This window comes from Ovis aries, chromosome 9 (assembly GCF_016772045.2).
Source record: "Ovis aries strain OAR_USU_Benz2616 breed Rambouillet chromosome 9, ARS-UI_Ramb_v3.0, whole genome shotgun sequence".
NCBI lineage: Eukaryota > Metazoa > Chordata > Mammalia > Artiodactyla > Bovidae > Ovis > Ovis aries.
The window spans coordinates 1,401,454-2,554,886 of record NC_056062.1 but is presented as its reverse complement, the minus strand read 5'-3'; the positions used below and the strand labels follow the sequence as shown (position 1 = coordinate 2,554,886).

At 39.8% G+C, this 1,153,433-nt stretch overlaps 1 protein-coding gene and 2 long non-coding RNA genes across 50 annotated transcripts; 2 read left to right on the top strand and 1 right to left on the bottom strand.

Moving 5' to 3' along the window:
* The first annotated feature begins 47,287 nt into the window (after positions 1-47,287).
* Positions 47,288-58,472, top strand: LOC105610370 (uncharacterized). 2 transcript variants are annotated; one of them, XR_009601686.1, is made up of 4 exons: positions 47,288-47,369; positions 53,543-54,811; positions 55,827-56,437; positions 57,885-58,472. It is a non-coding gene; the product is annotated as an uncharacterized LOC105610370 (long non-coding RNA). The 2 variants fall into 2 exon arrangements; XR_003590364.3 differs by having other exon boundaries at positions 47,288-47,454.
* Positions 58,473-61,024: 2,552 nt separating this feature from the next.
* LOC132660268 (uncharacterized) lies at positions 61,025-66,296 on the bottom strand. The gene is made up of 3 exons (XR_009601687.1): positions 65,937-66,296; positions 64,249-64,460; positions 61,025-63,808 (listed from the first exon to the last, which is right to left on the bottom strand). It is a non-coding gene; the product is annotated as an uncharacterized LOC132660268 (long non-coding RNA).
* Positions 66,297-507,651: 441,355 nt separating this feature from the next.
* On the top strand, positions 507,652-1,106,714 carry RIMS1 (regulating synaptic membrane exocytosis 1). Of its 47 annotated transcripts, XM_060393550.1 has the most exons (32): positions 507,652-508,214; positions 611,471-611,551; positions 759,314-759,527; positions 854,812-855,152; positions 859,764-860,611; positions 919,666-919,733; positions 920,320-920,430; positions 921,972-922,071; positions 925,900-926,023; positions 929,714-929,760; positions 932,366-932,478; positions 936,091-936,221; positions 937,164-937,335; positions 937,457-937,610; positions 938,749-938,820; positions 942,238-942,394; positions 943,334-943,459; positions 945,097-945,159; positions 948,883-948,960; positions 950,132-950,221; positions 958,540-958,623; positions 967,235-967,306; positions 977,238-977,350; positions 981,244-981,273; positions 992,498-992,610; positions 998,370-998,536; positions 1,032,733-1,032,968; positions 1,093,673-1,093,811; positions 1,098,062-1,098,174; positions 1,101,627-1,101,728; positions 1,102,309-1,102,448; positions 1,104,492-1,106,714. In XM_060393550.1, exons 1-32 carry the CDS (start codon positions 508,051-508,053, stop codon positions 1,104,708-1,104,710), a joined length of 4,782 nt encoding a protein of 1,593 aa, XP_060249533.1. In that variant the 5' UTR covers positions 507,652-508,050; the 3' UTR covers positions 1,104,711-1,106,714. The 47 variants fall into 47 exon arrangements, with proteins under 47 accessions (XP_060249533.1, XP_060249534.1, XP_060249535.1 ...); XM_060393551.1 differs by lacking the exon at positions 981,244-981,273 and having other exon boundaries at positions 1,032,760-1,032,968; XM_060393552.1 differs by lacking the exons at positions 958,540-958,623; positions 981,244-981,273.
* Positions 1,106,715-1,153,433: the final 46,719 nt, after the last annotated feature.

The following is a 1,153,433-nucleotide window of genomic DNA, read 5'->3' as shown; positions in this document are numbered from 1 at the left end:
TGGAGTGGATTGCCATCCCCTTCTCCAGGGGCTCCTCCTGACTCAGGGATAAAACCTGTGTCTTTTATGTCTCCTGCATTGGCAGGCAGGTTGTTTACAACTAACGCCACCTGGGAAGCCCATGAGGGACTAAAACCTTCAATCATCTGACCTGGAGTCAGACACCTTATCCATTAGGCCACATGGCCAACCAATCAGTCTACAGTCTACAGTTTATTTTGTTTCATGGTTTAAAGTGAGAACTTTATTTTATTTCAATTTGTAAATTAACTGTCATACTATTACTAAGTTGTCTTTAATGTCTTCACTAACTTGTGATGTCACCTTTAATTCACACAGGGCTTTTTTATTCTTTTTTGATTTATTCATTGTTTTATTATGTAATCTACTGGTTTTGACTGGTTGTCTATCTGTTTAATTCCATTGTTATTACTTATTTTCACATCTCAATAAAATCTGGTGGGGCACGCTTTTTCCATTAAACTTTTTATTTTTGTTTTTAGTTCTCCCCTCTTATTTCTAATAATCTTTGGAACTGCTTTGAAAAGATAGAGGATAGGCTTTCTGACTGATACTCCAAGGATATTTATTGAGATTTTGATGGATTATATTAAATCTTTTTTCTCCCCATTTAGTCACAAGGTATGCATGTCTATTAATTAAATCTTTTTATTTTTTTAACAACTACTTGTAATTTTCACTGTATAGGCCTTAAATAATTCTTTTTCAAAGAATTTTGTAAGTATATATTATGATAATTATGTGAACAATATATTTTTCATTATATTTTGATTGTACATTATTGACAGAATATGATTGATTTTTATATTTATTTTACATTTCATCATTTCACTGAACTATGTTATTAGATCCAATACTTTTTTCAGCTCATTCCCTTAGATTACTTATAAAGATATTATCTGTAAATAAATGTGTATGTTTCCCTACTGCTTTAAATTGACAAATATACCTTATGTTTCTAGTTTTTGTTTGTTTATTGTTTCTAGAACAGTTGGAAAGGTGGTGGTAATAATAAATATATTTTGCTTATGATTGCACAAGTGTGTTGTTATAAAAATATGATTTAGGCTGTATGTTAAAGATAGTTATTATTTATCATATCCATGAATTATCACTTTAAACTTATTAAGCAAGTTTTAAAGCCCAAGAGAGTTACTGCTGCTGCTAAGTCGCTTCAGTCATGTTCGACTCTGTGCAACCCCATAGACGGTCTCCTACCAGGCTCCTCTATCCCTGGGATTCTCCAGGCAAGAACACTGGAGGGGGTTGCCATTTCCTTCTCCAATGCATGAAAGTGAAAAGTGAAAGTGAAGTCGCTCAGTCGTGACCAACTCTTCGTGCCCCCATGGACTGCAGCCTACCAGGCTCCTCCGTCCATTTGATTTTCCAGGCAAGAGGACTGGAGTGGGGTGCCATTGCCTTCTCCAAGAGAGTTATTAAATTTTGTCAAATCATTTTCCAGGCCTATTGAGATGTTTATGTTCATTTTTCAGCCTATTGATGTGATTTATTCATTTGGAATTATTTACATGCATTCTTACAACAATCCTCAAATATTCAGGGTTTTTAAATATAATCTGAACTAACTATGCTAATCTTTTATCAAACTTTTGTGTCTATGCTAAGCATTTTTAGGTTTTTCTACAAGGTCATTCTGACTTTGTAAAATGAATTAGATCATCTTTCCCATTTGTAAAATATGGATAAGAACAGTATACATTACAGGAATAATTTATTTCCAATGTTGGAAAGTAACCACCGGTAAAACTCTTGACTCTGCAGCTGCCTTGATGGTAGTTGCTGAAAATTTTTCCAATTTCATTTTTTATAGATAGCGATCTTTGTAGTTCAGCTCACAGCTATTTTCCTTCATTGTCTTTGAATCCTCATTACTGAGATTTTTAACTTTATTTAGCTAATTCATTTATGCTAATACTTTTAAAATCATGTTTAAAATTATCCTTGGATATAAGTTCTTTAAATACTATATTTTTTTCTTCTAATTGTGTTTATTTGTTCATTATTTTATTCTTGATTAGATTTGTTAGCAATTTTGGATAGTTGTCTGTTCTTTGTCTTTAGGAACTCAGTACAGTAGTTTATTTGACAACTAAGAAGAATTAATATCAGTCCTTTTCCAACTCTTCTAAAAACAGGAAGAAGGGATTTCTTTTGAGCTCATTATAAAAGGCAAGCATTGCCATGAAATGGGTAACAGACAAGGATGCCACAAGAAAAGAAAATTACCTAATGAACATAGATGCAAAAATCCTTATCAAAATATTAGTAAACTGAATTCAATAATACCTTAGAAGACCATACACCATGATAAAGACCATGATGAAGTGCAATATATCCCAGGGATATAAGAATGGTTCAATATCTGAAAATAAGTCACTGTGATACAACAATTAATAAAATAAAGGATGAAAATAATATGAGCATCTCAATAGATGCAGAAAAGCATTTGACAAAAGCCAGCATTCATTTAGTATAAAAGTTTTGACAAAGACTGTATAAAAGGAATGTACACATAATAAAGACTATATATGAGAAACCCACAAGCTAACCTTATATTTAACAGTGAAAAACTAAAAGATTTTCCTCTAAAATCAGGAGCAAGAGAAGGATGCCCTTTCTTGCCACTTTTATTTACCATAGTATTTTGTCTTAACCAGAGCATCAAAACTGGAAAGAAAGAAGTAAAATTGACTCTATGTAGATTCAATGGTGGTTCAGATGGTTAAGTGACTGCCTGCAATGCAGGAGACCTAGGTTTGATCTCTGGGTTGGGAAGATCCCTTGGAGGAGGGCATGGCAACCCACTCCAATATTCTTGCCTGGAGAATCTCTATGGACAGAGGAGCCTGGAGGACTACAGTTCATGGGGTCACAAAGAGTTGGACAAGACTGAGTGACTAAACACACACACACACATATAGAAAAACCTAAAGTGAAAACTGAAAACGAAAGTCGCTCAGTCATGTCCAACTCTTTGCAACCCATGAACTTTACTGTCCATGGAATTCTCCAGGCCAGAATACTAGAGTGAGTAGCCTTTCCCTTCTCCAGGGGATCTTCCCAACCCATAGATCATACCCAGGTCTCCCACATTGCAGGAAGATTCTTTACCAGCTGAGCCACAAGGGAATCCCAAGAATACTGGAGTGGATAGCCTATCTCTTCTCCAGTGGATCTTCTTTTCCTGCATTGCAGGCAGATTCTTTACCAACTGAGCTATCAGTTAAGCCCCTAGAAAACCCTAAAGACTGCATTAAAAACCTGTTAGAACTAGTAAATGAATTTAACAAAGTCCCAGGATGCAAAATTAATATTAAAAAATCTCTTTCATAATTACATATGAATAATTAACAATCACAAAAAGAAATTAAGTAAATAATCCCATTTAAAAGTTCATCAAAAAGAAGAAAATTTGAATACATTTACCAAAGATGTGAGGCATATGTACATTGAAAAGCACCAGACATTAGTGAAAAAAATTTAAGAAGACAAAAGAAGTGGAAGGATTTTCTGTGCTCATGGATTAGATGAATTAATATTGTTAAAATGTCATTATTCAACCAATCTACAGATTCAGTGAAATTCCTGTCAAAATTCCAATGACTCTTTTTTTTTTTTTCTCAGAAATAGAACAATTCTAAAATTTGTATGGAATCATAAAAGACCCTAAATAGTCAAAGTAATCTTGAGAAAGAAAACAAAAAACTGGAGCTGTATGTGCCCTGACTTTAAACTATATTGCAAAGCTATAGCAATTAAATCAGTATGGTATTGGCATAAAACAGACACACAGATCAATGGAACAAAACAAAAAACCAGAAATAAACCCACATATACCTGGTCAATTAATTTACTACAATGAAGTCAAGCATATAAAATGGGGAAAGAAGAGTCTCTTTCTTTTTTTTTAAGCAAAAACAAACAAACAACAAACAAACCAATTTTAACAAAAAGGACAGAAGATCTGAATATAAAGGTTTCCATGGAAGACATGCAGATGGCCACAGGTACATGAAAAGATGATCAGCATCGCCAATCAATCAGATAAATGCACACTGAAACCATAATGAAATACCACTGTCCACACCTGTCACAATAGCTGCTATCAAAAGATTAGAAATAAACAATGTTGATGAGGATGTGGACAAAAAGTAACACTACTATCCTGTTGGTGGGCTTTCCAAGTAGTGCTACTGGTAAAGATCCTGCCTGCCAGTGCAGGAGACATAAGAGACGTGAATTCAGTCCCTCAGTGGGGAAGATCCCCTAGAAGAGGGCATGGCAACCCACTCCAGTATTCTTGCCTGGAGAATCTCATGGACAGAGGAGCCCGGAGGACTACAGTTCATAGGGTCACAAAGAGTCAGACATGACTGAAGCAGCTTAGCAGACAGACACACAGTTGGTAGGAATGTAAACTGGTGAAGCCACTTGGAAAACACTATGGAGGTTCCTCAAAAAATAAAAAATAGAACTGCCATAGATCCAGCAATTTCACTTCTGGGTATTTACCAAAAGGAAATGAAAACACTATCTTAAATAGATATATACATCCCCATGTACACCGCAGGTCTATTTACAATAGCCAAGATATGGAAACAACCTAAGTGTCCATCAGTACATGAATGAATAAAGAAATTGTGGAATACAGTTGGCCCTCACGTTCATTGGTTTAGCATCATGGATTCAACCACTTTCATTCCATGATTGATTGAATCCGAGGGGGGCATCTGGGGATACAGAGGGAAAACTGTTTTTATTGTACTATGCCACTTTCTATGCAACTTGAACATCCTGGATTTTTATATGTATGGGGATCCAGGAACCAATCTCCCAGGGATACTGAAGGGCGACTGCATATATACAATGAAATATTGTGTGTTAGATCACTCAGTTGTGTCTGACTTTTTTCGACTCCATGAGCTATAGTCCAGCAGGTTCCTTTGTCCATGGAATTCTCCAGGCAAGAATACTGGAATGGGTTCCCATTCCCTTCTCCAGGGGATCTTCCTAACCCAGGGATCTAACCCAGCTTTCCTGTGTATCAGGCAGATTCTTTACTGAATGAGCCACCATACAATGAAATGACATTCAGCCGTAACAAAGGATGAAATCTTGCCTTTTGCTACAGCATGGATGGAACTCAAGGGCATTTTGTTAGACGAAATAAGTCATATAGAAAAAGACAGGTACCACTTGATCTCTCCTACATGTGGAATCAAAGATGTAGGTTTGTGTTACAACAAAAGAAACTCATAGATACAAAGAACAGACTGGTGTCTGCTGGGGGGCAGGGGGTGAGATGGAAGAGAAATGGGTGAACTGTTTTTGTTTCTATTTTCAGTTTAAACAAGTAGAATTTTTTTTAATTAAATTATCCTGAATAGACCTTACCTAATCAGGTGAGTCTTTTAAAAGAGAGTACAGAGATCAGAGAAGGGGGAAGTTGAGTTTGTTAGCAGCAGCACACTTCTGCTGTCCTGGAAGAAGCAAGCTGCCATGAGTTTTGCAGTTGCAAAATAATGAATTCTGCCACCAAAGGCATGAGCTGGGGCGGGGATCCTGAGCCCCCAGTGAGACCCTAGCACCAGCAACACTTTGGCTGTATGCCCTGTGAGACCCTGAACAGACGACCCGGCTAAGCTGGGCCTGGAATCCTGATCCACAAAAGCAGTGAGATAATAAATATGAGATGGTAAACAAACTCTATTTATACATAAATAAAATGGCATATTTGTTTATCAAGATGTGTTGACGTCTCCCATAACAACATGCCTTACTTTCTACATTTCAGATAGACTGTTTTATATCGATATTTCATTTAGCTTATAAAATTGAATGATTATTATTTTTTTGAGATATGTGTCTCTATTAATATGTGATGATCCTCTGGTCACCATTAATATCTTTTGCCTTTTCTGAAATTATATCCTGTTTTCTTTTGTGAATGCCTGATGTATATTTGCACAGTCTTTTATCTTGTCTGTGTCAGTTTGTTTCAGAGTTTCTCTTACAAGTATCATGAGGTTCATGGTTTTGAAACTAGATCTGAACTGTTTATGCCTTCTATTACAGATTCTCAATGACCCCAATTGTTATAACTAATATGTTTGCTCATTTCTTTTATCTTGATTTGTGACTTTTCTCACATTTTCCTAGTAATATTGCTTATGTTATAAGCTTTTCCAGTCTCTAGTATTTGTTATGTATAAAGATTATCTTTGGGTTTTTTGAAATTGTACTTTCACTCATATTTTTAAAAAAAAGACAAAATAGACTTTTGACTATCTTCATACATCTTCATACTTGTTCATGCTTGTTCATTTTCCTCTCAGCTTTGACCTTTCCTCACTTGTGTCTTTCTCTTACAATAATGTATAATTATAGACCTAGATAATTATCATTAAATACTTGATATATTTGCCTTCTGCTCTGTGACAAAATTAGCAACAGTTCTTGAGATTACTTTTGTATTGAACAGGTTTGATGCATGCCCTGACTTCCTGTGTTTGAGGTCTTTGTTAGGACTTATCTCTTGGTCACCAAGAGTACAACTTTAACCTTTTCACATGGATAGTTCATTTTCTGAGCTCTTGCAAACCTGAGACTTTCTGTTTCCTTCTTTGCTGAAGGTCAAGTTCTCTGAGAACACAATTCTTGAAACTTTTACTCTCACAATTTTTCCCTTAAGAGATGTTGCTACATTGATTTTCATAATTTTGTTTGTGGAAAATAAAGTCTTATAAATAGCATGTGGTCCAACTTTATTAAAAGTCATTAACTCTTTTCCTTCCTGAATGCTTAAAATAAACTTTCTTAATCATTGAATTCAAAATTTTTTTTCCCCAGAACATAATTCAGTGTAGCTCTAGTTCTCCTTTTTCATGAATTTTTGCCTTGAATTTAGTGGACACATTTTTATTTTTATGCTTAAATCATTTAGTCCGGTTATTCATTGAATTTTCCCCTCTGGAATATTTTTATGATCACATCTATTCCAGTAGTTTTCTTTTTCTTGAGATTAGCTATAGCTCTTAGGTTGAACTGTGGTTCTTTGTATGACTATAGTCTTATTTCTTAGAATTTTCATCTTTTCTTCATTTTCTTATGTTTTCTGACTAAACTACTCAACATTTGTCCTTAAGATTTGATTTGATTTTCCATAGTACAAATTCTGGAGCTTATTGATTTTGTTGTGAATTTAATTCGATTATTAAATATTTCAAATATTCAAAAATTATTTATTTATCCTCTATTTTCCTGATAGACATTAGGGTTGTTGTCAGATCACCATATGATAAGAACCCCACTTAAAAACCCTCACATACATGTGTAAGAATGTGTCCAGGGTTATGAGCACATTCAGGAATGGAATTTCTGAGTAACAGCTGCATTTTTAGTTTTCTTGTATGTCTCTTGAGTATCATTCATGTCTCATATTAGTATCTCAATCTCTCTGCTTTGATTCTCTTTATAACGTTCTTTTCTACTTCATACAGGAAACATTTTCTCACCTCATGTAGTGGATGACAAACATCATCCTAAAGTAGTGTAAGTAATTTTAAGGGGTGTGTTTTTGACATAGGAGTTAAGAAATCTGTTCCTTTTCTTTTAATTGCCCCCTTTTAAATTTATTGTATGGTTTGGGGTTTTGCCTCTACCCACACTAAAACAAATACCCTCTTTTTCTATGCTAATGGTATGTCAGTCAACCTTAGCGCTGCTGTATTTCCACTGCTAGGCTAATATACCACCTTTTAGCCCTCTTATTACTGTATGCTCTACCTGACAATTCCATTAACTCATGATGCAGTCTTTTCCTTGAATCTCCCCTCCTGATTTTCTGCCCATCTGAAAAGCTGTAGTACTTGAACAGATACGACTCCTAGCATACCCTGGTTTCAGGGCTCTCCTCTCTGCCCAGGTGCTGGATGTTCCTGGAAATCCCTCCCAGATTCCAGCACAAGCCTGAGAGTCCTACTTTCTTCACATTGTATTTTCTACAATTCCTTCAATTTTGAACTACTTTGGGTGAGAAATAGGGAAAAAGCTTCCTCATGTCCTGCTAGCCAGGTTCCCCTTTAAGACAGAGCTCTTGATTTCTGATAGATTCTTGCAAGCCAGAAAGACTTGCTACATTTTGAGTTCCAGAGGGTGCTTTGGAGTTTTGTACCTCTGTGACTCAATTAAGCTATCGGTGATGAGAATGAATAATTCTAAGAATTGTTCATAACATACAGGCTAGCGTGTTTTTCTTGTTGTTGTTTGTGGTAGCGTTTTTCTTTTGTAGCTTGGTGCTTCCTGCTGACCTATTTCCTCATAAAATAACAATTAGTTGGTCTTGCAGATCTTACTGAAACTAACAAAGAGTGCCATCTGTTGATGTGGGCGATACACTCTCTAGAATCAGTCCTTGATTGCTGTGTGGAACTCAAAGCACTTCACAGATTTACTTTGCGTTTCATCTTTTTAAATGTCTCAGAGTCACCGTCAAGAAAATGTAAATAATTCCCATTTTACAGATGACCACCTTGAGGCAAAAAGCAAGAGAATTGTGCTATAACTGAGCAGAAAGGCACCCCTCAAATCAATAGTGCAATCGAAGTCATATAATTTCTGGAGAGGTGGTTTTCCCCATTTCTCAGGATTTGTGTGAACTTCCCATCTTTAATGGGTATTTATAACTGTGAAGTTCATCCCTAACAACTGCTGCTCCTTCTGGGAAGGCCCTCTCTGCAAAGCACACCTTTGCAAGCACACTTTGAGGAGTGGTAAGGAAGAGAGAGTTGTTCAGCCAGGTGACACACCTTCACATTTACTCTTTTGGGAATAATCAATAATAACGATTTAAAAATTTCATCCAGTAAGCTAGCATGTATCCTAATGATCTTATCCCTGGTTGGCCGTTTACATTCAGAGCACCCTGAGTTTACAAAAAATAAAAAAGAGGGCTTGATAGAGACCTATCATTGCAGAGGAAGAGGAATGCAAAAACCTCTGAGTTTCTATTACATTTCTAAAAGTTTTAGTATTCTTTTAGTGATTTATGCTCTGGAGAGATAGAGGTCTCTTTCAGAAGTTATGGTCATGGGTAGCTAGGCTTCATTCACAAAAAGGTTTTTTATTAATGCTTTCCTATTGAGGAGTAGAAAGAGACATAGGTGAAGACAGAATATTAATAATTATAACAGAAACAACTCACATTTTTGTGTTTACTATATGTTCAGTTCTTTTCTACACACAGCTCATTGAATCTTCAGGACCCCATATGAGGTAGTTACATCATCATTTTCATTTTACAGATGAGAAAAACGACAGTAAGAAACCCTCTCAAGAACTTAGGGTAAGTGTATCGTGTCCCCGAAAGTGTACACACTTTTCCCCACCATGCCATCCTTCCTGCGGAGTGAGCCAAGGGTTTTTCAATTCTATTTTATAAACCAAGTTGATGTGTTTAGGCAACTAATCCCCAGTGGATAAAACAGTGCTCAGTTCATATGGGAAGAGTTAGCAAACCATTTCCCAAAAGGACACATTCAAGAAGAAAATTAGTACTGAAAGGGACATGCTTGTGGAGATTAATTCAAAAGAAGTGTCTCTTTGAGATCTCTTTCTCCATTCCTACATTCGTTTCACCCCACTGGGACTGACCCAGCCCCCCCAGCTTAACCTTTGCTTTCTTGGCTTGCTTAGTAGCTTCCAAATTGGGGAAGAGTATGCAAAGGAGTACAAGCGTCAGGCAGCCAGCTGGCTGAGGGGCATTCCAGCTGCACTTGCGCTCTTTTCATCCGAGCTGTTCACGGGCACACAAGTCAAAGGCTCGGCTGCCTGTGTGCTTCTCGAGGGATGACAACGCTGCAATGTTCTGGATGTCCTAGCACAACTCACTAGGTCTGTTCTATGTGGACTTGGAGCAAGCTGCCGTGACTGGAAAATTTATAAGGTCATGGGTGGTTGAGAAATAAAATCATAAGAATAGGAAAGAACAATCCTCTTTATTCTGTGACTTTGGGTCTCCAGTAAGCTAAGAGGCTAAGAATCAAGGACCTAAACACAGCCCTGTTGTATCTTAACCGTGGGCAGGGCTGCTCTGCGGCTCTGTGGGGCTTAGAGGATGAAGTTAAGGCACACTACTTGACATCCGAGGCATTCCCTGCTCTGGTCACAGCCTCCTGTTCAGTCCTATCCTTTGGACAAGCCAGGCTGCAATTCAGAGACTACAGGACCAGTCAACCATGCCATTGTCTGCACCCAAATGTGTCCTAACTGACTAGTGTTTATGCCTTCATAGGTGTTACATCTTTTTAATATCACTCCTTTTTCACATTTTATATACCATACTTTTCAAAATGAAACCCCATTTCTTCTCCTAGACTGTTCTTATGTTGTTTAAGATCGTTGATTCTATCTTATTCCATTTTATATTTATCATAATGCCTAACACATTCTGGGCTGATAGTAAATGCTCAGTAAATTTGTGATACGAATGAGAGGGATAAATATTGGGAGAATATACATTTACATTTCTCTTTTTCTGTGCTGAGAAGGGCAAGCAGTTGTGAGAAGGCTGTCCTGAGAAGGAAGATGTGCCGTCTCCCATTATGCTGCACAGAATTTGCCAAGGCCTGTGAATGAGACTCAGGGGAAAAACTGTAAAACCATTGGATGCAGAGCAGAGAGAACCTCCTCAGGAGTTCAGTTTCTGTGGAAAGGAAAAAGGTTATGCCAATATACAGGCTCCAAGGGAAGGGAAAAAAAGGTTCCTATAACTAGGAAATATCCTGAATTTCACTCAAAACTGATGCCCTGTACACTAATGTTCTAAGCCTCATTGTCTGCCCAGGTGCCAAGAAATGAGAGCAACTAATAATTACTGAATGTCTACTAGGGCTTATTAAATATATTTAAAAAGTCAATCTCAGACTTCAGTGTGAGCCTGCCTGGATTCAAATTCAGGTTTTCCCAGAATCTTGTGCTGTCTTATTTCCTCAGAAGTTGAATTAAATAGTGATAATATTAACCTCAAAGAATAGTCAAGAGTATCATAAAATACATAGGGATAAGGTACTGAGAACATAGGCTAGTATGTAGCAGATAACAGCCAAACAGTTAGTAAATCGAAAATGCTGAGTATTATTTCCCAAGAGACATTTTTTTATGTGGAAGCTCACTGTGGTTTTATTGCACTAGAATGTTCATAGTAGTACTTATCAGAGTAGCTCAAGCTGGAAAGCACTCCAATGGCCCTAGTATCAGAACAGAAAAACAAACTGTGGTACATTCACACAACATCATGACATTTGGCAATGAAAAAAAAAAAATCTACTTCTTGCAATGGTATGGATGAACCTCACAAACATTATAGTAAGTGAAAAAAGCCAGACATACAATCCATTCTCTATGACTCCAGTTACATAAAGTATAAAATCTGGCAAAACTAATCTGGGCTGTTAGAAGTCAGGGTAATTGTTACCATCCTCTAGAGAAGAAGAAAACTTCTGGAGTGCTGGCAATGTTCTACTGCTTTGCTTGGGTACCGCTTCCTCAGCTGTGTTTGTTGTGTGGAAATCCATTACCTAGTATATTTAGGATAATGAGCTTTTTGTGTGAGTATTACATGTCAATAAAAAAGCTCCGAAAATGCTGTGATAGTGAAATAAAAGTAGAACACATTGTAATAATGAGTTAATAAGTGATCAGAGGTTAATATATCAACTAGGAAAGCAGTTAGAATGATAATCTGCAAAATCTTTGGAGTATACAGATGGAGACCTGCTGGTGGTTAGAAGCAATCAAAGAAAGATTTGCAAGGATTTTAACTACTGAACTATAACGAAACCTTTCTCTCAATTTAGCTCAGTTGGTAAAGAATCCGCCTGCAATGCAGAGACCCTGTTTCGATTCCTGCGTTGGGAACATCCGCTGGAGAAGGGATAGGCTATCCACTCCAGTATTCTTGGGCTTCCCTTCTGGCTCAGCTGGTAAAGATTCCGCCTGCAATGTGGGAGACTTAGATTCAATCCCTGGGCTGGGAAGAGCCCCTGGAGAAGGAAAAGACTACCACTCCCGTATTCTGGCCTGGAGAATTCCATGAACTGTATAGTCCATGGGGCTACAAAGAGGTGGACATGACTGAGCGACTTTCACTTTCATAGTTAACCCAGTAGGTGAGTTTTCCTTCACTCTTTTGTAATCATTTCAAATTTGCATCACTTTTTTCCATTGAGTATTTTAATTTACTTAACTTGAGTTCAAGTGATGGCACTGGAGAGGGGTCATCCCATCACAATTTCCTTCTAGGTCGTTCTGTTTTTCTCCCCTCAGTGCAGTCATCTTTCCCTACTCCCCCACGCCCACCCCCATGCCTCCAACCTCAGGCTCACATCTAAGTCTTCCTGCTCTCCTGAAACTGCCTTCCCTGACTTGTTCTTACCCTTAGGGGCCTAAAAGCACGGAGATCCCTGGGTCTAATGCATAGCCATTCTATATTCTTACAATTACTATTGCATTCAACAGGAAAAAGAGTATAGCTAAGGAGTTAGTATTTATTATCACAAAGGGAACTAGATAAATTTTATGTGGCAGGCTTGTTTATGTTTTGGGATTCCCTGGTGGCTCAGATGGTGAAGAGTCTGCCTGCAATGTGGGAGACCTGAGTTTGATCCCTGGGGCAGGAAGATCCCTTGGAGAAGAAGATGGCAAAGCACCCCCAGTATTCTTGCCTGGAAAATCCCATGGACGGAGGAGGCTGGAGGACTAGGGCTACAGTTCATAGTATCTCAAAGAGTCAGACACGACTAAACGACTTCACTTCACTTTTTATATTACAAACTGTAAGTTAATCAGTGATCTTTTCCCTTTCTAAAAATACCGTGGATATCAATGCAAATAACCCAGACACCCAGAAAATACTGAATGAGTTGGTGAGTTATTCCGATCATCACTGAAGTCTTTTTAAGAGAACAATGCAAAGAAATAGAGGAAAACAATAGAATGGGAAAAACTAGAGATCTCTTCAAGAAAACTGGAGATACTGAGGGAACACTTTGTGCAAAGATGGGCACAATAAAGACAGAAATTGCAAGGACATAACAGAAGCAGAAGAGATTAAGAAGTGATGGCAAGAATGCACAAGAGAGCTATACAAAAAAGTCTTCATGACCCATATAGCCATGATAGTGTGGTCACTCACCTAGAGCCAGACATCCCGTGTGAAGTGAAGTGGGCCTTAGGAAGCATTACTACAAACATAGCCAATGGAGGTGATGGAATTCCATCTGAGCTATTTCAGATCCCAAAAGATGATGCTGTTAAAGTGCTGCACTCAATATGCCAGCAAATATGGGAAACTCAGCAGTGACCACAGGACTGGGAAAGGTTAGTTTTCATTCCAATCCCAAAGAAAGGCAGTGCCAAAGAATGTTCAAACTACCATACCGTTGAATTCATTTCACGTGCTGGCAAGGTAATGCTCTAAATCTTTTAAGCTAGGCTTCAACAGTATTTGAACCAGGAACTTCTAGATGTACAAGCTGTATTGAGAAAAGGCAGAGGAACCAGAGGTCAAATTGCCAACATCTGTTGGGTCATAGATGAAAAAGGGAACTCTAGAAAAACATCTACTTCTGCTTCATTAACTATGCTAAAGCCTTTGACTGTGTGGATCATAGGAAACTTTGGGAAACTCTTAAAGAGATGGGAATACCAGACCACCTTATTTGTTTCCTGAGAAACCTGTGTGCGGGTCAAGAAGCAACAGGTAGAACCGGACATGGAACAATGGACTTGTTCAAAATTAGGGAAGGAATAGGTCAAGGCTGCATATGGTCACCCTGCTTATTTAACTTCTGTGGAGATTACATCATGCAAAATGCCAAGCTGAATGAATCTCAAGCTGGAATCAAGATTGCTGGGGGAAATATCAACAATCTCAGATATGCAGATGGTACCACTCTAATGGCAGAAATTAAAGAACCTCTTGACAAGGGGGAAAGAGGAGATTGAAAATGCTAGCTTAAAATGCAATATTCAAAAAACTAAGATCATGGCCAGAGAAGGCAATGGCATCCCACTCCAGTACTCTTGCCTGGAAAATCACATGGACAGAGGAGCCTGGAAGGCTACAGTCCATGGGGTTACTGAGGGTCGGACACGACTGAGCGACTTCACTTTCACTTTTCACTTTCATGCATTGGAGAAGGAAATGACAACCCACTCCAGTGTTTTTGCCTGGAGAATCCCAGGGACAGGGGAGCCTGGTGGGCTGCCATCCCTGGTGGGCTGCCATGGGGTCGCACAGAGTCGGACAGGACTGAAGTGACTTAGCAGCAGCAGCAGCAAGATCATGGCATCTTGTCCTCTCACTTCATGACATATAGATGAGGAAAAAGTGTAAGGAATGACAGATTTTATTTTCTTGGGCTACAAAACCACTGCAGACGGTGGCTAAAGTCTTGAAATTAAAAGATGCTTGTTCTTTGGAAGAAAAGCTATGAGAAACCTCAACAGCATATTAAAAAGCAGAGACATCACTTTTCCAACAAAGGTCCTTAGAGTCAAAGCTTTGGTTTTTCCAGTGATGACATACGGATGTGAGAGCTGGACAGTAAAGAAGGTTGAATGCCAAAGAATTGATGCTTTTAAATTGTGGTGCTGAAGAAGATTCTTGAGAGTCCCTTGGACAGCAAGGAGACCAAACCAGTCAACCTTAAAGGAAATCAACCCTGAATATTCATTGGAAGAACTGATGTTGAAGCTGAAGCTTCAGTACTTTGGCCACTTGTTGCAAAGAGCTGACTCACTGTAAAAGACCCTGGATGCTGGGAAAAATTGAGGGCAGGAGGAGAAGCAGGCAACAGAGGATGAGATTGATTGGACAGCATCATCGACTCACTGGATATGAGTTTGAGCAAAGCTCATGGAGATAGAGAAGGACAGGGAAGACCGGCATGTTGCAGTCCATGGGTTCTCAAAGAGTCAGCCACAACTTAGCGAATGTACAGCGACATGAAGGAGCGAGTTCAGGTATCCTCAAGGGCTGTGTGATTAGATACAGGAGTGTCAAGGAAAGTTTGCAGGTTTTCATGAAGTTTAACTCCCAGGAGGAAACGGTAATTCCAAAGACGCTTAAATCGAAGAAGGCAGTTGGGTGATCAATGGATATGGAGATGGAAAACTCCTGAAGTGTGAGCTACTTGTTTCTTTAGAGGGACAAAATAGGAGAGTAATTAAAATCTGGTTGGTACTTATTTCTTGATTGAATATATGAACAAATAACTGAGTTATGGAAGAAATGGATAATCTAAAGCAAAAGCTTTCACTCTATTGATGATTATAGTCTAATCTATTATTTGTGGATTTTAGATTAAGTCTTCCAAAATTAAAACTAAGAATCTTTTATTTTCTGGATTCTATGTTTTTAATCAAGAATATTTACAATATTTTACAAGACTGTGAAGATCTCTATAAAGTGTAATAGTATGTTCTAGTTGATAGACATGGATATATCTAGGTAGACATTCATATAAACAACTTTTAAAACAGTTTTGTAGCTTTGGTAAATTTTAATTATGATGAGCACAAACTTAAAGTGTAATGAGAAAAAATAGTTAATCATGTTTTAAGCATGGGGTTAATATCTAATTGTAGACATATTTCAGTTTTTTCAGAAAACAACATTTCCTAAAAGATTTAAAAGGTCTATAAGAATAAAGCACTGACAGTCCCTTATCACCTTATCTTTCCCAAGTAGAGAAGACAATTTTTTATTATGTCATGTCATTATTATAGTTACACGTTTTAGCAATCCTGAATTTTTAAATGTCTTTTCTTGGAGGTACTATAATTTCTATTTTATAGGTGAGGAAACTAAAATTCAGTAAGTAACCTGTCCAGGTCCCAATATACACCTGGAAGAAGCAGGACTCAACCTAGGAACATCTGATGAATGTTCTGTGAATCCTGTCTCTAGAGACAGCCAGATGAACAAATACACACACACACATACACAAATGGCAACTTTTTTCCCCTTCCTTGTTAATCCAAAATTTTGTCATGGCATTCAAAGCATATAGGTGCCCTAGTAATTATTTAGGCAATTAAGAATGCAACAAAAGCATATTCTGAATTGGACAGAACATGGTTTACTCTTGAGAGTCCCTTGGACTGCAAGGAGATCCAACCAGTCCATCCTAAAGGAGATCAGTCCTGGATGTTCATTGGAAGGACTGATGCTGAAGCTGAAACTCCAATACTTTGGTCACCTGATGTGAAGAGCTGACTTATTTGAAAAGACCCTGATGCTGGGAAAGATTGAGGGCAGGAGGAGAAGGGGATGACAGAGGACGAGATGGTTGGATGGCATCACTGACTCAATGGACATGGGTTTGGGTGGACTCCGGGAGCTGGTGATGGACAGAAAGGCCTTGGTGTGCTGCGGTTCGTGGGGTCGCAACGAGTCAGAGACGACTGAGCGACTGAACTGAACTGAACTGGTTTATTCTTCTAATCACTTAACTGAATGTAGTCATTCATTGACTCGGGTTGTAGCTGAAGCACAGTGGAGGGTGAGACAGTTCACGGTTGGTGGTTCTTTTCTCTTACCTCTTTCTTCAGAAATGTCACTGGGTGCGATGTGTCCCTCCACTACAAGGGGTTCCCTTGTTCTCAAGCCTCCATGCCTCTGACACTGTGTTTCCTCCTACGAAGACAGTGGGGGGAGGGGTGCTTGAAGAATCCCCTTTTGCATTGGTGTGTCCATGGAATTTAATAGAAAAATGTCTCTCAGGTTTCTTCAGATACCATTTCTCCATTTCAAACTCCTACCAAGATGTCCCTACTAAATTGAAATTTCTAAGGAGAGAAATAAACCATATGCTGCTTTTCCCTTCAGCATATTTCAACCAGATGGTCCCAGGAATGGAAGGTAAAAGTGCTAGTAATTTAGACTCCCCATGCTTCCAACATCACCATTCTCCAGTTAATTAAAAAAAAAAAAAATCCTCACTACTGGTCTGGAAAAATTGTCTATGAAAAATACTTAGGATCAGGGTTAGGAAAGAAAATGTTTCTAGAAGGTACATTTTGGATAATGTGGGCCAGAACACACACTGGACTCCCGGGAGGACTCTGACTTGATTCTGAATGGAACAGAGCTCCCAGGCTGTCACTGATGCACTGACCCCAGAAGAGCTAAGCCCTCGTATTTCATTTCACTGACATTTATTGAGTACTTCAAAAGCAACAGGAATCACTTTGGGTAACACCGTATAAATTTTTTCAACTGTGGAAACATGACAACGGACATCTTTGACTTAAACTAATTAGGATTTTAAGTTTTCTAAATGATTATTAGGCTCAGAAACTAGAACATTTAGAAAATTAGTCATGTAAAGATGCAGTGCCCACAGGTCAATTTCAGCTATTCTTAATTTAAATACAAAAAATAGATCAACTATGCTGTGAATTAATTTTTTTCAAACTGAAAATCACATTTCAAAGCATTTGCAGATTTCTTATTCCAGTCTGGACTTTGATTTTCATTCCGTTTGTCTTCAGTTCAGTTCAGTTCAATCGCTCAGTCGGGTCCGACTCTTTGCGACCCCATGCTGTTTGTCTTGGGACATGTCTAATGTTTTATTTTTAATGTAGTCATGTTTATCAATCTTTTCTTTTAAGGATTTTGGTTCATTGAGTGTCATTTAAGCAATTCTCCTTTTCTTCAAAATCATAAAGTTTTGTGGTTTTTTCTTTAAGATTTTTTTTCCCCTAAAAGTTTTAATTCTCACTTTTAGGTATTTATTGAACTTGATATTTGTTGGTGTGTATAGTAGGAATGGATATCTGATATTCCCCACATAAGGAAAACCAATTCTCCCTGGACCATTTGTTGGATAATTCATTGTTCCTGACTAATTTGTAAGGACACAGGTATTACATAATACTTTTTGATATATGTCTGGGTCTGTTTCTAAATTTTGTATTCTGTATCCTTTGTTGACTTGCCTTTCCCTAGCCTAATACATTACTGTTTCATTTACAACTACAAAGGAAATTCTATATCATAGGAGAAGTTACTGTTTAATGCTTATTTTCAGAATTGTCTAGACCATTTCAATTTTCCAAGTAAATTTTAGGATAGCTATGTCAAATTCCTTAAAAATATGTGAAAATTTTGACTATAACCAAACTGAATTGATAGATTAATTTGATAGATTGATAGATTAGCAAAATTTGATAGATTAGCAAAATTTAAAATTCATATTTTTGAGTCTCTCCATCCGTATTTTGTTGGCTAGAATCTTAGCATCAGGTTTGAAAGGTATTTTAAATTGTTGACTAGAATCTTAGCATCAGGTTTGGAAGATATTTTAAGTTGAATCTTGTTTCTTTTTTTATATTTTCAAAGTGATTATTAGCATTTGTTGTTGTTCAGTTGCTAAGTCATGTCTGACTCTTTGCAACCTCATGGACTGCAGCATGCCAGTCTCCTCAGTTAGCACACTGAACTGCTATTGATTTTGGGATTTTGTATGGATATCACAACCAGTGAACTTTCTTGATTTATCAATATTTTAAATAAGTTGTATATTTTTATGGATTTTCCATGCAGTTAGTTCACCTCTAAATAAAGATAGTCACATCTTCCTTTATAATACTTGTAGATTTTATTTCTTTTACTTATCTTAGTGCACTAGTTAGAATTTCCAGTAAAAGTAAAATGTTAAGTAAAATGAATGATAGTAGTAGTAGTAGTGATAGTCGCTCAGTCATGTCTGACTCTTTGTGACCCCTCAGACTGCAGCCCACCAGACTCCTCTATCCATGGGATTCTCCAAGCAACAATACAATGATAGTCATCTTTATTTTATTTTTGATTTAAAATAGTGCCTTTAGATGTTTACAATTAAAGATAATGCTTGTTTTAAGTTTTTCACAGATATTCTTCATTAAGGAAATAGCTTTCTTTTTTTGAGTTTACTAAAAGTTTTAAATTATAAATGTAATTTTGGACAATTTATTATACTTTTAGCATCTACTTTATTATTTTTCTCCTTTACTTGTTACTATGGTGTGTAACTAATAGATTTTCTGAGGCTGAACCATCTTATACTTGTGGCAAACTTTTCTTGTTCATGACATATTAATTTTTAATAGCTTATTTATACTTGCTTACATTTTATTTAATGTTTTAGTGTCTATGTTTGTAAGTGAGATTAGTCTATACTTTCCTTGTGTATTCCTTGGTATTACTGACTATTTCTTTTTTGTTATTGTCATGTCATTTTCTGCAACAGTTAATATAAAACAATAAGTTTTTCCTTAGAGTCAGGTTTACCTTGAAAGCCAGCTGGGTCTTAGATTTGCTGTGGAATCTAACAAGTAATCTATTAATAATCCAGTTTCTGTAAGGTTCATTGCCTTATTGTGGTTTTCCATTTCATCCTGAGTTTTAGTGATTTATACTGGAACTTCCCAGGTGGTGCTAAATTATAAAGAACCCGTCTGCCAGTGCAAGAAATGTAAGAGACGTGGGTTCGATCCCTGGGTTGGGAAGAGGCCCTGGAGGAGGGCATGGCAGCCCACTCCGGTATTTCTGCTTGGGGAATCCCATGGATAGAGGAGCCTGGCAGGTTACAGTCTGTAGGGTCACAAAGAGTCAGACAACACTGAAGTGGCTTAGTTAATATTATCCAGTTCATCAAAATTACAAATTTTATTTGCCCAAAATTGTGCAAGCTCTGACTTTTTAGGATCCTTCTAGTATCTGTAATTCGTCCTCTTTTAATTTAATACTGTGTGTCACATCACCTCTCTTTCTTTGGTTTTGAATGGTATTTCTGAAGGTTCGACCTGGTATGCTTGATGCACTCTATTTTTCTTAGCTTTGCATTTATTTATTTCCCCCTTATTTTTATTATTTCTTTTCTTTCACTTCTATAGGTTTACTTTATCATTCCTTTTTAGTTTCTTTTTATTTTTTTGAGCTGAATACTTGGTGCCTATTAGAAAATTTATTTTCATTTTGTTTTGTTTTTAAGATGTATGCATAATTACTCTAAATGTACTTTAGCTTTATTGCACATATTTTTATATATGGCATGTAGAAAAATCACTCTAAATATTTTGTAGTTTCAATTGTGACTTCTTCTTTGTTTCAAAGATTATTTAGCAGTTTATAGTTTCCACTCACACATAAATATTTTGCTATATTTTTAGTCAATAATTTTGATACAGAAACATGTATATATTATGATTTCTTTACAGTTTATTGAAACTTTGTAGGCAATATTCTTATCTACAGAAAATTTCTTTTTTTATTTTCTGGGCATATATATCTCTAATATGTATATAAAGCATGTATATTTTATATTGTATATATTATAAATATATTAGATCAATATTGTTAATATTGATTTTTAAATCTTTCATATATTTATTTGTTTTTTGTCTGCTTGATTTTTCAACTTCTCATAGAAGTGTATAAAATTCTACTGTGAATTTAACAATTCTTTTTTAAATATATTTTTAAAAATTAATTAATTTATTTATTTAATTGGAGGCTAATTTCTTTACAATATTGTAGTGGTTTTTGCCATACATTGACATGAATCAGCCATGGATGTACATGTGTTCCCCATCCTGAACCCCCCTCCCACCTCCCTCCCAATCCCATCCTTCAGGGTCATCCCAGGGCACCAGCCCTGAGCACCCTGTCTCATGCATCGAACCTGGACTGGTGATCTATTTCACATATGATAATATACATGTTTCAATGTTACTCTCTCAAATCATCCCACCCTCATCTTCTCCCACAGAGTCCAAAATACTGTTCTTTACTTCTGTGTCTCTTTTGCTGTCTCGCATATAGGGTCATCCTTACCATCTTTCTAAATTCCATATATACGCGTTAATATACTGTATTGGTGTTCTCCTTTCTGGCTTACTTCACTCTGTAATTCTTAATAGTCCCATTGTCTCTGATGATTCTGGTCTATCAGCTAGGGCAAGGTCAGAGACTCAGAACCACTGCGAGGAATGTTGAAGGAGGGATTTGGTGCAGGAGTATTGACCGAATGGAACCGTGGACTGTGGTTCAAGTTCTGTGCTGCTTTGCATCTGCTGCAGAGCCTGAGGGCAAGAGCTGGGAAGGGAGATGGCCAGGAAGTGGGCAAAGCAAGGATAAATAGCAACCCAGCAGGCACAAGCTGGTACCCATGTCTGTATCTCACTGTCTGCAAGCCTTGGCCTTGGGTGATGAAGGTGACCTATAGGGGAAGCTGGTTCTCTATGCCCAGAACGGTGGACATGGGTGCAGAAGTCAGAGGAGCTTGGGCCCAGGGATGTCCTGGGTGCTGCTGCACACAAAGTGAGTATTACAACTTCTGCCTCCCCAGTCTCATGTAAATTTCTACTGATACCAACCTTCAAATAGAAACAGAGAGGAATATGAGAAGGAACACAGGTATTCCAAGAAGTCTAGCTTCAGTTTAGCTGAGCTGACACAGTGCAAAGCCACCAGGGCTCCTTTTGAAGCTATCAGTGAGTAGTTTCTTTCTTTTGTTCTTTAAATGCCCTTGAGTCCATGCTCAGTTGCTCAGTCATGTTTGACTTTTTGTGATCCTATGTACTGGGGTTCACCAGGCTCCTCTCTATATGGGATTCCCCAGGCAAGAATACTGGAGTGGGCTGCCATTTCCTCCTTCCTGAACCAGCGATGAACCAGCATCTCTTGCATCTCCTACATTGGCAGTTTTGGATTCTTTTACCACCACTTACCTGGGAAGCCCCTTGAATGCTTTAGCCTTCAACTATTCTAATATACATATTCTTTTTTAAAAGATATCAATATTTGTATGTTGCTTTCTTTTGCTTAGGTTTTGTTTGGTAGAAATTTCCCATCCCTTTATATGTAACTTTCTGGTTTTGGTAACCATGAAAACATATGGTTTAGGTATCCTAATCAGGAAGTGTGATTGAACAGATGCTCCAGTGGCTGCTCCTCTGGATCCATCACCAAGTCATGATGAACCGGGCTTCCCACTGGCCACTCCCAGTCAAAGACAGAGCAGATCAGGACAACTACAGCAGGTGCCTTTCTCTGACATGTAGGGCTCTTTAACCAGATGGCTTTAACTCAGGGATCCTCAATTAGTGTCACATATTGTGAGAGTTGGACTGTGAAGAAAGCTGAGCACTGAAGAATTAATGCTTTTGAACTGTGGTGTTGGAGAAGACTCTTGAGAGTCCCTTGGACTGCAAGGAGATCCAACCAGTCCATTCTGAAGGAGATCAGCCCTGGGATTTCTTTGGAAGGAATGATGCTAAAGCTGAAACTCCAGTACCTTGGCCACCTCATGCGATGAGTTGACTCATTGGAAAAGACTCTGATGCTGGGAGGGATTGGGGACAGGAGGAGAAGGGGACGACAGAGGATGAGATGGCTGGATGGCATCACCGACTCGATGGACATGAGTTTGAGTGAACTCCGGGAGTTGGTGATGGACAGGGAGGCCTGGCGTGCTGCAATTCGTGGGGTTTCAAAGAGTTGGACATGACTGAGCGACTGAACTGAAATGAATTTCCTGGAATTGCACTGTACATTAGACTCTCCTACTAGGTCCTTCCTGCTCCCTGTCCTATGCAGAATTCAGACATGCATCACAGTTGGAAGACTCCCCTCTTTTCGCACCTTCACCTTTTTGTACAGGCGTTTATCCAATGAACCTCCTACATGTTTAACCTTATCTTTGTGTCTGCTTGAATACTCGAACTAATGAACAGTGTTCAGTTCCGTTCAGTCGCTCAGTTGTGTCCGACTCTTTGCGACACATGAATCGCAGCACGCCAGGCCTCCCTGTCCATCACCATCTCCCGGAGTTCACTCAGACTCACGTCCATCAAGTCTGTGATGCCATCCAGCCATCTCATCCTCGGTCGTCCCCTTCTCCTCCTGCCCCCAATCCCTTCCGGCATCAGAGTCTTTTCCAGTGAGTCAACTCTTCGCATGAGGTGGCCAAAGTACTGGAGCTTCAGCTTTAGCATCATTCCTTCCAAAAGAAATCCCAGGGCTGATCTCTTTCAGAATGGACTGGTTGGATCTCCTCGCAGTCCAAGGGACTCTCAAGAGTCTTTTCCAACACCACAGTTCAAAAGCATCAATTCTTCAGCACTCAAACTTCTTCACAGTCCAACTCTCGCATCCATACATGACCACAGGAAAAACCACAGCCTTGACTAGATGGACCTTAGTCGGCAAAGTAATGTCTCTGCTTTGGAATATACTATCTAGGTTGGTCATACCTTTTCTTCCAAAGAGTAAGCGTCTTTTAATTTCATGGCTGCAATCACCATCTGCAGTGATTTTGGAGGCCCCCCCCCAAAAAAAGTCGGACACTGTTTCTACTGTTTCCCCATCTATTTGCCATGAAGTGATGGGACCAGATGCCATGATCTTCGTTTTCTGAATGTTGAGCTTTAAGACAACTTTTTCACTCTCCTCTTTCACGTTTATCAAGAGGCTTTTTAGCTCCTCTTCACTTTCTGCCATAAGGGTGGTGTCATCTGCATATCTGAGGTTATTGATATTTCTCCCGGCAATCTTGATTGCAGCCTGTGTTTCTTCCAGTCCAATGTTTCTTGTGATGTACTCTGCATACAAGTTAAATAAGCAGGGTGACAATATACAGCCTTGACGTACTCCTTTGCCTATTTGGAACCAGTCTGTTGTTCCATGTCCAGTTCTAACTGTTGCTTCCTGACCTGCATACAGATTTCTCAAGAGGCATGTTAGGTGATCTGGTATTCCCATCTCAGAATTTTCCACAGTTTATTGTGATCCACACAGTCAAAAGCTTTGGCATAATCAGTAAAGCAGAAATAGATGTTTTCTGGAACTCTCTTGCTTTTTCCATGATCCAGTGGATGTTGGCAATTTGATCTCTGGTTCCTCTGCCTTGTCTAAAACCAACTTGAACATCAGGGAGTTCACGGTTCACGTATTGCTGAAGCCTGGCTTGGAGAATTTTGAGCATTACTTTACTAGCATGTGAGATGAGTGCAACTGTGCGGTAGTTTGAGCATTCTTTTACATTGCCTTTCTTTGGATTTGGAATGAAAACTGACAGAATGTGGTCCACTGGAGAAGGGAATGGCAAGCCACTTCAGTATTCTTGCCTTGAGAACCCCATGAACAGTATGAAAAGGCAAAATGATAGGATACTGAAAGAGGAACTCCCTAGGTCATTAGGTGCACAATATGCTACTGGAGATCAGTGGAGAAATAACTCCAGAAAGAATGAAGGGATGGAGCCAAAGCAAAAACAATACCCAGTTGTGGATGTGACTGGTGATAGAAGCAAGATCTGATGCTGTAAAGAGCAATATTGCATAGGAACCTGCAATGTCAGGTCCATGAATCAAGGCAAATTGGAAGTGGTCAAACAAGAGATGGCAAGGGTGAACGTCGACATTCTAGGAATCAGTGAACTAAAATGGACTGGAATGAGTGAATTTAACTCCGATGACCGTTATATCTACTACTGCAGGCAGGAATCCCTCAGAAAAAATGGAGTAGCCATCATGGTCAACAAAAGAGTCCGAAATGCAGTACTTGAATGCAGTCTCAAAAATGACAGAATGATCTCTGTTCGTCTCCAAGGCAAACCATTCAATGAACAGTGTACCTATGTGCTTTTTTTTTTTTTTGAATTTTTATTTTTTTTATTTTTACTTTATTTTACTTTACAATTCTGTGTTGGTTTTGCCATACATTGACATGAATCCACCACGGATGTACATGCGTTCCCAAACATGAACCCCCCTCCCACCTCCCTCCCCATAACATCTCTCTGGGTCATCCCCTGCACCAGCCCCAAGCATGCTGTATCCTGCATTGGACATAGACTGGCGATTCAATTCTTACCTGATAGTATACATGTTTCAATGCCATTCTCCCAAATCATCTCACCCTCTCCCTCTCTCTCTGAGTCCAAAAGTCCGCTATACACATCTGTGCCTTTTTTGCTGTCTTGCATACAGGGTCATCATTGCCATCTTTCTAAATTCCATATATATGCGTTAGTATACTGTATTGGTGTTTTTCTTTCTGGCTTACTTCACTCTGTATAATAGGCTCCAGTTTCATCCACCTCATTAGAACTGATTCAAATGTATTCTTTTTAATGGCTGAGTAATACTCCATTGTGTATATGTACCACAGCTTTCTTATCCATTCATCTGCCTATGTGCTTTTAAATCCTGTTATTAAGAATCATATGATTCTAAATTCAGTCCAGCTCTTTTTTTTTAACAAATGAGTGTAATATATTTATTGTGGTTTATAATAGATTTAGTCTTGTTTTCAGTTGCCAAGTCGTTTGACTCTTTGTGACCTCATGGATTGCAGCACACCAGGCTCCTTTCACTATCTCCTGGAGTCTGCTCAAATTCATGTCTATTGCTTTGGTGATGCTGTCTAACCATCACATCCTCTGCCACCCTTTTGTCCTTTTGCCTTCAGTCTTATGATTGCATTATTTTCTGTTTGCCAAGCTTTCTCTTTTCCTTGTACCTTCCCCTTTTGTGGACTGCTAAAGCCTATCATTCAGAAAAATCTTGCGATACTGGATAACAAAGTCCCAAATTTGTTGCTCCAAATCAAGGTTATTTCTCACTCATTCTATAGGATGATGGTGGGATGCCTAATTAACTCACTGAAACTCAGACCTATGCAGCCTCCATCTGGACATGTGTTCCTGTAGGAGAGGCAGAGAAGAGAGAATATGCCCAGCACTACATTTCTTTGAGGTGCAAGTGACACTGGCCACTTCCACCCCCATCTCACTGACCAAAAGGAGTTACATGGTCACTTTTGAATTTAAATGGGCAGTGAAATGCAATCATGTACACAATTATGTATTGTGTCTACATAAAATAGGATGTTTGCTCCTTGTCCTATTGACTCTATACCTTTTGTCTCCCTCTGCTGCTTTGGAAGCTATGAAATGTATTCTTATTATTTTAATAGTTTTCCTTAAATGTGTTTTAAACATACCTGTTTAATGATCCTTATTTTCCTGGTAAGTTCTAAAATGTATGTAATGTTTTCATCTTCCACCCAAATTTAACAAAAATCTTAATGGTTTTTAGAACTGCATCTTTTTTTTTTTTTTGGCTTTGTTTTTTAAGAACAGTTTGCTAATTCTTTTTTGATCATTATTTTATGTTAATGATCATATTTTTAGTTCAAGGTTTCTAACTCTTTCCTTTTTCATATCTGCCAGTTCCTATCACAGTTCTGCCTGTTTTGGTTTCATAGTTTCATGTTTCTTTAAATCAGGAGTCTGCAACTATGATTCAGTCTCTACCTAGCTTACTGCTATTTCTATCAGAGAAGGTGATGGCACCCCACTCCAGTACTCTTGCCTGGAAATTCCTATGGACGGAGGAGCCCGGTAGGCTGCAGTCCATGGGGTCACAAAGAGTCAGACATGACTGAGCGACTACGACTTCACTTTCACTTTTCACTTTCATGCATTGGAGAAGGAAATGGCAAACCACTCCATGTTCTTGCCTGGAGAATTCCAGGGATGGGGAGCTTAGTGGGCTGCCGTCTATGGGGTCACACAGAGTTGGACACGACTGAAGCGATTTAGCAGCAGCAGCTATTTCTATAAATATAGTTTTATTGAAACACAGTCTCACTCATTCATTTGTGTATTATCCATGGCTTCTTTCTTGCTGTAAAAACAGACTTGAGTAGGTACAGAAAAGACAGAAGAGCAAGCAAAGCCAAAAAAATTTACTTAGTGGCACTTTACCAAAAAAAGTTTGCAGACCTCTGCTTTCAATGAATAAATAGGACCTCATTTTTTTTTCTCCTGTTTGAGTCATCTTAAACATACCTTTAAAAAGTTTTTGTCAAACTATTTTACAACTATTAATTTCATCTGGTAGACTTTCTTAGAATTGTGTTTCTTCACATATCTTGTTTTTTCTTCTTCAGGTACTTTTAAACTAGGGGTTATAAGCTCATTTTCAGTGGAAATGTTTTAGTTTGGTATGTATTGTTTTCCCCTTTTTTTCTCTCTCACTCTCTCTCTTTCTCTCACTGTCTCCGCTCTCTTTCAGTTTTCTCTTGGTCCCCAACATTGGATCCCAACTCTGCTGCGCAGACATCAATCTCACAGTCTAGGCTGATGATTATTTCCTTCCTGATGACTGTGGGATGCTTGTGCATCCAGAAACCAAAAGAGAAGAATAGTTTGTGTAATCTCAACACTCTTTCTGCCTTTAGGCTCCCCTGACAGGTGATATTAATACTTAGCTGCAGATGAAGATAGGTAGCATATTCTGAGTCTCTATTTATCAGAGAAGAAGGCAGACCCACTACAGCCACTGGCTTCTTCTAATGTCTGGTATCATTCAGGAGCAAACTCCTACTGAACGCTGCCTGCTTCTAACCTGAGAAATGAGCAGGCATGTAATTTTGTCTGGCTCATCAATTTGTATTTCTGCTGCCTATGAACTCCAGAATTGTTTATCACATCATATTTTTAAACCTGGTATTATTTTTTGCATTTCTTTAAAAAATTAAAATCATATTATTGGCATGTATTTGGAGCAGAGGAGTGTAACAACATAAAGTTATGCCACTGTCTTGACTAAAAGTCTCCATTATATATTTTATGGAATGATATAGCAGTATCTGTTTTTTTTGTAATTGAAGTCACAGGCATTGAATTAAGATGAAGCTACCTGAGTGACTGTGATGGAGTCATTTTAAGACATAATTCAAGTTAATTTTCTCATGAATTACATCTCATTTTGAAAACTCTAAGTTTTAAATGGAATTATTAAAAATAAATCAAATCTTTAATTTGGCAGAAAAATCATTTTATAGAACACAATAAAATTGATTTCAACAGAAAATCTTAATTCTGCCTTTTAGAATGACAAAAGAAAAATGCAATCTGTTACTTAGTAGAGCTACAAGATTTTCCTAGGGGCAGAGATACAAAGAGAATTATATGAACAATTATATGTCAGCCCATAAACTATGCTGCCATTAATATCCATTAGTAGCTTTTTATTTCAACCAAAATCTTTAAATTTAGAGCCTAGTGGTTAATGTTCAGCAGTTAGTTTATTACTTAATAGTTGAGGGAACAAAAGAAGTGATAATCCATTTTTTTAAAGATTAGATTTGATTGCCTTACATAATCTTTTTTGTTATCTTCTTGATTTCCAGATGAACTTTGAGAGTCATATGCTGAAAGAGGATGAGATTGGGTCCCCAGGTCCCTGAGACTAGAAGCACCCACATGTGAAAGTTAGATGAGTAAGGAATAAGCCTGTGTTATACCACCAAGCATTGGTGGCTAATCTGTTACATGGTCAGTGCAACCTAAACTAATGCCACCCTGGAGGGTACCTGCCATCTCACACCCATTCTCCAAGGAAGTATCCTTTTTAAAATGTGTTTTTAACTTAAAGGCATGGTTTTCTACAGCTCTAATTCAGGTATATCAGAGGAAAGCAGAAAAATTTGCTTTATGTTCATGAAAGGTATTCCCATATAACTCACTCATGAGTTTTTACAACTGAAAATAAGCCATATTTATGTAATGGAATTCTATTTTTTCCATTAAACAAAATAAAGGCACAGATTATTAAATGGTATCTCAGTGATCAGTTTCTGCTGAATGACTGCGTATTTAACTATTTAAACCTGAACTTAGTTTCAAAAACTGAAATGGGATTTAAATAAAATGTATGAACATTTGAAAGTTATCATTGGGCTGGATATGCTAAATAGTGAACTAAATCATAGATAACCAAGGACAAGTTTTTCCTAATGAAATGCTAGAAAAACTAATTTAGAGCCAATACAATACGGAGTTTCAATACTTATGTAAACAATTTGCACTACACTTTTTAAAAGTTGCTTATCTATGTCTTCTAACAGGTATTTGTGGAGTTGTTGAGATATATAAACTACCACACTGGACCCTGGAAGCAGTGAGAAACAAATATGAGTCACCGTTTTACACCTTCTGTTCTCCAAGTTCTTAAATTTTAGAGGCTAGACGTGTACTCGAACATGTCATGTGTAATAGAGTATGATAAACACCAAGAGTTGTACAGTAATAAATGATGTGGGGACTTTGTTCAGAGAATGGATACAGGGGCTTGAGTGGCAACTGGAGGAGGTTTCACAGTGAAGGAAAGAATTGCGATGGAGGCTTCCCTGTGGCTCAGATGGTAAAGCGTCTGCCTGCAATGCAGGAGACCTGGGTTCGATTCCTGAGACAGGAAGATCCCCTGGAGAAGGAAATAGCAATCCACTCCAGCACTCTTGCCTGGAAAATCCCATGGACGGAGGAGCCTGATAGGCTACAGTTCAAGGGGTCACAAAGAGTCGGACACGACTGAGCAACTTCACCTGATAAAAGAAAATATTTGGTGTCTTTGAGACAAGTTGAATATCCACAGTCAAAGCCAACAAAACAAAGAAGGATGATTTATGGCAAGAAAGTCTCCAGACTCTTCCAGGATGGTGCTAGTGAGGTTGAAGCATTTTTATTCAATTTTAGGATCACCTGATTCTGGGGTTGCATGACAGATTCATTATCCATAAGAAAATAGAGATGTGGGGTTCCTAGTACACACTGAGCCTGAAATAGAAGTCTTTTGCACATTATAATGAAGATAGTAACAAATCTAGACTTGGTATTTGAAAACTGAGATAGTCAATATCTCTGAACTTCAGTTTCTTATGTAAACTTGGGATAAATATTTCTATCCTTTCTTCATGAATGGCATTTGTGAAAATCAAATGAGAAACATGATAAATTGTTTTGTAAACTATGAAGTGCTATGAGGATGTGAAAGTGTAGATGATATATTGTGTATTGAAGATAGTCTTGAATTTTGTTGGTGCTTTTCCCATTAAAAGGAGAAGTTTTTGCCCTGTCCTTGGACTCTGGGTGGGTTTGGTAACTTTTTGAGCAATAGAACATAGTGCAAATGATGCTGTGACTATTTCCAGGACCAGATTTTAAGAGAGAGGCAGTTTTCATGTTCTGTATTACAGGAATTTTGCTCTTGAAACTGAGCTAACAGGCATGGAGAAGCCCAAGCAGCCACATGGAGAGGGTCACTGGAGGGGGATTAAGACCCCCAACCAACTACCCCAACTAAGTCTCCAGCTAACAGCTCTCGCTTAACAGTTTTGACCTTGAGTACATTGTTTTGCACTAAACAAGCAACTCCAGCTGACATTGTGTAGAACAAAGGTGGACTGTCCTATCTCACAGGGACATGGAAATTGAAGTTTTGTAAGTAAAAATAAATGACCATTGCAGTTTTAAATCACTAAATTTTAGGGTAGGTGGTTTGTTAATCAGCAATAAATGATCAGAACAGGTTATTTGTCAAAAGTAATTACTGTGCTATATCAGAGAGTGATATAATTCATCATACATATTTTATTTGCTTCAACTATGTGAATGCATGCTAAGTTGCTTCAGTCATGTTTGACTCTTTGCAACCTCATGGACTGAAGCCTGCCAGGCTTCTCTGTCCATGGAATTCTCCAGGCAAGAATACTGGAGTGGGTTGTCATTTCCTCTTCCAGGGGATCCTCCCGACCCAGGGATTGAGCCCGCTTTCTTACATCTCCTGCATTGGCAGGTGAGTTCTTTACCACTAGCGCCACCTGGGAAATCCTATCAGAGCAAGTTGTTTGTTAAATGTAAGTACTGTACTATTTCAGAGGATGATATATTCATGATGATAAAATTCATATAATTCACTTTTTTTTTGCTTCAACTATAATTTCCACAATATATTTTGAGACATATTTGCAAGAAATATGTTCTAGAGAAAAGAGTCTTTGTCTAAGTCAGGCTTCATTGAAAGCAGTTCTGCCATTTGACTCAGAATCAGTTGATCTGATGATACTTGAAATGTTTATGGTAGATCAGGATGTATGTAAAGATCTCACAGAAAAAGCAGAAGAGAGAGGCTGGAGAAAAGTCACAGAGCCTTCCTCAGTGTGCTCTTCTTCCCATGGGGGGTGAAAAAACAACTCTTGGTTTACTACTGAGCCTGTAGAAACTGAACACCTGATTAAGGAATAAAAGATGACCACACTACCTGAGCTGTGTCGCCTATTTTCACTGAATCTCTTCTGATCCATGTAGACTAAAGAATGTCTTCCAGAAATTTTAAAAATGGCCTTCTACTAGAGCCAGATCTCTCAGGTTTCATCTGTCTGAAAAGATCTTTATTTCACCTTAACTTTGAAGGCTAGTTTTGTAAGGTATAGAATTCCAAATTGAAATTTTTTTCCAGCATTTTAAAGATTTTCTGTATTAGAAAGGGCTCTTGCCTTTCTGAAATTTATTTCATTTATATGTGTTTAGTTTTTTAAAAAAATTTCAAATTAGTGTTTTTATATTCTTTGGGCAAATACCAAAGAGTACAACTGCTGATTCATATGGCAGCTCCATTTTTATTTTTGAGGAACCACAATACTATTTTTCATAGTGGCTGCCCCAATTTACAATCTCATCAGCATTGCATAAGGATTCCCTTTTGCCTACATCCCAGCTAATAGTTGTTGTTTCTTGTCTTTTTGATGATAACCAAATCTGACAGATGTGAGATAGTATCTCACTGTGGTTTTGAATTGCATTTCCCTGATGATCAGTGATATTGAGCATCTTTTTATGTGTCTGCTGGTCATTTGCATGCCTTCTTTGAAAAAAAAATTGTCTATTTTTAAGAACAGTTGTTTGCTTCTGATGTTGAGATGTATGTCATTTGTATATTTTGATATTCAGTTCAGTCGCTCAGTCGTGTCCGGCCCTTTGCGACCCCATGAATCGCAGCACGCCAGGCCTCCCTGTCCATCACCAACTCCCGGAGTTCACTCAGACTCACGTCCATCGAGTCAGTGATGCCATCCAGCCATCTCATCCTCTGTCATCCCCTTCTCCTGCCCCCAATCCCTCCCAGCATCAGAGTCTTTTCCCATGAGTCAACTCTTCTCATGAGGTGGGAAAAGTACTATTACCCCCTTATCAAATATATTGTTTGCAAATATCTTCTCCCATTCAGTAGATTACCTTTTTATTTCATTGATAGTTTCCTTTGTTGTGAAAAAGCTTTTTAATTTGATATAGTGCCATTAATTTTCTTTTTTTTGCTTTTGTTTCCCTAGCCTAAGGAGACATGTTCAAAAAAATATTGCTAAGATGCCAAAGAACATAGTACCTATGTTTTCTTCTAAGAGTTTTGTGATTTTAGGTCTTACATTTAGACTTTAATCTATTTTGAGTTTCTTTTTGCATATGACGTGAGAAAGCAGTACAGTTTGATTTTTTTATATGAGCTGTCCAAGCTTCCTAGCACCACTCATTGAAGAAACTATATATTCTCTGTTGTACATTCCTGCTTCCTATGTAGTAGGTTAATTGATCACAATGACATGGATTTATTTCTGGGCTTTCTTTTCTATTCCATTGAATTATATTTCTGTTTTTTTGTGCCAGTACCATATATTTTGAGTACTGTACTTTTGTAGTATAGTCTAAATTCAGGCACATGATTCCTTCATCTCTGTTCTTTCTCTTTAAAATTTTTTCATTTGAGTAGACCTGATTGACAATGTTCTGTTAGTTTAAGGTGTACAGCAAAGTGAATCAGTTGTACATATACATACATCCACTCTTTTTAAGATTCTTTTCCCATATAGGCCATTACAAACTATGAATTGAGTTCCCTGTTCTGTTCAGTGGTCCTTATTAATTATCTATTTTATATATCCATCTGTTCAGTTGCTCAGTTGTGTCCAACTCTTTGTGACCCCATGGACTGCAGCACTCTAGGCTTCCCTGTCCATCACCAACTTCTGGAGCTTCCTCAAACTCATCCATAGAGTCGGTAATGTCATTCAACCATCTCATCCTCATCCCTTTCTCCACCTACCTTCACTCTTTCCTAGCATCAGAGTCTTTTTCAGTGAGTCAGTTCTTCACATTAGGTGGCCAAATTATTGGAGTTTCAGCTTCAGCATCAGTCCTTCCAATGAATATTCAGGACTGATTTCCTTTAGGATTGACTGGTTTGATCTCCTTACAGTCCAAGGGAGCCTCAAGAGTCTTTTCCAGTTCAAAAGTATTAATTCTTTGGTGCTTAGCTTTCTTTATAGTCCAACTCTCCCATATACGACTGAAGTGACTCAGCAGCAGCAGCAGCAGCAGCAGCAGCAGCAGCAGCAGCAGCAGCAGCAGCAGCAGCAGCAGCACAGCAGCAGCAGCCTGTATACTGGAGAATGAAATGGCAACCCACTCCAGTATTTTTGCCTGGAGAATCCCATGGACAGAGGAGCCAGGCAGGCTACAGTCTATGGGGTCGCAAGAGTCAGACATGACTTAGCAACTAAACCACCACCACCAGCCTGTATATATCAACCCCAATCTTCCAATTTATCCCTACCTACTCTCCCAGACAGAGAAGGCAATGGCAACCCACTCCAGTACTCTTGCCTGGAAAATCCCATGGACGGAGGAACCTGGAAGGCTGCAGTCCATGTGGTCACTGAGGGTCGGGCACGACTGAGTGACTTCACTTTCACTTTTCACTTTCATGCATTGGAGAAGGAAATGGCAACCCACTTCAGTGTTCTTGCCTGGAGAATCCCAGGGACGGGGGAGCCTGGTGGGCTGCCATCTGTGGGGTCGCACAGAGTTGGACATGACTGAAGCAACTTAGCAGCAGTAGCAGTAACACTCTCCCAGATACACTTTAAAAACATTTTATTTATTTCAATCGGAGGCTAATTACTTTACAATATTGTATTGGTTTTGCCATACATCAACATGAATCTGCCAAGGGTGTACACGTGTTCCCCATCCTGAACCCCTCTCCCACCTCCCTCCCCATACCATCCCTCTGGGTCATCCCAGTGCACCAGCCCCGAGCATCCTGTACCAGATACACTTTTATTGGGGGGCATTTTTTACAATATTGTGTAGGTCTCTTGCTCTATGACATTTAGACTTGAATCAATTTGCATACCTTTTAATCTTCAGTTTTTTAATGGAAAAAAACCAAACCATGATTTTATAATTGTCTACTTTGTTCTGTTAGAGTGGGAACAGTGGTCTCATGGCTGTATGTATGCGTTTTAACCTGAAACATCTATATCCTTACAATTAGTTCATTTTCTGTTTTAAATAGTCATTTCTGATGATTGCAAACAAGGGCCATAGTTGAAATTATTCATCAAATTAAAAGTAGAAATGTGTAACAATCATAATCACACACATTGAATTATGAGATTATTTAATTTCAGTAATATTTAAATAATATTTATAGGAAATTGCTGTAACCAAATACGTATGTGTATGAGTAATGCGTCAAGATCTTCAAGATTCAACTAAATTCCATTTCTTTTGATTCTGTCTTGAAGCAATATTTTTAAAAATTATAACTTACAGATAGCTTTCTTCATAAATATAGGAATATAATCTTTGTATATAGCCTTAGACATTCACTTACTATATATAATATCATGTAATATGTTATATACACACATTTGGACACCATTAATACTTTTTTTGTTCCTCTTTTCTGGGACCTCTACAATTCTTACAATTCTGTGATCATAGGAAGACCAAAACAGGGTACTGTGTTTAAGAGTGTGAAATAGAGTGCAGCATATTTACTAGTTTTATTGTCTTTTATGAAGTTGCTCTTCTTTCCTCCAGGGATCACCGTATGTTCCACAAACAAAAAATAATTAAATTATCATGTGTTGATCTTGAAAACAAATGCTTAATCCTCTATCTTCTATCTTTGCAGCATCTTATTCTATGCTCCTAATGCAGTGGATACATGATTGGAAACAAATGTTTCTAGGTTATCAAGTACGTGTATGAATTTTCACTGATGAATCTTTCTGAATGATCACAGTGCATTCATTCAATGATAGCTCTATGTGGAAATGTTCTCTATTTTAGTTAAATGATTGAAATAGTTTAATATATGATTCCAGAAATGTTTGGTCTCTTTTGCTGTTGCTTGGGTGTCGTTGTTGTTGAACTTTTTACCCATTTCCAAAGGCCCAGTTGTCCTTTGTTGGCCAATACCTCTTCTAAGCTCTTAACTCTTGTCTCTCATCAACCTACATCTTTCCAAACTACTTTCACTACACAAGATACATTTTCCATCTGGTACGAAAGGCCCTTTCACTAGTTGAGGGAATTGACTCACCACTTGTTCAATAGAGAGACACTTGCTGTTGACTTGAGGAGACAGGGTGGCTGGTCAATGAAGAATATGTATGATAGAATGAGGAAGTCATTGGGTAGATGGTATTAATGTCAACATTTGCTGTATGATGTTACAGGGTGCTTTTATGGGACATCCATGTTGGGAGATTATGCTTCCTTGATATCAGGTCTTACCATGTGACTTGGTTTGGCCAGTGAATTATGAATAGCAATGCCATGTGCCAGTTCTGGCAGATATGTTGAGAGTCATTGCATAATTCAGCCAAGAACTGACTTTCATTTTCTCAAAGAGTAGCAATGTTCCAGGTAAGAACTGATCATTCAGTCTGCATCCCAGGGAAGAGAAAACACATGGAACAATCTACATGTAACATGGACAAGAAATAAGCTGTTTATGTTGTAAACCACTGAAATATAGAAATAGTTTCTTACTGTGGCATAATCTAGTAAAAGTTCACTTTTACCCATGGGGAATCTTTGAGGTTTACCATTTTATGCTGTGTTGATTGCTTGGTTCCCAAAGCAGGTATAGAAGTACAATTCTTCAGGAAGTGTGTAAAATATATATATATATATATATTTATTCATGAAAGTATTTCTGGTGAGATTAGAGATGACAAATTCTTTAGGAATTTTCCCTGAATCCCCAGTATCATCTAGATGGTCCTTCTCATTTTCCCTTTGGTATCCAAAGCACACACGTAAATATCAGTTTGCTTAAGCAACTCATCAGCTAGACTCCTTGGAAGAAGAGACTATGTCATACTTGACTTAAGCAGGGCATCTAACAGAGAATCCAGAGCAGGCAGGCACTTAGAGATGTTTACTGATATGTAGGCACCATTCTACAGTGTCAAAGAGCCCAACCAGACAATTTATAGTAAAACCTGAACTGATCTGAGCTCATTTGGCAACCAAATCTGATCTAAATGGACACAAAATATTTCCAGTCATTAATTAACCCATATAAAATGAGCATTTATAATTTTCCTTGAAGAAATACTAAACATTTTATTCTAGAGGGCTGCTCTCAGCCACATGCGTGATGTTACATTATACGTAGTAGATGTATTTTATTACTTCTCTAAAATCCCCCAAATTCTGATTTATGAAACTCATCCTGACTTCAAGAGTTTAAAATAAGTGATTGTGGATCTGTGTCAGCAAGTGAACACTTTCTGAGTTATGAGTAACCCTTTATACTCTGTAGTTAAATCATATGTCATTATAGGCTTCTGTCTTTTACAAGATAAAGTCCCTGGATTCTTCATAGCCCTCTTGAGCTAATTTCTACCTTTCAGCTATGTAATGCCCGATGGTAAGAAGAGAGTGTGCTTGCAATTTCAGCACTCAAAATTTCATAATAATGTGACTTGACTTACATGTAGATATAAATGTTGATGGCTCTTGTTTATAAGGTCTGACATACTAGCATTAAAGATACATACATAAATAGTAAGGTACATTTAATCAATAGAGTCATTTCACTGTGTAAAAGTGGATAACTTGGAGATTTAGGGGAACAAATCATTCTTAACAAAACTTTGTTTTCAGTGTCTCTATTTATGTGAAGAAATAGCACTTGTCTGGATTAGGAATTCATTATCAATCATTATTCATCATTATACTATGGACTTCCCTGGCGGCTCAGTGGAAAAGAATCTGCTTGCAGTGCAGGAGACATAGGAGATGTGAGTTCAGTCCCTGGGTTGAGAAGACCCCGTGGAGGAGAAAATGGCAACCCCCTCCAGTATTCTTGCCTGGAAAATCCCACAGACAGAGGAGCCCAGAGGGCTACAGTCCATGTGGTCACAAAGAGAGGGGTACGACAGAAGTGACTCAGCAGCAGTAGCAGAAGACCATACTAGGCATGCCCATGTGCAAACATGTGCACGCACAAAAACCACATTGTTTGTCAAATGGTACAAATGAGGCTGGCATCTCAGCTGTAACAATGAGATTCCAAATCTTGTCTAACTTTAAAGTGTTGCTGACAGGTTAGAGCTGGTCATGCTTAGATCTAAAGAGGTACTATATTTCCTCCATGTATTAAATCATATTTAATCATAGGTAAAACTGCAATAAAATTGACCCGAGTTTCAAGGCTGCAGTCCAAGCCATTCACTGCTTTATATTCTGATTATGCTGCTGCTATAAAATGAACAAAGAGTAACATGGAATTTGATAAAGACAAGAAAACTTTTATTAAACTTTTACAACAGTGAAATAAATTATTCATGCAGTTGCATGAATAATGGTATCCATGCTGATTAAATCAGCCAAGAGGAGGCAAAATATTCACGTGCATGGCATGAGTTCCATTTTCAAACAGTTCTGAAATGAGAATGTAATATAAAACAACACAGTAGTTGGTCCCCCAAAATGGAAAGAAAAAAAAAAAACCTAGAGTATAGTATTAATTCAAAAGAGGAGGGAAAAGTTTAATGCACTTGCAGTTCTGAAATCCACTAGCCAGAAGGATTTTCAAAGTCAGGAAAAAAAAAAAAAAGTAATCCACCACTTCAAAGGCATTTAATGAAAGAGAGAAATGGCAAAGAGGACACTGGTGTTAGAGGGACAGATCTGGGGCTTAGAGGAGGGAGAGAAATGCTGTTAAAGCTACCCACCACCTCGCTTATTCTATAAACAGGATTCTCTCCCAACTGGGCTGTTGGGCCCATGCCAATCTTTTGGGATGGTCCAGAAAGGAGTTACTCCTGGTGATAAATAAGGCTTTCCAGACTCCTCTGCCACCTGCTTGAAGATCTGTGACTCTCACTTGTCCTTTCATCAAAATGCTCACGAAAAGAAGGCGTCCTAGTTCTTAGTCCTTCACTTTCCACATCGTTGAGCACAGGAGCTGGGGAGAAAACCCCTGCCGCCCACAGAATTCCAAAGAGCCATTATACTTAGGAAAGGGAGGCGGGAGGCATAAGTGGGCGAAGTAGGCTGTCCAAGTGGGGAATTCCTCACCAGAGATGCAGAATTCCATCTTCAGAAAACCCCTTCCCCCAGACAGGATGCTGCCCACGAGGACACAGGACCTCTGATGCCCCCGTGAGCGTAGTGACATCAGGGCCAATGCAGAGGGCTATCTAGAGTGTGCAGGACCAGCTGCAGATGTCCAGCCAGCCTGGCCACTAGGGGTGCCAGTCTCTGTCCCCCTTGTTGGCATCCGTGCCAGTGGCACCTACTGACTCAACCTTAATCCGAGCCATCAAGAGTGCCCTGAACAATTGTCTCTTTCTCCCCTAGGGAGTGTCCATCCCCTCATCTCTCTTCCCCTTCCTCTGGTGTCCCATGTTCCCATGGCTTTCTCATTTGCCTGCCCTTCAGACTCGATGTGGGGCTTCTCTGAGAATGCACAGGCCCATGGAGCCAAAATTGGTCCAGGAGGCCCTTGATTCCATCTAGGAGTAAAGACAGAGGACTGACTACCTGTAGGACCTTCCCTGAAACCTTCTGTCCCTTAGAAGAGATGCTGTGCCTATTTAAGTATTACCCAAAACTTTCTTTGAGAGAAGCCATCTGTCTGTAACCTCAACGTCTCCCATTTGCCAGGATGCCTCCTTTCTTTGGACAAAGAACCAGGTGGGTCTCCAGCTTGCTTGAAGAAGACAGCTGGGGGCTGTTCTCCAACATGAATGAGCATCCTTCAGGGTCCTGACTTTGCACAAAGCTATTCTGATTTCTGATGGTCAGTTCCCGACCGAAAGTGCCCCCGAGTGGCATCCCACCAGCCATCCGTGCTCTTTCACTGGCTACTTCCACCATCTAGCTCTCCCCATGCCTGAAGCTATCACATTTGGCAGAATCAATGAAGCCCTGGAGGGTATAGGAGGGTATTTATAATGCAGGGTGGGAAACACTTTAAAGAATCGCTGTTAGTCTCTGTGGGTCAGTCAGAGGACCCTGTGGTCTCCCCTCTCGATGGCCCTGAAGTTGCCACGTGTGCTTCCCTGAGCAGTTCTCCCTTAGGGCTCTGCTCCAGAACATGAAGCCCAACTCCTCACCCCGGACATGCACGAGGAAGAAAAAACACTATTGAATATTGAATATCATAATAATCCCAGCAGTGTCATGCTGCCCTCTGAGCAGGCACCCAATACTCTGATAAAAATAGATTATAGTTTACCTGAGTCCTGTTTCGTGGTATGACCATTTGGATGTTTCATCAGTCACGATTTCCCCCTTGATTACGTATAGTGGTTGCATGAAAAAAGAAAAGTGATACTGACAGTGTAGCCACTCAGTTGTGTTTGACTTTTTTGTGACCTCATGGACTGTAGCCCTTCAGGCTCCTCTGTCCATGGAATTATCCAGGAGTGGGTTGCCATATCCTTCTCCAGGGGATCTTCCAGTCCCAGGGATTGAACCCAGGCAGATTCTTTGCCATCTGAGATGGTGGTTGCATGAAAATTACTAAAAAAAGAATCAGTAAGCTGATTTCTTGCACACAAAGCAAGAGTTTGCACCAAAGAAATACCACCAAACTCCACTGCCCATAGTGGCTTTGTTTCGTAATGATGCTGTCTCCGAAAAAGAATGGAGTGGAGTGAAAGTCACTCTTTGCAACCCAATAGACTATCCAGTCAATGGAATTCTCCAGGCTAGAATACTGGAGTGGGTAGCCTTTCCCTTCTCCAGGGAATCATCCCAACCCAGGGATCGAACCCAGGTCTCTCGCATTGCAGGCAGATTCTTTACCAGCTGAGCCACAAGCGAAGCCCAAGAATACTGGAGTGGGAAGGCTCTCTCTTCTCCAGCAGATCTTCCTGACCCAGAAATCAAACCGGAGTCTCCTGCATTGCAGGTGGATACTTTAGCAACTGAGATATCAGGGAAGCCCATCAGTCCGTTGAGTTGCACAGTTGCATCTGACTCTTTGCAACCCCACGGACTGCAGCATGCCAAGCTTCCCTGTCCATCAGCAACTCCTGGAGCTTGTGCAAACTCATGTCCATCGAGTCAGTGATGCCATAGGAAGCCCATGACCTTCCTGAAATCATGCAGTGGAACTAGGTGCCATTCTCTCATGTTACAGCACCACACCTTGTGAATCTGACAGTATGGAACCATCCACAATATTTCTTGAATCCTTCATGTATGAGACATTGGGCTCTGTGTTCAGGATAAAGGGATGACAAAGTTGTGGTCTCTGTCCTTAAATTGCCTCTAGTCTAATAGGAAAAACAGACTGCACTTACAGAGTGCCTTATACAGAATGACAATAATGGCCCATTGAGTGCATGGTCGGTTCTGGAAGGGATGAGAGGAAGTAGGCTCTCAGGATCGAGTTGTGGTTGAATTGAATCTTGATGACAAGTGCTGTTTAATCTGGTTAAAACCAAACCATCAGCTTCTGGACTCAGAATGACTCACTTCTTCTGCAGAAGCTGAAGTGAGTCCTCCAATTTTCTCGTCATCTCCAATTCTTCACTGTATTATAGATACCAACCTCTCTCTCTAACACTCATGGTGTAAACATCACATCTATGCCAAGGAGGGAGAAGAGGAAAATGGGGAGATTGTGTCAGTGATAGATATTTATTTATTCAGGAAAGGCATGAGTGGACAAAGTTATGAGTCTTGTCGGTCAAACTGCACTATGCGCAGTCAAGTTTCTGATCTCAGAATGTAAAACATGTGCTGTTTTTTTATGTGGACTTGTTCATAGAAGGAAATATGTTGAGTCCAACCTAGCAAAAATTTATAACTGTTATATAGTTTGAAATATATTTCCATCACATAAACCAAATTTATGAAGAAGTAAAGCTAGTTGAAATATGTTTAATGCATTAAAGTTCAAACATTTCTTGGCCTGTAGGAGAGAGCTGCAGGAAATTCTAGAATTTGCAAGAGTAGGGAAAGACTATAGCTCTTGATAAGTGTGTGAGCATCTCCTTTCCCTCTGCTTTCTGTGGCAGAAGACCCAGATATGCTAGGAGATGTGATCAGGGAAGACATAGGAATTGCCTCAAAAACTCAACATTATGTACACTGTATTCTCTGAGCGCCCATTTTCCTGCAGTGAGTGTGTGTTTTAGGGGAGAAGGCACCTACCTCTAATTGTGAACATGGTTGACAATCATGGAAAACAGTGAAGGAAGGGGTTGCCTCCTTTGCAATGATCTGATGATAATCTATTGAGCAGTCTTTATATTCTCGGTACTTCTTCCAAAAGATGAAAGAGAGAAACTAGTCAATCGGTCCTAATTCCTTCAATGGGCTCCCAACTCTTTCAGCAAAAATCAAAGGCTAGGAAGCCCTATCCCGTTCATGCTCCAACCTCTATGTCTTCATCTCCTTTCACTCCTGCCCCAGCTCACTCTTCAAGTCATCCTGGACCCGTGAACACAAACGCATCTTTCTGCTAAATGTCTCTGGTCTCTCCATCTCCAGGCTCCCTCAGCACACACTGTCCTGGCTCGCAAGTTCTTATCTCAGATGTCATTTTTGCCTGAGGTTTCCCATTACCACAGTTAAAATTTCCAAGGCATTGTCCCACCTCCATCCACCTTTGCTCCATTTCTCCATCTCCTGCTTACAATTCCTTCATTGCTCTTTTCACTCTATCATACGAAGTATTTTATATTTGCTTATCGACTCTTCCTGGCATGTATAGAAGGGATCTTTATTATTCCATTGCTGCATATCCAGAGCCTGGAAGCACACCTGGCACATAGTAGGAGGTCAAGAAACTGTTTATTTGATGGCTAGATTTGGTTGTTACTCTAGAGAAGTGTGACATCAGCCCTGAGATGAAGGCTCACTGTTAAATGGGTAAAGGCAGATGACCTCGAATGGGCTAACGCATTTCCATCCCTACTCAACCCAGCAGAAAATATCCCCTGGCCAATCAACCCTCCTGAGCAAACAAACCTGGGATAGTTCTTGCTGGTCCCTGTATAATGGGTTTAAGTTCTTTGCTAGCCAGTTCAGTTCAGTCCATTTCCGTTGCTCAGCCATGTCTGACTCTTTGCGACCCCATGGACTGCAGCACGCCAGGCCTCCCTGCCCATCACCAGCTCCCGGAGTTTACTCAAACTCATGTCCATTGAGTCAGCGATGCCATACAACCATCTCATCCTCTGTGGATTTAGTCAAACAAACCAGTCACATCCTTCTGTGGGAAACCCAGGGCACCTCATCCTCTTGACTCTACAAAGCCTGCCCCCCATGGCCCTGACTGTTTGCTCTGTTACTGAGTGCAGCCCTGTGTAATGCAGGATGGCACAATGTCCCTCTCCCCTGGCTGAAAGCAAATGTGACTAAGAAATTACTCTTGAGCCATCTGCCCAGTGTCACGTTGTGTGTTTGGCTGACACCAGGGTCATAGGTGCAGGAATGCCTACCTCATCTTATTCAATGTGATGAAAAGGATGCAATTAAAACAAGGAGCTGTAGTAAGGCAAGACATATATAAGAATCAACAGTATAGCTGAGAGCGTCTAAGAAAGTGGTCAATTAGGTGATGTTCGGTAAAAGTCCTATGGGAGTTTTGGAAATATTTGTAGACATAAATACTTTTACCTTAGTAAACAAAGTCTTTTATGAACATTTGCAGTAAAGACTTTGAAATTTGAATAAAAAAACACTAGTCAGTGTCTTATTTAGTGCACATTTCTGGGTTATCTCTGCCTTTCATTGTCTAAGCTATTATACAGCTCTGTACTTGTAGAAACTGATGAAAATGCAAAAGACCCTTGTCCATAGAAATGAAAATAATCGTACCCAGTGAAATGCAATTGCGGGTAGATCTTCTTTGCATCTATTTGTAACTTCACTTCAAAATTCCCTAAAATATCTATGTTATATCTACATCTCTATCTGTTCTCTATATGTATCACTATCCTCCCATAGAAGGTTCTCAGAACTCTCCTTTGAACAGGCTATAACATTTTACTGCTTCCCTCATTAATTGAGTTAAATAGAATCTGTAACATGCATTCATTTGACATTTGTATGAGAGGCATGATTTTGTCCTTTTTCTTTTTTTAAAACAGTATCCTTTAACAATGGGATTTCTACTGAAACATGAACAATGACTTACACTACCCTATCCTTATCCCTGTCATAGCCACTCTAAATTTTGAACAATGTGGTAAATTATCATGAAATCAGGCACGGGAGATGACAGTCTCTACCTGAAAGCAGACATCTGGAGGAAACATGAAAATCTCTGGCAGTCAGGATTCAGAGACTTGGCTTCAGTATGCAGAACATCTGGATTTCTGTGAATTGATTAATTTCCACCCACTTCCACTGTTTTGGCTTCATCCAGCCTTTGTGTTGAGCCCTTGCCTTTCTTAGCACTGTGCAAACACTGTCATCTGTGTACAGAGAGGATTTTTTCCTACCTGTCTGTACTTCTCATATAGTATACCTGATAACAGACTATTTTTACTTGATTATAACCTAAACTATTGCTTGTAACCATCAAAAAGACAGAGGAAAATAAAGACTTGTTTGTGTTTAGTGTACCTGAGAAGTCACTTTATTCTAGTCTTTAGCTAGACAATTATCAGAAGACCATTTATTTTTTGTAGAATTTTGTAGGTTCTCTTTCCATGAGAGTCATTGCTTCTAAATATTCCAAAAACAATACACAGATGAACCAAAAACACGTATCTGTTCATTTGTATGCAGCACCACAGTCACACAAAGAGAAAAATAAGTGGGTAAAACATTGAAGACTCATAATGTTCTTTAAAAAGTACCTAGATACATCACACAAACTCAGGGTCATGACTAGGGAGAAATGTGATGGAACCAAAAATATACCTGGACCTGAAAATACAGTGTTGCCTTCACATAGGGACCTACCTGGAACAGTGATTCTATGGGGTCAAACCAAATTGTGAAATCAACAACTTCCATTTTTATTTTCTTACCAAATATCACTTGGCAAATCTTCTAACAACAACCACCACCAAATCCCAAAGAGCAAGGAATGAACCAGTGCAGTGGGTTATCCCAGTTTATATTCGGTTTTGTCAGTTTGACCTTCACAGGTCTGTAATTATTGTAATCACAGCCTGCTGAACCTACTAACAGTCAAAGAATTCCAGTTGGCACCGTTCAACAATAGCCTTTGTAATCGGGATAAAACCATGCCAGAAAGGCTGACTGCTTCACTTGCAGCCTTTTCTGAAGACATTGAATAAAGAGGAATAGGTGTCAAGCAATTTACTTCCTAAGAAACTGGCTGTGCAGAGAGTGACCCAACTCTCACTTAGAGAACAGTCACACAGCCAGAATGAGGACGGCCTCCACTCTGTGGCCGTGATTCCTCCCACATTGCCCAACCTGTGGACAAAGTATCATTTACTTTTCAGATATTCACTTTGAATACCCAGCAAAACCTATGACATTTTCAAAGGTTGAAAAGAATCAATAAAATCACTCAATTTGATATAACCCCCAATGCCTTGCCAGTGTAAGGGACTTTCACCACCACCACCAGAATAATAAGGAAAACTGAACTGAATTACAAGTACGTTAACCTCACGGTTGCACTGCCTTTTTTTTTTTTTTTTTTTGGTCTTTGTTTCCCTCCAGTGATTGCCACAGATTTATTCTGAATTATCTATGATGTATTTCTCAACACTTTGGACCAAAATGGACATTAATAAGATTCTGACTAAGATTAAAATAGTCTTTGGTCATGAAACAAACTTTGCGGTTCCTGTTTGTGTGAGTGTTTTGGATTTCATAATTTGTTTTAATATGAATTATAAACTAGAAGTTCGTAGTTGCACAATTGCAGAATATAAAGGCTGAAAGAAATTAGAAAATACATGGCCTGTATCTCCCCCGCACCTTTTTTTTTGGCCAAAGGACCCCTTTTAACAAGCTAAATCAGTATATAAAATTAGATAAAAGCAGAGCTTCGCTAAGCCCAGACACCCAGAATCCCACCTGCTACATGTCCCTTTTATCACCTGTCCTTGGACCCCAGCAAAGCAGAACTCCAAGGCTCCATGGAACACAGTTTGAATACGTGTGGCTTATCCAAGGTTCCAAAGTCTAGAGGTCACCCCTGACTCCTGGAGTCACCTTTGTCTGACCAACTGAGTCAACAATAAATAAGCACTAAACGTATTGCAATTCCTTATCACTGTTTTTTCTTTTTTTCCCCCCACTGTCTTCATCTGGATTTTACTCCAATAGGCAACTCAGTGCTTCCCTTGTGACACTGCATCCAGTGATGCAGGACTAGTGAGACTGGCAGTGTAACTACCCAAAGTCGAGTGAGCCTTTGCAGGAGAAGAAGAGGATACTCGCAGATCTGATGCCACAAAAATGAGATCTGTTTCTCATGGAGGAATCCCAGTCGACACACACAATGGCCCACATGTCCAGGAGAGAAATAAGCTCCGCTAAGCCCCTGCTCTCTCACCACCAGAGAGCAGTGTGTTCTGGGCCCATGAGAATATTGCAAACTTGCATGGGCCTCTGCCTCTGTCAGAGGGTATGGACGATTTCCCTGCTTGCTTGGGCCACTCAGATTGTTAACAGTCTCACAAGCATAGTGAGAATGAATTCTCTGGAGATCCTCACACTGTTATCAGGATTTGTCTGTTATCTATCATCAAGGTAGTTAACAGTTGGGGCCACTGGAACAAGAAAGTTCTAGGCCTGAGTCCAGGAGAGACATTAAACCAGGAGCAGACAGGCATAAACTGAATGAAAACTATTAGAATGGAGAAGCCACATGGAGGACAGAGGCAAAACTCTTATTTATTGATCAACTGTTACATAACACTCCTTTTGCCAGGTCCTCTCTTTATGCATTTCAAGAGTGAAATAACCAAACATGAGAGTCACTGGCAGTGCCTGGGGTACAGAAGGATCACAGAGGAGAAGGCACCCAGCTTCTGGGTTCTGGGTCTGTCTGGCGTCATTTACTACAAAGTCAGTTCAAAGGACGATGGTAGCAGGAAGATGAGTAATGTTAGTGATCCTGAGATTCACAATTCAGAGGTACAAAGAGAAATTCCTAGGAGAGTCTTATTTATGTCCCTCAAGAACATTGATAATTAATCAAAGGCAAAAGAGTAGGGCACCCTCAGGTCACAGCTCTTGGTACATTGTTAAATTAAATGGCAACCCACTCCAGTATTCTTGCCTAGAGAATCCCCTGGATGGAGAGGCTTGGTGGGCTACAGTCCATGGGTCGCAAACAATAGGACAAGACTGAGTGACTTCACTTTCACTTTCACTTTCAACCTCTAAGGACCAACCGGAACCTTCAATTTGTAAGACAAATTCAGCATTTTTTTTTGGGGGGGGGGGGGGGGGATGACTGAGTCAAGATAAATTGATCTTTGGAATGAGTAAAATCTTCAGTGCTTCTAAAATATCATTTAAGAAGTCAAAAAAATAAATTATATTTGTCTGAGCAAATAGTAGACTTTATTTATCAACCAAACCTTTCTATAACTATCTAGTATCGAAGTCATCCAAAGGGAGCAAATAGTTATGAATATCATAGGTAATATAATGTTCTACTTCTAACAGTCCAAAGTCCATATATTAATCACTAATTGGGGCCACTGTGTTTATCTGCATTATCTCAGAGTGGTGGGCAAGAGGAATGAGGAAAACTGATGTACGGAGTGAGGAGAAAAAATTTAAATACTAAGCCATTCCACTAACAAAATGCTCAAGCTGTCTAACGTAATTTGGGTGCTTGGTGAATCACTGCTTAGCAATTCATGAACACTGTGGGTGCCTGGAATTCAGTTCTATTGTCCTCGAGCTGAATTGCTTTGAAAAAAGGTCACATGAGAGGGAGAGGAAGTTTTGACTTTCACATGCCAGTTATTGCTAAGGAAACCACTTCCTCAGTATTCACAGATTCAGCATGTCTGCAGTTTTGGCTTCCATACAGATTACATTTTGGTGCCACATTAAGAAACAAGGGTGGAGAGTATTTTAAGAAGTCAACTCAACTATGACATGTTCACAGAACAATAAGTGGAGCCTTCTCAGATGCCTTTCTTTTCAGAAGCACTCTAGGTAAGCCTGGGTGAAACTTCCAGGATCTGACAGGATGTTTGAGGTTCAAGGAGCATGCCTGTGATGGCTAAAAAACAAATGAGAAGTGAGTACAGCTCTGTTGTGTTTTCTGATTGGCAAGGGCTCTGAATTATCTCCTACTTGTAGTTGTGGACAAAGAAACACGAGAAGAATTACCATGTTCTAGGACTGAGTGTTCCTTTCCAATTCAAATGGCAATAAGAAATAAAAATGGTTAGTCTTCCAGAGTTAGATTATATAACTTGTCTCCTCTGTTTCTTTGTTTTTGCTTTGTTTTGCTTTCCTTTTTGTCTTTTAAGGAAAAAAATGGATAAGATGAAGGGACATTTTTAGAATGACTGGGGCTATCAGTGGAACTTATTGCAAATAACAGCTGAACTCAGAAGTGGCTATTTTTGCTCTAGGGGATTTTAACTATTTGGTGACCTCTTTGCTTTTATTTACATTTCTATTTTTAACCCAAAAAGATCTTGTGTAAGCTACCTCTTTGTTTATCATAGACATCCAACTATTTTTAATCCTCTCTGCTGCTAAGAATAATAATTAGGAGCCAGAAGATCACAAATCTTAGATGTCTGGGTTCCATCTGTTTGAATATTCCAAGTTGCTCTTCTAGTACTATGATTTACAGTTTTATCTTCTGTCATTTAGTTTTCAACCTTATTCAAGAATTATAGGTTCAAAACTCGACTGCATTGTTATTAAGATCAATCTGCAAACAGCTACCCTGTAGTGAACTTATAGTGGAAGCTAAATGGAATGGCAGCAACTATGAAAGGAGCAACTCTCAGTTATAGTAAAGCATAGTATGAGCTGAGCATTTGAGAATTTTCATACTGGAAAACGATAGACTTATATCAGGTGAATACCTTAACATTTTTAAATATGTTGCTTTTGAAATCACACATTTAATTCTTTTTTAACATCTAAGAAAGATAAATATTTTTGGATTGAGAGAAAAATACACAGAGAGATGTTTATTGAGTTATTTATTGATAACCATCTATGCACACTCTCCAGAAATTCCTCTAAAGCTCTGTCAACTATAAATTGGCCCTTGCCATGAACACTTGCCCTCTACCTCTACAAGGATTAAATCATGTGCTGCTGCAGCTGCTGATTTTCAACACCCCATGAAAGGAGCTCAGGATGGAGAGCAGGAGTGAGGCTCCGGGTTGTGGGAAAAACTGGCAGGAGAAGTCTTCAGATAGCTTGATATTTTTAGGAGCCGATTTCATTGGCTCAATTCTTGTATCTCCTCTTATCTAGAAAAGCACTAAAATCCTTTATGGTGATGACTGTTCCTTATGACTGGCAGAAAGCTTCAGATTGTTAGAAACCTTCTGGAAAAATATGTGGTTGATTGCATGTACTCCTCATTCACTGAAATCACACATATACTGAGATTTCTGGCTGCCTCTTTGAAACAGTTTCTCAGAGCTATCTGAGGTGCTGTCTCCCAGGCTTCAGTCCTCACTTTACCCCCAAATAAAACTTACCTGGCAACTCTCATATTGAGCATTTTTTTAAGTTGACACCCTTTATCTTCACATGAACTAAGGCTCAGAGAGTTTAAGGGAATGCTCAAGTTCACTCACATAGTAAGCAGCAAGGCTAAAAACCCTTGGTCTGTGTCCAGGGTCGGAGCTCCTACTACTAGTGAACTGAAATGAAATACGAAAGTGCTAGTTTCTCAGTCATGTCAACTCTTCATGACCTCATGGACTGTAGTCCACCAGGCTCCTCTGTCCATAGCATTCTCCGGACAAGAATACTGGAGTGGCTAGTCATTCCCTTCTCCAGGGGATCTTCCTGACCCCGGGATCAAATCCTGATCTCTTGCATTGCAAGCAGATTCTTTACTATCTGAACCACCAGGGAAGCCCCCTTACTGCTAGCATAGATGTTTACAGAGAGAAAGCCCTTGACATGGACTCATTTGAGTGGCCAAAAGGTTAAAGTAAGGAAAAGACCGCACTCTTCTAACCCAGCAAGTGTCTGTGTAGAGCGCATGTCTGGTTCTTTGGAACTTAAAGTCCAGATACTACCATCTTTGGGGTAGGATGAGGGGCATTGCCAGCCTCATCATCCAGGAAAGGAGACCTTGTGGGAGAGAAAGAAGGGAGCTTGGAGCAGCAGACTCATGAGATTAGTGACCTGGAGACTCAGTGTGTCTTTGGGTATTGGGTTCAACCCCCATTCCTGCCTCCAGGGACAGACTAGGAATTTGTAAATTATCCCACTCATGCTGGGGGCAACAAATTGAGGAAGGTTGGCTTTGTTCAACTGGAAAAACAAGTTTCATGCTCTGCCTTCCATCTGGTTCCCTCAGTGAAGTCACATTTGATGCTTGTTCTGTCCAAGAGATGCTCCAAGGCTCCTAAGGAAAAAGCGCTGCAGCTGGTGTGTTGAAATAACTTTCAGGCCTGGTAGGCGGGGGCATGTCAGCAAACTGAAACTTAGGTCACTTTCCCTGCAAATGCTCTGCTAGACCAGAAATGCAGGACACCCAGGCAGCTGATCCCAAACGCCAAGCCTTCCAATTGCAAGTGAGTTGGCATCTGCGGCCCCGGCCAATTATTTACTCTTCCTTGTTTGTTAAACTTATAAAAGCTTCCTGCCTTCCACTTCATTCTTCTACAGAGGAAGTTGTAGCTTCATAAAGTGTTCAAGTTCGTTTGTATCACCCAAATTGTCTTTAATCATTTCTTTTAATAGTTTGGATCTAACCTTAAAGGGAAATAGGGCTTTCCCCTAGCTTCTCACTCTTTGGGCCAAAGGGTAAGATTTAACCAAAGGTTTGGGGTGAATCTGTTGGGAGGACTAAAGCTTCAAGGTCGGATAACGTCAGGCCATGAAGAGATCCTTCTTTCATGCCCAAGTGAGAAAAATCAGTCTCTTTCTCTCTCCCTCCCTCTTTTTATTTCCTTCCATTCTTCTTTTCTTTTTTCCTTAGAAGGCACTGTCTCAAAGCATCTCCAAAATATCCCTCCCACTCTTCCTATCACAACTCCAGGCAGTCACCATCCTGTGTTACAGTACTGATGGCCACAATTAAATGCAAATATTAACAAAGCACCTGGATGGAGACCAAGCCCAACTTGGTGAAATGGCAGCAGCCTCATCCAGCTGCTGAAGCCAAGTCTTGGAGTTATTCTTGATTCTCTCATTTCTTCGTTCAATTGAACATTTGGAGATGCCAAAATCCATATGAAAACATCCCAAACCTGCCTTCTTCTCTATATCACTGTGAGCTTGTACCTTCTCAGCTGTCCCCGTACTATCTCCTCTTAACTCTTCCACGTGTCAGTTAGGGGGAGGTTTTTGCAGCTTCATAAGAGAACATAACTTCTGTTTAAACTCCTCTTTTGCCTTTGCACTGTGTTTAAAATAAACCCTAAACCTCTACATGTGGGCGAAGTCACTTCAGTCATGTCAGACCCTCTGTGACCCTGTGGACTGTAACCCACCAGGCTCCTCTGTCCATGGGATTCTCCAGGCAAGAATAATGGAGTGGGTTGCCATTTCCTTCCCCAGGGGATCTTCCCAACCCAGGGATCAAACTCCCATCTCTTAATGCTCCTACACTGGCAGGCAGGTTCTTTACTACTAGCGCTACTTGGGAAACCGTTACGGTGACTTGTAAAGCCACACGTGATCTGAAACTGCCCACCCTTGAACGTTTCCTTCCACTACTGTTCCTTCAACTGCCCAGTTCAGCCCTGGCTCTGGACTTTCAAAGTTTCCCCAGATACATCCAGTTCCTCCCACTCACAGGCCTTATCACACTTTGTTTTCCTTCCTTGTCTTCAGGCGGCTGGCTCCCTGCCATTCTGATTTTACTTTCCATGTCATCAGTTTAGAGAAGATTTCTCCAACCTCCCTGCTAAAGTGGCTGAGTTTTAGTGGGAGGTTGCACCATGCTGGAAGGTGGGCTTCAGGAAAGCAGGCCCTTCTCTGCCCCAGTCATTATGTTGTACCCACAGCTTACAAATGTATGAACAGTCCTGGGAGGGGCTCATTGGGTCTGATGAAATGAGAAAGAAGCCCTTGTTATTAGCTGTTATTATTAAGGTCAACTCAGATTACCATGCCCCCTAAGCTGAACTCTGGGGAGGCCAAGGGCAGGGGGTGGGGGTTGCAGAGAATTGAATCAAACTCCTTCTGGTCCACAATTAGTGTGGCCCGAAAGAGTGACACCTGATGCGGGTATTGATTTAAGAATTCTGATGTGATTGTTTCTACCTTAGAACTTACCATGACTCAACTATAGCTGTTAACTCAATGTTTACACTGACCAGTCAGGATTGGTCAGGTTAGGGAGGGGTCAAAACACACAACCCCCAAATGTCTCAGGGACTTGAAATAATCAAAACTGATTTTTTGGTGTGTGATATATGCGTTCATCATTTCTGCTTCTTGTAGGGCCTCAGGGACCAAACCAGATGGAGGACTCATGATTTGGAAGTTGGGGCAGCTGAAACAGAGGGAGATGAGGATGAGTTGTCTCCATCAGATGTGACATAGGTCACCTTACACCAATTTTATGAGGACATAAACATTCAGACCATAGCACAGAGGTAGGAAGTTGGAGGGCAGAATTTGAGAGAGGTTGGGATGATCACCCCCATCCTGAAGCTCCATCCCTGACCTTGTTGTTTTCCTTGCGGGGGTTCCTAGCTCTGTGGCCCTGGGTTCTGTCTTGAAACCTTTCCTCTGTGGCTTCAGACCCCACCAGGATCTTGCCAGGGGAACCCTTCTTCAGTCCTTTGGGCCTTGGCTTGGTGTAGGTTTCCTGTTGCTACTGATCTCTAAGAACCTCATCATCCCTAACTGATATCTTTACTCTTGTGTTGACATAAACCACCTCCTTGTCTGTTCCCTGTAGTTAAAGGCTTTGTGTCTTTCATTTGCTCCCTGACAAACTGAGTAATACATCATCTGACCTGTAGGGTTCCAAACAGCTGTACGCATCCTCACCCACCATTCTTTCCTTCACATATTTCTTAGATGTGCCTAATTTCTCAGCTCTCTTACTCCTATTCCTTTCTCTTTCTGTTCACTCTATCGACTGACAAAAGCACAGTGTGAGAGTTGTGAGTTAAGGTTTTGGGGGGACAAAATGAAGGCTATATGTAGCTTGGGAGACAACATTTCAGATGGCTCTGAGAAATTGCTTCAAAGAGGCAGGGGGGAAGGTCAGGATATATGCAATTTTGGTGAAGGGGGAGTACATGCAATCAACCACATATTTTTGCAGAAGATTCCTGGTAGTCACAAGGAACAGTCGTCACCATGAAGAATTTTAGGGCATTTCTAGATATGAGACGATACAAGAATTGGACTCATAAAATCAGTTCCTGAAAATATCTATCTACAAACCTGTTCTGCCAGTTTTCCCCAGAGCACAGAGTGCCTCATTTCCGCTCTCCACCCTGAAATCCTTTCGGAGGGTGTTGAAGGTCAGCAGCTACAGCAGCGCATGATGGCAAGTACTAGTTTGTAGGTGACAACTGTTAGAACTTTGGGATGTCTGATAGCTGGTCCAGTTGAGAGTATTTCCTGGTTTTTATGGAAACACCTTGTTTCATTCAGCAGCATGCTGGCCATGTTCTCTGTGTTAGTTGGCTAGGACTTCTATAGCCGCACACTTGAGACTGGGGGGCTTAAGGACAGAACTTTATTCCTGCACTATCTGGAGGCTGGACGCCTTGGTCAAGGTGCCTCAGGTGTGGCTTCTCCTTTGGCCTCTGTCCTTGGCTCAGGAGGCTGCCTTCTCACTGTGTCCTCCCCTGGCCTCTTCCCTCAGCACCCTTGGCTTCTGCATCTTCCTCTTCTTATAAGGACACTAATTTTACTGGATGAGGGCCCCACCCTAACAGCCTCATTTTAGCCTATCACCTTTCAAAGCTCCAGTGTAAACTAGGGTTGAATTGGTTTTGAGGTTCTTGGAGTTGAGAACTTTAGCACATGAATGTGGGTTGGGGCAAAATCCAGCTCACTAGATACACTACTGCTACAGGCAGAATCTTAATTGACTTTTGTGCTTCAAAGCTTTTAGCTTCATCTTTCACCTGCTGGAGTGAGGAAGCTGTGTCTTCTAACACTGAAGGTTCCCAGATTTCTGAACAATTCCTGCCTCTCTTTTACAGTGGTTTGTGAATGGCTTGATTGTTTTCAAGATCTCTTTCTATGGTGCCCTGTGAAAGACCTCCAATTGGTAATCTATACATCCCACTAATATTGCTTCTAATGTGAAGAAGGCTGAGCGCCGAAGAATTGATACATTTGAACTGTGGTGTTGGAGAAGACTCTTGAGGGTCCCTTGGACTGCAAGGAGATCCAACCAGTCCATTCTGAAGGAGATCAACCCTGAGATTTCTTTGGAAGGGATGATGGATGCTAAAGCTGAAGCTCCAGTACTTTGGACACCTCATGTGAAGAGTTGACTCATTGGAAAGACTCTGATGCTGGGAGGGATTGGGGGCAGGAGGAGAAGGGGACAACCCAGGATGAGATGGCTGGATGGCATCATGGACTCGATGGACGTGAATCTGAGTGAACTCCGGGAGATGGTGATGGACAAGGAAGCCTGGCGTGCTGCGATTCATGGAGTCGCAAAGAGTCGGACACAACTGAGCGGCTGAACTGAACTGAACTGAACTGAATCTTTTTCTCTAGAACTACTTTTTCTGTCTATCATGTTTTTACCAGTAACAGTTTTACCAAAATTTTGGGAAAACATAGCAAAGTACATCAAATCAGTCAATCCTAAAGGAAATCAACCGTGAATGTTCTTTGGAAGGATTGATCTTGAAGCTGAAGCTCCAATATTTTGGCCACCTGATGCAAAGAGCCGGTTCACTGGAAAAGACCCTGAAGCTGGGAAATATTGAGGGAAAGAAGAGAAGGGGGTGACAGAGGATGAGATGGTTGGATGGTATCACCAACTCAATGGACATGAGTTTGAGCAAACTCCAGGAGATAGTGAAGAACAGAGAATCCTGGAGAGCTGCGGTCCATGGTTCACAAAGATTCAGACACAACTTAGTGACTGAACAACAACAAAAATTCCGATTACATGGATGACCAGTGTTCTGGACCCAGAGGCGTGTTGTCCATCATCCAGCCCTTGGCCATGCCATCTATTTTAGGCTTATCAGCTATGGTAGCACTCTATGTCAGGGCTCCGATGTCAGTACTTGCCAAAACAGACCAATTTTACCTCAAAATCTTCGTATTCACTTCTGCTTACGCTGCCTGTCTGCCTGTTTGATATTTGGAACCTAGTGGGCACTCAGGAATCCTCATTGACGGAGTGACCACCCTCTTGTCATGCCAGGAGGATAAGAGAGCCCTTGGCCCTTGAAGCCTCTTCTCATATATGGTACGGATCACTTTTTAATGCTTCATTGACCAAGGTATGTCAAATGAGTGCTTTTTGAACTTTAAGGGGGCAGGAAATGACTGTCCTATCTCATGCTTGGAAAGAGAAGCAGAAATTCTTGGTGAACAGCTCTCATGGTTACTATTCAGTGTCAGCTCAAGAGCTGGGATTTAGTTCTGGGAGTTAACAAACTACTTGGGGGAAAAAGAGCAATTGGGGATTATCTGTGGCAAAAATTGTGGGTCCTTGATGCTACTAGTGTTTTCTGATCACCTTGCCACAATTTCCTCCAACATATGTGTGTGCGTGCACACACACACACACACACACACACACACACACACAATAGCCACTCCCTTCTCTAATGCCACAGAATTACACAGTCAAATTCTCTAGTGGCAGCTGGCTGTCATGTGTCATTTGGTAATATCCATACCTTCTCTTTCTTGCTGTAAATGACGTCTGCAGAGGCTGTGTTAAGAAAGTCAGGTGCAACCTCTTTGGCATTATGGTGCTTGCGATACACATGATATGTACCTCATTCCCTTCACAATGCATTTGAAAATGAAGTCATATTTAAGTCTGTCATTTCTATAAAGCAAGAAAGATAGTTACTGTCATGTGCTGCCAAGCAGACTGGCAGATGCCACTAACAAATGGTAAAGCATCCTCCTCTGCTTCATTATTTCCATAAAAACAAACTCTTTTGGTTATCATTTCTGAAATAGAATATGAAGCTAATTCTAAGTGACAAAAGAAAAAATACAGTAGCTGTCAAATCCCAATGCAGTGTGTTTCTAGAAGTTTGTGAATAAGTGAAGTGAATCACAGTTCCTCACATTCGGAAGAGGACTGATAATCCGAGGTACCCATTAAAGTGGTTTCCAGCCTGAAGTAGACAGGGATCACTAACAATGCGTTGAACAGTGGAACCAGGGAGGAAGCACCCAGTGGGAAATGTGCGCGCAGTTAGGTGGTTTTGATTTGATATAGCCTTTTCTCAGAAGCTATGCTGAGAATAAATTATTTTGTTTCAAATTTCTCTCCAGTGAATCCATCCATCTTTTCTGAGGCCAACTGATTTTTTCTAAAATACAAGTCTGATCATGTCATCAGTGAATCAGCTCTGGGACCAAGTTACCATCAGGAAAGAGTCTGCCCCATGGCCCCTGAGCCTGCAGTCATGACCTCTCTAAGCCAGTCACCCAGGGGATGCCACTCACATATACTCATGCCACTCACCCCCACGCCCTTCTGACTGCTGCTTGGCAGTGTCAAAGCTACACTCAAATTGCCTCCGCTGCCAATTCCCATGTGTTTGTTCTCCATCCAAGCCCCAGACACCTTACCTCCCAGCCTTTTCCAGCCTCGCTCTTCTGCTCTAGCTGCATGGATATTTCCTGACTGCATTTTTTTTTTCTGTTAAAATTTGCTCTGAGCTCTGTCTTGGCAAGCTCTGACTGCCACTCGCTTCCTGGCTGCTGACTCACTGATCTGCTCTGTCCTTTGCTGTGGGGGACCCTCTGGATTCTTGACCATGTGGCCTTCTGCCTCACTGGGACTCCTGGCACCAGGATATCTTCAGTTCTGACTCAACCAGACACTTTCCTCATTTTTCAGAGCTCCTTTACTGGTGTACTGCTTTACTCGACAATCCTAGGTAAGTCATGTGGGCTTCCCTGGTGGCTCAGCTGGTAAAGAATCTGCCATGTGGGAGACCTAGGTTAAATTCCTGGGTTGGGAGGATCTCCTGGAGGAGGGAATGACCACGCACTCCAGTATTCTTGCCTGAAGAATCCCACGGACAGAGGAGCCTGGCGGGCTACAGTCCATGGGATCACAAAGAGTCGGACACGACCGATGTGACTTAGCATGCAAGTTGCCCTTATGGCTGGTGAATGAGGAAACTAACTGACATGCTCCAGTTTTTCATCCAACAAGTGGTGCTTAATAAGAGGTGAGATTGGAACTCAGGTCCCCCAAAGCCCAAGGCCTCAGCCTCTAAGCTGTGCAGCTGGAAGACATGTGCCTTTTCACAGGTGCTTTAGGTAGGGGATGAAGGTGGCAAGGCTGTTACTTTGGTGTTCTTGTACAAATGAAAGCAGATAAGAATTTTACAGCTGGAGACAGATTGGTTTGGGGATCACAGATCAAAGTGTGTGCCTGCATGCTTAGTCTCTCAGTCATGTCCTATTCTATGTGACCCTATGGACTGTAGAATGCCCTGCTCCTCTGTTCATGAGATTCTCCAAGCAAGAATACTGGAGTGGGTTGCCATTTCCTCCTCCAGGGAATCTTCCCAGCCCAGGGATTGAACCAGCATCCCTTGCATTAGCAGGGGGATACTATTACCACTGTGCCATCCGGGCTTCCTAAATATTTCCAAGTAAAGTAGTCCTACTCCACTTGGGTATAGAGCCACTTTGACCTCAAGCAGAAGTCAACATTTTGTCTGCAAATAGTCAAAAGTAAGTATTTTAGGCATTACGGGCCACATATGGTCTGTTGCATATTCATTAAAAAAAAATAAACCATTAAATATGTAAAAGCATTCTTAGCTCGGAGGTCCTATAAAAACAGGCTATGAGTCACATTTGTCCCAGTTTGTTACCATTGACTGACATCAAGGTGGCCCTCAAAGACTATGCCTTAATCTGAGGAAGGTCCTCCATGGGGTTCCAAGTGGGAATTTAACCCTCATGTTCTAAAGCACCCATTGTACCATTGTATGATGTGAATCAGCTGCTCTTAGAAAGGTACTTGTTATATTAGGAGAACTGAGTACTCATTCAAAACCTTTTTGTGTTCTGAGGTTCAGCTGACAAGCTCTGGCTGGTAGCACAGGCAATCACACACTTATTCACTGAGCAGTCATTAACCAGGCACTAACTATGTGCTCAGTGTTGTGTTGTGTGATGTGACAGCTGAGATGAGTGAGATACAGATTTTCCCTCAAAAACATCACCCTGAGTAGACTACAGGAGATGCTGAAAATGATTTCTGAAGTCATGCTCAGGCAGAAACAATGTGATGATCCTAGTAAGTATTCCATTTTCATAAGTGTGACATCTTTGCCGTAAAATGAGAGCGCTTGTTTTTCTCCACAGGACTGTGATTTGTGCTGTGCAGACCTGCTGACATTTTGTGGGATCACAAAGAGTCAGACACAACTTAGCAACTGAGCAACAACAAAAGCTATGGACAGTTGTCTGAGAAATAAAATGACCCCATGGCAGTACCCATCCACACACAGACTTGGGCGAGAATCAGTCCTTGCCCACCACTAACTATGAAACTTTGGGCAATTACTGATTTTGCTTTTGGCCATGCCATGCAGCACGCATGATCTTCCCTGACCAGGGATCGAACCCAAGACCTCTGCATTGGAAGCATGGAGCTTTTAACCACTGGACCACTGGGGAATTCCTCAGTCTTTCTGAGATCCTTTTCACCATAAGATGGAGAAGATCTAAGACCCACTTCAGTAAACAATGGTGTAAATTTACATGGAAAAAAAAATCACTTAAAGCCTTTAGGGGTGATACTTTATATGTAGCAAAAGCTCAACAGAATGCATTATAATGCTATTTTTGGATTATGTCCCATGGTTTCAGGGGTGTCATAAATAAGTTCTTAACCTCGTTAAAGTCAGATCCATGTATATGTGAATATTAAGTGTGCCCTCAGAAAAGAAACACCTGCAGTTTTGTCTCATTGCTTTGGACTCCTCAGAGCACTGGATGGAGCTATGGAGGGTCAAACATACCTGATTAGAGAATCTACAAATCCTGGATAGGTGCCATATTTAGAGGGATGGTGTGACTTCTCAGTACAATAAACTGGCTGGAGGAAGACGGGGAAGGGGGAGAGGAGCATCACTTCAGCACAGTCCTGACTTTAACTTGAGAGATTCTTCATGCAGAGAAATTTCTCTCATTCTTCTGGATTCCGAAGTAAGAAATAACACAATCAAGCCTTAGTGAGCACTTGTTTTGTGCCAGGCTCTGATCACTTCATCCTTGCACAGCCCTATGAGAATGGGGATATTATATCACTCACATTTTAGATAAAGGACAACTGAAAGCACAGACTGTCCCCGTAACTTGCCCAAGGTCATATATGGCTGGGGCAATGGTAGTCTGATTTAAATCTAGGTACGTTTACTTCAGCCCTTATTTCCAATACCCTACTACAGGGCTGCATAGTAGAAAGAGTTTGTGAGTCACATATGCAAATAAAATGCTTTCCTAGTCACATTTCAACAGAGAAAACAGATACCATGAAGTTTATTGTGCCGAACAGAAAAGTGATTCAGTCATATATATACGTGTGTGTGTGTGTGTGTGTGTGTGTGTGTGTATTAGGCTTCCCAGGTGGCACTAGTGGTAAAAAATCTGCCTGCTAATCAGTTCAGAGGAGTTCAGTCATTCAATTGTGTCCAACTCTTTGCGGTCCCATGGACTGCAGCATGCCAGTCTTCCCGGTCCTTCACCATCTCCCAGAGCTTATGCAAACTCATATCCATGAAGGCAGTGATGCCATCCCACCATCTCATCCTCTGTTGTTCCCTCCTCTGCCTGCTTTCAGTCATTCTCAGCATAAGGGTCCTTGCCAATGAGTCAGTTGCTCTCATCAGGTGGCCAAAGTATTAGAGTTTCAGCTTCAGCATCGGTCCTTCCAATGAATATTCAGGACTGATTTCCTTTAGGATGGACTGGTTGGATCTCCTTGAAGTCCAAGGGACTGTCAAGAGACTTCTCCAACACCACAGTTCAAAAGCATCAATTGTTCGGCGCTCAGCTTTCCTTGTAGTCCAACTCTCACATCTGTACATGACTACTGGAAAAACCATAGCTTTGGCTAGATGGACCTTTGTTGGCAAAGTAATGTCTCTGGTTTTTAATATGCTGCGTAAGTTGATCATAGCTTTTCTTCTAAGGAGAAAGCGTCTTTTAATTTCATGGCTGCAATCACCGTCTGCAGTGATTTTGGAGCCCGGAAAAATAAAATCTGGCACTGTTTCCCCATCTATTTGCCATGAAGTGATGGGACCAGATGCCATGATCATCGTTTTCTGAGTGTTGAGTTTTAAGCCAGCTTTTCACTCTCCTTTTTCACTTTCATCAAGAGGCTCTTAGTTCTTCGCTTTCTGCCATAAGGGTGGTGTGATCTGCATATCTGAGATTATTGATTTTTCTCCTGGCAGTCTTGATTCCAGCTTGTGCTTCCTCCAGCCCAGCATTTCTCATGATGTACTCTGCATATAAGTTAAATAAGCAGGGTGACAATATACAGTCTTGACATACTCCTTTCCCAGTTTGGAACCAGTCTGCTGTTCCATGTTTGGTTTTAACTGTTGTGTCTTGAGCTGCATACAGACTTCTCAGGAGGCAGGTCAGGTGGTCTGGTATTCCCATCTCTTTAAGAATTTTCCAGTTTGTTGTGATCTACACAGTCAAAGGCTTTGGCATATTCAATAAAGCTGAAGTAGATGTTTTTCTGGAACTCTCTTGCTTTTTCAATGATCTAGCAGATGTTGGCAATTTGATCTCTGGTTTCTTTGCCTTTGCTAAATCCAGCTTGAACATCTGGAAGTTCACGGTTCATGTACTGTTGAAGCCTGGCTTGGAGAATTTTGAGCACTACTTTACTAACATGTGAGATGAGTACAATTGTATGGTAGTTTGAACATTCTTTGGCACTGCCTTTCTTCGGCATTGGAATGAAAACTGACCTTTTCCAGTCCTGTGGCCACTACTGAGTTTTCCAAATTTGCTGGCATTTGAATGCAGCACTTTCACGGCATCATCTTTTAGGACTTGCAATTGCTCCGCTGGCATTCCATCACCTCCACTCGCTTTGTTCATAAGATGCTTCCTAAGGCCCACTTGACTTCACCTTCTGCGATGTCTGTCTCTAGGTGAGTGATCACACTATCTTGATTATCTGGGTCATAAAGACTTTTTTGATATGGTTTTTCTGTGTGTTCTTGCCACCTCTTCTTAATATCTCCTGCTTCTGTTATAGTCATACCATTTTTGTCTTTATTGTGCCCACATTTGCATGAAATATTCCCTTGGTATCTCTAATTTTCTTGAAGAGATCTCTAGTCTTTCCTAATCTATTCGTTTCCTCTATTTCTTTGCGTTGATCACTAAGGAAGGCAGTGATCTCTCCTTGCTGTTCTTTGGAACTCTGCATTCAGATGGCTCTATCCTTCCTTTTCCTTTGCCTTTCACTTCTCTTCTTTTCTCAACTATCTGTAAGACCTCCTCAGACACTCATTTTCCCTTTTTGCATTTCTTTTTCTTGAGGATGGTCTTGATTGCTGCCTCATGTATTGTCACGAACCTCTGTCCATTCCTCTTCAGGCACTCTATCATATCAATTCCCTTGAATCTATTTATTAGGGATTTGATTTAGGTCATATCTGAATGGTCTAATGGTTTTCCCTACTTTCTTCAATTGAAGTTTGAATGTCACAATAAGGAGTTAAAGTCTGAGTTACAGTCATTTCCTGGTCTTGTTTTTGCTGACTGTATAGAGCTTCTCCATCTTCAGCTACAAAGAATATAATCAATCTGATTTCAGTATGACCATCTGGTGATGTCCATGTGTAGAGTCTTCTCTTATGTTATTGGAAGAGCTTGCTTGCTATGACCAGTGCATTCTCTTGGCAAAACTCTATTAGCCTTTGCTCTGCTTCATTCCACACTCCAAGGCCGAACTTGCCTGTTACTACAGGTATCTCTTGACTTTCTATTTTTGCATCCTAGTCCCCTATGATGAAAAGGATATCTTTTTTGGGTGTTAATTCTAGAAGGTCTTGTAGGTCATCATAGACCCTTTCAAGTTCAATTTTTTCATCATTAGTGGTTGGGGCATAGACTTGGATTACTGTGATATTGAATGGTTTGCCTTGGAAATGAACAGAGATCATTCTGTCATTTTGAGATTGCATCCAAGTACTACATTTTGAACTCCTTTGTTGACTATGAGGGCTACTCCATTCCTTCTAAGAGATTCTTGAAATTAATTTTAATCATATGTTTAAGTTAACCATTCAATATGTAATCACAGAACATAGTTTTTTATCATATGTCCTGAGTGAGCACTTATGCACAACTCTATTAGGACCTTTCAAGTGGTCAGGAGCCACATGCAGCTGGTGGTATCCACAGCAGGAAGCACAACCCTGTATTCACTCAGCCAGAGTTACTGAACTCTGTATTTGTATCTCTATGTTTACATAATCTTTATTCCTTTTGCTTTGACATATTCACACTAGAAAGCTTCTGAGTACTGAAAGTGAAAATAAGTTATGAGAAAAAGGAATAAAGAAAGCCATGATAATAGGGCCATTGCTCGGCAATTTCTAACAACACCTAGGAAAGCTATGGTCCTTGGTGACTTCTGTCAGATTGCGCAAATATTTTGATTTCAACTGCATGCCCATTTAAGAACATAAGGCTCATTTATTATGTTTCCCCCTTGGCCAAGCAGAAATCTAAAAATACACTCTTAAGTTGTTAGGTTTGACCAAACTCTTTATATAAATATCCGTTTGCAGTTGTTGTTTTAGCAAAAGAAAAAGCCAATCTCCTGTCTTTGGGTTCTAAAAACTTTAGGAAACTGATTTTTCCCCTAAGCACTTCCTTCCTCTAAACCATGTACAGACTGAAAAAAAGGAAGTGAAAATCAGATTTTATTTTATTTTTTTTTCCTACAAGAGGACAGAAAAGACAGTCCCTCCCCAACATGACTGACATTCTTTTAACATTTCCCCTCCCACCACCAAATCCCAAATGATGATTAGAGGATGGAAAATTGGCCCCTTAATATAAAGCTTCACTCTGTAAACTAAACCCTGGGGAATGTTGGCCTCAGGAATCATATCTTATCTGATGGGTTTGGAAGGGCCTATGGGGAATCACCATGTCACATAGGTCCCTTTTGGTGTTTCAGGAAATCTTTTCCCAACATTGGAGAAACAGCAGAAAACAGTAGACAGTAAGTGCTTGTTCAATTAAAATTTTTTTAATTAAATGGAGTAAATTCAAGAAAAATTTCTGTAGATAAGTATAAAAGAAAAGCAGTTTACTATTTCCACAGACACTAATGGAAACACTTAGAAGATATAGTTTGAATAGGAAGAAATGACCTGTGGGACAAGAGTGATATAAAGACATGGTAGAAAAACCTGGAACTTAAAAGGGCAACTAACTCCCAGAAGTTCTTCCTTGACCCTGTCTTCATGTGAAAGCTTAATATGAATAAAATATGAAAACTAACTATAAAATAAAGATAAAATAATATGTAGAAGAATATTTATAACATTTTGTTCAAGGGGAAGATTTTAAGGTAGTAGATATGAAACTTGGAAACTTGGAAAACACAGTCTCCCTATATACATATATGTGCATTATATATGCAGTATTTAGTATATAGCTTATGCAAAACAATGAATTGGGAAAATTATATGCAATTAGAATACTATCAGAAGACATAACAAGTTGCTATTCCTAATATACAAATGGCCGTTAAAAGGAAAGGCAAGCTATAAATTTAAAAGAAAAATGACTACAAACATTTTCTTCCTCACTAGGGAATCAGAGGTACAAAGTATACAAAAATCAGATGAAAATTTTAATGCATCACTTAAGCAAAACAGCAAACAAAAAAGTAACATCATCCAACTACAGTGAAATAGGTCAGCCATCCAGCTGCTGGGGATGTGAATTGCTTGAATAAACAGAGTAGACTTCACAGTGATTTCTGGTGAATAATACCTAATAGCATTAATGTCAGCTGTCTGAGCTGAAAACATTTTAGCAAAGTATCTTTCAGAACTGTGTGTAGGGCAAAGTGAAGCCATATTGATTATTACAGTCATATGTCCTTCCGTGCATGCTCATTTGTGTCCAGCTCTTTGCAATCTCATGGACTCTAGCTGTCCAGGCTCCTTTGCCCTTGGGATTATCCAGACAGGAATACTGGAGTGGGGTGCCATTTCCATGCCAAGGTATATGTCCTTATAGAGAAAAACAAATATCATATGATATCACTTACATATAGAATCTAAAAAAACATACAAATGAACTTGCTTCCAAAACAGAAATAGACCTACAGATGTAGAAAGCCTAGGGGAAAGGTTTACCAAAGGGGAAAGGGTTAGGAGGGATAAATTATGAGTTTGGGATTAACATATATACACTGCTATGTATAGATAGATAAACAACAAGGGTCTACTGTATACCGCAGGGAACTATACTTGGGAAAAGTATCTGAAAAGGAGTATATATAAAGAATATGTATATACGTATGTGTGTATATATATATATAACTGTATCACTGTGTTGTACACTTGAAACTAACACATTGTAAATCAACTATATGCCAATAAAATCTGAAAAAAGGAGCAAAACAACTCTATGTCCTTATGCATTTTTATAAATATAAATCGATACTAACCAGCTGGATAATTTGCCTTATGATGTAACTTTCAATCGCCTGTGAGACTACTCTGCCGATGGAGCAGGAGCAGGAGGCACAGGGCTGGCTTTGGGCCAGAGCCGCTCAGGGTCTCCGTCTGTCTCCTCCGTCCCTTCCGCGCGGCAGTGGCTGGCAGACTGGGGCTGCTGACGGTACAGAAGAAGGAAGCTTCCTGACGCCATCAGCCTGGGCTGAGAGAGCAAAGGAAACCTTCACTGGATTACACTACTGATATGTGAGGGTCAATCTGGTCACTGTGTTCTAGCCTAACTAGACATTCAAAACCTAAGTGAAACAACAGTACAGATAGTACTTTTAGGGACTATAGAACTTACGTATTCTCTCTGGAGTCATGTGTATAAAACACACACACACATACACACACATATATGTATATGTCATCTTAAGGTCTCTTCCTTGACAAAAATTGTACAAATATTCTTCTACACATTCTTTTGATTTTGTCTGTATATTTAGTTTTTACATTCTACCCATATTAAATTTCATTGAAAGCAGTCAGATGCATAGGACACAAAATAGCATCCTCGATTGGATGAAATAGTATGAATAATTTGGAATTCATTTTTAGATCTTATATCACTTTAAGGTTGTTGCTGAGTAAATACATCATCACTCATCTGTAATTACACTTGCTAACCGAGTGCCAGGCAATGGTCCTGATAAGATGCTGCACCCACTTTAAATCTACTTCCTGTTGTGGTGGTGGCGACTGAGGCTTTGGAGGCAGCTGCACTGCTGAAATGACCACCCCTTCTGCCTTCCTGGGTAAGAAAAAGATCCCCATCAACAAGGACATTAAGGTACCCAAAGCCTGTTTGTTTACCATCAACAAGGAAAACCACACACTAGGAAACATCATTCAATCTCAGCTGCTGAAGGCCCCACAGGTGCTGTTTGCTGACCACAGAGTCCCTCGCCCCTTGCAGCACAAGACCATCTTCCATGTTCAGAGTGCCCTGGACTGCACCCCCAGGAGGCCCCCACCTGTGCCATCACAGACCTCACCAGGGAGCTCTCCCTGCTGGAGGAGCGAGTCTGAGTGGCCATCAAAGTTCAGCAAGGAGGAAATGAATGGTGGGGCTGCATCCAGCCCTTTTTCAGGCACCAGGTGGACAAGAACACTTTTCCTCACCCCTGGCACTGATGCATCCTATATGCAGAGTCTGTTTCATAAATTGTGGCTGAAGAGGACCCAGCTGTGGGTTGAAGCAGAGGTGACTTCAGAGCAAAGGACCATCAGTTCAGTGGAGGCAGAGGACCTGTTCTGAAGCCACTCTGGGGCCTTGTTTCAGAGTGGACTGGCCCAGAGACCCCAGATATCTCTCTGTGAGGGTTGTGGGAACAAACTTGTCTTGGACAAAAACTGGAAACCAGGGGCTGCCAGCCAGCATCTCAAGCAGAGGAGAGCTGAAAACCTATGTGCTTCCAGGAGTCTCTGCTCCAGAAGCTGCAGTTGCTGGGCTTGCCTGCCTCCCTCAGGGTGGGGACACCCAATGGTCCCACAAATAGCTTTCCCCAGGCTTCTTTGGCATAGTAGAGTTTCGTAAAAATAACAGTCAGCAATAAAAATCAATCAATCAATCTACTTCTCATACCTCTTCTGAACATCTTGTCCTGACCAATGCTCTATTCTTTGGAAGTCTTACCTGGTTTCATGTTCTTCCACTTTCTCCTTCACCTCTCCCATGGGATGTGGTCCTCAGGCATCACTTTTGGATCCCTTGATTACTGTTCTCAGACTGTGACCCATGGACGATTCAGCTTTTTCCGGCTCCAGCCTTGGACTAAGGGGCCTCGAGCCTCTGCACAGTGTGAAGCCTCTCACTGAGTCTCTTGGTGTATTTCCTTGGATACCACAGTCATTCAACCCCAAAAGCTCAGCAGTGGGATTGGGGAGAAGGTCAACACCCTAAGATGGAGAAAGCAACAGAGAGGGAAAGGCAACATCAGATCTCCTTCCGAGAGTAATAATCCAACATCAAAATACATTGTGGAAAATCTACAAATGCTTACACTGTTAAGCATGTTGAACTTTTTGTGGTTCCTGGATTCCCAAGTGAACAAAGCTTGAAAAGTTCCTGTTAATAAGTTCATTATTAACAAATAGGTAACTTTTAACTCAGAATACTTAATTTTACAGACTCGGTTAGATTGTGTGGAAGCCTCCCGCTGATCCTTTTGGATCCTGTTGGAAATCATTACTCCATGGAGGTATGTTTCTCTGGAGAGCTAAGATTAATTCTATTTCACTAATTTGTCTTTATGGAGAAACTATGTAATTTTTATCTTAGTGAAAATTAGCTGAAGTTGGACCAAAATAAATCCTAAATATTCGTCATCTAGAGAATTGTTACATGGATTATTTTTTCACCTGTGTAATGTAACCTCATGCAACTATTAAAATAAAAACTAGAAAGACAAGTTCGACATGTGGAAGATTAGCAGGAAATAATGGTATGAGAAAGAGCAGAACGTGGTGTTTCCTTTTCTAGAATCACACCCTGAATAGGGAATTCAGTTATGTAGCTATTTTGAATTCACGTTGATCAATGATTATTCTTCACGTTTGGATGGACTTTCAAAGGCAGGTGCTGTTGGGGGCTCTGTCTCCATGGGAACTTGAACAGCTTTCCCAGAGAGGCAGGAGTTGAACACAAGGAGTTCATGGTTGACCCCAATCCCCCAGCCTCGCAATAGACATGGAGAGAGGGAGAGGGAGAGGGTGCCGGGATGTATGTGGCCATTGGGAAGTTTACAAGACAGATAGAAGGTTTCAATGCAAACTCGGTGCAGAGGCACTGCTGAAAAGTTAGGGAGGGGATGGAGGTGGGCGTGGGAAGGCAAAAGTGGAGGTGATGGGGGGCTCCATTTTGAGCACTATATTTAGAAACTACCATTTGGTACTTACTTCAAGCACAACTTCTTCTTATAGCCTTTTCCTCCAGTAACCAAGCTCTTGTGCCAAATTTTTTGGAGTAAAATTGAAAACCAAAATTTAGTCAAAGAATGAGCTGAACAATTTGTGTGTAGGTTTATGTGCCTGTGTGCATGTGTACAGGGGTTATAATGTTAAGAAGGTTATTCTGTTTTGTGTTGGTATTTTTTTTTTACTATGTTGAAATACAGTTGCTTTACAATATATTAGTTTCTACTGTACAGCAAAGTGCATCAGTTACACGTATACACATACCTCTCTTTTTAAGATTTCCTTCCCTTTTAGGTCACCAGAGAGTACTGAGTAGATTACTTGTGCTATACAGTAGGTTCTCATTAGTTACCTGTTTTATAATATTAATACACAGTAGTGTATATAGGGGGCTTCCCAGGTGGCGATAGCAGTAAAGAAGCCGCCTGCTAATGCTGGAGACATAAGAGATGCAGGTTCAGTCCCTGGGTAGGGAAGATCTCCTGGAGGAGGGCTTAGCAATCCACTTCAGTATTCTTGCCTGGAGAGTTTCAAGGACAGAGGACTATGGTGGGCTATAGTCCATAGGGTCACAAAGAGTCAGACACAACTAAAGCAACTGAGCAGGCATGCACACAGTGTATATATGTCCAATCTCCGGATTCAATCCCACTTTCCTTCCCCTCTTGGTTTCCACAAGTTTGTTCTCCATGTCTGTGTCTCTGTTTCTGCTTTGCAAATAAGTTCATCTGTACCATTTTTCTGATCCACACGGAGTTATATTATACCATATTTGTTTTTCTCTTTTTGGTTTACTTCACTCTGTATGAGAGTCTCTTGGTCCATCCACATCTCTGCACTATTTCATTTCTACATCTTTGGACTTCCCAGGTGACTCAGTGATAAAGATTCCATTTACCAATGCAGGAGATACAGGAAACATGGGTCTGATCCCCGGGTCAGGAAGATCTCTTGGAGGAGGAAATGGAAACCCACTCCAGTATTCTTGCCTGGGAAATCTCAGAAACAGAAGAGCCTGGTGGGCTACAGTCCATGGGGTCACAAAGAGTCAGACATGACTTGGAAAACACACACACGCACGCACATCTGGGGTCACAAAGAGTCGGACGTGACTTGGAAAACACACACACGCACGCACATTCTTTATTCATTCTTCGGTTGGCGGATGTTTTGGATTTTTAATGATGTCAAGAGGAGGACTATTTTTCCTATTCAGAGCAGCAGTAGTTTGTGTAGAAAGTGAAAGTGAAAGTCGCTCAGTCACGTCTGACTCTGCAACACCGTAGACTCTGCAGTCCATGGAATTCTCCAGGCCAGAATACTGGAGTGGGTAGCCTTTCTTTTCTCCAGGGGATCTTCCCAGCCCAGGGATCGAACCCAGGTCTTGCGCATTATAGGCGGATTCTTTACCAGCTGAGCCACAAGGGAAGACCAAGAATACTGGAGTGGGTAGCCTTTCCCTTCTCCAGCGGATCTTCCTGACCCAGGAATAGAACCGAGGTCTCTTGCATTGCGGCGGATTCTTTACCAACTGAGCGATCAGGGAAGCCGGGTTTGTGAAGTGAGGCCAAATCACACTCATCACAGGGACCCTGTGTGTAGCCAGTGCAGATGTAATCAGACAGCAAAACACATGGTCCCTGAACTTGTCTCTCCTCTGCATCTTCACTGTCTGTATTCCCTCCATGAGGTCTCTTGAGGGAAACAGGAGCAATACAACCACTTACAATGTGTGTATAATATGCTGAATAGACTTTTCTCAAAGTCTATGAAAAACAGGAAGAGTACTTTGAAATTGGAGGCTGTGTGCTTCATTGATTAAAACCTTAGGCTTTAGAGCAAGACTGACTGGATTTGCCTCTTGATTGCCCTGCCTCTTGGTATATAACCTTCAGTGAATTCCATGAACCTTGTGCTTTAATTTCTTCATCTGTGAAATGTGGCTGTTTTGAGAATTAAATGAGCTAATATCTATAAGAGAATCAGCGCAGTTTCTGGCCCATGAAGTTTAATAAGGATGATGGTAATGATTATGATGATGGCAATGATCAGGGCTCAAAGCTGGGTTAAAGGAAGTCAGTTCATAATCTATATATATTTGAAAGAAAATCCTCAACAGTGGGATCTATGCATTCCTGTTGCTGCTGCTGCTGCTGCTAAGTCACTTCAGTCATGTCTGACTCTGTGTGACCTCATAGACAGCAGCCCAGCAGGCTCCTCTGTCCCTGGGATTCTCCAGGCAAGAACACTGGAGTGGGTTGCCATTTCCTTCTCCAATGCATGCAGGCAGGCTAAGTTGCTTCAGTAGTGTCCGACTCTGTGCAACCCCATGAACAGCAGCCCACCAGGCTCCTCTGTCCACTGAATTCTCTAGGCAAGAGTACTGGAGTGGGTTGCCATTTCCTTCTCCACTATGCATTCCTGGACCTCATTTACAGGTGGTACTACTGGCTGTATCACCTCCAGCAAACATCTCAAAACTCTTTGCCTTCTCTCACAGACACATTAGCTGTCAGGATGGGCAGTTCTGGGTATTATAACAGGATGCAGGGTTGGCATCACTCAGAAATCTACAGGTGTGTCACTATTCAGAGGGTGGCTCTCCTCTGTGCAGACACTTGGGAACCAAAGCTCCTTGTACGCTGTGTTCTGACAGCCTCTGAGGCATGACAGTTCTCTGCATGGAAGTGACAACAAGGAAGAGAAAGCAAGAAGGCAGCAGTTTTTAAAAGCTAAGGCCTGGAGGTAACACGGGACACCCATCATCTTTCCATTGGTCAGGCCAAGTCCCATGTTCCCAACTACACGTCAGTGCCTCCTCTGGACTGTGGTCCCCCAGAGACATCGGGGGAGAGCAGCATGCTCATAGATGGTGAGCTCTCCTTTCAAGAAAGGCAGAGAGACAGTGGCTGAATTGCAAGTAGGGCCCCAGGCATCTCATTCTTGACTCAACGCTTATAGAGGTGCAGGGCTGGCAGCGCCATCCTGGCATGAACCCCGGAACAGAAGGTTGATGTGTGTCCCCCAGAGTTAGGGGGCCAGACATGAGAACAAAGACTGAGGCTACTTCTCTCCTGTGGTTTCATCAGGCAGAAGCCTCACCAGAACAGCCAATTCATGCAGTGTGTGGCAACCCTGGCTTTGAATACACAGGAAGAAAATGGAGTCAGTCTTCCGATCTATTAGAGGGTTCACACAGGACCCCAAGGGTCTGAAAGGAGGTCTGTAAAGTCAGAGAAGATACAGAGGTCTTCAGGAAGCTGCTGGCCCACCCAAAGGATGCCCCAATCAAAGAAGTGTTTGGAGATAGTAATGCCTGGATGCAGTTAACACTCTTTGAAGGGACCCTTGGTCGAGGAGCAGGTCAAGAAGGAACTGAAGAGATTCTTTGAAAATTCACATACAACCTCTACTCAGAGGCCATCACGTTGGTGGAGACCCCAAGGAGTTGACTGGAGGATTATCTTCTCCCGTCAACAGGCAGCCAGCTGTGCCAGACCCCTACCACTTTCCTATTTCTTCCTACATGACAGCAGCATGCAGTCCCTTCACTTCATGGTAAATAGGTGGGGGAAAAATGGAAACAATACAAGACTTTACTTTTTTTGGCTCCAAAAAGGACTGGGACCACAGCCATGAAGTTAAAAGACACTGGAAGGAAAGCTTTGACAAACCTAGACACCATATTAAAAAGCAGAGGCATTACTTTGCTGACAAAAGCCTGTCTAGTCAAAGCTATGGCTTTTCCAGTGGTCATGTATGGATGTGAGAATTGGGCCATAAAAAAGTCTGAGCACTGAAGAATTGAAGCTTTTGAACTGTGATGTTGGAGAAGAGTCTTGAGAGTCCCTTGGACTGCAAGGAGATCCAACCAGTCAATCCGAAGGGGAATCAGTCCTGAATAACCATTGGAAGGACTGACACTGAAGCTGAAACTCCAATACTTTGGCCACTGATGTGAAGAGCTGAGTCATTGGAAAAGACCCTGATGCTGGGAAACATTGAAAGCAGGAGGAGAAGAAGGAAACAGAGGATGAGATGGTTGGACGGCATCATTGATTCAATGGAAATGAGTTTGAGCAAACCCCTGGAGACAGTGAAAGACAGGGAAGCCTGGGGTGCTGCAGTCCACGGGGTTGCAAAGAGTTGGGCATGACTAAATGATTGAATAACAGTATGACAGCTCACAGGAGGAGGGGTGGGGGAAAGAAGAGTGCAGACCATGCCTCTTAGGAAGTAGAGGTCCCAAAAGGTAAAGATTAAGACTGAACTGCCGGGAAGGGAAAATATGAGAGCAGAACTTAAAATGAGAAGCAGTGAATGATGCTATTCTAATATCTGAAAGGAAACTACAAGGTTTTCCAGAAATAAGAAGGGACCAAAAAAAAAAAAAAAAAAAACCTCCCACAGTTTATGGTTAAATACAGTGATAGGAAAAAACAACAATCAAAACTCCCAGTATGGCAAGTACATTCCTCTTGAGACTAACTCACTTGGTGAACTGGCTTCCTAAACACATAGGTGTAGAGGCTGCAGGAGGGAAAGAAAACACCACTTTCCTTTTAGAATCTGTTTGCATCACTGACTTACATGGGGCTCACCAATGGATCTGCCAACATGCATTTACTGTGGGGAGGAGGTGGGCTGTGTGCCCTTAAGTTTTATGATTTGCAGAGCCTGAGAGGTCTTGAATGGGCAAGAGGGGAGAGGGCAAGTGGGGTAAGAGGGGAGAGGGTAAGTGGAGCAAGGAGCTTTAATTCTCCATCTAGGTGGCATTCAGAGCCTTGGGGCTGCTGTGGTTGACAGAGAACTGCTCTGTGGAGCAGTGGGAACAACGGAGAATCTTGAGCATTTAAATATTTAGGGGGGGCGGTATTTTAGATCCCAGGGCTTCCTGGGAGAGAACTGGGAGGTCGCTGAAAGGGCAGTGTGTGAGGATAATGGGAAATGAGGGTTTTCATGTTTAGAAATGCCATTAATGCTGTTTTAATACTACTTTCATAGTAAATAATAATCATAAAAGGAGAGAAATAAAAATCTTGGCGCTGTGAACCGGAATTGCTTTCATGTTATTCCTTAGAGGCCAAGTAAATTAAAAATCGGTTAACAATGATGAAAGCTCCCTCTCACCTCATTTCTGCTTTCCCTGCTGAATCCTGAGAATGTTTTCTGTTTTCTCATCTCCCCTCCATTCCGCTCTCGCTGGGTCCTGCCACTTCTGGCTCCCTTTCCCTTGAAGCAAGTCATGGTAAGGATTTCCTCTTGGTCTCCACTGTAATTTCAGAATCCTTCAGTAGTTTCAGAGGAAGACTAATAAAGTTTTAGATCACTCTTCCTTGTTATATCCTGAAAAAGTAGGACAAGAGAGCTGTTGTTACCTGAGGACCTCAACACCAGGAGTGCGTTGAAAGCAAATGATGAGTCTTGTGATTCTCAAGGAAAGCCTGAGAAAGTAAATTTAGATGCCCAGGTACATTATGGGAGGAGCTGAACAGGATCTGATATAGGAATTTCAGGCAAGCATGAATTCTAACATCCCCAACTCACATCTGTTACACACACACACACACACACACACACACACACACACACACACACGCAAGCCCAGGGATTCAAGACTTATAGGTACTAAAAGAGGGACTTCCCTGGTGGCTCAGACTGTGAAGTGTCTGTCTACAATGCGGGAGACCAGGGTTCAATCCCTGGTTTGGGAAGATCCCCTGGAGAAGAAAATGGCAATCCACTCCAGTACTATTGCCTGGAAAATCCCATGGACAGAGGAGCCTGGTAGGGTACAGTTAAAGAGTCGGACACGACTGAGCGACTTCACTTTCACTCTCAGGTACTAAAAGAGACTGAACACTTCTAACTAGTCTGAGGACAGACTTTAGGCTAAAAATGTACACTCATTAAGTTTAGACCTTCCTAGAAACACTTCAGTTGCTAGTGACATAATTTTTCTCTAGTAGAAAATAAAGGATTTCTGTAGTTTTCAAGGTCCTACCAGGATGACCCACCCTCGATGAAGTGAATAGGATTTCCATCTTCATGGTACAGGCATCACTGTAATCACAGGGATGGATAACAGGAGGTCACACTGTGACCTTATTGTAGGCCCACTTGTGTGCTTGAATTGAGGAAGCTCTCAGGGATGTCAGCCAACCCAGCTGACTTCTGTCCAGTGTGGTGGGGGTGGGGTCCCCAGCAGTGACAGTGGCTGGGGAAGTGGAACTTTTGACCATGGCTTCAGAGTGTGGGGCAAAGAAGTGAAAGAGGCATGGATCAGGAGGAAACACTGATAGGCTCCTTCCCTCCATGGTGCTAAATTAAACAGATAGCGCCTAGCTCTGAGAAAGCCTTCACTGATCATAAAACAACTATTTTGCCAATCTATTAAAACTTCCCGTGGACTTATTCTTGGGCTAAATAAAATTTTCACCTCTCTTCTACATCTCTATTTAATAACCTGAAATCCAGTAATTATAGAAAAGAGCTATCTATAGAAAAGCTGCTATTGTTGTGTTAAGAAGCGGATATTTGCTTAGAATATCTATTGATTTGAAAAAATGATACAATATATGTCTGTAGGAAGAGAGCTAATTAAACATAAAAAATCTTCTATAAAAGTCATTAGGAAAGAATTTAGCTGTAAGGTTAAAAACAAAGGAAAAATAATATATATATTTTAAAAGCCAATAGAAACATTCATGAATCTGCACAAAAATTGACTCCATAGAACTTAATGCAGTGTTTAAAATATAGACATTTGTACATTACTCTTTCCACTTCATGAAGTCTCAAGGCCATTTTCTTATCTTAACCTTGAGTACATTTGTAGCATGTACAGTTCAAATTAGTACACAGACGTGAGTATGGGCTTGATGTAGGGGATGTGAAAGTGTATGGAAATTTGAGAGGATGTTTCTGCTAATTATATTCTTCATTGGTTTGTTATAAACGGTTGGGATCTTGGGAAGGAAGATACAGACATGTGGAAACTCCAGGTACTGGCAAAGTTAAACATTGTACTTTATGAGAAGTGATTGGTACTGTTAACCACATCTCCAAGAAAGTTAGCCATGCTCTTAGCAGTGCTGGAGTCAGGAGGGTCTCCCAGCTGTGGTCCCACCGAGTAGGACACCAAGATCGGGGGGCCTTTCTCCTATAGTTGGTGGAACTGAGCTCTGTATGCCGTATTTATTTTAAATTCCCAACCTGACAAGTAACTCTCTTTTCCATGGGGGAATGGGAGCAGAGGGCTCAGGGAAAATCCCTCTTCATTGAAACCAGAACAGCTGAGAAAATGTGTTTCCCTCTCACAGTAATGACTCCTTAATCCCTCAGCCTTTCCCCTTCTGCACTCTTGATGGCTGCAGCGTATGGTTCAAGGTGGCTTTGAGGGATTAGGTATCAAAAACTGAAGTTGTGTAATGTCGTGCAGTTGGTAGAATTATTTTGTATGGCTTTGCATCCTCACACTTTCGTTTCGGTCCTAGGCCCAGAGCTATGCTGAAGCTCATTACAAACTGACTAACCAGTAAAGAGTGCTGGCAAGTAAGTCACGAAGACCTTCAAACTTGACTTCAAATGGTTCAGTTCCACAAACAAATCAATGACACTTGGTCTTGCCATACAGACGTTTGTTCAACCATATCAGTTACATCATTGTTCAGAATTTTACATCCCAGATTTTATTCTAAACACAAATGAAATATGTTTCTGAGTTCTTAGAAGCATGGGAAATGTGGTATTCTTATAAGATACAAACATTAAAATTCCTGCAGGCATTTATGTTTCTGTTAAACAACGTAAACCAAAACCAATGAGTATATATACACATATACGTGCAAGTGAGCACTCCCCCACACAGGCAGCTAACTGTGTATTGTCTACTATGAGGACTGATCAGGTTATGTGTGTTCCAAGTTGAAGCTGTTTTAGTAAGGAAAGCAATCAATGAGAGATCAAAAAGGATAAACTGTCTTCATGCCAAATCAACAAATTGTTTTCAGAAAACCTACAAGTCTTATTTTTCAAAATGGCTTTGTAGAAACAAATACGACTGCAGGGCAAATATGGTCTCTGTTACTGCCTCACTTCCCACTGACTTCTGGTCAACAATTTGAAAACAAAAGCAGCGAGGTCTTTCATGAAATCTTGTGACCCCGGAGTCTTAGCATTGAGTGATTTGGTGGCTGTTAAAAAATGTCTTACAATTTTAAGGGGCAAGTTCATTCTTGGCCAAGATCTGCGAGTATTTGCAGTGAACTTTGGAATGAAAGCGTGCGTTTACTAGAAATATGATACTGTGTTTCAGGGCTGACCTGTAAGGGCTGCTTCCCCTTCATGTCTAGAAAGGCGCAAGGGTGCCCTCTGGGGCCCTGGTGCAAAAGCTTTCTTCACATTTTCTTGAATTATCTAGGCCCTCAATCCAGGAACCACAAAGGCCCAAGGCAAGGCCTGAGTGGTGATAGGGGTTGCAGAATTGAAGGAAGGTTTGTCAGTAACTTCCAATGACATCTCCAATGGCCCCCAAGGCTTTTTAAATTGCATGTACCATTCCCACATTGGCTCACCCCACCTCTTCCATCAGGACAACTGCTGCACTGACAGGGAGCTTATATTTTGGCTTTTTTGTTGATTAAAAATAATGTTCCTTAGCTAATCCACACAATACTCTTTCTTAATGCGCCTTCAAATTAACATCATGCCACTGTGGCTTTAGCCATAAAAATGAGAGAATCTTAAGGGTTGGAAGAACATTGTAGATGATGTAATTTAATCTATTTATTCTATCAAAGAGGAAACAGAGGTTGGACCCATGTAAGTAACGTAATTTAAAAACCTTCAAGATCTGAATCTAGAGCCAGTTTCCTGAACCCCAGCTGAATTAAATTTCCATTACCAAATGTTTACAATAAATATGCTCCTCAGTCAGGATAGATATTATTTCTATTTCATAGATAAAGCTGTTAAACATGAGAGATTAGGTGATTTATCCAAGTTCACACGAGCAAGTGAGGACAGAGCTGGAAAGGAACCCAGTGCCTTAGTTTCCAGTTGGAGGTTGTTTTTGTTTTTTGTTTGTTTGTTTGTTTGTTTTTTCCACAAACACATGTGCATGAACCCAAACTTAGAAACTGAGATGCAAATCTGCCCTCCCCAGTTTGTCTCAGTTCAGTTTAGTCAGTTTTGTTGCTCAGTCATGTCTGACTCTTTGCGACCCCATGGGCTGCAGCATGCCAGGCTTCCCTGTCCATCACCAACTCCCAGAACTTACTCAAACTCATCTCCATTGAGTCATTGATGCCATCCAAACATCTCATCCTCTGTCGTCCCCTTCTCTCTGCCTTCAATCGTTCCCAGCATCTGGGTCTTTTCAAATGAGTCAATTCTTTGCATCAGGTGGCCAAAGTATTGGAGTTTCAGCTTCAACATCAGTCCTTTCAATGAATATTCAGGACTGATTTCCTTCAGAAGGGACTGGTTGGATCTCCTTGCAGTCCAAGAGACTCTCAAGAGTCTCCTCCAACACCACAGTTCAAAAGCATCAATTCTTCTGTGCTCAGCTTTCTTTACAGTCCAACTTTCACATCCATACATGACTACTGGAAAAACCATAGCTTTGACTAGATGGACCTTTATTGGCAAAGTAATGTCTCTGCTTTTTAATATGCTGTCTAACTTGGTCATAACTTTTCTTCCAAGGAGCAAGTGTCTTTTAATATCATGGCTGCAGTCACAATCTGCAGTGATTTTATAGCCCTCCAAAATAAAGCCTGTCAATGTTTCCATTGTTTTCCCATCTATTTGCCGTGAAGTGATGGGACAGGATGCCATGATCTTCATTTTCTGAATGTTGAGCTTTAAACCAACTTTTTCCACTCTCCTCTGTCCCTTTCATAAAGACGCTCTTTAATTTTTCTTCACTTTCTGACATAAGTGTGGTGTCCTCTATATATCTGAGGTTATTGATATTTCTCCCAGCAATCTTGATTCCAGCTTGTGCTTCATACAGTACAGCATTTCTCATGATGTACCCTGCATGTAAGTTACATAAGCAGGGTGACATTATACAGCCTTGATGTACTCCTTTCCCAATTTGGAGCCAGTCTGTTGTTCCATGTCCAGTTCTAACTGTTGCTTCTTGACTTGCATACAGATTTCTCAGGAGGCAGGTAAGGTGGTCTGGTATTCCCATCTCTTTCAGAATTTTCCAGTTTGTTGTAATATACAAAGTCAAAGGCTTTGGCATATTTAATAAAGCTGAAGTAGATGTTTTTTTCTGGAACTCTCTTGCTTTTTTGATGATCCAGTGGACGTTGGCAATCTGGTCTCTGATTCCTCTAAATTTTTAAAATCCAGCTTGAACATCTGGAAGTTCACGGTTCACGTACTGTTGAAGCCTGGCTTGGAGAATTTTGAGCATCACTTTGCTAGCATGTGAGATGAGTGCAATTGTGTGGTACTTTGAACAAAGTACTTTGAACAAAGGCATTGCCTTTCTTTGGGGTTGGAATGAAAACTGATATTTTCCAATCCTGTGGCCACTGCTGAGTTTTCCAAATTTGCTGGCATATTGAGTTCAGCACTTTCACAGCATCATCTTTTAGGATTTGAAATAGCTCAACTGGAATTCCATCACCTCCACTAGCTTTGTTTGTGGTGATGTTTCCTAAAGCCCATTTGAGTTCACATTCCAGGAGGTCTGTTTCTAACACCATCATGGTTATCTGGGTCATGAAGATCTTTTTTGTACAGTTCTTCTGTGTATTCTTGCCACCTCTTCTTAATATCTTCTTCTTCTATTAGGTCCATACCATTTCTATCCTTTATTGTGCCCATCTTTGCATGAAATGTTCCCTTGGTATCTCTAATTTTCTTGAAGAGATCTCTAGTCTTTCCCATTCTGTTGTTTTCCTCTATTTCTTTGCATTGATCACTGAGGAAGGCTTTCTTCTCTCTCCTTCTATTCTTTAGAACTTTGCATTCAAAAGGGTATATCTTTCTTTTTCTCTGCCTTTAGCTTCTATTTTTTTCTCAGCTATTTGTAAGGCCTCCTCAGACAGCCATTTTGCTTTTTTGCATTTCTTTTTCTTGGGGATGGTCTTGATCCCTGCTTCCTGTAAAATGTCATGAACCTCCATCCATATTTCTTCAGATCTAGCAGATCTCATCTCTAGCAGATCTAATCCCTTGAATCTATTTGCCACTTCCACTGTATAATCATAAGGAATTTGATTTAGGTCATACCTGAATGGCCTAGTGGTTTTCTCTTCTTTCTTTAAGTCTGAATTTGGCAATAAGAATTTCATGATCTGAGCCACACTCAGCTCCCAGTCTTGTTTTTGCTGACTGTATAGAATTTCTCCATGTTTGGATGCAAAGAATATAATCAATCTGACTTCTGTATGTCCATGTGTAGAGTCTTCTCTTGTATTGTTGGAAGAGGGTGTTTGCCATGACCAGTGATTTCTCTTGGAAAATCTCTGTTATCCTTTGCCCTGCTTCTTTCTGTAATCCAAGGCCAAGTTTGCCTGTTACTCTAGGTATTTCTTGACTTCCTATTTCCATTCCAGTCCCCTATGATGAAAAGGGCATCTTTTGGGGGTGTTATTTCTAGAAGGTCTTGTAGGTCTTCATAGAACCTTTCAACTTCATCTTTTTCAGCATTACTGGTCAGGGCATAGTCTTGGATTACTGTGATATTGCATGGTTTGCAGTGGAAACGAGCAGAGATCATTCTCTTGTTTTTGAGATTGCATCCAACTACTGTATTTTGGACTCTTTTGTTGACTATGATGGCTACTTCATTTCTTCTAAGGGATTCTTGCCCACAGTAGTAGATATAATGGTCATCGGAGTTAAATTCACCCATTCCAGTCCATTTTAGTTCGCTGATTCCAATTTGTCTGCTGCTAATCAACCATTCGTGGGGTATTAGGTGCTTTCCTAGTCATAGGGATGCTGTTGAACAGGATATACTCTGTGATGTTGAGGGGCAAACAGATGAACCCCCAGGGACTTCTGTCCCCTGGTCTTCTTGCCTTTGTCCTGTTCTCATGTGGAACAGATGCAGCCTGTGCAATCAGTAGCTTAGTGCTAGATCACCAGGTGTCACCTCTCAGTCTAGGTCCTAAAACACACTGCGGTTTCTGTCTTTCTTTCTCTGGGATCATTTGCTCTTGTGCACTCCAGCAGCCCTAGGAAGAAGTCCATACAGGAACTGGGACACTTTCCTGAGAGCCAACAAAAACCTGCCAATCCTGTCTGCCAGCTGTCTTGAAATCAGGTTTTCCAGCAACAAACTGTGGAAAATTCCGAAAGAGATGGGAATACCAGACTACTTGAACTGCCTCTTGAGAAATCTGTATGCAGGTCAAGAGGCAACAGTTAGAACCAGACATGGAACAATGGAGTGGTTCCAAATTGGGAAAGGAGTATGTCAAGGATGTATACTGTCTCCTTACTTATTTAACATATATGCAGAGCACATTAGGCAAAATGCTGGGCTGGATGAAGCACAAGCTGCAATCAAGATTGCAGGAAGAAGTATCAATAACCTTAGACATGCAGACCACACCACCCTTACGGAAGAAAGCGAAGAGGAACTAAAGAGGCTTTTGATGAAGGTGAAAGAAGAGAGTGAAAAAGCTGACTTAAAACTCAGCATTCAAAAAACTAATATCATGGCATCTGGTCCCATCACTTCATGGCAAATAGATGGGGCAACAATGGAAACAATGACAGACTTTATTTTTCTGGGCTCCAAAATCACTGCATATTGTGACTGCAGCCACGAAATTAAAAGACACTTGCTCCTTGAAGGAAAAGCTATGACCAACCTAGACAGCATATTAAAAAGCAGAGATATTACCTGGCTAACAAAGGTTTGTGTAGTCAAAGCTATGGTTTTCCCAGTAGTCATGTATGGATGTGAGAGTTGACCATAAAGAAAGGTGGGTGGGAAGTTATTGATGCTTTTGAACTGTGGTGTTGGAGAAGACTCTTGAGAGTCCCTTGGACTGCAAGGAGATCCAACCAGTCCATCCTAAAGGAAATCAGTCTTAAGTATCTATTGGAAGGACTGATGCTGAAGCTGAAGCTCCAATACTTTGGCCACCTGATGCGAAGAGCCAACTCATTAGAAAAGGCCTTGATGCTGGGGAAGACTAAGGACAGGAGGAGAAGGGGACAACAGAGGATGAGATGGTTGAATGGCATCACTGAATCAATGGGCATGAGTTTGAGCAAGCTCCTGGAGATGGTAAAGGACAGGGAAGCCTGGCATGCTGCAATCCATGGGGTCACAAAGAGTTGCACACAACGGAGTGACTGAACAACAGCAGCAAGCCCCAGTCAATCCTCCAGAGGACTGAAGCTCTGACTGACATCTAAAGGCAACCTCACCTGAGACTCAGAACAAACCAGCGAAGGCATTCCCAAATTCCTGCCTCGGAAAGCAGTGTGAGGTAATAACTGCGTTTGTTTTAAAGTTGCTATGTTTGGGTAATTGATCATGCAGCAATTGACATAATATACAGGAAGTGATCAAATAAACACATATACAAATGAACAAAATAATTTCAAGAATAGTGTTAGGAAGAGGGTAAAATAGGATGCTGTAATAGACAGACGATGGAGGGGATGCTGGGCTTTTGTCTTACTGCAGCTGAGACATTCCTTTTCATGAAGATGCCACCATGGAGAGGTCTAGGGGAGGCAGCGGAGAGAAACCCCCAAACAAACCACAATAGGAGCAAAGCCTTGAGCCAGGAAAAAGCTGGGCATCTGATGGACAGAAAGAAAGGCAACTTGGCTGGAGTGCCATGAATTAGGGAGAAAGTTGAACATGAAGTATGAGGCCTAATATGAAGTAACAGGCAGGGCCAGATCACCCAAAGCCTTGGAGGTCATGGGGAGCCATTGAGGATTCCTAAACAGAGGAGCCTGGGGGTCTGAATCACACTTCAGAAAAATCTCTGGCTGCTGTGTGGGCAGTGGATCATCACAGGGTGGGGAGGCACCCAGTTAGAGACAGATGCCATTGTGCTGGGAAGAGCAGTCGCCGCTTGAACCAGGGTGGCAGTGGAGGACGTGGGTGGATTTGGGAACTTTCTGAAGGCAGCTGGCAAGACTTGCTTGTGGGTTGCGTTCGGAGTGTGAGGGAAAGTGTGATCCAGGACAGCCCAGAGTCATGGGACTCGTGGTTGAGAAACCACTCTTGGCTTCAATTTTTAATCTGGAAAAAAGAAGAAAGAGAAGAAAAAGTAATAATTGAATCTATGCTTGTGAAATGATACCCTCTATAGGGAATTTCTTTAAAAAATATTCAGCACTCTGTATCTTTAAGAGAGTCTCACTACTAACACCCTCACTCATGTTCTTAAAAGCTTTTCTTTGCTGGAGAAACACCTGGCTGGGGGAAGATGTGATTCACGAGGGGTCCCTGCTAAGACCCGAGGAGGTGGACTAGGGGAGATCTCATCTAACCAGTGTCCTTAAAGGAGAAACTCATTTTCCAATAAAAAGATTGCTTTTCTTTGGAGAAAGAAATACACTTAGGGTTACAATTATGGAGGGGCTCTTTTCTCTTAAATGTTTGTGCTTTATGGGGACTTTAAGATTTTCTGGGCATTGGTTATAGTTACTGCTTCATGAAGGCAACAGTAAAATGCAGCCTATTTCTCAATTGTGACATTCTTTCCAGCGAGGAAATTTGGTTCTTTTAAACAGTAAAATAAAAATGCAGTTTTTGCTGTTGTGTATCAAGCCCTGTGCTTAGGAATGCGGTACCTATTTTTAAAGCTGGCATGTATTTCTGAGAATAACATCAAGATTCAAAAATGATAAGGCACACAAATACATGGGCTGTTTATGTTTGAAGTGAAGTGAAGTGAAGTGAAAGTCGCTCAGTCATGTCCGACTCTTTGCGACCCTATGGACCATAGAGTCCGTGGAATTCTCCAGGCCAGAATGCTGGAGTGGGTAGCCTTTCCCTTCTCCACGGGATCTTCCCAACACAGGGATGGAGCCCAGGTCTCCTGCATTGTGGGCGGATTCTCTACCAGCTGAGCAGTTTATGCTTGAGAAACTAATACAGAATTCTCTTCCTGATCCCTCAAGCCAGGGACTATCATGGGTCACTGGGACTGGATCATGTTTCTGCCCCGTGATTCACTCTGCGTTAGCTGTTCTCATTCACACACACAGACCCCAGCTACTTAACACCCAGTTAAGCACCTGTTCTGAAAGCAAGATGAAAATTCATTCAAACACCTAACAGATGTGAGTGAAAAGAAGAGGGGTGTTTAAAAATATTTCTGCTGCTATCAGCAATTATTCTCTCTCCTGAATGGCATCCAGCTATTGGTGTAGAATGTGAAAAAAGCTGACCTGGTTACTGTGGACGCAGAAACAATGGCAAGTTTCCCATTTTCAGCCCCTGAGACTGTTTACTTAAAGTTCCTTATACTTTTCAGACTATATTTTTAAAGAAAGCATCAAATTCAAGAAGAAAGTAATTTACATAGATCAAGAAATGATTCTGCTGTGCACATCCTCATATATATAGCCGTATACAAAATGTTACAGGAGTTGTTGTTGTTGTTTTTTCTAAATACTTTTTGGAAACATTTCCTAACTCTGAAAGTAAATATATTGCTGTCTCTATTGATATGAAATTTTCTCTTTAAACAATGTTCAACCTGTTGAAGTTAAATAAATAGAAATTGTTTTTTTTTCTTTCATAAGGTACAATTTTATTTAAACACTACCATTAGATTGATGGAAAATGAGAAAACATAAAGTACTCCAGAAAACTAAGGGCATATGTCAAATGATTTGATAATTCAGAGTGATATTAAAAATAAAAAGATAATTCAGAGTAATATAAGGAGATTTGATAGGTGGAAATAAACTTTCTAAGTACAAAACTTTGTGAATATGGACATGGTTTCATAAGATGTCCATCCAAGTGAAATGCCAATCAAGTCAAGGCAAAGACAAATATGTTGAAAAAAAGGAGCAGAAGGGAGTAACTACTATATTTGAAATTTAAAAAAATATGATCCTAATAAAATCTTGGAATTAGAAAGTCTGACAACTCATGCTAACTGTCAATGACACCGGGACATGTATATATTTTATTTACATGAAAAATAAAGGGCAGGCTGGGGACCAAAGCAAGAGCTGACCTTGTGGTTGAAGGTTGAAGTCTGTCTTCCAGGAGAAACTCCCCTTCCTCAGGAGAGGCCTGTCTTTTTCTTTTATTTTTAAAACTGGATGAAGTCCCTCCATATTTTAGAAAGTAACCTATTTACTCAAGATCTAACAATTTAAATGTTGATTGCATGTAAAAAATACCTGCTTTTGGACAATTATCTGGGTATCACGACCTAGCCAAGCTGACACATAAATTTAACTCCCACAAGAGCATAGCAAATCAGTTACTCCTTTGCATCAGTGGTGGATGCACTAACTCTTCAACAGTTTTGGAAAATAATTTAACCATTTTATTGAGAACTTCAAAATACTTGCAGTCATTTCTTTTACAAAACAAATACATTTCTGTGAAGTGAATGTTGCTCAGTTGTGTCCGACTCTTTGTGACCCCATGGACTATAGCGTCCATGGAATTCTCCAGGCCAGAATACTGGAGTAGGTAGCGATTCCCTTCTCCACGGTATCTTCCAAACCCAGGGACTGAACTCAGGTCTCCTGCATTGCAGGCAGATTCTTTACCAGCTGAGCCACGAGAGAAGACCAAGAATACTGGAGTGGGTAGCCTATCCCTTCTCCAGCGGATCTTCCAGACCCAGGAATAGAACCAGGGTCTCCTGCATTGCAGGCGGATTCTTTACCAACTGAGCTACCACAGAAGCCTCAAATACATTTCTACCTTATGGAAATAAATCCAAATGCAGACACAAAGAACAGAAAGTATAGAGGAAAAAATTGATATATGAAACATAAATATAAAACTTTTTTGTGTCATAAAACCCCACAAATAAAGTCAGAAGCCAGCTATCAACCAAGAAAGATATTTGGAACGCTTGCCGTGAACAGATTAGTTACCAAAATGCATAAACTCCTGCACTCTCACAAGCAATAAAAAAAGATTTAAAGCCTAGCTGAATGTTTTTGAGTCTATTTCTGCTTTATAACTAAGTTCATTTGTATCATTCTTTAGATTCCACATATAAGTAATATATACAATCTTTGCCTTTCTCTTTCTGACTTGCTTCACTTATTGTGGTCATCTTTAGGTCCAGCTACGTCACTGCAAATGGCATTGTTTCATTCTTTTGCATGCTTGGCTAATATCCCATGGTATATACACACTACATCTTCTTTATGGTTACCCAAGGGGATAGTGGGGTAAGGCTGGGGGTGAGATAAATTGGGAGTGTGGGACTAACAGATATTATTATATACAAAACAGGCAAACAGTAAAGACCTACTGAATAGCACAGGGAACTATATCTCGTAATAAGCTAAAATGGAAATACATGTATGTATATACATATCTAAAAACATGAAGTACATAAGGGTCAGTCACTCAGTTCTGTCTGACTCTTTGCGACCCCATGGACTGTAGCTCACCAGGCTCCTCTGTCCATGGAATTCTCCAGGCAAGAATACTGGAGTGGGTTGCCATTCCCTTCTCTAGGGGATCTTCCTGACCAGGGATCAAACCCAGGACTCTTGCACTGTGGACATATCTTTATCATCTGAGCCACCAGGGAAGCCCAATTGTATATATATGTGATATATATATATGCAGAATCTAACTGAAAAATGAGCAAAAGTCAACAGGCAGCTCTTGGAAGAAGACACCCGAATGGATAGTAATCATGAGCAAAGATGTTCAGCTTAGCTTCTAGAAATATACAAGTTAAAACAAGTTTTACTTTTTAAATTATCAGAAAGACCAAAATTAAAAGTTCAATAATCCCAACAGTTAATGAAAGCATAAACTGGTATAACCACATTGAAGAACAATTTGCCTACCTATATTCAGTAAAACTGAAGATGTTAATACCTTAAAAACCTCAAAATTCTGTTTTAGATGTACATAACCTAGTGAAATTCTGGCACATGAGCATATGTATGCACAAGAAATAGTTTTTGTATTTTTTATATGTTTATAGTAGTGTTTATAAATGCAAAAAGCACAAAATATAAATATCCATCAGCAGAAAATTCAATAAATATTGATATGGTCAGAGAATTGAATATGTCATGGCAGTTTCAATCAATAAACCAGATTTACATTTATCAGCATGAATTTATCACAAAAATATATTAGATAGAAAGAAGCAAGTTACAAGATTATATGTCATACGATTTCCTTTATGCCAAATTTAAATACATTTAGTTTAGAAAACCAACTGAAATTTTAAGAAATCAAAACACATATTACTGCACATGTATATAGATGTAGCAAATTAAAAAAAATGGGGTAAAAGGCCACCTATCAATCTTAAAATGTTGTTTACCTCTACAAAGACTGTGACAGAAATAGGTGGCTCTGTGTGTGTGTGTGTGTGAATGGCAAAATAATACTAATGATATTTTAAGAATGTACAATGCAGAGTTAAATCTAATGTGAAATCTAGACCCTGAGTGACAATGATGCATCCATGTGGGTTCATCAGTTGTAATAAACATACCACCTGATGGAGCTTGTTGGTGGTGGGAATATGGTGTTTACAAAAACTGCACTTTCTGCTAAGTTTTGCTGTGAACTCAAAACTACTCTAAAACTAAGGCTTATTAAGTAAAAATGTATGCTAAATCTAAGTGATGCTTATATTTTAAAAGTTATTATTTGAACTTTAATGAATGTTTGAAAAAATTTGATAATGATAAAATGCAGTATATCAGTTCTAGGTTATTTCAAAACTTTTATGTCTTGTGTGCACATGACTGTTATATTAAACACAAACATATATATAAGAAAATAAAAATCTACTTCTCAAAAGTCTGAGAATAATTTCTAAGTGTTATTGTATGAGGATAGACTGTGTTAGAAGATGTTTCCACACATATTTATCATATATTCATATAAGATATTTTGATTTTTTATTGTAACTTAAAATAGTAAAGTTTAAAGTTTTTAGCTTAGATATGAGTTGTGTATATGTCAAGTTGAGGTTTTGTGCTCTTTATAAGGGAAAACATAATTTCTTAAACTTTTCATTGACTTTCTTTTTTCCAACCCTTATAGAATCTTGTGGTTTATCCCCAAACTTGAGTCACCCTTTCTTTCTTGCTAGTTGAACAAGTACATATAAGTCTTAGAAAAAGCAGATTTCCTTTGTGTTCATGCCAGAAAAGTCAGCTGTTGGGCAGGAAGATTTCAGGGCATTCAGGTCAGGAGTCCCAGATTTGGCTGCACATCAGAACCATCTAAGAATCTTTAAAAGTCCTCATGACCTGGCATTCTGCACACCAAGAAACCTAGGAATGGGACCTAGGCCTCAGTTTTTGTTTTTAACTTTCTAGTTATGCAACCAAAAATCTCTTGATATTATAACAATTCAGAACCATATTTGGTTTCTTTCCTCTTTGAGGTAGATCCATCCCCATGAGATTTACCATTAAATCCTTGCAGAAGCCAGGCTATGGCCTCAGATTGGTTTGGTCTTCATAGCTTTGAATCTTAAAGGAGGATTCCTAGATCATAAGAGTGACCCATCATTTCGTCAGATTTGTCATTTGGGTATGGCTTGAGTTATGTATTCGTTTTGTTGCTAGTGGCAACAGCACCAACTGTTTTAAGTTTTGACAGAAAATAATGTCACAAAAATAGATCATTTTGGGAAAACTCACAAATACATGCTTACAGGGGATTTTCAGAATGCCTAGTTCCTAGATAAAACTGAAAATAATGCAGTTAAAAGCACTTCATTTCCTTAAATGTATAGATATTTATGATTATTTATAAACACAATATTCAACAATTTCATGAGCTTTTCATTATTTCTTGGATGTCAGGTTTTAAATTTCCTATCACTGACTTATACTTCCATTTTATATATAAAATGGTAAAACCTGAAGAGGAGATACTTAGATACTTCAAAATGCGAACTCTCCTGATGCCTGATGTTTTGTGGGAGCCTAGTTGGACCTGTTGCTGGACCTTATATTTCAGTTTTGGAAACTGCTGAGAAGCTAGAATCTTTTTCAGAATTTCCAAATCAATGTTGATGGTGCTGCAGTTCCCTCAGTATACACACAGGTGTCATGATATCACTGAAGTGTAAAGCCTAGGGAGTAATGAGATGCTTTACAAGGAACTATAAACTGATAGACTGATCTTGACCACGATCATCACACATTTAAAGAGCTTGAAAGGTAGACCAGACATGTTGTGCTGGAATATACAGCTATCAGTAGAGCATATGGTAAGCGATACTGGAAAGCTATCCTGTCTTCATTCATATACGCACTTGTTTACTAAAAGTATATCTACTGAGCTCCTATTTCATGCCATAGTTTGTATTCTCAAATGATCCATTTTGCAGCATTATTGCCCTTCTTTGAAAGAAAGCGTGGGACCTCTTCATCTTAAGCTAAGAGGAAATTTGACACAGGCTGATGGAAAACCTTTGTACCTGTTTGTGTATCAGCATGACTTTATTTCACATTTTGAGTAGCTGCTGTCTAGGAATGCAGAGTTCAGGGTAAAAGGAAAGGGCTGTAAGGAAAAAGAACAGCGCTCCTCCATGCTCTGCTACACTTATTTGTAGATACTTCTGATTTGTGAGAGCACTCCTCTTCTTAAAATATGCCTCCCAATTTTTTGCTTCTATTTGCTCTCAATCTTAATAAAAAGTATTTTGCTATCATGTTTTCATTTCTTCATTAACAATAAATTAATTTTAAAAATTAACTTATTTAGTTTATGGCCATTATAAAAAGAAATGCATGGTTCAGTTCAGTTCAGTTCAGTCGCTTAGTCGTGTCTGACTCTTTGAGACCCCATGAATCGCAGCACACCAGGCCTCCCTGTCCATCACCAACTCCCGGAGTTCACTCAGACTCATGTCCATCGAGTCTGTGATGCCATCCAGCCATCTCATCCTCGGTCGTCCCCTTCTCCTCCTGCCCCCAATCCCTCCCAGCATCAGAGTCTTTGCCAATGAGTCAACTCTTCGCATGAGGTGGACAAAGTACTGGAGTTTCAGCTTTAGCATCAGTCCTTCCAAAGAAATCCCAGGGCTGATCTCCTTCAGAATGGACTGGTTGGATCTCCTTGCAGCAGTTCAAGGGACTCTCAAGAGTCTTCTCCAACACCACAGTTCAGAAGCATCAATTCTTTGGCATTCAGCTTTCTTCACAGTCCAACTCCCACATCTATACATGACCACAGGAAAACCATAGCCTTGACTAGACTTTCCTTTGTTGGCAAAGTAATGTCTCTGCTTTTCAATATGCTATCTAGATTGGTCATAGCATTTCTTCCAAGAAGTAAGCATCTTTTAATTTCATGGCTGCAGTCACCATCTGCAGTGATTTTGGAGCCCAAAAATAAAGTCTGATACTGTTTCCACTGTTTCCCCATCTATTTGCCATGAAGCAATGGGACCAGATGCCATGATCTTCGTTTTCTGAATGTTGAGCTTTAAGCCAACTTTTTCACTCTTCATTTTCACTTTCATCAAGAGGCTTTTTAGTTCCTCTTCACTTTCTGCCATAAGGGTGGTGTCATCTGCATATCTGAGGTTCTTGATATTTCTCCTGGCAATCTTAATCCCAGCTTGTGCTTCTTCCAGTCCAGCGTTTCTCATGATGTACTCTGCATAGAAGTACTCTGCATATTCTGGTTCCAAATAGGAAAAGGTGTATGTCAAGGCTGTATATTGTCACCCTGCTTATTTAACTTCTATGCAGAGTACATCATGAGACGTGCTGGACTGGAAGAAACACAAGCTGGAATCAAGATTGCCGGGAGAAATATCAATAACCTCAGATAGGCAGATGACACCACCCTTATGGCAGAAAGTGAAGAGGAGCTAAAAGCCTCTTGATGAAAGTGAAAGAGGAGAGTGAAAAAGTTGGCTTAAAGCTCAATATTCAGAAAACAAAGATCATGGCATCTGGTCCCGTCACTTCATGGGAAATAGATGGGGAAACAGTGGAAACAGCATCAGTCTTTATTTTTCTGGGCTCCAAAATCACTGCAGATGGTGACTGCAGCCATGAAATTAAAAGATGCTTACTCCTTGCCAGAAAAGTTATGACCAACCTAGACAGCATATTCAAAAGCAGAGACATTACTTTGCTGACTAAGGTCCGTCTAGTCAAGGCTATGGTTTTCCTGTGGTCATGTATGGATGTGAGAGTTGGACTCTGAAGAAGGCTGAGCACTGAAGAATTGACGTGTTTGAACTGTGGTGTTGGAGAAGACTCTTGAGAGTCCCTTGAACTGCTGCAAGGAGATCCAATGAGTCCATTCTGAAGGAGATTAACCCTGGGATTTCTTTGGAAGGAATGATGCTAAAGCTGAAACTCCAGTACTTTGTCCTCCTCATGCAGAGAGTTGACTCATTGGAAAAGACTCTGATGCTGGGAGGGATTGGGGGCAGGAGGAGAAAGGGACGACCAAGGATGAGATGGCTGGATGGCATCACGGACTCGATGGACATAAGTCTGAGTGAACTTCAGGAGATGGTGATGAACAGGGAGGCCTGGTGTTCTGCGATTCATGGGGTCGCAAAGAGTCGGACATGAATGAGCGACTGAACTGAACTGATCTGAATGTGTTATTTTCCTCTGGCCATTTTCAATATTTTCTTGTCATCTTTGTTTTTTAGCAGTTTGGCCTTGTTTGGCCAAACTAAGCCTGTTTGGAATTTACTGAGCTTCTAGAATATGTAAGTTTATGGTTTTCACCAATTTAAAAAATGCTATCAGGCATGATTTCTACAAATGTTTTTTCCAGCCTTATCTTCTATCTCCTCTTCTTCTGGGACTCCCAACCAATGATATATATCTATAGATCTTTAGAAATTCTCTTGCAGATCCCTAAAGCTCTGCTTTTGTTTAGTGTAATGTCTTTCTCTGTTTTCTCTCCTCCTGTACTTCTTCCACATTCCCTTCTCCTCTGCCTCCCCACCTTCATCTCCTCTCCCCCACCCTCTTCCTCTTCGTTTTCGAACTGAATGGTTATTATTGATGGATCTTCAAATTCACTGACTCTTTCCACATTGTTTCCATTATGCTCTCAAAGATCATCAACTTTGTTTTAAATTTAAGCTATTTCGTTTTTCAGTCTTAAAATTTCCATTTAGATATTTTTCTACGCTCTCCAAATCTCTTTTTAACTCTTCTATTTTTCCCTTATGAGAATGTGTTCCTTCATCTCAGTGAGAAAAATTGTAAAAGCTGTTTTGTAATCCTTATCTGATAATTTCAACATCTGGGTAATCTCAGAGTTGGCATTTCTTGATCATCTTTTCCCTTGGAAAAGGATCCCACTTTCTTGATTCTGTATGTTTCATAGGTTTGGATTGTATCATGGGTATTGTGAATATTACGTTGTGAAGACTCTGGATTCTCTTATATTGCTTCAAAGAGTGTTAAAGTTTCTATTTTAGTAGGCAACTGATATGGCTAGACTCTAGCTGCACATTGGCATGTCTATAGTGGTTTACAGTTCAGTGTGAGTTACAAGCTATTTTCTGTTTGTCCTCTGAATGTGTGGTTCAGAGATCAGTCAGACACCCAGGATTTTGGGTCTTGCTTATCTGGTTCTCCCCTATCTTGATTTCCTTCTTACTCTCCAGAAGCCTGGGTTGCTCTGAGGCTTTTTCCTTTAAGGTAAGGAAGATGAGGAATGCTTCTATAGCAATTTTAGCCAGTTTTATAGCTACTCAAGTTTGATTGTCCAATCATGGTTGACTCTGCCCTTTAAAAAAATCTATTATCTTCTATTTCATAAGTATACATTCTCATCATTTGCTTTTTTCATCAACTGACTATGTTTCAAACTGATCATTTTTACTGGGTGAGTTGTAATTTCTGTCATATGTAGTAGGAGAAAATATAGAGGATGATTTCTGTTTGCTTTGAAAAGGGGCTTACAAATTTTCAGTGGTCTCAGATAGTTTTAAAGCCAGAAAAGAGCTTTAAAATCCTTTCTTAGAAAGAAGTTTCTATACCAAACAGGTATAAATAGGACAGGAAGTGCAATCATATTTGTCACTAAAATCAAGAGGAAACTTGAGAATAAAAGTTTCTGAGAACCTCAGTCACTGGATTTTCACCTCCTTGATTAGACATTATGCTTCGTTTGCTATTAGTTTCTCCCATTTTGGAAGCTGTCTTTTCACCTTGCTTATAGTCTCCTTCATTGTGTTTTCAACTTTTCTTACACAAAAGAACAAACAAACAAATTTCAAAAATCTATTATTGAAGGTGTATTGTTTGGACAACACATTGACTAATTTTATCCATCAGTTTCTAATCCTTGATAAAACAAGGAAAGAAGAGACTTTCTTTCTTTTACTGCAAAGGGTGTAAAAAAAAAAATAGCCCAGGGTTTATCAGTGCACAGAATGGTGTTGCAAGGTAAAAACAAATATACTGTATCGAAAATCTACTTAGGTCTGGTTTCACTGCCACATGTACTTCCACTAAGTGTTGAAATCCTATTGGATGTTTTTAAATAGTCATCGACAAATTATAGAGTAATGAGGACGAAAGAGCTGATAAGTGTGTTGCTAAATTTCTCATGCCAGAAATGGTGAGGAGAATTTAGAGATAATTAACTTTCTCATTTTCAGAAGAGGGAACTATAGTGACCCCCTTCATGGATCACTCAAGTGGTGCTAGTGATAAAGAACCTGCCTGCCAATGCAGGAGACATGAGATGTGGGTTCAGTCTTTGGGTCAGGAAGATCCCCTGGAGACCCAATCCAATATTCTTCCCTGGAGAATTCCATGGACAGAGGAGCCTGGTGGGCTACAAGCTATGGAGTGAGACACTACTGAGTGACTAACGCTTCATGGATCACAGCTTTGTCATGGTGAAGGGGCTTGCATAACTGAATGAAGCTGTGAGCCATGCTATGCAGGGTTGTCCAAGATGCATGGGTCACAGTGAAGAGTTCTGACAAAATGTGGTCCACTGGAGGAAATGGCAAACCACTCTGGGATTCTTGCCATGAGAACCTCATGAACAGAATGAAAAGGCAAAGAAAATATAAAAAGATATGACACTGGAAGATGAGCCCCCCAGATTGGAAGGTGTTCCATATGCTACTGGGAAAGAGTAGAGGACAATTACTAAAAGCTCCAGAAAGAATGAAGCAACTGGGCTAGGACAAAATTGATGCTCAGTTATGTAGTTGTCTGGTGGTGAAAGTAAAGTCTGATGCTGTAAGGAACAATATTGCATAGGAACCTGAAATATTAGGTCCACGAATCAAAGTATATTGGATCCAGTCAAGCAGGAGATGGTGAGAGTCAATCCTGAATATTCATTGGAGGCACTGGTGCTGAAGCTGAAGCTCTGATACTTTTGCCACCTAATGCGAAGAGTCAATTCATTTGAAAAGAGCATGATGCTTGGAAAGATGGAAGACAAAAAGAGAATAAGGTGGCAGAGGATGAGATGGTTAGACAGCACCGCTGACTCAAGGGACATGAATTTGAGCAAACTCTGGGAGGTAGTGGAAGACAGAAGAGCCTGGCTTGCTGCAGTCCATGGGGTTGCAAGGAGTCGAATATGACTTCGAAACTGAACAACAACAAAAACAACAGAATATAGTGGTAATATGTTGCTCAAAGATGCCAAACAAGAGCAGCTGAGGGGTCCTTACAGATGGCTCTGCGGCAGACTTAGTGATCTGGTCAAATATTTAGTTCCTCCCTAGATGTGTTTACTGGTCCTTCTGCATTTAGACAGTGCCTGTGTCTTCTTCTAGCCAATGAAATGTGAGCAGAAGAGATGCCAAGACCTCCAGGCTAAGGCAATAAATGCCAACAATTCTCCAGTCTGTTTTCTCCCCATTGAGGAAGTGACCCATAGCGGCATCAGTTTCAAAATTCTGAGACTTGTCAGTCTGTGTCCAAGAGTAACTGAGTGAGCAGACACTCCTGACACCACTACTGTCACAGCCTTCATTTTTCAATGAAGCACTCAAACCACAGACATGTTGTTCCTTTAATCCACTAGGATTTAAGTTGCAGATTAGTAGAAACTGTGCTTCTCAACTATTTTGCATCAAGGAGACTTTCGAGATTTATTTTTCCCCAATCACTGCCCACCATATCATAACCCCAACAACGACACTTCCACACCACAGATTCATGAAGGAAGATTTTTCTGCTTCCTCCTAATAATTAATTTGCCCCCTATTGGTGGCAGTATCATCACCATTGAGTCAGTCTATTGCGTGGTTCAGCAGTAACCACGCTGTTGAGAGAAGCTCCTAGGAGACGAAATGTTCACCTAGAGGTCAGAAGGACACTTGCCGAAGACGCTTCAGGGGGTGTTTTCCATACAGGAAGCTGAACCAGGAACTTCTCGAGTTCTTTGAAACTCATATTATATGTATTCTTCCTTGTTCCTGGGTGTTTGCCTCCAACTTCTGTCATCATGAGACTCCTAGTTCTTCATATTTCCACTTTTCTATGTTTTCCCCTTCATTCTGTGCTTCTCAATTATGAGTCTTTTATGAGACTTGGCCTCTCTCAGTCTGGTTTCCCCTCTCTATGTGCATAACTAATTCAGTCTCAAGGTTTACTTTTAAATTCTATTTATATAAATTCCAAATGTATTACTCCAGCAAGACCCCTCATTTGAACTCGACCTCTGTATTTCCATCTGAATAAGATATCTCTGCCTGGGCTTCCAGTGGCCACAGCACAAGGCCCCTGTTTAAAGGAGCCCAGCCCTGAACCTCCACCCATGTGGCTGGGTCTGAGCCTGGTGTTACGAGAAGGAACACATTCCACTGGCTGAGAGCACTTTTAAAATGATTGAAATTATTTTGTTTTGGTTGCTAAACATAATCAAATGATATGTGGTCCTCATAAATGCCTTTTGAAATCCCGTTTTCCTCTCCCATATATATCACTTTACCAACAAAGGTCTGTATAGTTAAAGCTATGATTTTTCCAGTAGTCATGTATGAACGTGAGAGTTGGATGATAAAGAAGGCTGAGCACTGAAAATTTGATGCTTTCGAGTTGTGGTGCTGGAGAAGACTCTTGAAAGTCCCTCAGATGGCAAGGAGATCAAAGTAGTCAATCCCAAATGATGTAAACCCTGAAGATACATTGGAAAGACTGATGCAGAAGCTCCAACACTTTGGCCACCTGATGTGAGGAGCCAATTCATTAGAAAAGGCCCTGATGCTGAGAAAGATTGAACGCAGGGGAGAAGGGGATGACAGAGGATGAGATGGTTGGATGGTATCACCAACTCAATGAACATGAGTTTAAGCAAACTCCAGGAGATGGTAAAGGACAGGGAAGCCTGGCAAACTGCAGTTCATGGAGTCACAAGGAGTCAGACATGACTTGGCAACTGAACAACAACAACGATACTTTACCTACTCCACGTATTTCTTTTCCTTCAAAGCTCCTAGTTCACCAGCAGATTTAGGTCACTTACTAGTCTCCTCTCTCTTAATTCTGCACCCCAAAAGGCAACATTTTTCTTTAGCAATAAAATATCCCTCTCTGGATAATGTGGAATGGAGAGAGCCTGAACATTCAGCCCAAAATCTCTCGATCAAGTAGAGGGCAGAAAGCTGTTTACACACACACATGTATGTAAACATTGCCATTTGCCATTCCCTATCTCTGTCACCTATGTTGACAGATCTCAGCCTTGACATTTAAGACCTTTTGAAACTCTATTTTGATCAAACTCCCAAAGGACAGCAACTAGGGGTCTTCACAAGGAGGGGATCTACAGTATACAAGGAGGTCCACGTTTCCCCCTCTGCCACATCCATGGAATGGCTCATCCATGGAATGGCTCATCCATGGAATGGCTCATCCATGGAATGGCTCTTGGAATCACAGAGGCCCTGGTCACAAACCATTAGACCCAAGCTCAAACTGGACCAACAGGAATCTGCTTTTGGGGAATTTTTGGATAGGGCTGCCTTGCCAGCTGGATCTATAAACTCAAAAACTGCTTTCCCTGGCAGATGTCAAGAAGAAGCCCTTTTAAAACTCCAAGTAAGGACATCTCCATCTGGCCTCCATACCTCCACTAGAAAGTGTCAGATGGGAGGCCCTTACCCTTAGGGTGTGTGATAACATGATCTATAATATGAAATATGTATTTTGTCTTCATCCTCATTTCTCACAGTGAGGTTTTAAAAGCCACGGAACTTCCTAAGTGATAAGAGAAATAAAAGTGTTTTGGTATTTATAACAGACCCCTCTCAACTAGAGCTGAACTTATTTTGAGGAGGAGACTTTTGAAAAGTGTCCAGAGATGCAGAATGGTTACCAGGGGAACCAACCATGTGACCAGAGAGTTGGAATCTTCTGTCACACCCCCCCACCCCTAACCTCTGGGTGGAGGTTGAATCCTGGCCCATGGCCAGTGATCTAATCAACTGTGCCTAAGTCATGACATCTCCATAAAAATTCAAAAGGACAGAGTTTGGAGAGATTCCGGGTTGGGAAACATGTGGAGGTTTGGGGGGAGTTGTAACCTGGAGAGTATATGGAAGCTTCGTGCCTTTTACCATATTGTTCCCTGTGCATCACGTCCATCTGACTCTTCCTGAGTTATATCCTTTTACAATAAGCCAGTAATCTAGTCAGTAAAATATTTCTCTGAGTTCTGTGAGCTGCTATTGTAAATAAAACCCAAAGAGAGGAGGACCTCAGAATCTCCAATCTGTAGCTGGATTGGTCAAGAACACAGTGAAAACCTGTACGTGAGGTTGGCATCTGAAGCGGGGTGGCAGGGGAGTCTCTTAGGCCTGAGGTCTTAACCTGTGGGACCTGATGCTGTCTCCAGGTGGGTGAGCAGGATTAAATTATCCTTCCAGTGTTGGAGAACTGCATGGTGGCATAGCGCAGAGCCTGCATCCTGGAATGGATGTAGAACTGTTGAATGAGATGACCCCTCTGCCAACTTGGCACCTCATTTGCAGAATTTAAGGGTGAATTTGGGTGCTCAGTGCAAACTGACTCCTACATTGACCCCTGCGCTATCGACAGGGGTTAAGTGGAAGCCCTAATCATTGGATTCTCGTTAAGAACTCTGTCTTTCTAAATACCCAGCTCTTTGATGGACACGTGAAGAAAAATCTCACTAAGTCCCATATTTCTGTTTGTGTTACCTACAGGTGAAAGCTCCCGTGGCTCTCCGTTCCCATTTCTGACTCCATCTCCCACCTCCCCTCCATATCTAAGGCCCTCAGACCATGCCCCCTGGAGCTCATGACTAGTCATTGGTGCAAATCCATGGCCTCAGCCCACTTCCTGAACATTTTCTTAATCCTTCCCTGATGGCTGGTTCGTCCCTGAGGCATGTTTCCTCCCTTGCTTCTTGTGCCCTTGGTCTTGGGTGGAGAACAGATCAACCCTCTCTCTTTCCTAGAAATCTCTGGCTGAATTTCCCCACAGATCCAACTGTCTGCTCCTGGATAACAAGGGGCCTTTCTTTCTTGAAGACCATCACCCTCTACAACCATGCCTGCCATACTCCCTCATGACTTAAAAATCTCGGTGATCGGCCTTTTAAGAACCTCACCTCTTCTTCACTCATCAAATGCCTTTCTTTAAGTCTTAGTTTCCTCTTGTTGGTAAGAGAGATATAATAATGACTTTCTCAGGGTTGTCATAAGAGTTAGTAAGTGATGCTGAAGAGAAACGCTGCACAAAGGCCTCCTGAACTAGAGTCGGATTTGCATAGAGGAACCATCCTGATGGTCCCCGTTTAGCTTGGAAACTGTGCCTCCAGTGGGATCTCCTGTGGAAGACTTGCACCTATAAACCCAGAGCTGCTTTTGTGGAAATGGGATGGGGAGGGGCAGTTCTGTGGAGCACAACAGCTCAGCCTGGAGGCCCCAGTAAGACATTTCTAGAGCTCCACCCAGAACAACTTGAAAACCACTTTATCCTGATCTTTTCATTCACCTAAAAATATATGTTAGTGTTTCAAAAACATGTTTTTCACAAGAGGAAGGCTTGATATTTATTCTTTGGCTATCACTGATATTTAACGAGTAAAAGCTGGTCAGAGGATAGATTTTTGGTATTTAAAAAAATTTTATAGATTGTAATATACTTAATTTTTCATCCTATAGACTTTGAATGATCACTCTTTAGAGATTAGTGCTCAGAAAATGTTTGTATCTTTTGATTGATTATACTTCCTTTTGTTGGCTGATCCTTACATAATATATTATGCTTTGTTTTCTGCCTTGCCTGGAAAAGTTTATACTAGTTGTTCTTAGCCTTTTTTTTCCCTGGTACATTATAATAGTATCTCCTTACTTGTACTATGATGTTTTATCCTGATAATTTTAATGGCACATATTTTTAATTTTTTTGTATATGATATGAATGGATTTTATTTTTATTTTTTAATTGAAATACAGATGATTTACAATGTTTCAGGTGTACAGCAAAGTGATTCAGCTATACATATATGTATATATATAATTTTTCAGATTCTTTTCTATTATAGGTTATCACAAGATATTCTATGCTATACAGTAGGACCTTTTTGTAAAGGCATATATTTTATTGTGAACACTTCCAAATCCTTTTGGAAATAAAAAGCTTTGGATTAAAATTAATATGCTCTAAATAACAATGTGTAGCTAACTGTAGAAAAATCATAACTCAGTTTTGTTAGATACTTGCATTTTTAACTATTTGCAAACATTTAAACTTCCAGCAGGTGAAAATATTGCTGAAGTTCTCCCTTTAAAGCCTTTGAGGGGAGGCACCCATTTAGTCAATGGTATATCCTCAGGAATTACAGAAATCTTGGTGTTCTTGTCGAAAGTGGCCACACTTGGTCAGTCAACAAAGAAACGCTTTGAAGAGAGAAGAGACTGTAAACCGCTTAGATTTGTCCTGTCCACTTATGAGTGATAGGTATTGAGTTATATTACTTCAGAATATTTGAAAAACAGGGTTTAGCTTTGTAATGTCTAATGTTCATTTCAAAACAAGAAATAAATGTTAACTTCTAGGACAAAGTGGCAATCCATAGCACCTGATGTATGTGGCTTTATGATTAGATCACTTAGAGACTAAACACTTTGGAGCTGGCAGTTTGCTGATAACATACAGTCAATTGCAACACAATGAGCAGTGTTATGGTGTGATTTTTACAGGAATCTATCTTTTGACAGGTTTATTTAAAATAATACATTTCAAAGATGAGCTTATTAATAACATTACTTTAATCCCAGCTTGCCATATAACCACCACTCTAACCACCACTTTTTCCTTCTTAAAAAATTCAGGGCAAAACAAATTTAAAAAGAAGTACAAAGTTTTAAAAGAGATTGACATTGAGTTTGAATTTTAAGTACTAAATAAATAAAGTAATTTAACCAATAAGACTCTAGAAGAAAATTTTAACATCTGAAAACAGATCAGACTATAAAAAGCTGACATTAGTTATGGATTGTAACTAAGCAACCTAGTATGGCATGATAAAAACAATGAACTTAACCCTTCCATAAATAAAATAAAGAAAAAATATTTTACTTTAAATGGAAGGCAGGGACTGAAAACTTGACCTTTTGTATTTATTTGAGTAAATGTCTATTTGGCATATTTCCAAAAAAGACTTTGCATGGAAGAAAGTCAGTACAAAGAGGCCTGTGTTTAAAGATCACGGGTGTGACAGATGCTGACAAGCGCCAGGCCGCCCGGCTGTCCCACTCCAGCTGGAGAAGATGAGTCGGGCCCAGAGGAGAGTGGCAGCGCCTGCAGAACGCACGGTGTCCTGGCTTTTGTCACCACGGCATTTATTGTATTTCTTTTAACGTTTGCCCTTATATTTTGTACAAACCTCTCACGGATCTGGGGCATGTGACAAGCGGTCTTGGAAACAAAGACTGTGGTGAAATTTTTAAAAGTATCCTTTAATCAATCATATGAGGGCATCAAGCCCATGTCATGGTGAGGGGCACAGGGGAGCAGAAGACAGCCTCTCACTAGCTTCCTGTTTGGGGCTGGATTTGTGTAGTTTATTTCTACCTCGATATTTCCAGCATCATCAACTGGTAAAAGAGTGAGAAAAAAATAGATCAGATATCGCAAAAAGAAAAAAAAAAAGGTTTGCAGCAGAAAAGGTGTGTTTGGCCATTTTGCCAAGTGTTTTTTTCTAATACACCAAGAAAGCCTGTCTGACCCAGAGCAATGACACTTTGTTACTGAACATTGAGGGTGGAAGCCTCTGCTCTGGTAATGGCTAAAGCCATCCTTGAAACGCTTGTCAGATGATCACTCTGATGCACAGAAAGAGCTGTGTACACAGCAGGTGCTTAATACAAACCCGACTGAATCTCACTCACTTCTGCCTAGGACCTAAGTGAAGTGCTCAGTCGTGTCCGACTCTTTGCAACCCCATGGACTGTAGCCTACCAGGTTCCTCTGTCCATGGGATTCTCCATCCAAGAATACTGGAATGGGTTGCCATTTCCTTCTCCAGGGGCTCTTTGCCATCCAGGGATCGAACCCGGGCCTCCCGCATTGCAAACAGATGCCTTTACTGTCTGAGCCACCGGGGAAGCTCAGGACCTAAGGGCTCCAGTAAACAAATCGCTGGTGGTAAATAACAGCAAGATTTATGGCAAAGGCAATACAATATTGTAAAGTAATTAGCCTCCAATTAGAAGAAAAAAGAAGAAAAAGAAAAAAAAAAAAAAGACTATGTTGACCACAAGTGACAGAACTCAGTCTAGACCTATGGGCTTTCATTGTGTCCTGTTTCCGAAAACTCTGGATACCTGCAGCCAGATGCCAGATCCTGGTCATCAAATGATATCAGAAATCTCTTTCTCTCTCTCTTTTGTTTTTTTGCATCTTCTGGTTCTGCTTTCCCATTTCTTTATCAGACGGTATTTCCTGTGGGAAACCTAAATGGGGACTAGCAGATCCAGATATATCCTAGCAGTTCAGCAAACCTAACAGAAAGAGGTATCTCTTTGCAAGATATTCCAGCCAAGTTCTCAGGTTCACACTCATAGGATGGATCTGTGTGCCTTGCCCATTTGGCACCAATTTTCATGGTCAGAGGGTGGGAGAACTGATCCGCAGGCTCATGTCATACATACAGTGGGGCTTGATGTGGGTGGAGGGAAGTGGAGGCTTGGGGTGGTCAGATCCACACAAACAACAAGTGGATAGAGAGAGAAAAGGTGGACCAGTAGAAAACTACTGCTACAATGACCCAAAGGTACAGTCCCCCAAACAACTCATATTCTCTGTTGTCAAGATGTCAAGAGAAAATAACCATATTTGAATTATTTGACTGGCTAAATAGGAATTCTTAGATGTTTATAGCTGTGATCTTCATACCTTTTAATCTATTTCATTGTACAAATATCTGATTTACAAAGTTCTGTGAATTATACATTCAAAAATCTGTCCTGTTAGCATCTTGTCAATTATGGCTAGTATGCAAGCCACAAAACTGTATTGAACTAGATCAAGTGTTCTACAGAATCAGTGCAATGTAGTTACTGTTCTCTTCACATGTTGGCAGATTCTTTAAAGTACATCCTAGGTGACAGATTCCTTTAGCACATCCTAGCTGATAGATGGGCATCCCTGGTACCTCAGTCATTAAAGAATCTGCCTGCAGAGCAGGAAACTCAGGTTCGATCCCTGGGTGAGGAAGATCCCCTGGAGAAGGAGATGGCACCCCATGCCTTTAGCACATCTTAGCTGCATGGAGAGTGAAAGGCTGTAACAATCTATGTCCCTTGGGGAGAGGACAATCACACGTTAAGCTGAACAATGAAAGTTTAATACAAAAAGTTATGAATTACCCCAGGGGATCAGAATGTGAGGGGCTGGGTAGTAAAAGTTGGAAAGAACTCTGAAGAATAAAGGAATAGCAGCGCAAGGACCCGTGAGCACCCCTGAGACTGTGGTGGAGCAGCCCAGAAGGAAAGTCCAGGCTCAGACCTAGGCTCCACTGGGAGGGGCCGCTGCCCTGGCTCGTGGCTAGCAGAGGCACCATGTGGCGCTCCCGGTCAGGACTTGCTGGCTACCCACCCTCCAGAAAGTCAGAGAAAGCTGTTCATGGGGAAGCCTCTCACAGGCGGCCCTCCGGCCAGAACCGCACAAAGGTCTGTCAGGGAGACAGCTGGCTGCAGAGTGCCACTGACTATCAGCAGCGGGACCTGCATCCTGGAGATGAGGTAGGTGTTCAGCTACGGAGGCACTCGGCTACAAAATCACTGAATGTGTGTATGTGTGTGTGTGTGTGTGTGTGTGTGTGTGCATGCACACGCACATGCTGGGGTGTGTACTGGCGGCAACTGCTGGCTGTTGAATGCTCAGACTGCTGGGCATTGCCCAGGCTGGATGCTGCAGGAGCCTGGGACCCAAGAACCCTGCAACCATGAAGCAAAACTCTTTTCCTACTAAAATATCTCCCTAGCGCCCTCTATTCACAAAGTCTTAGGGTCAAATGGCAGAGTAAAAATATTTCAAGGGCCCATATTTACTTTCACATAGCAGGGAAACAAGTGGAAATCTGAAGGTCAGAGGGAGGAAACAGAGGCCAGCGCAGAGGCAGTGCAGAGCTATCTTTAGATTTTGGTACCATAATATGAATCTAAAGCATGCATTTCTTTCATGCTTACTTCCCCCAAGTTCTATCTCCTTTCTGGTGGGGTAGTGGGAATAAGCATGCAGTTGTCTTCCCCAGGCATTGTATCAAATATTCCAAACATTACTTGACCAGTTGCAGAAGAATTTAGTAAGAAACTTCTTCCCAAATTTCTTCTTACTAAACTTCTGCAACTGGTCAAGTAATGTTTGGAATATTTGATACAATGCCTGGGGAAGACAACTGCATGCTTATTCCCACTACCCCACCAGAAAGGAGATAGAACTTGGGGGAAATAAGCATGAAAGAAGCAGCATGGGTTTCAAGAGAAGGCAATGGCACCCCACTCCAGTACTCTTGCCTGGAAAATCCCATGGGTGGAGGAGCCTGATAGGCTGTAGTCCATGGGGTTGCTAAGAGTCGGACACGACTGAGCGACTTCACTTTCACTCTTCCCTTTCATGCATTGGAGAAAGACATGGCAACCCACTCCAGTGTTCTTGCCTAGAGAATCCCAGGGACGGAGGAGCCTGGTGGGCTGCCATCTATGTGGTCGCACAGAGTCGGACACGACTGAAGCGACTTAGCAGCAGCAGCATGGGTTTCAGAAGAAGGATCATGTTTCAGACAATTTTCACTTGATAGTAATCTTTATAGTTGCATTCTCAACAGTCCATGGGAAGTTTGTTCATAATTTACCATTATAGAAACTGATCCTCAGAAGGGTTTAATAAACTTTACCTTTTGTTTATCTCAGTACACGGTGTTTTTTAAGTTGGGGAACATAAAAACAATGGCTCTTTAATTTCTATTTTTTTAAACAGAGTATAACATACCTCAATTACACAACTTGATGAATTTTTACAAACTGAACACACTTATGTAGTGTTCTGGGTTTCATAAAAAGTTAAGGTGCCAGAAATACCTTTGAGAATCTAAAGAAAGTTTAGCTTTCTTCTTCTCAAATACACCCAAACACAAAAAGTTTAGCCTGAAATATCAAAGTTTTCACAGAATTCCAGGTAACAACTATTGTACTAGATAAACACAAAATGGGCTTTCCTTTCCTATGCAAATACTATAATCTACTCATTATGCTTTAGTTTGTTAGTCCAGAGAACAGAAAAAAACAGTAATAAAATACTAATCTCATGGATCTTTAGAATCACTAAATAATCACTAAATAATTTTTGCATTTTTATTGGCAACATATAGGCTGATTCAGAGAAGAAAATGGCAACCCACTCCAGTATTCTTGCCTAGAGAATCCCATGGACAGAGGAGGCTGGTGAGTTGCTGCCCATGGGGTCACACAGACTTGGACATGACTAAAGCAACTTAGCATGCATTCATGCATTGGAGAAGGAAATGGCAACCCACTCCTGTATTCTTGCCTGGAGAATCCCAGGGACGGGGGAGCCTGGTGGGCTGCCATCTATGGGGTCGCACAGAGTCAGACCCGACTGAAGCGACTTAGCAGCAGCAGCAGGCTCATTCTTGTCAATGTATGACAAAACCACTACAATTTTGTAAAGTAATTAGCTTCCAATTAAAATAAATAAATTAACAAAACAAAACAATTAATTGGTACCAGTTGCATTGTCTTGGTTAAAAATAGTAATAGATTTTGTTGCTGTTTTTTAATAATAAATATATAGATGTACTTTTAAATGAACACAAATATTTCTTGGAAGATAGTTGAGGAAATATCAATTTTTCTGCACTAGATTTTGCCTCTTTTCCAATTCCAGTTTAAACAACAATTTATTAATCATTATGCTCTTTGGAAGAAGCTAGTTATGGATAGAAATGGTAACATTTACTACATTTACAGTCTAAATTCTTCAAGTATTTGGACCCAGTTAAATGATTCCAATTCAAGAAAGCACAGTTCATTAATCATTAATGCAGATGCTATTAACTGGAAATTATTACTTTCGCCACCAGATGGAGCCAGTATTATTTCTGAAATGGAATGGATCCTAGCATTTTTATATTTTCCCACTCTTCTCAATCTAGGAGTTTCGTATTTGCTTCCAAGTTTGGTCAGGGATTCCAGAATTACTATTATTAATTGAATATAGTAACGCAAAGATGTTACCATTTTTTTCCTACAAGCAAACACCTAAAATTCTTATGTGAAAAATGAAGATGTTGTAGATCTCTTCAAATTTAGAAATCGCTAATGTATTCTGAGAACGTTTCAAAATTGTCATTCAAGTCCACTTTGCTATTTAGGGGAGTGCTTTGATAAATTTCATTATTTTTTGATATTCGTAATTGTGGCAATTAACAGTGAAGATGCAGATGAGGATTTAAAGCCTGCATTAGGGAAGAACATGGAAACAAAGGAGATACAAAAGCCTCTTAATGGTATCTATTATGAAAGTCCACTGAATCTAAACACGGACCATTTCAAAACGATGAGTGAGCTGGTCTAAGAGAATGCAAGTTGTATATTATATACACATGGGTGCTGCTGTCCCCTTCTTTTCCTGCTCATCTTTTGTGCTTAACAAATATCTGTATTCCAAGAAATTGATTCATGTTTCAGTTTATATTTTGCTATTTTCTGTCCACAAGTTCTGGACAAATTGGCTGTGGTGCCACATCTGAACATAGAGTTGCTGGTGGAGGGAAAACTGGAGTGGAGAGGAGACACCCTCAGAGCAGCGCCAAAGCGTTCTTCCAAAATGAGGCCAACACATCACTGTGGGAAGACAGTGTGCACTGGTGGCCAGAGGGTGACAGGGCTCAGCAACCTTTCAAATCCAGCAACTTAGGGGGAAGGCATTCGCACAATTAGCCCAAGTGTGCAGTGTGAGAATGGATTTGACAGCATGTGAAAGGCAAGGACATGAGGCTGTAATTGATTTCACCCATAAAGGGCCAGGAGGGAAGCTGCAGATGAACAATAGGCGAAGTTGAGTGTTGATGCCCTAGACACTTAATGGACATAGTTTGGAAGCAGCATGCGGTCTCTAGGTTACCATCAATTACAGTTTAAAAATAAGCAATGATGCCAGTTGCTAGGAGGGTAACTAAATTGAATTATGCGATGATTAGGCTAATGTTTTGGGGGCACATTCTTTAGACGTGAAATGAGGGTATGAGTAAGCATGGAAAGGAACGAGGAAATAGAGCTAGTAGCTAAAAACCCAGACTCTGGGAGCCATGAGTTCTGATTCCTGCACTGGGACTTTTAAGCGGGTTTAATTGAAAGCTCTCTGCAGTCTCTCCTCTGAAAAAATGGAATAAAAGTGATCCTATTGTAGGTGGTACTCACTGAGATGCTGTGGAACCTCTGTACTCAATTTGTGATATTAACTCCAACAGCTAATGAAAATAATAATAGATATTAACATTTCCAGGCTGTTTGCTCCCAGGGACGTTTGGATGGCACCTCAGTGAAGGAGCCAGGAATATCCTAGTTATGTAAGGAAGAAAGTAGCAAGCGGCTAAGATTTGCCAGTGGTCTAAGTGCCTCGTGATATGACAGGGGGACCCTAAGAGGGGATGAACTGTTCCTCCTAGAACATAAAGTTAACTAAGTGGCTTGCCCAAGGGTCCATGTTCCTGTTCATGAGCTGGAGCATTGCTTGAGGAACTGGGAAGATGGTAAGAGAACCGACCCTTGCCCCTCTCTGAAGCCTTGGGACTTGGGGAAGTTCTGATTCTCAAGATGGCATGTCACTGAGAAGGAATTCTAGTTACAGAGCAAAAAGTGAAAAAGTGTCAGTTGCTCAGGCATGTCTTGGCGATCCCAGGGAATGGAATTCCTCAGGTAAGAACACTGGAACGGGTAGCTATTCCCTTCTCCAGATCTCCTGCACTGGAGGCGAATTCTTTACCGTCTGAGCCATCAGGGAAGCCTACAGAGCAAAAAGAGATATGCAAATATAATGATCTGCTAGAAATATAATTCTAGTAAAAGCAAAATATCTGAAAATCCTTGACTTTTCCATGAGGATATCCTCATTGCTCAGCAAGTGGAAGAAACAGAGAATAAGTAGAAACTTCAGACTTAATTTTGAACAGATGATGTATAGGCACTTGGAAAGGGATAGGTCTTGGTACAGTGGGACCCCAGCAGCTCCAGTCTTGGGGAGAATGTGAGCGAGATCTAGGCAAGGACACTCAGGGAGTTAAGAATCTGGGAGTGTCCATGCAATTTGAAGTCAATCCGTAAGAAATTCAGGAGGGCACCAATTTATGTGTATCACTGGAAAACCAAAATGAACTTGTGTTCTTCAACAGGAATACCATATGATTGCGCAATCCCACTCCTGGGTTTATATCCAGAGAAAACCATAATATGAAAAGATACATTCACCCCTATGTTCATTGCAGCACTATTTACAGTGTCAGACATGGAAGCAACTTAAATGTCCATCAACAGAGGAATGGATAAAGGTGATGTAGTACATATATACAATGGGATATTACTCAGCCATAAAAAGAATGACAAATGCCGTTTATAGCAACATGGGTGGACCTACAGACTATCATACTAAGTGAAGTAAGTCAGAAAGAGAAAGATAGATACACCATTTATATGTGGAATTTTAAAAAAAACTATATGAATGAACTTAATTACAAAAAAATAGACCCACAGATGTAGAAAACAAACTTATGGTCACCAAACAGAACAGGGGGAAGACAAATTAGGAGTTTGGAATTAACATATACATACTACTATATATAAAGTAGATCATCAGCAAGGACCTGCTGTATAGCACAGGAAAGTGAATTCAATATTTTGTAGAGCCTACAAGGGAAAAGAATCTGAAAAGGAGGATATAGTCTGAATCACTTTGTTGGTACACCTGAAACTAACACACCATTGAAAATCCACTAAACTTCAAATTTAAAAATGTGATAAAAAATGTAAGTTAGAAAAAAAAAAGTATTCTCCAGCTTTGCAACGATAGTGGTGAAAAACAGCAGCAGCACCTCTGCATGCAGCTGACTCTCAAAGTCTCTACAACACACGCACAGGTTTGGTCCCAGGTACTTGTCTCCACAGAGAATCACCTGGGCTCCGAGAGGAGTAACTGATCCTATATCATGGGCAATGAAAAATTTAAAAATGAGCAAAATGCATCTTACTGCTATTGGAGAGCAAGGGAACTTTTCAAGGATGTTAGGGGGTTGTTGTTCAGTTGCTCAGTCATGTCTGACTTTTTGCAGCCCCCTGGACTGAAGCATGCCAACATCCATCATCCTTCACTATCTCTTTGAGCTTGCTCAAACTCATGTCCATTGAATCGATGATGCCACTCAAGCATCTCATCTTCTGTTGTTCGCTTCTCCTCCTGTCTTCAATCTTTCCCAGCATCAGTCTTTTCCAATGAGTCAGCTCTTTGCACCAGGTGGCCAAAGCTTCAGCTTCAGCATCAGTCCTTCCAATGAATATATAGGACTGGTTTCATTTAGGATTGGCTGGTATGATCTCCTTACAGTCCAAGGAACTCTCAAGAGTCTTCTTCAGCACCACAGTTCAAAAGCATCGATTCTTCGGCACTCAGCCTTTGTTATAGTCCAACTCTTACATCCTTACATGACTACTGGAAAAAACCACAGCTTTGGCAAGATGGGCCTTTGTGGGCAAAGTAATGCCTCTGTTTTTTAATATGTTGTCTAGGTTTGTCATAGTTTTTCTTCTAAGGAGCAAATATGTTTTAATTGCATGATTATAGTCACCACCAGCAGAAATTTTTGAGACCAAGAAAATAAAATCTGTCACTACTTCCATTGTGTCCCCATCTATTTGCCATGAAGTGATGGGATGGGATGCCATGATCTTACTTTTCTGAATGTTGAGTTTTAAGCCAGCTTTTTCACTCTCTTCTTTCACTTTAATCAAGAGGCTCTTTAGTTCCTCTTCTCTTTCTGCCATAAGGATGGAGTCATCGACATATCTGAGGTTATTGCTATTTCCCTGGCAATCTTGATTCCAGTGGAACTACATCCAGCCCAGCATTTTGCATGATACACTGCATATAAGTTAAAAAAGCAAGGTGACAATATACAGCCTTGACATACTCCTTGCCCAATTTGGAACTAATCTGTTTTTCCATGTCTGGTTTTAACTATTGCTTCTTGGCCTGTATACGGGTTTTTCAGGAGGCAGGTCACGTGGTCTCAGTTCAGTCAGTCAGTTCAGTTGCTCAGTCATGTCCGACTCTTTGCGACCCCATGAATCGCAGCATGCCAGGCCTCCCTCTCCATCACCAACTCCCGGAGTTCACTCAAACTCACATCCATTGAGTCGGTGATGCCATCCAGCCATCTCATTCTCTGTCGTCCCCTTCTACTCCTGCCCCCAATCCCTCCCAGCATCAGAGTCTTTTCCAATGAGTCAACTCTTTGCATGAGGTGGCCAAAGTACTGGAGTTTCAGCTTTAGCATCATTCCTTCCAAAGAAATCCCAGGGTTGATCTCCTTCAGAATGGACTGGTTGGATCTCCCCACAGTCCAAGGGACTCTCAAGAGTCTTCTCCAACACCACAGTTCAAAAGCATCAATTCTTCGGTGCTCTGCCTTCTTCACAGTCCAACTCTCACGTCCATACATGACCACAGGAAAAACCACAGCCTTGACTAGACGGACCTTAGTCGGCAAAGTAATGTCTCTGCTTTGGAATATGTTATCTAGGTTGGTCATAACTTTTCTTGCAAGGAGTAAGTGTCTTTTAATTTCATGGCTGCAATCACCATCTGCAGTGATTTTGGAGCCCCCAAAAGTAAAGTCTGACACTGTTTCCATTGTTTCCCCATCTATTTCCCATGAAGTGATGGGACCAGATGCCATGATCTTCGTTTTCTGAATGTTGAGCTTAAAGCCAACTTTTTCACTCTCCTCTTTCACTTTCATCAAGAGGCTTTTTAGTTCCTCTTCACTTTCTGCCATAAGGGTGGTGTCATCTGCATATCGCAGGTTATTGATATTTCTCCTGGCAATCTTGATTCCAGCTTGTGTTTCTTCCAGTCCAGTATTTCTCATGATGTACTCTGCATAGAAGTTAAATAAGCAGGGTGACAATATACAGCCTTGACGTACTCCTTTTCCTATTTGGAACCAGTCTGTTGTTCCATGTCCAGTTCTAACTGTTACTTCCTGACCTGCATACAGATTTCTCAAGAGGCAGGTCAGGTGGTCTGTACTCCCATCTCTTTCAGAATTTTCCACAGTTTATTGTGATCCACACAGTCAAAGGCTTTGGCATAGTCAATAAAGCAGAAATAGATGTTTCTCTGGAACTCTTGCTTTTCCATGATCCAGTGGATGTTGGCAATTTGATCTCTGGTTCCTCTGCCTTTTCTAAAACCAGCTTGAACATCAAGGAGTTCATGGTTCACGTATTGCTGAAGCCTGGCTTGGAGAATTTTGAGCATTACTTTACTAGCATGTGAGATGAGTGCAATTGTGCAGTAGTTTGAGCATTCTTTGGCATTGCCTTTCTTTGGAATTGGAATGAAAACTGACCTTTTACAGTCCTATGGCCACTGCTGAGTTTCCCAAATTTGCTGACATATTGAGTGCAGCACTTTCACAGCATCATCTTTCAGGATTTGAAACGGCTCAACTGGAATTCCATCAGCTCCACTAGCTTTGTTCGTAGTGATGCTTTCTAAGGCCCACTTGACTTCACATTCCAGGATGTCTGGCTCTAGGTGAGTGATCACACCATCGTGATTATCTTGGTCGTGAAGATCTTTTTTGTACAGTTCTGTGGTGTATTCTTGCCACCTCTTCTTAATATTTTCTGCTTCTGTTAGGTCCATACCATTTCTGTCCTTTATCAAGCCCATCTTTGCATGAAATATTCCCTTGGTATCTCTAATTTTCTTGAAGAGATCTCTAGTCTTTCCCATTCTGTTTTCCTCGATTTCTTTGCATTGATCGCTGAAGAAGGCTTTCTTATCTCTTCTTTCTATTCTCTGGAACTCTGCATTCAGATGCTTATATCTTTCCTTTTCTCCTTTGCTTTTTGCCTCTCTTCTTTTCACAGCTATTTGTAAGGCCTCCCCAGACAGCCATTTTGCTCTTTTGCATTTCTTTTCCATGGGGATGGTCTTGATCCCTGGCTCCTGTACAGTGTCACAAACCTCATTCCATAGTTCATCAAGCACTCTATCTATGAGATCTAGACCCTTAAATCTATTTCTCACTTCCACTGTATAATCATAAGGGATTTGATTTAGGTCATACCTGAATGGTCTAGCAGTTTTCCCTACTTTCTTCAATTTGAGTCTGAATTTGGTAATAAGGAGTTCATGATCTGAGCCACAGTCAGCTCCGGGTCTTGTTTTTGTTGACTGTATAGAGCTTCTCCATCTTTGGCTGCAAATAATATAATCAATCTTATTTCAGTATTGTATTCCTATATCTTTAAGAATCTTCCAGATTGTTGTGGTCTATAGAATCAAGGGCTTTAGTGTAGCCAATGAAGTAGAAGTAGATGTTTTTCTGTAACTCTCTTACTTTTCTATGATCCAACAGATTTTGGCAATTTGATCTCTGCTTCCTCTGACGTTTTAAATCCAGCCTGTACATCTGGAAGTTCTTGGTTCACATACTATTGAAGCCTAGCTTGAAGGATTTTGAGCATTACCTTGCTAGCATGTGAAATGAGTGCAATTGTGTGGTAGTTTGAACATTCTTTGGCATTGCCCTTCTTTGGGATTGGGATGAAAACTGAACTTTTCCAGTCCTGTCGCCACTGCTGAGTTTTCCAAATTCACTAGCACATTGAGAATAGCTCTTTAACAGCAACATCTTTTAGGATTTGTAATAGTCCAGCTGAAATTGCATCATCTCCACTAGCTTTGTTGGTACTAATGCTTCCTAAGGTCCACTTGACTTCACACTCCAGGGTGTCTGGCTCTAAGTCAGTAATCACATTCATCATGATTATCTAGGTCATTAAGACCTTTTTTGTGCGGCTCTTCTGTGTATTCTTGCCACCTCTTGCTTATTATCTTCTGCTTCTGTTAGGTCCACACTCTTTCTGCCCTTTATTGTGCCCATCTTTGTATGAAATATTCCCTCTAATTTTCTTGAAGAGATCTCTAGTCTTTCCCATTCTATTGTTTTCCTCTATTTCTTTGCATTGTTCACTTAAGAAGGCTATTTTTTTTTTTTTAATCTCTTCTTGCTATTCTTGGAACTCTGCATTCACTTGGGTATATCTTTCCTTTTCTGCTTTGCCTTTTGCTTCACTTCTTTTCTCAGCTATTTAAGGCCTCCTCAGACAACCATTTTGCCCTTTTGCATTTCTTTTTCTTGGGGGTGGTTTTGGTCATTATGTCCTGTAAAATATCTGGAATCTCTGTCCATAGTTCTTCAGGTACTCTATCAGATCTAATGCCTTGAATCTATTTTTCATTTCCACTGTATAGTCATAAGGAATTTGATTTAGGTCATACCTGAATGGCCTAGTGGTTTTCCCTACTTTCTTCAATTTGAGAATTTAGGGGAAACATAAGAAAACTTCTTTTGGGTAAATTGTGACGATTTGATCAGTATTAATGGAAATAAATGTTTTTGATTTAAAGTTCTGGAAAATTCAAGAAAAGTTGATACAAAGGGGACAATAACTCTAACAGAAAAGAAAGAAAAATATGATGATATATGTTTATTTCCTTAAGTTTAATAAAGAAAAGAGTGTATATATATACATATATATGCATATAGGTTTTGTTTTTTTATATCTAATTGTTATTCAATTTATATTCAGTTTTTTATTAAATTTATATTTAGAAAATAGGGTGCCTGCATACTAAGTCGCTTAGTCATCCCCTCTTTGCAACCCTCTGGACTCCTCTGTGCATGGGATTGGGATTCTCCAGGCAAGAATACTGGAGTGGGTTGCCATGCCGTCTTTCAGGGGATCTTCCCAACCCAGGGATTGAACCTGCATCTCCTGCGCTGCTGGTGAATTCTTTACCACTGAGCCACCAGGAAAGTCCCCTAGAAAACACGGACATGTATTGTTTTTCTGTGTAAGCATATAGCGAGTGAGTATAAAGACTTGGGAAATGTCAGTATGAGTAAGACTTTCTTCTGCTGTGAACATACTGAACAACTGGTAGAGAGGTTTCCTACATATCAGAAGGGCTGTATCACAAGAGAACCAGGTAAAAAATAATAAATAGTGGAGGTACTAGGTGACAGATTAACTAGCTAATGAGACAGGCAAGAATCAGTAGCGGGGCAAACACTATGGCTTATATTCCAGGAGCTGAGCACGCGGTGGTGCCGCTGTTACGAGGCAAAGAGTAGGTGAGGTTCTCACAGCACTGAAGGGCCAGATCTATTTACACTGCAGCGTGAGAGCTATGACAGAGTGGGCTGTGAAGGCCACACAGCAGTTACAAAGGTGCAAAAGGGGCGAGACGCCAGGCTCCACAAAATAGATGGAAGCACATTGAATTTAATGCTCTTAGTGACTGAAAAACTGAAGTGCAACTATAGAAGTCATTCAAGGCATTTGCCTGGCAGTCCAGTGGTTAAGACCCCGCACTCCCAGTATAGGGGTATGGGTCCCACCCCTGGTCAGGGAACTAAGATCCTACATGCTACTTGGTGTGACCAAAAAAAATGTATGGCAAAACCGATAGAGTGTTGCAAAGTAAAATAAAGTAAAAATAAAAATTAAAAAAAATATATATATAGAATTATAAATAGTCAAATAAACAAACAGCCCGGACAGATGACTGCCTGTTCCCATGTAACTTACTTTGAGAGAAGCAACTGGCTTCTTCACTCTTGGCAAAAATCAGTTGGTTACCCAGTTACCCAAATCCTAGAACTTCAATTAATCTGAGACATTAATTTGGGGAGGGAAAAATCAGGTTAGGCTTCAAAAAATATTGTAAGAAAAGAAAGTATGTAACCAATAGAAAAAGTAATGAAGAAATAACCAATCAAAAATAAACACCAGGTCTTAACTTTTACAAAATACCTGTAAACAGAAATAAATTTTACTCTCATTGCAATTGTACATACTTTGTTGTTTTGAAGTTATTTAAATGTTTTAATGGAGTTATTTAATATCTAAAATGTGCAAAAGAATTAGTTATAGCAAATCTAAAATTATTGTTTAAATCCTTTAAAGGATTTTAATTAAGACTGTAATCAATGTTTCACTGTTTCAGAAAATTTAATTTTCATACTTTTGGTAATGAAATGTAAGTTTAATATGCTGAACATTAAGTAAAATGAAAATGAAGATGAGTGTTCCTTTCAAAGCACAGAAAAATCCTCCTAGATATTAACTAATTTAATCATTAAGTTGATAACATCATGACTTTAATTCGCTGGTTTAATTCCAGCACTAAGGAATAAGGACTAGCCTTGTTTGAAGTGGGGTTGGCTTTCACCAGTGGCTGGCGGGGCATCCCCAGCAGTCTCAGACCTGGGGTGGAACTAGGCGGTGGTCCCACGAGCAGAGGTGCTCTTCCCCATCTTGGTCCAGGTGGGTGAGAAGTGGTGTGGGAAGCGGCTTTATTTGAAGAAACATCATTTCAACCTCTTCTTGAAGATGTGCAACAGAGAGTGGAGGCTGGCTGCTTTCCGAATGTTTATTTCTTGCACGAGGTTCTGATGGGGTTGGGGGTGGTGGTCTGGCCTGGGTGAGAGGTGGGGGTCAGCCAGGGGCTGTTCCCTAGTGGCTGGGTGGCACTGTGGATGAGACTCACAGCACATCCCTGAAGCTGCCCTGAATTCTGCAGGAGTAGCTTTTTAATTCAAATTCTAGGTTTAATGCTTGGTCTGTCATCCGACATACACAGCATCATCATTCACCTTTCGCCTTAGATTGCAGAGATTTGCAGAAATTTAAATCAAGTAATAGGAAATGCATCTTGTTTCTTCACTATTTCAGTTACCTCATTTTCATGGGAAAACTTTTCACGTTTCTTTCCTGAGCCTCTGAGAAAACAGGCAGATTATATTTCTTGTTCCTAATCTCTACAGACCCCAAGTTTGACCCTTAGAACTTGGTCTATGAGTTCTTATAGTTATTTTCCAATAAAAGGGTCATGTGGTCAAATAATTTTGGAAACTATGAGCCAAAACATGTTTAAAAACTTATTTTTCACTATAAGACTTAATTTGACCGAGGAGCCATTTTTGGGGTGGCCACATGTAATTCCAGGGCTCTGCAGAAATTATTTTGGAAACTGTGGCCACTTTTGATGTCTTTCCTACTTCCAGTGCTGGGAGATCTGGTTGAGGACAAAGCGGGGATCAGTAAACAAACAAAAAAAAGTAGATAATAGCTGTCACTCTTGTGATGATAAAAAAAAAATAGTTAAAATAAAACCAGACAAAATGAAACAACCTCCTCTTTTCCCCCAAAACAAACAAAGAAATGAAAACAAAAACATGGAGTAAAGCAACAGAGGGATCTGATTTCACAGCTATACTTCTGCTGATGGGCCATGTGCAGACATCAGGAAAGGACCTTCAGGATGGCAGGGTCTTTGCTTGTCCAGCTAAACTAACTATGCCTTCAGGGGCTTGTGCTGAGGCTAGAAGATTACACAGAAATTATCTGATATGGTGCCAGTCACATGGTAAATGTTCAATAAACAATAACATTCTTATGTTGTTAATATAACCGTAACACAAAATGTTCTCTTTTGATTTAATAACTGTACCTGAAAAAATTAATTTTCCCAGAGTTTCACACTGTAGGCCCAATCGGTGTCTCTATATCTGGTTGACTGGAATTAAAGTAATAGAGAGCTAAACCCACAAGGTCTCTAGGTGACTCCCGATTCCAGATATTTTCTGTAATTTGATTAAAGAAAAATACTTGGTAAAGTCAGGATGGGCTTCCCTCATGGCTCAGCTGGTAAAGAATCCACCTGTGATGCAGGAGACCTGAGTTGGGAAGATCCTCTTGAGAAGGGAATGGCTACCCACTCCAGTATTCTGGTCTGGAGAATTCCATGGACTATATAGTCCATGGGGTTGCAAAGAGTCTGACTCAATGGAGCAACTTCCACTTCATGTCACAAAGTCAGGATATGCTTGAGACAGACTGTCCACTGAAAGGGCTCCAGAAATCACAGACTGGGGAGTGCTCTACATACAAGCGTGGGTCCCCCAGTTTAACCCTCAGACTGCTAAGGATTGATCCATCTCTCAGAGTCATACTGACAGGCGAGGGCTTGGAGAAACTCAAGCATATAACTTGGAATAACAATGTCATAGTAATTAGAACTTTAGCTGCCAGGTGGACAAGATGCCTAGCTTCTTGCCTTTTTATAGCCAAGGCAGGCTTCCTCTGGAAGTAAACAAGACAGGACATATATCATATTCTGAGGCTGTTTTGATAAGCAGAGAATCATAAAAGGGACTTGCTTGTACTGAGCACAGGGTTGGTGTCTACCATGAATGAGATGCTTTGCAAACAGCATCTCACTCAACAGCCTCCTATCCTCTTTACTATCACTCGGACCCTGCCTTCATTATCTCACTTAAATTGTTCCAGCTGACCTTACGGTGGCTTCCAGTGAGGTCCCTGTGACCTCTTCTACTTTCTTTCATGTTCACTTAACTCTTGCCATACTGGCCTCCTTAAAATTCTTCAAATGTGCCAAGGATGCTCCTATCTTTGGACACCTGCTCTGCATGTAATGTTTCCCCCAGATGTCCACTTGCAAACTCCCTCAGCTCCTTCCATTTATCACTGAAACATCACTTCTTGATGAGGATTCCCCAACCGTTCAAATTTAAATCACATTGTACCTTTCCTACAGAGCCTCCCAACTCTTTACACTGTGCTTTATGTTTTCCTTTTTATTTGATTTTTAACATACTATGTGATTTCCTTATTATGTTTAGTTCCTATTGTATATCTGTGACATCAGGCAAGAATCTTTGTCTTGTTCATGGACACATCCTAACTGTCCAGAAAAAGTACTGGGCACAAGGTAAGTGTCCACATGATGAATGGTTTATCTGACTGGAGTCCATGGTCCTTTCCTTGTATAAGCAGCATCTCAGCAATTGAGTATCTATTCCAAGATGTCCCTTACTCAGAGACTCCTTACATGAGTGATGGTAATTCTCTCCTTTCTCTTTTTGCTTCTGCAGCTGATCAGTTCCTTTCAGACATATTCTTTCTTAATAGTGAGAGGACTTAGCATCTAACGGTCAATCTTGGCATAGTTGGAGCCAGTATTTTCACACTGAAATAACTCTGCATCCTGTTAAGAGTGATATTAGGTCCAGTTTTGGGGAAGGGAGACACATGTCATGGAATCCTATAAATTACCAATATCCTAGTGGCCCCAAACCCTTGAAATATATCAGATTTCCAATGTCATATTCAAACTAAAGTCTCCTGACACCTAAAAATAGAGCCCTGATTACACAAGCCAAATAAATTTCCTCTTTTCTTTTCTTTTTTTCCAAGCTGGTTTGATTTGAATTTTATTTCTCTTGTAGCTAAAAGAGCCCTGACTAATAAAACAACTTTCCACAATAGAATCACCCCCATATTCTGAATCTTAATTATGACTATAATTGATGCATAAAATGATGATTTGTTGCTCAGGAATAATGAGCATCCCTTCTTCCCTCTCCTGTAACTTCTGTCTTTATCTTAGAAGGGTTTAAGCTGGTTGCATCCACTACACAGAAAGGCAGAGAGTGGACATTATGAGAAGATGCTTAGTGTCAATTGTTATAACAACATATTTTCTTCAATTCTTCAGTTACAAAGAAAATTAAAGAACGTGGTATTCATATCAGCCAGTATTTTTAGAACCAGGAAGGAAAATGATGTAAAAAGTTGTCTTTATTCAGTCTGTAAGAATAGCTAAGGAAAATAGGGCATTGCTAAGTAAGCAAGAAATGTGTGTGTCTGTTTCATGCCTACATTAGCAATAATGTGAAATAACTATAAAATTCAGTCTCTTTTATGGTAGCCTTCATGTTTTCTGTTCTTGTGCCAATGATTTCCTATTGCTCCCGTTTTAAAGACTTCTTCTGAATGATCAAACCAGGGAGGTGCATCAGCAGAAGTGGACAGACCCGTGGGAGAGGATGTTCTCGATTCCCATGCAGATTCAGCAGCCTTTTCTATCACAGAGCGAAACAAGCTCTACTGGGCCAGCTGCTTATTTGACTGCAAAGACTGGCCCTGAAGCTAGATTTTTACCAACAATGATAACAACATCTATTTCTGTTACACCATTGCTATATATATATATATATATATATATATAGATGAGTGTGTGTGTGTGTATGTATACATGTAAGTGTGAGTGTGTTCTCAGTAGCCTAAAACCCTTAAGAATGCAAATATGCAGCCAGGAAAGGTGGGAAGATGCGGAAGGAAGATTAAAAAGAAAACAGGGCAGGACTGTTTTACCAGCTTTTCTTAGACAAAGCCCTTTTGGGTTATTTTTTTCCTTCCAGTGACTGATGAAATGCCCATGCCTATAGCAATGGGGGTCCTCAAAAATAACTAAATATTGCAAAGTACAGAGTTTTTCAACCATACAGCATAGTCTTGAATTAACCTTTCATTTTTCTTGTAATAGGTATTAGTACAAAAATAGTCTTATATCAGCATGATGTGCGTTATCTTATCTTTACTATCCTAACAAAATAGTGATGGAGGCGGAGTCTGCTGCATCTCCTGGTTTGTTTTACAGTTATACAGTTTGAGGCTTGGCACATTTCAATATTTTACCAAAAAATAGTAAATTACTTATCTGGAAGATTTGGGACTCATGTGCAGTGCCTTTTTGGGTATAACAGATTTAAGGGTTGGCTTTTTTATTGGATGCTCATTTATGATTTTATATGTTTTAAAGCATCAGAATTGAATATCTTCATTGTGCTAAGGAAGCTTTTCCTCTGGTGAATGCAAGAGAACTCTTTTGCTTCCATTCAAGTGAAGGAGAGAAACAATTGACCTTCCTACCAAATCTGGCTCCTGGAAGATGCTGATTTGCTTGATCATCTTTTTATGAGAAAAGAGTGGTACCTGGGAAGTATCAAGTATCAAGTAGGCTTACATACACCTACTCCATCCCCTTTACCAACTAAAGTCCTCATTTAAGTGACTCATAGCAGGGGAGGGGCTGTGCAGGAAATTCAGCATGTTCTTGGGGCGTGTGTTGCAGAGCAGCTGTGAGTCAGGAAATCTGAGGAAAGTTTCCCAGTCCCAAATAATTGGAGACTGACAAAGTGCCACATATACGTTCCTTCTTTGTCTTTTCTTCTTTCTCTCCTAGTTGGGTAGTGATAGGCACAGAATGTCTAGAAAAAATGGTCTAAGAATGCTAGGTTGAAAGTAAAAGTGACTGAGCTACACACACACACACACACACACACACACACACACACTTTACTTTTTCCATATTCTTTTCCACTGTGGTTTATCATAGAATATAGAACACAGTTCCCTGTGCTAAGCAGTAGGACCCTATTGCTGATGCAAGCTATTACATATAGAAGTGTTAATATTCTTGTTTAACCTGAGTTTTATACATCACCCATGTCCCCCTCCAAAAGTGCTTTGTCCCTTTCTTTTTTCCAACCTCTTTTCCAGTAAAGTGCCTTCAATTTTTTTTTTTATATTCATCTAACTTCCCTCTTTGCTATCCAACAGTAAATCTAGCCTTTTATCCCCAGACCAATGGTTCATGGAGCCCACAGACTTACCTGGAATGAGTGAGAGGCATTCTGTTTGATCTCAGCTCACCTGAGTGTGTTTGTTCCAGCTCTTGTTGTTAACAAGGTTCATGAAGCAATCACAAGTCCTGAAAAGGAAATAAAAATGCTAACGATGTGTGAGACTAACTGTGATGATCTAATGCTTGCATAATTGACATGTCAGAAAGCAGGGAAAGAGAGAGGATGAGGTGGAAAAAATATCTATGGACATAACAGTGGTGACTTCTCCAATAGAAACACTAAATCCAGATAAATTTGTGCTGTATTAAAATGAAGGCTGTATTAAAAATGAAGACTGTATTAAAATGGCTAAAAGTCAAAGAGGAAGCTGAGGAAAATAAAGGACAAGGGAAGCACTAAACAGATCTGCTCTCTATCAAGAAACAAAGAATATTCCCTCTTCTTAAGGGTTGTGGGCCTGTAGAGCGTGTACCTAACAGGACTGTGTAATCATTACGGACCAGTAAAGCTATGCACCTATGTTCCTTTCATTTTAGAATGTGAGTGTCTGTTGAAGTTATCTTTTCCTTACCTTACCAATATATGTTAGATGCATGGGTCAAAAATAGCTATTAAATTCACAGATTCACTTTTAGGAAAAACCATTCCCAAAGAGCTACAGTTGAAAATTTTGCTCCTGAAGCCTCATTTAAATCAGGATCTCAGACAGATTACTAGGTCCTTATTGGATATGTTTATTAATGGATCCTGGCCTTTGTGCTTCATGTGTAATTAGATGAGATTTGAGGGCTCTTAGGAGAGAGGGAGTGCATTTTGTGTGTGGGAAATGTATGAACACAAAGGATACTTTTACATTAGTCGCTCAGTCATGTCTGACTCTGTGACCCCATGGACTGTATAGCCCATCAGGTTCCTCTGTCCATGAGATTCTCCAGGCAAGAATACTGGAGTGGGTTGCCATTCCCTTCTCCAGGTGGTCTTCCTGACCCAGGGATTGAACCTGGGTTTCCCGCATTACAGGCAGATTCTTTACTGTCCAAGCTACCAGGGAAGTTCTTTTTTTTTTTTTTTTTTTCCAATAATGGTCTCCAGTGAATCAGCCCTCTCAGGATCCAGACACTTGTAAATTCCCCTCCCCACTGACTCTGAGATTGAATGTATGACTTCTGGCCAATGGGATGTCAAGCAAACATAGTACCTGTGATGGAGGGTCATGTGGAAATCACGGCCTAGGACACTCATCATTGCTGCTGAGCCATCCAGGCTCTCCATCAGCTGAAGACAACATCCAAGTAAGCTCATACCAGACAGCAGAAGAATCCACTAGTCTACCCACAGAATCTTAAAAGGAAATAAACTGGATGGTTTATCATTATGTTTCAGCGATATGTAACACTAAGTTAATCAGAAATGTATGACTGATATTATATGCTATATTTAATTTATAAATTCACTTTAAGTGTTTTAAGGGAATTGTCATAGCTTAAACATGATATCTTTTCCAATTATATGACTTGAACAAAAGATATCACAAATTTACATTTATAGCTCTAGTTTGATGGTATACAGAAATCCCATGAACTATATCCGATCTGTAAAAATGAAGAAATTTATTTTTTGATGGTAAGGACTCTAACTACGCTAAGATATCTGAGTTAGCCCTTAAAAGGAACAATAGAATATCCTAAAAGATGCTATATTATTACCTTAATCATTTAGATCCTCTTTCCCATGGAAGTAGTCAATTTTCATGATTTCCTATCATAGGGTTCAAGAGAGAAAGGTTAGGATCAGAAATATTTCAATAAAATGTTTGATGAGTTTTCTTTATTTAAATTGTAACATTGCATTTGTTTAGAACAAAGATATTATGATACCAAACGAAGGGGAGATTGCATATTCAAGGAAAATTATGGTCAACTTAAGAGTTGAGGCCACTTTAAGACAGTTTGCAGCATTTTCCAAGTTTATCAGAGGCATTTTTCTTTTCTTTTCTTTTTTTTTTTTTAAGTAGAATACAGGTCAACTGTTTAGCTTATGCTCCTTGAATTTTTAATGCTTTCAGAGTCAATGTAGCTAGTAAGTGTAGTAGTAGTAGGTAATAAACAGTAATAAGAGTTAGCATAGTTAGGGAGAACAGTCTTGTGAAAAACATTAGGCATAATCTTAAATGATTTATAGGGCCAATTCATATTATCTCTCCTTTTGATCATGCTTTGAGACAATACATTATCCAAGTGAATTTAATCACATACTTCTGCTCTAATCAACATAAAGGCACGACTTTCTCTTTATTAAAGTGTGTGCTCATTGTTTCCATCTAAGAGAGAATTAATTAAAAATAATTGGCCTGAGAAAAACTCTGACCTGTAAACAGCTTGAAAGTCATATTTTTCAATCTTAAACAAATAAGGTTAGACAACTGAAAATAAATGCCCTTCTTGGTCCTATCAGAAAATTGACGTGTTAGGACAAGAAATGCATTTTATATATAAAAACTCAGGTAAGCTGAAAGCAAAGAGAGAGGAAGGTAAACCAGACTGATACTAAACAAAAGAAAGAGGGAAGGGCTACATTAACATCATACAAAGTAGATTTCAGAATAAGCAAAATTATTAGTGATAAGATGACCATTCAGTTCAGTTCAGTCGCTCAGTCGTGTCTGACTCTTTGCGACCCCATGAATCGCAGCATGCCAGGCCTCCCTGTCCATCACCAACTCCCGGAGTTCACTCAGATTCACGTCCATCGAGTCCGTGATGCCATCCAGCCATCTCATCCTCTGTCGTCCCCTTCTCCTCCTGCCCCCAATTCCTCCCAACATCAAAGTCTTTTCCAATGATTCAACTCTTCGCATGAGGTGGCCAAAGTACTGGAGTTTCAGCTTCAGCATCATTCCTTCCAAAGAACACCCAGGACGGATCTCCTTCAGAATGGACTGGTTGGATCTCCTTGCAGTCCAAGGCACTCTCGAGAGTCTTCTCCAACACCACAGTTCAAAAGCATCAATTCTTCGGCTCTCAGCTTTCTTCACAGTCCAACTCTCACATCCATACATGACCACTGGAAAAACCATAGCCTTGACTAGATGGACCTTTGTTGGCAAAGTAATGTCTCTGCTTTTTAATATGCTATCTAGGTTGGTCATAACTTTCCTTCCCAGGAGTAATTGTCTTTTAATTTCATGGTTGCAATCACCATCTGCAGTGATTTTGGAGCCCCCCCAAAATAAAGTCTGATACTGTTTCCACTGTTTCCCCATCTATTTCCCAGGAAGTGATGGGACCAGATGCCATGATCTTAGTTCTCTTAGTTTTCTGAACTTTAAGCCAACTTTTTCACTCTCCTCTTTCACGTTTATCAACAGGCTTTTTAGTTCCTCTTCACTTTCTGCCATAAGGGTGGTGTCATCTGCATATCAGATTATTGATATTTCTCCTGACAATCTTGATTCCAGCTTGTGCTTCTTCCAGCCCAGCGTTTCTCATGATGTACACTGCATATAAGTTGAGTAAGTAGGGTGACAATATACAGCCCTCATGTACTCCTTTTTAATGATAAATAAATCTGTCCTTTAAGAAGATATAACCATTCTAAACTTGTATGACCCTAACAACAGAGTGTCAAAATACATGAAGCAAAAACTAAAAGAACTGAAAGAAGAAACAGACAGGTTCATTCCTGGAGCTGGCAAACACTTCTGAAGTGTTAACAAAATAGCTGCCATTTGGGAGGAGAACTGTGTCTGGGGATGGAAATAGGAGGGAGGCTTATCTTTTATTTTATTGCATTTTTTTTTTTACCTTTTCAATTCTGTACATGTGCTTCTATTGTGTCTTCAAAAACGAATACATTTTTTAAAAAGGAGAAAGCCTTTGGAATTAAGCCTGGATACAAATACCAGTTCCTCCGCATGACAGGTCCCTCGGTTTTCTCATCTGTGCAAGGTGGACCAAAGGGCGCACAATTCCTTGCAGTTCCACAGTTGCTGTGGGGATTGACTGAGACATGTGAATACACTGCCAGATACCTGATAAGCCCTTCATGGCCGCTATCTGTATCTTAGGTATAATTCATTGAAAACATCTGTGATCATTCAGTTGCAAAAGTCTGGGTAAGACTCTAGTATTAATTCTGCAGTGCCCCAGGTTCTTGATTTTCTATGGCATATGGTGATTCCTTATCTTTCTGCCACTCAAACTCGATGGTTCATATTCTTGGTGCTCAGGGATATATTCCCATTGCCACTGATGTCTTTTTATATAATTCATGGGGTTCTCATGGCAAGAATCTGGAGTGGTTTGCCATTCCCTCCTCCAACAAGGCCACATTTTGTCAGAACTCTCCTCTTCATCCCAGTTTCCAAAGAGGGCAGTACTAAAGAATATTCAAACTACAGGACAGTTGCACTCACTTTCCATGCTAGTAAGTGTATGCTCAAAATCCTTCAAGCTAGGCTTCAGCAGTGCTTGAATTGAGAACTTCCAGGTGTACAAGGTATGTTTAGAACAGGCAGAGGAATCAGAGATCAAATTGCCAACATTTGCTAGATCGTAGAGAAAGCAAGGAAATTCCAATAAAACATCTACTTCTGTTTCATTGACTATGCTACAGCCTTTGACTGCATGGACAGTAACAAACTGTGTAAAGCTCTTAGAGATGCAAGTAGCAGACCATCTTACCTGTCTCCTGAGAAATCTGTAAATGGGTTAAACCTTACATAGAACAACTGCCTGGTTCAAAACTGAGAAAGGAGTACTGCAAGACTGTATATTGTCATCCTGTTTATTTAACTTACATGAGGAGCACATCATGTGAAATGCCAGACTGGGTGAGTTACAAGCTGGAATCAAGACTGTCAGGAGAAATATCAGTCATACAGATGATACCACTCTAATGGCAGAAAGTGAAGAGGAACTAAATAACCTCTTGATGAAGGTGAAATTAGAGAGTGAAAAAGCCAGCTTAAAACTCAATATTTTTTTAAAAAAATGTGAAGATGTCATTCAGCCCCATCACTCTACGGCAAACAGAAGGGGAAAGGGTGGAAGCAGTGACAGATTTCCATTTCTTGGGCTCCAAAATCACTGCAGATGGTGACTGCAGCCATGAAATTAGGAGACACTCGCTCCTTGGAAGAAAAGTTATGACAAACATAGACAGTGGATTGAAAAGCAGAGACATCACTTTGCCAGCAAAGTCTATATAATCAAGGCTATGATATTTCCAGTAGTCATAAGTGGAAGTGATAGTTAGACCATAAAAAAGACTGAGGACCCAAGAATTGATGATTTTGAACTGTGGTGCTGGAGAAGTCTCTTGAGAGTCCCTTGCACTGCAAGATCAAACCGGTCAATCCTAAAGGAAATCAACCCTGAAAACTCATTGGAAAGACTGATGCTGAATCTCAGGTTCCAGTACTTTGTCATCTGATGCAAAGAGCCGACTGATTGGAAAAAAAAAAACAAACCTGCTGCTGGGAAAGATTGAAGGCAAGAGAAGAAAGGATGAGATGACTGGATGGCATCACCAATTCAATGAACATGAACTTGGGCAAATTCTGAGAGATGGTGAGGGACAGTGAGGTCTGGCGCACTGGAGTCCATGGGGTTATAAAGAGTCAGACAGGACTTGGGGACTGAACAATAACAACACCACTGATATCACTGTATTAGGTATCTAGAACATAAATCATTTTGAGTCATCTTAATTCTTGAGGGGCTTCAGTAGTTCAGTTCACTGGAGCTCCCGTGGCCTCTGGCATCTGCCTGGCACAGGTATTCACCTTGGTGGTATTCACCTTGGTTCTCTTCTTTGGTTCATCCTTCCTTGGTTCTCTTTACTCAAGCTTCACAGGGAAAAGTTTAGAAAAAAAGCTGAGTAGCAGCAAACAGTGTAAGCAGTATAGAAAGGGCAAAACATTTGGACAGATTTTCCTCTGGGCTCATGAAATTTTTTCTGACATCAGTTCCGAAAGAATTTGACTATGTGTTTAGATGTGATATTGTGGTACAGTTAATGGATGCATGATCACTTTTTAGTCTCCTCACTTTATACTTTATGAGAAATATGACAGTTAATGAGAGTTAAAACCATTAGGTATAATAATCGTAGCCACTGTTAGAAGGCAGGTGCAGAATCTGACCATGAGAAGGAATGATGTCATTTTGATTAAACTTTTGAAGCTTTTTGACATTTTGATGCTAAGAATTTCTAAAAGGTCAAAGGATCAAAAATTAATTCTAAATAAAGGTTGGTTCATGCATTTTAAGGCAAGTCAGCTGAACATGTTCTGTGACCATGTGAGGCTGTGCATGCTGTGCACTGAGATGGTTTCAAAGGAAAAATCTTTGTGTTTGGTGAATGTAGAAGCACTTCTAACTTGTTCTTTCCTCATAGTCTCACCTACCCCCTGTGGCCTCCTATTACCTTTGGATTCTCCAAAGATGACATTATTCAGGTTTGTCTTTCTATTTGGTGCTTTTATTTTTTCCTCCAATATATCTAAAGGGACAGATTTACAATTAAAAAAATCAGAAGCGAGTTAAACTTTTCATGAAGATTATAATAAGAGGGACTAGATTTACCTTATGGCCTGAAACCAAAAAAAAAAAAAAAGTGCCAAATGTATGAAACAAAGGTTTCCAAAGCATTGAACAGTAGGCAAAGATGCACAGTGATCCCTGAGAGCGGGTGACAAGTGAACTCAGTGATCCATGGAACTGACTCATGTTGGGGCCTTGGGAGGGTCTCCAGGCTTCAGCGAAGGGCAGAGGGCCCAGAGGACTTCCTGGATTGAGGGGACAATGCTGAGAGTCCAGGAGAAGAAGGCGTCTAGAGTTTTCTGACAGAACATCAGACATGTCTGTACTGAAAAAGAACAGTGAAGAGCTGCAGAAGTCGCCCTTTTAATCTTTAGGGGAGTTCTGATCAGTCCAAGGAAAGAGAATTCCCAGCAAGATGGTAGGTCCTGGAGCGGTGGATGCACGGCACTGGAGCAAATTTGAGGAGATAGCCCACGTCCAAGGGCAAAGGAGAAGCCCCACCAAAATGGTAGGAGGAGCAAAATCGTGTTTAGAATCAACCCCATATCTGACAGAGATGCTCAAGAGGGCTCAAACACGCCTTGTGCATACCAGGACCCAGAGACCCCACACAGACTGAGACAGAACTGTATTTGCGTGTCTTCTGAGAATAAATGGGTCAGCAGTGGCCTGGCACAAGGGCAGGGCTCTGGGTGCAGCAGAGGTGGTTATGGCATAAGCCCTCTTGGAGTAGGTCACCATTAACCCCACCATAGAGCCGCCAGAACTTACACAGAACTGGGGAAACAAGACTTTGTGAGGGCACAAACAGAAGCTTGTATGCAAGAGGACCCAGGAGAAAGGAGCAGTGACGCCACAAGAGACTGACTCAGATTTGCCTATGAGAGTCCAGGAGTCTCTGGCAGAGGCCTGGGTTGGCGGTGGCCTGCTGCAGGGTTTGGGGCACTGAGTGTAACAGGGCATGCATATCACGGTAATCCAAGTCCATGCCCTGACCAGTAATGCTGAAGAAGCTGAAGTTGAACGGTTCTGTGAAGAGCTACCGTGATATTGAATGATTTGCCTTGGAAATGAACAGAGACCATTCTGTGGCTTTTGAGATTGCATCCAAGTACTGCATTTCGGACTCTTTTGTTGACCATGATGGCTACTTCATTTTTTCTAAGGGATTCCTGCCCACAGTAGTAGATATAAGGGTCATCTGAGTTAAATTCGCCCATTCCAGTCCATTGTAGTTCGCTGATTCCTAGAATGTCGATGTTCACTCTTGCCATCTCCTGTTTGACCACTTCCAATTTGCTTTGATTCATGGACCTGACATTCCAGGTTTCTATGCAATATTGCTGTTTACAGCATCGGACCTTGCTTCTATCACCAGTCACATCCACAATTGGGTATTGTTTTTGCTTTGGCTCCATCCCTTCATTCTTTCTGAAGTTATTTCTCCACTGATCTCCAGTAGCATATTGGGCACTTACCAACCTGAGGAATTCCTCTTTCAGTATCCTATCATTTTGCCTTTTCATACTGTTCATGGGGTTCTCAAGGCAAGAATACTGAAGTGGTTTGCCATTCCCTTCTTCAGTGGACCATTCTGTCAGACCTCTCCACCATGACCTGCCCGTCTTGCGTTACCGTACGGGCATGACTTAGTTTCATTGAGTTAGACAAGGCTGTGGTCCTAGTGTGATTAGATTGACTAGTTTTCTGTGATTATGGTTTCAGTGTGTCTGCCCTCTGATGCCCTCTCACAACACTTACTGTCTTACTTGGGTTTCTCTTACCTTGGATGTGGGATATCGCCTCACGGCCGCCTCTTCTGACCTTGAACATGGAGTAGCTCCTCTCCACCCTCCTGAGCCCACACAGCCGCTGCTCCTTGGACGTGGGGTTGCTCCTTTCAGCTGCTGCCCCTGACCTCGGGCGTGGGGTAGCTCTCGGCCGCCACCCCTACATCGGACACGGGGTAGCTCCTCTCTGCTGCACTTCTGCATGGTCTGTCGCAGCCAGACTGCAAAAGTAGGAAGTCAAGAAACACCTGGAGTAACAGGCAAATTTGGCCTTGGACTACGGAATGAAGCAGGGCAAAGGCTAATAGAGTTTTGCCAAGAGAATGCACTGGTCATAGCAAACACCCTCTTCCAATAACATAAGAGAAGACTCTATACATGAACATCACCAGATGGTCGACATGAAATCAGGTTGATTATATTATTTGCAGCCAAAGATGGAGAAGTTCTATATAGACAGCAAAATCAAGACCTGGAGCTGACTGTAGATCAGATCATGAACTCCTTATTGCCAAATTCAGACTTAAATCGAAGAAAGTAGGGAAAACCATTAGACCGTTCAGGTATGACTTAAATCAAATCCCTTATTATTACACAGTGGAAATGATGAATAGAGTCAAGGGATTAGATCTGATAAACAGAGTGCCAGAAGAACTATGGACGGAAGATTGTGATATTGCACAGGAGGCAGGGATCAAGACCATGCCCAAGAAAAAGAAATGCAAAAAGGCAAAATGGTTGTCTGAGGAGGCCTTACAAATATCTAAGAAAAGAGAAGTGAAAGGCAAAGGAGAAAAGGAAAGATATATCCATTTGAATGCAGCGTTCCAAAGAATAGCAAGAAGAGATAAGAAAGCCTTCCTCAGTGATCACTGCAAAGAAATAGAGGAAAACAATGGAATGGGAAAGACTAGAGATCTCTTCAAGAAAATTAGAGATACCAAGGGAACATTTCATGCAAAGATGAGCTCAATAAAGGATAGAAATGGTAGGGACCTAACAGAAGCAGAAGATATTAAGAAGAGGTGGCAAGAATACACAGAAGAACTGTACAAAAAAGATCTTCATGACCCAGAGAATCACGATGGTGTGATCCTTCACCTAGAGCCAGACATCCTGGAATGTGAAGTCAAGTGGGCCTTAGAAAGCATCACTACAAACAAAGCTAGTGGAGGTGATGGAATTCCAGTTGAGCTATTTCAGATCCTGAAAGATGATGCTGTGAAAGTGCTGCACTCAATATGCCAGCAAATTTGGAAAACTCAGCAGTGGCCACAGGACTGGAAAAGGTCAGTTTTCATTCCAATTCCAAAGAAAGGCAATGCCAAAGAATGCTCAAACTACCGCACAGTTGCCCTCATCTCAGAAGCTAACAAAATAATACTCAAAATTCTCCAAGCCAGTTTTCAACAATACATGAACCGTGAACTTCCAGAAGTTCAAGCTGGACTTAGAAAAGGCAGAGGAACCAGAGATCAAATTGCCAACATCCACTGGATCATGGAAAAAGCAAGAGAGTTCCAGAAAAATCATCTATTTCTGCTTTTTTGATGATGCCAATGCCTTTGACTATGTGGATCACAATAAACTGTGGAAAATTCTTTAATAGAAATACCACATCACCTGACCTGCCTCCTGAGAAATCTGTATGCAAGTCAAGAAGCAACAGGTAGTACCGGACATGGTATGGCAGACTGGTTCCAAATAGGAAAAAGAGTACGTCAAGGCTGTATATTGTCACCCGCTTATTTAACTTACATGCAGAGTACTTCATGAGAAAAGCTGGACTGGAAGAAGCACAAGCTGGAATCAAGATTGCCAGGAGAAATATCAATAACCTCAATATGCAGATGATACCACCCTTATGGCAGAAAGTGAAGGGGAACTCAAAAGCCTCTTGATGAAAGTGAAAGAGGAGAGTAAAAATTTTGGCTTAAAACTCAATATTTAGAAAATTTAGATCATGGTGTCTGGCCCCATCACTTCATGGCAAATAGATGGGGAAACAATGGAAATCATGACAGACTTTATTTTTTTGGTCCCAAAATCACTGCAGATGGTGACTGCAACCATGAGATTAAAAGACACTTGCTCCTTGGAAGAAAAGTTATGGCTAAACTAGGCAGCATTTTAAAAAGCAGAGACATTACTTTGCCAGCAAATGTCCATCTAGTCAAACCTATGGTTTTTCTGATAGTCATGTACGGACGTGAGAGCTGGACTATAAAGAAAGCTGAGTGCTGAAGAATTGATGCCTTTGAACTGTAGTACAGGAAGAGACTCTTGAGAGTCCCTTAGACAGCAAGCAGATCCAACCAGTGCATCCTAAGGGAAATCAGTCCTGAATATTCATTGGAAGGACTGATGCTGAAGCTGGAACTCCAATCCTTTGGCCACCTGATGCTAATAACTGACTCATTTGAAAAGACCCTGTTGCTGGGAAAGATTGAAGGTGCAAAGAGAAGGGGACAACAAAGGACAAGATGGTTGGATGACATCACTGACTCAATGGACATGAGTTTGAGAAAACTCTGGGGGTTGGTGATGGACAGGGAGGCTTGGCATGCTGCAGTCCATGGGGTCACAAAGAGTCAGATACGACTGAGTAACTGAACTGAACTGAACTGATCCCGTTTTCCTAATACTATATATTGAACAGACTATATTTTCTCCTTTGTATATTTTTGACTCTTTTGTTGAAAATTAATTGACCATACATATGTGGATTTATATGTCAGTTTTCTTTTCTATTCCACTGATTTATATGTCTATTTTTATGACAAAATTGTTGTACTGTTTTAATTATTATACCTTTGTAATAAAGATTAAAATTAAGGTGGTAATGTCTTATGTTATGTTTTTCTCAAGATTGTTTTGGTTGTTCAGGATCTTTTGTGGTCCCACACAAATTTTACGATTGTTCTATTTCTGTGAAAAATGCTATTGGAATTTTGATAGGGATCTCATGGAATCTGTACATTGTTTTGGGTAGTATGAAAATTTTGACAGTATTATTTTTCCAATCCATGAACATGGAATATATCTTTCTATTTATTTGTGTGTTCATTTCATCAATGTCCTACGGTTTTCAGTGTATTGACTTTTCACCTCCTTAGTTAAAGTTATTTCCAGGTATTTTATTCTGTTCAATGAATTAATAAATAAGATTATTTACTTAATTCTCCTTCTGATTGTTTTTAGTATACTACAGACTTTTGAGTACTGATTTTGTATCTTGCAAATTTAACGAATTCATTTGTTATTTCTGACAACTTTGTAATGCAGTCTTCAGGGCTTTCCATATATAATACCATGTCATTGGAAATAGTAATAATTTAACTCTTTTTTCCAAACTAGACTATCTAAAAAATCTTGAAAGCAAGGCTTGAAATAATCATATTGATTGCAAGTAACTTTACTGGATCCTAGAACAAAAGCCCAGAATATTTGTAGTAATAAAAATACATCCAGTATTCAACAAGGTAAACCTCACAATCTGCCTTCCAATAAAAATTTACAATGTGTGCAAAGAATCAGGAAATTACTATCTGTAATGTAGAAAATGTTAATCAGTTGAAACTGACCAAGACTGACATAGACAATAAAACAAGAAGAGGAGCATATCAATTACTATGGTTGTATTTCTTTGTTCAGAAAGCAAAGTGAATGAATACAGGGAAAATATAGAATCCAAATTCAATTTCTAGACGTGAAAACCACAAGGTGTGAAATGAAAAGAAAAAGATAAAAAACCCAATATCTTATAACTTGTGAAAATATCTTTCAAAATTAAAGTGAGAAAGTATTAAAGACAAATAGGCTGAAGGAAGTGACCATAGCGAATCTATTGACACTACTGCTGCTGCTGCTAAGTCGCTTCAGTCGTGTCCGACTCTGTGCGGACGGCAGCCCACCAGGCTCCGCCGTCCCTGGGATTCTCCAGGCAAGAACACTGGAGTGGGTTGCCATGTCTTTCTCCAATGCATGAAAGGGAAATGTAAAAGCCAAGTCCCTTAGTTGTGTCCGACTCTTAGCAACCCCATGGACTGCAGCCTACCAGGCTCCTCCATCCATGGGATTTTCCAGGCAAGAAGAAAATCCTTCAGGCCAAGAGAGATGGATGCCAGGTAAATATATGTATTTACACATAAATATGGATTTACACAAGAAACAGGAGTATTGATAGTGGTAACTATATGGGGAAGAATATGATTTTTTTTTCTTCTCTTACAAATCCCTCCAAATACCAGCTGACTGTTTAAACAAAAGTGGTAGCAATGTAGTGTGGAATTTATAGCACCTGAAAATATAAGATGATCACAATAATAGTACAAAAGTGTGAGTGGGAGAAATGGCAGCACACTATTGTAAGGTTTTCACATTATAGTTAAGTGATATACCTTGAAAGCAGACTGTGATACAGACAGGCTTTGTATTATAAACCCTTCAGACACCATTAAAACAGTCAAAGAATGAGCTCTCATAAGCCGACAAAAAAGATGCATGAAATCATCTAGAGTATCCAATCTATTTAAAAAGATGGAAAAAGAGGAAAACAGAACAAAGAGGACACAGACACAAAACAGTAGTAAAATAGATAGATAGCTTGAAATCTAATCCTATTAGCTGTTGTTGTTTAGTTAAGTCATGTCCAACTCTTTGCCATCCCATGGACTGTAGACTGCCAGGCTCCTCTGCCTATGGGATTTCTCAGGACAGAATACTGGAGTGAATTGCCATTTCCTTATCGATGGGACCTTTCTAACTCAAGGATATAACCAGCATTCCCTGCATCTTCTGCATTGGCAGGCAATCCTATTTCCACGGCCAGAGGTGCCTGCTGGGCTACAGCTCATGAGGTCACAAAGAGTTGGACACGACTGAGTGACTTTCCTATTAATAACTATTTAAGGTAGATTATGTTAACACTTCAATTAAATCAGAGATTATCAGATCGGTAACAAATCAAGACTCAATTCAATACTGCCTGTATAAAGCACTTTAAATATAAGGACACAAAAAAGTTAAAAAGTGTGGGAAAATGTACCATATGAGCATAAATCAAAAAGAGAGCTGGATTGGGTATACTAGTATCGGAAAAAATTAATTTCAGAACAACAGATATGACCATGGGTAAAGAAGGTTATTTCACAATGATATGGTCAATCAATTAAGAGGACATAATGACACTCAGTGATTTTGCATTTAATAACAGAGTTTTTAGTTTTGTTGATTTTTGCTAATGGATTAAAGATCTAAATGTAAGACCAGAAACTATTAAACTCTTAGAGGAAAACATAGGCAAAACACTCTCTGACATAAATCACAGCAAGATACTCTATGACCCACCTTCCAGAGTGATGAAAATAAAAGCAAAAATAAACAAATGGGACCTAATTAAACTTGAAAGCTTTTGTACAATGAAGGAAACTATAAGCAAAGTGAAAAGACAGCCTTCAGAATGGGAGAAAATAATAGCAAATGAAGCAACTGACAAAGAATTAATCTCAAAAATGTATAAACAGCTGATGCAGCTCAATACCAAAAAAATAAATGACCCAATCAAAAAATGGGCCAAAGAAATAAACACATTTCGCCAAAGAAGACATACAGATGGCTAACAAACTCATGAGAAACATGCTCAACATAACTTATTGTCAGAGAAATGCAAATCAAAACCACAATGAGGTACCATCTCACATCAGTCAGAATGGCTGCTATCAAAGTCTACAAACAATAGGAGACACAGATGTAAAGAACATACTTTTGGACTCTGTGGGAGAGGGAGAGGGTGGGATGATTTGGGAGAATGGAATTGAAACATGTATACTATCATGTAAGAAACGAATCGCTAGTCTAGGTTCGATACAGGATACAGGATGCTTGGGGCTGGTGCACTGGGATGACCCAGAGAGATGATATAGGGAGGGTGATGGGAGGGTGGTTCAGGGTTGGGAACTCATGTACACCTGTGGTGGATTCATGTCAATGTATGGCAAAACCAATACAGTATTGTAAAGTAAAAAAATAAAACTTAAATGAAAAAAAAATCAATTAAAAAAAGACATTTATAATAAAAAAATAAGGTATCCATAAAAAAAACAAACACAAATGCTGGAGAGGGTGTGGAGAAAAGGGAAGCTTCTTACACTGTTGGTGGGAATGCAAACTAGTACAGCCACTATGGAGAGCATTGTGGAAATTCCTTAAAAAACTGTAAGTAGAACTGCCATACGACCCAGCAATCCCACTGCTGGGCATACACACTAAGGAAACTAGAATTGAAAGAGACACATGTACCCCAATGTTCATCGCGGTGTTGTTTACAATAGGTGGGACATGGAAGCAACCTAGATGTCCATTGGCAGATGATTGGATAAGAAAGTTGTGATACATACAGACAATGGAATATTACTCAGCTATTAAAAAGAATGCAACTGAATCAGTTCTAATGAGGTGGATGAAACTGGAGCCTATTATTCAGAGTGGAGTAAGTCAGAAAGGAAAACACTAATACAAAATATTAACATATATGTATGGAATTTAGAAAGATGGTAACAATGATCTTACATGCGAGACAGCAAAAGAGACACAGATGTAAAGAACAGACTGTCAGACTCTGTGGGAGAAGGCAAGGGGGAGATGATTTGAGAGAACAGTATTGAACATGTATATTACCATATGTGAAATAGATGACCAGTCCAAGTTTGATGCATGAAACAGGGCACTCAAAGCCAGTGCACTCTGACAACTGAGAGGGAGGGGATGGGGAGGGTGGTCGGAGGAGGGTTCGGGATGGGGAACACATGTATACCCATGGTTGATTCCTGTCAATGTATGGCAAAAACCACCACAATATTGTAAAGTAATTCAGTTCAGTTCAGTTCAGTTCAGTCGCTCAGTCGTGTCTGACTCTTTGGGACCCCATGAATCGCAGTATGCCAGGCCTCCCTGTCCATCACCAACTCCTGGGGTTCACCCAGACTCATGCCCATCGAGTCAGTGATGCCATCCAGCTATCTCATCCTCTGTCATCCCCTTCTCCTCCTGCCCCCAATCCCTCCCGGCATCAGGATCCTTTCCAATGAGTCAACTCTTCGCATGAGGTGCCAAAAGTATTGGAGTTTCAGCCTCAGCATCAATCCTTCCAATGAACACCCAAGACTGGTCTCCTTTCGGATGGACTGGTTAGTAAAGTAATAGCCTTCAATTAAAATAGATAAGTTAGATTTAAAGAACAGTAATAGAGATTTAAAATATATGAGTTAAAAGTGATAGGTGGACTCTGCAAAAACATTAATAAGATAAATAATTTAGCAGGATACAAGATAAAAATTTAAAAATAACTATATTTTTATATATCAACAATGAACAATCTCAAATAGAAAAAAATACCACTTACAATAACATATACTTAATACCTAGGTATAAATGTGACAAAAGATGACCAAAATTTATTCATTGAAAACTGAAAACCTAAATGAGAGAAATTCAAGACCCGAGTGAATGAAGAAATATAATATATCATGGATCCAAAAACTAGTATTGTCAAGATGGCAACTCTCCCATGTTGATCAGTAGATTCAGTTTAATCCCAAACAAAATACAAAAAAGAAATTGTAAAACTGCCTTTAAAGTTTACATGGAAAAGTAAAGGGTTCAGAATAGACCAAACTGCTTTGAAAAAGAGGAATAAATTTCAGTTCAGTTCAGTCACTCATTGTGTCCGACTCTTTGCGAGCCCATGAACTACATCACGCCAGGCCTCCGTGTCCATCACCAACGCCCGGAGTTCACTCAGAGTCATGTCCATAGAGTCAGTGGTGCCATCCAGCCATCTCATCCTCTGTCATCCCCTTCTCCTTCCCCCAATCCCTCCCAGTATCAGAGTCTTTTCCAATGAGTCAACTCTTTGTGTGAGGTGGCCAAAACTGGAGTTTCAGCTTTAGCATCATTTCTTCCAAAGAAATCCCAGGGCTGATCTCCTTCAGAATGGACTGGTTGGATCTCTTTGCAGTCCAAGGGACTCTCAAGAGTCTTCTCCAACACCACAGTTCAAAATCATCAATTCTTCAGCGCTCAGCTTTCTTCACAGTCCAACTCTCACATCCATACATGGCCACTGGAAAAACCATAGCCTTGACTAGATGGACCTTTGTTGACAAAGTAATGTCTCTGCTTTTCAATGTGTTATCTAAATTGGTCATAACTTTTCTTCCAAGGAGTAAGCATCTTCTAATTTCATGGCTGCAGTCACCATCTGTAGTGATTTTGGAGTCTGTTGTTCCATGTCCAGTTCTAATTGTTGCTTCCTAACCTGCATATACGTTTCTCAAGAGGCAGGTCAGGAGGTCTGGTATTCCCATCTCTTTCAGAATTTTCCACAGCTTATTGTGATCCACACAGTCAAAGGCATTGGCATAGTCAATAAAGCAGAAATAGATGTTTCTCTGGAACTCTCTTGCTTTTTCCATGATCCATTGGATGTTGGCAATTTGATCTCTGGTTCCTCTGCCTTATCTGAAACCAGCTTGAACATCTGGAAGTTCACGGTGCACATATGGCTGAAGCCTGTCTTGGAGATTTTTGAGCATTACTTTAGTAATGTGTGAGATGAGTGCAATTGTGTGGTAGTTTGAGCATTCTTTGGCATTGCCTTTCTTTGGGATTGGAATGAAAACCGACCTTTTCCAGTCCTGTGGCCACTGCTGGGTTTTCCAAATTTGCTGGCATAGTGAGTGCAGCACTTTCACAGCCTCCTCTTTCAGTATTTGAAATAGCTCAACGGGAATTCCATCACCACCACTAGCTTTGTTCGTAGTGATGCGTTCTAAGGCCAATTTGACTTCACATTCCAGGATGTCTGGCTCTAGGTGAGTGATCACACCATCTAGGTGTGAAGATCTTATCTTGGTAGTGAAGATCTTTTTTGTACAGTTATTCTGTGTATTCTTGCCACCTCTTCTTAATATCTTCTGCTTCTGTTAGGTCCATACCATTTCTGTCTTTATTGAGCTCATCTTTGCATGAAATGTTCCCTTGGTATCTCTAACTTTCTTGAAGAGGTCTCTAGTCTCTCCCATTCTGTTGTTTTCCTCTATTTCTTTGCATTGGCCACTGAGGAAGGCTTTCTTGTCTCTTGTCTCTTCTTTGGAACTCTGCATTCAGATACTTATATGTTTCCTTTTCTCCTTTGCTTTTCACTTCTCTTCTTTTCACAGCTATTTATAAGGCCTACTCAGACAGCCATTTTGCTTTTTCACATTTTTTTTTTTCCCCCATGGGAATGGTCTTGATCCCTGTCTCTCATACAATGGCACGAAGCTCCATCCATAGTTCATCAGGCACTCTATCTATCAGATCTAGGCCCTTAAATCTATTTCTCATTTCCTCTGTATAATCATAAGGGGTTCGATTTAGATCATACCTGAATGGTCTAGTGGTTTTCCCTACTTTCTTCAATTTAAGTCTGAATTTGGTAATAAGGAGTTCATGATCTGAGCCACAGTCAGCTCCTGCTCTTGTTTTTGTTGATTGTATAGAGCTTCTCCATCTTTGGCTGCAAAGAATATAATCAACCTGATTTCAGTGTCGACCATCTATCTGGTGATGTCCATGAGTAGAGTCTTCTCTTGTGTTGTTGGAATCGGGTGTTTGCTATGACCAGTGCATTCTCTTGGCAAAACTCTGTTAAGTCTTTGCCCTGCTTCATTCCGTACTCCAAGGCCAAATTTGTCTGTTACTCCAGGTGTTTCTTGACTTCCTACTTTTGCATTCCAGTCCCTTATAATGAAAAGGACATCTTTTTTGGGTGTTAGTTCTAAAAGGTCTTGTAGGTCTTCATAGAACCGTTCAACTTCAGCTTCTTCAGCATTACTGGTTGGGGCATAGACTTGGGTTACTGTGATATTGAATGGTTTGCCTTGGAAATGAAGAGAGATCATTCTGTCGTTTTTGAGATTGCATCCAAGTGCTGCATTTCGGACTCTTTTGTTGACCATGATGGCTACTCCATTTCTTCTAAGGGATTCCTGCCCACAGTAGTAGAAATAATTGTCATCTGAGCTAAATTCACCCACTCCAGTCCATTTTAGTTCGTTGATTCCTAGAATGTCAATGTTCACTCTTGCCATCTCTTATTTGACCACTTCCAATTTGCCTTGATTCATGGACCTGGCATTTCAGGTTCCTATGCTATATTGCTCTTTACAGCATCAGATCTTGCTTCTATCACCAGTCACATCCACAACTGGGTATTGTTTTTGCTTTGGCTCCATCCCTTCATTCTTTCTGGAGTTATTTCTCCACTGATCTCCAGTAGCCTATTAGGCACCTACTGACCTGGGGAGTTCCTCTTTCAGTATCCTATCATTTTTGCCTTTTCATACTGTTCATGGGGTTCTCGAGGCAAGAATACTGAAGTGGTTTGCCATTCCCTTCTCCAGTGGACCACATTCTGTCAGAACAAATTTGGATGACTAAAATTGCCAGATTTTAAAATTGCTTGTAGAAAGTCCCTGTAGTGTTGGCCTGAAGATGGACAAGTGCAATAATGGGGTAGAATGGAGAATTGAAAAATGCAGCCATACTCATGCGGATGACACGTTTGACAAGGGTGCAAATGCAATTAACTTGAGATGGATTCTGTTCACCAAAAGATGATTGGGAGATTCTTCTGTTTTTGGAGGTATAAGATGTTGAGAGGAGCACAGAAGTGAGGCATGGCTGGGGGCGTTGAGGCAGAAGTCAGGGATGGGTGATCACTCAAGTGAAAAGACGTGCCCCACACTGTGCATCAAGAAGTCCCTGAGGGCAGATCTGTAAGAGAGGAGGAAGTCTGTGCTGAGCAGGTGAGAGTAGCAAGCAGGACTGAATATTAACCTAATATGGTCTCATTCTTAACCATGGACATTTGAGACCTTGTGGTCAAGACTAAGTGTCCATTGATAGATGAATGGATAAAGAAGACTCCATATACAGCATGAATATTACCCAGTCTTAAAAAGAATGAAATTGGGTCATTTGTACAGATGTGGATGGAACTAAAGCCTGTCATACAGAGTGAAGTAGGTCAGAAAGAGCAAAACAAATATTGCATATTAACGCATGCATATGGAATCTAGAAAAATGGTAAAAGTGAACCTATTTTCCAGGGCGGGAATAGAGACACAGACATAGAGAACGGATTTGTGGACGCAGTGGGGGAAGGAGAGGGTGGGGTGAGTTGAGAGAGTAGCATTGACGTATATGCACTATCGTATGGGAAACATAGCTAGTGGGACGCTGTTGTGTAGCCTAGGGAGGTCAGCTTGGTACCCTGTGATGACCTAGAGGGTGGGATGGGCCGGCTGGGAGGGAGGCTCAAGGAGGGAATATATGCATCACATAGTTGATTCACTTCATTGTACAGCAGAAACTAACCCAAAACTGTGAAGCAGTTACACTCCAATAAAAAATTAAGTGAAATGTACTTGGCAAGACAAAGAAAAATAAACTGAGAAAATAAATGAAAAAGGATCAGTGTTAGCATAACTGTACTAGGCATTTATTTGTCTTTCTTGATTGCTCTTTTATACACACACACAAACAAGATATATACACATATATACATACACACGTATACATATATCCTCCCTGGTGGCTCAGATGGTAAAGTGTCTGTCTACAATGAGGGAGACCTGGGTATGAACCGTGGGTCGGGAAGATCTGCTGGAGAAGGAAATGGCAATCCACTCCAGTACTATTGCCTGGAAAATCCCATGGACAGAGGAGCCTGGTAGGCTACAGTCCATGGGGTCGCAAAGAGTCAGATAAGATCGTCTGAGCGACTTCACTTTCACTTTCACACACACGCATATATACATATATTCTCACATTATAATATTAACTGATATTTTTTAGAAGAAATAGAATAGCATAAAAGACATTAAAGACACTAGAAAGTCACAAGAAAAATTATACTCACTTCTAAATTAGTTAGATTTTTGTCCCATTTTATCATGTTTTATCACATAATCTCCTTGAAGTAAAATCCTTTTGTAAGTTTAATGCATGAATCTGACATTTCTTTAATAATTCACACTAGAAGAAGCCTTGCTAAATTTAGTATAATGTCCAAATAGATATATTACTTTCAAATGTTCTTTAATTCCCTTTCCCCCATAGACTGTAGAAACAATGCATGATGGTGGAAGAGAGTGGTTTTCAATCTGGATTCCATGGAGCCTTAGGGTTTCCCCAAAATGTGTCTCAAGGGTGTGGGGTCTGGGAGGGTCTGTGGAAGGGTAAAGGTCCCCTCATACTTTTTCAATGATTCCAAGTAAGAGTTCATTTGAAAAAAAAAATTGTTCTGTTATTGGAATAAATAAAGAGAACAAAAAAGGAGTAAAAGATGCCTTTATAATAGCATGAGCACTAACAGGAACCAAGACATTCTCTATGTGTCAACTTGACCAGGCTAGGGGATGACCAGCTAGCTGGTACATGGTTGTTGGGTGAAGCTCTTTCTGAAAGAGATCAGCGCTTGAATCGTAGACTGATTGAAGCAAATTGCTTTCTGCAGGGTGCATGGGCTTCATCCAATCTGTTGAGCGTCTGGATAGAATAAAAAGAAAGAGGAAGGTTGAATTCTCCTGACTGCTAGAGCAGGGACATCCATCTTTGTGGCGGTTGGTGCTTCTATTTCTCAAGCCTTCAGACTTGGGCTGGGATTTACACTGTTGGCTATTGGGTTTGGGGGCCTTCAGACCCCAGCAGCCTCCTGGGGTCTCTAGCTTGAAGAGGGCAGGTCCTTGGATTTTTCAGCCTCCATAACCTTGCTCCAGTCTTATAATAAACCTCTCTACACACATACACAGTAACCCCCCTACATAAGACCTTCAAGATTCAAAGTTTCATAGATGGGAATGTGTGTTCACATGTCCAGTTACCTAAGTTGGTTCACGTGTCTGGTGTATGTTGTCACATGCATGCATCCTTTATAAGTGGCTGTGCTTTTATGTACTTTACTATACAGTACTATATAGAGTATAGTAGGACAGTATCTTTATTTCAAGCCCAGGACCTTTGGAAGCAAGTGGAAATGCAGCAGGGATGTAGCTGGTACTGCTAAGAAGCACCAAGCAGCAACAATGGAAACAAAAATAATTGAAAGAGTGGAGAGAGGTGAAAAAATGGTAGATACCGCTCTTTCTTAAAACATGAATCATTCAACCATTGGCAGGATTCTAAAGAACAAGGACAAGATCATGGAACATGTGAAGTCAACTGTGCCAATGATGTGGACTATAATATTGAAGAAGCGTGGAAAAGTGGTAGAGAAAGTGGGGAAACTTCTCAGTATGTGCACGAAGGATCAACATCAGCATCAAGTCTAGCTCAGCTTAAATGCTGATTTAAGGGAAAGCTATTAGTCTTTATGGAGACTTGAGGAAGAAACATGGTGCAGAATCAGAGGGTGTATCTTTTAATGCTAGCCATGGCTTAGCAACTGAACAACAACAAAAAATGGCTGACTTCAGTAATTTAAGGCTACAGTCAACCCTCACAATATAAAAGTAAGTGGTGAGGCAGTGAGTGCAGATATGTTAGCTGTATGGGAATTTTCTGAAATGCTTCAAGAAATTATTGATAAAGGCATGTATTTGCCCAGGTAGGTTTCTAATGTGGATGAGACAGGACTGCACTGAAAAGGGATGCCAGATTGAAGCTCCATCAGTAAGGAAAAAATTTGATGCCAGGCTATAAAGTGGCAAAAGAAGGGAATTCTCCAGGCAGGGATACTGGAATTGGTTGCCATTTTATCTTCCAGGGGATCTTCGTGACCCAGGGATTGAACCTGGGTCTCCCACATTACAGGAATATTCTTTATCATCTGAGCCACCAGGGAAAACCATGAGGCATCAAAAGATAGGCTAACTTTGTAGTTTGTGTCAATGCTACTGTGACATGAAGCTGAAGTCTCTCCTAGTTTACAATTCAGAGAACCCAAGAGCCCTTAAAACATAGCCAAGGGCCCTCTTCCTGTTATGTGGAAGAGTAACCCCTAGAGTTGTGTTAGACAGTCCATTTGCCAGGATTGATTTTTCCCATTTTATCCTAGAAGTGGAGAAATATTGCTTGTAGAAGAACATCCCATCCAGTATTATTTTACTCTTTGACAATGCTCTGGGCAACCTCCCATCCATGGATGACTTTCATCCCATTATCAAAACGGTACATCTGCTACTAAATACTATGTTGCTCATGCAACCTATAGACCAGAGTTATAACAACTTCCTAGAAATATGAATGTCACACTTTGTCAGGCAGTAAAGCTGAGTGATGAATCAGCAACAAACTTGTGACAATTTTGGAAGGACTGTCACATCTAAAAGTCCATCAAAGATATTGACTCTACTTGGCATGAGGTTACAGCCATCACAATGAATGGGGTTCGGAAGAACGTTTGCCTGCACTTTGTCCATGATTTTCATGGATTGGAGAAGATGGATGTGGAGTCCAAAGAGGTCTTCAGCAGCTTAGTGATGTTCAGCAAGAAGCTGGCTCTGCACCTGCAAGAGATGGCTTCACTGAACTCCTTGCTGTGAAACATGATGAGCTTACTAGTGAAGACCTCAAGGAATTGGAGGCCCAGAGAAAGGATGAAGAGAGACAAGATGAAGAAGATGTCGTTGAAGAACCAGAGAGATTCATGATGCAGGAAATGGCAAGGGGATTGTCTTTATTTGAGGAGGTGCTGTTAGTTTTTGAGGCACTGGTCCTGTTTCTTTATTTGAGGAGGCACTGTTAGTTTTGAGAACATGAACATAGAATGGTACATGAAGGTTGCAGCAGCTATTCAGAATGCAGTCCAGGGCCACCCTGTCATCTATGACAAGAAAAAAAAAGCTACTACATAGGCATCACTGGATTATTTTCTCAAGAGGGTGCATGTGTGATCTGTAATGTCTGGCTCTTTGCGACCCTGTGGACTGTTGCCCACCAGGCTCCTTTGTCCATTGGATTTTCCAGACAAGAATACTGGAATGGGTTGCCATTTCCTACTCAAGGGGGTCTTCGTGACCTGGGGATCCAACCCCTGTTTCCTGTGTCTCCTGAATTGGCAGGCGGATTCTTTACCACTGAGCCACCTGGGAAACCCTTTCAAGAAAATACAGAGAATTGAATCTAGCAAAGAGCCAGAACCTCTGCTATCAGCATTAGATGTGAGTAAAATTGCATCTTTCCCTCTGTCCCCTATTGCTGACAGCTCTTCTGCTTTCCCATCTCCCACCTTCTCTCCCTCCTCCAGTCAGTAACTCCTCTTCTTGCCTGTTCATTCAATGCCAGCACCTTGGTGCCAGCTGTTGTACTGCACTACTGCACTTTTCAAGGTCCTGTACTGTAAGATTTAAAACATTGCCTTTATTGTTTTTTTTTAATGTATTATTTGTGTGAAAATTATTATAAACCTAATACAGGACAGTACTTAAGAGCAAAGAAGAACTAAAGAGCCTCTTGATGAAAGTGAAAGAGGAGAATGAAAATGTTGGCTTAAAACTCAACATTTAGAAAACTAAGATCATGGCATCTAGTCTTAATCGATGGGGAAACAGTGACAGACTTTAATTTTTTGGGGGGCTCCAAAATCACTGCAGATGGTGACTGCAGCCACGAAATTAAAAGATGCTTGCTCCTTGGAAAAACAGTTATGACCAACCTAGACAGCATATTAAAAAGCAGAGACTACTTTGCCAACAAAGGTCCATCTAGTCAAGGCTATAGTTTTCCAACAGTCAGGTATGGATGTGAGAGTTGGACTATAAAGAAAGCTGAACACCAAAGAACTGATGCTTTTGAACTGTGGTGTTGGAGAAGACTCTTGAGAGTCCCTTTGACTGCAAGGAGATCGAACCAGTCAGTTCTGAAGGAATTCTGGGTGTTCATTGGAAGGACTGATGCTGAAGCTGAAACTCCAATCCTTTGGCCACCTGATGCAAAGAATGGATTCATTTGAAAAGACCCTGATGCAGAGAAAGATTGAAGGTGGAAGGAGAAGGGGAAGACAGAGGATGAGATGGTTGGATGGCATCACCTATTCAATGGACATGAATTTGAGTGAACTCTGGGAGTTGATGATGGACAGGGAGGCCTGGAGTGCTACAGTCCATGGGGTCACAAAGAGTTGGACATGACTGAGCAACAGAACTGAACAGAACTATATAGTCACTTGTGTTAACTGGGTACCCAGGCAAACTTTGTTGACCATATGAACAAAGTGTGAGACCTTGCACAGGTACTCTCAGAATGGAACTCATTCACATGTAGGGTACTTACTCTTAGTATCTATCCTATTGGCTCTGTTTCTCTGGAGAAACCTGACTAATACACTTGGGGCATTATCTAATTAAGTAGTTAGAGAAAATCATTTATTTTTTGAATTTTGATGTGCAAAGTTTAAGAATATTGCCACTCATCTAGCAATTACTAAGTGAACTTAGAATATGCCATGAGATGATGCTGCTTTCAGCTTAAACAGAATTGATAATCTAAAATTCAATATCGTAGTTATGTTCAATGACTACTATTATATTGTTTGTTTCAAATTAATTAATTTAATTGGAGCATAATTACTTTACAATATTATGATTTTTTTTTTTGCCTTACATGAACACAAATTGGCCACAGGTATACATGAGTCCATCTGGTGATGTCGATGTGTAGAGTCTTCTCTTGTGTTGTTGGAAGAGGGTGTTTGCTATGACCAGTGCATTCTCTTGGCAAAACTCTATTAGTCTTTGCCCTGCTTCATTCCACATTACAAGGCCAAATTTGCCTGTTACTCCAGGTGTTTCTTGACTTCCTACTTTTGCATTCCAGTCCTTAATAATGAAAAGGACATCTTTTTTTGGTGTTAGTTCTAAAAGGTCTTGTAGGTCTTCATAAAACCGTTCAACTTCAGCTTCTTCAGTGTTACTGGTTGGGGCATAGACTTGGATAACTGTGATATTTAATGGCTTGCCTTGGAGACGAACAGAGATCATTCTGTTGTTTTTGAGATTGCATCCAAGTACTGCATTTTGGACTCTTTTGTTGACCATGATGGCTACTCCATTTCTTCTAAGGGATTCCTGCCCACAGTAGTAGATATAATGGTCATCTGAGTTAAATTCACCCATTCCAGTCCATTTTAGTTCGCTGATTCCTAGAATGTCAACGTTCATCCTTGCTATCTCTTGTTTGACCACTTTCAATTTGCCTTGATTCATGGACCTGACATTCCAGGTTCCTATGCTATATTGCTCTTTACAGCATCGGATCTTGCTTCTATCATCAGTCACATCCACAACTGGGTATTGTTTTTGCTTTGGCTCCATCCCTTCATTCTTTCTGGAGTTACACATGGACATCACCAGATGGTCAACACTAAAATCAGATTGATTATATTCTTTGCAGCCAAAGATGGAGAAGCTCTATACAGTCAACAAAAACAAGACCAGGAGCTGACTGAGGCTCAGATCATGAACTCCTTATTACCAAATTCAGACTGAAATTGAAGAAAGTAGCGAAAACCGCTAGACCATTCAGGTATGACCTAAATAAAATCCCTTATGATTATACAGAGGAAGTGAGAAATAGATTTAAGGGCCTAGATCTGATAGATAGAGTGCCTGATGAACTGTGGAATGAGGCTCGTGCCATTGTACGCGAGACAAGGATCAAGACCATCCCCATGGAAAAATAAGGCAAAAAAGCAAAATGGCTGTCTGAGGAGGGCTTACAAATAGCTGTGAAAAGAAGAGAGGCAAAAAGCAAAGGAGAAAAGGAAAGACAAAAGCATCTGAAGGCAGAGTTCCAAAGAATAGCAAGAAGAGATAAGAAAGCCTTATTCAGTGACCAATGCAAAGAAATAGAGGAAAAGAACAGAATGGGAAAGACTAGAGATTTCTTCAAGAAAATTAGAGATACCAAGAGAACATTTCATGCAAAGATGGGCTTGATAAAGGACAGAAATGGTATGGACCTAACAGAAGCAGAAGAGATTAAGAAGAGGTGGCAAGAATACATGAAAGAACTGTACAAAAAAGATCTTCATGACCCAGATAATCATGATGATGTGATCACTCATCTAGAGCCAGACATCTCAGAATGTGAAGTCAAATTGTCCTTAGAAAGCATCACTATGAATAAAGCTAGTGGAGGTGATGAAATTCCAGTAGAGCTGTTTCAAATCCTGAAAGATGAGGCTGTGAAAGTGCTACACTCAATATGCCAGCAAATTTGGAAAACTCAGCAGTGGCCACAGGACTGGAAAAGGTCCGTTTTCATCCCAATCCCAAAGAAAGGCAAAGCAAAAGAATGCTCAGACTACCAAACAATTGCATTCATCTCACATGCTAGTAAAGTAATGCTTAAAATTCTCCAAGCCAGGCTTCAGCAATACGTGAACCATGAACTCCCTGATGTTCAAGCTGGTTTTAGAAAAGGCAGAGGAACCAGAGATCAAATTGCCAACATCCGCTGGATCATGGAAAAGCAAGAGAGTTCCAGAAAAACATCTATTTCTGCTTTATTGACTATGCCAATGCCTTTGACTGTTTGGATCACAATAAACTGTGGAAAATTCTGAAAGAGATGGGAATACCAGACCACCTGACCTGCCTCTTGAGAAATCTGTATGCAGGTCAGGAAGCAACAGTTAGAACTGGACATGGAACAACAGACTGGTTCCAAATAGGAAAAGGAGTACGTCAAGGCACCCTGCTTATTTAACTTCTATGCAGAGTACATCATGAGAAATGCTGGACTGGAAGAAGCACAGCTGGAATCAAGACTGCCAGGAGAAATATCAGTAACCTCAGATATGCAGATCACACCACCCTTATGGCAGAAATTGAAGAGGAGCTAAAAGCCTCTTGATGAAAGTGAAAGAGGAAAGTGAAAAAGTTGCCTTAAAGCTCAACATTCAGAAAACGAAGAGCATGGCATCCGGTCCCATCACTTCATGGGAAATAGATGGGGAAACCGTAGAAACAGTGTCAGATTTTATTTTTTGGGGCTCCAAAATCACTGCAGATGGTGAAATTAAAAGACACTGCAGCCATGAAATTAAAAGACACTTACTCCTTGCAAGAAAAGTTATGACCAACCTAGATAGTATATTCAAAATATGAGACATTACTTTGCTGACTAAGGTCCATCTAGTCAAGGCTATGGCTTTTCCTGTGGTCATGTATGGATGTGAGAGTTGGACTGTGAAGAAAGCTGAGCACCAAAGAATTGATGCTTTTGAACTGTGGTGTTGGAGAAGACTCTTGAGAGTCCCTTGGACTGCAAGAAGATCCAACCAGTTCATTCTGAAGGAGATCAACCCTGGGATTTCTTTGGAAGGAATGATGCTAAAGCTGAAACTCCAGTACTTTGGCCACCTCATGCGAAGAGTTGACTCATTGGCAAAGACTCTGATGTTGGGAGGGATTGGAGGCAGGAGGAGAAGGGGATGACTGGGGATGAGGTGGCTAGATGGCATCACAGGGTCGATGGATATGAGTCTGAGTGAAATCCGGGATTTGGTGATGGACAGGGAGGCCTGGTGTGCTGTGATTCCTGGGGTTGCAAAGAGTCGGACAGCACTGAGCGACTGAACTGAACTGAACTGATACATGTTTCCCTCTCATCCCTCTCATCTCATCCTCCCATCTCCCTCCCCACCCTATCCCCTGGGCTGTCCCAGAGCACTGACTTTGGGTGCTCTGCTTCATGCATTGAACTTGCACTGGCCATCTGTTTTACATATGGTAATGTACATGTTTGAATGCTATCCTCTCACACTATTTTTTTAAAAAATTTTTTTCTAATTGGAGGAAAATTGCTTTACAATGTTGCATTGGTCTTTGCTGAATGACAACAAAAATCAGCTATAATTATACATATATCACCTTCTGAGCCTCCCTCATCTCCCTCCTCCCACCTCTCTAGGACCAAGCTGGGCTCCCTGTTTTACATAGCAACTTCCCACCAGCTATCTTACAAATAGTAGTGTCTATACTTCAGTGCTACTTTCTGTATTCATTCCACTCCTTGCTTCCTCCACTGTGTCCGCAAGTCCATTTTCTATATCTGCATCTCCATTTCTCCCCTCAAATGGGTTCATCAATACCATTTTCCTAGATTATATATATGCATTAATACATATATATTTTATCTTTCTGATTTACTTTACTCTGTATAACAGGCCCTAGGCTCATCCACCTTTATCAGAACTGACTCAAATTCATTCCTTCTTGTAGCTGAGTACTATTCCATTGTGTATATGTACCACTATTTCTTTGTCCATTGATCTGCTGATGGATATCAAGGTTGCTTCCATTGTCTTAGCTGTTGTAAATAGTGCTGCTATGAACACCGGGGTATATGTGTCTTTTTCAATTATGGTTTTCCGGGGTACATGCCAAGTAGTATGATTGCTGGGTCATATGGTAGTTTTATTTCCAGTTTTTAAAGGAATCTTCATACTGTTCTCCGTAGTGGCTGTGTCAGTTTACATTTCTACCAATAGTGCAATAGAGTTCCCTTTCCTCCACATCCTCTCCAGCATTTGCTGCTTGTTTGTAAATGATGGCCATTCTGACTCACGTGAGGTGATATTTCATTGCAATTTTGATAATGATTAGTGATGTTGAACATCTTTTCATGTGTTTATTGGTTATCTGAATGTCTTCTTTGGAGAAACGTCTATTTTTGTCTTCTGCTCATTTTTTGATTGGACATATTTTTTTCTCGACATTGAGTTGCAGGAGTTCCTTAGACACTTAGGAGATTAATCTTTTGTCAGTTGCTCCCATTCTGAGGGTTGTCTTTTCATTTCATTTATTATTTCCTTTTACTGTGCAAAGGTTTTTAAGTTTAATTAGTTCCCATTTGTTTTTTATTTCCATTACTCTAGGAGGTGGGTCAAAGAGGATCTTGCTTTCATTTATGTCAAAAATGTGTACTGCTTATGTTTTCCTCTAAGAGTTTTACAGTCTCTGGCTTTACACTTAAATATTTAATCTATTTTGGGTTTGTTTTTGTTTATGATGTTAGGAAGTATTCTAGTTTCATTCTTTTACATGTAGCTATCCAGTTTTTGCAGCACCTCCTATTGAATAGGCTGTATTTTCTCCATTGTATGTTCTCACCTCCTTTGTCAAAAATAAGATGCCCATAAGTGTATGAGTTCATCTGTAGGGTTTCTATTTTGTTCCATTGGTCTATATTTCTGTTTTTGTACCAGTACTATACTGTCTTGATGACTGTAGTTTTGTAGTATAGTCTGAAGCCAGGAAGGTTTCCAATGACTGCAATTAAAACATTTTCTCTTTGTTAGAATGTTTATTTTCTGGAGCCAATTATACAGAGTGAAGTAAGCCAGAAAGAAAAACACCAGTACAGTATACTAACACATATATATGGAATTTAGGAAGATGGCAATGACGACCCTGTATGCAAGACAGGAAAAAAGACACAGATGTGTATAACGGACTTTTGGACTCAGAGGGAGAGGGAGAGGGTGGGATGATTTGGGAGAATGGGAATTCTAACATGTATACTATCATGTAAGAATTGAATCGCCAGTCCATGTCTGATGTAGGGTTCAGCCTGCTTGGGGCTGGTGCATGGGGAGGACCCAGAGAGATGTTGTGGGGAGGGAGGTGGGAGGGGGGGTCATGTTTGGGAACGCATGTAAGAATTAAAGATTTTAAAATTTAAAAAATTAAAAAAATAAAAATAAATAAAAGATAAAAAAAATAAAAAAAATAAAATGATGCTAATATCATTACTTTGCTTATAGATAAAAGTTACCATGCATTAAAGTATTCTTTCATTTAATTGAATCCTTCTAACAATCTTATGAGTTGGTGTTATCTCTATTTTACTAATGAAAGATAATGAAACTCAGAGATATTCAATGGCTTGTCAAATTGCACGATTGTCCCAGCACTTTTGGGACCCCATTCTTGCCTTTCTACCCCACATGCATGCTCACTGTAGGATACCATTGGACCCATGATGAGCCTATTTGTGGCACTGCTGTCTGAGTATCAGGATACTTTTAGGTTCTATTATTGAATGAATCTGTGTCTTCCTGAGTCATAGTCAAGATAAGGACACAGTGAGTATCTGATTAAGATTTTCTTGAGCAGACAGCTACAAGCACTTTCTCCCTTTTCTTCATTAAAGGCAATATTTCATTAAATATAACATCCCAGTGAGGCAAGAAGCAGAACTAGAATTCACATTGTTATTAGACTCAGCTTTTCATCCATGCTATTTTGCTTCCCATAATACTCTCATTCAGTCAATTTCAACACTCCCTACAGTGAATGCTTTAATTTCAAAATAATAATCTAATTATAAAAATTTAACCTAAAAGGATCTCTAAAACATTGAACTTCTTCCTTTTTCCCATTCAGCCCTGAAATTACTTAAATGCTTCATCATTAATACTAATGGAGATTTTATGTCTGAACTGTTTCAAAAATATTCAGTGTCTATGTGTCTGGATTAATGGGGTATACTTACATGCACACATAGAGTTACAAAAAATATGTGCATCAATAAAATACATTTATACAGTTTATTAGGCTTTCCCATTCTTGGGTTATTTAATCGCTGCTAGATAAATTACATTAAATAATGACTGCAATTATTGACAATCTGAGACAACAGGAAACCTCACACCTCTATTTGAGTCATAGCTCAAAGTTATAACACTCAGTCAATTACATTGTTTAATTTATTGTTAGTTTAATTTTGCTTCTGAAGTGGAAAGTTTTTTTTTTTTTTTTTTCTGATTGTTAAACTGATATTACGGCTGGGCCTAAAGTATCACAGATCCCCTGAGCCTAAACATTTAATATCTTAGGCTGGTTAAAATGTAGCTTATCTGAGCCACAGACTGCCAGCCCAAGGCTTCGACTTGGATTTTTTATTTTTTTCTCTTTTCCCTATAAATTAAATAACACAGCAGGAGCTGTTAACATGTTTGCTTGTTGGTTATGGGGTCCCTGTTTTACAGCCAGAGAAAAGCTCTGCATACCATCAGGTGTGGGGCAAACGAGATTGCTCCATTGCTGTAATGAAACATTTTATAACTGGATTGTGTCTTCTGATACTCAAGACTGATTCTGAGGAATTAGAGGGCTTGTTTTTACCCTCAAAATTCAGAATTGCTTTGGTTCCTAGGGCTCCTATAAGCGCGTCCCTCCTAGCGCGGCGGTAAATAATCCACCTGCCAATGCAGGAGACAGGAGTTCGATCCCTGAGTCAGGAAGAACCCCTGCAGAAGGAAACAGCAACCAGCTCCAGTATCCTTGCCTAGGAAATCCCATGGACAGAGGAAACTTGTGGACGACAATCCATGGGGTCATAAAAAAGTCGGACACGACTTAGCGACTAAACAACAGCAAGTGCTTGGAGAATTCCTGTTCCTTTTTCATGTACAAAATGGTTGCACATTTACATTGTTATGATAGCTTTCCTTCAAAGACTCACAGGCGCTTTGCACAAAGTAATTCTCTCCATGCCTCTGGGAAGTGGGAAGAAAGAAACCAGAAACCCCTCTCACCCTAACCCTGTCTCAGTCTCTACGATCTAAATAGCGCCTAAATAGGAAGGGTTATACTTCCAACTGTGGCATATTAATTTTCACCAAATTAATATTATTGTATATTTACATGAAAAGGACAGATTGAAAAACAACATGTAGATTATTTATTAAAATTATTAAATACTTTAGGGGAGGCTGTCTAGCACAAGGATGAAACAATCTGAGTTCTTTTTACAGACTGCCTGTGTTTGAATTCAGATATCAGGGCCAAACAACCTTAAAGAATTAATTGCAGTGAATATATGAGATCTCTCTCTGTCTCTCTTTGTCTCTTTCTTTTCCTGCCTCCCTCCTTTTCCCTGCCTTTGTAAGGGAAGTATTAGGAACACAGTTGGGAATGCTTTCCCCTGCATCACAGTGGAGCTGGTGTAGCATCAGGCTACTTGATTTCTAATTAAACTGCGTCCAGCCCACTGCATGCATTTGACATCATCTATAAAATAAAGGAATAAACTGAACACAGCTTTTCTCTACTCATTCTGAACCTGTGTTACCAGTTCAGCTGTACCCTTGTACAAATGCTGTGAATACAACTTGCCTGCATTCCCATAGAATCCTCACGGTACAAGACACCACTTGGATCCTGAAATGGGATTAGAGTTACCGAGGGCTTCCCCTCTGCTCCATTCTTTGGTTTGGTCAGCTTATGGTAACAACTGTCTGCTTACTGAAAGACATTGCATGGCGGGCCTTAAACATGGCTGTAGCCTCTCATCCTCAGTAACTGCCTCTGATCAACAATCAAGAAAGTAGGTCAATGAGAGCTACACAGTATCATGTGTCAAAGATCACAAATGCCTACTCTGAAAAAATATGTATATAGTGTGGTTATACACACAGGAACGCTGAATGTGTTCTGTAGGAGTCTGTGCAGTGTAAAGAAGTGGATGTCAGAGCATCAAGACAGAGTTTCTACTTAGGCACTGATTCTTGTGTTGATTTTTTAAGATTCATATCACCGCTTTGAGCCTCAGAATAGCCATTTAAAAAACTGGCTACCATTAGAGCAGTGACAGCCTGGCTGCTCATCTCAGTCAGCCAACCGTGGACTTTTAATCTGTCTGCACAGCAGAATCAGTTGCAAAGGCTCTAAGATATACCAACACCTGGACCTGCCCCCAGAGACTGGCTGAATTGGACTGGGGCTAGGGCCAGTCACTGATGGGCCTGAAAAGCTCAGCAAGTGATTCCAATATGCAGCAGGTGTGCAGATTACTGCTTTCATTGCTCAGGGGAATCTCCTCCCACTGGGTCATCATTCAGCATTGCAGCGTTTCTGTAGTCAGTTCTCGTAGTTTGGTCTCTGTATAATTTTTTTTTTGTTACCCCTGAACATAATTGCCATTATTGTTCAGTAAGACAATTTATATTTTCTTTTAACTTTAAAGAAGAATAATATAAAAGAGCCTATGTCAAATTTGGGTGGGAGAAATTGAGACAGAGATGAAATTACTCTGGAGGGAAAAGTGAAAAGATACTGAGTTTTCTGATGAGATTCATATGGCTGGTTGGTGGCTTAGACTGAAAAGTGAAGAGTTGAGGGAGGGATCTTCAGAGGAGACATAGGGTCCAGCAGATGGCAGCGGGTAAGAGCCTACAGAATTTAGTACAGCTATTATGGAGAACAGTGTGGAGATTCCTTAAAAAATTACAAATAGAACTGCCTTATGACCCAGCAATCCCACTGCTGGGCATACACACCGAGGAAACCAGACTTGAAAGAGACACGTGTACCGCAGTGTTCATCACAGCACTGTTTATAATAGCCAGGACATGGAAGCAACCTAGATGTCCATCAGCAGATGAATGGATGAGAAAGCTGTGGTACATATACACAATGGAGTATTACTCAGCCATTAAAAAGAATACATTTGAATCAGTTCTATGAGGTGGATGAAACTGGAGCCAGAAAGAAAAACACCAATACAGGATACTAACACATATATATGGAATTTAAAAAGATGGTAATGATAACCCTGTATGTGAGACAGCAAAAGAGACAAAGACGTATAGAACGGACTTTTAGACTCTGTGGGAGAGGGAGAAGGTGGGATGATTTGGGAAAATGGCATTGAAACATGTATACTATCATGTAAGAAACGAATCACCAGTCTATGTTCGATACAGGATACAGGATGCTTGGGGCTGGTGCACGGGGATGATCCAGAGGGATGATATGGGGTGGGAGGTGGGAGGGGGTTCAGGATTGGGAACTCATGTACACTCGTGGCGGATTCATGTCAATGTATGGCAAAACCAATACAGTATTGTAAAGCAAAATAAAGTGAAAAAAATTTTAAAAAGGACCAATGAAGGACAGGGAACAGTATTGCCACTGCAAGGAAAATTTATGTTAAGGGATCAGGATCGGGGCTAGGGGAAGTAGAGGGTAAAAGGTGCTGGTGGTTAAGTGTTGAATTAAAAGTAGGAGTTAGAATAAAAGAAGATAGACAAATGTCTCCCAATAAGTAGCTTCTCCCATAAATGTAAGAAGGGCACTGGAAACTATATGCTTGTCTGGGATGAGTTTAAATTTTGTTTGGTAATGGATCAGTCAGTCAGTTCAGTCACTCAGTCATGTCCAGCTCTTTGTGACCCCATGGACTGCAGCACACCGATTCCCTGTCCATCACCAACTCCTGGAGCTTGTTCAAACTTACGTCCATCGAGTCAGTGATATCAGCCAATCATCTCATCCTCTGTCGTCCCCTTCTCCTCCTGCCTTCAATATTTCTCAGCATCAGGGTCTTTTAGAATGACTCAGTTCTTTGCATCAGATGGCCAAAGTGTTGGAGTTTCAGCTTCAGCATCAGTCCTTCCAATGAACATTCAGGACTGACTTTCTTTAGGATTGACTGGTTTGATCTCCTTGCTGTCCAAGAGACTCGAGAGTCTTTTCCAACCCCACAGTTCAAAAGCATCAGTTCTTCAGCACTCAGCTTTCTTTATAGTCCAACTCTCACATACATACATGACTACTGGAAAAACCATAGCTTTGGCTAGATGGACCTTTGTTGCCAAAGTAATGTCTCTGCTTTTTAATATGCTGTCTAGGTTGGTCATAGCTTTTCTTCCAAGGAGCAAGTGTCTTTTAATTTCATGGTTGCTGTCATAATCTGCAGTGATTTTGGAGCCCCCCAAAATAGTCTGTCACTGTTTTCATTGTTTCCCATATATTTGCCATGAAGTGATGGGATCAGATGCCATGGTCTTTGTTTTTCGAATGTTGAGTTTTAAGCCAGCTTTTTCACTCTCCTCTTTCACCTTCATCAAGAGGCTCTTTAGTTCTCTTTCTGTCATAAGGGTGGTATTATCATCGTACAATGTGAGTGTAGGCAAATCATATTCCTTGTAAGCCTGGAAACAACCTGAATCTTTAAACAGGTAAATTTGGGGGTAATCAATGGCTTTATCCAAGAGCTATTTCACTCATTTATTTAATTCCATACTAGGAACGTCAAGTGGACACTGATGCATGTGAAGAAAAATAGTGTAGACAAACGCAGGGGACACAAAGGGTCCAAAGCAGAAGGTGATGTGTGCTCCAGCATAGGCACCAAATTCTAGGATAACAGAGGGGTAAAGTCTCCAGGGGCAATTTGACTATTTCAATGGCAATACAACCAGAGTAACCAGAGCTGGCAAATTAAGGGAATGAATCACCAAATACCAAAAAAAGCCAAAAGTTGGGTAATATTTGCCTTTCCTTGAGGATAGCTCTTGAGATCTTGTGGGACACATTGGTATTTATCGTCTAAATGGACATTTTTGAGAATGAATGAAGTATGCTCATAACAATCCTGTGTAATAGGTGTAGACTGGGGCTGTCTTGGGTGATCTGGGATACAGTGTGAGGTCTGGAACTGCAAAGATTTGGAGAGATGGCTGTGGGCACCCATAGTGAGGGCAGTGGAGGTGGGAGACGGGGGGAGAGAGATCTTTGCTGTGGATGAAAAGCAGCCATCCCTGGTGAGGGAACTTCTGGAATCACTTGTCCGCATCCTCTAGCCCTGGGATATAAACAAATGACCCAGGAAGAAAAATTCTTACAGTCTTTTGGGGCCACTGTCTTTAGGATAAATAATCATGCATCCTTTACCCCAGAACTCTTTACAGTCTTCATGGAAGATTGTCTATGCAAACAATTATGTTACCCTAGTTAATATCACTGGTGTCCACACTATTCTTTTTTAGAAAAAGCAGTTTATTTGTTTTTAATGATATGCATGCTTTTCTTCTGCAAATAGACGCTAATTCTTTGTAGATAGCCTTGATGTTATCTCTATTTTGCACTTCATTGTGTAAGACTAGTGACTGTAACTCAAGATTAGTGGACTGGGTGGAAAGAAACTGGTTATTAGGCAAGAGCAAGTGTTGTAGTTACCCATGACTAGCTTTAGCTATGTATACTATTCTGCAGCTTTACAACTTAGCACTTCCACCTTTTTTCCACTGGTATTTGATATAACGCATCAACTAGGCAGTTAAGCTCCAGATTTTTGATGTGACCTCATACTCTCCTAGGGTTCCCCTGATGGCTCAGTAGTAAAGAATCTGCCTGTCAATGCATCTCCTCCGTTGGATACAGATTGGAGATATGGGTTGGACCCCTGGGGTGGGAAGACCCCTTGGAGCAGTAAATGGCAGCCCACTCCAGTATTCCTGCCTGGAAAATTCCATGGATAGAGGAACCCTGTGGGCTACAGTCCATTGGGTTGCAGAATCGGACAAGACTGAGCGATTGAGCATGCATGCATTCACGCATGCTTTGCTAGATTTCTCAGACGGCCTGTTTGGGGCTCTATATGTCCATGTACATATGTATTCACATTTGAATTGCACATCCAGAGTCAATCCCGTTGATTTTCCCACTGTATTCTATGATAAGAAATAGAAGTGTTAGTTCTATATTTGGCTGCAAACTATGCAGCTCTGACTTCAGATAGCTTGGGCCAAAAAGTGGAATTTGTTGCAAGGCTACTGGGTATCTCAGGAAACCACAGGGAAGGGAGGGTTGAATAGATGAATCCTGACTCCACGCCTTTTCCAGCTTCTCTTTGAGCCTCTGCCTCACTCCCTCTCCTTCAGATCTGCTCTCTCTGTCTCTGTTCACATGGCTTCATAGGTGAAAAAGAGGGCACTTTTGTCTCTAAACCCTGAGAGAGGTCTCAGTTGCTAATTTATAGACCTCCTTGTCTGAATCTTTGGTTGCAAGCAACAAAGATGTCATTGCATCACAGACACTTCTGTAAACAGAAGAGGGAACCTGTAGACCTTAAGAAAGAGTCCTCGATTCCCAGGTGGTCAGACTTCAACACTGAGAGAGAAACTAGAACTAGGTCAGTTCTAGGAAGTATGATTCCGTTGGTCTTTTCCCTTTACCAGAACTCAGAAGCTCTCTCCCAGAGCTGCCTTTTGTACCCATCCATGGTGGCCACATCACCACTGGGCAGCCTCAGGGAGAACACACCCTCCCCTGGGCACCCAGCCCCTCTACGTGCTTCTCAGCTCTGCTTCTTTTAAGGATGTTTTAAGCTTCCTTCCCGTGGCCCCTCTAGAATTTCTGTATAGGTGGTACCTAGGAGAGCAACCAGATTTGAAGAGGATCCTTAAAATGGTAATTTAATTTTTTAAAATGTGTTATTTAAAATATTATTTTTTAAAAAGTCCATTTTAAGAAATTGAGATGGGTAAATGAGCTCTCATAATGGTAGATTATGGGATGGGAGTGAGGCTGGCTTCCCACACCAGCTGTCAGATCCAGAAATGTCCAGATTTCTGAAAGAGAAAAGTCTGACTGGAGTAGAAAGGGCTGAGGCTAGGCTGCCCCCTTTTTGTGCATGGAGCTTCTCCTTTGCCCTCAGGTCCCCTGCTATCCCCATGTGATCAGGGTGTCCAGGAAGGCGGTCATGTGGCAGGGCTCATGAAAATCTGCACAGAAGGCACTGCTTGAACCACAGCATCACCACCCACAGGGTTCCTCTGGCCAAATCAGAGGGAAGTGATCCCCAGGAGAACCAAGTCACCAACTTAGTCCTGGCTCTGTGATGTGGAAGTCAGCAATATTAGGCAAGTTATTTCCTATCTCTGAACTCATCTTTCTTGCCTTTAAAGTGAGAATACAGAGCAGAGAGCTACACCTTAGGAAGAAATAAGGAACTACCATGAGATGGGTAGGAGGGCTAGAGATACTATAGGGTCAAGTCTTACAGGCACGGGTGGGTGGCCCACAAACAGGGGAATAATTACAATTCAGAGGGTCTCCTCAAGGGGCAAAGGGTCCAAGTCCCACACTGGGATCCACAGCACTCGGGTCCTGCAACTAGCGGCCTGCACCTACCAACAAGTAGCCAGAAGCCTCTGCACAACACAGGGCCTGGAAACCAGTCAGAGGCCAGACACATCTACCAGAGCACCCACAGTAGCCAACCTACCAGGAGAGTAGGAACAATGCAGCCCACAGAAGGATCACCTAGCTCTGGTGATCAGAGTGGAGAGGCATGTGAGACACCTTCTACAGAAGGCCATTTCTCCAAGGTCTGGACGTGTACCAGCCTACCAGAACCATACGGCTTCCCAGGTGGTGCAGTGGTAAAGCATTCACTTCCCAATGCAGGAAACGCAGGAGGTGTAGGACGCCCAGGTTCAATCCCTGGGTTGGGAAGCACCCCTGAGGGAGAAAGTGGCAACCCGTTCCAGTTTTCCTGCTGGGAAAATCCCATGGATAGAGAAGCTTGGAGAGCTACAGTCCATGGGGTCGCAAGAGTCAGACACAACTGAGTGACTGGGCATACACACACACACACACACACACACACACACACACACCAGATATATGTAAATATAAATAACAAATTAGTCAAAGTGAGGTCACAGAGGAATATCTTCCAAACAAAGAAAGAAGATGAAACCCCAGAAAAACTAAGTGAAATGGTGATAAACAATCAACACAATAAAGAGTTCAAGGTAATGATGATCGTAGTGTTTAAAGAACCTGCAAGAAAAATGAAGGAACAGATTGAGAAGTTATGAGTCTTTAAGAAAGAGTCAGAAAATATAAAGAACAACCAAGAATAACTGAAATGAGAAATACACTGGAAAGAGTCAACAATACATAATACAATAGAGTGGAAATCACTGCAACGGAATAGAAAAAAGAACCAAAAAATGAGGACAGTTTACGATACCTCTGGGACAACATCAAGCAAACTAATATCGTATTCTAGGGTCCCAGAACAGAAAGTGACAGAGAACATATTTCAAGACATCACAGCTGAAAACTTCCGTATCCTGGGAAAGGAAACACATCTAGGTCCAGGAAGCAAAGAGAGTCCCAAACAAAAGTAACCCACAGAGGAACACACCAAGACATATTGCACTTAAAATGGCCATAATTAAAGATAAAGAGAGACTATTAAAAACATTGAGAAAAGCAACAAGTTGAGTACAAAGGAACTCCCACAAGGTTATCAGCTGATTTTTCAGGAGCAACTCTGCAGGCCAGTAGGGAGTGGCACAATGTATTTAAAGCAATGAAAGGGAAAAGCCTACAACCAAGGATATTCAACTTAGCAAGGCTCTTGTTGATCTGACAGAAAAATTAAAAAGTTCACAGACAAGCAAAAGCTGAAAGAATTCAGCGTCATCAAACAAGCTTTACAGCAAATGCTGAAGGAACTTTTCCAAGCGAAAAAGAAAGAGCTGCAACTAGAATCTTGAAAATTATGAAAGGAAAAAGCTCATTGGTAAAGTATACAATAAAGTTAACAAATCACCCACACATAAAGCTAGGAGGAAGGTTAAAAGCCAAAAATCATCTATATCCACAGTAAGTAGTTAAGGGATATGCAGAAAAGATGTAAAACATGACATAAAAAACTGTAAACGTGGCAGAGGGGAGTGAAAATGCAGGGTTAAAATATGTTTGAGTTTAAGAGATTAGCAACATAAAATAGTGTATGGAATATATTCAATAACTATGCAATATCTTTGTGCAGTGATATATGGTAACTAAATTTATTGTGGTGGTCATTTTGAAATGTATAGAAATGTCTATACACAATGTTGTATACTGGGGACTAATAAAGTATTGTAGGTCAGTTATATCTGAAAAACTAGCAAACAAGCAAAAATGCTCATTTAAAAAGAGATCATATTTGTTATTAGAGGTGGAGGGTTGGGGAGGGGCAATTGGCTGAATGAGTCAAAAAGTACAGACTTCTAATTATAAGATAAATAATTACTGGGGATATAATGTACAATGTGATAAATATATAATGATGCTGTGTCTTATACATGACAGTTGTTAAGAGAGTAAATCCTATTGGTCTCTTCCCAAGGAAAAATTATATTTTTCTTTTCTTTTGTATCTTTATGAGATAGTGGGTGTTCACTAAACTTACTGTGAGCATCATTTCATGGTGTCTGTAAGTCAAATCATTGTGCTGTATGCCTTGAACTTATCCAGTGCTGTGTGTCAATTATTTCACATTAAAACTGGGAAAAAAACTGGGGATATCAACCTTTATCAAGTACTATGTGCTGTGCTGTGTCACTCAGTCATGCCCGACTGTGACCTCATGGATTGTAGCCTCCTAAGATGCTCTGTCCATGGGGATTCTCCAGGCAAGAATATTGGAGTGGGCGGCCATACCCTCTTTCAGGGGATTTTCCCAAACCAGGGATCAAACCCAGATCTCCCACACTGCAGGCAAATTCTCTACCATCTGTGTATCAGTGAAGTCCAAGAATACTGGAGTGTGTAGCCTATTCCTTCTCCAGGGGATCTTCCTGACCCAGAGATTGAACTGGGATTTCCTGAATTGCAGGTGGATTCTTTACTAGCTGAGGCACCAGGGAAGCCCATTGAGAAGTATAGCGACTCGAATAAGAAAGCAGATATAGAGGTGTTGTGATTGGCAAAGCCCTATAAGCATAAGAGGTTAATGTTTGTAAGACTTGGGTACTATTGATATTTAAAAAGTCAATACTTCCTGAATGCTTCGGCTCTAAAAGCTTTATGCATATTATTTTAATTAATCATCATAAGTACTCTGTGAGAGTGCATACTATTATTCTCCCTATTTTCTGATGCCAAATCTAATATATGCAGGGATTATATAACTTGTTCAAGGCTGTACAACCAATAAGTAAAGTTAGGATTAAAACCCAGATAGTCTGGCTCTAAACCAATACCCTGTTCTACCTGTCCCCAAGCTGCAATAAAGCTTCAAGAGAATGTGTGCTCAGTTGTGTCTGGCTCCTTGGAGCCCCGTGGACTGTAGTCCGCAACGCTCCTCTGTTCACAGAATTTTGCAGGCAAGCATGCTGGAGTCGCCATTTCCCCCTCCAGGGGATTTTCCTGACCCAGGGACTGAACTCACATTTCTTGCACCTCCTGCATTGCAGGCAGATTCTTTACCACTCCACCACCTAGGAAGCCCCTTCATGAAAATAAGCAATACAAAACGTCTAAGTTCATCCACGGGGTAGGAAAATCAGCCTTCTGCACTGTCCCAGAGAGCTGTGAAACACAGAACCTAAGGACCTGGTGTACAAGAAAGTCTCCACTGTGTGCAGACCTTATCTGGCCAACATTTTGCTCCTTTTTGCTTTAAAAGATTGCCTTCATTGATGTTCCTTCTGTTTCCACATTTCCATCAGGGGGTCTTTATCCTCTGAGAAGTACTAGGAGGCATTAGTGAACGCAGCTGGTTATATTCCTGGATTAAAGAGGTACTGGGCCAAAAAATTGAATCTTTTGATCTTTTGTAAGGAAACTACCTTTATAATAGTCAACTCTTTTTGTCAAGAAATTCAGTTCCTTTCAAACATAAGCCAGTGCAAACAATTACAGTTGGTTTTTCTGAATCCCACAGTTTTATTATTTTCCTAGTTAATATATTGATATATACATACAGATTTTCTGAAAATAACTGAAAAATTATATTACTCAAAAGTGTTCCTATTATAATTTTGCAGCTTTTTAAAAATTAAACATTTTATGGGTTAGTTGTATCTTTTTTTCTTTTTACTTGGACTTATTTTAGGTTTTAAAATTTAACATGAATTTCATATTAATAAATAAGTGGCTATTTTTAAAATTATAAGGTCTAAATACTTCACATGATTCTCACAGTCTGTGAACATATTGTACCAAAAATGGGAGAAGAAATAGCCATAATAACTAATCATTAATACTGTGATTGTGTAATTGCTAACAACCATCAAGAATTTACTATGTTTTAGGTATTGTTTTATGTGTGTGTAAACAATTTAATCTCTAGAAGCTATAGCACTGGTGTGGCAGAGTTTACTGGATTTCCCTTCAGTTTCTTTCCTCCTGTAATGACATAGTAATCAAAGTTTTCTCAAAGCATATGGCATCCTTTGATCCAGAGAGATGATATGGGGTGGGAGGTGGGAGGGGGTTCAGGATTGGGAACTCATGTACACCCGTGGCGGATTCATGTCAATGTATGGCAAAACCAATACAGTATTGTAAAAGTAAAATAAAGTAAAAATAAAAATTAAAAAGAAAGTAGATGTGACCATTCACCAAAATCTGGTCAAGGGGATGTGAAGGGAGGTGATGCAGGGGGATTTCTGGGTCATGCTTTTAAAGGAAATGAAGGCAAGCTCCTCTTTTTTTACCCTTGTAGGCTAGGGTGTGGACATCATGGTGTGAGATTGGGCGGTCATCATGGTTCATGGTATAGAGACCACAGTTTGAGAAGAGCTGAAGAGCAAACGGGAACCTAATTCCACAGAGCATGACACCCACTTATCAATCCTGCACCCTTCCACCAGAGAGAAACAAAATTCCATTTCATTTAAGGTACTGCTATTTTTGCTTGTACTTATTCAGCCAAAATAAGAGGATGACAGAGGACGAGATGGTTGGATGGCATCACTGACTTGATGGACGAGTTTGAGCAAGCTCTGGGAGTTGGTGATGGATAGGGAAGACTGGCATGCTGCAGTCCATGGGGTCGCAGAGTCAGACACAGCTGAGTGACTAAACTGAACTGATTCAGCCAAATATTCTAACTGAAGCAGATGGTACCTCATTTTGAAACTGGGTAGCTGAGGCACACAGAGTTTAAGTGATGGGGTGAAAGAGGCCAGGATCTGAACCAGTCTTTGCTCCAGAACCTTCTCTTTTAACCACAGCCCTCTGCTGCCTCTGACAAAGCATCAAATACATTTGTAGTCAGTTTTTAAACATGAGATTTTTCTGCCAGTTGTGACTGAGGATTGGAGGTCAAGGAATTTTTCTTTGCCCTTTTCACTTTGGAGCAGGTGAGGGTTAGGGTTGAAATCTATCTGGATGTGGCTAGACCCAGGGAGGAAGGGACAATAGGCTGATCACAGAGAGAAGGGAAAGCGTGGCACCAAGATGGGGGAAGAAGATTGGAATGGGGAGACAATGGCATGGAGAAAGGAGCCTGATGAAGGAAGGCTGAACCCTGACATGGTGAGTAAATATGTGTGGTGAAGAGGAAGGACATAAAAATGATATTTCCATACCTGTGGCTCCTCTGGCTCCATGTCAGGTGAGTCAGGATTGACTGGCATTTTTTATAGTTGGACCTATGAGCTCCAGGTTGTCTGTAAGACAACAAAAATGATCTTCTCAAAGTCTTAAAATAGCATATAATACTTCCAAACTTGAGTTTTTGTGTGATCCTCTCCTCAGGAATCTCTTCAGTTTTAATGTCTCCTTAGCTGCCTGGACACGACCGAGAAGAACATTTACTAGAGCAACATTTAAAGCTACTATTTGACTCTCCTATTCATTCTGGCTACCCCGCCTGCTAGTGTTTAGACTACAAGGGCAAGAGAGCTCTTGGAATTAGTAAGGTATGATGCCTAACATTAGAAGATTCTGAAAGTATTTCAGATTGACCTCTGGCTTTCTATACAGTTTGGCCTAACCCATCTCAGAACAGAAATTCTTCTACTGCGTGAGTTTTAAACATGTTTCTTCACTTGTCTGGATTTTGTTTTACTCAACTGTGAATGGAAAGTTGAACTGAGTATGGAACCCATTCACAGAAATAGCTATCGCTGCTCTGCCCCTTCCCCCTTTTAATTAAACTTTTTAATTTTGTATTGGAGTATGGCCAGTTAACAATGTTGTAATAATTTTTAGGTGGACAGCAAAGGGACTCAGCTATACATATACATGAATCCATTCTCTCCCAAACTCTTCTCCCATCCAGACTTCCACATAACATTGAGCAGAGTTCCTTGGTAGCTTCCCAAAACACTGAAAAAGAAGTCATAGAGTATGTACTTTCTTGGATGTTTCCTTCATTCTTTACTCCCCAGTTCCCTAGACAGTTGTTAGTTTTATGCATTCATGCCTTTGTCTAAGAAATCATAAAATAAGAAATATCTTGTTAAGGAAAGATGACTTGTGTTTGCTTACACCATGACTAAGGCACAAAGACAGTGCAAAGATGCAGCTGGCTCCAAATCTCTGCTATCCAGGCAAGCCTTCTCACTGAAAGAAAAATTTCCCAACTCTGGGATTTGGTGATGGACAGGGAGGCCTGGCGTGCTGCGATTCATGGGGTCACAGAGTCGGACATGACTGAGCGATTGAACTGAACTGAACTGAACTTTTCCTAACTTCCTAACTTTTAACTTTAACTCCTCATCTGAACATTGATCCAGAAGAGGGGTGGTCCTGACCTTCACTAACAAAAAATTGAAATATTTAATATATTTAGAATATGCTTGATGAAAATCACATCCAAGATGGTGCTTTGTGCAAGCAAATTGCTTTCACAGTGTAAGGCCCCCTGCCCAATGTGGGTGAGGCACATGAATAAAATATGCTCCTTGCTCAGAAGGGTTCCATAATCCATGGGAGAAAACAGACACATGCATAAATAATTCTAACTCAAGAGAGGCCCTGATATGTGATTTACTTAAGCTACAAAGGGATGCTAGGAGAACAGTCAGGGAGAGGGGAGAAGGTTGAGGGCTGCAAATGAAGGTTTCTTAGAAAAAGTAAGACATCGTCAGGCCAATTGCTAGTGGCAAATATAAATTTTTTTGCCCACTTCACATAGATTATTTCTTATATCTTTTAATTCTCACAATAACCCAATGAGCAAGTCGGATATGAACAAAAAGCTGGAATACTCAGAAATTCATTGGGTTTGGAGGTACATGGAGAAAAACTGCATGGAATTGCCCATATGAGAAGCATCTGGACCTTTGATCACTGCCAACAGCTGGAGAGTATGCCCAATGGCTTTGGATTTGAGCTCATAAAGTGGATTTTTTGCATGCCTCACAGCCTGTCTATTAAGTCTGACCATCCCTAACATGCTTTGCAGATTTGGAAACAATCTGTCTCAGGACTTCGTCATAATCATCTGGTGACCAACAAATAGAAGAGCAGAGACTTCACCTTCTTGTGTTGAGTCATATGAAATTGTCATCTTTGTGGGAGTAGTGACAGTTTCAGATATCTCAGCATAGCTGTACACAGACACACCGGCCAGCCGCTCCCGGGCATCTGATCTCTGTGGGGCACAATGCTAGTATTTCATGGCTGATTATTTTCATCTCATATTGGCCAGTTTAAAAAACTCTGAACAGGTTATCACGGGAAACTCAGAAGATGCGCTGGTGTACAGAGTCCTGGAGGCAGGGATTAGGCAGGGTCTAGTGAGATCTCAGTGAGGGGGTTCTCCACGACCAGGGCTGGGTTTCTCCAGGGCAGAGACTGCAGCTTGTGTAAATGTCTTCTGAGAGCAGAGTAGATGCCCTCTAAAGAGTTTGCTGAGTGAGAGAGAAGATAGGAGGAAAGAGGACAGGAAGACCATGAGAATCATCCAGCTGCAAGACCGCCAGAACTTGTACTTGAATGAGGGGAGACAGGTAGCATGAAACTAAGCCAAAGAGTTTTCGATGCCTCAAGGGCAAGAAGGAAGCATACGGGTAGAAAGGAAGAACCATCAGACAAGGCCTGTGGTCCTCCTTCCGCTTGTGGTTTCTGCCAACATCCTCCATGGCTGATACATGTGATGGGGAGAGGGTAGAATCTTGAAGTGTTAACGTTAAACAAAGACTGAGGACATGGGGAGCCCTGACTGCTGATTGCCTTCTCCCTACATGCCTTTTCCAAGCCCACCAAGATCCTGGGCATCTCCCTCACTCCCCTCTGACCCGGCCTGTCTGGAAGCACCTTTTGTCTCCCTATTGAGGTCTGCATGGCAAGGGCAGCCTTGCCTAAGAACATGAAACTTTAAAAATCCAGGAAGGAGATAGCACTAGGGAAGAATCCAATGCAGTGTATCACAAAGTTTGGTCCTTTCCAGAGGACATTAACCAGTGTAAAATATTTTGAAAAAAATTTTATATACAAATACATTTAGGAAATGAGCTAAAGTCTAAAATGAATTTTGTCTTTCCCCTGACATGTTTTGCCTCTCTCAGATATTTGTAAAGTACACTGTGAATCTCTAAAATAGGAAGAGAATATGAAATGTTGCCTAAACTTACTTTACCAATACTTTTTTTTCTTAAACATTTTGTGGGCATAGTGTTTCATGCCACTCACTTTGGGAAAAGTTGATATTAACTTTGCTTTTATGAAATATTTTTTAGCATTCTATTTTTGTGCAGTTCCCTTATTGTTGGGCTTCCCTGGTGGTTCATATGGTAAGGAATCTGCCTGGAATGCAGGAGAGCCCAATTGGATCCCTGGGTTGGGCAGATCCGCTAGAAAAGGGAATGGCTACCCACTCCTTGTATTTTTACCTGGAGAATTCCATGGACAGAGGAGCCTGGTGGGCTACTGTCCATGGGGTCACATAGAGTCGGACATGATTGAGTGAGTAATGCTTTCACTTATTGTTGACTCAGTTTTCATAATAACTTGGTAATTAAGGCAGAAATCCACTAAAAATGTATAACCAGGTATTCAGTATAATTATGAAAATAATTTTAAAAACCTAACTCTAGGGAAAAATATAAAATGAATTATTCCATGTTATCAACAGTGATCTTTTAGCATAGAGCAAATAAGTAATTTTTTCTTTATTTCTTTCCTAAATACTATTTAAGGATATATTGTTAATGGAAATAGAAAAAAAGTAAAAGGAAGACATTTTAAAAGTTAAAAGGAAGAGTGATATAGGAGAACAAAATCATAAAGTAAGACTCAAATTTTTGAAGAAATTTGTCTTATGTAGGTTTCTTTCATTTCATTTTTTTTATGACTGAATATATTGCAGTTCTTACCTTGATCCTCTAGACTGCGTATTGGGGTTATTAACAGTCACTGTCTGGTGGTGGAAGAGACCTGGGATTTGGAGATTTAAAGAATTTAGCTTTTAAGCCTAGTTCTCCTGTTTAAAAAAACAAAGATTTAGTAAGAAGTAGCTATGTGCATGGCACTGTCTCTTCACCTTGATAAGGAAAAAGTCTGATGTTTTATACTTTATGTGAAAATATATTCTCATTACAAAAACTATCCATATTCATTGAAGAAACTTAGGAAACACGAAGAATAAGTCATAGAGCTGTAAACATCACTGATGACTGTCCACTTGAAATGTCCCCATTGCTGATCTGTATCTATTCCACTGTCCACCTAACAATATTCGCATTGTTGGTCCCCATCGCTGGTCTGTATATATTACACCATCAGAAAGGTGAAAGCAGGGTTTTATTCTTTTGCGTGTTCCTGCAAGGAGATCCAACCAGTCCATCCTAAAGGAGATCAGTCCTGGGTGTTCATTGGAAGGACTGATGTTGGAGCTGAAGCTCCAATACTTTAGCCACCTGATGCAGAGAGCTGACTCATTTGAAAAGACCCTGATGCTGGGAAATATTGAGGGCAGGAGGAGAAGTGGATGACAGAGGATGAGATGGTTAGATGGCATCACTGACTCAATGGACATGGGTTTGGGTAGACTCTTGGAGTTGGTGATAGACAGGGAGGCCTGGTGTGCTATGGTTCATGGAGTTGCAAAGAGACGGACATGACTGAGTGACTGAACTGAACTGAACCGAACCAGATGAGGAGACGCTTAATATATTTGCTCAGTGAACATGTAAGCATGTTTTCCTTACTGTCTACCTCAGACTTCTCTTTTTCTCTTATTCAGACTTATGCATATTTTGTGCTTTAAAAGCATGGGGGTAGAAACAAGCACAGGCTTGCACCTTTCTCCTGTATTTCCTCTCTCTGGGGTTAGTGTCTAAAGCTTTAAAACTGTGTAACTACAAGAAGATGGGGCATGCCAGTGAAAAAAGGCTGTTGATTTGGTGCGGTTCAGTGCCCTAGCAATTTAGCTAGTTAGCAGAATAATCATGACACAAAATGCTGAAATATCAATATAATCAGGGAGCAAGGGTGTAAATGGGGTGTGACCAGAGGTGAATGCACATGCATAGAAGATGGAGGGCCACGGTGAGACACTGGAAGGAAGGGCTTCCCCTCCCACTAAAGAAAAGTTTGCAGAAGGGTCCAGTGCCTGCCCATCCTTGGACTTTCCAGGAGGTGTGGGATTCTAAGGAACTTTCTTCTCCTCTCCAGTCCAGCATAGGGCTCTGCCCTCCTATCTGTGGTCCAATGTAGCAACCTATGATCAAGCAGGGATGTCTTCCCAGGTTTTCTCTAGCAGAAAAGGCATAGAAGATGCTACCTCTTCTGTCTTGTCTTCAAACACTCAAGTTCCCCAGGAACTCTCTCTTCCTGTGTCCTCTTCTTCTCCTAGCCCACCTTCTGGACTTTGCCAAGTACTTTGTCTATTCAGGCTTCTATAATGAAAACACCACAGACTGGGCAGCTTAAACAACAAAGGTCTAGTTCTCACAGCTCTGGAGTATGGGAAGGTGGAGGTGTCAGCACGGTCAGGTTTTGGTGAGTCAACCTCCTGATGCCTAGAGGCCCTTCTTTTCTTACAACCTCCCATGAGGCGAGGAAGGGAAGTGGGGACTCTTTAATACTAGCACGAATCCCACTCACAATGACTCCACTCTCATGACCTAATCACCTCCCAAAGACCCCACCTCCTAACACAGTCACACTGGGGTTTAGCTTTGAATTTGAAGGGACACAGGATTTAGTCCACAGTATCTACTAGCTATGACCAACCTAGACTGCATATTAATAAGCAGAGACATTACTTTGTAACCAAAGATCCATCTAGTCAAAGCTATGGTTTTTCCAGTAGTCATGTATAGACGTGAGAGCTGGACCATAAAGAAGGCTGAGTGCCAAAAAATTGATGCTTTTGAACTGTGGTGTTGGAGAAGACTCTTGAGAGTCCCTTGGACTGCTAGGAGACCAAACCAGTCAATCCTAAAGGAAATCAGTCCTGAATATTCATTGAAAGGACTGATGCTGAAGCTGAAGCCCCAATACAAGCTACCTAATACAAAGAACTGACTCACTGGAAAATACCTGAAGGCAAGAGCAGAAAGGGATGACAGAGGATGAGATGGTTGTATGACATCACCGACTCAATGGACATGAGTTTGAGCAAGCTCCAGAAGTTGGTGATGGACAAGGAAGCCTGGTGTGCTGCAGTCCATGGGGTCACAAAGAGTTGGATATGACTGATCTACTAATTCATTCTGTGACCTGAGATAGAGAGTACCAGGAGTAACCTCAGTGGATTTTCTATCCCTCACCAAGGACTGGAGAACTTCCAGGGTGGGCACCCACCCCAAAGAAGCAGGACCTCTCCAAACGTGAGTTCATGTAGTGATCCTAGGCATTTGGTGGTCTCCTGGGACACCTGTATAGTTCCCTCCAGGCTGACTGGTGATCAGAATCCACCCTCTAGTCTTTGTCACTTGAGCTTGAAGCTCCAACATGTGTTAAATCCTACAGGCCCCTGGGGACGACTGGTACTTTCAAGGTGTCATCAGTCAAAATTTATCCACTTCCTCAGGACTGACTGTCTGTCGTCAACTAAAAAAATAGTCACAGTCTGATAGTTGAGAGGAGGAGCTACTTCATGTCCAAAATCAGAAGCAGCAGCTGCACTTTGCTGGAGCAGCCATGAAGAAATATCCCACATCCAAGGTGAGAGAAAACCAAGTAGGATGGTAGGCACTGAGAGAGGGCATCAGAGGGCAGACAGATTGAAACCACAATAACAGACAACTGGGCAAACTGATCACACTGACCACAGCCTTGTCTAACTCAATGAAACTAAGCCATGCTGTGTGGGGCCACCCAAGACAAATGGGTCATGGTGGAGAGGTCTGACAGAATGTGATACACTGGAGAAGGGAATGGCAAACCGCTTCAGTATTCTCACCTTGAGAACCCCATGAACAGTATGAAAAGGCAAAATGATAGGATACTGAAAGAGGAACTCCTCAGGTCAGGAGGTGCTCAATATGCTACTGGAGATCAGTGGAGAAATAACTCAAGAAAGAATGAAGGGAAGGAGCCAAAGCAAAAACAATACCCAGTTGTGGATGGGACGGGTGATGGAGGCAAGGTCTGATGCTGTAAAGAGCAATATTGCATAAGAACCTGGAATGTCAGGTCCATGAATCAAGGAAATTTGAAAATGGTCAAACAGGAGATGACAAGAGTGAACATTGATATTCTAGGAATCAGAGAACTAAGATGGACTGGAATGGGTGAATTTAACTCAGATGACCATTATATCTACTACTGTGGGCAGGAATCCCTTAGAAGAAATGGAGTAACCATCACAGTCAACAAAAGAGCCTGAAATGCAGTACTTGGATGCAACCTCAAAAACAGCAGAATGATCTCTGTTCATTTCCAAGGCAAAGCATTCAATACCACAGTAATCCAAGTCTATGCCCCAACCAGTAATGCTGAGGAAGCTGAAGTTGAATGGTTCTATGAAGACCTACAAAACTTTTAGAACTAACACCCAAAAAAGATATCCTTTTCATTATTGGGACTGTAATGCAAAAGTAGGAAGTGAAGAAACACCTGGAGTAACAGGCATATTTGGCTTTGAAGTACCAAATGAAGCAGGGCAAAGGCTAATAGAGTTTTGCCAAGAGAATGCACTGGTCATAGTAAAGACCTTCTTCCAACAACACAAGAGAAGACTCTACACATGGACATACCAGATGGTCGACACCAAAATCAGATTGCTTATATTCTTTGCAGCCAAAGATGGAGAAACAGTCACCAAAACCAAGTCAGCAAAAACAAGACCAGGAGCTGCCTGTGGCTCAGATCATGAACTCCTCATTGCCAAATTCAGACTGAAAATGAAGAAAGTGGAGAAAACCACTAGACCATTCAGGTATGACCTAAATCAAATCCCTTATGATTATACAGTGGAAGTGAGAAATAGATTTAAGGGACTAGATCTGATAGAGTGCCTGATGAACTGTGGAAGGAGGTTCATGACATTGTACAGGAGAGAGGAATCAAGACCATCCCCAAGAAAAAGAAACACAAAAAAGCAAAATGGCTGTCTGAGGAGGCCTTACAAATAGCTGTGAAAAGAAAGGAAGCAAAAAGCTAAGAAGAAAGGAAAGATATAAACATCTGAATGCAGAATTCCAAAGAATAGCAAGGAGGGATAAGAAAGCCTTCCTCAGCTATCAGTGCAAAAAAAAATAGAGGAAAACAATAGAATGGGACAGACTAGAGATCTCTTCAAGAAAATTAGAGATACCAAGGGAACATTTCATGCAAAGATGGGCTCAGTAAAGGACAGAAATGGTAGGGACCTAACAGAAGCAGAAGATATTAAGAAGAGGTGGCAAGAATACACAGAAGAACTGTACAAAAAAAAATCTTCATGACCCAGACAATCATGATGGCATGATCATTCACCTAGAGCCAGACATCCTGGAACATGAAGTCAAGTTGGCCTTAAGAAGCATCACTACGAATAAACCTAGTGGAGGTGATGGAATTCCAGTTGAGCTATTTCAAATCCTGAAAGACGGTGCTATGAAAGTGTTGCACTCAATATGCCAACAAAGTTGGAAAACTCAGCAGTGGCCATAGGACTGGAAAAGGTCAGTTTTCATTCCAGTCCCAAAGAAAGGCAATGCCAAAGAATGCTCAAACTACCGCACAATTGCACTCATCTCACATGCTAGTAAAGTAATGCTCAAAATTCTCCAAGCCAGGCTTCAGCAATATGTGAACCGTGAACTTCCTGATGTTCAGGCTGGTTTTAGAAAAGGCAGAAACCAGAGATCAATTTCCAGCATCTGTTGGATCATCAAAAAAGCAAGAGAGTTCCAGAGAAACATCTATTTCTGCTTTCTTGACTATGCCAAAGCCTTTGACTGTGTGGATCACAATAAACTGTGGAAAATTCTGAAAGAGATGGGAATACCAGACCACCTGACCTGCCTCTTGAGAAACCTATATGTAGGTCAGGAAGCAACAGTTAGAACTGGACATGGAACAACAGACTGGTTCCAAATAGGAAAAGGAGTACATCAAGGCTGTATATTGTCACCCTACTTTTTAACTCATATACAGAGCACATCATGAGAAATGCTGGGCTGGAGGAAGCACAAACTGGAATCAAAATTGCCGGGAGAAATATCAATAACTTCAGATATGGAGATGACACCACTCTTAAGGCAGAAAGTGAAGAAGAACTAAAGAGCCTCTTGATGAAAGTGAAAGAGGAGAGTGAAAAATTTGGCTTAAAGCTCAACTTTCAGAAAACTAAGATCATGGCATCTGATCCCGTCACTTCATAGCAAATAGACTGGGAAAGAGTGTCAGACAATTTTTTGCGGCTCCACAGTCACTACAGATGGTGATTGCAGCCATGAAATTATAAGATTCTTACTCCTTGAAAGGAAAGTTATGACCAACATAGATAGCATATTCAAAAGCAGAGACATTACTTTACCAACAAAGGTCCATCTAGTCAAGGCTATGGTTTTTCCAGTGGTCATGTATGAATGTGAGAGTTCGATTGTGAAGAAAGCTGAGCGCCGAAGTATTGATGCTTTTGAACTGTGGTGTTGGAGAAGACTCTTGAGAGTCCCTTGGACTGCAAGGAGATGCAACCAGTCCATCCTAAAGAAGATCAGTCCTGGGTGTTTTTGGAAGGACTGATGCTGAAGCTGAAACTCCAATACTTTGGCCACCTGATCCGAAGAGCTGACTTGCTGGAAAAGACTCTGATGCTGGGAAAGATTGAGAGAAGGAGGAGAAGGAGATGACAGAGGATGAGATGTTTGAATGGCATTACCGACTCAATGGACATGAGTTTGAGTGAACTCTGGGAGCTGGTGTTGGACAGGGAGGCCTAGTGTCCTGTGGTTCATGGGGTTGCAATGAGTTGGATACGACTGAGCAACTGAACTGAACTGAACTAATAGTTGAGAGTTATGTTTATTCAGTGGTGATTTTTAGAACTTCAAGCCCAATAGGCCGCATCTCAGGTAGACCTGAGAAACTGCTCCAAGAAGGCATGGTAAGGAGTCATGTTGTATAGAAGTTTGTAACAATAGGTGGCAGGCAGCCTGAATATCAGAGATATTGTTAATTAAGGGAAAGTAGATATCTCAAGTTAAAGGAATTTAGCATTCTTCTATGTAAGGAAAGATGCAAGTTTTGGGCTTAGGGAAATCATTCCTTTCATATGCGTCTCAGCTACCTGGTGCCAGCAGCATCCTGTATTTTCACATCCCCCCCCACCTCACCCCCTGACTCAGAAATTCACATTTGGAAGGACAGAAACACTGATGCCTGTGACATCCTTGTTTACAGATATGGCAGGAGATATTCCATTTCATACTCTAATGAGGAAAGGTCAGGTGCTGATGTCCAGAGATGCAGAGATGAAACAGAGCAGTGTTGGAGGGTCAACCCCCTTTGCAGACATCACAAGCATAATTCCTGTCAGTTATCGGTACTTGTTCAGATTTTGTGGCTCTGTGGACTTAAGCAACCTAGTAGCTGTGTTTTCCTGAAGGCCAGAAGGCAAGACCAACCAGATGAGCAGAATGAAATAATGGTGTCAAGCGGGTCTTTCTGGGCAATGTTCTAGATTTTGCTGGGTTTTCACAATGAGCTGTATGCCTTCTGCCTCTTCCTTCAAGTTTCCTGGTGACATTGAAACATATATCATACTTTTGTGAGGCCAGGCTCAGTCTTAATCTGTGGCCAAGGAAAGAGAGATGCTTCCTCTTGGCAAAGGCTTCTTCTTGGTTTTAAAACTGTATGTTTTTCTCTGCAGCAGTTTTCAAATAGTATTGAAATTGTTGATTTGGCATGAGGGAATGAGGTAGCAATGGGGGGTGATGAGAAAAAATATGTTTCTACTACTACAAATATTAAAATTTTTTTAAAATATTTAAATGCAGAGAGATGTTATGGGGAGGGAGGTGGGAGGGGGTTCATGTTTGGGAATGCATGTAAGAATTAAAGATTCTGAAATTAAAAAAAAATTTAAATGCTAAATCTCCTTGACTGACAAATTCTTGGTTCAATTTATCTATTTATACTAAAATTGAAGGTTTTTCTAAAGACAGAATACAGAGTACTTTCCAACATATAGTGTTACTTTTTGTATTAATGACCAATGTTTCAGGGTTAAAACATTGTGGGTATCTGAGTTTAAAATCTTCCAACACGTTTAGTTTTGGGAAAAATCTTTTTTGGAGAAGGATAAGGGGGGGTGGAAATAAAAACTAATTCCCTAGAAATATCTGACAAGAAGCCTGCCTTGTGGGGTTTTAATATTGCTTCTTAAGCACAGTAGGCTGCTGAGTCATTACATAATCTGTTATAATATAGTGAAAGTCATTCAGTCATGTCTGAGTCTTTGTGACCCCATGGAGTGTAGTCCGTGGAATTCTCCAGGCCAGAATACCAAAGTGGGCAGCCTTTCCCTTCTCCAGGAGATCTTCCCAACCCAGGGATCGAACACAGTCTCCTGCATTGAAGGTGGATTTTTACCAACTGAAGCACATATCAATTTCAAGCTCAAAAGGGATTTTCCAAGTGGGCCATGTATAAAAGCTCTTTCCAAATGAAATGCAAAATTTGGTTGTAGTTAATTGTGAAATATTTTAGCTACAGAGAACTATAAGAAAGATTGATTCAGGTAAAGAACTTAATCCACTTTCTATACAGTATCTTTTTCTGAATCAGAAAGCGAAAACAAACAGGTATATGTGACTTAGTTACTTGATTAATCTAGGAGCAAGTCTTACTTGTGCTGGTGATTATATCATATTTGTATAGAACTGGTTGAGAATTAAAGCACTTTTTCTTATTAAAATTATAGCTTTCCCTTCATGGAAAATAATCTAGTGCACACCGAATTTGGATGTCTGTAGGCAAGATTTTAATTAGAGGGTTTCCCTGGTGGCTCAGATGGTAAAAGCTTCTGCCTGCAATGTGAGAGATCTAGGTTTGATACTTGGGTTGGGAAGACCCACTGGAGAAGGCAATGGGAACCCACTCCAGTGTTCTTGACTGGAGAATTCCAGGGATGGGGGAGCCTGGTGGGCTGCCATCTATGGGGTCACATGGAGTCAGACATGACTGAAGCGACTTAGCAGCAGCAAAGTCAAATTCTTGGCAGAAAGAGCTAGGGTCCTTAAATACATTAGTCAAGTTACTTAGATTTAATTTATAACAAGCATCACAAGGTTTATAGGAATTACGTAGATTATTTGCTATCAGGAAAACTGCTAATTTCCAAAGAAAGAAGACAGGCTTTGACCTGAGTATCTGGAAGATTTGTGTGGCTGCTGTTTTGAATTCCAGAAATACTTTTGCAAAAGATAAAGGGCTTTCAGAAAGATTCTCTATTCCCATCCCATCCTGTAGCATCTATTAACTAACAGAACTTTGAGGTAACGTTAACTAATTTATAACTTTCAGCCACATTTAATTAATTTTCCACTCCATTTCTGCTCACAAATGATATCTCACTTTGAATAATGGCTTTGCACTGGTTTGTTTGCTGGATACATCATTCCAGATGGAATAAGAAATGGAAATTTGCAAATGCAAAGAAGCATTATTTAAACACCATCCGCAAATGTGGAGGGGTTTAATTTATTCTGTGGCCTCTAATTGTGCTAATTAAGAATTTTCATCAGAAATTTAAAACAGGGGCTCCTAGCTTGGGGCCTGCAGACTCTAGGTCAAACCTCAGACTGCGTGAAGTCTGCATCTACTGGAATAACCAGAACTTCAAATGTGTGTGCATGTATACTTTTCACTAGACACAGATTTTTCCGCTTTTTGAGATTCCCAGAAGTGTTCAAAATTCAAAAAGTATTTAAGAATTATGGATGCTTTTTTTTTTAATTTTAGTTTTTTATTTTTTAAATTTTAAAATCTTTAATTCTTACATGCATTCCCAAACATGAACCCCCCTCCCACCTCCCTCCCCAGAACATCTTTCTGGGTCATCCCCATGCACCAGCCCCAAGCATGCTGCATCCCGCGTCAGACACAGACTGGCGATTCAATTCACAGGATAGTATACATGTTAGAATGGCATTCTCCCAAATCATCCCACCCTCTCCCTCTCCCTCTGAGTCCAAAAGTCCGTTATACGATGCTAAATTGTAAGAAAAAAATAAAAATATACATCGTTTGCAAAAGATGTCCCAGAATGAGTTTCCTTCCAAATGATACGTTGGAGACAATCTCTTCAAATAAATATATTCATTAAGTATGTAAATATGCTTATATAAAGAATGCACTAAACTTTACTGGCACACAGTACTCATTCTAGTATATAAGGGAGCAGGCTCCGACCTTTTTGGTGGAAGGGACTAGTTTAATGGAAAACACTTCTTCCATGGACCTGGCATGGGGGGATGGTTCAAGCAGTAATGGGAGCTTTAGGGAATGCTGGAGAGCCACTCATGCCTGCCGTGTGGCTCAATTCCTAACAGGCTGTGGACAGGTGCCCGTCTGTGGCCAGGGGTTGGGAACCCTTGATATAAAGCATGAACTTTGGGTTTTGTCCTACAGAACAGTGACAGCCATTTATAAAATTGAAAGCATGAAAAAAAAATAGAACAAGTCAGCTATTTCACAGGGAATTGAATGTTTTGGTTATCAAAGAATTATATGATTTAATAAGCATGGATAAGCACATTTCTCACAATTTAATACAACATTTTCCTCTCACTTTTGTTCAGCACTTCAGAGCTTCCCGTTCACTTCCATGCCCACTCTATTGCTTGATCTTCAACACTGTCTTCTGATGCATTTGTGGCATAATATATAATGCTGTTGTCAGAGATGAGCAAAGTGAAGTTGTCACATGACTTGACCACAGCTAATATGAGCCAGACTTCAAGGTGGGTCTTTTTGTTCAGGTAGATAATAAAAAGGTAACAAGTAATGTAGAACAAACGAATATAAAAATCATCTATCTAGTTTTGGATGTTAAAAATCATGTACATAATAAATTCAGCATAGTAATGATAGTGGTGCAGGAGATTTTACTGTTCAGATTATAGATTGTGCCAATGAGGTTGCTTTGCACCCAGAGCTTCAAAAATTCTTTTTTTTATTACCAAATGCTTCTGGACTTTCAACTTCTCTGGTGGTATAATACCTGACACATTGCAACTGAAGCTGTGTGACCATTGTCTTAAAGATCTTACTAAATCCTTGCATAGTGCAAATAAATGAGGCAAATCCTTCCCCCCTTATGAATACTAGTCACCAAAACTGTCACAATGTCAAAATAAAAACCATTCCTTTCTCCTTTTAAATCTCAGTTACTCTTAAAGTACATGCATAAGAGGAAGTTAAAAACAAAAATGGATTGGGAACACGTGTACACCCGTGGTGGATTCGTGTTGATGTATGGCAAAACCAATACAATATTGTAAAGTAATTAGCCTCCAATTAAAACAAATAAATTTTTTTTAAAAAGTGCAAAAAAAAAAAAAAAAAAAGGAAACTTTATGCCGTATGCTATGTCATTGTTAAAATTCACAGACTAGTTTCTATTTACTTAGTTAGCCGTGCTGGCATGTGGGATCTAGTTCCCTGACCAAGGATTCAACCCAGGCCCCCTGCATTGGGAGCTCAGTTTTAGCCACTAGACCACTAAGGTAATCCCAACAGACTAATTTTTAGATGTAATCTTACTAGTTCTGGTACTCAAAGAAATCAACTTTGTTTTTGCATTCAAGGAACTTGTATGCAATGGAGATTTGGGACTCTAAGATTTGGTTTGTGTCAATCTGCGTGTTTTATATACACTACCTGTGTGTTGCGCATGTGTAAAGCATGGAAGCCAGAGTACCTGGAGATTGATGGATATCACCTCCCTTCTATCAGCTTCACGTTGCAGATGCGATAGAAAGTCTATGGTTACTTTTTCTGGCTGTCAGTGCTTTGCAAAGATGAAAATTTTGCCTTTTGGATGCATCAAGTTCTCTTCTATGAAAGACCTTTCAGCAGAGATCTGATTGGCTCTTGGGAGGGCCTGAGAGGGGCATTTAGACAGCAGTGAGTAGCCAATAAGGACAGCCAAAGTTTTGTTCCAATTCCAAGATTCATTGACTTTTCACACTGAATTCAGCCTTATGTTCCTTTTGAGATGAACTAAAATGTTTTCTCTGTCTGCATGGTAAATATTTTCTAAAGAGTTTGACAAATATATAGTGGTGAAAATTTGCTGAAGATGGATAAATATTTTTGCTTGACTGCAGTTTTTTTTTAACTTTATATATATATATATATATATATATATATATATATATATTTTTTTTTTTTTTTTGCGGGACGGGCATGCGCGAGGGTGTTGCGTCCCTGGTGGCTCAAATGGTAAAGACTCTGCCTGCAATGCAAGAGGCCTAGGTTCGATCCTGGAGTCCAGAGATCCCCTGGAAAAGGGAATGGCAACTCACTCCATTCTTGCCTGGAAAATCCCATGGACGGAAGAGAAAGAGTTGGATATAACTGAGCAGCTAACACTATTCCTTTAAAAAAAAAAAAAAAGGAGTATAATTGGTTTTCCAGGTAGCTCGGATGGTAAAGAATCTGCCTGCAATGTAGGGGACTCAGGTTCAATCCCTGGGTCAGGAAGATCCCCTAGAGAAGGGAATGGCAATACACTCTAGCATTCTTGCCTGGAGGATTCCATGGACAGGGGCCCCTGGAGGGCTGTAGTCTATGGGGTCACAAAGTGTTATACACTACTGAGCAATTAACACACACACACACATACATATATCCATTAAAAAATTTTTTTTTATTTTACTCTACAATACTGTATTGGTTTTGCCATACATTGACATGAATCCACCATGGTGTACATGAGTTCCCAATCCTGTAACCTCCTCCCACCTCCCTCCCCATATCATCTCTCTGGGTCATCCCAGTGCACCAGCCCCAAGCATTCTATTCCTGCATAGTTCATTTCAGATTAATGAGCAGAGTTCCCTGTGCTATACATTAGGTCCTTATTAGTCATCTATTTTATATATAATAGTATGTATATACATTGACCCCAATCTCCCAATTCATCCGTCACCCCCTTTTCCACCCCTTGTAACCATAAATTTGTTTTCAACATCTGTGACTCTCTTCTTTTTTTGTAAATAAGTTTATTTGTGTCATTTTTTAAGATTCCACATATAGGCAATACCATAGGATATTTGTCTTTCTCTGTCTGATTTACTTCACTTTGTATGATCATCTCTAGGTTTCCCCTCCTACCATATTGCTGTAAATAGCTTTATTTTGCTCTTTTTCTGACTAATTAGTCTTTCATTGTATATATGTACCACATCTTTTTTATCCACTCCTTTGTTGATGAATTCAAGGGCTTCCCATGTGTCTCAACTGATAAAGAATCTGCCTGCAATGTGGGAGATCTGAGTTCAACCCCTGGGCTGGGAAGATCCCCTGAAGAAGGGAAAGGCTACACACTCGACTCTTCTGGCCTGGAGTATTCCATGGACTGTATAGTCCATGAGGTTGCAAAATGCTGGACATGACTGAACGACTTTCACTTTCACTGTTGATGAATATTTAGATTATTTCCATGTCTTGGCTATTGTTAATTGTGCTGCAATGAGCATTGGGGTATACATGCAGCTTTTCAAATTATGGATTTTTCTGGATATATGCCCAGGAGTAGGAGTGTTGGATCATATGGTAACTCTATTTTTACTTTTTAAGGAACCCCCATACTTTCTTTTTAAGGTTTTCCATAGTGGCTATACATTCCCACCAACAGTGTACAAACATTCCCTTTGCTCCATACCTTCTGTAGAATTTTTGATAATGGCCATTCTGATTGGTGTAAGGTAATACATCATTATACTTTTGGTTTGCATTTCTCCAATAATTAGTGATGTTGATCATCTTTTCATCTGCTTTCTGGCCATCTATGTGTCTTCTTTGAAGGTATATCTATTTATATCTTCTGCCCATTTTTGATTGAGTTGTTTGCTTTTTATTTATTTTTAATTGAAGGATGATTGCTTTACAGTATTGCATTGGTTTTACTAAATATCAACATGAATCAGCTATAGGTTTACCCATGTCCCCTCCCTTTTGAGCCTCCCTCCCCATTCCAGCCCTCTAGATTGTTACCAAGCCTCAGTTTCAGTACCCTGAGTCATACAGCAAATTCCCATTGGGTATCCATTTTGCATATGTAATGTATGTTTCTAGATTTTTTCTCCATACCTCCCACACTTTCTTTTTCCCCCTGCCACCATGTCTGTAAGTCTGTTCTCAATGTCTTTGTCTCCATTGCTGCCCTGCAAATAGGTTTATCAGTACCATCTTTCTAGATTCCATATATATGTGTTCCGTTCAGTTCAGTTCAGTCACTCAGTCGTGTCCGACTCTGTGCGACCCCATGAATTGCAGCATGAGAGGCCTCCCTGTTCACCATGTCCCGGAGTTCACTCAAACTCACATCCATCGAGTCGGTGATGCCATCCAGCCATCTCTTCCTCTGTCGTCCCCTTCTCCTCCTGCCCCCAATCCCTCCCAGCATCAGAGTCTTTTCCAATGAGTCAACTCTTTGCATGAGGTGGCCAAAGTACTGGAGTTTCTGCTTTAGCATCATTGCTTCCAAAGAAATCCCAAGGCTGATCTCCTTCAGAATGGACTGGTTGGATCTCCTTGCAGTGCAAGGGACTCTCAAGAGTCTTCTCCAACACCACAGTTCAAAAGCATCAATTCTTTGGCGTTCAGCCTTCTTCACAGTACAACTCTCAAATCCATATGTGACCACTGGGAAAACCATAGCATTGACTAGACAGACCTTAGTCGGCAAAGTAATGTCTCTGCTTTTGAATATACTACCTAGGTTGGTCATAACTTTTCTTCCAAGGAGTAAGCATCTTTTAATTTCATGGCTGCAATCACCATCTGCAGTGATTTTGGAGCCCCCAAAAATGAAGTCTGACACTGTTTCCTCTGTTTCCCCATCTATTTCCCATGAAGTGATGGGATTGGATGCCATGATCTTCATTTTCTGAATGTTGAGCTTTAAGCCAACTTTCTCACTCTCCTCTTTCACTTTCATTAAGAGGCTTTTTAGTTCCTCTTCACTTTCTGCCATAAGGGTGGTGTCATCTGCGTATCTGAGGTGATTGATACTTCTCCCAGCAATCTTGATTCCAGCTTGTACTTCTTCCAGCCCAGTGTTTCTCATGATGTGCTCTTCATATAAGTTAAATAAGCAGGGTGACAATATACAGCCTTGATGTACTCCTTTTCCTATTTGAAACCAGTCTGTTGTTCCATGTCCAGTTCTAACTGTTGCTTCCTGACCTGCATACAGATTTCTCAAGAGGCAAGTCAGGTGGTCTGGTATTCCCATCTCTTTCAGAATTTTCCACTGTTTATTGTGATCCACACAGTCAAAGGCTTTGGCATAGTCAATAAAGCAGAAACAGATGTTTTTCTGGAACTCTCTTGCTTTTTCCATCATCCAGCGGGGTATGCTGCAATTCATGGGGTGGCAAAGAGTCAGACACGACTGAGCGACTGAACTGAACTGAACTGAACTGAACTGAATTGGGTTGTTCATAAATTCTATTTCTTCCTGGTTCAGTCTTGGAAGGTTGAACTTTTCTAAGAATCTGTCCATTTCTTCCAGGTTGTCCATTTTATTGGCATATAGTAGCTCATAATAGTCTCTTATGATTCTTTGCATTTCTGTGTTGTCTTTTTAAACTTCTTTTTAATTTTTGATTTTGTTGTTTTGATTCTTCTCTCATTTTTTCTTGATGAGTTGGCGAATGGTTTGTCACTTTTGTTTATCTTCCCAAAGAACAAACTTTTAGTTTTATTGATCTCTGCTACTGTTTCCTTCATTTCCTTTCCATTTATTTCTTTTCTGATCTTTATAATTTCTTTCCTTCTACTAACTTTGGGGATTTTTGTTCTTTCCAGTTGTTTTAGGTGTAATGTTAGATTGTCTATTCAATGTTTTCTTGTTTCTTGAGGTAGAATTGTGTTGCTATAAACTTCCCTCTTGAACTGATTTTGCTACATCCCATAGGTTTTGAGTTGTCATGTTTTTATTATTTGTTTCTAGGAATTTTTTCACTTCCCTTTTGATTTCTCCAGTAACCTGTTCATTATTTAGACATATATTGTTTAATCTCCCTGTGTTTGTATTTTTCACAGTTTTTTTTCCCCCTTTAATTGATGTGTAGTCTCACGGCATTGCACTCAGAAAAGATGCTTGATGTGATTTTAATTTCTTTGAATTTACTGAGGTTAAATTTATGACCCAAGATGTGGTCTATCCTGGGGAATGTTCCATGCGCACTTGAGAAGAAAGTGTATTCTGCATTTGGGTGGAAATTTCTAAACATATTGATTAGGTCCATTTGGTCTAGTACTTCATTTAAGATTTTATCCTTATTAATTTTCTATTTGGATGATCTGTCCCTTGGTGTAAGTGGGGTGTTAAAATCCCATACTATTTTTGTGTTGCTGTCAACTTCCCCTTTTATGTCTGTTAGTATTTGCCTTATGTGTTGAGTGCTCCTATGTTGGGTGGATAGACATTTACAATTGTTATGCACTCTTCCTGGATTGATTCCTTGATCATTATGTATTGTGCTTTTTTATGTCTTGTGATACTCTTTATTTTAAGGACTATGTTGTCTGAGATGAGATTTGCCACTCCAGCTTTTTTCTGATTTCCATTTTCATGGAATACCTTTTCCCATCCTTTCACTTTTAGTCTGTATGTGTCTCTAGGTCTGAAGTGGGTCTCTTGTAGACAACATATGTATGGGTCTTGTTTTGTATTCATTCTGCCAGTCTGTGCGTTTTGATTGGAGCACTTAATCCATTTATATTTTATATTTTAAGTAATTATATATATATAATTTTAATATATATATTTAATTGATATTTAATATATATAATTACTTAAAAATATAATATATAATTTTATAGACTATATTTTATATAATTTATATAATTATATATATAATAGTTATATTATATATACTTTATATTTTATGTAATTATATATAATTTTAATATATATATTTAATTGATATTTAATATATATATAATTCCTTAAATTAAATTACTTATAATTACTTATATATAATATAATTCCTTAAATTAAATTACTTATAATTATATAGATTATATATATTTTATATTTTAAGTATATATATAATTTTAATATATATATTTAATTGATTTAAGTAATTATATTATATATAATATATATTTATATAAAGATATATAAATATTTATATATTATATATTATATACCATATATTATGTATTATATATATTTATATTTATATATAATTGTATATATTATATATAATTACTTAAATTAAATTACTTATAATTACTTATATATAATTTAATATATTTAATATATATAATTACATAAAATATAAAAAATATATACATATATATGTGCATATTTATATATATTTCCTATTGGCATTTTCTTAATTGCTTTGGGATTGTTTTTGGAGGTCTTTCCTTTCTCTTGCATTTATTACCTATATAAGTTCCTTTAATATTTGTTGTTTAAGCTGGTTTGGTGGTGCTAAATTCTTGTAAATTTTGCTTGTCTGTAGAGCTTTTGTTTTCTCCATTAATTTTGAATGAGATCCTTGTCGAGTAGAGTAATCTTGGTTGTAGATTTTTTTCTTTCAGAACTTTAAATATATCCTAAAATTCCCTTCTGTCCTGCAGAGTTTCTGCTGAAAGATCTGCTGTCAATTGTATGTGTTTTCCTTTGTATGTTACTTCTTGCTTTCCCCTTGCTGCTTTTAATATCCTTTCTTTGGGTTTAATCTCTGTTAGCTTGATTAGTATGTGTCTCAATGTATTTCTCCTTCGATTTATCCTTTGTGGGACCCTTTGTGCTTCTTGAACTTGATTAACTATTTCCTTTCCCATGCCTGGGAAGTTTTCAACTATAATCTCCTCAAAATTTTTCAGAGTGCCTTTGTTTTTCTCTTCTTCCTCTGTCACCCTTATAATTCAAATCCTGGTGCATTTAATGTTGTCCAAGAGTTCCCTAAGACTATCTTCAATTCTTTTCACTCTTTTTCCTTTTTTCTGCTCTTCAGCAGTTATTCCCACCATTCTATTTTCCAATTTACTTAACCATTCTTCTATTTCCATTAATCTGCTATTGGTTCATTCCAGAGCATGTCTAATTTCACAAATTGAGTTAATTATCTCTGTTTGTTTAATCTTTATCTTTTCTATGTTCTTTGCAATTGTGTTAATTGTGTTGATTGCTTCTTGGATTTTCTCCATTCTATTTTCAAGGTTATGGAACATCTTTATTGTTATTATTCTGAATTGTTTTCCAGGTAGTTTTCCTATTTCCTCTTTGTTTACTTGGTCTTGTGTGTTTCTAGTTTGTTGCTTCATTTGTGCAATACTTCTCTGCCTTTTCTTTTTTTTTAAATATTGTGTTTGGGATCTCCTCTCAGTCTTTGAGGTTGAATTCCATCTTTTTTTGGTTTCTTCTCTTGGTGGGTAGGGTTGATCCAGGTTTGTGTAGGCTTCTACTGGGTGTGATTTGTGCTTGTGCTCTGGTGGGAGGAGGTACTTTATTTATTTGTTTATTTTTTGCCTGCGGGGGTCAGGACTATATGAGGTGGTAATCCTGTTTGCTGATGATTGGGTTTGTGTTTTGTTTTATATGTTGTTAGGATGAGGTGTCCTGCACTGGGTGCTGCTGGAAGTTGGGTGATGTCAGGTCTTGTATACAAGTGGAGGCCTTTGTGGGAGTTCTTACTAGTTAATACATCCTGGGGTTAGAAGTTTTCTGGCATTCTAGAGTCTTTTTGTTAGTGCTCCCACTCCAAAGTTTCAGGGCCCAATCCCTGGCCAGGGAACAGATTCCACGGGTGGTCTCTTATGGCATTAAAGGGGGCTAAAACATGCACACTAAAGCAAGAAACAAAATGCAAACCCCACACAAATGGAAAATAGAAGATCAGGCAAATACTAACAAAAGTAATGGAATATAAACACACACATACAGACCAAAAAATAAATAAATAAATAAATAAATAAAGTAGAAGAGATTGACCCCATGAGCAAAAGAAAGCAAAAATGATATCAACCAGATGCAAATGAAACTAACTAAAATATAAACTGGAAAATAAAAACAAAACAATATGCCAACTGGGGAACAAAGCAATGACAGCAAGACAGACAAATATGGTAAGAAGAAGAGAGAAAAGGAAGAAAAAGAATAGAAAACAAAGTGAAATAGAGGTAGATAAAGGAGGTTTCTATATATTAAAGAGTAACTGGAGCCTACTGTACAGAGTGGAGTAAACCAGAAAGAAAAACACCAATACAGTATACTAACGCATATATATGGAATTTAGAGGGATGGTAACAATGACCCTGTATGTGAGACAGCAAAAGAGACACAGATGTATAGATCAGTCTTTTAGACTCTGTGGGAGAGGGCGAGGGTGGGATGATTTGGGAGAATGGCACTGAAACACGTATATTATCATATGTGAAACAAATTGCCAGTCCAGGTTCGATGCATGATACAGGCTTGGGGCTGGTGCACTGGGATGATCCAGAGGGATGGGGTGGGGAGGGAAGTGGGACGGGGGTTCAGGATGGGGAACACATGTACACCCATGGCTGATTCATGTCAATGTATGACAAAACAAATACAATATTGTAAAGTAGTTAGCCTCCAATTAAAATAAATAAATTAAAAAAAGAATAACTACAACAGGAAAAGAATAAGAAAAGCAAACTAACTAATATATGTAGAAAAATAATAGCAAATTAATTTTTTAATTAAAAAAGAAAACAAGGGAGGACCTCAAAACCACAAAAGGCCAATGTAGAGGCAGATGTATTTAAAGGAAATAAAAATTGTGATTAACAACAACAAAAAATACTCAAAAGTGTAAATAAACTTATTAGTACTAATAAAATCAGCAACTACAGCAACAGAGGGAAAAAAAGGAAAAAAGAAAAAAAACTCAAATCCAGCTACAGAATAAGGTAAAATATGAGAATAACAAATGTTTTTCTTGGATATCAGCTGTCAGTGTCTTTTCTCTCTGAATCACAGTCTATCTCACCCCCCCAGGAGGCCATTCAATACTGGGCTCGTATCTGGATCTTTTGTGGGGGCAGATCTGACTCCAGTCTGGTCCTACTCCTGTGTGTCCTTGCCTCTATCATTTGCATTTGCCCTGCTAGTGCATTTTCTTTTGTGGGACCTCTCATTGTCCTTTTATATATTCCATGGATTCAAACATTGCCTAGTTGATTGTGTGGATTTAATCTGCAGCATGTACCACTGATGGGAAGGTTTTGGGTTCTCTTTTTTGGCCACATTGTGCCTGGGTTTCAATTGTGGTTTTATTTCCACCTCTGTGTATGAGTCATCCCCAGGGGTTTACTTCTCAGGCTGCCCTGAAGGCCTTGGGTCTGTCCTAGGGAAGACTGGTGGGGAGGTGGTATGGCTGCTTGCATTGCAGGGGCCCTGGCAGTACTAGGTACTCAGAGGAGCTGGCAGCTGGGAATCGGCAGCTAGCAGGGAATATGGTGCTCTTGGGGCCTTTTCTAGCCTCTAACTGCTCTGACCCAGTGGGGATCATGCATGGGGGGGGGGTGATAAGGAGAACTTGGCTCATGGGTACCCTGGCAATGCCAAATACACAGGGGTGCTGGTGGCAATTGTCACAGGAGGTATGGCACTATTAGCTTCTAGCTTCTGGCAGTTCTGCCCCAGTGAGGATTGAGCATGGAGGTGGCACAGCTCCTTGGATCATGGGAGCTCTGATGGTGCCAAGTGTACAGGGACACCAACTGCCTCAGTCTCAGGAGCTACGATCCTTGTTGTTCAGTCAGCTCAGTTGTGTCCAACTCTTTCTGACCCCATGGACTGCAGCACGTCAGGCTTCCTTGTCCTTTCCCGTCTCCTAGAGTTTCTCAAACTGATGTCCATTGAGTTGGTGATGCCGTCTAACTATCTCATCCTCTGCCATCCCCTTCTCCTCCTGTCCTCAATCTCTCCCAGCATCAGGGTCTTTTCCAATAAGTCAGCTCTTCCCATCAGGTGGCCAAAGTATTAGAGTTTCAGCTTCAGCATCAGTCCTTCCAATGCATATTTAGGACTGATTTCCTTTAGGATGGACTGGTTTGATCTCCTTGCAGTCCAAGGGACTCTCAAGAGTCTTCTCCAACACCACAGTTCAAAAGCATCAATTCTTTGGTGCTCAGCCTTCTTTACGGTCCAATTCTCACATCCATACCTTACTACTGGAGAAACCATGGTTTTGATTATATGGACCTTTATTGGCAAAGTAATGCCTCTGCTTTTTAATATGCTGCCTAGGTTGGTCATAGTTTTTCTTCCAAGAAACAAGAGTCTTTTAACTTCATGGCTGCAGTCACCATCTGCAGTGATGTGGGAGAGTCTTTTCTTAGCCTCTGACAGCTGGCAATCAGAGGGCCCTCTCTGTTGCTTGGTCTGTTCAGGCACTTACAGGACTTCTCAGTTGGGGTCCTTTTCTGTTTCTCGTTGCATCAGGCACTTAAATGGTCGACCTCTCTGGAGTCTTTCAGCTGTCTAGTGCTGACCTCTGTGGAGACAGAGGATATAGCGATGGCTCCAACCCCTATTTGTGACTCAGCAGTATCGCCTTACTTCCCTTTTTGTCTGGTTTTCCTTCACAAGCATTTCCCACTGTGAATTCCTCCCTCAGGTCCCCTGGGGCTATCTCCCCACAGTCAACAGCAGATCTTTCCCTAGGATTGCTCTCCAATCTCTATGCCCCAGCTCCCAGCCACTGCACTTTCTAGGGGACTTGCATCCCTGTCCAGGGGATGTGTGGCTGCAACAAGATTGCTTGTATGATTCTCATTCCATTCAGAATGTCCCGGATTAGCTGTTTCACTCTCCAGTATCCTCAAAGGCTTCACTTCTGTCCTAAAGAATTGTCCCATGTGGGGATCTGACCCCAGCTTCATTTGTCCCATCCCCAGTTGCAGATCCAGTCCTACTCACTCCCCTCTTTTTCAGCCTCCTTCCTTTGTCCTACCAAGTCTTGTGTGGTTCTATACATTCTTTTCCAGCGGTCAGGTACTCCTGCCTGCTCTCAGCTGGAGCTCTGCAAGATCTTCCGCTTCTGGAGGTGTATTCCTGATGTACACATGGAGACAGATGCACTCCATATCTGCCTACTCCTTGCCATCTTGGATCTTAGTTGTTGTTGTTTTTATATTGAGCTGCATGAAATTTATATATTGGAGATTAATCTCTCATTGGTTGCTTCCTTTGCAAATATTTTCTCCCATTATGTGGATTGTTGTTTTCATTTTCTTTATAGTTTCCTTTGCTGTGCAAATCTTTTGTAATGAATTAGGTCCCATTCATTTATTTTTGTTTTAAATTTCATTGCTCTTGGAGGGAGATTGAAAAAGAACTTGCAGAGAATGTTATGCTTATGTTTTCCTCTAAGAGTTTTATTATATCTGGCCTTACATTTATGTCTTTAATCCCCATTTGAGTTAATTTTTGTTTACAGTGTTAGAGAATATTCTAATTTCATTCTTTTACATGTAGCTGTCCAGTTTTCTCAGCACCATTTATTAAAGAGGATGTCTTTTCTCCATTGTATAGTCTTGCATTCTTTGTTGTAGATTAAGTGACCATATGTATGTGGGTTTATCTCTGGACTTCCTACTCTGTTCCACTGTATTTGTGCCAGCACATACATTCTTGATTACTATAGCCTTGTAGTATAGTTTGAAGTCAGGGAGCCTTATTCCTCCAAATTCATTTTTCTTTCTTTAGATTATTTTGGCTATTCAGGGTCTTTTGTGTTTCCTTACAAATTGTAAAATTTTTTGTTTTAATCCTGTGAAAAAAATGCCATTGGTAATTTAACAGGGATTGCACTGCATCTGTAGATTGCTTTGGATAGTATCGTCATTTTCACAATTTGATTTTTCTAATCTAAGAACATGGTATATCTCTCCATCTGTTTGTGGCATCTTTGATATCTTTCATCAGCATCTTTTAGTTTTCTGAGTACAGGAAATCCTTCTTACATAGGATTATTCTAGGTATTTTATTCTTTTGGTGAGATGGCAAATAGGATTGTTTCCTTAATTTCTCTTTCTGATCTTTCATTGTTAGTGTATAGGAATGCAAGCAATTTCTTTGTATTAATTTTGTAGCCTATAAGTTTACCAGATTCACTGATGAGCTTTAGTTGTTTTCTGTTAGCATCTTTAGGATTTACAATGCATAATATCATGTCATCTGCAAATAGTGAGAGTTTTGATTCTTATTTTTCCAATTTGAATCCCTTTTATTTCCTTTCCTCCTCTGATATCTCCATCACTTGATGGACATTTGGCTTGTTTCCAGTTTGGGGCTATTATCAATAATGGTGCTATGCACATTCATGCACCAGTCTTTTTGTGGACATTTTTCTCAGGTTGGTTATGATCTAAGAATATAATTACTGGAATGTACAGTATATTTAGGTTTACTATTTAACAAACTGCCTTACTGTTTTTTCAAAGTGGCTGTATCATTTCCACCAGCAAAGCACAAGGATTCTGGTTTCTTGGTTTCAAGTGACCTTGTTGGCCTTTTTGGTTACATTAATCCTGGTTGATGTATAATTGCACCTAATTATGGTTTTTCAAAATACTTATTCAAATGTGTATTTTTAAACAGAGTTGTTTATGTTAGTGTAGAGATGAAGGTCATGGTTCTATACTATGAATATAAATTCTTTATCCGATATGTGATTTGATAATATTTTGTTCCATGGTGTGATTTGTCCTTTAATTTTTGAATGGGGCCTTTTCATGAACAGGAGTTTTTCATTTTTATGAAATGTAATTTAACACTTTTAGTCTTAGGGATTTTGCTTCTGTTATTTTTTCTAACCAATCTTTGCCTGACTTCAGGTATTAAGAATTTCTCCTGCTTTCTTTTAAGTTATTTTATGGTTTTAGGCTTTACATTTAGGTCTGTGCTCCATTTTAAGTTAATTATGATGTAAAAGATGAAGTAAGTGTTTTTTTTTTTTCTTTTAACATATGAAATTTCAATTGTTCCAGCAGCATTTGTTGAAAACAGATTCTACGGTTTGTCCACTCATGCTTTTGCACTTTTGCTACAGTCAGTTGTCCATAAATTATTGAATCTTTAGAAGATCTATCATGTTCCATCTATCTGTCTTTCTTTATTCTAACAGCACACTCCTTGATAATTGTAGCCACATGGAAAGTTTGTAATCAGGTAATGGACATCCTCCAATGTTGTACTTCTTTGTCAAGTTTGCTTTGCTTTTTCTATGTCCCTTGTATTTCCATACAAATTTTAGGGTCAACTTGTCCATTTCTAACAAGTTTTATGGGAGTTTTGATAGGAATTTGATAGGGATTGAACCTATAGATTAATTTGGAAATAAGTGCCTTTCAATATTGTCTTATGGTTGATGAACACGATGTGTTCTACATGCATTTAAGTCTTTAATTTCTCTCAATACTTCACGGTTTCAGTGTACTAGGCTTTCACATCTTTTGTTCTATTTAATTCCCAAATATTTTTATTCTCTTATACTATTATGAATGACATGATTTTTAAAATATCAGTTTCTGATAGCATGTTGCTAAAATATTTAAATATAATTTGTTTTTATATATTCATGTTCAGTCCTGCAATTTAAGTAAACTTATTTATGAATTTTAAGAACTTCTTTTGAGATTTTATCAGATTTTCTACATTGATGTTTATATCTATGAATAAATTTTAATTACCTATTTCCAGGACAGAGGAGCCTGGTAGGCTGTAGTCCATGGGATTGCTGAGAGTCGGACGTGACTGAGCGACTTCACTTTCACTTTTCACTTTCCTGCATTGGAGAAGGAAATGGCAACCCACTCCAATGTTCTTGCCTGGAGAATCCCAGGGACGGGGAAACCTGGTGGGCTGCTGTCCGTGGGGTCGCACAGAGTCAGACACGACTGAAGCGACTTAGCAGCAGCAGCAGGGTGGATGACTTACATTTGTTCGTATTTTCTATTGCACTGGCTCAAACCTCCAGTTTAATGTTGTATAAAAGCAGTGAGACCAGAGATACTTGTCTTGTTCTTAATCTAAGGGGAAAAGTGCTTACCTTTACCATTAAGTATGATATTAACCACAGGTTTTTCATTGATGCCCTTTGTCAGACCGAGAGAATTCCCTCTATTCTGCTTGTCAAGAATTTCTGTCAAGAATGTAGTTTTGTCAACTTCCTTCTCTATATCTATTGAGACAATTGTGGTCATTTTTGTTTGTTGGTTGTTAATATGGTAAATTATATTGATCATTTTTAACAGAAAATTTTTATTTATGGCTATGAAGAAAACTGATCGATAGTTATCTTTTCTTAAAATTGTTTGCTTTTGGAGCAGGACATAGTGCAGATTGGGACGTATTCTTTTCTTTTCGATTTTCCTGAAAGAGTTGCTATAGGGTTGGTATCATTTCTCAAGAATTGGCAATATACACTGGTAATCCATTTGGGCCTGGAGTTCTCCTTGTGGAAAGGTTTTTAAGCTACAAGTTCAATTACTTTAAAGATACATAATTATTCATGTTATCTCTTCTTTCTTGAGAGATCATTGGGAGTTTGTATCATTCAAGGAAATTAATCAGTTCCATCTACATTGTAGATTTCACTGGCATGAAGTCATTTGTGTTATTCATAGATTAATGTTCATATATTATCCTTGTAATATATAGAGAGTCTGTAATTACTACCCCTTTATGTATCTTGATATTGGTAATTGTGTCCACTGTCTCTTTTTCACACCAGTATGGCTAGAGTTTTGTTAATTTTACTGAGTTTTCTCAAGCATCTAACTTTTAATTTCATTGATCTTTTCTATTGCTTTTCTGACTTTTATTTAATTATTTTTGACTGTAAATTTATTATCACATTTCTTCTGCTTATATTGGACTTGACCTTCTCTTTCTAATTTCTTAAGATATAAATGGATGACAAATTCTTTTATATTTTGTAGGTCTGAAGAGGACTATGTTTATTCTTCCTGTTGACAAAATCAACAGGAAGAGAATCAGTTACTTTTAATTGCCTTTTAATATTTTAAAGACCTTACTCAACTGTTTTCTCACTTGATTACTTCTGATGAGAAACAGATGTCGTTCCTACATTCATTATATGGTGGATAATGTGTCTATTCTCTGCTTGCTTTTGAGATTCCCTTTTACCACTGAATTCATTGATCAACTTGATTATGATGAAAGCCTTGGTGTAGTTTTCTTTATGCTTCTTGTGCTTGGAGTTTACTGAGCTTCTTGAGTATACGAGCTTATAGTTTACAACAAATTTAGAAACATTTAAACATTAATTCTTGACATACTTTTTCTTTTCCTTTTGTTTTCCTTCCATTCAGGGATTTTTGATTGAAATTGCCATGAGTATACTCATGGATACTTTGATCCTCTTTTAATTAAATGTTTTCTGTTTTATCTTGGTTTGTTTCCATTGCTATGTCTTCAAGTTCATTAATCTTTTCTGTAATGTTCAATCTGTCACTAATCACTTTCTACTGTAATATCTGTTTCACACCTTGTATTTTTCTTCTCTAGAAATTTGACTTGAGTCTTTTAAATTTCTTTCCTTGTTTCTTCTTAACTTTTAAGCATCTGGAATATAGCTATAAGAAAAATTTTAATGCTTTGTCTGACAGTCTTCACATCTATATCCGTTCTCATAGATTTTATATTCTTGCCTCTTTCCATGACTAGTAGCTTTTTCTTGATTCACAAGCATTGGGAATTTTATCTTGTTGGTCTCTGGCTATTTTGGGATTCCTATAATGGCACTCCCATTCCCTCTGCCAAAGATTCCTATGAAGAAAAGTTCTGGGGCCCGACGGTCCTAAAAATGGCTTTGTCCAGATGCAATTTAAGTGTGCAGCTGGAGAGCCTAATTAATTTGATTTCTGATCTCTGTGATAACATAAGCCTCCCCCCAAAAGTGGGGAAAGTCAAGGTCATCTGTTGCTAATCATCACAAGATTTGAACTTCAAAAAAATGGAAATAGAAGATTTTCATGAAGAGCCCTTATGTCCTTTTGCTTCCTTTCCAAGACTTATAAGAACATCGTTTTTCAATCTCAGGGCAGAATAAAATAATTATTCAGTCTTATCCTAAGGGGATACGAATATAGCTAAATATCCATTTAAAAATATTTCTTTTTCTTTCAATGTACATTCTTCAATGGATTTCAGGAGGATTACTGAGTTTCCGTTTTTGTTCTTCCTTTTTCCTTTTTGTAAAATAGGCCAGGCTCCTTAGAGGAAATAAGTCAATAAAATGCTTGTCTAAAGTGTGAGGTTTAAAAGACATCTGTTTAAGAAGGCAAGGCAAGGGAGAAAGAGAGGAAATGACTTATATATCTAGGCTTCTACAAACAAGCATGGCCACCGATTCTGTGGAGGAAGACTTACTGGCAAATCCATTAGGCCAGCGCGAAGGCTCTGGGCTCCGATCCAGGCTGCCTGGATTCAAATTCTGGTTCATTCACTTACTGGCTAAGCCATCTTCACCAAGTTACATAACGTTACTGTATCTCTGTTTCCCCAACTCTAAGTGGAATAGTGATGTCACCTCTCTCTGAGGTTTGATATGAAGATAATTTGAGTTAATATTTATAAAGAACTTAGAATAGTTCCTAGTGCATAGAAAGTGCACATATACAAGTGTCCTACACTTTAAAAGCGTCCTTTTTAAAGTATATTTTCTGGGAAATACAACCATTTGCTGACCCAAGAATCACCCTATTTTGGGAACTGTCATTTTGTGCAAATGTTATGAAAGTTGGGTTCCAGTGGGAAATAGAATTGAAACATCTGTGAAAGAATTTGTGTAGAAAGGGCTGTTATCTCTTACTACAATAAATGAGCAGAGTATTTTTGCATAAAAAATGTATTGAGGTCTTCCTGGATATTAAGCATAATGCCAGGTGCTAGGAATGTAAGGATAAACAAGGGCTAAGTTTCGCTTAAGGAGCAGTGCAGTCAGCAGACCAGTAAATGGATCATTTTAAAACAATGTGGGGATGCAGTTGCCAGAATGTTTCTAAGGAGCACCAGATAAAATGTCCTAATCCAGTGTGTTGGAGGGGTGGGAAATCAGGTCAAAGAAAGCCTCCTGGAGTTGGTGAGTGTAAGGCAACCAAGCTGTGAGGAGGGAAATGGCATTCCTGGCACAGGGAGGAAAATGACAGCCGTTATGAATCAGGGAATAAAGCGAGTCTTGTGCTGAGCACTGCTGGAGACTGCACAGGCAGAGGGAGCACTGTGCTGGCGGGTGCTGCCTTTCTTGGTAGCTCTTCTTGTGAGTGACATCCCTGGACAGAGCAGCACTATATTTTAGGGGGCTAGGAAGCAAGGAAAGGATGGTGGTAGCAAGGGTGAGGGCTGGGTCCCATGGGTAGAGGCTGGGTGTGTGGGTGGAGGCTGGGTCCCATGGGCTGGCGATATCCTGAGAGATCACTCTAGGTTCTGGAACTGCACCCAAGCTCTGGAGTTGAGGGCATAATTTCATCACTTCACCCATGGGTAAGCTGAGTCTCACTCAGGTTGACACAAAATAACCAGACTCATAAGCAACTGGTTTTCAAACAAATGTCATATTATAAATATACACCAAAATCTTAATCTTGCGCAATAACCATCATGCTCACAGTGCCTCTGACCCCCATTTTGTTGCTGAAATCCATTTCAGAAATCTAATTAGAGATCTAATTGCTGATTGGTCAAAGTCATTCTTGGTGTGCATTTCCAACAACCTAGACAAGTGGATTCCTCACTCTTTTATTTCAATATGCAATATTTCTACCCCAATGATATATATTGATCCTTGAGGGAGAGAAGAAGCTTCCTTTTCTGGAGAAAACTGAATAAAATTGGATAGTTCACTGCCTCATGGCTTCCTGGTTTTAGAATTCCCTTATCTCAGAAGGCTATGTTATGTTATGATAACTTGGCCACAGTTTTCTCTAACACCAGATCTATAATCATGCTATATTAAAGAAACACTGTTGTTTCTTCAAGTGGGTATGGGGATTTCTTGTTTTCTTCACAAAATTAGGGTAAAACCCTTCCATTGTAAAATACTCCCATGATGCTGATATGATCGATCATTTGTTGATTTTTGTTAGATTTCAAAAGGTAACTTTTTCTTTCACTTTCTTTGTTTTGCTTTCATTTTAATTTTTGGTGGTTGACATTGCAGACTAATTTATAGCCTTTAAATGTACTTCTGGGGCCAGACAGTAAGGGAACTACTTGAACATGAATCCCTGATGAGTGGAGAGCATGAGAGCATTAGGATTAAATCTGAGTGATAAAAATGAAATACTATGAAAAATTGCTGTTATTCATTTGCAAATTTCAGAAGCAGGAGAGAAATTCCAAGTGCATCATATTTTCATCCCTTGATTCTTTCTTTGCTGTGTCACAAGGCCAAATTGCCACCTGGATCTCCTTAATGCTGCCAAGCAACTACTTGCCATATAAGCTCCCTGATTATTTTTCATGCCTTTTGAATTTTATCTTCCTTTAATCATAAGTCAGTAATTACTTGCTGTGTCCTGCAGGGTAGTATCTACCATATGGGACAAAGAATTATCAGTTAGTATACTATATTGAACACATATATATGGAATTTAGAAAGGTGGTAATGATAACCCTGTATACGAGACAGCAAAAGAGACACAGATGTATAGAACAGTCTTTTGGACTTTGTGGGAGAGGGAGAGGGTGGGATGATTTGGGAGAATGGCATTGAAACATATATAATATCATATAAGAAACGAATCACTAGTCTAGGTTCAGCACAGGAAACAGGATGCTTGGGGCTGGTGCACTGGGATGACCCAGAGGGATGGTATAGGGAGGGAGGTGGGAGGGGGATTCAAGATTGGGAATACGTGTACACCCATAGCAGATTCATGTTGATGTATTGCAAAACCAATACAATATTGTAAAGTAAATAAAATAAAATAAAATAAATTAAAAAAAGAATTATTAGTTAAAAATAAATAATTGGAGAGAAGAGATAAGATGCATGAAAAGAAATCACACATTAAAAAAAAATCAATATATATAAGTTGTTTTACTAGAGAATGGGGCTCCCAAGGTAACTCACTGGTGAAGAATCTGCCTGCCAATGCGGGAGCCACAGGAGACGTGGGTTCCATCCCTGGAGAAGGAAATGGCAACCCACTCCAGTGCTCTTGCCTGAAGAATCCCATGGACAGAAGAGCCATAGGCTCTTGGAGACAGTCCATGGAGTTGCAAAGGGCCTGACATGACTGAGCGATTGCGCACACATGGATAATCACTTATGAATTTGAAAGAAGAATTATAATCATTTAGTGCAGCTAAAGTATGCTGATGAAGGTGGCACTTGTGGTGAATCTTAAAGAATGGCTATGTAGATCACGTGTTGACACAAAGGAGATTTTAGAGAAGGAAAGCTTAGAGAAAATGGAGATGGGAGTGGGTTTCATGTGTGCTGTGTGTGCCTGTGTTGTTGAAGGGCAGGTCATAAGAAGAAGTAGTCCTGGGGAGGGAAAATGTAACCTGAAAGTGGTAGTCGTTGTTGCTCACTTAGTCCCATGGACTGTGGCCCACCAGGCTCCTCTGTCCATGGAATTATCCAGGCAAGAATACTGGAGTGGGTTTCCATGCCCTTCTCTACCAGTTCTTTTTGACTCAGAGATCAAATCCTGGTCTCCTGCATTGCAGGCAGATTCTTTACCATCTGAGCTACCAGGGGAGCCCCTTATGGAGGGAGGCTGTTCCTATTATGAAATCCAGGTAAGCGTCTTTGAATAGGTAAACATAACTATGATTTATAAAGTGTTTCCAATGCTGTGTCCCACATAAATTATCTCATTTCAGTCTTAACCAGAGACCTGTGAAGTAGGTACCACTACCGTCATCCCCATTTTACAGAAGAGGAAGTTGAGGCTCAGTGCCTGAGTTCTCAGCCAGTGAGCAATGGAGTAAGGGTGGGTCCATAGAAGTCTGGGCTACTGAGTCTGGGTTTCTTGTACAAGACCATCTGTTCTCATGCCACAGGCTTTGCTGTAAGAAATGGGAGCTCTGACTTACTGCTTTAGGGTGACAGAAGGCCATTACTGCTCTGCCGGTGATGCGCTGAAAGCAGCATCTAAGGAGAGGCAGCATCACAGGGACACATGGGGACTGGGGATCAGCTCGTGGAAAATCAGTGGGGGAAGGGAATGAATGTGAGGACAGATCATCAATAAAATGTGATGTTTTCCTTGCCTCTCTCTGCATCGTTTAGCTCTACTACAGGCACATTTTGGGTGTAGTGAAAAGTGGAATAGCACAGATTGCCCTCACCTGGTGCTATATACTTCTACTTCGAGTGGATTCTGATTCAGTGGAAGGATCTGGACTGGGTCCCAGTTGTTGGCATATGAAGAGGTTTGGGGTAATTTGGCCAGTTGGAAGGAGATTACTTTGAGCCAGGAAAGCAAACAAGTAATACCCTCGATACCTGGAGTGGATGTAATTTGTTGCTTAAACATGCATCTTAGTCACCTTGAGGCTCATTTGTGGGGGCTATAATTCAGGATAAGCCTTCATTTCTATGAACACACACCAGGACCATGAGCTTGCTTCCTGTTTGCTAAGCAGGCAGTGGGACCGAATTTCTGATGATCCTTTTTCTTCTTCAACTTACACCTTGGCTCATAATGAAATCCCACCGCACTGAAGGTCATTTTGCATGATTCATGCTTCTAATTTTTCTCAATAATCCCAATGTGCTTTGACACCAGTAATTCCATAAATCAATGAAATAAGTAGAGATATTAGTCCAAAGAGAAATACAATTTTCTTTATTGTGGCAGACAGAAATGCTTTACCAGTTTTCTAGTTAACCCAATACAGGAAGGCATATTCTTGTTAAAATATAAAAAGAAAACTAATAACTGACATATATTGCCCTTCTGTTTAGGTGCTTTCCAGAATTTTCTGTAACAAGAAAAACAACAAAATCAGCATGCTTTTGTTGTGTGTACAGCCAAAACCTAAAACTCAATGAGCATTATTATTGCTTAGTTACTCAGTTATTGACCATATGGAATATAGTTATAATAACTGTTTTAATGTTCTTTTTCTACAAATTCTATCATTTGTGCCATTTTGGTGGCTGCTTCTATCAACTGATTTTCTTTCCCCTCATTAGAGCTAATATTTCCCCATTTCTTTGCATATCCTTAACCTTTGAGTGTGTGCTACACATAGAATTTTGCACTGTTGACTGCTGATATTTTTGTTTTCTTTTAAATATTCTTGAGTTTTACTCTGGGTTGCAGTTCAGTTACCTGCAAAGAGTTTGAAACAGTTTAAGGTGTTCTTTGTAGGCTTGGATAAGTGAGATCAGAGCAGCCTTTTTTTTTTTTTTTAATTGGAGGATAATTGGTTTACAATGTTGTGTTGGTTTCTGCCATACAACATGAATCAGTCATAATTATATATCCCCTCCTTCTTAAACCTTCCCATCGCACCCCTCTAGGTTGTCACAGAGCGCTGAGCTGAGCTCCCTGTGTCATACAGCAGCTTCCCACTAGCCACATGGTAGCGTACATGCGTCAAAGCTGTTCTCTCAGTTCATCCTGCCGTCTCCTTCCCCTATTGTGTCAAGTCTGTTCTCTCTGTCTGTGTCCTTTAAGTGCAGGGTTAAACATTCCCAACTCCTGAGGCCATGCTCTTCTAAACACTCCGCCTGACACCTGACGCCTTCTCTCTTCTGAGTGTGCTCTACTGTGGCTGGTGGAAATCTGAACTGCTTTCTGTTCTGTGTCAGCTCACTGATTGCCCTCCTGCTCCTGTCTAGTGGTGCTCTCCCGGCTCCCCGGATTTATCACATACAGGTGCCCATCAGCTGACGACTCAAAGGGACCCCTCAGGCCACCTATGTGTGTGTGTTTGTGTGTGTGTGTGTTTGTGTGTGTGTGCATTTCTCCCCTATTTGTGTGTATGCATTTCTTCCCTGTTTGTGCAGCTCTCTCCTGTCCAGTATTCTGCCTGCAGATCTTGCCTCCTGTGCCTCCTTGGACTCTCCTTTCTGTCTGCTCACTCAGGGGGACTGTTGTGTCCTGAAATACTCTGCTGCAGCAGCAGTGAGCTGGGCAAATCCTGTGGCTCACCTTGTTTGTTCCCTATCTCATGGAGATCACTTGTCTGTTCTCTTTCCTGTGTGCTCTCTAAAAGCTCTTGTTGCACATATATTTGGACTATTTTCTTAGTTACCTAAAGGTGGAGAGTAAATCTAGTCTTGGCTGGAACAGAAAGTCCAGTTACTCAGATTTTGGATGTGTCAAAAAAAAAAAAAGATAAAAATTTGAAAACTTTTGGTAGTTATAATAAATCATGAGACATTTCCTTGTGCTCAAGAGCAAATCTGGAATAATTCAGATGTTCTTTGGGCCCTGTGAGTAGAGCACAGAACTCTTCCAGATCCTTGTTATATCTCTCCACTGCAAAAATTGATGTTCCAAAACGCCGCTGTCCTTACACAAGTTTGTGTGTGTGTGTGTGTGTGGAGGAATGAGATGAAAAAAGACTGTGGACTAGCAAGTGTGGAAGAGTATTAACTGTATTTGGGACAAAAATCATTGTGATATGCATTTGGGACTGAAAACATTGTGATATGTATGTCTGTGTACCTACAGCCATGTATATGCATTTGTTTGAATGTGGTATATTTGATAACTGACAATATTTGGGTGGAATACATGTTATGGTAAATTGAATTCTTGGTTAAATTAATACTTGATAGATATTATTTCATGCCTGTTGAATTATTTTTTTAAATATTTTATATATTTATGTAGCAATAGAGAAAATTCAATGTGCTTTAGTATTTCTCATATATCTATGATTTTAGTAGTATTTCCAGGTCAAAGTGTTGAACATCAGTAATCACTTTATACTACCCTATATGTGGCCAATGCAGTGTAAATGTGGCTCAACTGTGAATACTTTGCTCAGATAAACAATGTTTGGCATCCAGGAGACTGGGCACAGATGTATTCCTGCATAAAGGAGTATAGTCAAGGCAAGGTTCCAGGAGAGCCAGGTTTCGACAGCCAGGAATCCAACAATGTGCACTAGGTAACCTGTAAGTAGAAAGGAGATTTGGCAGCAAATAGAGGAATGTTCCAGATCCAGGAGAAAGTGATTTTGGGGAAATCTCGGTATAAGTAGTATGTGTAGACACACAGAAATTAGAATTTCAGTCTCTGAAGAAGACACTGTAGGGACAGGCAAGGCCCCTTTCTTCCAGGAAGTGGGTGAAAGAGGAGAGACTGAAATAAAAACCAAGGGGTTAAAATCCAAAATATGTGAGAACTCATAACTCAGTAGGAAAAGAACTGAAATACATTTTTTAAAATGGGCAGATCTTCTGCAAAGACATTTTTTTCCAAAGAAGGCTTAAGGCTTTCTAACAAATACACAAAAGGATGCTCAACATCACTAATCATCAGAGAATTCAAATCAAGACCACAATGAGATTTCATCTCACACCTATTAGAATGGCTGGGATCAAAAAGACAAGTGTTGGGGAGGATGTGGAGAAAAGGAAACATTGCTGGTTACAAATGTAGATTAGTGCAGCCACGATGGAAAACAGCACAGAGGTTCCTCAAAAAATGAAAAATAATTTTGAGTTGCCACATGATCCGGCAATCCCACATCTGGGATTCCATTTATCCCAAGGGAAAAGGAATACTAACTCAATCAATTTATTTATATCCTCATGTCCATTGCAGCATTGTTTACAATACCAGTACATGGAAATGACCTACATATCAAACGATGGATGAATGAATAAAGAAATGTAGTGTATGTATTCAGTGGAAGATTATTTGGCCATGAACAATGAGAAAATGATGCCAGCTACAACAGTGTGGGTGGATCTTAAGGGCATTGTGTTCAGTGAAATCAGCCAGACAAAGACAAACGCTGTATGATCTCAATTCTATGTGGACTCTAAACATACACACCCACACACACACAAAACCAGGACTCACAAATACAGAGAATAGCTTGGTGTTTGCCGGAAGTGGGGGTGGTGGTGGGCAGGAAATGGGCAAAGGTAAGAACTTCTAGCTATGAGATAAATAAGTCCTAGAGATGTAATGTATAGCATGGTTACTATAGCTAACATTATTGTGCTGTATATATTTTTTCGTGTATTTTTAAAAATTTTATTTAGCTTTTAATTGAAGGATTTTTTTATTTACAGAACTGTGTTGGTTTCAGTGGCTGAGAGTGTAGACTTTGAAAGTTCTCATCACAGGGGAAAAAAAAATTCTAACTATGTTTGTTGATGGATGTTAACTGAACTTATTGTGGTGATCATTGAGCAAAACATCTATGTCTCAAGTCATTTTGTCATACACTAAAATGTACTTCTATATCAGTTATACCTTAATTAAAGTAAAAGTAAAAATACCTAGTAGTGTTGGGAAGTTACTTGAGGCATGAAGTACCTGCTATAGGACTCAGGATGTGCTTTCTGACAGCATCTTGTGGAAGGCTGTGGGGTGACCCGCTGAGTTTTAAGTGGATTCAAACCTAAATATGGAAATGATTTTAGAGCCCAGTGTGAGTCTTCAGAGGCAGTAAGCAGATTGTTATAATGTTGGAGAATGTGCTGACTGTACCAGCGCAGGCCCTTTAAATCAACTCAGTATAACTCCACAAATGTACACTAAGAGGTCATTAAAATGTAAGAATTAAAGATTTTAAAATTTAAAAAAAAATAAAAATAAAAGATACACACTGCAATTAAAAAAAAAAAAAAAAAGAAGTCAGAGGTATGTCACTCTGGGATTAATCCACTAACCTGCTCACAACATTCTTCTGTGTTAGTGAAATAGGAAAGAATCTTTGTATTCTATTACAAGTTTATCACTAAAGGGATGTTGCTTATAACCTTAAATTATACATAATGGCTCTGGAAACCCTGCCTCCCAGGTAATGAGCATTAAGCTAAAATGCCTTTGTTTAGCTTTCAGGAAACATCCTGACCAGGCCCACCTATAAATAACTGCAGGAAGAAAGAAATTAACACATTTGCTCTGGAGGCTGATGGGAACTAGGAAGTGTTTGACTTTATTCTCTCTCCTTTTAGTGAAAAAGAAGCCTGAATTCTAACTTGGTAAGATAATTCTTTGATTCTAGGTCTGCTGGCTTTTTGAATAAAGTCTCTATTCCTCGTCCCATCAACTCTTCTCGATTTATTGGCATATCGTGTGGCCAGCAGTGTGAGCTTCGACTCTGTAACATTAGCTCTTCTTGTTTCCAAATCTCATCCTTCAAGTACAGATGCCCAGATCTTTTCTTCTGGTGCTTGTCACCTTGCCTTTGATTACTGTTCTTGTTTGGGCTGTTTCCAGGTATGTTGGGTCTCCCTCCACAACATGCCTTTGGAAATTCACTCTCTGGTCCTAAAATTCACTAATCTGATCTACGAGGCAGTCCTTTTACACCTTCAAGGGTTCTCAGGGACTGACTGGTGTGTTCTTTTAGCTGCTGGATCAACAGTCTTGAACCTGAGTTAAAGCCTAGGAATGAATTTTGAATGAATCCCTGGAATGAACCAGTTCTCAGTTCAGTTCAGTTCAGTCACTCAGTTGTATCCAACTCTTTGCAACCCTGCAGCACGCCAGGCTTCCCTGTCCATCACCAGCTCCCAGAGTTTGCTCAAACTCATATCCATTGAGTTGTTGATGCCATCCAAACATATCATCCTCTGTCTTCCCCTTCTCCTCCTGCCTTCAATCTTTCCCAGAATCAGAGTCTTTTCCAGGGAGTCAGTTCTTCCCATCAGGTGGCCAAAGTACTGGAGTTTCAGCTTCAGCATCAGTCCTTCCAATGAATATTCAGGACTGATTTCCTTTAGGATTGACTAGGTTGATCTCCTTGCAGTCCAAGGGACTCTCAAGACTCTTCAACACCACAGTTCAAAAGCATCAATTCTTTGGCGCTCAGCTTTCTTTATAGTCCAACTCACATCCAGACATGACTACTGGAAAAACCATAGCTTTAACTGGATGGACCTTTGTCGGCAAAGTGATGTCTGCTTTTTAATATGCTGTCTAAGTTGGTCATAGCTTTCTTTGCAAGGAGAGAGTGTCTGTTAATTCCATGGCTGCAGTCACCATCTGCAGGGATAGAATAGAGAACTATCACCAAAATCCTTTAAGTGAGCAATTTTCATCATACTGCTCTCAGGGCATGCTCAGAGCCCAATTTCAGGAATTATCAATCATTTATGGCTCTGGGCGTAATTTATATCTATGCTACTTGGGGGCTGTGTCACCTCTCAGCCTTGGTGTCCCCACGTGTGATCATAGATGAGTGTTACCATGCAAATGCGTCAGCTCTCAGTTTATTTCCTCTCAGTTCTAAATGCACTCTTCAATTTTGTTCTTTTTCTAATGGCAGACCTATTGCATAGCACTGGGAACTGTACTCAATACTCTGCGGTGACCAAAATGGGAAGGAAATCCAAAAAAGAGGGGTATATATAAACATATCACTGTAGCACTTTGCTGTTCAGCAGAAAGTAACACAAGTTTGTAAAGCAACTATACTCCAATAAAAATTAATTTAAAATGTACCCTTCAATACATGTGGTAATAGAATTTCTTTCAGCATTTCTTTTTTTTAATATAAATTTATTTATTTTAATTGGAGGTTATATTTCAAATCAAGCCTCTCACAGTTCTGGTGGTTTTCTGCATTCCTGGGCTTGGTGCTGCACTGCTGCCTCTGTCTTCGTGTTGCCTTCTTCTGTTGGCTGATTTTGCCTCATCCTGTCTCTTATCAGGACACTTCTCATTGGATTCAGGGCACACCTGGATAATCCAAAATTATCTCATCTTAAGGTCCTTAACTTGATTACATCTGCAAAATGCTTTTCCCAAATAAGGTAACATTCACAGACTCCAGGGATTAGAACATAGATGTACTTTTCCTTGCGTCCACAATTTAGCCCACTAAAATGATTTTTGTGTTTGTTTCTTATTTTAATAAATTTAGATTAAGATGCCATGATATATCACACTATTAGCTCAGTTAATAGGGCTTCCCTAGTGGCTCAGGTGGTAAAGAATCTGCTTGCAATGCAGGAGACCTGGGTTCGATTCCTGGGGTGGGAAGATTCCCTGGAGAAGGAAATGGCAACCCACTTCAGTATTCTTGCCTAGAAAATTCTATGGACAGAGGAACCTGGCAAACCACAGTGCATGGGATTTGCAAAGAGTCAGGCATGACTGAGCATCTAACACTTTTGCTCAGTTAATAAACCCACAAATATTTTTTCCAATATTTATTTATTCCATAGGCATATTACTTACTAATGTGATTTTCTTAGGTTTTGTAGTAATAGTCATGCTATGTGAACTTCACTTGCGAAACATTTAGTCATTTCACTGTTATGCGTCCTAACCAACTCTTTCAAGTCCCAAAAGGTTGATCCTAATGCAAACGCATGCATGAGACTGAGCTGGCAATGATACAGTGTAACATACTATAAGGTAATGTTTTCTCCATGCAATCAGATGAGTGCTTCATTCCACTAATATCTGAAACTGATTAAGCTTAAAGAATATACCTGAATTGCCAAAGTTTGTAGGAAGTGTTATGATATCTAGGAAGATTTTGGGGTCAGGGATCACATGGACACGTCTGTAGAGGTTTAACCACAAAATTCCTTCAGCTGTTCAAACATAACCCATCATTTCTGTGTGGATTAAATTGACATGCTGTAGGAAATTTTCTCTTATATTTCTATAGCTTTTTCCCATTTCCTTCCTTATATAACACACATTTAGGTAGAAGTGTTTTTAATATTCACTAACTTAAATAAGGTTTATTTTGAGCATAATCATAGGCGCTGCCTGAGTGGGAGGAATTTGTGCTGTGGTTGTGAGAGAGGAGAAAAGATGCTTCTCACATAGAGAAGTTGGTGAAAAGATATGTAATAGACTTGGGAGAATACCACTACTGCCATTAATAGATTCTAGGACATGGACAGCTCAGAATGCAGAGAACCCCCTACTCTCACCCAAGTTGGACTCACTCCCATGAACTTGTAGTTTCTGATAGGTCGCTGAGTTCTGTTTCTCAATGGTGCTGCTGATAATACAGGGATATGATTTTTTTTTTTTTGCATTCATTTATTTATTTGGCTGCATGGAGGTTGTAGCATGCAGGATCTTTGGTTGCTGTGCACAGACTCTCTAGCTGTGGCACATGGGTTCCAGGGCATGCAAACACAGTAGGTTGATTTTTTAAAATAAATTTCTGACATTTTAATGTTGAATATCACAAATTCTTCCTGCATGTTTTCTGACGAAAAAACTCAGAATCTTGTTCCCATGCATATAAGATTTGAAAGACCACAATAAAGGACTAAGCCTGAATATTTGTTTATAACACTCGAACGCCTTGTACATGTCATTTTTATCTCTAAAGGGCTCTCTATTTCAAAGCCCTTTTAATTCCTATGATTTTAGATGAAAACTCCCAATCAGGATGTTCATGAACATCTGCAAATATCTTTTTCTGTTGGAAGATGTCAGCAGACAATGGCATGAGCAGTTAGTGAGGGGTTGGCTGGGACCTGGCAACAGAGCAACGAGCAGTTTCTCACGTTTGAGAACCTGAATCGCTTCTTGATCTTGACGTTTTTTCACAGCACACCTGATGAATGGATCTCCAGGATGATGAGAAGGGGATGAGTCAGAAGACGGAAGCTCTTTGTTGTGATCGAAGGTACTATGGTTTGAATCCTCTATTCTGCCTCTTGCCTTCTCCTCTCCTTGCTTACTATCCTTTTCCTGTTCCATCCTGGCCATTTTCCTTTTGCAGCTCCTCTCCCACCTCACACTAAGAAAGTCTAGACATTCATTCATTCAACAGATATTTGCTAAGTTTGACTGTGTTCTCTGCACTGTTAGATGATTGGATATAGAGTAATGAATAAACAAATTGCTTATATGGAGCATCTATTCAGGCAGGAAGGTTAAATCCTGAGCTTGTGGTTCATGTCACACAGTGGAAGAGCTCTTCACCAGCACTCTAAATGACCCTTAGCCCTGGAGACCAGAATCCATATCTGGGGTTGCATGAGGAGGGAAGGAGTTCAAGTAGATTGGTGATATGGAGGGCAGAGTTAAAGGGGCAACACAAACACAGTGAAGGGACCCAGAGGAAGGAAAGGGGTTTTTGTAGCTGCCTAATGTAAGACATTTTAAGGAGATACACATATAACTAAAGGGATTTTTTGAAGGCTGTGTGCATGAAAGAGTATACATAACCCCTGAGCTTTTAAAGTAAAGCAAATAATAGTTGCTTTTACAATTTTTCTTTAGGATTTTAATAGATTTGTATTTGCACTTGTACTTCTGGGTAATAAATTAAGAGTTTTTATTATGATGATTTTTATTTAGTTTACATAAAGCAAGATGTTCATGTTTTCCCTACCTTTTGGCCACTACAAATGAATCACATAGAATCCTTATCTCAATAGGACTGGAAGAAAAAAATAGTAGCTAATACTGGAGTTACTTATCGGTGAATAACTGTTCCACAAAGTGAGACTGGTGAGTAAGATGTGTTTTATGACTGAGAAAAACATGGGAGGCTAGTCTAGAGGGCAAAATGTAGGATTGAGGGGTTGCCTTCTGCCCTCATCAACTCATTCTCTCTCTTTCTATTCATTCCTACTCCAAGCAAGTAAATGTGTACAACTTTCTTATACACTTGAACTTAAATTATCAGCTTAATATAGACTTAATATAGACTTAAAATTAGACTATTTTATCAGCTTAATATGTATTATGAAAGCCTCTTGGTAATGACAAATCAAAAACCTATAACAGATACAAAAATGATAACAAGAAAGAACCAAAACCAACGTTATAAAAAACAATTCTCAAAGACAGCAAGAGAGGAAGAAAGGAACTACAAAGCAATAAGGAAAGAATGAACAAAATGAAAATAGTAAGTCCTTACCTATCAAAAATTACTCTAAATATAAATGGTTTAAATTCTCCAATTAGGAGAAATAGAGTGACCGAATAGATCAAAAAAGCAAGACCTAACTCAGTGCTGCCTACATGACACTTAAGCTACAAGAACATTCACAGGCTGAGGGTGAAGGGAAGGGGAAAAAAAATACCCCATTCAAATGCAAACCAGAGGAGAGCAGATGTAGCTATGTATATGTCAGAGAAAATAGAGTTCAAGTCAAAAGCTATTACAAGAGAAAGAAAGGTCACCATATAATGTAAAAGGGATCAATTTATTAAGTAGATATAAATATATTAAATAGGTATAGCAATTTTAATATATATACACCCAATATTGAAACATTCATATATTTGAAAAAAAAATTAACAAATCTAAAGGCAGAAATAGGCAGAAATGATAGCAGAGAACTTTAACACTCTATTTTCAACAATGGATAAATCATCCAGACAGAAAATCAACAAGGAAATAAGAGATTTGAACTTCATTGTAGACCAAAGAACCTAACAAACATATTTTGAACATCCCATCCAAGAGCAGCAGAATACACATTCCGCTAATGTGCACATGACAATTCTCCAGGGTAGATCACATGACAGGTCACAAAATAAGTCTTCACAAATTTATGAAGACTGAAATCATCGAGCAATTTTTCTTTTCTAACCACAAAGATGAAACTAGAAATCAATAACAGGAGGAAAGCAGGACAATTTACAGATATGTGGAAACAACATGCTCCAAATAATCAATGGATCAAAGAAGAAATAAAAAATAAAATAAAAATAAATAATGTCAAACAAACAAAAATTTAAAAAGGAAATTATGGGATGCAGTAAAATGTACTAAGAAGGAAACTCTAGTGACAAATGCCCACATTAGAAAGAAACAAAAATGATCTCAAATGCCCTAACCTTATATCTCAGTGAAGCAGAAAAAGAACAAATTAACCCCGAAGGTAGCATAAAGAAGGAAATAATAGAGATTATAGCAGAAATACATGAAATAGAGACTAGAAAGACAAAGATCAAATAAACTAACAGTTTTTTCTTAAAAGATACACAAATTTGAACAGTTAACCAATTAACAAAAAAGAGATGAATCAAATAAAATTATAAGTGGAAGAGGACACATAACAATTGATCCCAGAGAAACACAAAGATGATGATATTTCAATGAACAATTAAATACTAACAAATTAGATAACCTAAAAGAAATGGACAAATTCCTAGAAACAACTTATCAATCCTGAATCTTGAAGTAGCAGAAACACTAAACTGTCCTGATAATGAAGTGCAACGGGGACACTACAAGGAAAGAAAATTACAAGCCAATGACCCTGATGAACACAGATGCAAATATCCTTAGCAAAACACTAGCAAACAGAACTGAAGAGCACGGTAAGAGGACCACACACTGTGAGCATGTGGGATTTATCCCTGGGAATCAGGAAGGGTCCAACATACGCAAGTCAGAAATGTGATACGTCTCATTACTAGAAGGAAGTATAAAAATCTGATGAACATTTAAATAGATGCGGAGAAAGTATTTGATAAAATTCAACATCCTTTTATGATAAAAGTTCTCAACAAATTTGTTATGGAAGGAATACACCACAAAAATAATACAGTTCATATATGAGAAATCAACAGTTAACATCATACTTAGTGAAAAGTGAAAAGCCTTTTCCCCATGACCAGGAACAAGACATAGATACTCACTCTTGCCTCTTCTATTCAACAACAGCCCCATTGCCGTTGTTAGTCACTAAGCTGTGTCTGACTTCTTGAGACCCCATGGACTGTAGCATCCCAGGCTTCTGTCCTTCAGTATTTCCCTGAGTCTGCTCAAATTCACTTCAACTGAGTTGGTGATGCCATCCAACCATCTCATCCTCTGTCATCCTCTTCTCCTTTTGTCTTCAGTCTTTCCCAGCATCAGAGTCTTTTCCAATGAGTTGTCACTCTCTATCAGATGGCTAAAGTGTCAGTTTTACTCGGCACTGATTTCCTTTTGGGATTGACTGATTTACCTCTTTGCTGTCCGAGGGGCTCTCAAGAGTCTTCTCCAACACAATTCGAAAGCACTAATTCTTCAGCACTTAGCCTTTTTTTATGGTCCAGTTCTCACATTGATATGTGACTACTGGAAAAATTATAGCTTTAACTGTATGGACCGTTTTTCCACAAAGTGATGTCTCTGCTTTTTAATATGCTATCTAGTTTTGTCATAGCTTTTCTCCTTAGGGGAAGCGTCTTTCAATTTCATGGCTGCAGTCATCATCTGCAGTGACTTTGGAGCCCAAGAAAAGAAAATCCGCCACAGTTTCCAGTTTTTCCCCATCTATTTGCCATGATGTGATGGGCCAGAGTGCCATGATCTGAATTGTTTGAATGTTGACTCTCAAGCTAGCTTTTTCACTCTCCTCTTTTACCCTCATCAATAGGCTCCTTAGTTCCTCTTCACTTTTGCAATTAGAGGGATATAATCTGTATGTCTGACGTTGTTGATATTTCTTCCAGCAATCTTGATTCTGCTTGTGATTCATCCAGCCTGGCATTTCACATTATGTACTCGGCATATAAGTTAAACAAGCAGGGTGACAATATATAGCCTTGATGTACTCCTTTCCCAATTTTTTAAATTAATTATTATTATTATTATTACTTTATTTTACTTTACAATGCTGTATTGGTTTTGCCAAACATTGACATGAATCCATCATGGGTGTATACAAGCTCCTAATCCTGAATCTCCCTCCCTCCTCCCACCCCATATCGTCTCTCTGGATCATCCCCATGCACCAGCCCCAAGCATCATTGAAACATGTATACTATCATGTAAGAAACGAAGTGCCAGTCTATGTTCAATACAGGATACAGGATGTTTTCCCAATTTTGAATCAGTTCATTGTTCCCTGTAATATTCTAACTTTTGTTTCTTGACCTGCATACAGGTTTCTCAGGAGGGAGGTAATGAGTTCTTGTACTCCCATCCTTTTAATAATTTTCCAGTTTGTTGTAATCCACATAGTCTTTACCATAGTCAATGAAACAGTAGATGTTTTTCTGGAATTCCTTTGCTATTTTGATGATCCAACGGATGCTGACAATTTAGCCCCTGGGAATCCCTGGAAGCTCAGCTTTTAAAGTATCTGCCAGCAGTGCAGGAGACCCTGGTTCAACTCCTGGATTGGGAAGGTCTGCTGGAGAAGGAATAGGCTACCCACTCTAGTATTCTTGGGCCTCCCTCATGGCTTAACTGGTAAGGAATCCACCTGCAATGTGGGAGACCTGGGCTTGATCCCTGGGTTGGGAAGATCCCCTGGAGAAGGGAAAGCTACCCACTCCAGTATTCTGGCCTGGAGAATTCCATGGACTGTATAGTCCATGGGGTTGCAAAGAGTCAGACATGACTTTGACTTCTACTTTCACCACGAAGACCCAGCAGTGATACCTCTCAGGGAACCTTGAATCCACCCACTTCTTTGCCTCCACCACCCCTGACCTCTCCCCGCAGGAATCCCAGGCACTAATTCACACAGGGGCTCCTCCAGAGACTTCAGAGAGTGCACCCTTGCTCTGGAAAATGGGCTCAGGGAAATTCAAAGCCTGCTTCCAGATTCTCCCACCACTGAGTGCAATAGTTTCCTTTGCTCTAAGGGTGTGACCGTTGTTCTCTAACTGGCCAGCTTTTGCTGCTTTAAGCACTCAGGTCGTCACCATGACCCCTGCCCATACCCAGGTTTTCAGCCCCTGTGGTTTTATCTGTCCAGAATACACTTCCCTCACCCTTTTGTTCTAAGAAAGTCTTGCTCAGTCTTCAATGTTATGCCCAGTCTCTTCTCCATCTCTCTGAGAAGTGTGGGTCCTGCTCTGGGGGTCCTGGAAACAAAGCAACTGACAAGGGATTAATCTCCAAAACACACAAGCAGCTCATGTAGCTCAATGTAAAAAAGATAACAAAAACAACCCAATCAAAAATGAACAGAAGACCTAAATAAATATTTCTCCAAATAAAACACGCAGATGGTCAAAAAGCATGTGAAAAGATGCTCAACACCACTAGTTATTAGAGAAGAGCAAATAAAACCTTTTAATACAATGAAGTATCACCTCACACCAGTCAAAATGGCCATCATCAAAAAACCTGCAAACAAAAGTGCTAGAGAGGGTGTAGAGAAAAGGGAAACTTCTACACCATTCGTTGGAATGTAAATTGGTATAGCCACTATGGAGGTTACTTTAAAAAGTTAAAAATACAATTACCATATGGTTTAGCAATCCCACTCCTGGGCAGATACCCAGAGAAAATCATAATTCCAAATCATGCATGCACCCCAATGTTCATGGCGGCAGTGTTCACAATAGCCAAGTCATACAAGCAATTTAAGTGTCCATCAACAGATGAGTGGATAAAGAAGACATGGTGCATGGATGCAATGAAATATTCTGTTCAGTTCAGTCGCTCAGTCGTGTCCGACTCTGCGACCCCATGAATCACAGCACGCCAGGCCTCCCTGTCCATCACCATCTACCAGAGTTCACTCAGACTAACATCCATCGAGTCAGTGATGCCATCCAGCCATCTCATCCTCTGTCGTCCCCTTCTCCTCCTGCCCCCAATTCCTCCCAGCATCAGAGACTTTTCCAGTGAGTCAACTCTTTGCATGAAGTGGACAAAGTACTGGCGTTTCAGCTTTAGCATCATTCCTTCCAAAGAAATCCCAGAGTTGATCTCCTTCAGAATGGACTGGTTGGATCTCCTTGCAGTCCAAGGGACTCTCAAGAGTCTTCTCCAACACCACAGTTCAAAAGCATCAATTCTCCAGTGCTCAGCCTTCTTCACAGTCCAACTCTCACATCCATACATGACCACAGGAAAAACCATAGCCTTGACTAGACGGACCTTAGTCGGCAAAGTAATGTCTCTGCTTTTGAATATGCAGTCTAGGTTGGTCATAACTTTTCTTCCAAGGAGTAAGCTTCTTTTAATTTCATGGCTGCAATCACCATCTATAGTGATTTTGGAGCCCCAAAAAATAAAATCTGACACTGTTTCCACTGTTTCCCCATCTATTTCTCATGAAGTGATGGGACCAGATGTCATGATCTTCGTTTTCTGAATGTTGAGCTTTAAGCCAACTTTTTCACTCTCCTCTTTCACTTTCATCAAGAGGCTCTTTAGTTCCTCTTCACTTTCTACCATAAGGGTGGTGTCATCTGCATATCTGAGGTTCTTGATAGTTCTCCTGGCAATCTTGATTCCAGCTTGTGTTTCTTCCAGCCCAGTGTTTCTCATGAGGTACTCTGCATAGAAGTAAAATAAGCAGGGTGACAATATACAGCCTTGACGTACTTCTTTTCCTATTTAGAACCAGTCTGTTGTTCCATGTCCAGTTCTAACTGTTGCTTCCTGACCTGCATACAGATTTCTCAAGAGGCAGGTCAGGTGGTCTGTATTCCCATCTCTTTCAGAATTTTCCACAGTTTATTGTTATCACACAGCCAAATGCTTTGGCTTAGTCAATAAAGCAGAAATCGATGTTTCTCTGGAACTCTCTTGCTTTTTCATGATCCAGCAGATGTTGGCAATTTGATCTCTGGTTCCTCTGTCTTTTCTAAAACCAGCTTAAACATCAGGAAATTCACAGTTCACATATTGCTGAAGCCTGGCTTGGAGAATTTTGAGCATTACTTTCCTAGCATGTGAGATGGGTGCAATTGTGCAGTAGTTTGAGCATTCTTTGGCATTGCCTTTCTTTGGGATTGGAATGAAAACTGACCTTTTCCAGTCCTGTGGCTACTGCTGAGTTTCCCAAATTTGTTGGCATATTGAGTGTAGCACTTTCACAGCATCATCTTTCACGATTTGAAATAGCTCCACTGGAATTCCATCACCTCCAATAACTTTGTTCGTAGTGATGCTTTCTAAGGCCCACTTTACTTCACATTCCAGGATGTCTGGCTCTAGATGAGTGATCACACCATTGTGATTATCTGGGTCGTAAAGATCTTTTTTGTACAGTTCTTCTGTGTATTCTTGCCACCTCTTCTTAATATCTTCTGCTTCTGTTAGGTCCATACCATTTCTGTCCTTTATCAAGCCCATCTTTGTATGAAATGTTCCCTTCAGTTCAGCTCAGTCGCTCAGTCATGTCTGACTCTCTGCGCCCCCATGAATCGCACTCGCCAGGCCTCCCTGTCCATCACAAACTCCCGGAGTTCACTCAGATTCATGTCCATCGAGTCAATTATTCCATCCAGTCATCTCATCCTCTGTCGTCCCCTTCTCCTCTTGCCCCCAATCCTTCCCAGCATCAAAGTCTTTTCCAATGAGTCAACTCTTTGCATGAGATGGCCAAAGTTCTGGAGTTTCAGCCTTAGCATCATTCCTTCCAAAGAAATCCCAGGGCTGATCTCCTTCAGAATGGACTTGTTGGACGTTCTTGCAGTCCAAGGGACTCTCAAGAGTCTTCTCCAACACCACAGTTCAAAAGCATCAATTCTTCGGCGCTCAGCCTTCTTCAAAGTCCAACTCTCACATCCATACATGACTACTGGAAAAACAGCCTTGACTAAATGGAACTTAGTCGGCAAAGTAACGTCTCTGCTTTTGAATATGCAATCTAGGTTGGTCATAACATTTCTTCCAAGGATCTTCTTTTAATTTCATGGCTGCAATCACCATCTGCAGTGATTTTGGAGCCCCAAAAAATAAAGTCTGACACTGTTTCCACTGTTTCCCCATCTCTTTCCCATGAAGTGATAGGACCGGATGCCATGATCTTAGTTTTCTGAATATTGAGCTTTAAGCCAGCTTTTTCACTCTCCTCTTTCATTTTCATCAAGAGACTTTTTACTTCCTCTTCACTTTCTGCCATAAGGGTGGTGTCATCTGCATATCTGAGGTTCTTGATATTTCTCCTGGCAATCTTGATTCCAGCTTGTGTTTCTTCCAGCCCAGTGTTTCTCATGATGTACTCTGCATAGAAGTTAAATAAGCAGGGTGACGATATACAGCCTTGACGTACTTCTTTTCCTATTTGGGACCAGTCTGTTGTTCCATGTCCAGTTCTAACTGTTGCTTCCTGACCTGCATACAGATTTCTCAAGAGGCAGGTCAGGTGGTCTGGTATTCCCATCTCTTTCAGAATTGTCCACAGTTTATTGTGATCCAAACAGTCAAAGGCTTTGGCATAGTCAATAAAGCCTTGGTATCTGTAATTTTCTTGAAGAGATCTCTTGTCTTTCCCATTCTGTTTTTTTCCTCTATTTCTTTGCATTGATCACTGAAGAAGGCTTTCTTATCTCTTCTTGCTATTCTTTGGAACTCTGCATTCAGATGCTTATATCTTTTCTTTTCTCCTTTGCTTTTCGCCTCTCTTCTTTTCGCAGCTATTTGTAAGGCCTCCACAGACAGCCATTTTGCTTTTTTGCATTTTTTTTCTATGGGGATGGTCTTGATCCCTGTCTCCTGTACAATGTCACAAACCTCATCCATAGTTCATCAGGCACTCTATCTATCAGATCTAGGCCCTTAAATCTATTTCTCACTTCCACTATATAATAATAAGGGATTTGATTTAGGTCATACCTGAATGGTCTAGTGTTTTTCCCTACTTTCTTCAATTTAAGTCTGAATTTGGCAATAAGGAGTTCATGATCTGAGCCACGGTCAGCTCCTGGTCTTGTTTTTGTTGACTGTATAGAGCTTCTTCATTTTTGCCTGCAAAGATATTACTCAGCCGTAAAAAGAAATGAATAATGCCTTCTGCAACAACACTGACACCACTAGAGATTATCATATTAAAGGAAGTCAGAAAGAAGCAAATACCAGATAATATCACTTATATGTGAACCCTAAAATATGGCACAAATTAACCCATCTAGAAAGCAGAAACAGACTCACAGACATAGAGAACAGACTTGTATTTTCCAAGGGGGCAGGGTGGGGTAGGTGTGGACTAGGAGTCTGGGGTTGGTAGATTAAAACTATTACATTTAGAATGGGTAACCAACAAAGTCCTATCATGTAGCACAGGGTACTCTATTCAGTATTCTGTGATAAACCTTAATAGAAAAGAATATAAAAATAATTAATGTATGTATATAACTGAGTCACTTTGCTATACAGCAGAATTTCACTTGACATTGTAACTCAATAAAATTTTTTTTTAAATAATTACAGTTTTAAACTGATGCCTCCACCCATGGCCCTTCATGTCAGTGATCCCAAATGACCCCTGTCCTGGTTCTGACCTGCAGCTGGGCCTTGCGTGCTGGTTCCATGGAGAACCCAGGCCGTGCTTGCACCTCCCTGTTTCTAGCCTTGCTTTGGATGTTCTGGGCTGGGCCCTGCCATCATCCAGCATCCTCAGCCTCATTCTGGACCAGTGTGATGTTGGCCTTCTGGCTACAACAATCCTTCTCTTCCCCAGAGCCTGGTGGCTGCTGGTTGGTTGGTAACCTGGAAGTCTGGTTTCCTTCAGAGATGACACAGGGAATTTATTCTGCTTCTCTGTCACAGGAGCACTGTCGCTGATCATTATAATCCCACAGGGAGCTTTGGAAGGTTCTGAAGCCCAGTTCCCAATCCTAGGGACTCCAAATTAATTGATATGAGATGCAGTCTGGATATTGGGATTTTAAAAAATATGTATAGTTGTCAAAGATAAATGAAGATGGATACTAAAGTAAGTACAGATGTTAATCAGTGATGCACAATTGCAGTGGGGAAAAGAGTTCAGTCTGAACTGAGTTCATCTATGCTTGGGTGACCAGGTGCTTTAAATGAGAATGAAGGGATAGGAAGTGGGGGTGATGAGTGAGGGCCTAGCAGAGTCAGGGAAGGAAAAGTCACAGAATGTGGGAAGGGGGCTGGTCCACAGGAAACCCACCTGGGTTAGTTAATGAGCACTTCTGAAAGTCAGGCTTCTGCCCTCCCACAGAGCCTGGGACTCAGGCCCCGTCTGCACCTGTGGGCTGGAACAAAAGCCTCCTGGCAGCTTTGAGTTTTCACAGGCAGGCACTCAAGAGGAGCTTAGGTCATCCTAGGGACGTGGCCTGAACTGGTTAGAAACAGGTTATTGTTTTAGGAAAGTCTTTCTAGGCCAAAGTGGAGCACTGGTGGAGAACAGGGCTTGGTTAACGTGGCTAGAAACTGGTTGAGGTGATTTATCTCTGAGAGTGTTTTGCCTATGTTCTCCTCTAGGAGTTTTATAGTTTCTGATCTTACATTTAGATCTTTAATCCATTTTGAGTTTATTTTTGTGTGCGGTGTTAGAAAGTGATCTAGTTTCATTCTTTTACAAGTGGTTGACCAGTTTTCCCAGCACCACTTGTTAAAGAGATTGTCTTTACTCCATTGTATATTCTTGCCTCCTTTGTCAAAGATAAGGTGTCCATATGTGTGTAGATTTATCTCTGGGCTTTCTATTTTGTTCCATTGATCTATATGTCTGTCTTTGTGCCAGTACCATACTGTCTTGATGACTGTGGCTTTGTAGTAGAGCCTGAAGTCAGGCAAGTTGATTCCTCCAGTTCCATTCTTCTTTCTCAAGATTGCTTTGGCTATTCGAGGTTTTTTGTATTTCCATACAAAGCTTGAAATTATTTGTTCTAGTTCTGTGAAAAATGTGGCTGGTAGCTTGATAGGGATTGCATTGAATTTGTAAATTGCTTTGGGTAGTATACTCATTTTCACTATATTGATTCTTCCAATCCATGAACATGGTATATTTCTCCATCTATTAGTGTCCTCTTTGATTTCTTTCATCAGTGTTTTATAGTTTTCTATATATAGGTCTTTAGTTTCTTTAGGTAGATATATTCCTAAGTATTTTATTCTTTTCGTTGCAATGGTGATAGAGAAATGCAAATCAAAACCACAATGAGGTACCACTTCACACCAGTCAGAATGGCTGCGATCCAAAAATCTGCAAGCAATAAATGCTGGAGAGGGTGTGGAGAAAAGGGAACCCTCCTACACTGTTGGTGGGAATGCAAACTAGTACAGCCACTATGGAGAACAGTGTGGAGATTCCTTAAAAAATTGCAAATAGAACTACCTTATGACCCAGCAATCCCACTTCTGGGCATACACACCGAGGAAACCAGAATTGAAAGAGACACATGTACCCCAATGTTCATCGCAGCACTGTTTATAATAGCCAGGACATGGAAACAACCTAGATGTCCATCAGCAGATGAATGGATAAGAAAGCTGTGGTACATATACACAATGGAGTATTACTCAGCCGTTAAAAAGAATTCATTTGAATCAGTTCTGATGAGATGGATGAAACTGGAGCCTATTATACAGAGTGAAGTAAGCCAGAAAGAAAAACACCAATACAGTATACTAACACATATATATGGAATTTAGAAAGATGGCAATGACGACCCTGTATGCAAGACAGGGAAAGAGACACAGATGTGTATAACGGACTTTTTGGACTCAGAGGGAGAGGGAGAGGGTGGGATGACTTGGGAGAATGACATTCTAACATGTATACTATCATGTGAATTGAATCGCCAGTCTATGTCTGACGCAGGATGCAGCATGCTTGGGGCTGGTGCATGGGGATGACCCAGAGAGATGTTATGGGAGGGAGGTGGGAGGGGGGTTCATGTTTGGGAATGCATGTAAGAATTAAAGATTTTAAAATTTAAAAAATAAAAAACTAAAAAAAAAAAAAAAGAAAGAAACTGGTTGAGGGAATCTTTGTCTCAGCCAAGTCTGAGAAATGCTGATCCAGGATTGTCCATGTCTGTCTCTGTCTCTGCTCTGAGGTCCAGGCTGCTCTCCATAGGAGGCTGATTCCTGATGTGCAGGCCTTTAAGACAGGATTAAACTGTTTCCTTTCCTCCTGGCCCCACTCCTCCCTTACCTACATTTTTTCACTCTGATTAAGAGTGAAAAGTGAAAGTGTTAGTCCCTCACTTGTGTCAGACTCTTTGCGATCCGATGAACTGTAGCCCACCAAATTCTTCTGTCCATGGAATTCTCCAGGCAAGAATACTGGAATGGGTAGCCATTCTCTTCTCCAGGGGATTTTTCCCAACACAGGGATCAAAGTCCCGTCTTCCACACTGCAGGCTGATTCTTTACCATCTGTCATAAGAGTGCATTTGCCTTCTCACCTGTGGACCTAATTCTTTCCTGCCTGTGAGAACTTCCCTCCACTTTAGCCTTTGAAGATCATGCTTCCTTCTCTGCACTGCCCACCCCCCACATACACAGGGAACGCCCCCCAACCATGCTCTTAGGTGGGCGAAGCTGTGGTCCTCCACCCCCCGCAGCTCTTCTGTGACCTGGTCTTCAGCCAGCTGCCTGGGCCTCTCCTATGCCTCATTCAGTTAAGCTCTATGGGGCTGACTTCTCCTCTCAGGATTCTTGCCTCTGACCCTGAACTTTCTCTACCTCATGGCATAACTCTGAGGTGGGGGAGTTTGTGTGTGCCCCTCACTGAGGGGCAGGGAGACTGGAGCTTCTCACCCGACTTCTGCTCGCCGCTCATTCTAATGCAGCACTTAACCACTGACAGAGTTCTTAAGATCATCAATTTATTAACTCATTAACAAACATTCTGTGAGTGACTTGGGAGTCTATTTTTAGTTTTATAAAGTAATCAGAGTTAATGGTTGTTACAGCTGGAAGCCAGGGGAGGGCTATGACTTTCTGAGTCAGTCAGCCTTGTGTGCTTGTCCTCAGTCACTTCAGTTGTGACCCCATGACTCTTTGCGACCCCATGGACCAGAGCCTAGCAGATTCCTCCATCCATGGGATTTCCCAGGTAAGAGTTCTGGAGTGGGTAGCCATGCTCTCCACTGAGGGATCCTCCCAACAGGGGTCAAACTGGGGTCTCCTGCACTGCAGGCAGATTCTTTACCATCTGAGCCACCAGGGAAGCTCTCAGTCAGACTATTGTCATGAAAAGACAGAACAGAATGGGTCAACATCCTTGGTAATTTCAAAATGTCGTCTAGGACTTGAGTTGCTCAGGTGGAATAAAGGTTTTTATTATTATAAAAAGAACATAAACTTTTTGTTATTGAGTGTTTATCACATGACCAGACATTGTTTCTACTTTTAAAAATACAGTTGAGTGGGCTATCACACATGTATGAAAATATAAAAAATAACTGAATATATGATGTACAAACATATATGAGGAAGGGAGACAACAGAATCTGTGGCAGAAGCACGAGGCAGCTCTGGTGAGGAGCAGACATTTGGAAGTCTTACTGAGAAAACATCATTGAAATCGTCTTGGAGACAGTAGAATTTTAGCAGGTATAGATGTGGAGACATAGCCTGGGCATCCCAGGCCCGGAACCTCGAGTGCAAGGGTGAGGCAGTGGAAAACTTGGTGGAAGAACTTCAATGTGCTGACATTATCAGCATGTGCGGTTTCAGAGAGGTGTGCACCCAGCTCTTAGTGCTGAAAGTGCCCATCAAAGCATGTCATTAAATGACTGACCTTGGAGAGATTCCTCGAGGGGCCCACTAGGTGGCGCTCTGTCTTCTTTGGCAGCGGCTTTCTCCTCCCTCCTAATAAGGGGTATAATCCTCGGAATTACTGTTGAGATGTACCACAAATAGATAAAACCTGAGACAGTGTAGCCTTTCTGTCTCTGTGGATGAAATGCTGGGAAGGAGGATTTCCAAGTGACATGGAAACACCACCAGATAATGGAGATTCCTTACCTGTGGGTATGATAGTCCAGAATTCTTTTTACCTTGGAAAAATTTTGTTTCTGTTCACGATTCTTCCATTTAATTCCTTTACCTAAAATTTTCCACTCCTGAAGAATGGAATGAAGAATGTAAAAAAAAATCTATATCTTGCATTTGTTTGAAACTCATCTACTGAATCTATTTTAACATATCTAACCTTCCATTTTGGAAACAGGATTATTGAGGTCTAAATGTCTGTAATCTCAAAGTCATACAATAGAAATATTATAGAAAGGGATTTTTTTAAAGGTGTAACTGAAGAAGAAAATAGAATATGAAAAAGATTAGACACAGACAAATATACAACTTGATATACATATATCTGAATCATTTTGCTGTATACCTGAAACAGCAAACATTGTAAATCAACTACATGTCAGTAAAAATGTTTATAAGATTTTAAAAAAGAGAAAAAACACCCAACAGCAAAAAATATAGATAGCTAATAACTTTTAATTACAACCAATGTATTCTGGAAATTGTTGACATATCAAACTCCGGGAGATAGTGAAGGACGGGGAAGCCTGGCATGCTGCAGTCCATGGTGCCACAAAGAGATGGACACAACTTTGTGACTGACTAACAAATAAAATCCACAAGTTAAATTATAGCATATACTGTGTCACATGTTAATTTATTTATTTTTGTTTTTTTTACATGTTGATTTTAAAATGTGTAACTTTTCATATGAATTCATCAAGCATTATTTTTGCCATAGATTTTGACATCTTTGGAGATAGATTGGCAGGTATTTTAATAAATATGCAGTGAGTGACAATTAAAGTCCAAGTTTTCTGGAATAATTATGCGTTCAATTACCCCTATTAGCACCACAGAGCACATTTTTTTTTTGGTCACTTCTCAATGAAACAAGAAACGTTGTCCTTATGTGCCCTTTATAGGTTCTCTACCTACTTAAATGTTTAAAAATTACTTAGAAGAAAGATATTTAAAAGAGCAATAATAGAAACATGTGTCAGTAAAATCATATTTTTTTATGAAATTATGATAGGAAAGTGGCAACAAAGGTTTCTAAGACTCTTCATTGAGGATTAAAAAGCAAAATTAGAGGAGGATGCAGACAAGTAATAAGCAAATGAGCAAAACTTAAAGAAGATATGGTACATACATACAATGAATTATTACTCAGCCACTAAAAGGAGCAAATAGGGTCATTTGTAGAGATGTAGATAGATCTAGAGTCTGTCATACAGAGTGAAGTACATCAGAAAGAAAAAACAAATATCGTATATTAATGCATATGTATGAAATCTAGAAAAATGCTTCTGATGAACCTATCTGCAGGCCAGGAATAGAGATGCAGACACAAAGAAGAGACACGTGTACACAGTGGGGGAAGAGGAGGGTGGGATGAACTGAGAGCTTAGCACTGATATATTTGCACTGCTGCTGCTAAGTCGCTTCAGTCATGTCTGACTCTGCGACCCCATAGACGGCAGCCCACCAGGTTCCCCCGTCCCTGTGATTCTCCAGGCAAGAACACTGGAGTAGATTGCCATTTCCTTCTCCAATGCATGAAAGTGAAAAGTGAAAGGGAAGTCGCTCAGTTGTGTCCGACTCCTAGTGACCCCATGGACCGCAGCCTATCAGGCTCTTCCATCCATGGGATTTTCCAGGCAAGAGTACTGGAGTGGGGTGCCATTGCCTTCAAATAGATAGCTAGGGCAAACCTGCTGTCCAGTACAGAGAGCTCAATTTGGTGCTCTGTGATAACCTAGGGGGATGCAGTGCCAGGGAGGGAGGCTCAAGAGGAAGGGGATGTATGTATGCAGATAACTGGTGCACTTCATTGCACAGCAGAAACTAACAAGCACTGTAATGCAATTATAGTCCAGTTTTTAACAAAAGACAGAGTCTGTGAGTAGAATTGCGATGTGTTAGATGCCTGAACGCAGTAGAATATAATAGACATGGGTGAAGGAGGAGAAACTAACAAAGTGGACGCAAGGTTTTGTTTTTATCCCTATCTTTTTATTGTTTGGAGATGAGTTGCTAACTTGTCTGGGAAGACCATTGAGATAACGTGCTGACAGCTATTTAAGAAAGTGACTTTCCTTCATATTTCAGATCACATTTCTGACCAGCACCCGCTGGACCATGTCTCCCGTGTCACTGATACATGTATGTATGTATGTGGGCTGAGCTGCACCCTTGACAGACTCTCCTCTTGAGGTCTGGAAGGCTACCCCCGCTTTCCCTGTGAATCCTTCAAGGCTCAGGCTGAACGTCTGTCCTCTCTGTTCCCTCCTTTCTGGTCCCTTCCCAACAAAGCCGATCACAGCCACGTGCTGCACAGGGAGTGCTGATGTTCACCAACTTTCAAGCTTCTCGCCCTCTTCCTAGATACCCACTAAACCCTTTCCTAGCTCCTTTCCATTCCTTATGGTAGAAAGTGAAGAGGAACTAAAGAGCCTCTTGATGAAAGTTAAAGAGAAGAGTGAAAAAGCTGGCTTAAAACTCAATATTCAAAAAACTGAGATCATGGGATCCAGTCCCATGACTTCACGACATATAGATGGGGAAATAATGGAAACAGTGAGGCTTTAATTTCTTGGGCTCCAAAATCACTGCAGATGATGACTGCAGCCACGAAACTAAAAGATGCTTCTTGGAAGAAAAGTTATGACAAACCTAGACAGCATATTAAAAAGCAGAGGCATTACATTGCTGACAAAGGTCTGTCTAGTCAAAGCTATGTTATTTCCAGTAGTCATGTGTGGATGTGAGAGTTGGACCATAAGGAAGACTGAGTGCTGAAGTACTGATACTTTGGAACTGTGGTGTAGGAGAAGTCTGAGAGACCTTTGAATTGCAGGGAGATCAAAGTAGACAATCCTAAAGGAATTCAACCCTGAATATTAATTGGAAGAACTGAGGCTGAAGCTCAAGCTCCAATCCTTTGGCCACCTGATGCAAAGAGCTGACTCACTGGAAAAGACCCTGATGCTGGGAAAGATTGAAGGCAGAAGGAAAAGGGGATGATAAAAGACAAGATGGTTGGATGGCATCACCGACCCAATGGACATGAGTTTGAGCAAGCTCCAGGAGTTGGTGATGGACAGGGAAGCCTGGGGTGCTGCAGTCCATGGGGTTGCAAAGAGTCAGACATGATTGAGCAACTGAGCTGAACTGAGAACTGGTTCATTCCAGGGATTCACTTGAGAAAGAACATAAAAGAGCTGGAGAAATTGGAAAACATAAATGAAATAAAATGGGAGCACTGAATATGGAATAGAAAAAGTGAAACAAATGAAATAAAAGTAAAAGATCCTCATATATTCCAGTTGTTTTTAAACACGACTGCCCACTAGAAACGTATCTGGAGCTCTAGGGAAAAAAAGCAATACCTGGGCATTTGTATTTTTTCAAAAAATTCCAAGATAATTCTGATATGCATCTGGGTTTTAAAAAGTGATTACAGATTTTTTTATTCGTACCTAGTTTTGGTGATATACAGTTCTATTATTTTTCTGTTGACCAATCGGGATACAATGGTATTAAGTGAGTAATAGTTAAATAATCACAATAGTAAAAGTTGTTTATCATTTTCACAATCAATAGCCAGACAAAAATAAAAGATAATTGCGATTATAAGCCATAATGGGAACATGATTAAACTAACAATGTCAGATACTTACATACAATTTGGGGGGTCGTGCAGAGTGATGTGGTGAGTGGAAGTGTGTGCGTGCGCCCGTTTTCATCTGCTCAGCCAGTCTATGTCTTTCTGTTGGTGCATTTAATTCATTTACATTTAAGGTTATGATCAATATGTGTGATCCTATTACCATTTTCTTAATTGTTCCAGGTTTATTTTCTGTAGGTAGGTCTTTTCTTCTCTTTGTTCCTGCCTAGAGAAGTTCCTTTAGCATTTTTTATAAGGCTGGTTTAGTGCTGTTGAATTCTCCTAACTTTTGATTGTCTGGAAAGCTTTTGAAATCTGAACAAGAGTCTCACTGGTTAGAAGAGTCTTGATTGTAGGTTATTCCCTTTCATCACTTTAAATATGTCATGCGATTCCTTTCTAGCTTTTAGAGTCTCTGTTGAGAAATCAGCTGGTTGCCTGATGCGAGTTCCCTTGTATGTTATTCATCATTTTTCCTTTGTTGCTTTTAATATTTTATCTCTGTCCTTAATTTTTGTGCATTCGATTACTATGTGTCTATGTGTGTTCCTCCTTGGAATTATCCTGCCTGGGGCTCTCTGTGCTTCCTGGACTTGGCTGATTATTTTCTTTCTCATGTTAGGGAAGTTTTCAGCTATTATCTCTTCACATATTTTCTCAGGTCCTTTCTCTCTCTCTTCTCCTTTTGGGGCCCCTACAATGCCAATGGTTATGCATTTAATGTTTGCCTCATGGGGAACCTTCCCAGACAGCTGCTGCCAGTCCCCACCATCCCTGCGGTGAGCCCCTGCTGACCCACGCCTCCATAGGAGACCCTCCATCAGTAGCAGGTGGTTTGGGTTCAGTTTCCTGTGGAATCACTGCTCCTTTCCTCTGAGTCTTGGTGTGGGAAAGGTTTTGTTTGTGCCCTCCAAGATTAGAGTCTCTGTTTCCCCTAGTCCCGTGGAGGTCTTGTAACCAAATCCCGCTGGGCTTCAAGGTCAGATGCCCTGGGGAATCTCGGTCCCTTTGTCAGGTCCCAGGCTGGGAAGCCTGATGTGGAGTTCTGAACCTTCACTACAGTGGGAGGACTCCTTTGGTGTTATTGTTCTCCAGTTGGTGGGCTACCCACCCGGCAGGAATGGGATTTGCTTTTATCTTGATTGTCTCCCTCCTACCATCTCACTGCAGCTTCCTCTTTGTTTTCGGACATGGGGCGTCTTTTTTTGGTAGGTTCCAGCGTCCTCCTGTCGATGGCTGTTCATCAGCTAGCTGTGATTTCGGCACTCTCACGGGAGATGAGTGCATGTCCCTTCTACTCTGCCGTCTTGAACCAGAAGCCCTTCAGATAAAACGTCAACAATCATTTCTTCAGGGATATCTGCCTGGCCTCCTAAACTATACCTCCTCCCAACATGTTCCTTGTACTGAGTTTATATCTTTAGTGTCTGCACTGTCCACTGTTACAGCCCCAGATCTTTACACACTGCTTAGCACAAAGGAGAATAATAGAGATCAATTACTCAAATTATTTTACTTATGAGGCAGTGGCATGAACATTCTTTTCACGTATCTTTCTTCCACTATACTTTGAAGTTCCTGAAACCATAAGCCAGGCCTTTCATTGCTAGCACAGTGTTGGCACAGAACTGGCATCTAAAAGGACTGAGTGAATGATTGAATGGAACAATTAGTAACAGAAGTATCTGTGCTTGGTCTGTGCTGAGAGGGATGGGGTGGGACAGTTCAGTGTAATAGGATGACACTGGTGCCTAGAGAATCTTGAAAGCCATCAGCCCTGCCTGGACAGGAACACACATCTTCTTGAGATTTCTGAGCATCATGTGCATAAAACAGGAGCAGGTACTAAAAGTGCCTGACTACTCATGAGCTACGTTTTGTCCTGCTCTTTTGAGAAAAGATATGAGTGGAGAGATGGGAGTGAAAAGGGAGCCTGCATTTTCTGGGTAAGAGTATAAGCTTTAGTGGAGCATTGAGAATGAGGTGTGAGGAGACAGGCTTTGGGGCAAATACAAATACAGGACAAATGCAAATAATTGGACGTGGAAGAGTGAATTTTAAGAAGTCATGGTTTATAAATTCATGTTCAGTGAGGAACACAAAAGTATTTAATTATCGTGGGTGCAGGACTATTTCTTCAAATGTAACTCTGTACTGACACATGTGATACCCTGGAATGAACAGATTTATTTAGCAAAGAAGAAAATATGTATTTCCTATTGATCTTGCCACATAGCTATGCCATTTGATTTGCAACGATATTTCATGAATAGTTCAGGTAATCACTTTACACATAGAAACTGAGGCTCTGAGGAGCTAAGAAGCCTTAACCAAATTCACAGCTGGAACGTGAAAACAACATTAATGCACGCACCTGTGTTCTCTCCCAGCCTCCATGTTACTACTGAATAAAGAGGACAGAATATTTTATTCATTATTTTATAATTAACGTTAAAAATTATTATTGGAGAATAGTTTATTTACAATATTGTGTTAGTTTCAGATGTACAGCAAAGTGAAACAGTTATACACATACCCACTATTACTTAGATTCTTTTCCTATACAGGTCATTGGATGACTAAAGAAATCACTAATTAAGAAAAGAACCTTATAAAAATTTTATAGAACTATAAGAAACAAATCTTATTTTTATGTCTTTTGAATATCAAGCATATGTGCCTAGTTACTAGCACGGGAACTCTATTATTTAAGTCCATTTCCTCAGATAGGTTGCAACAACTAACTGCTTTTTTAATTAATTAACTACCTTTTTAAACCGCCATTTGTTGATGCCAGCCAGAGGATTAAACTGCAAATAAGGTAGAGTCCCTTTTCTCAAGGAATTTCCCCTTCCTGGAAAGATGTTGTGATAGAAAATGAGAACTCAGTGTGGTTAAATGCGTGGATAGAAAATAGAGAAAGTTATCAGTTCAGTTCAGTCACTCAGTCGTGTCCGACTCTTTGCGACCCCATGAATCGCAGCACACCAGCCCTCCCTGTCCATCACCAACTTCCGGAGTTCACTCAGACTCACGTCCATCGAGTCAGTGATGCCGTCCAGCCATCTCATCCTCCGTCGTCCCCTTCTCCTCCTGCCCCCAATCACTCCCAGCATCAGAGTCTTTTCCAATGAGTCAGCTCTTCGAATAAGGTGGCCAAAGTACTGGCGTTTCAGCTTCAGCATCATTCCCTCCAAAGAAATCCCAGGGTTGATTTCCTTCAGAATGGACTGGTTGGATCTTCTTGCAGTCCAAGGGACTCTCAAGAGTCTTCTCCAACACAACAGTTCAAAAGCATCAATTCTCTGGTGCTCAGCTTTCTTCACAGTACAACTCTCACATCCATACATGACCACTGGAAAAACCATAGCCTTGACAAGATGGACTTTGTTGGCAAAGTAATGTCTCTGCTTTTGAATATGCTATCTAAGTTGGTCATAACTTTTCTTCTAAGGAGTAAGCATCTTTTAATTTCATGGATGCAATCCCCATCTCTGCAGACACAGATATAGAAGCATCTAATTCCATCTAGAGGTGGGCTCAAGAAGGCTTTCTAGAACTTGGTTTGAGATGTGCCTTACAGGTTGTGGAAACACTTCAGGCATTGGGCCCAACATACCTATAGACTGAAGATGATAGGCAGGACAATTTGTGTGTGCGTGTGTGTGTGTGTGTGTGCGTGCGTGCATGCACATGATTTGACTGCAATCAAGTGAATGTCTTGCTAAAGCACAATTTAATGATCAGAGACAAATATGAATACTATTCAAAGGGTCTTGTATGTTATGTCAAGGTGTTCAAGCTTTATAAGTACACAATGAGGGATCCTTTAAAGTAAATGTTGTGAGTATATCTGCATTTAGATAGGGGCTCTGTCTATTGGGTGAAGGGAAGATTAAAGGGCAGAACACCAGAGATATTTTTTTAAATTATTTTTAGTCCAATTTATCCTATGAAGCAAATATCAATCTAATTGATACATTCATGAATGAAACTGATAATACAAATGTACACAATAATAAGAAATTGTACAAAATTGTACACAAGGAATAGAACACAATGCAATTTTCTCCTATTTTCTCATTTTGTTTACTTAAAATAGCATCTGAAAATTTTGAGACTTCAGATTCTAGACCTGCATTTCAAGTCTCCAAGGTAAGGGTAAGCTATCAAATGATGAATTCATTCAGAAAATTCAATAAGAAATTCATTATAAAAGGTAATTAACTGTCTAATTCAGAAAACATGATTTAAAAATTGTTTATGAAAATAACCAACAAAGGAGAATTCATGAAAAAGATGCTGGAAACCCATGATATCAATCAATGAGTGATCAAGGTTGACATATGTGGGGAGCATACTAAGTTTATATAGCATCTGGACCACATGATTGAAGGCTTTTATCTGATTTTGTTATGCTTGAAGGTATTTGCTTTTGTTTGTTAAGAGAGGATTCTTAAATGATAGAAGATTGAGAATCCAGCCAATGCTTGAAAAGGAGCAGTAGCAGTTAATATTATGGACTAATGTTTATTTCTCTTACATTTTTCATGCATACTATGACAAGCACAGATATAACTTGGGTTTAAAGTCCTACAAGATTCATGTTGATGTATGGCAAAACCAATACAATATTGTAAAGTGATTAACCTCCAATTAAAATAAATAAATTTATATAAAAAAATAAAGTCCTACAAGGAAATTGTACTACTGTATTTGGGATGGCAAATTGTCTTCTATTGATCAGCATTTCTGGGACTCAGACAAACAGGCAAGAGTGAAAATCAATCTGGAGCGTTAAGGGCTAAGACTCAATTTCTGCAAGTGGTATTAAGCATCATCTTTCTGAGTGATAATATTTACTTTATTACAAAAAGTAATATTCTTGAAAATAAGCCAAAAGGAGAAAGATTGGTGAACTATTTCTCCAAGTTGTACCCCAAGGATAATTACAGGCTTGCACTCCCTGCCAGGCTGCTGTGAATGATAGACTCCAGGATACAACAGGGTCCACAGAGAGGTCCCTTTTCACTCATCCTGTGGAGTCAGAGGACTCAAAAAGTAACTTATCTTTGAAGATATGGCCAAAAGAAAAAAAAAAAAAGAAATCAAGTGGAAGTTTTTTTTTAATTACATATTTATTCAAAACTTATGTTTTAAAAATTCTGCTATATCCAGCCATTCTGACTCTAATTATTCTTAAGCTTTGTTGGAATCAGAATCACTTGAAGAGCTTGTTGACTAAATATTTCCCTGGGATACACCCAAAGCTACTAAGCCAAATACTAGGGGGTGTCTTATGGTTCCTTTCTGCTTTGCAAAGTATAAAACGAGCAGGCTTCTCGTCTATGGATGAAGTATGGCGCAGCACAATTAAGTGAGTTTTTAAAGCTCCTGTCCTCTCCCCAAAACTCATATTTACGTCTTTTGTTTCGTTGATATAATTTAGGGAAAGGAAAGATCAATACAAATAGTATAGTCAAAAGTTTATTAATCGTGGCAGTTTCAGTTAGTTAAATTCAAGGATTTAATTTTCCAAGGAAGAAGACACAGTCATGGTAATATTTGAATCTTTATAATGATTATTATCTGAGACCTGCTATTTGCAGAAATCTAGATCTGAAGTGGCAAGTGTGGTCTTAAATCTGTAGTTCTGGATTGGAACTACAACTAAAGAGAAAATTCAAGAGATTTGTACAGTAAATAACATGGGAAATGATGGACTCAGACATCAGGGAGTTGAGAGGGAAGTGTCAAAAGATTACCAAATCTCTTCATGGCCACAACCCCTTTGTGGAGAAGGAGGTCTCCACTATGAACTGAACACAGCAAACTCCTGGGACCCTAGGAACTGTCATAGTTGAGTCATGATAGCCTAATTTTTGTACCTAAAGAGGCATTTCTCTAGCTCAGGGATTGTCTTAAAGTGCTGTTGATGTGTGCATGCTCAGTGTCTCAGTCCTGTCCGACTTTTTGTGACCCAGTGGACTGCAGCCTGACAAGCTCCTCTGCCCACGGGATTCTCCAGGCAAGAATGTTGGAGTGGGTTGCCATTTCCTTCTTCAGAGGATCTTCCCAACACAAGGATCGGCATCTCCTGCGTCTCATGCATTGACAGGCAGATTCTTTACTGCTGAGCCACAGGTGAAGCCCTAAAGTTCTGTTAGCCCTTAACATTTTGGATTTCACAGTAATTATATGAAAATTGATTGATATACTAGTTTCTTTAAGAAAGTTCCTTTATTTATATTAGCAAAGAAAATGAGATGAGTTAAATATTGTTATTGATTGTGCAGTAATTTTGTGTTAGAATTGACTTCAGTATTTTAGAGCTTCTCCTAGAAATAATAAGTGAATACAAAGCAAAAATAAAAATTTCAAAATTTCACAAAAATAAGGATTCTCAACTTCCCTTTACTTACTTTTAGGAGATTCACTCATTTGAACATGAAAATGAATTTTTTTTTTTTTTTACAAATTTCTGTTGTTTTTTAGTGTATATTCTTTGGAAAAGATTATATCTGTGAGATACTTGCGAGTTGGAGGGAATTGATTAGCTATCAAAGAAGGTTAAAAAAGGGCATGACATGCTTTTGAGAACATTCTGTCATGGCCTGTGGGTTATAGAACATCAAGCTTTCTTTCGCAGTGAAAACTTTTGTTTCCTGTATCAAAAAAACAGACCACAGTACTGTGACTTAGTAGAACTTCAATTTTGCTATCATGCGGTTTTTCTTAACTTCATTGGAAATTTATTGTATTAAAGCAAGTTTTATACTGTCATTTTTTCTGTGTATGCTGCTTTTGTTTTCATATCTCATTATATCCATTTTTCTCAATTACTAATTATAATTTTTTTATCTTTCCATCATATTTTATTGATTAAATTTGTATGTTTACCTATCTTCTTTGTTTAATTTCATTTTCTAAATGTTGCTGATATGTAGAGACAGAGATGATCTTGCATGTAGCCATGTTGCTAAATTTTCTTGCAAATTATAATAGCTTGTAGGTCCTTCTGAATTGTCAACATGTATAAAATGTCTGGGAATAGTGAAGAGCTCTTTTCAAATTCTTAGAATTAAAACATTTTTTCCTAAACTTACTGCACTGGCCAGGACCTTAAATATAATATTGGAAAAGTGGCAAAAGCAGGTATATTCTGTATGATGTCAATTCTTTGACATTTGGGGGGAACTTTTCCTATGGTTCAAATATACAATTAATTTTGGAGTCAGTATATTACGCATGTTTGAGAAAAGTGCCAGTGTTGACGGAAGGATTCTGTTTCATTAAAGCAAACGTCTTGATTTTGATGTTCCTGTCTTCTGTATCTTTTGGATTTGCAGGCTTTGTCACACACACAGTCTCTCACATGAGAGAGACGTGCTAAATTCTCCACTTATGATCTTGGATTCTCCAATTATGGATTTGTGTAGTATTTTTTTCTCTTTTGGTATTTAGTTATATTTCCATTATTGATATCAAGGCTAGACCAAGAGGTCCCCAACCTTTTTGGCATGGGGATCTGTTTTGCGGAAGATAATTCTTCCGTGGATCCAGGGCTAGGGGGAGGGGGAGGGAAGGGGGAGGGGAGGGGGAGGATGGTTCAGGTATTAAAGTGAGTGATGGAGAGCCCTGGGGAGCAGCAGATACAGCTTCACTCCCTCCCCAGCTGCTCACCACCTGCTGTGCGGCCGGGTTCCTAACAGGCCATGGACCAGCACTGGTGGTCCAGGGGTTAGGGATCCCTGGGCAAGACTATAATACTCATCTAAGTTTATAATTATTATGTATTCCTATGGATTAAATCTTTTATCATCTTGAAATTTATTTCTTGTATCTACTAAAGATCCTTGCCTTAAATCCTCTTTGGTCTGATTAATATAGATATACCAGGTTTTATTTTTTGCTTAGTGTTTGCATCTTTTTTCTTTCAAAATGTGATTACTATCATATTAATGTATGCCTCATTAAAATATTAGTCAAGCACACTTGGTAATATATTTAGAATATTTTGCCCACTTGATTTAAAATGCTTATGGTTATATTTGAGTTTAAAGTACTATCTTACCATCTGTTTTCAGTTTAAGCCATCTTGTCTCTTCTTTTTTTATCCACTTTCTTTTCCCTTTACATTTACTTCTCTTCTTATTCTCCTTGAAATCAAATATTTTTGTTATTTATTTTTTCCAGTTTGTTAGCTTGCTAGTCTTAGTTTATTTTAAATTAGAGGGTGATTACTTTACAATTCTGTGATGATTTCTGCCACACATCAACACACGTTGGCCGTAAGTATGCCTGTATCCCATCCCTCTTGAATTCCCCTCTCACGTCTCTTTCCAACCCACCCTGTAAGTTGTCATGGAGCACTGGCTTTGGGTTCCCTGCATCACACAGCAAACTCCCACTAGCTACTCATTTCACATATGGTAATATATATATATATATTTCAATGCTATTCTTTCAAATAGTCATACATTTAAAAATTCTCTTTTCAGTTCTGTTCAGTTCAGTCACTCAGTTGTGTCCGACTCTTTGTGGCCCCATGAATTGCAGCACATCAGGTCTCCTTGTCCATTACCAACTCACGGAGTTCACTCAAACTCATGTCTGTCAAGTCAATGATGCCATCCAGCCATCTCATCCTCTGTTGTCCTCTTTTCCTCCTGTCCCCAATCCCTCCCAGCATCAGGGTCTTTTCCAATGAGTCAACTCTTTGCATGAGGTAGCCAAATTACTGGAGTTTCAGCTTTAGCATCATTCCTTCCAAAGAAATCCCAGAGCTGATCTCCTTCCGAATGGACTGGTTGGATCTTCTTGCAGTCCAAGGGACTCTCGAGAGTCTTCTCTAACACCACAATTCAAAAGCATCAATTCTTCAGCGCTCAGCTTTCTTCGCAGTCCAACTCTCACATCCATACATGACTACAGGAAAACCATAGCCTTGACTAGATGGACCTTTGTTGGCAAAGTAATATTTCTGCTTTTCAGTTCTCTTTTAGTGGTTACCTAATTTTAAAATTATAAGAGTATAATAAAGATTATTATTTTATTGCTTTCTAAACAATGCGAAAAATTTGGATGATTTTAACTCTTTCTAACCCTCTCCCACCTTTAGGGCTATTTGTCATATATTTTCATTCTGCATGTAATTTAAAACATACAGGTCTTACTGATATTGTTACAGAGACAATATGTTGATTTAAAGTAACTCACCTGTTTAACTCATCCATTGTCTTTAGTTGCTTCCTACACTGAACAAGCTTTCACCTGGGTCCATTTCTCCTATGCACGAAGAACTGATTTTCATCTTTCTTTTAGAGGAATTCCACTGTAGAAGAACTTTTTCAATTATTCTCAGTTTCACTTTTATTTTTTAAGAACATTTCTTTTATTTGCAGGATATAGAATTCCAGTTATTTTCCTTTTTAATCTTTTAAGATATCCTTCTGTCTTCTGGCTTATATCATTGCTGTTCTCAAGTCAGTTTCAATATTATTGTTGCTCATTGGAAGATAATATGCCATTTCTCAATTACTGCTCTAAAGGTTCTTTTTTGTATTTGCGTTTCAGTAGTTTAATTATGATGCACATCTGTATCCATGTGTGATACCTATGTATGTATATATATATGAATCTATCTATCAGTCCATTCATCCTTGAAACTGCAGAGATTCGTGAACCATGAACTTCCAGATGTTCAACCTGGTTTTAGAAAAGGCAGAGGAACCAGAGATCAAATGGCCAACATCTGCTGGATCATGAAAAAGCAAGAGAGTTCCAGAAAAAACATCTATTTCTGCTTTATTGACTATGCCAAAGTCTTTGACTGTGTGGGTCACAATAAACTGTGGACAATTCCGAAAGAGATGGGAATACCAGACCACCTGACCTGCCTCTTGAGAAACCTATATGCAGGTCAGAAAGCAACAGTTAGAACTGGACATGGAACAACAGACTGGTCCCAAATAGGAAAAGAAGTACGTCAAGGCTGTATATTGTCACCCTGCTTATTTAACTTCTATGCAGAGTACATCATGAGAAACACTGGGCTGGAGGAAGCACAAGCTGGAATCAAGATTGCCTGGTGAAATATCAATAACCTCAGATATGCAGATGACACCACCCTTATGGCAGAAAGTGAAGAGGAACTAAAAAGCCTCTTGATGAAAGTGAAAGAGGAGAGTGAAAATGTTGGCTTAAAGCTCAACATCCAGAAAACGAAGATCATGGCATCTGGTCCCATCACTTCATGGGAAATAGATGGGGAAACAGTGGAAGCAGTGTCAGACTTTATTTTCCTGGGCTCCAAAATCACTGCAGATGGTGATTGCAGCCATTAAATTAAAAGATGCTTACTCCTTAGAAGGAAAGTTATGACCAACCTAGACAGTATATTGAAAAGCAGACATATTACTTTGCCAATAAAGTTCCGTCTAGTCAATGCTATGGTTTTTCCAGTGGTCAAGTATGGATGTGAGAGTTGGACTGTGAAGAAGGCTGAGCACCGAAGAATTGATGCTTTTGAACTGTGGTGTTGGAGAAGACTCTTGAGAGTCCCTTGGACTGCAAGGAGATCCAACCAGTCCATTCTAAAGGAGATCAGTCCTGGGTGTTCATTGGAAGGACTGTTCCAAAAGGCCAGTAAGGACTGTTCCAAAAGCTGAAACTCCAGTAATTTGGCCACTTCATGTGAAGTATTGACTCATTGGAAAAGACCCTGATATTAGGAGGGATTGAGGGCAGGAGGAGAAGGGGATGACAGAAGTGAACTCTGGGAGTTGGTGATGGACAGGGAGGCCTGGCATACTGCGATTCATGGGGCCACAAAGAGTCGGACACGACTGAGCGACTGAACTGAACTGAACTGAACTTGAGTCTTCAACTGGATATAATCCATCATTTTGACACATTTTTTGGTCATTATCTCTTTATATATTGCTTCTGCTATGATTCTCTGCCTATGTTTCTCTGGAATTTCCATTGTACATACACTAAAAGTCTATATCCTTCATGTTACTCAAGCTGTTTTTTTTTTAATTTCCGTATTTTTTATTCTCCTCTAATCTGGACACTCTCTATTACCCTGTCTTATAGCTTGTTGTTCATCTCTTCTGCTGTATCTAATCTGTCATTAAATCTGTTCGATTGCTTCTATAGATCAGTTCATTTTACATTTGATTAATTGTTTTGATTTGATTTGATTATATAATACAGTCCAATGTTAGGATGAAATTCTCCATCTTTTATTTTTCAGATTTTAATTGTTGTCTCAAATTCCTGGTCACTTAACTTCAATGTCTTCACTACCTAAGCATATATTATTGCCTTTCTTCTATCTTGGCATTTAATTTTTTTGTCTTGTGTCTTGGCGGTTGATTAATTCATAATTCATAAAAGTTGACTAATGTGTATGAAAAATATTATGGATATTTTGAGGTTTCAGCTGCTCTTGTATTGGATTTCCTTTGCTTTCTCACAGGCAGTTAGAGTTCAGCAACCCAGATTGGAGTTAGCCCAGTTCTGTGAAATCTGTCCTACTTCAGGTGTGTCCTTACTCCTGTGATGCGGTCTTTCTTACTCCCTCTTGATGTTGTCTCTTTTGGTTGTCTTTTCTCATTCAACTTGAGATTTTCCTGGTCTTTGACATAAAAAGTTATTTTTTAGTGATTTAGGTGATGGTAGTCAATGATTCAGAGAAGGAAATGGCAACCCACTCCAGTGTTCTTGCCTGGAGAATCCCAGGGCCTGGTGGGCTGCCGTCTATGGGGTCGCACAGAGTCGGACACGACTGAAGCGACTTAGCAGCAGCAGCAGCAGCAGTCAATGATTCTAAGTGAGGGTGGTAGTTGGGTCCTACTCATACATGAAGCCTTTGCCAACACTCACCTTCAGGGGGCAGTGGGGCACTGCCTTTCTCTGCCCAGGGTAGGATGCCTGTTGGGCTCTGCACACACTCTCAGTCAACATGGACACCTGCCTGCCAGGATGGGGAGTCATGTTCTGACTGCCAGGCTGTGCTGGTAATCAGATCTCTTTCTCAAGTACTCCTGATGTCAACTGCCAGAGAAGATAGGTTTTAGGGGAGGCAGTTCTTCTGAGGTATGTCTGGTGTTATCCAAAAGGTTATGCCCTATGTGGGTACTCCCTTCTAGTTCCTTTGGCTAAAGAAGCCAGGCTTATTGTATTTTTGTTTATTTTCAATTTTTGTCGGCCCTATTGCTTTTTCAAGCTTCCAAAATTCTCCATTAGCCAAGGCAAGAAGAAATCCAGAACTTGCCAGGTTATTGTTTTACTCACAAGATCCCTAGAAAAGCTGTCTTCTTTTTTTTCACCTGAAAGTATCTTCTGGTGTTCATTTCATATATCTCCTGTTTAAGAAGCAGAGAGGAATCGGGTAAAATATTTCTATTCTGTCTTATCTGGAACTGGAAACTCTCCTTATTTTAATACTTATCCTCCATTTAAACATAATTTTGCAAACTTCTAAGTAACCAGCTTCATTCAGTATGAAATTCTTAACACCACTCAAGCTCTGAGTGGGAAGGAGAAGTCGGAACAGAGTGGTACCCATGTCAATGAGATTCCAGCATCCCAGATCCACACCCAGAGAACTGCACCTTGGCGACCACCATCCTTTTGTGTCTTTTGTAAAACTGAGTTCACTGTCCTTACTTTTCTGAATACAAAATAAAATTCTGTTCACTAGAGGAAATTTTTAATATTTCTATTATTTTATTTAAGGCTTCAAAATTGTGCTAGATCCCAACATCCAGGCACAAAATATATTCCTTTTATCTTGGTGCATTTCATTGCATTGTTTAAAAAATTACTTAATACTTTTAATAGCTACATATTTTTAATATTAGAATATTACATATTTATTATTTATTTATTAGAATGCTTACATACTTATTAAAATTAAACAACAGCAACAAATTCCCAGACTCCACTTTCTTCTTGAGCTACTGTGCCACCTGCCAGCCAGTTGGCTGGATGCTTTGGTCTCCACCATCACTAGCCTCTTCACAAGTACATGCTGCCTTGCACTCTCCACACCACCATGAGTGTGAACTCTGCCAGGTCACTGATGGTCTCTGTCTTCCTAAATGCAGTGGGCATTTTCTCGCCTTTCCCTTCTTGACCTGTGATCAGCATTGGATGTTGACATTTCCTCCATTTCTCCTTTTTCTGCTTTAAACAAAGCAACATATCTATTTTTTCCAAGATGACTTTTTAACATTTTTTCTTTTTGCTATATCAGAAACACAAACTCATGCTAGACATTCAAATGATGTTTAAGTAAAGCTAAAATTTGCTTTCCTTACTAAGACTCAACGTACTTCTCCAGAGGAAGGCATGGTTAGGTTACTGCTTATAATTTCTTCATGTAAAAACTTTATATTTCTCATAATAATATTTTGATACACCTAAAATGCATTTTCAATTCATGGTAATTCTTTTAACTGCCCTTTGACAGTCCCCCATCAGACAATGTTATCCCATGTCTTAAGAGAATAAAGGAAAAAGGCAATTAAAAATTATCCCCCCGTTTTGTGAGTTTCAAAATAGATGGTTGAAACATGTTAGAGGAATCATTTTGAGAAAATAAAATTTTGAGTTTTGAGTTATGCTACTGGAGTTATTTGACTTACAATACCTTGAAGATATTGTTGATTCAGTTCCAGACCACTGCAATAAGGTGAAAATCAAAATAAAGTGAGTTGTGAGAACTTTTTGGTTTTCCGGTGTATATAAAAATTCTGTTTACACTATCTGTGAAGAAAGCTGAGCACCAAAGAATTGATGCTTTTGAACTGTGGTGTTGGAGAAGACTCTTGAGAGTCCCTTGGACTGCAAGGAGATCCAACCAGTCCATTCTAAAGGAGATTAGTCCTGGGTGTTCATTGGAAGGACTGATGCTGAGGATGAAACTCCAGCACTTAGGCCACCTCATGAGAAGAGTTGATTCATTAGAAAATACCCTGATGCTAGGAAGGGTTGGGGGCAGGAAGAAAAGGGGACGACAGAGGATGAGATGGCTGGATGGCATCACCGACTAGATGGACGTGAGTTTGGGTACACTCTGGGAGTTGGTGGTGGACAGATAGGCCTGGCGTGATATGATTCATGGGGTCGCAAAGAGTTGAACACAACTGAGTGACTGAACTGAACTGAACTGAATTGAAGTACATTAAGCGTGCAACAGCAACATGTCTAAGAAGCAATGTACAAAACTTAATTAAAAATAGTTTATTGCTAAAAATTTATAACAATTATCAGGTAATGCAGGGTTGCCACCAGTCTTCAATTTATATAAAATGCAATATCTGGGAAGTATAATAAAGTGAGTGCAGTAAAAAAAAAAATGCCCTTTTCAGTGTTTGCTCTTTCACATAAGTGGTGTCTCCATCTATACATTTGTGTGACTCAGAAACCCAGAAGTTGTCTGAACAGCTTATTCATGCTCATCCTTGTATACCATTTACTTGAGAGTCCTATTAATTGTGTTTCCGAAACTTCACAAGGTTATTACAGTTTTCCCTGTCGCTACTACCATCACCCTAGCCTAAACTACTAGTATCTCTTGTCTGAATTTCTTACTATTGCAGACACTATTCTAATAAGTCTTAAACTTCTCTCTCCATGTCTATGTGGCTCATATCAAAATGACTTCCTCATTAACAGCTAGAATACCCTGGTGTCTCAGAAGGCAAAGCGTCTGCCTGCAATGCAGGAGACTGGTGTTTGATCCCTGGGTCAGGGAAGATCCCCTGGAGAAGGAAATGGCAACCCACTCCCGTACTCTTGCCTGGAAAATTCCATGGACAGAGGAGCCTGCTAGGCTATAGTCCATGTGGTCTCAAAGAATCGGACACAACTAAATGACTTCACTTTCACTTTCAGTTTAGAGGGCAAACATCATCTTCAAGGGTCCTTTTGAAATTCTCCAGAGATTTTTCACTGCTTTAAGAATGGGGGAAAAATAATGCAAATCATGGTTTCCAGGGCACTTCCTCCCTCTACTGTGATCAGGACCCAGGCCAATTTGATATCCTTGCAGTTTTCTCAAATGTTTGTTCTTAGGTACTTTATCTTTTTTGGTTTCTCATTATACATTCTGATATTCTTCATTTTTTAAAGTTTCCCAAAACTTCTTACTGTCTTATTACGTTCTAGAACTGATTTCTTATAACTTTCAAATATAAAATTGTATTATTTTTAAATAATAAAAATTGTACTATCTACTTTATAATATTTATTTTGCCTGCTTTCCCCCTCCAGTTTAACTGCAGTGGTTAATACTCCTGGAACATAATTATGAAAGAGTAAAGACAGCAGGCAGCTCTCAGAATTTTCCAGTTTCGTGTCACTAACTATCTTCCTGATTTTATATTTTGTTTTCTCTCTCTCTTTTCTAAAAGTCATCTCTGTTCCTAATGACTTTTTCTAGTCCATGCTTGTTTCACTTCATATGTATCATGTGTAAAAAGAAAACAGTCTCTTTACTGGATAAGCTGAGTGGCTCTCTCTCTTTTGTTTTATTTTTGTTTTTTGTTTTTTGTTTTTTTTTTTGAAATGAAAAAAAGAGAAAATTTAAACAATGAATATTTTCACTTAAATTCCAATAAAGTTCCTTCAATGAATGAATATATTCAATATACAAAATGACAATTTATTTAACAGTTTATTGCTGTGTATTCAAAATGTTTTATTTTTTATTAAAATCTCTCTATAATATGTATGTTTGTACTTAAAACTCCTTTACATGAATTTTAAATGATTCTGTCAGGGTATAGTCCTATAAATACATTCTGGATTAAACATATGACATTTTTTCAAAAGACTATTGATAAAATAGCCCAATTCTCTAAACTGTGTTCTGGAAGTTTTCTACTAATTAATACTTCCATTAAAGCTGGATTAGTTTTCAAGTTTTGCCTGCAATTAAAGGAAGTAACCCCCTTGGGAAGGGGCAGTCTCGGACTACTGATTCTGCTGGCATCTTGCATTAGGTGACAGTCTTGTACCTCGTGGCCTTCCCTCTCTGCTCCCCCTTCACACAGGCATAATGATGCGCAGAGGTCAGGCCCCATTCAGATGCTGGGCTGGACTTATTGACGCTGCAGGCCCAGAAGAGCTGGCTGACTCCTGGTATGGTAACTACGATATTGGTGTTACTGTTTCTATTCCTATCTGCTCTTGGCACAAATGACAGCAGTTCTGGCAAAGCCGAACCTGTTTTCCAATGCCAACATGTTCTACTAATGATTGCTGCAAAATGCCAGCTGTAGAGACAGAGGGAAAGATTTCTTCTGCGTTTCTTGCCTTTAGGGATGGCAGGAAGAAAAAGTCCTCAGTGAATGTGCTTTGGGAGTGGATTACATGGAAGTTCCTCTGATTCTAGGTCAGTACCTTCTGCCCAAAGCTCCCTGAGCTCTCTGCTCCAGGCAGGATTCCCTCTTCTCTAACCAGGCTTCTCTGCTTAAACTATGAATCACATTCCCATTACCCTCAGAAGTGGTATGGACTGGGGTATTAGAGTCCTCTGAAAATAGAAGTGCAGATTTCCCTTCTAAACCACTCTGCTTGCCTGGATTCTTTAAAATTTCTGAAAGGACTCTAATGAGGACCACATTCAGGGGGCCCAGAGCCATTTCATCCTGGGACAACGGCCTGTCTGAAACATCCTGCAGATTGGAGGGAGAAAGTTAACTGCCCGCCTCGACCACTGAGGGCTTGCTCCTGAGATCAGCGTCTTCAATTCTTACAGCCTTACTAGATGGCTCCTTTGGTTTCCGTCTTTGACGTGAGAGAACCAAGGCTCAGAGAGGTTAAGGAGTTTTGCAAAGTCACACAGCTAAAGCTGACAAAGCCGAGACTTGTTTCTAGATCTGGCCACCTCACTCAGGCCCTTCCTCCCCAGGAAGCACTTGGCCCCAGTCTTCGCTGAGCTCGCTGGAGCAGCCGAGCATCCTACTCCACAGAGATCAACGCAGTAAAGGGAAGGGCAGAGGTCCACGGCTGGGGCCTTAGGATGGTGCTGGGTGGGGCCTGAGGATGGTGCTGGGTGGGGCCTGAGGATGGTGCTGGGTGGGGCCTGGTGTTTAAATTCCTCTAGCGATTCTAACGCGAGCCAGGTTCACCCTGCTCAAAGCCGTCGATGGCGGCGAAGACTCCGAAGACTCCGCAGTGAAGCCCTGCGCTGCTCTGCATTCACGCTGCCCGTGGGGCGGCGGTCAGGCCTCTCTGTCCCCCGCTCCAGGCTGGCGAGGATTTGGGGCAGACTGCAATCAGAGCAGGCCTGCTTGCAGAGCTTTACGATTTTCAATACCCTGAAGGATTAATTCCAAGGTTCCTAACCCAGCAAATTAAGTTCTTACCTCTCTCTCCTCCTCCCCCCTTTCCCCAGCCTGCTGTCATGTTCTGCCTCAACTGACTTACGCGGGGTCCCCTCGACAGCCCTCCGTTGCCCAGGTCTCCCAGGCTCTGCATGAGCTCCTCCATCTGCCAGGCGCTTCCTTCCTCACCCAGTGTCACCTTCACTCCATGTCTGCCTTCCAAATCCCGGTGACTTAGGGGTCATCTCACCTCCTCTCAGAACTCCTCCCCACTCCACCCCCGACCCCGACCACCACCGCCATTGGTCGTCTTCATTTTCTCCAATGAGGCCAAATTTTGTTTTCTTCCTCCGTTGTTCTGGCCTCCCATCCTGACCAGGCTCAGCACACATCCTGCAGAGATGATTTTGTTTACTTGCATTCTCTCTGACTGGGCTGTGGCCTCCTTGGAAACCTGTCTTGCCTACTACATAGGATACAGTAATAAGCACTGAACACGAAGTGCCAAGCAAAGGTTGAGCTAGATCCTCTGGAAGTATCTAGATTCTTACCTTCCTTGGTTCAGAAAGGTGAAGGCTTCTGTAGGACCACTTTTCCAGCAAAGGAAGACTTAATTTGAATCAGTACAGCTTCAAGTACGTATTGAATTTCTACTGTGGAGTCTTTTGTCGCCAAGGTAAATATATTTAATAGAAATACTGTTAATCAAAAAGCATGGTTTTGATAGACAATGTTACAGGATAAGCTTTTTGAAACAAGAATTTGCTTCACTTGGTGTGTACACACACTGGAATATTACTCAGACATTAAAAAGAATGAAATAATGCCATTTGCAGCAACATGGGTGGACCTCAAGATTATCATACTAAGTGAAATAAGTCAGACAGAGAAAGACCAAGAATGAAAAAGACAAATATCATATGATATTGGTTATATGTGAAATCTAAAATATGTTACAAATGAACATATTTACAAAACAGAAACAGACCCATGACATAGAAACCAACTTATGGTTACCAAGGGGGAAAAGTGGAGAGGGGTCAATTAGGACTTTGGGATTAACATATACACTCTACTATATATATGTGTGTGTGTGTGTGTGTGTGTGTGTGTGTGTGTGCATGCACGTATTTATATATAACATGATTTATAGATAACATGTTGATATATTTCAGTATATAAATATTGGTAACCAATAAGGACCCACTTTACAGCACAGGGTACTATATACAATATTCTGTAAAAATATATAATAAAAATAATATGAAAAAGAATATATAGAGTATATTCTATATATTTTATATTTTAACTGAATCATTGTGCTGTACACTGGAAATATTGTAAGTCAACTGTATTCTAATAATTTTAAAAAGAATTTGCTTCAAATAAAGTGAAACATGTATACCAAATGGATCACATGCAGTGGTTTATAACATAGACTGAAGTCCCGAGCCAGTCTGTAGACTGACATCTCCAAGCAGGGAAGCTGGTATCCTTGGGGAGAGTCAAATAATGTTTTGAATTTCTACTTAAAATGAGAGAAACACTGGAAAACAATTTGTTTTAGTTTGGCTTCAGATACTTTTTTTATTTTATTTTTTTCCTCATGGAGTCAGAGGAGTAAAGAATATGGTTGGTTTAATGAAAAAGTTCAGGGGAGGTTGCAATTTGCATGTAAATGCAGTTGTTCTAGATTCCTAACTTACTGGCAAAACTCCTACATCCTATCATAGGTTTAACTTAAGTGAATTAAAGAGCAGAGGTGCTACTGTATTATTTTATACATAAATATAAAATAGAAGTGGCTGAACTACCAGACTGGATTCCACGGGAAAATCTGGATTTTCGGTGAGTGCACTGCCAGACTCTGTGGTCTCCCAGTGGCATGCAGTGTAGACACACAGAGAAAAGGTAAAGGCAGGAACAGAGGGGGTGCTTCTCATGCGCTCATGGGGCGTCTGTTCATTCATCTAATTCACAACGTCCTTTCCTTTACGAGTCCTTTAGGGACCCCTCTGTTTTAAAATACTTTTATTGAAGTGTAGTTGACTTACACAATGTTGCGTGAATTTCTGCTGTATGGCAAAGTGATTCAGTTATATAGACCTGTTTTTCATATTCTTTCCCATTATAGTTTATCACAAGGTATTAAACATAGTTCCCTGTGCCATACAGTGGAAACTTGTCCATTCACTCTATATGTGATAGCTTGCATCTGCTAATCCCAAACTCATAATTCTTCTGTCTGCCAACCATCTCCCCCTTGGCAGCCACAAGTCTGTTGCCTGTGTCTGTGAGTCTGTTTCTGCTTCATGTGTAATTTCGTTTGCGTCACATTTTAGATTCCACATTGAAGTGACATCAGGTGATACTGTCTCTCATTCTGGCTTACTTCATTTAGTATGATTATCTCCATTCATGTTGGTGCAACTGGCATTATTTCATTCTTTTTTATGGCTGAGTAGTATTCCACTCTTTTTAATGGCTGAGTAGTATTCCATTGTAGGCATGTACTCCATCTTCTTTATTCATTTGTATGTCAATGGAAATTTAAATTGCTTCCATGTCTTGGCTATTGTAAATAATGCTGCTATGAACATAAGGGTGCATATGTCTTTTTTAATTGTAGTTTTGTCTGGATATATACCCAGGGGAGGAATTGCTGGATCATATGGTAGCTCTATTTTTAGTTCTTTGAGGCACGACCATACTTGTTTTCCATAGTGACAGCACCAAATTGTGTTCCCATCAACAGTGTAAGAGGGTAGAGATCTCTCTTAAAATAAGTAGCATAACTCCTTAATGCAGAAAGGAATGAAGAGTATTATTTGAAAATGTTTCGTTTCCAGAAAAAACTTTCAAATGTTAACAGACTAAATCAAATAGATATAGAATATTTGTACAAGGACTTTTTTGAAAGTTTTAAAAAAAACAGAGTAGATAGAAGTGATCAATGTGGTCAAAGAACAGACAACCCTGACTAGAGTTAAGGAAATTCTTTCAAATGGCTTATCCCACATCTTTCAGCCATTTAAAAACCATTCCCCACCAGATTAAATGGATTTATAGAGTTTGTGAGTGAAGTTGCTCAGTCGTGTCCGAGTCTTAGCGACCCCATGGACTGCAGCCTACCAGGCTCCTCCGTCCATGGGATTTTCCAGGCAAGAGTACTGGAGTGGGTTGCCATTGCTTTAACTTTCTGCCTTTGCATTAAGAGCTCAAGCTCATGCTATTTGTTTCTTAGCTGTAACCCTTTATTATTAGAGATGCTTTTGCAAGCTGCAGAGTACCCTCATCCTAGAACCTCATAAGTCACAGATCAACTTCTGTATAAACACAAGTTCACCACATTCTTCCAACTAGTCACCAGACTTAAAACCAGCTTTTGGCAGGAAAGAGCTACCTGCAGACATCCCCTTTGTCTTGTCACTAAACATAAACCAGGCACCCTCTATGCTCTACTCATCTCTGGCCCCAGCCCACACAGAGGGGAATGGTGATGACTCTGATCCTTCATCTCAATGATTAACTGAGATTATTTCCCTTTAAAAATGTTCATGGCCTAGCAGAATCTTTGGAAGTGGGTTTTGGGGGCCACACCTCCAGCATTCCCCCAGATTGCCAGTATTCTGATTAAAAGCCACTATATTTTCTACCAACATTTGTGAGTACTGATATTTTAAGTGGCGAGCACGTGGACCTGATTTGGTAAAAATGCTTTGGGTAGAAGTGCCCTAATGGGGTCAGCTTCTGCCTGGACTCATCATGTAGACCTGGTCAAAAGGCTTGTTAAGGGAGGGGAACCTCTCCTGAAAGAGTGTTTCATGGAGTGATTGACACCTTCAGAAGGAACTCATGGTAATATGTCTACTTATTTAAAGGGAACTAGGTGCAAAAGTGATAAGATTAGGTAAGCACACATTTATTGTACAATTGTAGTTTCAGCTTTTTCCTCAAATTTCAGTAACTAATGCCTTGACTCTATAAAAGTTTGTATCAAGTCTTGTGTTCCTATAAACCTTCACTTCTAAATATTACATTACAAAACTGTCTTATGTAATGTTTATGAAAACAAATTAAAAAAAATTCATCCTCTATATGTGAATTTCTTTACATGATGAAATTTTATTAAGCTTATCTTAGATAGCTAATATTCCTTATTAAACCCTTGAAATTAGAAAAGATGAAGATTTTAGCCTTTTACTCCCTCAGGGGCTTTTAGTTTGGTAACCTGTTTATTGTTTCATTAGGTGAGCCATTTAATCAGATACTCATTGTAGATATAGAAATTACTAAGTTTAATGATTCAGGAATTCCCTGAAGAGACAAATAATAGCTAAGTGGAATAATCTAAATTGATTAGTTTTGCATGTATCATAACAGCTCCTGGAAACATAATATTGAATCTGTCACTTCAGTGTTATTCATTAGCTCATTTCACGCACATGTCAGTATCCAAGAACAATTCCACAATGCAGTTTGCCATTTCATTCTTTTTTAAAAATTGCTTTGTCCTTTGGGGACTTTTATCTTTGAATGTAAATTTGATATGTAAACCTCATAACAAAATCGAATCATATGATGAAGGTCATCTCTCTAATTCTTGAATTATACACTGAAGCACTGTACACATTGTACTGACTTTTTTCAGGGAGTCCACATCAGCCATATCATAAGTAATAAAGATGTTATGCATTGTAAAAGATAGAAACATGTGAGGTAGAAAAATATATCCTTGAGGAGCTTACAGTCTGTGACTTTGAGAAGGTAATGTATAAAATATTTTTTGAATGATATGTGGCAGGCTGTGGTGATTAAAAGATGAAATGTAATTTGTATATTTAATAGAATGTTGTCATTCAAAGAGCTACTTTGACAAGCTATCTAACTAAGTTTGTTGACATTGCTACAGTATAGCTTTGGAATGCTGTCATTTGGATTTGTTTTCAGAGTGAATTACAAAAGCATAAGGAAACCTGTTTCTTACTGACATACCTTTTTAAAAACCCTGAAAATGCTATTGGCATGTTTGATGGATAATGTTCAATAACTGTTGATGTTTTAAAATTACATTTCGCACCCTGAGAAAATTAAAATTATATACATGCCCAGACACCTGAGAGCAATTCCAGTGAAGTTATTACCAATATAGAGTTATTTTAACAAAAATGGATGATTTTTTAAGGTGACATATTTGAAGACATTGATGACTTGTAGTGTATTCATTTAATCCATATTTATAATATTTACATAAAATGTATATATATGTATTTATATAATATGTGTACATTTATATGATAGAGTGCAATGCTATGGAATCTCACATGAATGGTGTTCAGATTACAGAAGGAAGGGATAGGGCATTCATGATAGAGAAAAAAAGAAAATAGTGGAAGTGACTAAATGATAGTTCCAACTACAGGAAAGAGACCAGTGAGCACTTCAAAAATGATTGGAAAGTGATGGTGACACATTTGATTAAAAAAAAAAAAAAGCAATAGGAAGGGGAAAAAAAAGTAAAGAACTAAAAGATTTCTAGTTTCTCTTTGTAGAATGAGAGGTGTTGACTCCAAAGGAAAGATGGTGCTTCTATGACTAGAAACAAAAAATAACATACTTTTAAAGCCAGACCTTAGATATTATCTTGCTACAATTCTCCTCCTTCTCAGAAAACAAAAAGAGAGAAGGTATTTGACTAAAAGCATGAAGCTGGCCAACCGACAGCCAACATTTGATAATACTTCCTCTTTGGAATAGGTGTGTTTCCTTTTGAGTAGAAAAGTCATGATAGTAGAGGAGTGGTGATTTAGGCAAAATAAAAAAAAATTGAATGGAGGAAGCTATGTTCATAGAGAGGTGAAGGTAGAAATTCAAGGCCTTGGGACATTCCAAGGGAAGGAGAGTGATCAACCAGGCAGAGAGAGACCAAGAGCTTCCAGGTCTTTTGGGGAAGGCAGTGGCCAAAACACCAGATAAATAATGTTCTTATTTTAAATATTAAAAAAACTAAAAACATATACATACATTTAATAAATAAAATAAAAAATTTAAACAATATAATCCTGTAATATGAAGGAAATTTAATTTCTAATTAAAAAAAACTCTCCATAGAGAAACCTCAAGGATCAGTCAGTTTTAGTGGTGAATACTACCAATGTTTACAAAGGAACAAACAATCTGTTTCAGAAAATAGAAGAGAAAGAGGCATAACTTAGGGCATATCATGAAGCTAACATTACCTTGATATTCAAGCCAGACAGACATCTTGACAAAAAGAAAAACTAAAGACCAATATCTGTCACGAGTAGAGAGGTAAAAGTTTTTAATTAACAAATAGATTTCAACAACATATCATGTATTAATAATTATTAATAATTATATTAATAATATAGTATGCAACAAGAATTATTTATTATAAGCAAGAGAGGTAATCACAGGTGCAAGACTGGTCCAATATCAAAGAACTGACCAATCAATGTATTCAACCATATTAACAGGCTGTATTTTTCTTGATTAAAGAAGAAAAATCACATGATCATGTTAGTCAATGTAGTAAATGCATTTGACAAAATTCAATACACATTTGTGACAAAACTCTCCATAAAATAGGTATAGAGGATAATTTCTTCAACTTGATAAAGGGCATCTACAGAACCCTACAGCTGACATCTTAATGGTGAAAGACTGGATATTTTCCCCCTACAATCAAGAAGGCATGACATTCATGTTATCACATTTATTCAACATAATACTAGTAGACCTAGCCAGTGCAATAACATAAGAAAATTAAACAGAAGATAAACAAATTAGAAAAAAAAGAAAACTGTCCCTATTTGCAGATAGCATAGCTATCTACCTAGGAAATCACCAAGAATGTACAAAAAGCTCCTAAATGATGGCTGTAACTATAAAAATTCATACAGAATGCAAAAGATCCAGAATACACAAAGCCATTTTGAAAAATAACAAATTTAGAGGACTCACACTTCCCATTTTGAAATTTATTACAAAACTACAGTAATCATGTTAATGTGGTACCAGCATAAAGATGGAAATATAGATCAATGGGACAGATTTTAGGGTACAAAAATGAACCCTTACATTTGTAATCAATTGATTTTCAATAAGAGTGTCAAGGCAATTTAATGAGAAAAGAACAGTCTGTTCAACAAGTGGTGATGAGGCACACAAATGAATGAATTTGCAATGCACAAAATGCAAAAGAATGAATTTGGACTCCAAACTTCACATCATATACAAAAATTAATTCAAAATATATGAGATAAAGGACTTTCCTGTTGGCTCAGATGGTAAAGCATCTGCCTGACATGTTGGAGACCCAGGTTCAATCTCTGGGTTGGGAAGATCCCCTGGAGAAGGAAATGGTTACCTATTCCACCGTTCTTGCCTAGAAAATCCTGGGGATAGAGGAGCCTAGTAGGTTACAGTTCATGGGGTTGCAAAGAGCTGGACATGACTGAGTGACTTCACTAGTTGAGATAAAGCTATAAGTTATTTGAAGAAAGCATAGAAAGAAATCTTGTGACCTTGGATTAAATAATGGTTTCAGGGATAATACCAAGAGCATCAATGATGAACGAAAAAAAAAAAAAAACCAGATATATTGAAATATATGAGAATTAAAATATTTGTGATTCAAAGGATATGGTCAAGCAATTGAAAAGAAAATCCACATAATGTGAGAAAATATTCACAAATCATATATCTGATAAGAGACCAGTATCAAAAAAAAAACCAAAACACTTATCACTCAACAGTAAAATAATTAATAATAATCCAACTAGAAAATGAGCAAGAATTTTGAAGAGAAATTTCTTCAAAGAAGAGATACAAATGGCTAATAAACACATTAAAAGATCCTTAGAACCATTAGCTTTTAGGTAAAAACAAATCAAAACCACAATGAAATATTACTACATGCTTACTATTAAAGTTGTATTTAAAAAGGTGGACAATAAGAAGTACTGACAAGATGTGGATAAATTGGAACTCTTTTTCTCCCATATAGGTTGTTACACGGCATTGAATATAGTTGCTGTATACAACAGGACCTTGTTTTTTGTTTTGTTTTCAATTTTATATATAGTATTTTGTATATGTCAGTCCCAAGCTCCTAACTTATCTCTCCTCCCATTTCCTGTTTGGTAACCATAAGTCTGTTCCCTATGTCTCTGGGTCACTTTCTCTTCTGTAAATACATCAATGTGTATAATAGATTTTAGACTTATAAGTGACATGACATTTCTCTCTACAGGCTGAAGACTGGGCCTGAGCTTCTGTAGTAGGAGCGCTGAGTCTGAACTGCTGGACTAACAGATAGCTTCACGCCCCAGGGAATATTAATCATAATGAGGTATCCCCGAGGTCCACACCTCAGCACCAAGAGCCAGCTCTGCCTGTCTGCAAATCCCACTGCTAGAAACCTCAGGCCAAAAACTAGTTAGACAGTCCTACCCATTGAAAAAAAAGTGAGATGACAAAAAATATGTTATAGATGATACATGAAAAAGAAATAGGCAACCTATCTGAAAATGAATTTAGAGTAATGATAGGAAAAATGTTCCAAAATCTAGAAAATAGAATGGAGAAAATGCAAGAAACATTTAACAAAGATCTCAAAGAACAAAAGAGTAAACAAACAGTGACAAACAACACAACAAATGAAATAAAAAATACTCTAGGAGGAATCAGTCCCAGAATAACTGACCAAGAAGAACCAATAAGTGAGCTGGAAGACAGAAGGATGGCAATAACTGCCAATGAGCAGAATAGAGAAAAAAAAGAAAGGAAAAGAATTGAGGAGAGTCTCAGAGACTTCTGGGACAATATTAAACACAGCAACATTTGAATTACAGGGGTCCCAGAAGAAAAGGTCTAAGAAAATATTTAAAAGATGACAGTTGAAAATTACCCTAACATGGGAAAGGAAATAGCCATCCAAGCCCAGAAAGTGCAGAGAGTGCCATACAAGACAGACCCTAAGAGAAACAAGATATATATTAATCAAACTGACAAAAATTAAGTACAAAGTAAAAATATTAAAAATCAGCAAGACAAAAGCAACAAATAACATACAAGGGAATAAGGCTATCAGCTGATTATTTAGCCAAAACTCTGCAGGTCAGCAAGGAGTGGCAATATATATTTAAAGTGATGAAAGGGAAAGAACTACAACAACGATTACTCTATCCAGCAAGAATTTCACTCAGATTTGATGAAGAAATTTAAAAGTTTACAGATAAAAAGCTATGAGAATTCAGCATCACCAAACCAACCTTACAACAAATGGTAAAGTAATTTCTCTAAGTAGGAAACACAAGTGTAGAAAAAGACCCACAAAAACAAATCCAAACAATCAAGAACATAGCAATAGGTACATACATATCAATAATTACCTTAAATGTAGCTATTTACATGCCCTTAACCGAAAGACATAGACTGGTCTAATGGACACACACAAACATACATGATTTCTACAAGAGACACATTTCAGACCTAGGAAATGTACAAAATGAAAGTAAGGGGATGGAAAAAGATATTCCATGCAAACAGAAATTAAAGAAATCTAGAGCAACAGGACTCATACCGGAAAAAATAGACTAAAATAAAAAACTATTACAAGAGACAAGGAAGGACATTATGTAATGATCAAGTGAACAATATGAGAATATTTTTGGTAACAATTATAAGCATGCATGCACCTAACATAGAAGCACTTCAATACACAAGGGCAATGCTAACAACCATAAAAGGAGAAATTGACAGTAACCCAGTAGAAGTGAGGGACTTTAACAGCCTACTGACACCAACAGACGGATCACCCAGGCAGAAAATAAAAAAAGTAAATACAAGCTTTAAATGACACAATAGACCAGATATAATTAACTGATATTCATAGGACATTCCACCTGAAAGTGGCATAATACAAAAAGAGCAGAATAAAGAAAATAATTAAAAAGATAGTTTCTCAACTGTACGTGGAACACTCTCCAGTATAGACCACATTTGGGGTCACAAATCAAGTTTCAGAAAATTTAAGAAAATTGAAATTGTGTCAAGCACGCTTTCTGACCACAATGCTATGAGATTAAAAATTAATTACAAGGGAAAAAAAAACTTTAAAAAATCACAAGCACTGCTAAATATCCAAGTGATCATTGCAGAAATTTTAATAAATACACAGAAACAAGTGACAATGGAAATATGATGACCAAAAACCTATGGGATGCAGCAAAAGCCGTTGTAAGAGGGAAGTTTATAGCAATTCAATCTCACCTGAAGAAACAGTAAAAAGCACAAGTTAACAGTTTGAACTTACAACTGAAGCAACTAGGGAAAGAAGGACAAAGAAAACTCGAAATCAATAAAAGGAAAAAAAGCTTAAAGATTAGAGAAGAAATATAAAAAAAGAAAAGAAATGAAGAAAATGGCAAACATCAATAAAAGTAAAACTTGGCTTTTTGAGGAGATACACAAAACTGATAAATCTTTAGCCAGACTCCTCATGAAAATTAAGAGAGGACTCAAACTAATAAAATTGGAAATGGAAAAAGGGAAATCACAACTGACACAGTAGAAATATAAAGGATCATAAGAGACTGCTACAAACAACTATACACCAATAAAATGGGCAACATTTGAAGAATAGGACAGATTCTTGAAAATGTACAGCCTTCCAAGACAGAGCCAGCAAGAATCAGGAAATATAAACAGACCAATCACAAGTAATGAAATTGAAACTGTAACTAAAAATCTTCCAACGAAAAAAAGTCCAGGACCAGATGACTTCACATGGGGGATTCTATCAAACATTTAGAGAAAAGCTAAAATTTACCCTTCTCTTCCAAAAAAACCGCAGAGGAAGGAACATTCCCAAATTCATTCTACAAGGCCACCATCACCCTGATACCAAAACAAGACAAAGATATCACAAAATAAGAAAATTATAGGCCAATATCACTAATGAACATTGATGAAAAATCCTCAACAAAATACTGGCAAACATAATCCAACAACACATTAAAAGTATCATACACTATAATCAAGTGGGATTTATCCCAGAATGCAAGGATTCTTCAATATATGCAATAGGTGAATATATTCATCAATATATGCAAATCAATCCGTGGGATACACCATATTAACAAATTGTAGAATAAAATTATGTTCATCTTTATATATGCAGAAAAAGCTTTTTAAAAAATTCAACGCTCATTCATGATTAAAAAAAAAAAAAATCTCTCCAGAAAATGGGCATGGAGGGGACCAACCTCAGCATAGTACAGGTTGTGTATGACTAGTCCACAACAAACATCATTCTCAATGGTGAAAAACTGAAAGCATTTCCCCTAAGATTAGGAAGAAGACAAGGATGCCCACCCTCATCAATCTTATTCAACATAGTTTTGGAAGTTTTGACAGGTTATGGCCATGAGCTGTGAACAGATCTGGTATTCATGACCTTTGGAGAAGAGGATTTTAATCTGGGGCCAGAAATGAGCCTGATTATTCAGAGCTTTTGTGTAGCAAAGTTTTATTAAAGTGTAAAGGGATAGAGAAAGCTTCTGACACAGACATCAGAAGGAGACAGAAAGAGTGCTCCCTCACTAATTTTTAGTAAAACCTTATATTCTTGTTTGCAAGCTGCTAATCATAGATAAAAGAAACACCTCAAAAAGACTGAGTTGAACCAAGCTCCACTCCCACAACATGCATTTTGAGATGGATTCAGCACATGGGGAGTCATCCTTGGCCATAAAACAATTGATATGAGTCTTGAAGAAAAGCAGATTTCCAAGCGAATACATAGTTTTATTAACATAGTTCATTTCCATGAGTAAGACCTCTTGGTTTGCTGAGCAATTCGCAGCTAAAGGTTTGAGATAAAGTTTGTTTCAGGTGCAACCAACTGTCATCATGGTTACACAGGATTAAAGGAGGCTCTTTTATCCTGTTCAGAGAAGAGAAAAAAAAAACACACACACACACACACAAAACACAAAAACAACAACAACCACTTGTAGTTTATTTCCTCCTGCCACTTGGGGACCCTGGCCTCCTTACCTGATCATTAGCTTTTTCAGTCCTCATCATGGCAATCAGAGGGGGAAAAAAAGTAATACAAGTTGGTAAAGGAGAAGTAATATCATCACTGTTTACAGATGACATATTACTAATACACAGAAAGTCCTAAAGATGCTATAAGAAAACTACTGGATCTAATCAATGAACTTGGTAAAATTACGGGATACACAACTAACGCACAAAAATATCTTGCATTCCTATACACTTACAACAAAAGAGCAGGAAGAGAAATCAAGGAAACAATCTCATTTACCATTGCAACAAAAAGAATAAAATACCTAGGAATGAACCTACCTAAGGAAGCATACTTACTTAAACACACAATTAGAAATCTATAAAAACTGTAAAAACTCAGAAAACTATAAGACACCGATGAAAGAAACCAAAGATGACACAAACAGATGGAGAAATAAAACGTTTCTGTATGGGAAGTATCAATATAGTGAAAATGTATATGCTGCTCAAATCAATCTACAGATTCAATGTAATTGACCAATTGCATTCTTCACAGGACTAGAACAAAAAAATTTACAAATTGTATGGAAACACAAAAGACCCCAAATAGCCAACCTAATCCTGAGAAAGAAAACTAGAGCAGGAGGAATAAGGAACCTTCACTTCAAACTATACTACAAAGCTTACAGTAAAAAGCCCAGAGAGACTAAACTCATACACCTAAGGTCAACTGCTGCTGCTGCTGCTGCTAAGTCGCTTCAGTCTTGTCTGACTCTGTGTGACCCCATAGACGCCAGCCCATCACAGTCCCTGGGATTCTCCAGGCAAGAACACTGGAGCGGGTTGCCATTTCCTTCTCCGATGCATGAAAAGTGAAAGTGAAATCGCTCAGTCGTGTCCGACTCTTAACGACCTCATGGACTGCAGCCCACCAGGCTCCTCCGTCCAGGGGACTTTACAGCCAAGAGTACCGGAATGGGTTGCCATTTCCTTCTCTACCTAAGGTCAACTAATCTATGACAAATGTAGCAAGCCTATACAATGGAGAAAAGACAGCCTCTTCAATTAGTGGTGCTGAGAAATCTGTACAGCTACATGTAAAAACATGAAATTAGAACCTTACCTAACACCATACATAAAAATAAACTCAAAATGAATTAAAGACCTAATTGTAAGACCAGACACTATAAAACTCTTAGAGGAAAACATAGGAAAACCATTCTTTGACATAAACCACAGCAAGATCTTTTTTTGACCCACCTCTTAGAGTAATGACAATCAAAACAAAAAAAAAAATGTTTGCAATGTAAGTAAACCTAAAGGCTTTTGCACAGCAAAGGAAGTCTTAAACAAGATGAAAGACAATGCTTAGGATGTGAGAAAACATTTGCAAATGAAGCAACAGACAAAGGGTTAATCTTCAGAATATATTAACAGCTCATGGAGGTCAATATATATATAAAAAAAATCCTATCCAAAAAAATGGGTGGAAGACCTGAACAGATATCTCTCCAAAGAGACATACAGATGGCCAGAAAGAACATGAAAAGATGTTCAACACCACTAATTATTAGACACATTCAAACAAAAACTACAATGAGGTGTCACCACATATAAGTCATACTGGCCATCATCAAATATTCTACAAATATTAAATGCTGGAGAGGGTGTGGAGAAAAGAGGACCCTCTTACACTGCTGATAGGAAGATAAACTGATATAGCCACAGTGGAGAACGGCATGAATGTTCCATAAAACACTAACACAGAGCATGTACTCTGGTGTTCATCCCAGTACTATTTACAATACCCAGGACATAGAAGCCACCTGGATGTCTACTTCAGATGAACAGATGAAGAAGATGTGATACATACATTAAAAGGACTATTACTCAGCCATAAACAGAATGAAACTAAGTTACTTGTAGGGATGTGGATGAACCTAGAGCCTGTCATACAGTGTAAAGTAAGTCAGAAAGACAAAAACAAATATCATATTCTAATGCATATATATGCAATCTAGAAAAATGTTACTGACAAAACTACCTTCAGGGCAGGACTAGAGGTGGAGACATAGAGAACAGACTTGACACAATTTGGACAGGATAGGGTGGCATGAATTGAGGGGATAGTATTGACATACATATGCCACTGTGTGTAGAAATGGATAGTTAGTGGGGAGCTGCTGTTTAGCAAAGAGAGCTCAGCTGGTGCTCCGTGATGACCTAGAGAGGTGGAATGGGGGAAGGGTGGGAGGGAGGCTCCAGAGGGAGAGGATATATATGTGTATCTACGGCTGATGCACATTTCTGTGCAGCAGAAACTGCCACAACATAGTAAAGCAATTATAATCCAATTAAAAAAAAAATGATGTCATGCTGAGGATATCCTATTTTTCATGACGATCATCATATTGATAGATTATGCTCTGATAACCAAAAAAGGCCTACTGTATTGTTCGTGATCTTTGTGTGTGTGTGTGTTTTTTTTTTTTTTTCCTGTCAGTAATTGGTGCTATGGTCCATAATGTGAAAATGAGGGGAAAGGGCTGGAATGATTGGGCTGGGTCTATAGCTTGTTTTGTGCCATAAACATACATGTGTAGAGGTTAGGAAAAACTCCTGAAGCTCTGTCTTTACTGGTATAGTCCACGTACCGAGGCTTGGACTTTGTTTATTTTTTATAATATTGAACTCTTCCCTGGACAGCAAGATTGATTCCTCACACTTTGCTCAACTCTAACAGGGTTACTCTGGGTGGGGCAACCTTTGAAGGACTGGTCTCTTGCTTACCACTTCCAATGGATGGTCCCACCTGCTGAAATAATGACCATAATAAGCATGGGTGAACCTTGAAAGCTTGACGCTGAATGAAAGAAGCCAGGGACACAAGACCAAAGAGTAGAGCTTTGTTCACACGAATATCCTTAAAAGGCCAGTCTAGAGAGACAAAAAGCAGGTTAGTTCTTGTTGTCTGCTGGATTGGGGAACAGTGGAGTTATGGTTAAAGTATAAGGAATTCTTTTGGAGATGATGAGATTGTTCTGAAATTGTGCAAATGGTTCCATGTGTCTGTGAGTATGCTAAAAACCACTGGATTGTACACTTTAAGTGGGTGAGTTGTGTGATAGATGAATTATATCTCAATAAAGCTGCAATACTTAAAAAAAAAAGAACAAGCTAATATGAAAAAAGTACTAATCTCTGTAGGAACCAAGATTGAATTTGGAACACTTCTGCCTGGGATTCCTGGTAAACCCTTGTTCTCCCTTCTCCATGCCCCAACACACACACACACACACACACACACACACACACACACACACACACTGAGTTAGCTTATTTTCTTTGTTGTTCTTTATTCGGCATGGTCCCCATTTCCTTCCTTTTCTCCTGGTCCACTATCCTGGGGGTCATTGCACACCTGGCAATTGAGTCCTTTAAAGAGTCCTTGGATTGAGAGGTTGCCCACACACTCCTCAGTGCTCCTCAGGAATTGTAGAACCTGTTTGCATAATGTGTAGTCAAGTTGAAAGCTGCAATAATTGAGACTACGTCACTTCATGAAGAACTAGATCAGCTGTATTTTGATAAGTAAGTAAGTAAATAAGTGTTAGTCGCTCAGTCGTGTCCAACTCTTTGTGATCCCATGGACCTCAGCCCACCAGGCTCCTCTGTCCATGAGATTTTCCAGGCAAGGATACTGGAGTGGGTTGCCATTTCCTTCTCCAAGGGATCTTCTAACCCAGGGATCGAACCCAGGTCTCCTTCACTGCAGGCAGATTTTTTACCGACTGAGCTACAAGGGAAGAGATGTGGAGAAAGTTGTGTACACAGCAGCAAAGGCCATGGTGAAGGCAGACCCATCATGGTTTTCCAGAAAAGCAAGTTGCCTTTTGCTAAAGTGAGGGATGGGTGAACTGGACACTACAGAAGAGGCAGGGCAAGGGTGCTGGGGAGCTTGCATCCCATGCTGAGAAATGTGGGGAGGGGAACATCTTAAACAGTGGGCATTCTGGAAGTGTTTGATATGTGAAGTCAATTTTAAGTAGAGTTTTTGTCTCTATAATTATGGTGCTTCTTGATGGTTTCTCTCTTCAGAATTTGCAGCATATGGTCACACAAAACTAATTTTCTTCCCTTGAAGTTGTCATTTCATGTTTTAAAACCATCATTAATTTGATTTTTATACAAGTCTAAAGGTTATCATGAGTCACATTCAGCATCATCATTTTTATTACATAAGTTTCCAGTTAAATATTAACCAGGCTTTTAAGTGTCTTGTTAAATATTTTATTGCACACCCTCAGATTTCATGCTAGTTATTTGTAGCCATGACTGAGCAACCTGAATGCTGTAAAATTTTTGGCAGGAAGGTTGGATAATTTAGAGATAAACAGCTTCTTTGCAAATGTAAAAGATAGACAATCAATAACACAAAATTTCTAGGTAAAACTAATATAAAACTCGCAGGAATCACATTGATCAGACTGTCAGATTGATTAGTTTGCAAATCACAGCCACACAAAGCAAGGCGTCCTTTAGTCACGGGCTTCCTGTTATATTTGTCCTGACACTATTTGAACAAGATTCTGACAGGACCCAGAGAATCAGTTTTGATCACTGTCACTCTTATTTTCCCTTCAGTCTGTTAAGGTAATTATTAACTTAGCTAAGCTAATTACCACCGCTCTATTTACAAGCAGCCCCTAGAACATTCTCAAATGGAAATGATGTTTCAGTTGGTACTCACTCTGCTTTTCACTTCTTACATATATCTAGTATGCCTCACATGTACACCTTATGTCTTTAATTGTTGATAAGCTTCTTGAAGTCTAGAACTCTGTTCCACCCGAGCCCTTGATTAGTAGAGCACCAGCTAAGAGCAGGCCCTCCAGCATCTTTTCATAAATGAGTGAATGAATGAATAGCATCATTATATTTTCTTCATTATCCCATTTGAAGTTCCTCTCTTTTATTTCAACATTGGCTAAAATTATTTGTTTAAGCCTTGCACTGAGGTTCCTTCAGACATTATTTGCCCTACCATATTTCAATGTAAATTATTAAATATCTACTTGGGAAAAAGCCTGTATTAAGAGGATAAAAGGTGGAGAGAAAAGACCTTCAAGGGGTATCTCTTTTTCCCTCTCTTTCTCCCTCTCTCCCAAATCAATTTTCAAAAACCAAAATATCAGAAATTGGAAACTGTCACAGACACATTTTAAACATATTTGTTACTAATTAAATTTGTACTTAAAGAAATTTTTAAAGAAAGACAGCAATCTGGATTTGTCTGCTCACAAAAAGAATGTCTTTTTATGCTACCTTATATCGACAAAAGATGGGTTCTTTTAAGTTATAGTCACAGATTAAGCTCATTATGTGGTCTTTCTCCAATCAAATTTATGATTTTGGTTGAGAATTTAAGCAAATACTTATTTTTAACTTATATAAAGATTGGTAAATTTAATTGCTTTAAAATTTTCAAACTCTCAGTTTCTACATAAAATGTCTGGCTCGTGATCTTGTGATATATCCAGGGGTTGTAATTATTTTAGTGCCTCATTTTCAAGTGGCACAAAAAAGTAATTTGGTGGCAGGCTTTGGAATTATTTTTCTGTGAGTTGACACATACGTTCCAAAACAAAATATATGATAAGCCCATAATTGGTAATGAATTTGGGATACACAATTTAACTGCTATATTTATCTGTTGCCCGACAAAAGAAAACAACTTTTAGACCTCTGCAGACTTCAGCAAGATTTAGTATGGAACAATGCCCCAAGGGTGTATTGGCAGGTGAGAAATCTTGATTTCTGGGAAATGATCACTTTGAAATGTTGCAGATTTCTTTCATAATTTACATTAGTGAAGGACAAGTGGGAATTGAAGACAGAGTGTAACTCAAAGAAGACATGGAGTGTTGGAAGGAAAGAAGACTTGCACCACAGCAATTCTGGGAAATATGAAATTTATCAGGTCAGGCAGGATGAACCCAAGTATTTGAGGATTTGAGATCTGACATTAAAATGTTAAGAGAAGGATACACCCTTTCTGAATGGTTAATCATAAAAAAATTTAAAATTAGCTAGATGTGGCTAAGTTTGAGGTTATTGCTTAAGAAAGGAAACTGTAATCTTTGGAGGGGGTTAAAATCTGTGGTGAAATATCATAATATTTGTAGAAGGTAGTAGCATTCTGGAGCTGCTAAGATAAAAGGAGAATATTGAACAAGAGAAAACATTTTCCAGAATTTAATTTTGATGAGTATGTTGTGTCTTTGTAAACTTGTTGGTTGTTGTGCTTTGGTATTTTTATGCAAAAGGAAAATGATTAAATCAGAGAAATTGGACATCATTACACCCAATCTAGGATTTTTACAATAGTTACTAAAACGGCCTCCCAGTTAACATCAAAGTAAAATTCAGTTTTTACTATGAGTGAATGACTCACATGATTTGCTCTGTGCAATCACCAAGCTTCCTGCCCTTGTCTCCTGCGTGCACCCCCACCTTAATTCCCCCACTGCAGAGGCTATACGGGCTCGCTCTGCTACTCCTAGGACATGCCAAGCACACTCCCACTCAGAGAGTTTGCACCTGCTGTTTCTCCTGCTGAACCCATGCTTTTTTCTTTCTTTCTTTTTTTTAACCTGCATGTTTTGCTTGGCCATCTCCCTTACGGGCTTCATGTTTCTGTTGAAATGTCGCTTTATCCATATATGTTCCCTGATATTGCTATATAAAATAGCACTCTCCTTATCAACTTCCATACCTTCTATTCTGCTTCATTTTTATGACATTTAATCCCCACAGCACTTATTTGCTTCCTTCTATCTCCCCACTAGGATGAGTGGATAAACTTGGATTCATCACTGTATTGCCAGTATCTGGAACTGTGTTTGGCACATAGTATGTCCTCAAGAAAAGATTTATCAAGTGAATGAATGACAAATGAGAATATATATTGATTCTTTACAGCTTAAAGTATTAGCTTCCCTGGTGGCTCAGCTGGTAAAGAATCTACCTGTAATGTGGGATACCTAGGTTCGATCCCTGGGTTGGAAAGATCCCCTGGAGGAGGGAAAGGTTACCCACTCCAGTATTCTGGCCTGGAGAATTCTGTGGACTACATACACAATCTAAAGTCTTAGAACTCCCTTGAAATAACATTTATGAATGAGGGAACTCTCCTGGTTAGTCAGAAGAACTTACAGAGGGCAGAAGTGGGGATGATGTGTTTGTCTGCTTATCTCGATGTCTGACACTGTGAGGAAAAGGAGCAAAACAGACCAGCAAGGGCATTCAGTTAGAAACAAATGATCAGTGAAGAGTTGGAAGCAGCAGTTACACAAATAATCCCAAAAAGCAAGCAGTCCCTAAATTTGTAAAGTGATACACACAATGCAAATCTTCCCCTCGTAAGGAAGAAGGCTCCTGGAGGGAGAAAGAGCTCCTCTCTCATGTGCGCGTGCTCTCTCTCTCTCTCTCTGAGCTGATGGAGATCCAGGATGGGAGTTTTCAATCAGAACATATGAAGCAGTCAGGAAGACACAATACCTGTTAATTTAGTGGGAATTATCTGTCAAGTAAAATACATATGCTCATTGATTTACAGCCAGGACCCAACTCTATTGTTCTTACTAGCTTTCGATTTAGGAGGATTTTCATAGAGTATGTTCTGCAGGTACTAATCATTGTGAGATAACCAGAGAAATAGATTCTCTGTGTTAAAAAAGCCTGGGCTAAGCAAAGTTGAATAGGTCTCTGTATGAGAGAACTTCTCAAGGACAATCAGGGATCTAGATTAGTACCACCCAGCTGTAAGCAAAAAAACCTGGTTCACCAGCCAGGTCTACAAGGATTGAAGTTTTAACTCCCTGCGGTCAAGTCCAACAGTACACACAGAGAGGGAACAAAGACAATAGCAGAATGCTCTGTGCTATGGACAAGCAGGCTCCTTAGACACTTAGATATACACCTCAGGAAGAATTTTAATGAACCCAGACTCTTGCACATTCCCATACATAGAAAAATCATGAAAATCCTTGCTGTTGCTGCTGCTGCTGCTGCTGCTGCTGCTGCTGCTGCTGCTAAGTCGCTTCAGTCTTGTCTGACTCTGTGTGACCCCATAGACGCCAGCCCACCAGGCTCCTCCATCCCTGGGATTCTCCAGGCAAGAACACTGGAGTGGGTTGCCATTTCCTTCTCCAATGCATGAAAGTGAAAAGTGAAAGTGAAGTTGCTCAGTTGTGTCCAACTCTTCGCAACCCCATGGACTGAGGCCTACCAGGCTCCTCCGCCATGGGATCTTCCAGGCAAGAGTACTGGAGTGGGGTGCCATTGCCTTCTCCAGTGAAAATCCTTAACTTGCTATATCTGTTCCTTGTGACTACCAGTAATTTTTTACTGAGATGGATGTTTGACTGAATGCATTCCCAGCCATAAACCATATATAAACTGGCTTTTCTCCTGCGTCTTCAGAGCAATTGCCCTAGAGCAACTGAGAGCCTGTCTCCCAAACTCCAGTCTTCTGCAAGGTCCCTGAATGAAACCTAAACTCATACCCCTTAAACCACGCTTTTACCTTTCAGTTGACACAGCCAAGTCTTTTAATATTTGCCAACTTCGTAAGTAAAAAAGTGAGACTGCCCTCTTCCTGTAACCATCACATGTAATAGTTGAGCCAGCTCTGAGCAACCTGATCCCTTATCTCATTTGTTTTCATTTGTTTTGGGAAGAACTGATTTAAAAGATTTTCTTTAATGTATTTGGGAAGAATAGTACTGTGCTATACCTGTTTTTTTCATTCAAGACAATGTTGTCTTTATTGTTTCTGAGGAGTCAAAGTTCTGGGAGAAGATAAAAGCTCCTGGACCTTTGGGTTAGCTCTACCAGATCTGCAAATCAGAGCTAGAGGTTTTCCTGCCACGCTTCTCCTTCCCTCAGTGTGACAGGAGGCAGTGTGGGGAGGGCCACTAAGGCGGGGGTCCTCTGGCGTCATGTGCAGTGGCCGCTCTAGGCTGACAGTCCTGCCATCCAGCTGTAGCCTTCGCTCACTCTGCTTGTAAGGAAGGCAGTGTTCTCTCTTTGCTGCACCTCAGACATTACTCCATTCCTCCACGACGCGGGTGTGATAATCCACTCAATGCCATGATTTGGCAACTGTCTTTCTCCTGTTCCCTCTCCACTCCAGACTCCTGTGAGGTGAAGATCCCGGGTGAGTGTGTCTGCTCTGCAAATCCACCATGTTCTCCAGGACCCATCTCAGTACCTTTAGAGAAACTGCAAGTTTCTGGGACTTCGCTGGCGATCCAGTAGTTAAGAATTCACCTTGCAATGCAGGGGATATGGGTTCCATCCCTGGATGGGGAACTAAGACTGCACAAGCCCCAGGGCAACTGAGTCAGTGCAGCACAACTAAAAAGCCTGTGAGCCCCGACAAGGCCCAAGCACGAGCCATAAAAAGAGGAGGAAATTAAAAATTACTGTGGATAAGTGGACTATACATGACTCTGTTCAATTTTTAAAAAATAAACTCTACTTTTAAAACAGTTTTAGATTTATAGAAAAGTTGAAATAGCACAGGGATTCTCACATATTCTATATAGAGTTTCCCATGTTATTAACTTCTTACATTAGCATATTTGTACATTTGTACATCTGTTACAATTGATGAATTGATAATGATACATTGCTATTACAGTCCATACTTGGTTCATATTTCCATACTTCTACCCAATGTCCTTTTATCTGTTCCAGGATCCCATTCAGGGCACCACACAACACGTCATCTCTTCTCCTTAGACTCTTCTTAGCTTTGACAGTTTCTCAATCTTCCCCCGTTTTTGATAAACTTGACAGTTTTGGTCAGGTATTTTGTGGAATGTCTTTCAGTGAAATTAGCTGGTATTACTCTCATGATTGGAACTATGTTTTAGGAGAAGGGTCACAGAGGTAAGGTGCCTTCATTATCACCTGATATTAAAGAATATATAATCAACATGACTTTTAACCATTGCTGTTGACCTTGATCATCTGGCTAAGGTAGTGTCTGTTAAGTGTCTCCAGTGAAAAGTTACACTTTTTGTCCCCTGTACCTGACACATTATTTAGAAGGTGGTTCTTGTGTACAACCCACATTTAGGGGCTCAGGGAGTCCTGCTCTCCTTGAGGACCAACTGTATACTCTGTTCTGTTCTAACGTTAAGCCTTTGATACATGTATCTGTTTCTGTGCATCATTCTATAAAGGAGTTATATGTTCAGTTACTAAGGACAGTTAGTGATTCATAGGGCAACTGACAAAACATTGTGACTCAGGTAAAGGTGCAGACTAGGTGAAGAAAATTCGGTTGTTCATTCATTGAACACTTCCTGATCAGTGTAACCCTGGCCCTCAGACCTGATGCTCTGAGCATCAAAGACTTGTTCTCAGGAAGGTTATAGTTTGTCATGACAAACAACTACTCTAAAAAAAAAAATTCAGTAGTGACAAGTGGGCAAAATTTAAGATAAAACACTTTGCTGCTTGAGAACAAATGTCTACAGAATAGTTTTCTCAGGACTTAGTGGGAATTTAGTGCAAGTAGCTACAGAAATGTGTGGCTACTGTCAAGTAGCCAGTATGTGACTCTGTTGGTGTCCTAGAGAAGAAGATGGTATGTAACCCTCAGCCTTTGCTGAAGGGTCCCTCCAGGGCCTCAGGCAAATATGAACCCCTGTAGGTAAGCAACGAAACAACCAGGCCAGTGAAACTATCCTCTCATCCTATCCACGTGGATTCTTCAGAAACCGCCTAGGTTTATGGGCAAGAAGTTCCCAAAGAATATTCTAGGATACTCTAGAATACTCAGAAAGAATATTTCCAGGTCACAGGCTGTCAATAGACATACACAAACAATGGCTACCTTGGAATTCACTGGATGTGGTCAAGTTTAAGCTTTCTTTTCACTATTTTCTTTTTTTGATTAATTAGACTTAAAATAAACATGCCAAGAGCCAAGAGTCTTATTTCATTTTTTCAAGTTTTATTCATTTCCTACATCTTTCAGGTTACGAGAACCCTGATTCTCTATGTGTCCAACTTTGCCCAGAGTCACTCCTGAGTAAATTTTGATTGCTATAAACATGGTCCAGTGATCTTACACCTCTTTTAGAGGTTAGTTTGGGGTAAGTTCTGTCCCATAACTTCCAAGACTTGGGAAAGGTCTACTGAGATTAGGGGGCTTTGGGAAAGAATTTACATCACTCCTTCATTTCAGTTCGGTTCAGTCGCTCAGTCGTGTCAGACTCTGTGACCCCATGAATCGTAGCACGCCAGGCCTCCCTCTCCATCACCAACTCCCGGAGTTCACTCAGACTCACGGCCATCGAGTCAGCGATGCCATCCAGCCATCTCATCCTCTGTCATACCCCTCTCCTCCTGCCCCCAATCCCTCCCAGCATCAAGGTTTTTTCCAATGAGTCAACACTTTGCATGAAGTGGCCAAAGTACTGGAATTTCAGCTTTAGCATCATTCCTTCCAAAGAAATCTCAGGGCTGATCTCCTTCAGAATGGACTGGTTGGATCTCCTTGCAGTCCAGGGGGCTCTCAAGAATCTTCCCCAACACCACAGTTCAAAAGCATCAATTCTTTGGTGCTCAGCCTTCTTCACAGTCCAACTCTCACATCCATACATGACCACAGGAAAAACCGCAGCCTTGACTAGACAGAACTTAGTTGGCAAAGTAATGTCTCTGCTTTTGAATATGCTATCTAGGTTGGTCATAACTTTTCTTCTAAGAAGTAAGCGTCTTTTAATTTCATGGCTGCAGTCACCATCTGCAGTGATTTGGGAGCAACCCAAAATAAAGTCTGACACTGTTTCCACTGTTTCCCATCTATTTCCCATGAAGTGATGGGACCGGATGCCATGATCTTCGTTTTCTGAATGTTGAGCTTTAAGCCAACTTTTTCACTCTCCACTTTCACTTTCATCAAGAGGCTTTTTAGTTCCTCTTCACTTTCTGCCATAAGGGTGGTGTCATCTGCATATCTGATGTTATTGATATTTCTCCTGGCAATCTTAATCCCAGCTCGTGCTTCTTCCAGCTCAGTGTCTCTCGTGATGTACTCTGCATATAAGTTAAATAAGCAGGGTGACAATATACAGCCTTGACGTACTCCTTTTCCTATTTGGAACCACTCTGTTGTTCCACGTCCAGTTCTAATTGTTGATTCCTGACCTGCATACAGATTTTTCAAGAGGGAGGTCAGGTTAGACAACTAAGGAAGAGACTTTGTGTCTCTTCCTAGATGGATTAATTCCCTGGTAGGCTGTGGCCTGAGGGGTGCTAACCTGGGAAAGACAGACCCGCTAAGGATGGCAGAAGGGAAAGACAAAAAGGACTTTGATGCCATAATGACATTGAACAAACCATGGATCACTTGTATGGGAGATGACAAGTTTGCATCCTTGTTGTTTAAGTCCACTGAGTCAAGGATATTTGTTATTTGTGAACAAAGCATTCTATAGGATATGAGGGGGCTATATATAAGAAACCACATGCATGGAAGGATTTAGGGCTTTTAAAGATGTTTTCAAGACAATTTTGTCCAGAAGAGGTTGTTCAATGTGTAGCAACATTAGAACTTGATCCCTGCTAAGAGACAACTCCATAGAATATGTCTATTGATGAAGGTAGTATTGACTTCTTGGTCTGACATCTCTCTTGCTGTTTTAGGCATATTTGGGGCATATTTAATGCATGTTTAGGTATATTTTATGTCCTAAGTCATGTTCGCCTCATCTAGGAAGTCTTCACTCCCTGGTTGGGTAAACTAAATTATACCTCAGTATTCCTAATCTCTGGCTATCTGCTGACTAGAACAGATTCCTGGCCCAAGCTGGGTCCTTAGACACACTCTTTAGGGTATTTGGATTTGGGTCTCTGACAGACGGGTTATTTTTTATTAGTTTTGAAATTAAGAAGTGATGCAAACTAGGATCTGGCTCAGCCATGTTTAGTCTGGTACATGTCAAAGGAGAGACATCAATTCTGCAGAAAAAGAAAAATAAAAGGAGAGAAACAGGGATAAGAGACCATGCTAATCCAAAGAGACACAAGACAGTAGTTCTGGTGTTCTTCTTCTTATTATTATTTTTAATTTAACTTTTGGTGTTTTTATTATCTTGTTTCTGGATCTATTTTCTCCAGAAGGTTGAACTTGGGTTCCATGAAATACATTTACATTTGATATTTCATCTCTTTTGTTGCAAGAAATTGAGGGAGTTTACATTACTTTAAGCTTTCTAATGCTTGACTAAGGTACTTGTGAACTAAAAGAGGTTTACTTAATAAGATTTTATTTTTTCATTGAAAACATTTACCCTAAAGTCAGGAACAAAATTAGGGTGCCCACTCTTACCATGACTATTCAACATAGTTTTGGAAGTTTTAGATATAGAAATCAGAGAAGAAAAAGAAATAAAAGGAATACAGATTGGAAAAGAAGAAGTAAAATTCTCACTGTTTGCAGATGACATGATCCTCTACATAGAAAACCCTAAAAACACCACCAGAAAATTACTCAAGCTAATCAATGAATAAAGTAAAGTTGCAGGATATAAAATTAATACACAGAAATCCCTTGCATTTCTATACACTAACAATGAGAAAACAGAAAGAGAAATTAAGGAAACAATCCCATTCACCATTGTGATGAAAAAAATAAAATATTTAGGAATAAATCTACCTAAAGAAACAAAAGGTTTATATATAAAAAACTATAAAACACTGCTGAAAGAAATCAAAGATGACACAAATAGATGGTGAAATATACCATGTTCATGGACTGGAAAAATCAATATTGTGAAAATAAGTATACTTCCCAAAGCAATCTACAGATTCAATGCAATCCCTATCAAGCTACCAATAGTATTTTTCACAGAACTAGAACAAATAATTTCACAATTTGTATGGAAATACAAAAAACCTCGAATAGCCAAAGTAATCTTGAGAAAGAAGTATGGGACTAGAAAAATCAACCTTCCTGACTTCAGACTGTATGACAAAGCTACAGTCATCAAGACATATGGTACTGGCATAAAGGCAAAAATATAGATCAATGTAAAAAAATAGAAAGCCCAGAAATAAATCTATGCACCTACAGACATCTTATCTTTGACAAAAGAAGCAGGAAAGACAATCTCTTTAACAAGTGGTGCTGGGAAAACTGGTCAACCACATGTAAAAGAATGAAACTAGATCACTTTCTAATGCTATTAACAAAAATAAACTCAAAATGGATTAAAGATCTAGATGTAAGACCATAAACTATACAACTCGTAGAGGAAAACAGGCAGGACACTCTGTGACAAATCACAGCAAGATCCTCTATGACCCACCTCCCAGACTAATGGAAATAAAAGCAAAAATAAGCAAATGGGACCTAATTAAATGTAAAAGTTTTTGCACAACCAAAAGCTATAAACATGGTGAAAAGACAGCCTTCAGAATGGGAGAAAATAATAGCAAATGAAGCAAATGACTAAGAACTAATTTCAAAAATATACAAGCAGTTCATGTAGCTCAATATCAGAAAAATAAATGACCCAATCAAAAAAAAAAAAAAAAAGGGACAAAGAGCTAAATAAGGATTTCTCCAAAGAAGACATACAGATGGCCAACAAACATATGAAATATGCTCAACATCACTCATTATCAGAGAAATGCAAATCAAAAACACAATGAGGTGCCATCTCACACTAGTCAGAATGGATGCTACAAAAGGTCTACAAACAATAGATGCTGGAGTGGGTGTAGAGAAAAGGGAATCCTCTTACTGCATATTGTCACCTTGCTTATTTAACTTATATGCAGAGTACATCATGAGAAATGCTGGGCTGGAAAAAGCACAAGCTGGAATCAAGATTGCCCAGAGAAATATAAATAACCTCAGATATGCAGATGACACCACCCTTATGGCAGAAAGTGAAGAAGAACTAAAGAGCCTCTTTATGGAAGTGAAAGAAGAGAGTGAAAAAGTTGGCTTAAAGCTCAACATTCAGAAAACGAAGATCAAGGCATCTGGTCCCATCACTTCATGGCAAATAGATGGGAAAACAGTGGCTGACTTTATTTTATTGGGCTCCAAAATCACTGCAGATGGTGATTGCAGCCATGAAATGAAAAGATGCTTACTCCTTGGAAGGAAGTTATGACCAACCTAGACAGCATATTCAAAAGCAGAGACATTACTTTGCCAACAAAGGTCCATCTAGTCAAGGCTATGGTTTTTCCAGTAGTCATGCATGGATGTGAGAGTTGAACTATAAAGAAAGCTGAGTGCAGAAGAATTAATGCTTTTGAACTGTGATGTTGGAGAAGACTCTTGAGAGTCCCTTGGACTGCAAGGAGATCCAACCAGTCCATCCTAAAGGAGATCAGTCCTGGGTGTTCATTGGAAGGACTGATGTTGAAGCTGAAATTCCAATACTTTGGCCACCTCATGCGAAAAGCTGACTCATTTGAAAAGACCCTGATGCTGGGAAAGATTGAGGGCAGGAGGAGAAGGGGACAACAGAGGATGAGATGGTTGGATGGCTACACTGATTCAATGGACATGAGTTTGGGTAGACTCTGGCAGTTGGTGATGGACAGGGAAGCCTGGTGTGCGGTGGTTCATGGGGTTGCAAAGTGTCAGACACTACTAAGCAACTGAACTGAATTGAACTTACACTGTTAGTGGGAATGCAAACTAGTACATCCACTATGGAAAATAGTGTGGAGATTCCTTAAAAAACTGGAAATAGAACTGCCATAGGACCCAGCAATCCCACTGCTGAGCATACACACCAAAGAAACTAGAATTGAAAGAGGTATGTGTACCCCAATGTTCATTGTGGCACTGTTTACAATAGCTAGGACATGAAAGCAACCTAGGTGTCCATCGGCAGACGAATGGATAAGAAAGCTCTGGTACATATACACAATGGACTGCTGCTGCTACTACTCAGCTATTATAAGGAATGCATTTGAATCAGTTCTAATGAGGTGGGTGAAACTGGAGCCTATTATACAGAATGAAGTAAGTCAGAAAGAAAAACACCAATACAGTATATTAATGCATATATATGGAATTTAGAAAGATGGTAATGGTGACCCTGTATGCGAGACAGCAAAAGAGACACAGATATAAAGAACATACTTTTGGACTCTGTGGGAGAAGGAGAGGGTGGGATGATTTGACAGAATAGCATCGAGTCATGTATATTACCACATATGAAGTGGATGACCAGTCCAAGTTTGATGCATGAAACAGGGTACTCAAAGCTGGTGCACTGGGACACCCTAGAGGGATGGGATGGGGAGGGAGGTGGGAGAGGGGTTTGGGATCAGGGACACATGTACACCGTGGCTGATTCATGTCAATGTATGGCATAAACCACCACAATATTGTAAAGTAATTAGTATCCAATTAAAATAAATTAATTTAAAAAATTAAAAGATTTGATTTGTCCTGTTTTGGTAATGCCACAGCAGTTCATACTATTTTATGGCTCCAGTTTCAATCTGCCTTGTATTAGAATGACTTGGTAACTTGTATAATCTGTTATATTAGTGTGTGTTATGAGCAAGGATTAGCTTTACTCATTTTTTTAATCTATTAAATCATGAAATATTATTCTTTGCCATAATAGGAACTTGAAATATTTATTGAGAGGTAACTATAGCCTGAAGAAAGAGAAAATAAAAAATTTCACCCACCCAAACTAAATTTTTATTTCATCTTTTTAGGAATGCCCTGAACCACTGAATAAACACATATTCAAATAAAATTCATTTAGTTTATTCCAAGTTATTTAACACAATTAAACCCTTTTTAGTACTCAACAGCATCATCATTGTAGGAGCATTTTCAAATCATAACAGAGGCTATTGAAAGGTTTTTGCATATTTTTGGAGATTAAGTAGTTCTTTTAAAAAACAGACATGCTTCTTTTTAATGAATTTGAAGACAGTGCATTCCAAATGGGATTTCATTGTCAATGACCTTAAAACTTTTAAGAGGAGACATAGCTATAGGGGTGGCATTGCTCTAATGACCCTTCTTTAAAATAATGCAAGAATTATCCCCTTTGAATAGTGAGAGTCAAAGAAACCCTGTAAATGCTGTGACTTAGGTGGCTCAACTCTATGCCCCTGAGGTCCCTTTTCTCAGAACATTTACTTCTGAAAATTTGTAATTGCAAAATCTTTCTCTGACCCTTTGAAATATACATAAATCCTTCCCTGACTTCTTTCTTGAATTACACTCCAGGAATGTGTTTCTCAAGACCCAGGAACCATCCCTTTGAAGTGTAATCACAAGGAAGATAGTGCTGTATTGTTGGCATATGATATCGCTTACCTTCCAGTGCCCTTGGGAGGGTAGGAGCTAAGTTCCTTAGGTGCTTTGCCCCAAGTTATAAAACTGCCTCCTGACATAAAGATTTTAGAACATAAGGCAAAAACCCCAGCCCATGGTTTACCGCTGAGTTTAGATGGAGTTTTAATCTCTCTCTTATTGCAATAGCCTTAAATAAAGTCTTCTTTCCTATTTAGATGTGTGGTAAAGTTTTTGCTATGACTGTTTCCATAAAATGAAAAAGTAAACTTCCACCAGCAATATTTAAACAATGCTGCTAGGAAACTATCAATATTACATGAATTTGATGTTAAGATATTTAATTGCTTTACACATTTTATTCAGGAGGTAATGATAAATTGTATTTAAATTAGGCTATACAGAGAGGCTTTGCATGACCAACTGTCAGATAAACTATTTTATTCTGTTTAGTTGCATAAGGGGTATCACCCTAACTCTTTGCTAGTTCTGAGGAGCCTGGAGATTCTGGAGTCAGTTGCTTCCATGACACTTAGATTACTTTTGTAATAAGTAAGTGTTTTGCTATTGAAGGTTGCCATGCCATTCTTTCTGATTTTTACTGCTTCTAACACTTATATATATTATATATTATAATGCTATAATTACTCTTGATAACAGACATTTCCAGTTTGTGACAATTATTTTCCCTTCCTTGGCAAGAGCATCTTTTCAGGTAAGCACACTCCTGTTAGGGAACAAACACCAGGTAAATAAGGTGCTTTCAGTGTCCCTGGCTTCCAGCTCTGCTTACCTCCTCAGGCACCTGGCTTCTGCAAGTGGTCCTCTTGTCTTGGAATTTTCCAGGACTGGCCTGGAGAACCTCTCTCAGATGAGTGGCAGGAAGAGAAAGGAGAAGTTTCGTAAAGGAGTTTCTGTAAAGTTGAAGGAAGAAAGTTACTGCATGTCACAGAAGAGCACAATGGGTTGATAGAAGGGATCTTTGGTTTATCCCATAATGATTAAAAAAAAAAAAAAAAGAAGAAGTTTGAAAAGCAAAAAAAAAGAAGTTTAAATGAAGTGGAACATAAAGGGAAATAAGACAGGCACACATGTTCTTACCACTCAAGATTACCATCAGTAAATACTGGATCACATGTTTTGCACCTATAATTGCCCCAAGAAGAGAATTTAATTTAATTTATCATTGAGTGATAAACATACCCCATCTCTTCTGGTGATGCTAGCTGTTCTACAGTCTATTAAAGAAGAGGTCTTAGTCCTATAAAAATAGGGCAGGAATAATGAGATTAAAAGAATTTCTAAAAAAATTCTTAGGTAACAGAGTGAAAAAGTTGGCTTAAATTTCAACATTCAGAAAACGAAGATCATGGCATCTGGTCCCATCACTTCATGGGAAATAGATGGGAAAGAGTGGAAACAGTGTCAGACTATTTTCTGGGGCTCCAAAATCACTGCAGATGGTGACTGCAGCCATGAAATTAAAAGACGCTTGCTCCTTGGAAGAAAAGTTATGACCAACCTAGATAGCATATTCAAAAGCAGAGACATTATTTGCCGAGTAAGGTCCGTCTAGTCAAAGCTATGGTTTTTCCAGGGGTCATGTATGGATGTGAGAGTTGGACTGTGAAGAAGGCTGAGCGCTGAAGAATTGATGCTTTTAAACTGTGGTGTTGGAGAAGACTCTTGAGAGTCCCTTGGACTGCAAGGAGATCCAGCCAGTCCATTCTGAAAGACATCAGCCCTGGGATTTCTTTGGAAGGAATGATGCTAAAGCTGAAACTCCAGTATATTGGCCACCTCATGCAAAGTGTTGACTCATTGAAAAAAACTCTGATGGTGGGAGGGACTGGGGGCAGGAGGAGAAGGGGACGACCGAGGATGAGATGGCTGGGTGGCATCACTGACTCGATGGCCGTGAATCTGAGTGAACTCCAGGAGTTGGTGATGGAGAGGGAGGCCTGGCGTGCTGCGATTCATGGAGTCCCAAAGAGTCGGACACAACTGAGTGACTGAACTGAACTGAATCCCTTTTAAGAATACTTGGAATTTGTTAAAGATTATGCTAATTTTTAAAATAATTGTGCTTTATTTAGAATCTCCAAATACCAGAAGTGAACTACTTTCTATGTGTCATCAACTTTAACTAGTTGCTGCTTATGCTGCTGCTGCTAATTCTCTTCAGTCATGTCCGACTCTTTGCGACCCTGTGATCTATATATAGCCCACCAGGCTCCTCTGTCCATGGGATTCTCCAAGCAAAAATACTGGAGTGGATTGCCATGCCCTCTTCCAGGGGATCTTCCTGACCCAAGGATCAAACCTGAGTATCTTATGTCTCCTGCATGAACAGGCAGGTTCTTTGCCACTACTTCATAAGAAATTTTAGACATAATGAGATAATAATTACTTACTTGAAAGATGACTGTCTACTGTACTCCATGCATGCAAGAGAGAAGTTGGCTAGGTGTAGACTGGATGTAAAATTGTGCATATAGGTGTTGGGGGGTTGGGATCTGTGCAAGTCATATAGAAGGTACTCATTTGCAGAAGACAGTGCCTTCGGGCTAACGGAAGTTCAGAGGAAGTGGTAGGGATCCTGGATAGTAGTAGTGGGATGGAAGAATGATTTGGGGAGAGATAGGCATGTGGAATGTCAAGTGAATTAAGCTCATTGATGTGGTGTGTGCATGTAAACCATCCCTATTTTTCCTCCAAATTTCAGTAGACCAGCTGAAAACAGTCTCTGGGCCTAATCTGTATTTCTTGCTGTTGTTATCCATGAGGGAGGATCTTTATGGTGAGAAAAGAAAGACTAACATTGGCACCACCTAGGCTCTCATCAGGGTTACCTCTAAAAGACTTTACACGGAACTCATTCATGTGCAGATGGAAAAAGCAAATCAACAGGTTGTGTTTAACGAATGGGCACACTGTGTGGAGCTTGCCCTAAAGTGTTAACTGTTATGTCTGATAAGTATTAACATATGCTATTGTCCATTTTACACACTGAGTAAGATGGTTTATTCCGTTGCATTTGTACAGCCTGGCTAGACTTAAATATGTAAGCCTGGTTTGGCTATTCCTTTGCAGTGGAATTACCCATTTTCTTAGCATTTATTTGTATTATTTGTTGCTGGTGATGAGTTGGACACGACTGAGCAACTGAACTGAACTGAACTGGTGACAACCTGAGAAATGGCTTTCTCAAGTCTCTAATGATTAAAGAGCTGAGACAGACATCTAAACAGATGATTTTGACACCACATAACCTGTGCAATAATAGAGAAATTTTTAAAGTGTTATTAAGCATGTAAAAGGAATCAATATTATTGGATGAAGAGTAGGTGAGGAAAGATGCTAGATACAGTGTCTGCATATTCTAGTATCACCCATTACAGAATTCTCCTATGGACCATTATAAGGTCTCTCCAATTAGGGGTTGGAGGCAAGAACTGTTCTAAAAACACAAGCATAGTTTACTAGAATGTGACTTTTATTTTTGTTTTCTGGTCAGTTAACAAACATTGGCATTAATATGCTAGTTCTAGAGCCTGGCACCCAAATTTTGGAATGCGGGAAAAATCAAAGCAATCTGCTCCAAAGTGAAGCCAACAAGATAGTTCTGCCAAAAGATGATGGCAGTGTTCTAAATAGAATCATTTTGTGATGGTAGGCCAGTTTCTTATTTTCCTTTCCTTTATAGTCTCTCTTGCTTACATTTGGATAATAAATACAAATGTAATTCATTTACCACAAAGTAGGCCACTTTAAAGAAGTATGTTTCCAGACAATTTCACTGAGGCTATACTGACCCACATTTATCCAGGGAATCTCATCATTGTGTTACTCACTCTGAGTGCATTTCAGTTCAGTTCAGTCACTCAGTCGTGTCCGACTCCTTGTGACCCCATGAATCATAGCACACCAGGCCTCCCTGTTCATCACCGAATCCCAGAGTTCACTCAGACTCACGTCCATCAAGTCAGTGATGCCATCCAGCCATCTCATCCTCTGTCGTCCCCTTCTCCTCCTGCCCCCAATCCCTCCCACCATCAGACTCTTTTCCAATGAGTCAACTCTTTGCATGAGGTGGCCAAAGTACTGGAGTTTCAGCTTTAGCATCATTCCTTCCAAAGAAATCCCGGGGCTGATCTCCTTCAGAATGGACTGGCTGGATCTCCTTGCAGTCCAAGGGACTCTCAAGAGTCTTCTCCAACACCACAGTTCAAAAGCTTCAATTCTTCGGCGCTCAGCCTTCTTCACAGTCCAACTCAGTAATAGGGCTTGCTGAGCACATACTTGAGTTTTATGTTATATGTTCATTTAGGCAGCAATGATGCTTTCAGAGAGCTTCTGAACTATCAGTGGAATTCTGTAATGTAATCAAGGTAGTGTATACAAACCCCCAAACCTAAAAACCACACAGGATGTAGGAGCAATTGTTTGAATAGTAATTGACACTTTTATTTAGAAATAAGATTTAGGGAAGATTGTGATGTAAGCAGATAGAGAGCAGGTACTATTGGAAAATATGTGGAATCTTGAATGCTAGATAAGGAATAAAGAAGGGAATGTCCCCTCAAATGGAACTTCATCTCCAGGTGTGGTTGTTGTTTGTTCTGGTGTCATTATTGTTGATATGGTGGTGTCTGCTTTCTGAAAGTAGTGCCACCTACAAACTGGCACTTGCCTCTGCCTCTACAATGACTAAGGCATAAACCACTGTAGCTGCCAGCCTTCAACAGCCATGAAAGGAGTCCATGGTGGAGCTCAGAAGTGAGGACCTCTGTGCTCTGAGAAAAACCGGCAGAACAGGCCTTCAGATAGTCAGATATTTTTAGGAGAAAACTTTATGAGCCCAATTCTATATCTCCTCATGTCTAGAAAAGCACTAAAATCATTAAGGTTAACATCTGTTCCTCCTGACTAGCAGCAAGGCTCTGCCAAAATGTGTGTTGATTGCATGTATTCCCCCTTCATTAATATCACATGGTAATTGATATTGATATTGATTAATATCACCTTCCCTCTATCTCTTTGGAGCATTTCTTCAGAGCTACCTAAGAGGCTATTTCTTGGTGATAATCCTCATTTTACCCCAAATAAAACTTAATTCACTACTCTCATACTGTCCCTTTTTTTTTTTTTTTAAGTCGACAGTATATTGGTTCCTACTTTACAGAATTTAAAGTTTATCTTCCTGAGTAGAATTAATTTAAACTCTAAGCAAGTATAATATCCTCAATACTGGTGCGACTCAAACCTTAGTAGGCTCTAGAAATATTCAGGGGAGCTTAACTGAAAATGCAGATTTTCAAGCTTCACCTTCAAAATCCTGTGTTAGTACATGAGTATGGGGCCTGGGAGGTTGTATGCCTCTTAATATCCCTAGGGGATTTATCTTTATTTTTGTTAATATTATTCATACATTTATATTCTTGCACTACATCTTTTGCAAGAAATAAATAAACGAATAAAGTGTTAATTGCTCAGTCATGTTTGATTCTCTGTGATCTCGTGGGCTATAGGCCACCAGGCTCTTCGTTCATGGAATTCTCCAGGCAAAAATACTGGAATTGGTAGCCAATCCCTTCTCCAGAGGACCTTCCTGACTCAGGGATCAAATCCAGGTCTCCTGAATTGCATGCAGATTCTTTACCATCTGAGCCACCAGGAAAGCCCTTAATATTTTTCACTGCTTTATAACAAATCTTGATATGTCCTTGTATACATCAATTTTTTACATGTATCTTACTATGTATTTCTCTTGATCTAGATAGGTAAAAACTTTGATCTCTTATGTGTATTGCAAACATGTTCCCTTGTGCTATTGCATTTTAGCTGTATTTTTGTTTGTGTGTTGAGGGTATGTGTAAAATGAGCAATGTGTACCATAATACACACTGGCCGTCTGCACTGTGATCTTTGGTGTATTTCACTGCTAAGAGACAGATAACTTGAATAATTGGTTTCAGTGGGAGTATAGTTTTGAAATATTAACCAAATTTTAAACAATATCACCTGGCAGTTCCCTTTGGTTTCTCTATCCCTAGTTCAAAGCAAGAGGTTTTTCTGGATTTACTGCTTTAGGGAAAAGATATTTGGGCAAAAGACAGCAGAGGAGATGCTACTTCTGGTTTTTTAAGCTAAACATCTCAGGCCCTCTCAGTAATGGATGAAAAGGAGCAAACAATAGGCTTGAGAAAAATATGAGGTTTTTCTGCCCCAAAGTCTCAGAGAAAAACAATGTTCCTTTGATTAGAAGAGGGACTCTAGGGCTAGGAGAGAGCAAGAGGTTACTTGTGAGGGGTGGTCTCCCTCCCTTCTTCCCAGGAGTGTATGTGCAGGAGCAGACCCCAAAAGGTGAGTGGGCTCTGGAAGGCAAGGGAACTTGGGGATCCCTGTCCTGGCTGACCCCTCTGGAGTTTTCTGGGGATATGCAAATCCTGGGAAACAGTTAATAGGGTGGGTTCACAAACCCAGACACCAGCTAGTCTGGTAAAGTTTCCAGTTCTCCAGCATGGTGGGGAAAGATATGCCCTTTGTGCCTGAGAGTTGAGGAAAATAGCAGAAGTTGATACTGGTTCTGTAGGGCATTTGCAGATGGAAATGAGTTGATTCAGCAGCTAACTGTGGGAACTAATTGTTGTGAACCTCAGTCCTTTGCAATCACTTGACCCCACTTCTCGTTCATAAGTACTGGATGATCTGGGTAGATGCAGATCAGGGGGAAAGGGGAAAGGCAGAGAGAAGTGTCAAAATATGAGTCAAAGTGGTTTCTGAAAACAGACGAAGGAACCTTTGAGCATGCCCATTCTGTGCACACCAGCACTTGGCCTGCTGAGCTCTCACCTTGGAGTGGATGCCCAGGGCTCTGTTTTGTCATTGGAGAGGGGAGTGTACGTATCTGCTGTCCATGGCCACTCTGGACTGGGGTCATAAGTCAGGCAGCTGTGGACAAGCACCCGGTGTCTGAGAAGCACTCTGGAACCTAGAACACTTTACTTTGCTTCAGATCATTCCAGCCTTAGCTGGAGCAGGGTCAATGGCATTGGAAAAAGCCCTATATTTATCCCACTGAGCAGGGCAGGAGAGGACAGCGAATATGGCAGGCCAGGTGGCATCATCCTGATGCTCCACTGGTCATTCCTGATTAGGTGGTGAGCTTCAAAGGGGAGCTTCTGGATCAGTTTCCTCCTCCACCTTCCTTTAACTTGCTGGTTTCCTTGTGTATCTTTTTACCGCAGTTTAAGATTCTTCAAGGTAGGTTTAATTTAGTTGCCTTGGCTTTTTCACCACAGAGCTAGCTTTCCAGCTTCTAAGCTTAGGCCACATTTCCTAACTTCAGATAGAGTGTTGGCACACGTTTCTTCAAAGGGCCAAACAGTAAATATCTTAAAGCTTTGCAGGCTATAAGCTCTCTGTTGCAAATACTTGACTCTGCCACTGAAGCACAAAAGCAGCCACAGGCAACCAGTAAACAGTGGGCATGGCTGTGTTTCTGTAAAACCTATAGAACAAGCAGCTGGCAATGATGGCCATCCCCTTAAAGTCTATAAATAATAAATGCTGGTGATGGTGTAGAGAAAAGGGAGCCCTCCTACACTGTTGGCAGAAATGTAAACTGGGGTGCAGACACTATAGAGAACAGTATTGTTGTTTGGTCACTAAGTCTTGTCTGACTCTTATGATCCTATGGACTGTAGGCCTCCAGGTGTTTCTGTCCATGGGATTCCCCAGGCAAGAATACTGGAGTAGGTAGTCATTTCCTTCTCCAGGGATCTTCCTGACCCAGGAATTGAACCCAAGTCTCCTGCATTGGCAGGTGAGTTCTTTACCACTGTGCCACCAGAGAAGCCTGTAGAACAATATGGAGGTTCCTTAGAAAACGAAAAATAGAGCTACCATATGATCCAGCAATCCCACTCATAGGCACATATCCAGAAAAGATGAAAATTAATTTGAAAAGATACATGCACCCTAATGTTCACAACAGCACTATTCACAATAGCCAAATCATGGTAACAACCTAAATGTCCATCAACAGGGGAATGAATAAGGATGTGTTCAGTTCAGTTCAGTTCAGTCGCTCAGTCGTGTCCAACTCTTTGCGACCCCATGAATCGCAGCACGCCAGGCCTCCCTGTCCATCACCAACTCCCGGAGTTCACGCAGATTCATTTCCATCGAGTCAGTGATGCCATTCAGCCATCTCATCCTCGGTCGTCCCCTTCTCCTCCTGCTTCCAATCCCTCCCAGCATCAAAGTCTTTTCCAATGAGTCAACTCTTCGCATGAGGTGGCCAAAGTACTGGAGTTTCAGCTTTAGCATCATTCCTTCCAAAGAAATCCCAGGGTTGATCTCCTTCAGAATGGACTGGTTGGATCTCCTTGCAGTCCAAGGGACTCTCAAGAGTCTTCTCCAACACCACAGTTCAAAAGCATCAATTCTTCGGTGTTCAGCCTTCTTCACAGTCCAACTCTCACATCCACACATGACCACTGGAAAAACCATAGCATTGACTAGACAGACCTTAGTCGGCAGAGTAATGTCTCTGCTTTTGAATATACTATCTAGGTTGGTCATAACTTTTCTTCCAAGGAGTAAGCGTCTTTTAATTTCATGGCTGCACTCACCATCTGCAGTGATTTTGGAGCCCAGAAAAATAAAGTCTGACACTCTTTCCACTGTTTCCCCATCTATTTCCCATGAAGTGATGGGACCAGATGCCATAATCTTCGTTTTCTGAATGTTGAGCTTTAAGCCAACTTTTTCACTCTCCTCTTTCACTTTCATCAAGAGGCTTTTTAGATCCTCTTCACTTTCTGCCATAAGGGTGGTGGCATCTGCATATCTGAGATTATTGATATTTCTCCCGGCAATCTTGATTCCAGCTTGTGTTTCTTCCAGTCCAGCATTTCTCATGATGTACTCTGCATATAAGTTAAACAAGCAGGGTGACAATAAACAGCCTTAACGTACTCCTTTTCCTATTTGGAACCAGTCTGTTGTTCTATGTCCAGTTTTAATTGTTGCTTCCTGACCTGCATACAGATTTCTCAAGAGGCAGGTCAGGTGGTCTGGTATTCCCATCTCTTTCAGAATTTTCCTCACTTTATTGTGATCCACACAGTCAAAGGCTTTGGCATATTCAATAAAGCAGAAATAGATGTTTTTTCTGGAACTCTCTTGCTTTTTCATGATCCAGCAGATGTTGGCAATTTGATCTCCGGTTCCTCTGCCTTTTCTAAAACCAGCTTGAACATCAGGAATTTCACTGTTCACGTATTGCTGAAGCCTGGCTTGGAGAATTTTGAGCATTACTCTACTAGCATGTGAGATGAGTGCAATTGTGTGGTAGTTTGAGCATTCTTTTGCATTGCCTTTCTTTGGGATTGGAATGAAAACTGACCTTTTCCAGTCCTGTGGCCATTGCTGAGTTTTCCAACTTTGCTGGCATATTGAGTGCAGCACTTTCACAGCATCTTCTTTCAGGGTTTGAAATAGCTCAACTGGAATTCCATCACCTCCACTAGCTTTGTTTGTAGTGATGCTTTCTAAGGCCCACTTGAGTTCACATTCCAGGATGCCTGGCTCTAGATGAGTGATCACACCATCGTGATTATCTTGATCATGAAGATCTTTTTTGTCCAGTTCTTCTGTGTATTCTTGCCATCTCTTCTTAATATCTTCTGCTTCTGTTAGGTCCATACCATTTCTGTCCTTTATCTGGACCTAGATATTATCATGCCAAGTGGAGCAAGTCAGAGAGAGAATGGTAAATATCACACAATATCACCTGTAAAGTAGAATCTAAAAACAGATGCAAACTAAGTTATTTATAAAACAAAAACAGATTCACAGACATAGAAAACAAAGGGGAAAGTGGCAAGGGGATCAGTTAGGAATTTGGGATTAACAGATGCACATTTTGTTGTTCAGTTGCTCAGTCTTGTTTGACTCTGTGTGACCCTGTGGTCTACAACACACCATGCTTCCCAGTCCTTCACTATCTCTCAGAATTTGCTCAAATTCATATCCATTGAATTGGTGGATCAATTCACCATCAAATCACCATCATCAAATCACCATCTCATTTTCTGTCATCCCCTTTTTCTCCTACCTTCAATCTTTCCCAGCATCAGGGTCTTTTCCAATGACTCAGAGTTCTTTGCATCAGGTGGCCAAATATTAGAGCTTCAGCTACAGCATCAGTCCTTCCAATGAATATTCAGGGTTAATTTCCTTTAGGTTGGACTGGTTGGATCTCCTTGCTGTCCAAGGGACTCTCAACACCACATTTCAAAAACATCAGTTCTTCAGTGCTCAGCCTTTTTTATGATCCAACTCTCACATTCATACATGACTACTGGAAAAACCATAGCTTGACTATATAGACATTTGTCAACAAAGTAACATCATTGCTTTTTAATATGCTGTCTAGTTTTGTCATAGATTTTCTTCTAAGAAGCAAGCATCTTTTAATTTCATGGCTGCAGTAACCATCTGCAGTGATTTGGGAGCCCCCCAAAATAAGGTCTGTCACTGTTTCCATTATTTTCCCATCTATTTGCCATGACGTGATGGGACTGGATGCCTTGATCTTAGTTTTTTGAATATTGAGTTTTAAGCCAGCTTTTTCAATCTCTTCTTTCACCTTCCTCAAGAAGTTCTTTAGTTCCTCTTTGCTTTTTGCCATAAGGGTGGTGTCATCTGCATATCTGAGTTTACTGATATTTCTCCTGGCAATCTTAATCCCAGTTTGTGCTTTACCCAGCCTGGCATTTCACACGATGAACTTTGCATTGATATTAAATAAGGTGACAATATACAGCCTTGATGTACTCCTGTCCCAATTTGGAAGCAGTCTGTGTTCCAAACAGTTAGAACCAGTTTTAACTGTTCCTTCTTGACCTGCAGACAGGTTTCCCAGGAAGCAGGTAAGGTGATCTGGTATTTGTATCTCTTTAAGAATTTTCCACACTACTCAGTTCAGGTCAGTTCAGTGCAGTCACTCAGTCGTGTCCGACCCTTTGCGACCCCATGAATCGCAGCACGCCAGGCCTCCCTGTCCATCACCATCTCCCGGAGTTCACTCAGACTCACGTCCATCGAGTCCGTGATGCCATCCAGCCATCTCATCCTCTGTCGTCCTCTTCTCCTCCTGCCCCTAATCCCTCCCAGCATCAAAGTCTTTTCCAATGAGTCAACTCTTCGCATGAGGTGGCCAAAGTACTGGAGTTTCAGCTTTAGCATCATTCCTTCCAAAGAAATCTCAGGGTTGATCTCCTTCAGAATGGACTGGTTGAATCTCCTCGCAGTCCGAGGGACTCTCAAGAGTCTTCTCCAACACCACAGTTCAAAAGCATCAATTCTTCGGCGCTCAGCCTTCTTCACAGTCCAACTCTCACATCCATACATGACCACAGGAAAAACCATAGCCTTGATTAGACGGACCTTAGTCGGCAAAGTAATGTCTCTGCTTTTGAATACGCTATCTAGGCTGGTCATAACTTCTCTTCCAATGAATAAGTGTCTTTTAATTTCATGGCTGCAGTCACCATCTGCAGTGATTTTGAAGCCCCCAAAAATAAAGTCTGACAGTGTTTCCACTGTTTCTCCATCTATTTCCCATGGAGCGATGGGACGGGATGCCATGATCTTCATTTTCTGAATGTTGAGCTTTAAGCCAACTTTTTCACTCTCCTCTCTTACTTTCATCAAGAGGCTTTTTAGTTCCTCTTCACTTTCTGCCATAAGGGTGGTGTCATCACTACTACTATATATAAAATCATCTACAAAGATCTACTGTATAGCACAGGGAACTAAGTTCAATATTTTGTAATAATCTACAATGGAAAGAATATGAAAAAGAATATATATATACATATATATGTAAACCTTTATGCACACATATATGTCTGATTCTCTTTGCTGTACACTTGAAACTAACACAACATTGTAAATCAACTATAGTTCAATTAAAAACAAAAGCACACTAAGCAGCTGGCCAAATTTTGCCAGTGAGCCTAGTTTGCCAACTCCTGCTTCAGGCATTGCTTCACCCCTTATTTTATCTATGAACTTGCTCACTGGAAATCAGGATTCAGATATGCAGGGTGGTGTGTGGGATAGTCAATCCTGGTCTTCTGTTTGCCTCTTCAAACTGTGTGTTAGAAGGGAGTTTGCATAACATTATGTGGACTGGACAGCTGGTGTTATTTAAGATGAACTAACCCGAACTTTGAGAAGTGGATTGTGAGCTCTGGTCCCAGATGTAGAGGTCGGAAAACTACACTGTAGGGCAAAGATCATCAAAAGTGCAATAGATTTTCTCCCAGCCAGCCTGGGCATAAAGGCCTATGGGGATGTGAGCACATGAGTGGTGCACTGGGGTCCCATCTCACTTCTGAGGCTTGAAGGGTCCTGTGGTTAAGGGCGGAGGGTCCCTAATCACACGTGACTCCTCTGGGGCCTGGAAGGTCCTGAGGGATGTTTTTGGATACTTGTCTCAACTACTCCTCACAGCAGTAATCTGTTGCCTTCTGGGCTGAGCTTCCTTTTTTTTCCCCCAGCTCAAGAAGAGACTTGATTACCATCAGAATTCTCACATCCCTCAGTTGGCCAGAGGAGGAAGCATTTCCGTCTCCTCCTTGGAGCCAAAGAGGGCTCCTCCGTGGTTAACAACAGTCCATGGAGGAGGGCCTGGGAGGAAACCTAAGGGCTTGCCTGGAGCATGTGCAAGGCGGTGACTCAGAGACTACCAGAACAGCTGCCAGGTATGTTGCAAACAACGCAGACTTTTGACAAATGAACCAGTAGGGACTGGGGTTAAGATAAAAAGAAATAAGCTCACGTCCTATTTAGCATCTGGTGAGGCCACTGATATGAGGTACACCCAATTTCTAACCCTCACAAATGCACTTATCAATATACATATATTATATTTTAAAGTTGCTTTGTCGTGTACACCTTATGGTCAGTTTCACTGTTGGATTTCTTTCAAATAGGAAGATTCAAACTTGCTAATGTTAAAAGTAAGTTTGATAATTATCTTTTGGAATAAAGTGTCATCTGCAATTTTCTAGCCATTTTTATGTTATTTATTTTTTGGCAAGTATCATTGTTTTCATCCCCCAGATGAAGAAGCTGAGACTCAGAAAGCTTAAGTGACTTTCTAGGGTCAAATAACTTAGAAGTTGTAGAAACGGGGATTCATTCTAAATTTTGAATTTCTCCAATTCTTGTTCCATTGTATAAAATACCCTTAAAAATAGGAAATAGTGTTCTCTCAATATCTGTTTATGATTGTCTGAAAGCATTCTTTTTAAAAAATTAATTCTTGGAAAACACTACTGATGCAGAAAAATCTCAGGAGAAGTTTATTATTAGAGCTCAGAAAGCTTCATTCAAAGATGAAGGTCAACAGAGATGAAGTAGACACAATTCCAATCTGTTTTAATGAATCAGGATTGACGGAATGAATTCTCTTTTGTAAAGGAGAAAAAAAAAAAAAGGGTCTGTTACTGTAGTTTCCTCTCAAAAGATTTTATTCAGTCTTTGATTAGACCAAGCAGAACATATTTCAAGGACAGAAATCATCTTTTTTTTTCAGATGGAGAAACACCTTCTGATTTGGAATCCATAGTTATTTTCTATACAAAATTAAATTTATAGAAAGTAGGGTTGAGGTTATGTCAAAATGGTGATAGAGAAGACTAAAATGTCCTTCAGCAAAAGCTGGATGAAAACTTTGTTCCAGGTGACATTTTCTGCCGAATCCTTGCCTTCTTCAGCTATCAGGTTCTGCTTGAAGTTTTTGTCCCTGCACACTTGTCTCTTCCTCTGTCTCATCCCCTGATGTCTGTCTGTGTCTCTTGCTTCCTGCTTTGAATGTCTTCTTGTTTTCATGTTTCCTCCCTTGGGAATCCTTCTCTGAAGGGTTCACTTGTGGCGGCTGCTAGGGGTGTTCCAGCCTGCTGGCCTGAGGGTGTGATTTAATTCTTGTGGAGGTAGATGGCAAGCACCCATGGCAAGTGCCAATTTATGATTGATGAAATCATCCTTTCACTGCAAGAATAAAGGCTCAAGGGTGTTTGGGTGGAACTTCTCTATAGATGTGACTTGGAATTGCAGGACTTGAGGTCCTAACAAGGAAACAGTAATTACAGTAGCCCCAGGAGGGCAGAGCAAGAGCCTCTGGCTCTGGTGCCAAAATAGCCAAAGATCACAGAGATTCATGAGTGGACATTTTGAAAAAACAGGAAACCAGATGGAAATTTGGAGCCAGGCCTAAAATAATGTTAAACAGTTACTTGACAACCTAATGTTTGGGGTTTTGTCCATAAGAAGAAGCTGTTGAAGATCTAGATTTTTGGAAAGAGAATGATCTCTTTTTTTTTTAATGTGACTATTATATGCTCTAAGCAATTATATCACTTTCTTGACCTGGGAATGTTGATAGCTCTTAGTAATGGGCTAAAGAGGGTAGTACATGGTACATACTTAAGACCAATCTATATTTTATGGGACAAGTTGTCTTCTATTTACTACTGAATATTGTCCTTAAGTACCAATGAAATAGAAGTTCTTTAAAAGACATTGTAGATAAAAATAAATTCACATTTTAAATTATTTCCTGCTAGATGGAGAAGGCAATGGCAACCCATTCCAGTACTCTTGCCTGGAAAATCCCATGGATGGAGGAGCCTGGCGGGCTGTAGTCCATGTGGTCGCCAAGAGTCAAACACAACTGAGTGACTTCACTTTCACTTTTCACTTTCATGCATTGGAGAAGGAAATGGCAACCCACTCCAGTGTTCTTGCCTGGAGAATCCCAGGGACGGGGGAGCCTGGTGGGCTGCCATCTATGGGGTCACACAGAGTCGGACAAGACTGAAGCAACTTAGCAGCAGCAGCAGCAGCAGCAGATTTGATCAATATTTTTATGACTTTATGCTTTCTTGATTTATAGACTGAAACTCTTACATTTTTAAATACATTTATTTATTTTAATTGGAGGATAATTACTTTATAATATTGTGGTGGTTTTTGTCATACATCAGCATGAATCAGCCGTGGGTATTTGTGTGTCCCCCATTCTGAACCCCCTCCCACTTACCTCCCCACCTCATCACTCTGGGTGGTCCCAGAGCACCGGATTTGCGTGCCCTGCTTCATGCGTCGATCTTGCACTGGACATCATTTTATATATGGTAATATACATTTTTCAGTGCTATTCTTTCACATCATCTAACCTTTGCCAGCACCCACATGGTCCAAAAGTCTGTTCTTTATATCTGTGTCTCTTTTGTTGCCTTCTACATAGGATCATCATTACTGTCTTTCTAAGTTCCATATATATGCATTAATATACTCTATTGGTGTTTCTTTCTGTCTTACTTCACTCTGTATACTAGGCTCCAATTTCAACCATTTCATTAGAACTGACTCAAATGAGTTTTTTTTTTTAATAGCTGAGTAATAGTCCATTGCGTATATGTGCCAATACTTCTTTATCCATTCGTCTGCCTATGGACATCAAAGTTGCTTCCATGTCCCAGCTATTGTGAATGGTGCTGCAATGAACACTGGGGTACATGTCCCTTTCAGTTTTGGTTCCCTTGGTGCGTATGCCCAGCTGTGGGATTGCTGGGTCATATGGTAGTTCTATTTCCAGTTTTTTAAGGAATCTCTGCATTGTTCTCCATAGTGGCAGTACTAGTTTGTATTCCCTCCAACAGTGTAAGAGGGTTCCCTTTTCTCCACACCCTCTCCAGCATTTATTGTTTGTAGACTTTTTGATGGCAACCATTCTGACCGGTGTGAGATGGTACCTCATTGTGGAGCAGCCATGAAGAGATATCCCACGTCCAAGGTAAGAGAAACCCAAGTAAGACGATAGGTGTTGCAAGAGGGCATCAGAGGGCAGACACACTGAAACCATAATCACAGAAAACTAGTCAATCTGATCACATGAACCACAGCCTTGTCTAACTCAATGAAACTAAGCCATGCCATGTGGGGCCACCCAACATGGGCGGGCCATGGTGGAGAGGTCTGACAGAATGTGGTCCACTGGAGAAGGGAATGGCAAACCATTTCAGTATTCTTGCCTTGAAAACCCCATGAACAGTATGAAATGGCAAAATGACAAGATACTGAAAGATGAATTCCCCAGGTCAGTAGGTGCCCAATATGCTGCTGGAGATCAGTGGAGAAATAACTCCAGAAAGAATGAGGGATGGAGCCAAAGCAAAAACAATACCCAGTTGTGGATGTGACTGGTGAAACAAGCAAGATCCGATTCTGTAAAGAGCAATATTGCGTACGAACCTGGAATGTTATGTCCATGAATCAAGGCAAATTGGAAGTGGTCAAACAAGAGATGGCAAGAGTGAATGTTGACATTCTAGGAATCAGCAAACTAAAATGGACTGGAATGGGTGAATTTAACTCAGATGACCATTATATCTATTACTGTGGGCAGGAATCCCTTAGAAGAAGTGGAGTAGCCATCATGGTCAACAAAAGAGTCCAAAATGCAGTACTTGGATACAATCTCAAAATGACAGAATGATCTCTGTTCGCTTCCAAGGCAAACCATTCAATATCATAGTAAGCCAAGCCTATGTTCCAACCAGTAACATTGAAGAAGCTGAAGTTGAACGGTTCTATGAAGACCTACAAGAGTTTTTAGAACTAACACCCTAAAAAAAGATGTCCTTTTCATTATAGAGGACTGGAATGCAAAAGTACAAAGTCAAGAAACACCTGGGGTAACAGGCAAATATGGCCTTGGGATACAGAATGAAGCAGGGCAAAGGCTAATAGAGTTTTTCCAAGAGGACACACTGGTCATATCAAACACCCTCTTCCAACAACACAAGAGAAGACTCTACACATGGACATCACCAGATGGTCAACACCGAAATCAGATTAATTATACTCTTTGCAGCCAAAGATGGAGAAGCTCTATACAGTCAACAAAAACAAGATCGGGAGATGACTGTGGCTCATATCATGAACTCCTTAGTGCCAAATTCAGACTTAAATTGAAGAAAGTAGGGAAAACCACTAGACCATTCAAGTATGACCTAATTCAAATCCCTTATGATTATACAGTGGAAATGAGAAATATATTTAACAGACTAGATCTGATAGACAGAGTGCCTGATGAACCATGGACGCAGGTTCTTGACATTGTACAGGAGACAGGAATCAAGACAATCCTCATGGAAAAGAAATGCAAAAAAGCAAAATGGCTGTCTGGGGAGGCCTTACAAATAGCTGTGAAAAGAAGAGAAGCGAAAAGCAAAGGAGAAAAGGAAAGATACAAGCATCTGAATGCAGAGTTCCAAAGAATAGCAAGGAGGGATAAGAAAGCCTTGCTTAGTGATCAATGCAAAGATATAGAGGAACACAACAGAATGGGAAAGACTAGAGGTCTCTTCAAGAAAATTAGAGATACCAAGGGAAGATTTCATGCAAAGACAGGCTCGATAAAGGACAGAAATGGTAGGGACCTAACAGAAGCAAAAGATATTAAGAAGAGATGGCAAGAATACACAGAAGAACTGGACAAAAAAGATCTTCACGACCCGGATAATCACTTTGATGTGATCGCTCATCTAGAGCCAGACATCCTGGAATGTGAACTCAAGTGGGCCTTGGAAAGCATCACTACGAACAAAGCTAGTGGAGGTGATGGAATTCCAGTAGAGCTATTTCAAATCCTGAAAGATGATGCTGTGAAAGTGCTGCACTCAATATGCCAGCAAATTTGCGAAACTCAGCAGTGGCCACAGGACTGGAAAAGGTCAGTTTTCATTCCAATTCAAAAGAAAGGCAATGCCAAAGAATGCTCAAACTACTGCTCAATTACACTCATCTCACATGCTAGTAAAGTAATGCTCAAAATTTTCCAAGCCAGGCTTCAAGCAATACATGATGGCGATTGCAGTCATGAAACTAAAAGACATTTACTCCTTGGAAGGAAAGTTATGACCAAACTAGATAGCATGTTAAAAAGCAGAGACATTGCTTTCCAACAAAGGCCCATCTGGTCAAGGCTATGGTTTTTCCAGTGGTCATGTATGGATGTGAGAGTTGAACTGTGAAGAAAGCTGAGTGCTGAAGAATTGACGCTTTTGAAATGTGGTGTTGGAGAAGACTCTTGAGATTCCCTTGGACTGCAAGGAGATCCAACCAGTTGATTCTAAAGGAAACCAAAATTTCACCCAATGAAACCTGGGTGCTCATTGGAAAGACTGATGCTAAAGCTGAAACTCCAATACTTTGGCCATCTCATGCGAAGAGTTGAATCGTTGGAAAAGACTCTGATCCTGGGAGGGATTGGGGCAGAAGGAGAAGGGGAAGGCAGAGGATGAAATGTTTGAATGGCTGGATGGCATCACTGACTTGATGGAAATGAGTTTGAGTGAACGCTGGGAGTTGGTGAGGGACAGGACTGGTGTGCTGCAATCCACGGGGTCACAAAGAGTCTGACATGACTGAGCGACTGAAGTGAACTGAACTGAACTGAACTCATAATGAGTGATGTTGAGTACCTTTTCAAGTTTTTATTAGTCATCTGTATGCTTTCTTTGCAGAAATGTCTCTGTAGTTTTTTGGTCCAATTTTTAATTGGGTTGTTTGGTTTTCTGATATTGAGCTGCATGTGTTGCTTGTATAATTTTGAGATTAATCCTTTGTCAGTTGTTTCATTTGCTATTATTTTCTCCCATTCTGAAGGTTGCCTTTTCACCTTGCTTATAGTTTCCCTCATTGTGCAAAAGTTTTTAAATTTAATTAGTTCCCATTTGTTCATTTTTATTTCCATTACTCTGGGAGGTGGGTTATAGAGGATCTTGCTGTGGTTTATATCAGATAGTGTTCTGTATGCTTTACTCTAAAAATTTTATAGTTTTTGGTCTTTCATTTATATCTTTAATCCATTTTGAGTTTATTTTTGTGTATGGTGTTAGAAAGTGTTATAGTTTCATTCTTTTACAGGTGATTGACCAGTTTTCCCAGCACCACTTGTTAAAGAGGTTGTCTTTTCTCCAATGTACATTTTTGCCTCCTTTGTCAAAGATAAGGTGCCCATGGGTGCTTGGATTTATCTCTGGGCTTTCTATTTTGTTCCATTGATATATTTCTGTCTCTGTGACAGTACCATACTGTTTTGATGATTGTAGCTTTGTCATACGGAGAAGGCAATGGCAACTCACTCCAGTACTTTTTGGCCTGGAAAATCCCATGGATGGAGGAGCCTGGTGGGCTGCAGTCCATGGGGTTGCTAGAGTCAGACACGACTGAGCGACTTCACTTTCACTTTTCACTTTCATGCATTGGAGAAGGAAATAGCAACCTACTCCAGTGTTCTTGCCTGGAGAATCCCAGGGACGGGGAAGCTGGTGGGCTGCCATCTATGGGGTCACACAGAGTCGGACACGACTGAAGCAACTTAGCAGCAGCAGCAGCAGCTTTGTCATATAGTCTGAAGTCAGGAAGATTGATTCCTCCAGTTCCATTCTTCTTTCTCAAGATTGCTTTGGCTATTTGAGTTTTTTTGTGTTTCCATACAAATTGTGAGATCATTTGTTCTAATTCTGTGAAAAATACCTTTGGTAGCTTGATAGGTATTGCATTGAATGCATAGATTGCTTTGGGTAGTATATTCATTTTCACTGTATTCATTCTTTCAATCCACAAACATGGTATATTTCTCCAACTATTTGTGTCATCTTTGATTTCTTTCATCAGCGATTTTTAATTTTCTAAATATAGGTCTTTTGTTTCTTTAGGTAACTTTATTCTTAAATATTTTATTCTTTTCGTGAGTGGGATTGTTTCCCTTATTCCAGAAATTTTCAGAATTTCTCTTTCTATCTTTTTTCCATTGTTGGTGTATAGGAATGCAAGGGATTTCTGAGTATTACTATTTTATCATGCAACTTTTCTTTATTTATTGATAGCTCTAATATTTTTCTGGTGGTATCCTTAGGGTTTTATATGTAGACCATGCCATCTCCAAACAAAGAGAGTTTTACTTCTTTTCCAATCTGGATTTCCTTTTTCTTTTTCTTTTCTTTTTTTTTTTTTTTTTCCTTCTCTGAATGCTGTGGCTAGGACTTCCAAAACTATGTGGAGTAACAGTGGTGAGAGTAGGCACCTTTGTCTTATTCCTGATTTTAGAAGAAGTGCTTTCAATTATTTACCATTGAGGATAGTGTCTCCTGTGGGTTTGTCATATTAGGCTTTTATTATGTTGAGGTATGTTCTTTCTATGCCTGCTTTCTGGAGAGTTTATCATAAATGGGTGTTGGATTTTGCCAAAGGCTTTCTCTGTATCTATTGAGATAATCATATGGTTTTTATTTTTCAATTTGTTAATATGGTGTTTCACACGGATTGATTTGCGAATTTTGAAGAATCTTTGCATTCCTTGGATAAAGCCCACTTGGGTCATGATGTTTGATCTTTTTAATATGTTGTTGGATTCTGTTTGCTAGAATTTTGTTGAGGGTTTTTACATCTATGTTCATCAGAGATATTGGTCTGCAGTTTTCTTTTCTAATGGCCTCTTTGTTAGATTTTGGTATCAAGGTGATATTGGCTTCATAGAATGAGTTTGGGAATTTACCTTCCATGGCAATTTTCTGGAAGAGTCTGAGTAGGATAGGTGTTCAGTTCAGTTCAGTTAAGTCGCTCAGTCCTGTTTGACTCTTTGTGACCCCATGCATGCCAGGCCTCCCTGTCCATCACCAACTCCCGGAGTTTACACAAACTCATGTCCATCGAGTCAGTGATGCCATCCAGCCATCTCATCCTCTGTCGTCCCCTTCTCCTCCTGCCCCCAATCCCTCCCAGCATCAGAGTCTTTTCCAGTGAGTCAACTCTTCGCATGAGGTGGCCAAAGTATTGGAGTTTCAGCTTCAGCATCAGTCCTTCCAATGAACACCCAGGACTGATCTCCTTTAGGATGGACTGGTTGGATCTCCTTGCAGTCCAAGGGACTATCAAGAGTCTTCTCCAACACCACAGTTCAAAAGCATCTATTCTTTGGTGCTCAACTTTCTTCACAGTCCAACTCTCACATCCATGCATGACCACTGGAAAACCATAGCCTTGACTCAACGGACCTTTGTTGGCAATGGATAGGTATTAGGTCTTCTGTAAATTTTTGGTAGAATTCACCTGTGAAGCCATCTGGTCCTGGCCTTTGTTTGTTCAAAGATTTTTTAATTACAGTTTTGATTTCCATGCTTGTGATGGGTCTGTTAAGATTTCCTGTTTCTGAACCATAAGGTTCAGTTTGGAAGGTTATACTTTTCTGACAATTTGTCCATTTCTTCCAGGTTGTACATTTTATTGGCATTTTAATTGTTCATAGTAGTCTCTTATGATCTTTCATATTTTTTTGTGTTGTCTGTTGTATTGTCTCCATTTTAATTTCTAATTTTATTGATTTGATTCTTCTCCCTTTTTTTCTTGATGAGTCTGACTAACAGTTTGTCTATTTTATTTTTCTTCTCAAAGAACCAGATTTTAGTTTTGTTGATCTTTGCTATAGTCTCCATTATTTCTTTTTCATTTAGTTCTGCTTTTTTTATTTTTATTTTTTTGTTTTTACTTTATTTTACTTTACAATACTGTATTGGTTTTGGCATACATTGACATGATTTCTTTCCTTCTACTAACTTTAGGATTCTTCTGTTCTTCTTTTTCTAGTTGTTTTCAGGGTAAAGTTAGGTTATTTATTTGATGTTTCTCTTGTTTCTTGAGGTAGGCTTGTATTGCTATGAACCTCCATCTTAGCACTGCTCTTACTGAATCACATAGGTTTTGGATAGTCGTGTTTTCATTTTTTGTTTCTATGCATATTTGATTTGTTTTTCTTTTTTATTTCTTCTGTGGTCTGCTGGTTATACAGAAGTGTGTTGTTTAGCCCCCTTGTTTGCGTCTTTTTTTAAAATTTATTTTTGTTCTTGTAGTTGACATCTAATCTTACTGCATTGTGATCAGAAAAGATGTTTGAAATTCTTTCTTTCTTCTTCTTCTTCTTCTTTTTTTTTTTAAGTTTACCAAGGCTAGGTTTATGGCCCAGAATGTGATCTATCCTGGAGAATGTTCTGCGTGCACTTGATAAAAAGTTGAAATTCATTGTTTTGGGGTGAAAAGCTCTGTAGATATCAATTAGGTTTAACTGCTCCACTGTATCATTTAAAGACTGTGTTTCCTTGCTAATTTTCTGTTTGGTTGGTGTATCCACAAGTGTGAGTGAGGTGTTAAAATCCCCCATTATTATTGTGTTACTATTAATTTCCCCTTTCATCCTTGTTAACATTTGCTTTACATATTGTGGTGCTCCTATGTTGGGTGCATATATATTATAATTGTTTTATCTTCTTCTTGTATTGATCCTTTGATCATTATGTAGTGTCTTTCTTTGTCCCTTGTCATGTTCTGTATTTCAAAGTCTATTTTATCTGATATGAATATTGCTACTCTTGCTTCCTTTGGTCCCCATTTGCATGATATATATTTTTCCAGCCCCTCTCAGTCTGTATGTGTCCCTAAGTTTGAGATGGGTCCCTTGTAGACAGCATATATATGGGTTTTGTTTTTGTATCCATTCTGCCAGTCTTTGTCTTTTGGTAGGAGCATTCAACCCATTTACATTTAAGGCAATTATTGATAAGCATGAAACTGTTACCATTTACTTTGCTGTTTTGGCTTCTTTTGTATAAACCTTTTTCTGTGTTTCCTATCTAGCAAAGATCCTTTAGCATTTGTTGAAGTGCTGGTTTGATGGTCCTGAAGTCTCTCAGCTTTTGCTTGTCTATAAAGCTTTTGATTTCTCCTTCATATCTGAATGAGAGCCTTGATGGGTAGAGTAATCATGGTTGTAGGTTTTTCTCTTTCATCACTTTACGTACGTCCTGCAATTCCCTTCTGACCTGAAGAGTTTCTATTGGAAAGTCAGCTGTTATCTTATGGGGATCTCCTTGTGTGTTATATGTTGCTTTTCCCTTGCAGCTTTTAATATTTTCTCTTTGTGGTTAATTTTTGTTAGTTTGATTAATATATGTCTTGGGGTGTTTTGCCTTGGATTTAGTCTGTTTGAGACTCTGTATTTCTTGAACTTGGGGTGCTTCTTCATTATTTCCTTCTTCATTTTAGGAAAGTTTTTGGCTATTATCTCTTCAAGTATTTTCTCATGCCCTTTCTTTTTGTCTTCTTCTTCTGGGACTCCTATGATTCGAATGTTGGGGTGTTTAACATCGTCCCAAAAGTCTCTGAGGTTGTCTTCATTTCTTTTAATTCTTTTTTTCCTTCATTCTCCCTGCTTCATGTATTTCTACCATTCTATCTTCCACCTCATTTATCCTCTCTTCTGCCTCAGTTATTCCACTGTTGGTTACCCTCAGAGTGCTTTTAATCCCAGTTATTGCATTGTTCATTATTTATTGACTCTTCTTTATTTCTTCTAGGCCCTTGTTAAACATTTCTTGAATCTTATCAATCCTTGTCTCTAGTCAATTTATCTGTAACTCCATTTTGTTTTCAAGATTTTGGGTCATCTTTACTATCATTCTGAATTCTTTTTCTGGTAGATTCCCTATGGTCCCCTCTTTTGTTTGCTTTGGTGGGTTTTTATTATGTTCCCTCACCTGCTGAATATTTCTCTGCCTTTTCATTTTGTTTAGATTGCCGTGTTTGGGGTGTCCTTTCTGCAGGCTGGAAGTTCGTGGTTCCTCTTAATTGTTGAATCTGCTCCCAGTGGGTGGAGTTGGACCAGTGGCTTGTCAAGGTTTCCTGATTGGGGGAACTTGTGTCTGTTTTCTAATGGGTAGAGTTGAACCTCTTCTCTCTAGAGTGTAATGAAGTGTCAGTAGTGAGTTTTGGGGCCTCAATAGGTCTGGCATGGCTTTGGGCAGCCCATCTTTTAATGTTTAGTGTTGTGTTTCTGTTTTGCTGGAGAATAAGCCTGGTGTGTCTTGCACTGGAAATTGTTGGCTCTTTGGGTGGAGCTTAGTTTCAGTGTAGGTATAGGTATGGAAACTTCGATGAGTTATTGTCTAGTTAAAGTTCTGGAGTTAAGCCTCCTGCCTCTGGGTTTCGGTGCTTCTGTTATGTTAGCCTCAAGACTTCTTCAGACATACAGCATAGAAGATAAAGCCCTTAGGTTAATGGCGAAACAACTCTCCACAGTCAGGAACACCCAGAGAGATTCACTGAGTTATATAGAGAATAGAAAAGGGAGGAAGGAGATAGAGGTGACCTGGAGCAGAAAAGGGAGAGTCAATAGGGGACAGAGTAATCAAGCCAGTAATCAAATCCCTAAGTGAAACTGGATAACGAAGATTAGATTCTTAAAGGTACAAACTTGATAACAAATATCAAAAAGCAGAGATTTAAAATGTAGAAGAGTGGTTAGACTCTCAAAAATACAATACAAAAATGCAAAACAAGATCAAACACAAAAAATCAAAAAATTTATATGGAATTTGTTTTAAAAAATATGGCTTTTTTTGAAACGTATGATAGTAGGCTACAAAAATGGAAGTTAGAGTGATAAAGAACTAAAATTTTAAAGTGATAATAGTAAAAATATATCTAGGAATTTCTCTGTAGCTGCTGTGGGCAGTGTGGGATCAGTTCAGTGTCAGATAGTCCCTTGTTCCAACTTGTACTTGTTCTCAAGGTCTATAGTTGCCCCTTGAAGGCACAGTATCAGAACTGACTGGAGGATTTTAGTCTGTTGCACCTGTTTCTTCTAGATCCATCCCCCCTTCTTTGTTTATTTGGGCTCCCTCTGTTTGCATGTTACTTCAGTGTCTAATTTCCACCCTGACATGAAGGGGCAAAGGTGGCCACTTATTTAGGCTCACTTGTTCAGTTGTGCTGTGGAGAGGGAGGGACACTGCAAACAAACACTGCTGGCATGTGTGGGAAGTGCTTTCAGCAGATGGGACACACTGGGTTTGCCACAGTCCAAGGTGATGTGTACTTCCCAGGTCCACACTGCTCAGACTCCAGGGTGCTCTGCAAGGGCACTGTCCCATGTGGACCCTGCATTTCCCAGGTCTAAGCCACTCAGGTTCTCTGGTGCTCCGCAAGGGCACAGACCCAGATGGGCTGTGGGTTTTGTGCCCTTCTTCCGTCCATGCTGCTCAGGTGACCAAGCGCTTGGTGAGCGCTCTGTCCCAGGTCAGCCATGTGTCTTATGCACCTCGCTGGTCCTGACCACTCAGTTTCCTGGGTGCGCCACAAGGGCACAGTCACAGGTGTGCCCTTTGTCTCCTCTGGGAAGCTGATCTCAGGCTGTGACCCTCCTGGAAGATGTTAACTGTCCAGGATGCCAGGAAGACGTGGTTAGCAACTGACAACCTGCTCAGGTTTGTGGAAGATATGATCTATGGGGTCGAGACTGTAGCAGCCCCTTGCCTTCCAACTCTGGCTATCACATGCCTGCCTCTCTGCCTCTGGGGAGGGAGGCCATGAAAGGCAGCTGACTTGCTCTCCTTTGATGTTCACCCAGTTCTTTGTTTTGTAAGCACGCCAGGGATCACCATGTGGCATTAGGATCGTTAGCAGGAACGTTCCCCACCTTTTTGTTTTTGTCTCACTGATAACCTCACAGTTTGGGTTGTCACATTAGCTCCCTCAGATTGTCCTCAAGGCATTAAAGTCCAGTCCTTACCCTAAGGATGGGCAAAGCAGCCCATGCCTCTCTGCCCGGCCCCCAATCCCTGGTGGCGGAGGCAAGCATCTAAGCCACTTCTCCACTGTTAGCTGCAGTTAAGTATGTATTCTGTGTTTGTTTGGCTGTTTTTTTCTCAGTTATGCTGCCTTCTGAGATTCCAAATCTTCACACAGACTCACCTGAAAGAGTTTCCTATTGTGTGGAAATTTCTTCATGACTCCCTCACTAGGATGCGTCTCCATCCCTAAATCTTTTGACTCTGTTTTCATCTTTTATATTCTGTCTGACCTCCTTTTAAGGAGTCTGGGCTGCCTTTCTGGGTGCCTGGTGTCCTCTGCCATTGTTCAGAAGTTGTTTTGTGGAAGTTGCTAAACATTCAAATGATCTTTTGATGAATTTGTGGGGGAGAAAGTGGTCTCCCTGTCCCAATCCTCTGCCATCTTGGGACTGCTCTTAAATTCTTAACATAAATGATCTGACTCCTTTATAGATTCACCAATCTCATATTATGATATGCTTTCGTTTTCTTTTATTTCTTCACTGTTCCCCTTGTCTCTGTAACATATATGGATATAGTCAAATTTTATTTTAAAGAAAATATTTAAATGGTCTGCCTAGAAGATTAAATTAGCTCCTTGAATATATTTTTCTTTCCTTAGTAGTACAATTTTCGTAGTAAAAACATCAAAATAGATGAAAATAAAGATCACATTCAGGATAAGAAATGACTTCAGTATTAAGACTAGAATTAGTGGCCCTTTGAATCTAATTTTCAGTTGTTTAGAAGCAAAGGACTCAATTCAGTTCAGTCACTCAGTCGTGTCCAACTCTGCGAACTCCATGGACTGTAGCACTCGAGGCCTCCCTGTCCAACACCAGCTCCTGGAGTTTACTCAGACTCATACCCATTGAGTCAGTGATGCCATCCAACCATTTCATCCTCTGTCATCTCCTTCTCCTCCCACCTTCAATCTTTCCCAGAATCAGGATCTTTTCAAATGAGTTAGTTCTTTGCATCAGGTGGCTAAAATATTGGAGTTTCAGCTACAGCATCAGTCCTTTCAATGAATGTTCAGAACTGATTTCCTTTAGGACGGACTGGTTGGATCTTCATGCAGGGACCCTCAAGAGTATTCTCCAATACCACAATTGAAAAGCATCAATTCTTGGTACTCAGCTTTCTTTGTAGTCCAACTCTCACATTCATATATGACTATTGGAAAAACCATATCTTTGACGAGAAGTACCTTTGTTGGCAAAGTAGTGTCTCTCTGCTTTTTAATATGCTGTTTAGTTTATTCATAACTTTTCTTCCAAGAAGCATTCATCCTTTAATTTCAATGCTGCAGTCACCATCTGCAGTGATTTTGGAGCTCCCCAAAAATAAAGTAGGTCACTGTTTCCACTGTTTACCCATCTATTTGCCATGAAGTGGTGGCAACAGATGCCATGAACTTAGTTTTCTGAATGTTGAGCTTTAAACCAACTTTTTCACTCTTCTCTTTCACTTTCATCAAGAGGCTCTTTAGTTCTTCACTTTCTGCCATAAGGGTGGTGTCATATGAATAGCTGAGGTTATTGATATGTCTCCCCGGTATTCAGTTGAGTTCAGTTCAGTCGCTTAGTAGTGTCCAACTCTTTGCAACCCCATGAATTGCAGCACGCCAGGCCTCCCTGTTCATCACCATCTCCCAGAGTTCACTCAGACTCACATCCATCAAGACAGTGATGCCATCCAGCCATCTCATCCTCTATCATCCCCTTCTCCTCCTGCCCCCAGTCCCTCCCAGCATCAGACTCTTTTCCAATGAGTCAACTCTTTGCATGAAGTGGCCAAAGTACTGGAGTTTCAGCTTTAGCATCATTCCTTCCAAAGAAATCCCAAGGCTTATCTCCTTCAGAATGGACTGGTTGGATCTCTTTGCAGTCCAAGGGACTCTCAAGAGTCTTCTCCAACACCACAGTTCAAAAGCATCAATTCTTCGGCACTCAGCTTTCTTCACAGTCCAACTCTCGCATCCATACATGACCACTGGAAAACCATAGCCTTGACTAGAAGGACCTTAGTCAGCAAAGTAATGTCTCTGCTTTTGAATATACTATCTAGGTTGGTCATAACTTTCCTTCCAAGGAGTAAGTGTCTTTTAATTTCATGGCTGCAGTCACCATCTGCAGTGATTTTGGAGCCCCCAAAAATAAAGTCTGACACTGTTTCCATTGTTTCCCCATCTATTTCCCATGATGATCTTCAATTTTCTGAATGTTGAGCTTTAAGCCAACTTTTTCACTCTCCTCTTTCACTTTCATCAAGAGGCTTTTTAGTTCCTCTTCACTTTCTGCCATAAGGGTGGTGACATCTGCATATCTGAGGTATTAGGAAGATATTAAGAAAAGGTAGTAAGATTGCACAGAAGACCTATACAAAAAAGATTTTTATGACCCAGATAATCACAATGGTGTAATCACTCACCCATAGCCAGACAGCCTGGAATGTGAAGTCAAGTGGGACTTAGGAAGCATCAGTACAAACAAAGCTAATGGTGGTAATTGAATTCCAGTTGGGCTATTTCAAATCTTAAAAGATGTTGCTGTGAAAGTGCTGCACTCAATATCCTAGCAAATCTGGAAAACTCGGCAGTTGCCACAGGACTGGTAAAGGTCTGTTTTTTATTCCAATCCCAAAGAAAGGCAATGTCAAAGAATGCTCAAGCTACCACACAATTGTGCTCATCTCATATGCTAGCAAAGTAATGCTCAAAATTCTCCAACCCAGGCTTCAACAGTATGTGAACCAAGAACTTCCAGATGTTTAAGCTGGATTTAGAAAAGGCAAAGTATCTAGAGATCAAATTGCCAACATCGGTTAGATAATCAAAAAAGCAAGAGAGTTCCAGGAAAACATCTACATCTGCTTTATTGACTATGCCAAAGGCTTTGACTGTGTGGATCACAACAAACTGGACAATTCTTCAAGAGATGGGAATACCAGACCATCTGACCTGCCTCCTGAGAAAACTTTATGCAGGTCAGGAGGCAATAGTTAGAACTGGACATGGAACAACAGACTGATTTCAAATCAGGAAAGCAGTATATCAAGGCTGTATATTATCACCCTGCTTATTTAACTTATATGCAGAGTACATCATGAGAAATGCTGGACTGGATGAAGCACAAGCAAAGGACTAATGAAAGTGAAATTGCTCAGTTGTGTCTGGCTCTTTGCAACCCCACGGACTGTAGTCTACCAGGCTTCTCCATCCATAGCATTTTAGAGGCAAGAGTACTGAAGTGGGTTGCCATTTCCTTCTCCCCAGGGATCGAACCTGTGTCTCCCACATTGCAGGCAGACGCTTTACTGTCTGAGTCACCAAGGAAGCCAAGGACTAATGAAATAGGAATTATTTCTATGTCAGTTCTGGAAAGAAAACAAAACAAAACAAAACAAAAAAACAGTCCCAAATCCTTTTGAAAAGAAGGTTTTCTTCCAGTTTATACACCATATTGAAAAATGTTTGCTGTGGTTTATTATTTGTGATATCTTTAATATTAAAATGTTTAATGTAGCATTAATATTCTTTAGCTGAAAGTAATAATAAATTTATGTTTCTTAAACATTTGTTGAGAGAAAGCTAAGACTTGTAATTGCATGCAATGAAAACATCTATACTTGAATGTCATTCAAATGTAACACTCTCATGAGAAAGAAGATGCTAGGAGTATGTTTTTCCTTGTTACACTTAATAGAACCATATGGTCTTGTTTTAATTGAAATTTTATTAACAAAGTTCTCCCTGAGTGATGAGAGTTCTTAATTTAACAGCATCCAACATCAATTTAAGAACTTCCAGTGACTTTCCATTTATCAGTCTCTTGCCTAGTTCTTTCAGTTAAACAACAAATATTGCTTTATAATTAAGGAAACAGTCCTGAATGCTTCAACAGGTAATGAGGAAATAGGAAATAACTCCATGCCCATTTAAGAGAAAATAAGAGTGATTATTCTTCAATATTTTTTCTTGAAATATTGCTGATTTACCATGCTCTATTCATTTCAGATGTACTGCAAAGTGATTTGGTTATATATAATATGTATATTCATATATATACATGCACACACACAAACACACACACACACATATATGTATTCTTTTTTTACATTCTTTCCCTTATAGATCATTATAAGATATCGAGTATAGTTCCCTGTGCTATACAGTAAGTCCTTGTTGGTCATCTATTTTACATACAGCAGTAAGTATCTGTTAATCCCAAACCCTTAGGAACTGTGAAGGTGCTAGAGCAGTAAGAGGCTTACTGCCTGGGAGTTATGAGTATGGATTTGGTCCCTCTGTCTCTCATCAGACTTGTCACTTTAGGAACTGACTCTCCAAGATTCTGTTTCACCATCTATATAATGGAGATAGTAATAATCGTCTTCCTCCTCCAGGGACTATCGTGAATGTTAAATGAGATCTTGAACGTGAAGATTTATCATTGAGCTGAAGTTAGCACTGAATTCACTAGAGGCTGGTTTCATTTTTATTATTATATAATTATTGTGTCTATCTCTTTCATTTTATTAGATGAGAGAGTCAAGATTCAGCAATTTAAAATGACAAGCCCAGGATACTTCAGCTTTTCTTCTTCCTATGTTTCTTCCTACGTTGTATAGAATCCAACCTGATTATCAAATTGAAATAAGAAATTCAATCTGGACTCTGGGGTCTCTAACTTTCCCTACATCTCTCTTTCTCCAGAAACTTAAGGATAAGGTCACTAAATGCTTGAGGGGGACCAATCCAAATCACATGTCCCAAGACGCAGTTTGAGCAAATGCCTGCTGGCATGTGGAGACAGAAGCAATACACTGTGTGTGTCGCTCTGCTGTGGAGCACTAATCCCTGAAGGCTAAGGGAACACATCCATGTTTATTTTTATGAATGTTCTGCTCTGCAAACTCTGTGGGACAGGCAGAGACAGCCATGGTCCAGGACTCAGAACACTTGTCTTTCACTCTGCTGCCCCTTCTAAGGTGCATGATGTTAATAAGAAAACCAGATTTTTGAGCCCCTTCCCGGATCTTCCGTCCTTATCCATGAATGGAGAATGATGATATTTACCTCCTGCTCTTATTATGAAGTTCAAGTTCACCTCTTTTCAGGGTATAAATCTGGATTTCAAATGTTAAATGCTATACAACTGAGTGGGATTAGGGAGCAAGTTTAAAAACCCAGTGGGTGAAAGAAAATTATGAAAATATGTATGAAAATACATTTAGTTAACAAGATGAAAGAAAAACATAGATTTTAGAGCTGAGGAGAAAATATATCAATAGGATTTGGAAATTTCTTTCTTTTAGCCTGACCTACCTTGCCTAGTGGAATAATTTAAACTAATTTTTCTTATAAGTTTATGCTGTTTTATTTGCATATATTGTCTTTTAAATAATGTTAAGTTTTGATTAAAATACAACAGCACCATTTATAATAAAATAATCCATTTTAAGGAAATGTGTTATATGTAAGCATTCACTCATAATCTATAAGCTTATAGTTTATTCTAAAAAATAATTGAAGTATAGTTTATTTAGGTTTATAGTTTTAAAGACAAAGAAAGAGTAAAATTATGCCTCTCTAGTACGTGGAGAAGCACAGAAGGGAATGAGTAACGCAGATCAGAAAAAATGAGCATAAAAAAGGACAAATGATGTCCTCAATCTTTTTTAGTGATGTTGAACTTGGGTTTGCTATTGTTCATCAGCATGAACTCAGTTTCATGTTGAGATCCAAAGATGCGATTAGTTACTGCACATAAGGTAGTTAAAACACGAGTAAGATGAAATCGTCTTAAGAGAAAGTAAGGCCAATATCAAAGGGCGGAGGGTGAGAAAAAGAAACATCATTATTACTTCCAAACAATAATGAGATAGGTGGGGAGGTAGCCCGCAGATAATGTGATCACTAAGCACAGGGTAATGGCAGAAGTAGAAGCGGATGGATTAAAGGAAAAAGAGGGAAAGGGATAGCGTGACATGAGGTGAGAGAGACATGCCCCATGTATGTAGAGTATGTTCCGTAAACAGAAATGTTTGCAGAGCCATTTCAGCTTATAATCAAAAAGAAGGTTCTCGTTGGAAAGCAAATAAAAAACAAGGCCATTGGCGGGTGCAGGGGCAGGAACTAAAAACCATTCCAAGAAAGATTTTCAATTTCTCTTCCATTGGATACCTTTGTGTAATTTCTATTAGCATGTGTGAGAAATTATTAGTAGCCAGAAAACAAAAGCTTTATCTTCAATTACTTTCCCATCATCTTCTAAAGACGTCTTTTAGTGAAGTAATCCATTTAGGCATTACCATGTGCATTTGTGTAAGGGTGTCCCTAAAACATTTGTATAAAGGCTACAGTATTAACGAGCATGTGCTAAAACAAGTACATCAAAATATTTTACATAAAACAGGAGTAAAGTATGTAACAGTGTCAGGCCTAACAGAAGTCAGTGCCTTGTGGTTTCAAGGTGTTAATTGGTATATTCAGAAAATTCACAGCATTTAATTTTAGGATGATTTCCAATTAGATTATTAAAATATTTTGGGCTGTAAGAAAATGGTCCTCAAATAGCAAAGATGATTTAATTCAAAGCATTGTGATTTCAATATGATCTTTTCAAATAAATATTTATACCAGCAGTTAAGTTTATAGAAGACCTTAACATATGAAACATGATGTTGGTAAAAATCAAACAACAAAAGATAATGGAATTTGCGAGGTAAGTTCTATACTTTGCTTTTGCTTTGTTTTAAACAGAGAATGGTTTATTGCAGGGCCAAGCAAGGATAATGGGTTATTTGTGTTAAAAAGAATACATTTGAATCAGTTCTAATGAGGTGGATGAAACTGGAGCCAATTATGCAGAGCGAAGTAAGCCAGAAAGAAAAACATCAATACAGTATACGAACACATATATATGGAATTTAGAAAGATGGTAATAATAACCCTGTATACGAGACAGCAAAAGAGACACAGATGTATAGAACAGTCTTTTGGACTCTGTGGGAGAGGGAGAGGGTGTGATGATTTGGGAGAATGGCATTGAAACATGTATAATGTCATATAAGAAACGAATCGCCAGTCTAGGTTTGATGCAGGATACAGGATGCTTGGGGTTGGTGCACTGGGATGACCCAGAGAGATGATATGGGGAGGGAGGTGGGAGGGGGGTACAGGATTGGGAACATGTGTACACCCATGGCAGATTCATGTCAATGTATGGCAAAACCAATACAGTATCATAAAGTAAAATAAATAAATGCAGGAAAAAAAATCCGAACTCTTATAATTTGTTAAATACCATAACAAATATTAATCTCATTACCTGCCTGAACAAAGGAAACTATTGAAAGCATTGAGTTTTAATCAAGAGTGAAAACAGTCAAAAACTGTGAAGTTTATATGATTATAAAAATATGAAAGGGAAACAGCCATTCACTGATTCACTAACTTAAAAACATGTGGACTGGAGCACCTCCCAGGCACTGGTCAATATTCTAGCCACAGCAGTGGACAAAGCTGGCACTGCCACTAGTTTTGTGTTGCAAACACTCTGGTGGAGGACACAAACAACAAACACACATAAATTGGTGGCTATGGTGACTGTGGGGAGAAGTTAAGCAGAATAAGAAGTGACAGAAATGGGAAGATATATTTTATTTTATTTTATTTTTTTTCAGTAAAGTCTACTTTGCTTGCAACAGTGGCATAATCCTGCTTTCTCTTCCCCAGGTTCTGTTCTCTGCAGGATAGAGGGGCTGAGAAATGCTCTCACTTAAGTCTTGCCTTTCCCCTTCTTTGTCTTGGCAGCGCCTGGCCAGCGGAAGCCGCGCAGCTGCAGGCAGTTGGCCGCGTTGTGCCGGGAAGACACATTTTAGATGAGTGGTTAGTGAAACCTGAAGGAAGAGAGGGACGAGTCATCTGGTCATCTGCGGAGGATCACACCAACCAGAGCGAGCAGGGAATGCATGGAACATTTGGGTCATGTAGATAACAGAGAAAGTGGAAGGCAGCATGGGGAGGAAGAGAGGGTGGTGGAGAATTCTTGGTGGGCTGGATCAAGTAGAGGCTTAGGACTTATTAAGACGGAGATGCTAAGTTTGAAATGTGTGTTGGGCATAGTTGACTCCAGATTTCAGGTAAAATGCTTTGGCTAGAGAGGTGATTTTTGGAGTATTTGGCCCTGGAGATGGTGTTTAAAATGGTAGGACTGTGTGTACCATTTAGAGGATGTGTATGGTTAAAGAAGGTAAGAGGTCTCAAAGATCTTCACGTGATCTAAAGAAGCTCTCCAACAGTTGCAAGCTGGGAAGTCAAGGAGAATCCAGTAGAGGAGGATGAGAAGGAATAGCCAGAATGTCAGAGGTAAAGAGTGAGTGTGGTTTAAGGTGTGAGTGATGACCTGTGTTGGATACTGAGTTATTGCGTCTGGCAGCATGGAGGTAACCAAAGATATTGACAAGAGGAGATTGCAAAGAGCAGTGGTGACAAGTGATTTGCTAGAGAGTGATCGTGGAAGGACAGAAGTGCAGAGAGAAGGTAAAGTCAACTCAGTTTCAAAGTTTTGCTGCAAACGAAGGAAGAAGGAGCAGAGCGGATTTTCAAAAGAGGATCTAGGTTTAAATATCAGTTCAAAACATTTTTCATTTTGAGTTTATTTTTGTGTGCGGTGTTAGAAAGTGATCTAGTTTCATTCTTTGGTACATATACACAATGGAGTATTACTCAGCAGTTAAAAAGAATTCATTTGAATCAGTTCTGATGAGATGGATGAAACTGGAGCCGATTATACAGAGTGAAGTAAGCCAGAAAGAAAAACACCAATACAGTATACTAACACATATATATGGAATTTAGGAAGATGGCAATGACGACCCTGTATGCAAGACAGGGAAAGAGACACAGATGTGTATAACGGACTATTGGACTCAGAGGGAGAGGGAGAGGGTGGGATGATTTGGGAGAATGACATTCTAACATGTATACTATCATGTGAATTGAAAAAAAAAAAAAAAAGAAGTATATCTGAAATATATGTGATGAGCTCTGATTTTCTTCAGAGGAAAATATATAAAAGTATAATTTCATTTAAAACTATATGTAACTCCAAAGCTTACTATTGTCACTGGAAAAAAATGTGTATGCAATAAAACATTATCTGTGAAAAAAAAAAAAAAAAAACAAAACATTTTTCAAAGTTTGGATAATACAGATGGTGGGGGATGATCATAGAGGAAACACAGTGATATGATTTTCAGTTATTCCAGCTGTTTCATTTGCATTTCTGAAAATAAATCTATGATTTGATGCACATACTTGTACTTAAAATTCATTGTGGAAAACTTGCCCAAAGCACAGTGCTCTTGTCTTCCTTGGTCCAGATACCTCATAATCTTTGTATCTAAATAATAAAATAAACATGTACAGTTCCCGCTTGCTGAAAATAGCTGAATTGCCTTCAAGATAATAACTCAGAACATTTCTAAATCAAGAGAATTGTGTTATACACTGTTAGCTTCCTTCCCAGGAGTCATATCTCTTCTTTCTTTTTAACGGAATTCTCAATTTTGTGTAGACCAGAGACCTGTTTAGCTGTTAACAAAGAAAACCTCATTCCTTTTAGCCAGCACACTTTATGTGTGTGGCTGTGGCAGCCACATGTGATCATGAGGAAAAAGGAAATAAGCCAAGAATGGCAGATAAGAAAATTAAGAAGGGCCTTGGTTTTGATAATATGTTGAGCTCCTGTACCACATCAATGGGGCTTCCCTGGAAGCTCAGCTGGTAAAAATCCATCTGCAATGTGACCCCGGTTTGATCCCTGGGTCAGGAAGATCCTCTGGAGAGGGGATAGGCTACCTACTCCAGTATTCTTGGGCTTTCCTGGTGGCTCAGATGGTAAAGAAGCCACCTGCAATGCAAGAGACCTGGGTTCGATCCCTGGGTTGGGAGGATCCCCTGGAGGAGGGCATGGCAACCCACTTGAGTATTATTGCCTGGAGAATCCCCATAGACAGAAGAGCCTGATGAGCTACAGTCCATGAGGTCACAAAGAGAGATACGATTGAGCCACATAAAGTTGCTAAGCACAGCACACACAGCACCATATCAGTAACACTTTACAGCTATATTTATTATAGGTAAGAATTAAATGATTTTATTAAATAAACCTTGATTACTCAGTTATGGTGTTACACTTACAGGTGAAAACATTCCTGATGTAATTTTGATTTTAATTGATGACTACCCGGCGGCCAGAAGGAGCAACCTGAGGAGCGGTGGATGCGCAGGCACAGGAGGGTCTAGAGGAGCTATCCCACGTTGAAGGTCAGGAACGGTGATGGTAAGGAGATACCCCTCGTCCCAGGTAAGGAGCAGTGCTGTGCTTTGCTGGAGTAGCCGTGAAGAGATACCCCGCTCCCAAGGTAAGAGAAAGCCAAGTAAGATAGTATGTGTTGCAAGAGGGCATCAGAGGGCAGACACACTGAAACCATAATCACAGAAAACTAGTCAATCTAATCACACTAGGACCACAGCCTTGTCTAACTTAATGAAACCAAGCCATGCCTGCAGGGCAACCCAATACGGGTGGGTCATGGTGGAGAGGTCTGACAGAATGTGGTCCACTGGAGAAGGGAATGGCAAGCCACTTCAGTATTCTTGCCTTGAGAACCCCATGAACAGCATGAAAAGGCAAAATGATAGGATACCAAAAAAGGAACTCCCCAGGTCATTAGGTGCCCAATATGCTGCTGGAGATCAGTGGAGCAATAACTCCAGAAAGACTGAAGGGATGGAGCCAAAGCAAAAACAATACCCAGTTGTGGCTGTGACTGGTGATAGAAGCAAGATCCGATGCTGTAAAGAGCAATATTGCATAGGAACCTGGAATGTCAGGTCCATGAATCAAGGCAAATTGGAAGTGGTCAAACAAGAGAGGGCAAGGGTGAACGTCGACATTCTAGGAACCAGCGAACTAAAATGGACTGGAATGGGTGAAGTTAACTCAGATGACCATTATATCTACTACTGCGGGCAGGAATCCCTCAGAAGAAATGGAGTAGCCATCATGGTCAACAAAAGAGTCCAAAATGCAGTACTTGGATGCAATCTCAAAAATGACAGAATGATCTCTGTTTGTCTCCAAGGCAAACCATTCAATATCACAGTTATCCAAGTCTATGCCCCAACCAGTAATGCTGAAGAAACTGAAGTTGAATGGTTTTATGAAGACCTACAAGACCTTTTAGAACTAACACCCAACAAGATGTTCTTTTCATTCTAGGGGACTGGAATGCAAAAGTAGGAAGTCAAGAAACACCTGGAGTAACAGGCAAATTTGGCCTTGGAATCGGAATGAAGCAGGGCAAAGACTAATAGAGTTTTGCCAAGAAAATGCACTGGTCATAGCAAACACCCTCTTCCAACAACACAAGAGAAGACTCTACACATGGACATCACCAGATGGTCAACACCGAAATCAGATTGATTATATTCTTTGCAGCCAAAGATGGAGAAGCTCTATACAGTCAACAAAAACAAGACCAGGAGCTGACTGTGGCTCAGATCATGAACTCCTTATTAACAAATTCAGACTCAAATTGAAGAAAGTAGGGAAAACCACTAGACCATTCAGGTATGACCTAAATCTAACCCCTTATGATTAGTGGAAGTGAGAAATAGATTTAAGGGTCTAAATCTGATAGATATAGTGCCTGATGAACTACGGACTGAGGTTCGTGACATTGTACAGGAGACAGGGATTAAGACCATCCCCATGGAAAAGAAATGCAAAAAGCAAAATGGCTCTCTGGGGAGGCCTTACAAATAGCTGTGAAATGAAGAGAGGCAAAAAGCAAAGGAGAAAAGGAAAGATATAAGCATCTGAATGCAGAGTTCCAAGGAATAGCAAGAAGAGATAAGAAAGCCTTCTTCAGTGATCAATGCAAAGAAATAGAGGAAAACAACAGAATGGGAAAGACTAGAGATCTCTTCAAGAAAATTAGAGATACCAAGGGAACATTTCATGCAAAGATGGGCTCAATAAAGGACAGAAATGGTATGGACCTAACAGAAGCAGAAGATATTAAGAAGAGGTGGAAAGAATACATGGAAGAACTGTACAAAAAAGATCTTCACGACCCAGATAATCATGATGATGTGATCACTCATCTAGAGCCAGACATCTTGGAATGTGAAGTCAAGTGGGCCTTAGAGAGCATCACTACGAACAAAGCTAGTGGAGGTGATGGAATTCCAGTAGAGCTATTTCAAATCCTGAAAGATGATGCTGTGAAAGTGCTGCACTCAATATGCCAGCAAATTTGGAAAACTCAGCAGTGGCCGCAGGACTGGAAAAGGTCAGTTTTTGTTCTAATCCCAAAGAAAGGCAATGCAAAAGAATACTCAAACTACTGCACATTTGCACTCATCTCACATGCTAGTAAAGTAATGCTCAAAATTCTCCAAGCCAGGCTTCAGCAATACATGAACAGTGAACTCCCTGTTGTTCAAGCTGGTTTTAGAAAAGGCAGAGGAACCAGAGATCAAATTGCCAACATCCGCTGGATCATGGAAAAAGCAAGAGAGTTCCAGAAAAACATCTATTTCTGCTTTATTGACTATGCCAATGCCTTTGACTGTGTGGATCACAATAAACTGTGGAAAATTCTGAAAGAGATGGGAGAGGGGAGGGAAAGATGGCGGAGGAATAGGACGGGAAGATCACTTTCTCCTTCACAAATTCCTCAAAAGAACATTTCAACGCTGAGCAAACTTCACAAAACAAATTCTGTAGGCTGGCAGAGGACATCAGGCAACCAGAAAAGCAGACCTTTGTCTTCAAAAACAGGTAGGATAAAATATAAAAGACGAAAAAGGAGACAAAGGAGGTGGGGAGGGAGCTCTGTCCCGGGAAGGGAAGCCTGTCCTGGGAAGGGAATTTTAAGAAGAGAGGTTTCCAAACACCAGGAAACACTCTCCCTGCCGAGTCTGTGGCGAGCCTTGGAAACACAGAGGGCAACATAACAGGAAGGAAAAATAGATAAATAATTAAAACCAACAGATTACAAGCCCACCAGTAACTCCCCCAGCGGAAAAGCAGCACAGACGCCTGCATCCGCCATTGGGAAGTGGGGGCAGGGCAGGGACGCGCGGGAGGCGCGGGCTGCAGAGCTTTGTAAGAATCGGGCAGGAACGCCCCACGCGCAACCAGAACGACCTAACTTGGGCTAGCAAACCAGACTGTGGGATAGCTACCACGCGAAAAGCTCGAACATAAGACACCGCCAGGACTGAGCACAGAACAAAGGACGGAGCGGAAAAAGCCGGCTGCAGACCATTCCCCACCGGGGACAGGCAGCCAGAGCCATAAGGACTGGAAAGGGGCAATTGCAGACCCGGAGAGACTTTACTTACCTAACTGCAAGCAGGCTCCTTTGCTAAGACTTCTGGGGGAGCTGGACAGTCACAATCTGCCTCACGGGGTGCGCCAGTGGTCCACCCAGAAAACTGAGCAGCAGCGGCAGAAAAGGTGACAAGCCGCGGCAACCGCGCTCGCCAAACTCCTGAGCTACTCGGACCTGGGAAGGGCACAAAGCGCAGTTCCAGCCGAATCTGTGCCTCTGAGGGCTGCCTGAGCGCCGAACCTGAGCGGCTTGGACCGGGGAAGTGCACGCAGCCTAGGGCCGGCCCCAGACGGTTCCCGGCTGAGCATCGTAGAACCGGAGCGGTTTGTGTGCCGCGAGAAAGGACAGGTCAAGCGGGGCAGAGATACTGTGTGCACACGACAGTGCTATTTGTTTGCAGCATCCCCCCTCCCCACAGCGCGACTGAACTAGTGATCCTAAAAAACCAGCAAACAGAAGAAGTTAATCAGAGGGAACCACCTTGGAAGTGATCCCACACGGCCCATAACACCAGAAAGGGCAAGATATATATATATTTTTAATATTTTTAAAAGCATTCCTTTTTTTTTTTTGCTTTTTTCTAACTTTTTTTAATTGTTAAGTTTTCTATTTCTCCTCTAATTTTTTTTTTTATAACCTATTATTACTATTTTTTTAAGACCTTTTTTTTTTTTTTAAAGGCAAACACCATATATAGTCTTTGGATGGTTGTTGATGGTTTTTTTTTTTTTAATTGTCTGTTTGTTTGTTTGTTTTTTAATAATTCTTTTTTTCTTTCTTCCTTTTTCCTTCTGCTTCTCTTTAATATTGTATCTTTGAAAATCCAAACTCTACTCTAGATTTTTAATCTTTGCTCTTAGGTGTTTATTGCCAATTTTGTACATTTAAAACCCAAACTTCACTACCCCAGTTTACCTGAGAGCGAGATTACTGGCTTGACCACTCTCTCCTCCTCTGGACTCTCCTTTTTCTCCACCAGGTGGCCTCTGTCTCTTTTCCCCCCATCTCTCCTCTATCCAACTCTGTGAATCTCTGTGTGTTCCAGACGGTGGGAACACCTAAGGAACAGGTTACTGGCAGGATTTGTCTCTCTCCTACTCATTCCTCTCTGATCCTCCTGGTCACCTCTGTCCACTTCCTCCCTCTCCTCTTCCCCGTATAACTCTGTAAATACCCCTGAGCAGGCCAGACTATAGAGCGCACATAAGGAAGTGACTACTGGCTAGTTTGCTCTCTTCTCTTTTGATCTCACCGCATCTCATTCCAGTTACCTCTAACTACCTCCTCCATCTTCTCTTCTCCTTATAACCCAGTGAACCTCTCTGAGTGTCCCTCAATGTGGAGATACTTTTCATCTTTAACCTAGATGTTTTATCATCGGTGCTGTATAGATGGAGAAGTCTAGAGGCTACTGTAAAAATAAAACTGAAAACCAGAAGCAGGAGGCTTAAATCCAAAGCCTGAAAACATTAGAGAACTCTTGAATTCAGGGAACATTAAGCAATAGGAGCCCATCTAATGCCTCCATACCTACACCAAAACCAAGCTCCACCCAAGGGCCAACAAGTTCCAAAACAAGACATACCACGCAAATTCCCCAGCAACACAGAAACAATCCCCTGAGCTTCAATATACAGGCAGCTCAAAATTATCCCAAAACCTTAGATGTCTTGTAACCCATTACGGGTTACTCCACTGCACTCCAGAGAGAAGAAACCCAGCTCCACCCACCAAAACTCCAACACAAGCCTCCCTAACCAGGAAACCTTGACAAGCCACTGATAGAACCCCACCCAAAGTGAGGAAGCTCCATAATAAAGAGAACTCCACAAATTACCAGAATATAAAAGGCCACCCCAAACGCAGCAATATAACCAAGATGAAGAGACAGAGGAATACTCAGCAGGTAAAGGAACAGGAGAGCTGCCCACCAAACCAAACAAAAGAGGAAGAAGTAGGGAATCTACCGGAGAAGGAATTCCGAATATTGATAGTGAAAATGATCCAAAATCTTGAAATCAAAATGGAATCACAGATAAATAGGCTAGAGACAAAGATTGAGAAGATGCAAGAAAGGTTTAACAAGGACCTAGAAGAAATAAAAAGAGTCAAAATATAATGAATAACGCAATAAATGAGATCAGAAACACTCTGGAGGCAACAAATAGTAGAATAACGGAGGCAGAAGATAGGATTAGTGAAATAGAAGATAGAATGGTAGAAATAAATGAATCAGAGAGGAAACAAGAAAAACGAATTAAAAGAAATGAGGACAATCTCAGAGACCTCCAGGACAATATGAAACGCTCCAACATTCGAATTATAGGAGTCCCAGAAGAAGAAGACAGAAAGAAAGATCATGAGAAAATCCTTGAGGAGATAATAGTTGAAAACTTCCTAAAATGGGGAAGGAAATAATCACTCAAGTCCAAGAAACACAGAGAGTTCCAAATAGGATTAACCCAAGGCGAAACACCCCAAGACACATATTAATCAAATTAACAAAGATCAAACACAAAGAACAAATATTAAAAGCAGCAAGGAAAAACAACAAATAACACACAAGGGGATTCCCATAAGGATAACAGCTGATCTTTCAATAGAAACTCTTCAGGCCAGGAGAATGGCAAGACATACTTAAAGTGATGAAAGACAATAACCTACAGCCCAGATTACTGTACCCAGCAAGGATCTCATTCAAATACGAAGGAGAAATCAAAAGCTTTACAGACAAGCAAAAGCTGAGAGAATTCAGCACCACCAAACCAGCTCTCCAACAAATTCTAAAGGATATTCTCTAGAAAGGAAACACAAAAAGGGTGTATAAACCCGAACCCAAAACAACAAAGTAAATGGTAACGGGATCATACTTATCAATAATCACCTTAAACGTAAATGGGCTGAACGTCCCAACCAAAAGACAAAGACTGACCGAATGGATACAAAACAAGACCCCTCTATATGCTGCTTACAAGAGACCCACCTCAAAACAAGGGACACATACAAACTGAAAGTGAAGGGCTGGAAAAGATATACCACGCAAATAGAGACCAAAAGAAAGCAGGAGTGGCAATACTCATATCCGATAAAATAGACTTTAAAACAAAGGCTGTGAAAAGAGACAAAGAAGGCCACTACATAATAATCAAAGGAACAATCCAAGAAGAAGATATAACAATTATAAATATATATGCACCCAATATAGGAGCACCGCAATATGTAAGACAAATGCTAACAAGTATGAAAGGGGAAATCAACAATAACACAATAATAGTGGGAGACTTTAATACCCCACTCACACCTATGGACAGATCAACTAAACAGAAAATTAACAAAGAAACGCAAACTTTAAATGATACATTAGATCAGTTAGATCTAATTGATATCTACAGGACATTTCACCCCAAAACAATGAATTTCACCTTTTTTTCAAGTGCTCATGGAACCTTCTCCAGGATAGATCACATCCTGGGCCATAAATCTAAACTTGATAAATTCAAAAAATCAAAATCATTCCAAGCATCTTTTCTGACCATAATGCATTAAGGTTAGATCTCAATTACAGGAGAAAAACTATTAAAAATTCCAACATATGGAGGTTGAACAATACACTTCTGAATAACCAACAAATCACAGAAGAAATCAAAAAAGAAATCAAAATATGCATAGAAACTAATGAAAATGAAAACACAACAACCCAAAACCTGTGGGACACTATAAAAGCAGTGCTAAGAGGAAAGTTCATAGCAATACAGGCATACCTCAAGAAACAAGCAAAAAGTCAAATAAACAACCTAACTCTACAACTAAAGCAACTAGAAAAGGAAGAGTTGGAGAACCCCAGAGTGAGTAGAAGGAAAGAAATCTTAAAAATTAGGGCAGAAATAAATGCAAAAGAAACAAAAGAGACCATAGCAAAAATCAACAAAGCCAAAAGCTGGTTCTTTGAAAGGATAAATAAAATTGACAAACCATTAGCCAGACTCATCAAGAAGCAAAGAGAAAAATCAAATCAATAAAATTAGAAATGAAAATGGAGAGATCACAACAGACAACACAGAAATACAAAGGATCATAAGAGACTACTATCAGCAGTTGTATGCCAATAAAATGGACAACGTGGAAGAAATGGACAAATTCTTAGAAAAGTACAATTTTCCAAAACTGAACCAGGAAGAAATAGAAAACCTTAACAGACCCATCACAAGCACGGAAATTGAAACTGTAATCAGAAATCTTCCAGCAAACAAAAGCCCAGGTCCAGACGGCTTCACAGCTGAATTCTACCAAAATTTCGAGAAGAGCTAACACCTATCCTCCTCGAACTCTTCCAGAAAATTGCAGAGGAAGGAAAACTTCCAAACTCATTCTATGAGGCCACCATCACCCTAATACCAAAACCTGACAAAGATGTCACAAAAAAAGAAAACTACAGGCCAATATCACTGATGAACATAGATGCAAAAATCCTCAACAAAATTCTAGCAATCAGAATCCAACAACACATTAAAAGATCATACACCATGACCAAGTGGGCTTTATCCCAGGGATGCAAGGATTCTTCAATATCCGCAAATCAATCAATGTAATTCACCACATTAACAAATTGAAAATAAAAACCATATGATTATCTCAATAGATGCAGAAGGCCTTTGACAAAATTCAACATCCATTTATGATAAAAACTCTCCAGAAAGCAGGCATAGAAGGAACATACCTCAACATAATAAAAGCTATATATGACAAACCCACAGCAAACATTATCCTCAATGGTGAAAAATTGAAAGCATTTCCCTAAAGTCAGGAACAAGACAAGGGTGTCCACTTTCACCGCTACTATTCAACATAGTTCTGGAAGTTTTGGCCACAGCAATCAGAGCAGAAAAAGAAATAAAAGGAATCCAAATTGGAAAGAAGAAGTAAAACTCTCACTGTTTGCAGATGACATGATCCTCTACATGGAAAACTCTAAAGACTCCACCAGAAAATTACTAGAGCTAATCAATGAATATAGTAAAGTTGCAGGATATAAAATCAACACACAGAAATCCCTTGCATTCCTATACACAAATAATGAGAAAGTAGAAAAAGAAATTAAGGAAACAATTCCATTCACCATTGCAACGAAAAGAATAAAATACTTAGGAATATATCTACCTAAAGAAACTAAAGACCTATATACAGAAAACTATAAAACACTGATGAAAGAAATCAAAGAGGACACTAATAGATGGAGAAATATACCATGTTCATGGATCGGAAGAATCAATATAGTGAAAATGAGTATACTACCCAAAGCAATTTACAAATTCAATGCAATCCCTGTCAAGCTACCAGCCACATTTTCACAGAACTAGAACAAATAATTTCAAGATTTGTATGGAAATACAAAAAGCCTCGAATAGCCAAAGCAATCTTGAGAAAGAAGAATGGAACTGGAGGAATCAACTTGCCTGACTTCAGGCTCTACTACAAAGCCACAGTCATCAAGACAGTATGGTACTGGCACAAAGACAGACATATAGATCAATGGAACAAATAGAAAGCCCAGAGATAAATCCACACACATATGGACACCTTATCTCTGACAAAGGAGGCAAGAATATACAATGGAGTAAGACAATCTCTTTAACAAGTGGTGCTGGGAAAACTGGTCAACCACTTGTAAAAGAATGAAACTAGATCACTTTCTAACACCGTACACAAAAATAAACTCAAAATGGATTAAAGATCTAAATGTAAGATCAGAAACTATAAAACTCCTAGAGGAGAATATAGGCAAAACACTCTCAGACATAAATCACAGCAGGATCCTCTATGATCCACCTCCCAGAATTCTGGAAATAAAAGCAAAAATAAACAAATGGGATCTAATTAAAATTAAAAGCTTCTGCACAACAAAGGAAACTATAAGCAAGGTGAAAAGACAGCCTTCTGAATGGGAGAAAATAATAGCAAATGAAGCAACTGACAAACAACTAATCTCAAAAATATCCAAGCAGCTTATGCAGCTCAACTCCAGAAAAATAAACGACCCAATCATAAAATGGGCCAAAGAACTAAATAGACATTTCTCCAAAGAAGACATACGGATGGCTAACAAACACATGAAAAGATGCTCAACATCACTCATTATTAGAGAAATGCAAATCAAAACCACAATGAGGTACCACTTCACACCAGTCAGAATGGCTGCGATCCAAAAATCTGCAAGCAATAAATGCTGGAGAGGGTGTGGAAAAAAGGGAACCCTCCTACACTGTTGGTGGGAATGCAAACTAGTACAGCCACTATGGAGAATAGTGTGGAGATTCCTTAAAAATTGCAAATAGAACTACCTTATGACCCAGCAATCCCACTGCTGGGCATACACACCGAGGAAACCAGAATTGAAAGAGACACATGTACCCCAATGTTCATCGCAGCACTGTTTATAATAGCCAGGACATGGAAACAACCTAGATGTCCATCAGCAGATGAATGGATAAGAAAGCTGTGGTACATATACACAATGGAGTATTACTCAGCCGTTAAAAGAATTCATTTGAATCAGTTCTGATGAGATGGATGAAACTGGAGCCAATTATACAGAGTGAAGTAAGCCAGAAAGAAAAACACAAATACAGTATACTAACACATATATATGGAATTTAGGAAGATGGCAATGATGACCCTGATGCAAGTCAGGAAAAAAGACACAGATGTGTATAACAGACTTTTGGTCTCAGAGGGAGAGGGAGAGGGTGGGATGATTTGGGAGAATGGGAATTCTAACATGTATACTATCATGTAAGAATTGAATCGCCAGTCCATGTCTGACGTAGGGTGCAGCATGCTTGGGGCTGGTGCATGGGGATGACCCAGAGAGATGTTGTGGGGAGGGAGGTGGGAGGGGGGTCATGTTTGGGAACGCATGTAAGAATTAAAGATTTTAAAATTAAAAAAAATAAATAAATTTAAAAAAATGAAAAAAAAAAAAAGAGAGAGATGGGAATACCAGACCACCTGACTTGCCTCTTGAGAAATCTGTATGCAGGTCAGGAAGCAACAGTTAGAACTGGACATAGAGCAACAGACTGGTTCCAAATAGGAAAAGGAGTACGTCAAGGCTGTATATTGTCACCCTGCTTATTTAAATTATATGCAGAGTACATCATGAGAGACACTGGGCTGGAAGAAGCACAAGCTGGAATCAAGATTTCCGGGAGAAATATCAATAATCTCAGATATGCAGATGCCACCACCCTTATGGCAGAAAGTGAAGAGGAACTAAAAGCCTCTTGATGAAAGTGAAAGAGGAGAGTGAAAAAGTTGGCTTAAAGCTCAACACTCAGATAACAAAGATCATGGCATCTGGTCCCATCACTTCATGGGAAATAGATGAGGAAGCGGTAGAAATAGTGTCAGGCTTTATTTCTTTGGGCTCCAAAATCACTGCAGATGGTGAGTGCAGCCATGAAATTAAAAGACGCTTACTCCTTGGAAGAAAAGTTATGTCCAACCTAGATAGCATATTCAAAAGCAGAGACATTACTTTGCTGACTAAGGTCCGTCTAGTCAAGGCTATGGTTTTTCCTGTGGTCATGTATGGATGTGAGAGTTGGACTGTGAAGAAGGCTGAGTGTCGAAGAATTGATGCTTTCGAACAGTGGTGTTGGAGAAGACTCTTGAGAGTCCCGTGGATTGCAAGGAGATCCAACCAGTCCATTCTGAAGGAGATCAGCCCTGGGATTTCTTTGGAAGGAATGATGCTAAAGCTGAAACTCCAGTACTTTGGCCACCTCATGCGAAGAGTTGACTCATTGGAAAAGACTCTGATGCTGGGAGGGATTGGGGGCAGGAGGAGAAGGGGACGACAGAGGATGAGATGGCTGGATGTCATAACTGACTCGACGGACGTGAGTCTGAGTGAACTCCGGGAGATGGTGGTGGACAGGGAGGCCTGGTGTGCTGCGATTCATGGGGTTGCAAAGACTCGGACACGACTGAGCGACTGAACTCAACTGAGGAATCACGGGTGGAAGCATCTCGATTTCTCACTGTGTGTGTGTATGCGTGTGTGTGCTCAGTTGTGTCCATCTCTTTGTGACCCCATGGACCAAAATGGGAATAACTCTGTCGTCTTTTATTCCCATTTTGATGCTATCATTTAAAAAACCATGAATCTATTTTTAATAATAATAGCTAACACTTAATAACACTTTGATCCAAAGACTGTTCTAAGCACCTTACTTATAGTATTTTATTTAACCCAGTAAGATATATACTACTATGTTTCCCTGGTGGCTCAGAGGTTAAAGCGTCTGCTTGCAATGCGGGAGACCTGGGTTTGATCCCTGGGTCTGGAAGATCCCCTGGAGAAAGAAACGGCAACCCACTCCAGTATTGTTGCCTGGAGAATCCCATGGACAGAGGAGCCTAGTGGGCTATAGTCCACGGGGTCGCAGAGTTGGGCATGACTGAGCGACTTCACTTTGAATTTTTACATATGAGAATCTGAAGCACAAGGAGATTAATAACCTCTCCGAGACTACACAAATGATGATCACCACGGTTCAGGTTAGAACTGCAATGACTGCATCTCAGGGTCCAGACTCCCAGGGCTGAGTTAGGAGTGTTCATCTGCTCCTGTCTTCCGTCCCCTTCTTCACTGCTGTGCCGCACTACCCCCTACAGTCAGATGTCCCTTCCTAGTTTATTCCTTCCTTTTATTAACATGTCTTCATCATATCACTCTAATTGTGGGGTCAAGCACAGCCTTTATCTCCCATTGGAAGGAGATCCTCATGATATTTTTGGCTGCCCCACAACTGTTATTTGGCTCTTTCCATCCAGTTATTTTGTGTGATTATCAGGTCTAATCGCTCTTGTCTTTCTTTGGTGAAAGTCCCATGTTTCCTGGAACTGTACCAATTCTCTTTGCCCACCTGCACTGTTAACATAGATTGTGAGGAACACTTAGAATGTAGACACAACACACAAAAAATAGAATCTCTACAAACATTCACAGCAAGCAATATCCCATTTCATGTACAATTACTAAATAGGGTATTTCAGTGGACATCTAAAAATTCTATAAATTATATGTTTATGTATATCCACAGATCTATACACACATAAATTATGCATGCTTATGTACAAATTGCATACCTATACATATTACACATACTGGACATATTGTCAGTTAAATTTTACAAAAACCCTATGACATTGTTGGGCTTCTTAGGTGGCACTAGTGGTAAAGAACCCATTTGCCAATGCAGGAGACATAGGGGACACAATTTTGATTCCCGTGTTGGGAAGATTCCCCTGGAGAAGGGCATGGGAACCCACTCCAGTATTCTTGCCTGGAGAATCCTGTGGATAGGGGAGCCTGGAGGGCTACAGTCCATAGAGTTGCAAAGAGTTGGACAGGACTGAAATGACTTAGCATTCATGACATATTGTTTGCGCTCATTTTATAAGGCTCCCAGAGAGGTTAAGTTCCAGTAAGTGGCTTGTATCCTCAGTACAAAGGATATAGTATAGCTTCTAGTACCTCTTCTTTCTAATGGCTGTTCTCAGCTGTCAACTATACTTGTTTTTACAATTTTTAAAAAATATTTAACTCGTGTTATAAGGAGGCAGGCTTTTTTTTTCAATAAAAAATTGAAAATTTTCCAATATTGAAAATATTTAAAGATATTTTATTTCAGTAAAATAATTTAATATTTTAAAATTAATATGTGAAAAAATAAATAAAATGTATAGAACTAACATTCAGATAGTATCAGTTTACAAATCCTTTATTCTTTCACTAGCTTGCTGATCTCTCTTTTGAAATATCTAAGAAGCATCTGGATCAGGGGTGTTCAATCAAACAAATAGGGTATCACTCTCTTTGTGTTCCTGGGGCACACTTTGCTTAATTATCATCGTTTTTGCCCAATATGCCTTGTTGAGGCCTCAGAATTATTCTCCACTCAGGTCTTTAGACATCGCTACTGACCAATTTTTCTTGTCTAAGTTGAAATATATTTGCCATCCCAAATCTACAGGATAATTGCGAGAAAATTTTTGTCTTGTTTCATATATATTTGCTCTGTTTCGATAAGGTTTTCCAACACTGAAGAGGGGAAAAGGTGGATATTAGCAATAGCTACGCCATCATAGGAATTAACCAGTTCTGAGTGCAAATAACTCTCTACTGTTTAATCTATCTGTCAGTCTACCTATGTATCTATTTTCCTGCCTTTGCTTCATGAAATGGTTTATCCTTTAAGGAATATTGCCTGCCAATTTGGTCACATGCATGGTAGACCCTAGTGGCAGAAAGCAAAGAGGAACTAAAGAGCCTCTTCATGAAGGTGAAGAGGAGACTGTAAAAGCTGACTTAATACTCAACATTCAAAAAATGAAGATCATGGTATCCAGTCCCATCACTTCATTGCAAATAGATGGGGAAAAAGTATAAACAGTGACAGATTTTCTTTTCTTGGGCTCCAAAATCATTGCAGACAATGAATGCAGCCAAAAAATTAAAAGATGCTTGCTCTTTGCAACAAAAGTTGTGACAATTCCAGACAGCATATTCAAAAGCAGAGACATCACTTTGGTGACAAAGATCTGTATAGTCAAAGCTATGGTTTTTCCAGTGGTCATGTATGGATGTGAGAGTTAGACCATAAAGAAAGCTGAGAGCCAAAGGATTAATGCTTTCAAGAACTGTGGTGCTGGAAAAGACTCTTGAGCCTCCCTTGGCGAGCAAGGAGATCAAACCAGTCCATCCTAAAGGAAATCAACCCTGAATACTCATTGGAAGGACTGAAGCTGAAGCTCCAGTATTTTGGCCACCTGATAAGGAGAGTTGACTCATTGGACAAAACCCTGATGCTGGGAAAGACTGAGGGCAGGAGAAGGGAGCAACAAAGGATGAGATGGTTGAATGTCATCACTGACTCAATGGGCATGAGTTTTAGCAAACTCCAGGAGATAGTGAAGGGCAGGTCAGCCTGATGTGCTTTAGTTCATGGGGTTACAAAGAGTCAGACACAACTTAGCAACTGAACAACAACAATACTAGACTGGACCAGTCTCATGATGGCCACAGTGCTTGTGGTTCCCTTCTGAGGAGACCTGCACTTTTCTTGAGGAGGGCAAATCCTAAAACATAGTTGCCTAACTGGTACTGCTTAAGCTCAGCTTTGATCACACTGATGGAATTGGACACGTGTATCAGTGTAAGGAAATAGTAGTAGGCTGGATAAGGAGCCTTGAGGCCATGTGACTCCCAAATATCTCAGGATGTTTCAGTGAAAGATAGCAGAGAAAAACTGAGGATGTCATCAATAGAGGAAGCTGCTGGAAATACAGTATAGAAGTAGGCGGATGCCATGAGACAAAGGAGTTTGCAAGAGCATATTTTTCTGGTTGGTATGTGAAAAATACACACTGGTCTGGGTGAAAAATAAGAACATCAAAGCATGCAGGTCAAGCTGTTCTAGTGTGCTGAGAAATATTTTTTCCTGTTTTTATTCTATGATATGATCTGTATAGGGGCTTCCCAGGTAGCACTAGTGGTAAAGAACCTGTCTGCCAATGCAGGAAACATAAGAGATGTGGGGTCGATCCCTGGGTCAGGAAGATACCCTGGAGGAGGCCATTGTAACCCACTCCAGTATCCTTCCCTGGAAAATCCCCACAGACAGAGGAGCCTGGAGGGCTACAGTCCATAAGTTCACAGAGTCAGATATGACTGAAGTGACTTAGCACATGGTGTGTATAAAATCAGGCTAATTCTTACAATGCCTTCATTTCAATTACTTTCAATAAATTCCCTGATATTTTCCAATATATTAAATTCACATTTAAAAAATAACTTTCAGGTTTGTCTATCTTTACTTTTCTAATAGTTAGTTGCTACTGGATTTGTATTCCCTAGAAAACACATCTTCTGTTTATAGATTCTCAGAACTCCTTGTGTAGTTCACAGGGTGTCCTGCAGGTAACAATACCAAATATTTAAATTGGTTTATAATGCCAAAGGGTGTGGAATATTCAGGGAAATGGAATTTTAACTGAAGAGATACAGTACCTCATATAGGAAGAAAAAATGGCCATTGATTAGGGGATGAATGAGTATATAGTAATGAATTGAGTAAGTGGGATTTGTAATCTTCTAAGTAAATACACTGATAAGGAGACTCAATTAGGTGGCTGTTAATCAGCATTTTTGTTGTTGATATGCTTGAGATACACTGATTTGGCTAAGAATGTAGACTTCTAATACACGCAGTATGGCCCCATGCCTAAATTCTTCCTGGGATATGCTTGGCATGATTCAGCCACATTAGGAAACAACAGGAGCATGTTGGACAGCTCAACATGATTTGATGTCTTTTATAATCAGTTATATCATTATTAATTTGATTACCTTATTAATATAATGAGATATTCAAAAATTTGAGTCAAATATATTTTTATTCAATGCTAATCATGACAATGTTCTAGTATTTATTAATTTATTTTATTTTGTTTTTCTAATACCCTTCTCCAGTTTATTTGGTTGGTTGCTTATTTTGTTTATAATTATTCTTTGGCCCATTACTTATGATTTTCATTATCTTTGGTTAACTTTTTATTCTTCACAACGCAACCTATTTTTATTGTAGAAAGTTGGAAAATGAAAAAAAGCATGAACATGAAAATCAGAATCTCTGAGCTTCCAAACCTTATTTTTAACAGTATTTTATCCATTAACTTGAAAGAAATAAAGGATAAATTTAGGTGTTGTGGAGCATTTATTTTATTTTCACATTCAATTAGGAGAACTTATAAGAGTAATCAGATATTTTAACTATAAGACACAAACAAAAACATCAATCCCCCATCTTGAATATTAATCAGTTACTTTTACAACTAAACAAGTGAGAAACAAGAATAATCTCAATTTGTGTAGACAGAAAGACAATAAATATAAAGGCAGAATCAGAAAATTCACATGTGATGGTGAAGATCAGTGTTGCAAGGACTATTTGCTTTCCCTATTCAATTCTATTGTCTTTTTTCCTTATTAACACAATACCCAGTATTCATGTGTGCAACATGAATAGCTACAGATGTAGCTGGATGAAATTGTGGGAAGAGGTTTTGTTCAATATAAGTTACTGAACATGTTTGGGAGCAGCTTTTTGAAGTCATCCTTAAAGCTAGTAGATGTTCCTTGTCTGTTCCTTACTTACTTATCCTCCATTTTGGACCATGAGGATAAGATGAAATGATGTACTGAAAAGATATTGACTCCTTAAGATCTTGACTAGAGCTGTTCTGTTGACCAGCAGAACCCTCTCTGATGTGACAGAAAAAAATTCTATATTTATTAAGCCACTGTGATTTGGAATTTCCCTGTTACTGTCATCTAAAACTAACCCTATCTAATAAAATCAATTAATCCAAAGCATGGTTCTTTGAAAACATAATAATATTTGAAAATGTCTAGGTAGACTTACTGCTCTTCCCCTGCCCCCGCAAAAAGAGGAAAACCATGGAATGAAAGAAAGAGAAAACCCAAACATGTAACACGAGGGAATAGAAAACAGGACATAATTCTCTGGCATTAAAAAGTAAGAGGGAGAAGGAAATGGCAACCCACTCCACTCTTCTTCCCTAGAGAATTCCATGGACGGAGGAGCCTGACAGGCTACAGTCCACGGGGTTGCAAAGAGTCAGACACGACTGAGCGACTAAACCACCACCACCAAAAAGTAAGAGGGTAGTACAAAAAATGTTACACCAATAAATTTGAAAACATATATGAAATTCCAAGCATTATGTAGTATAAAACTGACTTAAGAAAAGATACAAAACCTGAGTAGTCTTATAACCATTAAGAAAAATTAATCAATACTTAAAAAAATCTTGCCACAAGGAAAATACCTGAACTGGCTTTAACAGTAAGTTCTATAAAATATTTAATATTTAGAATACAAGTGAATTTTTAAAAGGTCATGCTATGTACAAACTGTCCTAAGATAGCTGTCATACACAGCATGTATGTATTTCTTGTTCATCTTAGGTCATATTCTCTTTGTTGCTGTAACTTTTCTGTAGCTCTTCTCCAGATGGGCACTGGGATCATATCTTCTAATTCATGTCTTCTAGGGCTCAAGTGGAAATAGTGCCACTCTTTTCCTGGATACATCTTTCTCAGAAGAGGGGATGCAGGAGCAAGAAAAGACCCTATATATCCATGCAATTAGGCTTCCGTGATGGCTCAGATAATAAAGAATTTGACTGTATTTGCAGGAGACCAGGGTTTGATATTTGGGCAGGAAGATCCCCTGGATAAGGGAATGGCTATCCACTCCCGTATTCTTGTCTGGAGAATTCCATGAATAGAGGAGCCTAGAGGGCTATAGTCCATGGGGTCATGAAGAGTTGGACATGACTGAACGACTGACGCTTTCTTTTTTTAACCATCCAATTGCATTATGGTATCTGTCTGAATGTGACATGTATCCCACCCACTCATATTCCATCAGCTGAACTGCATCACATGACCAAGTCTGCATCAATTGGATTATAAAGTACACCGCTTCCAGAAACTATAGGATTTGGAAGGAGAAGTTTTGTGAATGAAAAGTGAAAGCGTTAATCACTCAGTCATGTCGGACTCTTTGAGACCCCATAGAATGTAGCCCGCCAGACTCCTCTGTCCATGGAATTTTCCAGCAAGATTAACGGAGTGGGTAGCCATTCTTTCCTCCAGGGGATCTTCCCAATCCAGCGATTGAACCCAAATCTCCCACATTGCAGGCAGATTCTTTCCATTTGAGCCACCAGACAAGCCCTATTTGTGAATTGAGACTTACCATAAATAATAAAATAATAAGCTAGTAATCATAAAATAATAAACTATATGTGGTAAATCCCATTTTTTACACCAAATCAGAGTATATGGGATCGCATGTACACCCGTGGTGGATTCATATCAATGTATGGCAAAACCAATACAGTATTGTAAAGTAAAATAAAGTAAAAATAAAAATTTTAAAAAAAGAAAAAAAATAAAGAATTTGTGGCCAAATTAAAAAAAAAGAATGAAAACTCTGACTCATTTATGAAGATATTACAAAATTGGAAATGAAAATAAAGTTAGAACAGTCTGAGAAAGAAAAACAATTGCCAATATCCTTCATGAATTCAGATCAAAAATTCCAAACAAGAAAATAAATCAAATTAGACATGCTTAAAAATAAAATATTTACTGACAAAGCTACTTTATAACTATGAGTGGATGTTTTAAATTGCACTTGCTTTGGAAAAGTCAGATAATGTAGTTCAACATATTAATTTATTTAAAGAAAAATATCATAATAGATGTAAGGAATCACTGAATAAAATTCAATATTTTAATAAACCATTATCAGCGAGTGTAAAATGCATGGAAATTTCTAAATGATGTTTTATTTAGTCTACAAGCCTTCACAAAATTTCACTAGCTGTCCCATGAATTTACTTTTTCAGAACTAGAATTCAACCCAAAATTAGATGTTGAATAACAGTCATAGTTGATAGTCTCTTTTAATTACAGATAATCTTTCACTTTTGCTGGGGGTACTGGTCAGCTTTTTTTTGCTGGGGGTACTGGTACTCTTTTGCTGAAGAGTAGTGGTCAGCTATTTTGTACACTATTTCTTAATTTATGTTTGTCTTATGCTCCTTAATGACTAAAGTTGAGTTAGGCATTTTTGGCAGGAATAGCAGAGAAGTGATGTGGGATCCTGGAGCATCATCTCAGTAAACATGTGATGTTTCTACGTTTCACTGATGGGGATGCTTTCTTTACAAATCTCTTAAAGTACCGTCTCTTTGGTCTTTCCCTTGCAAAGATACTATTTTCCCTCTTTGTAATTAAATAGTTATTTTGTGGGAGAGTTCTTTGTGACCAGGTAAATATCTCATTTGTCGCGGTATTTTTGCATATTAATTTTAATATCATTGATGATGTTTTACTGCAAAACTTATTACTGTGTTGCTTGCTAAAATGGTAGTGTATTTGCACAATTCTTTTTTTTAATTTATGAACATGAATTTTATTTATTTATTTATTTATTTATTTATTTGTCGGACAGTTGGTTTGCTTCCAGTTTATTTACAATATATTCCAGTATATTACAAAAAAGGTTTTATGAACATTCATGTGCAAGTCTTTGGTCAAGGTGCATAATTCTTTATCTTTTTAATAATTAAATTTCTCCTGTGAGAAAGAGCTCTCCTCTCTCTCATTTACTCAATTATTCATTTATATCATCATGAACTTGTGAATATTTGTCTTGCCCTGTGAGATTAACTCATTACTTTCATTCTTTCTTTTATTGATCATATCACCCAAGCTTTGGCCATTGGGGGCCACTTCCAGTTTGTTTTTTTTGTTGTTGTTGTTGTTTGTTTGTTTTTTAGCTTTTTATTTTTTAAATTTTAATATCTTTAATTCTTACATGCGTTCCCAAACATGAACCCCCCTCCCACCTCCCTCCCCATAACATCTCTCTGGGTCATCCCCATGCACCAGCCCCAAGCATGCTGCATCCTGCGTCAGACATTGAATTATGTCCCTATCACATTTCGAGCATTCTCTTGTTTTCTAAATTGAAAAGAGTTCTCAGGCTTAGCTTGTTCTTGCTCTGTTCCAGCTCTAGAATTGACTGTTTCTTCTACGAGCGCTGGTTCTTTCTGTTAGAGAAGGACCATGGCAATGCAGATGTGGGTGCTGGATGTCCTCCTTGCCAGCGGGCTGTTATTGCTTTCTATTTTGGGGGGTACAGTCGCTTTACAATGTTGTGTTAATTTCTGCTATGCCACAGTGAATCAGCAATACATACACATCCTCACTTTTCTGAATTTTAGACTTCCATCAACAAACGGAGCCAAGAAAGATAAATGTTGACATAGATTATTAAGTATTCGTATATACCACATCGTTTATAGCTGTACATTGCAAGCAATAAATTTATAGTGACAAGATCGATTCCAATCCCCATCTCAGAACCCATCTAGCCTCCCTCTTTCCTTACCTATAAACGGCCTTCTCTGCCAATGAGTAACATGGCTCTCCTTATCCATGCTCATTTACTTATTACTCAGTTAGTCTCAGAACTGCTAACTCATACCTCTGTGAAAAACAAATTTACTAGCTGGATAACACTATATGTGGACAGCTCTTCTGGCTTCAGCTTTAGAATATGTTGTCAACTTGCTTCCCCCAAGTTACAAGTTACTTGGCTCTTGCTACTTCTCTGAGTTCTGCCTGTGTCTCCGTCTTGTCTTGTCCTCTGTGTGTCTGCAGAAACCTCTCTCTACCTCTCTTTCAGAAAGACTCTGTGGTTGCATTTAGGGCTAACCTAAATAATCCAGGACCATCTCTCCATCTCAAAATTCTCCCATCTGCAAAGACCCTTTTCCCAGATAAGGTACCATTCGCAGGTCCTGGGGAACAGTATACAGATGCATCTTTGGGAGCTGTCCCCAGTCTCCACCAGTAACTACTGTTGCTATGGCCCAGTCGATCTTTTCTGTGACTTTTTGGGCCGATGGGTGGCATTAGTGGTAAAAGAACCCACCTGCCATAAGAAATATTGGTTCAATCCCTGAGTCAGAAAGATTCCCCTGGAGGAGGGCACGGCAACCCACTCCAGTATTCTTGCCTGGAGAATCCCATGGACATAGAATTCTGGAAAACTCTGGTCCATATGGTTGCAAAGAGTCTGACATGACTGAAGCAACTTACACAAACACACACATATATAAACATGTGAAAGTGAAGTCACTTAGTCGTGTCCGACTCTTTGTGACCCCATGCACTATAGCCTATCAGGCTCCTCTGTCCATGGGATTTTCCAGGCAAGAGTGCTGGAGTGGATTGCCATTTCCTTCTCCAGGAGATCTTCCCGACCCAGGAATCGAACCTGGGTCTCCCACATTACAGGTAGATGCTTTACTGTCTGAGCGGCCAGGAAGATCTATAAACATGTGAAGTGAAGTGAAAATCACTCAGTCGTATCCTACTCTTTGCAACCCCATGGACTGTATAGTCCCTGAAATTCTGCAGGCCAGAATACTGGAGTAGGCAGCCTTTCCCTTCTCCAAGGGATCTTCCCAACCCAGGGATTGAATCCAGGTCTCCCGCATATCAGGCAGATTCTTTACCAGTTGAGCCACAAGGGGAGCCCAAGAATGCTGGAGTGGGTAGCCTATCCCTTCTCCAGGGGATCTTCCCAACCCAGGAATTGAACTGGGGTCTCCTGCATTACAGGTGGATTCTTTACCAACTGAGCTATATATAAACATACATTGTCTTATTTCCTTTTCTTTTTAAGGTGGAAGACAGCATAGATTAGATAATCTTTTGTACTTTACTTTTAAAGTTTAACAATATATCTTGGAAATTTATCTGTATCCATTCCTAAACAGCATCTCATTTTCTACAGCTTCATAGAATTCAACTGCATGGATTGGCTATGGTTTATTCATCCACTCTCACATATGTGGAAATTCAGATTGTTACTAGTAATGTGTAGTTTCAAACAGCATGTATGTATGTTTCTCTTGTTGAAATCTTTTTTTTTTTAGATTTTTATTTTTTTAATTTTAAAATCTTTAATTCTTACATGCGTTCCCAAACATGAACCCCCTCCCACCTCCCTCCCCATAACATCTCTCTGGGTCATCCCCATGCACCAGCCCCAAGCATGCTGCATCCTGCGTCAGACATAGACTGGCGATTCAATTCTTACATGATAGTATACATGTTAGAATGTCATTCTCCCAAATCATCCCACCCTCTCCCTCTCCCTCTGAGTCCAAAAGTCCATTATACACATCTGTGTCTCTTTCCCTGTCTTACATACAGGGTCGTCATTGCCATCTTCCTAAATTCCATATATATGTGTTAGTATACTGTATTGGTGTTTTTCTTTCTGGCTTACTTCACTCTGTATAATCGGCTCCAGTTTCATCCATCTCATCAGAACTGATTCAAATGAATTCTTTTTTATGGCTGAGTAATACTCCATTGTGTATATGTACCACAGCTTTCTTATCCATTCATCTGCTGATGGACATCTAGGTTGTTTCCATGTCCTGGCTATTATAAACAGTGCTGCGATGAACATTGGGGTACATGTGTCTCTTTCAATTCTGGTTTCCTCGGTGTGTATGCCCAGAAGTGGGATTGCTGGGTCATAAGGTAGTTCTATTTGCAATTTTTTAAGGAATCTCCACACTGTTCTCCATAGTGGCTGTACTAGTTTGCCTTCCCACCAACAGTGTAGGAGGGTTCCCTTTTCTCCACACTCTCTCCAGCATTTAATGCTTGCAGATTTTTGGATCACAGCCATTCTGACTGGTGTGAAGTGGTACCTCATTGTGGTTTTGATTTGCATTTCTCTAATAATGAGTGATGTTGAGCATCTTTTCATGTGTTTGTTAGCCATCCGTATGTCTTCTTTGGAGAAATGTCTATTTAGTTCTTTGGCCCATTTTTTGATTGGGTCGTTTATTTTTCTGGAGTTGAGCTGAATAAGTTGCTTGTATATTTTTGAGATTAGTTGTTTGTCAGTTGCTTCATTTGCTATTATTTTCTCCCATTCAGAAGGCTGTCTTTTCACCTTGCTTATAGTTTCCTTTGTTGTGCAGAAGCTTTTAATTTTAATTAGATCCCATTTGTTTATTTTTGCTTTTATTTCCAGAATTCTGGGAGGTGGATCATATCTTTAGTGTAAATTCCTCAAAGTAGGATACCTGTGTCAAAAGATAAGTGCATAAGTAGTACTAATGGTATTTCCAAATTCCTCTCTGCCTTAGTCTGTTCAGGCTGCTACAATAAATTAACATGGACTGGGTGATTTAAACCACAAGCATTTCTCCCACTTCTGGAGGCTGGAAGCCTAAGATCAGGGTTCCTGCACCATCAGGTTCCAGTGGGAGCACACTTCCAGGTTGCAGACAGCCACTTTTTCCTATCCTCATGTGGTGGACAAGAGCGAGAGAGCTCTCTGGGGTCCGTTTCATAAAGGTACTAATCCTTTAGTAGCAGCTCTGCCCTCATGACCTGATCACCTTCCAAGCCCCACTTCCTAACACTATCACATTAGGGGTTAGCATTTCAGGTATGATTTTAGGGAAGATACAGTTCACCCATAGCACCTCCAGAAAGGGTTTGTGTTCTCAGCTGCCGTATATGGCATTTCTGTTTCCTCATAGTCTCACTACAAACTACATTGTCACAGTTTATAATATTCATGAGTCTGATAGATAATAAGTGCTTGAATTTTCATTTCTCTAATCATGAGGAAGGTCAAACATATTTTCATATGTTTAAGGACCACTGTAGAATCTTTTTTAAATTGTCTTTTTATGCATAAGGAACTTCCATAACCAGATAAATCATATGTTGAAATAAATCTGCAGACATATCATATTAATAGAGAATTGTTTAAAATATTCCATTGTAGATTTAGAAACAAAGAAAGAATAACTGCTATCATTACTTTCGTTCAGCAGTGAATTGAATGACCTAGCTAGTGAAATAAAAAGGCATGGAAAGAAATGGAAACTAAAGGGATTGCGAAGAAAGAAACAAAACCACCATCACTCACAGTTAGCATGATTATCTATGTAGAAAAATCAAAGGAATCAGTAATTAGCATGTTAGAACTACTGAGATAATAATATCCCTGGTTACAGAATTAAGGATAATTGCATTTCTAAACATCAAAAAATGTACTTTTATAAAGTACATAAAAAACTTACAACAAAAAATACAATGAAGCGCCAAATACCTAGAAAACCTTGAACCAAAATATTCAAGGCATTTACAGAGAAAATGACAAATTTTGTATTTTTTTAAAAAAAATAAAGAAGATCTAATAAATGGAGATAGATGTTTATGAATAAAACAACACACTGTTATGAAATGTAATAGGTTGAGCTACAAATCCAGAATAATTTCATTCAAAATCCCAACAGGTCATTGAAGTAAAAAATTTACAAGCTGACCCAAAAATCTACTTAGAAGAATGAAGAATTAAGAGGAAGATTGGAGCATTTGGCCCATGAGTCACAAAAATATTAGCAGAAGAGGAAATTCTGAATGGTTAATAAGCACAGTAAAAGATGCTTAACCACTCACAACACCATTTCACTTTTATGTAGTTAGCAAAATATGGTAAAAGTGGAAAAATATTCTCATAAAAGGGAACCAAGTGGACACTGGTGGGAATGTAAAATTTAAAAATGCATCCTAAAGCATTTAGTTGCATCCCCCAAAGATTAAAATTAACATTTATTTTTACTGTAGAAATTGCATTTTTTGAGACATATCTTCTAGAGAAAGTGTTTGATATATAATGTCCAGAGATAAACGCAACAAAGTTCGTAACAGCAACATTTGTGAGAATAAAATTTTGGTAAGAACCCAGATTTCCATCCACCAGGGATAAATAAACCATAGTATGTCAGACAATAGCAAATCTATAAAGCACAGTGAAAATGGATGACCTTCAGCTGCGTGTGTCAATGAGGATAAATCTCGAGAACAATGCAGAACGCAGACCAGGCTGCAGAAAAATATATATGTGTTCTATAAAGCTTATAAATAGACAAAGCTAAACAACATATTATTGAGGAATGCATTGCTAGGGATGGATACACAGTAAAACTGTCTTACAGACACTGTAGGACTGTGGCTGACTCAGACGTTGTGGGAAATCAGGAAAGGTCACACAAGAAGATTTAAAAGTACTGGAATGTTCTATTGCTTAAAAAGACCTATTCATATTTTATGCATACTGCAAAAATACGTTTGCGAATACATAAAAACTGCAAAAAAGAGATATCAATGTAAAGCATTGACATAACTCATGATTTTTGAGATGGTTACTTGAGTGCTTTGTTCTGAGAGTTCTTAGAGCCACTCTGTCCCCTGCCCCACCTACCAGTATGTGTGCCCTTGTTCACCTCTTGCTGAAGAACTTGGAGAATATTGCTCTCCACTCTAAAACCAAAACACACAGATAAAGCAAAGAGTATTTGAGTCCATAACTTGGGACAAAAATGTCCAGATGAACAGTGTTATCATTAGGAAGCTTTCTGAGGGAAGGGGGATGAGTGGGACAAGGCATGAACGCTGCTAGTTGCCTATGCTGACCATCTGAGTATCTAAAGGGAAACAATGAATGCAGTTAATTTGAACCAACTGAGTTTAGGAAAGAACGTGAGTCTACAATGATGTTCCAAGAGAGAAGAATGATGTAAGTTGCCAGAAGAGACTGTATACATCCATATGAGTTAATAATATGAGCTGAGTTTTTCCCAACTGGAAGAAGGGATAAAGCCATCCAAGTGGTGAGGAGCACTGTTTCCACTCTGGCTGAGATGTGAGGAATGTCTTACAATGACAAGAACGGATGAGCTGCTGAGTTAATACTGTGGGATGCTGACCTGAGAAAAGTGGCTGGCTTGCAAGGGTGGTTCCCAGGTGTGGCAGGAGGGATGTATTAATACTACTGGGTACAGAACCTTTAAGACTGAGCCGCAGGTGTATCCAGGTATGTGTTCCTCTCCTAAGAAGCAGGTAGAGATGCAAAGCCAGAATACATAACTAATAAGAGCCTCTTGTATAGCTGAGTGAACAAAACACAGTGCTCTGTGGTGACCTAAATGCGAAGGAAATCCAAAAAAAAAAAAAAAAAGGAGGGGAGGATATATGTATGGCTGATTCACTTTGCTGTACAGCTGAAAATAATACAACATTATAAAGCAAATATACTCCAATACAAATTTATTTAAAAAATGAAATGAGAAGCTAACATACAAACATCAACATGCTGTTTGACTCACGTCCCACCTCCCTCCCCACTCCACCCCTCTAGGTTGTTACAGAGCCCTGGTTTGAGTTCCCTGAGTCATACAGCAGTTTCCCATTGGCTATCTATTTTGCATATGGTAATGTAAGTTTCCACATTATTCTCTTCATAGATCCCACCCTCTCCTTCCTCCCTCCCCCTGGCATGTCCGTAAGTCTGCTCTCTATGTCTGTGTCTCTACTGCTGCCCTGCAAATGATTTAATCAGTCCCATCTTTCTAGACTCCACATAAACATGGTAGTATATATATGACCATTTTGGGGGGCTACTCCTTCACACTGGACATGGAGTCCTGCTTGGGGATACAAAGATGTTCTCCAGGCTCTCGCCTAGACTAGAGAGACCTGATTTTATTCAGTCATTAAATCTGTGCTGTCATCACAGGGCAGGGGGATATACCCAAGGGTGATGGGTATACTCAAGATGCTACCCATGAAAAGGAAAGGCACACAAACTTGGGAGGAACTGACTGGCATTCCCACTTAGGAGATCTCTAAGAGCCTGGAACATGTTGATATCAGGTCTAGTAGGCAACTCAGAAATACATCCATAATGGAGCTTGGCATTTCTATTTTCCAACAACCCTCCAAACCAAATTCCTCTCTCATTGCTTATCTACTGGAGTAAATGGCACCACCATGCACCTACATATTTCAGCAGAAAGTCTAGGAAACACCCTTGAAAGCTCCCCTTCGAGGAGAAATTTTGCCTCTTCACCTCAATCTAATGCAAGTCTTAGCATTCAGTGACAGGTGTATATCTTTGAGCTGTCAGCCATTCCTCTAGTCCTAGATTCATCCTCCAGTCTCTCCCCAGGATATGACGTGATCTCATAGTCTGACTGCCCTCTTGCCAACTGATTTCTTTCTTACCTTCTAAACCCAAATCTATTCCCTTGCAGCCATCGTTGTATAAAAGATGCTTATAAAAGAAAATTATCTTTAAAAATTTTAAATTAATTGTTTAATTGAAGGATAGTTGTTTTACAGAATTATATTGGTTTCTGCCAAACATCAAGAGGAATCAGTCATAGGTATAGATACTTGCCCTCCCTGTTGAATCTCCCTCCCCATCCCACCCTTCTAGGTTGATACAGAGCCCTGGTTTGAGTTCCCTGAGTCATACAGCAGATTCCCATTGGCTATCTATTTTACTTATGGTAATGTAAGTTTCCATGTTACTCTCTTCATACATCCCACCCTCTCCTTCCGTAAGTCTGTTCTCTATGGCTGTGTCTCCACTGCCGCCCTGCAAATAATTTCATCAGTCCCATATTCCTAGATTCCAAATATATGCATTCAGTTCAGTTCAGTCGCTCAGTCATGTCTTACTCTTTGCGACCCCATGAATCGCAGCAGGCCAGGCCTCCCTGTCCATCACCAACTCCTAGAGTTCACTCAAACTCATGTCCATCGAGTTGGTGATGCCACCCAGCCATCTCATCCTTTTTCATTTCCTTCTCCTCCTGCCCCCAATCCCTCCCAGCATCAGGATCTCTTCCAATGAGTCAACTCTTCACATGAGGTGGCCAAACTATTGGAGTTTCAGCTTTAGCATCAGTCCTTCCAATGAACACCCAGGACTGATCTCCTTTAAGATGAACTGGTTGGATCTCCTTGCAGTCCAAGGGACTCTCAAGAGTCTTCTCCAACACCACAGGTCAAAAGCATCAATTCTTTGGTGCTCAGCTTTATAGTCCAACTCTCACATCCATACATGAACACTGGAAAAACCATAGCCTTGACTAGACGGACCTTTGTTGGCCAAGTAATGTCTCTGCTTTTGAATATGCTATCTAGGTCGGTCATAACTTTCCTTCCAAGGAGTAAGTGTCTTTTAATTTCATGGCTGCAATCACCATTTGCAGTGATTTTGGAGCCCCCCAAAATGAAGTCTGACACTGTTTCCACTGTTTCCCATCTATTTCCCATGAAGTTATGGGACCAGATGCCATGATATTCGTTTTCTGAATGTTGAGCTTTAAGCCAACTTTTTCACTCTCCACTTTCACTTTCATCAAGAGGCTTGTTAGTTCCTCTTCACTTTCTGCCATAAAGGTGGTGTCATCTGCATATCTGAGGTTGTTGATATTTCTCCCAGCAATCTTGATTCCAGCTTGTGCTTCCTCCAGCCCAATATACAGTAACTGTTTTTCTCTCTTTGACTTACTTAACTCTGTATAACAAGCTCTAGGTTCATCCACCTCGTTAGAACTGACTCAGTCTTCGAATGCTATGATTGAACATTTCCTCACTGCTTTTAGAGTAGTACCCTCAGTGTTCATGAGGGGTCTTAGGGTCCCATAGGTTGGTCTCCCGCCCCCATCTTCAGTATAATCTCATGCCGCTTGCCCTGTTGCATCCCAGACTGTGCTCAACCAGATGCCTTACTGTTTCTCAAACGCAGCACCTCTGTCCTGCCTTGCTTTATTTATGCCTGCTGTTCACTTGCCTGGCCCAGATTAGTCTTTTGAGTGGTGGCTGAAATGTTAACTCCTTACCTGGCTCCTTGACCACCAACTACTCATTGTCACATTGCCCTATTTATTTTCTTCCTAGCACTCAGTTCAGTTCAGTTCAGTCACTCAGTCATGTCCGAGTCTTTGTGACCCCATGAATCGCAGCATGCCAGGCCTCCTTGTCCATCACCAACTCCCGGAGTTCACTCAGACTCACATCCATCGAGTCAGTGATGCCATCCAGCCATCTCATCCTCTGTCGTCCCCTTATCCTCCTGCCCCCAATCCCTCCCAGCATCAGAGTCTTTTCCAATGAGTCAGCTCTTCACATGAAGTGGCCAAAGTACTGGAGTTTCAGCTTTAGCATCATTCCTTCCAAGGAAATTCCAGGGCTGATCTCCTTCAGAAGGGACTGGTTGCTAGTTGCAATCTAAAGTAATAGTGTTTACTTGTATGTGCCCATTTTTGTTTTTCACTTGTTTGTTTTTGCCTACCTCCCACCACTAGAATGTAAGCTCCACTAAGACTGCATTAAGTCTGTTTTCTCCCTTCGATACCCAGCACCATACACAAATAAATAGATGTGCCATGAATTTTTGAGGAAGACGTTGACAGACACGAGGGTATCATTTCTTTGGGAAACCTGATCGATTCAGTAAAGCAATAAAAATATCTACAGCAGTCATTCTTTATTGTATGTAGTTTTATGCCAAATATGATTCCAGCCACTTTATATACACAATCTTTATAGCAGCCTCATGAATTAGATATTATTGCTAATGATTCAGTTGAGGCACAGGGCGATTGAGGTTAAGTTTAAGGAATTTGTCCCAAATATAACTGGCAGTTGGAAATGAAGAACTTTAATGTAAACTTAGGTCTGACCTTAGCCTTTGTTTTTTCAGCACCTGTACCGTGGGTTTTCACAGAGTAGCTGTTGAGATGCGAAGGATCCATCAGTGACTTGTCAACTGAGGCCTTCATTTGTTGAAATTTCTATGATTCAGGTCACTTCTCTGGGTCCTCTATTTGTGTAATTAAGGTGCAATGGAGACATTTGTTAAAGTATTAGATAAATGCATTCATTTGCCTAATTTAGCACTGTTCCATTTCAGCTGATGGAGACTGTAGTCCCGAAAGAGAGGAACTGGGAAAGTTGAGGTTTGGTTAGACAGATTTCTGGGAGGAGGAAACTGAGAAGCTTAATGAGGTAGAAGAAATCATAAATAACTAAATGTAAAAATTATATACTCGTGTACCCAAATACAGACTTGACGCTCTGGTGGCTCAGATGGTAAAGAATCCACCAACAGTGCAGGAGACCAGGGTTCAATCCCTGAATTGGGAAATCCCCTGGAGAAGGGCAGGGTAACCCACTCGAGTATTCTTGTCTGAAGAACCCCATATACAGAAAAGCCTGGTGGGCTACAGTCCATGGGGTCACAAATAGTCGGACAGGAATGAGCAGCAGCCAGGGGAGGTATCATCTATATTTTGCTTAGACAAAGTTAGAAAAGCTATTTTGCCACAAGTGACCTGAAATGAGGCGTGTGTCTAGAGCAGAGGACACTGAGTTCTAAGTGAAGTGTTTGTTCCAATGTACCAGGTTCTATACCTGATGCAGTAGCCAGAGTGTCTCGTCCCAGCCACACTAGGATACCTAAGTTCTAATTTCTGGAAGTATATTATCATACATGAGAAATGGAACTTGTCAGATGTCATTAAAGTTAAGGACCTGGAAATGTGAAAATTATTTTGGATATCCTGGTGAGCCCAAGCTTATCACAGGAAACTTTAAAAGCAGAGGACCTTTCTTAGTTGTAGTCAGATGAAGATGTGAAGAAGGGTCAGGCAGATGCAATAATATTAGCTTTGAAGATGGAGTGGGGAGGCGTCTATGGAGCAGAGACTATGAACAGCCTGCAAAGCCAGAAAAGGTACTGAAACGAATTCACCCTGGAGCCTCTGAACAGAGACTTTGATTCCAGCTCAGTGATATCTATGGCAGGCTTCAGGCCTATAGAACCAAAAGAAATACATTTGTGTTGTTTTTAAACTACTTAAAATGTGGTAATTTGTTATAGCAGCAATGTAAAACTGATTCATAGCCAAATTCGAATTTTAAACTGCCATTTAAATTTTACACAAGTCTATGTCTGACGCAGGATACAGCATGCTTGGGGCTGGTGCATGGGGATGACCCACAGAGATGTTATGGGGAGGGGAGGTGGGAGGGGGGTTCATGTTTGGGAATGCATGTAAGAATTAAAGATTTTAAAATTAAAAATATAAAACCTAAAAAAAAAATTAAAAAAAATAAATTTTACACAGAGGGGTTCAACAGAGAGCACATTTCAGGAACTCCTTTTTCATCTTAAAGATTCTTTCATGAGTTGAATCATTTTCATGTCATGAACACTGTTGGGCTCTCTGCTGTTTCAGGGACTAATGCAGTTTGGTTAAATAACATTAACTCGGTGTTCCCAAATGGAATCTGATAATTATTCCCCCTCTGTCAGATGGTGACAGACAAAATTTCTTGAGGGAAGTTATAGCTCTGATCCTGGTCAATAGATTTTGCCAATTATTTGTTTTGTCTTGTTCCTGATATGATTAGCTAGTATAGTTATTATTGTGAATTTGGGACAAAGAAAATTTAGGATTCTTAAGATAGCAAAAGGTGAAACAAGCATTTTAAACACAATCTGTTTTTATGTGCCTGCTTGTGTTTCGTTAACATCTTGTTTATTTTTGAGACTATGTGGAGGTTGCTTCCTCTCATTCATTATAGAAGTTTATGATTTATCTCATTCCCCTCCTTGCTCGGAAAGAAAAGTGAAAGCAGCTACACTGGGAATTAGAACTGTTATCAGTCTCCAAACATTTAATTAAACAATGCATTTGGTTACTTCTAATCATGCTGCATTAATCTTAGTTTTGCCCTTACATCAGTCAGGCAAGTCTAGGCTATATTGTAGTAATAGACAAACACTAAAAGGCTAAACACAGCAATGTTTGTTTCTCACCAGTGTCCGCAGCCTTTGTTCCCCGGGTTCCCATGTGTCGATGTGTCCCAGTGTGTGCAAGAGCCTCCCTTCTGGGGTATCCACACGTGCCCAGGCAGGAGAAGGAGGCTGGCTACTCGAGTGCACCAGCTTTTAAGAGTCCTTCGTTTATTTGTCTTTCTCTTTCTGATTTACGTTACTCAGTATGATGATCTAAATAATATTTTTAAAAGGAAATGTATACATATGTATATCTATATGTATAATAGAATTAGTTTGCAGTATAGCAGTACTTCATACAATGTTGTACGTCAATTATACTTCAATTAAAACAGTTCTATCATTTTTGATGACTCAGATGGTAAAGAATCTGCTTGGAATGCCCTGGGTTGGGAAGATCCCCTGGAGAAAGAAAAGGCAACCCACTCTGGTATTCTTACCTGGGAAGTCCCGTGGACAGAGGAGCCTGGCTGGCTACAGTCCACGGGGTCACAAAGAGTCAGATATGACTGAGTGACTAACAACAATCAGTTTCGAAAGGTCAAAACACAAGCCTTGCCTTAAAAGTGACACATCATGTGTTGTTATATAGCAGTCACATGGCCCCTAACTTCACGGAAACTAGAAATTAGGAGGATTACCTGGCTGCGCAATGAGAAATAAACGTCTCAGCCCCAGAACCCCAAGTGCTGCTCTCCAATTTTACAAAGAAGCATACAAGAAACGGAAAAGTTCTACAGGTAGTTTAAGGACAATAGATGTTTTCAGTTGTACTTTCGTCACTATCAGGTGTCGCAGGGCACCACTTTGCTGGCTGTATGAATAATTGAATATCAGTCCTTTTTTAAAAGCTGAATCACAAGGAAGTAAAGCAAGAAAGTACTAATAAACGCAAAAGTATAATTGAGGTTTCCTTAGTAAACAGCAAGCACATGCTTGTGCGGAAGGAGCAATGGATGAAAAGCTGGTTTCTTTTCCTAGCTCTTTTTGCATTCATAAAAAAGGGGAATGAATAAATTAATGAATGAACCACCGATGTAACCAGGTAAAGTCTTTGCTTGCCTGCCTCCTCATCTGTAAAACAAGGAGCTTGATTACATTTTCTGTGTCTAAACTTCTATTAGGTGCAGAATTTTAGTAACCCAAACTTCAAAGTCTGTATCAATTTATTTAAGCAATCATTCTCATCCTTGGAACGGAGGTCCCTGCAACCTTTTCAGGATCTTTATTGATATTACAATGATGAATGTTTGTCATTATATGTTTGCCCAAACCCATAGAATGTACAACACCAAGAATGAACCCTGTTGTAAACTATAGACATTGGAGGATAATGATATGTGTGGTAAAATAACGTACCATCTGGTAAGTCATGTTGATAATGGGGGAGGCTCTGCAGGTGTGTGGGTATGGTTAAATAGGAAATCTCTGCATCTCCTTCTCAATCTTGTTGTAAATCTAAAACTGCTCCCCAAAACATAGTCTTCAAAAAATGAACACTAATCACATTGGATTAGGACCCAACCTAATGACCTCATTTTAACTTGATCATTTCTATAAGATTCGATCTCCAAATAAGGTCATATTCTGAGTTACTGGGGATTAGACTCCAGCATTAGTTTTTGAAAGGGGTTTTGGAAGGGACACTATTCAACCTATAACAGCATGCAAAAGCACATAACTGTCAACTGGCAGGATTCTGTTCTCTGATTTTCTAACTTTCAGTTCAACGCATTTTCTGCCAAAGTGGTGTTTCTTAAAATATGGATCACATTTGTCAGAACTAAGAAAATGCAGATATGTCTGTATGTGCTAAAATGCATTTCAGGTTTCACCTCAGACCTCCTGAATCAAAAGATGAGTAAGAGACTCATACAGACAATATATCTTCACATCTAATAATAACTTGTTCTTTATTGCTAAAATGCTTTTTACAGCAATTTTGAAGTGTACTCTTGAAGACATACAGAGAGGAGATTAGGTATAAATAGTTGTATTGAATAATTAATCCAGATTTCTCTCTAGAAGTATATATTATTTATAAAAACTATTTCAGGTATGTTTTTAATTTTTAGGATTTCCTTCAACAAACATAAATTGATTTGAGTTCTTCAGCAGTTAAACATGTAAACTCACAGTGATAGTTGGGGTTCAAAATCTCTTACAGACTGAAATCTGTCTTTTAGTTCTGTGGGATGCTATCAATCAATACTGCATATAAGCAAAGCAATTGGCTCAGTAAAATCATAGCACACATCTCAAACTGTACACATAGTATTAGAGCATCATTGATCTCAATCAATATTACTTACCAAAATGCAATTGGGTCAGCTAAAATTGTTAACAGAAAATAACTTAAAGCCCTGTATATGCTATTTGGGTTACACTGATTTCTAAAACCGTCACATTGATCTCTACACCCATCACTGGAATCAGTTTGGTACCACATATCTTTTGCAATCAAATCAGTTATTTGTTGACTGAGATTTTCATATACAGTGTAGCTATCAAGAAGAAAGCATGAAAAATGTATTTCTGATGGAAACTTATTCTGGGGGTTGACACATAGGGGACTCAAATGTGACCAAAAAGATTAGTAATAATAACAACACACCTTTCTCCTTTCTGGCGTGTGTTTTGCAAGTCTCATTATTCCTTGCAGGAGCCAAATTACTTTCATCCTTGCTCCTTATCCCTAAATTTGGAACCAACTAACGTGATTGAAAATGGCTCAAGCTATCTCTCTTGTTGGGTTTTTAGAGGAATAATTAATGAATATAAAATGCTCAGGAAATTTAATGTGCTATTTAAGTACTAAACAAAACAAAACAAAACAAAAAACCAAGAAGAATCCTTTGGTACTTAAAAGATCTAATCGTCACACTAGACTAAAATTCTGTTTTCCTTTAGTAGAATATGGTTGAGTATTGATGGAGTCTTCCAAAGACTCCAGTTTTAGTACACTTTTGACATGCATGTCTGAAAGGCAACCCTTCAATAACCAGTAGACCCCATCAGAACCATTTTTAAATATATCCAATAACAACATTAATACTATGAAAAACTACTCATCACCTTGGTCATTTTAAAAGCATTAGATATGGTGGATGATTTGCTTGCCTTTATGCTAAGCTATCTTTACATTGTTGGTGTATATAGAATATCAGTATAAGACTCAGTTTTTGTGTGTTTTATTAGTGTATCAGAGCAAGACACGTGGATTGCTGGTCTACCACTAAATTATACTCAATCTTTCTAGCCCTCAATTTCCTATACATAGTGTGAAGATTTATATCTTGCTTTCAGAGGTATTGAAAAGTTTAATTTATGTTGCAAAATTCAGTTTACTTCATTTTATGAAACTTTCTTCTGGGAAGCTATTTAAGATAGATTATTCAAGCTTCACAAATCTGTTATTTACTACACATTTCAGAGGGAATATATTAAAAATAATTTGTATTTGTTATAAAATATAATTAAGTAGATGTCCCTTCAGTTCAGTACATTTCAGCCCTTCAGTCGTGTCTGACTCTTTGCAACCCCATGAATTGCAGCATGCCAGGCCTCCCTGTCCATCACCAACTCCCAGAGTTCACTCAGACTCACATCCATCGAGTCGGTGATGCCATCCAGCCATCTCATCCTCTGTTGTCCCCTTCTCCTTCTGCCCCCAATCCCTCCCAGCATCAGAGTCTTTTCCAATGAGTCAACTCTTCACATGAGGTGGCTAAGGTACTGGAGTTCCAGCTTCAGCATCATTCCCTCCAAAGAAATCTCAGGACTGGTTGGATCTCCTTGCAGTCCAAGGGACTCTCAAGAGTCTTCTCCAACACCACAGTTCAAAAGCATCAATTCTTTGGTGCTCACCTTTCTTCATAATCCAACTCTCACATCTATACATGACCACTGGAAAACCATAGCCTTGACTAGACGTCCCTTACACAATCTCTGTCTAGTTAAGGCTATGTTAGCTTTTTAAGGGCCAAGCATAGAAGCCTATGAGTATAAAGCCAGACACATAAATGTTTCTCAACAGAGGAGTGGATAAATGTACAAAGAAATTTAAAATAACTGAGATTCGCCATTAACCCAAGCAAAGTAATGCATCTTCCTGTTTGCAAGAGATTTTAAATAATAAACCTTTACTATAACCAAATCAAAACCCTCTATCTACAAAAATTATGTCTGAAAGAGAAATGACCAGAATAGAAAGATATATCTGATTTATTACTGTTTTAATAATATACAGCTTTACCTCTCAAAGAACGGCCTTAGAATTGACTTTAGAAAGCTGAGAGCACTTAAATCACAAAAATAACTGAAAAAATAAGGAAATGACTATTGCTGGTAATCACATATCTGAATCCAAATTCTTTGTTTCAATAGATCAATGCCTGTGGCTTGCATCGCCAACAGAGGGAAAAGGCGATGACAACCTCTGAAGAAATGACACCATAAATTTCAAAGCTCAACTTGGCAAGGCTGCTCAAAATGGAAAATAATACCCTGGGAACTTGCTTATTATTGCTTAGCAATTAAATTGATTTAACCTAAGGTGCCATTTATTGATAGGCACACTACTATTTTATGTATGACTAATGGCAAATAGATAAAGAAACAATGGAAACAGTGAGAGACTTTATTTTGGGGGTCTCCAAAATCACTGCAGATGGTGACTGCAGCCATGAAATTAAAAGACTCTTGCTCCTTGGAAGAAAAGCTATGACCAATCTAGACAGCATATTAAAAAGCAGAGACATTACCAAAAAAAGCCCATCTAGTCAAAGCTATGTTTTGTTTTATTTATTTATTTTTTCCAGTAGTCATGTATGGATGTGAGAGTTAGACTATAAGGAAAGCTGAATGCCAAAGAATTGATGCTTTTGAACTTTGGTGTTGGAGAAAACTCTTGAGAGTCCCTTGGACTGCAAGGAGATCCAACCCATCAAATCCTAAAGGAAATCAGTCCTGAATATTCATAGGAAGGACTGATGCTGAAACTGAAGCACCAATATTTTGGCCGCCAGAACCAACTCATTAGAAAAGACCCTGATGCTGGGAAAGACTTAGGGCAGGAGGAGAAGGGGGTGACAGAGGGTGAGATGGTTGGATGGCATCACCGACTCAGTGGATATGAGTTTGAGTAATCTCCAGGAGTTGGTGACGGACAGGGAAGCCTGGCGTGCTGCAATCCATGGGGTTGCAAAGAGTTGGACATGACTGAGTGACTGAACTGAAACTAAAAGAAAAAAAAGTGGTAATTCTATTTGTAGGATGTTAGATGTTACTGGCTGTACCAATTTCAGAAATGAAAAGAATGTGCATTACTGAACGTAATGTAGTATGTAAGGTGTCAGTTGGGGACAAAAAATAATCAAAAAAATCTAATCTGTTAAGAAGTTTTCCTGTTAATAGGGCTGCTGTAACAAAGTGGCATAGGCTGGGTGGCATAAACAGAAATTTGTTTTCTCTCAGTTCTGGCAGCTGCAAGTCCAAGATCGAGGGGTCAGCAGGTTGACTTCTGAGGTTTCCCTTTGTCTCGTAGAGGGTGATCTGTTCCCTGTGTGTTCTGTATTTGTCTGTGTCTTAATTTCCTCTGGTTACAGGGACACCTAAATTGGATTAGGGCCACTGAATGACCTCATTTTGACTTAATTACTTCTTTAAAGACTGTATCTCTAAGTACTGTCACATTGTAAGGTAGGGGGTTAGGAACTAAACACTTGAATTTAGTTATCCCTCTGACCCTTTCCGCTTTGGTAATTTTAAGTTTGTTTTCTGTGTCTGTGTGTCTGTCTCTACTCACTTCCTATCAGCTCAATGGGAGCAGATCCAGGCGACAATTGATAGGAACTTCTCTAAAACTTTGTAGACAAGGAGCAGTCGACCATCAGGGTGGCTGAATGTCCAAGAAGAAAGTGAAGCTTAGCACAAGGAAACAGCTATTCTTAGGGCTCCACAAAATCCTCAGAAATTTCTAAAAGAAAATCCTATTGAGTAATTAAAAAATATCCTTTTCTTACCACATTTGTCTGCAAGACCAAAAATGTCAGAAAATTGAAAGCTGTTAACTCCTGTTTTGAAACACTTGTTGGATTGCATGATCCTGATGATTTGCATCAACTAATCAATATATTCTTCCTTTTCTTTGTTTTCTTCATTTCCAGTGCTGTTCTTGAAAGAGAACCCCAAGGTCACTCCCTGCTGGAAAGAACTCGTTTAACAAAGACCACATGGAGTCGAAATCCGACCCCTCATGGAGAAACACTATATGTGGTCCTTGACTTGTGTTTATACAACCACATGAAAATGACCAGCGAACTACATGATTAAGTTCTCATCGGGGAATTACTTCTGTACTTCTTCCATGAGTCTAATTTTGATATTTTTTTTTAATCACGAGAAGACAATAGCATTATCAAAAATAAATGAGCAAAACACCTAAATGTCCATCAACAGAGGAATGGAGAAAGAAGATGTGGTAGGAATACCGTGGAATATTGCTCAGCCATAAAAAGGGATGAAAGTGAATCGTTTGTAGACATGTGGATGGATCTAGAGAGTGTTATACAAAGGGAAGTAAGTCAAAAAGAGAAAAACAAATATTGTATATTAATACATATATGTGGAATCTAGAAAAATGGTATAAATGATCTATTTGCAAAGCAGAAATAGAGACATAGTTGTAGAGAACAGATGTAACAAATATATGGATACCAAGGGGGAAGGAGGAAGTAGGAGGAACTGGGAAATTAGGGTTGACATATATATACTATTGATACTATGTATAAAATAGATAACTGAGGAGAACCTGCCCTATAGCACAGGGAAACATACTGAGTATTCTGTGATGACCTGAATGGGAAGGAAGTCCAAAAGGGAGGGGACATATGTATACACATAGGTGATTCATTTTGCCGTACAGCAAAAACTAACACAACCCTTTAAAGCAACTATACTCCAGTAAAAATGAATTTGAAAACCAAATGAGCAGAACACATTAAAAGACATATAAATATGTTCTATTGCATTACTCTGCATTCTACATTCATAGATTTTAATAGAACAATTAAAATTTGAAATGAATATAATTGTAAGGCAAACTTTTATGTGTGGGACTTATACGTAAAAATTTTGGACTTTCTTTTTAGCCTGTTTTAAAGAAGCATTTAAAATAAGCTCTCCTCCTGTTACTTAATTTCAACAAATAAGATAAAATGGAGGTTTAAATTACATGTCTTGTGGAGTGATTTGGTTGGCAAAGCCGAAGTGTGTGCATTCTGTAGGAAATAATTACCCTAACAACAACAAGCATTCAGCTGGCTTCTTTTCTAAAGACTCACAGGATGCTTTATAATTAAAACACAGCAAGCTGACCTACTTTTTTAAGGGTGTTCGGGAAGAGGAATGAACAGATATTTCTTTAGTTTTAAGTGTCCAGACAGACGAGTACTATAAATAGAATCTGGAAAGAAATTCTGGGGCTTCAAAAGCCTGGAGCTTAGGCGTGGGATAAAACAAATAGCCCGCTGACTCTGACCTTAATGATTGACCAGGGACATATGGCCGTCACAAAAGATCTAACAAATTTCCTGGGCCTCAGCCATTAAACAGCCCATCAGTGAGAGACACTTCATTTGAGTCAGTGCTGGGTTTCAGTTCTGGAACGTGCAGCCCGAGGGCCCAGTCACCTGAGCCTGCAACCAACAGAGCGGACCAAGGGCTCCTTCCTCGTATGCACCAGAACCTAGTAGCTTACCTTATCACCAGTGACCAAGACTGAGCTGCACTCTGAAGTAGGGTGGTGGAGGAGAGGTCTCCAAGACCACAGTGGGAATACCAACGGAGAAGAATGCTTGGGGTCAGCAGTAGTGACACCCAGGTGATGCTGCTGGCACCAATAGCTCCAAAAACTTCATCTGACTTTTCAGGCCAGTTCAACATTAGCCGAGTTCCTCAGCCATCCACTCTGGACTTAAAGGGCATGTATCATCTATGGTTGACCTTTTTTACAGTTAGAGCCTGCAGACTAAGACAGACCTGAATACATCCCAGAAATTTGGGTCCAACTCTCTGGTGTCCTTCTCAGAGGCTTGAGGCTCCCCAAAGCTGTCTTCATCTTCAGATGCATACAAACAGCCAACCAGTGCTATTTCAGTATGGAAAGCACAGTCAATGAAAGCAAGTGTCACAGCTAAATGTGTCTTTTAATAACAAATAACAAGCATTAAAATTATTCCAACATCAGAGTAGATCAGTGGTTCTCAACCAAGGACAATTTTGCCCTTGCCTCCACCCCATGGGATATTTGGCAATGCCTGGAGACATTTTTGATCATCACAACTGGAGGATGCTACTGGCATCTAGTGGGTAGACCCAAGAATGCTGCTAAACATCTCACAATATACAAGACCCTCCACCCAATGAAGAACTATCCAGCCCCAAATGTCAGTCATGCCACAGTTGAAAGACCTTGAGTTAGATTATGCTGCATTTAAATTATCTTGGTCTATTTGGGGAATGTACAGAAAATCTGAGAAATTTTAAGATACCTAAATTGCACCCTAAATTTAGATTTAGTCATATGTCTTACAGGATTTGAGGGAAGTGTTCAATCAAGGTGACATGAACAGGTCGGGGAGGGTTTGGGGAGGAAGGATGTTTTCAGGTGGACTTAATGGTTATATAAGCAGAGAGATGCCATTGGTGGAAGGGGAAAGGACACATCACAACTGAAGAGAAGTGTGTAAAACTTGCAGCATCACTATCTCACGTCTCCAGCTCCAGGTGAATCTACACAGGACTGAGTAGCCTCATGGACATGCATGGGGTTGAGTGCCTCCTTCTCCTTTTCTTCCTCCCACCCCCACATCTAGGTAGTGGCCCTAAAGATGAGACTTGGAGGAGAGGTGGATACCAGGTCAGGACTGTGAGCTGATTTGCCAGTTGCATAGCAGTTGCCTACATAGTGGCTGCTCAAGTTGCTGGGCCAGTGGTCATGCAGGCTTTGGTCTAAGCTTGCTGACTAACATGCAATTCAAACTTCTCACACATTTATACTCCCTACAGTCCCCAGGTGGGCTTTATTGACAACATCTGTCACATATTTGTTTGTCCTGTACAGCAAAAGTCACGTGACTCTCAACCACGCTAGCATTTCAATCGTCCTGAATATAGACGACCTCCATCCTTTTTCAGTACATGGGCACAGTAAGGTAGGGATGAGTTCAGGAAAAGTGACTCTGAAGTCAAAGACAGTAATGGATGAGGTTATATTTTTCAGAAGAAACTCTCTCTACTAGGTGGTTGTGAGCTGATCATTTCTAAGTTGTCATTTGACAGAATGGTATATATTTTCAAATAGAGAGGTCTCACTTTAACTAATATGATGAAATTGTTGCCTACAATGCTACTGGACTACATGGCTAGCCTCAGGTAATCGTGGTTCTTGTTCAGTCACTATGTCCGACTCTTTGTGACCCCATGGACTGCAGCATGCCAGGCTGTCCTGTCCACTGTTTCCCAGAGTTTGCTCAAATTCATGTCCATTGAGTCAGTGATGCTATCTAACTACCTCACTCTCCTTCACCCCCTTCTCCTCTGCCTTCAATAAATAGTACTAGTATTAACTGATAGTGACCGGGTCATGGGTGATAATCAGAGGGGTTGGTTGCTAATTTGTTACCAGGAAGCAAGTCATCTGTATGGAGTCTATGAAAAAGATAGTCAAGGAACAAGTATTTGGTCATTCTCACCACTGTTGAAGAGCAGAATGTTCTGACACCAGAAATCCATTTACCCATTCTTGAGTTAAATACAAAAATACCTCCTACATAAGATGAGTTATATCTCAGGCACTTTGGGCTATGGTTCCCACTTTGATCTGATGCTGTTTTATTGAGTTATCCTCTGATCTTGAATTTGTTCCCTTCACCAGCCTGGCCAATTAGGGGGAAATGCCCTGAATGATGAGTGAGCTTCAGTTCTCAAGTTAAGGACCTCTACCAAAATGTTCCACTTATAAAACACTTGGAGTTTCACATAAGATTGTTGTATCTAGATCCAAGCCTGCGAGGTCAAGAAAAGAGTGATTTTTATCAATGAACATATCTACAGAAAACAAAAATTAGAAAGGTCAGCTGGTTTGTCAAAGCTCAATCAGTTGATATATACCAGCCAACTCTTTCCACAATACTCACATCTAAGGACTCACATCTAGGGACTTCCCTGGTGGCTCAGATGATAAAGTGTCTGTCTACAATGCGGGAGACCTGGGTTCAATCCCTGGGTTGGGAAGATCCCCTGGAGAAGGAAATGGCAACCCACTCTAGTACTAGTGCCTGGAAAATCCCATGGACAGAGGAGCCTGGTAGGCTATAGTCCACAGGTTTGCAAAGAGTCAGACACGACTGAGTGAGTTCACTTTCACATCTAAGGAGAGTTAATAATACAGATATCAGAAGATGAGAGGATGATCAATGTAGACACTATAGCATGCATATTTCCCCCAACAGTTGTCTCCACCGATGTTGCTCCCAGTTCTGCTGCCTGCCTCTCTCTGGGGTTTTGTGACTTTAGTTTCCATTCAGTAGTCTGTTGAATGACCCATGCTCCTCTCTCACACCTGGAGGCTTTGGGATAACATAAGAGATGAGGGAGGTACTGTGGCATCTCCAGAGACAAGTGCAGAGACGGAGAGGTTTCTTCACGTGCACAGAGGCAAACGCTAGACTGGCTCTAGGAGGCAGATATTTTGAAATCCAAGCTTACATGTCCTTCTTGATTTTTAGACTATTGGATGAATCCTGCATTGGCTGCCTCAATGTTGTTTGCGGTTCTTGAATGAGAGTGCAAAAATGACTTGCTAAAAAAAAAAAAAAAAAAGCAAGTCCTTTATAGAGATACTGAGCTAACAAGTAATTATAATAAATTAGATTTCCTTAATCATTTTCAGATGTTATCAACTATTTCCTAGTCTCACTACATTTAATCAAGCAGGTGTGTTAATAATATTTTCTCCCTTTTTTGTTTGCTTCGTAATAATTTGCCAATCTAGTTCCTTTGAAAGTGGGGCATATATGAGACTCTTCTTGGGGTATAGTTATTTTCCTATTTTTAATATCTCATATTCACTTATTGCTAAAAGACTATATTAAAAATTCTTAAAAAAAGAAAATATTTAAAGGCATATGAGAAGAATTGTGAACAAATTCAATCATACTTGACCATACCTAATGATCAAAGCAATTCAATAAAATATCAAAAGGGAATTTAACATTAACTTTTATATTTATTTTTTAAAATGTAGACTAGAAGTTTCAGTAGCTGAATTATTAAGGTGCCGAGAGTCTGTGGTACAGAGATAAAAGCATCAGAAAAGGGAATCCCATTCAGTAACAGATGAATTATTCTTTCTTGCTTTAAACTGTCAGTTATAAGCAAACACTGGCCTTAAATGATAAATAAGACCAGATGAACTTACTATATATATACAGAATATTCTATCTCAAAGCAGCATAATGTACATTCTTTTTAAGTGCATGTAGGATATTCTCCAGGATAGGTTACATGTAAGGCTATAAAATGTTTATAAATTCTCAATAAATTTAAGAAGACTGAAATCATATCAAGCATCTCTTCTGACCATAATATTATGAGACTAAAAGTCAAGTATAAGAGCAAAATGGAAAAAAAAAAACACAGAAGCACATGGAATATAAATAATATGCTATTAGACAACCAATCAGTCACTGAAAACAATCAAAGAGGACATTAAAAAATACCAAGAGATAAATGAAAATGGAACCACATAAATCAAAATCAATGGGATAGAGCAGAAGCAGTTATAAGAGAGATAAGTTGGAAAGCAAGAGAAATACAAATGAACAATCTAATCTTACATCTAGAGAAACTAGAAAAAAGAAGAACAAATAAGACCCAACATTAGCAGAAGGAAATAAATATCGGAGCAGAGACTAAAAAAAAAAGAATGAAAAAAAAAGAAAAAGACATCAAAGGAAATTAGAACTGGTTCTTTAAGATAGGCAAAATTGTTTAACCAGTTTCACCAAAAAAGAGAGAAGGCACAAATCAGTAAAATCAGCCATGAAAGAGAAGTTACAACCAACATCACAGAAATAGAAAGGAATAAAGTGATTTCTATGAACAATGATCATTCAATAAAATGGAAAATATAGAAGACATGGATAAATTCCTAGAAATGCACAATCTCCCAAGACTGAATCAGAAATAAATAGAAAGTATGAAAAGGACAATTATTAGTAATGAAATTGAATCAGCAATAAAGAGAAAAATCCCCAACAAACAAATGTCCAAGGCCAGATAGCTTTGTAGGTGAACCTTACCAAACACTAACACTTTAAAGAAGAGTTAACACTATTTTTTTTATTTTTTTAAATTTTTTTATTTTTTTACTTTACAATACTGTATTGGTTTTGCCATACATTGACATAAATCCACCACAGGTGTACATGAGTTCCCAACTCTGAACCCCCCTCCCACCACCCTCCCCATACCATCTCTCTGGGTCATCCCAGTGCACCAGCCCCAAGCATCCTGTATCCTGTATCGAACCTAGACTAGCGATTTGTTTCTTACATGATAGTATTCATGTTTCAATGCCATTCTCCCAAATCATCCCACCCTCTCCCTGTCTCACAGAGTCCAAAAGTCTGTTCTTTACATCTGTGTCTCTTTCGCTGTCTCGCATACAGGGTTATCATTACCATCTTTCTAAATTCCATATATATGTGTTAGTATACTGTATTGGTGTTTTTCTTTCTGGCTTACTTCACTCTGTATAATCGGCTCCAGTTTCATCCACTTCATTAGAACTGATTCAAATGAATTCTTTTTAATGGCTGAGTAATACTCCACTGTGTATATATACCACAGCTTACTTATCCATTCATCTGCTGATGGACATCTAGGTTGCTTCCATGTCCTGGTTATTATAAACAGTGCTGCGATGAACATTGGGGTACACGTGTCTCTTTCAATTCTGGTTTCCTCAGTGTGTATGCCCAGCAGTGAGATCTTTTTAAAATGGTTCTAAAAATATTTCAGAGGAAGATATACTACCAAACTCATTCAAAGAGGCCAGCTTCACCTTGACACCAAAACCAAAGATACTACAAAAAGATAATTACAGACCAATATCACAGATGACCATAGATAAAACAGAAAACTCTCAACAGGACATTAACAAATTGAATTCAACAATGTATTAATAGGGTGATTCAATATCTGCTAATCAATCAATGTGATACATCTTATTAACAAATAATTAAAACTATATGAACATGTCAATAAGATGTGGAAAAATCTTTTGAAAAAATTCAACATTCGTCCTGGATAGACCTAGAGAATACTATGCTAAGTGTAAGAAGTCAAGCAGAGAGACACAAATACTGGAATATTTAATGCACATGTGCAATCTAAAAAACTAACAAACATAAAACAGAATCAGACTTGTAAATACAGAGAACAGGTAGTTGCCAGGGAGGAGGTGACGAGCAAAATAAAAGAGAGGTTAAGAAGCACAAATTTTCAGTTATAAAATAAATGTCATGGATGTGATATACAGGGAATATAGTCAATAATTGTATGGTGGCAGAGGATATTAGACTTACATGGTGATTATTTTGTAATGTATGAAAATATCAATTCACTATGTTGAACACTTGAAATGAATATAATATTGTAAATCAACTGAACTTCAACAGAAATAAATAACCTGCTAGTTATCAGCTTCCAAATTTACTTAATATCTAAAGGAAGAGCATATTTGTTTACATTGAAGTATCTGTAGATGCAAAGATCTGTCACCTGATTTCTGCTTGAATTGACTGATTCCTTTGAGTTTAGTCATTTTTCTTGTGAAGAGGAGCAACCATGTGAAATACCAAAACTCTCATTACATTTATTCATGATGTGCCACACGCCTCTGGAGCTTTCCAGTTCCATTATTATGTTTTGTGTGTTCTGACAATTTCAATTCATTTTTATTCCTTATGAATCACAGTACAAGAAGATTTGGGAATAAGAAGATTTGTATCAATAATACATGAACACACAAACCTGCTCCCCCCTATTGCTTGTATATCCCTAATGGAAGAAAGAAAAATGTTCTAAAATCCTGTGCTGTAAGACCCCTGAAGAACTCCTCCCTGTATGAAGACAAAAACTCAACATCTTCAAACAGAAAGTTAGAACTTTAAAACACCCTTGATTGGTGTTTAGCATCTAAATTTAGCTGCTTTGCATGGACAGGTTTTTAATTTGGGAAGTGTGAGAACAAATGGAATCCTAAGCAAATTTCTTATTTGAGAATATTTTTTTAACTCTGAGACTGAAGAATTGCGAGAAATTTCCTTAATTTTGCAAACTTTTTTAATAGGGAAGAATTGGGGAGCAATAGGTTTCTAGTTATTTTTTTCATAAACAGATGTGTGCTTTTAATATCATAAGTTATCACTTGCTGGTTGGAAAGATTCTTCTCACTATGAGTCTGTTTCCCAAGACCCTTTTTCTTCTGTTAAAAAGACCCTTTTTCTTCTCTTCAGGTGACATCAGAGGCACGCAAGCAAAACCATATTGTCACAGTATACAAATTTTAGGGAGATGGATGTGAACATATTCAGTAACTTATATGTTTTGAAAATTACTTGTTTGGAAGTTTTAAATGTAATAGGGGATACTTTGTTAATGTCTTCAGTGAAGGGAAAACCTATGGAGACATTGTTCTTATTTGCTTTGATAAAAACCTCGAAATCTTAGAAATGGTAGAAGTTCCTGGTAATCTGTTTTTCAATTCTAAGAAATTTCTTTCTCAGTCACAGTTGGGAGCATTCAAATGAGTTCAACAGAATTGAGTTGAAACCTCGTAATAAAGATAGTGGAGGACATGGAAGTTAAGGAAGATGGTGTTTATCTGCTCTCTGAGCACATCTCACAGGATGCCGACATCAGAGGACTTACATTTATCACAACTGCGATGCTTCCTCTCCACCAGACTGCAAGTTCTTGGAATTCTAAGGCAGGTCCTCGCCCATCTCTTTAGCAGCCGTAGCACAGTGCCGGGAACATAGCCACCCTAGAGAATGTTTATGCAGAAAATGACTAATTTTATTTTGTGATAGGAAAAGAAATGGCATCTAATGTTAATACATTTCTGCGCAATTCCTTCTATTGACCCAGTCTTGCTTGTCTGCTGAATTAAAATAACAGAGAAAAGGCTCCCCGCCTCCTTTCTCATTAATCCGAGATCTACCAGGCTTTTGTTTTTGTGGTTGTTGTTTTAATTTTTCTATTATGATACTATTTTAACCATATTTAAGTTCACAGCTCAGTGGCTCTAAGTACATTCACACTGTTGTGGAACTCTCACTATCATTCATTTCTCAAATTTTTCACCTTCCTAAACTGAAACTCTGTCCCCATTAAACACTAAATCCCCACTCCCCTCACCCTTCCCACTCCTGGCTCCTGGCATTTATCAGTGTCCTTTCTGACCATGAGTTTGACTATTCTAGATACCTTGCACAAGTGGAGTCAAACAGTATTTGTCTGTATCTACTGTATGTTGGAATGCATTTCAAGGTTAATTTAATACATGCCCTACAGATTGTACTTCCCCCCCTGTGCTATACAGTAAGCTCGCATTAGTTATCTCTTCTATACATAATAGTGTATATATGTCCATCCCAATCTCCCGATTCATCCCACCACCACCCTCCCTGTATCTACCACATTTACTAAAAATAACGAGTAAGGTCTCATTTACAACAATAGATCTCTTTTACTCTGTTTTCAAGACTAGGACTGTCACCCTTTTTGGCCCAGGGTCAGTTTAGGGTGGGAGGAATTGGGGTAGGGACACTGAAATAAGATGAACATAAAGAGAAAATGTAGGCAACACGCAGTTTTGGACAGTCAAAACAGGACAACAACTTTTCAAGCCATGCTAATTTTCTGGAAAAGGAGTTCCCAAGTTCCTACCACTCCCATTTAGTGTTTTAAGGAGTTAGGCTGGCTTTGGAGTCAGATGGAAGAAGGATTTCATATGGCAAAGTCAAAGAAGACTCAGGCTCTTCCCAGAGTCTGGGTATTCTGGCACAAGGAGAAAAGATGCAAGGAGAAGGGTGGCCTGTTGTACGTGTTAGAGTTTGTTTGTTTTTTTTCCTGCATGGGTTCATCTCACTAAAAGTTGATTAGTAAGAGGCTCAAGACAGGTGGTGGGGTTGGGAGAAGCTCTGACTCTGGAAAGAGACACTTCCTTTTGCTTCTCTTGAACAACAGGGGGCTTGGCCATGCCAACTGGAAGGCTCAGTGAGTAATCACAGGCATGAGTCACTTTAATTTCTCCAAACTACCCAGAATTACCATGGGGCAAGCATGCTGAGTTGAGCTATGAAGGGTCAGCCATCAGGTCCTTTGTGGCAACAGGAGCTGAAGATAACAGGCCAGGATGCTGAGTGGAGGATATGCACAGGTTCAAGGGTCTTCAGGTGGTAGAGTTGAAAGGGGCCCAGTGGGCCAGGCAGCTGCACCCAGGTCCGTCCAAGCCAAGGAGAGACTATACATCCCACCAGTTCTGAATTCCGCCAGCCACAAACAAGCACAGGCGACACACGGCTAAATAAGACACATGTTCTCCTGAGATGGCATGGCTAAACTTGCCAGCCAGTAGATGAGAACTCCTGAAAAAAATCTAATCTTTATGGATGAACTGTGATCTTTTGTCTGAGCATCTAAATTGTAATCAAATTCCGCAAGCCCAGTCATGAGGGCAGCAGTGATTTGCCAGAATCTGAGTGCAGAACAGTCTTGTTTCAACTTGCCCATGTTTCATTAGCTATTTGAAATAATCTTTGAGATAATCCTCTCAGATGCTAATGTCTATTTACTGGGGCTTCTCTGGTAGCTCAGTTGGTAAAGAATCTGCCTGCAATGCAGGGGACCCTGGTTTGATTCCTCGGTCAGGAAGATCCCCTGGAGAAGGGTTAGGCTACCTGCTCTAGTATTCTTGGGATTCCTTGGTGGCTCAGATGGTAAAGAACCCATCTGCAATGCGGAAGACCTGGGTTCAATTCCTGGGTCAGGAAGATCCCCAAGAGGAGGAAATAGCAACCCACTCCAGTATTCTTGCCTGGAAAGTCCCAAGGATAGAGGAGCCTTGTGGGGAAAGATAAGTCATTTGGTCCAGATTGCAAACAAGACTAGAACTCAGTTCTGATTTCACTTAAATCCTGCTGATCTTTCCATGTTCAGTAGTCTTTCTTCATAGTTATCTGCTTAAAGGTCAATATGAACCACCATACAATTCATAATATATCTTAGAGCCTTTATTTGTAGCTTCACATATTATTTGAAAGATGAAAGGGCAAATCAAAGCATAACAGACTGAAACACAGTCTAAATTTTCCGAGTCCTTATTGGCCTCTATTTAATTCTCTCATCTTTCAGGGATTAGTGAGATAATATATCAAAAGTTAAAGGCAATGGCCTGGTGCATAGTAGATTGTTAAACGAATTTATTGTTTCTACATTGTTAAACAATTTTATTTATTTTTTACCCATAAGCTTAGAATATATATAGATAGATAGATATACACATATATTCACATATACATACTTATATACTTATTTCTCTTATATAATATATAATTTCATTAGTACTATAAAACTATAAAAGCTAAAGATAAACATTTGAGCAATTTTGCATAGGGTTGTTAATAGATGCAAAAGAATATAGAGCAAATTCTTACAAAGAATGCCTAACTGAATGAACACTTAAATGAGGAGACAAATCTCAAATCAGTAAAGCCTAAAAATCTTAATATCACTAAAATGATAAAACTTTATTTTCATAATAAAAATTTCATTTGAAGCCATACAATATTTTTTTATTCTTGGTGTTCAAATGATATTGGGTATAGTCAGGGGAAAGAACTTAATTGTGTTTTGAAAATTAAAATGCTCTAGAATAACAGACCAAATTGTAGGTCTAAGTAAACTGTACTTAGGGAAAATATCCTTTGACAACTGTGAGAAGCAGAGACAGAGATGATTTGCAGTGCTGAGCAGTGGAAGGTCCACATCACCCTCCTGCTCTCTGGGATTTCAGCCAGTCCATCTGGTCATATAACAGGAGGCTGAAAGACAGTGTGTGATCTCACAGACCATATGCATGTAGATACCTAAGAACCACTGGAGCTCAGATAATGACATGGCTAAACCTAAATTTGGGTTTAACTTCTTTTGTTGAGCAGAATCCAAAGCTATTGTTTTATTTGTTTTTCGCACATTTCTTGCTTTGTATTTTGTTAACTTAGAAATAGGGTTGCAAAAATACACCGTTTTTATTAGAGACATGATTTGACTGACCTGTTTAACCAATATTATGCCTCTCTTCCCATGGAAAAAAAAAATTAAAACCTGAGAGAGAAAAATGCTGCTATTCTCTTTGTGCTGAGAGATATTAAGACGAATCACCAGGGGCTGACGCTGGTACTGCAGCTGTGAGTGAATGACGGGGTAATGTCTTTTAGCCAAGAATGTCCTTGACTCACATGAATGTACAACTGTGGAGACAATGATATAGCAAGCCTGCAGAGGGTGATTAAACCCAGGAGGGGTGAGGAGAGTCCAGATAGGTGAAAGTAAAGATCTGGGAAGATGATCATCAAAATAAGGTGATGATGGAGTCCTCCCGAAATGTTGATCTAATTGTCTGTTCCTATAGAAGCATCCTCTTCTGTAAGAGGCCACCTCATTTATATAGTTCACAGGGAATAGTCATGTAAGGTAGATCATAGCAGGGAGCATTCTGAAGGAATGATATTAATATCATTCTGAACTGGGTTTCTGATTTTATTATTTGGCCATGCACCACATGGGATCTTCCAGGGACAGAACCCACATCCCCTGAATTGGGATTGCAGAGTCTTAGCCGCTAGGGAAGTCACTTGGTCTCTTATTTAAATCACTAAATATTTACTTCCTCCTTTTCCAATTTTGGGCTTCCCTGTGTCCCAGATGGTAAAGAATCCGCCTGCAATGTGGGATACCTGAGTTTGATCCTTGGGTTGGGAAGATCCCCTGGAAAAGGAAAAGTCTACCCACTCCAGTATTCTGGCCTAGAGAATCCCAGGGACAAAGGAGTCTGGCGGGCTTACAGAGAACTGGACACGACTGAGCAACTTTCATTTCAGTATCTCCAATTTCACATTGATCTCTAGACCTAGCAAATAAAAGTCCAAGATTATTAAGAAGCTCCTTCTTAATTCAAGATGAGTGCAACATACATTACAAGATGAGGAAAATTCATACAAAAGAGAAGCAGGGAAATGTGTTTGAGATAACTGATATAATTATTTTGCAGAAATTTTATACCTACAGAGAGCAAGTTGGCATGATTTCCCCTGCAGACTGCTTTCCCAGCTCAGTATCTTTGTTAACAATTTGTACAGGATTAAAAAGCATTAACTCTGATCCCCATCCTTAGTTTTCACTTATCGAGGACTTGATCTGATGTTTAAAAGCAAATTAAAAGTTCAGTTAAGCTTTACATAAATGATGATTACTTTTTAATGTGTTTTTACAAATTAAAAATCTGAAGAGTGTAAGGTTGTCTCTTAGTTCATATAGTGTTGCTTTAAATTCCAACTTTTCTGGTTTCTGATTTTAAAACTGGTAAATATGCCAGGGAAATGCCACATTTAATTCAACAATGTGTCATCAGATTGTTTGGAAGCAATTTTTTAATTCAATTGAAATCATTTGGGTAATATTAACTTTAATATTCAAAGTTGCTCTTGGATTATTCTCAATATCATATTTAATGGAAGATTAAATATGCTTTGGTCTGGAGATAGTTCTGAACATCTTACACACTAAATACTCTCCATTAATTTATCAGCAGGCTATTTCGTTACACTAAGTAACAAATTATTCTGTATCTGTGGAGACTGATGTACAGCGTGATACTGGGAAATCAGGGCTTCCCTGATAGCTCAGCTGGTAAAGAATCTGCCTGCAATGCAGGAGACCCCAGTTTGACTCTTGGGTCGGGAAGATCCATTGGAGAAGGAATAGGCTTCCCACTCCGGTATTCTTGGGCTTCCCTGATGGCTCAGCTGGTTAAGAATCTGCCTGCAATATGGGAGACTTGGTTTCAAACCCTGGGTCGGGAAGATTCTCTGGAGGAGGGAAAGGCTATCCACTCCAGTATTCTAGCCTGGAGAATTCCATGGACTGTATAGTCCTTGGGGTGCAAAAGGGTGGGACACAACTGAGTGCCTTTCACTTTCACTGGGAAATAGTGTCTTATCTGTGTAGCAGTGGTGGCATAAGGGTTAGACATGTATTTCTGCTACTGGTTCTAGACTCTAGACTCTGACTTCATATCATCAGAAGAGTAACTCCTGTTGACTTTAGGTGAGTGACTACAGTTAAGAGGATAACATATACTTCCATTCAACACAGAGGTGATCAAAACAGGAACAATGGGAAATGGTACTATGAAATTATGGTCACCAAGGTAGGTCTAAATATGAAACAAGAGTTCAGATGGTAAAATTTCTAAACTGAGAGTCCTGTGGCTATTTTCCCTGAAAAGTTTGTGGTTGAGTCCCTGTAGGAATACATTTACTGATCCATTCAACAACTGTTTACTGTGTGTATCAATCAGAGCCCAGTCAACAGACAGAAATTACATCAGTGATTTGAACAGAGAGAATTAAGTGTAAAGAATCATTAAGAATATGGTTAAATGATAACATTTTACTGGAAAGGGTTAAAGCAGAATTTTGAGGACCATGGTAATAGCAACTATAGAAAGCAACCACCATCCCTAGGGCTGAAGGAACAAGGGGAAAGATTAGAATAACTAAAACTTAGAAATTTCAAGAAGTTCCACAAAGCTGAAACATAATTCCAAGGAGGAGTTGTTGTGGGCCTGATGGTAGCATCACTGAGCTTAAAGAATGACCCTGTGAGTCTGAGACCTTTGAAGAAGGACCACCAAGCAGCGGTGTCGGTTTCTTGATCAGACACAATATTGTCTGGAATGGCTTGACGGTGAGTAAGGTATCCTATTACTCTGTAGGTTGTCATGCTGGCATATGTGTGATGGACAAGGAAGGCAGAACAAGATCCAGAACAGATATGTATTGTGGCGAAGACCATGCCCCCCTCCGTAATGGGAGAGGTCCAGTATAACCAACCTGCCATCAAGGGACTGTCTGGTACCCTGGGCTCTGGGCCATGTTAGGGTCTCAGGGTTCATTCCTGCTGTGGATGGGTAGGGTATTCTGCCCTAGGGGGAGCCAGGTCAGGCGAGTGAGGGTCACTTTATACATAGGCCACTGGAAAAGGACTGCGTGTCTGGGGAAAGAGAGTCATGGACAGTGCAAAGCACTTTATTTGTCTGTTTTATCCCGGAAAGCTTTCTCTGTAATAGTTGCCCTAATTCCTGACCATCCAGCCAATTCATGAGTTACTGCCTATAAATGCCTGCAGATGTGTACTTATGACCATTTATTTCCAGACAGGTAGAAAACCAAATAGAGGCACTCAAAGATCTCCCCCACCCACCCCCAAAAGAGTCCCTGTCAGTGTTCTCTGTAAATGCAGTTTTAATGATACAGATATCTATTCTTCTTTAGTGCCACCATTTGGAAAACAGCCCTATTATTTTACCTCCTCTATTAAATGGTCATAATGAATTCACCAAAAGGGATGTAAATGTCAGTTGAGGGAGGGATTCAATGAAGCAGGTGTTGGTGCCAAAAAGCCAGATACTTGTGGTCACGCGACCTATATGGGACTTCTGGACCTGTTCAAGTCTGTGTAGGATGCCACAGCTGGCCTTCCTTTCAGAAGGACTATCTCAACATGCTCATTGAGGTGGTTCATGCCTGCATTTATTTGTGGTTTATCTCCAACACCTCACATATGTCATGCTCAGGCCTTTGTTGATATACTGTAGCTGTGAATGGCTGTCAGTGGACTTGGTGGGTCAGATAACATTCTAGTCAGTTGATGTCACCTGATTACGTGCAGCATTTCTACGAGGACCAAACAGCAGGGTAGAAGCTGTTTCTCAAAAAGAATGGTTACCTGGAGAAGTGAGCCAAGGTTTGATCACTTATCCCAGACATCTGATTCTTTTATAGCTGTTTGTGAGAGGGACCACACTGCACTCTTATCAGCCATGCCTTCTGAATGTCTTGGAATTTTCTATGTCATTAGGTCCAGGTGCATTCACCACCCTTTAGACTCACTGCAAAATTTCTCCTGCTCTGCTGTTCGCTTCAGATTGGAAGACTTAAGGGTTACTTGATAGATGTGTCAAGCTGGCATATTTGAACATGGAATATGCTGCCTCCCCAGTTCAAAAAAAGTACATTAAGCATCATTCTTCCTTCCTGTGGTTAGTAGTGCAAGATGGTACAGCTTGCCTTTTACTTTAGAAGGGGTATCAACATGCTTTAGACCACAGCATTGAGGTGGCTCCTGCCTAAAATTTTACCTGGTTTATCTCTAACACTTCAAATACATCATGTGAAGGCATTTTAAGTATTTATTACATCAGCTAATGGGATCCAAGTGGCATATTTTGATTATGGAGAGATCCAGTGAAATATCAAGATGATCAAGGTCTCTTTTATGTTAAAGTATAGCATGTGAAAGGATTCACTCCTAGCGTCAGATTGTGAAGGGCAAAGTAAACTGCTTCTGGTCTTTCTTGAATGCATGTACAGAGGGATAAACATTTTTTTTTCTAGGTCATATTTGCATGATAGATGCCAGAGTCTGTGTTGATTTGCTCTGGAACATATGCTACATCTGGGATATTGTTGCTCTTTAGTCACTAAATCCTGTCTGACTCTTCCACGAGCCCATGGACTATAGCCCAACAGGATCCTTTGTCCACAGGCTTTCCCAGGAAAGAATACTGACTGAAGTGGATTGCTAGTTCGTTCTCCAGGTGATCTTTCTGACCCAGGGATTGAACCCATTCCTGCATTGTAGACGGATTCTTTACCACTGCAGACACCAGGGAAGTCTTACATCTGGGATACGAAATGCAACTGGAGTCAGCAATTGATAAATTTTATGATACTCCACCGTCACTCTCTAAAACCTGCCCACCTTCTGCATAAGCAAAACAAGGGAGTTAAATGAGAATGAGGTGGATATCTCTATGTTTGCATTTTCAAGACTTTGATGATGGCATTAATTTTAATTTTTCCAGGAATATGAATACCTTTGGCTGAATATACTAGTAAAGAGGGGACATTTCTAGGAATTTCCATTTTGGTGTTTATTGTTGTTGTTGTTGTTCAGTCACTCAGCCATGTCTGATTCTTTGAGACCCCATGGACTGCAGCACACCAGGCTTGGCTGTCCTTCACTATCTCCTGGAGTTTACTCAATCTCATGTCCATTCAGTCAATGATACCATCCAACCATCTTATTCTCTGTCACTCCACTTCTTCTCCTGCCCTCAGTCTTTCCCATCATCAGAGTCTTTTCCAATGATGGGCTCTTTTCATCAGGTGACCAAAGTATTGGGGCTTCAGCATCAGCCCTTCCAATCAATAATCAGCGTTGATTTCCTTTAGGATTGACTGGTTTGATTTTGCAGTCCAAGGGACTCTCAAGAGTCTTCTCTAGTACCACAATTGGAAAGCATCAATTCTTTGGTGCTCAGCCTTCTTTATAGTTCAACTCTCACATCTATAGATGACTACTCGAAAAACCATAGGCTTGATTGTACAGACTTTTGTCAGTAAAATGATGTCTCTGCTTTTTAATATGGTGTCTAGGTTGGTCATAGCTTTTCCTCCAAGGAGCAAGTTTCTTATAATTTCATGTCTGTAGCCACCATCTGCAGTGATTTTGGAGCCCAAGAAAATAAAGTCTCAAACTGTTTTCATTGTTTCCCTATCTACTTGCCATGAAGTGATGGGACCAGATGCCATGATCTTCATTTTTTTGAATGTTGAGTTTTAAGCCAGGTTTTCCACTCTCCTCTTCCACCTTCTTCAAGAGGATATTTAGTTCTTCTTCACTTTCTGCCATAAGGGTGGTGTCATCTGCATATTTGAGGTTATTGATATTTCTCCAGGCAATCTTGACTACAGCTGGAGCTTCATTCAGCCCAGCATTTCACATGATGTACTCTGCATATAAGTTAAATAAGCAGGGTGACAATATACAGCCTTGAAGTACTTCTTTCCCAATTTTGAACCAGTTCATTATTCCATGTCTGGTTCTAGCTGTTGCTTCTTGACCTGCACACAGCTTTCTCAGGAGGAAAGTAAAATGATCTGGTATTCCCATCTCTTGAAGAATTTTTCACAGTCTGTTGTGATACACACAAAGTTTTTAGTGTAGTCAATGAAGCAGAAGCAGATTTTTTCTGGAATTCCCTTGCTTTTTCTATGATCCAATGGATATTGGCAATTTGATGAGTTTCTACCATAGTGATTTTTATTCTTGTAATAGATTCAGTAACAAATATGAGAAATTCACCTTTTGAATGCTGTGTTGACTGTCCAGATGCTTTTCAAGACAGAATAACTCATTTCCTGAGCTGCTGGGAATGTCAGCTGCAGACAGTTCACAGTTCTGTCCTTTTCCAAAAATTTCCATCAGTGGTAAAAGCTTTATGTAAACTTGCAGCTACTCCCCCACCATCTTCCCACATTCAATGACTAGTAAACACAGGATACAAAGTAGTACAAAAGTCAGACTCCCTTGCCATGATTAGGGACATTTGTGAATAGTCATTCCATCTTGGAGCTTCATTGGAATCAACTTTGAGCTGCTGCAACCACACTGCCCCCTGGATTCTCTTCCTGCCTGATTCTGCTTCCCTCATTCCCTCCAAGTATTATTCCACAGGGCACTCACAAGAAGTTCCTCCTGAGTGAGGATCTCGAATCTCAGTGTCTAGGGACTTGATAAATGTCAGCTGGAATCTTAGGAATCAGATTTTGTAGTTGGTAATTGGCAGTCTGGTCTGAGCAGCAAGGAAGACCTCACCACTTGTGATGAGGACGGATATCACCACACAGGCAGTTCAGAGTTTCTCCAGTGGAGAAGTGGGAAAAGAGACCAGTGCAGGGCACCACATGGCACATGCAATCTCTCGAGTGTTTGGGAAGTACAGGAGAAATAGCAGTTATAAAGACTATAACATTAAATATCTCGGGCCCATGGTAAATAAATGTATTGGAGAAAGACAATGAAAGGATAAGTGTGATTAACTATCAATTTAATGCAAAGTATAAAACCTGAAGGATCTTTTGGGCAGCCTATACAGAAATTTTCAACCATTGCAGTCTGAAAGCAGAAAAAAAGCTGAGAGGCATCAGGTCCAAAACTTAATCACAAGGATAATAACAACCAAAAAAGATGTTGAACCATCAACTTCAACAAATCTATTACATCCAAGTCAAGATCCTGATTGAAATGAGGTGGGTCTCTGTGCCTTGGAAAGGAACATTTGGCTAGAAGCACATGAAAATATTGAATCCCTGAATTCACTGAGATCTTCCTAAAATCTTTGCTGAGGTGGTCAGGCTTCCCCCATTTATTGAAGACAATCCAAAAATCTCTGCCTTGTAGGGTCTCTCTGCTGTCTCAAGATTTCCCCTACTTCCCCTGCTAATTACAAGAGCCATTGCTAAGTCACAATGTATACATACCTATGTGGCATAGTGCTAAGTCTGATAATAGAGAAAAGAGAAAATTAATATCCTGAAGGGGCTGCAGGGCTCAGCCAACATATCCTGGAAAGGAACCATAGTGTATACAGGTGCCCAGATTCTGAGCATCCTAGATTTGAAGAAGCAGCTCAGAAGGTTGGATGAGGGAGATGTTACTGACATGGAGGCAATTGCCCATGACACAGGGTTTACCACTCTAGGACAGACCTTGGGAGTTGGTGCTAGCATATTTCTGGGATGGAAATCCTCAAAGACTGGAGAAAGCAAAGATCTACGCTATTAGAATTAGATATACCAGAATTGCCACAACAAGAATGGAAATCAAAAGGCTGGTTGAAGTGGACATACTCCAGTGCTAAAGCCCTGCAAGCTGACTATATAATACAGGAAGGCTCAGATGACTTTCTCACCTAGGTGATAAGATGCATTGCGGAGGGGCATGGGCATCACTGAGAACTCAAGGGAGCCTGCTGTCTGTAGGCCAGGTCTGACTGTAGGATAGAGAGAAATGCTACCTGGGTAGCAAAAGGAGGGTAGGCCCCTGAACACTAGAGTCCAGGTGGTGGTTCTTATCTTTCAGAAGCAAGGTGAACACAAGTGCACAATCATCATAATAAACTGTGAGCACAGAGTGCCATCTGAGAAAGAGCTGGTTTACATAAAGCTGTGGGGGCGTTTAATAAAACACAGTAATCTCAGAAGCAAATGTCAATCTAAAATTGGCACTTGCCGTCTTCCTCTACAAGGATTAAAGCATGTACTGTTGCATTTGCTGGTTTTCAAGAACTCTTGAAAGGAGTTCAAGATGGAGAACAGAAATGAGGCATTCGGTGCTTGGAGAAAAGCTGGCAGAGCAGGTCTTCAGATAGATATTTTCAGGAGATAATTTTACAAGCCCAGTTCTTGCATCCCCTCTTACTGACAAAAGCACTAAGATTCTGACAGCTGCTACTCATGACTAGCAGAAACCTTGCAAAAGCAAGTAAACAAACATGTTCTTGATTCTATGTCCTCCCCCTTCACCAAAATCATATATATACTGACCTTCCCCCCATGCCTCTTTGGAGCAGCTTCTCAGGGAAGTCTGAGATGCTGTCTCCTGGACCACAGTCCTCATTTTATTTGTCCCAAATAAAACTTAACTCACATGTTATGATTTTTTTTTTTGTTTTGTTTTTCAAGTTGGCATAAGATAGAAGGGAACCTAACAAGGACATTGTTTAATCTGCATAAACCAAAGGAAGAAAGGATGCAAGTTTAAGGGGCTAAGTCAACTGCCCAATCAAACACTGCAATCCCATGGCCTGTTTCTGAATTTGACCGAGTTTTCAGATGTAGAAGCCATACCTGAAGGAGATGCTGGGTTTATAGAAGGAAAAACCCTGAAAAATCATGGCCATTGAATATCATAATTGTTCCTTCTTTCCTTTTCTCCAAAAGACCTACAGCCCTGTGCTCAAGTTACCACACTTTAATGAAAAGATACTGTTAGCTATTTGGAGCACTATTAAATACTGAATTTGATTTAATACTTATCTTCAGAGACTTATCCGAATTTTGTCATCCTATTTCTCCTGTTAAAATAGAAAGTATGTTGGCAACATATACTCAATGGAATATTGGCTCAGGCTCCGCTCACCATGGACTCTGTGTCTACTCCCTCATCCAACAATCATTCTCTTGGTTTCCCAATATAATTAGCAGGGATATATTTTGTATTTGCCAGAAATAAACATTGGTTCCTTGACCTGTGAAGTAATAGCTACCATAGAAACCAAACATAGACACTTCTGATCACACCACCACCCTACCCTATCCCCAAATTAAGACAGTGTATCAAACACAGCAGAGCATCATTAAGAGATGACAGGGATTCGCCATCATGTCTTCACTGGCAACATATGATTAAATGACTATCTTCATTTAATTCATCATTCGGCGCCTAGGTATATCCCATAGATCTTAGAGGGTGAAGGTCAGCTACCACAAACCTACCCAAATAAACAATAGACCCATTTGTAGCTGCTGTGCCAGTTAAAATGTCTTTGCTAGAACAGGTTAACACAGCTTCAGCTTTATTTATGTATCTTTTATGTATTTACATTTGTATTAGTTTTTGAATTCATATTTATATTTTGTTGAAGTATATTTAATTTATAATACTGTGTTAATTTCTACTGTAGAGCAAAGTGACTCAGTTATACATATGTGTGTACAGTCTTTTGTGTGTTCTTTTTCGTTATGGTTTATCACAGGACGTACAGAGCTCTCTGTGCTATGCAGTAGGACCTTGTTGTTTACCAATTCTATATATAATAGCCTACTGTCTACAGCTTCAGTTTTAAATATGGCAGTTAAATCAGCACAGTGGTTCTCAGTTGGAGTGGGTGACATTTTTATTGTCATGACTAGGGTGGAGCTATGGTAGATAGAAACCAGAGATACTGTAACATCATTTAATGTACAGGACAGACATCCACAACAAATATGGAATATCTGGCCCAAAATTTCAGTAGTGCCAATACTGGAAATCTAGATTTAATGAATTTAATAAATCTAGATTTATCCCCATCTCTTTATCAGGAGGGAAGCTCTGGAGCAGTCACATTCACAAGGAACGGGAAAGAACACACACTTATACCCACAATCGTGCCTTTGTTGCTTCTACCATCCTCTGTCATATAATTCAAGGACACTTAAACCATCTGGATCTGGACATTCCACTGAATATCATGCGAGTTTATTATATTGATGACTTCATGTCAATGAGGACAGATGAACCAGAACCAGCACATATTCTAAAGGTTTTGATAAAACTATGTGCTGCAGAGGGTTGGAGATAGTTTTCAGGGTCAGAAGTCCATAATATCAGTGGTTTGTGTCATGCAGAGAAATCCTCCTACAAACCGAAAAACATATTGCTGAATTTCATGCTTTCCATATCTAAGACAGTTAAATAATGTACAGTAGGTTTCCTTGGGTTCTCAAATTCTGGAGGGAGCATATCTCTCCTTTAGGACTAGTGCTCAGATCAGTTTACTGAGTGACATGGAAGGCTTACAGCTTTTAGTGAGCCCAGAGGAGGAAAGAGCTCCAGGAGTTACTGGCTGTAGTTAAAAGATTGCTGTCACTTGGACCACAGGACTCGGCAGACCCCAGGCTATTCAAGCTAACTGTGGTGGGAGAGATGCCATGTGGAGTTTATGGCAAGTCCCCAGCAACAGGATCATTACATAGGCCTCTAGAGTTGTAGAGCAGGGCCATGTCATCTGCAGCATAAAATTTCAAACCATTCAAAAATCTGCTCCTAGTTTGCTGTTGCATCATGACAGAAACAGGGTGCCTGACATGGGACCAGTGGCCCTGGGTCCATAGCTACACATTATGAGTTGGGTTCTGCAGGGGGGGTGTGCCTAGCAGTAGTCATAAAGCAGGAGCATTTTATCTAGTATTGGGCATACATAAGACAAGAGCGTACAGAATGTGAAGATCACATATTAATGCTAATATCACATATTAACATGTCAAAGACAATCTCTAAAAAGAGAAAAACTCGGTCTGCTGTCATCACACAACCTCTGTGACCCTGGTGTCAGCACAACAAGAGCATGAAGAAAGAGCCCTGGTACAGCGCAGAGGCCCCTCGGCCTTGTGGACTCTCGCGCTGGAGCTGACACAGCAGTTGCTGAAGCTGGCCCAATAGCACTGTCTGCCCTGGGCTCCTGAGGTGAGCCTCCTCCCTCAAGGACCCTGACTAGCCTGGTGGAACGTTGATGACATTGGACCTCCTTTACCCGTCAACACACAACAATTCATCTTGGCTAAAATTGGCAGGTATATCAGGTATCTGCCTGCCTATCCAGCCTGCAAAGTGCAGATTGCACTGAGATTCCAGTGTTTGGTCTAACAATGTGGGAAACCACGTAAAGTTGCGTGAGACCACAGGACCCACTGTGTATCAAGGAGGTCGGCCACGGGCAAATGGCCATGAGGTCCTCTGGCTCCATAACAAAGTGCACCTGGCAGAAGCTGCTGGTCTGATAGAGTGATGGCTTTTGGAAGTGTGGCCAAGATTCCAGCGTGGTGATGATAACCTGCAACAATGGGACTCCACCCTCCCAGAGGGACACCCACTCTGTGTCTCTCATGTGGAGAATATGTGGGTCTGAGACTCAAGGGGTGAGACAGGCTTCCACTTGCTGTTACTCTCAGTAACCAAGTTGGGGACTCTGTGCCTCTTAACCCTGCAACCCTGAGCACTGATGACATAGGGGTTCTGGAGCTCAGAGGAAGAAAAATTCTACCACAAGAACACAGTAAGACTCATTTTAAACCATAAGCTAATACAGCCACCCAGTTTCATTGGGTCAGTAAGCTGGCAGTCAAGGCAAGGAGTCACCGTTAAGTTGGGAGTAGTAGCCATTGATAGTTAGGAATAAGGCTTCTGTTTCAGGATAAAGTGACTGAATGATGTGTTTGACACTGGAGTATTTCACTGGCGACAAAGTTGGCAATCCCCTAACCAGTTTTGGTGGCAAGTAGAAAAACAGAACAACTAGAATCTTCTTAGGGCACACTGAATAAAAGCCCAGATCCCTCAGGGAGGAGGTTTGTAACATGCTACCATGTTGTTTAGCAGCAGTATCGGCGAAAGTTGAACAGAACCTAGAAATAGGTAATAAAAAGGTAAATGATGAACATCAGTTGTAACCCTAAAGTCACTTGTGGCAGAAGGGACTATAGTGTGTCCTACTAACTTTCTTTTTAAGTTTCTACTGAAAGAGACCATTTAGAATACTGGGAATCCTTGCTGTCAGGTAGAGGAAGCATAACATTTGAAATAAGGAGTTTGAGTACCGTGGTGGTCGACTCCAGTGAAGGCTGGAGTGTACTGTCTTGATTCCCTTTGGATGTGGGAGCTCACTCCCCTTGCCTCTGGGACTGTCAGCTGCTGAGTCTTCACAGGTTTATTCCTTTATGAGAACTGCCTTTGCCTTCACCCAAGGTCATGTCCTCCGGAAGCAGCCATCATCCAATCACTGATCAATGCAAATAGGAAGTTCTCCCCTCCCCTTGACTTGAGACATAGCTGAAGGTAAACCCAGCTGCAGGGTATCAACTGCTCTGTACTTCAAGCTCTCCCTCTGCCAAATTTTGCTTTCTTTGATCACTCTAGATGCTCCAAAGGGCGCTTCCCAGTAAGTCCTCTGCAAGCAAATCTCAGAGCTTCACAGTCTGTTTCCTAGGGAAGCTGACCTGTGGAGGTCACTAATTTCACAGAGCTTACATTTGGTTTCAGTACCAAGGGGACTTATGGATAATAAACATGTAAACAAACAACCAAATAAAATAATTTCAGAAGATGATAAAATACCATAAAAGAGTACTTAAACATAATAGTTGATGGTGGAAATAGAATAGCCGATGGTAGAGGGGTAAGTGATCTAACATGAAGAGCTGAATATTTGTACTGAAACCTCATAGGGGTTTCCCTGGTGGTGCTAGTGGTAATGAACCCACTTGTCAAGGCAGAAGACGTGAGACACGAATTTGGTCCCTGCCTCAGGAAGATCCCCCTGGAGGAGGGCATGGCAGCCCACTCCAGTATTCTTGCCTAGAGAATCCCATGGACGGAGGAGACTGGCAGGCTATAGTTCGTAGGGTCACAGTCAGACACGACTGAAGCCACTTGGCAAACACGCACACACTAAAATCTCACGGTGGCATGGAAGCAGCAGAAAGGTATTCTTTGGACACCAGAAACAGCTGAGCTTTTCTGGGACCAGAGAACGAGAGGAGAAGATGAGAGGACATTATAGTAGTGGGAGGACCTTTGTGGATGGTGGTTGGCGTGTTTGGTTTTATTCACTTTTCAGTGAAACCAACAGAATATTTTTAAGCAGAGGAGTGGTATGATAGGAATTACTCCTAAAAAGGATCATGTCTGCCATCTTGGTAAAAGGGACGTTTTCCTATCTACACTGTTACTCTTATCTCTCTCCACCTTTTTCAACTTTTCATATCCCTCTTTCTCTGCATTATATTTCTTGCATTTATCGCTAATATAAAGTATGTTACTTCTTTATCTAGTATACGATCTAGCTCCCTACTAGAATGTAAGCTCCTTTAGGGCAGTTTGTTTTTGTAATTTCTTGTATCCCCAAGACCAAAGAGAGTACTTACTGCTATCACATAGCACATTCAAGATAAATACATATTAAATGGAAGAATAAAAGTAAAAGTTACTGTTATATAGATTATAGGCTAGCGTGAAGGAGGGGCAGAGAGAAAGCCTAGAGAAGCCGTCCAGATGCGAGACAGTGGTAGCAGGGACTAAAGCTTTAAAGGTGCAGAAAAAGAGAACACGGCTCATTTCAGTTATGTTTGAGAGCATAGTACTCGGTGCTAAATTGGATGTTGGAATGATGTCTGAGAGAGGGAAATCAAGGATGATTTCAGCCAGAGCAACTAAATGACATCATTCACAGAGATGGGAGAGATCAGAGAAGGAGAAGGCTTGTAGATAGTAGATGTGGCTGGAGAAGCTATCTCTATAAATATTCAGGGAGATGGCATCTTCGTTTCTGTGTTCAGAGTAGACTGGGAATTACAAGACTTAAGGGAATGAACTTGAGCACGAAGAACTTCTTAAGAAGAATTGATAAGTCCCCATTCGTTAATGGGCTTCTTAGTTATTAAAAATGTTGGAACATTGGGTAAGAGGGTAGGAGAAGTGAGGATCTTTAATTACAATGGTTTAATGGAAAGGTGTATGTATACTGGAATGACCACTGGTTACTATTTCTGTGACCTTATTGGATTTCTGAGCTGCACTGATCGGTGGATACCTGTTAACAGTCCAGTCTCTGTCGTTTGTGGCAGTGTAATGGATTTACACACAAGCATGTTGGTCCCTTCAGCAGTATAAGTCCTGGACTTTTGAATGTTATACTACTTTGGACATGCAGGTGTAGCATGAATCATAATCAAACTATCACATTCACATTCTCAACAATATTGAATGCATCTGATAGACCTACATGTAGTAGAAATGGCATCCATTGGGGACCACTAGAAAGAGTGTCATAACTATTGAACGGCAAGATTCTCCTTTCCAAACTGGAAAAGAACTTTTCTAATTTATGTCATGAAACATATGACATAATTTCTAATTTATGTCATGAAACATAACAGTATTCTCCAAGATGCTGCAAAGTGATTGTTCAGACAGCCTCAGCAACAGCAAAACACTTACTCTTTTTCTCTTTTGTACAGATTTTCAACTTTGCCTGCATATTAAAGTCACCTAGGGAGCCTTTAAGAATCCTGATGCCTGTGTCACGTATTATCCAAGTAAATCAGAATCCCTGGCATCAGAATTCCTAAAAATCCCTAGGTGATTGTAATGTGTAGTTAGCACTGATAACCACTGCTTTGAGATTACTGAAGCACAATAGTAAATAAAAATGTGATATATGTATACCTATGTCTGATTCATGTTGAGTTTTGACAGAAACAAAAAACATTCTATAAAGCAATCATCCGTCAAGAAAAAAAAAAAAAAAACACTGAGAAGTAGGGCAATAAAAATACCCTTTTTTTTTTGGTTTAATATATAGTTTGCAAAGTAAAATTCTTCACTGTTATGAATCATTTATATTATTTCAAGGATCACTACTATAATATGGATATATTCTGAAAATATTTCTGTAGATAGCTTAGACATAACCTGTACTCTCTATGACAAAATTATGCAAATCTGAAGGATTAAAAGATGGCATCTCACCATTTTTCCCATTTGCATATCCTTTTTTATTAATGGGGTGAACATCTGTGCATATGTTTATTTAAAAATCAGAAAGCTTTCAGGGTTGCTGCTTATAGTTGTGAATAATTCAAATGAAGGATTAGGGGAAGAAGCTCCACAAAAAACAGGAGAAGAAAGGCAGTGTCCTGGGCCCAGTTGTTGGAATCAGGGTCCCGGGGCTTCGGTGCTATCAGCATGCATGGCATCGTGTGAAAATTACAAGGATGGTAACACTGACAGCTTGTAATCATGCTCACCTACGTAGCCCCAAAACTCAGCCAGGCGCATGTCAGAACCTCAAAAAGCCTTTGTTGAATAAAGGACCAAGGTGTTGGCCTTTCTCCTTCTAAGGCCTTTCTCCTTCTAAGGCCTTTCTCCTTGGCTGCTGGATGGTTCTCCTCCCTGCGTCTTTACACAGCCTTCTTTCGGTGTGTGCTTGTGTCTCAATCGCCTACTCTTAAAAGAATACCAGTCATGCTGGATTGTGTGCATATGTGCTCAGTGGTGTCCAACTCTTTCTCAGGCCCCTGTGTCCATGGAACTTTCCAGGCAAGAATACTGGAGTCAGTTGCCATTTGCTTCTCCAGGGGATCTTCCTGACCCCGAGACTGAATCTCCTGCACTGGCAGGTAGATTATTTACCAGTGCACCACCTGCGAAGCTGTAAAATGTTTATTTATGTATGGCTGTGTCAGGTCTTAGCTGAGGTGTATGGGTTCAGGATTTCTGCATTTGATCCCTGGGTCAGGGATATTGGATTAGAACCTACCCAAAGACTTCAGTTTTTGACTCGATTCCATTCTTAAAGAACCTATTTACAAACACTCACATTCTAAGGATTTTGGGGTAGGGCCTTCAACATATGAAATAGAGGGCTACACAATTCAGCCCATAACACTGTATCAGTCAGCTCAGCTGCTTAATCATGTCCAACTTTTTGCGACCTCATGGACTGCAGCATGCCATGTCCATTACCAATTCCTGGAGCTTGCTCAAACTCATGCCCATCGAATTGGTTATGCCCTCCAACCATCTCATCCTCTGTTGTTCCCTTCTCCTCCTGCTTTCAATCTTTCCCAGCAGAGGGTCTTTTCCAATGAGTCAGCTTTTTGCATAAGGTGGCTGAAGTACTGGAGCTTCAGCATCAGTTCTTCTGAAGATTATTCAGGACTGACTTCCTTTAGGATTTGATCTCCTTGCAGTCCAAGGGTCTCTCAAACGTCTTCTCCAACATCACAGTTCAAAAGCATCAATTCTTTGGTGCTTAGCTTTCTTAATGATCCAACTCTCATATCCGTACATGATTACTGGAAAAAAACATAATTTTGACTAGATGGACCTTTGTCTGCAAAGTGATGTCTCTGCTTTTTAATACGCTGTTTAGGTTGGTCATATCTTTTCTTCCAAGGAGCAAGCGTCTTTTAATTTAATGGCTGAAGTCACCATCTGCAGTGATTTGGGAGCCCAAGAAAATAAAGTCTGTCACTATTCCCATTGTTTCCCCATTTATCTGTTGTGAAGTGATGGGACCGGATGCCATGATCTTCATTTTGATGTTGAGTTTTGAGCCAGCTTTTTCACTCTCTTCTTTCACTTTCAACAGGCTGTTTAGTTCTTTGCTTTCTGCTACAAGGGTGGTTTCATTGCATATCAGGTTATTGATATTTCTCCCTCCAAACTTGATTCCAGCTTGAGCTTCATCCAGCCCGAAATTTCACATGATGTGTTCTGCATAGATGTTAAACAAGGAGGTGACCAATATACAACCTTGATGTACTCCTCTCCCAATTTGGAACCAGTCCTTTGTTTCATGTCCAGTTCTAACTGTAGCCTCTTGACTTGCATACAGATTTCTCAGGAGGCAGGTAAGGTGTTCTGGTATTTCCATCTCTTTCAGAATTGCCCACAGTTTGTTGTGATCCACACAGTCAAAAGCTTTAGTGTACTCAATGATGCAGAAATATGTGTGTTTTCTGGAATTCTTTTGCTTTTCCTATGATCAAGCATATGTTGGCAATTTGACCTCTGGTTCCTCTGCCTCTTCTAAATCCAGTTTGTACATCTGGAAGTTCTTGGTTTATGTACTGTTGAAGCCTAGCTTGGAAAATTTTGAGCATTACTTTACTAGTGTGTGAGATGAGTGCAATTGTGCAGTATTTTGAACATTCTTTGGCATTGCCCTTCTTTGGGATTGGAATGAAAACTGACATTTTCCAGTCTTGTGGCCACTGCTGAGTTTTCCAAATTTGCTGACATATTGAGTGCAGCACTTTCACAGCATCATCTTTTAGGATTTGAAATAGCTCCACTAGAATTCTATCACCTCCTCTAGCTTTGGTAGTAGTGGTGCTTTAGCTGACCTCGTACTCCAGGATGTCTGGCTCCAGATGAATGATCACATCATCTTGGCTATCTGGGTTATTAAGATCTTTTTGTACATTTCTTCTGTGTATTCTTGCCACCTCCTCTTAATATCTTCTGCTTCTGTTAGGTCCATACTGTTTCTGTCCTTTATTGTGCCAATTTTTGTATGAAATGTTCTCTTGGTATCTCTAAAGTTTGGAGTTCCCTAACCTTGAATTATTTTCTGTAACATAACAATTACCTAGTCTTCTTCACATCACATGATGGAACTGGGGCTCAGGAAACTGGCCTAAATACTGGTATTCTGGCCATTGCTATCACTATGAGTAATAAAGTCGTTTATCTGTAAACCAGGTGTTTCATGCCTTCTGCCAACATCCATACAATTGTGGCAAGCAGGATGAAATCTCACTTAGCACAAACAACTCTGTTACAAATATCTTGTAGATAAATTAACCTGTTCAAAATACAAAGAAAAGTAGATGACATAAAAAAGAAATATGGAGGATTCATTTGCATCTTAGAATGGGTTATACACAGAATAGTCTTTAGATGTTACTTTCTTGATGTTTAGGTCATTTGTGTGTTGTCATGGTGATAAGAGGCATGACAGGCTAAAACCAGAAACAATCAAGGGCCATGCATAGAAACAATAAGTTGCCAAGTGGTACAGGAGGCAATGGCTTCTTGGAAAGGAGGCAATTAGGGTCTAACGCGAGTGGCTAATCAGGAAATGTCACATCCTGAGAGGCAGAGGTCAGAAATTAAGAACAAGTGGTAGTAAATGAAGATGAAGTAGCTGAAGGTTGGCTTAGAAAAGGCAGGGCTATAGCAATTTGTTGAACTCAGTCTTACACCCCCACATTGTCCCCCACACTTTAAACCTGCTTTGAGCAACATATGTTCCTCCACATCCTTAGATGCGGTCTCAGATCTGAAATCTGCAGGGACAGTATTAGTATCATTTGCATCATATCTCATTTCTTTATAATCTTTTTCCAGTTTATATTATTTTATTTCCAAGTTTGAACATTTAAAGGGAAAAATCAATTAAATTTAGTTCACCACACTTTCACAACTCTAGATTCTATTATAGAAGGCATTTATTTGTTGCCTTCTCTTTATTTTAATTTATTGTTTGCAATCTTTATTACAATCATTTAGAGACACTTTTCCCTGGTTTCTAATCCCTTTAAAATGTTGGAAGTATCTGTATGAAACCAAGATGCAAAGATATTCTTGTTCCCTGGTGTTTAGAGTTAACTTTCCACTCTAAGGAAATGAGACTGGGTTTAATTAAATGTCATTGCTTGTTTGTGAGCACCTACTGTGTTCCAAACTGGGAGTCAGTGTTGGGATCAGACATTTGCTAAAACACAGGACCTTTCTCTCATACAAAATTAAAAGAAAAACACTAAGTATTTACCAAGGGATATTAAATATATATATATATATATATATATATATATATATATATATATAAACTTGAATAAGTGAATGATAATATTATATTTAGGAACTGGAGAGATTGAATGTCTTAATGGTATTCTTCCGAAATTAATTTACTTATTCAACAAGAATCTCAGTGAGAAAATAGATGATAGGTAGGTAGGTAGATAGAGAGATTCAGTTCAGAATAGTTCAGTTCAGTCACAGTGTCCAACTCATATGACCCCATGGACTGCAGCACGTCAGGCTTCCCTGTCCTTCACCATCTCCCAGAGCTTACTCAAACTCATGTCCATTGAGTTGGTGATGCCATCCAACCATCTCATCCTCTGTCATCCACTTCTCTTCCAGCCTTCAATCTTTCCAAGCATCAGGATCTTTTCCAATGAGTCAGTTCTTTGCATCAGGTGGCCAAAGTATTGGAGTTTCAGCTTCAGCGTAAGTCCTTCCAATATTCAGGACTAATTTCCTTTAGTATTGACTGGTTGGATCTCCTTGCAGTCCAAGGGACTCTCAAGAGTCTTCTCCAACACTACAGTTCAAAAGCATCAATTCTTCAGTGCTCAGCTTTCTTTATAGTCCAACTCTCACATCCACATATGACTACTGGAGAAACAAGAACTTTGACTAGATGGACCTTTGCTGGCAAAGTAATGTCTCTGCTTTTTAATATGCATTCTAAGTTGGTCATAGTTTTTCTTCCAAGGAGCAAGAGTCCCTTAATTTCATGGCTGCAGTCACCACCTGCAGTGATTTTGGAATCCCCAAAAATAAAGTCTGTCACTGTTTCCTTTGTTTCTCTATTTACTGACATGAAGTGATGGGACCGGATGCCATGATCTTGTTTTTCTGAACGTTGAATTTTAAGCCAACTCTTTCACTCTCTCCTTTCACTTTCATCAAGTGGCTGTTTAGTTCTTCTTCACTTTCTGCCATAAGGGTGGTGTCATCTGCATATCTGAGGTTATTGATATTTCTCCCAGCAATCTTGATTCCAGGTTGTGCTTCATCTAGCCTGGCATTTCACATGGTATACTCTGCATAGAAGTTAAAATAAGCAGGGTGACAATATACAGCCTTAACATACTCTTTCCAGATTTGAAACCAGTGTGTTGTTTCATGTCCAGTTCTACAGATAAATAGATATATAGATACCAATATGTTTTTGGAAACTTAGAAGATGAATTTAAGTTTGTTCTGACAAAAAGAACCAATACATTTTGGTAAAAAGTTTTGTGATTTTGAATGTCCTACCAGATATTAAAAAAAAAGCTGCATAAATAAAAAGACACATGTGGTTCTGAGAGAAGACTTAACACCTCAAAGAGAATAGACTTAATAGGCCAGAAATAGACAAGGAATATACAGGAATTCAGTGCATAATAAAGATGACATCACAAAAGATTGGAGGAAAATTATTCAATAAAAGACATTGGGGAAAATATATATGTACTTCAATGATCATGCCTCACAAATGCTTCTTCATTAGAATTAATTCCAGAAGTATTGAAAAGTTAAATGGAAGAAATTATACTATTTTAAAAAAGAAGAAAACATCATAGATGTCTACTTTAGTGATCTTGAGGTGGGAAATTAAATTCTATATAAAAAAGCAAAGCAAGAACACCCAAAGAAAAAAGAAAATTATATTTTTCTTATAAGAAGCAAAGGATTCTGTGCATAATTATAGTTGGAAGGCAAAAAGAATGAGAAGTTGGAAAATATACGCAATGAATGCAGCAAATTTTTCATGTACAGAGATTTTGTGGAGAAAACTCACTAAATCTCCCCATTGAGGTGGGCAAAGGACACCATGGTGTGGACTGCCAGCTGTTCAATGAAATCCATCCTGTCTTTGTTATTGATAGAGCTGTCATCTGGCCCATGACTAGTCTCACTCCCAGCCTCCCTCATGGCTGCAGAGCTAAGATTTTCCATGTGGGCCAGGAGCAGAAATGATGGATCCATCTGAGGAGCAGAACTTCTCTGAGAAGGAATGTTCCTGCCTCGACACCTATCATCCTGCCCACTGAAGCCTGAGTTGCAGGACCCAGCACCTCAGGGTCAGCTTTATAGGGTGCAGAGCTACCGGAGCAAAGGATCCTGGTCTCTCCATGACCATGTGGAGGACTTCCACCTGCCAGTTTCACACCAGCTGGGAAGGGTGATATTGATAAGCCTCTACATGTATTTTAGCCTTTGCAGTAACCATGTGGCTTGTTAGAGCAATGTAGCTCACCCTTTACACAATGCTAAAAAGAAGAAACACATGTGGTTAATAGCCACGCAAAATATATTCATGATTATTAATAATTAAGAACAATTAAAATTCTGATATGTTACTTTCATCTATTGGATAATTATTTTGCAAATATATATATTTATAAAAAAGCAAAATTACTCATTTTTGACAAGGATTCAGGGGGACTGCCATTCTTAAATAGTTCCTGAGAATGTGTATTGGTCCAAAGTCTTCAAAATTCATTTTGCAATATATATTTATTGAACAGTCTGAGAAAACATACGTATTTTAACTTAATAATTTGTCTTTAATAAATTTATTCTAATAATTAGTATTTAATAAAGATTTATGTGCAAAAATGTTCATTGAAATGTTCTTTCTAAAAACAAAACATTCAGAAGCAAATTAATGCTCTTAAATAATAAAACAGATAATTAAAATTGGGTATATTATTATGATGAATATATATTCATTAAAATTGTGCTTCAAAATGTTTAAGTATTGACATCTTAGTTACTAGTATGAAAAGGTAACACACAAAATATAATATACAGTAATAGAAAGCATGCATCTAATATTTGGAGGAAACAACTAGACTATACAAACTATAAATATAGATAATACATGTATAGAGATTTGAAATAATATTTGCTGAATATTATATTTAGTGCAAGGTAATTTTATAATCTACATTTACCTTTATACACTTTTTAGAACTCTCTATAGTAAGTATTTTATTCTTTTCATTAGAAAAGAAGCAATTTTGAAGGGAAAATGAGTTGCCAAAAACCTGAAGTAGGTTTGTGAACTTCTATTTGTTGATATACCAACTATTGCAGCAAATAGCTTAAAATGTGCTATTTAGAAGACTAGTCTAGGTTTATTTATTTTTGTTCTCTGGCTATGAAACATTTTCTAATATTAGAGTTTTAGAACTGCAGCGTTTTCTACAAAGTGGTACAAAGCTAGTACTTTGGTTGTCAAATATTAATTTTTTTGTTAAAGTATAACATATATACAGAATCATGTACATAGAGTAGATGGTTCCACAATCTGAAAGCATAACCATATATCCAGCACTTACATCAAGAAACAAAAGACTTTTCATGTTCCCTTCTAGTCACTTATACCCAAGCTAACTGCAGACTAATTTTGTCTGTATGCATTTAAAGAGGTTGAATCACAGAATATAGCATCCTTTATGTCATATGTCTATCACTCAATTTTACCTGTTTTAGACTGTTCATTCTTTTTGCTGTGCATCTTCCATTGTGGAAGTGTACTCTGTTTTATGTATATGTTTTACTGTTGATGGGCATTTACAGAGATTGGAATTTGGGGCTTTTACGATGAACTAGAATATTCTAATATATATCCAGTGAATATACATGTGCATTTTAGTTAAACAAATCTGTAGCAGTATAAAGTGAAGTTGCTCAGTTGTGTCTGACTCTTTGCGATCCCATGGACTGTAGCCTGCCAGGCTCTTCCGTCCATGGGATTTTCCAGGCAAGGATACTGGAGTGGGCTCCCATTTCCTTCTCCAGGGATCTCCCCAACCCAGGGATTGAACCTGGGTCTCCCTCACTGCAGGCAGACTCTTTACTGTCTGAGCCACCAGGGAAGCTTGCTAAGTAATAGGCAAGCAGATGGCCAGCCGTAGTAGATATTGCCAAACATTTTTAAAAGTTGTTTAAAACGTGTATCTCACCAGTGGTGCATGCATTTTCATTGCTTCACAGTCTTATGAGCACTGGAAGTGTCAGTTACCCTTTTCTTCTCTTAGTCATTCTGGCAATAGGTAGTGAAGTGGTCTTGACAGCTTAACATTATTGGGTCTTCCAGTGAATGAATATGATGTATCTTTCCATTTATTTGGGTTTTGTTTAATTTTTTCAATTGTTTTAATAGTAAATGATTTAGTTTATCTTTTTCTTTAGATTTGTTCTTAGTTATTTGGTTTCAAATGAAATGTTCTTTTTTTTTTTTTTTTAAATTTCTGCACTCTTTTGTGTTTATTTCTGCCCTCTATGTGAACTCTGGCCACCATGGTTTCCCAAGACATCCATCTCTATCTCTCTACCTAGAGTGTCCTCTGAGACTGTTCTGCATTCCACTTCTCTCAACACAGTAAGGGGGGACGAGCTTAAGGTTCACTTCATTTGTCCCTCTCTTACAGATTACATTCCTTCATTTTCTATTATTTTTTTAAAAATATGTTCTGGGTGTTTTTTTCAGTAGAGAGAAAAGTCAGTTTCCTTATCCTCCATCTTGACTCAAAGCAGAAGATATAGATACCACAGGTGTTTGCTCTGTTATTGTTCTTCCAGAATATACATATAGATTTTCATATTCTTTTAGCTGCATATCATGTTTTACATAAACACAAATACACAATTTTAACGAGTTTTTACAAAGTTATAGAGAGTACTTATTTTTACATGTTTTCACAGTTTAAAAACAAGTGGGCAAATTTTACAATTTTTTCAACATTCACTTTCTTCTCAAGCATTGGAAGAGGAAGTAACAGGAAAGTCATACAGAGACTTTGAAATAACCACTGAGGTTTGGCCACTGCTAAGTAGAAGCAGTAAGTGGTTGCTATTTCTCATTTTGATGACAATTGGGTTAGAGGAAGTCTGTAGCAGCAGGAATGTGACAAAGTTGTGGTTTAGAAATGTAAGAGCCGGAAATGCCCACATCTGTTTAAAAATAAATAGCAGAATGTGGCTATTCTCTCAAAGTTTAAGAAAAAAAAAAAAGAATTAAACACAAATCAGTGGCAGTTTGCAGATTCCAATAGCATTAAATCCTACTTAGGTTTTCGTACTCTTAGATATTTTCTCTAAATTATGTGTTTTTGAAAATTCACATTATTTTGTTATCTCCTAGGGTGTACTTAGGTGACAGGAGACTCCAATTTTAATCTGATCTGTAGGCCATATATTTTGGAAGCCACAGGTTTTAAGATTTTATATTTTCTAACCACCCCTCCATACGCCCTGTCCTCCCTAGTTAGCATTCCATGACATTAGTGAGACAGACTCCAGCTCATATAACTTGCAGCACAACAGGCCAATCTAAAAATATTTGTTGGGCCAAACAAAGCAACTTTATTCAGCAAGCCAGCAGTCCAAGGACATGGTGAACTGGTGTCCAAACAACCATCTTCCCTGATCTTCTTGAGTTAGAATTCAGGTTCCTTTTATACTAAAAGGTTCCTTTTATAGTAAAAGGCAAAACATCATGGCAAATAGATGAGGAAACAATGGAAATAGTGACAGACTTTACTTTCTTGGGCTCCAAAATCACTGTAGATAGTGACTGCAGCCATGAAATAATAAGATGCTTGCTCCTTGGAAGACAAGCTACGACCAACCTAGATGGCATATTAAAAACCAGAGACATTACTTTGCCAACAAATGTCCATCTAGTCAAAGCTATGGTTTTTCCAGTAGTCATGTATGCATGTGAGAGTTGGACAATAAAGAAAGCTGAGCACCAAAGAATTTATGCTTTTGAACTGTGGTGTTGTAGAGTTCTTGAGAATCCCTTGGACAGCAAGGAGATCAAAGCAATCAATCCTAAAGGAAATCAGTCCTGAATATTCATTGGAAGGACTTATGCTGAAGCTGAATCTCCAGTATTTTGGCCACCTGATGCAAATAACTGACTAGTGGAGATCAAAAGAATATGGCTGCAAGAAGGGGTTACTTTCTGATCTTTTCCTTGTATCCTGGGCTTCTGATCATGGGCAGGCTTGGGAGCAGATCAGCAAACACACTGTGACTCTGACATGGGAACATATGCCCTGCTGCAGGATGCCCACAGGGAGCTGGCACTCAAAGGAAGACCTTCCATGCTGGCCGAGATGTTCTAGAATGATACTGCATCAAAGATGGAGACCAGGTTTCTCATTTCCTTATCAGTTAGGAAATCCTGCACTTTTGGAAAGGGAGCAAGGGGGTAAGAAGCCCCAAAGGAGTTCTTGGACTATAACCATATTCCACAGGTGCTTGCAGTTTATGGTGTGTCCAGAAAGAGAGCTTGGCTCACTACCTCCCCAGGGTGCTCTGCACCCCACAGAGCAGCCATTCATTCTGGCTGCTTGGTGTCTGCAAGGATTCACACAGATGGGACATGTCCCAGCTCCAGCAACTCCTTGCCAAATTCGTGACGATGTATTTTCACATTGTCACCCCTTGCTGTTAAATGATGTCTAAACTCACATGCCATTTCTTTGATTAAATATCCGTGATGCCATCCAGCCATCTCATCCCCTGTCGTCCCCTTTTCCTCCTGCCCCCAATCCCTCCCAGCATCAGAGTCATTTCCAATGAGTCAACTCTTCGCATGAGGTGGCCAAAGTACTGGAGTTTCAGCTTCAGCATCATTCCTTCCAAAGAACTCTCAGGACTGATCTCCTTTAGAATGGACTGGTTGGATCTCCTTGCAGTCCAAGGGACTCTCAAGAGTCTTCTCCAACACCACACTTCAAAAGCATCAATTCTTCAGCACTCAGCTGACTGTAGCCTACCAGGCTCCTCTGTCCATGGGATTCTCCAGGCAAGAATACTGGAAGGGGTTGCCATTTCCTTCTCCAGGGGGTCTTCCCGACCCAGGGATCAAACCCAGGTCTCCCACATTGGAGGCAGACTCTTTAACATCTGAGCCACCAGAGAAACCTTAACCTAGAGAGCATATTGAAAAGCAGAGACATTACTTTGCCAACAAAGGTCCGTCTAGTCAAGGCTATGGTTTTTCCAGCGGTCATTTATGGATGTGAGAGTTGGACTGTGAAGAAAGCTGAGCACTGAAGAACTGATGCTTTTGAACTGTGGTGTTGGAGAAGACTCTTGAGAGTCCCTTGGACTGCAAGGAGATCCAACCAGTCCATTCTGAAGGAGATCAGTTCTGAGAGTTCTTTGGAAGGAATGATGCTGAAGCTGAAACTCCAGTACTTTGGCCACCTCATGCAGAGTTGACTCATTGGAAAAGACTCTGATACTGGGAGGGATTGGGGCAGGAGGAAAAGGGAACAACAGGGGATGAGATGGCTGGATGGCATCACTGACTCGATGGACGTGAGTCTGAGTGAACTCCAGGAGATGGTGATGGACAGGGAGGCCTGGCGTGCTGCGATTCACGGGGTCACAAAGAGTTGGACATGACTGAACGACTGAACTGAACTGAACTGAACCCCTAAACTTAACTATATCTTCATCTGTCTGCTCATGACAGTTTCCACTTTCTTTGTCATTTTTTGTTTAATTTTGAATTATAACTGGTTTGTTTTTACAAATGTTATCCTCATGAAACTTTAAATCAGTTAAAGTCAGTGTCCTGTGTTATGCTCCGAGCCCGTTTCTCCGAACCGACAGAGAGAGAGAGAGCAAGTCCACCATGGTAATGCAAGGGCAAGAAGGGAGTTTATCTCTAGCGCGCTAGGGCCCAAGTCTCATCCCACACAAGGGAATCCGACAAGAGCCCCGATCAAAGGAGTATGGCGGCTTATATACAGGCAGTTCTTTGTCTCAGTTACAGGAGTAGCTGGCGTTACATGATTGGCCAGGCAGGATGAGAGCATATCCTGTCTCTTTCTGGTAAACATGACTCAGGTCCTAGAGCCCGTCATTTGGTCCCTAACATCCTATATCTACTCTTCAGTGTTAATAAAACACATCTAGAAACATTTCCTCCAGTAGTTATGCTATTAAATACAACTTTGTGTGCCCCACCCACAGTGAAACCAAATAAATGGAAACATCACAGTTTGGAGCAGAGAAAGGTGAATTGCAGGGCAATTCAAAGAGATCAGTGGCTCATAGCTAAACCCCCAAATTCCCCTAAGGATTTCAACCAAACATTTTTAAAGGCTAGATGAGGGAGGCACATGGTTGCAAACTTCTTGGTGTAAGAATCCTTTGTTCTTGCAGTTGTCCATATAGCTCAGGTCAGAATGTTCCTGTAAATCTCCAACAATACAAATGTTATTCTCTATTCTTAAACGTTTTATCTCCATGTAAATGAAAAAGTGTTATAAGTCAGAGACTGATGAATGGGCTCTTCTGCATATTTCAGGCTATAGGCAAAATTCTTAAATCCGAACAAAAGAAATAGAAAACTAAGGTTAAAGCAAAATCTGACCATTGAGTCAGATTTCTTCTCCTGATTACAGGTATGCAATAAATATGTTTAGATAATAATTTGATTGAATGTCAAAATAATCCTCACGTTGACCATAGTGGTGTTACCTAATGACAAAACATCAAATTTCTGCCGGGGAGGGAGTCTAACCAGTTTTTAATGAGTATCTATTATATTTTATGTCCTATTCATAATGCAATGTGCATTTCAATCAAGGAAAAAATGTGTTAAACTCTGCCTAACTACTTCTAGGATTAGAAAGTTGATATCAACTTGAATTGGAGAAATCAGGAACAAAAAGGTATCTTTTCTGACAGATCACTGAAAGTGAGTTAATGAGTTTAGACACAGGCCAAAATGAAAATTTCTCAAATCAATTTACCATGCTAAGGTGTAACCAGGAGTCAACATTTGATTATCAGCCTGGGTTTGGAGACTCAAGACAGAGAGATTTGAAACCTAAGGAAAAGAAAGAAAAATAAATAATATAAGCCTGAGATTCGGTGAAGTGTAGCACACAGGTAATTTGGTCCAGCCCTTGTTGAAACAGGATGGGCTGGAGGATCTGATCATCAGGAAAGAACCTTTTAGGGATTTTAAACTTGGTTGAATCTAACATTGTTGTTTCTGTTTATTTTTAGCTCTTTTTTATTTCTTTCTTGCAGACTATAGTCTGTGTGCCCTGACCAGCTTCTATTAAGAATGCTGATTAAGTTGTGACTTGAGGACAAAATAAATAAAGATATAAATAGATAAATACTTAACTAATTACTATAAGACCATCTTCAAAGTAGGTGAGTAGATTTGACAGAGAGGGTTATTCTTTTCAGTGTCTCATTCCCTTTCTAAATGTTCTATTTATATTCCATCTCCAATAATGCATATATGCCCCACTTTTCTCAGCGCAAACAAGGATTCATATTTTCAGGACAAAAAATGAAAATAATTATTTCATTTATGAAATAAATACTTAACATGTTAACACTGCAAATATGTATTATTTGATTTCACTAAAATATATTGTTGGTTTTTGCTTTTGGTATAAATTCTGGTTTACAAAGTTTTTCCCAGAGAAGGGCCAGAAAATTTAATGTAACAGATTGGAAAGTACAAACAACTAAAACATTGTTTAAATCTCAGCTCAAATTTCACTTCCTGGGTGAAGACTTACCAAGATTCCTAGTTAGAATCATTCATGTCAACAGAGAGAAACTTGAATCACTAAATAATTCAGAAAGAATATTTTTTAATATATATTTAAAAAGCAGTTTTGAACAACTCCTGAAACTAACACATCACATAAGGTTGTATGCTGGGGTACCGTCTGCCAAGTAGTGAAATACTAAGTGGAAATGACAGTACTTTTGACTTCCCAGTTTAAAGTTTACATTTATGTCCAGCATTGTGTAAGGAAACAGAGAGCATTCACTTCATTGTATGAAATGGGCTTTCATAGTGGTGGTATTCCTTTGCTCTTTAAAAAATTTCATTTTAATTGGAATACAGTTGCTGTACAATGTTGTATTAGTTTCTGCTGTGCAGTAAAATTAGTCAAAAATATGTTTACATGTATCCCCTCTTTCCCAGATGTCCTTCCCATTTGGGTCACCATGGAGCATTGAATAGTTTTCCCTGTGCTATAGAGAAAGTTCTATTAATTATTTTATACATATTACTGTATACACGTTAATCCCAATTTCCTAATTCATTCTACCCACCTTCTCCCTCTTAGTAATGTTTGTTCTCTATGTCTGTGTTTCCATTTTTTCCTTGCAAGCAGTCTCATTAGAAAAAATATATATATTATGGTTTAGTAAGAAATCATTGAGCTATAACAGTTTCAAACTAAACTTTTTCATTTTTGAGGTGAGTGAATTTGAGGTAGTCACACACCATTTTGAGATTTAGTTTCCTCATCTGTTAAACAACATGATGAGCCTACTTTACAGCCATTGTGAAAATTCATGGAGACTGAATACACAAACAGTGTCCAGCAGAATAGCTATAGGACTGGGTAGAAAGCCTGGAAAGCAAAGCCTTGTTTATTTGGTTTATACTTTTAACCAGAGATGCCTAGAGTTACAGGCAAGTTTGGCCTTGGTGTGCGAAATCAAGTAGGGCGAAGGCTAATAGAGTTTTGTCAAGAGAATGCACTGGTCATAGCAAACACCCTCTTGAAACAACACAAGAGACAACTCTACACATGGACATCACCAGACACTCAATACTGAAATCAAATTGATTATATTCTTTGCAGCAAAAGTTGAAGAATCTCTATACAGTCATCAAAAACAAGACTGAGAGCTAACTATGGCTCAGATCATGAACTCCTTATTGCCAAATTCAGACTCAAATTGAAGAAAGTAGAGGAAACTGCTAGATCATTCACATATATCCTAAATGAAATCCTTTACAATTATACAGTGGAAGTGACAAATAGATTTGAGGGTTCAGATCTGATAGACAGAGTACCTGAAGAATTATAGATGGAGGTCCATGACATTGTACAGGAGACAGTAATGAAAACCATCCCCAAGAAAAATAAATGCAAGAAGGCAAAATGAGAAAGTCTTAAAAAATAGCTGAGAAAAGAAGAGATGTAAAAGGCAAAGGAGAAAAGGAAAGATATACCCCTTTGAGTGCAGAGTTCCAAAGAATATCAAGGAGAGATAAGAAACCCTTTCTCAGTGATCAATGCAAAGAAGAGGAAAACAATAGAATGGGAAGGACTAGAGATCTCATCAAGAAAATCAGAGAAACCAAGGGAACATTTCAGGCAAAGATGGGCACAATAAAGGATAGAAATGGTATGGACCTAACAGAAGCAGAAGATATTAAGAAGAGGTAGCAAAAATACAAAGGAGAACTATACAAAAAAAAGATCTTGATGACACATAGGTTTGTGTCAGGATGGTTTGATCACTCACCTAGAGCCAGACATCCTGAATGTGAAGTCAAGTGGGTGTTAGGAAACAAGCATCACTCTGAACAAAGCTAGTGGAGATGAAGGAACTGCAGCTGATATATTTCAAATCCTAAAAGATGATGCTGTTAAAGTATTGCATTCAATATGCCAGCAAATTTGAAAAACTCAGCAGCGGCCACAGCACTGGAAAAGGTCATTTTTCATTCCAATCCCAAAGAAAGGCAATGACAAAGAATGTTCAAATTGCCACACAATTGCACTCATCTCACACGCTAGTAAAGTAATGCTGAACATTCTCTAAATCAGTCTTCAACAGTATGTGAACCGTGAATTTCCATATGTTCAAACAGAGATCAAATTGCCAACATCATTGGATCATCAAAAAAACAAGAGAGTTCCAGAAAATCATCTATTTCTGCTTTATTGACTACATCAAAGCCTTTCACTGTGTGGATCACAACAAACTGTGGAACCTTCTTCAAATGATGTGAATACCAGATGACCTGACTTGCCTCCTGAGAAAACTGTATGCAGATCAAGGAACAACAGTTAGAACAAGACATGGAACAGCAGACTGGTGCCAGATTGGGAAAGGAGTACATCAAGGCTGTATATTGTCATCCTGTTTTTTTTAGCTTATATGCAGAGTACATCATGCAAAATGCCAGGCTGGATGAAGCACAATCTGGAATCAAAACTGCTGGGAGAAATATCAATAACCTCAGATATGCAGATGACACCACCTTTATGGCAGAAAGTGAAGAGGAATTAAATAGTCCCTTGATGAAAGAGGAGAGTGAAAAAAGTGTCTTAAAACTCAACATTCAAAAAACAAAGATCTTGGCATCCAGTCCCATCACATCATGGCACATAGATGGGGAAACAGTGGCAACAGTGACAGACTTTGTTTTCTTCAGCTCCAAAATCACAGCAGATGGTAACTGTAGCCATGAAATTAAAAGACGCTTACTCCTTGGAAGAAAAGCTGTGACCAACCTAGGCAGGATATTAAAAAACAGAGACATTACTTTGCCAACAAAGGTCCAATTAGTCAAAGTTATAGTTTTTCCAGTAGTCATGTATGGATGTGAGATTTGGACATAAAGAAAGCTGAGCACTGAAGAACTGATGCTTTTGAACTGTGGCATTGGAGAAAAGTCTTGAGAATCCCTTGAATTGCAAGATCAAATCAGTCAATCCTAAAGGAAATCAGTCCTGAATATTCATTGAAAGGACTGATGCTGAAGCTGAAACTCCAATACTTTGGCCACCTGTTGAGAAGAATTGACTCACTGGAAAAGACCTTGATGCTGGGAAAGATTAAAGGCAGGAAGAGAAGCGGATGACAGAAGATGCAACAATGTGTTGAATGACATCACCAAGTCTATGGAGATGAATTTGAGTAGACTCCGGGAGCTGGTGACAGACAGGGAAGCCTGGTGTGCTGCAGTCCGTGGGGTCACAGTAAGTCAGATACAACTGAACTAGTAAACTAAGCTGAACTGAACACTTTTAACAGCATATAGATGAGACGTCTGTCCTTTTATCTGTTACTTTTTTAAAGAAAAAAAAATAAGAAGGCAAAAGAATGATATGTGAAAATGTAAACCAAAGAGATGTTTCTATAGTATGGCATCACAGAATTTTTTGAAACCGAAAAATTTTCTAATAGCCAAATGTGTGGATCTTGGGGGTACTTTGGAAAATTCAGGCACTGCAGTTCCTGCGGGAAGTGTGGCCTGCGGATGTCCATTGCATAGCAGAAGCGAGTTTGGAAAAATGCTGACACTCAGGTTTATTGTTGACTTTGGTGTTGCTTTAAATTGAATTCAATTCCCCACAGGGGCATTTCTTCTCATTGTTGTATTTAACCTGTTATATTACACAATTACACAATATACAAGTTGGTGTGTGATAACCCCTGACTGCATCTGAGTAACCATCCCCATTCCTACCTCTGCTCACAGCCAGGTGTCAAAGAGGGAAAGAGACTGGGTCAGGGATGTGTAAGAAGATCTTTTGTTCCTTTTCTGTTTCTTCATCCCTGTTTTCCTCAAACCTTAATCATAATATGAGATCCCTGGGTAATATTTAACCTAGGTACTGATTTTTGCTTTGCTGAATGTACACAATACCTTGCTTAACCTGTTGGCTCCTCTTCTGGATTAAGAGTAAGAACGAATAATTAGACAGATAAAGAATGACTGACTCTCTGTTCCTAGCTTCTCTTTAGCAAATTTGCAGGTGGATCTCCTGGGTGCACCGGAAAGGTAGCATCCGAAGGAAGATCAGAAGTCAACAGCTCTTCCCACAATGGAAAAATGATGACACATCTGACATCTTACCTTAATGATTAACTCAGATTGCTTCACCTTTCTCCCTTTAAAAAAAGGCATGGCTGAGCAGAATATTCAGAGTTGGACACAAGTCTCCCTTCTCTCCAGCTTTTTGGAGTAAAAGTCTCTCCTTTCTACCAACTCTTGCCCCTCAAATATTGGCTTTTGAGCAGAGAGCTGCTGGACTGGAGTTCAGTAACAAAAAGAGCTCCCTTGGACAGAGGACTGAGAGACAGGGTTCCAGCTCCCTCTTTCCTACCGCAGTCACTGATTTTCAGTTTGCTTACTTGTCAAACATGGCCTTTGGTTAGCACCGGCTGATTTACAGTGTCTCGTTTCACTGCAAGACTCTGGATTCAGGTCTCATGAAGCTGAATTAAATGTTCTTTTGCTATCATCACAGTTCCCTCCTTCTTCCCTAGGAAACAGAAAACTTCTGCACTTGAGAATACTATCTGACTTCCAAAAAAATGTCCATACACTTGTATTTTATAGGTTCTATTTTAACGAAACAAGCCTGCTGTCAACCTGCGAACTCTCAGGATTGTTGAAATGCAAAAGCAAAGTGAAAGAGCAAATCATTTGATTATTTTTCTTCGAGAGCAAGGAATAAAAGTAACTTTGTCTCTCCTAGCATAGCCATTCCTGGCAATTCATTATATCATGGGGAAAAAAATGGGTCAGGTTTAAATATCCTGCTGTTTATAAAAATATATGAAGCCATAAAGCAGTCTTTGTATGTGTCCTTTTTGAGAGAGGGGATGCTTTAAATGACCGGGCTGGCTTTTGTAGACCAAGTCTTTTTTCGCGCGGCATGACCATTGGCGGGAGGCTGGGAGGGGTTACCTCGTGTCTCAGACACAGGGCAGAATGCAGCTGTGAGTCAGGCACCGAGAGCCCATGATATTGGCTCTCGAAAGGATGACAGAAATTCTGCGTTCTTCTGAATTTATTTTTACCCACTTCTCACCTCTAGTTCTGAAGGTGATTAGAGGGGTTTCCAGAGACAAAGACACACACCGCGCACTGCGCACCACACTGATTTGTGGTTTTGGTTTTATGAGCCTCTTCATCGAGTCCCATATCCATACATTACAGAAGATTTGTCTCAATGCCACTTGTAGGATGATCAAATCACTTAATTTTTTATTGCATATTCTTTCCCACACAACTACAGGAGCTCTTTTATTTTCATCTTATGCTAGAGAATGAGATTTCTTGAGTCTTCCCTGTGCTCTTTTATTTTTGAATGATTGCCATGATCAAATTGCAAGACTGGAAATCTATTTAAATAGCATAGAGCTATCAACCTGATAACTAACGAAAAATGCATTTAGTTCTGCTTTTTAACATAAATCTCTCTAATCAAGATTTCCACTCCTAAGAAGGTCATGGGGCCACTTACTAAGGGTTGGGGAAGGTTGAAGAATAAATTATGGCTGCCTATAAATTGAGTGAGTGAGGCAGCAAATGACGAGGCAGGGAGATGTGGAGTCACATAGACCTTGAAGAGGCCACTTGGGGATGATCTTGCTCCCAAATCATCAGTATTTATGACATCTTCTTTGAGGTTGTAAAATGTTGGCCCTGGGTATTATACGGCAGGAATATTACATGGGTCACCTATCTTGCTTCTGAATTTTTGCTTAAAATATTCCCTGTGCCTACATGTGTCTCTCCCTGCTCCCTCAGTAAGTTTTATTTATGCATAAACTTGATTTCAAACTCTAACCTTGGCTCTTCAAGAATCCTGCCTGAGTTGACATAAAAAGCCCATCATTTTACCATGTTAAGCACACCTCTTTATTTTTAAACATAATTATTTCTATTAAATTAAAAAATATATTTTAAATGTCCACTACAAGACAAGCAGCACAGTAGTAGACAAGCACACAAATATCGTAACCACATTTGCAGACATTGTCGGAATATAAAATTCTCTGCTTTGCTGGAGACTGGGTAGGACCTTCTGACCCCAAACAACCTTCCCATAAATCAGGGCAGGAAATCCAGTCATCCTTGGTCCTCTCTCTTGTTCTAAATTAAACACTCTACCCTGGGTGAGGTGACAACAGAATTTGTCATCAGCATTTAGAGGTGATAGGTTTACTCAGCACTTCAAAAGGAAGGCTCTGCAGGAGGGGAAGGAGGATGAGCCCCAATGATAGGGCAGTGGGGACCTTCTGCATGGAGCTCAACGTGTCTCGAGGCACCCAAGCCAAGCCAGGAGATGGCTAGTGACCCTCTCTGCAAGGCTCCTCTTCAGACAGCCAGCTCCCAAAGAGAGGAGAGAAGTGTGTTGCACACTCAGAAGTCTCCTTCTGAAAGGAAAAGCAAAGAGCTCAAAATAGTGAATTCCTGACCCTCAAGCGATATTGCTGTGTCAACTACCTGGGGCAGAATAACTGCTCCCCCTGAGCCCTTGTCTCACCATATGCCTTGCTGTTACTCCCTGTGAAGATGAGAAGGCCCTTGTGGAATCTCTGTCTCCAGGAAGGGTGCGTATGAAGCAGGATTATGTGTATTAAGCCTTCCCCTGCATTTACACACATCTGGAACTAGGACATGCTTTTTCGGTTGAGGTGTCCATAAGCCCCAGCCCCTGGCAGTCTGGCTCCCACCTGTGGTCAAACTGTTAGTATGGATTCCCTGATGTGCAACACAAAATCACAACAGGCAGGTTTTTTTCATGTTTAGTTAGAAAAGCAGAGATCTTCAAGTCTTGCTCAGGGTAGGTCTTCAGAGATCATGTATCTAGTGGACTTTTTGATTTAGCAATTGTGACAAATTCAAATTCTGTATCAAATATCAGTGGGGTACCATAAAGGAAACTCTCAGTATCCTTGAGGGCTCTGAAATCAACATCTTCTGGGAGAAATAAGACATAACTGAATACAGCCAAAAGGAGGTGGCTTCTCTGTGGACAGAAATCTTCCTTTCCTCCCTCTCCCCTCATGCGTTCTGTCACACAGAAGTCCTGCTGCCTCCTCTACCCCCAGAGCTGAGCTCACCCAGTGTGATCTTATTAAAGCAGGTGACACTGACAGATTTAACATGTTCAATGAAGACTTATTTTATTGGAGTATAGTTAATTTACAAGGTTATGTTAGTTTCAGCATACAGTAAAGTGATTCAGTTATACACATGCATCTATTATTTTTCAGATTATTTTCTCTCTTAGAGGTTGTTATAAAACATTGAGTGAAGTTCCCTATGCTATATTGCATATCGTTGTGATTTCATACATACTAGTGTGTATGTCGGAGAAAGCAATGGCATCCCCCTCCAGTACTCTTGCCTAGAAAATTCCAGGGATGGAGGAACCTGGTGGGCTGCAGTCCATGGGGTCGCTGAGAGGTAGACACGACTCAGTGACTTCACTTTCACTTTTCACTTTCATGCATTGGAGAAGGAAATGGCAACCCACTCCAGTGTTCTTGCCTGGAGAATCCCAGGGATGGGGGAGCCTGGTGGACTGCCATCTATGGGGTGGCACAGAGTCAGACACGACTAAAGCGACTTAGCAGCAGCGGCAGCAGTGTGTATGTGTTCATCTCAAACTCCTAATTTGTCCCCCTTCCCCCGCTTTCCACTTTGTTAACCTTAAGTTTTTGTTCTATGTCTGTGGGTCTACTTCTGTAAATGAGTTGTCTGTATTTCCTTTAGATTCCGCATTTAAGTGATATGATTTTTGTCTTTCTCTGTCTCACTCCATTTAGTATGATAAATAGCCTCTAGGTCATTCCTTGTTGCTGCAAATGGTCTCATTTCCTTCTGTTTTATGGCTATGCCTGTGTATGTGTTCAGTTGCTCAGTTGTGTCTGCCTCTTTGTGACTCCATGGACTATAGCCTTCCAGGCCCTTCTGTTCATGGTATTATTCAGGCAAGAATACTGGAGTGGGTTGCCAATTCCTCCTCCAGGAGATCTTCCTAACCCAGGGATCAAACCTGAATCTCCTGTATTTCCTGCATTGGCATGCAGATTCTTTATCACTGACCACCAGGGAAATTTTTATGGCTGAATAATATCTAAAAATGTTTAAAAGATTGAAAGTCATTTTAAAAAGAATGAAATGTGAGACTTAGAAAATTGAAAAATGTGAGACTTAGAACCATGAGGAATAATGATTAATTCTTTGTTAACAGCAGGATTTATATCCACAACTCTATGATTCAGGCCCTCTGCCTGAAGGACTCTCAAATGTCTTGCTCTGGATGGAGCTTTTACCGAGCCCTTTGAGAAAGCAAGCAGCTCACAGGTAAGAGGGATGTGTTACAAGAGGCCTCTCCAATTCGGAGAGGAAAAAGAGAATCATCTCCCAGAACAAACTAGGGATACTGGAAAGACTCAAAAAAATGAGAAATTGAGTTAAAAATTCTTCATTAAGGATGTGGTACATATATTCAATAGGATATTTCTCAACCATAAAAAAGAATGAATTCATGCCATATAGTTTTGTTTGAAACCAACACAACACTGTAAATTAATCATACGTTAATAAATTAAAACATGATTTTAAATGAAAAAAAAAATAAAGAAAAGATTTTTGCCAACCTAATGCCTATGCATAACCCTGTGTCCTAAACAGTAAGCTGGTGCTCTAACCTTGCCTTGTCTCCTGGTTTTGATGGTCAGAATCAACCACACTCAACTCCTGTAACTCTTTCTCCGACATTTACCTGCATATTTCTGCTTTTTTATTCCTTAGTGAAGTTTGGCTATGACCTATTTGTTTTACAAGACAGAAGGACATAAGTTTCTAACAACCTCTTGCCTGCATCACTGCCTTCCCCATAAAGGTAAATCCATAGTCTGTGTTTAAATCCCTATGTCGATGCACATGCTGTCTGTACTCAGCCAAATGTTACACCAGGATTTCTTCTCTTGTACAAATTTTTGTTAATCTTGATGTTCATACATCTTGTTTGTCATTTGATGAGTTTCATAACGATCACTCATTCCGTCCATAGTTTCTAACAACTTTCCACTGCAGTTTTCTATAAAATTGAATGTTCCATTTCATTGTTTTTCTAGAGTGTTCCACTCCTGGAGATCGGAGTCATCTGCTTTACAGTAGATGGGTGGCAGTCCAGGCCTGCTCACAGCTGTCACTCTGAGACATCCCTACACAAGCACCAGATCATCCTTCTGCTTGGACTCTGTGTAGAATCTCTGGACACCTGGTTCCTAGGGCCTCTTTTCTTGGTTACTTTCCTTGTTTTGAGAGCTCACACACCCTCCCTTTGGGTGGATTCCTGAGGAAAAAAATGCATGGGAAGTAAGATCCTGATATCTTGGAAATCTAAGTGTTGTTATTCTTCTTCCACATTCTTTAATTAAGATTCTGATTGTGTGCAATAATACAGGGTGAAAATTACTTCACTCAGAATTGTGAAAGCCTTTCGCTTCTCAAAAGCCTTTGCTTCTCAAAGAGTCGGACACGACTGAGTGACTGAACTGAACTGAACTGACTCTTCTCAATGTGGTTTCAAAACTGATGTCATTCTACTTTATATTCCTTTTATGTGATCCATGCTTGTTCCACACTGGAGATTTTTGAGGATAAATTTCTTTACCTTTCCTGTTGTGAAATTGATGATGCATTGCCTCGGTGTTTTCCTTCCTTCCTTCCTTTGTTATTCCCTCCCTCCCTTGCTTTCTTTCTTTCATCATGCTGGGCTTTGTTAAACCAATTTAATCCATTGACTCATGGTTCAGGTTCAGGAAATGTTTTGCATTACTATATCTTGATAATCCTATCTAATCCTCTACTGACTATTTAGGGAGGCTTATTTTTGAGTAGAGATAAAGACGTGTTAATTTGCCTGGATAATTTGCCTGGTTCCTCTAGGATTGTCTCAATATTAATGCATGAGTTAAGCTGGTCAGTATTCAGACACTTATTCATCCTACAAAATGCAATATGTACCTTATATCCTTTTACGTGCTACATCCTAAACTCAGTGAACCTGTCAAACTCTACTTGGGCTAAACCTCCCTGCCCTGCATCTTGAAAACTCTTTCAAGACAGTGAACTCAGGGAATTACAGGACCCTTCTCATCTGCCTTCCTTCCCTCAAGGCCCATTTTTCTTTGTTGTTTGATATCTGGTATTAACTTGAGAACTCTTTTTCAGATATTTTAATTGGTGTTGAGGTCATTTCCGGGCAGTGAGGGGAGAAGGGTAATTCTCCAGTCCTTTTTACTCCATCTTGACTAGAAATAAAAGATCTGACTCATTTATATTTGAAGCTTGCTTTTACATTATAGGAAGATTTAATCTTTGCTTCTACACACTTGCTCTCAGATATTTCATTTTAGCTTTCAGCGTATTTTTATAGCAGATAATAGCAGCTTCAATTTATGCTTTGTAAATCATTGATGCGAAGTTTTTCTCTTGTTACTTCCCCCTACTCTTGTATTTAGACTTCCCAGTCAGATAGCTTTCTGATTCATAGAAAAATGCTTGTGTTGATGATCATTTTGGCATTAAATTTCCTTAGAATTCTCTACAGTATCCAATTTTTAAAAATGATTTCAGATACACTCTTTTTCTCAATTTTATCACATCTTTCATTGCTTTCCACTTTAAAAAAAAAAACATAATGTTGTAATCAAAAATATGCTGAGTACTAGTAAAAAATAGCAGTGGTCATTGATTTCTATATGTGTTAGAGTTACAATTTCATTTTTATAAGTTGTAACAAAGTGAATTTTCTCAGAAATAAATTGCAATTTTAATTCAGGTGCAGAGATTTTTAAAAATGTAACTTATATAAGTATTTATGTGCTCCAAAAAACAGCACACCACGTCTTATATTATCTATTTATGACAACAGTTGTTTAAATAAAGTGTTTTGCTTTACTGGGGCGAATACGACTCAGGAAGGATCTTCCCTGAAACAATCTATCAATCCCCTTCTTGGCAACAGTCAAGATCATATTATAAGGAAGCATGTGAAGAGTGAGTCTGATTTTTATCACATTTATAGCTTCATTGATGTCTATTGGAGAGAAGGCCTATGGCACTTCTTATCTTTATTTTTACTTTTTCTGATGCAGACTCATTGTTTTGGGAAACTCTTACTTGGAACTCAAGATGAAAAACAGATGATAGCAAGTTATGCATTCCTGAGCTACTGACACCTTGAAAATACTCAGCCAGCAGATGTGTGACAATCCAGCAGGCATTTATCCCTTTTGTATTCTTTCATTAGTGCCATTGGTGTTATCAAATTTTAAGTAGGGTATTATGCATTTTCTCAGAAAGCCAGTGATTCAAATTTGATCCCAGTCCAGAGTTAGTGTACACTTAGTTCTCAGAAACATCATTAAAAAGCTGACTCCTGTCTCTTCCACATTGTCTGATAGGATATTAGTGTTCTGGTCATCAGAGGAAGCTTTCAGCAATCATCTTTGTGGTTTCGACCTAGATATCTGTGTTCAGTCACCCCACTATGTATGAGCATCTATTAGGAACCTAATATTATAAAAAAAGTTAAAGGGTCAGAGAAAACCTATGTCCTTTGACGAGAACTTTGAGTTTATTGTAAGCTCTGATGTCTTCATTCTTTATAAAAGGAGAGGGTGAAGTGGCATGTTAGTCTACAATACGAGAGGATCATTTGAACAGATTAGAAAAGGTGAGTTTTAATGTTTATCACTGCTCAATGCATAACCAACTATCCTCATGAGTAGGCCAGCTAATGATGACCATGTGGAATAATTTGTGAGCCAGAGATAGCATCACTGCTTTGGGATAACATTCACTGCTGGTTATTCATAGGCATTAAATCACTAGTGCCCTAATTCACGCCCATCCTTTTGTTAAGTTGGATCCACTGCCAAGCAAAACCTGAACTTGTATTTCAGCAGGAATCTTAAATAAAACTTTATAGGTGATAAAATATACCTATAAAATGATTAGCTCCAGAATCCCATTTTTGTATTCTTTTTCCTCCAAATATATCCTTCAATTGTGGTCTCTGTGTTTTTGTGTTGACTTAAGACAACAATGCAGGAGACCCAGGTTCGATCCCTGGGTCAGGAAGATCCCCTGGAGAAGGCAATGGCAACCCACTCCAGTACTATTGCCTGGAAAATCCCATGGATGGAGGAGCCTGATAGGCTACAGTCCATGGGGTTGCAAAGAGTTGGACACGACTGAGAGACTTCACAGACAGACAGACGACAACAATCAAGAATTTCAGTAGTGTTACTTGGGAGATGTGCATGTTAGTATTGGTTCTAGAACTCAGTACTGAGACCTTGGGACTTGGCTTTCATGTGTAAAATGGGGAGTTTGAGTAGCATGACTTGTAAAGTTCTTTAAAGCTCCCAAATTCCAAAATATTAACCTTTCTATCACTGAGGAAAGGACTTAATAAGATCATGTGAATTGTTAGTGACTTTGTCACAAATTCCCAATAAAGTTGTATCTAAAAGAAAAATACAGTAGTCCTCTTTACATATGATTTCACGTTCTGCAGATTCAGTCACCAGCAGTCAACTATAGTTCAAAAATATTAAATGGAAAATTCCAGATATACATAATTCATAAGTTTTAAATTGTGTGCTTTTCTGAGTAGCATGAGGAAGTCTTAGGCCATTCCTCTCAGGGATCCACCACAATTGACATAACCATGGTTCCAGGACCCAGGCTCTCCCAAAGTAGGTAATGGCCCATACATTATCAGACGGTTAGTATTAGATTATTGCTACTTCAAATACCTCCATCATTCACTCACATTATTCCATCCTACTGGTGTTTTATCTTCTTCCATCATCACAAGGAGAAGGGTGGATAGAGTCTAGGAAGATATTTTGAGAAAGAGACCATATTCACAAAACTTTTGTTGTATTAGATTGCTATAGCTGTTCTCCTTTATTAGCTATTGTTGGCTTCTCTGAAGGCTCGGATGGTAAAGAATCTGTCTGCAATGCAGGAAACCCAGATGTGATTCCCTTGGTCAGGGAGAATACAATGGAGAAGGGAAGGGCTACCCGCGCCAGTATTCTTGCCTGGAGAATTGCAAGGACAGAGGAGCCTGGAAGGTTATAGTCCATGGAGTTGCAAAGAGCTGGACACGACTGAGAGGCTAACACTTTTCACTTTCGTTGTTGTTAATCTCCTTTTGTGTCTAATATATATTAAACTTTACCATAGGTATGTACGTATAGGGAAATACATAACATGGGTGGGATTTGGTGCTATCCATGGTTTCAGACATCCGCTTGGGGTCTCGGAGCACATTCCCCCATAGAGAAGTGGGGAGGACAACTGCATACTTGAAATGGTTGTGTCAAGTTTTGAGAACTAGAGTAATGAGAATTAGAGCTTCATTATTTCTGCTAACATCATCATTCTGGGTGATCTCAATAAACACACTTTCCATTTCCATTAAGATATGATTTTTATCCACTTACCTACTCCACAAGTATCTATTCATTCATTAAATACATCTTGAGTGTCTACTATGGAACAATTACTATTCTAGGCATTTTGCAGATATGTTTTAATTCATATAATTATTTTACATGCTAATGTGAGGTTTGTAAAATTATGGGGTCTCAAGTGAGTGCTCTAGAAAATGGTGAAAGACTGAAAAGTATATTAGAAAATGGTTTTCCCACCTCACTGAGCTGCCTCATTCCCTACTTCCACCCCTGTTGCACCCTGGGCAATTCTGAATATTCTTCCCAAATATTTTGGGTGAAAGGGGAAGAATAATTTTGATGGATAGAGCAGGACCCTAAGAAGGCAATATTAGCATAATATATTCAGGCAGATACACTCTTTAATGAGGATGAAAGAGAAAGTAGCCATATGAGATGAAGGGGTTAAAAATACATATCTTCTGTATAAGAATGCTTCCCAGAAATGATACTTCTTCTTCTTCTTCTTTTTTTTTTTTTTTTGGTAAAGACACAGCTTGTGTGTGTGTGTGTGTGTGTATGTGTGTGCATATACACAAGTTTTTTTCTGCATTATATATGTGTGTGTGCATGTGTGTGTGTGCGTGTGTGTGTGCATGCTTAGTCACTCAGTCATGTCTGACTCTTTGCCATCCCATGGTCTATAGGCTGCCAAGCTCCTCTGTCCAGTGAGTTTTCCAGGCAGACTACTGAAGTGGGTAACCATTCCCTTCTCCAGGAGATCTTTCCAATCCAGGGATTGAACTCAGTCTCCCGCATTGCAGGAGGTTTCTTTACCATCCAAGCTACCAGGGAAGACATACAGGGCTTAAATGATCAAAAGGTTTTGGTTTGTGATTTTTACCTGAAGACGTTACAATTTCCAATTTATTTTTAGCATATTTGCAATAAGTCTGCAGTTCGAGAGACTCCATCTATGCAAATCTATCTCTTCTTCAGCGGATCTTCCGAACCCAGGAATCGAATCAGGGTCTCCTGCGTTGCAGGCAGATGCTTTACCAAGTGAGTTATGAGGGAAGCCCATAATGTAGGAAGACACGTCAGAAATAAGGGTCTGGATGTTATGCACACCTCTGTGAGCACAAGACTGAGCCCTCTGTGTCTAAACTGTAGCATTCATTTTCCAGGTTCCTCCAGCTCTCAGGCCGCACATTTGTCATCTTAATTTAGTTGTTTACATGTTTATTTTGGGAAAGCAACATTTAGAAAAGTAGAATCTGCTTCAAGAAATAAACATGAGAATTCCATCACAAAGTAAATACTGAAATCAAGTGGCATTTATTTTTCACGCATCTTTTATTGAATGCTGTATTTTTGGATATCACCTTTAAGAGAGCTTGCAATGAGCAGGATATAAAACACAAACCAACTGTCAACTGAAATTCACATGTTAAGTTATGGTAAAAGTTTGAAAATTAGAATTGGGTGTGAGATTTTTTTTTTCCTTTCAACTTCAAGAAACTGAAGAACTAATTGTTGAGAAATGGAATAATGTTTAAGTTAAAGTACAAGCTCAATAGTCTAAAATATTGCTACTGAAAGGCTTCAGTGTAATTTTTGATTGGGTGATTTATTAATAAATCAGTGGGTGATTTATTCAACAAATGCATGTTAAAAACCTGATATGTATAAAACATAGCACTAGAAATAGGACATGAAAAGAGACAATTATAGAAAGGTGTAAGGCGTGGTCCTTACCCAAGTTTACAACAGAAAACAGTAATTACCTCTGCAACTCCAGTGTTACTGATAAAATATATGTGACATTTTTTAAAAACCTCTTCTGGAAAATCCATGAGTCATTCAACTGAAAGCATATTGTAATATGAAGCAGGACTTGTCTAGAGAAAAGTCCTTTAAATCCTTTATGAAGAGTTCACCACAAACAGCATCCCCATCTTGGAAGGAATTCACTGTTCCTGCCCCTTATTCAAACAACCCTGACAGATGAGAAAATACTAAGACACTCTTAGGAAACCTAGGGAGGTGGCCCATTCACAGCCACCAGCATGATATACCTGGCATTCCACATTTTCTAAACGTGAATTAGTATGTTGCAAGTCACCCATGAGGTGGCCAGAAACATCATCATCTTCAGGTTTATGGATCATCTGTGTCCACAATTCATGACGTGAAAGTTCTCCAGAAGCAAAAGAAGACATATAGACTTTGAAAGAAGGCGGAGTTTTAGAGGTGACCCCTGATTCCTCCTCAGTTCCCTTTGAGGATTAACTCTGTGGGTGGCCACAACCAGAGACAGAAATTCTGGGCCAAGAACCCCATAAATTTAAACCTCACTCCAACTCAGTTTATTTCAAAGTCTATCTCATTTCTCTCTGACCTACTCACCTTAAAGTAAATCCTGACACTAATTTACTGCTTCCTAAGATATAAAGACTGATTCAGAAGTCCTAAATCAGAATATCATAGGCTTGGATTGCAATGATTCCCTGAATTTTTAAGGTTCCTAAATCTAACCTTGAAATATACCCTTCAAAGAGAATAACTGGATATTTAAAAATATATTCAAAAGAACACTTAAAAATGAAGAGAGACTGAATGTCAGAGTTGTGGAAAGTTAGTTTTTGGCATTTGAAAAACACACATTTCAAAACAATGTCAATTATACAGCTATTGTTTTAGTGCACAAAGATGAGAGAGAATTTATAGAAAGTAAAGGAGGCTAAGTGGGAAATACAGAGAAATTATTCACAGAGACACCATGTCCAACTTTCACAAGTAATCTTGGGGTGCTGGAGCTTTGTGAGAGAGTGGGCAACCACTTAGCAGGGAAGATACACAGTTGCTCACATTTAATTATTGCTTTCTTTTCAAGATACTTTTCTGTTTTACAGCCCTGTGTTCTCATTGATTCAGACTAAACCATCTCCTTTTTGTTGGAAACTCAAAGTTATACATCTTTTAAATATCATATTATGTTACCCAAATGCAATAATTCATTTGGGCTTCCTTGGGGGCTCTGGTGGTAGAGACTCTGCCTGCAATACAAGAGACCCAGGTTCAATCCCTGGGTCAGGAAGATCTCCTGGAGAAGGGAATGACAACTCACTCCAGTATTTTGCCTGGAGAATTCCATGGACAATTTTGTGTACTAAATTTTAGGTTCAATTACATGAGTTGCTAATCTGTTATAAGAGTATGGAATTCATTTGAGGCAGAGACCAGAGAGTTGAAGGGTTTTTCCACACAACTTGAAAATGTCACAGAGATAATATGGTATCTGAAACATATCACCTTGAGCAAGATGTAGTGTGGCTGAACCCAGACCAAGAGAGAAGGCAGAGACTGTCACAGTTATGGCACATTCTCTGGGAGGGCACAGCTTCTCTGGTTGCATGCCACTGCGGTTGGTCACAGGCACAGGGAGAGATGTCTGTGGGGATGTGCTTTTATTGTGGTTTCTGTGAGAAGAACCAGGTGACACAGGGTAAACAGGTTAGCATTGGTGAGTTTGACAAACTTCAGCAGATTCTGGAATGTGGAAACTGACCCTGGATGCCTGCTACATGGCCCTGCATGGGCTTTTTTTTTTGGGGGGGGGGGGGTGTAGTGTGTCCAGAAGTGTGCAAGTCCTGAGGGCAGTGGGTGGAATGGTGGCTGCATGGCTGCTCAAGAAGAAGAATGACCAACTCCCAGAGCTTGCTCAAATTCATGTCCATTTAACCATGTCATCCTCTGTCATCTCCTTCTCCTCCCGCCTTCAATCTTTCCCAGCATCAAAGCCTTTTCAAGTGAGTCAGCTCTTTGTATCAAGGTGGCCAAAGTATTGGGGTTTCAACTTCAGCATCAGTCTTTTCAATGAATATTCAGAACTGACTTCCTTTAGGATGGACTGGTTGAATCTCCTTGCAGTTCAAGGGATGCTCAAGACTTTTCTCCAACACCACAGTTCAAAAACATCAATTCTTCAGCTGCTTAGCTTTCTTTATGGTTCAACTCTCACATCCATATGTGACTCCTGGAAAAACCATAGCTTTGACTAGATGGACCTTTGTTGGCAAAGTAATGTCTCTGCTTTTTAATACGTGTTCTAGGTTGGTCATAGCTTTTCTTCCAAGGAGCAAATGTCTTTTAATTTCATGGCTAAAGTCACCATCTGTGGTGATTTTGAAGCCCAAGAAAATAAAGTCTGTCACTGTTTCTATCCATTGTTTTTCTGTCTGTTTGCCATGGAGTGATCAGCCTGTAGCCAGAGTCTTGCCTCTGGGTCATGATAGCATCTTAGTAAAATAAGAGAGATAGTGCCTAGCTCTGGGTTATAATATTGTGAGTGATCTTACTGGGAAGTCTTCTCCCCCTTGACTAGACCTCAGTTCAGTTCAGTCACTCAGCCATATCTGACTCTTTGTGACCCCATGGACTGTAGCACACCAGGCTGTCCTGTCTGTCACCAACTCCCAGATCCTGGTTAAACTCATGTCCACTGAGTCCGTGATGCCATGTTTATAAGTAAAATAATATCTTAAATGCAATAATGAAATTGTATAGTGTCCTCTGATAATCTTGGAATATGAAATAACTTCAACATATATATATATTAATTTTAGCTTTGTTTTCACATATCTTTGCAATATATTTCATAAACTGAATATATATTAAAATACTTAATGAGATTACTTTGTGTGTCTTCATTGTAAAAGGGAAATCTTTCTCAATTAAGAATAAGGTGAAGGTAAGGTAAGGTGAAGTCGCTAAGTCGTGTCCCACTCTTTGCAACCCCATGGACTATAGCTGACCAGGCTCCTCCGTCCATGGGATTTTCCAGGCAAGAGTACTGGAGTGGGTTGCCATTTCCTTCTCCAGAGGATCTTCCCATAACCTGTTATTGAAAATTCATATATCCAGAAAAGACACAACTAATTCAAAAAATACATCTGCCCCAATGTTCATTGCAGCATTATTTATAGTAGCAAAGACATAGAAGCAACCTAGATATCACCAATACATGAATGGATAAAGAAGATGTTATATATATACAAATATATCTTATATATATATATATATATATATACACACACATACAGATATATCTTATATATATATATATACACACTCAAAGATATATATAGAAAGACATATATATCTATGCTCAGTCTCTTCAGTTATATATATATATATATATATATACACACACACACACACACACACACATACAATAGAATATTACTACACAGCCATAAAAAGAATGAAATAATACCATTTGCAGAAACCTAGATGGACCTGGAGATGATCATACTAAATGAAGTAAGCCAGATAGGGAAAGACAAATATCATATGATATCACTTATATGTGGAATAAAAATAAGACAAAAATGAACTTAACAGAAACAGGCCCACAGACATAGAAAACAAACAAGTTTACCCAAGGGGAAAGGGAGAGAGGTTTAAATTGAGAGCTTGGGATTAGCACATATAAACTACTATATATAAAAAAAGGACATACAATATAGCACAGGGAACTATATTCAATAGCTTGTAATAACCTATAATGAAAAAGAATCACTTTGCTGTATACCAAAAACTAACACAGCATAGTGGGATTGCCTGATGGCTCAGAGGTTGAAGAATTTGCCTGCAATGCAAGAGACACAGGAGATGAGAGTTATATCTCTGGCTTGGGAAGATCCCATGAGGAGAAAATGACAATCCACTCCAATGTTTTTGCCTGAAAGAAGCCTGGCAGGCTACAGTCCAAAGGGTTGCAAAGAGTCAGACATGACTAAGTGACTAAGCACAATACAACATTGTAAACCAACTATATTTCAATAAAATTTTTTAAGCAAAAACTTCAATTATTTGTGGAATTTTTTAAAATGAAATACCTAATAACAGCTCCTAAATGAATAAAGCAAATATACAGGAAAGCAGGAAGAAACAATTAACTCCATAATCACAGACGATATTTTAACATAACTTTCTCAGGAATTAATAGGTCAAATAAATTAAAAAAAATAAGTAAGGATTTGAAGACTAAATATCATAATTTAAAAGTTTCTTCAAATGTAGAGAGATAGAATCTTGGACTGAAACAACTACATAGTACATACTCTATTTCAACACACATAGAATATTATGTAGAATATTTAGAGAATCTTTCTACTTTCTAGGCTCCAAAGGAAGTCAGAACACATTTCAGAGAATTTATATCTTACAGGCCATGTTCTCTGACTAAAACACAACAATAGTAGTAATAAATTAGATAAGCAAATCTAGAAAAACTTTATATATATGAAAATAAGAAATATGCTTTTGAAAACTCATAGATCAAGGAAGAAATCAATGAAAACCAGAAAATACTGAAAGTGATAATACAACTAATAAATAACTAAATGTGTGTCCAGCTAGAATAGTATTTAGAGACATTTATATGCATATATTAAAAATGAATAATTGATGTAAATGAATGAACTGAAGGAAATAATTCATGTAAAGGCACAAATTAAGGCTATAGGAAATAAAATAGACTCCATAAAGCAAAATTATATTTAAAAAGTATTTTTAAAAGATGGAAAAATTGCCTGGAAATATTAAGTATCAACGAGAATATGGTGCTCTGCATAGAGCAATTATGTTCTACATCTGCAAGTGTTACATAAATTTTGGAATAAAATTTGGCATATCCGCTATAGATGATGATGAACATACCCTACAACTTGAGGCACCTATAAAATAGAAAATATTGAAACTGCACTTGAAAACAAACAAAAGCAGAAAAATTCATAGAAGTACTCTCTGTGATAAAAAAAAGTATTAATTTTTTTAAAAGCGTAAACAGCATGAGTGACTTTGAAAGTAAAATGGACACACTGTAGCATAGTCATACAATGAATTATTACAGGGTAATTGGAATTAATGTATTTCAGTTATATACAATGGCATTGAGAAATCTCAGGAACAAAATATTGAGCTAAAAGAGCAAGTCAAAGAATAATATTAATAAATAATACATAAACAAACAAATATGCAAGACTAAACAGTATATTATTATGGATTAAAGGTTAGCTTTAATGAGGAACAGCTAGCAGAAATCTTATACCATCAGAGATTAGGATGTTAAGAAATAAGACATAGAGAAAGGATCTGTTGAGAGTTAAGAGAGCAAAATAAAGCTAACGATGCCTTCAGTTGTGGTTAACTTGGAGAAACAAACAGAAGAATAGCAAAAAATTGATGTTATGTTTCACATCAGTATGTTCTCAGATAAATCTTCACCTACATGCAGCTTAAGCTGATCAGTGCCCACTAAATGGGATTTGTTGCCTGCTTTTTTGCCTTTGTTCACCTTGCATCTCCCTCCCTAAATTCCTTCCTTCCCTCCTCCTCATCCTAGTCAAGGGAGGATTAAAGTGTCACTCACAGGAAGTTGTCAGAGGTCACTCCCTGTTCTAAAGTGCTCTAGACTCAGTCGAGGAATTAACAGTATTCTTGCCTGGAGAATCCCAGGGACGGAGGAGCTGGTGGGCTGCCGTCTATGGGGTCGCACAGAGTCTGACATGACTGAAGTGACTTAGCAGCAGCAGCAGCCGTGACTTAACCAATAGAACATGACTGAAGCAACTTAACACACACATGCATCAATCACCTAGGAATCAGACTTCAATTTTAAATATTCAGAATGAAACAAGGAATTTAGAAACAAATAGAAAAGGACAGATGATTGTGGAGAAAACAGCTGTCTTAAAGCATATGTATGTGTGAGTCAGTGTGACTTGAGCTCCTGTAACAGAGTCCCTTGGACAGCAAGAATATCTAACCAGTCCATCCTAAAGGAAATCAGTATTGAATATTCGTTGGGAGGACTGATGCTGAAGCTGAAACCCCAATACTTTGGCCACCTGATGTGAAGAACTGACTCATTTGAAAACACCCTGATGCTGGGAAAGATTGAAGGTGGGAAGAAAAGAGGATGAAAGAGGATGAGATGGTTTCATGGCATCACTGACTCAAAGAACATGAGTTCCAATAGGCTCCAGGAGTTGGTGATGGATGGCGAAGCCTGGTGCACTGCAGTCCACGGGGTCCTAAAGAGTCATATACGACTGAGCTACTGAACTGAACTAAACAGAATCCTCAGTGTACCTATTAGCATTCTGGTCTCCCTGGAAGACACATATGGTTCATGAACTCTGTTCCCCAAAGTCCTGTTACAATGTCAACCAAAATTCTGTTCATTTTTCCCTGTTTGACAACCAAACTAGAGGAGATTCCCTAAAAGCCAATGTTGAATTATCATTCTCCTGTGAAAAGCTTCAAAAGCCAAGAAGCAGCACATGGTATGCACGATGTCACTGATATCCCAAAGGCAAAGACTTGGGTGAAAGGCTGTGTTGACTATGTCTATGCTGGCCTCAAGTTGGTAACTGTGAGTGGAAGGAATTCAGCATCATGGGCACCTGCTCATTAGGCGAGTCAGTCAGGTTGGAAGAATGCTGAATCTTAAAGGAAAGGGAGAATCTATGTGACATTGTGGAATCAAAGCAGCGGAACCTCACACCCCTAATCAGGGCAGCTCTGGGAGTTTGAGTTGAAATTCAAAAGTACTCCAGTTCAAAGTCTGGAGCTTATATCTTGCTCTTAGTCTTTCTTGTCTAACTTGGATACCAAACCTCCATAAATGAAAAATCCAAGGGGCTTATTTAGCAAGTTTTCAGTTTGAGGGTGACTGACCTGGGAAATATCTGATGAGTGGAGTGAGACCACTGAGTTGCAGACCCGTGGCCCGAGATTCTACTACTTAAAAGTTGCAGTAATGGAAGGGGGCTGGGCTGCTTTCTGTGGGACAGGTGCTGGGAATGAGAAAGGAATGGGACACAGCAGAACTAGCAGCTGACAATGTCATAAAAACATGTAGAGAGGCCAGGGCAATGTGCAATTTGCTGTCCACTAGCCTAAATCTGTAACTTTTAAGAGAATAGATACAGTAAGAAAATTTACCTATGAGAGTTGTCGCTTTGCTCATCATGTTACATCAATGGGATGTTTTACGCTGTCTCACCTTGCATTTTTGCTTCCAATTTGCTGGGACCTTTATTGTATCTGCTGAAGGAAGTGCTTCTCTGAATCAACAGATCAAGAATGCAAAAACAGGAGGCAAAACCTCTACATGTAGATTACTACTAGTAACAATACTTCCACTTTTTGTTCCTTGATGTGTTTATTCTGGCCATTGAGGAATAGGAGTTTATACTTGATACTGGATTAAGGAAGATACCATATTCTGTGGCAAAACATAACAACTCTGCAGGACTTCCAGCTGCAAGTCCCAGCTGGGAGTATAACTGACTCTTTTGGGGGTCATCCCATCATTCTGTTGGACTGCAGTTTCTGAGAAGTAGAATGAGGAGTGAGATCGCTGAATTCCAGGAGCACAGGTTCAATTGTAGTGAAATGAACCCCTTGAGTGGAACAACATTATGGGAAGAAAAAGGAACAGTGCATTGGGCTTTTTGAAAGTTCATGAATAAAGGCACTAACACAGGGATAAGGTAGCTGGGAAAGACAAATCCTTATCAGGAACATCAGCCAGTGGCTCTGAAGACATATCTCTGCCTCTTTTATGATCAAAGGCATCCAATGTCATCTAGTGATCACAGTGGGAAGACCAGGGGGACTGCTGGTCCACCCAGGGTGTGATGACTTATTGCAGACTCAGCACCAGCTCCTGATGTATGTGGGTGGAGCCCTTAGCAGGAGGTGGTAGTTATATCACACCTGCTTCTATCACTGTCCCACAATCACTCTGTGCATGGCTCGCTTAACAAGCAGCACTCAGTTGACATTCACAAGACAGTCATTGGGGTGGGATGGGGAAGGAGATGGGAGGGAGGTTCAAAAGAGAGGGACATATGTATACCTATGGCTGACTCATGTTGAGGTTTGACAGAAAGGAACAAAATTCTGTAAAGCAATTATCCTTCAATAAAAAAGTTAATTAAAAAAAATATATATATATAAACATATGCTCATGCTATTTATAATCTATTTTATGTCACCAGCTACTAATGAAGAACATAGTTTAAGAAAAAAAAAAAAAACCTCATTATTAACTTGTTGTTCACTTGCTAAATCATGTCCGGCATTTTGTGACCCTATGGACTGCAGCACACCAGCCTCCCTGTCCTTCACCATCTCCTGGAGTTTGTTCAAACTCGTGTCCATTGAGTCAGTGATGCCATCCAACCATTTCATCCTCTGTTTCTCCTTTCTCCAACTTCCCTCAATCTTTCCCAGCATCAAGGTCTTTTCCAATGAGTTGGCTCTTTGCATCAGGTAGCCAAGGTATTGGAGATTCAGCTTCAGCATCACTCCTTCCAATGAATATTCAGGGTTGATTTCCTTTAGGATGGACTGGTTTGATCTTGCAGTCTGAGGGGCTCTGAAGAATCTTCTCCAGCACCACAGTTCAAAAGCATCAACTTTTTTTGATGTTTTTATATTTTTTATTTTTTAATGTATTTATTTTAATTGGAGGCTAATTGCTTTAAAATACTGTAGTGGTTTTGCCATATATTGACATGAATCCACCACGGGTGTACATGTGTTCCCCATCCTGAACCACCCTCCCACCTCCCTACCCATCCCATCCCTCTGGGTCATCCCAGTGCACCAGCCCTGAGCACCCTGTCTCATGCATCAAACCTGGACTAGCAATCTGTTTCACATATGATAATAAACATGTTTCAATGCTATTCTCTCAAGTCATCCCATCCTCTCCTTCTCCCACAGAGTCTGAAAGACTGTTCTTTACATCTATGTCTCTTTTGTTGTCATGCATGTAGGGTCATTGTTATCATTTTTCTAAATTCCATATATAAAAAGCATCAGTTTTTTAGGACTCAGCCTTCTTTATGGTCCAGCTCTGACCCCCATTCAGTGCCACTGGGAAAACCTTAGCTTTGACTAGATGGACGTTTGTCAGCAAAATGATGCCTCAACTTTTTAATACACTGTCTAGGATTGTCATAGTTACTCTTCCAGGGAGCAAGCATCTTTTGATTTCTTGTTTGCAGTCACTGTCCACATTTTGGAGCCCAAGAAAATGAAGTCTAACACTGTTTCCATTTTTCCCCATCTGTTTGCCATGAAGTGATAGGACCAGATGACATGATGTTAGTTTTTTAAATGGTGAGTTTTAAGTCAGCTTTTTCACTCTGCTCTTAACCAAATTTAATAATCAGTTCAGTTCAGTTCAGTTGCTCAGTTGCGTCTGACTCTTTGCGACCCCATGAATTGCAGCACGCCAGGCCTCCCTGTCCCTCACCAACTCCTGGAGTTCACTCAGACTCACATCCATCCAGTCAGTGATGCTATCCAGCCATCTCATTCTCTGTTGTCCCCTTCTTCCCCTGCCCTCAATCTCTCCCAGCATCAAAGACTTTTCCAATGAGTCAACTCTTCACATGAGGTGGCCAAAGTACTGAAGTTTCAGCTTTAGCATCATTCCTTCCAAAGAAATCCCAGGGTTGATCTCCTTCAGAGTGGACTGGTTGGATCTCCTTGCAGTCCAAGGGACTCTCAAGAGTCTTCTCCAACACCACAGTTCAAAAGCATCAATTCTTCGGCGCTCAGCCTTCTTCACAGTCCAACTCTCACATCCATACATGACTACTGGAAAAACCATAACCTTGCCTAGATGGAACTTAGTCACTAATATGTTGTATACCAAGCATCATAATAAACCAAACATCATGGTGGTCTCAAACATAAAGCAAATTCTTCCAGAAATACATGAAAAGGTAAGAATCTACAAACTTATAGTGCTAGATACTAATGTATATTTTTCAAAATTTAAAATGCAGACAAAAATAATACAAAACACAGGGATTTGGAGATTCAGTAAATAAGTTCAATTTTATTAATATATATGTGAGTATATAGGTGTATATTTAATGCATATATATATGTGTGTGTGTGTGTATTCATGTATATATGTATGTGTGTGTACATATGGGCTTCCCCGGTGGCTCAGCAATAAAAAATTCACCTGTGATGCAGGAGCTGCATACTAATACTTAAAACATTTTTTATTATACTCATGAAACAGGCCCCAACATTCATCACATATAAGATTGAATGATAGTGGGCACCCTTGTCTTGTTCCTGAGTTTAGGGGAAATGCTTTTCAATTTTTCACCATTGAGGATAATGTTTGCTGTGGGTTTGTCATAAATAGCTTTTATTATGTTGAGGTATGTTCCTTCTATTCCTGCTTTCTGGAGAGTTTTTGTCATAAATGGATGTTGAATTTTGTCAAAGCCTTTCTCTGAATCTATTGAGATAATCATATGGCTTTTATTTTTCAATTTGTTAATGTGGTGAATTGCAATGACTGATTTGCAGATATTGAAAAATCCTTGCATCCCAAGGATAAAGCCCACTTGGTCATGATGTATGATCTTTTTAATGTGTTGTTGGATTCTGATTGCTAGAATTTTGTTAAGGATTTTTGCATCTATGTTCATCAGTGATATTGGCCTGTAGTTTTCTTTTTTGTAGTATCTTTGTCAGGTTTTGGTATTAGGGTGATGGTGGCCTCATAGAATGAGTTTGGAAGTTTGCTTTCCTCTGCAACTTTCTGGAAGAGTTCGAGTAGGATAGGTGTTAGCTCTTCTCGAAATTTTTGGTAGAATTCAGCTGTGAAGCCGTCTGGACCTGGGCTTTTGTTTGCTGGAAGATTCCTGATTACAGTTTCCATTTCTCTGCTTGTGATGGGTCTGTTAAGATTTTCTATTTCTTCCTGGTTCAGTTTTGGAAAGTTGTACTTTTCTACGAATTTGTCCATTTCTTACACATTGTCCATTTTATTGGCATATAATTTCTGATAGTAGTCTCTTATGATCCTTTGTATTTCTGTGTTGTCTGTTGTGATCTTTCCATTTTCATTTCTAATTTTATTGATTTGATTTTTTCCTTTTGTTTCTTGACAAGTCTGGCTAATGGTTTGTCAATTTTATTTATCCTTTCAAAGAACCAGCTTTTGGCTTTGTTGATGTTAGTTCTGGAAGTTTTGGCCACAGCAATCAGAGCAGAAAAAGAAATAAAAGGAATCCAAATTGGAAAAGAAGAAGTAAAACTCTCAAGTTTGCAGATGACATGAACCTCTACATAGAAAACCCTAAAGATTCCACCAGAAAATTACTAAAGCTAATCAATGAATATAGTAAAGTTTCAGGATATAAAATCAACACACAGAAATCCCTTGCATTCCTATACACTAACAATGAGAAAGTAGAAAAAGACATTAAGGAAACAATTCCATTCACCATTGCAATGAAAAGAATAAAACACTTAGGAATATATCTACCTAAAGAAACTAAAGACCTATATATAGAAAACTATAAAACACTGGTGAAAGAAATCAAAGAGGACACTAATAGATGGAGAAATATACCATGTTCATGGATTGGAAGAATCAATATAGTGAAAATGAGTACACTACCCAAAGCAATCTACAGATTCAATGCAATCCCTATCAAGCTACCAGCGGTATTTTTCACAGAGCTAGAACAAATCATTTCACAATTTGTATGGAAATACAAAAAAAAAAAAAAAAAAAAACTCAAATAGCCAAACCAATCTTGAGAAGGAAGAATGGAACTGGAGGAATCAACCTGCCTGACTTCAGGCTCTACTACAAAGCCACAGTCATCAGGACAGTATGGTACTGGCACAAAGACAGAAATATACATCAATGGAACAAAATAGACAGCCCAGAGACAAACCCACACAACTATGGACACCTTATCTTCTACAAAGGAGGCAAGAATATACAATGGATTAAAGACAATCTCTTTAACAAGTGGTGCTGGGAAAACTGGTCAGCCACTTGCAAAAGAATGAAACTAGATCACTTTCTAACACTATTCACAAAAATAAACTCAAAATGGATTAAAGATCTAAATGTAAGACCAGAAACTAGAAAACTCCTAGAGGAGAACATAGGCAAAACACTCTCCGGCATAAATCACAGCAGGATCCTCTATGACCCACCTCCAAGAATATTGGAAATAAAAGCCAAAATAAACAAAGGGGATCTAATTAAAATTAAAAGCTTCTACACAACAAAAGAAACTATAAGCAAGGTGAAAAGAAGCCTTCAGAATGGGAGAAAATCATAGCAAATGAAGCAACTGACAAACAACTAATCTCAAAAATATACAAGCAACTCCTGCAGCTCAATTCCAGAAAAATAAATGACCCAATCAAAAAATGGGCCAAAGAACTAAATAGACATTTCTCCAAAGAAGACATACAGATGGCTAACAAACACATGAAAAGATGCTCAACATCACTCATTATCAGAGAAATCCAAATCAAGACCACAATAAGGTGCTATTTCATGCCAGTCAGAATGGCTGTGATCCAGAATTCTACAAGCAATAAATGCTGGAGAGGGTGTGGAGAAAAGGGAATCCTCTTACACTGTTGGTGGAAATGCAAACTAGTACAGCCACTATGGAGAACAGTGTGGAGATTCCTTAAAAAACTGGAAGTAGAACTGCCTTATGACCCAGCAATACCACTGCTGGGCATACACACCAAGGAAATCAGAATTGAAAGAGACACGTGTACCCCAATGTTCATCACAGCACTGTTTATAATAGCCAGGATATGGAAACAACCTAGATGTCCATCAGCAGATGAATGGATAAGAAAGCTGTGGTACATATACACAATGGAGTATTAGCCATTAGAAAGAATACATTTGAATCAGTTCTAATGAGGTGGATGAAACTGGAGCCTATTATACAGAATGAAGTAAGCCAGAAAGAAAAACACCAATACAGTATACTAACATATATATATGGAATTTAGAAAGATGGTAATGATAACTCTGTATGCGAGACAGCAAAAGAGACACAGATATATAGAACAGACTTTTGGACTCTGTGGGAGAGGGAGAGGGTGGGATGATTTGGGAGAATGGCATTGAAACATGTTTAATATCATGTAAGAAGTGAATCACCAGTCTAGGTTTGATGCAGGATACAGAATGCTTGGGGCTGGTGCACTGGGATGACCCAGAGATATGGTATGGGGAGGGAGGTGGGCGGGGGGTTCAGGACTGGGAACCCATGTACATCCATGGTGGATTCATGTTGATGTATAGCAAAACCAATACAGTATTGTAAAGTAAAATTAAAAAAATAAATATTTTCATTAAAATCATAAAAAAATATTAAAGACTTGTACCTGAAGAAAATTAAAAAACAAAACAAACAAAAAAAAAGATTGAATGATGTGAAATAGTCATTTTTATAGATTAAAAAATAATCAAATGTCAGTGCTTTCATATGGTTCAGTTTAATAATTGATAATTCTTTAAAACATAAACTTTATAAACAACAATATATAAGACAAAAAACAAACAATAAAATGATGGTCTAGCCCTGCAAAAAGGGTCAGCCTCTAGGACGCTGATAATTAAAACTTTTAATACAAGACCCCGTGGAGGAGGAAAAGGCGACCCACTCCAGTATTCTTGTCTGGGAAATCCCATGGACAGAACAGCCTTGTGGGCTACAGTCCATGGGGTCACAAATAGTTGGACATGACTGACCACTACACAGCACAACAACATTAAAAAGCTTTAAAACAAATGACGACCCTGTATGCAAGACAGGAAAAGACACAGATGTGTATAACGGACTTTTGGACTCAGAGGAGAGGGAGAGGGTGGGATGATTTGGGAGAATGGGAATTCTAACATGTATACTATCATGTAAGAATTGAATCGCCAGTCTATGTCTGACGCAGGGTGCAGAATGCTTGGGGCTGGTGCATGGGGATGACCCAGAAAGATGTTGTGGGGAGGGAGGTGGAGGGGGTTCATGTTTGGGAATGCATGTAAGAATTAAAGATTTTAAAATTTAAAAAATAAAAAAAAAGACCTTGAGCAGCCAAATAAAAAATGTTAAAAAGTAAAAAAAATTTAAAAAATAAAAAATAAAACAAATGTACTAAGCAATCAAATTAATAAACTAGAAAAAGAAAGAAAAATAATCAAAAGGAAATCGTAGATAAATAAAGTAAAAAAGCAAAACAAAAAGCAACAACAAAACACACAGGGTGGTAAAGAAAAATAAGAGCAAAAGCCATCACATATATGTAGAAGTATAATTCATTTTGATACAATAACTTAAATTTCCTAACCTTGCCAAAGTTATTTGCTAACTATGATAACTTTTTGTTTGTTCTCAAAATTTTATATATACTTTTCCTTTCCCATCAACATGCCTTTTCTTCATTTTTCTGTCTAATTGTATTAGCTAAGACCTCTCAAAACATGCTAAATTTGAAGTAGGAAATTTTTCTATCTATCATCATTTCATTTGCTGTGGGATGTAGGTTTTTACTAGATTTCTTTAATCAATTTTTAAGCAAGTTCTCTTTATTATTAATTTGTTAAGAGATTTGATCATTAATTGTTTTTGATTTCTTATCAAATGCCTTCTCTGGATCTGTTGGTTTTTTTTTTTTTGGTCTATTGGTTTGATGAATCACTTTGGTTGATTTTAAAGTATTGAAGCCACTTCATATTTTTGGGGAAAATACTATTTGGTCTTGATATAATGGGTTGGTAAAAAAAATCTGTTAATTTTTTTTCTGTAAGATGGCTCCAGTTGTCTTTAACTCCATTTGAAACAATTTTGTTTTTCAAGAAGCAATTTTATTATTTCAAGAAAGGTAAAAATGTAACTGAAACACAAAACAGAGTTGTATAGTATATGGAGAAAGTGCTGAGACTGATCAAACTTTATACTGAAGATTTCTCACTGGATGGTGCTCCATGGTTCAGTAGACCAGTTGATGTTGACAGCAATCAAACAGAGACATTAATTGAGAACGATCAACATTATACTATGTGAGAGGTAGCCAACATACTAAAAATATCCAAATCAAACATTGAAAATCACTTGCGCCAGCTTGCTTGTGTTAAGTATTTTGATGTTTGGGTTCCACATAAGCTAAGTGGGGAAAAAAAAAAAAAAAAGCTTCTTGACCTTATTTTCGCATGTGATTCTCTAATTAAAAGTAATGAAAGCATTCCATTTTTAAAACAAATTGTGATAAGTGATGAAAGTGGATACTGCACAATAATGCTGAACAGAAGAGACTGTAGGCCAAGTGAAATGAACCACCACCAACCACATTAAGGGATGGTCTTCATTCAAAGAAGGTAGTCTTGTGTTTATGGTAGAATTGGAAGGGAGTCCTCTATTATGAGCTTCTTCTGAAAAACCAAAAGATTGATTCCAACAAGTACTGCTCCCCATTACACCAACTGAAAGCAACTCTCAATGAAAAGTTTCCAGAATAAGTCAACAGAAAGTATATAGTCTTCCATCAGGATAATACAAGGCCCCATGTTTCTTTGATGACCAGGCAAAAACTGTTTATAGCTTGGCTGGAAAGTTCTGAGTGATCCACTGTATTCACCAGATATTGCACCTTCAAATTTCCCTTTATTTTGGCCTTTACAAAGTTTTTTTAATGGAAAAAATTTCAACTCCCTGGAAGACTGTCAAAGGCACCTGGAACAGTTCTTTGTTCAAAAAGATAAAAAGTTTTGGGAAGACGAAATTATAAAGTTGCCTGAAAAATGGCAGAAGATAGTGGAACTCAATATTGCTGTTTTAATGGATTAGTGGATTCAACATGCTACTGTTTTGTGAAGAAGGTTCACATCTGTGTTCATGAGAGACATGCTCTATAGCTTTTTATCTTGCTTTTGTACCAGGACAATACTGGCCTCAAAAAAAAAAAAAAAAAAGTTCTGGACTTGATTTATCTCTTTTCCTTTCTGAAATATTTTCTGTAGAATTGATATGATCTCTTCCTTATATGTTTGATAGAATTTCCTAGTGAAGCTATCTGGGTCTGAGTTTCCTTAGAGGGAAGATTGTTAATTAATTCTATTTTTTAAAATAAATATAAGGCTTTCAGGTAGTCTATTTTTCCTTGTACGAGCTTTGTTAATATATGCATTTCGAGGAATTAATTTCATTTGTCAAATTCATCAGCATAAAGTTGCCTCCTTACCTCCAGGTCCCATAAGCTTTAATTCTTCCACTGGTAAACTGCTGATATTTTACACTTCAAGAGAGATCAGGGACTGTGGCTACCAGCAGATAGTTATCGGTATGGCCTCCACCCCTAGACATCAACCGTCCCTACACATGTGCCCATGAAGCCTGTCTTTTCCACCCTCCAGCAGTGGTTTCTTGCTGCTGTTATCCAGGTCAGGGCTCTCTGCGTGAGCAGCAGTGTGGTTGTTGGTTCTCCACCACTGGCCTTAGGCAGACCTTGTACCTGAGCCTCATAGGTAGTAGATAACCGCTCTCTCCTACTGAGTCCAGGGTTAGAGTGTGTTTGGTTTCCTGCTCTCGCATTTTTCCTTGGCAACCAAACTCTGCTTGTGTCCTTTGGGTCCTGTTCCCTGGCATCAGTGTGCAGTGGGTCAGGGCAGCCTTATGGCTTCCCCACCCACCTCTAGCCACAGCCTGCCTTCACTCTCACACTTTCATCAGGAAGTTGGAGGTTTTCCTGACCTTCCCACCTTTCAGCTTCTGCCGATGAAAGGTCTAGAGCTGACCACCAGGTACCTCACATGTGCCTGGGATGTGGGTGCCCTTTTTCTGGAATAGCTGCTGTTCATTCAACTGCTGCCTGGCCCTGAGTACCTGAGCCCTTGTGTGATTTTTTCAGGTCTTTTCCCCCAACAGGTGAAAGCCCTTGCAAAAGAGTGAGCAACTGAGTGAGAACTCCCCTTTACCTGAGACTCTCAAGGATGATAAAGTGTGATGTTAGCCCACATGTTCTTGTTGGTGTTCAGTCGCTACGTTGTGTCTGACTCTTTTGCGACCCTTGGGCTGTAACCCACCAGGCTCCTCTGTCCATGGAACCACCCAAGCAAGAATACTGCAGTGTGTTGCCATTTCCTTCTCCAGGGGATTTTCTAGACGCTGGGTTGAACCCATGTCTCCTGCATTGGCAGATGAGTTCTTTACCCCTGAGCCACCACAGGAGACTATAAGAATTGTGAGTAATGTGGTTGTTTTCTTCTCATCAGCCCATAGGGATGTCCCTTCTTCTCCTATGTTCTAATGATGGTAAAAGAGGTTGTCATCTCTCTCTGCTGCTGCTGTTAAGTCACTTCAGTCATGTCTGACTCTGTGCAACCCCATAGATGGCAGCCCACCAGGTTTTGCCATCCCTGGGATTCTCCAGGCAAGAACACTGGAGTGGGCTGCCATTTCCTTTTCCAATGCATCATCTCTGTCTAGAACCCTTTTAGAATTCAGTTCCCCTGATTTGTTTTGTGACATCAGCTCACAGAGGAAAAAATGAGAAAACAAGAGAAATGGAAGGTTTTTTTTAAAATGATAATTTTGAAATATGTTGAGATATCTTCTCTTTTCTAGGATGGGAGCAATGTTTTCTTAAGGTTTTCTACATCCTCAGAGGAAGCAGAATTCTGGATGCTTCCATAAGTAGAAAACCTTGGAGACAGGATATCTTTAGCTGAATCATGAATAACTCATTAAGGATAGGCTGCTTCATCCTATAAGCCCACTCCTACATACCTGAGGACATTTAAGGCCTTCGTTGTTCCAGGAAGTCATGGGAAGGAACTTTTTTCAGTGTGTACCTTCCTGGCAGGGTCCAGATTGACTAAGGTGAGGCTCCAGAAGTATTTTCTTGGTGAGAAAATGACTTGGTCAGATATTTGGAAGTCCACTACTTTATTTTACCTCCTCTGGGATAGTTTGAACCAAAGCACTTAAAACAGAGACCATCTGCTGGGAATCTTTTACTTTAAAAAAAAGGCCCAATTCAGTTTCTTGGCACATTTCTTCAATTAAGTCATTTGTTTATGAAACAGATATTTATTCAGTGCCCATTACATGCTGGGTTCTGTTCTGTGCCCTGAAGATTGTATAATGAATAATTGTACAAGATTGTATAATGTATAATGAATAAGGCAAAGACTTTGCCTTCACTGTGCTCACATTCTTATGGACAAAACAGACAATATGCAAAAACTTAGTTGGGTGTATGACATAAGTACAGGTTTCAGTTAAGAAAAAGCAGCAGTATAAGTAGATAGAGAGTAAAACTGTCTTCTATGTAAGTAAGGCAATCTGAGTTAAGTCCACATGGTGACATATGGCTGAGCTTTTACTGTCCAAGGAGCTGTGTTTGGAGTCAGAGCACAGTGAGTGAAGAGCTTCAAAGCTAATGGAACCACCATGTCAATGAGTGTAGAAGTCTACGGGGGAGTCCTAGAGTGGTTTAGTCTATCACAGTGATGTGCTTCTGAGAAAAAAGGGGATGGATCAAGGCTTGATACTGTAGGTATTAGTGAAAGTGAGTCGTCCAAGTACAATATTGATATTTTTTAGGTTTGATAATATTTGACAAGTTTTGAAAATTATTATATTTACAATATCTAAAGTAGGAAAAAAACAACATTTGGGATATTGAGGAAACCTAAATCCTGAAAACTCTTTTAAAAATTATTTTCAAGTGCATATATAAAATTGAACTAAGCTACTTTATTAAACAAGACTTATTAACAATTAGAATATCAAAATTTTTCTAATTGAGTGCTTATAGAATGCTTTCAAAACTGCTTTTAGATCACTGACATAGGTTCCCCAGGATATGTTGATAAGCAATATTAATTTTTAGAAAAAGCAGAGGAACCAGAGATCAAATTGCCAAATTCTGATGGATCATGGAAAAAGCAACAGAGTTCCAGAAAAACATCGATTTCCGCTTTATTGACTATGCCAAAGCCTTTGACTGTGTGGATCACAATAAACTGTGGAAAAATTTTTCAAGAGTTGGGAATACCAGAGCACCCGACCTGCCTCTTGAGGAACCTATATGCAGGTCAGGAAGCAACAGTTAGAACTGGACATGGAACAACAGACTGGTTCCAAGTAAGAAAAAGAGTACATCAAAGCTGTATATTGTCACCCTGCTTATTTAACTTATATGAGGAGTACATCATGAGAAACTCTGGGCTGGAAGAAGCACAGGCTGGAATCAAGATTGCTGGGAGAAATATCAATAACCTCAGATATGCAGATGACACCACCTATATGGCAGAAAATGAAGAGGGACTAAAAAGCCTCCTGATGAAAGTGAAAGAGGAGAGTGAAAAAGTTGCCTTAAAGCTCAACACTCAGAAAACAAAGATCATGGCATCTGGTCCCATCACTTTGCTGGAAATAGATGGGGAAACAGTGGAAACAGTGTCAGAATTTATTTTTGGGGGGCTCCAAAATCACTGCAGATGGTGACTGCAGCCATGAAATTAAAAGACACATACTCCTTGGAGGGAAAGTTATGACCAACCTAGATAGCATATTCAAAAGCAGAGACATTACTTTGCCAACAAAGGTCCATCTAGTCAAGGCTATGGTTTTTCCAGTGGTCATGTATGGATGTGAGAGTTGGACTGTGAAGAAAGCTGAGCACCAAAGAATTGATGCTTCTGAACTGTGGTGTTGGAGAAGACTCTTGAGAGTCCCTTGGACTGCAAGGAGATCCAACCAGTCCATTCTGAAGGAGATCAACCCTAGGATTTCTTTGGAAGGAATGATGCTAAAGCTGAAACTCCAGTACTTTGGCCACCTCATGTGAAGAGTTGACTCATTGGAAGATACCCTGATGCTCGGAGGTATTGAAGGCAGGAGGAAAAGGGGATGACAGAGGACGAGATGGCTGTATGGCATCACCAACTCGATGGGCATGAGTTTGAGTGAACTCCGGGAGATGATGATGAATAGGGAGGCCTGGCATGCTCGATACATGGGGTCGCAAATAGTCGGACACAACTGAGTGACTGAACTGAATGAACTGAATATTAATTTATTCATTTAGCAGGTCCTGTCTCAAAAAGTGTGGGTTTAAAACATTACCTCTTGGTCTTAAAGTTCACAAACCTTTATATGACTATGCTGATTGAGATTAGTCTAATTATGAGATTAGTCTAAGCTTTCTTATTACTATTTTGGTCACTTCTTTGGGCCACAGTCGGTCAAGAGCCAGGTCAGGAGTTTCAGATGTTCTGGGGAGCCCAAAACAGAATGTTTTAGGAGGAATGCCTGGCAACGTTTTGAACTTAAAATTTGCCAGGAGTGATATTTTCATACTGAGGGATTCAGAAAGATAAGTACAGAGTCCCCATAAATAAGGCAGAGATTCACCTATGGTATGTTCAGCTTGTCAATGTCCAATTTTTTGTGGGTAAAATTCAGAATGATTTATTTTTTGGTGTGCTTTGGTATATTGGTATACTTTATTTTTTTAATTCATTTTTTAAGGGGAGGAAAATTGTTGTACAATGTTGTTTTGGTATCTGCCGTACAACAATGTGAAACAGCCATCAGTTCAGTTCAGTTCAGTTCAGTAGCTCAGTCGTGTCTGACTGTTTGTGACCCCATGAATCACAGCATGCCAGGCCTCCCTGTTCATCACCATCTTCCGGAGTTCACTCAGACTCACGTCCATCGAGTCCGTGATGCCATCCAGCCATCTCATCCTCGGTCGTCCCTTTCTCTTCCTGCCCCCAATCCCTCCCAGCATCAGAGTCTTTTCCAATGAGTCAACTCTTCACATGAGGTGGCCAAAGTACTGGAGTTTCAGCTTTAGCATCATTCCTTCCAAAGAAATCCCAGGGTTGATCCCCTTCAGAATGGACTGGTTGGATCTCCTTGCAGTCCAAGGGACTCAAGAGTCTTCTCCAACACCACAGTTCAAAAGCATCAATTCTTCGGCGCTCAGCCTTCTTCACAGTCCAACTCTCACATCCATACATGACCACTGGAAAAACCATAGCCTGGACTAGACGGACCTTAGTCGGCAAAGTAATGTCTTTGCTTTTGAATATGCTATAGTACAAATATATCTCCTCCCTGTTAAGCATCCATCCCACCAACACGCCCATATCCCCCGCCTCCAGGTCGTCACAGGGCACTGGCTGAGTGCCTGTGTTATCCAGCAGCTTCCCACTAGTGATCTATTTTACACACGGTAGTGTATATACGTCAGTGTTACTCTCCTAGTTTGTCTCCAGCCCTGTCCGCAAATCCATTATCTATGTCTGCATCAAAGCTCAGGGTTTTTTTTTTTAATAAAAGTACATTGTAAATCTACTAAAACGAGAAATTTTTTTATGGCTATGGTTTTCTATTTGACACAGCATATAGTGGGAAAATCTCTATTTTTAATTTTTATCTTTTAGAGTGTAGAATACTAGGATTCAATATGCGTAGACATTGTGAAATGACTGTCACAATCAAGCTAATTATAACATCCATTATCTCACATAGTTAGCCCTTTTTTTTCTGTATGGTGAGAATATTCATGATCTACTCTCTCAGCCAACATCAAGCATACAGCAAGGTGTTAGTAACTACGGTAAACATACTGTACAGTTAGGTCTCCAGAAATTACTCCTCCTGCACAGCTGAAACTTTGTACCCTTTGACTGATCACTCCCCATTTCCCCCACCCACCAGCCACTGGCAAGAACCACTCTGCTTTCTGTTTATATGATTTTGACAAATTTAGATTCACCGTGTTAATGAGATCATACAGTATTTGTTTCTTCTGTGGTTGGCTTATTTCATTTAGCTTAATACCATCCAAATTTATCTACATTGTCAGAAATGGCAAGATTCCTTTTCTTCTGAGGCTGAATAACATTCCCCTGTGTACGTGCGTGTGTGTGTGTGCATATCGCTTTATGTACATTCATCTGTTGATAGGCACTTAGGTTGTTTCCACAGCTTGGCAATTATAAATAGTCCTGCCATGAATATATGGGTGAGGGACAGAGGTATGAAACAATGATTCCATTTCCTTCAGGTATATACACAGATGTGGAATTTCTGGGTCAAATGGCAATCTTATTGTTTTGAGTTATAAAATCTGCCACAGTGGCTACATCGATTTGTATTCCCACTAACAGTGACAAGGGCTCCATTTCTCCACATCCTCACCAGCATTCAATTCAGTCACTCAGTCGTGTCCAACTTTCTGTGACCCCATGGACCGCAGCACTCCAGGATTCCCCATCCATCACCAACTCCCAAAACTTACTCAAACCCATGTCCATAGGGTCGGTGATGCCATCCAACCATCTCATCCCCTGTCATCTCCTTCTCCTCCCACCTTCAATCTTTCCCAGCATCAGGGTCCTTTCAAATAAGCCAGTTCTTCTCATCAGGTGGCCAAAATATTAGAGTTTCAGCTTCAGTATCAGTCCTTCCAATGAATATTCAGGACTGCTTTCCTTTGGGATTGACTGGTTGGATCTCCTTGCAGTCCAAGGGACTCTCAGGAGTTTTCTCCAATACCACAGTTCAAAAGCATCAATTCTTTGGTGCTCAACTTTCTTTATAGTCCAACTCTCACATCCATACATGATTACTAAAAAACATAGCTAGAACTAGAAGGACCTTTGTTGGCAAAGTGATGTCTCTGCTTTTTAATATGTTGTCTAGGTTGATCATAGCTTTTCTTCCAAGTGTTATGCCCAGAGTCCGAGTCCCCAAAACAGAGAATAAGACATTCACAGCAATGCAAAAGCATGAAGGGGTTTTATTTCTAGCTCGAGCTAGGGCTCCCGCCACATCCAATGCAGTGGAGTGGAGCAAGGAGCTCCAAGCCCAGATTTACAGCAGTATTTATAGGTTTTAGAACAGAGAGTTGGCAAGGGCTGATTGGCTGCAGCAGTTTCCTAGTATTTACTAATTGGCTAATATTGGCTGCAGGGGTTTCCTGGTATTTACTAATTGGCTATTGGCTATTGGCTGCACGGGGATGTCTTTTATGTCCTGATAAACTCAAACCAGGTTACGGGGAGTATGCTGATTAGACAAGTCCTGGCATCCGCGGGGATGACCTCACTGGGCAATGACTCAGCCTTTCCCGTGAGTCCTACCTTAGTCCCTGAAGCCTATCATGGCTTTTCTTAGGTCCCAACTTTCCCCCTGTCCTCTGATCATGGAGAGGAATCCTCCTCTTCATTCTGAGACATTGCCTGATATTGTTGTCTCAGCATCATCACTTGAACTGTACTGATATGTTCTTTTTACAAAGGTCCAAGGTCGAAGAATAAATCTGGCCACCAAGTATTGGGGGGATTCCAGTAGTCGAATTGAGTGCCTCATGGGTTAGTCCATTACGAAGCGTCCAGGTGATCTTAGCAGGTTGATGTGGGTTAGCACCAGCAGTTCTGGAGTGGAGAAGGAGGGTCACCAACAGGAGAGTCAGGGGGATTCATCTGGGGCCAGCTGGCGGACAAGCTTCATTTTTAAGGGGTTGGTGGGATGCGGCGTTGCCTTCCATTCTTTTTGGGTGCCTCTGGTGTGGCACGACACACGTGGTTGCAGTGCACCCAGGGTCCAATTCCGTCCACCTTTAGGGCAGTAGGGGTGGTAAGGAGAACAACACAGGGGCCCTTCCATCTTGGCTCTAAGGTTTTTGACTGGTGTCTCTTAACCCAGTCCCAATCTCCTGGGCCCATATCATGGGACAGGATTGTTCCTTTACTCTGGCCCTCATGAACTTCTCATATCAGTAACCAGATATGTTTATCCACTTTACTTAAAGCCAGCATCTCTTGTTGGAACGTGTGTAGCAAGAGAGATGGCTTAGTCTTTCCCTTAAACACTGAACAAATGGGGGGTGGACTTCAATATACAATTTCAAAGGGAGTCAAACCTAGTTTATAGGGGATATTGCGTGCCTGAAAAAGCGCAAAGGGAAGGAGGGTTACCCAGTGTCCGCCAGTCTCTATTGCCAGCTTTGTTAAAGTTTCTTTTAGGGTCCGATTCATTCTTTCTACTTGTCCTGAGCTCTGGGGTCTGTACTCGCAATGTAGCTTCCATTTGGTCCCCAGGGCTGAGACCAGTCCTTTAACAATTTTGCTCACAAATGCAGGTCCATTATCAGAGCCAATAGATGCTGGCAGCCCAAACCTAGGTATTATCTCTCCTAGGAGCTTCTTAGCCACTATTATTGCTGTCTCCTTTTTAGTGGGGTAAGCTTCTACCCACCCAGAAAATGTATCAACCAAAACTAACAGGTAACGATAGCCATACTTGCCTGGCCTTACCTCTGTAAAATCTATCTCCCAATGCTGTCCCGGCCTTTCCCCCTGGTATCTTACACCCGTGTGCTGTCCTTTTCCTGGTCTCATCATCTGACAGGCCTTGCAGGTGTGGGCTATGTCCTGTATGGTCTTCTTTAGTCGGGGAAACTGCAGCTGCGCTGCTTGTAGAAGCGTCAAAATATTTTTCTCTCCCAAATGGGTGGTTTGATATAAAGGGGTACAGAGATGTCTGCCCAGGTTGGCAGGAAGCAACAGGCTGTCATCCTGGTCCCGATACCATCCGTTCTTGCCCGCAGGGCGGTTGGTGCTATCCTGCATCCAGCTTAAATTGGAGGGGGAGTATATGGGGCTTGGTGGGAGAGTCCCCATCCCCAGCGGTGGTAATCCTACAGCCAGCACATGAGCTTGGCAGTATCCATCGGCCACCTCGTGGGCTGCTGCATCAGCAGCATGGTTGCCCCGGGCCCTGGCATTTTCTCCTTTCTGGTGTCCTGGGACATGTACTGTGGATACTGCCTGGGACAAGTGGACCATTGCCAAGAGTCTGTGTATTTCAGGTAGGTTCTTAATCTCTTTTCCCTCTGCCGTCAAGAACCCCCGTTCTTTATATACAGGGCCTTGAATATGCACGGTGCTGAATGCATGCCGGCTGTCAGTGTAAATAGTGACTCTTTTTTCCTTTCACCCTCTCTAGTGCTTGTATCACAGCTATCAATTCTGCTTTTGGGGCGGATGTTCCAGGGGACAAAGCCTCAGCCAAGACGACCCTCCCAGTGTCATCTACCATGGCTGCCCCCGCTTTTCTCTGTCCATCCTTTATATAACTGCTCCCATCTGTGAACCATATCAGCTCACTGTCCTTTAATGGTATGTCACTGAGGTCTCTTCGTATGGCAGTTACCTCAGCCAATACTTCAACACAGTCATGGAGAGGCCCATCCTCCTCTGGGATGGGCAAGAGAGTAGCAGGATTTAGAAAACAAGGTGTCTGAAAGTGTATCCAGGGAGCATCTAACAGCAGGGCTTGGTAATGGGTTAAGCAAGCGTTAGAAATCCACTTACCCGGTGGCTGTTTGAGGATCCCCTCTATGGTATGGGGAGTGTAGACCAGGAGGCACTGTCCATAAGTCAACTTGTCAGCGTCATGGACAAGGAGAGCAGCAGCAGCGATGATACAGAGACAGGGCATCCATCCAGCAGCTACCGGGTCCTGCTGTTTAGAGAGATATGCCACAGGCTGCCTCCAAGGTCCCCATTGCTGTGTCAGGACTCCCTTTCCCACTCCTTGCTTTTCATTCACAAACAGTTGAAATGGCTTAGCCATGTCAGGGAGAGCTAGGGCCAGGGCTTCTAGCAATGCTCGCCAGAGTTCCTGAAACGCCCACCTCATTGGCTCAGTCCAAGTCCAGTTCTTATTTTCTCTACTTCCTTCATATAGAAGCCAGGCCTTTTCAGCAAACCCCAGGATCCATAGCCTGCAGTACCCAACAGTCCCTAAGAGCTCCCTCACTTGCCGAGGAGTCGTTGGCTCAGGGATCTGTAAAATAGTCTCTTTGATAGCCTGAGTCAACCATCTTTGCCCCTGTTTTATTTTGTACCCCAAGTAAACGACTTCCTGTTTAGCAATTTGGGCCTTCTTTGCACTCGCCTGGTACCCCAATGTCCCCAAAGTCTGAAGGAGGTCGCCTGTGGCCTCTAGGCATACTCCCTTGGTAGTAGCGGCCAGCATGAGGTCATCTACATATTGCAATAGAACAACGTTGGGGTGGCTAGTCCGGTACTCACAGAGGTAACCTCGCCTAGAGCCTCGTTGAACAACGTCGGCAAGTTTTTAAATCCCTGTGGAAGGCGAGTCCAGGTCAGCTGTCCTACAGTTTGATTGTCTTCGTCAGTCCATTCGAATGCAAAGATCTCTTGGCTTTGGAGGGCCAGAGGCAAACTGAAAAAGGCATCTTTTAAGTCCAAGATTGTATACCACATGTAGTCTGGTGGCAAGCCACTCAGGAGAGTATATGGGTTAGGGACAGTGGAATGAATGTCACTCATCCGTTTGTTGACTTCACGAAGATCTTGGACGGGTCTAAAGTCCATTCCCCCGGGCTTTTTCACAGGCAGCAGGGGAGTATTCCATGGGCACTGGCACTTTTTAAGAATCCCTACCTTCAGGAGGCGCTGTATGTGTGGCATGATTCCTTGCTGGGCCTCCTGACTCATGGGGTACTGCTTTACCTTCACAGGGGTAGCATTTGCTTTTAATTCAACAATGATGGGAGGTCTTTGTCTTGCCAGTCCTACTCCTGCCGTCTCGGCCCAGGCCAGATGGTATTTTTGGATCCATTGTAGCATAGCCGGGTCCACAGCTGCAGGGGGTTTTGGTGAATATAGTCTGTATTCATCTCTCAGTGCCAGGGATAAAACATGAATTGGTTGTCCAAGCCCATCTGTGACTGATATCCCTCCAGAGTCAAAGTGAATTTGCGCATTGACTTTGGACAATAGGTCTCCTAATAAAGGGGCTGGACATTCTGGGATCACCAGAAATGAGTGGGACACCCGTTGGGCTCCCAAGTCCACTTTTTGTTTAGTAGTCCAGTAATATCTTTTTGTCCCAATGGCTCCCTGGACCAAGCTAGTCTTCTTGGACATCGGCCTGAATTTTTGATTGAGGACCGAGTATTGGGCTCCCGTATCCACCATGAAGCTGACCGGTTTCCCCTCCACATTAATAGTTACCCAGGACTCAGGGAGAGGTGCCGGGCCCTGACCCCCCTAATCACTATCTTCTCCTGCATATAAAATGTGGGTACCTGAGGGAGACTCTTCTTTTCTTACAGTCCTTCTTTTCAGGTTTCTCTTGGGGCACTCATTTTTCCAGTGCCCTTGCTCTTTGCAATAGGCGCATTGGTCTCTCTTTAGGGTAGGTCTGCTGGTTTCTCCCTTCCTTTCGGCTGGGTGTCTCGAGTCTTCCAGGAATCAGGTCCCAGTCTCGTCCCTGCAAAGAAAATTTGAGCCAGCTCTTTCCGATTTCTTCAGTTTTCCTTAGCTCTAAATTCCCTTTCCTCCCGTCTAATTCGTTCCTCCCTCTTCTTAGGGGTCTCTCTGTTATTAAACACTTTCTCAGCTGCCCTCACCAGATCCTGTATTGACTGTTCTCCCAACCTCTCTATCCTCTGTAACTTCCTCCTGATATCCGGAGCTGCCTGATTAACAAAGGCTAGCAAGACTGCTGCGTGTGATTCATCAGCCTGAGGGTCCATGGGTGTATACTGCCTGAAAGCCTCCATTAACCTCTCTAAAAAGGCTGCCGGGCTCTCATTTGGCTCCTGCCTTATCAAATTTACCTTAGACAAATTCGTTGGTTTCCTGGCGGCTGCCTGGAGGCCAGACATCAGAGTCTAGCAGTACACTCGGAGACGCTCCCTACCTTCAGCGTGTTCAAAATCCCAGTTCGGTTGCATCAAAGGAAACCCCTCCCCGATTAGGTGGGGCTGCGTGGTGGGTCTTCCATCCACCCCTGGAACATGTTTTCGTGCTTCCGATAGAATTCACTACCATTCCTCCGTGGTGAAGAGCACCTGCAACAGCTGCTGAAAATCATCCTAAGTAGGATTGTGAGTAAACAAGATAGAATCTAAGAGATCAATAAGACCTTGGGGTTTTTCGGAAAAAGAAGGGGTTTGAGTTTTCCAGTTATATAAATCACTTGTAGAAAATGGCCAGTACTGGTATGTTCGCTCCCCACCGGGATTTGCTGGCCCCACCCGGACAGGGAATGCCCGAACGGTGGATGAAGGAGCCTCCCAGCTTCCGTCCTCAGACAAGTCTCCACCCCTTCGAGTCCTTCCATGAGTTCCTTGGGCCGGCCCCCCTTCTCATGGCAGAGCCGAGGGTTCTGGGTCCCTCCTTTGTTCTACGGACGACACCTGTAGTAACTGCGGGGGCAAGGATGGCTGCATATATGGGGGAGGTGAGATCTCAGTGTCTAAGTCAATCAGGCTAGGATATAAAGAGGATTCCTGGAGTATCGGCTTCTTCTTCTGACTCTCCTGATCTTCATGGTCAGTCATTACAGACAAAGGGGTGGAAGAGCTTTGACCCATAATGACGGAGCTCACAATGAACACACAAAAAACAAAAATGGCGCCGGCACACAAAGAAAGGTGACAGACAGAAGACAAACAAATATCGGCTAAAAACACAGAACTAGGTCTATCCCGGGTTACTGTTGTCTTGCTTCCCAACGTTATCTCACCGAAGGGCGTCCACTGCCCACTAGATTCAGAGTCGGGAGAGATGTTCCTTCCCAATCCCTCACAGAACCAGCTGCCTTCCAGTGCGAATGCTGGGCCACAGTCTTATGCTGGGTGCCAGTTGCCTTCCAGCGCGCTCACTGGGCCTCGGTCTTACACTGGCTAAGATGACTAATTCACCTCTGATTAGGCCTAACAAGAGCCAGCTGCCTTCCAGTGCATATGCTGGGCCTCGGCCTTACGCTGGACTTAACCAGACTTAACACTGGTGTTCAGATATCTTTCCTCCTAGTGAGGAAAGCCTTCTACTGGGAGAGTGTTATTCTTCCCAGTTAAAGGGGTTCTGGATGAGCCCCCAAATGTTATGCCCAGAGTCTGAGTCCCCAAAACTGAGAGAATAAGACATCCACAGCAATGCAAAAGCATGAAGGGGTTTTATTTCTAGCTCGAGCTAGGGCTCCCACCACACAGAGCAAGGAGCCCTGAGCCCAGATTTACAGCAGTATTTATAGGTTTTAGAACAGAGAGTTGACAAGGGCTGATTGGGTGCAGGAGTTTCCTAGTATTTACTAATTGGTTAATCTTTCTTGGCTGCAAGGGTTTCCTGGTATTTACTAATTGGCTGTTGTCTGCAGGGGGATGTCTTTTACGTCCTGATAAACTCAAACCAGGTTACAGGGAGTATGCTGATTAGACAAGTCCTGGCATCTGCGGGGATGACCTCACTCGACAATGACTCAGCCTTTCCCGTGAGTCCTACCTTAGTCCCTGAAGCCTATCATGGCGTTTGTTAGGTCCCAACACAAGGAGCAAGCATCTTTTAATTTCATGGCTGCAGTCACCATCTGTACTGATTTTGGAGCCCAAGAAAATAAAGTCTGTCACTGTTTCCATTGTTTCCCCATCTATTTGCCATGAAGTGATAGGACCAGATGCCATGATCTTAGTTTTCTGAATATTGAGCTTTAAGCCAACTTTTTTACTCTCCTCTTTCACTTTCATTAACAGGCTCTTTAGTTCTTTGCTTTCTGCCATAAGGGTGGTGTCATCTGCATATCTGAGATTATTGATATTTCTCCTGGCAATCTTGATTCCAGCTTGTGCTTCATTCAGGCTGGCATTTTGTATGATGTACTCTGCATGTAAGTTAAATAAGCAGGGTGACAATATACAGTCTTGATGTACTCCTTTCCCGATTTGGAACCAGTCTGTTGTTCCACGTCCAGTTCTAATTGTTGTTTGATTACTTTGCGAAAATTTTAAGAGTCCTGATCCTTTAAATTTTGAAATCACTCTGGGAAATAGAGGAGGCAATTTTCCAAGGATTGGAAAGGGAAGAGGTAGTCTGACTAGAGACCAAAAAGAAACACTGAGAATTACAGCTGATTGCGAATAATCTTGGACTTTATCAGTTGATTTTATAAAAAACAGAAAAGCATGGCTAGCTGCTTTAAATGAGTTCAAGTGTCCGCACTTTAATGACTTTCATTCTAAAATACTAAAATATACTTGCACATATGTTTACATAATGAATGCTGTTTATAATAGGGAGTTTAAGTTCAAGGATGAGGTGGTAGAATTAAGAGATGAGTAAACTTTCAACTTCTAATATTGAGGAAGACAGTGAATTCAAAAATAATGTGAAATATAAATTTTCAATAAAATTCTGAAACCACTTATTGAGCAGATGGCTTGCACTGGGAAAAAGGATTCACTAGAACCATCATGAATTATTCTAAGATCAAGTCATATTAACCAAGTTAACTTTATTTCCTTTAAAAGATACTGGAAAAAAAAATGTGTATTTGGGGGAATCTGAAAAAGTTACCTTATGAATACTTTGTGGACATAGGGATACAAATTGTGAAGTTGGTTCCTGGTCTGGATTTAAGGATTCAAGTAACTCTCTCTTTGGCTCTGTGTGTTTACTATTTTGTCAACTTAATTGACAATAAACATGCCCTGTTTAGCGTATCTGGATAGAGCAGAATTAAGAGGGTGGTTAACATGTTAAACGGCAAAATCAGAAATTTAAAAAAAAAAAAAAACACAGTAGTTAGAAATAATGAGTTAAAATGTCTAACCAAAATAACAAAATTCCACATTGAACTAATAAAAAATCAATCCTAGAGCAAACACCTAAATTAATTTAGAGCTTGAAATCTATCTAGTCATTGCTTTTAGCATAAGTTCATACTGACAGGCAGGCTGAGAATATTACTTTTTTTTTTTCTCTTCATTTTGCTTACGCATCTAATAAGTCTGTCTGCATTAGGCGATTGCTCTTTAGAAGGGAACAATGATTGTGACAGGGTACATTGTTGCTGGCATGGCAGGAATCAGCCAGTCTGGATTAGGCTGTGGCTGGAAGAGGAAGTAGTAAAGAGTTTACAAAATAGGACATTAGCCAAGTCCTGAGGCTCAATGTTTGAAGCAAGATTTGACAAAATTGGGCCCAAAGGTCAAATCCTGCACACCAGCCTTTTGTAAAACAAATAACCTAAGAACGGGTTTCACACATCAAAAAGGTTGAAAAAAATCAAAAGAAGAAGAGTATATCAGGAGACTTGAAAATTATATAAAATTCAAGTATCCATAAATAAAGATTTATTGGAACGCTATCATCAAGTTTTGCCATTAAATATTCTCAGTTCAGTTCAGTTCAATCGCTCAGTTGTGTCTGACTGTTTGCGACACCATGAATCACAGCATGCCAGGCCTCCCTGTCCATCACCAACACCCGGAGCTCACGCAAACTCATGTCCATCGAGTCAGTGATGCCATCCAGCCATCTCATCCTCTGTTGTCCCCTTCTCCTCCTGCCCCCAATCCCTCCCAGCATCAAGGTATTTTCCAATGAGTCAACTCTTCGCATGAGGTGGCCAAAGTACTGGAGTTTCAGCTTTAGCATCATTCCTTCCAAAGAACAAACACCCAGGGCTGATTTCCTTCAGAATGGACTGGTTGGATCTCCTTGCAGTCCAAGGGACTCTCAAGAGTCTTCTCCAACACCACACTTCAAAAGCATCGATTCTTCAGTGCTCAGCTTTCTTCACAATCCAACTATCACATCCCTATGTGACCACTGAAAAAACCACATCCTTGACTAGATGGAACTTTGTTGGCAAAGTAATGTCTCTGCTTTTGAATATGCTATCTAAGTTGGTCATAACTTTCCTTCCAAAGAGTATGTGTCTTTTAATTTCATGGCTGCAATCACCATCTGCAGTGATTTTGGAGCCCAGAAAAATAAAGTCTGACACTGTTTCTAATGTTTCCCCATCTATTTCCCATGAAGCGATGGGACCAGATGCCATGATCTTCGTTTTCTGAATATTGAGTTTTAAGCCAACTTTTTCACTCTCCACTTTCACTTTCATCAAGAGGCTTTTAGTTCCTCTTCACTTTCTGCCATAAGAGTGGTGTCATCTGCATATCTGAGGTTATTGATATTTCTCCCAGCAATCTTGATGCCAGCTTGTGCTTCTTCCAGTACAGCGTTTCTCATGATGTATTCTGCATAGAAGTTAAATAAGCAGGGTGACAATATACAGCCTTGACGTACTTCTTTTCCTATTTAGAACCAGTCTGTTGTTCCATGCCCAGTTCTAACTGTTGCTTCCTGACTTGCATACAGATTTCTCAAGAGGCAGGTTAGGTGGTCTGGTATTCCCATCTCTTTCAGAATTTTCCACAGTTTATTGTGATCCACACCGTCAAAGGCTTTGGCATAGTCAATAAAGCAGAAATTGATGTTTTTCTGGAACTCTCTTGCTTTTTCCATGATCCACTGGATGTTGGTAATTTGATCTCTGGTTCCTCTGCCTTTTCTAAAACCAACTCGAACATCTGGAAGTTCACGGTTTATGTATTGCTGAAGCCTGGCTTGGAGAATTTTGAGCATTACTTTACTAGCGTGTGAGATGAGTGCAATCGTGTGGTAGTTTGAGCATTCTTTGGCATTGCCTTTTTTGGGGATTGGAATGAAAACTGACGTTTTCCAGTCCTGTGGCCACTGCTGAGTTTTCCAAATTTGCTGGCATATTGAGTGCAGCACTTCCACAGCATCATCTTTCAGGGTTTGAAATAGCTCCACTGGAATTCTGTCACTTCCACTAGCTTTGTTCGTAGTGATGCTTTCTAAGGCCCACTTGACTTCACATTCCAGGATGTCTGGCTCTAGATTAGTGATCACACCATCATGATTATCTGGATCATGAAGATCTTTTTGTACAGTTCTTCCATGTATTCTTGCCACCTCTTCTTAATATCTTCTGCTTCTGTTAGATCCATACCATTTCTGTCCTTTATTGAGCCCATCTTTGCATGAAATGTTCCCTTGGTATCTCTAATTTTCTTGAAGAGATCTCTAGTCTTTCCCATTCTATTGTTTTCCTCTATTTCTTTGCATTGAAAGCCTGAGGAAGGCTTTCTTATCTCTCCTTGCTATTCTTTGGAACTCTGCATTCAGATGCTTATATCTTTCCTTTTCTCCTTTCCTTTTCACTTCTCTGCTTTTCACAGCTTTTTGTAAGCCCTCCCCAGACAGCCATTTTGATTTTTTGAATTTCTTTTCTATGGGGATGGTCTTGATCTTTGTCTCCTGTACCATGTCACGAACCTCTGTCCATAGTTCATCAGGCACTCTATCTATCAGATCTAGTCCCTTAAATCTATTTCTCACTTCCACTGTATAATCATAAGGGATTTGATTTAGGTCATACCTGAATGGTCTAGTGGTTTTTCCTACTTTCTTCAATTTCAGTCTGAATTTGGCAGTAATGAATTCATGATCTGAGCCACAGTCAGCTCCCAGTCTTGTTCTGGCTGACTGTATAGAGCTTCTCCATCTTTGGTTGCAAAGAATATAATAAAATATTCTACTTTGCTCTTATTGACTCTAGGACATCCTTTTTTGTATGACATGTTTGATGCATCCCTCACTTTTGCTTTAAATATGTTTTTTTTAATTATTTTTTATTGGAATATAATTACAATGTTGTGTAACTTTCTGGTGTATAATGAAGTGAATCAACCAGGTCCACTGTCACATTTTATCTCAACAGACTTCCCATATTCATTAAAGTGACTGGGTACAGAGAGAAGTTTCCCTGAAGTCCTATATATTAAAAAAGTTAAAGTTTAGTTGGATATAATTATAATAATTTGTGATGCCAGAATTTGTTTTAATCATAAATTATTGCTTATTTTGGATAATATTGTAAGTGAAAACTTTCATTCTTTGCATTTGTAATTTAAAATTTTGTCTCAAAAATTAAGTTTTGTCCATATGATAACCACAAATATAACTAATAAATAGGAAGGAACTCTAATAGTATCATTAATTGAGTTTAATCAACTGGCCACTAAACTGTGTAAAGGATATATCTGAAAAACAAATACTTTCCATCTTTGCTATTTCAGAAACTAAAATGATAATCCTCAATTAGGAAATTTTTATTCCTCCTCAGGGTTAAAAAAAAATAAAAAGAATGGACTTAAATTTTCCCCATCAAACACTTAATTTTCATGAATAAGATATTATTTTGAAATTATTTGTTGAAAACTGTGTCCATCTCTGACCATTTTTTTTTCAGACAAACTCTCCATATAGTAATACAAGTGAAGGCACCAATGTCAGCTTTCAGCCTCAAAAGCCGCATGCAAATCAGTTAAGGATGGAGACCCACCTGAAGGACAAGAAAAGGCTGAGCTATCCACCCTCAGGGATGGACACAGAGATAGGAAGAGAACTTCTTGATCACATGTTAATTCTATGTTGAACTTTTTGAGGAACTGTCAAATTACTTTCCGAAGAATTACCTATACCCTTTTGCATTTCCTTAGTAATGCACAAAGATTCCAACTTCTTCACATCCTTACCAACACATTTTTTCCTTTTTTTTTTTTTTTTTTTTTGCTTTGTTATGTTTTATTCTGGAAGGTGTGAAGTGGTTGGTGTCTTGTGATTCTGATTTGCATTTCACCAGTGATTAATGCTGCTGGGCATCTTTTCATGTGTTTATTAGCTTTTTTTTTTTTTTTACCTTCTTTGAAGAAATATCTATTGAAGTCTTTTGCCCAGTAAAAAATGCATTTTATTAGTTAGAGCAGTTTTGGGTTAAGAGCAAAATTGAGAGGACGGTTCAGATTCCCCCTATGCCCATCATACCCACATACACGTAGGCTCTTCCCCTCTATCAAAATTACACGTCTGAGGGGAACACTTTTTATAATCAGTGAACCTATATCCATCATTATCACCCAGAGTCCGTGGCTTACATCAGGGCTCACACTTGGTGTTCCATATTCTCTGGGTTTTGATGGTGCACAGTGATGTGCAGTATCATACAGAATAGTTTCACCGCCCTAAAGTCCTCTGTGCTCTGCCTAGTCATCTCTTTCCCTTAACAACTACAGATGTTTCTCCTGTGCCCAGAGTTTGTCTTTCCCAGAATGTCATATAGTTGGAGTCATACAGTATGTAGCTTTTTCAGACTGGTTTCCTTCCCTTTATCACATGCTTTTAAGGTTTCTCCATGCTTTTCCTAGGTTGATAGCTGATAATCTTTTAGCACTGAGTGTTTGAATGCCTGGATGTATGCAATTATTTACCCGTTCACCTACTAAAGGACATCTTGGTTGCTGCAAAATTTTAGCAAGTATGAATAAAGTTCCATTTGCCTGCTTGTTTTTGTGAGGATGTACTCTTTTGGGTGAATATCAAGAAGCACGTCTGCTGGATCATGCAATGAGAATAGGTTTGTTCATTCAAAGTGGCTGCACCATTTCACATTCCCGCAAGTAGTAATGGATTTTTGTCATATAGATCTTACACGTTTGTTAGCATTTCATTTTGGAGGATACTAATGTAAATGATTTTTTGAGTTTTAATTTCAAATTCCACTTGTTCATTTATGGTCTATAGGGAGACAATTGCCTTTTGTATAATAACTTATCTTGCAACACTGTTATATAATTGCTGATTAGTTTCAGGAAAATTTTGGTTTTCTATACGATCATGTCACCTTCAAAGAAAGGCAGTTTTGTATCTTTCTTCTCTAATCTGCATATCTTTTATTTCTTTGCTTTATCATCACATTAGCTAGGACTAACTGTATGATGTTGAAAGGGAGTGGTAAGATGGGACTTCCTTGCTTTGTTCCTGGTCTTAGTGGAAAAGCACCTAGTTTCTTGCCATTAAGAATGATGTTCTTTGTAAGTTTTGCAAATCTTCCCCTTACGTATCTGAAATTATTCATTTTAATTTTTAAAAATAAATCCACTAAGTTTTTTACACAGTCATCTTTACCCTGAGGTTATTTTTTTGCCTAATCATAAGTATCACAACAGTCTTGGAGGTGTGGTTTGCTATTAAAGAAACAGATTCTTATCAACCCTGCCCCCACCTGCCTCTTCTCTCCTTATGTTCTGTGGAATCACACCAGTTTATCCTAACCTAGTTCCTTATACTACTGCCTGTTTTCTCTGGAGTATCCCACTTATTAAAACTTACAAGCTCACAGAATATTAAAACAATGATTCTTCATGAACATTCGATCCCATTCAAACAGTAAAACTTCACCTGTATTGGCAGTGATATAGTGATTTGGGAAATAAACAACAAAAAAGCAAAAAAAAAAAAAAAAAAAAAGAGAGAGAGATTGTAGATATCAGATCCATTGGCCTCATTTGGAATTTTAATCAGTGCCTCAAAATATCTGCTCATGTTTGTACGTGACAATCTCAGGATAGTGGGATTTTTTTTTTTTTTTGAGACTATATATCTGTATTGTGTAGATTACTGTGTACGAGAAATAGGTGGCTAAGATGCAAAAGAGAGGAATCATAGCTGTCATGTAAGACATACTCTTAGTATCTCTTTTCCATTTTTAGAGAATGACCGTATGGCTGCTCTTTTTAAGGTATGAAAGTGAAAGTGAATGTGTAAGTTGCTCAGTTGGGTCCGACTCTTTGCAATCCCATGGACTATACAGTCCATGGAATTCTCCAGGACAGAATACTGGAGTGGGTAGCTATCCCTTCTCCAGCGGAGCTTCCTGACCCAGGGGTTGAACTGGGGTCTCCTGCATTGCAAGTGATTTCTTTACCAACTGAGTTATAAGGGAAGCCTTTTATAAGTAAGCATGTAAGAAAACAGAGGTCATAAATGAAATGAAAAATTCAGTATATGAAAGAAATGTGAGAATTATTTTAATATGCTAAATTCCATGATAACATGATTCATGGCAAATAGTTTGACATCAAGGTTATTCTGAGCTGGAGTCTTAGACCAACTAACCTCTCAACTAGCACCTCAGGGCATGTGTTTAGACAACTGACTCTTGGTACTAAGAACATTACCTCCAAAGCCTTCTCCAAGGAGTCTTCTTTCCCACTCACTCCCCTTCTTTTACGATGTAGCTTTAGTCTCCTGTGGCTCTGTTTTGTTTCCAGGGTTCCGGGCTTTTCAGTCCCTAAGGAGCCCACCCCCAGCTTCAGCACCAGACTCGCCAGAGTTGGAGCTGTGCCACCTCTTTAAGGAAGAAGCGCCTCTCATGCTTTGACATTTGGTTATTCTTGTTGTGATTATATGATATCATTAAATAAATCAAGACAAATCATGCTAATAAGCATGCATTTAAAAAACTGCAATAATACAACTATTACTGAACTGTTGTTTCAATTATTCCCTCCTCAAATACAAAAACTATGGCAGTTAACTCGAAAGCATAATAATTTCCAGTTTCTTTTGAAAAGGAACATATTCAAGCTTTCATTATATGCTAAGGACCATTTCCCTAAAAATTGGGAGGATGTTATGCTCTATATCTGTAATTACGCTGCTTCCACAAAACATTTCTCTATAAATTTAAGAGGTAGTATTCCATCTGGAATCCTAGTCATTTCACATTTAGTGCATCTGCTAATTATTTTGGTATAGGCCTTTCAGACATAATTTTAGGGATTCCAAAAAGCACTTTGCTAATGATTAAATATGAACACTTCTATTCATTAAGGTATTACTGAATCATGGCATCTTTCTCTTTTAATTTTACAATTGCTTGGAGAAATAGATTATTTAAAATACATATGAGTCTTAATTTAAGCAAAACGATGTAAAAATAAAGATTTTTACAAGAATAAATTGGAGTGTGACTACTCATTTTACAGAAAGAAATAAACGTTTAACTTAAATCAGGGGCTGGTCATACTACAGGTGTCTACTATCACCTGTAGACAAAGTCCAACCACCACCTGTTTTGTAAATAGTAGTTTTAAAAAATAGTTTGTACCTCCGTCTCCCCCAAGTCTATTGCTCATCCCTCCTTTGCACTGGTAACCACTAGCTTGTTTCTGTATCTGTGAGTCTGCTTCTTGTTATATTCAATAGTTTGTTGTGTTTTTTAAAAATTATGGGAATCTAGTTGATCTACAATGTAGTGCTAGTTTTAGGTATACAGTAAGATGATCTGTTATATACACACATATATCCACTGTTTTTTAAGACTCTTCTCCCATATTACATTGAGTAGAGTTCCACGCGCTATACAACAGGTTCTTATTAATTATCTGTTTTATATATGGGCTTCCCTGATAGCTCGGTTGGTAAAGAATCTGCCTGCAATGCAGAAGACACCAGTTTGATTCCTGGGTTGGGAAGATCCTCTGGAGAAGGCATAGGCTACCCACTCCAGTGTTCTTGGGCTTCCCTTGTGGCTCAGCTGGTAAAGAATCCGACTGCAATGTGGGAGACCTGGGTTTGACCCCTGGGTTTTATATATACTAGTTTTATATTTTTATATTTAGTTATAGCTTCTTTATATAGTTCTTTAAATAGATGTTTACATTTAGTTATAATTTTATATTTAGGCTTTTATCCCTGGGTTCTATATGTATTAGCGCATATGTGTCAGTCTCAATCTTCCAGTTTATCCCTCCCCACTCTTTCACCCTGGTAAACATAAGTTTGTTTTCTATAACTGCAATTGTTTTTCTATTTTGTAAATAACTATCTTTTTTAAGATTCCATATATAAGCAATACCATATGACATTTATCTTTCTGTGTCTGATTTACTTCACCTGGTATGACAATCTCTAGTTCCACCCATATGATACAAATGGCATTATTTTGTTCCTTTTTTATATCTGAGGAATATTCCTTTATGACTGACTGGAGATCAAACCAGTCAGTTCTAAAGGAAATCAACCCTGAATACTTACTGGAAGGACTGTTGCTGAAGTTGAATCTCTAATACTTTGGTTATCTTATGCGAAATGCTGACACATTGGAAAAGACCTTGATGCTGGAAAAGATTGAAGGCAAAAAGAGAAGGAGGTGGCAGAGGATGAGATGGTTAGACAGCATCACCAATTCAATGGACATGAATTTGAGCAAGATCCAGAAGATGTGGAGGACAGAGGAGCCTGGCATGCTACAGTCCATGAAGTCACAAAGAGTCAGACATGACATAGGGACTGAAAAACAATAATATTCTATTCTATATATATGTACTGCATATTTTTTATCCATTCATGTACTGATCATACTCAATGGAGAAAAGATGAGAATAAATCCAACCGAAGAGGTAAAAGATCTGTTGTATTTTTTATATTTCACACATATCATATGGTATTTGGCAGTCTGTCTGACTTCCTTCACTTAGGATAATGCCCTCCAAGTCTATCCATGTTGCTGCAAATGGAAATATTTTGTTCTTCTTTATGCCTGAGTAGTAAATAAAGTTGTATTGGAAGATAGTCATGTGTACTCATTTGCATTTTGTCTGTGGCTGCTTTGCTGATACAAAAGCAGAAATAAGTAGTTCCAACAGAGACCACATGGCCTGCAAAGCCTGAGGATTTTACTATTATCTGTACAGAAAAAAGTTTGCCAGTCACTGGCTTAGGTTTTCAAATAGGAATGCTTTCAACTGTAGGCATTTCTGATGAATTAGAGAGATTTCTTGATAAAATTTAAGCTTGCTCATGATTTTGGGGGAGTGCGTCTGTCATTTATGGGGATATCCACCCATATTAACAATGATTTTAGAAAGTTCTGTTGTTTCCTTTCCCTGCAAGTCCCTGGCTAGTGTTTTATTAAATGGTGAGAAAATATAGGTCATCCTTCTATTCTCTCCATAATTTAAAAATAGAATTGTTTGTCCTTAAACAGCAGCAACATTTATTTATATTTCATATCAGTGGAATGGTGGGTGCAGTGCAAATAAAGTGATCTTGGTTTTTAACACTTGTCAACACCCCTACATTTTTGTCTCTTATCTTTACAAAATACACAGACACTACCCTGAGGTAAAACATCTCAAACTAGGGTCAATGCAGTCCTCTACATTTTCTGCTCCTAGACCCAGACTGCTTACTGCTGTTGGGGAAAACTCGGTTCAAAGCAAGGCGTCGGACTCTCATGGGCCTGTAATTTCAGCAAGCTTTTCTAGCACCTTCGTCCACATCTCTAAGACACATACATTCTACATTTCTACAAGTCATGTAACATCAGGACTGTTCTCCTCTCATGAATTACTTTCACGGGAATACGTTCACCTCCTCTGTTATAAAACAGGAATTTCCTCAATGTCTACCTCTAGAGTGAACTAAATCTCTGAACCTGCATTTCTTCCATTTTGCAATAACATGGAAGATCACATTTTCAAATCAAAATTAAGTGTCTCTCAAGGAGTAAGAGAAAGCTTGCTAATAATTTCAAGGATACAAGTAAATAAAGGGCACAGATGACGCAGAGAGAGGTCCAAGATCACCAGCTTAGGTACCCATCCCCAGCCTTTCTGCTCCAACCACAGACCTCTAACCCCAGTTCTAACACTGATTCCACCCCAACCCTTGGTAGTAGCCACTCTACCACAGCTCAAATGATGCTTCCTCACCTGCCAAATCTCAGTTTAGATGCTGCTAATTTGAGTAAACATCCCCCAAATCTCTGCCTGGGAGGATTTGCTTAATCTCCATGCTCCAAGCATAATAAACCCATTCTGGTTGTCTTATAACAATTTATTATCATTCTCCTGGATGTTTAGCAACTTGTAAGTGGAAACTTTTTATTTCCTTTCTGTATCTCTAGCTACTAGCATCGTGCCTGAATCAAATTTGGTGTTTAATAAATGCTTATTAAAGGATGAAAATATTAGGGATATTTTCCCTCTGATACAGTCAAGATCTAAAGTGGAAAAAAACAACAGGAAGAAGTGATGAAAAGACAATGTAATAAGAGTTATTACAGATGCAAAAATCTGTAGAAACATTGACAGGAACCACTAACTCTGCTCCAGGAAGTCTTGGAGAATTTCACAAAGACAGAGGAGAAATAAAGCTGCATCTGAGGGGAGAATAGATTTTTTCAGGCAAAGAGGGGGAAAGTTGTATGGGACAGAGGGAATAGTGGTTCTGAAGTCATCATTATCATTCTGCCGTGCTCAAATATAATGATGAAAATTAGGTACCTCATGTGATAAATTATTCAAGTGTTATGCTTTTGTTTATAGAAAGCATCTGGTATTTCAGTATTTACAAAGGAAGTGAATTTAGCCTAAATTCATATTATTGGATGAGGAAAGTATTTTTAAAATCAGTGCATAACTTGAAGACAGATTTTTTTGTGGATCATTATGCAATGATTATTACAGATGTCCTGTGAATTATTGATTTAGCAAGCAATTGAGTTTCAAAACTGAGAAAACTGAACTTATATGCATTTTATTTTTGAGTCATGCATTTGAGTATAGAAACCAGTTACTTATATTTGGAAGAAAAACCAATATTGTCATTAATCAATGTTTAAATAACAAAGGAAAATGCTCCATCAATTACCGTGAAGTTCATGGTTGATTTCAGATAAGGATTAGGGAAAAGAAGCCAATGAAATATAATCTGGGTTTAAGGGTAAATACTGCTATTGTCCAAATGTTTTTGTCCCTTCTCCACCCCTGATTTCATAGGCTGAAATCCTAACCCCCAAGGTGATGGTATTAGGAGGTGGAATCTTTGGGAGACGATTAGGTGAAGAGGGCTCTGCCCTGAGGAGGGGGATTAGTACCCTGATGAAAGAGGCCTGAGAGGGCTCCCTGGCTCCATCCACCAAATGAGGACACAGCAAGAAGTCGCCATGTATCTGCCTGACACTTGGTCTTGGACTTCCTACCCTTCAGGATGGTGAGAAATAAATTTCTGTTCTTTACAAGTCACTCTGTTTATGGCATTTTGTTATAGCAGCCCGAACCAACAAAGGCAAGTACTGCGTACAGCTGCTGACATGTATACATTCATCAATATCTCACAGTGCTTTGTAGCGAATTGTAACTTGTAACAGGAACTGCATTCCTTACTGATTGTTGGCATTGTTGACATCAATAAGATTTAATACTCATCACTGACCGAAGGTGGCAAATAAATGGGCTAGGAGAAGGGGCAGGAAACACGCAGGGATAGTGAGCATTCCTGTGCTCTGAGGATTTACGTGGATGGTTGCTTGCAGGTTCACAGCTCTGGAGGAGCACAGCATGGGATCTACAGGGCCCTTTACATACTGGAGACTCCAGGCCCCGCCACATCTGACATCTGCAGGGAAACCAAAGAGACGAAGATGCACGAGGGAGATAGTGTCGATGGGACCTAGCGGGGACCCCAGAACAGGAGTTCCCAACCACAAGTGGCCCCCCTCACTCCACCACGGAGGATATTTGGCAATGTCTGAACATATTTTCAATTGTCACAAGTGAAGGATGCACTGGCATTTAGCGAGCAGAGGCCAGAGATGCTGTTAAACATCCTGCCATGCAAAGGACAGCCCCACAAATAGAATTATCCGGCCCGAAATGTCAATTGTGCTGAGATGAAGAAACCTCTGTGCTAGACCACTATTGATGGCAGAATTCCTTAGACTATTAAGAAGTAAAAGAAATACGAGTAGGAATGGATTGGCATTACTTTTTAGATTACAAAGGCAAGGCATAGTTTTAGAAGTTGTAAGTACGGAAAATTCATTCGGTATATACAAAATAGTATAAAGAAGAATATAAAATTCACTTGTGGTCCTGCCATACAGAGGTAACCACTATCAAACTTTTTTAATGTTTTCCAAGTAATTTGTGTGCAAATATGTTGGAAAGACACTATGAATCGGATGGGAACCTGTAGCAATAGGGAGGGCAAGCTATTGAGGTTAATTGGTAGAAATAGCATAAGAGAAGTTAGTAAGTGTAAAGCAGAAATGCACAGGTTAATAAGAACTTAAGAGGAGAAAAACAAGGAGACAGGAGATCAAGATTACCTTGATGAGATAGTGATGGGTCTGTAGTAACTAAATAGTGCTCCCCTACTCCCTGTGGTCCTAGAGATGGAGCTAGGATCTTATAACCATGTTCAATGAAAAGTAAAAATAAAACAAACACTTGCAAGTGAAGTAAATAGTAGAAGCAGAAAACATCTTGGCTCAGAGCCTGAGAACTTCGGGGGAAGAGTTTGCTTGTGCATAGGGCTTCCCAGGTGGCGCTAGTGGTAAAGAACACATCTGCCAATGCAGGAGACATGGGGGGTTAGATCCCTTGGAGGAGGAAATGGCAAACCACTCCAGTTTTCTTGCCTTGAGACCCCCATGAACAGTATGAAAAGGGCTACAGTCTATGGGCCACGAAGAGTCGGATACAGCTGAGACAGAATGGCTAAACTAGACCAGCCTATAACCTCAGGTATGGCAGGCACTAGTTTTTCCCAGTGGTTGTGTAAACCAGTTATCCCAACAATGAAAAATTCACTTATTTTGTCTGTTCTATTTACTGCTTTTGCTGCCTAGAAGAATTTTGTATTAGGAAAGTGGAGGATGCTTTTTCTTGGTGGTCCAGGTCAATTCTCTTAGAATTAGTGTGATTGTAACCATCACCACTGCTGACTCTTCCTCCTCTCTAGATCCCTGAGAGGAGTAACAGGAATAATCCAAGGGATGAACAATACACACTGTGCGTGGACTCACATGTCTTACAACTACATTATTTTAAAACTTGAGATGATAAAGCAGAGAGAGATTTCCATATCTGTTTTTTTTTTTAATTTGGCAAAACGCCATGAGGATTCTCTCATTTCACTTATGTTCTAAACAGACTTTATTACCTTCTACTCACAAAGCTCTACCTTTATTTATATATCTAATCCCTGTTGCTGAACATATAAGCTACTTGTAACTCTTTTTTCTTATAGAACAGTTCACACTGATTATCATTCTACAGTGAGGTTTTGTGATGAAATGTTTTTAGAAATCAAGGTTGGATAGATGAGCAACATATTGGACTTCTCTGTTATTAACAAGTTTATTGAAGTACAATTTATATGTTATAAAAATAACCCATTTAAAATATACTATTTAGTAATTTTTAGTGTATTCCTAGGGCTGGACAACCATCACCACAAACTAATGCTAGAATATTTTCATGACTCCAAAAGGAATTCTTGTGCCCACTCCCATCCCCAGCCTTAAACAAATATTAATACGTTTTCTCTCTGTATAAATTTAACCTTTTATGGACATTACATGTAAACACAATAGTACAATATGTTATCTTTGAGGTCTGACTTATTTTTTCTTTTGTTTCAGAAATTAGTTGTTTTCTGTCACACCTCAACATGAATCAGCCATAGGTATACACATATCTGCTCCCTTTTGAATCTCCCCCTACTTCCCTCCCCATCCCATCCCTCTAGGTTGATACAGAGTCCCTGTTTGAGGGGTCTGACTTCTTTCACTAAGTCTAATGCTTCCAAGGTAAATCCAGGCACCTAATGTGTTCATATTTTTTTCCACAATGGACTCTTACCCGCCAAGAGCATCTACAAATCTCTAGGCAATTACTAAGAAGCTTCTGATGCAGGGCTGATGGGTGGGGGGGGGGTCTTGGCTGAGTGGTTACATACTTCTGATTTGCGGATATGTATGGTGAGTGACTTATATTTTAATACCCTGATGCAGTTTAGGGCCAAAGAATTCTGTTCTTCTCAGTTGGAATACACACCATTACTTCCTGCAATCCTTCTTTCTAGATGTATATTTCTGGCATATTATGGGTTTTCTAGGTCTAAACACGACTAATCAAAGGGCAAAATAAATTTGTTTGACTTGCAAATTTAACCTAACTGAAGTCACTTTGCTGTTGATTAGCCATGGGCTTGATTTTCCAGGCTGATACACCAAGAGACACGTTTTTAAAAGCCATCAATCTAGTGCGTAAATGAAAACTTACAGTTAACCAAAACTTTGTAACGAAAATTAGGAAAACTATAAAATGGCCCAGAATGTGTTCTAAAATGGCTGAGGGAGAGGATGATTTCAGAAAATACTATCAAATACCAAATAAAATGCTAGTGTTTCTGGACTTTGCTGGTGGTACAGTGGATAAGAATCTGCCTACCAATGCAGGGGACAGTTTGATCCCTGGTCCAGGGAGATTCCACATGCAGAGGAGTGACTGAGTCTCTTTCCCAAACCACTGAACCTACACTCTAGGGTGTGCAAGCTGAAACTACTGAAGCCCGTGTGCCATAAAGCCTGCGCTCCACAGTAAGAGAAGTCATCACAATGAAAAGCCTGCGCAGTGCGACTGCAGAGTAGCCCCCATTTGCTGCAACTAGAGAAAGCACACACAAAAGCAATGAAGACCCAGGGCAGCCATAAGTAAATACACAAAGAAAATGTTTCCAAAAACAAAGAATCCAACTAAGACTCCAACTGTGGTAGGTAGAATAACGTCTCCCTAAGATTTGTACAATCTGTGAATATGTTACATTTCTTGGCGGGACTGTTTTGGCAGATATGATTATGTTAAGGATCATGAGGAGATTATTCTGTATTATCTGGGTAAACCTGATGTAATTACAAGTATCCTTATAAGGGAAAGAAGGAGATAAGAGAGTGAGAGGAGATGTAAAGATGGAAGCAAATCTCAGACTCGGGAGAACCTTGGACCAAGGGATGCAGGAGCCTCCAAAGCTGGACAGACAGGTGAGGAGACAGATCCTACTCCGGAACCTCTGGGAGGAACACACGCCGCTCGTGCTTTGATTTTAGCCAAGCACAAGCTGCTTGGGTTTCCATGCTTCCAAACTACGAGAGCATGTGTCTGTCGTTTGAAGCCACCACGGTTTAGCGGTTTGTTTCGATAGCAGTGTGAAACTAATATGCAGACACTTACCACAATGATAAAGGGAGGGGAATCTGACCCACTATCAGGAAAGGAAACATGAGGCCATGAAGGCAGCAGAGCAGCTCTGAGGCAGCCAGTCTCTGATTGAGCCCGGAAACTGCCCCCAACCCCCTGCCCACCACAGCTGAGCCTGGACCAGGCCTGATTCGTCCTCTTTGAGCTCTGAACTGGAACGTCCCACACCCTTTGTCCTCTCTCCCTCCAACACACAGGTTACCCTGCAACTACTAATTCCAGTCTACTTTCAACTCAGGACTCTCCTAGAATACAGTTTAAGTGCCCCTCAGTCCTCTAGGTATGTTTTACATTTGCAACCTCATATGTGATTAAAACTGGGATGAACAGCCGGATCCAGGTTCGCATATGACTTTTCCTCCAGCCATCGCGGTGGGCAAGAGACACAACATATTTAAATGTCAGTGTCTTCATGTGAAAAAATGAGGAAATGTCACCACCTGTCTCCTGGAGCCTCTGAGGAGATCAAATGAAGCACAGTGCCTCTTTCTCAACAGCCGTCCACACCAAGAGCCTACCTATGGTTATCTCCACCATCTCATCAGGGAAAATCACTAGTGCCTGGCACACAGAAATGCTTTGTAAGTGTCTGTACATGCATATTAACAGATCAGAAATCAGGCAGATTGCTTCCATGTTCTGGCATTATTTGTGAATAATGCAGCAATGAATATGGGGTGCATGTATCTTTTGAATTATATTAATAGTTTTCTTTTAATATGCCCAAGAGTGAGACTGCTGGATCAGATGGTAGTTCTATTAACATTTTTAGTTTTTTAAGAAGCTTCCATAATGTTTTCCATAGTGGCTGCATCAACTTACACTCCCCCCAACAGGGTAGCAGGGTCCCATTTCTCCACAGTGATACTGTATGTAAAACATTTAACTAATGCGAACCTACTGTATAGCTCAGCGAACTCGCCTCAGTGCTCTGTGGTGACCTAAATGGGAAGGAATTCCAAAAAAGAGGAGCTATACGAATCATATAGCTGATCCACTTGCATGAACAGTAGAAACTATTTATAACACAGCATTGTAAAGCAATTATACTCAATAATAATTTAAAGAAATAAATCAGGCAGGGCCCAGAAACAGGTGACTCTGAAGACAACTTCTGTGATATCAAAGACATACTGATGATTAGATCTACTTTTTGAAGATTTTCTGTGACAGATTAAAAACTACACAAAGCACGTTTCATCATGTTTACAGCTGTACAACCTCTTACTTGACCAACTTTAAGGAAAGTGTGACTATTTCAGCTGGCACTTCTGGAATTTACTTAATGGAATTAATAACAATTTGATTTTTTTTTTCTCTTCCTGTCTGTTGTCTTTGTGGTTACAGGAAAATTTAAAGGGGGAAAAAAAGACTTGCTCTGTAAACAAACCAAAAATTGCATGTCTGTGCACAGATTTTTTTGTTGTTGTTCCAGTAAAATACCCCTGTATTTTCCCATGTTATGCATATTTCATTTCTTATTGCAACATGTAGTCAAAATATATTTTATACTTTGATGTTATTTAACTCATTCACCACAGTGGTGTATATCTTCAATATCACATATGCAGTTGCAAGTAATTTTTGCACAAGACAGTGTCAGTGCACTTAAACGATCTGGCTTGGTGGCAAGAGCCAGTGTCCGCTTCCTCTGAAAATTCCTAACACACACACGTTAGGTTGTCTACACAGATCCCTTTGTCTCTCCTTCAGATCCTGTTTAAACAGTATCATTTCATGAGGCCTTATCATCCAACAACCACATTATTTAACACTGCTCTATCTATTCATTCTTTTCTCAATATTCACTGCTCTTCAAAGCAGTGACAAAGTCTCTGACATACTATATATTGCACTTATTTATTTTCTGTCTCATTTGTCTACATATATGCTCCACAAAGCATGATTTTTGCATATTTTGTTTACTTCTGTGTCACCAGCCCCTATAACAATGTTACCTAAATTACAGATATTCAACAAATATTTCTTTAATTGATGAATGAATGATGCCGTGTTTGCTGGTGTTCTATTTCCAGCAGGTTGAAGTAAAATTGCAAAATCGTCAAAATCTTTTCAATGTATTTAGTGCAGCTTGCAGAAGAGTATAAAAGAGAGCTTGACAGCTGGAGTTAAGACATACTCCTTGTCTGCCCAGAAATGCTAAAAATCACAAGCTGCCTCAGGGAACTGGGGGATGATCATATTTGCAGCCCCCCAACTCAGGTGTAGGAGGCTGGAATAAATTTTTTCTATTCATAGACACCGTTCTGTACACCCTTCCTTTGAAGGGTTTGCCCCTGGAAAAAAATCTATCCCAATGGTCTGTATGGCAAGTGGGGTAAAATCCAGGTGAAACAGCAGTCAAGCACGCAGACCAGCCCTTCCTCAAGGACCCATCCACTTTTGTAATAAGGAGGATCTGGCTTCCTTGGGAGGAGCCTTTCATCACCACTATAAGGAAGCAGACGGATGACAACTTGTATCATTTTCTCCTACTCTAGTGGAGAGAGGTGTGGATCCAAGCCATTCATGAATAGAATATTTTCCAGGCTCTTCCACAGCCTAAATGAGAACATGCTTAGTTATGCCTGGTGCTCTGGTCTGATTGCAAGCTGTGATGTGCCTACTCAGGAAGATTTCCCCACAAGGAGTGGAGCCCTCTTCTATGTTTTTTGCAAATATATTTTTTTCCCCAGCCTGTGGCTTTTCATTTTCTTAGTAGTATCTTCCATTTAGAGTAAGTTTTAAATTTTGAAATGTCTAAACGTTTCCTTTTTTTTTAAATGGAAAATTTTATTTCAAGCAACTGGAGGATTTTAACCTGGGAGACAGTCTCTTAGAAAGCTCTGATGACTCATTAAGAGCCAAGAGGTACATGTGATTTTGGCAAAGGGATATGTGCAATCAAGCACACCTCTTGATAGATGGTTACTGTTATTTGTGGGAAACAGACATCTAGGTTAATTGTTTTAGTGCTTTACAAAGTATGCAAAGATGCAAGAAACTTGGTTCATAAATTTTTTTTCCTGAAAATATCTCATTATCTGAGGGCCAGTTCTACCAGTTTTTCCATAGCTCAGAATGCCACATCCTGGTCTTAACCCTGAATGCCTTTCAGGATGTAGTGATGATCAGCAATTGTAATGGCTAACAACTTGATTCTTGTATAACTGGGTGGTGGGCAACATTCTTTATTTAATAGTTCCCTTCCTCTCAGTCTTAAATTTGATCAAGGACTGGGAGGCATTTTCTAATCAATTTCTCCCACATGCTAGTGTTCTATTGATAGATCATGCCACATGATATTATTGGACTATTAGCAGATTCTATTAACAGTAACCAAAAACCTCTAGATCACCTGTTTTACTAGCCTGTTTTGGTCCAGAATCTGATTCTCTCTTGTTGCTTCTTCCCTGTATCTAGAATTACACCATCACTATCATTGATCTTATAGATCATTCTTTAATACCATACACAAAAATAAATTCAAAATGGATTAAAGACCAAACATGGTCCAAAAGATTACATGTACCACAGTGTTCATTGCAGCACTGGTTATAATAGACATGGAAGCAATCTAAATGTAAATTGACAGAGGAACAAATAAAAAAGATGTGATGCCTCTATTGAATGGAATATTATTCAGTCATTAAAAATAAAATAATGCCATTTGCAGCACCATGGATGGACCTAGATATTGCAACACTGACTGAAGTTAGGTAGAGAATGAGAAATATCCTATGGCATCCTTTATATGCAGAATCTAAAAAGAAATTATACAGATGAACTTATTTGCAAAAAGGCAGAGGAACAAGATTGCCAACATACACTGGATAATAGAAAAAGCAAGAAAATTCCAGAAAAAAAACCCCATCTATTTCTGCTTCTTGACTATGCTAAAGCCTTTCATTGTGTGGAACACAACTGTGAAAAATTCTGAAAGAGATGGGAAGACCAGGCCACCTTACCTGCCTCCTGAGAAACGTGTATACAAGTCAAGAAGCAACAGTTACAACCAAACATGGAACAATGGAATAGTTCAAAATTGGGAAAGGAGTACTTCAAGACTGTATATTTTCACCCGCTTATTTAGCTTACATGCAGCATATCTCATGTAAAATGACAGGCTGGATGAAGCACAAGCTGGAATTAAGATTGCTGGGAGAAATATCAATAACCTCAGATATGCAGATGACACCACCCTTATGGCAGAAACTGAAGAACTAAAGAGCCTCTTGATGAAAGTGAAAGAGGAGAGCGAAAAATCTGGCTGAAAACTCAACATTCAAAAAATGAAGATCATGGCATCCAGTCCCATCACTTCATAGCAAATAGATGGGGAAAAAATGAAAGCAGTGACAGACTTATTTTCTTGGGCTCCAAAATCACTGCAGATGGTGACTGCAGCCATGAAATTAAAAGACACTTGCTCCTTGGAAGAAAAGCTATGACCAACCTAGTTCAGGTCAGTTCAGTATAGTTCAGTCCTCAGTCATGTCCAACTCTTTGCGACCCCTTGAATTGTAGCACTCTAGGCCTCCCTGTCCATCACTAACTCCCAGAGTTCACTCAGACTCACGTCCATCAAGTCAGTGATGCCATCCAGCCATCTCATCCTCGGTCATCCCCTTCTCCTCCTGCCCCCAATCCCTCCCAGCATTAGAGTCTTTTCCAATGAGTCAACTCTTTGCATGAGGTGGCCAAAGTACTGGAGTTTCAGCTTTAGCATCATTCGTTCCAAAGAAATCCCAGGCTGATCTCCTTCAGAATGGACTGGTTGGATCTCCTTGCAGTCCAAGGGACACTCAAGAGTCTTCTCCAACACCACAGATCAAAAGCATCAATTCTTCGGTGCTCAGCCTTCTTCACAGTCCAACTCTCACATCCATACATGACCACTGGAAAAACCATAGCCTTGACTAGACGGACCTTAGTTGGCAAAGTAATGTCTCTGCTTTTGAATATGCTATCTAGGTTGGTCATAACTTTTCATTCAAGGAGTAAGCATCTTTTAATTTCATGGCTGCAGTCACCATTTGCAGTGAGCATATTAAAAAACAGAGATTACTTGGCCAATAAAGGTCAATTTAGTCAAAGTTATGGTTTTTCCAGTAGTCATGTATGAATGTGAGAGTTGGACTATAAAGGAAGCTGAGCACCAAAGAATTGATGCTTTTGAATTGTGGTGTTGGAGAAGACTCTTGAGAATCCCTTGAACTGCAAAGTCAAATCAGTCAATCCTAAAAAAAAAAAAAAAAAATCAATCCTCAATATTCATTGAAATGAGTGATGCTGAAGCCAAGCTCCAATACTTTGTCCATCTGATGCAAAGAACTGACTCGTTGGAAAAGATCCTGATGCTGGGAAAGATTGGAGGCAGGAGGAGAAGGGGAAGACAGAGGATGAGATGGTTAGATGGCATCACTGACTCAATGGACATGAGTTTAAATAAGCTCCAGGAGATAGTGAAGGACAAGGAAACCTGGTATGCTGCAGTCCATGAGGTCACAAAGAATTGGATATGATTGAACAACTACAATAGCTCAACTGGAATTTCATCACCTCCACTAGCTTTGTTCGTAGTGTGCCAGGGTCCAGCCCCGATGGATCCAGGATAATTCAAAGGGGAGATGGAATCGGCGTCCTAGGAAATAACATTTAATTACAGATATATAGAGAGATTAGAAATGGATAGTGTAGTAAGAAATATTAGAGGAGAAAAGGAGGCTGAATAACTTGGTTTACGTGGGATACCAATAAAACTCCAAGACAAGGAGTTTGCATCTACGTTGGGCCACCGGCGCCCATTTGAATTTTGGAGGGTGCCCCGCCTTGGGCTCCCTCTCTCAAGGATCTTAGAAGCCAGGGCAAGTAAATAGACGTGGTGAGTACCCACGCTCCAGATGGGAATTCAGCCAGAAGGGGAAAGAAAGAACGACATGGGGGAATCAGTCTTTCCAGAAACTGATCCGATTTCTTTATTTTTTAGGTTTGCCTATATACCCTTTGTTACACATAGAGACAAATGGAAATTTTTTAAAGTCACGTGGGGGTCAGCTGTCCTGACCTTTATCAAAATCAGGTGCTTCATATTACTGTATAAAAAAAGGTCTTAGGGGTTTTACATCATCTTCTGGCCATGAAGCCTGCTAACATTTTATGACCCTTTCTTTCTGATAAGGGTCAGTTAACCAGAAAACTTATTTTTTCCAAGGGTGTTTTTTCTTAAACCAGGCACCACCCTCTGAAGGTACCAGATAAAGTTGCATTCCGATAGGGTGAGGGTGTAGTGGGTTACAACTAAGAAAGGAATGTATTTAACTTAAGGTTAACATGATTAATCTTAAAGGGTAATACTTATTTCTCCTATATGCTAGTTATATTCATTACAAGGGCAGGGAATATGGAGATTTAGCAGCAAACATCAGTGCAGCAAATGAAAACCCTTCACCAGTGTTCCCCTTAAGATCTTTTCAGTCTTAAGATAGTAATAAAGTTACATTTTTGCATAGCATAGACACAGTGATTTATAACAAAGTACAGTGATCTGTAACAAAAGAGAAAATTCATTAACTCAAAAAGTCTAGTATTGCTAACATCAAAAACTACTATATTTCCTTTTCTATATTCCAAATTCATTAATATATTCCCAGGTACCTAAGGATATGGAGGCCTGGTGGCAATCATTGACTCAACAATGAGAAAAGCCCTATGCTAATTAAGATTTTTTTTCCTAATTAAGATTTTAAAAATACTCCAGACTCTCTGTGTTGTTTATGATTGAGAGGTAGGAAACAATCATGTGTATAGTAGCAGGAGTGTGGATAATCCTGTCACACAAGCTAGTCTGCCAGCAGAGAAGTTTGACCTGAGACATCCTTGTCACGCCCAGGAATTTTTATTGACTGGAGCTGCAAGTTTACTCCTTCTCCGAGAGAAGCGGTGGGGAACAGCCCCCCATAAAGTCAGAGGTGTAGGTGAGAGCATGAAACAGTAAAGTAGGTAGACTCTGGTTTTGGGGGTAGATGCTCGGGAACGGGGGTTTCCTGAGGCTCAATCCCACCTTTGCGTATGCTGAAGCCTCTTTCTTCATGACCTTTGCCATGGGCAGAGTTTGTCATGCTGGCTCCTGGCAGTAGTGATGCTATCTAAGGCCCACTTGCCTTCACATTCCAGGATGTCTGGCTCTAGCTGAGTGATCACACCATCGTGATTATCTTGGTCATGAAGATCTCTTTTGTACAGTTCTTCTGTGTATTCCTGCCGCCTGAAAGATGATGCTGTGAAAGTGCTGCACTCAATATGCCAGCAAATTTGGAAAACTCAGCAGTGGCCACAGGACTGGAAAAAGTCAGTTTTCATTCCAATCCCAAAGAAAGGCAATGCCAAAGAATGATCAAACTACCGCACAGTTGCACTCATCTCACACGCTAGAAAAGCAATGCTCAAAATTCTCCAAGCCAGGCTTCAGCAATATGTGAACCATGAACTTCCTGATGTTCAACCTGGTTTTAGAAAACGCAGAGGAACCAGAGATCAAATTGCCAACATCCGCTGGATCATGGAAAAAGCAAAAGAGTTCCAGAAAAACATCTATTTCTGCTTTATTGACTATGCCAAAGCCTTTGACGGTGTGGATCACAATAAACTGTGGAAAATTCTGAGAGAGATGGGAATACCAGACAACCTGACCTGCCTCTTGAGAAACCTATATGCAGGTCAGGAAGCAACAGTTAGAACTGGACATGGAACAACAGACTGGTTCCAAATAAGAAAGGGAGTATGTCAAGGCTGTATATTGTCCCCCTGCTTATTCAACTTCTATGCAGAGTACATCACGAGAAATGCTGTGCTGGAAGAAGCATAAGCTGGAATCAAGTTTGCTGGGAGAAATCTCAATAACCTCAGATATGCAGATGACACTACCCTTATGGCAGAAAGTCAAGAGGAACTAAGAAGCCTCTTGATGAAAGTGAAGGAGGAGAGTGAAAAAGTTGGCTTAAAACTCAACATCCAGAAAACGAAGATCATGGCATCTGGTCCCATCATTTCATGGGAAATAGATGGGGAAACAGTGTTAGACTTTAGTTTAGGGGACTCCAAAATCACTGCAGATGGTGATTGCAGCCATGATATTAAAAGACACTTACTCCTTGGAAGAAAAGTTATGACCAACCTAGATAGCATATTCAAAAGCAGAGACATTACTTTGCCAACAAAAGTCCATCTATTCAAGGCTATGGTTTTTCCAGAGGTCATGTATGGATGCGAGGGTTGGACTGTGAAGAAAGCTGAGTGTGGAAGAATTGATGTTTTTGAACTGTGATGTTGGAGAAGACTCCTGAGAGTCCTTTGGACTGCAAGGAGATCCAACCAGTCCATTCTGAAGGAGATCAGCCCTGGGATTTCTTTGGAGGGAATGATGCTAAAGCTGAAACTCCAGTACTTTGGCCACCTCATGCAAAGAGTTGACTCATTGGAAAAGACTCTAATGCTGGGAGGGATTGGGGGCAGGAGGAGAAGGGGACGACCGAGAATGAGATGGCTGGATGGCATCACTGACTCGATGGACATGAATCTGAGTGAACTCCGGGAGTTGGTGATGGACAGGAAGGCCTGGCGTGCTGCGATTCATGGGGTCGCAAAGAGTCAGACACGACTGAGCGACTGAACTGAACTGAACTGAATTGAACTACTGAATAGCAACAACTAACAGACTCACAGACCTAGAGAACAAAATTATGGTTGCTAGGGGGAAAGGATGGAAGAAAGAATAGTCAGGGAGTTTGGGATTGACAGGTACACACTGCCATATTTAAAATGGATAACCAAAAAGGCCCTCCTGTATATCACAGGGAACTCTGCTCAATGTTATGTGCCTGCCTGGATGAGAATGGAGTTTGGGGGAGAAGTAATAAATGCATATGTATGACTGAATTACTTTGCTATCCATCTGAAACTATCACAAGTTTGTTAACTGGCATACTGCAATATGGACTTCCCTGTTGGCTCAGTTGTAAAGAATCAGTCTAGCAATGTAGGAGATGAGAGTTTGATTCCTGAGTCAGGAAGATCCCTTTGAGAGGGAAATAGCCTCTCACTCCAGTATTCTTGCCTGGGAAATGCCATAGACTTTGGAGTCTGGCAGGCTATAGTCCATGGCATTGCAGAGTCAAACCTGACATTGTGAATAAACAATATACCTCAATATAATTTTTTTTAAAAATTAAAAAAAAAACCTCAAACATATAAGATCACTAACAAAAACATAAATTATTTATTTAAAAATTATAGCAAGAATATTTCCTTTTAACCAACAGAAAAAGTATTTTCTCAAATATACAATACGCAAAAAGAAGAAGAAGAAGAAGAAGAAGAAGAAGAAGAAGAAGAAGAAGAAGGAGGAGGAGAAGAAGAAGAAGGGGGGGAAACAGAGTCAATGAAAGCAAAAAACAAATGAAAAGCAGATTAGAGTACTTATCGTACCATCAGAAGCCATATCCCAGGCTCATCTCAATATAAGGAGAAATAGAACTCCAAAGAGAACAGAACATTATTAGACTAACAAAAAAATTTTCTAACAGAACCTAAGCATAATATTGTAATTCTGGCTACTCCTTTTTGGTGCTCAGCCAAATACAGTTACTAACAGTAGTAAAAGTATTTTGGAAATTGGAAAATATGGTTTATGCCAGTTAACAAACTGGAATGGAGGCATTTATAAAACTCTTAATTTGTTTTCAGGAAAATCTATTCTTCATCATTATTTGTTACTGTTATTGGACTATGGGGAAAGCCACTGTTAATGACTTGAGAGTTTCTGTAAGATATATGAAATTATTCCTGGGAAACTTTGAAGGTTAGGCTCATTTTGAAGTTGGAAGTGATTAAATAATTTATTGGGGGCAGAATGCCATTTTGTCATCTTGGTTTTATAACTATTAGTATCTATACACACATATGTATGCATAGCATATGCACACACACTTCTTAATATAGATGCTAAACAGTTATGATCTGAGATGCAGTAATGGTTTAAATAATAAAATCTTTGAAACCTTTACCCCAAAGTGCAATAGAGTATAATAACCAAGTGAAACTTGTATTGAATTAAAATCCTTTAACCTTTAAGAGAAAAGCAATCATCTTTTCCCCTGTCAATTATTTAACTAAATATTCAGCAAATCTCCACCCCCTTTTCCTTAGTTTTCCGGAATCAAATGACACACTACCTAACAGTCACTCTCCTTCAAAACTTGCACAAAGGTGAAATGTTGATCTTACACATCCATTTCAAGGAGAGAAATGATGCAAACACACACAGGTGGAAACTGTTCAAGTTGATCCTACTCTTTTAAAATAAGGTATTTAATAATATTCATGTCTTGCTGCCTGGAATCTTTAAGAACACTGTGTGTATCTACCTGAAGATAATTTACTATTGGCAATTAAGCAGTTCAGAACAAGGAAAAATGCTTTTACAATTCGACACCATTGGCAGGACCAAGAATTATTATGCATATTAATGAGAAATATAATGCGAATTAAATCTTCATATTTTATTGCAGATTTTTTTTCTTTTGCTGATCATGCTTTTGATGATATCTAAAGACTCATCATCAAACTCAAGAAACTGAGATCTTTTTTCTCTTACATGTTATCCTAGAAGTTTTATAGTTTTGCACTGTACATGTAGGTCTCTTTTACACTTTGACCTAACATCTTTAAAAAGCATAAGATTAATATCTAGTTCATCTTGTTGATATGGATGTCCAAGTGTTCTAGAACTATTTCTTATAGGACTATCCAAACCTTCATTGAATTGACTTTGCTCATTCCAAGGCAAACCTACTCAATATCACAGTAATGCAAGTCTACCCCAATCACTAATGCTGAGAAAGGTAAAGTTGAAAAGTTCTATGAAGACTTATAAGACCTTCTACAACTAACACCAGGAAAAGATGTCCTTTTCATCATAGGGAACTGGAATGCAAAAATACAAAGTCAAGAGATACCCAGAGTAACAGGCAAGTTTGCTCTTGGAGTACAAAATAAGGCAGGGTCAAGGCTAACAGAGTTTTGCCAAGAGATTGCACTGGTCATAGCAAATACCCTCTTGCAACAATACAAGAGGTGGTTCTACACATGGACATCACCAGATGGTCAGTACAGAAATCAGATTGATTATCTGCTTTGCAGCTAAAGATGGAGAAGCTTCATACAGTTAGAAAAAAACAGGACCAAGAGTTGACTGCAGCTCAGATCATGAACTCCTTATTGCAAAATTCAGACTTAAATTGAATAAAGTAGGGAAAACCACAAGGCCACTCAGTTATGACCTAAGACAAATCTCTTATGATTATACAGTGGAAGTGACAAAGAGATTCAAGAGATCAGATCTGATAGACAAAGGGCCTGATGAACTATGGACAGAGGTTCATGACATTCTACAGGAAGCAGTGATTGGAACCATCTCCAAGAAAAAGAATGCAAACAGGCAAAATGGCTGTCCACAGAGGCCTTACAAATAGCTGACAAAAGAAGAGAAATGCAAGGCAAAGGAGAAAAGGGAAGATATACCCATCTGAATGAGTTCCAAAAAATATCAACAAGAGATAAGAAAGCCTTCCTAAGTAACCAGTGCAAAGAAATATAGGAAAATGGAAAACAATAGAATGGGAGATACTAGTAATATCGTCAAGAAAGTTAGAGATACCTGTGGGATATTTCGTGTAAATACGGGCACAATTAAGAACAGAAACGGTACGGACCCAGCAGAAGCAGACGTTATTAAGAAGAGGTGGTGAGAATACACAGGAGAACTATACAAAAAAGATCTCAGTGGCCCACAAGATAACCACAATGGTGTGATCACTAACTTAGAGTTAGACATCTTGGAGTGTGAAGTCAAGTGGGCCTCAAGAAGCATCACTACAAATAAGGTACTAGAGGTGATGGAATTCCAATTGAGCTATTTCAAACTCTAAAAGGGGATGCTGTTAAAATGTTGTACTCAATATGGCAGCAAATTTGGAAACCTCAGCAGTGGCCACAGGACTGGAAAAAGTCAGTTTTCATTCCAATCCCAAGGAAAGGCAGTCCCCCAAAATGCTCAAAATACCATACAGTTTCACTCATTTTACATGCTAGTAAAGTAATGCTCAAAATTCTCCAAGCTATACTTCAATAGTACATGGACAAAGAACTGTCAGATGTTCAAGTTGGATTTAGAAAAGTCAGAGGAATCAGATATCAAATTGTGATGATCTGTTGGATCATAGAAAATTCAAGAGAATTCCAGAAAAACATCTACTTCTGCTTCATTACTAGAGTAAATCCTTTGACAGTGTGGATCACAGCAAACTGGAAAATCCTGAAAGAGATGGCAATACCAGACCACCTTTCCTGCCTCCTGGGAAACCTGTATGCAGGTCAAGAAGCAATAGTTAGAACTGGACATGGGACAACGAACTGGTTCAAAATTTGGAAAGAAGTATGTCAAGGCTGTATATTGTCACCCTGCTTATTTAACTTACATGCAGATTGCATCATGTGAATTGCTGGGCTGGATGAGGCACAAGCTGGAATCAAGATTGCTGGTAGAAATATCAGTAACCTCAGATATGGAGATGACATTATCTGCATAACAGCAGAAAGTAAAGAGGAACTAAAGAGACTTTTAGAGTGAAAAAATATGGCTTAAAACTCAACATTTAAAAAACTAAGTTCATGGCATCTGGTCCCATCAGTTCATGGCAAATAGGTGGGAAACAATGATAAATTTATATTCTTGGGCTCCAATATCACTGCAGATGGTGACTACAGCCACAAAATTAAGACATTTGCTCCTTGGAAGAATAGCAAGACAAACCTAGACAGCATATTAAAAAGCAGAGACAATACTTTGCCAACAAAGTTCCATCTAGTCAAAAATATTGTTTTTCCAGTAGTCATGTATGGATGTGAGAGCTGGACCATAAAGAAGGCTAAGTGATAAACAATTCATGCTTTTGAATTGTGGAGAAGGCTCTCGAGAGTCCCTTAACTGCCAGGGGATCAAACCAGTCAATTCTAAAGAAAATCAACCCCGAATATTCACCGGAAGGGCTGATGCTGAAGCTGAAAACCCAATACTTTGGCCATCTGATGCAAAAAGCTGACTGAATAGAAAAGACCCTGTTGCTGGGAAAGATTGAAGGCATAGGGAGAAGGGGACAACAGAGTATGAGATGGTTGGATGGCATCACCCACTCGATGAACATGAGTTTGAGCAAGCTCCAGAAGATGTTGAAGGACAGGGAAGCCAGATATGTTGCAGTTCACGAGGTCACAAAGAGTCAAACATGACTGAGCAACTGAACATTTGTCAAAAATTAGCTACCTGTATTGTGAATCTTTTTGAGCTTCATTTTCTGCTCCTTCCCTGTTTCTATTCTTTTAGCAATATCACGCTATTTTTTTTTTTTTTTACTGTAGCTTTGTAGTAATACTTAAAGTTGAGTTGTCTGAGTCTCGCAGCTTTTTCTTTTCAGTATTGTTTTGCCTCTTCTAGGTATTTTACCTTTTCGTATAAATTTCCTAACCAGTTTGTAGATATCTGCAAATGAGTTCAGTAGATATCAAACCTTAGTTGTTGAAATCATTTGCAAATTTTTTCTCCCTTTCTGTAAGTAGTCTTTTCACTTTGTCAATGGTATCCTTTGCTGTGAAAATATTTTTAAGCTTCATTAGGTCCCATTTAGAGCTTCCTTGGTGGCTCAGACAGAAAAGAGCCTGCTCGCAATGTGAGAGACTTGGGTTTGATCTCTGGGTTGGGAAGATCTTCTAGAGAAGGAAATGGCAACCCACTCCAGTATTCTCACCTGAAAAATTCCATGGATGAGAAAGTGTGGAGGGCTACAGTCCATGAGATTGCAAAGAGTTAGACATGACTGAGCAACTAACACACACACACACACACACACACACACACACACACACAGGTTCCATTTGTTTATTTTTGCTCTTATTTCTTTTATTTTAGGAGACATATCTAAAAAAATATTGGTATGATTTATGTCTCAGTGTATTCCACCAATGTTCTCGTCTATGAATTTTATGGTTTCAGATATTATATCCTTTAATCTATTTTATTTTTGTATATGATGCAAGGAGATGGTTTAATTTCATTCCTTTACATGCAACTATCCAGTTTTTTCAGCATCATTCATTGAAGAGACTGTTCTTTTCTCTGTTGCGCATTCTTCTCACCTTTGTTGTGGATTAATCGATTGCAGGTGCGTGTGTTTATTTCTGGGCTCTCTCTTCTGTTCTGATGATATGTGAGTCTGGTTTTTGTCAGTACCATGCTGTTTTGATTACTACCACTTTGTAGTATAGTCTGAAGCTTGAGAGGTTGATACCTTCAAGTCTGTTCTTTTTTATCAAGATTTTCTCCACAACCTCTCATCTTTTGTGGTTACGTTTAAATTTTGGGATTATTTTTTCTTGTTCTGTGAAGTTTTTCATTGATATTTTGACAGGAAATTCCTTAAATGTCCAGATTTCTCTGGGTATTATGACCATTTAAGCAATAATTATTCCTATCCAAGAACATAGGATGTCTTTCCACTTCTTTCTATCATCTTCAGTTTCCTTCATCAACGTTTTATAGTTTTCAGAATACAGATTTTTCATCTCCCTGGCCAAGTTTATTTTTAATTATTTTGTTCTTTTTGATGGGATTTAAAAATATTATTTTTCTGAGAGTTAATTACTAGTAGGTAGCGCATTAACATATTTTTGTATATTAGTCTTATATCCTGAAATTTTCTGAGTTCAATTATTTCTAACAGTATTTTGGTAAATAACCAAAGGCTCTTTGGTGGTATCCAAAGGGATTATTACCCCAAAACATAAACAGACCATCCAAATCAATATCAAAAAAGCAAACAACCTAATCAAAAAATGAGCAGAAGACCTATGCGAACATTTTTTCTCCCCCAAAGAAGACATACATATGGCTAGCAGCCACATGAAAAGATACTCAGAATTGCTAATTATTAGAGAAATGAAAATCAAAACTATAAGATATCATCTTACATCTATCAGAATAGCCATCATCAAGAAGTTCGTAAATAACAAATGTTAGTGAAAATGTGGAGAAAATGAAACCCTCCTCCTAGTAGGAATGTCAATTGGTGCAGCCAATATGAAAAACAGTACTATGGAGATGCCTCAAAAAAATTTTTTTTCATTATTTATTTATTTTTATTTTACTTTACAATACTGTATTGGTTTTGCCATACATTGACATGCATCCGCTATTAATACTATATAATCCAGCAACTCCATTCTTGGGTATATATCTGAAAAAAAAATTTGAAAAGATATAAGCACCCCAATGTTCATAGCAGCATTATTTATAACAGTCAATATATGGAAGCAAGCTAAGTGTCCTTCAACAGATGGATAGACAAAGAAAATGTGGCATATGTTATCTATAAGTATATATATGTATATGTATACATGTATATAAAAAATCAAGCATTACTCAACCATTAACAAATAATGAAATTCTGTCATTTGCAACAATGTTGATAGACTTAGAGGATATTATGCTTAGTGAAATATGTTGGAGAAAGACAAATACTGTATAATATCACTTATATATGAAATCTAAAAAATAAAACAAAGCAAATAGTAAAACAGAAACAGACAGAGATACAGGAAACAAACTAGTGGTTACCAGTGAGGGGAAGAAAGGTGGGAGAGACTAACAGATGCAGAGTACTCTTTGTAACATAAGTTAAGTTGCTCAGTCATGTCCGACTCTTTGCAACCCCGTGGACTGTAGCCCACCAGGCTCCTCCGTCCATGGGATTCTCCAGGCAAGAATACTGGAGTGGGTTGCCATTTCCTTCTCCAGGGGATCTTCCCAACCCAGGAATCGAACCCAGGTCTCCCGCATAGGGCAGACGCTTTAACATTTGAGCCACCTATAGGTAAGCAACAAAGATACAGTAAATTATAACCACTATTTTGTAATACTTTAAAATTTTTTATCTGGCTGTACAAGGTCTTAGTTGTAACATGCAGGATCTACTTCCTTGACCAGGGATAGAACTCAGACCCCTGCACTGGGAGCAAGGAATCTTAGCCACTGGACCACCAAGGAAGTTCACTGCAATAAGTTTTAATGGAGTATAGTCTGTAAAAAAATGAAGCTGTACACCCAAAGCTAATAAAATATTGTAAATCCAGAATAATTCAATAAAAAAAAAATAAGCCTGCATCCAACAGCAACAGAACTCATGCTTCTCGAGCTCATATGGAACACTGAACAATAAGAATCAAAGCATATTCTTAGGCATAAAATGCATCATAATAAATTCTGACAAATAGAAATAATACAAAGAACATTCTCAGACAATGATGGAATTAAATGAGAAACAAACACTACACAGAGAACTGGAAAATCCTACATTATCTGGGCACTGAATAACCACTTTTAAATATCACATGGAGCCAAAAAGAAGTTTCAGGAAAACTTAAGAAAAGTTTTGTACAAAATGAAAATGTAAATTTAGATTATTAGAATTTGTGCAGAATGCAACAAAGCAGTGCTTAGAGGAAAATTATACCTTTACTTTTATATATTTTTAAAAAGAAACAAGAATCAATAAAGTAGTAAATAGTGGAGAAATTGTAGAGAAAATCAAGTAACTCTAAAATATAATTTTAGAGATCAATAAAGTTGATAAAACCGCTATGCAAGATAATCAAACGTAGGGAGAGACTGGGAGAAAAATGTGACCAATATCATAAATGAAATAGTCATCACTATTGAAACCATGAAGCTTAAAACATGGTGAACATTAGGAATACATTCATGCTCACTAATTTGATGCCTTAAATGAAATGGATCAATTCAATGAAAATCACAAACTGTTGAAACTCATACAAGGAGAGAGCATAATATAGACAGGCCTATGTCTATTAAATGAAATAAATCAATAACAAATAAACTTTAAAAAAGAAAGCACCAAGCTTAAATGGTTTTACTGATATAGTCTATTGAATATTTGAACGAAAATATTATATCAATCCTTCACATTCTATTCCAGAAAATAGAAGCTAAGGGAATACTTCTTAATGCACTCAATGAAGCCTTCATTGCTCTAATGCCAAAAGTAGACAAAGGCATTACAAGAGAGGAAAACTGCGGACCAATATCTCTTATGTTAATCAATCAGTTCAGTCGCTCAGTCATGTCGGACTCTTTGCGACTCCATGAATCACAGCACGCCAGGCCTCCCTGTCCATCACCAACTCCTGTAGTTCACTCAAACTCATGTCCATCAAGTCGGTGATGCCATCCAGCCATCTCATCCTCTGTCGTCCCCTTCTCCTCCTGCCCCCAATCCCTCCCAGCATCAGGGTCTTTTCCAATGAGTCAACTCTTCGCATGAGGTGGCCAAAGTATTGGACTTCCCTAGTGGCTCCGAGGTTAAAGCGTCTGCCTGGAATGTGGGAGACTTCGGTTCGATCCCTGGGTTGGGAAGATCCCCTGGAGAAGGAAATGGCAACCCACTCCAGTACTCTTGCCTGGAGAATCCTATGGAGGGAGGAGCCTGGTAGGCTACAGTCCATGGGGTCCCAAAGAGTCGGACACGACTGAGCGACCTCACTTAATAACTTCACTTCACTTCACTTCTGATGAACACCCAGGACTGATCTCCTTTAGGATGGACTGGTCGGATCTCCTTGCAGTCCAAGGGACTCTCAAGAGTCTTCTCCAACACCACAGTTCAGCTCAGTTCAGTTCAGTCACTCAGTCGTGTCCAACTCTTTGCAACCCCATGAATGGAAGCACGCCAGGCCTCACTGTCCATCACCAACTCCCGGAGTTCACTCAGATTCATGTCCATTAATCAGTGATGCCATCCAGCCATCTCATCCTCTGTCATCCCCTTCTCCTCCTGCCCCCAATCCCTCCTAACAGCAAAGATTTTTCCAATGAGTCAACTCTTCGCATGAGGTGGCCAAAGTACAGGAGTTTCAGCTTTAGCATCATTCCTTCCAAAGAACACTCAGGGTTGGTCTCCTTTAGAATGGAATTGTTGGATCTCCTTGAAGTCCAAGGGGCTCTCAAGAGTCTTCTCCAACACCACAGTTCAAAAGCATCTTCGGCACTCAGCCTTCTTCACAGTCCAAATCTCACATCCATACATGACCACAGGAAAAACCATAGCCTTGACTAGATGGACCTTAGTCGGCAAAGTAATGTCTCTGCTTTTGAATATGCTATCTAGGTTGGTCATAACTTTCCTTCCAAGCAGTAAGCATCTTTTAATTTCATGGCTGCAGTTACCATTTGCAGTAATTCTGGAGCCCCCAAAAATAAAGTCTGACACTGTTTCCACTGTTTCCCCACCTATTTCCCATGAAGTGATGGGACCAGATGCCATGATCTTCGTTTTCTGAGTGTTGAGCTTTAAGCCAACTTTTTCACTCTCCTCTTTCACTTTCATCAAGAGGCTCTTTAGTTCCTCTTCACTTTCTGCCGTAAGAGTGGTGTCATCTGCATATCTGAGGTTATTGATATTTCTCCCGGCAATCTTGATTCCAGCTCGTGTTTCTTCCAGTCCAGCATTTCTCATGATGTACTCTGCATCTAAGTTAAATAAGCAGGGAGACAATATACAGCCTTGCCGTACTCCTTTTCCTATATGGAACCAGTCTGTTGTTCCATGTCTAGTTCTAACTGTTGCTTCCTGACCTGCATACAGATTTCTCAAGAGGCAGGTCAGGTGGTCTGGTATTCCACCTCTCAGAAGTTTCCATAGTTTATTGTGATCCACACAGTCAAAGGCTTTGGCATAGTCAGTCAACAAAGCAGAAATTGATGTTTTTCTGGAACTCTCTTGCTTTTTCCATGATCCAGCAGATGTTGGCAATTTGATCTCTGGTTCCTTTGCATTTTCTAAAACCAGCTTGAACGTTAGGAACCTCACGGTTCACATATTGCTGAAGCCTGGCTTGGAGAATTTTGAGCATTACGTTACTAGCATGTGAGATGAGTGCAATTGTGCGGTAGTTTGATCATTCTTTGGCATTGCCTTTCTTTGGGATTGGAATGAAAATGGACCTTTTCCAGTCCTGTGGGCACTGCTGAGTTTTTCAAATTTGCTGGCATATTGAGTGCAGCACTTTCATAGCATCATCTTTCAGGATTTGAAATAGCTCCACTGGAATTCCATCACCTCCACTAGCTTTGTTTGTAGTGATGCTTTCTAAGGCCCACTAGACTTCACATTCCAGGATCTCTGGTTCTAGATGAGTGATCACTTCATCGTGAGTTCAAAAGTATCTATTCTTTAGCACTCATCTTTCTTCACAGTCCAACTCTCACCTCCATAGATGACTACTGGAAAACACAGCTTTGACTAGATGGACCTTTGTTGGCAAAGTAATGTCTCTGCTTTTGAATATGCTATCTAGGTTAGTCATAACTTTCTTTCCAAGGAGTAAGTGTCTTTTAATTTCATGGCTGCAAACACCATCTGCAGTGATTTTGAAACCCCCCAAAATAAATTCTGACACTGTTTCCCCATCTATTTGCCAGGAAGTGATGAGACCAGATGCCATGATCTTTGTTCTCTGAATGTTGAGCTTTAAACCAACTTTTTCACTCTCCTCTTTCACTTTCATCAAGAGGCTTTTTAGTACATAGATGCAAAGATCCTCAAAACAGTATCAGCAAATTAATTCAATGTATAAAAAGGATTATACCAAATTGGATTTATTTTAGGTATGTGAGCTGAATCAATACTCAAAAGTAAGATAATAAATCTATCACATCAACAAAATAAAAGGGTCAAAGATATGACTGCATCAAACAATGCAGAAAACAATTTTAAATGCATTTTAACAACACCAAAGATTAATCCGTGAAAGAAATTATGCTAAGTTGGACTTTTAAGAAAAATCTTATGATTAAAAACTGTGACAAAACTAGAAACAAAGGGGAACTTACTCAATTTGATAAACAGCATCTTCAGAAACCCTACAGTTAACAGCCTACTTCATGATGAAGAGCAGAACAATCCCCTTTCCCCTAAGATTGAGACCAAAGTCAGGATATCTCTATTTATCACTCCTTTCCAACCTCGTACAGGCAGTCCTGGCTAGGGAAACAAGGCTATAAAGCAGAATAAAAAGTGTGCAGATTGAGAAGGAAGAAACAGCTGTTTTTATTCGTGGATGACATGATTGTCTATATGGAGAATCTTAAAGAACAGGCAAAGAGCTCCTGGAACTAATAAGTGATAGTAGTGAGCCCATGGGATCCAATTGCTTTTCTATATTCAAGCAATAAACAACTGCAATTTGAAATTTGAAAACACAGCACTATTTACAATAGCACTACAAAAAAGAGAAATATTTTTATATAAATCTTATAAAATACATAGAGGATCTAAAAACAGAACATCACAAAATACTGGTAGAAGAAGTCAAAGAAAATATAAAGGAAAAGATATCCTATGTTCATGTGTGTGTGGGAAGTCTCTTCAGTCATGCCCAACTCTTTGCGATCCTATAGACTATACCCTGCTAGGCTCCCCTGTTCACATGGTTCTCCAGGCAAGAGTACTGGTCTGGGTTGCCATGCTCTTCTCCAGGGGATCTTCCTGACACAGGGGTCCATTGCACATCTCTCAAGTTTCCTGCCTTGGCAGATGGATTCTTTACTACTATCGCCACCTGGGGAAGCCCTCCATGTTCACAGGTAGACACTGTTGTCAAGATGGCAATGCTTTCCAAGTTGATCTATAAATTCAATTCAATTCCAGCCAATATCCTACCAAGATGCTTTTTATTTAAAAGGGATTTGGCAGCTTAATTTTTTTATTTTTATGGAAATATAGTTATTTTCAATATTCTATTAGTTTCAGTTGTACAGCATAGTGATTCAGTATTTTTACGGATTATACTAGTTAAAAGCTATTACAAAAGAATGGCTCTGCTTTTCTCTGCTATACAGTATATCCTTGTGGCTAATCTACTTTATACAGAGTACCTTGTTTCTCTTAATCATATTCTCCTAATAAGCCCCTCCCCCCTTCCCTTTCATATGGGTAATGTCTAGTTTGTTTCCTCTATCTGTGAGCCTCTTTTTGTTTTGCTATATGAATTTCTATGTTTTATTTTTAGAGTTTATATATAAGTAATAACATACAGTATTTGTCTGACTTATTTCACTTAGCATAATAATCCCTAGGTCCACCTACAAATGACAGAATTTCATTCTTGGTAATAGTTGAATAATATTCCATTATATATATACATATATATATATGTGTGTATATATATATATATGTATATATATCAGGGTTTCTTTATCCATTCATCTGCTGATAGACACTTAGGTTACTTCCATATCTTGGCTATTGCAAATAATACTATTATGAATATTGAGGTTCATGTATCTTTTTCAATTAGCACTTTTATTTTTGCCAGATGTATGTCCCAAAAGGAATTGCTGGATCATACGGTAGTTCTATTTCTTTGAGGAACCTTCATACTCTCTTCCATAGCAGCTGCACCAGGATACATTCCTGCAAACAGGATACAGGGATTATGTTTTATCCACATTTTGTCAACATTTGTTAATGTAGACTTTGATGGCGGCCATTCTGAAGGTGTGAGGTGACACCTCGTTATTGTTTTGATTTTCATTTCTCTAATAATCAGCAATGTGAACATCCTTTCTTGTGCCCATTGGCTATTTGTATGTCTTCTTTGGAAAAATATCTGTTTAGGTCTTCTTCCTATTGTTTGTTTGGTTTGTTTGCTTTTTTAATATTGAGTTGGATGAGCCATTTATATATTTTGGATATCAACCTTTTAACAGTCATATCATTTACAAATATTTCCTCTCATTCTTTAGGTTACTTTTGCTTTGTCTATGGTTTCCTTTGCTACATGAAAGCTTTTATTTTTTTATTTGGTCCTTGACTGGACTACTTTAAAGATGCATTTTATTAACATGTGAAAAGAGCTAATACCTCTCCCTCTCAAACCATTCCAAAAAACTGAAGAAGATGTGGTCTTTAAATGCTAGGTTTTAATCAAATTGATTGATAGCACTCTTCAGGTTAATTTTCTTCTTACTAATTTTCTTTCCCCTAGATCTATCACTTACGGGAAGAAGGAAGTTTAATTCTCCAACTATAACAGTGTCAGAGTTTATTTTGGGGGGCTCCAAAATCACTGCAGATGGTGATTGCAGCCATGAAATTAAAAGACACTTACTCCTTGGAAGAAAAGTTATGACCAACCTAGATAGCATATTCAAAAGCAGAGACACTACTTTGCCAACAAAGGTCCGTCTAGTCAAGGCTATGGTTTTTCCTGTGGTCATGTATGGATGTGAGAGTTGGACTGTGAAGAAAGCTGAATGCCAAAGAATTGATGCTTTTGAACTGTGGTGTTGGAGAAGACTCTTGAGAGTCCCTTGGACTTCAAGGAGATCCAACCAGTCCATTCTGAAGGAGATCAGCCCTGGGATTTCTTTGGAAGGAATGATGCTAAAGCTGAAACTCCTGTACTTTGGCCACCTCATGTGAAGAGTTGACTCATTGGAAAATACCCTGATGCTGGGAGGGATTGGGGGCAGGAGGAGAAGGGGACGACAGAGGATGAGATGGCTGGATGGCATCACTGACTCGATGGATGTGAATCTGAGTGAACACCGGGAGTTGGTGATGGACAGTGAGGTCGGGCGTGCTGCGATTCATGGGGTCGCAAAGAGTCGGACACGGCTGAGCGACTGAACTGGACTGATAATCCAAATGCCTCCTTGAAGTTCTATCAGTTTTTGGTAGTGTATTTTGATGCTCTCATGTTAGGTTCATGCAGCCTGAGAACTGTTAAGTCTTGAAGAATTGACTCCTTTATTGTTACCCTTCTTTAAGACTGATAATTTCCATGCTTTGAAGTTCACTGCTTCAACTTTCTTTTGATTAGTGTTAGCATTGCATATCTTTCTCATTTCCTTTACTTTAACCTAGTGACTCTGAATTAAAGTGAATTTTTTATAGACCATGTACTTGTTGTTGTTTTTCTTTTTCTTTTTTTTTTTTAAATTCACTGACAGTTTTCTCTCCTTATTTGGTGGGTGTATTGGCATTCAGTTCAGTTCAATTCAGTTCAGTTGCTCAGTCATGTCCAGCTCTTTGTGATCCCATGAATTGCAGCACGCCAGGCCTCCCTGTCCATCACCAACTCCCGGAGTTCACTCAGATTCATGTCCATCGAGTCAGTGATGCCATCCAGCCATCTCATCCTCTGTTGTCACCTTCTCTTCCTGCCCCCAATCCCTCCCACCATCAGGGTATTTTCCAATGAGTCAACTCTTTGCATGAGGTGACCAAAGTACTGGAGTTTCAGCTTTAGCATCAGTCCTTCCAATGAACACCCAGGGCTGATTTCCTTTAGGATGGACTGGTTGGATCTCCTTGCAGTCCAAGGGACTCTCAAGAGTCTTCTCCAACACCACAGTTCAAAAGCATCAATTCTTCAGTGCTCAGCTTTCTTCACAGTCTGAATCTCACATCCATACATGACCACTGGAAAAACCATAGCCTTGACTAGACAGACCTTTGTTGGCAAAGTAATGGCTCTGCTTTTTAATATGCTATCTAGGTTGGTCATAAATTTCCTTCCAAGGAGTAAGTGTCTTTTAATTTCATGGCTGCAATCACCATCTGCAGTGATTTTGGAGCCCCCCAAAATGAAGTCTGATACTGTTTCCAATCTTTCCCCATCTATTTCCCATGAAGTGATGGGACCAGATGCCATGATCTTCGTTTTCTGAATGTTGAGCTTTAAGGCAACTTTTTCACTCTCCACTTTCACTTTCATCAAGAGACTTTTAGTTCCTCTTCACTTTCTGCCATAAGGGTGGTGTCATCTGCCAATCTGAGGTTATTAATATTTCTCCCGGCAATCATGATTCCAGCTTGTGCTTCTTCCAGCCCAGCATTTCTCATTATGTACTCTGCATATAAGTTAAACAAGCAAGGTAACAATATACAGCCTTACTCACATTTAAAATATTTTGGTATAAAACCTTATATTTTTATCTGCCATTTATGTATCTGTTTTCCACTTCTTGTGATTATTCTTCGTTGCTTTTATTTTCCTCTTTTCTTGCCTTTTAGGACTATTTGTAATTTTTTGTTAAGAGCAGATTTGGCGTATTGGTAATAGGAACCAAAATGAAAGACCTTGATTATGAGAGCTTGTGTTGACCAGACTAAAAGTTGAGCTGTGTTTAGAGTTGTCTGTAGCTGTGCCTGTCAGAAGTTTCAAATTCCTCTAGGGTCCTTGTTTTAATTTCTGCTTTTGTCTCTTCACTTTCCTAGAAACTTCTCCTTAAATAATGTATTTTCTTGCAGCTCTTGTAATCAGTAATCTACTCTTATTATACTAAGACACTTTTAATTTGGTGATAAATTGTGGGGGAGGGGAGTACTCTATAAACTGCATGCCAAGTCGCTTCAAGTCATGTCCAACTCTTTGCCTCCCCATGCATTGTAACCTGCCAGGCTCCTGTTTCTGTGGTATTCTCCAGGCAAGGATATTGGAATGAGTTGCCATTTCCTCTTCCAGGGAATCTTCCTGACCCAGTGATCGAACCCGCATCTCTTACGTCTCCAGCATTGGCAGTTGGGTTCTTTACCACTAGCACCATCTAGGAAGGCCCCTGTAATCTTTGATTAAATATTATTCTTTTACTGAGCTGGTTTCACTAGGCAGTGACCGTCCCAGGTGTTTCTTAACTTCTCCTCTCCCCTTTAGGGAGACAGCAAGGATAAAAGGGTTGAATAAGGGCTTCCGTGGTGGCTCAGATGGCAAAGGACCCGCCTGTAATGTGGGAGACCTGAGTTCAATCCCTGGATTGAACTGGAGATTCACTGGAGGAGGGAGTGGCAATCTACTCCAGTATTCTTACCTGGAGAATCCCCAAGGACCGAGGAATCTGGAGGGCTACAGTCCCTGGGGTCACAAAGAGGCTGACATGACTGAGCAACTCAACACAGCAGGGTTGGATATACTTTTTGTCTCCCTAGGTGGGATAAGGCTATGGTAAAAATATTTTTCCTGGAGAGTACTTGCGGGGAGAGCAAATTAGCCAATATGGAGTGTTTAGGCTCTCTCACCCCACGTTTTGTAAATACTGACTATGTAACACCTGAGATCGTTTGTAGCACTGTACACCAGCATCACGAGGCACCTGCTTGGTCACAGTTACTTTGTGCTGTAGGGATATAGGGGCTCTACCTAGAAAGTGGTGGCATTAACTGCTGAGTCACAGCTGTGTCCGTTGGGTCAGCTACAAAAGGAGCGAATATAGAGAGTCTACTACTACGGCTGCTGCATCGGCCGAGAGGGAGGCCCTGCTATGGCTGCCATGCCAACCAGGAGAGAATGTGCCTGCAGTTCCTACAGCTCCTCCAGTCTCCCTCCAGCCTCTTAGATCATGCCTTGCCTACCTTGGTTTCAATGAACAGTGCAAACAGGGTGAACAACAATACAATTGGCATCAAGAACAGGATTGGCTAGACAGTAGCTCTCTGTAATGGAAGACACTCAGGGTATCTTTCAAAATGGTATTTCTCTCTCCCTCTTCTAGAGCCATAAGAGGACTTTTCTTGGCTCCTCACTTTGAGAACCTTGAGAAACTTTTCCTTAAGGTGAAGTAGGTGAATTGTGGAGGGGTTCCTTTAAAACTGCAGCTCCAAGGAGCTCCTCCTTCTCACACTAGTCTATACCCATCCTCTAGCAGTTTGTCAGCATTGCCATTTAAGTGTTCCCACCAGTTATGGGTTCTGCCCCCAGTAGTTGTGGTCTCAGCTGTGAGTCCCTGTGTTCTCCTGTCTCTCCAGATTTTGGTGTGGTGGTTTGCTTTGTGAACTCAATTCTTTGAGGGTTCCAAGAAAAGTTACCTTTCAATTTGTTATATATATTTTTTCCTTTGTCGTGAGATTGGGAGTAGCAATTTGTAAATTCTTTATACGGCAAAGCTGAACACAGACATCACCATGTAGTCCTTAATCTCTCATTTCCTACCACCATGAATTGTCTTCCCTGTGGCCACCATGGAGTCTCAGTCCTTACTGATCCAGACAAGCCAGGGACTTCTGATTGCAGAGGAGATGGGGTGCTTAGCCAGATCATTGCATGGTAGCTGTTCCTCCTCATGAATATGTCATAGAGACAAGGAACTGGTTTCATTTTTGATGCATCAGGTTCAGCTGACCTTTGTCAAAAATAGTCACAGTGACCAACATTTGATTCTATGCTGGTGAAGTCCTATGTGAGGATGATTAAAGATGAAAGGGGAAAAATCACCTCAACTCTTCTTGGCATTAAAATATGAGTTTCTTTATAGTTTCTAGAAAATATTTGGATCATAATAGGGGAGATTCATCTCCTAGTTTGAGAAAAACAAGTCTATTCTATTGTTACAAATATATGAAAGAAAAACTATATGAATTCCTTTCTTGGAAATATTGATATTTAGGTAAATTCCATTATATTCTTCAGTTGCTGGGTCTGAAAACATTACCAAGAAAATAATATTTAGGCTTTTGTTGTCTAAGCAGAAAGTTTGAAAATTTTCCTTGTTAAAAGTAAATATTCTACAAAATGTATATTCATGATCTCAGTATAACTCAACTTCAGGTGATGTATTTATTAAAAAATTATGGCATTGAAACATGTATAATATCATATAAGAAATGAATCACCAGTCTAGGTTCGATGCAGGATACAGGATGCTTGGGGCTGGTGCACTGGGATGACCCAGAGAGATGGTACTGGGAGGGAGGTGGAAGGGGGTTCAGGATTGGGAACACGTGTACACCCGTGGTGGATTCATGTTGATATATGGCAAACCCAACACAGTACTATAAAGTAAAATAAAGTAAAATATATTTTGAAAATTATTAAACATAAGTTTTGACATCCAAGTAGTTAATTCTTACTTTAGGAAATAATAACATTATTATAATTAGGGTTAACAATTAGAAAAATGTCCAAATTTCAGGCAGAAAGTGAGAATAAAGGGAAGAACCAGGATTGGGGGGAGGTTGAGAGAGAGGTGTTTTGGGAAATTGTGGATGATAGAAAAAACTTGGAGAAATCCAAACGTGGAAGCTCTGTCTGAAATATACAGTTATGTTGGGAAGGTAACCTGAACACAGGTGACACTTGGAGGCTGGCAAATGTCCCCAGCAGAGGTTAATGCCAGGCTATGGCTGAGGCCCAGGGAACAAAAAGAAACCAAAGGAGGTCCCTCAGGCTTAGCCAGACCAGTGAGACTGTTGACACAAGTACAAGGGGCCAGAGGAGAGGAGACTCCACAAGTAAACCCCTGTTTGCTTTCGACAGATCATTTTCTCTCCTTTTCCTGAATGTGACCAGACAGCTTGAGGAGGCTACTTAACTTCCTCAACTGCCCAATTCACTGTGAAAACTCAAGAATTTGGTGTCAAGCCATACAAGATCTAAAAAAAAAAAAAAAAGGAAATATAAAACTAATTTAAGGGTCATGGTGAGGTCTGATGAGTTTCAACATGAGTTATTGTGACTCACAGAGAGGCAAAGTAATTACAGACTCCAGATGATGCCTGTTCAACCAAAGACAGCAGTGACTATTGCTGAAGGGTTTATGGATCATCCCAGAACAATGCATTCTGGGATAAACTTCTAAACCCATTTTTCTGCTTGCAGCCTCAGTTTGCTTTATGAAACATGGGATACATTTTAACAATCCATCGTTGTGGTCCACCCACCTCTGCCCAAACCACGCAGACTCATCTCTGTACAATGCACCTTGACCACGTCATCCTCACCTGAAACTCTCCCATGACTTCCCCTCCCCTTGTAAGAAGGGCTGGAATTCTTTATGTACCCACCACGCCTTCATGTGCTGTGGCCCTAACCACCTCCCTAGTCTTATCTCCTACTTACGCTTCATTAGAAAAGCAGCACCCAACAGAACTCTCTGTGAAGATGGTCATTTCAATACCTATATCTTTGGTATCCAACACAGAAGTCACCTGTTACATTTGACCGATTAAATTTAGTATCAAGCACATGTGAAAGTCAGTTCCTCAGTTACACTAGACACATTTAAGGTGCTTGACAACCATGTGTAGCTAATGGCTGCTGAGATGGGCAGTCAGATACAGAATTTTCCATCAAATACAGAATTTTCCATCAAGGCATGAGGTCCTTTAGGGCAGTGCTGATCAGCACAGACTCATCTCACTTTCAGTCAGTTCGGTTCAGTCACTCAGTCGTGTCTGACTTTGTGATCCCCTGAACTGCAGCACGCTAGGCTTCCCTGTCCATCACCAACTCCCAGAGCTTGCTCAAACTCATGTCCATGGAGTCGGTGCTGCCATCCAACAATGTTGTCTTATGTCATCCCCTTCTCCTCCTGCCTTCTGTCTTTCCCAGCATCAGGGTCTTTTGCAAAGTGTCAGATCTTCACATCAGGTGGCCAAACTATTGAAGTTTCAGCTTCAGCATCAGTCCTTCCAATGAATATTCAGGACTGATTTCTTTCAGGATTGACTGGTTTGATCTCCTTGCAGTCCAAGTTACTCTCAAGAGTCTTCTTCAATACCACAGTTCAAAAGCATCAATTTTTTGGCACTCAGATTTTTTTATGGTCCAACTCACATCCATCCATGCCGTGGGTACTGAAAAAGCCATAGCAAATGTCCATAGCTATATGGACCTTTGTCAGCAAAGTGATATCTCTGCTTTTTAATATGCTGTCTATGTTTGTCATAGATTTTCTTCCAAGGAGCAAGCATCTTTTAATTTCATGGCTGCAGTCACTACCTGCAGTGATTTTGAAGTCCAAGAAAATAAAATGTGTCACTGTTTCCATTGTTTCCTCATCTAATTGCCATGAAGTGATGGGGCCAGATACCATGAACTTTGTTTTTTGAATGTTGGGTTTTAAGCCAGCTTTTTCACTCTTTTGCACCTTTATCAAGAGGCTCTTAGTTCCTCTTCACTTTCTGCCATAAGGGTGGTATCATCTGCATATCTGAGATTATTGATATTTCTCTTAGCAATCTTGATTCCAGCTTGTGCTTCATCTAGCCTGGCATTTCACATGATGTACTCTGCATACAAGTTAAATAAGCAGGGTGACAATATACAGCAAACTGTGGAAAAAGAGATGGGAATACCAGACCACCTTACCAGCCTCACTTTAGGACTTCTAAATATTTTCTCAGTTGAAAGTCTTTCCAGATGTCCCTTCTGTCCCCATCTCTCTCCTATCTGTCCTTTGTAATGTCTTACTTTTTTCCTATTTCATTTGGAAGAGGTCTTAAAACACAACCTAGGTTATATTCTTGTGTATTACCTCATTCATAGAGCTGCTGATCATCGTATGAGTGATTCAATGATTTTTTTCTCACTAGGTTGTAATCTTTATTATGAAAACCATTATAGTTGTGTTCCCATTTCTGGCAACAAAAATGACCTTAATGGGTGCTCATTAAATTTTTTTAGAAAAGAAAAATTAACAAATGAGTAAAGGAAAGATATGGGACTGAAATTTTATCCATTAAGAAAATGCTTAAGTATGTGAGTGAAGGAAAGAAACTAGTTTTGGTAGAAAGGGTGTTTGTGTGTGTGTCTGTGCGCTTAGTCATGTCAACTCTTTGCTACCCCATGGACTATTGCCCACCAGGCTTCTCTGCCTATGGATTCCCCAGGCAAGAATACTGGAGTGGGTAGCCTTTTCCTACTCCAGGGGATCTCCCCAACCCAGGGATCAAGCCCATGTCTTATGTGTCTTTTACATTGTCAGGCAGATTCTTTTCCACTGAGCCACCAGGAAAGCCCTTACTTTAACATTAGAAAAATTGCCTTTGAGGTGATGGTGGGCTAGGGCCATTTGTCCACTGGAAATATGGGCCTGAATCTGGGAATGGAGATGGGGCTGGAGATGTGAGAACTCAGAGTTGAAGCCTTGGCAGCCAGTGAGATATTTAAAATAGTGTAGGCAGAGATACAAGATAAAATTGTGCCACCCATACATGAGAAGAGAGATGAGAGGGCTTCCTTTGTGGGCCAGTGGTTAAGAGTCTGCCGCCCAGTGCAGGGGACACCTGTTCAGTCCCTACTGAGCCTCACTCTAGAGCCTGCAAGCCCCAACTACTGAAGCCTGTGACCTAGAGACCATGCTCTGCAACAAGAGAAGACACTGAATTAAGAAGCCTGCACACCGTAACCAGAGCGGGGCCCCCACTTGCTACAGCTAGAGAAAAGCCTGAGCATGACAATGAAGACCCAATGCAAGCAAAAATAGACATAAATTATTTTTTTAAAAAAGAGAGAAGAAAAATCATTGGTAAAACCTGTGAGACTGAAAGAGCTCCAAAACTGTCTAATGTCATGAAAGCTCAGGAAGATGGGCAATGGAAGCCAGGGATGTCACGCAATAAGACCCTCCATCTGGAAAAGCTCTTCATTCAATACTCTGCTACCGAAAGTCAGTTACTTTGGGTTAGTCAACATGTAGGGAGAAAAGGTGGCAAAGTTGCCTGTAAGTTAGGGCCGCATTTGAGTAAAAGATCCTGGAGCACAGGCTGGTTGACTGTCATTCTACCCATGAAGGGAGGAATAGGTGGGTCTCCTGGGGTTAGGGATCCAGAGATTGAAGGGGCTGAAGAATGAGCAGGCATAGACTCTGAGAGTGTGATCACATGTGTTCCAGGTCAGGACCCTCAGGAAACAAACTGTGGATTCTGATATTTATGTGCAGCAAGAGCTTGTTACAAAGTGTTCTTGGCATTAAAGGGAGAAAATAAAGGAAAGAAGCCTGGTGGTGGTTTAGTTGCCAATCATGTCTGACTCTTGCAACCCCATGGACTGTAGCCTGCCAAGCTCCTCTGTTCTTGGGATTCTTCAGGCAAGTATACTGGAGTGGGTTGCCATTTCCTTCTTTAGGGGATCTTCCTGACCCAGGAATCGAACCTGGGTCTCCTGCATTGCAGGCAGATGATTTACTGACTGAGCTGTGAGGGAAGCCCAAGAGGTCTGGACAGAGTGCAAAGTTGAACAGTGATGAAAGGAATCATAGCAGAGTTTCACCCCATCTCCACAAGGAGCTCCAAAACTAGCAAGGCCTTGCAGGAATGTCACTAGTGGAAGCCAGGGGACCAGGCTTTTGAATGCCTGCTTTGGACAGTTATCAGACATGGGATCTCCTGAGGAGATGGTGTGATCTTGGGTGAGGCAGATTCCTTATGTTGAAGGCAATTCCAAGACAGAGATGCAGATGTGAGCCACAAGAAGCCAGTCCCCCCAGCATATGGGAAAAGTATGTGTCAGCACAAAAATGAGACCTGGGGGACACTGTGGCACTCACTCCTGTCCGCTCTTTCTGCTGCTTGAATCTACTTGTTTTAAAGTTTGCTTATCCCATTTGGGATAACCAGCATCCTGGTTAGTCTCCATTTGTGAGGCATCTTACAAAAGCAAGGTTAGTGAAAAGTTGGAACAGCGGATCCAGAGACAATAACTGACCCTCATCATCTCCTTCTTCTGCTACTCAGTTCACGTCATTCTTTGTGAGCACCTGTGCTTGTATAGTAGCTAATCTGGCCAGATGACCCAGACCACTAACCCTTAAAATCCTGGTCTCTTGATCACCACACCTTTCTCAGGCTTTGGCTAATGACCTTGCCAATTTTCCTTTAAATGGACGTGAGAGTACCAAGAGACATTCCAGACATTCCACATCATCTGAGGGTCACATGTGTCGTGGAGTTCCCTGACCACCATCGTGTAGCTTCCTGCTTATGACCAGAGTCAATGATGCCTGCAGCATAGACTCCTTTTCTTTGCTGATTTCTTGGCACAGAGGTGGAAGTGATTGAGAGGCATCCATAGCTTAAAGATAAGTGGGAATATTTCTGTGTCCCTGAGGGAAAATATTCTGTCTCTGTGAATCTCTGGACTGGCAGAGCCCAGGTGTATGGGGTCAAGAAGCATAAACTCTCCATGAAACCACTTGAAGTGATGGTAAAGAGGTGGGGGAGGGGGTGGGCACTTCAACCTCTCGCTGTTTAAACTCATATTCTGATTGCAAGAGATACCATACAATATTATTTTCATTTATTTTAGAGTACATATTGCATTTTGGAATATTGCACTTCATTTTTTATGGTATTAATTTCATATGGAAACCTATTCTTTCAGGGCAGTAGTTTTGAGGTGGTACAATATGTAATAGGACCAGTAGATTCCAAGATCATGTGCCCATTCCTTTTGTTTTAAAGTAGATCTCTTAGTCTTATTGGCTGTATGTGGGATACTCTGTTAGTGGTTTAGAAACTCTATAAGCTCTAACTTGGTATACTTGCTGAACTTTGGTGGGCAAGAAAGGCAAATGCATAACCAGAGAATGTGCTGATTCCATCCGGATAAGTTGCTGCCCATTCCAGGATGCAAAGAGTTCAGTGCAATCAACTTGCATCCCAGTGGTGGCTGGTTGGTGTTCTCTAAAGCTGGTGCTATACTGGGGCTCAGCGCTTACCTCTGCTTCTGGTAGATTGGCTATTTGGCATCAGGAGGCCAGATCAGAGCCACTGAGTTGGAGAAAATATACATTTGGATCCATGTATACATACTACCTCAATCTCATGATTACTCCATTCATCAGCCTATTGTCCCAGCCTATTGTATCATCAGTGACATGATCATCAATGACACAGGATGACAGGCATCAGCTGTCTCAATCATGCTGCCTACTTAGCTGTTTAGTACTCTTACCTGATGGATTCTCTCTGTTAGGCATGAATATGAGACAAAACATCTTTATACTTTGTGCCGCCTCCACAGGTCAATTTACAGGTCTGTTATCCAGATCTCATTGTCTACAATATTTCTCCTTCTAGACCCCTAGCCAAAACACTAAGTCATTCATCTGCCCATGATACTCTATATATTCTTGTGGTGGTTGTTGTTTAGTTGCTAAGTGGTGTCCAACTCTAGGCGACCCCATGGGCTGCAGTGCACCGGACTCCGCTGTCCTTCACTATCTCATGGAGTTTGCTTAAATTCATGTCTATTGAGCCAGTGATGCCATCCAACCATCTCATCCCCCGTCACCCCTTTCTCCTCCTGCCCTCAATCTTTCCCAGCATCTGGGCCTTTTCCAATGAGTTGACTCTTCTCATCAGGTGGCCAAATCATTGACGCTTCAGCTTTAGCATCTGAGTTCATTCTACTGTTTTTTTTTTTAAATTTAAATTTATTTATTTTAATTGAAGGCTAATTACTTTACAATATCCAAGCACTGTATTTCAGGCTCTTTTGTTGACTTTAAGGGTTACTCCGTTTTTCTAAGGGATTCTTGACCACAGCAGTAGTAGATATAATGGTCATCTGAATTAAATCTGCTTGTGTATGTCCATTTTAGTTCACTGATTAAGATGTTAATGTTCACTCTTGACATCTCCTGCTTGATCATGCCCAAATTTGCCTTGATTCATGGACCTAACACCCCAAGTTTCTGTGCAGTATTGTTTACAGCACCAGATGTTACTTTCACCACCAGATACATCCACAACTTAGCATCATCTCCACTTTGTCTCAGCCTCTTTATTCTTTCTGGAGCTATTTTTTGCTCTTCCACAGTAGCATATTGGACATGTTCTGACCTGGAGGGCTCATCTTCTGGTGTCATATCTTTTTGACTCTTCATACTGCTCATGGGATTCTCAAGGCAAGAATGCTGAAGCAGCTTGCCATTCCCTCCTCCAGTGGACTGCACTGTGTCAGAACTCTCCACTATGACTCAACCATCTTGGACAGCCCTGCACAACATGGCTCATAGTTTCTTTGAGTTACACAAGCCCCTTCAACATAAGACTGTGATTCATGGAGGAACTATATATTCTTACCTTGAGCCAATATTTTTCCATATAGAGTAGATGACTAATGTACTGCCCAAATCTCTGACTGTTAAAAGGTTTTCCTTCAATGGTATCTTTCAGGGTCATGCTTGAGACCTACAGGGATGCAAAGATGACTTACATTTGAGCCATGTTCAGCCTTTTTTCTCTTAGTCAGCTGGACATAAAGGCCTTCTCATGTAGCTATGGTCACGAATTGATAGACGGGATATAGAGCCACCTGCTCATATTTGTGCCCTCCAGACCAGCTCATGTTTAATAACAGAGCATTTACACCTTACCTGTATTACTTCCGGACCTGCTGACCTAATGACACAATGGGACTTCTATAATCCAGATTATGACAGGGAGTTTGGGCTGCATGCTTGCTTGGTATCCCATGATTAATATGTTCCATTACTACCAGGGCCCTGGGCCATGTCGAGTGTTTTTGTTGCTGTTGTTTATTTTCAAATATTGTATAACTTGCTGCTTCAGATAGTATGGCCTTGGTCAAGCCCAAGAGATTCATATTGTGATTCTCCTGTTGGAGTGTGAGATATGGCATCCTTCCCCTGAAGATATCCTATCTTTCATTAGATACTCTAATACTAGTATCTGCAGAGTTGCATGGAACAAGTTGATGGAATACTGAATTGTAACATGGACTTAATTAACAGACTTCCCCTGCTCTAAACCCCTCTAAAAGCATTTTGTGTCATCCAGTGTTTGAGAGTATTGGGAGTAGTATTCCCAAGTGTGGAGCCAAGCTGTCTCCAAGACCTAAAGGGACTCATCAGTTGTGAGAGATGAAAGATGCAATAAATTTCCCTTTATGTGGACTGGGTTTATTCTTGCTTTATCTCCACTGCTAGACCTAAAACTTCACCAATGAGTCAAGCCCCTGAATCTTTGTAGAGTTTAATTTATTCTCTTGGGAGAGTTTAATGTTTTACAATGGGTTTTTGTGTATTTGTGGTTCCTTGCTCATTCAGTTTGATTAACATGATGTTACCAATGTACTGGAGAGATGTGATGTTCTATGGCTTGGCTGCACAGACTGGGTCTTTGAATTCTATTATGAGAGAGATTAATGGGGTCAACATAACCCTGTCATGCACTGTAAGTGGATACTCTTGTCCATTGTGGGTTTTTTTTTTCATTTTTCATTGGTTGATTTATAATTTTGTGTTAGTTTCAGATGTACAGCAAAGGAATATATGTATATATCTGAATATCTGAATGATATGCATATATCATAAAATGATATATATGTACAATATTATATCTGATATGTAAGTATACATATATATAAGTATACATATATATATAACTATATTATTATTCAGATTCTTTACCATTATAGGTTATTGCAAGATATTGAGCATAGTTCTCTGTGCTATACAGCAGGGCCTTATTGTTTATCTATTGTATACCCAGTAGTGTGTATATGTTAATATGAAAGTCCTAATTTATCATTCCCCCTTTTCACTTTTGGTAACCATAAGTTTGTTTTCTATGTCTGTGTGTCTATTTCTGTTTTGTATAAAAGTTAATTTGCATCATTCTTTTCATATTCCACATATAAGGATATCATATGGCATTTGTTTTCCCCTGTCCAACTCACTTCACTAAATATGATAATCTCCAGATCCATCCATGTTGTTGCAAATGGCATTATTACACTTTTTATAGCTGACTAATATTCCCTTTTCTTCTAAGGGATTCCTGCCCACAGTAGTAGATATAACGGTCATCTGAGTTAAATTCACCCATTCCAGTCCATTTTAGTTCACTGATCCCTAGAATGTCAACGTTCACTCTTGCCATCTCCTCTTTTACCACTTCCAATTTGATTCATAGACCTAACGTTCCAGGTTCCTATGCAATATTGCCCTTTACAGCATAGGACTTTGCTTCTATCACCTGTCACATCCACAATTGGGTACATATTTCTGCTTTATTGACTATGACAAAGCTTTGACTGTGTGGATCACAATAAACTGAGGAAGATTCTGAGAGAGATGGGAATACCAGACCACCTGACCTACCTCTTGAAAAACCTATATGCGGGTCAGGAAGCAACAGTTAGAACTGGACATGGAACAACAGACTGGTTTCAAATAGGAAAGGAGTACGTCAAGGCTGTATATTGTCACCCTGCTTATTTAAATTCTTTGCAGACTACATCATGAGAAATGCTGGGCTGGAAGAAGCACAAGCTGGAATCAAGATTGCCAGGAGAAATATCAATAACCTCAGATATGCAGATGACACCACCCTTATGGCAGAAAGTGAAGATGGACTAAAAAGCCTCTTGATGAAAGTGAAAGAGGACAGTGAAAAAGTTGGCTAAAGCTCAACATTCAGAAAACGAAGATCATGGCATCTGGTCCCATCACTTCATGGGAAATAGATGGGGAAACAGTGGAAACAGTGTCAGACTTTATTTTGGGGGGGCTCCAGAATCACTGCAGATGGTGACTGCAGCCATGAAATTAAAAGACACTTACTCCTTGGAAGAAAAGTTATGACCAACCTAGATAGCATATTCAAAAGCAGAGACATTACTTTGCCAACAAAGGTCCGTCTAGTCAAGGCTATGGTTTTTCCTGTGGTCATGTATGGATGTGAGATTTGGACTGTGAAGAAAGCTGAGCGCCGAAGAATTGATGCTTTCGAACTGTGGTGTTGGAGAAGACTCTTGAGAGTCCCTTGGACTGCAAGGAGATCCAACGCGTCCATTCTAAAGGAAATCAATCCTGGGTGTTCATTGGAAGCATTGATGCTAAAGCTGAAGCTCCAGTACTTTGACTCATTAAAAAATACCCTGATGCTGGGAGGGATTGGGGAAAGGAGGAAAAGGGCATGACAGAGGATGAGATGGCTGGATGGCATCGTTGACTCGATGGACATGAGTTTGAGTAAATCTGGGAGTTGGTGATAGACAGGGAGGCCTGGTGTGCTGCAAATTCATGCGGTCACAAAGAGTCAGACACAACTGAGTGACTAAGCTGAACTGAATATTCCCTTTTAGGAATCAATGAACTAAAATGGACCAGGATGGGCAAATTTAATTCAGATGACCATTATATCTACTACTGTGGACAAGAATCCATTAGTGTTTTTTTTTTTAAAAATAAATTTATTTATTTTAATCGGAGGTTAATTACTTTCCAATATTATATTGGTTTTGCCATACATCAACATGAATCCACCACAGGTATACACGTGTTCCCCATCCCGAACCCTCCTCCCTCCTCCCTCCCCGTACCATCCCTCTGGGTCGTCCCAGTGCACCAGCCCCAAGCATCCAGTATCATGCATTGAACCTGGGCTGGTGACTCATTTCATATATGATATTATACATGTTTCAGTGCCATTCTCCCAAATCATCCCACCCTCTCCCTCTCCCACAGAGTCCAAAAGACTGTTCTATACATCTGTGTCTCTTTTGCTGCCTCCCATACAGGGTTATCCATATATATGCGTTAGTACACTATATTGGTGTTTTTTTCTGGCTTACTTCACTCTGTATAATAGGTTCCAGTTGAATCTCTTAGAAGAAAGGGAGTAGCTCTCATAGTCAACAAAAGAGTCTAAAATGCAGTTCTTGGATGCAATCTCAAAAACGACAGCATGACCTCAGTTTTTTTCCAAGGCAAACCATTCAATATCACAGTAATCCAAGTTTACAACCTAACCACTAACAACAAAAAGTGGAGGTTGAATGGTTCTATGAAGAACTACAAGACCTTCTAGAACTAATACCAATAAAGATGTCATTTTCATCACAGGCAACTGGAATGCAAAAGTAGGAAGTCAAGAGACACCTGGAGTAACACACACATTTCCTTGGAAATTAAATAGGGCAAAGGCTAGCAGAGTTTTACCAAGAGAATGCACTGGTCATAGTGAACACTGTCTTCTAACAACACAAGAGACGACTCTACATAGGGGCATCACCAGATGGTCAATACTGAAATCAGATTGATTACATTCTTTGCAGCCAAAGATGGGGAAGCTTCATACAGTCAACAGAAACAAGGCTGGGAGCTGACTGTGGCTCAGATCATGAACTCCTCATTGCAAAATTCAGACTTAAGTTGAAGAAAGTAGGGAAAACCACGAGACCATGCAGGCATGACCTAAATCAAATCCCTTACGAGTGTACAGTTGAAGTGAAAAATAGACTCAAGGAATTAGATCTGTTAGACAGAGTGCCTGAAGAACTATGAACGGAGGTTTGTGACATTGCACAGGAGGCTGTGATCAAACCCATTCCCAAGAAAAAGAAATGCAAAAAGGCAAAACAGCTGTCTGAGGAGACCTTACAAATGGCTGAGAAAAGAGAAGCAAAAGGCAAAGGAGAAAAGGAAAGATATACTCATCTGAATGCAGAGTTCCAGGGAATAGCAAGAAGACATATGAAAGCCTTCCTAAGTGATCAAAGCAAAGAAATAGACGAAAACAATAGAATGGGAAAGACTGGAGATCTCTTCAAGAAAATTAGAGATACCAAGGAAACGTTTCATGCAAAGACTGGCAAAATACAGGACAGAAACAGTATGGACTTAACAGAAGCAGAACATATTAAGAAGAAGTGGCAAGAATATACAGAAGAACTATACAAAAATAGATCTTAATGACCCAAATAACCAGGAGGGTGTGATCACTCATCTAGAGCCAGACATCTTGGAGTGTGAAGTCAAGTGGGCATTAGGAAGCATCACTACAAACAAGGCTCATGTAGATGATGGGATTCCAGCTGAGCTACTTCAAATCCTAAAAGATGATGCTGTTAAAGTGCTGCACTCAATATACCAGCAAATTTAGAAACTCAGCAGCGGCCACAGGACTGGAAAAGGTCAATTTTCATTCCAATCACAAAGAAGGGCAATGCCAACAAATGTTCAAACTACTGCACAATTGCACTCATTTCACATGCTAGCAAAGTAATGTTCAAAATTCTCCAAGTGAGACTTCAACAATAGGTCAACCAAGAACTTCAATTTAGATTTGTTAAAACTGGATTTAGCAAAGGCAGCAAACCAGAGATTAAATTGCCAACATCTGTTGGATCATAGAAAAAGCAAGAGAATTACAGAAAAATGTATACTTCTGCTTCATTGATTACATGAAAACCTTTTGCTGTCTGGATCACAGCAAGGTGTGGAACACTCTGAAAGAGATGAGAATACCAGATCACCTTATCTGCCTCTTCAGAAACCTGTATGCAGGTCAAGAAGCAACAGTTAGAACTGGACATGAAACAAGGGATTGGTTCAAAATTGGGAAAGAACTGCATCATGGCTGTATATTGTCACCCTGCTTATTTAACTTATACAAGCTGGAATCAAGGCTTCCGGGAGGAATATCAATAATCTCAGATATGCAGATGATACCACCGTTATGGCAGAAAGCAAAGAGGAACTAAAGAGCCTCTTGATGAAAGTGAAAAAGGAGAGTGATACAGCTGGTTAAAACTCAACATTCAAAAAATGGAGATCATGGATCTGGTCCCCTAGCTACATTACAAATAGATGGGGAAACAGTGGAAATAGTGATAGACTTTATTTTATAGGGCTCCAAATCACTGCAGATGGTGGCTGCAGCCATGAAATTACAAGACGCTTGCTCCTTGAAAGAAAAGTTATGAGAAAACTAGACAGTGTATTCAAAAGCAGAGACATTACTTAGCTGAAAATGGTCCATATAATCAAAGCTATGCTTTTTCCAGTAGTCATGTATGGTTGTGAGAGTTGGGCCAGAAAGAAGGCTGAGCACTGAAGAACTGATGCTTTTGAACTATGGTGTTGGAGAAGACTGTTGAGAATCCCATGGACTGAAGGAGACCAAACCACTCAATCCTAAAGGATATTAGCCCTGAATATTCATTGGAAGGACTGATGCTGAAGATGAAGCACCAATACTTTGTCCACGTGATGCAAAGAGCTGACTCGTTAGAACATACCCTGATACTGGGAAAGATTGAAGGCAGGGGGAAAAGGGGACGACAGAGGATGAGATGGTTGGATGGTATCACAGACTCAGTGGACATGAATTTGAGCAAGCCCCAGGAGCTGGTAAAGGATGCAGGAAGGGTAAAGGATGGGGAAGCTTGGTGTGCTGCAGTCCACGGAGTCACAGAGTCAGACATGACTGAGCAACTGAACAGCAACAAATATTATGTTAATATTGAATTTGTTGTTGCTGTTCATTCACTGAGTTGGGTCCATCTCTTTGCAACCCCGTTGGTTACAGCACACCAGGCCTCCCTGTCCTTCAGTATTCCTAGAGTTTGCCCAAGTACATGTCCATTGAATCAGTGATGTTATCCAACCAATTCATCCTCTATGGCCAATATCCATAATGTATCTATCTATATATATATATATCCATTATATATATATATATATATACACACATATATATAATGTTCCATTTATATATAATGTTCCATTACATATAGACTATTTCATTATCTATCTACCTATATGAATATATATACATAAGCATACACATATATTTGGCATGCATGCTCAGTTGTGTGCAACTCTTGGTGACTGCACAGACTGTGGCCCACCAGGCTCCTCTGTCCATGGGATTTCCATAGGCAAGTATACTGGATGTGTTGCCATTTCTTTCTCAAGGAGATCTTCCTGACTCAAAGATCTAACCCGCATCTCTGGCATCTCCTGCATTGGCAGGCGATTCTTTACCACTAGTACCACCTGGGAAGCCCTACACACACACACACACACACACACACACACACACACACATATATATATATATATATATATATATATATCTCACATCTTCTTTATCTATTCATCTCAGTGGACATTGAGGTTGCTTCTAAATGAACATTGAGAAGCATGTATTTTTTCAAATTATATTTTTATCATTTTTTTCTGGATATACACCCAGGAGTGGGATTGCAGGATCATATGGTAGTTCTATTTTTACTTTTTTAAGGAACCTCCATACTGTTCTGCTTAGTGACGGCACCAATTTACATACCCACCGACAGTGTAGAAGGTTTCCCTTCTCTTCACACCCTCTCTAGCATTTATTATTTGTAGACTTTGGTGATGGCCATTCTGACCAGTGTGAGGTGGTACCTCTCTGTAGTTTTGATTTGCATTTCTGTGACAGTTAGTGATCTTGACCCTCTTGTCATGCGCCTCTTGGCCACCTGTATGTATTGTTTGGAAGTAAATTGCATCTGGAACTCTTTCCCAGAAGAGTGATGAGAAAAACTTATATTCATTAGATCAATGTCTACAATGAACTCGAAGTCATGTTAACTTGTTCTAGGGAACTTACTATAGCTGAAAAAAGCAGTTAAAATTAGGGCTACTATTTTAGGCAAGACCATTCTCATTTCTAGGATTCTGTGAATTAAGTGGGTACACGAGGGAACCAATCAATCTCATATGCTTTTTTTTTCTATTATGGTATATCATAGGATAATGGGTACAGTTCCTTGGGCTGTATATTAACACCTTGACTACCAATCCTATATGAAATAGTTTGCCTTTAATTTTTCATTGGTAGCGATATTCTCTTTCATTCCTCTTCAGTGTGCAGTATTATTTTTATTCACTCTCTTGGTCTAGCGGGAGATTATTGAAGGACTTTCTACTTGATTTCTCTACTACAGTAGCTCTTATCTCACAGACCAAGGAGCTAATTGGGGATTCTGCCAACTTCCAATTATGTCTATTTTAATTACATTCAGAAACCCAGGAAATGACTAAGGGGAACAATAAGCCAGATCCAGTGGATGGAATATAAGCCAGACCTGTGTCAGGACTTCTTTTTAAAATTAATATTTTATATCACCCTAATTTTCAAAAGAGACAATTATGATCTTACCCTGTTTATCAAATTCAGCTCAAACCGTACATTTAAAAGTTCTGAAAAATTATAGTTTTAGTGCACAGGTACCTGAGAAGGTGAGTGTGGGTCATTTGGAGAGTCATTACCATTACAGACTTGTCAAGATTTTGCAGTCTCCATACCTGGGCATGTGTACTTTTTGAGCGAACAGATTTTAAGTCTTAAAACTCACCCAAGGAAGCCACCATTGGTCCCCTGATTTGTTGTTGTTTGCTCACTCAGTTGTGTCTGACTCTCTGTGACCCCATGGACTGCAGCATGCCGGGGTTCCCTGCCTTTCACCATCCCCCAGAGTTTGCTCAAACTCAAGTTCATTGAGTCAATGATGCCATCCAACCATCTCATCCTCTGTCGTCCCCTTCTCCTCCTGCTTTCAATCTTTCCCAGCATCAAAGTCTTTTCCAATGACTTGGCTCTTCACATCAGGTATCTAAAGTATTACAACTTCAGCATCAGTCCTTCCAATGAATATTCAGGGTTGATTTCCTTTAGGATTGACTGGTTTGATCTCCTTGTTGTCCAAGGGACTCTCAAGAGTCTACTCCAGCAGCACAGTTTGAAAGCATCAACTTTTCATCAATCCTTCTTTATGTTCCCACTCTCACATTCGTACACGACTACTAGAAAAACCATAGGCTTGACTACCCAGACGTTTGTCAGCAAAGTGATGTCTCCATCCCCTGATTACTTATCCTTTATTCTTAATCATTATATAGATGCAACAAATCCTTATTTTATGTATTTGAATAGATGGAGCAATTAGCCATCTCCATAGCTCCTGCTTCTCCAACCATGTTGCTTCTTATAATAACTGTATCTAATTTTCTTCTGATGGTTAAACACCATCTGATCTCTATAATTTTGGAATTGTCTGATACTCATTTCTGTCAGGGAGTCTAGTCACTTCTGGCCTGGAGAAGAAGCCACCACTAAGTTTTTTTATAGATGTTGGTTGCCCTTTCCACCAGCTTCTAGGTTACTGCTTTGATACATGGAGTGTTCTCCAGGGTCTTGTTCAGAAGATATTTGGCTGTTAGCTTTTATGACCTTGTATGATATACCCACACTAGCAAGCTCCTTTCTCTGCGTCTTTTGATCCACTGTCTGCCCCAGCATTTCTGGTATTTCTAACCCACTTGCTATGGGCTTTCTCTTTCTCCACATTTCAAACATCCATCCCAGTGATATGTCAGCAGAGCCTCCCCAAGCCCTCACCAGAGTATTTTGTCCTGTAAATGAGAAAGTATGTCTGTGTTCAAGTCAATAAGCTCTCTGGTTTGTGACTATCTCCAGGCCTACTTGATGCAAGAGAGTCAGGGTTCAGTCCCGTACAGACATCCTTGGCTCTTCCTGCAGGGTGGCCAGTCCTGTGGCTCCTTCAGGGTGTGGCCCATGTTCTCTCCAGGCAGGCTCAGCACGACCCCGCTGGGTTATATAGTGACTCAAGCCTGTCATTATTGGCCTGGTGGCCAAGAAGGGAGACAAAGTAAAATCTTAGGGGAGATACTACATCTCCCTTCAGTTAAGGGTTAGCCCTGGCACTTAACACAAGAGAGAGCCACTCTGGCTGGCTCAGAGAGTTAAAGGTCCTCTGGGGATTCAGTTCTTCTGAGAACATAGGCCCAGATGCTTTCATCCCATGTCTTAGACATCCAAGCTCCCTCCATTCAGGCTCTGATTTTGGTGTAGCTGATTTATTGAAGTTGAGAATTCAACCACTTAAGGATTTGAACCACTTAAGGATTTGAACCACTTGGAGAATTCAGCCACTTGGAGAATTCAACCACTCAGGTCTGAATATCATCTTTGTCTGTTTTATAGCTGTACAAGATGAGACTCTTGGTACATGCTGCCAAGGAAGCCCTTTGACTTTTACACTTGATCTTTAAGTGATGATAAATTGCCCTCATTTAATGTCTCTATCCAGTGAATCAGTGGGTAGAAGCAGCCATCCGATTCCATAGTCTTTATACCTGTAACGTTTCCACGTTTCTCAAGGGTCAGGGATGTTGCACTCATCAGAGTAATCCTATGCATTGCTGTCCATCCCAGCTCACTCTCAGTGAAAGTTTGAACAATTGTATGGCTGCTGAATGAGGGCTATGTGTATTCTGCCTACCACCAATGGGCTCTTTATCACCGGTTGGCCAGCAGGTGAGTCAGCATCATAATCCCACTTTTAGGTCTGCTTCCTTGGACCACCCCTGATAGCAACTGCTGTGCTTTAGGTTCCCAGGGAAACAGGCTCAAAAACTCTGTGATTAGCAGGCAAGAGGTTTATCATGCTGTACTTTTGAGAACACCTGTGAGGGAGCGAGGAAGGGTGAATTTGGTGGGGAGAAAAATTGACTATCCACACAGGTGCAAAAGCACATGCTACCAATTACACAGGATCTCTAAAGACACTCCCCTTTTTATATCAAATAAACAGGCTGGATCTTTGTAAACTGCAGTCTTGACCACTCGTTGAATGAGGGTTTCTTCAAGGAAAGGAATGGAAGGTGAGACAGCTCTCTTAATCTAAATGTCTGCAAGCAAGCAAACTCCCAGTCAGAGAGGTAATGAGTGCCTTGGTTCTGAAGGAAGATCTCAGTGAAACTTGACGACATCCACTAGAGTAAGCATTCTATTTCTAAAAACAGGGCGTATTACATCCAAGGTGTCTGAACTAGAGTCAGTTGAAAAGTAACTTGTGAATTGAGGAAAATGTGTGGGAAATTAAGTCTTGAAGGAATCAGGGGTGACATCGTTGTAAATGGATGTTAGGATTTCTCAGTACTTAATAGAACAGTGACATCACAACTCAATGGTTTCATAATCTTTTTATTCTCACTTTGACCTTGAAGTAGTATCACTGTCTTTAGATTATAGCTCTTCCATATGCTGCAGTACTAAAACAGAGAAAGGGTAAAACACATAACTTAAACATCGTGTGAATGAAATATGCTCCATCATAGAATATAATGATGTACTGTTTTCTAGGTAACTCCATAAAATTTGTCTACCTATCAAGGACCACATGCCAACTCCTGAATCAGTCCCTGTGCCCAAAATAATGCTATTCCTTGTTGCAAAAGGAAAGCAAGTTTATCCCTTGGTTTAGACAAAGAAGCTCCAAACAGGAAGCTGGGATCAATCCCTAAGCCTTAAGTTTCTAAGAGTGAATTAAAAGGTGCAGATGAGAGCACCATTTGAGGTAAAGAATAAGACAGACATTTTCATCTGCCTTCTTAGTTTTTGTTTTAAAGTATTTATGGAGTCCAGAGAATCACAGAGGTTGGAAGATAGATTCTCATAAACCATCACCCAGCTTCCCTCAATGGTGACATATTATATAACTGGAAGAAAGTATCAAAACGAGGAAATTGATGTTGGCATAATATTAACTAGACTTTAGTCCATTTTCAGCATTTTAAAAATATACATCCACGTACTTGTGTGTATGTCTAAGTATAGTTCACAGCCAGCCTACTCTCATTCTTACCCTGGCATCCACTAAACTATTCTCCATCTTTATAATTTTATTATTTCTTGAATACTATAAATGGAACTTTTATCCCTAAGCCACAAGTTTGTAAGAGTGAAATAACAGGTGTAGATGAGTACTATTTAAGGTAAAGAATAAGACAAATGCTTTCATCTGCCTTCTTAGTTTCTAGTATGAATTATTTAGAGAGTCCAGAGGATCACATTCTTTGCCTACATGTGATCTTTTTGGAATTATCTCTTCAGTCACCATCATTCCCTGAGATTGGTCCAAGTTGTTGCCTGTGCTAATAGTTAACTCCTTTTTGTTGTTTAGCCTTCCATTAGTATGGATCTCAGAGAAGGCAATGGCACCCCACTCCAGTACTCTTGCCTGGAAAATCCCATGGATGGAGAAGCCTGGTAAGCTGCAGTCCATGGGGTCGCTAAGTGTCGGACACGACTGAGCGACTTCACTTTCACTTTTCACTTTCATGCCTTGGAGAAGGAAATGGCAACCCACTCCAGTGTTCTTGCCTGGAGGGATGGGGGAGCCTGGTGGGCTGCCGTCTATGGCGTCACACAGTCGGACACGACTGAAGCCACGCAGCAGCAGCAGCAGTATGGATCTACAAGTTTCTTTAACCATTCACCCAGATAAGGACTTTTGGGTACCTCCCAATTTTTTGCTAATACTAATAAAACTCCCATAAACATTTGTATGTAGGTTTTTGTATGAACAAATGTTTTTATTTATCTGGGAATAACTCTCAAGATTGTGATTGCTGGGTTTTTAAAGAAAATTATTTGAGTATAGTTGATTTGCAAAGTTGTGTTAGTTTTAAGGATATAAGCAAAATGAATCTGTTATACACAAACATGTGTCCATTCTTTTTTAAGATTCTTTTCCTTTATAGGCTATTACAGAGTACTGAGTTCCCTGTGCTATTCAGTAGGTCTTTGCTGTTGATTGATTTTATACACAGTAGTTTTAGTTTGTATATGTTATCCTAATCTCCCACAATATCCCTCCTCCTCCTTATAACCTGGTAAGCATAAGTTTGTTTTCTACATCAATGACTCTATTTTGTTTGTAAATAAGTTCATTTGCACCCCATTTTTAGATTCCACATATAAGTGATATCATATTATATTTGTCTTTCTCTATCATACTTCACTTAGTATTATAATCTCTAGGCCCATCTATGTTGCTGCAAATAGCATTATTTTGTTCTTTTTCATGGCTAAGTAATATTTCATTGTATGTAGGTGTCAGATCTTCTTTATCCATCCCTAGTTTTTTAAGAGTAAATTAAAAAATTTTCTGAAAAGATAAGTACACGTGGAAAAGCACACAGGCCAGCTCAGAGAGAGAACTGCAGCTTTGGGAACGTTAAATCCTTTATAAAGGAGTAGCATTCTGGTTCTTTGTCTTCCCTCAAGCCAATCACCTTACTTTGTCCCCCATGGTTAATTTGTCTCCCCTGGGGAGTGCACTCACACCCTAGCCAAGATAGATCTCGAAGTGAAGGCTTCTGGGAGGAGCAAGACTCATTATGGCCTGGAATCATCCCCTGGCTTCCAACTCCAAGGAGTCTTTCTGCAAATGTGTAGTGTCTCCCTTGTCAGACAGTGGCTTTTCCTTTCTTTGTTCATGCCATGATTATTCCCTTCAGGTAACGGACAAAGACTGGCTATTACCATTTTTTTCTTTTCCCTTCAGTGAATGTTATTTTATTTTTCATTTTATTTAATTAATTTATTTATTTTTAATTGAAGATATTTGCTTTATATGATTGCATTGGTTACTACCAAATATCAACACAATTCAGCCATAGGTTTACCCCTGTCCCCTCCCACTTGAACACCCCTCCCAGCTCCCTCCCTATCCCACCCCTCTGTTTGAGTTCCCTGATTCATGCAGCAAATTCCCACTGGCTATCCATTTCACATATGTCAATGTACGTTTCCATTTTACGTATGTCAATGTATGTTTCCATGTTACTTTCTCCATACCCCTCACTCTCTCTTTCTCCCCCAGCCTTATGTGTCCATAAGTCTTTTCTCTATGTTTGTGTCTCCGTTGCTGCCCTGAAAAAAATTTTATCAGTACCATCTTTCTTGATCCCATATATATATAGATCCCATAATATATATATAATATATTAAAATATATTTATTTTACATATTTATTATAAAAATATGTGTATTTTATATATTTTATTATATATTATATTATTAAAATATATTTGTTTTATATATTTATAATATATTAAAATATATTTATTTATAAATGTGTGTGTGTGTTAGCATACAAAAAACTGTTTTTCTCTTTCTGACTTCACTCTGTATAATAAGCTCTAGGTTCATCCACCTCACTCAACCATGTGTGACACATTGTGGCCCATAGACTGTACCGTCCATGGAATTCTCCAGCCCTGAATACTGGAGTGGGTAGCCGTTCCTTTCTCCAAGGAATCTTCCCAACCGAGGGATCAAACCCAGGTCTCCTGCATTTTAGGGAGATTCTTGACCAGCTGACATCCAGGGAAGTGCTGTATATATCTACTAGTATATGATAACTGGTTTTCTCTTTCTGACTTAATGTCACTCTGTATAATAGGCTCTAGGTTCATTCACCTTATTAGGACTGACTCAAATATGTTCCTTTTATGGCTGAGTAATATTTCACTCAGGCTTCAGCAATATGTGAACCATGAAATTCCAGATGTTCAAGCTGGTTTTAGAAAAGGCAGAGGGACCGGAGATTAAATGGCCAACATCTGCTGGATCATGGAAAAAGCAAGAGAGTTCCAGAAAAACATCTATTTCTGCTTTATTGACTATGCCAAAGCCTTTGACTGTGTGGATCACAATAAACTGTGGACAATTCTGAGAGAGATGGGAATACAGACCACCTGACCTGCCTCTTGAGAAACTTATATGCAGGTCAGGAAGCAACAGTTAGAACTGGACGTGGAACAACAGACTGGTTCCAAATAGGAAAAGGAGTAGGTCAAGGCTGTATATTGTCACCTGCTTATTTAACTTCTATGCTGAGTACATCATGAGAAATGCTGGACTGGAAGAAACACAAGCTGGAATCAAGATTGCCGGGAGAAATATCAAAGCCTCAGATATGCAGATGACACCATCCTTATGGCAGAAAGTGGAGGGGAACTAAAAAGCCTCTTGATGAAAATGAAAGTGGAGAGTGAGAAAGTTGGCTTAAAGCTCAACATTCAGAAAATGAAGATCATGGCATCTAGACCCATCACTTCATGGGAAATAGATGGGGAAACAGTGGAAACAGTGTCAGACTTTATTTTTTGGGCTCCAAAATCACTGCAGATGGTGATTGGAGCCATGAAATTAAAAGACGCTTACTCCTTGGAAGGAAAGTTATGACCAACCTAGATAGTATATTCAAAAGCAGAGACATTACTTTGCCGACTAAGGTCTGTCTAGTCAAGCCTACGTTTTTTCCATTGTTCATGTATGGATGTGAGAGTTGGACTGTGAAGAAAGCTGAGCACCAAAGAATTGATGCTTTTGAACTGTGGTGTTGGAGAAGACTCTTAAGAGTCCCTTGGACTGCAAGGAGATCCAGCCAGTCCATCCTAAAGGAGACCAGTCCTCGGTGTTCATTGGAAGCAGTGATGCTGAGGCTGAAACCCCAATACTTTGGCCACCTCATGTGAAGAGTTGACTCATTGATAAAGACCCTGATTCTGGGAGGGATTGGGGGCAGGAGGAGAAGGGGACAACAGAGGATGAGATGGCTGGATGGCATTACTGACTTGATGCACATGAGTTTGGGTAGACTCTCGGAGTTGGTGATGGACAGGGAGGCCTGGTGTGCTGCGATTCATGGGGTTGCAAAAAGTTGGACATGACTGAACAACTGAACTGAACTGAACTGAATATTTCATTGTATATATGTACCACAGCTTCTTTATCCATTCATCTGTCGATAAACCTCTTGGTTACTTCCATGTCCTAGCTATTGTAAATAAAGCTGCAATGGGTTGCATGTGTCTTTTTCAATTTTGGTTTCCTCAGGGTATGTACATAGTAGTGGGATTGTTCGGTCATATGGTGGTTTTATTCCTAGTTTTTTAAGGAATCTCCATACAGGTCTCTATAGTGGCTCTATCAATTTGCATTCCCACCAGCTGTGGCTCTGCTGGTAAAGAATCTGCCTGCAAAGTCGGAGACATGGGTTTGATCCCGGGATTGGGAAGATCCCCTGAAGAAGGGAAAGACTACCCACTCCAGTATTACGGTCTGGAGAATTCCATGGACTGTATAGTCCATGGAGTCACAAAGAGTCGAACATGACTGAACATGACTGAATATTTCACTTTCACTTTTTTCAACAGTGCAGGAGAGTTCCCTTTTCTCCATGCCATCTCCAGCATTTTTGATGATGGCCATTCTGACTGGTGTGAGGTGATATCTCATTGTAATTTCAATTTGAATTTCTCTAGTAATGAACAATGCTCAGTAGCTTTTCATGTGTTTATTAGCCATCTGCATGCCTTCTTTACAGAAATGTCTGTTTAGGTCTTTTGCCCATTTTTTGATTGGGTTATTTTTCTGCTATTGACTTGTAAGAGCTGCTTGTGTATTTTTGAAATTAATCCTTTGTCATGTTTCATTTGATATTATTTTTTCCCATTCTGAGGATTGTAATTTCACCTTGTTTATAGTTTACTTTGCTGTGCAAAAGTTTGTAAGTTTAATTAGGTTTCATTTGTTTATTTTTTGTTTTTAGTTTCATTAATCCAGGAGGTGGTTCATAGAAAGTTTTGCTTTGATTTATGCCATTAAGTGTACTGCCTATTTTTCTGTAGCAGTTTTATAGTTTCTGGTCTTATATTTGGGTCTTTATTCCATTTTGCATTTATCTTTTTGTATGGTGTTTGGAAATGTTCTAATTTCATTCTTTTACATGTAGCTGTCCAGTTTTCCCAGTACCACGTATTGAAGAAGCTATCTTTGCCCCATCGTATATTCTTGCCTCCTTTGTCAAAAATATGGTATCCATAGGTGTGTGGGTTTACCTCTAGGCTTTCTTTCTTGTCCCATTGGTCTATATTTATGTTTTTGTGCTAGTACCATACTGTCTTGATGACTATAGCTTTGTAGTATAGTCTGAAGTCAGAAAGGTTGATTCTTCCAGCTCCATTCTTCTTTCTCAAATTTCTTTGTCTGCTCAGGGTCTTTTGTGTTTTGATATGAACTGTGATTTTTGTTGTTGTTGTTTTGTTCTAGTTCTGTGAAAAATGCCATTGGTAATTTGATAGAGATTGCATTGAATGTATAGATTACATTTGGTAGTATAGTCATTTTCAAAATATCAATTCTTCCAGCCCAGGCACCTGGGATATCTCTCCATCTGTTTATATTGTCTTTGATGTCTTTCATCAGTGTCTTATAGTTTGCTGTATACAGCTCTTTTGTCTCCTTGGGTAGGTTTATTCCTAGGTATTTTATTCTTTTTGTTGCAACGGGAAATGGATTGATTCCTTATTTTCTCTTTATGATTTTTCATTGTTAGTGTATATGAATGCAAATGACTTCTGTGTCTTGATTTTGTATCCTGCCACTGCTAAATTCAACATTAGCTATAGTAATTTTCTGATGGTCTGTTTAGGGTTTTCTATGTATAGCATTATGCTATCTGCAAACAGTGAGAATTTTAATTCTTTTTTCCAGTCTGGATTCCTTTTATTTCTTTTTTCTTCTCTGATTTCCAAAAATTATGTTGAATAATAGTGGTGAGAGTGGGGACCCTTGTCTTGTTCCTGATGTTTGAGGGAATGCTTTGTGTTTTTCACCATTGAGAATAGTGTTTGCTGTGTGTTTATCATATATGCCCTTTATTATATTGAGGTAGGTCCCATCTGTGCCAATTTTTTGAAGTTTTTTTTTCTTTTAATCATAAATGGCTATTGAATTTTGTCAAAAGTTTTTTCTGCATCTATTGAGATTTTCATATTGTTTTTATCTTTCAAGCTTTTAGTATGGTGTATCACATTGATTGATTCATGTATGCTGAAGAATACTTGCACTCCTGGAATAAATGTGACTTGGTCATGGTGTATGATCTTTTTGATGTGTTGTTGAATTCTGTTTGCTAGAATTTTGTTGAGAATTTTTGTATCTATGTTCATCAGTGATATTGGCCTATAATATTCTTTTTAGTGTTTCCTTTGCCTGGGTTTGGTATCAAGGTGACAGTGGCCTCATAGAATGAGTTTGGAAGTGATTCTTCCTTTGCAACTTTTGGAAGAGTTTTAGAAGGATAGGGATTAGTTCCTCTCTAAATGTTTGATAGAATTCACCTGTGAAGCCATCCAGTGCTGGGCTTTTGTTTCCTGAGAGATTTTTGAATACAGTTTTGATTTCACGGCTTGTAATTGAATTGTTCATAATTTCCATTTCTTCCTGGTTCAGTCTTGGAAGATTTAACTTTTCTAAGAATCTGTCCATTTCTTCCAGGTTGTCCATTTTATTGGCATAGAGTTGCACGTGATAGTCTCTCATGATCCTTTGTATTTCTGCGTTGTCTGTTGTAAACTCTCCTTTTACATTTTTAATTTTGTTAATTTGATTCTTCCTTTTTTTCTTGATGAGTCTGGCTAATGGTTTGTTAATTTTTATCTGTTGATAGGTAACATCCATCTGTTGTTATCATCAACAGAGGGATGGCTAAAGAAGATGTGTCACATATATACAATTGATATTAACTTTTTTTTAAATCTTCTTTATTCATCCCTCTGTTGATGGGCATTTAGGTTGCTTCCATGTTCTGGCTATTGCAAACAGTGCTGCAGTGAACACTGAAGTGCAAGTATCTTTTTGAATTATGGTTTGCTCAAGGTATATGCCCAGAAGTGGGATTGCTGGGTTATATGGTACTTCTGTTTTTAGTTAATTGTTGAGTCTTATGGTGAGTATATGTTTAGTTTTAGAGGAAATAGCCAAACTATTTTCCAAAGTGACTGCCAAATTTTACATTTCCACTATGAATGTATGAGAGATGCGTCCTTGAAAGCATGATTTCCCTGCATCCTTGAAAGCATTTAGTATTATCACTATTTTTATTTTAGGTGTACTGATAAAGTATACAGTGATATCTCATCATGGCTTTAATTTGCATTAGTTTTAATGTATTTAATAACTAATGATGCTGGTAAATTGATAGGTATGGCTCAAGTAAATTGTCTAGCTTAATGTTCCTGATTTTCTTGCCTACACTTTCCATTATAAAGATGCTCTTATCTCACAAAAACTGTTCTTTATTTATTCAATGCTGCATGCTGTATATTGTTCCCTGCCTCTTTGTATGTTATAATGTTCAGTTTAGTTCAGTTCAGTTGCTCAGTCGTGTCCAACTCTTTTTGACCCCATGAATCGCAGCACGCCAGGCGTCCCTGTCCATCACCGACTCCTGGAGTCTACCCAAACTCATGTCCATCAAGTCAGTGATTATATCCAGCCATCTCATTCTCTGTCATCCCCTTCTCCTCCTGCCCCCAGTCTCTCCCAACATCAGGGTCTTTTCAAATAAGTCATCTCTTCATATGAGGAGGCCAAAGTATTGGAGTTTCAGCTTCAGCATCAGTCCTGCCAATGAACACCCAGAACTGATCTCCTTTAGTATGGACTTGTTGGATCTCTTTGCAGTCCAAGGAACTCTCAAGAGTCTTCTCCAACACCACAGTTCGAAAGCATCAATTCTTCGGCGCTCAGCTTTCTTCACAGTCCAACTCTCACATCCATACATGACTACTGGAAAAACCATAGCCTTGACTAGATGGACCTTTGTTGGCAAAGTAATATCTCTGCTTTTTAATATGCTATCTAGGTTGGTCATAACTTTCCTTCCAAGGAGTAAGTGTCTTTTAATTTCATGGCTGCAGTCACCACCTACAGTGATTTTGAGCTCCCCAAAATAAAGTCTGACATTGTTTCCACTGTTTCCCCATCTATGTTCCATGAAGTGATGGGACCACATGCCATGATCTTAGTTTTCTGAATGTTGAGTTTTAAGCCAACTTTTTCACTCTCCTCTTTTACTTTCATCAAGAGGCTTTTAGTTCCTCTTCACTTTCTGCCATAAGGGTGGTGTCATCTGCATATCTGAGGTTATTGATATTTTTCCCAGCAATCTTGATTCCAGCTTGTGCTTCATCCAGCCCAGCATTTCTCATGATGTACTCTGCATAGAAGTTAAATAAGCAGGTGACAATATACAGCCTTGACGTACTCCTTTTCCTATTTGGAACCAGTCTGTTGTTCCATGTCCAGTTCTAACTGTTGCTTCCTGACCTGCATACAAGTTTCTCAAAAGGCAGGTCAGGTGGTCTGGTTAGAGATAGCTAGACTCTTAAAAACACTGGTAGAATACTTAATTTTACATAATTAGGAAATTAGGTCTAGAAATATTAAGTAAGTTGTTCAAGATTGCATGCTCAGAGTTGGAACCAAAATCCTGATGAACAGTGTCTTGGTTCACTCCTTATTTTGACACAATTATATCTTGGCGTTTGGTCTCCCTCGACGAATTGGAAGTGTGTGTGTTTCATTTTACTTCCTTCCACATCAAGCACATTCCCCTGAACACAGAAAGTGTTCAAAATACAGTTATTTGTTTATTAATAGACTGAGAGTTGCAAACATCCCTCCTCCAGCTCCATTTTTCACATTTGTTTCTAGTCAAATGCCTATCTTTCAAATACCCAGCTCTTGATTGATTTTTACTAGAGTTAAATTCTGCATTGTATTAACGATGGGTGTGTATGTATGCAAGTGTGTGTATGGTCAATGAATGCTTTTAATTTACTACTTTCTCTACCCCCCTGGCCTTCTGATACCCTTAGCCAGAGGATAATTAGATAACATATACTTGTCTTTAACTTCACAAAGCATTACAAGTTCTATCTAGCCTTTGGGACATACACAACTGAAAGAGTAGGGGAAGGGGCAGGATAACCAAGGATGAATAGAGGTAGATACAAAATTCTGTTGGTAGAAACGTGGATGGAGATCTGAGCTGTTAAGTTTTGAAGGAGAGAGAAGTAGAGAGAAGCAGACCCAAGGGCAAGTAGCATGTTTAGAAATGAATGGATACTCCCATAGGGACTTCCTCAGTCGCTGAGATGATAAAGAATCTGCCTGCAGTGCATGAGACCTGGGTTCGATCCCTGGGTTGGGAAGACCCCCTGAAGAACAGAATGGCCACCCACTCCAGTATTCTGGCCTGGAGAATTCCATGGACAGAGGAACCTGGTGGGCTATAGTCCATGGGTTGCAAAGAGTTGGACACAACTGAGTGACTGACACTTCCACTTCCATAGTGAATGAACTAGGAAGAACTTATTTGCTTGATAGGCTCTTTCTTAAGCCAAAATAAAATAATATCTAGCATTAGGTTTAAAATCGTTCATTACATTTTGTAATTTGCTTTGATTCCACCCATTATTTTGATGAAGACTGATAAACACACCTCACTATCCATGCATGTGTAGAAAGGAAGAAAGAATCAGAATTACTTTCCAAATCCATTTTCCACTTAAGATGCTGTTATCTTTGTAGGTAGGTAAAATTTAACATTCCTTTTTAGACAATTCCATCCATCCTCCTTTTCAATAAAGAGATTGATTGTATATAGAGGAGGAATTCACTCCCATAGCGGGGAGGATGGCACTAAGACTCTAGTGCCTCAACCCATCTGGTGTAAACACTTTGAAGGAACTCTCAGACGGACAGAGCTAATAAATAGTTATCGCATGTAAGAAGGAGACTCTTCATATCATGCAAAATCACAACCAAGGAGTTAAGAAGTTACTCAAAGCAGAGAACAGAATGTAGAGAAATTATGCTCGAACAGTGCCAATTAAACATTCTAAGTGTGACTGAAATGGAAGATGATCAGTTTCAAAAGAATGTAAAAGAGGCCATGAACTCTGATACTCTGATTTTTTTAAAAAATCAGGAGATAAGCATTGCAATAACTCAAAGAAAGGATAGTTAAGAATATTTCTATTCTTCCAAGAATTAATTGCTTGGAAGAAGTATGTCCAAGGCTGGTGTGACCCACCAGGAGAGAACAGAATCACGTTTCTTCTAGGTCCAAGGACAAAGAGTCCCACACATTCAGTTCCTCATGAAATAAATGACAATAGTGGAACCTTACCAAAGTTCAGATTACAATAAGAGTTTGGTTGAATTCAAGTAAAATCTCATATCCACTTTGAGCCAAATATTTTAAGTAAGATCACATGAGAGTCTAATGTTCGCTGAAGCCAAAAATGCAACATTTTTTGCAAATAATTATAACTATGCATAAATAGGGTGACCATATAGTTTGTCATCCAAACTAGAACACTGTTAAGTGAAAGAAGATGCTGTTTATACAGGAGGCACAAACTCAGACAGTCCTGGGTAGACAGGGACACGTGATCAACTTACGGAGAAACCATTTTCGTGTAATAGCATAGATGCCCATGACAATATGTGAATAATATACAGGTTGAGGCAATGATAAATTAAATTAAAACTCACTGTTGTCATTCACTGGTTAGGCAAGACTGCTTAGGTGTTGAAGGTGTTCCTAATTTATTTCTAAATTTTCCAGAAGTTAAAAATCATAACTTTTATCATTGTAACTGGAGTTATACGGAATCCTAACATCATGAAAGAGCCACTTGCTTATTCCTTGGAGTAGAAATTCCCTGGAGGAGCTCGTCTCCTGTGTTTCCTCCTCTCCTCTCAGTGAACCCCCCTCTGTGGCTCATCTTCTGTTTCTCTAGGGCTCTGCCCCTTCCTGACTAGAGCCCTGTGTCCATGGCCTTCCTCACTTTGGAACACTCTGAGCCAGGCATTTCTTAGAAAATGCCTTCTTCTTCTTTAAAGCTCTGCCTACAGAAGCCGTCCTTAGGACACCATGGCTACCCACTACCAACAGTTTACTCTCTATTCCATACCGGAAGTTATTTTCTAGAGCAATTATTAAAGTCCAACAGTTCTTGTGTGTTTATTAAGTTATGCTTCTGTCATGATGATGTGATCACTAATCTAGAGCCAGACATCTTGGAATGTGAAGTCAAGTGGGCCTTAGAAAGCATCACTACAAACAAAGCTAGTGGAGGTGATGGAATTCCAGTGGAGCTATTTCAAATCCTGAAAGATGATGCTGTGCAAGTGCTGCACTCAATATGCCAGCAAATTGGGAAAACTCAGCAGTGGCCACAGGACTGGAAAAGGTCAGTTTTCATTCCAATCCCAAAGAAAGGCAATGCCAAAGAATGCTCAAACTACTGCACAATTGCACTCATCTCAGATGCTAGTAAAGTAATGCTCAAAATTCTCCAAGCCAGGCTTCAGCAATACATGAACCATGAACTCCTTGATGTTCAAGCTGGTTGTAGAAAAGGCAGAGGAACCAGAGGTCAAATTGTCAACATCCGCTGGATCACGGAAAAAGCAAGAGAGTTCCAGAAAACATCTATTTCTGCTTTATTGACTATGCCAAAGCCTTTGACTGTGTGGATCACAATAAACTGTGGAAAATTCTGAAAGAGATGGGAATACAGACCACCTGACCTGCCTCTTGAGAAATCTGTATGCAGGTCAGGAAGCAACAGTTAGAACTGGACATGGAACAACAGACTGGTTCCATATAGGAAAAGGAGTACGTCAAGGCTGTATATTGTCACCCTGCTTATTTAACTTATATGAAGAGTACTTCATGAGAAGTGCTGGGCTGGAAGAAACACAAGCTGGAATCAAGATTGCCGGGAGAAATATCAATAACCTCAGATATGCAGATGACACCACCCTTATGGCAGAAAGTGAAGAGGAGCTAAAAAGCCTCTTGATGAAAGTGAAAGTGGAGAGCGAAAAAGTTGGCTTAAAGCTCAACATTCAGAAAATGAAGATCATGGCATCTGGTCCCATCACTTCATGGGAAATAGATGGGGAAACAGTGGAAACAGTGGCAGACTTTATTTTGGGGGGCCCCAAAATCACTGCAGATGGTGACCGCAGCCATGAAATTAAAAGACGCTTACTGCTTGGAAGAAAAGTTATGACCAACATAGATAGTATATTCAAAATATGAGACATTACTTTGCTGACTGAGGTCCGTCTAGTCAAGGCTATGGTTTTTCCAGTGGTCATGTATGGATGTGAGAGTTGGACTGTGAAGAAAGCTGAGCGCCGAAGAACTGATGCTTTTGAACTGTGGTGTTGGAGAAGACTCTTGAGAGTGCCTTGGACTGCAAGGAGATCCAACTAGTCCATTCTGAAGGAGATCAACCCTGGGATTTCTTTGGAAGGAAGGATGCTGAAGCTCCAGTACTTTGGCCACCTCATGTGAAGAGTTGACTCATTGGAAAAGACTGATGCTGGGAGGGATTGGGGGCAGAAAGAGAAGGGGATAACTGAGGATGAAATGGCTGGATGGCATCATGGACTCGATGGAGGTGAGTCTAAGTGAACTCCAGGAGATGGTGATGCACAGGGAGGCCTGGCATGCTGCGATTCATGGGGTCACAAAGAGTCGGACACAACTGAGCGACTGAACTGAACTGAACTGAACTGCTCCAATCACATTGTAAGCAGAGGTCAACAAACCTATTTCTGTTAGGCAGATAATTAATATTTTAGGTTTTGCTGTGTTTTCCACTGTACCATCATAGCAGGAAGGCAGCAATAGATATACATCAATCAATGGGTATGGCTGTGTTCCAATAAAACTTTATTCAAAAAAACAGGCTTTGGCCTGCATTTGACTCATTGGTCATACTTTATTAATCCTTCTAGGGCCATTAACTTATATTCAGTCTTCACTCCCATAGCCTCAGAGCCCAGCTTTCAATATTACCCAAATCCTGGAAGGTAGATAGTGTTATTTACATTGTATAGATATGCAAAATAAGGCTCAGCAAGGCATACTTCACCCAAACACACATAAATGTTGTATTAACTTTCTAGGGCTTCTATAGCAATGCAGCACAAGTTGCAAAACTGCTTGAAACAATAGGGATTTAATCTCTCACAGCTGTGAAGGCTGCAAGTCCAAAATCCAGGGGTCAGTAGGCCAAACCTCCTCCCAGGTCTGCAGAGGAGAATCCTTCCTGCATCCACCAGCTTCCGGTGGCTCCCTGTGTTTCTGGGTCTGGCGCTGCCTCACCCTCTCCTCTGTCTGCTTCCACATGGCCTTCCTCCCTGTGCATCTGAGCCTTTCTCCTCTTATAAGGACAAAAGTCATTGGACTTAGAACCCATCCTATTACAACATGATCTATTTCATCTAATATCATCTGTAAAGATCCAATTCCAAATGCAGTCATATTTTGAGGTTCTGAGTAGACCTGAACTTTGGGGAAAAGCAGTTTTAAACTCATGACCTCTGTCAAATGGTACAGCAAGGATTTGCACCTGACCTTATTTCAATGATTTTTCCACCTGGAAGTTATAGTCTTAGCTACTAAGTTAAACTAGCAGTTATCAGTGATGTTGAATTTTAGACATCTTTCAAGAAATAATGGTTTGAGGGCCTCAGTGGAAAAGAGAGCTTAGAATTTTACCTGAGAGGAGCTTGGTCTCAGCCATCTCTTCTGACTTAAGTCCTGAACGTAGGGTTAGTGTTGACCTGACAGGTATTTGATACATGTCTTATGAATAAAGATTTAAGACAGTTTCCTGTAGATTTCACTGGCTGGGCAAGGGGCATCTCAGGAGAAGTTTCACTGTCTCTCTAGTCAACATCTCTGGGTGCCAAGCTCATAAGATGAGATTTTTCCCAGTACTTGTCCAAAGCATGCTTTGTCCCTTAGGGAAATGGGCAGTTTCATCGCTGTCCAAACAGATTTGGGAAATGCCAGGCCAAACCAAGCAAAACAAATTTTGTTACTGCAGTAAATAACTTGCTTCTTAGCACCTTTTATTTGTTAAGGAACCTTGTGAGTTTCTAAGGAGGAAGTTAAAGTTGCTCACTCTTTGCGACTCCATGGACTATACAGTCCATGGAATTCTCCAGGCCAGAATTACTGCAGTGGGTAGCCTTTCCCTTCTCCAGGGGACCTTCGCAACTCAGGTATCGAACCCAGGTCTTCCGCCTTGCAGGCAGATTCTTTACCAGCTGAGCTACCAGGGAAATCTTCTAAGGAGGAGGTATTATACATATTTTTTCTATGTTTATTGGTTATTTTTTGTACAGTATCTTCAGGAACTAATCGTATGTGCCACTCACCTTGGCACGTCTGCCTTGGGCATTTATTTGCTTACTTAAGTGCATGTAACTCTGATTTTCTGGAGGCAAATATGAAGAAATGTATTTCTCTTAGATTTGAACCCCTTGATAACGGAGGGGATCCCTGACAGAGGGGACACATCGATGGGTATACCATGGCATCGACTAATTCATTGGTCAATTCAGTCTCTCCTTTATTCATTTATTCACTCGCTGATTTCATACTCACTTATCAAAGAGCAGGCAAGAAGTTGTAAACATAAAGATGCTTGAGACCAGACTTCTTATCATTAAATCATTTAGATAATACACATCAATCACCATTTCCCAAAGTAATTCTAATAAATGGAAACCGCTAGTAATGGACTAGTGGAACTGTGTGCTCCTTGCCCCGAAAGTTACAGTCGAAGCTCTAATCCTGAGCACCTAAGAATGTGATTGTATTTGGAGATAGGACCTTTGAAGAGGTAATTAAGGTCAAATAAGGTCTTAAGGGTGGGGAGCCTAAACCAACAGGAACAATGTCCTTGTAAGCAGAGGAGAGATAGCAGGGATGGGCCTGCTCAGAGATCAGGCCACATGAGGACACAGCGAGAAGGTGGCCAAGGAGAGAGGCCTCAGGAAAAATCAGTCCTGCCAACACCTTGATTGTGGATTTCTAGCCTCCGGGACTGTGAGAAAATAAATTTCTGCTGTTTAAGCCACCCAGCCTGTGGTATTTTGTTACAGCAGCTCTCTCAGATGAAAAGCACACTGTTAATTGCTCATTAGGCCCCTACCTTTGAGAACTTCATTTAACTAGTTCTAATGTCTACTGAGGGTTCCTCATTCCTTTACTGACATCTTAGAAGGATTTCAACAGCTTGACTGTCCACCATGTGAGGACATGGACCTTGTTGTGTCTTCACATGGACAGGCAGGCATCAGACAGAATGGATGCGCCACCTGCATTTCTTCTCCCCTCTGAACATCAATCACGGAGAAATGGCCTAAAACATTCCTCGCAGGAAAAGAGAAAAAAGGAGGACTAGAAAGTATGAGGCACACAGCTAGATGCTCCAAATATGCCTTCTAATTTAACATCCCTCTTCTATTTTGAGGTGAGTATCTTTACTCCTCTTCCTAGGGGAAGAAACAGAGATCCAAAGAGGATAATGGATTTGCCAAGATCATGAAATTACTGATAGAGTCAGAATTCAAACTCATATATTTTTCCCTCCTGAATATATGCTGGTCTAAGGGAAATAAGGCTAATTTTTTTAAACGAAGAAAAGATGCTGACTAGAGTATTTTCATCAATTGCTTAATTAGAAGAAAGGGGAAATCTGGCTAGGCAGTAGCAGTTACCAAAAAAGGACTGAAATTTTAGAACTATGTGTTTATTTCAGTGGCATCCTCATAACCAACATGACTATCAAAAAGCCAGGCCAAATGTTAAGTTGTGCAAATAAAAATAATGATTACAGAGCAAGAGTCAGGCACTGTTCTTGGTTCTTTCTGTGTGTTCTTGATATCGCTATTCAGGAAGGCTAGTGAAAAACCACCAGAATGTCCCAAGGCAGGTGACAAAAATGACCATATTTTGAAATCATGCTACAAGATTGTTGGTTGAATAAAATGGGCAGGTTTACTGCGGAGAAAATTGAAGATGATATGATGGGCATCTCAAGGAACAGAGAGATTTTCAGGTAGAAGGGAAATTTAGATATAGGGATAAAATTAAGTGGTAGCGAAACTTCCATTACTGAGATTATGCAAACGGATGTGTCCAAATAGAAACAATACCCCCCTTCATTCAATGGGAGATCAACTAATTAAACTACTAAATTTTTTAAACTTGAATATTTTAGGGTTTTTAAGCACTTATAAATGTCATCATCCTTATCTTCTTTATTAACAAAGTAAGACTTGGAGGGAAAATTTAAAAACTTAAAACCAAAACAAACAAACAGAAAAAAACTAGATGCCTTCCAGAACTATAAAAAGAATTAGACAGGAGAGAAACATCAAATTTTTTCCAACACCATTGCTAAGAAAAATTGTTGCTCAGTTTGAACTCTTCTCTATATTAAGTTTTTTAAATAAATATATTGACAAAATTCAGTCTCAAGTATTGAAAGCCAATAACATCAACAGTTTTGAAAAGATTGTCTATTTCTGCCTTTATCAGCAAGGGGAGCTCATCCTTGATGCTTATCATTGGGCCAAGCATTGAGCAGGAGCTTCTCACAGTAGGCTGTGGTGGAGTGGTTTTCTTATCTGGGATCGGTGTTTCTTGAGAAGTACCTACAGAGGCTAAGAAGTGAATGCATGATGATAGCGAGCATCATTAGAGGAATTAGAGTAGATAATCCATTTGCTAACAGCAGAGAAGTGCAGTTATGTGATAAGATGGACTATCCAGAGGCCAAAATGACAAATTAAAGATTCGCCGTGGTGTGGTGCCTCTGGAGGGGGATTTCAGATACACTGCACAGCAGGACCGCAGAGGGTGGGTCAAGGAAGACTGGAAGACCCAGAAAACCTAGGCTGTTGTGTGTGTCGGGGCGGGGGCGGGGGGGGTGGTGGATCAAAATTATCTTTAAAAACCACATCGTTGTGGCTATGAACACTTGATCAGTACATGAGAAAGATACGGTGGAGGGGAGGAAATGCATGCCGAGGCTGTTCCGTCCTGTTCAGAACACCATGGGTGTTCTGATAATACTAATGATCCACGAAGAACATGGGGAGCGGGGATGATGACGATTAAGGCAAACCGTGGAGACACAGGGCTGGCGAGGATGGCAGAGACGAGGGAGCGGGAGAGGCAGGATGAGTCACGGGCCGAGGTACCTGGGCTGGAGCGCGGCGGTGCTCACGCCGGCCAGGGGCGGGGGTAGGGGGCGCGCGGGCCCGGGCCCGGGAGTGGGCGGGTGGGCGCCGTGGGCGGAGCGGCTCGGGGCCGAGCGGCTGGCGGCGGTGTCTGCGAGCTCAGCAGCATCACCGGAGCCGAGCCGCGGAGACTCCGCCTAAGTGCCACCCAAACTCTCCTCCCGCACCGCGGACGCACGGAGGCGGTCGAGCAGGAGCATCCTCGCCGAGCCCCGAGCATCCTCGGCCCCGTGCGCTCCCGCCCCCGCCCGGGAAGGCTGGGCTGCGGGAGGCGGCCGGGCGCCCGCGCCTCGCCAGGGCCACCAAAACAAAGGCGGCCGCCTCCGGGGCCGGGCGCCGGCGGAGGAGCATGACAGCCCGGGCTCGCCCGCTGCCCAGTCCCGCGGCCGGGAGGGCGCCGCGGTGAGCCGAGCCGGGACGCGGCCGCCGCCGGGCGTGGATCCGAAGGTGCGCTCGCGCCGAACCCAGGCCGCCGAGGAGGGGCGGGCCAGGCCGCGAAGATGTCCTCGGCCGTGGGGCCCCGGGGTCCCCGCCCGCCCACCGTGCCTCCCCCGATGCCCGAGCTGCCCGACCTGAGCCACCTGACCGAGGAGGAGAGGAACATCATCCTGGCGGTGATGGACCGGCAGAAGGAGGAAGAGGAGAAGGAAGAAGCCATGCTCAAGTAAGCCGGCCGGCCGGGCCCGCCGAGCCTCCCCCCCGCGGGCCGTTCCCCCGCTGCCGCCCGGTCCTCCCGGCTGGGGGTGGGGGCGGGGCGGGCCGGGTGCTGGGTGCGGGCGGAGGCGCCTGCCTGGGGGCGCGGGCCCGAGAGGCCGGTGCAAGGAGGCGGGTGGGGGTGCGGGACAGGTGTCAGGAGAGGATGCGCTGAGCCCTGAGCCAAGGAACCTGGGGAGACGATGGCTGGGGACCGAGGTGCAGGAGAGGACTGGGTGCGCGGGGGCCACCCGGGGGTGGGGTGTGCGGAAGCTCAGAAGAGCAGATGTCGCCCGAGTAGAAGGAAGGGGCCCCGGAGCCGGAGCAGAGGAGGGGCAGGCGCTGAACAGGCAGGAAGGCGAGGTGGGGAAGAGCTGCCAGAATAGCTCTTCTTGCCTTGGAGTTGTTGAGCAGGTTGGGGTTACCCCAGCCAAGGGTGCCAGCATTGATGCAAGAAAGATGCTTATTTTGAGTGTTCATTTTGCTACTCATTCATCTCGCAGCCCGAGGTTGGGTCTTTTTTTTTTTTTTTTTTTTTCTAAGGCAGTTGCCATCTTTGGTAACCTGCCTCCCCAGCTTCTGTTTAACCTTTGATTCAGGGTCTGCTACACAGAAGACCTGTGTGAAGACATTTTCTTCCCCATATATAATGCCATTGGCAATGCAAAGTTTTTAACAATGAGAGAAGCTGATGGGTACCCTGGCCTGAATAAAATACAGGTTCCTCCTTACTGGTTTCCAAGGGAGCGCCAGGGCCTGCTCCTTCCTGGTGCAAGCCTTACAATAGAGGACTGAATCTTTGCACACATCGGCCCTTCTTTAAATCCCATCAGCCAACCCTGCGAGGGACCTCTGTACAGTGCCCCTTTTAGCTGGGTCTGGGGAGGGGACAGACTGGTGGCTGGTGATGTAGGCATGGGCGACCCTGTCCCGCCACCTGCCTTAGTCTCAGGCCAACCCGCCCTGGGGTGCTGGCTTTCCTGCAAGTGCTTCCCACCACTGATGATGAGGGGAGTTGGAGGGGACTTCCCATAGAGGGGTCTCCAAGTATCGGGCAAAGTTTTCAACTTGGCAGTGAGGGGGTTCAGAGCCCCGATGGAGATGAGCTCCTTGGAGCCCCAAGTTAAGGCCAGAAGGTGTGTCCGGGGGCAGAAGATTTGTGTGAAGAGCCAAAAGGGAGCCTGTTGCATCTGGAGTTAGTGAAGAGAGAAGGAGGGATGGCAAAAGGGTGATACCCACCTGAGCTGAGGGCAGCCAGGGACGCTACCCCGCCCACCCCCGGAAAGGCCTCCAAAAGAGAAGATGCTGCCACAGGAGGGGGGTTTTCCTCCTTCTGCCTGGGTGCAGCAGCGGCTGGCAGGAAAGAGCTGGAGGGAGCTGTGTCCCCGACCTGCTGGGTCTCCACCAGCACAGCTGCAGCCCATATCGGGGAGGGGGTGCACTGAGGACAGCTGTTGGGGCCGATCAGCACACAGGGAGGAACTCAGTCATCCCTGCCCTTTTATGGTAGACCCGGAGAGGAGCCATTAACTCGGAAGGCCAGAGTTGGCCTGGTTCTGTGAAGAGCAGCAGGTTTCTAAATTCCCTGTCCCTTCTTACCCAAAACAAAACACCAAGACTTTAAGCCTCCTCCCTGCTTGAGGGAGGCAGAACCTCCTTAATCTGCTGCCTGTCCCTGGCGCTGCAGGCTTCCCCTCTTCTGAGACTGGAAGTAATGGATGGTGTCTGCTGGTGCTGCTGTCTGTCTGTCTGGTTGTCAGTCCGTCTGTCCTCCCCGGCCGCCGCCCCTGCCACCTGTCCCAGACATCTCTCCTGCCGGACAGGACGCACCGTTTGGCTCCCATTTCTTTGGTGTTCGCTGCACACAGCAGGTGGACGGAGGCCTCCAGCCGCCGATGGAAAACATGGGAGGCTGCCTGACGGGGTCCGACCGGGAAGGGAGGTGCAGGGCACGCGGGTGGGCGTCACGCCTCTTCATTGGCTGTTTCAGGGCTGACAGAGAGTGAGGGATTCTAGTGGGGAGGGTGCATCCTGGTAGTGATCAGATCCTACCGGCTTCTATGGACAAATAAAAATGAAAGATGCTGTCCAGCTGCTCACGTGGAAAGCATCGTTCCCGCTGCTGTGCCCGCGACTGCTCTCCCGCACACAGCGCTCCTTTATTGCAGATTCACGAAACGTGACAGGGTGTGATGCCGTCACACCACAGCCTCCGTAACCCCGGGGCCTGAGCACTAACTCTGTCAATCAGCCTAATGTCTTGGCCTTCCTTGCCCTGGCAGATTGGGCATGCTTTGGAATCCCAGTTTGCTGCGATGTAAGTCTGCCCTGTTATCAGCTCATTGGTGGAACAGAGCTGTACTTTTTTTCTAGAGGGCACTTTATGTCTTAAAAACAAGATCCTTCGGGGGATTCAGACGACACAACTATGTGGGAACGTAATGACACACAGTCATGGGTGGTGGCCCTTTCTAAACTTTGCATAGAGATAGGTTGGAAAAAAGCAGGAGGCTTTTCACAAGGTTTTGAAATAGTTGTTAAATCAGAGACAAGTTTTTGTGATAATGCGTGGTCATCACAGCACATATCTAAGAAACTGCTCTCACAACAGGTCCTACAAAGCTAAACTCCTGGTAACGGAACATTTAGACATAAAATTCACTTTAGTCATTACTGTAGAGTCATCCCCTTGGGCTCCCTACCTACTGTGTGTGCTCGCTGTTCACAGTTTGTAAAATCAGATGTCAGCAGAGAGAAGAGAGAAAACGGATGGGCGAATATGCCAAAGAAATGTTATACGATATCAATTACAATATATTCATGCAGTTTCATGAGCCTTGATTTTATATTACTGCTTGAATTTTGTCTTGATAATGTCTTTAAATTTTAATAAATAGAAAAGAATAATGAAGCTAATTTCACCTTAAGATTTCAGAAGAGAAATTCTTTGAAATTTGTAAATAATTTGTCATGAAAATAATTTGTTTTGTTGGCAAGGTACACTACTTTTAGACACCATTGCCATATAGTAATTGCTAGATATGGTTTACTCCTGAAAATAATTTCTAATGGTTTGATTTATTTCCCTGCAAATATAAGGTCTTTCTTAATCTTAGGGTTTCGAGGTGTGTTGGTATGGGTATGACTATGTGTTCTAGAATTTTTTGGAACCTAACTTCCTCAATGAATACTCCTTGAGGTAACTGTCACCAGACACCAGGAGCCAATATATTACATGCGTTGAAAACTGTGTTATCCTGGGACCTAAATCAAAGAAGATCTTATCAGATCTAAAATCTTATTCCCTTTTTATAAAAGCTTCGTAGAGAAAAGAGCTACAGAGTAGCAAGACAAGAGAAAAAAATATAGAAGCGGAAAATGAAAGTGATTGCTAGAGGCAGGGAGTTGAGAATTGTGTCAGAATATTTAATAGAACTACTAACATTTATTGAGCATTTACCTCATATTGGCCATTATCCTAAGTGGTTATTGAAGCAAATCCCAAAGAGTTGAACTGTGTTCAAGTTCGATATGTGTGTATTTGGATTCTCCCAAAGAGCTTGTGTAGAAGGTAGTCATGTCATCCCTAGATCCTTGCCCTGCCCTTAGAGGGTTCCTGTGGTACCTTGAATCCCCTCACAAAACATAGCCCAACCAGGTCCAGACCTTTTATGCTAAGTCTGAGCACAGTTCCTACATGCCACTCTGCCCTTCTACTAAGAAGATAAACCCGAATTTCATCCACCTCTTCTTTAAGTTCATTCCTGTTCTTCTTTCAGTGTCAGAGAAGGAGTTTGGCAGAAAGTTAGGCTGATTCAGAGGATGAGCTGCTGATTATAGGAGAACCAGGAGCTTCACCCATGCTCTTAATAGGGTCTCCCAGTGGAGTGAGGGCAAGGGAATTATCTCCAATTTTAAGGTTATAAAAAGCATAATGGAAAGTCCATTAAAGTTGGGTCAAGCATTTGGGGGTTCAGGTTTTAGTTCTGCCACTTACATTGTATAAATGTGGGCAAGAAAATTCAGTTGGGATTCTAGGAGGCTCTGTCTTTCTTACAAAACCTGCAATTCAGGGTGTGAATTGATTTATAAAGGATATTGAGTTTGGACTTCTCCATCTCTCTTAACAGAGAACCTCGCACCCACTAACTCTTCAAACCTCCGTAACACCTACTCCCTTTATGAGAGGAGAGACAAAAGAGGGGGTAGAACCCTTGTACCTTCAGCTTTTTTTTCCTCCTTTTTCTCCTCCAATCACTTATAATATTGTGATTCAGAATTCATCCAGCAGTCTCAATTGGCAACTGGGAAATGAAGGAATGTAGCAGAGGGCTTCTGGAGTGGAGTGAGGGCAGAGTCCCCAAGAAGGCAGATATCATCTTTTCATGGACATTTGCATAGATTTTTGTATATTACACCCCAGAAGACTCTTTCATGTTGCTGAGGCAGGGGTGCATAAGGGGGAAAGTAAATATTAATTTAAGAATGCTGCTAAAGCATGAGCAGGTGTCTACTCGGCCCAGGGTTCTGTGTTAAGTAGAAAAGTCTGGGGGATAAAATGCACCCTTTCACCCAGAGTCTAGTCTCCTTCACATTCCTAATTGGGTAGGGTTAAATTTAGGGAAGATTGTCCCTGAATTATTGTAGTTTTCTGATTCAACAAAAACCTATGTTAGTAAATATGCATACCTAGTACTAGGTCCCAAAATGCTTCTGGAGAAAATTCAGAAAAGAAAATCCTAAAAAAGTGAAAGTGAGGCATTATCCAAGAGAAGAGAGGGTAAGAAGCATAACACTTAGTTCACATTTTTGCCAACCTGTCTTGCCTCTCCTTTCCCTCTGAGTATTCTCTCTTCACCAGAAGTGAGGGGTACCACTGCTGAAGTAGATTCCTAAATCTGCAGTAGAATGTGGAAACCAGTGGGGACTGCAGGCACCCCTGCTGACTTGAATAGAAACATAGCATCTTAGGAGTGTTACTTGCTCAACTGGTTAGATGAGAAGAAAGGTTTGAGTTCAACCTATGCAGAAAGAGTGAGGTTCTTGCCAGGATATCTATCAAATAGCAATGTCTGCAATAATATTATTGCCCTCTAACATCTGTAATATGCTGATGAGATTACTGTACCATGGCTTGTAAAGCCTGTTGTATTACATTTCACTTATCTTTATGGACTGTTTTATATTTTTAAGCAGCTTTCTACATGTTGTTCTATGATAGGAGCTGGATATTTTAGAACTTGTCCTGGGAGTTGAATTAAGTTGGCCTGAGGCATATGACAATGAAAGTAATAGAACCCAGAACCCACATACATGGACTCCAAATCTTTAGTGTTCTTAAACGTCTTTTCAAAACTGCACCAAGCTGTGGGTATCAGGGTTAGTTTCCCTCTTCTGTCGGGGAAGGAACTTAACCTTTGGTCATTTGGCTGCATACATTACATATTTTACTCTGCCCCACGCTCATCTCCTGAGAGGGCTATTCTGTGAGTATTCTATTGTTACTAGTTTCTTTTAGTGAAATTTCTAGAACTAACTTGGTTTCTTCCAAACTGTTGCCTTATGATATTTGATCCTAGATCCAGAGAATAAACCTAAAAGGAGCAAAAAGATGTCATGTGAACAGTGACATTTTCCAGCCTTTTCTGAGGACCCCAATCACACTACAGGCTCTGGATCTGGCCCACCTCATGTGCATCTGGGTTCTCTAATCTGGCTCATTTGCTCACAGAGTTCTCGAATCCCTTTGCACTTTCCCATCGTGAGGTTCTCTCTTCTCTCTACTATTGTTATAAATTTTATGTGTTAGGTAGGTTATTTCTAACAAGATATCATGTGATAATAAATTCACCAAATAAGACCACTTTGTCTGGTGTTAGGGTTGCATCAGGCATTGGGCTGTTGGGTAGAGTAAAGAGAAAATCTTTTGCTTTAGCCAGATGTTGGCTAGGTCCTACCACTTCAAAACTGCCACGGCCAGAAAGGAAGGTGAGCATGAGAGAGTGGGACAGAGCAGTGGACTACATTCAGCTCAACACTGTCATATTCCGTAGGTGTAAACATCAATAAGTTAACCCATCTGTGCCCTGATTTCTTCTGTGTAAAGTCAAATTGCTAATGTCTGCCTTTTTAATTTATGAGGCTTTAACATGATGGTACAGGCACCCTTAAACTTCCAATTGCTGTACCAAGAAAGGTGGTATTATTAACTTTACTGTGTAAAACTACAGAAGATTCCCAGGAGCACCTTTTCCTGTGATGGCTGCAGCTTCTAGAGGTCCTGCTGAGATTGGTCCTTGTGGAAAAATCCATCCATCATGTTGTGCTAGCTGGGTGGTGTGACCAGGGCTACAGCCTCCAGGGTGCGAATTTGGCAAAGAGATCAAAGGTAAAATGAGTCCAGGGTTTGACCTGAGGTTATTTTTACCTTCCTTCTTTCTCATTAAATGGCTCATAAATGTCTTTGCAGGAAAAGCAATGTGGGAAAAGTGATAAAGTTTGAAATGACTAAAAGGCAACCCCAATCCAAAAATGAGAAGAGAAATTAGCTTAGGGTCATTCCATCATCTTTGCTAGAAAAGAATTGGAGAAACAGACAGATGATTTTAGTGTCAAAAGATTTAATTAATTATTCACTGTAAATTAGAATATGGGGCCATATACTTGCCAAGCAGAAGTTCCTATTTCATGTCAGTTAAGTGTTGGGTACAGAATAGATTTAAATATGGTATGTTTAAATTGAAGAATTTTTTAAGATTCTGTGGTGGATGTCTTGGGTTTTCTGTATTTAATTTCTTATGCTTTTATATCAGGCTTATGTACATGTATTATGATCTAAGTAAGTGTTCTTTGGATGATGAGAGGGGAATATATTGCAGAAATGACATTAATTTTTAAAAATTTGTTTTGGTGAAGTACAGTGTTGTGTTAGTTTTTGCCATAGAGCAAAGGGATATGTTTATATCAGTAACAGCAAAGTTATTTATATACGTATTATTTAGTATATTCTTCTCCATTATGGTTTATTGCAAGATATTGTATCGTTTCCTGTGCTGTACAGTAGGACCTTGTTGTCCATCCATACTGTATATAATCCTATATATAGTAGTTTGCATATGCTAATCCCAAATTCCTAATCCATCCCTCTCCCGCTCCCCACCACAAATCTGTTCTCTGTGTTTGTGAGTGTGTTTGTGTCTTGTAGATATGTTCATTTGTGTTGGATTTCAGATTCCGCATATGAGTGATACCATGTGGTACTTCTCTTTCTCTTCCTGATTTACTTCACTTAGTCTGACTAGGCCTATCCATGTTGCTGCGAATGGCATTGTTTCATTCTTCATGGCTGAGTAATATTCCACTGTATATATGTACCACAACTTCTTTATCCATTCCTCTGATGATGGGCATTTAGGTTCCTTCTGTGTTCTGGGTATTGTGAGTAATGCTGTAGTGAATATTCAGATGCATATATCTTTTCAAATTATGGTCTTCTCTCGGTATTTGTGGGGCTTCTCTTGTGGCTCAGTGGTAAAGAATCAGCTTGCAATTTAGGAGAAGCAGATTCAATTCCTGGGTGGGGAGAGTCCCTGAAGAACAAAATGATGACCCACTCCAGTATTGGTGCCAGGAGAATCCCACAGACATAAAACCCTGGCAGGCTACAGTCCATGGGTCACAAAGAGTTGGACACTACTGATCTGAGCACACATGCACTAGATATGTGCCCAGGAGTGGGGTTGCTGGGTCATATGGTGATTCTATGTTTAGTTTTTTGAGAAATCTCCATACTGTTCTCTAGAGTGGCTACACCAATTTACATTGCCACCAACAGTGCCGGAGAGTCCCATTTTTCCCTGCATCTTCTCCCACATTTATCATTTTTAGACCTTTTAATGATACCCATTCTGACCAGTGCTAGGAGATAACCTCATTGTAGCCTTGATTTGCATTTCTGTGATAATTCATGATACTGAGCATCTTTCCACGTGCCTATTGGACATTTACATGTCTTCTTTGGAGAAATGTCTATTTAGGTCTGCGGAATTAGCTTTAGATATTCTGTAATCTGTTGCTAACTTGTGAAAACTTTTCATACACATGAACATTTATTTAACTATAAAATAAAATATTAAAAAGGAAAGTAGTTATATATGTTGGCTTGCCCAGAACAGTATCCATTGATGCCAGTTTCACCTATAATTAGAGCTAGTACCTCTTTCTCTCAATTTTGAATTTCAATCTGAATGATAACTTAAATTATGTCCCTCTTTATAGATTTTGCTTTCCCTGAACCAAATTATTCATTTAGAACTTCAGAAAGTCAAGTAATTAATGGTCATAAAATATAGAAGTTAGTAATTATCAATAAGTAACACAGCAAGGTGTAGACGTAGAATCTTGAAAATCATTGTTTGGTAAATGGAAAAGCATCTGCTGAGAATCACGTATTATGTTTTATAGATTCTCAGTGAAATGCTACGTTTAATGGCAAAGGTGAATTTAAAAGTTCAAAACACTTTTCAAATAACAGTAACTAGGAATGCAACTATATGCAGGACTCTCTCTATGAAGATTTTTTCTTTGGGACTTGCAAAGGAGCAGCCTATGGTTTAGAGAAGATATTTAACTAGATTTTAGGAAGAAATATACTGATAATTCCTCTGTATTATATATAGTAAAACAAGATAATTTTATAGAAAGTAATTTCATGAAATTTGAAAGCAAATGCTTAATTAGATATGGAAACATGTATAATATCACATAAGAAATGAATCACCAGTCCAGGTTGGATACAGGATCCTTGGGGCTGGTGCACTGGGATGACCTGGAGGGATGATATGGGGAGGGAGGTGGGAGGCAGGTTCAGGGTGGGGAACACATGTACACCTGTGGTGGATTCATGTTGATGTGTGGCAGAACCAATACAATATTGTAAGGTAATTAGCCTCCAGTTAAAATAAATTAATTTAAATTAAAAAAATAAAGAACCATAATGAACCAAACATATATGTTTATCTAATATAAAGTATAACACTGTGCTGATGATTTCCATATTATTTAGTATCGTATTTTCTGTATTTCCCATAATTATGCCAGATACTTATCCTCTATTTTTGTCCAGCAGCACTCAGTTGTGTCCAACTCTTTGTCACCCCATGGACTATACAGTCCATGATATTCTCCAGGCCAGAATACTGGAGAGGGTAACCTTTCCCTTCTCCAGGGGATCTTCCCAACCCAGGGATTGAACCCAGGTCTCCCTCATTGCAGGCAGATTCTTTACCAGCTAAGCCACAAGGGAAGCCCAGTTATCCCCTGGAAGATGCCATTCAGATAGAGAAGAGATGTGAATTGAAAACCAATTAAGGTATCTGTGCTGTCTTGTAAGTGTCTTACCAGCTTAGCTCTTTTTTCATAGACTTTGATTCATGATCTGTATATTCACAAATGAGGACTAGTGTAGTAGTGGTTATTGATGGGGTTTTTTTGTCTGTATTTGTTAAACTTTATGTAGTCTATTTAATTAGTTCCAACTTATGTTCCTGCATCTAAAGCATTCTTGATTGATATTTGAACAGTGTTCTTAATCTCAAGCATATCAAGTTATTTCATTTATTTATTTTTTACGCATAACTTTACTTATTTTAATTGGAGGCTAATTACTTTACAACATTGTATTGGTTTTGCCATACATCAACATGAATCCTGCATGGGTGTGCACTGGGATCAAGTTGTTTTAAAGTTGTAAGTGATGAGTGCACCAGAGTCACGTGACACATTTTCCTTGTTTAAACATAGCTCTTAACACACAAGGAGGAGCTCTTTGTTCTGTTTTCAACTTAGGGGGTTTCTATTTTAGAAAAAAATAGATGGTATATGAAACATCTAAGGAATTCATAAATCAATGTATCAGGTCTTTTTAAATATGGAGTATTATCCCAGGTAGTTCAGACCGTAAAGAATCTGCCTGCAATGCAGGAGACCTGGGTTTGACCACTGGGTTGGGAAGATCCCCTGGAGAAGGGTATGGCAACCCACTCCTGTATTCTTGCCTGAGAATTCCATGGGAAGAGGAGCCTGGCAGGACTCCTTTGGGGTCACACAAAGAGGGACATGACTAAGCGACTAACACACTCACACGGATCCACGTTCAGAAGTTCTATCCAGGTCAGAAAGATTAGTTAGTATCTTAGCAGAAAGAGATGAAAACTAAAGTAAAGTAACCCAATGGCTTTCTTTTTATTTTTCACCCAGTTTAGCAGATTTATCTGCCTTAGCTATCTCTGTCTTGTAATATATTGAAGCTTAAGCCTTCTTTCCTAACCCTTTCTTTTTCTTCAGAAAAAAATAATATATTTTACATCCTGTTATCTGAAATATAGGACTATAGGTATCAGCTGGCTAATATACTCTAGATATTAATTTTTTTGGTAAGAGTAAAAATTATAAAGAAATTGTTTTGATATTCTTCACGATAATCGTGACAATTATCACAAAACGTGATTTGGAGAAATAAGATAAAATCTCATCTTTAGGCTGAATACTTCAATGTACAGATTCTCTGTTCCCTAGGCAAAAAATAGTGACCTAATATATAGCAGCCTGAAGTAAAATCTTGATGCCTGTCTTAAAAAGATTGTACAATCTGAGTATTGTTCCAGACATAAGTATTAGAAAGGGATTTCATGGTATTTGGAGCTTCAAAGGTCTGAGCTATAATATTCACTGTATGATAGATAATCAGTCAGGTGACTTTCCAGGCCTGCCTTCTAAAAGACAGCAAAGTGGAAGATTCCTGGAGGCACAGGTGCAGTTTTAAAAAGTCAAAGTCCAAGTGGATAAACAACAAGGTCCTACCATAGAGCACAGGGAACTACATTCAACACCTTGTGATAAACCATAATGGAAAAGAGTCTGAAAAATAATGTGCATATATGTATAATTGAATCATGTTTCTGCACAGTAGAAATTAGCACAACATTGTAAATCAGCTATACTTCAATAGATAATTTTTTTTTAAGTTCAAAAAGAAAAACATGGTCCTGGCCATTGGGGTCAGATATGGTAAGGTAGGGCATATCTTAGAAAACATGACGTATGTACTTTGGAAAAGGCTAATTAGGTAGCAAGACAAATTGTGCAGAGTGAGTGGTGGTTATAACAGCTGAAGGGCTTTCGGAAGCTCCCTCTTGCCCTTCCTTCTATAATTCCATTTCCTTCTGATTTGCCTTCTTCTGTGTGGTTTCTGGTCATGAACTCAGTCACCTGTATGTGTCAATGATCTCAAGTCTGTATTACAACACTGAAATTATCTACCAAATCCTGAATTCACATACCTTGCCTCTTGCTAAATTGTCTCCACCTGGATGCCCCATGGATGCTTCAAACTGAGTCTTATCCTTCATCCATTTCTTGATTTTCTGCATCAGCCCTACAAACACTTGTATGAGTCTTGTCTGTGTGGGTAGATCACCATTGCCACCCCTTGCTCACTGTGTTGTCAAATCCTTCAGGCTCGATCGTCTGACTGTGCACACTGTCACGTCAGCATCAGCCCTGAGAGCAAGGTCGTTCTCATCTATGTCTGCCACATAAGCACAGAGCTTGCCATGGGATAGGTACCTGGATTTCTAAACTATGCGCATGAATGAATGAGCACATCCAGAGGATGTGGGGCGAAAGAGTCATCTAAGGCTGCTGGATAGATTCATAGGGTATGAGTAGGTGGCTGGAGTGGGAAGTGTATTCTAACTAGGAGAATTCTATCAGCTTATTCTGAAAGCAAAAAAAAAATGAGCTGTGTATTTTGACTATGGAGAGAACCATGTTGGCCAGAATTTATGAGAAGGACATACTGGTTGTTAGATATTACAAGGTGAAATTGAAGTAAGATTTTCAGATGATATGTTGTACTCTTAATTTATCATTCACGGCTTTGTGAAGGACAGCATTCTGACAGTGTTTGAATGCCAGTGTTGGAGGATGTAAACAACACATTTTAAAAAGTAATCCTCTAGACAGACAAGCTTAATGGAAACATTTCCTTTGAATACAAACATTAGTAACTTCAGTGAGAGTTTAAAGCATAATATGGATTCTCTGATTTGATAGAATTAGATCAGATGATTATGACTGTAAAGCATTGTACTTTTGTAAAATATTATATTTTTAAATGCTTTCTGGTTAAGTCATCTTCTAAACTTTTTTTAAAGTTTGAAATATAGTTGATTTATAATGTGTTGATTTCAGATGTAGAGAAAAGTGATTCAGTTATACACACATACACATACATGTATTCTTTTTCAGGTTCTTTTCCCTTATAGGTTATTATAAAATATTGACTGTAGTCCCTTGTTCTATACAGTAGTCATTGTTGATGATCACTTATATATATACATATATATAATAGTGTGCATATGGTAATCCAGTCTCCTAATTTATCTCTCCCCTCCTTTGCTCTTTGGTAACCATAATTTTGTTCTCTGTCTGTGGGTCTGTTTCTGTTTCTTAAATGATTTCATTTAGATTAATTTGTAGATTCCACGTATAAGTGCTACATTTAATATTTGTCTTTCTCGCTGGTTTACTTAGAATGATAATCTCTAGGTCCATGTGTGCTGTTGCAAATGGCTTTATTTCATTCTTTTTTATGACTGAGTAGTATTCCATTATATATATGAACCACAGCTTCTTTTTCAAACTTAAACCCCTCAAAGACAAGAATCTGCTGTTACTCATTTTCATATTTCCACTGCCTAACCTGTGGCCAGTAAACAGTGGGGCCTCAGTAAGTGCTGCTTGAGCTGAGCTGCACTGTCTGCATGCTGAGGACACAAACACACTCGTCTTTGATGCAACACAGTTAGACTGAGTTGAAATGTGAATGGGAGCTTAGAGGGTGCCTTGTCCAGGTCTGGCAAATATTCAGAATGCACAGACAACTTCCTGAAGCTACAACAGTATCACCGATAAATGTGTTTTCTGCATGGAGTATTCCAGGCCATCAACTGATGAGAGTCGCAATCAAGATAACACATTTTAGCCACTGAATATTTATTCTGGTGCCACTTTTAAGACAAGAAAACTGAAGCCTGGAGATTGTTTCCACTTTAATTAGTAATTGGCAAGAGAGTTAGGTATAAGACTTGGGGTTTTCGTTCTCCTGGTCCATTGTTTTTTCTACTGTTACACTCTCTCCCCATGGTTTCATTTTAACGACCATCAAATTCAAATGATTATTGTTTTTCAAAATTCGGTTTGATTTGTCTGCTCTATATGGTTATATCCTGTTATAGAAAACTCCAAGGAAACCCCTTCTTTATTTTGATGATTTTGAATTTGGCTATATTTAATATTACTCATAATAAGTAGGTAATTTACAGGGATCAAAAATACTTTATTTAAAGATTTCATTTTCAGTGGTATTTGTTACAATTCTATTTAAGTTGCATTAATAATTATTAACTGTGATCATTTTATTTTTAATTTTTAATACATCTTGAAAGAGACAATGTTTTCAGTATGTAGTAATTTATTCATGATTTCAAAGAGCTTTTCCTACCATGCATTTGAATTATATACAGATTAAATTCATGTTTTGTTTTATCAGTAGGAAAAATCAGTTGGTCTTTGTTCATTCTGAGAACTTTCCTTGGTTCTCTCTCATCTGGAGGCTTGATTTCAGGTAGACTATTGGTTGGGCTTCCCAAGTGGTGCTAGTGGTGAAGAATCTGCCTGCCCGTGTGGAACACTCAAGGGACACAAGTTCAATCCCTGGGTTGGGAAGATCCCCTGGAGAAGGAAATGGCAACCTGTTCCAGTATTCTTGCCTGGAAAATTCCATGGGCAGAGAAGCCTGGTGGGCTACAACCCATGGGCTTGCAAAGAGGCAGACACGACTGAGCAACTGAACACACACACGCAGACTATCGGTCAGTGACCCAAAGAAAGAATCAGTAGGTTAGGGAAGGGGGTGGTATCCTATACATAGATCTGTGGACACTCCCACTCATCAACCCATCTGTACTTATCCACCTCACACCCACACACCGAAAATGTATTCTTTCTATAAAGTCTTTTTTAAGGAGTTTAATTTTATCTCATTTAGAGAATTGGCATGATCTAGACATTCCTCACTTACTTTTTTGCATTACGTAGTTTCATTTATTTATTTTTAAATTTTATTTTATTGTGGTAACAGTCATATAATATAAAACAGACTATTTTAACCATATTTCCTATACAGTTCAGTGGCACTAAGCATATTAACATTGTGTACAGCTCTCACCATCATCCATCTCTCAAAATTTTCGCTTTCCTAAACTGAAACTCTGTCTGTATTAAACAGTAAGTCCCCATTACCCCTCCCCACCCCAGCCCTTGGCACCTCCCAGTGTTCTTTCTGACTCTATGAATTTGATGATTCTAGGTATCTCGTGTAAGTGGAATCAACAGTATTTGTCTGCACCTAATGTATATTGGAATGCACTTTAAGGTTATCTTAAAATGTATGTCCTACAAACAGTTGTGCCTTCTTTTTTCCCCTTGTGCTGTACAGTATTTTTGTAAGCACAACCTATCCTGTGAACTTTGCCTCAATGAGCATTCTGGAAGAAGCAGTCCTGTTTCCATATATGCCCACCCCTGGCCATAGTGATTGGACTAAAGATATGATCCCCATCCAGATGGTTCATTGACCAACCAAGAACTAGTAAGGTTCTCTTTCAAAATGAAAATAAGAAACAATCAGGGAGTCAGGAGAGTGATTCATTTTTTCTTGGAACAGAAATGGATTGAGCATTTATGATATGCCAGGAATTGTACTGAAATTAATAGAATTATCCAGAGTCCATGCCCTTTGCAGGGGGAGATGTATTTCACTTAAGCCAAATCAAAATTAAATGAGAAATTAATATATCTGATAAATGCAACACAGGACAATACATGATCCTTTGATAATATAAGCCAGGAATTCTGATTGAGATCAGGCTGGCCAAGAGTGGAAGTGACAGTGAGACTGAACGAAGATCTGAGGATGAGGAGGAGTTAGTGAGACAAAAATAGAGAGGGGTACTCAGCCAGTGAGGGAAGCAGAGGGTCTCAGGTGGGGGAGGGAGGGGTGATTCTGAAAAAGGGGAAGGAAACCAGTGTCATGGAAGAGAAAAAGGATGGCTTGAGAGGGTCTTGGAGCGTAGAAGCCTAACAACGTGAGGTCTTCCAGGTCATGTAATAGAGGTTTATCTTCATCTGAAGACCCAAAAGACTTTCAGGAGAGATATGATATAAGCCTATGAGTATAAGATCCATCTGGCTCCAATATCTAGAAATGATTGGGAGGAGCACAGGTGTGTGTAAAGACTCGGGGAGGCTATTGCAGGACTCTGGGTGAGAGATGTGAGAAGCAAGGGCTTTGTGGAAATGGCAAAATGTTAGGACTGGAGAGAGATTTGGTATGCCAGAGCCACATTTTTTTTTCCTTTTAATAGCTTGAAAATGGATTAACTTCTGACTTGTACCACCAGAAAGGGAGATCCTATATCTTGTCTTGGTTACTTTGCTTCTGCAGGCTGGAGGTTTGGACCTTAGAAGAAAGATGGTTGGAAATGTAAACTCCCAGTGAGCCATCTCTGCACAGGTACCAGAGATGCTACAGATGATGATGAGTGATTAGATCCAGAGCAGGAGAAAACCTAGGAATTAGCCTTAAAGAAACTTTACCTTTCAAAGCAGAAAAGCAACAGTAACCTTCCAAAGGCATTGTAAAGGAGCAAAGGATAAAACTTTGGAGACATCTTGTTACACCAAACAAAAGGGAAGAGAGAATTTCAAGGAGGATAAGGCACTCTCACTAGGATGCCTAAAATGAAGGAGACTGGCAACATCCAATGCTGAGGACGGTCATGAGGAACCAGAATTCTCAATTACTGTCTGTGAAAGCATAGTATGGTGCACCACCTTAGAAAACTCTTTGGTAATTGCTGTAGAAGTTAAACATGCTTTTATATTATGACCTAGCAATTTATACCATTTATACCATTCGTAGAGGTTATAGAAAAGAAGTAAAAACATTTCTTTGAAAAAATCCTTTTACAAGAATATTTAGGTCAACCTTCTTCATAATAGCTCTAAACTGAAAATAGCCTAGATGTACATCAGCAAAAGAATGAACTAAAAACCTGTGGTATATTCATCCAATGAAATACTATCCAGCAATAAACAGGGGTAAACCACTGCTACGTGAACACACACACGAATCTCAGAAGCATCATGCAGAATGAAAAAAGCCAGACACAAATCACACAGACTGTAAAATTCCATTTACACGAAGCTCTAGAACACGCAAACCTAATCCATGTGTTAGAAACTAGACTGGCATTCAGCTCTGAGAGCATAGCTGAGGGGTTGACAGGAAGGGGATAGGAGGCAATTTTCTGGAGGGTTAGAAATGTTCTGTATTTTGATAAGGGTGTGTATTATATGTGTGTATGTACTTCTCAAGCCCAATCAAACTGTACACTTAAGATCTATGCATTTCACTGTATGTTAATTATATCTGAATTCATAGAATAATTAATTCAGCTGAGACAGACAATAGAGTGAGAACTGATAAATAGCTATTAGAGTCAGTAACAAGAAATACCACTGTAACTTCATAAAATACACACACATACCTGATGAATGCATTAATTAGCATGGACAAATCCTTCCAGAAGTTTGGGAAGAGGGACATAAGTTATACCAGGGGGTTATGGGAGGCAGGTCCAATGTGGGCCTCCTTTAAATGGTATTTGAGTAGAATATATGTCCATTGGCAGATGAATGGAAAAGGAATTTGTGGTACATATACACAATGGAATATTATTCAGCTATAAAAAAGGAAAGCATTTGAGTCAGTCCTAATGAGGTGGATGAACCTAGAGCCTACTATGCAGAGTAAAGTAAGTCAGAAAGAGAAAGACAAATATCATATTAATTCATGTACGTGGCATCTAGAAAGATGGTACTGGTGATCCTATGTGCAGGGCAGGAAAGGAGACACAGGCATAAAGCAGAGACCTTTAGCAGTGTTGGGGAAGGAGAGGGTGGGATGACTTGAGGGATAGCATTGAAACATACACTTCAGCATATGCAAAATAGCTAGCAAGTGGGAGTTTGATGTATGAGGCCAGGAACCCACCAGTGCTCTGTGACAACTTAGAGGGATGGGGTGGGGAGGGAGGGAGGTAGGAGGCAGGTTCGGGAGGTTGGAGGTACATGTATGCCTATGGCCGATTCATGTTCATGAATGTCACAGGCCATCACAATATTGTAAAGTAATTATCTCCCAGTTAATAACAAGGTGACAAAAATAAAAATGTTGATGGAAATAATATAGTGAACAAGATGGCTTGAATAAAGGAAGGTGTAAGTTTGTGACTGGAAAGATGAGGGACCTTACATCTGATGGTTTCTATTTTTCTTGAAGTTGGATTGGAGTCATCTTCTGAGAATGATGGGAGTTGGAGATTTGAGGGTGAGGAAGAAATTCTGAAATATCTGAGTTGGAAAGCAGGATTGTAAATTTGCAGAGGTATCCAGAGGAAGCCACATTGGGTCATGTGCAAGAGGAGTCAGTGGTGGGGATAGTTTCAGGTAAAAGGCGTGGTTGCTGAGAGAGGCCTTCTGGCTCCCGAGTGAAGAGACTTTGGTGCTGACCTCTGGGCAGATTTTCACAGTGAGGCTGTCTGAACTCTTGCTGTTCATCTGGATCTTATTTGAGTAGGTTTCTATTTCTTCCAGCCTAAAGAAAGCCATAAGTAAGACTTTCTAGTTCTGCTTTCTGCGCTAGAGATACCAGCTATTCTTAAGTCTGCATCTTTGGTTTTCACGCTCTGAGAGGATATTTTCAATTCAGTAATGAGTACATATTGGGCTAGCCAAGAAGTTTGTTTGGATTTTTCTATAACATCTTACAGAAAACCCAAAAACCTGTTTGGTAAACTCAGCATATATATATATATATACACACACATACATATATGTGTGTGTGTGTGTGTGTGTGTGTGTGTGTGTGTGTGTGTGTGTGTGTGTGTTGGTGTATGGGCTTCCTTGGTGGCTCAGACAGTCTGCCTGCAATGCAGGAAAGGGGGTTCCATCCTTGGGTCAGGAAGATCTGGAGAAGAAAACGGCTATACCCACTTCAGTATTCTTGTCTGGAGAATTACATGGACAAATGCCTGTGAAAAGAAGAGAACTGAAAGGCAAAGGAGAAAAGGAAAGATATACCCATTTGAATGCAGAGTTCCAAAGAATAGCATGGAGAGATAAGAAAGCCTTCCTCAGTGATCAGTGCAAAACAATAGAGGAAAATAATAGAGTGGGAAAGACTAAAGATCTCTTCAACAAAACTAGAGATACCAAGGGAATATTTCATGCAAAGATGGGCACAATAAAGGACAGAAATTGTATGGACCTAACAGAAGCAAAAGGTATTAAGAAGAAGTGACAAGAATACACAGAAAGACTATACAAAAAAGGTTTTAATGACCCAGATAACCACGATGGTGTGATCACTCACCTAGAACCAAACATCCTGGAATGCAAAGTCAGTCGGGCCTTAGGAAGCGTCACTACAAACAAAGCTAGTGGAGGTGATGGAATTGCAGTTGAGCTAATTCAAATCCTAAAAGATGATGCTGTGAAAGTGCTGCACTTGATATGTCAGCAAATTTGGAAAACTCAGCAGTGGCCACAGGACTGGAAAAGGTCAGTTTTCATTCCAATCCCTAAGAAAAGCGATGCCAAAGAATGTTCAAACTACCGCACAATTGCACGTATCTCGCATGTTAGTAAAGTAATGCTCAAAATTCTCCAAGCCAGGCTTGAACAGTACATGAACCGTGAATTTCCAGATGTTCATGCTGGATTTAGAAAAAGCAGAGGAACCAGAGATCAAATTGCCAACATTTGTTGGATCATCGAAAAAGCAACAGAGTTCCAGAAAAAAAAATCTATCTCTGCTTTATTGGCTATGCCAAAGCCTTTGACTGTGTGAATCACAACAAACTGTAGAAAATTCTTACAGTGATGGGAATACCAGACCACCTGACCTGCCTCCTGAGAAATCTGTATACAGGTCAATAAGCAAGAGCTAGAACTGGACATGGAACTAGATTGGTTCCAAATCAGGAAACGAGTATATCAAGGCTGTATACTGTCACCCTGCTTATTTAACTTATATGCAAATTACATCATGAGAAATGCTGGACTGGATGAAGCACAAGCTGGACTTAAGATTTCTGGGAGAAATATCAATAACCTCAGATATGCAGATGACACCACACTTAATGGCAGAATGCAAAAGAGCCTCTCGATGAAACTGATAGAGGAGAGTGGTTTAAATCTCAACATTCAGAAAACAAAGACCATGGCAACTGGTCCTATCACTTCATGGCAAATAAATGGGGAAAAAATGGAAACAGTGAGAGGTTTTATTTTGGGGTGCTCCAAAATCACTGCAGATGGTGACTGCAGTCATGAAATTAAAAGACACTTGTTCCTTGGAAGAAAAGTTATTACCAACCTAACAGCATATTAAAAAGCAGAGACATTACTTTATCAACAAAGGTCCATGTAGTTAAAGCTATGGTTTTTCCAGTGGTCATGTATGGATGTGAGAGTTGGACTGTAATGAAAGCTGAGCACCGAAGAATTGATGCTTTTGAACTGTGGTGTTGGAGAAGACTCTTGAGTCCCTTGGACTGCAAGGAGATCCAATCAGTCCATCCTATGGGAAATCAGTCCTGAATGTTCATTGGAAGGACTGACGCTGAAGCTGAAACTCCAATACTTTGGCCACCTGATGTGAAGAACTGATTCCTTTGAAAAGACCGTGATGCTGGGAAAGATTGCCGCCGGGAGAAGAAGGGGACTACAGAGGTTAAGATGGTTGGATGGCATCCCTGACTCAATGGACGATACTGAGTAAGCTCCAGGAGTTGGTGATGGACAGGGAGGCCTGGTGTTCTGCAGTCCATGTGGTCACAAAGAGTCGGACACGACTGAGCGACTGAACTGAACTGAGGAGCCTCATGGGCTACAGTCCAACTGAGTGACTAACGCAACAATAATATGTGTGTGTGCTTGTGAGTGTGTGTGTGTGTGTGTGCACATATGCAAACCTTATTTGAAGTCTCCATAAATGAGCACTGTGCTATCAAAAGACATTGTCCTCCTCCTCTTCCACATACCTCTCTTAGTTTCCGTTCTGTCCTCTCTCTCAGGATGCTCCTGTTTATTTGAGTTGAATGCATTTGGGGACACAGAATAGAGAGTGACATGATCTGCTTCATATCTTTACCGTGAGGGACAGCCTGGGACACACGATGTGATGGGAAAATCTCTGAACACCTTAGTTTGACTTGTTTCCCATCTTTGTGGTTAGAGAGTCATTTAGGTTTGCTGTCGGTCAGACTCCCTAGAAACAGACTCTGAGATGGGGATTCTTGTGCAAGAAGTTTATTAGACAGTGCTTTTGGGATTGACATCTGGATAGGAAGGAACGCAGCAGATTATAAAGAGAGAGAAGCTAGCCTGCAGTGCAGGTCCAATAAGACCCCCTCAGCCCCTTGGAGGTAGTGACAGTAGTTACAGTATTCTTGCACTGAATCATCACCAGACTCATGCCACCCAGGCCATGGGACCTGGCCACTGGAGAGCTGGCTCTGGTTAGCAGAGGACAATTCAAAGAGGGGTTTGCCAGTTAAGAGCATCCCCTACATGTGCCTACAATGAATGGGGCATCTGCACAGCTTTGGGCAGTACCACTTAATTGTTTTAGCTGAAAATCAAACTAAGAAATTTGGTGAATTAAATATTTTTTAACTGCCTGAAAATTTAAGGAAGCAAAATGCTATATATGAAGTCATTTAATGAGATAAACCTATGATTTATGAACAAAATTGAATATTTAAATCAATTTTTGAGACTGTCGAAATTGTACTTCTGTTTGGAGTTTGACGATATCACCAGAATATTAAATTATAAGTCTGTGCATAGATTGAAGGCAGGAGGAGAAGGGGATGATACAGGACGAAATGGTTGGATGGCATTACCAACTCGATGGATATGAGTTTGAGCAAGCTTTGGGAGATGGTGAAGGACAGGGAGGCCTGGCATGCTTCAGTCCATGGGGTCGCAAAGAGTTAGATGCCACTGAGTGACTGAACAACAACAAAATAGAACGTTTGAAAATTCCAGTGAGGCAGTGAGTAAGTTTTGTAGAGGGTGGTGACTTCACTTGGGAAAGGTATCTCTGATTTCTTTCTGCATTTAATTGGAAAGATGAGCCTTCATAAAATCTTAATCTGTATAATATTTCTTACCAACACTTTTCCCACATACAAGGCAATTGAGCTGGTACCTCAAACAGTATGGAAGATATGCAATGACAGGATTTTTATTCAGTGACAAAAGTTTTGAGACAACTATGACGCATCGTTTAGCAAATGAGACAACTATGACGCATGTGACTCCTCCTATTTAGACCATTCTTCCCCAAACATCCTTACCTCATCCTCTGAAGCATGTGCTTCTAAAGCACTAAAGTCTGTGGACCCCTTATTATCTGTGAAAACAGACAATTGAATTTCAGAGATCTACTCAGGTTTCAGCCTGAATATCCTTATTAAATTAAAAGTGTATATTTGCCAGAAAAAATGAGCCAAGCACCTTTCCTGGCTTAACATAGTAAAACTTCATTTCTCATGAGTACTGCTCTGTATGGGTTGAGTGGCCTCTTCTCCTGGGAGGTAATGACCTCTGGACCACCTCCCTCCTCACAGCCAGGGAGGAGATGGATAGGTGAGGTTGAATGAACCCGTGTCACTGCTGCCCATGGGCCACTGGCGGGGTCCAGACAGCTGTGAGAGAGGAGAGGAACTGTGAGAGAGCGTGTGGACATTGGATGAGCAATTTAGAATGATTTAAAAGTCAGTGTTTTATTAATTAAGCTACTTGATGCAAAAAAGAAATGTTGCTTTCCTCAGTATAGAATTACTAACCCATTGAAGATAGAGGTCAGTATTTAGGCTCATGGGATTGGAGTCAAAAGGGGACTTCAGCATCCAAATCAGAGGTTTCCACACTGTGTCTGGAGGATTTCCCCCAGAGTTTGGGGAGTGACAGTGAGCAGAGAAGAGAAAGTTGGTGAACAGAGTCTGAGCCCATGGATGCTATAGTGCCATAGCTCCTGCTTTAACCCCAGATCTCTACTTTAGCTGTTTTATAGTTTGCAATTTGGGTATCTTACTAAAAATAAGTACAGTTTTGCAGCTAAAGGAAATGTCTGAAAACCATTCATCCATTCCAATACTATTCCTTTCACAGCTGTGGAGGTTTATTCATCCGTTTAACCAATATCTCTGCTCACTTGCTATGCAGCAGGTGCTGATGTAGGTTGTGAGAGCAGGATTCCTGTCCTGCTCAAGACAACACTCTGGCATGTCCCAGAGAGCACCAGTGTCCCCAGCATCCAAGTAAGATCTAGAGTCCATTTCCCTAACTCTCAGCCCCGACTGAAATTACAGTACTTTGTGAACTGAGAATATTTTGAAGAGTGCTCAGAAGTGACTAGCTCTGGAGTGTCTATACTTCCCATGGAATATGGCATCTGTCTTGGAGAAAGAACACTAAACCCCTTGAAGTTTTTTGTTTTTTTTTTTCAAGTCCAAAATATAGGCATCATTTGGACTTCTTTTCTTCCTCACTTCTAATATCTAGTTGAGCAGGGAGTTTTCCTCTCAGAATCCAGCATGCATCCATTGCTGCACGCATGCTAAATCGGTTCCGTTCTGTCTGACTCTTGTGACGCTATGGACGGCAACCCACCAGGCTTTTCTGTCCATGGTATTCTCTAGGCAAGAACACTGGAGTGGGGTGCCATGCTCTCCTCCAGGGGATCTTCCCAAACCAGAAATTGAACCCGCATCTCTTACCTCTGCTGCTTTGGCACGAGAGTTCTTTACCACTAGCACCACCTGGGAAGCCCCACGCATCCGTTAGGACCAAGTATTATCATTAACAACTAGCATTTGTACCTGCAGCAGAATGTGCTTGCATGGACACTCCTTGTGCGTTCTTACTCTGGGGCTATGAAGTAAGACCATTATTACTCCTATTTGTACTTACCTTAAATAGAGAAACAGTGATTTAAGTCGAGATTACACAGATCGAGCTGGAGAAGGCAGTGGCACCCACTCCAGTACTCTTGCCTGGAAAATCCCATGGACCGAGGAGCCTGGTGTGCTTCAGCCCATGGGGTCACTAAGAGTCAGACACAACTGAGCGACTTCACTTTCACTTTTCACTTTCATGCATTGGAGAAGGAAACGGCAACCCACTCCAGTGTTCTTGCCTGGAGAATCCCAGGGACGGGGGAGCCTGGTGGGCTGCCGTCTATGGGGTCACACAGAGTCGGACATGACTGAAGCGACTTAGCAGCAACAGCAGCAGCAGCACACAGAATGGGCAGTGAATGCTCATGGACTTGGGAAATAAACTTCATTACTATGCGTTATTACAACCAGATACTGAAATACAAATCATAAGGGAGAGTCTCTCTGGTTGTGCACACTTCCCACTCCTTGTGGCCCGAATTATTGTGGGATGCAGAGGACGGAGAGCTTAAATGTGTGAATTTCAGGATCAGAGAGGCCTGGGCGTGCATCCCAGACTCCAGGGCCCACTGTGTGATCTCGATCAGCCATGTTTCCCTGCAAGGTCTTGTCTGCGGTGCAGAGCTGGTGGAGCAGTAACGAAGAGAGTTACGCTACACACTTGGCCCAGCTGAAGAGCTGGGCAGCGTTAACAACTTTGGGCGGTCATAATCAGTATTTATAACAGTGTGAAAGAGAATAGTGCTGTGCACCCAATATTCATGTCTCTTTGAGTATAAAGACAGGTGCAACGACACTGTGTGAGCCCTGTTCCAGCTCAGAGGTACAGAACTTGCTGTGTTGATGCTACGTAAAGGAATTTTAAATCACAATTGGAGCCTCTTTCCCAAGTGTGCTGAGCCTGAATATCCTATTCATTGATGCGGGTTTAGCACAATTCAGTCACCTGAGCTTTGGGAACACACAGAAGAAGGGGGTGCTTTTTTTTATCCAACTTGGGTAATGTCCTTATTTTAGCAGCATTTTGAAATAGGTTTACCGTGTATTATACCAACAGATTTAACTCTTCCCTTTTGTTGTTTTACTAAGGAAACATTTTGACTCACCTATTTATTTGGTTTATAATCTCAGATGAATGCATAGGGATTTCCATACATAATTCATATGGTTTGTATTCAATGAGACAGACTGAAACTCAAATACCCTATTTCCAACCAGAAATAATCTTTGTATAAGACTGCCTTATTTCAAAAATTAACAGATTTCCACACTGAATCAATGATATTCCTAAGTACTCATAATAAATGCTGAATAAAATATAAAAATGTTCTTCAAAAACATTGTTTAAATGAAAGGCAAGAATGAATTTATACTGGTGAATAGTTGGAATAATGCTGACATTTTTATACAAAATTGGAAGGAATGAGAATAAATTTCTGGTGTTTTAAAGAGACAAATGCATCATAGATCTGTACCTTTGCTGAGACTAAAGTGTAATGAAAAAAACTGAAAGATATAATAAAAATATCTAACCGTCACTACCATCTTCTAGCTTATAACAAGTATTTATGAGTGTGTATGTGTCTGTACGTGTATACAAATCACCACATATATCAAAATGCCTACTTTTAACTCATGAGAAAATCAAGTGCTCGTAATAATGACCTTTGTTTTATTGGTGAAACTCTGGCAAATTGAATATATATTCTACAGCATTTAATGGAAATTTTCCAAAAGATAAAGCTCCTTCTAGATGCTTGCTCCTTTGAAGAAAAGCTATGGCAAACCTAAACAGCATATTAAAAAGCAGGGACATTACTTTGCCAGCAAATGTGCATATAGTCAAAGCTATGGTTTTTCCATTAGTCAAGTATGGATGTGAGAGTTGGACCATAATGAAGGCTGAGCACCAAAGAATTGATGCTTTTGAATGGCAGTGTTAAAGAAGATTCTTGAGAGTCCCTTGGATTGCAAGGAGATCAAACCAGTCAATCCTAAAGTAAATCAATCCTGAATGTTCATTGGAAGGACTGACGCTGAAGCTAAAGGTCCAATACTTTGGCCACCTGATGCGAAGAGCTGACTCATTATAAAAGACCCTGATGCCGGGAAAGTTTGAAGGTGGGAGGAGAAGGGGACAACAGAGGATGAGATGTTTGGATGGCATCACCAACTCAATGGATATGAGTTTGAGCAACCTCTGGGAGATAGTGAAAGATAGGGAAGCCTGGCGTGCTGCAGTCCATGAGGTAGCAAAGAGTTGGACACAACTGAGCGACTGAACAAAAACAATAACTATAGTGATGACTTGGGATTCCCAGGTGGCAAGTGGTAATGAATCTGTCTGCCAATGAAGGAAACACCAGAGAACCAGGTTCACTCCCTGGGTAGGGAAGATCCCTTGGAGGAAGAAATGGTAACCCAGTATTCTTACCTGGAAAATCCCATGGACAGAGGAGCCTGGCGGGCTACAGTCCATGGGGTTGCAAAGAGTTGGACACGACTGAGTAACTGAGCACACGCACAATGATGACTTAAAAGAATCAGTGTTAATCTGAGAATTAGTCCTTAAGTTTGCTTTCTTCAAATTTGAAGTTAAGAGGCTAAGCTGTTTGCCTGTATCCCACCAGCATCATTAAATCTTTTATGCTGTAGGTCTATATGCTGCTGCTGCTGCTACTATGTCGCTTCAGTCATGTCCGACTCTGTGCAAGCCCATAGACGGCAGCCCACCAGGCTCCCCCATCCCTGGGATTCTCCAGGCAAGAACACTGGAGTGGGTTGCTATTTCCTTCTCCAATGCATGAAAGTGAAAAGTGAAAGGGAAGTCGCTCAGTCATGTCCGACTCTTTGTGACCACATGGACTGCAGCCTACCAAGCTCCTCCGCCCATGGGATTTTCCAGGCAAGAGTACTGGAGTGGGGTGCCATTGCCTTATCCCTTAGGTCTGTATGAGCGGTGGTTAATCTTAAGGTAGATAACTATATGTCTGCTTACCCTTTGGACTCTTGGTTCTGGTGGGCAGGTTACGTGCCCCTCCCTGTTGACACCCTAAAAGATGGCACTCTTGGGGTTGCAGTTTCTGTCTTTCTTTCTTTCGGGAAGAAATCATGGATAATTTAGGCAGAAATTTAGGGACTTTATCTCCGTCTTCCTTTCTTTGCTCTGTCTCCTCCTCATTACAGGAGATGGCAATCTGAGAGCCTCAGTGGGGAATTTTCCCAGAAGGGATAGATGAAATACCCATTCATCTATAATGCCAGTCATTTCCAGGGAGAAGTGATGTTTCTTGTTTGGCCCTTGGGCTCTGCTCTGCTTGGCAAACCCAACTGTTCAAGTGATCCTCCCAGGGCTGAAGGAAGGGAGACTTTTTAGGAGAGAAGCTATGTAGATAGGAGTGAACTCCTTCTGGGAGAGTCAGCCTCCCAGGATGAAGTCAGCATCTTGGACTCTGTGGGCATGTGGGGCACTTAATTTACTTGTAGGCAGAACAGAAAGCGTGGATGAGGCAGAACAACAAATTTAGAAAGGAAGAGGATGTTGTGCTGTCTGCACAGTCATTGTAGAGTCTGGGCACCCCCCTATTATTTTCCCTTCAGTGTGATGTTACAGTATGTTTTGTTCAAGCCTAAATGAACCTTTTATCTGGTAATTAACTTTTTTGCAGTGTTTCTCCTACCACCATATATTTTTGTTTAGAAAATTAAGACCCAGAGCCACAATCAGTGTTTGTTTTGCAGAGAATGTATTTAAAACGGTTCGAGTTGATTAGAGGGTAAAATGAGAAAGTTAAAGCTCATTTAATCTCCACCTCCTTGATTGGCCCATATATCAATATTTTCATCCTAGTGTCTTTGGGGTTTCTTTTTACTTATATTCATTGAATTTGTTTCTGAATTCATCTTTCTAACATTATGTGACCTGCGCAACCATCAGTGAGTTTAGTGGCCTCCTTTTAAGGACTTGCACCTCAATGGACATGAACATGAGTACTCGACTCTGAGCTTGAAATGTCTGTGTGGGAGCTCCTATCCTAGTCACAGGTTAGCTCAGGAGATCCTGGATTTTAGACCTGATTCTATTATCTGTAATCTAACCCTCTAGGGTCTCTGAGTTGTCAAGAATGTTCCATCCTTCTTAATTCATTAATTTATAAATTAAAATAATGTTCTGGCTCTGGCTTGTGGAGGTGTACTAAAATAAACAACTATTACATTGTAAGTTACTGCTAATCTTATTAAACGTTCAGGAAGCTCTGTTTTTTATGTACATGTCAGAGTGAGTTTTTAATTTATCTGAAGAGGCTTGTAATTATTGTAATGCTGACCATAAAATGTATGCTCTTTGGATCAGAAAAAAAAAAAAAATTGTATGGATTCAGTCTTTGGTTCGATGTAATCTGAACTGGAAACTGTGCTTCCTGGCATCCCTGTATTGTAGTAATCCTGCCCTCTGCCCTCTCACAAAGCACAAGGGCCACCTGGACGAGAAGTCAGCTCATTTCTTTTGCAACACAGATTGTTTGCTCTGAGCAGGATGGTCAGAGACTTCAGTTCAGGTAGAAAAGAGTTTATTTACACTTAGGAAAGAATTTATTAGTGCTAGAAGATCTTGAAGTCTATAGAAATCAGAGAGAAACATTTCTCTGTACACACTTGCTCTCAGATCAGGAGAAAATAAAAGATTACTGCCCATTTGATAGACTCTCAGCTAAGCTGACAATCCAGTCCTTCAGAGGAAATCTGAACATTCCATATTTTTAAAATATATAGCTAATGTACACCCGTGGTGGATTCATGTCAATGTATGGCAAAACCAATACAGTATTGTAAAGCAAAATAAAGTTTTAAAAATAGAAAAAAAATGTAAAAGCTGGAAAAATATATGTATAATTTTAGGAGGATGGAGAACAAAATAAAATGTAGGTTTCACTGTGTTTGTCTGACAGGGGAAGCTTTGTCACACTGTGAAATATTGTGTATTTTTGGACTGGACAATGTTTAATGCTGTTTGTGAGGTCCCTGGACTGACCTCCCTCCATCAGTTGCTGATGGCCAGTTGGTGCACAATATCCAGTCCACAAATACACACTGGGCCACATTACGTTTACCAAATTCTTGATGAGGTCCCATATTCTGTATTGATAATTTGCAATTATCAGTGCTATGTAATTTTCATATGCATCTGGGTGTTTTAAAAGAGATTTTGAATGCTAAGAAGCTACTGATTTATGGCTGGATGGCATGACCAATGCAATGTACATGGACTTGGGCAAACTCTAGGAGATGGTGAGGGACAGGGAGGCCTGGCGTGCTATGGTCCACGGGGTCATGAAGAGTTGAACACGAATGGGCGACTGAACACCAACTGATTTATATTTGTTAGGTACATGTTTTTCAAAATCCACTAAATGCTGCTACTGCCACTCTGAACTTTCACCGAAAGTTTTTGACTTGAACTTGTTCCTTCCTGGTGACTTTCTTGAGCTCATCAAGGCACTTACCCTCTTTTCTCTGTTCTGTGTCCTTTGTGATCCAGCATTGCTTTTAGATATACTTCATACACATTTTTGATGATGTGTGGTGCACACGATGTCATTGTCCTTTGTGCGTACATCCTGTGTTTTTGGTAGTATGAAGATTCAAGGGATAAAGTTAGTTAGGGTTGTATCTAAGTAAATTTGGGTATTTCAGGGAACATGTATATAAGATACCCTCCAATAGCTCAGAAGTTTGTCCCAAGTCAAAGGTTAAATACAAGAACCTGGGAGGGCTCCCAGCTCCAAAGAATCAGAGGCGTCAGTGAGTCTGGCTCCACAAGAGAGACTGGGTTAGAAAAAATTGCAAGAGTGATGCTGATGGTGAAGTTAAATCTAATTTGTGCATTTGGTTCCTAAGGCAATACAGTAGATCAGGCAAAACTTGAATATTGTTGAAATTGCTTTTGAAAACTCTGCCAGAGGAGTCACATTGAAGGTAAAAACATCCTGTCTATCACATCCACACAGGCATTTACCTTCTGGCCCTAGAGGAGGCAGCTCTGTTGAACACTAGATGTCATTGGCTTGTGCTTTAAGGTCCATGTTAGATAAAATACATGCATCACTATATCATTGAATCCAGTGACTACAGTGTCCTTTAGTTGGAGAGGGTTTCTCTCAACTGGTGAACCAAGTAGGACCTGAGGCTGCCTTGAGTGGAAAATTTGCATGCTTACTCAGAGTAAATGCTTATGGAGAAAACTGGAACACTGAAGGGATTCCTGTCGACTATTTAAAATTTTTCATGCCTGCTTCTCTGTCCTATAAGTGTGGTTCCGTTCTCACAAGCTAAATGACTGTACAATGCAGACGCACATTGTTTGTGGTCAATTGGCCAAAGCAGAGGAAAGAAGATTCCTGGGATCCTCATACTCCGTTTCTTGGTGGATGAAGCGCTGGAAATAAAAATGTCCACTGGTAAAGATCTCTCTCTTGGATATCCATTGAATGGATTACCTCTACAGAAATGGGCTAGATTTGTTCTCACAAAATCACATTCACCAGAGACTTAAAATATGCAAAACTTTGGAAACGTTTGCTTCCTTACCACACATCAGTCTAATGATTAAGGACTGAAGGGCATTTATTTGTCAAAAATCTGGCAGTGCTTGAAAAATGTAAGGCATCACCTGGCCCTGGCGCATCAGTGTATGGAAGGGACATAAAAGTGTATGGAAGGGGCACATGTTGCAGCCCTTGTAGGGCTTCCCTCTGAACTTGGCCTTCCTGTTTCTCCTACACTTGACATCATCACTTCCCCACTGAAGACCTGGGAGTGTGAAGTCCCCTCAGGGGTGCGTCTACTCGATGGATGGAGCACTCCGTCTGCACCAGGGCCAACGCTCATATTCAGTGACAGTGTGGCCTTATGTTCTCAAGTTCTTGCTGCTCCCCACTTCATAGAAGGTTTTTATTACGTTTTCAAGTTCATTCAAATCCACAGGAGAGTTTGGAATTGTGTATAGAAGAAAAAAACTCTGAAGTTGAGGAATTAGGCTTAAAAACTGGCATTCAACTTTTCTGTAGTCTATGAACTTATATCAGAAGGGACTATAAGGATGTGCTTCAAAGATCCAGGGCCAGTTCTTTCATTGTTTTTAGGTAATATGTTTTTCACTCAATCAAAATATATTTTGCTATAAAATGTTTGTAAACAAAGCCTCTGACCCTCAAATTAATTATTTCTCAACATTCATTCTTTCCCTGGTTCCTTATTTCTTCCAACTTAACTCTGATCTCTCAAATATTGGAATAGAATTTAAAATTCCTACCTTCTTATTGCTATTGTTTATCATAATTTCTATTACATTATAATACATATATTTTTCTGTAATGACTGTTAGCTTTAATGACTTTCTTCACTATGCTAACATATTTATTTAAAATTTTGTAGCATTGTTCCCAAGGCTGGTTTCCATAATCTTCTCCAAACAATGACTTCTTGTAATGAAAGGGAGCCTCTTTAATGGTAAAAATGGTGTTCAGAGGTCTTGGCAAATATTAGCCCTTAGAAGTGAACACAAGCTTAACTATTCAATTTAATTGAACAAATATGTATTAAGTATTATGTGTCAGGTGCTGAATCATATTGCCCAACACAAAAAAATCTATTATTAAAATAAGTGGAATTTTAATGGAGAGAAGCATTTGCTGCCTTCTTTGAAGCCAGTAGCATGGGAAAGAAGGATTGGATGTTTCAGTATTATTTTGCAAACAAAAGATAAGTATTTTTATTACGAAACCCTTGGTAAAAACAAATGTGAAAACCAGACTTCATGCAAGCTTCTTGAATTCCATGCACTGTCTTTTGTTCTAAAAACAATTGACTGCAATCAGATATAGTTTGAACTTTTTAAAGGAAGTGCATTCAAACATTTTTTTAAAGCCATAAGCCACTTTGATCCATTATTAAATCTGTGTGCTAATGCCTTAATATAGTCACAATGCTTTGAAATTCTAAGTTGTGTAGTTTGCATTAAAATACATACTTATTTAAAATATGGAAATATGTTATACCACTTAAATGATTAGGAATATAATTTTGTTTTGCAAAATATCTGTAAACAGATGCTTATGGTAAAACATTCCTGGGAGATAGTTCGGCTTGGCTTATCCAACAGCAGGACAAATGGATGAGTTTTCATGAATGCTCCTTGTGGGGTGGGGAGACTGGAAGGGCAGGATGGGTGATTGACCACCAAGTATTTTTTAGATTACACTGTTGTTTAGGGGGATCTTTGTATACATTTTATAATCTTCTTTAAATGTGCTTGAAAAATATATTCTATAACCCCTCCCCCATTCTGTTTCTATTTGTCCTGGGATTTTTATAATGTATCATCCTTAAGCTGAGAACAGTCGCATCTAATCCTATTTAAAATGGTTGCTAAGGGACTATTCAGAGGAGCTTAGAAATGAGTCCAGATCTCCCTTTAAGGAGTAAAGGAGAAAAAGTAAAGAAAAGCAAATGTATGGAAAGAATTCTTACATATGAGTTTGTGTCACACATTTCTTTGTGTTTGGATGTAAGATTCATTTCCCAATCTGTGAAGTCTAGGCCTCCCCTGAGCCCTGAATCTTCACCCATTTGCTGGTCCCCTGTATACCTGAGGACCCTCCAAGGGCACACAGGATCAAGCAGAGAGTGCAGGGTAGGAGTGATGCACCCTTCTAGGACAGCTCAGGCCTGATAGAAAATGATAACTAGGTTTCCATCAAAGCTACTAACCAGCTCCTCCAGAGAGGAGATAAGGCTCCTTGCTGGCGGGAGGGAGTCAGGCCTGCTGACCAAGGGTTCTCCAAGGTCCATTTAAGGAAACATGGAAGTTCCTGCTCTTCCTATCTTGGGATGAATCGGATGTGATGGATACACATTATGTACACACACACACGCACACACACACATGCACGCACACACACACACACACACACACACACACACACGGCTTCCCTGGGGACCCAGCAGCAAAAAATCCACCTATAATGCAGGAGACACAGGAGAGCCCTGTGTCGGGAAGATCCCTGTGTCAGGAAGATCCCTTGGACTAGGAAATGAGAACCCACTCCGGTATTCATGCTAGAAAAATCCCATAGACAGAGGTGCCTGAAGGGCTGCAGTCCATAGGGTTGCAAAGATTTGGACATGACTTAAGTGACTGAGCGCACAGGCACATACACACACACACGTGTATATAAACACACACATATGCATACACACATGTAGTTATGCACACGTACTTGTGTTTATGTGTCTATATACACCCACACATAATACATATATGTCTATATATGCTCACATTTACATATACATATATATGTGTGTGTGTATATATTGCTCTTCATTGTGTGAATTATTTTTGTTTTTCTGTGTGATGGGAAAAATATGAACTCCAAGGTAGAGTATATTTCTACTCTAAACATTGTTTGTTTGCTTCTTTTGGCCTGTTTCAAAAACAGGAGCTCATAAGAGGGAACTATGAATGCCAACTAGACATTTCTTTTGACAAGCATTAAGTAAGAGACCTAGTAGCTTACAAAACAGCGTAGACAGAGGAGTGAAGGAGTGAAGAGGGTTTTTTAAAAATCAAAACCTGTCCAGAGAGTTTAGAGCAAAGAATATAGTGAAAATCTTAGGATGAATTAGTTCTCAAAAACTAAAGGTAGAACTAAGTTGAGATTACATATGATGCTTTAATAATGAAGCTGTCAATTTATTTTTAGGTGTTTCTATTTAAAACAAGAGCTACATAGATATGTTCATATACCAATGCTGGCTAATATTTATTGATTATAAATATAGATTGGTCACTCTACAAAATGGCCAAAATCAGGTCAGAAATTGTTATGGTCTTCATCTCATTTTGCCGAACAGCTTTGAGATCTATCCAAGGCACCGTGATTTATTGTTGGCTCTTTATAAAGCAAACATAACTCTTTAGAGAGAAATGACCTCTGATTGCTAGCCTGTCATGTCCAAACAAATCAAATCTTAGGAAACATAAAGCGTGCTACAAATTTAAGGCCTTTTTTTTTGCTGGATTTAAGTTTTATGAGGATCTATCTGGGTCATCCTAAGATGCTGACCTCTGTGTTTCCTGCAGGAGTGTCTAAAATACAGTGAAACTCAATGGGTGCTCTTGTTCTAGTGAGTTTAAGTATATAAGCATTTATACTATGATTTGAGAAGCTTGGTTTTCATAATCATAATACCAATTGCAGAAATATCGCTAAGTTATGCACATAGACCCAAGGCTTCCTTCTCTTCTCTGTGTGGATTATTTGGTATTTTTCTATTACTCTGAACCTCTGCCAACCTATATATTGACCACTCTTCTATTTACAAGATTTCCTACCAGTGTTATCTACAAGGTGTACTCCTTCCCCTTTCGAGGTCTTATTCTTTATATTTCCTCGATCCTGTCATATATGATTTGCATCTTTGCCTCCACTTTCTCTCCAACTAATGATCAAGCTGCTCCCAAAGCAATGAGTCTAGTGACATGTGAGGTCATCTGCCTTTCTTTAAACAATGGTTCTGAAAAGAGCAGCATCAGAGGATCCATTTGCTCTGTGTAGGTGGTCCCAGCTCTTTTCCAACTGTCTGCATGCTTTCTATTCAAACACCTCTGTGTCTCCCTCGCTGTCCTTGGCTCCTTCTTCCTCGCGTCCTAAAACAGGGGTTCTTCATGGAATATTACATAGCCCTGGCAGGTCGCTCAGCTCTTGGCCTGTCTCCTGTTATCACAGAGTTGTTGGGAGAATTAAATTAGATAATATTTATGAAGCACTTAAAACAATGCCAAGCATAGAGGAAACTTTGAATCATTTGATAAACAAAATAAATGAAGATGGGTGTGGAGGAAAATCAGTGGTGAAGAAACTGATATGCAGGGCATAGGAATCCTTCACTCCCCAGTTCTATGAGTTAGTGGTTAGAGAAGAAGAAATGAACACCAGGAAGAGCTTTGCAACCTGATGGGTCAAAGTTAGTCCTGTGAAAGCCGACTAGAGCCCTGGGCATTCAAAAAGATCGCTTTGTGGATTAGCATGTTTGAGGGAGAGCTTATAAACTGTTTCCAAGGTTACAGAGCATTTCCCAGCAGACTCCTTAGCTAAATCCATTGTCCCACTGAGCAGTGATGAAATTTTACTTTTCTATAATTCCTTTTAAAATTCAGTGTCTGCTCCTCTTCCAGTGGCTAACAATCACCTGGTATTTATACTGCTAAGAATTTACCCTAACTTTGAGAGGTCTAAGCCAATTTTTAAATTAACCTTATAAGATTATTCTTACTGTAGATTTCTTTTTTTTTTTTTTTTGATGGATTCCTTAGGACTAATATTGTTTTTATTTTTTTTTTATTTTTTTTTTTTAGTTTTTTATTTTTTAAATTTTAAAATCTTTAATTCTTACATGCATTCCCAAACATGAACCCCCCTCCCACCTCCCTCCCCATAACATCTTTCTGGGTCATCCCCATGCACCAGCCCCAAGCATGCTGCATCCTGCGTCAGACATAGACTGGTGATTCAATTCACATGATAGTATACATGTGAATATAATATTAATTTGCTAATCTGAAAGTCATTCATTTCCAGCACCATGAGGAACAAGGCATACATTTTTTAATGTCTTGAGAATCAAAGGGGATACTACTCAGCAAATTGTGTCTTAAAACACTTTATTTATAGGCAGACACTTTATTCCTAGGCAAACCCTTTAGGGTCTCACACTGAGGCTGTATATTCTAACTTGTTTAGGGAGTAATTAAATGAATTAATTTAATGAGTTAATTAGTTGCTTATTGCCAGTTAGGAGGGGAAGGGGGTCAACCAGAGGCAGACACATTCATCTTTTTCACCCAGTCAGTACTTATTTACAGAGTGCCTTCAGTCCAGGGACTATGACTACACAGTGGCAACCAGACAAACTCCCTGCCCTCCTGGAGGTTACATTCTGATGGAGCACTGGTGTGATGGATATGGTGAAGTCATTCAGTTGGGTCCTACTCTTTGTGACCCCGTGGACTGTAGCCCACCATGGTCCTCTGGCCGTGGGGTTTTCCAGGCAAGAATACTGGAGTGGGTTGCCATTTCCTTCTCCAGTTGTGATGCAACAGGGCCTGTTTATATCCCAATGGTTGATAAAAGTACTACTTACTGTGTGCCACACCAAGGGTTTCAACCTCTGTATACCTTGGTGTCTCTATATGTGAAGTGAGAATTATGAAGTTACTTACATTGTAGGGTTATTTTGACGATTAAATGAGTTAATGTATGTAAAGTGCTTAAAACAATGCCTGACACACAGGGAGTGCTATGTAAACATTAGCTTCTACTATTGAGAAGTTATTTAACATGCATCATGTAAAAACATGGATGGGGTAAACTGTGTGAAAGAGACCATTCTACTGCAGAAATTCAGATATGATATGATCATAGTTTGAACTAGAGCAGAAGTGAGAGTTGGTTGGTTGATGAGCAGATTGAGTGAAAGTTATCTAACAGAGATGGAACTGACAAGTTTCTTATAAATTTTAATGTGTGTAAGTGAAAGAGAAGAGTCAACAATCTCTCCAGTTTTATATGTAGGCATCTGAATGATGGAGGTGCCATTTACTGTAAGTAAGTAAGTGTTAGTCACTCAGTTGTGCCTGACTCTTTGCGACCCCATGGACTGCAGCCCACCAGGCTCCTCTGTCCATGAGATTTTCCAGACAAGGATACTGGAGTGGATTGCCCTTTCCTTCTCCAGGGCATCTTCCCAACCCAAGGATTGAACCCAGATCTCCTGCACTACAGGCATATTCTTTACTGACTGAGCTACAAGGGATGGTGTCTATTTGAGGATGAGGTCTAATTGGACCAAGAGTCCAGTTTGAGACATTATCACACTGATATGCTGATCAGATAAACAGCTGGAGATACTGGGTAAGTATTCAAGAATATTCAACTTTGAGATACAGGGAGATATTAGGGCTAGAGATATAAATGTGGAATGACCAGGTTATAGATATTTTGGAAAGTTGAGGAACTTGGATTTTATCACCAAAATCTGGGATAGACAGAGAAGAGAGGAAGAATAAAGAGTGAGCTGCAAGACTGCTAATTTTTAGATGTAGAGAAGAGGGTGCAGGGAGAGGAAAGGAAACAAAATCAAAGTGGCCACTGAAACAGGGAGAAGACTAAGAAAGTGTGGAGTCATGGAAGCCAAGTGAAGCAACAGTTTCAGGAAGGGGAGAGTGACCCAATCTTGCCATGTGTTCTTGAGGAACTGAGTAAAAATGAGCCCCAAGAGGGTCTTATCCGATTAGACAATGTGAAGGTTGCTGGTTCTCTTGTCGAGAGCATGTGCCTTGGAGTGGTTAAGACTGAAACATAATTTGAGTAGATTCAAGAGAGAATGAGAGACTGCAGGGATGCATAGCTCCTTTGAAGAGTCTTGACATAAAAGGGCCCGAGAGATTGGGTGCTATTTGCAGAAAATGTGGGGTTATCTTTCTCTTTTTTAGAGGTGTTATCAGAAGTGTATTTACTGAGAATGGGTCAAGCTAGGGCTTAAAGGAGAAATCTTGATGGTGCAGAGGACTGTGGAGTAATTATGGGACTGAAGTCCTTGAATGGGGAGGAAAGGAGGAGGGGTGGGCAGGGGAACAGAGCATCATTACTGTGTAGAGGGATATTCAGTGGTCTCAGAGCCAGGAGGTGGAAGACAGGAAAGTTATGGGAAAATGTCAAAATTCTCCTTTGATCACTTCTCTTCTCAGAAATATAATGACCGGCTGAGAACACTGAGGAGTTAGGGTTGTTCTAGGAGGAAACGATGCAAAGCAGTAGCCCCAAGAGAGTGGGTGAATCAAATCACCAGAGAAATATAGAGAGTTGAAAGCAGTCCCGAGGATTTATTTGAGGGTGGAGATTATAAATTTTTAATTTGAATTTAGTTGACATGTTGTGTGATTTTTCTCCAGCTGTATTCAGCTGTTTGGATGTAAGCAGTGGGTGAGGGGACAGCAGGATTGAACCAGGGTTAGAGTTTCACCAAATGAGTCTGAACACTCAATAAAAGGCAGATGCTCTGAGAGTGTGTGTCACAGTATGGTTATAGGGAATCATGGTCCTTGAAAGCTTCATGGGTAACAGGGTAGAGTCCATGAGTGCAGGTGCTTTTGGGCTAGAGGATTGTGAAGAAGGATTTCTAGAGTGAGTGAGCAGAAGAAGAGAAAGTGATCTTGAGTGACAAGAATCTTTGAAATTGAGGATTGGTCCAGTCTGTGATTGTGGCAGTGGGCAGCTGAGTCATGGCAGTGGACTGGAAAAAGAGGCCGAGCCACTGAGAGGCCAGTGGTCAGATGAATGATCTACATGTGCATTGAAATGAGCTCCTCTAACAAAGTATACTTTGGCCACCTGATGCAAATAATTGACTCATTAGGAAAGACCCTGATGCTGGAAAGATTGAAGGTAGGAGGAGAAGGGGACAATAGAAGATGAGATGGCTGGATGGCCTCATCGACTCAATGGACATGAGTTTGAACAAGCTCTGGGAGGTGGTGATGGATGGGGAAGCCTGGCATAGAAATATATTTCTCGCAGCTCGGTAGGACAGAAGCCTGACCTCAGGGTGCCAGCATGGGCAGGTACTGCTGGAGACCCATTCCAGGTTGCAGACAGCCGCAGGTTTTGTGGCAGAAAAAAATGAGAGAGCTCCCTGAGGTCCCTTTGATAAGGGTGCTAATCCTATTCTTGGGGACCCCACCTAATCATTCCACAAGTTGACACTTTATAATACCATAATATTGGGAGTTAGAATTTCAATGTAAAAGTTTTTGGAGGGATTACAAACATTCAGTCTGTTACAACTGGAGAGAGCAGTGGTGAAGAAAAAGATGATACGTCACTGCAAATGTTTTAGGTGACCAGGGCTTTGCTTCCAAAGCTACATAGGAGATATAGGTTCGTGACATGTATTTTGACTTTTAAGGGTCTTTTTCTAGGTATGAGACAGTTTAGTGCCTATAATATGCAGGTGCTCCAGGGGATCAAAAGATGCATCAGACAATCATCTTAAAGAGTTTGAAGTCATTTCATAGGTGAGATGAAAACCCTGCATGAGTGATATAGAAGCAGGGTAATGTGATACAAGACACCATAGCAGTATAGCTAAAACACAGACGGGAGTTAGCAGAAGCGTCTCCTTTCAGATGGGGAAGAATCCATGGTGAGCTGTTGGGAAGAAGTGCCTTTCATATGGAATTTGGAGGCTGGAAAGAGTTCGAGTGTGGAGATAGGATAGAGGAAGCTTCACACAAAGAATAATGGAAGCAAAGACATGGAAATGAAGAATTACAGGGAAGCAGCAAGTGGTGCATCTTGGCTTCCAGGATGCTTGAAGAGAGAGAGAGCTGGAGAATCTGAATGGGACCAGATGAAAGGAATCTAATGCCAAACAAAGGCCTTTCCTTCCACAGGCAGCAAGGAGGGGAGCAGGATATAAAGGCACACAGATGATGTGGTCGCATTTGGGCTTCAGAAAGAGAAGTGACAGCCGCAAGTCCAACGGAGAGAGGAGGGGGAGTCTAGGAAAGAGGCAAGTTAATAGCACAGGCAGAGAGTGGTGTGTGTTTATTGTATGACTTACGAAGCCCACCATGGCTGGGATGATAGTAATAATAGCAATGGAAAAGGGTTGGTGGGGTCAGATTAACAAAAACAAGCAGAGATTCAGTCAATGCATATTGACAACTGATTGGATGCACATATTATTGAGAAGTGTGGAGTATGAGAGTCAAGAAAATGACAAAGTTGGTGATAAATAGAGGACAGAGGAAGGAAAGGACCAAGCACAGGCAGAAAGATGATTAATTTGGTTTTGGCTTATCTGCAGGTAATCTGAAGGATAACCCTGGGACCTGGGAGTCTTCAGTGCTGATGGGAGGAGTCGTGAGCCCAGGTTAGAATGCTGAGGAAAGGGTGGGTGTGAGAGAGAGATAAATAATATTAATGGAAGTCTTTGTGGCACATTTTTATTATGGGGAAGAATGAGGAGAAAGGGCTTGAGATTAAGGCAAATAAGGTATAGTGAGGTCACCACAGAGCATGCCTAGGAGACTGCAATGTCCCTGAATCCAAGGAAAAAATTTTGAATGAAAGTGCTATTTAATTTCATCAAACAATCCAAGAGCATTGCAAATAAGAATCGAAAATATCATTGGATTATTAAGTGAGAAATCACAATTGATGGACAATAGCAAAATAACATGAATAACAACCATCACAACAGCTTAGACTTTGTGAACAGTTCAACAGCAGCATTTTATCATCAGCAGAGAAAATAAACAGTCCAAACACCAGGAACACGAGAATGTACTCAGGTTTGTAGTTTACAGGGCCAGAAATTTTGAGATTCAAAGAGTGCAACTCATTTAAACAAATCCTGGAGGAATTGGTATATTATGGTATGGTTTAATTAGGTCCCATTTGTTTACTTTTGCTTTTATTTCCATTACTTTGGGAGGTGGGTCATAGAGGATCCTGCTATGATTTACATCAGAGAGTGTTTTGCCTATGTTTTCCTCTAGGAGTTTTATAGTTTCTGGTCTTACATTTAGATCTTTAGTCCATTTTAGGTTTGCACAATGAGGGAAACTATAAGCAAGGTGAAAAGACAGCCTTCAGAATGGGAGAAAATAATAGCAAACGAAGCAACTGACAAAGAATTAATCTCAAAAATATACAAGCAACTCCTTCAGCTCATTTCCAGAAAAATAAGTAACCCAATCAAAAAATAGGCCAAAGAACTAAGCAGACATTTCTCCAAAGAAGACATACAGATGGCTAACCAACACATGAAAAGATGTTCAACATCACTCCGAGAAATGCAAATCAAAACCACAATGAGGTACCATCTCACGCTGGTCAGAATGGCTGCTATCAAAAAGTCTACAAACAATAAATTCTGGAGAGGGTGTGGAGAAAAAGGAACCCTCTTACACTGTTGTTGGGAATGTACACAAGTACAGCCACTATGGAGATCAGTGTGGAGATTCCTTAAAAACTAGAGATAGAACTGCCATATGACCCAGCAATCCCACTGCTGGGCATACACACCGAGGAAACCAGAATTGAAAGAGACATGTGTACCCTAGTGTTCATCACAGCACTGTTTGTAATAGCCAGGACATGGAAGCAACCTAGATATCCATCAGCAGATGAATGGATAAGAAAGCTGTGGCACATATACACAATGGAATATTACTCAGGTATTAGAAAGAATGCATTTGAATCAGTTCTAATGAGGTGAATGAAACTGGAGCTTATACAGAGTGAAGTCAGAAAGAAAAACACCAATACGGTATGCTAACGCATATATGTGGAATTTAGAAAGATGGTAATGATGACTCTATATGCAAGACAGCAAAAGAGACACAGATGTAAAGAACAGACTTTTGGACTCTGCAGGCAAAGGCGAGGGTGGGATGATTTTGAGAGAATAACATTGAAACATGTATATTATCATATGTGAAATAGATCGCCAGTCTAGGTTTGATGCATGAGACAGGATGCTCAGGGCTGGTGCACTAGGATGACTCTGAGAGATGGGATGGGGAGGGAAGTGGGGGAGGGAGGGTCAGGATGGGAAACACATGCACACCCATGGCTGATTCATGTGAATGTATGGCAAAAAACACCACAATATTATAAAGTAATTAGTCTCCAATTAAAGATAAAAAATATTATGGTATGGTGCAATTGATGCTTATAATATCAAAATGTGTCTTTAAGGAAAGATCAATTTACATTACAGATATTTGTTTAAAAATCACTGAGGTTGAATGCAATATGAACCCTGAATTTCTTCTTGGAACAGGAAAAGAATGCAAGTGAAAAACTAGTGAAATAAAAATTGAGTCTGTAGTTTAGTTAATAGTCATGCACCAATGCTAATTTGTTAGTATAATATTCCATGTATGATGGAGCATTAGGGAGGCTAGATAAAGGGTAATGAAAATCCTGTACTGCCTTTGTGACTTTTCTGTAAATTTAAAATTGTTCCAAATTTAAAGGCGTATTTTAAAAATATGTGCCCCCATATTTAGATGTGTAATCTAAACAGGCTTTCCAGCCCAAATAGTTAAATTAATACTTTTGGTGCTTACATAGATAAATTTTATTTAATGGAAATTTTATTTTTGAGAACTAACTCATTCCTCAGGTGGTTTTATATGTATGAGGCATTGTTGTTCTGAGGCCAAATAGTAAAACTGAATAAGATATCCTTTAAGTCACCTCCTTTCTCCAGTTGACTTTTTGATCTATAACCTGAATAGACAGCACCAAATAAACCTATTTGCCCAATGAAGTCAGATATAGTTTTGTATTTGTATTTAGTATTTCTTCATATTAATAATTCATATCTATGTTTCTCCTCACTAAGAGTGTAAGGTCAGAAAGAGACATGTGGCCACTGTTTACAAAGAAATAAATATAGTTGACCCTTGAACAGCATGAGTTTAAACTTCCTGTGTCCACTTGTATGTGGGTTTTTTTTCAATAGTAGATACATAACTACATTGTCTGTGGTTGGTTGAACCTATGAATGGGATAGAACCACAGATGTGAGTGTTGACTGTAAATTATTTGCAGACTAATCTTTCAGTTATTCAAGAGTCAACTTTAAATCATTCTCACTAAGAAAAGGACTGACTTCTCCTTCTGGAACCCCTAAACTGAGTCTTTTTGATGAACTAGAGAAAGGAAAGCATATTTTCCCATTTAGAAGTCCATGTTTCCATGGGCAGAATATTTTACAGGATCCCTCCAGTGAAGCAGCTGAAGTGTGCTACTGGGAGACTGGGTCAACTGCCAGGTCTCACTGACTCCAAGACCCTAGACTGCCAGAGAACTAATCCTAGGGAGTATCAAACAGTGAGAACTCACACAAAGGAAACCACTTGAATACAAGGCGTATTTTAAAAATATGTGCCCCCATATTTAGATGTGTAATCTAAACAGGCTTTCCAGCCCAAATAGTTAAATTAATACTTTTGGTGCTTACATAAATACATTTTAATTAATGGAAATTTTATTTTTGAGAACTAACTCATTCCTCAGGTGGTTTTATATGTATGAGGCATTGTTGTTCTGAGGCCAAATAGTAAAACTGAATAAGAAACTGGCATCACCCAACCACCAGTAGCACCCTATGCAGGACACCTCATCTAAAGACAAACAAAACAAAAATACAAACCCAATCATCAGCACACAGGATTACCACCTCACTAAGCCTTGCCCATCAGAGTAAAAAACAAACAAACAAACAAAAAAGACTCAGCACAATTCTCAACCTATATGAAGCTTACACAAACCACTGGACCAACCTTAAGAGGGCAGAAATCAAAAGGAAGAAAGAATTCAAACTTGAAGCCCAGGCAAAGGAGACCTCAAACACAATAAGTTAAAAAAATAATGAAAAGGCAGAGAAATACTACACAAATGAAGGAACAAAGTAGAAACACATAAATCCAAATAAATTAAGAGAAATTAGACAACCTACTTGAAAAAGAATTCAGAATAATGATAGTAGAGATGATTTCAAAAAGCCTTGTAAACAAAATGGAGAAAATGTAAGAATCAATTAACAAACACCTAGAAGAATTGAAGAATACACATACAGAGGCAAACAACACAATTACTGAAATTAAAAATGCTCTAGAAAGAATCAATAGCAGAATATCTGAAGCAGAAGAATGAATCAGTGAGCTGGAAGATAAAATGGTGGAAACAACTTCTGAAGAGCAGAATAAGGTGAAAAGAATGATAAGAACTGAAGATAGTCTGAGAGACCTCTGGGACAGTATCAAATGCACCAACATTCAAATTATAGGGGTCCCAGAAGAAGAAGAGAAAAAGAAAGGGTATGAGAAAATTTCTGAAGTGATAATAGTTGAAAATTTCCCCGACATGAAAGAGGAAACAGTCAATCAAGTCCAAGAGGCACAGAGTCCCATACAGTATAAATTCAAGGAGAAACAAGCCAAGACACATAATAATCTAACTGGCAAAGAGTAAACACAAAGAAAGAATATTAAAAGCAGCAAGGGAGAAGCAACAAGTAACATACAAAGAAAACCTCATATGCTTAACAGCTGATCTTTCAGCAGAAACTCTGCAGGCCAGAAGGGAATGGCAGGATATACTTAAAGTACTGAAAGGGAAAAATCTACAACCAAGATGACTGTACCCAGCAAGGATCCAGCAAGGATCTCATTCAAAATTGATGGAGAAATAAAAAGCTTTGCAGACAGCAAAAGTTAAAAAAATTCAGTACCACCAAACCAGCTTTAAAACAAATGTTAAAGGGACTTAATACAGTCAAGAAATACAAAAGAAGAAAAAATATCTACAAAAGCAACCCCAAACAATTAAGAAAATAGCAATAGGAACATATATCAATAATTACTTTAAATGTAAGTGGATTAAATGCTCCAACTAAAAGACACAGACTGGCTGAATGGATACAAGAGCAAGACCCATATATATGCTGTCTATAGGAAATCCACTTCAGACCTCAAGAACACATAGACTGAAAGTGAGAGGATGGAAAACTATATTCCGTGCAAATAAGAAGCAAAAGAAAGGTGGAGTAGCAATCCACACATCAGACAAAATAGCCCTTAAAATAAAGAAGATTACCAGAGATAAGGAAGGACACTACATAATGATCAAGGGATCAATACAAGAGGGAGACATAACGGTTGTAAATATCTAGGCACCCAACATAGGAGCACCTCAATACATAAGACAAACACTAACAGACATAAAAGGAGAAATTGACAGTAACACAATAATAGTAGGAGACTTTAACACCCCACTCACACCGATGGACAGATCATCAAAACAGAAAGTTAATAAGGAAACATAAGTCTTCAATGATACAGGAGATGAGATGGATCTCATTGATATCTTCAGGACATTCCATCCAAATGCAGACTACACCTTCTTCTCAAGTGCACATGAAACATTCTCCAGGATAGACCACATCTTGGGTCACAGATAAACCTCAGTAAATTTAAGAAAATTGAAATTGTATCAAGCATTTTCTCCGACCACAATACTATGAGACTAGATATTAATTATAAGAAGAAAGCTAAGAAACACAAACACATGGAGATTAAACAGCACGTTTCTAAATAACCAACAGGTTGCTGAAGAAATCAAAAAGGAAATCAAAAAAATTTCTAGAAACAAATGACAGTGAAAACACGACAACTCAAAACCCATGGGATGCAGCAAACACAAATCTAAGAGGGAAGTTTACGGCAATACAATCCTACCTCAAGAAACAAGAAAAACATCCAATAGACAACTGAACTTTACACCTAAAACAACTGGAGAAAAAAGAGCAACAACAAGAAAAAAGAAACCCAGATTAATAGAAGGAAAATCATAAAGATCTGAGCAGAAATAAATGAAAAGAAGTGAAAGAAGCGATAGTAAAGATTAATAAAACTAAAAGCTGGTTCTTTGAGAAGATAAACAAAAGTGACACACCTTTAGCCAGACTCATCAAGAAACAAAGAGGAAAGAGTCAAATCAATGAAATTAGAAATGAAAAAGGCGAGGTTACAATAGACAATGCAGAAATACAAACACTTATACCATTATGAACAACTATATGACAATATGATGGATAACCTAGAAAAAATGGACAGAGTCTTAGAAAAGTTTAATCTTCCAAGACTGAACCAGGAAGAAATAGAAATTATGAACAAGCTAATTATAAGCAATGAAATTGAAGCTGTAATAAAAATTCTCCCAAAAAACAAAAGCCGAGGACCAGATGGCTTCACAGGAGAATTCTATCAAATGATTAGAGAAGAGCTAATACCTATCCTTCTAAAACTCTTTCAAAAAATTGCAGAGAAAGGAGCACTTCCAAACGCATTCTGTGAGGCCAACATCACCCTGATACCAAAATCAGACAAAGATAACATGAAAAAAGAAAACTACAGGCCAATATCACTGATGAACATAGATGCGAAAATCCTCAACAAAATTTTAGCAAACAGAACTCAGCAACACATCAAACAGCTCATACACCAAGATCCAGTTGAGTTTATTCCAGGAATGCAAGGATTCTTCAATATATGGAAATCAGTCAATGTGATATACTATGTTAACAAATTGAAATATAAAAACCATATGACATCTCAATAGATTCAGGAAAAGCCTTTGACAAAATTCTGTACCCATTTATGACTAAAACTCTTCAAAAAGTGGGCATAGAAGGAATCTACCTCAACATAGTAAAGGCCATATATGATAAGCCTACAGGAAACATTACTCTCAATGGTGAGAAACTGAAAGCATTCCCCCTAAGATCAGGAACAAGACAGCAGTGCCCACTTTCCCCAGTAGTATTCAACACAGTTCTGGAAATCCTAGCTATAGCAATCAGAGAAGAAAAATAAAAGGAATCCAGATTGGAAAAGGAGAAGTAAAGCTCTCTCTGCAGATGACATGATACTCTACATAGAAAACCATAAAGATAGTATCAAAAAATTACCGGGGCTAATCAGTGAATTTAGCAAAGTTTCAGGATACAAAATCAATACACAGAAATCACTCTCATTTCTATGTACTAACAATGAAAAATCAGAAAGAGAAATTAAGGAATCCATTCCATTCACCACAGCAGCAAAAATAATTAAATATCTAGGGATACACTTACCTAAGGAGACAAAATAACCGTACACAGAAAATTATAAGACATTAATGAAGGAAATCAAAGATGATACAAACAGATGGAGAGATATTCCATGTTCCTGGGTAGGAAGAATTAATATTGTGAAAATGATTATACTACCAAATGCAATCTACAGATTCAATGCAATCCCTATCAAATTACCAATGGCATTTTTCACAGAACTAGAACAAAAATTTCACAATTCATATGGAAACACAAAAGACCCAAAATAGCCTAAGCAGTCCTGAGAAAGAAGAATGGAGCTGGAGGAATCAACCTTCCTGACTTCAGATTATACCACAAAGCTATAGTCATTAACACAGTGTGGTACTGGCACTAAAAGAGAAATATAGGGCAATGGAACAAGATAGAAAGCCCAGAAATAAACCCACACACCTATGGATACCTTATTTTTGACAAAAGAGGCAAGAATATACAATGGAGAAAAGACAGACTCTTCAAGAAATGGTGCTGGAAAAACTGGACAGTTACATGTAAAAGAATGGAATTAGAACACTTCCTAACACCATACACAAAGATAAACTTAAAATGGATTAAAGACCTAAATGTAAGACCGGAAACTATAAAACTCTTAGAGAAAAACATAGGCAGAACACTCGATGGCATAAATCAAAGCAAGATCCTTTATGACCCACCTCCTAGAGTAATGGAAATAAAAACAAAAGTAAACAAGTGGGACCTGATTCAACTTAAAAGCTTTTGTGCAGCAATGGAAACTATAAGCAAGGTGAAAAGACAACCCTCAGAATGGGAGAAAGTAATAGCAAGTGAAACCACTGACAAAGGATTAATTTCCAAAATATACAAGCAACCCATACAGCTCAATGCCAGAAAAACAACCCAATTTAAAAGTGGGAAAAACTTAAACAGACATTTCTCCAAAGAAGACATACAGATGGCTAACAAACACCTGAAAACATGCACAAAATCACTCATTATTAGAGAAATGCAAATCAAAACTACAATGAGATATCACCTCACACCAGTCAGAATGGCCATCATCAAAAAGTTTCAAATAATAAATGCTGGAGAGGGTTGGAGAAAAGGGAACACTCTTACACTGTTGATGGGAATGTAAATCAATGCAGTCACTATGGAAGACGGTATGGAGATCCTTACAAAATTAAAAATAAAACCACCGTATGACAGCAATCCCACTCCTAGGCATATATCCTGAGGAACTCAAAATTGAAAAAGACACATGTATCCCACTGTTCATTGCAGCACTATCTAGAATAGGTAGAACATGGAAGCAACCTAGACGCCCATTGACAGATGAATGGATAAAGAAGTAGTGGTACATATACACAATGGAATATTGAGCGAGTGAGTGAGTCATTCAGTCGTGTTCAACTCTTTGCAACCCTATGGACTATACAGTCCATGGAATTCTAGAGGCCGGAATCCTGGAGTGGGAGGCCTTTCCCTTCTCCAGGGTATTGTCCCAACCCAAGGATCAAACCCATGACGCCCACATTGTGGGAGGATTCATTACCAACTGAGCTATCAGGGAAGTCTTCCACAGTGGCTGTTCCCAATTTCCATTCCCAGCATCAGTGTAGGAGGGTTCCCTTTTCTTCTTCTCCTCTCCAACCTTTATTGTTTGTAGAGTGTTTCAGCGGAGAAGGCAGTGGCACCCCACTCCAGTACTCTTGCCTGGAAAATCCCACGGACAGAGGAGCCTGGTGGGCTGCAGTCCATGGGGTCGCTAAGGGTCGGACACGACTGAGTGACTTCACTTTCACTTTTCACTTTCATGCATTGGAGAAGGAAATGGCAACCCACTCTAGTGTTCTTGCCTGGAGAATCCCAGGGATGGGGGAGCCTGGTGGGCTGCCGTCTATGGGGTGGCACAGAGTCGGACACGACTGAAGTGACGCAGCAGCAGCAGCAGCAGCAGAGTTTGTCAGTGGCCATTCTGACCCATGTGAAGTTATACCTTGTTGCGATCTTGTTGCATTTCTCTAATACGCTGCAATGTTGACAACTTTTCATGAGAAGTTTTTTAAAATGGTGTGAGTTAAATTTACCTCTTTTCATTGGCTCCTTGGCCATCTGCCTTGTTTTGAATTCTTTTTCACTGACCAACCCTAGGATATTTCAGGTGCAGGGTTTTTTTTGTTTTTTTGTTTTTTTTTTACTATAGCCCCAAAGGCCTTGTAAGTAGTAAGTGCCCATTAGCGCAGGTTTGTTGTTTTGGAAAGTGCCCAGAAGGTGGCAGCATTTCTTCATCTCCCTTTTTTCTTCCTGTAATTTGTTATTTCTTATTGGAGTAGAGTTGGAATATTACTCAGTCATAAAAAGGAACACATTTGAGTCAGTTCTGATGAGGTGGATGAACCTAGAACCTATTATACAGAGTGAAGTGAGTCAGGAAGAAAAAGATAAATATCGTATTCTAACATATATATACAGAATCTAAAAAAATGGTACTAAAGAATTTATTTACAGGACAGCAGTGGAGAAACAGACATAGAGAATAGACTTACAGACATGGGGAGAGGGGATGAGAGAATGAGATGTATAAAAAGATTAACATGGAAACTTACATTACCACATGTAAGATAGATAGCCAACTGGGATTTGCTGTATGGCTCAGGAAACTCAAACAGGGGCTGAGTATCAACCTAGAGAGGTAGGATGAGGAAGGAGATGGGAAGGAGGTTCAAAAGGGAAGGGATATATGTATACCTGTGGCTGATGCATGTTGAGGTTTGACAGAAAACAAGAAAATTCTGTAAAGAAATTATCCTTAAATTTAAAAAAAAGGACAAAAAAGAAAGAAAATGACTTATCCTCTTTTATTGGGACATATTTCAGCTTTGTGGGTAGTGATATGTGTGTATAATCCACATTAACCCAAAGCAAAGCCATGCTCCATCTGGTACTGGCTAAATGTTCATCCCTGCAACTGAGGCAGGGCATCTCTCTCTGGTCTTTGAAGCCAGTGAGGTTGTAACCAGACCTCTGGTTTTGGAATATATTTCATTCTTCCGCCATTTGTTGGCAAAGGGAAGCTCATGCATCTAGCTTTTATTTTTGAATACAGTATATTTCTGGATAATTCCCACAAACTTTGCATCTCTTTTTGTGCTGTGGCTTGTGCTGAGCATCAGTTCAGTTGCTCAGTCTTGTCCGACTCCTTGCAACCCCATGGACTGCAGCATGCCAGGCCTCCCTATCCATCACCAACTCCTGGAGTTTAATCAAACTCATGTCCATCGAGTCATTGATGACATCCAACCATCTCATCCTCCGTCATTCTTCTCTTCCTACCTTCAATCTTTCCCAGCATCAACGTCTTTTACAAGGAGTCAGCTCTTTGCATCAGGTGCCTGAAGTATTGGAGTTCCAGCTTCAGCATCAGTCCTTCCAATGAATATTCAGGACTGATTTCCTTTAGGGTTGACTGATTGGATCTCCTTGCAGTCCAAGGGACTCTCAAGAGTCTTCTCCAACACTACAGTTCAAAAGCATAAATTATTCAGTGCTCAGCTTTCTTTATAGTCCAACTCTCACATCCATACTTGACTACTGGAAAAAACATAGCTTTTACAAGATGGGCCTTTGTTGGAAAAGTAATGTCTTTGCTTTTCAATATGTTGTCTAGGTTGGTCATAGCTTTTTTTCCAAGGAGCAAGTGTCTTTTAATTTCATGGCTTGCCGTAACCATCTGCAGTGATTTGAGAGCCCAAGAAAATAAAGTCTGTCACTGTTTCCATTGTTTCTCCATCTTTTGCCATGAAGTGATGGGACTGGATGCCATGACCTTTGTTTTTCAAATGTTGAGTTTTAAGCCAGTTTTTTCACTCTCCTCTTTCACTTTCATCAAGAAGCTCATTAGTTCTTTTTCACCATAACGGTGGTGTCATCTGAATATCTGAGGATATTGGTGTTTTTCCCGCCAATCTTGATTCCAGCATGTGTTTCATCCAGCCTGGCATTTCCTGTGATGTATTCTACATATAAATTAAATAAACAGGGTGACAATATACAGCCTTGACATACTCCTTTCCCAGTTTGGAACTAGTCTATTGTTCCATGTCTGGTTCTAACTATTGCTTCTTGACCTGCATGCAGATTTCTCAGGAGACAGGTAAGGTGATCTGGTATTCCCATCTCCTGAAGTATTTTCCCCATCTTGTTGTGATCTACACAGTCAAAGTATTTGGTGTAATCAATAAAACAGAAGTAGATGTTTCTCTGGTATCCTCCTGCTTTTTGAATGATCCAACAGATATTGGCAAATTGATCTCTGGTTCGTCTGCCTTTTCTAAATCCAGCTTGGATATCTGAAAGTTCATGGTTCATGTACTTTTGAAGCCTGGGTTGGGAAATTTTGAGCATTACTTTGATAGCATGTGAGATGCATGCAATTGTGCAATAGTCTGAAGATCTTTGGCATTGCCTTTCTTTGGGATTTTCCAGTACTGTGGTTACTGCTGAGTTTTCCAAATTTGCTGGCATATTGAGTGCAGAACTTTCAGAGCATCATCTTTTAGCATTTGAAATAACTCAACTAGAATTCTGTCATCTCCACCAACTTTGTTGGTGGTGGTGCTTCCTAAGGTCCACTTTACTTCACATTCCAGGATGTCTGGCTCTGGGTGAATTATCACACCATTGTGGTTATCTGGGTCATGGAGATCTTTTTTTGTATAGTTCTTCTGTGTATTCTTGCTATTTCTTCTTTATATCTTCTGCTTCTGGTAGGTCCATACTGTTTCTGTTCTTTATTGTGCCCATCTTTGCTGGAAATATTCCCTTGGTATCTCTAATTTTCTTGAAGAGCTCACCAGTCTTTCCCATTCTATTGTTTTTCTCTATTTCTTGCGGTGATCACTGAGGAAGGCTTTTTTATCTCTCCTTGCTTTTCTTTGGAACTCTGCATTCAGATGGGTATATCTTTCCTTTTCTCCTTTGCCTTTAGTTTCTCTTCCTTTCTCAGCTATGTGGAAGGCCTCCTCAGACAACCCTTTTGCATTTTTGCATTTCTTTTTCTTGGGGATGGTCTTGATCACTTCCTCCTGTACAATGTCATGAATCTTTGTCCATAGTTCTTCAGGCACTGTGTCTATCAGGTCTAATCTGTTGAATCTATTTCTCACTTCCACTGTATCATTGTAAGGTATTTTTTTAGTTCATACCTAAATTAAGTCTTAAATTTGCAATAAGCAGTTCATGCTCTGAGCCACAGTCAGCTCCCAGTCTTTTTTTACTGACTGTATAGAGCTTCTCCATCTTTGGCTGCAAAGAATATAATCAATCTGATTTCAGTATTGACCCTGGTGATGTCCATGTGTAGAGTCTTCTCTTTTGTTGTCAGAAGAAGGCATTTTCTCTGACCAGTGTGTTCTCTTAGGAAAATTCTATTAGCCTTTTCCCTGCTTCATTTTGTATTCCAAGCCCAAATTTGCCTGTTACTCCAGGTATCTCTTTGCATTCCTGTCCCTTATGATGAAAAGGACATCTTTCTTGGTATTAGTTCTAGAATGTCTTGTAGGTCTTCATAGAACCATTCAACTTCAGCTTCTTTACCATTACTGGTTGTGGCATAGAGTTAGATTACTGTGATATTGAATGGCTTGCCTTGGAAATGAACAGAGATCATTTTGTCATTTTTGAGACTGCACCCAAGAACTGCATTTTGGAATCTTTTGTTGACTATGAAGTCTACTCCATTTCTTCTAAGAGATTCTTGCCTACAGTAGTAAATATAATAGTCATCTGAATTAAATTCACCCATTCTAGTCCATTGTAGTTCACTGATTCCTAACTGTCGATACTCACTCTTGCCATCTCTTTATTTGACTACTTTTTATTTACTTTGATTCATGAATCTAACATTCCAAGTTCCTATGCAATATTGTTATTTTCAGCATTGGACTTTACTTCCATCACCAGTCACATGCACAACTGGGTGTTGTTTGCCCTTTGATTCCATCTCCTCATTCTTCTGGAGTTATTTCTCCACTCTGCTCCAGGAGCACATTGGGCAACTACTGACCTGGGAGCACAGTGACACACAGTTGTGGACTCTTCTACGATTTGGGTCTCCTGCAGAGTCACATTCATTGACCTGCATTTTGGCCACAGAAAACATCGGCCTGCTACATTAACAAGTGTAGAAATCAAACCTGCTTGAACTCTGTGGGGGAAGGCAGGGCGGGATGATGTGAGAGAATAGAATTGAACATGTGTATTGCCATAGGTGAAATAGATGACCAGTCTAGGTTTGATTCTTGAAACAGGGCACTCAAAGCCAGTGTACTGGGACAACTCTGAGGGATGGGATTGGGAGGGAGGTGGGAGGGGCGTTCAGGATGGGGGACACATGTACACCCATGTCAATATGTGGCAAAAACCACCACGATATTGTAAAGTAAGAAGCCTCCAATTAAAATAAATAAAAACAACTGTTTATAAAATGAGAAATGGTGAATTATGGAAAGCTTTTCCTATAAGGTTGTTGAATCTTTCAAAGTTTAAAATTAGCTTGCATATTGTACTCTATCTATTGGGAACCGCAAATATAAAAAATAGTCATTTTATGCAAATACTAGCAAAAAAAAGAACCTGTTTTGGTGTTTATCATGCAAATGCAGTTGAGGACACTGGTGACCACATCATATAGGGTTTCCTTTATGAGAATCCCTGGTGACTCTGCTCTGGCTTCTCTACCAGTATTTTTCCTTGGCAGTTGCTCTTTTCTATTATGGATATTGTGAGTTTTTGTTTTGGTTGTTAAGAAAATCAGAACAAAATATGCTCTTTATGTTTAACCACTGAGTTGAACTTGATAGCATATGTATGTGTACTTACCCAATTTTGACCTATTTTCTCATCTTATTTTTATTTCACTTTCTTTCTGTCTCTCTGTCACACACACACACACACACACACACACACACACACACACACATGCATTCTGTTATATGTATCTCACTCCTTCCTCAAATTACTTTCTTTGGTGTGGTTAAAATATGCACATCAATATATTTCATTTTAACCATTTATAAATGTACAAGTCAATGGCATTAAATACATTCATAAAGGTGAAGTAATCATCACCACCATCTACATCCTGATTTTTTTCTTCATCTCTAACAGAAACTCTGTATCCTTTAAACCATAACTTCCCCCTCAACCCCTTCCTCCCATCCCCAAGTAACCTCTGTTCTATTAATATCTTTTGTCTCTATGAATTTGCCAATTTTAGGCACCTCATATAAGCAGAATCCTACAATATCTGCCCTTCAGTGTCTGACTTACTTCACCAGGCATGATGCATTCAGGCCCATTCACATTGTAGCATGAATCAAAATGTCATTCCTTTTTATAGATGAATAAAATTCCCTCAAATCCATTTTGAAAGAAGGCATGTTACTGAGCCCAAGTTCATCCTACTTGTTCCCCTCTACAGGAAACAGGCCTTGGTGACCCAGTAACCAGTTTGGTAACATCATCTTCACGGACATATTTTTTTTTTGTTGCTGTTGCTGAAACACTTTGAGTTTAATTTGTTGACATATGAGCTGTACTTAGACAAATACTATGCTCTCAGTTCAGTTCAGTTCAGTCATTCAGTTGTGTCCAACTCTTTGCGACCCCATGAACTGCAGGACACCAGGCTCCCTCCCTGTCCATCACCAACTCCCGGAATTTACTCAAACTCATGTCTACCGAGTTGGTGATGCCATCCAACCATCTCATCCTTTGTTGTTCCTTTCTCCTCCCGCCCTCAATCTTTAACAGCATCACGGTTTTTTACAATGAGTCAGTTCTTCTCATCAGGTGGCCAAAGTATTGGAGTTTCAGCTTCAGTATCAGTCCTTCCAATGAATATTCAGGACTGATCTCCTTTAGGATGGACTGGTTGGATCTCCTTGGAGTCCAAGGGACTCTCAAGAGTCTTCTCCAACACCACAGTTCAAAAGCATCAATTCTTCAGCACTCAGCTTTCTTTATAGTCCAACTCTCACATCCATACATGACCACAGGAAAAACCATAGCCTTGACTAGATGGACCTTTGTTGGCAAAGTAATGTCTCTGGTTTTTAATAGTCTGTCTAGGTTGGTCATAACTTCTCTTCCATAATTAAAAGCAAGCATCTTTTAATTAAATTAAAAGCTCAAGTCACCATCTGCAGTGATTTGGGAGCCCCCCAAAATAAAGTCTGTCCCTGTTTCCGTTGTTTCCCCATCTATTTGCCATGCAGTGATGGGGCCAGATGCCATGAACTTAGTTTTCTGAATGTTGAGTTTTAAGCCAACTTTTTCACTCTCCTCTTTCACTTTCATCAAGAGGCTTTCCCATGTTGAAAGACATGGGAAAATACCACCTTTGTCACTGTATATACCAATGAATAAACACATTTGCACCAGGATACCAATGAAGGAAGTTTATTACAAGCCAATAAAATATAAAGGTTTGTTCTTGTCTGCATTCCCTTCCTCCTTCATTTGTTTTACACAGAAGCAAACATTGCTAGAAATGTCATCAAGGGTGTTGACTTCACCAATAATCCACCATCTCTTATTTTCATATGTGCAATGTTCTCCTGGTGAAGAATGCTCTGAAACAGTCTGAGGGTCTCAGAGGTGGGGACTATGCAGGGCAGTCTTAGCAGGTGAAATCTGGTGGGTTCTTCCCAAACAATCTTAAGTGTTTGCATGAATGAATGATAACTGCTTATAGAAAAATTTAACATGTAATATGTTTTTATAATTAGGATTAATTTTGGAAGAGTTAAATCCACTTAAGAATTTAATTGGTGTATAGTTGCTTTACAATATGGTGTTAGTTTCTGCTGTACAACACAGTGAATCAGTCATATGTATGTGTGTATATATGTATATATCCCCTCCCTCTTGGACCTTCCTCCTTCCTGTCCCATCCCACCCATCTAAGTCATCACAGAGCACTGAGCTGAGCTCCCTGTGTTACACAGCAGCTTCCCACTGGTTATTGTTTCACCCATGGAGTGTATATATGTCAATCCTATTCTCCCAATTCATCCTAGTCTCCCTCCCCTCCATGTCCACAAACCCATTCTCTACGTCTGCATCTCTATTCCTGCCCTGTACATAGGTTCATCAGTACTGTTTTTCTAGATTCCACATACATGAGTTAATATATACTATTTGTTTTTCTCTTTCTGACTTGTTTCAATCTGTATGACAGACTCTCGGCCCATCCACATCTCTGCAAATCCACTTTGAGGTTTCTCTGTCATCATTCATTTTGGCACAATAACATCTTTCCATAACTGGCTTTGTCCGCTTGGGCCACTGACTGGCCTTCTGCTCGAGTGAGTCTCTCCCTTACCATGCCTCTCCGGCTACAAAAGCGTGAGATCAGTGTAATGATGTGTCAGAGCTCCATTCACCATTTGTAAAATAGACATAATAGGACTTCATGAAGTTTGTATGAGAAAGGAAGTTAAGAAAGGGTCAGGCATCTGATAAATTAAATGTTATTTTTCTTCTCTCTTATTTGAATCAGGAGTTGTGGGGCAAGACAGATGGGACAAATGGTTGTCAAAAGGCTGCAAGGCAGGAATTTAAGCTTAAAAGCAATTGAGAAAATGATTTGATAAATAACCAATGTCCTATTAAGTTGGAATATTTGTTTGACATGGATTTTGAAGCATGACTACTTAGGTGAAACACTTAACAACAACATCGGCTGATATTATAGATTATAACATAGCACCACAGAATTTGTGATTGATACACAGATATGAAATAGCCCAGCTATTTAGCATAGTAACTACTTCTCTATGTAATGTAATTTGAAGACATGGAGGAAAATTTAGACACCAAAATAAGATTAGGTCTTTGTAAAAACATTCAAAACTAAAAATCAGCATTACTCCAAGTGTTTGTCTTTGGTTAGCCCTGTTGTCTTTTTACCTGTCGTTTTATAGATTTTTATCTCTGTGATTTTAAAGCTGGTATTAACTGGTGCTTCTTTATAGTAGCCATCGATACTATTATATATTTAGTTAGATGGAGAATTGGTAAATTTTAATTGATTCATCCAGTTTAGATATGAACTTTGGGTTGTTCAAATCAAGATGAACTTCTCCTTTAAGGAACTTTTCCATATATATTGATACAGATGTCTTCTAGCTCAGTTTCACATTAATAATGTAAACAAGAGTTTAAAGATTCAGTGTTATCAAGTATGAATGATATAATGCACATTAAAAACACAATTGTAGAATCATGTACATGGTGCTAATGCAGTCAGCATCAAACAACCAACCTGAAACATTTTCTCATGTTATCAGCAGAATCAAAAATAAAATATTCCCAGCATGTTAGGGAGGCAGTTGATATACCTCAACTAAGTTAATGAGGAAACATTTATTGAATTCAATATACAGCAGTAGCCCAGATACTTTTACTTGTTAACATCAGCCTGATTACTTTGATCTTAGTTATGACATGAACCTTAAGTACATAGATAGATTTCATGGCATGACTTTACAAAGCAGTTTAGTAATGTTAATTGCTTTTTACCTGGATACCCACAGATCATAGGTTCTGCTCTGAGACATGGTAAGTAAGGAATTATTAAATTCATTTCACATGTTAGAAATCCAAAGGAAGCACATACACCCGGTGAGGAGCAAATCAGCATATATACTAAAGCTCTCTCTCTCTCTCTCTCTCTCTCTCTCTCTCTCCCCCTTTTTTTTTGGGGGGGGGAGGCTATTTTGCCACTCTAAGTTACTGCTGTTTCAAGATTAAGTTTAGGGAATTCTCTGGCTCTCCAGTGGGTAAGACTCCATACTTTCACTACTGAGGGTGTGGGTTCAATCCCTGGTCAGGGAACTAAGATCCTGCAAGCCAAAAAGAAAAAAAAAAAAAAAAAAAAGAACTTTATCTAAACTGATTAGAGGTGGAGAAAAAGGCAGAATAAATTTGAGAATGAGTGAATGGCAGTGAATAGTTTCTTTTCCTAATTCCTTTTTTACTCTGAAGTATAGCAATGAGGGAAAAAAAGAATACCTCTCAACTCCCCAGGTACTTCCCCAACCTGAGCTTCATCAACCACGTCATTTAAACCAGCAGAGCCTGGCTCTTCTGTATAACCCAGCAGAGTTACTCTGTTGGATAAAAGCATCTGGATATTTAAACCTGACTGATTCACAGTTTTCTTACTTTTATTGTGCAGTTCTGTGCAATGGTTTGTAAAATTGTTACAGTCAACCACACAACATAATAAACTCAAGCAATGGTGAATATGTTTTAGTGTATCCTGTCATGAATAGAGAGTCACAGTGAGTTAGAAATGAAAAGATAGTTTTGGCTGAATAAAGGTGAATGTTATTAACTGACTGATTAAATAAGATTCAGCTAAGTTCTTAAGGACCTGCAGTTGGTGTATATGACTGTGAATTTGGACGTGTAAATATCTGTCAAGTTTTTTCTTTGATTTCATAGTAGGGAAATATATTATTGAATGATGTTAAAGGATAGTCTTTAATTGCTAGTGAAGCCTTCACTCTGTAATATTCTGGCCATATACCAGGTAATGGTTAACTTATTTGGGGGCTAATGGAGAAATATCTTGGGATTATTATCATAAATCTTCATATCATAAAATAAAAGTACCAATTTATAATATTTGAAGAATGATATATTAAATTTCCAGGTAAGTAGAATGCATTTGTAAATTGACATTTGGCCAATTTTCTTTGAAATTACACACTTTTATATAAAATTCTACAGTTGTTTTATGGTTGGATATGAAGACTTATCCTATTCTTTATAAGCTGGCAAGTTATTGTTCTTTGTAGAAATTTTAGAAATCACAAACTAGTGTTTTAAAATAAAAGAATACATGCTTATCCCTTTAAAAAGCTGAGCAATATGTAATTATATGAATGAAAAGCCACAGCCATTTCATTTTCTTCCCTCAGCCCTAACCACATTCTGCAGTGTAGGGATTCCAGATGTCACTCTTTGTATTTATTAATATAAACAAATGCATTAGTTTTCATATAGACATACTCATATACACATTCAGTTACAAAAGATAACTTGTTTCATTCAAACTGTTCTGAAATCTGTCTGTTTTTTACTTGACAGTGTATCCTAGACATCTTTTCCTTCAGAATGTATGTACATGCTTAATTGCTCAGTCGTATCTGACTTTTGCAACCCCATGGGCTGCAGCCTGCCAGCTCCTCTGTCCATGGGGATTCTCCAGGCAAGAATACTGAAGTGGGTTGCCGTACTTTCCTCTAAGGGATCTTCCCAACCCAGGGACTGAACCCAGGTCTCCCCTCATTGCAGGTAGAGTCTTTACCATCTAAGCCACCATCAGGGAAGCCCAAGAATACCAGAGTGGGTAGCCTATCCCTTCTCCAGCAGATCCTTCTGACCCAAGAATCGAACTGGGGTCCCCTGCATTGCAGGTGGATTCTTTACCATCTGAACTGCCAGCGAAGCCCTCAGAATATATAGAATGACCTTAATATTTTTAGTGTTTCCCCACTGTATCATGTAATAATGTTTATTTAACCAATTCTTTGGTAGTAGTGTCTCCTTTTCATTATTTGAAGTACTGTTCAGAGAATATCTTTCAACATATATCCCCTAAGTGATTAAATTTGGTTTTCTCCAACTTAATATTATATTAGTATGATTATTATATATAATATAACATAATCACATTATATATTAATATTGTATATTATGTTACTTAAATATTCAGTATGAATCACTGGTTTGCGGAATGTTAGGAGAAAAAACATATATAAACTGGGGCTTCCCTGGTGGCTCAGAGGTTAAAGCGTCTGCCTGGAATGAGGGAGACCTGGGTTCAATACCTGGCTCGCAAAGATCCCCTGGAGAAGGAAATGGCAACTCACTCCAGTACTCTTGCCCGGAGAATCCCATGGAAGGAGGAGCCTGGTAGGTTATGGTCCATGGGGTCGCAAAGAGTCAGACACGACTGAGCGACTTCACTTCACTAAACCCATATATAACCTTTATATCTGTATATTCTATGTTAACCAATAATATATACAATAAACTAGCTAATATACATTTTTCTTCATCACATCCTTGCATTTGTAGAAAGCACTGCATATAACAATGCTTCTCAATCTTGGCTGCACTTTAGACTTTTAAAATTATGATTCCCAGATTGCATTAATTAAATTAGAGGCTCTAGCATGGGAGACCTAGGCTTTGTAATGCTCCCCAGATGATTCCATTGTGAATCAGTGTTGAAAACCACTGACTATGTAACACAAGGAGCACAGCCTGGCATTCTGTGATGACATAGGATAGAAAGGTGGGGAGGGAGGCACTATGTGTATATATATATCCCCTGTAGATATACCTAGATATATATGGTTGGTTCATGTTGCTATATGGCAGAAACCAACAACCAATTATCCTACAATTAAAAAGAAATAACAATAAAGAAAATAAAGAAGACTGACGGGACAGAGTATCTTCTTTAGATTGAGATGCTGCTCAGAGAAAAATAGAGAGGATGCAAGGAAAAAATTTCAGTAAGTTAGTCATCAAGAATTTTATATACATGAAAAACATGTCCACAGAATGCTGATTTTTTGCATGAGACTGAAAGTGTCCTTCTTATGGTTTAATTTGGTTAATGGAAGTGAAGGAACAAGTTGCAGCATCTTGCTGGGTTTACGGAGGTAACAGGATGGGGTAACAGGCTCCCCACAGGATGGGACTTGTTACCAGCTATGCTGGCTCATGGCATCTCTCCTCCGAGGCAGTTGTTTGGGTGGTATTACTTCTCTACTTATTGTCATCACTTTTCCACTTGTGCTTCTTTTTCTGGTAGAGGGGACCTTCCTTGAGCAGGGACCCCATCCCAAGTTCATAGTAGAGCTAACACAAACAACTTTGAATCAGTATTGTGTCATGAGTAAATGACTTTGGTCCTCCAAAGGAAGGTAACAGCTAACTGAATAGATCTGATCACCATACGAAAAGATTGGTTCTGTTTTCACTCTTTAAAATTCTTGTAAGCCAGATTGAGAACAAAATACATTTTATCTGGAGAGATATCAGGATACATTTCACTTCCAGTTGGATTGTCTTTAAGAAAAATAGAAGAAAGGTGATTTTGCATCATATACAACTGGAGTAAGTGTAAGAAAAAGATGATAAAGAAGAGTATTAGGAAGAAAAAAGACATTTTATTTAATAGGTAATGAGTACATTCTTCAGAAAGGCAGAGAAATATTGCACTCTTTTCTAAAAATAATTGTATTTTAGCAAGAAATAATTGTAAGGAAACCTGGTTCCATGAAAGTGCATTTTCATCAGAATGGAAAAGACTTCGTGTGGAATAAAGACGGTACCTAAAAACCAGGAAGGGTCCGATCAGCACTGGAATGAGGTGTGACAACTACATTAAAAGGAAATATTCTAGAAGTTCAGTTAAAATGACTGAAAATATGAACATTATCATGTTTAATGTCTAATATTAAAGTGAATGAGACAGGCATGACTCAGGAAAGAATGAGAATGATTCTGCTGTACTCTAGGAATCTAAGACCTTGGTGTAAAATACCTCATTCAACTGTTGGAGAAAGAACAGAATAGTTTAGCCATCCTTGCAAACTTGTAATATCTGAGGAAATGAAAAATAGTATTTTAATGGCCCCAGGCATGATGTAGGTGATGACAGACACTGTCAATTTAATATAGATTTGATTTCACTACTGCGTAAATTCAGAAATAGGAAAGGCCCAAGTATATGGGAATAAAGGTGTGAGTATATGAAGATGTGGATTGTGAAAAGGAAAAATATTTTTATCATGTTTGTAATGATAATTATCTGCAATAAATAATTTCCCTGTATTTATTTCTTACATTTAATATCAATACTTTCAAAACAGTTTTAAATTTGACATCCTTAGAAGCATAATGGTGAAATAATTTTATCATGATCTTTTGTCTCAAAGAAACAAAACCAGTCCGCCTCTATGCAGTTTTATTCTCCAATTTATTATTTTATTCTGAACATCTTCAGTTGTTTGTGTTGTATATTTTATCATTATCAGTGTTATATGCAGGCCTAATTAGGAATGTCTTTTCTCATATATAAAGGGATCAAGATTTTCAAGTGGTAACTTTAAAACAGAATTTTAGGACAATACTTGTTTGTTCAAAGTAATTGTTTTAATAAAATAAAATAAACTAGATAGGCATCATATTAAAAAGCAGAGACATTACTTTGCCAACAAAGGTCCGTCTAATCAAAGCTGTGTTTTTTCCAGTAGTCATGTATGGATGTGAGAGTTGGGCTATAAGAAAGCTGAGCACCAAAGAATTGATGCTTTTGAACTGTGGTGTTGGAGAAGACTCTTGAGAGTCCCTTGGACTGCAAGGAGATCTAACCAGTCCATCCTAAAGGAAATCAGTCCTGAATATTCATTGGAAGAACTGATGCTGAAGCTGAAGCTTCAAGACTTTGGCTCCTGATGCAAATAACTTACTCATTTGAAAAGACCCTGATGCTGGGAAAGAGTGAACGTGATAGGAGAGGGGGACAGCAGAGGATGACATGGTTGGATGGCATCAGCACTCAATGGACATGAGTTTGAGTAAGCACTGGGAGTTGGTTTTGGACAGGAAGGCCTGGGGTGCTGCAGTCCATAGAGTCACAGAGAGTCAGACAAGACTGAGTGAGTGAACTGAACTGAGATGGCCTGTTGAAATGTACATGGTTCATTATTTCATGATATTTTCATTTCTAATACCACTTTTTCTTACTCTGTTCCTGTTGAGGATCAAGGTATAGCTTTTAGTAATAAATTATGGCATTATGAAAAACTGAAGTCACTATTTAAAAATCTACTTCAAGACTACTTAAATATGATGTCTTCCATCTGAAGTTATTTTAGAGTATTTGGCAAATAAAGATAATAATTTTATGACTAATATCATGAAAAGGTTATCATAATAAAATCTGAAACCCAATGAAAATTGGTATCAAGTTCACTATGACAGTTTCCCAGATTTTAGAAGGTATAAACATTTTATAGAATCAGAATTATATTTGCTGGTAGAAAGACTCTAGAGATTAGCCATCCACGGGCTTAAAGCTCAACATTTAGAAAACGAAAATCATGGCATCCGGTCCCGTCACTTTATGGGAGATAGATGGGGAAACAGTGGAAACAGTGTCAGACTTAATTTTGGGGGGCTCCAAAATCACAGCAGATGGTGACTGCAGCCATGATATTAAAAGACGCTTACTCCTTGGAAGAAAAGTTATGACCAACCTAAATAGTGTATTCAAAAGCAAAGACATTACTTTGCCGCCTAAGGTCTGTCTAGTCAAGGCTATGGTTTTTCCTGTGGTCATGTATGGATGTGAGAGTTGGACTGTGAAGAAGGCTGAGCGCTGAAGAGTTGATGCTTTTGAACTGTGGTGTTGGAGAAAACTCTTGAGAGTCCCTTGGACTGCAAGGAGATCCAACCAGTCCATTCTGAAGGAGATCAACCCTGGGATTTCTTTGGAAGGAATGATACTAAAGCTGAAACTCCAGTACTTTGGCCATCTCATGGGAAGAGTTGACTCATTGGAAAAGACTCTGATGCTGGGAGGGATTGGGGGCAGGAGGAGAAGGGGACGACCGAGGATGCAATGGCTGGATGGCATCACAGACTTGATGGCCCTGAGTCTGAGTGAACTCCGGGAGTTGGTGATGGACAGGGAGGCCTGGCGTGCTGCGATTCATGGGGTCGCAAAGAGTCGGACACAACTGAGCGACTGAACTGAACTGAACTGAACCCTCTATTACAGATGAAAAACCAGGGCCCAGCAGGTAGTTATTTAGATACTGATGAGCTGTGAGTACAATCCTAACTCTTGATTCCTAGTTTACTGCTCTTCTGTTTCATAATACACTGATTTTTTAAGCCCAAGTATTTGTCCCTTGCAATCCCCCTTTCCATTAGCATTCCTTTTCATCAGGAAAATAAAAATTGTTCTCTTCCTCTACCTTAAAGCTTGCCTGAAAATGTACAGATGGAAATAATGTTAGCACAGCCTGAACCAGAAGATACCTGATCTGAGTGTTCATGCTATATTATGATAAAGGTCAGGTTGGAAAAGCCAGCCTGGATTAAAGGCGAAAACCAGCATAAGCACTAAGAGCAGTATCTACTAAAACTGTAAAGCAAAGACTGGCCACATGTTGACCCCCCTTTTTTTTTAATAAAGCCACTAAAATATAAATAAACCCTTGCATCATAAATTATGTATTATTGACACTAAGTTTTTGACTTTTGGAATATATTTTTATAATTATATTTTCATGTATTCATGTATAACTCTGGTTGAAAACACAAATCCAATGACCCTAAGGAATTTAATTCTCTCAGCTCAAAAATAGGACTTTTTGAATGATTTCGTCAGAAGGTTATTATGCTTTCATTTAAAGGGGTCATGTAAGACCTCAGGAGAAATACTTGCTTAATGTTGTGTATTTAAACACAGGCATTTTTATCAAAACCCTAATTTACATATGCTTATGAAATATAAAAGAAAGAGGAGAAATAAAATCTGACAGGAATATCTTGACAAATGCCCCAAAGAAATATAATCTTACTTTGTAGTGAGTAGGTTCTGCCATGTATAAAGGAATTTAAGGACACCCTTTCATAGACAAATTAGAAAATCTGTCATCTTGGGATAATGATGAATTATCATTAGCTATGTTTAATAGATGGCATTCTAGGATATATATCTTGACATACAACGTACCTTGGATTTTTTTTCATCTTTTATAGACAGGCTTCCCTGGCAGCTTAGCTGGTAAAGAATCTGCCTGTAAATGAGGGAGACCTGGGTTCAATCCCTGAGTTGGCAAGACCCCCTGGAGAAGGGAATGGCAACCCACTCCAGTGTTTTTGCCTGGAGAGTCCCATGGACAGAAGAGCTGGGCAGGCTGTAATCCATGCGGTTGCAAAGAGTCGGACACCACTGAATGACTTTCACTCGCTCACTCATACATGGGAAGATCCTCAAATAAATTGTTATGAAGTACAGCAGAGGAACTATATAAGTTTGGGGGACACACTTGATTAAAGTTACACATTTGAATAAAATTATAAGGACCAAGGAAGGGAACATTAATCAGAGTCTTTATTGGGTTCCTGATCCTTTAAATAATATTTATGGTCCACATATTTATGTGGTAGGCATTAGGGCATATAACAATGACTGAAGTGGACAATAATACATTTTAGCAAGGCATACTTTTTACTGTCAAAGGTGTATCATCAGTGCTTTGAATGCTTACAAGGAAGGGAGCATTCGAGAGTAAGCTTGGGGATGCGGAGAGCAGATAGAACAGAGAGCCCTGCAGGGCAGAATTGCTGTAGGGGTGGAGGCAGGCTGAGTTCTGGGACTCTGTCCATTGTGGAGCCCCCTGTGATGCAGATTCCGCATGGGCTCCTCTAATGGACCCTGACTGTTGTTGCCCACTGGCTAAGTCAGGTCCAGCTCTTTGTGACCCCATGGCCTATGGCACACCAGGCTTCACTGTCCTCCATTGTCTCGTGGAGTTTACTCAAATTCACATCCTTTGGGTCATGAGCCTGGTAGGTCTGTCTGTTTCCCACCTTGTAGTAACCATCTCATTCCATTGCCTATCCCCTTGGCACACCTCCCCCCCTCACTCCCCACCATGTTTTCATGCCTTTTCTCACTCCTGACTCTGAATCATTTTGAGCCGTGAATTTTCTTGCATCTGAGATCCAGCGCAGGTACCTGGCATGGTGCGGGTGCTCTGTGGTTTCTGCTTAATCGATACGCTAGCAGTTATCTGACAAAGCGTACAGGGGTTGTAGAGAAACAGCATCTTTGTGCTTGACCATCTGCATTACATTAGAAACATAATGATTGAAGACATCTTTCCCTTTGAATTTTTTAAGACCGAATACCAGTTTCGGGGAGGAGAGGTCCTATGGGAGAGAGGGTTGTAGCTGCCCTACTCTTTCCAAGAATGTCTGCCATTTCTTCCCCAATCACAAGTAGATACAACTGGACTTAAAAAACAAGATGTGAATTTACCTTTGTAAAGTGAAAAAAATTAAAAAATTTTAAAAAAAAGATGTGAATTTACCTTCAAAGCATCTCGTAGACCGAGGTTCCAATCAGATTTCCACTCCAAAGCTATTATACTTCCAGCTAGTTGCTGGCTATTGGAAATCACTGCAAATAATTATTTAATCATGTTATAAAAACACAATCTATAGAACAAAACCCCAACCAAGCCCCCTGCCCTAGATGCTAGAGGGAAACCCATGCCTTAGAGGGAAAATAGAAAGTAGAAATATACTTGAATTCATGCCTGGAAACCCCCTCCCCGCACCACCTTGAACTCCCATTATGAGTACTGTTTTCGGTTCTCTCTGGACTCTGTGCAGAAATTCTGGCTTGTGGGAGTGAAAGCATGAGCATCCCTGTGTGCTAAATTCACATAGTGAAAATTAAATTCCAAGCCTTCCCTAGAAAAACTTTGTAACAACCTGACCCAGCCTTACCCCTGGTATTTGCTTCAGAAAATCATTTGAAACATAACTGTTGTCTTTGGTTTCAAGTTTATAATCAGCGCAGTTTGAAATCTATTGGCACTGAACATGAAAGCCAACGATGAAAATGGGAACATATGAACACTGAATATAGGTAGTGATGAATCACAGTGCGTCAGCTTTCAAGTATTACAATTATCCACCTAAAAATACCCGAAGGCGCCCTGTGCCCTTCCCTACTGTTTACCCTGGTTGCTGCTTGAAAAACCTCGAGAGCTGCTACGTGTTGGCTTTTAAGTGATAATGTTAGAACTCTCCGAGATATATATATATATTTACTTAGCAATTATCTTTTAGTTGCTATATATTTATCTTGTGACATAAATATAGTAACTCACTAATCACACTAATTGAGGGTGGGCACGGGTAGCATTATGGGATTTACAGATTAGTCACACTTAGAAGGAGAGGGAGTCAGTGTTAGCTGGATTATATCAGTGATGCAAATTTAAAAAAAAAAAAAAAAAAACGCAAAAACTTAGTGCAGACTTTGATCTTGGACTCCGAGCCCTAGGGTTAGCTGCCAAATGATGTCAGATTCCTATTGTTAACTATTAAAGAACCCAAACAGGGTTTTGGCTCATAGCATCTCTGGATGTTTATTGGAGCTCAGAAAGTCTCCGCCATTATTATGCTTAACCACGATGACCTTGAGTTTGTGGAAAGACCATCTTTCCCTCTAGAATTTATGTGTGTGTGCACGTGCTTATGTGCTCAGTCCCCTCGGTTGTGTCCCACTCTTTGCAATGCTATGGACTGTGTAGCCCACCAGGCTCCTCTTTTCACAGGATTTTCCTGGCAACAATACTGGAGTGGGTTGCCATGCCCTGCTCCAGGGGATCTTCCCAACCCAGGGATCAAACCCACCTCTCCTGCACCTCCTGCATTGCAGGCAGATGCTTTACCCCAGAGCCACTGTGTGTGTGTTTTCTCCTTTAAAAAATCAGAGCCGGGGAGGGAAGCGATAGAACAAAAATTAAAGCTCTACAAATAAAGTTCAACTATTGTCAACATTGAGACCAGTAGTAAGGCAAGTATATTGAATAATAAGACAAAATAAAGTAACTGCAGCTAGAGTGGGGGGAGAACAGAAGAAAAGAAAGTACTGCAAGAGAGAGGCAGAAAATAACCAGATGGGTTGGTTTCCTGGGAGGTTTCCCTACAGCTCTGGATGAGAGGAGAAAATAACTTTGAAAATTAACTCTTTCCTCTCACTTGTAGCAAAACACTTCATTTAATATTCTACTGAAAGTCCTTGAGTTCAAACAGAGGTGAGGGATGAAAAATTTACTAAGTCAAGTGGATTTCCTTTCCACCAGCTTCATGTCTTATGTTGTAAACTAGAAAAGTTAATTTATGTCCCAATTAAAAATGTGTCAGAAAACAATCTTACCTGATTTAAGTGCTTATTTAAAAATAAGCACTTAAACAATAAACCCTGATTTAAGGGTTATTTTTGTAATACCAAATATTTTCACATTTGTGCTGTCATTATTTTAATAAGACAAAAATCAAGAAAATATGCAACCCCATAATTAATTTCTAGAAAAAATGTTTTTACAAACATAGTCTTCTCTCAGTGACATACACTTTTGTCTAGATACACATGGATGTGGGTGAACTGCAAGAGAAAGCCACCTGCATTTGCTGGGAAAGAAAAGGCTGTCGGGAGTACACTGGTTGCCCTGTGGCCTGTTTGCTTTTTGCCTCTAGCCCAGTTCACTGCTGTAAGCATCCTTTCTGAGTGCAGTCTGATATGCCCTTAAAAACAGGAGCATATACATGTTGACCTGAGCCCATGAGCTGAATTATCCTGAGAAGGAGAGGAGAGCTTCCTCTCTGGAACCTTCCTGAGATTATCCAGTTGGGATTAAGCACATGGACAGCTGAATTTAGAGAATTGCCTGTTAGATGTAAGAAATTCTGGAATGAGGTCTTTGACTGGGTTTCCCAGGTGGTACGGTGGTAAAGAACCCGCCTTCCAGAGCAGGAGACTCAGGTTCGATCCCTGGGTCAGGAAGATCCCCTGGAGGAGGAAATGGCAACTGACTCCAGTATTCTTACCTGGGACATCCACATGGACCAAGGAGCCTGGCGGGCTACAATCCAGGGGGTCGTAAAGAGCCTGAACATGCACGCACAACAGCATCTTTGACTTCGGGAAATAAAATGCCCCCCGGTGGCTATTCTTCTGTTCCACCGTGTGTTCATGTCACAAGACTGACTCAGAATAGGGGGGCTCAGACAGCCAGGCTTAGCTGCAGAGGAGCTTCTGAATGGTCAGTGGATTTAGAAGTAACTCCCTAAACCCTTTCAGTCACGTTGACTCTAAGCAGAACTTGGTCCCCAAGTGTTGGCTCCCAGTCCACATGGGAGGTTTCCCATGCACTCCCACACAGTGCTCCTACACCATCCTGGTGTCCCGAATCAGCTCAGCTCGGACACCATGGAGCTGGAGATGGGTCACGTCCTGTAGGTCTAGGGGTCAGTCCCTAGGACTGCCCCACCCCTGCCTCAGAAGGCAGTCCCGAGTCTAGGTTTTCACTTAGGCACATGGCCAGCTGTATAGATGGAAGGTTCCAGTGCTATCAGGTTCTATAACTGTAGATCACAGGTCCCAGTGATCCTCTCCCTGGGTTCAATTAATTTTCTTGAGCAGCTCACAGAACTCAGAGAAGGATCTGACAGGCACACCTCAGACATACTTCAGGCTGGATTCCAGTCCACCACAATAAAGCAGATATTGCTTCCTTGTGAGCCACTGTATTTTTCCCAGTACATACAAATGATTTGTTTACACCTTACTGTGGTCTGTTAAGCGTAAACTAGCATTATGTTTTAAACACACATTGTTGTTCAGTCACTAAGTCATGTCTGACTTTTTGCGACCCCATGGACTGCAGCTAACCAGGCTTTCCTGTCCTTCATTATCTTCTGGAGTTTAAACTCATGTCCATTTAGTCCATGATGCCATCCAACCATCTCATCCTGTCCTCCCCCTTCTTCTGTTGCCCTCAGTCTTTCCCAGTACAAGGGAGTTGGCTCTTTGCATCAGGTGGCCAAAGGATTGGAGCTTCAGCTTCAGCATCAGTTCTTCCATTGAATTTTCAGGGTTGATTTCCTTTAGGGTTGACTGCTGATCTCCGGACTGTCCAAGGCACTCTCAAGAATCATTTCCAGCTCCATAACTCAAGAGCACAAATTCTTTGGCACTCAGCCTTTTTTATGGTCCTATTCTCATATCCATTCATGACTACTGGAAAAACCATAACTTTGACTATATGGACCATTGTCAGCAAAGTGATGTCCCTGCTTTTTAATACTCTATCTAGGTTGGTCATAGCAAGCGTCTTCTAATTTCATGACTGCAGTCACTGTCCACAGTGATTTTGGAGCCCAAGAAAGCAAAAAATCTGTCACTGCTTCCACTTTTTCCCCTTTGATTTGCCTTGAAGTGGCATAATCTTAATTTTAAAATACCGTATTGCTAAAAATCACTATCATCTGCGCCTTCATGGAATCATAATCTTGCTGATGGAGGGTCTTGCCCCCATGCTGATGACTGCTGAGTGATCATGGTGGTGTTTCTGGCAATTTCTTAAAATAAGACAACAGTGAAGTGTGCTGCGCTGATTGGGTCTGCCTCCCATGGCTGATTTCTCTGTAGCATATAGTGCTGTTAGACAGCATTTTACTCACAGCAGAGCTACTCTCAGAATCAGAGTCAGTCCTCTCAAACCCCTGTGCTGTTTTATCAACAAAGTTTATGGTACAGTCTAAATCCTTTGCTGTCATTTCAACAAGCAGTCAAGTTTGCCATCTTATGTGAGCACTATTCATGATGTCCCAAATAATGACAATAGGAGCCTCACTGATCACATCACCCATGATAGATATAATAATAATTAAATGTTTGAAATGGTACAAGAATTACCAAAATATGACTCAAAAACATGAAGTGAGCAAATGCTATTGGAACAATGGCAAGACACAGGACACAGGGTTGCCACAAACCTTCAATTTGAAAAAAAAAAGAAAAAGAAAATGCAATATCTGTAACACAATACAGTGAAATTCAATAAAATAAAATGAGGTATGTCTGTGTTTACTAGATCACTGGTTCGTCCTTAAAAGGTGTAACTCAGGAATATGAAAGGGATGCAGAGAGCAGTGGATGGAGAAATGGCACAGAGGTTTCATGGCCCTGTCAAGTTCATCACTCTCCCAGAATTTCCATGTGTTTAGAAGAGCCTGAGTAGAGGTTTTTCAATCAAAAAATGTTTATCAGTAGCTACTATTTTTGTGACTCTGTGGTGGGGGTGACGGGATATTATAAACCAGAGTTTACAAGCCATCTTCCAAAATATTCTTTGGTGATTTAGTATAGAGCATCTGTGTGGTCTGTCTACAGGTTATGGACCACAGATTTCCAAACTAAGGTAGATCCTCATGCTGGTAATTACACAGACTAGTTAGAAGTTTTTGGAGAGTGATGATTTGCAGGGCTTGAGGGGGTGGGTCCTCTTTTTAGCCCCTCCTTCTTTTCTCTGTTTCTTGTGATACTGAAGTCAGCCCTTTGGTTTATTGCTTCCACACTATCTCTTGCCCATGGATCAGGCCTTTCTGCTTCATGTTATCGATCTGTGCTGACTCTATTTTCCACACAGTGAACTGCTGCTTCTCTGCTGGCCTCTTCTGATTAAAACTTGGGTTGAGCTGTCTGCTTGGCTGTTGGGGGTGGGGCATTGCGTTGTCTCTTGTACCCTGCGCTTTATGGCTTTGACCTAGTGCTGTCCTGACCTAAGGCCAGGCCAGGCTTTCTGATTGGGATCAGGGGCCCCAGGTCCATGGAGGAATCCTCCAGTAATTTCCGGTTACTAGTAATTTCCGGTCACTGCTCTCCTAAGTGTGATGCCAATTCTACAGGACCACCCTTTCTTCCACTGACACCCTGCCTATGTATGAGCAGTGAATCCTTGGTAGATTATCTTGCAGTTATGGTTCCCTCCTTACCTTGGGTGCTTGCTGGGCCAGTGCTTCAGAATCTGAGGAGGGTCAGCCTCACCACCACGGGGCCGGGTGGACGAGGTTTCCTAGTCCTTGTGGCATCCCAGCTGTGACGCAGGCACAGCAGAGGGCAGTGCCTACTCTCCCTGTGTGTAAGGAGAGCCCACATAAGGCCATGGCCACTCAGAGCCGAATCACAGTTGAGAATGACATTATCTATCAGTTCATCAAGTATGGTCTTTATTCTGTTGAGGCACGTTCCCTCTGTGCTCAGTTTCTGGAGAATTTTTATCATAAATGGATGGTGAGCTTTGTCTAAAGATTTCTTTTTAATCTGTCGAGATGATCATATGATTTTTAGCAGAAATAGAGACACAGACGTAGAGAACAAACCTATAAAAACCAGGGGAAAAAGTGGGATGAGTTGGGAGATTAGGATTGACATAATATACTATAGATACTGTATCTAGAATAGATAACTAATGAGACCCTACTGTATAGCACAGGGAACTCTACTCAATGTTGTATTCTAAGGTGACCTAAATGGGAAGGAAATCCCCAAAAGAGGGGATATATGTATACACATAATGGATTCACTTTGCTGAGCAGCAGAAACTAATACAACATTGTAAAGCAATTATATTCCAATTAAAATTAATTTTTAAAAGTTGAGTTACACAGGCAACCAATTCTGTTTATTGCCCTGTTATTAACATGAGGATTAAAGGTAAACTCATGAATCCTCCCTTGACTAGACTCCACAAGCAGGTCATAAATGACTTGTAAAGTTGATCACCCTAAATGTTATTACATATCATTTTTAATAGGTGTCACTTTCCTTAGTTTATTTCCATTATACATATATTCTGGAATTTTTACTCAGATATCAAATGATTCAAACATATATAGTAAAATATTTATTTTTCCGCAACATATTTTATTTTATGTATTTTACAGCTTTAATTTTGCCCTAAGTTTAATTGTAACATTCATAAACCAATAAACAGGTATATGTAACTTTTTTAGAACCCTGGAGGAATTTTTTAAATGTATTATCTGTTGCTATACTACCAAAAATATCCTGGTATTTTATAAAAGAAACAAAAACAAAAGTGGCAAAAATTAAAATAACTCAGAGACAAAGAAACAATACTATGTATAAAAATTAGATGCTTATGTATTAAAATTTTTCTGAATCTCTGAATACTAATAATTGCTTATACATAATTTATCTAAAAATACTTGTGCTAATTTAGAGCAATATTTTCAAGAAGAAAGGTTTACAAATATTAAATGTAAATTTATGTAAGTATTAAAACTAGCCATAAATACTTAGAGACTGCTGTGTTAAAAATGGAAAATGTACTAAAATAAAAATATATGAGTGAAAAGACCAGTGAAATTGAAAGTTTCTCAGTCATGTCCAATTCTTTGTGACCCCATGGACTTGTTCTTGGAATTCTCCAGGTCAGAATACTGGAGTGGGCAGCCTTTCTCTTCTCAGGGGATCTTCCCAACCCAGGGATCGAACCCAGGTTTTCCACATCTCAGGAGGATTCTTTACTAGCTGAGTCACCAGAGAAAGCCAAGAATATTGGAGTGGGTAGCCTATCCCTTCAATAGATCTTCCTGACCCAGAAATTGAACCGGGGTCTCCTGCATTGCAGGCGGATTCTTTACCAACTGAACTATCAGGAACCCCATTAAGATCAGAGATAAGTTAAAATCTTGATTCAAAAATAAATATAACTCCAGTATATTAACACATATATATGGAATTTAGAAAGATGTTAATGATGACCCTGTTTGCGAGACAGCAAAAGAGACACAGATATAAATAACAGACTTCTGGACTCTTTGGGAGAAGGCGAGGGTGGGATGATATGAGAGAATGGCATTGGAACATGTATATTACTATATAAGAAATAGATGGCCAGTCCAAGTTCGATACATGAAACAGGGCACTCAAAGCCGGTGCACTGGGGCAATCCTGAGGGATGGGATCGGGAGGGAGATGGGAGGGGATTCAGGATTGGGGCCACATGCACATCCATGGCTGATTCATGTCAGTGAATGGCAAAATCCACCACAATACTGTAAAGTAACTAGCCTTCAATCAAAATAAATAAATTAATTAAAAAAACAAAAAATCAATATAACTAGTATTTGAAAGAGTCAAGATAAATTTCAGGTTACTTATACCCATTCTTACATACAGTAGTTACTCCTAAGATAGTGCTGATGTCTTTATGAAACAAAACAAAAACATTACTTACCACTGAGTTGTAAATAATTAATATTTATTTATAGCTTGAGATGTGTAGAGGTGAAATTTCACCCTTAGATTTTAACTATAAATTCTGAATTTGGTTCTATTTCCTGACTGTGCTTAGCTATTTGAAACTGTGATATCTGTGGCCAAGCAGAAGGAGATTCCTTTATGAACAATGTTGTTGATTTGCATTCATAAAGTAGGATCACTTAACACATTTCCCCTGACTGTTTCCAGGCTTTTTTTTTTTTTTTTTTTGCCCACAGACTTAGTACTCTAGGAGGAGTAAGAATTTGCAGTTTCTGTGAAAAAACTGTTTCACGAGGATTAGGAGTCAGCTACTCTTAAAAAGCACAAAACTTGCTCTTTAATTTGTTGAATTTTACCTGTGCTCAAAATTGGCACTACTTTTCTTCATTGGTAATTCTAATCCTGTATAATACGCACTGCTTCCGCGCATACTCAAAGCCTTGTTGATAGTGTGAGTGCAGCAGAATGCAGACTGGTTATTTAAGAGCAGTTCAACTTGTACCAAATCATACAGGCAATAAACAATTTTTCCTTCTCAAAAGCAGTAGGTAATTCTTATAAGCATAAAAATTGCAGCTGCCATGGTTAGTTTTCTCCCAAATTGTTTGAGCATAGCAACGTTCTGGAGTATTTGAAAGCCAAAGTTGTGATCCATTCTTTGAGTTGCAACTCTCAAATGTAAAATTGCCAATCCAAATTTTTAAATGGCTTAAACCTATTGAGTGGTAGGTGATTGTAAACTGATAAACTCAAAATATTTTATATTACTCAACACATGGAAATAGACTACTTCGTTACTAGTCTTAATGTGTATAAAGCAAAATTACTTTAAAGCATTTTTAATTACAATGGTTTTCTTAATTTTTTTGGAACACATACTGATATAAAATGCAATGATGCCTTAGACATTGTTTATATTAATTGTTAAAATAATATTATGATTAATATAAATTCAGAGAAGCATTTGGGTTTATTTTCATATTTACAGTGTCTTATTACAAAAATGTACCACATTAGGCAACCATTTAATATTTAAAATAGGTTATATATACATGAGTTAGCATTAGGAATTTTAAGTGAATACTGTACATATTTTTAAAAAGAAACAGATCGTTTGAAAATAGATGTGTAAGGGTGGAACTGTGCTGCTGCAAGAAGGCACCTCTCTTGCTTGGGGCTCAACCTCTTTCCTGCTGAAGGGCATGATATGGGGGGAGCCAGCTCTACCCCAAGGTTGGTGCTTCAGGAAGATAGGCAGCCTGCTCACTGTGCTGCGAACCTGTCTTATGTTGGAAGTGAGGGAGGGTGGGGTTTAAATGCTGCGAAGCATGCAGTGGTGTTAGAATGTGGAGCTGGCTTGCAGTAGATGCCAGAGGGAGGAGGAGAGAGGGAGGACCCTTTGTGTGGGCAGAAGGGTCATGAGTCTATGAGAAGGGCTTCACACGAAGGAAGCAGTAAAAATAAGGCTGGGAAGATTCTGCGTCACAGGCTGGAAGCATTGTAACAATAGCAATAAAAACTATCCCTCACATCGTATGTGGACTTTATGTGATCTACATAGAAATCATGCATAATGCCTGCCCTGGGGATACTCAGGTCATGTATGTAAGTCTGAACTGGAATTCAGGTCCCTCAATAAAGCACCCTTTCCACAATGCTCCCCAGACATCTTGTGATTTATCCAGAAGATGACTTGTTCCCACCTGCACGAATGGGTCCTACGGGAGATTTGATCACTTATGAAAAAGTCTAACACCTGTGTTCTCCTTATGTATCTGAAAATAGTGTGTGTGAACTTTCTGGACTTCTACTTGAATTGTCTCTCCTATAACAAACGGCATGAGAAAATGGGTAGTTTGGAGATAATTTAGTAAATGGACTGACTATAAAGATGTAGACAATGATTAGAAGCGGCAGCTACAGGTGGGGAACGAACCCAGAGCCAGTGCCAGTTGGGAGGGGCTTCTCCCTCATTAACCCTGGAGGAACAAGGGTAAAGCCAGCGAGAGCTGTGTGGTCTTGCAGATGTCAGGGTGTGGCCCTCATTAGAGAAACAGCCTCCCTAAGGGGATGCTGGGGATATGGACACCTCACCAAGGTCTCTTCTATTTGATAGGCTTCAGCTGCCTGCTGTGGATAAAGTCAACCCAGCATCGGGAAGGAAGGAATCCCATTGTTGCAGCTTGAGTAGCTGAGCCCCCAGGCCCCAGAGCAGTGGAGACAGGGAGAGGGATTGCATCTGAAGAGATGGACAAGAAGTGTCTAGGCACAGTCGTCCCTAGCCCACCAGTCACTCATCATAAACTCTTTATGATTTATCATTTTTTCTTAGCACTTATTTTCTTGTTGCTGTTTAGTCGCTGAGTCATATTCACCTCTTTTGCAACCTCATACCATACTGGAGTGGGTTGCCATTTCCTTCACCAGAGGATCTTCACGACCTGGGCATCCAACCCATATCTCCTGCATTGCAGGCAGATTCTTTAACACTGGGCCAATAGGGAAGCCTTCAGTTATTACTTATAATTATTTATTTCTGTGTCCACTGCTTATTTTCTATCCTCTTTCTCCTCTCAAAAGTACAAGCACCTCATCCAACTTGTTCTCCCTTCTACCTCCAGTTCTTACAGCAGTGCACTGCAAACCATGCGCATCAATAATTTCTTGATTGAATAAAGGAAAGAGGTGTATTAAACATTTATATGTGTAGACACTTATATTGTTTATATATTATATATAAATATGTTAATTATGTATATATATGCATAGTATACATGTTTGGAAAAATTCTCTTTCTTAGACAGGATTATGTTTTATAATTTAAACTGGAATACTATCTAGCACACTGATATCTATAAGTAGCCTCTCATTAAAAACTTATGAATGGGTTATAAGTATATCTGTTTATGATGCTAAATGAATATATTCAAGTAAGTTAGTTCACTTCAGTTGCTCAGTTGTGTCCAACTCTTTGCTACCCCATGACTGCAGCACACCAGACATCCCTGTCCATCACCAACTCCCGGAGTTTACTCAAATTCATGTCCATTGAGTTGATGATGCCATCCAACCATCTCATCCACTGTCATCTCCTTCTCTTCCTGCCTTAAATATTTCCCAGTGTCAGGGTCTTTTCCAATCAGTCGGTTCTTCTAATTAGGTGGCCCAAGTATTGGAGTTTGACCTTCAGCATCAGTCCTTCCAATGAATACTCAGGACTGATCTCCTTTAGTATGGACTGGCTGGATCTCCTTGCAGTCCAAGCGACTCTCAAGAGTCTTCTCCAACACCGCAGTTCAAAAGCATCAGTTCTTCAGTTCTCAGCTTTCTTTATAGCCCAACTCTCACATCCATACATGACCACTGGAAAAACCATAGCCTTGGCTAGATGGACCTTGTTGGCAAAGTAATGTCTCTGCTTTTTAATATGCTAGCTAGATTGGTCATAGCTTTTCTTCCAAGGAACAAGTATCTTTTGATTTCATGGCTGCAGTCATCATCTGCAATGACTTTGGAGCCCCCGAAAATAAATTCTGTCCCTGTTTCCATCATTTCCCCATCTATTTGCCATGAAGTGATGAGACTGGATGCCATGATCTTAGTTTTCTGAATGTTGAGTTTTAAGCCAACTTTTTCACTCTCCTCTTTCACTTTCATCAAGAGGCTGTTTAGTTCCTCTTCACTTTCTGCCATAAGGGTGGTGTCATCTGCATATCTGAGGTTACTGATATTTCTCCCGGCAATCTTGATTCCACCTTGTGCTTCATCCAGTCCAGCATTTCTCATGATGTACTCTGTATATAAGTTAAATAAGCAGGGTAACAATATACAGCCTTGACATGTTCCTTTTCCTGTTTGAAACCAGTCTGTTGTTCCATGTCCAGTTCTGACTGTTGCTTCTTGATCTGAATACAGATTTCTTAGGAGGCAGGTCAGCTGTTCTGGTATTCCCATCTCTTGAAAAATTTTCCACAGTTTTCTGTGATCCACATAGTCAAAGGCTTTGGCATAGTCAATAAAGCAGAAGTAGATGTTTTTCTGAAACTCTCTTGCTTTTTGCATGATCCAGCAGATGTTGTCAATTTGATCTCTGGTTCCTCTGTCTTTTCTAAAACCAGCTTGAACGTCTGGAAGTTCACGGTTCACGTATTACTGAAGCCTGGCTTGGAGAATTTTGAGCATTATTTTGCTAGTGTGTGACATGAGTGCAATTGTTCGGAACTTTCAGCATTCTCTGGCATTGCCTTTCTTTGGGATTGGAATGAAAACTGACCTTTTCCAGTCCTGTGGCCACTGCTGAGTTTTCCAAATTTGCTGGCATATTGAGTGCAGCACTTGCACAGCATCATCTTTTAGGATTTGAAACAGCTCAGCTGAAATTCTGATCAGCTCTACTAGCTTTGTTCATAGTGATGCTTCCTAAGGCCCATTTGACTTCACATTCCAGCATGTTGGGTTCTAGGTGAATGATCACACCATCTTGATTATCTGGGTCATGAAGATCTTTTTTGTATAGTTCTTCTGTGTATTCTTGCCACCTCTTCTTAATATCTTCTGCTTTTGTTAGGTCCATACCATTTCTATCCTTTATTTTGCCCATCTTTGCATGAAATGTTCCCTTCGTATCTCTAATTTTGTTGAAGAGATCTCTAGTCTTTCCCATTCTGTTGTTTTCCTCTATTTCTTTGCACTGATCACTGAGGAAGTCTTTCTAATCTCTCCTTGCTATTCTTTGGAACTCTGCATTCAAATGGGAATATCTTTCCTTTTCTCCTTTGTCTTTCACTTCTCTTCTTTTCATAGCTATTTTTAAGGCCTCCTCAGACAACCTTTTTCCCTATTTGCATTTCTTTTCTTTGGGGATGGTTTGACCCCAAGATCTTTTCCTTAGGGATGGTATTCAGGTAAAAATGCCTTTAATTTCATATCAGTTGAAATCAATATTATTATCCTATAGTCATAATTTGTGATCTTTTTTATTCACCATAGGATTAAAATACCCATCCAGTTCATATATTAAACAGTCATCATATAAGCTACATAGGTATTGCTAAGTCCTGATACTATCAAGTAAAGTCATCATTACTGTTCCCCAGATATTTCTGGTTTGCCATCTTTCCGGCACTTTCTAAGATTATACTTCACACTCTTAAGTTGGGTATGGTCGTGACACTTGTTCTGGCCAATGAATAGGAAAAGAAGTGATATTCAATTTTTCTGAGCACAGGCACATCAGAGCCCATTTTTAGTTTGCCACTTCCCCTCCAAGTGGCCTGGGGCCCTCCTGGGATGAGAACAATATGGAGAAGAACACCCCCACGCTGGCTGAGACGATGCAAGATCCACAGGAAAGCGGCCATCATGATCTTCAGCCACTAAGATCTGGGAGCTGTTTGTCATGCAGAATAACTTGATTAATGTGGGATGATACAGCAAAGTAAATGAGAGTGAGTTTTAGCTTCCAAGGACTTCATGATTTAATGAAGGGGATAGACTTAACAGCAAATTACAGTGAAGCATCTCAGAAAGTTTTAGTAAGAGATATCACAGACATAGGAACACAGAAAAGGAAAAACCTGCACGTGAGTTAGGGCAGGATTCAGGAGCTGATGTGAGAATTTGGGCCCAAAGAAAATGAAGTGTTCTCAGACAGATGCCTTCCAGGATGAGGAGCAGCACGAGTCATAACAGCAAGCCCTGACTTGGGACACATATTTATACCCCAACAGACACTTGGACCAACTCTAGAGTTTTAGACACAGCATAGTGAAATGGGGAAAAGTGTGGCCTCTGGAGTAACATTACCTGGATTTGAATCCTACTTTGATATTTGTGGTCTCTTAACATACTACACAGCTTTCTAAGACTCACTTTCCCCCTACGTAAATTAGAGACAATGAGGGTGCTGTGAAGATGATTTTTGATGCATTTAAGAAAGTACATGATGGGAGCAACCTGAATGTTCATCAACAGATGAATGGATAAAGAAGATGTGGTATATATACTGCATCTAATTTTCATATATATATATATATATATGTATATATATGCTGCTGCTAAGTCACTTCAGTCGTGTCCGACTCTGCGCGACCCCATAGACGGCAGTCCACCAGGCTCCCCCGTCCCTGGGATTCTCCAGTCAAGAACACTGGAGTGGGTTGCCATTTCCTTCTCCAGTGCATGAAAGTGAAAAGTGAAAGTGAAGTCGCTCAGTCTTGTCCGACTCTTCACGACCCCATGGACTGCAGCCTACCAGGCTCCTCTGTCCATGGGATTTTCCAGGCAAGAGTACTGGAGTGGGGTGCCGTTGCCTTCTCCGAGATATATATATATATATATATATATATATATATATATATAGTGCAATACTACTCAACTATAAAAAAAGAACAAGGTTGTGCCATTTGTTGAAGCATGGATGGATCTAGGGGCTTTACAGGTGGCACTAGTGGTAAGGAACCCACCTGCCAGTACAGGAAACATAAGAGACACTGGTTTAATCCCTGGGTTGGGAAGATCCCCTGGAGGAGGTCACTGTAACCCACTCAAGTATTCTTGCCTGGAGAATCCCACAGATGGAGGCGCCTGGTGGGGTACAGTCCATCGTGTCACAGAGTGTTGGACATGACTGAAGTGACTTATCATGCCCACATACACAGATAGACCTAGAGACGGCCATACAGAATGAATATCAGAAAGAGGAAGAAAAATATCATATATTAGCACACATGTGTGGACTCTAGAAAATGGCACAGATGAACCTGTTTGCAAAGCAGAAATAGAGAGCCAGAGAGAGAGAAGAAACAAACGGTACCAAAGGGACAAGGGGTGAAGGTGGAATGGTGCAACGAATTGGGAGATTGGGATTGGCATATAAGAATCTGCCTGCCAATGCAGGAGATGGGGGTTCAATCTCTGGGTCAGGAAGATCCCCTGGAGAAGGAGTGGCAACCCATTCCAGTATTATTGTGTAGGAAATCCCATGGACAGAGAAGCCTAGCAGGCTATATAGTCCATGCAGTTACAGAGTCAGACATGACTTAGCAACGAAACAACAAGAACAAGTGTATCATATAGATAACTAATGAGAACCTACGGTATAGCACAGAGAACTCAACTTGATGCTCTGTGATGACCTAAATGGGAAGGAAATCCAAGAAAGAGGAAATATATACAAACATAGAGCCGATTCACTTTTCTGTACAGCAGAAACTAATACAACATTGTAAATAAGCTATACTCCAATAAAATTAATAAAAACAATAAAAATGATTAACACCTAATAAGTGTGTAAAATGTGCTTCATGATTATTGTAGTAATAGTCTGTGGGCTATAAGAGCATCATAGATGGAGAAAGGGGAAGGTAGGGGAGGAGGGCTGGCTGGTGCTGGCCTGAGGGCAGGTGGGAAGGGACACTGCAGGCTGAAGTGACCTGGGAACTCCTCCAGGCGGTTAGAGCAGGGAGGCCCTGGGGATGTGTAAAGATGCTAGAATGCTGACCTTGCCAAATCATATCCATTTATGTTTTTGGTCTTTATGCATTAAAAGGGTCTAAGTTTACCCATCAAACCTATAAATGGGGTGAGGGCATAGCTAATTCAGGCCTGCAAAGCAGAGGTGAGGGCAATTACCAGGGTCCTTAGTATAGACATCACACGGTCCCTGGCGACAGACAAGTGCATTTCAAACCGGGCTGAGGACGTTTTTACAGTAGGAAAATTGGTCCCTGTAAGTGCTTATGGGTGTATTTTTATGGCTTTCAATGTAATATCTTAATGCAAGTTGAGGGTGTGTATGGAATAGGAATGGAAAAAGGGACATGACTTGCAAACATGATCTCAGTATAATTTAGTAGGATTTAAGCTACCTTGGGATGCCACTTCCTAGATCTTGGATCTGAGCATAGGAAGTTAATAAGAAAAGTGCTTTTTATCATGTAGCATACTTTCTTCTTCTTTCTCTGAAGGTCTGGAATAACACAATGAGAAAGAACAACTGTCTCTTCCATTTTCCACGTATCATCAAATGTACTGTTCTAGCCAGCCCCCTCCTCTGGTGTTTGCTGCACGCTACAGTGGGCTCTGGAGTCATACCACCTCAGATAACATTCCAAGCTTTGTCTTATTTCATGCGTGAATTATCCACTTTAAGCTTCAGCCTTCTCGTTAAAATAAATGACAATACCAAGTACTCTCTACTCATAGATATACAGCAAGGATGAAGTGAGACAGGCGAACTCTTAACCTTCATAAATGTTAGACTAATGCAAGTTGAATGGCTATGAATTGTCAGGTCATCCTGTGGGCTTACATACAATGGTTAAATGTAATGTTTCCATTGACCAGTTAAGGGATTAGTAGTTGAAACTTTTCTATACTGCTGACAGAAATATAAAACAGTGCAGCCACTTTGGGGAATAGTGTAGCAGTTTCCTCTAAAATGAACGTGCACTTGCCATATAACCCACCAGTTCCACTCCTAGGTGTATCCTTAGAAGAAATGAAGAAATATGCCTTCACAAAAGATCTAGCCTCAGTTTGTAGCAGTTTTATTCATATAGGCAAAAACTGGAGACAAGTAAATAGCCATCAACTGCTGAGTGAATGGGCAAGCTGTGATACATCCATAAGATGAAATACTGCTCAGCTCTAGAAAGGACCCAAATAGTGATTCATGGGGAAACCCAGTGTATCTCAGATTACTCTAACTGAGAGAATTCAGACAAAAAGACCGCAAATTGGATGATTCTAGAAAGGGAAAATTTATAGAGATGAAAAAGACATCACTGGTTGTCATGGGCTAGAGTTGGGGCAGAGGTGAGGAGAGTGGAGGAGATGGACCCAGGAGACAGGATAGAACTTTTTGGGTGATAGGAATGTTCCATATTTTGACTGTGGTGTTTGGTACAAGGCTGTACACATCTGTCAAAGAGTTGATAACCATGAACTTTAAATGAGTGGATTTTATTGCATGTAAGCTATATCTCAATTTTTAAAACTTAAGGAAACAGATATCATGGAAACGTCTGAGGAGGGAGAACATCACATGAATTTGCAACCCAGAAAATCATTCTAGAAAGGAGAAACCAACAACTTGGACAGTGCATATGTAGTCATCCTGACTTGTTCATTTGAGTCTCTAATTAGGATCTGATGATAGTGAATTAAGTAAAAATGTGAATTCAAAAACAGAAACATCTTAGAAAACCTGTAGTTATAAGTTTATTAGAATAATTTTAAAAGTCTCTTCCAAAACTTTTGTATGAGTGTTTGAGAACTATGAATTGTCCAGAAAGTTCAAGGTTTATTTTGAAAAATAACTTGCTGTTTAATCTTCCTCCCCAAAATACTTTTTTCTACTACAAGAAGACTTCTACCTTTAAAGCTAGTTTTTAAGTGCCATAGTCTGATGTGTTTTATCTAAAGTGATGAAGTAACACAAGCTTCCTCTTTAAAAAAAAAAAAAAAAAAAGGAAAGAAAACTCAAAAGACTGCCTGAAGCATACCTTTTGCGCATTTTTTTCATGTTTACATATTTTATTGGACTGCCTTTACCAAGAAAGCCATAAATCTAAGATAATATCTACAGTGCAAAATTATATGTAAGTAGCTGTAATACGCAGAGAAGGCAATGGCACCCCACTCCAGTACTTTTGCCTGGAAAATCCCATGGACGGAGGAGCCTGGTAGTCTGCAGTCCATGGGGTCGCTAGAGTCAGACAAGACTGAGCGACTTCACTTTCACTTTTCACTTTCATGCATTGGAGAAGGAAATGGCAACCCACTCCAGTGTTCTTGCCTGGAGAATCCCAGGGATGGGGAAGCCTGGTTGGCTGCCATCTATGGGGTCGCACAGAGTCGGACAAGACTGAAGCGACCTAGCAGCAGCAGCTGTAATACTTGGCATTTAAATGTGTTCTTAAAATCAGCATGCAAGAATCAAATATATTGTTGGTTAGTTGACTGTGGTTAGATGGAAGACATAAGAAATCAAACAAGCTTACATGACGATTGGGACACTGGTTTCACATTCTGTTCCCCAGCCTGATCTCTTTAGTGGGTTGATAATATGGCTGAGCGCCAAAGAATTGATGCTTTTGAACTGTGGTGTTGGAGAAGACTCTTGAGAGTCCCTTGGACTGCAAGAAGGTCCAACCAGCCCATTCAGAAGGAGATCAGCCCTGAGATTTCTTTGGAAGGAATGATGCTAAAGCTGAAACTCCAGTACTTTGGCCACCTCATGCAAAGAGTTGACTCATTGGAAAAGACTTTGATGCTGGGAGGGATTAGGGGCAGGAGGAGAAGGGGGCAACAGAGGATGAGATGGCTGGATGGCATCACTGACTCAATGGACGTGAATCTGAGTGAACTCCAGGAGTTGATGGTCAGGTAGGCCTGGTGTGCTATGATTGATGGGGTCGCAAAGAGTCAGACACGACTGAGCGACTGAACTGAACTGACTGAATGTGGTAAATGCAGAATTTTTCCACAATTCTTTTCTGACCTAGCTCCTATTTTAGCTTCAGCTTGGTTAGTTCCTTGTTTCAGGAGGTTTTTGTTGTTCCCCTGCTCTCAGAACCACCCTGCACTGACTACACAACCCTGTTAGTAATGTCGTTAGTCAGTAGGATGATATGCCTTCTACATTCTCATACACAACATTTTTGAAGCACCTCTATTTCCAAGGTAATGTTTAAATCATAGTGAAAGAATGACTTTTTAAGATAATCCTATACAATGTGACAGTGTCTTCAATGCATTTTTAAACATAGTACTTCATTTCCTATTGCTAAGAATCCTCAGCATAATATAATCCTCAATAATATTATGCTAACCATGTCCTACAATAAGGAGACACAGAGGGTTACTCATCTAATGTTTTCTAGTCATTAAGTGGCCAGTACACCTAGAGCTCAGTTCTTTTGATTCCTTTTTTTGCTTCTTTTTTTTTTTAATATAAGTTTATTTATTTCAATTGGAGGTTAATTACTTTACAGTATTGTATTGGTTTTGCCATACATCAGCATGAATCCATCACAGGTATACACGTGTTCCCCATCCTGAACCCCTCTCCTTCCTCCCTCCCCATACCATCCCTCTTGGTCGTCCCAGTGCACCAGCCCCAAGCACCCAGTATCTGCTTCTCTACCATCCTACCTTTCTATGTTAACCTTCTTGCTCTCTGATAAAATTTAAGAAATTGGACACCTGTATTTGGTTGTGCAGTTGTGTTTTTCCATCCAAGTCTCTTGGGATGAGAGTCAGTGGAGGTCCAAACTGATATGATTTTCATGACTTTTTGCATTTTTCAGTATTTTTTAATAAAAATATTTTACACTTTTGGCATAAGGTGTATAGAAATTACAGCTAATGCTCAGAATTCCTTATAAAAGAAATGTCATTTGCTTTATCATAAGGCATATGGCATAGGACATATTTTCAGTTCTACGTAAATTGTATACTGAGTCTTCCAAAAAACCAATTTTAGGATACTTTTCCCCACCATAAATGCTTGTACCAGTCTTCAATAATATTTTGTGTAAAATACTGGAAGCAAATTTGCCCTTTAAATAATCTGCATATGTGACAGGCAATATTTTAAATATGGTTTTAAAACCATAATGTCATGTTTGTCCTTTTCCTGAACTCTATTTTATAACCTCCTTTAAGTTCTTTAAGTATACTTAATATTTCATCTTGATGAAAAATATCCTTACACAAAACATATTTCTTGGCTGTAATTATGTTTATGTTTATCATTCTGATTCTGACAATGTATATGGGAATACAGTGTTTGCTTTGAAAACAGGTATTAATTGACTTCCACAGTTGCTTATTGGCATTAAGGTTTTCTAAAACACATTAACCTGTTTTCTACTTACATGAAAGATGATACATCTTCAAATTACTAAACTTTTGATTTCTTTCTTTGAGCTACTGGTTATTGTTATTGCTTATTTTTTACTTTTTTATTAAGATGTAATTTACATACAGTGAAATGCACAGATCTGAAGTTTTTGGCTTGATGAATAAGGACATTTGTATTCACTTCTGTCACCACGTCTCAAAACAGGATATACAACATCCCCATTACTCGATCCACCCACCCTACCCAGTGGCAACTTCGTTCTTATTCTTGACACACGGAGGACTCTTTACCTCTTTCTTATAAAAATTGAATCACACAGTCAGAAATGTTGTGTCTGGCTTCTTTGTTCAACAAAATATTTTTGAGATTCATCCATATAACTGTTGCATATAACAGGAGTACATTTCTTTATATGAATATACCAAAATTCTTGTCAATAAATCCTTCTGTTGATGGGTTGTTTCCACTTTTAGGCTCTGAATATTCTCGTACAAGTCATTTTGGAGACATAAGTTTCATTTCCCTTGAGTAGTAGACTAGGTTGCTTGTTTATTGATTTATAATAATATATAATAATAATATAATACAGGGCTTGGTATATAAGGAGGATTTATAAAATAAATATTTTTTCTCAGTTTGTGACTAGCATATTTTTTACTTTAATGTGATCTTTGGGGAGACAAATTTTTTAATATTAATAAGTCATATATTAAAATGTTTATCATTGGTGAAAGATCAGTAATTTTTAATTATTTTGTGTCAAAACCTATAATACTTTTACAAAGTAAAAATGTCATTTTAAGTCATTGTTGTTTGTTGTTGTTGTTTGGTTGCTAGGTCATGTCTGACTCTTTTGTGACCCCATAGACTTTAGTCCACCAGGCTCCTTCGTCCATAGGATTACCCAGACAAGAATACTGGAGGGTGTTGCCATTTCCTTCTCCAGGGGATTTTCCTGACCCAGAGATCAAACCCACATCTCCTGCCTTGCAGGCAGATTCTTTACCACTGAGCACCAGGAAGACAATCTTCCCGGTGGCATATTTTGGGGTAAATGTGCTACTCAGTTTTATACATAAGATAAAAAATAGAAAAATTTTCACTCAGATAATTGGGACTTTAGAGAAGATGTCTGATTGTAACTTGAAATTTCTCTATGGGTAAATATATATATATACACATACACACACACATACATACATACAGTAAATTTGTTTGAAAAATAAATGTATAAAATGTATGTATGAAAAGTATAAATTTTAAAGGTTTTTGGTATTTTTTCTCTTATATTAGTGTGAGAAATATTCTTACCTATTGCAGTAATTACATTTTTATTTCCCGTATATCTTACTTAGGAATTACAAAGAAGTACATTAGGATTTCCATGCTTTTTAAAATTTTTTCTCCTAAAGTTTATATAAGTATATTGATGGCTTTTGTTGACTGTGATGACTACTCCATTTCTTCTAAGGGATTCTTACCCACAATAGTACATATAATGGCCATCTGAATCAAATTATCCCATTCCTGTCCATTTTACTTCATTGACTACTAACATGTCAACGTCCACTCTTGCCATCTCCTCTTTGACCACTTCCAAATTACCTTGCCCTTATAGCCAACAAAAGAGTCTGAAATGCAGTACTTGGGTGCAATCTCAAAAATGACAGAATGATCTCTGTTCCTTTCCAAGGCAAACCATTCAGTATCACAGTGATCCAAGTCTATGCCCTAACCACCAATGCTGAAAAGCTTGTTGAAGTGTTCTGTGAGGACCTACAAGATCTCCTAGAAGTAACACCGAAGAAAGATGTCCTTTTCCTTTTCATCGTAGGGGACTGGAATGCAAAAGTATGAAGTCAAGGGATATCTGGAGTAACAGGCAAGTTTGTCTTTGGAGTACAAAATGAAGCAGGACAAAGGCTAACAGAGTTTTGCAAAGAGAACGCACAGGTCATAGCAAACACCCTCTTCCAACAAAATAAGAGATGATTCTACACATGGGCATCACCAGATGGTCAATACTGAAATCACATTGATTATACTCTGTGCGGCCAAAGACAGAGAAGTTCTATACAGTCAGCAAAAACAAGACTGGGAGCCAACTGTGGCTCAGATCATGAACTCCTTATTGTCAAATTCACACTGAAATTGAAGAAAGTAGGGAAAACCACTAGGACACTCAGCTATGACCTAAGTCAAATCCCTTATGATTATACAGTGGACATGAAAAATAGATTCAAGGGATTAGATCTGATTGACAGAGTGCTGGAGGAGCTATGGATGGAGGGTCATAACCTTGTACAGGAGAGAGTGATCAAAACCATTCCCAGGAAAAAGAAATGCAAAAAGGCAAAAGGGTTGTCAGAGGAGGCCTTGCAAATAGATGATAAAAGAAGTAAAAGATGATAAAAGGAGAAAAGGAAAGATATACCCATTTGAACATGTGGATGCAGAATTCCAAAGAATAGTAAGGAGTGATAAGAAAGACGTCCTGAGTCATCAACGCAAAGAAATAGAGGAAAGTAAAAGAGTGGGGAAAATTAGCGATCTCTCTAAGAATATTAGAGACACCAAGGAAACATTTCATGCAAACAGGGGCTCAATAAAGGACATAAATGGTAAGGACCTAACAGAAGCAGAAGATAGTAAGAAAAGGTGACAAGAATACACAGAAGAGATATACAAAAAAGATCTTCATGACTCAGATAACCACATTGATGTGATCACTGACCTACAGCCAGACATGCTGGAGTGTGAAGTCAAGTGGGTCTTAGGAAGTATCCCTATGAATGAAGCTAGTGGAGGTGATGGAATTTCAGATGAGCTATTTGAAATTCTAAAAGATGATGCTGTGAACGTGCTGCACTCAATATGCCAGCAGATTTGGAAAACTCAGCAGTGGCCACAGGACTAGAAAAGGCCAGTTTTCATTCCAATCCCAAAGAAAGGCAATGCCAAAGAATGTTCCAACTACTTCACAGTTGCACTCATTTCACATCCTAAAAAAGTAATGCTCAAAATTCTCCATGCTAGGCTTCAGCAGTACATGCAAAGAGAATTGCCAGACGTTCCACCTAGATTTAGAAAAGGCAGAGGAACTAGAGATCAATTTGCCGATATCCATTGGCATAGAAAAAGCAAGAGATTTATAGAAATCTATAAATAGAGAAAGCAAGACAATTTTGAAAAAAAAATCTACTTCTTCTTTGACTACTCTAAAGCCTTTGACTGTGGGGATCATAACTAGCTGTGGAAAATTTTTAAAGAGATTAGAATACCAGACCAACTTACCTGCCTCCTGAGAATCCTGTATGCAGTTCAAGAAGCAACAGAACCAACCATGGAACAACAGACTGGTCCCAAATTGGGAAAGGAGTACAAAAAGTCTCTATATTGTCACTGAGCTTATTTAACTTGTATGCAGAGTGCATCATGTGAAATGCTGGGATGGATGAAGCACAAGCTAGAATCAAGATTGTTGGGAGAAACATCAGTAACCTCAGATATGCAGATGACACTACCCTTATGGCAGAAAGTGAAGAGGGACTAAAGAGCCTCTTGCTGAGGTGAAATAGTAAAGTGACAAAGGTGGCTTAAAGTTCAACATTCAAAAAATGAAGATCATGGCATCCGGTCCTGTCACCTTGTGGCAAATAGATGGGAAAACAATGGAAACAGTGTCAAACTTTGTTTTCTTGGGCTTCAAAATCCCTGCAGATAGTGACTGCATGAAATTAAAAGACTCTTGCTCCTTGGAAGAAAAGCTATGACAACCTTGACAGCATATTAAAAAAAAAAAAAAAACTGAGACATTATTTTGCCTACAAAGATTCATATAGTCCAAAGCTGTGGTTTTCCCAGTAGTCATGTATGAAAATGAGAGTTGGTCCATAAAGAAGGCTGATCACCAGAGAATTTGTGATTTTGAACTGTGGTGTTGGAGAAGACTCTTGAGAGTCCCTTGGACAGGAAGAAAATCAAACCAGTCAATCCTAAAGGAAATCAGTCCTAAATATTCATTAGGACTGATGTTGAAGCTGAAGCTCCAACACTTTGGCCAACTGATGTGAAGAAGTGACTCAATGGAAAAGGCCCTGATGCTGGGAAGGATTGAATGCAAGATGAGAATGGGATGATAGACGATGAGTTGGTTGGATGGCATCACCAACTCGATGGACTTGAGTTTGAGCAAGCTCTGGGAGATGGCGAAGGAGGAAACCCTGGTGTGCTGCAGTCTATGGGTTTTGCAAAGAGTCAGACATCACTGAGGGACTGGAAAACAGCAGTTGATTCCTACCTGCATAAAAAGCTATCCAACCAACATACAAAATCTTTAAGCTTTGCCCAAAGAATTGCTAGTTCAGGCAGAATCTGTCCCTTTGATGATCTGATATTGATGCTTAATTATAAAATAAAATAATTTATTATATAAATTTTGGTGTCATCTCTCAGTGAAAGTAATATATAAGAATAGAGAAAAATATGTACTCTTAATCTGTATTGTCTTACTTGGAAGGTGAACTTTCTGAGAGTTGGGTGACACATTTATTCCGTGGACCAAAATGTAAGGCCTTTGCCTATGTTCAGGTAGACACAGTAAAGCTTTTAGACTAAGAAGTGGCCACGTCAAAATATTCTCCCTGAAGTTTAGTGCAGTTTCTGTTCTTCTGTGTCACCTGGAATAATTTACCAAGCACCGATTCTATCCCGTGGAGAATTCTTACTTTTCTCATGTTGCAGTTAACAAGTGTGACATCATCACTTCCCAAACTATTTTATTCCTTGGAAAATGCTACATAGTATGCTTCTGTGTTTAGAGAACAATGGACACTAATATTTTGAAGAGTCTGAAAATTCATGCAGTAAGAACACCTACTCAGCCTGTCTAAATTAAGGTTCCCCTCATTTATTTTATTTGATCATTAAATCATTTCCTTTCTGTGTTTAACAGTTCCTAGGGAAGGTTTCCCTGAAACAAAAAATTCTTTCTGAAATGCTAATGTTGTATAATATGTCAACCTTAGAAAGATGTCATTATCATCATTATTATTCTTTTATATATAATTTTATATTGTGTTTCCATATTCATATATTAGATGCCAGGTATGCTCTTTAAGACTTATTAGAGTTTTCTAATTGAAGAAAAATTTAAATTTAAATTTTCCTGATGGGATAAAATTTTAACCTTTTTCTATTATTCTTTTTTGCTTTTCTCAAATATATTTCAACATAAAACATTAGTTAAATGTAGATTGAAACTTTTAAGTAAGAAAAAATGAGGTTATAAACATGCCCACCATGCCAACAGGGTTGTTATGATAAGCTTTAAGCTTTTCTCTTAGCTTGCTTACGACCCTGACCAAAGGAAATTATGACAATTATTTGTAGTGAACAAGGAATGACATTTTTGAGTGCTAAATTTGAAAAGAAATAATGTAGAATGAAGGTAGGGGTTTATAGGAAGGGCTCAGACTGAAATAACAGCAAAGGCGGAAACCAACTTCATACAACTATTTCTTGTATTGACGTGTCATAAGAACTGAAGCTGTAACGTTAAAATGTAGTTCAAGAAAAGTCATTTTATGAGGGACTATGATAATGTGCAGAGAAGACAATGGCAACCCGCTCCAGTATTCTTGCCTGGAGAATCCAAAGGACGGGGAGCCTGATGTGGGCGCACAGAGTCGGACACGACCGAAGCGACTTAGCAGCATGACAGTGTGGCCCGAGTCATGGAGGGCTCTTGTGGCTTAGCTTCATATAAGGAAAGACTCCATCCAGTGCAGTCACTGAATTGCTCATTCATCAGCAATTGCCTGCCTGGATGCATTGGAATCACCCAGAGAAGCTAATCACTTGCCAATCTCTGGACCCAAACTTCACCTCTTCAGGTCTGGACTAAGACCCAAAGAATTTGTTTCTTTAAAAACCTCTTTGGATGGCTCTGTGACCATGTTTTGGAAACCATGCACTGATAATTTCCCCTGAATATCACTTCGGTCAGTTGGCCTTTCTCTAGGACCTGGATATTAGAGGAGCATCATAAAATTTAAGTTTATATTCCTCCTGTGGACCTAGAGTGAAAATATTGCACGAAAAATGGAGCCAGCTTTTAAGAGAATTGTTAACCAAAGGACCTGCAGCTAGAGTGGGCCAGTTCCCCAAGCTAGTGCCTTAGGAGGCGTTATTGAGGGGCTGATGAGAAAGAAGCAAAGATTTGTATAGCTGATTCACTTTGCCATGTTGAAACTAACACAAGATTGTAAAGCATCTATACTTCAATATTTTTCTTAAAGTATCTTAGTTCTCAAGGCTGATGACCAAAAGGTCCTTAAAATTTTGAAAGGATTCATAAAACAAAGATGATATATTTTTCAAACTCTTTCTTCTTGATGAGTGATCACTTTTCCATTTCCATGATTTTTAAAATATAAAAGGACTTTGCTTTTGGAAAAAGAAAGAAAGTAGCAAAGATGTTTAATTCAAGTACATGCAGAGACGTCTCTGTGCCTTTAGGTTTGCCTACAGCAGAAGCATAAGAGCCATAGGGGAAATCAGCGACTTGGATGGAAGGTGTGTTGAATTTAAGTCTTGGCATTTAAGAACCTCTCATGTTTTTCTTTACTCATGATATGTGCATAGGAGGTGTATTCCAAGGAAACTCTAGGAAAGACTAGCTAGAACTTTGGAAATGATAGCTAAAAAGCAACCTGAATGTTACTTATATGTTATAATGGAATTATAATTATTTTATGACCTTGGAGAACTGACATGACAGTGTATATATACATTAAAAATAAAATAGACTACAGTTTTATTCTTCAAAATGAATATAAACTTTAAACATTTGGCAGGGGGAAAAGGCAGCCTCTATTCCACTATTAGCATAGATTCCTACACTTAATCTTGTTGTTTCTGTACTTGAAGATAATGTTTTATATTAAAATAGGAGGAATTTAAGCAATTTCACATAATTAAAATAGTATACTGATAGAGCTCAGTTGTGGAATGAATCCTGTTGCAGTGTACACATTAGGCTTTTATAAATGCTTTGTCATGTGGTCACTTAGCTTGCGCACCATACAGAGCTGTGAGGATCACATGAGTTCGTGCATATAGGGGCTTAAACGAGTCTATGTGACCAATGCTCAGTAAATGTGAGTTGGTAATTTCCTGCTGCTCTTGATGAGCAAGCTGACTTGCTTTCAGGTTATGGTATGGCACGGGGCATGGTGCTTGCCCCAGAGCAGCTGTCCTGTGAGTGTTCGTTCATTGATCACAAAGATGTCGTGGTCATCGGAGCTCCCCCGTCAGGTTCCTGGAACACACTTTCGTTTCATGTCCTTTTTCTAAAACATGCATTTCCTGAATGTCTTTCCAGCTGTTAACAAAATTTTTTGTGCATACATAAGGACTAATTTGTTTCTTAGAAGATGCCAGTGAAGGATTAATGGAAGTCTTTAGCCTGAAACGCTTCCTAGAGTTCAGTGCATTTGAGTTGAATTTTGTAAGAACTAAAACTGAATGGAGAGGAAAAAGGAGGTAAATCATTTTAAGCAAGACATGTGGCATATGAACTGGAGATGCAAGCAACAGAAGGATGTTCTGAAATACTGGGATGGATGCACCTAACTTGAGAAACAGACTGTGTTAGGAGTTAAGAGGAAGAGATTAGTGAGTGAAGATGTGTGTAGGTGGGACCATGGAACTAGGCAGCGGTGTGTGTATTTGACATGATCAGGGATGGGAAGCCTTTTGTGGAATCTGAGGGCAGGAGAAGATGGCACTTGAGGAAGATCAACTCAGGCAGTTCACTCCAGAAAGAACATGACTTTGGAAGCAGTAGACTAATGCCTTACTGGCCATTAGAGAAAGTAAGAGGCCGCAGGGCACCAAGATTGTGGACATTGGTAACAGGAGGGTTTAACTGACTACCAGGCAGACTTTGGGAGGTGTTTCAGTGTGTGTCAGGGTGGGGACACTGAATTTAGTACTTTAGTGTGATCTGGCTCAGTCATTAGGAAGGTGTTCAGGTAGACAGATTCCAAACCTGATAGGTAGTGGAAATTGAATTCTGGAAATGATAGTTCAGGGGTCATCAGCCCCTTGGAAGCTACAAGAATGACGCTCTTATTAAGTCAAAAGTGCTCAGAGAGTGTCTACCCTTGTAAATGAGGAGTCAGCAGTCCTAGTCTGTGGATTACTTCTCCAAATCTCATACCTCTTTTATTTGTCTAAATATCTGTACATATTTTCATCAGTTTGATTGAAGGGGAGGGAAAAATGATTTACAAGTGTTTTGATATTCTCATTCTGAATATCAAAAATATTTAGACCAAGAAGCAATCATATTCAGGTATTAAAGTTTCTATTGATGTGTCCAAATGATTTGGATTCATCTTTTTGTCATATTTTGGGTAAAAAAAAAAGCATCATGGCCTCTTGAAAAAATAAAGAAATTTTCATTTACAATAGGAAAGGAATAGTGTATATTTAGTGTTGAGCACTTTCATATTTATATGAAAATTTATATATATAGTCCATGGGCAATGTATTTTCATATCTGATTGACTCCAGTTTCTAACTTTCCAGCCAGGTGAATCAGATGAGAAATAAGTAATAATTAATTGAAAACAATACCTGAAATATTTCATTAATGCTTTTCCAAGTTCCAATTCCCCATTTTATCTATTTAAAATCCACTTAAATCCCACCAAAGAACTATTATGGACCTCTTAGTAGATATTTATTTAGCTATCTGTCTTCCCATGAGCAAGGAGAAGGAATACTTGTGGAGAAAAGGCACATGTAGAACAATCCTAAAACCGTTATTTAAAGAGCTATGACTTTGTGTTACACATAAAAAGCAGGAAAATCATTAGTTGTAAAGAAGCTCTGGCAATAATCCTTACAAATACCATTCCTCCCTCCCTACTACTGAATTGAGTTTTTTTATCCTGGACATTAAACTGTAGATAAGCATTATCAGACAGCTCTCTATTCTTCTAGGATCCTGAAATGTCACAAGAGGATGTGAGGTGCTTAAAGCTTGAAATTCTCAATTACAATCTTGTATCTCATGCTAACACTTGAATGACAATGGAATAATTTATTTGATCAAAACAAAGCACTTCACAGATAGTGTGTAGTTTTTGAAATGAGTTGTGCTTCTGAGAAGAAAGGGTAATACAAGTAAACATGTAACTTGGGTCACAACGAGGGCCACCTATGACCTGCGAGCAGATGGCGTGCTAAAGCCATGTGGGATACTCAGCTCAGCTCCTGGCCCAAGGCAGACACTCCGAAATGTGAGCTGATATCACTCACTGTCCTCTTCCTGTTCTGTTATTGGAGAGTTTTTGTATCTGAATAGGTTTACATTTCTTGAAATTCATCTTGTTTTCCTGAATTGCATTTTTGATTAATGAAGACAGTTTTACCTACTTGACTGTGCTACTGTTTCCTTGTAACTTGGTATTATTGCTGACCCAACAGTCTCTCTCGTCTCAATCATTCAATCGTGTGGCCCTTTGTTTAGGTGGAGAGACCACCCTCAGCCCGGCGTGAGACAAAGCCACAGTTCAGAGTAAGGGTCCCAGATTGGGCTGTAAGGCCCAGGAGCTGGCTGTGAATGGCACTGTGTGGGCATGCGCACTCAGTTGCTCAGTCGTGTCTGACTCTTTAGGACTCCAAGGCGTGTCGATTATCCCAGCAGGGATGCTGGAGCGGGTTGCCATTTCCTCCTGCAAGGAGATCTTCCTGATCCATGGATCAGACCAGGGCGAGGTCCTATTTATGAATGGAATTGAAGTACTAACAACTATCAACAATTTCCCCTTTAAGATAACCATATGTTAGTGAGTGAGCGTTTGTTCAGTCATGTCCGACTCTTTCTGACCCCGTGGACTGTTGGGGTTCTCTGTCCCTGGGATTCTCCAGGCAAGAGTACTGGAGTGGGGTGCCATTTCCTTCTCCAAACTGTATGCTGGTTCCAAGATTATCCCTCGATACAACCATTCTCATTCACTTTAGATCAATATGCTTTCTTTTTGGTTGTTCAGTCACTCAGTCGTGTCTGACTCTCTGCCACCCCGCAGACTACAGCACACCAGGCTTCCCTGTCCTTCACCATCTCCTGGAGCTTGCTCAAACTCATGTCCATTGATTCAGTGATGCCATCCAACCATCTCATCCTCTGCCATGCCCTTCTCCATCCATTTAATTTCTCCCTTTGCCAGGGGGACTTCATCACCTGGAATTGTGCCTATAGATATAAAAAAATTAAAAGCTTCCTCATGACTCTTTTCTCTACCTACCTTACCTCCCTATTTGCACATTGCTCTTTCCCCTCAACCTCCTGCGTTTCCACTGAAGTCTCCCCACCCCCCACTTTTAGTCTTGGAGGGCCCAGAAGGTGGCTCAGGCCTCCCTTGCCTCATTGGTGCCTCTGCTGCCTTGATTCTAGGATTGTTTCTTCTGGCTGGATATACCTTACCTCTTACTAGATAAGATTTTCCCCCTCTATTGAATGCACACAAGTCATTCTCTCTTGCAGGTTTAGTGGCAGGAATTTTCTCGTAATCTTCCTTTTTTCTAAAGTTATGTTCTATCTTGCAGGCAACAGGTGGCTTCTGGTGAATGCACACAGATTAATAACTAGAAAAATGTCAGCAGGATGGTGTGTGGGGAATGGTAGCAGATATAAGTCCATAGGTCTATGTAACACTTCAAGAATGGCAAATGGAGACAGGAACTGATTATGTTAATAGGAAATATTAGCTAGGGTAAAAGGTTAATTGGGCATATTGCTACCATGTTGGAAACAATATTAGGGCCTTAGAGAACCAAACCTGTTAGCATCCTGGAGATTTGAGAGGTGATAGACAGGCAGATTGAATGGTCCAGAAGACCAAGGGCTTGATTTCTTATGTATTATTTTCCTTCTTATAAGTTCTTTGAGAAAATTATTTTTCCCAACTTTAAAATCACCCATTAATCTCTGTAGCAAGTCTATATCTTGTTATCACCTTTATTTGAGAATCCTATAGTTTTTAGTCTGGTTTTGTGAATAAATTCCTGGCCTAGTTAAGGGAGATTTAACTGCCCTCACCACTTACTATGGAAACTGGCCAGCTGGGTTCCCTTTTCTTACAGTTAAGAGCCTAACTTACCTGTCCTCATTGTCTTTTTTAAAATAAAGGTCACTCTTATGTAGCTTCTGAGCATTCTCTGGATGTACATCAGGTAGAACACACCCTGATCATCTGTGATTAGTACATCTGGCTTTTCAAAATAGCAACATCCACTTTTCCCGTCTGGTATAGAATTGTCACTGTTTCATCTTCATCTTAGGGGTAGCAGTCATCACACTTATCTGTTCACTGCTAAGTAGACATAAATATGCAACTTTTAAAATTCATTTTGTAAAATAATATTTTCAAATTTTCCTCTTTCAGTATTAGTAAGTGGAAATGAAAAGATCACTTTTGAAGACCTCCTTTGAAAAATATTTTTGAAAAGATTTTTATCAACCAAATTATATTTGTCTTGCAAGCAATTTTAAAATTTTTTTCACTTTCTTGACTCTTTTTCTTATATAAGCTGTTTTTCTCTATATACAGTATGACCTGCCTTGAGTTTTACATTCCCAATGATCTCAAGGTCACTCTGCATTTCTAATTTAGCCGACCTGACACCTGCTGTCGCCATTGTTCTGCGGGTGTATTTGGATAATATGGTCTTGGAATACTAGAATAATGTTTCAAGAACACTCAGCTATGTGAGATATCGGAATAGTTTCACTAATATGCCTATATCATGAAATCAATTATATTGAAACATATCTGAGGATACTGGACTCTGTAGCTTCATGAGTGATTTGTATTAATTTTCATTCATCTTTTGAGTGTTAATGTCAGAGGGCATCTTTGAATGATGGAAAAGACATTACCTTTCGTCCCAAACAAAACTTGATACACATCTTGGCTTCTTAAAATATTAACATTTGTCAGTTATCATTGGAAAATAAATTTAATCTCTTAGAGCTGTAGTTATTTAATCTGTCAAATAGGACAATCAGATCTCCTTGCAGAGCACTGTGAAGATTAAATAGGATATTAACTGAATATCCTTGGACATTTTCAAAATAGATGACAATAAACAGAAGTTGTTTTGTTACTTTCCTACACTGTTTAGAAAAGTCAATAGAAAGGGGGATTAATTTTCTATCTTTCCTATTAAGGAATTACCTCATGTACAATTACTTTAAAGTTTTATTTGATAAAAGAGCAGGATACTAGATGTTAAATAGTGTCTCATTGTTTTGAAGCAACAATGTGACACTAAAGAGTCTTTTCCACAAATTAATTGTTTTTTTCTTGTTTAGAAAGAGAATGAGCCTTATTCATGTCATATAAAAACAAATATAGTCGATTATTCAAATCATAAAATGTGTTGGTCATACATTAATTTATATTTTGCAGATATTTTATATAACTATGCTGTAATCATGCAAAAAAGTATTACCTATATCTATTTGTAAATAACTGTGTTTTAGCATGTTAGTAACTCAAGCTGGAAATATACAGCATTTTGTCTTATTCATTTAACAAATATGTAGTGAGTGACTATGATGTTCTATGTGACTATGCCCTGTTCTAGGCTCTGGGCCTTTGCCAGTGGACCAAACAGAGATCTTTCCTCTTGAGCAGCTGGTATTTCAAGCTGGGTTGAAGAGGAGAGGCAGGTTTACAATGGCAACCACTCCAGTATTCTTGCCTGGAGAATCCCATGGACAGAGGAGTCTGGCAGGATACAGTCCATGGGGTCACAAGAGTTGGACACGACTTAGTGCCTAAACCACCAGCACCACCAGAGCAAGATGAGGCGAAGGACACTGAAAGTCTGGTGGGGGCAGACTGTAGCAGGACGGAGGGAAGTCGTGTAGGAACCACCAAACACTGACGCTTGAGCCAAGACTGCAAACAGGGAAGGGGTTAGTCCGATACACATCAGGGAGGGAATCTTTGGTTGAAAGGTCCCGGTGCGTCTGAGAACCAGCAGCAAGGTCACTGCAGCTGGGGTAGCATGAGTAGGGTGTGGATGCTGGGGAGGAGATGGTAGGAGAACACTGGGAATTATGTGAGGCCAGATAACATTCCAAGCACTCCTGCGTTTCTGTGGGTAAACTGTGGCACCATTGCAGGATTTGGAGCAGAGGAGTCATGAGTGATTTATCTTTCCAAAGGGTCTCTGCCAGCAGCCAGTGAGTTTAATTCAGGAATCCAGTGAAAAGTAGCATTGAGCCCATCGGGGTAGCCACAGGGGAAGGAGGAGAAATGAGCCAATGCTGCACGTATTTGAAAGGAGAATTCAATCTGAGGGACTGGACACAGGTGTGAGAGAAGTGAGGCATTGAGACTAAAGCTTTTGGCCTGAACAGCTAGAGAAACCGTTTACAACCAGCCAAGACGGTGCTGGCCCTGGAGGGTCAGGTGTCTGAGAAAAGGTGGATTCCGACTGAAAGTGTTGATTTTAAGAAGCCTACTGGAAACCCAAGCAAAAGTGTTGGAGAAACAACTGGATGCCTGCAGTTAAGAGAGAATCAGGGTGAAGACAAGGCTTCTGCACACATTTTGGTACTTTTGCCTAATGTCTTACGTAAGAAGGATCTCAAGTGCTGAATAGAAGGTTCAGAAGAAAACAACTGATTATGGAGCCCTCTTCTTGCCTATTTTTCCCTTACTACTGTGTGTCTGATTGGTGATCAGCAAATTAGAATACTGTATGTTTGAAAAATATTTCGTTTACTCAACATGATGTCATTGTAACTGACAAACTCTTGTGACAATGCAGACTAGTACAATCCTACCCGGGGAGTAGGCACAGACACACTTTCCCCTAGCCTTGTTTCAGTGTAATTGTTTCTATCACTGAAGGAGAAACCCCAGTGAAGTCCAAAACCACAGAAATGGAGAGCAGAAATGCATAGGTGTCATCATCTGCGGTACAGCTCGGTGCTCAGTCACTAGACTCATGACCTTGTCATCAAGCTCTGTTGAGATAAACTTTCATAAAACAGGGTTTTGTTTGTTTGTTTGTTTTGTTTTTTAGTTATTTTGCAGGGAAGGGGAGGCAAAAGTGGGGCTGGTGACTGCAGGCACCAAAATGGAAACTCAAAAGAGAGAAAGTGATTATGTAAATTGTGCCTTTTGAAGGCATTGAGAATATTTCATTCACATACTCTAAGTCTCTGGAAGCACATTTAGTTCCTGTTTGGGGAGATGAAAGCCTTGCCACAGCCTCATCTGCGGGCTTGCGGCAGGCTGAGTTTCTCTTGTGTGTACAGTGCAGGGAAGGGTGGGCAGTTGGCAGTCGTTCAGCATTGATTGCAGTCATTCATAAAACCCAACCGCGCGGAAGGCGGAGTCCGGGGGAGCTTCCCTGAGATGCTTGCAGGATGCCTCATTTGGATAAATCCTCAGTGATGCTTGAGCGATAAGGGGTGCTCGCAAGCACCACCAAGATGGTGAGGGGTCCGCCTTCCTTCCCAAGTAACTGAGGACTTTGCAGGAATCAGAGGTCTCACCTCTTCGATTCTTGGTCTCTCCATCCACAGCCTTTCTGGAAAGTCAGCTTTGTGGCTTATCTGTGGCCTCTTTGTGTCTGGATGACAGAGTAAATCATGTGTAAGGATGACTCTTGGGGCTTGCAAGGTGGTACTTGTAAAGAACCCTCATGCCAATGCAGAAGAAATAGGAGATGTGGGTTTGATCCCTGGGTCAGGAAGATCCCTTGGAGGAGGGCATGGCAACCCACTCCAGTGTTCTTATCTTCATGAGCAAAGGAGCCTGGTGGAGGTTCCTAGAGCATTCATTGCAAAGAGTTTCACACACTGAAGGGCCTTAGCGCACAGCAAAGGAAGACCCTTGATCACTGCAGTGTGCTGATATATCACTGTGGTGTTTAAGTATGAGGGGTCCCTGTTGTTGTGTTACGATTAACGCCTGGGAGAGGATGGGAAGTGGTCGGCTGAACAGTTTTCACACATTACAACTGGTGAAACCACTTTGGTTTATCCCTCAAACTGCAATAGGACAGACAAAACAATCCAAGTGTAACTTTAAAGAAATTGCTAATTCATTCAGGCTGACAAAAATCTGAGGAGGGCATTGTATTATTTTCTGTATCTTATTCTTAATGTAGGGTTGTTTTTTTTTTTTTTTCTTTCTTCTTCTTCTCTTTCCCTAGAAGCAATTTCAGCTTAGAAAGTCAGAGTAGAAAATGTAGGAATACATATTGGCATAGCTTAGTGCCCCCTCAAATTGGTTGAATGACTAGCAATCTGAAATTGATCACTTTCTCCCTGAGAACAGATTCAACAGCTAGCTGATTCACTCTAGACCTGAGATCAGGATTTAAGTTAGTATGAAAAATTAATTTTCTTATTTTGTTTTAAATAAAGTTGTTAGTATATAAATCGTTAGTATATTTTAAATTAAGTACATTTAAATTCTAGCAACATTGTTTTTGAGTATTGATGTGTTTATTCTCATTATCCAAAAAGAGCTTTAAATTTTAGAAATTCAAATGAGATTTTTATGGGCCAAAGAACTAAACAGACATTTCTCCAAAGACATACCGATGTCTAACAAACACATGAAAAGATGCTCAACATCACTCATTATCAGAGAAATGCAAATCAAAACCACAGTGAGGTACCATCTCATGCCGGTCAGGATGGCTGCTATCCAAAAGTCTACAGACAATAAATGCTGGAGAGGGTGTGGAGAAAAGAGAACCCTCTTACACTTGTTGGTAGGAATGCAAACTAGTATAGCCACTATGGACAACAGTGTGGAGATTCCTTAAAAATCTGGAAATAGAACTGCTATATGACCCAGCAATCTCACTGCTGGGAATGCACACCGAGGAAACCAGAATTGAAAGAGACACATGTACCCCAGTGTTCATTGCAGCACTGTTTATAATAGCTAGGACATGGAAGCAACCTAGATGTCCATCAGCAGATGAATGGATAAGAAAGCTGTAGTACATTTACACAAAGGATTATTACTCAGCCATTAAAAATAATACATTTGAGTCAGTTCTAATGAGGTGGATGAAACTGAGGCCTATTATACAGAGTGAAGTAAGTCAGAAAGAAAAACACCAATACAGTATGCTAACGCATATATATGGAATTTAGGAAGATGGCAATGACGACCCTATATGCGAGGCACCAAAAGAGACACAGATGTAAAGAACAGTCTTTTGGACTCTGTGGGAGAGGGTGAGGGTGGGATGATCTGAGAGAATGGCATTGAAACATGTATATTATCATATGTGAAATAGATCATCAGTCCAGGTTCCATGCATGAGACAGGGTGCTCAGGGCTGGTGCACTGGGATGACCCTGAGGGATGGCATGGGGAGGGATGTGGGAGGGGGTTCGGGATGGGGGACACATGTACACCCATGGCTGATTCCTGTCAATGTATGGCAAAAACCACTACAATATTGTAATCAGCCTCCAATAATAAAATAAAAATATAATAAATAAAAATAAATAAAAATATTCTATAGTATAGGCAGACAGATGAAATATGCCAGTTACTATAGTTTTAAATCAAAACCACTGAATTCTTAAGATTAAATGAGAATTTTCTTACACAGACTGGCTAATAATCCACTTTTATTGGAGAAGAGTTATTTAAAAACATATTGAAGGAAAACTTTAATTGAGTGGCAGGTTTCTTTTCTTCCCAAAACTTTGCCTAAATACCTGAATTTTCAGGAGGAAAAAAAAAAGAAAAAAGGAAATGAACTAAGACAGAAGTTTGCATATGGTTTCTCTACATATAATTCTTCAAGATTTTCTCCAAAGTTGGTGATATTTCCGATATTTTCACAAACCAATGTGTGTAAAGATTTAACATGCCATGTGGGCTATTTTTAGTTGAGTGAGACTTGCTAAAGATTTCCCAGTGCAGTGAAATGTAACTTCCTGTGCACTGTACTTGAGTAAGTTATATTAACATTTCATAGCTCAGTAATACCCTGGGGTATTACTTCTCCTTGGCAACTGCCTTCTTGAATGTTCTCTGAACCTTCCTGCCAGAGTGGCCTTCTCCTCCGATGACTGGTGATCAGTCCATTAAGAGTCTAGCATTCACTCTAGATAGCTACCACATTTCTTTCCTTTGAGCCCAGGAGGGGAGGCTTTGAAGTGGCACCGTTTTCTTTTCTTGTCACATTATATATTGATTTCTAAGTCTTACTTGATCCTGTTTGGACTTAGCTGTGTGTGTGTGTGTGTGTGTGCACGCACGTTTCTGTGCAGTGTCCACGTTTGCCTGTATCATTTCTTTCAGAAGTGGAGAATTTTGCCGTGCAGCTTTTAGCTCTGGAAAAGCAGTTTATCTGCCACTGTCTCACCACTCACTGAGCCACTTCTTGAATATCATGACTGGCCTTACAGGTAGTCAGATCTCCAAGTGCAGTGAAAACACTGTCCAAGTTAAGAACCAGGTTCATGCTTGAGAATCCCAAGTCCTATGTGGTTATTCCATTTAGCAGAGTCTAAGAATCAGGGTCTCAAATTTCTAAACAGGGCTTCCCTATTTAAACCAAGGTTTATGCAAGGCTTCTGAGGTGGAGGGATATCTGAGCCATCCAAGGACAGCCTCAGAGGGCTATGTTTTCTGGCTTATGCCGTGATTCTCCCCAGTGCTCCATTAAGTCCTGTTGACATCAGGTTAAGGGCATCTCTCCCTGCTGCCCTTTGCAGCTGTGACCCATCCTCTGCATTTATTTATCCTGTGATGGACAACTTAAGACCCAAAGACCTTTTCCTGCCTATTTTCACACTGTGCAAGCATCTAGCATATTTATTTTGCATCCTATGGAGACACACACACTTTATATATGCACATTTCCCTCTGACTCTTCCTCCTTTCCTAGATTGAATGAATTTAGAACAATCTCAGATCTCTGCTTTATTTTTTATTTTTTTAAAGGGAAAGATCTATGTGGTGATGAAGGGCATGAAACAAAATTCCATGTCTTTCAGTAAAATAGCCAAAGCCACAGAAAGTCCTGCCTGTTTTTAACATATCAGCACAACAGCTGCTCCTATGTTGATGCTTTCAGATGTCTTTATAGGGTGAAGCCAAAGTTTTCAGCAGCTTTGCTTCTATGGGGAAGCCTAATGAGAATCATTTTATTGGTACTAAACAGGAAATCCAATACTGAGGCCAGCACCAGTATGGAGTTCATCTCAGTATAACTGAGCTCTTGGAAGCATGAGCTAAAGGTTCCTAACTCCCAGGGCTTCTCAGGGCCTCCAGGTTAATACTTAGGGGCTTGCAGACAGTTCCCTTAAACTTGTTTTCAGTACCGTGTTTAATTTCCAGATGTTTCTCCCCATTTTATAATTAATAGTGAATTGTGCTGTCTATCATGCGCCCCAGGTGTGTGGTCAGGGACATGGTGAAGCCTGCTGCCTGCAAAGCCCCAAGAAATGTTGAACACCAGCCCCACCAGCCTCCACCGTGAGTATGGCATTGGCTTTATTGACTGAAACTGTCGTCTCTAACACAGATCTCTGGTTCCAGATGTATTAATTCACAGTGCATGTGGGAGTGCAAACTCTGGCTGTTCTGGGGTGTCTGGGGGTAAAAGACTACTACTGAATTAGATAAAATGATCTGGAAACTGAGCTCTGTGTTTCAAGCATCTTCATTAAGCAGTGTTTCTAATGTCATATGGGAAGCATGAAGCTAATTATAGGATAGAGACATGTATTGGGGAACTCTGTGCTATCAGAAACTCTGTACCTTTCGGATTTAGAAAGTACGTGGATTCAAGCCTGAGACCCTTTTCGAGAAAGTAATGAAAAGGTGCAGAGCGGGGATGCTTTCCTAACTGTGAAGAAGGGAAGTGCATGGCTTGTTCATAACCACCCTCGCACTGTGTCAGGTAAAGGTCAGGGACAATCTGAAAGAGGGATGGACCGTCAGTTTATTTTTATTATTGTAACCTCAAGTGTGCATATTCATGAAGGATTAAATGGCCTACCAAAGGGAATTAGAGGAGAAACTAACTAAGTGAACTGTGTTGCAAATGTGGATTTCTGTAAGGTGAAATGTAAAGAGCTTTAAAATTCTGCAGAGCAGCAAATCTATTCAATCTTCTGAATAAAATTATGCTCCTGGTAAGAAAAATTAAACATTTCCTTAAAATGTCTCAGCAGTGGTAATACTGTTACCATAACCAATACAGCCAAGTAGTTACTCCCAGGGAAATGCCTCCTTCCAAGTTATTTTCGCAAAAGTCACTGAAGAAATGTGTCTGAGGAGTGATTTTTTTATAGGTTTCCTTAGCTATCTGACAATTTTTTAAAGTAAAACCAAAATAAAGTAATAAGATTGTCAAAAGGCTATGAAAAGAAAAGTAAATTTTTGTAATTCTTTTGCTGTGCCTAGGTTTTATTCCCATTAGCAAAACTGAAATTAAATAAAATGTTTAAATGCTTATATTTTCCATACACACAGTCACAAATACACAATTATTTCTGGTTTAAGATATAAATTTTGGGTAAATAAATTTCAAGAGGCTCCATAAATGGGTTATAGATTTTATCTATGTGTACTTGAATATCATCTTCCACACTTGATCAGTACTTCTCAAGGAACACAAATATTTTTCACCTAACTGTAGTAAAATGATTTATAATTGCATTGAAAAAAAAGTTTTAAGTTGGAAGAACTACTTTTTATGATGTTGCCATTTTGTTCTATACATATTCTAGCCATAAATACATTTTCTTGATGGTGGAACTTTTTTTGAAAATTCATGGAAAACTTACAATCCCCACTTTCCATCATATATTCCAGGCATTAGAAAACAAGCAACTTTGGGGAAAGTTCTCTGAGGAATTAACATGAATTTTAAGATGTGTTATATTTCATATATTGAGGTTCCATTTTTATTTGTACCACTTATGCCCAGTGTCCACATAAGATTGGAATTATCAGATAGGAAGCAGCAATTGACATCCTTGCCAAAGAGACCTTAATTGTTTTTTCTTATTTTGCTTCTGCTTTCCATGGACTCCTTGAAGTGGTTGGAATTATCAGATAGGAAGCAGCAATTGACATCCTTGCCAAAGAGACCTTAATTATTTTTTCTTATTTTGCTTCTGCTTTCCATGGACTCCTTGAAGTGGAAAGCTGTTGTAACTTACCGTGAACCTAGTGGAGCCTTCCTGGTAGCCTCTCTGAGTAAAATGACTGAGAGTGGCTTTTGGGTTCTTCTTCTGATAATCCTTTTTCTTCACTCCACACTTAACTAATTACAACAGTGGACCTCTCTTTAGGTGACTTGAAGAATTTAAAGTTTACAGTCCATTCCTCATTTCTACTGATTCTCTCTAGAGAGTGGTATTTGTAAATTGAGCTCTCCATTTCCATATAAGCCCCTTTCTAGGCTGCTATGAAAAGAATGACAGTAATTTGGGGGTGAGGAGGACACTAAGGATGGGCTTTAGCCTGTAGGCCAGTGTTTTAAAATATGTGCATTATAACCTATCAGTGGGGCTGAAGATCAATAAAAGCTAGTTTTTTAGTATGGAGGTTATGTTTACATTTGGAATGGAACAGAAAATGTAAGATGGCATCCTGGGTTACAACTGTAGGATGAGCTTAGATTTCTGTATATGATAACTGGATCAAAATAAAATTTAATAAATACTACATTTAGTTTCGAGCATGCACTGATGGATTTTAATACGTCAGATTTTCATTATGTGTGTGTATGTGCGTGTATAAAATATGTATAACTTACTTTGGCAGAAATAAGAATAATGGCATATGAATAGGATGTGGGCAAAACTGGAGACAAGCAGATCAATTAAGGTACTATTGCAACTGTCCAGAGAAGGATGAGGTCTTGACCTGCAGAAGTAGCAGAGGGTGTGGGAAGGAAACATTTTAAGAGCTCAGTAAGAAGAAAAATGGGCAGTGCTTAGTTGTCAATTGAATATGGTTTGTAAGGAAGGAGTTTAGGGGGGCTGTTGTATCAGTTGTTTGGGTGATTGAGGACCAGCAGCTGATGTGGGGAGATAAAGAAGTAAACCAGGCCAACCAGTAGGGTGGGCAGTGAGGACTTCAGATCCTGATAGGATGATTTGGGGCGCCTGTGCATTATCCAGGAGTATATGTTTAAGAACGAATTGGGTATATGAACCCGAAGCCCTCAGCTGGGGAAGTAGCTGACATCACCAAAGGGTACAGAGTTAGAAAAAGTAAGAGTGCCTGAGTAAAACCAGTGTTTAAGGAGTGGGTAAAAGAAGAGGCTCCCCTGACTCAACTGAGAAATAATGGTCAAAGAAGTAGGAGAACCAGAAGCCAGGTGGAAGGAGTCACGGAGGGTGTCCCAGAATAGCAAATGCTGCCAACAGATGATAATAATAGTCCAAGAGAGTAAAAAATATTGACCCCAGGGGCATTTGTTATAACTCTTTTAATATCTAAGTGGGTGGAAATACTTTATTTGTATAAATGTAAGAAAAAAAATAAGAGGAAGAGATGGTGATTTTGCATGGTGAGCAGGCAAAGAGAGAGAGACTATTACCATGTGAATTGGTGATAGAGGCACTGTGTTCAGGTCACTCAGTGCTGTCTGTTTTACAAGTCTAGGTCAATGGCTGCACATGTCAATATAATTTGTATTTTGATAATCATGTATGTAAACGATCTGAAGATTCTTTTTTCAGTTATTATTAAAATGTCACTCAGTCATATTTTAAGCATGATGCTTAAGTTGTCATCACTTAATCAAAGCTCAGTTCAGTTCAGTCCAGTTCAGTCATTCAGTCGTGCCCAACTCTTCATGACCCCATGGACTGCAGCACGCCAGCTTCCCTGTCCATCAACAGCTCCTGGAGCTTACTCAAACTCATGTCCATCGAGTCGGTGATGCCATCCAACCATCATGCTCTGCCGTCCCCTTCTCTTCCTGCCTTCAATATTTCCCAGCATTAGGGTCTTTTCCGATGAATTCTTCCCATCAGATGGCCAAAGTATTGGAGTTTCAGCTTCAGCATCAGTCCTTCCAATGAATATTCAGGACTGATTTCTTTTAGGATGGACTAATTGGATCTCCTTGCAGTCCAAGGGACTCTTAAGAGTCTTCTCCAACATCACAGTTTAAAAGCATCAATTCCTCAGCTCTCAGCTTTCTATATAGTCCAACTTTTACATCCATACATGACTACCGGAAAAGCTATAGCTTTAACTAGATGGACCTTTGTTGGCAAAGTAATGTATCTGCTTTTTAATATGCTGTCTAGATTGGCCATAGCCTTTCTTCCAAGGAGCAGGTGTCTTTTAATTTCATCACTGTAGTTACCATCTGCAGTGATTTTGGAGCCCCCCAAAGTAAAGTCTCTTACTGTTTCCATTGTTTCCCCATCTATTTGCCGTAAAGTGATGGGACCAGATGCCATGATCTTAGTTTTCTAAATGTTGATCAAAAACATTAGTGGAGTTGAACAAATTGAGTCTGATAGCTACTATTCTTTAGGTATGAGATGCATAGATAGAGCCCTCTCAAGTTGGGAGCAGCAGTTATATAATCCAACTAACTATTGCTACATGATAACTGCAAGATTAGAAGTATGTCTATAAAAGAGAAAATGGCCTATTATCTTTGGGGTTGATGAGGTCAGAGAAGAACTTTCAGAGTCTGAATTTAGAACAAGTCTCTAGAAGAAGGGAGTAATTAACTAGTGCCCCAAAACATCAGGTTGTGGGTGGTGATTTGAAACATGTACTCATTGCTGGAGCCTGAGAGCGTGCAAGTATGTGTATCTGTGTGCTGTGTATTTGTGTGAGTGAGAGTGCATGTGTGGGAGGGTGGGGTGAATATGCTTGGGTGTGGTGTAGAGATTTATAAAGGCTTCAGGAGGTGCAACACCAGTGTCTTTAAGGAAGAGGAAAGTGAAAGTGAAGTTGCTCGGTCGTGTCCAACTGTTTTTGACCCCATGGACTGTAGCCTACCTGGCTCCTCAGTCCATGGAATTTTCCAGGCAAGAGTACTGGAGTGGGTTGCCATTTCCTTCTCCAGGGGATCTTCCCAACCCAGGGATCGAAGCCAGGTCTCCCTCGCTGTAGGCAGATGCTTTACTGTCTGACCCACCAGGGAAACCCCAAGGAAGAGGATGTTGGTGTAACTTGGAAAGGATAGGCTACACACTTGGTCTTGTCTTTGGTTTAGTTTTAATGCAGTATTTCGAAAGTTGACCTAACATTATGAGGTTTTTTAGTTTTTCAAAGTGATCGTGGATTTTAGAAGACTGACAATCCTTCAGTCTACCAATCAGTTCCCGCTGTGGATAGAAGCAGGCCTCGGCAAGCGAGGCAGTGATAGGGCAGATTTGAGACTGTTTCCCGGTGGTGTAATCAGAGCACAGTGATGCATTAGCTTTGATAATAGAGTCAAGTGAAGAGGAAATAATTCACTTTATCTCAAGAGAGTAGGTGGATGTGATCATAGCAAGAAGAGTTCATTTAGGCACTAAAACAAGTTTAGATTTAGCTTTAGATGTATGTGAAAATTGAAAGTGAACGTCACTCAGTTATGTCCAACTCTTTGTGACCCCATGGACCCCATGGAATTCTCCAGGCCAGAATATTGGAGTGGGTAGCCTTTCCCTTCTCCAGGGCATCTTCCCAACCCAGGTCTCCCAGATTGCAGGTAGATTCTTTACCAGCTAAGCCACAAGGGAAGCCCAAGAATACTGGACTGGGTAACCTATCCCTTCTCCAGCAAATCTTTCTGACCCAGGAATCAAACTCGGGTCTCCTGCATTGAAGGCAGATTCTTTACCAACTGAGCTATCAGGGAAGCCCCCTTAAATGTATGTATTAGTGGCCAAAGACATCTCTGACTGAAACATCCAGAAGGCAGTTGGCTATTCATACCCCTAACTCAGAAGAGACTTACATGAGTTATGCTAATTTGTGAACAATTATTTTATAATAAAATATGAACACAAGTGAAATAGCACTTAGAACTGTACTCGGTATTTTGTAATAACCTATAAGGGAAAAGAATCTGAATATAGTGATATATATATACACACACACACAATAATGTGTTATTTTCAAGTGTATGCAAGGTGATTCAGATAAATTTAATTTCAAAGTTGTTTTACAGAGAATGATTTCTATAAGATCAATTTTATGTTTCTAAAAAGTGAATTTTAGGAGCAACTTCATTATTAAAATACTTGAGATTTCTTTAAAAAAAAAAGAAAAAGCAGGATGGAGAACATGATAGGAATTAAAGAGAAGAGGAATTAAGTAAATTATACAAAATCAGGCAAGAACAGACTTTCCTCAGTTTTCCTGGAATTTTCCGTGTTTTAGTGCTGAGAGTCTCTTGTCTTGGGAACCCCCTCAGCCCTGGGAAAACTGGAATGATTGGCAATATTAGAACTTGTAAATTTAGAATAAGAGAGTAGAAACTTAGAAACAGAATGTATAGCCAAGGAATAACCATGTTTAGACAAACGATTTTTACATGACTGTTGACAGTGACATGATCAAGAATAGCTTGGATTCAGGGAGGCGCATCCATCATGCTTCAGCTCAGTCTTTTCAGTTTTCCTTTGTTTTGTTGGTGGTTGCCTGCTTCTAAAAATAAATAGATAAATAAATGCCATACTTGCAGTTCACCTTTTCCAAGGGTAAAAGTTAGTGTTCTTTTTCAGCCGCTCAGTCCTGCCTAATTCTTTGAGACTCCATGTACTGCAGCACGCCAGGCTTCCCTGTCCTTCACCATCTTTCAGAGCTTGCTCAGAATCACATCTATTGAGTCGGAGATGCCATCTAGCCATCTCGTCCTCTGCCGTCCTCTGTTCTCCTTCCGCCTTCAATCTTTCCCAGCATCAGAGTCTTTCCCAGTGAGTCGGCTCTTAGCATTAGGTGGCCAAAGTACTGGAGCTTCAGCTTCAGTCCTTCCAATGAATATTCAGGGTTGATTTCCTTTATAATGGACTGGTTTGATCTCCTTGCAGTCCAAGGGACTCTCAAGAGTCTTCTCCAGCAACACAGTTTGAAGGCATCAATTCTTTGGTGCTCAACCTTTTTCATTGTCCAGCTCTCACATCCATATATGACTACTACTGGAACAATCATAGCTTTTGCTATATGGACTTTTGTTGGCAAAGAAATGTCTTTGCTTCTCAATATGCTATCTAGGTTTGTCATTGCTTTTCTTCTAAGGAACAAGTGTCTTTTAATTTCATGGCTGCAGTCACCATCTGCAGTGGTTTGAGAGCCCAAGAAAATAAAGTCTCACACTGTTCCCATTGTTCCCATTTCTATTTGCCATGAAGCAATGATACCAGATGCAATGATCTTCATTTTTTTAACATTGAATTTTAAGCCAGATTTTTCACTCTCCTCTTTCATGTTCATCAAGAGGCTCTTTAGTTTCTCTTCATTTTCTTTCATAAGGGTGATGTCATCTGCATATCTGAGACCACTGATATTTCTCCCTGCAGTCTTGATTCCAGCTTGTCCTTCATCCAGCTCAGCATTTTGCATGATGTACTTTGCATATAAGTTAACTAAGCACAGTGACAGTATACAGCCTTGATGTACTCCTTTCCCAATTCAGAACCAGTCCACTGTTCCATGTCCAGTTCTGTTTGCTTCTTCACCTGCATACAGATTTCTCAGGAGGCAGGTAAGGTGGTCTGGTATTCCCATCTCTTTAAGAATTTTCCACAGCTTGTTGTGGTCTTCAAAGTCAAAAGCTTTAGAGTAGTCAATGAAACAGAAGTAGATGTTTTTCTGGAATTCTCTAGCTTTTTCTATGATCCAATGGATATTGGCAATTCGGTTTCTGGTTCCTCTGCCCTTTGTAAATCCAGCTTGCATATCTGGAAGTTCTCAGTTCATATACTGTTGAAGCCCAGCTTGAAGGATTTTGAGCATTACTTTGCTAACATGTGAAATCAGTGCAGAAAGTTAGCAGTTTTTACAAGATTGTACAACTGTCTCCGCTATGCAGTTTTGAAATAATGCTGAGTTATTAAAAAAAAACATAATATTCATTAGAATCATCCCTATTCCCCTGAAAACTGAGCTTCTAGAAGCCACTAGTCTATTTTCCATCTCTATGGATTCACGTATTCTGGATATTTAGTATAAATCAAATCACATAATGTGTGATTAGTATGCTCTCAGTTTTATAACTTGGTTTAACAGCATATTTCCAAGATTCATTCATATTATAGCATTTATCAGTATTTCATTTCTCTTATTGCCATATAGTATTGCATTATACCACTTGTACAGTGGAACATATACACCACTCTTGTGTCTGTATTTGAATTGTTTCCAATTTTTTGTATGCTGTATAAAGTGACCCTTAACATTTATGTACAGGTTTTTGCATAGACATATGTCCTTACTTCTCTTAAGTATAAACCTAGGACTGAAATTTCTGGGTCATTTGGCAACTATATGTTTACATTTTTTTAAAATTGTCAAGCTGTGTTTGAAAATAGCTGCAGCACTTAACATTTCTACCAACAATATAAGAGGGTTCCAATTTCTCTACATCCTTGTCAATACTTGTTATTGTTGGTCTTTTTAGTTACAGCCATCTTTGCAAGTGTGATGTGTGTGGATGGTTATCTTATTGTGGTTTTGATTTGTGTTTCCCTAATCAGTAATGATGTTTAACATCTTTTTACATGCCCATTGGCTATTTGTATGCTTTCTTCGATACAGATCAAATCTTTTGTCCATTTTTATTGGATTATTTTTCTTTATTGTTTATATATATATGAAAGTGAAAGTCAATTAATCATGTCTGACTCTTTGCTACTCCATGGGCTATACAGTCTATAGAATTCTCCAGGCCAGAATTCTGGAATTGGTAGCTCTTTCCTTTTCCAGGGGATCTTCCCAATCAGGGATTGAACCCAGGTCTCACACATTGCAGGCAGATTCTTTACCAGCCACAAGGGAAGGCCAAGAATACTGGAGTAGGTAGCCTATCCCTTTTCCAGTGAATCTACCCAGCCCAGGAATCAAACTGGAGTCTTCAGCATTGCAGGCGGATTCTTCACCAACTGAGCTATCAGGGAAGCCCCTGATATTATGTTTATATATATGTCCATTTTATATATATATATATATATATATATATAAATATATATATATATATATATATATATAAAGGAAGCTATATTCTTGGCAGATAAATGATTTACAGATACTTCCCCTCATTTAGTAACTTGTCTTTTTGTTTTCTTGTAGGGCACAATTTTTAATTTTGATGAAGTTGAATAGTTCTATTTTCCATTGATTATTTGTAGTTTTGGTGTTGTATTTAAGAATTTCTTGTCGAATTCAAGGTCATAAAGATATCCACCTAGGTTTTCGTTTAAGAATTTTATACTTTTGTTTCCTGCATTTATGTTTTTGATCCATTTGGGGTTATTTTTTACATATGGTGTGAGGTAAGGATCCAGTTTCCCATGTGGACATCTAGTTGTCAAAATGCGGTGATCACAGACATACATGTCTTGCTCCTGATACTAGGAGGGAAACTTTCAGTCTCTATACTGATTAAATATGGTGTTAATTGTGAAGTTTCAATTCATATTCTTCATCAGGTTTAGCATGTTTCATTCCAAGTTTTGTGTGTTGAGTGCTCATATCTTGAAAGAACTGGATTGTCTCAAATGCTTTTCCTGCATCAGTTGAGATAATAATGTGTTTTTTGAACTTTATTCTATTAATATGGTGTAATGCCTTGATTTATTTTCATGTTTAAACACTCTTACATACCTGTGATAAATCCCACTTATCTGTTTTATTTGTTGCCTTATTTGATTTGTTAATATTTCTGATTATTTTTATGCATGTATATATAAGGGATATTGGTCTACTGTAATGCCTTTGTATGATTTTAGTATCAGGATAATACTGGCCTCATAGAATGAATTTGGAAGTATTTACTAGTATTCTATCTAGGAAAAGTTTGTAAACTATTGCTATAATTTTTTCTTCAAATGTTAGGTAGACTTCACCAGTGAAGCCATCATCTTTTCTTTGTATTGAGTTTTTTTCTTACTAAGTTCATTTTGTCTGAATATTTGTAAGTTTTATAAGAATATATATGTATGTTTAGGTAAGTGTATCATGTGAAATCCCTGCATCTTTAGAATAACTCACATTCCAAAGTCAGTTCTATTTAACTATTGAACCATTCTTGATTTGTGGTTATTGATGCCTTGGTTTCCAATTCCCATAAAATAAACGTAATTCTCTTTCTCTCTCTCTGTGAGACTAACTGAATCATATAAAAATTATCAGTGTAACCTCAGAGTCTGGGATCAATGTAGTTAAAGGTCTATCAGAAAGAAATTTAGTATCGGAAAGAGCTTGAAGGTATAAGTTCTTAAATCTTGTTGAGATTCTTTGGTTTATCTGATTACCACTGGAGAAATTGAGAAAGTGGTTTTGTTATAGCATTTATTTTCACTTATTTTTCTTTTGTTTTGCTAGGTAGATGTTTGTAGGTCCTGTAATTAATTATCAATTTCATTCATCTAACAAAAAATGAATTTAGGTTCTAGAAAAAAAATTCGAATTATTTAGTCTCAGGATTTTGCTTGGCCGCTCTCTCTCTGTCCTCTTCACCTCCTCCTTCCCAGAAATGGTCTTCCTGTGCCATGGGGACTCACATCCTGAACTGGATCACTGGGCACATCTGCGCTGAGGCTTTTGGCATGGGCATGTGTGCCACAGACACTCTGTTCTTTTTCCTTCTCACAGCTTCAGATGGATCAGCCTTGAATTGACAGGGAGCCTGCATCCAAATTTTTCTTTTACTAGACATACTTTTTCAGATATCAGGGGCACGGATTTTTTCAGCCACAACAGTCTTCCTTCAGATTTGATTATAACACAGGGACTTCTGAGGACCAACATGTATGGAACTAGAATGAATTTAATAATCATGAAAATGTGGCGTCTTATAGTAAACTTAGTTTTAAAATAGTCTACTTTGAGGACCGAAAATATGATTGAAAAATACCTATTAATATATTTACTTTTCCCATAATACTACAGGAAATCTACATATATGTTTATACTTGAAAATATGTTTTTTCACTAAAATCACATATATAATAGCAAACTTATGTATCATAATGGATATCAGATCAAACAGAAGTGTCTTTGAGGTTGTAAACAGTTGGACAGCAACCTTTGTCATTGTGTGACTGTGCTTTTAAGGTCTGCTCACCACATGTGATCTTTAGGTTGTGAGTACTGATGCCCAGAACTTTATGTCTCGCTGTAGTAACAGATGGCAGAAGGCCATGGATAACACAGAAAACTGGTCAACCCACTGGCAGACCATCACCACCTCAGACATACCTCTGTCATGAATCTGAGGATTCTTCTGCATAGCCTAGGAGAGATGCCTTGGGTGCTGAAATCGAGCCTGCTTTCCCCTGATTTCCCTGATCTTGACCCTCAGCTCCTCCTGAGCCTCCTGGTGTTCTGTGCTCCTGATGTTATGCAGATTAATACCCAATCTTTTCCAAAGTCTCCTGAGTTCTGAACTCAGCCTGGCTGTGGTATAGTTCTTCAGTGAGAACCTGTCAAATCAGCTTTGGATGAGAAGGTAGCATTGAGCAAGGGGGGTTTGAATGTCTAAAGTTGGTTGGAAGAGTGTGCGGTAGGGAACCAGTGCACTGCTGTCTCTGCAGTGAATCTGGCTAGTCCTTCTCCTTCCACAAATATTTATTTACTCGGTGCCATATGCAGAGCCTGGCACCAGGCACTGGAGGTGATGCTGAACAAAGCAGAGTCTTCATAGAACTTAGTGTATGGAGGAGAAGATCTTAACAACAAAACAAGATACGTGATGAAAACTCTTCCTTCTAATCTAGGGCCTAAACCAAGTGCAGGGATGGAGACCACATGGGGAAGCTGTCCAGGGAGCAGACTCAAGGAAGACTTGGGAAGAGATGACATTTAAGGAGATACTTGATGACCATACAGGGGAAGCTGTCCAGGGAGCAGGCTCAAGGAAGACTTGGGAATAGATAACATTTAAGGAGAGACTTGAAAGATAAGAAGTCGGCAAGGAGAAGAGTCAGCGGAATGGAATTCTAGGCACAGAGGATGCTACATGCAGTGGACCTTATAAGGAAATTTGTGTAGTGGGGTTGGAAAAATAAGAGAAAGGCAGAGAAAAGTGAGGAGGCGGGCGGTGGAGGAGATAAGCGAGGTTCCACCCCAAAGGCTTTTCAGGTTTTTGGGTTTTATGTAATACTGTGAACAACTCCTTGAGGCCTTTCAAAGAAGGGAGAATCATGATCCAATGTGGTGTGGCCAGTGGGTAGGAAGAAGATGAGGGACTTTGGGAGGCAGTTGGGGTGATATAGACTCTGCTGGTGGCCAGAGATGTGGAGGCAAATAGAATTCAGTGAAGTTTAGTGGCATTTAAGGAAGTTTTTAAAGCAGTGAAGGAGAAATTTCAGGTGAGAACTGGAGGGAGGGGACTTCAGTTCATGTTTGTAATTCTCAATATGCTTGATCAGTCCTCTGTTCATTAAATGCATAATGTGTGGGAACATTTTTTCATAAAGTCTTAAGCACTCTATTATATATCTCCAATTTATCTTCAATGGCTTATATAAGTGACAAATTTAGGAATCTCACTTTATCACTTTAGGTAAATTTGCATAGAACTTCAAGTATTGAAGGTTAAAAATAGTGAAAAGTAAAACTGAGTATAATTGAAACATGATTAGACTTTACCATTTTAAATAAATTTTTTTCGCATGATTTTTTTTCACTCTAATATTCTGTTGGGATAGATTTAATAATTTTGTAGGGTTTGCATACACCAAAGGAAATGAATATTTTAAAAATATATACTCATAAAAATAATAATCCTTTTTTGAAAGGTGTCTCATTTTTCTGAGTAAAATTCAGCCTAGAAGAAAGAGAACGTGTTTTCATTTGCTAAGAATCTTTTAGCTATATATTTTATTATGAATGAATGTATTATTCAGAGGCAAGCAGCTGTTTCTGGACTTCTCTTAGCTATATGTTTACATCAAAATGTGATGAGTTTTATTATTTTCCTGGGTTCATTTCTTTTCTTATACTATAAAAGATGTTCAATGTCATAGTCTATAGTTCTATTACCAAACATAGTAGGAATCGTATTGAGCAAGTGATAATAGAAAAAAGTTTCAAATAAAAAACATGTTTTTGTCTTTTAGAATAAAGTCAGAACAGCCAGTAACTTGAAAATAGAGAGTACTGGGAACACTGACATTTCCAATTCATGGTTATAATTAGGAAGCGACAGAATTTTTTTTTAATTGTGTGGCTTTTATAGACTTCATTCTCTTTGTATGATTTGCTAGTTTCTGCAAGTCATTTTCTGCCAGTTTACAAAGTCTTACAAAGCTCCTCTTTCTGATGTAGCTATTTTAATTTTGTGTTTATCTCTGTCTGAGTTCTCAGAGGAGAAGATGCCTCCTTCAACTTCCTAGTTTTTAAAGAGTTTAATTCTTTAATTCTTTAGGAATAGAGCTGTAGTAGTTTTATATGTAACAGTTATATTTGGTATAACTTTACTAGGCATTAATTGCTCTCACCAATTATTTCTTGTTGACTGAACTAGGTCCTGTTTTAATGATGCTCTGAGCAGTACCTTAAGCTGAGGACCAGCCGTGAGCAGCTAGCTCAGTGGATTTTCCTACTCTCTGCTTTCTTTAACTAAGTGATATATGTCAATAAGAACAAATAATTATGTTTAAAAGATGTCTACGTCCAGAGGAAACTAAGATTGTACAAACCCCAGCAAACCTTTGATTGAGTTCACTTAATGTCAGCTTTACCTTGAGCCACATGTGGGCAACAAACAAGCTTGGAGGATATGTGGATTTGGTCTGCTTATGGCGGACACGACATAGACCTGGGAAGTGCCTCTCAGCAGGAGGGGGCAGATCTAGGTCCAGAATTCATGTTTTCTGGATTCATAGTAGAAGATGGATCCAAATTATGGAGATAATCCACATTAGTAGCAAGAAGAAGAATTTTGCTGTTCTTCAGTTCAGTTCAGCCACTCAATCGTGCCCGACTCTTTGTGACCCCATGAACTGCAGCACGCCAGGCCTCTGTGTCCATCACCAACTCCCAGAGTCCACCCAAACCCATGTCCATTGAGTCAGTGATGCCATCCAACCATCTCATCCTTGGTTGTCCCCTTCTCCTCCTGCCCCTAATTCATCCTTGGCATTAGGGTCTTTTCCAATGAGTCAGCTCTTTGCATCAGGTGGCCAAAGTATTTGAGTTTCAGCTTCAATATCAGTCCTTCCAATGAACACCCAGGACTGATCTCCTTTAGGATGGACTGGTTGGATCTCCTTGCAGTCCAAGGGACTCTCAAGAGTCTTCTCCAAGACCACAGTTCAAAAGCGTCAATTCTTCAGTACTCAGCTTTCTTTATAGTCCAATTTTCACATCCATACATGACCACTGGAAAAAAACATAGCCTTGACTAGACAGACCTTTGTTGTCTAGGTTGGTCATAACTTTCCTTCTGAGGAATAAACGTCTTTTAATTTCATGGCTGCAATCACCATCTGCAGTGATTTTGGAGCCCAAGAAAATAAAGTCTGACACTGTTTTCACTGTTTCCCCATCTATTTGCCATGCATTGATGGGCCCAGATGCCATGATCTTAGTTTTCTAAATGTTGAGCTTTACTCCAACTTCTTCACTCTCTTCCTTCACTTAAATCAAGAGGCTCTTTAGTTCTTCACTTTCTGCCATAAGGGTGGTGTCATCTGCATGTCTGAGATTATTGATATTTCTCCCAGCAATCTTGATTCCAGCTTGTGCTTCCTCCAGCCCAGCGTTTCTCATGCTGTTCTTCAGGGAGTAATGAATAAATTCTAGCTTTAAGGCTTCAAGCTATGTATTTTTTTATCCTTGCTCTGATGTCCATTTGCGGGATGATGGTGGCCCAGTTATTTTAACTTCCTAAATACTTAGTTTTCTCATCTGGAAAATAGGAAGAAAATAGTTTCTAGTTATTTCATTGGGAGCTTTTAAGGGTGAAATGAGATAAAGTACAAGAGTTGTATATAAAGTACCACAAAAATATTATTCTATGAAAGTATAGATCAATAATCTTTACATTTTGATTACTCCATCCATTTAACAAACATTTGCCAATATTTGTGCTATACTGACACATTTTGAATATATATATATTTGCTAATTCAGTCAAAACATAGACTATCTTTTCTTACCTATTACTGTTTCTTCTTGAGAGGAGTGGTGTAAAAAGCGTACATCCACCTCATGCTACCTCATCAGGTGTATCAAATGTTCCTTCCTACGCATGGGTGGGGAGACCAGGAAAAGTGTATTTGGATCATTTGCCCAAGTTATCCTGATCTAGTCTCTTGATTTAAAACCATTGGTATGTACCACTGAGAGGCTCAATGAAAGTGAACATTAGCTGAGATGAGTGATCACTCATAATTCTAAATTAATATGAATATCACTAAAGTGCACTTCTCTAAAATTCAGGTAGGGAGGAAATTAATACAGGCAGCATTATTATTAGAAAGTCACTGTGCCTTGGGGCTAGCCTCATTTCTCTGTGGATCACTATTTCCTCTACTCTTCTATGGAGTCTTTTGTCCGGGACAAGAACGCTCTGCCTGTGCCAAGAAAATAGATGGCCGTTGTGCAAAAACAGGGATCTTATAGCCAAAGGAGAATATGTACCCATGGCTACTTCTGCTAGTATTAGAAGGATGGTATTAAATAAAAGGAAGAGATTATTTCCAGTTCCTTGGCAATCTATGCAGCAAAAGAATGTTTATTTAGTGAGAAATGATTTAGGTAGATAAATGAATGCACTCATCTATTATGCATGTAACAAATATGAAACCTTGTGGATGTGTCTAGCTCTTTAATGACTTCAAATAGTGTCACTAGTGATCTGTAATTAAGGTCATTGGTAGACAAATTCAGAACATGGCAGGCTGAAGCAGACCTCTAAGTCTTATTTAACTCTAGGTAATGTTAAATAAGATTTCCATCATTTCAGATGACCCAGATATGTAGCATCTATTGTGACATTTATTCATTAGTTTTTACTCATTGATTCAACAAATACTAGAGACTTATAAAGCTAGTAAGAAGATGTAACAGTTAAGCTGACAGACAGGTAAACAAATACTTATAATAAAGTACAAGATGAGGCTAGGAAAAGGCTTACAGTTTCCTTTGAGAGCAGAGAGGAATCTAGCTCAAAATGGAAGGTGAGGAAAAATTGTTACAGCCAGTCAGATCTTATCATGATTACATTAATATTTAATTATATGCTATCTGATATGTGTCTGGGATGATACCCCACGTCCAAGGACAGAGAAGCCTCAGTAAGATGGTAGGCACTGGAACAGCGGCTGTGCGGTGACTTTGAGGAGATATCCCACATCCAGGGGCAAAGGAGAAGCCCCAGCAAGATGGTAGGAGGGGTGAAATCACATTTAAAATCAAACCCCATACCAACTAGAGATGCTCAGAGGGCTCAAACATACCTTGTGTGCACCAGGACCCAGAGACCCCACAGAGACAGAGATCTGTGCTTGGGTGTCTCCTGAGGAGGTCCGGGTCAGCAGTGGCCTGCTGCAGGGGCAGGGGCCCAGGGTGCAGCAGACCTGGGTATGGTATAAGCCCTCTTAGAAGAGGTCGCCATTAACCTACCATAAAGCTACCAGAACTTATACAGGACTGGGGAAACAGATACTTGGAGGGCACAAACAGAACTATGTGCACACCAGGACCCAGGAGAAAGGAGCAGTGACCCCACGAGAGACCGACCCCTACTTGCCCATGAGTGTCCAGGAGCCTCTGGTGGATACGTGGCTCCGTGGTGGCCTGCTGCAGGGTTGGGGACACTGAGTGTAGCAGTGCATGCATGGGACTTTTGAAAGAGGTCATCATCTTCCTTACCTCCACCATAGTTTGGCCTTAGGTCGAATAATAGGCAGGGAACAAAGCCTATACTAACACATATATATGGAATTTAGAAAGATGGTAATGATAACCCTGTATGGGAGACAGCATAAGAGACACAGATGTAAAGAACAGACTTTTGGACCCGGAGGGAGAGGGAGAGGGTGAGGGTGGGATGATTTGGGAGAATGGCATTGAAACATGAATACTATCATGTAAGAAATGAATTGCTAGTCTAGGTTTGATACAGGATACAGGATGCTTGGGGCTGGTGCACTGGGATGACCCAGAGAGATGATATGGGGAGGGAGGTGGGAGGGGGGTTCAGGGTTGGGAACTCATGTACACCTCTGGTGGATTCATGTCAATGTATGGCAAAACCAATACAGTATTATAAAGTTAAAAAAAAAAAAAAAGATTTACTGAGCATGGCCCCCGGAGAAGGTAACAGCACCCCACTCCAGTGCTCTTGCCTGGAAATTCCCATGGACAGAGGAGCCTGGTGGGCTGCCATCCATGGGGTCGCGAAGAGTCGGACATGACTGAGCGACTTCACTTTCACTTTTCACTTTCATGCATTGGAGAAGGAAATGGCAACCCAACTCCAGTGTTCTTGCCTGGAGAACCCCAGAGACGGGGGGAGCCTGGTGGGCTGCCATCTGTGGGGTCGCACAGAGTCAGACACGACTGAAGCAACACAGCAGCAGCAGCAGCAGCAGCAGAGCATGGCACCACCCATCAGAACAAGACCCAGTTTCCCCCTCAGCCTCTCCCATCAGGAAGCTTCCATAAGCCTCTTATCCTCCATCAGAAGGCAGACAAAACTACAATCACAGAAAACTAGCCAATCTGATCACATGGACCACAGCCTATCTAACTCAATGAAATTAAGCCATGGTGTGTAGGGCCACCCCAGACAAATGGGTCATGGTGGAGAGTTCTGACAAAACATAGTCCACTAGAGAAGGGAATGGAAAACCACTTCAATATTCTTGCCTTGAGAACCCCATAAATGGTATGAAAAGGCAAAAGATAGGACACTGAAAGAGGAACTCTCCAGGTCATTGGATGCCCAATATGCTGCTGGAGATCAGCGGAGAAATAACTCCAGGAAGAATGTAGAGGCAGAGCCAAAGCAAAAACAACACCCAGCTGTGGATGCAGCTGGTCACAGATGCAAGGTCCGATGCTGTAAGAGCTGTAAGAGCAATACTGCATAGGAACCTGGAATGTTAGGTCCATGAATTATGGTAAACTGGAAGTGGTCCAACAGGAGATGGCAAGAGTGAACACTGACATTTTAGGAATCGGTGAACTTAACTCAGGTGACCATTATATCTGCTACTGTGGGCCGGAATCACTTAAAAGAAATGGAGTAGCCATCATAGTCAACAAAACAGTCTAAAATGCAGTACTTGGGTGCAATCTCAAAATGACAGAGTGATCTCTGTTTGTTCCGAAGGCAAACCATTCAATATCACAGTAATCCAAGTCTATGTGCCACAACCAGTAATGCTGAAGAAGCTGAAGTTGAATGGTTTTATAAAGACCTACAAGGCCTTCTAGAACTAATACCCGAAAGAGATGTCCTTTTCATTATAGGGGACTGAAATGCAAAAGTAGGAAATCAAGAAATACCTGGAGTAATAGGCATATTTAGCCTTGGAATACAGAGTGAAGCAGGGCAAAGGCTAACAGAGTTTTGCCACGAGAATGCACTGGTCACAGCAAACACCCTCTTCCAACAACACAAGAGAAGACCCTACACATGGACATCATCAGACGGCCAACACCAAAATCAGACTGACTATATTCTTTGCAGCCAAAGATGGAGAAGCTCTAAACAGTCAAAAAAACAAACAAACAAAAACACAAGACTGGGAACTGACTGTGGCTCAGATCATGAACTCCTTAGTGCCAAATTCAAACTTAAATTGAAGAAAGTGAGGAAAACCACTAGACCGTTCAGGTATGACCTCAATCAAACCCCTTATGATTATACAGTGGAAGTGAGAAATAGATTCAAGGGATTAGACCTGATAGAGTGCCTGAAGAACTATGGACAGAGGTTTTTGACATTGTACAAGAGGCAGTGATCAAGACCATTCCCAAGAAAAAGAAATGCAAAAAGGCAACATGGTTGAGGAGGCCTTACAAATAGCAATGAAAAGAAGAACAGTGAAAGACAAAGGAGAAAAGGAAACATATACTCATTTGAATGCAGAGTTCCACAAGAATAGCAAGGAGAGATAAGAAAGCCTTCCTCAGTGATCAATGCAAAGAAATAGGGGAAAACAATAAAATGGGAAATACTAGAGATCTGTTCAAGAAAATTTGAAATACCAAGGGAAATTTTCATGCAAAGATGAACATAATAAAGGACAGTAATGGTATGGACTTAACAGAAGCAGAAGATATTAAGAGAAGTTGGCAAGAATACACAGAAGAATTATACAAAAAAGATGACCAGATAATCACGATGGTGTGATCATTCATCTAGAGCCAGACATCCTGGAATGTGAAGTCAAGTGGGCCTTAGGAAGCATCACTATGAACAAAGCTAGTGGAGGTGATGTAATTCCAGTTGAGCTATTTCAAATCCTAAAAGATGATGCTGTGAAAGTGCTGCACTCAATATGCCAGCAGTTCTGGAAAACTCAGTAGTGGCCACAGGACTGGAAAAGATCAGGTTTCATTCCAATCCCAAAGAAAAGCAATGCCAAAGAATGCTCAAACTACTGCACAATTGCACTCATCTCACATGCTAGTAAAGTAATGCTCAAAATTCTCCAAGCCAGGCTTCAGCAATACGTGAACCGTGAGGTTCCTAACATTCAAGCTGGTTTTAGAAAATGCAAAGGAACCAGAGATCAAATTGCCAACATCTGCTGGATCATGGGAAAAGCAAGAGAGTTCCAGAAAAACATCAATTTCTGCTTTATTGACTGACTATGCCAAAGCCTTTGACTGTGTGGATCATAACAAACTGTGAAAAATTCTTCAAGAGACAGGAATACCAGACTATCTTACCTGCCTCCTGATAAATCTGTATGCAGGTCAAGAAGCAGCAGTTAGAACTGAGCATGGAACAACAGACAGGTTCCAAATTGGGAAAGGAGTATGTCAAGGCTGTATATTGTCACCCTGCTTATTCAACTTATATGCAGAGTACATCATGAGAAATGCTGGACTGAATGGGGCACAAGCTGAAATCAAGATTTCTGGGAGAAACATCAATAACCTCAGATATGCAGGTGATACTGTTCTTATGGCAGAAAGCAAAGAAGAACGAAAGAGCCTCTTGATAAAATTGAAAGAGGAGAGTGAAAAAGCTGGCTTAAAACTCAACATTCAGGAAACTAAGATCATGACATCTGGTCTCATCACTTCATGGCAAATAGATGGGGAAACAAAGGAAACAGTGACAGACTTTATTTTCTTGGGCTCCAAAATCAGTGCAGATGGTGACTGCAGCCATGAAATTAAAAGACACTTGCTCCTAGGAAGAAAAGTTATGACCAACCTAGACAGCATATTAAAAAGCAGAGACATTACTTTTCCAACAAGTTTCCATCTAGTCAAAGCTATGGTTTTTCCAGTAGTCATGTATGGATGTGAGATTTGGACTGTAAAGAAAGCTTCAGTTCAGTTCAGTCACTCAGTCGTGTCCGACTCTTTGCGACCCCATGAATCGCAGCATGCCAGGCCTCCCTGTCCATCACCAACGATGCAGAATTGATGCTTTTGAACTGTGGTGTTGGAGAAGACTCTTGAGAGCCCCTTGGACAACAGAGAGATCCATCCAATCCATCCTAAAGGAAAAATCAGTCCTGAATATCCACTGGAAAGACTGATGCTTAAGCTGAAACCCCAGTACTTTGGCTACCTAATGCGAAGAACTGACTCATTTGAAAAGACCCTGATCCTGGGAATGTTTGAGGGAAGGAGGAGAAGGGGACAACAGAGCATGAAATGGCTGGATGGCATCCCTGAGTTGATGGACATGAGTTTGAGTGAACCCCAGGAGTAAGTGATGGACAGGGAGGCCTAGCATACTGCAGTCCATGTGGTCACAAAGAGTCAGACATGACTGAACTACTGAACTGATCTAATATTTTCCTATAATTATTTTTAAATTGTTTATTAAGCCCAAGCTAGCTTCTAAATATAATATATATTAGAAGATGAGAGAAGTTAGCTTTCCAAGTTAATGTTAAGCAATAGGATTTGCCCTCAAGTAATTTATAATTTAACTGTTGAAGATGAAGTATGGATGCATGGATGAATGTATGGATGGATGGATTGATGGATGGATGGATGGATGGATGGATGGATGGGAAGATGAACAGTAGATGGATACATTGGTGGCTATATAGGTCTACAAGATACCCTACAAAAATCAGGTGAATTCCTTAAAGGTTTATATGGAGTTTTTTTTTTTTTCTTCTTTTCTTTTCACAGAGGGGGAAAAAGTACATAGGTAAAATGGTATGGAGTTAGGAAGAGCTATGGGGAAAAGAAGCGCTTTAATTTTCCATCAAGAATGAGTATTAATTGTGGAGAAAGGAGAGTTTAGGGCATCCCAAACTATGAAAACAACTTGGGTAACTGTTCAGAGTGAGAATGAGCTAGTCAGGCAGAGAGGGCCTTGAATATAGACTCTGGTTTGAGAAGCATGTTTCACAAAGAATTTGGGTAATATCAACCTATGGAGCAAGACTGGCTCTAGTTTATAAGTATCCTTAACCTTCAGGATCAATAACCAGGATCAATTACTCTGAAGGAAGATGTGGAAATAGCTGACTGTGGAGCTACCCAACTGAAAGGTACATTTAAGAATGATGGATTTCTCAGAAGTACCCGTGATGGATGATAATAGGGCTTTCCTGGAAAGAAAGAGATCAATTAGGCGATGATTAAAATTGACCAGACATGGGTAATAATAGTAAGGACAATGTAGTGGTTAAGAAGAAATGGATGAGAGAGAAAAGCATCTGGAAGAAATAAGCAGCGACTTTGGTGACAAGTGAATGAACCAGAGAAAGGGAGAGAGAGAGAGAGGAAAGAGTCTGGAAACGTCTAAGAATTTGAGCCTGGGAGTTCTGTAGGAAAGTTAATGAAAAAATAAGGAAACTGAAAAGGTATGTAGCTCTTGGGAATTACATTCCCTAAGATATGCACTTTTTTCTAGTGACTTAGGAAGAGCCTTAGGAAAGAAGTTTCTGTGGCACAGGGGAGAGAGGTATTTTATGTGGTAGCATCACAAAGGAAAGGAATGCACATCTAATTTTCAGAATCTAAGGGAGGCATCAGGTTGAGGCAGGAGACAGTCTAGTTTTAGCTCTCAGCTGTTTTTTTATCCACAGTAGTAACAATAACTGCAAAATGTTAACAATTGCGGTTGAGGTGGTTGGGGGATTAATTGTATTTTTCTCTTTAGTTTTCTATATACTTTTCTCATAATGAAGGTAAACCCCATGAAAATCATATGTTCTTCTGTCTTAGGCACTTCATGTGTGTTCAACCCTCACAAAAGTTTGTAAACTACCACCATTATCTTCATTTTATTAATGAGAAAATAGATGCAGAGATTGCTCCTGTGCCCACACGCACTGATAGTGAAGCAGGATTTGAAATGAGGCAGTCAGCTTCCAGAGCTTCCTCAGAGGCTTGCTCAGAAGCAGGCACTGTTAGTAATTCATTTCAGAATCCACGTGAGGACCTCACTTATGGCTCCCTTCCTGCCCAGTCCTGGGCTGTGCTCTACGAGATTCAGTTCAGTTCAGTCGCTCAGTCGTGTCCGACTCTTTGCGACCCCATGAATCACAGCAAGCCAGGCCTCCCTGTCCATCACCAACTCCCGGAGTTCACTCAGACTCATATCCATCGAGTCGGTGATGCCATCCAGCCATCTCATCCTCTGTCGTCCCCTTCTCCTCCTGCCACCAATCCCCCCAGCATCAGAGTCTTTTCCAATGAGTCAACTCTTCGCATGAGGTGGCCAAAGTACTGGAGTTTCAGTTTTAGCATCATTCCTTCCAAAGAAATCCCAGGGCTGATCTCCTTCAGAATGGACTGGTTGGATCTCCTTGCAGTCCAAGGGACTCTCAAGAGTCTTCTCCAACACCACAGTTCGAAAGCATCAATTCTTCAGCGCTCAGCCTTCTTCACAGTCCAACTCTCACATCCATACATGACCACTGGAAAAACCATGGCCTTGACTAGACGGACCTTTGTTGGCAAAGTAATGTCTCTGCTTCTCAATGTGCTGTCTAGGTTGGTCATAACTTTTCTTCCGAGGAGTAAGCGTCTTTTAATTTCATGGCTGCAGTCACCATCTGCAGTGATTTTGGAGCCCCAAAAAATAAAGTCTGACACTGTTTCTACTGTAGAAGACAAGAATATCATCGTGGTTTTATTTTTATTTTTTTCTTCCTGAAGTGTGGTTTATTTACAATATTGTGTTATTTGCAGGTGTAGAGCATTGTAATTCAGTTCTTTTATATAATCTTCAGATTACATTCCATTACATATTATTATAAGATATTGGATATAATTCCCTATGCTGTATAGTAAATTGCTGTTGCTCTCCTATTTTATATATAGCAGTGTAAATTCGTTAATCCCAAACTCCTAATTTATCGCTCTCCCTCTCAGTTCCCCTTTGGTATCTATAAATATGTTTTCTAAGTCTGTGAGTTTGTTTCTGCTTGCATACAGATTCGTTTGCATTGCTTTCTGGATTACACATAGAAGTGATATCATATAGTATGTCTTTCTCTTTCTGACTTATTTCACTAAATGTAACATTCTCCAGGTCCACCCGTGTTGCTACGAATGGCATTGCTTTATTTTTTTTATGACTGAGTCATATTCCATGATATATATCTCGTATTCTTTATTAATTCATCTGTCAATGGACACTTATCTTATTTCCATCGTAATAGTGGCTACTGTATTGCAGGTAGTGTTGCTATTGTAAACAGTGTTCCTATGAACCTTGGGATGCATGTATCTTTTGAAATATGGTTTTCTCTGGATATATGCCCAGGAGTGGGATTGCAGGACTATATGGTAACTCCAGTTTTAGTTTTTTAAAGGAATATCCTTGCTGGTCTCCATAGTGCTGCACTAGTTTACATTCCCACCAACAGTGGAGGCAAGAGGAGATTGAAGACAAAAGGAGAAGGGAGTGGCAGAGGATAAGATAGATGGCATCACTGACTCAAGGGACATGAATTTGAACAAACTCAGGGAGACAGTGGGGGACAGAGGAGCCTGATGTGGTGCAGTCCATGTGGTCAGAATCAAACACGACTTAGCAACTGGACATCAACAGTTTAAGAGGGTTGCCTTTTCTCTACATTTATCAGTTGCAGATTTTTTGATGATGACCGTTCTAACCGGTATGAGTTGAAACCTCATACCGGTTAGAATCAAAGCTTCGATTTGCATTTCTCTACTATTCAGTGATGCTTGAACATCTTTTCATGTGCTGGTGGGTCATCTGTATGCCTTCTTTGGAAAAATATCTATTCAGTTCTGCTCAGTTTCGTGGGTTTTTTTTTTGTTGTTGTTGTTGTTTGTTTATTTGGGGTATTGAGTTGCATGAGATTTCTGTATATTTTTAACATTAATCCCTTGTCAGTCACATCATTTGGAAATATTTTATCCCATTCTGTGGGTTATCTTTTCCATCAGTTGATACTTTTTCTTTACTGTGATGTCAATGTCCTTGATTTAGAGAATTCATGCTAGTTGGGAGTTTGGGGCATAATATACATAGTCAATAATTCTCATTGTCCATGGAGTTGACCACAAGTTGGAACAAATTCATGGAGAATATAAAACTGGATTGATCTGGAAGAATGTAAAGAATTTCTCTCATGACTTTTGCACTTAAGTTTTCTCAAATATGAAGTAAGTAAAAGTAGATTCTTATTGTTTTGCTTGCAGAAAGGAGAGGTTGATATTTAAATTAAAGATGCACTTCTGCAGTATTTTAAAAGCATACCAGTTATTTGTTGATAAATTGTGTGTTGCTTTGGGATGTGTTTTCTTTGGTTGTCTTGGTTGATTAAAAAAAAAAAACTATTAATTTTTCAAATGTTTTTATCTTCCCAACTGCAGTGTTAACTTCTCGAGGGTGGAGGTTGTATTTTATGAAAGTCCTTGGTCTTCCATAATGCATAATACTGTGCTACATCATTGCAACTTGGTATAAATACCTTTCTTTTGATTTGAATTATGATTTGGTTTGATTTGAATAACAAAGTCCAATTGCAAATGATTTCAAAATGGATCCCTTTATCCCCTTATTGGGAATGGTAAACTGGTCTGATAAACATGAAAAATTAGAGAATGTGGAGAATTGGGGAGGAGAATGAAAACCTCTTTCCTTCATCCCTTAGATTTTTCTAGCTCTGCCTTTCCGTGCAAAGCAGCAGAGCTGTTTCTCCATCTGTTATCCTTTGAAATATTAGTTGAAATACCTAGGCTGATCCTTTGTGGAGTCATTTACTCTGAGAGTTCAGGTGATAGTTTTGGGTCATATTTATGAGAAAAGTTCGGACTTGGAAAAAGTATGACTTTGAGTTATATTTAATTGTTTCTGTGTATATCTCTGTGTGTAGATTAAATTTATCATTCTTTGCAGTTATGACTAGTGGGATCTCATGTATCACCATACTCTGCTGCAGCCAGCGTAGAGCCTTATACATGAGTATACTTAAGTACCATGTTATTTGGTTCAAGTAAAACAGAACTAAGCATGTTATCTTCTTCCAGTTGTGCGCCCCCTCAAACAGCATCTTTTTCCACCTTCCCTCCTCTCTTCATGCTATTTCCACCCTCTGAGTCATCTGGACAGGAACCCCGGGTCACTTTTCACTCTTGCTTCCTTGGGTCCCTGGTGTCAGTCACTGAGCCCCATCAGCTCCATCTCTGAACTGCCTTTCATACCTGCTCCAACTTTCCATCCTCACTGTCATCCTTCTATTTCCCTTCTTCTCTGTCACCTGGAGTTGGAAACCTAGGTGTCCTTTCTATATCCCATTCATTCTCCAGTCAAAACCATCCCATGCAGCTTTGGATAGAGCAGCTGGCCCCCTTGGAGGCCTTCAGCCTGAAAATAATCTCAGACCTTGCACTGCCCAGTAACTGCCTGTGTAGGCTTTTAAGATGTTCTTTCCTAAATCCTACGTTCATTATATTCCTTTCTGATTCAAAAATGCATTTTGGTTTGCAGTTAAATGTCGAGTTAAGCCCAAAATCCAATGTCTGTATTTCCTGGCTTGTCCTCATCTTCATTTTTGTTATGTTTCTGCATACTTTTAGCAATATACCAAAACTCATAAAACACTCTAATTTTTTTATTTATTGGTTGATCTAAATTGTTGTTACTGAAAACTTTAACAACTGTAATCAGAATATATTTGAAATAAGGGGACTATAATCTGATTTCTGCAATGAGTTTATATCTGAGATTGAGGAGAATGCAAAAGGCTTGAGAAACATCTCTCTACTCTGAAACTCTTAAGTAATTATTAGGTGGTATAGAGGGACACCTGGACAGGAAAATGAGAGGTGAAAGTTTCCAACATACCCATCATAAGGACTCCAAGCTAATGTTAAGAGGATGATCTTTAAGAAAATAGGATGGGGAAAAGAAAGGAAGCTTTACTGCTGCAGCCACACTGTGAGAAATAAGGGAGTGTCTCCACAGAAGCAGCAAATGTACATTCTCTTGGAAGGATACAGGGATCCACAGTCATACAAATTTGGACTATCTTCTCACAATTTTTGGTTTAAAAACCATTGCCGCATTAAAGCTCAGTTCATTTACTTGCCTTGGAGGAAGTGTAATTCTTCCTTTTCTCTTTTGAGAAAACTGATGCTCAAACTGGCTAAATTATTACTAAATGACGGAGCAATAGTCAGACCGCTGACTCTGATTCTCCTTTTATTTCATTGCACAGGGATGGATAGGACCTTCAGTAACTTGTCTTAAAAGTCAAGGCTGTTAACCTCCAGTATTCTGTCTGTCTGTCTGTCATCATCATTTTTCTATATCTATCACCTATCATCTCCCCATATACAGGCTGATGGATGTTGTATAAAAGGCGTGACTGACCGTAGACCCCTCCCGCATCCCCCTGCCCTGTTCCTCCATGTTCCCACCTTCTCCTCCTTCACATACACAGACACCTTATACTCCAGCAGAATAGACTTTCCTGATGCTCACAACACAGAGAATGATTCATAATGGGAATTTTTCTTTTTAGGATAATATATGTACAGTTAAGGGATTCCCTGTTGGCTCCTGGAGAAGGAAATGGCAATCCACTCCAACATTGTTGCCTGAAAAATTCCATGGATTGAGGAGCCTGGTGGGCTACAGTCCATGGGATCGCAAAGAGTCCGGCGTGACTGAATGACTTCACTTTCTTTCTGGTGGCTCAGACAGTAAAGAATCTGCCTGAAATGCAGGAGGCCAGGGTTCGATCCCTAGGGTGGGAAGATCCCCTGGAGAAGGCAATGGCAACCTACTCCAATATTCCTTCCCAGAGAAATTCATGGACAGAGGAGCCTGGCAGGATAGAGTCTATAGGGTCACAGATAGTCGGACACGACTGAGTGGCCAACACTCACATGTACAGTTACCTTACTCTTTACCTTATCTAATGTGTATCCCTACATGTTTCTGTTGGATAAAGTCAGGAAATATTTCTGTGACATTTGAAATGACGTAGTAAGACTTGTGTCTTATGAAGGTAAGCTTTAGACTTTAAGTGAGAAGTGGTTTAGAAGTGGGGATGGTGGAATTAGGGCAACTAGACTGGAGGCGAAGACAAGAGGCAAAATGAGTGATGATGTGTATATTGGGGCCCAGAGAGTGCCTGGAAATGGGGAACAGTTGGAGAGAGAACAGCCAGACAGGATCACTGGTTATAGATGCTAAATAAAGAGAAAGTAGAAACAACTCTGAAATTTCTTGCTTTGGTATTGGAGTGCTTGGGGATGCTTTTAGTGGGAGGTAAATGTCTGACATGCAGCAGGTTGGAATGAATGAGGGGAACTGAGGTCTGTGTGAGACTTGGTAAGTTTGATATTCTGTGGCCAAGTGTACAATAAAAATATTTAGCCGCCAGTACAGTATGGACACTGACAATGAAAATGAGATACAAACCAATGGAAATGGATAACAGCCATCAGCCAGCAGGCATTGGAACTGTGTGACAGTGCTTTCACGTCAGCAACAATATCCAACCCACAGCTTTGGGTCTGGGACACAGGAGAGAATTTGGGTCTGAAGATTTCTGAGTCCTTGACTCAGATGATATGGATACTCTAGGAGTAAGTGAGATCATCTGCGGAGTATTTGAAGCAGAGAGTGAATGGTGCAGCCATAAAGTATATTAATATTTACAAGATGAGAAGGAGAAGTAAAAGTAGGAAAGAAGAAAAAGATGGCATGGTTAGATTTTGTGTATTGTGGAGATGATGGATTTTCTTGCTTCCACTTCAACCACCACATTTTTTCTGATGGACCAGTGCTTTTGAACCATGGTGTTGGAGAAGACTCTTGAGAGTTCCTTGGACTGCAAGGAGATCCAACCAGTCCATCCTAAAGGAGATCAGTCCTGAATATTCACTGGAAGGACTGATGCTGAAGCTGAAACTCCAATAGTTTGGAGTTTCACTTGATGTTAAGAACTGACTCATTTGAAAAGACCCTGATGCTGGGAAAGATTGAAGGCAGGAGGAGAAGGGGACGCCAGACGATGAGATGGTTGGATGGCATCATCGACTCAATGGACATGAGTTTGAGTAAGCTCAGGGAGTTGGTGATGGACAGGGAGGCCTGTCGTGCTGTAGTCCATGGGGTCAGAGTCGAACACGACTGAGCAACTGAACTGAACTGACTGAATTGTTCTGTTAGAAGTGAGGTTATATAGGGGCTTCTATAAAGTAACAGTCACCACAGAGATTGGAGGCTTGAACTTTTGTGGAATGGGAAGACCACCCTTTGTTGGACTGATGGGTTGACTAGATATACCGTTATCACTCCAGGAGCACCTACTGGGAATGAAAACAAAGATAATCAGACAAGGAAGGCAGAGGGATTATTAGGACTCAAAGGTGACTTCCCAGCAGCCTCTCTGACTTCAGCCAGTGATGGAGAAGGACTGGGAATGGAAAGTGGTCTGTGTGTGTCATTGACTGTGTCCTCAGCAAACTTCTGCTGTTGTGATATTTCTCAAACTTGATAATAGGAGCAATTATGAGATGATGAGAAAGCATTTGCATTTGAACAGTGAGTTGTTCTAGTTCTGTTTCCCAAGGAGTTCCTGAGGAAACCAAGGCTACCACAGTCCATATGGTCTGGAAAGGAACACCACGCTCAGGCTCAAATATGTGTGGGTCAGCAAACTGCTGGGGTTTTTTTTTTCTTAGGATTCTGAAAGGTTGCTTAATCATTTGTCTTGTTATTGCAAATGTTAGTGTAATAATTATAAATGTTCTTTGCTTTCTAGGGCAGCAAATCTAAATTTTTCCAGTTGACATCAAGATCCAGGCTACCCTACCTGCAGTAACATCCCCTCCCACACCTAGGTGCCCTCAGATTATACCACCAGCTTTACTTTCAAGGCTCCGTGATTGTCACATGGGCACATCAAGTTGACTCCCACTGCCATATCTTTGTCTTACTGCATTCCTCAAAATTCCTTCCAATTTCTACTTTCCTATCCAAGGTGTTTTGAGTCCATGAGACCTAAATTCATATGTCCAAGATTATTATATCAGGAAAAACTTTCAAAGCAACTGTGTATACCCTGGTCTTGAACTGATAATCCTACTTATGGGAATAGGTCTGAGAGAAATACAGTGCCAATACATAAAGATGTATCTGCAAGGATGTTTATTTCAACAAATTGGATAAACTTGAATACTCAGTGATAGGGAAATGGCTAAATAACTTATGGTACTGCATGTACAGTCCAGTTGTTGCTACAGCCACAACGTCACATGTATGTACCTAAGCTGAATTGAGTCTAATTATTGTGCTAATTATTGTGCAAATTATTAAGCAACTTGCAAAACACAGGTACATGCCTAGCAAAAGAGATCTTGGCTCTGAGCAGCTGCATGGTTTACCAGTTTGTAAACAGCACAGCATCAGCCCGGTAGCTCAAGGTGTGCATGGGCAGTGGAAGATGTGTGCAAGGTTACAACAATAAGGTTAGACTTATTGATAGTGGCTCCTTAGGCAGTTGGGGCTGGAGTAGGGCAGGACTGTTCTATGTGAAAACTGTCTTGTGCAAATTATCCTAATAAGGAAGTATTACTTTCATCACTAAAATGACTGAAGTGTAAAATATTGCTTCTCTAGTATAGACATCAGCACATAAAACAAAGCTCAATATTTGGTAACTATTGTGCTCATTATGACTGTCTCAAGTTCAGGAAACTCTAGGAACAGCATCTATCCTCTCCAGATTTGGACCGTAGAAAGAGCTGCGTGCACAGTTTGTTTATAATACATGAAATTGCATGGACAGGGCTTCATTTCCTGTGGCCTTACCTGCAAGGAAGTTTTGTTTTGTTTCAAAAACATAGCATTTTTAAGGTGGAGTCACATTTACGCTTCAGTTCAGTTCAGTCGCTCAGTCATGTCCGACTCTTTGCGACTCCATGAATCGCAGCACGCCAGGCCTCCCTGTCCATCACCATCTCCAGGAGTTCACTCAGACTCGCGTCCATCGAGTCGGTGATGCCATCCAGCCATCTCATCCTCTGTCGTCCCCTTCTCCTCCTGCCCCCAATCCCTCCCAGCATCAGAGTCTTTTCCAATGAGTCAACTCTTCGCATGAGGTGTCTCCAAAGAAATCCCAGGACTGATCTCCTTCAGAATCTGGTTGATCTCCTTGGAGTCCAAGGGACTCTCAAGAGTCTTCTCCAACCCCACAGTTCAAAAGCATCAATTCTTTGGTGCTCAGCCTTTTTCACAGTCCGACTCTCACATCCATACATGACCACAGGAAAAACCATAGCCTTGACTAGACAGACTTAGTCGGCAAAGTAATGTCTCTGCTTTTGAAATACTATCTAGGTTGGTCATAACTTTTCTTCCAAGGAGTAAGCATCTTTTAATTTCATGGCTGCAGTCACCATCTGCAGTGATTTTGGATCCCTAAAAAATAAAGTCTGACACGGTTTCTACTGTTTCCCCATCTATTTCCCATGAAGTGATGGGACTGGATGCCATGATCTTCGTTTTCTGAATGTTGAGCTTTAAGCCAACTTTCTCACTCTCCTCTTTCACTTTCATCAAGAGGCTTTTTAGTTCCTCTTCACTTTCTGCCATAAGGGTGGTGTCATCTGCATATCTGAGGTGATTGGTATTTCTCCTGGCAATCTTGATGCCATCTTGTGTTTCTTCCAGTCCAGCGTTTCTCATGATGTACTCTGCATAGAAGTTAAATAAGCAGGGGGACAATATACAGCCTTGACGTACTCCTTTTCCTATTTGGAACCAGTCTGTTGTTCCATGTCCAGTTCTAACTGTTACTTCCTGACCTGCACACAGATTTTTCAAGAGGCAGGTTAGGTGGTCTGGTGGTCTGGGCTATTTTACGCTTAGCTTACTTTATTGGGTAGTATCAGAAAATGTAATTGCAAGCAAAATGTTGACAGATAATTGTATTTGTGTCTTTTAATGAAAAGTCATTTATTTCTGAGCCACAAGCTCTTGATTATGCTCGGTGGTGACCATTGATTGATTCCTTTGTTGAGCAGGTATATGTGAACATCTGCTGTATACCACCAGTCACCTCTGTGAGGTCCAGGAACACACCAGTGAAGAGGATAGACCAGGCCTGTCCTGGAGTGGAATTTGTTTTCTGGTGGCGGAGACACTCCAATACATTTATATAGATTTAGATTTGCAAATATGTATAGATAAATTGATCAAATAATTAGAGATTGGGGTAGGCACTAGGAATTTTATAAGTAGGTGTGATGGTAGAAAATAATGGAAGAACATACTTAGCCCAAATGTCAGAGATGGACTCTGTAGACACCTGGACCCCGCAAATGAGAAGCTGGGATGAGGGATCCCCGGCAGGAGGCACACAAGCTCCCAGCAGGAACGACCGTGCTCTGGATCCAGGATGGATGGAGCAGCCTGAGCAGGGTTGGAGGAGCAGACCTTAGCTGGGGCACAGTAAGGGCTGGGCTTATTCCAAGTTTGGTGGTGAGATTCCAAAATAGTAGCATCTACAAATAATATCAGGTCATAGCCTTAGAAGTCTTCATGAAATATATTTTAAGCAGTTAAGATAATTATGGAGAGTTTTCATATTTAAGAAAGTATATCTCAGAATACTTTAAGATATACTTCTGGGTCAAGTGCTACTTGTTGTTCATAAATAATATTTAAAGAATTAAAATGAATACAGAAAAGCCAGTGAATCTTTTCCAAGGTGAAAATGACCAGCCTCATCTCAATTCTGTTCCTTTAGTCTAGAATTCGCCCCTCTAAGCTACACTGAAAGGAGTGTAGTAACTGCTTTATTTTTACAAATGACTTCCTTTAAATTGCAGGTTTTATTTTTGAAATTGCCTCAATACTCTGTGAGTCACTTGTCTTTTTATATTAAAAAAAAAACTTTCAAAATTTTGACAGCATTTTATGTCATTTACTCAGACCATCTGAATGTGTTTTTTAAAATGTCTAACATTGTACTATGTGCTTGACCATGTCCTTTTTTTCAGTAGCACATCCTAAAACCCAGATTTCTTTGCATTTTTTAGGTTATAAAAATGCCTGTGTCTTTAGCAAATATTCCCCAAATTGAGCATAGTTTATTCAGCATTTATTAACTCATCATACATAAGCAGGTGCTCCATGCAAATCAAACCTGTTCCTATCTTCAAGGATATTCAATTTAGTAACAGTTTCAGTCTAATACTCAAATACAAAGTAGAGCATATTATATGTTACCTATACAGAAGGGGGCAAGAAAATACTGTAGGAATTTAGGGAAGGCGTAGATGGAATGGCAGCTACAAATCCATTGTAACAGGAATCAAACTGGCATTACAGGAAGAGCCTTAGACTCTACAATATACTAAGATAATGTTCAAAATATTATTTTCCTCTGTAACAATTTAAAGTATTAAGTTTTCACTGTGCTTTGTATTATGTACCTCTCTAGTCAAAGTGGTATTATAAACAATCAGTGACAATGAATCAGTGTTAATTATAAATCCTTGGTCCTCTGCAATGTGCTTGAAAACACACATAGAACATTTGGGGGAGGGAGGTGGGAGGGGGTTCAGGATGGGGAACACGTGTGCACCCGTGGCAGATTCATGTTGATGTATAGTAAAACCAATACAATATTGTAAAGTAATTAGCCTCCAATTAAAAGCAATAAATTTATATTTAACAAAATAAAAATAAACTATCAACAAAGGGAAAAAATCTTTAACATCTGTTAGGAAGAATTTCTCATGCGCACTCAGATTTTTTTTTTTAATTTTCCCCCTTTATGCATGGTACTGGTTGTTGACCACCAGATACCACACTGCAAATATCTTTTCTTATATTCCCATATACCTAAATAATGATATTTGTAAGAGAAGAAATTTATTCTTTATAGGTTAGAAAAACAGAAAGAAGAAATCATTTCCAGCCACCACAACATATGCAAAGGTGTGCTTATCTGTCCACTCTCCTTTGCTCTTAAAAATTTATCAAATAGAAAAATAAAAAGTTAGAGCTGAAGGAGGTTTACAGGATCATCCAATCTATATCCCTGCTTGAACAGAGACACCGGGGTGCAGAGGTCAAATGACCACACTGCCCAGTGTTACTTGGGAAGAGAGTGGTAAAGCTAGTGATTCCAGGCCTGGGCTGCTTGCTTTCCCTGAACAAGGGCACAGGTGCTGGTTTTCCAGCAAAGGTGCTATGACAGTCAAGGTTTATCCAAAAAATGTGCTGCACGCTTATTTTTTTTTTTAATTTTAAAATAATCACATTTTATTTTCAGTTGACTTCTAATTGGAATTTAAATGAGCAAGTGCATTTTAATCAGAGTCTTCTTATCTAAATATATAGAAGACAGTTAAGGGAGAAATTGGATTTCACAAAACCAGCTGAGGTGTTGATTGGTCATGAGTGAAGCTTCTTCCTCATGTTCAGGTGGTCACAAGTCAGGCATGCTCTATAAAGAGAGGTTTCTGAATCTTAGATCCCAACATTTTAAAGAAGGAAGACTGTTTTGCCTGTGGTCCTCAGATATTACCTTGTCACAAGGTCTGTCAAGGCCGCTGTGTTCTGTGACTTTAAATTGTCGTTGTTGCTTCCAAAGCTATGAGGAAAGGCGAAGAAAGCTCCAGGTGGAACCTGCTGACGTCTGTCTGTTTTTCAGCTGATGTCTGTCTGTTTGTTTTAAAAGTCCACGGCAGCAAAATAGAAACGTAAACAGGAGTGATGCTATTTTGGTGTGATTGGCATCTTGACTAATTGCCGAATACTTTTTTAAATGGGAAGACTGTCTGGGTAGAAGTCAATCATAGTGCAGAAGGCCTCTTCTTCTCCTTCTTGTCTTTGGTGTAGACAGAGAAACAATCACAAACTAGTCTAGCCAACCTGGTCAACTTAGAAATTCTGGAGTGAAAGCTTTGTATAAGCTGCAGGTTGGCCCCAGATAAACAGTTACTCTTCTCCAGATTTATCATTATTTTCAAATTATAAACTTTACACTGTTTGATTCATGAGGGATTCTGTCTAAGCTTTCACACAGTGGTAGGCTGGAGGTTATTTTCTTAGAATTTTCAAAGTTGGATTTCTTTTGAAAATGATGGCTAACGTATGTACATTATATATTATTTTAGTCACAAGCAGACTTCTTTTACATTGTCATGGGTTGAATGAATGCTGTTCAAAAACTTTTGAAACATTTTTATGTCATTTTTGGGAAGTGCTTTATTTCCTAAAAATGGTCCTCAGATGACTACGATTGAAGGGTATTAAATCCTAAGTCAGTGAGAATGGAGAATTATTTGTTACTTTGTTTTATCAAAACCATTATGGAATATAGGAACTAGAATTCCCCAGCACCTTTTCTTTATTTTCACCTCCCTTGTCATTTTAAATGTAGAGGGTTTATGTGGGGTATTCAGTATTATACTTTAAACTTGATCTTCAAAAAATAAAGCCAAACCATTTGGGGCTTGGTGAAACATTTTGTTAGAGAAAATATTTCCATCAAATACATGTAGTAGAAACCCTCTTTGCTCTTTCTCCCGGCCATCTGTGAATACATGGAGTAAATCAACAGTTCGAGTAATGTCTGGAAGGATAAATGTGCTGAGAGTAAGTGACTGCTTGCAAGAAACATCAAAAACAAGATGGACCATGGATGAAACATTCTAATAGACCCTGGTCAAGTCAGTGGACAATATCACAGATATATATATGTACGCTCATTGTCTCAATACAGATTTTTAATTGCTCAGGAATGGGCTTGATGGATATCTTCTCTCGCCCCCTGAATTTCTCTCTGTTCCTGAGCTTTATCTGTAAGGTGTCTTTTGTACTCATATTTTGGACTCTGCTATCCCAGTGGTGTCTTTCGGACTCAGCTAATGGTCCACCCAAACCAACTATTCTTTGGAAGGGGAAAATAAAATGAATAAGAGGAAGCACTGTCAGTATTGTCGGCGGAATGGATGGAGACTGCAGTTTAAGCATATTTAAATGATGTATGCTGATTTTCTCCTGGAATTATCTAGCAGGCTGTGTCTCCAAGTTGGGCTGCAATACTGAGCTCAGGGCAGAAGAGGTGTGTGCACTGCCTAGCAAGAAAATGTCATTATTCTGTTTCTGTGTCTCCGTGCTGACTCCTAATACTGTTTTCAGCAAAGAAGATATTCGGAAATGCAAGCTTTGTTAGGAAGAAATTGATTTTCGGAATTGTGTTCGATCCATTAGCATCTCAGGAACTCTGCTAAGGGGATAGAATTTTCTTACAGTGAAGGACCGATGGTGCTTCTGCCGTGCAGGCTGAGCCATGGTTCCCTTGCTCCTCTGGGATGAAAGGGCCCGTGGTGTCAGGGAAGCACCTGGAGCCATTCCCCAGGTGTTGTTCCTAATAAGGAGAGAGGAGACGAGACAGAACTCTGCAAGCCTGAGCTGCCTAAAAGGCTCTGTTGGAAATCAAAAGAAAATAACTTAGAAATGAGTGATTCTAATTTGAATTTCCAAGTTTAAACGAGTTCCTTAGCCATTTTTGACCCAGACTACATTTTCTCTATGCTTCTAGGGATGAAGATATTCCAAGTTTTGACTTCATTTATATCAATGTGGACTTAGACGAACTGCTCTATTTCTGGTTTACAGTGTTTTGGTTTGTCATATGATGTGTGTGTGTGTGTGTGTGTGTATAAAAGTGTGTACAGACTGTGTACTACATGATCCCTTGTGCACAAACACGCCTCAGAGGTATTATAGGTTCAGTTCCAGACCATCATAGTAAAGCGAATATTGCAATAGAGTGAATATACAATAAAGCAACTTACATGAACTTTTTGGTTCATACAGAAGTTATACTTATGCTATACTTTAGTCTGTTAAGTGTACAATCAGTTCAGTTCAGTTCAGTCGCTCAGCTGTGTCTGACTCTTTGCAACCCCATGGACTGCAGCACTCCAGGCTTCCGTGTCCAGCACCAACTCCTGGAGCTTACTCAAACTCATGTCCCTTGAGTTGGTGATGTCTTCCTCTGTCATCCCCTTCTCCTCCTGCCTTCAATCTTTCCCAGCACCAAGGTCTTTTCAACTGAGTCAGCTCTTTGCATCAGGTGGCCAAAGTATTGGAGTTTCAGCTTCAACATCAGTCCTTCCAATGAATATTCAAGACTGATTTCCTTTAGGATGGACTGGTTGGATCTCCTTGCAGTCCAAGGGACTCTCAAGAGTCTTCTCCAACACCACAGTTCGAAAGCATCAATTCTTCAGTACTCAGCTTTCTTTATAGTCCAGCTCTCACATCCATACATCACCACTAGAAAAACCATAGCGTTGACTAGACGGACCTGTTGGCAAAGTAATATCTCTGCTTTTTAATATGCTAGCTAGATTGGTCATAGCTTTTCTTCCAAGGAACTAGCATCTTTTAATTTCATGGCTGCAGTCACCACCTGCAGTGATTTTTGGAGCCCTCCAAAATGAAATCTGCCACTGTTTCCACTGTTTTTTCCATCTATCTCCCATGAAGTAATGGGATCGGATGCCATGATCTTTGTTTTCTGAATGTTGAGCGTTAAGCCAACTTTTTCACTCTCCTCTTTCACTTTCATCAAGAAGCTCTTTAGTTCTTCACTTTCTGCCATAAGGGTGGTGTCATCTGCATATCTGAGGTTATTGATAGTTCTCCTAGCAATCTTGATTCCAGCTTGTGCTTCATCCAGCCAAAGTGTACAATACCTTATGTCTAAAAAAGGGAATAGTGTCACAGTGGTAAAGAGTCTGCCTGCCAATGTAGGAGACTCAAGAGACACTGGTTCAATCCCCATGTCAAGAAGATCCCCTGGAGTGGGAAATAGCAACTTGCGCCAGTATCCTTGACTGGAAAATTCCATGGACAGAGGAGCCTGGTAGGCTACAGTCGATGGGGTCACAAAGAGTCAGACATGACTGAGCTACTGATCACTGAGCACATTGCTAAAAAAGGCCAAAGTATTTATAATACTAACATCAAATATCACTGATCACAGATCACCATAACAAATATAATAACAATGAAAATGTTTGAAATATTGTGAGAATCATCAGAATATGACACAGAGACACAAAGTGAACAAGTGCTATTGCAAAAATGATGATGATAAATGTTTGGCACAGGGTTACCAGAAAATTTCAATTTGTCAAAATTAAAAAAGCAGTGTCTGCAAAGTATAATAAGGCAAAAAGCAGTCAAATGAGATCTATATTACTTTGTTTGCACTGATAGAACAAAATACCATAGACTGGGTGAACGAAACAGGAATTTGTTTTCTAGCAGTTTTGGAACAGAGAGTCCTGGATTAAGGTTTTCCAGCATCCTTGGATTCAGGCAAGGGTTCTTCTCCTGACTAGCAGAGTCTGTGTTCCCTCCATGTCCTCACACGGCCTTCCCTTGGTTCTTACAAATGGAGAGTGAGGACAAGCTCTCTGATGTCTTTCCATGTAAGGACACTAGTCCTATGCAATCAGAGCCCCAGTACTTAACCTAAATCCTTGGAAGCCCTGCCTCCAAATACAGCCACACTCTGGCTTAGGGCTTTAACAAATGTATTTTGGGGGAATATATTAAGTTCATAACACCTCCAAACCTAAAATTTTGTTTTCAGTGTATACTCTTAGGTTACATTAACCCCATATTCACTTGTTGAAAGTGTTAGTCGCTCAGTCATGTCCAACTCTTTGTGACCCCATAAAATGTAACCCACCAGGCTCCTCAGTCCATGGAATTCTCCAGGCAAGAGTACTGGAGTGGGTAGCCATTCCCTTTTCCAGGGGATATTCCTAACCCAGGGATCGAACCTGGGTCTCCTGCACTGCAGGCAGATTCTTTACTGTCTGAACCACCAGGGAAGACCTCGTTTAGTGAGGTTGGCTCTAAATATCATCAGTCTAAATTCTAAACTTTATGAAAAATGTTAAAACCTTGCTTCCTAACTAATGCTCCATGCTTATGTTTTATATCTTAAGGTTTTATTGCACTTTTCAAATTCACCATTAGCAGAATTAGAATTGGTTAAAAAAATTATACTGGTTTGGGGGTTTGCTCAAAGCATTCCCTCAGAACCCCAGGCTCTCTTTTATAATCGGTGCTTCACTCTCTTCTCTTTCAATAGTTGGGTTTTCTCTACTACAGAGGATAGAGATCGCAGAAAATGGCAGACTCATCTATGAGTTTGTGGTACACCCAGCCGTGGTGCCACTGATCATCTGGCTTGGACAAGGCCCCTGTGAAGATACTTTACAAGGGCCCCACTTGGCACAAATCTCTGTGCAGACAGAGATAAAATAGTACTAACTGACCTCCATACTGGTGGAGGGAGGTTGTCTGGGAAAAAAAAAAAATAAAAGGAATGTCCCTACAAAGCTGCTTCCTAATCTGGCTAATAAAATTGCACTAGGTTTGATAACTATACACATTTCTAATGAATAAAACAATTAATGTGTCAACCTAATAATTGTTGGGCGATAACCAATCAGGGGTACCAACTGTTCTGTCACCCAAAGTTTTCATGTGGAGTGAGAGATGATTAGCTTCAATGTAGTTTATTGTAATTTTACATTGGTTTTGATAAACGACTTTTTCCTTAGAGCAATACCAACATTTTGTCTGAAATATTTCCCAGAGACTATTCAGCACAGAAAATACAATATTGAAGTAAATCAATTACTTTTGGAGGGAGGCAGAATTCACTTTCATATAATTTTACAGAAGAGATGAAATAAACTTTTTGTATTAATGAAGAGTTTCATTACCTGTCCCTAAAATGATTAAACCTTGACATGACTTTTAGAATTAAAGGAAATAGAAAAAAGAATAAAATACTTATAAGCCAGGTGATACGTACAGGTAACAAGGATTCTTTGCAGAAAGATTCAAACTTCTTGGTTATAAAAAGCAAGCCAGCTAAAATTCAAAGGGATTGCAAAAGCCATAAAATAAAGTAGCCATTTAAAATATTTAATGAAGTGTGAGCAAAGCTCTTGTGCTTTAAATGCCTGCCCCTTTCATTAATTTCTTCTCTAAAACCTGAGCAATTAGGCTGGAATGTTAAAGTCATTACAAAACTTAAATAGCACTTCTGGGAATAAGGTGTTTTGAAGGAAGTGTTATTGCATAAGAACTGCAAATATGAAAATATCAAAAGAAATCAAGCTGTGTTTTCCATGTGGGATGGGTAAAAAGAAGGAAATTTTATCGTAATTATGAGCAGCAGCACCCTCACGGTATGCAGGAAAGAAACTAGTTAATACAGGCCACTGTTCTAGGAATTTCAGCATCTCTTTCTAATACTGTATCAAAGCCGATAGGGGATCAAAATGAGTAAATCATTTAAACATTGCTTTAAAAGATCTTCATTTTGTGGTTAGTACTGTACTACTCTACTTCAGAAAACAAGTAAAATCACTGGCTCTTCTCAGAAGCTTCTAATGATGAAATAATATTAAAATGTTTAGGGATTGAAAGAAGATGGCATTTGTTCTTGTTCAGAATTATGGGTGGAAATAGCACACCCACAGTATAGAGTGACTCCTGAGAAAACTGGGAGGCAGCTGGCTCTCAATGTGCAGTTTCGGTCCCCTGGCCCCCCTTTTCAGCTTGGTTTTAATACTTTGAATATTCTTCTGCTATGCCTTTAAAAGACGTTCACCGTGTTTGGAGTTTTAATGTTTGTCTTTCTTGAACTCAGGACATTTGCTGTGATCTGGGCTCCAGGGACCCCACCCCTTGTTTGCTGCGCCCTGGGTGCAGACCCTCCCTGCAACTATCTGCTCTGTTCACCAGTTTAGCAAGCCTGTCTTGTGCTTGTCTCCACCCCATCCCTCCTCCCTGTGCGGCTTTATTCTTCTTTCGGGCACACGCCAGAGCCCGACCTTCACTGCGTGCTGTGTCCACTCGTGGCGTGGTTGTGTCTGTCTCTGCCCTTAGGGTGGCCACTCCAGAAGAGCAGGGCTCTTGGAGATGTGGGACGCTGCCTCCCGCATAGCATCATCACATTGTACCTGGGGAAGAATCATCGCTCAAAGGAAGCTGAATGAAATAATCTGTGTCTCCCCACTGATTTGACAGTCCACGTGTACCTCATGTCTAAGTGTATATTGATATATTTTAGAATCTCTTTCCACTTGGGATCTATTTTCTGCTTTTACCATCTCTTTTAAATTATTGTAACTTTGAAATATACTTTCCTACTTAAAAAAGCAAACAGTCCCTCACTCCTATACTGTTTCAAATATATTCTGACTATTGTATATGTATTTTTCCAGGCTGAGCTTTAGAATAATCCTATCAGGTTTCCAGTGAACCTACCATTAGATTAATACTAAATTTGTAAAGGAATTTGCCTCTTTCGACATTGACTCTCTTCATTCCAGATCAAGGATAGAATACCACTCAATTCTTATTTATTTACTATATATCAAATTAGTACTATAGTTTTTTTTTTAATATATCCTCCACAATTCAAGTTATTTTGTGCTCTTTTTCTCCATTAAAAAATGATTTATTTCATAGTATTTTTTCTGCCTATAAAATTATTTTAATTTTTAATATATTATAACTGAGCACCTAATCAAAATCTAATTTCTATAAGTAACTTAATTTTAATTTGGTATTCTTTCAAAGTAGACAGTCATAGCAAACATCAGTAACTTTATTTCTTCTTCTCTAAATTTTAGATTTCTTATTTCCTTATTGAAATCCATTGTAAATTACTCCACTACTATTGTTACAAAAGGCTTAGCCCTGGCTATTAGGGCTGAGATGACAAACAGAGATATAGAGACTCAGATAGAAATATGGTTACAATATGTATACCCTTTGTTATACAAATTGTTTATAAGTTCTGTGCTACCTTTGTTTAGTCTTCCTAGTAAGATTCTTTTTCTTCTGTAAAATAAATTAGCAAGAATCCCTACCTCCTTGGATAGTTTTAATCATGTGGAAAGATTTTGGCAGCTTTAAACAATCTGGTATTTTGAGGCAAAGAAGTAGAGTTCTTTGGTAATTTAAAATCTATCCATTTTGATGAATATGTCTCAGAGTTACACCTCTTTTAAATTAATGCTTGTAAACCATTGATACTTACTAGCATGGCATCAAGCTGGTAGGGTTGTCAGAATTTTCTGCCAGCCTTACCTTTGTGAGCTTCCCTGCTGGCTCAGATGGTAAAGCGTCTGCCTGCAATGGGGGAGACCTGGGTTTGATCCCTGGGTCGGGAAGATCTTCCTGGAGAAGAAAAGGGCAACCCACTGCAGTACTCTTGCCTGGAAAATTTCATGGAAGGGGGAGCCTGGTAGGCTACAGTCCATGGGGTCACTAAGAGTCAGGCACGACTGAGCAACTTCACTGGTTACCTTTGTTGTTTGTCAGTGGTGGAACTAGGATGATTTTGGAGAAGTGTTTCTGTCTTTTACAGTTACTTGGAGTTTCCAGTCTTCCTCTTTCATAATGGGTGTTGGGATTTAAAAAAATAATAATTTCTTCCACTACCTATGACTGGTTACCACTGTAAAGGATAACTGAATGTCAACTTTCAGCATCTCATTACAGTTTGGACTGAAACACTACTCTATCTGGCAGGCACTTCGCAAATTTGAGATGGCCATTACTTTTAGCACTGATAAAGTTTTTAGCCTAATTTGTCCTTTTTATTTATGTCAGTCGCTTTTTGAGGACTGGGGCAGGAGGTGAAAGGGAAGTGGTGTAGCTTCACACTTTTACCCTGTCTTCATCAAGGATGCCATTATATCATACAGCTTCTTTAAAGTCAAGAACAAATATGTCTTGTATTGTAAATACAGCCATAAAAAGAACCCCAGATTCTTCAGACAGAATTTGAAATAACAACCCAAGCTTTTTTCTAGAAGTCATTTATTTTTCATTGTTTAAGTTCAAGATATAGAAAACTTCCAAGTTACAAAACTGTATTGTATTAATAACACTTTGTAAACATAGTTTAGAAAACATGCTTAGTAAGTTCATTGCTTACAAGATTTAGTATAGTTTCTACTACATTATTTATTTTTGGTTTCTCATCTTCACAGGTCTTCTTTCCTTCATCCTATAGTTACACTTACAGTGGGCCCAACCAAATAATCCCTTCTGCAAGCAAATAAGCAAACAAATCTTCCCCTAATCCACTGCACTTACATTGAGGTCCATTTTCACCTTCTGCTTGACTTCCAAACCTCATCAAAGGAAGGGGCTTCTTCTCAGCTGTGGGAGGTTGGCTGTTGCACTTGCCAGTACTTGGAACTTGCCCACTTTGGTCACAGATAAGTTCAAACTGCCAGATTTCTTTGTTTTGTTCTCATTTTCAAACTGCTTGCTCACATTTGGGCTCTCCTCTGTGAAATTCTCCCCACTTTGCCTATGCAGGTACTAATCTATCCAGACCCCCTCCCCCTACCCAGTAATTTGTCCTTCGATGACTTCCTTCATCAACTCCCCTTGAACATTTTTTCAATGATTTTCAACCACCACTGTGAGGCACACAGATTTAAACACACATGAGAGGCAGATTATGTTGTGTATTCTATCGACTGAATAATGCTATCTGTATATTCCCAAGTCATCTCAAGTGTAAAACACCCAAACAAAACACAAGTACTGTCCCTATAGTCAGCGCATTTTTCAATGTGCATTGGAGTCATTAATCCCACTCTTTCTCTAAAGTCACAAATCTCAGCCTGAAGAAGGAACCTCAGCCTCCTTAGCTGATCATGAAACCTGTGATAGGCTGACCACATGCTCCATTTCCAGGCCGTCTGCCACCCAGCCTCTCCACACTCCCCTTTGCGCTCTTTTAAGCTAAATAGCACGCTTTCTTGCATGTCTATACATATCACTTCACTCTTCTGTTGTCCTAAAATACATTTTCTATAAAAGTATTACCCCAACATCAGCACATAGTTCAAATATAATCTCAGTCCCTTAATAAGCACTTCTTGCTCTATGATCGCAGTATTTGGTTCATGTGCTATTTTAGAACCAAGTGTATTAGTATTTACTGTAATTTATGCCTGTTATCCTCTTGGTCTTCCCTGGTAGCTCAGCTGGTAAAGAATCTACCTGCAATGCAGGAGATAGCAGTTCAAATCCTGAGTCAGGAAGATCCCCTGGAAAGGGACCTGGTTACCCACTCCAGTGTTCTGGCCTGGAGAATTCAATGGACTGTGTAGTCCATGGGGTTGCAAAGAGTCAGACAGGACTAAGTGACTTTCACTTTTCCTTTCATCCTCTCCCTAACCCCACCCCCATATTCACTAGAATGTGTTCTTGAAGGCAGAAATTGTACCTTATGTTATTATACTGCATAAACAACTAAGCTTTACTAAATTATAAGAGTTCAATAATGGGAGGAAAAAAACAAGCATTCATTCCCTTAGGTAGATATAGTCTAAAACTATGACTAACCTATTGTCTTTCTGTTGTATATTTGGGTACAAACTCTAGACATTATGGTTGTCTACACACATATAAATAGTGTTCTAAGGCTCCATTATAATAAATATGTATTTCTTGAGGTCAGTTTTCATTTCAATCCCAAAGAAAGGTAATGCCAAAGAATGCTCAAACTAACACACAATTGCACTCACCTCACATGCTAGCAAAGTAATGCTCAAAATTCTCCAAGCCAGGCTTCAACAGTATGTGAATTATGAACTTCCAGATGTTCAAGCAGAATTTAGAAAAGGCAGAGGAACCAAAGATCAAATCACCAACATCTGTTGGATCATTGAAAAAGCGAGAGTATACCAGAAATCATCTACTTCTATTTTATTGACTATACCAAAGCCTTTGACTGTGTGGATCACAATAAATTGTGAAAAATTCTTAAAGATTTGGAAATACAAGAACACCTGATCTGCCTCCTGAGAAATCTGTATGCAGGTCAAGAAGCAACAGTTAGAACTGACCATGGAACAACATACTGGTTCCAAATTGGGAAAGGAGTGCATCAAGGCTGTATATCATCACCCTGCTTATTTAACTTATATGTAGAACACGTCATGAGAAATGCTAGACTAGATGAAGCACAAGCTGGAATCAAGATTGCTAAGAGAAATATCAATAAGCTCAGATGTATAGATGACATCACACTTATGGCAGAAATTGAAGAAGATCTAAAGAGCCTCTTGATGAAAGTGAAAGAGACAGTGAAAAAGTTGGCTTAAAACTCAACATTCAGAAAACTAAGATCATGGCATCCCGTCCCATCACTTCACGGCAAATAGATGGGGAAACAATGGAAACAGTGGCAGACTTTATTTTCTTTGGATCCAAAATCACTGCAGATAATAACTGCAGCCATGAAATTAAAAGATTCTTGCTCCTTGGAAGAAAAGCTATGACCAACCTAGTCAGCATATTAAAAAGCAGAGACCTAACCTTACCGACAAAGGTCCATCTTGTCAAAGCTGTGGTTTTTCCAGTAGTCATGTGTGGATGTGAGATTTGGGCTATAAAGACAGCTGAGTGCCAAAGAATTGTTGCTTTTGAACTGTGATATTGGAGGAGACTCTTGAGAGTCCTTGGACTGCAAGGAGATCCAACCAGTCCATCCTAAAGGAAATCAATCCTGAATATTCATTGGAAGGACTTATGCTAAAGCTGAAACTCCAATACTTTAGCTACCTGATATGAAGAACTGACTCTTTGAAACAGACCCTGATGCTGGGAAAAACTGAAGGCAGGAGGAGGAGGGGACAACAGAGGATGAGATGGTTGGATGACATTACCGACTTGACGGACGTGAGTTTGAGTAAGCTCCGGGGATTGGTGATGGACAGGGAGGCCTGGCATGCTTCAGTCCGTTAGGTCACAAAGAGTCAGACACAACTGAGTGATTGAACTGAACTAACCTGAGTTGTTGAGAGATCATAGCTGTCAGTTACAAGAGTCACGTTGCTTGTATTTGGTCAGTAAGAAGATCTTCTGTCCAAAATGTGGTGCAGAAAATTCTACAAAATAGAGGAATGAATGATGAGGACATGGAAGTTCTCAAAAGAGCTCAAAATGCTCATTTTATTTTCATCATGTCCCTATGGTATAAACAAGCAGATGATTTTTTAAAAATAAAAGCTAAAACTAAAGACACAACAGCGGAGATTTCATTAAAATTTGCCAATGTGCCAGGGAGAGAGCCCAATAGTAAATAGAATGCTATTTTTTGCTCCTCATGGTCCATCTTGTTGCTACATATATTTTCACTTATAACTTGTAAACTTTCCTGCAAAAGGCAGTAGGTTAAGAACACAAAGGAAAACATCCTCATTCTCAGGACTTTTTAAAAAGCTGCCCAAACGCCCTACTGAGAGAAGCTGCTGCTGAATCTCCAACTGGAGAAGAAATGATGTTAACAGCAAAAAGATGCTTTAAAATGTATAGTCGATAAAGGGTGATATACCACCTCTGGCATCATTAAAGTCAGGCCTGGCACTAGTACCCTCAATACCTAGGAAGATAGCTTTAAAAAAGAAAAATAGGCTGAAAATGGCATCCTAAAGACAAAATGCATTAAAATACCTCAGTGGGACTGGTGTGAACAAAGGACCAAAGGTATACGGGGTGAGAGTGCACAGAAGGAGCTAGCAGCCGCAGAAGCTCAGCTTTGCAGGCAGGGAACCTGCTTGGAAGCCTGAGGAGAAGGCAGGGACAGAACCAGGTTTCACTGAGCAAAAGCGAAATGCTTGTGTATCCAGAAACAAGATCACCATGGATGCCCGTGGACCCCAATGTGAATAGGTAACCCAGGGCAGATCAGCGGAATGCAGCAAAAATAGGATTGAGCAGGATAAGAGTGGTTAGCAGATGGAGAAACTGGAGGTCAAGAAAACAGGCAAAAATGGAAGTCACCTAGGGTGCTGTTTACCCTTTTATCCCTGAAAGAAGGCAGCTAAATCCATGTCAGAAATCCCATCAAGGAAAATGACCCGTGGAGTCACTGTCCTTGCTCTCACCACAGGGACCGCAAGCCTCAGGATGCAGGTCTGTGTGCCTCCATCCTCAGGGTCACAGGTATGCTTTCTAGCCCCTTTTATGGTGTCTCCGGAGCAGTCAGCCTGCAGGGTGGGCAGATCATCCGCGACTTCTCACGACTCAGTGACAAGGGCAGAGATGAGGGAGGACTCAAAAATAGCTGGGACGGTGCTGACGGTGGTGACGATGTGGTGGGCTGGGTGTGGAGGAAGCATCCGTTGTCACCACTGGATGTGCAGGGAGATCTTTTCACGGTCAGGCCTTGCAGCTCTTTGGGTGTCTGAGCCTCCTGAGTGTTTCTGCAGCACTCTACCCCCTTACCTGAATATCTCCTGTCCTATCTCCTCTGGTAGCAGAGTGCAAGTGGTCACCGTTCTCTCACAGCACTTTCTAGAAGCCTGCCTGCCTGCATTATTGGATGCATACGTGGATAATGAATGAAGCTGTTTAGCTCCATCCTGACGGTCCCCTTCTGTTTCCATTGACTCCGGCTTTTAAAATGATTAGTTATGTAATAATCACTTACTAAAATGATGAGATATGCCATTTTGCTGGTGGGCGTAAACGTGTGTGTACTTGTCATCAGAATTCATCTGGATTCTCCACCTAAGCTATCAATGTTCTTCCCACACGGATGCCTCTAAAAATGGGGTCAAATATCAGTTAGATATATCAGATGACCCTGGACAGCCTTGTACTTGAAAGAACTGTCTACTATAGAGGTTCTCTTTCTTCAATTAGATTTTAAAAATTTTTTGAAGAATAAGGCCACAACTCCTCCATTTCCTACCCCCGTGGAACTAACACTGAGCTCAGCAGTGGCTTTTGCTGATGAATCAGTTGCTTGGAGGCAGTTTATTGCTTCCAGCTTTCCAAAAAATAATTTATCATTTGAGAAAATTAGCTTGCTTTTCCTTAAACCCAAGTAAGTAAAATGACTTAGAAAAAGCATCTGGCACAGAAAAGGCTGTGAGTGATGCCCCATGATGACTGGTTTCTGTTACAAGTGCCTCTGGAATTCAAGACCTGCTGTGCTCATGAGCAAAGCTCTTTTGATCAACAATTATTTACTTATTATTCATCTAAAATCATTTATTGGCTGTCTACTCTGAGATTCATATTGGGAATACAAGAGTGAGTTGGATAGATGAATTTGGTCTCTGCTGACATGCAATATAGATTAATAGGAGACAAAAAATATGAAATAAATAAATGAAAAATTCCAAAAACTCAAGTTCTATTAAGTTAAAGAATGTAGGATGTAGTAAATGGGAAGGAGCGAGGGTGGTCAAATCACACTTACTTGAGAAGGAAACATTTAGGTTGAGACTTGAAGGATGAATAACTAGCTGTTTAAAAAATAAAAAAAAGTGGAGCCTGTTGAAAAGAAAGAAATGTAGCTGCACATTCCAGGGGGTGGAAGAACCAGGACCTGAGAGGCAGTTTGTCTATTTGATGTTCAGACACAGCTTGGGGACATTTCAGGTTCAATTTTCATATCACCACAATAAAGTGAACATTAAAATAAACCATCACATAATTTTTTGGTTTACCAGTGCATAAATAAAGTTATCTTTACTGTAATATTTTTTAAGTGTGCAATAGCATTATGTCTAAAAATAGAGTCTACATGTCTTAATTTAAACATGTTATTGCAAAAAAAAAAAAAAGTGCTAACCACCATCACCTTCAGCTAGTTGTAATCTTTTTGCAGGTAAAGGGTCTTCCTTTCAAATTTACTGACCAGGGTGGTGGTTCCTGGAAGCTGGTGTGTCTGTAGAAATTTTTAAAATAAGATGACGGTGAAGTTTCCCACATTAAGAGACTCTTTCTATAAGGGACAGTTTCTCTGTAGCCTGCAAAATTGTTTGATAGCAAATTGTTTTCTAAAATGTTTGCACCATTTTTTAATCCCACAGTCAACGAAAGAGGTTTCTGATTGTTACATGTTTGTCTTATTATTGACCATCTTTTAAAATTTTAGGCTTCCTGGTGGATAATGGCACCCCATTCCAGTACTCTTGCCTGGAAATCCCATGGATGGAGGAGCCTGGTGGGCTGCAGTCCATGGGGTCACTAAGAGTCGGACACGACTGAGTGACTTCACTTTCACTTTTCGCTTTCGTACATTGGAGAAGGAAATGACAACCCACTCCAGTGTTCTTGCCTGGAGAATCCCAGGGGTGGGGGAGCCTGGTGGGCTGCCGTCTGTGGGGTCGCACAGAGTCGGACACGACTGACGCGACTCAGCAGCAGCAGCAGCAGCAGCAGCAGCAGCAGCAGCAGCAGCAGCAGCGGTGGATATGACTGTTATGCAGTTATGGTTTTGATGGGCACATCTCTAATGAACAGTTAGTTGAGCTCCATGTATTTATTGGCCATGCTGTATCTTCTTTGGAAAACTGTGGAATCAAATCATCTGCCCATTTTTATGCTGGGTTCTGTCTTCTGTCATTGTTGAACTGCATTTTCCACTGCCAGAGTACAGAAGTACAGTTGGCTTTTGTATATTGATTTTGTATCTTGCACCTTTCCTGAGCTTACTTATTCTAATGAGTTTTTTATGGCTTCTTCAGAATCATCTGTATAGAAGATCATGTCATCTACAAATAGAAATAGTTTTTCATATTCCTTTCATCCTTTCTGAGTGTTTTCATTTATTTTTCTTGTCTAGTTCCCCAGACCAGATCCTCGAGTACAATTTTGAACATATATAATAAGAGCAGACACGCTGGTATTGTCCACCTCTTGAGTGAGGAGCTCAGTCTTCCTCAGTTAAGTGCAGTATGAGCTGTGAGTGTTTCATAGATGGGATTTACCAGATTGAGAAAGTTTTGTTCTACTTCTAATTTAATGAAGTTTTTATGATGAAAGTTTTTGAATTTTGTTAGATACTATATTTGCGCCTTTCTGGTTGATCATATGGTTTTTTTTTCCCATTATTATATTGCTATAGTATTTTAGAGTAATTGATTTTCAGATGTTAAATCAACTTGCATTCCTATGATATTATACATGGTTATGGCCTGTAATCTTTTCTAAATCTCACATAGATTCAGTTCATTAGTGATTTTTCAGTGACTTTTATATAAATATTCATAAGGAATGGGTCCTATCTCTTTTTACTGTCCCGGTAGTATTGTCTTTCTACTCTATATTTCATTTATTTCTGTTGTTATTTTCATTTCCTTCCTTCTTTTTGCTTTCGGTTTTGTTTGCTTTTCTTTTCTCAGTTAAGAAACTAACTCCTAGGCTCCTGTTTTTCATGGATACTTTGGTTCTGGGGCAGATGGTTTTGACAGCTACTGAGACGCTAAGAGGGGAGAAGTGGGAAGAGAACAAGAGAAGATGCCATAAAGCACACTGCTCTTACCAGATTCAGCCATCTTTCTTGAATGAGTGGGTTGTCGCAAGTTACGGTAATTTCCAGAGTTCTGAAAAAAATGATTTTGACAAGTTTTGTCAGTGTCCTCATTTTACGGAGGACAGGATTTTGGGAGGGCCAAACCCTCCCGTTCTAGAAGTGATCTCTCCGCTGTTATTTTAACCACATTTGAAAGAAGAATGATCCACAAAATTTTGGAGAGGCATTAGCTGTTCCTTTATGTGAACACAAAGTAGTTGATGATACGATGTGGATAATAATTAAAATGCTTCTCAAATGCCTATCATGGGGAAAATAAAGCATGCTTGACTGCCACTTGGTGAGAACGTGCCAGTGACATGGGACCCTGATAGTTACAATTGTTACAGAGTGGGAGTCCGGATTATTTTTGTTCTAGTGAGTAAAGGCTAATGTGCCCGTGGGCTTAAGAAAAATATTTGCTTTTATTAACTGAGTTGAGTCCATTAAATCTTAAAAAGCCACCTTTTGAAAAAAGTGCCCATGTTACTACACCCTTAGGGTGTGTATAGCGCGTGGCCCATATTCTAGACCTGGACAGTGACACAGTGTGTTCCCTGTGGCTGTGGTGAGAGGAAAGACTGCCATCTCCTTCTGTTAGCGTCTACCAGCCACTCTTAGCTCTTCTCAGTGTTAACATTCAAACATTGTAATTAGATTATCAACACCTAATTTCATTCTCATGCACTCACGTTAAAGCTGAGATCTCATGCACTCACATTAAAGCTGAGATATGTTTCTGGCCAGAACAGTAGCGATGCTGAACATTTGGTTTTTGGTGACTGAATGATGCACAGGTGCCATTATGGTGATCTGCAAACACTGGGCTTTGCATCTTGAGAAGATGCACAGAGCCTCTTTGGATGCAGCTCTTTCCGTCTTTCCAGTCATGTGTGGAAAAGCCAGAAGGGGCTTGACCTGAGGCATGGTTTAACCAGATCACTTTGGCTGCTGTGCTAAGCATGGTCATAGGGGTGAAGGGTTGGGTACAGGAGCTATTACTGCAGGCTGCTGAAGTACCATTCCTGAGAAGTGATGACCTTGGTAATTGTAGCAGCAGTCTAGGTTTTAAAAATATGTTGGGTTCTGAATAGTTTTTCACAATTAGAGCTGAAAGGATGGCCTTACAGATATAATACAGAGCACGAGAAACAAAAGGGAGTCAAGTGTGGCTGAGGTTTTTCTGTCTGGCCTGAACAAATATAAAAAATGAGTTTTCATTTAATGATATAGGGAGAACTTTTAAAGGGACAGATTTTGTACATTGTAGGGGGAGGCTGGAATATCAAGAGCTCAGTGTTGGACCTGTAGAATCTGGAGTGCCTTTTAGACATCCTAGATGGAGATGGTGGAGAAGGCAATGGCACCCCACTCCAGTACTCTTGCCTGGAAAATCCCATGGATGGAGGAGCCTGGTGGGCTGCAGTCCATGGGGTCGCTAAGAGTCAGACACGACTGAGCGACTTCACTTTCACTTTCCACTTTCATGCACTGGAGAAGGAAATGGCAACCCACTCCAGTGTTCTTGCCTGGAGAATCCCAGGGACGGGGGAGCCTGATGGGCTGCCGTCTATGGGGTGGCACAGAGTTGGACATGACTGAAGCCACGCGGCAGCAGCAGCAGATGGAGATGGAGATAGGCAGTCTTACGCAGAGCTAGAGTCTAGGGAGACGTGTGAGCTGGAGGTCTATTGTGAGAGATGTGAGTTTCCAGATGTCATTTAATGAATGAGGACCCTGATTGAAAAGAGCAAGATCCCAAATGTGAGCCTTGGAGTACTCCACCCTCTAGAGGCTAGTAAGGAGGAGGAAGCAGAGAATATGGTATCCTAGAACCCAGGTGAAGAATGTCTCAACAAAGAGAAACAAAGGATGTCTCAAGTGAGCAGATAAGAACTGAAAACTGACCATTTGGTTTAGCAATATAAGTACCATTGTTCAATTGGGAAGATTATCCCCCAAATAACGAGTTTATCATTGCAGCAGGAATTCTGCTCTGAATTTCAGAACGTTGTTAAATGATTTCATGGGTGGTAGAAAGTATTACAGTCACAGTCTTTGGGTATTCAGTCCTCTACTGCCTCCTTAGGTGACCCTCCTGATGGGATGAGACAGTAACTAGAAGGGGCAGCATGAGGCATACCCTGTGTGGATGCACTGTGATATTCTGGGGTGAGATGTAAAAACTTATGGCTCTTATTATAATCTCTTGCCAAAATTTCTGTTTGTTGGATAAATTCCTATGTGAGTTATGAGAATTCTTTGACCTCATAGGATGAAAATATTTATATAAAGTTGGAATGAATCAGATTTGTCTTTGTACAGTATAAATGTGCTTTCAGAAAAATATTACTGACCTTTATTTAGAATTTGATTCACCTATTACACTATTATTATATGGGAGATTTCTTTACAGATTGCAATCAACACAAATCTTGGTCAACAAATTAAGTCACTAATATTTTCTTTTTTACTTGACATTTGTTTAAAAAGTGGGGACCAGATGAAAAGATCAGCAGGCAAAACAAGTGAAATTACTTTGTCATACATAAATACCTGTGCATATGGTGGATTATTACAGTAAGACATTTTAATTTTTTTTAATTACAGGGAATCTATGATATAGGTAATACAAAACAGGGAATAATCAAGATGTTACTTTTTGATTTTGTAATGTAGTTTGAATGCATATAGACCTAATATCCTGGAAAATTATTTCCCCTTGATAATCTGACTAAAGAAGCCACTTAAATCTCCCTTCCCTTTCTTGTTCTCCCTGATTTCTGTGTTCTTGGCTCTCTGGCAAAGTGTGGGTTATAGATCTTTGTAAGGAGATGAGAGTGGTGGAATTTTATCAGTTTATCTTTGCAGTCTCATTTGTTGCAGTTTTTTTTTCCCATATAGATGTGTGAATTTGCATGTCCTGCTCAAAACGTTGGCCCTGATGTGATGTCCCCCACCGTCATGTAAGGTTGTTGGAGGTAGCTCAGTTAGTTCTTTCATGTACTCTTTGTGCTAAGCTGTACCAAGTTTACTGTAAATTTGAGTTTGACACAAACTTTTAAAGAGCTTAGGCTTTAGAGACCAAAAATTAGGTTTGAATCCTGACTCCATCACTTCCATGACAAGTCTCTCCACCTCTCAGAGCCTGTGTTCTTACATGAAAATGACAATAATTAAATTTATTGAAAACAATGTTTCAGAGTAAGTTCTGAATAGAACTATTACTCATTAATATAATATGCCAATCAGTTAATAATTACTACTACTAATATAGAGATATTCTGTGATTCTAGTTGTACCTTCAGTGGACCGCTTCTCCTCTTTTCTTTGGAGGCCCTAGAAATAGTGAAATATCTTCATGGCAAAGTCCTTCTCAAATAGTCTGCACAACAGCCAGAGCAAACTTGTAAAATCACAGAACTAAGTTTTCTTTGCTTCAAACCTATCAGTGGTTTCTTTGGGGAAAAACCCTTCAGTAAGATATGACCAAGGACTGGCATCCCCTTTAGTGGGCTAGTTCTTTTTTTTTTTTTAATCCCCCCTGTGGGCTAGTTCTGTGTGCCCTCAAAGAAAGTTGGAGAACATGAAGTAGATGGATAAAGTTTTTGGAAATAAGACCCCAGATTCCAGAAGGGGTTCTGACTCAGTTTACCATCCCTGCATAAGAAATGAGAGTCTCAGAGATGCTGACCTCTTAACTTCTCATCGTACATGAAAGATCTCTCACTACAGTTTATTCACTGGCCTAATGTGAGGTCAAATTAAGACAACAAAACAACAAAAAGCCCACCTAAATGTTCCAGCAGAGTTGCCAAAAGATAGTCAATGCCAAAAGGGATGGGAGTCTTTGTACAGTATCATGCAGTACCATACAATAAGACTATTGGCTTCAAATTTTCTATCTTATAATCTCATAAAGAGGATGGGTAAACAGGCAGACATTTTCTTCTCCCTCCCACCATGCTAATGGATATCTTCCCTTGCCCCTTGCTTTCCTAAATCACTGGAATCTGTCCTTTATTCACCATGCCTTGCTGTTTAGATCTTCCCAGCTCTCAGGGAAGCAGCTGTCAACACTGATTGTGGAGGTCTTAAAGAGGATAAATCCCCCTGGAGGTTCCTACTCTTCTTTCTATTAGACAAAGTGAACCAACACCCAAATTCTGAGCTCATCCTGCCAACTAGCAAGCAGTGGGTCCTGAAGTACTCCACTTCTCTCTCAGTCTTCCTCTTCTCTTTAGGGTACCAGAAGTGACAGAGGTGCTCTTCCTTCTCACCAGGGAACTAGGCTGATTTCTCTGCCCAGGAACTCCCAGGAGAAATAACTCATCAACTGTGACTGTGTCAGTTGGGTTCCTGGAGAAGCAGATGCTGAGAAGGATTCTATTAGGGGAAATGCACAGAGTGAGAGAAGGCAGTCAGAAAAGACTGGAAGACTCATTGAGTATAAATCTGAGACCACGAGAAGGGTGGAAGAAGAGGAAAGGGGAGGTTGGGCGGAAACACCCTAGATTGCTGTGCAGTCTAAGGAAGGTTCCCCAAAGTGGTCAGAGAGCCTTTAAGCCAATGTTGGTGATGAGGTGAGTGAGTGCCTTTTCCCTTGGGAACAAATTGACCTTTGCATCCCTGCCTGGCTCAGGTGGCCTAGAAGCAGCTCATAGTGGTCTGGTCTCCACGCAGTATGGGTCTACAGAGGCACCTGTGTCAGTTTGCATCTCCTAATCCAGCAATTCCCATGACAGCCAACATGGCAGTGATTAGGACTGGAACTGTGGACTCCTGCTTTGTATCGATTTCAGTCTCAGCTCTACCGCTCATTGGCTGTGATATTGTACAAGTGACTGACATTTACCAGCTCTCCATGTCCTCATCTGTAGAGGGAGGAGACTAACCCTTTCTAGGCAGTGGTGGTGTCATGATGTTTAACTCTTAGAAGACTCCCTAGCACACAGTGAGTGCTCAAAAGCACATTAGTAAAAGGATGAACTAGTACAAATATACTTAACCTCAGACCCCATTATCCTCCTCCTATGATAATACTGTAACGCCCGGTGAAATGAGATGAGATGGTTTTATGTAAAACTCCTGGGATGATGCTAGACATAGGATAAGCACTGAATAGATAATATAGTTAACACTGATCATTATCAGCAACGGAAGTAATGATAACAGCATCCTCACATAGCTTGTTTCGTTATGCGATCATTCTTTTCTAAAAGTCAAGCCTATTAGATTAATAATCATTCTTTCAGTGTGCTATTGCTGAGAACCCTCTCTGTGTTTGACTCTTCTGGGGACAGAAGCTGTTTTCCCTTCATTCCAAGCTATTCCAGATCCATGTTCTAATTAAAGTCGTAGCGAATGTGACAGAGTAGATGATTTAGTCCTCTCTAATTTGGCTTTGCTTGTAAAAACATGTCCACAGATACATAGAGGTTAATGATCTTGCCCTGTTTCACATTTTAAAGAGCTCGCTCATGTTGGATTGGAATTGTCTTTTAATTCTTCACCCAGGAAGGCTCTAAATGTGAGACCATCTTTTAAGATAATATTAATAAATGTGTTTCCTTATTCTGAAATTAAAGCTCTGAAATATGTGTATCTAAAAAAAGAGTCTTAATAAAAATTTGTTGTCGTTATAGGGTCTCTTAGTGTTGAAACTGACAAGTTTTGATGAACTGGACTTGCCAGTAATGCACTCAATATAGTGTATTAGGAGGGTTTTAAATATTTATTAAGTCTGTATTATTTTCCAGGTCCTTAGGGGATAAAAAAATGACACAGTGTCTGTCTTAGAGGCACTTATCCAGGAAAATAGATTCTCACAATAGCCTGGCGATAAGCTCTATGCTAAGCTTAAGTCAAGATGTCTGGTGCACGAATAAAGGAGATGGTGTCATTTGGAATTAGAATCACTGAGAGTAATAATAAAAGCAAAATACCCTAAACAACAAGAGGAAAGTTTACTTCTCTCACAAGTCCAGAAAAGGTACGGTGATCAGTGTAGGAGGTGAACAGGGCCTCACAATGTCAGGAGTTAGGCCCCTACCGTGTTACTACTCTGTGAGCCGTGTCCTTTCCCTGCGTCACTCGTGGTCCATGTTGGCTGCTGATATTCAGTTGTATCTGCATTGAGCCATCAGGGAGGAAGGAGAAGAGAACGCAGGACTCACCAGAACCTTTGAGAAGTAAATCCTGAAAGTTCTGTACAGAACATCTGTATGCATCCCCTTGAAGGTGGAGGGTGTACCAAGGGAGTTTGTAAATATAATCTTTATTCCGAGCCATCATGCACCCAGGTAAAATGACAAATTATTTTTTTCATACAATGTAAGGTGGAAAGAATGGGTATTTGACAACAGCAATTCTGCCATAAAACCCAACCCAGGTAGAAGTGGGAGTAGAGGAAGCTGTCAAGTGTTATTATTAAAATAATAATATTATTAGTGTGTGGCATTTTAACTGATAAGCTATATTGAATTTCAAAAGCATTTACAGAAAAATTCACAATCTAATTGAAAACCTAATATAACCAATTTGCATCCACTGACAGCAAAATGTTTATGTTGCTGACAAGCGAAGACAGAAGGGTGTGGAGTGTGCTGTAGGTTCTCCCCTAGAACAGTCTGTGCTCACCTTCTTCAAACTTGGTGTGCCATATCATGATTGTCTTCTTTAGATTATTATATGAAACTGGAAAAGCTTGGGAGGGAAGTAGGTAATCTGTCTTTCTAACATATTCAGATATTGTATGTACATTGACATTCCAGTATATATTTGTAACAATATAGTGCTGATGGTGGTTAAGTCTCAAAGTCAAGTCCAACTCCTGGGACCCCATGGACAGTAGTAGCCTGCCAGCCTCCTGTATCCATGGGATTTCCCAGGCAAGAATTGTGAAGTGGGTTGCCATTTTTTTCTCCAATTGCAGTAAAGAAGATGACTTAATACTCAGTGCTTTATTGTATTACTGCTAACTTCAAGCAAAATACCTAATGAGTTCATTAAGCATTAAAAAAGTAGGTAGTTAGTGTCCTAAATGCTTTGCATTATGCAAGCATCCTTGGTGGCTTTCTTATGTTTAAGAGGGTTTTACTCGTATTTGGTGAAGCTGATTAGGTTTTTTGGAGTGATAGGAAGAATTTATTACCTCTCGCATTTAAAATACTGGAAGACAGGCTCGTGCTATCAGAAAATTCACAATCCAGCACATCTTCAGGGACATATTAGGTGCAGACAAGAGGAGTATCTCTAATTATCCTTAGAATAGGGGCCCAGAGTGGGAAGGAGATAACTAGCAGGGCAGAGACACTTTTGGCAATAATCTGTTCTATATGTAACAGAAACCACTGGGCCACAAACATATGCACACTAAGATACATGTAAGTATGTGCTGGCTTCTTTATCTGCTTACATCTAGCTTTCTATCCATTGTCAGTTCTGCCTCTGTGGCAACAGCTGGGAGTCACATGTTGTTGCTAAGCACATCTCTAAGTTTTGAGTAATTTTGAATTAGTATTTAGGTTTTTGCAAAGAAAGTTACCAATAAAAATTTTTTTAAAAAATTCAATCTTTTTTAGAGTTTTCAGTGTTATTTCAGTTACCTAAATCATTTTAAAAGACTCTTTTACATCCTAAAAGAGCAAAAAAAAATGTTCTTAAATGTTTGGTGTTGATTGTAGATATGTAAATTAGATATGTAATATAGATCAACATCATGTTTATATGTGGTATATAAATAGCATGGTATGTTTCTAATATAATGTTTTTAAGTATTTTATAATTTTATATAATCATGTAATTTTAATAATTCTTATTATAATCTTTTATAGTTGTAGGCAGGGGTTGTTATTATTTTAATGTGACTAGAATTAGTTCTTAAACTAGATTTAGAAAATGTTTAGGAAAATATCTGATTTGATGAAATATCTTTTCCTAGTCATTCTTTTAAGAAAAAAAAAAAACTTCTACTGATTATTATATTATTTAAAATATATTATTTGAAATATGCAGATATAGATAAAACTTTGCAATTTTTTTAAATTATAAGGATTTTTCATTTCCTTGCTATTCGTGTCTTAGTGAGCCTAGAATTTCATTGATTTGTTTCAGACAGAATTGTTATGTGGTATACTTTGTAAGTATCTTGTTTGTGTGAAGTTCTGAAAACGAAAATTGTTAAATTGTTTCATATATATACATATACACACACTTATATGTGTAAACTTACCTCATGGATATATTTAAATAAATACACCTTAAATTGTATTTAATAAAATCGAGTTTTAAACACATGTTATATCTCAGGCACTATTATGACAATTTTAGGTGCGCTAACTTGTTATAATTGGACCCCTTTCACTATAGTCTCCAATTATTGATAAGAAAACGGTCTTAGTGAGGCTAAGCTTTTCATTCAGTGACACCACTTAGGGGTTTCACTAAGTCATTTTCTCCAAAATCAGGTTGTAAAGCGTAATTTTTGTGTTTTAACGAGCTTTAAAGCACACGCCTTGGTGAGTTTGTGGAGAGGGTTTCCTTAATTTGATTTTCAGTGCTGTCTCTTGTTGTGCCTATCTCCCTGCACATTTCTGATTAAAAATTTGTTTTATTGAAGTAGAGTGAATTTACAATATTGTGTTAGTTTCACAGCAAAGTGATTCAGACATATATCGTGTTCCACATTCTTTTCCATTATGTTATTATAAGATATTGAATATAGTCCCCTGCACTATACAGTAAGACTTTGTTGTTTATTTTACATATAGTGGTTTGTGTCTGCCAATTCCAAGCTCATGATTTATGCCCCCTACCCTCCTTTCCCCTTTAGTAACCATAAGTTCTCTATGTCTGTGGGTCTCTTTCTGCTTTATAAGTAAGTTTACTTGTGTCATTTTTTTTAGATTCTACATATAAGTGATATCATGTGATATTTGTCCGTCTCTGTCTGACACTTCGGTTAGTGTGATAATCTCTAGGTCCATCCATCATTTCTGATTTTTTATCTTCCTTCTTGATGCCTTTGTTCCTCATGTAGATGCGGGTCCACCTTCTTCTGTTTCTTGTGAATTCTTTACAACATGTTTTTACCTCTCCTCGAGCAGTTTTCTCTGGTAAGATGCTCTCCCAATTCTGAGTTCAGTGAACTTGGGTTTTATCACAGTTTGCACATATTGTTCAGTCTTGATTTCCTCGTGTGTGAAACAGATGCTGATCTTAACCTCATAGAGTTATTGTGAAAGGAAGGACGTCAGTTCATACACATGAAATGTTGAATGTAAAATACTCATGTTAAATTCAAATGGCGTTTGTTATTTGTATTGATGTTTTAATTCCTATGACTTCAGCTGTCTTGTCAATATATCTAATCAGATATGAGTCCCTCAAACCTACTCAGTTTCAGATTTCCTGATCACCTCTCCCTGATAGTAGGTGCCTCCACCAGCTGCTTCCAGCTTCAGAGAAGTAACATAACTTGGATCAAATAACAGGCTCTCAAAGACTGCTCTGAGCCGAGCAGTGTGCTGGGCACCATCCACTACACTATCCTATTTAGGACTCACAGTCATTACCCATCTTTCTGAAGAGAGAAACAATAAACTGAAATTCCAAAACAGCGAATCACCCAATGTCAGGTCAATATAGCTAGTAGCAGAGCTGAGATTTGAACCTAGGTTTCTCAAATTGCCCATTCACTTCACTGTGTATTTTTACATTTGTTTTACACTTTTATGCAGACTTGCTGCTTTAAATTTGGCTCCATCCAGGGACCCAGTGTGATGGAAGCAGGGTAACTGTTTTTCTCCCCCTGCCCACTCCCCTTCATGTGCAGAAGTGACAAGACTTACCTGTATAGATGGCAGAGATTAAATTCAACAGTGGCTTAACCAGCTTTCATGTCCTGTGTCTGCTGCTTCTCTAAAGTGAAGCCAATATTTTCTGATTCATTTTTCCATATCTTCAGATGATAGTCTAACTAAAATGTGATACAATTAATCGGTACCACATCAAAACTCTACCTATACTAGAATACCTGTCAATAGAGCACGTGGAAACTTCTGTTCTATTCTATTCAGTTGCTCAGTCATGTCCGACTCTTTGTGACCCCATGAACTGCAGCACTCCAGGCCTCCCTGTCCCTCACCAACTCCTGGAGTCCACCCAAACCCATGTCCATTGAGTCTGTGATGTCATCCCACCATCTCATCCTCTGTTGTCCCTTTCTCCTGCCCCCATTCTTTCCTAGCATCAGGGTCTACATAGTTGCTCTCATTTTCTAAAATAATGTTTTGTCTGGCAAAACCCATGGTTGAGCAGATAGTTAGGACGTCTTTGAGTTACTTGTGTATTTCTTGACTCATATAAATTACCCCCAAATTTAGTGGCCTGAAATGGCTGCAATTTTTTTGTTTTTAATGTGTAACAGGGGAGTGGCAGTGTGAGAGTGGTTCATGATTGGATTCTCCAGGCTGCAATGGAATGTCACCAGCTATGCAACATGCAACTGCAGCTTGACCAGGGACTTGAGACCCACTTGTAAAGCAACTCACTCCCATGCTGGCAAGTTGATGCTGGGAGTTGGTTTCTCTGCAGATAGTCTGTGTACAGGGCTTCTTGAGTGTCCTCCCAGAGAGGCAGCCGGCCTCCATCACAGCAGGCAATCTGAGTAGGCAGGGTGGAAACTGCAGTGTCACTAAGACCCAGCATTGCAAATCACACACTGTCATGCTCTCCATATTCTGCTAGAACATAGAGATCCAATTGCAAAGGGACTATGGAGGACCTGAAATGCACAGGTATGGACTTGGGGTGGTCATCTTGGAGGCCAGCTACCAAGTTTTTCAGGAGAAACAGCAGTATTTTCTCCTTATCCAGAACAGAGAGGCAGTGGATTGTGTGTGAAAGGGCACAAGTATGATCAAGGAAAACTGCTTTTACAAAACTGTGATGGCCCTTCATTGCCACCTGAACAGAGTGCAAACCTTTGGTCTTTGCGTGAGAGTCACCAAAATTCTGTCCCTAACTTCATGGGAAATAGATGGGGAAACAGTGGAAACAGTGTCAGACTTTATTTTTTTGGGTTCCAAAATCACTGCAGATGGTGACTGCAGCCATGAAATTAAAAGACGCTTACTCCTTGGAAGAAAAGTTATGACCAACCTAGATAGCATATTCAAAAGCAGAAACATTACTTTGCCGACTAAGGGCTGTCTAGTCAAGGCTATGGTTTTTCCAGTGGTCATGTATGGATGTGAGCGTTGGACTGTGAAGAAAGCTGAGCGCCAAAGAATTGATGCTTTTGAATTGTGGTGTTGGAGAAGACTCTTGAGAGTCCCTTGGACTGCAAAGAGATCCAACCAGTCCATTCTGAAGGAGATCCGTCCTGGGATTTCTTTGGAAGGAATGATGCTAAAGCTGAAACTCCAGTACTTTGGCCACCTCATGCGAAGGGTTGACTCATTAGAAAATACTCTGATGCTGGGAGGGATTGGGGGCAGGAGGAGAAGGAGACGACAGAGGATGAGATGGCTAGATGGCATCACTGACTCGATGGATGTGAGTCTGAGTGAACTCCGGGAGTTGGTGATGGACAGGGAGGCCTGGCATGCTGCAATTCATGGGGTCGCAAAGAGTCGGACACGACTGAGTGACTGAACTGAACTGACTGAACCTTCTTTACTCCTTTTATTTTCCACTATTATTTTTAACTGATGAATAATGTACCCATTTGGGGCATAGTATAGGTATCAGGAAGTCCTCAAAACTCAGGAATTATGTTAAATAGTATTGTTGTTGGTATTCAGTCATTAAGTCAGGTCCCACTCTTTGCAACCCCATGGACTTCAGCATGACAGGTTTCCCTGTCCTTCAGTATATCCAGGAGTTTGCTCAAACTCATGTTCATTGAGTCGATGATGCCATCCAACCATCTCATCCTCTGTCACCTCCTTCTCCTTCTGCCCTCAATCTTTCCCAGCATCAGGATCATTTCCAATAGGTCGAATCTTCATATCAAGCAGCCGAAGTATTGGAGCTTCAGCATCAGTCCTTCCAATGAATATTCAGGACTGATTTCCTTTAGGATGGACTGATTTGATCTCCTTGCAATCCAAGGGACTCTCAAGAGTCTTCTCCAAAACCACAATTCAAAAGCATCGATTTTTCAGCACTCAGCTTGCTTTATGTGTCTAACTCTTACATTCATACATGACTACAGGCAAAACCATAGCTTTAACAATATGGACCTTTGTCAGCAAAATGACATCTCTGCTTTTTAATACTGTCTAGGTCTAGCTTTCCTTCCAAGAAAGCTTTCCTTCCAAGGAGCAAGTGCCTTTTAATTTCATGGCTGCAGTCTCCATCCACAGCGATTTTGGAACCCAAGAAAATAAAATCTGTCACTTGCCGGGGTCCTGCCCCAGTGGATCCAGGTTTATTTGAAGGAGAGACAGATAGGCGAGGAAAAACTTATTTATTTATTTAATTAGAAATATAAGATTAGATTAGGAAGAAATAGTGTAGTAGGAAAATTAAGTGGAGAAAAGAGGCTGAATAACTTGGTTTACGTAGAGAACTAATAAAAATTCAGGACAAGAAGTTTGCACCATCTACATTAGGCCACCAGCATCCTCTTGAATATCGGAGGGTGCCCCACCTTGGACTCCCTCTCGCATGGAACTTAAAAGCCAGGGCAAGTAAGTAGACATGGCGAGCCTCCACGCCCCAGATGGGAATTCAGCCAGGAAACAGACTAAAGAAGAGACACGGGGGAAACCAGTCCTTCCAATGACTGGCCCGGCCTCTATTGTCTAGAAAGGCATTTTATACCTTTTTGATTGTACATAGAGATCAATGGGTAATACAAAATTATGCAGCGTTAGCAGCCCAGACTCTTATCAAAACCAGGCTTTTCTCTCTGCATACCCAGTTGTATACACAAGTCTTAGGTGATTTACATCATCTTCCGGCCAAAAGGGCCAATTAACATTTTACAGCCTTTTTTCTGATAAGGGTTTGTCAACCAGAAGACTTATTTGTGTTGATCTTCCCAAAGTCTGGTGCCACTCTCAGAAAGCACTAAATAAAGTTACATTCTTACATAGCAAAGATACAGCAATTTATAACAAGTAAAAGGAGTACAGTGATTTATAACAAAAGAAAAGTAATTAACTCCAAAGTCTAGTGTTGCTAACATCAAAACTACTATATACCTTTTGAGGATTGGTTAATATCCTCCCAGGTGCCTAAAAGATAAAAGAATATGGAGGCCTGGCAGCAATCATTGAGTCAACAGTGAAACCCATCACCAATATGATTTTTAGCTCTTTAGAAAAGGCTCTGTATGTTTAAAATGTTTTAAGCTTTGTGCCTCTTGCAGTTGTAGGGCTATAAACAATTCACAAGCTGTAAGGGATGGGGCGGGGGCGGGGGGACCTGTTAGGCAAGTTAGAGAGTTATCAGAGAGGGTTTGAACTGAAACATTCCTTTCAAATGCAGAAGACTAAAGCCCTGAGTTAACTTTTCCCAGAGAGTGTCAGAAGAGTGGAAAAGCACAGTACAGTATGGCAGGCAGATTCTGGTTTTTTGGGGGGTAGATGCTCAGGGAAACTCAGGGGGAACCCCTGAGGCCTGGCTCGCCTTGCCCATCAGGCCTCTCCACATGACCTTGTCATGGGTGGGATCTCCTGTGCTGGCTCCCGGCAGTCACTGTTTCTGCTTTTCCTCCATCTATTAGCCGTGAAGTGATGGCACCAGATGCCATGATCTTCATTTTTTGAATGTTGAGTTTTAAGCCTGCTTTTTCACTCTCCTCTTTCACCTTCATCAGAGGCTCTTTAGTTTCTCTTCACTTTCTGCCATTAGAGTGGTATCATCTGCATATGTGAGGCTGTTGATATTTCTCCCAGCAATCTTGATTCCAGCTTGTGCTTCATCCAGCCCAGCATTTCAAATGATGTACTCTGCATATAAATTAAGTAAGCAGAGTGACAATATACAACCTTGACATACTCTTTTTCCAATGTTGAAGCAGTCTGTTGTTCCATGTCTGGTTCAGACTATTGCTTCTTGACCCACATATAGGTTTCTCAGGAAACAGGTAAGTTTGTCAGGTATCCCATCTCTTTAAGAATTTTCCACAGTTTGCTGTGGTTCACAGAGTCAAAGGTGCTAGCATAGTCAATGAAGCACAAGTAGACGCTTTTTCTGAAATTCCCTTGCTTTTTCTATGATATGAGGAATGTTTTTAATTTGATCTTTGTTTCTCTAACTTTTCTAAATTCAGCTTATACACTTGGAAGTTCTCAGTTCATGTACTGCTGAAACCTAGCTTGAAGAATTTTGAGCATTACTTTACTAAGCATGTGAAATGAGTGCAATTGTGCAGTAGTTTGAACATTCTTTAGCATTGCTCTTCTTTGGAATTGGAATGAAAACTGACCTTTTACAGTCATGTGGCCACTGCTGGGTTTTCCAAATTTATTGACATATTGAATACTTCGCTTTGATATCCTCCTCTTTTAGAATTTTAATAGTGTACATAGTAATATATATACACTTCTTTTTTTGACACTGAAATGTGCCCAGATTTTCTACTGTTGCTTCCTTCCAGGGATAGATTAAAGGAAAAATTCTACATAAAATGTTATCTAAACTGCTGAAAGATCATTCCCACCCTCACTCTACCCTACTCCTCAATAAACCTTACAGTATTTGGTGGATTCTTTCAATGTTTCTTTCTTTTTAAATTTATTTTGTTATTGAAGTGTAGTTGATTTATAATGTTGTGTTAGTTTCAGGGGTACAAGTGATTCATATATACATTGTTTTTTCAAAACTTTTCTCCATTATAAATGATTACAGAATATTGAGTAGTGTTTCCTGTGCAATACCGTAGTTCCTTGTTGGTTTTCTCTTTTACATATAGTGGTGTATATATGTTATATAATGGTAGTTTTGGCATGCTACCTTCTGTCAACATTTTGAGTTAATGTCTCACCTCTTCAAAAAAAGCTCTGAAGGCTTTGATAGCAGAAGTCACTTCTAAATTATTTTTGATTTTCCAAACTTACATTTTTCTCAAACAAGTAAAATATGTTCATTTTAGAAAACTTGGAGTATATGGAAAATTAAGTAAGGAAATACTTCTCACTCTAAATTCAATGAATGAACTACATGAATGCATTTTGAATCATTCATGGAAACAAGGATGAATGATTTAAAATGTTTTCACGTGTTCATTTGGGCCAACTAATTTTGACAGAATTGTTTTCTTGTAAAAAGTGGCTTCCTAATTTTCTGTGCTTTCTAAGACCAAACTCAGATTCTCCTGACTTAATGGCTATCACACAACATCTACTTTACATCAGACATGGATGAGCCCAAAATTGTGCCCAGGAGGACTGTGGTTCATTAGCCTGGAAGACTTCAGTTGTCAAATAGATCATGTGGTCCTGTGGCTGGAGTGAGGAATATCCACCCCTCTGAAGGGGCGGTCACATGGGTAAGCTACAGAAAATGATCAGTTTAACCAGCTCTCTACCACCCAAATTCTTAAGACTAATACAGCACATATAACAGGAAGTACTTGAGGATGCCCTCAGAACATGGAACATAATGTAAAGCAAAGCTGTTTTATTATTTCCTGACAATAGGTTAAAGAAATATCTTCTTTTGTTCATGCATTATGAAGTTCTTAGACCATCAAATCCTTAGAGATGAACTGAAAAGATCAATTGAAAATGTATCCTTGCCAACTTCTTCATTAAAAAAAGCTGTATGAAATTTCCTTGGTCACAGCCTCTTTTGTTGATGGCTCCTTACTGTCCTTATGTTACCAATAGGATTGTGTACTGTGCCCTAATTAATCCAATGACAACTACTTTAATTTTTGTGGACTTTTTCATAGCAGTAGAGAAGATATAGGAAACTCAGGGATTATGTGATTTGCAGCTTTGCACAATTTAGATTTTGAAACGCCTATTTCATGGATGCTCACTGTAGTATCAATACCAGTGGTCTCGAGTTTTATCTCTTGCTGTGCTCTTGAGGAAGTAAGTGGACCAGAGAGGCATGTTTGCATTTTCATGTGTATTTGTCTTTGCTCAGTGAGAACAATATGCAAAATTACTTATTTTAGAAGTCAGATTAAAGAAGAGATTAAATAATCAAACAGATACATATCAGGTTGTATAGGCTATTACTATTATAAAACGAAGGAAAACATATTCTGGATTCTACCTGGGTATGTTAAGTACAGTGATTATTTAATGTAGTGAAACTGTCACCAATAAATGACCTTATTTAGTTATGTAATATCAATGTATTAAACAAACTCATAGCCTAGTGTAATTCCTTAATCTCTTGGCCATGATGTTTCTATTGTAATATTTCTAAAAAGACATTTAATAAAAAGTAAACATTTAGATACATTTGTCAAACTATTAAATAATTGACCTAAAACATTTATGTTCGTGTGTGTGCGTGTGTCTCTGTGTGCGTGTGTCTCTGTGTGTGTGTGTGTGTCTCTGTGTGTGTGTGAAAGATTTCTTGGAAATGTTTTATTTTCATATTGTACCTACATAGAATGTTGAAAATATAATTTGTGATTTGGAACTTCATATACGGTTGGGAAATCTACATAGTCTTCCTGATAGGCCAACAATGGAAGCTGAAAAACGTTTCACAGGCTTGTCCTCCTAAATCAATACTATTTCCAACATGATGGAAAATGGAATGCTTCCTTTCTTAGCTTCTTCATTATCATATTGGTGATGAATCAATACAACTTTTTGCCAACTCCCCTCCTGACAAGCCAAATGAAAGCATGAATATTTTTCAGTTATTTTAGTTGAGTTTGCATGTATTAAAATAGGATATTCCTCAAAATATTTCAGGGATTAAAAGGATCGGAATACATATTTCTTTCACCAAACATATAGACTCTTCGGAGTTCCCTGGATTCTGAATGAAGAGTCTAAGTAAAAGTGGAGATTCAATAAATATCCATGCATTGTCCACCTTCTATGTATCTGCCCCTCTGTGAGAATTAGCAGAAACCCACTGTGGACTGGCTTACACCATGGCCAGAAATGCCCCATGTCCTTAACGGACAATGCAGTGTTTACATTACTAATATGTTTCTTGATCCCAAAAGACTTTTCCCTCCATTAGTGACTATAGAGACTTCAGCTGCAATTTCCACAGAATATACTTGTGACTTTTCATTTTTACTTAAACTGCTATGTTGTTAGTACCATAGTGTATGTTTGAAACTAACCTAAGAAAATGTAATGGAAGAAGTATAAGTTATGCATGTTCTATAAATATTTACAATTGCAATGACATTTTTCCATAAAATTTTTGCTATAATTTGAAGATAATTTGACCACTTCTATAATTGAAAAATACTGTAAATTTTAAAAGACAGTTATATTTGAGTTATTTCAATAAATGTGTGATTCAACTTTTAAATGAGATATTTAGTATGGTTTAATATCTTCAGTGAAGTAAAAAAGACTTTGACTCCAAAATATATATGATCTGTTTAAACACAACTACACTGTATAGCTAGAAAAACTAAATTAAGGAGATGCTGCTTTCAATTGCTTACTTCTGTTTTATTTTCATCAACGTGTAGATCACAATCAAAGTAAACAGCTTTAATTCAAACTCTCCTTGTCTAGCTCTTGTTGAGACAGAAAAAAGCAAGGAAACAGTTTAAATATATTTCTGTGGCTTTATAACTTTGGTTCCATTCTTTATCTACTATTCTTGTCTACAAATCTTATGTGAAGCCTTTGAGATCTTATTGGAATAAAAGCAAATAAGTAAAATAAATACAAGACATGACACGATTTGTATCTTGTAGTCATGAAACTCTCTCTTGCAAAACTTTCAGTTACCTCTGATCACTCCGTGTAACCAAAGATTATACAGACAACCATAAATAGAAAAAGAAAAAACTGCAAGATGACAGCTTGAGGTTCCATTAAAAGAAGTACTGAAATGAGAGGTCGTCCCTTACATTTTCTGTCTGGTGGAGATGTCCGCCACTTCCGCTATATATTTAGCAGTATATAAAGGATTAAATGATACTTCTGTCAGAGCCCACAACCGACTCTATTCCCCAACTCATCCTCCCAACAAAGCGTTTTCATTTATAGCCTAGAATAACAGTCTATCTATATGCGGGTATAATTTTCCAGTGATTCCAAATAAGGAAGTTGTTATTCTTGAAACTGGGATTAAAAATATAGAGAACTTTCTCCAATATGGAAAAGTAATTATAGAATTCAGAGTCTCTTGAACTGGTGTAAACTAAATTCTGGGGGAAATAATTAAACAGGCACAACCATCCTATGGACAAACAGTCAGGAAGCAATAAACACAAATCTTAACAGCTTGATGGTCCAGCCAGGCAGAGGTGAGACCTGCTTTGAAGGTCTAGATGATGCATTTGGGTAAAATTCTGAAATCCTTAAACTTTAACATCTACGTATTCCACTACCATCGTTTATTACTCAAATGCTTGTCACTTGAACGCTTACTAGGTACACGGCCATATACTTTGTTATCAAAGAAGACAAAAAAGAAGGATAGAAGAGAAAGACTTTGCCTTTGAAGTTATAGTAATAGAGATGGAAAGAAGAACAAGCACATATACAATGATGAGAATCAATGAGCCAGTGTTTGATGGTACAGTGTAAAGTATTGGTTTTAAGAGGAAACCATGAGGGATGTGTTTGAGTGAGTCTTCTGTAAAGGGTCCCATTTGGAGACCAAGGAGGCTTGTATTGGAGGAGAGGAGGTGGGGAGAAACCAAGGTGTCACGTGTAAGTGGTGATAGAGCGATGTCAGGGGGAGCCAGACGGGGGAGGGAGAGGAAGGGGCAAGGAGGGGCAAGGGGAGGGGTGGAGTGTGCAGGAATGGGTTTGGGAGGCATCTTGGAAATATGGGTCTGCGTTAGGGCATTTCTGTGTGGTATTAAAAGCACGACAAACCGTCCTGAATTAAGCAGAAAGCACAGACTACATGGGAGACGAAGAGGAAGGCACAGAGCTGGCTGCCAGCCAGAGCACACTGTGGCCGATTCAGGATCTTCCTTTGTTGTTTCACGATGCACACCCAGACTCCGCAGGGGACCCCAGCTTCCAGAACTCTCTCTAAAGACCATTTTGTTCCTGCAGGGGTGGGTTTGGAGTCTGCTTACCCTAGGGTACTGGGCTTTTTTCATTTTAGCTGGAAATGGTATCTGGAAAGAGGAGACAGGATACTCTTACAACATTGTGGATTTGCATTTATTCATGAGGGCTTGTTTCAGAGGAGTTCTGTTGGTATAACTCTTCTGTGAGTAGAAATGCTTTATTGCACTTTGTCAGATTTCACCCCAACTCCTTAAGAATAAAATTAGAATTTTTAAAAATAAAATGTGTAAAACAAATTCCTAATGTGAAGTGGAGGAGCAGAGGAGAGGTGAATCTGAATAAAACATCTTTGATTATTTCTCTCGTCTGTCATGTGAGCATTTCCATTTTTGTGCATTCCTTCAGAATGGTCTCAGGATACTCTGGAGGGGCACAGCCCCTGATGTCACATCAAACCATTCTTGCCTTTTAGGGAAGCAGACATGCAGATTCCCAGCTCCATCTGATAATATAGCACTAGCTCTGTGGGTGCATCAAGGGGGAACAGGTCTATGGAGTCCTAACAAAGAGTCAGCTGAGTAGGCCTGTGCAGGTGCCCAGTTTAATTTAAATTTCAGATAAATGATGAATAACTTGTTAGTATGTCCCTAGATTTTAGTACATCCCTAAACATTTTAGGGTAGCACATACTTATATGAAAATGCACATCCCTCAGTGTGGTAGTTGGAGAAAGCAATGGCACCCCCATAGACAGAGGAGCCTGGTAGGCTGCGGTCCATGGGGTCATGAAGAGTCGGACAGGACTGAGCGACTTCCCTTTCACTTTTCACTTTCATGCATTGGAGAAGGAAATGGCAATCCACTCCAGTGTTCTTGCCTGGAGAATCCCAGGGACGGGGGAGCCTGGTAGGCTGCCGTCTATGGGGTCACACAGAGTCGGACACGACTGAAGCGACTTAGCAGCAGCAGCAGCAGTGTGGTAGTGCTGGTTTATTCACTAAGCTGTGTCTGACTCTTGCGACCCCATGGACTGTGGCCTGCCAGGTTCCTCTCTCCATGGGATTCTCCAGGCAAGGATACAGGGTGTGCTAAGAAGTTATTCAGTTTATTTAAATTTCAATTTAAATGGATGGGTATATACCATATTTATTTGCTAAATCTGGCAACTTTGTTTATTAGTGATAGAGATTAAATTTCTCTTTATCAGAGATGATTCACATTTTCCTTGTATAAAATGAGATTTTTGAATCAGTGTTTCTCAGACTGGGCAACTGTGGAAATATTTTGGTCAGTTCTCAAAGGTTACTCTTTTCTTGAACAATATCAGTTCCATATTTAGGTTTTTAAATGCTCCTTTAAAACTAGGAAACTCTAAATAAAATTATTTTTCATTATCAGATAGAACACATATCTACAGTTTATAGAATTCTAGGATTTTGGAGCTCAAGGGATATGAATATCCTTAAATAATCTTTGTTACAGTTAAGGAATAGGACCACAGCTTTTAATGTTAAGTAACTATTGATAAGTTAAAAAGTTAGCAGGTAAATAAGCTGAAACTGATCTCACATCTTCCAGCTTTTGGTCCTGTGCTAAGAGGAACGTGAATATGAGGGTATATTCTTTCTCTTCTACATAGGTATCAACATGCATAGCTGTGAAGTAATTAAGAAGGAATTAATTGACTTCAATATCTTGTTTAGATGCACTGGCCTAGGTGTTATCGACCATCACTAACAACTTCCAGTACTGATTACTTACTGTATTCAACCAGTTCAGTTCAGTTTGGTTCAGTCACTCAGTCGTGTCTGACTCTTTGCAACCCCATTAACCACAGCACGCCAGGCCTCCCTGTCCATCACCAACTCCCAGAGTTTACCCAAACTCATGTCATTGAGTCGGTGAGGCCATCCAACCATCTCATCCTCTGTTGTCCTCTTCTCCTTCCACCTTCAATCTTTCCCAGAATCAGAGTCTTTTCAAATGAGTCATTTCTTCCCATAAGGTGGCCAAAGTATTGGAGTTTCAGCTTCATGTATCAGTCCTTCCAATGAACACCCAGGGCTGATGTCTTTCAGAATGGACTGGCTGGATCTCCCTGCAGTCCAAGGGACTCTCAAGAGTCTTCTCCAACACCACAGTTCAAAAGCATCAATTCTTCGGTGCTCAGCTTTGTTATAGTCCAACTCTCACATCCACACATGACCACTGGAAAAACCATAGCCTTGACTAGATGGAACTTTGTTAGCAAAGTATTGTTTCTGCTTTTTAACATTCTGTCTAGGTTGGTCATAACTTTTCTTCCAAGGAATAAGCATCTTTTAATTTCATGGCTGCAATCACCATCTGCAGTGATTTTGGAGTCCCCAAAAATAAAGTCAGCCACTGTTTCCCCATCTATTTGCCATGAAGTGATGGGACCAGATACCATGATCTTAGTTTTCTGAATGTTGAGCTTTAAGCCAACTTTTATACTCTCCTCTTTCACTTTCATCAAGGGGCTCTTTAGTTCTTCTTCACTTTCTACCATAAAAGTGTGTCATCTGCATATCTGAGGTTTTGATATTTCTCCCAGCAATCTTGATTCCAGCTTGTGTGTGCTTCACCCAGCCCAGCATTTCTCATGATGTACTCTGCATAGAAGTTAAATAAGCCGGGTGACAATATACAGCCTTAACGTACTCCCTTTCCTATTTGGAACCATTCCATGTCCAGTTCTAACTGTTGCTTCCTGACCTGCATAGAGATTTCTCAAGAGGCAGGTCAGGTGGTCTGGTATTCCCATCTCTTCCAGAATTTTCCATAGTTTATTGTGATCCACACAGTCAAAGTCTTTGGCATAGTAAATAAAGCAGAAATAGATAGTTTTCTGGAACTTCCTTGCTTTTTCAATAATGCACCAGATGTTGGCAGTTTGATCTCTTGTTCCTCTGCCTTTTCTAAATCCAGCTTGAACATCAGGAAGTACCTGGTTCACGTATTGTTGAAGTTCAATCAGTTAACCATCATCAGCCGACAGCCATTCTTCTTGCCTCAGAATAAACTGGCTGTTTTACTTTCACCAAGTAACCTCTCTGTGCTTCATGTCTTCATCTGTAGAAAGGGGTCATGGTGATGAGAGTGCCATAAAAAACTGGGGTAGGAATTACATGGGAATAGGGGAACCCACTCCAGTACTCTTGACTGGAGAATCCCATGGACAGAGGAGCCTGGCAAGCTACAGTCCATAAGGTCCCATAGAGTCAGACACAACTGAAGCAACTTAGCATAGCACACCTACACAGGAGCCTAGAGGGCTACAGTCCATAAGATCACAAAAGAGTTGGACATGACTTAGTGACTAAACAAAAAAAACAGATCTGTAGGGAACATCGAACAGTGCCTGATGCCGATCAAGATCTAATAAGGGTGACTTCTTGTTGACTTGTTATTGGCCTTGATATTTTTAGCTCCTCAGATACCCACAAATAGTGAGATTGATGTCCCAACCCCAGTCTGATTAGATGTGATTAAGGATGGGATTAAAAGCTTCAATTTAGATATAGATTTTATGATTTTAGAAACTATTTGATGCTCAGCATTGTATAAATTGCTGTTTTTATTTTTTAAAAAGTAATGGTCCCCCATCCTGCAACTTCACCAATCAAAGGGGACAACCCAAATTCCTCTCCTATTGCTTTCAGTGATACCATATTGGAGATTTAGCCTTGAATTTCTTTCATTTTTTCAGGATTAATTAGAAAAATATGCACCTTCCAGTAGGAAATGCCTCTCCCAACAGGAAAGCCTTTGACTGTGTGGATCACAACAAACTGTGGAAGACTCATCAAGAGATAGGAATACCAGACCACCTTCCCTGCATCCTGAGAAACCTGTATCCATGTCAAAAAGCAACACTTAGAACTGGACATGAGCAACAAACTGGTTCCAAATTGCGAAAGGAGTACATCAAGATTGTATATTGTCGCCCTGTTTATTTAAGTTCTATGCAGAGTTCACCATATGAAATGTCAGGCTGAAGGAAGCATAAGCTGGAATCAAGAAAGTTAGAAGAAATATCAGTAACCTCAGTTATACATATGGCACCACCTTTATGGCAGAAAGTAAAGAGAAACTAAAGAGCCTCTTAATTAGGGTGAAAGAGGAGAGTGAAAAAGCTGGCTTAAAACTCTACATTCAAAAAACTAAGATCATGGCATTCGGTTTCATCACTTCCTGGCCAATAGATGGGGAAACGATGGAAACAATGACAGAATTTATTTTCTTGGGCTCCAAAATCACTGTGGATTGTGATTGCAGACGTGAAATTAAAAGACAGTTGCTCCTTGGGAGAAAATCTGTGACAAACCTAGACAGCGTATTTAAAAGCAGAGACATTACTTTGCTGACAAAGGTCTGTATTAAGCTATGATTTTTCTAGTAGTCGTGTATGGAGGTGAGATTTGGACCATAAAGAACGCTGACTGCTGAAGAACTGATGCTTTTGAACTGCGGTGTTGGAGAACAGTTTTGAGAGTCCCTTGGACAGCAAGAAGATCAAACCAGTCATCTTAAAGGAAATCAATCCTGCATATTCATTGGAAGGATTAATGCTGAAGCTGAAGCTCCAACATTTTGGCCACTTGATGAGAAAGGCTGACTTATTAGAAAAGACCTTGATGCTGGGAAAGATTGAGGGCAGGAGGAAAAGGGGACAACAGAGGACTACATGGTTGGATGGCATCACTGACTCAATGGACATGAGTTTGAGTAAACTCTGGGAGTTGGTGATGGACAGGGAGGCCTGATGTGCTGCAGTCCATGGGGTTGCAAAGAGTCAGATATGACTGAGAGACTGAACTGACTGAGTAGGAAATTGGTATTTGAATTTATAAAGTTATACCATCCTTTTAGAGATTAAAACACATACACACACACACACTCACACACACACAGGAAAAAACATTGTAAGCATTCGGGTTCTTCAGTGATGTCCCAAGAGGCTCAAATAGTCCCTTGTGGGAAAGAGAAAAAGAATATCTTCATGCTGTAATTCTGATCATTCCAATTAGAGGTTTATATCAGAACATTTGGGAATAAGTTTCCAAAATTAGTGGCCGCAGTGTGTTAAATTCCAGAAGAGTCACAAAGGAGACTGACTATATTTAGCTCAGTAACACTTTGGGATAGAAAAGACCAAGTCATACTTCAGGGTAGAAAGTTATCATTTTTTCTAAACGAAGCAAGACTCCACATCCTTGAAAATTAGCTAAACAAGTTATTGTTGTTTAGTTTTTCAATCATGTCTGACTCTTCTGGGACCCCAGGAACTGTAGCCCACCAGGCTCCTCTCTCTGTAGGATTTCCCAGGCAAGAATATTAGAGTGGGTTGCCATTTCCTTCTCCAGGGACTCCTCCCAACTGGGAGATCAAACCTATGTCTCTTGCATTGGCAGGTGTGTTCTTACCACTGAGCCACCAGGGAAGCCAAGCTAAACAAGTAAATAGCTGTTATTCTGTAGATTCAAACTCAATATAATCCACCGAATGGAAAAAATAGCTTGCATTTGTGTTCCTGAAGTACTCAAATTCACAACATTCTGCTAGCAATTTAAGCAACACATTCTAAAAAAATTTCTTCTGTGTTGGTCTCCTAGCATATCTGTGAGACCTGTGGTCTCTGCCAAAGAGCTACAAGTAATTTCAGATGTGAAGCCCCAAGTTCATAACTCAGAAGGCCTATTGATTACTTGTTGTCAATGTAAGAGCTTGAATTTAGATTACAATTCTCTTCATTTTTCAAAAGTTGTTGATAAAGAGGAGTTGATTGGAGCAACAGAGGAAGGAACAGCTTCCTGATACGCAGTGATGCAAAGTGTGTCTGCTGTGGGAAACCCTTCCCATACCTATGCCCACAGATGTGTATGTGTGTGGTGAGTATGCATAAGTGAGCTTGCCTGAACTGAGATCCATGTATTTTGATAGATGCCTACAAGGACAAATAAGCATAGTTTCTGACCTCAAAGCTTTGTCTGTAGCTCACATGAGAAGCCTCCAAACAATCAGGTCTCCCTCCAGTCTCAGTTCTGTGAGTCATTTAGATAAATCCAATAAAACCATGGACAATGCCTGATGCCTGATAACTGGGCATCAGAGCAAATTATAATATCCGTATCAGCAGTGACCATATGTTTAACACAGTGTGAGCTGTATAGTAGGTGAATAGTCCTTTAAAGAGGAAGTAAAATCTAGATATGTTCTACCAAAATCATCTGTCTTGTAGATACAAACAGGCTGAAACAATCTGAAGCTGTCACTCACATAAAAAGCTTTTCTTAGGCTAAAAATGGAAGTGGCCAGCATGGGAATTTCTAATGGGCTAGGGGAATGTTGTATCTTCCAGGTCTGCTTTTAGATCAATAAATGCATCTTAGCCTTGAACTTTCTCCTAGCAACTGATGTCTCTGAGTAAGTATCTCATGGGAAACCTGAGACAACAGCTGGGATTCTTAGGAAATGGCTCATTAGGACAATGAAGTATTTCCCAGCTTTCTTGTCAACAACCCTTGGCCATCATCATCCCCTTGGTGGTCTGAGTTCCATGTGTTTGCTTCCTTATTCTGAAGGCAATTTGGAGGTGAGGAAGTAGGGATGTAGGCAGTCTTCTAGGTTGGCATGTGGATGAGGTGACAGGAGAATTTTAGCAGCCCGTGGGTGGGTGTGCAGGGAGCAGGTGGCATGGAGAAGGGAGTGACTGTCAGGATTCGGTGGCATTTGGGGGCGGGTATAGGCAGGCACAAAAAAAGAGTCAGGGATTCTAAAAACACTTCGGTGTTCGGTATTCTCGTCACGAGAAATGTAATCCAGGGTTTCTGACATTCTAAAGCACAGTGTTTAATTTGTCACTCTGAGCAGAGTTAGAGGAAAAGAGCCCCAAGAGTTAAAAATAATAGGAGAAAGTAACCTATTTACATAGTGTATAAGTAAAACCTGCATAATGGTTTGAATTTTGAAGCAATGCTTTGGCAGGTCAACAGTGGACTTTTTATGTTCTTATCTTCTTGGGGAAGAAACAGTTTTCACCCCAGCATTGCTGTTGTGGGGTTGTTTGTGAGACCTTGGCTGCCTCAGTTAAAGTGGTTTCAGTGTTGATTGAAGCCACATCACCAACCTTTAGCCCTTGGACTCATGTGGCATCTGTGTTCTGAACCAGTCCAGAGGTGTTCATCTCTTAACAAATTCGGGCTGTCTCCCATGGTAGAAGATCTTCTGTTGCTGATGGGACAACGTGGTTCCACTCTCTTCTGGGACATGGAAAGAATCCATGTTGATTCAGTTCTCAGTTGAACAAACAAAATATTAACTTCTCCACTCCCACTTTCCAAAAAGACACTCTGGAATTCAGGAAAGAAGGTTAAACAAGAGAGAAATGGAAAAGCTCGATACATAGACAACAATGTCATGACAAAGACAGTGCTGAAAATGAATAACCAGTCTCTTTTTCAGATAGGCTTTCAATAAACTGTGATCACGTGTAAGCCCTGTCACATCAGAACCATAAAAAGGACATATTCAAACCTTTGGGCAACCAGTGTTTCAGAATTCATGATAATGTTTAAAGATAGGAATATCCTTCAAATGTTCCCGTCACTTTAAAGACATAACAGAACTTATATACTTTACAAGTTCAGGTTGAAATATTGTATATTTGTAAGCTTGCATTGAAATAGGAAAAGTGAAATTCGCTCAGTTGTGTCTGACACTGTGCGACCCCATGGACTATACAATCCATGGAATTCTCCAGGCCAGAAATACTCGAGAGGGTGTGGATTCTTTACCAGCTGAGCCAAAAGGGAAGCCTGAAATAGGAAAAGTGAGGATTTAAAATAGGTGTTTAGGGACTTCCTGGCAGTCCAATAATTAAGATTTTTGCCTCCCAGTGTAGGGGGTGCAGGTTTAATCCTTTGTCAGGGAGCTAAGACCCCACATGACAAAAAACCAAAGCATAAAACAGAAGCAATATTGTAACACATCTGATAAAGATGTGTTATTGGATTTTTTTTTAAAGATGTGTTATTTTAAAAATAGAAGACAAAGTAAAATGAGTGTTGGCTTGCATGTTTCTGAGTCAGGGCTCTGGAAGGGGAGAGAGTAGATGGCGGGAGTGGGCAGGTCAACAGTCACGGTGCAGCCATGCTGGCAGGTGCCAAGCTGCATGTCTCGCTCCTCAAAGGAACAGCTTTCAGGCTGCAAGCACTTTGGAAAGACGAGGGCACCTCTCACTGCTCTGGGTTTTTCAGGATCCTCCTGGGAGTGAGGTGTACATAGGGCTCTGACATCATTTGTGTTGGGGTTTCTTCAAGTTCCCATAGTGCGGTGTTTCCCTGTTGCCTGGAGCTGGCTGGGCTGTAACAGAATTCTTATGCAATGACTGTTTAAAGCAGTAGCTGTCTCTTGGGTGTCTCCTAGTGTATTTACATTTTATTTTATTTTTAGTTGTTTTTTTTTTTTACTTTATTTTACTTTACAATACTATATCGGTTTTGCCATACATCAACAAGAATCCACCACAGGTATACACGTGTTCCCCATCCTGAACCCCCCTCCCCCCTCCCTCCCCATACCATCTCTCTGGGTCATCCCAGTGCACCAGCCCCAAGCATCCTGTATCCTGCATCGAACCAACAGTTTCTTTTAAGTGGAATTCTAAAAATAAATGAAAATAGCATTTCACCAAGGCTTCAACATACAAACCAACTTGCTTTGACTTTTCCTAACAGTTTAAATGTGGTTTAGCAAAGCTCTTTTGTTTGCCATAATTTCTGTTTCAGAGATCACTGTTCAGGACATGCTTTCCAACAGGAAGAAACACCAATACATTTTAGAAGTAACAGTGTGCCTTAGCCACATGCATATTTTGAATAATATCTATTGTGAAACATGACACTCGTAGCAGTATATGTCATTTAGAAATCAATTTAATTATTCTTACACATTTTTCATCAATGAAGAGCAAAAACTAATATAAGTCACAATTCTCTTAATCTTGCAAATTCAGAGAGAAAATGTGAATTTTTTTCCCTTAAAGTAGATCTTGCTTTTAACTTGATGTTCATTTTGACAGTATGAAAAAACTGCAGGTTATTTGGTCAAATGTTAACATATTGATGTTTCCACACTATTCAGATGATCTCTGGTATTCAGCAGAGAAGATGGCTTCATCTGCAAGTCAGCCGCAGTGCTGAAATATGGAAACACTGCTCTCCCACTCAGATAAAGACCCCCTTTACTAAGTGCCCCCATAGGGCTCTTTCCTCCCAAGCACTGGGACCATCTGTGAAGCAGCCTCTCAAGGAGTTTAGGATGACTTATCTTCGAATCAGGCACTCTAAACATTTCTGTGATTTCAGCAGAGTTATTAGTTTACATTTTTAATATATATTTAAAATCTTAATGGATTATGATTAACCTCAATAGCCCAAATGAGATTTTAACCCAGTGTGTTTTTTGGTCAAATGATTTGTCTAATATAAGTACAATGGTTCAAAGCATTCACAGCACTTTCAAACACTGGTAAAACTAGGACGACTTTCTTTGGGAGGCAGACCTGATGGACCCACTAATAAGCAAAGGAAAAGAAATAGTGGCCTCATACAATTACCATCATATTTCCTCTTAATGTTTCTGTCATTCGTTTTTGCATTACAAAAGAATATATGCCAGGATTGGTCACTTCATATTCACAGAGATTGCAAATGTGTGTTGCTCACGGCACATCGCTTTGAATGCAGCATGGGGAGTGTTTCAAAGTAGTACTTTGGTCTTTCTGCTCAAAGGTTCTGTGAAAGGGGATAGAAGGCACTTAATATCCATGCAGTTTAGCTTTTCATCTGCAAGATGAAGAGGGGAACTAGGTTATCTCTGCAGCTCTATGAGCTGTGTTCCCTTCCCATGCACGTGGTTGTTCCACTGGAACACGAGTGACTAGCGGTGCTGGCGTCTGCTTCCAACCATCTGTTATTTAGAGCAAAGTGAGAGAAGTAAAGGACTTAATGAATAATAGACTTTTCCGGGCAACATGACAATAGCACCGTGTTAGGATATGCTTGTCTAGATTTTAAATCCTTGCGTCCAGGCCAATGCCCATGTCATACAGATGTAATGTACTCAGCCCTGAGAAGTATGTCTGGAGGCAAGTTAGAACATTTCTTGAACTAAAATGTAGAGCTCTCAGCTAGTATATTTGGGGAAAATAGATAAAATTTTAAAATAAGGTTTGTACTTTTTCATTTATTATTATTATTATTATTATTATTATTATCTGAAGTGAAATGGGCTTCCCAGATGGCACTAATTGTAAAGAACCTGGCTGCCAGCACAGGAGACAAAAGCAACACGGGTTCAATCCCTGGGTCAGGAAGATCCTCTGGAGAAGGGAATGGCAATCCACTCCAATATTCTTACCTGGAGAATCCCAGGGACAGAGAGGCCTGGTGTGCATCAGTCCATGGGATTGCAAAGACCTGGACACAAGTGAAGTGTTTAATTCATATTCAGTTCACATGTTGGGACTTAGCAGCAGATATGAAGTGAAATAGTGAAAGTTAATTTTGTAACCTTACATTATACCCAAATGTTGCCTTACATTATATTTTGTCTTTCTATAGTTACAGTATTTCTGGGTATCATAAAAACACCCTTTCTAAATGAGCCTATTTTAAGACAATGAATTGAAGTCGCTCAGTCGTGTCCGACTCTTTGCGACCTACAAGGCTCCTCAGTCCCTGGAATTTTCCATGCAAGAGTACTAGAGTAGGTTGCCATTTCCTTCTCCAGGGGATCTTCCCAACCCAGGGATCGAACCCGGGTCTCCCGCACTGCAGGCAAATGCTTTACCGTCTGAGCCACCAGGGAAGCCCATTTTAAGACAATAGCATATACAATGACTTCCCAGGTGGCGCTAGGGTTAAAGACTGCCTGGTAGTGCCGGAGACATAAACGATGAGGGTTCAATCCCCGGGTCAGGAAGAGCCCCTGGAGAACATGGCAACCCACTCCAGTATTCTTGCCTGGAGAATCCCATGGACAGAGGAGCCTGGAGGGCTACAGTCCAGGGGTCACACAGAGTCAGACACGACTGAAGTGACTTGGCACACATGCACGCAACACATACAATATTCTTATTAGTTGCATTAAAATTTTACTACACTCTCATCCTAGTAATCCAGATCAGACACTGTGTACAGTTAAACAGTCGTAACACAGCAGAAAGCTGTCAACCTTGACTAATCTCCGCTACGCTTGCCCAGTAGTTTAGACAAGAAACCTTGCTAACAGGAGCTGCCCTCTGATGGATAAAGCCTCTGTCATATGTGTTTTTCAAAAGTATCATTTCATTAGTTGTGCCCTAAGATTCTGATGAGCATCTTCCAATGCTATATATAATTTTTTAATCTAAATAAATAAAAGAAAAAATTAAAAATCATTCCTTATTTTACCACCCATATGTAAGTCAAGACTATACCAAGTTTTATTTTTTTATGTCAATAAGTATTCTTTTGCCACATTATATTTAATACTTGGAGGGTATGCTACCATACAGGTGTGTTATAATTTACTTCAATAATCTTTTATCTACAGGCACTTAAGTTGTCTCCTCTTTACCCAATTATTAACAGTGCTCTATAAAGCACTCTGGTGCATCTTCTGTAAGCTGCATTTTTCCTTCCTTAATTGAGGTGAGCATGCTATGCTAAGAAATTGCAGACAAGTAGCAATCTACTCTAGTGTATACCTCACAGAATATTTCTAATGCAGTTGCCTTTCTCTTTCATGTTACTAAGGTTCTTTACATGTAAAACATAGTAAACTACTTAAAAATGGGTTCATGCGACTTCTCCAAGTAGCATTTGATGGCCAGGTGGATATAGTGGAAGGGCTAAAGAAGCAAAGCAGAAAAGTTGATATTAGTTTTCATATTCAATTCACATGTTGTCTGAAGCTTCTTCTTAGGTGATTCCTGGTTGTTAAACCACATTCTTCTTGAGTATTTTGAACATTAAAAGAATATTGTTTTTTCAACTCCTTAATCTCATAGATTACCCTTTGAACCAAGTATTTTGGGACATCATTTTATATCTTACTCTAACACACTTTGCGAAATCATGTCAACCCATTTTTATTTTACTATCATCTGCACGTTAAGAACCATTATTATAATGTGAAAAGGAAAGGCATCTCTATTAGAAGTATCTTTGAGATATACTAGATTGGGCTGTTATTCATCTGTAATTTCTAAACACAACATGCGAACCTCTATTGAGCAATAAGGAAGAAAAAAAAGGCAGCATACAGAGCGTTTTATGAAGCACTGTTAATCATTTGAAAAATTTGGAGACAACTTGAGTGTTCCAACCATCAGAAATCACCCGAAAGCAAGCTTTAGACAGGACTTGAATTGAATGCGAAAATGAATTTCAACTTTGCTTCTTAGCTTTTTTAGCTCTTACACTACTCCCACTTGGTACTAATTATATTTTTTGCCATGCTTCAGTTTTTCTTAGAGTCGTGCTATATAATGCCATAGTCATGGAACATACTCGCACTCACACACAGTCACAGACTTGCAAGATTATTTGCATCACTGATATTATGAATGTAAAATAAGAAGTTCCTGAAAAGGCAAGTTCCGCTCTGCCAAAACTATTATTAAAAAAAAAAAAAAAAAAAAGGAAAAGGGTAAAGAAATAGAACTGTTCATAGTTGTCATTTTTATCTTTCTACCTTAAAATCTAGGGGGAAAATCTTTAAAAGCAATCAATTACTATCCACTGATGTTTTTCATTCACTCAGGTTCTGGCAGAAAGTCCTTGATCATCAGTGAGTATGTAGAAAGTTCAGCATTCAAATTGGGTGGGATCACATAATATAATTGTATGCCTAAATCATTTATTAATTGTTATTCTTTTTTATTTTTAAGAATATAGTCTGTCACAAACTTTCAGTTTAACTCTAAAATTCTGTCTACTCCTTTGAGATTATTCAATTTAACAAAGAAACTGTCAAATATAATCTGATATTGTTTTAGAAAATTGTAAGGTACTTTTAACCAGATTTTCCACTTTTCTGCTGATGTACAAAAATTCGTTTATTTATGTGATTATTTCTTCCAATTGTAGCATTAAATAGAGTTATAACTCAGGAATCTGTTTCAGAAGTTTAATGAATAAAATTCCAAAATTTTATTACAATTTATATGTACATTTATGAAGGAAAATACAATTAAATATAAAAAGAGTAAAAATATCCACTATATAATCAAAACTCAATAACCTTGGTGCATATAATTTGGTATGTTATGCTCCAGATTTGTATATACATTTTGTTTTTAAGATTTTTTTCACATAAAAATGTGTCATTTTAACACATTATTAATTAACCTGTTATAAAAAAAAAACACTAGAATCTGCAGCTCTCTGACATAATAATACACAAAAATAATTATGTCTTATAGAGTAGGCCCTTGTTTTATAAAACATGATTTTTTTAGGATTAAGAATAGACATATGTATACATATAACTGAATCAATTTGTTGTACACCTGAAACTGATACAGCATTATTAACCACCTATGCTTTTGCTCTGTTCTGTCCAACTCTTTGTGATTCCATGGACTGCAGCACGCCAGGCTTCCCTGTCCTTCACTATCTCCTGGAACTTGCTCAAACTTACGTCCATTAGTCAGTGATGCCATCCAACCATCTTATCCTCTGTCACCCCCTTCTCCCCCGCCCTCAATCTTTCCCAGCATCAAGGTCTTTTCCAATGAGTTGGCTCTTCACATCAGGAGGCTAAAGTATGGGAGTTTCAGCTTCAGCATCAGTCCTTCCAAAGTGTATTCAGGGTTGATCTTCTTTAGGACTGACTGGTTAGATGGCCTTGCTATCCAAGAGACTCTCAAGAGTCTTCTCCAGCACCACAATTTGAAAGCATTAATTATTTGGTGCTCAGCCTTCATTATGGTCCAAATTTCACATCCATACATGACTACTAGAAAACCCATAGCTTTCACTATAAGGACCTTTGTTGGCAAAGTGATGTATCTGGTTTTTGATACCCTGTCTACGTTTGTCATAGCTTTTCTCCCAAGAAGGAAGCATCTTTTAATTTCATGGCTGCAGTCACCATCTTCAGTGATTTTGGAGCCCAAGAAAATAAAGTCTGTCACTGTTTCCCTTTCTTTCCCATCCATTTACTGTGAAGTGATGGGACCAGATGCCATGATCTTCGTTTCTTTGAAAGTTCCGTTTTAAGACAGCTTTTTCACTCTCCTCTTTCACCTTCATCAAGATGTGCTTTAGTTCCTCTTTCCTTTCTGTCATTAGGGTGGTGTTATCTGCATATCTGAGATTGTTGGTATTTCTCCTGGCAATCTTGATTCCAGCTTATGAGGCATCCAGACTGACATTTCACATGATATACTCTTCATATAAGTTAAATAAGCCAGGTGGCAATATACAGCCTTGACATACTCCTTTTCCAATTTTGAACCAGTCTGTTGTTACATATTCAGTTCTAACTGTTTCTTCTTGACCTTCATACAGGTTTCTCAGGAGGCAGGTAAGGTGGTCTGGTATTCCCATCTCTTTAAGAATTTTCCTCAGTTAGTTGTGAGTCAAAGGCTTTAGTATAGTCAATGAAGCAGAAGTAGATGATGTTTTTCTGGAATTCCCTTGCTTTATCTATGGTACAATCAGTTTAGTTCATTTCAGTTTCTTAGTCATGTCCGACTCTTTGTGATCTCGTGGACTGCAGCACACCAGGCCTCCCTGTCCATCACCAACTCATGGTACAATGGATGTTAGCAATGTGATCTCTGTTTCCTCTGCCTTTTCTAAATCCAGCTTATATATATGGAAATTCTTGGTTCACATACTGTTGAAGTCTAGCTTGAAGGATTTTGAGCATTACCTTGCTAGCATATGAAATGAGTGAAATTGTGACATTGCTTGAACATTCTCTGGCACTGCCCTTCTTTGGAATTGGAGTGAAAACTGACTTTTCCAGTCCTGCGGTCACTGCTGAGTTTTCCAAATTTTCTGGCGTATAGAGTATAGCACTTTAACAGCATCATCTCTTGGGATTGGAAATAGTTCAGCTGCAGTTCCGTCACCTTCACTAGCTTTGTTGTTAGTAATTCTTCCAAAGGCCCACTTGACTTCACATCGTGAATGTCTGACTCTAGGTGAGTGGATACACCCTCATGGTTATCCATGTCCTTAAGTCCTTTTTTTGTTCAATTCTTCTGTGTATTCTTGCAACCTCTTATTAATATATCTTCTGCTTCTGTTAGGTCCATGCCATTTCTGTGCCCATTATTGTGCCCAACTTTGCGAGAGATGTTCCCTTGGTATCTCTAATTTTCTTGAAGAGATATCTAGTCTTTCCCATTTCATTGTTTTCCTCTATTTCTTTGCATTGTCCACTTAGGAAATCTTTCTTATCTCTCCTTGCTCTTCTTTGGAACTCTGCATTCAGATGGGTATATCTTTCCTTTTTTCCTTTGCCTTTCCCTTCTCTTCTTTCCTCAGCTGTTTGTAAGACCTCTTCAGACAGCCATTTTGCCTTTTTTTCATTTCTTTTTCTTGGGAAAGGCTTTGGTCAGTGTCTTCTGTACAATGTTACAAATTTCTGCCCATAGTTCTTCAGGAACTCTACCCAGTCTAATCCTTTGGATCTATTTGTCACTTCCACTGTATAATCGTACGGGATTTGATTTAGGTCATATCTGAATGGCCTAGTGATTTTCCCTATGTTCTTCAAGTCTGAATTTTATAATAAGGAGCTCATAATCTGAGCTGCAGTACCCAGTCTTCTTTTTGCCGACTGTATAGAGCTCCTCCATATCCAGCTGCAAAGAATCTAATCAATCTGATCTCAGTATTGGCCATCTTGTGATGCCCATGTGTAGATGCCCATGTGTCTTCTGTGTTTTTGGAGGAGGGTATTTGTTATGAGATGCAAATTCTCTTGGCAAAACTTGTTAGGTTTGCCCTGCTTCATTTTGTACTCCAAGGCCAAGCTTGACCGTGACTCCAGTTGTCTCTTGAGTTCCTACTTTTGCACCTGAGTCCCCTATCATGAAAGGGACATCCTTTGGGGTGCTTTTTCTAGAAAGTCTTGTAGGTCTTCATAGAACAGTTCAACTTCATCTTCTCCGGCATTAGTGGTTGGGCACAGACTTGTATTACTGTGATGTTGAATGGTTTACACGAACCGAGATCATTCTGTTGTTTTTGAGATTGCACCCAAGTACTGCATTTCAGACTGTTTTGTCAACTATGAGGGCTACTCCACTTCTGCTAAGGTATTCTTGCCAGCAGGCATGGAAATAATGGTCATATGAATTAAATTTGCCCATTCCCATCTGTTTTAGTTCACCAATTCCTATATCTATGGCTGATCCATGTTTAAGTTTGACAGAAAACAACAAAGTTCTATAAAGTAATTATCCTTTAATAAAAAATAAATTAATTTAAAACATGTCAGTGTTCACTCTTCCCATCCCCTATTTGACCACTTCCAGTTTGCCTTGATTCATGAACCTAACATTACAGGTTTCTATGCAATATCATTTTTCATAGCACTGGACTTTTCTTTCACCACCAGATGTACCCACAACTGGGCATTATTTCCACTTTGGCTCAGCCTCTGTAGTTTTTCTGAAGCTATTTCTCCTCTCTTTTCCAGCAGCATGTTGGATACCTACTGACCTGTGAGGTTCATCTTTTAGTGTCATATTCTTTGCCTTTCCATACTATTCATGTGGTTTGTAAGGCAAGAATGCTGATGGGGTTTGCTGTCCCCTTCTCCAGTGGACCACATTCTGTCAGAACCCTTCACCATTGCCAGTCTGTCTTGGGTCACTCTACGTGGCATGGCTCATAGCTTCATTGAGTTACACAAGTGTGTTATCATTTTGGCTAATTTTCTGTGATTGTGGTTTCCATTCTGTCTGTTCTGTGATGGATGAGGCTAGGACTGTGGGAGCTTCCTAACGGGAGGGACTGGATGTGGGGAAAACTGGGTCCTGTTCTGATGGGAGGGGAGGGACCATCCTCAGTAAATCTTTAACCCAATTTTCTGCTGATGAATGAGGTTGTACTCCCTCAAAGTACTTTGGCCTGAGGCAGCCTAGTCCTGGGAGCTTGTATTCTTTACAGAAGGGCTATAGTGTCTGTGTTAGGCCTAATGGTGACCTCCTTCAAGAGGACTTATGCCAACATGCCTCACCTCCCAGGAATGCTACTTCCCATGCCCCGACCCCACAGCAGGCTTCTGTGGAACCACACCTCCGATAGAGACTCCCAAACACTCACAGAAAAGTCTGGCTCAGTCTTTTATGGAGTCTCTGCCCCTTTCTATCAGCTATACCCTATATCAGCTTTACTTATGTAAAGTTTAAAAAATTACTAGTATAAAAATAATTACATGTTTTCTTTAAATTATTCTGGGGAACTTTTCAAAGGTGCCAAGGTAATTCAGTGATAAACAATCAATAGTGCTAAAACAGCTGGAAATAGAAATGAAAATAAAAAATTAGACCTTTAACTCATACCATATACAAAAATATGTCAAAACAAATCAGACTTAAGTATAAATTATTAGGAGAAAGCATAGGAGATTGTTTTCTTTCTAAGAAAATTACTACTACTCCTATGAAAGCAAAATAAACTTTTTTGGTTCACAGATAAAGTGGTTTGATAATTGGACCGATAGTTAATAGTCAGTGGCCACGTATGTCTTGAAATCTCAGAAAGTTGTTGCATTCCAGGGACCAGCCTGTGGTATAAACCTTAATCTCAAGCTCTGAGTTTACATAACCATCAGGTCTCTTCAGAAAGTGTTCCAGTTGGTGTCCTAATCCACTTTTGTAAGTCTTGAGTCAGAGAGTGGCATGGGGGAGAAATGATGTACAAGTTTTATTGTTGGGGGGATGCTGACATGGAGGAAACTTGGCCGTGTTTAGACACTAGACTCTATAGTTCTGGGAAATTTTGAGGCTACAGAGTAGGAGGACAGCTAGTGAACTAGTGTTTCTGAGGGTGCTGCAGGGTTTCCAAGTCTATTCAGAGAGGTCACCCTGGATTAGAAAGAAGTTATCATTACTGAGGTGAGAGGGAAGAATGGAAATAGGAAGAGGAATATTTACAACAAGTCAGAAGGACTCTAAGGGGAAGCCTACCCAATTGTGTTTATTTGTATTTTTATTTGCTACTTTTAAGCAAGATGATTTGCTATAAATTAGAATCTGGAGACACGTGCCAACTGGTTTAGGATGGTTTAGAAAAGTCATACTAAGAACTGAAATTTTAGATTCCATTCTTCCAAACAAGTTCTGAGAGAATTAAACTTTTGTAGAATGTTTTCTTCAAATATTCACTTCAGGCCAATAGATCATATAAAGTAGATACTTTACATCATTTTAACAATTTCTACAGTGATAGTTAACTTCCCTCATCTTTTACTATAAGCTAGTATATTCTGTTGTCTTCCATGACTTGAGTCTTTGCATAAAATAGATACTTTTTCAAACGTGCTTAGACTTAGGAAATTAATTTTGAAGTCATCTGACTTGGGAAAGTAAATAGTATTTATATCAATTAGTCAAATACCTCTATCCTTTACAGGAAGATTAAAATATATAGTTTCCTCCCAAAATCTGTGTTTATAGCATGATATGCTTTGTAATTGGAAGTGATCCATGTAAAGAAACAGTAGATTTTTTTTATAACAACTTCAAATTTCTCCTTTTAGCTGCTATGAACTTTTTGTGTGACCCTTGAAACTGCAGAAATTGATTTTTTCTTGCACTCCTCACTGCACGAGATTCTTTCTTTGAATGAGCTCAACAGACTTTACTTACTGGAGTTTTACCTCTCAGAAGCAGCACTGTGACACTCCACTCAACAATTTCAAATTAAATCTAAATGCAAACCATGGAATTTTCTGTTTCACAATTTCTTTGGTGACCTGGTAAATACTACAGAGGAGGAATTCTGCGGTGAAGTAAATCTAGAAATGATGACCAAGTAAGATGTTGCTGGGCTACCATATTTTAATTCCCAGTGAACAACCTTAGGCAATTTGCTAATCTTCCTGAATTAAATGCTTTGTAATCCCAGATTTAAAGACATAGACATAATTACGAGAGACAAGAGGCTAATGGAACAACAAAACGACTTTCAAAAGTTTGCCTGCCACTTCTGTAAGCTATGGAGGTGACTTTACAGCTTAGCTGAGGTAGGTAGCAATGCAGAACAAAAGGAGAAACAAACTTGATCCAAATCCTCCTCCCATAAAATTCACATTCAGGGTCTAAAAGAAACATGGTATATTAATCATATGGTTGTATTGGGCGGCTTTCAACAGTATCTTCCTAATCAAGAAATCTTAGTTAAATCTGTGTTCTTTTATGTGGGTTATACTTTAAAAGTCAGCTGCATACTGATTGGAACTATTATTCAAAACTTTCAGTTTATTGGGCAGTTATTTTTGAATTATTTCCCATTTCCATCATCCTGTGTTGTCAGCAAATCGTGGTGGATTCAAACCAAATACTACTGCTAGTGAAACAAGTTATCCCTTCAACAACTATGAGAGGTTGCCACTCTTCAAGGTTTTGGGAATACAGACTGAATAAAACAAGCATGATACCTCCCACATGGAGTTTATATTACATTGGGAAGAGATAGAAAATAAAATAAACAAGCAAATTTTATATTATATTAGAAGATGATAAATGACAAAGAAAGGAGAGAGTAAAGGGATCAGGAGTCTCATGGGAGGGTGCATTTGCATATTCAGATAGCATGGGTGTTCTCCTTTATCACTTCACAGTGGGCCTCCCACGGGGCCATTGTACCACAGGGCTGCCTCGGGGATAAAATGACATTCCAGCAAGGACTTAGAAAGGACACCAGACCGAGGCAAGCAGAGAAGCAGGGGAAGACTTGAAGCGCTGGTGGCAGTGGGCACAAAGCGCTTAGACCAGGGTTTTCCCAGGGAATTCTCAGAGCAGTAAGGAGCCAGCCTGGCTGGACAGGAGGACGTGAGGAGGAAAGTGGAAAGGGTGAGACCAGAACAGTGACAGGTTTTGTGGCTGTCCCTCCAACAGTGGACACCAACAATGCAGGCTCCACAAGTGGTTGCTGACTCCTGCATAAACACATTCCATGTAACTTGTAAAATTAGTGGGTTTTTTTCCTTTATGGAAAGGATGGCCTACTTTTCAGCAGGAAAGACAGAATGTTGAAAGTAAAAGCATATATTTTAGAAAAACAAGAGAGACATTACCCTATAAAAGCATGAAATCACTCAGAAAATACAATCTGAATTTTTGCCATTTATATTTAATACAGTGGCTTTACCTTAACCATAGACTCATTATCATCAGTATGAGTTCTTCTTATCCTTTTCCAGTGCCTCAGAGCCAAATCTGATTCTTGAAGCCAGATTAAAGTTACGTTCTAGTGGAAGTTGGCCAGTAAGTACAAAGTGTCAATTGTCTATAAAGGAGGGTGAGTCTGATGGGTGCCCTTTGATTGCAGTTCCCAAGAGCACCCAGCTGATTCATTGCATCACTTCTGCCTGAAAGAGAGCCACCAGGATGACTTCAGGTCTCATTTATGACTTGACAGTGGGCTTTCCGTTCGGTCATGTTTGACAGTCACCAGGAAGACTCCCCAGTCATTACTCAGAGCCTGGCATGTCAGTTGCCTCTTCCTCCCTCAGCTGCCAGTCATCTCAGCCTCTGCTAGTCTGAAAGGTCTACAGAGATCATGATGAAGCCGCCTCAGATCTCAAAATAGAAACTGCATTAAATTTTCTGTTTCAGAATATTTTCTTTCCAATATTAGCTTTAAGTATGAGTTTTGAAGCCCTAGAACTTTAGGAGTAAAATGTAAAAAAAATATTCAAGGGGGTAAAGGATATATATTATTGTGCTCATGGTACAAATTCTAGTGGAAACCAGAAGAGTAAGAAGGAGAAATGAGGTCTTTCAGAGATGAGTGGTATTAATCGAGCTTAATTTTTTTTTCAAAAAATTAAGGTTGCCTTACTCCCCAAATCTTTTAATATTCCCTACAATAGGATATAATTCAGAGTTAGACTTATATTCTTAGCTTGAAGGGAAAAGTGTTATGTAAAATCTATATTTCCAAAATATCACTTAAATGAAACTACTTTGGTGGGGGTATGGGGGTGGGTATTGTATGAATCAAAGGGGTTCTGAAGAACGAAGGGAATTATCACTCTTTATGTTGGTATTGAATATAAACTGAATTGTTCCCTCTGGTCTTGCCTTCTGATCCTTGTGAGGGAAGATTGGCCGTTAAACTTCTGTCTGCCACCCTTTGGTTCAAATAGCATGTTTGTTGAGACACCTAAAATCTGTGATGACCTATCTACAGTGGTGAAAATATATGCATAGCATTAGGTATGGCAGTGATTTTATGTAGGAATGGTAGACAAAGGAGCACAAAATAAATATTAAAAACATCTTCACTTGCCATATTACAACAAGTTACTTTAGGTCAGGGTGTAAAAACCCAGGCCTGTACCAGGGAGTGGTTGAGAGGCTTTTGCATCCACAGTGAGAGGATTTCCCAATGAAACATGGGGTTCAGCCAATGTAGCCTCAGTGTTTCTTCTCAGCCCTTCTCCAAGCCCTGCTGTCCTTTAAAGATGCAGGAAAGATTTTCCTTTCATCAGGGATTGGCAACACAATGTGACCTCAGTGTTGCTTTCTCAAGAGTTACATAATGCATTTTGTTTGGCTATGTCTACAGGATATAGAAACAAAATAAAAGAGAAAATTAAAAGTTTGGGAAGAAATAAACTATATTTATAGCAGTGGGTAATAGTGTCATAATGTAAGAACTGGGCCTGGTGCGTAAAGTGTTTCATCAACAGCCTGCTGAAAAAGAGGACTGAATATAATAATGTTAATGAAAAATGTTATTATCCCATCAAAAGTTATTTCCTTACCTTTAAACTTTAATTATGAGAAACAGATTGAGAATAGGGAATATATCCATGACTTTTGCCTGAGATAAGCTTCTTGGTTCCAGTGCAAGTAAAACACTGCCAGGAGGAGTGTTAGCAGTCTGTATAAACCCAGCATAAATGACCTTCGAGCCCGTGACCTGCTATCGGTATCGTACCCTGGCTATGGGCCTGACCCAGGATGCTGGCAGGCAAGCAGGGGAGGATGATAGACCTGTAGGCAAAGATGGGGCAAAGATGAACACAGGACCCAGGAGAACTGATGAAGAGATGCTGCTAGAGGGGACTGAGGGCATGGCCAATACTAGGGCTGCCCTGCCCTGCCCTATGAGTGAATTCAGGGTAGACCAGAAGGACCAGGCACTAGAGAGCAAGACATAGGAATATCAAAGGTCAAATATAGGGGACTTGGAATGGGGTCAAGCCATTGAGGAAACATGAGCATTTGAACTCTGACAACCAAGAAAGGACACAAGAAGCTGAAAACTGCTGGCTTTCTCTTGGGGGGATTTTTTGTTGTTGTTTTCGCTTGTCTGTTCACTGACCAGGTAGGAACCAGCCTCAAGAGTGTGGAACTTAGAATTTGGGAACTCATCACTTCTAACAATTTTGCAGTGAAAGCAGATGATGGAGAATCTTTTTTTTTTTTTTTTTTGTAGAAGAATCCACACACTGAAGCATCTATAGAGTCCGGTTCATCTGATTGTAGTTGCAAAGCCAAGTTCCATAGCTGCAGGACGGTGGGCATTCCGATAGCATTTATTGCAGATCTGGATGGTAGGAAGTGGGCTGGTTAGGTGTCGTTGTATAACTTAACCAGTAAGGAACGAACAACCCCCAGATGGTTTTGTCCCTGTAAACCCTGTAAACTGAGGGGCAGGAGCAGGTCACCAGGCAGCATGAAACATGCTGTGGCCTCTCCCACATTCCCCCAAAAGACTCCAGTATACATCTTCTTTATAAACATATGGCCATTGTTTGTGGAGAGGCAGTACAGATAATATAGAGAAAAGAGTACGTGTAACGTTTCTTCACACTTTCATTACTGATCCCTGCTACCTGTTCTTAGCAGATTATTTTTATTCATTTATTTTTGGAGTATAGTATTTGTTTCTGCTGGTGGGTTATACTAATACTTTCATAAATTTCTTTTCCAAGAGAAAGCATGTATTTTTTATTATAGATATAGACTTAAATGTAATTACGTACTTTATGTATATAATAGATGTATATAAAGTGTGTGTGTGTGTGTGTGTGTTACTTATGTGACAATCACCTTCGTTATTGGACCCAAAGTACATTTTTTTTCAGTGTAAAATTGAAGAATGCATGTTGAAGGCCTGGTTGAAGAAATCAAAGAGAAGCCCATGTCTCTACTTCCCCAAACTTGGAGAATCCAAATCAAGGAAAAGCTATTTCTAAGAGGCTGACATGCTCACTAGAAGCCAGGTGTCTGCACACTCCCTGTGACTCTGCCAAGGGCCAGTCCCTGAGTTGAGCTGAGTGACTTGACTGTTGGAAATGGTAACAGCTGGCTTTTTAAAAATGCATATATATTTTGATTGAGAAGTCTCAACTCATGAAGAGGGCTAAGTCACTTCAGTCGTGTCCGACTCCATGCGACCCCATAGATGGCAGCCCACCAGGCTCCCCTGTCCCTGGGACTCTCCAGGCAAGAACACTGGAGTGGGTTGCCATTTCCTTCTCCAATGCATGAAAGTGAAAAGTGAAAGGGAAATCACTCAGTCGTGTCCGACCCTCAGCGATCCCATGGACTGCAGACTTCCAGGCTCCTCTGTCCATGAGATTTTCCAGGCAAGAATACTGGAGTGGGGTGCCATTGCCTTCTCCACTTATGAAGAGTAGGCAACAAAACATCCTTGTTTTTCAGTAAAAGCCACCTCCTTGGGTCTCCACAAGCCTCTCTTTCTGCTGAAATCAGTCTCTCTGAAAGCCATCTCAATGCAGCTCGGTCGTGTCCAGGCATGCTCACTTGATGAGAGTGCACTGGTGTCCAGAGTGGGAGTGTTCAGCCTCTTGAATATGTCAGCCTCCCCTCTGATGTACAGTGGCCCCCTTCCTTCCCTTCCCTTCTGTCTCTCCTGGAGCTCGATCGCTTGGGGCAGAGCCCTACAATGGGCGGCCTGGGCTTTAGGGTTTGAGTGTGGTCTGTGCTCACATGCCTGTGCCCTCCTCCTCGTGCTGGGCCTTGGCAGTGGGCGAGGGCAGAGGCCGTCCTCAGAGGCACCCGGGATGACTTCCACCCAAACCAGGCCAGCTCCTCCGATTATGACTGCCCAGCCCTGGCGCCCCGCTGGAGGTGGATGTCCGAGTGCCTGCGCTCTTCTGGATTTCTGTGTTGGGCAGGTTCTCAGAGGTGTGTATAGCGCTCCAGTGAAGACCTCAGGAAGGGCTTGTTCACCTGTGTCTCACCCCCGCCTCTCTCTGCCAGGCATGGGCAGGCAGCTCCAGCGCCAGTGGCATCTGATCCATCTTGAGGACCAGAGGAGATTGCCATCCCCAGCTTGCTGGATGGAGGCATCAGGCTCACTGGTCCTGTAGGAATGGGCTGTGACTCGCAGAGGAGGGTAGCGAGGAAGCCACCGTCCTCAGCTCGATGGCTCCTCCAGGAGACCCTCTTTCTCCCTCTGGCCCCCTTCACTGTCTCATTCTGACAGAAGCTGGTGGAGCTTCTTTGGCCTTGGGTATGAACAACAGGGCCTGCTTTGAACTCGACTCCAGAGATGTTAGTTTCTTTTCTTAACAAGACACCATCTTTACAATAATCTTGTCTGTGTTTTAAGGAGTGGGGAGAGAAGGAAGGACTTCATGGCATTCTCATAATACTGTTTAATTGCTTACTGTGTGTTTGGGGCACTGTTGTGACTCATTGGAAGCTGAGGCCCAGAAAAGTTCAGTTACTTGTCCAAGATCAGAGTCAGAATTTAAATCTGAGCAGTCTTAGCACAGAGGCCGTACTCTAATCATTGTGTCTCAACAAGGCTTGTAGGATGTGGTACCTGGCCATCATTCATGGGTTTTGGGAGGCAAGATCCTGAGAAAAGTGGCTTTTGATGCAGGGGACAAGGCTGGGAACCCTCCTCTTATGGTGAAAATTCCAAGTCATAGCACTGTGGAGTTTAGTGCCAGATCTGAGACAGTAGCAGCCATTGACTCCAAGATCCCAGCTAATTTAAATTTGCTTTAGTCTGAATAAGAAGTATTAAAGTATTGAAACAAATTATAATTATCAGCACATTCTCCTTTTATAGTTGAATTAACAATTTATTTTGCAAGTACTAGAAAACTTAGTGGCCTTTTTAAAAAATCCAATGCACACTAAGCTGATCTACAATAGATTTATTAGACAACCAAAGAAATTTAAAGACATGATGCTGAAAGCAGATTAGTGGTCATAGGGGGAAATAAATGCATCGTTCTGTGCATTCATCATGATATACTAGGCTTTGCTGAAATTTTAGTCTTTAGTAAATCTCCCAGAATTCTATAGCTATTATCTATAGGACAGTGATGTACATAATTAAGTTTCTAGCGGTTAAAACTGTTGGGTTGCCCTCCAGCACCGCTGTGCTTTCTCAAGTGCAACGGTGGTCTGTGTGGCTCATGGTGAGGTGTGGTCCTTGCAGCCTTCGAGGGCCCCCAGCAGCTGCTACAGTAGCACACGTAGGAACCAGCCTGATTCCTTTTACGAGTCAGAGAACTCCATCTAGTTTGCTTAAGGGAGTTTCCTGCAGAATCCAAAGAAGAATGATAAAGAAGGACCAGATAAACAGTTAGAAATAGGGCGTGAGGTCCCCCAGGGAACCATGGACATTTTGCTTCTAATCTTCATCTCTATAGACTTGCCTCCATTGCTGGCCATTCAGTGATCTCTGCTCATACTTCCTTGGCATCTATTCAAATGACAAAAAATCCATCATTTAGATTTCATTGCAGCATGCCTATGGTAAACCGTCAAGATCATCAACTTTGAGACCCACCGGACCTGGATTTTGTATTTCAGTTTTGTCCCCTGATGTCTCTGCCAGTTGGGGTGGGGGGGTCTCATTTAATCTCAGTTTCCTCATGTGTGAAAGCGATATGCAAGCTACTAGGTGGCAATGACAACCAAATAAATGCGATATGGAAAGCATCTGTATTGTTTGAACAAGCGTTATTCTCTACCTTGAGGATTACGTGGCCACTTGACCAATAATGTAACAGAAATATAGCCATTCGTGACTGTTATTCGCTCAGATGCTTGTAAATGCTCACTCTTTGGGTGAGAAGGGAAACCGCAAGGCTGTACCCACAAACAGGTGAGGAAACGGCTTCTGCAGGGAAGGCACTGTGGTTACCCCAGATCCGCTGGGCTGGACAGGTGACACGTGTGATGAGCTCGCTTGGGAGGGTGTGCTGCAGAGGCAAGGTGAGCTCAGGCTCTTCTGCAGAGATCACCTCCTGCTTCTGAAGCACGAGCCCCAGTTTTAGTTAGGACCCGGAACCAGGGCTCACCTTCCCGGGCAGCCCTGCCTCTGGGCCCTCACAGGGGCAGAGGCCCTTTGCTCTCCCCGCCATGGGTCACACCTATTTGTCACTCCGCTGCATGTAGAAATCTTTGCTCCATTGTCTCCTTTCACCTCATAAGCTAGGTATGCTATCTATTGCCTTTCATTCTATGTTTGTAAAATTTCAAAGCAGGAGGAGGGAAAGAGAATGGGTAGACTCTTCTTGGCTTTTATGGTTTAATATCTGTTAGCTTCACTCTTTGGAGAAGGCAATGGCACCCCACTCCAGTACTCTTGCCTGGAAAATCCCATGGATGGAGGAGCCTGGTGGGCTGCAGTCCATGAGGTCTCTAAGAGTCGGACACAACTGAAGCGACTTAGCAGCAGCAGCAGCAGCAGCAGCAGCAGCTTCGCTCTTTATGAGTCCTGCGGTACTTTGTCACCACGGGAGCACAGATTTGTGTTGCTTAAATAGTGACAGGACCAGAGTAGGGGTAAAGATAAAACAGTGAGGGATCTCAGTGAGGTAGATCTTACCATCGACCCTGAGTCTTCTTAGCATCCCACTGAAAATTCAGGAATTTCGGTCACAGAGACATATTTAATCACGCTAGCCAAGGGAGGTACATTTCATTCCTTTGTGAAGAACAGTCCTGGGAATCAAGCAAACTTTAATGGCTGCTGTTGGAAGTAAAAGAACAAGAAGAGGTATAAAAATAATAGTTCTGAACCAGGACATAAATTCAGGTTTGCAAAACCTTATGGTTGGACACCAGATCTCCCGGTGGTTAATATATGTGACATGAATAAGTTTATTATGTTCTCCAAAGGCAATGAAGCAATGTGACTCATAAAAGTGTTTCAGTGAGTATTGAAGTCAATCCTCAAGTGTTACTTTCTGCATGATGTGATAGAGGGAACTTTGAGAAATGGGAAATTCACAGAAATCTTGGAATGCAGTTTTTGTGATTGTTAAGGAGCTGCTTTTCTTTCTTTTAAAATAAGAATAACTGCCATTTAATGAGCATCTGTTCCAGGCAGGCATACTCCTGGGTTCTCCTTACATATAATTATATTTTATTCTCACAAAATGTACATGAAGCAAATGCTAACCATATTTTAAAGATGGAGAATTTGAGAGTCAGGGAGGTAAATTTTCTTATCCAATGTCATACAGTCTGTCCTTCCATGTGTAGCCTAACTCATTTTCAAAAGAACTATAAAGGGACTCCTGTGCATTATTATGTAAAATTGAGAGAGTCTCTGTGATGTCTTTCTGCTCCAAACCAGCAAGACAAGTCACTTTTTCCCTTTCATATTTTGACTTCAGAAAATGAATGACTCTTTTGCCTATCAAGTTCTAACCATTTTCTCTCTGCACAAAGATTATAATGACTTTTAGGATGAAAGGAAGAGTTAGAATATTTATTTGAAATTTTAATTTTTATATTTACTTAGTATTTTCAAGTTTACAGAAAGAGTTGAAGTGGCTTGTCAGTTAAACATAACAGAAAGTAATAAAGGTTAAACAAGATCTGATAAAATTTATAGATAGTAAAGTATACTTAAGAAAAGCTAATTTAGATACCTAGTTTCTAAAATTATTTAAATAAGAAACATACAATTTATAATCTACATTATCTTTCCTAATAACAGAACATGTAGAATAGTCCTTTGATAGTTTTCAGAAGCTATGCTGAAGAACAAATTTTCATATACACAGATTTTGGGGTGGCCCCATGAACTGATGGATTTTAGGTGATGCTGAGGTGACATGGTTTAAATCACCGCTTTCTGTTCCTCTGGCTATAGAACAAATAGATAAACCAAACATAGGAGAAGATAAAGTACCCTGTGCACAAGGTTGTTGAAAATGTTGTTGAATTGGAGTAGAGTCTCTAGCCACGCTTTATTCCAGTAAAGTCGGACTCAGGTCCTTTGACATATGGTTGCTATGCAGAAAATACCTAAGCTATTAAAGGTGCTATGTTTATACAATTTCTGGTCCAAACTGGGGTACTTGAGAGGAAAAAGGGGAACTGATCATATTATACCAAGTGAAGAGCTTTCATCAGAGACCATGCCAGACACATGGGGACTATGGTGGCCCTAGGGAACAGCTCTCTTACCTGAGGTCACAGCACCCCTGGAGCAGCCCCAGAGCACTGAGGTGTGCTGTGCTAAGTTGCTTCAGTCGTGTCTGCCTCTTTACGACCCCATGGACTGTAGTCCACCAGCCTCCTCTATCCATGGGATTCTCCAGGCAAGAATATTGGAGTGGATGCCATGCCCTCCTCCAGGAGGTCTTCCCAACCCAGCGATCAAACCCATGTCTCCCGTGTCTTCTTCATTGGCAGGTGGGTTATTTACCACTAGCGCCACCTGGGACACATTTTAATCCTCATCTGTGCAGATGCCAACCTCCTAAAGATGGTTTCCGTTGCATAGGTGCCTAGGAAATAGATCAAGATTCCTTTACAAAATGTTTTCAACAGCCTCATGAACTTTTAAAGGACTTCTTTGAGTCTCCTGACGTCTGTATACCAAGGTGTTGGAGAAATCCATCGGTTCTCTGTTATTTATTTATTATTATTTTTTAAGAAATCAAACCTTGGACTTGGCCCTTACTTCCAAATGTCCCCTCCTAGTGGGGTATTCTCACTCATCCCCACTAAAACCCTCAGACTGGCCTCAGAGAAGCTCTGTGAAGGTCAACTTCCTCCATGAGTCCTCGTTTCAGAGTTGATCCTCATCTTTATCATATAAACAACATTCTGTAAAAGGATCAGAGATGGTAGATGAGTAATACATGCACAGTGACAAGTGTCTCGGAGACCTGATTTACACAGTGGGACTGACTCACCATTTTGGAAGGCCTTCTGAGCTTGGGGTGACTGCCAGGTGCTCAGCACACCTCCACCTGCCTAGCCCATCTTGTTCTAGCTGTGCATTGGAAGAGGGTCGCTTTCAGGAGTATGTGCCCTCCGGACACCCAGGAAGAGTGTCAGTCTCCTCCTCCAGGCTCCGGTTTCTCCCTCAACCTTCTTTCCTGGGTTATTAAGAGCAGGACTGTGGACACTCTGAAGCTCCTTTATCTTACTCTTTCCAGAAGCATCCCTAATTTTCTGTGCATCACTTATTAAGCACAATTTGAGCACAGGAGACACAAGAGAGGTGTAGGAAGATGAATTGGCTGCATACGATGCATGGGAGTCATGCTCTTGGTCTGAAAATATTAAAATACTACCAACTGAACTCTTTTTTCTATATAGCAAGTGTTGAAAATATTTGCATTATTATAACTAGGTGTGAGAGAAAAGCAGCCTTCTAATTGGCTGTTTAAGGGATTAAAATAAAACTCTTAATTATTTTAATATGTTATTATTAGTAGTAAATAAATCTTCATTTTGGACAACACTGCTACTGCCCATATTTGCTACTCAACTTACTGTTTCTAATTTTAACTTCATGATCATCATTTTCAAGGCATGTGTGCATGCTAAGACGCTTCAGTCGTGTCTGACTCTTTGCAACCCTATGGACTGTAGCCCACCAGGCTTCTCTATCCAAGGGGTTCGCCAGGCAAGAATACTGGAGTGGTTTGCCATGCCCTCCTCCAGGAGATCTTTCTGACCCAGTAATTGAACCTGCATCTCTTTATATCCGCTGCACTGGGCAGTCAGGCTCTTTACCACTAGCACTACCTGGGAAGCCCTATGATTATCACTGGGGACATATAGATGACCTTTTCAGAGATTTAATCTAATTATGATATAATTCCATTAGATTACCATTCAAACCGTTTTTTTTTTTTCTGTCTTAATTATTTTTGTTTGACTTTAAGTAACAAATAAATATAAGAGAAAGGTTGGGAAACTACTGGCAATGTAGTAAACTTTAAAGAATTTATATATTTCTCAGAATAGGAATGAAAAAGTGAAAAAAAGAAAGTGAAGTCGCACAGTCGTGTCCAACTCTTGCGACCCCATGAGCTGTAGCCTACAAGGCTCTTCCATCCATGGGATTTTCCAGGCAAGAATACTGCAGTGGGTGGCCATTTCCTTCTCCAGGAGACCTTCCCCTCCCAGGGACTGAACCCAGGTCTCCCACATTGTAGGCAGACGCTTTACCCTCTGAGCTGCCAGGGAAGTTCCCAGAATAAGAATACATATATCTAAAATTCAACAATAAATGCTTAATTCTTTAACTTTACAATTACCTTATTTGCAGAAACTTAGGAATCATTCCAATTCAATGGGGGAAAAGTACAAAAAAAGTTTTTATAATTCAAAACATATTTAAAGTAATATTTTAAAAATAGCCAAAACCTTTAACCAAAAATTGCATGTAACTGTGACCTGCTTCTACCAGGTAGTTTTAAATTCCTTCTAAATCATAGAAGGAATTAAGGTTGTCTTAAGGTTGTTGATTACTATGTGTTAAAAGATAACATCAATTGATTAAGTGTAAGAAAAAATGATTATACATGTGATAATGCTGTCACTGTCCCATTTGAGGCCTTATCAATTCATGCCAAGATCACGCTAGCATCCTAGTTACTTGTGGACCCATTGAAAGCTGTCAGCACAGAGATCGAATTCCACTTTCATCCAACAGTCAATCAATCCATCCATCAGTCAGTAGAAAGTTCCTTTGGAATTATGTGACATCCAGGAATTAGAAAGGCTCACATCAAACTCTGGGTTTCTAGTTGTTCTGAAGGAACCAGGTATCTGGCAGAACCGGACCTGCTGAGTTTCCTACCGGCTAGAACAACATGGTCCCCGGAGACTGCTGGAACAAGGCCCCCCAGGCCTGATATGCACCTGAGTTTGCAAGCCCTGATCTAGACACCCACATTCCAGTGCAGCCTACACTCTGCCTCTAGATTAGACCTCTGGTGCCTCACGGTAAATATGCCACACCCCACTAGGACCTCTCCTTGGCTCCATCTATGGACTGCGGTATAATATTCTGATGCTTGGCACTCAGTACCATTGTTTTGGTCAAGTGAGGCTGGTTGATACCAGATCCCACCTTTTATTTTTATCCACCTTCACTTTTCAGATGCTTTTCTTCTGCCTTACATTTCTTCTCATCTGTATTCGTGTATGAATACCGGACCAATTGTTTATATCCAGTTAAAAGTTTGTCTCAGATTGTTCTTCCCTGATCAGCTGAGATGGGTCTACACTCATACCACAGATTTGTCCAACTCTCAAATTCCTGAACATTATGTTGAAATTACATTCAATCAAGTCTTATCTTGACTGTTAAGCAGGGTCTAAATCTTGTTCAGTTTGAATTCCATGGATATTTGGCACAACTCCTTATACTTATTTGAGACTCAGTAGTTATTTGTTGAATGAGAAAATTGTTTTCTTTGTTCCAATATCCTCTGTGTAACTAATATCCTGTGAGACACAGATGTTGATATTTATGCTTGTGTTCTCATTAGGTAGATGACAGATGTGTGTAATTAAAATACTAATTTTTGTGACATATGTGAATCATTTAAACTCTAGAGCTTTTGTGTAATCAAGTATTTGACCTTCTTGTTTAATCTTTTCTTTCCAGTTATTTCCATGATGTATTTTGGTTCTTTGTAGCTCTCCCCTATGAAAATAATTCAGGACTAATTATGAAATACCAGTGGTATATCTTTCTTGACAGTATAATAGTATCATGTCCAAACTATAAGAAAAACTGTTACTACTACTAAACTATAACATGGTGCTAAATTTTAGATTAGTGGGATTCAATGTTATGTTTGAAGTTTGGCTGGGAATTTGTAGCTCATGGAAGTCCTTTAAAACAAAATAATATTTCTTTCGGTTACACAGTTTATTAGGGTAGTCATTGCTCCTTGTTACTAACTTGGAAAGGTGTGCTTATATTGACATATGTGTTACATATGTGACATATATAACACATGTGTTACATATGTAACATACATCATACATCTGTTACATATGAGTGTGGGTTGACAGCTTCTTTGGCTCCCATTAATAGACTCATTCCATTGTTATAACTCACTTAGCAGCCAGTTTTCCCAGCTCCCTGCCTTCCGATCTTCTTACTTGCTTCTCTTCTTCCCACAGCTGAGACCTGGGCCTTGCCCCCTACTGCCCTCCTTGTGCTGAGGAGAGTGCAGTGGCAGATAGCAGGGGGTATGGAGACCAGCCTCGGCCACCAGGATCCCCCAAGCCCAGCTCAGCATCTCAGAGCAAAGTGAAGAGATGCCCTGCCAGGCATGTACCTTCATAAACTTCAAGTAGAAGCATTTTCCTTTTAACATTTTAAATCTGTTACAAATCATTCTAGAAAAGATTTGCAACATAATAACATTTTTATTTTTCCCTAGAGGGAAATTTTCACTGCTTTCAAAGACAGAAAACAATTGCATTTTCATAAATATAGCCGTCACAGTGTGCATAAATATAATTATTCAGCATATCCCTATCAGCAGAGCTATAGGGGAGACTTGTGCTTGACCTTGAATCAGAGTGAAAAAGCAAATAGTTTCTGGTGGCCCTATAAGCCTCTCAGTGGACCACTGCAGTGGAGGAGTCGCTTAGGATGAATGGCATTGAAGTTTATGCAACATCTAAGGCTCCAAAAATGCCCAGTTATTTTTTATCAAGGGCTTAGTTTTTTGTTTTTTCCTTCATTTTATTAAAGGGAAATAAGTAATGTGATGACAAAGTATGACAGTCTTGTCCTTATAAAGTGACTATGATCCAGCCTTTTCCAAATAGTAGCTCCAGTTATTTATTTCTCCGTTTATCTGTTTACATGCACCAAACCACTTCTGTCCTAAGAGCTCTTTTACTTTATAGCTTCCTCCCTCCTTCCCCCTTTCCTCCTCTCCTACTTTCTTCTCTTTTGCTCTTTCTTTCTGTTCTTTATATTGATCTTTTTATTTTGCCTATGCCTCCACTCCTTGCCTGTGGCAAATGCCAATCTGATAATCTGATTTCTGTATCTATGGGTTTGTTCTTTAAGATTCCACAGTTAAGTGTGATCATACAGTATTTGTTGTTCTCTGACTTATTACACTTAACATAATGTCCTCAAAACTCATCCATGTTGTTTTATATATATATAAAATATATATGTGTTTATATATATATGTGTGTGTGTATATATATATATATGTATATATATCACTTCACTTTGCTGACGAAGTTCCCTTTAGTCAAAGTTATGGTTTCAAAGTCATGTATGGATGTGAGAGTTGGGCCATAAATAAGACTGAGGATCGAATTATTGATGCTTTCAAAGTGTGGTGCTGGAGAAGACGAGAGTCCTTTGGCCTACAAGACAATCAAGTCAGTCATTCTAAAGGAAATTAACACTCAGTATTCACTGGAAGGACTGATGCTGAAGCTGAAGCTCTAATATTTTGGCCATGTGATGTGAAGAACCGATTCATTGGAAAAGACCCTGATGGTGGGGAAGATTGAAGGCCGGAGGAGAAGGGGATAACAGAGGACAAGATGGCATCATCGACTCAGTGGTCATTAGTTTGAGAAAACTCCTGTAGAGAATGGAGACTGGCAGTTCTGCAGTCCATGGGGTAGCAAAGAGTCAGACACCACTTAGTGACTGATTATATACATATAAACACTTTTTTTAATTTTAAAAAAAGTGTAATTTTCCCTCTGGGGAAAAATAAACCCGTTATTGTGTTGCAAACCTTTTCTAGAATGATTTGTAACAGATTTAAAATGTTAAAAGGAAAATGCTTCTACTCCATTTATCTGTAGACACTTAAGTTGTTTCATCCTTTTCAAACCTTTATTACAGTGGAAGTACAAAGAATACAGATTAAACATATAGTGCTTTAAAAAAAAAAAACACCTTTATTAAACTTTGACACTATGGAGAGTATTTTGCTAGTAATCAGAAGAGTTAGAATGTTCAGTATTTTTTCTGAAGTATCTGACAATCTAATCAGGGAAGTTAAGCAGACTCTAAGATAAAAATTCAAGTACAAACACTTGCCTAGGGGTAGGGAGGAGTCAGTGGGTGGGAGGCGTGGATGTGGGTACAGAGGTGTGCTTCTTTCCCAGGGCAGCCTTCACACAGCACTGACGACCAGGTGGCTTAGAGCAGCAGAAATGTGTTATCTGATGGCTCTGAGGGCTGCCGGCAGGCCTGGCTCCCTTTGGCGGTGCTGGGAGAGAACTCTTACCATCTCTTTCTCTGCCTCCAGTCGCCTCGCTGTCCTTGCGAGTGTTTTCCCTACCCTCCGTCTTCCGTCCCTATAGGTCCGTCTCCCTGGCCATATCCCCTCTTTGCATGTGTCCTATTGGATGGGGGCCCAAGATAATAAGCTCATTCTTAACTGGGTTACTCCGTAAAGGCCTTATTTCCAAATCAGGCCCTCTTCCTGAGGGACTGGGGTCAGAACTCTACACGTCTTCTTGGGGGACACACCTCAACTCATTAGAAGTAGGAGAAGAAAGTCAAAGGGCAACGTTAATTCTAGTAAAGAAGCAACAGCTTCTGTCAACAGCTGTGAGAACAGAGGCCTCAGGTTCCTCCCTAAATGGAAGAAGGGAGCAGGGGTCATGAATACAAGGCCCCATGGGTCAGGGGCAGGCGGTGGTCAGCGCTTCTCTCTTGGGCAGAGAAAGCCCACAGGCAAAGGATGAGGCGCTCAGAGCTGGGAACTGTGGCTGCGCTGAAGCAGTGTGTGTGTTGGGGGGGTGGAGGGTGGTATGGGAGGGGCACCCTCAGTCCATGGGACCGTATGAAACGTCCTGTCCCAAAGTCACAGGAAGCAGGTAAAAACCAGGAGTCAACGTTACCCAGAGCAGGTAACACAAGCAGTGCTGTCCACTGGTGAGAAACTGACCAGGAAACAGCAAAGCCCATCACACCGGTCACGGCGGTGGCCTGCGTGCAGCAGACGGGAGGAGGGGCCTTGTACCCCCGTGGTACCTGCTCCAGGCGGAGACTCGCCTGTGCTGCAGGGGGAGTCCACACTGCATCCTGGGCTTTGGATGATTTAGCCTCTGCCTGGTTCTCAAAGCTCCTCCAGCTATTAGTTGGTATCTGCTTTATCTATAAAAGTTAAGATCGGTTTCAGTTTTCTAGGTCCCACAGGTGGAGTGGCTTAAATAACAGAATGCATCTTCTCAGTTACGGAACCTGGATCCCAGTCATGGATCAAAGAGCTGGCAGACTTGGTTCCTTCCAAGGACTGAGCAAAGACTGTATCTCAGCCCTCCTCCAGGGCTCGGTCCTCTTCCCTCTTCCCTCGTACTTGTCTGAGTCCACATCTGCTCTTTCTGCAGGGACAACAGTCACACTTGGTCAGGGCTCCCCCTCATGGCTGTGATTTAACTTAATTGTCCCTATAAAGACTCAATCACCCAAAGGGTCACATTCAGAGGTACCACAACCTAGGACTTCAGTACATGAATTTCTGAATGGACACAGTTCAGCCCATAACACTCTGCCCCCACGAGTCATGTCCTTCTCACAAGCAGAAAGCATTTACCCTCTCCCAACTGACCTGAATTCTTAATTCCATCCAACGTCAATTCTAAAGATAAAATCTAATTTTTTGTTTGCTTTTGTTTTGTGTTTCTATTCATCTACTAAGCAAACGTCCACCTGGCATTTCCTTCCAAATGATCCCACTCCACTTCCTTTAGGGTCCCTTTTGCTTGCTTGTTCTCTCAAGGTCCTGCATTTCCCTGTGATGGCAAGTGTCACAGTCAAGTTCAGGGTTAAATGCTCTCATCACTAAGACAGGATCCTATAAGAGAAGAAAGCCTCCCAGAGAGAAAGAAAAGAAGAAAGGGGAGAAGAAAAAAAGGAAGAGGTTTATGTACATGGAGGGAAGATGGGCTCAGAGCCTACTTGATAGGAAGCTTTGAATGCAACCTGAGACATAAGAGCTAGGCATGTCACCTTGTTCAACTGATTTAACCTCACCGGGCTTTATCTGACAAGTAAAAACAGCCAGACTTCAGTTTTCTTATATCTTTTAAAATGACACTTGTGTGTGTGCTAAGTCACTGCAGTCGTGTCCAACTCTTTGTGACCCTATGGACTGTAGCCCGCCAGGGTCCTCTGCCATGGGAGTCTCCAGGCAAGAACACTAGAGAGTGGGTTGCCATTTCTTCCTTCAGGGGATCTTCCCGACCCAGGGATCGAACCCAGGTCTCTTACGCCTCCTGCATTGGCAGGCGGGTTCTTTATCACTAGCGCCACCATGGTGATGCTTTAAAAACTTTATTTTCAGCAGCTGTGAGTGGATTTAAGGTATTTGGCATGGGCTGGACTCTGAAAGACCACCTAGGAATCACTTATATAAATACAGGTGTGAGGTTCTGTTTGGAAGAAAGCTAAAATGATGGATTTGAGTTGGGAATAGGGTTTGGACGATCACCACCTGTATTATGGTGCTGTTTGTATAGGTTGTCTGCCTTTGGATATGTGTGTTTGCTGTAACATGGGCTTGGTGTGTATCATCCTATAGCAAAATCACCTCTTTACAAGCTTTATCAGTGTTATTGATGCTCAGTGTATGATGGATGGTGTGAAGGTATTGATTTGAAGTCTGGTTAAAGTGTCTGTATTGTTCAAATGAATGATGCTGCTGTAATCGATTATTCAAGCCTGATGTGCTAGAGTCCATGCAGTTGCAGAGAGTCTGACGTGACTTAGTGATAGAACAATAACAATCAGTTATTCATCTGCTGTGATTAGAGATACAATTTAGTGAAAAGGTCCAGGAAACTCTTCTGTGAATTAAAATGAAGGAGAAAGAGAACCCTTTGAGGATGAACAGATCTTACCTCAAACCCAAGCCTGACCGTGGCACCTAATGGGTACCACACTCTTGCCAAGGCTCACCTCTTCTCTATACCGAGGATTACTGAAAACTGGCCAAAGGTATAATGTTATATTGGACCGTAATACTGGCTTGAGCTCTCTAATAGGCATATCTGAAAGCGTAAGTACCTAATTTTACTAATGGAAATTGCAAAAGATTTCTACAAAATAAACTCTTTTAAATGTTAAAGCTTGAAAGAGTGACTGCTGTTGGTAATTTTTCTTTTTTGAAGAGTTTATCTTTTGTTAATGGTTTCTTCCTCTCCTGGAGAGAAAAGTAGATAAGGGACACATGACATTCAAGGGACCTGTGAAAATAATAGTACCAATTATAACAACAGCAGTAATGGCAAACCTGGATCGATTCCTTACTCTATGCCAGATGCCTATGGCATCTCATTTAATCTTCAGAATAACCCTCTGATGAGGCTCAATTATTATCTCTATTAGACCGGTGCGAGTGTCTGTGAGGCACAGAAAGGTAATAGGACTTGCCCTTGAGCACATACTTGGTTAGTGGTTGAACCAAGATTCAAATCCAGGCTGTCTGGAAACCGTGCTCTTAACCAAACATGCTATAGTTAGTGTAGTTGCTAAATAATCACTCACTGAAGGTGAATCTGAAACAATGTCCAGAGAGAAGCAACAGAATTAGAAGCTAAGGAAAAGGAATGCTGGATCCCAGCAATGCAGCTGGATATATATTGTGCTGGGAATTCATTAGCTTTATGCATAGGAAGAAGTGAATTTTCTCTTTGGTTCAACTCATTCTCAGAGGTGCTTCTTTAAAGGCACATAAAGACCATGGAGGAATTCCAATCACGCTGAGGGCTTGGACAACTCCTTTCTTGAGATATTTAGTGCAGTTTAGAGACATGCAAGTGTAATAAATGATTCATCATTATCTTCTTACGTATTTATAGATTTCAGTGTTCTCTTTTTAAATCTACAGTGAGCCAAGAGAAAAATATTTGGCTTTTCTAGTTTTATTCATTGCTTTCCAGGTACATCCTTGGCGGACTGGGCCTATTCTGTATCTGTGACTTAATGGAATATGTCCTTGCATTTCACTGACTATACACCTGGAGCCTTCTTTTTGAGGTCATTCAGTATCATAATTAATGCTGAACTTGAATCTCAGCCAGTAACCAAGTTTGTATTGTATATCTATCTTGTCAGATTTGTTTTTCTATTAACTGTACTTAGATTTATCCCCTCAACCAACCCAGATGTGAGCCCAGCGACTTGTAAACCGTTTAGATCCTTCTTCCCTTTTGTTTTAAATTGTAATCTTTCTCTGTGCTCAGAAGCAAATTGGGCTGTTTATCCAAGTGTGTTTTCTCTTCTATAAAAATGAGGTAATAACAGTTCTCATGTCTTAGAACCATGTGAGCATTAAACAAGACTGTAGATTTGTGTCTGTAGCCTAAACATTTTCCTGAGCAATATGTAATTACTTAGGCAGCATCTTTGCTCAGGTACCTAGTAGACATGCCAAGCTTGACATGACTCAGGCAGGAAAGTCTCTCCCTCAAATAAGCTCCTTCCCTGACTTTCCAGTCTCTGTAATTGACCCAATTCCTCAGGTCATTTAGGACTCACCCTTGAATTGTCTTTTCCAATCATTCCTTGAAGAGCTCTATCTTCAAAATCAGCCCAAATCTGGCCATTTTCAGTAACGGCCTTGCTCATATCCTTTGGCTAATCACAAGTCATCATCCTGTCCCCAAAAGCAGCCAGAGAGATTCTGTACATCTCTTAAATAGAACATGTCTCCTCTCTGCTTAAAATATTCTGGTCTGTTTCCATCCCACCTGAAATAAAATCTATGCAATTTATCAGGGATGGTGGGACCCCAGGGGATGTGGAAACACATCCATCTCCACCCTCCTTGCTCCTGCTGGCACCGCCCCACTGGCCTTCTTGCTGAGTCTTAGGTACATCAAGCTCATTCCTGCCCTGGTGCCTCTGAACTTGGCGTTCCCTCCATCTAGAATATTCTCCCACAGATATTTGCATCATTTGCTTCCTCACTTTATTTAATCTCTGTTCAAATCCATTTTTTCATGAAGAGGCTGGGTCAAGCATTTTTAGCATAATTTATCTAAAATATCCCTCCTACATTCCTGGTCACTCCCTAACCTCTTCCTCAACAATCATGTCACTTGTTACATTTTTCTCCATTCTGCTGGATATTTTTCTCCATTTATGTGTTCTCCTCACTCAGGATGTAAGCCCCTTGAGTACAGCAACTTGCCTTATTCAATGCGGTAGTTCCAGTGTCCACAGCAGACCTGGTATATGGTAGGTATATGGTAGGTTATATATACAGATTTGTCAAAAAATTATTAATAGAAAGCATACATAGTCTGAAGCATACTGAATCCTCCTGAATGTTAGTTCTTAACTCTCTTTCTGCTAAGACACATCACAAAGTCAGAACATGTTCTATTTGCCATTGAAGTGTATTATGCACTTTTAATTGAATTTACTTATATTTTCCTCATGGAATCTGTGAGGTCAGTGTTTTTATTTCATGGATGGAGTAACTGAGGGTTATGTGCTTAACTGGCCCAGAATGACACAATCATTAGATGTTCAGAGTTGGTCCAAACTCATAACTCTGTGTCCAGGGATCATGCAGTAAAAGGTGGTTTAAATGAAGGGCTACCACTCTGTTGATAGCAAAGCTGACTTGGTTAATGTCACTGTTGGGCCAGTGCCTCCTCTTTGTTTACCGCAGACTGCTCATGCCTGGGAGAAGATAACCCATTCCAGAAGACCAGGAACATGTTTGATCCATGGTACCAAATGAATAGTCAAAGCTATGGTCTTTCCAGTAGTCAGGTACAGATATGAGAGTTGGACCATAAAGAAGGTTGAGTGCCAAAGAATTGATGCTTTCAAACTGGTGGTGCTGGAGAAGACTCTTAAGAGTCCCTTGGACTGCAAGGAGATCAAACCAGTCAATCCTAAAGGAAATCAACATGAGTATTCGTCAGAAGGGCTGATGCGGAAGCTGAAACTCCAATACTTTGGCCACCTGATGTGAAGAACTGATTCATTGGAAAAGACCCTGATGCTGGGAAAGATTGCAGGCAGAGACGGGACCAAAGAGGATGAGATTGTTGGATGGCATCACTGAGTCAATGGACATGAGTTTGAGCAAGCTCCAGGAGTCGGTGAAGGACAGGAAGGCCTGGTGTGCTGCAGTCCATGGGGTCGCAGAGAATCAGATACGACTCAGTGACTCAACAATAACAACAACCAAACTTTCTAGAATTAGACATGTTCTAACATCCAACGTTATTGTATGATGCTGTGTCTGCCTCCCAGATGACTGCCAAGAAACCAGCATCAGCTCTTTCTCTTTTGACCATTGTGTGTAGGCTTTAAATTTTTTTTTTTTAACTAATTTTCATTCTATACACTAAAGGTAGTTGTTACATGAGCCAATTAGGAACAGTTTTTTCTCGCAAAAATCCACCATGCTTCACACTAGATCCAACCATTCCTGTACTGTCAGTCACTGGTTGTGGGCCTGCTAAACTGTCCTCAGAGGCAGGAGACAGATGTGGGCGAGCATGCAGATGGCAGAGGACCTGGCAGAGGGGACAGTGGGAAGGGACGGAAACATGGAAAAGAGGTGATGGCTGTGCGACAGCCTCATCAACGAGGAAGCAGCGGAGGCAAACCAGTGACGATCTTAGAAAGTTCCAGGCGTTGAGGGCTGTGCGGAGGGGAACAGAACAGAAGCAAGCAGAGGAAGAGCACAGGCAAGAGCTGAAGACAGAGTGTGGTCCAGGTGACACGATGGAGATGTGTCTGGGGAGATGCAGTGGTTTACCCATCACGGAGGTTAACAGGGGTTGTGACGCTCAAGATGAAACTGGCCTGTGGCTGTGAAACCCGGGATTCAGACTGTGCCAAGCTGAGGGAGAAACAGGAGGCTACACCTAGCTCTCCCTGCTGCTGATCTGACCAGTGGGAGACGCAGGGCACCCAGAAATGCTGCACTTAGGGCTGCCTTTAGCGGGGGATCTCTGAGCCAGCAGCCGCTTCCTCTGCCTGAAGACAGTGTAGATATGGGAGGCGACTCCCAACCCAGAGCTCACTGGCCCGGTTCTCTGATGGAAGTCTCTGGTGATTTGTTGAGCTCAGAGGACAAACTAAAAAGTGCTTCTGAAAAAAAAAAAAAAAAGTCAGATTAGAATTGAGGAAACAATTTCTGCATATTGTGTGTGTGTGTGCTCAGTCGTGTGTGAGTCTTTGCAACACCATGGACTGTGGCCCACCAGGCTCCTCTGTCCGTGCGATTTCAAGGGCAAGAAAACCGGAGCGGGCTTTCTGCACGTTCGTGTTGTGGCAAAGGTGAAATGAACACTAGGCTAGTTTGGGGGTTTTTCGAAAGGAGGCAACTCTTTCTGTTTCTTTTGCATATGCAAAGCAGTCCTCATCTCCCAAGCCCCTGCCCCCTGACTGCACCCTGTGTTTGCTGCCCTAAACCTTCATTCTTCCTGATGCTCCAAGGAGAAACAGCTTTCTCCTTCTTCTCACAGTGTCTCTGAGCAGAAGGCCAGTGACATGCTTTCCGTTTTTCACCACCAAACTGAGGCCAAGGATTGAGTCGTTTGTCTTAGACTAGGAGTGCAGCCATCCAAGTGGTCTTGCTTTTGTGTTTTGACCCCTGGTTGGTTTGATTGGGTTTCATTTGTGTGTGTGTTGGGGCATCATGTGGGAGTCGGGGAGTACCCAGATGTGGAGCTGAGAGTAACTGCATGGATTGTCGGCCCTTTGGAAAATGTGTGCTGCTCCTTGATTCTATTTTCTAGTTTCAGTACAAGTTTTAATTTGACATGTTCCTTCTGTTTATCATAACTTTCCATTTTCTCCCTTGGCATATTTATTTACACTTATTCAGTTCACGTATTTGAATACCCACTATGTGTCAGGCAAGGTTCTAGGTGAAGTGAAGTGAAGTCGCTCAGTAGTGTCCGACTCTTTGCGGCCCCTTGTGGTATAGCCTACCAGGCTCCATCCATGAGATTTTCCAGGCAAGAATACGGGAGTGGGTTGCCATTTCTTTCTCCAGAGGATCTTTCCGACCCAGGGATTGAAGCTGGGTCTCCTGCATTGCAGGCAGACACTTTACCGTCTGAGCTACCTCTAGGTACTAAGGATATAATGGTGAATAACATAGTGTGGAAAGATTCATTAACATGGCTGTTTTATAAGATATGTTGAAATTTACCACTTAACAGAAGTAAAATGGAAAAGCATATAAATAATTTTAAATACAATTTTATTCATGAGCAACTATTGATCTCTGATTATGAATGGTACAATGGTATAAATCATAAAGAGCCTTTAGTCAACTGGGGGAAAAGCATTGAAGTAACTGATTTCTACACGTGTACCTCTATAATGAAGTCTGTCAAAGGAGGCTCTGGGGGGACATGATAGATAACACTCTTCAAATATTCAGATGAATGTCTTGTGGGAAAAGGATTAGGTTTATTCTATGTGAGCCAAGGGTATAAAGTCAGTGATGGAGGAGCAGAGAGGAGGCTCAGTATAAATAAATACTCATTTGAATTATTGTTCAAATATGGGATTTTTATGCTTCAGAAGGTAATTCCTTTTCCTCTCTGGAAGGTGTGGACAGAGAACTCTGAGTCACGACATTGTTAATGGGATCAGAAGATCAGAAGGAAATCTAGATTAAATGACATGTAAGATCTCTCTTGAAAGTGAGTGTCCCAGAGAGTAATTGCCATGAATGCATTTTGATATTCCTTGTGCACTGACTGTTTGCAAAGTTTATAATTGAGAATGAGATGCAGGGAATCCATGATGTGGGTTCAAAGGGGGACAAAAGAAAGACCTTTGCAAATAAGAGATAAATGCATTAAACATCAGGATAAGTGATGTGTAGACTGAAATTCCATGATCATTCAAAGAGCATGGGGTCAGTGAACATTTCAGGAAGGGGATGAGCTCGGAACGAGCTTTGAAGATTGGTTTTAATTTGGGTGGGTGGTAATAAGAACACAGAGGCTGTAGGTGATAAGAGCGGTATGAGCAAATATCAGTCAAGGAGGGGTAGGGTAGGAGATGTGGATGGTGGGGGAGAAAAAAGTCTTCTTGGAGCAATGATTCATTCCACACTGAAGGGGCACCCATTACAGGAAACCACAATGCAATACAAGAGGTTACCAAGATGAGTACAGTAAAGATTCTTGTCCTCTGGAAACTTCTAGCCCAGGAAGAGGAAAACCAATGCTGATGACTCTCTACAATAGCTTCATTCCTAGGTGATTCAGCCACTGGATGAGTTACTGGAAATTTCTTGAACAAGCTTCCTCCAGCTTAAAAAACTCGCCAACATGCACTGAACAAACCCATATTGAACCCCAGTGTTGTACTGGCTCTTGGAGATGGGTCCGTGGACAAAGCAGGAAGAACCCTCATGACCACGGTGTAATCTAAACTTAATTTTTGTTTTTCCCTGGTCCCTCAAGTAACATAAGACACTATTTATTGTTTTGCAAACACCGAGAGGACAAAATCAATGTGAGAAACATCTTCTGGGGGCTTTCAGAAGACTATTTAGAGCTCCATCTGTAAAATGCTTAGAGTGTCTCTTAAAATCTCTGCTTCTTCCTTGAGGAGCATTTGCATTTTTGTCGTCCGTTCCATTGTGATTTTGGTTTTGTTTTTTAGCACCTGCAAGATTTAAACTGGAAGTTTCATCCTTTGTGTCTCAGCTCTTGTCACTGTACACGTCTCTTGTTGGGTGGAAGCAACAAATAATGCAAATCATATGCTTGTCAGAGCTAAACACTTATCTCAGTGAAATCAGAACAAATATTTGAAGGTTAAAACTGAGATGCATTGAGAGAAAAAGAGAAAAACACTGAATGTAACTTGAATTTTCCATTGAGATGAATTCAGAAGACAAGCCAAAAATTCAGTAGAGATAAAAATACTTCTCATACCAAATGATGGATTTTGATATCTAGAACCAAAGAGTACACTTATTTCATTTTTTTCACATGGAATTTAATGTTGAGCATCAGATTTCTTCTCATTATTGAAAAGGCCATATTAGATTTCACAAAAGGAAGTGAGTTAACTCTGAGGTCCAGGTCAAATGGCTTTCCAAAGGGAATAGCTTCCCTGGTTTCCCTGCAGAACCAAAGGTCTATCCGCTGTTGGACTGGGGAGGTTCTGCCTCTCTCTCTGTAAATCACTTTTCCCCTGGCTCCTGGCCTCCTCATCTGTTAACTCTTGAGTCTGTGAATGTCGCCTTCTAGGCAGTGGCTTTGAGGCATAAAATAAGCATCAGCATATTATATTTTATTGTGTATTTTTAAAAAGTGTTCTCCTTTCATGTGTCCAAGACATTAACATGATCATACATATTGCTACATTTTAAATGTGTTCTTTTAATACCTGGATAACTTTTCCAACATAATTGGTTTCCTTGATCACCCTACCTATTTTATGATCTATGCTTTGAAGCATCAGTGTGGGGAAGGATCTGTAGATTGACAATGAAGTCTGTAACCCCGAAATGGTTCAGAACCCCAAATCCTTTACTTGGCTGTGAAAGAGCGGGTGCTTCCTCTGACCCACTCTCGCATGCACTTAGGTTGCCTTGAAAGAGAGAGGCAAGACCTCAGCCAGGTTTGCTAAAATGATTCAGGGGGGGAAATCTCCTACAAAACCACATTCATTCACATAAATGGATTGCATAATATAGCTGGTGTGTCGTGCTAAGTCACCTTAGTCATGTCTGAGTCTGCGACCCTGTGGACTGTGACCACCAGGTTTCTCTGTCCATGCGATTCCCCAGGCAAGGATATTGGAGTGGGTTGCCATGCCCTCTTCCAAAGTATCTTCTTAACCCAGGGATCAAATCTGCATTCCTTATGTCTTCTCATTGGCAGGTGGGTTCTTTACCCCTAACGCCAATGCATGACATAGCTGGTATTCATAGTTACTTTTATTTCATTAATGTATCTTTTGTTTGAATATGAGGCAAAAGCAAAGCCAAAATGATTGTTAAAAATCATTGTCGGAGTGAAACGTGGTGTCTGCTAGCAGGCCAACATTTCCAAGATGAGTGCGTTGGGGTAATGATAGTATGTATATAGTTTCTGCGGTTTCCACAGCTACTGGATGTCACCAGCCAGCACTTCTCAAGAGAATAAGCTGACTTCTGGACCTAAGTAACATAAGCAGCTACCAGTCACTGATACTGCAGACACCAGGTTTGATGCTTCCTGGATCTGTGCAGTTGGAATCAACCCCTCTCTGTGTTCTTCAAAAGGAGGAGTCTGTATGTATAGGAGAGGGGATCCTTTCAAACAGTGTAGTCCACCGGCTCAGAAATAATTCTGAGAGAAAACTCAGACTATCCTTTGGAACATGGGATGCTTCCTTATGCCATGTTCTGGTGAAGGTGAATTTCATTTTTCAGGCCTATATGGACTGTAATGGTTAAGGAATTTCATCCTGGCACCTCTTGTTTAATGAAGTTAAAAGTTATTATTCTAAAAAAAAAAAAGTTATTATTCTGCTTAAGTAATAATAGAAGAATAAAACAAAAAAGCGTGTTCACAAGCTCTAGATCTATAAACGCCTTAGAAATTCTCTCCTCGGATGTCTAAATAGCACAGGTTTGAAGAAATTTTAAATCTATACCTCTACAATTACACTGAATAAGTTTTTTTTTAATTAATAAGAATTTTTTCAGGGTTATAGGTTAAAGGCTATTTTTACACTAGTCTTTTAAAATATCCACATGAATAAGAAAAAAATTAAAGCTTTTTTAATGAGGAAAACAACAATGATTGGAAAAGTTAAAGTTAATTTTGCTTATGCTCAAAGTTGTAACTGCAGATAAATTTTTGCAATGAGTTTCTTGTGAATGTGTGACCTGTTTTTTCAGGTGTGATTATATGTGACCTACATTTCGTGTCATGTTAAATATTCTCCAGCAAACTAAGAATTTTCACAGCATTTGTTCCTAGGAATTGATCCTTATATTAATGATAATGACTTGAGGAAGTTTTAAATTGCATTAACAGTTGGTGATGTGGACTAAGCAAGCTAACATGGGCCAGACCTTGACTTTGCTCAGCTTCCCCCCTCCAGGCCCCACAACAGCCCCATGGAGTGGACCAGGCTGTCGTCCCACTGAGAGGTGAGGGCATTCACTGTCTTGGTCAGCCCAGGCTGCACAGCAGAATGCTGTAGACTGGGTTACGTGACAAGAGGTCAGGCCTCCCAGTTCTGGAGGCTGGGTGTCTGAGATAATGGTGCTGGTGGAACTGGTTCCCCGAAGGGTCTTTCTCTGGGCTGCAGACAGCTGCCTTATCACTGTGTCTTCATGTGGTGGAAGGTCCCCAGCCCCAGCCTCTTCTCCTTCTTGTGGGGACACTAATCTCATCAAAAGCCCCAACCTCACGACTTCACCCTCACCCCACCAGCTCCCGAAGGCCCCACTCCAAACACCATCTCGTAGGAGGTAAGGCTTCACCTTATGCATTGCAGGGGGAGGGCACGCACATCATGTCCCTAGCACTGAACGTGGAGGAGGTTAAGGAATTTGCTTTTTGTTACAGAGCAAGTGGGTATCCCTGGTGGCTCAGGGGTAAAGAATCCACCTGCAATGCAGGAGCTGCAGCAAGTGAGGCTTTGACCCCTGGGTCAGGAAGTTCCCCTGGAGGAGGGCATGGAAACCCCCTTCAGTGTGCTTTCCTGTAGAATTCCATGGACAGAGGAACCTGGCGGGGTACAGTCCATGGAGTCCCTAGGAGTCAGACATGACTGAAGTGGCTTAACACGCATGCACGCATACACCGGGCAAGTAAAACCTTAAAGATGGAGCAAGCCCCTGGAACTTGCTAAGATACATGCTTATGTTGGAGTGATGGCTTTAAAAGACACTCAGTGTAACTTTACCATCCTCCTGACAAGCACCCCATCAAAAGACCACGCAGCTTGCCTCTCTGCTGAATGCCCTTCCGTGGGCATGTTCTCCATACAATAAACTGAGGAACCCTTGCAGTCCTCAGCTTCATGATATCAACTTGTCACTCAGCCCTTCAGTGGCCTTTGACCTCGTTCAGGAGCAAACAGAAAGCTCTCGATGACTCCAGAAGTGCTCTGGCCTCTTCCGATGGTGACCTTGTCTCCAGTCCCTGCCAGACTCCGCCCCTCCTCCCAGAGCCTTCCACCCCTTCTCTGGGACCCTGACCACCCCATCTGTGGGACCATGCCCCGTCCCACCTGAGACTGTGTTCTTTACCCTCTTGTATTCATCATCAGAGCCCACACTGCTGCTTGACAGAACCCTGCCCTAGGTCCTTTTCTTACTGTGTTTTCACTCCCACCTCCCTTAGTTAAATGCAGGTTTCCCCTGAATAGAGAGGCAGTTATGTTTGTGTTGAGTTCGCCAGTATCTCTTACAGCATCCAGCATATAGGAGATATGCAATATTTGCTGAATGTACAGAGTAATGACGGGTAACTCTAAGTGGTCTGAGTTTATCCCTTCTATGGAGGTAAAGAAGCCTGGGTCAGAGGTGCCAAGGGCTATATCTGCAATTCCTCTGGATGCGGAGGCAAAACCAGGCCTGAAACCCACGTCTTCTTTCTCTACTGGCCCTTCCATCCCTACTGCTGCCCTCCCCTGCAGTAGCACAGAGTCAGGAGCAGGAATCCTGCTGAGAAAGGGGGGAGTGTAGACAGAGCTGCAGGCCCCTGAGGATCAGGTTAGCACCCGATACACACATGGCCATTCCTCTACAGGCCCGAGGGGTAACAGTGGCTATTCTCACTTGACAGACAGATTCTGCCACTTGTTGACATCACTCAACAAGCCCCTGGCAGAGCCTCTGCTCAAACCCTGGCTCTGACCTGGCAGTTCTGCCCTTACCAGGAGGTGCTGCCCAGGGTCCTTGGATGAATCAGTTTCCCGGCTTCATTCACTCAGGAGTTTAAGGGAAGAGGATGGCTTGGCCTTAGCCAAGTTTTCTAGAATGTAGAAGATTCCTTCCTCAAACTCTTGTTCTTGTGTTTACTGTGAGGGTGATTCAAAACTCAAACAAAAGCCAGAACCCTCTGGGTTCTGAAAGCAATCTGTTAAATCTACATATAAATCATGTGTTGTTAGAGCCAAGAGTATTTACACACCAGGCCTGCAATCTGACCCCTTTAGACATCTGGGATGGTGTGGCTGAGGCAGGCTTTGCAGTATCATTTTACACAGATTCCAGGCAAAGGTGAGCTGCAGGTGCACACAGAGACAAGTGAGTGGGGCTCCCAGCCAGCCCATTTACATTATTTTTAGGCAGGAGACACACTGTACTCACCAGGCTTTAGATGCAAGTAATTAATTTGAAAAATGCCCTCCCTGTTTGCCTGTAGTCACACTGAGGAGGGTTTTTCTCTCTCTCTCTTCCCAGGCCCATTGCCTGATTTCTCATGTATTGTCCATCTTGCAGATTTCCCTGTTACTGAGAAAAATGTTTTTTTTTTCTATTGACAAGAACATGTGTTCTCTAAACCAGGTTCTGGTGGCAGTATCCCTGCCCAGAGCCCATGGTGCAGAGGCCCGAGACCTTGACTCCCCTTCTGTGATGGACCAGAGGCATTCGCTAGTGTCCGATCAGGGGTTGGGAGGCGTTTATTTAGTTCGCCACCTGTCTACTGAGACCCTCCATTAGTTAGAAGCTTTCTCCTAGACTTCGGAGAAGCAAAAGTGAAAACAGAACAAAACAAAATAAAACCCAAACCAACAAAAGAAACAAGCAAAAACCAAAACAAAACAGAAGCTGATAGAAGGGATTATTTGAAGAAGCATGTCCTTGGCATCTGAGCCAATTTCCCATCCCCTCCTCTATCTGTGCTTTTAGCATCACACGGGTTTTGGGTGGTGGTATTTGCTAAGTCATACGCATACATATCATACAAGGGGGGGTCACTGAAATGAAACCCCCGAGGCTGGTGCTATCCTAGATCACAAGATAAGGGTGACCACACACACACACACACACACACACACACACACACACACACACACACACGCACTGCATGCCTGCGTGCTAAGTTACCTAAATTGTGTCTGACTCTGAGACCCTGTGGACTGTAGTCCATCAGCTCCTCTGTCCATGGGATTCTCCAGACAAGAATACTGGAGCGGATTGCCATGCCCTTGTCCAGGGGATCTTCCCAATCCAAGGATCGAATCTGCGTCTCTTATGTCTCCTACATTGGCAGGCGGGTTCTAACATGACATTTCCAGACGTGAGATTACATGTAGTCACGTTGCCTGCACAGTATTCATAAAACATACAAAATATATGATATTATACACGTTTCAATGCCATTCTCCCTAATTAACCTCCAATTAAAATAAATAAATTTATATTAAAAAAACATACAAAATCAATGAAAGTTCTGGTAATTTTAAAGTGGCTCAGTATATCGGCTCAGGTCTGCCTTGATGCCTCAGTAATTGCCAGCGTTTCCCGTGGGGTGTGTGTTGGGCCATCCTGCAGCCCTGATGCCAACAGGGCATCTCATCAATTTGGGTGTGTTTAACCACGAGACAATATATCATCATATTTCTGCATCCCCTTCTGGTGAGGCAGGGATTCCTTCACAGGCAACTTCCCTGGGTGTCCCTCGGACTCAGATAGCTGAATGCTCCTCAGTTGTGATTTGGCAATAATTGCCATTGATGCTGAGGAACACTGTACAGCGTGAGGTAGAGACTGAAACCTGATAACCAGCTTTGAAAGGAGAAGAAACTATATTATGGTCATGAAAATAAAAATCTACATTTGTATCATTTTTTAAGATTTTACATATAAGCGATATCATATCATACATCATGCAAAGATTAATCTCAGCATATATATATATATATTATATATATCAACTATATATTTGACTTACTTCACTTCATGTGATCATCTCTAGGGCCATCCATGTTGCAGAATGTGTCGTATATTGATGGCTGAGTAGTATTCCATTGAATATATGAACTACATCTTTTTTATCCATTCATTTGTTGGTGAAAATGTAGGTTGTTTCCATATCTTAGCTATTGTGAATATGGCTGCAATGAAGATAGGGAAGCATATATCTTTGTGAGTTATAGCTTTGTCAGGGTATATGCCCTGGAATGGGATGAAAGGGAGAAGCAGATTCTGAGCCCAGCATCACCTGCTCCCCTGAGCTGGTGTCCAGACCTCCATGTCAGATCCTCAGAAGGCCTCATTATGGGCAGAGGGACCACCTGGATATTGTAAAACCCTAATTCCAATTGTATGGTGCCTCCATGGGCTTCCCATCACCCAGAGTAAATGCCAGCTGTTGACAGTGACTTAAAACTCAACATTCAGAAAACTAAGATCATGATATCTGGTCCCATCACTTCATGGCAAATAGATGGGGAAACGGTGACAAGCTTTATTTTGGGGGGCTCCAAAATCACTGCAGATGGTGACTTCAGCCACAAAATTAAAAGATGCTTGCTCCTTGAGGGAAAAGTTATGACCAACCGAGACAGCATATTAAAAAGCAGAGACATTACTTTGCCGACAAAGGTCTGTCTAGTCAAGGCTATGGTTTTTTCCAATAGTCACATACGGATGTGAGAGTTGGCCTATAGAGAAAGCTGAGCACAGAAGAATCGATGCTTTTGAACTGTGGTGTTGGAGAAAACTCTTGAGAGTCCCTTGGATAGCAAGGAGATCCAACCAGTCCATCCTAAAGGAAATCAGTCCTGAATATTCATTGGAAGGACTGATGTTGAAGCTGAAACTCCAATACTTTGGCCACCTGATGTGAAGAGCTGATTTATTAGAACAGATCCTGATGCTAGGAAAGATTGAAGGCAGGAGGAGAAGGGGACTATGGAGGATGAGCTGGTTGGATGGCATCACCGACTCAATGGACATGAGTTTGGGCAAACTCCAGGAGTTAGTGATGGACAAGGAGGCCTGGCGTGCTGCAGTCCATGGGGTCACAGAGAGTCAGACATGACTGAACGGCTGAACTGAACTTAACAGTGACCCAGGAGATGGACAGAACCTGCCCCCGCCCGACACTGCTCTGCTGCCCAAGCCTCTCCAGCCGCATCAGCCACACCCACTCCCTGGCTCCCCCTCCCTTCCCACCCTCTGCCTGCTCACCCTCCTTGACACCCTCACTTTGGGACATGTCCACTTACCTCCTGCAGGTCCTCACTCAGTTTAAACCCCTCCCAGTCAAGCCTTCCCCAGATTTCCCATCTCTCCTTTCAGAAGCAGGAAATCAACAGAAACAAACATTACTTAGCATTCAGAGACCCCAGATGATGGCAAAATACGAGTTTCAATCTACAGAGCTACAGTATTTTGTTATATTCCTGGCTTTGCCCCCAAGAGGAGCTCCGAGTAATACAATTTAAAGAGAAGGAAAGGAGTGGATTCCTCTGTGTGATGACAAGGTGACTTCCTGGGCCACTCCACTGTATAGATTCCAGGTAGATAAACTCTAAATACTTATCTAAACTCTTTTTAGATAAACTCTAAATATTTACTGATCTCCAGTTCTATAGGACTCTGTGCAGAGGTTACTGAGTGGATCAGAGAGCAAGGGACCCAGGCTTTAAGTTTTCGATGCTCATCAGAGGAAGTTAAATACTCAAGAGAAATCACCCCAAAAGGTATAAGATTAGGTGTTACCCATCAGTGAAGTAGAGCAAAGCATTCTCTGCAGTATTGATCAGATAGTTGAGCTGAAATTAGATGATGCTTAATCTGATGGATAGGGCTTCCTTGGTGGCTCAGACTGTGAAGAATCAGCCTGCAATGCAAGAGACCTAGGTTTTATCCCTGGGTTAGGAAGATCCGCTGGAGAAGAGAAGGCAACACACTCCACTATTATTGCCTGAAAATTCCATAGACAAAGAAGCCTGGCCGGCTATGGTTACAGGGTCGCAAAGAGTTTTGCTCACTCACACTCTGATGGATGGTTACAGGGACAAAGGCTGCTAGATTTCCTGTCCATATTCTATTGAACTAAATGCAGTTCAAATTTAAAGTACCTTGATGTTATGCAAAGTTTTTCATAGATAATGCAATATTATGAAGGGTAAAATAGACTGTTTTTAGCTTTGTGTGCACTGTGATTAATGAAAGCTGATTATGACACATTTTTAGCCTCTAAATATAACATAAGATGATAAGTTTCAAAAATAGACTTGATTATTCCTAGGCAGTGGCTGGTGAGGGTAGAAGATGTCTGGAGTTGATTAAATAGTGGTTGGGGTTCTGGGTCACGTGGCAGAGATATAGAGTCAATATACATTTGGATAAATTAAAAATTCTTCCAATATCCTCTGGAATTTTAGCTTCTACATTTGCCAAACCATGTGAACAATCCCCTTTATGATCTCCCTTTCACGGTATTAAAAGAACTTAAGTTATTTACAACACCTGTTACATTATTTAGATGATCATTAAATCTTAAATGCCTATTAACAATGTATTTTAATTAAAGGATGAAAACAGATGTCACCATTAGCAAATATAATGGGGAGGAAATTACATCTTGTCACTTGTCTTGAAATGCACTCCAGAATGGCTTGGAAAATATGGTACCTAATGATGGCTGACTAATTCATCTCCATGGCAAAAGTAGAATCCAGGAAGCTTGTATTTCTCTGCTTTTAAGAAATGGCAAAAAGGAAGCCTTTTTGGAATAAATGTCTTAGTCCTCAGATATTCAATATAGGCTCTAAAAGTAGGATATTTGCTGGTGCTACTTTTAGAAATCTAAACTCAACCTAAGTACTCTATATTTTATTATTCTAAATCCTACTTACATACTACAATCCATTAAAAATAACATTAGATGTCACAGAACAAAAACGGATGCTTTATCTGAATAGTGTTCACTGTTTTCTCTGTATGTTATAAAAGGAGCAAATATTTTATGGAGCACTTACTATGTCCATACCTACCTAAGCACTCTGCCTGCATTAGCTGTTTTAATCCTCACAACCCTTAAAGTCATTAGGCATTATCAACCCCATGTTATAAATGAAAAAGTGAGGTCCTAGAGTGTTAAATAACTTGCCAGGCCACAGAGCTGGTATAAAGGGAAGAGCCCAGGAAAGATTTGCACTCAGGAATTTGGCCCCAGAAGCCCTGGGCTCTGCTAATTTTCTCAGGTATTGGTACATACCCATGTTTGCCAGATTCAAAACCAGGTTTGCCTGTGTTCCCACTTCCTGGAGCAATGATCCATTTCCTTCTAGAGTCAGAGGACGGTTGACATGACTTCATTAGCCCCTCTCTAGGGATGAGACAGAACATACGACCAGACAAGACAGGAGAGTGACTGGTGGCCAGAGCCTGGCAGCTGGGTAGGTAAGCTCAGCCTTGACCATCAGGAGGATTTGTTCATGGAGACACTCCTTAGAAGTCTGCAGATCAGGGTGTGTGCCCGTCTGCCTCCTGCGGCTCTTTGGTTTCTGGGAAACAAAGGCCCTTACATGGTTTTGTGGGCCATTGACTTTAAAAGGAATTATTCTGATCAAATACTACAAATATAAGGTAAATATTTGTCCAAATTACATGTAAAGTTTCCCCTTATATTTTATCATTCAAAAGAACACATAGCAAAACTTGATTAATTCACTGATAAGAAGGGTAAATTCAGTGTGCATAAACTGATCGGACATTAAAAGCAAAAGGGTGGATCTTTCATCCATCCACTATTTCAGAGCATTAGGGACACGTGATTTGGACAATCTACCTCTCTCAGTTCCACTACCCTTAATGATAATATTCTTTTCTTAAATATAAGATTTTAGAATCTCCCTTCTCTTTTTCTGTTTGTGTGAATTAGCAATGACCATTTTAGAAAGTGCTGACCAATTTTTCAGATGAAATGATGTGCATTTCCCCTGTGGCTGTATCTTCCGTACTTTTCACAAAACAAGTTATACCAGTAGGTTTCCCTTTCTCTCTGACTTTTGTCTTATAAGATGTCCTTTTTGTCCTTTATTCCTGGATCTATTGATAGATGATCTTGAGTCACTCACACTGGCCCCTGCTCCTGCTGCTAAGTCGCTTGTCATGTCTGACTCTGTGTGACCCCATAGACGGCAGCCCACCAGGCTCCTCCATCCATGGGACACTGGTCCCTACATGCCAGGAAATACTGCAGGGATAGCTGCTTCCCCAAAACTTCAGTGTGAGGTCCTTTCTTCCCTCGTGTATGATCTGTGTCTACAGGTAATAATATGAGCTCAGTAATAATATGAATAGTAATAAGAGCTCACTAATAATATGGGCTCAGTTAAGGTGTACTGAGCTCACGCCACCAGCTACGCCAAGCTCAGCACTTTAACTGGAGGAACTTAGCTAACCCTCCCCAGGGTCATGTCAGGTTGCCACTATTATCACCAGTTCATAGGTGAGAAAACTGAGGAATAGAGAGTTTATGTAAGTTGTTTGTTGGGCTTCCCAGGTGGTGCTAGTGGTAAAGAATCCATCTGCCAGTATAGGAGAAGCAAGACACTCAGCTTTGAACCCTTGGATGGGAAGATCCCCTGGAGTAGGAAATGGCATCCAACTCAAGTAATCTTGCCTGGAAAATTCCACGGACAGAGGAGCCCCGCAGTCTGCAGTCCATAGGGGTGCAAAGAGCTGGGCACAATTGAGCACACACCCAGTCATGGTGAGAAGCTAAGAAACAGAACTAGATTTGACCCTGAGCCGGCTACCCTAGATTTGTCCTTCAGCTGTTCTGTTGAATCTGAAGAGCATCATCCACTTCTGGACTGAAGTTGGTTTATCTTTTGCTTCTGTATTCTAGTAAAACATAGCCAGTCTGGGGAAGATGGTCAAGAGGCAGCAAAGGCAAGGCTGATGGCAATGTGCCTTCTGGGAGATGCAGGCATGAGGGGGTTGCTCAGCACTTTGACTTTATCATATGTGTGGACACAACCTTCTTCTAAACGGTTCCCACATGTGGTTTGGCCTTTCTGTCTCAGATGGATTAGCATCAAATGACATGATACAGACAGAGAAATCCACATGGAATTTAATATTGATCAATTATATTTTTATCACATAGATGGCACCAACATTACCTATTAGACCATTTTCTTCAAGAAAAACTAACTTCCTTCCTGGTTAACTTTATGGTACTTTGTGGCTTCTCTTCCTCCTCTCGCTTGACTTTCTTCTCTTGGGCTGTGCTGTGAATGAGTAACCTGTTCCTCAAAGTATTAAAATGATCCCTTCTTGAGCCTGTTTTCAGGTTGAGGCCTCTGGTGCATCTCAAGTGTTAGAAGCGTAATCATATCCGATCATTTGGAATGAATAGTTCTAGGATCTAAGACACAATTTCTACACAGGCAGGGTCTCAATGTGCAGGAGTCCAGGCAGAGTGTGTCTTGGCAGATGAAGTGGAACAAAAATTGTGAAGTGTGCAAGGGGGCCTCTGTGTCCTGAGATGCTCGCTTAATGCTCACTCAGGAGTGGCGTCCTGTGGTAAATTGAAAACAGAATTAAAAATAAATGCTTGACTGAAGTAACGGACTGTGAAACACTCGCAGCTAATCATCAGCTCTGCTTTACTTCTCCTAAGTGTCATTTCTCTGTGCTTTCAGAGCCCCCTGGGATGCTGATTGGATAAGCTACATCTTCAAGAGTTCTCTGCCAAACCAAACCAAACAAACAACAAACAAAAATGAACGACAGTTCTTAATACATAATTTCTATCAGGGCAGTAGAAAGAGGTCCTCCAAAAAAGAGCAGAAACTGAACCACTTTGTACATTGCTCTTTTACTCTTTTTCAGCTGCCTCTGAAAATGCATATTTTTCTAATACGTTACACCTCCTGCTGATTGATATGGTTTGATTGAACGTATTAGGTGCTTTCAAGAAAAGCAGTTTCAATCACGAAGAATTCTATGTGAAAGTAAGAATCTTTAGCGCCATCTGCTGGACATTGACAATAACTAAAAAGTATGGGGCTTCCCTTGTGGCTCAATTGGTAAAGAATCTGCCTGCAATATGGGAGCCGTGGGTTCGATCCCTGGGGCAGGAAGATCCCCTGGTGAAGGGAAAGGCAATCCAACTCCAGTATTCTTGCCTGGAGAATCCTGCGGACAGAGGCGCCTGGAGGGCTACAGTCCAAGCAGTCGCCAAGAGTTAGACACGACTGCGTGACTGGGCATGCATACATGCGTACTCATTTTCAAGACTAAATATGCTCCTAAATGCAAACTGAAAAATAGTCTTTTCACCTGTAGTGATTTACTTGAAACTGAGAGTTGCTCAGTCGTGTCCGACTCTTCGTCACCCCATGGAATATATAGGCCATGGAATTCTCCAGGCCAGAATACTGGAGTGGGTAGCCTTTCCCTTCTATAGGGAATCTTCCCAATGCAGGGATCCTACTCAAGTCTCCCGCATTGCAGGCTGATTCTTTATCAGCTGAGCCACAGCGGAAGCCCAAGAATAGTGGAGTGGGTAGCCCTGTCCTCCAGCCCATCTTCCCGACACAAAATGGAACAGCGTTCTCCTGCATTGCAGGTGGATTATTTACCAATGGAGCTATCAGGGAATTATTCAATAATATCTGAAGTATAATTTTGAATTACTGAAATGTTGAGAATATAAATAGTTATTATATTTATATGAATGTATTATAGACACATTTTCTATATAATAACATTGCTATTGCAATCTTTCTCGGACAGTAAATTTTCTTTAAACAGACTTTAATATTTTTTCAAGTTCAGTTCAGTCGCTCAGTTCTGTCAGACTCTTTGCAGCCCCATGGACTGCAGCACACCAGACCTCCCTGTCCATCAACAACTCCTGGAGTTTAATCAAACTCATGTCCATCGAGTCTGTGATGCCATCCAACCATCTCATCCTCTGTTGTCCCCTTCTCCTCCCACCTTCAATCTTTCCCAGCATCAGGGTATTTTCAAATGAGTCAGTTCTTCACAACAGGTGACCAAAGTATTGGAGTTTCAGCTTCAAATATCAGTCCTTCCAAAGAACACCCAGGACTGATTTCCTTTAGGATGGACTGGTTGGACTTCCTTGCAGTCCAAGGTACTCTCAAGAGTCTTCTCCAACACCACAGTTCAAGAGCATCAGTTCTTTGGAGCTCAGCTTTCTTTATAGTCCAACTCTTACATCCATACATGACCACTGGAAAAACCATAGCTTTGACAAGACGGACCATAGGAGGCAAAGTAATGTATCTGCTTTTTAATAAGCTGCCTAGTTTGGTCATCGTTTTCTTCCAAGGAACAAGCACCTTTTAGTTTCATGGCTGCAGTCACCATCTGCAGTGATTTTGGAGCCCCTGAAAATAAAGTCTCACACTGTTTCCATTGTTTCTCCATCTATTTACCATGAAGTGATGGGACCGGATGCCATGATCTTAGTTTTCTGAATGTTGAGCTTTAAGCCAACTTTTTCACTCTGCTCTTTCATTTTCATCAAGAGGCTCTTTAGTTCTTCTTCACTTTCTGCCATAAGGGTGATGTCATCTGCATATCTGAGGTTGCTGATATTTCTCCTGGAAATCTTGATTCCAGCTTGTGCTTCATCCAGCCCAGTGTTTCTCATGATGTACTCTGCATCTAAGTTAAATAAGCAGGGTGGCAATATACAGGCTTGATGTACTCCTTTCCCAATTTGGAACCAGTCTGTTGTTACATGTCCAATTGTAACCATTGCTTTTTGACATGGATACAGATTTCTTAGGAGGTAGGTTAGGTGGTCTGGTATTCCTGACTCGTAAAAAATTTTCCATAGTTTGTTGTGATCCATACAGTTAAAGGCATTGGCATGGTCAATAAAGCAGGAGTAGATGTTTTTCTCTCACTTTCTCGATGATCCAACAGATGTTGGCAATTTGATCTCTGGTTCCTCTGCCTTTTCTAAATCCAGCTTGAACATCTGGAAGTTCACGGTTCACATATTACTAAAGCCTGGCTTGGAGAATTTTGAGCATTACATTGCTAGCGTGCTAGATGAGTGCAATTGTGCAGTAGTTTGGGCATTCTTTGGCACTGCCTTTCTTTGAGATTGAAATGAAAACTGACCTTTGCCAGTCCTGTGGCCACTGCTGAGTTTCCAAATTTGCTGGCATATTGAGTGCAGCACTTTCACAGCATCATCTTTTAGGATTTGGAATAACTCAACTGGAATTCCATCACCTCCATTAGCTTTGTTCACAGTGATGCTTCCTAAGGCCCACTTGACTTCACATTCCAGGATGTCTGGCTCTAGATGAGTGATCACACCATCGTGATTATCTGAGTCATGAAGATCTTTTTTGTATAGTTCTTCTGTATATGCTTGCCACCTCTTCTTACTATCTTCTGCTTCTGTTAGGTCCATACGATTTCTGTCCTTTATTGTGCCCATCTTTGCGTGAAATGTTCCCTTGGTATCTCTAATTTTCTTGAAGAGATCTCTAGTCTTTCCCATTCTGTTGTTTTCCTCTATTTCTTTGCATTAATCACTGAGGAAGTCTTTCTTATCTCTCCTTGCTATTCTTTGGAACTCTACATTCAAATGGGTATAGCTTTCCTCTTTTCCTTTGCCTTTCACTTCTCTTCTTTTTATGGCTATTTGTAAGGTCTCCCCAGATAACCATTTGCCTTTTTGCATTTCTGTTTCTTGGGGATGGTCTTGATCACTGCCTCCTGTACAATGTCACGATCTTCTGTCCATAGATCATCAGGCACTCTATCAGATCTAGTCCCTTAAATCTATTTCTCACTTCCACTGTATAGTCATAAGAGGTTTGATTTGGTCATACCTGAACAAAGCTAGTAGAGGTGATGGAATTCCAGTTGAGCCGTTTCAAATCCTGAAAGATGATGCGGTGAAAGTGCTGCACTCAATCTGCCAGCAATTTTGGAAAACTCAGCAGTGGCCACAGGACTGGAAAAGGTCAGTTTTCATTCCAATTCCAAAGAAAGGCAATGCCAAAGAATGCTCAAACTACTGCACGATTGCACTCATCTCACATGCTAGTAAAGTAATGCTCAAAATTTTCCAAGCCAGACTTCACCAATACGTGAACTGTGAACTCCCTGATGTTCAAGCTGGTTTTAGAAAAGACAGAAGAACCAGAGATCAAATTGCCAACATCCGCTGGATTATGGAAAAGGCAAGAGAGTTCCAGAAAAACATCTATTTCTGCTTTATTGACTATGCCAAAGCCTTTGACTATGTGGATCACAATAAACTGTGGAAAATTCTGAAAGAGATGGGAATACCAGACCACTTAACCTACCTCTTAAGAAATCTGTATGCAGGTCAGGAAGCAACAGTTAGAGCTGGACATGGAACAACAGACTGGTTCCAAATAGGAAAAGGAGTATGTCAAGGCTGTATATTGTCACCCTGCTTATTTAAATTATATGCAGAGTACATCATGAGAAACGCTGGAATGGAAGAAACACAAGCTGGAATCAAGATTGCTGGGAGAAATATCAATAACCTCAGATATGCAGATGACACCACCCTTATGGCAGAAAGTGAAGAGGAGCTAAAAGCCTCTTGATGAAAGTGAAAGAGGAGAGTGAAAAAGTTGGCTTAAAGCTCAACATTCAGAAAACAAAGATCATGGCATCCAGTCCCATCACTTCATGGGAAATAGATGGGGAAACAGTAGAAACAGTGTCAGACTTTAATTTTTTTGGGCTCCAAAATCACTGCAGATGGTGACTGCAGCCAAGAAATTAAAAGACACTTACTCCTTGGAAGAAAAGTTATGACCAACCTAGATAGTATATTCAAAAGCAGAGACATTACTTTGCCGACTAAGGTCCTCCTAGACAAGGCTATGGTTTTTCCAGTGGTCATGTATGGATGCGAGAGTTGGACTGTGATGAAGGCTGAGCACCGAAGAATTGATGCGTTTCAACTGTGGTGTTGGAGAAGACTCTTGAGAGTGCCTTGGACTGCAAGGAGATCCAATGAGTCCATTCTGAAGGAGATCAACCCTGGGATTTCTTTGGAAGGAATGATGCTAAAGCTGAAATTCCAGTACTTTGGCCACCTCATGCGAAGAGTTGACTCATTGGAAAAGACTCTGATGCTGGGAGGGATTGGGGGCAGGAGGAGAAGGGGACGACCGAGGATGAGATGGTGGATGGCATCACGGACTCGATGGACATGAATCTGAGTGAACTCCGGGAGATGGCGATGGACAGGGAGGCCAGGCGTGCTGCGATTCATGGGGTCACAAAGAGTCGGACATGACGACTGAACTAAACTGAACTGAACTGAATGGTCTACTGGTTTTCCCTACTTTCCTCAATTTAAGTCTGAATTTGGCAATAAGGAGTCCATGATCTGAGCCACCGTCAGCTCCTGGTCTTGTTTTTGCTGACTGTATAGAGCTTCTCCATATTTGGCTGCAAAGAATATAATAAATCTGATTTCTGTATTGACCATCTGGTGATGTCCATGTGTAGAGTCTTCTCTTGCATTGTTGGAAGGGGGTGTTTGCTATCACCGGTGTGTTCTCTTGGCAAAACTCTGTTAGCCTCTGTTAATATTTTTAGATTTTTTTAAGAGAAATTATAGGTTGACAACAAAACCAGGGGGAAGGTGCAGAGATTTCCCAAGGACCCTCTGCCCTGACACATGTACTGCCCCCTACCAGGTGCTTTTGTTACAACTGATGACTTTCCAGGGTCAAATCAGTAACATCCAGAGTGCATAGTTTCCCTTAGGATTCAGCCTTGATGTGGTACATCCTGTGGTTTGGACTAGTATATGATGACACCTATCCATCTTTATAATATGCAGAGTAGTTTGGCTCCCCAAAAGTCCTCCCTTCTCTGCCTATTCATCCTCCCCTCCCCACGACACCTACTATGATTATTTTTAAAATCTATGAATCCTAATGTGTACATATCTGTCATTCATAAATCTGTTAAGCTTTAAACAGTGGTGGATATCACATTAACTTAGATAACACAATATTCACATTTTCAGCATAACTTCACACAGGCCATACCCCAAATTTTGCGTTTATAATTGAAATTTAATAATGTGATGAAGATTCTTTTAACAAGTGATATGAAATATATTTGAAAAATGCCTTCATTTTATTATTTAGCTTTAATGTAGGATCTCTACTATATTAGAGTCCTCAGATAATCAGGATCACCTGGGTTGATTAAAAAGGCAGGTGATGCACCCCACACCTACTGACTCAGAAACACCTGAGGTCCAGGTGCATTTTAATAAGCTCCTTGAATACTTTTGGTGTTATGTTTGAGAACACCTGGGACATCCCTCATAGATTGGTAATTTTCCATTCCTTCAGCCGTATTCAGATAGATGCCAAAGACAGGAAGGTGTAGTGAAAATACCGGACCTAATTATCACAAACCAGTTTCAGGACCTTGCCTAGATTTTCCCATTTTATAATGAGAAGCTTATCCCCAGAGAACTTCAAGGTCCCTCCTGTGTCTCTATTTTCATAAATGTTTACACTGAAAACAAGTTTTGGAATCTTTTCTTTATCTTTTCTCACTCTGAGAATGAGGTTCATATGACTCCAAAGTTGTGAACCCCAAGTCCTAGCAAAGAAACAAGGGTGTGGATTCAGATTTGTACAGTTGGATTTCTTACGTGTCAAGAACTACTGAAGTAGAAAACAAAGATGAAATGTAGAGTGGTTCCAACTTGTGTCAAAAGAAAGCTAACGTGGATATATAGAGAAAGAGCATATAGTATTCCTACATACCAGTGAAAAGTTAACCTAAGGAAACATAGATTAACAAAACATTGAGAATTAAAGGTTTATAATACTTGGTAAGGGTTCAGGTTGCCAAAGACAGCTCAAGGCTGCAAGGAAAATACACTGCTGCAGAGGTGATCGCACGTGGATTATATGAATTTGCAATCACAATCATTTCCTTCTGAAGAATATTATATATATATATATATATAAATATATATATAAACACCTGCAAATAACTTGTTACACTATATATGTTTTATATAATCTGAAAACATTGCAAAAATACATTAACAAAACAAAAACTACTTAATTTAATCAAGAATAATAACAAATCATAAACCTTTCTTAATTTTGTGACTAGAGCCTAGAAATTTACATTTTTAAAATAAATTGCTTTATTTATTTATTTTTTTCACAGAATATTGTTAGTTTACTTGGGCACTTTTAAGTACTACAAATTGCTATATACAAGGAACCCATATTTGGAAGATTGCTAATTACAAAAAAATTCATTGTTTTGTCTTTGTGGCTTAAGTTAAGTGAAAAATAACACATAAGCATATCTACTTTTGTCCTCAGGACAAGATTTTGCTGTACACTCTTCATTCCTCAGTTTGTCAAGCAAAGGGTATTTGCTAATTATGTGATAAACAAGCTTTCAAAAATAGCTGAATAAAGTTCTCTCACTTTATACATTCTATAATTCTATATAGCTTGAAATTTTATCAAATGAGCTTATATTGATTTTTAAATGACAGCAAAAGCAAATAAAAAATAGATAAAAGACAGTAATAAAATTGTTTTATTTTAATGATTGAATTGCATTACATTTTTTTTCAGATTTCAGCATGATGTCTTCTTTTAACTGAAGTAGAGTTGATTTATAATATTATGTTTATTTATAGGTAGCTCAGTTGGTAAAGAAACTGCCTGCAATGTAGGAGACCAGGGTTTGATCCCTGGGTCGGGAAGATCCCCTGGAGAAGAAAATTGCAACCCACTCCAGCGTTCTTATCTGGAAAATCTCATGGACAGAGGAGCCTGGTGGGCTACAGTTCATGAGATTGCAAGGGTCAGACATGACTTAGCAACTAAACCCATATTATAACTCAGGGGAACAGCGTAGTGACTCAATATTTTTATAGATTATACTCCATTTCAAGTTACCACAAAATAGTGGCTGTATTTCTCTGTGCTGCACAATATATCCTTGCAGGGTATTCACTTTACACTTACGTTTGTGCCTCGTCATCCTGGCCCTCCCCTGCCCTCCCCACCTCTCTCTCCCCACTGGTTTGTTCTCTATATCTGCGAACCTGCTTCTGGTTTTTTAATATTCATTCATTGTTTTCTGTTTCAGATTCCAAATATCAGTGATATCATACAGTATTTGTCTTCCTCTGACATTTCACTAGGCATAATACTCTCTAGGTCCATCTACTTTGTTGAAAATGGCAGAATTTAATGCTTTTTCATACCTAATGTTTCATTAGATAAATATGGATAGATTAAAAGTGATATATTACATATCCTTGTTTTTGCCCATCCACCTCCTGATAGACAGGTTACCTCCATATTTTGGCTATTGTAAATAGTGCTGTTATGAGCACTGGGGTACATGCACCTTTCCAAATTAGTGCTTTTGTATTTTTCCAATATGTATACTCAGGAGTGGGATTGCTAGATAATGTGATAGTTCTATCTCTAGTTTTCTGAGAAACCTCCATACTGTTTTCCATACTGGAAGCACCAATTCACATTTCTACCAACAGTGTACATTAGGCTTTGAAGATTTAAAAAAAAAAAACCACAAACAAACAGTAAACTCTAATGTGGGGAGGATGATTTCCATGCACAATAGAAAAGACCCATTTTCTGATATTTATCACAAAGCCTTGAATAAAGTAATAAAATAAAGGAAACTTATACTTTCTTATGTTGTTTTACTTTATCCTCTTTGTACCCCCAGGGAGGCAAGCAATGCCTGCTGTGCAGTTGCAGCTGAGTAAATGTTTGTTGCATTGCTGTTTGGAAGATTCTGCTGTGTTTCATAACTAGGGCCTGATGCAAGGGCAGCTATAAGATATATGGAAGGGTTTGTGAGAGACACTGATAGTACGCAGATAAGTGGGAAAGAGGCAGAATCACCTTGTATCTTGGGAAGGGGAATGGACTCTCTTAGAAATGATTCTTCAGTTGCTAACCAGTGTAATTGGTTCAGTTCTTTAAGGGAGGTCACTCAAAGAGTGTGAACCAAAGTGGCCAGAGCCTCACTAAAACTTCATGAAATAACCCAGGCTAAGAACAGTGAAGGTCCTCATTACAGGCGGTAGGTTTGGGCTGTGCATCTCTGGATGTGTGTTCATCTGATTGTATGTGTCTGGTATCTGAGTCTGAGTTTTGCCTTGACTTGCCAGAGAAGGTGATGGCACCCCACTCCAGTACTCTTGCCTGGAGAGTCCGATGGACAGAGGAGCCTGGTAGGCTGTAGTCCATGGGGTCACAAAGAGTCGGATACGATTGAGCCACGTCCCTTTCACTTTTCACTTTCATGCATTGGAGAAGGAAATGGCAACCCACTCCAGTATTCTTGCCTGGAGAATCCCAGGGATGGGGGAGCCTGGTGGGCTGCCATCTACGGGGTCACACAGAGTTGGACACGACTGAAGTGACGCAGCAGCAGCAGCAGCAGCAGCAGCCATTCTTGCAACTTGTTTGCTAGAGGAAATGGACGGGACAGACAGAGCTGCATGCATGTGTATGAGAGTTTCTCGGGGGGCTGTGCTCTATGCTTAGTTGCTCGGTTGTGTCTGACTCTTTGTGGCTGGGGGGCTCAGTGCGGCACCTCAGCTGAGTTGGGTCTCCAGCCTGAGCCCTTTGGGCCGTGGCTTTCTGATTCCACAGCTTCCTGGCTGAGGAATTTTGAATTGTTGGTTTTGTGCTTTAGCTCTGGGGATCATCCTTGAAGATCAGGCCAAGAACCGCTTCTTTCCCCCTTTCAACAATTTTGTAGCACCAAATTCTGTTACCTAAACTTTTTGCTTAAAAGACTGGGATGTTTGTTATTTTCAATGTTTTCAAATCAACTCTCATATAGGGACCATTACTTCCAAGCATCATTTAAAAGAAAAAATCAGTCCCCACTGAAATGTAGGGGAAGTTTCCTGCCCCTCTGTTGCAGAGTGTAATCAAAAAGACAGTTTCATGAAAAAGTGGATAATTGTGCTTTGGGGTCAAGAAACCATTTTTAACTGCACCTGTGTTTTGACTTCATGGACACTTGTGTATGATGATTGGAATTGTCATTTATTAGAACACACACATCTGCATGCTTGTTTGCTGATACACAAAGAATCTCAAAGGTGATTTGATTTAAACTCCATTTCTGAGACATTTGGGAACACTCATAATTATTTTATTATTATCTTAGCATGCTTTCCTATTTCTTTGTGTAAGTACTTCTATTAACTCCACCATGAGCTAGATTTTTATTATTTCAGAGAATAGTCCAAGTTCTAAATCATCTAAGAAAATATTCCTGACCGGCTAAGCCAAATAAATCTCCCTGATTATTTCACCCAGAATTATTACCCCTACTGAACAATTTATTTGCATTCTTTGTCACTCGGAATATATTGCCATAACTGCTAATTTATGTTTACATATAACTTCCTTCCTAGGTGTAAGGAACATTCCTTGGAGTGAAGCACAAGGAATGCTCTTTAGAGTTGAGATTCGTGTGAGTTTGCTGTTAAAAATTTCTAAAGCAAGCCTTCAGCATATCAGGCTAGCAGATGTTTAATTTCAGTCACTCCTGGGACTCCCTCCTGGACATCCCCCAGGTCTTCTGGAGTCACTTAACCAATCCAGCATTCTCAGAAGAACTCTACTGACTGTATCTGCCCTGTCACAATTTGCATAGGTCCTTGCAGGTACCCTGTGGTATATGTTCTGTGCCAAGGATTGGAAGGAAACAAAGACCATGCTTGCTGTTCTCAGTACCCCACCCCCTTCCTGCCTCATGTATGTTCCAAAATAGTTCTCCATCTCAGAGCTACATGCAAACTGCTCTCACCTTTCTTCAAGACCTGTAACCTTGGTTTTTGAAACTTCAAAGCCCTGGTTCCCATCTCCTCTTACTCCAGGAAAATCTAGCCTAGACTTTGCAAAGCAAAGCCAGGAAGAAAGGAGGGACTGTGGTCTTCTAGCTTCCGGTGACTTTGGGGTTGGAGGATGGGACAAAAGAAGTAAATTAGGCACCGTGCTGACTACAAAGGTCCCTCTTCATCCCACCATCACCAGCACTCAGGAGCTCCAGTTATCTATAGTAAGGGATCGACATATATGCATTAACTGGTAAAGATGTTATTAATAACTTCCTGTTTAAATAATTTATTTTGCATTATAGGATGATACTTATATTTAAGATGTACAGAGAATAATATTTAGTTTTTTTAGGCATTCGCCATTATTTCCTTCAAATACGTGTCGTTACTCATCCAAACAGTTTGCTTATAAATGAAATCTTGGAGTTTCTTGAATTGAGTGAAGAGATAATAAAATAATGCAATGATTATGACATAGTGAAACAATGGAAAAATTACATCCAGGGAGAAAGCCAAGGTTTCTATCAATGCTTTTCTTCTGATAGCATTGTGTATTTTAGAATACTCTCTATTTCCTTCATAGAAAATTTAAGTCAGAGATCTGTGATCATATAGTTTGTCAATCTTGCTAATCAATAAGAATACTGTGTTAATTTTAAAACTGAAAAGTACAAATAAATTTCACAAAAGTTTCTACATTTGTGTGCCTGCCTTTACTGAAATAGCATATAATCAAATATGAATTTCCATGTATTATTCATAATAGAGTACTGTCACATATTTGATATGGATTAAGGCATTATAATGTCAGATACAAAAAATAAATATACTGTTTACAGTTTCACTCCCCATATCCTGATTCCAGCAGCATCTGAGGACAGCGTCTTGACGGTGAGCGGTGTGAGCGACATGAGGGGAAGAGAAGGGCACTGAGGTCGGTTTGTGAGAGAGAGTTTTCTAGAGCATTTCAGAGGGTTATGGCATAAGGAGATTTCGAAGAAGTTGAAATTGTGAAGGCTGCTTCTGCCTGTCCCCTCCTCAGTTCAGTTCAGTCGCTCAGTCATGTTCGACTCTTTGCAGCCTCTCCCCTCCTGCTTTCCTTTTATAATTTCTACTGGCAAAAGCAGGGAGTCCTCTAGGAAATAACTTGGAGAGGATGATGAGGACTTGGGCCAGGCTTTTTCTTTCAGGGCACAATGACGGAGTCCTATCTGTAAGTAGAGGAAGAAGCCCAGGAAGAAAGAGACGTGAAGTTGTGGCCTGAGTTCTGTGCTGAGAAACAGCGGGATCTTTCTTCTTTGGTTCTGCTCTCTGTGATTGCATACAAACCAGTTGTAGAAACAGGGCCTATTGCTGAAACCAAGAAGGAATTTTAAATGCACGTGAGAAGAGGATTCAGATGCATACTTGCCACCAAGACGTGGCATCCAGAAGGGTGTGAGTCCTGGTAGGGGCTGGAGTGATGGCTGTGGGTGAGGCATGTGGGTACATCCTTCTGGGAGAAAGAGTTCTGTTCCCTGCTGGCTCTTGTCCTGAGAAACTACTCTGTGGGCTGAAATTTTCCTCACTTTTGGCGAGACTGGAAGGGCATGCCCCTCTAAGGCATCCCGTGGAGAAAGTACGAACCTGGAGACTTCACCCTTAGACCGCAGTTAAGAAGCCTCATCATGCCAACCCTTTGCTGTGGCCTCTGGGCCTCATTGGAACACAGTGCTCGCCTCCTAAGTGTTATTGTGACTTAGACTGTGGGGTCTCCCAAAGCCACAGCAGCACTTAGGAGACTAGCACTGAGTTGCCAAGTCACAAAAATAGCATTTTGAGTTTTACAGATGGACACGGTCACTGGAAGTCAGTTTGGGGAGTAAATACCATGAAGGAGCTGAGAGATGAGTGGAAGCATAATTGAGCAGGAGGAGAGACTCTGTAGACACTGAGCTGAGCTTATCAGCATAGCTTTTGCTTTTCCATAGTCAGTTTTGTTCATGTACTTTCAATTACTAATGATCGAAAGTGGACATTCACTGCCAGTGGACACTTTGCTGAGACCAGAAATGCTTTCCTTTGCAAGTTGAATTGCATTTATTCTCATGTTTTTTTGTAAGCTCAATATAAAATCTGAAGTATGTCATTATTCATGCATTTATCTTTAATTTTTAAAGTTTACACTCCATTTACAGATATTACAATATAGGCTATATTACCCACATGGTACAATACACACTTGAAGTCCATCTTACACCCAGTAGTTTGTATCCCCCACTCCCCTGCCCCATACCACGCCCCTAAACTGGTAAACACTAGCTTTTTCTCTAGATCTGTGAGTCTGATCCTTTTATGTCATATTCACTAGACTGATGTATTTCTTAGATTCTACATAAAAGTGATCATCATACAATATTTGTCTTTATCTGTCTGATTTCTTTTTGGTCCCACCACTTGGCTTGCAAGACCTTAGTTCCCTGACCAGGGATTGAACTGGGGCCCTGGCTATGAGAGCGTCAAGCCTTGACCTCTGGACTGCCAAGAAATCTCCTGAGAGACATGTTCACTTAGCATAATATCCTCCAGGTCCATCCATGTTGCTGCAAATGGTGACTTTTCATTCTTTATATGATTGAGTAATATTCCATTATATATATATACACACGCACACACATACACCACAGATGTTGTATAAATGTATATATATATATATATATATATATATATTTATATATTTATATATCTCTAGTCCTCTGATGATGGATATGTAGGTTGCTTCTGTGTCTGGCTATTGTAAACAGTGCTGTTATGAACATCAGGGTGCATGTATCTTTTAAAATTAGTATATTTTTTTCAGATATATGCCCAGAAGTGGGATTGGCAAACAATGGGTAGCTCTATTTTTATTTTATTTTTTTAGAAATTTCCATACCTTTTTCCACAGTGGCTGCACTAATTTACATTCCCACCAAAAGTGTACAGGGTTCCCTTTTCTCCATATCCTTGCCAGTGTTTTTCATCTGAGTTCTTTTTGATAGTCGCCATTCTGACAGATATGAGGTGATATCTCATTGTGGTTTTGATTTACATTTCCCTGATGGTTAGCCATGTTGAGCATCTTTTCAAGTGCCTGTTAGTCACGTGAATGTCTGCTTTGGGAAAATGTCTATTCAGTTTTTCTGCCCATTCTATAATTGGGTTGTTTGTTTGTTTGATGTTGAGTTTTGTGAGCTGTTTATATATATTGAATATTAACCCTTTAACAGTTATATCATTTAGAAATATCTTCTCCCATTCAGTAGGTTGTCTTTTCATTTTATTCAAGGTTTCCTTTGTTGTGCAGAGGCTTTTAAATTTCATTAGATCTCATTTGCTTCGTTTTGCTTTTATTTCCTTTACTTTGGGAGATGGACCAAAAAAAAAAAAAATACTGCTTTGATTTATATCAAAGAGTGTCTACCTAGGTTTTCCTCTGATTTTTATAGTATCTGGTCTTAAATCACTAAACCATTTTGAATTTATTTTTTTATATGTTGTTAGAGGATATTTTATTTTAATTATTTTACTAAAGCATGCAGATTTAGAAAGATATATTCAGGTAGAAAATAGAAGCAAAGTCCCAAACAAAAAATTAGTTTCCTCATCAATAAAACAGGAATAATACTGTATACTTCATAAAAAGTCATTATGTGGTTAAACATATGCATTTCTTCTTAAAATTATATTCCATACATGGTAAATTCTTTTGTAGATTTTAATGCTCTCAAATACATTCACTTTTTCAATTCTTTAACAGCAGTCATTTGTTAGCCAGGGATACCTAATGAGAAATAAATTTCCTTCTTTTTAACATAAAATATTTCACAACTACAAGCGTATTATGTTACACATATGTAGAACATAAAGAAAAAGAACAAAACATACATCATGCATTTGCTATGCTGCTTAAGAAAAACAGATTTCCGTTTACTTTTGGGGCCCAGATTTGGAGAAATTTTATATCTCCTTGAAAAAATATGTATTTCTTGAATATATTTATTGCACTCAACAAGTTAAAACAAGTTTACTGGACACATGTATACATATACACAAATAAACTTGTTCAAACCTCCCCTGTCACTGTTTATTTTTGATCTGTCAACTACATAGATAGAGGTGTGTAAAAATATTCTACTGTACTGGTAGAATTCTCTGTCCTATCAGTTTTATCAGTTTTTGGTTTTATATGTTTTGTGCAGAGAAGTTTAGAATTACCACATACACATGAAATGAACACTATCTTAAGTAATGCTTTTTGTCTTACATATATTTTTCCATATTTTTACTTAAAACATTCTGTGCTTTTATTTTACAGTTTGAGTGTTTCTTATCTAGGACTCATTTAGCTGAATTTTTAAAATCTAATATTATGAACTTTTCATAATGCTGCAGTCTACAATTACTGTGACTCTTGATAGGCTGAATTGTCTCTACTATCACATGCTGTATTCTGGATGCTGTGTTTGTTTGTTTCAGTTATCTTCCTTGTATTGACTTTTTTCTCATTTCCTGTTTTATCCTCTCCTGGTTTGAATATTATACATTCTACTTCAATTATTTTTGGTGGCTACCTAACTAAAATTTTATTTTCAGTCATTGTCATTCAGTCACTAAGTCGTGTTCGACTTTTTGAGACCCCATGGACTGCAGAACAACAGGACTCCCTGTCCCTCACTATCTCCCAGAGTTTGCCCAATATCATGTCCATTGAATTAGTGATGCTATCAAACCATCTTATTCTTTGCCACCCTCTTCTCCTTTTGCCTTCTATCTTTCCCAGCATCAAGGTCTTTTCCAATGAGCTAGTTTTTCACATCAGGTGGCCAAAATATTGGAGCTTCAGCATCAGTCCTTCCAATGAGTATTCAAGGTTGATTTCCTTTAGGATTGGCTGGTTTGATCTCCTTGCAGTCCAAGGGACACTCGGGAGTCTTATCCAGCACCACAAGGCACCACAAGGCCATCAAGTCATTGGCACTCAACCTTCTTTATGGTCTATCTCTCACTTCTGTACGTGACTACTGGAAAAACCATAGCTTTGACTATATGGACCTTTGTCAGTAAAGTGATGTCTTTGCTTCTTAATAACCCATCTAGGCTATTTCCAGTTACATGTACAAAAGTTAAAACTGAAGTTCTTGGTCACAGAGCCTCTGTCTTTGTTTCTAGGGAAGCCATTGGTTTCAGAGCTATATTGTATCAGAATTACTGCTCCTATTTCCTGTTTCTCATTTAAGGATCTCCATTTATCTGCTAAGCTCAAACATAAATTCAAGCATAAAGTTATCCTTTTAAATATTTTATCCAGCATTTCTAGCATTTTGTGGTAGTAAGTATTTGATGGATATTTAGCCTTCAGTATAAACTTCTTTATTAATTGTGAGTTTTACTTTTTTCTCAAAATGACATATATATATACACATATAAGTATATGTGATATTTCCATTTGTAAGATGTATGCTTTTACTATCTGACTGAACTGTACATTTATAAACCATTTGCCACTTGGTAGAAGACATGTATCATGTCCAGAAACACTAGTAATATATGGAAGAAATAGTATGAAGTAGTTTTTGAGGGACCGAAGGAAATGCTATGAAATTGCAGTACAGGAGTTTTCATTTCAGTGGTCAGTGCTCTGCACAAGTATATTTTACAAAGCTTCCTTGAAACAGATCTATTTTTGATTGCACCCAATAGGACAGATAAAAGGCTTTTGTGTTTGAATTTTTTTTAATTTACTTACATTTTAAATATTTATTTTATTTTTTAAAATTATGAAAGTATGATAACACATATTTTCATAATTTACAGGAGACTTGGAAAATACAGAACAAGGTTACATATAGTTCCACTATGAATTGCAATTATTTTTAAGTAAAGTAAGATTTTCAGCTGGAGTTTCAATATCAAACTTTCAAAGATTAATGGAATGAATATACAAAAATGAAAAGCACCATGAACCAATTCAACATGATTAAATGTATACAATTTTCATACAACAGCAGAACACAGATTCTATTCAAGTCCCCATAGACTATAAGAAGAGAGATACTAGAATATATATGGGGACATAAAACAAGCTGCAAAACGTTCGTAGTCTAAAGGTATTGAAATCATAGAGTTTATTCTCTTATTGCTGTGGAATTATGCTAGAAATCAACATATCAATATAAAAATATATTTGAAGAAAAGCGTGATGTGATATTTACCAACAGACATCTTTGACTTAGCCATCAGAAGCCTCAATAAAGTTAGAAAATTGAGAAAACATGTATTTGAAAATTAAACATCCAATATTAAATAATAGGTGTACCTTAGAAGCCATAACAAAGAAAATTAAAATATATATATAACAGAATAAAAATGAAAACATGTTTCATCAGAATTTGTTATATGCAGCTGAAGCTGCTCAATGCAGCCAAATAAAACTTGAAATCTTGAGTAAAGTATGATAACAAATAACAGACTAGGATAAAATTTTGTGAAATTTGAAAAAAATCTATATTTAACAATACTGTATCTCATGTCAATTTTCTGTTTATTTTTATTTTTATTTTTAATTTGTTTTAATTTTTTACAACATAGTATATCTTTCTCAGAATTTGATTAGAAGTTTCAAACCTCATTCAAATTATTTTTTAAATCACTGAAATGATAAGCTTTCTAGAGTTTTAGCAGTAATACTAGATGCCAGAATAAATGGAGCTATATCAGTGTTTCGAGTGAGTGCAAATTAGAAATCTAGCATTCTGTTCATATTTAGTCAACATATAAAACTAAAATGTTATAAATTTTTTAGCTAAGCAATAGTTTATATTTTCTAAAGTATATATATTATAAATACTATACCCAGACAAGTTTTCCTACAATGCTTAATATACTTGTACTTCTTGTGAAAGAACAAGAACACAGAATATGAAATAATAAAAGTTGAACTAAATTGAAGTAAGATATCATCATATAATACAGTTGTTTTTAAAGATGGCTGCTCATTAGAATCACATCTAGAACTTTAGAGAAAAACAAAACAAAATCTGGACATTTGTATTTTTCAATAAATCCCTAGATATTTCTAATGTGCATCTGTGTTTTAAAAAGTGATTACATGTTTTTCTATTAAATGGTAGTTTTAGTTATATTGAATTCTATTATTTTCTATTGACCAATCATGATACAATGCCAATAAAATGAGTAATAGTTACATAATCACAATAGTAAAAGATGTTTATCAGTTTTCACAGTCAATAGCTAGACCACCCTCCCAAAAGAAGATATTTACAAGTGCAAGCCTTGATGTAAACATGATTAGCCTAACAATAGAAAATAATCGCATATAATTTGGGAGCTTAAGTAGAGCGATGTGGCGAATGGAAGCGTATACTTGAACATGCTTTCGTCCACCCAGCCAGCCTGTGTCTTTGGTTGGTATATTTAATCCATTTATACTTAAGCTTCCCTGGTGGCTCAGTTGCTAAAGAGTCTGCCTGACCCAGGTTGGATACCTGGGTGGAGAAGATCCCCTGGAGAAGGAAATGGCAACCCATTCCAGTATTCTCAGCTGGAGAATTCTAACCAGGAGCCTGGTTGGGCTACAGTCCATAGGATCAAAAAGAGTTGGACACAACTGAAGGACTAACACTTTCACTTTCTTTTTTCATACTTATGGTTACTGATATATACGATTCTACTACCATTTTCTTTTGTGTTTTGTGTTTATTAATTGTAGGTCTTTTCTTTCTCTTGTATTTCCTGCCTAGAAATGTTCCTTTAGCATTTGTTGTAAAGCTGGTTTTGTGATATTGAATTCTAACCTTTGTTTGTCTGTGAAGTTTTGGATTTCTCCATCAAATCTGAATGAGTCTCGCTGGGTAGGGTATTTTTGGTTGGAAGTTCTTCCTTTTCATCACTTTAAGCATATCACGCCATTACCTTCTGGCTTGTAGAGTTCCTTTTGAGGAAATAACTGATAACCTTATGGAAGTTCCCTTGTATGTTATTTGTCATATTTCCCCTGTTGCTTTTAATATTTATCATTGTCTTTAATTTTTGTCAGTTTCCTTACTGCGTGTCCTTGTGTGTTCCTCCTTGGGTTTATCCTGCCTGGGACTCTCTGCACTTCCTGGACTTTGTTGACTATTTCCTTTCCCATGTTAGGGATGTTTTCAGCTATTATTTCTTCAAATATCTTCTCAGGTCCTTTCTTTCTCTCTTCTCCTTCTGGGATCCGTATAATTTGAATGTTGGTGGATTTAATGTTGTCCCAGAGATCTCTTAGGCTGTCTTCTTCTCCTCTCTCTCTCTCTCTTTTTTTTTTTTTTTCATTCTTTCTTAGAATCTGTTTTGCAGCAGTGATTTTCCACCATTCTGTCTTCCAGGTCACTTCTGTTCTTCTGCCCCAGGTATCCTGCTATTGATTCCTGCTAATGTGTTCTTCGTCTCTGTTTGTTCTTTAGTTCTTCTAGCTCTTTGGTAAACATTTCTTGCATGTTCTCCATTCATTTTCTGAGATCAGGATCATCTTCATTATCATTATTCTGAATTATTTTTCTAGAAGATTTCCTATCTCTCTTCCTTTAGTTATTTATCTGGGGTTTTATCTTGTCCCTTCACCTTTTCCTTTTGATTAACTTTCTGTGATGTGCTTTTAATTCTGGAAGGTGCACGATTGTAGTTCTTCTTGCATCTTCTGTCTGCCCTCTGATGGATGAGGCTAGGAGGCTTGTGTAAGCTTCCTGATGGGATGGACTGACAATGGGAAGAACTGGGTCTTGTTCTGATGGGCAGGGATCAGTAAAACTTTAATCTGATAGTCTTCTGACGGGTGGGGCTGTGCTGTCTTCCTGTTAGTTGTTTGGCCTGAGGCAACCCAGCCCTGGAATATACAGGCTCTATGATGGGTCAGTGGTGGCTTCCAAGAGGTTTCCCACCAAGGGGCTCCTCCCAGCACTGCTGCTGCCAATGCCCTGCCCCTGTGGCAAGCCCCTGTTGACCCACATCTCTGCAGGAGACCATCCAACATTTTGTTTGTGCCCTCCAAGAGTCAAGTCTCTGTTTCCCCCAGTCCCATGGAAGTGAATTCCCTCTGGCCTTCAAAATCAGATTTCTGGGGGATTCCCAGTCCCAGTACTGGATCCTCATGTTGGGGAGCCTGATGCAGGGCTTAGAACCTTCACAACAGTGAGAGAGCTGTTTATGTTACTATTCTCCAGTCTATGGGTCACCCACCTGGCAGGTATGGGATTGGGTTTTATCGTGATTGTGCCCTTCCTACCATCTTGTTGCAGCTTGTTCTTTGTCTTTGGATGTGGGGCATCATTTTTGGTGTGTTGCAGCATTCTCCTGCCTACAAGTGTTCAAAGCTAGTTGTGATTTTGGTGCTTTCTCAGGAGGAAATGAGGACACATCCTCTTAATCCGGCATCTTAACCAATTTTGAGTCTGTATTTGAAATTTTAAAAGTCAAAAAATCTTTGATTTGCAAACTTTTATGCTGTAGTATAAATCAGGCACTAAGTCAGAAGTTGACAACCTGGTGCACTGGCTAAATCTGGGTTACCATGTTTTTAAAAAAAGTTTAATTGAAACACAGCCATGCTCACTATTTACATATTGTATGTGCCACTCTCCTGCTACAATGGTAGAACTGAGTACTTTCAACAGAAACTTCCTGGCTCACAAAATCTTAAAATATTTACAAACTGGCCTTAGACCATAAAATTTGCCAACACCCAAACTAAATCATATTCTGTATCATACATTCATAGAGAAGCTTTTTCCTAACCTAGCTTTTTCCTTTGTATTATATATATTTATGATTTAGTGGTTCTCACAATAAATATTTATGCATTCACTCTTTGTCTGCTTAGCATTTTAGAATGGGTCAAATTGCTCTTCAGTATATTGATCAGATATTCTTATATTCATTAAACCAAATATAATATCCTTCTCTGAGCTGAAATTTGCTGGCTTCTAAACTAGGAAAGTTTCAGATTCTAAACTACTTTATGTGCTAGTGCAACTGTGTTTAATTATGGAAATTAAGTAAAAAAAATGTCAACTGGCAAAGCAGGAAAGGGATTTCAGAATTTTTAATCATTCAAGTTTTGCTTAAAAGTTGTTTATGTTAAAAGGAAAATATAATAAAATCCTAGTATTTCAACCAATATAGTGCTGAGACTTAACTCGATTCAGTTTCCAGGGAGTCCCAGACCCCCGACAGTTATTGTAGAAGTGGAGCATCACACAAACTGCATTAATTAACAATGGCATGTATTTTCTCTGATCATGGAGAACTCACGTCCAGAAAGAAGCTTAGATACACAGATGCATCTGCTTAGACATTTCCCATGAGAGATGATATGGGGTGGGAGGTGGGAGGGGATTCAGGATTGGGAGCTTGTATACACCCATGGTGGATTCATGTCAATGTATGGCAAAACCAATACAGTATTGTAAAGTAAAATAAAGTAAAAATAAAATTTAAAAAATTAAAATTAAAAAACATTTCCCATGAGTTTCTCTTCTGGTATAAGAGACAATGACTGTTAGGCCTGGGAAACGCTCTCAGCTCTCATTTACTAAACAAAGGCACCTTCCTCTGGGGATTTACAGGACGTCACCCTGCTCTGTTTCTGTTTGTAGTAGTCTGAGAGAGAGGAGTTTGGAATGATGGGAAGGCTATGGAGCCTCAATCACATTAAGGGTGAACATTCTTCGTCTTGGGGAAATGCTTGGCCTCAACAAATTTAGTTGTCCCACTTTCAGTAGTTATCAATAAAGAGGAATAGGGATCCTCATACATAAAAGATGGGAGAGAGCCAGTAAAACTGGGACATGTAAAAATCTGAATATTTTCAAGGTATGGTTCAGAACTTGTAAGGTGATGTAGCAGATCTAAGCAAGCTCAACTATTATATACTAATATATATTAAAGTGAAAGTGAAGTCACTCAGTCATGTCCGACTCTTTGCGGCCCCATGGGGTACAGCCTACCAGGCTCCATCCATGAGATTCTCTAGGCAAGAATACTGGAGTGGGTTACCATTTCCTTCTCCAGGGGATCTTCCCAACCCAGGGATAGAACCCGGGTCTCCCACATTGGAGGCAGACGCTTTAACCTCTGAGCACCAGGGAAGCCCATATATATTAAACATATATATTATATACTAGTAATTATATATTAAATATATATTCATATAAAATTTATAGATAGATAGATAGATAGATAGATTGGAGAAGGCAGTGGCACCCCACTCCAGTACTCTTTCCTGGAAAATCCCATGGACGGAGGAGCCTGGTAGGCTGCAGTCCATGGGGTCGCTAAGAGTTGAACACGACTGAGCAACTTCACTTTCAGTCTTCACTTTCATGCATTAGAGAAGGAAATGGCAACCCACTCCAGTGTTCTTGCCTGGAGAATCCTGGGGACAGGGGAGCCTGATGGACTGCCGTCTATGAGGTAGCACAGAGTCGGACACGACTGAAGTGACTTAGCAGCAGCAGCAGATAGATAGATAAATGTTATACTCTATGTACTGTGTGAAATGTTTGATGCCAAACAAAAGTCTCCAGGAATGGAAGTGAAGACAGCTTGCTTAGCCATGTAGTTTAAAATAGTCAACTCCCAAGCATGCATTATACTTCATGAATTCAATTTACTGTGACAAACTTCTTACAAATAGTTATCAGTATTTGGGACTTCCCAGATGGCTCACTGGTAAAGAATGCAGAGACACAGGTTTGATTCCTGGGTGGTGAAAATCCCCTAAAGAAGGAAAAGGCAACCCACTACACTATTATTGCCTGGGAAATCTCAAGGACAGAGGAGCTGGTGGGCCAAAGTCCATAGGTTACAAAAGAGTCAGACACAACTTAGCAACTAAACAAGAACAAAACAAATCACTATTAGACTTCAAAGAGAGTAAGACAAAATATCAAAGCAAATTCTGTAGAGTTGGTCTAAGAACACTGTATAAATTTGCCTCAGTTGTACACACACATACTTGTTAAGTGTTGAGTCCCAGTAAAATACTTTGAAAACTGCCTGTCAAAGAAGCAGAGGCAATGAGTGGATACAGGAATTCCACTGCTGGGGAAAATAGTGATTACTTAGAGTCAACTTACATATGGGTTCAATGCTATTAATAGTAGGCAACACTTGAAGGGATAAATACAAGCTAATACTTTTCTTACCTCTGATAGTATGGTTAGAAGGGAAATGAAAAGTAAAAGTCGCTCAGTTGTGTCCAACTCTTTGTAACCCCATGGACCATACAGTCCATGGACTTCTCCAGCCCAGAATACTGGAGTGGGTAGCCTTTCCCTTCTCCAGGGGATCTTCCCAACCCTGGGAGCGAACCCATGTCTCCCACATGGCAGGAGGATTCTTTACCAGCTGAGTCACTGGGGAAGCCTGTTATTGAGGAAAGTGGCTTTATGTTTTGCTTTAGTTAAAGTAACTAGATGTCTCCTCTGCTAGGAAAAAGGGTTTTTTTTCTCAGCTCCTCATCTACTTTGTGCCCATTTTCTCTTGTGTCTAGGAGATTGCATCAACAATTTGAAAGCTATAAAGAACAAGTGAGGAAAATAGGGGAGGAAGCGCGGCGCTACCAGGGAGAGCACAAGGACGATGCTCCAACCTGCGGGATTTGCCACAAGACCAAGTTCGCGGATGGCTGTGGCCACCTGTGTTCCTACTGCCGCACCAAGTTCTGCGCGCGCTGCGGGGGCCGCGTGTCTCTGCGCTCCAACAACGTGAGTACCCGTGGCCGCGAGCGTCCAGCATCCCTGAGCGCAGATGGATGCGCCCCACCCGCGCCTAGCCAGCGCAGGGGATGAGTGATGCAAAAAAGTCATAAAAGATGCTGTTTGTATGTTTGCACCTCAACGAATGATTGCCACTCAAAACCGACAGGTTACTTATGGGAGCAGATTTGTTTTCTGAAGAAGGTCGGAAATTTATATTTAGTGCCAGGAATTATGAAACTCTTGAAAGTTGTTGTGGCCAGTTCTTGCACAAAGCAACCAAACCTAACAACCTACCTTTAGTTTCTGCAACATGTTTCAGACTGAATGTAGATAAAATCAATAGAGTTTGTGTGGCATTAATTTAATCCAATATAATCATTTATGAAGTGATAATTAGCCTTTGTGAGAATCACTTCATTTACTATCAAGTCTAAGAAATTTAGTACTAAGTTTATCTCATGAAAATTATTTGGATATTTAAACAGTGTGTCAAAATACTGTTTGGTTTTTTAAAGTTTAATTTCATGGAGTCTTGCACTTATGTCTCCCTAATTTGGAAAAATCACAGTTAGAATTAAAGTGAAGTTACCACTCAATATTGTATTTTAGTAGTATATTTGAGTTTTAAGTAGGGTATTCTAAAATTTCTCTCAGGGGAATTAAGACATTCAGTAAAATAGATGCATTATTATACTTAAGATGAGCCTACTATTATCTTTGTAGCCTTAACTTCTCTGAAAACAACTTCTTTATATATGAAATTGCATGGTAACAATTACTATATATGGTTGTTATGAGAATTAAAACAGTTCTAATCTGTGCACCGGAGAAGGCGGTGGCACCCCACTCCAGTACTCTTTCCTGGAGAATCCCATGGACGGAGGAGCCTGGTGGGCTACGAGTCGGATGACTGAACAACTTCACTTTAACTTTTCACTTTCATGCATTGGAGAAGGAAATGGCAACCCACTCCAGTGTTCTTGCCTGGAGAATCCCAGGGACGAGGGAGCCTGGTGAGCTGCCGTCTATGGGGTCGCACAGAGTCGGACACGACTGAAGCGACTTAGCAGCAGCAGCAGCAATCTGTGCACATTTGATTTTTCTTTAGGTTCCATTCTTTTGACCACATAAGAATTTTTCCCCTCTTAAAACTTGTGTGTTTTAGTTAATCTTCATATGCTACCTTACAGACTTTCTAGAGCAACCTTGGATTGAGATCTTGTTTGGCACATAAAAAGTGCACAGGGTCTATTTGTTAAGTTTCCCTACTTTAGTTCTTGAAAACACTATTTTGGAATAAAGTGTCACAAATAAAAGCTGTGATGATATTCAAAATATTTAACAATTCATGCAGCACCCTGAAAAGTGTTGGCCCTGAACAGTGCAAAGGGGTTAAGTGTTAATTCTGACTGAGTGTGCATAGAGTTGGATGCTTTTAAATTCACATTATAAGTTTGAAGCAAGCCAGTAACAGAGTCAAACTCATGTTTTAAACAGAAGATGTGTTTAAAGGAGATTGCGCTAAGGGGTACTTATGCTTTCAAACAGACACCCAGGCCTAATGAAGTTCATCTAGTAAAGTTCATCTTTACCATACCCATTCAATCTTGGGAAAATTTAAAATTAATAAAAATAAAAGAAAGTACAACTTACAATTTTTAATCTTGGGCAAATGACAAAAATTGTGTACAGTTGGTTTTTCCTATGACATTGTAAATGTTGAAATGGATATTACAAATAAACCAACCTTGTGCGATAATTTATGGCTAAAATAGTATATTTCTATTTTCTTTTTATTTATTACAAATACTTCCCTTTCTTACATTTTTCCAATTCATAACTATAAATATTTTAAGGACAATTTGATAAAATTATTCATTCAAAGTTTATGCATTTTAATATAATCTTTTCGATAATAGGTAAGCCGAATATGGTAGCACTTTTTTTTCTTTCTAAAGAAAGTTTTAAATGTAGATTTAATAATCCAAGTTCTAAAAAAATTCTGAAATTGTAGTGTCCAACTTTTTTATCTACATATAGCAAGATGAGCATATGTGCATTTGGAAGGAAAGATTGAATAGTGACTATTTTTTGGTAAGAACAAACATTTACTTTTCAAAGTACCTGTATTTTTATACTTTAAAGTACCATATGATTGTTTTCTTAAAATCTGATTATTAATATGTGCCTTATTTTTATTATTCTCTTCTTTTCTCTCTCCCTTCACTCCGCTTCCTTGGATGCTTTCCCAAAGGAGGACAAAGTGGTTAGAATCCATGATTTCTTTTCTATCACTTGTTATTACAATGTTGTGAAGTTTATTAAGAGAATGTTTCACTTTCAAAAAGAAATTAAATGCTAGGAAGAGCTCATTCCCAGTTCTCATGGAAAAATAAATGAACCTCTAGGAGCATTACAGAGTTTTATATTAATAGGCAAAGACTGGGTAATAGTCATGGAAATAGTGATATTTTAATATAATTAAACCATTATAAAACTCATTTGTTCTCTTAGCTCCCTGAGTTCTGAGGATGATCTATTTGCCTTTAGGAACAATCATGCTTAATGAGCTCTACCTTTCTCAACACTCTTTAGATGCATAGACAGATGATTTGAAACTTTCTGGTAGAAGAAATGGAATGCATTAATTTAGTAGAGAGGAAGGATCAAATTAAGATCAAGAGCTCAGAATAAAATGATATTTCTCTAGAATACAAGTAGTAGAGTTGTCATATTGAACCACAGTTTTGCTCTTTTCTTTTCCCTCATTCATTGAAATCACTCCCTCAGGGAGTAAAAGGTCACCTTTAATTTCTATCAACCTTGGAAACCACAGAGGCTGTACTCAGTAAGACAGGAGATAAGTGAAATCGTCAATCAGCCTGTCCTTTGTATACATACTATACACTTCAATTTGGTGTAAATTACAATTCCCCCAAACTCATTAATTTTCCAGTATGAGACTGAGGCAATGACCATTTCAGGTTCAATATATCAACTCAGCTGACCTTGTTCAACTGTTTTAAATTTTAGATTACATACTATAGTGCATAGGTAGTCAATGTAACTTTAAGTTGAACATTAATTTGTGTTTTTAAGTTTGTTGCTAGTGTATGTTATCAGTTTTTTTTTCTATGAAAAAGAAATTAGGTTGAAAATTATGCAGTTTAATTATTTTCAGTGTATTTGCTTGTAACATGGGTGGTATGTGAAATCATTTTAGGGGTTGTTATTTTAATGCAATACAGGTTTCCCATGCTATCTGAAAGTAGAGTGTTTCTATGAAAACTTATACAAGTCCAAATGGCATATAAAAGGAAGAAACAATTACCTCTGGACACATCTTGCTAACAGATGCACAAAATAAATGAGATAAAGCACAGGTGCCCAGAGACACAGGTCAGAGTATGGTGGCCAGATGCTGAGATGCTGGCGGGTCTGGGAAAGGAGCCTGGTGGTCCCACTCTCTGCTGTGGCTGAGCACTGCCTCTATTACAGCTCACTCTAAAACAAACACAGAATGCTGTTTTCACATCTCACCTTTTTTTTGTAAAAGTGAAAATCCTTTTTGGATTTCCTTCATTTAGTCAAAACAGGTACAAGTACAGATCTTTCATGAAAATAAAGTGGAAAGAAGTGAACTTTTGAAAAGTGGAGGACACCAGTAGTGTATCATGTTAGAAAAAATGTAATTATATTTTCACACTTTTGGTTTCATGAATATTATTGCTTTGGATAAGTCTGAATTTGAAGTATAGATAATTTTAAAATCCTTTAAAAAATAAAAGTTAAGTACATAAATAATGCTGGTGTCATGCAGAACTGGTGATAAAACTTTAGCCACTCCAGTTGAGCTGGCCAGGTTGATTGTCTTGTATGTGCTTATTATGATTACTGACTCTGTAAGAAGAATTCAGGTGGATTTTGTGGTTCTCAGGCTAATAACAAGATTAAAAGACCTATAAAATACAATAGCTTTAAATTATTTTCTTCACTCTGATTAGAATGTATATATCTTAAACCTACCATTTATGTTTAAGTAGTTGGTCATAATTTCATTAAAATGTTTCGTAGCTGATTGAGTTTGTTCAATGAATTGCTTTCTAGTCCAAGGAAACTGAAACCAGATTTTGTCTTTGTGTTAAATAGCTGAGTATTAAGCAAAGTGCTTACTGTTTTTTTTCTCTATTCCTCTGGCATCTTTTATTTTTAATGGAGAAATTATAATTTGCAAACGTGTGTGTAGCGGGAGGAGGAGGCTATTGGTATAAGAGGAAAGCAAAGAGTAATAGGATGAATAAAACCTTTCTAAAGTCAATCTCCATCTTAATCAATGCAATGATAATGAAGTCTACATAGGTTGTTAAATTGATAAATAATGTGACTAAAATACTACTATATATGATATGAAGACCTAAGGTGAGCTAAGATATAAATACATCTTTACTGAGTCCAGTGAAAAATATTCGTGATCCCATAGTTTTACAGCATGGCAGTGTTTTATTTTAAAATTTTCCTGTTAGTCTAAATCAGCTCTAGTAACTTGGGAGATTGTATACTAGCTTAAAAAGAAAATGGCTTATCATATATAGTCACTTTGCAATTGACCCATAATGGTTTATAATGAGATTATTGTATATTATTTATATTATTTTTATAATATTTATTTATATTATTTTAAAGTGCACACTTTCAGAGATAAAATGGCAGGTTTTACTTCATCAAAAGGCCTCTCCAAAGTCTGAAAACATAGGGGTTCTGAAGACTTCCCCACAACCTGTTTAAATTGTTTTTGTCTTTGTTTTATCCTCTGTTTGATGGCAGAGTGTTGAATGTAGATAACTCCTTTGGTACATTAACAGTCTGCCTTTACTAACTCTACTGAACTGAGTCCTCTAAGTTCAATTCCTTTCGGGTTTTCCGTAAATTTTCATCAGTATTTCCTTTTTGCTGAGGCTGATTGACCATCAAATAAAGCAACTAAAAATTAACTGCCATGCTACTTTTCTATTTCAGCTTTATTTCATGCAAAAGAAGTGTCATGTGTTATAAGCTGAGTATTTTGTAATAGATGTAAGCACTATTCAGAAAACAGAACATGACCATTTTCCTTGCTATTTTATTTAAATGTGAAAGCTAAACATACCTACATTTTATATGTGGTGGATAAACAAATAAAACCTCTTTTCCTATCAAGATAATAATTAACGAGGGGCAGTCATGATTTTTTAAACTGGCTCCTCATATGTTTCATTGGTGTTTATTTATATAGTTATGCTAAATGATATGCTGATAGAGTATGTTTTTATAGAAAACAATTCATAAAATGTAAGGGTTGGGTGGAATGGGATAGCACCAACTGAGTTTGGAATTGGTCTCATCCTAAGTTGTTATCTGTGGAATAATTGACCCTTGACATCATAAAAAACTGCTCTCATACACTCTGTTTTAAATGCCAAACTTGTTTTGTATTTGCTCTCACTAGGGTTAGATAAAGAAAAGCAATTCAGTAGAAGTATATCCATTTTAAAAAATTATTGGCATGATTACATTATTTATTCTTATGAAAAAACCCCTCAGAATTATCCATATTTAGTCCATGATATGATGAGTCTAGTCACAATTTTCCACATTCACTCTTGAAAAAAAATGACTTACGAGTGTTCCTGGACCCACTTTCATGTTCCCTCTTTCTCTCTCTATTCACTTTTTTGTACTACATGCTTTTGTGATGGTTTTCTCTGTAAGAGTGTTCTCTTAGAGATTCTGCCCAGAAAGATAGTATGGGCCTAAGTGGAGAAGTTTATAAATACACGTAAACATATCAGTAAGGAAATATCAGGGTACATTGAGATGAGGACATTTACTAAGCAATTTAATTGATTAGATTCGTTAAGGTGCCTCTTAATATATTGTGTTTGTCCCAGTTGTTGTTGTTTAGTCGCTAAGTTGAGTCTGACTCTTTGTGACCTCATGGACTATAACCTGCCAGGCTCCTCTCTATACATGGAGTTCCCAGGCAAGAACACTGGAGTGGGTTCCCATTTCCTTCTCCAGGGGATCTTCCCAACTCAGGGAACCTTCGGAATTGGCATGTGGATTCTTTACCACTGAGTCGCAAGGGAAACCTGCTTGTCCCAGCGAGAGGGGTAAAACATCAAGTTGTAAAAATTTTATTAGATAATTCAGAAAGTTTTTATTCCAAATCTGTTTTAAGAATTTGCTACACTGTTCTTCAAAATTTTAATCTCTTGAATTTAGCCTTACTATCTTAGAAATGCTTGCTAATATTTAATAATTAGGAAGTCTATAATCCTGGTTTTGCCCCACTCCACAAACCATTTTTAAAGTGTTTAAACAATCTCTTTCCAGAAATCACAAGTTCACAACAAATGTTCAATACAGATGCATCTTAGGATGTAGAGAAAACCCTTTAGTTTCAGGAAAGGGGCTGTGGAAATCAGAACTTGCACAAAGGCAGACTAACCCGTGGCAAACTCTCTGGTATTCTGTGATCCTGAGCTGTCAGATCTGTTTCTCATTTACCTAGGAGTGGAATTACCGGATTTCATGATAGCCCTATGTTTAACAGCTTGAGTAACGGATCATTTTCCCAAGCAGCTGCATAGCTGTGTTTATGGGTCCCAATTCCCCACATTCTCATCAACACTTGTTACTAGCTGGCTTTATTTTCACTCTAGCCATCATGTTGCATGTGAAGTGATGTTATATCCCGTTGCACTTTTCACAAAGCTGTTTTTAGACCAAAATTATTAAACTAATTTGATATTTCCAAGAATTCGCTGTGTATCTTATAAAACAAAAATACTTCTAAGTTAGCAATTTCTTGAGAATGAATTTTTTTAAGCTTCCATATTCAAAGTATTAGGCGTTTGGTTTCTTTCTTTAGTGATTCTTTATGTCTCTTATGTTACAATTACACAACTACTTATTAATCTACATAAACCAATGAGAACAGGAGCTCTGTTGCGTTTAGGATAACTTGGAATCTAACATCTGTCTGCTTAGACCATCTGTCCCTAGGATGCACACAAAGTTAGAGACTTTATTACCAATTGAAAAGACTGGTTTTTAAACACGCAATGAGAACTAGCAGCTTCTGTTTTTCCACTCAGCCACAGACCCAAAATTAACACAGATATTTAAGCCCAGATTTTATTTTATTTTATTTTTTAAATTCCTGTTGTCAGGGAAAACTTTTATTTTATTTATTTATTTATTTTTTACTTTACAATACTGTATTGAAAGATCATTCTTTTTTCAGCATGTGCAAGATACTTTTTTGAGTGATGTGAGCTTGCAGCAGTATGCAAACAGACCCACAGAGAGACTAACTAACAACCAGACTTTTTGTCATCCGCCACCCAGCTTTCCATACCTCTCTGTGGTCTGCCTTCAGCCAATTTTAGTAGTAGACAGATTCCCTGTCATTGCTGCTGCTAGTGGGGAATACATTTTAAGTTGCAAACAAAGCCTATTTTATCTGATATTAGCACAGTTACTCCAGCTCGGTTATGTTTGCTGTTTGCATGGTATATCCACTTGTATTTGTTAAAATTTAATCATACATTTATCTTTGAATCTAAAGTATGTCTCATACAAACAACAGGTACTTAGGTTTTGGGTTTTTTTTTTTAGTTTACTCTAACAATCTCTGCCTTTTGACTAGATTTTAATGCATTCATATTTAACATTATTACTGATATGACCATATTTTCTCTCCGGTTTACATTTTGGTTTTTTTATGTTTTTTGATTCCTCTGTTTCTCCTTTACTACTTTCTTTTGCATTGAATGGGCATACGCGAGGCATGCTTTAAATATTTCAGTGATTTTTAACTATATTTATGATGTATTTTCTTAGTGACTCTAGATTTTCCAGTTTGCCACTTTTTTTCTAGTTTGATTAGAATATAATTGGTATGCAATGTGTAAATCAAAGGTATGAAATGTGATGGCTTGCTGCATATATCTACACATCCATCTTGACAGAATCTGCTTTAGCTTTACACTACCTTCATTCAAGTGAAAGATATGCTTTTCAAGATTTTTTTTTTTTTGATGTGGACCTGTTTTAAAGTATTTATTTAAATTTGTTACAATATTTCTTCTGTTTAATGGTTTTTTATTTTCTAGCCTCCAGGCGTGTGAAATCTTAGTTAACCCACCAGGGATCAAACCCACAATTTTTGCATTGAAAGGCGAGGTCTTAACCACTGGACTGCCCAGGAGATCCCATAAATGTTAATTTTACATAGCTCTATTCACCTTTTTCCCTTTTTTGTGCTATTATTTTTATATATTTTATGTGTATATATTTTACAAATGTAATAATACATTGTTATAACTAACACTTTATATGGTTTTGCCTTTTAATAAAGCCAAGAGAGGAAATGAGAGCAAGTATATATTTATAGGATCTATTATGTAATGTTCTTATTTTCTATTTTTGGTTCTCTTCATTTCTTCCTGGGGATTCAAGATACCATCTGGTGTCATCTCCCAACTCCAATTCATAGTTGCTTCCATCCATCTCCTTTGTTCTGTTATTGCCAAATCTATCTGATTTCTTTATGTTATAGGCGTAACAATGTTAGTATATTAATACTGCTTTATACTATTTTTAAATAATTCAAGATAACAAAGAAGAAATATGAAATTATACTTTTATAATTACCCCTATAATTATCTTTACCAGAGTCCTTTTATGTGAATTCATGTTTCTCTCTACCCTAAAGACTTTCTTTTAGTATTTCTTAAAAGTGAGTTTCATAGCAATGAATTTGTCAGATTTTGTTTACCCAGGAATATATTTCATCTTCATTTTTGGAAAAATAGTTTGCTGAATGTAGAATTCTTGGTTAACAGTTTCTTTTTCCTTCTTATAGCACTTCAAATATACCATCCCACTGCCTCTGACCGCCACTGTCTCCAATGAGAAGTCAACTGTTAATCTTACTAAAAGCCCGTGTGTGTGTGTGTGTGTGTGTGTGTGTGTGTGTGTGTGTGTGTAAGATGAGTGTATTTTCTCTTGTTATTTTCAAGAATTTCTCTCTTCCTTTTGTTTTCAGTGTTTATTGTGATGTGTATGTATCTGGATAATGGATCTCTTTGCATTGTTCCTAGCTGTGGGTTCATTGAGCTTCTTAGATGTACAGATTGATGTTTTCCATCAAATCTGGGGAGGTTCAGCTTTTAATGCTTTGTGTTTGGAGGGGATCTCTTTCTCTCTGTCCTCATTATGGCAGCTCCTATTACACATATATTCATGTGGCTGATAGTCTTCCACATTTTTTCAGGGTTTTGTTCATTTTTCTTCATTTTCATCCTCATTTTCACCAGGTCTCATTATCACTATTTATCTTTATATTCATAAATTCTTTATTCTGCCAGTTTAAAACTTAATATTGATTCTCTCTAGTGATTTTTTTTCATTTTGAATCATTTTATTTCTTTTTTTTTGAATCATTTTATTTCTTTAATAAGTTATATATCGTTATCTTCTCTATTAGATGAGATGCTGTTTTCCTAACTTCTTTTGTTCTTTGAGCATGGTCACTTTAGCTCTTTGAACATATTTGCAACAGTTTTTTTTTTTTTAATTTCTATTTTTACTTTATTTTACTTTGCAGTACTGTGCTGGTTTTGCCATACATTGACTTGAATCCACCACGGGTGTACATGCGTTCCCAAACATGTAAATGTCTTTGTCAGGTATGTTTAACATCTGGGCCTTCTCTAAAGAAAGTTAGTCCTATTTCTGTTTCTTTGGATGCCTCATAATTTATAGTTGAATATTGGCCATTTTAGATAGTATATTGTAGCAGATCTGGATACTGATCCCTGTCCTCACTCCCAGAGCTTGCTTGCTTGCTTCTTTATTTGTTTCTTGAGTTGGCTATGTTATTTCAGTGAAGCCTATGTCCCCTGCAGTGTGCAGCCTCTGATGTTTCTACTCATGGGCAAAACTTTACCATGTACGCATCAGTCTTGCCTTCCCATCAGAGATGCTGGTGTTTTTAACCAGGCTGTCTTTAACCTTCATTCTCTTTTCTTGGTCTCCACGTTAAGATTTTAACTATTCTGCTCAAATTGGAGCCAGTCTTTAAAACATGTTCCATTTCCGGGCTCCATTGTGTCTCCGTGGTTCTTTCTGCTCAGCTTCTTGCTTGCCTTTTGTTTCCCTTGTTGTTATCACAGAGCTGCCGGCCTTCTCCTTATAGCTCAGCACCAAAATCTACACTGCTTTTGACTGTGCTGCTCTGCTTGAATGTTCCCAACCTCTATTCCAGATAAAATCCATTCTCTTAGAGAAAAATACAGAGCTCCTTCTTCCTGTGTATGACTTGCCTCTTCTCCTAGTCAGAACTCCATGTCACTGTTCTGGAGCTAGGCTTAGGGACAGCAGCCTGCTTCTCTCGGGCAGATATTCCTGCTCCATGAGTGTGGCACTGGATGAGGTCACTAACTCCTGATAGGCTTGATGTACTTTTCCTCATGTGGAACCTCTACCCCATGAGGCAGCTGAGATAAGGATGTTTGGGGTCCCACAGTCTTGGCCTGCACAACAGAAGTAGAGTTTTAACCCTACAACTGGGAGATGGATGGGGGAAGGGAGCCTTTGACCAGTAAACAGCCTTTTTCTGGAGGAGAGATTCTGCATCACGGAGCTGGAGGTGGGGATGGGGAGCACTGGTGGCCTTACCTGCTAGGGAAGATGCTGTAATGCTTGACCAGGGCTGGAGGTAGTGCACCCACTCAGGTGGAACTTCCATCTTCCTGAGCTTGGAGGGGAAGGAAGGGAGTGGGTTGTAGCTCAGATGCCACAGACCCTTCCTCATTGTTCTGATGGATTTTAAGTAGAGCTTCTTGAATAAAACTTTCTCCATTTGTTATATGCCCTTTGGACAATTTCTAGGGATTTTAAATGGTTACTTTTGATTTAAAATGATTACTTCATGGAATCATAAAGTTCCTCACTTTATGATTCTAGAAATGCCTTCCAAAGTGACTCTTGATGGTTCTGTGTTAAAACTCATCTATTCACTTATTAATTCATTTTTCATTTTATCGTTCATTAGTTTATGCTTTCTCACATGAGGTTTTTATATATAATTTTGTCCTTTTAGAATTAACTACTAATTGGTTCAACAAATGCAATTTTGATGGGGATACAGGCCAAGATACATTCTTTTTGTTTAATTCATGTAAAATTATTTCTGTGAGCTTATTATTTCATAAATCCAGATTAAAATTGTGAGTGTGCATGTATTGTTTTGATGCATAAAAATATTAATGGGATACCACATTAAGGAAAATAAGATTCTCAAAATCTTCCTCTTAGTGTACATGATAACAAGTATTGGATAATTCTATAAACATTCCTACTCAAACTTTGTAGTGCCACAATATCTGTGCTTATTTGTTTTAAAGCCACAAGTTTATAAACTAGGACTACTCCCCATATTCTATGTTATTTTCTTTTTTTCATGTTAACATTTTATTTAAACGAGTAAAAGCACCATACTTAACCAAAGTCTGTCCAAAATAAACATGCAATATAAACTTTCACATATTATATTTATTAAAGCTGTTTTGGAGAGATCTTTAAAAGTTTATAAAATATGTTCTAAATTTATTAACTTTGCATACACCTAAATGTTTTTAATGTGTTCTAAATCTTGTAGTCATACTTAAAGTCATACACCTAAATCTTAAGAAGTCATTGTTTTCATATATTTCTTTACCACATCATTTAACAAATGTATTTTTGAGTAATTTATTTTGTTGCTATATATATATATACATGTAATAGATATGTTTCTTACATCAACTTCAATAGCAAATATTTTGTTTCCAAAATTCCATACGAATTGTTTCATAATGGAGGAAAAACATGACAAATACTTGTGTTGCCAAAACTTTGATTCTCATAAAACTCAATTATTTTTATTGACTACTAAAATATTGTTGTAGCAAAGAATATGGTAAAATAGAAGGCTCTTCCATGAGAAAAATGCTACACCACTGAACTCTTCATTTATGTCTAGGGAATTTGAAAATGTCTGTAGTTTTTAACAGAAGACCAAGCATGCCAGCAACTGAGTAGAGTGTGCAGTTATGTACATGTACCAGATGTGATCATCTCAGGGAAATGGGGTTCTTGGGGGCAGTAAGTCAATACTCAGGTTGGGGGTTGGAATAGAAGATCACAAAAGTTTATTCTTTATTTGCATTTTTTAATGTTTTCCATGTTTTGTTTGTTGTTGTTTACTTCTAGATGTGGTTAAAGTTGCATTCCCTTCTCTAGGAGATCTTTCCAACCCAGGGATCACACCAGAGTTGCCTACATTGCAGGTAAATTCTTTACCATCTGAGACACCAGAGAAGCCCCAAATTTTTATTTCTGATTACAATTACTTTATAGTATAGTTTGGGCTTCCCAGGTGGCACAATGGCAAATGACTTGCCTACCAATGTAAGAGATGCAAGAGAAGCGGGTTTAATCCTTGGATAGGGAAGATACCTGGAGAAGGAAATGGCAGCTCTCTATAGTATTCTTGCCATGAAGAATGGGGCTTGTGTAACTCAGGAAGCTATGAGCCACGCCATGTTGGGCCACCCAAGATGGGTGGGTCATATTGAAGAGTTATGACAAACGTGGTCCTTTGAAGGAGGAAATCGCTAACAACTTCAGTATTCTTGCAAAGAGAACACTATCCACCATATGGAAAGGCAAAAAGTATGACAACAGATGAGCCCTCAGGTTAGAAAGTGTCCAATATGATACTGGGGAAGAATGTCTGTTAGTCTCTCAGTCATGTCCAACTCTTTGTGACCCCATGGACTGTGTGTAACCCAACTGGCTCCTCTGTCCATGGTATTTTCCAGGCAAGAATACTGGAGTGGGTTGCCAGACCAGAGGGCACTTACTAATAGCTCAAGAAAGAATGAAGAGGCTGGGTCAAAGCAGAAACAGTGCTCAGTTGTGGAAGTGTATGGTGCTGAAAGTAAAGTACAATGCTGTAAAGAAAAACATTGCATAGGAACGTTGCATAGGAAATTTAGGTCCATGAAACAAGGTAAATTGGACATGATAAAACAGGAGATGGCAAGATTGAACATCAACATCTTAGGAATCAGTGAACTAAAAGGGTTAAGAATGGGAGAATTTAGTTCAGATGACCATTATATTTACTACGTGGGCAAGAATTTATTAGAAGAAATAGAGTACCCTCATCATTAACAAAAGAATCAGAAATGCAGTATTTGGGTGCAACCTCAAAAATGACAGAATGATCTGTTTGTTTCCAAGGAAAACCATTCAACATCACAGTAATCCAAGTCTATCCCCAGCCACAAATGCTGAAGAAGCTGAAGTTGAACAGTTCTATGAAGACCTGCAAGACCTTCTAGAACCAACACACACACACACACACACACACACACACACAATGTCCTTTTCATCAGGGGGACTGGAATGGAAAAAGTAGGAAGTAATGAGATACTTGGAGTAACAAGCAGGTTTGGATTTGGAGTACAAAATAAAACAGGGCAAAGGCTAGTAGAGTTTTGCCAAGAGAATGCACCGGCCATAGCAAACATCCTCTTTAGCAACACAAGAGACAACTGTATACGTAAACATCACCAGATGGCCAAAAATGAAATCAGGTTGATTATGTTCTTTGCAGCCAAAGATGGAAAAGCTCTATACAAGCTCTAAAACAAGACCCGGACCTTACTGTGACTCAGATTATGAGCTCCTTATCACCAAATTGAGGCTAAAAATGAAGAAAGTAGGGAAAACCACTAGGCTATTCAGATATGAGCTAAATCAAATCCCTTATGATTATACAATAGAGGTGACAAGTAGATTCAAGGGATTAGATCTTGTAGGCAGAGTGCCTGAAGAACTGTGGACCTCACTCTGATGCAAAGGACATTTGTGTGTGTGTGTGTGTGTGTGTGAATTCTAGAAGGTCCTGCAGATCTTCATAGAACTGTTCAACTTCAGCTTCTTCAGCATTAGTGGTTGGGGTATAGACTTGGATTACTGTGATGTTGAATGGTTTTCCTTGGAAACAAACTGAGATCATTCTGTACATAACATTGTACAGGAGACAGTGAACAAAATCATCCCTAAGAAAAAGGAAAGAAAGAATGCAAAGTGGTTGTCCAAGGAAGCTTTACAAATAGGTGAAGAGAAGTGAAAGGCAAGGGAGAAAGGGAAAGATATACCCAACTGAATGCAGAGTTCCAAAGAATAGCAAAGAGATATAAGGAGCCCTTCTTCAAACGAACAATGTAAAAAATAGAGGAAAACAACAGAATGGGAAAGACTGGAGATCTCTTTAAGGAAATTGGAAATATCAAAAGAACAAGGATGGGCAAGGATGGGCACAATAAAGGACAGAAACTCTAAGGATTTACAAAGCAGGAGAGATTAAGAAAAAGTGGCAAGACTAACACAGAAGAACTGTACCAAAAAAAAAAAAAAGGTCTTAATGACCTGGATAATCACGATAATATGGTCATTCATCTAGAGCCGAATATCCCTGAATGTGAAGTCAAGTGAGCCTTAGGAAGCATTACGACAAACAAAGCTAGTGGAGATAATAGAATTTCAGATAGGCTATTTAAAATCCTAAAAATGATGCTGTTAAAGTGCTGCTGTTAATATGTAAGCAAACTTGAAAAACTCAGCAATGGCCACAAGAATGGTATAGGTTACTTTTCACTCCAATTCCAGAGAAGGACAATGCCAAAGAATGTTCCAACTGCTGCACAACTGCACCCATTTCACAGGCTAGCAAGGTAATACTCAAAATCCTTTAAGCTAGGCTTCAATATTACATGAACAGAACTTTGAGAAGTACAAGCTGGGTTTATAAAAGGCAGAGGAACCAGAGATCAAATAACCAACATTCATTGGATCATGGAAAAATCAAGGGAACTCCAGAGAAACTTCTGATTTCTTAAATAGATTAAAGCCTTTGACTGTGTGAATCACAACTGTGGAAAATTCTTAAGGGGCAGCAATACCAGACTGCCTTACCTGCCTCCTGAGAAACCTGTATGCAGGTCAAGAGGCAACAGTTATGCACAGACATGGAACAACACACTGGTTCACAATTGGGAAAGGAAAACAACAAGGCTGTATATTGTCACCCTGATTATTTAACTTATATGCAGAGTACATCATGCAAAATGCTGGGCTGAATTAAGTACAGCTGAAATAAGGATTGCCACGAGAAATGTTAATAACCTCAGATGTGCAGATGACAGCACCCTAATGGCAGAAAGTGAAGAGGAATTAAAGAGCCTCTTGACAAAGGTGAAAGAGGAGAGAGAAAAAGCTGGCTTAAAGATCAACATTCAAAAAACGAAGATCATGACATCCAGTCCCATCACTTCATGGCAAATAAATGGGGAAACAATGGAAACCATGATAAACTTTACTTTTTTGGGTTCCAAAATCACTGCAGATGGTGACTGTAGCCATAAAATTAAAAGACTATGGCTTCTTGGAAGGAAAGTTATGACAAACCTAGATTGCCTATTAAAAAGAAGAGACATTACTTGGCCAACAAAGGTCCATCTAGTCAAAGCTATGGTTTTTCCAGTAGTCATGTACACATGTGAGAGTTGGGCAATATCAAAGGCTGAGCACCAAAGAATTGATTCCTTTGAACTGTGATGCTAGAGAAGACTCTTGAGAATCCCTTGGACAGCAAGGAAATCAAACCAGTCAATCCTAAAGGAAATAAACCCTGAATATTCACTGGAAGAAGGATTGATGCTAAAGCTGAAGCTCCAATACTTTGGCCACCTGATGTGAAGAACAGATTCATCATTTTGAAAAGACCCTATGCTGGGAAAGACTGAGGGCAGCAGGAGAAGGGAACGACAGAAGACTAGATGGCTGGGTGGCATCACTGACTCAATGGACATAAGTTTGAGCAAACCCCGGGAGACAATGAAGGACAGGGAAGCCTGGTGTGCTGCAGTTCATGGGGTTGCAAAGAGCTGGGCATGACTGAGTGACTGAAGAACAATAAGACTGTGTATCAGAGACATCAACAAATGGTTTTTCAATAGTCATGAATGTATGTAAGAACTGGACCATAAAGAAGCCTGAGTGCTGAAAAACTGATGCTTTCAAATTGTGATGGAGAAGACTCTTGAGAGCCCCTTGAACTGCATGGAGATCAAGCCAGTCAGTTCTAAAGGAATCAACCATGAATATTCATTGGAAGGACTCATACTGAAGCTGAAGCTCCACCTGATGTGAAGAGCTGACTCACTGGAAAAGACCCTAAAGCAGGGGAAGACTGAGGGCAGGGGCAGAAGAGGGCAACAGAGGATGATATCGTTAGGTAGCACCACCAATTCAATAGGCATGAATTAGAGCAAACCCTGGGAGATAGTGGAGGACAGAGGAGTCTGTTGAGATGCAGTCCATGGGTTCACAGAGTCAGACAGAGCTAAGTCACTGAACTACAGCACCAACACAATTACTTTATTTATATGATAAGACTATATATTCTTATATCTATATATTCTTCTTATATCTATACATTTTAGTTCTTAACATTTAAAATTATTAGAGATGCCTAAATTGTTATTAGATACATAAACCATTTATTTTGGGTTTTGTAGAGAAGATTGATCCGTCATGTCACCTATTAATAATAACATTAATTTCTCTGAATGTATCTTGCTCTTTTGTACTTTGATATCTTTGCTTAGGTTCTTTCTGTGCTAAAATAATCTTGCCGTGTAAAGCACTCCCTGCAAGGGTCTCAGGCAGTTAGCTTGTTCTGCACTTTTTATATGTCTAAATTATAATATACTCCACTTTGATTTATGTTTCTTGTAGGCAAGGAAATATTAAATACTCTTTTGGATGCTCAATGATGTGGACACTGCTTGACACACACTAGGTATCTTATTCATATTTGTTAGAAAAACATGAATTCAATGAGATAAGAAATAATTTCTCTCCAACTCTGACATTTTCTATGTCTTTGAAATATTAGTATCAGTAGGTGCAGCAAATCCTTCCTAGAAACTAATGTTTACCTGGTATGTCTTTTGCCAGCCCTAGATCACAGGCCTAATTTATGTGCAGTTTATATCAGAGAATCCACAGCAGCCTTAGCATTTGCTGGTATCAGCCCAGCTCAGTCTTTAATTCACCATCCTTCTGGATCACAGCTTCACCGTTATCCCAGAACTATTTCAGGAAACATACCAACATTGTCATGCAATTCAGGCTTTTCTTATGTTTACCAGAATAGCATGTTCTCCGTGTTTTTATTTGAGTTCTCTGTTCTCTTGAAAATTAAAGAATGAAAGACTATCTCCCTGCCTTTCTTGTAGATTAAGTACAAGAAGGAACTTCTCATTTTACCTGATGTCTGACTCACTTTTTTTCTCAATTTGCTTTATTTCCAGTTTTTCATAAATAAGGTAAAGTTGGGATATCAAGGTGAATTGCAAGACATAGATTAAAGATAATCAGGGATTGTGTAAAATAAATTAAGAAGTTATATAATGAACACAATTGTATTTCTATTTTAAAATTATTCTTTAAAATGGAAAACAATTTTAATGATGTCATAAAACTTGGTTTATAATCAATATAAAAGAAAAAGGTACAAAGACATGGTCAGTTGTCTCTGTCTTATTGATGTTGCCCGTTTGCTTGTGTGTGTTTCTGATCGTATTGCATATGCTTTTCTTCAGCTGCACACACAAATTACTTCCTTGGTCATGGTTCTTCAGCTGACTAAATTGCCCCACTTTCTTTCATATGTATATTAGATTTCCTGCACCCATCTCTTCCTATTTGTTTGCATCATCTTCATTACTTTTCATTGCTAATAGTTCTCAGAATCTCAAAGCTCTTTTTATATAATTATCCCTTCATGTGAATTTTGGATTATCCAAAAGCAAATTGTTTTATATCAGATTGTCTTGTTTCCATGGAACAAATATTTGCTCAAAACTCCTTAATAATATGAATTATGCATTTTCTTTTTAATGTCAGTTTTCCCCCAATTCATCTAGTATATAATGTGATTGTTATTTATGGAAACATTTGCTGTGATTCCTCACAAAATTCCCATTTTTCTCAAATGAAAATTTCACCTTTTGGTTCATCCTTAAAATTTGAGTTTGATCCCTTTTCTAAATGTTAGCTTTAGGTGAAGAAGAAATTTTTCATTTTCTCATAGCCCTATATGTCAGTTTGGGGGAGGAGAGGAGCAGGATGCTGTGGGAGGAAGCCTTGATGCAGGGAATTTGGAGCAGATTTCTGGGTTCCCCTCACTGCTATATGCCTCTCAGACTCGAGCATCCAGGCCCCTTTCCTTTGGTAAATCCTCAGCATCATTCAGGATCCAAATTTCCTTCCCTCCAATGCTTTGACTGTGTGGATCACAATAAACTGTGGAAAATTCTTAGAGATGGGAATACCAGACCACCTGACCTGCCTCTTGAGAAATCTGCATGCAGGTTAGGAAGCAACAGTTAACTGGACATGAAACAACAGACTGGTTCCAAATTGGGAAAGGAGTGCATCAAAGCTGTATACTGTCACCCTGCTTATTTAACTTCTATGCAGAGTACAGCATGCTAAATGCCAGGCTGGATGAAGCACAAGCTGGAATCAAGATTACTGGGAAAAACATCAATAACCTCAGATATGCAGATGACACCACCCTTATGGCAGAAATTGAAGAAGAATTAAAAAGCCTCTTGATGAAAGTGAAAGAGGAGAGTGAAAAAGTTGGCTTAAAACTCAACATTCAAAAAACAAAGATCATGACATTTGGTCCCATCACTTCATGGCAAATAGATGAGGAAACAATGGAAACAGTGACAGACTTTATTTTGGGGGGCTCCAAAATCACTGCAGATAATGACTGTAGCCATGGAATTAAAAGACACTTGCTCCTTGGAAGAAAAGTTATAACCAACTTAGACAGTGTATTAAAAAGTAGAGACATTACTTTGCCAACAAAGGTCTGTCTAATCAAGGCTATGGTTTTTCCAGTAGTCATGTATGGATGTAAGAGTCGAACTATAAAGAAAGCTGAGCACCAAATAATTGATGCTTTTGAACTGTGGTGTTGGAGAAGACTCTTGAGAGTCCCTTGGACTGCAAGGAGATCCATCCAGTCCATCCTAAAGGAAATCAGTCCTGAATATATTCACTGGAAGGACTGATGCTTAAGCTGAAACTCCAATACTCTGGCCACCTGATGTGAAGAACTGACTCATTTGAAAGGATCCTGATGATGGGAAAGATTGAAGGTAGGAGGAGAAGGGGTCGATGGAAGATGAGATGGTTGGATGGCATCACTGACTCTGTGGACATGAGTTGGTGTTGGACAGGGAAGCCTGGCATGCCGCAGTCCATGAGGTCGCAGAGTCAGACACAACAGAGCGACTGAACTGAACTGGGTACTTCTGTTCCTCATGCTTGTCTCCTAGCCTTATGGGCACGCCTGAGGTTCTCAGTATTTCTGACAGGTCAAAATTCTAACTGTGCTAGTGAACTGTTTGAGGGGAGGCATTCCAGGGGAGAGGCCTCAGTGTGGCAGTTCGGTGCATCTGCAGATATTCAATAAGCATCTCTAACTTAACACAAGTAACATCTGTCTCCCATTTTTATCTCCCAAGCTAGCTTACTCCACAGTCTTCACTGCAGGAAACAACTCCATTCCTGAAGAAGCATAAACCAAAGACCTAGGGATCCTCCTGACTTGTCTTGGCTTTTGTTGTTGTTTGTTTGCTTTTCTCTCATGTCTCACATCCAGCCCATCAGGAAATCTTGTTGGCTTTGTCTTCAAAATATATCAGGAATGTAACCTCTTCTCACCATCTCCTCCATTTCCAGCCTGCCCCGAGACATCATCCAGGCTGAATTATTGCATCCGTTTACTAACTGAACTCTTCTTTCTGACCCCCGAATGTCACTCCCCAAACCCAATCTTAGCTGTGATTTTCAGATGTAAAGCAGACCATACGATATCTCTTCTCAAAACCCCATGATGTCATTTCATCTCATGATGATAGTAAAAGTAAAAGCAAAGCCCCTCAGAGTGGTACTCAAACCCTCTGTGACCTGATCTATACCTACACACAGAGGTACCCTTTCCAGTCATCTCACACTTGCCCACTGCCTTTGCCAGAGGCCTTCTTCCTGTCCCTGCCATACACTAAGCAGATACCTGTGTGGGTCCAGGCACAGCTGCAGCTTTTTCTGGAAACTCTTCTCATACCTCAGTCCTGAACTCTCTTCTGGTCTTTGCTCAAATATTGTTGTATCACAGATGCCCTCTCTAATCACCCCATATAAAATCTCAGCACCCTCCTCCACCACAATATCCTTTCTTCATGTTTAATTTTTCTCCATACGCACACACACACACACACACACACACACACACATACATATATATATATGGAAAATACTACGGATATATATATGGAAAATATATATATAGAGAGAGAGATAAGTACTATGGAATATATATGGAAAATATATATATATATGGAGATAAGTACTATGGAATATGTATATATTCTATCCAGGAGATAGTAAAGGACAAGGAAGCCTGGCATGCTGCAGTCCATGAGACGAAAAGAGTTGGACAAGACTGAGCCACTGAACAACATATGTGTGTGTGTGTGTTTGTGTGTGTGTGTGTGTATTTGTTCAATATGTGTTCTGTGAAGACTGGGCTTTCTTTTCATTGTATTAGGGTTTTCTAGAGAAACAGATCCTATATATATACATATACAGAGGCTGAGAAGCCCCATGACTCACTGCCTATAGTAGGAAGGCCTAGGAGTGATTACTTTCTGGAAGGCAATGGTTACTTCCAGTCCAGGCCAGAAGGCCTGAGAACCGCAGGAGCCAGTAGTCGAGTCCTGATTTCAGTGCAGGAGGAGAAACTGAAGCCCCAGCTCAAGCAGTCAGGTGGACAGTGAATTCTCCATTTCTCCACCGTTTTGTCCCATTCAGGTCCTCAAGGTATTGGATACCACCCACCCGCACTGGGAAGGGCCATCTGCTTTACTTAGTTTACCAATTCAAATGCTCATCTCATCTGGAAACACCCTCACCAATACACCCAGAAATCATATTCAACCCAGTATCTGGGTAGACTGTGGCTGAGTAGAGCTGACCCGTGACATGAACCATCTCAGTGATGAGGGTTAAGGAGTCAGTGTCTGTGGCATGAGCTTCAGGTCAGCAGGACAAAGGACTCGTCTCCACTCCACGCAATCCTCCTGCCTTGAGAATCTCACTGGGCACAGTTCTGCTGTACTTTACATGCTGTATTTGCATGTTAAAGTGAGGAGTGAAATTTGCAGCCCAGGTCTGCATGCAGAGCGATGGCACAATTTTGGAAGTCTTTTCTGCCCTCTCTCACTGGACCCTGGACCATCCCTGTCCTGAGACCACATGCTCCTTAGCATCTCTGGGAACTTGGTCCATGCCCAGCCTTCGCTTTGTCTCTGTCAGATCACAGGCTAAACATGTCCTACTCAGCTTGATTCTTTTTTTTTTTTTTTTAACTGTGCTGGGTCTTCACCGGTGCCCAGGCTTTCTCTAGTTGCAGAGAGTAGACAGCTAGCCTCCTGCTGTCGAGTGCAGGCTTCTCACTATGGCGGCTTCTCCTGCTGTGGACCACAGGCCCTAGGGCATGTGGACTTCAGTGGTTGTGGTGCATGGGTGCCAAAACTCAGGCTCAGTAGTTGTGCCTCACAGGCTTAGCTGCTCGGCAGCATGTGGGATCTTCCTGGACCAGGGATCAAACTAGTGTCCCTTGCATTGCAAGGTGGATTCTTAGCCGCTGGGCCAAAAGGGAAGCCCTCAACTTGATTCTTACCTGGACCATGTCTTCTAAAACTTTCTCTAAGTTTGTGACTACTAATGGTGCCCATCCTTGTTCCACAGAACATATCAAGATGCCATTCTTACCTTTGTATTTCTGTAGCTTTTGGAGGAGTAGGTAATTGCCTTCTTGAAATGAAAATGCATTGAGTAATTTTGATAAGGTTGAGCTTTTAGACAAATGACATAAGATCTTATATAGAATGATAAACTTTCCCCTAATTTAGAAATTCTGACTCTTTATGCTGGCATTGGATCTGCATGATTTTAAAGTGAATTTTGTTGTAGAATAGTCAACACACATGATTTTTAAAATATTCCTTTTGGTGACTATTTTCAAAAATTTAGTACTTTTTTTCTTATATGACCCTGAATAATTATTTTCTTGAATTCCTGTCACCTCCAAGTCTTACTGGGTTGATTGGCCCATTAGTGAAAATCAGTAATGCTAGTTATAGATTATTCAAAACCAATAATCCTAGTTATTGCAATGAGAAAATACAAATCAATGATATTATAATATCAGAGAAATACTTAAGTAATTTTAAACTTGGTGATTAATGCCATACAAATAAATATTTGATGTGAGACACTTCTTTATCATTTTACTATTTGCCCTAAAACTCACATACAGATATATAATACTGTAATCTGTAGCATTTTTAAATAATCAGAATATTTCATGAAAATTACTATTTCAAATATCAAATGAACAACTGAAGTCGTTGTTCTCTGATGCATCTTGAAATTCTTTAAAAGAAAATATTTGGCTTATGTAAAGTCTTTGTTGAACTGCACTTTCTCATTGATGAAGTATTGTGAAGGTTAGAGAAAATGAGAGGATTACAATTTGACTTGGCATAATTTAGTGAATGCAAATAAGCCAAAACTATACTTTCATAATTTGTCTTTTAATTTGCTTAACATTGTTTGAATGTTTTGCAAAGTAATTTCCAACTTGCATTATTTCATAGCTTTATGTACACTCTGTACATAGTCACAGTAGTTCTTTTCAGGTTGAGATAAAAAGTGTGGCTAAATAAGTTGAGTGATATTTTTCTACATCAAAATGTTGACAGAATGTGGTTGGAAATCCAAGTTATTTGCCTCAGAACTCGTGGTTTTTAAAGTAAGGTGACGTGGTTCATTTCTTCCAAGACAAATTCTATGGTTATAAAGCATCTTTGTGTTCATAACATATTTTAAAGGGAATATTAAATCCTATGTTATATTTGTGAATATGTTTTAACTCCTTCCCTTTGCTCTAACTGCTGGATGACATGGGCCTTTCCCCCCTCCCGCACCCCACCCCACCCCTGCCAAGAGATATTTGAATTGAAAAGAATCAAAGGAGGCTCCTCATAAGCTTTTCAACTTACAAGTCCAAATCCAAGTAAGCCTCAGTAGTGAATGGCACAGGCATGAAGAATGAGCGCATATAGATTTTTCTGTTTTAGACTATTCATTCAATATCTGGAGTGGTAAAGAATTAGCTTGCCAATGCAGGAGACGCGAGTCCAGTCCCTGTGTCAGTTCCCTGGAGTAGGAAATGACAACCCACTCCAGTGTTCTGGCCTGAAATATTCCATGGACAAAGGAGCCTACAGGCTAGTCTATGGTGTCACAAAGTGGGACATGACTGAGAATGCATGCACACAATCTGGTTTCCATTTCATTAATCCTTCTTAATCATGCACTCGGTGGGCACTTTATTCTTAGGTGGAATAAGTTACTTTGCTTCAAATTGTATCTTTTGTAGGCATATGAATCTGGTTGAAAGTCAAATACTCATTATAGGCATTGATTTTCTTGATATCCATACAATAAATAACATGTAAATTCTTCTAAGGGATTCTTACCCACAGTAGTAGATATAATGGTCATCTGAGTTAAATTCACCCATTTCAATCCATTTTAGTTCCTTGATTCCTAAAATGTCTACGTTCACTCTTGCCATCTCCTGTTTGACCACACTTCCAATTTTCTTTGATTCATAGACCTAACATTCCAGGTTCCTATGCAATATTGCTCTTGAAAGCATCAGACCTTGCTTCCATCACCAGTCACATCCACAACTGGGTGTTGTTTTTGCTTTGGCTCCATCTCATCATTCTTTCTGGAGTTATTTCTCCACTGATCTCCATTAGCATACTGGGTACCTACCAACCTGGGGAGTTCATCTTTCAGTGTCCTTTCTTTGCCTTTTCATACTGTTCATGGGGTTCTCAAGGCAAGAACACTGAAGTGGTTTGCCATTGCCTTACCAAGTGGACCACATTCTGTCAGAATTCTCTACCATGACCCATCCATCTTGGCTGGCCCTACATGGCATAGCTCATAGTTTCATTGAGTTAGACAAGACTGTGGTCCATGTGATTAGATTGGTTAGTTTTCTATGATTGTGGTTTTCAGTCTTTCTGCCCTCTGATAGAGAAGGATAAGAGGCTTAAGGAGCTTCCTGAAGGGAGAGACTGACTGAGGGGGAATCTGGGTCTTGTTCTGATGGGCAGGGCCATGCTCAGTAATTCTTTAATCCAATTTTCTCATGATGGGTGGAGCTGTGTTCCCTCCATGCTATTTACCTGAAGCCAAACTATGGCAGAGGCAATGAAAATAATGGTGACCTCCTTCAAAAGATCCCATGCAAGTTTTGCTACACTTAGTGCCCCCAGATAATCATGATGGTCTGATCACTCATCTAGAGGCAGACATCCTGGAATGTGAAGACAAGTGGGCCTTAGAAAGCATCACTATGAACAAAGCTAGTGGAGGTGATGGAATTCCAGTTGAGCTGTTTCAAATCCTGAAAGATGATGCTGTGAAAGTGCTGCACTCAGTATGCCAACAAATTTGGAAAACTCAGCAGTGGCCACAGGACTGGAAAAGGTCAGTTTTCATTCCAATCCCAAAGAAAGGCAATGCCAAAGAATGCTCAAACTACTGCACAATTGCACTCATCTCACATGCTAGTAAAGTAATGCTCAAAATTCTCCAAGCCAGACTTCACCAATACGTGAACTGTGAACTCCCTGATGTTCAAGCTGGTTTTAGAAAAGGCAGAAGAACCAGAGATCAAATTACCAACATCCGCCGGATCATGGAAAAAGCAAGAGAGTTCCAGAAAAACATCTATTTCTGCTTTATTGACTATGCCAAAGCCTTTGACTGTGTGGATCACAATAAACTGTGGAAAATTCTGAAAGAGATGGGAATACCTGACCACCTGACCTGCCTCTTGAGAAATCTGTATGCAGGTCAGGAAGCAACAGTTAGAACTGGACATGGAACAACAGACTGGTTCCAAATAGGAAAAGGAGTATGTCAAGGCTGTATATTTTCACCCTGCTTATTTAACTTCTATGCAGAGTACATCATGAGAAACGCTGGACTGGAAGAAGCACACTCTGGAATCAAGATTGCTGGGAGAAATATCAATAACCTCAGATATGCAGATGACACCACCCTTATGGCAGAAAGTGAAGAGGAACTCAAAGGCCTCTTGATGAAAGTGAAAGAGGAGAGTGAAAAAGTTGGCTTAAAGCTCAACATTCAGAAAACGAAGATCATGGCATCTGGTCCCATCACTTCATGGGAAATAGATGGGGAAACAGTGGAAATAGTGTCAGAGTTTATTTTGGGGGGCTCCAAAATCACTTCAAATGATGACTGCAGCCATGAAATTAAAAGACGCTTACTCCTTGGAAGAAAAGTTATGACCAACCTAGATAGCATATTCAAAAGCAGAGATATTACTTTGCCGACTAAGGCCCATCTAGTCAAGGCTATGTTTTTTCCTGTGGTCATGTATGGATGTGAGAGTTGGACTGTGAAGAAGGCTGAGCACCGAAGAATTGATGTGTTTGAACTGTGGTGTTGGAGAAGACTCTTGAGAGTCCCTTGGACTGCAAGGAGATCCAATGAGTCCATTCTGAAGGAGATCAACCCTGGGAATTCATTGGAAGGAATGATGCTAAAGCTGAAAGTCCAGTACTTTGGCCACCTCATGCGAAGAGTTGACTCATTGGAAAAGACTCTGATGCTGGGAGGGATTGGGGGCAAGAGGAGAAGAGGATGACAGAGGATGAGGTGGCTGGATGGCATCACTGACTCGATGGATGTGAGTCTGAGTGAACTCCTGGAGTTGGTGATGGACAGGGAGGCCTAGCGTGCTGCGATTCATGGGGTCACAAAGAGTTGGACACGACTGAGGGACTGAACTGAACTGAACTGAACCCTGCAACAGGCCACCATTGACCCACAACTCTGCTGGAGACTCCTGGACACTCATAGGCAAGACTGAGTCAGTCTCTTGTGGGGTCACTGCTCCTTTTTCCTGAGTCCTGGTGCACAAGTCTGTCTGTGCCCTCTTAGACTCTATTCCCCAGTACTGTAAAGTTCTGGCGGCTCTATGGTGGGGTTAATGGCGACCTCCTCCAAGACAGCTTGTGCCATACGCAAGTCTGCTGCACCTAGAGCCCCTATCCCTGTGGCAGTCCGCTGCTGACGCGTACCTCCACAGGAGACACTCAAACATAGTTCTGTCTAAGCCTCTGTGGGGTCCCTGGGTCCTGGTGTGCACAAGGTTGAAGCTGGTTTAGAAAAGGCAGAGGAATCAGAGATCAAATTGCCAACATCTGCTGGATCATCAAAAAAGCAAGAGAGTTCCAGAAAAAAAAATCTATTCCAAAGCCTTTGACTGTGTGGATCACAATAAACTGTGGAAAATTCTGAAAGAGATGGGAATACCAGACCAACTGACCTGCCTCTTGAAAAATCTGTGTGCAGGTCAGGAATCAACAGTTAGAACCAGACATGGAACAGCAAACTGGTTCCAAATAGGAAAAGGAGTACGTCAAGGCTGTATATTGTTCACCTTGCTTATTTAACTTATATGCAGAGTACATCATCAGAAATGCTGGGCTGGAGTAAGCACAAGCTGGAATCACAATTGCTGGGAGAAATATCAATAACCTCAGATATGCAGATGACACCACCCTTATGGCAGAAAGTGAAGAACTAAAGAGCCTCTTGATGAACGTGATAGAGGAGAGTAAAAAAGTTGGCTTAAAACTCAACATTCAGAAAACTAAGATCATGGCTTCTGGTTCCATCTCTTCATGCCAAATAGACGGGGAAACAGTGGAAACAGTGTCAGACTTTTTTGGGGGGGCTCCAAAATCACTGCAGATGGTGACTGCAGCCGTGAAATTAAAAGGTGCTTACTCCTTGGAAGAAAAGTCATGACCAACCTAGTTAGCATATTAAAACCAGAGACATTACTTTGCCAAAAAAGGTCCATCTAATCAAAGCTATCATTTTTCCAGTAGTCATATATGGATGTAAGAGATGGACTATAAATAAAGCTGAGTGCCAACGAACTGATGCCTTTGAACTGTGGTGTTGAAGAAGACTATTGAGAGTCCCTTGGACTGCAAGGAGACCCAACCAGTCCATCCTAAAGGAAATCAGTCCTGAATATTCATCAGAAGGACTAATGTTGAAGCTGAAACTCCAATACTTTGGCCACCTGATGCGAAGAGCTGACTTATTTGAAAAGACCCTGATGCTGGGAAAGATTGAAGGTGGAGGGAGAAAGGGATGACAGAGGCTGAGATGGTTGGATGGCATCATCGACTGTATGGACATGAGTTTTTGTAAACTCAGGGAGTTGGTTTTGGGCAGGAATCCTGGTGTGCTGCAGTCCGGACACGACTGAGTGACTGAACTGATCTGAATTGGGAAAGTATGGTATTATTAGAAACTGATTTCATCTGTTCCCTAAATTCACTCTTTTATCATAAGGAGCTTATTTTTAGAAGTATGTGACCCAAATACATAATGCAAATAGTATTTTTGTCATCCTCCATAAGCCAATTAAAACATACATTATCAAGTTAGATTTATAAAGTGATTATATTTATTCCAGACATTTGAGATTGTCCTTATTCAGCTTTGTCAGTATTCCTAAAAAAGTGTTTTCCCTACTTAGAATTTTAGGTAGTGAATTAGAAAATATTTAACAAAAAAAAAAACCACAGAATATTATGCTAATATAATATCCTTCCAAAATAAGTTGTTACATAATTTTTTGACTTTTAAAGATTTTTTGGAGGTGCTATTTCTTTTAATTTGATTTAGGAACGTTAAAATTGTGTAACTAATTCTATTACTTAAGTAGTAGGCTATAAAAATATCTAATTTCCTACTTTTATTCAATTGTGAGGTCACTGTCATTTAATTGATATTATGAAATTCAAGTAACTTCCTACAACTGCAGGAAAAAGTTCATATGCTTAATTGCTTGTATTAAGATGTTTTCTTCTGAACCTGATTTTTCTGTCTGCATTCACAGAAAGAACTAAAGATAATATTATTTTTGCAATATTTAGTTTCAGTGATACAAATGTAAATGTCAAGTATAAACACAGTGTAGAAGCAGAAAGTATGGCTTACAGGAGTAATTCTTTTATTACTTTATTTTATTGAAGTACAGTTGATTTACAATGTTATGTTGGTTTCTGCTCTACAGCAAAGTGAATCAGTTATACATATATACATTCTTTTAATGTTGTTTCCCATTATGATTTGTCACAGGATATTGAATATAGTTCCCCGTGTCACACTTTAGGACCTTATTTTCTATCCATTCTATGTATAATAGTTTGCATCTGCTAATCACAGACCCCCAATCCATTCTTTCCCCATAACCCTCCCACTTGGCAACATCAAGTCTGTTCTCTACATCTTTGCATCTCTTTTTGTTCATAGATAAGTTCATTTGTGTTGTATTTTAGATTCTGCATGTAAGTGTATCATATAATTTTTGATATATATGACTTAGTTCACTTAGTATGATAACCTCTAGGTCTATCTCATTCCAATCCCAAAAAGGGGCAATGCGAAAGAATGTTCAAACTACTTCACAATTATGCTCTTCTCACATGCTAGCAAAGTAATGTTCAAAATTCTCCATGCTAGACTTCAACAGTACATGAACCATGAACTTCCAGATATTCAAGCTGGATTTAGAAAAGGCAGAAGAACCAGGAAACAAATTGCCAGCATGAATTGGATCATAGAGAAAGAAAAAAGAAAATTCCAGAAAAATATCTGCCTCTGCTTTATTGATTATGCCAAAGCCTTTGACTGTGTAATCACAACAAACTGTGGAAACTTCTTCAAGAGATGGGAATACCACACCACCTGACCTGCCTCCAGAGAAATCTGTATAAAGGTCAATAAGCAACAGTTAGAATTGGACATGAAACAACAGAATAATTCCAAATTGGGAAAGGAGTACATCAAGGCTGTATATTGTCACCCTGATTATTTCACTTATATGCAGAGTACATCATGAGAGATGCTGGGCTAGATGAAACACAAGTTGGAGTCAAGATTGCCAGGAGAAATATCAATAACCTCAGATACACAGATGACATCACCCTTATGGCAAAAAGTGAAGAGGAACTCAAGAACCTCTTGATGAAAGTGAAAGAGAAGTGAAAAAGCCGGTTTAAAAATCAACATTCCAAAACCAAGACCATGGCATCCAGTCCAATCACTTCATGGTAAATAGATGGGGAAACAATGGAAAAGTAACAGACTTTATTTTTCTGGGCTCCAAAATCACTGTGGTTGGTGACTGTACCCATGAAATTAAAAGACGTTTGTTCTTTGGAAGAAAAACTATGACCAACCAAGAGAGCATATTTAAAAGCAGAGACATTACTTTGCTGACAAAGGTCTGTCTAGTCAAAGCTATGGTTTTTCCAGTAGTCACGTATGGATGTGAGAGATGGACTACAAGGAAAGCTGAGTACTGATGAATTGTTGCTTTTGAACTGTGGTGTTGGAGAAGACTCTTGAGGGTCCCTTGGACAGCAAAGAGATCCAACCATTCCATCCTAAAGGAAATCAGTCCTGAATATTCATTGGAAAGACTGATGCTGAAGCTGCAAGTCCAATACTTTGGCCACCTGATGTGAAGAACTGACTCATTTGAAAAGACCCTGATGATGGGAGAGATTGAAGGCTGGAGAAGAAGGGGACAACAGAGGATGAGATGGTTGAATGGCATCACTGACTCAATGGATGTGAGTTTCAGCAAACTCTGGGAGTTGGTGCTGGACAGGGAAGCCTGGTGTGCTGCAGTCCATGAGGTCACAAAGAGTTGGACACGACTGAGCGACAGAACTGATAGACTGAGGTCCATCTCTGTTGCTGCAAAGAAGTGATTCTTAATGGCAGAATGTAAATATTTAATTACTTTATATATTTTTAAGGCATGTATAAATCATTTTCTATTCCTATTTAATATTATTTCTTGTGGCTGCTGAGATGACCACTGAGGAAGTCTCGCGTTTAGTGAGGAAGATGAGAATAAAGGCTAAAGAGTCTGAATTTAGGCAGGAACCTAACCCATCTTCTGGAGAGGGGAGCCACATGAAATACCCCTGACTTCTGGTCTAGTATTGACAAAGGCAGTGGACTGTTCCCAGGGCTCATATACTCAGTGCTTAGTTTGGACATGGGGCTCTAAGAGGTTGGTAACAGGAGTCATCAAGGTGTGTCACTGTGAATGTTGACAGTGGTGGTATCACATTAGAATCTGTAATTCTAAGTGTATTCTGAGATTCCATAAAAAACAAATGAGTGAGGTTTCAATCAAGAAGCCATTGTCAGAACAAAGAAAACTGGAAATAAATTGAAAATAGCCTTATTATGTTCTACTCAGATTAGGTAACATACAATGCATTCCCAAGGACTCCTAACCACATGATTTACTGCTTCAAAGCCTCCGTATAATCACAGTTTATATATTTTAATTTTCAGAATTTTCCTACTATATTTGCGTGCATGCTCAGTCACTTCAGTCATATCTGACTATGTGACCCACCAAGCTCTTCCTGTCCATGGGATCCTCCAGCCCATGGGAGTGGGTCACCATGCCCTCCTCCAGGGAATCTTGTTGACCCATGAAGTGAACCACTGTCTTCTACGTCTCCTAAACTGCGGGTGGATTCTTTACCCACTGAGCCACCTGGAGTCAATAAACTCTCTTTTTCAAGGGCTGGATAGTAAATGTTTTGGGCTTTGTGAGCCTTCCGACCTGTCATATCCACTCAGATCTACATAAATGAGTCAGTGTGGCTCCATGCAGTCTAACTTGACTGAAACATAATTTTCATGTGTCACAAAATATTCTTCTTCTTTTGATTATTTTCTTGACATTAAAAAGTATAATTATTATTCTTAGATGCTGAGCTATTCAAGCAGGCGTTTCAGGCAGGATTTTGCCTATAGTTTCCAGCTGCTGATCCTGAGTTAGGACCATCTTTTGATCAATACTATATATCAGCCGTTAGTGGAACAATAGGAGTAATTAGTCTCATTGTATTATCATTAATTTTATCCACTATTTCTCTCACTTCCAAAAGTGTAATTTTGTGTGTGTGTGTGTGTGTGTATCAAAGAGAGAGAGAATATATTTTTAATTTCCTTATGAATATTAAAGTTGATTATGTCAAAGATTTAACAAAATATCTGGTGTATAATAAGTGTTAACAAATTAATATTATTTTTATATATGTTACACATTAATGTATAATAATGTAATAACATAATGCCATTAATGTGTAATATATGACTATTTTAATAAAACTCATTATTATTGTTGAGATCCAGTCGCTAAATCCTGTCTGACTCTTTGCAAACCTGTGGACTGCAGCACACCAGTCTTCTCTTTTCACCATTATCATCTAGAGTTTCCTCAAATTCACGTCCACTGAGTCAGTGATGTTATCTAACAGCTTCATCCTCTACCACCCGCTTCTTCTTTTGCTCTCATTCATTAATAGCATCAGGGTCTTTTCCAATGAGTTTGCTTTTCACATCAGGTGACCAAAGTACTGGAGTTTCAGCTTCAGCATCAGTTCTCCCAGTGAATATTCAGGGTTGAGTTCCTTTAGGGTTGACTGGCTTGATCTCCTTGTTTTCCAAGGGACTCTCATGAGTCTTCTCCAGCACCACACTTCAAAAGCATCAGTTCTACAGTGCTCAACCTTCTTTATGGTCCAACTCTCACATTCGTACATGACTACTAGAAAAACGATATCTTTGATTATACAGACCTTTGTTGGCAGAGTGATGTCTCTGCTTTGCAGTATGCTCTTTAGGTTTGTTATAGACAAATCTTGCTTCTTCCTTCCAAGGAGCAAGCATCTTTTAATTTTATGGCTACAGTCACTATCCACAGTGATTATGGAGCCCGAGAATATAAAATTTGTCCCTGCTTCCACTTTTTCCACTTCTATTTGCCATGAAGTGATGGGACCAGATGCCACGATCTTAGATTAAGTTGAGTTTCAAGCCACCTTTTTCACTCTACTCTTTCACCCTCATTAAAAGGCTCTTTAGTTCCTCTTCATGTTTTGCCATTAGAGTGATATCATCTGCATATCTGAGGTTGTTGATATTTTGCCTGGAAATCTTGATTCCAGTTTTTGATTCATTCAACCTGGCATTTTGCATATTAAATACAAGATAAATAAGCACAGTGACAATATACAGCCTTGTCGTACTCCTTTCCTGTTGTTGAACCAGTCAGTTTTTCCATGACCAGATCTGACTATTGCTTCTTGACCTGCATACAGGTCTATCAGAAGACAGGTAAGATGGTCTGGTATTCCCATCTGTTGAAGAATTTTCCACAGCTTGTTGTGGTCCACACAGTCAAAGGCTTTAGCTAAGTCAGTAAAAAGACGTATATATTTTCCTTGAATTCTCTTTATTTCTCTATGATCTAAGGAATGTTGGCAATTTGATTTCTGGCTCTTCTACCTTTTCTAAATCCAGCTTGTGCATCCCGAAGTTCTTGGTTCACATTCTGCTGAAGCCCAGTTTGGAGGAAATTTGAGCATACCCTTACAAGCATGTGAAATGAGTGCAAATGCACGGCAGTTTGAATCTTTGGGGCATTGCCCTTCTTTGGGATTGGAATGAAAAATAACCTTTCACAGTCCTGTGGCCACTGCTGAGTTTTCCAAACTTGCTGATATATTAAATGCAGCACTTTAACAGCATCATCTTTTAGGATTTGAAATAGCTCAGCTAGAATTCTATCACCTCCACTAGCTTTGTTTGTAGTGATACTTCCTAAGGCCCATTTGACTTCACACTCCAGGATGTCTGGCTCTAGGTGAGTGATCACACCATTGTGATCATGCAGGTAACTAAGACTTTTTTTTTTGTACAATTTTTCTGTGTATTCTTGCCACTTCTTCTTAATCTCTTCTGCTTCCGTTAAGTCCTTACCATTTCTTTTCTTTATTGTGTCCATCTTTGCATGAAATATTCTTTTAATATGTCCAATTTTATTAAAGAGATCTCTAGTCTTTCCCATTCTGCTGTTGTCCTCTGTTTCTTTGCATTTTTTCATATAAGACCTTCTTTTCTGCCCTTGATGTTCTCTGTTACTCTGCATTCCATTGGGGATATCTTTCCCTTTTTCCTTTGCCTTTCACTTTTTTAAAAATTTTACTTTATTTTACTTTACAATACTGTATTGGTTTTGCCATACATCAACATGAATCCACCATGGATGTACATGAGTTCCCAATCCTGAACCCCCCTCCCACCTCCTTCCCCATACCATCTCTCTGGGTCATCCCAGTGCACCAGCCCCAAGCATCCTGTATCCTGCATCGAACCTAGACTGGTGATTTGTTTCTTACATGATATTATACATGTTTCAATGCCATTCTCCCAAATCATCCCACCCTCTCCCTCTCCCACAGAGTCTAAAAGTCTGTTCTATACATCTGTGTCTCTTTTGCTGTCTTGCATACAGGGTTATTGTTACCATCTTTCTAAATTCCATATGTATATATATGTTAGTATACTGTATTGGTGTTTTTCTTTCTGGCTTACTTCACTCTGTATAATAGGCTCCAGTTTCATCCACCTCATTCGAGCTGATTCAAAGTATTCTTTTTAATGGCTGAGTAATACTCCATTGTGTATATGTACCATAGCTTTCTTATCCACTCATCTGCTGATGGACATCTAGGTTGCTTTCCTCAGCTATTTGTAAAGCCTCCTCAGACAACCACTTTGCCTTCTTTAATTTCTTTTTCTTTGGGATGGTTTTGGTCACTGCCTCCTATACAATGTTATGAACCATAGTGCTTTATGCACTCTACGAGATCTAATCCCTTGAATCTATATGCCACCCCTACTGTATAACCATAAGGGATTTGATGTGGGTCATACTTGAATGGCCTTATTTCTTCAATTTAAGCTTGAATTTTGCAACAAGGGGTTGATAATCTAAGTCATGGACTTCCATGTTGGCTCAAATGGTAAAGCATCTGCCTACAATGCAGGAGACCCAGGTTCAATCTGTGGGTCGGGGAAGATCTCCTGGAGAAGGAAATGGTAACCCACTCCAGTATTCTTGCCTGGAAAATCCCATGGATGAAAGAACCTGATAGGCTGCAGTCCATGGGGTTGCAAAGCGTTGGACATGATTGAGTGACTTCACTTCACATCTTCACTTCACTGAGTCACAGTCAACTCCAAGTCTTTTATTTTATTTTATTTTTTGCTGACTGTGTAGAGCTTCTCCTCTTCAGCTGCAGAAAAAAAGCATAATCAATCTTATTTCATTATTGATTACCTGGTGATGTGCATGTATACTGTAATCTCTTGTGTTTTTAGAATTGATTGTTTGCTATGACCACATGTCCTCTTGACAAAACTCTATTAACATTTCCCTGCTTCATTCTGTACTTCAACACCAAACTTGGCTGTTATTCCAGATATCTCTTGACTTCCTGCTTTTGCATTCTAATTGCCTATGATGAAAAAGACATCTATTTTAAATTCTATCAGTTCAGTTTAGGTCAGTCACTCAGTCGTGTCTGACTCTTTGTGACCCCTTGAATCGCAGCACGCCAGGCCTCCCTGTCCATCACCAACTCCCAGAGTTCACCCAAACTCATGTCCATCGAGTCGGTGATGCCATCCAGCCATCTCATCCTCTGTTGTCCCCTTCTCCTCCTGCCCCCAATCCCTCCCAGCATCAGAGTCTTTTCCAATGAGTCAACTCTTCTCAAGAGGTGGCCAAAGTACTGGAGTTTCAGCTTTAGCATCAGTCCTTCCAAAGAAATCCCAGGGCTGATCTCCTTCAGAATGGACTGGTTGGATCTCCTTGCAGTCCAAGGGACTCTCAAGAGTCTTCTCCAACACTGCAGATCAAAAGCATCAATTCTTTGGCAATCAGCCTTCTTCATAGTCCAACTCTCACATCCATACATGACCACAGGAAAAACCATAGCCTTGACTAGACGGACCTTAGTTGGCAAAGTAAATCTTCATAAGCCAATCAACTTCAGCTTGACTGGCATCAGTGGTTTGGGCATAGGTTTGAATTATGGCGATGTTGAATGGTTTGTGTTGGAAATGAACCAAGGTCATTCTTTTAAAGATTGCACCCAAGTACTGCATTTCAGACTCTGTTATTGACTGTGAGGGAGTATTCCATAATGGTCATCTGAATTAAAATCTGCCATTCTTGTCCATTTTGGTTCACTGCTTCCTAAGATGTCAATGTTCAATCTTGCCATCTCCTGCTTGACCGCGTCCAAGTTACCTTAATTCATGGACCTAACATTCCACATCCCTATGCAATACTGTTATTTATAACATCAGACTTTACTTTCACCAATAGACACATTCACAATTTGGTGTCATTTTCACTTTGCCTGAGCCTCTTCACTCTTTTTGGAGCTATTCTCTGCTCTTTCCCAGTAGCATATTGGACACCTTCCAACCAGGGAAGCTCATTTCCATTGTCATCCCTTTTGCCTTTTCATACTGTTCAAGGGTTATCCTGGTAAGACTACTGGAGTGGGTTGCCATTTCCTCCTCCAGTGGGCCATATTTTGTCAGAACTCTTCACTACGATGTATCTGTCCTGAGTAGCCTGCCACGGCATGGCATATCTTCATTGAGATATGCAAGCCCCTTTGCAATAACAAGGCTGTGATCCATGAAGGAGAAATGCATTATACAAACTACTAAAAGAACATATATATGTGTGTGTGTGTGTGTGTGTGTGTGTGTGTGTGTATGTGTGTGTGTATTTTTATTAAATCATGGATTCCTGAATGTGCAGGCCAACTGAAGCCCCTTTCTATGAATAATAGAAATTATCCTAAACAGTTTGATGTACACATTTTAAAACTAAACATATGATTAGTATTGTAAATGTTTTATTGTGATAAGAAAAAGGTATCTATATTTTATCACAAAACAAAACAGAAACCTATTTTCTTGACAATATACTCATTATAATGCATATCCCTGATGAGTGGAGAAATATAAAACCTGTACATACTTAGATTTCCTGATTTTCTTTTTTCTATCAAGTTTCATTCTTATGTAGCATTCTTACTAAAACCATTATTCTGATATTTATTAGAAACATGATTGTGGATTGCTTTTCCAACTTGCAAAATTCTGAAGATGAAGATCCAAAATTCCTCACAAAGCTTGTTTGTTTTAATGTCTTATAACTGCTCTCCTAGCAGAGAGGAGGCACCCCTTTACCAGAAAAATTTTCCAGATATTTTTATACTTAAATATGGTATTATTATTGTTAGTACTTTATGTGAACAAAAAGCAAAGACATCAGGTCACTTTTGATTTATGAACTTCAATCTCACTTCTCTAGCTGGGATCTTCATTCTTTTGTGCTGTAGGCGAATAGCAGTGCATACTGTGAAGGGTTTTTTTACCCTTAATTTGTGTATATTGTTTTGCCTGCAAACATTCTGCTCAGCTGTGTTCTATTTCCTAAATTTTAGTGTTACTAACAATGTGTAAGGACATGGAGTCTCTTGAATCATCTTTACTCCCCTTAACGTGATTATGACTGTTGGATTTCATCCTATGAGACCAACGGGAAATTTAGTCTCAGTTATCATTAAATCCATTCCTCCTAGCCACCCCGACTCCCAGATATGTACCTTATTTATACACTACCAAGGCATCTTATGGCTCCTCCAGTACCCAGACCCACATCAGCAACCACAGACACTATTGGAGGCTTGGTGCCATACCTGGAACCTGGCAATCTTTTGAAGCAGAAGCTCTGTGTTTCCTGTCCAGCTTTATGGAAAATCAAATTAAAAACCAAATTGTTTCTAGACCCAGAAAACCTGTCGACAAAGACAGTGGAGAAAGAAAAATACTCTTACTATTGAATAAGCATTAAGCCAGGATGTGATGTTCTTCACAGGGAATCTGCTAGGAGACTGTAAGACAGAGAGACACCCTACCCTTTAATATAGCCCAGTGGGTGCAGCTCACTGTACGTGTCCTCAAGATAAACAGAAACTAGCCCTCAAGTAAGAGGGCTTGATAGCACTATTTATCACAGGTAGTTCATCGTAACTTCTTCTAGTGTTTGGCCTGCATTAGCTGATTGGCTTTATACAAAGATAAAATGAACTCATCTCTCTAGGACAGGAGGTTGATTTGCAGTTTGTAGAGAGTCAGCTTCTTCCGTACTAGAGAGGGTACTGTCCTCTTTGGTGATGGCATTTCAAAAAGAATGCTGCAGGTCTTGGGAAAGACCTCCTTGAGTCTTAAATCTGACGAGAGGATTTTTTTAGCATTTTAAAATTTGTATAGACATTTCAAAGGGACAGAGAAGAAATTACATATTTTGCAAAATAAAGTATCTTTTAAAAAAGTAAAGAGGGAAATTCTCTTCCCTTACTTTCAACAGCAAGAACTATGCCTTTTATATTTTTCTGAATGGATTTTTGCCCTTAAATCCTCCCTGGATCTGCACACGTCAGTTAAGTTCAGTCACTCAGTCGTATCCAACTCTTTGCGACCCCATGGACTCCAGCATGCCAGGCTTCCCTATCCCTCACCAACTCCCAGAGCTTGCTCAAACTCATGTCCATGGAGTCAGTGATGCCATCCAACCACCTCATCCTCTGTCATCCCCTTCTTCTCCTGCCTTCAATCTTTCCCAGCATCAAGGTCTTTTCAACTGAGTCAGCTCTTTGCATCAGGTGGCCAAAGTATTGGAGTTTCAGCTTCAACATCAGTCCTTCCATTGAATATTCAGGACTGATTTCCTTTAGGATTGACTGGTTGAATCTCCTTGCTGTCCAAGAGACTCTCAAGAGTCTTCTCCAACACCACAGCTCAAAAACATCAATTCTTCAATACTCAGCATACTTTAGGGTCCAACTCTCACATCCATACGTAACTATTGGGAAAACTATAGCTTTGACTATGTGAACTTCTGTTGGCAAAGTAATGTCTCCGCTTTTTATACGCTGTCCAGGTTGGTCAGCATTTCTTCCAAGAAGCAAGTGTCTTTTAATTTTATGGCTGAAGTCACCATTGGCAGTGATTTTGGAACCCAAGAAAATAAAGTCTGTCGCTGTTTCCATTGTTTCCCTATCTATTTCCCATGAAGTGTTGGGACCAGATGCCATGATCTTTGTTTTTTGAATGTTGACCTTTAAGTCAACTTTTTCACTCTCCTCTTTCACTTTCATCAAGAGTCTCTTCAGTTCTCCTTCACTTTCTACCATAAGGTTGGTATCATCTGCATATCTGAGGTTATTGATATTTCTCCCAGCAATCTTAATTCCAGCTTGTGCTTACTCCAGCCCAGCATTTTGCATGATGTACTCTGCATATAAGTTAAATAAGCAGGGTGACAGTATACAGTCTTGATGTACTCCTTTCCTGACTTGGAACCAGTCTGTTGTTCCATGTCTACTTCTAACTGTGCTTCCTGACCTATATACAGATTTCTGGGGAGGCAGGTCAGGTGGTCTGGTATTCCCATCTCTCTCAGAATTTTCCAATTTGTTGTGATCCACACAGTCAAAGGATTTGGCATAGTCAATAAAGCAGAAATTGATATTTTTCTGGAACTCTCTTGCTTTTTCTATGATCCAGCAGATATTGGCAATTTGATCTCTGGTTCCTCTGCCTTTTCTAAATCCAGCTTGAATATCTGGAAGTTCACAGTTTATGTACTTCACGGTTCATGTTGAAGCTTCACTTGGAGAATTTTGAGCATTACTTTGTTAGCATGTGAGATGAGTGTAATTGTGTGGTAGTTTGAGCATTCTTTGCAATTGCCTTTCTTAGGGACTGGAATGAAAACTAACCTTTTCCAGTCCTGTGGCCACTGCTGAGTTTTCCAAATTTGCTGGCATGTTGAGTGCAACACTTTCATAGCATCATCTTTTAGGATTTGAAATAGCTCAACTGGAATTCCGTCACCTCCACTAGCTTTGTTTGTAGTGATGTTTCATAAGGCCCACTTGATTTTGCATTTCAGGATGTCTGGCTCTAGGTGACTGATCGTACCATCATGGTTATCTGGGTCATTAACATCTTTTTTATATGCAACCCCATGGACTATATCACTCAAGCCTCCTCTGGCCACAGAATTCTCCAGGGAGGAATACTGGAGTGGGTTGTCATGCCCTTTTCCAGAGATCTTCTCAACCCAGGGATTGAACCCAGGTCTCCTGCATCACAGGCAGACTCTTTACCATTTGAACTACTCAGAAATCCAGATCCACACTCAGCCATCTATTTAAAAGTTTGTCCGTACACCCAGGGAATCACCAGCCAGCCCTGCCTTAGTTTCTGCTATCCACCCCCCAGCTGCCAGCCAATCTCCAGTCTTCCAGAATCTTGCAGTATTCCTCTCATAAAATCTACAGTGTGCTCCTTTATGTTGGAAAAACTCCTCAAGACAAGGAAACAGAGGTTAGTTAAGCTGATTTGAATATGGCTATGGAACCCGGGGGCCTCCCCTGGTAGCTCAACTGGTAAAGCACCGGTCAGCAATGCAGGAGACCCCAGTTTGATTCCTGGGTCAGGAAGATTCCATGGATAAAGGTTAAACTACCCACTCCAGTGTTCTTGGGCATCCCTGGTGGCTCAGATGTTAAAGAATCTGCCTGCAGTGTGGGAGACCAGGGTTTGATCCCAGAGTTGGGAAGATCCCTTGGAGTAAGGCATGTCAACCCACTCCAGTATTCTTGCCTGAAGAATCCTCAAAGACCGAGGACCTTGGAGGGCTACAGCCCATGGGGTTGCAAAGAGTCAGATATGACTGAGAGAATAAACACCTGGAATCCAGAGGCAGAAAATGCAAATTAATATCTTAATAACGTTCCCTCACACCATTATTATTGCTTTTGCTCCTTATGTTTTGAAGTGTACTGGATCAACCAGATTCCACTGATTACAGGATGTGTCTGTGCGTGTGCGCATGTGCAAATACCCCTTCCTTCTCTTTCGTTAGCACCATATACATTACCAAGGTCTTAATTTCCTTTATGAGTAGAATAATATCCTCTCCTTAGCAGTCCTACATTTCATGTGATCATCTTATGACATTAAATCAAATCACCGGGCTGAGTCCCATCTCATAACTTTTGATCGCACTTCATTGCTGCCACTGAAAAAATCGGGTGTAAGAAACGGCCGTGTTTGGGGTGGCCTTACTAGTGGTCCCTAGGAACTGAGTCATCTTGGTCTGAGTAGCAACCCTATGACCTGGAACAAAAAAAATCAAGTCTTCTCTGTATTAGTTTTCTACCTGTAATATGGAAACAATATTATTACCCATTACCTAATGCTCAGAGCTACTGAATTAAAGTAGTGAGAAAATTCTGATATTGGAAAACTATACAAGTATAAGCATTTTTTATTATATTTTACATAAGACTTGGGTTATAAATAGAAGAGAGATGAGTATTTATGATTAGTGCTCATTCAATGCAGGTGGACCTCCAATTGTTTTTCTCTTATGATTGATTAAACTGTATTTCTTTACTGGTTGCAAACTGCTAGAAAATGGGCAGTCTCTCTTAGCTGTGATGTACATAGTAAAGTGGTAACGGTGTCCGATCATTATGTTATGGTTGCCTATCCACACAGCCTCCAGAAGCATCATGAATCATAATAAACCAAATGTGTCCTGGCCATTCACACTGTAACAATGGACTGTTTGTTACCTATGATTCCTGTTCAGATATTATAAGGTACGACTTTTCCATGATCCTCCTCCACAAGTTTTCTCTTCTATCCACATTACTTCAGAATTAGATCATTTTGAGTCTTCCTGAATAATTAGAAAGAATTTAAAACTAGTCCAGGTTTTAGTTCCTAATTTTAGTTATTAGGAATTTCCCAGATATTCTTCAGTTATTCTAAAAACTAAGTGCATTTTAATTTCCTTTTGGTCTTGTCACTGTTTTGAATTTAAAAGTATTTTGTTTCTATCTCCTTGTCAGTTATTTCTGTCAGCCCAAACTCTCTAGCTAGGTGATTATTTCAGTAACCTTATTATTTAATGTGCCTGAATGACATTTCCTTTTATGTGCTGTAAGTTATTCCAGCTATTTTTTTCTTAATTTATTTTGTACATCAGCCTCATTTTCCAGATAAAAGCATATTTTACTTTATTCATATATTCATTTCTTTGTTGTGAGGTTTGATTATTTTTAGGTCAATGTTTTATCAATGCTGCTGTAGCAGTTAGGCATAAATTGTGTATATTCTACGTCCATTTTTAAAGTAAATTATCAAGGTAGAGCCTGATTATGGAAGTAGGTCATAATGATGGGTAATCTTCTTAGAGACCTGTGTTTGGGGGATACTGTGTGGTACAATATACACTGAATTCTCCTACAGCATCATCAACATAATTCTATTATTTATTTTAGTCTTTTTATTATTTTAGCGATCATTTATTATTCCACAGACAACACATTGCTTTTAAACATATTTTGGAACACATGCCTGATACCTCTTATCTTGGAGGGGCAAAATTCTGTTATGTAAGCTATTTGCAAAGTTGTAAAAAGGTCAAAGGATTGAAATTTCGATATTCCTTGAGGAAAATACACTAAGCCACTGGAAAAGAATTCCCTTTAATCAATAAAAGAAAGACAAGCAATTCTTTTTAAAACAAGGAAATTGGCAGGATATATATTTTTTCAATAACTGTAAGGGACTCTCCTAAATTATGAGAAATTCCATATCATTATTTCAAAGAAATCTGAAAGTTTGGAAAACACAGCATTAAAAAGGAGATGTTCTAAGAAAGAAATAGGAATTGATCTCAGTGTTCTCAGTGCATCTTTTTGGCCCTATTGCTTGCTTTTAGTGGAGATAGACCTGCCCCCTACATCTGCTGGTCACACAAACCATGATTAGTGAGGAAGTGCTTCATCAGCTTGCATTCTCAAACATCTCAGGGATTAGAATCCTCCTGCACTGAGAAGGGTGGAAAGTGGCCTGATTCTCCCTGAAGACAGAAGAGGAACAGAATGCCCCAAATGTGACCAAGTTAGCATTAGTGTCAGCAGTAATGTTATAATGAAAATCGATTTGCAGAAAATATCATTTGAAATATCACCAATCATGGAAGCAGACATTTGGGGTTAAAGTATGCTGAGCACACAATACTGTGGCAGTCAGGGCTCTGGTGTGCTCTGCAGAGTGTGTGTGTGCGTGTGTGTGTGTGATAAATTTTAATATATAATTTATTTGATCATCTAGACAACCTTAGTTCTATTTTCATGGGACAGGTGAGGAAGCTGAGTCATAGCCCATAGTTCAAGGTCATGCTTAGCTGTTCCATGCTTGGCTTGGAGAAGGTTATTACTCAAATCTGTGCTCTTTAAAATCTAGATCTATGCAAATATATCCCTTGAGGAGCAGTTTTTTATTTTTTTTAATTGGAGGATACTTGTTTTACAGAGTTTCATTTTTTTTTCTGTCAAACCTCAGCATGAATCAGCCATAGGTATACATACATCCCCTCCCTCTTGAACCTCCGTCCCATCCCCCTCCCCATCCCATCCCTATACATTGATACTGAGCCCCTGTTTGAGTTTCCTGAACCACACAGCAAATTCTCAGTGCCTATTTATTTTACATATGGTATTGTAAGTTTCCATGTTACTCTCTCTCTACATCTCACCCTCTCCTCCCCTCACCCCATATCCATAAGTCTATTCTCTATGTCTATTTCTCCATTGCTGCCCTGTAAATAAATTCTTCAATATCATTTTTCTAGATTCCATATATATGCATTAGAATACAATATTTATCTTTCTCTTTCTGACTCACTTCACTCTGTATAATAGATTCTAGGTTCATCCACCTCATGAGAACTGACTCAAATGTGCTCCTTTTTATGGGTGAGTAATATTCCATTGTGTATATGTACCAATACTTCTCTTTTCATTCATCTGGTGATGGATATCTAGGTTGCTTCCATGTTTTAGCTATTGTAAATAGTGCTGCAATGAACAATGAGATACATGTTGTTTTTTTTTTCAGTTTTGGTTTCCTCAGGGTGTATGCCTAGGAGTGGGATTGCTGGGTCATATGGTGGTTTTGTTTCTAGTTTTTTAAAGAATCTCCATACTGTCTTCCATAGTGGCTGTATCAATTTACATCCCCACCAACAGTATAAGAGTGTTCCCTTTTCTCTATACCCTTTCCAGCATTTATTGTTTGTAGGCTTTTCAATGATGGCCGTTCTGACGGGTAATGAGGTGATATCTCATTGTAGTCTTGATTTACGTTTCTCTCATAAAGAGCAATGTTGAGCATCTTTTCATGTGTTTGTTAGCCATCTGTATGTTTTCTTTGAAGAAATGTTTGTGTAAGTCTTTTTCAAACTTTTTGTTTGGGTTGTTTGTTTTTCTGGCATTGAGTTGTATGAGCTGCTTGTATATTTTGGAAATTAATCCTTTGTCAGCTGTTTCATTTGCTGTTATTTTCTCCCATTTGGAGGATTGTCTTTTCACCTTCTTTATAATTTCTTTTGCTGTGCAAAAGCTTTTAAGTTTAATCAGGTCCTACTTGTTTACTTTTGTTTCTATTTCCATTACTCTAGGAGGTGGGTCATAAAGGATCATGCTTTGATTTATGTCATCGGGTTTTCTGCCTATGTTTTCCTCTGAACGTTTTGTAGTTGCTGGTCTTACATTTAGGTTTTTAATTCATTTTGAGTTTATTTTTGTGTATGGTGTTAGAAAGTGTTCTAATTTCCTTCTTTTACATGTAACTGTCCAGTTTCCCAGCACTATTTATTGAAGAGTCTGTCTTTTCCCTATTGTATATTCTTGCCTCCTTTGTCAAAAATAAGGTACCCATAGGTGCATGGGTTTATTTCTGGGCTTTCTATCTTGTTCCATTGGTCTATGTTTCTGTTTTTGTGCCAGTACCATACTGTCTTGATGACTGTAGCTTTGTAGTATAATCTGAAGTCAGGCAGCTTGATTCCTCCAGCTCCAGTCTTCTTTCTCTGGACTGCTTTGGCTATTTTGGGTCTTTTGTGTTTCCATATGAATTGTGAAATTTTTTGTTCTAGTTCTGTGAAAAATGTCATTGGTAATTTGATAGGGATCACATTGAATCTGTAGATTGCATTTGGTAGTATCGTCATTTTTTCAATGTTGATTCTTCCTATCCAGGTATATGGACTATCTCTCCATCTGTTTATGTCAACTTTGATTTCTTTCATTAGTGTCTTATAATTTTCTCTGTACAGTTCTTTTGTCTCCTTTAGGTAAATGTATTCCTAGATATATAATTCTTTTTTAAATTGTTTGGCATTGAGTTTGTAGATATTTTTTCTTCTCTTGTATTTCTTTACTATATAAGTCCCTTTCACATTTGTTGTAAAGATGGGTTGATGGGACTGAATTCTCTTAACTTTTGCTTGTCTAGAAATCTTTCTATTCCTCCATGAATTCTGAATGTGACCCTTGCCGTATATAGTAATCTTGGTTGTAGATTTTTCCCTTTCAGTACTTTAAATATATTCTGCCATCCCCTTCTGGCCTGCAGAGTTTCTGCTGAATGATCAGCTGTTAAACATATGGGGTTTCCCTTGTATGTTACTTCTTCTTCTCCCTTACTGCTTTCAATACTCTTTCTTTGTGTTTAGTCTTTGTTAGTTTGATTAGTATATGTCTTGGAGTGTTTCTCCTTGGTTTTATCCTGTATGGGACTCTTTGTGCCTCTTGGATTTGACTTACTATTTCCTTTTTATTGTAGGGGAAATTTTCAGCTATAATCTCTTTAAAATTTTTTTCATACTGTTTCTTTTACTCTTCTTCCTCTGCGACCCCTATAATTCAAATGCTGATGCATTTGATATGGTCCCAGGGGTCTCTGAGACTGTCCTCAGTTCTTTTCATTCTTTTTACTTTATTCTGGTCTTCAAAAGTTATTTCCAACATTTTATCTTCCAGCTCATTGATTCGTTCTTCTGCTTCAGATATTCTGCTATTGATTCCTTCTGCTGTTGCTGCTGTTAGTCACTTCAGTCGTGTCCGACTCTGTGTGACCCCAGAGACGGCAGCCCACCAGGCTCCCCCGTCCCTGGGATTCTCCAGGCAAAAACACTGGAGTGGGTTGCCACCTCCTTCTCCAATGCATTAAAATGAAAAGTGAAAGTGAAGTTGCTCAGTCGTGTCTGACTCTTTGTGACCCATGGGCTGCAGCCTACCAGGCTCCTCTGTCCATGGGATCTTCCAGGCAAGAGTACTGGAGTGGGTTGCCATTGCCTCCTCCATTGATTCCTTCTAGAGTATTCTTAATTTCAGTAATTGTGTTGTTTCCTTCTCTGTGTTTGTTGTTTAATTCTTCTAGGTCTTTTTTAATTGATTCTTTCATTTTGTCAAGGTATTGATCATCTTACCTATCATTATTCTGAATTCTTTTTCAGGTAGTTTATCTATTTCTTCTTCATTTATTTGGACTTCTGTGTTTCTAGTTTTTTCCTTCATTTGCACAGTATTTCTCTGCCTTTTCATTATTATTATTTTTTAAGTTATTGTATTTGAGGTCTCTTCTTCCCAGGCTTCAAGAAAAGTTGAATTCTTTCATACTTTTGGTTTATGCCCTCCTAAGGTTAGTCCAGTGGTTTGTGTGAACTTTGTATAGGTTGAGATTTGTCCTGAGTGTTTGTTTGTTTGTTTGTTTGTTTGTTTTTCCTCTGATGGGCAAGGCTGAGTGAGGTGGTAATCCTGTCTGCTGATGATTGGCTTTGTATTTTTGTTTTGTTCATTGTTTAGATGTGGCATCCAGTACAGGGTGCTACTGGTGGTTGGGTGATGCCAGGTCTTGTATTCAAGTGGTTTCCTCTGTGTGAGTTCTCACTATTTGATACTCCCTAAGCTTAGTTCTCTGGTAGTCTAGGGTCTTTCAGTCAGCACTCCCCTCCAAAGGCTCAGGGCTTGATCTCTGCCCAGGGTCCAGCACAGAAGCATCAGATCCAGATCCAGAAGGTGTAAGAGAAACTCATTTGCTTTGTGCTTGTCCTAGACCTTCAGCCTGAGGGGCACGCAGCAGATATGACACACCCTAGGAGTCCTGCAGGGCACCCTCCTGCACAGAGACATGGGTTCCATCCCAGGAGCAGGTTTATATGGAGATTCTTCACCTTACTCCCAGACATTGTAATTCAGTGGATTTGGGATAGGGCCCAGAAATCTGCATTTGTAAACATCACTCAGGAGAGAAGTATCCATGGATTTTGAGTATCATTGGACCAGGTGACTACTATATTTATGCATTGCTGTGAAGTTTCACATTATATCATAGTTTAGTAATAAAGTAACACCTCATTCCTGTACACTTCAGCCTTTAATCAGCTTCACCTTCTTGATAAAATCAGGTAAGAGACAGAAAGGAAACAAAAAGATACTGTAGAATTTCACAGATGATTTTTCCATGTCCAAAGAATCAAGTGTGTACTATGAATTCATAAGAGAACATATTGATTGGCTCTTAGTTTATTCAGAAGTCTTAAAAGCTGGATTTGATTTTTAGTCCTCAAGTTTGGAAAAGTGGATCAGAAGAAGAAGAAGAAAAAAAAAAAAAAAGCCTACTCCAGTGTAGCAGGTGCTTGCTGTGAATTATGTGGCCCTTCCATGGACAGTCAAAGGTAGAAAGATAAGCACAAGAATCCAAATGGACAACACACTCCAACGAACCTGCCCATCACTGTTCAACTATGATTCTCAGTTGTTGTAGCAGGAGCAGGTGCATCTGTCCTTAAACAATGATGGCTTGAGGGAGAGAAAAAAGGCGTAGGATTTAGGATAAAACAGAGTAGTTTCAAATCCTAGCTGCTCCACTTCCTGTATGCTTATGACACTAAGTTTTCTGACACTATATTTTCTCATCTGTGAGATAGTCACAGCAACTGTCTCCTTAGATGGGATTAAAAAGACCAGGTGGTCAGGTTCCCAAGGACAGTGCCTACTGCACAGTAGGGACCCAGGTTCCTGCTCTGCCATCCTCGAGGTTATGAAGGATGGGGAGGGTAGGAGAGGAGCCAGCCAAATCAGGGCCCAGATGCTGGCCACACACCCACCAGCTGGGTGACAGGCAGGCTACTTGAACTCTCAGTGCCTCTGTTTCCCCATCTGCAAAATAGAGTCACCTAATGTCTTTTTTTCTGGGTTAGTGTAAGAACTATAAATTATAATAGTATTCTGCTTATATTATATCTTCAGTAAATGATAATTGTAAAGACTATATATGTCATTTCCAGTTTCTTTCTTTTAAAACAGTATCGCAAGTATGGTATACACTTTGGAAATATTTGTATCCTACATGGCAAACATTAAATTGAAACCAACAACAAAAGAGCAAATATGTTCAAAAGACTGAACCATTGTTAGTTCAACATAATTTATCATTAGAATTCTGGTTGTTTTTAGTTTCGTTATAGAAAAATAAATACATAGTTAATATCTTGTTTTACTTGTGATAGATATGAATACACACAAATAGACATGTGTCTATGTATAGGTAGACCTAATTTCACTGCAGTTTGAATCACTGCACTTCATAGATGTTGCATTTTTTTAATAAAATTCAAGATATGTGGTGAGCCTGCACAGAGCAAGTCTGTTGGTACCATTTTTCCAATGGCATTTGCTCACTACATATCTCTGTGTCAGTTTTTGGTAATTCTCATATTTCAAGCTTTTTCATTATTGTTATATTTAATATATCATATTTGATGACCTGTGAACACTGATCATTGATATTACCATTTTAATTATTTGGGGGTACCATGTATAGTATCCATGTAAGTTGATGAATTTAATCAGTAAATGTTTTGTATGTTCTGACTGCTCCACAGACCAGCCATCTCTCTCTCTCCTCAGGCTTTCCTGTTCCCTGGGACATAATAATACTTAAGTTAGGCTGATTAATATTCCTACAATGGCCCCTAAGTGTTGGAGTTAAAGGAATGGTCAAACATCTCTGATTTTAAATCAAAAGCTAGAAATGAGTGAATTTGGCAAGAAAGTCGTGTAGAAAGCTGAGACAGGCCAAAAGCTAGAAAGAGTGAATTTGGCAAGAAAGTCGTGTAGAAAGCTGAGACAGGCCAAAACCAGGCCTCTTGTACCAGTCAAGTTGTGAATGTAAAGGAAAAGTCCTTGAAAGAAATTAAGTTCTACCCCAGTGAAGATGTAAATGATAAGGAAGGGAAACAGCCTTATTGCTGATGTGAAGAAAGTTTTAGTGTCTGGATAGAAGATCAAACCCACTATAACATTCATTCTGAAGCCTATAGATCAAAAAGTAATGTTAACCTTCAAGTCATTATTTAAGCAATATAGTTTGTAAGGCTACACTTCCATAGGTGGATATTCCTCTGATGAATCTGTACAAAACCAATTGAAAACCTTCTGGAAAGGATTAACCATGAAAGATATCATTAAGAACATTTGTGATTCATGGGACAAGATCAAAATATCAACATTAGATGGTGTTTGGAAGAAGTTGGTTCCAACCCTCATAGATGACTTGGAGTGTTCAAGATTTCAATGCAGGAAATACCTACAGAAGTGGGGGAAAGAGCAGAACTAAAATCAGAAGTAGAGACTGAAGATATGACTTAACTCCTTCAATCTTATGATAAAACTTGAATGGATGAGAAGATGCTTCTTAGGAATAAGCAATCAAAGTTGTTTCCTAGGATGGAATCTATTCCTGGCGAAGAGGCTGTGAAGATCATTGGATGACAACAAAGGATTTAGAATATGACATAAACCTAGTTGATAAAGCAGCACAAGGATTTGAGAGGAGTGACTCCAAATTCGTAAAATTTCTACAGTGGGTACAATAATATCAAATAGCAGTGCAGGTTAAATTGTTCATGAAAGGAAGACATCTTTGTGGTAAACTTTACTATTGTCTTGTTTTAAGAAATGTCACAATCACCTAACCTTCAGCAACCATGATGCTGACCAGTTAGTAGCCATCAGTATGGAGGAAAGGCCCTCCAACAGCAAGATTATGACTCCATGAAGGCTTAGAGAGGACTAGTATTTTTATCAGTAAAATACTTTTTAATTAAGGTATTGCATTATATTTTAGGGCTTCCATGGTGGCTCAGACAGTAAAGAATCTGTCTATAATGCAGGAGACCTGGGTTTAATCCCTATGTCAGGAAGATTCTCTGGAGAATGAAATGACAACCCACTCCAGTATTTTGAGATGAAACTGCAATACCAGTAATGGTATTGCACACTTGAAAGATTATAGTGCAGTGTAAATATGATTTTTATCTGCACTGGGAAACCAAAATATTCACATGACTTGCTTATTGTGGTATTTTCTTTATTGCAGTGGTCGAGAACCAAATCCACAATATATCCAAGGTATGCCAGTGTGTGTGTGTGTGTGTGTGTGTGTGTGTGTGTGTGTGTGTGTGTGTGTGTAAGAGGCATGTGTGCTCAGTCATGTCCAACTCTTTTGCAACCCAATGAACTGCAGCCCACCAGGCTCCCCTGTCCATGATATTTTCCACAAGAATAGTGGAATGGATTGCCATTTCCATCTCCAGAGCATCTTCCTGACTCAGGTATTGAACCCGAGTCTCTTGCATTGCAGGTGGATTCTTATCCACTAAGCCACTGGGCAATAGCGTGTGTGTGTGAATTAAATACATACATATATATATATATACACACACACACATGAATTCATATATATGTATGATTTTTAATTTAATTTATATCATTAGCTTATATAAAAGGTTTTTTGCTTAGGAATTTGACATCTTCAGTTCAGTTCTGTTGCTCAGTCATGTCCAACTCTTTGTGACCCCATGAATTACAGCACACCAGGCCTCCCTATCCATCACCAACTCCTGGAGTTCACCCAAACTCATGTCCATCGAGTTGGTGATGCCATCCAGCCATCTCATCCTCTGTCATCCCCTTCTCCTCCTGCCCTCAATCCCTCCCAGCATCACTCTTTTCCAATGAGTCAACTCTTTGCATGAGGTGGCCAAAGTATTGGAGTTTCAGCTTTAGCATCAGTCCTTCCAAAGAAATCCCAGGGCTGATCTCCTTCATAATGGACTGGGTGGATCTCCTTGCAGTCCAAGGCACTCTCATGAGTCTTCTCCAACACCACAGTTCAAAAGCATCAATTCTTTGGTGCTCAGCCTTCTTCACAGTCCAATTTTCACATCCATACATGACCACTAGAAAAACAATAGCCTTGACTAGAAGGACCTTTGTTGGCAAAGTAATGTCTCTGCTTTTCAATATGCTATCTAGGTTGGTCATAACTTTCCTTCCAAAGAGTAAACGTCTTTTAATTTCATGGCTGCAATCTCTATCTGCAATGATTTTGAAGCCCAAAAATATAAAGTCTGACACTCTTTCCACTGTTCCCCCATTTATTTCCCAAAAAGTGATGGGACCATATGCCATAATCTTACTTTTCTGAATGTTGAGCTTTAAGCCCACTTTTTTTGACATCTTAATATGCTTTAATAGTGATAATATTTTCCAGGAAAATATAGAGAAACATAGTTATGAGTCTGAGCTTTAAAGTATAACGGCTTCTCTACTCATGAAATTTGTGACTTAGGATGATCTACTTAACCATACTGAACCTCAGTACCTCATTCCTAAAGTGGGATAATATTCCTTACTTTCTATGTTTTGGGGATCATTACTAGTATTTATAGAGTCTTCCCAGGTAACACTAGTGGTAAAGAATCTGCCTGCTATTGTAGGATAAGCAAGAGAGATAGTTTCAGTCCCTGGGTTGAGAAGATCCCCTGGAGTAGGAAATGGCAACCCCCTTCAGTATTCTTGCCTAAAAATTTCCTGGATGGGGGAGTCTACAGTCCATGAGGCTGCAGAGTTGGACATGACTGAGCAATTTATCACTAGCATTTATAAAGTGCTTAACATGATTCACATTATAAATTATCAACAAATAGTAGTTTTGTCTAGTTACATGCAAATAGTTGAGGAAATCATTCAGAATGTTAAGGACATTTGAGTTCTTCTCAATCCCCACTCCTACTTCTTTACATATGAACATAACTGAACAAGGCAGCATCATAGTTGACTCTTAAGCTCCACACTAACTCTCTAACACAGGACTTGACCACATTCTAAGAAAGTTTATTTATTTGTGGAAGGTGCCTAGTAGAAGAGTCAGGGTCTGAAAGGGAATCAGAAGGAGCTTTAAGTTTTAACTTGGTATACAAAGTTGATTTGAAAGATGAGAAGTACAGCATGTACGTCTGAGGCAAACTCACAGAGAACAATCAGCTTCCTTTTGATAAATAAAATACTAAGAAATGTTTTTGTGTGTTTGGTGGTGGGCAGGTGTTCATTGCCTTTCTTCACATGTATTCTATGCGTAGTGATGAAAATCAAGTCAGGCAATCAACACATTCACCTGCTTACACTAAACTCATAGTGACCTCTCGTATTTAGAAATAGGGAAATACCCCATGATCTGCACAATGGCAAAAAGAAGGCACCCCAAAATAAACAGAGAAGATTAAGTGAGATTGGATATAACTCAAAGAGAGATTTGCATACATAAATAAAAACACTTTCCTATTTAAAAGAGGCTACAAGTGGATAAGAATGAGTTAGGAATTAAACTATGCTTGCAAAACTTGGTTTTAAAAGTTGATAGAAGTCTCTGAACCAATGTCACCCATCAAGGAGCAGACACCAGAGCAAAAGGAACTACAGTCCTGTAGCCTGCAGAAAGGAGAGCATAGCACAGTAAATTTGACAAAATGAGGAAATAAAGAAATATGTTGCAGACTAAGGAAAAAGATAAAAGCCTACAAGAACAACTAAATGAAGATGAGATAAGCAATCTATCCAAAAAATATTTCAGAGTAATAATAATGAAGATGATCCAAGGTCTCAGAAACAGAGTGGAGAAAGATTTTTACAATACAAGAAACAAAGACCTAGAAGAAATAAAGAACAAAAAAAGATGAACAGGACAATAGCCAAAATAAAAAATACTCTAGAAGGAATCAATAGCAAAATAAATGAGCCAGGAGAATGGATAAGTGACCTGGAAGACAGATGGTGGACATTTCTGCACGGGATAGAATAAAGACAAAAAAATGAAAGGAAGTGACTACAGTGTCAGAGGCCTCTGGGAGAAGATTAAAAGCGTCAGCATATGGATTACCGGGGTACAAGAAGAAAAAGGGCCAGTTGAAAATTTTGCTGACATGGTAAAGGAAAGAATCACCCAAGTCTAAGAAGTGCAAAGATTCCCATACAGGATAAACTTAAGGAAGAAAATGTAGAGACACATATTAATCAAACTAACAAAAATAAATGCAAAGGAAAAATATTAAAAGCAGCAATGAAAAGGCAATAAATATATACAAGGGAATCCCCATAAGGTTATCAGCAGATTTTTTTCAGCAGCAACACTGCAGGCTAGAAGAGAGTGGCAAGAAATATCTACAGTGATGAAAGGGGAAAATCTACAACCAAGAATGTTCTACTCAACAAGGCCCTCATTCAGATTTGACAGAGAAATAAAGAGCTTTACAGACAAGCAAAAGCTAAGGTATTTCAGCACCACCAAACAAGTTTATAATTAATGTTGAAGGAAATTTTCTAGGCAGGAAACAAAAAAGAAGAGAAAAAAAGAGGAAGAGAAGAAAAAAAGAACTATAAAAACAAACCCAAAATAATCAAGAAAATGGCAATAGGAAGACACATATCAATAGTTACCTTAAATGTAGATAGATTAAATGCTCCAAAAGACACAGACTGGCTGAATGAATACAAAAGTAAGAGGCATATATAAACTGTCTAAAAGAGACCCCCTTCACACCTTAGGTCATGGACAGACTGAAAATGAGGGGATGAAAAAAAAAGATATTCCATACAAATGAAAATCAAAAGAAAGCAGGAGTAGCAATACTCATATCAGAAAAAATAAAGGACTATAAAAATAAAGCTATTATAAGAGACAAGGAAGGGCACTAAAATAATGATCAAGGGATCAATCCAAGAAGAAAATGTAATGATTGTAAATATTTATATATCCCAAATAGGAGCACCTCAATACTTAAGGTAAATGCTAAAGCTATGAAAGGGGAAATCAACAGTGAAGCAATAGTGGTGGATATTAACACTTCATTTTCATCAATGGACAGATCATCAAGCCAGAAAAGTAATAAATAAACACAAGCCTTAAATGACACCTTAGTCCAGATGTATTTAACTGATATTCAAAGGACACTCCATCTTAAAAGCAGCAGAATACACATTCTTCTCAAGTGCGCATGGGATGTTCTCCAAGATAAACCACACCTTGGATCAAAAATCAATCCTCAGTAAATTTAAGAAAATTGAAATCATATTAAATATCTTTTCTGACCCCAAGGCTGTGAGATTAGAAATCAATTACAGGAAAAACACTGTAAAAAACACAAACACATGGAAGTTAAACAATATGTTACTAAATTAGCAATGAATCACTGAAGAAATCAAATGACAAATTTTTTAAAAAACCTAGGAAAAAAAATGACAAGAAAAACATGGTGACCAAAAGTCTATGGAAGCAGGAAAAGCAGTTCTAAGATGGAAGATTATAGCAATACAATCCCACCTCAAGAAACAAGGAAAATTTCAAATAAGCAACCTAGTCTTACACCTAAAGCAACTAGAGAAAGAAGAACAAACAGAACCCCAAGTTAGTAGAAGGAAAGAAATCATAAAAATCAGAAATAAATGAATTAGAAAATAAAACAATAGAGAAACTCAATATAACTAAGAGCGGGTTCTTTAAAAATATAAACAAAATTGGTAAATGTTTAGCCAAACTCATCGAGAAAAAAAGGAGAGGACTCAAATCAAGAAAATTATAAATAAAAAGGAAAAGTTACAACTGACACCACAGTAATACAAACAATCATAAGAGATGAATATAAGCAACAATAGCCAATAAAATGGACACCTGGAAGAAGTGGATAAATTCTTAGAAAGACACAACCTTCCAAGATTGAACCATGAAAAAATAAAAAATAAGAGCAGACCAATCACAAGTAATGAAACTGAAGCTATGATTTAAAACCTTCCAACAAACAGAATGCCAGGATGAATTCACCTTGACAGGTGAATTCTATCAAACATTTAGAGAAAATATAACAACTATCTGTCTCCAGCTCTTCCAAAACTTACAGAGAGAGGAATGCCCCCAAGCTCACTCTATGAAGTCACTTTAACCCTGGTAACGAAATCAAACAAAGATATCACACACAGAAAAGAAAAGTTAAATCACAGGTCAATTACTCTGATCAACACAGATACAAATATCCTCAACACTCTACTCACAAACACAATCAAAACATGTAGCTGGAAGAATGGAAGGCAATGGCAACCCACGCCAGTACTCTTGCCTGGCAAACCCCATGGACGGAGGAGCCTGGCGGGCTGCAGTCCATGGGGTCACTAGGAGTCAGGCATGACTGAGCGGCTTCCCTTTCACTTTTTACTTTCATGCATTGGAGAAGGAAATGGCAACCCACTCCAGTGTTCTTGCCTGGAGAATCCCAGGGACGGGGGAGCCTGGTGGGCTGCCGTCTATGGGGTCACACAGAGTCGACTTAGCAGGAGCAGTAGAAGCGACTTAACAGGAGCAGCAGCAGCTGCTGGAGGAATCAGCCTGCCTGATTTTAGGCTATACTCTTGAGCTAGAGCCATCAAGATAGTGTGGTACTGGCATAAGAACAGAAATATAGATCAATGGAAGAGAGTAGAAAATCCAGAGATAAACCCACACACCTATGTACACCTAATTTATGAAAAAGGAGGCAAGAATATACAATGAAGAAGTCAATCTCTTCCAGAAGTGGTACTTTAGAAACTGAACGCCTACATGTAAAAGAATTAAAACACTCTCTAACACCATGCACATGCACACACACACACACACCTTAAAAAGGATTAAAGTACTAAATACAAACATATATAGAAAACTATACAAATGTATATATATATATATATATATATAACTATACATATATATATACACGCACATAACTTATTCACTGATTCACTTGACTGTACAGTAGAAACTAACATAACTGTAAAGCAACTAAATTCCAATAAATATTAGAAAAAAATGAAAACAAAGAAACCAACTAACAAATCCACAAGCAAAGAAATCTAATAACAATTAACAGGAGCTCCAGAAGATAAGAGAAAGAAAATGGAAACATAAATACAAAAATTGAGAAAACTATTCCCAAGTTGTTGGAAGACTTGAATCTTGAGATTAAAAAGATATATATCAAATATTAAGTGAAATTATTGAAAAAAGCTGTACACAGAGATGTCACATAGTGAAATTTTGTTACTCTAAATATGCAGATGAAAGTCCTAAAAGGATTTAGGGAAAAATGAAAAATGTTTATATACAAGCAAATGAAAAGCAGACTATCATGTGATTCATCATTGACAGACCCAGAGGGATAGTATGGGGAGGGAGGTGGGAGCGGGGTTCAGGATGGGGAACACGTGTACACCCGTGGCGGATTCATGTTGATGTATGGCAAAACCATTACAATATTGCAAAGTAATTACCCTCCAATTAAAATAAATAAATTTATATTTTAAAAAATTTAAAAAACAACTAAAAAAAGAATGTTACGAGTTAATTGAACCATGTCTTCAATGTTTTGAAGCAAAAGTGTCCTGAATCTGGAAATCTATATATAACCAAGTGTGAGTACAAATTTAGCACATTTAGGACCTAAAAATATTCAGAAACGTTACCTTTTACAGACCCATTCTGAAATTGTCAGTCTAAGGTTTAATGTAACAAAATGATCAGGCAGCAGCCACTATAAGTTTGATAAAGTAAATCTAACAACTTAATTCAGTGTATCAAACATGTAAAGAAGAAAGTCATATAATCATATCAATAGATTCTTCAAAAGCAATTGATAAAATTGACAGCCATTTCTAATTAAACCCTAAGAAAGCTAGCAGCATAATAAAGCATCCTAAATATGAATAGAAATATTTACCAGAAACTAACAGCAACTATTTTTCTTACAGGTGAAAAACTAAAAGCATCTCAATAAATGACAGACTCAGCTTGATTATTAATTTTATTTTAGTCTTAGACTTTTTGGTGAAAGTAATAAGACAAGAAAATAAAATAACTAACAAGTGAGAAAATAGAAAAAGTAAGGAGGTATCTTTTGGCTAAGACTGTATACCAAAATGAAAATGAAAAATTCAGTATGATACCTAAATATGAAACAAACATGCAAAACTATATATATATATATATATAATAATTTATTCTACATTCTTATTGTTTCAAGGTGGTTTTTTTTTTTCACTGAAAATAATACTATAATGAATGTCCTTGTCAATATATTCTTACTTTTTAGTGTTTTACAATTTAGGGATAAATTTTTAAAAATAGGTTTTCTGAACTACTTTCCAAAAGAATTTAAATGATTAAGAAATGTTTGGGAGTTCATTTCTCCCACAGATCCAACAGTAATAGCTGGTGAAATTCTTTTTGATTCCTGCCAACATAATGTGCATAAGCCAGCATTTAATTATTAATTTGTTCTACTTAGATATTTGTTAAGTTATGCTTTATTTCACATATTTTGGGCCACTTGGGTTTGGTTTTCTTAGAATTTTTCATTCATAACTTTTGCTTACTTTTCTTTTTTTTCTTATCAATTAGTAAACACTGTGTATTAAATGTATTGGCATAGTATCTGTTAAATACAGTGTGTGTGTATATATATACCTTTTTTTTTCTGAATTGGTGTCCTGTTTGTTTACTGATTTTGTTTTGCTTTCACAGCTTTGCTATTTTGCTCTTCTGTGCTAAAAGTAGGTTAAAAATATGTGTGCAAAAATTAAAGTGTGTATGATCTATGTAATGCAAAAATCATATGTGAGTGTGTGTATGTGTATTTGTGTATAAACAGTACAGAAAAGGTAGATTTTGAAACCCTCTGTACTAATTTGTGGGAATATCCATGGTATATTGTTATTTGAAAAAAGCTGCTGAGTAATGTGTATATTTCTTTTACTAAAGTAACTTGAAATATACATATAAAATTCATCTCATTCAAACTTACATTTCAGTCAGTCTTAGTACCTTTACCAAGTGGTAATATCATCATCATAAATCAATTTTAAACATTTTCATCCCCCTAACATTTTCATTCCCATTTGCAATTAACCCACGTGTCCAACCCCAGCCTGAGGCAGTCACTGATCTACTTTTTATCTCCATAAACTGTCTTTTCTTGTGTTTTCAAATAAAAACCAAACAGTTATATATGTTTGAAAATAGGCTTGCATATGTTTGTATGAACTAGGAGATAGCTGAGAAGTGATATACATTGGTTGTTTGCACTGGTTAAAAATCAGAGGTTTCTTGTACGAGCAAGGGAGGCAGAACAAAGACAATCATATAAGCACTCTCTAACACAAAAGAAGTATAACCTAACAAAAATAGAATTTCCTAACAGGAAATTCACATAAAGCATATTACAAATAACGTAGAAGTACATTAAGTATAGTGCTAATGTGCAATGAATTACTATTTTCACTACCAGATTGGTAAAACTTTCCTAGACCAGGGATCCCCAAACCCCAGGCCACAGACTCATAACAGGTGATTGTGTTAGGAATCTTGCAACACAGTAGGAGGTGAGTGGCAGGCAAGCAAGTGAAGCTTCATTTGTATTTACAACTTTTCTCCATCTCTTGTATTATTGTCTGGGCTCCACCAGATCAGAGGCAGCATTAGATTCACATAGTAGCCTGAACCTTTCTGTGAACTGAGAGATCTAGGTTTCTTGCCTCTTATGAGTATCTAATGCCTGATGATCTGAGGTGGAGCTGAGGAGGTGATGCTAGCGCTGGGGAGTGACTGGAGATACAGATATCATCATCAGAGAGGTTGGACCACACAGAGACTATAATAAATCAATTTCCTGCAGACTCATATCAAACCCTCATCAGTGAAGAGCAAGTAAAAATTAAGCTGCATCCTGTGAAGGGCTTTAAGTCAGAATCCAACACTGCATATGGCTCGCCCTTTATTTTATTTAGTACTTTCTTCCATGCCTCTTTCCCACACTGTGCACTTTCTCAGTCACAGTTTTGGTAAGCCCACAAGCTAACCCTAGCCAAATGAGTTAAAAAAAAATCTCTGGAGAGCTCCTTTGAAAAGGCGGAAAGACCCAATGATGAGACAGCAGAAGACTCTAAGAATGCCAAGAAGAAAGTTACATTTGAAAGAAAATACCAAGTCCTACTTAAATCACAACAGGTGATTTACATTCTCCAAGCACAGTTTGTATAATATGTTGATCATCTATACAAAGTAAAAAAAAAAAAAAAAAAAAAGGTGCTTTGCCACATGGAGACCAAGCGCCCTGCATAAAAGATAAGCCTTTGGAATTTTTCAAAAGAAAACGTAAACATGAAGAACAGAAACAGTTATTGAAGTCCACCACTTAATCAAATGTGTCTGCACAGAAAGCATCATTCTTAGTGGCTAACCACTAAGCTAAGAATTGCTAAACCTAAGAATCCCTTTATTACTGGTGAAAAGTAGATCCTGTCTTCTACTAAGGATATTTGTCATGAACCTTTAGAAGAGACTGCAGTTCAAAAGATCGCATACGTTCCTCTCTAATCTAGCACTATAACTAGACAAATTGATGAAACAGTAACAGAATATTGAGGCACAACTGTTAGAATTAATGAGTCACACATGGTATGCAGTCCAGGTTGGCAAGTCTACCAGTGCTGACAACAAGGCAACCATGTTTGTTTTCATCAGATATATTTTTCAGAATGATGTGCTTGAAGATATGTGCATTTGTTGCCAACCAACACTACAGTTACAGAACTATTCAACTCTGTGAATGATATGTAGTCATTCATATGGAAAATGGAATTGGTCATTTTGTGTTGGCATATGCATGGATGGAACGGATGTGATAATTGGACAGCTTTCTGGTTTCACTACTCGGGTCAAAGAGGCCGCTTCCGAATGTGAGACTACACGCTGTATCATCCATACAGAAATGCTGGCTAGCAAAAAAAGTGTCATGTTTTGTATGGTGTGATTAAAATTATCAACCGCATTAAAGTATATGGTCTTAAATCACATCTGTTTGCATCTCTGTGAGGAGATGGATGCAGAGCACACGTTTCTTAAACACAGAAGTAAGATGGATTTCTAAAGGTGTATCATTGCCCAGTGTTTTTGAGTTATGAGATCTGCTCCAGGGATTTCTTCTAGAAATTCACCACTGGCAGCACACTTCAGTGACACAGTTTAGTTCAGTTGCTCAGTCATGGCTGACTCTTTGCAACCCCATGGACTGCATCATGCCAGGCTTCCTTGTCCTTCACCAACTCCAGGAGCTTGATCAAACTAATGTCCATCGATTTGGTGATGCCATCCATCATCATCTCATCCTCTGTCATCCGCTTCTCCTCTGGCCTCCAATCTTTCCCAGCATCAGGGTTTTTTCCAATGAGTCAGTTCTTTGCATCAGGTGGCCAAAGTATTGGAGTCTCCTCTTTAGCATCAGAACATCCAATGAGTATTCAGGGCTGATTTCCTTTAGGATTGACTGGTTTGATCTCCTTGCGGTCCAAGGGACTCTCAAGAGTTTTCTCCAACAGCACAGTTCAAAAGCACCATTTTTTTTTCCTTTCGTGCTCACCTTTATTTATGGCCCAACTCTCACATCCATACCTGTCTACTGGAAAAACCATAGCTTTGACTAGATAGACCTTTATGGCAAAGTAATGTCTCTGCTTTTCAATATGCTGTCTAGATTGATCATAGCGTTTCTTCCAAGAAGCAAGCATCTTTTAATTTCATGGCTGCAGCCACCATCTGCAGTGATTTTGGAGCCCCAAAAAATAAAGTTTGTCACAGAATGGATCACAAAACTTGCTTACTTGTGTGACACATTCAACTCACTCAGCAAACAATCTATCACTTCAGGGGAGAATGACACCTGTGTTCAAGTCTACAGATAAAGTGGCTGCATTCAAAACCAAACTGGAATTATGGGGGTGATGAGTGAACACTGGGATTAGTAGATATTTTGAAACATTAGCAGAGATTTTGAAAGAGACTGAGCAAGGGCCTTCTTTCTCCCTGCCAGCCCATGATCACCTATCACATCTTTCAAAAGAGTTTGTGCATTACTTCCCAACCACAAAAGACTCCAAAACTGGGAAGGAATGGATCCTAGACCCATTTCTGAGTAAGTTTCTGTGAATTGACTTTGTCTATGCTAGAAGAGGATCAGCTGCTTGATACCTCAAATGACAGTGACCTTAAAAGTATGTTTGAGAAAACTTTAAATATCCGTACAATCTGGATTAAAGTCAAGGTGGTATATCCTGAGATTGAAATAAAAGCACTAAAAGCCTGCTTCCATTTCCAAAATCCTACCTTTGAGCAGCCAGGTTTTCTGCAGGGACTCAACCAAAACAAGATTACAAAGTAAACTGGTCATAAGCAATATACTACAGGTGTCATTGTCTACCATCACCCCCAGATGGGACCATCTAGTTAGGGGAAAACAAGCTCAGGGATCCCACTGATTCCGAATTATGGTGATTGTATAATTATGTCATTATACATCACAATGTAATAATAATAGAAATAAAGTACACAATAAAAGTAATGCATTTGAATAATCCCCAAATCATCCACTCCCCAGTTCCATGGAAAAATTGTCTTTCACAAAATCAGTCCCTAGTGCCAAAAAGATTAGGGACCACTGCCTTAGACAGATGAAACCTGATATTTTTGCAGATTTGAGAAATAGCTGTTCTCATACTTTGCTGGTTGAAAAGTAAATTAGTACAGCCTATTCTGAAGGGTAATTTATTAACATTTGCCAACATTTAGCATAACTTTACCATGACTTACTTTTTTATTTTTTAACTTATTTATTAAAATATAGTAGATTTACAATGTTGAGTTAGTTTCTGGTATACAGCAAATGTCATATATATATGACAAGGGCATGGAAACCCACTCCAATATTATTGACTGGAGAATCCCATGGACAGAGGAGCCTGGTGGGCTACAGTCAATGGTGTCACAAAGAGTATATATAAACTTCCAATCCAAGCCTTCCCCAACACCCTATCCCTTGCATCCTAGGGAAACTGCATGTGAGCAAAATTGTATTTTGTAATAGCTAAATGAAAACATCTATACACAGCAACACATATACCCATACATATTCCATCTATCTATAAATCTCTCTATCCACCCATCCATCCATCCATCTATTTATGTCTCAGTTCAGTTCAGTCACTCCATCGTGCCTGAATCTTTGTGACCCCATGGACTGCAGCACTCTAGGCTTCCCTATCCTTCATCAACTCCTGGGGCTTGATCAAACTAAAGTCCATCAAGTCGGTGATGCCATCCAACAATCTCATCCTCTGTCGTCTCCTTCTCTTCCTGCCTTCCATCTTTCCCAGCATCAGGGTATTTTCCTAATGAGTCAGTTCTTCACATCTGGTGGCCAAAGTGTTGGAGATTCAGATTCAGCATCAATTCTTCCAATGAATATTCAGGGCTGATATCCTTTAGGATGGACTGGTTGGATCTCCTTGAAGTCCAAGGGACTCTCAAGAGTCTTCTCCAACACCACAGTTCAAAAGTATCAATTCTTCAGTGCTCAGTGTATTCCGTGGTCCAACTCTCACATCCATACATGGCTACTGGAAAAACCATAGCTTTGACTAGATGGATCTTTGTTGGCAAAATAATGTCTCTGCTTTTTAATATGCTATCTAGGTTGGTCATAACTTTCCTTCCAAGGAGCAAATGTTTTTTAATTTCATGGCTGCAGTCACCATCTGGAGTGATTTTTGGATCCCAAGAAAACAAAGTCTGTCACTGTTAACCATTGTTTTCCCATCTATTTGCCGCGAAGTGATGGGACCAAATGCCATGAACTTCACTTTTTGAATGTAGAGTTTTAAGCTAGCTTTTCCACTCCTCTTTCACTTTCATCAAGAAGTTGTTTAGTTCTTCTTCGCTTTCTGCCATAGTGAAGTCGCTCAGTCGTGTCCGACTCTTCGCGAACTCATAGACTGTAGCCTAACAGCCTCCTGTTTCCATGGGATTTTCCAAGCAAGAATACTGGAGTGGGTTGCCATTTCCTTCTCCAGGAGATCTTCCCAACCCAGGGATTGAACCCAGGTCTCCCGCATTGTAGGCAGACGTTTTACTGTCTGAGCCACCAGGGAAGTCTCTTCTGCCATAAGGGTGGTGGTATCTGCATATCTGAGGTTATTGATATGTCTCCTGGCAATCTTGATTCCAGCTTGTGCTTCATCCCACCAGGCATTTAGCATCATTTACTCTGCATAGAAGTTAAATAAGCAGGATGACAACATTCAGTCTTGATGTACTCCTTTCCCTATTTGCAACCAGTCTGTTGTTTCTTGACCTGCATACAAATTTCTCAGGAGTCAGGTAAGGTGTTTAGGCCCTTCCACTCGAAGAATTTTCCACAGTTGGTTGTGATCCACACAGTCAAAGTCTTGAGCAAAGTCAATGAAGCAGAAGTAGATGTTTTTCTGAATTCTTTTGCTTTTTCAATGATCTAGCAGATGTTGGCAATTTGATCTCTGGTTCCTCTGCCTTTTCTAAATCCAACTTGAATATCTGGAATTTCTCAGTTCACAAACTGTTGAAGCCTAGCTTGGAGAATTTTGAGTATTACTTTGCTAGTGTGTGAAATGATTGCAATTGTGCGGTACTTTGAATATTCTTTGGCCTTGCCTTTCTTTGGGATTGGCATGAAAACTAACTTTTTTTAAAAATATAAATTTATTTATTTTAATTGGAGGTTAATTACTACAATATTGTATTGGTTTTGCCATACATCAACGTGAATCCGCCACAGGTATACACGTGTCCCCATCCTGAACCCCCCTCCCGCCTCCCTCCCCGTACTATCCCTCTGGGTCATCTCAGTGCACCAGCCCCAAGCATCCAGTATCATGCATCGAACCTGGACTAGTGACTCGTTTTATATATGATATTATACATGTTTCAATGCCATTCTCCCAAATCATCCCACTCTTGCCCTCTCCCACAGAGTCCGAAAGACTGTTCTAGACATCTTTGTCTCTTTTGCTGTCTCGCATACAGGGTTATCGTTATCATCTTTCTAAATTCCATATATATGTGTTAGCATACTGTATTGTTTTTTTCTTCCTGGCTTACTTCACGCTGTATAATTGGCTCCAGTTTTATCCACCTCATTAGAACTGATTCAAATGTATTCTTTTCAATGGCTGAGTAATACTCCATTGTGTATATGTACCACAGCTTTCTTATCCATTATTCTGCTGATGGACATCTAGGTTGCTTCCATGTCCTAGCTATTATAAACAGTAATGCAATGAACATTGGGGTACATGTGTCTCTTTCAATTCTGGTTTCCTCGGTGTGTATGCCCAGCAGTGGGATTGCTGGGTCATAAGGCAGTTCTGTTTTCAGTTTTTTAAGGAATCTCCACACTGTTCTTCATAGTGGCTGTATTAGTTTGCATTCCCACCAACAGTGTAAGAAGGTTCCCTTTTCTCCACACCCTCTCCAGCATTTATTGCTTGTAGACTTTTGGATCGCAGCCATTCTGACTGGCATGAAATGGTACCTCATTGTGGTTTTGATTTGCATTTCTCTGATAATGAGTGATGTTGAGCATATTTTCATGTGTTTGTTAGCCATCTGTGTCTTCTTTGGAGAAATGTTTATTTAGTTCTTTGGCCCATTTTTTGATTGGGTCATTTTTTCTGGAATTGAGCTGCCTGAGTTTCTTGTATATTTTTGTGATTAGTTGTTTGTCAGTTGCTTCATTTGCTATTATTTTCTCCCATTCTGAATGCTGTCTTCACCTTGCCTATAGTTCCCTTTGTTGTGCAGAAGCTTTTAAGTTTAATTAGGTCCCATTTGTTTATTTTTGCTTTTATTTCAGTATTCTGGGAGGTGGGTCTTAGAGGATCCTGCTGTGATTTATGTCAGTGTTTTGCCTATGTTCTCCTCTAGGAGTTTTATAGTTTCTGGTCTTATATTTAGATCTTTAATCCATTTTGAGTTTATGTTTGTGTATGGTGTTAGAAAGTGTTCTAGTTTCATTCTTTTGCAAGTGGCTGACCAGTTTTCCCAGCACCACTTGTTAAAGAGATTGTCTTTACTCCATTGTATATTCTTGCCTCCTTTGTCAAAGATAAGGTGTCCATAGGTGTGTGGATTTATCTGTGGGCTTTCTATTTTGTTCCACTGATCTATATTTCTGTCTTTGTGCCAGTACCATACTGTCTTGATGACTGTGGCTTTGTAGTAGAGCCTGAAGTCAGGCAAGTTGATTTCTCCACTTCCATTCTTCTTTCTCAAGATTGCTTTGGCTATTTGAGTTTTTTTTGTATTTCCATACAAATTGTGAAATTGTTTGCTCTAGCTCTGTGAAAAATACCGTTGGTAGCTTGATAATGATTGCATTGAATCTATAAATTGCTTTGGGTAGTATACTCATTTTCACTATATTGATTCTTCCAATCCATGAACATGGTATATTTCTCCATCTATTAGTGTCCTCTCTGATCTATTTCACCAGTGTTTTATAGTTTTCTATATATAGGTCTTTAGTTTCTTTAGGTAGATATATTCCTAAGTATTTTATTCTTTTCGTTGCAATGGTGAATGGAATTGTTTCCTTAATTTCTCTTTCTATTTTCTCATTATTAGTGTATAGGAATGCAAGGGATTTCTGTGTGTTGATTTTATATCCTGCAACTTTACTATATTCATTGATTAGCTCTAGTAATTTTCTGGTGGAGTCTTTAGGGTTTTCCATGTAGAGGATCATGTCATCTGCAAACAGTGAGAGTTTTACTTCTTTTCCAATTTGGATTCCTTTTATTTCTTTTTCTGCTCTGATTGCTGTGGCCAAAACTTCCAGAACTATGTTGAATAGTAGTGGTGAAAGTGGGCACCCTTGTCTTGTTCCTGACTTTAGGGGAAATGCTTTCAATTTTTCACCATTGAGGATACTGTTTGCTGTGGGTTTGTCATATATAGCTTTTATTATGTTGAGGTATGTTCCTTCTATTCCTGCTTTCTGGAGAGTTTTTATCGTAAATGGATGTTGAATTTTGTCAAAGGCCTTCTCTGCATCTATTGAGATAATCATATGGCTTTTATTTTTCAATTTGTTAATGTGGTGAATTACATTGATTGATTTGTGGATATTGAAGAATCCTTGCATCCCTGGGATAAATCCCACTTGGTCATGGTGTATGATCTTTTTAATGTATTTTTGGATTCTGATTGCTAGAATTTTGTTAAGGATTTTTGCATCTATGTTCATCAGTGATATTGGCCTGTAGTTTTCTTTTTTTGTGGCATCTTTGTCAGGTTTTGGTATTAGGGTGATGGTGGCCTCATAGAATGAGGAAAACTAACATTTTTCCATCCTTGATCACTGCTGAGTTTTCTAAATTTGCTGGCATATTGAGTGCAATACTTTAATAGCATCATCTTTTACAATTTGATATAGCTCAGCTGAAATGCCATCACTTCCACTAGCTTTGTTTATAGTGATGCTTCCTAAGGCCCACTTGACTTCTCATTCCAGGATGTCTGGCTCTAGATCAGTGGTCTCAACATTTTTGTTATCTGGGTCATGAAGATCTTTCTACTTGTTCTTCTGTGTATTCTTGCTGCCTCTTCTTAATGTTGTTTGCTATATCTTTCTATATGGGCTTCCCAGGTGCCTCAGTGGTAAAGAATCCCCCTGTCAATGCAGGAGATACAAGAGATGTGGGTTCACACTTTGGGTCAGGAAGATACCTTGGAGGGGAAAATGGCAACCCATTACAGTATTCTTGCCCAGAAAATCTCATGGATAGAGGAGACCGGCAGGCTACTGTCCCTAGGGTTGCAAAGAGTCGGACATTACTGAAGCATCTTAGCATGCTGCATATCTATGTATGTGTCTCACTATGCACATAATATGTGCTCTCAGTGTCCTTTATTATCTGTTTCTTCCCACTGTCAGAGAAGCTTCTTGACGATGGGAACTTGCTTCCCTAAGGCCTAATACCTGGCGCAAGATGGATACAGAATGTGAAGTGAAGTGAAGTCACTCAGTCGTGTCCAGCTCTTGCGACCCCATGAACTGTAGCCTACCAGGCTCCTCTGTCCATGGGATTTTCAGGCAATAGACCTGGAGCGGATTGCCATTTAGTGACTGTTAAATAAATGAACTAGATTGTAAAGGTTATAAGAGACTGCATGAATGGAAAATGTTATATCTGAATTATCTTTAATTACTATTGATTATTTTAAAGAATATGTTTCCCTTATGTGTGCATTACTTTATTATTTTAGAAATCACAGATGAAATCTCTCACACTTCCAAATTAATCCAAGAAATGTGCTTTTAGTTACATTCTTCAAATTGCCTAAACAAGTCCAAGCTTAAAGGCCTTTTTCTTAAAAAAAAAAAAAAAAGAAATTTGAAGGTTGATTTAAGGTTTTACATGAATAGTCATGAAGAAAACAGCATGTTAGTGTCTTTGTACTTAACTTCGTGGGGTGCAACGTTGGTCCAAGTTTGGGGAGAGCTTGCTTTCCTTACACTATGTCAGATGAAAATTGTTCCTCATTTTTATGGACACGTGATTTCAGACTAAGTTTGGAGCTATAATGGTTTAGCAAACTGTTCTAATCAGTGATGTACAGCAAACAATAATTATTTCTTTTAATGTGACATTTTGAGTTAAAAATCATTTAAGCAACTAAACTTTATCTTAAAATAAATACTTTTTTCTTCTCTTTACATCACTTTCTTTACATTTATGATTTAAAGACAAGAAGAAACACTATTGTTTTAGTTTGGTTATAATTGTACATGCCTGGTGATATTGCAATAAGAATCAGAAATTATGTGGGTAACATGGTTAAACAGAGACAGAACAGTCTGTAGTGAGAGCATGTTGAAATTTAATCAATTTAATCAGTTTAGAGTATTTCAACACATTTAGAATTTTTAAAAAATACTTTGTTATTTTGCCTGGCATTGGGAAGAGGAAATATTACTATTACATAGTATTACTCATTTTGCTATAATATTTCCACCTGGTGTGATTGTTATATTTAAAACGTAATGCCTGAAGTTCCTTATTGTGGTTATTTTTATTTTGTTTCAGTTTGTGAGAAAAAGGCAACCTCATTTCTCCAGCAAGAAAACAGATCCCTGTTGTGTTTGTATTTGTGTGTGTGTGTGTGTGCATGCACGTGTGTGTTATCAGACCTCTCACAGCCCAGAGAATTTCATACCAGGAGCTAAGACATCCAGAGTTGCATTTCTCATCTTCCTTCCCGTTATCAAAGATTAAGTTAGCACCTTAGTTCAAATGTGTATCTCTGGCTTTAAGAGACATCAATATTTACACACTATACATAAATATATTATATATTATAAATACATATAATATATAAGGTAAATATGTAAAGTTAGCCCAGTGGTAAAGAATCGGCTTGCCAATACAGGAGATGCAAGAGACGCAGTTCGATCACTGGATCGGGAAATTCCCTGGAGTAGAAAATGGCAACCCATTCCAGTATTCTTGCCTGGGATAATCCCATGGACAGAGGGGTCTGGCAGGCTACAGTCCATGGGGTAACAAAGAATCAGACATGACTGCGCACATATGCCATGCAGTACAGTGCCATGCAAGTATATGAGGCATATATATAGAATATACTACGTAAAAAATTGCATGAGCTTGCTTTTTATTGTCATGTGAATGAAAATGTATATACCTTTCTGAAAAAGTGCATACTCCTCCCGAGGGTTTTGGGGTGAAAAAAGAAATTTGGCAACAAGTTCAAAGGAAGGAGAAATCAGTCGTTCCCTAAGGTGGTAATGTTTCCTGAATATGGTAGAGAAAAGCAGTAATTTATCAATGTTCCCAATTGCTGATAAGCAAGTTACAAATATCTCATATTTGGGGGTTGGTACAATTCAAATTTTTTTAACAAAAGTATGGTTGATTTACAATATTGTTTTATTTTCAAGTGTACAGCAAAATGATGCCATTATATATACACATACAAAGCTATTTTTTCAGATTATTTTCCCTTATAGGTTATGTGAATTCCTATAGTGCCAACACCATACTGAGAGATTATTCTGCACAACCTTTAGGAATAGATAATTAATTTCTTAGTAATGTTTTCAGAATGTTTAATAAACTCTTTGAAGCAGCTATAAAGTGAGCTGTCAAGTAACACAGTTATGGCGTTTGGATTGCGACTCTCTGAGAAGGGATGCGGTCTGAGTGACAAGGGCAGGAGTAATGTGAGTGAAAGCTGACTCCCCTCCCTGCCTCACCAATGGTGCAGATCAAACCTGTGCACAGTAGCGCTTAGTTCCCGTGGGGCTTTTCTGCTATTATTTATTCCTAAAAAAAAAAATGTTTAAATATACTTACAAGCTATATGTATCTAAATCAAATGGCTAGGCGGTCTTAGAAACCATATTTGTTACAATTGTTAAATTAGAGGCTGCATTTTGTGGCAAAAATATCACAAGAACGTTACACTTTCTCAAAGAATTATAGTGTTTAATGATGGCCAGTATGTTTAGTAATCAAAAGGAATTTCAAAAGGATGAGGATTCTTAGTGTTATATTCACAAATTACATTTTTCAGAATTTAATGCGCTTAGAGCTTAGAGTACAGCTGACATGAAAGAAGCTGGTGATAAAAATGATAAATCATTAGACTTTGACTAAAGTGCTCTGTTCTCACCTCAATGAAGTTGGTAGTCCAACACCTCACTGTGTGCAAGTGAAGTAAGTGTACTTTCCTTTCCTGGGAAGCAATTGGGGTTGACTTAGGTGACCAACAAACTTCCTTCAGGTTCTCACATTCTGGAACTGTTTATAAAAATGTTTATAATTTGCATTTTAATGAAATACTTTATATCATGCTTTTAAAATAGTTATTAAAAGTGAAATTCACTTTCACTACTAGTAGGCTTTTTAATTTTTTATGATGTTTTATAAGACACTTAAATTCACTATCTTAAAATCTATAAACTGAATTGATGAGTAGGAATTAATTTAGCCTCCTTTTAAAAGTCAAGCACCATGCTATCCATACTATTTTCCAGCCCCCACCCAGATTTAGCAAGTTGAGTATTATTGTCTTCAATTTATAAAGAAGGAAACTTAAGTCTGTGTATGTAAGTTGACTTGCTGTATTTCAAAAAGCATGAAATTGCTTATACCTAACTCTAAAGACTATTTTATTCCCCTCACTGTACTATTTTAAATGAAAACACCTTCTTTACTCCTTGGAACAAAATATGAGATACTTGGTTATCATTTTAAAGTGATTTTCTAAGAGAAAGTGGTAGAACATAAAAATAATCAATTTGTCTTTTAGCAGGTTAGACAGTAAATTCCTCCTTTATAATATAACATATTTTCATTTACTGATAAAAGTAGAGAGCTATTGATATTTGTTTCTAAAATCCATCAGAATTTACTCACAGATCATACACAATAATAAGGACAGGCTATTATTTAATGAGTTGTTGCAGAATTGTGTCAATGTGAAATCTGTGTCAAGTCACATTTTCCCATTATGTATACAGAAATGAGGTTAACTCCAGCTTAAAATTAAGCAGGAATCATCTTGCAATGACAGGTGTTTCTGCTCTGTTTTGATATTACTTCCAGGGTAACTCAACAAAACATCATAAAGGAAGGATTATGTTGGCAGGTGTGAAATAAACAGCAGGAGAACACTTTACAGAAACTTTATAAAACTTTGAAAGTAGATGACATTTTTGGTAAACATTGCCTTCAGCAATGATACATATAGGATTATGAGGGGTTCAAAAATCACCTAGTGCATAAAGTACATGATGAAAACTAGGTCAATGTTAATTTACTAGAAATAAGAGAATTTATGCATAGTTTTCTCCATGATACAGTTTTATGGAGCAAGCTATTTTTAAAAAACTTTTACTGAAAGACAGTTGATTTACAATGTTGTGTTAATTTCTGCTGTACAGCAAAGTGACTCATTTATACATGCATGCGTGCTCAGTTGTGCCTGACTCTTTACAACTCCATGGACTGTGGACCACCAGGCTCCTTTGTCCATGCAGTTTTCTGGGCAAGAATACTGGAGTGGGTAGCCGTATCCTCCTCCAAGGGATCTTCCCAGGGATCAAACACATCACCTATATTAGCAGGAAGATTCTTGACCACTGTGCCACCTGGGAAGCCTCAGCTATACACACATACATTCTTTTTCGTATTCTTTTCCATATGGTTTATCACAGGATATTGAATATATTAGTTCCTTCTGTTATACCTTAGGATCTTGTTATTTGTCCATCCTATAAATGGTAGTTTGAAGCAAGCTACTTTGTCAACTTCTTTGATGATCATGGATCTGTTACTTAGGATAGGTTGGTGTACAGTGAATACACTTATGATCAAAAAACAGTGTTAATGTCTAATTGGTATGTGTATGTTTTTCTTTCTTGTTGAAAGATGTTTCAGTTCGTTTCTAACATATAGTTCGGTTCTGTTCAGTTCAGTCACTCAGTTGCGTCTGACTCTTTGTGACCCCATGGACTGCAGAACGCCAGGTTTCCTTATCTATCACCAATTCCTGGAGCTTACTCATACTTATGTCCATCGAGTCGGTGATGCCATCCAACCATCTCATCCTCTGTCTCCCCCTTTCCCTCCCACCTTCAATTTTTCCCAGCATCAGGGTATTTTCCAATGAGTCAGTTCTTTGCATCAGGTGGCCTAAGTATTGGAGTTTCAGCTTCAGTCCTTCCAGTGAATATTCAGGACTGATTTCCTTTAGGATTGTCTGATTGGATCTCCTTGCAGTCCAAGGGACTCTCAAGAGTCTTCTCAAATACCACAGTTCAAACACATCAGTTCTTTGGCACTCAGTTTTCCTTATAGTCCAACTCTCGCATCCATACAAGACCACTGGAAAAACCAAAGCTTTGACTATATGGATCTTTGTCGGCAAAGTAATGTCTCTGCTTTTTAATATGCTGTCTAGGTTAGTCATAGCCTTCCTTCCAAGCAGGAAGCATCTTTTAGTTTCATGACTGTAGTCACCATCTGCAGTGATTATGGAGCCCCCCAAAACAAAGTGTGTCCCTGTTACCATTGTTTCCCTATCTATTTGCCATGAAGTAATAAGACCAAATGCCATTATCTTAGTTTTCTGAAAGTTGAGTTTTAAGCCAACTTTTTCACTCTCCTCTTTCACTTTCATCAAGAGGCTCTTTAGTTCTTCTTCGCTTTCTGCCGTAAGGGTGGTGTCATCTACATATCTGAGGTTATTGATATTTCTCCCGGCAATCTTGATTCCACCTTGTGCTTCATTCAGCCTGGCAGTTTGCATGATGTACTCTGTGCATAAGTTAAATAAGCAAAGTGAAAATATACAGCCTTGACATACTACTTTCCCAATTTGGAACCATGTAGGCTACTCATAAAATGCTCTAGAATATGATGTTTATCTCAAAATAGCAGAAAGACACCTAGTTCCTGGTCATCAGTGAGTCTTTTTGAGGAAGGAAGACAGTTTACAAAACTTGGATGTGGAGTTGGAACTTTTTCTCTTTCAATGGATAAGCCATATCAAAATAGAAGATTGTTTAAGGGTGTAGTTCAGAAGAGGGGTGTGGGGGGGATCCATTTAAATTGCTTCATGGAAACTGAGATCCAGAGCAAAATACTGGGTCAACAAAGTCTCCACTGTTCAGCCCTGGTGTTTGGGAAGAGTGACCAGTTTTAGAGAGTGTGAGAAAAGGATGGAGTCAAGAGTCTACCACCAACGGGTTGCAGAAATGTGTGCAGAACTTCATAGCTTCCTTAGATTTCCTGGATTATGACTCCAGAAGCAGGGCGAGCAAGCCATTAAACTGAAACCTAAGTGATGGTCCCAGGACCCTGCCTTTCCTCCATCAAGCTGTGTGGATGCTCAGCTGATGCTCAGGGCTGTCTGTGAAGATCAAATCCCATTTTGAGCAGAGGAAGGGTCCAGAATATGACAGAGGGACATAACTAATTCCATGTTGCAGTAAATGCCCAATCTGCATGATCACATTGCTACGTCTTTTCTGCTAGATGTATGCCAATCCAGCCACATGTGGCCCGTTACTGGATGAGGTTCTATTACTTGAATGACAACTCTGAGCCATTCACAGCTTGGCAAAGAGAGGATAACATTATGTGTGAATCCTGAAAATGCTGAGAAAAAGGATGGGGAGAGGGAAGAGAGAAAAAGTCAGACATAACTAAAGGCAAATATGAGCTAAATACTATATATTTTAGAGAATGGATAAACTGAACTATATTCAATATCCTGTAATAAACCATAGTGGAAAAGAATATGAAAAAGAATTAATTTGCTGTACAGCAGAATCAGCACATCACTGTAAACCAACTATACTTCAATAAAATCATTTTTTCTTTCTTTTTTTTTTTAAAGGGTAAATGTGAGCTGGGGACAGTTTTCTGGGGACATATTCATAATTGACTGATGTCTTCCCTGTAGCCACTGACATTCCTGAAACTGTAAATCATTAACTAATTAACAATAAACACCTTTTCATTATACAGTCAGCCACCATGCCTCCATTAAGTGTTATCCAAGTACTTAATCACTAATGAGATGGTTTACATTAAAGCCAAGTATGCTTTTACAAAGGCTAGCTAACTCAGAATGAGTTCTCACCATTGTGACAATGGTCCTAAACTCCATAAAAAGAGCTGACTGCACTCTGTCCAAGAATTAACAAGGAAGACTGTACATCTACAGAGCTCTTTCCTGGGGAAAGAAGGAATTTGAGATGCTGACTCTCAGGGAAATGCCTCATGTCCTAATCACGTGTCAGGATGTGAGGTGATGGAAACTTGAAAACTAAGGCTTGAAAAGATTTGCTCATATTTATGAGAAAAAATATTCAAGAATCTTTGACCCCCTCACTAACCACAAATATAGTTTATTGTGTAGAACACTCTCAAGCTAGCATAGCCAGAATTGTTCACTTTGTAAGCATCCTAATATCTCAGGCTTAGTTTTGCAGGAGTTGAAGCAGACAGAAATTGGAGGTAATTCTCTGTTCTGCTTGTTCATCACCATTCACTCATCTCCTCCCCTTAAGTCTAACACTTTGTTTTCATTTCATCCTTTCCCTGGGGTTTCCATGCACGCACTCACCCTCAGATTAAGGATGGCTGCCCTGCAGTGGCAGACCGCAGGGTCCACGTTGTATTGTTGCCTTCCAAGGCTCTTTTTTGCTTCCCAAGGCTTTGCAACCTAATAATGATGGTTAGGAATATTGCTATATTGGATTCAAGTTGACCTTAGTGACAGTCATACATGCAGTTAACAATCATTCTGGTTTAGGATTTCTGAAAGAACTGAAAGTTGGAAAGGCGTATATTCTAACTGAAAAAGTAGTTGACTGAATCAGGATAAATGTTGAAAGAAATGGTTTCAGAGTTTAAAAATTACAAAGAAGCAATCTTGAGATTTTTTTTATACTCTCTGACCTTCATTACAACCAGTTCAAATTAGCAGCTGAAACTTAGATTAGCAGCTGTATGGGCAAGAAAACCATGCCATGCTGGTGCTCTGTGCTGTATTTGGAATCTCCTATTGTCAAACTCTTCCTTGTATCAGATGCTAATCTTGGCACTGCTATATGTGTGTGTTTGTTGTCTCTGATACCTTCTTCTGCAGCCAAAAAGAGCTTCTAAACCTCACTTTTTCTCCCTGTCTTTTCTCTGTGTAATAACATGTTGCATATAAGACAGGCCATTTTCACTTAAGGGAAGACAGCATGAGTTGGATGGAAAACATTCATTTTTAAACCCCACATTTAATTTGTTTACCAAATATTTTTATAGCACTTACTACATGTCAGGCATCACTCCAACTACTTCACAAATGCTAATTCATTTAATGCCTTCAAGACAAGCCTCTGGAGGAGGCATCCTTACTGATCCCATGTTGCAGATAAGGAAGCTGAGGCACAGGGCAAATGGGTAGTTTGCCCAGGATCCCAGCAATTGATGCATGACCCAGGTGGCTCTCAGTTGCTGTGCTGTGTTCCTCTCCATGAAAATGTCTGCATGATTTTCTCCGACATCTTGAATGTGTTCTGTTCCTAGTAGTATCACCAACTCTGCATCTATGCCACAGGTATCCTGAGGTGGTTATGCAGTGTGTGTCTAGCCTGTTACCAAACCAAACTTGGATCCACTGGCCCACACACAGTAAATCCAACCTACAGACACCAGGCTGTGGCGAAGGGAAGAACAGCATTTATTGCAGGTGCCAAGCAAGGAGAAGGGGCAACTCCGGCTCAAAAGATGCCAACTCCCTGATGCCTTCCTGGGAAGGGATCTTGAAGGCAATGTGAAGGAGGACGTTGCAGGCTGGATGATCAGTTTGTGCATAGTTCTCTGGTTAGTTGGCATCAAGATGAAGCTTCAAGCCCTCTGGTTTCAACCAGTCTAGGGTTTACGTGCTTGTGGTCAGCAGTTTTCATCTAGTGTGAGTCTATTTCCTGCAAAAACAACATAGGAATGTGTGCCAGACTTTTATCTGTATCTTTCAGGGAACTGGGAGTTCAGTGACTCTGCTGCGTGGCTGGTTTATAGTCTAAATTGTTTCCAGTTTCCCAGCCTAAGAGCTATTCTTTATTTTTACATCTTCACGTTTCCTAACCACTATTTCTTGAGCCAGCCTTTAGAGACTCAAGGAAGACCTGGGAGACTAAAGCAAAAGCGATTTAGTTCAAAGGACAGGGACACAAGGGGCTTAGATACCAGATCAGCCGATGTGTGTGCAGCAGTGTGAGCTTTTGTGCAATGTTGGTCGTGTGTTGTTTTATCACAGCGTTTTTGGAGATGCTGACACTGGGGAACCTTAAATTAGGAAGCAAGCACAGAATATATAACAACTCCCCTCCTCAAAAACACAAATTCCTAACTAATAGCATTGTGAGACCCTGAGCAATTCATAACCACTCTGAGTCAATTTCCTCATTAGTAAAATAAAGGAGATGGATTTGATTTTTTTTCTATTTTTTTTTTTTCATCTTCAAATTCTAAACCGGGATCAGGATATATATTTACTTATAAAGCAGCCAGTAAGGAAATTTCTCCTGAAGACTGAGCTGACTTTTGACATTTGAAAAAACTATACCCCAAGACTTTAATAAATTCCTGTGTTTGCAAAACAGCATCTGATCCCATAACCAAATATGCTAAGAAGTAAATGAAAATTTTACTTCTAGTCTCAGCTCTAAAATGCTAAAATAAATAACTTACAAAATTATTACAAAAAATCTATGTAATAAGACCAAATTTACACTGTTGTATTATACAATCAATCAGATAAAACCTCAGCAGCAGTATACCTGCAGTCAAACAAAATTGGGTTTGTGTATTTACTGCACAGAAAAAGAAAGTTCTAGAGGAGTTTTAGGAAAGAACCTAAGGAGGGAGTGGGAGAAGCAGACCTAATATGGTATAATTATGTGACGAGTTTACTGAGGAATATAGAGTTTACTAGGAATATAGATAGGGCCTGCTAATCTGTAATGGACTCTCCTTAAATGCATTATTTTGGAGAATATGGTGTGTTAAGATGTTGTATTTTTGTTTCTGCTTGTACAGGTGGTTGTCATACTATAGAAACAGTTTTTAATTTCAAAATGATCAAATTTACAAACATATAAGGAATAAAAGGGACAGAATGTATTTGCAAGTCCAGTAGGTATAAGAATGAAGGAGGAAACACTGTTCAGAACATAACTCTCACCAATGAAGGCATAGAATTAATTATAAGCTTGAATATGCAAATGATTATACTGCTTCACAATATCTTTGCTGCTTGGTGAGATGACTTTTTTCTGCTTGGCAAACTGTTTGATTCCTGGAAATATATATATATATATATATATATATATACACATATATATATATATATATATATGTTTCTAAAACAGCTATAAATTTGCAAGCTGAGAGGATAATCACACATGAAAAAAGTTACACATTTGCACAAAATGCAGAATCTTTCTTTTTTCCTTTTGCTTAATGTTTTTGGCTCTCCCAAACAGCAGCCTGTTGCCATGCTTACTGACAACTGACCCTTGGATGGATGTATTGATTATACAACTTTGTAATGTAAAAAGGAAGCAAATACTTCAACAGAAATTGATTGAGCATCAGTTACACCAAGGGCATATGATGGTTTCCCTTTTGGATGAAAAGAAAAAAAGGCCTAACTTGCGAGGAGCTACGGTTTAATGGAGATGACATCAGCAAAATGCGAGAGCTGTATGAATGCAAACATGTAACCATAACATACTGTGAGAAGTTGAGAGAAGAAAAGCCGGTCAGGTGGCTAATGTGAAAATTCTGACAAAGGCATAATCATCTGTCTATTTGAATTAATATTTTGCTAATCCACATTGATCAAAATAATTAAAATACCTGAATATAAGACTAGCACAAAATCTAAGGCATATGATCATTGTGAATCTTTTACCACAATGGCTGTGTGCCTCACTCAGCCAGTCCATACCCAGTGTGGGGGCTGGATTGGCCCTTGTGGTTCTTATGATAACTGCAAGAGGCCCTTGGCAATAATCATCAGGAAACAGAAAAAAAAGAAAAGTTTATTACTTATGGGTCCTGGAAATACGCTAGCACACTTGGGACCGCACAGCACAGTCTTGGGTAGACAGGTAGACAGTAATAGTGCTTGGCCTGAGGTTCTGATTCTATTGGGATTGTGGGTGGAGGTGTAGGGTTCTCAAGCTTTTCTTTATGGGTGAATTAAAAACAGAAGAGCAGGAATTTGAAATATAGGAAAAGAAAACAACAAGGGCCCCGAATGGTCAGTTATGAAATGAGCCAAGATCTCTAAAACAAAGGAGTCAGTGTAGGGAGGTAACCTGTCTTTTTATTCGTGTGTTGTGACTGGCTAGGTGTTTATTTGGGAAGGCTGTTTTCAAAGTGGATACTCCATAATCAAAGCTTAAGTTAGGCATTTTCATTGTAAAAAAAAAAATAAAAATAATAAAAAACACCTGTTGGAGCTTAATGATTTTTTTAATAGAGAAGAATCGTCTGTCTAAATAATGAAAAAGTGTGCAAGTGGCCTGATGGCACTGCTTTAAAAATGTAGTTGCAAAATATTTGCAGTAAGGGAGTAAAAAGAGTCTAAATCTGAAATTTTTCTTTTTCTTTGTAATTGTTTTTGGCCTTTAGCATTCTATAATAATTTTAGAATCACCTTATGCATTTCCAGGAAAACATAGTGGGATTGTGTGTGTGTGTGTGTGTGTGTGTGTGTGTGTGTGTGTGTGTGTGCTGAGGATTACACCACATCCACAGAGCATTGTTAGATGTACGCATTTACACGTTTGTGATTCTGCAGTTAATAAACACAGTTCTGCTTATTGATGAGGGCAACTTTGTTTAAATCTTTATAACTTTACTGATTTTTATTATGTATGTTTTGTTTTGTATGGGGCTTCCCTGGTGGCTCAGAGGGTAAAGTATCTGTCTGCACTGCCGGAGACCCAGGTTCAATTCCTGGATTGGGAAGATTCCCCTGGAGAAGGAAATGGCAACCCACTCCAGCACCCTTGCCTGGAAAATCCCATGTACGGAGAAGTCTGGTAGGCTATAGTCCATGGAATTGCAAAGAGTCGGATATGACTGAACGATTTCACTTTCTTTCTTCACTTTCTTGTTTTATATATTGAGACTATAATGTTAATACATACAAAATTAGATATTAATGTCATTGAATGGATTTTTGTTGTTCAGTTGCTGAGTCATGTCCAGCTCTGCGACCCCATGGACTGCAGCATGTCATACCTCCCTGTCCATCAGTATCTCCTAGAACTTGCTCAGACTCATGTCCATCGAGTCAGTAATGCCATCCAACCATCTCATCCTCTGTCATCCCCTTCTCCTCTTGCCTTATATCTTTCCCAGCATCAAGGTCTTTTCCAATGAGTCAGCTCTTTGCATCAGGTGGCCTAAGTATTGGAGCTTCAGCTTCAGCATCAGTCCTTCCAGTGAATATTCAGGACTGATTTCCTTTAGGACGGACTGGTTTGATCTCCTTGCAGTCCAAGGGACTCTCAATAATCTTCTCCAGCACCACAGTTTGAAAACATCAGTTCTTTGGTACTCAGCCTTCTGTATGGTCCAATTCTCACATCCATACATGACTACTGGAAAAAACATAGTTTGGACAATATGAACCTGTGTCAGCAAAATAACGTGTCTATTTTTTAATACTGTGTCTAAGCTTGTCATAGCTTTCCTTGGATGGATTAACGTTTTACTATATTGAAATGTGTCTTTTTATCAATACTATGAATTCTTCCATCAAGTCTATTTCACCTGACATTAGAATAACTACATTCGTTTTCTCCTGGTCAGTGTTTGTGTGATATTTCTTTTGTTGTCTCTTCGTTTAATCTCTTTGTATCCCTATATTCAAGGAATATCTCTTTTAGTTAGCAGTTCGGTTGTTCACCAACCTAGATAGCATATTAAAAAGCAGAGATATTACTCTGCCAAGAAAGGTCCATCTAGTCAAGGCTATAGTTTTTCCAGTGGTCATGTATGGATGTGACAGCTGGACTGTGAAGAAGGCTGAGATGCTTTTGAACTGTGGTGTTGGGGAAGACTCTTGAAAGTCCCTTGGACTGCAAGGACATCCAACCAGTCCATCCTAAAGGAGACCAGTCCTGGGTGTTCATTGGAAGGACTGATGCTGAGGCTGAAACTCCAATACTTTGGCCACTTGATGCAAAGAGTTGACTCATTGGAAAAGACCCTGATACTGGGAGGGATTGGGAGCAGGAGGAGAAGGGGACGACAGAGGATGAGATGGCTGGATGGCATCAGTGACTCGATGGACATGAGTTTGGGTGAACTCCAGGAGTTGGTGATGGACAAGGAGGCCTGGTATGCTGCGATTCACGGGGCTGCAAAGAGTCGGTCTTGACTGAGCAACTGAACTGAACTGAACTGAGGTTGTTTACAAAATCCAGTCTGATGATTTTCTTCTTTCAGCTGGAACATTTAATTTGTTTACATTCTGTGCCATGCCACTGTATTTGTGTTTAAATTTACCCTCTTGCTTTGCATTTTCTATTTACTGTATTATTACCTAATTTTTAGTTAATTATATATAGCATTCTATTATTCAGTAGCTAATTGGTAATATTGAGTTGGCCAAGAGGTCCATTTGGGTTTTTATATAAGATTGTAAGAAAAACCTAATTCTTTTATTTATTATCCAAAAAAATCTTATACTATTAGTATATTATTAGTGCTTAATACATATTAATATATCTACCACTTTCTGGAAAATACAAGGACCTTAATACCACATTAATGTGATGTATTACCCCCAATATTTATGCTATTATTGCAATTTATTCTAAGATAAATATTTTAAATGATTCTTGCTTCTTACCATCAATATTCATTTAGATTTAACAGCCATTGCTCTCCTTTCTTTTTTTTATTTTTTATTATTATTTTTACTTTATTTTACTTTACAATACTGTATTGGTTTTGCCATACATTGACATGAATCCACCACGGGTGTACATGCAATCCCAAACATGAACCCCCCTCCCACCTCCCTCCCCACAACATCCCTCTGGGTCATCCCCGTGCACCAGCCCCAAGCATGCTGTCTCCTTTCTTTTCTGCATCTTGGTTTCCATCTGGCATCATTCTCCTTCTTCTGAAGCTTCACCTAAGTAATTCCTTTGCTGTGCTTCAGTTGGTGATACATTCAGTTTTTATTAAAGCTAGAATGGCTTTATTTTTAAAGGACATTTATAGAACTCCATTTGGTATTCATTTTCCCTTATTATGAAAGTATAATTGTACTGTCTTCTAACATTTCTGTTGAGAGATCAGTTCTCAATTCTTTGATTTCTCCTTTGAAAATAATCTCTCTCTCTTTTTTTTTTTTTCCCCTATGGCTGCTTTGAAGGTTGTCCGGTTTTCTTTGGTACTGTGTTGTTTTCTTTGTGGGTATTCTGCTTAGGGTTTGCAGCAATCTGTGGCACAATGCCCTTCATTGGTGTCTTAGTTGGTTCTGGCTGTGATAACAAAATACCCTAGAGTGAGTGGTTAGACAACAGGCTTTCATTTTTCACAGTTCTGGAGACTGCAACATTCAAAATTAAGGTGCCCACTTCCAAGTACTGTCTTATAAGAGCTTAAGGCTTCAGCATATGAATATAGCAGGAGCAGACATTCAGTCCAGAGCAGCTGATCTTGGAAAATCGTGGCCTTCCATGTAGCTTCTGCTCTCTACTTTATATTCTCTCCTTCTCTAATTACATGTTAACCTGTTTCCCCATGGTTCGTGTCTCTCATACAAACATCCGTGTTTTATAATTCAATACTTTTCTTTGCCCTATCTGAGTTCATCCTAATCTGAGTTCACTAATCCTATTTTCTATTTTGTCTAATTTGAAAGTAAACCAATCTACTGAGTACTTAAGTCTACTTTTTTTCAGTTCCAGAACTTTCATTTGCGCCTTAGTTTCTGGTTCTCTGTTTAGATCCCTTCTCTTGTCATCTAACTTACTTAACATATGAATCACATTATCAGAATATCTGCTTTATGACTCCAGTATTCGGATCTCCTGTTCCATTATGTTTCTGTCCTTCTCCTTCTTTCTCTCTCTGACTCTGTATCTCTGTCTACGTCTCTTTCTACCTCTTGCCAAGTGGTATTTCCTTCTGTGATATGTAGTAATTTTTGTATAGATGCTATAGATTTTTCATGAAAAATTATGCATATAATTTGAGGCTTTCATGATGTTATAATACATCAAAAACAAGTACTTTTGCTTCTTCCAGGAAGTAAGGGTAAAGGCAGATCACTTTAATCCAGTCAGAGATTGAGTTGGTTTGAAGTTGCAAAGGCATAAAGTGATCTAGGTCTAGGGGAGTCAGGGGAGGAAGTGGTGGTATAAAGGTCCTGGGAGAACAACATAACTGGGTGTCCATCCAAGGGGAACTACAGGGGGATACATTCACTGTCCATACTATCGGAGAAAAAAGCCCCCAAATTTCTCTTCTCCTGACCTCCAGTCTCCTACTTACAATTCTTCTTTGTGAGAAATAGCACCTTAACAGTGCTGAGTTTTCCAGTCATTAAATATGATACAGGTCTCCATAGTTTGGTTACAGTATGATAGCAAATGCCATCGACTGGATGGCTTAAACAGCACTCGTGTGTTTATCATGAGGCTGAGGAGTGCAAGGTTAAGGTGTCAGCAGAACTGGGAGCTGGTGAGAGCACTCGCATGGCTTCCAGAGAGCTACTTCCTTGCTGTATCCTTGCCTGACCTTTTATCTATTGCTTCCGTGGGCAGGAGCTGGGGGAAGAGCCATCTATCTCTCATGCTTCTTATAAGGATGCTAATTCTAGGTTTTTCAGATCAGAGTCCTACCCTTATCATCTCTTTCTTACAGGGGCCTATTGTCATATATAAGCAAATTAAGGGAGTTGGGACTTCACCATATAAATTGGGGAGGGGGTCACGGTCCAGTCTATAGCAGTATTTATGAATTTTTCTCAGTAGCATTGTATAAATGTTAGTATAGAGCTTTTTACATATATTGTTGCTAAATTAATCTTTAAGTATTTATATTGATTTTTGTATATTGACTTTGTGACTTACTGCCAGATAAAATCACTTCTTTTTATCCAGTAGTGTGTTTTGTTGATTCCTTAGGAATTCTTGCATGTATGGTTATTACTTCTGTAAATAAGAATAGATTTACTTTTTTCCTATATTTATATTTTATTTATTTTCATTGCTTTATTATGTTATGTTTGCTCTGATCTCTACTATAAGGTTAATAGTGGTGTTGAAAACAGAAATCCTTGCTTTGTTCCCGATCTTAGGTAGAAAGCATTTGACTTTCACATTAAATGTACTGCTTATGGTAAGTTTCTTGTAGATTTGATAAATGTTTTCTTAAAGATGTTTGCTTCTATGCTTTTCAGGGATTGTGGTTTTTAACTTTATTCTCTTATAGCACGGTTTTCTTGTATCAGACATTGAGTTTGAATGCTAAGTTGGCCAGATAAAATGAGTTCATAAGCTGAAGTGGTTCATCTTCTACTTTTTTACTAGAAAATTTTTTTTATTATATTGGTATCTTTACTCTTTTAAATTTTTTAAAGATGTTTCCATTAAAGATATCTGGTTCTGGAATTTTCATTGTATATTGTCTTTTAATTATGAATTCAACCACTTTACTACTTATGGAGCTGTTCAGGGTTTCTATTTCTTCTTGTATTGCTTTTAGTAGTTTTAATTTTAATGGCATTTCTCTATTTAATGCATGTTAATTAATTTATTGAGGCTTCCCAGGTGACAATAGTGGTAAATAACCTGCCTGCCAATACAAGAAATGCAGGTTTGATCCTTGGCTTGGGAAGAGCCCCTGAAGTAGGAACTGGCAATCCACTCACTCCAGTAATCTTGCCTGGAAAATTGCATGGACGGAGGAGACTGGTGAGCTGTGTCCATGCGGTCACAAAAAGGTGGACGTGACTGAGCCACTAGGCACACACATTGTATTTAAAGGCATAAATAAATACATTATTTATATATATATTGTATACTAATTTATAAACATTCTGTATATATATATATATTTATAAATACATACTATATATTTATATATAAATGTATATATTTATATATAAATAAATATGTTGTTCATAATGTTCCCTTATTTATCTTTTTAATGAATCTAAGGTCTGTGGCACTGTCTCCTCTTTTGGTAATTCTATTTCCTGATTTTTTTTTTTATTTTTCAGTGAAGTGAGACATTCATCAATTTTATTAGTTCTTTCAAAGAAGCCAGTTTCTAATTTCATTGATTTTTCTCTAGGTTTTATTGATTTTTAAATTTTATGTGTTTTACCCTCTCATCTTTATTGTTTTCTTCTTTATTTCATTATTCTTATTAATTAATTTTATTATGTTTGTTCTTTTTATTGTCAAAGCTGAGATCATTGATTTTGTAATTTTTTTTCTTTTGGAATGCAGTATTTAAAGCTATAATTTTCTAAAAAGTACTTTAACAACATCTCAGAAATTTTGGTAAGTTATATTTTATTAACATTTAGACCAAAACCACATTTTAATTTCGTGGTTTCTTCCTTGACATTGGAATATTTAGATATGTGTTCCTTTATTTTCAAAATTAGGATATTCCAATATTTTGTGATTTTTAAAATAATTTTATTCAAGTACAAAATAAAATTATTATTCTATTATTTTTCTATATATTTTATATACATTATTCTATTATTATTCTATATATTTTTAATCTCATTCATTTAAATTTATATTTTGCATGTTTTGTCCTGCAAATACTGTGTTAATCTAATAGACATGGATATAATTTATTAAGTAAATACCCATTTATTGTATAAGCTTCAAAAATACTTTGTGGAACTTCACGGGCAGTCGAGCGGTTAAGATGCCACACTCTCAAGCACAGGTTCGATCCCTGGCCATTAAACTATGATCCTACATGTCACATGGCATGGCAAAAAGGGAGTTCTGATCAAAATGGAATAAGAGATGCAGAGAAGCAAGAGCTCAGGCAAGTCCATGAGTTTAGGAATAAAATTCTCAAACAGAAAGAATACTTTACCAAAGAGACCAAAATTCTAAAAAAGATCCAAACAGAAATTTTGGAGCTGAAGACCTCAATTAAGGGCATGAAGAATACATTAAAGACATTGGAAATGAAACAGACCATATGGAAGATTTAGTGAGCTCAAAGATGGAAGTCTAGAAATCATACATGCACAAGAGGAAAGAGAATAAGACATTTTAAAAGAGAAGAAACTCTGCAAGAACTATCTAACCCTATTGGGAAGTGCAAAATTAAGAGAATAGTTATCCCAGAAGAAGAAAGAAGAAAAGAGTAGAGAATTTATTTAAAGAACTATTAATTGAGAATTTCCCAAACCTTAGGAAGAAACTGGACTTACCATTCCATGAAACTGAGAACACCTAATTATCTCAATGCAAAAAGACCATTTCCAAGAGATGTTATATTAAAACTATTGAAAATCAATGACAAAGAATTTTAAAGTGGCTGGGGAAAAATGGATGGTCACTTGCAAAGTAACCTCTATAAGGCTGCCAGCAGATTTCTCAGCAGAAACTCTGCCATCTAAGAAAGGAGAATGACATTCTCGGAACACTGATAGAGGAAAAATGCCAGGCAAGAATACTCTATCCAGGAAAGCTACCCTGCAGACATGAAGGAGAAATAAAAGCTGTCTCAGAAAGACAAAAGCTGAGGGAGTTCATCATCATCAGATTTGCCTTACTATAAAAGTTGGAAGGCGCTCTTCTACTTGAAAAAAAAAAAAAAAAAGCCATAAGTACTTTGATGGGACTTCTTTGGTAGGCCAGTGGTTAAGACTTCACCTTCCAATGCAGGGACTGTGGTTTGATCCGTGATCTGGGAATTAAGATACCATATGTCTCACAGCCAAAAAAACAGAACTTAAAAACAAAACAACAGAAGCAATATTGTGACATATTAAATAATGTTAAAAATTGTCCATATCAAAACCAAATTTTTTTAAATGCATAAATTTTGAATAAGTAGGTAAATAGAATCAGACTGAAGAGGTTCTTAATCAGAATAGGTTGTTAAAGAAGAAAAAGCAATACAAAAAATTAACAATAGCTACTTCAATTTGGTAACAAACTCACAATGTAATAAAAGAATAATTTGAGACAACAAAAACACAAATAGGGAAGAAAAAAAGGATGATATCCCTGTAGGCAAATGAAAATAAGATGTCATCTGCATAAAACAGATGATTTTATTTATGAGATATTAATAGAAAACCACCCAATTAAAATGACAGAAAAAAACCCATAAAGAATCAATGGCAATATAGAACAACCAGAAAAGGAAAAAATAAAATGGCAATACTAAGTTCTCATTGATCAGTAATCACCTTAAATATAAGTAACTTAAATTCACCATTGAAAAGACACAGAGTGACTAGATGGATTAAAAAACAGGACCAGACTATAGCTCTAAAGACAAACATAAGCTCAAAGAGAAAGGATGAAAGATTATATGCTAAGGAAATGGCAGCAAAAAGACAGTATAGGCACTTTCATATCAGAGAAAATAGTCTTCAAGCCAAAACAAAGGTGGGCGTTATATAAAGACAGAGGGGACAATTCATCAAGAAGACATAATAGTGACTAATATATACGCACCTAGAATAGAAGCATCAATACGTCAATGGATGGATCATCTGGAAAGAAAGTTAAAAAGGAGACAGAGGCCTAAAGTGAAACATCAGACGTAATTGTGCTCAATCTCTCAGTTGTGTCCAACTCTTAGTGACCCCATGGACTGCAGCCTGCCAGGCTCCTTTGTCCATGGAATCTTCCAGGCAATCCTACTGCAATCAGTTGCCATTTCCTCATTCAGGGGATCTTCCCAACCCGGGCATCAAACCTATGGCCTCTGCATTGGCAGGCAGATTCCTTCCTAACTGTGCCAGCTGGGAATCCCCTTATACAAAACGGATTTGATAGATTTATACAGAACATTCCATCTGAATGCATCAGAATACACGCTCCTTTCAACTGCACATGGGGCATGGTTGGGATAGACCACAGATGGGGACACAAACAGCTTAAGAAGATTGAAATTGTATACAGAATATTTTCTAATCACAAAGGTATGAGATTAGAGATCAACTGAAGCTGGAAAGCTGGAAAATCACAAAACATGAAGACTGAACAACATGCTACTGAACAGCTACTGTGTCAACAAGGAAATCAAAGGATATGGAGTAAAGGGAACCCTCGCATGCTGTTGGTGAGACTGTAAATTGGTGAAGCTAATATGGAGAATTCTTTACCAGTTGAGCTACCAGGGAAGCCCAAAGGAATTATAAATGTTCCCCCCAAAATTACAAATATTACTACCACATGATCCAGCTATTTCACTTCTGGATGTTTTATTCAAAGATTATAAAAGCACTAATTTGAAAAAAAAAAATGCCCCCCCTATATTCACCATAGCATTATCTACAATAGTCAAATACAGGAACAACCTAAGTGCCTGTCAACCGATGAATGTATAAAGGAGATGTGTCTCATACAATGGAATATTACTCAGCCATTAAAAAAGATATTTATTTTTTCCATTTGTGACTACATGGATTGATCTTGAGGGCATCGTGCTTAGTGAAATGAGTCAAACAGAGAAAGACAAATAATTTCACAGATAAGTGCAATATAATAAAACAAGGAAACAAATACAATGAATGAACAAACCAAACAAAGCCAGAAGTTACAGGGAACAGAGTATCAGTTAACAGAGTGAAGGGGAGGTTGGGGAGGCTGAAATGAGTAAAGGTGGTCAACTTGATGGTGACAGGTGGAAACTAAATTTTTGGTGGTGAGCATGCAGTCCTCTATACAGAGTTCAAAATAAAATATTATACATATGAAAAAATTTTTTTTTCCACAGTGTTCTGAACGTCAGTCTTTTTTTTTTTTAATTTTAGTTTTTATTTTTAAATTTTAAAATCTTTAATTCTTACATGCATTCCCAAACATGAACCCCCTCCACCTCCCTCCCCATAACAACTTTCTGGGTCATCCCCATGCACCAGCCCCAAGCATGCTGCATCCTGCGTCAGACATAGACTGGCGATTCAATTCACATGATAGTATACATGTTAGAATGTCATTCTCCCAAATCATCCCACCTCTCCCTCTCCCTCTGAGTCCAAAAGTCCGTTATACACATCTGTGTCTCTTTCCCTGTCTTGCATACAGGGTCGTCATTGCCATCTTCCTAAATTCCATATATATGTGTTAGTATACTGTATTGGTGTTTTTCTTTCTGGCTTACTTCACTCTGTATAATCGGCTCCAGTTTCATCCATCTCATCAGAACTGATTCAAATGAATTCTTTTTAACGGCTGAGTAATACTCCATTGTGTATATGTACCACAGCTTTCTTATCCATTCATCTGCTGATGGACATCTAGGTTGTTTCCATGTCCTGGCTATTATAAACAGTGCTGCGATGAACATTGGGGTACATGTGTCTCTTTCAATTCTGGTTTCCTCGGTGTGTATGCCCAGAAGTGGGATTGCTGGGTCATAAGGTAGTTCTATTTGCAATTTTTAAGGAATCTCCACACCGTTCTCCATAGTGGCTGTACTAGTTTGCATTCCCACCAACAGTGTAGGAGGGTTCCCTTTTCTCCACACCCTCTCCAGCATTTATTGCTTGCAGATTTTTGGATCGCAGCCATTCTGACTGGTGTGAAGTGGTACCTCATTGTGGTTTTGATTTGCATTTCTCTAATAATGAGTGATGTTGAGCATCTTTTCATGTGTTTGTTAGCCATCCGTATGTCTTCTTTGGGGAAATGTCTATTTAGTTCTTTGGCCCATTTTTTGATTGGGTCGTTTATTTTTCTGGAATTGAGCTGCATAAGTTGCTTGTTATACATATGAAAATTATATGATGTTATAAATCAAAAGAATAAAAAGTACTTCAATATTACTTGTGAATTTCCATAATGCCAGTTATCTATTGACCAAGGAATATCTATAATAAGAGTCATTTTACTCAGAGTAGAATATTTTATTAGACTTTATACACTTTCTTTCACTAGAAGGGGCTTCCCAGGTGGCGTTAGTAGTAAAGAGCCTGCCTGGCAATGCAGGAGACATGAGACACAGACTCGATCCCTGAGTTGGCAAGATTCTCCTGGGGGAGGGCATGGCAACTCACTCCTGTATTCTTGCCTGGAGAATCCCATGGACAGAGGAGCCTAGTGGGCTCTATATAGTCCATAAGGTCGCAAAGAGTCAGACACGACGGAAGCGACTGAGCGCACACACGTGCATGTCATTAAAAATGGTAAATTTGAACTTGCTTGTGAATTCTCATACAAAGGTCCTCAATACTGTCCTTGCAAACAACAGATATGATTCTGCTCCTTAAGTTAAGATTATAGCTATAATAATTGCCACAATTTATTAAATGTCAATAAACTTACTGAATGCCAGGAAAGGAGCATGAGTCAGGACTTCTCAAATAAGGACTGTGCATTTCTAGATGCTAGTAAAACACAAACATTAGACAAAGAAATACAATTCAGTCTTGTGCTGTATATGAGAAGAGATGCACCACCAACAAAACCACACAAAAAGATAACCTACAGGGCTTAAAAATCATGTATAGCAAAAATGAACCCAAACAGCAGGATAGTAAACCCCCAACATATGAACCTTCAAGTTGCAACATTTCAAAGGTGCAAACATGTGTTCCACCAGCATCAGGCATGAGTGAAATTGCAGCTTGCCCTCCGTCTGCTATTTCTGACGAGCCTTCAGCTCCATCATCTCCCATGCCCTCTTCTCCAGTCAGTAAGTCCTCTGGCCTGTTCACGTGATGCCAGCCCCTGTATGCCAGCTGCTATGCAGCACTACTTTTCAAGGTACTGCACTGTAAAATTAAAATGTTTTCTTTATCTTTTTGTGTTTTTATGTATTGTTTGTGTGAAATGTATTACAAACCTATTACAGTACATTGCTGTATAACCCACTGTGTTAGCTGGGCTAACTTTATTGAACTTACAGACTGGACTTATGAACAAGCTCTTTGAACAGAACTCACACTTATGTAGGGAACTTACTGTGTTAGAATTCAATTCAAAAAGATTTTTACCTGAGTCTCTGCATTTTGTCCCCAACACAGTAGCTAGAAGGATCCTATTAAAGCATAACACATTAGGTCACTTCTCTGCTCAAAACCTTCTAAGAGTTTCTGTTACTCTCATCATGAAAGTCAGTCTTTGCCATGACTCCCAAAGATCCACTCAGTCTGACCCTAGTTGCTTGGTGTACCTACTACAGGGCTTCACCTTCACTGCCTTGAAATCAGAAAGGTTTATGTCTCCTCAAAATCGTCTTCACTTGCTATTATTATAGCCAGACTTTTTCAATACCTCTCTCAGCAAAATGTTCCCAACAGCTAGTATGAAGGTAAACCAACCCTGTCCACCACCACACAGAATGCCTGTTTTTTCCATTTTTTTTTTCTATTGCACATCTCACTACCCAGCATTCCTCATCTATTTACTATCATTATTTGTTTCTGTCTGTCTTCTTCACTGGAATGTGAACTCCACATGTCACTTTGTTCACTGCTGTAGGCCCATGCTGCTGCTAAGTTGCTTCAGTCGTGTCCGACTCTGTGTGACCCCATAGACAGCAGCCCATCAGGCTCCCCTGTCCCTGGGATTCTCCAGGCAAGAACACTGGAATAGGTTGCCATTTCCTTCTCCAATGCATGAAAGTGAAGTCACTCAGTCGTGTCCGACTCTTAGCGACCCCATGGACTGCAGCCTTCCAGGCTTCTCCTTCCATGGGATTTTCCAGGCAAGAGTACTGGAGTGTGGTGCCATTGCCTTCTCCCTGTAGGCCCATAGCCTAGAAAAAAAAAAAAAGGTACATTACAGAAACACTTGTTTAAATCAGAAATATGTCCAGAGTATGGCACTTTTTACAGGAAAAAAAGGCTTCTTACCTTTAACTAAAGTCATCTTTAGTGAGTTTTTGTTTGCTGTTAATCATTCATATGTATCGAGTGCTTTCCATGCGCTAAACAAGGTTGTATACATTCTCTCACTGACTAAATCCTAACACATAGTCTATGAAAGCATCACTATTATTATTTCCCTATTTTATGAATGAGTAAACTGAAATATAGAGAGATGATGTAACTTCCCCATTAGCAGGGCAGGAAGATGGGTCATCATATTCAATGTTCACCACTGCTTTTGACGCGCCATGACCCACAGAGATAGTTACACAAACAGGAGCAGTGAGAGACCCGCCATCAGGCAGCCCGCGTGGAAGCCATCAAGACAGAAGGCTGTGCGTCATAATTTAACTAACGGGGTTGGATTAATAAGTGCACGGGAACATCTCTCTGTTTATCTGTAGGAACAAAATACAAGTTTCTTGATGGCTTTGTATGCTATAGAGAGCCCCCCCCCCCCCAGATTTTACACATATAATTAACAAGGTGATGATGATGGAAATGATTAGTTGTTAGTAATAATTAGACGTTACCATGTTATCAGTGCCTCGTAAGCTCTTACTGTCTGTCAGGCTCTGTGCCGAGTGATTTAGATGAATTATGTCATTAATTCCTGAAACGTCTCAGTTAGTTAGGAACTGCCAGGATCCCAAGTTTGCTTATGAGTTACGGAGGCTATGAAAGGGACTGGAGTAAACAGCAAACAAGAGGTGGATCTGAGGTGAGAACCTGGGCTGTTTAGACACCACATTGTTCTTTCAAGTTCAGTGATGAGATTAAAGATTATCCAGTACATCATGTCAAGATTGTTAGCTGTGAGGGAAAGACAATCACTTAGATCCCTGTCTCTCATCACATATCAAGATAAATTCTGAGGGATCAAGAATTAACTTGTAACATATTAAATCGTATAAAAAGCCAATGAAAATAAAAGTGAATATTTATCACAGCATTTTTGGTGCTAAATTAGAAGCAAAAGAATAATTAAGGAAGAGCACAACAGATTAGACAACATAAAATGAAAAGTCATCTTTGTAACACAAAAATAGTTGATATGACAAGTAACAATTTGAAAACTCTATCAAATAGTCATTAAATGGGTAAGAAAATGCTACTAATTCAATTGATAAATACGCAAAAGGCAGGGGCAGTTAATATCCTAATGGGTATGTAGAAACGTTGGTACAACTGAAATGAACAAAAGTAATAAAATCATCAATAAATGGCAGTAAATGATCACTGTACACCATTCTACTTTTAAACATATATTATGAATATAGTTAGGAAGTAAATATACCAGTAGACATGTATATATACACACCTATATATACATATACACCTATATATACATATGTCTTCTCTTCTTTGAAAAAAAATCAGTTAAGTATCCCTAACCCACTTGTAGATTTTTCTACAGTTACAAGCAAGCATAATAGTTAACAATCAATTAAAAAACAGAATCTTTATGCACAAATAACTGCATTGATTATTAGAAACGAATTGGTTATTTTTATACATGTCTGCAATGTTTGATATGAACTGTGTTGAAAGATATGCCTAATCTTTTACTTTTAATTAATTTTTAAATGCAAATATAAAAATATGTGGTACACAAATGAATAAGATGTAGAAAAATTTGGAACTAAACAAGAGTTTTCCTAACTGTTAAAGTTTGACAAATATAATATCACAGATTTAAATGAATAAATAATATTGTAAAATGCTGAAGTAGATGCTTCTACTAACCATTAACTGTAACTTTTTAAATAAATTAAAAATAAAATTAAGTGAATTGTAAAATTTAATTGACTTCAACAGTACGTGATTAGAAAAGGCAGAGGAAACAGATCAAATTGCCAACATCTGTTGGATCATACATAAAGCAAGAGAGTTCCAGAAAAACATCTACTTCTTCTTTATTGACTATGCCAAAGTCTTTGTGTGGATCACAACAAACTGTGGAAAATTCTTCAAGAGATGGAAATATTAGACCACCTTTCCTGCCTTCTGAGAAATTTGTATGCAGGTCAAGAAACAACAGTTAGAACTGGACATGGAAAAATGGACTGCTTCAAAATTGGAAAAGGAGTACCTCATGACTGTATATTGTCACCCTAGTTATTTAACTTCTGTGGAGAGTACATCATGCAAAATGACAGGCTGGATGAAGCACAAGTTGGAATCAAGATTGCCGGGAGAAATATCAATAACCTCAGATATGCATATGACACCACTCTTATGGCCGAAAGCAAAGAACTAAAGAGCCTCTTGATAAAATTGAAAAAGGAGAGGGGAAACATTGGCTTAAAACTCAACATTCAGAAAACTAAGATCGTGGTATCTGGTCCTATCAATTCATGGCAAATAGATGGGGAAACAATGGAAACAGTGACAGACTATTTTCTTGGGCTCCAAAATAACTGCAGATGGTGACTGCAACCATGAAATTAAAAGATGCTTGCTCCTTGGAAGAAAAGCTATGACTGACCTAGATAGGCTATTTAAAAAGCAGAGACATTACTTTGCCAGCAAAGGTCTGTCTAGTCAAAGCTATGGTTTTTCCAGTAGTCATGTATGGATGTGAGAGTTGGACCATAAAGAAAGCTGAGCACCAAAGAATTGATGGTTTTGAACTGTGGTATTGGAGAAGACGTGAAAGTCCCTTGGACTGCAAGGAGATTCAACCCGTCCAACCTAAAGGAAATCAACCCTGAATATTCACTGGAAGGACTGATGCTGAAGTTGAAGCTCCAATACTTTGGCCACTTGATGCAAAGAACTGACTCATTGGAAAAGACCCTGATGCTGAGAAAGATTGAAGGCAGCAAGAGAAGGGGACAACAGAGAATGAGATGGTTGGATGGCATCACCAATTCCATGGACATGTGTTTGAACAAGCCCTTGGATTTGGTGATGTATAGGGAAGGCTGGTGGGCTGTAGTCCGTGGGGTTGCAAAGAGCTGGACATGACTAAGTGCCTGAACTGAACTGAATTAATAAAAAGCACATTATATTTGCTTTTATTAATCCTACAGCAGTTCTGCACATATTCAAAATTTGGAACTTGTCCAAATATGACAATGACTTTTTATTAGTTCATTTTTATGATACTTAAAGTCATGAAACAATCAAATAAAACTGTGATAAAAATTTTATAAGAAATATGCAGATGTGTGATGAATCGTATAGTCTCCTTCCTGCTCTTTTTCTGCCTGTTTACTCAGCTTAATTTCATTTTGGAACTTGTGTAATAATTGTAAATTTTGCTGTGTTCTGTATAGTTTTAAAGGAAAGGTATATTTATCCTAAGTACACCTTAATGTTTTTGTAGGAAAGAGACTAACTTGGTGCTAAGTAATACTTTGCAAATTATTAGTGTAATCAATACCATATTAATATCTACTAGTTACTGTGAAATAGTCAAAATTTCATATCGATGTCCTAGAACTCTATGAATTCAGACTTCCTCTTCACTGTCTTAGCAACCAGTGAGGCAGCCAAAGAGGAAGGGTGTCATCTGTCCTCATTCAGGGTCTGGGCAGAGGAGACATGGTGTCACTGTTGATGGAAGTCCTGGTTATAGGCCATCATCCTTATGACGTTATCACTGATACCTCCACGTTCAATCAGTCAGAACTTGAGGGACCTTATTTACAACATCAAGATGGACTTATGCCGTGCAAAGTATAGCCATATTTGGCAAGCATGTTAAATTGAAGGTCCACTCCATACATCCTTTCTTTTACTATAGGCATACGCAGCATATTGCTCACCTTGTCTAACATCTCAGTAGATGGGAAGTCCATGATATAATACACTGTGCAGATGTTATAGTTAAATGATTTTGTGGACCAACTTTTCTTTGTTTTATGACCCAGGGAAATATAGAGGGCCGAGTTAAGTGTCATAAATCTTAAACATATTGTAGCAAATATATTTGCTACATCTTGGTTTTCCCCATATTATTAATTCATTTGAATTTTCTTGGGTGGAAAGAAGGAGTTCTCAACAGTTCATCTGCAATATTTTTCTTTTTAAAATGTACTACTTTTATTCTCATTTCCTTATTATCACTTTAGCTTTAGTCTTATAAACAGTAAGAAGTGATCATTTTCCTCATATCCATTGGAAAGTTTTCAGTATTCAATTTTCTTCTTTTTGCCAACTAAACGCTGCTTCTTCTACTGTCTTGCATTGCTCCTCACTTGACGTATCTAGGATTTATCCATCCTTAAGTGATATATTTGAGTGGCTGTTGACTTAGTCTTATTAGTGGAAATGGGCACCTAGGGGTAGGTCATCAGCCTTCCTGGAGGTGCTGTGTCTGAAATACAAAGAAAAACCTGAAGTGCATGCCGAGAAGAGTAAGTGAGGTGGGCTTGGCTGTTGTTTTATTATTCATTATTTCTATGAACACTATTGTCCCCATTATTACCTTCACTGTAAGCGTGCCCAAGAAGAGAGCAGCTATATAGATTTTAAGTGGTGATACATTTCATAATTTATCAGCGGATGTGTTTCCCAGTGATGATTCCAAAATAGCTCTTACAGCTGAGCTTAGTTGATTACTAGTAAACTAGAGAACACATATAGCCTGTCCTGTTCTTTAGCGACTACCTTTCATTGTTTGTTAATTCCTTCTGAATATCTTATAATATTGATTTTAATAATGAATGGTTCTTGAGAAGACAGATAGCTTCTAAATCCTTTGACACACTGAGGAGTATGTACATAAATATTAATTCCATGGTTCCCTACAACATTTTTCCAATCAATCAACTACCTTGCTTAGACCATTTTTATGAATATATTTTAAATGAAACTTCAGAGTCAGTCATTCAAAATGTGATGAATACACAGTAATAGGAAACTCGGAATCATAGATTATGAATGCCAAGAAAGACTCTGTTTTGGTTACCGTAGGTCTATGGTTTCCAATGGGTCATGGAGCAGGCTTTCATACACTTGTTCAGGGGTCATTTTCATAAGACCGGCTCAAGGATCCACATAAAGATGACAACCATTCTGTTTTGCCTTAAGAGATATTTTAGTGTGATGAAAATAAATTTATTTCCACAGCACAGAAAATTTACACCGTTCTCTCTTCTTCAAATAGGTTATGTGGGTATGCAATTTGTGTCGAAAGCAACAGGAAATCTTAACCAAGTCAGGGGCGTGGTTCTTCGGCAGCGGCCCTCAGCAGCCCAGTCAGGACGGAACGCTCAGCGACACGGCTACAGGGGCGGGTTCCGAGGCGCCTAGAGAGAAGAAAGCCCGGCTCCAAGAGCGCTCGAGGTCGCAGACCCCCCTGAGCAGCGCCGCGGCCTCCGCCCAGGACCAGGCTGCTCCTGGCGCACAGATGGACAGGACCAAGGGCGCTGAGCCCGCCCCGCAAGCCGGGGGCCCTGAGCAGAAGCAGGCATCCTCCAGATCTAGAAGCGAGCCTCCCAGGGACAGGTAAGAGGTCAGCAACCCACAGGCAAAGGGCAAGATCTTAAATGGAGAGCAAACCCATCTTCAGGAATCAAGCCGCTTAGGATATGCAGAAAGGGTGCCTCTCAGACTCAACCAGAAAGGTGATAGGGAGCCCGCTGCCTTTGTCTCTCTCTAGAACGTATCTTTCCTTAGGAGGTCTTTGCTGAGAAGCTTGTCTTTCACGTGTCCCGTGGAGGTAAACAAGGGCTACCTGGTTGGTAGTCAGGGCCCTTGAGAGAATGAGCCAAGCCTGAAGGAGTGGCTGGCTGTCTTGTTTTACATTTCATTGTTTAAAGGGTACTATTAACTTCCAACCCTTTGGTGAGAACAGCCATTGGCTGTTTTTGGCTATTAGAGTGAGTCCTGCAGTTGAATATGTGCTCTGAGAGAAGAATATGGGGAACAGACACACTTAGGGCTGGGGGTGCATCAGCAAAGGCTTCCTGGAGGATGCTTTCTTCTACCCTGAGCTTTGAAGGTGACTAGAGATGAGCCAGGTGAAGCAAGGGGTGGGTGCACGGGTGTCTGGCTGGAAGGAACAGTGGAACCACCCAGAGGATGCTCTTGGCTGGAGGGTGAGTTGGAGAGGGGGGAGCAGGGGATGATGGTGAGGTCTGAGTGCCCAGGTCACACTGGGCCTTTTAGACAAGTTCAATTTCACAGACTTTATCCTGAAAACAATGGAATGCAATGGAGACTTGTAAGCTTGGGCTCATGTGATGAGCTTATTAATTTCAATTTGTCTACTGTATCATTCATTCAAAAATGTATATTGATGACCAGACAGGATGCTGTGCAGTAGGTGGGGACAGCGTTAACAAGGGGGAATATAGCCCTTTTCTTCCCGAGGCTGGGAGTCTGGGACACCTGACGGTTAGCACTAGGTGTGGCTGCCTTCATTTGTGTGACCCTTAGTTATTCCTCTGGGTGGGAGGACAGGATCCGAGGGTAGGATCTAAGGAAGCTTTCTGATCTCCTTGTCAAACGAAACTCTCACAATAAGCTCAAAGACTTCAAAGCTGAACTGATCCGGATTCCAGGCCTGGCTCTGTCACCAGGGATTCTCATGGGCACCTTGGAGGACTGAGTGAGCACCTGTGCTCAGCAGCAGGCCCATGGGAGGCCTCTAGTGAATGCAGACTGTAGGCACCAAGTGTTTACCATTACCGAACACTGCAGGAGCCGGAGGGCATCAAGACGACTGGTGCATGGTGCCTTTCCATTCAGATCCTGGGAAAGAGACCACACTGTCCCCTAGGGAAGACAGAGCCCTGGGCAGTGGACTGGCGCAGACAGCTGACATGATCAGAGCTAGACAATATAAACACACGTCCTTTGGAGGCCGCAGGAAAGGGGAGCACCTTCTGAACACAGGCAGACAGGACACCCAGAAGTTGTGGGATGGGCAGGCAAAATAGGAGAGACCATGATGGCCAGACACCAGAGCCACCCTGGTGATGGCCAGACTTGCAGCATGGTGACAAAGTGCTGTGAGTTAAGGAGAGAAAAGACGCTGAAAGGGCAGCTCACGATTGGTCAGAAAAGGATTTCTTTTAAAGGAGAGGAAGAGTTTGGAGGTCTAGAGTTTCCAAAGAGAAAATTTGAGTCCTGCTTATGATGACCTGTGAAAAACTACAAAGAAGTCAAGAGCAGGCACCAAGGAGAGGCTTTTTGATGAAATCTGAAAAAGACTGATAAGGGCAAATAGCTTTTCTGGTGATATAGATGACTTGCTGTTTATAATACCGAAGACAACAGTGAGGATGTTGGGGCTGGAGAAGGAGGAAGAGGGGGACCTGGCTGGTAGTCAGGGCCCTTGAGAGAATGAGCCAAGCCTGAAGGAGTGGCTGGCTGTCTTGTTTTATATTTCATTGTTTAAAAATTTGTATTATTGGAGTACAGTTGCTTTTCAGTGCTGTGTTAGTTTCTGATACAACAAAGTGAATCAGTTATATATACAGATATACCCCCTCCTGCTGTGACCCCCCTCCCACCGTCCATCCCACTCCCTAGGTCATCACAGAACACTGAGCTGAGCCCCTATGCTCCACAGCCGCTTCCCACGAGCTATGTGTTTTACACATGGGAGTGTGTGTGTGTCCGTGCTGGTCTCTCAAGTCATCCCACCCTGTCCTTCCACCACTAGCTATGCGTTTTACATGTGAGTGTATGCATGTCAATGTTACTCTCTCAATTTGTCCCACTCTCTACTTCCCTGATACCTCAGTTAGTGAAGAATCCACCTGCAATGCAGGAGACCCCGGTCTGATTCCTGGGACGGGAATCCTGATCCGCTAGAGAAGGGATAGGCTACTCACTCCAGTATTCTTGGGCTTCCCTTGTGGCTCAGCTGGGAAAGAATCCGCCTGTGATGCGGGAGACCTGGGTTTGATCCCTGGGTTAAGAAGATCCCCTGAAGAAGGGAAAGACTACCCACTCCAGTATTCTGGCCTGGAGAGTCCATGGGGTCCCAAAGAGTCGGACACGACTGAGCTTCTCTTCACTTCACTTCTCCTTCCACCACTGTGTCCACAAGTTCTGGTCTCTAAGTCTGTGTCTCTGTTCCTGCCCTGCAAATAGCTTCATCTGTACCATTTTTCTAGATTCCACATACATGTGATAACATACCAAATTTGTACTCTTCCCGACTTACTTCACGTAGTACGGCAATCTTTAGTCACATCCATGTTGTGGCAAATGACATTTTCTTCCTCTTTATTCCTGTTATTTTATTACCGTATTCCACTGTATTTTATACGTGCCATGTCTTCTCCACCCATTCAACAGCTGATGGACATTTAGGTTGCTTCTGTGTCCTGGCTATTGTAAGTAGTGCTGCAGTAAACACCGGGATACATACTTCTTTTGGAAACAAGATCTTAATCTTTTTGATCCTAATTTGTACACTCATCAAGAGCTAGTGGGGATGGCAACATTAGAGGTGAGAAAAGGCCTATTTCAAAGACAAGAATCAGAGAGACTGCAGAAAAGTCCCATTTGCATATAAGGCTATCCTTTCATAAAGCATCTTCACAGATGCTGTCTCCTTTAATCTGCGCATGAACTCTGCAAGGTAAGCATCATTGATCAGCATTTCAACAACCACAGAAATATCGACTCTATAGAAACTTCCAACAAGGGCAACTCTGCTTTAATGAGCTACTGAGGTTTGCAGTACATTCATCACACTTTCATGAAAACTCTAATTATGATGACTGCATTCATTGCAGACCCCTTATGCGGGAAAACAGCAATGCTACCTGTGAAACTCCACCCTCCCTGAAAATCTCTCCCACTTCAAAGGACCAAGTAATCTAAATGCCTCGAGCAGAGCTGACCAGGCTTCTGTTTTGCTTTTGGGTCATTGGAAACCCTCTACCCTTTCTCTCCGTTATCACCAGCCCCTGCTCAAACTGATCCCACAACATATTTTAGCAATTACTACTTTGATGATGGACAACAGAAACTGCTCTACTTTCCCCCATCTTGTATGTTATTCTCAGTGTTTGCTCATGAAGCCTGCTTTTGGACGTCCAGTGTTCTCTCTGGAAGGCCCTTTCGATGGATCTAAGGATTCCAGAAAGAGCCTAGCTGTCCCCATTTTAACTGCACAGTAGAGCATATAGGGTCTGAATGCTTTGCTGAGGCATCCCCTTTCTGTAACTTCTGGTGTCCTTGCTGAAAGCTTCCCAAAGCAGGCGGACTACAGTGTTCAGAAAAGGGCTGCACAGGGCCATCTTAAACAATGTAATTTAAATATTCAGACCGTGAAACACTTTTCCTTTATCTTTGCCAGTGCCTCCTACAAGATGGAAAGCAAAGTAGAACACAAACTGCTTTTTCTTTTCATGTTGCTTTTTGTTATGATTTATTATAGGATATTGAACATGGTTCCCTGTGCTCTGCATTTTGGAATGAGGGAGAAGGCCTGGGAGGGAGGAAAAATGAATAATAATTTCAAAATGTCAACATTTCTATCATTTTTGCTGGGGAAGGTAAAATGAAGGCTCAGCTTCAATCATTTTTTTTTTTTCCCTAACCAAGTCCCTAAAAAGTGTTGGACTGCACATCATCTCTTAAAAAGTACTTTTGTTCTACAACTGAAGTGCTGGTAGAATTAATTTCTGAAATGGACATACTTGTAGTCAGGTTTCCTTGAATGTTTCAGTTATAAGATATTAATATATATTGCCCCAATATATGTCGGGTATTAATTTTTGAACTGATATATATCTATCAGTGTTTATCCTAGCTTATTATTGCCTATATTATTTTATCTAGAACATGTTAAAGAGGTTCGCATAAAACTTGTTCCTTTAGTGCATTAATTTATTGGTTTTTAAAATGATCTGTGTAGCTGATAGAGAATTTAAAAATCTGAAAGCCAGTTGTGAAGACCCTGAATATCTTGTAACTCAAAGGAGCCTTATTTAGAAAGCGACTCAGGTATACGTTTAATGTGCCTTTTTAACATCTCGCTTTTTAATTAGACATCGAAGGATAGCTATTTCCAAGGATGCTGCTTCTGAGGTCTGGTCCTCGCCGTGAGTTTACACGCGATTCTCCTTCTCCACGTTTCTTTGTGCATCCCAGGAAGAAGACCCCAGGGCTGGCCGAGCAGAATGGCAAAGGCGCCCCAAAGAGCGAGCGCAAACGCGCGCCCAGGACCTCGGCGCCGCCCGCAGAGGCGCCCGCGGAAGAGCGGGAGCGGAAGGAAAGGCGGGAAAGCCGAAGGCTGGAGAAAGGCCGGTCCCAGGACTACTCCGTCGTGCCGGAGAAACGCGAGGAAGGCCCGGTGGCTGAAGCGGAGAAGCAGCGGAAGGAGGAGGAGTACCAGACCCGGTACCGCAGCGACCCGAACCTGGCGCGGTACCCTGTCCAGCCGCCGCCCGAGGAGCAGCAGATGCGCATGCACGCGCGGGTGTCCCGCGCCCGGCACGAGCGGCGCCACAGCGACGTGTCCCTGCCGCGCACCGAGGCGGCCGCGGGGCCCGAGGGCAGGCCCGGCCCGCGCGCGCCCCACGCCGCCCGCGGCTCGCCGCCCGCCTCGCCGCGCGCCTACTCGGCCGAGAGGACCGCGGAGGCCCGCGCGCCGGGCGCCCCGCCGCTCGCCGACCCCAGCCCGCCGGCGCCCCGGCCAGGCCCGGGCCCCGCGGAGGCCCCGGAGCCGCTCCGGAAGCAGAGCCGCCTGGACCCCGGCTCGGCCGTCCTGGTGCGCAAGGCCAAGCGCGAGAAGGTGGAGACCATGCTGCGCAACGACTCGCTCAGCTCCGACCAGTCCGAGTCTGTGCGGCCGTCGCCGCCCAAGCCGCACCGCGCCAAGCGGGGCGGCAAGCGGCGCCAGATGTCCGTGAGCAGCTCGGAAGAAGAGGGTGTGTCAACGCCGGAGTACACCAGCTGCGAGGACGTGGAGCTGGAGAGTGAGAGCGTCAGCGAGAAGGGTGAGCGAGCGGCGGCGGCGCGCGGGCTCTGGGCGCCGGCGGGGCGGGCAGGGTGGGTGGGAGCCGGGCGCTCCTGCGGGGATCTGAGGCGCGCGCTCCGGGCTGGGGGCGTGTGCCGGAATCCGAGATATACGCTCGGGGCTGGGGGTGTGTGTGCTGGGATCCGAGGTGCGCGCTCCGGCCTGAGGGCTCCTGTGTTGGGATCCGAGATATACGCTCGGGGCTGAGGGTGTGTGTGCTGGGATCCGAAGTGCGCGCTCCGGGCTGGGGGCTTGTGTGCTGGGATCCGAGATATACGCTGAGCTGGGGGCGTGTGTGCGAGGCTCGGGGATTCGCCAGTGTGGCTCAGAAGCGCGTGTGCTGTGCGCTCAGGGTGCGCGCCTGCAAGGTTTACAAGCGTATCTGGTAATGTCTAGCATGGTGACTGTGACTGCAGTTACCACTGCTTTACGGTATATTAGAAAGAAGCTACGAAGGCAAATCCTAAAAGTTGTCATCACAAGAAAATTATTTTGGTAACCGGATGAAGAGATGTTAACTAACCTTCCTGGGGTAGCCTTCTGGCCTCCTATGTATGTCTGATGGTTAAAGTTCACACGTCGCTCAGCAGTGTGACTTTTTGCCGTGCCATGGACTGTATAGCCTGCCAGTCTCCCCTGTCGATGGAATTTTCCAGGCAAGAATACTGGAGTGGATTGCCTTTTCCTACTCCAGGGGATCTTCCAGACCCAGGGGTGGAACTCGAGTCTCTTGGGTCTCCGCCACTGGCAGGTGGATTCTTTGCCACTGAGCCTCCTGGAAATCCGCACGTGGTTAGGTTTACACCTTAAACTTCCATGGAAAGTGAAAGTGAAAGTCGCTCAGTCATGTCCCACTCTTTGCGACCCCATGGACTAAAATAGTCCATGGAATTCTCTAGGCCAGAATACTGGAGTGGGTAGCCTTACCCTTCTCCAGGGGATCTTCCCAACCTTGGGATCCGAGGGGCGACCAAGGGATGAGCGGAGTGTGGGACTCGGGGCTCGTGTGCAGGAATCTGAGGTGCCCGCTGGGGACTGGGGGTGTGTGTGCAGAGGGTCGGGATTCGGGAGCGTGGCTGAGAGGCGCGTGTGCTGGGCTCAAGGTGCGCCCCTGCAGGGTTCGAACCCAGGTCTCCAGCATTGCCGGCAGTTTCTTTACCAGCTGAGCCACAAGGGAAGCCCAAGAATACTGGCGTGGGTAGCCTTTCCCTTCTCCAGTGGATCTACGCTCCAGAAATCTGGTCTCATGCAATGCTCGAGGATTCTTTACCAACTGAGCTATCAGGGAAGCTGTATGTCAATTAAGTCTCAGTAAAAGTTGGGGATGAAAGTGGGGCTTGGAATGCTCCAGGCAGTCTCCCAGCAAATGGAAGGTTTTAGTGTTTTGTCTCCTTTTATTTTTGGATGTGGAGTTTAAAAACGTCGCCGCAGGCACCGAATGAGTTATAAGAATTATTCATGAGGTTGGTTCCTCTCATTCTGGGAAATTTAGTATTCTAGAGCCATCATCACAGAAAATCCTTTAGATGATAGTGCTCTAGAAGATACATCAATGTCAATTTAAACTCCTGTGTTTATTTTGAAGAGTCTCCTCCTTTTGCTGCTATTCGCTTAGATTTAAACTGACCACAGCCATGAATTCAGTTGGTGGTGGTTATCATCTTTGTTGTAGTTCTGGGGCTTCCCTGGTAGCTCAGATGCTGAAGAATCTGCTTGCTGGATGGCATCACGGACTCGATGGACATGAGTTTGGGTGAACTCCGGGAGTTGGTGATAGACAGGGAGGCCTGGTGTGCTGCAATTCATGGGGTCTCAAAGAGTTGGACATGACTGAGCGTCTGAACTGAACTGAACTGATGCTCCAATGAGGAGAAGGAAATGGCAATCCACTCCAATATTTCTGCCCAGACAGTTCCATGGACGGAGGAGCCTGGTGGGCTGCTGTCCATAGCGTTGCAGAGTGGGACACGACGGAAGCGACTTAGCATGCGTGCAGCATGTCCCAATGATCTTATGCTATATTTGGGAACAATTTTAAAAGCTCATTCTGTTGCTATTAGTACTACAATTCAACTGGTAATAGGTATCTTTGGAGTATGAGGGAGGGGTGAATTTGGCTTTTTCAGTTAGGCATTAATGTTTATAAAGTGCATATTGGTGTTTTAAAAGTCAGATGATGTGTAGACTTTTGCTGTCTTTCGTGCCTCAATGTTGTGTTTTGTGAACATGTATTTTTTTTTCCCTTAAGTCATAAGGGAAGTGTTAAGTAAGTGGATATGCTTAATTGGTGTGCAGAAAACCCCTTATGAGGATGGATATAGATATAGTTACATATGTATATTTTCCTACCCTGTAAAGAAAGGGTGTACACCAGCTCCACTTGAATGTGTTTAATAAATCACAATGGGCATGAAACTAGAAATGAAGCTCAGAATTATTTACAGTGACAACAGATTATGAAAGAAACATGACTGGTGGTGTGGGTGAGTGGAGGAAGGCAGCTAGTGTGATGAGAGGCACTTAATGTCTCTGGCCGCTATCTCCCTTTCTCAGGAATTATCTTCTGGGCACTTGCGTGACGACCTGGAATTTAGCCACCTCTGAAGTTGGGGTTCAGGTTCTTCATATGGAAGCATAGGAGACATCGTCGGATACATGCAGCCCTGTTTTCTCTTCATTTATAAATAATCTCATTCTCAATGTCTATGAATGAAGCATAGGCATTTTCCTCCTTTAACCTTAATCTGTAATATTGATTAATGCCTTTATTGCTAAGGATTACCACTGCTGACCAAGGGCTCAGCCGTGATCGTCTACAGCGCGCTGTGACCCTGCACGACTTTTTTAGCATCCCTAAGTCTCAGTTTTCTTATTGCCACAGTGGAGATGAGCGTTTCCCCTTTGTCAGGTGACTGAGTGGTTTGGATGAGCTCATGTAGCTGCAGCAGGATGCTAAGTTAGCATTCTTCCTGTCTTGATGAGCCTGTGGCATATGTGCCATAGAACTAATATTGCAATGAAGGTGAGATCATCGTATATATATATGATGTATATGTAAAACGAAGAAGAGGTGAAAGAACCCGCTTTATATCTTCCAGGCTCTAGAGGGATGAGAAAGGGACGAGTAATCAGGGAAGAGCCATCTTCCCCGGAGAGGAAGCCGTACAACGACCTTCACGGTCAGGGAAGATGATCTTCATGGAATAAATATAAGAAAGCAGCATTTTGACTGTATCCCGGGTATTCACTTGCTCAGTTTATCGGTTACATGTATCATGTAACTATTGAACACTTGCATGGCTCTGCTAGTCTGTTTGGGCTCCTGTAACAAAATTCCACAGACTAAGTAGCTTGTAAACAAAAGAAATTCATTTTCTCACAGTTCCAGGGGCTGGGAGGCCCAGGGTCCAGGTGCCAGCACGGTCTTGTCCTGGGGAAGGTGCTCTTTCTAGCTCAGGCAGAGTCACTCCTTCTCATTGTGTCCGCAGGGGGGACACGGACAGGGAGCTCTGTGGGGTATGTGATGAGCGCTAATCCCACTCATGAGGGCTTCACCCTCCTGATATAAGCATCACCCAAAGGCCCCATGTCCTATTTGGGGGGTTAAAATTTAAACATGTGAATTCTGAGGGAATACAAGCCTCCAGACCATTGTTCTGGCACAAGGCGTCTACTTAATATATGTGTACTACTCTTGCCATTTATGTTGTTATCCTTATCATTATGCTGAGTTGGTTTGTGTGTTTATTAGTAAGTGTAGATTTAACACTTTCGGTGGATACACTGATGTCAAAAACAAAGACATGTGCTGCATGCCTTTATGGAGCTTACATGTTGTTGAGAGAAATAAACAATAAAGTATAATTACACAATGAAGTATAATGTATTAAATGCATCAAAGGAGCATTCCTTCCAGATGTATTGATACAGTTTTGCTTTGTGTCCAGATGTTTAACCAGAAAGGTTCCCTGCGCAAATGGTATCTGAAAGTCAACACATAGATAGTCAGCATGATGCTGGAAATAATTGGGCATCTCTGATTTCTTGGATGAGGGCTCCCCAACCCCTGGGCCAGGGACCACTGCTGGTCGGTGGTCTGCTCGGAGCCTGCGGGCACAGCAGAAGAGCTGCAGGCTAGGGAAGGAAGTTTCCCCTGCACTTAAAGGCACTCCGCATTGGCCCACCTCCTGTCAGATCGATGGTGGCGTTAGACTCTCCTAGGAGCGTGGACCCTTCTGTGCATGGTGCAGGTGAGGGTCTAGGTTGTGTGCTCTTTAGGAGAGTCATCTTGAAACTTCCCTCTCCACCCTGGGCTAATTGTCTTTCATGACACAGTCCCTGGTGCAAAAAGGTTGGGGATTTGGAAGACATGATAATGTAATGTGGTACCTGGACTGGATTCAAGACAAGAAAGGCGGCATTAATGGGGGGGTGGGGAACTGATGACATACAGTAAATTTAAGTTTTTTTATTTAAAAAAATAAAAAGTTGGGGACCACTGTGTTAGATTATAAGTATTGAATCTCTCCATGCAGAAGAAAAACAGAGAACTAAATCTTACTTGTAATAAGAAAGCAGTTGAATTTACGTGAAATGTGTAACAAGATCTCCTGGGGCAAGGTCCAGTGAAGATTTGTGCCCCTAAGGAATCGAGTCAGGAGGCCTAAGGAGAAAAACAAGAGACGCAGGCAGTGCGAAGTGGATGAGAGGAGGAAAAGGTGAGAGGAGGAAAAGGCATCATAGCTCAGAAGAAGCAGAGCATCGCTGCCTCAATCAGGGGATTCATCCGCTGACACTTACAAGGAACCTGAAGCCCTCTGACAAAGCACACTGGAAGAAGAGTCTGGCGTGGGATAAAACGATTTCCTTCCCTTTTAATCCTTGCCTTCTTGCTGGCTTTGAGAGCCTGGGAAAAATACGACCCAAATTAATATTACCTTTGAACTTTTAAAGCACTTTGTGAATGGCTTCTGATGAACAAGGGCTACCAGGTTTCTTTGTAGCTGTTGCTGCTAAGTATCATTCAGCAGTCCTTGTAGGAGTGTGTGTTACCCGGATGACTGGCAAGAAATAATGCTTCTAAAGGTAGCAAATAATAAGTGATTCAAAAGAGAGACTGAGGACACTTAATCACAAGGTTGAATTTTCCCCATAAAACAAAAACAGTTTCAGGGGATCCATGTGTCAGTTGTGGGCACTGTGAACTATTCACTGTGTAGTCTGGGTCCCTGACAGCTTAAACACTGAGGAGTCAGGAACAAGCATTGGGAAGCTTTGCAACTATGAGGTACTATATTATTTAGATGTAACTAATTCATGTAGTGCTTAGTATCATCCGTTAGTCATTAAGCTAAAACTGTTAGGAGTCACCTGTTTGGGCTCCAGCAGTACATTGCCTGTTGCTTACATAGTACTTTTAATTCTACATGGAAGTTGATTTACTTCTGTTTCTTGAGAGCACAGAAGGTATTTTATATTCTTTTGATGCTCCTGGTGCTTCTTCCTATAATTTTAAGAGGGTTTTCAATTAAAGAAGGTGGTCACCATTCAGTCATGTATTAATTTCTGTGTGATGTTACATAAATATTACATTATTTACATGATATTAAGCAAGGTATCTACAAGAATCTGCTGAATTCTAGGCACATTGTGCTAGGTTTTAGAGGTACAGTGATTGAATAATACAGACATGTACATAGGTACAGATGGATACATATGGGGCCAGTCATGGTTTTTGCTCCTGTGACACTTTTCTGGGCAACCAAGAGAACTGTTACTGAGGACTTAATAGAGAGGATATATTCATTAGAAGGACTGATGCTGAAGCTGAAGCTCAATAATTTTGCCACCCGATATGAAAATATGTCTCTTTGGAAAAGACCCTGATGCTGAGAAAGATTGAGGGTAGGAAGAGAAGGGGTTGACAGAGATGGTTGGATGGCATCATCAACTCAGTGGACATGCGTTTGATCAAACTCCGGGGGATAGTGAAGGACAGGGAAGCCTGATGTGCTGCAATCCATGGGATCGCAAAGAGCTGGACACGACTTAGCAACTGAACAACAATATATCTAATGAATCTGTTCTCTCTAAAAAGTCTCCAAGACACTCCAAAGTCAAGTCAGGTTCTGTGGTAAGAATTTGACTACTGATGTTGAAAACTGAAACCTTTAAATAATTACTACTTGGAAAGACTTCTCTATTTTTTATTTAAGTTTTGTTTTATATTGGCGTACAGTCGATTTACACTGTGGTGCTAGTTTCGGGTGGTTAGCAAAGTTTAGATTATTACAAGATATTGACTAGAGTTCCCTGTGCTATACAGTAGGTCCTTGTTGATTATCTATTTAATATCTAGTAGTATGTATATCGGAGAAGGCAGTGGCACCCCACTCCAGTTCTCTTGCCTGTGAAAATCCCATGGACGGAGGAGCCTGGTGCGCTGCAGTCCAGGGGGTCGCTAAGAGTCAGGCATGACTGAGCGACTTCACTTTCGCTTTTCACTTTCATGCATTGGAGAAGGAAATGGCAACCCACTCCAGTATTCTTGCCTGGAGAATCCCAGAGACAGAGGAGCCTAGTAGGCTGCCGTCTGTGGGGTCGCACAGAGTTGGACACGACTGAAGCAGCAGCAGCAGCAGCAGTATGCATATGCTAAACCCCAAAAGGACTTTCTCTTTTAATGTCTGAGCAAATGCAGGTGTTTATTTTTCCTACCCCATGAGGCCCAACATCAGTGAAGAGGAGAGGAAGCAGACTGTGAATAGATGGTGTGAAGAGGCAAGCAGCCTGCCTTGGGACAGAGGAGCTTGCCGAGGAGGCGAGAAGGGTCAGGGCAGAGGGGGGCCTTCCGGCCGTGAGGTCCCTTGAAGCAACTTCAGGCTCAGACCTGAGAGTCAGCAAAGTTGGGAGTGGGAAGCGGAGCTTCTGATCACAGACATACCCAGTGTTTGTTGCCAGAGCCCCTGCAGCACACTCTTCATCCTTCCTACCGTTTCCTCCTCCTCTACCCCCCTGCCACCCAGCAGGAGCAGCCCTGCATCTAATTCCCAGGAAAAATCAAGAGGCAATCCAGTGAGCTGCCTCAGCAAAGCCAGAGGTCCTGGAGAAGGTGCTCTGCGTTCTGGGGCCTCCACCTTCCCACCAGGTCCCGCCAAGCCAACGCCTCATTCCCTGTGCGGGGAAGGGGCCAGCTCACAGGCGCCATCCTTCCCAGATGTCAGAGACAGCATCAGTGTCCGCAGGAGCAGCGCCACTGATCACACCTGTGTGGTACCTGCCACAAGTGTCCGCCTGAAACCGAATGTTGCACGAGGCCACACCAATGGCTGTGAGATACGAGCATAAATAAGAGGACATGTGGACCCTAGAAGTAAGGGATAGCTCCAAAGCAGAGGTATGCTCCAAAAGCAAGTGGAAAAAAATGCTACACATCTTAATGGAGTTCAGAACAGCCTGAATTTCCCAGTGCTCACCCCCGCGGCAGTGTCCCTGCCCAAACCTATGGATGTTCCATGCAAAACATTTTTATATTAAAAAAATTAATAAATAACTTTATTTACTGATGTGTGCAAATCCATTGCTCTGAAGTGCTTGGAAGATATATTTGGACAAAATACAAGACTGTTCAACTGGACACAAGATTAAACTCTTACCTGCAAACATGGATTAATTCTTCTGAACAGGAAGTTAGATATCTTGATCTGAGACCTTAAAATAAAAGCTGACATTAAATCTGTAAATATTATTTTGGGTCCAGAAAGAAGCAGCCATACAGAAGCCTGTTACAACCTTGGAGATGCCCAGGAGATGGCTCCAGAGATCAGTCATGAAAGAAAGAGGAAATTCAACACCATGCTAAGGGAAAAGGGAAAAATCTATACAATTCTGGAGGTTAAAGAATAAAGGTTATATGTAAAATAGGAGGTTACGTGTAAAACAGGAGTTACACTGACTTTACATTTCTCATCAGTAATGGATTCTAGACTACAAATGACCAACGCCTTCAAAGTTTGAAGTGAAACCCATCTTAGTTACATCTAAATTATCAATCAGCTCCCATTTTCAGAAATTCTACTTTGCAGTCTCCTTCTGAGAAAATTGTCTAAATTTGTATGTACTCAAGAAAACAGAATAATCATGAAAGTGGGACAAATGAGAGAGAAGAAACAGTGGAGCTGACCGAGGAATCCAACGCAGAGAAATCCACGAAGGACACTAGAGATCATATATAGGAAGCTCCACAAAGAATATCTTTTTGAGAAGGATGCCATGGATTCCAAGAAGTATCCAATGACTAGTCAGTTGCTGGATATTATTAATGTGGTAAAGAAAGGCTGTCTTTCTCAACAATAAAGAGGAACAGTTAAAACTTGATGGGGGGCGGGGGGAAACTGTTAAGAAAAATCATGGTCCAAGCATGAAGCAGTCAAGAATATGGCATTATTTTAGTAATTGGTATAGACTATCTGAGTGTTAAGCTAGGTAATCTTTCCTCTAAGTGAACAGGAAGCCTGAAAGTTCATCTGTAGAATAGGAAATTTAACGTCTGCCTGTTACTGGTTTTCACTTGGTCCTGAAGTATTCACATGTAATAATATGATAAATGCCAGTTTTGTTGTTCAGTCACTAAGTCATATCTGACTCTGCAACCCCCGTGGACTGCAGCATGCCAGACTTCCATGTCTTCCACTGTCTCCAGGATTTTGGTCAAACTCATGTGCGTTGAGTCAGTGATGTCATCCAGTTGTCTCATTATCTGTCGCCTGCCCCTGCTTTTCCTCCTGCCTTCAATCTTTCCTAGCATCAGGGTGTTTTCCAGTGAGTCAGCTCTTTGCATCACGTGGCCAAAGTATTGGAGCGTCAGCTGCAGCAACAGTCCTTCCATTGAATATTCAGGGTTGATTTCCTTTAGGACTGACTGGGTTGACCTCCTTGCTGTCCAAAGGACTCTCAAGAGTCTCTAGCACCACAGTTCAATGCCAGTTACTGGTTTTCAATTTTTAGAATAAACCCCTTTCTGCATTGAATGTATGTATACTTATTTTGGTCTCTTTGTTTTGCACAGTTGAAGATAAATATTATGTCCATGTTGAAATAAAGGAAAAACTGACAGATATGGGGGACAAATGATTTGGAGAACAGAGAGATAGAGATAAGCATATGGATATTCTTCAATTATCATCTCTAAAAGATGATGCTGTTAAAATGTTGCATTTAATATGCCAGAAAATTTGGAAAACTTAGCAGTGTCCACAGGAATGCAAAAGATCAGTTTTCATTCCAATCCCAAAGAAAAGCAATGCCAAAGAATGCTCAAAATACCGCACAATTGCACTCAGCTCACATGCTAGCAAAGTAATGCTCAAAATTCTCTAAGCCAGGCTTCAACAGTACATGAACCGTGAACTTCTAGATGTTCAAGCTGGATTTAGAAAAGGCAGAGGAACCAGAGATAAAATTGCCAACATCCGTTGGATCATCCAAAAAGCAAGAGAATTCCAGAAAACCATGTACTACAGCTTCATTGACTATGCTAAAGCCTTTGACTGTGTGGATCACAACAAACTGTGGGAAATTCTTCAAGAGATGAGAATACCAAACTACCTTACCTGCCTCCTGAGAAATCTGTATGCAGGTCAATAAGCAACAATTAGAACCGGTCATGGAGCAATGGACTGGTTCCAAACTGGGAAAACAGTACATCAGGGCTGCATATTGTCAACTTGCTTATCTAACTTACATGCAGAGTACATCATGCAACATGCCAGACTGAATGGAGCACAAGCTGGAATCAAGACTGCCGGGAGAAATATCAATAACCTCAGATATGCAGATGACACCGCCCTGATGGCAGAAAGCAAAGAGGAACTGAAGAGCCTCTTGATGAAAGTGAAAGAGGAGAGTGAAAAAGCTGGTTTAAAACTCAACATTCAGAGCACTAAGATCATGGCATCTGGTCCCACTCATGGCAAATAGAAGGGGAAATGATGGAAAGTGGCAGGCTGTATTTTTGGGGCTCCGCAATCACTGTAGATGGTGACGCAGCCATGAAATTAGAAGATGCTTGCTTCTTGGAGGAAAAGCTATGACCAGTCTGGACAGCATATTAAAAAGCAGAGACATCGCTCTACTGACAGAGGTCCACCTAGTCAAAGGTGTGGTTATTCCAGTGTCATGTATGGATGTGGGGGTTGGGCACAAAGTGCACTGAGCCCTGAGGAATTGATGCTTTTGCACTGTGGTGTTGGAGAAGACTCTTGAGCGTCCCTTGGACTGCAAGGAGATCCAACCAGTGAATCTTAAAGGAAATCAGTCCTGAATATTCATTGGAAGGACTGTGCTGAAACTGAAACTCCCAATAATTTGGCCATCTGATGTGAAGAATTGACTCACTGGAAAAGACCCTGATACTGGGAAAGATTGAGGGCAGGAGGAGAAGGGGACGACAGAGGATGAGATGGTTGGATGGCATCACAGACTCAATGGACATGAATTTGGGTAAACTTTGGGAGTTGGTGATGGACAGGGAGGCCTGGTGTGCTGCAGTTCATGGGGTCACAAAGAGTCGGACACGACTGAGCGGCTGAACTGAACTGATGAATATTCTTATCTAAAATGTTCAGCATCCTGCTCAAATTTTAGGCCAAGAAATAGGGAATTAAGACAACTTAAGTATACAAATATATAAATAGAAATAAATCTATTGGCTTTGAAAGCAAAAGGGTATCAGTATCACAGTAAGCTTAATAAAGTATCTTCTTTCATTGGTTTTTAATATGATGTCATAAAATTAGAAATCAATAAAGAATATCCTAAATAGAGTGGTTAGTGGATAGAGCAAAGTTATTTAAACATTAGAGTGCCCTCCATTAGCAGAAATAAGAAAGTGATCATTTTGAAATAGGTTGGGTAATGGAGTCGACAGTGTGGGCAGAAGGGCCATGAGGATAAATGAGTTATTGTAGCTGCCTCAGAAGTCTTTCATTTTCATCATGTGCACAGGTTCACTTGATATCCACTAAAATAGGAAAACAGAAAATTGCTATTTAACTTCCCCTTGATAAGTTGCAAGGGATCAGTTTTGGTGTCTTCTGGGCCCTCTCATAATTTTACCCACCATCTATCAGCGGTTGATCCACATAGAACTCTGATAGCCTTTGCTTCTCTTTGACCTTTCGTACGTTAATCTTTCACTGATTCCTACTATTTCTGTGGGGAAGAGGAATTTAATTCTCCCTTGCAGCTGCTGAAAGAGCCAGCGTTTAGAGTGTTAGGTGCTTCAGTTTAGATTCCTTCGAGAAAGTCTGAGAACTAATTTCTTCTTACAGTGGGTATAAAATGACCTTGACTGTTTTAATCATCTATGTAATTTAAATCTTAGAGACGGAGTGGATATAGGTAACAGTGTCCATGCATGTTGGGGGTTGTCAGAGCTAATGTGCTAATTCCTAATTTCTAAGACAATGGGATAAGAACATTTTGGGAAATATCATGGAGAGGAGCTGAGTTTTTCAGAATTACAGTTTCTCCATAATACATAAAGGACTGGAAAATCTCCTTGATTCTAAAGCAGGAGCTCTGACTTAAAAGAAGTTCTATAAAAAGAAAAGAAATTACGTCTATAAATCTAACCTGATTATATCCAATAATATTTTCTCCAAATTAATCCATGGGTAGAAATACTACTCATTTAGCTACATCTGAAGGAGATTTCTATTCTAGAATCAGGAGAAACTCAATTAAAATCTTGTTTACATCACATTTTCAAAGCTAATCAAGTACAAATTTGACACGTATGCTGACAGTTTTTAAAATGGACTGTTTGGGTGTATGATTGAAGCACGTTTTAAGAGAAACTATCTGTGCTTCAAAATGCATTTAGAAGGAGAGTTAATATTGAAAATTTCAGTGCATCTATTTTATCTCCTAGGTTATTACTTCAGTATCCTTTCAAAATGCAGAATCATACTGCAGTGTTTGTGACCCATTTTATCCAGTGAGTGAAAAGGTTGTCCTTATTTGGGGTTCAGTTTCACAGAATAACAGAGCATCAGAACCTGGGAGAGACTTGGGAAGCAAATAAACAAAGAGAAAGCCTCCCCTTTCACACACTGTTGAACAGAGAAGTGAACATCGTGGGCACTGTCAGTTGCCCTGCCCCGGCACCATTTTCCATTTGCAGTAAGAAGAGGTAGAATGCACAGTGGTCCCAGCTCCAGCCAGACTTCTGGGGACCAGCACTGTTCTGTGCTCAGTCAAGGCCCAGCCCTAGAAATCTGGTTTCTAACATATTCCTGAGACCAGGCCCCAGGATGGTACCTGGTTTTCATTATTAGACTCCCATCCCTGGATCTTTGTGAAAAGTGAAAGTGAAGGTGTTAGTTGCTCAGTCGTGTCCAGCTTTTTGTTGGAGTCCCTTTGGAACTAACGCTTGGCCCTAACGAATCCCCCTGTAGGAACTAGAAACTGGATTGCTGATACTGACTTCCTGGTGCCAGGTGCCAGATTGGAAATCTAGGTGTTACCTTGCATGTCATTCTTACTCATACTTTATGGGCATCCACCTGGCACTGCTGATCTGCATTGAATGGTTACTTTCTGTAGCCATCTTCTCTGAGAGCCTTGGTATTCTTCCTGAGTTGGACTTCTACACTTGGGTCTTCTTAAATGCTCCAGTTCTACACCAAGGGCCAGATTAATTTTAATTCTGATGAAGTCTTCTGACGCTGGTGTGTCCGAGGTAATATATATCAGTTTCTTAAGCTGCTGTATCATGATGCCACAGTGAGAGAGTCCATTCCTAGGCAGGTTGATAAGAAGTCCAGGGGTCCCTAAAATGAAAGGTTGTTGCTGAACCATGAAAGATACCGGGATTCTTGGCCTCCAGAGGAGAATAATTCAGTCTGGGGCCAGAGATGAGTCTTGATCGCTCAGAGCTTTTTATGTAATAAAGTTTTATTAAAGTATAAAAGAGATAGAGAAAGCTTCTGACATAGACTTCAGAAGAGGGCAGAAAGCGTGCCCCCTCACTATTGTTATCAATGGAGTTATATACTTTTAATTAGTTATTACAGTGAATCCAAAGAATATCTGGAGGTTGTAAAAACCTTACTAGACCCACTCCCATAATTTATGTTTTAAGATAATAGGATTAGCCAGAAGGTTTTTTCCAGAAACTGTCCTCAAGCAGGATACATTATTATTATATAATCCTAAGGAATGTAGAGGGGAAAAAAAATGTTTGTCCTTTCCTCCTCCTTGAGAATTCCAGACCCCTCCCTCCTCGGGGACCCCTGGACTTCTTGTCAGCCTGCCCAGGAATTGACTTTCTCAACAGCCTGGGTAATCTGAACAAGAGAAGTTTGCTTCTCCCAGTCTGGAGGCCGTGACCGCAGCGCCTGAGTGTCGGCAGGGTTGGTCCTTCTGGGGTCCGTGAACAGACCTCCGTCCTCAGCCTGTGAGGAGCGTCCCTCTCTCTGAATCTCTGCTTTGTCTTTCCTGTCTGTGAGCATCCATGTTTCCTCTCCTTATGAGGACACTGTGCATTTTGGATTAGGGAACATCCCAATGAGGTTCTTCCAAACTGATTATCTCTTTAAAGATGCTATCCGCAGATATGGTTACACCCTCAGGGAGTTGGGGTAAGGGCTTCAACATATGGATTTTGGCAGGAACACAATCCAGTCCATAATAATTGCCTTCTCAGGACGAAAGAGACCACAGCCTCCACGTGTTCGTATCCACACACAGTAAATAAACACTCATGTCTGGAGCTTGACTCCATTGGTTTCCATTTGTGAAAAGGATAAGATGATCAGGAATGTCACAGGGTAGTTACTTTTTAAAGAGGATTGCCATCCACAATCAGGAAGAAACAGGCAGTTTGAGGGACTGCCAGAGACTAAACCCATTGGGCATGTTTCTTAACCTCTGTAAGGCTCAAGTGCATCGTGTTTGGAACTTGTGGAGTAATTAACTGTTCACGTTCCACGGAGTTGTTGTAAAGATTAAATGAGATGATGGTACACAGCAAGTGCTCAATACGTGTTTCTATTTCTGTGACACCAAAGAGGATGCAGAGACAGTAAATGTTAACAAGAATCAGAAGGAAAGCTGGGATGCCAGGGCTTCATGTCAGAGCTGCAGTAGAATTTTGTGGAAAGAATCGATGTGGCATTTAAGTCAGAGAGGTGGGCCTGAGCAATGAGAAGTGCGGAGGCACACGCACAGAAGGAAGCAGGAGACTTCCAGACCTGTGAAGGGAAACAGCCCAGAGGCCAGTGATTGAGGGAACAGCTTAGGTCCTAGTCTGAAGGACTAGGTTACCTTGGGCAATAGAATTAGAAGGATAGAGTGTGCCAGTGATCCTCATTCCTGGGTACTCTTTAGAAAACCTCCTAGGGGAGCATAGAGGTTATCATACTACATAAAATAAGTCAGAAAGGAAAAGACAGATGTCATGTGATGTCATATGGTTGAAGGTGAAACTCCAATACTTTGGCCACCAGATGTGAACAACCAACTCACTGGAAAAGCATCCCCTGATGCTGGGAAAGATTGAAGGCAGGAGGAGAAGAGGGTAGCAGAGGATGAGATGATTGGAGAGCATCACTGACTCAACGGACATGGGTTTGAGCAAACTCCAGGAGTTGGTGATGGACAAGGAAGCCTGGCATGCTGCAGTTAATGGGGTCTCAAAGAGTTGGACATGACTTAGTGACTAAACAGCAACAACGTATGATGTCACTTTAATGTGGGATCTAAAGAATGGCAACTACAAAACAGAGACAAGACTCACAGACATAGAGAACAGTTTTGTGGTTTCTGGGCGGGGGTGGGGTAGGGGCAGGGGTGGACTGGGAGTTTAGGGTCAGTGGATGCAAGCTAGTATATATGAGATGCATGAATAGCAAAGTCCTATTGTATAGCACTGGGAACTGTATCCAATCTCCTGGGATAAAGCATAATGGAAAAGAATATTTAAAAAAGAGTGTATATTTGTGTAACTGAATCAATTGGCTGTCCAGCAGAAATTGACAGAACATTATAAATCAACTATGCTTCAGTTAAAAAAGGTTGAGGCATCACGAAGAGATTCTGATTTGTTCAGTGTGGAGCTGGGCCCCAGTTTATTTTATTAAAGCATGTAGCTGAATTGAGAACTGTAGGATTGGTTCAGAGTACATTATAATCACTTGAGGAGCTTCACAAAAAAAGGTACCAATGTTCAGGTCCCAAGCCCAGAGCTCCTGATCTGATGGTTCCGGACTGAGGCCCAAGCATCTGATTTTCTTAGCATCTCTTTGGTGAGTCCATTGTGAGGTCAAGGTTATGGTCACAGAGCCTTCAGTGACCTTTCCAAATCTCAGACTTGACCCTTCCTAAATTATGAAGTGCTGATTCTTCCATGAAAAAATGTTATTTTGCATCACACAAACTTCCCGTGAAAAAAAGTTGCTTATTTATATGGGGAATAATTTGGCTGGAAAAAACAACATAATGACTCTACTAATGTTTACAGGACATAATAGAGTGGGCTTTTCCAGGTGGACTTTGGAGCTCTGACCCAGGTAGAGTTGGCCCTGAAGCAACACAGGTTTGTACTGCACAGGCGCACTCATACATGGATTCCTTGCACTAGAAACAGTACTGCATGATCCAAGGAATCCAGGGACATTTGGTATATGAGATGTTACTGCATCCCAAAGAGTATCTTGGCAGAGTAAAACTTTTATGATGAATATGGATAAATACTTCTAATTACAACGCTTCATAATACAGGAATTGAAAGCCAGCTCAGTTTTCAAATTAAGAAGCTCTGGTTAAAGGAGTACTGTATTGCAATAAAAGTTAATGTTGTATATTCTTATATCAACAACAGAAAATATGTTTGTGATTATTGAGAGAAAGGTAATGCTAGTTGTATACATACTATATGGTATGTTTTTGAAAAAGAATGTTTGCAGAATATGTGTAAAGAAAACTGAAAGATCAAAGTATTGTATCTACTTGTATCTGGATGATAAAACAGCAGGCATTCTTTTTTTTTCTTTTTGTATTCTTTGTATGTTTAAACTCCTACCATAAACTTCCTTCATATTAACTTCATTTGGGTTTTCTGTTTACCAGATTTTTTTCTTGATGCCTTGATTTTTCTTGATTTTTTTCTTCATGCCTTCTGTAATGTTGGCAAGGTTGTTTCATGTGCCTTTTTACTTATTTTCAAGCTGAAGGCATTATATTAATACATTCCTGTGGTAGTCTTAATGCTAACCTGAACTCAATGCAGTGCTTAGTTTTATAATTTTTTAGTGAAATCTAAAAATCACTAACTCTATGAAAGATGACTTTAACATATTTTAACTTTCCTCTAAAATTTACTGCTTTCCCTATTGTTTATGTTATTGTCTAGAATAGGTCCAGATTGCCTTTCCCCATTCCTATAAGTAGGTGTTACTATTTTTATAATTAAGACTTATTTAGATTTGCCAATGTCTTTAATATGTTTTACCTGATTTCATGTTCGTTATTACCTTTTACATCTCTTTTCTTTGCTGCTTTCATTTTTCTCCTTGTCAGAGCTTATCCTATAATCATCCTTCCAGTGAGAGTCTAGGAGTAGCTTGTTATCATTTCTTGCAGGACACCCAACTGGGTGTACAGCACAGGCTTTTTCTCTTTTGAAGAAATAGCAAAAAGTACTATTTTTTGGAATAAATATTTTTATTACATTCATGGCACAGAAGTGGAGAACATAAGCACGTTTTATCTTGACCTGAAGCACATATATCATTTTTAAGATTTTTTTGAACTAAGTACGGGAGGACTAAGCAAACCAGAAACACTGTGGCCCTTCAGTCATGGTATAAGAGCAGAGGAAAGACTGGCCTCAGTGTGATTCGGTTGGAAACGCAATTGAGGTGGAACTTAGGGACCTCCTGTTCTGGGAAATCATTGGTTCTGGTATGTTTTGCTTAATTCCTAGAAAGATTTGAAAAATTCTTTAACAAAAACAGAAAAGGGACAGCAATTAGGATAAAAATAAATAGAAAGGTAAATGGAGCTTAGAAATAATGAAGTAAAGCTATAGGCTTTTACGCTGTGTTTAATTAATTAGCTTGTACATCATGTAAATAGTCTTCCATCTCTCCTTGACAATGTGATTTCCTTAATAACCTGCTGTTTGAAATCTTATCATTTCTAACATTTCTACTAAGCCCTTTGAATTAGTTGTTTTCTTTATGGAGAAATAACTCATGTCCACTGCTGTAGGAAGCTAGGTATTTGGGCCACAGGTTAATAGGAAAAGATATCATATTATTTATCCCACTTCAATTGTAGTCCTGCTGGATGGCATCACTGACTCGATGAAAGTGAGTTTGAGTGAACTCCGGGAGTTGGTGATGGACAGGGAGGCCTGGCATGCTGCAATTCATGGGGTCGCAAAGAGTCGGACGTGACTGAGCTGAACTGAACTGAACTGAAAGACAAATAAATATAATATATCCCCTTAATGGATTTTGAGCTTACCCATTAGATTTTAAATTGCTATCATATCCAGGTGATAAAGCCGAGCAGCACACCCCTGGAAACCATTTCCAATTTATAGTTACAAGTCTGCCTAAGCTAAAGAAACTAAGAGCAAACTTCCACTGGCAAAAATCTATAAATGGTGGATGTAGAAAATATTTATTTAAAAATGCATCACTGAGTTTGCATAAAAGAGAAACCTCTAAATGGCAGAAGTAAATGAGAAAACCATCTACATAAGGATGTGGGATGATGCTTCAGTAATGCCTCTAGTTGGATAAAGACAGGTGATGTCTGGGGCCTTAAGCAACCTGGGGCTGTGAGGAGCAGTGGTCCCTGCAAGAGGCAGGTGATTGGAACTGGCATCTCTGTGTGAGAATATGACCCTCAGAGAGCTTCCCCCACAATGAAAAGAAAATTAATATTAAATTTCACATAGTTTGGATAAATGAGAAACCTTGTTTCTGTCTGAATACTGGGAGGAAAAAAACAAAACACAATGTATCTCTTGTAAGAACTTGAAATCTCTTTCTGTTCCTAAGGTGGATTTTGTAGACTGAATTTTTATTGCATACATTGTGATTTAATCTCAAGGCAAGAAATTAACATTTCCTTTGGCCCTTGATCAGAGAAAGCTTCAAGCTCAGAAGCCTTCCATTTCTTTATAATCAGTGACCTATGTTCTGAAGAATGGGCTTCCCTTGTGGCTCAGTGGTAAAGAATTTATCTGCCAAGGAGGAGATACAGGTTTGATCCCTGGATCCAGAAGATCCCTTGGAGAAGGAAATGACAACCCACTCCAGTATTCTTGCCTCGGAAACTCCATGGACAGAGGAACCTGGCAGGCTATGGTCCCCGGAGTTGCAAAGAGTCAGACTTGACTTAAATAAAAACAATGACAACAATGTTCTGAAGAACAGAAAAGTGCTATGAAGTGGCCCTCAGAGAATCAATATTTTGGCTTTATCATTGGGGTTTCTTTTTCTTTTGACATGTTTTCTGTTTTACAGAGCAGGGCAGTAATGGCTAAAGCATTCACGCCAGACTTTAGGCTGAAATGTTCAACTTCTGACTGTCCTTTAAAGTATCTCAGCACTGTGAAAAGCCCTCAATTTCATTCTGTTTTATTTCATGAATTTATTTTATTGAAGTGTAGTTGATTTACAGTGTTGTGCTCATTTCTGCTGTGCAGCCACGTGACTCAGTTATATGTACATATATGTACACACACACACGTGTTCTTTTTTCTATTCTTTTCCGTTATGGTTTATCCCAGAAGATGGGATATAGCTCCCTGTGCTATCTAGTAGGACTTTGTTTATTCATTCTATGGGTAATAATTTGAACTGCTAATCCAGATCTTTCAATCTTTCCCTCCCTCATCCCCCTATACCCCTTGGCAACCACAAGCCTATTCCCTATGTGAGTCTGTAACTGTTTCATACATAAGTTCACTTGTATGATATTCACATTCCACATGTACATGATGCCATAAGGTCTGTGTCTTTCTCCATCTGAATGACTTCGCTTAGTTTGATCATCTCCAGGTTCATCCACAGTGCCATGCACACATGCTCAGCCGTGTCCAGCTCTGTGACCCCGTGGACTGTAGCCTGCCTGGCTCCTTTGTCCTTGGGCTTTTCCAGGCAAGAATAGGGCACTGGGTTGCCATTTCATCCTCCTGGGGACCTTCCTGATCCAGGGATTGAACGTGTGTCTCCTGTGGCTCCCGCGTCGGCAGGTGGGTTCTTTACCACCAAGCCAGCAGGGAATGTTGCCACCAATGACATTAGCACTTAATTTGCAATTGTCCTGCTTTGCTAGGTCTCCTCTAGGAGATGTGTGGGATGCGTCAGAGGGTGTGTATCGGAGGAATATTCCATGGGGAGAGTTGGGCTTACAAAGTGGTCACTTTCCAGAATAGCCATTTGCCTTTTCTTTGTTTCTCTACCTTTCATAACTGAGTTGTCTTTCCCCTAGTCTCCCTAAAGAGATTCTCACTGGAATTTTCCAACCAGCCCTGGCTCATATCCTGTCACTATCTGATGTGTTGGGCTATTTGCTATTCTGATACCCTTTATTCTATACCAGGTAGATGTATGGAATGTGATCTGGGAGCCTTAAGATCCCGAGCTTGGAGAGCACAGACCAAGGAAAGCTGGGTGACCAGTTCTTCCTGAAAGATCCCTTTCACACTCACACTGTGAGACAGAGGACAGGGAGGGTCCTCGGGGGTCTGTGTTCATTTCATGGAAAATGGTTTCATCAGTACAACTTGGAAAGAGTAATTCCCATACCTGTATTTCAGAATTTCGAAGTGATATGGGATCCAGAGGTCCTTAATAGCATCACATTCTTTGAGTGTTTTTGACCTTTGAAACTTTCTCAAGCTAGATGATTTATAGACAGAGTTCTTCTAGTATCCAACAAATCCTTGTAGAAAAACTATAAATCCTGATACAAGAAAGGCTGCAGCCTTATGACTCAGGAAAGGCAAGTGTGAATGAAGTTCTCAACCTGGAAAAAAAATGAATTATTTATATTATTATACCAATGCATTAAAAGAATACACATGTGGCTCTCAGAATGAGTTATTTCTACCTGGTCTGTCTCTAGTCTGCAACTTCTTGGAAAAGTAGATGCTTTACTTATATCCCATGAGGTGTTTGCAATCTACCTTATAATGTCATTGTCTATAATTACTCAGTATATTTGTCTATGTGGAGGTATACCTTGTACTTCTCTGAGATATGGTTGTGAGCAGCAAAGGGCATTGCACAGATGAGCCAGCTGAGGAATAATGGATACATTTACTGTGCAGGACCTTGCTGTGGCACAGGGGTAGAGAATCCACCTGCCGGTGCAGGAGATCCAAGAGCTGCGGCCTTGATCCCTGGATCAGGAAGATCCCCTTGGAGTAGGAAATGGCAACCCACTCTGGTATTTTCGCATGGAAAGCTTCATGGACAGAGGAGCCTGGCTGGCTACAGTCCCTGCAGTCAAAAAGAGTGGGACAGGACTGAGCATGCACACACAAATCATTGCTAGACAGTATTTCAGTGCTGTTTCTTAATGTTCTGGGGTTATATAGAACATAGAGATTCAATGCTGCTGCTGCTGCTGCTGCTAAGTCACTTCAGTCGTGTCCGACTCTGTGCGACCCCATAGACGGCAGCCTACCGGGCTCCCCCGTCCCTGGGATTCTCCAGGCAAGAACACTGGAGTGGGTTGCCATTTCCTTCTCCAATGCATGAAAGTGAAAAGTGATAGTGAAGTCGCTCAGTCGTGTCCAACTGATTATTACTTCAGTGTGCACTAGTAAGAGATTTGTGATTTAAAATCAGATTTTGTTTTGTTTTAATTACCAGGACTGTGGAGGGAAAACAAACAAACAAACAAATGAACAAACTTCTAGTTCCCAGGGTATTGTTATGTGATTAATATTTCAACATTAGCAGTATTGGCATTTGACTGTAATAATTTTTATCTCTATTTTCCAGCTGTCGTATTAGTACTAAAGTTTAATTTGGAAACTAAAAGCTTGGTTAAATAGAAATATTGGGTTGGTAATATAAGAGTTTAGTTTCCAGGAGACACTAGTCTGGATGTTTACTCCATATCTGTTTCTATAAGCTGTTGATTCCCTTATAATGCACTCTATTCTGGTCCCTTTTCAGATTTGTTTTAAAACCCGTGGAGGGATTCTCCTGGCAGTCCAGTAGTCAGTACTTGGGCTTCCAATGCAAGGAGTGTGGATTCCATTCCTAGTCGATCTCACATGCATTGAGGCCAAAAAAACAAAACATGAAACAGAAGCAATATTATAACAAATTCCATAAAGACTTTTAAAAGGATCACATTAAAAATAAAACCCTGGACATGTTTTGGGAAGTATATCTGCATATACGTCATTTTTACAATTTATGTTATTTATATTAAAATCCAAAAACTAATGATCACCTGCACAATAGTGTATTCTTAAAGTTATACGTATCTGTTGTTTTAGTTAGTAGAGGAAAATATAATTCCCTAATTCCTTTTTGTTCCCATAAAGTTGGAGTTTGCATTTTATCTAAAAGAAGATACAGCTCTTTATAGTCTAGAAATGTTACATCATGTCACAGGTAGTAGAAAAGAATCCCAGAGCCGTATGTGTGTGTGTGTGTGTGTGTGTATTTAAAGTATTTGCCTCTGCTGAGAAAATACAGCAATAGGAAGAAGGAATCTACCTGTAAAAGTTTGTGTAATAGGAGAAAAATTTTATATAAAGAATATATAATATGTATAAAAGATAGCCTAATTTCAAATATTTCTTCAGGAAACAAAACTGTTTTTCGTCACAAGTCAGAGCTCTAATACCAAGGAACCTTCTCATTGACCTAGCTTTAATGTCCCTACACAGAGGCAGAAGACTGGAGCTTTAAGGAGTCATCCTATGGGCGACTGGCCATGTGGTTGTCATAAAAAGCCTTTATTTAGCGCCCTCTACAAATGAGCACACAGCAGGCTAAAGGACACTAGTTAGAATGACTGGGGGGTAGGTAAACAGAAGGAAGGTCTTGGAGCAGAGTGTCATCTGGCTGAGAGCTTATTTCCTGAATCCTGTGGATCTGGTTAAAACCCAGCAGAGACGCCAATATGTTTCTGCTCAGTAAATGCTACCAGGCTCCAGGCCACCAGGCCACCGAGGCTCACGTGCAGCGTCCTGTCCAGGCAGTGCCTGTGATGACCTGAGTTAGGTGTGTAGAGCGACTTTCTCCCACTCATAGCAGCATCCCTGGGATCCATCTGCTGCTGCTCCTGACCTCCAAATAGCTCAGTGGCCTGAGTGGAGGGCCGGAGGAGACACCGTGTACGCTGCTTGGATGAGATCTTGAGCTTGTTTCAGAGCCAGGCTGGACTTCTCCGAGAAGCTGCTGTCACGTGTGCCCCCGGGACACCTGTGTCTTCAGAAGGGTGGGAAGATATGAGGGCGGTCAACCCCAAAGAGGGGAGCGTGGAAGCCTGGAGAGCAGGTGCTGGTAAGCCCGACCAGAGTCTGGGGCTCGGGGATCCCACTTCATTGTTTTGTCTAGTCGGATGCAAGTTTGTATTTAATGCTCACACTGTATCTACCTCCCATGCAAATATTAACAGCGTGCATCAGGTAGAACATGATTTTGTTCCATTTTCTCAATAGAGCAGTTTCCAGCTTTCAACTTGATCATCTGTGTTTTTCTTTGAAAAGACATGATGAGACTTATAAGATAGCCCTAAAGGTTATAGGGTGGTTAGTCATATTTGTGATTGTATTTTCTTGAGTAATGGCTAAGTCAAGAAAGAGGTAAATATTAGAATGTCAATGTTTTCTGAAGAGAAAGCAATAGCTAGCTGTTTAATCGTGCATGAGTCTTGTTTATAGTCCATGTGTTCTGTGCTTTGCTATCGTGCATTTAAAGAATGAGAAAGACTTGAGAAGTTGGAGTCATTACTGGTAGGGAATCAGTCCCCAAACGGGAATTTTTAAATTCATTTTATCGGAGTATAGCTGGTTTACACTGCTGTGTTAGTTTCTGCTGTACAGAAAAGTGAGCCAGCTGCATGTATACATATATCCCTTCCATTTTGGCTTTCCTTCCTATTTAGGTCTCCACAGAGGACTGAGTCGACTTCTCTGTGCTCTACAGTAGGATCTCATGAGGTGCCTACTTTGTACATATGATCAGTAATGTGTGTGCATCAATACCAATCTCCCAGTTGGTGTCCATATGTTGGTTTTCTATGCCTGTATCTCTATTTCTCTCTTGCAAAAAAGATCGAAGATGTGGAATACAGAAAAATGCTATAGATGATTTTACTGCCAAATGCGAAGTTTGTGTCACTTTATCCAAATAACGGATTCTGAATGCTTGTGAAACAGCTGGAGCTTTTCACAAACACAAGCCATGACGCTGACCACAAAACAAGCAGTCAGTGGTGTATGTGAAGCAAGCTCAGCATCGTGGTTGGTGTTAGGTCTTATGTGTCTTCTCCTAAGAGACAGGATGTGATGGCTGCATGGTATCACCGTTGCAATGGACATGAACTTGGGCAAGACTCAGGGAGTTGATGAGGGACAGGGAAGTCTGGCACGCTACAGGCCATGGGGTTGCAAAGAGTCAAACATGACTAGGCTACTGAACAGCAATGACAAAGACAAATTAGCTGGTCTTTGGGGTGATTGTGGCCCACAGCTGAGTAGCATGCTGTGAGACACATAGCCCCAGAGAGGGATGCACATGGCTCAGATAGACAAAGTGGTAGAAATATTTTCAATGAGTAAATATTGTTAATATACATCTCTGAATTGACAGATGGAAGTGGGATTTTTTCCTCCTATTTACATGTGGACAGTGGCCTCCATGAAAGACATCCTTCACCTTACCATTCATGGGATGTCAGAGTAAACAGTACCTGGACACAGGAGAGGGTCTTTTAAAATAAGGTCAACCTTAGCCACTCTTAAAACTCAACTTTTTATTTGGGTTCTATAATTAGGGAAGCTGTATGTACCATTTCAGAGACTTTACTTGGTTTATCAAGCATCTTTGGTTCAAAATAGCAATTTGTTTCCATGTAGGGAACTCAAGATAATTATATCAAATTAACATAAGTTTCTAAGATGAAATGAGGGATAGGTATTAGATGAGTAGCATTCAAATGATGTTATCATTTGAAACAAGCCCATTCCAGGTGCTAAATGGGAAGAAAAAAAAAAAAGCAACAGAAGAAGAGAAATATGGAAAAGAAATAGTCGTGTCGGACTCTTTTCAACCCCATGTACTGTAGCCTACCAGGCTCCTCTGTCCATGGGATTTTCCAGGCGAGAGTACTAGAGTGGGTTGCCATTTCCTTCTCCAGGGGATCTTCCCAACCCAGGGGTCAAACCCGGGTCTCCTGCATTGGAAAGAGACGCTTTGCCGTCTGAGCCACCAGGGAAGTCTGAGGTATGATGATAGCCACAGAAAACATTAGTACAGAAAATGTTTTCAGATCCATAGACTCCTTTTTGGCCATGCGCTAGGGCATGTAGGATCTTAGTTCCTGGACCAGGAGTGGGACCCATGTCCCCTGCATAGGAAGCATAGAATCTTAACCACTGGACCAGTCAGTAACCACTGGAAATCCCCATATCCACAGCCTCTTTTACTTCCCCACAGTCAGAATCCACGCTGCCAGGCTCAGCTGGGGGCGAGGGCATTGGTTACTGAGGGTGTGACTGTTCTTCTGGTTCTCCCCAGTGCACCTGTAGGGCCAGCACCTCCATCTCTAGACCCGGATGCTGGTGTGTTTGTATGACAGAGCACGTGTTGCCCCATAGGCTGGTCTGGAGAATATTCCCTGGCTCCTAACGTGGGACACAGAGGTAGACGAATGTCAGCCCTCCTGCCTCACCAGTTTCTACACCAAATCCCTAGCACTTTGACAAAACCTGAGAGGACTTCAAGGTGATCTACAAAAATAATCTCTGCAGCGTCTATGTACCGGGTTCATGAAAAGCTGGGCCTCCTAGTTAGATGAGGCCAAGTTCCAATCCCAGCTCTGCTAGTCATGAAAAATGTGACCTAGGGCAAGTTTGCTGGCTTCTTGAGCCTCATCTATAATATGGGGTAAGTAATATCAACTTTGCCATATGCCTATGAAAAATACATGAATTAAAAATAATGCGCATGCTTATTTAGCACAATATTTGGCATAGGCTCACTCAACTAATGTGTATTTCCCTTTCTCTTTTCAACTAGCAACCATGTGGCTAATTTTTGATTCGAGCCAGTTTATTAATGGAGAAGGCAATGGCATCCCAATCCAGTACTCTTGCCTGGAAAATCCCATGGACGGGGGAGGCTGGTAGGCTGCAGTCCATGGGGTCACAAACAGTTGGACACGACTGAGCGACTTCACTTTCACTTTTCACTTTCATGCATTGGAGAAGGAAATGGCAACCCCCTCCAGTGTTCTTGCCTGGAGAATCCCTGGGATGGGGGAGCCTGGTGGGCTGCCATCTATGGGGTCACACCGAGTCGGACACGACTGAAGCGACTTAGCAGCAGCAGTAGCAGTTTATTAAAGCATATTTGGAAGTTTGGGGTAAAGAAAAAAATAAGGATTCTAGGGAGAGACCAAAAACCTGTTTTCATTTGTTTGTTTTAGGAGGAGAATGTTCACGTTAGTCAAGTTTGTTTCAAGCTGGTATTTTGCACTTGCCTTGGTAATGATGAGATGATCCATGCTGCTGCTGCTGCTGAGTCGCTTCAGTCGTGTCCTACTCTGTGACCCCACAGACAGCAGCCCACGAGGCTCCCCCATCCCTGGGATTCTCCAGGCAAGAACACTGGAGTGGGTTGCCATTTCCTTCTCCAATGCATGAAAGTGAAAAGTGAAAATGAAGATGCTCAGTCGTATCCAACTCTTCGCGACCCCATGGACTGCAGCCTACCAGGCTCCTCTGTCCATGGGATTTTCCAGGCAAAAGGAGATGATCCATAGTTCAGAATAGTTTTTTCATTTGCTGATAGTTATTTTTGACCAGTATCTATACTTTAAGCACAGTGTACTTAGTTTAGATAAATGAAATCTGGGTCTTAATTCTGCCATTATGTCATTTGATCATTTCATTTTCTAAAGCAAACTAGAAGCAGTAGGCACCAATTTTTCAATGATTTTCCCTTAGATTAGATTAGAAGAGTTTGTTATTCTGGAAATTGATTGATAGGCCACAATAAACATGACTTTGGAGGAGTGACATCATTTGAAAGCATTTCAAAGTTTCATTTTGATCATTGTTCTGTTATACATGGTCCAGGGCGGGGGGTCAAGAAATGTAGGAAATCTGGTGAGAGGAGGGTGATTCCGTCTCAGGGGGGGATGTCTAGTGGGCCATGAAATGTGATCCCACAGTCGTCAGAGGCCTGCATCTTTAAAAATATTGAAGCTGAGAGCCCACCCCATCTCCCGAGCTCTCAGATACACCAATTTGGGTTGTCCTTTTGCCCCCTGGAGATGAGCCCGGTGAGCGGCAGGCTGGGCGTTCGTCCAGCACAGCTGGAGGAAGCTCTGTGTCCTGTTCCTGGTCACTCATGAGCTCCTGGCTGACGTCTCCTCCTGCCAGTCGTCCCTGGGCTGAGTAAAGTCCCAGGTAGGGAGCCTGCAGAGGAAGTGATGGGGTTTACAGAGCTTGGCAGGACCGCAGCCCGAGACTGAGAATGGGATAGGATCATCTCAGGTGAGTGTCCTGGGGTCTACTGACTGGCAGGGGTCTGCTTGCTTTTGTCATCTCAGTCCATGAATGTCTCTCTGAAATGTCACAAGAGGGATGAGAGGAGGGGCTTTTCAAGCCTCTGCCTGGGACTTCTATCCAGTGCTGGCTTGAAGGGACCACAGCGTTTCAGGTCTCTGCCTACAGGAAGGTAGCGTCTTCTGTGCGTTGGTTCTGGAAACGGTTAATCACAGACTTGCCAGGGCTTCAGTGGTTGCCACAGCAGAGTTCTCTGTAGCGTAGCACAGAGCACTTTGGATCGGTAATGCGGTAATCAATGAGAATCTGTACACTGCGGAGATCTGTTTGGATGACAGCGGCACTTCTGGCCTTGTTTAGTGTCACCACTCTGTAATGTTGGACACTGCAGGATTTTTTCTTTTGTTGTTGATTTAGAATGCAAGGACCACAGGGGATGCTATTTAGCATTTCTTTTGCATTTCAGTCGATTTCTGACTGTGTTGGGGATTCGCTGCCATTGCTAGCTAGAGTTTAGTGGTCCGATGCCAGCAGCCGCTCTTTAACCCCTCCAGTGCTGCTGTTATGTTGGCTGTGTTTCTGCAGCTTCTACTCCTTCGTACATTGCACTCAGGAACAGGTAAACCCAGCTCTAATATTAATCTTATGCATAAGTGTAAAATGAATGGGATATTTGTTTCATTATCATCCAAAACAGTAAGATATGACTCAGGAAACTCAAACAGGGGCTCTGTATCAGCCTAGAGGGGTGGTATGGGGAGGGAGATGGGAGGGAGGTTCAAGAGGGAGGGGATATGTGTATTCCTATGGCTGATTCATGTTGAGGTTTGACAGAGAACAACAAAATTCTGTAAAGCAGTTATCCTTCAATTAAAAAAATAAAATGCTTTATCTAGAGTCTATCAGGAGAGAATAAGGAATTTGACCAGGGAAATTGCACAGATATTTTATTAACATCATTTTGGAATGCAATGGTAATCATCTAGTTGTATTATATGAGGTTATTTTCATGTTTCATGCTTCCAGTGAATATCTGAAGTGTGCATTTAGTTGTCTATGATTTAGTATTTAACTCTCAACTTGATATATGTACAATATACAATTAATTCAGAAAGTACATGTTTTCCTTTTCTTACTGACCCAAGACAACTGTTTTCCTTGTTTACTGAATTTTACTGAAATCAGAAGGCCTCATACCTTAATCTTAAAAATACAAAGGAGTGCGTTTATATATAGATTGCTCTTTTGAAGCATTGAAACAGAGGTTGCTGAGGCTGGGTTTCCTGTGATTGATGGCCCTGATTGTGAAGCGTGTTATGGAAATGCCTGAGTTTCTGTGTGATGTTAAGCTGTGGTTTGAAGGAAAACCTGCTAGGATAAGAGGACCGGGGAGCCAAGTCAGAAAGAAGGGGGAGGGCCAGGCAGTGCTTCGGGTCCAAGATTTGGGTATGTATCCTCAGATGATGGAGCGGCCTCCTGGCCCCCATTTCCATATGCCAGTGTGGGGAAGACTCTGCTGCTCGTCTTAGTAGGGGTAGTGTCACAGTGTTCAGGTGCTCAGATCGTCTGATGGTGCTGTCTGTGCAGAGGAAGACCCCACTGTGAAGTTTTTAAAGGTAGACAATCTTCTGAGTAAAGGGGGGCCATGAAGCTCTTTGAGTCCTCCCTTCCCAGCATTTTGGCAACTGAGGCTTTTCTGAAAGGCAGCTTACAGCTCTTTTAAACTGATAGATCTCTTAGCTCCCCTGTAAGTCTTTTGCCAAACAGGCCCTGAGGAGTCCGCGGTGTCCTGAGGGCCCCTGCTGGCAGACTGCCCCCAGGAGGGGCGGGAGTCACAGGGGCCTGCCGCAGTGGTGTGGGGCTGATGCAGACTAAGAGTGCTCTGGACGCCTGCCAGGGCTGCAGGCTCGCCTCCCTGGCAGCGCGCGTGTTCAGAGGGCAGCCGAGGGCAGCTTCCGTCTTCTCTTCTCAGTAGAGGACTTTCAAGAGGTTCGCCTTCTGCTGAGGGCAGGCGTAGGATCTGACAACCAGAGGTGACCGGAAGGGCAGCTTCCAGCCACCCTCACCCGCCCCTTGATGAAGCGTGGATCAGCTGCTGCCTGTCCAGTGCCAGCTCCCGTCCCTGAGTCTAGACACACTTCATGTTGCCTCAGCGAGGATAGAGGACTTGATTGTAAACTTAGTCACATGCTGGCAGTGTAGCTGATCATCCCTGATGGGTGACGAGGGTGAATCTTGTGCTCATGCTCATCACCACTGGGTGATGCAGACCCACCTGCAGGGGGAAGGCTGAGGCCGTGACGCTCCCCCGTCACTGTGCAGCAGTGGGTGATGAAAGAGGAACAGCATGGCGGGCTCCTCTGCCCAGCTCCGGGGAGCCCGTCTTGTGTGAGACACGCATGGAGGGAAGTGGCCTTGTTAGGAAAGTGACTCTCCATTGGGTGGAAGCGGGTCCCCTCAGCTGTCTTCCGACTTTCTGACTTTACGGGGTGCTGTTAGTCATTGCCTGGGGTTGGACAACTCTTCAGGAGAAGGTGGTGTGCTCATTTTCAAGGACTCCCTGGGAATATTCCTGAGGAGAGCACTGTCAGAGGTTTGGAGAAAGGCATTTGCAAAAGAAAGACAAAAATCTGAGTGATCTTCAAGAATATATTCTTTATATTCTTCCCTGAACCTCTCCAGGTAATCCACAGACACTTTTAATAAATGAAATAAATGATTTATGTTCTCAATTTTCCAAGGCCAGAGAGATTAGGAAGAAGTATGTCAAGTTACGACATAGAGGAATCCATCGAAGAATTTATAATTTTAATAATAAAGAGCCTCTTGACGAAAGTGAAAGAGGAGAGTGAAAAAGTTGGCTTAAAGCTCAACATTCAGAAAACTAAGATCATGGCATCCAGTCCCATCACTTCATGGCAAATACATGGGGAAACAGTGGAAACAATGGCTGACTTTATTTTTTGGGGCTCCAAAATCACTGCAGATGGTGATTGCAGGCATGAAACTAAAAGACGGTTACTCCTTGGAAGGAAAGTTATGATCAACCTAGACAGCGTATTAAAAAGCAGAGACATTACTTTGTCAACAAAGGTCCATCTAGTCATGGCTATGGTTTTTCCAGTAGTCATGTATGGATGTGAGAGTTGAGCCTATAAAGAAAGCTGAGTGCTGAAGAATTGATGCTTTTGCACTGTGGTGTTGGAGAAGACGCTTGAGAGTCCCTTGGACTGCAAGGAGATCCAACCAGCCCATCCTAAAAGAAATCAGTCCTGGTTGTTCATTGGGAGGACTGATGTTGAAGCTGAAACTCCAATACTTTGGCCACCTGATGCAAAGAGCTGACTCATTTGAGAAAACGCTGATGCTGGGAAAGATTGAGGGCAGGAGGAGAAGGGGAGGACAGAGGATGAGATGGTTGGATGGCATCGACGGTTAGATGGCATCATCAACTCAATGGGCATGAGTTTGGGTAAACTCTGGGAGTTGGTGATGGACAGGGAGGCCTGGCATGCTGCAGTTCATGGGGTTGCAAAGAGTCGGACAGGACTGAGTGGCTGAACTGAACTGAATTAAGGAGACTGCTACAATATTTATTATCTGGCTTGTAAATTGCAGGCTAATGAGATATGTTTGGGTCTTGGACAGCCTGCTTCAGGCAGCCCATCTTTAGTCATTAAAGAAGGGAACTATTGTAACCATATAATGAATTGGTCAATTTGTTGCAGAAGAGCAAGGAAGAATTTTGGATGCCCACTTAATTTAGATCAGTTGCTTCAAAGAAAGTTTTATATGAGTTGTGTAAGTTTTAAAGATTTGAGAGATAAATGTTGACAAACTCTAAACATTGAACAAATTTTAAAGCTGACTTCAGTAAAAGGGGGCATATTGATAGTAATAAAAGGTAGGTTCTATCAAATACGTTTTCAGCAGTGTAACATCTGTTGTATATTTTAGACTTACTAATAGTTTCTGACAGTTTTTTTCTTTCTTTTTTTCTCTCCAGGGAATGCTTAGCCCTTGAAACTTCTTCTTAACATTTAAGCAGGCCCAAATTAGAACAATATTTATTCACTTTGAAGTTTTACTTTTATTTCAAGATTATAATTATAATTTCTAATAACATTTAAATTATACAAAATTGTTTAAATTATATTTAAATTATATAAAGTTTATTATTTATTCTGTATTTTCCCATTTAGGAAAATGTCTTTGAAATGAAGCTACTCATCAGGGAGATCAGAGAGGAATAGGACATCTGTATATAGTATTTCTCTTGCCTATCGATATGAAAGGCTCTTGAAAATGTGCTTTATGAGTCTTGAGAGCACACAAATGTGCTTTCTGATGTTAATTTCTTTGCTCTCTACATGTAACCACAAAGCTCATTTTCCCTAAGTATGGTTTCTGGATTTCCTGAATGTCTAGCTTAAATGGGGGTCTTCATGAGAACCTCTCATTGAGGCTGGGGCCCTGTGGGAGAGGAGCTTGAGGTGAGGCACCCAGGTGGTAGAGCAGATCCCAGGCTGAGTCACCTTCATCCAGACTTGTCACTCCTTTGCCATTAATTTGGATAAAGATCATGAACCCTTTAGGTAACTTGAAGAAACAGGGGCACTTACACACACAAAAAGTTTTCCATACAATCTCAAGGGGTGCATTGAACCCCTGAGTCTAATCAGAGACCATGTCCAAAGGCTCAGCTCACATATCCCAGGTTATAATGCTGTGCTGTTCTTAGAACTCTGCGACTCCATGGACTATAGCCTGCCAGGCTTCTCTGTCCATAAGGATTCTCTGGGTAAGAATACTGGAATGGGTTGCCATGCCCTCCTCCAGGGGATCTTCCCAACCCAGGTCTTCTGCATTGCAGGCAGATTCTTTCCGATTATCTGAGCCATCAGGGAAGCCCCAGATTATAAACCTTGCCCTAAAGGTCACAGAAACAAGAGACTTGACATTCAGTGGTAGAGAAAGTCTGCCAACTTGAAGGTAACCTGTTTCCATTCTGAAGTTAGCAGGTAAAACCAAGCTCCGTCGTAGGGGAACAGAGGAGGTCCCTGCCCCTGGGTGCTAACTGGGGTAATCAGAGACCTTGGCCTGTTGGACCCCAGACCCCAGGCCCCACCTGGGAAGACCTGCTTCAGGATTTGTTGTTGTTCAGTTGCTAAGTTGTGTCCAACTCTTTGCAACCCCATGGACTGCAGTATGTCAGGCTTCCCTGTCCTTATCTACATATCTCTCAGAATTTGCTCAGATTCATGTCCATTGAATCAATGGTGCTATCTAACCATCTCAGAATGCTCTTGCTTAAAAAAAAAAACAAAAACACAAAAAATCTTAATTTCCATTTGATGTTTTTATGAGTTATATTATTGCAGGTCATAGAGAAAAAAATCCAACCCAAGCTGAATTCTGTGAACAAGAATAAATCATTAGATACCTTGATATAAGTAAATGGATTAGAAATGACTGAAAACCCAAATATAGCCAGCATGCTAGCCTTATTTCCCTGAACCTGGAGGTCTGGACAGGGCTTGTTTCTGTTCAGAACAGCTTGACAGAGACCAGGTTCTTCCTGACAGTAGGTCTCTTTGACCAAATGCTGTGATACCCTGACTTAGAGGCCAGCGTTGTTCTAGGTGGGACGCATAGTTTTAGAAATCTCTGTGCAAGATTGGCCTTAGTCTATTAGATTTTGTTGCAGTCAGAGCTATTCAGTGAAGGCAGGAAAGTGATAGAACAATTGAGCACAAAACAAAAGCCTCAAAAAACCCCAGTTTATTCTGAAAGACCCTAGAGGTTGGTGGGATACCCATGTTTTGTCCTGAGAAGGATCCCTCTTTGGAGTGTTTGCTTGAAATTGTCTCCGTTGTGTTTGTTGTCCAGAACACACTGTCTTTGGTCTCTACGAGCCCTGGTTGCTTTGACAGAGGTCAGTGGCAGTGGGCACATTTCTGTGCATTGAAGTAACAGCCTATCTGGACGTTTGTACTAAAATGTGATACAGTGACAATTACCCTGACCAAAGACGGTAGTAGGTTCAAAGATATGTGTAATTTTTTGTTGTCACAACTATTAGTGCATCACTTTAGAAAACAAGCAGAGCTGTTGAAATTCTTGGTAAAAAGTGAAATTATAAAGGCTAGCAAGATGTTGTCTTTGAAAGTTTTGACCCTTTTCTGCAGGAGAAAAGGCAAACTAGACAAGCAAGAATGATATGGAGTTTCTCATTTGAAAAATAAGTATTTAGTCATTAGAATGCAGTTGCAACAATCATCTTAATCCAAGTTCTTTAAAAATATATTTGAAATATGAACAATGAGCTGCTTATACCTAAAGGTGTATGCTACAGTTAGAGTCTTGCCAGGTAGAAAGAAGATGAGCTTGAACTTAAGAGATGTTACTGACTCCTTTTAAAATGGAGATTAGCCTTTAATTTGATTTAAAATATATATAAAATAAAAGTCTGTATATTTGGGGAAATTTTAAGGCAAGCTCTTATTTTTAATAATATTGGAACCATTAATATTATAATCACTATAATAATTTGGAGAAGGCAATGGCAATCCATTCCAGTACTCTTGCCTGGAAAATCCCATGGATGGAGGAGCCTGGTAGGCTGCAGTCCGTGGGGTCTCTAAGAGTAGGATACAGCTGAGTGACTTCACTTTCACTTTTCACTTTCCTGCAGTAGAGAAGGACATGGAAACCCACTCCAGTGTTCTTGCCTGGAGAATCCCAGGGACAGGGGAGCCTGGTAGGCTGCCATCTATGGAGTCGCACAGAGTTGGACACGACTGAAGCGACTTAGCAGCAGCATAATAATTAGGTATTTCTCGTAAGTTATATCCACATCTCCAGCTCATTCTTGCTGTGATCATTAAGATATCTTAACTGAAATTTAAGTTTCTTTATATAAAATCAAGTGCAGTATAATGATCTTATGTAGTTAAGATCATTGGAGTTTTTTGAGCAATCTTAAATGTGCTCATAGTTTTTGGGAGAAATTACATAAAGGTTTTTTTATGGATTAATAAAGTTTGATATAGAAATTACATGTAAAAATTATTACTTTTAACATTATTGAAAAGATATTCAATTTATTCATTTTATGAAGTAGTTAAAGGGTAATTTCAACTTTCAGATTTAATGTCACTGAAAATTTTTCATAACAGTGCTCACATTATTCAGTTTCAGTTTTTTTCAACAAATGTCTGTTTATTTCATAATTTAATTCCGTTGCATAATCAGTCCTCTAGAAAAGGAAATCAGTCCCCAAGAGAAAGAAGTGCAAAAAGGCAAAATGGTTGTTTAACAAGGCCTTATAAATGGCTGAGAAAAGAGAAGTTAAAGGCAAAGGAGAAAAGGAAAGATATAACTATTTGAATGCAGAGTTCCAAAGAAAAGCGAGGAGAGACATGAAAGCCTTCTTCAGCGATCAATACAAAGAAATAGAGAAAAACAATAGAATGGGAAAGAATAGAGATCTCTTCAAGAAAATTAGAGATACCAAGGGAACATTTCATGCAAAGATGGGCTCAATAAAGGACAGAAATGGTGTGGACCTAACAAAAGCAGAAGATATTAAGAAGAGGTGGCAAGAATACACAGAAGAACTGTACCCAAAAAAAAAAAAAAAAAAAAAGATCTTCATGACCCAGATAATCACGATGGTGTGGTCATTCACCTAGAGCCAGACATCCTGGAATGCGCAGTCAAGTGGGCCTTAGGAAGCATCACTATGAACAAAGCTAATGGAAGTAATGGAATTTGGCTGAACTATTTCAGATCCTAAAGATGATGCTGTGAAAGTGCTTCACTCAATACTCCAGCAGATCTGGAAAGTCAGCAGTGACCACAGGACTGGCAAAGGTCAGTTTTCATTCCAATCCCAAAGAAAGGCAATGCCTAAGAATATTCAAAGTACCACACAATTAACACTCATCTCACATGTTAGCAAAGTAATGCTCAAAATTCTTCATGCCAGGCATCATCAGTACGTGAACCATGAACTTCGAGATGTTCAAACTGGATTTAGAAAAGGAGGAGGAACCAGAGATCAAATTGCCAGCATCCCTGGATCATTGAAAAAGCAAGAGAGTTCCAGAAAAAAAAAAAATCTACTTTTGCTTTATTGACTATGCCAAAGCTTTTAACTGTATGGATCACAATAAATTGTGGAAAATTCTTAAAGAGATGGGAATACCAGACCACTTTACCTGTCTCCTGAGAAATCTTTATGCAGGTCAATAAGTTAAAACTGGACATGGAACAACAGACTGGTTCCAAATAGGGAAAGGAGTACATCAAGGCTATATATTCTCACCCTGCTTATTTAACTTCTAAGCAGAGTACATCATGCTAAATGCCAGGCTGAATGAAGCACAAGCTGGAATCAAGATTGCCAGGAGAAAAATAAATAACCTCAGATATGCAGATGACACAGCAGTTATGGCAGAAAGCAAAGAAGAACTAAAGAGCCTCGATGAAAATGCAAGAGGAGAGGGAAAAATTTGGCTTAAAACTCAACATTCAGAAAACTAAGATCATGGTATCTTATCCCATCACTTCATGGCAAATAAATGGGGAAACAATGGGAACAGTAAGAGACTTTATTTTTTTGGTGGGGGAGGGGGGGCTCCAAAATCACTGCAGATGATGACTGCAGCCATGAAATTCAAAGGTGCTTGTTCCTTGGAAATAAAGCTATGACCAACCTAGACAGCATATTAAAAAGCAGAGACATTGCTTTACCACCAAAGGTCCATCTAGTCAAAGCTATGATTTTTCCAGTGGTCATGTATGGATGTGAGAGTTGCACTATAAAGAAAGCTGAGCACCAAAGAATTGATGCTTTTGAACTGTGGTGTTGGAGAAGACTCTTGAGAGTCCCTTGAACTGCAAGGAGATCCAACCAGTCCATTCTGAAGGAGATCAGCCCTGGGATTTCTTTGGAGGGAATGATGCTAAAGCTGAAGCTCCAGTACTTATGCCACCTCATGCAAAGAGTTGACTCATTGGAGAAGACTCTGATGCTGGAATGGATTGGGGGTAGGAGGAGAAGGGGACGACAGAGGATGAGATGGTTGGATGGCATCACCGACTCAATAGACATGAGTTTGAATAAACTCCGGGAGTTGGTGATGGGCAGGGAGGACTGGTATGCTTCAGTCCATGGGGTTGCAAAGAGTCAGACTCGAATGAGTGACTGAACTTAAGTGTACTGAGAAAAGGTAGTTTTGTTTGCTTTGCTTTGTTCTTACTTGAGAAACATCACTTTTGTTAAGCATCTTTAGAAGACAGTTCAGCCACTCTGTGTGTAGGATATTATGCAAAAAGCAATCAACCATCTTTTTCTCATGTTTTTTAATTGCATTCGCAAAATGTCAAAATGCAGCGTTCAAAGAGAGAAAATAAATAATATTCATAGTGCATGACTCTTTAATACATGGGAAATTTAAAGCAGTATTTGAAAAGCAGGCGCTACATGTTTCTGTTGTTCATAGTATTGATGAGTAATAATTTTGAAATTGTGAAAATGTAGCCTCCATCCCTGGATTGCTGAGTTTAACAAGATGCTTAATATTTACCAGCCACCTTGTTATTGATGATATTCCTTTTTTATAATTTTAAGTCAGATACTTCTCATCAGAATTGCAACTTAGTCTTTTTTGTTTTAAATCAGGAAAGGGGGGAAGAGGGTTTCATCTTCTTTTCATACGAGTTTATATGTCATAAAGTAATTTTTTTAATTGTTGCCTAATGGCTAGTGTCTTACATTTGGTTTATTTTGTTCCCTGGTAGTACAGTTGTTTGCTCATAGCGACTCACAGTTTTGAAGTGTTGAGGGCAGGTAAAGCCTTGCCAACTTGTTTGACTTGGTTTTGTGCTTTTTTTTTTTTTTAAGTTTCCCATTCCTGTTCTCTTAGAATTCTCATTGTTTTCAATGTGTTTGTCTGTAGCAGCTCCTTGCTGGTGTACAATGTGCATCTTCAGTGATCCTGTGGGGTTGAGTTTCAGAGAAAACTGTCATATGGTTGTGACCATAAAATTATGAGTGAAGCCTGCTGGATTTTTAAAAAAGCACAATCTAGGAGCTCAGATTTGTGATACTGGTTGTCCGAAGAGAATCTTTTTTTTTTTTTTTTTATTGCTTGCTTTCCATTCTTTGGCAAGATTCCCAAGTAAAGTACAGTAATTTGCTGTTTACTGAATGCTTTGGTTTAAGCTCAGGATAAGCTAACATCTGTATATCAGTTGCATCTTAGTTATTTCTCATGGAAGCAAGGACATTTTGAGAATGATAGATGGAAAAATCTATATTTTAACAAAAACAGGGTTTATAGTTAATATAATAAATATTATTCTATGTATACTCAATTTTATTTTATTCCCACTATGCCGTCTACCTCTATACCAAAGAGACTTAACATTTTCACTAAAATGTAAAAATACAGCCATATAGAATCAGTGAAAAATGTGTAAAAGTGATTGGGAAGGAAGAATCAAGGTAGGCACTTAGTTGCAGATTTAACCATAAACATCCTAACACATGTGCTTTGAGAAAAATATCATTAGTTAAAAATGGACAGCATCCATAACACGAAAATAACGTGTTTGCTCCAGTGCTCACTGATGGTCCTGACACAGACTCCAGAAAGACGGCTCCTCTGTACGGTTTCCTGGAGAAGACAGTCAGCAGCAGCAGCAGTGTGATCTGTGTGATAATCTGTATAATATATAAGGCGCTAAAGGACAGCATAGTAAAACGGTGGGGCAGACGGGATGGCGTGCAGTCCAGGTGCATGGCTGTGCTCTGGGTTCATGCCAAGCCAGATTTTAGAACAGCTAAATGCATCCATTGCATCTCCCTCACCAAGACCTTGCTCTGCATTACTGCTTTGAGTTAAACATGTCAGAAATATCCAGGGATAGGGTGTTCCAGAATCCTCCCTGAGCTGTGCCTGGGTAGGTCAGTGCAGCTGGATGACTGTGGAGTCCTGGGTTTAAATAACCAGCGGAAGCCCGTCCTTCCCAAGACAGCATCCATGAGCATCCAGGAAAACATGCTGAACACTTTGAAGGCCAGCAAACCATCCTGAAGTTTTCAAGTAACAACCTTTGATATGAAGGTTTAATCTAAGAAGGATGTATTTTGAAATGATTGTATTGGAATTGTAACTCCGGTCTCATTTATCCAAAGCTTAAATGTTCAAGGCTTCTGGGAAAGAATTCCTTTCCTCTGCCAGTAGGTTAATCTCTGATCACCTGAACTGATGGTGTGACACAGTGTGTGTTGTGTGCACGTGTGGTTTGAGGGTGCCTCTCTCCTTTGGTTTGTTTGGTGCTTTGATACTTGCACTGCTTCCTCCTACCACCCAGAGTGGGAGCCCAGTTGAAAGGTTGTGCCTGTGAACAGCTTGACTGTTTGGGCACTGTGGTGGCGATCTAGGCCAGTGACCTTGGGGTGTTTTGCAGTCTGGTTTCTGATGGCTATAATTTTGAAGGTGTATGAATATGGGTACTTAAGCAGTTTTCTCTAGAATAATGTGGAGGTGTAAAGTGTTCTCCAGATTGCTTTGCCTATTGATTTCCCATCGCCAGTCAAGGAATTTCTAACTTAAAACAATCTCCTTTAGTAGATCTATAAATTATTTGCTTGCATAGCCAGAATAAAAAAAAAAAACAAAACAATGACAAATGAACAAGAAAAGAAAAGAAAAAAAGAAACAGTATTTATGGTAACTTACTTGACAGGAGGGAATTCTGGTTTTAAAACATGTTTTTAATGCAAAATGTTTGCTAGGGTGAATTTATTTTCTACTCTTCTATAGTTTCACAGTATATTTATAAGTGGTAAGCTGTATCAGTCTCTCATAAGAACTTCTGTTTTGATCTGTATTACCTTAAAATTCATCTTTGTCACTTGAGTATTATTCTTGTTATTTATATTATTAAAACCAGGAGAGTGTATTGATCTTCATTGATCTCCCTATTTTTCATTTCTGTGTCTCTGCAATGTAAAGGCAGGTGGAAATTGATTGACAGTCAGGATCATTGAAAGTTAATACTGTTTTGCTAATGTTGCCTGGGCGTGAGATCTGGATAAAGACTAGAGTTTTCCTTGATGTTTGTATCCAGAATCTCTGCTAGGACATCACCCAGCACTACAGCTGCTGAAACCTATGGGTAACACCCAGTCCCCAGACCATGAAAACAAATAAACCCTGGTTTCTTCCACAGGGTTTCCTGGCTGGCTTTTCCGAGACTTTGCACGTGACAGCCGGTCTGCCCGTGAATGGAGTGCTCAGTGTCACAGAGGAAGCCTGGTCAGTTGGAAGTGGCAGGGACACCCTCCCTCCTATAGGAAGAATCCCCAAGTCCGATTATGAAAGGTCCTTGTGCTGGGAGAAAGGGAGCAGAGTCCCTGCGATTATAAATTTGGGGATTTGCTCCTCAGGGTACAACACTGTTCTTTGTATGTGTAGATTCTGGGAAGGCAGTGGCTCAGTCATGAAGCCTCAAAAACATGTCTACACAGGAAATTTATTCTTCTCTAAACTATTCTACATGGACAGCCTTTTCCTGTCATCAGTCACCTCAGACCTGTTTTTAGACCCATTTTATTGTTATGTAATATGGGGAATATATACAGTCTGCTGTAGATTTCCTAAAGACTATATAAACGTATTATTCTAAAAGCACAGATGTGTGTGTGTGCGTGTGTGTGTGTGTGTGTGTGTGTTTTCTGTTGCTGTGGTTGTTTAGAACTTTCAGAAATTGTACTTTACTTACTTCTCTGGAGATGTGACATCAGATCCACGTGGCAGTAAGGGGTACAGACGTCACAGTTATAGGAGCAGTTCTGAACCCTGAAACTTTACATAGTTTCAAAAATACACTTACATAACTTTTAAAGGTAGGAAAGATAAAATGACTCATATTTACTATGTGAAATAATTTTTCATGTATTCCTCTCTGTCTTTTAGCCCATTTAAAGTAAAAATAATTTCTGTGCTTTGCCACAACCCCATGATTCTGAGTGAACCCTGTTACAGATTTAAATTTGCAATGGTTTTCATTAAGACCATCCATCTTGTTATGATTTAGATTATTTTGTTTGGAATGTAAGCTAAAAAAAAAAGGAATACTAGAAAGTTAGGAATCTTATAAATATCAGAATATAAATATTGAAGTATATCCCATAACTAGTATCTGTACCAAATAATTTTAAGACCATAATACAGGCTGGTTTCAAAAAGTAATTTCAGAGATAGCTTTGAATTATCAGAAATAAAAACATGTAAAGGGATAAAATAACCTCCTTGTTTTGAGATATGGAAGATTTCAGTCACAACTATGTGGCTTATACACCAAAAGTGTTTCATTTTTTCACATGAAAATGTGATCATATAAAGAAAAATGACAAAATGCTTATCATTAGACTAAGAATATATTGAACAATCTGGTCAAATTAATTCCTTCACATATTTGGGGCTGGGTCAATCAGTATACACCTTGGTATACGAAAACCTCCCAGAGAAAGTAACTACTGTCTCATCCCCTGTCTCCTGCTAGCTTTGCAGAGATTAACAGGAAGATTCCTGCCCCAGTTTCTGTACATGGTGGCTGCTTTTCTCACCTTTGAGCAATCAGAGTTAAAGAAATAGTCCTTCTTTCTGAGCACTTGGGTGTCTGTTTCATAGCAGGCCAGTTAACAATTTTTATAAACAAAATGACAACCTTTTTCTAAGCCCATTTAAACTCATCCTTTGGAAACATTACGGATACTGTATGAATTTTAGCTGTGGCTGTGATTTCAGCGTCAATCTGATCTCTTCACACCATGACTTCATATTCCTGTTCTCAACTGTATAATTAGACAATAAAACCTGTTTCTAAAATGCTTTACACTGTACAAAACTGGAAGATCTCATTTAAGCCTCGTGGAAATTTCATGAGGAAGTGGCATCTTCCTCCTTTTCAGTCAAGGATTATAGGAATGAAGAGATATTAAGCTGGTACGCTTGATATGGTAGAGTTAGGGTGAGAGTCCCAAGTCTCTAGCTTCGAGTGCTATGCTTTTTTTATATCACATCTTGTTTTTTTGCATGTTTTATAGAAACAGCATAATTTTAACTAATTAGGTAAGCTGATACTGCTAACAGAGAAATTAAAATTCAGGGAGATTATTTGATTTGTCATGATTTCAAAAAGTAAACTGTAGATCAGAAAAAAAATACATAATGTTTGAATTGACAAAAATATTTATCAATCTTACGATGGGAAATACTTTTCAGTATGTATTTTTACACTCTAATGACCACTTGCATATTTGGGGTGCTCTACAATTTATTACAGAATTTCATATTCATTGTCTCATCCTACCCTGGACACAGTGCTGAGATGTCATAAGAGTTAGTGTCAAAAAGTGGAGGGAACTCAGCGCTCAGCCAGAAATGCTCATTCACAGTTACACATCACCACTTTGTAGAAATCTCTGGTGGTTGGGTTGACATACCCAAAATTAGCTCTCAGACTCACCAAATGACGCATATAACCAGAAAAGTACCACCTCCACCAAAAAAGTTTGCAAATTCTCCTTTCCCAGATTGGCTACCAGCCTTCCTTCCTGTGCTTGAGATTGTAAACCACAGAGATAGCATCACAGGCCCTGTGATACAAATATTTCATCTTTCCCCAGAGGTAGTTCACCTTTGGAGGTTCTATTTAATGTAAATAATCTCTGAATGCAAGCATCTTTAACACCTCATTAACTTAGTAACCGATAGTTGCTGAATTTACTTGAACAGCCAAATTTATACATCAAAGACAGAGAGATGGTGGTATAGTTGGTTCTGTGATAGAAACAGAGCACATTGTCAACAAATGGGGATTTTGAAACTGAAATTGCTAAGGTGCATTTGGAAAACAGACACTTACCGAATCCCTAAAAGCTGGAGATAATGTAATTCTCTTATAATTCTCTTGGTGTCTCATGGCAAATGGCGGGTGCATTTCTGCTTTCAGCCAGTTGAGGGCAGGACCCCGGGCAGGAGCTGTGGCCCCCAGTGAGAGATGGATCCCCGACTGTTAGAACAGCCCAGGGGCTGAATGGAGGCTTTCAGGATCTTAGTTCTCTGACCAAGGATGGAAACCTTGGTCCCCTGCAGTGGACACACAGAGTCCTAACCACTGGACCACCAGAGAATTCCCATGGATATTGTCAACATATACGCTATTGTCGATGAACAACTATTGACAGGAGAATGTTGGATCCCACAAAAAAAAAGATACCCCACATCCAAGAGCAACAGAGAAGCCCCAGCAAGATGGTAAGAGGGGCAAAATCATCTTTAGCATCAAACCCTATAGCCACCAGAGACACTCGGAGGGCTCAAACAAAACCTGTGCATACCAGGACCCAGAGACCCCACAGAGACTGAGCCAGACCTGTATTTAGTTTCCTGTGGAAGTACAGGTCAGTAGTGCACTGCCACAGGGGTAGGGACTCGGTGCAGCTAGCTGGGTCACACAGCCTGTGGCATAAGCCCTTTTGGAGGAGGTCACCAGTAAGCCCTCTCTAAAGCCGCCAAGCAGATGACCCACAAACTGCAGAACAATTAAACCAAAGACATTTTCACATTGTTAAGAAAGTTCCAGGACCCACAGCAGATTTCCCAACCTGGGGATCTGGCAAAGTGACTGAGAATTTGACAGGAATTTGACTTCACAGGCAAGTGGGATTTGATTACAGAACTTCCACAGGACTGGGGAAACAGACTCTTGGAGGACACAAACAAAACCTTATGCCCATCAGGACTTAGGAGAAAGGAGCAGTGACGCCACTGGAGACTGACTCAGACTTGCCTGTGAGTGTCCAGGAGTCTCCGGTGGAGGCATGGGTCAGCAGTGGCTTGCTGGAGGGTCTGGGGCACTGAGTGCCACAGTGCCTGCAAAGGACCTTTTGAAGGAGGTCGCCATTACCTTCATTCAGTTCATTTCATTTCAGTCGCTCAGTCATCTCCGACTACTTGCAAATCCAGGGACTGCAACACAATAGGCTTCCCTGTCCATCACCAACTCCCAGAGCTTATTCAGACTCATGCCCATCAAGTTGGTGATGCCATCCAAGCATCTCAGCCTCTGTTGTCCCCTTCTCCTCCCGCCTTCAATCTTCCCCAGCATCAGGGTCTTTTCAATGAGTCAGTTCGTCACATCAGATAGACAAAGTATTGTAGTTTCAGCTTTAGCATCAGTCATTCCAATGAATATTCGGGACTGATTTCCTTTAGGATGAACTGGTTTGGCCTCCTTGCAGTCCAAAGGACTCTCAAGAGTCTTCTCCAACACTACAGTTCAAAAGCATCATTTCTTTGGCACTCAGCTTTCTTTACAGTCCAACTCTCACATCCATACATGACTACTAGAAAAACCATAGCTTTGACTAGACAGACTTTGTTGGCAAAGTAATGTCTCTGGTTTTTAATATGATGGCTATGTTGGTCATAGTTTCTTCCAAGCAAAGATCTTCTTCCAAGAAGTAAGCATCTTTTCATTTCATGGCTGCAGTCACCATCTGCAGTAATTTTGGAACCCCAAAAATAAAGTCTTACACTGTTCCCATTGTTTCCCCATCTATTTGCCTCGAAGTGATGGAACCAGTTGCCATGATATTCACTTTCTGAATATTGAGTTTTAAGTCAACTTTTTCCCTCCCTTCTCTTACTTTCATCAACAGACTCTTTAGTTCTTCTTCGCTTTCTGCCAAAGGGTAGTGAGATCTGCATATCTAAGGTTTTTGATATTTTTCCCAGCAATCTTGTTTCTAGCTTGTGCTTCATCCAGCCTGGCATTTCTCACGATGTACTCTGGAGAAAAGTTAAATAAGCAGGGTAACATTATACAGCACTGATGTACTCCTTCCTGATTTGGAACCAGTCTGTTGTTCCATGTCCAGTTCTAACTGTTGCTTCTTGACCTGCATACAGATTTCTCTGGAGACACATCAGGTGGTCTGGTAGTCCTATCTCTTTAAGAATTTTCCACAGTTTGTTGCGATGCACACAGTCAAAGGCTTTGGCATAGTCAATAAGACAGAAGTAGATGTTTTTCTGGAACTCTCTTGCTTTTTCTGTGATCCAATGGATGTTGGCAATTTCATCTCTAGTTCCTCTGCCTTTTCTAAATCCAGCTTGAACATCTCAAAGTTCTCCATTCATGTACTGTTGAAGCCTGGCTTGGAGAATTTTGAGCATTACATTGCTAGCATGTGAGATGAGTGCAATTATGAGGTAGTTTGAGCATTCTTTGGCATTGCTTTTCTTTGGGATTGGAATGAAAACTGACCTTTTCCAGTCCTGTGGTCACTGCTGAGTTTCCCAAATTTGCTGGCATATTCAGTGCAGCACTTTCACAGCATCATCTTTTAGGATTTGAAATAGCTCAACTAGAATTCCATCACCTCCACTAGTTTTGTTTGTAGTGATGCTTCCTAGGGCCCACTTGACTTCACATTCCAGGATGTCTGGCTCTAGGTGAGTGATCACACCATCGTGATTGTCTGGGTCATGAAAGTCTTTTTTTATAGTTCTTCTGTGTATTCTTGCCACCTCTTAATATTTTCTGCTTCTGTTGGGTCCATACCATTTCTATCCTTTATTGTGCCCTTCTTTGCATGACATGTTCCCTTGGTATCTCTAGTTTTCTTGAAGGGATCTCTAGTCTTTCCCATTCTATTGTTTTCCTCTATTTCTTTGCATTGATCACTAAGGAAGGCTTTTTTATCTCTCCTTGCTATTCTTTGGAACTCTGCATTCAAATGGGAATATATTTCCTTTTCTACTTTGCCTTTAGCTTCTCTTCTTTTCTCAGCTATTTGTAAGGCCTCCTTGCTGCTGCTACGTCTCCTCAGTCATGTCCGACTCTGTGCAACCCCATAGATGGCAGCCCACCAGGCTCCCCCATCCCTGGGATTCTCCAGGAAAGAACACTGAAGTGGGTTGCCATTCCCTTCTCCAATGCATGAAAGTGAAAAGTGAAAGTGAAGTCACTCAGTCATGTCCGACTCTTCAGGACCCCATGGACTGCAGCCCGCCAGACTCCTCCATCCATGGGATTCTCCAGGCAAGAGTACTGGAGTGGGTTGTCATTGCCTTCTCCAATGCCTCCTTAGACAACCATTTTGCCTTTTGCATTTCTTTTTCATAGGGATGGTCTTAATCACTCCCTCCTAAACAATGTAAGGAACCTCTGTCCATTGTTCTTCAGGCAGTGTATCTGCCAGATCTAATCCCTTGAATTTATTTGTCACTTCCACTCTATAATCTTAAGGGATTTGATTTAGGTCAGACCTAAATTACCTTCATTACCTCCACCATAGTTTGGTCTCAAGACAAACAACAGGGAGGGAACAAAGCCCTGCCCATCAACAGAAACTTGGATTAGAGATTTACTGATATGTCCCCGCCCATCAGAAGAAGATCCAGTTTCCCCCAAAGTCAGTCTCTCCCATCAGGAAGCTTCTGTAAGCCACTTATCCTTATCCATAAGAGGGTGGACAGAATGAAAATCACAATCACAGAAAACTAACCAATCTGATCACATGGACCACAGCCTTGTCTAACTCAATGAAACCATGAGAAATGTTGTGTAGGGCCACTGAGAACAGATGGGTCATGGTGGAGAGTTCTGACAAAATGTGGTCCACTGGAGAAGGGAATGGCAAGCCACTTTAGTACTCTCGCTTTGAGAACTCCATGAACAGTATGAAAAGGCAAAAAGATAGGACACTGAAAGATGAACTCCCCAGGTTGGGAAGTGCACAATATGCTACTGGAGAAGACTGCAGAAATAGCTCCAGAAAGAATGAATAGACACAGCCAAAGCAAAAACAATGCTCAGCTGGTGGTGTGACTGATGATGAAAGTCAAGTCTGATGCTGTAAAAAAACAATATTGCATAGGAACCTGGAATGTTAGGTCCATGCATCAAGGCGAAGTAGAAGTCATCAAAAAAGAGATGGCAATAGTGAACGTCAACATTTTAGGAATCAGTGAACTAAAATGGATGAGAATGGGTGAATTTAATTCAGATGATCCTTATATCTACTACTGTGGGCAAGAATCCCTTAGAAGAAATGGAGTAGCCCTCACAGTCAATAGAAGAGCCCGAAATGCAGTACTTGGATGCAGTCTCAAAAACAACAGAATGATCTCTGTTCATTTCCAAGCCAAACCATTGAATATCACAGCAATCCAAGTCTATGCACCAACCAGTAATGCTGAAGAAGCTGAAGTTGAATGATTCTATGAAGACCTACAAGACCTTCTAGAACTAGTACTCAAAATAGATGTCCTTTTCACTATAGCGGACTGGAATGCAAAAGTAGGAAGTCAAGAGATTCTGGAACAACAGGCAAGTTTGGCCTTGGAGAACAAAATGAAACAGGGCAAAGACTAACAGAGTTTTGCCAAGAGAACACACTGGTCATAGCAAACACCCTCTTCCAACAACACAAAAGACGACTCTACACATGGACACCATCAGATGGTCAGTACTGAAATCAGATTGATTATATTCTTTGCAGCCAAAGATGGAGATACTCTATACAGTCAGCAAAAACAAGACCAGGAGCTGACTGTGGCTCAGATCATGATCTCAGTATTGCAGAATTCAGACTTACATTGAAGAAAGTAGGGAAAACCACTAAACCATTCAGGTATGCTGCTGCTGCTGCTGCTGTGAAGTTGCTTCAGTCGTGTCTGACTCTGTGAGACCCCATAGACGGCAGCCCACCAGGCTCCTCCGTCCCTGGGATTCTCCAGGCAAGAACACTGGAGTGGGTTGCCATTTCCTTCTCCAATGCATGAAAGTGAAAAGTGAAAGTGAAGTCACTCAGTCGTGTCTGACTCTTTGCAACCCCATGAACTGCATGCAGCCTACCAGGCTCCTCCATCTATGGGATTTTCTGGGCAAGAGTACTGGAGTGGATTGCCATTGCCTTCTTCATTCAGGTATAATCTAAGTCAAATCCCTTATGATTTTATAGTCAAAGTGACAAGTCGATTCAAAGGATTAGATCTGATAGACACAGTGCCTGAAGAACTATGGACGGAGGTTCGTGACTTTGTACAGGAGGCAATGATTAAGACCATTGCCAAGAAAAAGAAATGGAAAAAAGCAAAATGGTTTTCTGAGTCGGCCTTACAAGTAGCTGAGAAAGAAGAGAAGCTAAAGACAAAGGAGAAAAGAAAAGATGTGAATGCAAAGTTCCAAAGAATAGCAAGAAAGCCTTCCTCAGTGATCAATGCAAAGAAATAGAGGAAAACGAATGAATGGGGAAGACTAGAGATCCCCTCAAGAAAACTAGAGATACCAAGGGAACATTTCATGTAAAGATGGGCACAATAAAGGACGTAAATTGTATGGACCCACAGAAGCAGAAAATATTAAGAGGTGGAAAGAATACACAGAAGAACTATACAAAAAAGACTTTCATGACTCAGATAACCACAATGGTGTGATCATTCACCTAGAGCCAGACATCGTGGAAGGCAAAGTCATGTGGGCCTTAGGAAGCATCACTATGAACAAAGCTAGTCAAGGTGATGGAATTCCAGTTGAGCTATGTCAAATTCTAAAGATGATGCTATGAAAGTGATTCACTGAATATGCCAGCAAATTTGGAAAACTCAGCAGTGACCACAGGACTGGAAATGATCACTTTTCATTCCAGTCCCAAAGAAGGACAATGCCAAAGAACTTTCAAACTACTGCACATTTGCGCTCACCTCACACTAGCAAAGTAATGCTAAAAATTCACCAAGCCAGGCTTCAAACGTATGTGAACCGGTAACTTCCAGATGTTCAAGATGGATTTAAAAAAGGCAGCAGAACCAAAGATCAAATTGCCAACATCCAGTGGATCATAGAAAAGGCAAAAGAGTTCCAGAAAAACATCTACTTCTGCTTTATTGATGACTCCAAAGCCTTGACTGTGTTTAGTTCAGTTCAGTCGCTCAGTTGTGTCTGACTCTTTGCAATCCCATGGGCCACACCAATGCTAGGCTTTCCTGTCCATTACCAACTCCTGGAGCTTACTCAAACTCATGTCCATCAAGTCAGAGATGCCATCCAACCATCTCATCATCTATCGTCCCTTTCTCTTCCCTCCTTCAATCATTCCCAGCATCTTTCCAAGAGTCTTTTCCAGTAAGTCAGGTCATTGCATCAGTTGGCCAAAGTTTTGGAGTTTCAGCTTCAGCATCAGTCTTTCCAATGAATAAACAGGAATGATTTCCTTTAGGAATGACTGGTTGTATCTCCTTGCAGTCTGAAGACTCTCAAGAATCTTTTCCAGCATCATAGTTCAAAAGCATCCGTTCTTTGGGGCTCAGCTTTCTTTATTTTCCAACTCTTACATCTGTACCTGACTACTGGAAAAACCATAGCTTTGACTATACAGACATTTGTTTGCCAATTAATGTCTCTACTTTTTAATATGCTGTCTATGTTAGTCATAACTTTTCTTCCAGGGAACAAGCATCTTAATTTCATGGCTGCAGTCACCATCTGCAGTGATTTTGGAGCCCCCCAAAATAAAGTATGACGCTGTTTCCATTGTTTCCCCATCTGTTTGCCATGAGTTGATGGGGTAGGATGCCATGATCTTAGTTTTTTGAATGACTGTGTAGATCACAACAAACTGTTGAAAATTCTTCAAGAGATGGGAATACCAGACCATCTTACCTGCCTCCTAAGAAATCTGTATTCAGTTCAAGAAGGAACAGTTAGAACTGGATATGGAACAATGGCCTGGTTCCAAATTGGGAAAGGAGTACGTCAAGGCTGTATATTGTCACCCTGCTTTTTTAGCCTATATGCAGAGTCATTTCAATTCAGTCGCTCAGTTGTGTCCGACTCTTTGCGATCCCATGAATCGCAGCATGCCAGGCCTCCCTGTCCATCACTAACTCCGGCAGTTCACTCAGACTCACGTCCATCGAGTCCGTGATGCCATCCAGCCATCTCATCCTCTGTCGTCCTCTTCTCCTCCTGCCCCCAATCCCTCCCAGCATCAGAGTCTTTTCCAATGAGTCAACTCTTCGCATGAGGTGGCCAAAGTACTGGAGTTTCAGCTTTAGCATCATTCCTTCCAAAGAAATTCCAGGGCTGATCTCCTTCAGGATGAACTGGTTGGATCTCCTTGCAGTCCAAGGGACTCTCAAAAGTCTTCTCCAACACCACAGTTCAAAAGCATCAATTCTTCAGTGCTCAGCTTTATTCCCAGTCCAGCTCTCACATCCATACATGACCACTGGAAAAACCATAGCCTTGACTAGACGGACCCTTGTTGGCAAAATAATGTCTCTGCTTTTGAATATGCTGTCTAGGTTGGTCATAACTTTTCTTCCAAGGAGTAAGCGTCTTTTAATTTTATGGCTGCAGTCACTATCTGCAGTGATTTGGGAGCCCCCAAAAATAAGGTCTGACACTGTTTCCACTGTTTCCCCATCTATTTGCCATAAAGTGATGGGACCAGATGCCATGATCTTCGTTTTCTGAATGTTGAGCTTCAAGCCAACATTTTCACTCTCCACTTTCACTTTCATCAAGAGGCGTTTTAGTTCCTCTTCACTTTCTGCCATAAGGGTGGTGTCATCTGCATATCTGAGGTTATTGATATTTCTCCCAGCAATCTTGATTCCAGCTTGTGCTTCTTCCAGCACAGCGTTTCTCATGATGTACTCTGCATCTAAGTTAAATAAGCAGGGTGACAATATACAACCTTGATGTATTCCTTTCCCTATTTGGAACCAGTCTGTTGTTCCATGTCCAGTTCTAACTATTGTTTCCTGACCTGCATCCAGGTTTCTCAAGAGGCAGGTCAGGTGGTCTGGTAGTCTCATCTCTTTCAGAATTTTCCACAGTTTATTGTGATCCACACAGTCAAAGGCTTTGGCATAGTCAATAAAGCAGAAATAGAAGGTTTTCTGGAACTCTCTTGCTTTTTCCATGATCCAGTGGATGTTGGCAATTTGATCTCTGGTTCCTTTGCCTTTTGTAAAACCAGCTTGAACATCAGGAAGTTCATGGTTCACATATTGCTGAAGCCTAGTTTGGAGAATTTTGAGCATTACTTTACCAGCGTGTGAGATGAGCGCAATTGTGTGGTAGTTTGAGCATTCTTTGGCATTGCCTTTCTTTGGGAGTGGAATGAAAACTGACCTTTTCCAGTCCTGTGGCCACTGCTGAGTTTTCCAAATTTGCTGGCATATTGAGTGCAGCACTTTCACAGCATCATCTTTCAGGATTTGAAATAGCTCCACTGGAATTCCATCACCTCCACTAGTTTTGTTCGTAGTGATGCTTTCTAAGGCCCACTTGACTTCACATTCCAGGATGTCTGGCTCTAGATGAGTGATCACACCATCATGATTATCTGGGTCGTGAAGATCTTTTTTTCTACAGTTCTTCTGTGTATTCTTGCCACCTCTTCTTAATATCTTCTGCTTCTGTTAAGTCCATACCATTTCTGTCCTTTATCAAGCCGATCTTTGCGTGAAATGTTCCCTTGGTATCTCTAATTTTCTTGAAGAGATCTCTAGTCTTTCCCATTCTGTTGTTTTCCTCTATTTCTTTGCGTTGATCGCTGAAGAAGGCTTTCTTATCTCTCCTTGCTATTCTTTGGAACTCTGCCTTCAGATGCTTATATCTTTCCTTTTCTCCTTTGCTTTTCACTTCTCGTCTTTTCACAGCTATTTGTAAGGCCTCCCCAGACAGCCATTTTTCTTTTTTGCATTTCTTTTCCATGAGGATGGTCTTGATCCCTGTCTTCTGTACAATGTCACGAATCTCCGTCCATAGTTGATCAGGCACTCTATCTATCAGATCTAGGCCCTTAAATCTATTTCTCACTTCCACTGTATAATCATAAGGGATTTGATTTAGGTCATACCTGAATGGTCTAGTGGTTTTCCCTACTTTCTTCCTTGTAAGTCTGAATTTGGCAGTAATGAGTACATGATCTGAGCCACAGTCAGCTCCTGGTCTTGTTTTTGTTGAGTGTATAGAGCTTCTCCACTTGGCTGCAAAAAATATAATTAATCTGATTTCGGTGTTGAGCATCTGGTGATGTCCATGTGTAGAGTCTTCTCTTGTGTTGTTGGAAGAGGGTGTTTGCTATGACCAGTGCATTTTCTTGGCAAAACTCTATTAGTCTTTACCCTGCTTCATTCCATATTCCAAGGCCAAATTTGCCTGTTACTCCAGGTGTTTCTTGACTTCCTACTTTTGCATTGCAGTCCCGTATAATGAAAAGGACATCTTTTTTGAGTGTAGTTCTAAAAGGTCTTGTAGGTCTTCACAGAACCGCTCAACTTCAGCTTCTTCAGTGTTACTGGTTGGGGCATAGACTTGGATTACTGTGATATTGAATGGTTTGCCTTGGAAATGAACAGAGATCATTCTGTCTTTTTTGAGATTGCATCCAAGTACTGCATTTCAGACTCTTCTGTTGACCATGATAGCGACTCCATTTCTTCTAAGGGATTCCTGTCCACAGTAGTAGATATAATGGTCATCTGAGTTAAATTCACCCATTCCAGTCCATTTTAGTTTGCTGATTCCTAGAATGTCGATGTTCACTCTTGCCATGTGTTTGACCACTTCCAATTTGCCTTGATTCATGGACCTGACATTCCAGTTTCCTATGCAACATTGCTCTTTATAGCATCAGACCTTTCCTCTATCACCAGTCACATCCACAACTGGGTATTGTTTTTGCTTTGGCTCCATCCCTTCATTCTTTGTGGAGTTATTTCTCCACTGATCTCCAGTAGTGTGCTGGGCACCTACTGACCTGGGGAGTTCCTCTTTCAGTATCCTATCATTTTGGCTTTTCATACCGTTCATGGGGTTCTCAAGGCAAGAATACAGAAGTGGTTTGCCATTCCTTTCTCCAGTGGACCACATTCTCTCAGACCTCTCCACCATGACCTGCCTGTCTTAGGTGGCCCCACGGGCATGGCTTAGTTTCATTGAGTTAGACAAGTGTGATTAGATTGATTAGTTTTCTGTGATTATGGTTTCAGTGTATCTGCCCTCTTGCAACACCTACCATCTTACTTGGGCTTCTCTTGCCTTGGACAAGGGGTATCTCCTCACTGCTGCACCTCCTGGCCTTGAACGTGGAATAGCTCCTCTAGGTCCTCCTGTGCCTGCACAGCCACCGCTCCTTGGACATTGGGTTGCTCCTCCCGGCTCCTGCCCCTGGCCTCGGGTGTGGGGTAGCTCCTCCCAGCCGCCGTCTTTGGCCTCGGATGTGGGGTAACTTCTCTCGGCTGCTCCTGCGCTGTCGCAGCCTGACACTCTCAGCTGCCACCCCTGACTTGCAGAGTACATCATACAAAATGCTGGGTTGGTTGAAGCAGAAGCTGGAATCAAGATTAGGAGAAATATCAATAACCTCAGATACTCAAGTGATACCTTTATGTCCGAAAGTGAAGAGGAACTAAAGAGCCTCTTGATGAACGTGAAAGAGGAGAGTGAAAAAGCTTGCTTATAATTCAGCATTCCAAAACTAGGATCATGGCATCCAGGCCAATCACTTCTTGGCAAATAGATGAGAAAACAATGGAAAAAGCATCAGACTTTATTTTCTTGGGCTCCAAAATCACTGCCGATGGTGACTGCAGTCATGAAATTAAAAGACACTTGCTTCTTGGAGGAAAATCTATGACCAACCTATATAGCATATTAAAAAGCAGAGACATTGCTTTGCCAGCAAGGGTCTGTCTAGTCAAAGCTATGGTTTTTCCAGTAGTCATGTATGGATGTGAGAATTGGACTATAAAAAAAAGCTGAGCACCGAAGAATTGATGCTTTTGAACTGTGGTGCTGGAGAAGACTCTTGAGATGCCTTGGACTCTAACAAAGATCCATCCAGTCCGTCCCAAAGGAAATCAGTCCTGAATATTCTTTGGAAGGACTGATGTTAAAGCTGAAACTCCAATACTTTGGCCACCTGATGTGAAGAACTGACTCCTTGGAAAAGACCCTGATGCTGGGAAAGATTGAAGGCAGGAGGAGAAGGGGACGACAGAGGATGAGATGGTTGGATGGCATCATCAACTCAGTGGACATGAGTTTGAGTAAGCTCTGGATGATGGTGAAGGACAGGGAGGCCTGCTGTCAATGAACAGGGGTTGCAAAGAGTTGGACACGACTGAGGGAGTGAACTGAACTGACTGAATATAATTCTTCCGAAGACTGACAGTTTCTGAGCGTGTTTTGGGTCAGCACCAGACAATTCAGTTACTTAGAATTACTGAAGTTATTTCTGCTAAATACCAATAGTTTAGAGATGCCTCCAGCCCTGCCTCAGGCCTTGCATTCAAGGGACATAAATTTGCTACTTAATTACACAATATTTGCCATCAGATTGTGCAGTGGACATGGTGGAATTTGAATGAAGTCACCAGAAAGTGTTTGTAGATCAATACTTTTACTCTACTAGGAGCTTAGACTATCAGGGTTCCAGTCATGAATGACAGTTTGCTGATTTTGCATTTGTGTAGAAATTCTCTATTTTTTTCACAGGTTATTTGGTTAATCAGTAAAGTTAACAAGGACATGTTCCAATTTTATTTTAATGCCTAGATGCTAAGTCTCTTTAAGTAATATTTGTTTCTTCTCCTGGATTGTTAAAAGTAACTGAGGCGAGGTTAGGCTTTCTGGCATTCTGTTGTATAACACATTTTTATTGAGTGATTGTACAGTTAGCTCCATTATTGTATATAACTTAGAGTGAGAGTGAACACATTTGCCCTTGGAAGGCATACAACCTTCTAAAATATAAGGAAACTATTTCAAGCATTTTTGTTATATCAATCAGAAGTTAAGTTTTTTCCTCCATTCTTAGACTTCACAGCTTATTTCCTGTTTATGAAAAGAATGTCCTTGTAATGTATTAAAATCAATAAAATGGATATATGACTCTATTATATCATAACTATAGCAATTTAGCAATATTTACTAATTTACATGCTGATCATGGTATGTAGTATTAAAAATACCTTGCTTTGTCTTAAATTAAAATATAATTCTTATAACTGAGTTGGCTTTTATGTATACACTGTGTATAGATATGTAATAAATGTGATATATTTTAATTAAAGAAATAAAAATTATTTAAATTAATTAAATTTAAATTAACATATTAAGACATTTTAATTTGTCTAGTGCTGTGCTATAATAAAGTACATTAGGATTCATTTATTAATAGTTTCATTGGGTCTCCACACATGCCCTACCATAGAGTGTAAACATAAAAGAGGAAAAATTTAAAGAATTATACGAAACCTCTGGGAAGACTTGTTCTTCTGATTTTGGTCCGTGATTTTTGTAATGGTTTTGAATGGTACAATATGTTCTATGTAGGAAGAACAGTCCATTTATTTTTAGATAATAAGTAGCAAAGTTATGGATATGTATTGTTCAGACTTACTGTGAGTCTATCTTGTAATTGATTTAGTCCCATCTTTTATTATCATCCATTATAATGATGTTAAAAATACACTATCTGTGTCTTCTGGTGATGGAGAAGTCCACATTTTCTAATGCTTCAGGGGTTTGATGTTGATACTCTTTCTTTTACTACTTGAACATTAGTTAGACCTTCAACTTGATCAAGTAAATTTGTTATGTGAGTTTTTAAGTAGATATTTAATGTGTGAAGTTATGTATGATTTTCTCCTTACAGTTTTAGTATATTCATATACATGCAACCATGCATATGTATTATTTAGAAAGTGTTTTTGTTCATTGCTTTTGGTTGGTCTTACTGAAATCTCTTGTGCTTTGAAATTAGCTATCATAAGATGCAAACATTTAAATCATAGACATGTATGTTGATGCACTGTTATATACTCTTGCCATAATAACCTGGGTTTAGGAAAAGCAAGATCTCTTTTCAGAAAGCTCATATGTCACTGTGCTGTGCTATGCTTAGTCACTCAGTTGTGTCCAACTCTGTGTGATCCCATGTACTGTAGCCCGCCAGGCTCCTCTGTCCATGGGGATTCTCCAGGCAAGAATATTGGAGTGGGTTGTCATGCCCTCCTCCAGGGCATCTTCCCAAGCCAGGGATTAAACCCAGGTCTCCTGCACTGCAGGCAGATTCTTTACCAACTGAGCCACTAGGGAAGCCCATATGTCACTCAGTTCATTTGCTCAGTTCGTGTTCCAGCCCTGCAACCCCATGGACTGCAGCAGGCCAGGCTTCCCTGTCCATCACCAATTCCCGGCTTGCTCAAACTCATGTCCAGCAAGTCGGTGATGCCAACCAACCATCTCATCCTCTGTCATCCTCTTCTCAACCTGCCTTCAATCTTTCCCAGCATCAGGGTCTTTTCTAATGAGTCAGTTCTTCACATCGGGTGGCCAAAATATTGGAGCTTCAGCTTCAGCATCAGCATAAGTCCTTCCAGTGAATATTCAGGACCAATATCTTTTAGGATTGACTGGTTTGTTCTCCTTGCAGTCACTAGCTGACTTTTTTTGTATGCAGTGAAAGCTGTGTGCCTACTTATGAAGTTTAATTAACCTCCTTTTTCAACAAGGGATAAGATAAAACTGTTTTTAATGTTTTCACAAAAATTAATCAAATTATAAGACTTCATTGAACATGGATATTTATGAATTTCAGCCATTTCTTTAGACTGAAGCATCAATTTCCTGGATCAAAATTAATGATAATACTAAATTTACTCCTTTACAGTTACATTGAACATTAAAACGAGGATGCTTTTGTGTCAATTCCATAAGCAAATGCCATGAATTTATCATTTTGTAGTTATGCCACTGGCAGTCAATATCTTTAATCACCTATTAGGAAATTTAATTAAGAAAAATGTTTTATATTAATGAAATTCTAGTCTGAATATTTTAGGAGGGAGTTTTGTTGAATGTCACTTTTATTAATAATAGATAAATGTCTTATAAAGACAAATTAGAGTACTTAAAAGTCAATGATATATTTACAGCTTCATAATGCATGGAAAGATGAAGCACATATAGTTTAAAACAACATATTTAGATTTTAGAATATATTTTTAATAAATGTTTAAGCAAAACTGTTGTATTTTGATGGTGTGATGATGAAATCCATGCTAAGAAAGCTGTTAAAACTTTCGGAATGTGAGGGAAGTATATTCGTGTACTAAAATATATGCAACTATTAGTGTATACTGCAGTACTTAATGTGTTCTTTAGATTTATGTTAGTCATTTTTAGTCGCTTGCCAGAATTGAAAAGCAGAGTTTCCAAAGCTGCAAAATCTATTCCATCCAAATGAGCGTTAACGTGCCGGCCGCACACCTGAATGGCCTGGAAAAACATATATACATACCTATGTACATACATGCACGTGTTCTAGCTCAGTTCACTTTAGTCGCTTAGTCGGGTCCGATTCTTTGTGACCGCATGGACCGCAGTATGCCTGGCCTCCCTGTCCATCAACAACTCCCGGACTTTACTCAAATTCATGTCCATCTATTCGGTGGTGCCATCCAACCATCTCATCCTCTGTTGTCCCCTTTCCCTCCCACCTTCAATCTTTCCCAGCATCAGGGTCTTTTTGAATGAGTCAGTTCTTTGCATCAGGTGGCCAGAGTGTTGGAGTTTCAGCTTCAGCATCAGTCCTTCCAATGAATATTCAGGACTGATTTCCTTTAGGATGGGCTGGTTGAATCTCCTTGCAGTCCAGGGGACTCTCAAGAACCTTCTCTAACACAACAGTTCAAAAGCAGTAATTCTTCGGCACTCAGCTTTCTTTATAGTCCAACTCTCACATCCATACATGACTACTGGAAAAACAATAGCTTTGACTAGATGGACCTTTGTCGGCAAAGTAACGTCTCTGCTTTTTAATATGCTGTCTATGTTGGTCATAACTTTTCTTCCAAGGAGCAAGCGTCTAATAATTTCTTGGCTGCTGTCACCAACTACAGTGATTTTGAAGCCTAAAAAAGTAAAGACTCTCACTGTTTCCATTGTTTCCCAGTGTATTTGCCATGAAGTGATGGGACCAGATGCCATGATCTTAGTTTTCTGAATGTTGAGTTTTAAGCCAACTTTTTCACTCTCCTCTTTCACTTTCATCAAGAGGCTCTTTAGTTCTTCGCTTTCTGCCATAAGGCTGGTGTCATCTGCGTATCTGAGGTTAAGCCAATTAAATTAGACTCTTTATTCACGATCATTTCCCTACACAGTTGATACCTGATAGGAAACCATTGCCCGAAAGCAGTCTTTTCATAATAAAGTGTATTCAGTGTCATTACTGAATTATACCAGAAACATTAGCTTTTGACTGCATATAAGGAGCCATTTTTGCACAACAGACATTCACCAGATACAAATATCCAGATTTGCTCAGGAAAAGGTGAGTGAAACAATGTTTAAGTCCACATAAGGATTTGGAGGGAGAGACAGAGAAGGGCCCAGGCATTCTAGTTTCTAAGATCTAAATCAATTCCTGAAGGATGCAATGAACTGTTTCCCTGTAGCCTTTAGAATAGTGAGGATTTTTGTCATTCCTGTATCCTTAAAGACTTCTCAAAGCAGCTTCCAACTTAATGACTAATTATTTTTTTTCTTTAAGCCCCAAGCATATCTCAGTAAGTCTATTAATTTGTCACAGTATTTCAGAGTGAATCAGAATTTGAGAAGTCATCAGCCTTATTACTTGGTATGTGAAATTTTTGGGAGAAAGCTTTATGAATTGAGATAATCTTTTGAATATTTGAAGTTATGCTTAGTAGTAATTTTAATTTTATTTTTATTGTAGATAGTTTTTCTTTCAAGAGGAATGGTGTCATACTATTAAAGACGAAAAAGCTTTAGTGAAATATATCTAAACTTTAAAATATGAAGTTTTACAAACAGTAAAAATATGGTCTTATATTCCATTCCCTAAGACCGTCCAGAAGAATATTTGAGATAATCACAAATTCATGTACAGCTTTTAAACTTGGTGATTTTGGGAGGGATATAGACTCCATGTGGAGTAAATTTTAACAGAATACGGCTTCATAGAATATATTGCTAGTTATTTACATGCCACATTTGAAAAACATTGTTTATTATCATATATATAACACTCTCCCACTTTCCTAACACATTATGTAAAAGGAAAAGAGGCAGCTACTAAAAAACTGAAATGCACGCAGTTTTGTGCCTCCACATTTTAAACTTTTTTCTGTTTCTGTCATATTTCTTGTATCATGCTTATTATGTCTATCATGTCTGTCATCTACATAAAATTCTTTATTTATGACCTTCACAGACAGCGTCCAAACGTTTTCTTAACAGTGAGCTGGACATCTCACTCCTAACTGGCATGCTTTACTCACTCGCCTCGTATTTTTCTCTGTCAACATCCATGAGGAGAAACTTTTTCACTGAGTTCACCTGACGTCTAAAATGCTACAGGTCATCAATTCTCGCGCGGTCGCCCACTTTGGGCTTTCTTCCTATGCGGACGCTTACACCTCTGCTGCTTTGTGCTGAATTTTCTTCTTCTTCTTCTTTTTTTTCCTCAAATGCTTTCTTTCACACTATATGTTTAAACCAAAAAAATCCAAAGTGAATGTTCATAAATCCATGTTCAAAAAGTTAGAATTTTTAAAGTCTTTTTTTATGATTTAGTAAAAGTGACTACTCTGTCAGTTGTATGTACTCTTTTGCTAAAAGTTTTTTTTTTGATCTTTAACTTTCACATCGCTTTTCCAAAAGTGTCCTAAAACTGTGTGTCCAGTTATAGAGACTAGAGAATAATTTTGAAAAAATGATGTAGTTCAGAAGAGTTGAAGAAGGGGCACTAAATTCTAATACTCATCTCAGTGCAGTGAATACAATTTTAGCCAGTATTACTCATGACAGTCTGTGTCTTGGCGTGGGTAGTCCTTTGAGGGGCAGTGCGGGATAACCTAGTTCTTTCTGTACTTGTTATGTGTTTCTAGGCTGAGAGGAAAGATAACCCTCCTCTAGGACAATATGCGTTTGTGACACACACTCATTCTGGGGGTGCAGGTCACAGCCTGTGCAGCGCAGATGTGTACAATCTGAGATGCACACACCCGAGATCATGAGACTTATTAACACTTCATAGACTGAGGAGGTTGCACCTAAGGTGTTCCTTCTCCACTTCAAAGCCATTGCACTTTTCCTCTCTCCCTACTGTGCAGGTGACTTGGATTATTACTGGCTGGATCCCGCCACATGGCATAGCCGGGAAACATCACCTATTAGCTCGGTGAGCATCCGGAGAGGGAGATTTGGGAGCTCGGGGAAGGTGTAGGCCATTCATCATCCCTTGCTGATATGTGATGGACAGTAGCCTTATTCTGCTTCATTATATATCTTATGAAAGAAAATACTGATTTCATTTAAGACAGTACAGTTTTGAAGAAAAATAAGTTAGCACTGAAGAATACTTCAAACAAATTTTAAAGTAGTGAAAGCAAGTGTTAAGTAATGGCTATGTGTAAATGAGATATTATTTGCTTAACATTACTGACAACTCATAATACAGAATCGACTTGACTGATATCAGAAGATACATTTTAATATTTCATTTCATTTCATTTCAGAGCTGTATTTTGGAGAGGTACTTAGTTTCTGACTTTTTAGAATGATGTAGTATAATAAGTGCCTATTTCAAAAAAACTACAACTGTAAATGAAAATTGTTATAAGCCAAGGATAGAGCCCACGAGAATAAGGAATCCCCTCAGAGTGTCCTTAACTGAGGAAATTGCATCATACTACAGCCAGTAATTATGTGTATATAGGAAAGAGAATAGCTGGTTTATCTTCTTAACTTTGTTCATGTTTTAATAGCATCCTGTAACGTGGCAGCCTTCTAAAGAAGGGGATCGATTAATTGGACGTGTTATTCTTAATAAGAGAACAACCATGCCCAAAGAATCAGGTGCATTACTGGGTCTGAAAGTAAGTATCCTGGTTTATAATGTTTCTTAAATGATGAATTAAAGTGTGACTGCATTCAACAAAGTTTCTGACAGTGGTCATCTTCTCCTCTTCAGAAAAAAGTTCTTCTAGTAAATATATCTTGTTAATATATTGATGGCTTATGGTGTATTTAGTACCTTTATCTGGGTAGTATTTTAAACTCATTTTGTTAAAATGGAATACAGATATGTTAGAAAACTGCAATAAAATGTAGAAAAATAGTAGAATTTTCCTCTGACTATAAAGTTTAAGGACTGTTTTTACATTAAAGTGGTTTTAATAGCAAGTAGTAACATTAGATAATATGAACCTCATAATTTTATTATATTTTGACAAGCAACCTCAAAGACCACTGAAGAGATCATTTCCTAAGTGCAACAGAATTTATACCCAAAGAGTAAAATGTACCTTTAAGAATATTAACTGACTTCTAACAGATTAAAAAAGAAACTAAAAATTACAAATATTTTGTTTGGCAAGAAAAAATATATATATATACATTTTGTTTTATTGTGTGTGATGTGTATGAATGGTGTCACGTGGTTTTATTTGCTTTCATAAACATTCATAAATGTTCCTTTAAAATGATTATTTACCAAGAAATTGTGTTGTATAGTTGGGTAATAGTTTGATCTCTTTAAAACCATTGCCTATGACTCCAACTAAAAACTTTTTTTTCAGCTAATGTCACTTTATTGATTATTATCATTAATTCTCTTGCTATGAACCAATTCTGATCACGTCCACTATTGGCCATGTCCCTATTGATCAACTTCAACTTTTGATGATACCCCTCCCATTTTTAATCATATGGATTGAGCCCCTGCATTGGGAGAAATTAAACTGAGAACCTTTCAGATATGTTTAATTTTAGTTATTGAGGAAAATCCAGGTGAGCATGTTAACCATTCAGTGATATAACTCAGCCTTGGAGACTCAGGTTGGATCCTCTATGTATATCAGATGAGAAGGTCATTCAGGTGTTCAGGAGATGTGACAGACTTAGGCTGTTACTCTGCACCATGGTGAACTGCTTCCCCAAAGTGGTCTGTTCTTGGTTTAAATTTTAAATCCTCAGTCTTTGTCTTAGACTAAAAATATGTGAAAAGGATCAAGTTCCCATGTTACAATGGACCATTTTCGATTATAGAAATTCAAGTGAATTTAGATAAAGAAAAATGGACTCCATTATTAGTAAAGTGTCAAACACCTGTTGTCTGATGGTGGAAGGGGACATCGTGTATTCTTAGGGGCACATTGTCCCAGACACCCTTTTGTGTGAGGTTGGTACAACGAACCAGTATATAAACTTCCTTAGGACACATTATCTCACATGCAGTGGGGTAAGTTCTTGTTGCTACTATGCTGCAGTCCCCCTTAACCGAAAGTAGATTTCACTTCATTTTCGTTCCTACATTCAATTCTAAACATATCACAAAATATGTAGGAATAATTCCCCAAACTAAGAGACTTTTGTTTCAGCGTGAGTCTTGGGAACTTACAAATGTATAATTATCCAGGTTGTTGGAGGAAAAATGACTGACTTAGGACGCCTCGGTGCCTTCATCACCAAAGTAAAGAAGGGTAGCCTTGCAGATGTGGTTGGACACTTGAGAGCAGGTAAAGTTCCTCTTTTAATATCTAAGTCATATGTACTCTATGCATGAGTTGGTGGTTTTCAATTTTGGGTAAGTTACGTATGCCCGTTAAGTAAACAACCAGTTTTCATGCAGGCATACAGATATTTTTCCGGATATGAATATTTAATTGATTGTCATAATAGACAACTATACGTGAATAGCAGTTTGGAGAGAATGAGTCAGATCTTTGCCTTTATGTGACAATAAATAGATGCAAAATGCCAAAGGATTACTAATTTTTTTATATGGCTGCATAATGTTGCTACAAAAGTCTGAAACAGTTAAGCCTGTGAAAAAAATAATGTCAGAGTTTAGTCCTTTATTTTATAAGTCATAGTAATTACTAAAGTTTTTCCAAATGGTCCCAAAACACTTATTCATTACTGGAGTTTTTAGTAAAATATAATCACAATCACATTTCTTATAGAGATCATGTATTATTTGTTAATTTTAATGTGACATATATTGTTGTATTCATGCAGATGTGCTACTTCTTGGTATTTGGAAATTTACATTTTGTTACTTGGTAAACTTAATATGATATAATAACATCATTTACATGTTGAAATGTGCCATACTTAGTAGCAACATACTTTAAAATTTATTTTTGATAAATCTTTTATTTTTCATTTAGTAAAAGCCATATAAACATATTTTTTTCCAGTTTGCTGTACTTCAGAGTTTAGTAGAAATCTTTTGGTGAGAGTATTTGCTTACCCATTTGCCAGACAATCATAAAGAAAACAGAGTAAGCTGACCTGTCAAAGTGAGGATTAATAACCCATAGCATGTGGAAAGAGAACATTTCTGGACTATTCTTTTCAGTTTTTATACCTTAAGGTTATAATTATTGGAACCTTTAGAAAAATACTCTATTAAGGACATTTTTGCTGTAACTGATTATGAGAGTGTCAGTTCAAAATCATTCAGATTTTTTATTTGCTAGGGACGTGTTCTCCAGGTATTGTATAGAGGGAATATCCAAATGAGAGGTTTTCCTCCATCTGCTATATCCACAGCTTTGAAGATGTGTACTGTCCTCTGTTATTTCTCATCAGGGACCATTATGATTCTATAAGAACATAGCTCAATCAGGAGCGTCATTAAACCGATTCCGCTTGTTGAGGGACTTGAAGAGTTGAAACGTGATAAGAATCACTTGTTGTCTGCTCAAGCATAAGATAACTTTGACTACAGAAATCTGAATTTGCAGATCAGATTCTAAACTTGACATTTTTTTTGATTTTTGTGTTTTTTTAATGGACAGTTACTTAAGAAAGTCAGGTTTTCTTTGCATATATATCCCTTAGTGATTAATGTCACTTATTTACCCCTCTTATGTGCCTAGAGTCTGAGAAACTTAAAACTAAAACGTTAGAAGCTCTACTTAAATAACTGTAAGACATATAAATGTAGTTTTCACTTGAAGCAATTGATGTGCTTGAAAATTAGACAGTATATTCTGTTTGACTTACAAGGTTATTTAGGAACTGTTTTCCTTCTGTTTACATATAAACAGTGTTAGTCTGTAAAACTGGTTTGTGTGTTTAGCATGACATTTGTTCAGCGTCTGCAGTCTTGCCTTAATCTGCAGTAGCTCTTCCTGCTGCTGTTCCCGTCAGTCCTTGCCCGCTGCTGGACGATGGGGTCGCAGACACTGCCCTTGTTTAGTCCCTCCATCGTCCCTCAGGCACCTTCTGCTCGGGTTGAAGCTTCTGTAGTCTGCCCTCCTGCTAACAATCCCGCCCCTTCCTTACCTGGAGGTGCCTGTCCTCCTCACGGTGGCTTTGCTGTTCCTGGGCTCTGCCGGTTGATGTCCTTGCTATCCTTCAAAACTCTTCTAAAGTTGCCTTAATTGTGAAGCGTTTCCCGATACTTCCCCTGAACAGTAACTAGTCCCCTCCTCCCTGGTGCAGCCGGACTCTCCTTCTGTTCCTCACATGGATTTCTCTCATTGCATACAACATTTTATTAAAGGGATTCAGTTTTGTATTTCTCCTCTAACAAATTTAAAGACAGAAGAAAGCCTCTTTTTCATCTTTGTTTACTCATTATCTTTCATAAATAGTTTTAAGGAGACCACCTTATAATTTAGGACTTCGTGATTTGTAAATAAATCAATACATATATTAATTTTATATTAAAAGTAGTGCTGTCAGATTGCTGTCTATAAGAGGAAGAATTTTATAATGCAGGTTTTTTGCAACATGTTGATTGCAGCACATTACTGGATAGTAAAGTTAATTTAATGGGTTACATTCATTATTTTAAAAAAATAGAACAAAATAGAATAGAAAATATCAGGGTAATTATTATTTTAGAAAATAGTTTTGCATACAGACACACACATACATTCACATGATGTAAACTTTCTTCTTTTTTTTTTTTTTTTTTGGTCGGTAAATTTAAAAGACTCCTAATATATTTTAAAATTGTATTACCTTTTTTTTTTAATAGAGTGATGTGTATTCATTCCTGTTTGAAAAACTGCAAGTTAACATCTTAGGTCAAATGATCAGAAGTTATTTAACTATTTGTACTAACCATACTCTTTTATCATACCTAAACAGCATTATATGCTTTTCAAATATTTGCCTTTTTACTTTTGAGTAAGCAAACACTTGGGGGTAAGGAGAAGAATTATTTTAAAATAAACCTAGCAAAGCAAAAATCTACTTTTTTAAAAGGCATAACGAAAAACTAAAAAGTTCCACATTTGTCATTAGCTTTAAATGTATAATGATGATATTGATCCATTTATTACAGACATATTTCATTTGCTACTGACGTATTACAGGAACTGATAACAGCAAAATAAGCATACAAAAAACAAACACAAAACTGAGACTCCTCAAAGTATCCCTGCGGCTGGGATATTTCAGCTGAGCCTCTATTGTCAATTCAAGGGTCATTGCAGAGACATTTGAGAACTAAAACTGCTCTAAATATTTATGAAAATAAGTGTTTTTTTTCCAAATGGTCTTTGGCCAAAGCTCTGGTTAATATAGCAGGCGATTGATTAGTCCTTTTATTTTAATACCATGTTACTCTCCACTGTGAATCTTCAGTTACTTAACAACTTAATATGTATTATATTTTTTCATTTAAAAATATTTTCTAACTTTACCTTAATTACCATGATATGTATTATGTATAGAACGTGTGTGTATGACCATCTGGAAGTAGGTTGACTGTCATGCAACAATTTTACATCCGCTTGCTTTGTAATTTTGCCATAGCTCCCTGCGTTACCCTCTGGGTATGAATTCAAATCCTTTCATGCATTTTTATTCTGCTGTGCATCTGGAGAAGGCAAAGAAGCATGACTTACAGTTGGAAAATTCATGCTAACAAATGTGAATTGCTATCTCTACCAAAAGTAAAGCAGGATTATGCAGCATTTAATAATCTCTCATGTATAGAGGCGCCTACATTTATATTACGGAGGGCATGCTGCTAATTATTATTTTTGATGTTGCCAAATGAGCTATGCTAATTCCATCCCATAGCATGAGATGATTTTTATATTATTTCTGATATTTCTCAAAAGATAAAGGTAGTTTGTGTTGTACTGTTTCAAATGACCAGTAATCTTCTATGGGGGAAAGAAAAAAACAAAAAAAAGTGTTTAGAAAGAACCATTTAGCTGACATTATATGGCAATCAATTTGCTTTCAAGAGCGGAGCCTAGACGATTAAACTATTTGTATATGTTTTGCATTTTTTTGTTAAAAAAAAAAACAAGAAAAGATAAGAAAAATAAACAGAATATATAAGGTAAAAAAATACCCTTTTTTTTAAATTCAAGGGGATGAAGTTCTAGAATGGAATGGTAAACCCCTGCCGGGAGCTACAAATGAAGAAGTTTACAACATTATTTTAGAATCAAAATCAGAACCTCAAGTTGAAATTATTGTTTCAAGGCCTATTGGGTAAGGCTAAAAAAACTTGCTTCTTAAGTTTAGTAAATTACATGTTATCAGCAGGGTTTCTCAAAGAAGTTTATACCTTCATGCAGTACATGTTACAATGGATAGTTTTTTCTTCAGATATGGGCATACATTTTAGATCTTTCAAATCTCAATTTTTTAAACTTGGACTGAATTTCCTTCACTACGTTTTAGGAGCTCCACTATTTAACAATTGTAATATCAAAAAGTATGTATTTTTCATAAGTGGGCTATAAAGTAAAAATATTTTCTTTTAATGGTAGAACTATTTATTTTTATAATCCTAAATTATTATAGTATTTCCTTAAAGAGTCACTTATAAACTCATCCTTTTGTGATATTTAAAATAGTAGTCATTTCATACATCTACATGACTTTTTGTTATTCTACTAAGAATGGAATACTTTTTCTATATCTTTAATTATGGGTAGTTCCAAATTTTATTTAAAATCAAGGAAGTATGAAATATTTAAGCATTTTAATTGGCCATGATAATTGGTGTGATATTTTTAAAACTCCAATTTTCAGCATAATTTAATAATCTAGAGTCAATGGGATATTTTCTCTCTGCTTATAGAGTTCCCATATTGGTATATTTTCCTAAGAAACCCACAAGTCCAGAATATTCATTCTGCCTGTCTATAATTTTTTGGAAGGTATTTTGAACTGTTTCATAATTAGCTTAGTGTTTGAATATATTTTTTGAAATTATTCCTTTTTCTAGTCTCTAAAATATTATAGAGCCATAAATTCAAGACTTTTTATGGAAGAGTAGTAACCTTAATTTTTGTGGTTCTCATGAATGCATATCAATGCAAAACATGCAAGAAAATATAATTATCCTAATTCTCAAAGAACTGAAACTGTATGATCATATATTCTAAACAATAATATACATATAGAAAACTCTAAAGTGAAGGCAAGCTTATACTCAATTTTAAGTGGTGATTATTAAGAATAAAGATTGAAGGCATTTGCAGAAGTGTTGTACATTTCCATGCAGATTTGTTAAGAATAACAGCACTATATAATTTATGCTAGTTTTACATGACGTGTTCTAGTGCTGAGGTAAACATGAGGCTGGAAAAGAGGTAAGTAAATTGGAGAATGAATCAAAAGGATCAAAAACAAAACTTAAAGCACTGGGCACATTGCCAGATACTTTCAAATATATAGTGGTTTTAAAAGTAATCAGCCAAAATACCATTGATTCACGGTGATTTAAAAAATAAAAATTAACAGACAGTTAAAGTGGACTGGAATAACATTCTCATTATCTTTAGTGTAAAGACAATTTTAAAAGTATTCTTTGCATAAACAGACCTAAACCATCATGGATTGTGGAACTCAAAGGATATGGGAATACAAAGATTATATTTAAATAAAATTTAAATCTGACATCAACTTTTGAGTTAATAGGGAATTTATTAGAATCTTGGAAGAATAATTCTAGATATATTTAGTAATTATGTTTCAGGTAGTTCTACAATTAAAGCAGAAGGCAGATATGTATTCATTGTTTAAGGGGATAGTTATAGTGATTCCAAGAATCATCCCAAATGTAACTTACACACACACTGACCACCATGGTCTAATAGACATCAGCCGTCCTGAGGTACCACCCATTTTTGCTAGCCCACCTAATGTAATGTTCTTTACCTTTACGATTGTGATTTTTATCCAGACTATTTTACCACCTTATTTGTGAGCAGAACAATTTCAGAAGGCTTGTATAGTTGTCAAGAAGACATGTTTTGCCTGAAAATATTACTGAAGCAATTAACAAACATTAAATATATTTTAATTTTGTCTCTTCTAAAGAATGTTTTGTAACCTCCACAGTTCTTCTTTCACAGACACATAAAATTCAAAGCTTCTATCTAGTTTTGAAGTTCCAAATTTCACTTTCATAACTGAGACTAATTTTCAAAGAAGTTATATTATCTAAAAAAATATTGTTTCTAGATTTTTAACAATTGATTTTTTGTCTTTGAATTTGCCTTTAAATTACGAAGAAGGTAGAAAAAGATAAATAGTTGGTTTCTTGTGTCTTAGGTATAGAATAATTAGCCTCATTATCACATAAAATATATATTTCAGACCCATTATTAATTGTATATGATTATATAATAAAATTTGGCTTCCCACGTGGCGCAGTAGCAAGGAACCTGTCTGCCAATGCAGGAAACACAAGAGACATGGGTTCGATCTCTGGGTTGGGAAGATCCCTGGTATTGGGAAATGACAACCCACTCCAGTATTCTCCCCTGGAAGATCCTCTAGAGGAGGAAATGGCAACCTATTCCAGTTTCTTTGCCTGGAGAATCCCATGGACAGAGGAGCCTAGTGGGCTTGGGCTACAGTCAGTCCATAGTGTTGTAAAGAGTCAGACTCAACTGAAGCGACTTAGCACCAGCATTCTTGCCTGAAAAATTCCATGGACAAGAGGAGCCTGGTAGGCTACAGTCCATGGGGTTGCAAAGAGTCAGACATGACTGAGCAGCTGAGCACACATAAAATACACAAGATTCATTGTCATTTGTAAGAAGTAAAAATTGTCGGTGGTTGGAATTACTTTGCCCAAAAATGTGAAAATGAAACTCAGGAAGATAAATCACCAAACAGAAAACTATTTTTGTTTCAATTTCCTCCAAAAGTGCAAAGAAAGATCAAAGTGAAGTTAGTTCACAAAGTAAGTGGTTAGAAATTCTTAGATAATATTCTGATAATTTTATTGAGACTAGCTAACTCCAGTCCACTTTAATTTGTCCTGTTAATACTTGTATATTATTAATGGCCTTACATTGATACGAAAATATCTTGGAAAACAGAAGTTAAATAGTTTAATACAATATAATTCCCAAACCAAGCTGGTCCAGGGTTCTAAGGCCACAGTGGATAATGGACGAAGCTGAGGTCATGTTAAATATTTATTCAGAATAATTTGTGAGTGTGTCAGGAGTGGGTGTTCTCACAAGTCACTTTCTGATCATCTAGTAAATGGCCATATATTTAGCTAACTTCAGCATAGAGATATGAATCTCTGTATAGGGTTATATATGTGTATATGAATTATATATTCACATATATAATATATTTTGGCTTTTTTGTTGCTAGCTTGAACCATTTTTAATTTCCAAAGCAATCCATCTTTTTTTGGTTTATTAACTTTGCCCATGATATTCACCGTATTATTTTATTCTCAGGAGATGTTTCCATTCCTTTCATTCAGTAAACTCTTTCAGATGTGTTTGTAAAGCATATTAGTGATTTATAAAATATGTGTCATTTTGATTTTCTAGAATTGAAATAAAATATTGCCTTTAACATTTTTTATTTCCAAAACCTGCTGTTTTGGTGGTAAAAATATTGTGGTGATTTGAGCCACAATATTATTCTGATTGTTGTCATGTTAAAGTGTTTTGCTATTAAATATATAAAAACTTGTTTTTACTGAAGTTTGTGTGTGTGTGTGTGTGTGTGTGTGTGTGTGTGTGTGTGTGTGTGTGTGGTGTTTGACATTCATGCACATTAGAAATTGCCTTAATGGTAACTCTTGTCCATTTCCACACCAAAAGGATTTTTGACACCACTGAGATAAAGTGTGGTTATGATTGCCTCAGGCAGGGTGGTTTAGCTAATGGGATTTTCACCATGCCCTGTTTTTTTTAGTGACATTCCAAGGATTCCTGAGAGTTCCCATCCACCACTGGAGTCCAGTGAGTATAAAATTTGAGATCTTTTTCAGTTACTTGATATAAATGAGTTGTCAACCATGGGAAATCCAAAGAAGATCTGCTTTTTATTCCTCTTTCTATTCTTTGTGTATGGGGGGATGTGAAGTGAAAGTGAAGTTGCTCAGTCATGTCCGACTCTTTGCGACCCCATGGACTGTAGCCCACCAGGCTCCTCCATTCATGGGATTTTCCAGTCAAGAGTACTGGAGTGGGGTGCCATTGCCTTCTCAGGGGATCTTCCCGACCCAGGGATTGAACCCTGGTCTCCTGCATTGTAGGCAGACACTTTACCATGTGAACCACCAGGGGATGTGAATATGTCTATCAAAAGTTCAAAAGTTGTAGTAGATATATGTGGCTATTTAAATTTAATAGTTAAATTTAATAAAAGATTAAGTTTTTTTTACTCTTTAAAAAAAAAGTTCAAAAGTCTTTCTTGGCAGTAGCCTTCTGCATCTTAGCATTTAGGATGCACAGAGCAAAAGTAATAAAACAGTAGCAGTTCTATTTGTCTATTTGTTGGTGTTTAGTTTCTAAGTTATGCCTGACTCTTTTGCGACCCTATGGATTATAGTCCTCTAGGCTCTTCTGTCCAGGAGATTTCTCAGTTTTCTCTGTATTTCACAGAACACTAGAGTGGATTGCCATGCCCTTCTCTGGGGGATCTTCCAGACCCAGAGATCTGAACCAAGTCTCCTGCTTAGCAGGCAGGGAAGAGGAAATGGCAACCCTCTCTAATATTCTTGCCTGGGAAATCCCATGGGCAGAAGAGACTGGCAGGCTACAGTTAATGGGGTCACAAAGAGTTGAACATGACTTAGCGACTAAACACAACAATTCTATTTGCCTTACATAAACATGTGTTTTGATGCTGGTTTATTCGGTTTCATTGGAAACTGACTTCATGGCATGAGCAGTCTAGTGAAGGAAACAGGCACAGAAGCAAATAATTTTAATTCAATGTAACAGTGTGGAATATGACTGTGAAAGTGATGGGTGGGGCAGAGGGAGATTTCAGTGCAAATAAAGGGGTTGAGGCTAGAGGGTTGAGTTACCTGCTGCTGCTGCTGCTGCTGCTAAGTCGCTTTAGTCGTGTCCGACTGTGTGACCCCAGAGACGCCAGTCCACTAGGCTCCCCTGTCCCTGGGATTCTCCAGGCAAGAACACTGGAGTGGGTTGCCATTTCCTTCTCCAAGTTATCTACATGGACATGAAAGGGACTCCAGATGAAAGATGATAATGTGGGTAATGAAGTTTTCAAGGACAGTGTGGAAGTGACTTAAATAATTACTTTGCAATGTATTGGTGTTAAGTTGATAATACTAGGGCTTTATCACCAAGTGTTATTATGTAACCTAGCTTATTGGAACAGTGATTTTAGGAGAAACAAGTGATAGTTATAAGAAGGAAATTTATGGGTGGGATGAAAGGAAGTAGGGATCAGGTGAGTTAATCAAATGTATAGCATCATGTTCCACATTCCTGCTAGACATGAACCCACGGTTGGTTTTGAGTTTTCTAATATGAAGAGAGAAATTGGACCAACTGGATAATTTACAGTGTTGCTGTTGTGTGTGTGTGTGTGTGTAATATTAGAAAGGTACTGTTAGAAGCAACAATGTCTGAGAACTAAGAAGAAAATTATCCTAAGAATACTTCATCAAGGAGACACAGTCAACAAAGAATTTTATAGCACTGTATCTTATATTTAAAAGTCTTTGGAAGGTGCAAAATGACACTGTGTGATTTAATTTAACCATATGGATAATTTGCATATGGAAAAGAGTGTGGATGATGTACTCTTGGGAAAAGGTTCATACGTACTGTTTTCTCAGTAAAGCTAAGTTTTGATGGCTATGGGTTCAAGGTTATACTTGCTGGGGATATAGCATTCCGCAGACGCTCATCCTGCTGGTTGTGGACACTTTATCAGTGACCCAGGAAAAGTGGACTTTCATTTGAAAGGGGGGAGAAGACCCTCGCTGCAGTGCTGTGTGGGAAGCCACCGTCCCTCCTCCACAGGTGAATCACTAGACAGCATCCTCAGACAGTCAGGAAACAGATCTGTAAGATCACAACCGAAAGAGGTGGAAATCTTATTTTAAAAGAGTGATGGATACTACCTCAGCTTAGATGCAGCTCATAAATTATATGATTGGTGCATTCATTTTAATTTCAGTGAGGGCAGTTCATCATAGATAATCCTAAGATAATTAACATAATGGGTACCGTCTTTCTAATCATGAAAGCATGAAGCCTTTAACTATGGGTAAGGCTGTACAAGAACCTACATTGGACAATACCCTCTAGAAACTTAGAAAGCCAATGCTATAACAGAGTGAAGCAAACAAATCCAATATGTGTTTATATCACTTTAAATTCCCTTAAAATAGACAATCCAAGAACACATGAGAATAACTTTCTACGACCTCCCCACTGAAAGTGGTTTCTGCTCTTATGGGTGGCACTGAATTCTGATTGTATACCAATAGCATATGCACTTAACATTTCATGAAAAATATGTATTCTTCACATATAGGTTATAATTATGTTGTTAAAAAGTACTTAATTTCCCCCCTCATTTTAGGTTCTAGCTCCTTTGAGTCTCAGAAGATGGAAAGGCCTTCCATTTCTGTAATTTCTCCCACAAGCCCTGGAGCTCTCAAAGATGCCCCACAAGTACTACCAGGACAACTTTCTGTATGTATTTGCAGTGCATGTTGCTGACCATTAGAGCCAGCTCCCTGCTCTGCTTCTGTCTTTAAAGTGTGTGGCTTTCCTTGAAGCCTGTGACATAGTCAGAATCATTTCACAGCATCATCTACCTCATCAACTTTTCATTCACTTGTTAGATTGTTCCTTTACCCACATATGTATTTGAACATATCTATGGAGTGCCTACAATGTGCCAGATGTGCTGAACATTAAGTGATAACTTAAGAAAATAAACTATCAATTATTTTTGTGTGTGTTGGATGAAAGTTTCTAAGGTAAGTAGTTGGTTAGACATAATAAACGCAGAAAGTCGTGTTCTGTTCACTTAACAACCTCATTGTCCTGGATCTTGGAAAACTTAAATTTAACATATTTTTTAACTTCTTAAGACATTGGACAGAACTCTCCATTACTGATCTTAGTGTGAAAAAGCTACAGTTTTCTTCACTATTGTCTTATATGTGATCTGGGAAGAGCTGAAGTCAAGAAGCTGTGGCTAACACAGGATGTTTGTGTTACTAGCTAATAGAAAATCCTGCTTCACACAGTTCTACAGTAGCTGGTCTTCTGCTACATTGGTAATGTGTGGGTTTCTATAGTCTGTTTTTTGCTGTTCTCCTCTTAGTTTTAAGTAAATAAAAAGGTAACTGTAAAATTGTTGCTGTTTTTAAAACCTTACCTGGTTTTAGCTTCTGTTTTTAGTAGGTTAGATCTCTGCCTAGTCTCTGTGCCACTGTTCAGGATGTGTGAGAATCTCTCATACACACCACCTACATTTTAAGAGGGATAAAAATCCTTCTCAGATTTATGAAAAACACATCTCTGGAATTAACTGAGAACAGAGATATGGATTGGTACAGATCTGGGTTTGAATTCTTAATCTGTCTCTTACCTTACTGCTGTTGCTGCTGCTAAGTTGCTTCAGTCGTGTCCGACTCTGTGCAGCTCCATAGATAGCTCACCAGACTTCCCCATCCCTGGGATTCTCCAGGCAAGAACACTGGAGTGGGTTGCCATTTCCTTCTCCAAAGCGTGAAAGTGAAAAGCGAAAGTAAAGTCGCTCAGTCGTGTCCAACTCTTAGCGACCCCATGGACCAAAGCCTACCAGGCTCCTCCATCCATGGGATTTTCCAGGCAAGAGTACTGGAGTGGGGTGCCATTGCCTTCTCCTTACTACTCCCTTGTTAAATTAGCCTATTTTGTTACAATGACTCTTAAATATATTACAATAAGAACCTATTAAACAACTTATCCTAATAGTTCTTATTTAACCATAAACCCAAAGCTAACTTCTAAATTAAAAAAAAAAAAAAAGAATTAAAGTTAACATTGTCTCCTGCCAGTACAGATACTGCCCTGACTTTATCCACAGTTTGCCAGTAATGTTTCAGTTTGCTCTTTTCCTGGTTTTCTTTATTCATGCTATCATGAATCTTAGTTAATAGAAATATCACTTGGTCTTAATTTGGTTTGAAGGAATCATATATGCAGGCTACCTTCCTTTTTGCTTTCCTCCTCTCATGAAAATTAACCTGTAATAGGTTAGTTGAAAATTAAATGAGGAACGCAGCAGTACCTGGTGTAAAGATGCCTAAAGTAAATGTGTTTCCTGACCTCTTCCAAGTTATCTCAGTATACTGTTTCTAGCATCAGACATTTTGTTTCAGCCACAAGTGGCACTGCAGAATGCCTTTAGCCATGCTATAATCATTCAGTTCAGTTCAGTCGCTCAGGCGTGTCCAACTCTTTGCGACCCCATGAATCGCAGCACGCCAGGCCTCCCTGTCCATCACCAACTCCCGGAGTTCACTCAGACCCACGTACATCAAGTCAGTGATACCATCCAGCCATCTCATCCTCTGTGGTCCCCTTCTCCTCCTGCCCCCAATCCCTCCCAGCATCAGTCTTTTCCAATGAGTCAACTCTTCGCATGAGGTGGCCAAAGTACTGGAGTTTCAGCATTAGCATCATTCCTTCCAAAGAAATCCCAGGGCTGATCTCCTTCAGAATGGACTGGTTGGATCTCCTTGCAGTCCAAGGGACTCTCAAGAGTCTTCTCCAGCACCACAGTTCAAAAGCATCAATTCTTCGGCGCTCAGCTTTCTTCCCAGTCCAGCTCTTACATCCATACATGACCACTGGAAAAACCATAGCCTTGACTAGACGGACCTTTGTTGGAAAAGTAATGTCTCTGCTTTTCAATACGCTATCTAGGTTGGTCATAACTTTTATTCCAAGGAATAAGCATCTTTTAATTTCATGGCTGCAATCACCATCTGCAGTGATTTTGGAGCCCCAAAAAATAAAGTCTGACACTGTTTCCACTGTTTCCCCATCTATTTCCCATGACGTGATGGGACCAGATGCCATGATCTTCATTGTCTGAATGTTGAGCTTTAAGCCAACTTTTTCACTCTCCACTTTCACTTTCATCAAGAGGCTTTTTAGTTCCTCTTCACTTTCTGCCATAAGGGTGGTGTCATCTGCATATCTGAGGTTATTGGTATTTCTCCTGGCAATCTTGATTCCAGCCTGTCCTTCTTCCAGCCCAGCGTTTCTCATGATGTACTCTGCATAGAAGTTAAATAAGCAGGGGGACAATATACAGCCTTGATGTACTCCTTTCCCTATTTGGAACCAGTCTGTTGTTCCATGTCCAGTTCTAACTGTTGCTTCCTGACCTGCATACAGATTTCTCAAGAGGCAGGTCAGGTGGTCTGGTATTCCCATTGCTTTCAGAATTTTCCACAGTTTATTGTGATCCACACAGTCAAAGGCTTTGGCATAGTCAATAAAGCAGAAATAGATGTTTTTTTCTAGAACTCTCTTGCTTTTTCCATGATCCAGCAGATGTTTGCAATTTGATCTCTGGTTCCTCTGCCTTTTCTAAAACCAGCTTGAACATCAGGAATTTCACGGTTCATGTATTGCTAAAGCCTGGCTTGGAGAATTTTGAGCATTACTTTACTAGCATGTGAGATGAGTGTTAATTGTGTGGTAGTTTGAGCATTCTTTGGCATTGCCTTTCTTTGGGAGTGGAATGAAAACTGGCCTTTTCCAGTCCTGTGACCACTGCTGAGTTTTCCAAATGTGCTGGCATATTGAGTACAACACTTTCACAGCATCATCTTTCAAAATTTGAAATAGCTCCACTGGAATTCCATCACCTCCACTAGCTTTGTTCGTAGTGATGCTTTCTAAGGCCCACTTGACTTCACATTCCAGGATGTCTGGTTCTAGGTGAGTGATCACACACTGAACAGTTGCATTGAGCATTTAAAAACAAGAGTAATTATTTCAATATTCCCCTCTTCCCTTATTATTTTTTCTAAAATTTTTACCATTATTTTTATTAAATCACATGGTGTAAGAGTATATATCAACACTGCAGGCCTGCCTATTGTAAGTCATGTTTAAAATGTGCGAAGAGGAAAGTCAAGTTCTAAAGTGGTTATGCGTTCACATTGATATTCTTTGCTGAGAATTCAGTTGTATTTTGCAACTTGAAATGTCCTTCAAAAATAATTTAACATTTTTTTGAAATGTTAATTCCTTGTGATTTTTATAAATGGTAATTTCTGTGTCCCTTGCGCTTAGGTTAAGCTGTGGTATGACAAGGTGGGCCACCAACTGATTGTCAATGTTCTGCAAGCCACAGACCTACCCCCTAGAGTAGATGGGCGTCCCAGGAATCCCTATGTAAAAATGTATTTTCTTCCAGATAGAAGGTATGACATTTTTTTAATATGCAAAAATCTTTATTTATAGAAAAAGTAGAATTTCTTCTCCTGGGATATAGTTTCATTTAGTTTTTGAAGTTTTGTTGAGGTATAATTGATATACCAAAATTTCCGCATACTTAATTATTTATATTTTGATGAGTTTGCACATATGTGTACACCTTGATATAATCTTAAAATATAATAGGTAATTCTCTATGGGGGGATAAGCTACATATTGTCCCTAAAAAATTCCCTCAAGCCTTATATTTCTTTTTTTTTTTTTTTTTTAATTTTAAAATCTTTAATTCTTACATGCATTCCCAAACATGAACCCCCCTCCCACCTCCCTCCCCATAACATCTTTCTGGGTCATCCCCATGCACCAGCCCCAAGCATGCTGCATCCTGCGTCAGACATAGACTGGCGATTCAATTCACATGATAGTATACATGTTAGAATGTCATTCTCCCAAATCATCCCACCCTCTCCCTCTCCCTCTGAGTCCAAAAGTCCGTTATACACATCTGTGTCTCTTTCCCTGTCTTGCATACAGGGTCGTCATTGCCATCTTCCTAAATTCCATATATATGTGTTAGTATACTATATTGGTGTTTTTCTTTCTGGCTTACTTCACTCTGTATAATCGGCTCTAAATAACTTGTCAATTTAAACTTTTTTCCTTACCTTGTTTCTGCATCTATTGGTCTTTGATAGCTACATCATTTAGCACGTACCCTTGTGTGTGTGAGTCTATTATCGTAACAACTGCTTCTATCATAGTTAAAACTAGAATGGTATTAAACTCAACTGTCTTTTCAGACTTTTATATAACAGGTATAAATTACAAATGGTAAAAATATTCCAAGATCAGTATTGCATGGAGCTACAGTAGGTGGCAGCATATACTTGCGTTTGCTTTTTCATTCACAAAGCATACTTACTTTTCAGTGATAAAAGTAAAAGGAGAACCAAAACGGTAAAGAAAGTCCTCGAACCAAAGTGGAATCAGACTTTTGTCTATTCGCACGTGCATCGTAGAGACTTTAGAGAACGGATGTTGGAAATAACCGTGTGGGACCAGCCCAGGGTGCAGGAAGAGGAGAGTGAGTTCCTTGGAGAGGTGAGTATGTGATCAAGACCCGAGTGAGATGCTTCGTGCAGCTTCTTCCGCGTGCGTCATAGTAGCTGCTTCCTGATGCTTTGCGAAAGGCTTTGATCTAACCCGAGGGCTGTCCTTTCAGATCCTCATAGAGTTGGAAACAGCGCTTCTAGACGACGAGCCACATTGGTATAAGCTTCAGACTCATGACGAATCTTCACTACCTCTGCCTCAGCCATCGCCCTTCATGCCGCGGCGACACCCCCACGGTGAAAGCGCCAGCAAGAAGCTGCAAAGTAGGTGGACGCTCTGCTCAGTTGCCAGGAGCAATTGTGTTCTTAGGTCTGAGTTCCATATTGACGTTCAGGGTATTTTTTCAAATGTTCATTAGAGATTATTGAAAAATTAGTCATCTATATAAAGAAGCCTGGCAAGACCGTTTTCTCCATTTTCCCAGTGCAAGTAATACATACAATATAGTGGAGTCGTTCCAGAGGTGAAAGTTTATAACCTGTGAATTATAATCCTTTGTGCTGATGGAGTTGTTCATTGGCTGACTGATGGGGCAGTTATTGCCTTAATTGATGGGCTGCTGTGTAGAATATCTTAATAACCATATAATTCCTGGATATTTTAGTATTATTTGTAAGAAACATTTCCTCAAAAACATTGTAAAATCTGTTTTCTTTTATTCATCTGATGATTGGAGGGAAAAAAAGTACTTTTTCTGCATTTATTTATTAATTTTTGAATTATGACTAAATCTCTTATTGGACAAATGAAACTTAGAAGCCTCATTTTGGTAACCTGGAATCAATGTTCAAATAATAGTTCAAATGTTCATATAATTAAACATGTCATATTTGTGCTTCTCCAATGAATTATTTCCTCAGGTTAAATCTTTAATGCAGTGTAATGGCTAATTTTGAAGGCTAAGCATAAATATTTATAAAGGGACCTGACATCCTTTCAATGACATGAGTTCCGCAGAGTCCCAGCCAAGAAAGGTCTCTCTGAACCTTTCCACTCAGCCCCATCCTGCCTGCACTGTGCAAGAGGGTGTATAAGTGGGTAGAAAACGGTATGCACTTTGCTATAGACCTTAATTAAAGAATAATTTGCAAAGTCAAAACACTGTTCTATGAAATCTTCTTTCTTACGTGTGTCTTCAGTGATTACAAGGATGCTGAGAACATGGTGTCCTTGGAGAACAAGTACTTGAAAACCAACTTGCACATGAACTTCGCAGAATCTATATGTACAAGAAAATCACTTTTTTGCACCCTGAGACACTGAAGTCATTATACTTCACTCACTAAAAATAAAGTGTTCAGTAGTAATGTAATTAGCATTTAAGGAGAAAACTGACCATGCCCTCCACATTTCCTGACCCGAGCAGACGCAGAGGTATCTGTTTGCCTTCCTGTCGTGCAGGGTCCCAGCGAATCAGTGACAGTGACATGTCAGACTATGAGGTTGATGATGCGATTGGAGTGGTCCCTCCAGGTGCGTGGGGGAGCGTGGCGGCGTCACGGTGCTTCTGTGCTTGCTGTCCTGTGGGTTTCCTGACTTTCCTGGGTCCCACGCTACAGATCTATAGCACAGAGAAGTCTGAATGATATTATTCCATGGTGACTTGTGTTCCAAATTATTGAGAAAGCGTGAAATGGACTAGTAACTATTCGTTAACATCCCCCTTAAATTAAATTAGATAGGTTCTCCTTTAGAAACATGGCTCGTGAGGTTAAAACTGTCAACTCAAAATGTTCTGAGCAGAAGTGAAAATATGAATTCTGAAAAGATATAGTTAATTTTAAAATAAAAATCCCACTCTCCTATGTTTTATATTGTATCTCTGTGATTTTCCTTCCTGTGTTTCTGGAAATAATGTAGCCGCCCATGGAATATACCGAGAAATGTGCATGGCAGGGTTTAAATTGCATGTGGCATGGCTTAACTTCAGTGCTTTTGTGATGTGCTGATTATACGTAGAATGATTTTACCTAGAATGTGTATGTATGTTTTACAAAAAGGAAATGCTTTAGAAAAGTCTACTATTTAAGTCAGTGTCTTTTGTTACTGTATAAATTAGGAAAATCTTTGTGATACTTTGCAGTTCACATCTGTTTCTCACCTGACTCTAGTCAGAAAGTGAGCAAAACCAATTAGTGAAGACTTATTTTCTTGGCACTAATCCTCTTCCTTTTATTTGCTAATGAAAAATAGGGAGATATTCAATTGAGAAAAAAAATTAAGAGAACCTGTTAGGATATTAAGAACGTTTTCTTAGGATGATCTTGACATATGCCCCCTTAATTTGCATAATTCCTCAGACAGGTATGCACCGAATTTGAAGGCAACGATTTTGGTAAATGCCAATGGACAGATGCCACACTAGTGACTGAGCTTACAATTCAAAGATTTTTTACGACTTCATTAAAACTGGGAGAATATTATGGAGAGTTCCCTTAAATTAGGCTTCATTTGCTCCCTGTAATTCAGAGAGGATATAGTCTTTGATCTCTGCATGAAGTGACAGATATCCTTAACAACAATAAATCTGGCTCTGTGCATATCTGTATACTTAGATTACCCCTTGATATCAGGCCATCAGCAAGGGTTTTAAATAATAGTGGATAATTGTGGATTACAGTTCGTGTTTTGCTTTCTGAGTTTGCTGGTTTCTAAAAGAATCAGAATAATTAGACACACTCACTCTACATGGAAAGTTCCACACAAAATTCAATAGAATATTTTTTATGAAATTGAAAGGGGGAAGTTAGTTGTAAACGGTACCCCTTGGCATATTTAATAGAAATCAGATGATTCCTGATAGGAATGGGGTCTATCAAATCTTTCTAACAAAAAATTTTTCCTGCTAATTACCTTAATGCTGTGATTTCCAACTTATCTAAATAGAATGTACTTCTCTAGGTGGTTCTCATATTTTATTCACCTAAAACTTCATACTTTTATGATGAGGCAGAATAGCAAATGAAGGGCTAATATAATAAATATTACATGTATATTTAGTTGATCTCTTTCTAGGCTTGATATTACAATTTCCTAAACAAGGAAACTCTACATAAAATTAAAAATAATACATGAATTGCTATTGTTTTTGTTATCAAATGAAAGTCTATGAAATTATAAACTAATAGCACTTATGTTTATAATTATTTGGTTGTTTACTGATGTTTTTGTGGTGGTTTAGTCACTAAGTCATATCCAACTCTTTTGCGACTTTATGGACTATAGCCTGCCAGGCTCCTATGTCCATGGGATTCTCCAGGCAAGAGTACTGGAGTGGGTTACCATTTCCTTTTCCAGGGGGTCTTCCCGACTCAGGGATCAAACCTGAGTCTCCTGCATGGACAGGCAGGTTCTGTACCACTGTACCAGTATGTAATTATTACTTTTTTGCATGAATACTAAATGAAAATGATTTTGCATCACTACTGTTTACATTTCAAACATTCCCGCCATTCCCTATCTCCAAAATAAGACCACCAAAAGCTACCAAGTTTACTGTTGTTTTCACAATATAGTGCTTCTGGACTTTTTAATGTAAACAAACATTCTTAATTTACAGATTTTCAGAGTAATGGTACAAATTTAGCTTTCTCCTTGGAATGGAAAACTTGCTTGGAAGTTATTTCTTTCTTTCTTTCTTTTTTTTCCTCTTTCAAGTGCATCTTATAGCACCAGCTGCTAGATGTTTTTAGAGAGTGACAAAATGGCTGAGTTTCTTTGGTTGTCAGTATTGTCAAACCAGCCTTTACGAAATATCTGAAGACCTTCCTTATATGCTAAGCGAGGTCAAAAGATTATACAATCACAACAGATACACTGTTGGGGAATTTTAGTCTGCCTTTAAAAATGATGTCACATGGCCTTTAAAAATGATGTGGGAGTTATCACGTAAATAGATGAGCATTAGTCAGGCTGATGAGCATTAGTCAGGCTGCCCAGTTAAATTTAATGTTTTCATAGGTTGTGTACATTTTGTGTAGTTGTAAATATAGTTATTTTTCCTTTGGCCACATAAATTTTACTTTTCTTACAACAATAGTAACAATGACCCTTGTGAAAAATACTTAACCTGTTACTATGTAATTGAGATTGCTGTTTAACTAAATCAGAGATCATAAAAACCTTTTTGTTTCATGGGAGCAAGACTGTTAAAATTTATTTTTAATTTGAACTATTAACTTAATTAGTTTAATAGCACATTTGTGGAATAGTTTCATGTCTGGGGTAGATTTGATTATTATTTCTTTAGGAGGTTTAATTTGTTCTGTATTATTTCCATAGTCATCTCCACCCGTACCATATTTTCATTTGAAAATTGCCATATTATCTGTGGTTCACAAAATTCACAATCAGTATTTGTAATAGTGAAGACCTGCTACTCTTCTTTGATCATTAAAATTGATATGATACGGAATTTATTTTCTTATTATCAAAGCCATCTGAAACCCAAATAACATGTATTGTCATTTAGATGAAAAAATCAAAAAACACAATTTAAAAAGGCACCACATGTCTAAGCATTGACTATATATGAATAACAGTTCACTAGCAAATCCTTGACTTGTATTGCTGAAAAAAAATCACCAATTCTTTGTTTAAATTAAGCGGGAATCCCAACTCATCATGATTTTTGAGGCATCATCTGTCATGTTCATGTCAGTATCTCCATGGTAACCTTTGAGTTGAGCCAGACTCTGCTTGCTCCTCATGCATGTGTATGTTACACTCCATACGTGTACTTAGTAGATTTGAAGATAAGCCTGATAATCCTGATTGCATGGCACTTATCTCCTTAGGTCAGTGGCTGCTTTGGGTATAATTTGACGTCGCCACGTTAGCATGGACATTATAGCAGAATACTGACTTGTTCTTCGTGTGTACTGTCACCAGTAGGTTATAGGTCTAGCACTCGAGAAAGCAAACCTTCAACGTTAACCGTGCCAGAGCAGCAGAGAACAACTCATCACCGCTCACGGTCGGTGTCTCCTCATCGCGGCGATGATCAGGGGAGGCCACGGTCACGTTTACCAAATGTGCCATTACAGAGGTAGGCTTTGAGAAGGGCTTTGCATCCTTGACGGGACTTTATTTACATTATGTGCATGCGTGCTCAGTCCTGTCTGACTTGTTGAGGCCCCTGTAGCCCGCCAGGCTCCTCTGGAGTGAGTTGCCATTTCCTCCTGCAGGGGATCTTCCTGACCTAGGGATTCGAACCCGTATTTCCTGCACGTCCTACATTGGCAGGCAGATTCTTTACCAGCGAACCACCGGGGAAGCGCTGACAGCGCATTTTTGTTATAATAACGTGCAGACTGCTAGGAGACTCTAAGGGCAATGAAAGAACGGTTTGGTCAGTTAGTTTTCAGAACCCTGGGTAGGCAAAATGCCATCTTATTCATGACCCAACCTGTGCAACATTCTGTTCTCCAGTCTCAACACATCTCCCAGGATGTGGAAGAAGTTAATGTCACAAGCACAGTTTTTGAATAACTGTCTTGTATTCTCTTTGCTTTCTTTTTTTTTTTTTTTTTTCTCTCCTGTTGGGAGAAATTGTAGCATAATAAATTAGCTTGGGCAGAGAAGTGGCAGAGAAAACAAGGTTAAAAGGCAGAATGTATTTTTAAGAAATTTGGTGCTGTCTCTTTGAAGCACTGTAAATGTTTGTAAAAGCATATAAACCATAAAGAATGTCCTTCTGTATTTCACCTGACCCTGAAATGCAGTCCTGAAGTTTTATTCAAGTATGCAGATGAAAACTGTGGTCCTTTTTTGATAGTAGTTCAAAAGGAGATTGGGGAAATATAGCACAGGCCAAGCAACAACAGACAATAAATACCTTTAAAACAGGCGTTTGGGGATATGGCCAGAGGTTTACAAGCCATGTCAGTTGTTTGCCAGTTACTATCAGTTCTTTCCTGTCAGTCTGTCAGACTGCTTGGGAAAAATGTTACCTTTTGATACATAAAATTTTTTGTAATCATTTTAGGAGTTTAGATGAAATTCATCCAACAAGAAGATCGCGTTCTCCAACCAGACACCGTGATGCCTCCCGAAGCCCGATTGATCAGAGAATCAGAGAAGTGGACAGTCAGTGTTTATCAGAACAAGACAGGTATTTTTCACATTATGATCTCAACATGACACATTTTCTTTGCCATGTTTTCATATATGATAGATATCCTAGCAGAGCACAAAAGACAGTAAAAGAATTCCATCTTTCAAAACTGAACTTCTCCCAAGGAATGACTTTTGAGATATTCTAATAGAAATGCACCTTTAGGAAATATTTGACTAATAGTATATTGGCATAAAATGTGCACTATTTTACAAAATCAGAATTTATGTTTAGCCAGTTTTAACTATACAGTTTGTTGTTGACTTACGTAACCTAAATTACAGAAGGGAGACTATATAAGCTACTTTTAAATATTTTATTTTTGTGTGTATTTCAGTCTTAGGAATATTATTTGTATAATTGTGAAATTATGTTTTCTTCTGTAATAAAAAAGTGCAGGCATCTGATAGAATGTTACTTTCACAGTATCTGTGAGAACTTGAATAGCAATATTTTTTAGTACACCTACTTTTCATAAAATGTAGTAGCCTAAAATGTCTAACATACAAAATGTTGAAATGGACTCTTTCTTCTATGGATGTGTACGTAAACTTAGTTCTGCATTTATTTATGAACAAGGTACTTCCTGTTACTTACAAAAATCAGCGTTCTGGTTCCATTGTTCCACATTGCCACGGACCTGCTCCTCTGGCCAACCCTCTTCGTGTAGGATGTGCTTGCCCACTAGCTCAGGGTTTGATTTAGTTGTTAGAGTCCCCAGCTGGTTGGATAGTGTCTTCTGGCTTTTTGAAGTGGAGCGGTTTTTAGGGAGGGTTAGGAAGGGAGAGTGGTACTCGGTGGCCAGTTTTTTGCCAAATAATCAAGGACACAGAACTCACAGATAGCCTTTTAGCTCTGTAGTGGTCACCCTGCCGTAGAGGGAGTGGGGCCAAGACTTTCAGGATGGGGTGATGGAACTTACTGGGACTTAACACTGCTCTCCAGAGTAGGGTTCCAGGCTACTCAGGGTGGAGTGATGTCAGTTGAGGCTCCCTTTGTTGACAGTCACCAGGGCCACCGTGAATTTATGTGAAGGAGGGGATAAAAAAGGACTTTTAGACCAGGGCATTCAATAGAGTGAAAGAATTTGAGTGTAGAAAAAGTATCAATTTTAAGATAAACATTCCTAATCAAGCATGTTCCTAGTCAGAAAATGAGCAACAGAAAATGAGACGTTGCATTTTAGTGGCTGTTAAAGCCGAGAAATCCATCATGCTTTGAGTTGCTAAAAAGAAATGAAAGGATCTAGAGGTCCCATTAGAAGCAGAAAAGCCAGAGTTAAAGGGCTTTTAAAAGCTATTAAAATAACCAAATATCTAGAATTGGAAATAGATTTCTGTGCCTTACATGGGAAGGGATCCGTTTTTTTCTTGATACTCTGTAAAATCATTTTGAAATAGAATAGCAAATCAGCAACAGCTAGGACTTTGACCATAATGTTTGCACTTTATTGTTTAAATTTTTAAAAATACTGTCATGTTTATTTTTGTTTGAATTCTCAAGCAAATATGCTAGTGCAGACAATCTGGTTTCTTCCCTTTTCCTGTTGTCATCGGCATACCATTGGCAAAACCCATGTCATCTAATGCCTCATGACCTATCTGTTTCACTCACCACCCATCCTGTCTGTGCAGTGAGCTTCTCATGCTTCCCAGAGCAAAACGAGGACGAAGTGCAGAATGCCTACACACCACCAGGTAACTACAGGAATTTGGTGAAGTAACTGTGTGTGATGACTCTTTCCATTCGACTCTGCTTCCATCTCCCCCTCAGCGGTATGATTACAAATACGTAAAATTAATTTACCCAGTATTCAATTGGTTTTGTCTTATATGGAGGTTGTGGAAAAGGTTCCAACATATTTGAATTCTAATCCAGGCAGACTGCTTTTCTGTTTGCACATTCAAAATCCAGAAGCTAATGAGCCTTTCTGCAGAACTGTTTACACATTCCCAAATCCAAGGATCCGATTTCTGCAATTAAAATTCTATAACCTCGCTCTGAGGGGTCCCCAGGCCTGCCACATACACCCATCAAGTCACAAAAGTCTGATCTGCGTGGCAGTGTTACTGTTTACATCATTGTAAGTTAGCTTTGTTTTAGCCTTTTTTTTTTTTTAATTTTTGTCTGTTTCATATTCTATTGTTGTTTTCTTTGGTTGATTTTAATAAAATCTTGACCGTTTTCATTTTTAATCGCTGAGCTTCAGTTCCTATCTTGATAAAGACTGAAGATATTTGACATGTAAACTTCCAAGCCCTCCAGTCCTTCATGCCCTCACCAGTGCAGAAGTGCTCCACTACAGACGTTCTCCTGGAAGCGCATAAGAGTATGAAGGCTTTTTAAAGATGAGACCAAAGGGGGCATAATACCATCCTCGAAATTGGAATCTAGAGCTTTATTATCGTCTTATTACATCTCTTAGATCTCATATCCCAGTTAAACCATCTTACAGATTACTTACAGGATAATCAGTGTGTATTTATTGTCAGTATGGAGTTAATAGAAGGGAAAGAAGTAGTAATTCAGTAAAGCAAACAAACCAACACACAGATAAACTCAAATATTGTGGCCAGTGAAGAGTAGGTAGGAAAGAGGACGAGAGAGCTGCGCTGGAAATCCTGCCAGCGCTCGTGCAGGTTTATTGTGTCTTTGAAGACACGGGCTTCTGCTGAGGTTGTGAACACGGTCACTACCATGACCACGGTGAGCACATGTGCTTACCACAAGTAAGTGCTTAACACAAATGAGCCCTAACATTTCACACGCACAAAGCTTGCCTCAAAATAAAAACAGCTTTGTGTGCAGTGCCACAGGGAAAAGTGAGGAACGCCAGTCCTGCTTCCAAACTGGATAAATAATGTAAACTCAGCAGGATGCAGCATGCTTGGGGCTGGTGCATGGGGATGACCCAGAAAGATGTTATGGGGAGGGAGGTGGGAGGGGGTTCATGTTTGGGAATGCATGTAAGAATTAAAGATTTTAAAATTTAAAAACTAAAAAACTAAAAAAAAAAAAAATCATCTCAGGTTCTTTATAATGCCGAAGTCTCCAGCTTTAGTATTAGTTGTCTTGACAAACAGTGTAATAGGAATGATTTCTTTACCGATTCAGAAAGTTTTCTCATATTCCTGTTGACATGACTCCAACCATAAAACAAAAACAAAATACGGCCTTCATGTTTATTAGGCACCAAAGTGTGGGTATTTTTAACACTCTTACACCAATAATACACATAGAATTACTAAATATGTTGCTTTTCTTTCCCTTATATTTCATTTCTCAAGGTAAAATATCATAATATACACAATAAAATAAAGTAGTAGTTTCATCATTTTGTAAAATTTTATCTTCAAGATAGAGCCTGTCATAGGACTTTTAAGAATAAAACCTGTGGGTTTACTACTTTTCAGTAAATAAGGAAAATAACATTCACTGACTAGGAAGAACTGTGCTAATTAATTAATGTATTTTTCTTATCATCCTGACAAAGTTGTATCAAATTAATATCATTATCTTCATTTCCCAGTTGAGGGAAGAGGATAAGAAAGTTTTGTTTGATATGTAACTTATCAAGGATTCAAAATCAGCTCTATTTGAAGTTTTCCACTAACTAATTTTTTTTTTCCCCCAAAAAAAAATTTGACAAGGAAGGTAGTCTTAGTGGCTCAGATGGTAAAGCGTCTGCCTGCAATGCAGGAGACCCGGGTTCAATTCCTGGGTCGGGAAGATCCCCTGGCGAAGAAAATGGCAATCCACTCCAGCACTCTTGCCTGGAAAATCCCATGGACGGAGGGGCCTGATAGGCTACAGTCCGTGAGGTCGCAAAGAGTCGGACACGACTGAGCGACTTCACTTCACTTGCACAAAGTTCAACCAGTTTAAGAGTTTGCAAGTCAAACGTATTTTGAAAAGTTTGCAAGTTAAAATCAGTGCCTAGATTTTATATGCAAAGCATACCAAAGTTGTGTGCTACAGATATCTGTCCCATATCGTTTAATTCATCCCCTCCTATTATTGTCATATTAAATACTCTTTTCATAGAGCATGTCCTGAGAAAGTCACGTGGTACAGAAGATGCTGCGGCTGCCTACTGTGTCCTAGATCCTTTGTACCTGTTATTTCATTTAATGCTCGCAGACAGCGTCCCCATTAAAGATTATTTCTCCCGTGATACAGATGTAGAAAAAGGCTGGATGATTTGACTTGAATCACCCAGGTTCACAGTCAATAAATGGCAAAGTCAGCGTGGACCTTCATTCTGTAAACTGTGTGCTATTTTTCATTGTTTCCATTCTCTTCTGACCCCAATTAGAGTGTACTCCTCCCCAAATCATTTTTGAACCAACTGCTTAGAATAGTTATACGGCAACTTATTTCGTAAAATATCTGCCTTAGGTTTAGGAGTTGAGAAGAAGATTCTACTGTTTGTGAGATAGACTGAATCGTTTGCTTCAGTTTAAATGTCCTTGATTGGTGCTTGAAGGTGGTACTTTAATACATTTTAAACCAATGTTTTAAGAGATTTCCCGATTCAACCGTTAGCATAAACATGAATAAACTGGGAAGGGGGGTGTTTGGTATTTCATATGTCCTAAGCAAATGTTTAATCCATTATCAATTTATCAAACTTTAATGTAAGTCAAATGGACAATAGATTTTCATAATTGATAGTTAAATTTGTAGAAATATTATTAAATTTAAATTATAAAAAAATTAATTGACTGGTACTTGTTTATCCTATAGACAGCCATAAGCCCTCATAGGTTTTAAGTGAATTCAGATAATATTGGGCCTTGTTTCTGCCATTGTTTCTGCCAAATCAGAATTAATATTGCAGCTAATATCCATCTCACCCAGTTTCCAGTGATTGTTACCTGTTGCTGGGTTTGTATCCAAAAGCTGATAAGTGGAAAGGACTTGCCCCTGCTATAGTCATCTCCTAATCTTCCCCGCCTTACTGCCTGGTCAGTACCATGACCAGCCTTTTCCCTGAAATACTAGTTAGCATTTTCCTTTTTATTAGAATATTAACTTTTAGTCATATTAATTCCCAAGTTTCATGAATTATTTTGTTAGTGCTTTTAACTATGAGTTATTTCCAAAGAAGTAGGTATAATATTAAATCAGGAGTTAAATAGTAAGTTTCATGCTTGTTACTAGATAGAGTATAGGTTTCAGATCTTTTTCAAATTAAAGCTTTTGAACTATAATTTAGAATATCTTAATTATGCACACAGATGTCTGTAATTCCATACTTAATAGTTCTGTTCCTACCTTCAAATAATCAAGGTGGTCCTGAGAAAAATGAAAGATTCATCTTTTTAGTTTTCTAGGCCTGTTACTTATTTCATATTCTAATAAAACTCACTTCATATATATTTTTCTGTTTCCTGCGTGTCTCCATTGCCATGTTCCAGACATCTTGTTAGGCACTATAAAACATTACCGCCTAAGATGCCCTTATTAGAGACCTGTTCTCACTGGGATATTTACAGGTAAGAGTCCTAACAGTGAGTCTCAGTTATAAATTAATCCCTAATCCCCAGCCTACTAAAAATAGCAAATTTACATTCTAATAAAACACTAGCATTTCCTCTTAAAATTAATTATATACAGAGAAACACTAATTATTTCTAAAAATAACTTTAAGGGAGGGAAGGGGGAGGGTAAACTTGGAGACTGGGACTGAGAAATAAAACACTACATATAAACACTACTGTCTTTTAAAATAGATAACTAATAAGGACCTACTGTGTAGCACAGGGAAATCTGCTCAATACTCTCAATACTTAATACGTATATGGGAGAAGAACCTGATAAAGAATGACTATACATATATATATTTATATAAAACTGATTCACTTTGCTGTACAGCGGAGACTGACTCAACAGTGTAGAAAGACGAATAAAAAGCAATTGAAAATAAAAATAAGATCATTTTAATTATAAAGCTTATGCTAGAATACGTCTCTAAATGAAATCTACATACTCAAATGTCAGATTTCTAGTCATTGTCATCTTTTTTCTTTTTTTTTTTTTTGCTGTATTACTTGTTGATTTTAATTATGAGAATTAATTTATTTTATTTTATTTCTGGATAATTTTACTTTGTGGAGCTCAATTCTGCCTGCACGTACCAAAACCAAAACCCTTCACCATGAATGCTTTCACTCCAGAGCACTGAGGTTTACTGATGAGATTCTGGTTGGGTAAGGACGTTTGGACGTCATACCTTCCACCTCCCCTGCCTAGTGTTTGATCCAGAGTAGCTGAGTTGTAAAAATTTCCTCCTCTGCTGTCCTTCATTTTGTTTTGGTGTGGCATCTGTCCTTGGTAAACGGAGTGTTAGGCATTTTCGTTTCAGTGCTTTCTGTATCCAGTTTTTTCATGAGTAGGTGTGACTTAGTCTTATTTATTTATTTATTTATTTTCAGTCTGAGACCCTTTTAAAAATTATGCAAAGCAATTCTAGCATAATATTTGTTTAGTGTCACTTTCTAAACAAAATTGTGCATGGCCATCCTGTCGGCGCTCAGCCCTGACGAACGCGGCGCCGCGATCGTGCGCTCTGCGTGCAGGGCGGCCTGGATGGGCTCCTCTCTAACCGGTCTTCCTCTCTGTTTTCTGTCTCCCTCCTCCACCCTGGACGCAATGCACTGGCACTAGTGACCTGCAGCCCTCCCTTGACAGGGCGAGGAGTGCTAGTACCAACTGCTTGAGACCAGACGCTAGTTTGCATTCACCAGAACGAGAAAGGTATACAGTAAGGACTTTCTTAATCTCCTATGATTTTCCCCATCACTATGTTTCGTGTCACGGAGCTTCACAGGTGGTTCATCCACGTTCATCTGCCGCCTGTCTGCCTCTCCCCCCACTCCCGTCCAAGTCCATGCAGAGACATATGTGTACGTGTGGGAGCCCGAGGGCACACATACACATATTTCCGCGCGTGTCGTTGCGAATGGCGTGATGTGATTTGTAACTGCTTCTGGCTGCTGCTTTTCCCTTTTGTTGCCTTTCTGTGGTTTTCTTTGCGTCTCTCAGGGAGCCTTCAGTACGCTGATATGGTTACGGGGAAAGGGAGTTATTTGAAGGGGAAAATCACGTAGTAGGTCTGCTGATAAATAGTTCTTGTAGGTTCAACAACAATTTTCTATAAACTCAAAAACAAGAATCTCATTTAGATAGAGTACTTCCTTTGTGCTTCCACAGTCACTCTGTTAAATCAACTTTCTCTTTGATATAAAGAAGGTTGTTATTAAATTATGTTTTGACAACAAAATGTGGTGTGCTTATCCTAGATTTCCTGATGCCTTGCAAAAATAAATGCACATTATATACACACATACATAATTTTGCTTAACGCTTTTAATTGATAAATTAATAAGTCTGATTTTCATTTAAAGGTATTCAGTGATCGCATGTTAACCTGTCTCCTATGTGAGCAGCTAATTTTCTGGTAGAATTTTCTATTCCAGTAAACTTGGTCATATTTAATAGTGTTTGTTATAAATGTTATCTCTCTTCAATTAGGAGTGATTCACTGGAGATAAGATACTACCTCATCACAAATCCTGAATAAAAGTGTTTCATTGTGTTAATGTAACCCACTTTTCCTCTTCTTTTGAGGCTATTTAAAGCTTTGCTTTAGCAATCTTTATAGTCTGATTCTATTCATTTGTTTATGAAACATTTATTTCTAGAATTGAATAATAGATTCAGGTAGACATATTCATTTTCAGTGTCTTCATAAGATTATTCTAAAAAAATCTGCTTTTGAATTTTGTATTATTTTGTATTGGCAAAATTTATGTTAGAAAACAATGGAATCTAACTTACATTTTGTACTTTTTTACATTTGTAAGAGAAATTTTAGTTGAAATGACTATGGGCTCTTCTAAAAGCACAATTGAAATTGTTTCACTGTTCGCATTTGTTTTATATTCCCCTTCCTCAAACAATTACAAGAGTAGCAAGAAAAATATTTTATATTATTTACATATTATTATTTCCTTATATGTTTTGCTGCTACTGCTGCTATTAAGTCGCTTCAGTCGTGTCCGACTCTGTGCGACCCCATAGACAGCAGCCCTCCAGGCTCCCCCGTCCCTAGGATTCTCCAGGCAAGAACACTGGAGTGGGTTGCCATTTCCTTCTCCAATGCAGGAAAGTGAGAGTGAAGTCGCTCAGCCATGTCCGACTCCTAGGGACCCCATGGACTGCAGCCCCCACCAGGCTCCTCCGCCCATGGGATTTTCCAGGCAAGAGTACTGGAGTGGGATGCCATTGCCGTCTCCTTATATGTTTTGAGTTGGTGTTAAATCAAGGGTAGAATGAGTCAGTGGAACCGCTGATGACAAAACACCACCCGGACGTCTTAAATATCATCTGTATTAGTTCTAGTAGAAGTACAATTTGAGTCACAAGCATAATTTAAAATTTTCTGCTTGCCATCTTAAAGATGTGAAATTACTCTCATACTTTAGTATGTATGTGAACCGTTATCATTTTAACATATAATCAATTAAAAACTGCTAGTGAGATATTCTGCTTTCCTTTTTTCACAGTGCTCTGTGACCACTGCATTGGACAGCGACAGGTTATTCTTTTGTTGAATCCTGTCTAGCACGTGTTCTCTTGTTGCTCTGAAGCTATAGAATTCACAAACCCATATGCTGCTGAATTTAATCTCTCAGATAATACCCTTAGAACAGGCCAACCTGTAGGCGGATAATCTGGCCACAATTATCTTACAGGTCATAGTGAAGTCTGAGTGCACTCACTTGTGATATTAAATTTTGATAGAAGAAGATACAATATGCTTGAAACTTATGTTCACTCTATGTGTTGAAAAAAAGAGAGAAATTTCCCATTAAAATGAAAAAGGGGCAAGAATTCAAGAATCAGTATTACTAATGATTTTTAATTTATTGGGGTCAGTTTCTTGTCAAGAAGAAACTAAAATGAGAAGAGTTTTCATCAGGAAGTTTGCAGACATTATAGATGCTTTTTGGTGTGGAAGATGCTGCTCATGCATGCTCAGACCCCTGAACAGCTTCAAGACAGGACAGAACAGGGCCAGCAGTGGGGGCATTGTGCTTTTTGGAAGATACACTTGTCCATCCACAGATAGGACATGAAAGCACTGGGGAGGCTTCCAGGGTTTTCCAGATTACTTAGTTCTTGTGATGGAGCAGAGAGCTGGTTAACGCCTGATACGTACATAGTAGACACAATGCTAGAGAAAAGTTATTAGAAATATAATTTCATTTTCTTGAGATAGCACCACATTTCCACAGCTTTATCACCTGTTGAGGTGAAGCTGTTTGTTGATTCTCAACCATCTCGATGACCATTTATATGGTGTTCTACCTACTTAGGAGGCTTTTCTGAAGTTTCCTCACTAAGCTTGGGAGCAAAGGAAGTTCTGTGTTAGTACAAAGCATGAAATTGTTAAAGCTGAGTCAACACCCACCGTCACACGTCCCTAATGATTCCAAGATACAGGAGCAGCAGGCACAATTACCGTGTTCTTCTCCTGAACTGCCCCCAAACCGTCAGAATGACCTTGTCTTCCTTAGGAGAATGGTTTGACCCAGGTTAAGAGATAAATTTCCATATAAGCCAATGGAAATCTTGTTTTCAAAGGAGGTCATTTCCATGTTTGAGCACCTCTGTTATGTATTCTGTGGATTACATAACTAGAAAAAATACATATTACCCTTAGCCCCATCCAGTCATGACTCATAAGTCAAGAAATTTGAGGTTCATTTACAATGAAAGATAACCAGAAAGACTGGTTATACCCAACTGAAGATGTCTAATAGAAATGGCTTGCTTTCATCTTTTCTCTAGCAAATACCACTGCATGTTTACAAGAAGGTCCGGTCAAGGTCATTGTACTTTCCTTCCTCTGTGTCAAGGTCAGCTTGAGGTCATCACTTCCCCCTTGTCCCTGATCTCAAAGGAGTGAGTTACATGTCTGCTCCTAGCCTTTCCTTTCCCAGATTTTCAAACAGAATGTTGCTTATGTATGCGGAAACACTGATTTTTAGAGCCACTGGAGAATGAGTCCTTTTCTTGGATGCTTTATCTTCTTCTTAGACCTTTTACAGAAACCATAGCCTTGTTAAAGTCCATCAGAAAGTAGTCTATATTTGCCACCTCCTTTTTGTACCTCCCAGAAAGTTCTGCAGTCCCGCCACTGTGCTAAAACTCTGCCATGGGTTACCTTGGCCTCTACAGGCCCAGCAGCATTTTACATCTTGCAGTCACTGCTGCCTCTAGAATCTTTCCTTTCTCAAGAGCACTTACAAATTCCCTAACGCCTCCGTGTCAAGTCAGTCTCCTTTCCAGGTCTCCTTTCCCCCTGTCTGCCTCTCACCTTTCCTCTGTTGCTCACCCATCCCATCTCTGAAATTCAGTGTCTATCAGAAGTTTCCACACTAATACATATGAGGACCACAGTCCGCTGTAGCTGGTCAGGCCAGACCTTCCCCTGAAAATGCCCAAGTTCCTCAGTGATTGGCAGACCCTGTGGGCATCAAATTCACTGTCTCTCCTCACACCCTTTGACAGCAAAATGCTTTGTTTTCTGACACGTCCCTGTGGTTTGACAAATCTGACATCTAACCATCCACAGAATCTGGAAATACGTCTCCTGCTCCTTTGTCTCGCTGAATGAAACAGGAAGTCCTATCAGTTCTCCTTCAAGAATCTTCAAAACAGATCCTCCCCTTGATTATGCTGAAGTCCTCCACTTCCCCCCTAAATTTCATTCTTGCCCCCTAAATTTCTCATGAGCTCTACTAATCATTCTGTTAGTTTTCATATGAAGTTGTCTTTCTGTTACAATTAAAATGCTCTTTTCTTTTTGTTTTTATTCTCATTTTTCAAAAGGGGGGTCAAATAACCATATCTCCTATAGAACTTCTCCTAACCTCCTCTCCCACTTCCCTTTCTCTGCCAAGCAGAATTACTGATGCTCTTTTCTGGATTCACATAGTATTAAATACTTTCTATTTCCCTTAGGCATGTAATTTTCTCCTTTTACTAGATTTTCCTCCTGGAGGGCAGGGATCATATCTGATTCATCCTTGCTCTTAGCTGCAATAGCATTATTATTATTTTTACTTAGTAAATGCTCAGTTTGGGGATTTGAGGGCACTTAAAAAACACTCTCAATTTTCTGCTCCCAAGTCTGTGTCCAGTTTTGAACTGGACCCAGGAACTGCAAGGTGGGAGATCTAGTCATCACCATAAATACCGTGAACAAGTTCAGGAGCTAGACTTCAGGCTGTAAGCCTCCTGATGGCTCAGCAAGAGGCTGCTGTTTTGCAGACTGATTTCAAGAGAGAAAATCAGAGAGGGCTAAGCAATCTGTGCCTGATTCTTTACCGCAAAGTTTCCCCTACTCCCTCCTTGTGGTGGACAGACACCCAAGGCAGGACTTGAAAGAATTTCCCTCCATGTGAAAATATGAGGCCTAAGATAAAGAAGTTCCTGCCTAAAACTTAACAACTGTTAACTTGAAATGAAATAGATAAACCTTATTCCAAAACGTAAGTACCTATATTAATTTTAATTTTAAGTAGTATTGGGGAAAATCTTTTAAAGAACTCCATGAATAATGGGAATAGACCATAAAAATAAATATAATCAATTCTCTCTTTTAGTCAGGTTTGGTTTCTAATATTCCAGAACTTCACAGATATTTTTTATGTATGCTACTTGTGGAATGAAGGATTTGCATTTCCAAATACTTTCTCTTTCAGGTAACTAAAGCAGCTCTGCCAAGAGTTGTGCACCACTGAAAGCTGTGTACACATGCTAGCATAAATACTAGTTACACATTTAAATACACGTGCATTTGGTTTAAGGTACTTCCCTGGTGGCTCAGACGGTAAAGCGTCTGTCTACAATGTGGGAGACCCGGGTTCAATCCCTGGGTTGGGAAGACCCACTGGAGAAGGAAATGGCAAATCCACTCCAGGACTATTGCCTGGAAAATCCCATAGACAGAGGAGCCTGGTAGGCTACAGTCCATGGGGTTGCAAAGAGTCGGACACGATTGAGCAACTTCACTATATCACTATATCCATGGTGGGAAAAAGCCCCAACATAAGAACTATTTGATTGCTTACTGAGGACAGTCAGTTCTAAGTCTTTGTATTGCCTTACCACTATTGATTTCTCAGTTTAGTTTCTCATTATTTCTCACCAATATTACCCCCCAAATCTCAAATCTTATCCTCTTTACTATCTACTTAAATATTTGCAAATATTTATTCATTATTTATTCTGTGCTGTTCATAGTTGATATCACTGCCAAAAAAAGCCAAATGAAATTTTGTAGACCCTTATTTAGGGACCCCCTCTGCAGCCTGTTCCTTCAGTCCCACAGCCATCAGAGTGACCTTTGCCCCCTGTTCTGAGGCCAGTGAAAAGGATGCTGCTGCTAAGTCGCTTCAGTCGTGTCCAACTCTGTGCGACCCCATAGACGGCAGCCCACCAGGCTCCCCCGTCCCTGGGATTCTCCAGGCAAGAACACTGGAGTGGGTTGCCATTTCCTTCTCCAGTGCATGAAAGTGAAAAGTGAAAGGGAAGTCGCTCAGTCGTGTTCGACTCTTCTCAATCTCATGGACTGCAGCCCACCAGGCTCCTCCACCCATGGGATTTTCCAGGCAAGAGTACTGGAGTGGGTTGCCATTGCCTTCTCCAGCGAAAAGGATGAACTCTCAGCAAACAGACTTCCTGAATTAATAAGTTTGAAGTATCTGAGATTAAAGCATTATTAATGTAACTTGCAGGCAAGATGATTTGGAAAGAGAAATCAAGAAGCCGCTGTTTTAGTTCTGATTTGCAATGAATGCCCCCAGGGTAGCCTGCCTTTTTCACTTCTAGCATGAAAATGGATGTGGAAGGTGTTTCATTCAGTAATAACGAATAAAGATTCTAATTTTGATCCTTGAAACTTCATCTGTTTGACAGAAACAGAGAAAGAAGTTGCACACATTTTAATATTATAAAACATTAGTATATTTAATGCTCATAAATGTATGTTATTAAAACTTAGGTAATCTTTGATCTTTGGGGGAAAACATAGGTATAAGTTGATCCTTCTCTTATCGTATCCAAGATACAAGGGAAAAGCAAACCTTCCTTTTATTGGGACTGCATATCAGCATATTCAGAAGGACTTTGAGTGTACAGATATAAATGTATGATGCTAAATGTTTCTTCAGAATTTCCTTTTTAATAGCTTGCATTCGCTGTGGCTTGCTTCTAAATGTATGTCTCTCTTCTTCATGGCTTTCCTTGCATGTTTCATAATTATAGCATTTTCTTTAATTTTTGCACTTAAATAAACACAAGGACTGGAATTTTGCCTCAGGAAGCAAGGTTATTCATAATCCTGTCAAGTGAATACTACTTATTCCTTCAAAAATGTTTAAAGAAAATCATAATGACTCTATATGTGTATTTTCAAAGAACACCTTAAGCTTTCTCATGATTGAGTACAATTTCATGTAGAAAACACTATAACTGTAATTCTCTTTAAAAACGTTAGAAATATTTTTCTTTATTGTGTCTGCAGAGCAAAAGTCAGTGAAAAGATATTTTTTCAAGCATTCCAATTGAATTGACCAGCTATTTAAATCATTTAAAATAATTAACTCACTTGAATGCAAATTTATTTTTGATTTCACAAACATGTAACACATTACAGAGGCCATGCCACACCATTTTGTCTTGTGCCCAAATTCTGCTACCAAGTATCTCTTCTTGCTGTCCCGATTATGCACAGCCCTCCTTGAATCCATCCAAAGCTGGGAGATAATGAACAGACTTCCAGGGGCTCTCAGAGGTGAGCGCCTGCTGACCAGGGCTCTCTTGGTCATGTCTGTAGCCCTCTGCTGCTTTTGTGCAGATTGTCTGATGAATCCAGGAAGCCAAGTTATTAACGGCAAAGAAAGATGGCTTTTAAAAGATATTATGACTGGTCTTCTTCAGATTGTTATAAAATCTTACGGTTAGATGAGTCTTAAATATCATTCAGTGATCCCTTGTTACATACGAGGAAGCCAGTATGCAGAGGAATTATCCTGCTTGCAATGTGCATATCTAATATATTAAAATTTCCAAAATAAGGCTGTTTAGTCCCTTACCACTCCTTTTCAGTATTTGCCCAGATGTTTGTAATTTCTAGTTATACAGACTTAATATCAAGATAGTTTAACAAAAAATTGAACCAGGTTTTGAACGTTTATTTGATTGCTAATCATAAAAAAAATTAGTGTTCTTCTAAATGCTGAAATAAGAAAACAACTATATAACTCACTGATAGATCCTTTTTCAAGTTAAGATTAGCAGATTATTTTAAAGGTAATGCTATTTTACTGTGGCATTTATCTGCATTTCCCACTTCAATACATCAGTGGTTTTTGTTCACAATATTTAAATTTCAATTATGAACCCTCAGTTTTCCCCAAGGAAACTTGTGTAGATATCACTAGTAGCATTTCCATGAATTAGTTCTTCGTGTCATTGTTTCTACACTAGAGAGCATGTTTATTTCTTGTGCTTTGTATCAAATGCACAAACCTCGTCTTTGCCACTTTAATCCAGTAATTTCAAGACCTTCTATCAAGTAAACACTGGCAGCTTCTTAAATCTATTTTATTCAACATCTGCTAGATTCTTAAGCATGCATACTTGTAAAGTTTTATATACATATATGTAAAGTTATATATACACATATACATAGATGTGTGTCTGTAGATATACAAACACACACAACCACATTGAAAAAGAAAAAAAAATACACTTACTATATTTCAGACATCTTCCCAAATGAGTTTCTCTATTCACATATAAGGCTACCAGTTTTCTTTTCTTACAGCACTATCATTTATCTTTCCAAAACTTGTAAAATTGAAGAATACATTATGGAGGAAAAAGCCTACACTTTGCCTTTCTGGGGTGCTTTTCCAGTCCTCTTGTTCCATATATTCTTTTACTTTAGGAGTTACTAAATGTCCTGTTTTTTCCTGTCTTGTTCATTGGGCAAACAGGGGTAGATGGTCCCCCTCCCTAGATAGGAGACGACCTCCTAGCCCCAGGATTCAAATCCAGCATGCGTCTCCGGAGAATGACAGGTACTTCCTCCTCCCAGACAAGTGGCTTCCAGAGGCTGCCAGGCCATCAGGTGGAGGGTAGCCAGACCCGTGTGGTTACTGCACTTTTCTTTCAGGGGGCAGAGCCCAAGAGGTGGAGATTCCAAAACTGAAGGCGTCCACCTCTGATGAAGCACCTCAGAATATTTTCTGAAATGAAACTAGCATGCACAGGGCGTGGTTCAAACAAAGCAAGTTGGGTCCAGTGGGAGAATTGTCTTTTAATGAGCATTTATTTCAGGGTTTCAATTTTCTAGAAACATATTTAACTATTGCTTTTGTTTTCACTTGACTAAAATTCTCAGGTGCTTTAAGATATTTTAAAGACTATCACAGAGCCTGGGTTGGTTTTTTTTTTTTTCTGTCCTGATTGATGGTTTGATCTTCACCATCTTGTTTTGTAAATGATGAAGTTTAGGCTTTTAGATATATTCCCTGATTTAAAGTAGAATACCTGGTTCTTACTTGTTTGATGAATATTGTGTTTTTAAGCCAAATATTGTCAAGGGCTAGGGTCAGTCATCAAGGTAGGTTTTTGAAAATAACATCAGTGCTTTGCACCCACTCCGTGCTGTGATGTTGTAAGTGCCACGGTGTGTTTTTTCCTTGCTTTGTTTTTCTTCTGGGCTGTATTAAGACTTTGCCCATTCTCCTGTTTTGTGATTGTTGTTATACATAGAGCATATCTTTTCCCAACTGGCCGTGAAGGGCTACGGGCATTTTGGTTGTTTTACTTCGGGTGAAGCAGAAATTCAGTCAACACACTGGTAACATTTATTAAGCAGATAAACAGATCGAGTATCTCAGATATGGAGTCATGCCAGCACACAGGTTTTGATTAATTTATCTTTTAGTATGTGTGTATATAGTAAAGTAATTGTACCTTTAGTTAAGAGTGATATGATTTATTTTCTGTATCTGTAAATTGTCAAGATATCGTCAGGATTACAATTCGAAAGAAAAAGTAAACATCATCACTCAGAAAAAAATGAATAAGTCACCTTGCAAATGTTGGACCCCAAGATGATATTTATGGAGGCTTTTCAAATATGTTATTATGCTTAAATCTTTAAGACCTTAATATGACTCACATATTTGGAATTTAAATCTAATGTTTTCTACCGCTGTCTGATTTCTATTAGAAATAATATAAAATAATAATGTAAATTAAATTTTAAAATGTGCATCCACAGTGCTGCTCATCCATTCCACAAATATTGTGTGCGTATTTATGTGCACTGTTCTAATGGCTAGAATCACAGCAGTGTTTCAGAAAAACAGTGCCATGGACACCAAGGAGATACAATTTCCTTTTATTAAAGGCTGTTCTGGATTTCATTTTATATAATGACTGCTAGGGTATAAGACGATCAAGCATGAGGGTCTTTGTAATGAATATAAACATAAGTTTAACTGGGTTTAGAATGAGCAACATGGAAATCCAAATAATAATTTCAGTTCTTAACATATGTGAGATGAGGATTAGTTGAAAGTTAGTTGTCTTTTAACAACCTGAATTAACTATGACATTTGGTTTAATAGATTGTAGATATCATTGTAAAGGTAGATTTTAGCAGCAGAAATAGCCTTTTTAGATAAGATTATTAAATGAAACTCTTCCTAATAAGTAATAATTTATTCCTAATAAGTAATTCTGAGCATACATTTTACTTGTTATTATAATTTATTTGTAAGTAAGTTCTGGGTTCAACAAAGGGAAATACATTTTAAATGGCTTGATCCTATGATTTATTACTATATGGAACAGAATATTATTTATAGTATTTAAAATATACTTTTATTAAAATATGAGTAGCAAGTGCCCATAAAAATGAGAGAGAAATTACTGTATCAGTTGATGTAAAAAACAATCCATTGGTAACCCTAACAAACACTTAATGCTTGCTTTCCTTTTTATTTCTTATAAGCTTTATTTACTTATTTAGAAAAATTTGCTAGTGAAGTGAACATAGCATCAGATTTGGAGATAATGAATATTCATAAGAATTTGCCACCAGATAAATTTTGCACTAGGAAACGGGTAACTTAAAAAAAATATTCTAAAATCAGTTACAATTTATATTATCAGCCATTGGATGTCCTGCATGCTTGATTATTTTGAAAACAGCATAGTAATATAAGAGGTGAATATTTGATTAAGAGAGCTTGCTGGTGAGTTAGAAAGCGTTGATTTGTCATCTTATTCCACATAATGCGTGTACGCACACACACAATTTTTAGTGTACCATTTCTCCATAATTTAATTTCAACAGTAAGAAATATTGATGTCATTTCAAGTGCTACAATAGCTTTATTTGGAATTGACATGGAAACATGTTTATCTAGATCGAAAAATTTTCCTAGAAGTTGTAGGATTTTTTTAAAACAATGATGAGGAAAAAAATACGTAAATCTGTAACCTAGCTTTTTTTTTTACCTTAAAGTTTAGTGTACATTTTCTTGTAGTTTTATTACTAAAATATTAAACTTCTAATAATCACCTTTCCAGTAACAAAGCATTTCTTTGTAAATGACATTATTTTGATATATAAATAGTAGCTTTTATGAACCTGTGTATACATAATTCTCTTATAAAATTCAGAGCTACTTATGGCTGCATATTTAACCAAAATTTATGAATAGCAAGTTAGAAAAAATTTATTTTAATAGACCCCTGAGTCGTCAAGTTTCTGAATTCAGTGCTCATAGTTGAATCAGTCATCTTTAAATGTGAAAGGCAAGTATAAGTTGCTATCATTATTACTATCATCTAAATTACTTTTTGGTAAATGTTTTTTCAGTTCAGTTTTTTTCAGGAAGACACATAGATTCTTTGTAAATACATTAAAAATTGATAGTGACCATTCTAATAAATGTGAGTTGATAAACTATTTTCTTATTTAGTACATTTTAAGATGTATTTTAATGCTTCACTGTCTTGAAGGTACTGACTCTAATATTCTGATTTAAAATATTTTTGCATGCATGTACATATTTTTGTACATGATATTTTTAAGGATGTAGTTTATTGATGTGACTTTGATAAAATGGAAAATACTGAATGGAATAACACTATTTTTTTTGAGAGCTTAATTATTAGAAAACGTAAAGTATCCCACTGAGTTAAAGATTAATTCTTGAATTACTCTGCTGTTCTAGTTCTAAATTCTTTTCCAAGTAACCAGATTTCTATAGCTGCCCACACTTGCAACTTGGAAGCAGCTATTTGCCAAGGACTTTTTAACCAAAAATATCATGTGGTTCCTCTTATTCAAAGTGGATGGATCTTCTTTGTCCACTGAAAATATTTCTAGGATAAAGAAATCATCTACTTTTCCACTTCCAGAATTCATGATACTTTTGCAGTGTAGATGCAGAGATAATGTAGAACCACTCGTGAATTCAGTATATTTCTAGTCATTTCTGTTTGCTTCGTAACATTTATTATCTACGCTTTTCAAAAATGTCCTTTATTTAAAGGAATGAAATATACTCATATACTAAAGTCTTTTTAATGGCTGTAGTCAATACATAAATATCAATAATAAGCAAAAGGGTAAATGTATCTAAATTGTATGTGTCCATCTTTACTGCATATGAACATTGCTTAAGTAGATTCTTAACCTAAATTTAAGATTTTCTTCCCAAAATTATGAGGAAACAAGATGATGGAGATTTGCTTTTCACATCAGACCATCTGGAGAGTCAACCAGAATATATACAGGAATATTCTTATGACATCAGTGTTAATTATAATTAAAACATTATGTGGTAGAACTTATTATTCCCCAAAGCAGAACATATTATATTTTCATTTTATTAGCATGTTAATTTTGCACTTTAATAGAATTTTAGTATCTTTAGAAAAGTGGTGTTTATCAATGTCTTCACGGAATTGTTCTAATTGAGCCTAGTTATTGATGAGGAAAGGAAAGTATCACAAAGACAGATTTTTAACAATTGCCCTTCATTTTATTAGTACATTTTATGAATCTTCACACTTAATCTAATAGAGAATGATAATTGAAAATAGGACTTCCAGAAAATTAGCTTTAATCAGGAACACCCCCACTCTTTTGATTATTTGATTATTTTGATTATTTCTCTTGCTTCCACTTGCTCTTGCTTGTTATAATTGTTGTTATAACATATTTGAATAGACCTTTATAGCTTTTAAAGAACCTCAATTGTGCCCTAGGAACTGGGCACATAATCTTAGAGCTATAAGTTGTGGTTAAGAAAAAACAACAACAAACTGAGGATTTTCTGATTCTTGCATGCCTAAACCAAACAAACATTCTTTAAGAATAGTAAAAGATAATTAAAAATTTTAGTGTAGCAAAATGCATATTAAAACCCAAAATAGCTAAAACATGATGGAAATGCTATCACTGTTTTTACTTGATTTTGTTGAGGGATCCCTTCAATGAATTTCAAATCACTCAGAGTTGCTGGATGGCAGAGGGGTAGGATCGTGGGCCATGATAGCAGTGTCCTCACCAATTGACCATGGCTTGTATTTCCCTCAACTAGTCACTCAGCCTTCCTGGGACTCATTTCCCTTTCTATAGATTTAGGTAGGTATAGATGAATTAGCTGAATTCTGACATCCCTTCAGACCTAAACAGAATCCATGCTGCCTGGTTGCGTCATGATGAACATGCATTGGGCCAGTAGTGATAACTCTTCCTTATGCCTAAGGCAGTAAGCGGAATGGGTTTCTTATATATGATATTTTGTGTTATACTGATGATCAGAAAACAGTGTATGTCTAAATTGATTAAGCTGAATTGTATAATCCTAGTTAGATTTTTACTTGTTATAATCTTTTCGAGTCTTAAATTCCAGTAGCATAGTCAAAATACTACTTTTTAAACCACCTATTTATTCAACATATATTTAATGAGAAGCTACTATGTGCTGGGTGTTGATGTTACAGTATAACCCAGACACAGTACCTGCCGATAAGGAACTTAGGAAAGAATGGTGTAAGGTAGAAGGTATTTCTTTTCACTGTGATCCTTTTTATGATTCTGTGGCCAGTAGTTTCAGGAAAACAGTACATGAATATAAATTGATAGTTTTAACCCAGGTGGTGCTAATGGTAAAGAATCTGCCTTCCAATGAAGGAGATGTGGGTTCAATCCCTAGGTCGGGAAGATTCCCTGGAGTAGGAAATGGCAACCCATTCCAGTATTCTTGCTTGGGAAATTCCATGAACGGAGGAACCTCACAAGCTACAGTCCATGGGGTTGCAAAGAGTCAGACAAGACTGAGCAACTGGGCACAAGCACATTTACACATCACGAAACTATTCCAAGAAAAGTCTGTCTTTACAATGTACAGTACATTCAGAGAAAAGACAGTAGAATTTTCTATTTTCTTCTCTATTCTTGCTTTACACTGAATTATTACAGTTAAGTGTATGTCATTTTAACTTAACTCCAGGATTGTTTTAAGTGGTTAGAAAAATTATAAGGACATATCCTTTGTAGAAATCTTTAGAAGAATCTTTAATAAAGTAATTGTCTGTAGCATTTGAAGAGAAAAAAGTGGCATCCTTAAATAAAGGATTAAAAACAAAAGCAAAAACACAAGTTAGACACATGAACCTCTGTAGATTGTATATTCTTATAGATGAGTGAGTTTTTACTTTAGGGAAACAAATACATATTATTATCATTTGAAATAATACTTTTATAGCATTGATCTCTTGCTATTCTAAGTAATGCTAAAACTAAAATCCTTATTCTATGTCATACTACAAATACTAGAATACAAATAGTAATGTTGACATATTTAGAGTTAGCAAATCTGTGAGGTGACAGTATTTTTGCCACTTTGCAAATAGAAGAAACCTGAGGCACATAGCATTTGAGTAAATTGACTAACATCACCCAGCTAAAATCACTCTTGCATCATTCAGAAAGAGGGCGGGGAATAAACTCCGTTTGGCTCTAGGATCCGTGTTTTTAGCTACCACGATCCAGTGTCCTGTATGCCACAGAAGCAACATGTTCACAGATACTGAGATGATAGACTCAGTTTACGTCGTGGTTTGACATGCAAGGTCCATGTAAGAGCAACTGACTTCACCCTTGCAAGCCTCAGTCTCCTTCTTAAAAGGATGAAAGTGAAGTATGCCTTCGTTGGATTGGAGAGCTTAGATGAGAAAAGACAGCAAGTTCTTAGTAGATATTTGATATTGTTAATATCAGCGCTGTCGTCCTCAGTATCACCAGGTACTGTGATGATCAGTCTTACATGTGAGCCCACTAAATGTTAGAGATGAGAAGAGGAAGAGTTGAAATTGTACAGAGGAAATAAAATCTCCATTGAATTCGTAGCAATGACTAGGGATAGAAGAAAAGCAGAGAAGCTGTAAAGGATGCTCATCACCTTTTCACTGCAGGGATGTAGAAAGCTGGTACAAAAGCCTGCCAGGTGCTCTGGTCCTGCCCTTTGCACCCACATACCCTTCCAGAGCATCTTCCTTCAAACTGCAACCTGCTTTTATCTGAGACCCAGTCCCTCCGGCGTGTCTCTGAACTGTGTTTCCCTGGTTGACTTTTTCTTGTTATTCTCATTATTGATCTGACATGTTATACACTTTACTTGTTTGAGGGGTTCTTGTTTGTTGTTTGTCTTCTACCATAAAACACAAATTGTTTGAGGGCAGAAATTTTGTCTACTTTGTTCACAGACGTAGCCCAAGCAGCTAGAGCAGCATCTGGCATATAAACACAGTATTTGTTCAATGAATGAGAGAGTGAATGAATGAATGAAAACCCTCAGTGATTGTGAGTTTCAGGAACTGGCCTGAAACACTGTGTCTTCACTTGGCTCTCACGCTTCTCAGAGGGGACAAGGGACTCTGGTTCTCACGGTCCCAGGACACTCTTGGGACCAAACGTGTGTGTTAGTAATTCAGGCGTGTCTGACTCTTTGCGACCTCATGGACTGTAGCCCACCAGGCTTCTCTGTCCATGGAATTCTCTAGGCAAGAATACTGGAGTGGGTTGCCATTTCCTTCTCTGGGGGATCTTCCTGACCCAGGGATCAGAGCTGGGTCTCCCACATTGCAGGCAGATTCTTTACCATCTGAGCCACGAGAGAAGCTTGGGGCCAAGTATAAATTTCCCCAGATGATGGACCACATGTTGTTTAGAGCTCAGGCCCCTGGGTCCACAGACCTCTTTCCTCTGCCTTCCCTTCTGATCACTTCCTGCTCTGCACCTGCTACTTCCCTCTGCTCCAGGAGGAAACTTTTGTCTATCAGTGACTTTCCTCATTGACCACAGGCATGTGCTCAGGACTCCTCTGCTCTCTTGCACCCCTGGGCCTGACAGAACTGGACGTGTGCTGGACACTTAGAGCATCTGGCATTAATATATCAAAAGAACAGAGATGAGAGACTAGATCTTAAAGGTTCCCATCACAAGAAAATTTCTGACTTGAGTGATGATGGATATAGACCAGGCTTATTGGGGTGGTCATTATGTCACACATCTGAAACTAGTATAATGATATATGCCAATAACATCTCAAAAAAAAAAAAAAGGCAGAGTTTTCTCCTTAACATTTTTGGAAGGAAAGGATATCAGAAAAGAAAAATATATTGTAGGCAGCCAGTTATCTGAAGTGAGAGTCGTTCAGTTGTGTCCGACTCTTTGCAACCCCATGGACGGTAGCCCAACCAGGCTCCTCTGTCCGTGGAATTCTTCAGGCAAGAATACTGGAGAATTCTCTTCTCCAGAATAAACTTTATTGCTTTTATAGTTTCTCTCTGTTTTTTTTTTCAAATAAGTGAGCTTCTTGACCACAGTATTTCTTATTTATTTCAAATATATTGTAGTCCAGACACATTTTAGGATGACTAGATGTATGTAAGCTGCCTTGGGGAGGTCAGTTGTATGTATAAGCATTATTTCTGTGGGAAATTCATTTCAAGTTTCAAATGTTCAATATACATAAGTATTTTTAGAATATAGAGTAAATTGTAAACTTTATTAGTTCTTTGGTTTGCAATGGATGATTAGCTTTTTAAAATACTACACAAATACAAAAGTATATGATAATTTTAAAAATAATTTGAATAGTTGATTTTTAAATAGTTTTCTTTATGTCAAACACATTTCCCTAGAGCATATTTTTGGAGGGGAAAAAAAGCGACGGAAAACATCTTTGTAGCACCAGGTCAGAGACTTTCAGGGCGGAGAGTACTTCCCCCATGTGTGGTCTTTCAGCGCCTAAACCACGGCTGTCCTCATGTTTCTTGTCACTGCGTTTCACCATTGAGTTTGTCTCCACCTCAGTTGCCAGCAGGAGTCTCCTTGACATCAGGACTGTAGACTTTCTGGTCTACACTGGTGGGGTGTCACCTTCTGTGCCTCCTGGTGGGAAATTGTGGTTTCTGCACAACACCAGTTCTCATTTTTGTTTTATTTTAAGAAAGTATGGATTGACAAAACCATTTAGGTAAAATAGTTGCCATTTTCCATGTCAGTTGCTTTTTATCATTGTACAAGATGACCAGATAACTGTAGCGTGATTCATCATATATTTTGTGTTTCTTTAACATTTCATTCCACAGGCACTCCAGAAAGTCTGAAAGATCTAGCCTCCAAAGCCAGACTAGGAAAGGCACTGCCTCTGATGCAGAAAGGTAGGCTTGGTGTTGTGCTGTGCAGCATCTTCTGTTTCAATAAGATGTTCTGGGGCACCTCCTGTCTCATTTTACAAGATTGGTGTTTAAACACAATTGCGATGCTTAGAGAGACATTCCTGTTGAGAAATCTCCCACATGGGGATAGCCTCATTCAAAAAATTAGAGATGGATAGTTTGAAGGCAACCCCTAAGTCTTAGGGCTTAAGAAAAATCCCATGCATTTCTCTTAGTGATCATTCTGATCACTAAAAAACGATTAAATGCAGTGTAGTCCTATATACATATTAAGACATTAATATTTTATTTCTGAGATGATTGAAATGTTACTAATGAATATGTTACCTGAAATATGCAAGTATTTTGAGTGTCTATTATTTATCCAAATGATGCCGTCTTCTTTAAAATCTGTTCTACAAACGCATAATCTGAGTCTACTCATAACTACAACTTAAGATACTCGCTAAATTAATGTAGAAATTAAGTGATTTCTTGTATTTTGTTTGCAATTTTTATAAAATTTTAAAGTGCTTTTAGGTTCAAGATACCGACAGAATTTTTGCAGAGCTGTGAAAAAGAAACCCCGAAAATCCAATTAAGATATATCCACTCATCCCATCAGTGTTGAGAATGGGCAGGCTGATATAGATGTTTAAGTGGATACACGCATTCAGGTGTCACAGCTGCCACAGAGGTGACACGAGGCATAGTGAGAAAACGAGAAAAAGAGAGGCTGCAGGTGAGATTAGGTGAACTAGTCGAGGTGTATAAAAATCGGTGTCAAGAGGAGCATGTTCTATGAGAAAGGAAAAGCATGTGAAAACACTGAGAACTGAAATACCCTCTTGAGTTTGTGGAACTCATGCTTACTGGGGACGATTCAGGAGATGGGAGAGAGGTTGAAAACAAAACAGGAGAAATTCTTAGAGACTGCTATAAATGACCTCACACGCTGTGGTATAGAATTTTAACTTCTACCTTATTACTCCTTGAGCCATGGTAGGTCCTGCTACATGATTGATCTTTGTCCCAAAGTTGTAGATCACTGGAACAACACTCTGGAAAGTGGATTGAAAGACCCAGGGGTAGATGGGAAACACAAGCAAGGCTGTCACAAGAAGGAAACTTGGTGGACAGGGAAACTGCAAGTCAGTGATCCATGCAGTCAACAAATATGTGCCAAGCTGTGTGTCCAATTCAAGGAATAAAATAGCAAGCAACAGAAAAAGGAAAGCTTTCCAGAGGATAATACCTCTTAGATGAGGTTAGAAAAATGAGTAGGTACTAGTCACATCAAGCATTGTGGGTGAAGAGGAGGTTGAATTGGTATTTGGCTAATGATCTATGGAGATAGGGACGATGTAGGCAACTTAACTTACAATGGAGCAAGCATCCCAGGAGCCAAAAAATGTGCTGAGTAGAAATTCAGTTTTGCAGAGACATTAAATAAATAGATACAGAGCCATCTTATAGAGATAGAAATAGATAGATAGATAAATACATACCTACATAGATGGACAGGTAGATAAAATAAACCAATAGTGTTGATAGTGTTGGTTTAGCTGCTAAGTCGTGTCTGATTCTTTGTGATCCCGGGGACTGTAGTTGGTCAGGCTTCTCTGTCCCTGGGATTTCCGAGGCAAGAATACTGGAGTGGGTTGCATTTTCTTCTCCAGGAGACCTTCTCAACCCAGAGATTGAACTGTCATCTTCTGCATTGCAGGTGAATTCTTTACCACTAAGCCACCAGGGGGACCCTCAATAGATACGTACGCACATAAAAACACAGATGGATAGAGAAATAGATATATAGATGAACAGACAGATAAACAGATAAAGACAGAAAGATTGCCTGAAGAACTATGGGTGGAGGTTTGTAACATTGTACAGGAGGTGGTGACCAAACCATGTCAAAGAAAAAGAAATGGAAAAAGGCAAAGTGGTTGTCTGAGGAGGCCATACAAATATCTGAGAAAAAAAGAGAAGTAAAAGGCAAAGGCGAAAGGGAAAGATATACCCAACTGAATGCAAAGTTGCAGAGAATCCAAGGAGAGAAAAGGAAGCCTTCTTAAGTGAACAATGCAAGAAAAGAGGAAAACAGTAGAGTGGGAAAGACTAGAAATCACTTCAAGAATATCGGAGATACTAAGGGAACATTTCATGCAAAGATGGGCACAATAAAGGACAGAAATGGCAAGGACCTAACAGAAGCAGAAGAGATTAAGAAGAGGTGGCAGGAATACACAGAGAAATTATACAAATAAGGTCTTAATGACCCAGATAACCACAAAGGTGTGGTCACTCACCTAGAGCCAGATGTCGTGGAGTGTGAAGTCAAGTGGGCTGGAGGAAGAATTACCATGAACAAAGTTAGTGGATGTGACGGAATTCCAGCTGACCTATTTAAAATCCTAAAAGATGATGCTGTTAAAGTGCTGCACTCAATATGTCAGCAAATTTGGAAAGCTCGGCAGTGGCCATAGGACTGGAGAAGGTCAGTTTTCTTTCCAAATCCAAAGAAAGGCAGTGTCAAATAACGTTTAAACTACCATACAGTTGCAGTCATTTCACATGCTAGCAAGATAATCCTCAAAATCCTTCAAGCTAGGCTTCAGGAGTATGTGAACTTCCAGATGTATAAGCTGGATTTAGAAATGGCAGAGGAACCAGAGATAAAATTGTCAACATCCATTGGATCATAGAAAAAGCAAGGGAATCCCCCCACAAAAACGTCTGCTTCTGTCTCATTGACTGCACCAAAGCCTTTAACTGTCTTGATCACAACAATCTGTGGAAAATTCTTCAAGAGATGGGAATACCAGACCACCCACCATACCTGCCTCCAGAGAAACCTGTATGCAGATAATGAAGCAACAGTTAGGACCAAATGTGGAACAACAGACTGGTTCCAAATTGGGAAAGGAGTACGTTAAGGCTATAGTCACCCTGCTTATTTAACTTTTATGCAGAGTACATCGTGTAAAATGCAGGGATGGATGAATCACAAACTGGATTCAAGATTTCTGGGAGAAATATCAACAGCCACAAATATGCTGATGATACCGCTTTAGTGGCAGAAAATGAAGAGGAATAAAAGAGCCTCTTGATGAGAGTGAAAGAGGAGAGTGAAAAAGCTGGCTTAAAACTCACCATTCAAGAAATGAAGATCACGGCATCCGGTCCCATCACTTCATGGCAAATAGATGGGGAAACAGTGGAAACACTGACAGATTTTATTTTCTTGGGCTCCAAGAATGACTGCAGATGGTGAGTGCATCCATGAAATTAAAAGATGCTTGCTCCTTGGAAGACAAGCTATGACAGATCTAGACAGCGTATTGAAAAGCAGATATCACTTTGCAAAAAGGTTCACATGTGGATGTTAGAGTTTAACCATAGAGAAGGCTTAGTGCTGAAGAATTGATGCTTTTGAATTGTGGTGCTAGAAAATACTCTTGAGAGTCCCTTGGACTGTCAGGAGTTCAAACAAGTCAATCCTAAAGGAAATCAACCCTGAATATTCATTGGAAGGACTGATGATGAAGCTCACTTTACACAATTTAAAGTGAATTTTCCACTTTTTCTCCTCCCCCCAAAACTCTAGAAGATACTTTCTGTAGGCAACTTTGAAATTTCAGACTCAGAACTTACATAGAGCACAGCAGCAGCAAGTGAGTCCATCAGGATAATTCAGAAGGGATTGTTTTCCATTACAGAATTCATAATGGCCTAGTAGAAACCAAGATTTCCTGAAAAAGTGAGTGTTTTTCACTCAATACGTTGTTGGTCAATGCTTTGGCCACCTGATGAGAATAACTGGCTCACTCACTGGGAAAGATCCTGATGCTAGGAAATATTGAGGGCAGGAGGAGAAGGGGGGCACAGAGGGTGAGATGCTTGAATGGCATCACCGACACAATGAACATGAGTTTGAGTGAACTCAGGAGGATAGTGAGGGACAGGGAAGCCTGGAGTGCTGCAGTCTATGAGGTCACAAAGAGTTGGACACGACTTAGGGACTGAGAAACAGCAACATGCATACACATATACATGCACACAAGCATGTATCTATACATATGTGGACAGACAGAGAAATGATACATGGCTAGCTAGCTAGCTAGATGATAGATGAGAAGAAGGTAATGAAGACACTGATTGTGTGACTGTTTGCATTTTCCTTATTCTCAATAAATCTAATTATAATACAGTCTCTTTACCAGGTTGTAAATTACTTCAGTTCCTCCCATTTATTTTCACAAGATTAAAAATTTTCCTCAAGTTACATATGTATTATATTCCATTGAGGCCTCTTTAATTCATTTAACAATTACTAGTTAAATGTCTACCATGTGCCATTTTCCCGAATCAATGAACAAGGGTTTTTGACAGTAAGATACGGTTTTACAAAATGTTAGATGATTCTAGAGTCAACTGAACGTGTTTCTCTCCAGATGAGGGATATTTGAGCATCGTGCCTGGCAACACTGAACACGTGTGTTGTTGTTGTTAGTCACACAGTCGTGTCCAACTCTTTGCAACCCATGGACTGTAGCCCACCAGGCTCCTCCGTCCATGTAATTCTCCAGGCAAGAATACTGGAGTGGGTTGCCATTTCTTTCTCCAGGGGATCTTCCTAACCCAGGGATTGAACCTGGGTGTCCTGCACTGCAGGCAGATTCTTTACATTCTGAGCCACCACAGGTGTGTGGATAATCACATATCTTCCCTCCAGTAAGAAGAGAAGGGATTCCATGCCCCCTAGTCTCAAATGTTTGCCTAAGGGCCGTATTCATATTACTCTTTCCATTACTTATTTTGCTTGTAGGTTTCATGTAGAAAACTCAGGCCTGTTAGGTATTTAAATTTGTTTGATTATAATTAAAGCTCTTCACTGATTTTTATTAGAGTGTAAGTCACATGCTTAGCTTTCAAGGGAATTGATGAATAGCTCCTTACAATAGAAGAATTGGCCTGGATTTTCTAGGTTTACATTAGCACTCATTTCTTTTGAAGATACCTTCTAAGTTGATGTTCAGCTACAGGTGAGCGAGGCCACAGCTTGAATGCTCTGGACACTGTTTCTTGGCCTCAGGAATTGACGGCTCCCCAGAGGAGCCCCAGCACACTGACCCATCTTGGCCTCGGGCAGAATTTGCTGTGTGATGATCATAACTTTTAAGGCCTTGTGTTGGCCTCCAAAAAGTAACCTTTTCAGGAACAGCTGTGTAAGAAAATGTTTTGAAAGCTATGATAACCATTTCTAGATAGAAGAAAGGCAGACCATGCCTAACCATTGAGGTAGAGCTTCAGCCCCTCTGAGGAAGCTCATAGTAAATAAACGTGTATCTTTTCACCCCTATGTGTGTTGAGCTTTGCGGACTGTTAGCACTGCTGCTCGTCCTGCTCTGGGGACTTTTCTTCTTGTGGAACCTGCTTTCTGAATCCTGGCTGGGGGATGTTTGGCCAGGATTGGTATTTAGAACTGCGTGCGCATTCGTTTCACGCTGTGCTGGTGCTCCTGAAAAAAGGCAGTCACCACGGGAGGAACCATGGTGACCTTAAGTACCTCATGTATGTCCTTCAACAAGTAATTTTTAAGAAAGGACTCTCTTTTTAAGCAGCAATAGAAGCAATTTACTGCAAGCCTCCTTGCAGCAACAGAAATGTCTAACAAGCTAAGATTTTGGTGGGGAAATGTTAACTTTCTTTCAGGAACACTAGTCTTAGGTGAAGAGAGTAGGCAGGGGATGAACTCAGCAGTAAATATTTAGAAACTGGTTTGGAGACGGTGAACTGGAGTTGTAGTTAGATTGGATTCATATTTTGTTCTAGAACCCTCACTATTTTTATTTCAATAGTATGTTATGTGTAGACATATGAAGTAGAGTTGATGTCCATTAAATACCATTTTCCATATATGTTGTTCCTATAAACTCTCAAAATACGATTCTATTAAATCTTGTCAAACAATCTGTTACTGGATATGCATTTATGTTTTGTTCTGCAAGATGAACAATACACCCAGGAATGTGATATTACCATATTTCATCTCATGATAATAGAAGCCAGTCCTGTCTCAAAGGCAGAACAGAGAACAGTGTCTGCGCTTCGTATACTCCGTGGGTCCTGCCTTTATCAAGCTAGTTATTCGTCTTTTTGCCATTCACGCTACGAGCCCCCAGTTTTCCCATCTATAACATAGTAATGAAAATACTTTGAAGAGCTGTTGTGAGAATGCAAAAAAGGACACGTGTATATATGTGATATGTACGCCACAGCAATGTACACAGACAGACACGCTAGAGCCTGGCATGTGTAGACAGCGCCATGTGGATGCCCAGTGAGGAACACTTGCTCCCATCACCCTCCTTCTCCATCATTCACTCCCTGTCCATCCTGTGTCCTGCTCCTTGCTGGTCTCTTTCCCTCAGATACCTTTACTTTCTCAGCACATCCCATTTCATGGAAAAGTCTGGATTTCCTCCCATCTCACTCCCGGACCTCAGAATTTCCTGATTCACCCTCCTTCCTCTCCTCTGAAACAAACTCCCCTTGGCTCCACCGTCTCTTTCTCCAAAGCCTGGCCCGTCTCTCTCTAGCCCTTGCCTTGTCACTCCTCTCTGCCCCGCTCCTGTGATCCAGCCTCGTTTATCCTCAGGCGGAACGGTTTCCACGCCTCCTCGGAGTCTGTGCTTCCATACTAGTTATAGATGGGCGGGTAGCAGAAGCTGTTTTGTTCCTGAGGGACTTGTGATTGGTTTCAAAGGAAAAGCAGCCCTGGTGCTGAGCAATTAACCCCCAACAGGGCACACTATCCTTGGGCCCTGAAAGCTCGTGGCTTGGGAGGATCTGTGTAACATTCATCGAGAAATGAATTTGTACCTATTTGCCCCTGAAATTGCTTTTCTATATTTATACAAAATAAGTGGCAAATTAAATAGATAGATAGATACTTGACTGTGTCTCAAGGCATGGGAGCTCTTAGTTCCCCAACCAGGAACTGAAACCATGCCTCCTTCAGTGGGAATGCAAAGCCTTCACCACTGGACCACCAGCGAACTGTGCTTTTTATATCTTTGTCATTTACTTTGGGGCCGTATAGACTCATCTAATTTATTCACGTTTCAGGTTGCATTTAGGAAGTTCTTTTATGAATTGCATTAAGAAATGAAGCAAGATTTTAGTGAAATTGCAAGATCTGTGAAATTTGTCTTGACTGGGGTAAAAACTATATTATTAAACTTTCAAACCACAGTAGAGTGTATTTTGTACAAGGGAGTGTTGAAGTTTATTCTCATGATAATGACTTTTAAAGAATAATAGATAAAAACTCATTATTTATCATTCAAAAGGACTTGATCATACCTTGATCCTTCCCATATAAGTTAACTATGTAGAGCTGAGATCATGTGAGTGAATGAACAGTTTTGACACATGATGCCAGGGCTTTCTTCCATTAACTCAGAACTCAAAATGACTGTCCATGTTTCTGGATATGCCTTAGGGTTTGATGCAGCATTAATCCAGAGCTCAAAAAAGTTAAATGCACATTAGATACCTAAGCTGTACCTTTTTATGCTGTAAAATCTGACATTTTCCCATTTTATTGTTTGAAAATAGAGGATATACCCTGAATCAATATAATCATGGCTGCAAAAGACATTCTACTTAAGAGAAATATTGTCAATCCAAATGAAAGTTGAATAAAGCACTTGGTAACTAATGTGTCACTACTTCCTGTAGTGATCAGTATGGATTCTTGACTCACCACTTTAAATTATTTAATTGAATATTACAGCATTGTTTTCAAGAGGATGAAGTGTTATTTCTTGGCTTCTGTGACTATGAAAAATAATACAGATTAGGTATTTTAAATGTGCACTTTATTTAAAATGCAAAAGATGATAAAGCAAAAATGTGTATGTTTTTAAAGAAGCATATATATAATATATACACACATCTATTCACATGTAAACAGTTTTAAATTCTTAATCCTTAATTTAGAAATTGGCTTCATAATAATTTTGAACACTATATTAAAACAGCTGTCAATATATGGACAAATATCCTTTCTGATACTTTTATGCATTAGAGGATGTATTTTTATCCATATATCAGCCACTTGCATTTAGCTCAAAAGCAAAGCATTCTCTACCTTTTATCATTTTAATTTGTTGATCTATTTAAATTAACCTCAGAAGACAGCTTCCCTTTGCTGTTTGGTAGGAACTTCCTATTGCAGAGTACAATTAGGAACATTGTGAATGCGCAGTGTATGGCTCCTTTGTGAAGGCAAGTGCTTCAAGTGCCCCCGGGTTCATTGTTCTGATGGTGCTCCCTCGTGCAGCCCCAATCTCTTTACTGAGTTCTTGGTCTCTGAGCTGCTGTGTTCCAGACACCAGAGATCAGCTCAGTAAGACACAAGAGTCCGAAGTCTCGGCCCTGTGGGCTTGCAGGCTTGTCTCCTTGGAGGAACCCAGATGGGTCCTCTCAGGACCACTGGGCGTGCACGCTCCCGATAACGCGGCGGTTTGATGTGAAGTCCCGTTCAGTAACATTGTGATGGGTTTGCTCCTGGGTGTTAAAAATCACTGTCTTGTACGAGTAACCAGGTTTTCCTTGGACAGATATGCTGGTATCGAAGTGAATGTGATCTGCTGACTGAAGATCTTTTCTGACCCTAATGTTTTAGGGTTCTCCCACCATGTCTTTCTAGAAGGGGATACGCAGCCGCGAGAGCGACTGATCAGCCAGTCCTTAGGGGGAAACATCCCGCTCGCTCCCGCTCGAGCGAGCACCCTAGTGTCAGAACACTGTCTATGCACCACCTTGCCCCCGGAGGCTCCGCGCCACCTTCTCCGCTCCTGACAAGGTCGCTGTTCAGTGTCTGCCTCCAGGTGTCGCTGTGGTGTTGTGCCTTCCTGAGCTCTCGACACTGTCACTCATTACGGCACCATAGCTCTTGATCCTTTCTTTGTGACACTTAAACCCCTCCACATCCACCCTTGCCTGCATCTGCCTTCACTGTGCTGGTGACCTTCTCTTCTACACTTCCTGCCAACTAGCCATCAGTGAAAACTAAACTTGCCTGTGTTACGTCCTTCCATCTGTTTGTGGCATATTCATAAATACTTTTTTTTTTAAAATTATGTGAAATTCTTGATAAGAAATTGCCTGGAATTAAATGTATATTTGCTTTAAAATGTATAAGAGGAATTAGAAGAAAAAAGTCTTTCATCTTTTTTTACAAAATTCTGAGAGTGCTTTAAAGTTCTTTAGTATTGAAAAAAAAAAAAGTTTGAATAACAGCAGATAGAGGTCAGCTTACTCCAGTACAATAGTAATGTATCTGCACGCTTCTTAAATTTATATTTGTAATCTTGATCTGTTCCCCAGTATATTTCATAGTATGTGCCCCAGGTTCTTTTTATACATATCTTTTCAGACTTTTCCTATTTAAAAATAAATTGCAAGTGGATGGTAGCTTATGAAAGTCTGTAGCTATAACTACTCTCGTCACTTATATGGATTTATTTGTAGCAGTCTAGCAGCCTTTCTTAAATAATTGACACACGTTGTTAAGATTCAGAGGCTGTGAGTAGATACATTCCGTCCAGTACTACTGAAAATGGATACCTGAACAGCAAGTCACAGCTTCATACACAGTTATGAAAAGAAGTGTGTTCAGTTCTGCCCTGTTCAGGAATTCATCCTGCAGCGCTGTCTGTGGCGGAAATCTTCCTTTCTCTTTTAGCCCCTTTTTGGTCGTAGTTATTTTATGCACATCATGTAAGATAATTCGATTTTACTTTGAAAGGCCCACGTAGGGGTTTTATGTCTCTTTTAATAGTAGCAGGAAGAAGTAAGGGATTTTTGCTGCGCCCTCCGGGGTTTCATCGTGTGATTTGTCCCTCTCTGTCTCCCCCCGCAGGACGCACCGGCAGGTGAGCCCCACCCGGTCCCCGCCCACGGACGCCGCCTTCAGCAGCCGCCGGGGCAGGCAGCTCCCGCAGGTGCCCGTGCGAAGCGGCAGCATAGAACAAGGTATCCACAGAGGGAGCCTGGCCAAAAGCCTGGGTTCGAGAGACCCCTCTTTATATATGCCTTCTGTTAACAGAATCATATTCTGGTTGCATGTAGTCTGATCAATCCTAAGAACTCAAGTTACCTAGAGCTTTATTCTCAGCACCTGGTTATAACAATTGGTGCCTCTGTGCTGTTTTTGCTGAGTGAGTGAATGAATAAATTTTAGATGGTCAGTTAAAAGAAAAAAACAAGCCCTTAGAGATATTTCTTCCAACGGTACCAAGGGAAAAATAAAACAAAACTTTAAAGACCTCAGTACAACAGTATTTTTGGTGTTAAAGGAAGACTTATTTAACCTTATTTTAAAAATATTTTTAAATGAAACAATCATATTGAAGGCTTTGCTAGTGTGTTTTCATTTTAACTTACTTGCAATATCTCGTATTTTTCATATGTCTGATGATTAAAAACTGACTTAGAAAACACATTATAGTGTCTTTAAACACTTAACGTCACTTAAATTTCTCTTATTTTAAGCATATACCCATTGTTTTTATCTTCTAGATAGAGAGGGGGTGGGAGTGGGGGATATATTTTCCTGGAAATTAAATTCACTAAGCTACCTGGCCGAGAGTTAAACACAGTTGAAAGAGTCAGATTTCTTCATATGACTCAAAGTACCTTCCCATTTCTCAGTAAGTGAAATGGTATGTTATCAGTAAATGTTATCATAAATTTCTTAAACTAGTGAAATAATGTTTAATTTGGGGTTGTAATGTGAATACAGTGGACATATATTTAAAACATGTATTAAAAATCTTCATCCCTGTGAAACAACTGAAAGGTTAACATTTTGAATATTTTTTTCAACAGTGTTGGTTGTTGCTGATGTAAAATTTGTATATTTCCTTCTATATCGCTGAATATGTGTTCTACTCACTCAAAGCACTTTACTGAATGTATCGTTGAAATATGAGTGGTCAAAGAAGATAAATATGTTTTTGCAAAGACTGATATGACAGAGTTTGTACACAGAGTACTTGATTATAAGAAAATTAGCGTAGACTTTAAGAAGTGTCATCTTATTGACAGAAAAATGTTGCTACAATAAATTCTGAATTTGTATTCTTTTTTAAAAATCATGCATCCTGTTGATATGCCATGCTTTAATATTCAGGGTCATTATAAGCTTATTCATTTAGCTAATCAGAAAAATAAAAGGCTATGTGAAACTCTGACTTTCTTTTCTAAAATAGCAATTAATTCATGGGAATTCTCAATTCATGTCCTTAACAAACTTTCTCTTATTTGGGAACATTTTGAGAAGATAATTCATAATTATTGTTATTAAGGCTGTAATTAGCAATAGTCTAAATGAAATTGTCTTAAAATTTATCTTAAAAATGTGGTGTTTGTTTAAATTATCTGGTCACGGACTCCTGTTGCACAACCAAAAAAACTACAGGTTCTAGTGTTCAGCTGCAAACTCACTACTGGCCATAGTGTGCTAAAGATTGATATCCAAAAATCATGTGTTCCTAAAATTCTTTGCATTTCCTCCAGTTGCTAAAACACTTAAGATTCAAAAGCATATGAGGGCATTGAATATAACTCTCATATAGTGAGATTATAGTTTTATTAATCTATAGAAATAAGACTTGCTTCTACAAAATGAGATGGAATGTATGCTAGGCTTTGCGTTTTTTTAAACTCATGTTTGGTTGTTAATGTCAGTCAACATTACTGCTTTATGATATTCATATTCACAGTTGTCTTTCAGGGAAATCACCAATTTTTAAGGATTGAATTGAGGTGGGAAGAAAGGACTGACTGAGAATGAAATTGGTGGAGTTATTTTGATAGTTAATATCACAAATACATTCTTAGCCACTTGCTATTTGAGGTTCCTAAAGCTTATCATCTTAAGAGTCACATAGATACAACCTTTTAAAAATATAACAACAAGCGTGTACTGTTTTATCTGTGTATTCTATAATTAAAATGGATCTGGTTTACTATATGATGTTACTATGTGCTTCGGGACATTGGTAAATGATGATACTGCCCACCTTCATCTTATTATGGATCTATTTCAAACTGAACAGTTCACATGACATCTTTGTATTTCCTAGAATATGTTTTAAAAAATCAACATCTAATTTTATTCATGGGCTCAATAGAATTTAGTTCATTTTACTGAAGATGGAGTTTATTGATGTTCTTAAGGCTATATAATCATGTCATTTTCTTCTTTAATATTATATGTTAAAATTTACTTCTGTATTCTGTGAAGACTAATGCCAAATGCAGTTTATTTACAATCAATGAATGCCCTACCGTATTTGACTTCCTTCTTTCCAGTCTCATTTTATGTTTATTTTTACTTTAAAAAAAATTTTAACAAAGGATAATTGTATTTTATTTTAAAAGCTGAGTTGACAATTGGTTGGTAAGAGTGAATATTTCAAATGATTTAGATTCCTGAATAGTGTTATAACTTCTTGATGAACTTATAATTTTTTTCATGCATAGTTTCTGGATGTAATTATCTGCATTATTGTGTTTAGGATCCTTAGATTGTTTGAATGCTTATTTTCTTCACTGTAATTCAGTTCTACCATTCTCTCTTTGTACAATGAAAGATATATATATATATATTTTTAAAGGCTAACATCATGTGATAAAACACATTTAATTAAACTTCTAAAAATGTATTTTAAATTTTCTTTTAAAAATTAGGAATGCTAGCCTATTTTCTACATGTAATCTGATTATGTTACAGTTAGGGAGGAAGCAGAGGTGTGGTTATGATACAGATTTTGAGATAAAGTAGCTGAAAAAGTAGCCTTAACATTTAGGTAACTGAAGGTATGTGATAATTGAGAGCAGAGGCTTTCAGGAAACTCCTCTGGATATGTTCCAATGTTGTATTCCGGTGTAACCCTAAGGTAGTGTGAGACGGAAAGCAAGATAATCAGTTGCATTAAAATGGATGGTTTTCTGGAGCCAATCAAGTGATTTTATATGTGTGTGGGCAGCATAGTTTTTTTAAGAAGACCTATTTAAAGATCATTCATAAACTGAAACAATGTGCCAACTATTTTGTTGTTGTTGTTCTGGTATTCTGCTACCTAACACGACTGAAGCGACTTAGCAGCAGCAGCAGCAACATTAATGCACGCCCCTTCAGAACATCTGGATAGGCCATTGTTTCTCAGTAAATGATGTGCCAGCAAGGAGGTAGATAAATGCATAAGAAATGTGTGAGAAATATAATCTCCAGAGAATATTTCACTTTGAAATAGTTTAATATAACTCATTTGAGAAGGAGGAAAGGATTACCTGAAGTAGAATATATTTTTTTCCGAGTGGAAAATGTTCTAGAATACTTTCCACGGTGAAAAGAAAATGCCTACTACCTACCAAAAAATGGAATTTATGTGTTCATTTATTATATAATATTTTAAATTATCTGAAAGGCTTTCATTTTTGAAATTAAAATGTTAGTTTTGAATATTAAATATGCTTTTAAATACATTTATAATAAACTGTCACAATATATTAAGGTTAAAATGTCTTAGTTAAGTGGGTGCTGAAATATTGTACAATTCTTCAAAGGCAAGAAAAGTAACACAAAATATACTTTTTCAAATTCTAAATATATTAATTTCCCAGTGTTTATGCTTTTATTTAAAATATTTAAATTGTTGCATTCACTCTTTCTTTGATTGATTTTAGTGCCATGTTTGAGACTTCTTCATGGTTTGTCATTAAAGTTTGTCATATCATATTATATGTTACATATTTTTATTATTCATGCCATTGTGTTGATTCACATTTCCATGTCTAACTATAAATTTGCTGATTTCTTTCTTTTGTTTCCATCATTATGTGCATTTAATTCATTGAAGAACAAGAAAAATATAACTCATCCACAAAAGGTAAATATTAACGTAACTTTTTAACAATTGAATATTGTTTCTTTTCTCTCATAGTATATGAGTTACGTAACTGCATTTTTAAAAATAATGAGCTACATTATTTAACAGATAGCTTTTTGCCTGCAGTGATTTTGTAGGGCATTTGGTGTCAATTGTTTTGTATTGTGAGCAGTTCACATCAAAGAAGAGAGGATTAAAATTAAGAGTATTTTTGCTTCAAAATTTATTTTTCGACACTGACAACTAGAAAGCAATTCTCTTTAGAGAAGAGTAGCATATTTATTTTATGTTTTTTGCATTCCCTTGCACTCATAGATACAGGGTTTAATGCTTACTGTCTTTGATGCAAAGGAGTAGAAAATCCCTAGGTTTTCCTTCTAAACAGCAGTAACCTTATGGAATATTTGGCCCCCTGCAGTCATGCATTGGAAAGTGGCTGCCAGGATTCTGCTCCTCTTGGCCCCAGGAGGGTTAGAACACCCATCAGTTCTTCCTCCTTGAGGGACACTGGAGGGAAACCGTTTATGCTGCTGTTTTGGCACCTTGCTGACCTGCCCTGGCCCTTCGGATCACATGTGACATTTGGTCTCTGTACTTGAATCTCATGTAGAGCAGACATCAACGCACTCTCATGTGCCACCTTATTAGATGTGACTATTGGCTTGATAATTCAATATTTAAATATGAGATTTCAGCTTAAAGAAATAATATTAGCAATGCTAAAGGATTATATAATTTAACAAAAGTACCTTTGCTCACTATTTGTAGCTTGAAGATGTAAATATTGTTCCCAGTAACTCTAAAAGTTAGTCCTGAGAGGACCATCATCCTTTTATGAAAGATAAAGCTCAGACTGAGAGAGGTTCAGAGATTTACCCATCCACCCTGGTGACATGACATAGATTACAAGCCCATCTCCCACTTCGGACCTCCTTCATCTATACTTGATTGCATTCTATTTTAATGGCACAAATCCCAAGTTTATATTCCTACCTTTGAGCACAGTGAAGTATGTGTTATGTCTCTCAATGTCATAGACTGGAAATGGGAGGTAATATTCAAGTACCTATATTAGTTTGAGTTTATGAAAATTTATTTATATTCCGGCACATAATACATATTCTGACAATGTGTCTGAAATACTAGGCAATGAATAGATATTAATAAAAATAAAATGTTATTCAGATCAAGATGTTATGAGATCCTAGGCTTTGGTCCCTAGATTTTCCATAGATTTCTGGCCATCTTGCACTTTTAATTCAGGTATCAGAAACACAAATTTAGGTTCAGTAGTACAAAAATGGCCAATTCATTTGTACTTACATTCAGAAGAATTTATTTAGACTTGCAAGATAAATTTTAGTATACTGAAAGATGTTATGTTGGGGATGGGTCAATGACCTCATTCGTTTAGCCGAAAATAAGTATAATAATTGTTGATTTGGAGAGCTCTTTTCCCTATATTATTACTAGCCAAAGCTTTAATTTGCTAGTCGAAACAATGCAAGATTCATGGGTTGGACAACTTCAAGTGTATGAAGTATGCACCTTTACAGCCTCGCTACAGAGCATGTCAGGTTGTTACATTTTAACAAGGTTGTTTTTGTCCTAACTGAGGTGTGTCATCATTCTTCCAAGGCAGCCTGGGACATGGGATGTAGATAAGCTTCATGGGATGTACCAGGTGACTGGAAACAATCGAAAAGACTTGTTTCCAAATGCAGCCAGTAAGGCAGAGAGCAATCCAGGTTGCTGCATTTCTCTCCTGGGATTTAAGGGAGCCACAGCTTAGCCATGAAAAGCATAGGCAGCCCGGAAAAGATGTAAGCAAATTCAAGAAATGTCTTCGGAGTCAGATTGTAGGTTCACCTGCCCCAAAGGAAAGAAAACGTTTTATTTTGCACAGAAACCCTGCTGCTGTGAGCTGACCTTTCTGAGGTCAACTATATTTAGAATTTAGAATCAGGTTATCCTGAGTGCTCACTGAGTGGTAGGTACTGCCTTAACTACAGGAGGTAATAGCACAGACTTACAGGACCCCTAGTGAGAGGTGGCTTTTGATGAACTGCAGCCAAATTTGTAAGATGTTTCCAGTTACTCCAGGATTTATGAGGTTTCACAAGACGCAAGATTTTCAGTGCTAAAACCAGGAAAGCTCTGGGCAGGATGGGGTGGTTGGTCACCCTACCCAAAGGGGACGTAGGGGACCAGTATATAATTTTCAAGCGTATTTTGTAAAACACATCCAGAGAGGTATAATATACTGAACATTTTTAATATGAGTTAGAGATTATAGGGCACTTCCTCTAGGTCAGTGTCTTGACTAACAGGGTCATCTCTTCATCTCATCATATTTCTGCCCCAACTTGAGACATAACTATTCATATCCTCGTTTATCAACTGAGGGAGCTATAGCAGAGAGAGATGCAGAGCCCGACCCAGGTCAGCTGCTCACTGGGGAAGTGCTTGGCCAGGAATCAGGGCTTGAGCCTCACTCTGGAGCCCTTGTGCTGATGAACCACTTTGCTTGGCTGCCTCTGCCACGTTCAGCACTGACCAAGCACCCACTGTGGGGTGACACTGCATAATCAGGGTGATGACCCAGGACAAGCCGAAGGAAGGTGTAGTGATTCCTCTTATAGAAAGACAGCAGAGGATGCCCAGAAGAGCAGAGCCGCTGCTGGACAGAGCTGGACCGTGAAGCCGCAGCCCATGTCCCGGCCACTCCCTCGGGTCGCGGTCACCTCCCCCTCCTGTGGAGGAGGCCCACCCAGGGACCCTGCCACCCCTGGTGACCCAGTTTTATGTCACTCAGCCAGATCTTCCAATCCCTGGCTTGCTCTTCAAGCAAACCCTGCTCCCTGAGAAAAGGAAACCACTGTATTCGGACTAAGATGACGCCTTCTCACGTTGAAAAGTTAACTGAGGAAATAGAAGTGTTCACACCAGCTTGTTTACCTCTTTCCCACCTCTTTGTATGTTGGAAGCTGAGGTACCCTGTCTTTCTAGGATTCACAGACTGTTTTATAGGCAGATTTTAAATCATTCATTCTCAAAGTAAGCCAATTTTTCCCTCTCTGCTACATTTCTTGGACAGTTTTAAAGAGCCCATGAATGTAGTTTGGGGGCATCGAAATAATGATATAAGAAGATCAAAACAGAACCAGAAATTAAAAGGCTTCAGGTGAGAAAAAATGTTATTATCATAATAAGTTTCTAATTTATATGCCTTTAAGATAGGATCTCTAAAGTGCATTAACTTTTTGCCTTTTGGATGCAATTTGGAATAATAACAAAACTCATTATACTGTCTTTTCTACAAGTAGGCTTCCCTTTATCATAAGAAATGTGTAGTTTACCCATAGAGAGAATGAAGTGCAATTAGAATTCAAGTAACTAAAGGATTTGAAAAGGAATGAGCTAGCATCTGTTTTGTGGTCCTGTTTAACTAAGAAAATATATAATAATTATTGTAAGCAGGTCATAAGGGCCATTTAAGGATTATCTCTAGTCAACTGATTTTTTTAAACTTCTGTTAGAAAAATGCTCCAATAAATTATCTGTCTCTTCTTCTTGAAGTGTTGATAAGAGTAGTTTGAATGGCAAGCACTCAACCTATAATCTTTATGGAACCATGAGCATTAATCTGAATTAAATGTAATTCAGATTAAAAGTGAAAAACAGCATTTTAATGGTTTTATGTTACATTGTTTATTGTTTATGGAGTTGCTTTTGAAACACGTTATAGGAGAAAAATCATGTCTCTTGGCTTTTGCCTATATAAGTAAACTAATTTATTTGTGAATCCATACAGGCATAATTATTTTAACTGTCATTATGTAGAAAAGGATTTTGGCTTTATTCACATTTTTCTTAACTGCATTTTGAGTAGGTGCATATTACCCAGGTGATTCATTTGATGTTACTGTGTGTAAAGATTTCAAGTTATTTAATCTTCTATGGCTTTGCTTTTCTTGAACACTTATGATGAATACTCATGAATGTTTAGTCATAAACATTTAGAGCTCTGTTAGTAAAAGCATCGAAATCCATTTCTCTTTTTGTCACAAACCTATAACTATGTTTGTCATTCTAGCCTTCTTTTTAAACTTTAGGGATATATGAAAGTGGTCCATGTACAGTAGTTCTGAACTCTTGGTTTGGACCCATTTTTTCTGTTCTGCTGATTCAAATGTGATGCTTTATAATACTATTAAAGACGTTTAAAGTTTTGAAGTATTTAACGCTTGAATCAACCAGCTGTCAGTTTGCCAGAAATGCACCCTTGAGGGAGAAGAGTTTTGCCTCTTCCTCCCTGATTCTGCAAGAGAAGATAAAAGGTGGATGTCTAGCCATGAATAGACTTTTTGAGTTTTCTCCTCTAAAGCTGTATATTTCCCCTAAATACTGTAATTTTGTTTTGTAAACTTTAAAATTTGTCTACACTTTTTGCAAAAAAGAAAGGAGACGTTGAATTTAGTAGTTACGCCATATCAAACCTTTCAAGATAGATTCTGTTGCCTCCAGTGTAATTGGATTACCAAAAAATGATAGATAAACATGTTAAGAGATCCTGGGGATGAACAGCTTAACCCTTTGTGTTCCCAGAGAAGCCTTAAGTCCATGGACTACTCTCACGAAGATTGTGTTCTATACAGTGCCTTGTAAGGAGGATAGTGCCTGCTCTCAAGACAGACATAAACATAAAAAGCTACTTAAACCTGTGTAACAAAAGGGCAGGGTAAAATGACAGATTTTTCATTTGACTTTCTCATCTGTCCAGGATCAGATTAATATTTTCACTGTTACACTGGGGCTTGGCTATTTTGACACTGAAAGTGATATATGGGGCTGGAAATCCTGAACTTTGTTTTAGATAGTTGAGTGAAAATCAGCTAAAACAAGAGATGGCCTTGGGGTTTTGGCTGCAGACAAAAGAGATTTAAGAGATTTAAGTGATAATACATAGAAGTTACCTATTTCCTCTAAATCGATATTCCATTTCAATTTTTTATGCCAAAACACAGCCTCTTTTCAAATTCATAAAGGCGATATGGTTCTTTTTACTTTGCATGCATTATTTACTTGTATTTTATGCTTCTTATCCTGGACAGACAGCATCTCTTATTTTATTGTTTGTGTTACTGTAGCATAAGCCTTAACATCCAAGAGAATCATGAAGGGGCACGTTTCTCCGCTTGCAAATTGAAATTCATTTTATTCTAGGAAAATGACCCAGAATATGGGCATTGCTGTATAGTCAAAATATTTTAAATATTTACTCTTTAGATACACATGTTCTATATGTCGAGGCAAGAGGAGTGGGTTATGTGAGTGTTGTATCAAAGTTGCTTATTATGCTTGTATGAATCCAAGGATAAGGATGGATGTAAAAATACTGCTTTGTCTCTTAACTGGCAAAAAAAAAAAAAAAAAAAAGATAAAACATAACCAAATATAACTGGTAATTTTTGCCCCTTAACTTCTGTGGTTTTGGTAAATTGGCAAACAACAACAAAAAAAAGTAAAAATGCTGGAAATTCGTTAGTTGAGCAAGAGACAAAGTTGTTAGCTTCCTATTTTTTAAAGATATCAGAAAAATGTCAAAATTTATTGCAACAGTACAGAGTCAGAGACTACAACAGCAGAAAGTTATTCTAAGTGATGTCTTAGAGTTTTCATTTTCTTTACAAGTGAAAACTCCGTAAAGGTGAGATGTCAGGACTGATCAAGTTCACACTGATGAATGGTGGTGTGTCTGAGGTTTTAATCTCTGCCAAGTGTTTTTGAGTCCTGAGTTCTTACCATTTTACCCCATTGCTTCCAGGTGTGTGGAGAATGTTCCTACATCTTAACAGTTTGTGTTCCTCTAAAGTCCAAAAACCCGTGTGTAGAGATAAGTTTTGCAGTCTTGAATTTCCTAATATAAAAGCATCTTTCTTTCTCTTCAGGCTGTGTATACCTTACAAAGTTTACAGATTCAGTCAGCTCATTTTTTTTCATCTTTTATTACTTTCTAATCTCCACATTTCCTGTTACTTTTTTGTTTATTGTATTTGAGTGCCCACCAGGAGTGATTTGTAAAAATAAATGCTTCAGAGAAGGGCTTTCCTCACGGCTGTCAGTAACAGGCATTGCAGATATCTCATTCATATGTTTAATTCTGACAGCTTTCAGGCCCGTGGTCATTTATCATCACTCTGAGACACACCAGACCCAGATCAGGGCTTCACTGTCGCCAGACTCGTTATGATGCAAAGGCACTACGATTTCGTAAAGTGTGGTAGCAAGCTTTAGACAAGCTTGTTATCCTGTACAAATATTACCATGTTTTACCTTTTACACATGTGCTTGTTATTAAAAAAAAAATACTCAATAACCTTTTTACTTTAATTATTTAATAATACAGAAATTTTCATGTTCTCTATTCCCTTTTATTCTCATATTTCACCCAGAAAACTTGAAAATGTAGGTTTAGCAATAAATTGTATGGATTGTCTGTTTTGCCTATAAACACAGATGTTTGAAATTGCAAATTCTTGTTAATTTCTAGATGCATAGGGAGAGATGTGAAAGACTTGAGGAATTTGAAGAGCAGAACAAAGTTGTATTTACATACTTGTAAATTTGAGAATAATATTTAAAATATATTTATGAAAATTTAATGTTTAATAATTATCTTACGTTACACAGGGCCATGATATTTACAGTGTTTTAAAGCAGCTCATGAACGTCTACCGAGTCAAAGGAGTTTCCCCGAAAACTGCATTTCTCTTTGGACGAGGTGATACATTGGAAATTTTTCAGTGATGGATTAGGGAAGACTTATTAATGATTCTTTAGCTTTAAGTCCCATGCCTCTTTAATAATCTTATGAAAGGATAGATCTAGAAAAGTGCATATAGGTCCAAACGCAGTATTTGCAAATGATTGCAGCTTCTTCACAGTTTCTCCCAGGTCACCTATAATACTGGATTAGGAATTCACAGCACAACATGGAGCATGAAAATATAAGTAATTCTGTTACTCTGTCTTTACCTTTAATAATGTCTAATATTTTCCATTAAAAAAACTCTAGTAAATCTCACCATTTGTGTTCCAATCAGTTGTGTTTAGAAGACAGGAAATTATTTCACAGGTTTTTGTGTTTTTTTTTTTCAACTTAAATTCTAAGAAAACTTCTAAACTTTCTTTTTTCTTTAAGAATTTTATTTTAATATAAATTTATTTATTTTAATTGGAGGCTAATTACTTTACAGTATTGTATTGGTTTTGCCATACATTGACATGTTGAGTTGATATTTGATATAAGTACATTCATTGGATAAAAATGTCAGAGTTTAAAATTAACTGAGGGTAAAAGTTGATCTAAAGAAAATAGATGAATTTCAATAAATATCTTTTAGGGAAATTAATACCTGCTTTTTAAAAGACCTAATTTATTTAACATCAGACACATTAGTCAGCTTGTAGAAAGCATAGTGAAAAATTTTGGCTTTTAATAAAAAGCTTCTGTATAAAATTACAATGTTAATTATACTCTAGTGGCTAGGGGAAATGAATTATATTACTATCACTCTATGGGAATTATAATTGAAGCTATATTTTCATTAAAAACTAAGTGAAATTATGTGATAATTACATGTTATAAAACATGAGCAAGATTATTTAATTCTCTAGTATGTGGCAGTACTAAAATTAAAAAAAAATTTAAAACCCAGATGTTCTCCAAATTTAAAATCTTTTTAAAAAGGAATAGTGACTGGCATTTTGATGATTAGTTAGTTTCCAATGCTACCGGTATTCAGAGTAAATTTAATGCTAGAATTTATGGAAGAGTTAGAAAATATTTTATTTCATATTTTAATTTTGCTATTAGCATTAACATTGTCAATATAAAAAAATTAATAATGGATAATCATTCTTTTCAAAGTAAGATATTTGAGCTCTCTGGGCTGCGGTTAATTTTACTTTTAACTGGTTACCCAACAGTTAATCACATTCCAAGGATTTATTTCTAATCATTACCAAGTATATTATAATCTCTATAAATCATGTACATTAATAATCATGTTTTCTTTATCAATTTGTGATAAAGGTTCCATTTTAGCTGATAAATTTTCTTACTATTTAGCTTGACACACCAATAATCCAGAATGGATGTCATTTCACTCCATAATGTACAGTTGAAAAATAAAATGTACAATACACGATATGTGTAGAAAAGCTAAAGAATTGCCCAGTTCGCACTGAAGCCTCTTTACTGATGTTTACGAAAAGCAGTTTCACTGCAACATGACCACTTGTGTCAACAGTCATTTTAGAACACACACTAACGCGCACACCATCCGGAAATAAAGGGAAATACTCTTTAAAAATGTGAATTACGTGTAATTGCCTGACTTTTTTATGTAAGTGAACAATAAGCTGTTTGCATTTCACTTCTGATCTTGGAATCCGAGAGCAAGCACTGAGGACATAGAAACGGCATTAGTGCTGATGAGTCGAGGGTGTCCAGTCATGATTTTGAAAAGAAAACGATTTGGAGATTTTCTTTCTTTGACAGCTTAGAGGATGTCAACTTTCACTTCTTTAGGAATAAAGATAGTATATTAATCACTTAATCACTTTTGGGAGGTCAGAGTGAAGTCATTGAACCATTGTAGGATTCAGCTTGTTGGTATTTTTAAAGTCTTTAAAAATCCTGCTGCTGCTGCCGCAGTTCGCCTTTGGTATCCGCCGTGGCCCTGTCCTGCCTCTGAAAGCAGAGGGCAGACAGCCCTGGCCACCAGCAGGTCCTCTTGAGAGCGACACAGCACAGACAGCAGCCTCATCCAGGGGGAGGTGGGAGAGGAAAAAGACCACCTTTAATAGAGGGAAGGCAAAAGAAATGAGAGGAAGAAAGAAAGGAAATCTCTTTCTTTTTGTAAACTTTAGAAGAGCCTTCAGAATTGCTAGTCTGGATGGAGCTGCCTTTAGAAAAGAATGAAAATGAAATATAGCTGGAGATATGTAGCTGTTGACAAACTAGCCTGTCTGTAGGGTCTTCCAGGTGTATTAGATGGAAAGCCATCCTTCATCCTTAGGGATGAAAAACCTGGTCTTCTCTAAGGGACAGCTGTAACCTACGTGTACTTTGCTAATCACACATCACCTTCAGTCTGAAGCATTTTCCTTAATTTTTCCGTGACTTCTTGGCCACCCTGCTGTGTGTTTCTCAGGCCCGCCCCAGGAATTCTGTGCCTCTTATTTAAAGAAATGAGGTGCTTTCCTGGCAAGGTTAAGTCACCAGAACTATTCCAGACTGCTTTAGGCTGTAGCTCTCGGGTAATCTTTTCAATGCTCTTTCAATGACCTTTTCAGTGCTCCCCACCAAGAATTACGTGGTGCTAAATGTGAAGGGCATAAAGCTATAGGCTAACCAATGTCAAAAATTTCTTAAACTGTCTGTCATTGCTGAGAATATTAAGCTGACATCATTTAAATCTGCTTTTATCACAAGTAGAGATTACTTGGATTTAAGTGTTAATTGCAGAGTACAGCTGCTCACAGTTCATCTGTCTTCCTCAAAGCCCAAAGCAGATGACCGAGGAGTTACCGCATCACAGGCAGATGGCAGACAGCAGACTCCTGTACATTTTCTCACTGGGTATATGGCTTTCTATAAGTACAGCTCACATTTTCAATAATTTTAATTCTCTTGCATAGCAGTTTGCTTTGTAATACTTATTATGACTCCTTGTATATTGTCAAGTAATTAATACATTTAGAAACTGCTCTTCCCAAGTATTGAGCCACACTTTAATCACAATAGTTATCATTTACAACCATGAGTCAACATTTTCAAACCAAGTGTTGTGACTTCTTCATTCACGTACCTGTGTCACTAGGGGTTGATAACATCTGTCTAATACACTGACTTTAAGCAAAGCAAAACATCTAATAACTTGGTGTGAGAAGACAATTAAAACATTGACCATACATTTCACACCATGTACTTATCTCATGGGCTATTAGCCTGTACTTGGACACACAGCAAAAGCTAAATATTTACTGAATTTCCATGAGTGTCAGTGTCTTTTATCAAGGCCATGTTTAATCACTGCAGTGGAAAAGATTTGTTAGCAAGTGTCTTTATAAACTCCTGGTTAGAGAGGAAATTAACAACCAGGTCAATGAAATGTATCAGTATTCCCATTCTCCTTTAAATCACAAAACCTCTTGGCAGAGACCCCAGTACATTAGTTACAAAACAACGGGTTTTGGTCAGATATATGTGTATGTAAGCAACTTAATAATAAACTCTAGCACTTGTTGCAGAGATTGGCAAAAGATAAGTTATAAAGCATAAACATCGCCCTCATACAACACAGGTACATGTACACAACTGTATTATTTTTTCATTGGTAAGAAGGTAAAAATTAAAGACAGGGTCTTTAAGTAAGCTCCTTGTGATAGATTCTGACTTAAAATAGCTCATACTTTACTGAAGGCAGTACTTCACACCTAAACAGTCACACCTGCTACACTACTTAGAAGCTGAACAAAGGCTTAACTGGAATACACTCGTTTATTTACAATTTAAATTAAAAACCCAAAGTTCTATATCACATTTTCAAGAAGTATGAATTTTGTTTTTGTGGTCAGACAGAGCTTTCAGAAATAGAAAATGAATCTTTTCCTTTAGCAAGTCCAGTTTTTAAGATTGGCAAATATTCATGAAAAACGGTTGGTGGAAATGAAGAATTCAATAAGAATGCCTCAGAAAAGCAGATGCTGTTCCATTAGAAGAGTTTTTAGGTGCCTGCTTCAGCTGACAGTGTTACCTGGTGTGCATGCGTCTCAGTAAACACGTGTAGCTTTGTGTGATGTGTTCGCGTCATATGTACAAGCAACCAGTTCATTCAATAGGGAGCATATTTTCACAATCAAATTCAGTTTTACATACTCATTTATGAAGAATTGATATTATTTCATCTCTGATAAAGACATAGGGTCCTTAGCTTTTGTTACTAACCTTTGTGTCCCCCGTCCTGTGTGATTTGAGTCACATTCTTCATTAGAGCCCCAGTTGCTAGCATTTGATCTTTTGCCTTTTGTTTGTTAATCGTGTCATTTTGAGATTTTACTTGAAGTCATTATCAAAAGCATTGCAATCTTAAACCATTCGGTTCCTCAGAGGTGCTTCGGTGTTTTAACGGATTCCCGTTGTGTGTTTTTGCAGCAAGCTTAGTAGTGGAGGAGCGAACGAGACAGATGAAAATGAAAGTGCATCGATTTAAGCAGACAACAGGGTCTGGTTCTAGTCAAGAACTTGATCGCGAGCAGTATTCCAAGGTAAAACCAGTAACTGACCAATAGTTTCCCTGGTAACAAAAAAAAAGTACAGTGTGGGTAGCAGGTAGGACCAGTGAGCCTTTAAGTTACAGGAGAGAAATTAGGCTTCAGATGATGGCCTTGCACCATGGCTTCTCTCCTCTTAACGTGGTCACAAGATAGAAGTTTAGTAACCTATCATTTATGAATTTGGATTAAATGTTTTCTAGAAAAAATAAAATGCTTGATGTTACAGTCACTTAATGATTGTCAGTAGTCAAATTCACATCAGTAAGGTAAATGAAGCCATTTTATCTCTTGAATTTCATTCAACATTCTATTTTAAATATTAAGATGTAGATTTATAGTCTTAAATACTATTTGAGGTTGATAATTCCTATGGAGATTTCACAGTGAGTGAAAATTGTGTGATGTGAGATTTCTTATTGATCTGTCTTTAGTAAGAAAACTGATTTAAACTCTTAGAAACTGAAATCCACACAATTTTAAGAGAGAATAAAAACTTATATTTCAAAGTTATTTTGTAAGGATGCATTGAGGAGTTTATAAACTGCTAAATAGTATCTGATAATTTTGATTAAAATATGATTTTTAATTAAAATAGAGTTTTACACTTCATTAAGCAATTTTGAATATATTGTCTGATTTTTTTTAAAAAAATATTTTTAAAAAAGACTACAAAAGCGGCAGTAGCTACTACAGGAAGTGCTAAGTCACTTCAGTCATGTTCAGCTCTTTGCAACCCTGTGGACTGCAGTCCACCAGGCTCCTCTGTCCATGGGATTCTCCAGGCAAGAATACTGGAGTGGGTTGTCATGCCCTTCTCCAGGGGATCTTCCTGACCCAGGAACCGAACACTCAACTCTTATGTCTCCTGCATTGGCAAGTGAGCTCTTTACCACTAGTGCCACCGGAGAAGCACACTGCAGGATAACCTGTGTTATAATTCGATATCCAGAGCCCTTTTAAAAGTAATGACCTTTTAGAAATTCAGAATTAAGTAAAAACTATACTAAATTAATGTTGTTAGCTTGGTACATGAAGCTAGTAAAACCTACTCATTTTTAAATATTGAGGTAGTTCATTATGTAGCCAGATATTCAGAAACGAATACAAAAATATACAGGCGGTAACAAAATCAGATTTGTTACCAGCCCAGCATACAGGCATGTGTGTTGGACAGCGTCTTATCATTTTATGACTTTATGTCTTAGTTTAACTGCAGAAGGTTCCAACTGGACAGAGCTCAAGGTCACTGTGATCTAGTGGAGCCCAACTCCCTAGGAGTCTGAAACAATATTTTAAAAAGTAAAATCAGTAAAGCAAAAAAAAAAAAAAAAGAGAGAGAGAGAAATATTAGTAAGCAGAATATCTTGATGTTGCCCAAAGTTGCTGATTCCTGCTCCACATGTTTTTTCCTCTGGTTTGTACTTTATGATATTATCACTTAATCAGCTATTTGTCTGTCTTTATGGATATCATCATCATTTTTGTTTTCCTTTACACAAATGTGGTAAGCATTATGAAACAGGTGAAGTTAGGATTTCTTCCTCCACTGTGGCATGTACTTATTTGGGGAGGATCTTTAAACTAGAAAAGCTTAATCAAAGATGGAAATGCTTTCTTGATTTTTTAGCATCATGTCAAAGGATGAGGTCAGATTGAACCACAGAGAAAGGTCGAGCCAGTACAGAAAACAAGAAAGAAGTGAATAAAGAATCAGCATAAAATCCTGAAAGCCTTGCCTCTAGTCATATCAGCTGATCAAAAAACTTGAAAATGAAGTGCCCTAGAATCTAAACCACCCTAAACCACCACTAACACTTGTTTTCATAATGAATCAAAAGTAGGTTTATCCTGATTGAGAGGTTCCAGAATCTAAAAATATGTAAAAATGACCCTCTCTAGTCCAGCTGTCTTATTTACCAAATTTATGAAAACCGAGGCTCTCTCCAAAGAAGGGAGATACTTTCTCTTCATTAGCAGACTTCCTGTTTGGTCGTCAGCCCTCCGTTCCCTAGCTGGAACTTAGCTGCCCTTTGGTCTTCCTGTGACACCAGTGAAATGTATACGTGACTCCAGCCTGATTCAGAGGCTCTCCTATGGCTTTTAATTTGTATGTAGTTGAATTATTATATTCTAACATTCCTTTCTTGTTTGCATAGACATCCTTTCCCTTTTTCTCTTTTATTGCATTTGAATATTAAAAAACCTTTTACTTTTAAATATGTTACAATTGCTTTTACTGCATATATTGATACTACTATATTATATAAATAACATTATTATAAATTATACTGATAAGTGTGAAATCAAAGATATGGTATCTTTAAAAACATGAGACTATAATACAGGAAAAATATATAGGGTAAAATAACAAATAATTAGCTTATATTTAATTTTATGGGTTAAGTAAAAGGTAAATACTCTGCATGATTCTAATATTCTTAATGCTTACAATAAATTTTTACAATAGTTTCCAGTAGTAATTTCTGTTAATCCTCTCTTCTTTTTTCTTTCTTAAATTTACCCTTTTACCCCTTTTAACAATTTACAAAGATCTATTTGTATTTGTATAGCTGAGAACCAATCATTTCATAAATTTAATATACACTAAATTTTGAACTTTATTCCCTTATTAACTTATTTTTAGTCATTCAGCACTTTGCCTAAAGCAAAGCACCTTAATTGAAATTCTGCCAAATTAAAAATTGGTTAACTGTTTTCTAATATTTATAATGACACACCAACAGAATTCGATTTTCTTCAGGGCAAAGAATTACCAGACAGATGTAGTGTAATTCCTAAGCTGTTTCACACCTGACACCTCCTTAAAGTATTACACAAACCTAACTCCATCCTGAGTAAGGAATTAGCAGGAGGTTGGCTTCTGAGAAAACACGGAACTGCAATCACTGTCCCTGAACTGTGACACTGTGCTATATTTTCATTGGTCTTCGAGTCACATGCCCTGGCGATGGAGTGAAATTCATCAATGGAGAGTGAATTTTCATGTAGGTCTCACATTTGAAACAGCACTTCTGTTTCTGTAACTTAGGAACAGCAAGCAGAGTTGACGTAATAGGTTTTGTAGGAGCTTCTGAATGTTTATTATAAGTTATGAAAGAGGCAATCCTATTATCAGGGCTTTCTTCACATCAAGAACTAATTTCCCTGCTATATGATCAATATGAATTTCTCCTGAGGATGCTACACTTCTCAAAATACATTTAACGTATTTCCATTAACATAGTTAATGGTTAAATAGGATTTTTAAAGGATCATGCTTGATGAAAAGTCAAAGTTATTAAACTTTTAACAGATTTTGAAAATAAGCAGATATAGTAGTATGAAGTGAGTATAAAGTCTTTCCTTCAAATTGCAAATGTGAAGAAAACTGTGACATTGTCTCAGAATGATGAATTATTCTTTACCTCAATATAAAAAAATGTTAACATGACAAACAATCTTTCAAAATTTTTTGTTTTGTCTCTTGACAGGAGTAGCAGAAGTCTATATACAAAAAGGAAAAGAACAGATAATTTATAGGAAAGGAGAAAATCTTCAGTTGGAGAAATAGTTCCATGCATATTCCCTTACCCTCAGTTTATAGTCCTCACTGCTTATTATTGGCATTTGCCAAATAAGGGGAGACTTTGTTCTAGGGGTCAACACCATGCCAGAATATTTCCTACAGCTATAAACTTTTATTGTATTAGAAACATTAATTCATATTCTCTCAAGTACAAGCTACCGTTTCAATGTTTGGAGATATTACAGGAATGACATATTAACATAGCAAAATAGTTTTAGAGACAAGTAATATTGGAATTATGTCTATACCCCAGCAACAGTATTAAATTCAGCTTCCGCCATGTGAGCATGTTATGTTTTTACATCTGTGTAAATAAAAACCAGTTCTGATTGAAATGAATCCTGCCAGTTAGTGTCATGCTACCAGATATGACAATTTGATGATAAAAATTACCAAGCTACTTTAAATACATTATCATAAGTCACGTTAACTTTAGGTCACACACAAAGTTGTGTAAATAGTTCACTTCTGAACATATTAACATATATGCATTTCCTTTTGGATTACTATTTAGCATATGGCTTTCAAAAATCATGCAATCATGAAAAAATTATTTGAAAATAGAATTTTATAGACATTCTATAGATTTGGAGTTGTGAAATTTTTTGCCCAACACATACATGTAAGAGATGGAAAATTAAAGCTAACGTTTAAATACCTTCACCCTGAACTGCTATCATATGAAGAATTATTAAATAAACATGGTCCTTTTTCTAGAACTTTTAAAGTAAGTGTTATTGTCCTATAATTGTCTTTGTATATACAGAACCACAATTAAGCATCATTTTATGTGGTATTCTTTAGCAAGACAATTGTTTATACAAATTGTTGAACTAGTTAGGATTATTTTAGATTTGTTAAAACTCACATAATATGGAGCATAGAGGAAGGGTGACTCTTTCTACAAGTTTAAAAAACATTTGATATTTTCACACCTGAGCACATAAATGCAGAATTAAATTGCTTGATAAGAAACGTAAATAGCCAATGTTGGTCATGTGTCCCTTTAGTCATATGTTCTTTTATGTAAGAAGTTATCTTACCTTCCAGTACCTAAAATAGAAAATCAATTATGTATTTATTATTTCAAAATTGTAGATACTTATACAACCTTACTATTTATTATGATTTAAACACATAAAAATATAGACTGTATAAAGGTACTCACTATGTGATTCATTGCAGTAAGACAGTAAAGTAGAAATAGAAAAAAAAATACTTTCGATATTTCACCAATTTTAACTTTTACCTTATGATTTCTACAACTTTAGATAATAAATACTTAAGACAGATACAAAGACACATGGAGGGGCTTCGCTGGTGGTTCAGTGGCTAACACTGTGTGCTCCCAATGTAGAGGGCCCAGATTTAATCCCTGGTTGGGCAGCTAGATTCCACATGCCACATAAGACCTGCACAGCTAAATAAATTAATTAATTAAAAAGTAAAGACATTTAAATATGAGATATAGCATATCTTGAAATTTTAATAGGAATCTTTTTTTTTTTACTTTCAACACTTAGTTAAATAGTTTAATCTGAAAATGACTAATTAAACCATAATAGAAAGTCAAAGTTCTGTCTTTGCCTCCATCGCTTGACTTGAATTTGGCATAATCCTTTTGCTTTCTTAGCAAATCATTTTTTTTTGAGAGTTATATTTTTTGGTAAAATGTGAAAGAATGTGACATCTTAAAATAGGGAGAGTGTGTAGGGTAAATTAAATATCAGTTTTAGAATGCCTCAAGAAGCACAGACAGATGGAAGCAGTCTATTTCATGGGTAGAGTAGAAGGTGAGTAGAATTTGTAGGCAGTGATGAAAATCAAGAAAAGAGAAACTGACGTACTGGAGAAGAGGAATAATGCAATTTTAAGGTAGTAAGTAGGTGCGAGTCATTTATTTAGAGAATTTCCCACCCAGGCATTGACACTTTTAGGTTTTTGTCAGTCCTCACAGATCACTTCTTACCATTCAGAGGATGCAGGATAGTTCTGTTGGAAACCGTACCTCATGCTAGCGTTGGGTCATTTTAGACTTCACACCTCATTTTAAGAAAGTGCACTTTTGCTTGATGCGGGCGGAGTAGCCGCTAGCCTCGCCGTGTGTATCTCTGCTCCCCCGACCCGGTATCGGAGCTCACACGCTCTTGTTTTCACTCCTTAGTATAGCGCACACACAGATCAGTACAGAAGCTGCGACAACGTCTCCGCCAGATCCTCAGACAGCGACGTCAGCGACGCGTCTGCCGTGTCCCGAACCAGCAGTGCCTCCCGCCTCAGCAGCACCAGCTTCCTGTCCGAGCAGTCTGAGCGGCCTCGGGGCAGGATCAGGTGAGTGGCCACCGCTCGTGCCAAGCAGGTAGAAGTGCACCTTGCCTCCTGCTTATCCTCGCTCAGAGTTTGGGTGGAGGAGCCAGAGCGTTTCATTGGCATGACCGGGACTAGGGTGGCTTCAGCCTTCCTTCACTGTTAGTAATATTGCCCAGATTCTGCGGTCCTTCCTATCAGGTGGGACCTGTAACCACGGAGCAATGTCTAAAATGCCTTCTAATATCATTAAATCCACAAAGCATTCTTTAGTCCTGTGTTGGGAAGCCTCTCTGTAAAGGGCCCGGTAGTAAATACTTCAGGCTCTGCTGGACAGCCTCTGTTGCGATGATTTACAATGTCATCCTACAGAAACTCTGCAGTCAAGTGAGCACCGTCGTAGTCCAATAAAGTTTTATTTACAGAAGGACAGAGAGCAGGCTACATTTTACTGAAGGCTATAATTTACTGAGCATGTCTTCAGTCCCCAAGCAGTTGGTGCACCTTCAGGTGGGGGTGATAGCAAAATACACATCCGTCTTGTTTACATTAAGGGACTTGTAAGAGATTTGCATGCAGTTTCTTTAAATCACCAGCAATTATCTTGGTTCTCAGGAGGTAAATAGCCCTGCTGAAGGGGAAAAGACCTCAGGAATCTGGTCCTGTCTTCAGTAAAACAGACTCAGTATGGACAAGGCATATTTTGTATTTGCTCTTAACTAGTTCCCAGAAGTAGAAGTTTCACTGAAGGCATTTTGGGGTTGTTGAAAGGCCCTTGAAATGTAGATGTTCAAAACAGGAGCAGTTATCTTCCTAACACTCTGAGCTGGTATGATGGCACGCTTGGATGATGATCCTGGAGCGTTCTGTCTTCCTGGATTTCTCTGCACCTTGCTCCCCTGTTGATGTAATTTGAGAGCAGTTATCTTACTGTAAATTGACAGTGTCTCACTGAGAATCTGCAAGAGAAGTTCTGATCAGTCAAGATATTAGTGGAACATTTTAGCTCTGTTTTGAATATTCTCTGCCTCTGGTCCTAATAGAGTATTAAGCTCTCTAAAAGTGAAGAAAGAATTAGAAAAGCTAAAGAATATCTCTATTGAGCTGGTAGGATAGAGGGTGTAAAAATGATTCTAATTGATCCCTTTGTATTGAAATATTAAGATACTGTGTTTCAGAACCTATTTAGTTTAGCAAGAATATTGATAAATAGGGGATTAAACAAAAACTTTTTCACTTTTAATCACTAAAAACAACTTAATTTATATTCATAACAGACTCTAGTGGCATGAGTCCTATGGTATAAAATATAACTAATTAATAGAATTCACATTACAAACCAGCTCTGAGAATGCTATGTGGGTCCACTGTCATTCTCTTGAAATTTCAGAAGAATAAAGTCTTCAAAAGTTTATCTTCAGGAAAAATTTGGCAGCATGGCTTTTAAGGAAGAAAACAAAGAACAGAAATTTTAGGCAGCTCAAGGGCAAGGTACTATGATTTTGTATAAAGGGTGAGAAGGAACTACATGACAGTGATTGGAGCCAAGGTTACTTCGTGGGAAAATGATAGTTTATCAGATCAGTTCAGTACAGTCGCTCAGATGTGTCTGACCCTTTGCAACTCCATGGACTGCAGCACGCCAGCTTCCCTGTCCATCACCAACTCCTGGAAATTACTCAAACTCATGTCCATCGTGCCAGTGATGCCATCCAACCATCTCATCCTCTGTCATCCCCTTCTCCTCCTGCCTTCAATCTTTCCCAGCATCAGGGTCTTTTCCAGTGAGTCGGTTCTGTGCATCAGGTGGCCAAAGTATTGGAGTTTTAGCTTCAGCATCAGTCCTTCCAATGATAACATTCACTATATTATACCATGATATGAAGCAGAAGATAGATGATGTTTTGCCTCCTTGATTCATATGATTTCTATTTATTGAAGTTGATGAAGACAGAGATTAGACCTGGAAACAGTACAAGTGAATTTCTTAATGACAAATCTGTTTTCTCTGGTCATTTCCCTGTTTTCAGCTCCTCTTTCTTGTCTTTGTAGCTTGGAGCATGTTTGAGTTATTTTTATTTAAGTGGATTATGTAAAGGCAGGCAGTTAAACTAATGGCTGAACAAGTTTCCCCTGAAGCTAAGGTGAAGAAGTATTTTCCTGTGGCCCGATGCTCAAGGTCATAGTTGGTAGATGTTTGATTTCTTAGAACACTTAGGAATAAAGAGGGTAGGATGAGATATGGAAGGGCAAGACTTTCTTTTGACATTTAAAAACTAGTTATCTTTTGATATATGTTCTTCCCAAGGAATATCCATAGGTGCACAAATGCTAATGTTAACAAACACACTCACACACACAGTTCGGAATTGCTTTGCATCCACCATTAGCCTTGTGGTAAAAGCTTGAGAGGAGGGTTTGTAATGAAGAAACAAAGAACAAAATATCAATGGTTGCAGGCTCTTCAACCTTAAATATCCCCAATGCTTATAACACTATGAATATTTATTTTTCTCAATATAATGTTGTTTTGCATTTCTTTATTTTTAGTAACTAACTACCTTCATAGGTTTTAAAATTCTATGTATTCAAGCTCATATATAAAGTATCTGATCAATATGATAATAGATGTATTTACATTTCATAAAAGGTACCAGCAAGCCTTGGAGATCCAATCAAGCATAAGGACTTTATTATTTCCCAAGACTTCATGATAGTATAATATCTATGCTACACACTCAAGGAGATTGTAATCTGTTTAAGAGCTTAAAACGTATTTTTTTATGTTCTGGCTCCCTATACAAGAGGTCAGATCTTTGACAATGTGGGCAGAAAGCTGAGATGGTTAAGATGAAACCAGGATTCAAACCCTAGTCTTTTCTTTCCACATTGAATACAAACTTTTCCCCACACTTAGTTAATTTAAAGATTAAAATATGTGCTATATTTATTGCAAGAATCAGCATATAAACCCACTCACTTCAAACCCATGTTGTTCAGGGTTCACATATAAATATCTTTGCTTATATCTTCCTATGAAACATGAAATGCTTGGCTCTATGTTGCCTAGGACGGGTTTTATACTGAAAGTCATTAAAAGGATTAGAAGACACTATAGCATCCCCTGAAGACAGTTTCAGTATCTAAAAGTCCACCAAGTGCCCAGTACACTCCTTAAGGTCCCAGAGAGAGAGAGAAACCACTGACTTCCTCTTGTCCATATCATATAGAACCATAGTATGCAGGCAATTAAATACCATATATGGTTCTGATTCCATCTATCCAAGTATGTGATGAACCAAGAAAATGTCCAGATAGGCACCTCCGAGATGAGCAGTGGGCTGTACAGTGTGATACATGGGCCAGCATCTCCCACATACTGCTTGCTACACTTGCCTGTTGATAATTCACAGGACAAACTATAGTTCTTGAGGTTTGGAGTTCTACCTTGTAACAGCTTGTTTATCTCGGCTTACTCCAGCATATACCAAGTTTATTTCATTCTAGAAGATCTGTTTCCCAGGGACATCCATTAATGTGTTGCAGAGTTTTTAAGTAAAGTTTGAGAAATCCCATTTTAGATAGCCAGCATCCTATTGCCTAAGAGATAAAAGGCTTTAAAGAGCGCTTCAAAAACCCTGTTTGGGGAACAAATGAAATTAAGCCCTTACAAAATATGTATAGGTTGAAGAATATAAATATATTTAGATGACCAATCTCTTAAAGATCATTTACAGAATATTAGGAATTCACAGACCATATCATGAATCTTTTGTGTTTGACATAATGATTAGGCAAAAGATACTTGACCACTGGGGGTGGCACCAGCTAAACCATATGTTTCTGTGTGAACTGAAATAAGAGCATTTCTCCCCCTAGATGCACTGTAAATGCTTCATTCAAAATAACCCAAAACGTACTTGATGTTTTCAAAGGTTATATAAACAGGGATCTACAGTAGAAAAGCATATACTATATTGTTTATTGGAGAAGGAAATGGCAACCCACTCCAGTGTTCTTGCCTGGAGAATCCCAGGGACGGCGGAGCCTGGTGGGCTGCCGTCTATGAGGTCACACAGAGTCGGACACAACTGAAGCGACTTAGCAGCAGCATACTGTTTATATGAATTAACCTTTTGTAGATAGAATGAATTAAAAGTTCTTAAAAAAATGTTGTCATGGATCCAAAGTACTTAAAACTTAAGTAATTCTAGGATGATTCTTACAGGGCAAAATCAACACAGTAATCCAAAGTGCATGTGTGCTAAGTTGCTTTAGTTGTGTCTGATTCTGCAACCCTAGGGACTGTAGCCCACAAGACTCCTCTGCCTATGGGATTCTCTAGGCAAGAATATGGGAGTGGGTTGCTGTATCCTTCTCCGGGGGATCTTCTCAACCCAGGGCTCAAACCCATGTCTCTTATGCCTCCTGCACTGGCAGGCAATTTCTTTACCACAGGTGCCCCCTGGGAAGCCCAGTTCAAAATAATAAGCATCAATAAAGATTTGAGGTCCCTTCTTTTTCAGATTTGTTCTGCATGTGACATATAATTTTCATTTAGTATTAGCTTAAATAGTTCTCGAAGAGCATTTTCCCTTCCAACCATAAAGAATGTAAAGTGTATTAGTAGAGGGAGCGTGACAAGTGAAAGTCGCTCAGTCATGTCCAACTCTTTCTGACCCTATGGACTGTATGCAGCCTGGCAGGCTCCTCTGTCCATTAAATTCTGCAGGCCAGAATACTGGAATGGGTAGCCATTCCCTTCTCCAGGGGATCTTCCTAACCCAGGGATCAAACCCAGGTCTCCCACATTGTGGGAAGCCCCATAATTGATAATAAGAAATGCACATGTTCTGGAAGCCAGAAAGAATATGTTAAGTTTCTGAGTTTTATTTATTTATTTATTGCATCAAAGAAAATGTTTATCACAAAAAGAAGCTGAATTTTTATAATATAGCTCTGGATTTTTTTCATCTTTATCATGTATCAATTTTTTTCCAGGCAGACAAATTTCAGATGTTTTATGTAAGATCAAACTACAAAACCAAATACAAGTATAATCCTATAAAATCCTTTAATTGTACTCAGATGATACATAATTTTAGAAGTTCTGTCAAAATCAACAGTTTCCCAGCGACCTTCACATGTAAACTTTTGTCAGCATTGACAAAGGTTTGCCTTGATCTACAAGGTCACCTTTCTATATCAAAGTGAATTTTGATAAACAAACTTGCTGAGCAAATTTGATGCAAATAGTTTTCGGTCTTTTTATCATCTCTTTTTTGGAAGAATATTTTCAAAAGCAGTTCTTTTCTACAAGCATAGTTTAAAAGATATGAGAGCTTTTTAAGTGCAGCTTTTTCCTATACAGAAGTAGTAATTTCAGAGCAGGAAATTTACTAAAATCTGGCAGTTGATGTCAGTAGGCATAATAATAAGTAGGCACATACTTAAGGAAATATACTTATTGGAGGATTTTAAAACATTGTAGGTTAAATTATTTGATATTTTAAATTGTGATAGAGAATGAGTACATAGTTTAATATCTTCCAGAAAATCAATCTTGGTATTGCAGTTATGCTTGAAAAATATTACAGAAAATTTCAAATGCCCTTAATTTCATGGTAGTTCTTCAGCTCCATGAGGGAATACAGGGTACCATTTAAAAATAATCTTTGGAAATTTTGTGACGGTATTTGAAAAATACTTAACTGCAAAATTATTCGCTATATCGATAGCTCAGAATAACAAATGAAACCTTCATTTTTATATACTTATTATGCCTACTGACATTGAATATAGTCAAGAGGACCACGAGGGAATTTTAAAGCTGTCCACACAATTTTGCATGCCCTCCTGTTTTCCTATGGAAAAACAAAGTCAACTTAATCTGCAAAAGTACTAAAAAGAAAGGAAAATAACATGGACATTGGGTGATGGGGAGAAACTAACTGGAACACAGTGAGAGATGCTGGATATTGAATATCTGAGGAAGGAAATATATCTTGGCGTTCTTCTTTCAGGGAATTTCTTCATTTTAATTGTCCTAGACTGATGAGAGGACTATTATTATTTCCTGTGACCAGATTGAAGCAGTAGAGAGATGGAAAGACTGTGCCACATGCCCTTTAAAAACTCTCTGCCTTTATGGTGAAATTACTAAATAATACTTGTTAGTATATCGTATGATTGAAGGGGCCATGCAACTGAGTTGTTAAATCATGCCATGTCCACCACATAAACACAATTCTCTTGACTTGTAAGTATAAGTAACAGACAGTCCTTAGAGTAGCGAATTTGAGCTCTTGGGGCAAGTGAGTAGATTTTCCTGGTGAGAGTCTTCATTGCAAACCTTTAGTACTACTACAGGGGTCTGGTTCCATTCCTAGCTGGGGAACTAAGATTCTGCAAGCTGTGCAGTCAAAAAAAAAAAAAAAAAAAAAAGACTGCAGTTTGAAGGGAAGCAGCAACAGTCTGATTTGAACAGCTCCATTCTGTTTGTTTTTACTGATCTATTCTGTCAGTTCCTTATAGGTTTACTAAGATGTTTTGTCGAAATCTGGGAAAGTTAGCAGAGTATTAGATTAATGCTTCCTACTTAATAGGCAATAAAATGATCAGTTATAATAAAGTTTCAAATTTTGATGGAAACCTAGAATACCTCATAAAGATGGGAGTTACTTGTCAAAGTGATCATTTGTAATTAGATCTCAGAGACAACTTCTGTCTCTTAGGGAAAAATAGCCACACTGCATATGGAGTTTTAAAGTATGCTGTAACGTTTTGTTATTTGTAGAAATCTAATTCCCTGTAAGGATTAAATCAGGTAATTTTTAGCATTTCAAATATTTTAAAGAGCATGCTCAATGGACATTGTAGATACTGTTAATTAGAAACTTTCTTTAATGAGAAAAATAAGACTGTGTGTTTGGAAGAATATATTAGAAGATTTATTTCATTTATTATTTTATTTGAGGTGAAAAAAAATCTTTGAAAGTTCAAACCAACAAACTATATTAATAACTTTGCTTGTAATACCTGCTCATCTATTTATGATACTAAATCATACTTGATTTTATCGAGTGTAATTTTCCAATTTAATTAATTCTGCTAAAAGAAGTTACACATTTAATTTAATACTCTGTTGTTAAATGAAATAAAAGTATAATTCTCTCTTCTTAATTATTATTTCCCCACAAAATACAAGAAATTAACTTACATACTTCTAACAGCACATCTTCAGTGTAGCAAATTATTAGAAAGCTATAGTTTATACATCTTTTAAATGCAAGGAAAATAACATAGGTTATGAATCCTAATGTGAATTGACTATATTAAAGCAACTTTCAAATAAAACCAATTTATTTCCTAAGAATAGTTTTGGAAGAGAAACAGAATTCAGCTTTGGGGTTCAGATCCCTGTTCACTGTGAGAGATGTGATTGTAGTTGTGGTCTTGGCTTTTGACAACAGGCAGAGCAGCGCATTTACTCTGGGGCTGTGAGTGATGTCCATAAGCACCACCTTTGGCTTCAGGGCAGACTCAGGTATAGGAGACCACCCCTGTTGGTGAGATGTTGCCTAGCTTCGCTTCAGTGCTCTGTAATCTCCACAGCACACGAGGGCTTCCTAAAGGACCACTGATGTGACCCTTTTGTTTGATGTGCGGTCACTGCCGCACAGACTGGCTGTAGTATTCTATTCGCTCTCAAACAGCAGGGTGACTGTTCTGAGAGGACCTCAATTTGTTACTATATTTTTATGCCAAAACAAAAAAGGATATTTCTAATGGGAATTTTCTAACAGATTCTGAAGTTTCTATTTATCCTACTGTGTTTACATGTTTATATCTTCATGTTGGAGAACTGATTGCTGATTTTAAACCTGGCGGTATTACATAAATGAACAGCTAATAGTTTTTATGGTCTCCATGTCTGAATTCTGGTTGTCAGCATTAAATATCTGTTCTTTGGGACAGTCTTCATATTTCCATGGCAATTATCCTATAATTTAAAGTGGATATGAATCCTTTCACTCCAAACCAATGCTTCCCAAACTTCAGTTATTTCACATGTCAAGTTTGTAATTTTTCCATGACTGTGTAATACATACATAATTTTTACTGTATTAAAAATATGGTGCTGACATGTAAAGTGTGTTTTATGATTATCAGATATTCCAATAGATGGTTTACATGCAATATCATGAATGCTGTAATCGCCCAGTAGTGTAACTGCCAATAGTCTCTTTTTATAAATAAAAAGAGAAGCAACGTATTGACTTTGCTTGGCAATAAGCGGTAGAGCTAGAATCAAGAGCCAGATGATTTAACCTTTTGTCTTTATGTGGTGAATCTATTTATCTCTAATATTTTTTTTTCTTGCTTTAAGTTGATTTTGTCTTGCATGAAAAGTTTTAAAACCAATGTTCAGTCTAACTTTTCACGGCCTTTTACTTTTAACCTATCTGTTAAAGGTTATAAGTTATATATGAGTTATATCTCTTGTAACCAGCATAGAGCTGGATTTAGATTTTTTTTTTCCTTCTTGCTTGGCAATCTGTATTATTTAATTAGCTACCTAATCCTTTTACACATATTTTGATTTCTTAGGTATTTGGAATTCTTTCTACTATCTTATTTAATATTTTCAGCTGTTATTATCTTATTTTTTCTCTTTCCTGATTGATTATGAATTGAATTGTTTTTATTTCATTCTCCATTATTATGGAAATTATATTATTTCCATGATGTTAGTGCCTAATTTTGTGCTTCAAATGTATATATTTCATTAAGCAATAAATCTAAAAGATAACAATTATTTCTGCTGGCCCCGGGGAGGGGGTGGGGGGAAATGACTGTAGTACACTTTAGTTCTGTTACCATCCCTCCACCATTTACATATTTTATGTCTAGTGTTTTAATTATATGTTGTTTTCTTTCTTGCATTACTGGATGTAGTTTTTTTAAATGCTTTAGAATGACCCATGTTTTTTCTTGTTTCTCTGCTAACCATTTTTTGGTGCATTGTAGAGCTTCCCTTGGGGGAGCATTGTCTGTCTTCCTGAAATATATACATTATATTACACTGTATTATTTATGTAAGCAAGTCTGTGGCACCAGTGAAGGTATCATAGGGCTTAGACAAAACCCACATTCTTCCTTTTTCTTCAATCGTCTTGACTCGTGCGGGGGTTTCACTTCTAAGTCTCCCCTGACCCTGGACTCGACTCAAGTATCAAAATTTCTCATCGGCAGAACCTCCCAAGACATTCATACTTACTTAACAACCTGTTTTCAGGCCCTCTTGGTTTTTGGGCCACAGAATTTCTCTTCCTTTCTTAGGAACTTGGGTTTGTATTTTAAGACGTATTTGTTGTAATTTTCCCATCAGTTCTGGGTATTGGGGAAGAAAAGGATTTTTTCAGATTGTATCATCTACTACTTTGCTAGAAATAGAATTTCCTATTTAAATGTGCTACTATTTCCTTAAAATTTTTTAAAGTTTACTCACTTAAAAGGATACTGTTTAAAACAAAAGGAACAAATAAATAATTTTAGCAAAAAGCACTATGGCCCTAAGGATCTTGTCCCAAGGAAGAGGGCAAATGCCAGGGCAGGGAAAAGAGAATTGAGTCTTGAACAGGCAGTGAGATCTAAGGCCCAGGAAAACAAAATGCTGAGATGAGGGGAGTAAGGAGCTGAGGACCAGGAGATATGGGAAGAGAGAGTGGGAGAGAGCGAGGGGAGAGGGAGGGGGGAAGGAGAGAGGGAGAGGGAAGAACAGAGGGAAAGAGGGAGGTCCAGAGGAGAGAGGGCCCTTGGATGCCGAGGAGACCCGCAAACCGGAGAACGGAGAACGGGGAGAGAGACGTGAGCTGGGGTAAAAGGTAGATTACGGTCCAGATGGAGGGAGAGACTCCAAGGATGTCTGAATTTAAGGGATGGAGGCTGAGAGAGCCATATGTTAAGGGAGCTGTTTGTCATCATGGAATAAAGAGGCCATTAGAGGTTGCTTTGGACTCAGATGCCAGTCTTTGGTTAGCTGTTGCCGAGGTGACAGGACAGCCCAGCACGTGAAGTTGGGCCTACCGGACACCTGGGGCCCCTGTACTCACCCAGGGAGCAGGACCAGTGCAGGATGCTGGGGAGCAAGCAAAGTAAATCGACAACAAAATCCTTAACCTCTAACATCCCATCAGTTCAGTTCAGTCAGTCAGTCATGTCCAACTCTTTGAGACCCCAGGGACCGCAGCACGCTAGGCTTCCCTGTTCATCACCAACTCTGGAGTTTACTCAAAGTCACATCCAGTGAGTCGGTGATGCCATCCAGCCATCTCATCCTCTGGCATCCCTTTCTCCTCCTGCCCTCAATCTTTCCCAGCATCAGGGTCTTTTCAAATGAGTCAGTTCTTCGCATCAGGTGGCCAGAGTATTCAAGTTTCAGCTGCAGCATCAGTCCTTCCAGTGAATACTCAGGAGTGATTTCCTTTAGGATGGACTGGTTGGACCTCCTTGCAGTCCAAGGGACTCTCAAGAGTCTTCTCCAACACCATAATTCCAAAGCATCAATTCTTCAGCGCTCAGCTTTCTTTATAGTCCAACTCTCACATCCATATATGACCACTGGAGAAACCATAGCTTTGACTAGATGGGCCTTTGCTGGCAAAGTAATGTCTCTGCTTTTTAATATGTTGTTTCGGTTCGTCATAGCTTTTCTTCCCAGAAGCAAGCATCTTTTAATTTCATGGCTGCAATCACCGTCTGCAGTGATTTTGGATCCCAAGAAAATAAAGTCTGTCACTGTTTCCACTGTTTCCACTGTTTCCCCATCTATTTGCCATGATGTTAACATCCCACAGATTGATATAAAATTATTTCACTATGCCTGAGAAGAACAATCACTGCATCACAGTAACTAGCATTCCACGGACAGTATATTACTGAGGCTTGTAATGACAATACTGGGAGCTAGTATTTATTTACAGTTGAGCATAATTTTGGGCAAAGGTGATTTGCTGTCATCCTCATTTCTTTTTATTTTAGAAATGAGAAAGTGTGATATCTAAGATTTGAAGAACGTGTGCAAGGCCATGAACAGCAAATAATGATACTGTCGTTAGAATGTAGGTCTTTCCTTAAAAAAACAAACAAACACAAAATCTAGGTCCTTATTATCTTGAAGCTTATAGGCTTGCGGTTGTTATTTTTCTTTTTTACTCTGCACACGTACTTTTAACAACTATTGAAGTTTTTAAAGACATAAATAGGAAAAAAAAGTAAATTCAATGCTAACATGACTTCAGTGATAAGACCCGTGAAGACCCAGACTGTATTTAGAAAGTTTCCCAGCCTGTAGCCTTAGGGACAGACCAGAAATCTGACAAACTCTGGAGCTTTGCATCTTGAGGTTTCTGTATAATAATCCCTCTTTTCCTCTGAGGTCCCTACACTGCAATGAATGAGGCTGAAAAACCCCAGATGGAGGTCTGTGAGTTTGTACAGGTGTCCAGTTGTCTCTGAAGAAAGTGTGTGTAGAACATGTTAGTCCTCAGTTGGATCTGCCTCTTTGCGACCCCATGGACTGTAGCCCACCAGGCTCCTCTGTCCAAGGGATTTTCCAGGCAAGAATACTGGAGTGGGTTGCCATTTCCTTCTCCACAGGATCTTCCTGACCCAGGGATTGAACCTGGGTCTCATGCATTGCAGGCAGATTCTTTACCCTCTGAGCCACCAGGGAAGCCTACAGTTGTCTCTGTTCAGTTCAGTTCAGTCACTCAGTCGTGTCCAACTCTTTGTGACCCCATGAATCGCAGCATACCAGACCTCCATGTCCATCACCAACTCCCGGACTCAGATTCACGTCCATCGAGTCAGTGATGCAGTCCAGCCATCTCATCCTCTGTTGTCCCCTTCTCCTCCTGCCCACAATCCATCCCAGCATCAGAGTCTTTTCCAGTGAGTCAACTCTTCGCATGAGGTGGCATAAGTACTGGAGTTTCAGCTTTAGCATCATTCCCTCCAAAGAAATCCCAGGGCTGATCTCCTTCAGAATGGACTGGTTGGATCTCTTTGCAGTCCAAGGGACTCTCAAGAGTCTTCTCCAACACCACAGTTCAAAACCATCAACTCCTTGGCACTCAGCTTTCTTCATAGTCTAACTCTCAGATCCATACATGACCACAGGAAAAAACATAGCCTTGACTAGACGGACCTTTGTTGTCAAAGTAATGTCTCTGCTTTTCTTTTTTATTTTTTTACTTTATTTAATTTACTTATTTATTTTCCAGATTTAATTATATATTTATTTATTTATTTTTACTTTACAATACTGTATTGGTTTTGCCATACATGAACATGAATGTGCCATGGGTGTACATGTGTTCCCAACTCTGAACCCCTCCTCTCACCTCCCTCCCCATACCATCCCTCTAGGTCATCCCAGTGCACCAGCCCCAAACATCTTGTATCCTGCATCGAACCTAGACTGGTGATTCATGTCTAATATGATATTATACATGTTTCAATGCCATTCTCCCAAATCATCCCTCTCCTTTTCCCGCAGAGTCCAAAAGACTGTTCTATACATTTGCATCTCTTTTGCTGTCTCACATACGGAGTTATCGTTACCACCTTTCTAACTTCCATATATATTCGTCAGTATACTGTATTGGTGTTTTTCTTTCTGGCTTACTTCACTCTGTATAATCGGCTCCAGTTTCATCCACCTCATTAGAACTGATTCAAATGTATTCTTTTTAATGGCTGAGTAATACTTCATTGTGTATATGTACCACAGCTTTCTTATCCATTCATCTGCTGATGGACATCTAGGTTGCTTCCATGTCCTGGCTATGATAAACAGTGCTGCGATGAACATTGGGGTACATGTGCCCCTTTCAATTCTGGTTTCCTCAGTGTGTATGCCCAGCAGTGGGAATGCTGGGTCATAAGTCAGTTCTATTTCCAGTTTTTTAAGAAATCTCCACACTGTTCTCCATAATGGCTGTATTAGTTTGCATTCCCACGAACAGTGTAAGAGGGTTCCTTTTTCTCCACACCCTCTCCAGCATTATTGCTTGTAGACTTTTGGATCGCAGCCATTCGGACTGGCATGAAATGGTACCGTATTGTGGTTTTGATTTGCATTTATCTGATAATAAGTGATGTTGAGCATGTTTTCATGTGTTTGTTAGCCATCTGTATGTCTTCTTTGGAGAAATGTCTATTTAGTTCCTTGGCCCATTTTTTGATTGGGTCGTTTATTTTTCTGGAATTGAGCTGCAGGAGTTGCTTGTATATTTTTGAGATTAGTTGTTTGCCAGTTGCTTCATTTGCTATTATTGTCTCCCATTCAGAAGGCTGTCTTTTCACCTTGCTTATAGTTTTCTTTGTTGTGCAGAAGCTTTTAATTTTAATTAGGTCCCCTTTGTTTATTTTTGCTTTTATTTCCAATATTCTGGGAGGTAGGTCATAGAGGATCCTGCTGTGATTTATGTCAGAGACTGTTTTGCCTATGTTCTCCTCTAGGAGTTTTATAGTTTCTGGTCTTACGTTTAGATCTTTAATCCATTTTGAGTTTATTTTTGTGTGCGGTGTTAGAAAGTGTTCTAGTGTCATTCTTTTACAAGTGGCTGACCAGTTTTCCCAGCACCACTTGTTAAAGAGATTGTCTTTAATCCATTGTATATTCTTGCCTCCTTTGTTGAAGATAAGGTGTCCATAGATGTGTGGATTTATCTCTGGGCTTTCTATTTTGTTCCATTGATCTGTATTTCTGTCTTTGTGCCAGTACCATACTGTCTTGATGACTGTGGCTTTGTAGTAGAGCCTGAAGTCAGGCAGGTTGATTCTTCCAGTTCCATTCTTCTTTCTCAATGTTGCTTTGGCTATTCAAGGTTTTTTGTATTTCCATACAAATTGTGAAATTATTTGTTCTAGCTCTGTGAAAAATACCACTGGTAGCTTGATAGTGATTGCATTGAATCTGTAGATTGCTTTGGGTAGTATGCTCACTTTCACTATATTGATTCTTCCAATCCATGAACATGGTATATTTCTCCATCTATTAGTGTCCTCTTTGAGTTCTTTCACCAGTGTTTTATAGTTTTCTATATATAGGTCTTTAGTTTCTTTAGGTAGATATATTCCTAAGTATTTTATTCTTTTCATTGCAATGGTGAATGGAATTGTGTCCTTAATTTCTTTTTCTACTTTCTCATTATTAGTGTATAGGTATGCAAGGGATTTCTGTGTGTTGATTTTATATCCTGCAACTTTACTATATTCATTGATTAGCTCTAGTAATTTTCTGGTAGAGTCTTTAGGGTTTTCTATGTAGAGGATCATGCCATCTGCAAACAGTGAGAGTTTTACTTCTTTTCCAATTTGGATTCCTTTTATTTCTTTTTCTGCTCTGATTGCTGTGGCAAAAACTTCCAGAATTATGTTGAATAGTAGTGGTGAAAGTGGGCACCCTTGTCTTGTTCCTGACTTTAGGGGAAATGCTTTCAATTTTTCACCATTGAGGATAATGTTTGCTGTGGGTTGGTCATAATAGCTTTTATTATGTTGAGATATGTTCCTAGGTTGGTTATAAGTTTTCTTCCAAGGAATAAGCGTCTTTTACTTTCATGACTGCAGTCACCATCTGCAGTGATTATGGAGCCCCCAAAAATAAAGTCTGACACTGTTTCCACTGTTTCCCCATCTATTTCCCATGAAGTGATGGGAAGAGATGCCATTATCTTCGTTTTCTGAATGTTGAGCTTTAAGCCAACTTTTTCGCTCTCCACTTTCACTTTCATCAAGAGGCTTTATAGTTCCTCTTCACTTTCTGCCTTAAGGGTGGTGTCATTTGCATATCTGGGGTTACTGATATTTCTCCCTGCAATCTTGATTCCAGCTTGTGCTTCTTTCAGCCCAGCATTTCTCATGATGTACTCTGCATAGAAATTAAATAAGCAGGGTGACAATATACAGCCTTGACGTACCCCTTTTCCTATATGGAACCAGTCTGTTGTTCCATGTCCAGTTCTAACTGTTGCTTGCTGACCTGCCTATTGGTTTCTCAAGAGGCAGGTCAGGTGGTCTGGTATTCCTATCTCTTTCAGAGTTTTCCAGTTTATTGTGATCCACACAGTCAAAGGCTTTGGCATAGTCAATAAAGCAGAAATAGATGTTTTTCTGGAACTCTGTTGCTTTTTCAACATCTGATACAGCAGAAGTTGGCAATTTGATCTCTGGTTCCTCTGCCTTTTGTAAAACCAGCTTGAACATCTAGAAGTTCACCATTCACGTGTTGCTGAAGCCTGGCTTGGAGAATTTTGAGCATTACTTTACTAGCGTGTGAGATGAGTGCAATTGTGTAGTACTTTGAGCATTCTTTGACATTGTCTTTCTTTGGGATTGGAATGAAAACTGACCTTTTCCACTCCTGTGGCCACTGCTGAGTTTTCCAACTTTGCTGGCATATTGAGTGCAGCATTTTCACAGCATCATCTTTCAGGATTTGAAGTAGCTCAACTGGAATTTCATCACCTCCACTAGCTTTGTTCGTAGTGATGCTTTCTAAGGCCCACTTGACTTCACATTCCAGGATGTCTGGCTCTAGGTGAGTGATCACACCGTCGTGATTATCTTGGTCGTGAAGATGTTTTTTGTACAGTTCTGTGTATTCTTGCCACCTCTTCTTAATATCTTCTGCTTCTGTTAGGTCCATATCATTTCTGTCCTTTATCGAGCCCATCTTTGCATGAAATATTCCCTTGGTATCTCTAATTTTCTTGAAGAGATCTCTAGTCTTTCCCATTCTGTTGTTTTCCTCTGTTTCTTTGCATTGCTTGCTGAAGAAGGCTTTCTTATCTCTTCTTGCTATTCTTTGGAACTCTGCATTCAGATACTTATATCTTTCCTTTTCTCCTTTGCTTTTCACCTCTCTTCTTTTCACAGCTATTTGTAAGGCCTCCCCAAACAGCCATTTTGCTTTTTTGCATTTCTTTTCCGTGAGGATGGTCTTGATCCCTGTCTCGTGTACAATGTCACAAACCTCCATCCATAATTCATCAGGCACTCTATCTATCAGATATAGTCCCTTAAATCTATTTCTCACTTCTACTGTATAATCATAAAGGATTTGATTAAGGTCATATCTGAATGGTCTAGTGGTTTTCTCTACTTTCTTCAATGTAAGTCTGAATTTGGCGATAAGCAACTCATGATCTGAGCCACAGTCTGCTTCTGGTCTTGTTTTTGTTGACTGTATAGAGCTTCTCCGTTTTTGGCTGCGAAGAGTATAATCAAATTGTCTCTGTAGGTTCTAGGAAATACTGAAGTGAGCCTCTTCCCCAAGCCCCTGACTTGCATGAGAGAGCACCAAGTCTTCACCCAGACTGCATCCTGTCCAGAGCAGAATCAGTCGTGGCTTCCCGGCCCTTTGTCAGTGGTGTCGTTTGTGACTCTGGGCGGAAACCTGGAGACAGCCACCGAGATCTTTGGTCTGAAGTCCAAAGTTAAGGTCTGGAGAAAACTTGCAGGAAATTGGGACAGAAAGCTGATGGGGACTGCAGCTTATCTAGATCTTGTAGTTCTATGGTCAGAGTGGACATATATAAAGAGGTGTTACGTTTCATGACTGAAAATGAGTGTAAGGAGAAGGTCTTACCCAAATTGAAGAATTTTCTGGAAGAGTGTGTTTTACTGAACTTAAGGAAGATCGCTCTTGTGTGCAGAGTTCTCCATAGTGTGTAGATGCCACTGACCTCCTGCATCTTGGTTGTTGCTCGCTTTAGAGTGGGACTGGGTTCATGGACCCTCTAGTGTCAGGTTCTAGTCAGAGTGGATGGAATCACACACATAAATCCTACCAGGTCATTAGGAAGCCGGGATTCTGAAGGGAACAGATGTCAGCCATTACAGATCAAATCATTGCAGAAAGATTCATCCTTACTTTCAAAACACTTTCAAGTTTCATTTTCTTATTAAACTTTTAACTGAATCTGGTCCAAATGTTTCTGTGTCTGTGCATAAAGTCTTGATTTTATTTTGTCAAAACATAGAAAAGATAAAGCTATAAGAAATTCTTAATATTTACGTTTACTTTAGTGATATAAAGTGAATGCTATATATATAATTTTAGCATTATTTGCCATATATTAAATAATATTATTTAATAACATTAAATATTTAAAAATATTTAGTTGTGTTATCACACTTATAAAATTAGTTTATAGTTAATTGTATCAGTTACTTATGTATGGGTTTATCTAATGTAAGTTCCTAGTTCCAGAAAAGTGGTCAGGTTTGCATCTCAGGTATGAAAAAGGACACTTGGAAACATAGCAAGAGCATGTGTGAGGAAGTTGAGGGATTCAGAAGGGTGTGAAAAAGGGGAAGTAAGATGATTATTTGCTTCCCTGGTGGCTCAGAGGATAAAGCTTCTGCCTGCAATGCAGGAGGCCCAGCTTCGATCCCTGGGTTGGGAAGATCCCCTGGAGAAGGAAATGACAGCCCACTCCAGTATTCTTGCCTGGAGAATCCCATGGACAGAGGAGCCTGGCGGGCTACAGTCCATGGGGTTGCAAAGAGGTGGACACGACTGAGTGACTTCACTTCACTTCAAAGTACTAATGGGCTTCCCAGGTGGCACTAATGGTGAGGAACCTGCCTGCCAATGCCAGAAACTTAGGAGACTTGGCTTTGATCCCTGGGTCAGGAAGAGCCCCTGGAGGAGGGCATGGCAACCCACTCCAGTATTCTTGCCTGGAGAATTCCATGGACAGAGGAGCCTGGCAGGCTACAGTCCATAAGGTTCCAAAGAGTCACACACGACTGATGGCACTTAGCACGCACAATGTACTAAATAGATAGTATATGCAGAGTAAATAAAGAACTGAAAGTACATGCAGACACTATCTACTGTCTATCTATCTCGATTATCTGTCTATCTACCTGTCATCTGTCTCTAGCATCTATCTCTCTAGCATCTGTCTATATCTATCTATCTGTCAGTCTATCTATCTGTCTCTCTGTCTATATCTGCTTTGATACTATCACTAACCAGTATTGAGGACTTCACCATGTGCACTAGTTCTGTAGAGCTGAATTTACTTTTCTGTTTAGCCATTCATTCATTCACTCATTCATCCCTTTCCAGTCATTTATTGAGTGCCTGTTATATGGAGGTACCATACTTGATGCCAATTATATGGTGCAAAGCAAAACCAACTCATAGCATACATGTAATATTAGGATGCATATATGCGTCTGAGAAACGAGACGCAACCTGCCACTCCTGCCTCTCAGGACTGTGAGGGAACAGAATGAAGGGTAGCTGTGCTGCATGTTTATAACTCAGCTACTGCACACACATGTCAAGAATTCAGTGAGTTTCTTTGTCTTTGAAAAGTTATTCTTACATCTCTCACAGGTCAGATTACTACATAACGTATGACACAACACCTTTCTTTTTTTTTTTTTATTATCCGGATTTTGATTGTTAATATTTAAGTTTTCCACTTGACTGGGCTTTATGATGAGCTGAATGAATGTATGTTGGCTTGGAGAAGTCCAATTTCATTAGTGTGGACATTTTCAGAGTCATGCCCCTGGACTGTTGGTATTCTAATGGACATTAACTGTCTGCAAATTGCCACATACAGGTTTGAAACAGGCATATTAAAGGATAAGAAGAGGAGACTCAGATAGCAGGGCTCTGAGCTTTACCCTTCCAATAGAGCAGTTTTACTAGGATTTGTTTTATTAATTCAAGACTTATATCATTAAATATAAAGAGGAAGTATCACTGCCTTTAAAGCATATGTTAGACCAAATGTGACACAATAATTTCTAGTGCTATGATCTGGAGGAAAAAAATTAAAATATGAGATTCAGTTCTAATTCTTTAGCTATTAAGTATTTTTAATTCAGATAGTATCATAATTTGGCCAGTGGTTTGTCTATTATGTTGCAAGTCTTTGGTATGATACATTAGGAAAAAATTCTATTTCAAAGAAAAAGGAAACTTGCAGACTCCTAGGTCTATGTTGAGCTTAGATGGTCTTTTTTCCTACTGCATATTTTACTTATGAATCATGCACTTGGTGTATGAAGTAAAAGAAGTGCTTGGGATTGCTTTTTAGCACAATAGCTTTACACAGTATGATACAGACTATGTAAAATAATATATTTTATTTTCAAATTCATTGCTTTAGCATACATACTTAACAGATTTCATACTACACTTGCATGTAAGAATTAAAGATTTTAAAATTAACAAAAATAAATTAAAAATAAAATAAAATAAAACAATATGGTAAAAATTGTAAAGGCTTTTTTTTACATTATCATTTTTTAAGACAATAATCACTTAGAGCTACATTTCTTTACTCATTTTTAAATCTGATTACCTGATTTCAACCAGGGCATCATAAAACACAGACACAATAATGAAATTGGTATAATCAGCACTCACTGACTGAATGCATAGTACATACCCAGTTTAGTGACTCAAAAACCCTAGACCTTGAAGGATTCTCAAAAGACCTTATGCACTAGCTTCCCATAATTGGTGGAAATGTTTTCTAAGTTATTTGCATCATCCAAAATAATTGGTGATCTTTGTTCCTTTGTAAACTAAAACAGCAGTTATATCATGAAATCGCTTGTGTGTCCATCTTCAGCTTTCTGACTTTATCATTTTGTGACTCGTTTATACTATTTTATGGTTCATACATGATATGAGAAAGTATTTATTTTTTTACTTTTTTTTTTACTTTAGTTTGATTTGCTATGTTTCAGGTATACAGCAATGTGATTCAATTTATATGTATGTGTGTGTGTGTGTATATATATGCACGTACATGTATGTATATGAGGGGAATGGTTTCCATGTGGCACTAGTGGTGAAGAACACACCTGCCAAAGCAGGAGACATCAGAGACATGGTTTTGATCCCTGGGTCAGGAAGATCTCCTAGAAGAGGGCATGGCTACCCACTCTAGTATTCTTACCTGGAGAATCCCATGGACAGAGGAGCCTGGAGGGCTACATTCCATAGAGTCGCAAAGAGCTGGACACGACTCAAGCCACTTAGCATGCAAGCACTCACACATCTATATGTGTGTACGTATATATGGGTATGTGTGTATATATGCATGTATGTGTATGTATGTATGTATGTATATACAAACACATATACATGTATGCATTTTTTCCTATTCATTTCCATTATAGGTTATTATGAGATATTGAATATAGATTCCTTTGCTTTACAGTTGATCTTTGTTGTTTCTCTATATTAGTGTGTGTTTGTTAATCCAGACTCATACTTTATCCCTTCGCTACCTGCTTTCCATTTTGGTAACAGTAAGTTTTTCTTTATCTGTGAGTCTATTTCTATTTTGTAAATAAGTTCATTTGTATCACTTTTTGGATTCCACATAAATTATATCATATAATATTTGTCTTTCTCTGACTTACTTCACTTAAAATGACCATTTCTACTTGCAGCCATATTGTTAAAATTGGCAAAATATCATTTTTTATGACTAACATTCCATTGCATATATGTGCCGCATTTTCTTTATCCATTCATCTGTGGATGGACACCTGGGTTGCTTCCATGTCTTGGATATTGCAAATAGTGCTGCAAGGAACACTGAAGTGCCTGTATTGTTTTGAATTATGGTTTCCTCTGGAGTGGGATTCATAGATCGTATGGTGGTTCTCTTCAACAGCCGTACTGTTGTCCATAGTGGCCGCATTCCCACCAACAATGTAGGAAGGTTCCCTTTTATTTTCTAATGTTTCAGTATTTACTGAATATTGTACACACACCAGCTTTTGTTGAACAGTGTGTGTGTGTGTACACAAACATGTATATTTGATTGAATTTATGATAGACTGGAAATACATGTGTATATAGTTAGTTCATTATTTATAATCACTAAGGTCCTTTAATGTTTCTTAGAATAAATAATAAACAAATGATTGATTTATGTAGTATTTGAACAGAATAAGTATACTCTTTCTACCTCATTAACCACCTAGTTCCCAAATCAAAAAGTTGGAAGCTTCCCTAGTTTTAACTCTTCCCAGTCCTCTTTCTAACACTTTCTTTGTAGCATTATCAGCCCCCACTAGACTTCTGGATGTTCTTTCCCTAAAGACCTCCCCACATGACATTTTAACCTCACAGGTACTCTGTGTTTGTCTTGATACACTGTGGCCTCTTGCAGGACCCAACCAGTGTGTTACCTGAGATCTTTTCATTCCTCCCACCTCCAGAAACCAGTGATTACCTTTGGGAGACTTAATCCCTCTCATAAAGAACTTGTGTTCAAGTCAGTCATCGAGTAATACAATCAATTTTACTTCCTAAACAGAACTCCTGATCACAGACTACAGATTGAAGAGGATAGATATTTTTATTCGTCTCTAATTGCCAACTGAAAGCTACCCAAATTTTGTAAGAAGACTAAAACTTTTATCTACTATGAAACTAGGAGACAACAGCATCCTTAAATTATAAACTATAGAAAATAGCTTTCAAATTCAGTGAAATCTGTACTAAAAGGAGGAGAAATACCAAGAGTAGATGCTGACTTATTCAGCTACTGAATGTCGAGTTCTCTAAATGACACAGCCTTAAAAAGCCCAATGAAAATGTGCACCTCAGAGCTGTGGGAATTAGAGAACTTCTAGACCTGGGACATCCTGAAGCAGTGTTTCATACCTCAGAGGAGCAGCTGACATCTGCTCAGAGGAGAAGCTTTGCTGGTCTGCCAGGCTGTCTGTCACCTATGGCCTGTCAGGGAACTGTGAATAGAAGTAAGTTGGAAAAGACTACTCAGTGTAGTTTGCAAAGAAATGAATCGCTGCAGCCCTATAACGTATACCTCTTCATTACTCACCAAGTGGAGATGTTGACACCACCACTAGTCCTGACGACTCTAAACTTATTCGAAAGTAAGGAGTGGACACAGCCTGTGCAGTTGCAGGTGTGACAGAGTAGCTGGTATCAGATGGATATCTCTCCCACAAAGTTACAAAAACTAAACCAAAACAGATGAACAGATAAAAAACAATTTGACAGCACTTATAAGCAATATAGCAGAAAAAGTAACTGGAGGGGCTGCAACCCTTGAAAGAAGAGAAGGACACAAAGTAGTGCCACATGGACCTCTTTTCCTCTGGAGGGACTTTGCAATCCAGTGACACAATTATTCAGTTCAGTTCAGTTCAGTTGCTCAGTCGTGTCCAGCTCTCTGTGACCCCATGAACTGCAGCACGCCACGCCTCCCTGTCCATCACCAACTCCCGGAGTTCACTCAAACTCATGTCCATTGAGTTGGTGATGCCATCCAACCATCTCATCCTCTGGTATCCCCTTCTCCTCCTGCCCTCAATATTTCCCAGCATCAGAGTCTTCTCAAATGAGTCAGTTCTTCGCATCAGGTGGCCAAATTATTGGAGTTTCAGCTTCCGCATCAGTCCTTCCAATGAACACTCAGGACTGATCTCCTTTAGAATGGACTGGTTGGATCTCCTTGCAGTCCAAGGGACTCTCAAGAGTCTTCTCCAACACCACAGTTCAAAAGCATCAATTCTTCAGCACTCAGCTTTCTTTGTAGTCCAACTCTCACATCCATACATGACTACTGGAAAAACCATAGCCTTGGCTAGACAGACCTTTGTTGACAAAGTAATGTCTCTGCTTTTTAATATGCTGCCTAGGTTGGTCATAACTTTACTTCCAAGGAGTAAGCATCTTTTAATTTCATGGCTGCAATCACCATCTGCAGTGATTTTGGAGCCCCAAAAAATAAAGTCAGCAACTGTTTCCACTGTTTCCCCATCTGTTTGCCATGATGTGGTGGGACCGGATGTCATGATCTTAGTTTTCTGAATGTTGAGCTTTAAGCAAACTTTTTCACTGTCCTCTCTCACTTTCATCAAGAAGCTTTTTAGTTCTTCTTCACTTTTTTCCATAAAGATCGTGTCATCTGCACATCTGAGGTTATTGATATTTCTCCTGGCAGTCATGATTCCAGCTTGTGCTTCATCCAGCCCAGCGCTTCTCATGATGTACTCCGCATATCAGTTAAATAAGCAGGGTGACAATATACAGCCTTGATGTACTTCTTTTCCTATTTGGAACCAGTCTGTTGTTCCATGGCCAGTTCTAAATGTTGCTTCCTGACTTGCATACAGGTTTCTCAAGGGGCAGGTCAGGTGGTCTGGTATTCCCATCTCTTTCAGAATTTTCTACAGTTTATTGTGATCCACACAGTCAAAGGCTTTGGCATAGTCAATAAAGCAGAAATAGATGTTTTTTCTGGAACTCTCTTGCTTTTTTAATGATCCATCAGATGTTGGCAATTTGATCTCTGGTTCCTCTGTCTTTTGTAAAACCAGCTTGAACATCTGCAAGTTCACGGTTCACGAATTGCTGAAGCCTGGCTGGGAGAATTTTGAGCATCACTTTACTAGTGTGTGAGATGAGTGCAACCAAGCAAAGAGCAGCATCTTCCTGGGGTGAGGATACAGAGGTCACAGTTCAGGAACTGACAGAGAAGTTGGAAACTGAGTGAGGGTGGGGTCCCACAGTTTGTAACAGATTTCCCTAATTTGTTGACTGCTGAGCTGTACATGCCCAGAAATTAACCAAGAAATTAACCAAACAGCAGCAGCTGGAGGATGAACTTCTGAGCAAACTCTCCAGAAGCTTCCAGGTGCTGGGAGACCCCATGCACACTTCAAGTGCATGGGAAACACTTTGATGTCCTGGACAAATTCCAGGAGGGCCAAACTCTGGGAATAGCATCACACTCTCAAGTAACAGCAGACCTTTAAGCTCAGCTCTGAACAGGAGCAGGATTTATTCTCTCTGCCAATCAAAAACAATTTCACTCCTGTTGGGGGAAAATAATATCATCCAAAGCCTCTGTAGGTTTTCACCCACAAAGTCTGGCATCTAACTTAAATTAATGAAGAAACTAACTAACAAGAAAACCAACTAACTAACAAGAAACCAACCAACTAACAAGAAAAACTAACAATAGCAGTATCAAAAAGGGACTTTGAAATAACCATGATCAATATGTTCTAGAGACAAAGTGGGAGGAATGCTTTCAGCAAAGACTTGAAATCCATTTTTACAAATTGAGTGATAATTTTAAACTGAAAAATGCCCCCCCCCAAAAAAAAACCCTAACAGTACATTTAATAGGTGGGTTTAATGGCATATTGGAAACAGCAGGACTGAGAGTTAGTGACCAGGTCTGTGGAAAGTATATACATTCACACGAGAGCAAAGAGAAGCTGAAGAACAAGTCAGAAGTGGAACAAGATGGAAAGGGGGCCTGAAGAGTGTAACTGAGTCCCAGGAGGAGAGCAGTGGCAGAAGCAAGACCTGAGTCCTGGAGGGCTGGCTGAGAACTTTGCCAAAGTAGTGAAATATTACGTTGTAGTAGTGATACATTACATTGTAAATCCAACAGCCATTCGTAGTCTCAGGATAGAGGGAGAGAAAAACAAACCTAGCAATATTATGATCTGTGTGCTGAGAACTAAAAACGATTTTTCTTAAAATAATCCTGGGGAGGGGAGAAAGATATTATGTTCAGGAAAGAAACAGTGAGACTTTGGCTCTAAATTCAGCAGATATTATCAAAGCCCCAAACCCATGGAATGACTGAAAAGAAGAATGCTGGAGGAAAAAAGAAAAACATCAGAAAAAACCTACTGTTTATGCTTGGTACATGTTGCTGCTGCTGCTGCTGCTAAGTTGCTTCAGTCGTGTCCGACTCTGTGCGACCCCATAGGCGGCAGCCCACCAGGCTCCCCCGTCCCTGGGATTCTCCAGACAAGAACACTGGAGTGGGTTGCCATTGCCTTCTCCGTGGTACATGTTGCCCAGTGAAAATATCCTTCAGATAGTGCAAGGATGAATGGATGAAATTTCTAAGAATTCATCACCAGCCAACCTACCCTTCATGTGGAAGGAAAAAGTCCCCGGTTGGGAGTAAACTGGAGGAAGAAATAGGGAACACATGGGATGGGTAGTAAGAATAAAAGTAACAGTAACAACATATGGGAGAGAGTTAGCAGTAATAACAGTAACAACAAGAGTAACAAATCTGTTGTGTTTTTATGTGCCAGCAACAAACATTAAGACATGAAATTTATAAAATACATCAGTACAGTATAATTAGAAACATGAAATGCCTAAGAATAATTCTAGGTAGGTAAGCTAATTAGAAATAAACCAAATGAATATGAATCGATCAATAATATGTAAGCCCTCAATACAAAGAGTATTTATAGGCTCATAGATAAACCCAGTTGTGTGTGAGTGAAATGCAGTAAGAATTACACAGACACAACTACTTCAAAAGGTCTATTTGAGGGATCAGATGTAAATAGCGATCTAACCTGAGCACATCCCTTGGTTCTAAAGTGATACTGCTGTCAAAATAGGTCCAGTAGATATGCTTATATGGAATTTGACACTGGCCTGTTATCAGTCCCAGAATTTTAACTCCTAGAAATTATGAGCGAGATGCCTGGGCGTTTCTTGATCAGCAAATTCCTTTTGTGTTGACCGTTCATCATTAACAACTTGTATATTGATCCAAACAAGTGTAGGACTCAAATAATTTGAGGAGACTTCTGCATATTTGAAAACATACAGTGAATTTGTATGTATTATAGCCATCTTTTCATATGCCTTAAATTACTTATCCTTTTTTGGCCTTCTGGTAGAGTCATGGTAGTCTTCTACCTTCTTCTGTTGTGTCCAAGATACAGAAATTGATTATAATTATTTTTAGGCTAAATTTATTATTAAGAGTAGAAATCGTCGTTACATAGTGTCTCATAAGCTTTTCTTAAAAGTTGCCTTACTTTCTGAAAATGAGAAGCTGTATCAGGCCCATTTTTTTTTTCATTCTGTTCCAAAATTACATGCCAGTCATCTTATATTAGAATAAGGAACCAGAGTATGACAATGAGAGGTACAGGTTGGGTTCCTTATGTGATTGATCTCTGGGATGTCTATAGGTAATGCAAAGTCTTTTTGTCGACTTAGGGAAAGTGAACTCACAGGGTTCCAGCTTCATTTTATCAGCCTTTAAAAAAACACTTGATTGAAATGAGTTTCGACATTGCCTACTACCGTAATTTCATTGGTTCTATTAATACAGTGCACACTGGTATGTACTATACCATATATGAATTCCATACATATTTGACAATTGATGGCATTTTTCTTTCTCAAAATACATAAAATTTGATGTGTCTTAATATTGAACATAATTGATTTGATTTGTTTGGCCGCTAACTTGTGTCCAACTCTTCTGTGACCCCATGAACTGCCGGACTCCTCTGTCCGTGGATTTCTCAGCCAAAAACACAGGAGTGGGTTACCATTTCCTTCTCCAGGGGATCTTCCTGACCCAGGGATCAAACCCGCATCTCTTTCATTACAGGTGGTTTCTTTACTGCTAAACCACCAGGGAAGTCCTATCGATTTGATTAAGTGCATATAGATTATTCATTTTAACAGAAAACCCAATTCTAATCTTGCATTAATGTAATATTTGTCAGTAAATGGTTCCTAGATCTTTCTGACTATATTATGAAGATCTCCATTAAATAGAGCTAGTTAGTTAAAGTTCTGTGTTTTTTGTTTCGCTTTCGACTTACTGTTTACAACTACAATAAACCAGAGTAAATAATTTACTTTCTTCAAGCCTCCTACAATTTAATAAATTCACCCACTTTCTGGTTTTCACTATCCTTATTTATATTTCAGGTATTTTACTGTAAGAAATTATTTCCTTACTTTATTTAATAAATAAAAACACATCTATTATCTTGAATATGTTGTATATTTCTGTCACTTTTTTATAGTCTAAAAGGAACCATCTGTACTAATTGCAACTTTTAAAAATTTTAATGGAGTATAGTTAACTTCGTAATGTTGTATTAGTTTCTGCTGTACAGCAGATTGAATGAGTTATATGTATACATACATCCCCTCTGTTTTAGATTTACTTCCCATTTATCAACTTTTAACCTCAGCTTCTATTTGATAGAGAAAATCTGGAGGTAGAGAATTGAGCATAACAGTTTGTCCATCATATACAAGCAATTTTGCAGCCTAGCAAGTAGCAGCACATATAATAAACATCCTACAAACAACCCAATCAAAAATGGGCAGAAGACCTAAAGATATTTCTCCCAAGAAGACATATAGATGCCAAAAGACACATGAAAAGATGCTCAAAGTCATTAACTATCAGAGAAATGCAAATTAAAACTACAAAGTGGTACCCCCCTCACACCAGTCAGAATGGCCATCAGCCAAAAGTCTGTAAATAATAAATGTTGAAAAGGATGTGGAAAAAAGGAGAACTCTCCCACACTGTTGGTGGGAATGTTAATTGGTACAACCACATGGAGAAGAGTATGGAAGTTCCTTAAAACCTAAAAATAGAACTACCATATGACCCATCAGTCCCACTCTGGACATATATCTAGAGAAGAAAAAAACTCTAATTCAAAAAGATACATGTAAAAAAAAAAAGATACATGCACCTCTACAGTGTTCATAGCAGCACTGTTTACAGTAAGCAAGACAGGAAACAAGCTAGATATCTATTGACAGAGGAATGGATAAATAAAATATGGGGTGTGTGTGTGTGTGTGTATATATATATATATATACACACACACACACACATATATATATATATATATATATATATATATGTAACACACAGGATTACTCAGCCATAAAAAAGAATGAAAGCAATGCCATTTGCAATAACATGGATGGAACTACAGATTATCATACTAAGTGAAGTCAGAGAAAGACAAATATCACTTATCATCTTATATATGAAATTTAAAAGTACAGGTGTACTTATTTGTAAAACAGAAACAAACTAACAGACATAGAAAATAAACTTACGGTTACTGAAGGGAAAGGGGGAGGAATAAATTAGGAGTTTGGGATTATGGTACATATAGCAAAGTTCAGTAGTTTTTAGTATATTCACAATTAGCTATGCAACCATCACCACTATGTAACTTGAGAACATTTTTTTCATCTCCCAAAGAAACCCATAACTCTTGGCATATACCCCTCGCCCTGTTCTTCTAGCCCGTGGTGATCACTTATCTACATTTGTCTCTTGATTTGGCATTTAATTTAGATGGAATTATACAGTATGTGAGCTTCCCATGTGGCGCTAGTGGTAAGAACCTGCCTGCCAATGCAGGAGATGTAAGAGGTGCCGGTTCGGTCCCTGGGTTAGGAAGATCCCCTGGAGGAGGACATGACAACCCACTGCAGTATTCTTGCCTGGAGAATCCCAAGGACAGAGGAGCCTGGTGGGCTACAGTCCATAGGGCCACACGGAGTCAGACATGACTGAAGCGACTTAGCACACATGCACCCATATAGAATGTAACCTTTGGTAGCTGACTTCTTTCATGTAGTATAATGTTTCCAACTGTGTAACATGTGCCATTCATTTTTATGAGTAATAATATTCCATGGTATGGATAAAACACGTTTCCATTCATAATTTGATAGACATTTGGGTTGTTTCCTTTTTTAAAGTGTTATGAATAATGCTGATCTGAATGTTCCTATGTCCGTGTTTGGATATGTTTTCAATTCTCTCATGGATGTATCTCTCACGAGCTTCCCTGGTGGCTCAGAGGTTAAAGCATCTGCCTGCAGTGAGGAAGACCCGGGTTCAGTCCCTGGGTTGGGAAGATCCCCCGGAGAAGGAAATGGCAGCCCACTCCAGTATTCTTGCCTGGAGAATCCCATGGATGGAGGAGCCTGGCAGGCTACAGTCCATGGGGTCGCAAAGAGTCGGACCCGACTGAGGGACTTCACTTTCATGGATTATCTAGGAATGAAATTACTGAGTACCATGGCAACTCAAAGTTTAATTTAACTCTAAGCTTTGTTTAACTAAACTGCCAAACTATTTCCAAAATGACTGCATCATTTTACACTGCCACCAGCTGTGTATGAGGCGTCCAGTTTCTTCAGATTCTCGTCAGCGCCTGTTAGCATCCCCTTTTTGCTGTAGCTGTCCTGTGCTTACAAAGTGACCTCTCATCATGGTTTTCATAAAGCTTCTTTTAAGCCAAATTTATCAAACTTGTTTGCTATCTCAAATAATTCACTTTGATTGTGGATTCAGATTCTTATATTAAAATTCTTTTGAGTCATCCATTTCTTAAAAATGGCTTTTTCTTGAAAGAGAAGCATTTTCACAGTATTAGAAGTTCAGTTTCTTTTTTCCCCCTGGAAATTCTTTAGTTAACTGCATGAGAACTATGTCCACATAGATCAATCAGAGCAGGAGCTCTGTTCAGTTGATATCTGTCTGCCCAGATCAGCATTCCTAGGGTACAGAAAGTGAGAGACTTCTTTCACTAATTGAAAAGACTGTTTTTTTTAACATGCAAAGAAAACTAGTAGTTACAATCCTACCACTTGACATAGATGGAAATGGACACAGAAACCTAATCCCAGAACAGGAAGGGCTATTCTTTATTATGGACATTTTCTTGAATGATATGAACTTTTGTAGCTCACTAACAGACAGAAAAACCAGATTTTCTGTCATCTGCCACCCAGCTCTCAATACACCTCTGAGATTTTTCTATCGACCCGATTTCATCTGTAGACAGACCCTCTGTTGTTGCTGCCACTGGCCACAGACAAAGCAAAAGAAGAGCCAGATTCACCAGGAAGCAGAACCAGCAGCAAACAAAACAAGGCCAGAGTTAAGAAAACAGAAATTGAAAGCAACGTTCTCGTGTCTCTTGATATTGAATTCAGAAGCCAGAAAAAGCCATCACTGGGCTCAGCATTCACAGGGCGCCCTGCCCAGAGGTCCAGCAGATGTCCATCTGGGCGTTTTTACAGGATCTCTGACACTCTTGAAACATAATCCCCAAATTTAAAACAGTTGTCAGAAAAATATATAGGAAATGTCAAAATTTTAACTCATTAGTGAGCAAACCAACAGAGAGACAAACTGGTTCCTCAGATGACATGCATATAGACACAAATATATAGTCATTGGGGAAAAAAAAAGAGAATGCTGGAACATTGTCCAGTTTGATCCCAACTGGATCATGTTCTCTAGGTCAATAAAACCCTATCCTTTGGAGTTATCCTCACTACCAGGTAGTGATCATTTGCTCCTTATAAGTTCTTTTCAGGTTAACATCTTTTTTATTGTTCAGTCACCTAGTCATGTCCCACTCTTTGCGACCCATCTTCATAGCATCTTTTACAGAGTTGTAACAATTTTGAACCAGAAGTATTATAAGAGTAAGTAATAAGTCAATAAATATTCCATTCCCTCAGAGAGTCAGATGCTTTTATGCCCTTGAGGTTCTTAGTAGATAATCCTTAAACATGGCATTAAGATGTAAAGCAGTTTTGTTTTGTTTTCCGAATCTCATTTCCAAGTTTAGATTTTTCCTTTCTTAACAGGTAGGAGGCAGGTATCACTCTGAGAAACTGGGTAAGTGGCATGCTCTTAATGTAATGTGCTAGGAAAAGCAGTTTTTTTCATTGGGTTGAATACATTTTTGAGAGTCTTTTCAGACAAACCCCAGCAGTTCACAAGAAAGGTACATAAATTCAGAGTCAAGGCCTGCAATGAGGTGGAAAAAAGCCATGAAAATTGGCAGAACATAGAAGAAAGTAAAACTTGGAGCCAGCTGAGACACCTAGAGAGTCGGTCTCCCGAAGTTACAGTGTGGGGAGCAGGGGTCAAGAACTCCGGTTTTAGTGATGAAAGAGAATGAAAGTCTTGCCAGGAGGCACAAGGTGGGAAAACCTATGAGACCAGAGTGTCCCAGGATCAACAGAATCAAATGCTTTGTCTAATACATGATGTATGAAGATGTCAAAAGGACGAGGACTGAAAAATAGTAGGATTTTGCCATGTGGAGTCATTTTTTGACTTTGATGAAAGGAAAAGGCAGTATGGATGAAATGCTGGTGACAGAGCCTGGTTTTGGTTAGTTTAGGAGAGAATAGAGAGAGAGAGGACATACAGCCCAGAGGTTTCAGCACAAGGTCAGTAGCTAGGGAAAGTCTTCCAAAGAAGGAAGGAGGGGTTTTTGTTTGATCTTTAAAGATGGGTTGTGTCAGCCTGTTTGTATAGTGAGAACTCACTTATTCAGTTTCAATTTAGGGGCTTCCCAGGTGGGTAAAGAATCCACCTACCAATACAGGAGACACAGTTTGATCCCTGGGTTGGGAAGATCCCCTGCAGGAAGAAAAGGCAACCCTCTCCCGTGTTCTTGCCTGGAAAATTCTGTTGGCAGAGGAGCTTGGCGGGCTATAGTTCATGGAACTGCAAGGAGTCAGACACAGCTGAGCAAAGGAACGAACTTCCCTTACTCAGCAATGGGAGGAATGCTGCAAATGTTTAGTGTGCGCTGATATTAAGTATCCAAGTCATACTGTGACTGGTACAAAATATAAAATACAGGGGTGGGAGGCACTAGTCAGTGCTTGATAGAGACCCCCAAAAAGCTTTATAAGGCAAAAGCCCTTTAGGGCATCTTGAAGGACTCAGGCACATCTACAGGACAGGAATCAGTTTTTGGATGATGGAAGCAGAATAAAGGAGAAACAGGCCAACAGAGGTAAATCTGTGCTAAGACTCTGACCTTTCCTTTGGTTTAATTGATCTGGCTGGTTAGACCCAGCTCCACGCCTCTCCCTTCAGTTAGCCAACAGAATTGAAAATGCTCTAACATGTTCCATTTGAACATATGATGCTCTAGATTCTTCAGGAAACTATTCAGATCACATAATAATGATTTTTGAGCCCCTAAACAAAATATTTTATTTTTTGAGGAAAAAAAATGTCTTACTTATTCATAAACTTACTTTTAACATAACTTCTTAAATCACCCCCCACCAAAAAATGGTAATTGTTTACTGTACATATTTATCTGATTTTTTCAGAATTTTTATTTGTTGCCATCGTAGAACATTTCGTTGCTGTAATTAAATATCCAAGAAAAATTTGTGAATCTTTGTCATTCATTGGATACATTTTTATAATAGAACTATTATAGAAAACACCTTCCTGTTCTTTCAAACTTCTCTATAACCTAAATAACAGCATCTAAAATTTAACAATAGTACTTTTGTGCAGTGATTTTTAAAATGCAGTTTGAGAGTTGTGATATGGTTCTGTTTTCGTGAATCATGTGGAGAAAAAAGGTGTGTGTTGGTTTATCTGTACTTTACAATAAAGGTAAAAATACAATCACTAGAAAAGACGATTTCAGTAACCACTGTGGGGAGTGTGCTGAGGAGACTGATGAGAGATGAAAAACTATGGGTTTCTCAGTCGCAGGTGTTTGCTTGAAGATGGGTATTATAGTGGTGAAATTGACCAAATCCTGTCATTTCTGTATATCCTTCAGCAGAATCGTGTGAATAAAATAGTAGAGAAACCAGACACTAAGAGAGGACTTGAGCAGGATCACAGAGTTAGGAAATACATTCACACAAATTGGTGAGGACACGAAATAAATGGGCCATTATATTTATCTGAAAAGGAAGTCCACTAGAGTTGGGTATGTAAACCTCTCAGAAATCAGTGTTAAATTGATCATATGTAAAACTGTCCTTTTCATGATTGTAAAAAGAGACTGCATAACGTGCGTAGCGAAACTACCAGGTTTGCGAATCGCTTTAAAAAGCATTTGGCTTGATGAAAAGGTGATCAGAGTAAAGGGAAGCAATATGAATATCTGAACGCTGTCACGTGAATGTCGGCATGGACCGACTCAAGAAACACAGCTAGGGTTTACCACTCCCAGTTATTCTGGTCAAACCAGGTCTCAGTGTCCGCTCACGGCCTCTGAAGGGACCCTAAGGTCCAGACAGTCCTCTGTTTTCCCTGCCTTCTGAGCCCCCACACCAGTTTTCCTTTCTGCTGAAATGCTCATTGTGTGTGTAACCACAGACATGTTACATGATCACCAAGGCTTCCTGTTTTATTGTTTCTCATCATATCAGGGTCTGTTCTGGCTTGTATAAGAAGTGTCATCATTTAAGCTATATTCAGTGATATCTTTAGTATTTCCAGACAAGAAATAGAAAGTCCAGATGGTGGTAAAGGTCATGGGAGCCAGTTTTTGCAGATATTTTGAGGACACATAAAATAAGAGGGCCATTTCAAAGATATCAAACAGGCCTTTTTTGGACCAAAAAAGGGATAGTCTATGTCAATAATGGAAAAGCATAAGCAACACAGTTAAGACAGAAAGAATCCTACTCCCCTGGCCCTCTCTGCCCCGCCTTCGACTCTAGCTCATGGACACACCTTTGCTTGGGCAGGTAGAGAGGTCTGTCCATTAACCTTCTATGGTGCCTGAGCAGAAATTCATTCATTTGGGAAAGAAGTCCAGTGATCTTGTCAGATACACTGAGAAAAGCTCAGGACACAGACAAGTAAGTTTTGCAGAAAGGAACGAAAACGGGGACATCTGGACCCGGAACCTGTGGGTTTGAAGATTCCAAGGATGAAAATGAGAGAAAACTTGTGTGGAGGAGATAGACCAGGAGGGGCTAAGCAAGGAGAAGGGGAGAGGCTGGGGGGTTTGCCAGATTAACAGCCTTTCCTGGGTTCACTAAGCCTCAGAGAATAAAAGATGTGCCCATGAGTTGGAATCCCAAAGAGAAACCAGCACAAACAAACGCTGTTTTCATTTTTTTTTTAAACCTTGTCGTATGGCAAATTCAGAGTATCCATTTTTAACAATATTTTTCCCTCAGAAATGCATATGGACTTATCTCATTGACTGAAATATTTTAGCTTTTCCCTGAAAGTAACAGAGGAACTATTGGCAAAATTGATCAGTTACATCTACTTCCCTGTTGCTAGCCTCTGTTGCATTTCCTGTTCCTCTCTTCCAGGAGTTGATAGATGACTCTGTGTTGAAATGCTTGTTGCTTCAAGCTGCATCCAGTAAACATTTGACAGTGGTGATGTGATCTTAAGAGTATTCGTAGCTGTAGGACTACTACTCAACTGGCTTTTCACTCTAGAATTTTGCCTGGATTATTTCAAAATGAATGAGATTTAGAGTTTCAGTTATGCTGACCTGTAATTTATGGATGCATATATGTTTTTACTTTGTAAATATAGTTCATTTACCCCTAAAATGCAAGGCAGACGGATGGGGACTTCCGGAAGAGCCATCACCAAGAGCACAAGCATGAGCGGAGAGATGTACACACTGGAGCATAATGATGGCAGCCAGTCGGACACAGCTGTGGGCACCGTTGGAGCAGGTGGGAAGAAGAGGAGGTCCAGCCTGAGTGCCAAAGTGGTTGCCATAGTGTCTCGAAGGAGCAGAAGCACATCCCAGCTGAGCCAAACAGGTGAGTGATACGAACTCCAGTATCTCAAGTTCTTGCTAGAAAGACAGAGTTGATCCTCATGCTGTGTCTTGTGATGGGCTTTACAGTGTATCAGTTCTTTGCGAAGAATGTTTATTTCTGTTTCTGGAAACCTGTTCCATGTGTGAGTTTATTCTTCTTTTCTGTGCAACTGTCTAACAGGGTATCATTTGTCAACCCTAAAGCGGTCAGATGTTTTGGTTTAAGTGAAAAAAAAAATAAGCCATGTTTACAAATATGCAAGGAAATGCAAAGAAATATTAAAGAACCAAATTGTTTGAAATGCAAGAAAAGCAACAGGATTCTCCTTTTCAAAATGTTCCTTAATGCAATTACTTCTAATTTAGACTAACTCCATTTTGTTATAGAAAAGAAGGTCAGTTGTACAACTTGAAAAAGTATGTGAATGTAATAACTGGTCTGTGATTGCTATATTTTCAATGCAAGTTAAAAATCTAGCGGTTATTTTTACTTTAGAAAAAAAATGGGTCAGTGTATTCATGCAAGGAATAATGTTTTAGTACAAATTTGAGTTTCAAACATTTTCTACTTCTTATAAATCTTAAAAGCTTTATGTCCACAAGGTATGTAGAAGAAAGCAAACACAGAAGGGAGGATGGTTATTTATATATTCTAAAATATAAAAAAAACTGCCTGAAATTATATAACATTTGATCTTACATATTAGATACTTTGTTACTAGGCTGAGTACTGCAGAAAACCCGAGGTAAGTGAAATATGCAGCTGATATCAATTGTCAGCACTTGTTTCTCCTGCCATAATCTTAGTTCCATTTTTTGTTCCTTAAGAGTGAAAGTCTTATTGTAAAATTTACTTGTGCTAAAACACTTTCATGACATGCTTTTTTATAGTTAACTTGGCATCCTGGAAACTACATGTTTTATATTATGCATTTTACTGGACAAAATGACGAATAAATTAGAAACTGGAAATTTTGAGCCATTCAGAAATTGAACTAGCACACATAGCTGTTTATCAGAACAGAGGTTTGTCTTTCTGAAAATCATAGGATTAGAAAGGACCTACATTAGCCAGGGTCTAGGAGCTGCCTCTCTGCTGTCCCAGGGGGTTGGGCTGTTCATTTTGAAGAAAAATCATGTGTCTTCCTTGGGGTTCTACTTCCATAGGAGTAAGAGGTGTTTTTTCATTTCTTTTGCTTCTTTTATTTTTGACACTGGTGCTTAGTGGTTTGTAGGATTGATGTAATAAATGATCCTTTCCAGTGTGGGGTGCGGATGGACTTTGACCACCGCATTTCAAATCACTTTATCACTTGGATGAAATGGAAATTCTCTTTAATGTCCTTCTAGGGAACCAGTGTTTGCTGCAAGTTTGGGGATGGCTTATCTTCTTCCACAGCTTCCACAGTCGGTCTCTTCTCAGTTTCCCCCATAGTTAGTGTGAGTGGAGTTACCTTTTCTTAGAATAAAACAGCGATAATTAAACATAAGAATTATACCTGGGGCACTGCTTTGCAGGTAATAGATTCAAATGAATGACACTGAAACCCTCAACCCCTTTAGTTTAAATTTTATCCCAATTTTAATCTTTGCTGAATTTTGAATATCTCCCTCCCACAAGTTGCATGGTTAGTAACTTCCACTGAATACCCTGGTTTCAGAGATCAGGTTTCAAGGTACAGGGGCAGAAAGGATGACAAGGCCAAGACAACAAAATAGTTCCCTTCGAAGTGACTGAAGGGATGAAAGGTGACTGGCCCTCGGGCTCAGTTTGCCTGTGTAGTGGGTGGTTTGACTGAAAGTCCACCTCTGAACTTTCCAGGTGTAGGAACTGATGTTTCTTCTACTGTGTCATAATTGTATCTTACATTTGATGACAGGTTTTCTCATTCTTCTTGATCTTCCCAAAGTAATTGACCAACAGTGACAAACCTCAGTTAACTCTCCTCTTTGTTTCAGTAGATGGCCTGGTGTGTCTCCCTATTGCTTCTTTTCCAAGTGATTTCTACCCCCTTTTTCAGTGGTTGTATTCTCTCCTGTGAAGAGTCACCAAAATTCAGAATTCTCACTCTAAGGAATCTTATTCTTTGTTGCTTCAGCTACTGTGTGAAAGTGAAAGTCGCTCAGTCGTGTCCAGCTCTTTGCAACCCCATAGACGATACAGTCCAAGGGATTCTCCAGGCCAGAATACTGGAGTGCGTACCTTTTCCCTTCTCCAGGGGATCTTCACAGCCCAGGGATCAAACCCAGGTCTCCTGCATTGCAGGCAGATTTTTTTACCAGCTGAGCCACAAGGGAAGCCCAAGAATACTGGAGTGGGTAGCCTGTCCCTTCTCCAGAGGATCTTCCCAACCCAGGAATCAAACCAGGGTCTCCTGCATTGCAGGCAGATTCTTTACCAAATGAGCTATCAAGACTGTATATGATCATCAAATTTATTTTTCCATATTTGTCCTCCAAAGACTTATTCCTTAATTTTAACTTCTTATAAGAAAGCCCCTTGGATGGCCTACTTTAAATAAGTGGAACATCTCCACAAATCTGAATTTCGAGGACTTCCTTTCAATAATGCCACAGAATGTATAGTTACAAACCCTTAGAATAGTTTTCTACTTTTTAAAATTTTCCTTTAATTTGCTTTTCCCCAGGTCCATCATTCCAGAGAAAGCTATGTGATACTTGTCCAATTGTAAGAAACATTATTATAATTGATTTAGATGTCTTTAGTGTGAATTGAACCCAATAATTGCAGACAGGTGAGGGTTTCAGGGGGGCTCCTAAATATATGTATATTTAAGACAAATTTTAAAAATATATTTCATTAAAATATCGTTGATTTACAATGTTGTATTAATTTCTGTTTTACAGCAAAGTGATTCACCTATATATATACTATAATGCGTGTGTGCGTGTTCAGTCAGTCATGTCAGTCTCTTTGCGACCTTATGGACTGTAGCCCACCAGGCTCCTCTCTCCGTGGGATTGTCTAGACAAGAATACTGGAGTGGGTTGCCATTTCCTCTCTGGGGCAGATTCTTTACCAATGAGCCACCTGGGAAGCCCAATATTATAATATATGTATATGTACATATACGTATATTATGTTTCATATTCTTTTCCATGATGGTTTATCATAGGATACTGCATTTAGTTCCCTGTGCTATGCAATAGGATCTTAGTGTGTATCCATCCTACCTATATATAATCATTTGTGTCTACTAATCCTGAACTCACAATCCATTCCTCCCCAAGTTGCCTCCCTCTTGGCAACCACAAGTCTCTCCTTTATATCTGTCCCTTTCTGTTTTGTGAATAAATTCATTTATGTTGTATGTTAGAGTCCACATATAAATGATATCATGTGTTATTTTTCTTTCTCTGCCTTACTTCAGTTAGTATGATAATCTTGAGGTCCAGCCATGTTGCTGCAAATAGATTTATTTCATCCTTTTTTATCCTTTTTTATATCCCATTGCATATATGTACCACATCTTTAACCATTTAGCTAAGACAGATTGTCTAATGGTGTCAATTAATCAAAGATTTGGAAGAAGAAAGCAGTGTTAACTTACGTATTAAAGCAAACTGGGTATTCTGTGGAATAGAATGTATTATGTTTAATGTAAATGTCTTCTTATGTTTGTAAAAAAAAAAAAACAACAAACAAACATTAAGGGCTTCTATGTCAGTGAGTCTCTGAGATCTTCCCCAAGCACCTCTGCCACACAGATGATGGATAATCAGGGAAACATTACGCATTCAGAAGTAATGTTTAACCAGCTCTTTGTAGAATGGGAGATTTCAAGTATGTGGTTCTATTTATTTTTCTTTTTATAGCCACAGGTTTGCTCAAGGAGTTTATTTGATTCTTTGTTCAAAATCAAGTAAAATGTATTTCCAAAAAGTGAAGAGCATAGTAAATTATATATATACATACATGTATGTAGTAAATTATATATGTGATATGTAAGTATGTTACATTTACTTTGCGCTTATGTGTAACTTGCTGTGCACCTCAATATATTTACTGTGCTCTTCAATTATGTATAATCATTTATGGAGAATATTTCAAGTATAAACAATGCTAATATTTTAAAATCACCTTTAGCACAGTATTCATAATGAAAGTAGGTATTTTTCAAATGTATTTTTTAACTAGGAGAGTGATATAAATAGAAATGTTTCCAAAAATGCTACCGCTGATAAATGGCTTCAAACCATCAGGCACATAACTCAAAGCTTGTTCAGGGTGCAACAGCTGAATTAGATTGAAAAGGGTGGGACGAGTGGGAAGAAAAGGAAACTTTAAGAAAAATCTCCTGATCTAGGAGTGTTTTGGAACTGAATGAAGCTCTGGTTCACTCAATGTAGGGCCAGGCCTTAGGATATGAGGAGGTTTGGGGCCTAATGTAGGTATAGCCTGGCCTGTATAGCCTGAGGTTTGCCTCACTAAGAATGAAGGCTCTTTTGAGAAAGATCATCCTTACGTACACCCTGTATTTACCTACAAGTGAAGATAATTGTGGTGATAGTTATCATAATAACGATAAGTATTCATATATCTAAATGATTGAATCCAGGATATTTGCATTTCTAGAGCTTTTTCCATGTACCCCTAAGTTATACAGGTACAGGTGTGTGTGTATAACTTCAATCCATGATTGGTGACAAAAACATGTGATTAGAACTTTTAGCTTTAAATGTAAAAGTATTATCAGCTTTATAGGCTAGAAACTACTTAATTTACTTTACCATATTATTGAATATCTGTCTTTCCAGGACTGTACCAGGAACAATGGGTATTTCAAAATTTAGAAGCATCATTCCCAGTGGGGAGAAATAATTAACATTCGAAATAAACAAGAATTGAAGAACTCAGTAAGAAAATGTAAAGCCACATGCCAAATGTAATAAAACCCAGTGCCATTTATGTGTATTACCAAGGGAAGTGGGAAGACAAATTGGTCAAAGGACTAAATTTCTTAGGATAAGAACGCATGCAGAATTGGCAGCTAATTATAGTCTAGACATTTAATGTAATTATTATTTGTTATATCATTAACAACTGATGATACTTCATTAACTAGATTAATATCATCTTTTCCTACATACTGGCAGGATTTTGGTGATTGTACATTGATTAAATGATGGAAGATGTTGCAGAACGTTGTTATACTGTCAAATTAATTATCATGTACTAAGACCATACTAAAAAAGTCATTTCTGTGTTCCTTTAAGAACAGATATTTTGTACCGTTCCAACATTTTCCGCCATCCACATTTCTGTTTCCCCTGTGCAAATCCTTTCTTTAAAGACCTGCTCAAAATCCTCTTGAGTCATCTCGTGGTGTTATTTCAAGATTTTCTAGTCTCTTTTTTTCTCTGAATTCCTGTAGATCCTGACTTCACTGTCAACTTGCTGCAAACCCAGACATTCTGGGGCCACTGCCATGAGCAAAGCAATAAGGAAAAAATGATTAATAAAAATTTTCACCTGGACACAGATAAACAAACAAGCAAAAATAAAAAAAATGCAGTGACCTGAAAATGATTCACACTCCCTCTGAGAGAAATCTGAGTCTATATATAAAAGTACCTTCCAGCCACACTGTGCTTCTTCCTGTTGTCCTGTGTACACCAGGGTGTGGGGGACAGGGCCCAGGTCCCCACGGACTGCACTGAGTCCAGAAGCCCAGCTATGCTTGCGCCTTCTGCTTTCCTGACCCGACACATTTAGCGTCATCTATTCTAGGCTCAGACATTTCCAAAAGACTGAAGTTGTAGGCCTGCCTTCCTGCTGCTGTTTTTCTTCAGAAATCCTGAAGCAAGGAAGCATAAGATAATTTTGTGGCAATTATTAACAAGCCAGTAATTTTGTGGAAAGGGGAAGAGAAAATACTGGAAGAAAAATACAAGATGTATGTCAATAAATTACCTAGCCTGTGAACCCAATTTGGCTGAAGCAAAGATGTATGAAAGAGCTGTAATGGGAAATACGTTTTGGAAAGAAGATTGGAGCCAGGCCTTGAAACCATCTAAAGGACTCTGCTCACTATTTTTATGGAGAGCTTTTAATTGAGAATAGAAGAAACAAAACTGTGTCCCCAGAAGCTTAAGTGGAGGCAAGATGTGCAGAATAGCGAGGAAGCAGAAAGGTCAGGGTGAGGCTAGTGAATGAAATGGAATAATGTGGCGTAGGTAGAAAAAGAGCCATAAAGAGGGGCAGGGCTGAGCTTGTTGCAACAAAGTAGGGACCCAAACGGAGAGAGGACAAAATGAGAGAGCCACGTTTAGGGGTAACTGGTGAGAGAATGGGGGGGGGGGGGTGGGTCAGGATTCAGGCAAAGAGTGAGTGAGCAAGGAGAAGGAGAAATAGACCCAAGGGAAGGCAGGGTTTCCCAGAGCGGCTGCTGAATCCCCAGAAAGACAGGGAAGCCAGGGAGTGAGAACAGACTGCTGGAGTTTGCACCTACAGGGTCGCTCTGCCCTGCCCAGGGGGAGAGGACAGGGGTCCTCAGTGTGGGCGGCTCGCCAGAGGGGAGACCGTTCCTCTCTCCCTTCGGTCCACATTTCAGGTGGAACCACCATCTCCTAGATTTGGGATGGGCCTGCTGGAGATCAGGCTGGAGAGTCTACCGTGAGATATAGCGGGGATTCCCCCCAAACCCTAAAACCTATCAGATGATGGGGCTGGAAAGATGAGAGAGAGGAAATTATTACGAACTTATCTTCAGAAGGCATCATGAAGGGAAGAGCTCACTGTGAACAGTCTGTGTTATATTCATTCTACCAGCATTTATTGACTATTTTTCATGTACCAGACTGTCATCAAAAGGATGTTAGGAGCAGGTAAAGTGTGTGCGTGTGTGCACATGTGTGCACACACGTGTCTCAGAACAAAGGGGATCTGGGCATTTTTCCAGGATAATATGTGGAAGAGGCACCTCTGGGTGAAGACATGGAAAAATGTGAGATATAATACAAAGAATTTAAAGTATTGGAGCAAAATCCCAAAGAGCAAAGTAGTTAATTTGAGCACACAAAGTTATTCTTCGAGAGAGGGAAGATGGTTCTGTCCCTGTTTGATAGAAAAGAGGAAATGGTTGAAATCCAGAGGAGTATTGCAGTGGGGTTCCTGAGTAGCGAAGGAGCCTGTGTCCAGGGAGATGCGGGTGGAGGGAGGGTTCAGGGTGAAGAGCACAGTAGTGAGATGGTCACTTGTGTGGATCAGAGTACGGCCAACCTGTACCCACATTCCTGAGTTTGGATGACAGAAGTCTCCAAAATAGGTTTAGAAACATCTTCCAGGGTCCGTGTCATCCCTGCAGGCTTCCAATTCATCGTGGCTGTTCTTCTATCTTTCAAGTCATCCCTGAAGTTTCTGCATCTCTGCTGTCCTCCCAGGATTTCGGCAGTCATTGCTGAGTCTGAGTTCTTGTGGATTCTGACATGAGGAGTGGTTGGATCCAGACCCATTTTGGAAGTTCACTGTCTTGGGATGCCATCTGCTCCTTAGGTGACTGTCTCCACTGCGAATATTAGTCTCATTGGAGAAAAGGGAAGTCCTGCCTTCTCTCTTATCTGTGGATATTCTCCTTCCCAAGGCAGAGAGCAGACATTTTTCTCACTCAGAATATGGGTCAAGGACTTCCCTGGTGGTCCAGTGGTTAAGACTCTGCCTTCCAATGCAGGGAGTGCAAGTTCAGTCCCTGGTTGGGAAGCTGAGATCCCACCAAAAGTCCAGAACATAAAAACAGAAGTAGCAGGGTGCGTGCGTACAGTCGCTCATTGTGTCTAACTCTTTGTAACCCCATGGCCGTGGACTGTCGCCCATCAGGCTCCTCTGTCCATGGGATTTCCTAGCAAGATTACTGTAGTGGGTTGCCATTTTCTCCTCCAGGGGATCCTCCCTACCCAGGGATCGAACCCTCTGCATTGGCAGGCAGATTCTGTACCACTGACTTACCTGGGAAGCCCGTGAGGTAATAGTGTAACAAATTCAATAGAGACTTTGAAAATGGTACACATTAGGGAAAAAAAGAATATGGATCAAAAAGACTTTTTTTTTGCTTTGGCAATTTAGCTCAAGGAAATTATTTCATTACCATCATGGGGATGAAAAGAAACATTTCAGAAGGTCCATAGAGTATTAAAAACTGTATAGATAGAGTTCATTATTCTACAAAATCATACAGGTAAAAACTTAAGTATTCCAAGAACTTTTAGCTAGACTTATGGATAGTTCATTTCAGAATAGCTTAATAAGAGTTAATGAATATCCAAGGCATATCTCTAACTTCTCAAGACATAGATAGAAACTAACCATAGCACCCTTGATCCATTGTCAAGAAAAGGACAATATACATAAACCTTGAACTGTAATCCACTTATCCCTTTAGGAATAGTTCCTGAAAAAGCTAATTTACCCATGAGCTCAAGGCATTAAGATTTATGTTGTTCATAGTCAATAAGCATTCCAAGAAAATGTCCAAGTTATTAAGTGCTCTTCTGCTTATCTTTTTTCAGTTTTCTTCTTCAAAACCACATAGTTAAGGCAAGTCATAAACCACGCACCAGCTTAGACTTTATACTTTATTTACTCGGAGAAAATGATTGTCTTACATTTCTCTTAGGACTTGTTTTTAATCTTTCCAAGCTATCCAATTTGCCAGAATATTCTGCATGGTTTAAATCTAGTGCTTCTTTGTATGTACTCTCTGCCTGTTCCTTTGCACAAGCAATTGTAGAGCTGGAGGAGAGGGGGCCACCGTGATTTTATTGGACAGTCTAAGAAAAGTTTTCTTGACTCTGCTGATGTTAATACTGGAAGCAAAACAATTTTACAAAGAACGGGCATCCCTCCTCCAAAGTTTCAGAAACTGAGAGATACTGTAGATGAAAATCTTGCTGAAATTGAAGTTCCTTGTTTGTGCCTCATTCAGTCATTTAATAGTGCTCGGGAAACATTCTGAGAAACGCCATGTTTCATGTTCTTTGTTTCCTGAACACACGGTCATGGTGCCAGAAATGATTTTCGGTCTGCAAAACCATCAGATGAATGTAAGCATGGGTTCTTTTGTTTACCGCTGCTGTCTGGCTTAGGAATTCACTACTGTTAATAGAGATTTAATGCCGCAAGAGTAACTCATCTGCATCAAGAGATGCCCTAATAAGGATTCGTAGTTTTAAACATACGCCAGCTGCTCTATTTTTGTTCTCTTCCTTGCTCTGAACTATAAATTTTGGTGTGGCTAATAGGTAGATACACATTTAGTTTGGCTTGGCAGAAAAGAGTGGAATTCATTTTTATAATTAATTTGAATTTTAGGACTTGGAGGAAGAAAGAAATAAATTTATTAAGTAACTTAAAAGCATAATACTAAGTATACCTTTAATTATAAATTCTTTTATAATTATAAATTCTTGTTGACCGGTACTAAGGTAATTTTTACACATGAGATCAGTTTCAGAATGGATGTTCTAAAGTATTTCAGATAGCTCAAATGTAACAAGAAATATGTCTGATTATTTTTCCAGATGACCAATTTCAGTGCATCCTCATCTAATGCAGACTGGCTTTCAATAAAGATTTTTTAATTGATTTCTTTGTTAATGATTTTTTTTTTCAGTTTTAAACCCAAAAAGAGTAAAACAAAGATTCATCAAACTCCTGTAGTATCACCACTTATTGCAAATTCACTGCAAAAATATTAGGAATGTATGATTAGCTAATCTTTTATGCATTTTACTATTAGTATTGATAAGCCATCAGCAATTAAAGCTATTATTTATTAATTACCATCAGCCAGCTGGCATTTTAATTATTTTACATATATTAATGTCTGTGGTTCTCAAGACACAGCCACGAGACACTATTATTATTGATACTTTATGAGTTTCATGACTTGTCCAAGGCCAAACCACCCTTAGAAGTTCAAGTAGAACTTATGTTCGTAACCACTTCACTGTAATCTCATTCAACTGCATGGAGACACAGAGAAATACCTTTCTTTTTTGCCTCTTTTAGAAACAATCATAGTTTCATAATATTTCATTTTGTTCTAAAATATGGCCTGTTTTTTGGCTTTTAAAATAACCTGTGTTTAGGATGACCACTGCAGAAGGTTTGTCTAGGGTTGATTTGGGGAAAGGTGGATCAGTGTGAAAGGAATCACAGTGCTTTGTTTCTAGGAGTCAGTGGTTTAGGGGATGGGATGTCAGACATGAGCGTGTGTGATGCTGCCTTTTAAGGAGAGAGTGATTATTGGAAAAAAGCATTATTTGTCACTTTGGTCCAGTTTGCAGTGGGGGCAGTGATTGGAAAGGGTTTTTGAGGAGATTGAGGATCCTCAGCATATAAATGGCAACTGGGGTCAGTGAATGTGCTTAGGAAGAAAATGCAGGTCTATTTTCTAGATCCTCTTCCAAAAGGGAAGTAGATCTATAAAGCAGAAGAAAACAGAAAGGGGAAGGCCTTTCTGAGCCTGAGTTTCCCCAACTCTGAAATGGAATGCTAAACCGCACCGACCTGAGAATACTGTTGAGAAGATTAAATGAGCATCTGTGTTGAGTTTAGCAAATGACCTGGCATATGAAAAGGAATCAATAATAATGGTTAGTGACTTTAATAACTCTGAGAAAACAAAGATAAGAATAGCAAGCAAAGAACAGTGTCGGTGGCATCGCTCATGGGGTGGGAGGAGACTGGACCCTTTCTGCATCAGTGCTTCCAAAGTTCCTCCTGTCCGACACCCTCTGAGGAGCTGGTGGGGTCGTAGCACTAACCTCAGGTACCTGCCTAGCCGTGGTTGCACATGCCACCTTGCACACACACGGGGCATCTGTGGGCTCCCTGACCTGCAAGGCCTGCTCCAGGGGCTCCTCCCCAGACCTTTACCCAGCCTTTTCTATACAAGGTCTGGGGTCAACAGGCTCTGGCCCACAGCCTGTGTGTTTTAATGGCCCATGAGCTAAGCATAATTTTTCTGTTTTTGTTTTTTTTTTTCAAATGGTTGGAAAAAAATCATAATATTTTGTGACTCATGAAAAGATGTGAAATTCAGGGTTGGCATCCATAAATACAGTTTTGTACAGGTTTTCAAAACACTAGGTTCATACAGGTGTTCCCCAGCTGCTTTCATGCTAAAAAAGCAGAGACCATGTGGCCCATACAGCCTGAAATATTAACTCTCTGGTCCTTTAAAAAGCAAGTTTCAGGATCATTTTTATATACTCCATATATATATATAGAGAGAGAGAGAGACTCCATATATAAATACATGATACTTGTTTTTCTTAAGTGGGATAGGAGGTGTGAGGGAGGCGATACATGCATACTAATAACTGATTCACGTTGTTGTACAGCAAAAACCAGCAAGACTTTGTAATGCAATTATCCTCCAATTAAAATTTAATATTATTATTTTTTTATTAAAGAAAGTTTTATGGCTGTTGTTCCAACCTGAGAGCTCAGTGGTTCTGTTAGGGAACAGGATCTTTTCTATAGTTCCTAAACAGGATCTCTGCTTTTCAAAGGCAGTTGTTAGTTTACACTATTACACCATGAACTTTGCTCTTTCCTCCCTTACTCATGCAAAGGTTACATATTTACGGTGGGCCCATCAATATCATCTGTCATTAGATCAATGAGTCTCCAAAATGAAAATATATCTCCGAAAGAACACCAATCTTTAGATCTTCAACTTTGCCCTAAAAATTGATCCCTGAAAGAGAGAAAAAAAAAATTTTGATTCCTGATTTAGCTCCAAAATCACTGCAGATGGTGACTGCAGCCATGAAATTAAAAGATGCTTACTCCTTGGAAGAAAAGTTATGACCAACCTAGATAGTATATTCAAAAGCAGAGGCATTAATTTGCCGACTAAGGTCCGTCTAGTCAAGGCTATGGTTTTTCCTGTGGTCATGTATGGATGTGAGAGTTGGACTGTGAAGAAGGCTGAGCGCTGAAGAATTGATGCTTTTGAACTGTGGTGTTGGAGAAGACTCTTGAGGGTCCCTTGGACTGTGAGGAGATCCAACCAGTCCATTCTGGAGATCAACCCTGGGATTTCTTTGGAAGGAATGATGCTAAAGCTGAAACTCCAGTACTTTGGCCACCTCATGCGAAGAGTTGACTCATTGGAAAGACTCTGATGCTGGGAGGGATTGGGGGCAGGAGGAGAAGGGGACGACCGAGGATGAGATGGCTGGATGGCATCACGGACTCAATGGACTTGAGTCTGAGTGAACTCCGGGAGATGGTGATGGACAGGGAGGCCTGGCGTGCTGCAATTCATGGGGTCGCAAAGAGTCGGACACGACTGAGCAACTGAACTGAACTGAACTTAGCTGCTGACATAAAGTAGTGAAAGCACTTTCCCTCAAAAGCACTTCATTTTCACAGTTGGGCACTCAGGGACTTTGTTATTTCACTGGTGATTACATGCCCAGTATTTAGTTCATGGCCTGGCCTGGGCACACACAGATTGTTCGGAATGAATGAAAGTTTGGAAAGAGTTTTCTGTATTCCCTTTCTTCACAAGCCACTGAGTCCTCCTCACACTCCGGTCTAAATTCTGCCTACCCAGTTTCCCCAGACTGTTCTTACTAAGGTCACAGAAAGTCAACGGACACGAATTTGATTGGGAGAAAATTTAACTTACAGTAGAGGTCACAGGTATTCTGCAGATACAAACCGAGGAGATGTGTATAATAGAAAAATGTTTATGAAGATTATTTATTTATTTTTATTTGACGCGACTAAATGTTTCTCTTAGACGTGTCATTTCCTGTCTGACAATGCCCCAGCCAGACTTACCTACGTTCAGTTCACAAAACACACCTTAAAGCTTCCTTCTTTGTATCTTGAAGATGTTGAAAGTTCTTTTTTTTTAATTAATTTTCATTGGTATATAATTGATTTACAGTGTTGTCTTAGTTCCTGTTGTACAACAAAAGGAATCAGTTAAACATACACATATACTCATTCTTTTTAGATCCTTTTTCTATATAGGTCATTAAACAATGTTGAGTAGAGTTCTTTGTGTTATACAGCAGGTTATCGATTATCTATTTTGTATATATATATATTAATGTGTATATGTCAACCCGAATCTCCCAATTTATCCCCCATCCCTTTATCTCCTGGATAACTACATGTGTTTTCTCTGTCTGTGACTGTTTCTCTTTTGTAAGTAAGTTCATTTGTACCATTTTTTTAGCCTGTCAAAATCCTTCTCTGCATCCAGGCCCTACCCAAATCCCAAGCTCCAGTCGGGGCTAAAAGCGGTCTCTGAACTCCGGTAAGATTTTTCTGTTCTCCAGTGGTGTGGTTTAAGTATTTACCTGCCCTGTAAGTGTCTGTGGAAGCCCCTTCACAAGATGAACTTAGAAGTTACCCAAGGACAGTCACCCTGCAGCAGGAATCTTTTGCTCTCACACAACCTAGTGTCTTCAGAGCAGGAGGATCTTGGATGCACGTGATGCTGACCTAGCGCGAACAGCTCAGAAGGTGACTCACTGATCCTTTAATATTGAGACATGCTATGTTTCGTGGATAATTTTCAAAAGGTAATTTTTCTTCTGTGTTGGGTTTTGTTATGCTTAGGAAATCCTCTCAGAAGTAGAAGTAACTTTTCTATTCTCCTTCTACCTGCCTTTCCCCTTATTTCTCTTCTTGGCTTACACATCACTTCAGAAGCACCTAGGCACTGATCTGGATACGTTTCACTGGGCAATTCCACCTTTCTGCTTTCAAGTTTTAACACTTCTACAAATAATTATAGATAATTATCGTTCGAAAGTTTTGAGACAGTAAATGATTTGTTGTGATGGTAACTTCCTTACCTTTACATAAAAGTCAAATAAAGGAGCATTTTATTGGGAAATTACTGAGAGACAAAAGTTGGCATTGATGACTTATGATGCTACTGTGTATATCACTCCAGTTAATAAAGGTTTGGCTATCTTTGTGAAAATGCTTGGTAAGAAATGCAAAAATATCTGTTTTTTAAAAGAAATCTTTTATTGGCAATAGAAGAATATATATAATGGCCCTACTATGTGTGTATATATATACATATATATACATATATATGTGTGTATATATATATATATATATATATATATATATATATATATATATATATAAAATGGCCCTACTATAACTTCTTTGCAAGTCAGCTAGTGAGTTCCTACATGGAAAATACAACTTCTGATTTGGGGTCAGTACATTGTGATACTTATTATAAAATCATTTACGTTGTAAGGATCCTTTTCTTATGAATAAAGAATGTGTATACACAATGATTAGTCATAGTTGTAGTGAGACTTAACAGACTTTATCTAGGACTGCAGGAGAAATAACAGTTAATATTCCAGATTCAGACTCAATACTTGGGATGGTTTTGAAAGTGGAAATAGCACATTCCTTCCACTCTTAATTTGAAACTGTAAAACCTCTGATGATTTATCAAATAGTAAAGTTAATAATCTATTAAACTTAGGAAAGTTTCAAATGGAAAAGGTTATAAATTATACTTAGTAACTAAGTAAATTTGCTTTTATAACTAAGCATATACCTTCATTGAAACATTTGCTATTATCTAATGAAGTAAAGGTATATCAATTGGGAAATAAAACCAAATTGATGAAGATGTTAATTTAATACTTTTAGCATTCTGAAATTGAAAGGGTAAAACAGAGTCCTTGATCTGTCCCCTTCCATTCTAGAAACTGGAAATAGATGCAAAGCTGCTAATGAATTAGGGAGAGCTCTTGAGAGAATCTATTGATTTGAAGCCCACAGGAAAATACATCCAAGAGACAGTTAATTGACTTTAGGTGGTCTAACCTGCTGCTAAAAATGCCAGTTTTATTTACAACATCTACCTCAGGAAATTCACCTAAACAATTACTTGGTTGTTTTTAAAATGAAAAGAAAAAAAAAAGAAAAGAAGGGAAGAAGGAAAGGAAAGATAGAAAAAGAGTTAAAATTATTTTAAGGGAGTTACATAAAATTTCATGGAGATTCTTAGATATTCATCAAATCATTGACCATCAAAAATTGACCAAATTTTGATGAATATTTGATATTCATCAAAATATTAACATGTATATTGGAGACTTACAGTAAGATCAGAGAAGGAATGTTTTACCCCCAAAGTGGAAATTTACTTTCAATTCTGTCTTCTCATGGATTATTCCTTATTGCTTCTTTCAAAGTAAACACTCAAAAGTATTATGTTTTGTGAGGAAAACCCATCCACTTACGTAGACTTTGAATGATTTTGATATTTAATCGAAATTTTACAGACAGAAACAAGAGAGAATAAAGGCTGAATTCAAGTATATGTTAATGTTGCATTAAGTGCGTTGACCATGGTGATAGAGCATTGTTTATTTCCAGAGTTGCTTAAATCTAGTCCAAGTCTGTATTGATTTTCATTTCAAGGTGTTTGTGGCCTGAATCCCAGGTTCCTTGGTGAGACTGCCTGCATCCAAGTGGCAATAACTCAGTGATGAGGGGAGTCTGCCAGCTCCGCCGGCTTTTCCAGACCCCTCCGTGGGCTTTTTAATTCGTATTCCGCACGTCCTAGATTCTCTGGCCCAGATAGAATGCTCCGACCATTGGGTGCACATCCTTTCACTCTGTAAATGGCTTCGTAACACTATTCAGAGTAATGCCAGTTCTCTTCCTCTTTTGTTCTGCTTTTATATTTTTAGAGTTGTTGCTCATCACATACCCTGTAGCTAAGCGTTTCAGAAAAGCCCCTGCCCTTTGGAACTCTGCACTGGGTATTCTTCGTGGTCCACAGGAAAGGGAAAGCATTCGCCTTGCCTTTCATTTGTTTGCAAGCTCTTTGACTAAGTAGCGCATCAACAGGGGAAGACCTGCCTTACCTGTTTATATGTGACTAAACACACACACACCTTTTTATAAAACTTTATAGTTTTATAAAATCTTTCATGTTTATCATTGAACGAGTACAAAATGACTGAGGGATTTTAAAATCAGAGCCTGAATCATATGAGGAAAGATCAGAAATGCATTAATTGAAGGAGGTTCCCAAAGAAAGTGAGTTTTAAAGTGAAATGTGATATTAATATATACTCTTCATCCCTCAAGGTTTCCATGTTTTAATACATTCTTAATATAGTTTCCCTTCTTTCTACCCAAATACAATTGTGACGATTGAATGCAAACACAAGGAGCATAAATATTTTGAACTGCACATGCATATTAATCTATTTTTTTTAAAGTCTTTTAGCAGCTTGTTTTAGCAGCTTATCATCCTAAGCATTGATGTTCATTTTTAGTTATGTCCTGCTCACCTCCCTAGGATAAGAAGAAACCATCATTTTCGTTTTAAGCTTTAATTTTTTCCCATCTGAATGTCAGTAGTGCTTGAAACCAGCAATTGCTCCCCAGTGAAGTTTAGTGGTGACTGTTTTTACTGCCTCTATCACTGGTGGTTGCTCACATGGTAAAGAACCCCCCTGCAATGCAGGAGACCCAACTTTGAGACCTGGGTTGGAAAGATCCCCTGGAGAAGAGAATAGCTATCCACTCCAGTATTCTTGCCTGAAGATCTCATGGACAGAGGAGCCTGGTGTGCTACAATCCATGGGGTTGCAAAGAGTTGGAGCACTGGTGATACTGCTGTGTGATGACAGACATTTATCCACTCCACAGATACTTATCACAAGGTCATCAATAGCTAATAAAAATGTAATACTTGGTGAGGCCACGTCCTGTGACTGTTCCTGCAAAAAGCCCTTGGTGTATATGGTCACATTCATCTCTCTCACCCAATTTGGGAGACTGTTATGACATAAGAAGGTGATTATTTTTGAATTTTCAAGGGAAAAAATGAAGGCTGAGAGAAGTGAAGTCACTTGTCCAAAGTCACACAACTGGCCAGTAGCAGAAAGGATTTGGGTCTTGTCTGTTTCCAGAGCCTCAGTCCTTGCTATGGGCTGAATATTTCTCTCCCGCAAAACACCTAAGTTGAAACCTGATGCCCAAGATGAGGGTCTTAGGAGATAGGGCTTTGGGAAGAAGAGTAGCTTACAAGGGTGGAGGCCTCGTGACTGAGATGAGTGCCCTTATAACAGCAACCCCAGAGACTAAAGGGCCTTTTCCCTGTGAGAAGACAGCTGTCTTCAAGGAAGCAGGCTCTCATCAGAGACCAGGTCTGCCACCACCTTGATCTTGAAATTCCCGGCTTCCAGAATTGTGAGAAGTAAACATCTGTTGTTTTATAAGAACTTAGTTTATGGCATTTTTGTTGTAGCATCCTGAATGAACTAAGAGAGTCCTTAACCACGATACTGCGTGGTCTGGGTATTTTTAAGTGGTTAATTAAATGTGTATAGTATAGTGTTCGGAGAAGGCAATGGTGCCCCCTCCAGTACTCTTGCCTGGAAAGTTGCATGGATAGAGGAGCCTGGTGGGCTGCAGTCCATGGGGTCGCTAAGAGTCGGACACAACTGAGCGACTTTACTTTCACTTTTCACTTTCATGCATTGGAGAAGGAAATGGCAACCCACTCCAGTATTCTTGCCTGAATATCCCAGGTACGGGGGAGCCTGGTGGGCTGCCATCTATGGGGTCGCACAGAGTCGGACACGACTGAAGCGACTTAGCAGCAGCAGCAACAGCAGTATAGTGTTAGTCACTTAGTCCTGTCCAACACTTTGTGACCCCATGGACTATAGCCCACCAGGCTCCTCTCTCCATGGAATTCTCCAGGCAAGAATTCTGGAGTGGGTAGCCATGCCCTCCTCCAGGGTATCTTCCCAACCCAGGGATCAAATCCAGGTCTTCTGCATTGCAGGCAGATTCTTTACCATCTGAACCACGAGGGAAGCCCAATTAGGTATATAATCATCTATAAATACCCGGAATATCCAGTATCAACAGTTAGTATTTCATGAGTTCTTTAAAAGTTTATGTAACTAGAAGAATATTTCATTCAGATTTCCTTTTCCTTTATAGGGAAAGTGAAAGTGTTAGTCACTCAGTCCTGTTTGACTCTTTGTGACCCCATGGACTATAGCTCACCAGGCTCCTCTCTCCATGGAATTCTCCAGGCAAGAATTCTAGAGTGGGTAGCCATGCCCTCCTCCAGGGGATCTTCTGAACCCAGGGATCAAACCCAGGTCTCCTGCATTGCAGGCAGATTCTTTACCATCTGAACCAGCAGGCAAGCCCAATTAAGTGTGTAATCATATACAAATATCCAGAATACCCAGTGTCAATAGTTGGTATTTTGTCAGCTCTCTAGAAGTTTATATAACTAGAAACATATTTCATTCAGATTTCCTTTTCCTTTATAGGGAATCTGAAAGTGTTAGTCACTCAGTCATGTTTGACTCTTTGTGACCTCATGGACTATAGCCCCCAGACTCCTCTGTCCATGGAATTCTCCAGGCGAGAACACTGGAGAGGGCTGCCATTCCCTCCTCTGGTGGATCTGCCTGACCCAGGGATCAAACCAGGTCTTCTGCATTGCAGACAGATTCTTTACCATCTGAACCACCAGGGAAGTACCCCTTTATCAGGGGAAAACTGTAAAATGTATATCTGTATGAGTTTACATACTGAGACTAAAGTCAAGTCACTGTTTTTCTTCTTCAGCAGTATGAAACACTTTGTTACTAGTTGGTCTCTCTTTACTCATTCAGTTCAGTTCAGTCACTCAGTCATGTCTGAGTCTTTGCAACCCCATGAATCGCAGCACGCCAGGCCTCCCTGTCCATCACCAACTCCCAGAGTTCACTCAGACTCACGTCCATCGAGTCCGTGATGCCATCCAGCCATCTCATCCTCGGTCATCCCCTTCTCCTCCTGCCCCCAATCCCTCCCAGCATCAAAGTCTTTTCCAGTGAGTCAACTCTTCGCATGAGGTGGCCAAAGTACTGGAGTTTCAGCTTTAGCATCATTCCTTCCAAAGAAATCCCAGGGCTGATCTCCTTCAGAATGGACTGGTTGGATCTCCTTGCAGTCCAAGGGACTCTCAAGAGTCTTCCCCAACACCGCAGTTCAAAAGCATCAATTCTTCAGCACTCAGCCTTCTTCACAGTCCAACTCTCACATCCGTACATGACTACTGGAAAAACCATAGCCTTGACTAGACGGACCTTAGTCAGCAAAGTAATGTCTCTGCTTTTGAATATACTGTCTAGGTTGCTCATAACTTTTCTTCCAAGGAGTAAGCATCTTTTAATTTCATGGCTGCAGTCACCATCTGCAGTGATTTTGGAGCCCCCCAAAATAAAGTCTGACACTGTTTCCACTGTTTCCCCATCTATTTCCCATGAAGTGATGGGACCGGATGCCATGATCTTTGTTTTCTGAATGTTGAGCTTTAAGCCAACTTTTTCGCTCTCCTCTTTCACTTTCATCAAGAGGCTTTTGAGTTCCTCTTCACTTTCTGCCATAAGGGTGGTGTCATCTGCATATCTGAGGTTATTGATATTTCTCTTGGCAATCTTGATTCCAGCTTGTGTTTCTTCCAGTCCAGTGTTTCTCATGATGTACTCTGCATATAAGTTAAATAAGCAGGGTAACAATATACAGCCTTGATGTACTCCTTTTCCTATTTGGAACCAGTCTGTTATTCCATGTCCAGTTCTCTTAACTGTTGCTTCCTGACCTGCATACAGATTTCTCAAGAGGCAGGTCAGGTGGTCTGGTATTCCCATCTCTCTCAGAATTTTCCACAGTTTATTGTGATCCACACAGTCAAAGGCTTTGGCATAGTCAATAAAGCAGAAATAGGTGTTTTTCTGGAACTCTCTTGCTTTTTCGATGATCCAGCAGATGTTGGCAATTTGATCTCTGGTTCCTCTGCTTTTCTTTACTCATTAGGAAAGGGAAATACCAGTTGAGGAACTTGCACGAGTCCACACCAGTAAGGGCAGAGCTGGTCTTGAACCCGGCAGTCAGACAGAAGTCTGTGCTCCATGTGGGGCAGTGTCAGCCAGCAGTGTGGCTCCAGTCCCCTAGTCCCCTGACAGCTTCCTGTCTTCAGACACAGTGAGGCCCAGTACCATACTGTGTTTCTTGTTCATTTCACACACACACACACACACACACACACAAAAGAAAAAACAGAGAGAGAGAGAGAGAGAGAGCTTGCTGGACATCTGTGGGCTTAGCAAATGCTACTAGATATTTCTGTGGGGACGGGAATATATGAAGAAGAGACCATATTTCAAGTTGCATAATCTTGTCTCAAAGCAGTGAATCATATTTGGATTGGTGCTGGTTTTTCTCTGGACCATGTCACTGTTTCTGAGCCCTCGTTGGGGGTCGAGGTGGGGGGTGTGGTGGAGGGGCGCAGTATGTGAAGAAGGAAAGACTTCCTCAGAGTGTCTGGAGCTGGGGAAGGGGAGTAAAGGGGAAAGGAGTCCAGACTGTCATGTGCTTCCAGTGAGCGGTGCCCCGGGGTCCCTGTCAACTGAGCCATGTGCAGGCAGGCTCCAGCAGCTGCTGTGAGGGAAGAGTGTGCCCATAAGTCATCAGATTATCATCTACTAGGTTCCCTAACAGGGTGAGTCAAGAACAAGGCAGTTGTGTTGGGGGAAGATGGGAGCTGTAGAAGCAAGTGATTTGTACCTCGAGGAACACCTCTGCATATTTACAGGAAAGCTGAATGCTTTTGCTGTTTACTCAACTGATGCATTTATCCACAAGAATACATCTCATTATATATAATAATAAAGGCTGAGTTTATCGAATCCTTAAATGATGAGTCAGAGTGGCACATTCAGGCATTTCAACAAGGTACCATTCTTATCAGGGGCCTCCCTCGTGGCTTAGACAGTAAAGAGCCTTCCTGCAATGCAGGAGACATAGGTTTGATCCCTGAGTTGGGAAGATCCCCTGCAGAAGGAAATGACAACCCACTTCAGTATTTTTGCCTGGAGAACTCCCGACGGAGGAGCTTGGCAGGCTACATCCTTGGGATCACAGTCACACACAGCCGAGAGACTAGCGCTTTTACTTCCTCACTTCACCATTCTTACTGTCCTTTTCTGGATAAGGAATCCCAAGCTCAGGAAGATTAAAGGTAATTTGCTCAGCAACACATAGCCAGTAACTGGTCCACTCAGGGTGCTACCATGCTTATTCTTAGCCCTCGTGCTGTGCTGTCATCGTCAAAGCTGGATCTGTTAAAATAATTCTACTTGCTGTAAAAATTGACCCTAAAATGTGCAAATTCTGAAACCGAATGAAACGATGTTCCTTCTTCATTCAGTAGCGTGAGCAGGTGCTGGTAGCTGACAGCCCTTGCTTCCACACAGTGGCTCAGGTGCCGAGGTCCTAGCGTCTCACGCTGTTGTCCTCTGAACCCACATGGCGGGAGGATGAGAGCAGATGGAGAAAGTATATCTGCTTTCTAAAAGCCTCGCTTCAGAGGCCCATATGCCTCCAGCGACATGGCCATGTCCAGCTGCTAGGGGATAGTCCCTGGGCAAATGCGATGCTGGCTGAACAGCCCTTAGCATCAGTTTACTGCGGTGGCAGGGGGTGGACAGCAGGCTGGCTCCCACAGGAGTGACTTCAGATATCTTCCATTATAATGAGTTAAAGCACTTGAGAGGTGTTTTTTGTTTTTTGTTTTTTAAAGCAGAGGCTGAAAATACTGGTGATTTCTCTTCTTTTGTTATTTTTGTATTTCTTTTAAAATTTTATTTATTTTTTAACTGAAGGATAATTGCTTTGCAGAATTTTGTTGTTTCCTGTCGAACATCAACATGAATCAGTCATGGGTATATACATGTCCCTTCCCTCTTGGTATTTCTTATGTAAGAATCATACGTAGTCAGTGTGATCCAGGTACCTGTTGATCTCACCTCCAAAGCCTGGAATAAAAATTGGTTTCTGTTCGATCCTCAGTTTTAAGTTGTCTTGGCCTCTTCTGACTCTTAGATCCCTCTGCCCCATTTTACATATACCAATGATGAAGCTGAACCATTTCTTTGCCTTTTCTTAAATTTTATTTTTTATTGAAGTATAGTTGATTTAGAATGTTTTATTAGTTTCAGGTACAATGATTCAAATAAACACATATATGTACATTTATACATATGTATCTTCCATATACCTGAATACACACACACACACATATATTTGTGTATATTATTTTTCAGATTCTTTTCCATTATAGATTATTACAAAATATTGAGTGTAGTTCCCTGTGCTCTACAGGAGGTCCCTGTTGGTTATCTATCTTATGTATAACCGTATGTCTATGTTTATCCCATTTCTTTGCTTTTTAAAACAAAACTGGCACGTGCCAGCGTGCCTGAGTTTAGCATCGTTTGGTGAAAATGTCACGGGGAGCGGGGCTGGAGGAAAGGAGATGGTGGGAAGTGGTCAGACCACTAGACACGCAGGATTTTGCCACTTTTTCCTCCTTGGTCTTCTCTCTTTCCCCTCTGCTCGCCCACTATTTCTCTGGGAATCTGTCATATTGCTCAACAGCAAGGATGTGTATATATCCCTCTTCTAAGCTGCTTCATCAACATCTATTTATTTAATATTTAAAGTAGGCCTGTGAGGGGGGCTCTGATAGCGTCTTTCCTGTTTATCAGTGCCAACACTGCAGGACGGAGAGTGAATGGTGATGACGGCCTGGCTCAGATGTGAACTGCAGCTGCTCAGCTGCAGTCTGCCCTTGTGGCCGTGAAAGCATTCTCCCTCTCAATAGGGACTTTCTCACAAAGGCGGATTCTGGTGCCAGCTCTCAAGGTTCAATTCTCTTTTGTTAAACGTATTTCTGAAGTTCATCTGAGCGTTAATCCAGCTCTTAAGTACTCACTGTGGTTATAATTGTAAGCATCACAAAGTACTTCCTACACTTTAACCAGAAAGGAAACTGTTATGTGAGCCATCATTGGATGCTATTACAATTGATCCTTACGTGCTCTGTGTTAGTTTTTAAGAGTGAAAATTGCTTTTGGTTGCTTTAACTGTAGGAGATTTATTTGTAATTTCCCTAGTATTCTTTTGCAGATCAGAATAAAGATTTTGCTGGATGGGCTTAGTTTGCACACCTCTGTTTATACTCTTGTAGCCAAACCTCAGCATACTCAGCAACCTGTTTTGTTCTTCAGACCTTTTTTCACAGCGTGTCACACAAGGCCCAGAAGTAAGTCCAGACACCACCGACGTCTTTGTCACAGCTACTTTCTGCAAAGAACCCGGCTTTTATTCTTGTTTTTTTTTTTTTTTTTAACTGAAAATCCTTTTATTTATTTATTTATTTATTTAGGTGCTCAGTGGCCTGTTCAAATATTGAACATCCAAGGAAAGTTCATATATTTACATAACCAAATAGGAAAAAACTATTATGTGTTGTGATTGTCCCTCTAAGATGTCTCCAGCGAGTCCTAAGATCGTGTAGTGTGGTGAGAAGGAATACCTTCACGTTGTACAGCTAGGGTTTTCTTTTAAATTTTTAAATGATATTATATGTCGCTTTATAATTTTGACACAATGAAAATACAAGGGTGAAGAAGAATGGGACTATTTTCTACTCAATCTGTGCTGGATTTTGTGCTCTCTATAAAGTTTACACAGTTCAGTACTTAAAAATAATTCCTTTAAGGATTACAGTTTACATGTCCTTTTTGAACATTAGTTTATTATACAGGATTTCATTTGATGTAGATATTATTGATATAACTGGGCTTTGATGCCTCAAAACAAGAGAATATATGTATTCACAAAAATAGCCTGCAGAGCAATGCCATTGTATTTTATTTGGGCTTGACAAGATTTTTTGTTTCTTAAAATTATTGTCCTTTGGATGTTTGTCTTTCCTTTAAATGCAAAAACCTAATTCTGTGTCTTTTCTTTTGTGTGAGTAAAGATACATGAAGCCACTGTTTTATCATAAACGGTTCATTTTTCATGCTAAGCTGTGCTGCAGTGATGTTCTTGGTTAGAGGACAGCTTGACAAAAGACACTGGATGTTCCCGCTTCTCAGATTGCATGACATTATAGTGAATATTTCCATCTGCCATCTATGCTTTCCCAGTAGCTTAATGCTATGTTTAGATGAATTTGGGGGCTGTTTATCACTTTTTTATATCTCCAGTTCTGTGCCCGCTATTTATATCCATTTTTTCCTGCCCCTTCAAAAAATTGGTCATGAGTGTAGTCTCATGTTTGCTGATAAAACACATTTTCTCACTGAAATATAGTTGATTTACAGTGTTGGATTAGATTCTGTTGTACAGCAAAGTGATTCAGTTATACATAAAGGCATTCTTTTTTTTTAATTCTTTTCCATTACGGTTTATCACAGGATATTGGATGTAGCTCCCTGTGCTGCACTATAATGCTGTTGTTTGGCCATCCCATGTATAACACTTTGCATCTGCTAATCCCCAGACTTCCAGTCCATTCCTCCCCTACCTTCTCCCCCTTGGCAATCCCAAGTCTGTTCTCTATATCTGTATGTCTGTTTCTGTTTCATAGACAAGTTTATTTCTCTCATATTTTAGGTTCCACATGTTAGTGATTTCATATGGAAAAGTCTTCCTCCTTCTGACTCACTTAGCTTAGTTGATGACCTCTGGGTCCATCCATGTTGCTGCCAGTGGGAGCGTTTTATTGTGTCTTTGAACCACAGCTTCTTTCTCTGTTCATCCGTTAATGAACATTTTTAAGTTGTCTCCAGGTCCTATTTTGTAAATAGTGCTGCAGTAAACACTGAGGTATGTGTGTCATTTTGAATTACTATTTTGTCTGGATATATATACCTAATCGTGGGATTGCTGGATTTTATGGCAATTCTATTTCTAGTTTTAAAACAAACCTTTGACATTTTTATCATGTACATAATAAGAGCTGGTTGCTGTCCAGAAGATTAGGTTTGTTTATACTAGATGGTTCTTGGTCTCCACATACACAAAGGAGGTTGGATATCATCACAGACCTAATTCTTCCGCATACTCTGGAAGGTGGTTACAGCCCAATGTACTAAGCTGTCGTGTGATACCCCAGAGATGGGTTGACATTCTCCATCCAGTGAGTTGACTTGATATCTGAGATATGTCATTTTATGCTGATTCCAGACATTATTGCTATTTTCAGAGCATAATCATTTCCTATCTGTGGAATGAATGAATTGAGAACTATTTTAATGCCAAACCACTGATCTCCAAGAAGATTTGAAATTCTGTCACTTGCTTTCTGGAATTTGGAAGTATGCTTCTGGGACAGATACAGAAATGTTCCACGTTTCTCTAACTCTTCCCTTGAAACACATCGAGTGGCAAAAGAAAGCCCATCTTCAACTGGATGGAGGCCAGAGGCCGAAACATCAGCGAAGAAGGAAGTTTGTTTGACGTCTTGAGTTTTAGCTTAAAAATTCATGAGACTTTAGCCTTTCCCTGACTATATACTCATGTTTCTTTTACTATAAAAATTCCCCAAAGCTTCTAGCAAGTGTAGAATAATATTCTCCTCTCAGTTCCATATTGTTCATTATGCTCAAATCTCATCTGAAACACTGCTTCCATCCCCCTTCAGGATCATTAGCCAGAACCTGAAGGCCAGCTGTCCACATCTGGGGGCTTAAACAGCAGAGTTTTCTTTCAGTGCAGTCCATGACCGTGGAGTAAAGGACAGCTAACTGGATGGCAGAGATGATAAGCTGAGGGTCTTATCCAGCACCAAAATCCGACTGTCTGAGCTAACTCTGATTCACTCTGAGTGCAGGTTAGCCTGTAGCTTGAAGAATGAAGGATCTTTTCCAGGGATCTTCCCAAGAAAAGACTTCTCTTTCCTCTCCTGGCTCTCAGGAAGTCTCAAAAACTTTGATGCAAACCTCCTTTATCTGAGTTTTACGGATATGTACTATTGAACACTTAGCATTTCTATAAACTTGAAATTAAATATGCTAATAACCATCTTAGTTATAATTCCACATTTCTGATATTGGTGATTGATAATCATTCCACTCAAGGTTTTTTTTTTTTAAATTTTTTTCTAAGTGTAAAAATACATTGAGTCAGATTATTTACAGAGATTGAGAAAAGAAGAAAGCAAACCATTAGTGGTTTCTGTTACTTCGTGGTCCACTTTTGTGTAGCTCTACCCTTCACGTGTGATTCACTGACTCCCTAAAAAGCAGCTGCTCCCTGTGAGGGAGATTCATTTGCAGAGGTGTCACCCCTCTTGGCTATACAACACAGTTATGTAGCAAAAGAAGAGCTGGATTTGTGCAATTGTAGGAACGTATTCTTCTCTTTTACCTTTCATAGAACCGAATGAAATTAGGGTTAAGAAAAAATAGTGTTGATACTGATGATAAGAAACATAACCTTCAGAAAATATAATTCAACAAAATATGATTAAAGATGATGTCTAATAGGGGAGGTGGAGGGGAGTGCTAGAGAAATCTTTAAAATTCTCGGGTGATGATCATTGTCTCAGAAACATTCCACTGAGTATTCTTAATGCAAAGTAATGTTGTATATTTGCATAACTGGAAGAATGCTTAGAAGGGGCTACTGAGATTCCACAATTCCTGAATAGCCAAGGCTGCTTTGATAAATTGTGGAGAAATTCTTGTTTGCAAGATACCAAACATACCTAGAGTTTATATGGGGACAGATACAGGAAACACTGTTTAAATGTAATTTCTTAAGATATGAATACAGAAGAGGGGCCTGTTAAGTTTGTCAGGGAAAAGTGTGGGTTTTGAAAAATGTATATTCTAATTAAATGAAAACTTTAAGATTAAAAATGGAGAGAGAATTACTTCCTAGAGCTTGGTCCTTGAGAAGGCAAGAGGGAGAGGCAGCTGTCCAGACAAGAGAGACACCCTTTGCCTTGTGGGAGGAGACGTAGGGGCAAAGGTGAGTGTGGAGGGTTAAACGCCTGTGACCTTCTCCATTCATCATGCTTCTCTGAGCTTCTAGTACATAACTGCCTGTATGCTGGCTCCGTGCATAGATGGTCTTCAGATAACACACTGCCTGCCTGCAGGGTGCATAGCCCAGCCCCAGCATTACCATCAGCTCTGATGAGACAGCCTCAGGCCAATATGTCGCTTAAGGAATGTAAGAGCCAGCTAAGTCAGTCCCACCAGCCATCTGTTTGGTTCTTTAAGTCATATCATTAGAAAGCCATGCACCTTATTTTTCTGAATAATGACCTTTTCAAATAATCCCTGGTCAGTTCGACACATCTTCAGTGGCCCTGCTTAATACTGAGTGTTTCAAGTAGTAACATAATCCAACATAAATGACAACGTTTATTAAATTAACATTTAGCATCCATGGAGTCATAGAGTCACCAAAACCTTTCTAGGACAGGGAATTTAATTAATTATTATACTTGGACTTGCATTTCTTCTGATTCATGTGTACAATAACAAAGTTTACCTGTCTAAATGACAAGAATTTTCCTTCAAGGGTCATGTGAAATAAATAATGCTCAGAAGACATTAATTACAAAGGTTGGGTCTCAAATATCTGTTATTGTGTTTATAAAGTCACTGTTTCTCCACAAGTACATGTGTGAAAAATTACTGTTAAAAATCTTGACAATGACCCAACGTAAAAAATGTGTTTTACCCAATTTTCTGGAAGAATCTTATATTCTCTACATTCAAACTTTCATGCCATATGCAGTTACTTATGCAAACTTACTTTTAATATGCAGTTGTTTTCATGGATTTTCAGCAGAAGTTGTATGAAGTTTACCAGGTATGTGTGCTTGCTTTAGTGGGAGTGATGAGGCTGAAAGAGGACTGTTTACCTGTCAACGTTGGGTTGCCTCTTCAAATTCCAATGATACAGCCCTTTTGTGTAAAGTTAAGTGTTGTATTAAGGTTAATTTGTGTTGTATTTTATCACCTGGCTTCTAATCAGAGCACTGTGTCTCTAGGTTCCTTATAAAATGGCTTTCCTATTAGCAACCATTTTTCAGGAATATGTGTGTGTGTGCTTAGCCACGTCTGACTCTTTGCACCCCCATGAACTGTAGCCCACCAGGCTCCTCCATCCATGAAATTTTTCAGGAAGAAATACTGAAGTGGGCTGCCATTTCCTGCTCCATTTCAGGCGTATATGGAAATGTTATTAGTCAGAACCCTTATTTGTGAGAAAATGCAAAGGGTCTGCAGTGCAATATTATTTCAAGTAAAAATGCATAAATATCTAGTTATTGTTAATATAATAGTTGTTTGTCTTTTAGGTGTCAGACCCTGCCCTTGGTGCTTTACATCATTTCTATTTATTCCAGGAAACTAAGCTATTTGCACTTTACACAAAGGGAAACTTGAGATTAACAACTTGCCGAATATTATCTAGTGATAGTGTTAGCGTTTCAGTGTAGGCCTGTGTAGAGTCTTAAGGGGCAACTGTGTGTGCGTGTGTACATCTAAAGATAGAAGAAAAGGCAGTTTTTATGTGTGTGTGTTGTTCTTCTTGGGGGACTTAGCAAACATTTGACTAAATGGGTTCTAATTACCAATGACTGTTGTCTGTAGGTGTGAACTTACAGCATCTGTAGTGAATTACATTTCTTGGCCTGAGAAATCATCCTTACAAATGGTAATTTTTTCAAAATTATTTGGAAACCTTCTATAATTATTCTTAGGATCTGGATCATGAGATCATCTTTTAAATGAAAGAAAACTTTAAGGAAGTCTCTTCTGCAGAGTAATAGCTTTCTGAGTAATCTTGTAGGAGTAGTGTATGAATTTGTTTTTGCTGCTGTAACAGGTGACTATAAATGTAGTTGCTTAAAACACAACAAAGTGTGTTATCTTGCAGTTCTGGAGGTCAAAAGTCCAAAGTGGGTCAAGATGTGGGTTGGGCTGTGTTTCTTCTTGGGGCTCCAGGGGAGAATCCTCTTCTCTGCCTCCCAGTCTCTTGGGGTTTAGGTCACTCCTTCACCTTCAGCCCTCCTCCACCTTCAAAGCCATCATGTCACTCTTACTCAGACCTGCGTTTCTCTTCCTCTTGTAAGGACCTTCCGGTGTATCAGGCAGACACAGGAGGCCTTCTCAGGACCTTCCAGTGTATCAGGCAGACAGGAGGTCTTCTCAGAACCTTCTGGTGTATCAGGCAGACAGGAGGTCTTCTCAGGACCTTCCGGTGTATCAGGCAGACAGGAGGTCTTCTCAGGACCTTCTGGTGTATCAGGCAGACACAGGAGGTCTTCGCAGGACCTTCCAATGTTATCAGGCAGACACAGGAGGTCTTCGCAGGATGTTCCAGTGTATCAGGCACACACAGGAGGTCTTCTCAGGACCTTTGAGTGTAACAGGCAGACACAGGAGGCCTTCTCAGGACCTTCCAGTGTATCAGGCAGACACAGGAGGCCTTCTCAGGACCTTCCAGTGTATCAGGCAGACACAGGAGGTCTTCTCAGGACCTTCCGGTGTATCAGGCAGACAGGAGGTCTTCTCAGGACCTTCTGGTGTATCAAGCAGACACAGGACGTCTTCTCAGGACCTTCCAGTGTATCAGGCAGACACAGGAGGTCTTCGCAGGACCTTCCAGTGTTATCAGGCAGACACAGGAGGTCTTCGCAGGATGTTCCAGTATATCAGGCACACACAGGAGGTCTTCTCAGGACCTTCGAGCGTAACAGGCAGACACAGGAGGCCTTCTCAGGACCTTCCAGTGTATCAGGCAGACACAGGAGGTCTTCTCAGGACCTTCCTGTGTATCAGGCAGACAGAGGAGGTCTTCTCAGCACATTGGGTGTTCTGAAGGTTTGCAGGGCCTGGGAAAGCTCTGAAAGGGGCCCACCTTGGGCTGGTGGCTGTGAGGTTTCCTCCAGGACCTGCAGGATGAGATGAGGCAGTCAAGGCAGATGGGTGCGGGGAAAGGAGATTTCAGCAAAAGAAATAGTATGGGTAAAGACCGGTGCTGGGAAAGCTGATACAGATTTTGAGAGGTGAAAGGGCAGGACCCTGTAGTCTGGGGAGAAAGGGAGAGGATGGTATGAGAGCCTCCCTGAGAGCAGGTCGGTGGCAGGTCGGAAGGGGCCTCAGGACCACGCCTAGGGTCTTGGTTTCATCTTAAACGCAGCAGGATGCCAAGGAAAGGTTCTAAACAAAGATGCAGAATGGTCTGGTCAGCAGATCAAAACCTTTTCCTGTTGCTTTGGAGCAACCGACCAGCCAGGGGGGAAAGGCAAGAGTAAATGCAAGAAAATGTTAGGATAAAGAGAAGTATTTGGATTTTAAATAAAGACTTGTTAACAATCTTCTCCTTTTCAAAAGGATTCAGATATATATGTCTTTTCATTGGCAATGACTCCCTTTTTAAAAAAGTTCTTCATTAAGCACTATTTAACATACACAAAAAAATTAGAAGGCATGATCACTTGCTTTTATGCTGAGAGATGTATTTAGAGTTTCTTTGGCCAGGTGTTTGTGTTTTATTTTAATTGTGTAATGAACGTAGTTTCCTTAAAAGGAGGCATTTGGGGCATCAACAAACTGGTTAGGGGGAGATTAGAGGAGTTAGAAAGTTCCTTCTCAGGTGGCACCAGGCATTCTGTAGCTGATGGTAAAGATTACCTGATTTAGGACTTGTTGGTGTGGGGGAGGCTCCTCATACAGCCCCCCAGTCTCGTGAAACTCGCTGGTGGTGGGGACCCCTGGTGCCTCTCCACCAGCTTCCAAGGAGACACCTTGTCTTTGGTGTGGGTGTTGACTTTTCCCCTCCAGGAGTCTCACCTCCTTGGCTCACAGGTCAAGCCCCAATCCTACTCCCATTAATATACCTCTGGCCCCCCTTTTTCTGCCCTGAGATCGTCAGAGGCATCCGTTGTGTTCTCTGTGTGGTTTTTGCATATCTTTTAACGTTTTCTCACTCTAGTTTCCCTTCTGATGTAGGTTCTACTTCTTTTTGCTACATTATGACAAGGAAACAGACGTTGGTATATATATATCCCTGTTGATGGAGGTTTGCGTGCATGTGTGCTGAGTTGCATCAGTCGTGTCTGACTCTTTGCAACCTGATGGACTGTAACAGCCAGGCTCCTCTATTCACGGGATTCTCCAGGCAAGAATACTGGACTGGGTTGCCATGCCCTCCTCCAGGGGATCTTTCCAACCCAGGGGTTGTACCCATGCTTCTGGCATTGCAGGCATATTCTTTACCACTGAGCCACGCGGGAAGCCCCTGATGGAGGTTTGCTTAAACCTTTAGAAGTAGTTGAGATAGACAGCCGTGCGTGAATGTCCACATTCAAGGATGAAGAGCTGAAGGAAACTGCTGTGTGTGTGTTTCCCACATGCTGTCTATGGAAAGCTTGTCATTATAGGTTATGTCAAGTAAAACTTGACATGTTATTCTAATCTTTGTAAAATACTAATGAATTGACTAAGAAAAAATTTTTTTTCCACATTTCCCAAACATCTGCTAAAACCACGTATCTCTCCAGCCCTAGAAAATAAAGTAAGCTTCTCTTTGGCAACTGTGTGGGTTGGACTCACCTGAAAGCAGACCCTGAGTCACAAGTCTGAGTGCAGACAGTTTACTTAGAGGTGATTCCAGGGCAATGAGACAGGGAAAGGCAATCAGTATGAAGTGCGTTACTTAGTGGATGAGTGCCCTCGGCAAGGGGCTCCAGCCCATTGGGGTTCTGTGGGAGGCAGTGCAGAGGTGCCGTCCTGAGGGTGAGGAAGCTGGCCTTGATCCAGCACGTCCCACTGCTCATCGACTGGGCACTGCTTCTAGGGTCCTCAGCTTCCTGGAACTTGAAGCCTCTTTACTGTGTGGGCCCAGCTGACAGCAGCCAGGGCCCCATAGAGTCGTGGGTCCTGCAGGGAAAAGCAGTCTTGCATCCGGGAACAGGAACTGCCCAGGGGGTTGGGCAGGGCCCCCACAGCATCTGCTCCTTTGGCCTCTGCCGAGCGTGTCCCCCTCGAGTTGTAGGAAGGGCACCCGGCCCGTGGGTTCCCGCAGCCCCCGCACAGGCAGAGGTGGGCTGCTGTGCCAGCCACAGGTCCGGTGAGATCATGTCCGCTGGTCCTGGTTTGCCCAGACGTGCAGGACCTGCTCAGGGAGGCCCCTCTCCCACCTCCTCTCTCCGTGCCATCCAGTCCCCACTGGGGCTAAGGCTGGACTGCTCTCTTGGCCCTTCATTGTTGTCCAGAACATTCTGTTACAGAGGAGAACCCTATTAGCCCCCTCCACGTGCTGCTGTGATGCACACTGTGGTTGATAAGGTCTGTGCCCACCCGTCTCCAAATCCCTTTGGTTGGTTTTTCTCTACGCTCCTCATTTTGGCTGCCCACGGAACACATCTTGTTAAAGAGATGCTCTTAACAGACAGCATTACGTTGTCCAAAGTGGAAGGGCTTCATGCTTTGAGGGCAGCTGCCCTTGATTGGAGGGACCCAAGGCAGTATGTCCAGGGTCACTCTGAAGAACATCCAAAGGAAGCAAAGTAGCAGTTTGAGGGGTTCCCTGCTGGTCATGAAAGACTGGCGGTGTATGTGCTGTTTTGTGTTAGAAAGTTCTGTTATAAACTTGTCCCGTTTCAGTTATTCTGGCCTCAAGTTTAAGTGCTTCAGTTGTGCCAACAGAGATGGCTCCGTCAGCACAAACATACGTTTCCCCCATGCAAAAGAGCCAGGTAAGCACCCCAAATTCCAGGAGCGCCGAAACGCATGCCCTGTGCCCCACAGAGCCTCCAGGCTAGCCTCTTGAGTTCCGTGGGCTTCTGTTCTTTGGTGTTTTCATACCTTGTGATTTGAATAACTTTCTAAATGAAATTTCACAATGTCACATGGAATTGTTTTGAGGCAAGTTTAGTTTGGTTGTTTAACTTGTTACTGGTCCCCTTTTTATATTGGTATATGTATGTGGACTACATAATTTATCATCCAGACTGGAATGTCTTGGTGAGTGAAAAGGAAACATTATTAATAATATGTTACAGCAGTGCTCACTAACCAGGATTGTCCTGTGTTACTAGTGAGTAGGATCACCCTGCTACATCTCACCTATTCACGTTCATTTTTCAGGTGAGAAGGGACGATAGCAAGAAACACGGTCATGGTCAAAACATAGTCCATTCCATAATTCAAAATAGAATAGTGTTAAAATATTATATCACTGGGGTAACTGTAATAACAGCATTTTGAAGATATTTTTGCTTGGTTCTTTGTGACAGTTGACCCCCAACTCTGAAAATGATCTGCTTAAAAAAAAGAAAGGAAAGAAAAGAAAGAAGTTCCTATTTTTCAAATAATGCTTGTTTCTTTATCCAAGAAAACAAAAAGCAAACATGATCCTAGTAAGATGGTTCTGTCACTGCTGTTTTTCCCATCTTCATGAAAAGGGCTTCCAGTGCCGCTTCAATTGAAAGGAAGCGGACGTGGTTGGAAGTGGCATTAAAGGGTTTGATGTTGCTGCTGGTGGTAGTTTTGTGTGTAGATACTAACTGCTACTGAAGTCTGGGGCCTGTGTCCTCTTTCTTGTAAAACACAGCAAGCCCAGCAATGCCAGCAAATTTGAGGAGGGGGAGCAGAAATGTGTGGGAAGCAGTGAGCTTGCTGTGTGAAAAATGTTCTGCAAGAGTTGGGCCATTTACCTTTTCTATGCTTTACCATCTCCCTTGCCCTAGAGCTGTCTCCTGGCAGGGTGAAGTGCGGGAGGAGCCCCGCGTGCATCTGGAAGGTGATGCTGTTGATGCCTGGGTGTATTACATGTGTATTACAAGCACTAGGGCAAGACAGCCGCATGGGACCTTCCTCTTGCCCCTCTAAAATCCCTTTAAACAGAGTTACCCTGGAAATCATGTGTTAAGCCCTGAGCTTTACTTCTTGAATTTTTATTAAATACTAGAGAAGCTACATAGTATTTCATAGATTAAGAAACAGACTTTCAGTTCATTCGATTTAAATACGTCTTCATTATATGGTTTGTTTAAAAATTTGTGACTATGTAGCAGCTTTCAAATTGTGCTATTTAGCAGTTTTCAAATTATGAGATGATGCATAGCAAATTTTCCGAGTGATTTTTCACTTCATGGTCGTATAATATAATAGGCTCTGGAAGAAACACTCCTGGCAGAAGCAATTTAATCATCCTGTTGTAAGTGTGAGGAAGGGGGCGGGGGAAAGGGGGTTGTTGGGGGAGAGAGAGAGAAAGGAAAGGTTTCTCAGAGCTCTAATACTTCTCCCCGAGGCAGCACAAGTTATTTAAGCCAGGTCAAAGCTTCTTTGGCTTCAGTTTTCCTCTGAGGACAACCTAATGCTGATTCTTCATTTTCTCAAGATAAACAAGGTAAGTCTGTGTTCTGTATATGGATTTACTGAGTCCTTACAGGAATTTGTTAGCTGATGTATAACATCTTATGCAACTAAAACCAAAAGCCAAATTCCTGTTTGTCTGAAGCGTTCAAAAAATGTGTAAACAGGTTTTGCAAAGGTATATTATACTTTATTATTAGAGTACTAATAATTCAATGAAAAAGAAAAAAATGTAAAAGTAATGTAGTGGATGAAATACAGAAGGCTGTTGCTGCTGTAGGTGTATGTATAAAGTCATAATGTCCAAATATGATAACTTTACATATTTACAGGCTTACAAGATTTTAAAACTGGATTTGAAGTTGAGCAGTGCTTCAACTCAAACATACCTCATAATGTTATCACAAAATTATATTTTCGTTTAAAGCAATTTGACTTGTATTTAAAACTGTATCCACTGTTTTGCATATCACATAACCTTTTATATACAAATAAATACAAATACTTTTATATGGACATGTATGTTGGAAATTTAAAAGTGTATTTTCATTACTTTTTAAAATTGTAAATCAGGTTTAGGTTCCAAAAATTTTGCTTTCATGTGTTATAGTCAGGCAAGGGCCAGAGAAATGTAACTTTTTTGTATAAATAACTTAATGAGGACTCATTTTAACTGCTTTATTTAATATAGTTTATAGTTTTTTTGTTTTTTGGTTTCCTAAGACTACCTATTTTTGAAGATCTTTCTCAGCCATATTTCAGAGAAACTAATCAAAATTCTCAAATGATGTGTATGTTTTAACTATCTTTAGATTAAAAGAAAACACATTTCAGAGTCTAAATAATATTTTGAAATAGACTTACTGTGTGCTTTCAGATAGTTCATGTGGAGAAGTGTAATCTGGTCACTTTCCCCCTCACTCATTTTCTCGTTCACTCGTGTGCTGTTGCCACAGAAGATCTGGCTGAAATTAGAAGTGTTGTTTGTCATCGCTAGACCTTGTGTCAGAGCCATTCTGAGAATCTTCTAGAAAAGGGTAGTCTTGGTTGTGAATATTCACAAACAGTGCTGCTCTTCAAAGGCTAACCATGTAATATGTGTGGTAAAATCAACACTTTGTTTCTTGCTTCTTTCTAAATTTTTTTTTAAAATAACCTCTAAATCAAAATCTGAGGGGCATGTAGAGGCTTTTATACATTAGCAAAGTCTTCAGCATAAGGCTTGTGCTTTGTTTATATGTTAATTTTATATCCTCATTAACGCTTGTATAGAACTAATTCCTGATTCAGTTCGAGTTAACACTTCACACAACTTCAGAAGCAGGGCTCATCCACGGAAAGAAGGCATAAACGTGCTTAGGATGGTTGTAATATGTCATGATTTTTATCTTTCCCTTCCCTAATCCCCAATTTAGTTTAAGTCGTTTGTCTCAAAAGGAATCTTAACATCTGTTGGTTTCACAACATCATGTTTAACCAACTCAGTGAAATGGCCTCTTGCTTCTTATATGTGCTTATTATTAATGAGCAGTAAGAAATTATTTTTCTACTGAAGCAAAAAGTATATTTTAAAAAAATTATTTGAGTATAGTTGATTAACCACATTGTGTTTATTTCTGCTGTACAGCGAAGTGAATCAGCTATGTACTTTATTTTTTTTAGATTCTTTTCAGAAAGTGTATTTTTTTTCCTTCACACTTTAAACTTTGTGTAAGAGTGCAGAAGCAGTGTGTTCTGGATTTTATTTTTTTAATCTGATTGGCCAATGATTAGGAACTGCTTTGGGCTAATCTGTGAAGGTGTATGTACAGTTAATGCCCTTGGATTTAGTTACAAGATTCAGTCAGCGGCTCACTCAGTAAATATTTTTGGGAGAAACTGGTGTCTCACAAAACACTCTGACCAGGAGGGTGCTAAGGGGAGAGGCATGAAAGCATATCCAGAGGAAAAATTACATGTAAGTAAAGGATTTTATTGAAGTCTATCACATTCACCTAAGCGTTTTCATAGAGCAGTTTAGAGTCAATTAGCAAGTGCTTTTTAGGGGAGCCAGCAGTACAGAGTGGAAAGAGCAGTGTCGGAGCTTAGGCTGGGCCAACTTGGTTGCAAGTGCTTCTGCTTGAGGTGGTCTTAAAGGAATGGCAGGGGTCATCTCAAGTAAGTAGAATAAAGTACAGCTTGGAGGCAGAAGACATCATCTCATACATCAGGAACAGGCTGGAGGCAGCCTGGTTGGCACAGAAGGTTGCTACTGGGGAGCAGAGAGAGGCAGATGAGGCAGAGTTGGAGCCAGAGGCCAATGACCAACATCTTTCTGAAAGTGAATCCGCTATGGTTGTATAGATCCCAGCTGAAATGACAAGCATCTCAACATAAGGAGAGTAATGGAAGCAAGAAGGAAGGAGCGGATGGGGAAGATGAGGCTGAGAGAGTCACAAAGATAACCACGTTCGATCATGGAATAGTGGCAGCCCCTTTAACAGAAATGGGACGTTAGGAGAGAAGACCTCTTGGGATCTGTGACACTCTACCGGTCAGGTTCAGCCAGAGGAGCAGAATCTGTAGGAGACAGACATTAAGAGATTTATTACCTGGCCTCTGTGGTTGTGAGGCAGGTCCGAAATCCATAGGGCTGCCCTGAGCTTGGACAGCCCGGGCCCCCAGGAATGGCTGGAGCTACAGCCCACACGGGGCTAAGTATCCCCAATCAGAGAGGCCTTAGTTCAACCCTTGAAGCTTTTAAATCAGCTAGATTGCCTGAAATAGTCCCCCTTATTAAAGTCAACCAAATGTGTCCTCTAATCACACCTACAAGGTATACCTAGACGTGTGTTTGATTGAATGACCAGTACTGTAGCCCAGCCAAGGAGACACGGAATAAAACCATCAGAATCCTCCAACTTGTTATGAACTCCAAAGGGCTGGTTCGATTTCTTAGGTGACAATGGAAGAAATACATCAGAAATTCAGAATTGAAATTCAGGAAAGGTGCTGAGACTGGAGGGCTTCCCTGGTGGCTCAGATGAGAAGGAACCCACCTGCAATGCAGGAGACCTTAGTTCAATCCCTGGGTCAGAAAGATCCCCTGGAAGAGGACATGACAAACCAGTGCAGTGTCCTTGCCTGGAGAATCCCATGGCAGGAGGAGTCTGGTGGGCTACAGTCCATAGGGTCGCACAGAGTCAAACACAACTTCAGCGGCCAGCACAGCACAGCAGAGCACTGATATTTGAGCTACTGTGATAGGAGTTACCCACTAGAGGTGATATGTGGATGTCAGTCAGGAGTTTGGGAGGCTATAAACTTCATACAAGGCTATAAACTTCTACATCAAAGATGAATTCTTAGGAGAAACCATTTTTAAGGGGCAGAAGAAAGAAGAGTTGACTAAAAGATGGAAAGAAAAGATTAAATTTAGATTGAGTTTAGATTAAGTGCTAAGAGGAATGCTATAGCATCATATGACTTTGGCTGTCCATCTCTGCTATGCTTTCTCACTCATTTCACAAGATTTCCAGTGGGGCAGGGGGACACTGTGGGCCCCTGGTCTCCTCCTATACTATATTGAGGGATCTTGCTGCCAGGGAGCCAAACAGAATCTGCACTGAGAGAAAGCCAGTGGGTTTTGTTTTGTTTTTAATTGTGAGCTTTAAGCATACAATTAAGTAAGGTAAAACACCCCAGACTGCAGATATGACAGACATAAAGAATCAGATACATATTCCAGACAATGAAGAGTTAGAGGTACAGCCATTCTGCTTACTTAGTGGAGAGATTTGGGGGGAGCTTCAGCCCAGTCTTGCATGCCTTGTCTCTTGCGCATCTGTTCAGCATTTTCTTTAACCTTCAATATACAGCTCAGATGTCTCCTCCTCTGAGAGAAGTTCATTAACTCACTGTGGCAGGCATGTTAACTCTGTCCTTTGTCCTATCTCTTGGGCATATTTGCACTTGGTATCCTGCTGAATGGGACTTCCCTGGTGGCTCAGTGGTTTAAAAAAAAAAAAGAAAATCTGCCTGCCAATGCAGGAGACGCAGGTTCAATCCCTGGGTCAGGAAGATTTCCCCTGGAGAAGGAAATGGCAACCCACTCCCGTATATTTCTCCTGGGAAATCCCGTGGACAGGGGGCCCTTGAGGGCTACAGTCCGTGAAGTCACAAAGAGTCTGGCACGACTGAGTGATAAAACAGCCACACCACCATCCTGCTCAGGTAGAGCTGCTTGCATGATTTTCTCCCCCACCAGCTGGTGGTCAGCTCCCTGCAATTTTGATGGTCAGCTCCCGGCAATTTTGATGGTCAGCTCCTGGCAATTTTGATGATCAGCTCCCGGCAATTTTGATGATCAGCTCCCTGCAATTTTGAATCCACCACCTTGGAGGGAAAAGTTTCTGGGGGTTGAAGAGTAAAGTTTAGGAGAATAAGGTAGAGAAGAGGAGGAGGGGACGTGAATGGCAGGATCATTGCAGGAGGTGGGGGAGGTGTTTACCACGGTCCTCATATGGACGAAGTGGAGGATGGAGTTGGAAGGGAGGAAACCTGGGAGAGATCTGTCTTCTTGAAAAGTAAAGACAAACAGATGCAAAGGAAAATGTTCCTTCTTTAACGAGGATATTTTTCCTGATGTGAAAAGCTCGTTGATTTTTAAACTGTATTTGTTAATTTAATATAAAGCGTGTAAAGGGCTTATAACAATGAAAGCTGCTCGTCCTGTGTATGTGTGTGTATGTGTTGATCTGTGTGTGAATGTGTGTGTGATCTGAGGGTCTGTTACGAGTCCGTTCTTACATATTTTGTTTAAGTGACATTTTACCTGTTTTTCCCAGTCATATGCTCTCCTAGTGTTTGGTTACAAATGCTATTATTAATAAGACAAAATGCGGTTCCTTCCTCAACTAATTGAAAGTATTTTACAAATAGTGGAATTCTATGTGAACATGATTATGATGCATTGGGTTGCAAGAAAACAAGAAAAGTGACTTTCCGTATCAGCACTGTCTTGCAGTGCCTTTGAGAGGAAAATATAAAGGTTAAAGAAAAGTGTCTCATTCTAAAATTGAAAGTACTGGTCTGTACTGCCATGGTGTTTAACTTTTCTCATCAGAATTGTTTAATGTATTCCTAATATGATTATTTTCACCCCTGCCTTCCAGAGTTCTATGTTTTACTTTGTTTGTTTTTATTGTCTTTAACTTAGCAAAAAGTCTGTGTTAGTTGCTCAATCATGTCTGACTCTTTGTGACCCCATGGACTGTAGCCTGCCAGGCTCCTCTGTCCATGGAATTCTCCAGGCAAGAGTACTGGAGTGGGTTGCCATTCCCTTCTCCAGGGGATCTTCCTGACCCAGGGATAGAAGCCGGGTCGTCCGCATTGCAGGCAGTTTCTTTACCATCTGAGCCACCAGGGAAGCAAAAAGTAGATGTTTCCTTGATCTGTAAAATCTATAAAAATGTTTTTCTTTCCTCAAATTGATTTAGAACTTGACTGCTTAGCATCTTTCATAAAATGTGAACTTGTTTGCAGAGAAATTCAGCTGAAATCAACTTTTCAAAAATTTAGGTACCAGGGACATACAGTATTTCTCTCCTTTTGCTCTACGTTAGGGGTAATTTCAAGAAGCATTATCAAGAGCCTTTTACTGTAGAATTTCAGACTTAAATTTGCAGACAAAATCTTCCTGGCTTAAGAAAACTGCAGAACTAAGAGCCGTGTCCCTAGACCATATCTAATGCACAGTGATGCGGGTCCTTGTTCGTTAAAGAACACCATACAGGGCTGCCCCCAGGTGGCACCAACTGTTAGGTAACATTTATTGTAGCAGAGATGCTCGAATCTCTGGAGGTTGGACTTGGTCTGTTCAAGTGTGAATAAATGGAGTGTGACGATGTCTGTTCTTCCTGAAACAAACAATCCACTCAGGGCCTCACTGCTTGCATGATCAGATTCTTTGTCATCTTCTTTTATTTACAAAATGGGAATTAAAAGTTCATCTACAATAGAGGCCAGACAGAGTTTGGAGCAGAAAGTTTGAGGCGCTGATCTTCACTGTGGCTTTAGAAGCCATGTGGCCACTAGCTAAGGATTTATGTCCTGACCCTTTAAATAAAGAATTTGGATGAGATTACTCATTTTTAAAGTGCCGGTGCTAAATTTCAGATCTATTCTATCCTGAAATGCACCAGGTGAATCCACCTAATTGTATTCATTTTGGGATTTCAGCTCTGTGTTTAATTTTTGTATTCTTTTAATCCTCGTTTGAACAGAAAACAATTATTGCCAGTATGAAATTATCTTGCTGCTTTCATATCACAGAAGCCTCAAGGTATAGTAAGAAAAGTATTTAGTACTGTAAATTTACTTCTGGTCTCGTGAGGAAAATGTCAGGTTGGTTCTCAACTGTGTCCAGTTGTCTTCCCTCCGGGAAAAGAGTTACTAGCTCTGCAATCTTGGTCTTGTCTGTCTCCACCTGACAGGGTGTAATGTCTCAGTCAACCGGGGCTGCTGTGACAAAAATGCCGTAAACTGGGTGGATTGTAAATGACGGAAACTTGCTTCTGGAGGCTGGAAGCCCAGGGTCAGGGCACCAGCATTGTTCACTTCCTGGTTCACAGATGGCCATCTTTTTCTGTAACCCCACACGGTAGAAGGAGCAGGCATGCATTTTGGGGTCTCTGTTATAAGGGCACTAACCTTATTCATGAGGGCTTCACCCTCATGACCTAATCACCTGCCCAAAGCCCTGGCTCTGAGTACCACCACCATGCAGGTTTCAATATATTAACTGCGGGGATGGGAGACCCATTCAATCTGTAGCCTGCGACTGAGCCAAAGCCAGAACGTTTTTGTGTCATTAACACCTAATGCTTCTCTCACTCAGACTCTCAGGACTGTCATTCTTTTGTACAGTCAAGTTAGGACAGTGCCTTGAGAATAATAACCAATACCTGGAAAATGAGAGGCAGAGTGGCTGACTTCGCTAACGTGCATAACTCCTATCCCTCATTTGGTTCACATTTTCATTCTGTTAATGCTTAAGTATCTGCTCAGGAACATTTACTTTTTGGCAACAGAATCTTTAAATACTGTGCTTGACCCAATTCCGTTAATTCCTTAGATGCCCTAAGATACATATGATGCTGTGCTGTGGATTGGTGAGACTTGGTCATCAGAGTTTCCCTTCACCAGTACACATTTTAGGCTCTTCTTATATATTGCAAATTCTTTTCATCTGATTTTCTAAAGATGGAAGGTGAAGTGAAGTGAAATGAAGTCGCTCAGTCGTGTCAGACTCTTTGTGACCCCATGGACTGTAGCCCACCAGGCTCCTCCGTCCCTGGGTTTCTCCAGGCAGGAATACTGGAGTGGGTTGCCATTTCCTTCTCCAGAAGAGCTTCCCAACTCAGGGATCGAACCTGGGTCTCCTGTATTGCAGGCAGACGCTTTACCATCTGAGCCACCAGGGAAGTCAGAAGGCAGGCAGAAGGGTGAACGTGAAAGACCTCAAATCCTTATTTGTTTGCTTTTTAATTTCCTAAGGGTTTCTTTTGCTCTTTGGATGTGAAACTTTATGTTTTATTTAACACTTATGTTTTGTATTTACAGTGTTGTGTTAATTTCTACTGTATAGCCAAGTGACTCAGTTGTGTGTATATATGTGTGTGTGTATATATATACATATATTATTTTTCATATTCTTTTCAGTTATGGTTTATCCCAGGATATTGAATATAGTTCCCTGTGCGATATAGTAAGACTTTGTTGTTTATTCATCCTATGTGTAATAGTTTGCATCTGCTAATCCCAAGCTACCAGTCCACCCTCCTCTCCCCAATCCCCCCATAGCAACCGCAAGTCTGTTCACTATGTCTGTGAGCCTGTTTCTGTTTTGTAGAGAAGTCCACTTGTGTTGTATTTTAGAGTCCACGTATAAATGATGTCCTACAGTATTTAATACATTCTAACCGCAGTCGGTGGAGAGCAGCCAGCAGGTTCCCAGTGACATATGTGGACCTGTTTGTGTGCATGTAGCGTTCCTATCACTCATAGACTCTCATCACTGGGCACAGCCAAACCCCAAATTACTCCCAAGACCTGTGTGGCCAGGCCTCCAATTACCACTGTTTACTTAACTTGCCCATTTGCTGCCCGTTTGGCTCGTTCTCCAAGGCTCAGTTTGATCTCCCTGACAGCCGGAATGGTTTCCTTTACAAGGACCAGCTGCTCAGAATCCACTGTGAAGACAGCCACCCTCACTCTTGTGGTCTTTTTTTTTTTTTTTTTTTTTTTGCCCCAGGAAAGTTGCTTTCTCTTCCTCGGCCTCCCTCTGCCTGTTCCTGCTGAATAATTCACCCTTCTCTTTCCACTTGGAATCTGAAGATTTTTCTCTTCAATCAACTAACTTAACTCCTTCTATGCCTATTTGTAATATTGGTATATTTTACCTCTTAAAACATAAATTACCTTTATGATCATTCAGTAAATAGATATAACTACTTTAAAAAAATTTTTTGTCCCCATCCTCTAAAATAGGTGTTAGAATTTAAGCTAATGATACGGTGAGTAAACAGAAATCTAAATAATCCTCCAGTTATGACATAAGAGGGTCCTTAGCTCTGATGGTAAAGAATCTGCCTGTAATGAGGAAGACCTGGGTTTGATCCCTGGGTTGGAAAGATCCCTTGGAGAAGGGAATGGCAGCCCACTCCAGTGTTCTTGCCTAGAGAATCCCTTGGACAGAGGAGCCTGGCGAGCTACTGTCCATGAGATCACAAAGAGTCTAACGCAGCTGAACAGCTAACACTTTTTTCACTTTATGATATAACAGACTGAAACATTTCCAGATAATAGTATTGCAGAAGATTACAGCTACCTCAAGCAGCTCATATTCTCTCATGGTAGATTTTGCTTCCCGTGTAGTGACACATAAAATTTCTATGTTTGGGTGCAGGTCTATGGGGTAGTCAGGTAAGGCTTGCATAGGATAGGGTAATAAGGATGGATAGTTTTGTAACTAAGTTGCCACTTGTATGAGATCCCTACAATATTTCCTGGCTACTGATCCCCTGGAATTTTGCCAGTTAATTTTTCACTTTGCCACTGCATTGAAAATACCCCATGGACTAATGAAGTTCTCAATGTCCTTATTAATAAAATGGAAACTGGATTATTTTTAAAAGCTACCAGTAGTAAAGATGTCTTTTGGACCACCTGTATTTCTTACATTGTAATTTTATAAATGCAAAAGAAACGAGATGGCTGCTGACACCTCTGAGTTAACGTTCTCTTAAAAAGTTTGGGCTTAAAGATGACAATTTTGTAGCTTCGAAAATATTGATCCCAGTAGCCCAGTTTTCTTTGAATTCTTTGCTTAATCAGATCTTAGCAAATAACGCTTTGGCATACTATTAAAAATCTGTAGAGTAACATCCAATTACTTGAGGATTATAAATCAGACATTACAGTCGGTGCTGGCACATCCTGTTTTATTCTGCAAAGTGCAGGCTCTGCTGCCCTGCTGTTGTGCTGTGAGTTTCCATGTGGAGTGTTCTTTCTGGATCTGTAGGTTTTGTGGCCCCAGGATCTCAACATTATGGAGACCACCAGCCAGAGGGACAGAGCAGCTAGCCGTCAGAGAGACACACACTCATGATCACTGACTGTAGTGACTGCCTGTCACCTTCTTTCTTGATCTCCAAGTTTCCTGAATTGATGGAAAGTTTAGTAAAACCTTGAAAGAGAGCAAGATGCTGTGGCCACACTGTCCTTCCCTAGGTGTTTATCATCAGAATTGATCGTAAGTTTTCCAAAGTCTGATCAAAGCTCAAAAACAAAAAAAAAAATACCCAGTAGATATTTTTTCTAATGATAATCCTTTAAGTGGATCAAAATAGGGTTTTCCTTATATTATAAAATATGAGATAGTTTCATCCGTGAGAAATGCTAGACTTGGGCCTGTTCAAAAAAACAGAAGCCCACATACCTGATGGTACTTAACCGTTACAAACCAAGCTAAAAAATGCTAAATGATAAATAAAAGGTTTTAGTTTCCTACCTTGACAAAAAACGTTTGCCATCACTGAAGAGGTCAAGTTTCAACTTAGAATTATGACTGCTGGGAGCTCTGTGCTTGACTGTGACACACCCCCACCTTCTGCTGGGACCCACCACCCCCACCTTCCGTTCCCAGCTGCTGGCTCTGCAAAGCACCTCAAGGGGCCCTGCCTGCTCCCACCTGGACTTTGGGGTATGCACGTTGGTGGTGCTGTTCACTGTTAGGAGAGAAAAAGACATACATACGGGCTGGCCCTGGATGTGGGGTTGGGGCCTCTGGATGGGGAATTCTAGGCTCCAAGGATCTTGGAGGCTTCGTGTAGAAGCTCTGGATGCCCTCCTGGTCCCTGGGGAGGAAGAGGCTCCATCCTCTGTACTAGAGTGTGGCCACAGGAGGGACTGAGCCAGGCCCCGGAATGCAGGAGAGGATTTAATGGTCCTCCAGAGATGATCTTCCATCCAGAGATGATCCAGAGATCTCTGGAGTATCATACATTCTTATTAACTGTATGGATTAACTCATTTTGTAGTGTGATCTTTGTCAAATTTTGTTTTACGTACAGACTCTTTATATACATCCCATCTGTTCGGTAATGATGGGTAATGCCAGTGTGATTAATGTGCCTAAGCAAAGAGACAGGAGGGAATCTCAGAGTCCTCTTCATGTGAACTTGGCCTTTAAAAGTTGGTCGGGCCCATTTCATTCCGTCCTGTTTCTCTGGACAGTGTTTATCCCACCCTTTCAGTAATTACCTTGTGGGTCATTCTGTGATGATAGCGCTCTCCCGCTGTACAGAGATGCACAGTCACACGTGCTGCTTGACTCTCCAGTGTAGATTGGGGAGGTCATAAGCCTGAATACGGTTAATTCCTGCTCAGGGGCCAGTTCAAGCTAGACTGGCTCCCCAAAGAGGAGACTGTGTAATTGTCCCCATCACTCACTATTTTGGGTGCCTGATGCTGTGACCTTGAGTTTCAATGTAGGTCCCTTTTGATCATGGGTGACTGGTTACACAGTACAAGTCTTTCCCAGATCAGTGTACCCCTGACTCAGACTCTGTCAAGAAATCCTGCCCATCTCTTTAAAGTCACCCTGCTGGTCTCTGAAATCCCTAAAAAGAACTCCACTTGTGCTACATAGCTCATATTTCAAATCAGACTATCCTGAGTTTGATGAAAACCCATCCAGTTGGTTTAAAGGGATGTAGTAAGAAGCAGAGAACCCACTTTGTTTTATAGAATCTGGAAAGAAATGTACTCATGTAATTTGTGATCTCAAACTGTTTTCTTCCCATAATGACCAGCGCAGCAGGTCATTGCTACACAGTAATGAGGAACTTCGTATGTGCACGTTCAGTTCAGTTCAGTTCAGTCGCTCAGTCGTGTCCAACTCTTTGAGACCCTATGAATCAGCACACCAGGCTTCCCTGTCCATCACCAACTCCCAGAGTTCACTCAGACTCATGTCCATCAAGTCCGTGATGCCATCCAGCCATCTCATCCTCTGTCGTCCCCTTCTCCTCCTGCCCCCAATCCCTCCCAGCATCAGAGTCTTTTCCAGTGAGTCAACTCTTGCCAATCCCTCCCAGCGTCAGAGTCTTTTCCAATGAGTCAACTCTTCACATGAGGCCGCCAAAGTACTGGAGTTTCAGCTTTAGCATCATCCCTTCCAAAGAAATCCCAGGGCTGATCTTAAACAGGAAGAGATCCACATACCTGATGTCACCTAACAGAAACCGAGGACTTATAACTTAGAAAGGACCCCTCTATGTATTGAATCAGTTATTGCTAGAGTCTCCCCTTCTAACCCCATTTTCTCTGAGACAATACAGAGAAGAAAAATTTCTAACTCTGCTGTTAGAAGAGGAGCCTTCTATTTTCTAAATAGGAAAGTATTGCCAATCAATTCAGTAACTCAATTCTCAGATCTAAAGTCAGAGAATTGAGTGTACTCTTCACAAAAATACTATTATATTTTTTAAATCCACACTAGATTTTATTTATAATCCTATGTACCATGGTACAGATTAAGCTACTGTAACAAGACACTCACAGATAGAGTGGCTTAATCAAGACCCTCACATAGTAGTGCAGGCAGACCATCTCATCTGGGGCTGGCATAACAACTGCAACACATCAGGGACCCAGGCTCTGCCAGCTTCAACACATGCTTGCATCCTGGGGCCCAAAGTGGCTGCTGCAGCACCCACTATCACATCCCTGTGCCATTCACAGTGGAGATGAGAAGGGCAATGTGGTCAGCCCTTAGCTGGAAGGATGAGGGACGTTCTGTCACTAGAGAAAAGGATAAGGATGGATACTCAGGGCATGAAAAGTCTCTGGGATCTGTTGCCACTTACACTTGATTCCGAAGAGCATTTTGAGCTAAATATGTGAAAGATACAGAAAGATGTGCTTTGAGTTGAGCATGGGGAATTAGTGTTATTCTACTTGGAGACCCAATCTATGCAAAACCCTTTGAGATCTCACAGTGTAGCAGGAGGTACGTTCAGAACCATGATCTTTTCATTCCTGCTTGAGACAAGCTCCCATTTCATAGACAAGGAAAGTGAGGCAAAGAGAGACACTGAGCCACTTGCAGACCCAGAACTAACACAGGTGGAGCTGGGACCTGAATCCACAGGCTCTGATCCCATGGAAGGCCCTCAAACCATTTTGTATCCAGCCAACACTGAGTGTATTAGGCTGCCTTTTCAAATTGGAAAAAACGAAAGATTCCCTAAATAGTAATCATTGTTGTTCAGTTGCCCGGTTGTGTCCCGACTCTGTGACCCCATGGACTGCAGCACGCCAGGTCTCTCTGTCCCTCACCATCTCCCAAAGTTTGCCCAAGTTCATGTCCATTGCATCAGTGATGCCATCCAGCCATCTCATCCTTTGACACCCACTTCTTCTGCCCCTCAATCTTTCCCAGCATAAAGGACTTTTCTAATGAGTCAGCTTTTCATATCAGATGACCAAAATCAGTCACTGGAGTTTCAGCTTCAGCATCAGTCCTTCCAATGAGTATTCAGGGTTGATTTCCCTCAAGATTGACTGCCTTAATCTCCTTTCGGTCCAAGGGACTCTCAGGAGTCTTCTCCAGCACCACAGTTCAAAGGATTCAATTCTTTGCTGCTCTGCCTTCTTTATGGTATAGCTCTTACAACCTTACATGACCACTGGGAAGACCACAGCCTTGACTATATGGACCTTTTTTGGCAGAGTATTGTCTCTGCTTTTCAACACTGTATAGATTTGTCATTGCTTTCCTGCCAAGAAGCAAACGCCTTATGATTCCATGGCTGCAGTCACCATCCGCAGTGATTTTAGATCCCCCAAAGAGGAAATCAGTTACTACTTCCATTTTTTCCCCTTCTATTTGCCATGAGGTAATGGGGCCAGACCTGGGTTTGATCCCTGGGTCAGGAAGATCCCCTGGAGAAGGAAATGGCAACCCACTCCAATACTCTTGCCTGGAAAATCCCATGGGTGGGGGATCCTGGTAGGCTGCAGTCAATGGGGTCGCAAAGAGTCAGACATGACTGAGCAACTTCACTTTCACTTTCAGTTTAATAGGGCCAGATGCCATGATCTTAGCTTTTTTAATATTGAGTTTTTAAGCCAGCTCTTTCACTTTCCTCTTTCACCCTTATCAAAAGGCTCTTTAGTTCATCTTCACTTTCTGCCATTAGAGTGGTACCATCTGCACACCTGGGGTTGATGTTTCTCCCACCTATCTTGATTCCAGCTTGTAACTCATCCAGCCCCACATTTCTCATGATGTGCTCAGTGTACTGATTAAACAAACAGGGTGCAGCAGACAGCCCTGTCTTACTCCTTTCTCAATCTTGAACCAATCAGTTATTCCATTCAGGGTTCCAACTGTTGCTTCCTGACCCACATGCAGGTTTCTCAGGAGACAGGTAAGATGGTCTGGGGGTCCCATCTAAATGGTAATAACTTGGTTTAAACATTTAAAAAAAAAAAAGAAAAAAACTAAAATGTGCAATGAAACGTTTTCTTGTAGGTTTCAGCCTGAAGTATTGTTTTATTTTTACAGTCAGAATGTCATATAGTTAAGGAGATATTCTAAGTTTACACTCAGTAAGTGAAATACAGTTTCAATTAAGGTGTTAATTTAGAACAAAGAAGAGTTTAAAAAAATATATGGGACATAAATGTGCTATGTTTTACTCCTGGGAAAATAAATCTGAGGCCTTATTTTCTGAACACTGAGTGGGTTTTTTGTTTATTTATTTACTTATTTATTTTTGGCGAGAAGTATATTTAGCATATTTGTTAACTTTAAAAATAATTTTATTTTATATTGGAGTCTACTTGATTTATAATATTGTGTTAGTTTCGGGTGTACTGCAAACTGATTCAGTTATACATATACATACACCTTTTCTTTTTCAGATTCGTTTCCAATTTAGATTATTACAGAATATTAGAATAGAATTCCCTGTTCTGTGCAATAGGTCCTTGTTGTTCATCTGTTTTTATATACGCTATTTTTTGCTACTGTTTAGTCGCTAAGTCATGTCTGACTGTTTGCATCCTGATAGACTGTACTCCACCAGGCTTCTCTGTCCATGGGATTTTCCAGGCAAGAATCCTGCAATGGATTGCCATTTCCTTCTCCAGGGGATCTTCCCAACCCAAGGATATAGTAGTGTTTATATGTTAATCTCATCCTCCTAATTTATCCCTCCCCAACTTTCCCCCTTGATAACCGTAAGTTTGTTGTCTGTGTCTGTGAGTCTGTTGCTGTTTTGTATATAACTTCATTTGTATCATTTTTTTAGATTCCATATATAAGTGATATCATAAAATATTTGTCTCTGTCTGACATACTTCATTTAGTATGATAATCTCTAGATTCGTCCATGTTGCTGCAAAAAAAAATAGCATTATTTCATTCTTTTTTATGGCTGAGTATATATATCCCTTGTATATATATCATGGGCTCCCCGCTGCTCAGTGGGTAAGGAAACTCAGGTTCCATCTCTGGGTGGGGAAGATCTCCTGGAGGAGGTAATGGCAACCCACTCCAGTATTCTTGCCTGGAGAATCCCAGGGACACAGGAGCCCTGAAGGCTAGTCCATAGGGTCACAAAGAGTCAGACACAAATGAAGCAACTTAGAACACATCCAAGTATGTATATATACCACAGCTTCTTTATCCATTCATCTGTTGATGGACATTTACGTTGTTTCCATGTCTTGGCTATCGTAAATAGTGCTGCAATGAACTTAGGAGGCATATATCTTTTCAAAGTATGGCTTTCTCCGGATGTATGCCCAAGAGTGGAATCGCTGGATCATGTGATGGCTCTGTTTTTAGTTTTTAAAGCACCTTCATTCTATTTTCCACGGTGGCTGCACCCGCTTGCATTCCCATCAACGGTGTAGAAAGGTTCCCTTCTCTGCACACCCTCTCTGGCATTTACTGCTTGTGGACTTTTAAATGATGGCCATCCTGACTGATGTGAGGTGACACCTCATTGTAGTTTTCATTTGCACTTGGCTAATAATTAGTGATGTTGAGCATATTTACATGTGCTTTTTGGCCAACTGTATGTCTTCTTTGGAGAAGTTTCTAGCTAGACCTTCTGTTTTCTGATTTTTTTTTTTTATTTTTAGCTATTTGGGCTGTTTGTATGCTTTGGAAGTTAATCCCTTGTCCGGTTGCAGATATATCTGAGGCCTTATTTTCTGAACATTGAGTTGTTAATAAACACTTTAGATATCTCCATGACATACTTTAGAGCACTTTTTAATCAAGTCAAGCTGAAATAAATCCATCCCAGGATTGGGGGCTTAATCTCATCCTCAGAACATGTAGGTGATCATTGATCCCCAGGTGCTTTAACTTGTATGCATCACATTTATTAAACAAGAAGATGACCGTATATAGTATCCACTCGCTAGATGTAAGGGTTTGCTCAGTCTGCATGACAAAATATCACTGACTGGGTGTTGGAACAGCAGTTTATCCCCTCACAGTTCTAGGGGCTGGGCGTCCACGATCACGGTATGGGCAGGTGTAGTTCCTCTGAAGCATCTGTCCTTGGCTTGGCGGTGGATGCTGTCTTACTGCCTCTCCATGCCGTGGTCACTCTGCATCCTCATCTCCTCTTCTTGTGAGGACACCAGTCAGATGGGTTAAGGTCTCCCTAGGGGGCTTCTTTTAAGTTAATCACCATGTATAGGCCTCATCTCCCAATAGTCTTATCCTAAGATTTTGGGGGTTAGGACTTCAACCTGTGAACTGTGGATGGGTGATGGGGGGAACCCTGTTCAGTCCAGGCCATACTTTGGAAACATAGAGACCTGGACTCAAGCCAGATGTCCAGCATGCGGCTGCCTCCTCCCTGATGGTTTTGGCCAAAACAGGATGCGGGGCAGGTGGTGTGTTTCAGTAACCTTAAGCCTCTTTACCTGAATATTTGGGGACCGCATTATTAAGTTTAATCTGCAGATTATTTAAAAGAGAATCTTGAACTTGCTCACATTTTCACCATCTCTTCAAGACGAAGCAGTTGAGTTGTTTAGTCGCTTAAATAGTGTCCGACTCTTTGGGGACTCCATGAACTGTAGCCTGCCGGGCTCCTCTGTCCATAGGATTTCTCAGGCAAGAATAATGGAGTGGGTGGATATCCATTTCCTCCTCCAGGGGATCTTCCTGACCCAGGGATTGAACCCACATCTCCTGCATTGGCAGACAAATCTTTAACACTGCACTACCTGGGAAGCTCTGAGGTCATAGTAGGAAACATTTTCCTGGAAAACTCACTGTGTGAGGGAGCCGAGATGGTCTGACTGCAGGCATTCCAGGCAGTCAGCAGGATGCCAGCTTCTCACCAGGGAGCCACTTTCAGTCATGGGTAGGCTGAAAAGCAGATGTCAGGAGTCAGTATAGACCTTCTAAAGCCATGTTTGCAGAGCACACAGCAGCAAAGGAAGCACCATAACCTCCTTCAGGTTACTGCAGTGAAATAAGAAAGCATAGCCGGGGTCTTTCCCTGGCAGTTCAGTGGTTAGGACTCTGAGCTCCCAGTGCAGATGACATGAGTTCACTCCCTGCTCAGGGAACTAAGATCCTGCGTGTTTAAAACAAACAAACAAAAAAGCATCACTACATCACTGGGAAAGACTGAAAGAATTCTGAAAATATTATTAAGGGCACTTATTCCATCCATCTCACAAAAAGTATTCCTAACGATTCTATTTTTAGCTTCTTGACCATTGTGTATCTTTCATTATAAACCTCTTTGGAAACTGGGAAAACTGTAAACTTTATGGCTTGTAGGATTAAAATGGAGAATGAATGAGGGAAACCATAAAAATGCAAGAACTTTCATGCCGTGTTCTAAAAATGTTCTTCAGACTTATGAAACTTTTACAAGTTGTACTTATCTGGAGTGGGGTGAGGTATATTCAAGAACCTTGGCCCAGCACAAAAGGAACATTTTTGTTTGTTTAAAAATACCCAGAAACTCACTGTGGCACCGTTGGAACAGACTGCCTAATAAATGTTTTCCGATGGTGTGGTTGCCACAACATTGGAAGTGTCTGACAGCAACAGGAGAACTGCTGGGTCTTTTCTTGTAAAAAATGATCACTAGAGATCTGTGTTGTGTTGTGCACAAGACAGAGTACACACAGTTTTGTGTGGCCCTGGGGGACCAAGAATTTGATGCCCATAAGAACGGCATCAGTAGTAAACAGCAGCTGCAGCCACCCAGGTGGTACATAACCATGCATCTGGAGAGCATCAGGTCAGAGGTCATGTAGAGAACTCCCTCTCTGCACTCAGCACTCACAGTGTCAACTTGAGGTTAACTTGAGTCAACTCAGAAATGTACCCACTTCAGGAGACCATGTTCCTCCTCATTTGAGACCTTTATATATGATGTTCCCCTGGCATGAAATGCAAATGCCTTTTCACCATCTGCACAGCGTTAAAATTGCCTTTGAGAATCCCTTGGGTATCAGCCTGTAGTGTCTCAGGGAGTCCAGTCCCATCAGTTAGACTCTTTTGCTGCTGCTCTGTTTACACACTAGATAAAGTGATTGGTTTGCATTTAGGCAATGTATTTTATTAGAGGTCATCATAAACTCTAGAGGGCCTCCTAGTGGCTCAGACAGTAAAAAAAAAAATCCTGCAATGTAGAAGACCCGGGTTTGATCCCTGAGTCAGTCATGAAGATCCTCTGGGGAAGGAAATGGCAACCCACTCCAGTATTCTTGCCTAGAGAATCCCATGGACAGAGAGGCCTGGTGGGCTACAGTCCATGGGGTCACACAGTTGGACATGACTGAGTGCCTAGCACACACAGACACACATAGACTCAGAATTCTCTTGAGGAACTGACAAAAGTGAATGAAGAGAAGTTTTGCATTTCTCACTTCCCGGTTCTGCCAGGTTATTGCTCATTTAGTGGCCGGGCAAGCAGCAAACCCCTCACTGTCTAAACCGTTCTCTCTCTTGCCCTTCTTCTCTCCGTGTTAGGAGCATTACATTAGATAAAAAGCTGCAGCTAAATGCATATAAAATAAATCCTCTGGGGTGCACTGACCCCTCAGGATCAGTACTTGCCCATCCCTCCTCCAAGGCCGTGAGCTGCCTGGAATCAGGGACTCTTTCCTTTCCAAGTGTATATACACAGCACTGGCCCGAAACATTCAGGGAAAATTTCCTTGAATAAGTTAATAAATGAATGAATAAACAAAACGGGTCACATTAACAACAACAACTTTTCTGTTTCAAAACAACTGAATTTTGTCGCTGTACATATAAACAAAATGAATCTTATCAGTGAGCTCAGTTGTTACTTTCAAGATAACCAAACTGAAGCACTTCCTCTGTTCTTTCTATGAGTTAATAAGAAAGACATTATTATACTTATCTTTTGAATTCAAATTGTTTAATCCATTAAGTTATATTCTTTTACTGATATTTCCAGTTGCTGGATGGGATTGACTTTTCATTTGATGGTTAGGTGCTGCATTGATTGGAAGGTGATTTTTTGGACGTTATTTATCTTTCTCTACCTCTCCAACCCATGATATTACACCTGAAACTGTTGGGCCTCACCCTACGCATCTATGGATTCCCATCTGCATAGATCTCTAACATCTTTAGAAATGGACAACCTGCCCTCATCATGTGTGACTCTCCAAACACTCTTTCAGTCACTGCAAACCTTTTGGAAATGGTGCTGGAGCCTCTCTGCCTCCTCATCTCTGGCTCCCTCTTCTGAATGGTCCCCAGCTCCCCTCGAAATCAGTGCTGCCATGGAGGCGGCCCTGTCATCCGCTCTACAGGTCTGCTTCTTCCTAAAATTCTCAATAGTAATCAACAGCTAATTATCTTACTTCCTGAGACACCTTATTCTTCTGATTTCAGCACCATGGCCCTTACCCCTTTTTCTCCTGAAAAGGTCTTCCCATGGAGGCCCCCTAACTGCCTTGATATTCTTCTAGACCTTCAAACGTGAAAGCATCCTGGGCTCCACCGCAACTCCCCCGTGTATCACTCTCTGTTCCCTGGAGGTCGAATGGGTACCCTAGATCTCCATCCCATCTGCCTGCCAGCGTGTCCTGTCTGTCTGCCCACCTCCCGCCTCTCTGGACGTGACCTGACCCTCTGGGCCTGATCCTGCATCTCCTTCCTACTTCACTCTCCACACAGCTATTGCATGAGCTCCTCTGTCACCCACTGGAGAACCCAGAATTTCCACCACCCACGAGTTCGCCTCCCTGCAAGTGACACTGTCATCCAACTAGTTGTTGTTGTCTAGTCACTCAGTCGTGTCTGCATCTCTGTGACCCATGGACTGCGGTCCACCAGGCTCCTCCATCCATGCGGTTTCCCAGGTAAGAAGACTGGGGTGGGTTGTCACTTCCTTATCTAGGGGATCTTCCCGACCCAGGGATCAAATCCGCATCCACTGTATTGGCAGGCAGATTCTTCATTACTGAGCTACCAGGGAAGCCCCTCCAGCTGGTGGTCCTAACTGAAAACCTGAAAGTTCCTGATTCCTCCTGTCTTTCTGAGCCACTTGCACATGGATGAGCAGGACATCTGTCAGCTACACTGCCAGAGAAGCTCAAAGCCTCCCCCCACTGATCTGCCCTGCTGCTCTCCGAACATGGCCTCCATTTCCCTCCTCAAGGAGGAGAGCTTCCCTGCCTCCTCCACTTCTACTCCAGGAGTTCAGCCCCACACAGTGGCTCGGTGACCCTGTGAGAGGGTAGATCAGAATGAGACCCTGCCCTGGGTTCCCCAACACTCGAGCACAGAGTCCAGGCAGGCTCCCAGCAGAGCCTGAGCCTCTCCGGCTCCTCCTCTCCTTGTGTGTAGTCTCAGACCCACCAGGGCAGGCCTGGCCCTCCTTGGGGTCTGCCACTTGCTCCTCTGCCTCGACTGGCCTTCCCCCAGACCCTTGCATGGCAGCCTCCTTGTCTACAAGTCACCTGCCCTGCCCAACTGGTCAAAAGGAACTCTCTCAATACAAACAGGCTCTTCTTCATTTGCTGTGGTGCTATCCAGTATCCAGATGATATTCAGATGGAATTCCAGTTGAGCTATTTCAAATCCTAAGAGATGGTGCTGTGAAAATGATGCACTCAATATGCCAGCAAAGTTGGAAAACTTAGCAGTGGACATGGGACTGGAAAAAGTCAGTTTTCATTCCAGTCCCAAAGAAAGGCAATGCCAAAGAATATTCAAACTACTGCACAATTGCAGTCATCTCACACACTAGCAAAGTAATGCTCAAAATTCTCCAAGCCAGGCTTCAACAGTACATGAACCATGAACTTGCAGAGGTTCAGGCTGGGTTTAGAAAATGCAGAGGAACCAGAGATCAAATTGGCAACATCAGTTGGATCACAGAAAAAGCAGGGGAGTTCAAGAAAAACATCTGCTTTATTGACTACACCAAAGCCTTTGACTGTGTGGATCACAACAAACCGTGGAAATTTCTTAAAGAGATGGGAATACCAGACCACCTTAACTGCCTCCTGAGAAATCTGTATGCTGATCAAGAAGCAGCAGTTAGAACCGGACATGAAACAACAGACAGGTTCCAAATCGGGAAAGGAGTACGTCAAGGCTGTATATTGTCACCCTGCTTATTTAACTATACGCGGTATACATCATGCGAAATACCAGGCTGGATGAAGCACAAGCTGGAATTAAGATTGCCACGAGAAATATAATAACCTCAGATATGCACCCTTATGGCAGAAGAAAAGAGGAACTAATGAGTCTCTTGATGAAAGTGAAAGAGGAGAGTGAAAAATCTGGCTTAAAAATCAACATTCAAAAAACTAAGATCATCGCATCCGGTCCCATCACTTCATGGCAAATAGATGGGAAAACAATGGAAACAGTGACAGACTTTATTTTCTTGGGCTCCAAAATCACTGCAGATGGCAACTGCAGCCGTGAAGTTAAAAGATGCTTGTTCCTTGGAACAAAAGCTTTGATAAACTTAGACAGTATATTAAAAAGAACTGACATAACTTTGCCAACAGAGGTCCATCTAGTCAAAGCTATGGTTTTCCCAGTGGTCATGTATGGATGTGAGAGCCTAATACTACTTTTGACCTACTTCACAGAATATGGCTTTGTCAGGTTCATGGCGCAATCTGTAGCACACAGGCTAAATCCATCTTGCTGCCTCTTTTTCTAAATAAAAAATTTTATCGGATCACCATCATAAAAAAAAGAAAAGAAAAGAAAACTGAGCACCAAAGAACTGATGGTTTTGAACTGTAGTGTTGAAGATGACTCTTGAGAGTCCCTTGGACGGCAAGGAGATCCAACCAGTCCATCCTAAAGGAAATCAGTCCTGAGTATTCTTTGGAAGAACTTATGCTGAAGCTGAAACTCCAAGACTTGGCCACCTGATGCAAAGAACTGACTCACTGGAAAAGACCCTGATGCTGGGAAAGATTGAAGTCAGGAGGAGAAGGGGATGACAGAAGATGAGATGGTTGAATGGCATCACTGACTTGATGGACATAAGTTTGAGCAAGCTCCAGGAAGTGGAGATGGACAGGGAAGCCTGGCATGGTGCAGTCAATGGGCTTGCAAAGAGTCAGACACGACTGAGCAACTGAACTGATTCAAAATCTAAAGTCATTATTTTTCCATTTATATTATCTTTATTTACTTTTAAGTTGAAATACGGTTGATTTACAATGTTGTATTAATCTCAGGTGTATAGCAAAGTGATTCAGTTATCTATCTATCTATTCTTCTTCAGATTCCTTTCCCTTTGGTAAAGAATAGGTTCTTACAAGGCATTGAATACAATATAGAAGATATATGATACAGTATACAATATTTTGAACACAATAAGCAAGATATTGAATTCAGTTCCCAATACTATACAGCAGGTTATTTTTTAGCTTTTTATTTTGTGTTGGTATATAGCTGATTGACAATGTTGTGATCATTTCAGGTGAACAGCCAAGGGACTTGGTGATAGATATATCCATTCTCCCCCAAACTCCCCTCCTCTCCATGCCGCTTAACATTGAGCAGTGTTCCACAGATCCTTATTAATTTTTAGTTTTATTAGTATATAGTACTGTGTGTATTAATCTCACACTCCTGATTTCTCTCCCCCCTGCCCTTTCCCCTTTGGCAACCATAGATTTGTCTTCTGTGTCTGTGAGTCTGTTTGTAAGTAAGTTCATTTGTATCGTTTTTCACATTCTGCATATAAGCGATATATGATATTTGTCCAGAATCATCATGTTACCTGACTTGCTTTAGCTGTTTACTGGATGTCCTCTCCTCTAACCTGTGTGACTTTAACACCTAGAATGCTATCAGACTACCAGATTATAGGCCTTTGACGTTTAACAAGCATTTGCAGAATGAGCTAATACATCCATAGGTTGTTTCTAAATGCAACATTTCAAAATAGGAAAAGTGAAAGTTCATATAAGTAGGACACATTTTGGAATATTCTATGAGAGCATGTATATTTTTCCAAAGCATGAGTAAAGTATTGCCCCTCAATATTTTGGATTTTACTAACTTTTACGTGTCTGTGAATGTAGAATATTAAAATATACTAGTTTCCTAATCCTTTTGTTCTTTGTATAGTACTTGGGACAGGGTTTCAGGTCAAAGGTCTCATGACATCATTTGCCGGTAGACTTCATGTCTTTTTTGGGTTAATGATTCTTCAGTGGATACAAGTAATTATTAAATACTGATGGTATCTTTAATAGGCATAACAGTATTTTTTAATATTTAGTGGTTTAATACATTATATTGGTATTAAAAATGTCATATATGTAACATTTATACTGTAATTATAGCATGCATGCTCAGTAGCTCAGTCATGTCTGATTTTGCGACCCCATGGACTGCAACCCTTTGAGGTCCTCTGTCCATGGGATTTTCCAGGCAAGAATACTGGAATGGGTTGCCATTTCTGACTCCAGTCATGGCTCAGAGGGATGAATACAGATAATTATATACCTTTGTATAGAATATGTGTGATTCTTCAATGTTTTCAAATGAATTTGTGAGCCCATATGAAAATGCATACATGACAATATCTGTAGCTAAACTTTTGCTTTGTTTGTAAAGTCAATCAGATCAGACTCTGTGTTTCCCTAAACTGTGGTATAATGGAATGATCACAAGACTGAGGTTCAGAAAATCAGGTTTCTCATCTAGCTTCCAGGCTAATGAGGGGGATACTGAAGAAGCCATCGTTCCCACTAGAATGTAAGCTCCAACGGGCAGAGGTTGGTTGCATTCACTGCTGTATCACCAGCCTGCAGAAAAGGTGAAGACCAGTTCAAATGCTGGACAGTTACTTGTTGCATGAATTGTACTTCTCTTGTGTACAGTTTCCACATCTATAAAACTCTGAGCCTTCCCTTTACATTCCAGATAATATGAGAGCCCTTTGAATGTAAATCAGAAAGATTCAGAGCTAGAATTGCTTATCCAGCTGTTACCTGGGCCTTTATACAGTTGTATAGTGAGTGCATTAAAACTCTGTTGAGTATTTCTTAACATGAGTAAGACAAGATATCGGTCCATGATTGCCATCTTTAATAGGCTTGAAAAAAAACCTCTAAAATAAAAAACATATTACCCAAATGCACAAAATAAAATAAGTATAAAAGAAAGTTCAATAACCGACCTCTTACATGATGTTTTTGCAAAGTGTGTAGCACTTAGATTTATTTTGGAAGCTGTGAAGATTTAATACTGCCGTAAGGATTTCAGGATATACCCCTCTTTGAGAAAAACTTGAAAAATACAAATTGATAAAGAACTCTTAGCTTTTAAATGTTTTCTTTTCATTCATCAAACACATATATCGCTACAAGCACCTGTAGTAGGTGTTAGGAGAGGCGGGAGAAGCCAGGCTCTGGTAGTACCTCCGTCATCTGGACAGCCAGGCGCACAGAGCCTCCTGGCTGGAGTCAACATCAGTACTGGAAACGTCACAGAGGAAACCTGTGGACTGGGGGCTGATGACCAGACCGCCATCACTCACAGCCTCCCCATCACAGCCACCAGGAGCAACCCAGCTTTGGGAGCCACCGTCTGGTCCCCTCACATCCTCCAGACCGATGTTTGATGAGACCCTGACCCCTTTTTTATAAAGCCGCTGCTCAGCTCCGTCAATCTCCATCCCCTTCGCTTGCCTGTTTTTATGCATAGCAGTTATTACCAGACCTGTTACATATTTGTTGACTTGTTAATTGCCTTTCTTGTGTAATACATACATGTATGTAAGCTCCATGATGACAGGAAATTTGTCATTTGGCAGTGTTTACCCAGAACCTAGAACAGTGTGGGACACCTGGTTGGTGTTTAGTAAATATTTGTTGGGTGGAGGAAGGGATGGAAAGAGGGAGGGAAGGAAGAATGGATGGAGGGAAGGATGAAGGAAAGATGGTTGGAGGGAGGGAAGGATGGATGGATAGAATAATGGAGGGAAGCATAGATGTGTGGATGGGGCTAGGGATGATGGGCGCATGCATGGAAGGATGGAGGGAAGGAAGGACGGATGGATGGATGGATGGAGAAAGGAAGGATAGATGGAGGAATGAATGGATAAATTAATGGATGAAAGTATGGGTGCATGAATAAAAGGAAGGGTGAATGGATGGAAGGAATGCTGACTGAGTGGATAAATGAATACCTTAATGAAAAGATCCTTGTGGCTGATCCTCTTAACCATTTCTCTCTAGTTCCCAGCATCCTCCCCTCCATTTACATGTAAAAGTTTGCTTTCATTATTATAGCTATGAACCTCATTATTTTCGGTAGAATTTGGTGTTCTGCCCTCGTTCATTGCCTCGGGATGCCTGGAGTAAACATTTCTCAGGATTCTAGCTGGCTCACTTGGGTAACGTGCCGTGGGGGCTTGCCCCTTGCCCTCAGGTGGTGTGGTGCTGATAGGCATGCAGGGATGAGATGTTGCTTTACGTGGTGACTTCATACAGGAGCAATGTCTAAGAAGGAGCCACAGGACACACGTAAACACCCAAGCTAAGCTAATGGCAGCCATCATGGCCATAGGGGAAGTCCCTGCCTTGAGTCCAGTGGGTGAGACAGAAAGCAGGAGCACAGATAGAGAGTCGAGAGCCGTAGGTGGGAAAAGAGATGCATCCATGTGTCGGTTGGTAGGAGCACACAGTGCTTTGCAGAGGGCAAGTTATAAACAATAAGATCAAACAGATTCCTACCCTTTCACTGGCAGTTCAACCTCCAAAAATGTATTCTGTGAAAGCACCTCTAACAACTGGAAACATCACCAGTAATGAGCCCTATATGGGTAACCTCTGTGCCATCTCAGATGAGATCCTGTATGTAAAGTGTTACAGAAAACATTGAATAAAATGCTGCTTTTTTCCCCCCTTTTATGAGGATTGTGGATAGCTGGCTGCACCAAAACAGTGGCATTTTCCATGCTGGGTTCCAAGTGCCTCGTCTGTAGAGGACATTCCCAGTCATTCAGATCTGTCTCCAATCAGTTGGAACCTTCCAGATTAGAAGAATCTGTTAGCTTCCACAGAACAGTACAGTGCAAAATCCAGTTTTTCACTGAAGCTGACAACTTGAGCAGCCATAGTGCAGGGGTGCACTTTGGCTCATTGGGAGTCAGGTGGTCTCTGAAGCTGGGCGGTGGTCTGCCTTCTGCGGCTGCCTTCTTAGCCAGAGAATCCTGTAGCAAAGAGATTAATTCCTCAGAGTATTCTCTTCGACATTATTTTTGTGAGTAAAATTTGAATTATACGCATAATTAACAATTGTACTTGCAGAGTCAATATCCAGGGTAACTGTCTGAAAAAAAAAAAAAAAAACTTAGAGTTGCTTTTACTCTCTCCTGCCAGAGTCAGGCCACAAGAAGTTGAAAAGCACCATCCAGAGAAGCACCGAGACAGGAATGGCAGCTGAGATGAGGAAAATGGTGAGGCAGCCAAGCCGGGAGTCCACGGATGGCAGCATCAACAGCTACAGCTCCGAGGGAAAGTAAGTGGGTCAGCACATGCCCAAGGCCTGGAGCCGAGGGTCCCGAGTCACAGGGAGGGTAACAAGGCTCTCGTTATCCTGCAGTTACTTTGTAGAACCGGGAGTTCCACCATCCACTTTAAAACAGCCTGACCTCTTAGGATACAGACACACCTCTGGCCTGGTCACTCAGACCTCTCAAAGGGATGAGGAAATGGCGGTTTAACATGAATAAACTGATTTTTTGTTATCCAGAAAGGCTCAGAAAGTCCATGACCAGAGGCTTATGGTAGAAATGCCACATATAATGGCTTCTTTCAGATGGGAAATTCGTCTAGCCCAGTTGCCAAAATCTGAATTAGAACGTAGATGTATGAAACTAATTGTCCATATTCCTGCTTTTCTCCAAACTATTTTGAGATCCAAGTGTTGTAAGTCTAACATTCTTATAATAGCAACTTATTTTTCTTATTTTTAAAACATCATGATTTCATTTTCACCTTAGGAAAAATGCCCAGGATCTACCTGCTTAGTTATTTTTCTGATGAAAGAGTTTTCATTAATCTTAAAATTAATTAATTGGGGAAAAATGTAACTAGCTTTTTGTTTTTGTTTACTTGGTATGATTTTTTTTTACAGAAAAATCTGCATTTTTCTTATGCTTGAGAATTTTTCTGGTGAAACTGAAATAATGGTTTTACTGATGGATAGTTTGATAGTTGACAGGTTACTGAGGTGATAGATCTTACAAATAATTAAGTATTATCCTGCAATGGGTTACTTGGGGATTGACTGTGTACAAGTTTTCTATAATTATGTATTACCATACAGATATCTTTTACCCATTCATTATAAATTATTTTATTTTACTGACATTTTTAATTAGGCTCAGAAAATAAATTCTGCCAAGTTAATGTTCATGATATCATTTCCCATTCCTGGAAGTAGTGAGTCCCTTTATTTGATCCAATGATGGGTATGCATTCTCCCAGCAAGATACAGCCAGGAACAAAAATCAGAAGGCATGAAGTTTTGGAGTTAAGTTTGCTGAAAAATACCAATATTTGTCAAAGGATTATGAAGCAATGAGCAAATAAAAAACTGGAGACACTGTTTTCTGATATAAAAATCAACAAGTGTAGATTGGGATTAACAAATACACACTACTAGATAGATAGATAGATAGATAGATAGATAGATAGATAGATAGATAATCGATAACTAATAGGAACCTACAGTATACCACAAAGAACTCTACTCAACTCTCTGTAATGGCCTATAAGGGAAAAGCATATTAAAAAAGGTGGACACATGTATATATCCAGATCCATATAACTGATTCACTTTGCTCTACAGCAGAAACTAACAACATTGTAAATCAACTATACTCCAATAAATCTTAAAAAAAAAAATTGACAAATCTAGTAATACTTCCATCATGGATAATCCACTTAACGTCTCACAGATTTATTTTATGGTCTCTTGATAGAAAAATAATTGATGCTGTGTCTAATCCCTTTGATTATGAAAAAATAATGTGTGTGAAAGCACATGCGGTTGTTCGCTCGCTCAGTCAAGTTTACCTCTTTGCGTCCCCGCGGACTGCAGCATGCCAGGCTCCCCTGTCCTTCACTACCACATTGGAAAAGATCAACCCTTATACAAAGCTGTTTATTCCAAAAAATTACATATCGAAGTGTAACTATGTAGACAGCCTGGTTCTTGTTATCCTGGACACATCAGGTAACAAGAGCACAGTCCCTGCTCTGGGCAAAGATAGAGCCTGGGGCTTCAGGCAGACATGGTGAGAAACAGACAGACTCTAACCCACATACTAGCATTTAATTTAAATACAAATCTCATATAATATAATATATTAATTTATTCAAGATGTTAATTTATTCAAAACTGAAAAAATTAAGCATTTTGATTTGTAATAAGAATCTGTTTTCAAATAATTGTTATTCAATATTACAAAATAGAGATACCAAGAAAACATTTCATGCAAAGATGGGCACAATAAAGGACAGAAAAGCTATGGACCTAACAGAAGCAGAAGATATTAAGAAAATGTGGCATACACAGAAGAACTGTACAAAAAAGATCTTCATGAGCCAGATAACCACTATGCTGTAATCACTCAGCTAGAGCCACATCCTGAAAAGCAAAGTCAAGCAGGCATGGGAAAGCATCACTGTTAACAAAGCTAGTGGAGGTGATGGAATTCCAGTTGAGCTATTTCAGATCCTAAAAGATGATGCTGTGAAAAAGCAGCACTCAATATGCCAGTAAATTTAGAAAACTCGGCAGTGGCCACAGGACTGGAAAAGGTCAGCTTTCATTACAATTCCAAATAAAGGTGATGCCAAAGAATGCTCAAATTACCACACAGTTGCACTCACCTCTCATGCTAGCAAAGTAACACTCAAAATTCTCCAAGCCAGGCTTCAACGGTACATGAACCGTGAACTTCCAGGTGTTCAAGCTGGGTTTGGGAAATGCAGAGAATCCAGAGATCAAATTGCCAACATCCACTGGATCATCGAAAAAGCAAGAGAGTTCCAGAAAAAAAATATGTATTTCTGCTTTATTGATTATGCCAAAGTCTTTGGCTGTGTGGATCACAACAAACTGTGGAAAATTCTGAAAGAGATGGGAATACCAGACCACCTTACCTGCCTCTTGAGAAATCTGTATGCAGGTCAGGAAGCAACAGTTAGAACTGGACATGGAACAACAGACTGGTTCCAAATCGGGAAAGGAGTATGTCAAGGTTATATATTGTGACCTTGCTTATTTAACTTCTATGCAGAGTACATCCTGTGAAATGCTGGACTGGATGAAGCACAAGCTAGAATCAAGATTTCCAGGAGAAATGTCAATAACCTCAGATACGCAGATGATACCACCCTTATGGCAGAAAGCAAAGAGGAACTAAAGAGCCTCTTGATGAAAGTGAAAGAGGAGAGTGAAAATGTTGGCTTAAAGCTCAACATGCTGAAAACTAAGATCATTGCATCTGGTCCCATCACTTCATGGCAAATAGATGGATGGGGAAACGATAGAAACAGTGAGAGATTTTATTTTGGGGGGGCTCCAAAATCACTGCACATGGTGAATGCAGCCATGAAATTAAAAGACGCTTGTTCCTTGGAAGAAAAGTTGTGACCAACCTAGACAGCATATTAAAAAGCAGAGACATTACTTCACCAACAAAAGTCTGTCTAGTCAAAGTTATGGTTTTTCCCATAGTTGTGTATGGATGTGAGAGTTAGACCATAAAGAAAGCTGAGTGCCAAAGAAATGATGTCTTTGAACTGTGGTGTTGGAGAACACTCTTGAGAGTCCCTTAGACTGCATGAAGATCAAAGCAATCAATCCTAATGGAAATCAGTCTTGAATATTCATTAGAAGGACTGATGCTGAAACTGAAATTCCAATTCCTAGACCAGCTGATGCAAAGAACTAACTCCTTAAAAAAGACCCTGATGCTGCGTAGATTGAAGGCAGGAGGAGAAGGGAATGACAGAGGATGAGGTGGTTGGATGGCATCACCAGCTCGATGGACATGAGTTTGAGCAAACTCTGAGAGTTGGTGATGGACAGGGAGGCCTGGCATGCTACAATTCTTTGGGTTGCAAAGAGTCAGACACGACTGAGTGACTGAACTGAACTGAATATTGCAAATATTATTTATTAAAGAAATTATTAAATGTTTCTTAAAATTTAGCACTTTAATGTTACTTAATGCTTGTCAGCAATTATTTAAGTAGGTCATGACATAAAATACCACATCTTATATTTTATGTTAATCATACATTTATGTAGGGATTTGTATTGTAAAATGTGCCAAAAACTTACTGCATTAGAAACTTTAATTAAGCCCTCCTGCTGAGGGTCTTCTTTTTTATTTTATATTGGAGTAGAGTTGATTAACAATATCGTGTTAGTTTCAGGTAAATGGGACGGAGGGGTATACTGGGAGTTCGGGATCGACATGTACACTCTGCTGTGTTTAAAGTGGATAACCAACAAGTACCTACTGTGTAGCACAGGGAACTCTGCTGAATATTCTGTAGATTGATAGGGTAGACCTCCTCTCGTTCAGCACTGAGCCTCATATGCTTGGTTCAGAGGAAATGCAAAGAATCAGTAAGTAAACCAATTACCCAAGTACTGTTTGATTCATGTTCAGAACTATATTCTAATGGAAAGTAATGAAAAGAGTTCTAGGAGATCTAATGTTTTGATTTTTGTCCTTTTGCCAATAGTTTAATATTTCCTGGAGTGAGACTAGGCGCAGATAGTCAATTCAGTGATTTTCTTGATGGATTGGGACCAGCCCAGCTTGTCGGCCGCCAAACCCTTGCTACCCCTGCAATGGGTAAGAATAATTTTTCCTGAAAGAAAATGAGTGTTTCATGGTTGACAAGATTATTTAAAGCAGCGTAATAGCATTGATAATACAAGCGAGAAGAACATTTATCTCAAATATTGCTGGTTTCAAATGACTATTCTAAGTTCCAATGCATTTTGCTAACTTGATACATATTTCTGATGCATTTTCCTAACTGCTGACAAAGGTCTGTATAGTCAAAGCTACGGTTTTTCCAGTAGTCATGTATGAATATGAGAGCTGGAATGTAAAAAAGTTCCAGAAAACTGAGCACCGAAAATTAATGCCTTCAAACTGTGGTGCTGGAAAAAACTAGTGAGAGTCCCTTGGATATCTAGGAGATCAAACCAGTCCATCCTAAAGGAAATCAACCCTGAATATTCATTGGAAGGACTGGTGCTGAAGCTGAAGGTCCAATAGTTTGGCCATCTGATGTGAAACGATCCTGAAAAGATCACTGGAAAAGATCCTGATTCTGGGAAAGATTGAGGGCAAGAAAAGGGGTAATAGAGGATGAGATGGTTGGATGACATTACTGACTCAATGGATATGAGTTTGAACAAACTCAGGGAGATAGTGAAGGGCAGGGAAGTCTGGTGTGCTGCAGTTAGTTCACGGGGTCTCAGGGTCGAACACGACTAAACAACGGCAACAACTTTGACACGTAATGTCAAATGAATAAAGTTAGTCACCTATCTTTGAATTATCAGAATTCTGTCAATGTAATGTCTACAGTATATCCAAATGTAGGAGAAGGGTAGCATGTTATAGCATGGAAAAATCAATAGATTAGTCGATCAAGAATGTTGGTGTGAGTGCATTATTATGCAAAAAAAAATTAATGAAATTGCGTCCCTACTTCAGAACTCAAAAAAGTAGTATTTTGGAGTCAATTGTAAAAGAGAAACAAGAGGTGAAGAAAGACACTAACAAATACTGAAAATACTTAATGTTTCTATACTCTTGGAGTGAGAAAGAACTTCCAAACCAAAGCCAAATAAATAAAAAAAAACTTCTACTAGCAAAAATACCATAAATTAAGATTATAAGAGGTGATAAATGGATAAAATTATCTGTAACATGTCCAATAAATATCTTCCTGAAAGGCATGAGATTTTAGCTTGAAAGGACCCACAGAGTAGTCAGCAAAATCATGAGAATATTTCAAACACAAAAACAATATTATGTCATTTTACAGTCCCAGATATTGATAGAAAATCCCACAGCTTTCCTAAGAGGAAAAATAATTGTATCCAAAATTGTATTAAAAATCTGATTCTCACTGGACTCTTTAGTAATAATAGTGGAATCCAGAAGATGAGCATTGTCTTCAAAATTCTGATTAACAATTTATTTCCAACATGGAGTACAATAACCAGCTGAGTCATCCAGTAAATTTGAGGCTAGAACTAACAAATGTGTAGACACAAAGGGCCTCAAAACATTTTCCTTATACCCAGCATCACTCAGAAACCTATTGGAGGACATGCCTCAACAAAATGAACTAAGGAGACTTAAAACTTGTGAACTAAAAAGGAGGAACATTAAATTCAGTAAATTAATGCTTTTGTACAAGAGAAATGGATGGGATGCCCAGAATGGTAGTGAAGGAAAATCTAAGAAAACAGCTACCGCTTTAAAAGCAACCTGTCCAAATTGCAGCCTGTCAGATTCTTAAGCTAAAGCTATAGAAAACCTAGTGTGTTTGATTTTGTAGTAGAACTAGACAAGCAGGACAGAGTGAGGGGCTGAATTAGCATAAAAATACATAAAAATGTAAGCAAGTACTTTTTAAAGCACACTTAGTGGGCGTAGAGAAAAGGAAGTGTCCAAGAAATGAGAAGTAATCACAATATTCCATTGTACTTAACTACAATATTGCATAATATAATATAATATAATATAAATATTAATATTGGGAGAACAGCATGACAGAAAATGTCAAGTGTATACAGGGGACAGGAAGACAGAGAAAGCAAAATTAGAGGTCAATAATATCTATTATTGAAAAAAGGAAGGTATCTTATGAATATGATATTTAGAGATGCAGATGCCAGAAAGTAAAAAAATAAAAATAAATGAGTTAAAATATTGCAAATTTTGAAAGCAGTGACTTTTGAAAGGGAAGAAGTTGAAAGAGAGACTAGGAATATTTTATACTAATAACAAGGCTTAGAGAACAGTTTGACTCTTTGAAGTGTGTGTGTATGTGATTAAAAGGAAAAAGCCTGAGAGTCCCCAGGAGCTAAGGTTTAAAACAAGAATTATTATAAAATTAATGAACAATCCAGAACCACAACATTGATCAGTGGATGAGGCAAATAAGAAGAATTCACAACTGAATTCTTTCTCACAGCTGAGAAAATGGAGATGATTCAACCAACTAAAACCAAGTGAGAAATAAATATATTTAATATTTTGGAGGATAAAGTATCATATCATTCAGAAAAAGTTTGGCATCTTCTAAAAATGGATAAAGGGCATGAACAGGCAATACAAAAGAAGAAATAAAAATTGAAAATATTTACAAATATGTTCAACCTCCCTAATAACCAAAGAAATGCTAATTATAACTTATGGAACATCAGACTGGCAAAAAAGTAGACATATTGCTCTTAATGTTATTAGTGGGCTGTGGAAGTGGGAAGACAGATTTTTTCTGATCACAGTGTACCTTTCTGAAGGATAATTGGCAGTATGCATGAAATTATTGAATGTCCCTTCAATTAGACCTAATGATTACAAATCTGGAAATTTATGTTTAAGAAATAATTAACCATGGGTGTAAAAATTCTTCTTAAAGATGTTCTTTCTAGTGTTATTTAATAACAACAATATGGATAAGCTATATTTCCATCCACAGGGATCTGGTTAAATAGGTAATAACACTCCCATTCCATGATTCATACAGTCAGCAAATTGAGGATGTATGGTCATGAAAGTTGTTAGATAAATAGATAGAGGTAGATGGTAGATAGATGTATAGACAGAGTGATGGAGAGAGAGAGATGGATTAATAGATGGTAGATGAGATAGGCTCATAGCCAGAGAGAGAAAGAAAGATAGGATTGAAGGAAGGACCTAACAAATTATGAAATTGCTAGGGTATTTATCAATATATTAATGGAGGTTTTTGCTAAATAATGGGAATGCAGATAATTGTACTTTTTATTAAGTATTTCATATACTCAACATAAAGGATAATAAACCTTCGGGTACAGAATTTCTTAACTACTTCAGTGTTGTTACAGTTAAGCAATTTATAAACCAGTATGAGACTCTCATAAGTTGAATGAGTACCAGAAAAATGAAGAGAAACATTTAAAACCTGATTTGGAGTTAGGGAAAAAAAGTGGGGTTGGGGGCTCTAAGTATTAGTTTTTTTATGAAGATCATGATGTGACTGCAAAGAAGTTGACACATTTTGCTTGTGCTGGCAGGTGATATACAGATAGGAATGGAGGATAAAAAGGGCCAGTTAGAAGTTGAAGTGATTAGAGCACGAAGCCTCACGCAGAAACCCGGCTCCAAATCCACACCTGGTAAGACGCAAAATTAACTGTTCATGTGGGAGTCTCCCATGGACAGAAGCTCAAAACATGTTGTATTTGAATTCATATGCTCCGTGTTGCATTATCTGTCCTTTGATTGTATAACAGCGGATCTGGGGTTTCCTTGCACAATTATTCTGTTGAAAGTATTAGGAAGAGTCTTGTCATGTTAAGACAAATTCAGTTATGATGGCTTCTTAGCTCATGTCAATTATTTTTGTCTGCCCATGTACAAAGGCAGCATAAAAATTCAGTTCTAATCATAACAAGGATAAGCTTTTAGGTAAAAAATGAGCTTTAAAGTATAAGCCTATGTTGTATTGCCAGCCATAAGCCAAGTAAGTCAGAATCTTATGATAACTTTGCAGACTTGAAATGAGGAAAATTATGTTAGTAGTAAATATGGGTTTTAAGGGGTAGCATTCATGGAGCACTGAAAACTTTAAATGATTTAAATAATCAATGGAAAGCTTTTAATAAGCATCTCTACTTCTCTAAGGAAGCATTTGCTAATAAAATCCATTTAATTTGAAGGGTTAACTTTTTATCTGTTAATGTTACCTTCGTTCAGCTCCTTATGTCAAAGTGTATCTTTTGGAGAATGGGGCCTGCATAGCCAAGAAGAAGACAAGAATTGCACGAAAGACCCTGGACCCTTTGTACCAACAGTCCCTGGTTTTTGATGAAAGTCCCCAGGGTAAAGTCCTTCAGGTCAGTCATAGCTGGTTTGTCTTTTTACATTGTGACAGGCCTATTGTCCACACCAACATTGAGATGGGCAAACGGAAAGAAAATAAATTCCAAATTGTTGATTTACAATATAAGTAATATGTAGTTGTAAAATATCTCTTAGTTCCAATGGAGAACAAGATAGTTATTTTCACTCTCCTTTTCTCCCTTCTCTCGTCCTCTCCTCATACTTTTGCCCTGCTTCGCACCCCTCTCGTCTTCTAGATGTTAACAGGTTAGACCAGACAGATAGAAGGGTGGAGTGATAGACAGGTAGGTAGACAGATACATAAATACGTAGACTAGCTGGATGGAAAATGTATGTATGGGTGGGTAGACAGGTAGATGGATGGATAGATAGATAATTAGGGCAACCGATGTTAATAATAGGTTAGTAAGCAAGACGTGATGCAAAGAAGGAAAGGAAGCAAATATTCATGACTGGGTGAGTGGCAGTTTCGCTGTTAGCTGCTTCCACATGTTATCTTTTCTAGATATTTTGACCACCACTGCCCTGCCCCCAGCTTTTTTTGGCTTTTAACTTGCATTTCTCTAGCTACTAATAAGATTAAACAAATTGCTCATGTGTAATTGACCATTTGGATTTTCTCTTATGTGAAGAATTAACCGTTTTACCTGATACTCTTCTTAGCTTGTAGAAGTTTTTTGTTTGTTTGTTTGTTTGTTTTAAGCTGTCTGGATACTGGTATTTTGTCATTTACATGAATTACACACACATTAGTCCTACTGTGACTTTTCTTTTACCAAATTCTTTACATCGTTTGATGAACAGAAGTTCTCAATTTAAATATACTTCTTAAAAAACCACTTTTGTATTGTTTATGCTTTTTTTCTGACTTAGTTTTAAAAAATCCTTCTTTATATCTTATTTGTTAGGTATAATCCTTCTTTATTTTTATCCTTCTTTATAAATATATTAGGTGTATATATTTATATATTACATTATATATAAATATATAATTATATTATATATTATATATACTATATATATTAGGGTTAGTATTATATATATTTATAACCTGAAGTTTATAAATATATTGTTTTCATAGAGTTTAATTATTTTGGTTTATGTTGTGAAGTAGGGTCCAATTTTATTTTTTCCCTTTTATATGATCATTTGTCCAGAAATTATTCATTGAAATATCCTGCTTTTACACCCATTCTATAATATCAGCTCAGTCATAGACCATTTCACTATCTGCATTGAAAGATTCAATGCAGTTCACTTATATCTTTTGAAAGATTATGTCTGAGGAATACAGGCATTACATAATTTGGCAAGGTTACTCAGTAAATTGAAAAACTGAGATTTGCCACCCCTGCCTCTGTAAAACAGGTGAGTGAGTTCATTTAGGAACCTCCACAGAGCCTGGAGTAAGTGTAATGGGAATCTTACCTGACACCCCAAAAATTGATTTTGGTGTCAGATTGTTCTGTCAGTTCGCTGACTTGTTAATCCTCTGATCCAGTTAAAACTGTCAGGCAAGTCCTCAAAAGACACCAGCTTATAATTATTTTTCAGCCTGTCCCTTCAGTAACAAGTCTATAATATAAAAGAGATGTAATGAATATTCTTATTCTTTTTGCACATTCCACCATGCGCACATGCCGTGGTACCAGAAGCTGGGTTATCTTGCCCTCCTAGCTTGCACAAAATTTAATTTGTACATCTCTGGGGTCCTGCACATTGCTCACTAGATAATAGTTGCTAAAGAAGATTTTGAATTGATAAGTAAATAAGCTTGCCTGTTTGTTTTTGACATGGTTTATACAGACAATACCTCTCATGGACTGGGGAAATACTATGTATTCCATCAAATCAAAAAATCATGATGAAGTATCTCAAAGTACCTGAATATTTTTAATTATTAAGTCTCCTTGGTCTTAGTTATGTTCACTTCACCTCCTTCCCTGGCTGGCTCAGTTTTACAGACCAGTTTGCTCTCAACTCTTCACGAGTGAAGGAGAGGAGCTCAAGTTTACCGCACTTCTCTGTTTCTACAGGTGATTGTCTGGGGGGACTATGGCAGAATGGACCACAAATGCTTCATGGGGGTGGCTCAGATCTTGTTGGAGGAACTCGATCTTTCCAGCATGGTCATCGGCTGGTACAAGCTGTTCCCACCGTCATCACTGGTTGACCCCACGCTCACCCCTCTGACCCGCCGGGCTTCCCAGTCATCTCTGGAAAGTTCCACTGGGCCCCCCTGCATCCGGTCCTAATGAACTCACACCAGTAAGACTCTACCTTCAGGATAATAATCTGAACCAGATATTTCATGAGCATTGTTGGAGACAGACAATCAACCTGTGTTTTGCCTGTAGTCGTTTTTCAATAATATGTCCCAATCGTTGTTTAAAACCTGGCTTCACATGACAGAACAAGGCAGTCTATCAAATACAGGAAGAGTCAACGTGCTAGAGAATCACTGATGCTTCTAACAAATGAGAGAAAGGAAACTGCAAATTCACACACACGCACGCACATGCACACATCAAACTGAACAAACTGGAAACTGTCACCTTTGTGAAAAGCTATATTTTATGTGTCTTTTGCACAAACCACAAGGAGTGTTATTTCCCTGGTGTTTATGTTTTGTTTGCCTGTTGTTTGTTGATTTCAGTTGATTTCAGATTTGTTTTAATTCGGTTTTCACTGCATTTGTTGTTTCTACTCATTTTCAGCTGTGTCATGACAGGGCTCGTGATGTTTGCAGAGACCCTTCCTTTCTTTTTCCAAAAGCACCAAAAAAAAAGGGCTGAAGCAGTCTCTGTAGCATCTCTGCAGAGTGTGCACCATAAGACAAAGTGAGGCCGATGCAGGGCTTCACTGACTTTTGCTTTATGATTCTTCAGGTTCTTATGTGTAGAAACCCAGAAAATGAAAGTTATCTTCCAAAAACAAATAATCACAGAATCACTGTTTTGAATGGAGCTCATGTCTGTTTGTGTTCTAAAACATTAATTTATGTTTTCCATTGTTTTGCATGGAAGACTTTTGCAGAACTGAGTCTGCAGCGAATGCTGGGAACTAACCTAAATGCATCGTTGTACCGTGGAAACACTCCTTGTAATGCCTTTTCCTTCCTGACATCCAAAATAAAAGCAAGTATATGCTCATGTGTACAAACCATATGTTTGACTTTCCAAAATGGTGACTAGAAGTGTAGACTTAGTACCCGTCCTGGCAAGAACATGGTATGGGCTATTAATATTCCACTGGAAATTTCATTTGAAATATTCCACACTAATGATTTTTATCAAATTTTAGTTTACCTTTCTTTGAAATTGATGCAAGCACAACGCTTGTTTTTTTAATGCAAAGTATCTTACTTTGGGGTGGGGGAAATAAAACAAAGTCCAATTCAATTTGCATTTTCTTCATCTGAGTTTTTCTTGGCCTTGAATTCCCTTGTGACCTTCTGTATCTGTGCTAACAACTGCAGTCTCTGCAGGTGCATCAAGACCTTTTCCCTCCTTTTATGAGTCCCTCCACTTTTGTGACTCCACAAATAGAGCAGCATGACTTGGAACTGTTCAAAGCTGCATGCACGTTTTATTAAAAAAAAAAGGATAAAGAAAAAAAAAGAAAGGAAAAAAGAAAAGAAACAAACGGTTATTTAATAATGTCTGTTAGTTCCCCATAGGCCAGCTTGTATGTTGCATGCGCTTGTACAGTTTGCTTGTTAATTACTCTACTGAAATAACCGAGAAATCTAAGCCATCCATTTTTGTTATAGACATTTTGCAAAGTTTTAGCCAGACTCCATCTGTGAGTCTGAGGTGAAATGTCTATAGATGGACTTTATTTTTTACCCTCTGGAAAATGTGATGTAGTATGGACCAAATTCCTTCTAATAAATATTTTGGTGTCGATTCCTCCTGTGGGGCTGTAACACATGTAGACACTGTGTACACTTAGGTTTTAATCCATAGACATACTGCCTGCACCAAGTGAGTTATTTATTATTTACACACGCCAGAATGACCTGCCCATTGTTCCCAGGGCACAGATTGACCACGGGTCACCATGCTGAGCAGGAAGGACTGAAGCATTGGTGTACTTCTGCTAGATACCGTTCTGTCTTAGTGGCCAACAATCAACTGATTCTAATTGGGTAGTATCTTTCTATTTGACCACTTGTCTTAACACTTCCCTGTGCTTTTAAATGAACTTCCAACTCATGTATGTAAACATGTTTAATAAAATTTACTTTTCATGTCAGAGTCTACAGCCATCTGTGTTCTGTGTTGTGCCAGATATTTGTTGTGGGTTCCACTGGGCAAGATGGGAGCTGGATCGCGGGAAGGGAGGTGGGATTTGTCATCTGCTGGGGGCACTTGACTTGTCACTGCACAAATGTGTGTCTTCATCTCCAGCCCAAAGGGTACTTTGCATCCCATACAATTTTTTTTACTCTGTCAGCCTGTCTTAAGTGAGCACATGAGTTTACTTCTGAAAAGTGGCATTACTGAAAACAATAAATCTCAGTAAGAATCAAACAGAAGATTGTTTTTCTGCTGCTCTTTAAGTGTGCTGTTGTCCAACTGCCAAATCATTTCAAGCGTGTGATATGTCAAAGTATCAATTCCTGCACCTGTTACCAAAGCATCTGGTTCCTCTTTCCATTGGTTCCTTCTGGACCCTTGACTGATTCATAGAAACTTGCCTTAGGGTTGGTCAACTTAAACCAAACAATATGTTATATCATCTCCAACAGAATCTTAGAGAATAAATATATCTTCAAAGATAATAGCTGAGTCTCCAAAAGTAGTGTTAAATAAAATTTGTTGGCTTTATTACTTCAACTTTATGACATTTTCTTTTCTTCCCCCAAAGTGTGTTCATATATGATGCCAAACCTGGCCTCTGTATACCAACACTGAATTAAAATTTGAAGACAAGAGTTTTGGGTGAAGAAGAAAACATATCTTTATTGCTTTACTGGGCAAAGGGGGACATAGTGGGCTAATGACCTCAAAACTGTGTGTCCCGTCCTGCAGGAGGTAGTGAGGAGTATTCAAGTGTTCAAGGAGCAGAGCATGATCAGCTTATGGACAATGTTCTGATTCACTGGTGAGGTAAGAGGGAGTCAGGATTATCAACCTTCCAGTTCAACTGGTCTGATGTCTTTGTGCTTGTGGGAAGCATAAAGTTAACTTCTCCTACCAGGTGGGAGTTTCAGTATCTGCAAGACAACTCAAAGATACTGTTATGTGTATCACATGAGGCCAAATCAGGACCCTGCCCCAGAGCTGCTCTATTGTTTCCTGACTGCTCCTCCCTTGTCTCCACATCCCCTCCCTTCCCTGGTTAGTAATTGTTTGAACCCGACGTTTGGAGTTCTGGAAAAGTCTTGGAGGCTGAATGAAGCCTATTTCCTACCATTAACCAGGGATGCAGAAAGGCTTTTGTGCCCAGGACCCCACAGAGTCACGTTCAGTTCCATATATTTCATCATTGTCACCCTCATGACACTTGCTGAGCCTTAATTTCGTGTTGCATTGCTGTAAGACAGTTGCTGCGATCTAGTCTCCACCTTCTAGGAACCCTTAAAATTTTACAGAACACACTGGCTTTAACTTTGAAATCAAAGTAAACAAAACTAAATCAAAATAAAATTGGAGACAATCAGTTGTTTAGAGTGGTTTAAACAGTTGACTGAATTTTACCCTACTGAGTCAGCCAGTTGTTTGGTCTACAAGACATGAAATTATCTGTGAGGCTGGGTCAAGAGGAGACAAAAACAACTGATCAGTTCATTTCACAACAAACTGTCAGAGCACAGCTGTCTAATGGCCCTACAGCATATCACTGGGGGGTAGGAGGGGGCACTTCTGCCACTGAAAGAGGATGTAGCTGAATGTGGTTCAAGAATTCTTTGTCTGGACAGGCACAGAAGCAGAAATCAATCTTCAAGTCATATAGGATTGCATGGTGTTATGATTTCAGGGCCTGCGTGATGGAGTGGAATTAACTAGAAGATTTAGATTTTGCTAAATCTTCAGGATTTCTTGCTGGCTCTGACAAGTTAATTTCTGGAAATCTCAGCCTGAAATATGTGACCTGATTTTACTTAACCAACAGTGTTAAGAACTCTGTTGGGTACTAGATATTAAGTACTTGGGATATAAAAGCAAAACAGATACTATCTTCAAGGAACCCCATGTCTACTGAGAGCAATCATTACCTAAAGAAATAATTGCAATGATACATGTTTGATTTGCATGCAAAGGGCTATGGGTTGCAGTTAATTTTCCCAATAGCCTGTGAGTTAAGTACTCTTATGACTCCTACATCCCATAAAGGATCTGCCGCGTGGAGCAGCTAAGCTACAGGTCAAAGTTGCAGTGCAGGTTTAGTGATGGAGCTGGAATACCCACGAAGGTCTTGCTATCTTCAGAACCTGCCTGCTCAGCACTTGGCATCTTCCCTCAGGGCTCACAGCTGAGCTCAACCTTCACATACGACAAGTCCACAAAATGGGGAAGAACTCCAACCCAAATCCATCTCTCCACTCAAGGCAAGGGTAAAGGAATGAACAAAGTAGTCTTTGACTGAGCCCCAGACTGATCCTTTCAAGGCAACATTGTCTTGGGTACCCCTCCCCATCTGTCCCCAGACACGATGTAATAACTGTAGTTTTTACAGTTCTTCATCAGTCACACAATTTTGCATCTTAGGGTTGAATCCACCCATGCAGCTGTTGGGTCTTCCCAGAGTCATCTTATTTGCTTCCAAAGCATATTCACTGATCGTCATTGAGATGTAGAGTGCCCTCTCCCCAGAAGCTCCCAGAGGTCATCCCTCCACTCTGCAGCCCCCACATTTGACTTGTAATGCCACCCCAATTCCCCTCCAATACTTCTCAGTGGGGCACAGGATATGCCAAGTCTTCATATCTGAGTGCAAAGCAGATGTGAGCAAATCACAGGTGCCATGTGATGGCGTTTTTAGTAGTTGGTCCCATGCAGGTTTACTGTAAGTTCCTATCTTGGGACAAAGTCTTAGAAGTCATGGTTTTGGCTATTTTGTTCTGTTTGAATCACCACAAAGAGATTCTCTGAGGTCACAGTATACAATTACAACTCAAATTTGTTCCTTTCACCCATCATCTTCCAAAACGCTAAACATTAGCATGCACACACACACGCGCACACACACACACACACACACACCACATGTGTGTGAGATGATTTCTTACATTGTGGATTAGTTCCTCATCATCAGGAGAACCTTTCACTACTACCTACATCCATCAGTTTATCCCTCCCTAAAATGGTCTTTTCAGTCCTGCCTCCAATACCTCACCTACTGCTTATTCATCACCCCAATGGAAGGCTTCCAAAGCAAAACACAACAAACCCACATTCATTTGAATTTCATATAAACAATGAGTAATTAAAAACAATCTTAAAATTAGTTTTATCAGCCATTCAAAGTCAACTTGGAATCCTGTATTTTTGCTGGGTAAATATGACCATTCTATCCCTGTGGTGGGTGGTTTGTGCCCCTACCACTTTGCTGAAATGCAGACACATCCAACAGCATTTTCTCAGCATAGTTATTGACCCCTCCTCTGCATCTCCTATTGAGAACTTCCTTCTTGGAAGTTTTTCTCTCCTCTACTTATTGTCCTCATCCTTCACCTTGAAGACTGGATTATGTGTCCAATTCCTCACTCCTTCTGAAAGGATCACACACTCACACCTGTTGCCATGTTGTTTTGCAGCCCCTCACAATACAGCAGGATGAGAATCTACACCCCTTTGCCACTGACTTGGGACTGACCAGGTGACTAGCTTACTCTTTTTAATGCATTTTATTGAAGTATAGTTGATTTACGATGTTGTGTTAATTTCTGCTGTATAAAAAAGTGATTCAGTTTTACATATATAAAGATACAGATATAGTAGTACTGGTATTCATTGCTCAGTCTTATCTGACTCTTTGTGACCCCATAGACTGTAGCCCATGAGGCTCCTCTGTCCATGGGATTCTCAAGGCAAGAATACTAGAGTGGGTTGCCATTTCCTTCCCCTAGGGATCTTCCTGAGCCAGGGATCAAACCCAGCTCTCCTGCATTGCAGGCAGATTCTTTACTGTCTTAGCTACAGGGAAGCCATAAATATTTAGATATAGATATATTCTTTTTCATATTCTTTTCCATTATGCTTTATCTCAGGATATTGAATATATTTCCCTGTGCTATATAGTGGGACTTCACTGTTTATATGTCCTATATTTAATAGCTTATATCTGCTAATCCCAATTTCCCAATCAATGTACCGCCCCCTCACTTGGTAACTACAAGTTTTTTCTCTATGTCTGTGAGTCTGTTTCTGCTTTGTAGATAACGTTCCTCTGTGCCATATTTTAGATTCCACATATCAGTGATATCATATGGTATTTTTCTTTCTCTATCTGACTTACTTCACTCAGTATGATAATTTCTAGGTCTACTCATGATGCTATAAATGGCATTATCTCATTTCTTTTTCATGGTCGAGTAGTACATATATGTCTATATCTGTGTGTGTGTACACGTGTGTGTGTGTGTGTGTACATCTTCTTTATCTATTCATCTATCGATGGACATTTAGGTTGCTTCCATACAGACGACTTGCTCCTGTGCTGGCTGATGAGTTAGTTGGTTAGTACCTAACGGGAAGAGTTAGTGCCATGACACAGCAAATGCAGTCCTCCATGGGAAGGGCTCCCTGCAGGCTGGCACTGTTCATTCAACCTGGTCCTTGAATAAAAGTTGTGTAGAGCAGACCTCAGGCTGAAGCAAAGCTGCTCCAGATCTGTGCACAATAAAAAATGTTTTTGGTAGCCACAAAGACTTGGAAGTTATTTGTTATACAGCCCCATTACAGGCTTGAGTAACACGTGAAACGAGACCTTCCAGATGTACAAGCTGGATTTAGAAAAGGCAGAGGAACCAGAGGTCAAATTGCCAACATCCACTGGATCATAGAAAAATATCTACTTCTGCTTCATTGACCAAGCTAAAACCTTTGACTGTGTAGATCACAACAAACTCTGGAAAATTTTGAAAGAGATGAATACTAGACCACCTTATCTACCTCCTAAGAAACTTGTATGCAGGGCAGGAAGCAACAGTTAGAAATCAACATGGAACAACGTACTGGTTCAAAATTGGGAAAGGAGCACATCAAGGCTGTATATTGTCACCTTGCTTATTTAACTTCTATGCAGAGTACATATGTGAAATATGGGCCTGGATTAAGCACAAGCTGGAACCAAGAGTGCTGGGAGAAATATCAATAACCTCAGATATGCAAATGACACCACCCTTATGGCAGAAAGTGATAGATAGATAGACAAAGAAGTCGCTCAGTCGTGTCCGACTCTGCGACCCCATGAACAGTAGCCAACCAGGCTCCTCCGTCCATGGGATTTTCCAGGCAAGAATACTGGAGTGGGCTGCCATTTCCTTCTCCAGGGAATCTTCCCAACCCAGGGATGGAACCCAGGTCTCCCGCATTGTAGGCAGACGCTTTAAGTGAAGAAGAACTAAAGAGCCTCTTGATGAAAGTGAAAGAGGAGAGTGAAAAAGTGGCTTAAAGCTCAACATTCAAAGAACTAAGATCATGGCATCTGGTCCCATCACTTCATGGCAAATAGATGGTGAAAAAATGGAAACAGTGACAGATTTCATTTTCTTGGGCTCCAAAATCACTGTGGATGGTGACTACAGCCACAAAATTAAAAGACACTTGCTCCTTGGAATAAAGGCTATGACAAACCTAGACAATGTATTAAAAAGCATAGATACCACTTTGCCAACAAAAGTCTGTCTATTCAAAGCTATGGTTTTTCCATTAGTCATGTGGTGGTTCTGATGGTAAAAAGTCTGCCTGCAATGTGGGAGATCAGTGATCCCTGGGTCAGGCAGATCTCCTGGAGAAGGAAATGGCAACCCACTCCAGTATTCTTGCCTGGAAAATCCCATAGACAGTGGAGCCTGGCAGTCTACAGTCCACGGGGTTGCAAAGAGGTGGACACAACTCAGTGCCTTCACTATGTACAGATGTGAGAGTTGGACCATAAAAAAGGCTGAGTGCCTAAGAATTGATGCTTTTGGTGTGGTGTTGGAGAAGACTCTTGAGAGTCCCTTGGACAACAAAGAGATCAAACTAGTCAAACCTAAAGGAAATCAGTCCTGAATATTCATGGGAAGGACTGATGCTGAGGCTGAAGCTCCAAAACTTTGACCACCTAATGCAAAGAGTCGAGTCATTGGAAAAAACTCTGATGCTGGGGAAGATTGACTGCGAGAAAATGGGTGACAGAGGAAGAGATGGTTGGATGGCATCACTGACTCAATGGACATGAGTTTGAGCAAACGCCAGGAGATACTGAAGAACAGAGAAGTCTGGTGTGCTTCAGACCATGGGGTTGCAGAGTCAGACACCACTTAGTCACTGAACAGCAACAATTACAGGGAAACCTATTACACCATCCTTTCCTGGGTCCTTCTCATCAGCATCTACTATGTAAAGGGGGTGTGTTGCCTATGAAGGCACAAAGTTGAATAACACAAAGAATCTGTAACAATCCTTAAGGTTGTTTATTTCACAATATTATGACCTTTTTTCTTTCTATCCCCCTTCCACTCTCTAATCTACTCCCAAGTTTCAACTAAAGCTTCTGTTTTCATCTTAGCATGGCCATTTCTACAGTTAACAGGTCTGAGTCTCAGACTCTTTGCAGGATAACTTTTTAATGTCTCAGCATCCCACAAAGAACGTGTCTAAAGGAAAAATGTAATCACAGATTCCCAAAGTCACCCTATTTCTGTTAGGCATCACCTTTTCTGAATTTCTAATATTTGATTCATCCTTTTTTTGTAGATGTGAAATAGATGCCTTAAAAATTGTTTTAATTGAAGGATAATTGCTTTACAGAATTTTGTTGCTTTCTGTCAAACCTCAACATGAATCAGCCATAAATACACATATACCCCCTCCCTTTTGAACCTCCCTCCCATCTCCTTCCCCATCCTACCCCTCTAAGTTGATACAGAGCCCCTGTTTGAGTTTCCTGAATGATACAGCAAATTCTTCTTGGCTATCTATTTTACATATGCTAATGTAAGTTTCCATGTTACTCTCTCCATACATCTCACCCTCTCCTCCCCTCTCCCCATGTCCATAAGTCTATTCTCTATGTCTGTTTCTCCACTGTTGTCCTGTAAATAAACTCTGCAGGACCAGTTTTCTAGATTTTGTATATATGCATTAAAATATATTTATCTTTCTCTTTCTGAGTCACTTCACTCTGTATAATAGGTTCTAGGTTCATCCACCTCATTAGAACTGACTCAAAGGCATTCCTTCTTATGGCTGAATAACATTCCATTGTATCTATGTACCACGCTTCTTTATCCATTCATCTGTCGATGCACATCTAGGTTGCTTCCATGTTCTAGCTATTGTAAATAGTGTTGCAATCAACAATGGGATACATGAGTCTCTTTCAATTTTGGTTTCCTCAGTGTATATGCCTAGGACTGGAGTTGCTGGATCACATGGTGATCTTATTCCTAGTTTTTTAAGGAACCTAAATACCATCTTTCATAGTGGCTATATCAATTTACATTCCCCCGAACAGTATAAGAATGTTCCCTTTTCTCTACACCCTCTCCAGCATTTATTGTTTGTAGACTTTTTGATGATGGCCATTCTAACTGGTGTGAGGTGATATCTCACTGTAGTTTTGATTTGCATTTCTCTAATAATGAGCAATGCTGAGCACCATTTCATGTATTTATTAGCCATCTGTATGTCTTCCTTGGAGAAATGTCTCTTTAGATATTTTTCCCACTTTTTGATTGGGTTGTTTGTTTTCCTGGTATTAAATTGTATGAGCTGCTTGTACATTTTGGAAATTAATCTTTTGTGAATTGTTTCATTTGTTATTACTTTCTCCCATTCTGAGGGTTGTCTTTTCACCTTGCTTATAGTTTCCTTTGCTGTGCAAAACCTTTTGAGTTTAATTAGGTTCCATTTGTTTATTTTTGTTTTAATTTCCATTACTCTAGGAGATGGGTCATAGAGGATCTTGCTTTGATTTATGTTATCGAGTGTTCTGCCTATGTTTTCCTTTAAGAATTGTATAGTTTCTGGTCTTACATTTAGGTCTTTAATCCATTTCGAGTTTATCTTTTTGTATGGCATTAGGATGTGTTCTAATTTCATTCTTTTACATGTAGCTGTTCAATGTTCCCAGCACCATTCATTGAAGAGGCTGTCTTTGCCCCATTGCATATTCTTGCCTCCTTTGTCAAAACTAAGGTACCCATAGGTGCATGGGTTTCTTTCTGGGCTTTCTGTCTTGTTCCATTGGTCTGTATTTCTGTTTTTGTGCCAGAACCATACTGTCTTGATGACTGTAGCTTTGTAGTATAACCTAAAGTCAGGACGGCTGATTCCTCCAGCTCCATTCTTCTTTCTCAAGACTGCTTTGGCTATTGGGGGTCTTTTGTGTATCCATGAAGGTGAAAGGGAATTTGCTCAGTCATATCTCACTCTTTGCAACCTCATGGACTGTAGCCTACCAGGCTTTTCTGTCCATGGGATGAATTGTGGAATATTTTATTCTAATTCTGTGAAAAATGTCATTGGTAATTTGATAGGGATCACATGGAATCTGTAGCTTGTGTCTTGTAATGTAGTCATTTTCACAATATTGATTCTTCCTACCCAGGAACATGGAATATCTTTCCATCTGTTTATGTCATCTTTGATTTTCTTCATTGGTGTCTTATAATTTTCTGTGTATAGTACTTTTGTCTCCTTAGGTAAACGTATTCCTAGATATTAATTCTTTTTGTTGCAATGGTGAATCAAAGTGATTCCTTAATTTCTCTTTCTGATTTTTCATTGTTAGTATATAGAAATGCAAGTGATTTCTGCGTATTGATCATGCAAATTTGCTAAATTAACTGATTAGCTCTAGCAATTTTTTGATACTATCTTTAGGGTTTTCTATGTACAGTATCATGTCATCTGCAAACAGTGAGAGGCTTACTTCTTCTTTTCCCCTCTGGATTCCATTTATTTATTTTTCTTCTCTGATTGCTATAACCAGGACTTCCAGAACTATGTTGAATAATAATGATGAAAGTGGACACCCTGGTCTTGTTCCTGATCTTAGGGGAAATGCTTTGAGGTTTTCACCACTGAGAATAGTGTTTGCTGTAGGCTTATCATATATGGCCTTTTCTATGCTGAGGTAGGTTACCTCTATGCCCATTTTTTGAAGAGTTTTGACCATAAATGTGTGCTGAAGTTTCTGAAAGGCTTTCCCTGTATCTATTGAGATGGTCACATGACTTTTATCATTCCATTTGTTAATATGGTATATCACATTGATTTATTTGCATACATTAAGAATTCTTGCATCCCTGGAATAAACCCAACTTGATCATGGTGTGTGAGCTTTTTGATGTGTTGCTGAATTCTGATTGGTAAAATTTTGTTGAGGATTTTTGCATCTATGTTCATCAGTGATATCTGCATGCAGTTTTCTTTTTTTGTGTTGTCTTTGTTAAGTTTTGGTATCAGGGTGATAGTGACCTTATAGAATTTTGGAAGTGTTCTTTCCTCTGCAGTTTTTTGAAACAGTTTTAGAAAAATCTGCATTAGTTCTTCTCTAAATGTTTGATAGAATCCTGGTCCTGGGCTTCTGTTTTTTGGGAGATTTTTGATCACAGCTTCAATTTCAGTATTTGTAATTGGGTTGTTCATAATTTCTGTTTCTTCCTGATTCAGTCTTGGAAGATTGAACTTTTCTAAGAATCTGTCCATTTTTTCCAGGTTATCCATTTCATTGCCATATAATTGTTCATAATAGTCTCATAATCCTTTGTATTTCTGCATTGTCTGTTGTAACCCCTCCTTTTTCATTTCTATTTTGTTGATTTGATTCTTCTCTCTTTTTTTCTGATGAATCTGGCTAAAGGCTTGTAAATTTTGTTTATCTTCTCAAAAAATGAACTTTTAATTGTATTAATCTTTACTATTGTTTCTTTAATTTATTTTTCATTTATTTTTGCTCAGATCTTTATAACTTATTTCCTTTAAAAATTTTGGGTTTTTTTAATTCTTATTTTTCCAGTTATTTTAGGTGCAAAGTTAGGTTGTCTCTTTGATGTTTTTTCTCATTTCTTGAGGTAGGATTGTATTGTTATAAACTTCCCTCTTAGAATGGCTATTGCTGCATCAAATAAATTTTGAGTTGTTGTGTTTCTATTGTTATTTGTTTCTAGAATTTTTTTGATTTCCCTTTTGATGTCTTCAGTATTCTGTTTGTTATTTAAAAACATGTTGTTTAATCTCCATATGTTTGTATTTCTTACCATTTTTTTTCTTGTAATTGACATCTACTCTAATAGTGTTTGGAGAAGATGCTTTACACGATTCCAATTTTCTTAAATGTACTGAGGTTTGATTTGTGACACAGGATGTGGTCTATCCTGGAGAATGTTCCATGTGTGCTGGAGAAGAAAGTGTATTCTTCTGCATTTGAGTGGAATGTTCTGAAGATATCAATGAGATCCATCACATCTAATGTATCACTTAAGTTGTGTTTCCTTCTAATTTTCTGTTTTGATGATCTGTCCACTGGTGTGAGTGGGGTGCTAAAGTCTCCTACTATTATTGTGTTACTGTCAATTTCTCCTTTTATGTCTGTTCAGTTCAGTCTCTAAGTTGGGTCCAACACTTTAGAACCCATGGACTGCAGCATGCCAGGTCTGCTTGGCCATCTCCAACTCCTGGAGTTTGCTCAAACTCATGTCCACAGAGTCACTGATGCCTTCCAACCATCTCATCCTCTATCGTCCCCTTCTCCTCCTGCTTTCAATCTTTCCCAGCATCATGGTCTTTTCAAAGAGTCAATTCTTCATATTAGGTGCCAAAGTATTGGAGCTTCAGCATCAACATCAGTCCTTCCAATGAATATTCATCACTGATTTCCTTTGTGATGGACTGCTTGGGTCTCCTTGCAGTCCAAGGGACTCTCAAGAGTCTTCAACACCACAGTTCAACAGCATCAATTCTTCACTGCTCAGCTTTCTTTATAGTCCAACTCTCACATCCATACATGAGCACTGGAAAAACCATAGCCTTAACAAGACAGACCTTTGTTGGCAAAATAATGTCTCTGCTTTTTAATAAGCTGTCTAGCTTGGTCATAACTTTTCTTCCAAGGAGTAAGCATCTTTTAATTTCATGGCTGCAATCACCATCTGCAGTGATTTTGGAGCCCCCCAAAATAAAGCCTGCCACTGTTTCCCCATCTATTTGCCATGAAGTGGTGGGACTGGATGCCATGATCTTCGTTTTTTGAATGTTGAGCTTTAAGCCAACTTTTATACTCTCCTATTTCACTTTCATCAAGAGGCTTTTTAGTTCCTCTACACTTTCTTCCATAAGGGTCATGTCATCTGCATATCTAAGGTTACTGATATTTCTCTCAGCAATCTTGATTCCAGCTTGTGCTTCATCCAGCTCAGCGTTTCTCATGATGTACTCTAAATCTAAGTTAAATAAGCATGATGAAAGTATACAGCCTTGATGTACTCCTTTTGAACCAGTCTGTTGTTCCATGTCCAGTACTAACTGTTGCTTCCTGACTGCATACAAGTTTCTCAAGAGGCAAGTCGGGTGGTCTGGTATTCCCGTCCCTTTCAGAACTTTCCACAATTTATTGCGATCTACACAGGAAAAGGCTTTGGCATAGTCAATACAAAAAACAACACATATTTTTCTGGAACTCTCTTGCTTTTTCCATGATCCAGTAGATGTCGGCAATTTGATCTCTGGTTCCTCTGTCTTTTCTAAATCCAACTTGAACATCTGGAAGGTCAAGGTTCATGTATTACTGAAGCTTGTCTTGGAGAATTTTGAGCATTACTTTACTAGCATGTGAGATGAGTGCAATTGTGCAGCAGTTTGAGCATTCTTTGGCATTGCCTTTCTTAAGGATTGGAATGAAAACTGACCTTTTCCAGTTCTGTAGCTACTGCTGAGTTTTCCAAATTTGCTGGCATATTGAGTGTAGCACTTTCACAGCATCATCTTTTAGGATTTGAAATAACTCAACTGGAATTCCATCACCTCAACTATCTTTGTTCTTAGTGACGCTTCTTAAGGCCTACTTGACTTTGAGTTCCAGGCTGTCTGGCCCTCGGTAAGTGATCACACCACCGTGATTATCTGGGTCTTGAAGTCCTTTTTCGTACAATTCTTCTGTGTATTCTTGCCACTTATTCTTAATATCTTCTGCTTCTGTTAGTTCCCTACCATTTCTATCCTTTATTGAGCCCATCTTTGCATGAAATGTTCCCTTGGCATCTATAATGTTCTTGAAGAGATCTCTGGTCTTTCCCATTCTTTTGTTTTCCTCTATTTCTTTGCACTGATCACTGAGGAAGGCTTTCTAGTCTCTCCTTTCTATTCTTTGGAACCGTGCATTCAAATAGGTATATCTTTTCTCTTCTCCTTTGCTTTTGCTTCTCTTCTTTTCTAAGCTATTTGTAAGGCCTCCTCAGAAGCCATTTTGCTTTTTTGGTATTTCTTTTTCTTGGAGATGATCTTGCTCCCTTCTGTACAATGTCATGAACCTCCATCCATAGTTCATCAGGCACCCTATCAGATCTAGTCCTTTAAATTTATTTCTCAATTCCACTGTATAATCATTCAGTTCAGTTATTCAGTTGCTCAGTCGTGTCCAACTTTTTGCGACCCCATGAATCACAGCACGCTAGGCCTCCCTGTCTATCACCAACTCCCAGAGTTCAGTCAGACTCACGTCCATCAAGTCAGTGATGCTATCCACCCATCTCATCCTCTGTCGTCCCCTTCTCCTCCAGCCCCCAATCCCTCCCAGCATCAGAGTCTTTTCCAATGAGTCAACTCTTTGCATGAGGTGGCCAAAGTACTGGAGTTTCAGCTTTAGCATCATTCCTTCCAAAGAAATCCCAGGGCTGATTTCTTTCAGAATGGACTGGTTGGATCTCTTTGCAGTCCAAGGGACTCTCAAGAGTCTCCTCCAACACCACAGTTCAAAAGCATCAATTCTTCGGCACTCAGCCTTCTTCACAGTCCAACTCTCACATCCATATATGACCACAGGAAACAACATAGCCTTGACTAGACAGACCTATGTCGGCAAAATAATGTCTCTGCTTTTGAATATACTATCTAGGTTGCTCATAACTTTTCTTCCAAGGAATAAGCGTCTTTTAATTTCATGGCTGCAATCACCATCTGCAATGATTTTGGAGCCCCCCCAAAATAAAGTCTGACACTGTTTCCACTGTTTCCCCATCTATTTCCCATGAAGTGATGGGACCAGATGCCATGATCTTCGTTTTCTGAATGTTGAGCTTTAGGCTAACTTTTTCACTTTCCACTTTCATTTTCATCAGGAGGCTTTTAGTTCCTCTTCACTTTCTGAGATAAGGGTGGTGTCATCTGCATATCTGAGGTTACTGATATTTCTCCCGGCAATCTTGATTCCAGCTTGTGTTTCTTCCAGTCCAGCGTTTATCATGATGTACTCTGCATAGAAGTTAAATAAGCAAGGTGACAATATACAGACTTGATGTACTCCTTTTCCTATTTGGAACCAGTCTGTTGTTCCATGTCCAGTTCAAACTGTTGTTTCCTGACCTGCATACAGATTTCTCAAGAGGCAGGTCAGGTGGTCTAGTATTCCCATCTCTTTCAGAATTTTCCACAGTTTATAGTGATCCATAAAGTCAAAGGCTTTGGCATAGTCAATAAAGTAGAAGTAGATGATTTTCTGGAACTCTCTTGCTCTTTCCATGATCCAGCGGATGTTGGCAATTTGATCTCTGGTTCCTCTGCCTTTTGTAAAACCAGCTTGAACATCAGGAAGTTCACGGTTCACGTATTGCTGAAGCCTGTCTTGGAGAAATTTGAGCATTACTTTACTAGCATGTGAGATGAGTGCAACTGTGCAGTAGTTTGAGCATTCTTTGGCATTTCCTTTCTTTGGAATTGGAATGAAAACTGACCTTTTCCAGTCCTGTGGCCACTGCTGAGTTTTCCAAATTTGCTGGCATACTGAGTGCAGCACTTTCACAGCATCATCTTTCAGGATTTGAAATAGCTCAACTGGAATGCCATCACCTCCACTAGCTTTGTTCGTAGTGATGCTTTATAAGGCCCACTTGACTTCACATTCCAGGATGTCTGGCTCTAGATGAGTGATCACACCATCATGATTATCTTGATCATGAAGATCTTTTTCGTACAGTTCCTCTGTGTATTCTTGCCATCTCTTCTTAATATCTTCTGCTTCTGTTAGGTCCATACTTTTTCTGTCCTTTATCAAGTCCATCTTTGCATTAAATGTTCCCTTGGTATCTCTAATTCTCTTGAAGAGATCTCTAGTCTTTCCCATCCTGTTGTTTTCCTCTATTTCTTTGCATTGATTACTGAAGAAGGCTTTCTTATCTCTTCTTGCTATTCTTTGGAACTCTGCATTCAGATACTTATATCTTTCCTTTTCTCCTTTGGTTTTCACTTCTCTTCTTTTCACAGCTATTTGTAAGGCCTCCTCAGACAGCCATTTTGCTGGTTTGCATTTCTTTTCCATGTGGATGGTCTTGATCCCTGTCTCCTCTACAATGTCACGAACCTCATTCCATAGTTCATCAGGCACTCTATCTATCAGATCTAGGCCTTTAAATCTATTTCTCACTTTCACGTTACAATCATAAGGGATTTGATTTAGGTCATACCTGGTTGGTCTAGTGGTTTTCCCTACTTTCTTCAATTTAAGTCTGAATTTGGCAATAGGAAGTTCATGATCTGAGCCACAGTCAGCTCCTGGTCTTGTTTTTGTTGACTGTACAGAGCTTCTCCATCTTTGGCTGCAAAGAATATAATCAATCTGATTTCGGTGTTGACCATCTGGTGATGTCCATGTGTAGAGTCTTCTCTTGTGTTGTTGGAAGAGGGTGTTTGCTATGACCAGTGCATTTTCTTGGCAAAACTCTATTAGCCCTTGTCCTGCTTCATTCTGCATTCCAAGGCCAAATTTGCCTGTTACTCCAGGCTTTTCTTGACTTCCTACTGTTGCATTCCAGTCCCCTAGAATGAAAAGGACATCTTTTTTGAGTGTAGTTCTAAAAGATCTTGTAGGTCTTCATAAAACCGTTCAACGTTTCAGCTTCTTCAGCGTTACTGGTTGGGACAGACTTGGATTACCATAACATTGAATGGTTTGCCTTGGAAACGAACAGAGATCATTCTGTCGTTTTTGAGATTGCATCCAAGTACTGCATTTCGGACTCTTTTCTTGACCATGATGGCTACTCCATTTCTTCTGAGGGATTCCTGCCCACAATAGTAGATATAATGGTCATCTGAGTTAAATTCACCCATTCCAGTCCATTTTAGTTCACTGATTCCTAGAATGTTGACGTTCACTCTTGCCATCCCCTGTTTGACCACTTCCAATTTGCCTTGATTCATGGACCTGACATTCCAGGTTCCTATGCAATATTGCTCTTACAGCATTGGACCTTGCTTCTATATCCAGTCACATCCACAACTGGGTATTGTTTTTGATTTGGCTCCATCCCTTCATTGTTTCTGGAGCTATTTCTCCACTGATCTCTAGTAGCATATTGGGCACCTACTGACCTGGGGAGTACCTCTTTCAGTATCCTATCATTTTGCCTTTTCATGCTGTTCATGGGGTTCTCAAGGCGAGAATACTGAAGTGGTTTGCCATTCCCTTCTCCAGTGGACCACATTCTGTCAGACCTCTCCACCATGACCCACCCGTCTTGGGTTGCCCCGCGGGCATGGCTTAGTTTCATTGAGTTAGACAAGGCTGTGGTCCTAGTGTGATTAGATTGACACTTCTTCAGCATTACTCGTTGGGGCATAGACTTGCATTACTGTGATATTGAATGTTTTGCCTTGGAAACAGAGATAATTCTGTCATTTTTGAGACTGCATCCAAGAACTGCATTTCAGACTCTTTAGTTGACTATGATAGCTACTACATTTCTTCTAAGGGAGTCTTGCCCACAGTAGTAGATATAATGGTCATCTGAGTTAAATTCACCCATTGCAGTCCATTTTAGTTCACTGATTCTTAAAATTCAACATTTACTCTTGCTATCTCCTGTTTGATCTCTTCCAATTTACCTTGATTCATGGACCTAACATTCCAGGTTCCTATGCAATATTACTCTTTACAGCATTGTTGCTTCCATCACCAGTCACATCCACAACTGGGTGTTGTTTTTGCTTTGGTTGTTTATGTTTGTTGGTGTTTGTCTTATGTATTGAGGTGCTCCTATGTTGGGTGCACAAATATTTACAAACGTTATGTCTTCCTCTTGGATTGATCCCTTGATCATTATATAGTGTCCTTCCTCATCTCTTGTAATCTTCTTTATTTTAAGGTCTATTTTGTCTGATATGAGGATTGCTACTCCAGTTTTCTTTTGCTTCCCATTTGCATGAAATATATTTTTCCATCTTCTCCCCTTCAGTGTATATGTGCCTTGAGGTCTGAAGTGAGTTTCTTATAGACAGCATATATATGGGTCTTGTTTTTGTATCCATTCAGCCAGTCCGTGTCTTTTGCTTGGAACATTTAGTCCATTTACATTTAATGTACCTATTGATATATATGTTGCTATTGCCATTTTTAAAGTTGTTTGGGGTTGATTTTGTAGATCTTTTTTCTTCTCTTTTATTTCTTGACTATTTAAGCTCCTTTAACATTTGAGGTGGTGATGGACAGGGAAGCCTGACATGCTGTGATTCATGGGGTCACAAAGAGTCGGACACGACTGAATGACTGAACTGAACTGACTGAACATTTGTTGTAAGCCTGGTTTGGTGGTACTCAATTCTCTTAACTTTTGCTTGTCTGTAAAGCTTATTATTTCTCCATCAATTCTGAATGAGATCTTTGCCAGGTACAGTAATCTTGGTTGTGAATTTTTCCCTTTTAGAACTTTAAATGTATCCTCCCATTCGCTTCTGGCCTGCAGAGTTTCTGCTGAAAGATCAGCTGTTAAGCATATGAGGTTTCCCTTGTATGTTACTTGTTGCTTCTTCCTTGCTGCTTTTAATATTCTTTCTTTCTGTCTTTGTTAGTTTGCTTTATCCTGTATGGGACTCTTTGTGCCTCTTGGACTTGGTTGACTATTTCTTTTTCCATATTGGGGAAATTTTCAACTATAATCTCTTTGAAATGTTTTTCATACCCTTTCTTTTTCCCTTCTTCTTCTGGGACCCCTACAGTTCGAATGTGGTGCATTTGATATTGTCCCAGAGGTCTCTGAGTCTATCCTCAGTTTCAGTTTTTGTACTTTATTCTGTTCTTAAGAAGTTGTTTCCACCATTTTATATTCCAGCTCACTGATTCATTCTTCTGTTTCAGATATTCTGCTATTGATTCCTTCTAGAGTGTTTTTAATTTCAGTAATTATGTTGTTTGTCTCTATATGTTTATTCTTTAATTATCCCAGGTCTTTCCTTATTGATTCTTGCATTTTCTACATTTTGTTTTCAAGGGTTTTGATCATCTTTGCTATCATTACTCTGAATTCTTTTTCAGATAATTTGCCCATTTCCTCCTCATTTATTTGGATTTCTGTGTTTCTAGTTTGTTCCTTCATTTGTGTAGCATTTCTCTGTCTTTTCATTATTTTTTTAAAAAACTTATTTTGTTTGAGGTCTCCTTTTCCCAGGGTTCAAGGAAAGTTAAATTCTCTCCTTGAAGAAGATTGGATTCTTTCCTCCTTTTGGTTTCTGCCCTCCTAAGGCTGGCCCAGTGGTTTGTGTAATCTTTGTATAGGGTGGGATTTGTGCTGAGTTTTCATTTGTTTGCTTGTTTTTCCTCTGATGGGCAAGGCTGAGTGAGGTGGTAATCCTGTCTGCTGATGATTAGGTTTGTATTTTTGTTTTGTTTGTTCTTTAGATGAGGCATCCTGCACAGGGTGCTACTGGTGGTTGTTTGATGCCAGGTCTTGTATTCAAGTGGTTTCCTTTGTCTGAGTTCTCACTATTTGATGCTCCCTAGGGTTAGTTCTCTAGTAGTTTAGGGTATTGGAGTCAGTGCTCCCACTCCCAAAGCTCAGGGCTTGATCTATGGTTGGGAACAAAGAGCCCACAAGTGGTTTGTTATGGCATTAAGTGAGATTAAAGCAAATATCCAAAAATGAGAAATCAAAGATGAACCCCAGAGAAACAGCAGTTGCAAAATCAAGCAAATAATAATTAAAATAATAGAATACACACATACATATACACCCATGAGCAAGGTCAAAACAGTCAACAAAAATAAAGTACAGTAGACTGACTCAGCCAACAAAGGAAATCAAAGATTATATTTATCAGTTAAGAATGAAACTAACTAAAGCACAAACTGGAAAGCAAAACTAAAGCAATGTGCCAAGTGGGGAATAAAGCAATGAAGACAAAACTAACAAATATATTGAGATGAAAGGAAAGAAAGAAACAATAGATATGCAATTTTAAATAGATGTAGATGAAGAAGATTTATATACATTAAAGATTAACTGCAAGGGGAAAAGAACAGTAGGAAAGGCAAACAAAGGAATAAATGTAGAAAAATTATCATAGGTTTAAAAATTAAAATTATAAAAAGGGAAGAGAACAAAAATGGATGAAGACAGAGAAAAGGAATAAAAAAGAAGAACTCCACAGAACTGCCAAACCCCAACGTGGAAGCAGAGGTTTATAACAACAATAAAAAATGTGACTGAATATACACGCATACACATACACCCGTGAGCAAAATCAAAAGAGTCCAATAAAAATAAAGCACAATCAATTGACCCAGCAAACAAAGGAAACAAAAAATTATGCCTACCGGGACAAAACTAACTAAAGCACAAACTAGAAAACAAAACTAAAGCAAGGCGCCAACTGGGGAATAAAGCAATGAAAATAAAACTAACAAAAATGTTGAGAGGAAAGGAGAGAAAGAAAAGGAAGAAAGAATAGATATGCAAAATTATATAGCAGTAGATAAAGAAGATTTATATACATTAAGGATTAACTGCAAGGGGGAAAGAACAATAGGAAAAGCAAACAAAGGAATAATGTAGAAAAAATAATAGGTTTAGAAAACTAAAATTAAAAACAGAGAAAAGAAAAATAAAAAAAGGAAAACCCCACAGAAATGCAAAAGCCCAATGTAGAGGCAGCGGTTTATAACAACAATAAAAAATGTGACTGAGAAAAAAATGGCTCAAAAGCTTAACTGGATTTCTTAGTGCCAATACTACAGTGGGGGTGGGGGTGGGGAAGGAAAAAAAGAAAAAGAAAAAAAAAAGAAACTACAGAACAAATCAAAACATAAGAATAATAAATGTTTTTCTTGAGTCGCTGCTGTCAGAGTCCTTTCCCCTACTGGGAGTCACAGTCTACCTCACCTCCCTAGGATGCCCTCCAACAGTGTGCTGATCTCTGGACCTCCCATGGGGGCAGCTCAGATTCTAATCTGGCCCTACTCCTGTGTGTTCTTGCCTCCAGTGTCCACAGGTATCAGAACTAGTGTGTTTTCTCTTGTGGGAGCTCTCTCTTGTAATAGCCTTTTATATATTCCATAGACACAGAGTCTGCGTAGTTGAGCTTGTGGATTTAATCTGTAACTTGCACAGCCGATGGGAAGATTTTTGGTCTTCTTCCTTAGCCACGCTGCCTCTGGATTTCAATTGTGATTTTATTTCCACCTCTACTTGTGAGTTGTCCACTGGGGTTTGCTCCTGAGCTTGCCCTGGAGGACTTGGGTCTGCCCCAGTGAAGGCCAGGTGGGGAGGTGGTGCAGCTGCTTGGGTCACAGGGGTTCTGGCAGCACTAGATACTCAGGAGAGTTGGTGGCTCTAGCAGCAGGAAATAAATGCTCTAGAATGGCATGGTAACCAGTATTGGCCAATATGCTCCAGTATTCTTGCCTGGAGAACCACCGTTCCTGACAGAGAAGCCTGGCAGGCCACAGCCTACAGGGTTGCAAAGAGTCGGACACTACCAAAGTGACCCTGTGCACATGGACGTAAGACTATTATTGCCTGTGGCAGCTCTGCCCCAGTGAGGGTTGAACATGAAGTCGGTGCAGCTTCTTGGCTTGCGGAGACCCTGGTGGTGCCAAGTGTGCAGGGACACAGACTGCTTCCATGGCAGGAGTTATGGCTCTGTCTGAGTCTTTTTTGGAGCCTCTTGTAGCTGGCAATCAGAAGACCTCTTTGGCCAGTCTTTCTCCATAGCTCTGCCCAGTCTTTCTCCATAGCTCTGCCCGTTCAGGCACTTAGAGGGCTCCCTTGCCTGGAGTCCTTCTCTGTTGTTCAGCATGTCAGGCACATAGAGGGGGCACCCTGGCTGGGGTCCTACTCTGTAGACTGGCAAGTCAGGCACTTAAAAGGGCACCCTGGAGGGGTCCTACTCTGTAGTTCAGTGTGTCAGGCATTTGATGGGCCTGCCTCTCTATTGTTCATCTGAGGATGCTGGCGTGTGGGGAGAGAGAAGCTATGGTGATGGCCCCACCCCCTACACATGACTCAGCAGTATCGCCTTGCTTCCATGTCTGCCTGGCTTTCCTCCACAGGCATTTCCCACCACAGTCTCCTCCCTCACATGCCCTTGCTCTGTCTCTCCACAGTCCACAGCAGCCCTTGCCCTGGGATTGCTCCACAATCCCTAAACTCCAGCTCCTAGCTGCTGCACCTTCCAGGGGACCAGTGTCCCTGTCCAGGGTATATATGGCTGTGGCAAGGACTGTCTGATTCTCATTCCATTTAGGCTGCCACTGATCAACTTTAAATGTCTCAGCATTAAACGTTTCTCCTCTGACTCAGACAATTGCCTCGATGTGGGGTTGGACCCCTGCTTCAGTTTCCCCACCCATCAAGGTCAAGTGAAAGTGAAAGTGAAGTCGCTCAGTCCTGTCCAACTCTTTGTGACCCCATGGACTGTAGCCTACCAGGCTCCTCTCTCCATGGGATTCTCCAGGTAAGAGTACTGCAGTGGGTTGCCATTTCCTTCTCCAGGGGATCTTCCCAACTCAGGGACTGAACCCGAGTCTCCCGCATTGCAGCCAGACGCTTTAACCTCTGAGCCACCAGGGAAGCCCATCAAGGTCAGGTCCATTATTAATAACACTCCTGTTCCCCCGGCCTCCAGTTCCTTCATCCTACCGAGTTTTCTGTGGCTCTATATATTCTCTTCCACTGGTCAGGTACTCTTGTCTGCTCTCAACTGGTGTTCTGCATGCACTTCTGTGTCTGAAGGTGTATTCCTGATGCATCCATGGAGAGAGATGTACTCCACATCCACCTACTCCTCCGCCATCTTGTTCTCTTTGATTCTTTCTTGATATTGATGATAAAGGCAGCGAGAAGTAACTGATGAATAAAGCCCACAAGGAATTGGAGAAAGTTAAGAGTCTTATCCACTCAACATAGATTTACTTGAAATTTATTTTAAACTAGGTAGTTTTCAAGTAACCAACAACATGATGTTAAAGAAAGTGAAGCAGAGCCCTGCCCTAAAGGAACTTACAGTCTAGTGGGGAACTAAGGTCACAATCAAAGAATAGCTCACATATAAAATGGGTAAGTATAATTAATGTATAAAGGAAAATGATATAAAATATATAAAATTATATAAAAATATGAAATGGCTATTTTGCCTGTTTTTGTTTGCTGGACTAGAAAAGTTTCTTGAAGAAGTAAAGCTTCAGTTGAGACCCCACACAGAGAGAAGAGTGAGATATTGTCAGCAGAGGAAATGCTTGCAAAACTCAGAGACAGGTGAGAAACCTGGCACATTCTACAGATAGAAAGGAGTCCCCTGAGGATAAAATGCAGAGAAGAAAGAGGCTGCAGGTGGGCAGGGCAGGCCAGGCAGTGTCCCCATCCGCCCCTCTGAAAACCCAGAGGGGTTTATAGTTGTCCCCCACTTCTCCCACAGAGCTCCCTTAACTAACTGTGTCTACCAGCCTGACCTCATACTTGGTGCTTGATGCATTTTGGTAAATGTATTAGTTGGAGGGAGGGTAACTATGCCAAAGAATGGACCCCAAATATGCAACAGAGATGTACTCTCTCCTGGACAGCAATGCTGGGAGAGTAAACAGGAGGTCACAGTGTGTGGGGACCCAGGTTGATGGATACCTAGGAGTCTTTCACGTGGGATACCGAAGCCTCCCTTGAAATTGGCCCTATTGCACAATCTGAGTGGGGAAAGCAATGGGGGGCAGGTGTGGGTCTGAAGGGGCTAACGGCTTCCACTTCCATTCTGTTTGCTAGGACTCACACGGCCTCGCCCAGCGGCGGGAGAGGATGTGAGCACCGGGAAACGGAAGGAGAGCGAGGGCTCTGATGAGCAACTCGAAGGTTCTGGCCCAGGATGAGTGGCTACTTGGAGGTCATGGCAGACTCTGCACCCACACTAGAGTCTAGGTTTCAGTTCGTTCCTCCTGGTTTCAACGGGAAAAATGGCACAAGATGTTCTGAGGACACAGTTACCGGCCTATGACACGTGCTTCACTTGTTTGAGAAACACCCAGCTTGGGAATCCATGGTGATTCTCCTTCAGACACAGCTTAGTGACTGATCAACAACAACAGGGGGCTCAGTGGTAAAGAACCCGCCTACCAACGTGGGAGACGTAGGAGACACAGGTTAGATCCCTGGGTCGGGAAGATCCCCTAGAGGAGGAAATGGTAACCCACTCCAGTACTCTTGCCTGGAGTATCTCATGGACAGAGGAGCCTGGTGGGCTACAGTCCATGGGGGTTGCAAAGAGTTGGACACAACAGCACGCATACACGGAAGACTCTTTCCCTCAATAGGATCCAAGCAACAGGATCCAGAGCTAATCAGGTTTTCAGTATTTGCATCTGTTCTGGTAAGTTCTGTTCTAAGAATAAGCCCTCCTGGGCAAAGGCAGTTTGCTTTGGGCCTACTAGGTCCCGTGCCAAGCAGCGTGTGAGGATGGTCTAACCAACTGCAGACTTAACATCTCCACTAGTACACTGGCAATGGAAGAATCCAGCTCATTACCTCTGCAAGGATAACCAAGACGAAATGCCCAATGACACCAAGATCCCCACATTCCTATTTAAATGATTTCCATAATTATTGCAACAGTATAATTTTAGATTATAAAGTGATTAAAATTCTATAGACCCACCACCACTATCTGTAGCAGTTGGCCTACTGGGGCCTGGGGATTTCTTGTTCTTCTGAAAGCAATGAAGCCTAAGGTCAAAGTCTCTTCCAATCTGTTCTGTAAATCTGTAAACTCCCCGATGATAGAAAGCACTGTGCATGTCCAGAGACAGAGAGAGGAGTTTTGAGAGCAGAAAGAGAAACTGAGGGGAAGCTCCCTAGGACAAGTGAGGAGACAAAGAGGAACTTGCTCCTAATGATGGGGTTCCGGCCTCGGTCCAGCACAGGGCAGTGGCTCCTCAGCCTTCAGACTCACACCAGAGTCAAAGGTCACTGGTCAGCTCCACTTTCTACTCTGATCCTAGAACTGAGTTGTTCAAAATCTTCTGACACTGAGATTCTAAGGAAATGCACCTAGAGGTTTTTTTTCCCCTGGATTATACAGTAATTTCTCTTTTCTTTATTTCTCTCTTCTCCAATTTAATCATCTCCCAAATTCAAATTTAGAAGTCTGAGATGGGACATTAAATTATAGATTTCTAACAAACTCCCAGGCAAGTTTGGGAGTTTGTAACAAACTCTTATTCCCTGCTGAGTATTTTGAAAGGCTCGTGCAAAATAAAAATGCAGGGGCCCTTGTTTAGAGACATCATTAAGGATTTCATGACAGCAACACCAGAGCATTAAGTCAGTCCTTACAGCCCTGTGTGTGGCCCCACATGACTGCACAAGGCCATGCTCTCCCACGAGGCCGGCCCAGCCCTTGGGTGATGCAGGGCTAGGTGGTGCTCACTCTGCACAGAACGCTGTGAGAAGAAAGGCCTGGGAGCAGACCCTTGTGTTAGGTCATCCTTCCTAGGGGTAAAACTGGTCACTATTTTTCAGGCATTTTGATCTCTGATTCATTTGCTTGAAATGGGTAAATTGATATCCTTGAAGCAATGCTGTAGGAATTCTTCCTCCCACCTTCTTTGGAATTTTCTCTTTTTTAGTTTTTATTCTATGGAAGTATTGTTGATTTATAATGTGTTAATTGGACTACAAGGAGATCCAACCAGTCCATTCTGAAGGAGATCTGCCCTGGAATTTCTTTGGAAGGAATGATGCTAAAGCTGAAACTCCAGTACTTTGGCCACCTCATGTGAAGAGTTGACTCATTGGAAAAGACTCTGATGCCGGGAGGGATTGGGGGCAGGAGGAGAAGGGGACGACAGAGGATGAGGTGGCTGGATGGCATCACTGGCTCGATGGACGTGAATCTAAGTGAACTCCAGGAGTTGGTGATGGACAGGGAGGCCTGGTGTGCTATGATTCATGGGGTCGCAAAGAGTCGCACTCGACTGAGCGACTGAACTGACCTGAACTGAATTGCTGCTATACAGCATCATTCACTGAGGAAGACTTTCTTATTGCTCCTTGCTATTCTTTGGAACTCTGCATTCAGATGGGTATATATTTCCTTTTCTCCTTTGCTTTTGCTTCTCTTCTTTTCTCAGCTATTTGTAAGGCCTCCTCAGACAACCATTTTGCATTTCTTTTTCTTGGGGATGGTCTTGGTCACCGCCTCCTGTACACTGTTACGAACCTCTGTCTGTAGTTCTTCAGGCACACTGTCTATCAGATCTAATCCCTTGAATCTTTTGTCACTTCTACTTGATAGTTGTAAGGGATTTTATTTAGGTCATACTTGAATAACATAGTGGTTTTCCCTACTTTCTTCAATTTAAGTCTGAGTTTTTCAATAAATGGTTTATGATCTGAGCCATAGTCATCTCCCGGTCTTGTTTTGCTGACTGTATAGAGCTTCTCCAACTTTGGCCGCAAAGAATATAATCAGTCTGATTTCGGTGTTGACCATCTCATGATGCTCATGTGTAGAGTCGTCTCTTGTGTTTTTGGAAGAGGGTGTTTGCTATAACCAGTGCATTCCCTTGGCAAAACTGTTACACCAGAGTGATTCAGATATATATATATCCTTTTTAAAATATTCTTTTCCATTATGGCCTATCAAAGAATATTGAACATATTCCCCTGTGCTATATAGTAGGACATTTTTGCTTATCCATTCTGTATATACTAGTTTCCATCTGTCAACCCTAGCTCCCCGATCCTCACTTCACCCCTCCTCTACCCCTTGTCAGCCAGCAGTCTGTTCTCTCTGTCCATGGGACACTTTCTCTAACAAGAGCTTTTTACATGATGCTCTAGAGAGTGAAGGAAGTCTCTGAGCTTGTCTGCGGGTGTCGGAACAAAAGGCGGAAGGCTGCAGAACCTTCACCCTTGCTCCATCCAGAGCTCTGGGCTCTCACCTGCCTGACAGTACTCATGTTCAGGAGGATGGAGCAGGGAAGGCGGAAACAGGTTGCTCAGGAAAGTTCCACCTGCCTGCCGTTAAGTTAGGTAGAGACCAAGAGAAGCATTCTTCCCATCGACTGGCAGGCCACACACCAAGTATTACTGAGCCACTGAAATCCCGTTTCCTAGAAGTGCAGGCCATCCAAAGCCTAGTTAAAGGAGAGTTAAAGAAACAAATACTCAAACCAAAATTCCACCCATTTAGGGTGAGGTGCTGTCTCTGTGCCAAATATCATCTGACGCCTGGAGGAGAGGCGGTATTAGCGAGCCTCCCGCCCTCACCCTCTTCGCAGCCCGGTGCCGGCCTGCTGGCTACCGCGGCAGCAGCGGCCCAGGGGGGATCCAGAAAAGGTTTGGAAATTCAAACTAGTACCTCCAGTGGTGTGTTTTCACTTCCGGGGAGGCTGCTCCTTAGTTGTGAATTCCCGGTACCTTAACAACAGGCAGACAGACGTTCTTCTTAGCATTCAGTTTCAAACAGCACCCTGCCCTCCTCAAGCCAAAAGTTCCAGCTGACGGTCTCCAGTCTGGAGCTTCCATCTCTGCCTCTGTGGGTCCCAGCGAGAGCCAAGCCCGTGGGTGTTGTGGCGCATCCTGGCCACGAGATGGCAGTGGCGCTGCGCGCAGCTCGGGGAGGCCGCTGGCGCAGGCGGGCCTTGTCCGAGCACCTGAGACGACGTGCAGGTCTTAAGAGGAATATTTGGACCGAGATGAACTAGATCTTACGGTTAAGGACAAAACTTGCCAGGAAAGGGCCTTTTTGGAGGTATAAAAAAAATACCCGAGAGTAAAAATAACCGATGATGATAAACATGCCCGAAGCTTTTCCATCTTCATCCCCATTAAGAGAAAAAAAATCAAGATGCTGAACGCTTTAAATCAACACAATATTGTAAAGCAACTATATGTCAATATTTTTTTTAAAAAATATTGAAATCAAAGAGTATGTTGCAACAGAACCAATTTTTGTCTTTTGTTTTTCTTTTTTAAAGAAGTAATCTGAGTCATGACTCACCTTCCCTCGAGGGCACGGCAAGTTTGTTTTCCATCTGCAAACATGTCTAGTCAGAGAATCTATAATCTTCCTGTATGGAACTGTAAGTTGCCCCGTCCCCAGGGCTGGGACCCCTGGCCTCACCGGTGGTCACCACGTGGACCTCCAAGCTGAGGCCCAGCGCCTGGGATACCAGGACAGGGCAGCGATGGCCCAGGGGGAGGTCCCCAAGGCTGGACCACTTTAACCGTGGGGCTGTGCATTGGATTCCTAGGACTGCCACAGAGCATTACTGCCATCTCGATGGCCTAAAGTAACAAAAATGTGGGGTTTTTGTACCTTTCTGGGGGCCAGAAATCAGATATCACAGTGTGGGCCGGACCACTCACCCCGCAAAGGCTGTAGGGGAGACTCCATCCTGCCTCTTCCAGCTCCTGGTACCTCTAGATATCCTTGGCTCATGGCAGCATCGGCCCGTCCTCTACCTCCATCTCCACGTGCCTTTCTCCTGGGTCACTCTGATCTTCTCCCTTTCTGTCTCCTAGAAGGACAGTCACCATTAGATTTAGGGCCCACCCTAATCAGGATTGATCTCATCTTGAGATCCTGACTTATATTAAAGCTACAAAACCCTTCTTCCAAATCAGGTCGCATTCTGAGGTTCTAGGTGGACCTTTATCTTGAAGGGTGGGGAGGGGCACCATTCAACTTTCCACAGGTTGAAGGCAGGTAAATTCCCTGACATCTATCAGAACTGTGGGATTTCAATCGATCTGGACCTCAACCAGAAAACTCTGCCAAAGCAGGAAAGTTCATTTGACTCTGAATGTGGAACTTTGAAAAGTAAAGCAATTCCTCTCCTTAGAGGTGTCTCTGTGGCCATGCTATGATGCATGAACTAACTTCCTGTAACCTAAGCCCACTTAGATTTAGAGCTCTTCAATACTGTGTATGTGTAATGGCAGCCATAATAATGATTTTCTCATTTATATACAAATAAAATTGTATACAAATACTGTAATAATGGCCAATATGCTGTAATAGTGACAGAAATTCTCCATTTAGATTAGTCTTTTGCAGCCAAAAGTATGAAAAATTGGATCTGGAATTTCATTAGCTCTGAGTCCCTGGGCAGAAAAAGTGGGCTGATTCTACGTACCTTGCCATCTAAGAGGCACTATGTAAAGAGGCTTCGCTGACAACACTGCAGCATGAGAGACAAGCTTTGGTATCTTGTCCACTTGCACAGAGTGAATAGGCACATGTGTGGTCATGCGAACACAGACCCTGTGAGTCCAGCCTGGAGCCAGCAGCTGTGGCAACCCCAAGGAACTTGCCAGAAAAGCAGACCATTGGGCTCCACTCCAGACTGTGGACCTCAGAACCAACCAGCTGTCTAACAAGCTCCCTGGGTGATTCCTACAGACACCAGGGCTGGGGAAGCCCTGCCTTGCTGGTCCCTATTTGGTAAGTTTCATAGACTATGGTGATGGAACTTTTTCTCATCATTAGCGGCAGTTCCTTAGAGGTACCCCATGTGTGGGCAGTGTTGGGGGCACCCTCATCACTGACAATCATTCATCAGCCAGAGCATGACAGCAGTGGACTTGGACACCAGTGGATTCAGCTTTGATTACCATGGAAGATCAATGGGGTGCTGCTGGGGAAGCAGAGGATATTGTGTGCTCTTTACCCCAGCATGTCAGTGTGGCATTTTCACGGGCAACTAAAAGTAACTGGGAGGCAGGGTCAAGGGAGTGGCTAAAATTAAAGGAGAGAAAGAAAGAAGGAAGGAAGGAAGGAAAGAAAAGAAAGAAAAGATGAGGCAAAGGAGCCCACTGGAGAAGCCCTGGCAGAACAATGTGTATAATGATGATGCTGCTCTCTGAAAGCATTCCTGCTCTAAGGTGTCCAGATGGAAGGGGCTCAACACACACAAAGTGGTGGCAGCTGGGCTGGCGGATTTGCAGCCAAGCACGTCTCCAGGGTGGTCTCTCACTCTTCCAAAGCAGAGAGTATGGCCATACCCCCGCAGGGTTTCACGTGGTCCCACTGTGGCTTGGCCAGCTCTCACTGCAGACGGTGACTGCAGCCATGAAATCAGAAGACACTTGCTCCTTGGGTGAAAAGTTATGACCAACCTAGACAGCATTTTAAAAAGCAGAGGCATTACTTTGCTGATAAAGGTCCGTCTAGTCAAGGCTATGGTTTTTCCAGTGGTCATGTATGGATGTGAGAGTTGGACTATAAAGAAAGCTGAGCACCGAAGAATTGATGCTTTTGAACTGTGGTGTTGGAGAAGACTCTTGAAAGTCCCTTGGACAGCAAGGAGATCCAACCAGTCCATCCTAAACGAGATCAGTCCTGGGTGTTCATTGGAAGGACTGATGTTGATGTTGAAACTCCAATAATTTGGCCACCTGATGTGAAGAGCTGACTCATTGGAAAAGACCCTGATGCTGGGAAAGATTGAAGGCAGGAGATGAAGGGGATGACAGAGGATGAGATGGTTGGATGAGAGTGATGGATGGCATCACTGACTCAATGGACATGAGTTTGAGCAAGCTCCGGGAGTTGGTGATGGACAGGGAGGCTTGGCGTGCTGCAGTCCATGGGATCGCAAAGAGTCAGATGCGACCGAGTGACTGAGCTGAACTGAACTGACTGGACTCTGGTTGCCAAGGAAACTGCTGTGGAAGAGACTGAGGCAACCCAGGTTCTTGATTGATGGGTTGAGCTGAGAACCAATTTCATGTAAAAGACGTGTATCTTGAGTGACCAGGACAAAAGCAAATGACGCCCAGTGAAAGAGATCATACTCATCTTTTGCCCCAGAAGAGTTCATTAGGATGGGAATGCTGAGCTGGGAGAGAAGGTGCCTCCTCAGAAGTAATAAAAAAAAATAAAGAAACCTTAAGTCTGGACTTACGTGCTCTAAGGAGATCCAGCATATTAGCAGATGTGAGTCATCACATTTCTCTGTGGGAACCTGGGAACACACAGACCGGAGCAGCCTCAGATCACAGTTTTGCCCTGTCTTGGCATGATGCTCGGAGAGGACCTCAGAGACGCTGTCTTGCCATCTTCTTTTGGAGAGGATCAGAATTTGGATATGCCATTTATTTGTCTTGCTTATTGCACATCTGTGAGCTCTTCTTACTGCCCCCAGATAGAATTAGTTTTCCCTCTGTGCTCCCAAGAACACTGTTCCAGCCTTCATTATCACATTTGACTGTAAGTATTTTGGGTCGACTCCTCTGACCAGTCAAGTAATTTCCTGAAGATCAAGGATGATGTTTATTTCTCTGTTCTGAGTGCCTAGCACAGCAAGTCCTCAATCATAATTTGAATGAATTACTCTCTCTGCCCCTGAGAGAAGGGGCAGCAGACACAGCGAAACAATGAGGTTTTCAGAAAATCTCAGTGAAACAGAAGCAAGACAAACGTCATACTGAAGACTCACTAGTTGCCAGGACTCTATATGGTTACTGGAGTGAATGTTCATGTCCCCACCAACTCTATGAAGTAGGTAGGGCTGCCCACATGTTTACAAAAGGACACACAACCTCAGCAAGGTTAAATGAGTAGCTTAGACGTGCATCCTAACTAGAGACTTCCTGGGCGCGTTTGTGCTCAGGTGCATCTGACACAGAGCAGTGTTCTTAGCTGCTACGCCGGACTGTTCATGGCCTCAGGACAGGTCACGTGGGGCCTCTTGGGTTGCCTTCTTCAAAGGAAAAGGTACCATCTTAGACTGTGGTGAAGCCGTCCTTGGTAAGAGGGCGTGAGCTCACATTCAACTGGGAGCAGGTGACGTGTGTTCACTAACCCGGCACCGTTACAGACAAGGCACAATGTGGGCAAAGGCATGCTGCAGGAATCGCTAGCTTTACAGATTTTACAAGAAACTTAAACCACTGTGCGCTAGATCTCTCGTGCCCAAATTGGGACCAACACATTTGCAGCAATGTGGATGGACCTTCAAATGGATGGGCCTAGAGATTGCCATGCTAAGTAAAGTGAGCCAGACAAAGACAAATCCCACGTGATATCCCTTACACGTGGAATCTAAACTATAACACAAACTCAGCTACAAAGCAGAAACAGATTCCCAGACACAGAGGACAGTCTTGTGGTTACCAAGAGGGAAGGGATTGGGGAAGGGATGATTTAGGAGTTTGGGATTAGCAGATGCGCCCTATGATGTAAAGGACGGATAAACAACCAGGTCCTACTGTATAGCACAGGGAAGTATATTCAATATCCACTGATAACCATAATGGAAAAGAATATGAAAAAAGAATGTGTATATATATATATATATATATATACATATGTGTGTATATATATATATATATATATATATATATATATATATATATACCTGAGTCACTTTGCTGTACAGAAGAAATTGACACAATGTTGTAAGTCAACTATACTTCAATAAAAATTAAAAAAAAACTAAATGAAATGATTTGGGACAAACAATATTTCTTTCCTGAAAGAGTCACTGTGAGAATTCCATTAAGCAACACATGCAAATATACTGAGCTTGATTCCCAACATATAATGTGTTCAATGAGCTTTTATTATCAACACATCATAGTAATTCTTGATTATTTTTTATTATAAAAGTAGGTTTCCTTAAAGGCTTAAGGAGCTGCTCAAATTTGAATGTCACTGGAGTATCGTTTCAAAATCAGCCCTCCGTTAAGAGATTAGAGGAGCCAGAAAGGGGCTCCCCAACCAGAGGAGCCAGAAAGGTGCTCCCCAACAGAAGAGAAAGGACTCTGCCCGTTGAGCCGGCAGTCTCTCCACGGCCGCCAACAAATCACTGTGGGATTTGCCCGAGTTGTGGACATACTCTCCACATCTGTGAAAGGAGGCGGTACGCGCCAAGAATCATTTGAGGAAGTGCTCTGAAAACTAAGAATTACCACACAGGAGTTCTCATTCCCTGTTTACCAACTAAAATTCACAGAAACGTTTCTGTTTGGCTTTCCTGTCTTGCGTGGACAGGCGCATTCCACCTGTCGAGTCTCCTCACCTTTCCACGCACGGCCCTTCAACCCAGCCTTGTCAGGGCTGGGAGAGGAGGAAAACGTGTTTTCTTTCCACAAAACTCATTAAATAACAGCTTTTTTTTACCCTTCCCTTCTGGTTGTGTTGCCCTCTAAGATTCCAAAGCTCCCCACAGACCCACCGGTCAGGGGCTTCCTGGTGTTGGGAACCTTCTCCTCACTCACGACTCCCTCCCTGGGACAGGTCTCTTTCCCTACCTCTTTTGTCTCTCATTTTATCTTTTATATTTTGTCTTACCTCCTTTCAAAGAGAGTGTATTGCCTTTCTGGGTGCCTAGTGTCCTCCACCCGCGTTCAGAAGTTGTTTTGTGGAATTTGCTCAGCGTTCAAACGATCTTTTGATGAATTTGTGGGGGAGAAAGTGGTCTCCCTGTCCTATTCCTCCGCCATCTTAGGACTGCCTGCTGCTGCTGCTGCTAAGTCACTTCAGTCGTGCCCGACTCTGTGCAACCCCAGAGACGGCAGCCCACCAGGCTCCCCCGTCCCTGGGATTCTCCAAGCAAGGACACTGGAGTGGGTTGCCATTTCCTTCTCCAATGCATGAAAGTGAAAAGTGAAAGTTAAATCACTCAGTCGTGTCTCACCGTCAGTGACCCCATGGACTGCAGCCTTCCAGGCTCCTCCGTCCATTGGATTTTCCAGGCAAGAGTACTGGAGTGGGGTGCCATTGCCTTCTCCAAGGACTGCCTAAATAACAACTTTTTAAAAAAGGGTGTGGTCTTTGCTTTGTATATCTTAGTGGCTTTTCTATACCTGTAAATTCACCACCACACACTAATCCATATTCCCCCTAAGTAGAAGACTCTGTGCTGGGGAGAAGCCTTTTAGACTTGATGGTCCAGACACAGCCTCGCCAGTCACTAGGCAACCATGAGCTGCCGATCAGCAGCTGGGCAGATACCTGTGACCCCACCTCGTCCTCCTCCTCAGAGCCACAGTGGTCCTGTGGTTTAATGAGTGCACAGCACTGATGGACAGCTCTACTTACTACTATTCTTTGGCTGCCATAGACCGTGTACACCATCACTGTGCTCCTTAACTGGGTATATTGGTACCGTCCCCAGAAAGCTAAGACCACCTCCAGGCCAGTGGTGGCCTCCAGGGGGCTCCTTGACCACGAGGTTCCAGAGCTGGCTGGCTTTCACCCTATAGAGTATACAATCAGGTTTGCTTTGTTCTAAATTTTGTGTTTCCCACTGCAAAAAGGTAACCTATTTACAGAACAGTGATTAAAGATACTGTGACTTCTTTACAAACAGATGTAAGAACAGGAACTTTCCACTTTAAAAAAAACTCTATAAATAGTTCCACTCTCCACTATTACTATTATCCTCTCAATTGCCTGTATCAAAGGCAGGTCCTTCTCTGCAGACTGCATTCAACTCTTCAAACAAATTTCCATCATTTCCTCATCACTCCTGGCCCAGGTGCTCCTTAAAAGTCTCTGAGTACAGGCCATAAGAGGACAGACTTTCAGCCTGCAATTAAAACCAGAACTAGAGGCACCTCCCCATGATGCCCACTCCCCCTCCCCAAGATCCCTTTCGTGTGCAGCTTGGCCACCACCATCCCACAGCACGTCCTGCTCTGGTGACCCTTGCAGGGCTCTGAACCTAGACCCCGTTCCTCAATGAGTAGGTGCTTGTCCACAGAGGAGAAGGCATGGGGCATCCATGCTGCTCAGCATCACACGATCAGAGGGTCATGAAGAAACCAGTGGAGACTTCCACTTCCCACGTTGGCCTCTGCCTGTGCGCATCCCCCTCTGAATGTTCAGAGGAGACCAAAGACAGCTGGTCTGTTCCTAAGAGAAGATTAGGAAGAGATGGAGGTGGAGATTGCCTGCGGTTCAGTTGACAGGACCTGGGTAAAGAGATAGGGCATTTCAGCCCAAACATTCATTCATCTCACTCAGTTAAAAGCAGCCCTGGTCTTTGCAATTTATCTAGATATTCTGACTGTCGCTGTTCGGTCGCTCAGTCGTGTCTGACTCTTTGTGACCTCATGGACTGCAGCACACCAGGCTTCCCTATTCTTCACCATCTCCCTAAGTTGGCTCAAACCCATGTCCATTGAGTCAGTGATGCCAGGCAACCATTCCATCCTCTATCAGCCCCTCCTCCTCCTGCCTGCAATCAGAATACCTGAACGGTATTCTGACTATAGCCCAGCTTAAGATGCCTTTTGCTTCTCCATGGACAATTCCAGGAAACCCAAAGTTATAGGCAGCGTTGTGTGAATGTGCTCAGCACACCCAGCGGTCTAGCTTTGAACCAAACGGGCTCATCTTGGCTTAGTCAAAGGAGCCATAAACAGAGAGAGAAATGCAGTTGAAAATTATATTTAGCGTTACATATGCTTCAGGCAAAAGCAGCCTTAGAAAAAGCAGTGCCAGGAGTCTGGTTTAATCCCCCTCAATGTGATTGAATCTCAAATTGTTAAAACTGGAAGGAACTGCGCATCTTCTAGAGGAAGGAATGGGGCCTGAACAGGTGACCTGAGCAGGTGAAATGCTCTTGAGCTCCCTGTCCGCAGCAGAGCCAGGACTAGGACAGACCGATCTGAAGCTCAGGGCCACCCTCACCAGGATCTCGAGGTTCAGGCTCTGCACAGGCTTTACCTCCCTGGATCATATGTGTATGTATTGTATTGATATCTACACAATGGTCTCTTATGTGAAGATAGAAGCTTCCTGTACTGACGTTCGATTCCTCAGTAAGGAAGTGCTTGTCCAGAGAAGAGGAGGCATGGAGCATCACAGGCTCAGCATCACAGGACCAGAAGTTTGTGAAGAAATCAGTTCAGGCTTCCAAGTTTGGGGCCATTCAGAGAAGGTGGAAATGCCAGGAGTCCCATCTCTGTTTACACAGCAGTGACTTGACTGCTTTTTTTTTTTTTTTCCTCCTTGGTGACTTAGGCTCTGGATTTAGAGTGATCTGAGCTGGCTCTATAAGAATTATTCAGTGACAGGCAAACAAATACAACAAGACAAAAAGGACAGCTCATGAGAGAAGTTTGTTTTGGAGGAGCCTCTGTTGAGCATTCCTGGGTTTTGTTGACATTCACAGGGATTAAGACAGAAGGATGGAAACATGACTAACCCGGAAGTCTGCTCACCTCTGAGCGTGCCTTTCCTGTGGTCCCTGAATCTTGGGGAGGGTTGGGAGGTGGGTGGGGTCCCCAGGGAGGCAGCCAGGCCAGCACACCTGCCCAGACCTACGCCCAGGGTGGCGGGAGCACTGGAACTCTGCCCAGCCTGCTGCATACTTGGCCGAGTCACATCCTCCCTCAGAACCCCTCTCCCTGGCTGTGGGAGAGCTGAACCACAGCAGCAGTTTTAAAGCATTATAATTGCTATTGCTGTGGTTATTACTAATACTCTTTGCACCAGCAGCAGCCTGTCTTCAGAGGGAAGCAGAAACCTAATCCATAGATCTTCTTTCTAGAATGACTTTGATGGCTGTGATCCCTTACCACCCCCAAATCGGGTCTGCCCAGGTCCCTGGAGAAGTACCCATCCATTCTATGGGGCAGTCTGAGCAAAGGGCTGGTCTCAGAGGGGCTCTCATATTTCACCTTTTATTTCTGCTTCCTTATAAATCTGTTCTCTGTGCAAGTACCTTCTGACACATCCCTGGAAAAGCGAGCACATCCAAGTGTACAGGGGCAAAGTGAACACTGCCATCCAGATGCCATGACAATCCTCCCTGCTGCCAGCCCCTAATCCAACTGCACGGTTTGTTTTAAGGGTCATGGCTGAAAGGCAAAACTTGAGATTTCATTGTTGTTATGTAGAAAATGGCTTGGAATTTCTAAACAGCTATTTGGTAAAAGGATATCTGTCTAACTGAATGCAAGACAGAACTTGACAGGACAGCCCCCTTTTTAAACTTTCTATTTTGTATTGGGGTATAGCTGATTAACAATGTGATAGTTTCAGGTGGACAGCAAAGGGACTCAGACATACATATGCATGTATCCATGCTACCCCAAGCTCCCTAGTCATTCAGACTTGTGCATAACATTGAGCAGAGTTCCATGTGTTATACATGTGCTGGTTATCCATTTATAATGTAATAGTGTGTACATGTTGATTCCAAACTCCCTAACTATCCCTCCCCCCATCTCTCTCCATAAGTTTGTTTCCATAAGTAACCATAAGTTTGCTTTCTAAGTCTGTGAGTCTGTTCCATGACAGTCCCTTCTTTGATATTGATAAGTGAAATTGAAAGTCGCTCAGTTGTGCCCGATTCTTTGCGACCCCATGGACCATACAGTCCACGGAATTCTCCAGGCCAGAATTCTGGAGTGGGTAGCCTTTCCCTTTTCCAGGGGATCTTCCCAACCCAGGGATCAAATGCAGGTCTCCCTCACTGCAGGCGGCTTCTTTACCAGCTGAAGAATGATGTCAAATAGGTTCCCTCCTCAGTTCATCTCTGGTCATCTCCAGTGCCTGAGTCCCACTAGGTCCAATATCTTCCCTTTGGGTGAGAAAATGCACTGGTAGATGCTGGACCAGGGCATTTTCCCCTCCAGCATTTTACTTTTTTTTCAGCATCTGGTGTGAAAAAAGAATGAGGTCTTAGATCATGATTTAATATGACAAAGATTTTTCTCAGTAGTAATGGGAAGGGCAGTAATACTTGATCTCCCCAAGTAGCATGGATTTCTCCCCATCCCAAGAGACAGTGAAGGACAGTCAATCCTGGCATACTGAAGTCCACAGGGTCACAAACAGTCAGACATGACTGAGCGACTGAACAACAGCAACAGTCTTTAAAGTCACTTGAATCCAATAATTTGTAGATGCAAATTGTAAGCCTTTTTCTCTAAATGCCATGTCTCTCTCTCAGCGTCCTGCACTTCTGATGTTTATTACCCAAAATATGATTTTTACCAAATCCTAAGAGGTTTTACAAAATAACCGCTTACATTTGTGTGTTGTTATTTTCCTGAAATGTCTTAGGTACCACTGCCTTAAAATAATCTCAAACACAAGCAGGGAGGATGCTAAGTGTGATTTCCCTGTTGTTTCAGAATTTTGGCCAAGCTCCCAGAGGAAGCTGATAAGGAAGGGTGTTAATTGCCTGCAAACTCTTAGAGAAGATGCCAGAGTTTTTAGGCAAAATTTGCAAAATGGAAATTCAAAACATTGCTTGGCCACCTTTAACTCTACACTCTACTTGTAGAGTAATACCAAAAAAGGGACTGTAAATTAGGAGTGAGCGCTTTCTCTGGGGAGAGTAACTGGAGTGCCAAGTGTCTCCTTTGGGGGTAAGAAAAGAGGGCTGGGAGGGAGAGCTCCTTGCGCTGCTCCCAAGGGAAGCCCTTCTTGGGGGAAGTGCCCATCCACCCCAGGCTGTTCATAAGAAGCAGAAATCTGCTGGCCTGCCTCTTGGTTCTTACAGAATCTGCCATGCTTAGCTGGAGTGCTGGGCCTTAAGGACCAGCATTCGACTCCTGGTAGCATTAGACTCCTAGGGAGCATCTAGATTCTCTCCAGGACAGAAGAGAGTCCCTGCTCCCATCCTAAGGCTCTCTCCAGCCCTGTGGACTCAATACAAAATAATTGACTTTTGAGTCACATTGATAAAGACCCTGCTCTTGTTGAGGCAAAAATTATTAGGCAGGTAGTGTAGGAAATCTGAGACTTCAGCCTGTTTCAATAAACATCCCACTCCATTAACCTAAAGCTTTGTCCTAAATTATTGACTCGTAGAGGAATGTGTCCTTCATCTGATAAATTATTAGCACTCAGATCCAAGAAAGGGTAGTAATTAACTTCTGTTCCATATGCCTGAGAGAAAAACAACTGATGATCATTGATCTTTAACCTATACATCTGGTCCATTGTAAAATGGCCAGTGGTCTTCAGTAAAGGTTGTGGGATAGTGACTTAATGTCTAAGAAAACAAGAATCCAAGAATCAAAAAGCCATGAAGATGTCAAGTTAAACCTTTAAGCAAATTAGCTAGAAGTGAAAACTTTAAGTTGGTTGGTTGGAAATACCATATGTTAAAAATAAGAACCAATCAAAAGTGTACAAGTCGATACTAGGAAGGATATAAATTGCTATCAGTTCAGTAACTCAGTCTTGTCCAACTCTGCGACCCCATGAACTGAAGCAAACCAGGCCTCCCTGTCCATCACCAACTCCTGGAGTCCACCCAAATCCACGTCCGTTGAGTTGGTGATGCCATCCAACCATCTCAGCCTTTGTCATCCCCTTCTCCTCCTGCCTTCAATCTTTCCCCAAATCAGGGTCTTTTCAAATGAGTCAGCTCTTCGCATCAAGTGGCCAAAGTATTGGAGTGTCAGCTTCAACATCAGTCCTTCCAATGAATACTCAGGACTGATGTCATTTAGGATGGACTGGTTGGATCTCCTTGCAGGCCAAGGGACTCTCAAGAGTCTTCTCCAACACCACAGTTCAAAAGCATCAATTCTTTGGCACTCAGCTTTCTTTATACTCCAACTCTCACATCCATACATGGCTACTGGAAAAACCATAGCATTGAGTAGACAGACGTTAGTTGGCAAAGTAATGTCTCTGCTTTTTATAATGCTGTCTAGGTTGGTCACAACTTTTCTTTCAATGTGTCAGTTCAGTTCAGTCGCTCAGTCGTTTCCAAATCTTTGCAACCCCATGAATCGCAGCAATCCAGGCCTCCCTGTCCATCACCAACTCCCAGAGTTCACTCAGACTCGGGTCCATCGAGTCAGTGATGCCATCCAGCCATCTCATCCTCTGTCGTCCCCTTCTCCTCCTGCCCACAATCCCTCCCAGCATCAGAGTCTTTTCCAATGAGTGAACTCTTCGCATGAGGTGGCCAAAGTACTGGAGTTTCAGCTTTAGCATCATTCCTTCCAAAGAAATCCCAGGGCGGATCTCCTTCAGAATGGACTGATTTCATGGCTGCAATCACCATCTGCAGTGATTTTGGAGCCCCTCAAAAGAAAGTCTGCCACTGTTTCCACTGTTTCCCCATCTATTTGCCATGAAGTGATGGGGCCAGATTCCATGATCTTAGTTTTCTGAATGTAGAGCTTTAAGCCAACTTTTTATTCTCTTCTTTCACTTTCATCAAGAGGTTCTTTAGTTCTTCACTTTCTGCCATAAGGGTGGTTTCATCTGCATATCTGAGGTTATTGATATTTCTCTCAGCAATCATGATTCCAGCTTGTGCTTCTTTGAGCCTAGCAGGCTTCCCTCATAGCTCAGTCGGTAAAGAATCTATCTGCAATGCAAGAGACCTGGGTTCGATTCCTGGGTCAGGAAGATCCCCTGGAGAAGGAAATGACAATTCACTCGAGTATCCTTGTGTGGAAAATTCCATGACAGAGGAGTCTGGTGGGCTACAGTCCACAGGGTCATAAGAGTCGGACAATACTTAGCAACTAAACGTACTCCTTTTCCTATTTGAAAAGAGTCTGTTGTTCCATGTCCAGTTCTAACTGTTGCTTCCTGACCTGCATATAGGTTTCTCAAGAGGTAGGTCAGGTGGTCTGGTATTCCCATCTCTTTCAGAATTTTCCACAGTTGATTGTGATCCACACAGTCAAAGGCTTGGCATAGTCAATAAAGTAGAAATAGATGTTTTTCTGGAACTCTCTTGCTTTTTCCATGATCCAGTGGACGTTGGAAACTTGATCTCTAGTTCTCTGCCTCTTCTAAAAACAGCTTGAACATCTGGGAGTTCACGGTTCACGTATTGCTGAAGCCTGGCTTGGAGAATTTTGAGCATTACTTTACTAGCGTGTGAGATGAGTGCAATTGTGCGGTAGTTTGAGCATTCTTTGGCATTGCCTTTCTTTGGAATTGGAATGAAAACTGACCTTTTCCAGTCCTGTGGCCACTGCTGAGTTTTCCAAATTTGATGACATATTGAGTGCAGCACTTTGACAGCATCATCTTTCAGGATTTGAAACAGCTCAACTGGAATTCCATCACCTCCACCAGCTTTGTTTGTAGTGATGCTTTCTAAGGCCCACTTGACTTCACATTCCAGGATGTCTGGCTCTAGGTGAGTGATCACACCATCGTGATTATCAGGGTCATGAAGATCTTTTTTGTACAGTTCTTTGCTGCATTCTTGCCACCTTTTCTTAATATCTTCTGCTTCTGTTAGGTCCATACCATTTTTGTCTTCTATTGAGCCCATCTTTGCGTGAAATATTCCCCTGGTATCTCTAATTTTCTTGAAGAGATCTCTAGTCTTTCCCATTCTATTGTTTTCCTCTATTTCTTAGCATTGATCACTGAGGAAGGCTTTCTTATCTCTCCTTGCTGTTCTTTGGGACTCTTCATTCAAAAGAGTATATCTTTCCTTTTCTCCTCTGCTTTTCACTTCTCTTCTTTCCACGGGTATTTGTAAGGCCTCCTCAGACAGCAATTTTGCTTTTTTGGTATTTCTTTTTCTTGGAGACGGTCTTGATCCCTGACTCCTGTACAATGTCACAAACCTCCATCCATAGTTCATCAGGCACTCTGTCTATCAGATCTAGTCCTTTAAATCTATTTCTCACTTCCACTGTATAATCATAAGGGATTTGATTTAAGTCATGCCTGAATTGTCTAATGGTCTTCCCCACTTTCTTTAATTTAAGTTTGATTTGGCAATAAGGAGTTTATGACCTGAGCCACAGTCAGCTCCCAGTCTTGTTTTTGCTGACTGTAAAGAGCTTTTCCATCTTTGGCTGCAAGGAATATAATCAATCTGATTTCAGTGTTGACCATCTGGTGATGTCCATGTGTAGAGTCTTCTCTTATGTTGTTGGAAGAGAGTGTTTGCTATGACCAGTGCATTCTCTTGGCAAAGCTTTATTAGCCTTTTCCCTGCTTCATTCTGTACTCCAAGCCCCAATTTTCCCATTACTCCAGGTGTTTCTTGACTTCCTACTTTTGCATTCCAGTCCCCTATAAGGAAAATTACATGATTTTGGGGTGTTAGTTCTAAAAGGTCTTGTAGGTCTTCACAGAGCCATTCAACTTGTTCAGCATTACTGGTTGGGGCATAGACTTGGATTTGTGATAATGAATGGTTTGCCTTGGGAACCAACAGAGATCATTCTTTCATTTTGGAGATTGCATCCAAGTACTGCGTTTTGGACTCTTTTGTTGACTATGTTGGGTACGCCATTTCTTCTAAGGGATTCCTGCCCATAATAGTAGACATAATGGTCATTTGAGTTAAATTCACCATTCCAGTTCATTTTAGTTTGCTGATTCCTAGAATGTCGACGTTCACTCTTGGCATCTCCTGTTTGATCTCTTCCAATTTGCCTTGATTCATGGACCTAACATTCCAGGTTCCTATGCAATATTGCTCTTTACAGCATCAGACCTTGTTAATATCACCAGTCACATCCACAACTGGGTGTTGTTTTTTGCTTTGTCTCTATCCTTTCATTGTTTCTGGAGTTATTTCTCCACTGATCTCCAGTAGCATATGGGGCACCTACCGACCTGGGGAGTTCCTCTTTCAGTATCCTATCTTTTTGCCTTTTCATACTGTTCATAGGGTTCTCAAGGCAAGAATACTGAAGTGGTTTGCCATTCCCTTCTCCAGTGGACCACATTCTGTCAGACCTCTCCACCACGACCCACCCGTCTTGGGTGGCCCCACAGGGCATGGCTTAGTTTCATTGAGTTAGACAAGGCTGTGGTCAGTGTGATCAGATTGGCTAGTTGTCTGTTATTGTGCTGTCAGTCTGTCTGCCCTCTGATGCCCTCTCTTAGCTTCTACCATCTTACATGGGTTTCTCTTACCTTGGGTGTGGGGTATCTCTTCACGGCTGTTCCAGCAAAGCACAGCTGCTGCTCTTTACATTGGATGTGGAGTATCTCCTCACAGCCGCTGCTCCTGGCCTTGGATGTGGGGTATCTCCTCACAGCCACTGCTCCTGACCTTGGACTTGAGGTATCTCCTCTTGGCTGCTACTGCACCGTGGAGCCATTGCTCCAGTCCCCCTTTGGAGGAGCACTTCACCCACTCTCAGCGTCTATGCTGAGAGTTTTGTACTTTGCCTCTCTCTGAAATAAATCCTGTTGGTTTCTACCATGAGTGTTGCATGCAAAGTTCATTCTTTGGCTCTGCAAACAAGAGCTCGGTTTTCCATTTTATTGTTAGCACAAATTCTTGTGCCCTATGCACTGTGACACCAAATAGACCAAAATACAGTGTGGAGCAGGTAAAGGTTTATTGCAAGGCAATGCAAGGAGATGGGTGGTTCATGACCCCCAGAAGCCCCAGCCTCCCTGAAGGGTTTTGGCAAGACATTTTTAAAAGCCTGGTGAGGGAGGAGGCTGCAGAGTCCATGATCAGCTCATGCACAGTTCTCTGACTGGCTGATGGTGAAATAGGGTGGTGTCACAGGGCTTCACGTTATCAGTCCTTAGGCTCCAGGAGGCCTGGGGCTATGTGCTCGTGATTGTCAAGTAATTAACATCTTCCATTTGGTGGGAGGTTTTCACATCTATAAAACAACTCAAGAAAGGTGCATGAGATACTGTTATCTAGGCCCTTCAGAGAGGAGCAAAAGCAGGATATTAGGGAGGGGTCTCTCCTGGGAAGGCACCATAGGATCCAGCTCCCTTACACCAGAGGGCTCCCTCCAAGGGCTGAGGCATCCCTGGCAGAAGGAGACTTGGGACACAGAGTTAAAGGGGCTGAAGATGGGGTGGGTGTTGCAACCAGAAACATGAGTCTAGGAATTAGGGCTGCAGGGGACCCTCAGCCAGAGACGATTAGGGCACCCTCACCCTGTGGAGGGCACTGGGCTGGATCACCACCTTCTGAGTCCCCTCATTTTCTCGCCAGCTCTCAGCACAGCCCTGGAGCAGCCTGGAGACACAGAGAGGAGGATTAAGAAATGAGTAGAAATGCAAGAGAAACCGATCATGCCCCATTCCACACCTCAGATTCCTGAGTCAAGTGAACTGCTTAAAGTGGATGAGAAGCTGAAGATTTTTATATTATACTGAACCAGACTTTTAAAAAAGCTAATGGCATGCTCAACACTGCTAATTACTAGAGAAAAGCAAGTTAAAATTAAAATATGGTACTGTCTCCCAACAGTAGGAATGGCCATCATCATAAAGAACACAAATAACAGATGTCAGCGAGGACGTGGAGGAAAGGGAACACTCATATACTCTTGGTGGGAATGTAAACTGGGGCAACCACTACGGAAAAGAATACGGAGGATTCTCAGAAAAATAGAATCACCACGTGATCCAGCAATCTTAGCCCCAGGCATGTATCTGGAGAAAACCGTAATATGAAAAGTACACAAATGCCAATTCTCATTGCAGCACTATTTACAATAGCCAAGACATGGGAGCAACCTAAGTGTCTCTTGACTTAAAAAATAGCCACGATCTTGATGTTGAAAGTTATATTTTATTTGGTGGGAATTTTTAGGACTTCAAGCCTGGGAGACAGCATCTCAAGTAATCTGGAAAGAACCGTTCTGAGGAGGCAAGGGGAGCAATCACATTATATAGAAGTTTTTAACAAGGGGCAGGTAGTGTGAACATCAAAAGATTATTGTTAATTAGGGAAAACCAGATAGCTCAAGTTAAGGATTTTAGAGTTTCTCTGTGTATGGGAAGATGCAAGAGTCTGGGCTCACTGAAATCATTCATTTCATATGCATCTCAGCTATCTGGGGCCAGCATCCTGCACTCTGATTTTTCACATCCTTAGTTCCCCACTCACTGTAAGGAGGGGTGGTGGCCTGAGAGCAGCCTGATTATAGGTATTGCTTTTTTGGGGCAATTTATATTTGAAGGACTGGAATAGCTAATGGCCGTAACATCCTTGTTTATTGATATGGCAGGAAATACTCCACTTCACAGGTCTATCAGCAGACAAATTGATAAAGAAATGTGGTAATACTTACCATGGAATGTTACTCAGCCACCAAAAGAATGAAATAATGCCGTTTGCAGCAAAGTGGATGGACATAGAGATTGTCACACTAAATGTGTGTCAGACAGACAAATATCATCTAATATTGTCTACATGTGGAGTCTAAAAGAAAATGATACAGATGAAACTTATTTACAAAATAGAAACTGACTTACAGAAGTGGAAAATAAACATACCGTTGCCAAAGGGGGAAGGGGTGGGACAAGGGTAAATCAGGAGTTTGGGATCTAAATATGCACACTACTATCTATGAAATAAACAACAAGAAAGTACTGTATAGAACAGGGAACTACTCAATATCTTGTAATAAACTGTAAGAGGAAAAAAGAGTAGATACATACATATGTATAACTGAGTAACTTTCCTATAGACCTGAAACTAACACTACGTTGTAAATCAACTATACTTCAATACAAATAACAAAAAGTAACGTACATTTATATCAAATTTCAAACATATTGAGACGAGAAAGTGCCGGGGTCCAGCCCCGCTGGATCCAGGGTGATTCGAAGGTGGGGACGGAGTCGGCATCTTTGGAAAAATACATATTTAATCACAGATATAGAGAGATTGGAAATGGATAGTGCAGTAGGAAGATTAGTGGAGAAAAAGAGGCTGAATAACTTGGATTACGTGGAATAGCATCCATGCTCCAGATGGGAATTCAGCCAGAAAAACGGGAGCAAGAAAGAAGCGACATGGGGGAATCAGTCTTTCCGGAAACTGATCCGATTTCTTTATTTTGGGTTTGCTTATATACCTTTTGTTACACATAGGGATGAATACAGAGTCATGGGGGAGTCAGCAGTCCTGACCTTTGTCAAAATCAGGTGCTTCACATAAATGTATAAAAAAAGGTCTTAGGGATATTACATCATCTTCTGGCCATGAGTGAGACCTGCTGACATTTTATGATCCTTCTTTCTGATAACCAAAAAACTTATTTCTTCCAAGGGTGTTTTTTCTTAAACCAGGCACCACCCTCCAAATAAAGTTACATTCCTATAGGGGGAGGGTGTAGTGAGTTACAATCAAGAAAGGAATTTATTTAACCCAAGGTTAACATGATTAGTCTTAAAGGTTAATACTTACTTCTCCTATATGTTACATTCATTATAAGGGTAGGGAACATGGAGATTTAGCAGCAAACATCAGCCCAACAAATGAAAATCCTCTCACCAATGCTCCCCTTAAGATCTATTTAGTCTTAAGATATGATAAAGTTACATTCTTACATAGCAAGGACACAGTGATTTATAACAAAGTACAGTGATCTATTACAAAAGAGAAAATCCATTAACTCAAAAAGTCTAGTATTGCTAACATCAAAAACTACTATATTTCCTTTGCTATATTCCAAATACATTGATTAATATATTCCCAGGTGCCTAAGGATATAGAGGCCTGGTGGCAATCATTGACTCAACAAGAAGAAAAAGTCCTATGCTAATTAAGACTCTCAAAATACTCCAAAACTCTCTGTGCTGTTTATGGTTGAGAGGTAGTAAACAATCATGTGCCTAGTGGCAGCAGTATGGATAATCCTGTCACACAAGCTAGTCTGTCAGCAGAGAGGTTTGACCTGAAACATCCTTGTCCCACCCAGAGCAGGGAATTAGCAGCAATTATTGACACAACAAATGAAGAACCCTTCACCAATATAATTCCTAATCAACACACTATACTAATAATTTCCAACTCCCCAAAAGATTTTGCCTTTAGTAAGTCTAAAACATCTCATGCCTCTCAGGTTGGAAGGCTGTAAACAGTCACATGTGGCCAGACGAACCTATACAGGTGGGCTAGATAACCTTCAGAGGAGTCCGTAAGCTGAAACACTCTTGTCACACCCAAGAATTTTTATTGCCTTGGAGCTGCACGTTTACTCCTTCTCCGAGAGAAACGGTTATGGGGGAGAGCCCCCGTAAAGTCAGAGGTGTAGGTGAGAGCATAAAACAGACTCTGGTTTTGGGGTAGATGCTCGGGAACAGGGGGTTTCCTGAGGCTTGATCACGCCTTTGCGTATGCCAAGCCTCCTTCCTCATGACCTTTGCCATGGCCGGAATTCCTCACGCTGGCCCCCGGCAAGAAAGTATAATGAACTTGCACGCAGCACACATGGCCATCCTCTATTTATGCCTGACCCACACTCTTCTGCATGTTATGTTGAAACCAAACTGCTTGACAATTTTCGTACCTACATGCAATGATTCCATTCTGATGCTTGACCCCTGGCAGCTCCTAGGCTCATTCTTCCCTTAGGCCCCACATAGAAGCCCATCAGAAAGCCTGGGTGCACATTTGAGATTGGACAGACTCTAGATTTTCTGATCTGCAGGTATTAGTAAGCAGTCTTAGATTTAGTGTTTTGTGGCTGTCTGGTTAAGGGAGGGATCAATCCCTCACTCAATATTGGTTTGTGGGTCAATACTGATGGTGTCACACTCACATCCAGAGACTGCTGAGAGGTTTATTACTCATGTGCTGAGTTTGGGGAGAGTGTGGCAACATTCACAGTTCTAGAAGTGTCCAGACAGGTGAGGAACACGTGTTTGGATGTTCACTGTAGCATGGGGGAGAGCCTGCATGAGTCTCCTGCAGCCCACAGAGCCTGCCATGCCTCCCCGCAGATGCCCAGGCTTCCCGTGCTTGTCTTGGTGGGTTTGGCCCTGAATGTGTGAACACAGAGATGAGAGCTGCCACAGAGAGATCTGTGCCAGGACACAGAGCCCAGGAGTGAGCCCAGGCCCCTCATCCAGCGCCCCTCTCACTGGGAACACTGTACAGCACAAGTTACAGCCCTTCACACATGAGCGTCTAGGAACATTCTTATTTCCTCTTTTCATTACTGGTTCCTTTTGAAGAACAGATGCCTAACTGGTCTACAGGAGAATTAATTCAGCAAATCACCCAGCAACTCTATCACAGTATCAAAGATCTAAATTGATAGATTTAGATCTATCTGGCTTCTGAATCTGGATAGATCACTGTTTGCAATCCCAGGACTATGGAATCAGAACACCACCTGAGAAACTACTCAAAGCCCTGCTAGGTTTTGACTGGAATACCACAGAATCTACCAGGGGAAATTGCTTCCATCTAGGTAGTTTGAGAGGGCTTCCTTGGTTACTCAGATGGTAAAGAATCTGCCTGCAATGCAGGAGACCTGGATTCTATCCCTGGGTTGGTAAGATCCCTTGGAGAAGGGAATGGGCAGCTGCTCCAGTATTCTTGCCTGGAGAATTCCATGGACAGAGCAGCCTGGCAGGCTACAGTCCATGGGGTCATAAAGAGTCAGACACGACTGAGCGACTTTCACATACACACAGGAAACTTCAGGGCTTCCCAAGTGG

Coding starts and splice junctions, on each gene's coding strand:
- RIMS1 (XM_060393550.1), top strand. CDS start 508,051: ATGTCCTCGGCCGTGGGGCCCCGGGGTCCCCGCCCGCCCACCGTGCCT. Junction 922,072..925,899: donor GGTTGGACACTTGAGAGCAG/GTAAAGTTCCTC, acceptor TTTAAATTCAAG/GGGATGAAGTTCTAGAATGG. Junction 926,024..929,713: donor ATTGTTTCAAGGCCTATTGG/GTAAGGCTAAAA, acceptor TGTTTTTTTTAG/TGACATTCCAAGGATTCCTG.